Source organism: Oryzias latipes, chromosome 13 (genome assembly GCF_053564925.1).
Source record: "Oryzias latipes strain Hd-rR chromosome 13, Olatipes_Hd-rR_3.1".
NCBI lineage: Eukaryota > Metazoa > Chordata > Actinopteri > Beloniformes > Adrianichthyidae > Oryzias > Oryzias latipes.
The window spans coordinates 34576544-35729976 of record NC_136249.1 but is presented as its reverse complement, the minus strand read 5'-3'; the positions used below and the strand labels follow the sequence as shown (position 1 = coordinate 35729976).

The window sequence follows — 1153433 nt, the reverse complement described above, 5'->3', positions numbered from 1 at the left end:
GACTTCAGTAAACCTTCAGCTAGAACAACATTCAACACAAATTTTCATTTGTTTTTTCTGCAGGTAAACAATTTAGATTGTTATTGATTATTTTTAGCGCCTTTATTGTTGTGATTGTTTCTGCAAATGCAGCCTTTTAATGATTTTTTGGTCACTCATGACATCTTGACTCAAAGTCTTCTTTCTTTCAATGTTTCATCCAAGTGGTTTCCCCTGCCAATTTTAATTCCTGGGACAGGAAGTCATTGAGATACGTTATGCTAAAATTCTGTTATCCATAATTGTAGCATTTTTAGAGATGTGGTCATGTGACTCTTTGGTTTAGCCTCATGGTCGTCACCATATTTGGAAGGATTTGACATCAAACTGTTACTGAAAAAGGGGAGTGAGCGGAACACGCCCACCAAGGCTGATCTGGAGCTGGTTGATCAAATAATTACAGGTCATTCAATAGACCACGCCCCTTTTGGAGCTGAAGTTTGATCTCTGACATAGAGAGAAAGGTATTACGGATGTTAAACCATGTTGGTGCTAAGTCTGCTGTGTTAAGCTACGTTCACAGGAATGCGACCACTGCCAATGCATAGTCTATGTAAACCAAGGAACAATCAGGAACTCACATTTAGTAGTGACGTTTGGATGGCGTCCCTCTTCATTCAAGTCGATCATGGAGGAGAAAGTAATAATTGCAGTCTGTGCCTTAATGGGATTCTATCCCGCCAAGTCTGTCATATATTGGAATAGAGCTGTGAGAGAAAAACTCTGGAGCAGTCGCCAGATTCGCACCAAGACTCCTCCCACTGCAGGGGGCAGACATGCGCTCGGGTCGGGTAGCGACAGTCCAGTGAGAACGCCACAGGCTGGTCACATGTCCTGCGTGAACACGCTGTCACGTCACAGCAAAGTGAATGGATGCAAACTCGAGTTTGCCCCCTGGTGGTTATTTGGTGAATTTTTATCAGGTTTCATCAGGTTCTCTGACGACTGTGATGAAGGCGAATGGTTTTCCGCCAAAACATGTAAGGTACGTTTGACAAAAACAAACCGTGTCTGATAAAAAATCATTTAAGAACTCAGTTTTATCAGGTTTGTTTTGCATCAGCAGACGGTTAACTGCCTCTGACTTTCCTGTCTTGGTATCGGCCGGTTTCTCGTACGTTTATCTGTGATGAAACCAGAATCCCACTTTTGACGACAGAATGCGTCCAGGCTTTGGGTTTCATGGTTTGACCCCCGTGGCCAACACAGTTTTGGTTCTTGAGTCAACATTTTCAGATGAAGAAATATGACGACGTTGTGGTTTTTGAGTTGAAAGACTCAGAAATCCGATCCGTCTACGGCTGGTCTGCTGCTGAGGTTGTTGAACGTTGTGGACTAAAACAATTGTTCATGATATTGAGAGGCTGCTGTAGAGTTCTGACCATCTCTTTAAATGAGGACCACAATGAAAAAGCCTTTGGGAGGGAGAGGCATTGCACTCTGGCAGCCCTCGTGGTCTGAGAGCTAACCGCAGGAATGTCCCTGAACAAGAAGCTGTGACCACCACCGCCACAGACGTGCAGCAGTGAGAAGTAGGGGCAGCTGGAACACGTCAGGCCCTGGAATGGTCAACTAGAACCGACTCCACGCTTTCTAAGCAGCCAAAGGGTTCCAAGAGTCAAAACTAGAAGGCTCAAAGTCTGAAGGTTCTTCTGAAGAGGAGAAAGTCTTTCCCACCACCGATGAAGAACCTGCTCCGGTAGAGCTGGAAGATCTTTGCTCAGATGGAAACACAAGTCCTACCAAAAGTTTCAGCTCCGATCAGTAGAGACGTTTACTGGGACTCTGACCAAAAAGTGATTTATGGCAGAAACGCCAACAACGTGTATTCTTGATAACCTGGATCTACCAAGGTTTGATTACCTGGACGAGGTTCAGCCAATCAGTGGCCTCTTTATGTCATCATTTCCTGCTCTACAACATCTTCATCAAACTGATTCCAACCAAAAGGAACAGAAACACTGAAAGGGGAGCTCAGAACAGGTAGATGGAGTCAAGGTGAAAGGTCAGTAAGACACCATGTGGTGTAATACAGGGCCTCTCACTGCAAGGATACTGGTTTGAGTCCCAGGACTGATGGGGTTAAACCTGCCACCACCAGAACATTGTTGGGGCTGACAAAGCCTAGTAGAAGGTGGTGAAAAGAACAGCTGCCCCACTTTTCAACATCGAGATGAAGAAAGAGAAAAAAGGAAAAGTGTCAGAGAGGAAGTGGAACTGATTCTTTAGGAGTCTGGGAAGGAAGCTGTTCCACTGTGTCTGCGACACACACACTCTGCCAGGGGTCCTGTTTTCACACTTCACTTTGACACACACACACACACACCCAGAGGAACAATGTCACACACACACTCACCACACACTGGCCTTATATCATCCATGCTTCCTGCCGCCGTTCTCATGGGAAATATTCCATACAAGAGCGGACGGTCCTTCATCCTTTTTTCAGTTAATTGGGTTCTGATTTTCTCTCACTCTCTCATGCACACACACACACACACCACCACCACCAACACACACACTACACAAACCGACACAAACGAATGGGACCAGACGGACTGACAGAACAGACCAAGAGGATCCAGAACCATTTGAACATGACGCCTGAGCCCTTTAAATGTGTGTGTGATCAGAACATCAACCGTGTTTGGACCGGCAGAGAGTTTGGGTGCTCAGGAGTGGATGGAGATCAGGATGAAGCTCTGACTGGTTTAGTCTAGTAACTGAATGAATGTATCGTCCAGATAACCAAAGGTTGGTGAGAATTGTTGTATTTGCCTTAAAGTGGTTGGACTCAAAGTCCATCAGGGCCACAGCGGCGCTGAGGGAACGGCGGGTTCTCCACGCTTTCTGAGGAACTGGAACAGCGTATGGGCGGAGCCCGCACCTCGATGTCACCTATTTAAATCCATCAAATCGGAAAGTGGCGTTCACATGACAGAACTCTGAGAACCTGCAGACGCAAACGTCTGCTGAAGTTCTTCATGACGTTCCTCAGTAGAGCGCCACTTGAGACTTTGAGGGAAGAGGAAGTCAGGCGCTGGTCACATCGCATTCGTGCTTCAGCAGTGAGGTCAGCAATTCACTCGGCCTCCTGGGACATCATTATCAGCTCTGTTTTCCCATGGTGCACTGGGCCAAGACCAGCAGCTGAGTCACAGGGGCGAGTGAAGGCAGACATCAGACGCTGGGATTTGACTGAAGTGTTTCTGCTGGTTTCATTTTTCCGGCCTGTTCTCCTCACATCCTTTCTCCCCTGCTTTGATTTAGGATTTGAACTTTGACCCCGTTTCACTAACCAGGGGGTTTGTAGTTCCTAATGCCGCACAAACACAGCGTGACGTATTTATAGTTGTGAGGACTTTCACTGACGTGATTCATTAATGAGGCTGTTGACCCCAAATCTGAAACCCGGTCTGAAGCTCCCTGCAGCTCTTTGAAGCCCACCAAGTCCGTACCAGAACATTCCACAGCTTATTAGATTAAAAACAAAAAAAACAGTCACCGTGTCCTGCAGCAATGACGCAACAGGGTGATCTGTCTTCTCATTTTGGGTTACTGGATCCAGATCCTGGACAAGCCCTCACCTTTCCACAGAAAAAAACAGTTTCTGCTGAGAAAAAAGGTCATATTTGACCCTGTTGACCTCTGAACCTACTTTTGTTTAGACACTAAGGAAACTATCTAACAGTCCAATATAAAGAAAGTCCAGCAGGAAGTCTTGAACCTCCATCACCTACAGGAATCCGGACCAACATCAGTATGTCTTCCTGTCTTCAGCTAGATGGTCCCACACTTGTGCTGTCATTGTGTTGTTGTGTTGCGTGTCGGCAGCAGCAGATGCTTTGCAGTAAGTGGTTATTGCACTGCCAATACATTCAGCAGATTTATGGAACATCCCATAATCTGGACATTTCTTCTCGGAATCTGAGAGGCATTCTTCACATTTATGTCACCGTTTTTTTTGGACTTTAGGAGATGTTTCTGGTGTGGTTTGCACAAACGAGCTGCTGTTCACCTGCGACCACCAGCCGCTCTGCTGGTGTCCGGAGAGGCGGCGGCCGGCGGCTGCTGCCTCCGATCGCTCAGTGATGTGAGGATCCGTCTCCCGGTAACCATTCCCACTCCGCCCGCTGCTGCTTGTCTGCAGGGTGGTCTGCAGGAAACTCCATACCTGTCATTCAAAGTCTTTTGCGCTTTAATTGCCCCTTCATCCTGGGCCAGGTGTCATTTCTGAAACGTGCCAATGGGGTGAAGAGTTAAAGTGCTTCTAGACCCGATTTTCCATCCAGTGGCGAGCGGTTCCAGCATCACAGCTGGCCGTATTTATCCCCCATTCCTCCTCTGATAGGAAAATCACATCATACGGCCAAAGATGAGTGATTACAGAGCAATTCACAGCCGAGGGCTATTAAAGCAAATGAAAGAGATGCAGATAACCCAGCCTGCCCGCCAGCTCTGCGTGCACGCCACTATTTTGGTCAGACAGCCGCTCTCCGGGCTCAGACTGAATCCAGACGGTTCTGCTGATAAGCAGCTGTCAGAACTGCTGTCCTATCAAAAGCTTCTGCCTGATCCGAGGCGGCGCTGACCCCGCCTCCACGCCTAAACCCAGAGAGGCTGGCAGCTTCTTGGCTCCGAGGCCGACGGTAATTACATGCTGGAGTTGGTAAAAGGCGTCTTGACACACAGACAGCGACGTGTCTCGTCATCCTTCTGATCTTTAACTTTGAACGTTTCTTTGGTTTCAGATTTAAATCTGCAGAAACAGATTAGTTAAAAAAAATGTCTGACGCCAGAACAGAGAAAAAACCTAAGACCGCCCACATCCAGACGGACGGCGTGGAGCCCAGAGCACCTCTCACTGACGTCTCTGAAGGCTCCGGCTGGACCACCCCTGCAGAAAAGACTGAGGCAGTCCACACCCCGCCAAAACACTGACCAAAAGCCAGCAGAACCAAGCACAGGGGGGGGAGTGGCATGGGTGGGGCCGGGCTGGAGACTGTTATCTACAGATGCTAGATTTTCCCCCAAAAAAATCCCAACTTTTCTATTGTAACATTCACACCGTCTCTGTCAGATGGTGGACGTCATGAAACCATCAGATGGCGAATGGCAGCTTTAGCCGAAGGAAAGAATTCCATCGATCGCGTCCTGATCTGGGAAATCGCCTCATCTGGAGGAGAACATATTGTGTGAAGCCACATTTGGTCTTTAAGATGTTAACCAGCATTTCAAACTGATGTTGAGGTTGCTGTGATCTGCTGGACGTGACCAAACCTGAAGAACTTGCTGGAGAGAAGTTTGGCAGCAGTTGTCCTTGGATTCCCTTCAGCCTTTTGTTTGTTCCTCTGCATGTTGAGAAACGGCCTTTAGTGGAGGAGCAAACCCAGAGTGATGGATTGTTAACATCCTCCGTCCGTCATCGGGTCAGAGTGGTTCTGACCACACAAGCAGCGTCATTTGTTCCTCTCTGCCAGCAGCACGCTCTCCAGAATGCCAGTTTAACCCGTTAAAGGTCAGTCGAAGTTTCTCTGCTGCGTCTCTCGTGGTTGTCCTCGTGTCTCCTCCTCCTCTTCCTCCTCCTCTTCCTCCTCCATCATCCGTGTCATTAGCAGCATACCTGGGATGCCGCAGCATCAGCTGCTGTTAATCACGCTGTTAACCGGCCGCTCTCCTGGTGGGAGGACAGAGAGCCGTGTTTGGTTTGGCCCCGGCTCACAGAGGGGAGGGGGTTTGAGCGTTCGGGGTTTGTGGGTCACCGGGGTCAACCGGGTTCGGGGTGGGTTTGTTTGTGTAGCAGCTGAAAGTCCTGAGAAAGCAGGCGGGCTGATAGAGCGCATTGTGGCACCGAGGTGTGAAGAGCCGGGGGGTGGGGGGTGGGGGCCGGGTCAGAACCATGAAGCCCGCCTGGATCTCCTCGGTCCAGATGGAAGCAGGTCAGTACCAGTCTGCAGATGTGGAAGACCTGGTGGTCTGCTGGTCTCTGTTCTTCCAACCGTCTGCAGATGAAGTCAGAGAGTTTTAAAAAATGCCGTTTGTTCCGTCAATTCCTGGAATTTTTTCTGCAGAAGAATCTGTTTGAACTCTGAATAGATTTGAGTGATTTGCTCCAAATTTGCTCCAATGTACAATCCCAGTTCTTCCCACTGTGATGCACAATAAGGCTGAAACTGTAGAACTGGAGATTTTGACAATTTTTTGCTGCAAAAAATCACAAAAATCGAGATTAATTTAGATTTAATGTTTTAAAAGGAAGATCAAAAGTATCAAAATGTTATAAAAAAATGTATGAATGCATAAAAAAAGTATGCAAAACTTTGCTAAACTCTTTAACATTTCCCAGGGGTTTGTTTTAAGGGGAATCCTCTTTTTGGGTCAAAGCTAAAAACCTTTTTAGATCAACTTCATGGCAGGAGAAAAGCCTGTGAGATGTTCACAGACGTCAGGAAAAACACACGCATCTACCGTCATTCCAACGGAATCTGAAGCTTCCATAAAGTGTTGCACGTTTTCAGAACCAAATTCATTGTAAACTGTTATTTGTGTCAACATTGGAACCTGTTTGTCTGTCGGAGGGTACTTGAACTCACCACACAAAGTGTACCAAAATCATTCAATCCACAGTAAAAATGACAAGTACTACAAAAAGCAGTAAGAGTTTGAAAAGTTCAATAGTGTCGTCTCGACACAGTTAATCAAAGACTTACATATAAATTGTTAAAATATCTACAAAAATGAAACATTTAAACAGTCAAAATGGGATTTGCATCCAACACTGACATACAGTATTTTCATTTTCGTGCAGTTCTTGGACAGCCTCATCAAGAGGGAGTGCATTTTGGTTTGGATTTAAGCCAAATTTTCCTTAAATGTATTAAAGGTTGGACCCTCTCTTAGGGTGGGGGGTCCACGGTTTCAGATGTCCCAGCCCTTAACAGAGGGAACATATCATCTTAGACTGGTACGTCTTAGACGTAACCCTAACCCATTTCAGCTTCATATGTTCCCTTATTGGAGCAGGTGCAACACATGAAGGATTTTCTAGATTGTACATTTTAAAGTTACTATTTTAAAGTATTTATCATTTTCAGAATTCCAAAGATTGTAGGTTTCCAAGACAGAGCAGTGGTGGTGGGTAACTGGTTTCTTGGTAAATCTTTCCATAGCCTTTTTGTGTAAAGAGTTGATCTGTTTGAGAGTAGAGTCCCTAGTGAGTGTCCAGATTGTGAAACAGTCATTCATGTGTGAAACACCATGGCGTGCAAAAGTATCCCCAACTTCAGACACATCGTCACAGATGGTCTGATGTGTCTGAAGTTATTCAAGAGTCTGACCTGGACATGGTTTTGAAAAGTAAGGGAGGAGTCAAGAATCCCTCCAAGACATTTATATTCTTGAACCAATTCAAGCTCCTCGTTTCCCAAAAAACAAACATTGGAGTTGGTCTGTAGGTTGGGTTGTTTGGAGAAGGTCATACATACGGTCTTCTTGGTATTTAGAAAGAGACTTTGAGAGCCAGTCTTGGACTTGCACCACGGCTGAAGTAAGAGTGTGGCCAGCTTCATGTGAACTTTCAGCAGGTGTAAATATTACTGCATCATCAGCATACATTTGTATGTGGATGTTTTTGCTCTGGTAGATCATTAATGTCTAATGAGAACAGCACTGGCTCGAGTTTGGATCCTCTCCATAGGGTGATTTGACCAATTGATCAGTGCATTTGTGTATTGTAATTTGTGTTTTTTATTTTGTTGAAAAGAAAAAAAAGAAGTGGATTGATGTCGGGACAGCCAGTGACTTCGTTCATTTTGTGTCAAGCAGAAGAAAAGATCCAGAATCCGCTAGAATTACGTCAATTGCATAAACGGTAGAAGCGTTACAGAAATTCAGCGGACGTCAACACAGGAGCTGAAGCTCTGGAGTTAAAAAGTCCAGTTTTTTAAATATATTTCATTTTCTTGATTCATCAGGATGATTTGTATTTTATTGGAGCTCAAACTTGAGGCACGTTGGTGGATAGGTACTTCACCTTATCCAGGTTAAACACTCCTTTTGGGGGAAAATGTTGAGGTGGGCGGAGCAAATTCCGGTCAACCTGGAGTGTCGTCTGGGTGACTGAGGGCAGCATGTAGTCTAAAAGTTAAAAAGAGCGGTGACCTATTTCAAGTCTAGAGTGTTTTGACCCTCCTAGCCTGCCGTAGAAGCTCTCTTATGGTTTTTGATTAAATAATAAAGTAAAAATGTCAGAAAATACATCAAATGTTGTAGATGATCTTATTTTGAAGGAGTTCTGTCTTTCTTGAAAGTATCTGAACATGTTTGACTTTTTTCCCACGTTTCTAAAGTTTCTGCGTCTGTCTCTAATTATCAGCTGCCTTTTCCTTTCTTTGTGTTCTTCTCTTCATGATCTGCATGTTTCTTCGGTCTGAATGCTTTTCTCCGTTTGTCCCCCTCCTCTTCCTCTGTGGTCACTCCACTAAAACAAAGAAAACACCCAGAATTCCCTCTTTCTTTCCCACAATCCACCACTAATGAGGTCGGTCCACTGCCACAAAATGAGGCCTGACGCCAGAGGAAGAGGAGGAGGAAGGAGGAGGAGGTGGTTTATTTGTTTGTCCTCCTCTCCATCAGTGTGATGGGTTTGTTTCTGACTGATGGACAGTTGAGCTCTTTGGAAGCAAATGTATGTTTGTGTTTGATGGGCTCATCTCTCCTCGTCACGGCAGCGTCGTGGTCACGCTCGTCTCAGGGCGCCGTGAGGAGCGGCATGCTGGTCAGGATTTATCCAGGTCGGGTGTTTCAGGCCCAGAGAGGTGAAGGAACCCTTTGGAGAGGATGGGTTTAGAGCTTTGAACAGTTCATTCCTCTTCTCTAAATACCATCAATCTCTCTGAGAGGCACTTAGAGCAAAAAGAACAAATTCACAGCATTACTCTGACAGTTTGGGGATAAAATGTCAGAACGGGAAAAGTTGTGGCCGTGCCGTCTCTTAAAAAAAGGAATTTGTTTGTTTTCCTAGAACCAAATCAACATTCAGCCCCCCGTCACCTGCATATAATGAAAACTCCTCTTCATCATCTCGGCTTCTTCTCCCACAGACTCACAAATAGCACCAGAGTCCTGTGAGCCCAGATCCGGAGTCAAGCAGGTTTCAGTCCGGTTAAGCTGATGCTATTCTGATGCTGAACTCCCGTTTAAAACCAGCAGCAAAGCCACTTAAAGAGCGTTTAGTAAACTCTTAAAGAGTAGCAAGAAAGAAATGATTTTTTTTCTGCCATGAATGTTCATGAACCGCTGAATGATGACACGAGTTCTGAGCAGTGACCCGGAAACAGAACCCGCTTTTCTGCTGAATCTGAGGGTGTGTCAGAATTTTAGTTAATGTATATTATGGATTATAGATATTATACGTGTATGTGTATGAGATCTGGATGAACCCAAACAGGAAGTGACTTCTATAGAAACATAAACGTTCTATTGGTCAGGAGAACCGTTCTTGCTCGGCTACGTTTTATGTCTTCCAGCATCTTCTTGATAATCCTGGGTTTTTTTTCAGGGCATTGTTTTCTGTAGTTCAAGTTATAAACTGATCAATCAGAGGCTGAGATAAAAGAGGGTGGAGCCCTTTGGCCCCCAAAATCCACTGTGGCCTTCCAACACGCTTACTCCTGATTGGTGAGAATGGTTGCCATAGAAACGTTGACTCAGACAGATCCGAACCAACTTGGCGGCGTCCTTATGGGGAAAAATTGGACTCTGGATTGGGGTCGGGGGTCACACTTACTCTGGTTCTCACATGAACAGTCAGTGGTACATACGGTCTATATACAGTCTATACAGCACGTTATGTATTGTAGTGACTAGGACAGATCTCTTTTGGCTTTGAGCTCTTTGGATCTGGGAGTTGGGACAGTTGGATTTAGGACAATCGTTGGTCACTGGAGTTACGTTAAGAACACAGTTAAGCTTCTAGCTTCTAAAAGTTTGGCCTTGATCCTTTCCTGACAGAGTCCATAAGTCAGTCCGGTTCTGGACTCATTGTTTTTGTTTGTAGATGTCAAAACTCTTTGGTGATTTGTAAAAAAAAAAGGTTGGCTTTAAATAAAGAAAATATTGACGTCAAATCACAGTTTCCCCGTAAGCACTTTGAGTACATTTAAATCTAATCATGTTATGATTTCTGCTGACAATCATCTTCAAATGGCTGGAAAACAGTTATAGTTATTACAGAGTTATTACTCCATCATAATTATGCCTCCCCCGGGGTTCACTTGAAATAATGGACTTGGACGCCTTTAATGTGAGAACCATCTGTTTTCTGTTTGTAACCAATTTTCATCATAATTCAGTTTTTACTCGGCGTGCCGTGCAGCCCGTCAGGTGCTTCTGCGTCACAGAAATCTCCATGGGATAACAAAACCAAAGAGAGCGACAGAGAAAAACAAGGGTTAATGGCGTATACCTAGCGCTTTTCTACCTTCTTTGGTGTTTGTGGGGGCGGAGCTATTTGGTGTAAAAAAAAAAAAGGACCCTTTGAGTTGCATCAGTGCAAAAAGGTTGGAAGCACTTTACTGTCACACACATTCACACACTGATGGCGGCTCCGCTGCCGAACACTGGCGCCAACCTTCCACCAGAGGCAAGGTGGGGTTCAGTGTCTAGGCCAAGGACACCTCGACATAGGGGAGGGAAAGGAAGGAATCGAACCGTCAATCTTCTGAACAGAGGTCGCCTGGCCTACCACTGCACCCCTATATGCTGCTGAGGAACACAAAACCAAGCTGGTCCTGCTGTCTGAGGCCCCATCAGAGCGCATGGCGCCGACGCCTTTTAGAGATAAAGGACAGGCACGGGAGGGGCAACCCTAAGTGGAAAACGTTTGACCGGATGGTCGTTTTTCCTTCATACGGCCGGCTGGATTCAATGTCTGCTTCTGCTTTCTGCCTCCGTCTGCTTTCTGCCTCAGTCTGCTTTCTGTCTGCGTCTGTTTCTGCCTGCATCTGCTTCCCTGTCTGCTTTCCACCTACATTTGCTTTCTGTCTGCATCTGCTTTCTGTCTGCGTCTGCTTTCTGCCTCCGTCTGCTTTCCGTCTGCTTTCCGTCTGCTTTCTACCTACATCTGCTTTCTGCCTCTGTCTGCTTTCTGTCTGCGTCTACTTTCTGTCTGCATCTGCTTTCTGCCTGCATCTGCTTTCCGTCTGCTTTGTACCTACATCTGCTTTCTGTCTGCATCTGCTTTGTGCCTGCATCTGCTTTCCGTCTGCATCTGCTTTCTGTCTGTATTTTCTTTCTGTCTGCGTCTGTTTCTGCCTGCATCTGCTTCCCTGTCTGCTTTCCACCTACATCTGCTTTCTGTCTGCATCTGCTTTCTGTCTGTGTTTGCTTTCTGCCTGCATCTGCTTTCCGTCTGCTTTCTACCTACATCTGCTTTCTGTCTGCGTCTGCTTTGTGCCTGCATCTGCTTTCCGTCTGCATCTGCTTTCTGTCTGCATTTTCTTTCTGTCTGCGTCTGCTTTGTGCCTGCATCTGCTTTCCGTCTGCATCTGCTTTCTGTCTGCATTTTCTTTCTGTCTGCGTCTACTTTCTGTCTGCGTCTACTTTCTGTCTGCATCTGCTTTCCACCTACATCTGCTTTCTGTCTGCATCTGCTTTCCGTCTGCTTTCCACCTGCGTCTGCTGCTTTCTTTCTGTGATTCCTTAACTCCTGAAGTTTCACCCAAACACCGCCTTGGCGTGGGTTTGTTGTTAGTTGCTGAAGTTCAGGTTGAGATGGAGAAGGTCCGTTTGGGGGAACTTTGAGGACTTTATACGGAATGACCCAAAAACCAATCAAAATGGTAGATTGAGGTGATTGGCACAAGTATTTCTAAGGACGACAACACTTCTGCAGGCGCGTCTGCAAACGTCATCCTTTCAGTAAAGTTTGGTTTTTACAGAAAAGCTAAACGTCTGCACATTCCAGGCGTCATCCTGTCTGCTCACATCATCTCAGACGTGCAGGATTCTGGCTCCACACTTCCAGGAGAAACCAGCGCTGCTGGAAGGTTCCTCACATCTGTGCTGGAAAGAGTCAGACGGAAAACAGAGACGAAGGCTGAGGAGGATGAGGAGGGACTGTGGGAACGGAGGAAGAGGATGAAGGCCCTCCAGCTGTTCTGCACTTCAGCGTCACTCTAACCTTAAATGGAAGCGCCGTCGCTCAGCTGGAGCTTCTTCTGTTGAAAATAAGAGTGTGACTCTGTTAGGAGGTCCAGATCTCTCAGAGATCATGAAGACATCTGCAGCAGGGGGGGTCAGAGTCCACCTCTTTGCTGATCCTGGTCTGGACTGATCCTCATCCAGGAAGTCCTTTTCTGCTTGACTTCTTCATCTCCTGGCCGTAGAGCCGCCTTTGAACATCTTCCTCCCTTCTTCAGTCCTTCTTCCTCCCTGATCTTCTCTGCAGAGGGAACCTGTGGCTCTAAAGGGGATTGTTAATCTGTCTTCATATGCTGTAGGTTCAGGTCCCTGAAGGTCTACCTCTGCTGCTCAGTCTGGATCTGCTGCTGGTGTTTTTGGATCATCGTTTGGTTGTACTTTGGTGTCCCTCACTCATCCTTGTCCCGTCTCCAGCTGTTGCAGAACGCTGCTGCACGCTTGTTAACTGGAACGTGGAAGAGAGAGCGTATCACACCAATTCTGACTGTCTGTCCATTTGAGAGTTGGTTTTAAAATTCTTTTATTTGTTTTTAAGTCTTTAAATGGTCTGGCTCCGCCCACCTCTCTGAGCTGCTACGGCTGCTTTACCCTTCCCGCCCGCTTAGATCAGCTGACCAGCTGCTCCTGCATGAAGGACGCGGTAGAAACTCAGATGGGATGGAGCATTTGCCGTTGCTGACCCAGCTTGTGGAATCCACTGCCTATGCAGGTTAGGCAGGTTAACCTGTTCACTGTTTCTTCCTGGCTTTTAACTCAGTGTGAGTTGATGTTTTTATTTTTTTATGCTGTTTGTTTTAGATCAGGGGTGGGCAATTCCAGGCCTCGAGGGCCGGTGTGTCTGCATGATTTCCAGATAGTCTTGCCCTACTCATGGCTGATTACCTGGTTCAGGTGTGTCCAGCCAATTAGAACATGCCAGAGCAGGGTATGCTGGAAAACATGCAGGAATGCGGCCCTCAGTGCCCACGTCTGTTTTAGATTGTTTTGTCTTTTCTCCTGTGTTGTTAAGCACTTTGGTCAGCCTCTGCTGTTTTATGAATGAGCTTGACTTGACTTCAAGACCCGCTTTGAGCTTCATCTGAACGCAGATGGAATCATAGAGGAGCTCATGTTCAATCCAGGTTCTGCAGAACCAGCCCACATCATTGGACATCCACCTCCGTGTTTGGTTGTTGGTTCTTCTGGTCCCTCATTTGGTCTCATGGGTTCAGCAGCTATGTTTTAGGAAGTCTTGATGTTTCTTCTGTTGTCTCAGAGAGAGATCAGGTTTTTCTCCTGATCACTGAGACCTGCAGAAGTTTCAGGTTTCTTTCTGTGACTTTTAGCTAAATGTCTCCATCTCTGACATGTTTGTGGTTCAGAGGTCGTTTGTGCCTGATGGACGTTCTCTGAGCAGATGAGCAGCATCATCTTCTCCATACTCTTGGGTTGGGGTTAACCCTGGTTAAGGTTTGAAGGACGTCCTCAGGTGTGTCTGATGCTGTGAAGGTCTTCCACGGATGCTGGACCTTGGGAGAACGGCAGCTTTTGTTCTTTCGGAGTCAAACTCTGTCTCTTTTCGTCCTCAGTGACCTCCTGGAGGACCTGGAGAGGAGGCCCGACGCGGCCGCCATCGCAGAGTGTTTCGTGGAAAGGGTGAGTGCAGCGCCGGTTGACCAACGGGCTTCAAAGCTTCCGCTCTGCTTCGTCGGCTTTTCAGCTTCTCCTATTTGCTGGAGGTAAGGGGAGCCGGTTTAGCTCGTGCTGGTTTGCGGTGCCTTCCATCCGTGAAACCCAGGTTCAACTCCGGGCTGCTCCCTGTTCCCTTCTCTACTTCTATGCCGGTCCCAAGCCCGGTTGCTTTGAGAGGGTTGCGTCAGGAAGGGCATCCGGCGTAAAACATTGCCAAATTTCCCATGCGACTCGTTCGCTGTGGCGACCCCAGATGGGAAAAGCCGAAAGAGAAACTATTTGCTGGAGGAAGAGTCCAGTCCTGCAGAGATGAAGGTCCGGTTCCCCAGGCTGGCACTGCAGCTTCCAGAACACGGAGGATCTTAGGGTCTTAACCCCTTCATACCTGAATTTATTTCCAAATATAACAAAATAGATATTTTCAGAGTTGTTTATGTCTAGAGTGATGCTAAACTGAGTTATGGATTAAATGGTTTATTAGGAAATAGTGACATGAGCGGGTTTAATATTCAGATTTGGATGAATTTCCTTGAGTTGCATGAATTCATTTTTCTCCTGATTTCTGTTAAATGTTAAATTCCAGATGCTTTAAAACCTCCAGACCCCCCCTGTCTGTGGGTGTCTCCTCTGAATTTACTCTTTTCTTTCTGTTTTTTCCAGAACGAGTCCTTCGACATCTACACGCTGTACTGCATGAACTACCCAAAGTGAGTAACAGGAACCTCTTTCACACCGACGCCTGCTGCTGGAATGTGTCCGAACCAAGCGTCAGGCCGTAGTTTACATGGTTCCTGTGGGGAAACCGGAGCAGTTCTGATCCAGTTCACATCCTGTAGAATGACATCTAGCCTCAAACTGAAGCCTGGAAGCCAGATCCTAAAATTCCTCTTCCTGGGTTTGGGGAGGGATTCAACTTCTAGTCACTTTTTTAGACCATAATTACAATAATAATCCGCTATTTAACAATTAGGATTCTTTTTGGAATGCTTTGATGTTTCTTTCTCCGATAAATCTCATAACCAAACGTTGTTTGAAATGAAAACATTAAATAGGAATGCTTTTTTCTAAACTGTTGGAACTTTATCTTCAGCAAAAGAGAAAAATGAAAGTAAAGCTGGAAATTAACTGGAGCTCTGCTGGCAGAAAGTTGGTTTTCGGTACGTTTAGTGGGAGCTGAGATGTTGACAGTCGGTGTGTCGACACAATGCTGCAGAGACAGCAACTAAAATCGACTTTTTAAAACGCTCACACCTTCCGTGTTGAAGTCAGACGGCGGCGGTCAGACAGAAACCACGCCGCTCCTCGACTTGTGTGTTCGTTCATGCGTGGAGAGTTTGTTTTATGAGGAGAAGTAAAGCGTGGAGTGGAAACACGTTGCTCCTAAAACACGCATGAAGGTTTGCTGATTTTAGGAGGTTCCTCTCCAAACCTGAACCAGATTCCCGCCTGGATCCTGATCCACTAGGATTTAACTCAGAGGAGTTCTGGTTCTGCTGAATGTCTGACCTCGTGTGAATGATGGACGACGGACCAGATGGTGAGACGCCTTCAGGCTGACGAGCTGCGTGAGGATCGGCTCTACAGATTCAGATTTGGTTCTTTGGTCTTCCGATCATTCTTTGGTTTTTATTGGATACGATTCTTAATCCAGCAGCTTCATTTTATAAACAAAAGCTTATTTTTTTACACCAAATAGCTCCACCCCCACAAACACCAAAGTAAGATGGTTCTTCCCCACCTATGAAAAGCCTGTTTAGAGAAGCAGAACCGGTGCTGAGGCGGTAAAACGCCACAAACCCGGGCTGCAACCAGGTTTTTACTGAAAAGAGGGGGCTTGGATTATCTGAATGATTGTGCTCCAATACTCAAGAAAAACACGGTACCTCAGGATCAAACCGGGTCACGATGTGAGCAGAACCGGATCTGAGCTTCATGAAGAGGATTTTTTTCTGCAAACTGCAGCCGTTTCTCCTCAGTTCTTTGTGTTTGACGACCAACGGATGCAGTGGAAAAACCCTCTGGAGAGTTTCCTCCTCGTCCTCCTCCTCTTTTCCCGTCTTCGTTTGCTTTCGGCTCTCCCATCCGTCTCCCAGACAGATGTTGGGCCGCCAAGGAGGCCCAAATCTCGGCCTTTCTCCGTGCATACGCGCCGGTTTCTCTCTTCAGAGTCCGTCATCGGAGCGGAAGACCTCGCGTGAAAATGCTGCTGAAGCGGGCGGCCATCTTTGTTGGGGGGCAGAGCCCAAGGCGGCCTGCAAAAGCTGCCCCCCCCCCTCAAGCTCCACTCATCCAGATGTGGACTCTTTCTGCAGCCGCACAGCAGGGATTTTACAACTGCAAACATGCAGGACAGTTTGATTTCAGCCTCATGTATCAGATTTACAAAGATTTGTTTTCCATCCGTTTGGTTTCCATGGAGACAACACAGGTCAAAGTAGGGCCAAGGATGCAGATGAAGTGAACTGCAGGCGAAACATCTGATGCCCCAGAAATACATTTGATTAGTTTCAGAAGGAGTATTCAGAGGCACAAAGTAAATATCCAAATGTTTGATTTTAAGGTTTTATTTCTGTTTGATTACCGTTCTGTCGTCCAATGGAGCAGGTTGGACTTCCAAAGTCCAATTGGTTTGAGGAGCTCTGATGTCACTGCTGCTTCACCGCTGAGAAACTATTAGCAAATTGATTAAAAACAAGATCACTGAGGATCTTCCACCACCTGGAACTCCAAGCTTGATCTCACCTGGTGGAACAGCAAAGCTTTAGAACGGTGAGGAATCGGTCCAGAACCACACGAGAGAATCGGTCAATGACCTGAAGAGAGCTGGGACCACAGAAACAAAGGTTACTATAGTACCACACTAAGTCCCCCCACTTAAACCAGCACATGTCCAGACCCATCTAAAGTCCTCCTTAGGCCACCTGGACGATCCAGAGGAGGATTGGGGAAAAGTCACATGGTCAGTGGAAACCAAAACGGAACTCTTTGGTACAAACGTCACTTGTCGCGTTTGCAAGAGAAGGAAGGCTGAGTTGCATCTTCACCAAAGCCACTGTAAAGCACGGGGGTGGAAACATCATGGTATGGCGGTGATATTCTGCGAAATGGACATCTAAGCATTTAAAGTTGTTTGCACACTCGGCATTCAAGACCATTCAAGAACTCACTGAAAGTGCATCCGTGAACACACAAGACAATGATCCCAAACAGATCGCCACGGCAACCATGTAGGGGGTTCGAGAAAAGCATTTCAGGGTTCGGTGGGGTTCTAGCCAGACTCCGGACGTGAATCCAACAGAGATCTGGTGGGGGGAGTTAGAAAGTCCCCAAACATCCCAGCCCTGGAGAAGATCTGCATGGAGGACTGGACCAAACCTGCTGAAGACCTACAGGAGACCTTTGACCTCTGTCATTGAAACCATGGTTGCATAACAAAGTATTGACGTGAACTTCAGTTTTGGACCAAATACTTATTTTCTGCTGCATTAAACAAACCTATCTTTGACTTTGAAGCATGGTGGTGGATGGCTGATGATGTGGGCTTGTTTTGCCGCCCCGGACGTCTTACATTCAATAAGGGTTCAAGCTCAGCAGCAGATCAACAAAAGAAAGAAGGATGTAGACGAGCTCCCGACTGAGAGGTTTGGAGGAGTGGGATGCTGGGAGAACAGATGTGAGGAAGATCGTGTCCTCAACCTCTTAGGGATTTATAGTTTCACCGAGGAAACAGGAACTCCTGCTGAAGGTCTTCAGGTGCTGTGGGACCCTCAGTTTCTCTGGGAGCTCTACTGTTTTTGGTTGCTGTTAGTTCTCTTGTCTCGGTCGCCCGCTGAGCATCAGCAGCTGAAGCGGCTCAGAGATCTGATTTACCCCTCGGAGGCAGGAGTTCTCCCTGAAGCTGCCGTGAAAGAGTCAACATTTGGTCATTATCCTCCATCCTGAACGCGGCTGTTGGGCTTTTGGCTCTGGATGTGCACCGTAATGGAAGTACCAGAGGAGCCGTCATTTTTCCGCTGACGTCCTCTGGGCCGGACTTGGAGGGAAACCGCTCCTCTGCAGGTTTGTGAACTTTGCGTCGGGCCGCCGGGAACCCGTTCGGTTCCGGTGAGGAACCGGAACAAGACAAATACAAGAGCAGGCTGAGGAATGCAACAGAGAGATGGGGGGGGGCGGGGCCTCATCGATGACATTCACAGACGAGGAGCTCGCTGCAGATCCACTGGGAGCGCCGAGGCGTGCAGAGGCCATTCATTCTGCTCAACTGTCTTTGGACGGAGATGCAGATTGCAATGGTCTGAATTGATGAGCTGTGTCGTCAGGAAAGGGGGGGCACATCTGAACAAAGCGGGGAACTCTTCCAGAAAGTGAACACGCACCAACGTTTATCTTGGAGAACCCGGGAAGGTTTGCGGGTTTGTTTTGGAGTCGGAGCGCTTGCTTTCATCTCGACGTCACCCTTGAACCTGGTTGGAAACCGGTGACAGGACGGCCCATGCTAGGTGGGTCACATGCAGTCCAAAGGTCACAGCTGGCCCAATCAGGGAGCAGAACCCCAATTAGAGGGAAAGAGGGGGCAAAGTTTCTCTGCTGTTCCCTCCAGACGTCCAGGGAAGTTTGATTTACTTCTGCTGAAGCATGTTGTTTGTTGGAAGAGTTCCTCGTAGGTCCACCAAAGAAGAAGCCGTTCATGCTGAACAACCGTCTTCTGCTCCTTTCTGCGTGTTCCATTAGTCTGCAGTCGAGTTTTTCCTGCAGCTTCTGTTTGGCTTTTCTCTGGTGCTGAAAGCAGCACCTAAGACTTTGTAGGGAAGAAAGGGGGTCTGTGGTTGAATACTTTCACAGTAATACTGCAAAGGAGGCCATGAAAGAACAGGAGGAAAATCAAAGCGTCCACCAGAAAAGGATCACAGAAATCAGTTCAAATGTAGAATTTACTTCTTGTTTTGGTAAATGTTGGAGTTTTTCCCTTAAATGAAGATTTAGATCTCCGGTTTGCTGCAGAGACTTTACCTGCGGATGTTTCAGACGAACCCAGAGGTTGCAGATGATAAACGGCGTTGGAAGATCTGCACGCTCCAGCTGACAGCAGCAGACAGAGTTTCATGGAAACCTTTCCAGCGTTCAGGCTCCGCTGCGGCTTTATGTCCACACTGTCCTCCAGAGAAACTCATGCAGATTCCTTTTATGTGCTCACGCAGCCTGACAGGAAGCCAAATGTTTCCACCAAAAATCTTCAGCCTGAATGTTCGCGTCGTGAGCGACGGATGTGGGGATAAATGACTCAGACGATGAGTTCATGCATTTCTTTTCACACATTTACAGCACAGAGGGTCTTAATGTTGCTGCACAAAAGGCAGGAAGGGTCAAAGGTGACATGGAGGTGTCCACATGGGTGGAGCAGAAGATCAGAGTCAGGAAACAGCCGAACCACCAAAGATACAAACATTTGGAAAGGATCATTTCTGGTCATTTAAAGAAGATCCTCCAGATCAAATCTGAGTGATGATTAATCTGTCAGACATGTCAGGAATCATGTTCCTGAACATCTTCAGCCCATCAGAGGTCAAGTCTTCTCACCTCAGCTGACATGTAGAAGTCAGAAAGTAACCCAAATGTTTTCCCTAAAAGGTCAGGGTTCAACTTTCAAGCTGCTTCCTGTTGTGAGGGGGACGATGAGGAGGGTCTGCCTGCCCTCAGTCAGGTGATGGAAGAAGAAAACCGTCAAGAATACGTACTTCCCGGTGATGATGACGGCGGGGAGGATGTTCAGCTCAGGAAGCGGCTGATGTGCAGCAGAGATGTTCGGGTTCTGTTGAAGGACTGCAGCGGGTCACGGCGCCCAGCAGCAGACTCCGGAACGCTGCGCGCACATGGAGGCCACTTTCAGCCGCAGAAGGTGGAAGTGGTCCAAGCGCACTTTTCCAGGAATGTCTCTGGAGTGCATTTTTCATCTCATCCATATGCTGCACATCCTTCACGCTGAGGTGAGGCTGTGGGGGCCGAGGGGGCTCTGGCGGCGGCGGCGGTGCTGGATGACAGATCACAGCTTCATTCAGAGAGAGTGTGGAGGATGATTTTCAACAGAAGCACATGCGTGTGAATGTGTGTGACTTTACGGGTCAACAATCCTGTCGGTTCCTGCAGGAGCAGAACCTGGATCCAAACAGAGCGCCTCCCTCTGTGGTCGGCCTTTCCCTCCTCGATCCTCCTCAACAGATCCTGATCGTGTCTTGGTCTTCATATCCCAGGAGTCCTTATGAGTCCTTCTGAGTCCCACAACTGTCCATGTTCATGATGACCCTTGAGGAGGCCATACGAGTCTCAGAGGAACTGAAAGACACGCCTGTGCTCCTCCGAAGATGCAGACGCTCCTCTCCATGAGCCTCCACGGACCCGAACAACCCACAGAACCAGCACATGGGGTCACCAGTACAACGCGGTAGCACCATGTTCTGCTCGTGTCAGGGGGGGGACACAAAGGAAGTTTCTTTGTCTCGTGTCTCGGGGTTGGTGTAGTTTTCAGAGGCGGGCTGCTGACGTCTGCAGAACAAATCCGTCCGTGATGAGCGTCCGTCTGGAGAAGGACAGACTCCATCTCCTCCCCTCATTACCACAGCACCTCCACCCGCCGGCTGTCTTCCCTGCTCCTTCTCTTGTGTTGTGATGAATGTTCCTCAGAGTAGAAGGTCTCTGCTGTCCTTCATCATCTGTTGTCATCAGCTTCATTGCCTCCTTTGCTGTTGTCTCTACTTTCTTCACGGGTTGACTTTGCTTCCATCCCTCGTCTCTATTCCTTCTTCTTCATGTTGATGAAGATGATCCAGAAGTGTTTCGTCATCTTTATCGTTTCCCAGATCCCCCTCATCATCTTCACCTCTCCTGCTTTTAGACTGGAGGGCTTCTTTGGCTTCAATCCATCCTCCAGTGCATCGTTGTCTTCATGTCCTCTGCTTTTCTATTGGAACTCTTCTTCCTCTTTGTGTAGAGACAAATGTTTGTCAGATGATGGATGAAGATGTTTCCTATCTCTCCTGGAAACATCTGGCTTTCTTCACACTCTTTATTTTACTTCTTAATGGGTGTAAAAGGCCTCTGTTACGCCCCCTTTATGTCTAGGGGTGCTTGGGGGAGCATAACATAAAAAAAGTAAAGGTTTGGCTACCAAAGTTGACTTTAAAAAAAAGCACCAAACAAATGTCTCCATAAAAATATGTCAAATTTATTTACAAATAAACATCCTACAAGAACTAAAAGTGAAGCTAAAAGGCTTCAGGGTGAACCCAGGCCAAAATAACAAACAAAACCCCAACTAACTGAAACATGTAATCTTACCTGTACAAAGGAAACGGAAAATAAAGACAAAAACTAACCTCCTTAACCTAACAAAAACAGGAGAAAACATGTACTAAACAAAATGGCAGTTCACCCCTACAGCTTCACTTAACATAACTATAAACCAAAAGACTAAACAGAGTGGGCACAAAAACAAGATGGAGAAGAGGGCCAAGCTGCAGTGGAGACTGTTGCAGTAAGGCTCCCTTCCCACTGGCTGGAGGTCCAAGTGGTGGCTTTAAAGGCTGCCTCCGCCAGCTTGTTCCAAATTGAGGCCACACCTTCATGCACCACACCTGTAAATAATCACAGACATACAAACAAAGATCCACAAAACACTGAAGTCCCACTCTAATAAATAAATAATACACAAAACACAGAACAAACAGAACAAACCAAAACCAAATACGGCCACAGCCGTAACAGCCTCCAAAACCGATGGTCCAGTGTCTGAAAAACCGTTTTCTCTCTGTGTCTCCCCCTGCAGCTCAGTGGCGGTACTGAAGGAATGCATGAAGAACGAAACCCTGGTCCGCTTCTTCCAGGAGCGGCAGACCACCCTGAATCACTCTTTACCGCTGGAGACGTACCTGCTGAAGCCGGTTCAGAGAATCCTCAAATACCATCTGCTGCTCCAGGTGGGTCTTCCAACGCATTTGAGCTGAAATGATGCTGGTGTTCCAGGAACCGTTTCTCATTTACCCTCAGGTTTCCAGCTGTGTTGTCACATGAAGCTTCCTTTTTAGGTGTCAAACTCCAGACCTCCTTGGTCCGTGTCTGACATGCTTTCCATCCATCCATCCATCCATCCATCCATCCATCCATCCATCCATCCATCCATCCATCCATCCATCCATCCATCCATCCATCCATCAGGATCAGAGACCTCGTAGTTTCAAACCAAACTGTTGCAAAAATTCAGTTGGTTGCTTTTTCAGTGTCTTCAGCTCAGGAATCTAGAGCAGATGGTTTCTAGGGGCCCTCAGCCTGACTGAGGGGCCCCTGATCCCCCTAATCTTGAGTGCTGGCTCTGTGCAAAGCCCAAACATTCACACAGCCAACCCGGTTCTGGTCTAAGCCCACCTCAAGGTGCAGAAGGACATCAGGTGCAGGTTGGAGCCTCTCCTGATCTGCTCTGCCTTAAGTTCTCATCAAAGGTCAATTAGAGAAGATCGGTTCTGCTCAGGTCGGCATGGCGGCTGTGAAGACTTCTGGATCTTCTGTGATGAAGCTGAGGACGGACACTTCGCCACCACGTCCGTCCGTCTTTGACCAAAACCAACCTTTGATATTCTGATGTCGTCTTTTCAGGAACTCTCCAAGCACTTCGATAAGAATGACCCCGGGTACGAGGTGGTGGAGGACGCCATCGTTACCATGACAGCAGTGGCTTGGTACATCAACGACATGAAGAGGAAGCAGGAGCACGCCGTGAGGCTGCAGGTGGGAAGGAGGGCAGCAGCTCCTCTCTGGGCCCATGCATGAAAAGTCCGTCAGACAAACGTGGAACAGTGTGGAAAGACACACATTTGCGTTTGCATCTCACAAAAGTTACGCACAATAGCATAATATTGACGTGATAATTGTGTAGAAATTGTGTTAAATACGTGTAAACTGCGCAATTCTTAACTGAACAGTTAAAAACCGAGTTTATGTAAAGAACCGTCGGCCAAAACTCTGGACGGACATCTGCTCAAATCGACGAACGCAAGTATCACCCATGGATCACGCAAGACTGGCATCACATACGTGGAAAATGCGTCAAACGTAGGTAGAGGCGGCGTGACTCGCCTAAAGGTTCAGAAAACCTCCTGCTGGTTGAATAAAAATCTGTTTTAATCAACGACACAGTTCAGATCAAAGAAGAAACTGTCAGTTTTCTACGATTCCGACGTATTTCCTGTCGAGAATCTGAGCCGTCTGAGTTTGATTCAGACGAGTAGAGGAGGAAACCCGACTGTGAGCGGCCTGCAGGAGAACTCCTCTCTGTTTCAGTCTGTTGGCCCGGTCGAAGTGGCGAGAGGTTCTGGAAGTTCTGGAAGCGTCGGTGCCACCAGTAGAGGGCAGCGTCACAGCTCGTCTCCTGCACTGAAGCTTGTTAAAAACAATAAAGGGCAAGCCAGATGTGATCCATCAGGTGACCTCTGGAGCTCGTTAGTTAGTCCCCATTTTTCTCCTCCAGAAAAGTTTAACCCTTTAACACCGGAGCTGTCGCCAGCGGCACGGAATAACGCTCTTCAACGGTTTACGCTGGTCACACCATTCCAGCTGATCCTGAAGCAAAGAAAAGCTGCTCTGGTGCTTTGGTAAGAACTCGACGACTGTCATCGACACAAAGCTGCTTTTCTCAGCAGCAATATCGGACAGAATTACTGTAAGTGCATAAATGGTTGGAGAGTTCAATTCAAGGAACGTCAACACCAGAACTACAGTTTAGCCCTAACCTGCTAAATACTTTATTAAAGGAAACAAGGACGGTTGCTTCCACCAAGTGCGTTCATTTCTGATATTACACACGTCGAAGGCCTTTAACCTGCTTACAGCATGGCCACTTACAAAAGAATTACATATTCAATCAGATTTTAGTGCTTTATTCTTGTTATTTTTTCGGTTTGGATGGCTTATGTGGAGCTGTGCCGTGACGACTGCAGCGGTAAAGGAAAGCGATATCTATGCTGATGATCTCAATGTGTTAAATAAAGCATCGGTTCAGAGAGAAAGTTCTCTTCTTACCGCTTGTTTTTGTCCAGATGATGAAGATAAAGGTTGTTTTAAAGAAGCCGGTGCAGTGATACAGAAGATTCAAGCTTTGTGACCGGAACTACTTTTTAGGCGTGCGGTATCACTTTATAACGCACATCCAGCAGCCAATCAGAATGGAGAATTCTCCTGGGCCATTGTCTAATAAACGTCATTAAACATTATTATTTAGCTCGAACTTGTTGAACAATAAACTTAATTAAACAAACTGTATTTGCAGGCTTTCTTCTAGATTCTGTTTCCATGACAGCTCAGCTAAAGTCAGATTTTTGTAAACCTGTATTTTTTATTTTATAGCTGACCTTGAAATTTTGCACAAATGAAGGTGCGACCTCTTGATTGACGGATGAGCGTTTGGTTCTGAGCTCTGACCTCACTGCTCAAACAGCTGACCGGCTCAGATGTCAGTGGAGCAGAAAGGTTTGTGGGTCCGTGGATCGTTTTTCCCTTCATCAGGTCAGCTCTGCCTGAAGGCAAACGCTGTACTGCCCCCTAGTGGTCATCTTTGTGTACTAACAGAAACAAAGCAGGAAGAGAGCTCCGTATCATCCAACCTGTTAGCTTGTTCATGGAAACCCATACCATGAAGCTCCCACTGCAGCTTTTCTCAGTGCTGGGTTGATCTTCACAGTTTTTACTCTCGTTGGTGAATCTCAACACGGAAGAGGTTCTGGATGTTTCTGACTGTTGGGTCGTTGTACTAATGTTCTCTGAGGATTCACAAGGTTCTGACCTTCATCACGTCCACCAGACTCAGTCTCTGAGTCATCTCATCTTCTCGGCAGGAGATCGAGTCCCTGCTGGTGAACTGGACCGGACCGAACCTCAGTGGGTTCGGAGAACTGGTCCTGGAGGGTTCCTTCAAGGTCCAGAGGGTGAAGAAGGAGCGGGCCTTCTTCCTGTTTGACAAGATGCTGCTGATCACCAAGAAGAGGCTGGAGCAGTTCGTCTACAGCACGCACATTTTTGTGAGGAGAAGCAGGAGACTGGGGGGAGGCGGACTCCTTCTGGGTGACCTCTGACCTTCTCTGTCCCCCCCCCCCCTGCAGTGCTGTCACCTGATGCTGGTGGAGGCTCTGAAGGACCCGCTGTGCTTCAAGGTGTCGGACCGGACCATCCCCAAACAGCAGCACGTGGTTCAGGTAGCCGTCTGACAGCGGACCGCGGCGCTCGCTCTTCCTCGCCTGGCTTCATCAGTGCTTGTTCCTGCAGGCCAAGAACCAGGAGGAGAAGCGCCTGTGGGTGTACTACCTGAAGAGGCTGATCGTGGAGAACCACCCAGCCTCCCTCCCTCAGAAGGTCGGTTCCAGTCCTGCTCCACAAGAGCCAGCGCTCTTCGTTTTCCTTTTACTGATTTGATAGATTTTTGATCCACATTTCCGGTTTTTGTATCTGTATATTACTATTTGTTTATTTACTTATCTGGCTATTGAGTTTTAGGGACAGTTTACAAACATTTTTTTTTATAATGACTTTTAAGTCGTAAAGAAGTCATAACTGTAAAAATAAATAAATGCATGAATTTAAAAAGGAAAAACAAGTCCCCAAAATATTGTTTCCCCACTTTAGTACAAAACCAGATTTATACTTTGAGTAGCATGACTTGGAAAGGTGCTATAGAAAAAAAAGTTTGTTTTAATTTAATTTAATTCAATTTGATTTTATTTGATGGAGTTAATTCTCTGCTGCTGAACACCTGATCAGGTGTGTTTTATTGTTTAGAAGCTGTGAAGCCTGTAACTTTCTAAAACAAAGGTTTGGAGGTTTTGCTGCTCTGGGACGTCCAGGTCCATCATCCTGGAAAAGACTAATCCTGACTGGGAGGTTGATGGTTTTCCCAGCAGAAGATGCCTGAAGTCTGGGGAGGATTTTCTGACAGCCAGCAGGATCTTTGCAGCAACACCTTAAATGACATCTTTGTTGTAGAAATGTTGTGCAGAAGTTCTGCTCATAAGAACACAAAGCCTTTGTCGCCCCCTGCTGGTCAGCTGCTGGACTGCTGCTTCTTCTGGGTCAAAGACGTTGTCGGGTTTTTCAGGTGTAGAAGCCCTGAAAAGGACATCAAAGACGTTTTTGATGGTTTTTCTTCAGCAGATGGAAACGTTTCGTTTTAGTGAGTAAGAAAAGCCAGAGTGTGTTTTTCTTCCTGTCAATCAGCTGATTCTTTTCCTCATAACTGATAGATTAGGTTTTTTTTTAAATCCCCTTGAGGCGATTCGGTGTGAGCTTACGTTGCTGAAACACTGATGAGATGAAAGATTAAAGAGATTCAGGTTCCTGAAACTCATGAAGGAACTATGATCTTCTGGGTTCTGACATCAGAACATGTTCTGTGTGTCTGCAGGCGAGGCAGGTCCTGGGAGACAGCTTCTGTCAGAGTGAGCTCGCACACCGCCACACGTCCATGACCAACGTCCAACCCGTCCACTCTGATGATGTCATGACGTCACTTCCTGTGTTTCAGCACCTCAGTTCAATCAAGACCACCTAAAGAACTCGCGGACATCGCCAAGGCCGGACGACTTCCATGGCTACCACAGGGGGCGGCGTCAGTCAGGTCAGGGTCGTTAGAAGTCATGTCAGTCATCACACACCTTGTTCTCCCTTGTTCATAAAGCAAGTGTGAGGGAAGAAAGTCCACCTCCCTTCTCTTCTCCAAAGGCTGCCTCTCCCTGTTCCTTTTATTAAGAATTCAAGTAGGAGGTCACAATTTCCAAAAAAAGAGAAAAGTTCATTGGGGGTGTCGTGTCATGAACCATTTGGGAGGATTCTCAGTTCAAACAGTATGCTTTCCAGCATCTGCAGAGTTAATACTTAATATGAAGTCCAATAATCTTTACGTTTAGATCTGCAGTTAAGGCTTTAAGTCATTAAGCATCACCTCTCAGGGAGCTGCTCTGAGTATGAAACCTTTTGTTCCTCCAGAACCTCAAGAGCTGCTGCTCTACACACCTGAGAAGTCCAGGAAGAGCCTCCCGCTGCTGCTGGAAGGAAACCTGCCGTGCAGAAGAACCAGGAGGCAGTCAGGTGATCTAACAGCCTTCAGACAGAACTCAGGGCCCACAGAAGCCCTCCTGTAAAATTCCCCTTCGTGTCCAAAAGTTGAGCCCCCTCAGTTACAACATTCAGTCCAAAACATTCATGAGATGATGGAAAATGAGTCAAAGAGCATTCCTGAAAGCTGACACGAGCAGTCACCGGAAAAAAAAAACATTTACGGGATGAGAATGTTCCAGTTTCCATGACACATTCAGATTCTGTTCTGCAGCTGACCCGGTTCTGTTTTCCTGCAGCTCCTGCTAAAGACATCGAGGCAGCGTTCCAGTCCAATGGTGAGAACCCCCCCCCCCCCCCCCATCCCCCCACCAGGGTAGAGTTTAGGTCAGAAACACTAAAGTCCTGTCAGCCTGAAGTTGAGTCACAGCAGTTCAAGTCTTCTTCGTCATGAAACGTTTCAAGGAAGAAGATTTGAAGTTAACTTTAAGACAACGCCACCTGAAGAATGAGCGCCTTCCCTCACAAAAAACCAAATCCTCAGACTTTCCCTCAAGGTGGATGAAGATTAAGACAATATTGATGCTTTTAAAAGTTTTTTTTGCTTCTAAAATACGGATTTATGAGTCCACCAAGCTTTGGATCCCTGCATGCTGTTAGGAGCTCTGCAGCCAGGTGGCGCTGTTGCTCTCCCTGCCAGCCGTCAGTTTGCTGTGGCGCCTGTTAGACCTGCAGCATCAGCAGAAACAACAGCTTCCTGCAAAGATGTTTCATTGTTCTGACGGCAAACACAGGAGACACTGTGCTAACTGTTCTGTCTGTCTCCGCCCCCTCCACCCTGACTCCGCCCTGACTGTGGACCTCATCAGCTCTGAAGGTCAGACATTTCTTTGAATATTCAACTCTTCTAAGTCTTTCTTTTCTTTCGTCCACATAAGAAAAACAACAAACACTTTGATTGACATCAAAGGATTTCTGTGGTTGAACTGGAATTTATTCAGATCTTTTGTAATTATTGCCTAACCACTGGGGTTAACGCAGCATTATGAGAGGAAACGGAGGCGGGGCTTAGACCAGTATGCAGACACTAGCGACTGGTTTGGTTTCTCCGTTTGGTCCAGCACGGTACATGTGTGTCTGAACACACGCTTCTGCTGAAGCCGTCGGGCCTTCTGACGTGATCAGAGGTCGCTGATCTGCAGGACTTGAACCGTGACCTGGACTTGGACTGACGCAGTCTTGGGTAAAAACTCCAGATTGGACCCAATCTCAACCGCCAGAGAGTCCAGCTATACTGTGATCAGACACTGAAGATTTAAAGAATCTCAGAAAAAGACAAACATTCTGAAAAAGTTCAATACCTTTTGGGAGTCATTTCAAAGCGTGAAACCTGCACATTCTATGGATTCATAACATACTGTACAGACTCTATTTCTTGTATTATGACTTACAGATAATGACAACCAGGCATTGTTTTTTTATTTAAGCTTTATTTAGCCAGGAAAGTCCCATTGAGATTAAAAACCTCTTTTCCAAGGGAGTCCTGGCCAAGAGGCAGCACATTTCAAAACAAACATTTTTAAAACCACATACATCATAAAAAGCAGTTGCACATTATTGTTTCAGTCTCTGATGCTTTGAGCTTGTTCTTAAAAACATTTAAAGATACCAGTTAAGTTAGGTTTCAGTCTTTCTGCAGCATATTTCCAAGCAGAAGGAGCCGAGTGGACAAAGGCTTTTTCCAGCCAGGAACAGAAAGCAACAACTGGACTTTAGATCTTAAGGAGTGAGATTCCACACTTTTCCTTATGATTAACCCTTGTGCTATCTTAGATGACCCCCCCCCCCCCTCCCTTCCATTGAGGTGTTCTCCCTACCATGACAAAGGTGGATAAAGGTGGAAAGATTTCATGTAATCCATGGACACCAGTGAAGATCACAAACCATTGAAGAAAAAAGGTTCAGAGCACTGTCTAGTGGGTCTAGATGACCCAACTCCCAACGTTAAAGTGCCTAGGATAGCACAAGGGTTGTAGAACAAATGTAGGGAGGCAGTAATCCAAGGCCTTGTACATTAAAGTGTACCAATGTCCTGCCTCCTAGTGGCCAGAGACGGCCATTGTACTCTGGAATGCAGGTCACAATGATGCGTCATGGATCTACAGTTGGTGATGAACCTCAGGGAAGCCTGATCCATGGTGTCAACCTTTTGGAGACATGAAGACGAGGCATTCATGTGCAGAATATCACCATAATCCAGCACAGATGGAAAAGTTGCAGAAACAAGACGCTTTTTTACTTCAAAAGAAAAACACAACTTGTTTAAGTTTGAGTTCTTTTTACAAGTTTTTCTATGTGAGGTTTAAAGGTGAGAGAGTCATCAATCCAGACACCAAGGTACTTGTACTCATAAACCAACTCTATGACATTTCCATCCAAGGTGGACACCACTGGAATTGTTTGGTAAATGGTAAATGGCGTATACTTATATAGCGCCTTTCTTCCTACAAGGACAAAGCGCTTTACTGTCACAGACCCATTCACCCAGTCACACACACATTCACACACACATTCACACACTGGTGCCGGCTCCGCTGCCAAACACAGGCACCCGCCTACCACCAGAGGCAAGGTGGGGTTCAGTGTCTTGCCCAAGGACACTTCGACTCATGGAATCTTCAGGAATCTTCTTTGAGTTTGAAAACAACAGTACTTTTTTCTTGTCGGCATTGAGAACCAATTGAATGCTGGACAGCAACAAAAGCTTTCTGCAAGGTTTCAATGGCCCGAGCAAGAGATGATCCATAACAGTAAATGACTGTGTCATCAGCATAAAAATGTAGATTAGCATCAGAGACATTTTCACCCAAGTCATTAATGTACAAAATAAATAGAAGGGAGCCCAGAACAGAGCCCAGTGGCACCCCCCTGTGGACAGGGGATTGTGTCTGGTTACTGTGGAAATATGCGGTCATGCAGTAAAAGTTGGGTTTTGTTTTGCAGCAGGCTGGCAGCGAGGGCGAGCTGCATCACACCGACAGTCTGGGCTCTGCAGGAAGCAGCAGCACGCTGGCGTCCTCTGTCATTGAGGTGGAACCTGATAAGGAGGAACAGGGGCAGCTGGCCGGCAGCCACCAGGGGGAGGTACTGCTCTGCTAGGAGGAATCAGGTCTATCATTAGGCCCTTATGAAGGGACCAGCTGTCCGACGTCCCATCTCCTTTATGCTAAGCAGAGTCAGCCCTGGTTAGTCCTTGGAGGGGAGACCGCCTGGGACAATCAGGCGCTGAAAGTTACTGGAACCATGGGGGGGGGGCACCTTCTATGGTTTCCGTTGGCCGGTCCCAAGTCTGCGTAAATGCAGAGGGTTGGGACGAGAAGAAGAACCCCCCCAAAGTAGAAAAAAAACTGAATACCACTAGTGTGATGATCCTGGACAAGCCCCCACCATGAAGAAACGTGAAAAGTGGGACAGGGCCCTGAGACTGGGGGGTGGTGGGTTTGAATCCTAAAGTATTAGGGAGTTAAAGCACAACACTGTTTCCCTAAAAGAGGAAAAATGAGCAAAGTAAGCTGGAGAAGCGACTGGGATGAGATCCGGATCCTGAGACCTTTGCTCCACAGGAACTTTCCAGTCTCACCATGGGCCCAGAAAAGGGGAACAGTGGAACTCCTCTAGAACGAGGCCGTCTAACAACCACAATGAACAATTTCAACACATAGGAAATAATTGAAAGAAAAGCTCTCTTGACTGGGAGGTTCCACTCCCCGTCCTTTGCTGCCAAATTTTTTGATGCTATTTGTGAGCTCAGCCCAAGCAAATGTTGGCCCAGCCCCCAATCCAAGGGGTTCTGGTTTCACAGTGGAACACATGTTGGTGGGATTACGGAAAATGTTCCAAGCTGTCCTTCCACCTCCTAGAAACATCTCTATTCCTGGTAAACACTAAAATATGTCTGCCAGAAGCTTTGTGCAGCCAACATTTTTTGACCTACCAGCCTCTTCCTGGACTTTCCTCACCGTTTGACCTTATTTACCACCAAGTGGAGTTTGGCCGACAGCTGCTGCTAGCTTCCCTCGAACGTCCAGAACATAATGTCTATAGTCCAACCACATGATACCAACGGTGTCGTGGTGCCAGAAGTACCCACAGGCATCCTTCAAACCTGCTGCTATTTCTTGACAAACTGCAGAACAGTACGGAGGTAGGTCCCTCCAGGACCTGGTAAAATGGTGGTAAAATGCTTATTCAGCTTTAATTGTCTGAAGTGGGTGTGTCGGTCAGAGTAATCTCCTGGTTCCGGATATTTTCACGCACAGAGATTTGTTTCCTGCCTGAAGGTAGACGCAGGAACTGTCTGGGTATGAAGGATGCTTCCTGCCTGCCTCTGAAAACTGGATGTTTACACATCCTGAAAAGGAGGCGGGGCTTCTTCCAGTGATCCTTTCTGCATTCCTGACAGTGCTCCACCCCTTTCTATTGCATTTGATGATCCAGGTCAAACAATGATGGAAGAGGGAAGAAAACAAGACTGTGAAGACTTAAAGCAATCTCTACCAAGAAGTAAAGTCTTCCGGGTGGTTTTGGGGGGTGTTGTTACTGATGACAGGGCACATGGACCCCCCTTGATCTAGTTTTGCCATCACAGTTTTAGTTGGTGAGTGCAGGAGGATCCCAATCTCATATGAAGACTCCAACCATGGTGTCATCTGCATATTATAGGATGTGAACTGATTGATCTCTTGAGATGCAGTCATCTGTGTAGATCAAGATTTTTCATGTAGAATAAGGATTACACACAAATAATCTGAATGGGATTAGGTAATCCCCTGAATCTTGTTATTTCATTGGGACCCTCAATAGTTGTTTTTTTTGGTGTATAACACACTTTGGGTTGTGTTTCGATTTTAAATAGTTGTAGATATAAGCTAGATAGAGCTGCATGGTGGTGTAGTGACCAGCACTTGTGTATGGTTCAAATCCCAGCCTGGACCTTTCCGTGTGGAGATTGCATGTGTGGGTGTCTGGTTTCCCCCACAGTCCAGAAACATGCTTCATAGGTCATGTGATGTCTCTAAATTGTCCCTTAAGTGTGAGTGTGATTGTGTATCCCAGAGCGAACCCCGCATCCCACAACAGAACGGGATAGGCTCCAGCAACCCTGAAGGGACTATGGAGGTTAATAAAATGGATTGGGGGATAAATTAAATTGAGTTGAAGGATAATCTCCAGTGTTGAGGACAGTGTTGAGGTACCAATAATCTTTATTTGAATGTTTGTGGAGGGATGAAGGACGTCTGGGCCGCTTCCCTCATCCACAGGTTGTATCTGTGTTGTTTTAATGCAGACAAGTTTGCCTTCTATACTTCATGAACTGGTGAATATTTGCAAAAGAAAGTGAAATCATGTTTTCTCTTTTGTTGAAAGGAGAATGAAGATGAAGAGGATTTTAGCCCACTCAGTCCTCCGCCCACTCTTTCCATCACAGAGGAGATCCTGGAGTTCATCAACCAGAGCAGAGCCAGGGAGGGCCTGGCAGCCATTCCCTGCAGCTCCGCGGTTAGTTCACATCTGTTCACACATCTCCTCCTCCTCCACTTGTCACGTTATGAGCTGTGTAGAAGAAATGCTGTTTCATGTTTTCCCCAGAAGCCAAGTGAGGATGAGCCACAGTCAGATCAGACCAACTTCACCTGTCCGCTACCGCCAGTCGCCTTCTGCACGGAACAAAGACTTGACCCGTCACGCCAGCAGGAAGCATCGGAGACGGAGACTAAAAACCGGCCCATGGAAGATGAGAAAGACACTGCTGAGGTCCAAGACAGTTCAGGTTTATCTGCTCAGACGGAAACCAGACGAACAGAAGGAGAAGCGCCTGAAGGAGAGGAAGGAGGTGAAAGCCACGGGGACCCACCCACAACCTCAAACCTTCTTCCTTTCTCTGGGGTGGACTCCAAAACACAGATAATTTCATCAAAAGAAGAAGTGAGTGTTGAGGCCTCCACCCCCCAAAGTCTGGATCTCCTGCATCCCCCCATGCAGACATGCCTCCCACCCAAAAGAGGCTCCAACGCGTCCAAGAAGGACAAGAGGATCATTGAAAAGATCAGAAATTACTATGAGACTGCTGCTGAGGCAGATGAGGAGGACGCGATGGAAGAAGAGGAGATGACAGAAGGACTTTCTAGGAGGAGAAACAGTTTCACCCAAATCCCCTCTGGCTTGGTGAAGGAGTCCGTGTCACGCTTCAGCACAGGTGGACAGCAGGGGGAGCCAGAGAGCAGACCGCTTTACCACTTCTCTCCAGCTTCCCTCCCACCGCACGCAGAAAGTCACGAAGAGCTCGAAAAACCAGCCATTTCTGAGGATCCACCGGAAGCGGAAGTCTTTGACGGGACCCAGGAAGAGGAAATCCAAACCCAAACAGATCAGAACCAGCCATCCAGTCCAGACAGAGAAGAGACTGAGATTCAGGACCAAAGTGGCCTCAACAGATCTACTGAGAAACGGGATGAAGGGACGTCGGGGGTTGAAGGAAAGACAAACATCAAGACAGAAAAGGAAGAAAGTCTGTGTGTTTCTACGCAGAACCACGGCGAAGGACAGAACCATCTACAGTACCAAGATTTGACTGATAAACATGAATCCAGTAAAACAGAACCGAACCAAGACCAGACTGAGCCTACTCTAACGGTGTCATGTCAAAATAACGACAACCTCAAAGCCCAGTCTTTAGGAACCAAAGCCAGAGAGCCGACTAATCCCAGCAACAGTCCCGAGGGTCGGATAAAAGTGGGTCGGTGGTCCCGCCATTCCAGGATCGTGACTGCGAACAGAGCCTTGTTTGAAGGCATGGCGTCAGACGTCACTGGAATCGGTTTGTTTGAAGTCAACCCGGTGGCAGACCCAGTCCTGATAGAGAACTCGGAGCGTATTTTGAACAAGGTCCAGACACTGGCCCGGATGTACAGCGCCAAGGCCAGCACCATGAAGGTGCCGCTGCATCAGAAACGGGGCAGCTCTGTGCAAAACCAGTCCTGGGTCTCAGCAAGGCTGTCTGGACCGCCTCTTCAGAACCAAAACCCAAGACAAACTGAGCCAATAGACATGGACCGGTCCGACTCCACACCTGGAGTTTGGACCATCTCTGAAACCAAAGTGGATCATGAGGAGATCACACCGGAGCCAACAGATCAAAGCAGGCCTGCATTGGTGAGGACCCACACGCCGGACCAAAGCCAGCCTGAGGTCCAGGAGAACCCAGAGATTCATCAAAAGATGAAACCACCAGAGAGCCAGACGGACGGTAAGTTTAGAAGTTTAGATCTCCAGATCTCCAGTTCAGTGAACAAATCAAGTCATTTTTCTTTTTCTTTTCTAGATTCACTGTCTGCCCTTGAGCCTCCACCTGCCACTCACTCCACCCGCGCCCAAACAAATGCAGATCGCCTCAGTGCCGGGACCAAAGACAGGGTCTGTGGTGTGAGCTGCAGCTCCGCTGAAGACCTCCAGACCTCTACCACCGCTGGAGAACCCCCGTCCTCTTTGATGAGCCCCCAGTGTCTCACTTCCTCACAGACTGAATCCACATTTCAGCTCAGAGACCCACCTGAAGGCCAGGGATCCAGGTGCTCTACCGGTAACAGAACCTCTCCTGCGGGACTGGATCACAGAAGCCCAGAGTTCAGGGATTATTCTGCAGCTGCAGCTAGGCCTTTGGTTGATCCTGGGCCTCAGAAAAATGGAGGGTAAGTTCAGCAGGTTTCCACCGAGCTGTTGTGTTCAGGTTCTCAATACGTACAACCAAACCAGCCTCTCTGTCTTCCTTAAATGAGAATGATGGTCCGGTCACTGTGGAGCTGGAGGTTTCAGAGGTTTGAGTGGTTCATGGAAGGTCCAGGACCTCAGAACTCTGAGACCTGCACAGGAAAGTGGACACTGAAGTGTCCATTAGACAGGAGTTTCTGGTTACTGTGCCTGTTTGATTTGATAATGTAAGAACTGCATGGAGATGTGGTTTATGTTTGAGCCAAGACTTTCAAACATCATCGTGATGTCCAAAGTGTAACTTCTCCGGACGTTCTTCTCTATTTGCAGGTTGGAGAACGATGACGGACAGTTGATTTATCCAATCAAAGAGAGCTGGATTTCTGGAAACATTTTGACCCAACCAACACACACAGACTGGAGTTCATCTGCTTCCATTACGCCACATCCTCCTGCAAAGGAAGAAGCCAATGAGAGCTTGAAGGGGGATTTAGCAGCTGTCCGACAAGACAAAAAGATACCAGATTCTGCAGGAAGCAGCAGTGCAGGAGATCCTTCAGGAGGTCCAGAGACGGAGAAATCTGTCCAGAATCTGCAGCCGGCAGAAGACCGCAGTGCTCAGCTGAGACGGGCTGAGATCCGAGAGCTGCTTCATCCGCCTTCACCTGTGACCTCTGACCCCTCACAGCCAAAGCCACACTGGCTGAAAGCCACAGAGACCGTTCGGGATTCTGACGAACCAGATGAGGCGCCCAGTCCATGGGCAGCCATTGGGACGTCAGACTCCATCCAGCCCCGCCCCCCGTCTGTAGACTGCCTCCCGACATTCACCAGCCAGAGGCCTACAGACCTGCCCACCACTCTGAGCCGAAGGGCCTCATCCGACCGCTGGAGCGCCGCCGACTCTGACCACAGGTACGGCATCGAACAGTGAACAGGTTTCATAAAACCAGCAGCTGTGGTCTTGAGGGACACACCGTCCAGCGTCAGGACGCTGAAGGGTTGTCTGATCGCTATTAAACCTTCTTACCACATGTTGATGCTCCTCTTGAACAAAACCAGCTAAGATAAGAATGAATGGGAGTGGTTTTTCAACTGAAGTGATAGTTTTCTCATGACTCTCATGGTTCATCCAACCACCAACTACAGCCAGACGAGACTTTCTGCCATTCTGGATTTCTCCTAAAAAAACTTGGGATTTGTTTTTCCATCGTTTTCTAATTCGCTCCAAAGTCTCCTCTGGAGTCAATGTGTGACGTAGACCAGAGCAGCAGTGACCCACGATCAGAATAAACCGTTTACATGCACCACGGTCGGATCAACTATCGGCATAGACCACCTACCTCCATCGGAAAGAAATTTTGATCCGAACGAGTCCGATCGGGGCAGACTGTTCCGAACGGCGTGTTTACATGACGCATTTTTCTCCGGATCAGGCGTTCATTCCAATTACTTTTGTCCGTGTAAACGCAGCGACTGTCGAGCCGAAAATTCCGTCATAGAAACTTGTTTGGGACACATAAACGTGAGGAAAGCAGAAGCCTGAACTGCGCTCTTCCTCGCGTTTCCGTTTCACTGGGAGTGAACGCGGGTTCCTCAGGATGGTGTGAGCGAAGCGTCAGATTTTAGTTGACTTAAGTAAACTTGGGCTGTACCACTTTTTGCTGAGGGTTGCTGACTTCCTCTCTTGATCTTCTTCATCGCCTCAGCTGTCGCGAGCCTTTCTGTTAGACTCCTGCTTTGCCCTCGTCTTCATCATCATCATCATCAAACACCACCATCTCCTTTAAGCTTCCATCTGTGCAGCATTTGATCCACTTCAGTTCAAAACCTTTTAAACAGATGTTTTCTGTGACGCTCAAACCCTCCCAACCATGAGGCAAAATGGCTTCATGATGCTTTTTCTACAAACCCATCTCTGTGTGGAGAATTGCCTCCAGTAAACAGTCTTCAGTGGTTTGTTTGCTTTTACCCAGAAAATAAACCTTGGTCAGATTCCAAATTTCCTTTTAACTTAATGACTGGCGAACAGCTCGGTCCTGTTTGTCGAGTATTCCCGCCAATTCTTCAACTAAAACAGCAAACAGCGGCATGTGTGTGTTTCTGAAACACCCACTGGAGAATTTAGTCCCATGAGGACGCCGCCCAAAGGTCCTGATCTTCACATAAAGCTCTCACTCACCTCCAGATGGAATTTAATCTCTTCTTAGGAATGACAGAAATCTGTGATAAAGCTCACCGTGAAGGCGCTGAACGTTACGGATGCAGCTTCCAAGAACAGGAGGTGAAACTGAGGGCTGGTGCCAGCGGCCATGCCTCAGAGCGCGCTGATATCAGCAGAGAGACCGCAGTCGTTTCTGCAGGCGCCGCTGGCTTTAACCCAAATGTTACAGCTGACTCTATTTGTGAACGTCAGCTGGATTTTGTCAGAGCCCACAAACCCATGCCGTTGTCTTTCTCTACTTCCAGTGGAAACCTTCTTCGATGTTTGATGGGAATCTTTGTTTCTCTTGCAGGAGGACCCCCGACAGGAGCTCAGGATCCCCCTTTTCCCCCCAAACATCAAACCCGTTGGGTCGATGCTCAGAGACCGCCGCTTCTCCAAACCCTTCGGCCTTCAAGTCCAACCTCCCCCAGCACTCCTCCTCCTCCTCCTCTGTGAGAGCACCTCCCTGCTCCTCACCGTTCAGAGGCCTTTCAGCATCGTCCCCCACCCCCAGAGCTCTGGTTGGCACCACCTCCAAGGCTCTTTCCTGTTTGTCTCCTCCACCCTCGCCCTCTGTTAGATCCCCTCCTCCTTCCTACTCGTCCTCTGCGAGGTCTCCATCCTCCACCTCCTTCCTGTCTCCCACGCCGTCCTCCCCCATCTCTGCCTTCACCAGATCTTTAGCTGCCTCCTGCATCAGCCAGTCCATCAGCCAGAGCATGGCTAAGACCGGCTCTTCCCTGCAAGAAGCTCCACCCATAACTCAGAGCCCCTCCTCCACGCCTCACCTGCGGCGCCGCTCCCCATCTCCTAGACTCCCTCCATCCCAGCGTGGAACCAGCACACCGTGGTTCACCCCGTTAGGGAGCAGAGATGAAGCAGGCTCCTCCCTGCAGCCCCCCTGTCCTCCCCTGTCTCCCTCCCCATGCCGGCGCTCCCCCTCCCCATCCAGCAGTCTGGTTTACCCCCAGCGTCTCGGCTCCAGTCCCTCCCCCCGCCCCTCATTCCTTCACCCGCAAAGCGATTCCTCAAACAACAACAACAACAACATGGTTGGTTGCTATTCGCCAAAGGCGTCTCTGTCCAACGGCGTGTTTGGCGCGGCGGCGGCGGCGTCCCCGACTCACAACCCTCCCCCATCGCCGTCCTTCAACCGCGTGGCTCGACCGTTTTCTGCGTCAGAGCCGAGCTCTCGGGTCCCGTCTCCGTCGCCGTGTCCCGTTTCCTTTCACCGCCTCTGCTCTCCACCTCCACAACACAACTACTCCTCCCCCCTGGCAAACAAGCCCCCTCACCCCCGCAGCGCCAGAGTTGGGGGTCCAAGTCCTTCAGGTCTCACTTTGGAGCTGCCTGGGACCTGTTCAGCAAGTCCAGCTTTGGGGAATTCCTGCGTCAGTCCTCGGATTCTCTCCCCTCCTCCCATTGGAGTGTCGCTTTGGACAAATAATGTCGCGGCGCCACAGCCGAGAAATCCTCGGATCGCTTCTCCTTCCTTCTCCTCAGATGGATCTTTGTTCCCTCCGTTCTCCTCCAGTCCTTCCCGTTCTGAATCCTGTCCTCCGGCAGCGCCAGTCCTTCGTAGATCCTTCTCCTCCACTCTGGCAGACAGACCTTCTAGTCCCGTTCGTAGTCCCTCCGGTGGGCTGCGGCGTTCCTGGGCGGACAGCGGCAGAAGGTCCTACGGCCTAACCGGAAGCAGCAGGGCGCCGTTTGACCAGCAGGATCCGAGTGATGGGGCCTCCGTCAGCGGCCTCCCCTCCTGCCTCAGCCCTCGAGCTGGCCTTCAGTCAGCGCCGTCGCCCAGCAGGTTTACCCCCCAGAGGGGCATCCTTGGTGGGCAGCATTTCCCCGTCGTTCCTTGGTCTGACGTTCAAGAGCTTTCAAGCAAGCGCAGCGGAACAGAGCAGCTGGAAAGGTCTTCTCCTACGACCACCACTGCTGTTCCCTCAGCCTCCAGCCCCCAAACCCCCGCCTCCCCCGCCCCGTCAGACGGCGAATGGGGAGACCCAGAACTGGAGGAGGGAAGCTGTCGCAGCCAGCTGATCTGTGCTTACGTAGCCCGGCCCCCACCGGAGCATAGCCCACTTTTCTCTTCCTCAGGAATGACCTCACCTGCACCGGTCCATCAGACCGGAGGCGTTCAGAGACCGCCCCAGGTCCACATGACCCCACGTAGCCCCTCCAGCCCCCCCAGGTCCGGGACTCTTCCTACTGTTACCAAACAGGGGAACCAGAGGGCCAGTTATGCAACCACAGTGAACCTCCAGATCGCTGGAAGTGGACGGATAACTTCTTACAGCTCTGCCCAGGTGAGCCTGACCCAGACCCTGCAGGGTGGGGCCGGTTCTGGAGGGCCGGCACCGGGACAGTTCATAAGGAGGGTCAGCATCAACGGACTCTTGCCTGGTCCTCAGAGCTAGAACTGAGGGGGGTTCAAGTCCAACAGCTTCAGACCCAAACGGCTGCTGGTTCAGACCTCCAGAAAGCCTGAAGGCTCCTGAGATGTTTGGGGTCTGCATTTGGAAACGAAACCTCCCCAAACCCACTGGACTCTCATCCTGATGTGCCTTTAAATCCATCCAGATGTTGCAGAGTAAAAACAGAGAAGGCTTCCAAAATGAAACCCAAACGTCAGAGAGCGTCTGGATGTGATCTGTGGAGGACAGAACTCTCAGAAAAGACTGTTTTGCTTTTTAAAAGCTGAAGTTCTTCCTCCTCGTGTAAACAGAGACTCGCTGAAGGTCCAGGAAAAGACCTCTGTATGCATGTACACTTCTGCTAGAGAGGTTGTTACGTTGGACGTCATTGGGCCAGTGTTTACTGGGCTCTCTATTAATCCTCTTTTTATTTTATTGATTATTTATGAAGTTAGTCTGTTTCTCTTTGGCACTTAGAGTCCGGTTGGTGTTTTTGCACAGCGCCCTGATGCTTTGAATGTGTTTATCTGAAAAAGTCGTCTTTCCAGACGTTTCTGCAGTTTTTCTTCCTGGCTTTGTACTTTGATGTTCTCCACAAACTCATCCTCAGAGAGCGGGAAACCGTTTCCATCTGACAACTGTTTAAAGCTGTTTTCCCTTGGTGTTAAAGACAGAAGTCCTGAAGGAGAAGTTCTGCAGGGTGCTGGTACCAAACTCGATGGAAGGAGAACCGTTGATGAATTCAGTTAGCTCCATGAAAGAAATAAAAATGTGATGTAAAGTTCATGGTTTCCTGTGTCCTAACTGTTCCTCTGGATTCAGAGCTAAAGCAGGCTGCAGATGCAGCCGTTATCCTCCGTCGGATGACTTTCCGCTGTTCAAGCATCTAGCTCTGGTTAAAACAGAGGAAAGGATCTTCTCCAGCAGTTCCACTGGTGTTCCACCGGTGTTCCACTCCATGCAGGGGCGTGGCTGTTCCGCTTTTCCTCTCTGTCGCAAACCTGTGTGTGGAATTTGTTGTTTGACCCCTCCCCACCATTTGGTGGTTTAACCCCCCACTCCAACCCTTTAATGCTGAGTATCAGTCAGGTGGAGCATTGGGTCTTTGGTATGACTCGACTGTGGGTCTGAACCCACGACCTGCCAGTCTCAGGGTGGACACTCCACCACAAGGCCGCTGAGCTGGTCAGACTTTGATCTAAAGTTCTGTCAATCATTGACCTTGGCTCATGTCCAGGCCTCCACAGCTTGTGTCCTGGTCAGGGTCACGGGGTCGCTGCGTTTGGGCAGAGGCGGGCGGGGTTTCCATCACAGGGATCGTTAGAGAACAGGAATTTGAAATCCTGGAAAACTCGTCAACTCTGTCCGTCTCGGCTTCAGTCGTCTGCTTGTTTCTCCAGGTTTGTTTATGAGCTTTAGCCGTCCCTCCCAGAACCAGACCAGGGCCTCATTTCTAAAGGTTGCGTACGCACAAAAGAAGGCGTACGCCACTCTCTACGCAATAGTTGAGATTTATAAAAAGCAAACTTGAGGGGAAAATGTGCGGTCCTTCACGCTCTGACCCAGGCGTACGCACAAAAACGGGTGAAATGAGAAACGGCGACACCGTCGGCAGATGGAAGAAACTCGTGAAAGTGAAAATGACAATACTGCCTCTCAGAAATAACATGAAGACTTCACAAAGCAAGTCTGACAATTAACAGCTACACCAACACCCGTTTGATCGATCAACAGTGAAACAAACAAAAGAAATCAAACGAAAATTACAACAGAAATTCAAATGAACACTTATTTGGAAAAAGAAAAGTGAAATATGTTCTGCAATATTGGCATGTTGTGCAATTCATCCTCATAAATAATATAGTTAACAGAACGAAATAATGTACAAAACTGATATTCTCCTCAATGTGTCCGTCTGGAGGAGCAGATATAGGTGCAGACAGACAGATGGATAGATAGAGAGAGATGCATTAATTGTCCACTGGGGAAAGTTGTTTTCATAGTAAAACATTTCTTCATAAGCTACAGAATTATGGTATTCATGCATATGCCTTTAGTTTGTTTTATTTTTGATAAAACAATGTATGGCGTATGTCTCAACCATTCAGAGAGCAACAAGAAATTACATTTGCTGATCAATTTCCCATTTCCACGTGGATTATTACCGACATCTGTAGCTTGTCAGATGTAATTAAATGGATGGAAATAAAATGCCCCATCACAATGCGTAATGACGCACAATGGCTGATCTTGAGCTCTTAGAAGATGTGGCAAATGGAAGAATTCGGAGTGAACGCATCTTTAGACAGCAAGGAGACTTGTTGGCAAACGAGGACGAGTGGCTTATGAGCCGGTTCCCACTTCCTCCAGCCGTCCTGTTGGACCTCTGCGGGCTTTTGGGCAGAGGAGCACTCGGAGGAACTACGCGTCACCCGGTGGCAGAGACACTCTGGCGATGCAGCGCCAGACGTTTTTTTTGCCTCGACTTTGATGTCCGACCATTTCTTTTTTATTTCGGCCACGGTCCGAGGTTGTGAGGCTACAGCATTTTCGGCGTCCGCCACCGTTTGCCGCTCACGTGGCTTTTTGGCATTAGTAATGCCCACACTGTGCCCTCCAAACAAAATTCTTCTCCTCTTTTCCACCTCGCCAACGATAACTTCTACTTCACATTGAGTGAAGTTACGTTTTTTTCATTTCCTCTCTGTGTTTGCCATGGTTTCCCAATCAATGAATATTCATTTGTGGGCGTTTCACGGACTATTTATGGGCAACTATGGGCGTGTCATGAAGCCGCAAAAGCTGCGCTGCATTTAGAATCGGTTGTGATTTATTAAGGGAAAGATGCGTAGGATGTGTGTGCGCACGGTTTTATAAATCTGAATATTTCTGGGCTTACGCACGTCCTGTTTCATCCGTACGCCACTTCTGACTCAAATCCTACGCAAAGTTTTAGAAATGAGGCCCCTGGTCCTCACTGGGTCTGGTTCTGCTGGCGGTTCCTGTCTTTCCCTTATTGACCTTTGCTAAGCTTCACTGGAATGATCGGAATCAATCCCGTCTGTTTCCTTGTTTGTGTTTCCACTGAAGCTGTAGAGAACTTCCGGTGTGAAGCTGAGCTTTCCAAAGAAGAAATGTCAGGCCGTGTTAGGCTCCTGCTGCCAGAACAGCTGAGGCGTGAGGGGTCGACGCCCCAGCCGCGTGTGGGAGGAGCTAACGCCAAATGTTTTCAGGCCGATTGCTACATGAAGCGGTGTTTGTGTGCATCTCATTGAAGATGTTTCGAGCGGTGATGGTTGTGAGAGGTCATTTTACAACATTTCATGTTCCACCCATCATGTTTCTACAGTGACCTGACACGGGGAATAACGGTGCACAGTGTGCTGCAGAGCACGCCATGCTCTAGTTTGAGTCTGGTTTTTATGATTCCCCTCTTGAACGACTGTGGGTCACAGAGACATGGAGGTAGCGGTGGAAAGCGGCTTTAGCGACAGGAGGGAGAGCGATGTTACCGATGCTTCTGTTTTTAAAATAATAAACCCGATCTCTAGACATCCTCCGTGTCTTCCATGCATTGTAATGAGATCCACACAGACAGAAATGTGACGGTATCTGCTGCTCACATCCGTGTTTTTAAATGACATCACGTGAATTCGTGCACGAATTAACATTTTTTTTTACCCATGTCAGGTCACGGGCTCCGTATGTTCTGACCAAACATCGCGTCTTGAGACCAAACTTACATAAAACTAAGAGAAAAGAATATTTGAAAACACTTTTGTCAATAACCTCCTAAAATGCCTTTTTCCCTCGTCCGCCTCCTAACGTCCACATTAATATGATGTAAACTATACTTTATTTTTCTGTATTGTTTTGTTGAAGCCCCTAACTGTTGGAACATCTGTTTTGACAAAGATGTCTAATAATTGACAGTGGCACATGTGTCTCACGTAACCCCGCGACCACAACCTTTGCTCTTAGCGACACATTGATCCTGTTATGGATGAAAATCAGAAAAGTGAAAAGTTTACATTTCATGAATTTTGTAGCCCAAAAAAACCGCCAAGTTGAATTCAACAGAGGATACGTGGAGGAGGCTCTGGCACGCACTGTTCAACCTTTATTTACCCGTAACTGAAGACCATTCGTCTCTCCTCCTGGACAAACATCTCTGTGACTCTAACGTAAAAAGTCTCAATAAAGACGTGTTGTTCAGCGTCGGTCATTCATTAATCATGACTTTATTATTTTTGTTTTTTTAAAGTACGCCTTTAAATCATTTTTAATGAGATTACATCTGCTATTTTTGTCCAAGCTAAACATCAAACATCAAACACTGGCTGTTATTCCATAAACTCAATTAGTAACTACTGAGGAACAAACTCGTGAGCGCCCTCTCTGATGAGACTGTGCTACTGCGTTCCTCACCAACTGTATTCTGGGCGGTTTCAGGTCAAAGTTCAACACAAAATAAACGACACAAACATGAAATACGTTAAATGTTAAATAGGAAGGGTTGAAATGCAATAAAATGTCCTACAATTATCTTTTTTTTAAATAAAGCATTAGATTTAGACTTTTATATATTTGGGGTTACAATGGGGTTGTTTTGTCAAATCGTGCAGTTGCTATGGCAACCCCTAGCTACTTCCTGGCCCTTGGGTGTGAGGATTAATAGAGGAATTCTGAAGAAAGAGGGATGGAGTAGGAGGAGGAGGCAGAGGAGGAGTCAGTTCAAGGAGTAGAAAAGCCCCAGAGGGCAGAAAGGGAGCTCTGCTGAAGGCTTGTCCTCATGCTGCTCATCCATGTGCTCCCGTCCTGCTCCTGCAGGAGACGCGTCCAGGAGGAGAAGTGAAGCTGCAGGATCAGCTGCTGGAGCAGGAAAACCAGCCTTCTGAGCTCTGCTGGCAGGAGGAGGAGCTCCTGCCTGTTTTCAGGAGTTCCTCTCAAAACTCGGATGGTGGCCTGGAAGCTTTGAGTCTGTGCATGAACCTTTTGATGGGAAGAGTTTGATCCATTTCTGGCTGAGGACCCCCCCTCCCTCTGAACCGTCCGGTGTGGGACTGAAGCCTGCAGGACTCCTGGATCACACGGTTGTTGCTTTTTTTGGCTCAGCCGTGGCGGAGCATGCACGGCACGCTGGTGAGGATGCCGAAGTGATTCAGATGATGGTTCTGCTGCTTGTGCCATGCTGAGGGGGGGTCCAGCTGTCCTCGGTGTGTTTCTGTGCTTCATGTTTCCTCCCATGTTGACATCGCCCTCCAATCAGTGCCCTCGAACCATCATCACCCTGGTGGAGCAGCTCAGGAAACTCAACTGTCTGCAGGTAAGACGACAGGCAGCAGCCAGACTCCGGTCCTCCCCGTCAGACTTTCCAGTCAGGGACAGAAATCTGATGATCCCTTCAGGACAACAACGACTTTTTCCATCACATCTCTGCAGCCTGCTTTAGTCTAAACCTGTGTGTAATCGAGAACTGGACCAACAGGAAATGTGAGCACAAGCGCTAAACTTTTTCATTACAAATTTACAACTTCAAAAGAAAACTGAAGTGTGGGGAGAAGTCATCTCACCGCTGCTCCTCCTGCAGGCGTCTCTGAGAGGAGGAGGTGCTGACTCTCATTCCACAGCCAGCCGGAGGTCTCATGATCCTCTGCAGAGGCGAAGCTCAAGTGTTTAAGCTGCTCCGGAAATTCTGAACAGAATCCGAGGCGGAGACTGATCCCAGCAGAACCCACTCTCCCAGGAAACGTCCTCAGTCTGGGTTTCAGAACCCGAAAACTAGTTCAGGAGACGTCAGCTCCTCCTCAGACTGTAGTCCTACTTTTTCTGCTAAAAGAACCGACTTTAAACCCAAAGAACTAAACTCAGCTCTGATCTGCTGCACGTTGGTCCTTAAATGTTTAACCTTTAATGATCTTCAGGTTGTAACACTTCAGCTGTCTGACAGTGGAGGAAATGTGGATGTGATGTGGATCCACAGACTGACAGCTTTGTTCGGTTCTACTCCATGTTTTGGGTCTTTGTGAGCGAGGAGCTGAGCTGTGAGTCGTCTGCACGTTAACAGACTTGGTGTTCCTCTGCAGGACTGCCCGGACTCCACGCTCTACACACCCGATGTCCAGGACTTCAAGGTGAGCTTCTGCACATCCTCAGCCCCCCCTCGGGTCCAGCCGCAGAGGAAACATGCAGCAGTTCGACCTTTTCATTCGTAACAAACGCCAAGAAGAACCAGACAAAAAGGGGTTTCTTGCCAAGTGCACGAAAACGTGCTGATGGCTGAAGGAATGCAGGAGAAGTGACAGGAACAGGTCAGAGTTCACCGATGAAGGTTTTCCTTCTAACCCAGAGGATCACAGAACGCAGACAGAAACTGGTTTTACCTGCTGCTGAAAATTAGACAACAAGAATGTGGGGTTTGCTTCTGTATTGGATGTTCGCAGACTCTTGGTTCAAGTCTTCTTCGGGTCTCTTCCTTTCTGGGACAGTTTCGGAGACTCTGGCTGGAACAGCTGATAACACACCCACCCCTCCAAAAAAAACCTGCTTTGGTTTGCCCTCACAACAAAACACTGTCAGAGGAGAAACAAGAACTGAACCAAAGCGTCCGTCCCAGCATGCATTTCCAAACATCTTCATGGTTGCTGCTCCTTCTGATTCACTCTGTGGCTGTTTGGTTCTCCTCCCAACACACGGAGCCTCCAGCACCTCCCCCCTTTGGTTCTCCTCCTCCTCTTTCTTCTACAGTCTCCCACAGAGCCACAGTATGAAAGCGATTCTGTAGAATAATTAAAAATAAAGGTCAAAAGCAGAAAAATGCTTTTTCATTTTCAAAATGAAGCTGCATTTTTTGGCTCAAATGCTTTTTCATTTTCTTCCTCAACACTGCTTATTCTGTGTCATAATTAAAATGCAAATGCAAAGAGGGGATTGCATTTTCATTTTAACATCCACCCTGCGAACATTGTCACAATATTCATTTCGAAAAAGCATTTCCAGCGGGGAGGCGGGGCGATGACATCAACACCTAACACCTTCAGCGGTCCTCCTCCTGACGCACCGCGGACTAGCTTTTTTTCTTCGGACCGGGCACCGGTGGCAGCCTTCGCACAGCGAAGCGCGAAGCTCCGATCATGATCGCTGAAGGCGGAAATGCTGCTACGATCTGAGAAACCGTCATATGAATTTGTGTTTCCAGTGGTGTCCAGAACAAAATAAAGGATGATGTAATTCCCACATATTTACATCCAAGATGCTCATTGCCCGTTCAGAGCTTTAAGTACCTCCACGGAGTTCGGTAAAGTTAGAAAGATATTCATAGATTCGGAGTTCCGGCCTCAATAACTCTTCTGATAAACGTTCAAATGTGTCAGCAAGTATCTCAATCCTTTTGTATAAACACAGAGAGTGAACTACAAATGCATTTCTAAAGAAAAAAGATCGTTTTTTTTTGCCTTTTCATCAAAATTGTTCTCTTCGAGGTGTGAATGCAGACATGCAGCGAGCCGGCTGCCAAGGGACCGTCAACAAAGTGCAACCTCTGTGAAACACTGTGAAAAACATTTATTTGCTTTCTAAAAGATCATTGATTTTTATAGAATGGTGTTTCATAGCTCTGAACGGCCAATGAGCATCTCGGATGTAAATACGTGGGAATTACATCATCCTTTATTTTGTCCAATCATGATCGGGAGCTTCGCGCTCCGCTATGCGAAGGCAGCTGCCGGTGCTCGGTCCGAAGAAAAAAAGCGTGTCCGCGGTGCGTCCGAAGGAGGACCGCAGAAGGCGGACATGCTTCTATGTAGTCCTGAGAGGCTGTGTAAACTCATCAGAAGTTCACAACCATCACAAAGTCCTCTTCTCTGCCGCTAACACAAAGCTGCTCCTAGCATGTCTGTGTCTGTTAGCAGCCGGACACACAGAAAGCAGTGACGTCATCGCCCCGCCTCCCCGCTGGAAATGCTTTCTCCAAATGAATATTGCGACAATGTTCGCAGGGTGGATGTTAAAATGAAAATGCAATCCCCTCTTTGCATTTTCGTTTTAATTATGACACAGAATAAGCGGTTTTAAAGTAGAAAATGAAAAAGCATTTTGAAGGAATGCTTTTTCATTTTCATTTTGAGTCAAAAAATGCATCTTCATTCTGAAAATGAAAAAGCATTTCTGCTTTTGACTTTTATTTTCGATTATGCTGCAGAATCGCTTCCATATCACAGATGGTGTAGGCCACTTCAGCGAAGCCTCAAAGAAGGAGAAGGTATTTGGTTTGAGCCACACAGCGAGCAGACTTTGAGTTGATGCGTTGCACATTTAAGGGTTTAATGTAAATGTTTGGATAAAAAAGGGACGTGCATCCTAACACGCCATGATGGACCGACCATTTGAACTCTCCACTTTTCGTGCAGCCAAATATGTCTCGGGAACTCTGTAAATCCTTTTGATTACTGACAGACGCCAGGCTAAACTAACACAGACGCAATGCTTATAAATGTGGCCTCTTTTCATGGATGTGTAGCCGGGCGTCTGAAGAGAAGAGCTTCTCCTGTGGTGGTCCTCCTCAGTGGGTGGAGCCAACAGCAAAAAGCTGTTAGTCTTCTGAAGAGCTGCAGACTCCCTTGAGCTCCTGTTTTTTTGCAGCTGAGGTTCAGTTTTATCTTGGCGCCTTTGTCCTTTTGGTTCTGATTTTGGTTTCTGTGTCTCCAGCAGAGATGTCCCAGCACCACCCTCAGATGCTTTGTTGCGGAGCTACAAGTCCTCAGAGCTGAGCTCACCCATGATGGCTGCATCGCCGTCTCAAATAGGACTGCCAGGAGACTTGAAGTGTGGTCAAATCGGTACAAGGTAAGGAGAAGGTGGAACCGCTCAGAGCTCTAAACGCTTGGCTGTCCTTGCAGGCTTTCTAGAACCAGATTATTGGTTTGATGTCCAAGAGAACAGGGTGAAAAAAGTTTGAAGTTATAGTCCCATTAGCTGTCAACCATCTAGGTTGGGGTCATTAGTGAGTTTTAGCAATAGGACCAGACATTAAGAACCCAGCTGGAGCCGAGCTTTCCCATAGAGCATTTTACTTCCATCACTGATGTCACACGATACAAAAAGAGTCCCCGCTTCTGCTGTTCTTCTGCATGAACAATGCCCTGAGCAACCTGCACCTGCCTGCTTTGAGGGGGTCTCAGAGACCCCTGCACTACTGAAACGTGTCCTGACCATCAATCGTTAATGAGCTGAAAGATAACCTGAACTGGACCCAGACCCTCCTCAGCTTGACTGGAAGTTCTCGCTTAGATTCCAGACTCAAATGCAGACGCTAAAGCCGTGGTCACTCGACTCCCATGGGGATCGACCCGTTTGGATCCTGATTGGCTGCCTTCCTTATTTCTGACAGTCAGGCTGCAGCAAAGACCCTTTTCACTACAACCTGTCCACCGCAGAAAAAACACTCATGAACATTTTCTCTCTGAGCGGTCCACCACCTCCATGTGTCCTGCAGGTCAGGTGTGACCATTTGTCCACCTGCAGACGGCCGTATCCACCCCTGAGGACGGCGGGGACGAAGGCTGTGGTTTCTGCCGCAGCACCACCAACACATTGGCTGACGGCTGTTAGGCTGTCCAGCGTGGGAGCGGTTTGAGAGCCGGCCCACTTCTCATCTCAGAGGAGTCCTGCTCTGACGATGAAGCATGGGAAAAGCAGAGGGAGCTGGATTTTCTAAACGAGCTGCAGGGTTGTAAAGAGGCCATTGTTGTTGTTTTTTTAATTGGTTCCAGCGGTTTCTGCGGTTAAAGGCGTTCTGAAGCTTTCCTCATGCTAGGATTTCCTTCTGCAGAGCCTGTGAGAGTGTGCAGAGGGGAGTGGGAGCGTCCTCCGGGACCCCTGCTCTGCTCTCAGGACTTTGAATCAGCAGACAGCTGCAGGAGACGTTAGAACTGACTGCAGAACATTTGTTGTTTTTGGAGTGAACTGTTCTGAGCCTGTTTGCAGAGCTGCTTTCTGGTCTGAGTCGGTGTTGCCATGGCAACGCGGCTGTTCACTCGTGTGGAGTTTGTTGGGATAAAATCAGCTTTTGTCAGTCATCGCGGCCCCAGCAGAGCTTTCTCTTTTCACTGATGAGGACTTGGCGTGCACGTCTTCGTTGACACTCCACTTCACTGAACCAGGCTCTGAACAGAAGTTCTGGAAAACCCGGTTTGTTGTGGACTCTGCACAAACTGCATCCACTGTCTTCAAGGCAAAGCTAGTTTTCTGCAGATACGCATCAGGAATTCAGTCCAGCCTGTATTTCCCCCTTCATGTATCCGGTATTCTGCTTGCTAATCTCTGGCCCCGCCCCTCTCACCACGTCAGAGGAGGTGGCGTTGGCCTTGCTCCTGGTCATGGTGCATCATGCCAGCAGTAATTGTCTGTTGGCTTTCCATCAGAAACTCCCACGCAGTAAACTCATCTGAGCTTGTTTCTCTTCCATGTGGCTTCTGCAAAAAACTGCTCTCAGTGATGCTCAGACTCTAGACGCTTCCACATCTGTGGAAAACAAACTGCATCCACTGCAGGTGGCCATGAAGACTAGCTTGTTTTTAGACAGAAAACGTTCTTATCAATCGTGGTGATGAGTTTGTGGCGTTTCAAAGCAGCACAGTGGACACAACGGTGAATTTCACCGGGTGAATACTGAAGCAACTGACCCAGGTGCAGCTGTAGCGCCCCCCTGTGGTCTGTTTGGCTGTTTACGCTCTTGAGGTCTCCTGGGAACACAGGTTGCTCTGCCGATGAGTTTGATTGACAGATTAACTAGCCACTGATGACAGTAGTTGACCTGCTGCGTCATGAGAATCTCCGAATCGACAGCAGGGATTTCTCTCACAAATGTGGGGAGATTCACAAATGGGGGGGGGGGGGGGGGGGGTTGTGAATGCACCTTCTGCCTGTGAGTTCATGTTACAAGTCCACCTAAAAATCCCTGTTTGTGAAGCATCTATTGTGTATTACTGAAACGTTTATTGTTTTTGTGAAACACAGCGTGCACATTTGTGACAAACACTTATTGTGCATTTGTGAAGCATTTAGAGTGAATCACAGTGTGTGTTTGTGAAACACAACATGTGCATTTTCACATTTCTATTGCACGTTTGCATACATTTGTATTTGTGAATCTGATTTTGTGTGTTTGTGAAACAGGTTGTGTGCATTTCTGATTATTGAGACTGAATGGACGGACGGTTTTCGTGTTAGGAAGGTGTCCAGATGAAAGATTAGACGTTTTATCACCACTGCATGCACGCCAGACAAAATGGAATTGTGTTGATAGAAATGTTTATGGCAGCTTACAGACGACAAGCATGTTTGCCGTGTCCAAAGTTCTTTCAGCAGCAGCTGTTGTTGTCTTTCTCAGAGACACAACATACTTTGATCTTTAGTGACGTTTTTCACGTCACATTCTGATCAAATATTTTATCCCTTTTCCATCTTTGTTCTGTCGATGCTCAGAAGTTTATTTTAACCAGCCCCACTAGTGGGGACTTGCAGAACTGCACCCGACTCCGCGATGTTTCCATTTCAAAAGAGCTTCAACCTGGAAGCTGCTTGTCCCTGCTGCAGGCTGTGACCTCCTGACCCCATCTTTTCCTGTTTGCTGTCTGGTGTCGTTTTCAGCTGACGATCCGTTCTTGAACCTTCTGCTTGCAGGACTGTTTTGCTTTGCTCGTTACTTGGACCAGTTTTGATGTCAGGTTCACGACTCGACCCTTCTTTGTCCTGTTGCAGCGCCATCAGCCTGCAGAATGCTCCCCGTTCTGGGAGGTTTTCTGTCTTTCCGGCTGGACTCTGAGCTTCTCCTTCAGTGTTTGTGTGTTGTAACCCATCTGTCTTTCATCTTCTCTCTGCAGACGGAGCAGGACTGTCTTCAGTGTGAGCTCCTGGAGGAGACAAGCGTCGACAATTTCCTTCAAAGTCTTGTCTCCGTTCTGCAGAACATTTGCAGTGAATCTGCATCCTGAAGACGGTTCCAGAGTTTCTGGTTCTCCTCCTGGGAACAGGAAGGACACTGAAGGAGGGACAGGATGGAGCTGAGGACCCCGAAGGATTTCTGTTCTGTGTTTGTGGAGCTGACGGATGTGGATCTCTGGATCTGCTAGCCAGACGCCTGGAAGTCACAGCTGTGGGCCCCTCGGGGAGTTTCTGTGACGTCTCGTGGACCGGCCCTCCACCCGCCTTCAGAAACACGTGAAACTCTGATCAAAGCCGTCGTTGGAGCCACCATAAGTTTTTGCTGCGCATGCAACGTGTTGTTTCTAGCTTTACCAAAAATCTGGGGTTTAGGATTGTTAATTGGTGTTCTGATTCATCTCTGTCAGGGAATTGGAAGTTTATGTCCCGAAGCTTCAAAGGCTTCCCCCCCCCCCTCTAGAAATGGTTTTAATAAAATAATTCCAGTTGGTTTTTGTTGGCTTTCTGCGGGTGAAATAAAAAAACCACCACATTCTAAAACACTCCAATATTTCACTTCCAATGAAAGAGAATTCTCTTTTGGGGGGGCGGGGGCGCATAAAGTGTGAATAAAGCCATCCAAGGCTACGTGCAAACCGCGCACGTCTTGCACATGCTTCTAACACACGGGAGGCTGTTCCCTACTGAATACTCGCACGTCCTCACAGTTGGGAGAGTCTTGGTGTGGAAGCGGTGCAAATCCGGTGAATCTCGCTCCAGACTTTTCCTTTTTCAGCTCTATTCCGTTAAACGGAAGACTTGGTGTCATAGAATTCCGGACGGACACGAACCGCAATTATTAATTCCTCCTCCATGATTGATTTTCAAACAGTTGGCACTTCCGTGACTTAAAAAGGACGCCATCCATACGTCACTAACTAACCTGAGTCATGATGGGCCAAAGTTCAACCGGTTTAACTTTTGAGGCGCGTTCAATTTTTGTACATAGAGCCATAAAACGGACACACATTTACACGCATTGGAAGTGGGCACTTGAACGCGCGCTGTGGAGGGTAGACTGACCATAAATGTGGACGGCACCTCCGGTCCATTTTCCTGTTTTGGGGTCATGTCGTGACTAAATTCTTTCAGTTTAGGAAGTTTATTTAGAATTCTTAATCCTGACATGGCCTCCCTCCAGGGCCTTCATGTTGACCCCTCCAGAGGTGGACCTGCAGCTCAGAAGAAGCAGGCCAAGTCAGCCAATGACAGAGGTCAAGAGCCTGAAAGACACGACTCAGGGAATAATAATATTTAAAAACCTATTAAAGCAATTACGGACTGAAAAAATATAAATACATTATTTTTCCTATTTTGTTTTATAAATGGATCGATAAAGTTTTATAACACATTTTAACTTTGCTGGCCTGTTTTTTCCTTTGCATACAATAAAGAAAAGAATAATTTTAAGTTTTGATGTAAGTATTTAAAACGATGACAAAGAACCTAAATATCCTATGAAAAAGCCCAGAAAGGAGGAAGCGATCAGCTTCAGGAACAGAAGGAGAGAATATTTCATATCTGTTGTTTATAAAACATCACACAGAAAAGCCAGAACACAGACAGGAGCTTCATGACAGCAGCTGGAGGGTCGGGATCCATGTTTCTGCAGGTCTGATCCATCAGTGTCGGAACCATCCGGGATCCGGACCAGAACTTTGATGCAGCATCTCCTCTAAATGTTGCCGCCAGCCTGAAGGCGTCAGAAACCCCGCAGAGAGGCAGGAATTTGCCCCAACTGCAGTGAAGAGCCCGGTTCTGTGACGTCACTTCTCACAGTCCGTTTCTGCGCATGCTCGGGGCCCCTGGTGGTGGTTGGGGGGAGAGTCCCAGTTCGTCCCCCCTCTCCCTCCCTCCCTCCTTCCTCCCTCCATCAGCTCTCAGGCTTGTCCTTGTTGGGCCCCATGAACTCCACCCCGTCCACCGGGATGTCCTTCTCCTTGATGGCCTTCTGCACGCAGCGCTGGTACCTGCGGAAGGTCTCCGTGCACGGGTCGCCGCTCCGGTCGCCCTTCAGGAACTTCTCGGCGAACCAGCGGTTGAAGCACTGGTCGTACTCCCGCTTCAGCTCGGTGCATGCCTCCCCGACGCTGTTCATGCCGCTGCCGCCGAAAATCCACGCCGGACACAGACAGCGAGGATTCTGGAAGTGTTTTCAAACCTTCAGCTGACCCGACATGCGCACTCCGTGACTTCCTCACGAGGGGGAACGCGATTGGCTGATTTCGGAGGGACGTGCTCCAGACCAATGAGTTATATCACTAGAGGAGACATCACGTGGTTCCCCATGGGAGGAGAGCTCCGCCATCTTGGTGAGGTCAAGTTACTACTGCAGTACATGCATGTTAACACATTTCTTGCATAATACCAGTTCATTGTGCGGGTTTTAACTGCCAAAATCAGATAAATGAGTCCATGAAGGAGGTAGGTGTATCATTTCACAGGTAAGTATTTTAATTTTTTTCTTTTAATGCTGCAGGGGCTTCATGAATAGAACGCATGTTGACATGCATGATGCTGCAGGACTATTATCAACATGCTGCATGATGTACATTTATTTTGCTGTCAATATAAATGTACGTTTTATTTAGCTAAACCTGTATACAGCATACTAGGCTATTATAGTAATATAGATTTATACATTTATGACTCAGAGACTGAACCTTTCTTGCAGGTATCCAATGGATTCAGACTTAGGGAAAAAGTGGGCCTTATCTATCAAAAGAGTTAACCCAGATGGATCACTGTGGAACCAACTAGCAATACAGTCTGGCTGTTCAAAACATTTGTGGAAACAGATTTTGATGAGAGGCCAGACTGTTTTTTTTTAGGGTAAATCTATTGTTTACTTTTGGACTTCTTTTGAATATTAATATTAATAATAATAAATAATAATAATAATTGTTATTATTATTATTATTATTACCATTATTATTATTATTATATAATTTTTATTATTATTTATTGACTTATTATTTATTTATTGTTATTTATTGTTTGTATTGACTTACTATTGATTTATTATTAGTATTATTAGTATTATTATTATTATTATTGACGTAGTGTTGGGTTTTTCTAAATAATTTAAATTACATGTCAAAGAGGTCTAAAACTTCTAAATTTTTAGAAATTAATTTTAAAAATTCTTTCTAATAATTCTAATAATAATTTCTAATAAGAATTCCTGCAACAATGCATTTTCATTCAAGTTTGAGCTTTTAAGGCTGACTGTTTCTCTTCTTTAACAACAACAAATGATGTATCTATATATATATATTATATACATAAAATATAATGTATTTATATAAATGTATAAATATATTTAAATATAAAAATATATACAGTTTATAAAAGCTACTTAGACACCACTAAAATCACTAGAAATCAATGTTATGTGGGCGTCGTCGACCTCACCAAGATGGCGTCGCGCTCCGCCACCGTCGGCCAGGCTTCTAAAGCGGGCGTGTCTCCTCTAGTGATATAGCTCATTGCTCCAGACTCTTGGTTTCTGGACGTGACAAAGATGTGTTGAAAGACAGATGTGTCACTATGACCTGAACTATTGGCTACAGTTTTTTACAGTACATTATAAATTATTATTATTATTATTATTTTTTTACAATTTTTTACGACCTTAAAAAACTGTTATTTCAATAAAGTATGTTTTAATATTTGTTTTATGCATTTTTCTTTATTTATTTTCAAAATGTGTTTTTTTTACCAATATTATTTAAAACACACAATACTTTGATATCAGACGATTTCACATTCCTGTGTTAAGTTCAGCTTTACTTTGATGTTCCAATTTGCTGACACAAATTGTCGTTATGGATTTTAATTTATCCAACGGTTTGTATGACATACAATTTATTTATAGTGCACATTACGCACTTATTTATAGGGAAACGTAGACGGCGTTGAATTGAGAAAAAAACACAAGTAAACCAATTAGGATTATTAGTATATTTTAGATATAGTTTAAACTTTTTTAAAAAGACAAACTGAGTGACCGTTCCTTGACAATAAACTATCGTTTGCTTCAAATCTCGCGTGAAGTAAAGCAGTTTTGTGAAGTCTCGCGGTTCTGTGATAATACGTCGGGCATCTTAGTGACCAAAATAAGACTGATAACTTTGCGTAAGCGTCCAATAACTTGACATTCTGTTGTCCTTTAAACAGGTAAATAGCGTCCAGTTGACTTGTTTCATCTATTTAAGTGTTATGTTTGCGATTTCTGCAAGTTTTGACTTGTGGGAAGTCTGTTAGCATGCCTTGCTAGGCTGGATGCTAGTAGCTTATTTCTGTGTTCGGGAAGAATTTTAGTGAAAACGTCGATTTCTTTCGGGTAGTTGCGTTAATTTCTGCATTAACATGTTTAGTTCACAGCCGCAGCATGTCTGACAGCGAGGACAGTGATTTCTCCGACAACCAGAGCGAGCGCAGCAGTGACGGAGAGGCCGAGGAGGCGGAGGAGAATGAGGTAAGCTAACGGCTCGCGGGGCTAACCGGCCGGGTAAACAGGGATGGAGAGCCCGGTCAGACTGCGGCTGCGCGGGCGATGGCGCCCGTCTCTTCTCCAAAACATTTATTAAAGTCCACAAAAAGCAAATGCTTACAATCCTTCGACAGAGCTCCTCAAACAAATGAAATGCACACGAACCACTGATCAACAAATATATATATATATATATATATATATATATATATATATATGCTATATTATATCATGTCTTTTTAGGATGTGGAGTTGAAAGATTTGCTTCAGAACCAGTTTTGTAAGTCTTTTCTAGACGGTTTTATAATGAATACAATAACAGATTAAGTGATCTGTGGGTTCAATATGTCGCCATGGCAGAAAGAACATTTGTTGTCGTCCAGACTGAGTTGAACATTTTCACGCTGAATTGCTGCACTCTGACCAATCGGGGAGTTTGATTCAGAAGTGGCGTGTAGCGGTTTAGCCGTCAGGGCCTGGAGGTTCATCTGTTTTTAAGCACGTTGTAGCATTGTCCGGTTCTTGATCCAGTATGTCTTCATCTCAATGTTCCTTATCACCTTCTGTTACCTGTGGAAGAAAGTCTTTAGTTTGGTGAAGCAGTGTACGATAAACCGACACTTGATCCAAGTATGAAACAATCGTCGATGCAGCTTCCAGTCATTATCTGTTTGGAGGACATGAGGATTTAGCTGCAGGTCTTATTGTGACGGATGATTGAGTAGCGATTGAAGTTCACCTTAATGCTGTCCTGTCGGCTCTCACATCTGCTGCCGTGGCTTCACCCTTCGTCTCAGCATAAAGGTTGACCGTGTTGGTTGAGAAGCTACAGGAAGGCATGTTGTGTCTCAGCTCTAAGATGTGAAGCAACATTTGGAAACCCTCATTCTCCACCAGAATACGGTCTTAGGTCCTTTGTTTTAAAAGCTCTGACTTTGTTATTGGCTGAGCCTTTTCCGATGACGGCCGACATTTTTTTGGGATGTTTTATTGACTGTTGGAAGTGCTTGCAGCAGAACTCATGCCGGTACCACCAGAACGGTTCCTGCCCTCCTCCGGATGGAACCGCACCATGTGATTTTGAACGTTTACAAATGTACACACCGCATGACTTTAATCCAAAGCCAATAAGCTTCAGCACTGATATCTGGCCAATCGTGTCGCACGGTCTGCCGTGTTTACGCCATCTCAAAAACGTCTGATTTAAAACTCCCCACGTTTAAATTAAAATGTTTGATTATCGATTAAACTTCATAAAACTATTCTGAATTGTTTATGTATTGTAATCAAATAGGCGTCTAATAACCGATTAGTGGCTGTCCTTCTGTCACGCATCGATGAGATTTTCCTCTTCCGTAGTGATGATTATACGCTGTTGCATTCAGGCAACGTTCTTTCATTTGCTGTAATTCAGTCGGGGGAGGCAAACATGAATTCTAGTGATAATGCAGTTCTCTGCTGTTTAAACAGACGTAAGGGAGGCAGAACTCTCCAGAAATGTTGCCAGGAGCTAATCTTTTTAATATATTTCTATTTTATCTATTTACAATCTTGGAGAAAAGATTTCTTTTTCAAACAGCTTGTAGGAACTGAAACCTTTTTGCATTTGAGTTCTTTAGTTTTTGTAGCATTCTTCTTTTGTTTTTTCATGAATCATGATCAAGTTTTCATTTAGCTTTTGAACATTTTAGTCCTTTTTTTTGTAAACATTTGCTGCTGTGCATCGTCATCAGGAGGAGACGGGCAGCCCTGTGGGCAGCGACAAAGTAGCAGAGGAGGAAGGGGAGGACCTGGATGATGAGGATGATTATGATGAAGAGGAGGAAGAGGACGAGGATGATGAGCGCCCCAGGAAGAAGCCAAAGCACGGAGGGTTCATCCTGGATGAAGCTGGTGAGGCGGAGCTTCATGGAGCGCTTGCTGCTGTTCAGGGCGGAGCTTAACTTCTGCGTGTCTGTGCAGATGTGGACGATGAGGATGATGAAGACGATCATTGGGCGGATGAAGGTGAAGACATTCTGGAGAAAGGTGAGACCTGTTGCTCTGGAAATGAGGTTGAAGCGATTTCTAGAGGGACCGTCGCTGATCTTCCTCCCCTCTGAACTGATGATGCGCTGAAAGATGTTTCATCACAGGTTTGGTTTTACTGATCTAAATGGAACAAAAAGTCAAAGACTGACACAGTGAAAGACAGAGATGTGTTTGTAAAAAGCCGTGAGGAACGACGACACTTTGGCTCCTAAAGACAGAATCGGGGCGCTTGGTTCGTCTGTTTCTGCTGGTAAACGTCTGGACGCTGGAAAAAGAGTTTTTCAGACTTTAGGCGAAATCACAGAAAGTTTCAGTGGAATCTGCGTTCATGTGGTGTAAAGAGGCTCCATGCTGCTCCACACTGTAGAAAACGTTCACAGGAGCTCTAATGTGGACTTTTACTCTGACCTGCAACTTGTCCTCCGGCTGACTGAAGTCCAGATGAACCGGTCGGAGTTCTGTCGTCAGAGTTTTGCTGCTTCTGGAGTTGTTTCCTCCTCGTTCAGCCTCTTTATGCTCATTTCAGTTCATTGGGAATTTAAAGATGTGTGGAGCCAGTTTGATGTTGTGTGTAACTTTGTGTTGTTCCGGACGTGAGGAAGTGTGGCTTTCATAAAAAAAGTATTTGTGAGTTAAAAAAAAGGCTGGTAGGACTTCTGGTTCACAATGGACCCGAGTCAGGAAGAGAACCGCAATGTGATGTTGTGTGTTTGCTGCTCCGATGAGTTCTGACTGCACTTTCTCTGTCTCTCGCCGTTCCTCGCCGCCATGATGGTGGCGCTCAGCTAACGGTAATCCTGATTCTGCCTCTGACATCCATCACCCCAAACATCTGTGTGTCCCCGCCCCATCTGACAGCAGCCTCGTCCCAGACCGGTCTCACTGGGGATGCACGGTTTGCCCTGAAGGTTTAACAGAAAACCAGCAAACATCTGTTTGTGCGGTGGAGGTCAGAGCAACAGCAGGAAGTGAGGCAAGACAGCTGTCCGTCATCGTGCATCCCTGGTGCTGACCCGCCTCATTGTGGCTGTGCTGTTTAGAAGAAGCCAGAGGGCATTTCAACAGAACGATGGAGTCAGGAAGTCTTTGCCTTCAGTAATCAAAGTTCCAGATGTTGTCAGTTTGAAAACCCAGCAGATGTCTATTCAATGACATTTTGCAGCCAGAGAGCAAACCTGCAGCTGAACGTTCTCCTCAGATTTCTCCACCGTGCTCTGAGTCAAGCAGCTCATTTAAAGCTCTTCTGTTTATTATCTCGGGGGTTTGAAATCAGAAATCCGGCGCCGTTTTTTCCACTAAACGTTTAGACGTGGCCGTGACCTGTTTTTAATTTCTACTGAGCTGGTTTCAGGGTTGGAGGCCAGATCTGCCTCTTCCACCAAACACAAACCTTCTGTTTCTGCTCAGCTGGTTCCGGTTCCACGGGTTCAGTACTTCCACAGAACCCGTCTGTTCCACAGAACCTAGTCATTACGCCATTGGACGTTTCAAGACAGAAAGGGGCAGAGCTTAAGTGGGGACTGAACGAGTTGTCTGTTGTTTTTTAGGTTTAATTTCCACCGACTGTCTGACTCGAAGCTTATCAAGAGAACGACCGCGAGAACAGAAACCTCTGGTGTCCTCTTGGACCAGCTGTTTTTCTAAAAGCGTTTGTTTCCTGCAGCCAGGTAGCCCCGCCCCCAACCCCAGCAGTAACGTGCCGAGGTTGAGAAGCAGGAGTTGGAATTCAGGCGGAGTAAACTAAAGAGCTTCAGCTGAGTCCTGGCTCTCAACTGAAACCAGCTCGGTGGGGAAAGAGTCCATCTGGACTCAGAACCAGGTTGTAGGCCTTCCAGCTCCTGGTTCTCCTCAGCATCCTCAGCTCCATCACCTCCTCAGAAAAAGCGTTTTCTCTCCTTGTAGCTGGACTGCATGTAGGGTTTCCAGTGGATCGGTGGAGGAAGGATCTTTTCTGAGCTGCAGTGGATCTCATCTGCACTCAGAAATGAAGCCAGAACAGAAACCTGTAAAAGATGAACTCTGCTCTGCTATGACTGCAGAGAAGTCTCTAAACCGATGAGGAAGAGCAGAGCTTTGTTTCTACTGAGGCGTCCTCTCAGCCCACATCCAGCTCTTCATCGTCTCCATGCTTCTCTGTGCTGCAGCCACCATTGTTCACTTTGTTTTCCCATCATGCTTTGTGTTGCTGCTGGCTGATCCTGGATGTTCTCCTCTTCCTCCATTCACCTGTATTGTGTTGTTTTGTCGGTTCTCCTTCCTCTGGCCTCCGTCTGCCCTCCTCTTCTTCACTGGAGCAGAAGAGGCTGAAGGTAAGGCCGGTTTCTTTGTTTTGGCCTAAAATCCAACGAGGTTTCACGTTTTCTTCATCATGTAAATGCTCCTCATCTCCTCAGTGTCCAACTTGGACCGCGTGGTTCTGGAAGATGATCATTCTGGATCCAGACGGCTGCAGAACCTCTGGAGGTAACGGGCCTCATTGTTTAGTTTGGACGCTCCTCCTTTGTTGTTGTTTATTGGGCCTCGCATGAGGATTTCTGGATGATTAAAACATTGTGTTTTATTCCTCCACAACAATAAGCAGCAGGAAAACCGTCTGTTTTTGCTTTTGTCTTGGTTTGCTGTTGAAAGCTTAACTGGGATTTCTGACAATGGAACAGTCACATTTATTTATTTATTTGACCTTATAAGACGCCACCTGCACTTTCTGTTATGTTTCAAACTTTCACAGAGAAGTCATTTTGTTGAAGTGAATAACTTAATAACTTCGTTTAAATCGAATAAACAATGCTGCTCAGCCCGTTACTCCCTGCACTTCTTGGAGCTAGTTATATGCTTTTTTTTTATTGACTTTTTTTTTTTTTTTTGTGTTTTAAAGTTTGATCCCAATATTTTCACTTTTACTGCAGATAAATGTGGGCTCCAAACATGGTTCTTGAATGCTAATAACCGACATTGGCCCTGAAAAAAAACAAATCAATCGATCTCTACAGCTGTCCAGAACCCAAAATGTGCCTGTGGTTGAGCGGCTGACCGCTGTGTCTGTGTTTCAGGGACTCCAGAGAAGAGGCGCTGGGAGAATACTACATGAGGAAGTATGCCAAGTCCTCAGCCGGAGAGCAGTAAGTGAAGACGGCCTCACTGGGAACCGCAGGGAGAAGAAAACGTGTTTTGACAGAAACAGAAAATGAATCTATTGTGTTTCATAACTTTATTATCAGCATTGGGTGTAACAATAGCCATTCGTCTAATGTTATGCTGCATGGATTTGGTACGTAGGAACAACAAATGTCCATATTTCAAGGAAGAACTCCTGGTTTTATCTGTGAATAGCAGATCCTCTCTGGCTCTTTTCCTTCCAAAGACATTTTGTCTTTTTTTTAATTTAACGGTAGAGCAGCAGTAGCCGAAGTGACCGAGCCGAGCTCCTAGAGTAAGTCATAGATGGATGTTGTGGACAGAATCCCATATTTTTCCAAAATGAAACTTACTTCAGACTCAGATTATTAACAAAACAGAAATAGTCTATGTGACCATTTGGAATTCTTTATATTTATTTTTTTGTTGTGGTACCAAGTGACCCACGGACTGGGACTGGGACTGGGACTGGGACTGGTCCACGGCCCGGTGGTTGGGGACCACTGAATTAAAGAACATCTGTATATTTCAGAAAGAGACATTAGGAAGTAACATAGCCTGTTACTTTATTTATGTAACACAACAACAGTTTAGGAAAGTGCTATAAAAGATAACAACACCGGTAAGAACAAGCAAAGGTACCACCTAAAAACACCTGTAGAACCACCTTAAAAGAGCTGTCATTCAAAGAGAGGAAATAGTTTCAATCCTAACCCTGGACTGCAGTTTACGGACAAACGTCCAAAAGAGAACTGAAGTCTTTGTTCTTTAAATATTCCAATGTTCTAAAGAAAATCAAGTCTTCATTTTTAGGATTAAAAAAAGTTTGTTCCAGATTTTCCTGAGTTTGGGTTTCAACAAAGTGAAATCTGCTCTGTTTTTGTTCAGTTACTATGGCGGCACCGAGGAGCTTTCTGATGACATCACCCAGCAGCAGCTGCTTCCTGGTGTCAAGTACGTGAACGCTCATCCACCAATCAGCTGTGAGAGACCTGCACGCTCCTGCAAACCCACTGTTTCACACTTGTCCTCCTTTCCCTCACCAGAGATCCCAACCTGTGGACGGTCAAGTGCAAGGTGTGTGACCACACGTGCACACACGTGCACACGCATCTGACTTAAAGGGTTTTCCCCCCAATAATCTGGGTCACTACATGAGAGGAAGCAGGCTGTGCTTTTATTGTGAAAGTCGACAGTTTTGATGGAGCGTAGAGACAGCAGCCGTGGGGAACCTGGTTCATCATGAACGCCAAGTTTCTGCCTTAAGTGCTTTAGAGAATCCGGTGTTTCAGTTTTCAGCTTCCTGACGTTTGCAAACCACCAGGTGCGATTAAAAACACCATTTCTGTCCGTGTAGATCGGAGAGGAGAGGGCGACCGCCATCGCTCTGATGAGGAAGTTCATCGCCTACCAGTTCACCGACACAGTAAGACGGTTTTCATTGATCACCAATCTTTGACTGAAGCGCCGCGGAACTTAACGGAGCTCCAGATTTATTCATTCATTTCTGATAACGGACACCTGGACGGGAAAAATGTTTACTGATAAATAATCGTGATACCAACCGCCCCTCCTTCCAGCCGCTGCAGATCAAGTCGGTGGTGGCGCCCGATCACGTCAAAGGCTACATCTACGTGGAGTCCTACAAGCAGACGCACGTCAAGGCGGCCATCGAGGGCATCGGCAACCTGAGGATGGGCTTCTGGAACCAGCAGATGGTTCCCATCAAAGAGATGACGGACGTCCTGAAGGTGGTCAAGGAGGTCACCAACCTGAAGCCCAAGTCCTGGGTCCGTCTGAAGAGAGGCCTGTACAAGGACGACATCGCCCAGGTGAGATGATGGCCTCACGGTCGTCCTCAGCAGGTCTCTCCAGGTCTGACTGTCCCTCATGCCGTCCTCCAGGTGGACTACGTGGAGCCCAGTCAGAACACCATCTCCCTGAAGATGATTCCTCGGATAGACCTGGACCGCATCAAGGCCAAGATGAGCCTGGTAGGACGAGCGCTCACCTGTCTGTGGTCCAGACGTGAAGACGGCGTCGGTTTCTGGACTTTGGTCTCTTCTGTTTTGCAGAAAGACTGGTTTGCAAAGAGGAAGAAGTTCAAGAGGCCTGCTCAGAGGCTGTTTGATGCTGAGAAGATCAGGTCTGTTCTGCTAACCCGGAGCTTCAGAGTGTGAGCTGGAGCAGAAGTGACTGTGATGCTTGTGCTGCAGGTCTCTGGGGGGCGAGGTCAGCCACGACGGAGACTTCATGATCTTTGAGGGCAACCGTTACAGCCGCAAAGGATTCCTGTTCAAGAGCTTCGCCATGTCAGCTGTGGTGAGGAGAACGCTGCTTCTTCTGCTCTGCAGGACCTCCGAGGGTCTGCTGGCTGCAAAGCGCCGCCTCCAGGGAGTTCTGGGTTCAGAGTCTAAAGCCTTAAACCAAATGTTGGCCATAAAGTTCAGAAATGGCAGCGGAAACCCTGAAGGAGAAACCTTTAAACGAGATCTCCTTTCCTGCAAAGGTTCACGTAAAGAAGCTGATGGTGGAAGTTTTCGTAAACACCAAAGGAATAATCCCTAAAACCTGAAATGACTTACTTCACGCTAAAATAGCAAAAACAAAATTAGTTCTTAAAGCTGCCAAGTTAAAAGTTAAAGAACTGAACCAGATGGAATAAAAACCAGATTAAACTGCCTGAGTAAATGTGTTTTAACCCTGAGCCCAAGAGTGAAAAAGTAAAAACTAGTAGCAAAAAGGAGAGCTAGAAGAATCTTCATGAGGCTTCAAACTGCCTCCAGAAAAGCTGGAAAGGCTGAATAATTAAGACATTAAAATCTGAATAAACACCAATCTGAACCAAATAAGAGCAGAAGCTGAATGTTTTCATACCAGAAAAGTTAACAGAATGAACAAACTCTTCTGTGAGCTGAAAGCTGAAGAACCATCACTGAAGATGAAAACATCCCATTTTTAAATCAGTTCTTTACATTCTGACAGGACCTGCAGCGTTTCAGCTGAACTTCTCTTTTTCTGCAAAAACTGGAATCATGTCTTTGAGGTGACATAAAGTGACAGGAGAACAGATCAACATGTGAGATCCTCAAAGAGGTAACCTGAACCAAACGCCGCCGTGTGTCTGACAGATCACCGACGGCGTGAAGCCCACGCTCTCAGAGCTGGAGAAGTTCGAGGACCAGCCGGAGGGGATCGACCTGGAGGTGGTCACGGAGTCGGGTAGACCTGCTTGACCTTCGCCATCTCTGCTTCTGCTGCCGCCTCAGGGAAGAGCATCCAGGACCCGAGACTCACCTGCGTTTGTCTGCAGGTAAGGAGCGAGAGCACAACCTGCAGGCCGGAGACAACGTGGAGGTCTGCGAGGGAGAGCTGATCAACCTGCAGGGCAAGATCCTGAGCGTGGACGGCAACAAGATCACCATCCTGCCCAAACACGAAGACCTGAAGGTGCACCAACGTGCGCGCACGTGCACGCCCTCTGAGCGCTGCGGGTGTGACCTGTGCTCGGCCTTCTCTGCAGGATCCTCTGGAGTTCCCGGCTCACGAGCTCAAGAAGTATTTCCGGATGGGCGACCACGTGAAGGTGATCGCCGGCCGTTACGAGGGCGACACCGGCCTGATCGTCCGAGTGGAGGAGAACTTTGTCATCCTGTTCTCTGACCTCACCATGCATGAGGTACGGCTTTCGGAACATCCAGAACCAGCACCGAACCGAGGACAAACCTGCTGGTCTTCTGAAAGACCTTCAGGAAGGCTGCGGTCAGCCAGAGAATGTTTGTTTGGTTCTTTGTCGACCCGACAATCGCGTTAGAAGACTTCTTTAGAAGCAGGATCAGAACCTCCCCCTCTGAGGTTCTCCATCTGTGTTCTGCAGCTGAAGGTTCTGCCCAGAGACCTGCAGCTCTGCTCTGAGACCGCGTCCGGCGTTGACGCTGGCGGGCAGCACGAGTGGGGCGAGCTGGTCCAGCTGGACCCGCAGACGGTCGGCGTCATCGTCCGCCTGGAGAGAGAAACCTTCCAGGTCAGGACAGCAGGACTGGTCTGCGCCGTCCGCGGCGTTCCCCGGCTCCTCGCTTACGGGCGGCTGTGTTCCTCAGGTGCTCAACATGCACGGGAAGGTGATGACAGTTCGCCACCAGGCGGTCAACCGCAGGAAGGACAACCGCTTTGCCGTGGCTCTGGACTCCGAACAGAACAACATTCACGTCAAGGACATCGTCAAGGTCATTGACGGGCCGCACTCGGTAAGAAAGTCAAATGGACCCGCAGACGCCTCAGCGGGGTCAGAGAACCTGAACGTCCTGCACAGGAACAGAAGGAGATAGGAGCTGAGAAAACCAGTTCTAGACCAGTGGGGGGGCATCTAATTGGACTTCCAGCTCTGGTTGGTTCACAGAACCGCGTTCCCGTCATTCAGCTCAGCTGCTGCCCCAAAGGATTCTGGGTTGAACTTCATATCTTGAAACGGTTTAAAATAACATTTGCTGAGTCATGTAATAATTCCACATAGTCAGCATAGACGTAAATTTGTCCAAATCAAAGTCATCAATAAGGTGAAAGCGTTCCCCGGACGAGCCCCTGAGGAACGCCTCCTCCAGCCGGATCACCAACGTGTTCTCGCCTCAGGGCCGTGAAGGAGAGATCCGCCACCTCTTCCGGGGCTTCGCCTTCCTTCACTGCAAGAAGCTGGTGGAGAACGGAGGCATGTTCGTCTGCAAGACCCGGCACCTGGTTCTGGCCGGAGGCTCCAAGGTCAGCACCGGTTCCTTCGGGGCCCCCCCTGCAGGACGCAGGAACGGCTCAAACTTTCTGTTTCGTCTTTGCAGCCCAGAGACGTGACCAACTTCACGGTGGGGGGCTTTGCTCCCATGAGTCCCCGCATCAGCAGCCCCATGCACCACGGCGGCGGAGGTGAGCCCCCCCCCTTAAAACACAGGAGATGGTCTCCAGCATCCAGTTTGTGTGGGAGGGGGGAGGAAACCCTACAGGTCCTCTTAACGTTCCTCACGGTCTGTTCTCAGGAGCTCAGCAGAGGGGAGGTGGCGGGGGAGGAATGGGGCGGGGCCGAGGGCGGCGAGACAACGAGCTGATTGGTCAGACGGTTCGCATCTGCCAGGGCCCCTACAAAGGTCAGGGCCGCGCTGCGTTGTCATGGTTACCGCCAGCATCGCCTGAGCTGACAGAGGCTGATGATGCTTCTGTTCAGGTTACATTGGCGTGGTGAAGGACGCCACGGAGTCCACGGCCCGGGTGGAGCTGCACTCCACCTGCCAGACCATCTCTGTGGACCGACAGCGGTTGGCCACCATGTACGCCCCCCACCCACCCACCCCCTATCACAGAATCTGTGGAGATCTCAGAGCTCTGCTTTAACCGCCCTCCTTCTCTGCAGGGGAGCCAAGAGGCACAGCGGGATGACCTCCACCCACGGGCGCACCCCTATTTACGGCTCCCAGACCCCCGTGTACGGCTCCGGCTCCAGGACCCCCATGTACGGATCCCAGACCCCCCTGCATGACGGTAAGACCCCCGCTCTGCTGAGGGTCGAGGAGAGGATCAGGCTGATCCACGTCAGATCCACGTCAGATCCACATGCTTTTGCTGAGGCATCTGATTGGTCGGTTCATAACTTGAATTAACTGTGATAAAGAAAAAGTTGGAAAAAGAAAGGATGTCGCATCAAAAACGGTCATTCTGACAAATAAAACAACAAAGTAAAAATGGTTTATTTTATCCATTTTGGCTTCTTAAACACGCAGTTACTTCCTGTTTGGGAAAACAGAGGGGAGGGGTTCAGTGGTCTTTTGTTTACAGTCTATGGTTCAAGCAGGTGAAGAATGCTGATTCATGCTGTCCAGGGTTGCATGTTAGCATGACACAGCACTTTCTTCAGCTTCCTGTTTGCACTCCGTTGTTTTTGGATGAGCGGGAAAAGTTATTGCGGGGTGGGGGGCGGTTATGAGAGCTCAGGGAAACATTGGGGTTCTCCCTTAAGGGAGGGAGGGGGCTAAAGCAGGTGAAGGTTTAGAGTGAGTCAGCAGTTTGCTCCTCTGGACTCACAGGAAGCCGCACGCCCCACTACGGCTCCCAGACCCCACTGCACGATGGCAGCAGGACGCCAGGGCAGAGCGGAGCCTGGGACCCCAGCAACCCCAACACCCCCTCCAGGTAACACCCCCAACCCCCCCAGTCGGGTCCTTCTTCGTCCTCTGACACGCCTGTTTCTCCGCAGGAACGATGAGGAGTACGACTTTGGCTTCGACGACGAGCCCTCCCCCTCCCCCCAGGGCTATGGAGGCACCCCCAACCCGCAGACCCCTGGTTACCCCGAAGTCCCTTCCCCTCAGGTCAACCCTCAGTACAACCCCCAGACCCCTGGCACACCCGCCATGTGAGCGCACCCTCGGAGCGAGAAGATACCCCCCAGCCCCCCCGAGCCCAAAATCTCTGACGGCGCCGGTCTTTGTGTCCGCAGGTACAACACAGAGCAGTACTCGCCGTACGCCGCCCCTTCCCCTCAGGGCTCCTACCAGCCCAGCCCCAGCCCTCAGAGCTACCACCAGGTGGTGCCGTCGCCCGTCGGATACCAAAACACGCACTCTCCGGCCAGCTACCACCCCACCCCCTCCCCCATGGCGTACCAGGTACCAGAAACCCACCGTGGTGAATGAAGGGGTCCCAGCAGAATAAAAGGATCAGTTTGTTTTCAATACTTCAGGATAATATTTGACCAAATCCTGGTTTATTTGTCTTTTCCATCAGTCTGTTGGTTTCACTGAACTCCTGTTTTTATGCCACCGACCAATCGGATCTCTGAGACAAAGTTTGATTTTTGAACGGATATCGTCCCTCCCCAGGCCAGTCCCAGCCCCAGCCCTGTTGGTTACAGTCCCATGACGCCCGGAGCGCCATCCCCTGGGGGCTACAACCCCCACACCCCCGGCTCCAACATCGAGCAGGGCAGCAGCGACTGGGTGACCACCGACATCCTGGTCCGGGTCAAAGACTCCTTCATGGACCTGATGGGACAGATGGGAGTCATCAGGAGCGTCTCGGTCAGTGGCCCCCACCCACAAACCTTTTCTTTACCTCTGAAGTGCTGAGTCATGTTCTGTCCTGGCAGACGTCATGTGAGAAAAAAGTGACCTTAGTCCAGAAGCTTCTTGCGGTTCTGCTCTCAGCCCAGAGAAATGTTTTTCTCTTTGTCGCGGTTCCTGTGAGGCGTTCAGTGACGCTCCGACACCTCGGCGGCGTCCCTCTGACTTCCTGTCTGCTGCTTCTCTGCAGGGGGCCATGTGCTCCGTCTTCATGCAGGAGTCTGAGAAGGTGGTGAGCATCAGCAGCGATCAGCTGGAGCCCGTCACCCCCACCAAGAACAACAAGGTAGGGAGGCCAGCCCCTCCCTTCTCTGGGGTTGCAAAGGCTTTTATTTTGACAGGAAGCGTCCCGTGTGTCCAGGTGAAGGTGATCCTGGGGGAGGACCGCGAGGCGACGGGGATCCTGCTGAGCATCGACGGAGACGACGGAATCGTGCGCATGGAGCTGGACGACCAGCTGAAGATCCTGAACCTGAGGTTCCTGGGGCGCCTGGAGCACTGAGCGGCGCCGCCTCCTTCCTTTTTTTACTGTTTTAGTGCTTCTGTTTGTCGGTTCGAGTCCCTGTTTTCTGGAGGTAGGAAGCAAAGTGTGTCAATAAACTGAATCAACGGGTTTAGTCTGCTGTGTGGTGACCTTCAGCCTCCAGGGGGCGGCAGGCGTCCTCTGGGACAGGGTAGAATTAAGCTGGGGGGGGCAGTGGAAAGGGGCGGGGCCCCCTGTCTGCTTCCTGTCTTTAAGGGGAAACTATTTCCTGTTTGCCTCTTTCATCCAAATCTGTCGTTTAATATCAGAATCAGAGCAAAAGTTCTGAAACTCAAAACCACAAATTATTCCAAAAAGATGGAATATTTTTGAAATATTTTTGATGTTCTTCTGCGGCTTCAGAACCGTTGTGGTTAATTACACCCCCCCCCCCCCCCCACCTGATGTCAGCTCTTTGTCACAGCCCTTTTCTTCATTCAGCTCCATTCATCCAAGCAAAACTAGCGTGTTGTTTGTAAAAGCAAACCGTGGAACGGACGGTGGCGTCTCTACACGATAGAAACACGTCAAACAAACGGAACCCAAATGTGCAGATGAAGCCACGCCCTCTTTTGGAGCGCTGTCCTCACATGATGGTTCTTCCTCAGAGCATGAAGGCCTTGATGAGCTGAGATCTTCCCCGGTGGATCGGCTGCTCGTCTGGATCAGACGGTGCGTTCAGGGGAAGGTCTGATGGGTTCGGTTTGCCGGTTCTGAGCTGGCGGTTCACGCTTGGAACTCCGTACGTTTGTTTTCAGCTGGAGCGCCAACAGCTTCCTCAGATCAGGGATTCACCGTTTCAGATGTTCAAAGAACTCGACTGGAGTTTAAACGGATTTGAAACATTTCAGGTTTATTGATAACAAATCCAGCGTTTGAACATTTGAAATGCTTCATTAATGGACAGAAACGGTGTCAATGCTTCATGAAGCTTCATTTAGAGGTCACGCCCGTCAGCCGCCGCCCGGTCAGTCGCAAGGCCGCTCGGGCTTCTGGTGGTTTATGGGAAGGTAGAAGAACGGGACCTCAGGGGGACACGGATGTCCTGGAGAAGGCCCGGATCCAGGTCCTGACCCGGCCTCAGGGTGAGGACAGCCAAGGGTCAGGTCACGGGACAGTCGGATCTTCACCTGGAACCAGACCTGTCTGTCCTGCAACGCAGACCGGAGGAGGTTAAATCAAGGTCATACGGAGATCCAGAGGAGGTTGGGTTCTGGTCTCTGACCTTATGGTCCAGGACACACTGGATCTCATATTGGTCGCCCACATGTGGAGTCAGGATGCTCTGCACCTCTGCCACCTGAACACAAGGCGCCGCTGTTTGTGAGGACTAACTCTAATGCTGCGGTTCTGTTACCTTGTAGCGTCGCTCGCAGGACGGCGCGATTCCGGCGTCTTCCAGGACTCTAGCAACACGGATTACAAGAACATGAAACTTTATTTCCTTATAATCCACAGAATAAATGATTATTCTGTTCTGTCCTCCATTGTTATTGGGTTTTAATATTCGTGTCTTTTAAATATATTTCTGAGAAAACTATTTAACTGATGTTAGGTTTTATTTTGAAAACCAGTTTGACTGATAGAGCTGCCTTTCAAAATAAAACAAGTTTGTGGATCCTAGTAGGAGGGGGGCGGGCAGAAGTGTCTCTGCTCCGCCCCCCTCCTACTACTCTGTTTCTACGTCACAAATTGGTTAGCTGCAGTCCGGTTAACGGCCACTAGGGGTCATGTTTCTGCTCCTCCCTTTTCCCATCCTCACCGTTTAGGGGTGTGGCCTAACTGTAACCAAAGGAGACTTTTACCGTTGGATTTCAAACCATTTCCGCAGCTTCAGGGAGATCTGGAAGTACTTCTGCGGGGAGTTGAATCCTTCCACGCATGCGGCACACGCGCCGTGTTTGGCCCACTCCTGCTCCCTGAAACGCAAAGACGCGCCGTCAGGTTTTCAGTCCCACACTGATGCAGACGCTACCCCCTCGGGCCACACGTATGCGACGCTGCCCCCTACAGCCAAACTGATGCAGACGTTGCCCCCAACAGGCCACACTGATGCAGACGCTGCCCCCTACAGGCCACACTGATGCTGACGCTGCCCCCTACAGGCCACACGTATGCAGACGCTGCCCCCTACAGCCAAACTGATGCAGACGTTGCCCCCAACAGGCCACACTGATGCAGACGCTGCCCCCTACAGGCCACACTGATGCTGACGCTGCCCCCTACAGGCCACACTGATGCAGACGCTACCCCCTCGGGCCACACGTATGCGACGCTGCCCCCTACAGCCAAACTGATGCAGACGTTGCCCCCAACAGGCCACACTGATGCAGACGCTGCCCCCTACAGGCCACACTGATGCTGACGCTGCCCCCTACAGGCCACACGTATGCAGACGCTGCCCCCTACAGCCAAACTGATGCAGACGTTGCCCCCTACAGGCCACATGGATGCTGACGCTGCCCCCTACAGGCCACACGGATGCAGACGCTGCCCCCTACAGCCAAACTGATGCAGACGTTGCCCCCTACAGGCCACATGGATATTGACGCTGCCCCCTACAGGCCACACGGATGCAGACGCTGCCCCCTACAGGCCACACGGATGCAGACGCTGCCCCCTACAGGCCACACGGATGCAGACGCTGCCCCCTACAGGCCACACCGATGCAGACGCTGCCCCCTACAGGCCACACCGATGCAGACGCTGCCCCCTACAGGCCACACCGATGCAGACGCTGCACCCTACAGGCCACACCGGAACTGCAGTAGCAGGAGAGTCCAAAACCCTTTTCCTACCAGAACTGGAAGCTTGATTTGGTCTTCAACAAGGACGGCCAGTTTTCCACCAGTTCGTCCTTCAGCTCCTGGAAAACACCAAACGGGCGTCCTCACTTGCCCCTAATGGCGGTGGCAGCCAGGAGCGCCGCGACGTTACTCACCTGGACGTCGGACTGGAACATGGGCCAGCAGTTGCAGCATCGCTGCGCATGCAGGGGCCTGCAGACAAACAGAGACTTCCATCAGGCTGCAGGCAGACGCTGAACCACAGCCAGATTCATCCAAGCGGAACCAGAGCACCTACCACAGGCCGTGGATGGTCCAGTCGGTGACGGTGTCGGGGATCCTGCAGAGGGTCTGGTTGTAGAGAGACTGGGCAGACGGACAGGAACGATCAGACCTGCACCTGAACTCACCTGAGGTGGTGCTGGTTCAGGATCAGGAGGTCCTGATCCACCAGACGTTTTCTGTCTTCACCCAAACCCTGAGATGCTGCTCCTCCCACCCCCCACCCCCCTGAAGAAGCTCACCGCACAGAAGCCCCCGGGCCACTGCAGGGTGAAAATGATGCACCTCCAGGCGCAGTCGTGCTCGGAGGTCTGCGGCGGCGAAGCGCCACGGCAGCCCCGGGCTTCTTCCTGCGTTTCCATGGCAACCAGCGGCAACAGGATGACGAGCGCGTGACTCAGAGTGACCAGCAGGGGCAGCACCGAGCGGCGCATCTTTCCAAACTGATGGGAATAAAACCAGCAACCGCCACCATTAGTGAAGGTCTGCACTCCGTTTCTACAGAAACGTGTTGCTGCGGATTCTGCGACCGAAGGCAGAAACCCAGAAAGTTCCGCAGATCATTTTCTATAAAAAAACTACTTTTGTTCTTAAATTGCCCCCATGTTCCTCTGGAAGTCAGAGTGAAGAGGCGTTCCTCAGTTGTTTCTCAGAGATCGGGAACTCGTGGCGTGATGTCTCTGTCGGAAAGGCGTGAAAGCGAGGAAACTCACCGTGAAGCTGCAGCTGCTGCTCTGAGCGGCGTCCTCCGCTTCACGCCGACCACACGCACAAAACCCAGAAGTGAGAGTTTCCTCCCTCTCTGCAGCTTCTGCATTTCTGCTCTCGGAGCGCAGCAGCTGCAGAGGTCACGCTCTGGGTCACGCCATGAAGGTCTTCACTCGGTTTGACACAGATACGGAGAAAAGTATGAAAGAACTTCCTCCAAATCATGACGTTTCTGCTTTACTCTTCACTTAAGTTTGGATCCTGAGAGGATGAGGGAGAATCTGGACACAGAGAACCAACGGACGTCCCAACGATGAAGCTCTTCGTCCTGAAAGACGAGTCAAATCTGCTGGATAATGGAAGAGGATGGTCTCCATGGAAACCGTTTCTCCTCCACCTGAAAGCAGAAATGACCCGACCGCTGAAACACTCAGGCTTTCAAAGCAGAAAGTTTGGGGGTTTTGCACTTCCTCAAACTCTGAACCATCTTCTACTGCAGCAGTTCAGTGAAGTTCTCTGAGCTCAGACATCAAAACCCTGTTGGATAACCAAACATTCCCATTGGCTGTCCTCTGGGAGGAGCCACAGCGAATCATCTGCCTCCATCTAACCTCCTCTAGACCTCTTTTCTAGTAGCTCCAACCGCTTAGTCGTCTTTCTGGCTTCCACCATCAGAAAAAGGATCAAAACGCCATTTTCATCGGCGCTGAAGTCGCAGCCATTCTTCACTTTCCTCACTGCTTACAGCGCCTACATCACGTGTCACAGCCGTGTTATGCAGAAGTGAGGATGTTGTTTTATTTCGTGGGAGAGACGCAGACACACTGCCGAGGCCGACTCTAGGATGATGTCATGAAATGTGCGGCACCCACAAGAAGAAAAAGGCGGAGCCTCAGAGATCGAGTCGTCTTACTTCCAGGTAGGAAAATGAGCTGCAAATAACAAATATTTCATATGAAAAGGGTTCTGTAGCCAAAGTTATGTCATATATATGGATATAGTTTACCCTGAAAGACTTGAGTTTAGCAGGATTTAGGCCCTTTCATTCATTTTCTATAGTTAACTCAGTGACCAACATTTCAATTGTTTTGGTCTTAGCAGAGTTTGAAGCCTCTTGTTAGCCTTTAGCCGGCTTCCTCTAACACCACAGCTTCAGCTCCAGTCTTCTTACGACTGCTGTTCCTCTTCAAATGGGATTAAAGTCATTCCAGCGGATCAACGCAGGTCAGCTCATTCCAACCATTGGAATGAAGTTCACAGCAAAACCAAGACTTCTAATAGTCCAAAGAGCCTCTTTTATTCATTTAATACAATTTAAATTACTGTAATGCTTAATCCTGACATGTCCTCGTCTTTCAGCTGATTAGATTCTGCGTGTTGTTTTGTTTTCTGGTAGATTTTCTGCAGACTTTTTGCACCAATGAAGCCGTTTTATCCAAAGATTTCAGCAGAATTTCCTGCAGGAAACAGTCCATCTGTTCTCTTTACACACTAAACCGCTAAAGTGTCTCCTTTACTCTTATCTGATAGATTTTTCTGGATCTGATTGTCACTCAGAAACAATCCTCCCTGGGGAGGGGGGGTTTAAGGTGGACTGTGTCTTTACAGGCACACATTGAACTGTGACCTGTTCTCCCACAAACATTAACTCTGCAGTAAACCAAACATTCAACCTGGGAATGTCAGAAGTCCTCAGAGGTTCTGCAGTTTCCTGCAGAAATCCGATGCAGCGGTTGTTTCCGCGGCAGGACTCCTGCGGCGGTTTGGACTCTGAGGCAGATCGTAGTTTGGCTGCGGTTCAACGCCCTGACGTGTCTGCGTGTGACTCCGTGTCCTTGTGAGGCGAGGCGAGCCGTGCAGAGCGTCATGAACCGGGTCCTGGTGAGTACAGCTGTCATTTTTCTGTTCTGGTCTGAGCGGCAGACGGTGACCCCGGGTCAGAGGCAGGACGCATTCCTGCAGACACACACCAGATCTGCGCAGACACGCACGCAGACGCACGGCAGCCAGAAGTCTGCCTGATGTTTGCTTGAGTCCAAATGAAGCTCAGCTTTCAACAGTCTTTCTCTGAAATGTTCAGTCTTATATAAAAATGTTTAACGATGTTTAGAACGTGGGATTTTAAATGTGAGGGTGTCAAGAATCTATTTTTAAGACGACAAATATAAGTTTGGAAAAGGGAAGGAACGTTGGAAAACCATCCTGAAGAAGGCGGAGCTTCACCTGCTGGCAGACGAGAACCTCTTCACAGCAAATGATGGTCTGTAGGAACCGAATGGTCAGACGGAAAAGAAACAAGTCTTCAGCTGCAAAGCACGGTGGTGGGAGGCCTCGGTGTGGGCTGAATGTTTTCAGAGCTGAAGACAGTAATGATGAGACCGAAGCGTCTTTGCTGTAACTCTGATCTCACTGATGGAGACGCAGAGTTTAGTTTCACCAGGTTTCTCAGAAGGTTGTAGATTTTGATCCTCATTTTGCTCCAAAAACCTCCGATTCTCTCTTTGTGGTCTGCAGACAAACACGTTTCGTCAGTTTGTCTGGTAATAATCTCAGTCATGAACACTTTGAGACGACTTGGAGGTAAAAATCGTCTTTCCTTCTTTCACAAAGACATCAAGAAGTCTTTGAAACGCCTCTAAGCTGTTTTTTCAATCGTTCACAGGTGAAAACTTTGAGTTTGAATCACCTGATTTCTTCTCCACTTCTGTTTGTCGTGACTTTGCTGCGTAAACAAAGGAGTGCAGCGATCCAATCAGAAGCCGTGCGCTTTGAGCTGGCCCCGCCCCCCATGCAGTCACATGAGTCTGGAGTTTGTGTTTCACTGTTTGACGGATAGCAAACAGCCGACAGACCCAGGACCACATCTGGCTCCTCATTGGTCACAGCTCTCACGCTCGCACGAGGCGATTGGCTGCTGGGGCAGCCTGCCCCGCCCCCAGGAACTGGCTGTGACCTTGTGACGGGTTCAGGTGTCATGCTGCTTTTTAAAGACGCCGCTGATCAGGAGGAAGGGACTCAGCAGACGTGAGCAGCCGAGTCGTCGACATTTCTGACTGTTGACAGCAAAGCGGGACAGTCTGGGTTGCTGGGGGGACTTGGACGCTTCAAGTTTGAACCCGGGACGTTTGTTTGAGTCAGACGTTGTTCTTTATGTCTGCACGAAAGGAAAACCCAGAACTGCAGCGTGAGAAACACAGAAACCTGATTCTGAAACAGAAAACGGGTCAGAAAGCAAACCCAGTTTCACACAATCACAGAGTTAAAAGAGCTCAAAGTAACAGAAATGAGAAAACAAAAGCCTCCAGATCAGAAACCCACCTGACACGGAGCGGCAGGAACTAGACCAGAGCCGCTTTGCCTTTTATCTGAGCAGAGTTCTGCTCTGCGTTTCAGAAAGTTCCAGTTCTGCTGCACCGAGCCTTCAGCAGCTCGGCCCGGCGCCTGAGGAACAAAGTTCCAGAGGCCCAGAAACTCTTCCAGGTAGGAAAGGACGTCTTCGTCTTTGACCAGGAACAGAAACCTTCAGACGTGAGTCTTCCTCAGAGTCATGGCCTCAGTTCTGAGCGGACTCTGGTGTTCTGGTTCCAGGAGGACAACGGGCTGCCGGTCCACATCAAAGGAGGAACCAGCGATGTCCTGTTGTACCGAGCGACCATGACGCTGACCATCGCAGGTGAGCACACACCTGCAGACGGACAGGAACCGGAGTTTCCCAAAGTCCTGCTGCCGATCATGAGAGGAAACCAAAGTTCTGCAGGAGACTGGGATGGTGGATATCCGTGTGTTTGTCCACCGAACTGGGAGCAGCCGGACCTGAGATGGCCCAGTTGAACGTCTGCAGACCTGCTGATGCCGGGTCTGACAGAACCCGGGCCTGCAGACGCTGACAGACGTGTGTTTGTGTGTTTGTGTGAACAGGAAGCTGCTACTCGCTGTACTGGCTGCTGGTGGCGTCGATGCCTCAGAGGAAGCCCTGAAGATCAGGAAACCATGTTTGCCGTGTCTGCTGGTTCTGGATCTCATCACCTTCTGTTCTCGCAGCAGAACGTAGGTGTTTCTGTCCAAAATGGTACAAATTAAACGTTTTCCTCCCCAGTTTCTGTTCTCTTGTGGTCAGAGACGCCGTTTTAGTGGAAACTTTCGTTTCTGGTTTTCTGCTGCTTTAAAAAGGAACATTTAGAATTCTGCCCCGGTGCTGGTTCCTCACAGGGAATACACAAAGTACTGCGTACTTTCTGATAGTAACTGCGTCACACATGAACTGCTTCACGGTTCCTAAACGCAGTCTATGTATGGAAAACCGTGCGTAGTGTCAGCACACATCAAATCAATCCGTTTCCAGATTTTATTGACATAACAGACAGAAAGAAGGAAAAGGGCTTAATGTGAAGACCGGAATCCTCTAAACCTTCTGGATTCTTGCTGACGGATGTTTTCCAGCTGTCTCTGCTGCTGTAGACCTGGATCAGGTGTCAGTCAGAATGTGGACTCACCTGAGTCTGTGAATCGTAAAGGAAGGGGGGGGGGGGGGGACCTGCCATGGAGTCAAATTCTTGGATGTGTGGATTGATTGAATCCAGAAAAGGGTCCAGACTGCAGACTGCAGATGTTCTTCAGCTGCTTGGCGCCTCACACCTGATAAAAACACACAAGAGCGCCACCTTGTGGCTCCACACAGACACTGCGCCTGAAAAGGAGCTGCTCGATTCAAACTGAAGTCAAATCTGTTGGATTCAGACTGGAGAAGGAGGAGGAACGAAATGTTCCTGCTGCACATGAAGGTCCGGCTGAACTATCTGCAGCAGATGATGTTCTGATAGTCGATGCCTGCAGGTCATCAAACTTCATCACTGCTGTGTTATCAAACAGAGGACAATGACAGAGCAGGGGTGTCAGACTCATTTTCACTGAGGGCCACATCAGCATAGTGGCTGTCCTCAAAGGGCCAGATAGAACTTAACCCTTGTTCTATCCTAGGCACTTTAACGTTGGGAGTGGGGTCATCTAGACCCACTAGACAGAGCTCTGAACCTTTTTTCTTCAATGATTTGTGAACCTCACTGCTGTCCATGGATTACATGAAATCTTTCCACCTTTATCCACCTTTGTCATGGTAGGGAGAACACCTCAATGGAAGGGGGGTCATCTAAGATAGCACAAGGGTTAAACATGTAACTAAATGTAATGAAAAATAAATGTAACTACTCCTTAATGTTAAATAACTCATTATTTGTTTATTATAACTTTTTAAAGTGACAATTCCAGTTGCGTAGAAAACACGTTTGCTTGTTACTCTATCATAAATCCTTTTACATTTAATTCTGGCAGGTTAGGTTATATGGACAGTGTTTAAGTCATAATGTATACGTAGTTCTCCAATCCGATATTTCAAGTCAGCTTCCCTCTAGATATGAATAAATACACAACAATTTTTATTTTAAGAAATTAAAAACTTTTATGCTCTCGCGGGCCGCATAAAATTAGTTAAAATCTAAGTGATATGAGCGTTTTGTGACGATTATTTATGAGTCCACTGTCTTCTGAAGGTAAAAATGTTGATGGTTTATTAAAAAAATACGGGTAACCCTTGTGCTATCTTAGATGACCCCCCCCTTCCATTGACGTGTCCCCCCCACCATGACAAAGGTGGATAAAGGTGGAAAGATTTCATGTAATCCATGGACACCAGTGAAGATCACAAACCATTGAAGAACAAAGGTTCAGAGCACTGTCTAGTGGGTCTAGATGACCCAACTCCCAATGGTAAAGTGCTTAGGATAGAACAAGGGTTAAATACATGTTTTGGGCAAAAATTGTTCCAACCGCAATGCATTGTGGTCTATATTCACCGATTTAGTTAACATCAATGCACACTAGTTTTTTGCAGCGACTTCTCGGAAATTTCTAGGGCTCTAGATTTTGGAACAGTAGATTCGGACAGTACTGCAAAATGGCAAACGCCCTATATAGGGCCCTATATAGAGCCCTATATAGGGCCCTATATAGGGCTCTATATAGTAAGTAGGGAATGAATTGGGACACAATCTCACGCTCCACGCTGCCCTGACACAGGCGTGAGGTCGTTCAAGAACGACCCCTTCATTCCGTGACAGAATTCTTTTACAGCACTGCCACAACACCACAGTCACAGTCACTTTGGTCTTGTCTTCTACATTTATTGGAGTTCCATCCAGACACTTTAGAAGGGCTGTCAGATGAATGCCAATGGCTCCAGGCCTGTGGATCACTTGACTGGGTTGATCTACAAAAACCCTCTTCCTCAGCATTCACACTTCCAGCACTTCATAATTTCTCGGTTTCGCCTCTTCAGCAAACCGAAGACGAAAACTCTTCGGGTCCTTTCGTCGTCATTTCAGGAAGCGGATGTTCATCTTGTGCTCCATGTCCACTTTCTCCAGTGACTGCGGAGAAACCAAACATGACAGAAGTTTGTTTTTTCAGCAGGTTTCAAACCCTGCGGTTCCTTTTTCTTCACCTTCTTGAACTCGTCAAAGGAGATGGCGCCGTCGCCGTCGATGTCGGCCTCCTGGACGGCTCGCTCGGCGATGCTCCGCAGCTGCTCCTCCGTCACCTGCAGGCCCAGCATGGCTCGCAGCACCTGCACACACGTCTGCTGGTTTTTCCTGTTCTGCATGAAAAGCCGTACGTCTGCTCTCTATGCAGACGATGCACCGAGATTCTTCAGTCACGCTCTGGGACATTTCAAGCTCTCCGCCTTTCAGACGGGTTTTCCAACACAGTGGAGACGTTTTTTTTTTAGGATTATTGGGGAATCGAACCTGCAGAAGCTCCTCTCTGGAGATCTTCCCGTCTCTGTCCTGATCGTAGAGCTCGAAGGCAACTGAAGAGACGTTTCAGACTCAGTCATGTGGTTGAAATTCAGCAGACATTCACGAGAAAAGCAGACCAACATTTGAGTTTCCCTGTCCTGCTGTTGGCTTGTTCCGGCTGGGCTCGGTCTCTGGAGCGGTTCTTCCCGATTGGACGGAAATGAGCCAGAATCCGGACAAAGGAGGGAAAGTCCAGCCTCTCTTTTCTGCATGCAGGAAGGAAGGAAGGAGCAACGGTTAACAAGGGTCTAGTCCAGTCTAGACTCTGGTAATCCAGATTAAGACGGACTTCGTGATAGTTACTCTGGAGGAAAGAAAGCTGCAATGATTCGGCCTCCGATGGGATTCTCAGTCAGTTCCCGAATTTCTTCAAAGTCTTCAGGCCTAAAAACAACAAAAAAAGACGGGAAGAGGTTTAACCAGACTGAAGGTCAAGGGGTCAAATGATAAGAATCGGGAACCGCCTTCGTTTTCTCTGGGTGACCTGGACAAGTTTATCATCTGATCTTAAAGATCGGAATCATTTCAAGTCTCGTCCGGATGATTCTGTCTTCGTTTAGCCTCATCAGGGAGTCTGGTGGGTTTTCCTGCAGAAAATGAGGAAACGGCACAGAAACCCAGCTGCTGGAAACAAAGACGAAGGATGAGGATGACAATGATGAAGAGGAGGAGGGAGTAAAGCAAGAGAAAATACTTTAAAAACCTTTTTTAAGTGTTGCTGAACAAATTGAATTTGGAGGAGTGTTTAGCAGAAAACGTGGAGGACGGCCTTCAGATGGCTGACGTCTGGGAGAGCCGCCTGCTTTGGAGCTTCATCCACAATGCTTCGAAACGCCCACAAAATCTCCAGGAACACCCAGGAAAGCTAAGGAATACTCAGGAAGGAACATCTAGTAAGGTTTGGGAACACTTGGGAACTTTCAGAAACGCTCAGGAACTCCCAGGAATCCTCAGGGATGCTCAGAAAAGCCAAGTAAAGCACAGGAATGCATAAGAATGCTCCGGAACGTTTTGGACCACTTAGGAATGCCTAGGGATGCACAGGAACATTTAAGAACACCCAGGAAAATCTAGGAAGGCTCAAAATTGCTCTGTAATGCCAAGAAGCGCTCAGGAACATCCGGGAGCACTTGGGAACACCTAGGAATGCTCAGGAAAGGGAATATCCCCAAGATCACTCAGGACCCTAGAACTCTCCGGAATGTCTAGGAATGCTTAGGAACACTTAGAAATGCCCAGTAATGTGGAGGAACACCCAGGAATGCTTAGGAACCTTCAGGGAACGGCCAAAAATGCCCAGGATAGAACGCATGGGTAGATTTGGAACACCCCGGAATGCTCTGGATTACCAAGGAATGCCTGGAAGCACCTATGAACCCTTGGGATCCCGGCCCAGGAACGGCCGGAAATGATTAGAGATGACCAGGAACGCACAAGAATGCTCAGCAGAGGTGGTTTTTGAAGAGCCGTCATCGTTTGCCTGAGTCTCTTTTGTTAGGAAAGGAAATCTGCTGAGTTGGAAGTTCTTGAAAACTCTTTGGGAACAAAAACTTTCCAGATTTTGAGCTATGAAACAGGATTTCTGCTCTGGAAAAACCTTCACAGCAGATTCAGGGCAAATTTCACACACCCAGCTGAGACACGACGACTTTAAATATGCGGGCGGCGCCCTACCTGAGGTGTCCTCGGCCGTCTTTGTCCAGAAAGTCAAACCTCTCATGGAGCCGCAGGAGATGAGCTGCAGAAACTGGAACAAAAAACGTGGAGGCAGACCCGTCAGTGCAGCCGGAGTTCGATTTTTACAAAAAATGACACAAACTAACTGTGAAGCATGGAGGTGGAAGGCTGATAATGAGGGGTTTGACACGGACGCTCCGACGCTCGTTTCCCCTTCGTGAAGCAGAGCGGTTCGGCACAATGTTTCGGGGCGTGTGTCAACCAGCGAAGGCGACCAGCGCAGTTTCATACACATAAATCCCGAACAACGTTTCCCGACCAGTTCCAGAATCCCCGTCAGTTCACCTCACCATGGCTCCTGGTAAAAACCGTCCTGTGGCCTGGGATCGGTTCACCTTGGTTTCTCCTGATAAGGTGACACACTATCAACCTTATCTATAAAGGGGGCGGTTTTATAAATATTTGATGGCGAGGAAACATGTTACTATACAGATATCTTGATGATTATCTCCGTGGCGTTCGTGTCCAAAGGTCATTACTTTGAGACATGAGCCTTTATTTTCTTCATGTGATGAATGTTTAACAGGAAAGCACTTCTCTCAGGAATCCTCACACGTTGTGCTGTTTTACGATCATTTCCACACTGAAATGCTACATGGAGCTCAGTTGAAGCCGATGATAAACGTCCAGCCGCCACCAGATGCCTCTGTTCTGTGTGGTTTCCAAACTCCGAATGGTTGTTTCGTTTTTCCGGTACACTTTCATGGACCCAGCATCGGGGGGCTTATGCCCCCATCCCTACTGATAAAGTGGCTTTGCTTGCAGCTACAGAAAACTGCTTTGTTTGTTTGGTAAAGGTTTGGCGTCTTAACCCTTGTGCTATCTTAGATGACGCCACACTAACATTGACGTGTTCTCCCTACATGACAAAGGTGGATAAAGGTTTTGCGTCTTAAAGTGGAGAAATGATTAAAAAAAACCTTTTCTTTGCTCATTTGTAAACATATGAAGTGATGAACTGGTCTTTGTCAGGTCAGAACTCGGGTCCGGACTCAGATGCAGCGTTTAGAGCTTTTAATCTCAGGTTAAGGCTTTTTTCCATGACCATGGTCAAGCTGGGAATTGAACCTGTGACGGTCTTTCTCCAATCACAGCCAACTTTGTGTTGAACCCTCCTTTGTTCTGGGTCAAACTGATATTTTTAAAACAAAACAAAAGCTATTTTTCTTTTCTCCTGCCTGGTTTATGTGTTTGAGCAGCAAATGAAAAGAGTTCAGTTTCTCCATCAGTGATTCAAACCAACATCAGTTCTGCTCCTCAGAAACGCTCAACATGATATGAATTATCACATCGGCTCATTCATCTCAATCATCTCTTGTTTTTTTCTTGTGGATTCGGTTTCTCTTTCTACTGAAGGAAACTGAAGAGCATGAAATCAACCCTGAATGTAAACAGTTTGTTTTCGGCAGAGGCGGAGCTTTTATCTGCTGCTGCAGCTTCTCTTTCTGTCAGGACGCCCTGAAAGGACGCTGAAGATAACCATGAGCACAGCGGGTTCATGGAGACGGACCGCTTCCCATCATGGCTCAGAACTTGGGTTCTTTAGTCGAGTCTGACCCGTCTGGACCGTCTGAGCGGCTCATCCTCAGAACCTGCTCTGTCTGTCTACCGTGTGTTCTGCTGGACCCGGCAGCAGCTCTCTGACCCCATCAGTTCAGGCTTCAGAACCGAGCGTTTGGACTCACAGCCCGTTTCCTCCATGAGCTGCTGGCCGTCTGGGATGTGTTTCAGGCTGGAGCTGCCGGAGCCCATCCTGCCGCCGCCGCCGCCTCTGAGGTTGTCTTCTCCTGCTCTGACGGACAGAGGGGGCAGCGGCTGACCAGCAGGGGGCGGCGGTGAGTCTGAGGGGACAGGAAGCTGTTTTATCTGAAAGTCTGACTTCACCATTTCAGAAAAGAAACCATCCTGAGCAAGTCCAGAAAGACGGCAGGAGGAAGATCCAACACCGTCTCCATGACAACCAGGTAGAGAAAGTCTTTTGGTAGACGTGAAACGTTTTGAACATTTATTTGTCAAATCATAAAGTTACCCTGACGGCTTCTTTGTGCTGTCACTTGGAGAAGATCACGTGACTTTGATGCCCCCCCCCCACTTCCTCTCTGCTTCATCTGGACTGACATGCAGCTCTGTGGGGTGGGAGGAGGGGGGGCGGAAGGCAGCAGTACTGTTCACACACGCTAGATGAAGCTGTTTCCACAAAAACGGGCCGACGGTGGTCCAGTCTGTGGAGGATCTTCTGACAAACAGACTGTGATGTCATGACCAGTTTAAAAATAACTTTATTTGTATCTGTTAAAGAAACAAAAAGAACCATAAATTCACCTTGTGGAAAAGAATGAGGTGAGCTGTTATAATTCAAACAACTCAAACAAACAGTCTCTTCAGTTCAAACAACTCTTCATGAAAATATGTTTAAAAACACCTTTTTTTTTATAATGGTCACTATGTTCTTTAATAATTTTAGTCTGTAGATTTACTTTTGTCTGTCGGCGTCCAGAGGAAAAGCTGTAACTTTAATAAATGAATATCTGGCTCCAACCAGGCCTCACAATGGATCCAAACGATGACGAACAGACGAAGAACAGGACGGTTCTGAAGAAGAAAACGGAGCCCTTCATCTCCTCACATGATTGACAGATCTCTGCCTCTTCAGAGCGACCGTGTCTTCCGCCGCTCCAAGGTCCGCTCAGGTTCTGCTCAGGTGAGCCTTCACTCCTCCCAGAACCAGGACCATAAGAAGAAACCGGGTCTGGACCAATGGGTGCACAGAAGTCTTCTGCTCATCAGTCACCATTCCAGGTCTTTAAGCATAAATTCCCAGCAGAAACATGAATCAACGCTTTGAAGACGACGTCATGATCATCCATTTCTGATGCAGACCCACGTCAAAGAGGTTTCTCTATATGTGGGGAAGAACCGGTGGGTTCTGGCCGCAGTCCGGGTTTGGATCTCCACAGTGAGTCAGCAGAACCTCTCTGGATGTTTCCTCAGGAGGGGACGGACGCTCCTGCTGCTTTATGGCATCCTAGACTCTGACCTAAAGGCCACGTTCTTCACCAGTGACTCACAGAGAGGGTCAGCCGTCAGCGGTTGGTCTTTGCAAGCAAACACGCACATGCAGGCACGTGCACATGCACGTGCACACGCACACATGCAGCCAAGTTGGCAGGATTTCAGAGATCTCTTGTTCTTTGGTAACACTTACAGTCAACCTATCAGCCGTTCAACTCAGGAAACAACTTTCAGCTTCAAGCATTTGTGTCAAAAAGCCCAACAGAACCACAGGCTCCGCCCACATAACCTTCTGTTTTCTGATGAGAAAATCCTCAAACGGTGATGTTTCTTTTTGGGTCCAGTTTGTGCTGTTTGCTGTTTATATCAGTGAAAACTCCCTGACCCTCGGTGACCCCAGGGCACCCCGGGACTCTTTCAGATTCTCCTCTTCAATCACAGAAATGGTTCATAAATGGGATTTTTGCAGCTCTTTTGGTTTTTGGCTGTTTAAACTGACATAAATTGACTTTTGTTACAGCTTTTTTAGTGACTTACTTTAATTTTATTGCTTTTTCTCACATAATTAAAGGTTTCTACGGCTCCTGTAGGAAAACAAAAGTGACAAACAAACTCAACGTGGTTTAATGATTGGCACCACGCTGGTTCAAAAAGACGCGTGGTGACCCGGCGCTTGGTTTCTGGGAAGCCACGCCTCTTCTGCTCTCTCCACCTGTGCTGCCTGTGGGTTTTCCATCCCTGGAAATGAAACCACAGGTGTGTGGTGACATGTGACAGGAGGGCGGAGCACAGGTAACACATCTACAGATAGGTTTTGATTTACAATATTTCAAAAGTCTGAACAAAAACAAACAGCACAACAACTGATGGAAATGTGACAAACATCAAAAGGAAAGGTTTAAAAGAAGCTTCACTGCTTTAAAGCCAAACCCTCAGAATTTCCTGACAGTTTGCATCGATGCTGATAAGTTCTCTGCTGTCAATCAAAGTCTGAAGAACTTTTCTGTCGTCTGCTACGAGTGATGAGATCCACAGAATAGATGAACCAGCAACAAGCATCAGGTAGTTCAAGGGGGCGGGACATTATGCGAAGCATCAGAGGCCCGCCCCCTTGGTTTGACTCAATGCAGGTTTTACAAATTAAGATTATGTTGACACCAGTGAGGTTAATGGCTGGTGAGGCACATCAGTCAGATTTACAAACATATGAACCATACTGAGTAACTTATTCACCATTTGATTGACAACAGTTAACGTGTTTTGTTTAAAATATCATTTCAACGTGTTTTTTTCATATACAAACTGCAGCATAGAAAAAAGCACAAACGTTATTATCATCTTACCTTTACTTGTAAATAAAGTCCATACGCCGCTCCTTCTGAAGAAAATGACTTGCCGCTTGCTATCACTTATTCATAATCTCAGGGCTCACCGGCGCCCCCTAACATGAGGCACGAGAACTGCTGGCCTCACCCAGCGGCTTTTTTGCCGGCGTTTAGCGCTCAGCACAAGAAACACGTCCCTCACATACAGTTATTTATAAAAACAAACACTGTACATCATATACATCTGCTAAATTATGTAAACTCAGCTGATATAGTACAAGTGATTGAACCGACACACAGAGAGACAGCAGTACCGTCTGACTGCATAGGTATTGCGCAATCCAAGGTGATGCTCAGCAGGCTGGTGCCTCATCGCACGTCACTTAGTATCTGAACGGCAAATGCGGAAATTCAGCGATTTTGAAAAGAAAAAACACCCAAAAATGGTAAATTTAAATGGAAAATGACTGCAAAGCACACATTACTGATTAAATATAATAATTGAATTTATTTTTTCTCTTTTCTTCCCATAATGACAGGTGAGGCACAGCCTCACCTGCCTCTCCTGACTGCACGTCACTGGTTGACACCCCCATCAAAGAACTTTAGTTTCTTAAATTAACCTGTGACTTCGTACGTCCAATCAATGTAAGCGTTCCTAAAAAACAAAGCTGCAGCCGAAGCCCCTCCCCCTCCAGGTGATGTACAGGTGAACTAACGGATCAGAGATCGGGGCCTTCGGCCTGCCGGGCCGAACCGTTGAAACCCAAAGCCTTCAGCACGTTTGTGTTTGCAGGGGTCCAGGAGGAAGAGGACCCCAAACCGAAAGCTTCCCTTTGTAAACTGAACACACACAACACAGGAGGCGGGGCAGGGAGGAGATTGATTGACAGGGTCAACAGCCAATCAGGATGCAGAATTTAAAAACAAAAAGTATGCAGAAGGACACACAGAAAACCCAGGAAACCATGAGAGAGTGAAAAATACTTTAGACCTGTTCACACTGATGATCCAAACTGAACCGTGCTAGACCTGTTCCATTAAAACTGCTCCCTGCAGCCTCACCTGTGTGTGTGTGTGTGTGTGTGCGTGTGTGTGCGTGTGTGTGTGTGTGTGGGGGGGGTATTTGACTGGCAAAGAAGACAGAAATCCAGCAACCCAATCATTCCTACTTTCTGTCAAAGGTACTCTGGTACGGAACGGATGGCCTGGTGTCACCAGACGCCTACGGGAACAGAACGTTTGGAAGTATTTACCTCAAACTGATGAAACTACGACGGTTTTCTAAAAAAAATCCTATCAGAGATGAACTTTACTCTCTAGAAAAGCCTGAAAAGCCTGAACTCAGAACTCAACCCCTCTGGTCCAGAAACATTTGTCCCGTTCAACCTGCTGTCATGAAAGCATCTGAGGAATGTGGTTACATAACTGTGCCATTGTTTCCAGAGTGTAACTAGAGGTGACACCAGGAGAGAGGTGCAGGACTGCCGGAACGTCCTGCTGAGTCCAGACCCGGAATGACCAGAACTTCCACATCCATCGTCCTGCATCCATTAATGTTTGCGTTGGAGACCTCAGGCATTTTAGTGTGTTTAGCGATTATGATCAAAGCCTCCATACCTCATGTAGTTTTATGTCTAAAACTAATAAATACATATTTAAAAAACTTACATAGTTTTTGTCGTAGTTATTCTTTATGTCAGATTATCGTTTGCTGTATTTTAGCGTCAATTCAGGTAGACATTCGGCATAAACTAAGACACTGCCTAGTTTTTTTCCAGCTCTGAAGTTCAGGACGTCTGAAGCTCCGCCTGTTTCAGCAGCAGGTTCAGCTGCTGCTGTTGGTTGGTTGTCGGTCTGACAGATTTGTCATATTGGGAAACTTGATCACTTCCAGTAAAAACTTTGAAATGTGTAAAAAAAATTCCCGTCAAACAAACATCTTCAACTCCTTTGATGATGGTTTAGTTTCGTAATTAGAATCACGATTTTTAGTGTAAAAAACTTGTTTGGTTCAGATAAATGTTCACTTCTATGCAGACGACACGCTAGTGATAGATGATAGAAGATGATGGAAGCATTCAGTCAGCCATTTGGAGGGCTGCACCATGGTGTAGTGGTTAACCCTCTCACCCACTGTGGTTCAAATCCTGGCCGGGACCTTTCTGTGTGGAGATGCGTGTTCTCCTCGTTCTTCTCTTTTCTCCGGTTTCCAGACCACATCCATGTTCATAGGTTTTGGTGAGTGAGCATGTGGTTGAGTGCCTGGCCCTGCTACAGACTGGTGACCTGTTCAGCTGGGATAGGCTCCAGCAGCCCAGTGACACAGGAGGGGATTCAGTGGGTTCTGATGATGGAAGGATGGAAGGATGGATGGATGGACGTTCTCTGTAGGGAGGAATCGGTAGATCTGATGGGTGAGTCTGGGTTTGGAGCTTAGAGGACAACAGTAACTGTCTGACTGCATTGTGGCAGCCGTGAAGGTTGGTGGCAGGAGGATCATGGTCTGGGGTGTTTGGACTCCTTGATTCAATGAAAGGAACTCTAACTGATTCAGCAAACCAGTTTTGGGGGACAACCACTTCCTGTACCGTCATGGCTGCAACCAGAGCGCAGAGACGGTCCAGAAAGACCTGGATGAACCGGTTTGTGCAAAAACCTGCTCTGGGCAAAGCAAAGACTGAGAGTCAGACCTTCTGTCCAACATCGGAGCTTTGGAAGAAAAATTCCAACTTTCCCTGAACGGTAAAGGATTCCAGTAAGGAGGAGGTGTGGAGGACGATAAAGGACGTTCTCAGCAGGAGGCTGTGGTGCCAAAAAAGGGTTTCAGGTAAACAGACAAACAAAAAGCAGAGATGAGGGATTTTCCCTCATTAGTATTGTCCCTTATCTCAGCAGTTAGGACAACAAATTTCCAATAAGAAAAACAGTTTCCAGCTTCGTCACCTTTCCTCCACATTTCCCTCCTTCTCTTGTTTGTGCAGAGACTCTAAAAAAAGGCAGCTGAGCGTCTCAACAGGAAGATCTCGTTCCTTATCTGCCTGTAATCTCCCGTCTGAAAACCTGGAGGACTCCATTTCCACCTCTTCCTCTTCCACTCTTGGGAGTTTCCTTTTTGCTGATAGCAGAGGAAAATTTCGCTTTTCGTTTTTGAGCTTGAAACGCTCCGATTTACTGGAAGTCCATTATAGAAGGACGTTGGAGTTTGGCTGTTTACCGCTGACCGGCTGGTTGCTTCCTGACTCATTGTTCCTTGTGATCAATGAAAGGGTGAGAGATCATGAAACTAAAACATTTGAGGCCATCAAAAAATCTTTCATCTGAATGAGACGTTCTGGTTTCCAGCGTGTCCACTTGTCTACTGCAATGGGAGTGGATGGTGGTTCTGGTCCAGTCAGGACACAAGTTAAAAACTGGTCAAACCTTTGAGCGTGGATCATCGATGGGGGTCGGACTCGATCCTAAAGTCACTGTCGACCACCGTTTGGATCCTGAAACGGTTTCCTGTTTTTTCACTGGGAAGCTTTTCGGTTTCAAAAGGATTTTTAGCAGCCAGCTCTCGTAAAATAGCCGGACGCCACTCCTTCCTGTTTGGAAAGGTGACTTTCTCCAGCTGCTGTCAAACTTTGACTCTTTCAGGAGTTCAGTGACTGACGCTTCCTGAAATCTGCCAAATGTTTTCTTTTCAGCGAGGCGTTCAGTTTGAAGATGTTAATCACACGACGGCGATAAGAGAAAAACACAAACGTCTGTTTACCGGCAGCTGCAGAAACTTTCTCTCCTGAGTTCCTTCAAATGACTCAAACATCAAAATGAAAGCCGCATTTCTCTTCCCGGTTCCACTCTTCTCCGCTCCAGAACGTGTCCAGGCAGGACTCCTTCCACTGGAAAGCATCGGTTTATGCTGCTGCAGCTTCCTTTCTGTCAACATGGCGTCTGCAGGCTGCACATCAGAATCACGGGAACAAAAGCTTCTGACAGGAACATTTTCTGAGTGGGGGGGTTTCTCTGCAGTCACAGATGCTGAGGGAACCTTTCAGGAACCAGAACCACCACTGTGTTTTCCTCTCAGATTGATCTCAGAACAATGTTCACTTTCTTGGTTCTCTTTAGGTCCAGCTCACGCCAGGCGGCTTGTCCAGATTCTAGATTGTCTTCTGGTCCCGCTTCTTGCTGCCTCGCATCGTTGCAGTGTCGTTCGCGCTTTGCTTTACGTGGATGCGTTTTTATGGTGGGGGTGTTGACGTCAGTGTTTTGCAGAACCGGCCCGATCACAGCAGATCCATACGGAGCCAGAGTCCTTTACACCGCCGTCTGGACCAGCCCGGCAAACCAAGCGGACTCTGGGTCCTCAGGAACGGCACAGAATGCCCATCTTTTGGCCTGCAGGCATCCGTATCCACCCGTTAGGGCGGATGTGACGAAGGCGTTCGCAGCAGGGGGAGGAGTCTCAAGGTTTGTCTCTGGGGTTGCCATGGCCACCAGCTTCATGTGAATCTGTTAGGCTAACAGATGATGCAGGTTAAAGGTTATTCCATGAGGTTTTCCTGCTACTGTGAACTCTGGCGCCCCCCCCCCCCCCTCGCTGAATACAGGAAGCCACAGGGCATTGGGCGAGGAGGGCGGAGTCAGACACTTTGACTTCCTGTTTGAAGCCAAAGCAACCCACCGGGAATGAAGCCGGTTTCTGTTCACTGAAGACGATGCGACTTTTCTTAGACTCTGTTTGACACCGACACTCCACTCCACTGGGGGTGGGGGGTGGGGGTGGGGGTGGGGGGGGGTTTGAAACCCATCAAGACGTTTTATTGGGCCAGTCCAGCGGCTGTCAGACTTGGTCTTTCCCTCTGAGTTTCTGAGCAGTCGGGGGTTTTGGTGATGTCACATCCTGCCGTCGTGGAGCTGAAACGCCTGAACTTGGCTCGACCCAAACAAAGAGCTACGTCACGTAGATTGTTGTCCCCATGAATGTGTTTCACACTCAAATAACCTTCTCCAGGTTTGGAACTTCTGCATCCCGTGTTGGAAGAGGGACTTTTGGGCCTCGCTGGTCTTCTCGCCTTCAGGACCCACTTTAGGCACAAAGAATTTCCTTTTTCCTTTTTTGTGCCATAAACACAACACAGAACCCCCCCCCCCAACAAATCCGCCCATCTCTGTGGTTGGCTTTGGAAGGCCAAGGAAGCTCGGCACGCCGGCAGAGCGTCTCCCAGGTCTGAACCCACGCCAGGTGACTCAGGTGTCACGAGTTCCGCAACATGTCAGCGGTGACAGCTGCTGTTGTAAAGGTCACGTTTCCTCCTGTAACGCTGCGAGGCATCAAGGACCGCGGCTCCGCCTTCCTCACGCCGTTTTGAGGCCGTCTCTGGCCAAACAGGTAACTTTTGTTTATGAGGGGAACGATAAACCCGCCGCGTTGATCCGTTGGCGCGGCCTGCCAACAGCTGTCATGTGGGACTTTCCTGATTAACGGGTCGTTGCTCAATTATGGAATTTTGATTATCTCCAAACGTTATCTGGTCTCATTTTCTCTCCCAAACCGTTGGGAATGTTTTAAAACCTTTATTTCTGAAAAGCAGAGAACTGGTTTGCTGATACCGTCTGACTGTAAATGTGAGAGTTTCTCTGAAGGAAGCGTGCAAACCTTTTCCCTCCAAAGTTTGCTCGTAATTTCCCGAAGTTCCCATAAGCGTCCGTCCTTGGAGGCGAGTCGTTTCCGTGGGTTGTGTAAGTAAACACTTGAAACGAAGCAGCATCATTTGGTGTGATTATGTGCAATCGTGTTGGGAGTGAGGGGCTTCCTCTAGAGGAACGCAGGCCAACATCAACGTGTTTACAGCGGCGCTGGAGAAAACGTCACCCCGAGCCGCGTCATTGTTTCCTTTACGCTCCTATGTAAACTAGATCCACACAGGTTTACAGACAGCCGCTAATAATCCAAACGAAGGGAGGATTCTGGTTTGAGTCAACCATTCAAACCAGGAGAACCAGAGTGGAGCGGGGGTCTCATCTCATCAGGGTAGCATCTCTTTTTCTGAATTCTGGGCATTTTTTTGCCTTTCATCAACCTCAGAGTTCTGTGTTCGTGTAGGCGAGTCGTCATGAATTTCTTCTGCAGACAAATTACCCCAAACCTTTTCCCGCCCTTCTGGCGTCCTGCCAGAGTTGTGGTTTTGAGGCTGAAGCTCAGATGATGCTTTTGTTGTGAAAGAGCTGAGTCAGCGGGATCACTTTGACAGAGATGATCAGGACCTCCAGTAGATCTGTTGGATCCTTCTGTCAGAGTGACGGATAGACTGAAACGTCCTGCAGCCATGCAGCAGCAAACATGCAGCAGCAGCAGTGAAGAAGAATTATCACAGAGATCCCAGATGTCTTTGCTGCTGCAGGCAGAGTTCCTGCTCTCACTGTTTACACTCGTCTGCAGACATCAATCAAATCTGCTTGGCTTATATAAACACACGTTGATCTGCCAGCAGGATCCAGTCACCATGAAACACTAAACGACTGAAGTTTTCAGAGAAGAATAAACACAGCTGAGAGTTCTGGAAGATGGAATCAATCCAATCAACAGATGTGAGGAACAAACCGATCAATGCAGATGATCGATTTCTGTAGGGAGCAATGAGGAAGGTGTTGGTAAAGGGGACGGACAGCCCTGCATCGAGATTTTTCCATCCATTGTCCATCCATCCATCCATCCATCCATCCATCCCTCCCTCCCTCCCTCCATCCATCCATAGGGACATTTCAACTTTAACCTGAGTTTTGTCTTCAGACTCCTGTTAAGGTAAATTCCATTTTTAGATAGGAGCCCCCCCCCCCCCCCCCCCGACAGACCCCCCTCCTCCTTTGTTTTGTAGACATGCCAGAAGTTTCTCAGGCAGAGATTTGAAACTGGATTGAGTTCCTTCTTGTTGCCTCTCCTCACAACATGACCGTCTGAAACAGAGGCAGTAACTCTGTTGGGTTTTCCCATTACGTTGTTTTTTGATGTGAAACAAATGTGTGGCTGCCGTTGTTCTTGTGATCTTTGGCTGTTTGCTCTGTTGATTTTTGTGCAGAAATCAGGTGGTTTGTTTGAGCTCAGCAGAAGAACGATGGAGCTTCACTCTGCAGACGGAGGCCTTCTCCTCTGGAGGGGGGACTGCAGCTCTCAGCTCCAGGGGACGTCTCTGACCACAATGGAGTGTCACTTTGGATCTCAGAGGGACAAAAAAGACAGGAACGCCGGGGAATGTGGCGTGGTCGGGGGGCGCTCCATCCAGATCCTCTGCAGCCATTATTTTTCATTACCTGCAGTCATGTCTGCACTTGACTCCTTTGTCAAACAGGGTCACTCTACCTTTAGAACCTGTTTTCAACACAAAATGAACAACAGTTTGGACCTGAAACGTCTGCATGACCGGGACGGCGGCGGCGGGGGCTCAGCTGGAGGCTGGCAGGGTCACATATGTGAGAGGAGCTGGGGCGTGATGGGACACGCGTCGCCTCCAGAGTCGGAGGAGCTGCAGCGGCAAAAAGAGGGTCGGAAACGGGCGAGCTAGCATCCTGAAAACAGACGGTGAAAGCATTTCTAGCAGGGATCTGCTGCCATTCCTTCCCTCTGAAGGTGACCAGCAGAGAGGAAACGTCGGTGATTCTCAGCTGAAGCTTTCTCGCTTTTTACTGCTCAGGAAAATGACACAACATTGAATGGAAGTGCAGCGGAGCTCGGGCAGAATGTAAAATGACCCAAACCCTGTAACAAGACGTTCCAGTCTTCTGTGATGGATGCGGCCTTTCCAAACGCCTGCTGGGGTCTGAGTGTAACGGTGGGGCAAACAACATGCTGGTAAAACTGAGCTGCTGCTGCTGCTGCAGAAACCCTGAGGGGAGCAAACGTCTCCATCATGAACCCTCTACTGCCGTGCTTCAGTGTTTAGATCTCCTGGCGTCATCAGCGAGACAGACCTGAACTTTGATTGCTCTGCACCTCAGCACGCAGGTCACATGACTCAGATCTGCTGGCGACTGCTGGATCTGCGACCCCCGAGCCAGCAGGAAATGACCTTTTGCCGACAGGAAGCCAATAGGAGCTGACAGGAAATGGAGGTTTTCCTTGAAACGACTTTTTTTAAGAAACTTGAGTGGCGGAAAGACGTCCAGCGAGGAAACAACAGGAATCCAGCGGAGGGAGAAACCCAAAAAGAGACGTTTGCTTCTGCTGCTTTGTTCTGGAAACGTCTCAGAGGAGATTTGCAGTCAAGTAGCTCAAGTTTTGCGGATCTTGATGCAGCAAATAATGAGAAGCAGACCTGCATTCTTCACACTGACTGGACATGAATTTAAGGGGCTTTGTACGGTGGCCGAGAGGTGCAAGACACGCTTACATTTAAGATACAGCAACAGCAAATCCCAGTACAAATGAACAAATACTGAAACACAACAGCAAATCATGAAACTACAGTGGCCGGGAGCTGCAAGACACATTTATATTTAGGATACAACCAACAATAAATCCCAAACTAATAAATCACGAAGCACTAATAACAATCTCGGAAGAAATGAACAAATACTGAAAAACAACAAGGAAAGCGGGGAAACGGCGTCTAACAGAAAGGGAGCGTCCTGAATCCCGTAAATGACGAAATATAAAACTTTGTGTATTATTTTTTACATTTCCTTTTTACTGTCTTTTTAATGTGGACATTTTCAATACATGAGACAGTCCAAAAGCATTTCTTCAATTGTATTTCTACAATAAAAATTACAGCATCGTTAAGCAAGGTCAAGTTTTTGCTTCACTTAAGGTATTAAGGGTATTCCCTCTCCGTTAAGACCACTCTAGCAAGAATGCTTCAGGACTGTTTCATGTATTTAAAATGTCCACATAAAGAAAACAGTAGTTAATAACATTAAAAAAAACATACACAATTAGTTTTATATTACGTCCATTTCTGTTGGAAGCCGTGTCTCCGCATTCATTGTTGTGTTTCTGGTTTTGGTCATTTGCAACCGGGTTATTTTTTTGTAATTCGGTATTAGTGTCAGGACTCTGTAATTTTCATGATTTGCTGTTGTGTTTCAGTATTTGCTGTTGTGTTTCAGTATTTGCTGTTGTGTTTCAGTATTTGCTGTTGTGTTTCAGTATTTGTTCATTTGTACTGGGATTTGCTGTTGCTGTATCTTAAAGGTAAGCGTGTCTTGCACCTCTCGGCCACCGTAGCTTTGGCATCAACAAAACGTCTAACATTTCCTGCAGAATAGTCGGCGTCTTCCTTTCATCGGTTGCAGAACAGAAACAAGAACCCTCCACGGATCCGGACGGCCCAAAACCCGCAGAACCTGGACGATGTCATCACTTATTTGAAATATTAAGCATAATTTACAGGAGTCTGATCAGAACAACGTCCTCTCTGCAAACATGAAGCATAGATCGTTTCTGGAGCGCCATCGCAGCTTTTGGAGGTTCTTGAGTAGAATCTGACCTCTAAGATTTTACTACAACGAAGGAAAAGTGTGGAATCAGAATGAAACCCGATCAATTAGAGAATAAGAATCTGCTCAACACGTGAATTTAAAGGGAGAATTGATCAAATCAAAGCCAGAAACTAAGAGCAAAAGTAGAATCCGTGAAAACTCCTTCAGCAGCCTGAGCGGCTGTGAAACTTCATACCAGCCGAATCCATCAGCTGGATCAAAGCTGAACCTCTGCAGGAACAGAAACTGTTTCTGCTTCTGGATTTATGTGTTGACACGTCGTCTCCGGCTGCGATACCAGCCTAAGGACAGGAAGTGAGGGGAGTTTTATGACAGACGGAGAATCAGGAATCTGAATATCAAGTGTCCTGTCTGGGAAAATGTTGGACTTTCAGAGCGGCTCCGTTGGTTCGGGTTTGACCTCCTGGAGCCTGCGCTGCTTTTCCAGCTTCCTCTCCCAGAAAAAAAGGAGAACTCCGAGTCCTCACAAAGGACATTTTGCTGTTTAGGTAGGAAAGGTTCCTGGTGCTGGATGTTGGGCTCAAAGCTGCCGATGTTCCTGCAGAACCAGCTGATCGGCCTCTGCTGAACTGGAAAGGATGGAAGTTTGCTGCGATTCAAAAACCAGTTTTCGGTTAATAATCTGTTGGAATCGACCATCAAATGGGAAACAGATGCTGAGAAACGAGTTTCAGTTACAGGACGACCAAATCAGTCCAAGGATAATTAGGAAAAATGTTGTTCTGGGTTTTTTATGATGTTGCCTTGTAATATGATATGATAATATGTAATAATGACTCTTTCATGGATGACATGAGCAAGAAAAGTGAACGTTTTTGTTTGAATTTCTGACTATTGTTTTTTTTCAGATAATGTTATTGTTATGATAAATCTGCTGATAAAGCTGCTGAACTTTAATGAAAGCTCATAAAAGTTGATTCTCACCACAAGAAGTCGTCCAATCAGGTGAATCACAGATAAAGAAAGCTCATCTTTTTAATAACAAAACAGAAACATTTTGTACTAAACCAGCTTTGTTTTGGTCTATGTGCTAAATTCTCTCCTCAGAAACGTTTTATCCAGAATTTGTTCCAATATTTTTGTAACCCTTGTGCTATCCTAGGCACGTTAACATTGGGAGTTGGGTCATAAAAGTTTTTTGTTTTTTAATTATCACTTTAAAGTCGTCATCTTATGAGAAATAAGTTGCACATTTTTGACTTTAAAAGCTGTGGGGTGACTATTTTTCTCATAAACGTGTGACTTTAAAACGCGTAAATTATGGCTAATTGAAGGGCGAACGGTCCTGATCCGGAAGGATCCCTCAAAGGGTGCAGTCCCGTCCAACTACCGGCCAATAACCTGCCTCTCCACAACATGGAAGCTCATGTCAGGCATCATTGCAACCAAGATAAATAGGCACATGGATCAATTCATGAGTAACACACAGAAGGGCATTGGTAGAGACTCCAGAGGAGCTAAACACAAACTCCTGGTCGACAGAACAGTCGCTCACGACTGCAGGTCACGACACACCAACCTGTGCACAGCCTGGATTGATTACAAGAAAGCCTATGACTCAATGCCACACACATGGATCACTGAATGCTTGGAGCTGTACAACATCAACAAGACTCTAAGAGCCTTCATAGGAAACTCAATGAAGCTGTGGAAAACCACCCTTGAAGCCAATGGGAAGCCACTTGCACAAGTGTCCATCAAATGTGGGATATACCAAGGTGATGCTCTGTCCCCACTGCTGTTCTGCATAGGTCTCAACCCCCTCAGCCAAATAATCACCAAGACTGGCTATGGATACCGACTCAGAAATAGGGCCAACATCAGTCACCTCCTCTACCCCTTGTGCTATCTTAGATGACCCCACCCTCACATTGACGTGTTCTCCCCACCATGACAAAGGTGGATAAAGGTGGAAAGATTTCATGTAATCCATGGACACCAGTGAAGATCACAAATCATTGAAGAAAAAAGGTTCAGAGCTCTGTCTAGTGGGTCTAGATGACCCAACTCCCAATGGTAAAGTGCCTAGGATAGCACTTACAGTTACATGGATGACATCAAGCTATATGCTAAGAGCGAGCGTGACATTGACTCCCTGATCCACACCACCAGGATCTACAGTACTGACACTGGGATGTCATTCGGGCTCGAGAAATGCAGCCGGATGGTGACAAAGAGAGGCAAGGTAGTCCACACAGGAGGGGTCTCACTCCCAGAAGGAACAATAGCACACATCGAGGACAGTTACAAGTACCTTGGAATTCCACAGGCAAATGGCAACCTGGAGCAGGCAACAAGGAAAGCTGCAACAGCTAAATACCTCCAACGAGTAAGGCAAGTCCTGAGAAGCCGGCTCAATGGCAAAAATAAGACCCGGGCAATAAACAGCTACGCACTGCCAGTTATCAGATACCCTGCAGGAATAATAAGATGGCCAATGGAAGAGATACAGACCACGGATGTTCAGACACGAAAGCTCCTCACCATGCATGGAGGGTTCCATCCCAAATCCAGCACCCTGAGACTGTATGCTAGCTGGAAGGAGGTCAAAATGGTAAACACCTCCGAAGGTGGTAGAGAATGAGAGGGCAAAGATCCTGTGGGACTTCCAGATCCAGACTGATAGGATGGTAATGGCGAACCAACCAGACATTGTAGTGGTGGATAAAGAACAGAGGAAAGCCGTTGTGGTGGATGTGGCAGTGCCAAGCGATGGGAACATCAGGAAGAAGGAACATGAGAAACTGGAGAAATACCAGGGACTCAGAGAAGAACTGGAGAAAGCCTGGAAAGTGAAGGTGACAGTGGTGCCTGTGGTAATTGGAGCACTCGGGGCAGTAACCCCCAAGCTGGAGGAGTGGCTACAACAGATACCTGGAAAGACCTCAGACCTCTCAGTCCAGAAAAGCTCAGTGCTAGGAACAGCTAAGATACTGCAGGACCCTCAAGCTCCCAGGCCTCTGATAGAGGACCCCAGCTTGGAGGAGAAACCACGCACGGAAGGGGAGGGGCGTTTTTATATACACTTAAATTAAAGCGGCACGTTTACCTGCATGCAAATCAAGTCATTTAAATGTAATCTAATTACATGTTGTTCCTTTGTGTCGTATGAGGATTATTATTACTTCAGACTATCATAATAGACTGGAAGTTGACATAGTTTTGACACGTCCTTTACAGAGGTCACAGGTCATGTGACCTCCATAGGTTTCTTGGTAAAATAACGGATACTACAGATATTCATGCATGGAGTTGAAGTTTCAGCAGCATGAAAAGATGACCGCCTCCCTCATTCTTCACTCTGCACATGACCATAACAGACCATGATAATGACTCACAAACAGGATGCAGGGTCAAAGGTCGGCGATATTAACGGAGGAAAAGACTGAGGAAATGTGAATGCCTGAAGCTGGAGTTCATGTCACCAGAATCGTTGTGTTTGCAAATGAGTTTTCCCACAAATCCTGTTCATTCAATACAGAATAGAAATGAGGAATTCTGTTTTTAGGGGACTAAACTTTACGGAGGAACTGTCTCCTCAGATCTTGTTTCTGTCAGAGACCTGGACTTTGTTTGGAGAAACCAGATGAGATCATGGCGTCTGTCATCGGTTTGTCATCATCTCTTCCTCGCACTGAGCTGCAGCGCCTCTTTCAACAACAACCAACGGCTGACGGCAGAAAGGAGAACACGTTCCTTCTCCTTCACCCAAAAGCCTGGATGTCTGTCCTGCTGTCCTCCACGGATACAGAATGTGTCCCAAAACTCCTCCAGCGGGTCTGTCTTCACATTTACAGCTCCTGAACTCCGGTGAGGCCACTGACCGGCCAATTAAACCCAAACGGTCCCCATCTGGACTTCGACACGTCCAACAGCAGAGCCTTCATGAGGTCCAGAAACAGAGAATAAACCTCAAACTTCTCCTTTCATCTGCACTTCTGTCACAAACACGTGGAGGAATATTTTCTCAGCCAAACCATGTGAAGGATGTTATCCGGCCCAGCGGTTCCGTCTGCTAAACCTTCACATCATCAGAGACGCTGATGGACGCCGTCTGTCTGCCGCACTGAAGGTAGAGGAGCAGAAAACCCCAAACCTGTCTGGATCGAAGAAAAACAACCAGTGTTAGAGAATTTCAGGCAGATTTTTAAAATCTTCAAACTTAAAGTTGAGGGGAATTCTCCACCACACCTCAGAATTCTAGCAGATCTTCACCTGCTTCACCGTTTCTGTGTTCTAATCCCCCTTTTCTCAGGAGGTCGGTGTTTCCGTAGAGCTTTTGATTCACATTTTATATAACAATGTTTTAAAACAGTAAAATATTAGTCGAGCAAACAATGAGGATTAAGATCTGAAGAACAGAAACACTGCAGCAAAAATGGGTGGACTCATCTGAGTGTGCTAATCTGAATATGCTAATCTGAATATGCTAATCTGAATATGCTAATCTGAGTGTGCTAATCTGAATATGCTAATCTGAATATGCGTAATCTGAATATGCTAATCTGAGTGTGCTACTCTGAGTGTGCTAATCTGAATATGCTAATCTGAATATGCTAATCTGAGTGTGCTAATCTGAGTGTGCTAATCTGAGTGTGCTAATATGAATATGCTAATCTGAGTGTGCTAATCTGAATATGCTAATCTGAGTGTGCTAATCTGAGTGTGCTAATCTGAGTGTGCTAATGTGAATATGATAATCAGAATATGCTAATCTGAATATGCTAATCTGAATATGCTAATCTGAATATGCTAATCTGAATATGATAATCTGAGTGTGCTAATGTGAATATGATAATCAGAATATGTTAATCTGAATATGCTAATCTGAATATGTTAATCTGAATATGTTAATCTGAATATGCTAATATGAATATGCTAATCTGAATATGATAATCTGAGTGTGCTAATGTGAATATGATAATCAGAATATGTTAATCTGAATATGCTAATCTGAGTATGCTAATCTGAATATGCTAATCTGAATATGCTAATCTGAGTGTGCTAATCTGAATATGCTAATCTGAATATGCGTAATCTGAATATGCTAATCTGAGTGTGCTACTCTGAGTGTGCTAATCTGAGTGTGCTAATATGAATATGCTAATCTGAGTGTGCTAATCTGAGTGTGCTAATATGAATATGCTAATCTGAGTGTGCTAATCTGAATATGCTAATCTGAGTGTGCTAATCTGAGTGTGCTAATCTGAGTGTGCTAATGTGAATATGATAATCAGAATATGCTAATCTGAATATGCTAATCTGAATATGCTAATCTGAATATGCTAATCTGAATATGATAATCTGAGTGTGCTAATGTGAATATGATAATCAGAATATGTTAATCTGAATATGCTAATCTGAGTATGCTAATCTGGGTCACAGAAATGCAGATTGAGCAAAGCTTCTGACTGGAGTCATGGGGGGGGTAATGCAGTTAAATGTAGACAAAGCAAAAAGGGGGTTGCCTTCAAAGGTCTCAGACACACGGTATGCTGTGTCTCCTATCTTTTTGGTTTAGATTTTGATTTGGCTCCTCCCAGGTGGCCCCGCCCCTTCTTTTCTCCATGGATCTGCTTCAGTGTCGGTTTGTTGTGTTTCTTATTTAGACGTTGTTGTTCTGGTTGTTCTAAAGTTTTTCCCAACAATGCGGGGATTACTTTGAATCCCCCCCCCCCCCCCCCTGCTCCTGTTTCACTACCTGCCAGACCAGTTTGGTGGACCAGTTCCAAATGTTCATATCTTATATTGGGGGGGGGCTGATTTGGCTGCTTTATTGCAAACACCCACATTCTGATTAAATGTTGTACTTCTGCAAACGACCACTGGGGGTGTTACAGATAGGAGCAGTTCCTATTGGCTGACTGTTGAAATGGGCGGAGTTATCTCTATCAGGACCAGCCGGCGGGGTTGGTTTGCTAGTGGGAGGGGCCCTTGAGGATGGAGGTCAGGTGCAGTTCAGGTGACTTCCGTGCAGGTCAGCGTCGGGACTTAGAATGCAGGCGCCACAGAAAGCAGGCGCAGCGATGCGCGCGGCGTGGGACGTGCTTCAGGCTGCGTGAAGACGAGGAAGGCCGCATCTTTTGGGATCATCTGATATCTGTCATCGTTCTGGCACAAACTCTGCAGAAACGATCTGCAGGGACTTGCTGCCGATCTGCAAATATGCATAACATCAGATAAGTTGTTTTTCACATGCAGCCCGTCCTGAGAACGCGCAGGAAACGTCCCGACTGGAATGTGTGTGAAAACAAAGCCCCTCCTGAAGTCTCTGAGAAATCTTGCACCGACAGCAGTTAGGCAAAACCAGACCTAGAGTGACCTGGTAGAGTCTACCACTGGATTGGCTCCCATGCTTCTGTGTTCAGATTCTGAAATGTGCAGTGGATTCCACAGAACAGGAGCTTCAGCGCAGCGCTTTGCTAAAAGGCTCCTGACTGAAGGTGCTGAAGGGATTCTCAGTCCCCGAAATGTCCCAACGGTTAACAGCAGATGGAGATTTTAGGGAAAATGGACTTAGATGCAGATGAGCGATGCAGTCCTTCTTCTAATGACCTTCAACCACTTTCACCACGAAAGACTAGAATCACAAACGACCAGCCATTGGTCAGCCGCAACAAGAAATGAAAGCAAACATCTGACCAAACTGTTTCCTCCAGACCGGGACCAACTGCCATCATCTACCGGACCAGGCTCCTTCAGGAGGTCGGCCAAGTGATTACCCAGCAGGCCTCTGGCTTTTGCTTCCTGGTGCTTCCTGTTCCAGGTGGAAGACAGAGAATTCCCCAACAGAGAAGCTTCGTGTGCATCTCTGCAAGGTGAAAATAAAGACGGTTCCTTTTCTAAAGGGGGCTGCCGCTCCAGAGCGTCCTCCGTCCCAGACAGGATGTGGGACCCAAATGATTTAAAAGTTTGCAGAGAAGGTGGGCCATGAATGGGTTTGTTCCCAGTTTTTGTGATGGACCCACCTGCGTTTGCCCACACTGGCGTATCCCTTGTTCTATCCTAGGCACTTTAACGTTGGGAGTGGGGTCATCTAGACCCACTAGACAGTGCTCTGAACCTTTTTTCTTCAATGATTTGTGATCTTCACTGGTGTCCATGGATTACATGAAATCTTTCCACCTTTATCCACCTTTGTCATGGTAGGGAGAACACCTCAATGGAAGGGGGGGGGGGGGGGGGGGGGGTCATAGTATAGCATAATGCAGGGGTCGGGAACCTATGGCTCGCGAGCCATATATGGCTCTTTTGATGGTCACATGTGGCTCGCAAACAAATCTTTAATTATACTTTTTTTTCATTAGACCAGTCCTTCTCGGGCGCGATGCGATGCCAGAGGCGTGCAGTAGTAGCGGTGCTTAGAGAGAGAAATCTGCGCCAGCGCTATAAGTTTACAATTATCTATTATTTCACAGAGTTTGTACCAACTGGAAACCTGTGAATTGACGTGCCTAAAACTGCGCGCTCCCGTCTCTGAGAAAGAGCGCGCAGATGCGGGGACGGGATGTGTGAGGGAGAAAGCAGGGGGTGGGGGGGTTGTGAGGACAGCAGGTGAATCGCGCAGGGATTGTAAAAACGTAAAACCCGCTGCCCGTCACTCACTGCAGCGTGTGAGTGTGTGTTTGACTCCCCGTCTGCATGTGAGCAGTCTTTGTCACATCTACAGAACATTCAGACCTACGATCACGTTTAAAGTCTCAACGCCTGCATGAAGAAGAAACTCACCACGTATCAACCAGACTAGACCATCAGCAAAACTACCACGAGAAATACTCATCATTTATTAGCAACAGAATAACAATGTTATTAAAAAGAATCCACAGACTTATTGTACTTTAAAAATGTTGAAATTAAATCAAATGCACACATTCATTTGTATTTTTAGTTTTAAACATATTGTCGCGGACTGAGCGGCTGTTGGGCCGCGTTAAAAGTTCTGGAGTTCATTAAACGCATCAAGCAGAGATCTGATTGGCCATCAGTTCTGTCGCTCAGCCTGTTGTTAGGTAGTTTGGACCAATGGGGTTCAGCTATGGGCCAAATAAGGGAAATGGGAGGGCTGCAGCGGGAGCAGGTGAATATAAAGTTGGGAGAAGCGCTCTCGTCTCGGCGGGAGACATTCAGGAGTTGCTGAATTAATTGTACGGCGTTTGTTGCGGTCTGCAGTAATCGGAATTAAGAACCTTAAAAGAGGTTAAGTCTCCGTGCCTCAGTGTGGGAAAGGGGCACTACATTATTGTATGGCTCTTTGGAAATTACATTTCAAAATATGTGGCGTTTATGGCTCTCTTGGCCAAAAAGGTTCCCGACCCCTGGCATAAGGGTTAAAACCGTATGGGCCCCACTTGGCCTTGATGGCTGGGGTTGGTTCTCCTGAACGCCGCTGCAGACCAAACCAACCATCTCTGTGCAGATTGTTTGCAAATGAACTCTGGTGCAGCTCAGTACAGCACGACTGATGCGAGAGTAGAAATGAACCAGGAACATCTGAGCTAAAGGGAGTCAGAAGAAGCTAAAAACTTACTAAAAGAGTTTTTATGGAGCATCTGTAATCAGTAATCTACATGCACAGTTTAGCTCTAATGACACACTTTAGTTGCTCAGAGGCAGAGATGAAGATGCTGATGGATCAGTCATGAGTCCATCGGGGGGCCAGATTATGGTGGATGTTCTGAAGATCCATGCAGGGGAGCAGATGAAGACATTTGAGAGGAAGAACAGTGCCAATCCTCCTGCTGCCTGTCACATCAGGTGGTCCCTCCTCTTCCTCCCAGCTGCTGCTAATGAGAAAACAACCGAATCAGTTTGCTCCCCTGCAGCCGGACGCCGTCCCATTGTTTAATCAGATGTTTCTCCCAGAAATGATTTCCACATCTCATCCTTCAGGAGGAGCCAGCAGAGGTTATCGGCAGCTTCCTCCTCCTCCGCTGAACCCAGTTTACTGGAAGTCCCGGCTAAAAACAGAACAACAGAACAACAAAGCTGCATTCCTGATCCAGAATCCTGGTTTGGGTTTTCTGCAGGACATGATCCTTAAAAGGGCCAAACTTTCACTGTGTGGTGTTTGCTGAGAGAGCGCAGCGTGGACGACTTTGAAGAGTTTAGGTTTGACTGACATCAGTTGAAACCCCTACAGACTTTCTGAGACATCTACTGGAGGATTCTGGACGGCCTGTTTCAGCAGCGACTGAAGCTGATTCCTAAACCTGCTTTGGCGTTCCCATGATGCTCTGCAGCGTTTGCAGGCCGCAGCAGCAGCTTCATCCCTGCGGGTTTTCCAGAGTCATAAAGCTCCGCTGGGGAGATCAAACGGCAGCAGGAGAGCCGCTGCCTCCTTCAGATCAGCCTTCAAACCCTCAGCAACAGGCTGAGAAGGGATCAGATGTGGAGAGGTGTGAAACCACGGCTTCCAGCTAAACAAACTGCTCCAGTTCCCATGGCATTCCTCTGACAAACCACACGCAAACAAACAAACAACGGCAATAAATCAGACTCACACCTCAGACTGAAGGCCGGGGTCGGTCTGCAGGACCCCAGAAATCCGAGACCTCCTCCAGAGTCACATGTGGGTCACGTCTGCTGAGACGTCCCGGTCTGCAGGAAGGATTCCACATCCAACATTCAGGACCAAAACCTAAAGAATGCACTCCATGGTTCCTTCATCGCCTCTACACCGTGAAAACCAAGTGGATTTTTGTTTTTCAAAGTCGGCCTGGAAGGAGGTGGAAACTTCAGACGGACTTGAAGCTTTGAGTTTCCAGTCCTGACTCCTGGTCTGGGAAAGGTCAGCTGTCCAAGTCAGACACGGCGTGAGAGTGAAACCTCACTCTTGTGTTTGATTCCCATTTTTCTCTTTTCTGTAGTTAGGGTGAAAGAGTGGGATGGTACGTGCACAGACAGTAAGTGCACGGACGGTACGTGCACGTAAAGCACGTGCACGTCCTTGTGGTGCAGATAACGGCCTCTCTGCTGCTCCGCTCCCACGGCTTTGATTGATCGCAGGTTGTAAATCTCTCCACCGAACGATTGGGTCACTTTTGACCCTTTTAGCATTTGGTAGCTGGCTTTTCTTAAATAGTCAAAAAAAGGAAACTAAAATGTAATATGAAAACATTTCTAAACTTACTGTCTGGGGTCCGTTTCCGTTGACCTGGATTTAAGGTGGACCGCCTGTTGGACAGATTAGAGCAAAGCTTTGGGTCAGGTTTGGTCGGATGGGGGGCTGTGGGGGTCCTGGAGGTACCTGGTCTGTCGGATGACGGCGGCTGGTTCTGGTCTGATCCTCCATCAGGAGATGCGGGATTTCCCAGGATGCATCTGTGCTGCTCTGCATGCAGAAAGGTTTTTTTTGTCCTCAGACATGATCAGCAGTTTCAGGACTGAACTCTAAACCGTTTTCATATGTTTCTTCAAATTCTAAGGATTTTTGTCTGAATGATCATTCTTAAATGTGAATGTTTTCTCCTAAACCAGTGATAGGATACAAACCCACCTCCATCTTTATCTCATTTCATTCTGTGACATTTTTTGAACCCTGAAACAGACCCAGAGATGGTTCAGTAAGTCAGAAACAACATTTAGTTCAGGCTCTTTTGTTCTGGATCCTTGTGCCTCGTGGATCTGCACAAACGTTTGGATCTTCACGCTGCGGCGCAAACGAAGGTTTGGATTTCTGACGACAGGCAGCAGCATTTGATGATGAAGAGCTTTGACGCCCTGTGTGAGCGCCGAGTGGGTGAGGGAGGGGGGGCAGACAGGTGCAGGGGAATCTGTTAGTCTCATCATCGCCGTGGTAATGTCCTCCTGGTCGCCATGTCGACTCTTCCTCCTGACGAGGTTCCCACGATGGGCAGGGTCAAAGGCCGGCTGTTAGACGGATGTGAGGAGGAGGAGGAGGAGGAGGAGGAGGAGGACATGTTTTCAGCTTCAACAGGAGATCCAGGACGTTTCTGTGAACTTAGGAGACCGTGAGGTTTTAGTGATACAGCGTTGGCTCATTTTGACTCTTTGGGTTGAAAAAAGGCCGCTGGAGCAGCTGACCGTCACACTGAGAAAACGGCGTTTGTAGCTTGACTGCAGTCTGACGCAGCAGAGAGTGTCATACCTGACCAACAGGTGAGCCTGCAGCAGGAACAGCTTGGCAGCTTCTCTTAAAGTTTTTTCTCAAATGTGTGTTTTCTTGGTCAAGCACAAAGACACGATTCTAACAGAAAACCTCAATAAAGCCAAGATTTAACCTGAAGCATCAATAAATGTTTAGTAGTAATCAGGAATGAACCACCTTAAAACCACAGAAGAAGTACGAATAAACCACGCTATTCAACGTAGAACATGAACTGTGTGATTATTGAGCTGTTTAAATGCAATTTATTGTGTCAGTCATTTGAACGGGATGTGTGCAAGGAACACGTGGAAATAAAGTTATACATCGATGGTTCTTGTGTCTGTTAGACAAACGTGGAACGCTCATGAAAAGACACACATTTGTGTTTCAAAGAAATCACCTAGAATTATGGAAGATATAATAATAACTGCGTATGAACTACATAAAGTACATGAAACTGTGTAAGTCTCAACCAACCAAAAACTTTAAACAGTTTATAACCAAATTTCTGGAGGAAGCAGCTTTTATCAGGCAGAGAATCATCTCAGAGCTTCACAGAGAAACTGTGTTTGTGTCTGAAACCATCATGATGATCCACCTTCAGCGTCTCTGGACCGTCTGCTCTGTGCTTCATCTGGGGGGGTTTTGCCCCCATTCCTGCTCAGGCCTTTGAAGCTCCGTCTCCGCTTGAGTCAGGTGGAGCTGCAGCTCCTCCATTCTTTTCCTTTTTGTCGTTAATTTAGTCATTTCAGACAAATAGAGAAGATGGTTTGTTTTTTCAACTAGTGATTCTCTTCCAGAAAATCCACCGGTGGTCTTCATGGGACTCTTGGACTCACTGACGCTGCAGAGAACAGAAACAGACTTTTTTGTGATCTTGACCCTTGACTCCTCGCAGCTCGCAGTTTATCTATGTGTCCACTCAGACGCTTCCTCCAGGGACGACCTCTGACCTTCCTGGGATGAGCAGCTGATTCTGGGGGGGTTAAGGCTCTACATCTCACAGAGCCCCCCCCACGGGGCCCCTAAAACACCAGCCCAGTTTTGGAGCGGCTGACCCGAGGAAAGTCATCATCAGAGGTTTTACTAAAGACTTGATGGTAGGTAGGCAGGTGGGATGCTGTAACCATGGGAACCATCACCTGAAAAGCTCTTCATGCAGGTTTCCTTGTTTAAAGCAGAAACATGGCCAAGAATCCCGACGTCAGATGAAGAAGTTTGTAAGTTTCCCAGAAATTTAAAATTTGTCGTTGAAGGAAAAAACGGATTAACTTTTGAGAAAATGTGTCAAAACCTGAAGCGGAACCAAAACTCACAGGTAAAAAGAAGAAAAGTTTAAATAAAATCTCTGAAAATAAAATGAAAACAAGAAAGAAATAATGAGAAAAATGAAGTTCAGAAAACAGAACTTAGAGACTAAAGTTCAGGCTGAGTGGATGAAAGTGACGGCAAAGTCCTGCAAACAATAAAATGAAAGAGAAAGTCATCACATTTGCAGATGATAACATCCTTTATGCAGAGGATGCTGCTGTCTTCACATCAAAGGAGCTCTTGAAAATGAAGCCGATTGATGAGAAAATGAATTTGGCCAAAAGTCTGAATCAAACAAATGTTAATAAAAATCCAGAGAGGTTGACGTCTAACCTCATCCCAGTAAAGCAGTTTCTCTAGAATGATGTCTGGGGGGTTCTTCAGCGTTAGCCGGGAGACCCCGAAGGATAAATGGTAAACAGAACCGAATGAGAAACCCTGAACTTGGAAAAATCTTGACATCCAAGGCAGATTTTGGGAGTAAACTTCCTGTTTTGTGTAGATTTATAAAGGAGGACATAGAAGAAGCTGATCTTTCTAATTGTAAAAGATTGTAAGAAGTCAAAAAAGAAAAGCAAACACCAGAGAAACAGTCAGTCAGTAGGTTGGTGAGTTCATGGGAATCAGCTCTGCTGCAGTTTGATCCACACAAGCTCAGTCGGTTTACTGGGTTTTATGGCTTTGAGTCGTTGGTTCAGAGAACAAGACGTTTCTCGTGGTGTAGCAAGGATTCTCCCAACTGCTGACACCACAACCCCCGTGATGACCTTTCCCTCGATTTCTCAGTTCCACTTCAAAATGCAGGTTGTTGTTGCTGCTGTCAAGTCTGAACTCCAGCGGAGAGCATCCCGCGGCTCATCCTGGTGGATCTGCTTCCTCCTTACAGGACAAGGTTTCCATGGAGACGTTGTGAGTTCATGAGTGTTTGACAGAAATGTTTGTATTTTCTCAAAAAATGGGTCAAAAAAGGAACGACGAGCCACATTTGGTAAACCAAGACAAACACATCGCGGGTTGTTTGGTGTCTGTGTGACTTCATGAAATCTTCGTCATGGTGAAAACCTCAACAACCAGATGGCGTCCCACACGTCTGATCACTGATTCTGTTCTGGTTCTTCTGCACAGTAGATGACTCCATCTGTTCTAAATCGGCTTCAGAAACCAGTTCCCCACCATCGTAAAAGACCGGGGCATAAACTGCTTTATCAAGTTCATTATTCTGACACTGTGGCCATCAGAAACACACAGCAGAACTGAAATATGTCACAATTTACCAAAAGGTCAGTTAGCATTTGTGGTTCCTGACAACTCACACCAAATCACAACAAAAACACAAAAACAAAGATTACATTTAGAAATAAACCAAAAAATGGAATTTGTAAAACATTCAAATTAAAGGCGATAATTAAAAACCATGAACCAATCACAGTAAAGCAGATTCAACACGGCAGCAGAAATCTTTTCCTGGTTTGGTTTGGAGCGTTTTTAGCTGCGGTTAGTGAACACGAGGACCCAGAACCGCAGGAAAGAGGCTTCAGGGTGGAGTTTCCAGGACTGGATCCTGTGGACACCCCAGACTTGATTGATGGTCTGCTTCCTCCTCACACACTAACTGTCCTTCACAGACAGACTGGGAGGTGGAGTGGGGGGGTCGGAGGTCGCGGACGCTGATGGACTGATGACAGGTGTGTGTTTTATCTCCATGGGGCCTTCGCTCCGCTCACTTTTACCCCTTTCTGCTCCTCATCTTTCACTCTGAGCCGCATTTTCCCAGCATGCCGGAGAGAAGGCGAAGAACCAGAACCAACGCATTAATGTTCATATAAGCAGTGATCGCAGTGTTTTATGCACAGAAATGATACATTAAATGGCTTCTTTTTTTTACAATCACTACAGAGATCAGGAAAGAAAATAAAAAGGTTGAAAGTTTCACTCCGTTGCTCTTCAAAGGGCCTATACCATACAAAATCCATGTTTTGAGCCTTTAAGTGTGTTTTAATGTTCAGTCCTCACTATAATCAACCCCAAAACGGTATTTTGATCCATTCACACAATTCGGTTCACGTCCCGGCTGGGGGACCTGGACCAGAACATCAATGGGGGACCTTTCTGTGTGGGGTTTGCATGTTCTCCCCGCGGGGTTTTCTCCGGGGTCTCCGGCTTCCTCCCACCGTCCAAAGACATGCTTCACAGGTTGATTGGTTAATCTAAATTGTCCCTAGGTGTGAATGTGAGAGTGCGTGGGTGTGTGATTGTGGATATTCTACCCTGTGACAGACTGGCGACCTGTCCAGGGCCTCCCCTGCCTTCACCCACATGTGGCCAGGATAGGCTCCAGCAGCCCCGTGACCTCGAAAGGGACAAAACGGAAGAAGATGAATAAACGAATGAATGAATTCTGAGTATTCCTTTAAAATCCTGCTCTCTAATCCACAAAACCGAGCGGGTCCTCACGAGTTCATGGACCATAACCATTTGGCCTGCAACAACCGTTCGGGGTCTTTTGGGGTCCTGGGACTTGTGCTGACGTCACATTATGTGATTGGCTGTCCGTTGGTCTGATGACGTGTCAGATGGTGATTGGTCTGGACAAATTACGACACTACCATTGAAGAAGATATTAAGCGGTCCGTTGTAAACAAACAGAGCTCTGACATGGAGCGAGATTTTATTATTGTTCTGCTCATTATTAAGTGCATTGCAGCTGAACGGACTTCGGTCTGAACCCTCCTCCGGACCTCACACTATAACAAAGCACCTTCCCTGCCTGCAAACGCGAAGCTAAGAGACTCCAGCTGCTCTGCTCAGAGACACGGTTCTCTGTGGAGCAGCAGGTTCATTCTAACAGCCACAGATCTTTTTACAAAGCGGGTTGTGGCAAAATCTCTATAAACACTACAAAGGATAATGTCAGACACAACTTATGAGGCAAAAGAACTTTAGTTTACAAAAGGAAACGTGAAATTAAAATATGTAGACCCCTAGCAGATCTCCACGCTACGTAGTTTGTCCAAGTAGGGCTACCGTAGTGTGACGTTATCCTCAGTCGAAAGGACCTCGAACGGTTATTGCAGGCCGAATGGTTACGGTACTAACACCGGTGAAGAACAGCCCCTTCTAGGAAGAGTCTGTGATATAGAGCAAAGAACAAGAAACTGTACATCAATTGTTCAGAGAAAACGCCAGGGGGGGGGTTCAAAAACAAAATAAGCTCTTATTCAATTATAAAGCTGAGCAAAATAACACATTTTATTGCTTTTTTGTTTGTATTGGTAGAAATGGAATGTAAGTAAAATCTAATTTGGCTACTAAATCAACAAAACTGGGAGCTTTATTGCTAAATTTAGTCTTCTGAATATAATACTTGGTTAATAAAATCAGGAGATTCATTAAATAAAACTGAGATGAAAATGTATTATCATAATTAACTAAACCAAATATGATATTTTTCCGTGTTAAAGTAAAATGTGAATAAATTTCAGTTTTGATCAGCTTTGTTAATTTGTCCCATATTTTTTCAGTGGAAGCAACGTTTCCTCAAACTGAAAACAGAACATTTTTAGTAATATCCTTTTTTAACCTTTGCATAAACTGATTTGTTGGATCAAACCTCTGAATGATCTTGAATGAAACCTCTTTCACTCTGTTGTTTATTAGATATTTGTTTGGCTGAAGCCAAACCTTTTCCCAACAAACCGGCCCATGAAGTGGTCTTCGGACGGCTTTGTTTTGGTTTCTCTAAGTTGGGAAGCAGAGTTTTCCACAGCAGTTTTCCGTCACGTGAAGCTGGAGTTGGGGAGCAGTAGGAGATCCTTCCAGAGATAGGTGAGGTTGAGGAAACAGGATCAAAAACAACTGAAAAGTCCTTCACAGGAACAGGGGTCTAATGTAGAGTCGACCCTGATGATTAAATAATTACTAACCAATCTTATATTATGATCAAACCATTGTTGGGTAAAGATAGTTTTGTTTTTGTAAAGAATATTTCTATTGTTTCAAATGTCAAACCTGTGTGTGAGGAGAAAAGTTCTGTTTGTAAGTCATGGACCAATAAGCAGCATCTATTTATGAAATGAAGACAGTTTGATGGACACTTTGAAGGGCTTGTAGGTGCAGAGCAGTGAAAAGTCGAGGCCACCAACCTGTGAGAAAACATGATTGGGAAGGAAATTCCACAGAGAGTTTGGATTTTTCAGAAACTGTCTGATCCAATTCATTTTAAAAGTCATAGAAAGTGACAAATAAAAGCTGCTATTATATTTTAGAGCTACAATAAAAAATTCAAAAGGCGCTGAAGCCTCAGTTTGCCTTATTTGATATTTAAAAGCCTATCTAGTAGCTGCACCGGCTAACGTTGAGCTCAGCCAAACTCTGATCAGTCAGAACGTTTACGTGGCTAATCTTTGACTTGTACTTGTCTATTCCCACTTTAGTTACATCTGATTAGTTCCTACATCAGCTAAGATACTCGGTGCCACCGTTTGTTACGGCGATCAGACCTAACAGTAACAGGTCGTTTTAAAGTTAGGTCATCGTCTGCATGAATGTAGTTTCTGAAACTCTATGATTTCTGTGAAGACCAGGACTTTCTGATGGTCACTTTCCCCCTTTTTAAGTTTTTTTTTCAGGACATATGAACGGCTCACTGTTGGATCTTCCAGCAGGATCATGGGCCATAAAGAATCAGAAACTTCAATTTGTGCTTTTGGAATGAAAGTCCAGACTCAGTTGAAGGTCTGTGAAGATCTTGGGGGAAGGAATGAACTGACATGGGAACGACCAGCAGAGGTTTTTGCCGTTATCTTGGCACAGTTGGCGTTTCCATTGTCCTGGCTTGTGATTTAGTGCCTAGGTTACTGTAGCTGAAGGTTATCTTAGAGCGCCCGATAGCCTGAAGGCAGATAGATTTCCTGTGCGGGTTCCTCTCTATCCCAGGATGCATTGGAAGCCCCTAATGCTACCGTTTCCATCAGCCCCTTCTCAAAAACATTTATTTCCCTGTATGTGAAAGGGAAGTGAATCTAAGCTCTGCTGTGTGACGGTTTCTGTTTCCACCTGCTGACTGACAGCCAGCAGAGTTCAGAGTTCAGCCTGAGGACAGGTGTGTTGTGTTTCAGAGCAGGTGAGCCAGAGTCGAAAGGTCCTGCTGTCGCTTTCTGACGCGTGGCAGTAGATATTCATTTACTGAAGAGGCGATACGGAACAACGACCCGGTGAAACTGTAAACCCAAGAACGGAGGACGGAGACTGACGGGCTTCAAAGGACAGAGCTGTAGACTTACTGAGCCGTTGGCGCACAAGTTTTCCTCTTCGGGGTTTACGGCGTTGACCGAAACAACAGTTATCAGCTGAAGAATCAGATTATCCCACTTTCTACCACCTCTCCATGGGCAGGTCGAGACTAAAAAGACCTTCACAGACAAAAAAAAGGCCACAAAAGACAGAATTCTGTTGGGCTTTTCCATTCTCTAGCATAGTTGGTTTGCACTTAATTCTGAACTTTTAGTTCTAGCATGCATTAGCATTTCTTTAGTGTTACGTTTCTGTTTGTTGGCCGTCCTTCTTAGTAGCAGTTTTCAGGTGGAAGAGAGTCGTGACATTTTCAGATTCTATGCCGCGGTCTCAGATTCTCCTAATGTTTCCTGTTGCTTCTGATTTCCTTTAGTCGTTTCTCACATCGCCTGACTATGTTTGCATTTAGCAAATCATTTACATCTTAGAGCTATTCCATCGTCAATCACTAAAAGCATCTTTTAGTTCTTCTGCCAGAGTGGACCCCTTCTTCCAGAACCCTCTGTAGTGTGGACAAACACACACACACACAGTCACACATAGTCACACACAAAATCTAAAAAAACACACATAAATACACAGAGACACCCAAACAAACACATAGACATGTAAACACACAAACCATGATCACACTCACTCAGAAAGACACACACAGTTAGATGCACACATACATACTAACACACAGTCACACACAAAGACACACACTTCTGAAATGGACCTCAGCTGTGCCACAAACTATAGTTGACCTTCACCAGAATTTACCAATAATTTACCGTTTACAAGTTGTTGCCCCAAAAAAAAAAGAATAAAAACAAAATTAGATTTTTTTGCTTTTTTGTTACTCATTTATGAAAAATATATATTTCTTGATTCTGAAATGAGACATTGAACACATCAACGTAGACATATATATACAGTTATCTTCCATAAATACAAAATTATGTACAAAAAGCAAAAAATTAAATAGGAAAACTGTAGTCTGAAAGATATGTACACATTGCATTGCTTCTTAAATTAACAAAGACAGCCAAGATAGTATAAAAGCATCAGAAATGACAGATTTTTGGTATCAAATGGAATAAAAACAACTGCTTTAACTGCTTAAAAGAGGTTCGGGTTATCTTGATGTAGATCAAGATGATGATTTCCCTTCAGATCAATCTGATTCTGCTGCAGGAAGGGAAGCTTTTATTCCATACAGGTCTTAAGTTAGATGTGGTAGAAGATGGCTGAAGTTAGAGGAGGTGTACATCTAAAAAATGGTTAACACTTAGAAGATTATCAGCTTATAAGGTGAAGGATTGTTCTGTCTGAGTTCCAACTGAAAACTTGCTCAGATGGGACTACTTTTTGGAAGAGGAGACGAGGACCAGCTTCAGACTTGGGACAGAACTGTGCTGTAGAGCAGCTCAGCTCTGGTGGGACTTCCTGGTCTCCGTGGACAGAATAAGGTCAGGTCTTGCCTCCAACAGTGGCTTCAAGGCCTAGCTGTCCGGTCAAGAGGCACTTTCAGGTTTAGTGATTGTAAGGCTAACGCGGCCGTTCCAGCGGACAAAGACCCGCCGCACCGGAACAGCTCAAAAACAGTCACTCACAACCCCTCAGGATCAGCAAAGTTTGGGTCGTTTGACCTAAAATCTTGTTTCCTATTTGTGGTCAAATGGCACACAGTATTTAGGCAGGAGAGCTAAGGCACCAGACCTGTTCATTTGTGGACGTCAGGCTCATGTTAGATGTAAAAGAGTTCAAACACTAATGTCTGAACTTACTATTTGCTGTATAGAAAAGGTTGATAGTGCAAACATTGCAGGACATTCGGTTGTTTTTCTCTCTCATTGTCAGAATCAAGGGGAATAGAAAGTCTTTTTTGTTTCCATTGAGCAGCAGCGATAACGCCTAAATAAACACTTATATGAAGAAAGGATCCTCTGGATGTACTGTCTTCACTGAGAAGTTTCAGGCCTTTAGCGTAAAAAGTTCCTCTGCTGGTCTGAAACTCATACCTGGGAAGGAGACAGAAGCAGCAGTTAGTCATCAGCATACATGATATCCTCAGGCTTTCTACCACTAACTCATAGGGCTGGGAAAAAGATTTTATGCTTATGAATCTATGAGATGACATTTAGATTCATAACATGTAGGAATTCATTATAATATACTGTAATTCCTGCTAACTTAAGGCGGGAAAACTCTTTGCTGTCTTTAACCCTTTCAACGCCAGAGCTTTAGTTCCAGTGTTTGCATTCTTTTGAACACCGTAACTCTTCAACTATTTTCGCTATTAACGCATTTCCAACGGATTCTGAGGCGGAGAAGAGCAGCCTTGCGCTGACATGTAACACTTTACAGCAGTTGACGTAAATCAGCCAAGTCTGATTGATCATAAAGTGTTGAATAACAACCGACACGAAAAGACGCTTTTCTTTTAGTCAGAATCAGCTGATTCAGATTGATGGAGAAAACAGTTCAAGATTCAAAGACCGTCCTGTTTCCCTTCAACATCTTCAGTGCTAAAGTGTTGATGGCAGTAGCATGGCTAAAATAAAATCAACAGGTTTTCCGATGGTTCACTCCAAGATGACATGAAAACTGTTTTCTCATACAAGCAAAAAGGATTCATGCAGAAGAAATTTCACCGGTCATTTACAAAAAAGAAAAAAAGAATAGGAATCAATCATAAATCCAATCACATCCATCCATCATCCATCCATCCATCCATCCATCCATCCATCCATCCATCCATCCATCCATCCATCCATCCATCCATCCATCCATCCATCCATTCATTCATTCATTCATTCATTCATTCATCCATCCATCCATCCATCCATCCATCCATTCATCCATCCATCCATCCACCCGTTCATCCATCCATCATCCATCCATCCATCCATCCACCCGTTCATCCATCCATCATCCATCCATCCATCCATCCATCCATCATCCATCCATCTGGTATATCCGCTTCCTCCCGTTCAAGGTGACAGGAGACCAGAGCGTACCCAGCTACTGCCAGATGAGGGCGGGGTTCACCCTGGACAGTTGGCCAGTCCACCGCAGAGCCAGTCACGGCCTTGTGAATCTGAACTGAATGGGTTTTAGAGTTTGGCGGTGATACCCAGCCCTGTGACATCACAGTGAGTTAAGGTGCTACTTTAAAGTGAACTCCATCAGGCTTTTGCTCACAAACCTTTTCTTTTCCTCTGCAGATTCCCTGATTACTGAAATATAACATCAGTAAGATTCATCGATAACAGTTGACCTCAACGTGGCCAAAATGATAAAGGGGGGGGGGTACTTTAGGGGGGGGGTCAACCCAGGGTCAGATGACTTTTATTCCATTTCTGGGTGGCGTCACAATCCAGCTCTTTGATACAAAAATCTAACAACACTTTAGTAAATATAATTCAAATGATAAATAATCTATTCTAGTTGTTAGTAAAGCATTTGTCACAACTGCCCTTATGGCACATTTATCACAGGAACAGCACTTTGTACAGTCTGCAGGATTTGGAGGGATTGAAAAACATTTTTTATAAGACACACCTGCGCCTGACGTACTACCCTCATACATGTTATATGGGCGTTCACTACAACCCGCAGCGCACATGTAGCCAAAATGAACATTTTCTCTCCCGGGTTCAGTGAGCATCTCTGATCTTGAGACTTAGTACAGGTTTGACCCTTTTTCACCGAATGGACGGTCCGTTTCCACCCGTGAGGATAGTTGGGACACAGACTGTAACGGTGAATGTTTCTATTAGTCCATTGGACACTTCATCAGCCAACTGAGGAGCCCCACAAGGTTCCATTGAGGGACCCATATTTTTCTCAACTTTAGTGCCTTTCAGTTCAATCTTAACATTCTTTATTTTGAGTTTATGACATCTTGTTCCAAACTGTTGCCATAAAACAAAGAAACTCAAATCTGACATTCAATGAAAAGCTCAGCTAATGGCACAGAGTTGAGGTGAAAGCAATTATTACACTTTGATCAAAAATGGTCGTATTTATCCTGGGAACTTCAGAGAAAAGGTGATTTGATGTTTTTTGATTATTATAATGTCTTTTTTAAAAGAACAAGTCAGATTGTTCAAATGAAGGTGAACCATTGAACATGCACTGCATGAGACACCAGTAACAGACTGAGCAAGGCACAGTTTAGGAGCATTTTAGGTAGAAATGACCTGTAGAAAAAAACAGGTTAGTTCAGATACACATCCATGTAGAGATGATCTTTTTGACAAATAACCATGACCTGGAAGGAAGCAAGTGGGAGGGGCTGAGTCACCACTGCTTTTGAGAAATCAATGTTTTCTTCTCCTTCCAAAGGCTGAAAACAGAAAATATTTTGGCAGAAGTGTCACGACCTTTACTTGACCTGAGTAGACGGTTGACTGTTGATTATGAGTCTAGTATCTAACGAGAACTGGACGGATGCAAGACGGTTCATTTCCAGCTCCAACAAAATCTAATCAATTCAGTCGCCATTTTTTGGCGATACAGGCGTCGCCATGTTGGAGCCAGACGTCTTCAGTAAGCAGCGACTGGTCTGAGTCAACATTTCTATGCCAAGCACTTGGGTAAAGTTTGATTCCCTCTCAGATGATCTTTTTATCTAACACGGCGACCAAAATCTGTAATGTCAATTGAAGCTGTTTGATGCATCGGGAGCGGTAGAAGACGTTTAGACAGTGATTCCTTTAGAAATGTGTTGCATAGCAAATTATGACCATGAGCATGTTTTTCTAATGCCCTGTCCATTCTGCAGAACACAAGTTCTGAAATAAAAAAAAATAAAAAGTGTTTTTCATAATAAACCCTTGACTATGCTGCCGCCACAGCGATACGCTCCAACCGCCTCACAAATGTGGAGCTTGGCGCCTCCTGGAAGCGTCCAGGCGAGATTTATGATTTGAACTTCCAAAAAGCTCAAACCTGTTAAGCAGACAGTTTTAAGGCAACAATAGAGCCAAACTTCACCACTTCTGTGAGTCTTTTCAGCTGATTGTCAGTAAAAAACAACATTTGCTCTCATTGGGACCAAGTAAAGATCAGACTGCAATGGTTTCATGGCTTTAACACAAACTAGACTGCAGCGTTGATGCGAGAGCCTCACCTCGGTGGCAAACACGCGCTGCTCCATCGGCTCGGGGATGAAGAAGACCCGGTGATATAGGCTGTCCTTTGCAAAACTGAGAAGGGGACAGTCACGGATGAGTCACATTTGATTTGACAGTCGTACTGCGTGCAGCTGTGCGACAGAAACACCAGACAGATCAGATAAAGACGGCAGACAGGCAGCCGCATGTCTTCACGCCACGCCAGCAGGCCGTGGAGATGGGACGGAGCACAGAAACACAGATAGCATCAAACCCTCACATGGTTATAGCCTTACAGGTCGAACTTGCTCGTCTCCAGGTGCTGCTCCTCTTTTGCCAGGTTGCAGCCTGCCAGGTTTCTCTTGAACACAGAAATGTCGCCTCCCTTCTCTGCCAGCGCCGCATCTTTATTGGACACTTTGAGGTGACCCCCAGGAAGGAGGAAGGACTCCTTCTCCTTCAAGCTGCTCCCATTGTTGGGTATCCCTCCACCGATCACTGCATTGCGGTTGTTGACCGCCTCCAGATCGTTCTTCACAGATGTCGAAATGGCGGCGAGCTCCCTGCTGCGGCGCAGCTGCCGCAGGATGTGCACGGCGGCACACACCAGCATGGACAGAGTTATCAAACCCAGTGTGATGGCTGCAACCAGTGCAGGAGAGACGCCTTCCTTTTCAGGGGGGTAGAAGTACTCACAGTGATTACCCATGAAGCCTACAGAACACTTGCAGACTGGGCCGGTGAAGTGGACATAACAAGCGCCGCCATTGTGGCAGGGGAACTGGTCACAGGGGTTTCTGTGTTCGGAGCAGTCATTGCTGGTGAAGCCCAGGGGGCACCTGCAGGTGAAGTTGTTGACGCCGTCCACGCATGTGCCGGCGTTGAAGCAGGGACGGCTGGCGCAGTCATCGATGTTGGTCTCGCAGCGGGAGCCCGTGAAACCGAGCGGACAGCGGCACGTGACCTGGTTCATGAGGTCCAAACACTGAGCACCTGCAGAGAGCAGAGGGAAGGGGTCAGCAGCGGAGGGACACCCTCATCCACAAGACCAAGACAACGGCAAAACAACCACCGGTCCTCCAGATGGAAGGAAGCCCGGATGATGTCCACAGAAGCCCCAACAAGAGGATCCTCAAAAGGGATCCATTGTTGTTCAAAGCAGTCAGGTTAGGTTCTGCTGAAGTCAGCGGGACATCATGACCCCCATCAGACCCAGAGGTTCAACTTCTTAAAATGTATGAAAGTCTTCTTTTTAACTATGCTGACTTTTCTGAAAAGTTTTAGAAAAGGAAAGAAACTAATTTTTAAAAATATTTGCATCAGCTTTAGGAAATTTACCCCACAAGAGAAGGAATTGATAGGAACCAAGGAACATAGGAGAAACAAACAACTTTTACACCAAAGTTCCACGGGACAAGTGGAGGTTGGACCGTCTATCCCAACTGGCAGAGGAAGACGTTGAAGATGAGTTCCTGTTTGGATGTTTGAAACCTGGATTCTGGCAGCTGGAGGATTTCTGATGCATCTGGCAGCTTTGAAGCACCAAACAGCAGATATTGGAGATTTGTGGACGGACACACCGGAGGTTCAGAGTCGGACTGAGACAGTCGGAGGTCAACCAATGGCAGAGCGCTTGAACTCTTTGAACTGGTGCAGAAAATGGAGGAAAACTAGAGAGAAAAGTTTGCTTTTCATTTCATCCATCCATTCATAAAATTGAGTCAAACAAACAGCTTCCAACAGTATGAAGATAATTAATGAAAAACTAAAAATGAAAAGAGCGAAAATGATCCCAAAACTTCAAATGACAACAGGACGTTCAGGAATCAAGAGGCGGATTTTTCCACCTAAATGTTTGAGACGGAAGAGAAAACTTTCTGACTCTTCAAATCTCACAGCAAAGACGACCTCCACAGCGTCTGCAGCTCCATGCAGAGACCTCTGCGGGGGAGGAGGGGCTTAGGGAGGCAACATGAGTCTGTGCTCCTCCAGCCATCCCTTAGAAACATGAAGATGAGGTGATTCAAAGCGTGGTGTGTCATTAAAGTCTCCCGCTGAACAGGCTTGAGATGAAATGGGGAGAAAGTGAAAGCAATCGTCCAAAAAGCGGGGTTTGCAACAAGACTTAGAACTTCCTGAACATCGACTGGTTTGTAATGTAGAAAGATTGAAACGATTGGGTTCAGCTGGAAGAGCTACCCAAGGGGATTCCCTTAAAGTCAAATCATTTTTCTTTTGTTTCTAAGAGTGTAGAAATAAAAGCAAAAGATAATCAAGAGATGTCTTTGAAGTTTATTGTGTGGACAGTTTTGTCACTTTGGTGAGATCCAAAAGAGGGAATCTTCCATTGGACAGAAAGAAGTCAAGGCTAAAAAGCGAGTTTATCTTGGGTTAGGAGTAGTATTGCTCTGATCAGATTTGGTTTCAATAGGTTCAAAGCGAGTATTGGGTTAGGAACAACAATGATGTTAAACAGGCTGAATGTGGAAGGAAGTCCTAGAGTGTAAAACGACTATCAGAAGTTACATTTAAGGATTTTTAAGAAGATTTAGAATCTCATTTAGGACCACATGTACACAGAAAATGAAACAGCCAGAGTTTGCTTCCTCTACACATGAGATCCAATCACCACGAACTTATTATGAGCTAATAAGCTGAGGTGAAACGATTTACAATCACGGATGTATGACACCGTTTTTTCTGTTGTTAGAGACAGGAGGTCACACCACGTTAACGAGAAAATATTTAGGACCCATTCACCAGAATTTAAGACAACTTAATACTTTTTAAGGCCTTATTTTAGTAAAAGTAGGTTTAAGACCTTTTCAGAATTTTTAAGGATCCACGGATCACCTTTGCTTCCAAAGTTTTACCAGGCCTGATTCTTCGTCTGGGAGAATTTATTCAGAGTAGCTGCTGGGAACAAAGATTTCACTGAGTTTAGTTCAAATGTGGTTTGTAAATCAGAAGCTTGGATCTCCATGCAGACTCTAAACAAAGATAAAAAAGAAAAATGAATGAGACGGAAATATTGGAGGAACGAAAACATCCTCATGGTTTTTCCCTCTATGATAAAAAAATCAGATTTCTGTTAAAAAAAACCGTATTGAATTGTGGAATAAAAAACGACAAATGCTGCAGAGCTGCACAAAGTTGCACAATCCATCCATCATCCAACATCCATCCATCCATCCATCCATCCAACATCCATCCATCCATCATCCATCCATCCATCCATCATCCAACATCCATCCATCCATCCATCCATCCATCATCCATCCATCCATTCATCCATTCATCCATCATCCATCCATCCATCCATCCATCCATCCATCATCCATCCATCCATCATCCATCCATCCATCATCCATCCATCCATCCATCCACCCATCCATCCATCCATCCATCCATATCTGCTTAGTCCTCTGCAGGGTCACAGCACCACAGTCCAGTTGGTTTCCCTGCTTTGTGTCAATGGTCGGCTTGCAGAGGTTCTCCAAAGCCCGGATTGGTGGATTCTGGGTCATACGGATCTAATACTAAACATGTCATTTTTCCAAAGCTCTGACGTCAGTTATGTAATCCGACACGTTACAAATGTAAACAATGGAACTGAACTGCAGAAAAAACAGACAAATGTAAGACATGCTTTTAGCTCTAGAAGATGACATCTTCCTCTTTCTTTAAAATTATGGAGGACGTGAATCTGGACAGGGAGACTTCGGATGAACAGAACAATCAAGATCCGGCACGGATTCATCCAGAACCGCTGCTGTGAGCAGACTCAGAGAGTCTGTGTTGCAAACCTACAAATCCTCCACAACATCTGCAGTTTTAAGGTGTACTTCATTGGTTTAATTCACTGAAAACATCTTAGATTAACGCATTCCTGGATTAGGATTTACCAAAGTTTCAACCTTTGCTGGATTGTCAGGTATAGTTTCTGGATGAGGATAAAATTATTTTGTGGTCTTATGATCTCTGGAAAAACACCAACAAAGATCTGAACGAGAAAAAAACTAATGCCACGTCTAACACTGTTTCTTTCAATGCCTCCTTTCTAGAACTCAGTCATATTTACAGTAGGTTTAAATACAATCGATGCTGAAAGCAATATTCAGATTTGTGTAAAAGGTTGAGCTGCACAATCAGCCTTTAGCCATCTGGGGAAGAAGGAATTTATGAAGTTATGAGGGAACACAGCCGCTCCGCTGTACTTCATAAAGACTTTATATTTCTAAAGCTGGTTAGTTATACACATACTTTGAGTCTGTTCATCACTTTTTTTCCACGTGACCAAAAGAAGAGCTTGAAGAGCTATTTTTGCTGTAAATTTCAAAACTTTCAAGAAGGAAATGTAAATGTTAGAAGCAGAAAATCTGAAGAAGTGACCTGCAGAGGTTTCAGAAAAACAGGAAACTTAGAGAAACTGAGGAATCTGCCTCCCAGATGTTTCTGTGAAACCCCAGCTCCATGTTTGGTGGAGTGCAGCAGCTGTGATGCAAACGCATCAACAGATCCAAACATTTTCTGGAGGCGGCAGCTCTGAATGCCTGTTTTTTCTCCCCTTTTTAAGGCTCGTTGAAATGCTGGAATGATTGCCGTTAAGATGAACTGGCGGCGCTCTCTGCACGCCAATGAGACCCTGAGCGAGAGCTGAATGCACGGATGCAACTGCCAGAGACGCCAGGGATGCCACTCTGTCTCCTACAGGTTTGACCAAAACCATAATCCAACAAACGAGTTAACAATGATTCAATAAAGTTCATTGTGTCTATAAATTATACTTAGTTCTTAAATTATTTTACTATCAGACACTGGTTTGTTTTTGTCAAAGGTACCGACATGTTTTGGTGGAATACCTTCCGCCTTCATCAGAGTCGTCATCAGGTGGCGGTGTGTGACGTCTTTGTGACTCCGCCCCATAAAAATAAAAGTATACAGGAAACCGACTCGCACAAACCAATATTAATTATGGACATCGGAACACCCCACCACTCACAAAATATCCGTCGTAAGAACCTTATTTGATCGTGCAGAACTGGTAACGGACGCGGAGGACAAAACAGAAGAGAGGAAACACAAACAAAACGCACCAACCAGGTGTCAGTATCCCAATGGGCCATAAAGAAGGGACAAAAACAGGTGGAGCAGAGGAAAAACAAGGAAACTGACAAGGAAATCAGAACACAAGGAATGGTTACATTACCATACATCAGAGGAACAACAGAACGCATCCAAAGGGCCATAACAAAACATCACATCAGCCCCCCCCCCAGTTAAACCGTATAAAAAACTCAGGCAACTACTGGTTCACCCAAAAAACAAGACTGAGCAAAATAGGAAATGCCTCGTTATTTATGAAATCCCATGTCACACCTGCAATAAAACATACATCAGAGAAACAGGACGCACGTTCATCACAAGAAAAACGGAACATCAAAAAGAATGAAAAAGGAAACAAAGAAAATACTAACAAGAGCCAGACCACAACAGGCAGTACAAGAAAACATGAAATCAGCATAATGGACCACTGCAAACATGAAAACCACATCATGGACTGGGAAAAGGCCAAAGTCCTCTGACTGAAGACAACAGACACCACAGACGGATCATGGAGGCGGTGGAGATACCAAAGCGAGCCCACAACCCAAGAACCGCGATGAGGGGCCATTCCTGCTCTCCCAAACCTGGAGCAACATCCTCCAGCAAAAAATGGACATCAAGGGGCGGAGTCACTAGTCAAAGTCTGACAGGTGAGTCCGCCTGAGTCACAATAATCTGTTTTTAAAGACGTCAGATCACCACCACCTGATGACGACCCTGACGAAGGCGGAGGGTATTCCACCGAAGCATGTCGGTACGTTTAACAAAAACTAACCAGTGTCTGAGAGAAAAATAATTTAAGAACTCAAACGACTTAACACTTCTGCACCTAATCTGGATTAGTTCAGGCAGATTTATGGCAAGGACAGATCAAGGGACAGACATGGTCTGTAGAACAAGAGAGCTGGAATTCTGGCCACTAGAGACTCTTTTCTACTAAACTAGAAGGAGTTGAAGTTTGGAGGCCTGAACAAAACTTTCCATTCCCACCAAATTCTGGCTCCCAAACTGGTTCATAACAGGAACCGGGTCTTTACTGGTTCAGAGGGAAGAAACACTTTGCACTGATTTCATCAGCATATGGGGGGGGGGGTAAGGAGGGGGGTTTGGCAAAAAGTACTGAAGAACAATGTTTAGACGTTAACAACCAACTTGGTCTAATGAAGAGAAGCTGTCATGTGACATTATGGTCCTCCTCTGCATTTCTACATAATTTAAAGAATGTACATCAGACAAAGTCCTGATGAAAAGATGATGAAATCAGGACAATTCTGCATAACATCAGCAGAAACTCTAAGGACACAATCAATTCTGTCATGTTTAAAGTCTCAAATGTTCTCCGTTTCTTCCGTGTGATAGATGATGTGATGTCACAGTCCTGACTCATCTCCTGTCTGTGGAGAACTGCTTCTTTGAAAGATCTGGAATGGAACCAGCTAAAAACAGAACCAGCAACCTTTTAGTCCTGTTTGGGTCAGTTTACTGACTTGGTCCAGTGGTACCAAAGCCTTTATGGAGGCGTGATCGTTTGCTAGTCAACACCTTCTCCATCTCGTCATGTGACGTGTACGCTCTGGTAAATTTGTTGATTCTTTTCCTCAGGTTGTGGTTCTTTGGATTTGTGCTGAACTTTTCCCCTGAACTTGTAGATCATCTCACTTCCACCACTTTCTGTCTTTGGTCTTCAGAATAGCTCCATCCATGCTGTTGCTAAACTGCACAGTTCAGTTTGGACCTAAAGCCCAGGTTTGCTGTAAAAAATACAAAAGTTTTCACACCTTCATGAACATCTAAATCCTATTTTATGAAAGGTTTCTGGAGAATAAGTCAGGGTTTGTTGGAAACGATCTTTTATAGCTCAGTGACCAAGTGGTAGAGTGTCCAGATGGGAGGATTGCGGGTTTAAACCAGCAGGTCTACTTTAGAATTAAAAAAGGGACACAATGGCTCCCTGCTTGGGATCCTCCATGCTTCAGCATCTAGCTTTGGTTCAGATCCCTAAGGGGCGGGGTCAGATGTTCTGAACAAGCTTCCCACTCAGGTGTGGCAGAGCCAACAGGCCTTCTTATGTTTAGCCTTTATCTGTTCCAGGTCTAGATGTTAGTTCCTAAAGTATCGCCAGCATCTTTATGATGGGTCTTAGTTTATGAAGTGAGGATTTGGGCTCCACGGTGGTTGCCTGACAGCAAGAAGGCCCCTGGTTCACGTCCCGGCTGGGGGACCGGATGTTCTCCCCGTTCATGTGTGGGTTTTCTCTGGGGTCTCCGGCTTCCTCCCACTATCCAGAAACATGCTTCATAGGTTCACTGGTGACTCTAAATTGTCCCTACAGTCCCTAGTGTGTGATTGTGGCCCTGCGACAGATGTCCCCTGCCTTCGGCCCACGAGTGGCTGGGATAGGCTCCAGCAGCCCCGTGACCCTGAAAGGGACAAAACGGTTTAAGAAGACAAATGAAAGGATTTGGACGTAAAACAGCTTCGGTCAGATGGACGCTGCTGAAGAATGGATGAAAACATCTGCGGGGATTTGGGAAGATGCCTCACCAAGACTCCGTGGGTCTTTAGATCCAGAATGTTGTTCATGTATGAAACTGTTCTTATTCTACAAACAGAGGAAGTTCTACCAGATAAATGTACTAAATTTGTTCCATTTTTGGTAATTCCATCTCAGTTATCCCAGTCTGACGGCCAGATGAGGTCAACTTTTGAAACCAAGGGATTGGAGGACAAGATGTGTCACAAAGACCATGAAAACCAGAACCTAAACCAACAGGCCATGTTTGGTGGACATTTACATGAGTTACCATCAAAGTCAACGTTTTCTAAATCCAAAAGTGGGGCGATAATCACTTAAAAAGTGAAGCAGCATTAGATATAACATTATGTAATTCAGGCAGGTGTCCTTTCATTTTGATAGACGATCATTGTGGAGCTTTAAAGATCTCACATCGATCAGCTCTACAGTAAGTATGCATTAGGAAAATGAAAAATGCCTTTGAGTTTGTTGGTTTAAGACTAGGATAATAAATGACTCTGCATCCAGATTCACGTCTCTGATTAGAAACTAAAAAGAAGTGCCTGGAAGAAAGGAATGTATGTTTTGGAGAGGAGCCAGCCGACAAGCAAATACACATAATTTGTTGCACATGAACTAAACACAGAACCGCAGCCAGGTTTCGCTCAAAAACATGGTGACGGGTCTCAGCGAGACTCCTTATCTTGTACAGCGGTGCAGTGAAGCTCATGTCTGCAGGTGCAGAGAGAAGTGAACCATTACCGGGCCTCCACCGGGCCCGGCGCTGGTGCCAGAGCCGCATTCCTGCATGAGGCAATGGGCTGAGTGCAGGGCGGCAATGTTACTGCTGAGACAGGTTGGATTTGATAAGACAACCCCCACAAACACCTACATGGAGGCTCCTTCACTACAGGCAGTCGTGGAACAAACATCATGGCAGAAGAAGCAAAGGTGCAGCAGCGCAGTCATGCTGATGATTGCTGTCATGCTCCATCAGCTGCAACACAAATACAAACTACTTTCATTCTCCTTTGTTCTTCCTGCCAAATGTGCAGAACTTCTCTGAAAGATCCTGGCTTCTGTGTGAGGCTTTCACAAGCGTCACGGGCAAATGGCCTTCTGACCCCATCCGACCTGATTCTCAGCATGAGCTTCAGAGCTTCACGCTGGAGCATGTAGAGGCTTTAGACCTCTGCAGTACCAGAGGCTTTCATGGGTTGAGCTGCAAAAAAAACACCTTCTGCACTCAATGTGATTGTGCAACGACTGGGACTCCTACTTTCTACAGATTTTACAGATAAACTAAAACAAAACCACTAAACATTGTCAGTACAAGCCGGTTGGACCCTAACTATCACCCTAACTGGGGGTCTTTCTCATGTGATTGAAGTCTGGCACCTGTGGGGCAAACGTCCAAGACCACAACTGAAAGACAGAACAAGAATCCAACCTGAAAGCTGCGCTGTCAAGAAATCTAAAAACCAGGTCTCACTGCAACCCTTTACAACCCGGCATCTCCAGGTTTGCTGTCCATCTTTAGGACCCGCTGAATCCCTTTAAGGGTCACGGGGTTGCTGGAGCCTATCTTAGCTACTGTTGGGCGAAGGCGGCATTCACCCAGAACAGATAACCAGTCTGTTGCAGGACCAGGCACTCAGAGACGCCAAGGAACCTGTAAAGCATGTGTTTGGACTGTTGGAGGAAACCCAAGCGTGCAAACCACACACGGAAAGGACCCAACCTGGATATGAGCCAGGGCCTTTCGCTGTGAGGCGATAGTGCTGTCCACTACCCCACAGCACAGCCCTCTCCAGGTCTGATTATATATTTTCAGTTTAATCACCACAGTGCAAGCCAACAAGAAAAAAATTGATGTTGTTTTCAATATTTCCAAAAAAACAACGTTTGACCAGGAGATTCGTTGATATGAAAAAAAGTGGTGATTGATTGAGGCTCCACATTTAGTTCCAAACTTTATCTGATAATTCAAATACAATTCTCTAAAAGCTAAATTCTTTTCTAATTTCCCAGAACTGGTTTCTGCAGGAGCAAAGCGCAGAACCACTGCCGGTTGGTTCCATCAAAGCTGGGGGTTGGTGTTAGCTGCTGATGGATGGATGGATGGATGGATGGATGGATGGATGGATGGATGGATGGATGGATGGATGGATGGATGGATGGATGGATGGATGGATGGATGATGGATGGATGGATGGATGGATGATGGATGGATGGATGGATGGATGGATGGATGATGGATGGATGGATGGATGGATGATGGACGGATGGATGGATGGATGGATGGATGGATGATGGACGGATGTATGATGGATGGATACCTGCATGAAGCAACCCTGTTCCAATGAAAATGCTATATATGCATACATTTGGAAATGGCTCTACATTCAAAATGTACACACAAGTTGAAAGTTAAACTTTGACCAATCAGTGACGTATGGATGGCGTCCTTTTAAATTCATTGTTTTAGGAATATAAATTATGAAACAGAAATTCATAATTCCAGTTTGTGTCCAGCTGGAATTCTATGACACAAGTGTTTCTTTCATTCATAAAAGAGCTGTGAAAGAGAAAGCCTGGAGCGAGATCCACCAGGTTTTTGCTCCGCTTCAACATGTAGCAGCAAGCCGCCTCCAGCAGTAGGGCTTCTCCTGGAGAGCTCCGCCCCTTCTCCTTGAGAGCTCCGCCCCTTCTCCTGGAGAGCCCCGCCCCTTCTCCTGGAGAGCTCCGCCCCTTCTCCCGTGGCTCTCCCTGGAGCGGCACACAGCTGCTCACACTTCAGGTTCATTTAGGTTAATTGGCTCTAGTTGCTTTAGTTTAGTCTGTTTGTTCAGGTGTCCCCACCCTTCTTAAGTCACGCTGTTTTTCAAGTTCTGTTTAAAGTGGTGTTTTTGGTCATAAAAAGAATTCTGGATCTTCCCTCAATCTTGCCGTTCTGCCAGAACGCTTCTCCTTTCTCCAGCATGTTAGGTGACATCGTCACAAGGCACACACTCAATTCTGAAGTTTGGAAGCAGCTGCAACCGAACGAACACCAGATCATCTTTGGGGGGAAAGCTGCAGCTCTGGAGGTGTTTGTTCAAATAAACTATATTACAGAGTCAAGTTTTCTGGGAGCAAAAACCCAAGGACCTGCAGAAACTCAAGAAGGGGGCTGCTCAAATTACAGAGTGCAGGCAGCAGGAGGTGAACCCTGCCGGGTCATCAGGAGCTCTGGGGAAAACAGCGCAGGTTTCTTAAAGCCGGAGAAGGATGCAGAGCCTAAATGTTTCTGTCTGTGACTTCAGCAACAAGAACCCACACTGTCACTGCTAACAATGACAAATCTGCATTTCTGTTTCTCCATGACTTCATGAAGCCCCCCAGTATCCGAGCTCCTCCCGCGCTTTCTCCATGCATCGAATCCAGAACCTCTTCAACGGTCCAAACTGGTCTCAGTGTTCCTCTGGTAGTACAGCGTGTCTCCTGTCAGGATCACTTTCTGTGACTAGGCTGATGCAAATACTAGAATGCTAACGCTTTCTTCTTCTATGAACACTTCAGGTTATAAACTTCAGCTGAGCTGCAGTTAAATGCAGTCACGATCCGACCCATATGTGCTTTTGGAAGATAATATGAACTCAAGTTTTAGTTAACCCTTTAACACCGGCGCTGTCCATCACCGTAACTCTGGTTTATGCAGTTAACGGGATTCCAACAGATTCTGAAGAATCAGATTTAGCATTAGAATCCGTTGGAAATACGTTAAACGAGTAAACGGTCAAAGAGGTATGCTAGTTTGAAGAGCATGGACGCTGGAGCTAAAGCTTCATCGACTCAGGGTTCAAATCAGAGCTTCTCACTTTAAATCTGACTCTGAAAGAACTCCAGTTTCGTAAAAACTAGCAGAATTTCTCCGCCACATCCCTCTGTGACTCTCTAGACGCATGTCAAGATGCCGAACTCGATCACAAGTGTGATATAATATAGATTTGTCAAAGATGGAGCTTTGACCACTAAATGGGAACCCCAAAGTGTGCAAAAGTAACAAAAAACAAACATAATTGAAGTTTCTTTGTACAGAAAAGAGCCAGTGAGGAAACAGAAGAAAAGCCTTCGACTCCGAAGATAGAGACATTTGCATTGAATGCTTTAACGACAGAGATGTCACCAGCCACACGGAAGAACGCTCGTTCTTTGACCGTTTATCTGAACAACATGAACAGCTGATTCTGAAGCTCTAAGCAGTTAAAAAAGGGGCTCATTAGTGGACGTTCGTTTCTGATCTGTGAAAACTTGTAAAAGTTCAGAACATTCTTGTAGCAAAGCTACAATTAAAATTTAGCAGAGAAAATATTCCCCTGCATTCAAGAAAATTACAAAAACTGTGGTTCATCCTTTTGCCCTTAATGATGATCTGAGCCTGAATACAGCTGTTTTAGTGATTCAATGAAAAAATTCATTTAGTCACAAATCATCAGCAACTTTGTTTTATTGAATCTTCATCATCTGTAAAATGTATGCAAACATTTTAAAACGAAAAGCGCTCAGATACGTTTTTAACTAGATTTCACGTAGGGCCATTTTATGGTAAAAAATTGATTTTCCACAAACAGGAAACTAAAAAAAGTCGGACTTCAACTTCAGCTTTGAACAGGCCAGTCCATGATAATGTCTCACTTTAAATTGGGCTAAAATTGGTTTAATACCTCTGCCATTAATGGTTGCAGTATGTCTTGCATGTCAGCTCAAGTTAAACTTATAGTAAGTAAAAAGGTAAAAAGAACCAAACTGATGCACAAATACCAACATCTACTAACACAAAATAAATGTTTAAAACCAGTTTAGCGTGTTTTCACTTCAGCTCACATGTAGATAGAAATTCCAACACCCCACAGAACAAGGAAACGGATTTCATAATTTAGATTTCAAAGGCGAACTAACCTGAAAAACATTATAAACCAGGAAGTACATGGAGGAGGTTGTTGCCCCGCCCAGCCTTGTTTTGTACGTCACAAATACGATTTTTGTCAAAGGGAATTTTTTATCAGCTCCTGATTCACAACAATTTGAAAAAAGAGATACTCAAAAATGCAGTTTTAATGTTTTTAAACATCAGAAATTGTCATTTTCATCAGAGTGGGTCTGTCCTAAACATCCACCTTATGGTCTCTGGAAACGCTGCAGCCTCCGTTTTATGCTGCAAAGCTACAAACGTCTGGTTTCACTAAAAAATAACAAGTATGAGAGTGAACAAGAAGCAGTTCCTACTGACTCATCTGCAACAAAGGAAACACAGTCGACTTTTACTTGAAAAGCAAACAGTCAAATAGTTAGCACCAATATTTTTACAACTTCCTGGTGTCTTAGAAAGTCGAAATTCAAGTTTAGACCACTTTTAGTTTCATTTAAAAAGCCAAATCTTGTCTTTAGTTTGTCAAAGTAAAATGACCAAAGTAAAATTATCATAGATTTGTGATAAAGTCCACCAATAAATGTTTCTTTTTATTTAGTTTTAAAATTTGGAGCCAATTTTTAAATTTAAGAAACTAAATAAAATGAGTAATGAGTAAAAAAAGAAAAAGGGACAAAATTTGTGACTGTTTTATAGTTTAAAATCTCAAATTGTCCTGCAATGATGAGAAGCACAATCTTAAATAAATTAGACTTTGTGGTAAAACCCCTTTTTCTCCTGGTTTGCTGAAGATATTGTGTATTAATTCCCGTTTCCATGTTTTGAGTGGATGTGTTCTTACAAATTCTTTGGTTGGAGCGGTTGTGATGTTAGTATTCAGAAGCATAATGTGAACATTTTGGATATTGATGAGTCTTCCTCCCAACATGCCACCCAGCCATGATAAACAACTCAAATTTATCGCAGACAACCATTATGTCTGAACCTCAAACTTATTAATGGGGCTTTAAAAAAGCATCCATTAAATGTGCTGTTGGACATGTTAGAACTGTGGGGGGAACCATTTGGGTTTTGTGTTTATTGTCTCTGAGATTTTTCACCTAATGAGGTTATTTATTATCCGTATCAGCGCCTCTACCTTTAACCACATAGATGATTCAAACTAGATAGATTATCGGGATTGGGGCCATTCACCTCTCCTCCTCTGGATAGAGTTCTTCACTTTCAGTTTCTCTGTACAAACATAAAAAAGTCTGCCAGTCCAAACATAATTCTTTTTGATCTGTTTGGTGAAAGGACTCTAACCAGCTATAAATTTGAATAGTTCTGGTTCAAGATGGTTGTTTTGGTTATTATCGACCAATATGGTCACTCCTAAATAACCTTTGCCAAGTCCTGGATCAAACGTTTCTCAAGCATTAATCACAATTACACTTTAAACTGCATAAGATCTTTCTGCGGGCAAAAAATGGTCAAACCTGTACACGGCGCGCAGGGCCATTGAGGCCATAGACTGCTCAATGAGCCCGTAAAGCAAGTATGGTCACGCTAATTGTCTGCGGCTGCGAGCGACAGGTTGTAGTGAACACTTCTACAAATGTAAGGGTGAAGTGGGTGAGACGCAGGCGTGACTTAAAGGCGTGCAGTATACATTAGCCTTACAAATACATGATGATACATTTACCACATGTACAATGGTATGTTCCATTTCAGCAAGCCTAATTTAAGTTATAAACTTACCAATCAGATGCCTCAATAAAAGTAGGTGGAGCTTGATGGCCCCCACCTCCAACGTTCAGAAAGTCTGACTGACAGATTCCTCTGAGCGTCTTTTCAGTGGTAGAAGCACTGAACTCCAACAAGCTTACTCAAGATTGGTGAGAGTGGTCGCCATAGAAACGTTGACTAAAACCACCTCATACCAATCACTGCTTACTGACATAATCTGGCTCCAACACGGCAGCGTCCGTATCATGAAAAAATCTCTACTAAACTGACTTATTTTGGTTGGAGCTGGAAATAAGCCATTTTCAATGGATGACGTCATCCAGTTCTCAGATGCAGTTTGTGTCTTACTGACAACAACGGGGTATGCGGGTGGCCCAAGCAAAACACCAAAGTCGTAGACTTTTCAGTGAGCAGGTAGAGAGACAATGTTCGTGCACATATTTCTACGTTCATGCTGCGGGCGACAGGTCGTAGTGACCACTACCACACGTAAGGGTAAGCAAGAAGCAAGGGTGAAGTAGGTGAGACGCAGGCCAGTGGTACAAATTTTTGCTTTTTTCACCCCCACCCAAACACACAGCCCAGGGAGTCCGTTACTGCTGTTCAAGTAAAAGGTGTGCGCTCCTCGCTGCAGCCTGACTGTTAGAAATAAGGAAATGAGACAACTACTTATGTATCACATGCACAACCCGTTCGTGAACATAGTCAGTACTCACTACTTGCAAACGACTTGAGCATAGCGTAAGTGCACCTTACAATGGCATCACCCGTACGTCATAAGTTCCTTTCAGCCTAACGAATACTTCACAATACACTATATTATATTAAGTTGTTTATTTCCGTTTACAATGTACAAATAACTCCCAATGTTCTGCAATATTTGCTTATTCAGAGAAAACTCAGAAGCTGTCACATTCAACTCAACAAGCAGTCATGTTTGGAATGATTTTAGCTAAGAGGATTATTCTGAAGGATTGGAAGGCTTCTACTTCCCCTAGTTTCTGTAAATGGCTGAACGACATGTTGAGCTGATTTGGTGGAAATCCGATACAAACTGACTGGTCGGCAGGACAAATTCACAAAGATTTGGGGACATTTTATGGATCATTTTAATCAGGCGATAACCCAGCCACTCATCTGATGACTATTGTTTCCCTTTCTTTTCATTCTCGGGACGAATCCTTCTTTGTTGTTGCTGCATGTGTGTATTTATGCTGTGTTTCTCAATTGTACACTGGCAGTGTTTATGTTGTGTGTGTTTAAAACTTTGTTAAAAAAGCGATAAAAACATTTTTTTTTTAAAAGAAACCTAGGCATAAACATGGTCTTTGACTTACAGTGTAACAGCCACATTATGTCGATAACAGTATCAACATTTTATCATCTTAACCATTGATAGAATCAAATGCACGCTGTCTAAATCAGAGATATTATTCCAGCTTTTGCCTCCAGCAGGTTACCATTGGACATGCAGATAATGTCTGTTTCGCATCTATAAGTCAGACGTGGAATCTAGATCTTTTTGGACGTCCGACCCTGATTGCACCTGAATGTCATGCATTTTACATTTGAATGTCAGAAAATTATATGTTTTGAAAGTTGTAAATGGTGGAACCTGAAGAATTTAGTCATCCACCAATTCTGCAAGTTGAAAGAAAAATCTTTTCTTTTCATTTTTGGTCAAACTTTTTTTCCTTTTTTTTAAAAGATTTCTGTATCTTATGGACCTGTAACTTCATCTTTAGAGGCTCATCTATTCTCCCCTTATTACCTGCATGAATGGCACATTTTTAAACTCAAAAAGACACCTCTCCACTACTTCAAATGATCAAATTCCAAACTCCACTATGGTCAAGGCTAAAGAGCTGTCAAAGGCACCAGAAACAAAATTGTAGACCTGCACCCGGCTAGGAAGACTGAATCTGCAGTAGGTGGGCAGCTTGGTGTGAAGAAATCAGCTGAGGGAGCAATTATATGGAAAAAGGAAGTCATAAAAGACCACAGATAATCCCCCTTGATCTGGGGATCCACTCAAGATGTCACACAGTGGGGTCAAAATGATCACAAAAACGGTGAGCAGGGAACAAAGTCAAAGGCTACCAATAACCCTCTGCCCTAGAGGAGATCTGCATGGAGGAATGGGCCAAAATACCAGCAACAATGTGAAAACCTTGTCAAGAATTCCAGAAAATGTTTGACTGCTGTCGTTGGCAAATAGTAAGGGAGTATTAAAATTAACTTTTGTTATTGAGCAAATACTTAATTTCACCCATAATTTGCAAGTTAATTCTTTTTAAAATTCTTCAATGAGATTCACTGGATTTAAAAAAAGATTTTGTCTGTCATAGTTCAAGTGTAATTATGATTTAAATTACAGGCCTCTCGTGTTTCTATGATGAAAAACAGAATTGGTGGCTGACTAAGTACTTTTTTACCCCACTTTATTTTGTACTTTCCTGTTTTCCCTTTACTGGTTTTTTCAGATCCATCCATTTTCTTCCACTCATCAAGAACCGGGTCATGCAGGTAGCAGTCTATGCAAAGATCCCCAGACTTCTGGGGACTTCCCTCTGTTCAGCCGCTTCCTCCAGTTCTTCTGGGGGATTCTGAGGTGACCCCAGGGAGTAGTCTCCTCTGCGTGTCCTGGGTCTTCCCTGGGGGCCTCCGTCTAGGAGACATTTGGACCAGTTGCTCGAGTCCCCTCAACTGGCTCTTCTGGATGTGGAGGAACAGCGACTCTACTCCGGGCTCTCTAGGTGACCGAGCTTCTCACCCTGTTTCTAACAGAGCGTGCAACCACCCTACAGAGGACGCCCATTTTATCCAGTTGTATTTAGGACCTCGAGTGAGGTAACGAGTGAATGCACGAGTCTGTTGGCAGCTCTCACAGCGATCTTCAAGGGACTTAAAAGTTGACCCCCCCCCCCATAAAAAGGGGGCTGACCATTGGCGCAAAGAAAAACCAAGCAGCAAGTGACAACAATGAGATTTAAAAAATCCTCGATGACATGCAAGCTACGTTGTGTCCTTTCATGGAGTGTGTGAACGGCATTCGAGCTAAGCTAACTCCTCTCATGGAGCTAGTGGAAGAGCTCCAAAAACTCTGAGCTAAAAAAACGAGCAACGAGATAACCGGGGCGACATTCTGGCGAAAAGACAGGAGGATGTGGAACAACAAGCAAGGATGAATAATGTAATTCTCACTGGATTACGATCAAACCTTGGGCAAAGCTAAATGTAGCTGGAGTTAGCATTGCTAATGCTAATAGCATTAGCATCGCTAGCATTTCTTCAGAACCTGGGAGCGGTGGAGAGTCTGTGGAACATCAAGTGGAATCATTTCTCACGTCTAAAGGGATTTCCCTGGATCTCAATACCATAGAGACCTGCCCCCCGCTCCCCAGGAGAAAGGAGACGGATAAACCAGCGATCCTCATCAGGTTTGTGAATCAAAAACACAAGCTAGCTCTGATGAATCAAATGAGGAATCTGAAGGAATCTGCTGCTAATCTTAACGACCATCTGGCTGCAGGATTTACGTCAAACCCAGACTTGGACTGGTCCAAGGTTCTGGTTGGGAACAACATGAAGGGTTTTGAGAAGTGTTTGATCATGGACGTCTGAACCAACATGCAGTAATAAATCAAAGAGCCAAATAATTTCAAGAAACATGGCGCCTGGGATCTGCCCTCCCTCTAAAAGCCAACAGTGACCCTGATTTACAGCAGAGTTCAGACCTGCAGACAACTAGACCTCAACTTTGGACAATCGACAGAAAATGAACACTTTTTTTATTTCAAAGCATTACCTTAAAATTATTAACTTATGATTATAATAATAAAATTGCTTAATCAATTATTGAAGATGGTTTAAGTGAATGATCTCTAATTATATTACTTCACTTGCCCCAAAAATTGATTCATGATTTTTCTAATGAAAAATAATTTGCACATATTCTTAACTTTTGATACTTGATCTGAGCACTGTATGATTATATTCATGATTGTTTTACTGAAATAAATAGTCTGCACATTTTTTTAACTTGTCCAACAGCTGGGCAGACAGATGAGAGCTGAGGGCCTCTTGTGTTGGACATAGTTTACTTTAACAAGAGGGGTTATGAATCTTCAGACAAACCAAAGGTATGTCTGAATAAACCCCTTTTGGAATCGAGGCAAAACTTTATTTATTTTAATTATATTTGAAAATCTTTGGTGTTGGACCGGACGGAAAAGGAAAAGGAGGAAAGGAAGAGAGAGGGATATTAGGGGGGGGTAGGAGGGTGATCATACACACTCACATGTTATAAACACACGTGTTGGCTCCAAAAATGTCCACATGTCAACATGTACACAATACAAATATTGTTCCCACACACATACTTATGCCTTTATACCAACTAGTGTGAAATATTTCATTCAATCACGCAAACTATTAGTGCAACGGTGAGCTAACACCTGTGCTCAGGTGAGTGTTTTTTATTCTTCTAAAATGGATGATGGAATATAAAAAGAAGGAGGGGGAGTGCACACATTTTTGATACTTTAACAGTATATGCTATGACGATTTTTGAAAAAGTGTTATGTCTATTTTTTCATGATATAGTGTTATTTTAAATCATAGTCATGATTTTTCTAATGAAAATAATCTGCAAACATTTTAGAAAACTGATCTGCATGTGCTATGTTGGTTTCCAAAATAGAGTTTGTCTATTTTACATACCGGTAATTATTAAGTACTTCATATTTGCCATGTGATTTATTGATACTTAAGGATTCTTCATGACCTGAAAGTGTATTGGTAAGGCATAGATGTCTGATAAAGGTTATGAACCAGATAATGATAAATCATGTAATGAAAATGGTTACGGTAGAGCAGGGTGGGATTATTGAAGTTCGCTTCCTTCCACTCCCTTTTAAGCAATATTTAATTTAATGTCTAACTATCTAAAGTTTGATACGAACTCAGTATGAATGTTTAACTGCTGATGGTATTGTTTTGTCAACCCAATGCGCAATGCATGTTGGAGGTTTCTAGAAATTCTGTCCGTAAAAGTTAGGAACAGAATCCCTTGTCCAAATCCATAAATATATATAGACCAGATGGGCAAACTCCATCCAGCCTCTCATGTGGAATGCAGACGTGGTCCACTGTTCCACAACCAAGACAGAAACAGGACTGGTGTCCCTGAATCTGAGGTTCAACTATCGGCCAAACTATCCTTCTTAATAGTCCGAAGACTTCCTCCAGGAGGCTGAAAAGTGAGAACCCCTGGTAGTTGGAAGACAGCCTTCCTAACCCCTTATTGAAGAGGGGACCCCCCACCAAATTAAACAATACAGTGATATTTTACCCTGACTGCCACACAAGGACGGAGAGATGTGTCATAACAGTTCCACTGCAACCACAGACTTCAGATACTCAGAACGGACTTCATTTACATTCAGTGCTTTGCCCCTGAGGAGCTCTTCCACCACCTTTCTGACTTCAGCTTTGGTGATGGACAGCCCCACCTCAAAGTCCTCAGCCTTTGCCCCCTCAAGAGGAGGCTTGTCAGCAGGATTGAGGAAATCCTCAAAGTATTTCTACCAAACAAGTTCCCCAGTAAAAGCCAATAGCTCTCTGCCTGAACAGCACAGGCAGAAAATTTCTACCCCAGATGGTGCCTGGTGGTTTCCCACAATCCTTTTGATGCCGACTGACTGTCCATCTTCATGACCTAACTGAACTACTCCCAGGACAGAGTTTTGTCTCCGCAACAGCCGAGGCCACAGCTTGCTTAGATTGCTGATGCCTGTCAGATGCCTAGGGAGACCCAAAAGCCACGCAAGCTTAATAGGACACCTTCTTTAGCTTTTCTGCATTCATTGCATTTGATGTCCACCACTGGGTTCGGGTATTGCCACTGCAACAGGCGCTAGAAACCTTGTGACCACAGCTCTGAACAGAAGCAGATAAAATATACTGTAAGTGGAGAGCATGGTCAAATCCAATGTCTCCAGCCTCTTGTGGTATGTGTTTGAAGTCCTCCCGGATCCCCTCTATGATAAGAAATAACCAGGATCTGGAGTGTTTGCCAACTAGAAGCTACAAAGGGAGGTTTGTTGGAAAACATGTAGGACCAGGCCCTTCAGGCCTGGAGTTTGACCCTTGTGGTGTAGGGGATCCTGCCGCGTTGGCAGCAATCACCTGTTTTCCAACATCTCACAGAGCAGCGTCAGCGGCCTGAGTCATAACTGCCCCTACGGGTTTCACCCACAGGCTGTCTGTGGGACAAACAGGGCCAAACCCGTAGGGGGCACGCAGGAAAAATCGAGGGAACTTCAAGACACACCTGCGCTCCCCTTAAGATGCAGCCGCTCCTCTCTATGACCCCCCCACGGAGCCCAAAACCCACTGCAGCCCCAAAGTTCAACCCCCCCATTGGGTGACTAAGGCTTTAACTGAAATCGAAACTTGAGAACTCTGTAATCCTATTCTACAAATATTCTGTTCAGCATATTTGTTTCAAATGAAGTAAATGTAAACTGTATGCATTTTACATAACATGTTTTTAAGGTTTTAAAAACATTTTTTACAGGTTAGCACCAACACCTGTTTTTTCCTTTGTAGCCAGAATTGATTCCAGCTATACTTCTGGGCAACATCTATAACCTTCAGCGTTTATTTGATACTGTCCTACATGGTGACAGTAGCAGTGTGACCTTTTGATTGACAGGTGATTTTTAAAATTGTTTAATCTTTGTTAGCCCCAGTGTTTTCCACAGCTGGGAGATTTGTTTGTCACACCAGAATGTCCAGTTTATGAGGACATCATATAAAGCTAAGAGCGAGATAACTGCAGAGCTGAAAAAAAAAAGCCTAAAACTGAACCAAAGGTCACAAAACTTCTGGTCATAGTTTACATGTCCAGGAGGGTGAGCAGCCAGAGATCTGATCGAACTGAAATATGCAACAGTCTTGAGTTAAATGTTTGATTGTTTCAATAGTGAATACACACCAAAGATGGGTACAATAGACAAAAATCAAATACAAATAACTTTATACAAATGAATCAAAGTAAGAGTGAACGGAAAAGGGAAATGCATTGTGCAGATATCCAATTTTTTTAAACTTTTTTGTTTCTTCGTTAAACTCAAAATCTCCCCTCTGTTAGAAAAAATGATGAAATTCTAGGCTTGAAAAAATGTTTTCAACCCCTTCATGCATCTCTGCCGCTTTCCAAGAAGGTATCAGAGATTTTACAACTTCCACACCCCAAACACATTCAATTCTGAGGCAGGGTCACCGATTTGTTCAGTGTTGTTGTTCAGTCAAAGCTGAATTACAGTTGTCTGCTAAAACCAAAATCTCTGTGATATTTTAATACCACAATGAATTTAACTGGTAAAAATGTTACCAAAGATGAAATTACTAGAGGAATACAGCTTTTCATTGAATGAGGTTGTTTTTCCAATGACAAATAAAAAAGTAGGGTGCAGTAAAACTACTCTATGGACAACTGTCGTTGTTGTTTTTCAGTCAAGTGTAACTGACAAGAACTTAACTCCTACTACTCACCTCAGACCAACAGAGTGCTGCCCGTTGGGGTATTTAACTCATACCGATACAGAAACCAAGTTTTACTCCATAAAAAGAAGTCCGGTTACTTAAAAAGGTTGGACGGATTCTGATTAACCAAGCTCAAACTAATGGTTAACCCTCAACATCAGTCGTCTCCACTCTTTCTGAGGCCACGGTACGATTTGTATGAGGCTAAAGTGGACGTCAGATTATTGATTTTTTGCTTCCAGTTTCTCTTCACCTTCTCAGTAAAAAATCTGAAGCTGCTTTAAACTTTATTGTGCTGTTAAAACATGATCTAGATTTTCCCTTAACCCATAACTGTCAAAGTGAAAGCTGGAAAACCAGACGCCAACTTCAGCCTCGTCCGACTTTTAAAGTGCAACGGATAAATGAAGAATGAAAAAAACTCACTACAACTAGTCTTAATATCGTAATAACTGTGAATCCACTGTTTAAGCAACTTTGCTAGCAGCATCACAGACAGCTGGTTAGTGAATATTGTACATTCTTATTATTATTATGGTGGGAACACCTGTTACAATAAATCTATTTCTGGAGTGAAGACTCCTATTTTTTTTCTGTTAAATGCAGCCCTGTTCTAGGACTCTGATTGACAGAACTCCTAATCCAAAACTTAGCAGTAAGGAGGGCAGAAAACCCGAACCACCATGTGCCACAGGAGCCACTTAGCTCTTTACCGTCGTAATGAGGATTAACATCATGAAATGTTTCCTCAAAAAGTCAAGGAAGTGCAGGAAGCAGTAACAGAAACATGTTGGTACATAGACCACTGAATCCTGAATACAGCAGAATATGAAGCTAAAATGAACAGCCTACTCAGTGACCAGGGGCGGAGCTTTTTGCCCCCCCCCCCCCCCCCCATTGCCCCTAATTTTTTTATTTTATTTTAGCATCTTCATTGACAAAGATTAAGAAACCATCAATAAAAGATGCTTCAATTATTGCAAAAATAACTCAAATAAAAAGATCTAATAATTAATTATAATTATAAATAACATTAAATTAAACTGGCATTACTTAACATAACATGTTCTCATTTGCCACCCTTCCAAAGTGTTCTGCCCCCTCTGTTATCCAAGTTATAAACTGAACAATCAGATGTCTCAGTAAAGGCATGCAGTGCCCGCTGGCCCCCACCTCGAATGTTTGATTGACAGATTCTCCTGAGCTGCTTTCAGTGAATCAGAATCAGAAAGCCTTTATTGTCATTGTTACACAAGAAACTTGTGACAACGAAATTTCCGGTGCTCTCCAGCTGCTTAAACAATAAAAACAGATAATCTACTAGTGGAAGGGGTGTGGACTTCCAACAAGCTAACTCATGATCGCCGTCAGCAGTTGACCTAGAAACGTGACTTAGACCGAGTCGGACCAATCACTGTCGACTGGCTCCAACATGGCGCCGTCCGTATCACGGAAAAATGGCGATTAACTCGACTTGATTTTGCTGGAGCACGGCATTTTCTATTGGTGATGTCACAGCTGCTCCGTCCAGTTCTATATACAGTCAATGCTCCAGACTCAATAAACAGAGCAGGTTTTTGGCTTTAAGTCGAGGCAGGTGGCGTTTCTTAAACTTTATCCAGTCACCCCTTCCTAAATGTTTAAGTCAGGTCCTTCTCAAAGGCAACCAAATGAGGATAATCTTCCTCTGATGAACCGCAGTTACATGATGTTCTATAAAGACTTGTATTAGAGTAGAAAAGAGTTTTTGTGTTGGCTCCAAAAGTCAATTTTTTATACAAAATAAAAATAATGTAATAATTAAAAAAACTTGTAGTTTTGTTGTTTTTCTTTTTCTTTTTTAAATCTCCTACGTCCAGCCTTGTTCACATGTTTAGTTCTCCACTTTGCTCCATCCAATAGAGAAGAATCAAAATATTTCGAGCTACTTCAATGTCTGGGTGGAGGAGCGGAGTGGAGTTACTCCCTGACTACTGTAGCCCCTCCAGCTATCACTGCTATCTTCAGTTTTCCTGTTGACTTTGGTGCTTTCAGTAGAAGGGAAGCTGGTTTGCTGCTTCCAGCACTTCCTTTACTTTTTGAGGAAACATTTCATGATGTTTATGCTCATTACGACAGCAAAGAGCAAACTTGATCCTGTGACCTGCGCTAAAAAAAACCTTTGTGATGATTGGCTAACAGGATACCTTCTTGTTTGTTGGTATTAAACTGAAAAGTTAGATATTTACATTGTCTATTCCCGGTGGTACTGTTGGGCACAGCGGACTCCACCGGCGGGCACGGCACACCAATGCTCGCCAATGGATGCAGGACTGCATCAGTCGCCCAAACCATTGCATACAACCTGGCTAAACCCCTGGCAAATATCTGGATTCCCTGGTGGGCAACACAGAGCATCACACCTGGAACTCACCTTACGATCAAAGTCAAGTGTCTTCGGATGAATTCTGTCAAGACATTTGTGGTCTTGTGACATAACCGGAACATAAGAAAGAACAAAACTGACTCCTGACCACATCTGCCAACTACTGGAAGTGTGTCTCAACACCACATATTTTCAGTTCAGAAACCACTTCTACTGGCAAAGATGTGGCTTTGCCACGAGTTTCCCAGTCTCACTCATTGTGGCCAACCATAGAGAAATGGGGGGGGGGGGGGGGTGTTAGACTTGTTCCCAGGTACGGTTGTTCTCCAAGCTACTGGTTCTGTTACATAGACGACTAGCAGCTTTGGATTTTTGGACATAATGTTTATGTGAACAAAAACATTAGGTCATCCATCTATGGAAAATAGCCCCGCCCTCCTGGACTGTTCAGTGATCATTAAAGAGGTCAAGTAGACGTGTACGAAAAGCCCCTGCAGACCGATCAGTGCTTGTTATTTGAGTCCAACCACCCTCTATGGCACAACCTAAGTTTGATTAGAACCTAGCAGAACTAAGTCCGAGAAGAACTCACAAGTCCTGAAGGTAGGAAGAAAAAAGGACAATACGTCTGCCAACCCCCCAGAATCTTTAGACATCCAAACTGGTTCTTCTCCAAATCCCAGATCACAAGAAAACACAAAGATGAGCAAGAGATAAAAAGGAATAACACTGTAATGTCGTACATCTCCGGACTTTCTAAGAAACTCAAAAGAATTTTTGGCCAGCACATCCCGGTCCATTTCAAACCTAAACACTTGGTTCACAACTGGTTCACAACTGGTTCAACCCAAGGGCAAACTCCAGAGAAACAATGAGGGTAGTATGTTATATTCCATCCACAGCTGGGAGAATTGCAATCAACAGAACATTGGGAAAACTAAACCATTGCTTCATAGAATACTTTATTAAAAACATCACAGGGCCAACTCCAGTAGACTGGATTCTGCAGTTCACCTCCACCTGAAGGACATAAACCAATAGTTTGAGGACAGAGAATTCAGTCGTTCATGTTCCAAACCCGTTTTGTCCTTTTCGGGGTCACAGGGCTGCCGGAGCCTATCCCTACCCACTCGTGGACAAAGCCAGGGGACATCCTGCACAGGTTGCCGTTCCGTCGCGGGGCCACATATCGCACACCCATGCACACTCACATTCACACCTATGGAGAATTTAGGACAGAGAATTCTATGTCTTCGTCAGAGAGAAAGGATGGTTTGGACAACGAAGTAAGAGTCTTTGTCACTAAGATTTTGTGGTTACAAAAATAACCAAATAACAAATTTTTAGTACCAAAGTTACTTATACCTTGGTGGATACAAATCTGCATTCTCTCTAGAGCCCAGGACAACACAAAGGATGGCCAGTATGGACTTAAGGTGCTATAGAAACATAAAACTAACAACCAACTGGAAAAATACAGAATTGTGATATTTCAAACATTTTAAGTTAATTTAGATTTTTATGGTCAGTTCAGATTACTTCAAAGAGAAGTAACTGCCCTTTAGTTTAATGTTTGTGTATACAGGGACCACTTTATAAATGAGTTTCGGTTTTTGCGTACTGTCAGTTTACTGTACTGGAATTGTTCACTTGTGTTCCATTTTCCATGTGTTAACCGGCTTAATTAATAATTCAACCTTTTTTATTCTGGTTTTGGCTGCAGAAACGCAAACTTTTTCACCCAGGCATTAATAAAGTCTAAAGGTAAAACAAGTGTAGAAAGAAGGGAAGCGTGACTGGTAACGAAATTCTCAGATTATATCAACTAGACTTTAGTCAAAGTGACAAACATTGGTGTTCATTGGAAAAAACACAACAGGAAGTGACGCTTTCTGGCCCAACAACATCATCATGAAGCCTTCCTGTGCAAAACTATCACACCTAACTGTGCAGCAAAGTCATGGCGGGGTTGTGAATTACAGTTGCACAGCAGCACTAATGTAATGTGTATCAAAGTCAAAACTGATGCTAAAGTTGTGTATTTTTTTATTAACTGGCTATCTAAAACTAAGAGGGCACAGCAATTTGAGACTTAAATGGTCAAGAATTAAGAAGTAAAGGTTCAAATTTCCTAGGCAACAGGTTGTTTTGCAAACCACGCCCACATTCCTGATATGTTCATAGTGTATGTCATATTATGGTACTGTCAGGCACAGTGGACTCCAGGGGCGGGCATGGCACCCCCAACGTCCACCAATGGATGCAGGACTGCATCAGTAATGGAGACTATCACATAGAGACAACCTGGCTAATATCCTGGCTCCCTGGTTGAGAATTAAAAAGTAAAGGTTCATGTCAGCAGCAACTCCTATATAACACACAGTCTTTGACATGCCGTAACTCTTCAACCGTTTAGCAATCAACAGGAAACAGCTGATTCTAGCTTTGCATCTTGATTTTGCGCTGTTTTTTAACACTTTACTCAAACAAATTGTCATGGCGACGCAAAGCCGCTTTTATCTGATTCAGAATCCACTGGAATTATCATGATGGCGTAAACAGTTGTAGAGTTACAGTAGTTAAAGAACATCAACACTCGAGTAAAGAAGATTCTTGTCTTGAAGGACTAAACCTAAGGAAAAATGAATTGTGCCCACTTTCAGACAAAAATACATTTGACTTATCCCTATGAGGCTTCTGGAGCACTGTGATGAAGAACTGTTCTGATCCACCTTCTATGTTGGACACATGATCAAGATATTGAGGTGGCGGCAGCTAACTTAGTTGATCAGTTTCCAGTTACTTGGTCTGTGGTTCAAATCCCGATGGAAGTTGTTGCTGTGTCCTTAGAGATCTAACTGCACTTTTATTTATCTGTTATTTGGGATGAAAGTATTTCATAAATTCTACGTCAGAAGATAATGAAACTCCTTCAATCTCCTCATCAGCCGCCGCAGGCTTTCTGGTTTCATCTGCAGGAACTCAAACTGTAAGCATCATTGTGACGGAGATCTGGTTGTTTCTCGGCTGGTTTCGGTGGATTTGTACCGTTAGCGCAGGGGTTGCTGCTGCATCTGCCAAGCCTCTTCTCGCAGTTGGAGCCGGTGTAGCCAGCTGGGCAGTGGCAGCTGTAGCCGCCCGTGCCCTCCTCCATGCAGGTCCCTCCGTTAAAACACGGCCCGTCTGCGCATGTCATGGCACTGACTTCACAGTTCTTTCCGTAGAAGCCCTGAGGGCACGCACACGAATAATCGTTCAGCAAATCCTGGAGAGGAGAAAGGAGAGAGAGTATGAAGAGCATGGATGGACTTTACAAGGACACTCCAGTGCTCGTGGGTTACATCCATTGGCCAAAAAAGAATAAAATACAGAGAGGAGGTGAAGGGCATTGGTCATGGGCCCGTAACCTCCTTGAGCAGAGGTGGGCACTGAGGGCCACATTCCTGCATCTCTTCCTTCATACCCTGCTCTGGCATGTTCTGATTGGCTGGACACACCTGAACCAGGTAATCAGCCATGAGCAGGGCTAGAATGTCTGGAAGTCATGGAGACACACCGGCCCTCGAGGCCTGGAATTGCCCACCGGTGTCCTAGAGCAATAAGGAGGCCAAATAATTCCAATTCATCAATACAAAGAAGGAGAACAAGATCCACAACCAGGATCTAGCAGATGGCCCTAAAGAGATCCTGCGATGTAAGTCTGCACCACTTTTTGTGTCAGGCAGGCAACTGCTATGCTCTGGACAATCAAACAGCGTATTGACAACCTGAAAACTTTTAGAGGCTCATTCAAAAGAATGATCTCACAGATACAAACAGACTCAATCATGGAGGAAGTACTTTGCAGCTGCCGCCGTTCCTGCAGGGGTTGCTGTCGCACTCGTTTGTCTCGGTCTCGCAGTCCTTGCCCAAGTAGCCCGGTCGGCAGGTGCAGGTGTAGCTACCCTTCCCTGTGTTGGTGCACGAGGCGCCATTCTTGCAGGGCTTGTGGTTGGTACAGTAGTTTAGGTCTGGAGTAATGACACAGAATGACAGAAATCATGGCGTTAAAGAGACCCAGACTCCTGAAGGCAGAAACAAAGAAGTTTGACTTTATCTGGTTTGAAACAAATTTATCCTAACATCTGGGACAATATCTCAACTAGTACAAGTTCATCAGAATCGTAAAAACTGTTCTCTGTCAACAAATCTGCAACAAACAGTATGTGTGATGGCAGCTCAATGCAAGGAGTGTTCAACAATTCTTGCATTGAGCAACTACAGGGCAGTGAAAGGCTGATGGAATTTTTAGAAGAATCTGCAAGAGTAAACTTTTACATTTCCTTGGCAACAGAGTTTTTTGCTAACCACGCTCACGTTCCTAAAATGTTCATAGTGTATGTCGTATTGTTTTTTTCAACTTGACAAAGCAGTTGTGTATAACATTTTCACAATATTCCAGAGAAAAATGTGCGAGCAACAGGTGACTGCCACTAAAGATGATTTATTTGGAAAATTCATGATGATGGCCTCTTCTAAGGTCAAAGGTCAACAAAACTTTGGTGGTCGTTGTAGACTTTACCTGGTAGTGTGTGGGAAATTTTGTAAAGACCGTTCACACCAAAGTTTTTTTTCCCATATTGTGTAAACATGTAAAAATCGCAGAATTTCACACACATTTCACATTATGTGTTTGGTGGGGGGGCAAAATTTTCACTTAAACATATTTTTTCTTTACTGATTGGACAGCACCAATGTCACAGCCATCAAACCACAGACCGGACTGCTGTTGTCCTCCTGATTGTCTCACAAAATGTAGTCCTAAAGCTTCCTGTTATTAAAAAACACACCTGATCTAGGTAAGCAGTAATACTTAAAAATCAGACAGCAGAAAAAGAACCTCGAGGAGTTTGAATATCGACTTTTGCATGTGACCCACTGTAATACACTGTCTGTGCTCAGCAGATTATTTCCAGACAATGTCTGCCAGATGCAACTCAAAACTGTATTTATGGTTTTCATCTATAGAATTATTCTCTATATTCTCTTGGCACACTTCAGAACCAACTGAGCATGGTTCCAATGCCACAGTCTACCTGAGTATTGTTACTGACCGTGTCCGTCCCTTTCTGACCACAGTGGACCATCTTCTGATGCTACTTCCAGCAGGATAAGGCTCCATGTCATAGAGCTGGAATCATCTCAGACTGGTTTCTAGAACATGACAATGAGTTCTCTGGACTCACACGGCCTCCACAGTTACCAGAACCCAATAGAGAACCTTTGGGATGTGGTGGAATGGGAGACCGGCATCATAGATGTTCAGCTGACAAATCTGCATCAACTGATGCTGTCATTTCAACTTGGACTTGGACTTCAACTTGATGTAACTTTCAAAAGTCTTTAAAAGGGAGGAAAAATAAACCAAGAAAAACACAAAGAAAACACTATCTATGTCTTTCTGTTCTCTATCAACACAACGGTACCAACAGTTGTGATACTGGCGTTGCCAACTGGGAAGCTAACAGTTATACATTATAGACCATAGCATTGTTCTTTAACATTGTTTAAGCAACTAGCTGTTACCATTTAAAATAAGTTTGATCAAAAACTGAGAGAACAGCACAAAGAGTCCATGTTCAGTGAGAAGTGTTCCTATTGGAGAAAAACAGTCTCACAAAAATTCAATCAAATCAGTTTGGATTTTCTTTACATGGACCGTTTTATTCTGTTCGTGTTTCACAAAAATTAAAGAATAAAATTATGAAATTCATCTTTGATGCATTTAAGAATAAGAGTCTTCTGTAGTTGAAATAACATTTTTTACTAAACTGGAATCTTCATGTTGGATCCTAAATCATCGTAACACCAGCAGTGGAAAGAAAAGCTTCTCCTTCATGAAAACCACGTCTGTTTGAAGAAACTGAGTTATCAGCTGACTCCATCATTTATTGTTATACACATTATTTGTCTTTTGGCAGATGCTTCAACCTTAATTAAAGTTTAATGGATCACTTTTCTTTTACCCAAACAACCCAACAAATTCTCATTAATATGGTCTAATTACATGACCCAGAATGCCTGGAAGGACAAAGGGGCAGATGATTGGTCAGAGGAGTCGATGGGAAGTTCTACATATTTTCTAACAAAAAGTGTGTGTTAAATGTTGTGTACATACTGCATTTGTTTATTAAATTCCAGTTGAGCCTCTTGTGGTGGTCAGATGTTACTGTTACATCAGATGGTCTTTAGTTTCTGACACACGTGGTGTTTATTTGTATAAACTCCTTTTGTAGTTCGAGGTAAACATTTCTATCAATAATTGTGTTTATTTCTGCAAATATTTGTGTAAATAAGAGAGGCGGAGAACAAGAAAAGAAAGGGGCAATGATTACATGAACACAAAGGAGTTGGCAGGATTACAAACTAAAAGAGGCAACAAGTTTCTCAAGATTTATCATCACAACATTCAGATGTAGATGTTTACTCAAAAAGGGCGTGGCCTGTCCACAGACACTCATCTGCACACACATTCAAATACGACAAACATACCTGATGGCAGCACACACCTTCATACACAAACCTATCAACACGTACACAGTATACAGTACAGTGGGGAAAAAAAGTTTCATTATATTATTGTGCATAAAGAAACCACGGTAAGATGGAAAAACATTCAAAAGCATCAGATTACAGATGAGACATTTTTGAAATATGTAAAAACAAATTGCTTTATTTCCATTGTTTACCCTGTCCTGTCAAAATAACAGAAAACAAAATAAAGGTATGTGCAAAGGTTTAGGCACCCAGCAGAGTTTATAGCATGCTCCGCCCACTTTGGAAAAGCTAAGACCAGACAATCTCACTGATTGCTCAGGTGATTTAAATCTCAAAGATTTGAAACAATCTAAGCCATGTGACCTTTGCCCCACCAATCAGCATCATGGGTTCTTCCAAGCGGTTCTCTAGAACCCTGGAACTGAAAACAGTTAATGCTCACAAAGCAGAAGAAGGCGATAAGAAGGCAGCAAAGCCTTTTCAGATGTCCTCTGTTCAGAATGCAATTACCGGTAAGAAATAGCGCCAAGAGGAAGTTAAAGCGAGATCTGGAAGACCAAGACAAATCTCAGACAGAGCAGCTCGCAGAATTGTGAGACAAGTAAGTCTAAATCCATGTTTGACTGTAAGATCCCTCCAGAAAGATCCGGCAGACTCTGGTGTTGTGCTACACTGTTCAATTGTAAAGAGAAACTCATATAGTCTTCATGGCAGAGTCATCAGAAGAAAGCTTCTTTTACGTCCTCACCACAAAATTCCACCTTTGAACACAAATAAACAAGCATGATCCATTTTGGAAACAAGTTCTGTGGAGCAACGAGGTTCATTTAGAACATTTTGGCCAGAATGAGCCAAAGTAAGTTCGGAAAATGAAAGGCACAGAGTTAAATGAAAGGAACCTCCTGTTAAGCATGGTGGTGGAGTAATCATCATCTGGGGTTGGATTGCAGCCAGAGGCAGAGGAAACATTTACCGAGCGGAAGGAAAAATGGATTTAACAAATTTCAGCACATTTTGGACAGTAAGTTGATTGCAGCTGTGAAAAAGCCAAAGTTAAAGAGAGGATGGCGTCTAGCGATGGACACTGATCCTAAACACGTGTCCAAGTCCACACTAGTGCACATTAAGAGGCAGAAACTGAAGGTTAGGCCTTGGTCTTCCCAATCACATGATCTCAACATCACTGAAAACCTATGATGGATCTGAAAAGAGACATGTGCAACAAACAGACATCCCAGAAGTCTCAGGGAACTGAAAGACTTTTGGAAAGAAGAAAGGATAAAGATACTTCAATGGAATGTAAAAAGAAAAAAAAGGAAATGGGGGGGGGGGGGCACTGTTGTCCCAGCCTCAGGACCCCCATGCGGTGGAGTGCATGGAAGTAATTCGCCCAGCGAGCAACCTAACAGCAGCCACCCAGGCCACAGTCAGGAGGACCACCGCAGGAGCCCACTGGCCCCCACCTCAATGTTTGATTGACAGATTCTCCTGAGCTCGGTTTGGTGGAACACACTCACTCCCGATTGGCGACAGCAGTTGCCATAGAAACATTGACTGACTCACTGCCGTCTGCCTCCAACGTGGCGGCATCCATATCATGGAAAAATTGTGACTGAATTGGCTTCTTTGAGCTGGAGTCAGAGGTCAGACCTTTCCATGGGTAACGTCACACTCGCTCAGTCCAGTTCTTTTTTACAGTCAATGGGCTGTACTCATTTTATTCAGCTAACATCAGTCACTTCCCCCACAGTTCCCGTCACTACAGTATAAATAGCCCCTGCCTAATAGCCCCTGCTATTTATCATTCTACCACTCTGTCATAACTTTCTTGAACGCAATCTTCACTTTCACTGCTACGCAGACGACACCCAGCTCTGTATATCCAACAAATCTGATTCTTCTCTTCCACCCACTTCCTTTACCAACCACCTTCTTGCTATGAAATCTTGGTTCACTTCAAATTCTCTCAAATTAAATAGTGATAAAACTGAACCTCTCCTAAGAGGCACAAAGTCCACCTAAAAGAGAATCCAGATTCCAGTCAACAAATCCACAATTTCCTCTGACCCTTAGGTAAAGAGTCTGGCTGTCGTCCTGGTCCACAGCATCGGCACCTCCTGCCCGGATTATTGCACAAACACCATCCATCCGACACATCAAATCTGTTCTACAGCAGCTCCACTGGCTCCCCATCACACACAGGATTATCTACAAAGTACTTTTTCTGACCTTTATATTTACCCATAATCGTGCCCCTGCATACACATCAGAGTGTCTTCATGTTGCTACACCTGCCCCTTCCACTCAGATCCCCCTCCACCTCCTCCTCCCTCCCTCCAGTTGTTCCCACTGCTGGCTTTGACACCATGGGAGCACAGAATGTATAAACATGGCTCGCAGCAGCAGTCGCTGACTGCAAGGACCATACTGTTGTTGCAATTGGAAAGATTTCTGCTCCTTTTATTTCAAAATTTGACCCCACCACATGCTTGAAAAGTCACCAACACTTACACACACCCAGTACGCGGTGAAAATACATTTTTGTCGTAGTGAACATAACCACTCCCCTTACGATGACATCACTGCGAGCAAGACAGTTAAAAAAAAACAAATTGGCCGAAAATGGCTTATGGAGCTGAAACGTTTTTTTTTTTAAATACACAAGCGAGTCCAAAACACACGAGTCAGTGATATCCAAAGGAAGTTTTGAAATTATTATGGGATGTCCACACAACTTCTGACTTGGGGGACATTTTGTGGCAAACTAAAATTTGACAAAACTACACTTTTGTTCAAGCAATTTTCACAAAAGTTCACAAAAGTCACTTAGCTTGAGTCTGAAGTTTCTTTGACCTTTGACCCAGAGAAGATGCCTCCATGTTGAGTTAAAAAAAACAGAACACTTTTCGTACCAGCTGAAAACGAAAACTCGTCCTAGCGTCTCATAATTTCTTAGGCATCATGAAAAAACGTCATCAACTTGTCATATGCAGCTCTGACCTGCCTGACAGAGACAAAAGGAGGGAGTTCCTGAGGTTTCCAATTGGCATGGCTTATTTATACACACCAGTGGGTTGACAGGTTTTGACTGAGGGCACTTTTTGCCACATTAACATAACTACCATAGTTAGCATTATTAACATCTTAAGCAATGTGTTTTTCTGAGACATTTGATGATGCTGATTGCAATGCTAGCACTTTCCGCCTTATGCAGTCACAGGTAGCTCAGACAGCCTTTCAGAAAGAAAAGGGGGCAAGTCAGGCGTGCGTAGTGGCTGCCTAGCAGGTTATGTTGGGACAAAAGTGGGCGGTGAGGCTACAAAGTCCAACATGGCGAAGGACATATCGCGGAAAAATGCAGACTGAATTGGCTTTATTTGGCTAGAACCGGAAACAAGGCATTTTCTATAGATGATGTCACACGTGATTCGTCCAGTAATTTATTACACAGTCAATGGTCTCTCCACATGGATCAGTGAATATCTGGAGCTGTACAACATCAACAGTACTTTAAGAGCTTCCAATGCAAACCCACTAAGCTTGTAGAATTCCCCTCTAATGCTAATGGTAAGCCAGTTGCACAGGTAGCCATCAAATGTGGCTTAAACTCAAGAGATGCCATTCCTCCATTCTGGATACCCTACTCATAATGAAACCACTATCAGTCACCATTTCTTCATGGATAATATCAAGCTATGTCCTAAGAGCGAGAGGAACATTGACTTCCTCATCCACACCACCAGTATCTACAGTACTGACATTGAAGTCATTCCGGCTTGGAAAATGCAGTTGGATAGCGGCAAAGAAAGGAAATACAAGTAAAATACAAGAAATACAAGTAAGAAATACAAGTACTTTGGAATACCACAGATAAATGACAACCTGGAACTGGCAATGAGGAAAGGTGGAACAGCCAAATACCTCTAAAAAATAAGGGAAGTCCTAAGAAGCCATCTCAATAAACAGCTACAGCTGAGTCGTCAGATATCCCGCAGGAATAATACGATTGCAAAAGGAAAAGACACAGACCATAAGTGTTAAGAAATGAAAGCTCCTCACCAAACATGGAAGATTCTATTACCAACCCAGTAATCTGAGACTGTACATTAGCTGCAAAAAAGAATGCCAATGACCAATATGAGCTATTATCCAGCATGAAACAATGAAGACTTTTTAGTCCAGACAAGCGCCGTGATAGGAACAGCAATGATACTGTGCAGGACCCTCGAGCCCTCAGGCCTCTGGTGGAGAACCTGAGCCTGTGTGAGAAACCACCTGCAGATGGTGGGAAGATAATTATTCAAACTTTATATTCACTTGAGGATGAAAATGATAATTTTTTACAATTATCTCCCAAGTGCTGTTGAACAAAGCAAAGAATTTTAACAGCTTTTTCTAATATCCTAGCTTTATTTTAGATGCTTCCATTATTTTACTTTGCAGGTAGATACAAAATATTTTAACAAAAACTGGGTCGTTGTCATGTTAGAAGACAAAGTGACGACCCACGAAAATCATGGCACAACAGATGTTTGTCCTATAGGTCAATAAAAAGGTCAGTTCTTAAGGGGACTAATAATTCTTGGCCTGATAGACTGATACTTCTGTGACCCAATGCCAGATAAGTGGGAAATGATGGATGGATGGATGGATGGATGGATGGATGGATGGATGGATGGATGGATGGATGGATGGATGGATGGATGGATGGATGGATGGATGGATGGATGGATGGATGGATGGATGGATGGATGGATGGATGGATGGATGGAGACAGGGGTAAGACAATTCAGCCCTCTGTCTACGCTAATGACTGACTGTCTCACAAACATCTTTTTTTAGGTTAGAGACAACCCTTAACCCCTTTAAGACAATATTCCTGATCTTTTCAATGGACCTTCATACGACACAACTTCACCATCAATGTGGGACTCCCAGTGTTTGTCTCACAGAAAATTGGAATGTCTTCCTTATTCCAGCATACGGATCAGTCCTATCGAACATCAGGAAGATCAGACCAAACGTTTTGTTTTCCTTGTTTAGTCTTGTAATCCTTGTGATTCCTTCAATAAAAACATTAAATTGGATTATTTCGAAGGTCACCCATTGGACTTTGCGTTCTGAAAATGAAGCCTAGAGGGGGACGGGCAAATTGGCAACATAATGTGATGTTCTAGTGATGCATTGATTGGTCCATTCACCAGCTTGCTAATCAAGAACTTTCATTTCATGTTGAATGTTTATTTCTGCAACCTGCCTTCAGTGGTCTTTGCCCCGCCCCAGGAGAGCATCCCCAGCCCCAGACAAGCAGCCCACCACCACCCAGGAGTTCTGGCCATCCCCCCACCCCGACCCCAGGCACAGGCCGGGGCCCCCAAAGGGAGACCCGCCCCACACTCCAGACAACCACCCACCCAGTCCACGGTTGGTGCAGGTGAGAGCAAGGCGGGAGCCAGCCACCCCTGCCCAGGAGGAGGACACCCAAGAGAGGCGGGGGTCCACAAGGAATGTTGTTACCATGGCCCGACGAGGCTCCCCCATAGATGGAATTTGGAGAAGGCTAGCGCTCAAGAGCAAGGACCAGAACCCCAACCAGGATTTCACTTTTTGACAACAACCATAAAGGAGGAGTCAACGAGGCCTAAGATGAAAAGACACTATTCCTACTTTGAAACACGGAGGTGGATGCTATGTTGTACAATTAGTGAAACCTGTTGAGATAACTGTAACATTGGGCTATAGAAATAAAGTTGGATTGAATTGAATTGAAAAGGGCTTTTGCTTTGTAGAAGTGACAGCGGCTGCAGGGAAACAACTCTGATCCAGGATGATGTTGTTGTGGTGGTTTCTCTACTGCACAACAATGTGTGACATTTGTAAAATTTATTACCAAACTGTCTCCAGTTTTTTGTCCTTTCCTGCTCTAAAAACAAGCCCAAACTTTGACTAAAGAAGATCCAGTAATCTGATCCTCTGATCAGAGGTGGACCGCTTTACCTCTGTGCCGCAGCCGCCAACAAACCAAAACCAGAAACTCTACTTCTTTCTCTCCTAAACTCTTTCAGACCTCCACAGATTTGTTTTCTGGACCAAATACCTTTCCACTCTTACCTTTCCATCTCTGTTCTTCATCAGACTTCCCTGCTGCACATTCTTCCATCTCTGTCCTCGGATTCACCTGTACAGATCCACCTCTCCCTCTCTTGTCTCCTATTTATCAGACAGGTCTTGATGCTAAACTGTGCAAACTTTGGAGACGTAATAATTATTCTGCACTGAGAAGGAAAGGCTGACATGAATCTTCACAGGAATGGAGAACCCATCCAATCGTATCCATAGCAGACTGTGTGAAGCACAAAAGAAATGAAAGAAATAACCAATATAACCTCCAAGAGTTGAACCAGAGACCACTGCACTGTGGGGAGGAAGTGAAGGAGGAAAACTCTTTAAGAAAACATGTGTTGAGATTCTGTACTTTATCTGTTTGTATAGTAAGCATTTGCAGATGTATTTTGCCTTTAACTATGTATGTATTTATGCATTTTAACATCATGGCCAGGCGACTACACATGAAAACTAGCCTGGAAATATTTTACTTTAACAACAGGGGTTATGAATCTTTAGACAGACCAGAGGTATGTCTGAATAAACCACTTTTGTAATCGAGGCCAAACTTTATTTATTTTAATCATATTTGAAGATCTTTTGTGTTGGACCAGACGGAGAAAGAAAGGAGGGAAGAAGATGGAGGGATGTTAGAGAGAGGGGGATAGGAGGGTGGTTATACACGCTCAAATGTTATAAACATACCTGTTGGCTCCAAAAATGTCCACATGTCAACATGTACACAATACAAATATTGTTCCTCTAAAATGGACGATGGAATGTAAAAAGGAGGGAGAGTGCCCAGCCATCCCCACACAAAGAACCCCGCCGCAGCAGCAGCCAGAACCCCACCCAATGCCCGCACGGTAGCAGATAGAGAACAACCGCCCCCCGGGGCGACCACACCCGCCACCCAGGCCAGGGACCAGGACCGCCACGGGGGCCCCCAAAGCCAGAGAGCAGGGGGGCATGGGGGGGCAGAGAGTGCAAGCTCCAGCCCAACCAGAAGACCAGCCCCCCCGCTGTGCCAGGAGGGCCCAACGCAGGACCCCACCCCAGAAAAGCGCCCCCAGACGAGCACCACATCACCACCCAGGAATTCTGGCCAACCCCAGGTACGAGCCAGGACCCCCCAAGGGAGACCCACCCCGCGCTCCAGGCAGCCACCCACCAGGCCCACGGTTTGTCCAGGAGAGAGCAAGGCAGGGGCCAGCCGCACCCGCCCAGGAGGAGGACACCCCAGGGAAAAGGGGGCCCACGAGGGGTGTGGTAAACATGGCCCCACCAGCATGTTTAAATGGTCTTCGTCATGTCTGCGTCTGATACCCGTCTCTCCACAACGCAACACTAGCTTTACACTGGAGTTCTCTTTCTATGTGGATGTTGCAGCAAAAAGCCGGAGAAACGGGAAACAGGTCAGGTCAGGAAAATTTAAGATGGCGTGTCCACGTGATAATGCACGTTGACACCAACAACATTCATTTTCACCATGGACAACAAAAGATTAGTTTTGGTAGTACAAAAACGTAAAATCATTTCAGACATATTTAGACACAGGCTTCCTAAAAGGACTCTGTGAGGAAAGGGGGCACGGGGGTGGCAGGACAAACCACTCCTCCAAGGGGGCCGGACTAGAGACACAATGGACACCAGATTAACTATTTGACACACAACAAGATTCAAGTTTCAAGATTTGGTTTATTGTCATTCCACAGGTGAGACGAGATGTTTTTTCATTGCAAAGAAGCAGCAATAAAAAAACAATCAAAGAGTAAAAAGAAATAGCAGTAAATAAGATAGATAGAGATGCAATAGAATATAAAATAAAAATAAAATGAAATGGAGACCAGCATTCAGTGTGACTAAAGTTTCTTATGTGCGTTTAGTGCGCGGGGGGGTGGTGGTGTTAGAGTCTGTATCCATATATTGTGTCTTCAGGTTGTGTGGGGGGGTTGGGGGGTAATCCTTGGGTCTTATTGCAGGGTGGAGTTTGTGAGAGCATGAATGCATGAGGAGGACAGTCCGTTCAGCAGCCTTACAACCTTTTTAGCATCCTGCTAGATCTGCAGCTGATGCTCCTGAACCTCCTCCCTGATGAGGAAGAACAGTAAGAGGGGTGCTGGGGGTCCCTGATGATGGATGTCGCTCTGCGTAGGCAGCGCTGCTTGTATGACTCACTGAGATGGGCCTGGATGTGTGTCTGCCGATCTTGACTGTCTGCAGCCTGTCCAGCTGAGTGTCCAGTTGCGGGTTGCCGTGTTGCCTAGTAGCCTAAGCTTCTCCACCAGCTGTTATGGGATGATGGTGTTAAAAGCAGAGCTGAAGTCGATGAAGAGGACTCTAGCAAAGGTGTTTTTCCTCTCCAGATGTGACAGTGTGAGGTGGAGAGTGGTGATGGCATCTTCCGTGGTTTGATTTGCTCTGTATGCAAATTGTAAAGGGTCCATAGTTATTGGAAGACTGTTTTTAATGTGTTTTAGGACCAAGTACTCCAGACATTTGGTCACAATCGGTGTGAGGGCCACGGGGCGAAAGTCGTTTGGGTGGGCAGGACTTGACTTCTTTGGGACCGGAGTAATAACTGCAGTTTTCAGGCAGGTGGGTACAAATGCCTGCCTGAGTGATGTGTTAAAGATGTCGGTGAAGACATCTTTCAGTTGCTCCGCACAGTCTTTCAGAACCCGTCCAGGGATGTTGTCCGGGCCGGCCGCTTTGCGTGGATTGATGGTGGAGAAGGCCTTCCTCACCTCAGTGGTTGACAACTGCAATGCTGTGTCGCTGGAAGACAGCGGGAGCATCTGTGCCTGTGTGGAGTTATTTACCTCAAACCGGGCGTAGAAGTTGTTCAGTTCTTCTGGTAGAGAGCGCTTGTTCTGGCATATTGTCGAGAGGGGGGGCTTATAGTCCGTGATGTTCCGAAACCCCTGCTACAGTTGACGTGAATCTTTCTCACACACGAAGTGGCTGTTCAGTTTTTGTGCGTACAGCCTCTCTGATCCCCGTGACAGGTTGTTGCTTGCCAGACTATATGCGGCTGCATCTCCAGATTTAAATGCCTTGTCCCGGGCTCTCAAGAGGGAATGTACCACTTAGCCAAGGTTTACGGTTAACCACTGTCACATCATCCACACATTCCTTAATGTAGTCAATGACGGACACTGTGTATTCCTGCAGGTCAGTGATATTGTTGTAGGTTGCTGCTTCCCTGAAAATGTCCCATTGAGTGGTCTCAAAACAGTCCTCTAGTGCTGAACTTCTTTCTCGAGCCAAATTCTGATTTCTCTGATCTCTGGCTTTTCCTACTGCACCCTGGGTTTGTGGGATGGCGTTAGCATAACAGCCAGATGTCCAGAGTTGCCGACGTGGGGGAGGTTAGCAGCTTTGCATGCGTTTTTTAATGTTTGTATACACTAGATTTAGTGTATTAGATCCCCTTGTTGCAATGTCCACAGGCTGGTAGAATGTAGGCAGAACCGTTGTAAGACTTGCCTGATGAAGTCGTCAGCCGCTATAAAGAAGGCGCCGGGATAATCTTTTTAAAGTTCCCTGATGTTGTCTAGCTCTGCCATGGCTTCCTTAGCGTTAGCGCTCGGTGGTACATAAACAGCTGTTATGATCACAGCTGTTAGCTCCCGCAGCATATAGAAGGGTCGGCATTTTACAGACAGGGACTCAGGTGTGGCGAGCAATGGGTGGAAACTACCACGGTGTCTTGGCACCATAGCTTGTTGGTGTAAATGACGAACCCGTTTACACTCTTTGTTTACCGGTTAGCGGAGCTAGTCTATCCGCTCTGTGCGTCGTTAGCCCCTCCAGCTGGATCGAAGCGTCTGCAATGTTCTCATTCAGCCAGGATTCTGTGAGAACCAAAACACAACAGTTCACACCATAATCTGATGTAGTCCATCTTGTTGTCGAGTGAGCGTACGTGCGCTAGCAGGAGTGTGAGAATTGCCGGCATGTGTGGCTTGGCTGCTAGCCTAGCTTTAGCCCCTCCACGTTTGCCTGGTTTCCGTGTCCTGTGGCACCGCTTTCGGTGTTTCCCCTGGGATGTTGTTCCAGAGTTGCCCGCAGGCTTCTTGTGCTCAGTCTCATCCAGCAGACTGAGCAGATGTTTGTAGTAGTAGTATTCCTTGTTTCTGAGTTCCAAGAGAAGCTGTCGCTGATATACTAGACTCTTTCTCATGCAGTTTACATTTAAAACACAAAAATTTAAATTAACACACGATTGCACTGCATTGTTACTAGGAGAGGCAGCTGCGAGCGTCGGTCGGACCGCCATGTTGGTTCCAAGGGAGACGCACCGCAAAGGGAGCAGTGGAAATCCAAAGGAAGCATTCGTCTGTGAAGATTCTTATTTATCCTGCTTGATTCTATTGAATAAAGGGGATGACTGTGTGACTTGGTGTTTATTTTATTAATGCCGACGTTTGAACTTTTCTCCAAGAAGCTTTCTTTATGTTGACGCTTTTACACTGAAAATACGTCTTGGAGAGGAGGGAAAACATCTGCATTAATAAAACAAAAACCAAGTCCAGCTGACTGTTTTTCAAATCTACTACTTCAATGTAAGCGTTTGCTCATTGATGCCATCTCTTTGGTTGATTTCATTCTGCATTGGTCAAAGGTCACAAAAGTTAACTCTCAGTCACAGAAGATGCTTGTTTGGCGGTAAAAATCCATAAAATAAGCCCTTACCCCAAATCAAAAAACTAAAAGATGAAACAAATAGACAATAATACTGATAATAGTATTTATTATAAAATCAATGAAATCTCCCTTTTTCATCTCTCTCCCTGAGGACATTTCATCGTTCTTCCGACTTGTGCCCTCTTCGTCTTGTCCTTCTGTGTGTCACTGACATCACTTCCTCTTTTCCGCTTGTTGGATAATCCTTTTACATTCACACCAGAGGTTAGCTAAGCCTTTAAACGAAAGAGGGTAGTAAGGGCAGGAATGTCCAGTTTAGTTTAGTTCAGCCGTCACCTATTGAATTCTATGACTTTATGTTCTTTATGATTCATTTTTCATCATTACAGTTACCAGAATGAAGCCCATTGAGACGACTGTTGTTGTAAATATTGGCCTATATAAATAAAATTGAATTAAATTTAATACAACTGAATTCAAACCTGTTCACTTGAATGAAATGTCTGACGAAACCAAACTGGTCCTGGACCAAACGTACCTGTGATGAGCAGTCATTTGATTCAAACACAGCTAAACAAAAAACCCATGAACTCACGTGAACACGCCTGAACACACCTGAAAACACCTGAAAACATGTGAACACACATGTGAACACACCTAAACACGCCTGAACATACCTGAATACACCTGAACATGCCTAGACACACCAAAACACACATGTGAACGCACCTGAACACACATAAACACACATGGGCACACCTGGACACATCTGAACAAACCTGAACACGTGAGCACACATGTGAACACACGTGAACACACCTGGACACACGTGAACACACATGAACAGGTGAACACACCGAACACACATAAACACACGTGAAAACACCTCAAACACATGGACACACCTGAAAATGCCTGAACACACCTAACACACATTAACACATGTGCGCACAAAGATGAACATGTGTGAACACACCTGAACACATGTGAACACGCCTTAACAAACCGAAAACACCTGAACATAGATGAACACGTGAACACACGTGAACACACCTGGACACACCTGAACACATGTGAACACACGCAAACACAGCCTAACACACCAACCACCAAATGCTATGAAATCACTCCAATCAAAAATGATCCCATGTCTTCTGGGCTACTTCTGGAAGATCCATCAGGTGTTCAGCAGATTTATGAGATTTATGTTTTTGAGCAAATCCCTATGGGGGGGGGGGGGGGGGGGGGTTTATAACATGCAGATGAAGGCAGAATCATCCTCTGACCTCATCCTCCCCCTTCAGGTGAGATGTTTACAGGAGTATCACAGGTTTTCTATTGATTTCATGGCTTATATCCTGTAATTGTGGACGTGAATCCAACTTTCCATTCAGCTAATTGTATTCCAACAGCTCAGTGCCTGAAGCTTGCAGACATGTGGGGTCAGGAAGACATGCAGAAGATTTACACACCGTTCACAATAAACTGAAACTAACAGACGACCTCTAGGTGCTTTCACTGGTTTAAGCAGAAGAGAATAGTCGTTTTGGTTACAGATTTTCCAAATAATAATTATATAATGAAAGTAAATAAAATTAATACTCTATTTATCCCACAATGGGGGTGTCACAATGGGGGTGGGGGGGGTGACCCGGGTTAAGAGAGGAGTGTCTGTATCTTCAGAGGAGCCTTTCAGTTCCTTTGAGGGTCAAGCGGACACCTTAAGGGGCGTCCTGAAAATGGAATGTACCATCGTCATGCGTGTGGTAATTGTACTGTGAAGTATTCATAGGGATAATGGAAGTTACACGCATTGATGATGTACAGATGATGCCGTCGTACGGCGTCTTTATGCAACGCTCTAGTCCTTAGTACGGTGTGAATGCTGGCTCCTTACTGACCACATGCATGGAGTGTGCGTGTGATTTCCTCATTTCTAACAGTCAGACAGCAGCAAGGACTGCGCACGTCTCACGAGAACATCACTATGGGATCCTTGTGGAGGACTTTGGAGGTTGAGAAAATGAAAACTCTTTATGACACACCGGCGTCTTCCCTACTTCAGCCTTACTTACCTTCTGTGTTGTGGAAGTGTCCACTATCACCTGTCGCCCACCGCGTGCACGCCTCCACTCAGCGGCCTGATATTTTGTCCGGGTCACCTGTGTGTCCTGTGCAGGTTTTTTTCTTTGGTTGAACCCTGAGCATCAACTCAGAGTTCAGAGTTGATGTTGTGGTTTTCTTTGGTGTTTTCCCGTCTACATTCCATCCTTTAATGAGATCTTTCTGTTCCAACTTCAAGAACGTTCCAGAGAGGCTGAGGTTTGAAACAGAGTGGTCTCTAACAACAGATACGTTTTTACACGACCTCTGTGGCTTTAGGAGACAGTCATTCAGCTTGAGTCGACCACCTCGTCCAGGTATTTTAGGCCCTTCTGAGCGACTGATAACTGGTTTTCTCCATCACCGTGATGGACCTTAAGCAGAACATTCTGACTGTGCCCGCCTGCATCAAACCACTGAGCTGCTGCAGTGTGATTCCCAACCAAGGAACTAACAGGTTTTACAGCCTATCGGCTGAACTAAACGTGAAGCTAGCATGCTACCATGATCAGAAAGGTCACAGAGGATCAGGAGAAACATGGAAAGACTTCCTGCTGCATCCATAGATGTAACCTGACACGGTTTTAAAAAGAAGCCATGAACAGAGATGTTCAGAGGATTTCTGCTCCCAGATGAAGAGAAGATCCATGGAGCGTCGATGAGCCAATGTTTGGGAACATGTTTGTCCACTTCCATCATTCAGAGCATACATGATGCCCCTCACCGGATGAGCAGAATTCCATGGGTTTGGTTGACCTGCAAACGTTTGGAGGCACCAGTGACGTAGAGAAGCTGAGAACAGTTCTGGAGGAGCAAATAGTTTTCCAGGATCTCCATGGTTACCGCAGCAGGACAACGCCAGGCCTTGCAGACTGCATCAGCAAGGCCGAGATCAACTCGTTCCACAATCTACTGCTCTCTATGAGAAGAAGTGGATGTTGGCACCCATGAGGAGTTTTCACCAGGAACAGATTATTCTGAAAATCACCAACAGTTTTGTTCATAAAAACCACCAATTATGCCATTTCTGTAATAAAATACAGAATTATTTTTTTCTAAATGGAAGGAAATGCAGAGGTTTGTGGATCAGAGCTGTACACTCATGATCCTTGATCTACCAGCTGCTCAAGAGGACCAGGTGGGATCAGGGAGGACCAGGTAGGACCGGGGAAGAGTAGGTAGGACTAGGAAGGACCAGGGAGGACCAAGGAGGACCAAGGAGGAGCTGGGAGAACCAGGGAGAACCAAGGAGGACCAGGGAGGACCAGGGAGAACCAGGGAGAACCAAGTAGGACCAGGGGGAGCAGGGAGAACCAAGGAGGACCAGGGAGAGCAGGGAGGACCAAGGAGGACCAAGGAGGAGCAGGTAAGACGAGGGAGGAGCAGGGAGGAGCAGGGAGGACCAAGGAGGACCAGGGAGGACCAAGGATGACCAGGGATGACCAAGGAGGACCAGGGAGAACCAAGGAGGACCAGGGAAGACCAAGGAGGACCAGGGAGAACCAAGGAGGACCAAGGAGAACCAGGGAGGACCAAGGAGGACCAGGGAAGACCAAGGAGGACCAGGGAGGACCAAGGAGGACCAGGGAAGACCAAGGAGGACCAGGGAGGACCAAGGATGACCAGGGATGACCAAGGAGGACCAGGGAGAACCAAGGAGGACCAGGGAAGACCAAGGAGGACCAGGGAGAACCAAGGAGGACCAAGGAGAACCAGGGAGGAGCAGGTAAGACCAGGGAGGAGCAGGGAGGACCAGGGAGGACCAAGGATGACCAGGGATGACCAAGGAGGACCAGGGAGAACCAAGGAGGACCAGGGAAGACCAAGGAGGACCAGGGAGAACCAAGGAGGACCAAGGAGAACCAGGGAGGACCAAGGAGGACCAGGGAAGACCAAGGAGGACCAGGGAGGACCAAGGAGGACCAGGGGGGACCAAGGAGGACCAGGGAAGACCAAGGAGGACCAGGGAGAACCAAGGAGGACCAAGGAGAACCAGGGAGGACCAAGGAGGACCAGGGAGAACCAAGGAGGACCAGGGAAGACCAAGGAGGACCAGGGAGAACCAAGGAGGACCAAGGAGAACCAGGGAGGACCAAGGAGGACCAGGGAAGACCAAGGAGGACCAGGGAGGACCAAGGAGGACCAGGGAAGACCAAGGAGGACCAGGGAGGACCAAGGATGACCAGGGATGACCAAGGAGGACCAGGGAGAACCAAGGAGGACCAGGGAAGACCAAGGAGGACCAGGGAGGACCAAGGAGGACCAGGGAAGACCAAGGAAGACCAGGGAGAACCAAGGAGGACCAGGGAGAACCAAGGAGGACCAAGGAGAACCAGGGAGGACCAAGGAGAACCAGGGAGGACCAAGGAGGACCAGGGAAGACCAAGGAGGACCAGGGAGGACCAAGGAGGACCAGGGTGGACCAAGGAGGACCAGGGTGGACCAAGGAGGACCAGGGAAGACCAAGGAGGACCAGGGAGAACCAAGGAGGACCAAGGAGGACCAGGGAGGACCAAGGAGGACCAGGGTGGACCAAGGAGGACCAGGGAAGACCAAGTAGAACCAGGGAGGACCAAGGAGGACCAGGGAGGAACGAAGAAGTTACATTCTAATAATTACCCACGACAAGCGAGATCCCTAAAGATTAATCTTTAGTTTTTTACAATAGTTGGTTTAAGGAAGTGAAACTCCTCACTACACACTCTATAGACTTTTCTCAAACATTTTCACACTTTTCTCTCAAAGTTCAAATCTTCATATAAAAAAAAGTCAAGGATTATAGAATGTAAACAAAAAGCTCATCGTTATCAAAGGTTTATGTAAATGTGACAAACTGAAAGTAATCTATAGGAGATACGGCACGGAGGAGATTGATTGACAGAACTCTTCAGCCAATCAGGACACTGAACAAAATTCCATCTTTAAAAAAAAAACAGAAAAATGGCACTAAAATGAATCTGCAAGAGATGAACCGCAAAACAGCGACGGACAACTTTTATGCTAAAACCTAAGATTTAGCCTTTAACCCTTGTGCTATTTTAGATGACCCCCCCCCCCCTTCCATTGACGTGTTCTCCCTACCATGACAAAGGTGGATAAAGGTGGAAAGATTTCATGTAATCCATGGACACCAGTGAAGATCACAAATCATTGAAGAAAAAAGGTTCAGAGCACTGTCTAGTGGGTCTAGATGACCCCACTCCCAATGTTAAAGTGCCTAGGATAGCACAAGGGTTACAGGGCCTATGTCCTGCTTTTCTGAAGTCTTTCAGAGTAAACTACATCCAAGCATATGATCATATATTACCTTTGCCACACTAAATTATTCTTTTATGAAATACTGTTTTTTTTTGCAGCTCATTTTGCTGCCCATAAGTAAGATGACTTGAACTCTGAGGCTCCGCCTTTCGCTTCTAATGGGTGCCACCCACTTCATTATAACAATAAAATTGATTAATCAATTTTTGAAGATGGTTAAAAGATTGATCTCTAATTAAATCACCTCACTTCCCCCAAAGATTAATGGATGTTTTTACTAATGAAAAATAATTTTCTGAAACAGTGTTATGCCTATTATTTTACTGATATAGTGTTTTTTTAATTATAGTCATGATTTTTCTAATTAATATAATCTAAATATATTTTAGATAACTGATCTTTCTAAAATAGTTAATTATTATTTTCCATCATAATTTAGGTAATTCATCTTTGTCATGTGATTATTGATTCTTAGATTCTTAATTCTGTCTGATTTCAGTTAGGAACCGGATAATAATAAATCATGTAATAAAATGATTACGGTAGAACAGGATTATATAAATTCACTTCCTTCCATCCCTTTCAAGCAATATCTGATTAAATGTCTAATTATCCTAAGTTTATACGTCTCTGTATGAATGTATAACTGATGATTGTAATGTCTGGTGCATTATTTTTGTTTTATTGCTTAAAATCAACTGTTTCAAATCAAATGAAATCAAAATTAAGAACTCAAAAAGTTGATTTAGCGTGGTATAGAATCCAGTGTTGACAGTGTTTGAAGTACAACAACTCATCAACTATTTATTTAACATCATTCTGATGCTGAAGCCGCTTTTCTCAGCTTCATCCACCATCCCAAAAAGGTTGATTGCATAAACGCACAACAAGTTAGGGTAACTAGAGCGCACGTGTTGTTTCCGGTTGTCAGTGACAGCTCCGGTATGAAAGGGTTAAGAGTGAAAGCTGCCAAACTAAACAGGAGAGGCTAAAATATGAGAAGACAGAAACAAGAAGAATTGAGAAAGTGAGCAGCAAAGCAGCTGAAACCGCTCAGAGGAAAAATGAAGAGATGGATGCATGCAGCAATGCTCATATTTGACAAAAAAGATTCGTTTTTTAAAACAGCCAACAGGTTTGGGCTTGAAGCCATCACATCTGACCCACACTGGGCAAACCCCCCCAATCCAGGTCCTTCAGATCCTCCATCCTGTCCGGATTCCAGCCCTCATTTGTTCTGTTTGCTGCTGCTGATCAGACTCTGGTGTTCTCACAGTCTGAATGACCAAACACACCTGACAGGTGATCAGCAGCCACCAGGGAGGGAGGGCGGGACCCTGCCAGGTCTCCCTTAAAAAAGAGAGATCTGATCTCAATGGGACTACGTGGTAAAATAAAGGTAAATGGTAAATGGTAAATGGCGTAAACTTATATAGCGCCTTTCTTCCTACAAGGACAAAGCGCTTTACAGTCACAGACCCATTCACCCAGTCACACACACATTCACACACTGGTGGTCGCTCCGCTGCCAAACACAGGCGCCCGCCTACCACCAGAGGCAAGGTGGGGTTCAGTGTCTTGCCCAAGGACACTTCGACTCATGGGCGTGCAAGGCGGGAATCGAACCTGCAACCTTACGATCATGGGACGACCGCCCTACCGCTGCACCACGGCAGAAAAAAGAAAAGGCGGGAATTAGGGTTGGACCCACATTCAATTCAGTTCTGTTCTATTTGTATAGCCCAACATTAAAACACGGTTGTCTGAACTGGCTTCACACCGAGGATTCACAGGAGAGCCCGAAGGCTTCAAGAACGGAGATAAAACGGTCAATATTCCAAAAAAGTGAGAAATCTGAAACGGAAGCACCATGAAGAACCAGAAGACTGTGGACGCATCGCAGTGTTCAAACTGGGTTGTGAAGGGTCCTCATCAGTTTCTGGAAGCAGAATTTAGGAACTGGAGTTTGACATTTTCTGAAAAAAATCGAATATCTTGAAGAAAAAAACCACAACAACAAACTGAAGCAGGAAGTCTGGGATCTCCTGATGATTGTCATTCCAAAGTCAATCTGCAAATATCTGATTACTCCCAAGAGGAGGATTTATAAGACAGAAAGTACCTTAAGAAACTCACTAAAACACAAGAGAAGTGAATGTGTGTTAAACCTAAACCACCGGCTTTATGCTTTATGACCCCGTCTGATGGTAATTTAAGATGAAAAGCAGTGACCAGTATCTAAATCGTCTTTATTGCCTTACGTAAGCTAGTGATGAGTGACGCTGACATGAGAGATGGATGGATGGAGTGATGGTCTTGGAGTAAAAGGATTTGGATTTTTGGTGATGACAAACATGAACAACACGTCGCTGAGTTTGACAACAATTTTTACCGTATAAAACATAAAATGTATACAGGAAGTCTGAAAAAATGTCAAACAGGTTTTGTGAGTAACTTTAAAGAGTGAAAGGTGTTCCATAGAATCATTCCATATCCACTGAAACATCTCCAGCCTTCATTTCTTGTTGTTCTGGTTGAATGAAAACCAGAAAATCTGATGCTTGTGGAAACTCTTCTGATGATGTCAGAACCCTGATCTGCCAGCAAGCTCAGAACATCTGCAGAGGCTTCTCCTTCAACGGTCTCAGTCTGGATCAGAAGCTGAACCAAACCGACGTCCCAGGTGTCCAGAGGACCGTCGTCTGCAGACTTCAGAAGCAGGAAAAGACCCAGAAGGTGGATGTTGAACCGGCTGCTTGTTCACTGAGGGCTGCATCGATGCAGTCAACAGCACACCAAGATGAAAGCCTGTTCCAGGAACAGGAAGAAGTGCAGCTTTGGGAGGACTGTCCACAGAAATCCTTTCAGGAATTCTCAGGAGGACTGACATGAGGCCGAAGTCAGAACCTCAAGAACCTCAAGAACCATCCAGAACCTCCAGAACCTCCACACACAGACCGACGGTAGACGTTGGATTCAGCTCATATCGTATCCGCCCAAAGTGCTTCATGGTACCACACGTTCACTCACTGATGACAGCGCCACCGCCATGCACATCGCCAACCTGTACCCACTAAGAACAATGCTGGGTTCAGGGTCTTTCCCAAGGACACTTTGGCACAAGGGCGGGCAATATGAGAACTAAACCTGGGATCTACCAACCAGAGGTCAACCGCTCTACCTCTGCACCAAAGCTGCTAATGTGGTTTGGATTTTTGGGGCACCTAGACGTATCTGTGCTTTTTCAAATCTCCTGCAAGCAGTGGGTCCAACAGGGAGTGATCCCTTTGTTTCCCTTTGGGCTGGGGATGACTGGGGCTGACTGGGGCCCGTGGGAAGAGCCCACCCACCCACCCACCAAGCACTCGCCTGTGAACCCCAGCCTCGGGCATGACTTCATTGTTGGGAACTGGTAATCAGATCTCGTTGAAGGCTACCATGTGTGATGATGCTGTAAACCAATCAGATAAATAGAAGAGGTCAGCTGCAGGAAGACAGTCTCTGTGTGTGAATGAGAGGAACTGAGGTGGAACCGTGAGGTTACAGGAAGACTTTAGTCCAGAACAACAGAGAGTGTGAAAGAGGTGAAGCAGATTGGAACAGGAGGGCGGTTTCAGGTGAGGTGCAGCAGACTGTGAGGACAGCAGCCATGTTGTTGGTTCAGAGGCTCTGATGCAGAGACAGAAGGCAGCGGATGAAGATGCTGAGGTTCTCTTTGGGACCAGGATGGATCAGGAATGAATCCATCAGAGGAACAGACCACGGTAGATGTTCTGGAGATCCATGCAGGGAAGCAGATGGAGACGTTTGGACACGCTGAGAGGAGGAACAATGATGGTGAAAGGATGCTGAGGTTGGAGCTACTAGAAAGCAGGAAGACCAAAGAGGAGATTCATGGATGCAGAGAAGGAGGACATGTGGATGGTTGGTATGAGAAGGTGAGATGGAGGAATATGTTCACTGTGGCGCCCCCTAAAGGCAGCAGCCAAGAGAAAAGAAAAAGGATTCAAGTGTTTCCAAATATTCCAACCTAAGATTTAGGAGGAAACCTTTGTCCCTGCAAAACTCAACGGTAAAGATCTTTCTGCACATGCTCTGTAACGGGAATCTTTGGATGTGGGGGCCACAGCCCCGTTAAATTCAGATCACAGATTGAGTCCCGGACCCAAAGGTCTTAATGTGGACTGAGAAGCTGCAGCGGGAAAACAGTCGGAAGCTGAACTTACAACGAAAAATCCGTTTAGCCCCAAAGTATCAACAACAAACAAAGAAACCTCAGGGGTGGGATCCTCCCCCAGGACGGACAGGCGATTTGGCTGTCTAATAATAAATATAATAAATGTTATTATTATTACAGGCGATGTCTATGAGCTTACAGGGCTAATAGATTGTTTGTTCTGCTTTATAGTGAGCAGTTGGATAAATAAAAGGCAGTATGAAGCTGAAGTTGTCACAAAGCTGCTCCTCTAAACCAGAGTTAAAGGCGGCCAGGAGCCTGCTGAAAAAACGTACAGTTTGAGTTTAAGTGACGCTACAGCCAAAGTGGGATTACTTCTTCTGCTTCCACTCCCACTCTGATCATCTTTTGATCTATTTCCAAACTCTTCCCATCTCTTAATTTTAATTATGTCATTGTTTACTCAAATCCAAAAACTCTACCCCCACTTCCCGTCATCCATCTGTCTACATGCTCTCCCACTAGCTTACAGCCCCTCACACCCCCAAGCGAACATTAGCGGTGGAACAAAAACGGAGAGCAGTATCAGATCTATCCAGTTTAGATCCAGATTCCAGGAAAACAAAGACGTTGGTGGATCTATTTGTCTGCAGGTGGATGATCAGAAAGGGGCGGAACAAGGACGTTGTGGCCCCGCCCAGCGCATTTTCTATGTCACAAATACGATCTTTTTCAAATAGTCTTTTCATCTGCTCCTGATTCACAACGATTTGATTATAGAAATACTCAGAAATGCAGTTTTAATCGTAATTTTTCTCCATTGCGATAAAAGGACAACAACACCGTTTTTATTGGAGTGGGTTTCTAACGTTTGTACAATATAAATGAGATGAACTGCAATTCCTAAAGAAAAGGGCAGCAGATTTCTGTCCCCACGTAAACTATCATAAGAAAGTCTCTGAATTAAAGCCTCAGAATGAAGCCGTAAAAGACGGTCAGTGTTACTCTACAGCTTCACTCTTCTGGTTTTTGGGGGAAAAGGTCAGACGAATTCATTGATTCATTCTAGTGCTGGTGTGCCCAAATGGAGGAAGGCTGAGAGGGTCTGCTTTGGGGCTGAAGGGGGTCAAAGTTGGTGCTTCTGCATATAAGACACCACGATTACGCAAGACATGGTCTGTTGATCGGACAGAGGAAGAACCATCCGGGGAGCTCAGGGAGCCGCTCTCTCCTTCAGGGGGAGGTGATTCGGCGCCACCGGCATCAGCGAGAGCCGTGCTGGTTCTGATGGTCTCCATCAAGATAACAGACTCCAAGAAGAGAAGCCAGAAATTCAGAAGCTGGAAGGACGCTTCAAGAACAAAAGGCAAGAGCGATTGTGGGCGTGGCTTCGATAAGAGGACAGACGGTAACATACGCTTTATGACTTGACAGAAGAAGAAAAATCACATACAAAAGGTTTTGAGTGGATGGCCAAGGATCTAATCTGGGTGTGCACTATTGCCCCGTACTGTCTCTGACCCCGCCCCATAGGATGCCGCTCATGTGCCAGCATAGCCGTCGCTCCATCCTGCTCCTCTGCTCGCTACGCTGAGTTGTTAGAGATCCGGTTTCAATTCAGCATACAAAGGTAGTAAAGTAGTATACAAGTATACACCATTTACCATTTTATCCTACAAAGTATACTCGAGTATAAGTTAGTATAGTATAGCATAGCATAGTGTAGCATAGTATAGCATACATAATATTGTATAGTGTGGTAAAGTACAACACAATATAGTATACTGTGGTACAATATAACATGGTATAGTATAGTATTGCACAGTAAAGTAAACTTCAAGTATACTTTCTCACTTTTACTATAGACTAAGTTTACTTGTAGTTTACTTAAATAAACCCGTTTTAGCTAAGGCTCCTTCTACAAGAACATCCTGGTGTGAGGGGCAGAAATCCTGTGTTAGCGTTTGTATGCTGATGTCTACGGCTATAAAAATGCTTTGTCAGCTATACGGTAAAAAAACTTGTGGTACTTTTTACCATTTGCTGACGTTCACAGAAAACAGAAATATAACAATTAGTCTGAATTTATGGAAATTCTAGTCAAATCAGAAAAGAAATTTCAAATAAGAAACATGTAGATTAAAGTTAAACAGTTCAAATAGACGAGAGGATGATCTTTAGAATATAGAAATGTAAAAATTAGACCTAAATCGTCCGAAAAGCCAAACCGACTAAAATCTCTAAAGGTAGCAGGTAATGCTAACATGTTCAAGCAATTTTCTTGGAAAATGTGTGTGTTGGTAAATTATGGGCATAATATTTAACCTGCATTTATACTCTGGTAAAGAAGAATGTAAACATTTCAGTTATGTGCCGTTAAACCGCATGAAAGAAACAAAACCAAAGTTTTGATCTGTTTCCTTCTTTTTAGCTCCATCCATTGATTTTCTTTAAAAATAAAACAAAACTGAAAGAAAAAACATAAATAAATATGAAATAAAAGCGTTAAAGTCCTTTTTTGGTTTTAAACTGAGTGTGTATTTAAATAAACCCCTCCCTGACCTCTGCAGGGAAACCTCTGGATGTTTGTCAGTTTTCTGACTTTTGGACCGTTCTTCACGTCCGGCTGTGGTCTGAACGGACCAGCCCGCCTGTCTCCACCCACCTTGGTTGCATAACAGCCCCCCCCAGCCCTCCTTGCAGTTGCACTGCCAAGGCAGCTGGCAGGTCCCGTGGATGCAGCCCGGGTAGAGGGCGCATTCGTCGCAGAGCTTCCCCCGCCAGCCCTGCCGGCACAGGCACTGGCCGGGGGACGTGCAGAAGCCGTGCTCCTCGCTGCACCCCGCCGCACAGATGGCTGATGGGAGGAGGAAGACAGGGAAAGGGAGAAAGGGGGAGAGAAGATTACTACAAGTGCATGTTTATGCGCGTCTCACATTTCTGCCCCCCCATCAGAACACCTCCCCTACAAGTGCTTGTTAAGACCGAACGAAGCAGCTGCCGCTCACAACAAAAGCAACACATGCCGTCTCCTTTCACGCAAGGCAGCACACATTAAGCTCCAGCGCGTGTCCCTGCTCCGGCATCAGGCCGGGGGCCAGCCGGGAGCCCGCCGGGGGCCCATTGTTGATCTCAAAACAAAAGGGAGACCTCAGAGCCAAACACACGCCGGAGACGACAGAAGCTCCCAGAAGCGCCCGCCGCAGCTACCAGGGAGGCGGCAGCATCCGCAACAGCAAAAAGTGAGGCGCCGGGGGGTCCTAGACTTTCACGGCCCCCTCTCGTCTCAGGGATAAAAACAGCGAAGGAGCAGGAGGAGGAGGAGGAGGAGGAGGAGGAGGTCCCTCTACAGGCAGGAGTAACCTCTGGATTATGTCCAAACAGGAGGTTCCTTGATGATGTTTGTTGTTGATGTTTTTGCCTACAGTCCCTCCTGCGTCCCAATTCAAACCTGGGCGGGGGGGGGGGGGGGGGGGGGGGCATTAGGAAATTCTGAATCCTCTGAATGATTGATTGATTGATTGATTGATTCTGCTCACACGTCCGTTTGATTAAATAAAGATTTCCTTTTTGAATTTCTAAAGTGAAGAGAAAGCCGCTGATTTCCTCAGAACTGAAGCTGTCGTTCAAAATGGATTTCACATCAAAAACTAACAAAAAAATGGTTTTGTTTGATTTTGAAGGGAGTAACTTTAACAGAAACTGAACCCGTTGAACTCGATGTCAGATCTTCTAATCCGGTTGAACATGAAAGGAATCCCTAATTCCGGCGCGCACTCACACTGCGAGCAGTACTCCCCCCTCCAGCCCTCCATGCAGTGCCGGCGGCCCTCCTCGTCGCAGACGAAGTGGCCGTGGGTGTCGTTGCGCGGCCGGCAGAAGGTCGAGCAGGTCTCGCCGTGGTAGAACCTGTCGCAGATCACGCGGTAGGAGTAATGCAGCTCCGTCTGGTTCTCCGTCTCGGACCACTCCTGCCCCACGCTGAGGGTGCGGCGGGTCGCTGTCCAGCTCAGGAGGCTGCTTGGAGTTTCTGGATGAGGAGCAAAAATGTGTTGCTTACTTTGAACAGGTGCAAACATGTTTGAGCCAGAAAAAAAGGAATTTGGGATAAAATGTAATTCATTTGCTTTCAATGTAAAAGTCATTCATTTATAAAAGTTCAAAAATTAAAAAAAACTTCTTTAAGCCCACCCCTCCTCAGAAACATAAAAAGTCACGTGTCCTTTGTCTTCTTTTGTCATGAAGTCTCTGTTTGGATCATTTGTTTTGATCCGCTGTCAGAACAGCAGAACCTGAGAACTTGGACCCCCAGCGACTTCTGTCGCCACCTAGCGGTGAGAGTGGGAACTGCGCAGTTACCTGCGGACTCCGCCGCGCTCCAGGCTTCCAGGATCAGAGCGACGCTTCCCTGAGGTTCGGGAGAAAACGTCATCAGTCAGGTCAAACGTTCCTCCACCGCGAGGGATTTCCGTCACTTACCGGCCACTTGTACAAGAACGGCACCCTGACGGTCGCGCTCCCGGGGATGGAGTTCACACCAATGACTTCCGAGCTCGCGTTCCCGTACGTGCACGGCGTCCCCGGGTTGGACACATGCTGCACGTGCTTCAGGCACAGCCGGAAAAAGACCCGGCAGTCCCCCGGCTGAAGGGGGCAGAGCGGGGGCGCGCTGATGAAGGAGACGATCTTCAGCTCGAAGACTCCCGAAGACAGAGCCTGAGGAGCGCACGCGCACACAAACAAACACATGGAAAGTGAGGCCGGATGAAAGAAAAGCCACAGGTCTATTTCTCAAAAGCGTTGAAATGCATTAATTTGAAGGAAACGTGCAGCCTCTGCGCACGCGCATGTGTTACCCCGACCCGTGCACTGCATCTTCCACAACTTTCAAATCCACAAAGGTTCAAATCCATTTCATGGAGCCACAGGATGAGCCCAGCGAGCCGTGCGTAAAAGCGCACGGATTCCAAGTCTCCGCGCGCATGCACCATTCACCTCAATAAAACACCGCAGTTTTAGGTTAACGGGAGCGCGTGCTCAGTACTCACCGCACGCGCCGAGACATACAGCAGAAGACACGGCAGCAAGAAGCGCGCCATCGCGGAGCGCGCCGCGCGTCACAGGAAGCTCTATCAGTGCGTAAAATCCTAACTGCTCGCCTTCAGAGGACACGAACGGAACCGGTGACCCGCTGCGGGACAGACAGAGCCGCTTCACTGATGCAGTCAGCGCGTGTCCTGATGTGTACTAACGGAGAGGATGCGGCTGAACTCTGGACTGACGCGGCAGCGGCGGCACCTCCGGTTTATATGCAGATGGAGGTGGGGGGAGGAGGGGAGGAGCTTCTGGGCTGCAATAAAAGCAAAAGGGGGGGGGGGGCAGGAGGAGGCGGGACGCGCGCGTGCGGGCGGAGGATTTCCTTCAAACTGATTGCGTGTCCTCCTGCGGGGAAGATGTTTTCATATCATTTATGGCCGAATGTGAAAGAAAAAAAGATTCTTTTGTAATTTCCAGAATCTTTTTATTTTTACTGCTTCGAGTCCGAAGAGACTTTTCTGTTTCATGTTTGATCATGAGAGCTGCAGGAGTTTTGTGTCTCCATCAGTCAGATCTGAGAACATCAGAGCTCGGGTCTCCTCACTGCTCCTCCTCCTCCTCCTCCTAACGTCTTCATGGTTCCTGCTTCTTCAGATTCACACTGTGGCTGGTTGGTTCTCCTTCAAACACACGGAGCCTCCAGAACCTCCTCCCTCTGGAAAGTCTGTGCGCGTTCCAGAGGAGAACAGAGAGGAGAACCAACGTCCTCCTGTTTGCTCCAAACCAGAGTTTAGGTGAGCGTTTACACCTGCAGCCCCAGATCTGGACCAGACCAGGTGAACATCTCAGTCCAGGCTCAGAGTTCTCTCTCTTGGGGTTTAAGATCCCGGTTTTCACGGACATCTGTGGAACAGGAGAAGGAGCGGGTCTTCACACCTCCTATTTCTCACATGGAAATCACCTCCGTTTGCTCCCCTGGAAGCTCCTTGTCATGGAAACATGGAGCATGGAACCATCAACCCTGCTTTCCAGTCTACACTGCAGAAACAGGATCCCTCATCAGGATGATGTGAATGCGCGCGCGGCCAAACCTCCGCTTTGATCCGGATCAGAGGGTTCAGACTCACAAATGCTTCCGTGTACAAACAAACCAGATGATCTCAGTCTCAGCAGAGTTCAGGCGCGCGTGGCGCTTCTGATGTTCGCAAATGAAGTGAGCGCGTGCCTCCGCCGGCTCTGAGTGACAGTGTTTAGACCACTCCCACAGCACGCGGCACGTTTCGGAGCCCAAAGAGCGCGCATTTACCAGCCTGCAGTCAGTGCGCGCGCCGCTCTTGTTAGAACCGCGCACGTGTGGAGTGTGTACCTGCTCAGCACATGCGCCGTCTTTGTCCCGCGCGGCTGCTGTCAGATTGGGCACGCGGACAGCGGAGGTGTGGATGACGTCAGAGCCAGAGAAAAGCCTCATTTCCAGAGTTTGTCAGCAGAAAAAACGAACAAACAAAATCTCAACACTTTAGGAACTACGAGGAGAAACCAAACCGCGTTTTGTAAGTCTGAAGGTTCTGTTCATCCAAACCAAGTTCTCCCAGGATTCGGTTCTCCAGCAGCCACAGACCGGAAGACACAGAAACACGAAAAGAAACAAACGAAGTTCAGTCTTTCCGGTTTTCGGATTCTCCTCAGACGGACCTGCTCACAACAGGATTCTACTTTTAATTTAAAAAAAATGTTGTGATTAAAATGTCCGGAGAAGCTCACCTTCGTCCTCCTCTTCCTCCTCCTCCCGCAGGATGTCATCCATCTGTTGATCCGTTTGTTTCGCACGCGCCCAAATGGCGCGCGAGGAACGGCGGCACGAGCTTTTGTTTGAGGTGAAGAAACGACACACGGCGCGTGCCCAAGGAGGAGGATGAAGCTGTCTGAAGGAGCGTGGGAAAGTCTGCTGGAGGTGTGAGCTGAGGGGGCGGGGCCCGCGCGAGGCGTCAGAAATGACACCTGAGCAAACGTGCGCGTGCAACAACCGACCCACACCCCCAAAGTTTGGTCCCGTTTCTGCGCGAACAGAAGTTTGGTCAAAAACGTCCCATTTGTGCTCAAAGCTTCGTCGACTCCGCTTTTACCTGAATGGTTTCAGCTGAGATGCGTTCAGGTGAGCTGGGACATTGGAGGCTCGTCATCCATCAGAGGCCAAATGGTTTCGGCTCACGAGTCACTCCGAGAATTAGAGAAATATTTCCCTCAATTCATTCAACAACAGATGATTCAAAGAAGATAAGATTTTCAGTGACGTCAGAAAAACAGCAAAGATGAAGAAATGAAGTGAAAGTTTTTCATTTTTATTTTCTGGAGAAAAAAACAAACAGACAAATGTTTAAATCAAACATGAATGTATCACATGAGACCCCAAACAGTTGTACAGCAGGAGCGCGCGCCTCCAGGTCCGCGCCTTCCTTGGTGACTAGACTCACCTGATCCAGGTGATCTGCAGCAGGTACGACAGGTGCGACTGCGGCTTTGGCCAGTCTGACCCTCATGGGATCAGGAAGTTTCTGTGTTGATGACAAAGAAGGAAACCATGGAAACGAGAACCCGGATGACCGGAGTTCGGGAAAAATCGGTTCCATAAAAACAGAAACAGAAGACTCAGATGTTGGGTCATGAAGCAGATACAGTTTTTATTCAAACATCTGATGAAGTTTTAGTGGTTTATCAATCAAACATCAGATCAGACCAGATTATTTTCCCAAATAATCTAATAATCCAGACTCAGAGTTCAGGGATTGAATTTCACAGAAGTTCTTCTGTTCAGAAGAAAAAAAATCTGAACACAAAACATGTTTCATTTTCTAAAAGTTCTCCAAATATCAGGATCTGTGTGCGTGCACGCGCATTGCTGCCGGAAGTAAATGATTTCACTTCAGATAAAACTCTTTATTCATCGGAAAATTGTTCAGATTAGGAAACCGGATTTTATTTCCTCAAGAGGTCAGGAAGGTTCGCGCGTGCGCAGAGCCCTGGAGGCCTGATTAAAGGCACTAAAGGTCGTTAGAGGAGAGGCGCGCGTGTGGGGAGGTGGAGGGAGGGGGTGTCCTCGCGCCTCCTCACCTGACAGACAGTTAACAGGTAGGTGTCAAGCGCGCGCGGCTTTTTCACACGTCATTAGCAAGACTTTAGGGCGCGAGCGCCTCAATGATCAGGCGAGGAAGAGGAGAAGAAGACATGGGAGGAAGGTGTGAGTACGGGAAGTGAGATTCCAGCAGAAATGACAAAGAATCTTCACTAGACTTTGATTTAAAGCTCTAAAGAGACAGACATTCTTGAAACTGGTTTCACTACAGGCGTTGAACTCCGAAACTCCGGTCGCTCCGTTCAGACTCCATGAAGTGAACCGCGCTGAGGTCAGTTTGCAGAGGCGGTCCAGAGATCCGTATGGATCTGCTGTGATCCATTCTGTGGGATCCGGGTCACCTGTTTTTCTGGTTCCAGGTGGGGGGGCTCATGGTGACGGTCCATGGTTTGGTGGAAGAGAGTCTGGCACGTCCAGGAATGTTCTGGAGAAGTTCTCCTCTCCACTGCAGGTCTTCATCCTCGGAGCACGCCGCCTCCGCCTCCCGCCGTCCCTCCGGCGTTGGTGGAGGAAGCGTTTCCTTCACACTCCAGGCGGCTCCAGCCTTCATAGGAACCAGTATCGGAAAGTTCTGGTTCGGTTTAAAGAGTCGGAGATCCGCTTTGTTTTCCCTCCAAACTTCACTTTATGCTACTTTTTAATGATCAGCCGTGTTTAGTTTCTGGCAGAACTGGATGTTTTCCTCCTCTGAGGCTTCTGCAACCCTTTTTTATTGGGGGGCGGGGCCTGATTTTACTGCATTTTTCATGCGGCCTGTGGAAACTTTGGCAGGTTTCCACAAGCGATGGGAAGCCCCTCTGAAGGCCGGCCGCCCTCAGCCCCCGGCGTTTTAAGAGCGCCTGTGGCGAGGAGGAGGAGGACACGCCCACGGAGGTCGGAGGAGGCGCTGCGGGGTAGATGTTTGGCAGAGCGCCGCTTTAGCTAATAAAAACATGCCGCTCATCTTCCACACAGACTGATGAAGAGGATGAGGAGATCTGAGCGACGAGGACACAAAGCTCCGCCTCCTGATGTACTGCTGTCAGTCAAAGAGGAGTTCTGGGATCTGCTCATCTTTAGGACCCCTTTATGTCTTCACTAAGGAGAGAAGCAGCTTTTCTGCAGACGTCCTGCTGCAGACCCGTCTGCTCCTGGATGAAGACAAATCATTGAACACAACTCGGCCCTTCGTTAGAAACCCCAGGACGCTCTGGCAGACCCACAGGCTGCTCCTCAAAAGAAAGTTCTGCTGCTTCTGACTACAAAGTCCGGCTGGACCTCAGAAGGCGAGAACTTCTGGACGCAGCCGCTTTTCCGGCGGGCAGCCATCATGAGAGCACGGCCATCATGGAGAACTTTGTTCCACTGGGTCGTTCTAGGTTTGAGGCTCCAGAATTCCTTCTGCTCCCTTCCAGCCTCTCAGAAACCAGGAAGCGACTCTGACTGGATCCACCAGAACCTTCCAGCTCAAAGCTGCTGCTGAGATCATTGTTTGAAGGTTTGTTTGATAAAAAACATTTGGATACAAACAGCGTCTCAGTGAATAAAACAGGAGGTTCCCCCTCGTCCTCCTGAGAGGGCGTGACGTCTTCCCTGTTCAAGTCCCGGATTGTGGGAATCTTTGGGAGTTGTCGGAAAAACAAAGATGTTTCTGTAAAAACTTCACATTTGTGGAGAAATGGCAACAAAATCTGCATTTCTGACGGTTAAACACGGAGCTCCACAAGGCTTTGTTTTGGGGCTCCACTTTGTTTGGGAACATTTTTGGGATGACCTAAATGTAAATAAAGCGGGTTTCGTAGGACGTGACCTACGGATGAAGGACTCACTGCAGCCTGAAGTCTTGAAAATCCCATTTATTATTTATTTACTTCTTATAAACATGATCCCCCTCCCCCCATCAGCACAGACAAACAGAAAGCACAATAACAGATTCTAGGAGTAACACTGCTGATCTCAGGTCCCTGTGGGTGTGGCGGGGGGCGCTGGTCCTGGATCAGTCTCTGATCAGCAAGAGTTCCATCTGCCACTCCCCCTTTTCCTTTTCACCCAACCAGCAGCTCAGAAAGGGCATCATGTGACACTCTGAAAGGAGGCAGGGACCACTGAAGCCCAGACTTGCCAGAGCCGGGAGGTTTTCTGGTCGTTAGCGTGGTCTGCAGCAGGACGCAGAAGCCCCGCCCACTGACCGCTCAATAGAGAAGACTCGGCACGCGAGTCCCCGCCCACTCCTCAGCGCAGGGCTGCGATCGGTGGAAGTGTGACGGGTCACTGTTGTTTGGAGCGCCAGAACCGGGAGGCGATGGAGCCGAGCGAGAGTCCCTGCTTCTTCTGCTGCGCCAGCTCGGCCAGACGCTGCTCCTCCTCCTGCCAGCAGGGGGCGGCAGAGTCAAAACACAGACAGACAGCAGAGGGGATGTTGGGTTTCCTCACCCACCTGCGCCAGCTGAGCCTGCCGCTGCTTGAACGCCTCGATGGGGTTGTCCTCCAGAGCGTAGTTCTCCAGAACCGAGCGAACGTCGTCCACTTTGTTTATGGCGATGGCTGGCGAAGAGGAGGAGAGAGGAAGTCAGGCTGCAGCCCTCAGGCGCAATGACAACATAAAACTCGCAGTGTTTGCTTCAAGAAACTCTGTTTTTCTGGGGGAGTCACTGAAACCTTCTAGGAAAATGCAGACATGTTTTCTCTTTGAGAAAAGGATTCTGTTCTAGGATAGTTCAGGTTTGTGACTTTTATTTTGAACATTTGTTCCTCTGATATTTCTAGAGTTGAGGATCTTCCTGGTCAGGAACACTCGGATCCCAAACGCCTCACCTTTCAGGAAGTGGGCCAGGTCGTAGAGCGTCCGGTCGTCGGAGTTTCCGTCCCACTTCTTCAGGGCCAGGCCGTTGAAGGGCTGCAGGCTGAACGCCTCCCGCTTGCAGTCCACCACGATCACTTTACTGCCGTCTCGGTTCAGACACGACACGTCCTGAAAGGCAGAAGAAAAGCCGCTGGAGTCCAGGAAGTCGTGGAAACTCTTCATCACCTGATCATCTTCTTCTCCCTCATACTTTATATTCCTAGACGCTAAGCTCAGAAAGACACAGCAACACTTTCTCTGACAGCCTGAGGGACAGACGGAGAAGCTGCTCTTCGTCTTCATCACCGGCCCCGCCCCTTCTCAGAAAACCACTGTGTGCGGCCAGGAGGACACGCCCCCTCCTCTCAGGAGTGAATGAAGACATCTGTCTCCCTTCAGACTGTTTGTTTCTGCTTCTGAGGAGGTCGGAGCTCCTCCGATCCTCCTCGGATCTTCTGGGAATGACGTAAGCTGATCCAGGGGGAGGAGCCTCATGACGTTCAGGGAAAACGGTTCTCAGAAAATGGAAATACTTTTGGTCCAAACCCTTCATCAGAGGCTGAAACACGCCATATGACGATTGGACAGACACTTGTCATGAATCTGCCACGCCCCTTTTTAACAGAAGCACCGCCTCCATACAAGTATCTGATCATCAGAGGTAAAAATAAATGTTAAAGGCAGTGGGAACATCTTCACATTCTGACCTTTAACACTGGGTGAATGAGGAGCCACTTGAAGGAGAAACAAACCCCCTAGTGGTCACCCAGAGAACTGACCTGCTTCCATTTTTTAGCCCTTAAAACAGCCTAAAATTAGGAAGCGTTTCCTTTCAGTTGGGCTGAAGAGACAAAGATTTAAACGCCAGGTCTTTCTTTGAGTTTATTAATCATCAGCGTTATATAAATTAACCTAAAGGACGGCTGCCATGGTGTTTACATTTTAGTGCTTTTTAAAATACCTTCTTATCATCCGACAGTTTATGTGAGTGCCGCACCCCCTGATCTTAGATGCAGCTGCTAAGATCAGGGGGTGTGGAAGCTGCTTCATATGCAGCTAAAAAAGATGAAGCAGCTGAAGCATCTGAAGCAGATGAAGCAGCTGAAGCAGATGAAGCAGATGTTTGCTGCAACTCGGTGGAAGGCAACTCCATTGACATATAGTCACTTAACCCTTGTGCTATCCTATGCGGTCCAGATGACCCCCCCCCCCCCCCCCCCCCCTCATATTGACATGTTCTCCCTACCATGACAAAGGTGGATAAAGGTGGAAAGATTTCATGTAATCCATGGACACCAGTGAAGATCACAAATCATTGAAGAAAAAAGGTTCAGAGCACTGTCTAGTGGGTCTAGATGACCCAACTCCCAACATTAAAGTGCCTAGGAAGCACAAGGGTTAAACCCATGTCTGGCTCCTACAATGGCCGGCTGCCCTCCAATCACTTCCCCAAACCCGTCCAATAAAAATCTAATCTGTCCGTTTTTTTGCAGCTTAAAAACAGTCAACCAATAATCAGACGTCTGATCCCCTTCAGAAGTGGGCCACTGAACAATGGCAGCGGGCGGAGGAAGGGTCGGCTCTGGTTAATGAGGGGAAGTGACCCCCCCCCCCCATCTTCCTCACCGACCACTGAAAGCCACAAACCGTCTCAGAGGACGGGAGGATCCGAAGCGGCATCGGGACTCTCCTCCAGCATATGGAGCTTCAACCCTCAGCGTCTGCTGCAGAGGAAGACCTCGCTGGGAACTGGGTTAAACTGCTGCCAGCAGACTGCTCCTCAGCGGAAAACAACAGTTGGAAGCGCTCAGGAGGAGGACGAGGGAGGAAGAGGGAAAGCTGGGGGTGGAGGGGGGGAGGCGCTGATGTAGGAGGAGCGGAGAAAGTGACTGGGAGGAGCCAAGGGGAATAAAGTTTCCTCAAGAAGCAAACCAGGTGACTGACTTTTGGAGACAAAAATGCTAATTATGCTGAATTCTAGATAAATGTTGAGCTATTTAATAAAATGTTCACTGCAAAAGATTATGAATGTAGGACAACCTGGGCTAAAAAAACACTAACTCCTAAATAAAGAGGCTGGAAAAGTCTAGAAGAATAGATGAAGCCTTAAACCATAAAAAAAAGATTTAAAAAAAATACTAAAAATGCAAAATTATGAAATTGTAATCAAAAGGGCAGAGAGAAGCTGAAAATCTTAAATCGGGTGAAAAACTTTGATGAAATAAGCTAAAGACGACATAAACGCACTATAGTGAATTCTGTCAAATCATTTCTTGTCCCGTTGCAAACAAACCAACCTCCACCTTCTCTTCTTCTTCTTAGTCTTTGTTTTCTTTTCATTATCAGCGGTTGGCATCAGTGTGATGCTGCATACCAATAAAGTGGATCTTCAAAAAGCAAACACAGAAGTGATTAACTCTGGTAATTAATTGTTATGGGACCAAATCATTGAACATGACAGCAGAATACAAATGTAGAACAGACAGGAAAGTTGTGAAGTAACAGAAATGCTAATCAAAGGTCAAAGGAATCCAAATTCATTTAGGAGTTTCCAGAACAGAAGAAGAAAGCGGAAACAACCGTCAGGCGTGTCTGCTTTGGCGCTGCGCCTTCAATGAGACACTTTGAAAAGGTAAATGAAACTTTTCAGAAACTCTTCTGTTTCTGGGTTTTAAAGGGTGGTTGGCATCGTGACGGTCCAGCGACCGAAGCAGAACCAACCAACCGACTGATCGGCGCTCTCAGGAAACCCACCTTCACGTGATGGCCCTCCATGTAGCGCGTGGCGTCTCTGAAGAGGCGGTACATGACGAAACCCTGCGGGTCGATGCTGTCAATCAGGGGATACGCCGTCTGAGGAGCAGAGCATCATCAGCCTCACCCCCAACCAAACCAGCCTCCTGGTTCCTCTGGAAGAACGTGGAGCAAACGCTCACCATGCCGGTTTCGGCGGTGAAGATGACGATCTCGTAGTACTGCATCAGCTGCTGGAACAGGTAATCGATGCCCGGACGTTTCTTAAAGCGCCAACCCGTCGACAACTGGACTCACAGACAGAGAGAACACACAACCGCCGGGTTACAACAGCTTCTCTGCTGATCTGGGTCATGAGGCGTTCAAATGAACCCAAAGTCCTGGTCAGAGAAACCAGCGGTGAGTTCATGGACCTCAAAGACCGAAGTCCTTGAGAAAGATGACAGAAATACTTTTCCTGTGAGGCTGCATGTTTGAAACCAAAATTCCTAAAATTCAAAACCAATAATAAAAAAAAAACCACACAACACACTTTGGGAGGAAACCTGTAATTCTGAGACGGATTAGAAACAGAAGCACTTGTGGGTCTAATCCTCCTCCATCAACATCTGCTCTGTTGTTTCCTCATGAAGCTTGGTGTTCAACTATTTATGAGTTTCTTTATGGCTTTGCTTTCAGACTTTTATGATGAGCTAGAAGTTTGAGTTCTGCAGCGGTTCAGGAAGTTCTTCATTGGTTCCTTTGAATCCATTTAGTTCTGAGCTCCGGCCCCAAACGCCAACCTCTGACTGCTGTCGTAGTCCTTCTGACAGGTTCAGAATTTAACCATGAAACGTCGTTGTTAATGCCTCGTTATTCCCTATGAAGGGGTGATGATCTGAACAATTTTAACGTATAAAACGTGAAAAGAAAGCAGCAAGCACCCTCAATGCCCCTCCATTACCCCCCATATTACCCCCCCCTCATTGGCTGAGCGGCAGCTAACGGCGGCACATGGACTACAGTGTGAGCACAGACCGCCGGGGGGTCTGACGGGCTTTGGACGGCCGCCGTGGTTGTCTGAGGTCCGTGTTCTCCTACGTGAAGCTTGGTTGTGTTTGACCTCAGCGCTTCATTCCCCTTTCAGTGATGTCACCACATCAGTACTAGCAAACACGTGCATGGAGCCAAACGCACCGACCACTCCGGGTGCAGCAGGACGTCTGTGAGCTCCAGCACCAGGGTGTAGGGCGGCTGGTAGTACGGCTCCTTCAACGGGTCGGGCAGCAGTTTCGGGCTCGTTGGCTCGATGATCATCTGCAAAAAAACCAACCGGTCACACGGCGCCCTCAAAGGATCGGATTCAAGAAAATCTGATGGTAAAACCCTAAATATGGGACCCTGTGGTGGTCCTTCTGACCCCAGTCTGGGTGGCTGACGTTGGGTTGCCCGGTGGGCGGATATTCTCAATCTGCTATCCCTCAAATCCAAAAAGGAGTTTATTCAAATAGACACCTCGCGTGTCAGAAGATTCCTAACCCCCTGTTGTAACATCAGTCCGACACTAGAGGCCCTCAGCTCTGACGCGTCCGCCCAGCGGCCGGACAGAAAACATGTCACTATGAAACGTTCCAGGAGGAAAAGATGTTTGGAGGATCACCTGTCTGTAATCCTTGAAGTATTTGAAGGTTCTCCTCAACTGCTGGACAACTGGAGGGTCTGAAAGAGAGAAGAGGAAGGTGAAGCAGGAGCCTGGATCTCCTCTAGAGCTCATCTGTCGACATGTTGGACCCCCCCCAACAACATCTGAGCAGCTTGATGAAGCCGTGTGGACCTGGACTCTGATTGGCCTCCTTTCCTCTGCAGAGCAGGGGTAAACAGTTTCAGGAGGACTTTGTTTGCTTAAAGAACGGCCTCCAAACAAAGACGCCTCCTTCTGATTGGCTCCCTGACCTGCAGCCTTCCAGCTGATCAATGAGTCCTGCTGATCACAGCTCTAGCTGGAAACCTGCTAATGACTAATCATAATAAAGACCGGGGCTCCCGTGAGGCCACGGGATCATTACTGCCCTGTGGGGGCAAACATCCATCCCCGCATGTCTATCCCGGGGGACTCGGACCCCCAGGATTCCCTGCAGCGAGCTGAAGCAGGAAGAAACCATCTGCTGCTGAGATGAAACGCAGAGAAGGTCCGTAGAAATGAGATCCGGGGACGGACGGGGGGGCGAATACTTCAGATGTTTCTCATGTTTTAAGTCGGAACAAGTGTTGAAAAAGGAGTGAAAGCGCTCCAAAGGAAGGGGACACCAAAGAGGAAGATGCCCTGATGAAGGCCTTTCTGAGAACCAAACGGCTGGTTCTCTGGTTATTTCCTCCTAAAATCTTAAATGTCAGTAAAAACAAAACTTTTCAGCGTTAAAAACTAATTTTAGATCACAAACACTGAAGGATTTTAGAACAAGTATTAACTTTATGATTTCCTGTGAACGTCGTTTCTTTTGTCTTTTAATTAATGTAACATTTCTACACGTTTATCATCCTTTATTTGGCAGCTTTTCCTGTTAATTAGCTTTTTGCATCATTAACTTTTCTTCGGTTAAACCAGTTTCTAGATTTCTCTCAGTGGTTGATGGTAACTCGTCCATCTGCATCGTCACAGGTCGGTCACTTTTTTCCAAAGGTGATGAACTAACCACCGACCGTAAACCCGCTTTATCCCTTTGGGGGTCACATGGTTGCCAGACCCCAACTGTGGGGCAGAGGCGACGTACGCCCCGGACAGGCCGCCAGTCTGTCGCAGGGTCACTCAATCCCACACAGCTGTACTCCTAGAGACGATTTACAGTCACCAGTTAATCCATGAAGCATGCGGTGGGAGGAAGGAGTGCCTGGTGAAAACCCACGCGTGCACGGGGAGAACACGCTACCTCCACGGGGAAAACACGCTAAGCCCACGGGGAGAACACACCAACCCCACGGGGAGAACACGCTAACTCCACGGGGAGAACACGCTACCTCCACGGGGAAAACACGCTAAGCCCACGGGGAGAACACGCCAACCCCACGGGGAGAACACGCTACCTCCACGGGGAAAACACGCTAAGCCCACGGGGAGAACACACCAACCCCACGGGGAGAACACGCTAACTCCACGGGGAGAACCCGCTACCTCCACGGGGAAAACACGCTAAGCCCACGGGGAGAACACGCCAACCCCACGGGGAGAACACGCTAACTCCACGGGGAAAACACGCTAAGCCCACGGGGAGAACACGCCAACCCCACGGGGAGAACACACTACCTCCACGGGGAAAACATGCTAAGCCCACGGGGAGAACACGCCAACCCCACGGGGAGAACACGGCAACTCCACGGGGAGAACACGCTACCTCCACGGGGAAAACATGCTAAGCCCACGGGGAGAACACGCCAACCCCACGGGGAGAACACGCCAACTCCACGGGGAGAACACGCTACCTCCACGGGGAAAACACGCTAAGCCCACGGGGAGAACACGCCAACCCCACGGGGAGAACACGCTACCTCCACGGGGAAAACACGCTAAGCCCACGGGGAGAACACGCCAACCCCACGGGGAGAACACGCCAACTCCACGGGGAGAACACGCCAACTCCACGGGGAGAACACGCTACCTCCACGGGGAGAACACGCCAAGCCCACGGGGAGAACACGCCAACCCCATTCCTGAGCTGACTGTTGTGTCCTTGATTCACCAAAGTAAAAAATCAAAAGAAGCGTTCTTTCTGAATAAAGATTCCCTAAAGCGTCGCCTCATCTTCCAGTTTATGACAGAAATGTTCAGCGGGGGACCGTAACTCATTACTTCAGTTCTCAGACGGACGCTACTCACCTGAGTCGAACTCATCTGGAATCTGCAGGACAGAGAAAACAGAGATCAGAGGTCAACAAAAGCAGGAGTTTCTGCTCCCAAGCTTCCTGTCCAACCCTTCTGCTAACTTGTGGGGTCTAGATGACCCAACTCCCAATGTTAACGTGCCTCCAAGGCATGTTAATGTTGGGTCATCTAGACCCACTAGACCAGGGGTCCCCAAATCCAGGCCTCAAGGGCCAATGTCGTGCTGCTTTTCCAGAAACCCTGCCATATTTGTATCTGATTACCTGGATCAGGTGTGTTTAGCCAATAAGGAGCTTCAATGGCAGGTTGGTTAGAAAACATGTAGGACACCGGCCCCCCAGGCCTGGATATGGGGACCCCTGCACTAGACAGTGCTCTGAACCTTTTTTCTTCAATGATTTGTGATCTTCACTGGTGTCCATGGATTACATGAAATCTTTCCACCTTTGTCCACCTTTGTCATGGTAGGGAGAACACGTCAATGGAAGGACCGGGTCATCTGGACCCCATAACATAGCACAAGGGTTAAAGTAAACCCTAAGGAGTTTTTATTTTAAATTAAATCAAAGTGAAACTATGGAGTTAACATCATGAAACATCACCATCTGTGGTTTTTTTATCGTCTGATTGAGTTTTTCTGGATTTACGTGAATCTGTGGAGGTGAGACGTCGTCTGGACCTAAACCCGTGGTTGATTGTCGCTTAAGGGGGGCAGAGCTCTACTGTTCTGGTGCTGTTGGGTGTGAAAGAGGTCGTTGGTAGAGTTGGGGGGCCTGTCCCCCTCCTCAGAACAGAGGCAGGAACGACATGTCGTTGAAGCGCTCATGAAGCTGCTCTTAGGGTGAACCGTCACCTCTGTGCCATTAAGGAGTCGAACCCGTTCCACCTTCATGGGGAACGATGCTCTGACTCACATTCCTGAGACAACAGCCCCCCCTGGTGGTTCAACGTCAGAGGTGTGGGGGTGTCTGTGTCTCCGTCACGCGGTTCTGCCGGTCCAACTTGTGGCCGTCTCCCCTCAGCCCCCAGCGTAGATGCCCCCCCCCCCCGTACAGTAGGGGGGAGGAGAACACAACGCTCCACCAGACCTCAACGTGAAAACAAGGTTCTTCAGAGCGGACCGTTTCAGGTCCAATCTGGTTTTGGATCCTGTTGGAACTTTCCAGGAACTTCAGGTAAAAACAAACTCCAGGACTCGAACAAGTCTCACTAAAGAACAAGAACAGAAGTCTTTAGTGACTTCCCAGGTTTTTTAGTTTTAATTTAGTTCATATATTCAGGTCAAACTCAGAGAACAGAGCTTCTATCTGAAGCTTCATGAAGGATTTTCAGGAACTTTTACACATTTGGGTTCTGATGCTTTCCAACTCTGCTCCTCGGTCTACAGCCTTGCTGGTATCTTAACCCCGCCCCTTTCTGCTGCATCCGGTGGATTTGGTCAGTCAGAATCTGGAATCACCACAGTCCTGGTTTATAATGTAAAATATTTAAGGACTTTTTATTATTTTTATCTGTTAATCTGACAAATGCTCAGAAATACAGACCGGATAGACGGATCATCCATCTGGTTCTGATCTGATCCAGATCTGGTTTCCTCTGCTGGTCCTCCGGGTTCTGCACTCTGGTTTGGGTCAAACTTTCCAAAGACCAAAGGGAGGAGGTGCTCCGTGTTGGAGGAGAGGAATCAAACAGGAGCTGAGGGAGCTTCTCCACAGAGGAGAGCGACCGGCTGCTTTACTATCTGACCTCATTTCTGACAACAGCGCCCCCAAATGGGCAGCTGCCGGAACAGCAGGTGGGGGCAGAAGGTTTGAGAGCGTCTGTCCTCCTCGGTTCCCGCAGCGACGCCTGCAGTCAGCAAAGTGCAGCAGATGTCCTCCATGGAGACGAGGAGGAGCTGGAGGTGAAGAGCGCCTTCTCGGGGGCTCCGACATGCGGCGGAGATGTTTGAGGATTCGCCACAGAAAAATTCCGTTTTACAGCCACACTTTTTGGTGTTTTTAGGAGCTTTGAAGCCTAAATGAGAGGAAACCCTCATCTGTGCTTTCAAACCTCCAGAGGAACTTTAACTTTCCTTTAAGCTGACATTAAAAAAAACCAACCGAGCGAATGTCAACGCAGAAAAAGAGAAAATTCAAGAAAAACCTATCAGTAAAACCACAGAATAAACCTGAGGGACTTTTTTTCATGACCGCAAAACCTTATTTTAACCTCCAATTTCTGATCTTCTAGAAAACGTATTTGGTACAAAAAAACACACAAAAACACAACAATCATTTTGTCGGAGCACAAATAAAAACTTGAAAGAGTCAAACCCCCCAGGACAGTCGCTGTGGCACGAGCGTCGGCAAAAGGACGCAAGTGTGAGTCGTTCCCACCGCAACGCCGCCTGCATCCACTCACACCCCAGTCTGATGAGAGGGGGGGGGGGGGGGGGGGGGTGCGCTTTGTTTAACATCTCCACCCCCCAAGCAATAATGAACCCAGAAAAAAGAAGACGGGGACTCACCTGGATGCCCTGTTCATCCACAGAGTTTGCTCCTGGAAATGAGACAGAAAGATCAGTCAGGACACCGGGACTCAAACCCGGTCCGAGGCGTTCCGCTAAACCAATGCCACATGCAATGATAGGATCAATTTGGTAACATGCATGTGTCCTGTGTTCACTGAACTTTACTTCGATGGGATGTAACTGGTGGGAAGAGCGGTTGAGAAAAGAGGAAAAAAAAGAAGCTAGTAAAGGATTGGAACGGAGCTCTGCCTCCCTCTAGAGGCCACAGCTGTTACTGCAGCTCCTACAGCTGTTACTGCAGCTCTACAGCTGTTACTGCAGCTCTACAGCTGTTACTGCAGCTCTACACCTGTTACTGCAGCTCTACACCTGTTACTGCAGCTCTACAGCTGTTACTGCAGCTCTACACCTGTTACTGCAGCTCTACAGCTGTTAGTGCAGCTCTACAGCTGTTACTGCAGCTCTACAGCTGTTACTGCAGCTCTACAGCTGTTACTGCAGCTCTACAGCTGTTAGTGCAGCTCTACAGCTGTTACTGCAGCTCTACAGCTGTTACTGCAGCTCTACAGCTGTTACTGCAGCTCTACACCTGTTACTGCAGCTCTACACCTGTTACTGCAGCTCTACACCTGTTACTGCAGCTCTACACCTGTTACTGCAGCTCTACACCTGTTACTGCAGCTCTACAGCTGTTCCTGCAGCTCTACAGCTGCTGGGATGATATGTTTCTGTTATTCGCACACATCAACCTGCGACAAACACCGATGGAAATTCATGTTGCACATTACCAGCCGCATGTATGTAGAAAATTACGCGCAAATAGTCACTTTCTTCTGAAGCCGAATCACTGACAAAAACACCAAAACCCAGGTTTCCATCACACGGATGAGCAAACGTTATCAGAGTTCTAGAAAAAAAAAACACAATTTCACGATGACACCGTTAGCACTGAATCCTAATTATGTGAATAAACACAAACCGACTGACGCCGTAAGTCATTCAGAAACACAGAGACGGGTGTGAGCAATGCTTTGACAGCAGCTGCATCACATTTCTGCCACGGCTCCAGCGCTCATCATCATCTATCAAAGGAAGAGCGGCGAGCTCCTCGCACGTGGGAGGGGCTACGAGTGAAGCCCCTCCAAGACGAGCATCGCCATCCGTTTGGCGGTCACATGACTCGTTTGAGTCCAGAAATGTAGTTTTCATTGCAGTTTAGTGAATTTTCAATTACATGGCGCCTCAAAAACCTTCAAACGCAGAAACGTTTTTTTGACAAATGCGAGTTTTTTCTAAATTCGTGTTTTCATTCGGCAATTTTTTTAGCGCAAATCCAAGATCAACGAATCACAAATGAAACAATTCCAACTTCTTAATATAGTAAATATTAAATCTTTATTAAACAGTTATTGAACTTTTTTCATTCAAATTTGACTTTTTTTTTATATTCCAGACGTTATTTCAGTAAACTGAACTTCAGTTTTATTCTTTTTAAATCTACAAAAGATAATTGATAGTTTTACTTTACCGACATTTTACTTTGAAATAGTATTTACTTCAGGTCAAAGTACTGCATTCAGTTTGTTTAGTTTATAAACTTCAAACATTATTCTGCAGGTTTAGAGTCAAAATTAGGTTGAAGTGTATTTTTTAAAACTCTACAGTATTTTCAAAAGATGGCAAATCAGTGATGATGATGGTTATAATCCAGATGTTAGCACAAAGACCAAACCGAGGAGCAGGAAGTGGGATTCTGCAGGTTGTTGCGTTTGTGAAGCTGATCACAGAAAACACTTCTGACTTTGACTGACAGCACTCACCGAAGATGTAGACGATGCTGACAGCCCCGCCCAGCCCCATGAGGCCCGCCAAGCGCAGAACCATCTTCTTGGCGTAGGCGGTGTTCTCCTTCTTGTCCTCCGCCCGCTCTCCCTCCTTCTCGCCCTCTGGGGGAGGAGGTGGGGGCTGGCCCTGGTCCAACACAGTTCACACACATCAAGGTTTCATCCATCACATCTGCAGCTGCCGTTTCCTGCAGCATGTGAACGCAGCACGACCATCAGGGAAGTTCAGCATCTCTGAACGCCGACTGCTTCAGCCTCGCCAATCCTCACCGACACGGTTCCTTCGGGCGCCGCATACAACCCCGGTGATAAAGACCGCTCCTTTTAGGCTTTGAGCTAGCAGCCCAAAGACGAGAAAAGCTGAAAGTTCTGTTCTAACCGCCCCTTCTGACGCCTGCTGCAGCATTTGGGAGCAAAGGGCAGTTCTCAGAGACGCTCCAGAACCGCCCGGCGGTGAAGAACAACGGCAGGTCGACTCTGACCGTCCAGTCCAGGGGTCGCCGCCCTGCGACCTCCCTGAGCTGCATGTGGGTCTCTGTGGTTTTGTAAAATAACTATCATGTTCTGAGATTGTCGTGGTGCCTTTAGGGCGAGCGGGCAGGAGGAAGAGAGCAGCGTGAACGTGCGGAGGGGGCGTGTCTGCAGCTGTGGCGCTATCGTAGGGGGCATATGGAAAAAGAAGCCAGTTTTATTTCCTGGACTAAAACGACTCATTTCTGCATAAAAACTCCTCCCATCTGCGTTAGGACGCCCCCACTATCCCGTCAACGTGCTGCTGTGACGACCGCATGTTGGGCTGTCTGTGCAGAACACGCTGGGGGGGGGTGCACGCAGGCGAAAACAACTCAGAGCTACAGAGGTGTGAACAGGTCGACAGATGGGGGCGGGGCTTAGACCCACCGCTTAGCATTCCAGACCTGCAACAAACTAACAGCTGCTTCCTAATAAAACATAAATGTCATCCTTAAATTAATATAATGTATCGTTTACTGGATTTAAATAAATAAATACAAAGGAGTCTGCATCAAAGTGAATCTGTTTCCATCTTCTTAACTCTGGTGTTTGACAGACAGAAAAGTCTATTCAAGGTTGTGAAAATGGACAAAAGATCAAAGGAAACGTCACGCTCATAAATGATTAAATACTTAAATAAATATCCTGACAGCATTTTGAATCAATACAAGTATCACCAAATGAACTATCCCAAAATATATCGGCCAAAAACCATTTTTTCTAACACCCCTAGTGTTGCGGCTCCCTGTGCTTTCATCTCCGTGGGAAACTGATCCAATCGACTCTTTGAGAGGTTCAGGTTTCCGACCCTTGACCTAGAGACTGGATTTATGTCAGAGTTCAGCAGGTCTTCCTCAACATTTGGTCATTATTTATTAAAAACATTGTATTTATCATTCATTTCCTAAAGCAGATTTTAACCCATTTATGTGGTTCTGGGACACGATTTAACCAGACTTCCTTCTTTCAAACTACTTTAGTCATTTGTTTTATTTTTACAGCTAATTTATTTTCTTCTGTATATTTTGGCTGCTGGTGTGTTTATGTCTTTAGCGAATCCAGTTCTAGTTTGCATCAACTCTTTTTGGGGTGGGGGGAGGGACTCTGCCCCAGCCCCCCTGTAACCCCGCTCCGGCCCTGGCCGTGACAGGGATGTTTGAAATGAATGCAGGCAGGAGCCGCAGGAGGTTGAGGAGGGCGGGGATCTGCACCGACCTTCAAAACCAAACAAACCTTCATGTTTTTTATCTGGCAGACAGAACCGAGCGACAACATCAACACCACCCCGACCCGACACCCCCTTGATGGTTCTGGGGCGCTCTACTGGATCCGGTACCCGCCGGTTTAGCTAGCCAGAGAGTGACCGGGAGCTCGTGCGTTAGCTCGTTAACGTGGAGTTCATTCATTCAGGTCCTGAAGCTCTCACGCCGAGTCCACTTACAATACGTCACGCGGACCGAAGTGACGCGGGCGGAGACTTAAAACTAAATACTACAAAAGACTGACTCGGATTTATGACCAGACAGAATAGAAAACAACAACATTTAAGCTAACTGTCAATTCAAGTTTATGTTTCATTCGCTTATACTGGCAGCTTACAAGGGCGGTGCTTCTGTATCTCCATCACAAACGTCGGTGCTCGCTTCAAAAAGATCAGCTGCGAAGTCGTAAATCAAGCGCACCTCACCTGACTCTGCTGCTGCTGCAGTCTCTCCTGGAGGATCGCCTGAGCCAGGCCGCCCGTCGCGCCGCCCGCCCCGGCCGGCGGCTTCTCCGAGGAGAGCGTCCGGATGACGTGCAGCACTGCCGGGGCGGCGGCTCCCGCAGTCCCGCTGCGGAGCCTCAGCAGGCCGCGACCCGTCCGGACACACATGGGGAGCACAGACGCGGTCGACATCTTGGATTTTTGCGCTAGCGACCGGCCAGCGTGCGTGACGCGAGTCAAAAGGACAAACGCTCCTGATTGGTTCTGAGCCACTTGACTGGTAGATGTGACGTCCAATCAGAGGACGGGAAAACTTTATTGAGACACAAAAGGCGGGGCTTAAAGTGATCGGACCAATCAGCTACAAGCAGTAGTCTGACCTTCGATTACAACACTAAAGTGTCGGGGGTTTGATGCTGAGAGGAGGAAAGAGAAGACTTCACCTCCTTTGTACAATGTTTTAAATAAATACATGTATTATTATTAATGTCAAATAAAAAAAATGTGATCTGGTATACAAAGATATATTATTTGGTTTTTATAATGGTAAAAATTCAATAATAACAATAGCAACTTACTGCTCCTATTTATACAAAGTTTGTTCCATCTTCCAGTTTGTCCACCAGATGGTGACCCGGCCCCTTGTGTAACTTTGTCCTGATTTAGGTTCCAAACAGAAGTGTTGATGCCCCATATGGAGGAAGTTACTCCAGAATGGTAGATACTAGACACTCCTGCTATGACCGGTGGACGGAGGAACCACATGCATGTTGATATGTTATTAGTAGTTTTCATCCACGTTAACGAGCACGGACATCAACCTGGACAATGTATCCTCACTCATCCTGTTGACAAATGGTATGACTCGGGAGATACCACCTGCTTTGTACCTGTACCTGTTATTAGTGACCTGAAGGAGGCGCTGTTATACTCTGTATGTTGGAGCAGTTCGGTTCTGGTAATAAAGAGAAGCCGGACTTTCTGCTATGCTGTAACTACAGTATTCCAAAAATCCCTTTGAAACTGTCAAATTTTCATCAACAGGTTCTCTTAGCCTGGGCTCTGATCTACAAACACAACTTTTCTCCACAGACTTGTATTATCTGGAATAACTGAATAACTCAGAGTTCACAATGCAGTATGAAATACCAATAACCCCCAAAGAATTTACAGTTGTGTTTGATGCCGTCCCGTCTGGGCTTTGCATGTTATTCAGGGGTTTCTACAGCGCTCCTCCTCTGACTCTCCATCCTCCTGATGCGTTCAAATCCCCTCTGGTCGTTTCTGCTTCACTTCCGCTAAACAGTTGAACTCAAAAAGCAGAGCTTTGTTTCAAGATCATTTAGTTTCTGTTCCATCAGCTACCTTTGGGCTAATTTCACCTCGAACATTGGATAGAAAAAAGTCTGATCTTTACCGCAAAAATACTTCTTAACAAATAAAGTCGAAGAAATCTCTTTTAAACTCCTACACAGATTTTATCCAGCAAAGCATTACTTGACTAAATTTCAGGCTGACATAAACATCAGTTGTACTTTCTGTCACAAACAACCTGAAACCTGCTCTCATTTATTCTGGTCTGTGAATTCACATACAGATTTTGGAAAAACATTCATAAATTTATGACCGATTCTATTTTTGCTGACATACAACTTTATTATAAAAACATACTTTTTGGTTTTCATAGCTTTGATGTCAAAGACCGTGATGCTTTCTTTTCTGTAAACATGGTATGATTTATGGCTAAATATACACAAAAGCAAATTTTCCAATAAAAAACCTGATTTCTTTGTGTTCAAACTTGAACTGCAGCAATATTGAAAATTAATTACAGCTTCAAAAAACAATTGACATTGTAAATCTTTTGGACTGCTGACATAAATTTACTCTCGCATATTCTCTTTTTATTTTTTTTATTTTTTATTCCATTTTGTGATTGTTACTAATAATTAGAATTTTCTTAAAAATGTAACACGTTTATTCTGTATTCAGAATTCTATTGAACATTATATGTGCATAATTGTTGCATTTTCTTGTTTTGTATGATGCAATTGCTCAATAAAAAATAAATAAAGAGAAGCCGGTGAATGGCTAAAGAGTCGTAATTTCTTCAGAATTATTCCACTGCAGGTAGGCAAAAGGTAAAAGCCTACACTGAAGAGTTAAACCTGCTGACACATCCATGCTCTGCCCAGTCCTGATAGTGGTCCTAGTCCTCCTCCTGAGGAACTGATCTCCCACCTCCTCCATCCTTTTCTAGACATTCTGGCCCCACTCAAAACAAGGTCTATCTCATTCAACGCCCTCTAAACCCTGGTTTACTCCAATCCTCAGACAACTCAAAGCTAAAGGTCGTCAACTAGAACCACTCTACAAGAAAACTGTGCTCACTATTCCCAAGGACATGTATTGTAACCATGTCATCCAATACAAAGACTCCATCTCCAAGACCAAAACAAAATATTTCTCTGGTTTGATAAATTAATGGCTAATGGCAACTCAAAGGTCCTGTTTTCCATCCTCTCACGTACAACAACCTGCCAGAATTCACTTCCTCCTCATTTGTACTCCTTTCATTTCTGTGACATCCTAGCGTCTTACATCTCTTCAAAAATCCACGACATTCACCAACAACTTCAATCCAATCCAAGTCAAAATGTAACGGCACCAGCTCTTCTCTTCCCACATCAGCTATTCACATCATTTCATCTACCATTGGTAGAGCAAATCACTGAACTCATAAAAAAATCCAAAACACCCTCCTGCCAACTTGACCCAATTCCCACTGCTCTGGTCAAGGCTGGCTTCCGTCAATTCCACAGTACAGAAACAGGAACAAAGACCACCCTAAATAAACTCCCTAACATCTCCATTTCCATTTCGAGTCTGGGTGTCATCCTCGACAGCACTCTCTCCTTTACTGCCCACATCAATAGCATCACCCAGACGGCCTTTTTCCACCTCACAAGCTGGAACTAGAAGACAGCGGGAAGCATATCAGGTTGTAGGGTGTGGTCCACTGTAACCAGGTATCAACCGTCCTCAGCCTGGACACTTTGATGAGAAAAAAAACTGTACTTCATACTAGAACTTTTGACATTTTTAAAACAGTATTTGTTTTTTTTTTTTGCAGAAACGTTAGAGCTGCTTTAAACTTGAATAGTTTTTATAATTTTTATATAAGATAGGTAAAGGTAAAGATATTGCCATAATCTTTAGCTGTCAATTTATCTACTTTCCTGTTCAGTGATTTTTTTTAAATTCACGTTGTGTCGGTGCTATTTTTAACCTTTTTATTTTGGTACGTCAATAGCAACCATTTCATACTGGTTTCACAAGGGAGTTACATTTTTTAAGGCGAGACTTCCGGGTTGAACACATTCACATTCTTTGACCTCCACATCACTCCATTCAATGACACACAAAATTTATTTTTAGCAATTTTGTGGGTAAAAGTTCACAAAAACATTTAAAAGATACGTCCATTTGATGTGACTATATAAACGACACATACTTATAATATAATAATAGCTTATAATATTAATAACTTAATAATATATATTTATTATTGTGATTATTATTATTATTATTATTAGTAGTAGTAGTAGTAGTATTTAATATTATTTATTTATTATGAATCTCATTTTCGATAATAATTTCAATAATAATTGTAATTATAATTTTTAATATTTTAATATTCTTAATAATTTAATATGAATGTCATTTTTTATGTCCTTTTTAATGTTATATAGATTATCTCTGAATGTCTTTTTTTTGCTGACACAGATATATGAAATTTCCCCATTGTGGGATTAATGAAGTCATCATCTATCTATCTATCTATCTATCTATCTATCTATCTATCTATCTATCTATCTATCTATCTATCTATCTATCTATCTATCTATCTATCTATCTATCTATCTATCTATCTATCTATCTATCTATCTATCTATCTATCTATCTATCTATCTATCTATCTATCTATCTATCTATCTATCTATCTATCTATCTATCTATCTATCTATCTATCTATCTATCTATCTATCTATCTATCTATCTATCTATCTATCTATCTATCTATCTATCTATCTATCTATCTATCTATCTATCTATCTATCTATCTATCTATCTATCTATCTATCTATCTATCTATCTATCTATCTATCTATCTATCTATCTATCTATCTATCTATCTATCTATCTATCTATCTATCTATCTATCTATCTATCTATCTATCTATCTATCTATCTATCTATCTATCTATCTATCTATCTATCTATCTATCTATCTATCTATCTATCTATCTATCTATCTATCTATCTATCTATCTATCTATCTATCTATCTATCTTTCTATCTATCTATCTATCTATCTATCTATCTATCTATCTATCTATCTATCTATCTATCTATCTATCTATCTATCTATCTATCTATCTATCTATCTATCTATCTATCTATCTATCTATCTATCTATCTATCTATCTATCATCTATCTATCTATCTATACATGATATACATGATATATACTTTGGTGTAGGGTCAAAAGAACAGCTTAAGACTATGATTCCTCCCTGATCCTCAGGGAACACAGTCCCTCATGTTCTCCGTGACTCTGCTCAGAAAAACCGGATTCAGCTCATCATGAAGCTGCACACGCCTGAGAATGACAGCTGCTGAAGTCAGGTTTGAGAATAGACTGAACCCAAACCACAGTCATCTGGCATTTCCAAAAGAAAAAGAAAGTCAGTCGGGCTTCAGGCAACAGAACTGAATAAACGCCTTTTTATGTTGGGTTCCTCTCACCTCAAGTTTGTTCCAACAAATCTTTCTGCTCAGCTAAGCTCTTTTCAGCAGCTCACCTTTGAGGTTCACTGGGAAAAAATAAGACTCAGGAGGAAAAAATGTACGCTTCTCCCAAAGTCAAGTTGTCCAGGAAGGGGGGGTCCAGGAAGACCAGGTTCTGGATGTTCCTGTCAAGGGCCCGAATGGCTAATGGGAAGAAGCTCCCCCTCATCGTCTCAGTTTGTCTTCATGGAACGGAGACGTTTCCCTGACCTTATCAGAGAACAGTCTGCTGTTGAGCTCCTTAGTATCTTCTTGGCTGTGGTGCAGCGCCGCCTGTCGGAGCTCGGCTGATTGCAGCAGCATCCGGAGAACGTTCCTGTCCGGCTTTGTGCTGCTTCCAAACCAGCAGGGATGCTTCCCATCCGGATGCCCTCAGTGGTGCAGGTGTAGAAAGTCTACAGCACCTCTCAGGGCAATTCAAAGTCCTTCAGGTGTCTGAGATGATGAAGATGCTCCCAGGCCTTCTTCACTAGGGTGTCAACAAGGCAGGACCATGTTGGATCCTGTGTGATGCAAACTTGAAGTGAACTGGTAGTTCCTCACCTGCTTTACACAACAATCTTCTCTACCGTGTCTCACCTATGAATGGATGTTTGTACTCATACAATTCTCAAATCTTTCTTTGAAACACCAAAAACAGAAATCTTAGCTGGAGATTGAAGCTTATTGTTCAGAACTTGGCAAGAAAACAAGCTGCACTTGAAGTAAAACTGTTTGACATTAGTGACTAAAGCAACAAACTAAAGTTTCTGCTTCTGTTTTGAGAAGCTAATCGGGCGAGACCACAAGGCAAAAGGAAAACAAACATAATGTGGACGAAGACGAAGAGATAACAGAAAGTATTCAAAAAGACATTTCACTAAACAAAACAAACTGGTGGAATCTGCAGATGCAGCCTGTACAACGATGAGGGGAAGTTTATACATCTATTCTTCTAGAGAGACGTCAGAGGTGAGGATTAGCAAAAGCCACCGGATGGCATTTTACCAGCAAGGCTAAAGAAGTAAAAAGCAGTGACAGAGGACTGTGATCTGAAGACGTCCTCTATGCAAAGAACTCGCTGAGAGCTTTTGTGGGTTCAGTGTTCAACCTCAACATGTTAAAACCATTTGAATGAAAGCAGATAGACTGGAAAATCCCAAATGATGAAATAGCAGTAAAAAGGTGTTATTGTTCACATTCAGCTTGGACAGATCCATGTTTTGCATTGACACCTTGACGTGTTGAGAGGGTGTGGGTGGATCCAGCATGGAGGTAAGGTGCAGACACCTTTAAGGCAGAGGTTTTGAACTCCCAATTTCCTCTGACACAAACTTACAGAAGGCAGAAAACATGACCTGATGGGGTCTGTGTAGAGAGAGTACCTGACTTCAGGTTCCTGAGAGTCTACATAGAAGATGGCCTAACCTGGAACACCCAGCAGAGACTCTACACCCTCAGGGCTCAGGAACTCATCACTCAGAGTCTCCTGCTGTCCTACTCTTAAGAGCATCCTGACCGACTGCATTGGGATTTGGTTCACTGACTGTACGGTGCTCAGAGAAACTACTCACAGGAGTCATAAACTCGGCCACAAGATCAGGTTGTGCTTTAATGTTTTACTGGACCCCTTCAGTTCTGACTGAAAGAAGGGTCAATGAATTCTCTGGGACACATCCCACCATAAGCACTGATTGAACTGTTACCCCCCAATGCAAGCAAGCAGACTAAAAAGCAGTTTTTATCCTTAAGTAAAACACAATAGTGGTGAGATTTTGTAAACTCTCTTCTTCCGTCTCTCTTAGCAGTCAATCAAACTCTATTGGAAAAAGCTAATGTGGTGTGCATGTATGCATATGTATTTCCATAAATACTCACATAAAATCCATTGAATCGTAACTAAACCATGATGTGTCAGAATTGAGTCACAACAAGTGGACTAAACACGAGATCATGTTTGGATTTAAGTACAAATAAAGTGAGTCATGAGTTTAACCCTTGTGCTATCCTAGGCACTTTACCATTGGGAGTTGGGTCATCTAGACCCACTAGACAGTGCTCTGAACCTTTTTTCTTCAATGATTTGTGATCTTCACTGGTGTCCATGGATTACATGAAATCTTTCCACCTTTATCCACCTTTGTCATGGTGGGGAGAACACGTCAATGCGAGGGTGGGGTCATCTAAGATAGCAGAAGGGTTAAGCGGCACGTGGAATGCGGTTCAGCAGGCCGCTACACGAGAATTTTACCTGAAATCGACTGAACGTTTGTCAAAGGTGGCAAAGCACGCCATTCAATACCAACCAAAAACCTGTGACATCCATCCTGTGCAGAAAAACAAGAGCGTTTGGAGAGCATGAGGCCTCCTGATTTAGTGCAGAGACAGCTGTGGTGAAAAACCTAACACTTTATTTTACTGCACCTCTGCCATAAATGCATTTAGCCAATCCAGTGTAAGTGAATGCTAACTAGGTAGTTTGGAATATTTAGGGCTACTATTTTATTTTCCTTCAGGAGGAGAGCCACTGTGGAGGGGCAAAAGAGCCACGTGTGGCTCTGGGGCCTCGGGTTGCAAACCTTTGGTCTAAGCTTTAGCGGAGGACTCTGGCAGGAAGATTCAGAAGAGCCACCAGACTGCATTTCATTCCATCAGCAAGGCTGTAGGAATGCAGTAAGACATATTGAAAATGGAAAGTTGGCCTCAATGGAAAAAACACACCAACTGTTGCGTAAGACCTTTGATTGCTTTAGTCACGAAAGTAAAGAATGTTGACAGCTCCATCAGTGAAAGACATACCTTCAAACTGACAAACATGAAAAACAAACTTTACTTTTCTGTTGAAGAACAAAGTATTGAATGAGGGTACCTTTAACTAAAGGATTTTGAGATAACAGCGGTAATCAAACGACTTGTCAGTGAGACTTCTACAGTTTTCCTTTCTTGGAACATTTCCTTTCTGTATTTGGGAATGGAGAGCCAATGTTCCAAAAAAGATTCAGGATTGCCAAAGAGCACTCTGGGAAATTCCACTGTATGTTTTCCAAAATTTCTTTCAACAGCTGTGTTCGCTGTTGTTGTCCTCATGAACTCCACTTTGGCTAAAACAGATGATTTTGGACCTTGGAGTTGAGCGTTAAAACCTTTCAAGGCAGTTCTGGGCTCTTTGGTTTCCATCTGTGTTTCCTTCAGTTTGCCATCAGGTTTTCCTTTGGAGTCACGTCCAGAGAAGTTATCTTTAGTCCTGTGGACTTTAAGCTTCTGAATGATCTGAGCAGCTGTAGTCACAGAAACCTCAAGCAGTTATACTCATCTCTTTGTTATCAGTGAAAAAGTATTGTGTGGTTTTCATGGATTTTCAGTACATGTGGCTTTTCTTATATTACTTTTGACTTCAAGATTCCTCTTTTATCGTTTTGGGTTCTTCTTTTCTTAACAAAAGCGGCAGCAATACGTTTGTCTTTGCCTTTAACTGAATTAAAACATCAAGAGATGACTTGTGATTGAGTGAAACCCATTATAAGCTGTATGTCCATGAAAAGAGGACTACAGTATGTGTTCTCCTCTGTTTGGCTTTGAACAGAACCATGTCCTGATTGGTCTTGTAAAGGTCTTTACAGCAGAAGTCAGGATTCCAAATTTCTTCCTAATTTACAAACTTGTATATAAAGTGTCAGTGTCCATGGACACTTTCAGTTTGACCGTCCTCATGCATCATCCTGTCAGTGCTCTGGATCTGCTCACTTCTTCTTGTCTTGTCATGTTTTGTCCCAAACCGTGCTGAGAATGTGTTCCTATAAATAAGTTTGACAGTGCAAAAAAGGGGGAGGAGCATCTCCGTTCAGGTGAATGGTCACAGGAAGGGATCAGGGAGCAGCAAGTATAGCGTGAGCTTAGATTGCGTGCTGGCATTAGACTAGAAAGATCTGAATGCTGCCAGTCCCACATTCTTCTGATGAAGGCCTGGACTGAGCTTCCTCCTCCGGTTGTCTGTCAAGAACTGAGTAGAAGCATTTGGTCATGTCTGCAGGATCTCAGCTGTCGGCTCGGCCTCACACAGACCCATGAAGATGACGGCTTCAGACCAGAACAGAGTCCAGTCTCCAGGATCCTGCGCTCTTTTCAGAATGAAGGACTGGTCCAACAACCAGCATCCAGACTCCAATGAAGCTGGACTCTCAGACTCAAGGTAAGGAGCACTTTCTTTGTCTTCTGAGCTAAGATAACTTCACTATGATCCCTGCACGATGCCAATAACCTCAAACTGTGGAAGATGGATGTCACCAGGATCGATGAAGCAGGGAAAGGTGGACAGTAAAATGAAGTGCTACCTAGTGAAATACTAATCAAAGCAAATGGAAAAGTAATGAACTGTACAACCCTGCAGCTTTGCTTCCATTTAACCCTTGTGCTATCCTAAGACCCCCCCCCCTTACATTGAGGTGTTCTCCCTACCATGACAAAGGTAGATAAAGGTGGAAAGATTTCATGTAATCCATGGACACCAGTGAAGATCACAAATCATTGAAGAAAAAAGGTTCAGAGCACTGTCTAGTGGGTCTAGATGACCCAACTCCCAATGTTAAAGTGTTTAGGATAGAACAAGGGATACAAACGAACTTTTACCCAACTTCCTTTGCACACAAGCATCCTTTCTTGCTTACTTATCCTGATTTATAACTGTGTTTGGGCCTCAGCTAAAAGAAGAAGTGCAAACTGAAAACATTATATCTGTGATTGAGTCACAGCTTAAACATTTTAAAAAGTCATAATAAGGAAATGCATTACTGGTGCTACAGGATCTACAGGTGGGCCAACATACTTGAGTGATTATCTCGACCACAGAGTTTCCATGTTTCTAAAATTAGCAACACCTTGCATTCATCACACAGTTCAGAAGATTAGCGCTGGAATTCAAAAGCTAAAATTGGAGATGGATGGCAGAAACTCACCGTCGGCTTAGATCAGAAGTGATGAAGATATTTGGTCATGAATTTAGCTAAAGATCAAGAACTGGAGACGAAACTCTCCATTTGAAATGTTTTCTAGAGTTTCAGAAATTAAAAATGGTTGGATATTTATAAATACATGAGTCAAAATGATCAGTGGAGATAAAGTAATCACTCATCTAACACAGAGTCTGCCCTGAGGTTAACAGAGACAATTCCATCCAATCCAAGTTTTTACTGTGATCTGAATTGCCCACAAGGTGACAGCATATCAGCACCAGAAGATGACCTTAGCTGGGTGATGCTAAAGCAGACCAGTACTGGATCCTAAGACAAAGAATATTCTTTCCTACAATCCCCACTGTCTGATCTTTACTGTTCTCCTTGAAATCTGAAGGCCTTCTAACCTGAGATGTTGTTTGTTTACAGAGGTCAGCAGGTCACACAGAGACTCCAGTCATCAGCATGGAGCCATGAGTCAGGAAGAAGGAACTCCAAAGAGAGAAATCCACCCTACATGAGCAAACCCAGACCTCCAGATGCTAAGTAAGGAACCGTTTCTCATGTAAACTAAGACAAACACGATTCATTTAGCAGTCGCCATGACAAACCAACAACAGAAAAGTCATTTTCATGTGGCATTTTTCTGACGACGGAGGACAAATATGAAGAAAATTAGCTCACAATTCAATTTCTGAGTATCTCTTTAATCTAATCTTTGGGAATCAGGAACAGACGGAAACATTCAGTTTGAAAAAGATCTTGTTTGTGACGTAGTACTGTATATACGCTGGGCCGGGCCTCAAATTCCCTGCTCCGCCCCATTCTGATGCATCCGCTTACAGACAAGTGATTCCATGAACGTCTTTGTTTTCCTCGTCTGAGCTGGAATCTGGATCAAAACCGCACAACTGGATAGTTGTGATGTTGTTTGCTATTGCTAAGTGTGTCGTTGTGAGGGGCTGTAAGATAGTGGGACGGCATGTAAACAGATGGATGATGGGAAGTGGGCCTAGGGTTGCTCTGTGCCAGTGATCCTGCCCATAACCCACAGGTGAATTTTTTAACAAACTCCTGGCACTCTACTGAAACTATGTCCTAGAAAACAACACAAGGTTTTTTGTTATTTTAGCTATAATGGCAGAATTATAATTAAAAGTTTTCTGGGAACGCTTTGAAAATAAATCAAAAGATGATCGGGGTGGGACTTTGAGACAAGAAGAACCAACACATCTGACATTGATGTTTGTTTGCAGAGGTCAGCAGCTCTCACAGAGAATCCAGTCATCAGCATGGAGAAATGAGTTAAGAAGGATGAACTCCAAAGAGAGAAATCCACCCAACATGAGTGAACCCGCACCTCCAGATGCTAAGTAAGGAACCGTTTCTCATGTAAACTAAGATGAACACGATTCATTTAGCAGTCGCCATGACAAACCAACCACAGAAAGTCCTTAAAGACCCCATCTTTAAAGACCTTACAACTGTTTTCTGAGTTTTTCACATTTTCATGTGGCAGTTTTCTGTCATGGTCATTGAAACAATGAGAAGCAACACGTCTGACATTGATGTTTGTTTGCAGAGGTCAGCAGCTCTCACAGAGACTCCAGTCATCAGCATGGAGAAATGAGTTAAGAAGAATGAACTCCAAAGAGATAAATCCACCCGACATGAGTGAACCCGCACCTCCAGATGCTAATAAGTAAGGAACAGTTTCTCATGTATATAAGACAAACACGATTCATTTAGCAGCATGCCAAACAGTCGCCATGACAAACCAACCACAGAAAAGTCATTGAAACAATGAGAAGCAACTCGTCTGACATTGATGTTTGTTTGCAGAGGTCAGCAGCTCTCACAGAGAATCCAGTCTGCAGCATCAAGCTGTTGGTCCATGAAGAGCAAAAACTCCAAAGAGAGGAATCCACCCTTCCTGAGCGAACCTGGACCACTGGGCTCAGAGTAAGAGACTGGTTCTGTGAACGGACCTGAGGGACTGGGATTAAAACATACAGACTTTGTTCTGGTTTAAATACATCTGTGCTGCAGAACATTGATTAACAAACACAAATCAAGTTTTGAGTCAAATCGGAGTTTTTACAAAACTAATTTGGTACTTTCAGTAACTGTGTTTAAAAAGTTATGTTTTTCCATCAGTGTTTCAAAAACTGAAGGAAATAGTTAACGTTTTTAACATGATGCATTTCTGTCAAGAATAAAGGAAAGGATCACTTTTTTAATCTTTTTGCTGGTGACTCTTTGTGGTCCACAGAAAGGAGACGCCTGAGACGTCCTGCTGTCCTCTGTGTCGGAACCTCCTGAGAGATCCAATCTCCACCAGATGTGGACATTGGTTCTGCAGATACTGCATCACTTCATCCTGGGACTCAGGACTCTGCTCCTGTCCTCAGTGTGGAGGTGAGTCATAGCAGAAAAGCCCAAAGGGGGACTGAAGATCTCATATCTGAATACTGAAGTTCTGCTGGTGTTCTGCTGGGATCCGTGAAAAAGATTTCTTTCTCTGCTGTCTTTCTTCTTCAGATGTTGGACTGAAGGAGCCATTAGATGAACATCAGATCAGTTTGAGGAGGAGATGTGAACATGCAACTGAAGAATCAGGAAAAGAAATGCCCCTGAACCGGATCTACACTGAGCTCTACATCACAGAGGGACTGAGAGAAGAGGTCCAGACCCAACATGAGGTGAGGCAGCTGGAGACCTCCTCCAAGACCAACAGGCGTCATGATGCTCCAATCAGGAACCAGGACATCCTGAAACCCTTACCTGACCAGCATGGATCCATCAGAGTGGTTCTGACCAGTGGCGTTGCTGGAGCTGGAAAAAGCTTCTCGGTGCAGAAGTTCACTCTGGACTGGGCCGAGGGCTCGGAGAACCAAGACATCAGTGCTGTGGTTCCTCTGTCCTTCAGGGAGCTGAACTTGATCAGAGACCAGCAGCACAGTCTTCTCTCTCTGATCCAGCTGTTCCATCCAACGTTCCAGAAGATCCCAGCAGAGCAGCTGTCTGTCTGCAAACTTCTCTTCATCTTTGACGGTCTGGATGAAAGCAGACTTTCTCTGGACTTCAGCAACAGTCCGGCGGTGTCTGATGTCACACAGACGTCCTCAGTCAACGTGCTGCTGATAAACCTCATCCAGGGACGTCTGCTGCCCTCAGCTCTGGTCTGGATCACGTCCAGACCTGCAGCAGCCAATCAGATCCCTGCTTCATGTGTGGACAGACTGACAGAAGTACGAGGCTTCAATGATGCTCAGAAGGAGGAGTACTTCAGGAGGAGGTTCCCAGATGAAGAGCAGTCCAGCAGAATCATCTCCCACATCAAGACCTCCAGGAGCCTTCACATCATGTGTAGAATCCCGGTCTTCTGCTGCATTGCTTCTGCAGTTCTAAAGGAATTTTTGACCCCAGGGCAGAGAGGAGAACTGCCCAGGACCTTAACAGACATGTACTCTAGTCTCCTGTTGGTTATAGCAAAGAGAAGGAAGAACAAGTACCAACAAGGAGAGAACTTAAACCAACAAGAGCTGAAAGAAGCTGATGTCACAGTTCTTCTGAAGCTGGGGATGCTGGCCTTTAAACATCTGGAGAAAGGAAACATCATGTTCTACCAAGAAGACCTGCAGCAGTGCGGTCTGGACGTCACCGAGGCCTCGGTGTACTCTGGAGTTTGTACTGAGATCTTCAGAAGAGAGTGTGGAATCTTCCAGAAAGCGGTCTACAGCTTTGTTCATCTGAGCGTTCAGGAGTTTCTGGCTGCAGTCTACATGTTCCACTCTTACTCCAACAGGAACACCAAAGTTATGAAGGACTTCCTGAAGGATCAAAGAAACATCTCATCTCTGGATGAGTTTCTGAGTAGAGTCATGGAGAAATCCCTGCAGAGCAAAACTGGACATCTGGACCTTTGTGTTCGATTCCTTCATGGCCTCTCTGTGGAGTCCAACCAGAGGCTCTTAGGAGGTCTGCTGGGTCAGACGGACCAGAGTCCAGAAACCATCCAGAAAGTCACCAACAACCTCAAGATGGTACAGAAGGACGATGAGACACCAGAAGACTACTCTCTGCCATGGCAGATGATGAGTGGAGATCAAATCTCTCCTGACAGAAGAATCAACATCTTCCACTGTCTGATGGAGATGAAGGACCTCTCAGTCCATAAAGACGTTCAGGAGTTTCTGAAGTCAGAGAACAGAGCAGAGAAGAGACTCTCAGAGATCCACTGCTCTGCTCTGGCCTACATGCTGCAGATGTCAGAGGAGGTTCTGGATCAGCTGGACCTGGACGAGTACAACATGACAAACGAGGCTCGGCGGAGGCTGATCCCAGCTGTGAGGAACTGCAGGAGCGCTCTGTGAGTTCAGACGTGGACATCTTCCATCTGTGTGGGACAGATTCTCTATCCCAACATTTGTGTTCAATACAAACACAAATGCCAGATGGATTTGTTGAGTTCAAAGCATTTAACTATTTTACAAAGTTTTCATTTTGTGTTTATTTAGACCTGCCATAACCCAAATGTGTCCTTTCATTCTGACCATAGGCTGTTATTTAGGCTCCTTTAACATTTTCATTGGGATTAGAATACAATTATCAGACAACCTTACTGAAAACTGTTAAGCTTTTAATTTGAAAGTACAACATATTTCTTATACTAACTGTACAAATCTTTAGAATAACTTTACATTTTGATATTTTAAAGATAGAAAAAAAACAAAAAGGTTTTTTTAAATGTCTTTTTTAAATATCTATCAGAGTTTGTTGTTGTATTTTTTAAACAGAATTTCCCACATTTAACATTTGTCTCCCACATTTAATGCTTCTCACCTGCTCAGGTGTGCTGTTCTGTTCTGAATGTGACGAGCGCTCGCTCCTGAAGGTTTTGTGTTGTCCGTTGTCATTGTGTTACTTCCTGTTGACTGTCAGTGCTGCTGCCTTAAAAGAAAAACACGTTAAAACGTTGACAAAGTTCAGCTTCATTAAGCCTGACAGTCACTGATGGTCAAATAAAGGATTGTTAAAGTTGTCCAGATTCTTGAAGGATTGTTAAACTGAAGAAATGTTTGTTTTGATGGAGATTTATGAAAACCTTTTGATATTTATAACTGTTGGAATCATCTCCTGAGCTGATAACTCGTATTCATGTTCTGAGCTGAAACATTGTTCCTGTGTGTCTGTAACACGTCCTGCTCGTGAAATGTTTTTATTTGCCTTTTTTTAACACTTTTTGGTTTTGTACGCTCAAACGTTAATGACACGGATCAGTGAGTTGAATGGCTTTCATTCTTTTCTCCTTGTAGCCACATTATTTAGGCAAAATGTTTACTTTTGTTTCGTATGAAAACGTTGTTTTTGTTCAAACTCCAGACAAATAAAAAGTGTCACTAAGTCAGATGAGTGTTGGTTTTCTTTTTCACTTGTTTTTTTCCCCATAAAACAGAAACTTGAACAAACATGGAAAAAGACAAACTGATGTGAAGAAAGCCCAGGTCCATCTTCTCACCACCACAGAGATGTGGTTTGGTGCTGAACCAAAGGAACTTTTGCGGAATACTAAATGTCTTCATTTGAGTTTCACTTCACTTTATTTGCTGCAGATCAGCTGACTGATTCCAGATGGGGGGGGTCTGCTTTTGCGTAGCTTTAGGGGCCGCTGCAGACCAGAGGGTTGATCCCCTGACTGTGTGTGAAAGTGAAACCCTTTGGAGGTCTGCTTGGTGCCGTGCGTGCATGAATGAAGGTAGAAAACGACCGCAAGAGTACATTTCAAAATAAAACAGAAGTGATGTAAGAGGCTATACTCTGCGGTTGGTAAAATGTATTTGTGCTGTTGTCTGTGTGGGTTTATCTATAAACCGGGTTCTTGGTGAGATCTCATGAAAATTATTTTTTTTTTACATGAATGGATAAGATAGAATACCCCCCCCCCCCCCTAACAAAGACAGAAACAGTTTAGAGACTAATTCTAAACGTGGGAGAAAAGTAGTACTTTTATTCTGAAAAACTGGTCTGGGGCGGGAGGAAAAGGGGGAAGGGCAGCGCGGGGGCATCATTGTGCGTTTCGCTGCGGAACAGACAGACAGACGCGCATCTTCCTCACCAGCGGACAGCGGCTTGTTTTCAGGTAAACACCCCCCGCGCGCTCTGATCTTCACCCATAATCCCCATCTTCATCACTGACCGTTATCATCCTCATCAATAACCTTCATCACATGATCGGTGTGCGGATGAAGATGGTGAGGATGAGGAGGGTTGGGAATGGCCCTGAATCCAGCCTCAGCATTCATCTGATCCCTGCTGGTTCTGGTTCTGACGTGACTGGTTCTGGTTCTGACGTGACTGGTTCCGGTTCTAACGGGCCCGCTGCATGCATGCGCAGTCGTGCAGGTACCTGCGTGTGCGCGCGCGCCCTCATTGTTTGGGGCGTTTTTATTTCCCGTTTGCGCACATGATCGACGGAACCGCGAACGGAGGGTTCGGTTCGTTCTGCAGACCCTTGTTTCCAGGCGGTTCTGGGCGGGTTGTTTGTGTCGGAGCTTCGGTCTGATGTAAGATGGAGGCTGATGGAGGAGGAGGAGGAGGAGGAGGAGGAGGAGGAGGCTGCCATGGCGCCTCGCCTCCCTGCTGCTCCTGCATCCTCCTGAAAACAGCAGAACTGTTCTGATGGAGGAGAATCTCGGTCCGGTTCTCTGTGAGGACCAGAGATTCTCCTCGGAGAACATTCCAGACAAGGTCACGGAGAGGAGCGCGTGAGCTCCCTCCTGAAGGAGGACGCGCGCAGAGCACGCGCTCCTCCTCATCTCAGCACAAATCCATCAAAACATTTGATCTTTTTAAACTTCCCATCAAATTAAGTCAAAAGAGAATTTTCTCTGTTTTGATTCATGGTGGCAGATTCATGTTTTAGTCATTTATCACATTCATGACTTTGTTTTTTTAAATAAAAAAACTGGAGCTGTGAGGAGAGAAACCGCAGTGCAATCTGGGAAAAATGTCACATTTTCACGTCTCCTGTTGTGTTTTCTCATTCGGTGCAGTGAAGGATGAAAGCCCAATTTAAAGAAAACGTCAAATTACTGTTAGAGTGGCGCCCATCCTTTCAAAATACTACTCGACTTTTCAAAATAAAATGGGAAAACTATGCTAAGGAAAAAACGTTTTTCATGAATCAAAGTGGTTGAAGGTCAGTGAATTTGACCTGGAAAAGAGTGAAAGTTTGTTCTCGGTCACCTGCAGGCGTGAGCCAAATGATCTCTGGGCTGAAGTCACATGATCTGCAGACACGCCTGCAGGTTTTCCCCCTCAGATCTGATGGAAATGAATTTTACCGTCAGTCGGACGGAACCAGAACCACGTTTCTATGAAAATGTCAGACGAATCCGGAGGATTTTAAACACTGAAATGTCAAACTGTCCTTTGGGTCAGAGGGTCCTCCTCTGAAGGAGGAGTGGGGGTCCTGGATCTAAGGTGGGGGTCCTGGATCTAAGGTGGAGGTCCTGGATCTAAGGTGAAGTCCTGGATCTAAGGTGGGGTCCTGGATCTAAGGTGGGGTCCTGGATCTAAGGTGGGGTCCTGGATCTAAGGTGGGGTCCTGGATCTAAGGTGGAGGTCCTGAATCTATGGTGGGGGTCCTGGATCTAAGGTGGGGTCCTGGATCTAAGGTGGGGTCCTGGATCTAAGGTGGGGTCCTGGATCTAAGGTGGGGTCCTGGATCTAAAGTGGGGTCCTGGATCTAAGGTGGGGTCCTGGATGTAAGATGGGGTGCTGGATCTAAGGTGGGGTCCTGGATCTAAGGTGGGGGTCCTGGATCTAAGGTGGGGTCCTGGATCTATGGTGGAGGTCCTGAATCTAAGGTGGGGTCCTGGATCTAAGGTGGAGGTCCTGAATCTATGGTGGGGGTCCTGGATCTAAGGTGGGGTCCTGGATCTAAGGTGGGGTCCTGGATGTAAGGTGGGGTCCTGGATCTAAGGTGGGGTCCTGAATCTAAGGTGGGGTCCTGGATCTAAGGTGGAGGTCCTGAATCTATGGTGGGTGTCCTGGATCTAAGGTGGGGTCCTGGATCTAAGGTGGGGTCCTGGATCTAAGGTGGGGTCCTGGATGTAAGGTGGGGTCCTGGATCTAAGGTGGGGTCCTGGATCTAAAGTGGGGTCCTGGATCTAAGGTGGGGTCCTGGATGTAAGATGGGGTGCTGGATCTAAGGTGGGGTCCTGGATCTAAGGTGGGGGTCCTGGATCTAAGGTGGGGTCCTGGATCTAAGGTGGGGGTCCTGGATCTAAGGTGGAGGTCCTGGATCTAAGGTGAAGTCCTGGATCTAAGGTGGGGTCCTGGATCTAAGGTGGGGGTCCTGGATCTATGGTGGAGGTCCTGAATCTAAGGTGGGGTCCTGGATCTAAGGTGAGGTCCTGGATCTAAGGTGGGGTCCTGGATCTATGGTGGAGGTCCTGAATCTATGGTGGGGGTCCTGGATTTAATGTGGGGTGCTGGATCTAAGGTGGGGTCCTGGATGTAAGGTGGGGTCCTGGATGTAAGGTGGGGTCCTGGATCTAAAGTGGGGTCCTGGATCTAAAGTGGGGTCCTGGATGTAAGGTGGGGTCCTGGATCTAAGGTGGGGGTCCTGGATCTAAGGTGGAGGTCCTGGATCTAAGGTGAGGTCCTGGATCTAAGGTGGGGTCCTGGATCTAAGGTGAGGTCCTGGACCTAAGGTTGGGTCCTGGATCTAAGGTGGGGGTCCTGGATCTATGGTGGAGGTCCTGAATCTAAGGTGGGGTCCTGGATCTAAGGTGAGGTCCTGGATGTAAGGTGGGGTCCTGGATCTAAGGTGGGGTCCTGGATCTAAGGTGGGGTCCTGGATCTAAGGTGAGGTCCTGGACCTAAGGTGGGGTGCTGGATCTAAGGTGGGGTCCTGGATCTAAGGTGGGGTCCTGGATCTAAAGTGGGGTCCTGGATGTAAGGTGGGGTCCTGGATCTAAGGTGGGGGTCCTGGATCTAAGGTGGAGGTCCTGGATCTAAGGTGAGGTCCTGGATCTAAGGTGGGGTCCTGGATCTAAGGTGAGGTCCTGGACCTAAGGTTGGGTCCTGGATCTAAGGTGGGGGTCCTGGATCTATGGTGGAGGTCCTGAATCTAAGGTGGGGTCCTGGATCTAAGGTGAGGTCCTGGATGTAAGGTGGGGTCCTGGATCTAAGGTGGGGTCCTGGATCTAAGGTGGGGTCCTGGATCTAAGGTGGGGTCCTGGATGTAAGGTGGGGTCCTGGATCTAAGGTGGGGTCCTGGATCTAAGGTGGAGGTCCTGAATCTATGGTGGGGGTCCTGGATCTAAGGTGGGGTCCTGGATCTAAGGTGGGGTCCTGGATCTAAGGTGGAGGTCCTGAATCTATGGTGGGGGTCCTGGATCTAAGGTGGGGTCCTGGATCTAAGGTGGGGTCCTGGATCTAAGGTGGGGTCCTGGATCTAAGGTGGGGGTCCTGGATCTAAGGTGGGGTCCTGGATCTAAGGTGGGGGTCCTGGATCTAAGGTGGAGGTCCTGGATCTAAGGTGAAGTCCTGGATCTATGGTGGAGGTCCTGAATCTATGGTGGGGGTCCTGGATTTAAGGTGGGGTCCTGGATCTAAGGTGGGGTCCTGGATGTAAGATGGGGTGCTGGATCTAAGGTGGGGTCCTGGATCTAAGGTGGGGTCCTGGATCTAAGGTGGGGTCCTGGATCTAAGGTGGGGGTCCTGGATCTAAGGTGGGGTCCTGGATCTAAGGTGGGGTCCTGGATCTAGGGTGGGGTCCTGGATGTAAGGTGGGGTCCTGCATCCTTTTGGGTTTTGTTGTGGTCCTGAATGTCCAAATATCTGGGGTTCCTGATGAGAAGATGCCCCCTCCTGGCAGATGTCTCATTAAACCCTCAGATGGTTCAGCCCAACATCTTTACAGATCACTGAAGAATCAGTCAGCTGGGATAGGCTCCAGCATCCCCGTCACCTCACAGGCGTTAGGTCAGTTTGGAAGATGGAAGCATAGAAATACAAACAGTTACTAAAAATGTTCTGATGGATTATTGATGTTTAAAAAAAGCCTCAACTCTCATTTGTTGATCATGATTGATTACAATTTAATGCAGCAATCTGGAGTTTAATGATTCTTTTGATGCACAGAAATAAAGCTGAGACTTCTGGGAGGTAGACATGTTGATTTGGGTCTAAAAAAAGGAACACAAAGATGTCAGGTCACATGACCACAGCAGGAGGAAGACCCCCTCCTCCATCGCTGACTCATCCCTCGTGTTGCATAATATCGTCGTGGATGAGTTCAGTTTTTGTGGCGGTTCGGATGCAGCCAAACTCCCCCCCCAGACTGTTGAGGATCCTGATTAAAGGCAAACGGCGCCAGACTTTCAGTGGATCTGTGTCAAAAAAGATGAGCTGCTGAAAGTCGTTTAGAGTGATATGAGAAAGTTTGGGCCCCCCCCCGATCATTTTCCAGATTTTTCTTCATAAATCATTGTTTGTTCTGATCATCAATTTCAGTTAAATCTATCATCTAGCAGATGAACACAGTGATATTTGAGAAGTGAGTGAAGTTTATTGGATTTAAAGAAACTGCTAAAATTACTAAAACAACCCCTTGTTCTGTCCACATAACTCCATTTTAGTTTCATCAGTCCACAGCACCTTATTCCAAAATGAAGCTGGTTTATCCAGATGTGCTTCAGCAAACCTCACATGACTCTGTTTGTGGCAGAAAAGGTTTCTACTGCATTTCTCTTCCATACAGCATCTCCTTGTGCAAAGTGCACTGAATGGTTGAACGATGCACAGTGACACCATCTGCAGCCAGATCACACTGTAGGTCTTTGGAGCTGCTCTGTGGGTTGACTTTGATTGTTCTCACCATCCTCTGCCTATCTGAGATGTTTCTGGTCCGGCCACTCCGGGCCTTTGCTTGAACTTTTCCTGTGGTCTTCCATGTTCTCACTATATTCCTCACAGTGGAAATCTCTGAGCAAACTTTTTGGAACCTTCACCTAAACTATGATGATGAACAATCTTTGTTTTCAGCTCATCTGACAGCTGTTTGGATGTTCCCATGTTGACATTCTACAGAGAAGATGCAATGAGGAGAAAAACTTGCTCTTGGCCACCTTGTGCTATCTTAGTATGGCGTACTTGCATCAGGCCAGCGAGATAGAGGGGCACCGAAAAAGAGATACAAAGACTCTCTCAAGAAATCCCTTGGTGCTTGCAACATCGACCATCGTCAGTGGTCTACTCTGGCAAAAGGTAGTGACACCTGGCGCCAATACATCAAAGACGCTGTCTCCTCTTTTGAAGACAATCGGCGGACGAGTCTAAAAGACAATGACAAAGGAGAATAGCCGGCCTTACGACTGCACTGAATCCAGAACAGACTTTCACCTGCAGCCTTTGCCGCAGGGTCTGCCTTTCCCACATTGGATTGTTCAGCCACGAGCGAGCTTGTAGACGACGTGGACAGCCCTCTTCATAATCTTCGTCTACGAAACCTCGCCATGATGATGATGATCTTAGATGTCCCCATCCTTCCATTGAGGTGTTCTTCCTACCATGACAAAGGTGGATAAAGGTGGAAAGATTTCATGTAATCCATGGACACCAGTGAAGATCACAAATCATTGAAGAAAAAAGGTTCAGAGCTCTGTCTAGTGGGTCTAGATGACCCAACTCCCAACGTTAAAGTGCCTGTATGTAGGTCAAGGGTCAATGATCTTATGAAACAAATTTTGTGTTCCAATAATTATTGCTAAAGGAAGTCAAATCAATAAAACAACAGGGGGGGGCACATTTACCCACCTGCCTATTTTTGTTTAAGTACTTATAGCAAAGTTTCTTTAAATCCAATAAACTTCATTCATTTCTCAAATATCACTGTGTTCATCTGCTGTATGATAGATTTAACTGAAATTGATGATCACAACAACCAATGATTTATCAAGAAAAATCTGGAAAATGATCAGGGGGGGGGCAGACTTTCTCATATCACTGTCACTGTTTCACCACATGCATACGTTTTGGTCGTTTCACCCGTGGGATTACAGATTACTGTTGTTTACAGTAATCTGTAATCCAAACTTTCATGCCCCAACTTTCATTTGAATCCCGTTGAGACTTAAATGAGTCAAAACCAAAACCCAGACTGAAAGCTCAGAATAATCCAGATTACAGATGAACCCACAAATTCTGACCGCAGTGTCCAGAAATTCTGAGATGAAATGAGCGTCTGGAGGTTTCTGTTTACCCCCCCCCGTCTCCTCTCGGGTCTGGAGATGGACGGATTCTCAGCGTCTGCTCGGTTTACCGAAAGGGGACGTTCTCCTGATCCAGTCGGACCTGTTGACGCTGAAGACTGACAGGCGAGGCTTTCAGATGCCGCTGCTGTCGGCTGGAGGCCGTCGCTCAACCTCATCAGCACACAATCACACACACACAATCACACACACACACACACGCGCACACACACACAGATGCTAGAAACCAAACGTGGGGGGGCACCAGCCTCATGAATGGAGTTTTCTCTGCACAAATGTTTGACTCTGAACTTTTCCTTTATGACAGGCCCAGCTGCAACAGCTCTGACTATGACAAAAGAGGAGAACCTGGAGGTGCAGGAGAAGGAGAGGCACGACCACGAGGAGCAGGAGGAGGGAAGGACCCAGAAGGAGGAGGAGGAGGCTCTGACGGAGGAGGAGGAGGAGGAAGAATATGAGTTAGAAGAAGAGAGGGAGGAGCAGGAGAAAGCTGAGGTGGACAAAGATGAGGGGGATGAACAGGAAGAGGAGCGGGAGGAAGAGGAGGAGGAGGAGGAGGAGGCGCCTCCTGCTGAGCAGGAGCCTGAGCCGCCGTCCATAACTGAGTTCCAGAGTCCGGTCCATGAGCCCCGGCGCCGAGCCATGGTGCATCCATCTGCGCAAGCACCACTGCCGAAGGACTACGGTACGTCATTCCACCTTAAAACTCACTTTTCAGCTCATCTGAAAGAGGAACCAATCCACATCTATAGTAATACCCCCTTAAATTGACAGGGAGACTACATTTGTTTAAGGGCATATATTCTACTATTCTTAAGTCTTTCAGAGTAAACTATAACCATATATATAATAATATATTACCTTTGATACACTAATGAATTATTAGTTTTTAATATGACTTGTTTTTACAGTTTATTTTTTTAGAAGTAGGACAACTCAATCTCTGAGGCCACGCCTTTCGTTCCTTGTGGGTGCCGCCCATTTTATGACATCATCCTAGAGTTGTTTGTTTTTTCCCACGAAAAAAACAACTTTGACAAAGATGGATGTGAATATTGTTCATAGAAAAGTAAAATGTCTAGCTGATCACCGCTAGCTCCACAGAGAAAGTGGGTGTGTCTTAGTCTGGGGGCGGGGCTGGCAGCACAGACTCTTCCTGGAAGGGGCGGTTCCTCACTTTGTGATGTCACTATGAGAAGACCCGCTCGTTTTTGTGGGTTGGGAGGGGCTAGAGGAATACTAGAGGAATACTCGGAGATGTGTGAATGCATTAAAAAAACACTTTGGGATTGTTTTATGTGAGGAATGAACATTATGATACATTGAAAAGCCCAAAAAGTTGATTTAGCTTAATATAGACCCTTTAAAGGTGCAGCCAGTCCAAAACTATTAAAGCTAAGAAAGCTCCATACAATTTTTTTCATTATTCTACCTTAAATTCCCCCTTGTTGTTTGAACGGCGTGTGTTTCACCTTTAAAAAAATATCCTTTAATTCTGAACACATTAGCTGTGGTGTTTACAGATGAAATGTCTCCGTAACGTATCACAAGAAAATTGTGACTGGACTGACCTAATTTGGGCGGCGCCAGAAGGTGACGTCTCCAATGTTCAGGTCTGGTGAAGGAGACGGCCATACCGCCTTAAACAGCAGCTGCAGGGGATCAGAGATGGGGATGTGGGGAAGCTGCTGGGGGGCTGCTCCCTCATTGGTATTCAGCAGAGCCGCTGCCCCAGTTTCCACAGAGGTCCGAGGACACAAAGCTGCTTTCATGCAGCGCCTCCCATCAGCTGCTGCTCGTCTTCCAGATCCTTCCACTCATAAAACCCATTTTCAGAGAAAAGAGTTTCAACAAAAGTCATCTCTTTTACAGTTTTACACAATAAAAACATCCAAGCAAATATATTAGAAAGACTGGTTAGTTCTGAAGGAACTTCTCCTTGTGACTCCTCACCTCTTTTGATTCTTCTCTGCCTTTGGAGTCAATCTGGTTCAGAGGCTCAGAGAGGAGAAGCAGCCTTTTCTTCATGAGGCTGTTTGTGCTGCAGCTTCTGACTTCTATATTTGATAGTTTGTGGAGACGGTCATCCTCATGAGTCGGTGAAATAGAACCCGCCTCAGATCTGCTGTGCTGGCAGAAGTCAGACCGACCTTCTGATCTGATGACGGCTTCACCGCCTGGAACCGTCTCTGACTTGTTCTGGACCTGTCTTTCTCCAGCCTTCACCTTCTTTGACCCAAACGACCCGGCCTGTTTAGAGATCCTCATGGACCCTCGGACCACCATTCCAGAACTGTTCGCCATCGTCCGCCAGTGGGTTCCTCAAGTCCAACACAAAATCGACATTATCGGCAAAGAGGTGAGAACACGCAGGTGTTTAGTGACGGGCAGGTCCACTCAGAGAACAAACAGGGGGTCGTCTGAAGAACTCCTCAATGGTTCTGCCTCCTCAGTCCGATCACTCAAGGCTGTAACAAAAAGATCCAATACATGTCATTGTTCACCTTTTGGCGTATCCCTTCAGGGGTCGACACAGCAGATCAGCTTTCACTGATTGACACAGGTGCCCTTTCGTGACTCAACTCTGTATTTTATCAGGCCAAGGGACCGCCACAGGGGGACCCAGACTTGCCCCCCTTGTGGCTACATAGTTAGCCATGGAGGGTGTTGCCCAAGGACCCAGACTGGATGAAGCTCATAGCTCCCCCCCTGGGAATCAGACCCTGATTTTCCATGTGTCAGTCCCACACGAGGCCAACTGAGGCCTCCAGCAGCTAGAAAAAAAGATTCATCACATGTTGCCTGTGTTTTTTTAAAAATCAAAGCAGCTCGAGGTCAAGCAGTTTGACAGACGTCAGCTGTAGACGTTTTCAGAGACGTCACCAAGCCGCTCTATGGGCAGAACGTTCTCTGACCGTGGGATTCTCTGATCTCCATCAGTGACGTGAGAGGGACAGTGAGACATTACTGTTGGGTCTCATTGTGGGGTTAATTCACTCTGGAGGAGGAAAGCCCATTAGTCACAAACAGAACCAAAGATGGACCTTGAGTTTCAGATGTGAAACTGTAGGAAGACCCTGTGTCCCACCACCATAAACGGTTCTATAAACTGTTTGCTTCTTGTCAAGCAGCATTTGAGTTCCTGGAATTACACTCAGCAGCAGAAACATCAGCGTTGGTTCAAACAGTCCACGTTTCTGGATCATCCCTTAACAGCATTGATCGAAGTGTTTAGTACCGGAGGAACAATAGAAAGACTTGTTGACTTCCAAACACTGATCTGCTTGTCTCTTAGATCCTGAAACGAGGTTGTCACGTGAACGACCGCGACGGTTTGACCGACATGACGCTGCTTCACTACAGCTGTAAAGCTGGAGCTCATGGAGTCGGTGAGTGACTTCTTCATTGTTTTTGTCAGCCTGAAAACAACCGTTTTGAACGAAATGGTATCTTCAAGAATTCTGATTCTGTTCAAATCAAAGAATCCCTTCAAGCACTGAGGTCATTATAAATATGAAAGTAAATTTAAGAAATTGTTTAAAAATGACTGAAGTTGTCAAAAGAGACAGCAAAGCAAAAAAAGAAAAAGGGCACAACCTAAACAGAGGTGGTAGTATTTTGGTAAAGCAAATTTCTGACCACAATCTGGTCTTTAAAGGGTAAAAGTTGGTTATTGTCTAATGACATGATGACTGCCGAGTCTGGGATTCAATGACAGCTGAGCACAGACAAAAACAAACCAAAAAAGATAAAAAAAAGTCGTATTCATGCGACTTTGGCTTCTGTTGTTTCTTTTTAAACCTCCAAAGACATGTAACTATTCAAATCATTTTAGTCTTCATGCCACCTAACAACATTTTTAGTCTGTTATCAGTTCTTCATATAGTTACAAGCACATGACCAATTTGTCTTTGAGGATCTGGTTGTAAGAAGTGGTTCTGGTTCCACATTCCTGCTGGTTTTCTCTCCATTTGCCTCTGAGTTTAGCCCTCTTTGTGTGCAGGTGACCCGGCGGCAGCGCTGCGTCTCTCCGCTCAGCTGATCTCCCTGGGCGCTGATGTGAGTCTGAGGAGTCGCTGGACCAACATGAACGCCCTGCACTACGCTGCGTACTTTGATGTGCCGGAGCTCATCCGTGTTCTGCTGAAAGCAGCTAAACCCAGAGGTTTGCCCGACACCCCTCCCACAACTGTAGTTAGCAAGAAATCAGTCATTGATAGAGAAAAGCGGGCGAGCCTCCTCCTCTTCTTCCACGTGTCCCACAGTGCTGAACTCCACATGCAGTGACTTCCACCATGGAACTGCTCTGCACATCGCTGCCTGCAACCTCTGCCTGGGTTCCGTCAAATGTCTGCTGGAACATGGAGCTAATCCCACCGTTCGGGTAAGACCATCTTTTTTCCAACAAAACATGTACAAGAATCAAGGTCAGGACATGGGTCCTCAACTGAAACCCTGATGTCCCAATCAGATTCCACTGTGAGATGAAAATCAAAAGTCAAGACCTTCTTGTTTTACTTGTTCAGAACGATAAAGGTCAGGTTCCGGCAGAGGTAGTTCCAGACCCGATGGACATGAGCCTGGACAAGGCTGAGGCGGCCATGGCGGCCAAAGAGCTGAAGCAGCTGCTGCTGGATGCCGTCCCGCTCAGCTGCAACCTTCCCAGAGCTACGCTCCTCAACTACGACAACATCCCGGGAAACCTGATGCTAGTCTCTTTGGGGCTAAAGCTGGGAGACCGTGTGGTGCTGGACGACAATAAGGTACATTTTGACAAATGTATTCAAAAACAGGTGGTTTTGTTCCAGTTTGAGGGTTTAAACATAATGGACATTCCAGACCAGAGCTGGTTCCACAGAAGACAGGGGGAAATCGATGCCAACCAAAGTGTGTGTTATGTTGGTGCATTAATCATAACACACACTTTCATTTAATCAAGGCAGAAAGCCTTGAGTCACCTTTAGAGCCTTTACGAGGTGCCTTTAGTTTCAGGGACTCCTTATGGGTTTAAAGGTAAAGGCAGATGTCATCAACAAAGAAACTGACATAAAATGCCAAGAATAAATCTGAACCAACTACAGAGCCCTGTGAAACATCAAGGAGAGAGAAATGAACAAAATCTTCAACACTCTGATCTGGATGCTACCCCCCCCCCCCCCCACTTAAATTACTCTAAAACCAGATCTTAAGATATGAAGTCAAATATTCTAAAAAATGAAAGGTTTTCCGATGCGGACATATTTTTCACTTATCAACAAATCTAATTTAAGGAACAGAATTCGGTACAGAGCCGTGTTTGCTCTAAAAATCATCATCTTCACATTTCAAGAAGTCGTTGACTTGTTCCATTAGTCTCTGAAGTACAGAAGTAAACATAAATTAAACACAGAAGATATTTTTTTACTTTGTTGAGTCAGTTTTTGCAGTGGATCCTCTACAGCAGTGTTTTTCAACCAGTGTGCGGGAGATGGTCAAGTGCGCCGTGGAGAAATTGCCCTCATTAACTGATCTAAAAACATTTTCCATCTCCAGGAAATCAGCCCTTTGTTCATCCAAACAGGCCCTGATAAAACACTGAGTAGTTAGGAATATGAAAGATCTTAAAATGACTTTTTCTTTGTGTTTATTTAATTCTATAAAATACATTTTGATGAGGTTGACGGTACCGCGATTTAGCTGCAGCTATAACTGTGTAAGGAAAAGTCCCGCCCCTTTAACTGTCTCCGCCAATCATTCTTGAAGACTTAATCACATGTCATCAGTCTGACCAATCAGAAGTGGTTAAAGTCTTCACTTCCTTGTTCTTAATTCTGCTGATAAAGTCGCTCAGTTCTAACAAAAATACCAGCTAGTGCTCGTCTTTAGCTGGTGGTTCATCTTTTAGAAAAAAACAGCCGCAACTTCCTGCTTTTTCTGCCACAATTATCACAAAAATCCACGTGAGATTGCGCGCGGGGGGGGTGCTGTCGATCAATACAGACCATGAATTTTCTTTTTTTTGTTTTTGGGATGCTGGTGTGCCGCGGGATTTTTGTCAGGGTTAAAGTGTGCCGTGGCTCAAAAAAGGTTGAAAAACACTGCTCTACAGAGACCATCATTCAATGGATGATACTCTTCAGTTGTTTTTGGAGCCTGTGATCAGTCTGGTTCCTGTCTGTTCATGGAATTCTGTGTGTATGAACCCTCACAGTCTGAGCGATTCCTCTACTCTCATGATCCAAGAGCTTCAGTCTAACTTCTCCTCCTTCTGTTTCTTAGACGGGATCTCTGAGGTTCTGTGGAACAACTGAGTTTGCCAGTGGTCAGTGGGTCGGGGTGGAGCTGGACGAGCCAGAGGGAAAAAACGACGGCAGTGTTGGCGGTGTGCGTTACTTCATCTGCCCTCCAAAGCTGGGTAAGAGAAGCTTCCAGAATCTGATCTATAGAAGTTACAGGAAGTTCCATCTTTGACAAATGACTGGAGTCAGATTCAGGTTTAACTGCATCTGTGCTTCCCGCCTTTTGCAGGCATTTTCGCTCCTGTTTCAAAGATTTCTAAGGCTGTGGATCAGATGCCATCGTCTGTCACCTCCACCCCCAGAACCCCTCGCATAGACCTGGCTTCACGCCTCGCTGGGAAGACCAAGAAAGAAAAAGAGAAGAAAGAGAAAGAAAGAGGTAACCAGACTCCAAGTCTGGCAAGGCCTCTGAAGGATAGAAGAAGATGCCCGACGCTTGGATGACCCTCATTTTGTTTTGTGCTTTCAGCCCAGAAGAAGAAGTCTTTGGCTGCCAATTTGGATCCAGAGGGAACAAACGTAGAAGTGGGGGATCAGGTCCTGGTGGCCGGTCAGAAGAATGGCATCGTTCGCTTCTATGGGAAAACAGACTTTGCTCCAGGTGTGTTTCCTCTTCTTGACTTTACATCTGTGCTTTTGAAAGATGTCAACTGTGAAAATCATCTTGTGTGAACCAAGTTCTTCTTCAAACAGACAGCTCCAGAGTGACCTGGTTTATCTCCTGCAGGTTACTGGTTTGGCATCGAGCTGGACCAGCCCACAGGCAAACATGACGGCTCTGTGTTTGGAGTGCGCTACTTCAGCTGTCTGCCCAAATATGGAGTGTTTGCTCCACCCTCTCGCGTCCAAAGGTAACACCACCTCCAGAAATCCTGTTTTACTTTGGTTCTTTTCTTCTTCTGTGAGTAAGAAAACTGAGATGATCGGAAGCTCTAAATCACAGAGATTCCTCACCAATCCTTCCCGTTTTCTGTTGGGTTTGAGTTGGCAAGACCAATATTGTATTTCATGAATTCTAAGTTAAAAACCATCCAGGAAATGACTCGGTTCTTTGTTGACGTTTTTCAGAATTGGAGGTCCGAAAGACGGATCACAGAACAACTCCATGGTCAAGAAAGTCCACCAGGTCACCAGTAAGTATCATTTTACTCCAAGGATGCTTCTAATGGCACGTTCAGGTTTGACTTGCATCTCGATTCAAACTCAAAGTCCTCTTGGTTTAGCAGGTGTAAAAGATCACCTGAACCAAAAATTCTAGCAGATGAACGCTGAGAACATAAGTCTGTGTTCTGAAGAAACAGGAATCATGAAGAAGTTTAGAAATGTCTGCTGGGTAGAGGTGGTGCAGTGAGGAGCTGCAGGACCTTCTTCATACATGACAGTCAGAGGATAGGAGGGACCAACATCTTTTTTACAATCTGGTCAGAGCTTGTTTTGAAATAACGCCCCCAAATGAGCAGCTACTGGACCTGCAGGTTCTTTTAGTCCGTTTCAGTCTTTGGTTTCTCTTGAAAGCGCTGTGTGAGGAATCAGCTGTAAAAAGAGGCGGGACCAGTCCGGATAGGAGGTTTGGAGTCTAAACCCAGTTTGTGTTAATGTTCTGCAGTGTCTCAGCCCAAGAGGAACTTCAACACAATGCGATCTCCTAAAGACCTGACATCAGAGAACTCCTTATCCAGGTAGGAACCAGATTTAAAGATTGTGATGTGTCCATGCCAGAAACAAGGAAGTGGTTCATATCCCATAAGAGAACCATCTTTGTTTCATTGTTGGGAACATTTGGACTTCCCATCAGTCCAGAAGCTTCTTCTCCCAAACTGCCTCCATACCAAAGAGCGGTTAACGTAGAACAGTCTTCCACAGATCAGATCTAAAGAGCAGCAAGGATTGAAGGAACTTTGAGGGTCACACCAACTCGTGTCGGCCTAAAATGAAAAACAGAGACAAAATGAAACATAGATTAAAAAAACAACAACATAGAATTGTCTGCACTAGAAAGGAGTTTGACAGAATGACAAGCTTGTCCGTGAGAAAATCCTCTTCTTTGGTTCCTCGTTGCTTTGGTCAGTTGTGATAGGAATCTAGCAAACGCTTTGAGGTTCATGTCTTTAATTGATAAACAAAATGATTGGATGAACCACAAAACCTCAAAGACCACAGATGCACAAAGAACCCTTTGAGTCGCCAGATCTTCATCAGGCTGCGCAGACACTCAAATCAGATACTTTTCAGGTTCTGAAGTGTTCACATTGAGACTGGAGGTTTACTCGAGTAAACTCCTGCTTCGCTTCTCTTCCCTTCCTGCTGCAGATTGCTGTTCTGCTGTTGGTTTCCATGGATGCTTCGCGCTGAGATGCAGTCCTAAAGCCGCTCCTCTTCATCCTGTAGCCTTTCTTCAGCCACTCTCCGTCTTTGAAATCTTCAGACTTTCACCGTCGTCAGTCAAACATCTTGTGGTGAAATGCCCCCCCCCGTCCCGTCCCCCGTCCCTCTCAACCCAAATCCTCCTAATTTAGCTGTTCTATAGCAAAATCTATAGTGCCTTGTATCTGATGAAATGTCCTGCATTCCTTTGATGATTGGAGAATCACTTCAAGCTCATTTTTCCCGGAACTCGGCATCTCACGGTTCCTGCTGGTTTGTGTCCTCCTCGTCTCTTTGTTTGAGCAGAACTTCACTTTTGGCTTCAGTAGTTTTTAGCTGAATTGAAATTGTGGCTCAGAACTCTTTGTTTTGTCGCCGTGACTTCAATGGTTGCTGCAAGTTGCAGTTTGCAAAGAGAACCGAGGCCCAGATTTGAGTGCAGAGGAGTGTTTTGGTGCAACTGCAGAAAGTATTGCAGCTGTTCCCGCGTGCTTGTTCCTGTGTTGGACACGTCTGTCCCCTCAGAGGAGCATGAAGGGACCGAACCCCCACGTTCTGTGGCCAGTCGCTTCACCAGTTTCATCCGCGATGGGGAACAGGGTCAGCAGAACTACTTATCAGGTTCTCTGTAAGCAAACTGGATTTTGTGTTAAATGTTTATAGAAAAATTTGTAAAAAACAAAAACAAAAACCACACCGTTAGGTCTGCAACTCATGACTTTTGTTTTAAAGAAATCAGTGAAAGTTTATTGTTTTTCCTGAAACTTAGATCTCTGAAGAGGCATAAGCTAAATATTTGGTTGACCAAAATGCTAAGCCACCCAAAAAGTCCACAGACTGAACCCTCCATCTTCAAACCCTCCATCTTCAAACCCTCCATCTTCAAACCCTCCATCTTCATCCTCCGGTCCTCGTCTGCTGACTTCACGGGACCAAGAAACGTGGCAGAGCTTTGTGTTTTAAGTTAGTTTATCAGCGGGATTCTCTTCAACGGCCCCAGGATCCGATCCAGCCTCATCTGAAGCCATGAAGAGGAAAACTTCATGATCAGTGCCCCCGCCCCTTTTCCCAACACCCAGTCCCGGCGGTTTTATGGTTCCAGCGCTTCAATATAATAAACTGCTTTCTCATTTCTCCTGATTTGAATTGAAAAGATGGAAATCTGGAGACGTTTCAAACTTTAGTCTTCAGAGATCCGGTCCGGTTCAGGGAGGAGGTTTTGAATCCACTCAATGCTTCTCTGTGGAAAATGTGGAGCTTTATCTGCTTTTTGCCACCAGGTGTCACAGTTTCTCGCACTGAACTGAAACTTCTCGTCATGTGTTCTTCGTACCGTGGGTTGTTTCAGGCGCCACAGGTTTGATTTCCGTTGGCTGTGTTCAGGTTCCTGCGTCTTTCCTTCCTTTGAGGCAGCAGCGTTCCTTCCTTCATCTTTCTGAGGAGGACGTTGTGGATGGGGGTGCAAATGCAGCATCCACCCAAACATCTCCCTGATCTGAGAGGAGAAACACTGCCTGAAAGGAACGGAATGAGCAAATCCGCTGGTTTTCTTTTGAAAGGACAGCATAAAGCCTCTATTTTGATAACCTCACTAAGTGTACTTTGAGTTGTGTGGCGTTCTTGTGGCGTGCGTTTCTTTGTGCTCGGTTACGGCCCGCGTCTGTGAGGCGCTTCTCATCTTCAAACGTGTTGGACGTCTGAGTCGGACGCCCTCTTCCCAACATGCAACACTGCATGCTCTCTGTCTGTGACTATCAGCATGGAAATGCTTCTGATGTTAACAACCGTGAATATAATAAAGAATTGGATGTTTTTCTATGTTTTTGTCTGCTGTTTCCCCACAAACAGCCCAGTATCGAGCTCCCTGCCAGCCTCGGTTTGGGCTTTAATTCAGCTTCAGAATGAAAATGCTAATTCACTGGTTGAAAGGCAGAGACTTGGTTTAATCCCATCTTTGTTCCGATTTCTTCTTTGGTTTCATTTTTTAACATTTCATTTTGATTTTGGGAAATGCTGAAACGTTTTTATTCTTTTGTACAGAAACTGGAAAAGGTAGCTACCATGGGCTGATTGGATGATGGGGTTTGTTTTTTGTTATGAAGTGAAACTCTGATCAGAAAAGGTTTTTGGACACTGGAGACGCATTTGAAAAAGTGTCCAAGTCATCAGCTGTTCAGTCACATCTCACAGTTTTCATTCTCGATTTGTTCGTTTCCCGAAGCATTTTATTTTTGTCTCTCTTTTTTCTTGGAACTGTGTTTCAGTTTCTAAAGTGTAGAGTTGTTTTATTTTGATCATTTGTTTTGTGTTTTTTAAATGTGGTTTTGATCTTTCTCGTGTTTTTGCATTGAGTGATTTGCTGATGTGATTTGGACTTTAGGGCCACCGTAGACCGCGGATCCTGTTTCCAGAAAAGTCTGGTGACTTGAAGGAGGTCTGAGGAGAACTCTGGTTTTTCCACACACGTCGTTTCGAAACAGATGAATCTTTATTGTTCCTGAGTCGGCAATCAAAGCCGTTCAGCACAAAGTGAAATGATTGACAGGTTGTGGGAGGAGCTTGTTGCATATCTCTTTAGGTCACGTTTTCAGGTCTGGCTTCCACATCTGCTGACATAAACAGGAAGGAGACGTTCCAGCAGAGAAATCTGCTGAGTCATCGTACATGAAAGCCCCTCCCTATGGTCTCACGTGTTCTGGGTAATCTATTACTGTCAAGCTTTACTCCAGTTAGGATGGGAAAGTGTTCTCCATGAAGTTCTTTGGTCCCAAACACGTTTGCTGTCCAGGGAGACCGGACCTCCTCATGGTCTCCTCCCGGTTTGAGTCCCACATTCTGCAGACCCGCCCAGGTGTTTTTGTCCTGATGTGGACGGACGTTCCCAACCTCGCCCCGATCTGGGTCAGGCTCATCCCAGCGTCTTTGGTCGGCACGTTTATCGTTCAGGCAGGAGAATCCTTCGAGAACTGACTCCCTGCCGAAGTGCTGCTGAGCAGAACTCTGCCAGCTGAGGAGAGAGTCCCTGCGGCAGGACGGCGCCGCGCTGCAGGCGTGCTCGGTTCAGGGCTGGACACCTCCTCACCTGATTGAGGAGATGCTGGAGGGACGTTGAGACCGGACCTTGGAAGCGCTGCGCTGCCTCTTCCTCCGGGCTCTGCGGTTCTTGAACCAGACCTGGAACCAGAGAAGGTTTGGCATCTTCAACAGGAAGGAACGTAATCACACAGGACTACCCCGGACCATGAATAGGACAAGCATCAGTGTGGTCAGGCTCCTCCCACATGTTTGGACACAGAGAGCCTCAGGAGAACAAAAGAAGAGTTTTTGTAGGAGATTGTTGCTTGAATTGGGTTTCCATTGAAGAACATTCTCACGGTAAGCCTCTGACATGCAGAAGCAGGGACCAGAACAGAACCAGCTCCTGGGTTCCTGCTGCTCTGGAACGGGAACTGCAGGAACATCAGGCTGTTTGGTTTTTGGGATGCAGCCTGAACTTCCAGAGGATTGGATTTGATTTTGAAACACGGTTTGGATCACAACCAACTTCAGGGTGGAACCACCCCAAAGGTATCTATAGTATCAGTAGTAGAACCACTTCTAGACTAAGACCCTGATCCTGGCTGGAGGTGGACCACCCCGCCTGGTTGGATCAGGTGATTCCAGCAGGTGTTTCTGGAAAAAGGTAGGCTGGCAGAATTGGGAATCAGGCTTTTCCCGAAGAACTAGCAGAACTCCTGTTTTGGTTCTGATTCTGGAGAAAAGCCAAGAAAAACTCAGAGAACTCACCCTGATGGTCTCCTCGGTCAGCCCCGTGCGCGCGCTCAGCTCAGCGCGTGCCTCCGCGGTGGGGTAGTCGGTGACCTGGAACAGCGCCTCCAGCTGGCGGCTCTGCGCCTCGGTGAAGACAGTGCGCATGCGGGCCTTCTGGCGCGGCTGCTGTGGTTCCTGGCTGTGGTGGGGGGCTTCTGTGAGGGAGGGAGGGGGGTCACATGTTAGATGAACACATGTCGAACATCCATGAAGCTTGCCGGAAGGTGGTACCGGACCTGCGCGGTTCTGAACGAAGTGCTGGAAAAGCGCGCAGCTTGGAATGAATCCAGGGAAGTTCGGATGATGGAGACCGGCTCTGCACGGGCAGAACCGGTCCATGGTGAAGCCCCGATACTGCAGGCAGACCGGCACCGGAACCAGCATTGGGACCGGCGCGGGGGCCCACGGGCAGGGGCCGCCAGGGGTCGGTCTAAGGGGCCCCTCCAGACAGGTGTCCTCCACCTGCGGCCGGGATCCGACTTCCGGGGAGAGGAGGTGCTCGATGCTGAAGTCCGACAGCGCGCGCGCGTCCATGGTCAGAGTGGGAGGTCTCCGGATCCGTCAGGATCCAGATATAAGACCCTCGGGGCCCCCAGGGGCCTCCCGGCGGTAATGTTGCGTCCCGCCTTTGAAGTTCGGCTGTGATTGGTGCTATGATCCTGAAGCTTTGAAGATGATGATGGTGTGACGTGATCTCCATTCACGACGCCACGGACCTCCTGATGGACCTCATCATCTTCGTCATCCTCCTCTTCGCACCTTCAGCTGCAGATTTAGTCTTTGATCTCAGATCTTTTGTTCAAAGACAAACGCCGCTGATGAACTTTGAAGTTCTTTCATCTTCATCCAACAAAGAAGTTTTTCTGCTGGTCAGTTCAGACACATCAATCATCTGTTTACATAATTATGATTCTGTTGTTTTGGTTCAAATAAAACTGTCATCAGAACCAAATGTTTGTTTGTTTGTTTGTTTGTTTGTTTGCATTTGTGAATCCAGACTTGTACCTGTTTGTTGTTTCCTTTGAAGTACTTTGTCTAAATGAAAGTAATCTAAATTATTTCAAGTTAATGTGTTGAAAATTCACAGTAAAGTTTGACATGTTTTGGTAAACAATGTTATACATTTGATAATGTTCTAAAAACAGAATTGGAGCAAATTCATTAACAGAATTATATAATTAACATATATATTGTTTAAATTGAAATATTTTAAATCTAATTGACTTAAACTTCAAACGGAGATCCCCCCCCCCCCCCCCTCGTGATTTAAAAAAAGCTGCAGTGACTCCGTTGGGCCTGTAGGTGTCCTCAGAGTCCTGGAAGTCTGACACCAAATTCAGCTTCAGCTAAAACTGGGACAAAGAAGCTTTGATGTCCAGTTTCGGCTCCTTTGATCGGACGGATCAGAGCAGAAAGTCCGATTGTCTGTGTTTAACATCCGATTAGTTCAGGCTGAAACTGATGGTCAGCCCTTTCATCATCCATGTTTAAATTACACAGGGGGGAAACATGTTCCTCACAGGGAAAAGTCACTTAATTTCTTCATTTAGCCTAACGTCCTATTCATTAAGTAAATCCATGTTAAACCACTTTTGTCCAGATAAAGGCTTTAAAAACTTGGAGCATATTTGAAAAATTCAATCTAATAGTTGAGGATGTTTTCACTTTTTCTTCTTACGTTTGTGATTCATCAGAATTTGCTCCATAATCTTATTTTTTTCTCCTCTTGTTCGACTCCTCCCTGCCAGGTTTTGACTCCATGGATCCATGTTCAGCTTTGTCAATAAAGTTTTGGAGGAAAAGCTGGTGGATGTTCGCTTATTTATCTAATATGCAGTAGAGGATTATGCAAGGCCTGCTGGGAAATGCAGTCGGTAAACAAAGAAGCTGACATAAATTAAACTCAATAATTAAAATGAAATTTCATGACATAAAGATTAGTATATGTTACTGCTATTGTTTTAAAGTGCTGTTTATTATGAATTGCTAAAGTGTTCAGTTAAATCTTCTTGGTTTTATCTTTTGCTCTTTTCCCAAAGCGTTCCCAGTGTGTTTTAATGAGGATGATGCCGTTTTTAGCCAAAATCCAAAAACCTGAGCCGTTTTCTTCCACAGGAAACTGAGAAACATTTTTCATAAGTGAAACCCGGCAGCAGCTGAATCTTCTCTTTCATAAATGTTTACTCTTTTGTTTCTTTTGTTCACATCATAGATATTTTCAAAGCGACAGTCAATCGTCTTAAAGATTCCCTTTTACTGAGTTTTTGAAATATTTTCCATTTCTTTCAGCTCTTTCTTTGTTTGTTCATGAACCTCTGAGCAGTTCTTGGCTGTCCAGACTCTAAACGTCCATGATGATCAGTCAGTGCATTTGAAGAAGAGGAGGATGAAGAGGCCGTTTTGAGCATGGGGATGCTGTGGAGCAGCAGTGGAGATGGAGACCAGAAGCTAGCAGCCTCCTCTGGTGCTCAGCCTGCAGCCTGACTCTGTCTAGACTTCCTTACATAACCTCCTCAGAGTGAATCATCCAGCTGCGGTTTCAGGTTGTGGCCAGCAGGAGGCGGTGCAGACAGAGCACTGCTGCTGGGAAGGTTATGTAACCTCCCTGACCCCTCCCTCATCTTCTTCATCGTTGAGACATCTTCAGCGCCATCAGAATGTGCAGGCTTGTTTCCGGTCAGCTCTGAGAAAACAAGCGGATCTTTCTGCTCTTCATCTCCCCGAGCGTCAGCAGACAGCCATGAGACACCTGTCTGACCTTCATCTGAGGCTGAGGAAGGTCTCTGGATGGTCTTCATCTTCTCCTCTAGCCTTCAGGTCCTCTCAAAGCTGAAGAAGAGGATGCGAGTCTCCGTGAAACCTCTCAGCGCTGAAATCTCAACACTCCAGGATGATGTGGCAGAAGCAAAAACAGCTTCAAATACAGGAATTCATCCAAAGAAGAGAAAGTTTATGGGATGGAAAGATGTCCATGACTCTGTCAGACAAATGTTTTAACCAGAAAAGAGAATAAATGAGCTGATGGAGACCAGCAGAACACATAAAGACACTTTAAACATAGGGCTGCAGCTCTGACTGTGGAACAGAGTTTCAGTGGATTCAGTGGATCTAAACAGGAGAAACCCTCACTGCTGTTTTCCTCACGATGTCCGATTCAGTGGATCTCCATCGATGCCCGCTCACATCTTTGAGATTTTACATAAAATTAGGATTTAATCCCCCCTGAATCTGTCATTGTTCATCGCTTTGATGCTGCAGAAGACATTTTGACTTCAGCACAGCTGATCTTACAACCAATCAGTGTCTCCCCCCTACTGCCCCTGCCCCCCTGCTCAGAGCTGCACTTGACAAATTCATGAATTTACTTTTTTCTGTTGGTTTTATCTCCATAGCAACCATTTCATGTTGTGATCTTCTGGAGGTAACAAACAGGTCCATGTCATTTTTAGAAAAATCGGCAAAAGTAAATTTTTGGATTTCCTTAGCAACAGAGGTTTTTTGTTGACCACGCCCAGATTTCTAATATGTTCATTTCATGTGTTATATCGTTTTGTTCAGCTTCAGGCAACAACTTGTGTATTACATTTCCTCAATAACCTGCTAAAAATGTGCGAGCAACATACAAAAGCCATTTATACAAGATCGCCATGGTAACAGCGTCTCTACAAACTTCTAATGCCACTATTATTCCCAATAAGCTTCCCAAAGAGGCTCAAGGAGTTAGGATGCGATAGATGGAAATCCCAAGGAGGAGTTTAAATTTGTAGAAGGTAGTCGACAAAAGAGGTCATTTATTCTGGAAAACTCCAGATGGCGGCCTCTCCCTAAGGTCAAAGGTCAATGAAACTGACGTTGTGGTTGTAGGCTCAACCTGGTGGCGTTTGTGTGAAAGTTCGTGAAGATCGCTCGAGCAGAAGTTTTTTATTTTCCCACATTGTGGAAAAATGTCAAAATCATTTCAAAAATGGCCGCCAAGCTGTAGTCCTGCGGCCATCCCATAATAATTTGTTTTTGAGTCTGTGGCGGGGCAAAATTTTCCCTCAAAGTCACAGAAAGAAAGAAGATTTGTGAAAACGGCTGCGGGACAGAACAGGTTTGGGGTCGTGCCTGACGAGGCGCGTTGGACGGTCGGTCGCTCCCGCTGAGTCCGTCAATCTCTGATCTCTGATCCGTCTTTTCTGTGGTTCCCCAGATCGCTTTTATTGAGGAATGTCCACCATGAACTCTGATCGGATCCACAAATAAACAATTTCTGTGATGAAATAAAAACAAAGTTCTTTAAACACGAGTTTCTGTTGTTCCGTTTACCAAATGGCGTTCTGGCCAGCGCAATGATCGAGAACTTTCAGGGGATTTGACCGGAACTTCTTTTTTAGGCGTCCGCTTTTAATGGACGCCCTGCAGGCTGTCAGACTCCAGTCTTCTCCCAGACCAGGAATAAACTGTGGTGTTCCTCAAGGTTCAGTTCTAGGACTTTAGAACTCAAAGGTTTCCTTTCAGTCTAGATCTCATCAGCTGATTTTGTCCCATGCGGATCAAATCTCCTGAAAGGGTGTTTCTTCTTCCTGAGCTGCGGTTTTCAGCTGAAGACACACAGCTTTGTTCTCACCATGATCCCGTTTATTCCCAGGTGTACTCTGGGTTTTCCCGGGAATCTTTTTCAGGGTAAACGTCAGATCATGATGTCTCTGCAGCCTCCAGCTGGAGGACGACTCCCGTGGAGAGCGACTGCTTGGTGAAAATGTCAGCTGTAAACAGCAGGGACAGCCAACCAGGACGTTTGACCCTTTGTGTGTCTGCGTCCCGTTGGCGCGTCAGGTCGGCGTGGCGAGCGGCCCCCCCCTCGCTGTCGTTTCAAAGGTTGAATGGGATGTACCGGTAAAGGTCGGGACGCGCCATCACAGTCCTGCCATGTGAAGCTGCAACAAAAGAACGAGTCCAGTTCAAACTCCCCCAGTGGGAGTGATGGGTTCTTCCTGCTGATTGGTGCGTTTGAGCGAACACACGGCGCTCTGATTGGCCGGTTTGTGTCATAATAGAGGTGCTGATTGGATGACAGGCTGACAATGGCCGTGTCATTGCTGCGTTCACCAAACAAAAGACCAGTGGGCATCGAGGCGGAAAGGTGAGGAGGTCAGTGTGTGTGTGTGTGTGTGTGTGTGTGCGTGTGCGTGTGCGTGTGTGTCTGCGCCAGTTTTCATTTCTGAGGGTGTTCGGCTCCATCACACCTCTTACCACCCCCCCGAACGAACACATGTGTCCATGTTGGAACACGCCCACTGATGGGGTTTTGGAGCTCCTGATTGGACAGGAACATCGACCAAAGGCCGAGCCCCCCGTTCTGATGTGGAATCTGAGATCAAATGGTGGAGTTGGGTGGATGTTTGCCTGCTCAGGTGAATAAAACAGAGTTGTGGCTGCAGCGTGTGATGATTGCTTTGCTCTGAAGCCAGTTTCCACTGCAGTGAATGACAACCTAGTGGTTCCACGGGGAAGTGCGTCGGCTCCACCTCTGTTTGGTTTCATAGCAGCTTGGAGCTGGAAGTGAAAGTTTTGGTGGAACCACAACACAAAACAAACTCTAAACAACCCTTAACAAACACAGAGGAAAACTTGAAACCACTCTCAGCTCTGAAGACTTCTTTGTTTGTTTGTTTTACTTCTTCCATTCAGAACAGTGCTGCCACCTGGTGACAGAACTAGGAACAGCAGTTAGACCTGGATCAGGACGCAGAGAGGTCCAGTGTAGAGAACTGCAGTGGAGACACACTCCTCCGGTGCGGCGTAATGTCTCTGTCCTCCTAAAAGGCTTCCTTCTAAAGTCAATTCTTCTGCTTGTCCTGTTTTGTTGCCATGGCAACCACGCAGAAGTGGTGCAGGGACTGCCTACAGGATGCAGTGCTGGTGATTTAAAGACGTTTTTTTTTCATCACGTATATCTGCGCAAGTTGAATCGAGCCAACAGGAAGTCTTTGGAAACTGAGAAACTTGTTTGACTTTCAAAATAAAATGCTAAATGCTAACTTTTGCGGGTAAACTGGTGACTTGTAGGCTTTCCTAAATGCACAGCGTTGACCTTTGAGACATTCCTGATGTGCAGACGGAGTAACAGCGCCCCCTATGTGCCGTCTGAGCTGGAACAGAATCGCAGGTTTGTTTCAATTTATGCTTTATCGTCTTAGACTGAAAATGTTCGGGGAAGATTATTTTGTAGATATTTTCTGAAGAAAATCACGTTTTGTTTCTAAAAATGCTTCATTTATTTATTTATTTTAAGATGTCAAAATTTTTGATAAAAATGTTGCTGTCTTAACCAGAGCCTTTCCACAGCTTGGAGTTTGATTCAGGGACGCCCTCCTGACCTCCTGACACAGAAACACATGACCCTCCACTCCACTGATGAAAGAGTGCATTTTAGCTCCACCCACTGAGTTTACCTCAGCCAATGGCATTTCTGTTTGTCCTCAGAGGAGAACATTCTGCCAGCGTTACCTCGGGCCCCAGAGCCTGAGCTGCCTCTGCTCAGCGAAGCGTTCAGAGCATCTCCATGGGTCTAGGCGTCAGCTGTCATCAGACCGCCATCGCCGCGCCGTGACTCTGCAGCTTCAGGAGAAGAAATGCCGCCGGTTGGCCTAACAACTGCTGGAGCCGAGAATTAAAGTCACCACCAGCACGGCGGCTGACCTCCGGAAAGCGATGAAAAGGCGCATGTTCATGACACAGTTCACCTGGTTTACCCATGCTCCGCCTCCAAATCACTGAAGCAAACACACTTGGGTCATTCTGAATTCGGTGTATATTTGGTTCTCTGGTGACTGAAAATTTACCCCCAACAAATGCGTTTCTTAACATTGCATCATATTAAGGACTAATTAAACATCTGAGAAAATAAGTTTTCCCACCTTAGACGTGAAATGTGTTGCCGTGACAGTGTGTTTTGTTACGGGGTCGAATATTTACGCTAAAGGTTGTCACATGTCTACATTAGCTAGGATATCGGAGGCATACGGCACGAGGAAAACAAGAAATTAATATATTTTACAAAACAATTGTTTTCTTTTTCCCAAACAATAAACAGTAAATATCATTTATGAATGCAACAGAGGTAAAAGGTTGAGCTTGACAAACAAACTATGAATTATGGGTAAAGAATTAGGCTAATACTTAGCTGTCTTCAGAGCTTAAGCGGGAAAATATTCACTGATGTCACTTCCTGGTTGCTGAAGAAGTTGGACTGAACTATTATTTCTTTTAAAGGGGGGATTGATAGTCTGTTTGTCACGGGGTTAAACAAAAACCAGGAACGTGAAAAAATGGTGACGTTTTTATTTAAGTGAACCTAAATCTGCAAATGGTCATGTTAGCAGAAAAACACGTGTTCATTGGCTGTTCTGATCAGTTTTGTGAAAAGGTAACTTCGGTTGGTGGGGACATGCTCATGTGGCTGACCGCTACACCTCAACAACCCATCATGGTTTCAAAACATAAGTTTCAAACTATATTTGTTTGCTATAATTTTATGGCTGAATTTATACGCAAATCTTTGAGATGAACCTGTGGGACACAGAGTGGTTTCAGAGAATCCACTCTTTCTACCCATTTTTGGAGCTAAAGGAGACACGTTAGAAGTTCCAATGCTGCTCAGAATATATTTTAGTACATGAGACATTTCAGTTGTTCGTACATGAAAGTTAAACTTGTCGTCCAAAAAAAACGGTCCTCATTGGACCCACTGGTGCAGGAAAATGGAAAATGTGGGAATGTGTCACAGGAGAGAACGGCCTTTCATGTTGGATCTCCTGAATGTTTGGGAGAGTTTTTGCTTTGGGAATGTCTTCGTTTTTTCCCTCCTCGGCGTGTGCCTTCACGTCTGCGAGCAACAAAGGACGCAGAACTGCCATGAAAAGACTTTGAATGTGAACAGAGAGGCCGCAGCAGCACAAAGCTCTGAGGATCGGGTCTCTGAATGGACCGACCCGGACTGGAACGTGAAAGCCAAACAAACACCAGTCGGCTCTCTCTCACAGGTGAGTCGGGGTGGAAACTCGTTTGTCTGAAACAGCAGGAGGAGGTTTCTGTGGGAGAAGCAGGAGGGAATCTGCTTAACCCTACTGCTATCTTAGATGACCCCCCCCCTTCCATTGAGGTGTTCTCCCTACCATGACAAAGGTGGATAAAGGTGGAAAGATTTCATGTAATCCATGGACACCAGTGAAGATCACAAATCATTGAAGAAAAAAGGTTCAGAGCACTGTCTAGTGGGTCTAGATGACCCCACTCCCAATGTTAAAGTGCCTAGGATAACACAAGGGTTAACAGCTCAGGAGAAGGAGGTTCATGGAGATCACTACCACAGAATCAGGGTAATAGTCGTCCTGGTGGACCTTCAACAGCTCAGAAGTATTTAGGAGAGATGGTGCAGTCGTCACTCGGCCTTAAGATTGGAGGTGAAGACTCTTTCTGCACGGTCATGCTTTAACATTGGAGCTGGAATTCCTTGATATTCCAGAAAGTTCTGTCAGGGATCAGAGTCCGCTGATGTTCCTCCTCGGTGTGAACACCTCCCACCGATGAGCAGAAGCTTCCATCCGTTTCCAGAGTCCCATGGAAACCAGCAGAGAGGAAGCACAGCCTGTTCAGAAGCTTCAGAGTGGAGGTACTGACGGACGAACCGCCTGGAACCACACAGGAAACACGGGGATTTTATTCTGAAAGTACGAGCGGTCAGTGCCGTATATTCATGGAACACTTTGATGGAGCTATGGGGGGGTCAGTGTCTGTCAAGGACACTTTGACAGCAGGAACTGAGACTTGACTCCATCTGAGAACATTTCTCCTGAAGGTGGCGCTGCAGAGTGAGAACACGAGGAAATCTATAAAACCTTTGGTGCTAAGAGAAGACGGATCCTCCAGTCGTCTGCGTGGCTTCATTCCTGATATCGCACACTTCGTCTGCCATTAACCCGCTTACAAAAGAAACACATATTCAATCAGATTTTAGTGCTTTATTCTTGTTAGTTTTTCAGGTTTGGATCACAAAAAACAGACTATTTGTTACGTGGATGGACCGCTCAGGCTTAAATAAAGCATCAGTTCTCCTCTTACCGCTTCTTTTTGTTCAGATGATGAAGCTAAAGTTTGTTTTTAAAGAGCAGCGATCCAGAAGATTCACGCCATGTTTTGACTTTGCCTTGTTTTTAGATTTACACTTTTATTTGTCTCTATGAGTTTGTGAGATTAAAAAATGAAGATTGATCTCAAACTTTTTGTGATTCCTGCAGCAAAAAAAGACTAAATGTGTTACTTAGAATTGAGTTGATGGACAGTTTCAGGTTAATTGTTGGTAATATGATCAAAAATATATTAGTAAGAAAAACATGACACTTTTTCATTTTATATTTAACTCCAAACGTTTCTACGACCGTCTGAAGACTCTCTGGAAGGACTCAGTGGCACATTGATCATGAGGCAGAGTTTCATAACTGAACACGGAATTCTGGGAGTCTTTCACGTATCAGAATGGAGCTGTGAAAGAAAAAGTCTGGAGCGAGATTCACCGGATTTACACCGCTTTGACCTTTCACACCAAACCTCCTCCAACTGTCAGTGACGCACATGCGCGAGAAAACAACAGCAGCAGAAGAAGAAGCCCCTCCCTGTTTGCCCAGTGTGAACACCCTGGGCTAAAGGCGCCGTCTTGAAGGTGCGTCACATTCCCGCTTTGAACAGAGCTGAAGGAAAAGAGTTACATGAATAAAGATTTTTTTTTTTTTTTCATTTTATGAATCCTCGGGGGAAACTGGTGTTTGGCTCCAAATATTCAAATGATATCTGAATAACTTTAGAGCTGAAGGAATTTGTCATTTTAAGCCAGCGATGAAACTTTTGAAACCTTTTTGGGGTTAAAAGAAAGCGCTTTGATGTTTATGTCAATGATGGAATAAAAAGTGTTTCCAGAAATCATCCGGATGCTTTGGTGAAGACTCAACTGCAGGCCGCGTCCCGGCAGCCAGCGGCTCCTTTTCCCGCCTCCCCGGCAGGCGGAGGTCCCGGGACGTAGCTTCGCTCCAGCAGCAGGTGGAGCAGGACGCACGCGGCAAATGGGACGCAGCAGAGAACGTGATGCAGGTGACTCTCGACAGGTGTGCGAGTGCGAGAGGGAGGAGGGCGTGGCTTGGAAGGTACCTGCAGCAGGTAGTTTCAGGTTTCCCACAGCCCTGCTCCGCCGCGCAGAGATGATTTCTTCTTGACTGAAGCGGAAAACTTGGCGGAACGGAAGTCCTCCTCCGGGATTCTGGAGCTTCGGCTGCTCTCCTCCGGACCGAGCGGAAGTCCGTGAGTCACCTGAGTGAGTCCACTCGCAGGTGAGGGTTTCCTCAGTCAGATCCGGAAACGGCATCCCTAAGTCCTCTAAGCGAGCTGTTTGTTTGTTTGTTTTTGTTTGTTTGTTGGGTGTTTTCCCGACACTCTTTGCGCTGCTTTCACCAAACAAGACGGTCCTTTTTCCCGCGAAGCCGATCAGAAACCCGGGCGTTTGTAGTAGTTTGGGCGTAAGCCAAACAGGTAGTGATTAGCTGTGCACGCGCGTGATCTGTGGACACGCGCGTGCACATTGTCGTTTTGTTTGCTCTGAGAATGAAAAGAAGGAAACGCATGCCCGCCGTTACCATGGTGACGGTGACGCACAGCACGCGCTTCTGCAGAGAAACCGGCCAACTCATTTAAAGGCCCTCGCGGGTTCAGGAGTCGAACCTGCAACCCCCCCTGGAGTTTCTGCTTCTTCTTCTGCTGAGTTGTTGTTCCTCTTAAACATGGATGTAAAAACACACCTGTGTCTGTCTCTTTATGTGAAAACCTTTTTAGAAACGTTCAGTCTCAGAAAATAAAAACGGAGGCACATCTGGATGAATGAGGAGAATCGGAGCGGTTGCAGAGTTTTATGTCTTTATAAGTCAAGCGTTGATCTTTATGACCCCCCCCATGCCTACCTGCAGTTGGTTCTCTGTTATCTCAGCAGCATTTGCTTTATGGCTGACGGCGTCTGCGGCGCCACACGTTCTGGTCTGAGGCTCACGTACAGCAGGCGGGTCTCAGCAGAAAACACGGATCCAGGTCTGCAAAAACACGTCTGTTGAACTGTGGCTACAGGAGGTATTTGGGACGGAACCTCATTGGTTCTGGACTTTAGAAGGTGTGAGGAAACGGTCAGGTGAGTCCACAGATGATACTTGACCATAAAGACTCCTTCGCTTTTCATGAAGCTGCAGACCGAAGTGAAACTAATGGTTGTTGTTCTGAGGCCTCGGCCTTTTGGCAGCTGCCGGTTCCACAACCTGAGAGTTCAAATTAAATTCAATTAAAGTCCGACAGCTAGGTGTGTGAAATCTGTTCTCCACATTTGACCCCTCCCCTGGGGGAGCGGGGAGCTGCAGACACAGCCGCGTTCGGGAACCATTTTGGTGGATTCAACCCCCCAATCCAACCCCATAATGCTGAGTGTCAAGCATTGGGTCCCATTTTTAAAGTCTTTGGTATGACTCTGCCTGGGTTTGAACCCACGACCTTCCAGTTACAGGGTGGACACTCTACCAGAAGGCCACTGAGCTGATCTGGCCAGTTTTCTGGAAAGTGGTGGAACGTCCCTTCTGGACTGGGAACAAGTCATTTCCAGTCTCCAGATTCGTGTCCTGGTCCTCAGATCATCTACTGGTTAATTCCTCCTCATGTTGCTGCTTTTGACTTCTGTAAGGTTTTTGAGGATTCACCAGGTTCAGGAGAATCTGGTGAATCCTCAGCCTCTACATTCAGACCAAATGAAGACGTATGTTCGGACCCAAAACCTCCCTTTGTGGGTCTGATTTAGTAAAGAACAAGTCCTGAAAGGTGAAAGCGTCTGTTGGTTCTTTGGCTTGAGGCGTGTCGGATGGGTAGACGTGATCGTGAAGACGAGGACCTGTGAGAACAAGGCGCTGGAGCTCAGGTTTCACAGAAACACCTCAGAGGTGGCCCTCGCAGTCTCAGGGCGTTCAGGTTTCATTTACCAGAGTCTGCAGCTTCCCTCAGAGGCCTTTCCGATCAGCTGATCCGTGTGGAGAAGTCCTGACCCGTTCATCCAACACGTTTGTGTTCAGTTGTAAAATTAAACGTTTGAGATTCTGTTTCCTTCTGAAGCTCTAGTTCATGATCGAGGTCATTCTAAGGCGGAACCATTGACAGTATATGGGAACTGGACTAAGTGACTCCTCCCCCTGGTGTTCCAAACAGGAAGTGGCTCCAAGAAGCCAAAACCCCGCAGACGTCTTTAGAGAAATAAACAGCTGTCAGTCATTCTGTTGGTCAGAAGAACCGATCTGGATCTGAAACCTTTTTTTATAACATCTTCTTGATAATCCTCAAGCTCCAAACGTTGGTCAGATTTTACGTAGCCTGCTTTCCAGTGGGAGGGGTCGTGGCCTTCCAACAAGCTCTCTCCTGATTGGTGAGAGTGGCTGCCAAGGAAACAATGACGCAAACCGACTTGGACCAATCACTGCTCACTGACGTCGTCTGGCTCCCACATGGTGGCGTCCATATTGCCATAAAATGGCGAATGAATTGGTTTGGAGCCGGAAGCAGGTCATTCTCTGTGGGGGGGTGGGATGGGTGGGGGGTGTCTGATTGGCTCCGGTTCTCATAATATATTCAGTCAATAGACGGAGGGCATTGGTATAGTCCGATTTATTCCCAACGTTCCAGATGATTCTAATCAGACAACTTTGGACCAGATTATCACCACTGTGGATCTCTGAAAGTGACCGACTGATCACCTTAAAGGCTTTTCTGTCCTGACAAAGCAAACGGCGACGATGGAGACAAAAACTTTGTCGTAGATCAGGAAGAAATCCCCAACAGAGGCAGACGTCTCTCATTTGCTACCGATGACCTTCTGAGCGACGCTCCGATCCTGCAGGTCTTTAGTTTTTTGGAGCCTGAAGCTTCAAAGAGGTTAGACTCTGAGGGATTCGGCCAATGTTTAGCTGGAAACCTTCAGACTTCTCTCAGTTCTGCAGAACTCTGGCTCTGTAACACAGTCTTTGGTTTTCATCTCTGGTTCCTTTGCAGTTTAGATAATTGTTTGATGGTTTCAGACGTTTCTCCGTTCACTGAGGTCATGACATCATAACGTTCTAACTAGATGATGGATGTTTTTAGAGCCTGTTGGAGCGTCTCTTCCGATGTGGACTTTCTTCTGTTCCGGTGAAGAGCTGAGTCTTCCGCTAAGCTCCTCCCCCTCACCTGTGACCTTGAGCCGTGTTGTGAATAAAAGGCTGAGATCAGAGAACCAGGCAGCAGGAATGAGCGTCCTTCCTTGGAGATCTTGAGTTCAAGGTGAGGCGTTCTTGGAGGGAAGAGGAGGAGCTACATCCGGCGTAGAACATGCCGGAAAGACGGCACGGAAGTCTGGCTTCAGCAAAGCTCCAGGGATCCGCTGAGGCTCTCAGGATTCTCTCAGGATTCTCTCAGGAAGTGCGGTTCCCTGAAGACTGAAAGGCCCTCCAGCTCATCCGTCGTCGTGTCTTTGGAGAAGATCGACCAGCAGCTCGGTGTTCTGGAGAACAATGCGGCGGCTCCTCCACCTTCTCTTGTCTGCCAGGTCCTTGGGGGTGAACCCGACACCTTCTTCACGTTCTCTTCTTCTTCTCCTCTTTTCTTCACTGACATCATCTCGGTGTGTCTCTGAGGAAGACAGGCCGGCCTTTGTTCTCTGCCCGAAAGCTTTTGTCCAGAGGAGACAATGGCCCGACTCTGGGGGCTTCAGCGGGATGAAGAGGATGAGGAGGGAAACGTTGGCGAGCTCGTGTTTAGTTTGTGGCGTTTAAATGTCAGACGAACCGGTTCTTCTGGTGGGAAAACGGCTCAGTGTTTGGGTTCGTGATTGAACCGCATCAGCCGAGGAACGCGGGGGGGTCGGGCAAAAATAAATGATCAACCGAACACATTCAGGTTTTGCTGTTCTGAGGAGGGATGAAGAGGAGGAGGAGGAAGGTGGTGGAATTCTCCAGGACCTGCTGCCCTGCAGTCTCAGCTTTCTGGTTGGTGCTGCAGAGACGGGATGATTTAGATTCTGAGCTCAAGCAGAAGTTACAGTGCAAAACTAACCATTAGGATACAATGCCATGTTTTGCATACGAACTCAAACACTAAATCATGATTCAAAAATGTTTATTGTTCAGTAAAAAGCTGTTTTTGAAGCGTATGGGCTAAATGAGGCTTGGTTTGAGGATTCGTGCTGCTTCTTCTCCTCTTTCTACACCAATGAGATGCTGCCTCCTCCTCCTGCAGCAGAGCAGCATCTTCACCCCAAACCCCAAACAGAAGAGTTTGGAAACAGGAAGGAGTCCTTGAACGCAGCATCTTGTGCTCTACTTTCAGTTTAAGAGTCAGAAGTTAAAGTCCTGAGTTTCCAGCTAAAGCAGACGGATCAGATTTTCTCTCCTCGTCTAAATTCTCCAAAGCTCTGGAACCTAATCTTCTCCACGAATGACGACGGAAATCTGCACTTTGAAGATTCAGACCAGGAGGTGATTAAAGCCGGTCGTCGTGGCGACAGTGACTCAGAGAAAGTGAAGCAAAGAAGTCCTGTCGGCCTCAATCTGAATCCTTTAAATGAGTTTGTTAACACAAAAAAGCTAAAGCGGTTTCTCCCAGTCATTCTTCTTTTATTTTGACCCGAGCTCAGGTTTCATTAAGGCTTCACGGATTTAAAAAGGTCCTTTAGTGGAACGTTTTCATTCTTTGAAATAAAGATTTGATCTCTTTAAAGAGTTTTCTGATCGTTAAAAATACATCAGAAGAATCCCTGAACCAGGAGTCAGGAAGCAAACAGCAGCAGCTCCGCCTCAGAGAACCATGGAACCATCAGAGAGCGACGGGGAACCTTCAGAGAACCTTTAGAAACAAGAGCATGGGAGAACCATCAGAGAACCTACCGACACAGAACGTCAGGGAACCTTCCGAAATTCAGAGTCAGAAATTCTTTAGTACCTTCATTCTTTTAGAACCTTCATGGAGCTTTAAAGGAACTTTCTGAAAACATTTCTGGACCGGGTTCCGAATGAAGTCTGATGATGATGGTCTAACTGCAGTTCTGAAGAACCGACTGAGTTCCAAAGATAAAGTCAGGATGTTTTTAGGAGCAGAACCACCGACGGGTTTGGATCTGCAGCTCTCTGGTGGATAACGTGAGGTTCCTTCAGACTCTGGTCTGGTCTGCTTTGAGACCAGATATTCAGGTCCCGTCAATCATCCAGACCTTCAGGGATAACGGCTGGAGTTGGCCGGGTTCTACCAGAGGAATCTCAGAACCTTCTGGTTGCTGTGAAACCTGAGCAAACCTGCGGCTTTGGAACATTTGATTATCTGCAGACAAGCGACCAGCTTGTGGTCAGATTTGCCTGCCGCTGTCTGCCGGCGCCGTGACAAACAGGAAGCTGTGGCCGAAGGGTTCTGAGGTCCAACATTCAAAGAATTCATTTGTTGTTTTGGTTTTGCTCTGTCAAAAACCAAACAAACTCCTAAAATAGAAAAATCAAATCAAAAATTTTTCATTTTGAACCTGAAAGTCCAGATCAGTGAAGAGAAAAACAAACTTTCTGAGTTTGATCTCAGAAAGTGACGGTTCTTCCCGCCTTTGGACTCGTCTTCCTCCTCAGGGGTTTTGGGAACATCGTCACATGACGGCGATCCACAAATGAGACTCACGCCAACATTCCAGGATGTGAGGTCCGAACCCCTCGGCTGCTCCACCATCAGCAGGACGGTCGTCTGTGGGACGTCCTCGGTCGCTGTCAGCCAAACGGTCCAGACGCTGATGCTTGTTCTGAGGAGCAGCGATGCGTTCACGGGCATCATGGATGTGTGGTAAAAACCAGAACTTCAAGCTTTCACACACGACGTCTCAGTCCTGGTCTGGACTGAATCCAGATATTCTGGTCTTTGACTCGGATTTTTGACTGTGAGTTCAGTGTGGAACCCCCCCCCCCCCCCCCCCCCCCAGCACGGTTGAGTTAGTATAGTGATTTGGTGCATCACTGTTCTACCTCCTAATGTGTTGCCTTGCTTAAGAAAACAGGGCATCATGGGTAACTTTACCAAACTACTGAATCAGCTCAAATTCACAAGTTAGTTTTCCGTTTCACTATTAAAAAGATCTGTTTGAATTTTGAGTTTTGAATGAATATCTTCAGCTCATGTTGGGTTTTCCTCCATTTTTTTATGGATACTTTAATGTCCGTTGGATCAAACGGACGGAGAATCGGTTCACGGACCACGCAAATCGGTTTTTAGAATTTATTTTGTGAACTCCGCGCAACAGAGAGGAAGACGAAGAGATGAAGGTTTGCTGTGATGCTGGATCCTCAGAGGAAGCTGAGCTCAGAGCTTCATCAGAGACGTTTAGAATAAACGGGACGGGGATCAATGGAGCCATTGGTGTGTGTGTGTGTGTGTGTGTCTGTTCAGCTGCAGGCAGCAGTGACTCATCAGAAGATGAAGATGCTATGCCTGTCTGCTCACATTTGCTTAATGAAGCTTCATCGTGTCTGCGCTCAGCGGGGAAACCTGGTCTGGGCGTCCAAACGCTGCACGCGTGTTTTTGGTTGTGCGGCATCCTCACCTGAGAGTCTGACGGCCGTGTCTCCTCATTGGTTCAGAGGTCGTGTCAGGTGTTTTTAAACACGATCAAAAGTTACATTTTAAAGATTTTTCTCCTTGAATGTGCACTTTTGGGACACCTAGTGGTGAAAGTACAGAATGCATTTAACTGAGCATCTTCCCTGTTCGCTCACAAGCACGGCAAACATTTTACGGCAACCCGCAGACTGTAAAAGAACAAAGACAAAGCAGGTGCAGGTGAACCCTGGCTCCACCCCCTAAGGACACATGGAGGCGCGCTCCTGTTTGGGATGTTGGCGTTCTCCGTCCCTCTCTTTGTGTTCTACTTCCTGTCAGAACCAGGATTCTGTTCATTTGGTTTCCTTTCTAAAAGACAGAAGGACACAGACGGAGTGAAAGCGTCTCTGAGGATTCAGACCTGGGTCTGTGTGGCCTCTGGGAGGTGCAGGGCTGAAGCCTTGGCCTCGCCGCTGTGGCGGGACGTGTCAGCACACCGCCACTTACAGGCGCCGTCTCTGTGGACGTTGGAGGAGGGCCTCCTCAGGGACGCGAGGAGAGCTTGATTTATGAGTCTGGGAGGCCGAAGCTTCTCAGGCAGAAACTCTGCAGTTTTCCGTGAGTCATGGAGTGTTTTCGGCCTCAGGGGAAGAAGAAGAGGAGGAGGAAGAGTGATGACATGACAGGAGGATGTAGAGCGTGCAGCACCGTAGGACCAGACGACTGTGATAAAGGCTTTGGGACTTTTTTGGAAAATCTGCCCTCGACTCTGAGATTGACGGCATGAAAACGTCTGAGCCACATGAACAGGTTGGTCTGTCATAATCTCAGACTGAAAACCTTTTTTTCACCTCATCTTTGGTTGATTTCCATTGAAAGGAACTGCTGAGGAGATTCAGAAGACAGATGCTGCTCGGCCGTCTTTAACAAATACGAGTTAACTCTCGTAAAACGTTTAATCTTCACCCTGCAGCTTGGATCTGCTGTGTCTCTACCGCAGCACCTTTTAATGGACCTATTCAGTTCATTTCGGGGGTTTTGCTCGCCGAGCTAAAAGCAATTTCCCGCTGAAGAGATGGATCCTGTAAGTCACAGACGGACCGGAGTGTGTGATCAGCTGCAGTGAGCGTAAATCAGCAGATAATTACACACAGACTGAGCACAAAGTGACTGTGAGGCCCTTCAGGAGCATAAATCTGGCCGCCGGCGCTCCACTATCTTTCTGCTGTCGTTGTGACGCAGATCCACGCTGACTCATGAATAAGCAATAAGCGGCCGTTGAAGGCCTCAGGTAGCAGAGTTTGGTGGCGGTGATAACGGCCAGTAACTGCTTCCTCTGTGATGATGTCATTTTCATGAATGGGAAGCTCAGAATTCGATGTTTTTGATGATCAACCTTCATGGATTTTCCTCTAAATCCTAATAATCGACTGTTCCTAAACTCTTCATTTCCCATCAGGCCGCCTTGATGTGAGGTGAGCATGCCTGGAGAAGAGCCCGCCCCCTTTGACCATGATGGAGATGCTCCTCCCACCAGTGATGACCTTGATTCTGAAGACGGTGGAAACGTGGAGCTCCTCCTGGATCTTTCCCAGCAGCTTCTTCTGTTTGGAGAGAAACAAATGAGGGGAAACCACAGCCAAGATGGAGATCTTCAAACAGGCGGACAGTGAGTGGTTGCCGTGGGAACCGCTTCCCTTCTGCGTACCCACTGGTCACACGTGATGTTTCTTCAGGTGAGCGGGTTGTCTGACCATCTCTGTGCCTCCTCAAGGGTGGAGCGGAGGTGGAGGCTCTGGCAGGAGTTCATGAACGAACAGGCCGATCTGGATGCTTGGCTGCGGTCCACAGAGCAGGCCGTCGCTGCTCTGAGCTCCGCCCACTTCACCCACGGTTCTGCCAAAGAGGAGCTGTGGAAGTTGGAGGTGAGGACTGCGGTATGACATGCTAGAGGGTCACATCTGAACATTGTGTGTTTCTGTGTGGCCCTGTGACGGGCTGGCAACTCGTCCAGTAGCTGGGATAGGCTCCAGCAACCCTAAATGGGACTAAGTGGGTTTGGAAGATGGAAGGTGAGCCAATGAAAAGAGGGCCACTGCACCACCTGAACCATAACCTTTAAGGCCAAAGAGAAGCTGGACTACGTGAACAGATGGAGAAAATCAAACTCTTGGAACTATTTCCTAAATGTTTTTTAGTAAATATCAGCCCCCCCGCGTCCTCGTTCTGTTTTTAGCCGCCCTGGCCCTCACAGTTTCTTAGTGTTCAGACTCCCCTGATCCAGGTGAACGACAGTGGGAGGAGTCAGGAAATCAGAATATGAAGTAGGTCAAGGGTTTCTGCTGGGGGATTCCATTGCATCCGACATTTCTAAAAGTGTCTAAACAGACCAGGATTACTCTCCATTACGAGGCTCTGCAGTCATTATGAGAGGAGTGGAGGAAGTGGAAGTCATGAGGTGAAGGTTTATCTTGAACTAGAACTATCTGGATTGGAAGCAGCAGGGGGCCTAGTATAGAGCTCTGTGGAACCCCAAAGTTATTTCACAACCCCCCCGAATAAACGTTACAGTAGGATTCAAGCCAAAGCAAAATCTGCTGTCAGGCCTTGGAAGCTGCTGGAATATTGATGGATTCTTGTTTATCAGCCTGACTGACGTTTGTGTTCACTTTTTTGTGTTCACTTTTTTGTGTTCACTTTTTTGTGTCCAGCGGCTGCGAACAGAGGCTGGATCTTGGCTCATCAAGTTGGACTGTTTGACCCAGAGAAACCGAACTTTGACCCGCCTGTTTCAGGGCACCATGCAGGCCCGGCTGCTGGCTCTAGTTCGGGAATGTGGCCAACGATGGGATGAAGTCAACGCCAAGCTTGAATCCATCCTAGGAAGACTAAAGGTCCAGAACCAGGAGAACCATGAGAATCATTACACGCACTTTAATCTGCAGCATTAAGTGCATCTTAATGACTGACGAGATGCAGCCTGTCCTAAAATGTGCATTAAAGATTATTCTGTGATGTCCTCAGCTCTTCATTGCAGAGTGGGAGGAGTTTGAAGAACAGAGGGAGGGGCTTTCACTCTGGCTGGCAGACATGGACGTCCGTCTGACAGACATAGATCAGCTCACAGGAAGCACTTGCAAAAAGTTAAAGCTGCTGCAGGTCAGTACTTTTATTTTGGTTCAAACCCTGTAAGCATCCTTCACCGTGTTGCACGCTGCGCCACGTTTCTGCGTGTGCAGTCTTTCCAGGAGTGCGTGTGCGAGAACTCGGCTCGCGTGAACGCCCTGCTGTACCGGGGGGAGGCCTTGATCCAGCGCAGCGACCCCGCGGACGCTCACCTGGTGGAGAGCAGCCTGCTGGAGCTGCTGGGCCTCTGCAGCCACGTCTACAGCAACATCGGGCGAACACATACCCGACTTCTCAGCATGAGACTGGTACACCCCCCCCAAAAGAAAAACCTTGAAGACAAAGTGGCTGTCAGCCCTAAAACAGTAGCTGAAGTAAATGGCTCGTTTTGTCACAAAACCAGGGCTAAAAATACAACATTTAATTCTAAAGTTGAACTAATTTTGCATCTAAGACTGTAAAACTTTCCATAAATGTATAAAAAACACACATGAGGCCTGAGGACACCGTTTGTCTAACTAAAGATTCCCTGCAGGTCAGTCTGAAGACGAAAACACCTCTGCTTATTTCTAGTTAGGCTGAGTCTAAAAAACAACGTGAAAATGGGGCAAAAAGCCCCCCCCCCGTTGGATTCTGGGTCAGGGAGTTGAACCATAAAAACCGGTTCCTCAGCACATCTGCAACCTCAAGGCCGTGACTCTATGAGCGCATGGCAGGGATGAAAACTGGTCCTGTGTGAACCATGTTAAGACCACAGAACTACACAGGAAGCGTGCCATCCATGCAGAACGTGAAGCAGGCGTGATCATCCAGACGTTTACATGCAGTTCATTCGTGACCCGTGCGACGGTCACGTAACTAGAACCTGGTTTGTGCGCCGTCCACACGTGATGTCAGATCTGTACACGGGTGGTTCATGCGTGAAAAGCCTGTTAGGTGGAACCGACGAGGAAATGACACAACTTTGCGTTTGCATCTCACAAAAACGATGTACAATTGCGTTAGATTTACGGAATAATTGTGTATAAACCAGGTAAAATACACATAAACCGACCCAAAAATGTTGAACGGCTGAAAACTGGATTCATGTAAAGACCCGTCGGCTGAAACCCCCGACGGAAGACTGAGCACAACGATGAACACGAGAAACACTCATGGATGAGGAAGATCACCAAAGACAGACTCTTCTGTGGAAAATGTACAGTTTGATCTGGAGACCAGGTCAGGCGTCTCATCCATGAGTCAAGATCCTTCTTTACTTCTGTCAGAGACACTGGGGGGGGGGCTTGTAGTCACGTTATGCTAGCAGCCACCGCTGAGGCCTGAAAATGAAATATTTCATCTAAAGTGACAACATTAACCCTAAATGGGGGGGTTTGATCTGGAAGTAGAGAAAAAGAGGAAGAAAGTGTGAAAAGAAGTATTAAAATGATGTCACCTGGTGTAGAAGGTCATAGGTCAGCCATCCAGACAGGAAGTGACACGTTTCCCCTCCTCCTCTTCTTCCTCCCTCCCTCAGGTGTTTGAGGAGGACTGGATCCTGCCCCAGGCCTCAGACTCTGGATGTCCCTCCGAGTCTCTGCTGGAGGAGGAAGGAGGACCGAGGAAACGGAGCCTGGAGCCCCCCCCACTTCAGGAGCCTCCTGCAGGTAAAGCCAGACCCTGGAAAATGAAGTGGAACCTCCTGAAGTAAAGACTAAACATGAACTTCCAGGTTTCAGACCGTCTGATCATCCATCTTCAGACCGACCTCCCCCCCCTCCCTCTCCTCCCCCCCACACCAATGAGCACGTGGGGCTGGAGTGGGACCCCTCAGTCGACATCGGACGCTCGCTCTCCTGCGATGACGCAGACTCTTCATATTTCAGTGCCGGCACAGGTAGGAGGCCTTCCCCCCTCTGACACCACAGACACCGGGGAGAAACGGGTTCTGTCTTTCAGCTCCTCCAGGGCCCCCTCCAGATGAAAAACCTGTCCGGGAAGCTGAAATCTTTGACCTCAGAGCAGCTTTCTGATTGGTTCAAAGGATCTCCAGGAGGGAAACTTTGGACTGAATCTGTTTCCGGTGGAGTTCTGGTCGGATGGGAGGCGTCAAAGATGAGCTGAGCTGCTTCCTGAACCCACTGTGGACAAAAAGGCTGATTAGGCTCATTGGGTCAAATGAGTCAAAGGGTCGTCTCCATGGCGACCTTTGACCAACACCAGTCAGAGCTTAAAGACCCGCTCCCATGAAAATGGTGTTTTCCTGACATCAAGACAAATTAACATAAAAACAGAATTTCTGAGTTTTTCTTTATTCAAATCGACGTAGAAAACACGGTTTTTAAATGTGGCTAAACAATCTGAATTCAAAGAAGTCTCTGAAAATCGATCAATCGATGATTGGAGCGGGTCTTCGTGCTCAGGACGGGATCCAGACCAAACCAGACCAGTCTAGTTAGAAAACCTTCTGTCTGTTCATCAAAACATCAGCTTGTTTGCAAACTGAGCTCTCTGGGTAACAGAACCCCCCAGCAGATAAAAGTGCTGCTGCCCCACCTCAAAGCCATCTTTAGAAAAGACCCAGAAAAGGTTCTGGCAGCTTTAGAGGCTCGGGTCAGTCTACGGATCATGGTTCTGGACACTTTCAGTCCTGGTCGGATCCACAGCAGAGCCGGTTTCCTCTGATGGTCTACGGACCCGGGGGAGGAGGAGAACACAGGGAGGAGAGCGGACCGCCCGCCTCTCTTCCTGCTGTTTATGGTGCTGCTGGGGGGGGGGGCGTTTCTACTGAGCAGCTGCTGGATCGTGGGGTTCAGTCCGCTTCAGTCTGTGTGTAAAAACCCGATCTTTAGACTCTAATCATCCCGTTTCTACTTTCTACGTTTTCTTTCTGCAAAGGATTTTTGGCATCAAAGAAGAAGCAGGAAAAGTTCTTTCAGTTCATTTTTCTGACGCTTGGACCCTCAAGTCCTGCGGTTGTTTTGCATCTTTCAGGCCTTCAGAAACGATGGAGCTACCTCAGTTCTTTGGACGCCTTCTCTGACATCACCAACCAGGAAGCAGACGCGGTGAGTCGACGCCGTCCAAACGTGTGACTGCAGAGGCAGATCAACCAGAAGGAAAGAGTCTCTCAACCAGCATGAAAATCCTATTCAGTAGATGCAGATGAACTGAGTTATAAAGGTTTTTTTTATTCTAATTGGTTGTTCAAACTGTGATAAAATAAACTGATTCACAATTAGGGAATAAATCATTCTAAACATTATTTTATTGGCCTTGTGGTCTCATGTCTGTTGGCATTTGCTATCATTTAATCTCTATATTTAATCTCTTTACCGTCTTCATTTTCTCTCTCAGGAGCTTCTGAGCAAAGAAGCTAAAAGTAGAACAAAGATTTTTTTAAACCCCTTTTCTACATCGACTTGGTAATCTAACCCTAGAAAGACTGAATGCAGCAAATCCTGATAATCCAGAATGAAACCTGCAGACAGTCGTAGATGGTCAGACTAGAATCCTCCCTGAGCTTCACGGTTCCTCAAACTCTTCCGCTTTGCAGACCTCTGAAGAATGGCCGGACCCCCCCAGCGTCCTGCCAGTTCCCGCCGAGCAGGAGGAGGCTCTGCACTGCCAGGACCCCTGGACCTCCACTCCTGACCGGAAAGATTCCCAACCGCTCCGGTTCGGTGATGGGCGGGTGAAGGCGTGGCTTCAAATTCAAAGCTCCGCCCCTTCAGAGATGCGTTCCAAAGCTGTGCAGACCAACGGGGACGAGGAGGTGGGTAAACGGTCCCACAAGTCAAGCCAGGCCAGCGTGGTTTTGGGGGTTTGGACCTCCAAAGCACGCCGTCAGTCAGTCAGCTGATCCGGTGAACCAACTGGGTCGCAGAATCCAGTTTTTTCTGCACTCCAGCTAGAATCCACTTCTGGTTTTTATGCATCCATCTTCTTTCCTGGCGTGTTCTTTTGGTTTTGGATTTTACGCAGAGATGACAAACTGTGGGAGACTCCACAGAACCAAGGAGAAGCAGAAGAAGAGCAGATTTCTTTGAGGGTGGGGGTGACACGTTTGAGCTGCTGTCTCCCTCATGAGCTCAGGGCTTCCCCTTGGGGCTCCAGCTTTGTTCTGAAAGGAACCCTCTGATCTCCAAAGGAAGATTTATGTCTCACAATCTTTTCCCCATGCGAGACATCACTGAAGTTCTGAAGGCATTTTTCCGTTAAAAAATGACAAATATCGCTAAAAAGAACATCTTCTGCTTTTCTGGTCAGTAACTATAAGAATGAGATTTCCTTTGATTCAAATGTATTGATCACTTCCCTCCATCGGGAGTCGACCCGGATAACCTGGAAAGATTCACATCATGTCTGGAACGAGGAACGAGGGTCGTTGTAGTCAACGACAACAGAAAAAGTTGTTAAATTATGTTTTTTACTTTAGTCATTTTGCTCTTTGTAATCAAATTTGCCAACTTTTGTAAAGATGACTCCTTAATAGGAGCCCCCCCCCTCCTCGCAGACATTATTTCTCCCCTTTTTTACTGCTGGGGGAGGCATCTATTTATTTTTTCCTCTCCTCTGCAGCTGCAGAATAAATCCTTGTTTTATGAGTCCAGTCTGGCTTCCTTTTAACAGCCGCCATCACCCGGGGGGGGGGCCGCTCCAACGCCTCCCTGTACTTTGCTGATCGGTTTTCCTGCCTGACCCGATCTGATTCACGCTGACGAAACACAAAAATGACGCCCATCGACGAGCTGGTGGGGGGGCGGAGATGAGCTCCTCTGCATGGGGGGAGACGGTTGGATTTAAGGAGGTTTTACTAGCTAACAGCATTGATGCTTCCTAATAGGAGGTCATTACCTGAGAAACTATAAAGTACAAAACAAATGGAAGCCGACAGAAAATCAATAACTAAGATCGGTGATGGAGAAACTCCGGAAACTAGCAGTGTTTCCATGCAGCTTAGCTTTGCCTCTGACTAATTTGCTGTGGGACGGACATTCCCAGAGCGACCCCCCCCCCCCCCCCCCCCCTATGTGACAAGGGAACCAGAGGAAGGTTTAAGCTAGCAAGACATTTCTGCCCCCCCCCTCCCACACTTATAAAATGTTTTTTTGCTTTATAAACTCCCCACATCTCTTTGAGTTTCCATGTTTTTAATATCTGCACTCATAGGATGAAGTGAAGCCAAATAATCATTTTGATCATTCAGCAGTTTGGAGTCAATTCCTCTGCTTCATCATTTCTGTCATAAATGGAAGCAAAGTTTTCTCATCAGTGACACCAAACCCTGTGGAACCCTTAGGGGGCCCGAGCTGGCTGCTTCCCCATTTAATATTCTGATATACATTTATCCTGTTGTATTTGAATGCACCTCAGTGACAGTGACACGTTCACTGGTCGAGATGCATTATGGGAAACATACGAAGCATTTAGCCTTAAATCTTAAATAGATCCTCTAGTTTGATTCTTGTTTGTGTTTTTCCTCTCATGACTGAGGGTCACAGAGACATGTAGGACTTATTACTATTATTAATATTTTTTTACCCAGTCAGGTCAAGGTCTCCATGAAACTCTAATAAACCTGGAAGTAAAACGGAATGAAATTGACATTCTAGTGTTTTTACAGGTTCTTGACTTGCTTGGACGGTTTTAAATTCAGAAACCGATGTTTTATTTGCAGTCTTCATGATGCGGTGTGCATATTTCTGTGCTGCTGCCCAGCTGTGGCCTGATGGATCTGGGATGGTTTGTTTGTATCGTTGACGTCACACTAGACAGGAAGGTGCCAGGAGACCCGCCCATCCACAGCAACTCGTTCAAATGTCTCTGCAGAAAACACTCTTCCAAAGATGATCACTACTTCAAAGAATCAAGAAATTGGATCCTCACAAGTTTTTTTGGGGTCTTGTCCGGGATACATGAAAAAGCTGGTATCACTATGGGACCTTTGCCCCTCCCATAGTGGTGGATAAATAGACTGAGCTTTGAAAAAGATCTCATCTGTTCTGAAGTTCAAGTCCCAACCGTGGATCAAACATCTGAAAGCTCTGAAGACAGTTGTGAAGAACCAGCCGTGCTTAGATGTTAGAGGTTCTAGTTAATTAAACCTGCTGGAGAACATCATAGTTAGCAACTGTTTATTCTCACCATGTCAGGTCTTTCTCCTCATTTCCCGCCGTCTGCTGTGTTCAGGCTTTGGAGCTGCATCATCACCTGGACGGCCGCCAGCATCGCCATGACATCACGCAGCAACCAAACGACGTCCTCCTTCCTTCGTCGCCACGTGACTTGGAACCAAAAGCTTCCTCGCGTGACTGGAAGCTTCACGGTCTGTCAGGAGATCAGGTGAGTGGAGGGGTGTGGGGGGGGGATCACAGGCGGACTTTCTTCGGTTGGATCTTGGTGGTGTTTGAGAACCTGCAGTGATGAAAGCTGCTGCAGGCAGACTTTTCTTTTCTTTCTTCGAGTTCCTCAACAGCCTCCTGAGAAAAGTTAACAGATGCTCTGCTTTGTAGGAGGAGGAGGAGGCGTTCTTTAGAGACGAAGCCGCGCGTCTCCTTCCTGAACTGAGGTGAGAAGTTTCAGATGTTCCAGGTCTTCTATCTGAACCTGCAGAGTGAAGCGGATTTATGACGAGGGCCAGAGTTTGGTTTGTGGGGCGTCTGTCCGTCTGTCTGTTTGTGGTCCTTCCACTCTTCTGAGATAATAAAAAACTTCAAAACATCCAGGATGTGTAATCCGATAAAAGTAAAATGATGAACGATCAGAAGTTGAAAGTGCAAGTTAGTGTTTTTTGGGTTGGTCGTCAAAGTCTGTTTTCATTTTCTCTCCAGGTGTTCTTCCATGGCTCCCACGGTGGGGTCCCACAGCAGCTCCTCCTCGTCCTCGTCCTCGTCCTCCTCCTCCTCCCTGCTCTCCTCACGCCTCCTGTGGCTCCTCCTGGCCGCAGCCGTGGCTCTGCTGGGCGGCCTGGTCCTGATCAGCATGGAGGCGCCGTGCCACCACAGCAACAGGATGCCTGGGACCTTCCACTTCACCCTCAGATACGTCAACGGACCCCCGCCTACCTGAACTGGAGACATTTGGGTCCAAAGGGTCAAAGGGGCAGAGAAACTGACCGGGGTCCAACACTTTTGAGGCTCACGTGTTTGCAGAGCACCAAAGCAGCTCTTCTTCTGGGATTTCAACCTCCTTTTTATTTTTATTTAGATCCATGAGCTGCTTCTGAGATTAAAGGAACGTAGAGGATAAACGGGTCTGTCCGACACAAGCTGTCCAAAAGGAAACTTTTCCTCAGGAAAAAAGATTTTATTTAGCAAAAATCCAAATCAAAAGTGAACCGAGTAAAAGACGTAAACATCAGCAGTGGGATGGTCTTCAGTTTGTCACCAATTTTTCAAACTTCTGTCCTCCGGGTTAAAAGAAAAACAGAAGTTTGACTTCCACATCAGTTAAATTAAAAAGCAAAATAAAAGTTTAGTATCAAACTGAAATGATCAAAGTCAGTCAGATGTTAAGCTAACGGCTCATTCTTTCAAAAGGCCCCTGAAGTCCTACATTTCACTGGATGGATTTTTTTTTCCAATAGATTTTTTTACATTTGACATTTGTTTGTTTTCTGAAATGTGTTGCAGCAGTTTAGCTTAGCTTAGCTTAGCTTAGCTTAGTTTAGTGGGGGACCGGTCTGTCCTGTGAATGTTACTCAACATTAAAAAGTCTCAGACCGTTTCATACTTTTGAATCCTTTTTTCCTCCAGTCAGTATATAATAATAATAATCCTGCTGAGCGTTTAGTGGAAGAAGAAGCGTGGCTTCCTCAGGCTGATGCTTTGCCAGACTGAAAGCATTTTCTTTTTTTTATTTCAAATCAGCAGGAGGAAGGAACTTCTAGAGTCGACTTTACTTTTTACTTTTTTTTCAGGAAACAAAATCTCCAGATTTTCTGTTGGTGGGTCTTTCAGGCCCGGGTTCTGGATAAAGGACAGACGCGGTTTGTAAAATCGATGCAACCTCCTCATAAATAAGGACAGAAACTGAAAGGCGATGTGGGATTTTGTTGGTCATTTCTGACTTTGTGTAACTATTTTTCTTTTCATTGTTGCTGAAGAACATCTCTGTGAGTCTCTCTCCTCGTGGGGCTGAAGCTGTTCAGAAGGCATCTTTGTCTTCATCCTGAAGGTTTTGTGTTTCAGCGGTAAAGATGTTTCTCTTAAAGAATGAAATGGTTAAATGCCATCGTCAACTTTTTTTGTGCATTTCCTTTTTTATAAAAGCTCAATTTGAATACTTTTTTTGTTTTTGCACGTGTTGATGGAAAAAATAAAGGGATGTGTTTAAAAAAAGGTAGAAAAACATCTTTTTGTTAGTGATGCAGATGTGATGGAGGTTTTTGATGTTGTCCAAAAGGCCTGCAGCTTTGCTGCTGACGATTGTCCCAAATCAAAAGCTCTTAATCTTCCTCTTCCTACAGTCCTGGGAAGAACAAAAATTCATGCTAATCTTCCTGACATAAGCCCAGAAGCTGAAAGACTTTCCTCCCGTCTTGAGAAACAAGCACTTCCGTGTTGTGGATCTTGGATGCCGCCTCATCCGTGCCACGGCGCTGGAATCCGATTTCAATCTGTGCATTGTTCGGTAAAGATGGCGTGCGTGTGTTTGGACAGACGAGGCGGGTTCTGCGCGTGGAAACAGGACGGAGGAAACCGCTCCAGGTCGATACAGACGCATGAATGGATGGGATTGTTCCGCTTATCTGAGAAAAATGCTTCTAATTCAGTTAGAGGGCAAATAATTTCATGTTAGCCGAGGAATTTTCCCAGTGGACTTTTGACCCGGCAGCCCTGAGACGTGCAGAAACACAAAGGAAGAGAGGAAATCCTGAGATACGCAGACCACACCGGATCCCAGCGAGTCCTGGAGCTCCACGGAATCATCTTAGGAGGAACCGTTGTAAGACTGTGGTGATGACCTGTGGCTACTTGACCTTCAGAGCCTTAAAGGTCAAACAACAAAAACATCATTTATTTGATCAAAACCAGTTAACATTCTTTTCTTGTTCACATGTTTACATTCAGAAGTTTATTCGGTTTCTGACTGAAACTAACAAACACTTAGCTGAAGTTAATTCCTGAACCAAACGCAGACACCAACGGCGTTCCCACGGAGACGGACAGCGAGCCGATCTGTGGAACAGAGAAGCAGAAGCGGCGTGTTCATGATGGAGCTCTGCCCTGAAGACGCCAGCCACAGCCGGCCCAGACCCCAGCGACAAATCAGCGCCACGCATTCCAGATGTGCGCTCCGGAATCCCAGATCCGGATTCTCACAAAGCCTCCTGCTGCTTTGTGGACCTCCGGTCCTGCAGAAAACCTGCAGCTCGTTCCAAACCAAAGCCTGAGCCACAGTTTCCACATCATGAAACACCATACCCCCCCCCTAAAAGAAAGGCAGCATCAGACTGAACCCCTGAAGTGATTTCATCTGAACCCTGCAGCAGCAGAAGCTGCACTGTCCGCTTTAGATAATCAGATTTCAAACGTACACAAAGGGTTAGTGTCATTTAAAGAAAATTGATGTCAGATACAAGCACTCTGCTGATTCAATGGGGGACTAATGCGTTTATTCAGTTGTCTGGTGAGAACAAAACTGGAAAATGCATTTTTCTTTGGGATTGGGGGGGGGGTCCGCCTCGTTCCTCCCATGGGATTTCTGAATGACATGTTTGAGAGGCCAGGGTCCTCTGTGTGCTGCTCAGCAGATGAAGAGGCTCAAGGCTCCAGGAACTCAGGAACCGTCCGTCCTCTTCTGGATCTCCTCAAGACATTAGCATGGAAGAAGATCATCTTTTGGGTTTTACTGATGCAAATAAAGATGAGCCTCCCTGGCCTCTGGCTCTGGGGGCCTTGCGGCGGTCCTGCTGGCCCTGGCCTGGGTGGCGGTCTTGGTCGCCCGGGGGGCGGTCGTTCCCTGCCTGTTCCCGTGTGGCGTTGGGGGGATTCCGGCTGCCGCTGCTGCTGCGGTGGGGGTCTGGGTGTGGGGGTGGCTGGGCGCTCCTCCTCCTTCTTTTCACATTCCACCATCCATTTTAGAAGAACATAAACACTCACCTGAGCACAGGTGTTAGCTCACCTTTGCACTTATAGTTTGCATCATTGAATGAATGAAAGATTTCACACTAGTTGGTTTAAAGGCATAAGTATGCGTGTGAACACTATCTGTTTTGTGTGCATGTTGACATGTGGACATTTTTGCAGCTAGCAGGTGTGTTGATAATATTTGAGTGTGTGTGAACAGGCCCCGCCCTTTTTGTACTACATTTGAACCGTACCGTAATGATAAACAACCAGTAAACCTGTCTGCTCTATGCTGCTTCATGGTCTTACCCCCCCTCTCACTATCACCCCCCCCCTCTCTCTCTAACGTCCCTCTCTCTTCTTCCCTCCTTTCCTTTTCCGTCCGGTCCAACACCAAAGATTTTCAATCATGGTTGAAATGAATAAAAGTTTGGCCTCAATTACAAAAGGGGTTTATTCAGGCATACCTTTGGTTTGTCTAAAGATTAATAACCCCTGTTGTTAAAATAAAATATGTCCAACACAAGAGGCCCTCAGCTCCCATCTGTCTGCCCAGCTGTTGGACAGGACAAGTTAAAAAAAAAGAAAAAAAAGATGAAAAACAAATTCCTTTAGTGGAGTCCGCTGTGCCACAAACGTTGCCAACAGTTTTGGGTGGTCCTGTTCACTTCATTTAGCTCCGCCCACTTCCTCTTTGTTCACTTCGTCTTTCTTCACTCAATGAAACAAACCCAACCAAAAGCATGATGGGTGTTTTATTTTGAAGGGACATTACTTCAGGGTTCTGACTGAGTTTGTTGAAGTCCGTTGGCTCCGAAACAACGAAGGTCACGTCCATCCGGATGGGCGTCGACCCGTCGTCACCCATTTGGCGTTCACAGGAGTACCTCGCTGTGCAGATGTTCCTACATCCCACAGACTCTAGGTTGAATCTGAATTCCTTCCCTACCCCTCTGCCTCCAACTGTAGGGGCTTTTGGAGCTGCAGTGGTGTCCAAACAGTGACTTCGGGCTGGCTGGGTGTCTTGATGTGGGTGTCTACATGCTAACGTAGACGTCCAGAGACTATTGATGACATCACTGAGGAGTCAGTAGTGTCTGGAGTGGAAGACGCCATTTTCATATTTTCATCTCTCCGCTTGGAGGAATAAATGTGGCGGTAGAGAGAAGCCGGGGGTGTGTGTGGTGATGGTGGTGGAGGGGGGGGGGGGGGGGGTTCAGATTGAAGGGAAGATGCTTCCTCCTCTTATATGAGCTGCAGCTGTTAATGTTAATGCAGGTCAGACGTGAAGCTCTGTGATAATCAAAGCCTTAATGCCGATAAAAGCCCCCATCAGCCAGTTAATCACAGCACACAGCCTGGAAACGCACCAATTAGGAGGCTTTACATCATTCGGGTTTCGCAGGACAAAGCCCTGATTCTCTCCTCTGACTGAAGGCTTTAGGTTAATGTCTCGTTGACGGGACCGGCTGGGGGAAAACGTCTGATTCCCGCCAACCCAACGGCGTGTGGAGGCAGGAATCTGCGTCCAGAGCAGAAAGCAGAGGTCGTGTTTGAGGCTTTTCTGTAGATGATGTGGTGAGAGGACCGGTTCTGGAACACGGAGAAGCTGATAAGTGGAGGCCTTAACCCTGGTGCTATTTTAGGCACTTTAACATTGGGAGTTGGGTCATCTAGACCCACTAGACAGTGCTCTGAACCTTTTTTCTTCAATGATTTGTGATCTTCACTGGTGTCCATGGATTACATGAAATCTTTCCACCTTTATCCACCTTTGTCATGGTAGGGAGAACACCTCAATGGAAGGGTGGGGGGGGGGGGTCATCTCAGATAGCACAAGGGTTACAGAATTAACTTACTGCCAAACTTTAAATAGGATTCTAAGGTTAAAGGAGCTGAAGCTCATCATCAGGTTGTCCGGTTCTACTTCCATTTAGTTCATTCTGTTTTGAGATGCAAATTTAATTTTAAAAAGCCGTTTTCCACAAACATCACAAGAGTCTCATTTGAACTTCTCTCATGGTTTTATGTTATTTATTGATTTTAAATGTTGTACGGTGTCCTTGAGGGTCAGAAAGGTGTCTTCAAATAAATGTATTGCTGTTTTTTTTGTTTTTTATCCTCTCGGGCCGCAGACATCAGCTGCGGATCAGAATTTTTCCTACAAAAGATCTGTGCCGCAGTGTGCCCCCCCCTGGCCCCCCAGCCGGATTCAAGCCTCCAGAGGCCTTATCTGCCCGCTCGTCTGTGCAAAGGCGATGCAATCCTGTGGGTCTCTTCCGTTTTGTGGTCGTCTCAGCAGATTTTAAAAGACAAAGAAAGGTGTTTTTATCCTGAACATGTGTGTCTGTGAAGACGCTCATTCATCCAGGTAGAATCCATCAGAGCAGGTTTAAAGGAATTGACAAAGACTTCATTTGGATGAGAGGTGAAACGTCTTCAACTTTAAAAACCAAGTCCAGATGACAAGATTTTAACCCTTGTGCTATCCTATGACCCCCCCCCCCCCCCCTTCCATTGAGGTGTTCTCCCTACCATGACAAAGGTGGATAAAGGTGGAAAGATTTCATGTAATCCATGGACACCAGTGAAGATCACAAATCATTGAAGAAAAAAGATTCAGAGGACTGTCTAGTGGGTCTAGATGACCCCACTCCCAATGGTAAAGTGCCTAGGATAGAACAAGGGTTACACTACTACTGTGATCCAGAACATCTGTTTTTTCTGAATGATTCTCTCTTTTTCCAATCAAGTAAAACAAAATTAAAAATTTAAACTTGAAATCCCAACAAAAGCTCCACAGTTCTAGATCTTTCTATTGTTCTATATTTCAATATATAGACGTATTTACTTCAGTTCTTGTTTGAGGCATAAAAATCTGATATGATCTAATTTATTCTAACTGCTGAGCAGAAAAAGAGGAAACCGAATGAGGTCAGTGATTGAAATAAACGTCACTGCAAACGATTGATTGGATCTGAGCACAGATATCAATAATTTTTGTTTTTTTTTAAACTTGAGATATTTAACCAGGTTTGGAGTTTTTTTTAACCTTCTCTTTCTGCTAAACCCTTCTGAGCTTTTTGTCAAAATCAGCACCATCCAGAATTTTGGAAGTGAGGAAATTCTTATTAAAATGAGTCAAAATCTTTTTTTCTTTCAAACATTTGACAATAGAAAAACTCAATTTAAGACTCAAAGAAACTCACTGCTCTGTAATGTTCAATTCATTTTATTTTAAAGTTTAATGACAAAGTAAACTGGCATTCCTGGTCAATATTTTGGAACAAAAATGTCTGATTTTATGAGGATACATTAAGATGTGCCAAATCGTACTAAGACTGTTTTTCCTTTTGTTGACATTTTCTTCTAAATGAGTTTTCACTAATTACACTAGCTTTTAATCAGTGTAATGAGCATATTTTAATTGGAACTAGCAGAAAAAACACATTATGAGGCTTTTAGCATTCAGTTTGAAGTCATTCTGACTAACATTTCACTCTTTTAGCCTGAATTCCCTTTTTGAAGGTTTGTGTGGAACTAGATGTTGAAATCATATTTCTGGTTGAATTGCTGCACAGACAGATGTTTTTTAGTGATTTCCGACCTCTTTGTGTGTTTGTGTTGATCATCACACATACAAATGTGTTGGTGTTTCACCGCCAACAGTCAGACGACCAAAGCCTTTTCCTCTGAGCGACAGCGGCTTCTTCCTGAGAGCCTCTCTGCTGTCTTTGCTTTGACTTTTTTGGTTTTTCCGTATCGACTCGCTGACTTTTTTCCCTCATGTTAAACACAGAAAATCCACCAGTCAAACAGTAATGAGCTCACTCAGCTGCCCCTCCCTGGGGCATTATGGACAAACACACAACATTAGCCTCTCTATTGACTACCGCAGCACACTCTGGGGACTTCACACAGTAACCGCTCATGTAACCAAACACAACGCCAGCCTGCAATCTGCTCTACACAAACACCCACAAAAACTCAGTTATTCCACCTGAAATTCATCAACTTTCTTTAGAGATGAAGTTACAACTTTGAGAAATTTCTCTTTACTAAAAAAATTCATTTTTTTCTGGTTGTATTGGAACTAAAAAACGCTCATTTAGGGGGGAATTTTGTTTGATTGGCAGGTGAGTTAACCAATCCGTGAACCCAAAGAGTTTACTGTTTTCCACCCAACTGTCCTCTTGGTAACTTCATCAATGGGGGGGGGGGTCCTCATTATCTCTGTCGCGCTTCAGGGTTTTTTTCAGCCTGCAGGATCCAAAGGTGCAGGTGGGGGGGGGGGGGTTGTCTGCATTATTGATTTCATGTAATCCATGGACACCAGTGAAGATCACAAATCATGGAAGAAAAAAGGTTCAGAGCTCTGTCTAGTGGGTCTAGATGACCCAACTCCCAACGGTAAAGTGCCTAGGATAGAACAAGGGTCAACAATGATTTAAAAGCAGCTGCAGGCGGATGCTGCTAAAACTGTGGAGCGGGCAGCACTTTATCTCCTCGCCTTATCATCGCTACTAAATGTGATCTGGGTCCCTCTCTCCCCTCACCTTATCCGCCAAGAAACAATGTTTCTGATGAAACGGCTCTTTCTGATCTGATTGGAGGGAAAGAAGAGAGCCGACTCCTTTATGGGAGCCATGTTCTTTTTAAAAAGATAAATTACTTCAACCTCTCTCTTTTTTCTCATCAAGCTGCGCCTGACTGGTCAGTACATACGTGTTTGTGCTGTACATACATGTGATTAGTTGTGATGATCACTCAAATCGTTCACTGTCAAGGAGGACTATTCTTATGGAAGTTGAAGGTTGGTTTGTTTTTCAACAAGACAAGAAATGATTCCTGCAGTTTTCTGAAACTATTGTGATTGACAGTTCAAGATCAAACCGAATGAAATGGTAGAAGTGAAAATCATTTATCTTTGAAAAAGTCTTTAAAAAGGGAAAATGCAGAGAAGATTGTTCAGGAGGAAGACTGCAAGTAAGGATGAAGATGAACACGCTTCGTAAAGAAGAAAATGAGAAAGGAGGAGGAGCATTTTCTGCATTTATCAAGTTCTTTAGTGCAATCATCAATTCAAATATTTGTCCACAAAGCCCCGCCCACATTTCTCTGCATTAGTGGAGCAACGGTTCATTTGAACAAGGATTCACATCTTAGTTCCACACGCTGCTGATCCGATTCATAGCTGATAGTGGTTCATGCTGAACGATCCAGTTCTCTGAGCTAAAGTGGATCCAGATCCTCTTCATCCAAACTTCCAGACAGAAATTCCTGCTACTGAACAGTTTTCCACATTCTTGGATTTCTTCCAGATCATCAAGTTAATGAAATCTGTGTCCAAACCAACAAGTAAACTAGAATGAATGTCAAATCCATTCACATGTTAGTTTCCTAAAGTTCACCACTGTTGTTTTTCCACATCCAAAGAATCCAAAGGAAACATTCTTAGAACATTCTAGACACTGGATGGTCACATGACTTTATTCAAAGTCTGTCCACACATTGGACTGGAATGATGGACTGATCCGTGTTGATGACATCACACGTGTGCTGTTGCTGTGATTGGTCGGTTTTACGTTATAGTCATATGAACCTACTGTACCTCAATCCAGATGGTATCTTCCAATATGGATTGTCATCAATTTATTTCATTTTTAAATGTTTTTATAATTGATGGGATTAACAGACTTGAATCAGTTTGGTCGGATAAATCAGAACATTGATTAATCATTAAATGGCGTATACTTGTATAGCGCCTTTCTTCCTACAAGGACAAAGCGCTTTACAGTCACAGACCCATTCACCCAGTCACACACACACATTCACACACACATTCACACACTGATGGCGGCTCCGCTGCCAAACACAGGCGCCCGCCTACCACCAGAGGCAAGGTGGGGTTCAGTGTCTTGCCCAAGGCCACTCCGGTTCATGGGCGTGCAAGGCGGGAATTGAACCTGCAATATTACAATCATAGGTCGACCGCCCTACCGCTGCACCACGGCCGCCCCAGCCCTAATCTGCATTTACTGCTAGTAAAAATGAATGTTGCTGAAACACTGGAGAAGCAACTGTGCTGGTTTGAAGATATTTTTCAGGGAGTTTTTGCTGCAGGACGACTGACAGCTCTGTGATGGAGATGAGGACTTTGGAAGATTTCTCCTCCAGATCCCAGATCTCCACAGATGGAAGATGCAGAGAAGAAGAAAACGTTGTTTTTAGGCCAGTCTACTTAAGACCTGGATGTCCCAGTTCCACAGAATGCAGAGCTCACACTCGCAGATGAAAGCAGTGTGTGTGCGTGTGTGAGGGTGTGTGTTTGCACGCATGCATGTGTGTGCGTGTATTCTCAGCGGTACGTCTGCTTCAGGGACAGATCTCACCGGGAGTTGGAGCGATGGTGCATAACACGCTCTCTGTCCTCGGCGGTCATTGAGCAGATATTTTATTGTGTCTAGACGGCAAAATACTAGATTATTTTAGGAACAGAAAACAAAATCAAACTTCAGCTGAAAGCAGTTGGATCAACAATAAACACCATCCAGGTGACCTGACTTTACCTTTGGTCAGGGACCGCTGGGACGGCCTTTGCTGGCCCCCATGACCCAAACTAGGATGAAGGACAGACAGACTATGATGGACCCAAGTCTGAATTGGGACTGTCCCAGTGGTCTTCCGAGCTCCGACAGCGCCGTGTTTCACGCATCCTCAGCTCAGCATCAGGAACCACAGTTCCAGTTTAAAAGGCCTGACGCTGCGTTCACACCGAACACCGTTCCCAAATTCACGTTGGATGCATCTCTTTGGACGCGCAGCAAAGTCGCTGCTGGTCGCTTGTGCAAAGTTTTTTCATCAACTATCCAGAATGTGGGAGAAGCTGCTACCTTAAAGCCCCCCCTATAAAATTGTTTTGGTTTTTTTAAAGGGGGACAATGTTTTTTTTAAATGTTGATTATGATGTTTTTAACCAAAATTCCAGAACCTAAATGTCTTCCACTGTACATCAGGGAGTGTCAAACATTACAGACCTTCAAAACACAGCTCAAGCAGTGGCTGAAAGCAAACCAGTCCTGTAGCCACTGACTTTTAACTCTCATAATGTACCACCTTCTTGTGTTCTTATTGTATCTGTGATTCTGTCTTTTGTTTTGTCCTGTTTTATGTTTCCTGCCTAGGGACTATGGATGCAAATTAGCATCATTGCTATAATCCAGCATGTTTACGCCTATCATTGTTTGGTAGATGTTCATTAATGTGCACTGTCCCTATTAAATAAAGCTTAAATAAATAAAAAATAAAATTGTTTTGTTTTTTTTCAAAGGGGGACAATGTTTTTTTTAAATGTTGATTATGACGTTTTTAACCAAAATTCCAGAACCTAAATGTCTTAAATGGCTATTGGTGCTGAGCTGAGTAGCTCCGCCCTCAATCCCCCTCTTTCTGCAAGCTGCAACCTGCAGGAGTGAAGGTCTTGACACAAGGGGCGGGGCACAAACGACACCGACTGACAGTCTCTATTCTCAAAAGTTAATTGGTGAAAAGTAGTTTTGGAACTTTTGGTCCGAAATCTTTCTGAACAATGTGCGGAATGACAAAACTAACGTGTGAAGCAGACCTTGCTGTTTAGAAAATGACACACAAAAAAGAATTTAAGATCATAAAAAATGCTTTTATTACATCAGAATTTCGGCTACATTGCAGCAGCGAGCAGCACTGGCTGTGGCACAGAACTGATGTGATGCTAGCACATGCAGATTGTTGAATTAAATTACACAGAAAATAAAATGAAATGTGGAAGAAAGTGACTCCAGACGTGTGATTTTCCACATACGTGCAGCCAGCACTGAACGTTTTTCTTGCCCGCATGGACCCAGAGGAAGGGTTAAGATCACCCACTCACACCGAACGTGATTTGTGCTGCGGAGGCGACCAGTTTCAATGTTAGGTTCATGGTACAGACGCCATCTGGGGTGGGATTTGGGTGCCGGGCCGTGGGGCAAAGGCCTGGCACAGCGCGGCGTGATATCAGTGGTGTTATACGGTGTGGTGTTCCAGATTTAAAAAATCAAAACGCTGGTAAAGTCGCCGCATCGCGTCAGCCTCACATCCAAAATAGAGGATCGATCCGATTGTTCTCCAGAACTTCCATCCGTTTGCTCATCGCTGTAAAGCTTTTGGGCAGCGCGGTTTTTGGAGCCCGTCCAAAGGTTTGTGTCCTGCTGGAATTCTATCACACCAAGTCTTTCATTTACTGGACAGAAAAAACCTGGAACAAGATCCATCAGACCGCTCTGACTTTGTCACTAATCCAGTTCCAGCTGTGAGTTCATGCGCTCCTCTCAACAGTCATGGGGCAAAAGCGCGTTCAAGAACCCGCGTTCAGGGCGTTCTGGAACGTGCATCACATGCCCCATGTGTAGGTAGCATCAGAACCTCTATAGGACTATCAGTACTATGGGGGTTTGAGGATTCAGCCACTCAGTCTCTGCTGTGATTCATCATCATCTCCAATCTGAGACCTTCCTCCTCCTGCAGTTATTTTTCTCTGGGGCTCAAACTTCTCCAACCGGTTTGTCTGTAAACAATTAAACCCGTATCAGTTTCTGTAATCAGATTACTTGCGTTTTCCTTGTTTGTGTCAGTTTCCGTGTATTCTACCGGCGAACTGCATCGTCCTGGTGTGACTCTTTAATCTGCTCTGTTGTGGGGGGGGCAGCATGTGTTTACCACCAACAGATTAGCCAGAAGTAACCTCTAACCTGATGTGTACAGCTGAATCCAGGTGACCCAAATGACTGTTTACCTGTCTCTGTACCAACCACAGTCATCTGGACGTAATCCACTTACAGCCAAAACAGGAACGGGACGTCATGATCAGGAATCTTATCCTCACGTCTCAATCTAAAGGAGGAAAAAAGTCGGGATTCTCCGGACGGTTTCAGGAGGAGCAACTGCTCACATGAGGCCAGAGAAGGTCGGTCTTTGTGTCTCCGTCGTTTCTTCACCTGAAGGCAACCGTGTCACTGAATGGCAGAGCATCAGCAGATGTTCACGTCAGAGAGAAAATAGAAAATGTTCAAACAGAAACTCCATCGACTTTCAGTCCAAAGTGCCCCGCCCCATTTCGACACATTTTCTCTGACAGGAAGAACCACAGCAGCACATCTGGACCTGATCCAAACATCACCAATCAGACACGCGTGGCTGTGGTTTGGAGAGGTCGGCTCCCTGCCGCAGGATAGACCATTCAAATCCCGGAACGTCAGGCCAGGACTGGGGACACCTCTCTAGTCCAGAAAGATGTCATTGTCATTTCCTGTCCAAATGTTGCAGTTCCTCCAAAGACGCTGGTGGTGGAGGAGAGCGACTTGCAATTGACTCAAAGGTCAAATGTGTTTGGAATAATTTAGCTGTAAATGTTTCTCTGTTGATGTTTCCGTCAATAACACTCCAATATCACTGGTGGAGGTATGCCGTACCGGCTGGAAGATCAGCTTTGCGGGGGCTCTTTACTGCTATAACCCTTGTTATATCCTATGGGGTCCAGATGACCCCCCCCCCCCCCTTACATTGACGTGTTCTCCTACCATGACAAAGGTGGATAAAGGTGGAATGTAATCCATGGACACCAGTGAAGATCACAAATCATTGAAGACAAAAGGTTCAGAGCACTGTCTAGTGCAGGGGTCGGGAACCTATGGCTCGCGAGCCATATATGGCTCTTTTGATGGTCACATGTGGCTCGCAGACAAATCTTTAATTATAGTTTTTTTTTTTCATTAGACCAGTCCTTCTCGGGCGCGATGCGATGCCAGAGGCGCGCAGTAGTAGCAGTGCTTAGAGAGAGAAATCTGCGCCAGCGCTATCAGTTACTATTATCTATTATTTCACAGAGTTTGTACCAGCTGGAAACCTGTGAATTGACGTGCCTAAAACTACGCGCTCCCGTCTCTGAGAAAGAGCGCGCAGATGCGGAGACGGGATGTGTGAGGGAGAAAGCAGGGGGTGGGGGGGTTGTGAGGACAGCAGGTGAATCGCGCAGGGATTGTAAAAACGTAAAACCCGCTTCCCGTCACTCACTGCAGCGTGTGAGTGTGTGTCTGGCTCCCCGTCTGCATGTGAGCAGTCTGTCTCACATCTACAGAACATTCAGACCTACGATGACGTTTAAAGTCTCAACGCCTGCATGAAGCAGAAACTCACCACGTATCAACCAGACTAGACCATCAGCAAAACCACCACGAGAAATACTCATCATTTATCAGCAACAGCATAACAATGTTATTAAAAAGAATCCACAGACTTATTGTACTTTAAAAATGTTGAAATTAAATCAAATGCACACATTCATTTGTATATTTAGTTTTAAACAAATTGTCGCGGACTGAGTTGGATGGCTGTTGGGCCGCGTTAAAAGTTCTGGAGTTCATTGAACGCATCAAGCAGAGATCTGATTGGCTCTCAGTTCTGTCGCTCAGCCTGTTGTTAGGTAGTTTGGACCAATGGGGTTCAGCTATGGGCCGAATAAGGAAAATGGGAGGGCTGCAGCGGGAGCAGGTGAATATAAAGTTGGGAGAAGCGCTCTCGTGTCGGCGGGAGAGATTCAGGAGTTGATGAATGAATTGAACGGCGTTTGTTGCGGTCTGCAGTAACCAGAATAAAGAACTTTAAAAGAGGTTAAGTCTCCGTGCCTCAGTGTGGGAAAGGGGCACCACATTATTGAATGGCTCTTTCGAAATTACATTTCAAAATATGTGGCATTTATGGCTCTCTTGGCCAAAAAGGTTCCCGACCCCTGGTCTAGTGGGTCTAGATGACCCCACTCCCAATGTTAACGTTAAGTCACGACTACTGAAAAAAGAGGTCAGGACATGTTAAAAACATTTCAACAAAATGCAATTTGAGGAAATTCTTTAGTTTGACCAAAGAACAATCTGGTTTTCCTTTCCAGGAATCTCAGGGGATCTAAATGTAGAGCAGATTGATTCCCATGATTTCTGAGGGTTGAACTCTCAGCTTCTTATCTGCTTCCATCTCAGTCGCCAACAGAAAGGATCGTCTGATCAGAGCATCGCCAGCGATCGCTCTTCCTTTGGAGCTCACCCTGAAGCAGAAATCTGAGAGACCAAACAAGCCCAAACCTCTGTCTTTAGAGGAAGGAACAGAAGGGGAAAGGTTCAATGAAACATAGTTAAAACATGGAAAACGACGCAACAAAGACACAACAAAGACACAACCACACAACGGTCAGAGAGGATAAGAACTATAGACCAGGAGGAGCAGGGATACTGCCACCCATTTCTTCAACAAAGATCCAAGAGGATGGGATGTGGGAATCAAGGATGGACACATTTGACAATGCCCCCCCCCCCCCCCCCCCCCTAAAAACAGCTGACTGTGGCTGACTTAAGAGGAGAAGCATGTTGAAGTATAAAACAAAAAAAACCTAAAACATTCGTATTGGGCCTTCGTCCCAACTGTCCTAGCAGATGGAGACGGGCCTTTTTCAGTTTTTCCTCAGGAATCCGCCTAAAGGACAAAACAGAAGGTAAAGTCATGAATGTGGTGTTTCTCATGAATTCCTGGAGGATCTGAGGAAGGCTCTAAAAAACAGAGAAGGATCTGATGAAACGTGATCTGCTTCTTTTTTACTCTTCAGTCCTCTGAAGTTTCTCTGACACGGATATGATCCTCAAGTCGGGATGATCTCCAGACGCTGGAGTGTTGCATCACCCAAAAATCCTTCTGCTGGTCATGGAGCCCCCTCCTCCCATCCATCACCTCCACATTCTCCAGATCCTCTTCCTCGGAGTGGGCGGGGCAGCTTAACGAGATCTCCCACAGCTAATCAGCAGAAAGGCTTCCCATTGGCTGAAAAGCTGGCGGGAGGTTGGCATGGCAACAACACAGATTGACACTGACAGGTTGTTGCTACACATAATGGGATTACGGAGAGACAGGCAGCAGAGTGGCAGTTTGAGTGGGGGGGGGCTTTTGTGGGGGCACAGAGTGAACGCCGCTCGAGGCGTTTCTGCTGAAGGTCAAGGTTTTCTGTTGGGACAGGTTACAATCACACGTTTGACGGGAAAGAAGCTTTAGCCTGAACGACCATCAGGAAGGAACGCTTCCGTCTGTGACATGAATCTGGTCATCCTGCCGCGTCACCACAGATCAGCGGCTCCTTTCTCACACTCAGGTGCGTCCAGATCCCGCCGTTTGGGTAAACGATGGCGAGCACTGGACAAATGACTTGATGGTAATTTAATCAGAAAAAACAAAACAAAACAAAACTCAGATTCACCAAATAAGTAAGTAAATAAATAACCAAAGTGCAACGTCAGTCCAAAAAGAAACACAGCAAGGACTAAACAGGTACAGGTGAACCCTCTGAACAAATGACGGTGTGAGTTTCACCGCAGAGCGCTCATGTGTGGAAATGTTCTGAGCATTTGTCTAAAGCCACAATAACAGCCACCCATCCGGGTGGTTGACCCGTACGGCTGCTGTGGCTTTGGGGGGTTGTCCAGAACCGTGGAGGGTCGCAGAGAAGGGTGGCGGCATCTTAAGGGGAGCGCAGGTGTGTCTCTCAGTTCCCGCAGTGAGGCTGGTACGGCCATCGGAAGGGACGTCACGGGAAAGGAACGTACCATTGTGGTGCGGGTGGTAAATGAATGGCATGATTAGGGTTGTTTATGCCTTGGTTCCGCTTCCTGTTTTATTTTGAAGGTTTCTTCCTGCACGTCTTAGTTTAGAGTTTGACTTCCCTTGTCCCAATGTCCCCTGACCGTGACCGTGTCTGGTCAGTCTGTCAGCGTTTATGTCTCGTCTCTGCCTTCCTCTGGTGCTGGTCCGTCCCATCTGCTTCCCTGGATGCCTGGTAACCCGGACGGTTGGCTTTTGTTTGGTTTCCCGGCTCTGCAGCGTCTTTTGCTTGGTAATGAACCCCTCACATGGGGACCCGTGTGCCTCCCGTCTCTGCATTTTGCACCAACTGCCGTACCTGACAGACGTATCCATTAGGAGAATAGAAGCAAAACGCCCTTCTGACGCACGGTGACTCTAGTCTTACCTTTTCGTGTTGGGTCAGTGTTCACTACGACCTGTCGCCTGTGTGCCTTGTTCAGGTTTGACCATTTTTTTGGCTATCTGCCCGTGAGGGCAGTCGTGACTACGGCTTTAGACACTTCCTGATGCAGCAGAGAAAGGATCACCTTTAGCTCATTTAACTACAGACAAACATGTCTGATGACAGAAGAACCAAGAAGTCGGTTACTAAAACAGACACTGTGAATGTTGTAAAACTTCCTGTTTGTCCTCATTGGTGATCCAGTTAACCTGAGAGGAGCCATTCAGTCACAGGTGACCCAACACCCTTGGAAGGGGGGTTAGTCCCCTTAACCACTATCTATATAACACAAAGCCCGCTGCGTCGAGCGTCCCAGAGTCGTGCCAACACCAACGTGGGTTCCTGCACACAGCCCCACGAGCTCCCCCAGCGCCAACACTGGGAGAGGTGGGGGCTTCGCACATGCTCAGTGGGAAACCATAAACCGAGCCTCACGCCGACTCGCCGTGTGTGTCCATCATGAAGACTGAGGGGCGTTCTCCACATGAACGGTCTCCGACAGATTTGCTGTTTAAAAAAAAAAAGAAAGGGCTGGAGTTTATGGAGAAAGAAAAGAAAAGAGGCGGGCAATGAGGCAGAAAGAAAAGAGGGATTTAAGAATGGACAGAGGTGATGAATGAAGATGAAAAGAGGGGATAAATTATTAAGGAGAGGGAAACCGGGGGGGCTGCATGCAGGGAGGAAGGAGTGAGGAAAAAAGGAGGTGAAACAAGGCTCAAACCTAATTACACAGATTAATGTGGCGTGCAGAGAGCGGTTACCCAGAGGGACAGAGGGAATATTACACTGCAGGATGCTCCACACACTAATGTTAATGGATGACTGTCCGACACTCTCTCTCCCTGTCATCTCTCAGTGACTCTCGCTCGTTCTGGTCAGACGTGTCAAACCCGTTTCTCTGCCCGCTCCTTCCTTTTTTTCTGACCAGTTCATTTTGAGTCGTTGGGTTTTATTGACATTAATTGCAGTTCAGTATGTTGGCTGAAGAAAATAAGACCTCATGGAAGACGCTGAGTCATGGGAGGGGGGGCAGAAACTCAGCAACTTTTGGGAGCAAATGCTTAAAAACTGAAATACAGCTCAGTTTTCACAGACTTCCTGTTTAGCTGTGTGGGTGTTACTTCAAATAAATGCAAACGTATCTTTATACACTTTTATAGCTGAAAATTGTTATGGAATTGTATTTTCCGGAGTATAAGTCGCACCGCAGTATTAGTCGCACTGCAGTACATGTCACCCCATAGTCACGAAAGCCAAAAGATCCATAATCAAGAAAAAACATATGTAATTTGAGTATTTTACTTACTTTTAGGAGTAAAGTTTAAAGCTTTTGAACAAATTAGCCACCCCGACGTAATGCTGCGTTCACACCAAACACGATTCACGCCTCAAACATCCACTCTTTTTTGACACGCATGAAACTCGAAGCTCATTGTTTGTCCAAAAATGTGTTCATAAACTAGACGCTCCTGCCGCGTGAGGGAGGAGCGTCCATCAAGTGTTCAGCCTCGTCGCTACAGGGAAGCATTGACTCTAGATCTCATTTACAGTGATGGAAGACTTGGATGAGTTCATGAAATGACTCAGGCTGCGTCCGAATTCCCACTATGATCCCAAACCACTATAAGAATATGTAGAGCCGGTCTGTGTAGTGCTCTAGATTTTACTGCTCACTACTTTTGTTTTTTCTAAATGGGAAATATGACGTCTGCGATTTCACAAACTGGAATCTTATCAACACGAGTGACTATTTATAAATCCACTGTGTTCTGATGATGACAACGTTGATTGTTTATTTAAGACATTTAGATACATTTCTTTTCCCAAAAATTGTCCAAACGCAATGCATTGTGGTCTATATTCACCAGTCTAGTGAGCACTGATTCACACTGTTTTGACTTTTGGAAATTTCTAGGGCCATGGATTTTGGAATTGTAGATTCGGACAGCACTACAAAATGACAAACGCACAGTGTATTGATTAGCAAAGGAACTTGGACACAGTGTCAGTCTTTTTTAAACGGCGATCTGAATGGCGGCACTTTTAGCGATATTTCAGTGTCTTCATCGGTCAGTAGCAAATACTGATGCACACACCTACAACAGCACCCAGGTATTTGAACCCAGGAGAACCCACAGGGTCAGATTCGTCTGCAGTTGGTTTTTATTCTTTTAATTTTTATTTTACTGTAAGTTTTTTTTTCTTCATATTTTTCGACTGGCGACCTGTCCAGGATGTCCCCTCCCTTTGACAGCTCTGTGACCCCGAAAGGGAGTCATTTTTAGTATTTTAGTTTTTTTTATTTTCAGTCCTTTATTTTTTTGGCTGTTGTTAATTGCTGAAACCCAAAAAGAACAAACAATTTGAAAAAATTGGCAAATTAAATTTAAAAGCCAAGAGGAAAACTGTTCTTTTCCAGAGTTAAAAATTCAAATATAAGTCACTTTGGAGTAAAAGTTGCACAAAAACAGGACATAAAAAAATACGGAACTCAACTTTTGTTTAGCATTTTAGCCAAAAGGGAAAAATGTTGCATTAAATCCAAAAGACTGTCTCTTTACACATCAATGATCTTTCACATGCAGGTAATCTTGTCTTCACAAACTAACTAATAAAGTTGTTTGATTCCTTTAGACAGGCTGAATGTGAGAGGAAGACCTGCAGGTTGTTGTTCTTCATCACCTTTGACCCTCAAACGTTTCTTTTCTTACTCCATCTAATCTTTCAGTGATGACCTCATCCCCCCTCCCCCCATGTGTGCGTGATGACTCATACTTTTGTGTCTTGGCGCTCTTCAGCTGCTCAGAATGGCGTGGAGCGCTCAGGGTGACAATGACACACAGAGGCTTTACTTCATGGAGATGGGGGGTTGAGAGGAGTGCACAGAGGGTTAATGGGGGGGGGGGGGGGGGGGTCACGCTGACATGCATCAGAGCACAGAAAAGAAAACCCCGCCTCCTCCCGCATCCCCTCCCTCTTTTTTCCCCAGTCATTCTGCGTTTTGCTTCGTTTCTTGATCCACCCTTTCTTCTGCTCATCTTTCCCGCCTTTTCTCTGTCTCATCCCCTCCTTCCTCCTCGTCTCCTTTTCGGTCCAAACGAATCCGTCTGAACTTTGGAAATGAAGGCAGCTGCTGTGCGTGAAGGTTTGAACTCCTGGTGTTGGTCTGCTGGTTCTGGTGGATCCTGAAGAACCGTCTGTGGAGAAGATCCTTAGGGAAAGAAAGTCGCAGCATGAAGCTTTTTTTCTCCTTCATGGTGAAAACAGACAAACTTTTTCTGGATTTGGTTTGAAGGTTTCCTCTTCTGCACGCCGTCGCCTCACGCCTCATTTCCACGTCGTCCATCTTGTTCTCATGACAACAGCAAAGCAGAAAACACAACAAGTCACGGTGGCGTCACAACATGGCGCCACGCTGCCAGCAGGCGCCCGCCGTTTCCCCGCTCCCTGATGATGGAGCCATGATGCACCCCTCCACGCTCTCCCTGCTCACCTGTGACCCCCCCCCCGCTTTCTCTCCCTCATCATTTTCTTCATGCTTTTGCTCAGCTCCATCTCCCTCCTTTCCTTTTCCATCCACTCCCCCCCCCCCCCCCCCCGTTATTCTACCAGTCAACATTGATTACATATTGAAGTTAATCCCCGATAAACTGCTTCACTTAAAGCCCTCCTGCTCCCACCAATCACAGCGCAGTATGCTGCCGACGGAGGATCCAAGCTGCATCCTCATTGGCCGTGGCGGGCTGTGTGGCGCTGCACGTGCGCGGCGCATTGTCTGAGAACCAGGAGCTGGGATGGGAGAGCGGGAAACGGATCTGACAGTTAGCACTGAGGGCTCGATACGACACACACATGGACTCACAAACACACACACGGACTCACCAACACACACACGGACTCACAAACACACACACGGACTCCCAAACACACACACGTACTCACCAACACACAGACGGACTCACAAACACACACACGGACTCACAAAAACACACACGGACTCACCAACACACACACGGACTCACAAACACACACACGGACTCACAAACACACTCATGCTCATTTATGCAAGGACACACGGAAGCTCCTTAATGAGAGTCCCCCCCCAACAGCGGCCTTTCACTTCTCACGTCAGCAAAGCGTCCTGGTCATCTGACTGTGGCCTTCGTCACTCACTTCTCTGAGTCCATTTGACGTTTCTGGGTTTCATCGTCACGTTCACGTCTCCTTTGACCAAAACTTGATCCCCAGAACTTCCAGCCCTCTGATCTGCTCATTTCTACTGCCGTCTCTTTGGTTTCCAGTCCCACCAGCCAATCTGTACCATGCCAGGGTAGGTTTTAATTCATTCTTCGCTGTGGTCACTTTGGTCCATACTTGGGGACATTGAGGGGAATTGTGTCAAGACCGGTTTGCAGTGGTCCAACAGACGGTTTGGTGTAAACCAGCGTCGTCTGGATCCGCTTACTAAACCTCTGGAGCTAAGTTTTCTCCACCATCAGCAACGGATGCAAAGTGTTTGTTTACATAGACTTCATGTGTAGCTTCTGAAGATTTCGCGACCATTTTCAGGTCCTACGTGCAAATCGCAAGGCCACTGAACGAATCTTGCCAGTTAAACAGGTCGAACTTTGATCAATCAGGGACTTGGATTTGGTTTATCTGGTAACCCCAGGCATGGCGACAACTCCATTTGTTTTTTTTAATAAATATAATGGTGATGAGGGTAATCCATATCTGCCAATGCAGAGATTCTGAACCAAACTGTATCCTTTTGGTGCCCAAATAGTGACATTTGCCCTCTTTGACAAGCCTCTTCCAACCGTATGTGTGCTAGTAAACAGTAGAAAAAGAAGAAGCCCCGCCCCCTGCTTATCCAGTGTGAACACTATGGGCTAAATGTGCGTCGCTTGAGGTTTATCCTGCTGATCTTTGCTCCGCCCTCGTAATTCCTGACCAATGGAAGTTTTTATTCACATGGTTTTGTTTCCTATCTTTGGTCTGAATCAGGAAAGTTCCCTTGGCAGCAGTCTGAATACAGACCAAACGTAAGGTTCAGAGTAATACTCTGAATACACCCAGAGATGCAAACAGCAGAGCACAGAGGCCAGGGTTGTTGTGATGGCCTTTCTCTTCTGTCCATTTAAACGTACAAAGCCAAGATACATCCAACCTTTGACATGTACACAACGTCGCAAACGTTTCTGTGAAGTCTCTCACCAACAGCTTTTTCATTCACTGTAGTCTGACAGTTTGAATGTTTGGTCACTCAAACGTTGCTCCACTAAAGCTGCTCCTGTCTGTCAGTCAGATTCAGTCAAGTGTTTTTATGACTCATTTTCATGGGAAGTCTTTTGTGCTGCTGTCATTAAATATTGCTATGTGCATCTCAGAATCTGAGCAGTGAAGTCCAAACAGGGTCCACAGAGTGTTGAGGGTTTGAGACCAGCCTTGGACTATCTAGCTGGGCTTGAATTGTGAGACATGTCAGATTCAGGAAACCACAGACAGTCGTAAAAACACTGTTGTCTGATGATGGTTCATCACTTCATAACTGGACCAACAGATGTGATGTCCTGCCTTTGTTGGGATGCATCCAGGATGTTGGAATCAGACTTCACCGGGGTCTTAGTGGGTATTATTAGTGTGCAATCAGTTTCATCTGGGGTACAAGAACTGGTCTTTAGGGTGTAGAAACCTGATTCTTGTGTGTCTTCTTTTTCTCTTTTATCCATAACTGTCAACTCATACAGACATAATTGTCTGTCCCCTCAAGCATTTTATCTCACAGTTCCCTGAGCTGCAGACTCAGCACCACCTCGACTGTTTAATTTCAGTTACATGACCAACATTATTAGACATCCCTGTTTTCCAGTTCTAAATTCAGTTGCAGAGACCTCTTTGCTGCTCGTGCACAGTTCCACTCACCATCTCTGTTACCGTCCTCAAAGCTATTTCCATTCCTACTCATCGTACTACATTACCGTCATCCCACTGCGTGTTATAGCAGAATGCGGGGGGGCGGTGGTTGGGGGAGACGGGCTGGTTTTTATGTCTAGGGTCACCCCATGATGACCACAGACTACCTGTAGCACGCTCATGCCCCTCCCATCTTCCTCTCTAACACTTTTCCTTTCATATCTGCTAACACGGATGACGCTTTCGCATCGCCATGACCTGCATGAGAGCCGGTCCTCAACGAAGGTCAGATTGACGCTTGTTGATTCAAGCCGTGTGGGATAAATTTATGCTGCTGCCCCCGGGGGACCACAAATGATCCGCTGCCATGCAGAACAAACGGGTTCCAGAAGACATCCACTTTGTAGCTACAAGCCTCCTGAATGTTTATCGTGTTGTTGCTCATTTATTGTTTGGTTGACGGGTAATTATCACCGTTGGCTGTGAATCAAATTGCCTCATGGAGACGTTAAAGATATCTGGTCTGATTAACGGAACAGCCTCCCCCTGATCAGGACAGAGGGACTCTTCTGGAAAAGTTGCCTCAGTGTTTCGTCCAGTCAGTTTAGTATGAACCAATAGAACTAACATCGATCAACTTGTCCCAATCTCGGACATCCATCCATCCATTGCTGAATCCCTTTTGAGATCACTGGGTTGCTTGAGCTCAGCCCAGTCACTGGTTCGCAGTTCGATCTATTGAGAAACGCTGATGATCGTGACTGAAAAACACAGTCATGCATCCATCTGATCAGCTGCACAAGCTTTTTTGGTGTTTTTCTTAAATTGTCGAAGTTATCAAAAAAAAACTGATTGAAGGTGGCATTAAGGGACAGCTTTTGGCGTAACCCTTGTGCTATACTATGACCCCCCCCCCCTTCCATTGACGTGTTCTCCCTACCATGACAAAGGTGGATAAAGGTGGAAAGATTTCATGTAATCCATGGACACCAGTGAAGATCACAAATCATTGAAGAAAAAAGGTTCAGAGCACTGTCTAGTGGGTCTAGATGACCCAACTCCCAATGTTAACGTGCCTAGGGTAGCACAAGGGTTAACTTGGACAAAAACACCTTAGCATTATGGTGCATGTTGACATGGACGCACGCTGGCCTTTCATGTCTACCACTACTTTCAGTCGTCCTTGTCTGATGATTCCAGACTGAACTCCCCTCGTCCAGATCACCTGCCCAAGGTCAAATCCAGATAACTGGAGAAGAAGTGTAGTAGATCTGGAGGAGCGTGGTTGGCCTGCTTTAGACCCCCTGATGGAGACTGTGCACTTTCAGAGACTAAAGGCAAAGCTGCAGTGTAACAGATCAGGTTCACAACCCTGTTCATTTGAGCCCATCTTAAACTAAAGTAGAGCGTGTAATGGCTCCTCTGGGAGGGATGGGGGCAAAGAAAAGACATTAGTGACTGTTGTGGCATTTTATGTTCAACTTGTGAAGCTTGATCCCATTTCCTGCTCACAATGATCACTGAATCTGCCTGTCCTGCATGAATGATGTTAACCAGCCGCCTGTGCTGCAGCCACACAAGGCTGATGGTCGTTCTGTCCTCAAGCCAACTCCCTCTCATTCATTACCCATCTGTCTCCCTGCATCAACACCTCTCTCCATCTCCCGTTTACCCCACAGACTGACACTTGACGGTGTCGTCTCTCTGATCTTTGTTTTCCTTCTGTCCTCTCGTTCCCTCGTCTGCATCCTTTCCGAACACGCCCGCTGCCACCGGAGCCTGGGGGCTCGCTCCAGACAACCTCTGTCTGCTGACATCCAGACGACATTGGGCTGTGTGTGTGTGTCAACGTTTGACGGGGGTGTGTGTGTGTGTGTGTGGGGGGGGGGGTGTTTGTCCTCTAGTTTTGTGTTCATCAGGGACGGATGCAAAAAAAGGAGCTTCTAACCAGATGGAGAAGAAAAAGGACAAGTAATGGAGTAAAAGTGGAACATTCCAGCTCCAGTGGTGTTGGGAAAGCCTGGAAATGTTGGACAGAACAGACGTGTGCTTTTGTTTGTCATGTTTTCAACATGTTGACGCAGATTATGGACTTTGTCCGTTAGATTCAACTCAAGATACAATGGTACGTGTAATGACACATCTACAGGTCCTGCTACCGCTTCACGCACTCAACTGCTTGTTGATGTAAATATTGAATTGGCTAATTGCATGGCAGCAGCTCAAAGCAGAGCAGCATGTGGTGAAAATGACCAGCTGTGATTCCAAATGAGGTTAAAATGGGAAATAAAGAAGTTCCCCATAAAAAAGAAGAAAAAAACAGGCATGTGTGCCCAAGACTCCGTCTGGTTTTAGGATCTGACTTTGAGCAAAGAGGATCTTTATTGTCTTGTTCTCACTAACCTACCAGCTGAGGATTGTCAGCATTGTCCCAACACGACCCGTCTCTGCTGCCGTTTAGGTCCCATCTTGATGAACCTCAGCTGTCAATGACAAAACCAACTGAAGATGATGTATATTGGAAATTTGAGACATTTGTAACCATAGCAACCTACTGTTTCTTGACCCTAATGATGTGCAGTCTCTGGTTTCGGAAGGTAATCCTCTCCGTCTCCGTGCCTGATGGGGGGGTAAGATGAAGTTCTGGGACTTTTTGGACACTTAGGAGAAAAATGAGTGTTAACAACAAACAAATGTCTTTGTGTCATGTGACCAGCATCCTCATGAAACTCTCACAAAGAACCGAATCAACAGATAAGGACTAAAAAAACATCTTCATCGATGGCAAACCAGAGCATCTCAAACGTCAACAAAGCTTCAGCCACCAAAAACACGTGCTCCCTTCATGATGCTGTTCATTGGACAATCCTACCAGTTCCATGTTTTCCTGCCAGAGTGGGCGGGGCTGGGCAGAAGCAGGAGGAGCCAAGAAGGAGGAACAAAGATGGAAGCTGAGGAACTTAAAAGAGAATTAAAGATCAAACCGTGATGGCATGTTTGTCAACTTTGCCTTCAGGCTGCATGTGTGTGTGTGTGTGTGTGTGTGTGTGCGCCACCACAGAGCCTAATTAGCTTTGCACAAACCCTCATTAGTCAGGAATCAAAGCAGCCATTTCATATCAACCACTGGGCTGAAGTGGGAGGAGCCTGATTTTGCGGGGAGGTTAAAGTGGGACTGTTGTTGTGGTAGCAGTGAATAGAGATGAGCACCAGGGAAACAACATATAACACTGTTACAAAACAGGTCTAAAAATGACAGATATGAAGGTGTGAGTACGATCATGGTCATACATGTTTGCTAAATTCTCCTCGAACACGCTAAGCAATTTTGTGTCATTCAGACCGAGATGCATCCTGTGATTTCTGCTAGACACAGTCTGCAGTCTGCAGAGAAAGGTCTGAGGGTGAAGGATGATGGTTGACCCCGCTGAGCTCAGAATGGTACGATCCAAACGGGACGGTACCGGCTTTCTGAAGGCACACAGAATTTGCGCTCAATGTTTTTAATCATGCATAGCATCGATTAAATACAATAAGTCACGTACTTCTCAGTGAGGAAGATGATTTGTTGACGGGCTTTAAAATGATATATTTTATTTATTTATGATGGCCTGTGATCTACACACACGTCTTTGTCCGACTGACGTAACGAGCACCTATCTATGAGATAACTTTTTCTTCCAGTGTCTTTTCTGTATTTTCTTTTACATGTTTGTTATAAACTCTTCATCTTTTGCTTTTTCACACTAGAGCCAAATGAAGAAATTCCGGTTTTACTTCCTCAGGTGCTCGAACAAAAACCTGAAGGGACAGACTTCAGTACGACTCACACCTCAGAGGCTTTTCTCACACACACAGTAGTGCACAGCGTTGTGCTGCGTACCACTTCAGCAATTTCCATTTAAACCTCACCTTATTTACTTTTCTAATCTAAACCTTGTATTGATCCACGCAGCCTGTTTGAAGCACCAAAGGGAAAGGCGGTTTAATTAAGAGCAAAATGATTTCTGAGGTTTCGTTGAGAAGCTTGTCCCACACATGCTCTGTGTCACATACCAACTCTCTCCAGGGATGTTCAAACACAGCAGGGATGTTTTCTAGCAAGGACATCATCTTCTGGGTCCAGGTGGGTTTTTCTAGCTGCAGGAGGCCAAACAACTGACTCCGAAGCTGCAGATGACACCAGGATACGAAGCTGTTTTAGGCACAAATATAGAAATGCTTATGGGTTTTATTCCTTAATGACCCAAAAAGCAACAAATTCTAACTTTAACGTGTGAAACGAAAATATGGAGTCCATGTTTGCAGACCAGTTCAGCTCCTTGTCCAGGAGGACTCCAAGGTATTTGTAGTTATCCACTACCTCCACCTCTGCTCCACCAATGAGGATGGGTTGAACCGCAGCAGGTGTTCGACGGATGTCCAGCACCATCTCCTTTGTCTTGGTGGTGTTCAGGTGGAGGCAGTTGCCTCCAGTGCACAAAGTCCTCCACCAGCTGTCTGTACTCCCCCTCCTCACCCTCCTCCCTGACACATGCCACAATTGCTGTGTCATCCGAGAACTCCTGCATGTGGCATGCATCAGAGTTGTAGTGGACGTCAGTGGTGTAGAGGGTAAAGAGGATAGGTGAGAGCACTGTGCCCTGTGGAGCCCCCGTGCTGCCAGTCAGCATGGAGGAACTGCAACTCCCCATTCTGACAAATTGTAGCCTGTTTGTCAGATATACCGTGTTAGAACCAGACAAAGACATTTACCGTGTTTTTCCAGGTTGGGATGGCACTGACGGCCTTTTCCGAAAGATACTTTTATTTATTTAGAGGCAGAAAACAGTTATGTTGGATTTTCATCTGAATGAGTTGATTGGGTTTATTTTTGAGAGTGTCAACAAAACACATCCATCTATCGGTAATCGGTAAACGTTTCCATCCATCTAACCATCATCTTCTGAACCTGCTGAATCCAAACACAGCTACTGTTGAGGGAAGGCGGTTCCACCAGTTCCTTGGAGGGCCTCACATGCACACTGAGGGGCAATCCAAAGTCCCCAATCAACCAACGAAGCATGTTAAGAAACCCGCATGCCCGATAAAAACCCAACGAGTTTTTTACGTGTCACTAATAATGTTGGGAGTCAGTGAAGTCGCAGTAATGTTTGCTTTAGCGGCGTCGGTCAGTTTTTTTTGGTGTTGCAAAGTCTGGGGTTACAGGTACACTAACTCGGCTAACATGGCTGACGTGTAGCGTGTTACCAACAAACCCTGAAGTTACTGTGAATGTAGTTAATCCGCCGTACAGTTCAGTCAGCCTTTTACAGGACAAACGTTTGAAAATAGACCAGTCATTAAAGCTGCGACCTGTAGTCCGGTGCAGAAACATTTCATCCGTTATCTGCAGATTATGGCGTGGAAGTTAAAAGTCATAATGTTAAACAGGTTTGTGAGCTGCGGCTTTGCAGCCACATCATTACCCTTCCTCCACCGTGCTTCACAGTTGTAAGGAGGTATTTTTAGTGGAATTCCAGGTTCACTTTGATTTTTATTGGCAGTTTGGCCCAGTTCATCTGAGCTGCAGCTCTTAAATCCATTTGGAAAATTGATGAACAGACTACAGATCGCTTGGTTTCATCAAACTGAGGAACCGCTGATGCTCCTATGATGCCACTGCAGATGGTGGTGTCCCATCTTACGAAAAGCTCGGCACACCTGATCACGATCAACAAAGATCCTTAGATTATCTGAACCCGAGTTCCACCGACAGCCGTCTCTCTTCAAGCGGAGCGTTTACAGCAGGTCATGTGACGCTTTGGCCCGAGAGGAGAAGCTTTTTTCTGGATGAGGAGGAGGAGCAGTGAGCTCTCCTCAGAGGTTTTCCCGCCCTGTGTCTGGAGGTGTGGCTGCTGCTGGTTTCACAGCTTCATTAGGGGAGCACGTGCATGGAGGTGCCAGCGGTCTGCTGCTGATAGTCTGACTCAGCACTCCTGCGGCTCCACGACCTTTGACGGGGCGAGTCAGATGGCTTTTATTAACCAGCAGAGGGTTTTTATGAGGTCTGTAAACGGATGAAATGAGCCGGCTTGTTTTGTTAGAAGTTTCTTCTGGATGTCTGCAAAGAAAATCTGTTGATTCAGCTCCTGTTTCTGTGGCTGCAGAAATAACCACCTCTTCTCCTTTTGGGCTCCTCCCTCGTCAGAAGATGGGAGGTGTTGAGCCTAGTGGAGGAAACAGGAGGAGAAGAGGAGGCGGCTGGATGTCAGATGATTGTCTCTGTTGTCAGAGACCTTCATTCCAGCTCAGCTCATGCAGCAGCTTTCTCTGATGCAGAGCCCTCTGGGAGGTTTGGTGCCCCTCCAGAACGGGTCTCTGCTCTCCTGCAGATGAACTCTGGTGAGGTTCTTTACAGCGTGAATGTAGACTTTCCAGGAACCAAAGGGAGCTCTGAGGAACACGACTAAAACATCAACGGATCACAACTAGAAGCAGGAACCGGATGGAGGTTTCCCCTCCTTTTGTTGGGGACTCCATCCAAATAAAAGTGGGAATCGAACCATCTCCTGCTGGTCATTAGAGGACCGACCCAGATGTTCGGTGCTTCCTGGTTTTTCTGGGTCGTGTTTTGTGCGTAGAAACTGCAAAAATACACACAGTTTCCAGACTCTGAACTGTGCTGGAGCGGGTTGGCTTCCATCTGCAGATCGGACCTTTTCAGAACAGACAAACCGTGTCACGTGACTGGACCCCTGAATTCTGGAGCGCCAAATCATCCAACATGGATTCCTGAGTGACATCATGAACGTGAAGGAGGAGTCAGAGGAGGACTGACACGCATCTCTCATGACTTCATGCTTCCAAATAAAGGAGAGGGGGGCCTTCCCCCTCCCTCTGCCCCAGTCCTCATGATGTTGCCCCATTGTTCTCTGGATCCAGCGCGCACGCGCGCGCCTGACCCTAACAATGCCTGAGGTTTGAATGGAGCGGAAAGTTGAGAGTTTTTGGCCCCCAGAAGGACTTTTGTCAGCTACTGTTTGTCTCGCGCTCATCTTCCCGCCCTCTGAAGAGAGGTGTGCACGCGCGAATCGGCGTGACAGCGTCCGTGAGGACATGAACCCCGCGAGGGAAAAAATCTCTATAAACCACTTCAATGACACGCGGGGAGGGGAGGGTTGGGGAGGTGGGGGTCTTTGTTGTTGCTATTGGCAACCATAGGCGAAGGGCGTCCTGTTCGCGCGCGCGGGTGCAAGTGCGCGCGCGTGCAAAACTTGCCAGCATTTTCTTTGCTGCGCGACGCGCCTCGCGCCAAATCCAGATCACACAATTGGCTGAGAGGGAGAGGGGGGGGACGCACGCGCAAAAGGAAAAAGAGAGAGAGGGGGAACGCACGCGCAAGAGAGAGAGAGGTGGAGGGAGTTTGGTCTTTTTCCGTCGGACGCAGCAGGTTTATTAGCTCTCCCTCCGCGCGCCTGGAGTCGGATTTACGCCGGAAAAAGGTTTGTTTTCATCTTTTCCTCCTCATCCTCACAGCGCGCGCCCACTGCTCACCCCAGACGCGTTCTTCAGCTGCACCTGGGGCTACAGGTCGCGCGAGCGTCTGTGATCATCAGCTAAGCCACATCGAGCGGCGCGCGGCACTCAGACGGACCCGGAGGAGCCGGTTCCGTTGTTTCGGATGGAGGGTCTCCGGTGCGCGCGAGGCAGTGCGACGCAGGCGTCCAAAAGACGGGGGGAGTAGTTCGGCGACGGCGCGCGCTTAAGCCGCTGAAGGTTTATTTTAGGGAAGCACCGGAGTTCATTCACGTGAGCTACCCCCGCAGGTTCCACGCACCCCCCCCCCCCCAGACATAAAACCCAACAAACCACGAAGCAGAGAAATCGACCTGAAGCCTCAAACGTGAGCGTTTTTGGAGCCGCGCGGTGCTCCTGCAGGCACGCGCAGCTCAACGGTTAATTCTGCTTCGTCTGTGCGCGCGCTCAGGGCTGTCTGTGCATTTGGCGCGAGCAGCATTGAAGTTGTCTGTGCACGCGGACTGAGCACAACAACCAAGAGACTGGGGGGGGGGTGATGGGGGGTATGCAATAGCGCACGCACGTGCTCATGGACAGACGAAATCCCATCGGGGCGCGCGCGCGTGTGTGTGAGATGTAAAGGAGGTCAGCGCGCGGAGGGAAAGCAGCTTCTTCCTTTTGTTTCGGTTCTTGTGACCATTTCGGTTTGGGCTGCCGTGACGCCGCGCGCCCCGGCACACCGGGGTGTGGGGGTGGGGGGCAGCTGCTGGTTGGGTTTCGGCTCCACCGGTTGGGTCGGTGCAGATCTGTTGTGGCTGATGCTCAGATCCATCCATCCACCACTCCGCTACTCCTCTCTCCATCAACCCCCCTCCCCGCCCCCTTCGGCTGAGTCCCGCCAGGTAGACCCCCCCTCCACCCCCTGCAGACATGTGGGGTGGCGGGCAGCCTTCTATTGTTCCTCGCGCGCATGTTGGAACCCAAACAGTCGCTTCTGTCGATCCTCTGAGCAAACCGGACCCTCCCGCCCCCCCTCTGAAGGGTGCTGCGGGTCTCCTTCCCGGGGGGTGGGGGGCGCGGTGCTTCTGCTGCTCCGTTCGTTTAATCTTTCTGTTTGTTGTTTGTGTTTACAAACAGAGCAAAGCAGCGGCGCCATATTAAAGGCTCTGCTTTAGCCCCCAAAATGGAGGGGGAGGGGGCTCCGGGGGGCTCATTAGCAATGCTAATTAGGGTTTTTGTCCTCAACTCGGTGCTTGGGCACCTGCTGTCTGGAGCATGCGCAGTACCCGGGGTCCTGAGCAGTGAGCGCACCTTTTTTGTTCCTCGGTTCTTCACAGATAAAGAAGAGATAAAGCAGAAGGAAGTTTACAAAAAGGAAAAATCTGAGGAGAAAATCTATCAAAGCATGAAAAGATTTAAAAATATTCTGAAAAAAAATATTATTTCTGATTTAGAGGAAACAGATATTCTGTAATAAAATAGTAAAATGAATCGACATGTTTGAAGCAGAACTGGGATCAAACTTTCAACTCTAGTTTGAATCTTAAAGTCTGTGTGACTGAAAGAGGAACCATCAGACATGTTTGTCTGAGGAACCCAAAGGTTACATTTCTGTGACTTCAGGGGCTTTAAGGTCACATTTACCGTCCTTCTTTAGCTGCTTCTTCATGATATTTAGAGGAAAAAAAGTCTTTTGTTGCCTCAGAAATCCTGGATCAGACTCAGACTTTTGATCTGGGATGTTTTCCACCTTCAAAACGCTGAGATGATGAAATAAGACAAACAGAGCAGAACAGGATGATGTTTGTGGAGCGATGCTTTAATGATAACTGGCTGAAAGCTCAAGGCGGACCTGTTAGAAGCTAAAGTCCATCTGTGTGGTCAGCAGGTGGCGCTGCGGTTTGTTGTCCTGATGCCTCGTCCATCATTTGTTCATATGAACTAATTTACAGATCATTTTCTGTAAAAGAAAAGAAAAACATCAAGATTCAGGTTTTGTTTCTGAAAGCAGGAGGATCAGAAATGGGCTCTGTGGCGTCCGTGGCGTTCCCGACCTTCACCTTCAGTAGCTGGGTCAGCACCAGTGACCCCGTGACCCGGACGGTAATAAAGCAGGTTTAGACGAATCCTCTGTTCAGAATCCATCACCTAGAGTTCAGCAGGAACCAGATGAGGGTACATGGAGTTTCCATCCATCCAGTTTCCAAACCCGTTTCATCCCTTTTGGGGTTGCTGGAGCCTATCCCCACTCCCTGCTGGGTGAAGGTGGGATTCCCCCTGAAGGTCTCCAGTCCATCACAGACAAATGCCACACAATAAGCTGGGATTCGAACCAGAGCCGTCTGGCTGTGTGGTGAGAGTGTTAACCGCTACCCCACCGTGTCGCCCAAAAGTTGATTTTATTTTGAATGAAAGCGAATCCGTCAGTGAACTCAGACGTCCATTTTTGACTCTCAACACGGCGAGATTGACGAGGGAGACGAGGATCTGGACGTAAACAAGAGGACCGGCAGAAGATCGGAGACGAGGGTGGAGGAAGGGAGATGCTTCTGTGAAAGCAGTAGAGGGGAGGAAGAGGAGGAGCAGGTGACCCCACTCCCAACGTTAACGTGCCACCATAACACCTCAATGCAAGGGTGGGGTCATCTGGACCCCATAAGATAGCACAAGGGTTAAAAATGTGCAAAGGATTGTGGGAAACTGGGAGAGACGGAGGACCACAAGTGCTATCAGAGAGGAAGAGGAGGGAAGGCTGAATCAGGAGGAGGAGGAGGGATGGAAATAAAAGAAGCAAACGAGTGACGACGGGAGCAGCCAAACAGAATAATCAGGAAAATCATTGAAAACTTTGCCCTCTATCTGAAGAACCTCTGAGGAGGTCCGTGAAGCTCCACCGTTCTGCTTTTTAACGTCCGTCTACAGCAGGGAGGCTCTCTGCTCACTTGCAGATGAACTCTGGTGCGGTTCACTTCAGTGGGAAGTTTGGTTTGGAGCCACATCTTCACGATGAGGCAGCGTTACAGTCCGACCACCACCACAGTGATGCACGTAGACATCAGCGTCAGCCCACGCCGTTCACACTGGACCGTTGCTACCTGACCCCGGCGCACGGCGTCACGGTTGGAAGAGGTTTGGTGGGAAAGGTCCATACGGTGTCAATCTGTTCCAGGATGTTTCCTTCACAGCTCTAATCTGATGAATGACAGACTTGGTGCTGTAGAATTCCGTCTGAGCTCAAACCGCAGTTGTTCGTTTCTCCTCCATGATCCATCCTGGTTCCTCTGACCGCCATCCATACGTCACTTTCACATCAGAGTCCCTGATGGGTCAAAGTTCAACCTGATATAACTTTCAATGCGAACTGAATGGACGATTGTTTTACACTTAAAAACGTGTGCAGCGACACGTGAACATGCGTGTTTCCAACGCGGAAGCCGGAAACACACATTTAAGAACACGGTGAACACGGTTAATAAAGTCTACCTGACTAAATGTTTTTTATATTTCGCTTAATTCTCCTCACACTTCGATGCACCTTATTTATGATGAGTTCAAACATAAACCCTTCATTGATCCGATGGGCCCTGCAGTGCTGGAAATACGGTAGTTTAGGTTGACCAACCCGTTTGACCCCTTCAAGGCTGAATACATCCGGACAGTCCTGTGCTGGAACAGGAAGTTTCCTTAGATCTATACAGAAAAAGCACATTTAAATCCATTTAAAAGAAGAAAAAGGAAATGTTTCATCATAAAATGTCTCCTCTAGGAGTGAAAACCATTTTCCACGGCCTGAAATTAAGGAACCCTAAAGGAGAATTTGTGGGCGGAGGTGGAGAAAGAAAGGTTTTTCTACTAAACGCCTGAAGAGGAACTGTAAATGAAAGAGGATGGGGGGGCGTTTGGCGAGGTCTGTGGTCGTCAGGAGGAGCAGGGAGGAGCCTCAGCTGGGGTTCAGTCAGAGATCAGAGCGGGAAAAGCTGTGAGGAGCGTGGACGAGCCGCTTCCGCGCTCATCACATGCGCATCATGAGGTGAAAGTCGGAGCGATTCACCTCGCTGCAGCTCCGTCAGGCGTGCCGCGCCTCTTCACGCCACAGCAGGCAGACTGGGCATCCATCCACACTGACCTGTGATCAGTCCAGACGCAGCGAATCAGACGTGGGTACATGACCTCCTGCATGTCTGCCGCCGCCACATGTGAGTGATTGTGAGCAGCACAAACGTATCAGCGCACATTCTGACAGCAAACACGGACCCCGTGATGCTCACCGCGATGGATTATTCCACCCTGCTTCGTTTTCCAAACAGAGGGAACATTTGTTCTGCCGCGTTTGACTCTCACCAGAGCGGCTTTCCTCTGATGGTCGTCTTGGTTCTGCAGGTGTGAAGCCTCACCTGAGCTGGGGTTTGGACCAGAACTCTGGCTCCCCTGAGGGCCAGCGTCTCTGCTCATTTGCAGATGAACTCTGGTGTGGGTCACAAATCAGAGACAGAGGAAGGTTCACACTAGAACACAGATTCAGGGGAAATTAGCGGCGTTTGACATCTTCATGTGGTTTGATTTCTGTTCATGTTTGTTGAAGGAAAGCAGGAAATCTTGGTGTCTAAAGTGACAAAATTGTTAAATAAAGATCTCCAGATCTGAGGTAAAGGGATGGAGACGAAGATGAGATGAAGATGAGAAATGACACAAAAATGAGACGAAAGTTACAAAATGTGAGACTTTAGGATAAAAAAAAACAGATTCCAGATTCAGTTCAGTGGAGAAGCTGATTTGAGTTACATGGTCCCAATCCAGCGGTTAATGCATTAACCGCTGGATTGGGACCGAAAGTTCCTTTAAATCCACTATTCTTCTTTTTTTGTGGTCAGGGATGAAACCCTAAAATTGCCTGCTAGGGGGCAGAAACCAATTGTTTTTTTCAACTCTTTTGGGTCAACGCCACATTCTTTTAAAGTGGAAGGATGCGGCCCCGCCCACAGTGACCCATTGGATTAGAGAGGTGATGTTCCATCGTAAATTAGAAAAGAAGTTCAGGACAAACTTTGGTTTTAGGCACAGGTGGCTGATTTTGTTACATGGCTAATTCTTTATGTCAGTATTTTTTTTACTTGTGAGTATATCTGACAGCGGCTACGGAGTTTGTTTTATTTGATTTGATTATTTTGTTCTTTGTTGATTTTCTTGTTTGTGCAATATAACTGTAAAATAATAATAAACATATTAAACTCTAAAAATTCAGTTCAGAGAAACTCGTTTCCTGCAGAAATGCATCTGTAAATGTTGACAGCAGACTAAACCAAACCCCAACTTATACCATCAAAAGGGCTCCATTTAACCCAAAAGCCAGAGAAATCTGTTGGAACAGCTGCAAGTGCTGCCAGAGAACAGATGCTAAATGCTAAACCAGCTGAAATGATTTAAAAGACGGCAAAAAAAAGGTAAAAAGTGTGAAGTCGTGTGTTTTTCTGAATATGAAATGAAATGTGAAGTTTTTAAAACAAAGTGTAGAAGTCCAGTTACAGATGAGTTCAGCTTCTAGAGAAATTTCAAACTGAAAGTTTGCAAGTACATTTTTACTATCATTTCATTCTTTTTCCCGCTCCTTTTCAATGGTCAGGAAACAGCAGCTTCAAGCCTTAAAAGATGAGAGAAACCAGCAGCACAGCAGGAACCTCCAGAAGCTCAGAGATGAAGCAAACGGCCGAAAAGAGTCGAGAAAAACGAACGGAAGACGCAGAGAAAGACCAGAGGAGTCTGAGACAGCAGAGAAGACGTCTCCTTCTGACCATCCAGGCTCACTTTGACAGTCCATGGCTTAAATTCAGACGATGCTCTGCAGAATTTGGGCAGATTATTTGACCAGAACCTAAAAAATGAAAATAACTCTTAAGCGATAGCATCAAATCAGCATTAAGGGAGACAGACGGAAAGCCACGGATGAAATATTTAGACGGATTTCCAAATCAGTCTTTTCTCTACTGTCATGTGTGTGTGTGTGCATGCCGTGTGTGTGTGTGTGTGCATGCCGTGTGTGTGTGTGGAATCCTGAGCGGCATGCCTTTTTGCTGAGGAAAACAGGGTCAAGCTGCAGAAAAAAACAGAAAGCGAGAGCGAGCACATGATGGGCAGATAAAGGCTTGTCTGTGTCTGAGGGGAGAAGAGAGTGAGGAGGATAAGAGGAGGAGGAGGAGGGCAGCGCGATGAAGGGCCCTCTGTGTTGAGGAAGCCAGTGGAGGCTCTGCAGAAAGCCCCCATGGTGGACAGAAACAAGGCATTTAGTCTGTGAGTTGGCCTCTTATAATGATGCCACTATGGACAGGATGGAGAAAAACTGAAATGTCCCTTTAAACGAGGGAGGGGGGCTTTTTGTGAGCAATGCTTGTAGTTTGATGGAGGTGGAGGGGCTGCTGGGTCGGGGGGGGGAGAGTTCAGGACTCGGAGCTCATCATCAAAGTCTGCAAAATTCCAAACCCGCACTTTTATTTCTGTTCTGTCCGGGTTTTGTGCCGTATAAAAAAGCCTGAATGGAACAGCTGCTTTGATTATTCTGAGCCTCTGTGTGTGGGGGGGTGGGGGTGGGGGTGGGGGGCTCAAAGTCCAGAGCTCCAGAGAAAACAGCCCCTAAAAAATACATAAATGGTTCACAAATGCAGAAAGACTCCCTTCAATAAATCAAAATCTGTTGGTGGGAGAAGAAAAAGGGATTTTGTGGTGAATTTGCACCAACTGGACCTCAGAACCGAACCGTCTCTGAGGAAGGAATGGGGGCCAAACCGGTACTTTTACAACGGTTCTGGTGCCCGTTCTGGAGCGGTGCTTGAACTGCAGCTTAGAGACCCACTCCAATCTTCTTCTGGCATTTTTCTGATGATGAAGGACAAACAGAGAAAATGAAGCTTAAAGCTGCATTTCTGAGGATTTCTTTATCAGTTGAAAACTATAAATCCTTCAATCATTGTTTACCTGTTTCTCTTTCTTCAGTATTGTATCTTCCTCCTTTTTTGGGGGCTCCACCCACCCTCACTGACTCACCCACTAGAATATAAACTCACCCACAATTGAATGGGTTAGTTCAAAAGGGGCCCAAGTCCAAGAGGTTTGTTTTTCCAGGAAATGACTTTAACTGCATAGCATAAAGGGAGGCTACACCAAATGATTCAAACTTTACCCAGATTTAGTTCCAGTTCATAGCTTACAAATGCTATAATATGAAGCACCTCACTGTAATCATTTCAGAGGACTAGCAAACTAAAGTCTCTGGACTTGGTCCCTTCTTGAATTAAACAGGGGCGCTGCCATATTGGATAACTAGTGCTGCCATCTATGGGATAAAGCTAAACCCATGAAAGAGAGGCCCAAGACCAGGAATTTAGCCCTTAATGCATTTTAAATGTCAAGCATAGTCAATACATTACAACGGACTTGGGACTTTTTTGCACATAATCAGATAGCTTTTCTTCTGAAGACCATAGAACATATAATACCTCTATTTTGAAAAATTGTGGACTTGGGCCCCTTTTGAACTAACCCATTCAATTGCTGGACATGATTAGCTAGAATTGTACAAGCAAACTGAATAGAATAAAAGTGATTGACATGTCCGAACTGAAGCAACAAAATCCAGGTTTTTATACGTCGCTTGTACATCGCTGTCGGCGCCAACGCTTTGGTACCCGTCCCAGCTCTGAGGCGGGGGTTGACAGCACCGTCCAAAGCTTTAACATCACTGCTGTGTTGCTCATAGCAGCTGAGTGGGGAGGGGTGTGGGGGGCAATATTGTTGTGTGAATCCAGTCTGGAGCCTGTTTGTGTGGAGTTTACTTGTTGGATCAGTGTGAGGTTTTACAGTCAGACTAGGACAACGATCAACACGGATCTACATGTTCTTACCTAGAACTGATGTTTTGAATATCAATGAATCATCTTAGTGATTGGTTTGATAAACGAATCTGTTCCTTCAATCGGAATAGAGCTGCGTGTGAATCAAACCAAACCTGACGAAGGTGAGACTTCAGGGCCGCGTCACACAGCCAACACGTACGTGTTGCTCTGTTTTTGCGTATGAAATGTCGGTCTGTCGTGATCCATGCGTGACAAACGTCATTCATAAGTGCGTTCGTCATCCGTCGATGACCGTCGGGGGTTTCAGACGACGGAATTTTTGCTTTATGCACATTTTGTTGCGTGATTTTTGTGAGATGCAGACACAATTTGTGTCTTTCCACGACCGCTCCTCGTATGTCTGACGGACGTTTCCCGATGCGTGACTTTTATATCACGGCGCGCTTATCATGTTCAAATATCCTAACTGACGCACGAATCACTAATCAATTAGGTGTTCTTGGCGTGGTTTACTCGTACTTGCATGTTTTAACGTGGTTCATTCCTGAGACATCTGTGAAAATTTCACGTAAAGCCACAGCTTCTCTCACTTTTTCCCCGTATATTCAAACTTCATGTGTAACATGTATGTGGCGGCTGTGCGACACACACGGCCTTTAGACTGAAAGGGTTTATGCTGCAGCGCTGGAGTGACAGACAAACTGTCAGTGACCAATCAGCTGAAATGTTGGGTTTGGAGTCGGTGAAGGAAGATTTAACCATCATCAACAGCAGATCTAAAAAACATCCATTTAAGCAGAAGCAGGAAAGGATTTGGAGTCAGATCGGTTTTAATGTTCAATTCAGGATCAACTACAGACGTTAGACTTTAGGAAATACCTTTTTTCATTTTTAGCCTTTACTTCCTGATGGTTTCCATCTTGTTTTGCAGTTTTTGGACTTTTTATTAAAGAATTTCCAGCAAATATTTTGTTAAATTCCTTTCTTGAAACAGAAAAAAAACTGTTTCCGATCCGAATCTTCAGCCTCAGTTCTTGTCAGAAACCAAAGAACGTGAAAGAACTTCTTTGTGAGACGTTGCAGGAGGAACGTGTTGGGGAAATCAGGTTTTTTTTTTTGGGGGGGGGGGTCTGCCCTTCCAGACACGTCCAGCTTTTTCTGCATCTCTGCTGATTCACCCACAACTCCACCGCAACAACAACCTGTAATTACCAAATAGCTGAGGTCACCTCCATGCGCTGACGTCCGTGGAAACGATCCTCTGAGGTTCTGCTGGAGCTGCAGCTCCTTCAGACTCGGACAGAAGTGAGAAGAAGAGGCGTCTGCAGATCTGCAGCCGAGGCTTTTCTCTGTCTGCTGCCCTGAACGAGCACAGACTCACTGTGAACAGGAAGTTTGTGTCATTCTCAGGACGTCAACATCCCATTGTAGAAATGGGACCTTTCTTTGGTCTTTTCTGAATCATTGATGAGTAGTTTTCCCGTTGTTGGTTCTTTCCTGATCACGTGTTTGTCTCTGGACTTTAGGAAAACGGTGCAGAAGATTTAGAGAAATTCTCCTAAGAGACGGGAGTCATAGACGTTTCCACACCAGACAATCTGCAGAGACGGTTTTCTTAGCTGTCACAGAACACAGGCTCCACTTTTACCGCATTTACAGTAGGCGGCAGTGCGCCGCGTTTTCATTGGTTCACCATAAAATGACGGAAGAGGTGCTTTGGATGCTAAAAGCGTGTTTTTTTTTTAGTTAAATGTTATTTGGAGTTGTGCTCACATTCTGATTTGACAATAATCTCGTTTATGACCCGAATTTCACGCACCGGCAGCTTTGGTGAACCACGCCCAACAGGTGTGGCGTCAGACGGTCCACTGTCGTCACCACATCCGCCAATCAAACCACACTTTGGATTCATGTCAGGAGCGGGACGGAAGACCTGATGCTGTTTATTTTCACGAGTCACTTTATTATTTTTTTATTTTCCCGCTCTCAACACACACATAACAAGTTCTCAGAGCCTTTAGGAATCTGACCAGCAACTTTCTCTGATACTTTTAGACATTTTGGAGGCGACAAGGTCAAACACCTTTTATAAAAATTCTCAACGGGTGCAGCAGCCAGTAAGTCAGCCCCTCCCACATCCAGTATGCACACCCCAGACAGATGTATAGATTTAGAGGAACAAGAATTACAGTTACTTTAACTTTGTTCTTGCAGTTCTGTTTCAAGTAACTGCTTCTAAACAGACAACTCCACAGGTTGGCATTATGGGATGTTTTACAGGGAAAAGTGGCTCGTTGTGTGCTTTGTTTGTCTTTAAGTTAAGGTGAAGCTGTTTGGAATTCTCCCCTCAGAGGGAATCAGTGATTGCTGGGATTGTTGTGAAGACGTTGCAGGCCAGTCGTTCAGTGAGCTTTAGCTTCTTCTGTGGAGTCTAGCGGTTGGTTTTTAACAAAAGCACGTGTGTTCACCTTTTAGCAGCTATCCAACGGTTCACACTGACACTTAAGGGTCTGCAGCTCCGCCGCCGCCATGGAAACTCACAGATGACGCTCTCATCATCAGATAGATGGAAATGACTTGTTTTGGGCGTCAAAGGTCTGAACATTGGTGGCGTTAACCCTTGTGCTATCCAAGGCTTTTAACATTGGGAGTTGGGTCATCTAGACCCACTAGACAGTGCTCTGAACCTTTTTTCTTCAATGATTTGTGATCTTCACTGGTGTCCATGGATTACATGAAATCTTTCCACCTTTTTCCACCTTTGTCATGGTAGGGAGAACACCTCAATAGCCACCGGTCAGCTACGTTAGCGTGTAGCTGCCAGCGCTCGGAAAATAAACAACAACATCAGTTTGATGATTTTAAAAAGTCATGCAAAAACAAAAAGTCGTGACCTACATGTAAATGTAAACGTCTGTGCTTCAGAGCACGCCCACATGAAGAAATGCGTTTGTCCTCCACGCCACAGCGCCACGCGGATCAATCACCCTGCCGGCGGAGGGCTACCCGGCCCTAAGTCGTTCTGAAGACTCCTTTAGAAAAACACTTTTGGACACCACTACATCTGCAAATGCCCCCACTGTTGGAGCAATAGGGAAGAACCAGAGGGGTGGGGGAGGAATTCAGATTCAGTCTAGGTTTGTGCTCAATGGTGGGTTTCATGGAACCAGTTTTGACTGTTAAAACAGAAAGAAGTGGTTTAGATCTGAGTGTAAAATATGTTTGTCACATTTCAAAGGCTGCAGAGGACATCAACAAATAAGTTCTGCTCCTTCACCCCTGAAGGCCTAAATTTATGTCCAGCTGTGAAAGAAAATTCACGCCTTTTGCTTTCATGTAGATGCCAAATGAAGGTAACTTTGGATCAAAAGTGGATTGATACATATTTGCATCAAAAGGCATCAAACCTTCAGAGCAAAGAGCGCCCCTCCCCCTTTTTCCATCATTTCACATCTTCTCCATCAGGAATTCTATTCGTTCTTCCTTTTTGTCCGATTCCTGAACAATTCTTCAGGACAAGCAGACGCTGGACCCTGAAGAATCTCAGTCCTCTGAAGCGGCGCACACAAACCCGGCTCACCGTTTTCTGTCTCCATGAAAGAGCTGAGCTGAAAATAAATGGACCCTAGCAGCGCCGCTCATGAAAGGCTTTTCAGCGCGCTCCTCTTCCCACCCCGATGCAACAGCAGGGATAATTAGAGAATTGTATTTTGAAAATATAGGTCTGCATGGTAATGAGGGCACATAGCCGAAGAAAAAAGCTTCGGTGCGGCTGAATCTGGCAAAGAGCTTCAAAGACGATGAGTGGCTTCCAGGCAGATGGGGAAGAAAACATTACTCCAGTGGAATAAAGAGATCACACAGACTGCAAAGCCTCCACGAGGCCACAGCATCTGCAGGAGAGGAATCACAGCAGCCAGGAGATCACAAAGAAAGCAATTCCACAACAGCTGGGGGTTCGTTGTGTACCCGCTCCTTTTAGAAGAAAAGGCAGGAGGTCCTGAGATGGTTCACATCCAGCAAGAATTAGGAATCCATAATACAGAAGAGGACAACCGCAGTCCTCCAGATCCTCCCCCTCCTCCTTTTCCTCCCTCTCTGAACTTCCTGCTGCTGATTACCTGAATCAGGTGTGTTGCAGTATGTCGCCATGCATTACAGGGGGGGAGAGGGGTGGTTCTGCAGACCAGCCCATCATTTACCAAAAAAAATGATCAATAACTTTGATTCTTAGAAAACAAAGAGACCGAAGATCTACAGCAGAACAGGAACAAAAGCATCTGTCCGTCCATCCGTCCACTAACCCACTCGTCTGTCCATTCATCCGTACTCTGAACCTGCTGAATCCCTTTTGGGGTTGCTGGAGCCTATCCTAGCCAGTGCTGGCTGAAGGCGGGGTCATTGACTGACCCCGCTTTGATTGGCTGGACAAAGTCAGTGGGAGTTCACCCTTAGAAAATGGTCTACTTCTGGCTCCAACCAATCATGTCAATTCAGACGCTGCCAGACGCCGCCATGTTGGAGCCAGACGTCATCAGTAAACAGTAATTGGTCCCAGCAGGCTCCACCTACTACTGAGGCATCTGATTGGTCAGTTCATGGTGTGAATAACTTGTGAGGATTATCAAGAAGATGTTAAAAAGGTATCAGATCCAAAAGTCTGTGGGATTTTGGCTTCTTGGACACAGCAGGTACTTCCTGTTTGGAATGCCAGGGGGGAGGAGTCACTCACTCCAGTTCTCATATACCATCAATGGTACACCCTGGACAGATCGGCAGTCGCAGTGCCACAAAAGCACAAACACATCTCGGGACAATCAGAGACAACAATTAACGAATGAAGCAACATGGAAAGTTCCAGCTGGGATTCAAACCTTGTCATTTTGAGACGAAAGTGCTAACCACTACACCACCATGCAGCCCCAGTCTTTTATTAAGTATGTAGATGAGCAGAAATTGTGTGGTTTTTTTTAAATCTCCTGTCGTTTTGGCCTCCTGAGAGAAGTGATTGCATCTTTTCTATCATTAGTTTGCCTTTGCAGGTAGAAATGTTTTAAGTTTCAGAAATCATATCATTGACATTAATTGATATTCATGTCAACGTGCTAAATTGTTTGCTTATCTTCCTGTTTATTGGACAAAACCTGGTGAGTGAATCAGGTGCGTCGTGTTGCTGCTGTGCGGTCAGGTTGAACGGGTTTTTCAGCACGCCGATCCACCTCCAAAGGTCTAAAATCCTGTCACAAAATCCGGCATCTTAGTGTACAGGTCGGTTCTGGAGCATTATATTGTTAAATGGATCAACATCTACAGCAGTTCCAGGGTGCGATCGATCACAGGAATTCATCTACAGCCTGCTGAGAGACCGGTGTCGTCTGCAGCGTCATGCTGGGATGTTCAGTGTGAAGCCGAACGCCGTCGTCTGCCACTCAAAGACTCCTCCCTAATGAAACTGAAAGCAGAAGCTGAAGGCGGGACGTTGTGGCGCCGCCACGGTTTCCCTGCAGGGTGCAGTCAGAAGGTTTGATGCTTGAGTCCATTTGTGGTTTTACCCAGGATAAATGAAGACTAGTGGAGGAGTTCCAGGTCTTACCAAGCAGACTTTGGAAAAGGGGAGACTGTCCCTCCCCAGCAGTGAAATGACTCTTCCCTCACTTATAGGTGGGGTTGAGTGTTAGTCTACCTGGCTGCTGAATCCACCTTTGAAACCTTCTTCTCGCTTTAACGTCATCAAAAGGAGATTTTCTTCTGGTTCAGAGGTTCGTTTCTTTTCTCCATATCCACCTTTAAATGCAGAGCAACTGTTTGAGACTCATCCGGTTACCCGGTGACCGTATCCGATCCAGAACCCGAGGAGGCATCTGGATGCTTCGGAGTGTATTCCAGCTGCAGTCTGTTGGTGTGCAGGGCTGAATGGAGAACCACTCCATGTGTTTGCGATGTGGAAGACTTTAATCCAGAAAAACAGGGCATATGTTTGTTGCTGTGGTGAAAGCTGTGAACATGAGGGGCTTGAATGGCGGTTGGATGAAGGCAAACCTCTCAATGGAGCAGCGTTGTGAAGACTGAGGCGTTAAAAGCAGAAGGACGAAGAGTCATCCTGTCAATCCACTTTAAATTGGCTGCTCTCCTAGTGGTGGATTAAACCTGGACTTAATACCTTTACACTAAAAGGCTGTTTGTTCTCCCAGAAGGCAATCTGCTGCGCCAGGCTTTAATCCACTGCAACAACAACCACAACAACCGTTTATCCCACCAGAATGTGCCAAAGCAGTTCATGGATCATATTTTTCAAAAGTCCATCCCAGAGGGGAAGGATTCTGGTGGAGGATCGGCCCGAGGCAGCGGGAGTCCCGCTGAGGCCTCAGGCTTTGTCAATGGGACCATCTTTGGGTCAGGGACGATGCTTCCTGTCACTGGTCGGTGTTAGAGACCGCTGTAGATCCGGTTATTGAGCCAGAGGCGGTCCGTCTGAAGTGTGAGCATCAGGGATTCTGCTGCTGTTAGCAGGCTGGATGGATCTGGTCCTCAACATCTACTGCACTGGTATTCCAGATGTTTCCGCCCTGATTGATCCAGGAGCAGAGATATCTGGAAAACTAGTACCATGGTGGATTTTGAGGACCAAGGCGAGGAGGGAACCCTGATATGGTGTTTCGGTTGCCACATCCTCAGCTTTGGCCCATGTGGCCTTTAACAACAGAGTTGACTTATGGAACTCCTTCTGGGACTTTGAAACCTGGAGAGACACTTAATGTATGTAGGCCAGTTCACGTGACCTTACAAAGAAGAAATGGGAGCAATGATTGTGGCTGAAGCTGTGAGGATTTAGAGGAGTAGAACTCCTCTTCTTAAGATCATGAAGAGCTAGCGAAAGACGGCGGTTAAAAATGTCACCGGAGTGACGTCCTCTTGGGGCGCTACAAGCTGGTTGGGCCAGGAAAAGATGGGGGGGTTGTAGGGGTTTGAGTAGATTCCAGAGGCAGCAAACGGCTTCTGTCGGGCTGTTTGCCAAGCAGATTCTGTTCTGCGTCTCTTTTTTCATCAGATGTTAGTCTGACGGACAGATGGAAACGCTCAAGTGTTGCCAAACTCCAGAGGATGCGACGGTGCCAGCAGCGTCAGGAGCAGACATTTCTGTACCTGTTGGGTCATTCTCACCTCCACGGCCGACGGCGGGGGGAGAGATGAGGGGGGCTACATGAACCGCTAAAAGCTTCAGTCGCAGCGGATTTGCTGCTTTCAGAAGGTCGTTGTTTGTTCCAGACTGACTCAATACTTTATTTACTGCTTAGTTTTTTTACTATTTAAAATGAATGTCTACTAAATACTTGAATGCTTTGGACAGAGGAAGTCCAATTTAGGAGATCGGCCCTGTTTCCCCCGTTACCCAAAATGCAGACCATAATGGAAACTAGAAAACACACTTTTAACGTCCAGGAGCTCCTCTGTATCACGTTAACCCTGTAACACCAGAGCCTTAGCTCCTGTGTTGACATTCTTTTAACGTCATTCCAGCGGATTCTGACGCAGAAAATGAGCCGATTCTGTTGATCTCAACACGTAAAGGTGAAGTAGGTGCAGATTTTTCATGATTCCGATCATCAGAGTGTAGTTTGAGTGGGCGTCCTACAGCTTCTTCCGGATCATGTACACACCTGTGCGTGCGCATTCGTGCGGTCAATAAGGAGCTAATATGAATTACGACGGCATCACCTGTGCGTCATAAGTGGGTGTAATTTCCATTTTCCCTGCGAATACTTCATGATGCACTTACCACACGCACCACAATGGTACGATCCATTTTCGTGGCGGGTCAGTCCGAGCCTCAAAGTCACACCTGAGCTCACCTGAAGGTACAACCCAAGAACCTGCAGCGTCCTACGTTTGTCTGGTCACCGAACCCCTGAACTGCCACTGGGACCAAAAGCAACACCTCTGGGTTCGATTCCCACTGCAGCGGATCCTTTGTGCCATCGTGTCCTGCAGCCAATCAGCAGCTCTTCATCATTGTAGCTCTGGCAGCTCTGCGGCGAGCGGCCTGGCTGGCTGTCCCGCAGGCCCGGTTTCATTTGACGTGACTGATGGCTTTGCATTACAGGAGTCCGGATGTGTCTAAAGCTCAGGTTTCACTGCCAGACGGTAAAACTGTCTCCGTCTAATTAACAGCCCTCCACAAACTCCAATCCTCTAAATTTAGATTTGATGATTTGTTTCGGTTATTTTCGCCGCCCTCTGATGGAGCCTTTTCCTCTGGGGGGGGGGTCCTGTCGAGTTAAAAGACGACCATGACCCAGATGTCCCGCGGCAGCGTGAGAACCGGGCTGATAGGTTTAAACATTGTAGATCAGGAAGACGCTCACCTGTGAGCTCGCCATCGCTGCTAACGGCGCCCGTCACTGTGGAGCAGAAAATCAATGAGAGCCTCTCTGTGGTGACACAACACTGCTGTTTGTTTGCTCGATGCATAACTTTGGTATTGATTAGGAAACAAACGAGGCTTTCATATCAACACCACAACTAATGGATTTATTAAAAAAAAAGGGATAATTTGAGGATTTCTGGTGGGGAACCAAAAACCCACCTGTGGCTTCGCTCAGATGGGAACCGGATCAGAGCCGATTGTGGGGAAGGACCGGATTTCATGCAGTCAGAACAGCCTCAGTAAACCCCGGGGGGGTGGGGGGGGGCTGAATGAAGCGCCCGATTGTGAACGCAGCAGCCGAGCTGTAGGTGTTGATAAGGCGAAGGTGTGAAGATGAGAGCCATTATCTCAGCGTGAAGTGGGACGTGGAGATTGGCTGCTCGTCCCCCCCCATTGACCCCCATTACAGCTACATTAACGAGCATCCTGAGGGATTAGATCGCAGACAGAGAGCAGCTGAAAAAACACTGAACGCTCTCCGCAGAGACCCTCCTGCAGAAGAGGGACGTTTGAGGGGAAAACGCGTCAGAGCTGAACGGCTCCAGGCGGAGGAATTCACTTCAGTTTCGTCTGTTCAGCCCAACATGACAACACAGTCGTCTCAACGGCTTCAGTAACTATGCAAAACATGAAATCACTTATAAAATACATTAGCCGATCGCTAAACTAAACTGGGCATCCCTGACCCGATTCCAGAAAAAAAAGAAGGAGGGATTCTCCCCCAGGATGGACAGGCCATGTAACAGAACTCCTAGAGAAGTATTAGCTTATCTGACTCTACAACTACATGTTTGAATAGTCCAGCAGACGAGCTTCATCCGGATGGAGGTGGGACACCGCGGGGTCGGGGTCCACGGCAAGGACAGGAGCCCGGACGGGCCAACTGAAATCTGGAATGACTGGGAAATCAATGAATGTTAAGATGAACGTTAGCGCTCACACACCTGGGGGGCAAAAAGTGTCCTCATTTGATGGGGACACGTCTCACTCAAGAGCCGTTTGGTGGTTTTACCCTCAAGTCTTCCCCCTAACCCTGAGGGTCACCTGGTCTTCACGATGACCCAGCCAGGGATTTGAACCCAATGTGGGTGACCACTCCACCACTAAGCCACTCAGGTGGAACTCACTCTTTTCATTGGTTAGCATCCACCCATAACTGGATGGAAACTTTGTGGTCTGCAGCGGTCCCCGTTCACGTGTCCGATCCCGGAACAGAGCGATCCCGGCTGACAAACCAACCGGACTCTGAGGTCAAAGGTGGAGCATCTGCTGCCCCCTGACCAGACTTGGCTCCCAAATGACTTCAGGAGGACCACAGAGTTCTCCTCTAGGAACATTCCCAGCACACGGACACACAGGACTGCTGGTGGAACTGAGGTGGAGCAAAGTTCTGACGTTCAGGTTCTGGTTTCCATGAAACACACCTGAGGTTCCTCATGTCCCCTGAACCTTCAGGAGTTAAGATGGTCGAGGAGTTTGTCTGAAGGGCTTCTGTTCACTCGTCAGTGGTTCTCGGAGGTCGTAGAGTTGGTTTCCAAAATGAGGATTTCAACTGTTTGGGGGCTGGAAACGGAGAGGAGGAGGATCCAGACAGACAAATGCAAGTCAGGAGGGACTCTGCTGTGAACTCTCTCCTCCTCCTGAAGCTCTGACACTGAGAAAGTCTGACAGGAGGAAGAGGAGTCACAGACGGTCCAGAAGGAATAAGAAAGGAGAAACCGGCTGAGGAGGAGAAACAGAGGATGGGAGATGTGAGGGACATCGAGAGGGATGCAAAAACGCAGTAAAAAAAAGGAGACAAAGAAGAGGAGGAGGAGGTGAGGAGCAGACGCTCAGGAGGAGAAACCAGACAGAGGACAGACAGATGGATGGAGGCGAACAAACGAGTGGAAAGAGAGTGCACCACTCCTCCTCCTCCTCCTCCCCTCAATCCCTCCCTCCATTTTGTCGTCCTCCTTCGTCTGATGCTGCTCCAGCTTCTCGGGCTTCAGCCACACATGCAGCTCAGCGCTCTGCTGGAGCGCCGCCGCCGCCGCCATGTGAGCGGAGTAGAAAAAACCTGGGCTGCTGATGGCGTCACGGTTCTGAGCGCCGCTGCGTTCTGCACGGCTGCAGAAATAGTGCTGTGCAGCTTCATGCATGATGGCTGCAGCCGTGCAGCTGCACTTCATCCAATTATGATTTTCTGGCTTTTGCTACTTTATGATCACATGCAGTGGTTAGTGCCCCCTGCTGGCAGGATCCCACAGTGCAATGGGGGGCCGGTCCTGTCCGTCAACATGTGAGGAGAGCAGCTGGTGTTTCCTCCTCAGAGCTTCAGGAGCTGCTGGAGCTTCAGGGTTCTCCGGTGGTTCTGTTGTTTATTTAGACAATAAAGGCGGCGGAGCGTCTCCGAGGGAAAGACCGGCTCTTTCCTTCAGCGGCGGCTCACAGATGAAGGGAAGGAAAAAGCTGCAGATCAGGAGGAGTGACTCCTCTGAGGCGTTTGAGGGTTTCATGTTGGATGAGTTCAGAAATCGAACTTCACGCGTCGGAGGTGAACAGAGGGGTTACGCAGACGCGGCTGGAGGTCACGGTGCTGCCCGCCGTTGGTCTTTGCGCCTCAGGGGCGCCGGCTGTGATGTGTTTGAGGAGCGTCAGCCGTCTCAGCTGGTGGCGGGCGTTCAGGCTGCGGGGACACATCAGGTCTGGGATCCTTCTCTCCTTTTCCTCCTCAGGCTGGCCTGCTGGAAGGAAACACATTTAGGTTTTGGAAGCTGAAGAAGTTGCTGCTTCTCATTCATCACACACAGAGAGACAGGTAGCCCACATTCGCTCAGAGACAGCTGATGGCTCCGCGTTTGGGGGGGGGGGCTTTCAGGAGCCATGGCGGGAAAGTGTTCCATCATCTGGCTGGTTTATTTCACTTCCGTCAAATGATCCGTCTCTAATCTGTGCCGCAGAGGTGTGAAACAACACTGAGTCCTGCAGACGGACAGACCTCTCTCGGGCGGCTGATGGGCGGCGAGCTAAAGCCCCGCCCATCAGCCGGGCATCGTTGGAGCGGAGAGCCGAGCAGCTGGTCAGCTGTTGGTGCCAGCAGCGTGCTGTGGGATTATCTGGAGCGTGTGATTTATGTGTCTACACTCTGCTCAGCGGTCCGTCTGCGCCCGTCCTCCAGGCTGACTCAGGCTGAGCGTCTGGACTCTCCTCGCCACCCCGGGACCCCGGCGCTGATTCACTCTGCTCTCAAACGTGTTACAACCTCCAAATGTAGACGGGAGCCGTCTGCTCAAACGGCAAAACACAGGAGAGAGCAGAGCGGGGAGCCGGACTGCTGAGAAGGTTTCTTTCAGAAGGAGAGTGACTCCGTCTGAGGCTGCAGGACGACCTGCTGGTGGGATTGATGACGACGGATCATCGCTCAGAAAGAAGCTGCAGCCGTTCACGGCTTTAGGAAACTCCTGTGCACACGATTGGAATGGAATTCTGATGATGGGGGACATTTATCTAGAAAATGTACCCATAAGAACCCAGACCACCTTTTCTTAGAAATAAAAAGTATTCTTCCACAAACTGAGGGGACCACAGAATGATATTAATGGATATTTTTCCATCACGCTGATCATCACAACATTCATTCATTCAATCATCTTCTGAATCGTTTGTTCAGAGTCTATCCCGGCTACTAGCAGGCGAGGGGGGGGGGGGCATCCTGGACGGGTCGCCAGTCTGTCACATTCACACACCCCCGCACGCTCACATGCACACCTATAGGGATGATTTAGAGTGACCACTGAACCTATAACGCATGTTTTTGAACGGTGGGAGGAAGCCGGAGGTCCCCCATTGATGTTCCGGTTCACGTCCCGGCTGGGGGGACTGAACCAGCTGGCTGTGAAGAATCCATTTCTGATATTTTTCTGTTAGGAGCAGACGGAAAAACGCCGTCTGAAAAAGAGCTGATTGGTGACGTGGAGAATCTGCTAATAACTGAGGACAAAGCCGACAAAAGCTTCATGTTCCATCAAAAAGGTTTAGGGAGCAGAGGAAGCAGAAATGACTCAGAGTGTGGTCGCCGTCGCGGCCTGCCGTGTCGTCACCATAGAAGCAAACGGTGTAATAGCCCCCCATCCCATCCCTTCTGAAGCTCTTCCCGCAGAGCGGCGGTCCAGACCGACCTGACTGGACGTCTGTGGTGCTGATGAGACCATTAACCATCGGCCTCCCTTTTGTCTTTGCAGGAGTTTGGAGGACGAGTAGGATGCTGAGTATCGTTCTTCCTCGCCCGTGCTCTCCGCTCTGCTCTCCATGACCTGAGAGCCAACACTAGGGAAGGAACCCGACACCAGAGAAAGAGAGGAAGAGGAGGGCAGAAGGCCAGGGAAGGAAGAGAAGAAGAGAGAGAGAGACGCCTTTTTTGTTGTTGTTGTCATTGTGTTTCCTTTCTGAGATGGCGGCAACTGAGGCCAGTGCGGCGCCGGTGGTCCAGGAAGACGGGAAGGCTCCTGAAACCAAACCGGCGGAGGCAGAAGAACCGGCGGAAAGCACAAATTCAGAGACGGTGGACAGCGAGGCGGCTGAGAAGGACGGCCCCGCCGTTAACAGTGACGCCGCTGAAAACAAAGAGACTGTGAGTAATGACACCGCTGCGGCGCCAGGAGGCACCGAGGAGGGCGCCACGGCAGGTGAGGAGGCTGCTCCTCCCCAAAGCTCGGAAAGCACCGCCTCTGCTGAGCACAAGACCTCCTTTCTGGACTCCTTCCTGAACAAGAGCGGCCTGGGGAAGGTGATGGGAGGGAGGAAGAAGAAGGAGCACGGCACGGCCGCGGGAGGCGGCGAGGAGAGCACAGCGGAAGGAGGGGACAAAGAGGGAGAAAAGGCAGGCGAGGAGGCCGCTGCAGCGGAGGGAGGAGCAGAAGGAGGTGAAGAAGGAGGAGAGGCAGAAAAGCCTGCAGAAAATGGAGAGAAAGAAGAGGAGAAGAAGACGGAGAAGAGCAAACCCGCAGAAGCTAAGTCCTCCGTCCGAGACCTCATCAGGAAGCCGGTGGCGAGGATCTTCTCCCACCGCAGCACCGAGAAAAAGGACGGCGCCGCGGCCGCCACAGAACCCGAGAAGCAAGTCAAGGTTCGGTCCAGGTCCCTGGATCGTCTAGAAGATCCCGAAGCACTTAACACCACTGCAGACTCCAACCCGGAGGAGGGAGGAGCTGCTGCAGGAGCAGAGGAGGAGCAGAAGCTCTCATCCGCCTCGGCCTCCACCAAGCACATGAAGCGCTGGCACTCCTTCAAGAAGCTCATGGCCCAGAAAGCCCACAAGAAGAGCAGCGGAGGAGAGGAGGGGAAGGAGGAGGGAGCAGAGGGAGAAGGAGGCGGCGGAGACTCCTCCACACTAGACTCCAAAGAGTCAGGCCACAAGAGGTGGAAGCTGAAGCGCTCCTGGACCTTCCAGGGTCTGAAGAGAGACTCCTCTGTGGTCGGCATCAGCGGCAAAGCCAAAGGCTCCGAAAGAGATGAGAAGGAGGAGGCTGCCGAGGAGGGAGAGGAGGCCAAAGCCGAGGGAGGGGCCGAGGAGGCAAAGACGGAGGGAGGAGAGGAGAAAGCAGAGGGAGGCGAGGAGGAGAAGGCGGCAGCAGCCGGAGGAGGAACCGTCACACAACATGCCAACGAGATCTGGACCTCCTTCAAAAAGAGAGTCATCCCCAGGAGCAAGCGGGCCAACACAGAGTGCGCCCCCGGTGGAGAGGAGGACGCCACTGCAGCCGCCGCCTCAGGTGAGACTCCTGCACGAGATGAGGAGCTGAAGGCGTCCAGCACACATGCAGACACTCAGAAACGGGGAATCATTAGATCATCGTCTGATGAGCAGCTCCTTCTCTGGTGTTGGTCGGTTCCTCTGCTTTGGACCGTTGGCCTTTTGATGGAGGAGTTTGAACATTTGACTAGGATTCACCTTTAGCTGGCAAAAGAGACACACAGTCACACACCCATGCACACTCACACTCACAGCTGACCGCTGATAATGATCCATGGATGATCTGCTGTCTGTGGTTCTGGTTTCTATGGTAGTTAGAACACCTTCATGAAAACTCCTGATTGATCGGACAGAAATCCTCTGAAGCTCAGAATCCTGGCAGGTGCTTAGGAAGTAGCTATTTGAGGTACTCAGCTGTTTCCCAACATTTCTAACAAATCAGAAGATCAACCACCACAAAGTCAGAGTCTGTCCTTGAACCGCTGTCCTGTAGCTGTGAAACCACACGTTCTTTGTAGCGTCCACAGCTGGACGGAATCGAACATTCAGACTGTGAATGTGATCGAGAGCGTCTGACCAGGCACAGCCAGTAAACTAGCTGTCTGAACACACATTCAACAACTTCAATCGATTTAAGCATTGATTGCTTAAATCGATACCTCGACACCGGAGCTGAAGCTGGAGACACAAATTAATCAGTTCTGCAGAAAAATCAATTTCTTTAAACATGTCGCTTTGGCAGATTTATTAATAATTATCTGAATTCTTATGTTCAAAGTGGAGATATTAGGCTTTACGCCGATGATGCAGTTTAGTATGTTTATGCATAAAACCAGGCACAAATAAAAGCTTTGAGACATGTGGGAAATTGGCCCGAAAACTTTAATTGATGACTAAATTAGAGCTGGGAGATCAATCGATTTTATTGATTAATTCAAATTGGTGACATGCGATGACGTTTAAAATAAAAAGTTCGGATTTTACCGATTTCGTGTGGAAGATGCCAAAGTTGTGTTCAAAATTCTTCGAGGCACACTTGTGCCGATGGCGGGAGGGGGGTGTTGTTCGCTCGATGTCCCGGGCCATGAACCGGGTATGAACCCGTACAGGGATGGGCTGTTTCCTCCTCCTGTGACTTCACAGCTCGTCATCGTCACTAAGAAGCAGTTTCTTTTTTCTGCTGCTCATATAAAATTGGAATTTAAAATGTTGCAGTTTGGACTTTATCTGGATTTTCTTTGGCGTGAAGCTCTGGGATGGTCTTATCTTCCCAAATTTCCATAGGATTGTCAGCTGCAGCCCTCTTTGTCGTCATGTTTGGAAAACATTTGTTGCTTTTTTCTTGCTTTGCCTCTTTCTTCTTCTTTGTCTCGTGGCCACAGTTGTAAACGGTTCTGCGTCTGCGGCGCCCTCTGCAGGCAGGCGGAATAGTTATCACAGCACTTTTGAGCATTTTAGTTCTTTTTTCGAAACATTATCAGATGTTCTGCAATTCATTTTGTCCTGTCAGATTCTGTGAGTCTGGTCTGGAGTTTCGCTTTTGCATCCAGACAAAGGTAACTCCTGGTTTCTCCCCCTTCTCCTCCAGGTGAGGACGCAGCTGCAGAGGACGGGAAAGATGGAAAGTCGGCCAAGGCCAAGCGCTCACATTTCGGCCGAGCGGTTTCCCTGAAGAACTTCATCATGCGGAAGGGCAAATCCAGCAGCGTGGACCAGGGTGAGGGCGCCAAAGAGGGAGAGGAGGCTGCAGAAGGAGGCGAAGCAGCAGAGGAGGAAGGAGCCGCCGACGGCGAAGCCGAAGCTACTGCCGAAGCTACTGCCGAGGAGGCCAACGACAAAGACGCAGCTGAGAAAACGCCGCCAGCGGAGGTGAGCGACACCGAGGCGGCTAAAGAGCCAGATGAGACGCCAGCCGAAGCTCCCGTGACCAACGGAGAAAACGGCTGCACCAACGGCACGGTGGAGGAGAACGCCACGCACAATCACCAGGAGGAAGAGGAGAAGACGACGGAGAGCAGTCCCGTAAAGAAGAGCAAGGAGCTGGGAGGAGTCAAAGAGGAGGCCAACGCCAAGATCATCAACGACACAGCCGTGAACAGTGGTGAGTTAGAGCGGCGGCGGGACTCTGAGGAGCCTCCGAACATCTGCAGCAGCAGAGAAGGATTCGCTGACAGCAGACAACCAGCTGCAGCTCCACCAAACACTAACAAACACGCCGGGCTAGCGCTAGCTGTTAGCGGGACGGAGGAGGAGAAGCGGGGGGAGGCGGAGTCTCCTCTGAATGGAGCTTCTCTGGATGGTGCGGGGTCAAATGATTGGTGTGAGAGGGAGGAGGATGAGATGAGGAAGAGAGATTTAAGAGAGGCTGCAGTGGCTATCGTTCAGAGCGTGATGTCAGCAGCAACCGGCCAATTAGAGAAGGAGCTGTGCGTCGACAACGGCGTAAACGGCGTCTGCGATGCAGACATTTAACCCGGACGACATGCAAGGCATGCACGCCAAACGCACGCTCACAGATACGCACCGTTTTATTCACCTGCATGAACGAGGGGATCACAGGGAGATCGGGAATGTGGGGGTCCCGCCAGCGAGGCGCGGTGTCATGTGACTTCAGGAGGGTTCACAAGAACTCCACGTTTGTCTGGATCTTTCATTCCTTCTGTCTTATTATTATAAAACATTAAATATTGGCAGCAGATAGGGGAGGGGGGGGGCAATTCTTCTGCTAAATCTGCACACAAACCAAAGGTAGAAACTGTCCGTTTTAGGCTAAAGGAGCAGGAAGTCTGCAGAGCGCCGTAAGGCTGGTGCAGGAGAACTTTACGTTTGGTCACATGGAGGATCAAAAGACGGTCAACAATGCGGTGAAATGCTTGGGATCAGAAGAACTCCCTAGAATAATCAAGAGGAACTATATAACTTTGAAACAAAACAGATGAATACGTTTAGAAAAAATCTAAAGTGCAGAAGGGTTGAAATGGGTTTTCTGAAATGTTAGAGCAACTGCAACTGGACGTTGTAGCTGGACGATGGACGTGAAGAAAGACCTCAGACCTGCTGCTGAATACGTTTGGTCTTTTTCCCGAATTCCCTGAAAAAAGCCTTTTCAGAGGCTCAGACGGTGACAAATGTTGACCTTTTGTGGCTTTCGGCGGCAGGAATGTTCCCGGTTAAACAAACGTCGGTGGTGCCGGTTGTAGTCTTAAGTCCCAACTGTCCTAACGGGTGAAAACGGGCCGACTGGAGGGGAAAAACGGTAAAAACCTGTAGAGGACACGCAGGTGAGCCGCAGGAAGTGTCCAGGTGGTCGACCGCTGACTGAACGCCTAGAGAGATCTTATTCTACGAGCGACGGGTCGTAGTGAACACGTATACAACACTTGAGGGGGAAGTAGGTGAGTTTTCTTTTTTTCCAACCCTCAAATCCTGCAGACTGAACGAGGAGCCGGTTAAAGCGGTTCCTGTGATGCGTGCGCGCTCCTCGCTGCAGCCTGACCGTTAGAAATGAGGACTCTAGACAATCAGAGTGTAGTTTGTGTGGACGTCCTGCAGACACACGGATCACGTCACACCTGTGCGTGCAGCACTGGATTGTGGTCAGGAAGGAGCCAGGACAGAGTTTAGACACTTTTGATGCATTTAAGGTCCAGAGAAAAGCAGGTGAAGTTCTCACACAATTCATGGAAATCCGCCGTTTCTGTCATGAAGGAAAGTGGCGTCGCATCGTTACAAATGGAAAAGGTTTCCAAGCTCGCCAACGACGCCTCCGGTGGTCGAGATGCGGCCGCTTCTGTCACTGAGCCTCCGTGGGCCCGGACCCTCCGAGGTCACAGGGACCCAGACATCAGCGTAAACAGAAAACGTCTTTAAAGTTCATGAACAGGTTCACATCCAAACCACTTCATAACAGAAGGACAGCTGATGGAAACAGAGGCAGGTTCTCCTTCCACCACAGCGTTCTGGTTCTTTTTCTGCCCACCTGGGAGCCGCTCAGGGCTGCTGAGCAACAGGAGGTGAATTGCTGGTGAACCTCCTCCATTATTTATGAATCCCAGCCTCCTCTGCATTCAAGTGCTCCTCGGTCTTTGATCTGACAGAGACCAGAACTGCTCCTCCTGCAGATGAAGCCACGACTCATCAAACCCAATCCGTCCATCGGCTGGAGTTCAGAACCAAGTCTGACAAACGTTCACTTTGGTTCCTTACATTGGGGTTAAATCAGCCAATACTGACACCACAGCATCAGCAGTGCTGTCTGTCCACCAATCAGTACTTTGGTGATTAAGGAGATTTAGACAGTTCTGTCCTTTAGGATTTTTTTTCTACCTTTTATCTTTTGCAGCATCCAATGCAAACGCCAACTTCAACCGTTTATTTTCTCCTCTAAGCTCAGCTTGTAATGGAGCTGCGGGGGGGACATGTGAGAAAGATGTAACATCTAAAGCACCAAGAGGAACGATGACTTCAGAGCGTCACCCAGCAGGAAGGGGCCGTTATTCTGTTCCGGTAACTCTTAGGACGGCTTAAGCCACCGTCCCCTCCACCCTTAGTGGGGAGAGACGGGCCGTCAAACCTGTACGGGGCACGCAGGCGGCCCCGCCGGAAATGTCGGGGCAGTAGAGAGAAAATGTTCATTCTGCTGGGATAAAGTAGGGGCGATGCAGGCGTGTTGTACGGATTTGTCATTTGTCGACCCCCCCAAATCCTGTGGACTAAACACAGAAAGATCCTCAGTGTTGTTCACGTGTCACGTGCACGCTCCTCGCTGCAGCCTGGCTGGTAGACCTGAGGAAGTGAGTCAATCAGAGTAGTTAGGACCACGTCCACACGCATTGGTGTGCGGTCAGGACTCACACCCTCCGACCAACCAGAGCGTGGCGTAAGGACGCCACCGTCAACACGTGCGTGTAAATTCTATGATCTTCACGATACACTCACCGCACACATGACAATGGTGCGTTCCATCTCTGCACGCCGTCTCATGAGGTGGCCTTACGGACCTGGAGACGCACCTGAAGATGCAGTGGCTCCTCTCTAGGACCCTCCTATTTTCCTAATTTTCTTAATTTTCCAACCTCAGTGACTCAAAGTGACGCCATCCAGGCGTCACCACCAATTCCAAGTCCCTGATTTTGTCCAAATTCAACGTCGTTTACTTTAGCCTGAAAACGTTCTTAGAAAATGTGCTTAGCAACGCGTCAAGGCATGAATGCTCTCACTGATGGGGTCCGCTGGAACGTGGGGGGTGTGAACGTAGCTTAAGGACTCAGTTAAGCTTTTAAAAAATCACCACGTAGGCGAATGAGGAGTAATGAGGAGCAATGAGGAGTAATGAGGAGGTGCAATCCCTTTTTGACATGAAGCATTTGGTGCTTTCAGCCAGCAGGTGGAAACAACATGTGGCTGTTGGGGAAACGGACGTTTTCCTGCTCAGGAAAGGACTTTTGAACAGAACTGAAGTAAAAAAAAAAGTTTAAATCTAATTAAAATGAGAGTTTTGTGAGAAATATTTATGAGTCCTCTGATAATAAAAATGGTAATAATTTATTCAAAAAGTACATTTAAATACTTTTTTGGGGGTAACATTGTTGGGTTAGAAGCACCTAAAGCACATCAGGAGAAGTCCAAGCCTGGAAACGCTGGGATGTTTCCTCAATCCTTTAATCGGCGCTCTGGCAGCCCGCTGGTAGCTCGAACCGGCGGTAGCTGTGGCGGTTAGCTCCGTTATCGGAGGTGGGAGGGAAAAGCCGGTTTAGTTGAGTCCATCAAAGGATTAGAGCCCAAAATCAAAGAGCCACTCAGCCTCCTCAACAAGCCAGATTAGCCGGCCCTCTTCCTGTCGCCTCACAGGCGGGGGGGGGACGACCCACTTCCTGACCACATTTCAGGGACCGTCTTCCTGTCAGACCGCCACGCCGAAGCTCAACGGACAGCCAGAGACTCGTCCAGAGATCAGCTGCTTTGTGGGGTTTCTGTAACACAAAGCTTAACTGCACAATCATCTGCACTAAACACACACTGAACCTTTTCTCTGACTGTTTTTGTTATTATTATTATTCCTTTTTAAGACCTTTTTTTAATTTCAATCTCTTCTGTTATCATTTACCAGACAAAAAGGCGGGAAACGTGTGAGGCCACACAAAGAGGATTAGAACTGCCCGGGATTCGCTGAGCAAGGAGCTCTGAGCCCCGCCCCCAGCTCCTCCCCCCTCCCCCCTTCATCCCCCCTCCTTCCTCCCGATTGAGCGGAGTCATGGCATGTAAACAGATCAGCACGGTGAGCGGCGGCGGCGGGATGAGAGATGCAATTCACGTAGACCAGAGAAAATCATTCTTACTCAGAAAGCAATAATTCAAGCCCCGCCCCCCCACCATCTCATCCTCCCATTGGCCCCCCTCCCTCTCCGTCCATACATAAACATGTGTACATCAAGTCCTTTGTTTTTCTCTGCTTGTCTGTGAGATTTTATATTTGTCTACAAGAGAAAAGAAAAATGTGAAGAAAAAAGAAAAATCGAGACATTCCAGCCCCCCCCACCCCACTTTCTCCCTCTGACAACTTATTTACCCCCCCCCCCAAACCTTCCAATTCATGACTTAAAAAGAAAAAGAAGAAAAAAAAGAAAATTAGTTTTCTATTGACCCCCCCTTTGGTTTGTAGACCCCCCCCCCCCAGCCCTGCTCTTTGCCCCCCCTGTTACCCGGTAGATATTTGCAGTGCAGCAGGACCGTGATGCTCCAGTGTGTAAACTGCCCTGAGGACTGCCGCCTCCCGACCGGCTGCCGTGTCTTCAGCCGTGTGTGTTCCGTGTTTTTAGACTGTTGTGTCCGTGGAAGAAAACAAACGTCACACGTTCAAGGAGAACATGGACTTTTGCTGTTTCTGTTTGCTTTGGAGGTTTTCTTTCTTCCTTTTTTTAAATACATCTAACTGTTACTGCAGTCTGACACTGTAATTAAATGATGATGATGATGATGATGATGATGATGTTTTGTTGGTCCAGGTTTTCACATGTCCACTAGCAAATTGTCAAGACAAAAACATAGTAAAATAAAGACTAAAATCTAACAACTAAACTGCAGCCGTTCTGTTTCTGTGGTTGGAGTGGCGTGTGTGGCCCCGGCGAGGGGGCGGGGCTTGCTGGTCAATCTGTGTATCGATGATCTCATCCGTTTGCGTAACAGGCTGAATAATAGAAGATTCCTGTGGATTATCCTAGATCTGTGTGTGTATGCTGGCAGGAAGCTGCCCCCCCCCAACCCCCACATGTGGATTAAATGTGTGTGTGTGGGGGCGCGTTTTTTGAGGCTGATGATGAAGGTGAACCGTTGGAGTTCATCTTCCTCACAGCCTGAGACCTTCCTTCACGACAGCAGCAGAGAGGAGCAGAGAGGATGCTGGTCTTCAGTCACTGCCAGCAGCCTGACTCCGCCCACTGATCAGCACATCCTCATCATCATAAAGCGTTCATCTTGATGATCTCATTGGCGGTGATCACCTGGATCAGGTGTGTTTTCCTTCAGTTGTTTACAGATATCAGATAAAGGTTCTTATGATCCCAGTGAATCCAAATCCTTTGAAATCGGCCAAACGGTCCAGACAGAAATGTAATAAACGCCTCTAAGTGGTGGACGGATCAAGATTTAAGATCAACTTGATTAAATCCTGTAGGGAAAGTCAGTCGTAGTCGCAGAACAATAAACAAAGGACAGAGAAACTCTTATTGACATGAACACCCGCGGCTACCAGATGAGCTGTAGAGTCGGATGGCGGATGGCAGGAATGACTTCCTGTACCGCTCTTTAGCACAGGGGGGGGTGAATGAGTCCACTGCTGAAGCTGCTTCTCTGTTTGTCCACCACTTTGTAGAGAGGAGGGGGGGGGGGGGGGAATTGTCCATGGTGGTCCACAGTTTAGCCAGCAGTCTGTCCTGTTGGCGTCCTTTGCTGTGACGCCAGCACACTACAGCAGAGAAGACGCTGCTCGCCATGACAGCCTGGTACAACATGTCATGACAGGCTCATGTCCTGCTGCAAACACGGACGGACCCGAGTCTCCTCAGAAAGTAAAGTCTGCTCATGCCCCTCTTGTAGACCCCCCCTAGTGTTAGTGTCCAGATGGAGGTTCAGGAACTCGTAGGATGAGACCATTTCTACATCCATCCCACTGATACAGACTGGGGAGGGCGGGGACTTTCTCCTACTGAGGTCAATCACCATCGGCGTTCAGCTGCAGGTGATTCTCCACCGACCACCTGACAAACGCTCCACAAGGCCCCTGTACTCCTCCTCCTGTCCATTCTCCAGTCTTCAGACTACAGCTGTGTCATCAGAGAACTTCTGGAGGAGACGGAGCTCAGAGTGGTGCTGGAGGTCAGCAGTGTAGTTGGTGAATGGGAAGGGGGGCAGCACGGTTCCCTGAGGGGCTCCTGTGTTCCTCATCAGGGTGTCGGACTCACAGCTCTGCCGTCTCACAGACTGTGGTCGACCTGTCAGGTAGTCCTCAATCCACCAGACCAGGGGGGCGTCCACCTGCTTCTCTGACTTCCCCCCATCAGTCTCAGCTGGATGCTGATGAAGGGAAGTCAAAGATCACGATCCTCACTGTCCAGGGAGGAGGACGCGCTCTGCAGCAGCTACGTCACTACATCATCCACTCCAACCTTGGGCTGGCATGTAATCTGCAGGGGGTCTTGGGGGGCTCACAGGGGTCTGAGGTGTAGTTTTAACATCTGAGGAGATGGAGAACCTCCAGCTGAACCTGCAGACTCCTTATAGAGACTGGAGGGGGTTTCAACCTGATCTAGGAGGGGGTCCTCCTCCATCAAACCAGAAACCCTTCGCTGTGATCCGTCCACCACCTATAGAGGCGTTTGTTGCATTTCTGTCAGGACCGTTAAGGATTTCTTCAACTGGTATCTGTGATTTGATGGAGATTTTGTACAATATCTGCATAAAACAAATAAAGTTTAGAAAAAAAACGTTTCTGCAGGAAAAAAAAACTAAAACTGAGACATAACTTTGCAAAGTATTTGAAGAAATCTTTTCAATCGATGGATTTATGATTTTATCTTTGACATTTTCCGTTTTATCTCTAGTTGTATATTTCCGACTGAATTGTAGTTTTTGATGGATAGCCGTGTCAAACAGCCGCTACTGAGCGTGACGTGAAAGCGAGGACTGACAAACGCCATGAGGTCGTTGGGCCCGAGGAGCTGCAGCCAACAGAAGCAAACAGAATTTCAACCAACAGCTTTGGTTGGATCCCGTCCTTCATCCTGATGAAGACCATCTGACCATCTGGTCTGAAGTTCTGGAGCGCTGCCATCCATGTGCCGAAGGGGACGCTGAGCAGAGACGGGCCAAGGACACAAACTCACACAAGCCACACCTTTGGGGCACGGACCCGCAAATGACCTCTGCTTACACCCCCCCCCCCCCCATAGGAAATGGGCGGGACAAAGTAAAGGAGAGCTTTAATGTCTCCACCCACCTGTAAAATAAATATTCAAACCAAAGAACTGAGCTTTAAAGAAATCAAAGTATCTTTAAAAACCAACCCTACCCCCCTCAGTAATAAACAGACGGCTAAGCGGTAAACATCCGGTGAGCTTTAGAGACAAATAAATGCCATTGATGGAGTCAATATTGAACCGCTTTCCCTTCTGAAACCAGCCTCTAGTGGTCGTTTGAGGCACTGCAACCTGTCCTGTTTGCTTGGCCTAAAGTCTGCTCACAGAAGGGGGGCCTTCAAAGACGGCCCCCTACAAACCGGATAAGCTCCGCCCAGTCCTTGCTTAACATGTTGGATTTTCTTAGAAAAGGCAAATATTTGTTGACGGTTCTGCAGTTTTGGTCAGGAGCGGGTTTCAGCCCAGCAGCACGCTCAGTTTGGGTCAAAACGGTTCGGACCGTGAAGAGAAGTTCTGTTGCAGGAAACCGAACGCAACTCCCCCCCCCCCCCCCCCCCCCCCCCCCCCCCCCATGGCCCCGGATGCTCCGGACCAGAACCACTCGGATGTCCGGCTGCTGATTCTACAGCTTCAGTGAAAAAGTCTGGATTTTGTGTGGATAAATGTTTAATTTCTGTGAACTTTAATAAACCCGTTTCCACAAAACCACCAAGTTTCAGTCCAGACGTTTCTGTGGATCTGACCCCATTGACCCCGCCCACTGAGGGCCCGTCCAACACACGTCCAACACGGCTGTGGGTCTTAAGAAAAACACAAAGAAGAAGAACATCTCGGTGCTGAAAGAACAGGAGAACCTGCTAGGAAGAGCCACAAACAGAACCCAGGAGCTTTGGTGGCGTCACGCTCCACGCGTGGCCAGGCCGAACACGCAGACGTTAGTGTTCAGAGAAAAACAAAAACCCTGGAGGGGGGAGGGGGGGCTCTGCAGCAGAGGAAGCTCGCCAAAATAAAACGCAGATTAAACAGACAAAAAACCCCAGAAGGTCAAAGGTCGGCGTGAACATCTCAGACGCCGCTGTATTTACACCAAGGCTTACAAAGCTGATAAACTCTGGGATGAAGACCCTCCTCCTCCTCCTCCTCCCTGCAGTTCCTCCGCCGTGCTCGTCAGAGCCTTCTTTTGCTCCGCCTCCTCCAGCAGAGTCTCTCCTCAAACTTGTGGGATTCACTCCATCTTGGACATCTCAAACTTGGTCGTCACGATTTCCTGAAACAAAAAACATTTCAGGTTTGGCCGCAAAGCAGAGAGAAATCCTGAAACCAGACAAATCTGTCGTGAAATCAAATTTAATCAACATTCTAGTCACACCAGAGCGCAACGGGACGGCCCCTCCCTGCAGAACCCGGCAGCCGTTTGGGCACATTAGAGCCGTTTTGGACCCAGACGGAATCGAACCCTGATCGATACTCATCAGCTGTTTGTGGCTTCATGTGATCCAGCGCGGTTGCCGTGACAACAAGCAGAGGTAAACAACAGTGTGATGCGAGTGGAGTCTGCCGCCCCCTGCTGGGGAGCAGCAGGCGACTCATCAGAACCGGGACCGATCCTCGTCCCACAGTCGGTCCGGCCGGAGATTTCAAAAGTCCCAGCTCTGGCGTGACGGGCCGTCTCCTCAGACCTTCAGACCCCAAACCCAAACCCATCTGACCCAGAACCAGGGATGAAGACGTCTAACCTCATCTGAGTCCAGCAGGGGGGGCAGCGCTCTGCGAGGGACATAAACGCCGTTTTAACCACAGACGGAACATTGGCTCACACCAAACCAGAATGGTGGGTTCTGTGCAGCGACTTACACGTCCGCCATGGAGGATGGGATGTTCTCCTCCACCCACTTCAGGTCCTCGTCCTGCGGACACAGAGCTGCAGCTGTGGATCTGCTCTCACACTGAGCTCCGTCTCAAACTCGTTCAGCAGACTCACCACTTTGCCGGCTTTGGCCGAGCCGTTGGTCTCCGCCTTGGCGCCCCTCATCTTCATCCCCTCTGAGCACAAACACAGTCAGACCCACACCCCCGGAAGAGACGCCTCACAAAAACAGGTTCTGACCGAAAGCTTCGTTCATCATGGGCTCCTTCTCCTCTTCCTCGCTGTCTTCGTCCACCAGGGGGCTGAAGGCGTACCTGCCCCGGACAGACGGGGGGGTCAGCGACAGAACACAGGAAGGGGGACAACAGAAGAAAGGAGGAAGACGGCACCTCTGGTTGTTGGCGGACGGCCGCCACAGGAACATGATGACCAGCAGGATGGTGGAGAACAGGAAGCGCCAGAAGGCGTCGTTGATCCACAGCTCCCTCCAGTCCTGTGGACAGAGACCTCAGCTCTTTACCAACAGATTCAGGTACAGACGGCTTCACGGCTTCATGCTCTGGTTCCCCTTCGCTCTTCATGGAAGCAGAGTGGAGACGCTGGTACTCACGGCCTGGCACACGGACAGAGTGATGGTCTTGGTGGCCCAAACGATGAAAATGACAGAGGCTGAAAGAAAGAGACAGCTGGGTTTCAAAAGGGCTGAAGCGGCGTCGAGCGCGGCAGAAGGCAGGATGCCACGTACCTATGACGGCGAAGATGAGAGTGTTGGTGAAGTGTCTGTAGAGCGACAGCTTCACCACGTTCCTCCTCAGCTTCAGCAGCTTCATGGTCTGAGCCAGACTCACGAAGATGTGGCGGCGCGGTCAAGGAAACATCCCGGAAAAACCCCCAACCCAGCGGCCAGAGCGGCCCATCTCCTGACTTTTGGCATTTCAGTGACTGATGGTTGCTAACGGCTAACCTGCCTGTCTGTCAACACATCAGAGCTTCTGCAGCGCGTCAGAAAGACAGAAGAAAGCTTCCAGCGGCACTACAGCCGCAGGAGGAGGGAGCAGTGGCGGATATCCACCAGCAGAGGGCAGAGTCGAGCAGAGCCAGAGGAATAGCAGCCAGCAGGACAACATCAGCATCAGCCTGAAGAGAGAGGAAGATGGAGGAGGAGGAGGAGGAGGGAGACCAACAAAAGAGGGAGAAGGGGGAAGAGAGAAAGAAATAATGGAAGGAGTCGTGTAAAACAGGAAGACGTTGGGTAAGATGACCCGATTCTGACACCCATCAAGCACCGCTGAACGCTTAGCGCCGAAGGGGAAACGTCCCACAACCTGTTGGGGAAGGGTTAAACGAACGCCCCAAAAACCTTCACTTTCAGCAACAAAACAGCCAAAAATGGAGATCCTTGCTGCTTTAATAAGGGGATGATGGACGATGAAGACCATCCCTAGATTCTCCTTCCTGCAGCTGAGAAGAGCCAGAAGTGAAGCTGCAGCTCTGCCGTCCCTCAGTCAACCATCAGAACTGCATGCATCCGTTTCAAAAGGATATCCACCAGACAATACAGGAGTCAATGAGGGACAGCGCTATCTGACAAACGATGGTACTGCTGCCGTTATCGCCATGGTCCTGCGGGAAACACCAGAGGTTACACAAACACACACATCCAAGAACAGCTTTCCTCAGAGGAGGAAGAGAAGGAGGAGGATGAGGAGAGTTCTGACAAAGAACGACTAAAGCTGATCCCGCCGCGCAGAAAACGCCTTGGGGGGGGGGGGGGGGGGGGGGGGGGCAAGTCCTGGTGTTTGGCCACATGAAGCGCATCAATGAGACCTTTACTGATGATCAGATTCAACGGTCCAGTTGTTGGAGGAACAACGTTCAGGCTGACAGAGTTTAGTTTCTGGGATTTTGCTCTGGTAAAAGTCGGAAAAAAAAGAACAAAGCAGCCCCTCCCTGCCCACCTCTGACCATCCAGAAGGGGGCAGTGTCTGCTCATTTACAATAAACCCATGGGCCGGCGTTGGCACGGCCTGATCCCACTGTTCTTAAGCTCCAGGTGTGTCCACTAGGTGGCGTACCGTCCCACCCATCCGCCTGTCGCTCTGACAGGATTTCCGCCCACAGAGCCCCCGTTTCAGAAAGCAGACTTGTTATGAAGAGCCCACCCCAAATGAACGGGAGGGATGATGAACAGTAGAGTCTAAGTAATAGGAATGGTGTTGGCGCATCGCACAGACAGGTTCTGGGGGGGGGGGGGGGGGGTTGGGCCCCCATAAGGACGTAAAAACAGACGTCACTGGTCAGAGGAGAAGGAAACTCACAGCGTTGACCCGCAGGATTCCCTCGATGACGGAGAAGATGAGGTAGAGCAGGCCGACGCCCACCACTCTGTGCATCAGAGCACCGAGCCGCGGTCTGGGGGCGGGACCAGAACAGAACAGAAGAACCAATCACTGACCTGTGGTTGTTCCACGATCCAAACAACTACCAATTCAGAGCTAACACTAGTTTGTTTCCAACGTTGAGGCTCGAGTCGTAAACAGAATCTAGAATTTGTTGTGACTCCAAAGCACACACTCACTTCACGATGCCGTATCCCAGACTAGCGATGATGACCAACACCCGGGCCAGAGTCCTCTTCACCGCCGAGAGCACCTCGGCGAACACCACCGCCCCCTGGACTGCAGGAGGTGACATCACAGCCCGTTACTGCATTGGCACTGCCTGAGGGTCCGGTCCCACCAGAGCCGGGTCAGCAGCTACCTGAGAAGCCTTCGTAGCGGAGGCTCTGGTACTCGGCGTAGTAGACGGCTTTCTCCAGCATGCCCAGGAAAATGACGCCTCCGATCCAGAACTGGATCCGGAGCAGGTCCCTCCAGTAGCAGGCGGACAGAACCAACCACAGGACGGCCAGCAGCACGTACACGATGCACATCACCATGTAGAACTGCAGGCAGAGACGGGCTTCAGGAGGGAGGGAACCGCTGAGGCGCCTTTGACTCGTCTAAACGACCACGAGGCCGGCGAGGATTGGATGTCCTCCGACCAGCCAGCCAACACGAGCTTCACATATTGCTGCTGTTCTGAATAGGACCTGTGTGCGTTCTTACCACCATCAGGGGCCACTCGGAGGCAGATATGTAGTCGTGGGGGCCCTTCATGCTGATCCGCACTGCAAACACAGAACACGGCCCGTTAGCTCGGCGAGGAATCGAGCAAATCCTGAAAATGGCGGCGGCGTTGGGATGAAGTTGACGACTTTTGATGGTCGAGATGTTCTCAGTGATAGCCTGGCGACTTGGTCTGAGTTTGGGATAGGCTCCAGCAACCCTGTGAGCCCAAAAGGGGTTCGGGAGATTCTGAGGATAAATTGAATGGATGGACGGGACGATCAGGTGAAGTGAGCAGGAAGACGTTTGCCGTCTTAGCCTCAGGGATCTGAGGACTGAAGACCGTTGCTCCACCTGGATCGCAGCAGCAACGTCTTTGGTCTCCTAACAGACCTTCTTGGAGTCCAGAGCTTCTCCTGCATGTTTTTTATGTTTGTTTCCAGGGATGCTCCAATGGAGGATTCTGGGTAGATTATGGCAATTAACGGCTTTTTGCTTTGCTTCAATGGCGTTTTGTTGCCTTCAGTTGGTAAACGTTGCTTTAGAACCAGGCGACACCGATTTGAAATGGTACAGAAATGAGGTTCTTTAAAGACCCACTCGGATGAAAATGGCGTTTTTAACGTGTTCTTGTGACTTTTTTCTGATGATGACAGACTTTAGTAAAGAAAATTACGGTCAAAATTGCATTTCTGACTTTTTCTTTCTTCAAATGGTTGTGAAAAAGAGCCGTTTGTAAAAGATCGCATTTGTGACGCAGAAAAATTGCAACGCTGTTGTCGTTGCAACGCTAATGTTAGGATGGGGCTGTGAGGGGCTTTGGGCTAGCTGGAGAGTGTAAACAGATAGACGATGGGAAGTGGGGGCGGGGTTGATTCGCCTACAACTCAAGAGGCTAATTTCTTTTTTTTTTTTTTCTTTTTTTTTAACTTGTCCTGTCCAACAGCTGGGCAGACAGATGAGAGCTGAGGGCCTCTTGTGTTGGACATATTTTACTTTAACAAGAGGGGTTATTAATCTTCAGACAAACCAAAGGTATGTCTGAATATACCCCTTTTGTAATTGAGGCCAAACTTTATTAATTTCAATCATGTCTGAAAATCTTTGGTGTTGGACCGGACGGAAAAGGAAAGAGGGGAAGAAGAGAGAGGGACGTTAGAGAGAGGGGGGGTAGGGGTGATAATAGGAGGGGAAGGGGGATAAGACCATGAAGCAGCATAGAGCAGGCAGGTTTACTGGTTGTTTATCGTTACGGTACGGTTCAAATGTAGTACAAAAAGGGCGGGGCCTGTTCACACACACTCAAATATTATCAACACACCTGCTAGCCGCAAAAATGTCCACATGTCAACATGTACACAAAACAGATAGTGTTCACGAACGCATACCTATGCCTTAAAACCAACTAGTGTGAAATCTTTCATTCATTCAATCATGCAAACTATTAGTGCAAAGGTGAGCTAACACCTGTGCTCAGGTGAGTGTTTATGTTATTCTAAAATGGATGGTGGAACGTGAAAAGAAGGAGGGAGAGTGCCCAGCCATCCCCACCCCAAGACCCCCACCGCAGCAGCAGCGGCAGCCGGAATCCCCCCAACGCCACACGGGAACCGGCAGGGAACAACCGCCGCCCGGGCGACCAAGCCCGCCACCCAGGCCAGGGCCAGCAGGGCCGCCGCGAGGCCCCCAGAGCCAGAGAGCAGGGAGGCACGGAGGGAAAGAGAGCAGCCCCCCCGCCGCGCCGGGAGAACCCAACGCAGGGCCCCACCGGAGAAGGACGCCCACAGCCCCAAACGAGCACCCCACCACCACCCAGGAGTTCCGGGCATCCCCCCGCCCCAACCCCAGGTACGAGCCAGGACCCCCCAAGGGAGACCCGCTCCGCACTCCAGGCAGCCACCCACCCGGCCCACGGTTGGTCCAGGTAGGAGCAAGGCAGGGGCCCGCCGCCCCCGCCCAGGAGGGGGGAACCCCGGGGAAAAAAGAGGCTAATTTCTAACAAGCTCTGAAAAAACAATCTTTTAGGGTTTTTGATTTTGCCTAAAAACTGGATAACAAAAGATAAAACACAAAGATGATCAGAGTTGGTCTTTAGCAGAACTTATTTCCTCTAAAGTTTGACAAAAATGTAGAGAATAGGATGTCAGAAAGCCTTGAAGGACGGTCGTCGTCACATCAGGACTGCTGATCAATTAAAGGTGGAGCTGGGACAGAGAATCTAGTAGGGATAAATCTGGAGCCTCACAGACTCCATGCTTCTGGTGTTTTTCTTTCTTTGTGATGCGTGGAGCCATCGGAGTGCAGCTGGACGCTGACGCTGCTGGAACACGTCTTGGTCCATCGTCCCTGCAGAAAGACGGACGTCTGCACGGCCGCAGAACCCGTCGGTTCGGACGGCCGGGTTTCAAAGCGTGACACTAGAGGAACGTCCTCCTGAAGGAGGGACTCCTGCTAGAGACACGAACCCAGGCCGTCTCACCGAAATGCACCTGCGCCTATTGGTGGTTAACGGACAGAACCATGCGGCGGCTTTTCACGGGTGTGGGGCGGCGGCGCGCACTGACTCTGCAGACTCCAGGCGGCGTCGGCGGGCCGGTTCTTGTTGAGGTCTTCGATGCTCAGGAGGAACATGTACGGTCCGTCCTCCCAGGTCTGAGCCACGGCGTCCGAGTGAGGGAAGACGGCCGCCTGCGACACAAACCCGGAAGATTTACTCCAAGATTCAAAGGCGACTTTTATTAAAGCCACTTCTTAAGTCGATGCAGTAAATAAAAACACCCACCTGTTTAGAGGAATTTCCAGACGCATTCGGCTGACAAAGACAGAAAATTCCTAATAAATATTTCATGGATGAAACACGGCAGCATCACCTTTTCCTGCTTCCCGCCACAGGAAGCAGCTTTTTCCCTAATGTTCTAAAGAGACGATCTTCCTGGATGTTTCTCTGCTCAAACCTTTGGTTTGGGGAGATCCGGGCTCCTCCTCCTCCTCCTCCTCCTCCCTGGGGTCTTCTCTGTGACGGTCTGAAAGACAGATGATGAACTTTCAGAAGAGGAGTTTTCATTTCAGAGAAGCTCTTTGAAGCTGCTTTTTGAACCTTTGGGTGCAGTTTTTGAGAAGAAAAACAAAGTTTAGGACATGAAAATGAGTCCAAAAAGGAGGAATTGTAGCTTCTGCATTTATCCCACTATGGGACATTTGTTCTCCGCTTTTGACCCACCCCCTGGGGGAGCGGGGAGCTGCAGCCGAACCGCTCTGGGGAGATCTGAACGTGGGTCAGCTTTGACAGATGTGGCGGCCTCTGATCGCTTTGCTGCTCCGGACCGGAACCGTCTAGATCTTCTCGAAGGCGGATCTAACAAAGACATTCCTAAAAGCGGATCTGGAGTAAAGGAAGGAGCGCAAACACAGTCGACAAGCGACAGACTGGCCATCAGCAGAGGAGGAGGAGGAAGAAGAAGAAGAAGAACAGCATTTGCAGTTCTTCAGACGCGTTTCACTGCTTCAAACAGGAAACTGGAGCTGAAGTGAAGAATCAGAGGATGAAGAACCAAAACGACAAGATAAAAAGCAGAAATAAAAGATACGAAATGTCATCACAACCTCAGTAAAAAAAGGGAAAAAACATCTGATATGGAGATTTGATGAAACAACAGTTTATCAGTGACTATTTCATCTTTAGTTGCTGGTAAAGGAAGAGGAGGAAGAGGAGGAGAACTACAACAGAGAAAGCTGCAGAGTTTGATGGACAGAAGAAAGGAGGTGTTCAGGAGACCCGATGGAAAAGGAGGAAGGGCTTCTAGATTGGGAGGAGCTGGAAGGAGGAACAGAGGAGGAAGGAGACGTTTGATGGGAATGTTCTGGGGGTAAAGAGAGGACCGGATGGGGAGTGAGCTGGAGGAGGAGGAGGAATTCTGGAGGGTCTGGGCTTTCTCTCTGAGGAGATGATGGAGAAGTCTGATGTTGGCGACAGAACGGCAGGAGGACAGACCGACGCCGCTCAGCTGAGAGGAAGACGATGACGCTCCTCCTGAAAGCCGACACTCACCGCCGTCTGCTGGATTTCCTTCAGATGCTTCTTCTGGTCAAACTTTTCCACGCTGAACTGAGTCACAAAACAAACAGCGTGTCAGTCAAAGGGAAGCCGCCGCCGGACCGGGCTGCCGGGCGCCGCTCTCACCACGTCCAGGTTCTTGTCGGAGCTGCAGTCGAAGGTGGGATACTCGTGGAAGACAAAATAGCCGCTGCCTCCTTTCAGTTGGACCTCCTCCGATTTGAAGTAATTCTTAAAATAATTAGGCTTTGCCTGAAACAAAGGAACAATAGGATTTTAGAAAAGTATCGCCAAACGCATCACACGACATAAAGGACGCTCTCTGAGGTCACAGGAACCTCATTTCCTGTGGACCGGGACGCAGCGTGATGTTGGGGCGGGGTTCACTTCTCTCTGGATTCAAAGGTTTCTACACCAACTAACGGAAGGGCAGTCAGGCTGCAGCGCCACATTGGAACTCAGGGTGGCGCTCTACCCACAGCAGAATCGGTTTGATGTGTGGAGATGCTTCAGACTTTTCTTACAGGGAATCAAACCCTAAATGATTTGGGTTTAAATGAGCCGGCGGTGTAACGTTCAGCCTTCCGTCAGCCACAGGTCAGAGAGAGGAAGAGGAGGAGCTTACGTCCCTGTTGAAGATCTCCTTGTAGCAGTGCGAGTTCCTCAGATACCACGACACTTTGAGCAGGACGGGCGGCGACACCGAGCAGTTCTGTGACACAACTACACAAACACACAAACACACAAACACAACAGGTCAGATGAGACTTTTTTCCACGAATCCCAGCCGAAAAGGAACGAAGGAACGGCACAGTTTCAGCAAGCCGACAACTGCCCCCGAGGCCCAAATGCTGAGAGAATCCCCCCCCCCCACCCCCCCCCCCCCCCCGCCGTCTCATGTTTCAGGACAGAAACCAAAGTGAGAAGAGTTTGAGATCAAAACATGCAAAATCAGACTCGATACGGAAACAAATACTGACTCTAAAGGTTCACAGAACCGAGAGAAGGTCTGAGCTTCAGCAGAACCGGTTCACAGACTCTAGAACCGAGTGAAGGTCTGAGCTTCAGCAGAACCGGTTCACAGACTCTAGAACCGAGTGAAGGTCTGAGCTTCAGCAGAACCGGTTCACAGACTCCAGAACCGAGTGAAGGTCTGAGCTTCAGCAGAACCGGTTCACAGACTCCAGAACCGAGTGAAGGTCTGAGCTTCAGCAGAACCGGTTCACAGACTCCAGAACCGAGTGAAGGTCTGAGCTTCAGCAGAACCGGTTCACAGACTCCAGAACCGAGTGAAGGTCTGAGCTTCAGCAGAACCGGTTCACAGACTCCAGATCCGAGTGAAGGTCTGAGCTTCAGCAGAACCGGTTCACAGACTCCAGATCCGAGTGAAGGTCTGAGCTTCAGCAGAACCGGTTCACAGACTCCAGAACCGAGCGAAGGTCTGAGCTTCAGCAGAACCGGTTCACAGACTCTAGAACCGAGCGAAGGTCTGAGCTTCAGCAGAACCGGTTCACAGACTCCAGAACCGAGCGAAGGTCTGAGCTTCAGCAGAACCGGTTCACAGACTCCAGAACCGAGACTCTAGAACCGAGCGAAGGTCTGAGCTTCAGCAGAACCGGTTCACAGACTCTAGAACCGAGCAAAGGTCTGAGCTTCAGCAGAACCGGTTCACAGACTCTAGAACCGAGCGAAGGTCTGAGCTTCAGCAGAACCGGTTCACAGACTCCAGAACCGAGCGAAGGTCTGAGCTTCAGCAGAACCGGTTCACAGACTCTAGAACCGAGCGAAGGTCTGAGCTTCAGCAGAACCGGTTCACAGACTCCAGAACCGAGTGAAGGTCTGAGCTTCAGCAGAACCGGTTCACAGACTCTAGAACCGAGACTCTAGAACCGAGCGAAGGTCTGAGCTTCAGCAGAACCGGTTCACAGACTCTAGAACCGAGCGAAGGTCTGAGCTTCAGCAGAACCGGTTCACAGACTCTAGAACCGAGCGAAGGTCTGAGCTTCAGCAGAACCGGTTCACAGACTCCAGAACCGAGCGAAGGTCTGAGCTTCAGCAGAACCGGTTCACAGACTCCAGAACCGAGACTCTAGAACCGAGCGAAGGTCTGAGCTTCAGCAGAACCGGTTCACAGACTCTAGAACCGAGCGAAGGTCTGAGCTTCAGCAGAACCGGTTCACAGACTCTAGAACCGAGCGAAGGTCTGAGCTTCAGCAGAACCGGTTCACAGACTCCAGAACCGAGCGAAGGTCTGAGCTTCAGCAGAACCGGTTCACAGACTCCAGAACCGAGACTCTAGAACCGAGCGAAGGTCTGAGCTTCAGCAGAACCGGTTCACAGACTCTAGAACCGAGCGAAGGTCTGAGCTTCAGCAGAACCGGTTCACAGACTCTAGAACCGAGCGAAGGTCTGAGCTTCAGCAGAACCGGTTCACAGACTCCAGAACCGAGCGAAGGTCTGAGCTTCAGCAGAACCGGTTCACAGACTCTAGAACCGAGCGAAGGTCTGAGCTTCAGCAGAACCGGTTCACAGACTCCAGAACCGAGTGAAGGTCTGAGCTTCAGCAGAACCGGTTCACAGACTCCAGAACCGAGACTCTAGAACCGAGCGAAGGTCTGAGCTTCAGCAGAACCGGTTCACAGACTCTAGAACCGAGCGAAGGTCTGAGCTTCAGCAGAACCGGTTCACAGACTCCAGAACCGAGCGAAGGTCTGAGCTTCAGCAGAACCGGTTCACAGACTCCAGAACCGAGACTCTAGAACCGAGCGAAGGTCTGAGCTTCAGCAGAACCGGTTCACAGACTCTAGAACCGAGCGAAGGTCTGAGCTTCAGCAGAACCGGTTCACAGACTCTAGAACCGAGCGAAGGTCTGAGCTTCAGCAGAACCGGTTCACAGATGTGGACAACAGTTTCCTGCCAACAGTTGAAGAGCAACGACAAGAAAATAAAACGTCTTCTCTGCATTAAGGTTGAATTGTCATCATGAACTTCTGTGTTTCTCTCATCTTTCTTGCTTCACACTTTCTTTGTGCGACTGAATCGATGGACTTCTTGATTGAAGCCCTCTTCAAAACAAGTGATGGGGTCCGGTGCAGTTCACCAGGGAACCACCGGGGGCTCCGTTAGAGAACCAGTCCCACTTCACAGCAGAAATGAACACACTTACGGTTTCACACATCATTCCTGACACCTGGTCTCTTGATTGACCTGTGACCCTCAGATCCAGAATGGGATTCCTTGATGTTTAGTGAGGATGGGCGGAGCAAAGCACTGACCTTTCAGGCTGATGATGCTGTTGTTAAACAGAGTCTTGGTGAAGAAGAAGGGGTTCGGCGACTTCACGCTCTCCTGAAACGACAGGCACAAACAAGGTTTCTGAGAAACGACTCCAGATCCAGCAGGAACAACTTTCCCAGTCCTCATGCAAGCTGAGCCCCCCCCCGGTTGAAAAGTTGGATCAGGATTTTCTGCTGATGGTTTCACAGAAAGTTTAACTCCAGGAAACATCTTCAGGAGCCAAAGCTCCTGAAGATGTTTCCTGCTCGTCCTCCTCCGAGTCCCAGATGAACGTTGACGTCTTCATCAGGTTTTTTCTGTGCTTTCATCGCTCTAAAGGGGGCGGGAACAGCGTCGCCACACGGCTGCGTTAGGAAGCGAAGGGAGGGAAGTTCGTCCGATGTTTGCCTTCAGGCTTTATTTACTTTTTGGCTGTTGGACTTGAGTTTGAGGAAAGTGATCTGGATGTTTTCCATCTTCCAAGTGAGCTTCAGCATCTTCAGAGACCAGCTTCAGCCGTCAGTGATTTTCTCTAAACGTGTCTTTCATTTGCCTTAAGTTTACCAAGTAAAGTTAAATAAGACAAAAAAAATGAAAATATAATGAACTACATTTTTTTTTACAATCCTTCTGAATCCAAGACTTTTACTTCTTTGGATTTTATTTTGAACAAAGTCCCAAAGTTCAGGTAAACGTGTTGAGGATGACTTCATTCAGAACAAATCTAAAAACATCTTTAGTAAAAAATAAAAAAAATCATCAAAAAAAAAAACCTTTAACAAATTTGAATCATTCTTGCTAAAATGACGACTTTGCTATTTCCTCCAGCTTCTGACAACAGCTCAGATCCTGAAACAAGCCATCTGTCGTCATGGCAACCTGCTCTCTCCTGTCCATCACCCGTTCAGCAGCTTCACATGGCTAGTAGGACATTTCTGCCATGGCTGAATAAATACCGGATATCATTGTTTTTCTGGGATTTGTTTGCTTCTGTCCTGGATTTCAACACCTCCCAACAGTCCATGTTTAACATTTAGCACAAAAAAGTAAATGAAAATACTCTTAAAAATACTGCCTAGTAGTAGTGAAAATATAACTCTTAGTAAAGTATTGTAGTATAATGTGGTCATTCTTTACTGAACTGTCGAGACAGTTTTATAAAAGAAAACAAAAGACGTTTTTAAACAGCTGTTTGTGTTAATTGTCAAAGAAAAAAGGTTCAAACATCATTTACAAAAGCATACGACTGAGTTTGAACTGCCGTTCTTTTGTCTTCCAACTCCTTCGGGCTTCCGTAGTTTAGACTAACTGCGACTCTGTGAAAGTATCAGCAGAAACGTCACAAAGGCGGAATTCAGACTGCTCTGAAACGGTCTTCCTGTCACTCCGGAGGCTTAACACGCGCTGACGTCACCAGTCCTGGCGCAAAAGGCCAAAACCCGTCATCACGGTACCGTTTGGGCACCAAGAACCGCCGTTCGAGCGGTCTAGGTCGGTGATTCTGCGCTGCAGGCTCGTTACCGTCAGCGGATCGGATCAGGAAACTCACGCTGTCCACGGTCAGCATCCACGTTCCCTGCTCGGACACCGCGGAGGCCGGTCCGGTCACACCCGCCAACAGCAGCGCGAGCAGGGCGGCCGACATGGACCGACCAGGACCGGTCGAACCAGCCATTTCAGCTAAATCCGGGTCGGAACCAGCGGCCACGGATTCTCCAACTCACAACAAGCTGCAGACTTCCGGGTTCCGGCTGCCGTAACACGTAACCGGAAGAGAGGCGGTGCATTCATGAGCGTAGGAAACTAGACCTCTTTGAACAAACTCAAACTTAAAAACAGCTGTTCACCCTTAAAGTAATCTGAAATTCATTAAAGTTCATTTAGATTTGAAATATTAAAACTAAAAACATTTTCAAAGAAACATTATTGAAATGTTACATCAAGCCAGACGTACATAAGACGTTTTGTTATCTGTGTGCATTTTGATCCATTTTTGATACATAGATCTTTTTAAAATATTGAAAGAATTGAATCAAAGCCTTTTGACTTTGCATCATGAATTCATAACCGGAGGTGATTTGTACCCACATGTTTTTTTTATTCAGTTGCTATTTGGATTTAACCGCAAAAAACGTTTCTCTAGTTTAAAAACCTCTAATGTATCGACCCAATCTCCACTGTGAAGTAATGGCGCCCTGATAATTTGAAGGTCATCAAGATTCCTAAAGCCTCTGTTGAAGGTGTAACCGTGCATCCTCAAAGCAGTGGGTTTGTATGCAGGCTGGATTTCTATCATTCTTCTCAGAACATTCTGAATAAAATGTCGTAAATATTAGGTTTGGGTTTCAAAGAGTTGTCTTCTGTGATCAATGTTTCTGGAGAAAATAAGCAAAACACTTTGATTCGTCACTGACATTCAGAGGTTGTTTTTGTAATTTAAAACCTTCAAGTGCTTTTTTTATGTTTAATTATAAATCCTCTGACATTATTGTTGATATTTTTGTTATTAATTAGTTTGATTTTAAACTTTCTTTTGTCTTTCTTTTATTGAGAAGAACTTTGGGACCCTAAAGGAGCCGTGAAGTGCTTTATGAATAAAGCTTCAGTCATTCATTCAGTTTTTGGATGTAGCTTTTTGATTTTCAGAAGTCATTTTTCCTGTTAAACGACCGAGTGGAAGCGTGGCCAAGCGTTTCCCCTGGAATCGCGTGTTTCTTGAATGTAATCTTGAACTGTCTGTTTTGACATGAGCTCCTCACAAAGACAATGACACACATGGATGTGGTCCAACCAGAACTGGAACAGGTCGCCCGGCTCCCTGCCAGGCACACTTACATGTTTCAGCAGCAGAGGAGTCTCTCTGAAAGCTCGTCTTTCCTAATCTGCACCGACGCTCAGCGTCTGTTTTATTTCAATCCACGGAACGAGTTTTTGCTGTTTCAAAAATATTTTTTTTTGTTCTGGGTGCAGGTTTGAACTCTGGAAACCTGAACCCTTTGCAGACACGCCCGATTCAGACTGTTGATCCAACAACAACCTCATGTTTGCTTTACTGTACTCCATGCAGAGCCTCCTGCTTCCTGTTTTTGTCTGGAGTTTGGGAGCTTCAGGAGGTTTTTAGGGAGATGGAGTTAGGATGGTTTGATTTGTTTTTCGGCCATGTGAGGCGCAATGTGTCCAACAGGATGCTGAACGATCCCCACTGGTCCCCTGGTGGACCACATCCATCTTTTCTGCTGACAGACGGTGTTGTGACATGCAGGTTCACATTCAACTGAAATTCTCAGATAGAATAATTCCAGATTTAAAACGGACCCGACTCATTTTTCTTAGTTGTCTGTAATAACAACGCAGGCAGCATTTTTTCTTAGTTGAACAACTACAACACCACAGAACAAGACAATCGAATAAAAATGGATCAGAGTAAAGTGAGGCGGACAACGATGTTTTTACTTAACTACAGAAACATCGAGGAGGTTTTCCGTCTGTTAGATACTGTTTTTATTTTTGGTTCCTTAAGGAGCTTCAGCGACTCCAAATATAGTCGGTAATTTGTTTGTAAATGTTGTAAATTTTGGAGGCATCTTCATATATTTGTGTACATTTCTTTTTACACGAGGATTATGATTAAACAGTCTAGTTTTTTTCTAATATGATGTATTTAATAAAATACTAACATGTTATGTTGTTTTTTCCCCCAAAATGTTTGCATTTGGAGACAAAAGAAAAATTAATGTTGCATTCACAGAATGTATTCATGTGATCATTTATACTAAATTATTACTAAATTTCTTCAACTTTAGGGATTTTCAAATATAAAGTTCTCAATTTGTTTACTTTATCTTGATCAAATGTTTGTAAAATGTTATTTTTATTAAGTCTTCTCGCCCAAATATGACAAACAAAAAAATAACAATAAACTACATTTTTTAATCTAACATCAGGATTTTTTTGTATTAATAACGATGGTACTTTCGGTGTCATGAGTTGATACACCTTTAATTAAATGAATTTTTTCCTGTGGAAAACGTTTGATGACTTTTCTATAGACGGATTTGTTTGGCATAAAAAACAAACTTCTGACAAACCTGCTCATAGCTCAGAAAAGTACCATCCAACATGTGAAGAACTGTCCCAATGTTCTTTTTGTTCGCCAACACGTCAGAATCAGGACTCCCGACAGTGAAAGCACGGTGGTGGCAGTATCATGCTAGGAGAATACCATGCAGGCTTTCCACTAATTTATCAATTTACTGCTGCGTCTGTCTGATGAAAGTTTCATATATGGTGACATTTTTCGACACTGGAGGATTGCGGTTTTCAGACATGTTGATGGCAGCATGGGATTTTTCTATTGATTGATTTTTTTGTCTTTTAGTCCCACTCCGATCATCTTTTGATCTGTTTTCAAAGCGTTCCCAGTTACGGCGCTCCTAACCGGACACGGGGAAAAAATATTACTCAACTGTTCACTCAAAATAATCAATCAATTAATTATTTGTAGAGCACTTATACAAGCAGAGGCAACAAAAGTGCGTAACGTAAAATCAAATAAAATCAGAAACAATATTATACAATAAAGAAACAATAAAATCAATAAAACCAACAAAATAATAAAATGAACAAGCTGAAAAGTTTCTGTCTCCCTGAGTCACTCTACGTGGACGATACACATGTAGATTCAGAGATACAGCGGCGCCAGACCATTCAGACATTTAAAAACCAAGAGTACAATCTTAAAAATGATGCTAAAGACGCAGGCAGCCTGTGAAGAGAGCGTAACAGTGGAGTAATACGCTCACACCGTCTGGTCCGCGTTAACAGGCGGGCCGCTGAATTCTGAACCAGCAGAGACGGTCAATACCCCTGAGAGTTACAGTAGTCCAGTCTGGAGAAGATTACAGCATGGATCACTTGTTCCAGACCATGAGGAGGAAGGTATGGCTTAGCTTTGCTGATTAGCCTCAAGTGATAAAAACTAGACTGGACTACTGCACTGACCTGCCTGTCAAGGTTTACCTAAGATTCCTAATGAAAGGAGCATCTGAAGGGTCCAGGGGGCCAACAGCACTGCAGCAGTAGTGTTGTTAAAAACTGTTCACAGAGTAAAACAGAAGGAGTCAGGCAGGATCAATCACCAGGACTTAAGAGAGACTTTCTAGAATTCAATAGGATCTCAGGCTGATGTTCTCAGACAACATTCAACATAAACTGAGTCTTGAAACTTTTCACAGCAGCCTGATCCTCAGTCAAGGAGTTTTTAAAAAAATCTCTAATGAAACATGACAGCTTAAATACTTCCGTTACATGTTGACTGTAAATAAGACAAGTGGTTTAAAGCAATAATATGAATAAATATAGTTAGCCACTGCATCACTGATGTTTCCATTGACTACAGCGAGGTAATCTCTACGCCAGGCGGCTGGCTGGATGTCGCCGGAACAACATATGATATTATTGTCATTTTCATCAAGACAATACTAAATAGACCCTCTAGTTTGATTCCTGTTTTTATTTTTCCGCAGTCCAACTAATGCGGGTTACAGAGACAGGGAAGTAGCGACAGAAAGCGTCTTTTGCAGCGGGAGTGGACCTCCCAATAAAGACGTTGATCTCATGAACCCAGAGACGTGATTCCAGATGCTTCTGTGGAGCTTTCTAATCCATCCGAACTCTAAACATCCTCCGTGTCTTCCGTGGATCGTAATTGTTATGTTAGCTGCTTTGGCTTAACATTTGACCGACATAAACCAGACCATGCGTTGTTCTCACGTCCGTGGTTTATTCTGTGTCTCCTTAATTTCCGTCCGACCGGATACATACACAACAACCAATAGTTCCACTTCACTTTATCCAACACCTCCCCTTTTTAGTTAGAACACTCTTTCTTTATCAACATTAACAATTCCATTCTGGAACATAAAATAATTCCCACTATCTAGGGTATCAAATAACGTTAGCTTATTCAACTTAACTTTCTTACTTCTGTTTTTTTTTTCCTGTAAATCAAAACACAGACTTCCTCACTTTTCTGTTAACCAAACACAAATTTTCATACACCATTGTCTTTTATTTCCCAAAAACTCTCACAGATCTAACCGCTTGGGCGGACGGGACACTCGTCCCGAAGATGTTACATAAGGTGGCTTAACCGTGTCCTGTGTGTTATGACTAGGTATACTAGATTCTCGACCTGAGTTTTCTTCCACTCCAGTCTGCTGTGTGGACACAGTTAACTCTGACCTTTCCGGAGAACGTAAGGGGCTCACATGTGTGCGGTTGCGCCTAATCTGACCTTCATCAGTGTCAATAATTTACGACCTAGGTGTAGTTGCATGTTGTACCACTGTCCCTTCTTTCTTCTCTCTTGGTAGCCATACAGTTTGACCTGTTTGAAGATCCGTCAGAGGACGGACCCGGTGACGCCGATCGTACTGGCGTTGCTGGTTTGCTTTGTACCGTCTCTGTTTGGTTTTGAATTGTTTCATATTTGGCCATCTTGGGAGAAGAGTCACAGGCTGCTGTGGCAGTGTTGTCTTCAGCTGTCTACCCATCAGCAGCTGCGCAGGGGAGTAGGCCGCACTCGAGCGGTGTAGCCCGATAAGAGAGAAGTGCTTTTGTCTTCTCACCTCCTCCTTTCCACAGTCCTTTAACTGTAGCTACTGCTCTTTCAGCTTCTCCGTTCGCCTGCGGGTATCTTGGACTGCTGGTGATGTGAACAAACCCGTACTCCGTAGCGAAGTCCTTGAACTTTTCACTGGTGTACTGCGGTCCGTTGTCCGACACCACTGTCTCTGGGATCCCATGGCGACTGAATGTCTCCTTCATGGCAGCTATGACTGTCGCGGCAGATGTCACATTCAGTTTAGCCACTTCTATGTACCTTGAGAAATAGTCCACCACCAGAATATAAGTGTCCTTATTCCAAAAGAACATATCCGTACCAACCCGCTGCCAGGGCCGCTCCGGTACTGGTGTGGTCAGTAGTGGTTCTCGATGTTCTGCTTTATGTTGTGAACATGTGTTACAATTTTCCACAACCTTACTGATGTGCACCGACAAACCTGGCCACCACACAGACTGACGAGCTCTAGCCCTGCATCTGACTATGCCCTGATGTCCATCATGAATCTGTTTCAGGATCTCTTTCCTCATGCTTTGAGGAATGACCAGTCTCTGTCCTCTCAGCAACAACTCACCCGCCAGATTGAGATTGTCTTTTTCTGACCAATACTCACTCAGCTCCCGTGGCAGCATGTGCCTTTCGGCCAGCCTGTTTTACAGCACTGGATAAACAGGGTCGGAGTGTTGTTTTTGTTGAATCTCTCGTAGTCTGGGTTCTGTAGCAGGAATGCTCTGAACTACAGAGTCCACAAAGACTTTGACCTCTGCTTCGTTGTTCAATTCTTCTGGTGTGAACGTGTGGTTTACTGGTGCTCTAGACAGTGTGTCTGCCGTTATTAAGCACTTTCCCGGAACATGCACGATGTCAAACGTGAACTTCATAAGTCTCAATCTAAACCTCAACACTCTTGGTGGTAACTCATCTAAAGCCTTGGTGCTCAACAAAGGTACAAGAGGCTTATGATCGGTCTCCAACCTGACTCTTAGTCCATGGATGTAAGGTGCTAGTCTTTCACAAGCCCACGTCACCGCCGGAGCCTCCTTCTCTATTTGAGCGTAGTGTTTTTCTGCAGGCGTCAACCCTCTGGAAATGAACACTACTGGCCTCCAGGTTCCATCTTTTTGTTCCTGAGTGAGGACGGCCCCGAGCCCGTATGAAGATGCGTCTGGTGCCACACGTCTTGGCGTCGATTGAGTAAGAGGCGAGCACCCGTGGTGAACTCAGTTCAGTCTTTAGTTTCTGAAAAGCCTCTTTCTGAGCGTTTCCCCAATGCCATTCATTCTTTTCACAAAGCAGGTCTCTTAATGGCTTTGAAAATGATGCCAGGTGAGGAAGAAACTTTCCCAAGTAGTTGGCCATGCCCATAACTCTCCTCACTCCCTCTACATCTTGCGGTTCAGGCATCTCCATTATAGCCTTGACTTTGTTTGGGTCTGGGGACACCCCATCAGCCGTAACACAGTGACCTACAAAAGAGATTTTATCTTTAGAGAACTCACACTTGTCGTTCAGTGTCAGTCCCTCTGCTTCAAATCTCTGCAGCACTCTGTGAAGCCTCTCATCGTGCTGCTGCATATCCTCTCCCACGACAACGACATCATCTGCATGGCACACCACCCCCTCGCACCCCTCCAGCATCTGTGACATCCTGCGCTGGAAATGCTCAGGAGCTGATGAAATCCCAAAAGGCAGGCGGTTAAAGCTTATCTGCCAAAGGGTGTGATGAACGTTGTTAAAAGTCTGCTTTCTTTCGCCAACGGGATCTGCCAGAAGCCTGAGGTGGCATCCAATTTTGTGAACACCTTTGCTCCGGACAGCATAGCAAGTGTGTGGTCCACAGCTGGGAGGATGTGTCTCTCTCGTTGCACCCACTTATTCAGGTGTGTCATGTCCACACACAACCTTATTTTCCCTGGTTTGGCTTTTGGTGCCACAACCAAGCCTGCACACCAATGTGTGGGTTGTGTCACTCTGGAAATTACACCCGCTTTTTCCATCCGCTTCAGTTCCTCTTTTACTGCGTCTCGCAGGGGTAGCGGCACTCGACGTGGAGTTGACAGGGCGTATGGGACCGCTCCTGGCTCCAACTCGATTTTGTATGGCTCTTTTAACTTCCCTAGACCAGAGAACACTGTGGGGTACATAGCCTTAAAGTCCACTGGTTGTGTCTGCACTGCACTCACTCTCTTGATGAGCTCTAGAGCAGTTATTGCGGGAAGGCCAAGCAATGGTTTATACAGTCCATTAACCACATACACATCTTGCATAGTTGTTCTTTTGTCAAAAGTCAGCTCCCCTTTGAAACGTCCCCTTACATCCAGTTTCTGCTTGCCTGGACCATACAACTCTTTGCATGGTGGTTGCAATGTCCCATGCTTCTGTGGGGAGTAAATGCTGCTCGGGATAGCCGTGACACTGGCACCCGTGTCTAACTTAAAGTCTTTTCCTGGTTGAGATGCACAATGTTGCTCCACTCATCAACCTCTTTCTTCTCCATTTCACCTAGAAATGCAAAATCTTCTTCATCGTCTTCACTGTTTCTTTGCTGTTGTTGTCCAATTATATTGTGGATTCCCCCGGTGGATCTGCATTTCTTTGCATAATGTCCTTTTTTGTGACATTTCCTGCATTCTGCATCCCGGGCCGGACATTCAAACCGTGTGTGTCTTTTTAACTGTCCACATCTGCTGCACTCAACTGTTTTCATGTCATTTTTGCTTGTTGCTGCTTTAAATGACTTTAAGTTTCGTTTTTGTATAGCCTCCACCTGTCCTGGTAGCTCCGCCCCCCTGAGAACCGGCTGCTGTCTCTTTATCTCTTCACTTTGCCTCACACGCGTCATGGCTTTCTCCAGCGTCAAATCTGCATCTAACTGCAGGCTCTCTGAAAGTCTGGCATCTCTTATTCCCACAACAATACGATCCCGTATCAGCTGCTCTCTCAATGCTCCAAACTCACAGTACTCCGCCAGCGTGTTCACCGCCGTAATGAAAGACTCCGCACTCTCACCCGGCTCTTGATTCCTCCGGTTGAAGCGCGCTCTTTCAAAAATGACGTTCCTCTTCCTCACACAGTGCGCCGTGAACGCTGCAGATACGTCATCGTATGACTTTTTCTGTGCGTCTGTGAGGGGGCAACACATTCAGGATGTCTTCCGCGTCGTCGCCGGCTGCGTACATGAAGCTGTTCACCTGGAACTCTTGCGACTGTTTGTCGAGTCCCGAAGCTATTCTGTATCGCTCGAACCGCTTCAGCCATCTTGGCCACTCCGCAACTTTTGCGAAGTCGAACTTGCCTGGCGCTGCTAGCTGAGGCACGGCCGCTGCTCCGTCCCCGCTCCTCCTGTTTGCATCTTGCTCGCTCATGACTGTCTTGTTGTCACTTTTTCACTTCTGACACCATGTTATGTTAGCTGCTTTGGCTTAACATTTGACCGACATAAACCAGACCATGCGTTGTTCTCACGTCCGTGGTTTATTCTGTGTCTCCTTAATTTCCGTCCGACCGGATACATACACAACAACCAATAGTTCCACTTCACTTTATCCAACAGTAATGTAAGACGGAGTTGACAAACAAAACATTTATATGAATTTAAAGTCGTAAATTTATGAGAAAAAAGTCTGAACTGTTCAATTACGAGAATAAAATTGTACATTTGCAACTTTAAATCTCATAAATTAACCAGAAAAAGTCATAACAATATACAGAGAAAACGCACCAAAGTTGTCTGTTTATTGGAGCCGTGCTTGAAGATGAAAGATGTGGCGCATTTTGTAAAGCTTTATTTCCAGATAGGTTGAAAAAAAAAGTCTTTACCTTTTGGCGACTCAAAATCCTATTATTGTCAGAGTAGCCGTCTTTCCGGGGTTTGGTGTCGGTAAAGCGGAGTTTCTTCTGTAAAATAAGGAGCTCAGAGACACGTTATTCACTGATCTAAAAACATTTCCCATCTCCAGGATACCAGCTCTGTGTTCATCCAAACAGGTCCTGATAAAACATTGAGTAGTTAGGAATATGAAAGATCATAAAATACGTTTTTCTTTGTATTTATTTGATTTTATTAAAGACATTTTGATAAGAATGACGGTACCGCGGTTTAGCCGTAGAGTCAGCTGTTTTCTGAAAACTCCCGCCCCTTTAACCGTCTCCATTATTCTTGGAGGCTTGGCAAATCTAACAACAAGTAGATGAGGAGATTGGCATCATTTTCCACTAAATCAGGGCTAGAAGAAAAGACTGCCTGACAGGAATCTACTTCCTGTTCATTCAAAAAAAAAAGTCCGCTTTAGTTTTTTCTTCCATTTAAATACTTCTTTTGAATAAATGTTCATTTCTAGGGAACAGTTTCATGAGTCCATGGGAACTGATTTATTATTTCACGGTGTAAATAAAACACTTTTTAGTGGCAACAAAATCCTAATGTGTGGCAGCGATTTAATGATTTTTTTTACCCAGGTCAGGTCATGGGCTCCGTACCCAATTGTCATCTAAAACTGCATGTTTTCGTCTGCTCCAGAGTCACAACAACTGAATCAAGAAATTCTCAACTACCCCTGGCTGCAGTGTGCAGAACGAGGCGGAGCTCAACGTTTAACCCAGCCCACGTCGCTCCGCCTCATTCTGCAGGCCTTCTCAAAATTCTCAGGAATGCGAACCTGGAGGACTTTAGGACCTTGTAGACGCCCTAACCGGTGTGTGTGTGCGCGCGTGCCTGCGCTGGGCGGGGTCGATGACGCACAGAGGAGACTTTTCTCGCCGCTCCTCTGGACTTTAACAGCAGTCGCAGCTCCTGTCCTCCTCCGTCCGTCTCTCCGGTTCTCCTCCGCGCCTGGTCCTCCTCAGCAGGAGCTGAAGTCTGTGAGTCAAAACTTCACGTTTCCAACCGGAACCGGGTCTGTTGTGTTGTTGTTGTTGTTGTTGTTGTGCGGTGGGCTGATAACGTTTGTTGGGTTGACTGTTGTCACGCCCAAAGAGCGACAGACAGACAGACAGACAGACAGTCTGCTGTCAGACCTGCTTCACTCCAGAAACGGAGAAAAGTTACTTTAAGAAAGTTTTGACAGCTTGTTCCAACTCTTTCAACCTCATGATCAAGACCTGCTGCTGTGGATCAACAGGATCATGTAGAAGCTGTTTGGGTTCTGGGGTTCCTGAGGTTCCTGTGGGGCTGGCCGCCACACATGCTGTCATGGAAACTGGAAAAACAAAAAACAAAATCTGGATTCATGCAGACGACACTTCAAATAGACGCATGACAGACAAGTTTGACCACAAAACGTCCAAACTGAAGATAAGAAAACCGTTTCCCCACCACCGTCCAGGAACTTTCACACTGAGCTGCTTGGTCTGCTGCAGGAGGTGTGGACATGTTTGACATCCTCCTCCAAAGAAAACCCTGTTTTTGGTGCATTTAACGCCTCCTTTGGCATTCTGATTATGGAGGACATTTATTTAAGGAAAAATTAGGCTTAAAGTGCATTTCTGAGTATTTCTTCATTGAAATTGTTGTGAATCAGGACTAAACAGTCAAAAACGGTCGTTTGAAAAAGGCTTTCTACAATCGTTTGGTCACAAGCTGCCAGCTCCGCCCCATTCTGATGCAGACAAACAGATCCATGAACGTCTTTGTTGCCCTCGTCTGATATTGCTCACCATTTTTGCTGCACCACTAATGTCAGGTTGGGGGGGGGGGGTGTGAGGGGCCGTAAGCGAGTGGATTGATGGGAGAGGAGGGCAGACTCACTCAGAGGTGAATCTCTTATGAACTCCTGCCGCTCTGACGAAACTAAATCCTAGAAAAATACTTTTTATTTTTTTTAAATCTCTGTTAAAAATGGCATAATCATAATTAAAAGACTGGAATCTTGTGATGGTCAGACATTAATAACATCTGCAACTTCAAAAGCACAAATGTGACACACTTTTCAATAGAAAACAAATAAAAAAAAACCATTGAGGGTTTTTTATTTAAAAAAAAGGGATTTTAAACTTGTAAAAACAAGTTTTGAAGTTGTCAGATTCTCTGAACAAAGAAATGAATGCAGTTGTTTTCTGATCAGAGTGACAGAGCAGCTGATCATCTGCATAAAGTCAGACTTTCACTGGTGCTTTCCTGCAGGATTATTGGAATTCTACCATTTCCCATGGTACACCTGTATTTAAGGCTGTATTCAGGCTGGACACATTTGTTCTCTTAAAGTGAACCAGAGTTCGTCTGTCCCAATAATCCAGAATACATTTTCAGTCTGAATGCACACAGGCGGTTCCTGGTCCGGGACCTGGAACTGCTCTGTGACCCATCTTTGGAGGTGGTCTTGGTTTGTTTCCAATTGGACTGAGCTTCAGTTCTCTCTGAGATTCCTCAGTCTGAATCTCTGTGAGAATTCTGAATAAGTCTACAAGCTCTAGTCCGGAACAGGAAAGTCTGCCTGACAGCAGTCTGAATACAGACCAAAGGCAAAGCTTAGGACTGGGTCCGGACCAAACGGTCATCCCAGTCTGAACACACCCAAAGTCTAAAAGATTTGACTGACAATTACATTATATTTTTAGTTGTCAGTCAGTTAATGACTTATACACTGTTGAGAGAACTTGAACTCACATTGTTTATCTTATGATTGATTTCTCTTTAATTATTTACTCGTATGTTTTTTTTCTTTTTCTTTACGCAGAATCCAAAATGTATCTTGCAAATAAACTCATTGGTGGGATCGTGAAAACCATCAGGTAAGAGTTTTCCCTGAACAGCAGTTGTCGTCCAGCGCTGCTGCTAAGCTAAGCTAAGCTAACGGTCTGTTCTTTGTGAAACAGCAACATCGACCCGTCTCAGTTCAGGCCGTCAGACCCGGTAAGTATGGACCCCTAGAGTCTGAATTTTTTGATTGAATTTGTTCCCGTTTAAGGTCACGCTTTCCATCAAACTCTGCATGCTTGGTGTAGAATTTAGACGCCAAAGTGTTGAGGTGATTTCACCTTTTTATGTTGTAAGTCATTTAAAAGTAAAGCTCAATCAGCCAAAGAACTACAGCAGCAGCAAAAGCACGCTGCAATCCTTCTTCCCCCATTGATTTTAGAGCTAAAACAGTTGAATCTGAATCTGCTGAAGGACCTGAATGGTCTCCAGAAGGGTGGTAACAGCTGAAGACTGATCTGAAAAACCAACGGAAGAGGAGTGTGAAGGTTTAAGCGTCCACAGAATGACCACTAAACGATCGATTTGTGTTAAAGACGACATGATTCTGACTCGCAGTGGAAGATTTCAGAATCAAACAAACAAGCAGGACATCTGAAGGGCTTTACAGTCTGGAGGAATGTGTGAGGGTTCAGTCTAACAGAAGCCTCTGTGTGCGTCTGCGTGTGTGCGTCTGCGTCTGCGTGCAGCCTCCCCCTCGCAGACCCCAGCACCTCGCCCAGAGCAACGAGAACGAGGAGGAGAAGCAGTTTCGGAGGGTCTTCCAGCAGCTCGCCGGAGATGTGAGTTCTTCTGTTCACACCAGTTTAAAGTCTTTCCTGTTTGTGTCTGAACTTCAAATTGGATCATAATTTATGTTTTTACCTCCAGATTAAATGATCCACATCCCTGACATTTTGGACAAAACAGTATATTCATGTTTGTTTTCAAATGTCAGTAAAATGCAATAAAGGAGCCAAATAACCATATTTCACACCTACAGATTTAGGGGGTGGAGTCTGATGTTTGGCCACACCCCCAAAGCCTCAAGGCTATGTAGTATCAGGAGATAAAATAGTTTTTTTCTCATTAAAAGAGACCTAATTAAGCAGCTGATGATTGTCAGAAAAGCCAATGTATGAATAAAGATTCATTCATTAGATGATATAAATTCATTAGATTAAAGTTTTATTTCTAATCTAGAAACTTTGTTTTAAGATTTAGTCCTTAAAGGACCACTTCAAAATGCCCAAATGTAAAATATCCTAAAGTGTTTTATTCATTTTTTAATCTAAAAAATGAGTAAAAGCTTTCCTGTTTAAAATCTGCTTTTTGCAGATTAACAAACTACACATTTTGATAGCTTTGAAACCTGAAGTGTCATTTTCAGGATTAAATCATTTTTATTTTCTTAATTTTTTTTTCCAATTCAAACACCAAAGAATTTGAGTATTTGGGAAAAATATTTAATTTTTAAAGTAGAAAAGGTTTTTGCTTACATTTTTTTCAGATAATTTCTTTATATTTGCTAATGAATAATCACCCAGTTGTGCCAGACGAAAATACGAAATAATTTTCCAAGATCACACACCTGATGGTTGTTTCAAAATCATAAAGTGTTAGAAATCAGTATTCTAGGATAAGTAGATGATCTCTGCTTTGCTGAAGGAACCTTTGCAGCTTTCTGAATTATTTCTTGGCAGTTGGGGAGGATTAAAAAAAATTTACGTGACAAAATCTCACCTTTGTCAGTAATAAAGGTGTTGTTCTAAACATTTCTTTTGCTTCACTGCCTCTCATGGTGTTGATATCAGCAAACAAAGAGGTTGGAGAAGCTGGGGTGGATTTCAGTTAAAATTTGAATTTTTTATCTGTCATTTTAGGGAAATAAAAGATATTAATCAGTTGTTGAAGCCTTCAAGGGGACCAAGAAAGAACAAAAAAAACTGTTTTTATGTAGAAATAACAGAAGCTTTCTGGAAGTCTGAGAGTGCAAATAAAAGCTGAATTTGATCTTTAAATGAGGACGGTTCTATGAAAGAGAGCCCGGACAAACCCCCAAAATGCAGATCAGTTCTTCTAATGTTTCATAGGTTTGTGATAAACTGAAATCCCATGTGGACTGGATCTGTTGTGCTTTTGTAGACTGGAATTTGTTTTATTCTTCATATTTTTTCCTGCATGGTTAGACTGTTGGTTTCTTTGCTGCTGGGAGTGTTGGACTCTTCCTCTCCATTCCTGTCATTGTCTGGCAGGGCGGCGCTCTGGCTTCAAGGTGTGGTGTGTCTGAGTCAGTCATGTCAGGGGAGTGAGCTCCAGTTTAACCAGTCAGCTCAGCCCCAGATGATTTACCGTTTAAAAGAAAAACTTGTTGGTATGCAGGCGTCTGCCTTTAAAACTGCAGACTCAGGTTTGACCAGTTTGAGCAGGAAATGAAAAAAACAAACAAAAAGATAAATAAAAGAAAGTTTCTGATTATGAATAAGCCAGAGTTTAACCACAGAAATGTAGAAGCAGGTCAAGTTCAGGTGCTGGCGATCCATCAGAAAAGAGTTAAACAGCAGAGAACATGAGCTCAGGTCCCCTGGGGTTAGAATTTAACCCCCACTTTGCATATTCTTCATTTTGGCTGACAGTTAAACCCTCAGGTTCAGGAGGAACAATGTCCTGGAACAGAGGATCAGCTTGCAGAGTTCTGGGAAAATGGGGTTTAATCACCATCTGGTCTCTGTACAATCCGGGTTTTGATGCTGGACTCAGCTGGGACGCTCGCCGCCACCACTTTTGTTTACCGTTTCTGTGGACGGCGTTTCTTGGTGCAGCCCGGAGCTGGAGGGAGTCTGGTTTGGGAACTACTGGATTTCATCTCTACCTTTTGCAGATGATGCTGTTCTGTTGGTTTCATCAAACCAGGACCTTCAGAGTCTCACCTTAGAGTGTGAAGCGAGCACTTCCAGGCTTGCGGGTGTCATTCGGGAAAATTCATTTTTTTTTTAGCCCACTGTGTGGGTGGAGAGCTCCTGCACCAAGTGGAGGAGGGTCTTGGGGTCTTTTTCATGGAGAAGGAAGAGCGTGAGATTTACAGCTGCTGCTGTATTGATCTGTTGTAGAGAAGAAATAGTTCAATCGAACGGCGAAGCTGTGGATTTACTGGTCCATCAGTGTTCCTACTCTCACGTGTGCTAGTGAGCTCTGACGTCACGGCTGGAAGGAGAAGATCCTGGATGTTCTACTTCACAGGGTGGCTTCCCTTAGAGGTGAGGTGAGGAGCCCGGAGGAGAGGCCAGTTGAGGTGGATCAGTCATCTCTTTTCAGGTGCCTCCTCAACGCCTCCCTCGGGAGGAGTTCCAGGCGTCTCATTGGGAGGAGATCCTGGGGTAGACTTAGGACACCGTGGAAGGACTGTGGTCTTTCTTCTGGCCTTAGTGCACGTACGGGTAGAGAGGGAAGTGGATGGATAAATGGATCTTAAAGTGATTCCATGATGGGTAAATGGCTTGATTACCATAGCTCACAAAGTAACAGATACTACCAATAATAATACTACTAAAATACAACAAATAACACTGGGAGGTACAGAGTGACATCTCAGAATAGAGCCAGATCTTCGTACCAGTTTGTCTGTAGAAGAGAGCAGATCCAACAACGCCATCATAAAACCTCTTAAGAGTCCTGCAAACTCTGGAGGACCTCAGTCTTCTCAGCCTCTCCTTGCAGCATTTTGTTGTTGCCAAGCGACAACAGCTGATTGTGTAACCGCACTCTTGCAGAACGCTTCGGATCTGGAAGTGATGGAAAACCGTCCAAAAAGGACTGTCGGTCAAAAAAAGTGTTAACACAAAAACAAGTAAGCTAGCACAGAGCTATGGTAACTGTCAGCCTTTTGTGGTGCCGCTTGAGGGAAAACAAAAAAAAAACTTTCGGTAACGGGGGTCGGACTGCTGCCCCCGTGACCCGGTTAAGGACAAGAGGGACATTAACATGAAGAAAAAGTCTCTTCTGACAAAGACATGATTATACGTTTCTCTATACATGTTTGACAGACTCACTGGTCATTTACTCCCAACCTGCAATGAGTTGAAAATGAGTAGCGGTACTGAAGTGTGACAGCTGGTTTCCTTTGGTTTGCTCCAACAGGACATGGAGGTGAGCCCCAACGAGCTGATGGACATCTTGAACAAAGTCATTTCCAAACGTGAGTCTACAGTGAACGTTGATGCTCATAAATGAGGTTAAATGGAGTCAGTGCAGCTAAAATTAGGGATGTTTTTGTACAGGCAAAGACCTGAAGACTGACGGATTCAGCATCGAGTCCTGCAAAAGCATGGTGGCTGTCATGGACGTATCCTTCAGGATTCAAGTGTTCATAAGGGTTGTGTTTGCTGCTGTAAAGAAGTCATTCAGCTCCGGTTTGGGGGTTTGAGCTTTAACCTGATACTCTGCAGAGCGACAGCACAGGAAGACTGGGCTTCCATGAGTTTAAACACCTCTGGAACAACATCAAGAAGTGGCAGGTTGGTTCTTTCTCCGTTTTGGTACATTTTTCTGCCCTTTCACTGAGAGCAGGCGGTTCTTAGGGGGCGGAATATTTTACTGTCACTGTCTTCTTTGTCTTTAGGGTATCTATTTATCCTACGACTCTGACCATTCCGGCATGATCGGCTCGGATGAGCTCCCACGCGCCTTCGAGGCTGCAGGTGAGAATCTACAGAATCTACAAGTCCAGTCTACAGATGAATGCTTTTACTTATCCCTCCGGAAAATGTCCCTTATTTTCACGACCATAAGGCGTACTTGAGTCTTGAAAATTCTCCAAAATGTACGGAGCGTCCTATAGTGCGGTCCGGCTAATGTGTTGTTCCGTGACTTCGGTAAAGAGGACATAGAAGGGGACATCATGAGAACGGTAAGGAGGGAAGTGAGGACATGAAAGAAGACACCCCCCGAAGAGTTCTAAAGGGGGGGGGGGGGGGGGGTGAGTGCGAAGCAGAACAATATGGTTTTAGCGACCCTGAAAATGCAAAGAGACACGCTTATGAAGCACAGTTTAAACTGCTAGCCATCATCTACGCAGAGGGGAATCGAGCAGCTGCCAGAGAATTCAACATGAATGAATCCGTGGTTCACAAGCGGAGGAAGCTGGAAAACAAACTCGGACAAGTCAAGAAGAAGCATCTGGGTTTCCGCGGAAACGAGGCGAGGCGGCCCGAGTTGGATGAGCGAGTCAATGAGAGAACAGCTGGGAGAAGCGTCTCTACAGTCACCATTCCACTGAAGGCAGGAACGCTCGCAGAGGAAAACGTGTCTGCTTTCACTGTTCTTTGAGCTTTTGACGAAGCCGCCGTCATTCATGAGGAGCCGCACGGCAACCAGCCGGACTCTGACGATGAGGAAAGGGAACCTGGCGTGTTTGACAGAAATTTAGCCCGGCTGTTCATTTCAGATGCAGAAGATGAGGACTTTAGTGGATTTTTGGATGCTGATTGATGCATGAAAAAAATAAATCACAACTTACTCAGTTTTGCTCGCTGCCTTTCTTAAAACACACACTAGCATGCATGTTAACATGCCTGTGCCTTAAAGCCAATGCGCCTTTTGAATGTGTTAAATAAAGAAAAAGCTCCCATAACTGAAACTGCGCCCTATAACCCAGGGCGCCCTATGGTCGTGATAATATGCTAATAAAATTGTCCTGTTTGAGGTGGAAGTCTTGATTGGACACGCCCCCAGAGCAATTATGTTTGTTTCTACAGGCTTTCCTCTGAACGAGCAGCTCTACAAGGTCATCATCCGTCGCTATAGTGATGAGAACGGAAACATGGACTTTGACAATTTCATTGGCTGCCTGGTTCGACTCGATGCCATGTGCCGTAAGTCGTTGCTCACCTAATTCTAATACCAACTGGTTTTATTTTAATCTGGTATACAAATTAGGCTTTTCTCCCTCCTTTTTGTTGATATTATGGTCAATGAAACCGTGCCCACTTGGCGTGGACTGAATGATGTGATATCTTCTGACAACATTAGTTTAGTTCAGCCAAATTCATTTTATGTTCCAATAAAACCAAAATAAAAGGTTAAAGGAGGATATAAAGACTAATAGGATTTATTGATGACAGAAAGATCATCAACAAGCTTCTCTGTGAGAATTCTGACGGCTGTAACGGTGCGTTTGTGTGCTGCAGGAGCGTTTAAGACTCTGGACAAGGACAACAGCGGCGCCATCGACCTGGACATCAAAGAGGTCAGGTTTCCCTTTGAATGGTTCTCGTATGAGCGAGTCCGTTTCACTTTTGTGTTGTTTACTAAACACACAGTGGTGGGGGGTTGGTGATGTGGGCTGCTTTTACAGCTACAGGACCTGAACACCTCTGGGCAGTTCTGGTTGAATCCATCAGCTGCATTTTCATCAGCTTAAGTCCGTTTTCACTCGAGTCTCTTTGACTCCATTTAGACTATAGAAAGACCCGCTCCAATCATCCTTTGATATTTCCATTTCCATATTAAATTTCCAGAGTATTCCCAGGGCTCTTTTAATTATGATGAAATCCAAATCGGTGTTGTTTTCTAGGACATAGTTTCTGCAGAGCGGCAGGAGTTTATTTAAAATTAGCTTAGAGCTCTCTGTTTACACGCTCTCAGGCACCCCTAAACTAACACTACCACTCCAACAAAAATGCTGATCAGTCATCCAGTTTTGATCCATTTTCCAGCTCAGACCAGGAAAACAAAGACGTTCGTGGATTTATTGGTCTGCAGGTGGATGAAGAGAAAGGGGCGGAGCATGGAGACTGTGGCTCCTCCCAGCAGATTTTCTATCCATTAAATGATAGAAAAATGCTGCTAGAGCATGTTAAAAACACAGTTTTAATCAAAATGGGTCTTTAACTTTGTCAGCTACAAACAGAACATGATTTAGTGATCGTAAAGATTTCTCCAGAAAAGCAGCTTCCAGTCCACCGGAGGTTTACATTTTTGGATTTCCTTCTGTCTGTCTCACAGTGGCTTCAGCTGACCATGTACTCCTGAAGAGGGCGCTCCGTCTTCCTCCGTCATCCCACCTTTTTTTCCTGATCCGTATCCATGGAAACTGGACCAACGTGGCCACAAAAGCTAATATAAAGAAGACTTCTGAAGTGGGACCAAACTGGAGACGCTGCTGCTGCGCTGACGACCTCCTGCTGCTGGGGGGCGCTACAGCCTCTCTGCTGCACTCGTGTTTTCATGTCTGAAGTAAACTTTTGCAAGAATAAAGAATCTGGGATAAAAGCGACTCCGTTCTGGTTTTCTTGGCTCTTAAACTGGCAGTGAGCTCAGGTTCATGTCAGGACGTCCGTTCCGTTCACAGAGGGCTGCAGAGGTGAACCCTGGGTAATTGAGTCTTGAGATCGCCTTGGTTAAGTCAACAGAAATCCTTTGACATCAGCTGTTTGTTTGATGGGAGATCTGTTGTTGGAGATCAGCTTTGGACCATCAGACACTAGGATCTTCTGGTAGATACTTCTGTTGTGTTGTTGAAATGACGTTTTTTCTTTTGGAAATAAATATAAAATTTCATTAATATGTTCTGATTGCAGAAATTACAATTGTATGTATTTTTTTAAAGTTGTAAGTTTATTCTAAGGGAAAGTAACAAAGGCTCACCTGTGTGGTGGGGGAGGGGGTGGGGGGAATTCACCTGAATCTGAACCAAGAGGTCATCAGCTGACCGTGACGTCAGACTTCCGTCCAGCCCTCTCTTCTGTCCTGACATGCGCAAAAACAAGCGTCTGTCAAGCGCGCGCTGATCTACAGGTCGCTTGCCACACAGGTGGAGGTAAGGCGCCGCGCGCCGTCAGGGCGGGGCGGGGCGGACAACCCCCGAGGAGTGCTTATTTGCAGAAGGGGCGGGGCCTGCGGGGAGGAGGATGAGATGCTTGCGAAGAAGAGCAGTCCGCGCCGGACGCTTTGATGAGGAAACGCAGAGGAACCGATCAAAGGTAAGATCAAAGGCTTGACGAAACTCCGCAAACACGTGCGTGATGACAGAGGGAAGAGATTGAAGTGCGCGTGCGCACGGTCAAAAAGAAATCTAAACAAATGTTAACTCTGGAAAAACCTATTTCCTGTAGAAACTGCTGAAGATGCAGACATGTGCCTCGTTTAGTTTAAGTCTAAATTAGCAGGAGGACAGAGAATGATGAGTTTGAGCCGAAAAAAAAGTGGAGAAAATACCTAAAGTTTGTAAAACCTGTTCTGAAAAACGGCATTAATAACTCATCTCAACTGCTGTAATAAACTGAATCAATTTAAGATTTGAATTGACACTTGACATTTAAAAAAAGGGAGTGCAAAGTTTAGAAAATTTGGCCAAAGTAGGAATCAGAAGTTTTAATAAAGCTTAACAATAGTTATTTTATGGAAAGAGTCCAGAGTGTGATGAACCATCAGAACAGATTTAGTTAAACTAAAGTTCATGAGATATTTCTCCATTTCTACACTTTATTTACTTCAATGTGTTGTTTCAGTCATTTGTAGTGACTGAATGATGCTCTATATATTAGCGGTAAATGAATTTCCTGGAGTTTCTTGTTTTTAATCAATGAAGGAGGCTCTGAGCAGAGAGCATTCTTACATTATTGAGCCAGTAAAAACACACTAAAGGGTGCAGTATTTGAGCGATTCAAAGGTTTCACAGTTTGTTTCTAAAATCCAAAGTGGACAGGAACGCGTTGAAGGAGCTGAACATGGAGACTCCAGGGAAAGGCTGATGTGGAGAAAACCTCCCGGCCGTTTCTGCACATTTGAGGTTTCAGACCCTGATTGGTTCTGAGCCTCCCTCCTGCAGACTGCAGCACGCAGACATCCTTCCCTTCCAGTGATTTTTCCTTCCTCCTCTTTTTGTCGGTGGATGATGAAGACTGTGGTGCTGCAGAAGGAGAGTCTCTGTGAGCTTCCATGGATCTCAGAGTGATGGTGGATCCGGTTTTAGAGTCTGAAAAAGCTCAAAATCCAGTTTGTGGTAACAGGAACGGCAACGAAAGCTTTTCTGCAGCTGCAGTTGACAGTAAACGCCTCCTGTTTACAGTAACTCCATGACGGCTGATGACAACACAAGAGGACCTCCCGTCTAACGGGTGCTTTTCTCCTTCCGTTACCTGTGTCTCACCTGTTTGCAGATGAGAGTCTTCTCTTCCTGAACTCATTTTTTCACATCCTGCCTGTAAACGTCTCCATTTCCGGGGCTGCCGTCTGTCCGTCAGAACAAACTGGACCCTCAAACTGAGCTAACTTGAAGTCTGAAGTGCAGCTTTTGTGTCTTATTGGTTTTTTTTTGGTTTTCTGTTCCTTTGTGTTCCTTTTCCTGCATTGTTGATGTCATATTATTCAGAATTCTTTTTTTCCATGACTGGACCCCAAACTGTGTTCATCTGGTACAATGTTGTTCTCTTTTCTTGTGTATTTTTACATATTCTTTCTGTGCTGCGGCTGATTTAAACAAAACTACACAGGATTTTTTTTTACAACAAAATCTTAAAAACCTTGGATTCTCACAGTTTAAACAAAAAGCTGTCTAAATGTTTTTTTTTTACCTTTAGACACATTCTTCTCAAAGTAAACAGACTATTGGAGTAAATTAATTTCATTTTTTTAGGTAGTTTGTTTAAACAAAGAACAAATGTTGTAATGGTGTTACCCTGAACATGAGTATTTGTGCTCAAATCCTTCTTTACGTTGAGAGTATATGTTTTTTTTAACTGATGGAAAACACATTTTGCCTTTCTAATGGACTTTTAAAAACACTCAACGTTTATTGGACTGTTCAGGTCTCTAAACCACCTGATGCTGCAGCAGAATCTGGTCACCGGTGACTGAAGCCGCTGCAAACTCACAAACAAACATGGCCAGCAACCGCTTGGACCCGCCCATCCTGACCGAGCAGGAGGAGCTACAGAGGAGAGCCAATCAGGTCACAGATGAGGTAACCGCTGAAGCCGGGTCACCCCGTGTTTTTGGGTGTCTGAAGTCATTACCAGAACAAAAATAGAACTCTTTCACAGCCTGGTTTGAGCCCGAGGGGAGCAAACCGTCTGTCCCCCCCGGATGCCACCTGACTCACCTGGTTGCCGTGGAGACGGCTGGTCTCCCAGCAACCAGCTGCAGAGAGTTGGCCCACACACTCTGAGAGGTGGTGCTAAACAAACACTCCCGGGGCTTCGGATCCGTTTGTCACCTCATCATCTCCTTGGGGGGGCGGCGCCCCCGGGGGCCTGAGGTGATATTTACCCGACAAATAGGCTGACGAAGGGGGAGGGGCAGTTCAGCCCAGAGTCTTGTTGTCACTTCAGAAACTTCGACAATCACAGTTTACAGATGTGAAGAAGCCTCTGAAGGGTTTTGATTCCTCTTCCTGTTTAGAATATTCATTCAGATCTTTTCTTTGGTCACTCGTCTTTAGCTGAAGATGAGCCGTAACTCTGCATCATCATCCAAAGACAAGACTTCGTCATCAGCAAAGACTTCAGCTGCTGCGGCTGCTCTTCTTCACACGTCTTCAAACATGCAGTAGATGAAAAATTGAAGCTTCGGTATTCTGTTCGTTTTGTTCAGGATGAGGTCATTCCGGGTTCTTCAGGCTCCTGTTAACCCTTTCCAGTCCGGCAAAGGCTCAAACCCCATCGCTAAAGTCGATCAGTCTGCTCTCCTGATGTAGCGACGTTTGTCTTTGTGTCCATTCATCCTCTGGATGGAATTTCGGAAAGTCGTCATCATCTGTGCTTAGAGCGCTAATACCTTTGCACCAACAGAGCTAGTAGGATGCTAGCGCAATGATAGCTAAATACCCAGGTGCCCCGGCGGTTGTTGCGGGTGAACACTAGCTGTGACTGTGTCTGCTCATGTTTGTCACACTGGACTTCTGCTGCTTCCATGATGTGCTCGTCGCTCGCCGGCGTCCGCCACTCCGCTGCTCTGATGCCACGGTGCGACCAGAATGACACGGGGGTCACCTGCGTGGTCAAAGTGGGGCATTTCAAGGCAGTCTGCGTTATGGATGACATGAATCTGATCCATCAAACCAATAAAAACACAAAGGAAAAAAAACATCACCATTAACAGAGTGAGAAATGTGCCGCCGTCCACAGAGTCAACAGATGGATATCACATTACACGGCGAAGGCCAAGTTCAGGTGAATGAAGACCCCACCCCCCAAACCAGTCGGCCAAATCCCTTTCAGCCTTTTGTTCTGCGCTTCATCCTCATGGTTTGTACACATAAAGCCACCGTGTTCCCAGCTCTTCTAAAAGTCTCTCAATAGATGCAATTTACTGACAATATTTTTATTCTAGTTATTTACATGAGAGCTTTTCCCATTTGGTCTGTTATGAAACACACTAGAGTTCCCTTTGATGTTACGAATAATGAGAACAAACACCATTATCAAGAGTTGAATATTTAATAGCCCGCATTTTTAGACAGGAATAAAGATCGTCCCAAACATGGACCGTGTCAATAGCGGGCATTTCCTGCGGGGGCTGCAGTGACAGCGACGTCTCCTCACTAAACTCATGATGATGTTCCGAGGCTCTTCCACAAGTGCCACGTTTAGTTCTACCAGGTTCTTTGGGGGTCCGATCATCCAGTCTCTGCTTCAGCTGGTCCCAGACGTGCTCTATGGGGTTCAGGTCATTGCTGGCCAACCATATGAGGCCACGCCCACTTTCTGAAGTCCAGCTCTGACCATTCTGGCAGCATGTGGGGGAGACGTTATCATCCATGAACAGAAAGTTGGGGGTGTTCTGTCTGAGTTGGGGGAAGCTGGTGGTTCTATGACATCTGAGGTATAAACATGCCGTGACTGGACCGTCTGCAAGAACCAAATGGGTTTTGCTCTGACTGGTGATGCCTGTTTAGACTGCTGCTCCTCCACCAAAGTGAACCCTGGGGACCATGTTCTCCACCAACGCTGATGACCATCATTTCCGTACAAGGTGACTCGACACTCCCAGTAGACCGTTGCCGCATTGTCCAGGTCACACAGTCTTCACTGCAAAAGTTCACGGCAGTGTCTTGGTGTGGGTGGAGTCACCAGCAGCGGTCGTCTGTCATTCCAGTCAAAGCGCTGGAGTCGGTTCTGAATGGTTAGTCTGGAAACCCCAGTACCCCTCCCATCTGGTAAAGGGGCCTGCAGCCGTGCGGTGTTTGCCAAACCATGTCTGAGGTCAAAGGTCCTTAGGTTCTGGTCAGGGTTCCACTCCTGGGTCTTGATGCATGTCTGCTGATGACACTTTGAGACAATTACCTGCAACACTTGACTGTCTACGACCAACCTGGAGGCGCTGTGGTTGGATGGAGCTGCTATAGTCCGTTCAGTGGCGTCGTGTTCGTGGCTGTTAGAAAGATAAACTTGAAACAACTCACTGACTAAGTCAGCCTTTTAGACCAACAGATGAAAAGGTTTTCCCGTTAGAATTTGTTTGGGTTTTGGCCCCACTAAGTCAGAGTCACTGAACACCGTGAGACCATCATGTGGAAAACAAGAATACGGTGTGTCTGTCACACCAATACCATCGGCCCCCATCCCCTACATCTGTGAAGTAAAACTGACACTGTGCTTGTGACAACCTCGGTGACTTATTGTGACAAGATATTTTCAAAATAAGACAACGGTGAAACTTTAAATCTTTAGAGCCCGTTTAGTTTTAGTTTAGTAAAGCCAACAACAGACGCCTGAAAGTGTTCTGATGCAGCTCAGCTACTGTTTCTCTGTCCTACAGTCTCTGGAGAGCACGCGGCGGATGATTCAGCTGGTGGAAGAGGTACGTTTGGCGAATAAAAAACCAAAACAAACACCTACACGCCCACGCTGGGATCTCCATATAGACCTCACAAAGTAAACTGAGCTCTGCAGAGTTGGACCAACTCCCACATGTTCCTTTTTGGAAACTCCAGATTCCAGGTTTTTGTGTTTTCCGTGTTTACCGTCCTGCCACAAACAAAGCAGTCCACTGTCTTTTACTCGTACAGAATATTCTAGAAATGAGTCTGCCTCCGTCCCTCGGCAGCTTAAATATCCCATTCTGCTGCTGAGGGTGGAGCCTTTTCCTGCACATGACCCAGTTTGAGCTGAGCTTTAGCCCCCCCCCAACACACACACACAGACACACACACACACACTACAGCAGCAGCTGCTGGTTCAAACGCCGCAAGAATGAAAAAAGGCCAAGGGCTTTAGGAGTAGCCGAGCTTGCAGAGTCCTGTGCAGTGCACGTCACGTGCACCAAAGAATGCAGCTTACGTTACACTGATGTTCATTCCCACCAGCAGAAAAGATCAAAACCCAAACCTTTATGGCCTGTTCTGTGCAGGTATCATGCATTTGTTCAATAACGACTCATACTTGGGTTGTGGAACCGGAAACATCGACAGGATTGTGGATGTTCTACATAAAGCTCAGAAAACGGAGGGTTGGATGCTAAATGAGTCAGTTCAGATCCCAAAGGCACCGTGTGGAGATGGAAAATGTTAGATGGACCAAGATATGGTCAGAAAATCAATAAGCAACCTTCATTTTTACCTTTCCGTTCCAATCTTCAACCAATTTTAAAGTAGAATTTCAGCTTCAGGGCATTTTTAATCCCAAACAAAGGAGTAAAAATGTGGTTTATTCAGATAGAGTCCATCATATGCTGTAGGTGGGTTCATGATCTCCTGCTTCAGCTGCAGATCTACTGAATAAAATCCAGAGTGGAGGTTCTTCAATGATCAGAATGACGACCGTCTGCTTCTGCCTTTCAGAGCAAAGATGTCGGCATCCGGACTGTGGTGATGTTAGACGAACAAGGAGGTAAGCCGCTGCAATTCATGTCCGCTGCTGTTTCCTGCAATATGAAGGCCAACATTTGTTCAATGACCTGATGTTTGTGGACTTTGGTAGATTTCTGTAACGTATTGTATTCCAGCTGTTAGACTCGTTTCTCTTTGCCTTGGTGATGGAAAACTCCCTCCAGGCCTCACTCGGCCTCTCCTGCTAAAGCAGACTGAAAGGTTCTGTCAGTGTCGGGACAACGTTCTGAAATAGTGTGGATGGACTGAATATTATCTTTCCGTGCATTCTCAGCCAGTTAGGTCGACATCCCACACAAATCATGTCGTTTGTTGTTCAAGCACCAAATTTGCAGAGGATGTACTTTAGGATCCCCTCATTGAGAAAAGCACTTCAGCCCTGACAAAAATCCAAAAGGGCTTTTATTTTTTTAAAGACAATGACTGTTTACTCAATTGTTACAGACATGTGGTGCAAAGGTGGAGCGGTTGACTGGATTGGAAGATCGCAGGTTCGGTTCCTGCCCCGCCCTTCTTTGTGTCACATGTGGTGCATTTCACTGAACCCCACGTTGCTCCTGGTGGTTATAGGTTCGAGACAGTTCTGCAGCCGAGCTGTATGAGTGAATGTGACTGTAAAGCAATTTAGGGGAACTAAAGGTACCCAGTGACAGGAAAATGTCTAAGGAAGAGCGAAGCAGTAATTACAGAAACAGGAAAAGAGTCTTGTGTGGTGAGGAGGTACAGCCTCTTCGTGATTCATTTCTGTCCTGGTCAGGAAGCACTGCCCCCAAATGAGCAACATTTAGGAGTTTTCTGGGATTCCTGTGAGCCAGAGCTCACAAAGGTGTGAAGAGGATTGGCATTCTCAGTCCAGCTGAAGCACAGGACTTTCCTGGGGGGAAAAGGTTTTGTTGCAGATGAACGCTGGTGCGGTTCCCCTGCAGTCGACGCCACGGTGGCTAAAGACCGCTGCATTGTGGTAGGACTTTCCATTAATCAAAGATGGGAAATGACAGACACTCTGTGTTCTGGGGGAACAAAAACAAATAAAGCGTGAGTCTGGAGGAACAGGAAGGGGGAAAAAGTCAAAAAGCTCATTTGGGTTTTGGTGCAGTGAGGATCTTTTCACTGACTAGCAGACAGACGACCAGCGGGACGGGCTGCTCTTCTGCTCTCTGTCCATCTTTCAGTCCGGGCAGAGCTGGTTTCAGGTCGGTTCTGTGTTCGGAGTGAAAACTCTGCAGCGTTAAACTTCCTGTTCCTAACAGAGCAGCTGGAGCGAATTGAGGAAGGCATGGACTCCATCAACAGAGACATGAGAGAGGCTGAGAAGAACCTGACAGACATGGCCCAGTGCTGTGGTCTGTGCTTCTGGCCACTCAGGAAGTATGCCCCCCCCATCCAGAGTGGCGCCCAGTTCCACCAAACCCTGTCTGCGCTGCCACTCGTACGCCAATGAGAGTTCACGTGTAGTTATCCAACAACTGCAGATGGAAGCCGGAAAGACATTTTCTGGATGCTTCAGCTGGTCTGAGCTGAATCCTCTTCTGAGGAGCAAATGAACGTTCAGAGGCTGCAGAAGGCAGATTTAGTGGAACTGGACACCAACGTGTCTGAACTGTAGCGCTGCTTTTCATTTGCCAGATTCTGAGTTGCTGGTCTTTCGGTTCATTTGTGTTTTTGCTTTACCCTCCGTCCTCTCTGCTTCCATTTGTGGTCCTGTCATTTGCTTTCATCCTTCGTCCTCCCCCCTCGTAGAACAGCTGGAGCGCATAGACGAGGGTTTGGATCAGATAAACTCGGATATGAAGGAGGCAGAGAAAAACCTGACAGACCTCGGCAAATGCTGCGGCCTCTGCAACTGTGAGAAGTAGGTACCAGGATTGTGTCTGTGTGTGTTTGTGTGACACACCCAGGGACGACCTTCATCCCAAAACACCAGCCTGATTCAGAAAATGGGTCTGGGGTAGTAGGGCTGCACGATATGAGGAAAACCCGCGATATGCAATATTAGTCAATATTGTGATGACAGTAATACTTGTGATAGATGAACAAAAAGCAGACCAACTAAAAACATCATTTCCATTTCACTGCAACGGTTTAAATAAGAGTCGACATAACTTATACTCCAAATGACCCTCGTCTAGGAGGCCAACATCTAACATAAAAGGGATCATCCGATTGGTCAACAACGTCAAGGCTTCCATCCGAATGGTCAAATGCAAATACTTCGAGCTGCCATGAGACTGTTTTAGCACATCAACGTAACCATTTATCGCAGTCGTCGCCGTCTTTAGTGATATGCGTACGGCACAGCTTGATATCACGATAAATGACTTATTGTTCAGTCTGGGGGGGTTTTGAAAAGTACAAATAAAACTGGAACCTCAGGAAGTGGTTTTGGTTTATGCAGGAACAGAAGTTATGTCAGGTATTAATTTAATGCATTGATCAAAGACTTCAGTCTAATGAAAGCCTTTCTAAGAGATGCCGTCGGTGGGCCGTCTGGCTAAAAGATGGAGGTCTCCATGTTTTGGAATCTGTCAGAGCAGAAATCCCAGTAAACTTTTTGTATAAGGAGTTTCCAGCTGTCTGTTCTAAAATCCACAAATGATTTAGAAAACAGTCTGTAGGGAAAAAAATCCATCTTCACAGCTGTAAGGGAAAAAATAAACTGCATCCACTGCTGATTGGCAAATTACTTAGACTGTATTGTAAATGTACACTACATCTATTCAAAAACATTCAAATTTGGCTCATTTGACTTATCAGATAATAACAAATGTTAAATATAAATTATGTAATTTTATGCTAATATTTAGTGATTTATAAGAAGTTTTTCTTTAGGTTGATATCTAAGAGGACATTTGCAGTAATTAAACTTAGAGTGGTGTGTAATATACATTTTTGTTAAAAACAGACAGTGTTTTAGAAAGTATTATTTGATTTAGTATTTTTTGCTGCCGTTGTCGTTTTGTGCTGCATAGATTCTTCGTTTCTGTCGGCCGCTTCCGCCTTCCGACTGGATTTGCTGGCGTCTCTTTCCTGTTTTCATGAACCCTAAAATAATCATCATTTTGTCAGATTGAAGGCTTTTGAAGAGAGTGGGGCGTACAAGGCCGTTTGGGGCGGAGCCACCAGCCAGGACGGCGTGGTGTCCAACCAGCCGCCGCCGTCGTCCCGCGTGGTGGACGAGCGGGAACAGATGATCATGAGTGGAGGACACATTCGGAGGTGCAGAGGCGTGTGTGACGCTCTTCAAACAAAGCGCTTTGTGGCGCGGCAGCTGGACAAACAGCCAGCCTCAGCGGCGTCCGTGTTTGTTCCAGGGTGACCAACGACGCCCGAGAGGACGAGATGGAGGAGAACCTGGCCCACGTGGGCAGCATCGTGGGGAACCTGAAGAGTATGGCCCTGGACATCGGTAGTGAGCTGGAATCCCAGAACGATCAGATCGATCGGATTCGTGACAAGGTACGGCGTCCAGGCGGCGAGCCCCTCCCTCAGGGACCAGAACACACGCAGACATTTAGGTTTGGTTGGAAAACGTTGAGTTTGCTTGAACAAACCCTACAAACACCTGCAGCAGGAAGACTGAAAGACCCACTCCAACTCTGTTCTGGGTTTTTTACGTCTTGAAGCATTTTTCTGATGATGGAGGACAAATATAAAGAAAATTAAGGTTAAAACGGAGGATTTTCTGAGGATTTCCAGTTTGAATCCCAGCTCTGGCATTTTTTCACAAACTTTTCTTGTGCTGTTTTCACTTTATTTATGGTCAACTTTGATTATTTATTTTTTATTTTGCCAATTATTATCCTTCAAGTTCCATTTTCATTCGGTAATCTAGCATCGACCTGCATGTTCTGCTGGAAATGCAGCTCCTAGTTCAAGGTAACATAAAAATGCCTTCTGGTCTGGAATGTTCTGGGTCATTGTTCTCTGTTTGTTCTCTCCGCTTCTGTTTTTGGTAGAAATCATCTCCACATGGAGTCAGTGGAGGATCTTCGGTCTGAAACTTTGTGCTAATAACTCTAATGTTTTTTCTCCTTTAGGCCAACCTCAACGTGTCTCGCATCGACGCCGCCAACCAAAAAGCCAACAACCTCATGAAGCGATAGGGGAGCGCGTCGCCTTTTCTTCTGCTTTTTCCCAAAGATTTTCATCCATGGCTTTGGTTAGAGATGTGGCAGAAGCCTCTTAAACGGTGGCATTTCTCAACGGATTGAAGTATTTCCAGTCATTTTCTGAAACAGCAACAGTTTTGTTAGGTTTTACAGTCTCACATTGGTTTTTTATCTCCATTTTTTTCGTACATCTCACTAGCATTTTGTGTTATTGATCGCATCGGGGAAACCGGGTTATTGCAGCTGTAAACAAACCTTTGAAAATCCAAGAGCCCCTGAAGGGACATTGAAGGAATAACTTAGTTACTGTTCATTTATGATCATTACTGGCATTTCTCCCCACGGTACCTGGAAATGGCATCACGTGAGCTAATTGAGTCTAACTTTGCTCTCGGACTCGTCTACTAAGAGCTTGCAGCTTTGCTGGCTCACCGTCACAATGACATCATCTCTGAACGCCGTCTTTAACGAGTTTTAAAGTCATGTGGTTTGTTTTGGCGCCGGGGTTTACGCCAGTTTAGATCAGGTTACCACTTTTATTCAGGAAGAATTAAGACCATCCGGTAAACTCCATTGATATCGGTGGATGCATGCAAAGGGCGTTGAAAATGGGCCGCAGGTGAGGACAGAACATGTTCGTCTCCTTCTACCAGAACCTTGACCCACAGGGTGTCAAAGTCTGAAAAGCCAGATGTCTGCGTTGCTGCAGTTACTTTGCAAAGGGTCCAAATGGATTCTTACGACACACTGAAACCGTTTGGTATTTGTGTTAATAGCTGTTAATAACTGGTGAGCACCAGTTAGTTTTTGTTTTTTATTTTTACTTCAAATGCTTTTTTTCCCTTCAGTGTCCCTTCAGGGGCTCCGTAGTTTCCAACATACACTCCATAAACATCTTTTTTTTTTTAACACGTCTGTCTGCAGCAAACAGGTGGATGAGGGCGCCCCCTGTAGGCGCAGTGGGGTGCTGCTCACAGCTGGAAACACGCATTTTTCCTCAGAGGAGAAGCTCTGGCGACACCAAGCGGACACATGTGGAATTTGTTCTCCATGACTTTTCATCTTCTCTCCTCCACATGGACGTGACGTGAAGAAGCAGAGAAGTTTGGGAGAGAAACAAAACAAACAAAAGAATGGCACGATCAAAGATTTTATGCTAAAAACTAACTAACTCCTGACTTTGCGTCAGGTTTTTAAATACATAAACAGTTATTTATGTTAACGATGTCTTAGTTGTTCACATGACCTCATTATTTTTCGTGTTTTTCATTATTCGTGTTTATTGGAACATTGTGAACACGATAAAGTGACCTGCGCTGATCCCATCAGGCCTGTTCTTCAATCGCATCAACAATTATTTTAATCTATTTGACATCAACACATCAATCAAAGATGTTGTGGGTTGTTTTTGTCTGCATATCAGTACATTAAATAAAATATACATTAATATGTTGCCATGTGAGTAAAAGTTTGTGTCATCTGTCAGTATCCTGAGTTATTAATGTTCTGATGAATCCAGATTATGAGAGTTTGGTAAAGAATTCGTAAGAACTGCGTGAAAATGTTTGGGTGTAAACACGTTCCAGGCCGGCAGGGGGCGCCGGGGAGCCTTGACAAAACGTACGCGGTGCGGAGTCTGCGCAATTCGCTTCTTCTCGTCAGTCCGAACTTTCGGGAGGAAGGAGGGGAGAACGGCGCCATTTTTCTGGTAAATATCTAACCCCCCCATCCTCTAATCACGCGGCGTTGTTGCGCGAGTCCTGCCCGGGAAACACCGCGCGTGCATCGTATGCTCGATCGGTGACGGTGCGATCGACCCGCGCGTGGCAGAGCCGAAGCTAGCGGGCGCGCTCGTCATCCCATCCTGCCCACAGATTAGCGCGCGCGCGGCCGCACTTGCGGTGCGGGATTTTCCGCCGCGCGGGTCCGATAGCGCCTCCGCGGTTGAGGCTCACATAGCTGCCGACGTTAAAAAAGAAGCGCGCGGAGCTTCGGTCGGTTCGCGGCTTCCGCCGCTCTCTGTCGGTTAAAGTCCGCGGAGGAAGCGGGGGTGGCCGGCTGCAGCTTCGGGAAGCGACCGGCGGAGAGACGGACACAATCTCAACAAAGACACCGCAGGGACGCCGCTGATTGGCTGACGCGGCCCACGTGACCAAAGGAAAAGCGCAACGTTAATTAAAACCCAAGTTCTGAGGAATTTTACTGTAACAACTGCAAAGCAACACGTTTATGTTAAGAATCCATTTACGATATAAAAAAAAACTAAAAAAATAAATTAAAGTTATTTATTTTTTTCAAACTATTTATTGAACATGACTTCACATCCAGTGAATTAACGGAAACAGTAATAATTGCAGCCAGAAGGAGCAAATGTAAAAGATCATGGAAAAACAAAATAATCAAATGTATTAATGCATAAATAAAACATTATAGAAAAGCTTAACATTAAGGGTCAAATTAATGGAGGTTTAATTTTCAAATCTATACATTTTCCTTACATAGTTTAAATGACATCTGTTGTAAAGTCGTAGTTCTGATCTATTTTAAGGATTTTATCTACATTTCCAGAAGCCAGAAAACCTTCGCAGGGTTTTTCTGTGGCCAGCAGGGGGCAGCATAACACCATCAGCTAAAGGGAAATGAAAAGAAACTTGATTTATTGCGTTTGTTTTATCCCGTATTTACTCTAAATATGGAATTTCTGCAAATTAAAATTGTATTCAGAATTACAAAATGTTTTTAAAAGAATTATGAAAATAAAATGGGTAAATGTGTAGATTTATGTACATAAACTAAGATTTCTTTAGGGTTTTATAAATGATTTGTTTGTTTTATCTCCTAAAGGGCAAAAATATGCTTTAATGCTTCAATTACAACCAATACATATTTAGATTTCTACATATGGTTGTGCATAAATATCTTTTTTATTGAATAACTTTAAATATAGCCCCTCCCAAACGTAATCTAAGCTTTTAAATGACAGTTTTGTGTGTTTCTCTTCTGTTTGAGTTGATCAACTTTATCTACGTTTGAAAATCCTGCAGTGGAAAAGTTTCTGTTCATTTTGTGTTGCCTTTTTTTTAAATAAAGTTCCTTCAAATCAGATGTTTGTTTTATTTGGTTCTGACAGAATCAGAGTTTTAAAAATGAACGTTTAGTTCTTGCTTCGTCTCCTCGTCGCTGCAGGAGTTGGACGGGATCGTCCCGACTGTGACGCTTCACCGAAACCACAGGAAGAGGAGGCGGAACCATGGCGACCGTGTGGCGCGAGGAGGACGAGGAGTTTAGAGCGGGGGGCGTGATGATGAAGGCCAAGCCCAGGTTCTCCTTCCATGAGATCAAAGTGCTGCTGAACGCCGTGACCAAGAACAGATACATCCTGCTGAGTGAGTCGGCCTGCGTGGGGCGCCACCGAGTCCGAGAGCTCTCTGTTCACAGGGTCGATGCCGTCATCCATGGAGGCGGATGGAGAAAGGCTGAGTTTAGGACGGGAAACGGGTTCAAATTTAAAGATTTCACGTCATTTTCCTTCTAATCGGATGAAATGTTTTTTGGGAGTTAAAACGTTAAAAATAAAAAGTTAAAAAGCAAATTAAATGTAAAAATAACAAAATAATCTGAAAAGAGCAGCTCCACATGAACACATTTACGGTGAAAGTCTCTGTGATCATCCTTTGATCCGTTTTTAAAGCCTTCCTGGTCTTTTACTGAACATGATGAAGATGATAAAATGGCTTTTGGCTCAAATCCAACAATCGGTGTGCTTTTCTAGGACATAGTTTCTGCAGAGCGGCAGGAGTTCATTAGAAATAGGAGGTGTGGGCGGGGCCAGAGTAAGCCTCCATTCATATCCCATCATCCCTTTGTCTACATTCTCCTGCTATCTTACAGCCCCTCCCACCCCAACCTAACCTAACAGTAGCGGTGCAACAATAAAAATATCAGTCGTCCGGTTCTGATCCAGATTCCAGCTCAGACCAGGAAAACAGAGACGTTCATGGATGTAATCGTCCAACAAGTGATGCATCAGAATGGAGAGGAGCAGGAAGGCCAGCAGAGGATCTGCATTCATGCTGAGGCTCATTTAATCTAAATGAACGTGTAGGTCTGTTAAAACAGAAACACCAGCGATCTCCGGGCGCTCCTCAGAACATTTTGTTTTTGTGAGGCACCATCAGCTGATCGTGTGGCAGAGAGCCACGCGTGAAGGGAAAGAGTCCAAAAAAACCCAAATATGAAGCTAAACACAAACAGAGGAAGTCACGACACAATGAAAACATCCCATAATGAGTCCTAATCCATCTTTGCTCTCTGCTGTTGGATGTTGGACTTTCAATCCCAAATGAGCGGTTTGTTTTCCTGCTGAACAGGTTTCAGGTTGAACCAGCGGTGGATTCAAACCAGGACGGATTCACTGAAGAAACTGGTTTCCATGATTGATTTTTATCAAAAACAGACTGAAACCAGCATCAAAATGGTTCGTGGGATGAGCTCCTCTTTGCTTGCCGCCGTTTCCACATCTGCGCTTTGCGAGACACCGGCGGTCGAGAGCAGAAAACGGGGGAATCAAATCTCAGGTTTCCCAAAAATAAACCAACTCCAGTTGAATCAAAGCTCAATGTAAGCAGACGTGTTTGTAGTTTTTAACGTGTTTGTAGTTTTTAACGTGATCCGTCAGCATTTTGACCTCAACTGTCCTCCATTCAACACTTCCAGACTTCCACAGACTAAGTCACACGGTTTCTGCAGGAAAATCGCTGCTTTTGTGGTCAAAGGTTTAAGAATCCAACGTTGGGATTTCCTGGATTCTTTTATTTAATGTTGGATCAGAATCAGAACCATAAAAACATTTTTGTCTCACTGTAGTTTAATAAACGTTTTCATTCTCAGCTCCCGAATCAGTTCATCTCGAAGTAATCCGATTACTGCTCCCCTCCTCCCCCCAGAGAAGTTCAATCAGGGGGTGTCGGCAGAAACCAAGAAGCAGACGTGGGCGGAGATCACCGAGCAGGTCAACGGTCTGGGGGAGAACCACCGGCAGGTCGGTCACCAGAAACTAAAACCTCCAAAGTGTACGACCCCCGCCCGGGTTTGTGAAGGAGTCCCTGTGTGCCCGCAGGTGCGGCAGATCATGAAGAAGTGGGCGGACCTGAAGTGCGACGGGAAGAGGCGCATCGCCGCCTTACGCGGCCCCAACGGCAGCAACATGAGGAAGAAGAAGATGGGCCCCGTGGAGAAGATGGTCCACAAGATCCTGATGCTGAGTCCTGAGACGGGTGAGGAGCTCATGGGGGGGAGGAGCAGGAGCTAATGGGGGGGAGGAGGTCCATTAACTTATCACTTTCTCAGATTCCATCAATGACCAAGACCTGGAAGAGGACGACGACCTGGCAAAATTCACGACCCCCGCCTCAGGAAGCCACTTCTCCTACCTGAACCTGAGTGACAGCTCCCACCCCTTCTCGGGGGAGGCCTTCGAGGTGTCGCCCACCTCCACCCCGGAGAAGGATCTGGGTAAGAGGATCAGTTTTTCCCATCCTCCTGTGTGACGGAACGTTCTTAATGTTTTAAATAAAGCTTTATGCAGTCAAACACTGTTCGCCACATGACTCCGCCCCTTTTCTGTCTCCATTCTTTAGTGGTTTTAAATGTTTGATGTCAGAAAGCTTTGATCTGTTCACAGGTGACCCTCTGCAGTCGTCCTCCGACATCGACCTGCCGGATGAAGAAGGTCAGAAAGTCAAAGCTTTTACTTTTTAATGTTTCATCACCATGACGACTCCACCACCGTGCCCCACCAGCCCCCTCTGCCGGCGTGCGACGTAGCGCGGCGGTTCACACTGGACCGTTGCTGTCGGACACGAGCGAGTTTGGAAGGGAGTGAAAGTCTGTCTATTCTCCCTCTGGGCGTTTTTCTGCTCTATTCCCATATTTGAAAGACTTTGTGGCGTAGAAAAAAAACTGCAGTTATTCATTTCTCCTTCATGATTGATTTTCAAACGGTTGGTAGAGGACGCCATCCCTACGCCACTTCCACATCAGAGTCCCCCAGGGGTCAAAGGTCGACCCAGTTTCACTTTTCAAAACGTTGGTAGAAACCTGCGACACGGGAGAGAATTTAGAACGCAGGAGCACGAATTTAAGAGCGTTTACGCAGACTTTCATTGAACGTGCGTTGCCAAGGGGGATGGGAACGTCGCTTCCAAGGAACGTTCACGCTTCCGCTTTGATGTAAGGTCTGGGGGGGGGGGGGTCCTAACACCAAAGGAGGAAGCTGAAAGTGAGGAGAGCGCTTGAATGACAGATACTTTATTTCCTTCCTTCTGACCGTCTGCGTCCGGAAACGCTCATCGCCACGGCGACGGTCTTTTCCCACAGCCTTGCACACGTCACTCTGATCCATCAGATCGAGGACGTAGAATCTTCTGCTGTGAAGTACAGAAACCTTCACTCACTTTCGACTTAAGCTCCGCCCAGCCCATACTGCCACACCCAGTTTTCTGTGAGCCCGCCCACAATCTCTGGAAAGGCAAAATGATTGGCCAGAAACAAACAGGAAAACTGAATCAAATAGAAGTGATTGACACGTCCGACACAGGAGTTTTTGTGCTGCACCATTGGTACCGGGACCAGCATGGCTCAGAGTTTTGGTGCCGGTCCAGATGCATAGCAACCGTTTCCAGGTACATTTCCTGTTGCCCTGGAGAACATTTTGTTCTCCTCTGAAGCTGAACTCATTGATAAAATGTTTTTATACACGAATCCTCGACTGAAACGCAGAGAAGATCGGACCTTCACGATGAACGGATCGATGTTTTTCACCACAGAGTGTCCGGTTCTGAGAGGGGGGGTGCTGGAACTAAAGGAACTTTCTTCTTCTCTGCAGAACCAGTCATGAGTTTCGAGGACGACTCTGCGTTCTCCTACCCCCCGCCGCTGCCTCCACCCGCCCCCCTGCTGGACGACGCCCAGCTGAAGTGGAAGCCGGTCCAGACCTACTCCAGGAGCGGCCAGAACCAGAACAGCGGCAGAGCCGCGGCCTCCACCTCCGCCGTTCCCCCACCCTCTCCCCCAGCCCCCTCTGCTTCGGCGGCTGTTGTGGCCAATGGTACCTGTTCCCCCCCTGCACCCGCCCCGACCCCCATCGCCCCGTCCCCTCCACTTCCTGCTGCCAGAGCTGCCCCGACCATCGCCGCCCCTTCCCCCGTGTGCCCGCCCAGCTCCTCCTCCTCGGGGCCCCTCCCCGCGGGGGCGTCCCAGCACAGGGTTCAGGACCAGGTGTCGGTTCTGGCGGCGCAGAGCCTGCGGCAGCAGCAGGCGGGCCGCGTGCTGCTGGCCTCCGTGTCCCAGTCTCTGGAGGCGCTGGCGCAGTCGGTGCAGCTGCTGGTGGAGAGCCAGCAGGAGTTCGTGACGGAGTCGCTGCAGCTGCAGCGGGACACGGTGGAGGTCCTGAGGGACTTCTCCAACACGGCGCTCGGCATGCTGAGGGACAAGGCCGGCGGGGGGCAGCCGGGGGGCCAGCAGCAGCATCCTCATGCCACGCCGCGCTTCTGAGGCAGGACCCGTGTGGCAGGGCGCTCCGTGGTCAGACTTTGATGCATGCGGCGCAGCGGCTTCATGGACGCCGTCCCGTCTCAGAGCAGCAGGAATTAAGATGTTTGGTGGTTTTTATTTATGAATCAAAGAAGCAGAAAAACTTTTTGTTCAGGATGAAGGTTTTCTGTAGATCTGCTGTTAGGAAGGATGGAGGAAAAGTGGGATGTTCTAGATTTCTTTTTTACTGAAACTGGCTTCAGTTCTTTTGGAGAACGATGATAAATAAAGCACAGACTGGACTGAGGTGGTGTCAGAACATTGCTTTCAATTACAGGTCTTCTGTCTCCATCCTGCTCAGTTTTTGGGTTTTGGTCTGGAATTTCCTTCTGCCTTTTAGTCCTCCTCCTCTGCATGTGGTTCTCTGGAGGAGTCGGGTAGATCTTCAGAGGAACCGTTTGCCTCTTCGTCCTACATTCGTCTCCTTTAGAAGCTGCTCAGCCTCTTCAGATGTTGCAGCGTTCACGTCAGTAAAGACGGTTCTTGACGTCCAGCAGAACCTCCGGCTCAAATCCGTCCACCGGGGAGACCACCGGGTCCTAACTGATGTTCAAAAACACATTTTACCGGTGGAAGGAACACTCATCCACTCGTCTGAGTGTTCAATCAGGGGGTGTCGGCTCTTTGGTTAGGAATCTTTAAGCCCTACGTCTGACTAAAACCTGACCGGTTTGTGTCACGTTCAGCATTTTTAGCCACATTTGGGCTTTTATTCTGGAACAAAATGCTTATATTCACATATCAAACATTTTTTGCACATAAATTCTCAGAACTGAACTAAACTCAAGAAATCCATTTTAAAAACGGCCCACAGACGGCCAGCAATGGCGTCCCCCCCCCGCCCGCCGCTCCATTTTCACAAAGGTACGATCCTCACATCCGATTGGCTGCGATGCCTTTTTGGTCCAATCAAAACAAAACGTTTGGTCTTGAGCAGAGCCCAGGCTGAAAGAAAGCAGCCGCTTCTGACCACGGACTGTAGACCGCGTCCACGGGACGCCACAGCGTGGTTTCCTTGCAGCTCCAAAAGACTTAAGTCAATTCTGTCACCATTCTTTCAAGATATGGTCGACGCCATTTTGGAATCAGATGTTTGTAACCAACAAAGAACGGAAAAACTATTAAACTAACTAAATGACGGGCTGCAGACCTCACTGGTCTAAAGTAGTCGTTACTATAGACATACAACAATCCTGTAAAGATCATCAGGAAACCACGTTTACCTGGTGAACAGGTGAGCTACCTGGAGGATCAGGATTCTCTGAAGCTGTAGGAGGGATAGACAAAGAAAAGGGTTATACTAGGGTTGTGCCGATGGACGATATCATCGTCCATCGTGATGGGTGACTGACATCCCGATGGAGAGACCACCATCGTGATGCCACGCCCCCGCCACGTTGCGCGTTGACACCATAAGCCGCGGTTACATGTACAAAATATCCTGATGGTCATTGGTCGGATTAGAATCCAACCATGTACATGGGCCCAGAAAAATGTTTTCAGAATATAAAATCGTTCACTAAGGTCACAATTTCGGTCGGAATAAATCATTCGCACACGCGCAGTATTCGCACATGCGCAGTTTGAAAACCGGAAGAGGATACAACTTCCGCCGAGCGGCTTTTTTTCCAAACTTTATTGAAGGTAACAATTCAATACAAGACGATAACAGCGCCGAGCGGCTATATACATTGACATGTCAGCTCGGTAAAATACGAGACGATCTCCTAAACGTGCTTTTAATAATGTTACGGTTATTATGAAACACCTGTTCGCTCATCATTTGAATTTTAATCCGTGTGGTCAGTGCTTTTTCTGAACGTAGCCAGGATTAGCAGTATGCTAACACGGGCTAACAACATTAGCTTTGGGTGGCGCTGCATCCTGTGAATAACATCAGCCTTTATTTAGTCGGGACACTACTGGAAACACAAATCCACGTGATTGATTGAATGTTTTCTAAGGACTGAGCGACATTTCTGCTTTGATGCTCAAACCGCTGTGTGTGCTGACGATCCGAGCTGTGCTCAGACACACGTTTAGACCCGGTTCTGAGTTTGATAGATCGTACCCCTAGAGCTGCGGGACGGATCGCAGTCTTAAATCTCCCACACATACCGCTCATGTACCCCCCCCTTCCCATCAAACATAAAGCTGTAAATCCGCCCTCCGCCGGTCCACTTCGCTAGTTAAGTGCGGGAGTGGACTACTTCTTTTCTATTTTGCTTGTTACTTTTTCTGTTAAAGTCACTTCCCTCAGTTTATACTGGATCATCGCGGATTAACCATTAGTTGGGAAATAAAATCAAAAAAGCAAAATAACGAATAGCCGTTGTATAAGAACGAAAAATGTAAAAATACCCCCCCCCCCCGACGATGTCATCGTCCATCCCGATGGTTGACAGCAAACATCGTCAACGGCCAAATTAGGGGACATCGCCCAACCCTAGGTTATACAACTTAACCTTTGATTTCACAATAAGCTCACTAAACAGATTCACTTTTTTTTTTTTAAACGTAATCTTTTGTACATTGGTGGGGAAAAAAACCCACCCATCATCACCTCTAGAAATGTAGAAAATGTAATTTTCTTTTACTTTAAGCTTTAACGTGAGGTTACAAGACTGTTTCTAACAGAAGTTTTAGTGGAAACAGTTTCAACTTTGCTCTTCTGGTGAGATGAACTTTTCAGACTGAACCTGCAGGAAGAGTTTCTTTAGGCGGTTTGGTTCAAGTTTTACGTCGGTTACTCCCGACAACCCTCTGCATTTACCCGGACTTGGGACCGGCACATTAAAGCACTGGATAGCGCCCCCGTGTGGTTGCATTACCTAATCAAAGCTAATTTGTTCACCTGGATTATCTATTCCAGCCATAATGATTCACACTGGAGATGGTTATGTCACCACATAAATGATATTCTTAGGGTATTTGTAAACGCTCAACATTTAACCTTTTAGTAGATTTTAGTTTTAAACTACGGGTTAGATTTAAAACAAGCCGTTTTCTGGCTAAACTTTTAATTTGATTTTTTTTTAAATTCAGACGTAACCTTAGTTTAATTTACTGTATAACTTCCATTATTTCAAAAATATTTTACTTTGATGAATTTTGTCAGAAATGGAGATGAAACCTAAAATTATTGAAATTTTAACGACATTTTCACATCTTTAACCAGACTAAAAACATTCAGAACTATTAGTACTCAAAGATTACTATACTTCAGTAAATACTGTAGTCTTCTCACCCCATTAGAACCAATGGGAACCACAAATGGGAACCAGAGGAAGCAGAGATCTGCTTCTCACTGCCACAGGTAGGATCCATCTTTGTGGTGGTCAGAGTTCCAGCTGGTCCAAAGGAACCAAAGTCTGAGAAAATGTCCTTTTCCAGTTTTGATGTTGGTTTAGATCCAGTTTAGTTTGAATTTGTGGCTCAGAAGCTGCAGATGTTGAACGAGAAACTCAACTCCAAAAGGCCAGAGATCTCTATGAAACAGCAAAATGGAACCAAGTTCCCATCATGCATTACTTTTCCTGAATGGTAATGTTGATTTTCCAGCTGAATGAAGGGGGAGGGGCTTACAACTCCATCATTGGTCTCCATCAGGTCAGAATAGTGAAATCCAACCTTGGAATTGTTCCGTTTTCACGTTTGTCCACTGGAACAGTCCAGTTGATCCATTCAGGCCAAAGATGTTTGTCATTTCACCTCAGGGTGAAAACATTTGTGGTCCTGGACCAGCCAATCACAGAGCAGAAACCAAAAAAAGATCCACCTGAACACATTTCCAGAGGAATATTGGGACTTTTGTAGACTTTGTAAAAAATGTCCAGAGTTCCTCACAGACAGAAACTGTTTTCCCACAGTTCAATTCTCCAGTGAGGCTGAAGAAGCTTCAAATTTCTGCTTCAACATCAAGAGTTGAACATCTGAACGTCCTTTCTGGACCGTCAGTGAAGGTTCTCAACTATCCAGGTGACATTTCACTCATCCAGGAGGCTTCATCAGGACTCAACTTTAGGATGTTTTTGGTAGATATTTGTCCACAAAAACCATCAACTCTTCAGTGAAAAACTAGAACATATTAGGCTTAAAATACATAAAACCATCACACAGAGTCTTAATTCCATTCAAAATGGTGTTTTTATAAAACCATGTTAGAAGTCTAGAACCGCTTTGAATTCTGACGTTCTGCCATCGATGGAACAGTTTGTTCTAGAAACTATTTTTATAGAAAGCAGCAGGAATTCAGCTGTTCTAGAGGTTCTACCATTGGTAGAACAGCCTTAGTACTGAGAGAACAACATGAAGAACTGAATAAAATGCTGCACCTGAACCAGAAAACACTGAATCTGCAGCAACAGTTGACCGCTGAACCAAACCCTTTGAGGCAACAGTTGCAGTTCCTTCAGAGAACAGTGGGTTTTGGTTCTGCAGCAGCAGAATGTTCCTTCACACCAACAGAACCTCCCATTCTAGACACTGAGACTCGTAGAGGTTCTGAAACTGGACCACCAACCCAACACTGAGTCCAGAGAAATCCATCCACCTCAGAACAAAACCGCCGTTCTGTCAGGAAGGGGGCGGGGTCATTGAGTCAAGTCAAACCAAGACGTCAGGTTGTTTTTGCACGCCAAGCAGAAGAGTGAGCACGGTGAAAGTGGCTTTAGCTGGTGAAGTCATGCAGACACCTGGAGGCTGAAAGAGAAAAGTCCCAACAAGAAAACTGCAGTTTTTCTGCCAGCAGGAGGACAGTTGGAGACTTTCAGAGTAGAAAGGATGGTTGGAATCTTCTATGGTTTTAGTAAATGTGTTTAGACATGCATGAATAACACCAGTGGGGCTCTTTAGGGGGACATTTGTTAACCAAAACCACAGTTTCAGCAGCTCAATGCTGCTCATAGATCACCATCCACTGCTTTGAATGCAGTCAGTGTGGATAGAGAACGGAGATGAACCTCAAAGCTGGAAATGAAATTCACTTTGGAGTCTGACAAATACTGAAACCTGCAAGAAAGACTTTGAGTCATTTTAACTCAGGCTTGGAGCAGAATTTGTGACAACATTCATGTATTGAGAGGCTTAGGGTTAGTAAAGAGAAGCAGGTCAGAGCTGCACCTCTGAGGAGAATGTGCCACCGTTACATGCACATCATTATTGTCCAGCATTTGGGTTCAATGCTGTGACACACAAATGAAGAAACCGTTTTAAACCTGTTCAGAAACAAAACAACCCAAAAGATCAACAGGTTTTGGTTGGGATGCATTCTGTAGTCTAGACCTCACCCATTGTTGACCAAGTTTGGGTCTGAGCAGAGTTTGTTCCTCTAAATGAGGATGAACTATCCTCAGACAGGTTGGTGTGAAAAGAAGAAGCAACCAAACGGAGGGGGACTTCACCCCCCACCATGTTTACCACAGGGTTGCTTTAACAAAAAAATATGTTCTTTTCTCTCAAAATGACTAAAATGAAACCATCCAGTTATAGAAATGTCCACCTTTCAGTGATCAGGACACGTTTCTGTTCAGAATATAAACTTCCTCCGTTTATATTCAACCCGGTTCTGAGATGAAAACCCAAATCGAGTGCAGAGAAACCCATAAGGCCTGGTTCCTCCAGAGTCCAGAGAAAATGACTACATTCAAAAAGATTTTTCATGCACCATTCAACAGACATTCCATAGGGAGTCTCTACTTCCTGCTAGAGATCAAAGCATAGCATGGTTTTCAAAATAAAGCTAGATGGTTTTCAGCACTGTTCATTTTACACTCAAACCCGTAATGGAACAGAAATCTCAGGTAATCCGAGTACAGGACGGCATCAATGCACCCAGAAAGTGAAGATCCCAGGTGTGTAATGCTGTGGCGGCGCCCCCCTGTGGTCAGGCCCAGAGCTGGAATAACTGGATCTCCAAAATACCATTTCCTCACAGCAGAGCAGATGCTTCTCAGATGATTTCAGTTCTCATGAGTCATGTTGGTGAACCCAGAGGGATGGAGGGAGGGGTCAGGGTCAGGAATCCTAATGAATCCATTGTTCTTTGGAACAATCTTCAGTATTTAAACCATTTTTTCAAGCAGCCGTTTTGGCCAACAACTTTGCCGTGCGTTTCATTTGCTCAGAAACTCATTTTGGTAATTTGGTGTTCTTTGAGGAAGTTTCTGCCTTAGTGGGACGGTGTACATCCTTCTAGAAACGGGCTTTGAATGCAGCACGTGACCATTTCTACAGACTTAGTGAATCTCAGGAACAGAGTTTGGAACTTTTCCTTTGGCCAGACGCTTTAACCACAGCTTTTCCATCCAGTTTGCAGTGGAATCTGTTTGCAGACATGCTTGTATTTTCATGGCTCCCATTGGTCCAGTTTATTCTCTAGTTGGCTTTCAGTCTGAGTTGAAGCCTTAGTTCACGTTCCTCCAATGGTCCGGTCCATTTATCCAGGTCCACACGTCTTCCTGTTTGGGTCACAGTTCCTCAGGACTTTCACAGCTTTTTGCCATTTCTTGCTCTCCAATGTGTTTGTTGTTCTTCCATGAATCAGGCTTTGTGGGTTTTAGAGACATCTTCATCTGTTGTGTCCACACAGTTCCTGATGAGTCTGTCCACTGCAGAACCACTTTGGAAGGAAACAGGTTCATGTTTGACACTTTATAAACCCAACATGACAGCTTTAAATGAAAACATGATGACATATTCAGAGGTAATGTTAAACCCTCTGCTGGGAGGCCTCCCATCACACTACAATAGTTGGAATAAAAACTAACATTTTCTGGAGCATTAACTAAAAAGTTAAAGTTTGGCAGAGTCTATTCTAACTTCACCTGCTTTTCTTTTGCATTTATTAGTTTAATTATGTTTTATGTACAAGTCTAGTTTGGTTTTAGCGTTACACTAAGCTGCACCTTTGTTTTATTTACTGAATGATTTATAGATAATTAGGTTAATATTGATTTTAGTTTAACTTTGAGAAAAGCTGAGAATAGTTTGAGATGAAAGGATTTAAAGGAAACCCAGACGAGAACGAAGCGCAGAAGAGCAAAGATCCATGCAGACGGACAAAAAAGAAAACCACAGGAAAGACGAGGAATCACAAGATGAAGAAACAAGAAGAGGATCCAGAAAACCAGAACCCAGAGACCAAACATGAAGTCCAGAGGCGGAGCCTCCAGGTGGACGCTCCAGAGGCTAGAACACCAGTGGACCCAGAAAGACAGACCAGTGGGGAACCAGAGAAGCAGAGTTCCCAACCATGCATCACCGTGACAGGTGGGTGTGGCCGACGGTGCATGCAGCCCTCCCTGATCTACAGCTCCCTGGTTGTGGGCTGGGCTTTCACGTTCACGACCGCATCAACAGAACCTGAAGAACCAAAGACCAAACCTTTGGACCAGAACGTGTTCACTGACTCTAAATCAACTAGTTCAAAGAAAACCAGAACCAGACCAAGAACATTTATCACAACCAAACCCTGTTTCAAACAGTCCAAACTGGACTGAACCATCACAGAAATGTAGTTTTCTAAACCAGCACGTTAACAAAAGACAAACTGATGAGATGAGGTGTGTTCATACTATTTTTAAAAGGATGTAAGAATGTTTGAGAATTAAAAGACATTCCATTCTGATCTATAGATCCATCTATATATAGATATCTATACATATATAGATCTATAGATCTGCTTGAAATAAACCAACCACAGCGGGAAGGCCGAGCGCACGGAAACAAAGATAAAAATGGTTCTTACCTGTTGCAGCTCTACCTGGAAAAAAAACGGCACAGACCGATCCAATCACAGTGGAAGAAGCAGAATAGGAGATTCTGACCCTGATTGACCTCCAGACCACAGAGTCAAACCAACAACCTACTGATTCAGCTCCAGACCCACAACCTCTGCTAGACCTGAGAGCCGCTGCAGGTCAGAGGACGGCCATCAAACTACAGACCTCCAGGAGTTCATCAGGATCATTCAGGAACTACACTGATCCTGACCAGACCGGACTCTTCCAAACCTCCAACACAAAAAGCCTGACGCTGAACCTCCACTAAACAGGAAGGAAACGGCGTTGAAGGTGACTTTACCACAGAGGAGGAGGAGCTTAGTGGAACCGGATCAAAACACAGTCGATGCATCATGAAAACAAATTTAAAGAACCTCCGAATGATCGTCGGAGTTTCATGGAGGCAAAAAGAAACAAAGAAAGTAAAGAGGGGCGACACGGCGCCCAGAAGGTCAGACGGGGGCGACACGGCGCCGAGAAGGTCAGACAGGGGCGACACGGCGCCCAAAAGGTCAGACGGGGGCGACACGGCGCCCAAGAGGTCAGACGGGGGCGACACGGCGCCCAAGAGGTCAGACGGGGGCGACACCGCCAGAAGGAAAGATTCAGCAGCCAAGAGCTGGACGACCTACCTTTAGAGGACTCCGATGGTAAAATGTGGGTGTGTGCATTAAAACTGACTTACCGTCTGGAAGATCCGTACAGAAATGAAGTTTCCAAAATGGCCGAACATTTGAAATGATTCTGAGCTCAAAAACAAACTACAGATTGTTCTGAGGAAGCCCAGAAGTGGGAGACACACTGCAGCTTCTGGACCAGATTCTAGTTGATTTGCCACTAAGAAATATTTAGGAAGTCAGTGGAAGGAGGACGGAACCTAGAAGTTCAGGCAGAACTTGATGATCTGGGAAGGTTTTGGCACCAAAACACATTTCAGCGGGAAAGATCCTGAAAGCACCACTTCCATCCTCACTGGGACAGAAACACTCAGCAGAGCGTCCAACAACACAGGAAGTCACCTTCAACGCCAGCTTAGAGACAGAGGAAAAGAGCGGCGCGGCGGCCAAACCAAGAAAAGAAGGACTTACTGGTTGGAGATCTTCCTGAGGAGAAGAGGAGAAGAAAAGAGTTTTAGAAATGGGCTCTGGAGGAATAAACTACAAGCAGACATTTAGAGTCAAAGCGCTGATGGCGCCGCCATCCTAAAGCCTCCGTGATTGGCCGGCTTCCAGGGCTTCAACCGGACAGACGGCTGAAATGGTTACCTCTTTGTTTGGTTCCAATTCTCCTTTTCCAGTACAGGCGCCGCTCTTCCAGCAAGGAATTCTGGGAAAGATCAGAGTACAGCCGCAGTCAGGCTCTGCTTTAGAATCAGGATCAGCAAAAACCAGATTTGAAGAAAACATTGAAAGTTTGAATTCAGTTATTAAAAAGGAAAAAATAAACTAGAATGTTGAATGTTTGAAGTTTAAAATTGTAAATTAAAAAAAGGAATTTGCTTTGAATTAGAATACTAAAAAAAGAAAAGGAAATTTAAAACTTAAAAAAAAAACTGGAACAGCTGCTGTTATTTTTATTTTCAGCTTTCATTTCTTTTTTTCATTTTATTTCAAGTATTGATGTTTTGAAGCATTACGTCCCACAAATGAAAAGTGAAGCCAAATATTGTTAACATTCTGGCATCTTTACTCTCAATGATGCTGTTAGATTTACAGTTTTATTGATGATGATGTAATATTTAGAGTATTTCAGCAAAGAATCAAATTAAAATCTGGAGAATCCTAAATCCAACAGCTGTTCCCATAAATTTAGCAGAAAAGACATTAAAAAAAATATGAAGCACAGAGTTTATTAAAATTTAAAAGATTTATCAATAAAAAGCCTTATAGTGATTTGAAATAAGATTTAGAGCAAAAAGAAAACTGTTTTCAGGAACGCGGCCTTTCAGCAGCTCCAGAACAGAAACGTCACATTTCTCCCCAAAGTTCCGGATTTTCACCAACAACCCGAGCAGAATGAAGAACCACTGACCTGCAGCTCAGCCGCGTCCCGCAGAACCGAACCGAACACTGCTGACACACCTGGACCCCCTCACCTTAATGAGCTCTCAGCGGCAGAGGGAGGAGGGGGCGGGGTCACGTGACCAGCCGCTCCTGCGGGAGACCAACCAATCGCTTTGAAGATGAGATGGTGACGCAATAAGGCGGCGGTTCAAAGCTGCTTTGATCATTTTCCTTCATGTTTTTGTGTTTTGGACAGTGGCGGTTCTACACTAACTTACTCCCTGGGCGAGTAACCCCACCAGCCCCCCCCCCCACACACACACACACGCACACACATACAAAATTTGATAACATCCTGTTGTGTTCCCTATCTTCTATTTAGGCATTTTACTCAAAAAATGCATGAATTTTCTAGACTCGTATTACAGGGGGGTCAAACTCAGTCACACAGGGGCCTAAGTTAAAAACACGCTTAAGGTTTTGGGCCGAAGAAGATAAATATTTACTGAACACACTAAAGCTAAACTTTTAAACCTTTTAAACTGAACTTTTTGAACATAAATATGAATAAAAACAGGAACATTAATCCAGAATAACTCAAGTTAAACCTTAAATAACTTGTAATATTTTGTTCTCCATATAAATATATTCTGTCAAAATTATACAAATATGAACATGCTGCAGGACAAAAAACAAAGAAAGCCTGGAAATATTAATAAGAAATTACAAATCAAATAATTCCGTTTTTTTTTTCTCTTTTATCATTTTTTAGAGCATTTTTTTTTAGAGCTGGACTCCTGCTTCATTTTTAGCAATAATTTCTTAATGTGTGACGTCCTGTGTGTGTCTTTGTGAAACATATCAGAGGGATTAGATCTAAAATATAAAACTTATTGTGATTAATATGTTTAGGTCTTATAAAACATTAAAGACTAAATCTTACAACTCATCAGTGGGATTACTCCAAAAATATTTGACATTTCCCTAAATTTGTGCAACACCAACAGTAGAAATCCTCCAAAGAAACTCAATCCATGAAAAATGGTCTGCGCTCATCCCCCCTCCCTCCCCCTTCCTCTTCCCTCTCACACGCGGCTCCGTCTCTATGACGGGAGGTGCAGCTGCGGCTCAGAGTTGATTGTCAGATAGAAAAAGACTCCCAATCACCTGTTAGTGTGATTCAGCCACCGGCGAGTTGCGCTCCCCTCTCGAGTTTTTTGACTTATGTTCCAAAGACTACCGCAAAGAGGTGTGGCCGCAAGCGTCTTGCAGCAGAGGGCGGTGGTCGCGTGCGCATCGGGTCTGCTGTGTCGGAGCAAAGACTTGTGGGAAATAATCTCCATTGCCTGCTTTTTTCGAAATTGGGTTGAGCACGGGTGTTTGTTCTGCCTAATTCCTTTTCATGTACCTGTTTTACGTTGTTTCACTCTGAGGTTTTTTTTTTTTTTTTTTTTTTTTTTTTTTTGCACCATAAGTGTGAACAGCAAATAGGAGGAAGACATTCTTCAGAGTCTGATGTGTCAAACAGAAAGAATTAAGTGTCGGCTGCTGAAGCAATTTCAAATTAAAAGCTCCAAGCTTCCTCTTTGAATATAGTATATAGCACATTATGTGTAACGCCTCAGGTATGGCAAATGCCGCCCCCTATGAAGTGCCGCCCTGGGCGACCGCCCACATCGCCCATATCAAAAACCGCCACTGGTTTTGGATGCGCTTATTCAATACAGCTTTTTTAAAAGTTATTTTCTACGAAAAAATAAATAAAAAAGAGGAGGTCAGGTTTCAAGGTTTTCTAATTTTAGTATTTTTAAAATTTAGTGTTATATTTTAAGGGACAAAACTGAGTTCAAAAAGTTTATTATGATCCAAAATATGGCAAACAAGATCAGAATAATGTTGAGAAATTGAAATAAAAAAAATAGAAAACAAAGTTTGAGATTTTCCGCTGCTTTATCTATCATCTTATCTTCTGTAAAAAAAAAGAACATAAAAACAAATTCAGTCAGTTATGAACTCTGATATTAAAAAAGTCTGATTTCATTTTGTCCTGAAATACACTTTTAAAATTACTTAAGTAATTGGAACTGAGAGTCTGTATCTGTAACTGCTGCTAAATCATTTATTATTATTCCCATCAAAACCTTAGTTGTTGTCAGAATAAATAATATGTAATAATGTAATGTAATGGTAATGCACCACTTTGATTTCATGTCAAGCGCCTTATGAACAACACCCGAAAGAAAAAAGTAGTGAGCATGGGTGTCCGAATTGCTTTTAAAATTCAGAGATATAGTGCTGCACTATATAGGGTTTTAGTAGTTAGGGATCAGGTTCGTTTCCACTGAAATGCCTTCCGTCGACCAACTTCGTTTCTAACAATAAAGTTTAAAAAAAAACTTTGTTTCTACTGAAATGCCTTCCGTTTCTATCGAAAATTTCAGTAGTATGTGTGTGATAGATTTGATATGTGTTTATGAATGCTAATTCTGAATAATGTCCTACATGGCACCTCATATTTGGATCTGTGTTACATCTCCTCCACTGATCTCTTCTCACAGACTCTCCAACTGTGGACTCTCAGAGAGTGAATGTGAAGTGGTGGTTTCAGCTCTGAACTCCAACCCGTCTCATCTGACCGAACTGGACCTGAGTAACAACCAGCTGACAGTTTCAACAGTAAAGGTTCTGTGTGCTGGACTGGAAAGTCCAAACTCCAGACTGCAGATTCTGAGGTCAGAACACTTTTGCTGATGTTTTGAATTCACATTTGCAGCTAAAAAGATTTAGTCCAAACGTCCATCAGTAGTTTGGCTTTTGCTAAACGCCGCTAGACGGGCTAAAATCAGAACTTTGAGTGCAGTGGTGTTCAGAAGAGGCCGAGCAGAACCACCGGGCCCCGTGCACCGGACCTGTGGTTCATGTCTGATTCATGCACACAGGTCATCACATCCATTTTTCTTCTACATCCAGGTTGGAGAGCTGCAATTTGTCAGAGATCAGCTGTGATGCTCTGGTCTCTGCTCTGAAATCCAACCCGTCCCACCTGACAGAACTGGACCTGAGTGGGAACAAAGACCTGTATGATTCCTGAGTGAAACACTTCTGTGGTCTTCTGGAGAGTCCAGAATGCAGACTGAAGTCTCTGAGGTCAGTCTCTATGTAAAGGACAGCTAGTTTTTGGAACGCCATGTTAAAACCTTCAACGCTCATTTTTTTTATTTTAAAGAGTCGTTCTTATCAAAAAGTGTTTTTAATATGTTCTTCATTTTTCTGATGATGGAGGATATATATGAAGAAAATTAAGCTCAACATTGCATCTCTGAATATTTCTTTATACTTGAAAACGAGGGTATTTGTGACGTAGAAAATACGCTGGGCGGGGCCACAAGCTCCCTACTCTGCCTCATTCTGATCATCCCTGTCAGTCAAACAGATCCATGAACGTCTTTGTTTTCCTCGTCTGCACCAACCGTCCCGCCCACAACTCAGATGTGAATTTCTACTGAACTCCTGCCGCTCTGCAGAAACTATGTCCTAGAAGACGACACAGGTTTTTAGGTTTTGGTTAAATACAGCATCATCATAATCAAACGACCACTGGGACCGATCTGACAGTTGTTTAAAAGATGATCAGAGTGGGACTTTTCCTCTTTTTTTTTTATACTAAGTGAAATTTCGCGTTCTTGCTTCTCACCTGGAGCCTCTAAAAATGATGAAATTAGCTTCAGTCAAGAATCCAACTCACCTCGGTATGTGAACCTGAAAAACAGGAGCCGTCCTCCACCGTGCACCGTCCTTCATGTTGCTTCCTGATCTGCTGATGAGCTGCTCCTCTGGATGCAGGCTGGACGACTGCGGCTTGTCTAAAGCCAGCTGTGACGCTCTGGTCTCAGCTCTGAGGTCTGCTGGGAACCACCTGACAGAACTGGATCTGAGAGGGAACAGACTGCAGGACTCAAATGTTGGGCCGCTCCAGGACCTGATGAAGAGTCCGGACTGCAACCTGCGCACCCTAAGGTCAGATTCTGAGGCTCCTGCAAAGCTGCAGCGTCTCAGGTGAAGGCAGGCAGTCGGCCAATCACAGCAGCAGAGCGTCCAGCACACCTGAAGCCACTTTTGGTTGACATCTTCTCATTGCAGATGGAAGTACTGGCACTGATTGGGTCGTGTGTTCTGACAACCAAAGTTGCAGCTCGTCTGTTCCGGAGGAGCAAAGAGATGAAGCAGAGGAGGTGAAGAAGACTACGCTGGAGGAAATGGTTTATTTCTGACCATCAAAGCAAAAAAAGAACTAGAGAAGACAAACCACAGAAGTAACTATCGATACAGAGATACATCAGACTTAGAATAATTCTTTTTGACGTGATAAATATGGAGTTAAAAAGGTTGATATTCTGTAGATTGTCCATGTTGGCTCCAAGCTCGGTTCTCCTTTCTGCTGTCAGATCGACATCCTTTCTTCTGGTTTTAGCAGAGATTGTTTTAAGTTTTCTTCACTGTCATGTGAACTGATCTGAACTCAAAACTGGCACTGTGCAGCGTGCACGCTCCACCTCCGTTCCAGCCGTCCTTTTGGGTGGATTCGGCTGTCTGTGGGTGAAAATGGTCAAACTTGTACAGGGCGCACAGATGGCAAACATGAAATGTCGAGGTTGTGGACCCTCATTGAACCCGTATGGAGAGAAAGTTTGACGGCTCCTTGCGTGCTGCCCAACCGTTACCCTGAATTTCCACTAGTCTGTCCACGGTGTCTCTCCAGTGCGATCGTCCGTCTCACGATCATCAGTTAATAGGAGTGGTCTGTCCTGTCACCCCCTCAAGTAGTTCATCCTGCTTGATGCAGGACCCCATGCCTTTTGCTTCCTAACTGAGTTTTTGTAAAATACAGGATTTGTATCATAAATGATGGTATGTTTTTTAATCTCTAACGATCGTCATCCATGGTGGTCTTTTCTTTGGTTTTAACGTGCGTTATCGTGTGAACACGCACCTTAAATATGAAATTAAGTCTTTTAAAGTTTTATTTTGAAAGTACAACGGGGTTTTTTATTTTGAAACCCCTCACACCTATTAACGACTAAAGTGCAGCATCAGGACGCCGTACGACATCATCACCTGTACATCATAAGTGCTTGTAACTAGACGCACGACAACGCTACGTTCCATTTAAGTGACGTTCCTTGTGGCGGCTGTACGAGCCTCAAGACACACCTGTGCTCCCCTTTAGATGCAGCCGCTCCTCTACGACCCTCCATGGACCCAGACAACCCAAAAACAGTCAGGTTAACCCCGTACAGGTGCTGTGACTGAGACTCTAAGACACAGCTTTTCAAAAAGCTGCTCTGACGGTGAGTCTTTCATTAGTCAGAACAGGAAGTTGAACAGGAAGTCAGGTCTTCTGGTAAACGTGAGCTGCTGAGTTCAGCTGCAGGAAACAAACAGTCCTGCTCCACTCGTTCCTTGTTCTCCACGCTGTAGCGCTTCTTTAAAAAGAATTTCAGCTGGACACAAAGATGCACTTTTTATTGTTTTCTTATTGAAGCCCAATAAAAGTAAAAGAGAGAAAGAAAGTCAAAGAAATTGTTTAGAAATGTACATTTTTTCATGTTTTTCTAACTTGTTGAAGGATTCTGGTTCTTCATTTTTGTTCTGTGCTGTTAGTTTTTATGTTTTGTTCTCTGTCTTCTGTTTTGCAGGTTAGGATTCAGATGAATAAACATTTTAGAAAATTCTTGACTTTCTAACGAGGTCTGCTGATTTTAGCAAACATCAGAAACAGATGAAGCTCAAATGTTGCATTTATGTTTCAGTAACATTCAAATCAAATCAACCTCCTTCTGGAAAACCTGCTCTCCTTTAAAGAGAACATGACATCAATAATTTCAAAACATGGTGTAAAGTGGAATTTGGAAGCAAAGACAGCAGAGTTTTTGTGGCAAAGAGGCACCATGAGATGAAGGAGCATTCAAACGGTGGAAGTGGAGGTCGTGTCAAACGCAGCTGGAAGCTTCAGTCTAGATCTGATCAAAGATGCAACCAAAAGATAAGATTGGAAAGAACTAAAGTTCAACAAATCTAACCAGCTGCAGAAATGAAAGGAACTGAGAAAAAGTGGATGTTTGTCGGGCCCCCACCTTTGTCAAATGGGGGGGGGGGTCTGGCTAAACTGCTACACCCAAGATACTCCGGACCAGGGAGAGGGCATCACACAGAAAACCCAAGGAACGATAATTTTTTGTACTGCAATAATAATCTAATAGAATAAAAACATGCAGCCCCAACACGACAAAGCCAGAACTGTTAAAACCCAAATAACTACAATAGAAAGGTAATGAATACAGTTAAAAACTAAGGGAAACCTCATAAAAACTTTAAAAAATAAAGATAAATAGTCCATGAAACACCGGGGGGACAGGTCCTGCAGCCAGCCGCAGTCCTATTGCACCTCTCATCCACCCTTTGGGTTGTTCCTCCAAACATCCACCTGTAAAGTGAAGATAAGTCCTGCTAGTATCTCAGATGATAGGGGTAGACAGGCCTGGCTACATGCAGAGTGAGAGTTCCACTGGAAAGGAAGAGGATCCTCACACACCAGCAGGGCACCTCACCCGGACTATGAGTGTACGTCACGTTGTGGCACCCCTTGTCCTGGAGAAGACTCTGGCTCTGGCTCCGGCTCCGGCTCCGGCTCCGGCTCCGGCTCCGGCTCCGGCTCCGGCTCCGGCTCCGGCTCCGGCTCCGGCTCCGGCCACACCGGTTGCTCCAGTGCTGTCTCCTTCAACAGCTTCCAGCTGTCCTTCCTCTTTTCTCCTGCTTCCAGTTCAGCTTTATGGGTGGGGCCATCAGCTTACTGATTGGACACCCAGGTGTGTCCAATCTGGGCTTCAGTCTCCATGGGTGTGAAACAACACAAAAACCAACTCCACCACAAAAGCAAGCAAACAAAAATGACTGGAAAAGGTTTCACCACACAACACGTTCACATCAGTCATTTCTTTTGTCGACACCCGTAAACTGGGGCCTCATTTATAAAACTTTGCGCAGGATTTGCGTCAGAAGTGGCGTACGGATGAAACATAGGACGTGCGTACGCACAGAAATATTCGGATTTATAAAACCGTGCGCACGCACATCCTACGCATCTTTCCCTTAAAAAATCACAACCGATTCTAAATGCAGCGCAGCTTTTGAGGCTTCATGACACGCCCATAGTTGCCCATAAATAGTCCGTGAAACGCCCACAAATCAATATTCATTGATTGGGAAACCATGGCAAACACCGAGAGGAAATGAAAAAAACGTAACTTCACTCAATGTGAAGTAGAAGTTATCGTTGGCGAGGTGGAAAAGAGGAGAAAAGTGTTGTTTGGAGGGCACAGTGTGGGCATTACTAATGCCAAAAAGGCACGTGAGCGGCAAACGGTGGGAGACGCCGTAAATGCTGCAGCCTCACAACCTGGGTGGACCGTGGCCGAAATGAAAAAGAAATGAAATAAATGATCGGACATCAAAGTCGAGGCATCGGCAGAGTGTGTCTGCCACGGGTGTGTCTGCCACGGGGGGGGGGGGGGGGGGACACTGGAGCTGACCCCTCTTGATGAGAGACTGGCGGCTATTATTGGGGAATCCCTATTAAGTCCCCCTTATCGGCGTCCTCCTCCGCCTCAGTCACCTGACTGACGCACCAGACGCACCGGGTGACACAGGTAAGAGAAATAATTAAAATGAATGCAGTCAAGTCACATGTATGCAGGCTACACAATTACAGATTATTAATATAGAACAATTTTATTTTAGTTGCTGGGTGTTCCAGCGGGGCCAGTGGTTACGATGCTGCAGCTGAGCAGCCGTCTGGACCCAGCGTCTCCACGGCACGCGGCTCTCAACCCTCCAGCAGTGGGCGTGTCCTCACCGATGCAGTCCTTGAAATGCAGAGGGAAGTCAGTAGTTCAATCAGAGAGGTGGCCAAGGAGTTGGGTGAAATCAAGACTGACTGGAATAAACTGCACGATGAGGGAATTCTTGAATAAATAATATTTTCCACACCCCTCTTGTTTTTCTTTACAAGCGACGCATCACTTCCAAACGCTGGCGCACAGCAGCAGCATTTGGCTCAAATGCGTGGGGATGGGGTTCAGGGTCGGGGCCAACACAGCAATCGGCGCCAGGGGGTAGAGGCACGTTTTTAAGCTGGGCCACATTGTGTAGCACAGCACATGCCAGCACGATTTGGCACACATTGTCACTTTCACGTGTTTCTTCCATCTGCCGACGGTGTCGCCGTTTCTCATTTCACCCGTTTTTGTGCGTACGCCTGGGTCAGAGCTTGAAGGACCGCACATTTTCCCGTCAAGTTTGCTTTTTATAAATCTCAACTATTGCGTAGAGAGTGGCGTACGCCTTCTTTTGTGCGTACGCAACGTTTATAAATGAGGCCCCAGGTCACAACTCCAGAGCAAGGGACAGATTTGACCCTGAGGTCATGTGAAGGACGTGTCTGTCTGTGTCTGATTGTGAAAAAGCAGAGAAATCCAACCATCTTTTCCAGTGTGTGTCCTGAAACCGCTCCAGGTCCCCCCTCCTAGAGTCCTCACCTCGTCTCCTTCATCCTTAGCTGGGAAACCCCCATTTTACAACTGCAGGTCTGCATCCTAACTAAGTGGTGATCTTGCTCTGTCATTTCCTCTTTGCTCGCTGACCTGGGTTTGTGTTCAGTGTTCAGAGGTGTGTTTGTCACTTGGGGGCGGTAACCTTTCTGGTGGATCTGATTGGCTGCAAACTTGCATGTCTTATCTGGTGAAGCAGCGGGGCGGGGCTTTCTTTTAGAGGCTGTAACGTGGATTAAAACGGTAACAAATGCAGTGATTTTCACAAGAGAAAAACTTACAGACAGAAAAATCTGCTGCTCTTTCTGAACTTGGTTTTGGGTCGTTGGTTAACGTTTGAATCCACGTTACATCCAACATTTTTCTATTAAAGCCTCTGACACAAACAGGGGGGGGGGCAAGGTTGACACAAAGAGACGAAATTTCTAACTGAGAGTCAAAGAGCCACACACACACTGACCTGCCAGACACACACACACACCTAAAAACACACACACAAACATCCAGGGGCGGTTGTTCTCTGCCTGCTGCCGTGTGGCGTTGAGGGCTTCTGGCTGCCGCTGCTGCTGCGGCGGGGGTCTCTCTAACGTCCCTCTCTCTTCTTCCCTTCTTTCCTTCTCCGTCCGGTCCAACACAAAAGAATTTAAAAAATAATTAAAATGAATAAAGTCTGGCCTCAATTACAAAAGGGGTTTATTCAGACATACCTCTGGTTTGTCAGAATATTAATAACCCCTGTTGTTAAAGTAAAATATGTCCAACACAAGAGGCCTTCAGCTCTCATCTGTCTGCCCAGCTGTTGGACAGGACAAGTAAAAAACAGGAGAAACACACACACACACACAGACACACACACCCACCCACACACACACACACAAAGCCTACAGTCTAACACAGGCAACTTCACCTTGTTTCTGCAGAAACTCAGCTGCTGCTGCGTCTTCTTGTCTTGTTGGAGTTTGTTTTCCAGCTTCCTCACTTGTGAACCATGGATCCATTATTTTAAATTCTCTGACAGCTGAGGTTCAGTTTAGTTAGAAAGATCTTCACAGATTCAGACTTCCGGCCTCAATAACTTCTGATAAACGTTCAAATGAGTCAGCAAGTATCTCAGTCATTTTGTATTAACACAGATAGTGAACCACAAATGCATTTCTAAAGAAACAAGATAGTTTTTTTTGCCTCTTAAGCAGAATTGTTCTCTTCAAGCTGAGAATGCAGACATGCAGACATGCAGACACGCAGACATGCAGACATGCAGACCTGCAGACACGCAGACATACAGACACGCAGACACGCAGACATGCAGACACGCAGACATGCAGACCTGCAGACACGCAGACATACAGACACGCAGACACGCAGACATGCAGACAAGCAGACATGCAGACATGCAGACCTGCAGACATGCAGACATGCAGACCTGCAGACACGCAGACATACAGACACGCAGACATGCAGACATGCAGACATGCAGACCTGCAGACCTGCAGACATGCAGACCTGCAGACACGCAGACATACAGACACGCAGACACGCAGACATGCAGACACGCAGACATGCAGACATGCAGACATGCAGACACGCAGACATACAGACACGCAGACATACAGACACGCAGACATGCAGACACGCAGACATGCAGACATGCAGACATACAGACACGCAGACATGCAGACCTGCAGACACGCAGACATACAGACACGCAGACATGCAGACACGCAGACATGCAGACATGCAGACACGCAGACATACAGACACGCAGACATACAGACACGCAGACATGCAGACATGCAGACATGCAGACCTGCAGACATACAGACACGCAGACCTGCAGACATACAGACACGCAGACACGCAGACATGCAGACACGCAGACACGCAGACACGCAGACATGCAGACACGCAGACACGCAGACACGCAGACATGCAGCGAGTCGGCTGCCAAGGGAACTGCAGCTGCTGGATTCCCGTGTTCCTCCACGTAGCTGATAGCTGCAGTTTAAACTGTGCTTCATAATCGTGTCTCTCTGCATTTCCAGGGTTTCCAAAATGATTTTGTTCTGCATTTATGCTCATATCTGCACCTTTGTACTATGGGGGGGGGGTCTTAATTTAGATCCTCGCCTCTCTCCGTACTGTTTTCTTCTAGGTCCTCTTTACTGAAGTCACACATGATCACATCAGGGCAGCTCTGTACATTTTGGAGAAAATGTAAGACTTTTATGTGCGCCTTATGGTTGTGAAAGTACAGCATACAGAAACTGATCAAAGGCAGAGAGCCGCATGCAGCTCAAGAGCTGTTAGCCCCCCCTGCTCTAAAAATGAAAGTCCTGCCCTGCTGTCTGGCTGAATTTGAACAGCAAATTTTGGTAAATCTATTTACCCCAATTCATTTATCCAACCATCATAGATGTGAGGCGATGTTCATGTTTATTTGTTTGACACAAAAAGTGCAACACTTTTGCCACAAAGGCAATTAAAAAAAGCTCTCTTTTAAACCCAAAGATTATTTCAAAGCTTGATCTCTGAATCTTCATCAGGAAACAGGATCCATGATAACAGATCTGCAAAACGGTTCAACAGGAAACTCTTCTGACTAGATATGATCGTCTGACATTTGTGCCGCAGCAGCTGAGCTGACTTTTATTTTAGTTTAAATTCTGAACCTCATGGAAAAGAATCAGACTGAGGAAGTTTTTCCACCTTTTTAACCCTTGTGCTATCTTAGATGACCCCCCCCCCTTCCATTGAGGTGTTCTCCCTACCATGACAAAGGTGGATAAAGGTGGAAAGATTTCATGTAATCCATGGACACCAGTGAAGATCACAAATCATTGAAGAAAAAAGGTTCAGAGCACTGTCTAGTGGGTCTAGATGACCCAACTCCCAATGGTAAAGTGCCTAGGATAGCACAAGGGTTACAATATTCTTCAAAACTTCAATGATTATTATTGTTTTCTTAGCTTGCCATCCCATAATGAACAAATCCAGAGCAGATGAAGGCCGTTTTTCAACTCCAAGCTCCTTCCAGACTCCTGAGCTTCCTCCACCTTTCTAAGGTGACCAGAGTCTTCCTCAGAGGAAACTCTTGTTTTGATGTTTGATCACATCTTGGTTCTACTCCTGAAGTTTCTTCTGCTAAAAGATAGATCTTGTTGTAGAGTTCTGAGCCCCAAGTGTCAGGAACTTCAAACCCTTATAGATGCTCAGCAGCAACAAACACCCAGAAAATCATCAAACTAGTGTCTTTGAGGGATGTTGTGAAGAACAGGCTGTCAGAGTTTGAAAAAACAGTGAGAGCAGAAAGGCTGGGAGGGCGGGGCCAGAGCACTGGCGTGATAAGTAGAGGAGCACGGGAGGGGAGGACAGACGGAGAGGACATGGAGCGTCCAGCTCTGCTGCTGTTTGTGGGTCTCTGCAGCTCAGGTAAAACTCTGCTTCCATCCTGACTGGCTTTGACTTTTAGATCTGGGAGAAAGCAGTGGCGGCTGTTTGCATTCCTGCTGACTGCAGAAGAATCCGTGCATTGGAGTTGGAGAATGTCACACATGACGCGCTGTTCTCCTCATGAGGGGCCTCATGTTGAGGATGGGGTTGTTTCCATGGAGACCATTCTGGTCTCAGTAGGTAGGGACCCTGAGAAAATTAAGAGGAGCATCAATTGAAAACGGCTGCAGGTAAATTCTGCTTGATGGCACCAAAGTTTGAACAGAGATGAATATTTAAAAAAAGTTTTCTTCCATAAATCATATGGGACGGCTGTGGTGCAGAGGTAGAGCGGTCGACCTCCGACTGGAGAACTGCAGGTTCGGTTCTCGCCTTGTTCATGTGTGGAAGTGTCTTTGGAGTTTGGACACTGCTTGTGGTTACGACGCTGAAGTTGGCTTCTGATTCACAGCTTCTGATTGGTGAGGCACTAAAGGAACATTCTGCTGCATTTTTCACACTAGATCACCTAAAACCAGGTCCTGATCAAAAACCACATGACCTGGACTGCTCTAACCTGGAATAAATTATGATTTAGATACTAAAGAACACATTAAACACAGTTTCTGATTTGTGAAAATGTGAAATAGAAGGATTTTTATCGTATTTTACGCACTGAGTCCACCTCAGACCAGGTCCTGTTCAAAAACTGCTGTGTGAAATAGAATCATTTTATCACATTTGATGTAATTTAAGGATCATAGGGACAAAGGAAGGACAACTTAAAGCAAAACACCAAAAACAGGAACTTTAAAGTAAATCAGGAAACAAACCAAGAAAGAATGGACCAAAAAACTCAAACTTAAGTCAGGGGCTCATGCTAACCCTGACCATAACTATGTGTCCAATCTGACATCTGTTTCCCAGTTTCTTTTGGATGTTGATGTCTGAGATTGTAATGTGGCCTCTTCCAGCCTTCTTGGATTCCTGTAGTCCATCCTAAAAGTGTCAGCTTTAGTCTGTGCCCAGTCTGTGGAATGCAACAAAGTCATTTTGTGCACCCAGGTGATGTTATGGCCACCGGCTCGTACCTGTGGAAACAAATACAATAGTACAATCCAGTGTAAAAAATAAAGATAGAAAAATGTGAAGGAATTAAAAAATAAATTTCCCCAAAATTTCAGGAACAGGACCTGGTCTGAGGTGGACTCAGTGCGTAAACTGTGTTTAATGTGTTCTTTAACATCTAAATCAGAACTGAATCCAGGTTTGAGGGTTTTACTGTAGTTTTTGATCAGGACCCGGTTTTAGGTGATCTTAGTGTGAAAAATGCAGCAGAATGTTCCTTTAGTGCCTCACCAATCAGAAGCTGTGAATCAGAAGCCAACTTTAGCGTCGTCTTGTGGTCACAGATTGGCGCCAGTGTTTGTCCGCTGAGCCGCCATCAGTGAGTGAATGTGACTGGAAAGAGCACTGGGCCTTAGAGCGAGGTAGAAAAGTGGGATGAAAATATTTACAAGTGAAACCATCCGTGCTCTAAAGCTGCTGAATCTTAGTTGGGTTACCGCGGTTGCTGGAGCCTATCCCAGCTGCTGAATGGGGGGTCAGGTCACCAGTCTGTTACAGCGCCACACAACCACACATTCACACCTAATGGACAAGCTATGATCAATGAACCTATGAAGCGTGTTTTCGGACTGGGGGAGGAAACGGGAGAAAACCCACACATGTACAAGTAGAACATGCAAACACTCCCCCCTGGGATTTGAACCATTTGGGAGGTTAAGGTGCTTCCCACTACACCACCATGCAACCCCCATGTAAATCAATAGACACTTTAATTGTGGATTGAATTAAAGTGACTCAAAAGCTGTAAATGATAACTTTAAGTTTCCAGTCAAAATGACGGCAGGATCATTCAGCAGGAGTCGACACTCAGACTTTTCTGCCCTCTGGTGGTTCACATGCGTTTCTGCAGGTCCTTTGACATCCTCATTTCATGACTCTGAGTGTGAATGTGTATGTGTGTAAGTGTGTGTGTGTGTGTGTGTGAGAGTGAGTGTGTGTGTTGGACAGATGCTACTGTTACAATCAGGAGCCTCAGATCCACGAGGAGTATATTTAGGCAAGGCAAGTTTATTTGTATAGCACAATTCATACACAAAGTAATTCAAGGTGCTTCACAAAACAGAAAAATGCATTAAAATCACAATACATCATAGAAATAATCAACATAAGATTTACTTTAAAAGAAAAGAAAAAAAAATTGAAAACTGATAGGACCTTTCAGTCATATACACGGCTAAACAGAAATGTTTTAAGTCTAGATTTGAACATGAACACAGAAGAGGCCTGTCTTACGACTTCAGGGAGGCTGTTCCAGATCTTAGCTGCAGAATATTGAAACGCTGATTCCCCTTGTTTAGTTCTGACTCTGGGAATCAACAGGAGGCCGGCCCCTGAGGTCCTCAGACTACGAGATGGTTCATATGGCACTAACATGTCAGAGATGTACTTTGGTGCTCGGCCATGGAGAGACTTGTACACAAGCAGAGCTGCTTTGAAGTCTATTCTTTGAGGTACAGGGAGCCAGTGCAAAGACCTGAGCACAGGACTAATGTGATCATACTTCCTGGTTCTGGTCAGGACTCGAGCAGCAGCATTCTGGATGTACTGAAGCTGTTTTACAGCTGGTTTGGACAGGCCGGTGAGCAGGCCGTTACAGTAGTCTAACCTACTGGAGACAAATGCATGAATAAGTATCTCCAGGTCTGGCTTTGACACTATGTTTTTTTTTTTTTTTTTTTTTTTTTTTTAAACTTGTCCTGTCCAACAGCTAGGCAAACAGATGAGAGCTGAGGGCCTCTTGTGCTGGACATATTTTATTTTAACAAGAGGGGTTATTCATCTTCAGACAAACCAAAGGTGTGACTGAACAAACCCCTTTTGTAATTGAGGCCAAACTTTATTAATTTCAATGATGTTTGAAAATCTTTGGTGTTGGACCGGACGGAAAAGGAAAGAGGGGAAGAAGAGAGAGGGACGTTAGAGAGAGGGGGGGGGGTAGGAGGGTGATAATAGGAGGGGAAGGGGGGGTAAGACCATGAAGCAGCATAGAGCAGACAGGTTTACTGGTTGTTTATCGTTACGGTACGGTTCAAATGTAGTACAAAAAGGGCGGGGCCTGTTCACACACACTCAAATATTATCAACACACCTGCTAGCCGCAAAAATGTCCACATGTCAACATGTACACAAAACAGATAGTGTTCACGAACGCATACCTATGCCTTTAAACCAACTAGTGTGAAATCTTTCATTCATTCAATCATGCAAACTATTAGTGCAAAGGTGAGCTAACACCTGTGCTCAGGTGAGTGTTTATGTTCTTCTAAAATGGATGGTGGAATGTGAAAAGAAGGAGGGGCGTCCAGCCACCCCCACACCCATACCCCCGCCGCAGCAGCAGCGGCAGCCGGAATTCCCCCAACGCCACACGGGAACAGGCAGGGAACAACCGCCCCCCGGGCGACCAAGACCGCCACCCAGGCCAGGGCCAGCAGGACCGCCGCGAGGCCCCCAGAGCCATAGAGCAGGGAGGCGCAGAGGGAAAGAGAGCGCCGCCCCAGCCCAGCCAGGAAAGCAGCCCCCCGCCGCGCCGGAAGAGCCCAACGCAGGGCCCCACCGGAGAGGGACGCCCACAGCCCCAGACGAGCACCCCACCACCACCCAGGAGTTCCGGGCATCCCCCCGCCCCGACCCCAGGTACGTGCCAGGACCCCCCAAGGGAGACCCGCTCCGCACTCCAGGCAGCCACCCACCCGGCCCACGGTTGGTCCAGGTAGGAGCAAGGCAGGGGCCCGCCGCCCCCGCCCAGGAGGGGGGAACCCCGGGGAAAAAAGGGCGGCCCACAAGGGATGTTATAAATATGGCCCGACCAGGCTCTGCCATGTTGGAAGTTTGGCGGGGCCCAGCGCCCAGGGGCAAGGACCAGGACCCACCCCCCAGAGACACGAACACCCCCGGCTCAGGTGTAATATGAACCCCCCCACCGCGCGGAGAGAGCACCGCCGGGCCCAGGGAGCCGGCACCCAAGGGACACGGCCGCCATCGCCAAGGGGCCCGCACCCCCCACCAGGGAAGGGGTAGGGGACAGATGGACCCAGGTCCCACCTTCCTTGTAAAATGTGTGTGCGTGTATGGGTGTTTGAGAGGGTGTTTGTGTGCATGTGTGTGTGTTTATGTTTGAATGTATATATTGAAGGGGGAGGGGTGTGTGTACTAAGGGGGGTGCAGTTAAAATTGGGTGCAGTTAAAATTTGACACTATGTTTTTGATTTTGGCAATGTTTTTCAGATGGTAAAATGCCGCTGATGTTACTGACTTGATATGACTGTTAAAGTTTAGGTCAGAGTCCATGATTACCCCTAGATTTCTGACTTGATTTGAGGGTTTAAGAGACAGAGAATGAAGGTAGCTGCTGACAATTTCTCTTTGTTTCTGTGGGCCAAAAATAATAACTTCGGTCTTGTTTAGGTTTAGCTGGAGAAAGTTGTTCTGCATCCACGCACTGATCTGTTGGAGGCAGTGGCTGAGTGAATCCACCGGCCCATATTCACCTGTTGTCAGTGACACATAGATCTGAGTATCATCTGCATAGTTGTGATAAGATATGTTATTACTGCGTATTAACTGCCCTAGTGGCAGCATGTAGAGGTTGAACAGATGGGGTCCCAGGATCGATCCCTGGGGCACACCACAAGTCAAGGCCATGTAGTCTGAGACACAACTCCCAATTTCAACAAAATATTTCCTGTCTTCTAGATAAGACTTGAGCCAACTTAGGGCAGATCCAGAGATGCCAACCCAGTCTTGGAGTCTGTGCAAAAGGATCCCATGATCAACAGTATCAAAGGCAGCGCTCAGGTCTAGCAGGATTAAGACAGAGACTTTGCCATCATCAGTGTTTAGGCGGATGTCCTTGGTTACCTCGATACGAGCAGTTTCTGTGCTATGATGGGGTCTAAAACCTGACTGAATAAGAGAAAATCAGTGAGCTGTTGGTAGACAACTTTTTCAAGGACTTTTCCTAAAAATGGGAGATTAGAGATAGGTCTGTAATTATTCAGTACAGTGGGATCAAGACCGTTTTTCTTCAGGAGAGGTTTAATGACTGCAGTTTTTAAGGCCTCTGGAAATATTCCAGATTGAAGAGACGTGTTAACTATTTGAGTAATTGATGGCAACACACTGTTCAGGACAGACTTTAGAAATCTAGTGGGTAACACATCAAGGCAGCATGTAGACGAGCTCAGACGGGTGATGGTCTCTTGGACAGTTTGGTCAGTGACAGGTACAAAGTGAGTCAGCTTAGAGTGAGTAGGTGGCCGTTGGATAGTTATATGTGTTGTGGAGTTGATGGCTTTTTTAATGCCCTGAACCTTGTCATTAAAAAATACAGCAAACTCATTACATTTAGGTGTGCAAACCAGTTCTATTGGTAGCTGGGTTGGAGGGTTAGTTAATCTGTTAACTTTTGTGAACAGGACACAAGAGTTGCTGCTGCAACTTCCAATGATTTCAGAGAAGTACCTTTCCCTTGTTCTGCATAAGATCTGGTTTTAAGCGTACAACTCCCCCTTATACATTTCATAATGAACCTGGAGTTTTGACTTGCGTCACTTTCGCTCAGCTCTGCGGCACTGTTGTTTCTGTGCCCTGACTAGATCATCATTCCTCCAGGGAGCTTTCTGTCTATGTTTTCTCAATTTAACCTTCATAGGGGCAATGGCATCCAGAACATTCAAGATGCTAGAAGTAACAGAATTCAGCATTTCATCAACATTGGCACCAGAGGCGTTTTCAGGGTTTATCATTTCTACAAACTGTGCCCTAGTGCTCTCATTTATTTGTCTCCTTTGGACAACTGCAGGGCCAGGCGGTGGTTTGGGAGTAACAGACAGGTCAAAGAATACACAGAAATGATCAGAGAGGGCGACATCAACCACACTGACATTGTAAATATTAACCCCCTTTGTGATGAGCAGGTCCAGAGTGTGCCCTCTGCTGTGGGTGGGGCAACTTACATGCTGAATTAGATCAAAGGTTTCAAGGACAGCATTGAGCTCTTTTGCATTTCTGTCATTGACATTATCAACATGAACATTAAAATCACCTGTAATGACTAGACCATCAAAGTCTGTGCACACAACTGAGAGCATTTCAGTGAAATCATCAATGAAACTTTGGCTGTGCTGAGGAGGTTTGTACATGACTATGCAGAGTAAGGGAGGAGTTTGTTTTAGCTCAATCTTAGTCTTTGACTGATGGTGGTGGTGGAGGTAGTTGTTGTTGTTGTTGCCGTTGTGCTGTGGTTCCTGGGACACTGGCTCGGTCCTTCCTTACTGCCTTTTCAGGGCCTTGGCCTCTATGCCCCAGAGCGTGGAGGAGGTTCTTCACTAACTCTCTTGCTCCACCTCTGTTCAGGTGTGGGCCTCTTCCCATGAATAGGTCCTTTCGTTTCCAGAATGTATTGAAGTTCTCAATGTAATGGAATCCTCTGGCAGCACACTCTCTGGAGAGCCAATTGTTCAGCTGAAACAGACGGCTGAACTTGAGTGACACCCCATCGATGTTAGGAAGAGGTCCACTGATGAATGCTTCAACCTCTACTTTGTCAATCTCTTCAAATAACTTGATGAAGTCTTTTTTCAAACGTTCAGATTGTTCTTTTTTGATATCGACAGCACCTACATGGATGATTATTCGTTTGACTCCTTGGTACAAGACTTTAGATAAGAGTCCTGTAATCACTGGAACAGTAGAACTTGGGCAACATAAAGTTTGCATTCTTCTGTGGCTGACTCCACTGATAGCTCCATCTCCAAGCAGCAGCGTATCTCTGACCTTGACGTTTGGCACAGATTTTCTTTCTGCCTGTGCTTTGTTGCCAACATTATGACTCCTATTCTGTGGTCCAATTTCACTTTGTTCTTTAACATCACATTGTGTTAGGGGTAAAAATCTGTTTGTGAGCTTTATTTCGGATGTTCTGTCATCTTTACGCTTTGGCTTAACACAGAGTTCCTCCGCACAAAGTTTCGGAAAGGACACAACATCACTCAGGTCTATGTCACTGTTATTCTTTTCATTTGTAGTAAGAGTGGGCTTCTTACCACCCGATGTTACTGGAAGGGTCTTGTGAAGTCCATTTTCAGTTTCCAAAGTAAATATCCGTGTTTGTAGCTCTTTTATTTCTTGTTGGTAGATCCGACAGCGTTCACAGTGGGAGTTTGTTTTTCTTCCTCTTCCGGACATGTCGCTGGCTTGTCAGACGTAAAAATATTGATTTGAATAGGTGGAAGTCACAAAAAAGGACCAGTCTGATATTCCAGGAGTTGTGGATGAAGTAAAATAATTAAAAATGATTAATTAAATGATTAAAAAGCAAATAAAGCAGGAAGCGGCAGGAGCAGGGGAAAAAGCGTCTGCACTCTTTTGCAGAGGGAGGAGCAAAGAATTTATGTAAACCCCTATAACTATGACAATTAAATGTTTTCTTAAAGGGCGGGGCCTGTCACTCATCCACACACATTCAAGTATTACAAACACGTTAGCACACATACATGTCAACACATACACAATACACCCTTGTGCGCATGCATATGTCCATGCATACATACAAATAAACACAAACATTTTTGATTCCTGCATCGTGTCGTGTTTTGCACTTGTTGAAGTAGACTTTGGTTGATTGAGTGAAGGTGTGTGGCATCCACGAAGTTCACGCTGGGGGTGATGGGAGATGAAGTGCTTGGAGTACTCTGGAGACTTTTCCAGCCGATGACCACAGAGGGAGACAGAGTTCTGACTTCTGACAAAGAGTTTTGAGTTCAGATGCCTGAAACCTGCATTGACATAGACCAGGGGTCTCCAAATCCAGGTCTGGAGGGCCGGTGTCCTGCTTCTTTACCAGAAATCTTGCCTTATTTGCTGCTGGTTACCTGGATCAGGTGTGTTTAGCCAATAAGGAGCTTCAATGGCAGGTTGGTAGGAAAACATGTAGGACACCGGCCCTCCAGGGGTCTCATTTATAAACGTTTGCGTACGCCACTCTACGCAATAATTGATATTTATAAAAAGTAAACTTGACGGGAAAATGTGCGGTCCTTCACGCAAGCTCTGACCCAGGCGTACGCACAAAAACGGGTGAAATGAGAAACGGCGACACCGTCGGCAGATGGAAGAAACACTCGAAAGTGAAAATGACAATACTGCCTCTCATAAATAACATGAAGACTTCACAAAGCAAGTCTGACAATTAACAGCTACACCAACACCCGTTTGATCGATCAGCAGTGAAACAAACAAAAAAAATCAAACAAAAATTACAACAGAAATTCAAATGAACACATATTTGTGAAAAGAAAAGTGAAATATGTTCTGCAATATTGGCATGTTGCGCAAATCATCCTCATAAATAATATAGTTAACAGAATTAAATAATGTACAAAACTGATATTCTTGTCAATGTGTCCATCTGGCGGAGCAGATATTGTTACGAGAAACCAAGGGAGGTAACCCAGAAGCAGGATTGATAAGGAGGCTGAATGACTAGGAAGGCTTTTTAATGCCAAAGACGAAAGCCAACCGAAGATTATCCAAAACGAAATGCTGCGACAACAAAGACAAGAACAGAACACCTTAAGAAGGATCCAAATCAAAGCAACATGAGAAACAGCTGTGGTAAAAAGGGCGGAACAGAGGAGGAAGGGCAACCTCCAGAGGGAGGGAGGGAGGGAGGGAGGGACGGACAGACGGACGGACAGACAGACAGACAGACAAATTGTCCACTGGGGAAATTTGTTTTCATAATAAAACATTTCTTCATAACCCAGCCAGCAATGTCACGTGGGCCCCAACTGGGAAAGAGGTGGGCTATGTGGGTACTGACTGGGCATGGGTTTATTTTGGGTAAACTTTGAAGGCCCAATTAGGTTTTGCCTACATTGGCCCCACATGGGTTACCTGTTAGGGCCCTACAAAGGATCCATGTGTGCTAGAACCCATGTAGGTCAGCCAAGTAAGGCCCATATGAGTTGCATCTGGGCCATAAAGACTTGGGCTGTAACTGGGAAACTGTATGTGCGACCCATATTGTTTGGCCCACATGAGTCCCACGTGTAGAGCCCTCATGGGCTAAGCATATAGGCCCGCTAAAGGATCTAGGTGGGCAAAGAAGACCTGGTCTGTAACTGGGCCACTTTATGTAGGACCCATTTGGTATAACTTGCATTGGTCCCACATGAGGAGCCCTCATGGGCTAACCATATAGGCCTGATAAAAAGCCCGGGTGGGCGAAGAAGACCTGTTTTGTAACTGGGAAACTGTATGTGGGACCCATATGGTTTGGCCCACGAGTCCCATGTGTGGAGCCCTCATGGGCTAAACATATAGGCACGCTAAAGGATCTAGGTGGGCAAAGGACACCTGGGGCCTCATTTATAAAACTTTGCGTAGGATTTGCGTCAGAAGTGGCGTACGGATGAAACATAGGACGTGCGTATGCACAAAAATATTTGAATTTATAAAACCGTGCGCATGCACATCCTACGCATCTTTCCATTAATAAATCACAACCAATTCTAAATGCAGCGCAGCTTTTGTGGCTTCATGACACGCCCATAGTTGCCCATAAATAGTACGTGAAACACCCACAAATGAATATTCATTGATTGCAAAACCATGGCAAACACAGAGAGGAAATCAAAAAAACGTAACTTAACTCAATGTGAAGTAGAATTTATCGTCGGCGAGGTGGAAAAGAGGATAAAAGTGTTGTTTGGAGGGCACAGTGTGGGCATTACTAATGCCAAAAAGGCACGTGAGTGGCAAACGGTGGCTACAGCGCTCCATCGGGGGCGGGGGGGGGGGGGGGGGGGGGACCGGAGCGCCAGATGCACCGGGTGACGCGTGGTTCCTCCGAGTGCTCCTCTGTAACGCCGGGCCCAAAAGCCTGCAGAGGTCCAAAAGGACGGCTCGAAGAAGTCGGAACCGGCTCATAAGCCACTCGTCCTCGTTTGCCAGCAAGTCTTCTTGCTGTCTAAAGATGCGTTCACTCCGAATTCTTCCATTTGCCACATCTTCTAAGAGCGCAAGATCAGCCATTGTGCGTCATTACGCATTGTGATGGGGCATTTTATTTCCATCCATTTAATTACATCTGACCAGCTACAGATGTCGGTAATAATCCACGTGGAAATGGGAAATTGATCAGCGCAAATGTAATTTCTTGTTGCTTCCTGAATGGTTTAGACATACGCCATACATTGTTTTATCAAAAATAAAACAAACTAACGGCATATGCATGAATACCATAATTCCATAGCTTATGAAGAAATGTTTTACTATGAAAACAACTTTCCCCAGTGGACAATTAGTACGTCTGTCCGTCCGTCCGCACGCCTGCACCTATATCTGCTCCTCCAGACGGACACATTAACGAGAATATCAGTTTTGTACATCATTTCGTTCTGTTAACTATATTATTAATGAGGATGAATTGCACACCATGCCAATATTGCAGAACATATTTCACTTTTCTTTCTGCAAATAAGTGTTCATTTGAATTTCTGTTGTAATTTTCATTGCAAAGAGAACTGCAATGAACAGTATATAGGAGAAACCAAACAACCTCTACACAAGCGGCTTTACCAACATCGCAGAGCCAACCCAAGTGGACCTGAGTCTGCAGTACATCTCCACCTGAAGGCCACAAACCACTCTTTCGAGGACAGTGAAGTCCGAATTCTAGCCAGAGAGAAAGGATGGTTTGAGCGAGGAGTGAAAGAAGCCATCTTTGTCAAGAAGGATAAACCTTCTCTTAATAAGAATGGTGGTCTCAGGTTTATTCTTCCATCCATCTACGGCAGTGTTTTGAAACCTAAACAAACCAGACCAGTTCCACCTGAGTCGTTAACCGCTGAAAGAGATGACCAATTTGGAGAGTGAGTCACTGACTCCCCAACCCCCAGCTGAGGACAAAGGACTATTAACGACCCGAAACCATGTAGGCTAAGTGGACAATACATCCAGTTTCAGGTCTGACTCCTCCCCCATGAGCGCATATATGGCAGCTCTTAGACCAGCTAATTCAGAATTGACAAAGCCTCTTGGATAAGAGGCGAGACGTCTTCCAACTTTAAAACCAAGTCCAGATGACATCCCCTAAACCCACTACAATTAACTAAAGTAGTAAATTACTAGTAATTTAACGCTTCAACAGAGAAACTGAACTTATACCTCAAAGCAAGTTTAACATATTCCAAAAAATACAAACAATAGTCCAACATAAGAATACACTTTGTCTTTCCCCTCCATCTACTCCAGATGGAAGTTGTCCATGCTCCTCCCTTTCCAAGTCATCAGGAGCTTCTTCAGCTCCTCCAACTGCCACTGTGGGTACCGGATCGACTCGGGCTGCCGGATCTTCTCGAAGGTAACACCAGTTGGACAAACTACTTAGCGAGCGATTTTACGTTTAGCGATTTTACTACTTAGCGACGTCGTACCCATCTAAGGAATTTTTGAGGATTCGTTTTGGGTTTGAAGAGAATGACTGCAGTATTTGTTTGAATGACATTGAGACGGTGGATCATTTATTCTTTAACTGTGGAATTATAAAAACATTCTGGGATGAGTTCTGCTTCTGGTATTCTTCCAAAATTGCAATGCCATTTCATTTACACTCAAAAAATGTTCTATTCGGTGTAGTATCATATAATAGACCAGAAAATACAGTTCTTTTTTTTTTTTTCTTTTCTTTAACTTGTCCTGTCCAACAACTGGGCAGTCAGATGAGAGCTGAGGGCCTCTTGTGTTGGACATATTTTATTTTAACAAGAGGGGTTATTAATCTTCAGACAAACCAAAGGTATGTCTGAATAAACCCCTTTTGTAATTGAGGCCAAAATTTATTAATTTCAAACATTTCTGAAAATCTTTGGTGTTGGACCGGACGGAAAAGGAAAGAGGGGAAGAAGAGAGAGGGACGCTAGAGAGAGGGGGGGTAGGGGGTGATAATAGGAGGGGAAGGGGGGTAAGACCATGAAGCAGCATAGAGCAACAAGTTTACTGGTTGTTAATCATTATGGTAAGGTTCAAATGTAGTACAAAAAGGGCGTAGCCTGTCCACACACACACTCAAATGTTATAAACACACCTGTTAGTTGCAAAAATGTCCACCTGTCGACATGTACACAAAACAGATAGTGTTCACACGCATACTTATGCGGTGAACGTGCAAAGAAGGAGGGAGAGTGCCCAGCCATCCCCACCCCAAGACCCCCACCGCACCAGCAGCGGCAGCCGGAATCCCCCCAACGCCACACGGGAACCGACAGGGAACAACCGCCGCCCGGGCGACCAAGCCCGCCACCCAGACCAGGCCAGGGCCAGCAGGGCCGCCGCAAGGCCCCCAGAGCCAGAGAGCAGGGAGGCACGGAGGGAAAGAGAGCGCCGCCCCAGCCCGACCAGGAGAGCAGCCCCCCGCCGCGCCGGGAGAACCCAACGCAGGGCCCCACCGGAGAAGGACGCCCACAGCCCCAGACGAATGCCCCCAGAAAATACAGTTCTAAATATCCTGATATTGCTAGGAAAGTTTTATATGCACAAAAATAAATTTTTTAAGACCAAACTACTTTTTACAACATTTCATAAAGAGCTCTGTTTTTACTTTGAATCACTTCATTATATGAACAAACTTCACGAGTACCCCTAACTAGTATTAGACTATTTAGATTGGTTCTATGTTCCTTTTTTTTACTTAAGTTTTTTATTTATTTGTGTGTTATGTTCATTGTTTCTTTTTTCCCCCCTCTATTCTTTATTTTCTATGTTAACATGTTATGTTTGGCAATGGTGACTGATCTTTGAGGTAATATTGATTACATTGTTATTGTTCGTTATTTAATGTATGATACCGCAATTGTCAATAAAGTTTAAAAAAAACTTAGCGACGTTAACTCATTGGTCGTGGCAACTTACAGCCAATCAAATAATGTGACGTCTTCATTGGTCGAAGGACCCCGAAGGACCCCGAGAACATCCGGCAGCCCGAGAACATCCGGTACCCACACCACATCATCAGGAAGTTTCCCTGCTCCAGCATCTGCCTCAGCATCAGGCCTCAAACAGAACTCAAAGAATAGAATTACTCAAAACAATACAAAATTAACTAAATGTGTGCACAAGTCATTAAGTCAATTTTGCTATGTAATGTGTGAAATAAAATGAAATGGTTTATTCAAGAGAAAAATATAACAAATGAACTTAACTGTGGGGCAGTGGGTTCTGCCCTCACAGCGAAGAAGACCAGGGGCCTCATATAAATCTTTGCGTAGGATTTGCGTCAGAAGTGGCGTACGGATGAAACATAGGACGTGCGTACGCACAGAAATATTCGGATTTATAAAACCGTGCGCACGCACATCCTACGCATCTTTCCCTTAATAAATCACAACCAATTCTAAATGCAGCGCAGCTTTTGCGGCTTCATGACACGCCCATAGTTGCCCATATATAGTCCGTGAAACGCCCACAAATGAATATTCATTGATTGCGAAACCATGGCACACACCGAGAGGAAATAAAAAAAATGAACTTCACTCAATGTGAAGTAGAAATTATCGTTGGCGAGGTGGAAAAGAGGAGAAAAGTGTTGTTTGGAGGGCACAGTGTGGGCATTACCAAAAAGGCACCTGAGCGACATACGGTGGCAGACTAAAGCTAAACTTTTAAACCTTTTAAACTGAACTTTTTGAACATACGTCAAGTCAAGTCAAGTAACTTTATTTGTCAAGATCTACAATGTTGACACATACATAGAAATTGCGTTTCTCTACATCTTCAGTTTAAACGGTGAGACACCTTCAAATTGCACAATAAACAACTATAAATAGTAGTAGAGGCCTAAATATAAATAGTATAAAAAATAAAAGTAAAACAATGAGGAGAGAATAAAGTGACTAGAGAATAAAGTGACTGAAGTACAGTTACTTAGTTTTTTAACGGCACTAGAGGACTGGTGGAAGGTGCAGTCAGTGCTGAAGAGGTAGGTGACGTATGTGTGTCAGAGTTCAGCAGAGCAGGAGGGCAACAGGGCAGCAGGAGGGGAGGGGGGGCAGGGCTGGGAGAGAGTTCAGCTTCCTGACAGCCTGGAGGAGAAAACTGTCTCTGAGTCTAATGGTCCTGGCCTGAAGACTGCGTAGTCTTCTCCCAGATGGAAGCAGACTGAAGGAGCTGTTGGATGGATGGGTGGGGTCAGCTGCAATGCACAGGGCTTTTCGGGTCAGGCGGGTGTTGTAGATGTCCTGGAGGGAGGGGAGGGGGGCACCGATGATCCTCTCAGCTGCCCTCACGATGCGTTGGAGGGACTTCCGGCAGGACGCGTTGCAGGCGCCATACCACACCGTGATGCAGCTGGTGAGGATGCTCTCCACAGCGCCTCTGTAGAACGTGTGCATGATGGGGGGAGGGACTTTTGCTTTCTTGAGTTTACGGAGGAAGTAGAGACGCTGCTGTGATTTCCCAGCTAGTGATGCCATGTTCTCGGACCAGGAGAGGTTGTCTGTGATGTGCACACCCAGGAACTTAGTGCTGCTCACTCTTTCCACCGTAGTGTTGTTGATGGTCAGAGGAGCATGCTGAGTGTGCACTCTCCTGAAATCCACCACCATCTCCTTCGTCTTCTCCACGTTCAGGAGGAGATTATGGTCTCTGCACCAACCAGCCAGGTGGCTCACCTCACTCCTGTAGTTTGTCTCATCTCCGCTCCTGATGAGACAAACTACAGGAGTGTCGTCGGCAAACTTAACGTAAATGTTGGAGCTGTGTGTCGGGGCGCAGTCGTGGGTCAGCAGGGTAAAGAGGAGGGGGCTCAGCACACATCCCTGGGGAGCCCCTGTGTTCATCATGATAGTACTGGATGTGTTACTGCCGACTCGCACTGCTTGTGGTCTCCCCGTCAGGAAGTCTAGCAGCCAGTTGCACAGAGGTGTGTTGAGCCCCAGCTGAGCAAGTTTGTGAGTGAGCTGCTGGGGGATGATGGTGTTGAATGCTGAGCTGAAGTCAATGAACAGCATCCTGACATATGAGTCCTTATTCTCCAGGTGGGTGAGTGCGGAGTGCAGAGCAGTTGAGATGGCGTCCTCTGTTGAGCGGTTGGACCGATAAGCAAACTGAAATGGGTCCAGGGAGGGGGGCAGGACAGACTTGATGTGCCGCATGACTAGCCGTTCGAAGCTCTTCATGATGATGGAGGTCAGAGCAACCGGACGGTAGTCATTAAGGCAGGACGGAGATGGCTTTTTTGGGACGGGTATGATGGTGGTCGCTTTGAAACATGTGGGGATGACAGCCTGACTCAGAGAGATGTTGAAGATGTCTGTGAAGACATCAGCCAGCTCACCCGCACAGTCTCTCAGCACCCGACCAGGGATGTTGTCTGGTCCTGGGGCTTTCCGTGGATTGATCCTGCTGAGGGATCTCCTCACGCTGTCCGAAGACAGCGACAACTCCTGGTCACCAGGAGAGGGTGGAGTTTTCTGGGCCGTTGTGCTGTTCGCTGCCTCAAAGCGAGCGTAGAAGGAGTTCAGATCGTTCAGCAGGGAGATGGAGCTGTCACATGTCTGTGGAGGAGGTTTGTAGTCTGTGATGGTCCGAAGTCCACGCCACAGGCTCTGGGTGTCTCTGCTGTCGCTGAAGTGATGGGCGATCCTCCTGGAATATTGTCTCTTGGCTTCTCTGATGCCGCGGGTCAGGTTGGCCCTAGCTGTCCTCAAGGCCACCTCGTCTCCAGCTCTGAAGGCAGCATTACGGACCTTCAGGAGTCTGTAGACCTCTCCTGTTAGCCACGGCTTCTGATTTGCCCGGACTGTGATGGTCTTAGTTACTGTGACATCATCAACACACTTGGCGATGTAGGCAGTAACAGTCTCTGAGTACTCCTGGAGGTCTGTGGTGTTGTTGTTTGTTGCGGCCTGCTTGAACATGTTCCAGTCTGTGGAGCTGAAACAGTCCTGGAGAGCCTCTGAGGACCCCTCTGGCCACACCCGTATGCTTTTCCTAACCGGTCTGGCCACTTTTCCTAGGGGTCTGTGTGCAGGCATTAGCATCACAGTGATGTGGTCTGAAGATCCAAGGTGGGGGAGGGGGAGGGCTTTGTAGGCTCCTCTCTGTGAGGTGTAAACACAGTCCAGTATATTGTCTCCACGTGTTGGAAAGTTAATGTGTTGATAAAGTTTTGGGAACACACTTTTGGGGTCTGCGTGATTAAAATCCCCAGCCATGATGAGAAATGCGTCTGGGTGTGCAGTCTGCTGCTCGCTGATCTGTAGGTGCAGGTCATGCAGTGCCTCCTTCCTGCTGTCGTTGTTGGCGCTGGGGGTGAAATATACTGCAACAAGCAGTATTGTAGTATATTCCCTCGGAAGGTAGAACGGTCGACACTTTATGATCATAAACTCCAGCAGATCTGAGCATTGTGTGGCGACCACAACAGCGTCGCGGCAATAAGAGTTGTTGATGTAAACACAGAGACCGCCGCCTCGCTTTTTCCCCGCGAGCAGCCTGTCCGCTTGGTAGCATGTTAACTGGTCGAGTTGAATAGCATTGTCCGTGATGCTGTTATTCAGCCAAGTTTCAGTGAAAACAAAAACACAGCAGTCCTTAGCCCACCTTCGAGTGGAGCGCAGTAGACGAATGTGGTCCAGCTTGTTGTCCAGAGAGCGAACATTTGCCAGAATGATGGAGGGGATGGCTGGCTTGAACGGGTTAGCCGCTAGCCTAGCTCGAATGCCGCCGCGTTTACCCCTCTTCTGTTTCCTCGCCCGCCGCTTGTGGCGCGTCCAGTGCGAGGGAGGTGCAGTCATGGGGGACGGTGATTGTTCATGCCTCCGGAGCAGACCCGCGTCCCTCAGTGCATTGAGGTCCGCGACGTTTAGCTGCAAATTCGTAGTTTGCTTGATGAAGAGCAGAAACTCACGGTTGTATGTCCGGATAGCTCCCAAACGGAGCGAAGGAAATTTACAAAAACAATAACATTCCGATTTACAAAAACAAGAAAACGCCGTTTTAACTGGAGAGAGAGAAGCCGCTGCGTCCGTACGCGCCGCCATCCTAATCCTAACACGTATAAATTCATAAATATGAATAAAAACAGGAACTCAAGTTAAACCTTATATAACTTGTAATATTTTGCTCTCCATAGAAAAATATTCTGTCAAAATTATACAAATATGAACATGCTGCAGAACAAACCAAGGAAAGCCTGGAAATATTAATAAGAAATTACAAATCAAATAATTCAGTTTGTTTTGCTCTTTCATCATTTTTTAGAGCATTTTTTTTAGAGCTGGACTCCTGCTTCATTTTTAGCAATAATTTCTTAATGTGTGATGTCCCGTGTGTTTTTTTGTGAAACATATCAGAGGGATTAGATCTAAAAAATAAAACTTATTGTGATTAATATGTTTAGGTCTTATAAAACATTAAAGACTAAATCATAGAACTCATCAGTGGGATTACTCCAAACATATTTGGCATTTCCCTAAAGTTGTGCAACACCAACAGTAGAAATCCTCCAAAAACCTCAATCCATAAAAAATGGTCTGCCCCCACCACCCCTCCCCTTCCCTCTGACACACGCGGCTCCGTCTGACGGGAGGGGCAGCTGCGGTCCAGAGTTGATTGTCAGATAGTAAAAGATTCCCAATCACCTGTCTAGTGCAGGGGTCGGGAACCTTTATGGCCAAGAGAGCCATAAACGCCACATATTTTTAAATGTAATTTTGAAAGAGCCATACAATAATGTAGTGTCTCTTTCCCACACTGAAGCACTGAGACTTAACCTCTCTTATGGTTCTTTATTCTGGTTACTGTAGACCTGTCAATTGAATGTTACTGTACTCCTGAATCTCTCTCGCCGAGACGAGAGCGCTTCTCCCAACTTTATATTCGCTCACTGCCGCGTCAGCCCTCCCATTTCCCTTATTCGGCCCATAGCTGAACCCCGTTGGTCCAAACTACCTAACAACAGGCTGAGCGACAGAACTGAGAGCCAATCAGATCTCTGCTTGATGCGTTTAATGAACTCCAGAACTTAAAACACGGCCCAACAGCCACCCAACTCAGTCCGCGACAATATGTTTAAAACTAAATATACAAGTGAATGTGTGCATTTGATGTAATTTCAACACTTTTAAAGTACAATAAGTCTGTGGATTCTTTTTTAATAACATTGTTATGCTGTTGCTAATAAATGATGAGTATTTCTCGTGGTAGTTTTGCTGATGGTCTAGTCTGGTTGATACGTGGTGAGTTTCTGCTTCATGCAGGCGTTGAGACTTTAAACGGGATCTTAGGTCTGAATGTTGTGTAGATTTGAGACAGACATGGAACCAAACACACACTGACACGCTGCAGTGAGTGACGGGCAGCGGGTGTTACGTTTTTACAATCCCTGCGCGGTTCACCTTACTTCACCCCTCTTCCCACCACCACCCTCTGGTTTCTTCCTCACACATCCCGTCCCCGCAACTGCGCGCTCTTCCTCAGAGACGGGAGCGCGCAGTTTTAGGCACGTCAATTCACAGGTTTCCGGCTGGTACAAACTCTGTGAAATAATAGATAATAGTAACTGATAGTGCTGGCGTAGATTTTGTTCTCCAAGCACCAATACTACTGCGCGCCTCTGGCATTGCATCGCGCCAGACAAGGACTGGTCTAATGAAAAGAAAAAAGTATAATTAAAGATTTGTCTGCGAGCCACATGTGACCATCAAAAGAGCCATGTATTGCTCGCGAGCCATAGGTTCCCGACCCCTGTGTTAGTGTGATTCAGCCAGCCACCAGCGAGTCGCGCCCCCCTCTCGAGTTTTTTGACTTATGTTCTAAAGACTACGGCAAATAGGTGTGGCCGCAAGCGTCTTGCAGCAGAGGCCGGTGGTCACGTGCCCGTCGGAGTTAGGAATTGTGGGAAATAATCCCCATTGCCTGCTTTTGTTGAAATTGGGTTGAGCACGGGTGTTTGTTCTGCCTAATTCCTTTTCATGTGCCTGTTTTACGTTGTTTCACTCTGAGTTATTTCATCCTTTTTTTTTCTTTTTTTTGCACCATAAGTGTGAAGAGGAAATAGGATGAAGACATTCTTAAGAGTCTAATGTGTCAAAGGAAAAGCGATAAGTGTCGGCAGCTGAAGCAAATTCAAATTAAAAGCTCCAAGCTTCCTCTTTGCATATTGTAGCACATTATGTGCAACACATCGGGCACGGCAAATGACGCACGCCCCCTATGAAGTGCCGCCCTGGGCGACCGCCCACATCGCCCATATCACACTGCTCCGAGTGCTCCTCTATAATGCCGGGCCCAAAAGCCCGCAGAGGTCCAAAAGGACGGCTCGAGGAAGTCGGAACCGGCTCATAAGCCACTCGTCCTCATTTGTCAGCAAGTCTTCTCTAAAGATGCCTTCACTCCGAATTCTTCCATTTGCCACATCTTCTAAGAGCGCAAGATCAGCCATTGTGCGTCATTACGCATTGTGATGGGGCATTTTATTTCCATCCATTTAATTACATCTGACAAGCTACAGATGTCGGTAATAATCCACGTGGAAATGGGAAATTGATCAGCGCAAATGTAATTTCTTGTTGCTTTCTGAATGGTTGAGACATACGCCATACATTGTTTTATCAAAAATAAAACAAACTAAAGGCATATATGCATTAATACCATAATTCCATAGCTTATGAAGAAATGTTTTAATATGAAAACAACTTTTCCCAGTGGACAATTATTACATCTGTCCGTCCGTCCGCACGCCCGCACCTATATCTGCTCCGCCAGACGGACACACAGACAAGAATATCAGTTTTGTACATTATTTCGTTCTGTTAACTATATTATTTATGAGGATGAATTGCACAACATGCCAATATTGCAGAACATATTTCACTTTTCTTTCTGCAAATAAGTGTTCATTTGAATTTCTGTTGTAATTTTCGTTTGATTTTTTTGTTTGTTTCACTGCTGATCGATCAAACGGGTGTTCGTGTAGCTGTTAATTGTAAGACTTGCTTTGTGAAGTCTTCATGTTATTTCTGAGAGGCAGTATTGTCATTTTCATTTTCACGTGTTTCTTCCATCTGCCGACGGTGTCGCCGTTTCTCATTTCACCCGTTTTTGTGCGTACGCCTGGGTCAGAGCTTGCGTGAAGGACCGCACATTTTCCCGTCAAGTTTGCTTTTTATAAATCTCAACTATTGCGTAGAGAGTGGCGTACACCTTCTTTTGTGCGTACGCAACCTTTAGAAATGAGGCCCCTGGTCTGTAACTGGGCCACTGTATGTAGGACCCATGTGGAATAACTTACATTGGTCCCACACGAGGAGCCCTCATGGGCTAACCGTATAGGCCCGCTAAATGATCTAGGTGGGCAAAGAAGACCTGGGGCCTCATTTATAAAACTTTGCGTAGGATTTGCGTCAGAAGTGGCGTACGGATGAAACATAGGATGTGCGTACGCACAGAAATATTCGGATTTATAAAACCGTGCGCACGCATATCCTACGCATCTTTCCCTTAATAAATCACAACCAATTCTAAATGCAGCGCAGCTTTTGCGGCTTTATGACACGCCCATAGTTGCCCATAAATAGTCCGTGAAACGCCCACAAATGAATATTCATTGATTGCGAAACCATGGCACACACCGAGAGGAAATGAAAAAAACGTAACTTCACTCAATGTGAAGTAGAATTTATCGTTGGCGAGGTGGAAAAGAGGAGAAAAGTGTTGTTTGGAGGGCACAGTGTGGGCATTACTAATGCCAAAAAGCCACGTGAGTGGCAGACGCCGTTAATGCTGTAGCCTCACAACCTCGGACCGTGGTTAAATAAAAAAGAAATGGTCGGACATCAAAGTCTAGGCAAAAAAACGTCTGGCGCTGCATCGCAGCAGAGTGTGTCTGCCACGGGGGGGGGGGGGACACCGGAGCTGACCCCTCTTGATGAGAGACAAGCGGCAAGAATTGGGGAATCCCTTAGTGGAGTGGTGACAGAGGCGCAGGGGGACGCCGACGCGCCAAATGCACCGGGTGACACACCCCCAAAAGCCCACAGAGGTCCAACAGGACGGCTCGAGGAAGTCGGAACCGGCTCACAAGCCAGTCGTCCTCGTTTGCCAGCACGTCTTCTTGCTGTCTAAAGATGCGTTCACTCCGAATTCTTCCATTTGCTACATCTTCTAAGAGTGCAAGATCAGCCATTGTGCGTCATTACGCATTGTGATGGAGCATTGTATTTCCATCCATTTAGTTACATCTGACAAGCTACAGATGTCGTTAATAATCGACGTGGAAATGGGAAATTGATCAGCAAATGTAATTTCTTGTTGCTTTCTGAATGGTTGAGACATACGCCATACATTGTTTCATCAAAAATAAAACAAACTAAAGGCATATGCATTAATACCATAATTCCGTGGCTTATGAAGAAATGTTTTACTATGAAAACAACTCTCCCCAGTGGACAATTAATGCATGTCTCTCTATCTATCCATCTGTCTGTCTGATTGCACCTATATCTGCTCCGCCAGACGGACACACTGACGAGAATATCAGTTTTGTACATTATTTCGTTCTGTTAAATATATTATTTATGAGGATGAATTGCACAAAATGCCAATATTGCAGAACATTTTTCACTTTTCTTTTTGCAAATAAGTGTTCATTTGAATTTCTGTTGTAATTTTCGTTTGATTTTTTTTATTTGTTTCACTGCTGATCGATCAAACGGGTGTTTGTGTAGCTGTTAATTGTAAGACTTTGCTTTGTGAAGTGTTCATGTTATTTATGAGAGGCAGTATTGTCATTTTCACTTTCACGTGTTTCTTCCATCTGCCGACGGTGTCGCCGTTTCTCATTTCACCCGTTTTTGTGCGTACGCCTGGGTCAGAGCTTGCGTGAAGGACCGCACATTTTCCCGTCAAGTTTGCTTTTTATAAATCTCAACTATTGCGTAGAGAGTGGCGTACGCATTCTTTTGTGCGTACGCAACGTTTATAAATGAGGCCCCTGGTCCATAAGTGGGCCAGTGTATGTAGGACCCATGTGGTATAATTTACATTGGTCCCACATGAGGAGCCCTCATGGGCTAACCATATAGGCCCAATAAAGGGTCTAGGTGGGCGAAGAAGACCTGGTCTGTAATTGGGCCACTGTATGTAGGACCCACATGGTTTGCTACAAATGAGTACCACATTAACAGTGCTAATGGGTTAACCATATAGGCAGGTATTTTAAAAGGTTATTTTTGTATTCTGTTACTAGACATATGCTTAAAATTGAAGATGATGAGTAAAATGACAGAACCCTTGAAGACTCTTTCCAAATTCAATATGAATCACAGCTTTTCTAATTCTGATCAGTCCAGCTGTTAACACTGGCTAAATTGATGAACCACAAATAGACAGCCAGGTGTAGGAGCGGGAGCAAAGGCGAGGTAGACGGTCAGGAACTGGAGCACGGATGAAACAATTGGAGTCTGGAAGCACTCCCACTCCCCAGGAGGGGAGAGGGAAAGAGGGACAATACATGAATCGCACTGCACCAAACAGAGGCATGGAGAACTAAATGATAAATGATGATCAAAAATAGAGAAGAGAGGAAGGGTAGAAGTAGAAGAGAAAAGAGGACAGAACCCCAGAGCACCATAGTTACCCCAGCTTCAACTTCTAGCAGCCTTTTAAAAGAAATAGTTATTAAGTTTAATTTAAACAAATTAACATTAAGTTAAATAATCTCTGAATACTAACTAGTCTGACAATAATCCTGTCCAAAGAGGAATGTTTTCAGTCTAACTTTCAATGTTAGACTTTCTTACATGAGCTGGGAGCTTATTCCATAAAACAGGGGCTTGGTGGCTAAACGCTCTACCTCCAACCGTACTTTTACTAATTCTAGGAACCACAAGCAGTCCTGCACTTTTATTCCCTGTAACATGCAATCAACAAAGAACACAGATTTAATCTCAGGGCCCTGCAGAAGGGCACTTGCAACCCATCAGTGGGCTCAGGCCAGCGGAATAAGAATTGCAGGCAATTAGATTGCAGATTACAAGACATTAGACATCTATTTGGATGGTGGTCTTTGGGTGCATTTCAGTTATTAACTTTTGACATTAGTTTAACTGTGGCAGGTTAGCTGTGGAAAAGGTGAATGTGTCATGATGCTGTCCTCTGCGCTGTGTCTCACGCTTTGCAGTGTTTCTGTAACAGAGTGAGCTGGGTCTGGTGAATATCTAATAATTCCCTTAGTTAATCTAATTTAGTGCATGCAATTTTAATTAATTTTTTTGGAATTATGTTGAAAGTGTTTAAATGTGAAATTGGTTGGAATACAGCAGAATATTCCCCTTTGTAGTAACACCTTTGCACTAATATGGGGCGGCCGTGGTGCAGCGGTAGGGCGGTCGACCCATGATCGTAAGATTGCAGGTTCGATCCCTGCCTCTCACGCCCATGTGTCGCAGTGTCCTTGGGCAAGACACTGAACCCCACCTTGCCTCTGGTGGGAGGTTGGCGCCAGTGTTTGGCGCCAGTGTTTGGCAGCATCAGTGTGTGTGAATGTGTGTGTACATGTGTGAATGGGACTGTGACTGTAAAGCGCTTTGGGCCTTCGAAAGAAGGCAGAAAGTGCTATATAAGTATACGCCATTTACCATTTAATCACAATGAGCATAAAGAGCAATTTGCTATTTTTTCTTTTACTTGTGTTAGCTTACAAAAAATAGTTTAACATCTGTCATGCAAACTTACCTGACATTACTACTGAAATAAAATGTGTTCATATGCTGGAAGATATGTGTTCATATGCTCAAAACTGATGTTTTTTGGAAACTACAACGCAAATAAAGAGCCCTCAATTGTAATAAATAATGTCTTAATTGAAAGTGTTACAGAAATCAAATTCTTAGGGTTTTTTATCGATGACAAACTAAGTTGGAAGCCACACATCAGTCACATACAAACTAAAGTCTCAAAAAGTATTTCAATCGAGGAACGCATTCTGGGAGATCTGAAAAATTTAAAGCTGCAGTTAAATGACATCATTAATAAACAAACACAATTTCAAATACAAAGGCTACGACTTGAAAGATTTGAAAACTCTAATAAATCTGGCAAATTTCTGGCTAATCAGCTTAAAATTAACAGAGAAAAATCATCAATCACCTCTATTATGGACCAAACAGGAAATGTCACCCATGACCCGGTCAAAATTAATAACGCATTTGAAAACTTTTATAAAAACCTGTACACACCGCAGATCAATCCGTCAGAGCAAAGTATTGACTCATTTTTTAATAATGTAAACCTACCCAGGCTAAATGAGGATCAAATCACAAACTTAGATTCTCCGCTCTCGCCGTCTGAACTTCATGAAGCTCTGTTACTTATGCCCAATGGTAAAGCACCAGGGCCTGACGGCTTTCCTGCTGAGTTTTATAAAGAATTCTGGGAACAACTGGCACCAACATTTTATAAAACTGTCACATCTATTAATGAGAGCCAATCAATGCCACCTAACATGAACTCAGCCAACATAATTCTTCTTCTAAAACCAGACAAAGATCCCACTAGTCCTTCAAGCTATCGCCCTATTTCTCTAATCAATGCAGATGTAAAAATTATCTGCAAAGCATTAGCACAGAGAATAGAAAAAATCACTCCTCACATAATTCACTTCGACCAGACTGGATTCATCAAAGGCAGACACTCGGATGATGATGTCCGTAGACTAGTTAATATAATAGACTTTGCCACCATTGAAAACCAGGAAATGACGGTACTATCGCTGGATGCTGAAAAAGCCTTTGACAGAGTTAATTGGAAGTTCCTTATTGCTGCCCTCCATAAGTTTGGTTTTGGAGAAGCATTCATCAATTGGATCAAAATATTATATCACAACCCCAATGCATCAGTTAGAACTAATAAACAGACTTCAAACAGGTTTTTTCTTGGAAGAGGAACCAGACAGGGCTGCCCACTCTCTCCTTCTCTTTTTGCTATATTCATTGAGCCTTTAGCTGCAGCAATAAGACAGAATGAGAGCATTATAGGAATAAAAACCAAACACAGCCATCATAAAATTAGTCTTTATGCAGATGACATATTACTGTTTTTAAGGAATTTACATTCTGTAAATGAAACAGCAATGATCATAAATGAATTCTCCTCCATATCAGACTATTCCATTAATTGGAATAAGTCTGTTTTATTACCACTCAACAGGAATATGGAACAAAGACTCACAATTCCAGTTAAAACAGGAAATATCAAATATCTGGGTATCTACTTTTCCCCCAAACTATCAGAACTGGTGCAGCTAAACCACACCCCATTACTGAAAAGCATACAGGACGATCTAACACGCTGGACCAACCTGCCTCTGTCCCTTATGGGCAAGGTAGCCACGGTTAAAATGAAAATCTTACCCAAAGTTAATTATCTCTTCTCAATGATTCCCACACAACCGCCATTAAAATGGTTCAAAACATTAGACTCATCCATATCAAGCTTTCTATGGAACAACAAACCTGCAAGAATTAGTCTAAAAACTTTAAAATCTGCAAAAAGCCGTGGAGGATTAGAACTACCTAATTTCCACAAATACTTTCTTGCAAATAGATTACAATATATCTTAAAATGGTTAAAAAATAATCCAGAAACCAACTCATGGTTAGACTTGGAACAGGCGTTATGTGGAAAGATCAACCTGTCAAAGCTACCATTTATTAGCCAAACAGTTAAAAAACAGGATTGTTTCAAAAGCATTAATATAAATGCCACCTTAACAGCCTGGTGGGAATTTCTCAAAATATCAAAATCATCAATTCAACCGTGCAAAATGACACCCATCTGGAACAACCCGGACATCCTTATTAACAAAAAAATGATTCACTTCCCAGCTTGGCAAGCAGGGGGCATAAAACAACTAGAGCACGTAATTATTGATAGAAGATTCATAACTCCCCAGGAACTTCAAGACAAACATGGAATAAATAACTTCTTGGAATATCAGCAACTTAAATCAAGTATTACTAAAAAGTATAAAATTAAAGACGACGATTTAAAGCTACCAGATGTAGTTACCACTCTGATTAATTTTTCAATGAATAGAACTCTCTCCAAAATATACAAACTTTTATGTAATTTAGATAACAATATTGCCCTTCCAACAAAAAAATGGGATGCAGATTTGAGCATCAGCACAGATGAAAGCTTCTGGTCAGAACTCTGTCTAAACACCTTTAAACTGACAAAAAGTCCAAATCTGCAGCTAATCCATCTCAAAACTCTTCACAGAATTTACTACACTGGACAGAGGATGTTCAAGATGGGTCTCAGTAACTCAGACATTTGCGAGCACTGTGATAATAATCTACCCGACAGCTACATGCACGCACTGTGGTTCTGCACTCCTGTCCAGGCTCTCTGGCAGCAGGTATGTGCTGAATTATCAGTCTGGCTTAATGTTTCAATCACTGCCTCACCGTCACTTTGTGTGCTTGGTGACATGAGTGCCATCGATATAGAAGAAGGATTAGCATCTATCATTTTCATAACTCTTTGTATTGCCAAAAAAACTATTTTAATAAATTGGAAAAACAAGAAAAATATAAACATTAGTCAACACAGAAATCTGCTGTTTGATCATATCAGCTTGGAAAAAATGTCAGCCCAAAGCTCAAGTAACTTTGAAAGAATTCAGTCTCTCTGGTCTCCTGTGGTTGACTCCATGACTTAGGGGGTGGGGGGCTTGGTCGTCGCTGCTCCTTGCCCTTCTGCCGTGGTTTGGGGTGGGGGTCGGGGCTTCCGGTGCCTGGCGGGGGCGGTGGGGGGCTCCGTTGGTCGGGGGGTCGGGTCCGGTGCCTGGGTGGGGCGGGCTGGGGCGCTGCGTGGTCCTCTGGGCTTGGGTGTGGGGGTGCGTGGTGGGGGGGTGGGGTGGTGGTCTGGCTTGGCTTGGGGGGGTGGTCCCTTTGCCTGTGCTGGGGGGGGTTGGCGGGGGGTCCTGCTCGGGTGGGGGGGGCCCAGCGGCGCCGGATGGGCTGCCCATCTGCACCTGGGGCTGGGATCGACCCTTCCCTGGCTCTGGGACGGGACGGGACAACCCTCTCGGGGCCCCCGGTCGCTCTGGGTGTCACCCCCTTCGGCTGCGGGGTCTGGGGTGGGGTGGGGTGGGGGGCTTGTCGGCCCTGTCCTGTGGGGGGGCGTTCTGGGGGGGAGGGGGGGCCCATTATTAGTACGGGTCGGGGGGGCTAACGGGTCGGGGTCTCCGCTGAGGCAATCAGTGGTTGCCTCGGCCGGTTGGCCTCCTCGGTCCCGTCGAGGCCTGACCAGAGCTCTTCTAGGGCCGGCGTCTGGGGGTGGGGGCCTGGGCTTGCTCCGGGGGGGGGGGGGGGGGGCGACGCTTTCTGGCTCCTCTCTCTCTGTGTGGGGTGGGTGGTGCCGGGCCTAGGGTGTCGGCGCCTCCGGGGGTGGGCCCCTGGGCTGGGTGGCCCTGGCCCCTTTGCTGGGGGTGGGCTGGGGGACGGCTGTTTGACCACCGGGGGACAGTCTACCAGCTGTCCCCAACTTACCCCCTTCCTTATATAACCTCATATTAGGGTGAGGGGGTGGGGGGTCTAGCCTGCGATGCGCCTTGGGGGGGGGCTACTTGGGAGTGGCCCCCCTCCTATGGTTGCCGTATGGAGTGGGCCCCCCCTCTTTCGGTTTTATTTGCACCTTAGACATGTAGGGTCCTTGGTAGGGGGGGTGCTTGGACATCACTGCAAGCAAGCAGCAGATGTCCTCCTGGTACCCTACCCGCCAATTTTAACCGCACCTTAGACATTTAGGGCCCCTTGGTGTGGAGGGTGAGGGGACATCACTGTGAGTAATCAGGAGATGTCCCCTTAGTGCCCTACTCGCCAATTTTAACTGCACCCCCCTTAGTACACACACCCCTCCCCCTTCAATATATACATTCAAACATAAACACACACACATGCACACAAACACCCTCTCAAACACCCATACACGCACACATATTTTACAAGGAAGGTGGGACCTGGGCCCATCTGTCCCCTACCCCTTCCCTGGTGGGGGGTGCGGGCCCCTTGGCGATGGCGGCCGTGTCCCTTGGGTGCCGGCTCCCTGGGCCCGGCGGTGCTCTCTCCGCGCGGTGGGGGGGTTCATATTACACCTGAGCCGGGGGTGTTCGTGTCTCTGGGGGGTGGGTCCTGGTCCTTGCCCCTGGGCGCTGGGCCCCGCCAAACTTCCAACATGGCAGAGCCTGGTCGGGCCATATTTATAACATCCCTTGTGGGCCGCCCTTTTTTCCCCGGGGTTCCCCCCTCCTGGGCGGGGGCGGCGGGCCCCTGCCTTGCTCCTACCTGGACCAACCGTGGGCCGGGTGGGTGGCTGCCTGGAGTGCGGAGCGGGTCTCCCTTGGGGGGTCCTGGCTCGTACCTGGGGTTCGCGGCGGGGGGATGCCCGGAACTCCTGGGTGGTGGTAGGGTGCTCGTCTGGGGCTGTGGGCGTCCCTCTCCGGTGGGGCCCTGCGTTGGGCTCTTCCGGCGCCGCGGGGGGCTGCTTTCCTGGCTGGGCTGGGGCGGCGCTCTCTTTCCCTCTGCGCCTCCCTGCTCTATGGCTCTGGGGGCCTCGCGGCGGTCCTGCTGGCCCTGGCCTGGGTGGCGGTCTTGGTCGCCCGGGGGGCGGTTGTTCCCTGCCTGTTCCCGTGTGGCGTTGGGGGAATTCCGGCTGCCGCTGCTGCTGCGGCGGGGGTATGGGTGTGGGGGTGGCTGGACGCTCCTCCTCCTTCTTTTCACATTCCACCATCCATTTTAGAAGAACATAAACACTCACCTGAGCACAGGTGTTAGCTCACCTTTGCACTAATAGTTTGCATGATTGAATGAATGAAAGATTTCACACTAGTTGGTTTAAAGGCATAGGTATGCGTTCGTGAACACTATCTGTTTTGTGTGCATGTTGACATGTGGACATTTTTGCGGCTAGCAGGTGTGTTGATAATATTTGAGTGTGTGTGAACAGGCCCCGCCCTTTTTGTACTACATTTGAACCGTACCGTAACGATAAACAACCAGTAAACCTGTCTGCTCTATGCTGCTTCATGGTCTTACCCCCCCTTCCCCTCCTATTATCACCCTCCTACCCCCCCCTCTCTCTAACATCCCTCTCTCTTCTTCCCCTCTTTCCTTTTCCGTCCGGTCCAACACCAAAGATTTTCAAACATGATTGAAATTAATAAAGTTTGGCCTCAATTACAAAAGGGGTTTATTCAGACATACCTTTGGTTTGTCTGAAGATGAATAACCCCTCTTGTTAAAATAAAATATGTCCAACACAAGAGGCCCTCAGCTCTCATCTGTTTGCCTAGCTGTTGGACAGGACAAGTTAAAAAAAAAAAAAAAAAAAAAAAAAAGTATTTCAATCGTAAATAAATCTAAACATATATTAGGATACAACAGTAGATATTTGTTGTACTGTTCTTTAATATTACCATATTTCACCTACTGTATAGAACTTTGGGGGAATAATTACAAGAGTTCACTACATCCTCTCTGTTTACTTCAAAAACGAGCCGTCAGAGTTGTACATAAAGCCGGATATCTTGATCATACGAACAATCTATTTTATCAATCAAGACTTTTAAAACTGTATGACCTTGTTGATTTTTACACTGCGCAACTTTTATACAGAGCCAGCTGGAAATTGTTACCATCCAACATCCAAAAACAGTTCTTAGAAAATGAAGGAGGCCCACCAGGCCCTCAGAGAGACCGTCAAGACCTTGGGCCACGACACCGCCCGTCTCTCTGAGGAAAACCGATCCATCAAGGAAACCCTCCTGGATCTTCAGGCGAGGAGCATGAGGGACAATCTAGTGTTCGCAGGGATTCCAGAAGAGGCAGGGGAAGTCCCGGAGAACATTGTTAAGTCCTTTATAGAGGTCCACCTGAAACTCCCCAAGGAAGAAGTCCAGAAGATCTCCTTCCACAGGGTTCACCGGCTCGGAGGAAAGAGGCCGGACAATCAGCGTCCCCGTCCTATTGTTGCTAAATTTGAACATTATAAACAAAAGATGCAGGTAAAAAGCAGAGGACGAGAGCTGAAGGACACACATTACAGCGTGAATGATCAGTTTCCAGGCGAGATCCTCCGCCGGCGGAAAATCCTCTTCCCGCTGAGGAGGAAGCACCTGTCTGCTGGAGCACGCGCGGTGGTTGCCGTTGATAAACTTTTTGTGAATGGCAAGCTGTTCCGGGACCCAGAGGTAACACCCTGGCTGTGCTGAAGGCTTTCAGAGGCGCACTGACATCTGCGCTGCCCAGAAGAAACCCGCAAACTTATTTAATTGAATAGGAAATAATCGGATCATCAATAATCCACACCTCTCAGGAAAAGTGTTTTTTCTTTCTCTCACATTCATGTTTCTGTTGTTGTTTCGTTGTTTTTGTTTTTTGTTCTTTCTCTTTCCCTCTCTCTTTTCTCTTGTCCCCCCCCCTTCCCATGTCCTCATATGTGAATCAGGTAAAGTCAACGCAACCACGGTGAGTATTTATTTATGCACGGAACGGGCGCGCGCGCATACTAGCGCGCATAAGAGCATGCACACGCGATCCCGCACACACACGTTGATAAACTGCAAAAACCTCACTTAGGCTCACACAGGACGCACGCAACATGCAGCTCACAGCCAAGACACGTTCACCCACAACGCATAGCGCTTGTCAGTGTAGCAGGTACGCACAGCGGGCACGCGCACACGGACGGGCACACGCACTATTTAGCCTTGCACTCTCCCGGTTAGAACAGCTATGAACAGTCTTAACATCGTTAGCTGGAATGTGCGTGGACTTGGTTCTGGGCCAAAGAGATTGAAAGTGTTAAATCACCTGAATGATCTTAAAGCAGATATAGCTTTGCTGCAGGAGACCCATTTATCATTATCAGCTGGTCATCTCCTGTGCAGCTATGTATTCTGCCAGTTTCAACTCCAAACAAAGAGGGGTTGCAGTTTTGATTAATAAAAATGTTACATTTACTCATAAGGATACAGTTACTGACCCAGAAGGCAGATTTGTAATCATTAATATATCCATTCAGAACAAGGACTTTTGCATAGCCAGCATCTATGGTCCTAATTTTGACGACTCTTCCTTCTTTCACAGATTCTTCACCTCACTCTCAGTTCACTCTGACTCCACAATCATTATAGGAGGAGACGTCAACCTTGTTTTGGACCCTGAACTTGACAGACTCAGCACGGCAGCAAACCAGCGTACATGGCAGTCTGCAAGTATTCTAAAGCAGTACATGAATGATCTGGGTCTCTGCGACGCTTGGCGCTCATGTCATCCAAGCACTAAGGGGTTCACCTTTTTTTCTCCAGTTCACCATTCACAATCTCGTTTAGATTATTTATTAGTCAGTAACTCCCTTTTGAAAGAAATTAAAAGTTCCAACATTCATCCAATTATTATCAGTGACCATGCACCAGTTTCTGTTACTATTTCAAGGGAAGTACCCAGACCCTCGGGTTCAACCTGGAGGTTTAATACGTCTCTGTTAAAAGACCAGGAATTTATTGAATTCTTTAAAAAAGAGTGGGCAACCTTCTTAGAATTCAACGATACTTCTGAAATATCACCAAGTATTCTTTGGGAAGCAGCAAAAGCAGTCATGAGAGGGAAAATCATTTCTTATTCAACGCATAAAAAACGCAAGGAGAAAGCAGATTTATTAGAATTAGGAAATAAAATAAAAACTCTGGAGACTGCTTATGCTGCTTCTGCACAGGAACACATACTGGGGGACCTGAAAAATTTAAAGCTGCAGTTAAATGACATCATCAATAAACAAACACAATTTCAAATACAAAGGCTTCGACTGGAAAGATATGAAAACTCAAATAAATCTGGCAAATTTCTAGCTAATCAGCTTAAAATTAATAAAGAAAAATCAACAATCACTTCGATTATGGACCAAACAGGGAATGTCACCCATGACCCGGCAAAAATTAATAATGCGTTTAAAGACTTTTATCAAAACTTATACACTCCACAGATCAATCCATCGGAACAAAGCATCAACTCATTTCTCAACAATATAAACCTGCCCAAGTTAAACGAAGATCAAATCACAAATTTAGACTCTCCGCTCTCGTTGTCTGAGCTTCATGAAGCTCTGTTACTTATTCCTAACAGCAAAGCACCAGGGCCTGATGGCTTTCCTGCAGAGTTTTATAAGGAATTCTGGGAACAACTGGCACCAACGTTTTATAAAACGGTAAAATTTATCAATGAAAGCCAATCTCTACCACCTAACATGAACTCTGCCAACATTATCCTTCTTCTAAAACCAGACAAAGACCCCACGAGTCCTTCAAGCTATCGCCCCATTTCTTTAATTAATGCAGATGTAAAAATTATCTGCAAAGCACTAGCACAGAGAATAGAAAAAGTCACGCCTCACATAATTGACTTTGATCAAACTGGATTCATCAAAGGCAGACACTCGGATGACAATGTCCGCAGACTCGTTAACATAATAGACTTTGCCACCATCAAAAACCAGGAAATGACTATACTATCACTGGATGCTGAAAAAGCCTTTGATAGAGTAAATTGGAAGTTCCTCATTGCTGCCCTCCATAAGTTTGGGTTTGGAGAATCATTCATCAATTGGATCAAAATATTATATCACAACCCCAATGCATCAGTTAGAACTAATAAACAGACTTCCAACAGGTTTTTTCTTGGAAGAGGAACTAGACAGGGTTGCCCACTCTCCCCCTCTCTTTTTGCAATATTTATCGAGCCTCTAGCTGCAGCAATAAGACAGAATGAGAGTATTAAAGGAATTAAAACACAACACAGCCATCATAAAATTAGTCTCTATGCAGATGACATATTACTGTTTTTAAGTAATATACATTCTGTAAATGAAACGGCAACAATCATTAATGAATTCTCTTCTATATCAGACTATTCCATTAATTGGAATAAATCTGTTTTATTACCACTGAACAATAATGCGGAGCAAGGACTCACAATACCAGTTAAATCAGGCAATATAAAATATCTAGGTATTTATTTTTCCCCCAAAATATCAGAACTGGTGCTGCTAAACTACACCCCATTACTGAAAAACATACAGGACGATCTAACACGCTGGACCAACCTGCCTTTGTCCCTTATGGGCAAGGTAGCCACGGTTAAAATGAAAATCTTACCCAAAGTTAATTATCTCTTCTCAATGATTCCCACACAACCGCCATTAAAATGGTTCAAAACATTAGACTCATCCATATCAAGCTTTCTATGGAACAATAAACCTGCAAGAATTAGTCTAAAAACTTTAAAATCTGCAAAAAGCTGTGGAGGATTAGAATTACCTAACTTCCACAATTACTTTCTTGCAAATAGATTACAATATATCTTAAAATGGTTAAAAAATAATCCAGAAACCAACTCATGGTTAGACTTGGAACAGGCGTTATGTGGAAAGATCAACCTGTCAGATCTTCCATTTATTAGTCAAATAGTTAAAAGACAGGATTGTTTCAAAAGTATTAATATAAATGCCACTTTAACAGCCTGGTGGGAATTTCTCAAAATATCAAAATCATCAATTCAACCGTGCAAAATGACACCCATCTGGAACAACCCAGACATCCTCATAAACAAAAAAATTATCCACTTCCCAGCTTGGCAAGCAGGGGGCATAAAACAACTAGAGCACATAATTATTAATAGAAGATTCATAACTCCCCAGGAACTTCAAGACAAACATGGAATATATAACTTCTTGGAATATCAGCAACTTAAATCAATTATTACTAAAAAGTTTAAATACAGAGACAACGATTTAAAGCTACCAGATGTAGTTACCACTCTGATCAATTTCTCAATGAATAAAACTCTCTCCAAAATATACAAACTTTTATGTAATTTAGATAACAATATTTCACTTCCGACAACAAAATGGGATGCGGATTTGAGCATCAGCACAGATGAAAGTTTTTGGTCAGAACTTTGTCTAAACACCTTTAAAATGACAAAAAATCCAAATCTGCAGCTAATCCATTTTAAAACTCTTCACAGAATTTACTACACTGGACAGAGGATGTTCAAGATGGGTCTCAGTAACTCAGACATTTGTCAGCACTGTGACAGTAATCTACCCGACAATTACATGCATGCACTGTGGTTCTGCACTCCTGTCCAGGCTCTCTGGCAGCAGGTATGTGCCGATCTATCAGTCTGGCTTAAGGTTTCAATCACAGCTTCACCGTCACTTTGTGTGCTTGGTGACATGAGTGCCATCGATGTAGAAGGAGGATTAGCATCTATCATTTTCATAACTCTTTGCATTGCTAAAAAAAACTATTTTAATAAATTGGAAAAGCAAAAAAAATATAAATATAAGTCAACACAGAAATCTGCTGCTTGATCATATCAGCTTGGAAAAAATGTCAGCCCAAAGTTCAAGTAACTTTGAAAGAATTCGGTCTCTCTGGTCTCCCATAGCTAACTCCGTGACTTAGGGGGTGGGGGGGGCATGGTCGTCGCTGCTCCTTGCCCTTCTGCCGTGGGCCGGGGTGGGGGTCGGGGCCTCCGGTGCCTGGCCGGGGGTGGTGGGGGCTCCGTTGGTCGGGGGGTCGGGTCCGGCGCCTGGGTGGGGCGGCCTGGGGCGCTGCGTGGTCCTCTGGGCTTGGGTGTGGGGGTGCGTGGTGGGGGGGTGGGGTGGTGGTCTGGCTTGGCTTGGGGGGGTGGTCCCTTTGCCTGTGCTGGGGGGGGTTGGCGGGGGGCGCTGCTCGGGGGGGGGGGCCCAGCGGCGCTGGATGGGCTTCCCGTCTACACCTGGGACTGGGATCGGCCCTTCCCTGGCTCTGGGGCGGGACGGGACAACCCTCTTGGGGCCCCCGGTCGCTCTGGGTGTCATCCGCTTCGGCTGCGGGGTCGGGGGGTGGGGTGGGGGTCTTGTCGGCCCTGTCCTGTGGGGGGGCATTCTGGGGGAGGGGGGGGGCACTATTGGTACGGGGCAGGGGGGGTTGACGGGTCGGGGTCTCGGCTGAGGCCATCGGCGGTTTCCCCGGCCGGTTGGCTGCCTCGGTCCCGTCGAGGCCTGACTAGAGCTCTTCTAGGGCCGGCGTTTGGGGGTGGGGGCCTGGGCTTGCTCCGGGGGGGGCCGGCGCTTCCTGGCTCCCCTCTCTCTGTGTGGGGGTGGTGGTGCTGGGCCTGGGGTGTCTGCGCCTCCGGGGGTGGGGCCCCGGGGCTGGGTGGGCCCGGCCCCCTTGCTGGGGGGGGGGGCGGGGGACGGCTGTTTGACCACCGGGGGACAGTCTATCATCTGTCCCCAACTTACCCCCTTCCTCATATAACCTCATAATAGGGTGAGGGGGTGGGGGGCTTAGCCTGCGATGAGCCTTGGGGGGGGGGGGTTTACTAGGCAGTGACCCCCCTCCTGTGGTTGCCGTATGGAGTGGGCCCCCCCTCTTTCGGTTTTATTTGCACCTTAGACATGTAGGGCCCTTGGTAGGGGGGGTGCTTGGACATCACTGCCAGCAAGCAGCGGATGTCCTCCTAGCACCCTACCCGCCAATTTTAACCGCACCTTAGACATTTAGGGCCCCTTGGTGGGGAGGGTGAGGGGACGTCACTGTGAGTAATCAGGAGACGTCCCCTTAGTGCCCTACCCGCCAATTTTAACCGCACCCCCCTTAGTACACACACCCCTCCCCCCTCAATATATACATCCCAACATAAACACACACACATGCACACACACACTCTCTCAAACACACATACACGCACACACATTTTGCAAGGAAGGTGGGACCTAGGACCATCTGTCCCCTGCCTCTTCCCTGGTGGGGGGTACGGGCCCCTTTGCAACGGCGGCTGTGTCCCCGGGGTGCCGGCTTCCTGGGCCCGGCGGTGCTCTCTCCGCGCGGTGGGGGGGTTCACATTACATCTGAGCCGGGGGTGTTCGTGTCCCTGGGGGGTGGGTTCTGGTCCTTGCTCCTGAGTGCTGGGCCCCGCCAAATTTCCAACTGTGGCCGAGCCTGGTCGGGCCATATTTACAACACCCCTTGTGGGCCCTCTTTTTTCCCCGGGGTTCCCCCCTTCTGGGCGGGGGCGGCGGGCCCCTGCCTCGCTCCTCCCTGGACCAACCGTGGGCCGGGCGGATGGCTGCCTGGAGTGCGGAGTGGGTCTGCCTTGGGGGGTCCTGGCTCGTACCTGGGGTTGGGGCGGGGGGATGCCCGGAACTCCTGGGTGGTGGTGGGGTGCTCGTCTGGGGCTGTGGGCGCCCTTCTCCGGTGGGGCCCTGCGTTGGGTTCTCCCGGCGCGGCGGGGGGGCTGCTCTCCTGGTTGGGCTGGGGCGGCGCCCTCTTTCCCTCCGTGCCTCCCTGCTCTCTGGCTCTGGGGGCCTTGCGGCGGCCCTGCTGGCCCTGGCCTGGGTGGCGGGCTTGGTCGCCCGGGCGGCGGTTGTTCCCTGCCGGTTCCCGTGTGGCGTTGGGGGGATTCCGGCTGCCGCTGCTGGTGTGGTGGGGGTCTTGGGGTGGGGATGGCTGGGCACTCTCCCTCCTTCTTTTCACGTTCCACCATCCATTTTAGAAGAACATAAACACTCACCTGAGCACAGGTGTTAGCTCAACAGACTGAATGACTGAAATATTTCACACTAGTTGGTTTAAAGGCATAAGTATGCGTGTGAACACTATCTGTTTTGTGTACATGTCGACAGGTGGACATTTTTGCAACTAACAGGTGTGTTTATAACATTTGAGTGTGTGTGTGGACAGGCTCCGCCCTTTTTTTTTTTTTTTTTTTTTGTTTGTTGTTGTTTTTTTTTACATTTGAACCTTACCATAATGATTAACAACCAGTAAACTTGCTGCTTTATGCTGCTTCATGGTCTTACCCCCCTTCCCCTCCTATTATCACCCCCTACCCCCCCTCTCTCTAACGTCCCTCTCTCTTCTTCCCCTCTTTCCTTTTCCGTCCGGTCCAACACCAAAGATTTTCAGACATGTTTGAAATTAATAAAGTTTGGCCTCAATTACAAAAGGGGTTTATTCAGACATACCTTTGGTTTGTCTGAAGATTAATAACCCCTCTTGTTAAAGTAAAATATGTCCAACCCAAGAGGCCCTCAGCTCTCATCTGTCTGCCTAGCTGTTGGACAGGACAAGTTTAAAAAAAAAAAAAAAAAAAAAAAAAAAAAAAAGAAAATGAAGGAGGCTACAGACTGAGGGGATGTAGGAACTTCAAGATCAAATTGATAAGAACCACAAAGAAAAGTTTCTGTGTGTCGGTGTGTGGCACTAAACTTTGAAACAGGTTAAGTAATGAGCTCAAACAATGTTCAAATATTCAAATATTCAAGAAAATGTATAAAGATACTCTTATTTCAGGATATGAAGATAAGAGGATTCAAGGATCAACAGGTGTTTGAATAATTCCAAATCCATGTGTGAACTTGATTGTGGTGAAATAATCAAAGCTCTTTTAATTACAACCAATGAGTGTTACATTGTAATGTGCAATAATGATTACTGAAATGTTTAAATTACAATCAATAAGCTATTGATTTTATTTACTTGATCTGCAATGTGTAGCAATAATTTATGGTTTAATCTTATCATGTGTTCTAATGATAATCAATTATTATTACATATCGGTATCGTTACTGTTTACTGAAATCATGAATGAATGTTTTCTGAAGATCATCAACCATTTCTAGGCACTGGATTTCTTTACTTGAAGAGAATCTATCGATCAGAACCGGATTTAAAACTCTGTAAAACTATCAAATGAATGAACTCAGTAGGGGTGGGATTATATAAGCTTGCTTCTTCCCACTCCTTTTCAAGCAATAAATCAAACTCTACTTATACTTCAGTTAATGATCACTGTATTTAATTAAGCAAATGTGATTTAAGTGACATTTTTTTTTGTTTTCTGTCTTTTTAATCTATGCATTTCATCATTTCTGTAATGAGTTTGATAAATATGTGTAATTTTTTTTATTGCTTTGACTACAATGCTTGAAATAAATCAATAAATCAAATCAATCAAAAGAAGCCGGTGTCACAAACGGGCAGACGACTAGTTTCCACGTGCAGCAGGTTTATTTGCAGACATGATGACAAATAGTGGTGGGTTGCGTCAACGATCATCCAGCCAGTGTGAGTCGGCGTTTCACCGAGGCATCAAACTAGGAAGCGCATCCTAGTAACAGAGTTGCCAGATTCGGCGGGTTTCCGTCCAATTTAGTGGTTTTGATTGGGATCTTACGGGCATAACTTGTTTTGGTCAGATATAATTTGGCCAGGTTTTGTGTGAAATGTTTTTTATTTCGTTTTATTATGAGTCTGAATGATCTTATTTTGAAAAATGACCGAAATTTCTCGGTAAAAATGAATGAATACTAATCAGTCCAGAGGCGAGTTTAGATCCATAAAATGCTAAATCTTTTTTGTTTTTGTTTTAGCTTTTTAGTGTATTATAATGTTGGTTCCTCACAAAAAGACACCCAAGTGGTATTTCGATCCATTCAAGCATTTGAGTATTCCTCTAAAATTGAGCGGGTTTTCATGAGCTGACGTGACGGACACATTGAGAACGGTCCCGTTCATGAAGAGTCTGCGCTGCCGGCACCGCCCACAGACACACACCCACTTTCTCTGCAGAGCAAGAATGTTTGTCAAAAGCGCTTTATTTTTAAATGCACAATATGCACTGCACATCCGTCTTTGCAGAAGTTTGAATATTTTTTTGTTTTCCTGGGAGAAACGCAGACACGCTGCTGAGGCCGGTGTGGGTACCGGATGTTCTCGGGTTGCCGGATGTTCTCGGGTTGCCGGATGTTCTCGGGGTCCTTCGGGGGTCCTTCCAATGAGTTATATCACTAGAGGAGACATCATAATTTTCCTATGAGCCTTCCCTTCTAAACGTATTTCCTTCAGTGGGTGTAGCAGGGCTTAAAAAAACTTTAAAGGAAAATAAACATTATTATATTATATTATTATTCTCCGAGACACCGAATTGATACAAAATGCGTAACAGGAACGACCATTAAGGGGCACTGTTTTTTTTCTTCCGGAAAAATCAAAGGCAGTCAGACTGAGAGAGTCACGGGAAGAATGGCGGCCCATCTCGGTGGTCAGCGCCCCGAAGTAAGTAGCCTCTATGTTCAACACTAACATTTACTGTCTTCATGTTTTGATTGAGTCATTGTCTGGATACGTTTAGAAGGGAAGGCTGATAGGAAAATTCTAATGACCTAGCATTCCACTGGTATTTAAACACAGCACTTATGGACGAATCTGTGAGACGTGAAAACAGTCTGACGGTAGATCTGTGCGTAACTTGGGCTTCGTGTGTGCGTAACAAGGGGTTTGTGCGTGATTTTTAAAGATGTGTGTGTGTAAGTAGTTTCAAGCTGTTGTAATCTTAATTTGTGCATACGTAAATTGCATTTTGTATTTTTTTTCATTTTATATTTTTTTAACTTATACACAAAATGTATTATGTGAGTAACAAATCACGCACAAATCCAAATTTATGCACAAATCCTAATTTACGCACAAAGCAAGAATATGCATACACAAATCCTAATTTACGCACAAATCAAGAATTACGCACGCACAAATCCGACTGAGTCTAATTTCTCTCCATACAGATTACACAAAACACTGTTTGTTTTAGTCAATGTTTATGCTCCAAACATAGAGGATGCAGAATTTTTTAAAATAATATTTTCTATACTGCCTGATTTCAGTCAGACAACTCTTGCAGTAAGAAATATTTATTTGACATTTTTCCACATTCTTTAAGTTGGCATTCACATATTTTCGTTTGGCATAAGGCTCCGTTCAATTCCATAAAACTTCCATAAAATTCCATAAAATTTCCATAAAACTTTCGGGTAACAAAACCCCCCTTTACGGAGCCCACAGGTGGAAGCCGGGGAGGAGGGTGGGGCAAAGAATGAGCGCTGAAAGTAAGAAAGAATGAACAACTGCGCACCTGGCTTAAATAGGACGCTGAGCAGGTGAGTTAATTAACTGAACCGCCCTAGGGTATTTACCTGATAAACACTGCTGCGAGTATCTGCCCGAAATACGATAAATCGTCATTTCAGTCAGACAACTCTTGCAGTAAGAAATATTTATTTGACATTTTTCCACATTCTTTAAGTTGGCATTCACATATTTTCGTTTGGCATAAGGCTCCGTTCAATTCCATAAAACTTCCATAAAATTCCATAAAATTTCCATAAAACTTTCGGGTAACAAAATCCCCAACACTAAAATCATCCAGAAGAAGAGAAAATGTGAATGTATAATCAGTGTGTAATAAAATGGGGTGTGTTTTCGGCAGCATTCCATTTTCATTTCATTTCCCAGTATGACTGCTATGTGTGACCCGGCACCATTGACCGTTTGGGCCGCCCCCGTTCGAGTACAGCGCCACGAAGGGAACATGCTATCTAGTGGATCTGCTATGTGTGACCCGGCACCATTGACCGTTTGGGCCGCCCCCGTTCGAGTACAGCGCCACGAAGGGAACATGCTATCTAGTGGATCTGCTATGTGTGACCCGGCACCATTGACCGTTTGGGCCGCTCCCGTTCGAGTACAGCGCCACGAAGGGAACATGCTAACTAGTGGATCTACTATATGTGACCCGGCACCATTGACCGTTGGGTCGCCCCCGTTGAAGTACAGCGCCACGAAGGGAACACGCTATCTAGTGGATCTGCTATGTGTGACCCGGCACCATTGACCGTTGGGCCGCCCCGGTCGAGTACAGCGCCACGAAGGGGACATGCTATCTAGTGGATCTGCTATGTGTGACCCGGCACCATTGACCGTAGGGTCGCTCCCGTTCGTGGAAACCACTAGAGGAACATACTATCTGAAAGAGAGAGGGAAAGAAATAAAAGGGGAGCCAACATAAAATTACTTATACCTGATCTTAGAACGTAAGCTCACTTCCGCAAAACGCTGTGCAGAACTATAATTTAAACCGCCAAACAACCCGTATGATACACTAACTTAACATCCAATCCAAAGCTTCCGATGGCGTATGACATGCTTAACAGCCATTATTCAAACTTCTATTAAACTAAGAACAAGTTTGATGGCCATAAACTCTTCCATTTTGGCAACTATAAATACACGAGCTTAAGTACATCCATTATTTCGAAGCTCCCAAAGACAGTACCACGAACAAGCTTAATAGCCATAATTTTCTCCATTTGGCATGCCAATTATAAGCGCTCAAGGAACATCCATATAATTGAGGTTCCATCCCAATATTAAGAACGAGTTCAACGCCCATATTTACTATGCTTCATTGGCATACTACAAACAAATGAGCTCAAGAACCAGATTCGAGCTCCGCGCATACTATGATACAACTTAGAGCAACCTAAATTTTTAGGCTTCCACCTGGCTATAATTTTCTCTTAACATCTATAATCAAAGAATTTACATTCATTCTGCGGTTGACATTGATTAATTAATTCAGTCAGAAGTGTCATTGGAATGCAGAGGAGCTCCAACGCCCCGTCACTTTCAGTGCAGCAATAGGTACGTCGAGCAGTCATCGTTGCAGCACCAGATCAAGGAATGCATGGGTGACATCATTTCCTGGAAACGGAGAAGCTGATCGGGGCGTAGGGGTTCGCAGGCTCAGGATGCGATGCATAGATAAAAACAAAGCAGTATTAGTCTTGACAAGAATATATAAATAACCCAGAAACTGATCAGTTTCAAAATGATTGAGATAAATTAAATAACAGTGCTTTTAAAAAAACAAATCTGAGAAAGTGAAATTTAGTAGATAGTTAAGGTAAAGACCCATTGTGGATTTATCGCACCCTAGAAACCACCATAATTAAAAATTCCAACAGTGAAATTATAGTGAAATATATGACCTGCACGAAATCTTAACACCAATTTTTTATATACTCCAATGATGAGAAAAGTAACCTTTGACAGTTTCAGAGGGACGCACTTTCAGGAGGCCATCGAGGAGTAGGAGTAGTAGATGGGAAGAGTAGCCAAGGAGATTTGTAGATGAGGAAGGTCAACATCCCACGTAGCAAAGGATTACAGCTCAGCTGGATTTGATGCCTTGTATTTGATATTAGTGGTTCTCAAATTTTTTAATTAGCCAAGGGCGACTGGATACTGCAAAGAGAACTTGAGAGCCATGAGGGATCATAGGTTTTGATAGTATTTTTGCTAGACTGAACCTTAAGCATTTAGAGGCGGAGTATAACAAGCCTCTAAATGGGGATGCATCTAGCAGAGTGTCATCTGCTTAAACAAGGCAGATAGAAGACTGACTTGTGGACACAAGATTTAACTCTTGAACTAAGCTTGAGAGCGCAAGTGATATATTTCCTACGGTCAGGGTAGAAGTTGCTCAAGGTGTTATTTAAACATTAACCAAGTCAACCGATGACACAATACTATCATTCAATATTGAAACAGCCTTAATATAATCTCCAAGGATGAAATAACCGGACGACCCCTTAAAAACCATCAGAGCTGTAGATTCTGGCGGCCGGACAAACACAAACCACTCTTCTTAAATCCTTTTTCCCCCAAACCAGAAGGCGCAGACTCAGGAGAACAAGTGGAGGGAGCCTGAAGACACAACAGTCATAACAAAACCACTCCAGGCATAGAGAGGGAAAGATCAAACGCAAAACACGAAAATCCAGAACAGGAACACGAGGCCCAGGATCGAACTACCCAGAACAAGAAGACAAGATGAATGGATGACCATAGGACCAAAGCTACAGCAATGTCAGGTGGCCCAATCATTGACGAATCATATCCAACCAAAATTTGAACAAACGACATGCTGCACAAAAGGTAGAGATGACATAATGGGGAGAGACAAGCATCAATGAACCACCCAAATCCATAGAAGAAAAATAAATCCGGACGGGTGGAGAACCATACATTATAGATAACGTGGAAACCCAATTTTGAAAATAAAGTTTTTCCACAGAGATTCAAAAGACCAGGGATACAGAGGAAAGTTGGCCACCAAGAAATCATCAATAACATGCAAAATGAAGGGCACCCATCGCCTACAAATATCCAGTACAGGGCGATAAAGTCGATTTTATGAGGACTGCCACGACAACGAAAGGTAAACCGACAAACACCTCGAGCGCCAACTGAAGGCCAAGAGACGCCACTGAGAGGCATAGAGGCGGAACAGTGAGACCATCAGTGACAGTCATCCTCAGCCTTATATCGCGTTCGGAGGAAAATCGTGGAGACAGCATGGGGAGCTGAAGAAAATATATACTAATCTTGAAGGCGCATGGGAAACCAGGCCACGGATGCCCAGAAGATGAACTGCGAGGCGCCAACAGGTCCAGATCAAGTCACGTCAACCTGAACACTTCCTAGGGGCCACCCTCAGTGGCGGCTTTGAAAACGATGCCCCGGAAGAATCCATCACATAGCCCCCACAAACCTCCAACCAAACTAGAGAGAGAATAACAAATGAACTGTCCAACCGAGAAAACAAGGCCGCGACGAGACTGACACACTCACTAATGCGGCCGACGCAAGTCCCTGAAGCCAGGGCATGACCCACTGGGGTACACAGAGCGGGGAAAAACAGGAGGAGCAGAACCAGATGCAGAATGTGCGGGAGCAATGAACGAAGATCGCTGAGTGAATAAATGAGCCATAGACGCTGCATAAGAGAGACCAATCATAGGGGAAAATGTCCACAGAGCAGAGACGGGTCCAAGAGACACTGATTCACATTCTGACTAACCAGCAGCTACAACAACGAAGAAAACAAACAGAAGAACCGCCATAATAATAAAGCCAGCATCAAATTAAAGAAAACCAAGATTTACACACAGCTCCCAAAGAACAAAACAGCAACAGAAAACAATGCTAGAAGCCACGAAAATTCAGCCAGCATGAGAAACCTGTCCAAACGAGGACTGCCAGCCTTCACAACCATAGAAAGGACCCCACAACCCCTGAAAAAAAAAACAACAACAACAACCGGACGACGCAGAACTACGCAGCAGAAAAGGAATCAGAAGTGCATCATGAAGGACCCGGAGACAAAACTACAATTCCCAGGGTCCTTAGGGGCGTGACGTCACCGAAGTAAACAGGAAGTGAGACGCAGCCATAGAAAACTACACGGGAAAAGTACCGCATGAAGCTCACCGTGGATAATTGGGGTGACCACGGCAGACCAGAAGACCCGGACTACTCCTGATCGGGGGGCACGGGCATCCCGAACATCGCGGAAAGCACACCCCCTGCAGATGCACGCGACCGCGGCGAAACGAACGCGCTGTGCGCCGTCAGCCGCCCGCGGATCGGAGGAGAAATTAAGGAGAGCAGACGCGGCGAAACGAAAACCCCACATCAGAAAGATGGGGCTCATCCATCCGAAGGACGGGGGAACACAGCAAGACGCCGAAAGAGCAGGAGACCCGCGGGCTTGGAGACCGGCGAAGAATGAGCGCTGAAAGTAAGAAAGAATGAACAACTGTGCACCTGGGCTTAAATAGGACGCTGAGCAGGTGAGTTAATTAACTGAACCGCCCTAGGGTATTTACCTGAAAAACACTGCTGCGAGTATCTGCCCGAAATACGATAAATCGTCATTTAATTACATACCATCTTATTTTGGGCAGGGACCTTAATGGTTGGCTAGACCCCAGTATGGATCGCTCTTCTAGTAACCCCAGTAGGGCTACTAGATCGGCCAGTCTGGTTTGTGACTTTCTTGCTGAGTTTGATATAATTTTTTCTGCCCCTGAAGACGTACCTGAATGTGTGATTACTATTGATGCAGAAAAGGCATTCGATCGGGTCGAGTGGCCTTATCTGCTGGCTGTACTGGAAAAAATTTGGTTTTGGGCCTGCCTTTAATCTATGGATCAAGTTACTTTATTCTGAGCCCACTGCATGGATTTGCACTAACTCCCAAATATCAAGCCCCTTTAACCTGTACCGTGGGACCAGTCAGGGCTGCCCTTTGAGCCCTATACTCATCAACTTAGCGATAGAACCACTTGCTATTGCATTTCGCAGCTATAAAGACCTATCCTGTATAAGGAGAAGAGGTGTGGAGCATAGAGTCTCCTTATATGCAGATGACCTGTTGCTCTATGTCTCCAATCCAGCTCAGTCCCTTCCCTCTGCCCTGGCATTGCTCAGTTATTTTGGTAGTTTTTCAGGCTATAAGGTGAATATTAGTAAGAGTGAGCTCTTTCCAGTCAATGAAGCAGCACAGAACCTAGACTTTAATGGTTTCACTCTGAAAATCGAGCGCAGTAGATTTACTTACATATTTATATAAACCCCTATAACTAACAATTACAATTGAATGTTTTCCTAAAGGGCGGGGCCTGTCACTCATCCACACACATTCAAGTATTACATACTTGTTAGCACACATACATGTCAACACGTACACAATACACTCTTGTACGTATGCACATGTCCATGCCTACATACAAATAAACACAAACATTTATTATTCCTGTATCGTGTCGTGTTTTGCACTTGCTGAAGTGGACTTTGGTTGATTGAGTGAATGAGAGTCAGGTGTGTGGCATCCACGAAGTTCACGCTGGGGGTGCTGGGAGATGAAGTGCTTGCAGTTCTCTGGAGACTGCTCCAGCCGGTGACCAGAGGAGGAGACAGAGTTCTGACTTCTGACAAAGAGTTTTGAGTTCAGATGCCTGAGACCTGCATTGACATAGACCAGGGATCTCCAAATCCAGGTCTGGAGGGCCGGTGTCCTGCTTCTTTTCCAGAAATCCTGCCTTATTTGCTGCTGATTACCTGGATCAGGTGTATTTAGCCAATAAGGAGCTTCAATGGCAGGTTGGTTGGAAAACATGTAGGACCTCCAGGCCTGGATTTACTAGAAGTGGACACTTAAACGTGCGTTTCTAATGGTAATGTGAACACAGCTTTAGAGCATCTGTGACTAAGGCTTCATGAGATTCTCACCTTCATCCAGTGATAGCTGTAGATTTCAGTGTGGACACGTGACATGTTGTAGAAAGTTGACTAATCTTCTTCACGCTCCCTCTCTGGTTTCTCCACAGGACTGTGGGCTGAACACACAACAGGTCAATGAGACAAATCCACAATAACACAATCTGCTGTAGGTTGTGCTGAAGTCCCACTGCTTCATTACTGTGTCTGTGCTCAGTAGGTCCAGAAGAATTCAGGTTGGTAGGAACAGACAGTCGCTGTGCTGGTGCACTGCCGAGGTGGATCCAGCGATCTGAGTGGAGTGAAGTATGGGAAATAAACATGAAGATTCTAGCCAATGTTTGCAGAAGACTGGATTGTGGTTCTCTGGTGTCAGCCAGAACAACAATAGGTCATTTCAACATAACTTGTTCAGGTGAGTTTGTTAGTGTGTCTCTCAGTGACTTTAAGGAAGAACAAAAAATGTAAAGAAGACAATAAAGCACTGAAACACTTCAGTTCCATCCAGGAAAGTCAATGGAATGAAAGTTCCCACAGACCCCACATGAGAGAGACCATCATCTGATCAATGTCTGATCTGCTCTTCATCTCTTTCCAGACTCTGTCAGGCTGGAGAACGGATCCAGTCGGTGTTCAGGCAGGCTGGAGGTGAAGTCCAACAACTCGTGGTCCTCCGTGTGTGAAGATGACTTTGACCTGCTGGATGCAGAGGTGGTCTGTGGGGAGCTGGGCTGTGGGGCTCCTTCAGTCCTCCAGGGGGCGCTCTATGGAGAAGCAGAAGCTCCCATATTGAGCAGAGAGTTTCTCTGTGAAGGTCATGAGTCTGTTCTTCTGGACTGTGGAAGCTCATGGAGGAAAACAAAAGCCTGTCCACCTGACAAAGCTGTTGGACTCACCTGCTCAGGTACAGCTGCCAGTTAGTGAATGTAGGCGTGTTTCTGTATCATGTTCAATTTCACTGGGAGCTGATGGATCAATAAGCACAGACGGAACTTTTAGTGACATTTATGCCACTATAGAAATGTCTAGAACACCTGTGCAGGTACATCAATCAGTAAAAGTTTGATTGAAAGTCATCTCAAGCTCTGTTTGCACCGGGCATGTGACCCATATTCACTAACTGGTCATTACCAGTATTGCTTTTATTCTTTTTATCCTTTTATATTTTAATATATTTATTGTGTTTTTATCTGTTTTAGGAATGATTGTGTTTTTAAGTATGGGCAGCTGGCCACTTAAAATTTCCTTCGGGATTATTAAAGTCTATCTATCTATCTATCTATCTATCTATCTATCTATCTATCTAAAATAAACTGATAGACCCACAGGACCAATATATATGTCAGTGTAGTTTAAATGCCACGTATAGCCTTCTACCTGATGAAATGCTTTCTGGTACAGTTGATCATCCTCTTTGTCATAATAGAGTGTGCAGTTCAGGTCATCGGAGGCGGAAAAATATGGCTTCTAGGACAGGACTCATGGCATCCACACCTGAAATACATGGACACACCTGGCGTTTCAGGGCCCTCTGTATCCAGCAGGTGTCTGCAGTGAGGGTTGGCTGTGGTGTGTGGCATGGCATCCAGTCTGAAAGAATGGTGGCTCCTGTTTTGACAAAAATGTTCCATCCCAACAGATTCACAGGCATGTGTGGTGAATGCACAAATGTGTGTTCCACCATCTGGTCAAAAGTCAGTTGGATGGTCTTTTGCAGGTTTTGTGGAGTCATATGTTCATTTGTCAGAGCAGATGGGGTGTCCACTAGACTCATCATGGGTTACCTCTGAGCTTGAAAGGGACCATGGCTCCTGCATCACCAAGTGGTATTGTCCAACTTGCCACCTGTGGTCCTTGCCACGGTGGAGGAGCTGGGAGCGGTTGTGGGTGTTGTTCATGTCCTCTGCTCCTGGTCTGTGCATTCTGCTGTTGGGTACCTTGTTGTGGGCAGTCGTTGCCATTTGTCCTGAGCGCCACAGATGCCATTTCCAGCTGCTGCTGGGGGGTCCCTGGGTGGCCCACGCCTTCAAGGAGGTGGATACCTATCCTCCTGTCCCGGCCTCCGATACCTGAACATTGCTGCAGGTCCTGAGGGTATTTAAACTCATCATGTTATTTGCTTTTTTAAAAAAACACCTTCATTATGTGTTTATGTGTGGATTTTTCCTGCAGTATAAATGACTGTTTTTCAGTTGTTCAACTTCTCCCTCTGCCCTTTTTCTTCAAATGTGCTCTGCAGTGATGAATCAGATGTATTTTAAATCGACTCCTATCACCTCGCAGACGCTCCAATGCATTCTCCATGCATGCAGTCATGGCTTCATTTGATTAGCGGAGCTGACCTGAGGGTCAGTCACTCCTAACACAGCTCCTTCCTGTGAAGCCAGAGAACTGAGAAATGCTCTTTTTGCCACTCACCCAATGAATTAGAGGGAGTTTTCTGTGTAAGGCCTCAGGACGGCTCTGCTCTGCGCCTTTCCTGCACCATTAAAGCTATGTGCTGCTTGGAAAAAACATGTTGTTACTGCAGATGTTGTTAAAGCAGATTTATTACTGTCATGCTTTCTTTTCACCGTCGCCAACGTGGAGCAAAAGTCAGCTAATCAGTGATGAAAATCAGCAAAGGAAAAAAAATCCCTAAACTTTTCTCTGAACTATATGAAAAATACATTGTCTTAGATGCATTCTGGTGCATACTGGTAGCTAATCATTCATTTTTAATCCAGAAACAAAGACAAATTGTTTTGACTTACCATTAAGGACTTGCTGTCCTACAAAAAGAATTTGGAGAAGTGCTAAAAGGAACAAAATTCCACAATTTAGGCCTTTCCTAATTTAACCAAAAACACAATTCACACTCTAAACCACAACAGGTTTGTTAAAACACAGACCAGCAATACGCAGACAATAACTTTTAACCGTTTTCTCAAAACCACACCAAAAGACATAACACAACAAATTAGGTACCTTACACATAAACAAAATAAACCATTTCACTGAAATGAATCGTTTATCACTAGCATTAACATTCATGTTCCCCCTTCTTCTGTTCTACCAGAACCTGCACCTCCAGTTACCGTACATACCTTTCCGTGTCCACAGACCCTCTATCACTTCCCATGCCTTTCATTTCTCCTTTACTTCACTGCTTTGTCCTTTTCCCATTCTGTACAACATCCACTTACACTGTATTCAAACTATAATTACATCAAAACATGGGATCTGCTTCAAACTATCTTTAAACACCAATAAATCCTTTAACACCAACACTAAGTAATCTGGGAAATATAAAAACAAACATACAAACTAAATTAAACATTGCAAACATTCTTTTTAAGGGAGTCCGGATCTAAACCAACAAATACTTACAATTAGTGTCAATAACATTACTTTTTAGCAAAACTTAACTAAATCATGGTAATTAGGAAATACAAATAAAGTAGAGACATTTATTCAAAATAAGAAAACCGAAATAATTGCAAAATCGTTTTACACAAAATATATTGGACCGATATTACCTTACTGTGTTTTAGAAAGATTTTCCCAACTTATGGCAAACTCCTGAGAAAGTTATTTTCGTTCCAGCAGAGGCAGAACAGAGACTGTTGCTGCAGGCTGCAGCTGCATGTGTAGTCAAGCTGCTGTTGTGGCATAAACTTCCGTCGGAAGCGCTGCGCATGGGCGCCTTCCTACTTAAAAATCTTTTTCGTCGAACCAAGACCACTGAAAGTTGTTTTTATCGATGTCTTACAACCGAGGTCATGACCACGCTCAATAACTACGATGTCAGTCGTTATTTTACCACAAATTAGATCCCAAACTCTTCAGCTTTGTTCCGTGAAAGTTTAGCGCAGGTCCAACATTTCGGTCTCCATGGACGCAGTCACGCCGACCACATGGTACAAACAAAGCCAATCAGAGCAGTCGACGCATTCGAAAGAAACTAAAACGTTTATTGGCTAATTCGAAACAAGATGGCCACGTCCATAGAGAAAACAATTCACACAGAAACATGGAAAATAAAGCCAAAATTCGCCGATTTCAAACAGTTTCTCATCCGATACTTTCCAAAATCTCATGCGTACATTTCATTCATAAGCTGTCTAGCCTCCAAAATCTCATACATTCAGTCCGTTCATCAGCGATCACGTCTGTATTGTCGTCAGTCAGTCGTCAAGTCATGTTGTTGTCGTTGTTGTTGTTCTGTCAAATTCACAATTTTCCTCCTTTTTTCTGTCAAATTCACCGTCCATGTTTATTTTGAATCCTTCTTTGGTTTCTCTCCGCGTATAAAAAAAAATTTGTAGAGGTCAACGCCTCATTAGTTTTTTCAAATTGTCCTATCGCGCAGAATTAGTTCCTATATAACACTGTTTTTTGTACGCCTTTGGCGTCCCAGGCCCAAACAGACGCAAACCCTCCGTATGCCAACGGGTTTACTTCATTCTTAATCTAAATTTCTCCTGTTTTTCGCACACCGAAGTGTCCCAGGTTAAACAGTCACATCAATAAACCCTCCGCATTTTAACTTTCTTTTCCTACCGGGGGAATTACACAAACCTGGGTACAACTCGCCGCTCACTCACTCAACTTCCCCTTGATTTGAGTTATTCAATATGCAGAAATTCATAAAAGGCTCCTGCTTACCATACTCTGAGGCCTCTGGGAAAGTTGACCATGTGAGAGGAGGCGTCCCCGTTTCTTTCTGCACTGTGTCTCAGGAAACTTCGCAAAATACTCTACTAAAATACGGTTCAGTCTGTCCCTCCCGACTCCAAATCGGTGTCACACAAATTGTTGGAAAGAAATCTTCGCTTTTCAGTCCTTTCCATACATGCGTGTTCAGTAGTCGAGAGTGGTAAAGGAAACAAGGATTCAACCGGATTAAAAATACACAAAGTTTATTTCCCTGACAATAGTTCTAGAGCACAGATTAAACATTAATGCAGATATATCTGGATTCTCAAGTAAAGACCTACTGACGCACAAGTTACATGCGAATTACTCGTAGATTTTCCCAAGAACAGTAAAGTCCGTCCAAAACAGTTTTTTAAACATGTGTTGACACTCCTCCGTCTGAAAACATCATGGCCGCTGGATCTCCGCCCCGGAACACTCTGATTCGTCAGCCGGTATCCCTCGTGCTTCCACCGGCAAATAGCTGAAGGTTGTCAACTCCAGATCCGCTCCGCCTTTCCAGGGATGGGGGCATTTCACCGGTGCACACAATCCAACGATCAAAAGAGTCCTCATCTGGTCCAAAATAAATCAGACCAGCCAAACGAATACTCCATCACCGGCACGAGACCAGAGGTCAGCTTCATCCTCCACATGAGAACACGAATCTGAACACTTTCCCAAGGATGAAATGTTCAACCCAGATAGTAGAAATGTAGTCCATGACATATTTATTGCGTCCCTGGAAACTCCTAGATTTGCACAAAGAAGTCCTAGTTTCTTCTGCAACTACAAAGCACAAGTGAAGGTCACTGGAGAATAAGTCCTGTTGAGTTCACTTTACACTAAAGACAAAACTGCAATATAATAAAGAATAAGATCTAAAAACATACATTTTCTACAATATATACACTAACAGGTGTTGAACACCGTGACAGGGTTCTAAAAAGATGTAACGCGGCGTGTTCAGAAATAAAGCTTGGTTGCAGTCCTTTGTCCGGTTCTTTTTTGAAGCATTACGGACATTATATTGGCGACGAGGAGTAAACTCTGAATATATTTTTTTCTCTCTCACAAGAATGCAAGAACTGCAGCATTAATAAAAAGAAGAAGAAAGACATAAAACAAAAGTTGACAACTTATTTTTCTCCAAAGAAAATTATTCAATATCAAGTTTTCATGTTCCGAAAAGCCACACAAGAACAAGGAGAAAATCTGGACAGCTATCATACAAGACTGAGAATACTGGCAAAAAATTGTGAATTTACGAACTTAACAGCAGAGATTAAAACACAAATTATACAAAGCTGCACATCATCGAGGTTGCGCCTAAGGGAACCTGTGTTGGGGAGGACTGTGAGGATGAAGGACTGTATTGCTGATTTGGGTTAGGAGTTTAACCGTAAACAAGATGGGATGTCGGTCAGGACACAGGGAGGAGGAAAAAGGAGAGGTGACTCCACTTGTCAGACGTTCTGCATTTATTCCTTTGCTGAATATTCCAATTTAGTCTGTAAACAACAACTATCCTCTCATCACTAAATAAATAACACAAATAGCCCTGCTGTAAATAAAATTAGTTACATAAAACAAAGAAAACTGACTCAGTATGTCATTATGAAATAAACTCCAAATAGGCAAAATGATAGGTAAATTGGCAACCTCCAGAATAGGCTAAATATAATCAGATCTTCTTCAAACCTCATAGAAACACTTACAACAGTGACACCTAGCGGCCGAGAAAAATAACTGCACAAATAAAACGAGTGAAGCATATAAAACAGGTGTGTCAAACTCATTTCCTTTTTTTTTTTTTTTTTTTTTTTTTTTTAACTTGTCCTGTCCAACAGCTAGGCAAACAGATGAGAGCTGAGGGCCTCTTGTGTTGGACATATTTTATTTTAACAAGAGGGGTTATTCATCTTCAGACAAACCAAAGGTATGTCTGAATAAACCCCTTTTGTAATTGAGGCCAAACTTTATTAATTTCAATCATGTTTGAAAATCTTTGGTGTTGGACCGGACGGAAAAGGAAAGAGGGGAAGAAGAGAGAGGGACGTTAGAGAGAGGGGGGGGGTAGGAGGGTGATAATAGGAGGGGAAGGGGGGTAAGACCATGAAGCAGCATAGAGCAGACAGGTTTACTGGTTGTTTATCGTTACGGTACGGTTCAAATGTAGTACAGAAAGGGCGGGGCCTGTTCACACACACTCAAATATTATCAACACACCTGCTAGCCGCAAAAATGTCCACATGTCAACATGCACACAAAACAGATAGTGTTCACGAACGCATACCTATGCCTTTAAACCAACTAGTGTGAAATCTTTCATTCATTCAATCATGCAAACTATTAGTGCAAAGGTGAGCTAACACCTGTGCTCAAGTGAGTGTTTATGTTCTTCTAAAATGGATGGTGGAATGTGAAAAGAAGGAGGAGGAGCGCCCAGCCACCCCCACACCCAGACCCCCGCCGCAGCAGCAGCGGCAGCCGGAATTCCCCCAACGCCACACGGGAACCGGCAGGGAACAACCGCCCCCCGGGCGACCAAGACCGCCACCCAGGCCAGGGCCAGCAGGACCGCCGCGAGGCCCCCAGAGCCAGAGAGCAGGGAGGCGCAGAGGGAAAGAGAGCGCCGCCCCAGCCCAGCCAGGAAAGCAGCCCCCCGCCGCGCCGGAAGAGCCCAACGCAGGGCCCCACCGGAGAGGGACGCCCACAGCCCCAGACGAGCACCCCACCACCACCCAGGAGTTCCGGGCATCCCCCCGCCCCGACCCCAGGTACGAGCCAGGACCCCCCAAGGGAGACCCGCTCCGCACTCCAGGCAGCCACCCACCCGGCCAACGGTTGGTCCAGGTAGGAGCAAGGCAGGGGCCCGCCGCCCCCGCCCAGGAGGGGGGAACCCCGGGAAAAAAGGGCGGCCCACAAGGGGTGTTATAAATATGGCCCGACCAGGCTTGGCCATGTTGGAAGTTTGGCGGGGCCCAGCGCCCAGGGGCAAGGACCAGGACCCACCCCCCAGGGACACGAACACCCCCGGCTCAAGTGTAATATGAACCCCCCCCACCGTGCGGAGAGAGCACCGCCGGGCCCAGGGAGCCGGCACCCAAGGGACACGGCCGCCATCGCCAAGGGGCCCGCACCCCCCACCAGGGAAGGGGTAGGGGACAGATGGACCCAGGTCCCACCTTCCTTGTAAAATGTGTGTGCGTGTATGGGTGTTTGAGAGGGTGTTTGTGTGCATGTGTGTGTGTTTATGTTTGAATGTATATATTCAAGGGGGAGGGGTGTGTGTACTAAGGGGGGTGCAGTTAAAATTGGCGGGTAGGGCACTAAGGGGACATCTCCTGATTACTCACAGTGATGTCCCCTCACCCTCCACACCAAGGGGCCCTAAATGTCTAAGGTGCGGTTAAAATTGGCGGGTAGGGTGCCAGGAGGACATCTGCTGCTTGCTTGCAGTGATGTCCAAGCACCCCCCCTACCAAGGACCCTACATGTCTAAGGTGCAAATAAAACCGAAAGAGGGGGGGCCCACTCCATACGGCAACCATAGGAGGGGGGCCACTCCCAAGTAGCCCCCCCCCAAGGCGCATCGCAGGCTAGACCCCCCACCCCCTCACCCTAATATGAGGTTATATAAGGAAGGGGGTAAGTTGGGGACAGCTGGTAGACTGTCCCCCGGTGGTCAAACAGCCGTCCCCCAGCCCACCCCCAGCAAAGGGGCCAGGGCCACCCAGCCCAGGGGCCCCACCCCCGGAGGCGCCGACACCCCAGGCCCGGCACCACCCACCCCACACAGAGAGAGAGGAGCCAGAAAGCGTCACCCCCCCCCGGAGCAAGCCCAGGCCCCCACCCCCAGACGCCGGCCCTAGAAGAGCTCTGGTCAGGCCTCGACGGGACCGAGGAGGCCAACCGGCCGAGGCAACCACTGATTGCCTCAGCGGAGACCCCGACCCGTTAGCCCCCCCGACCCGTACTAATAATGGGCCCCCCTTCCCCCCCAGAACGCCCCCCCACAGGACAGGGCCGACAAGCCCCCCACCCCACCCCACCCCAGACCCCGCAGCCGAAGCGGGTGACACCCAGAGCGACCGGGGGCCCCGAGAGGGTTGTCCCGTCCCGTCCCAGAGCCAGGGAAGGGCCGATCCCAGCCCCAGGTGCAGGTGGGCAGCCCATCCGGCGCCGCTGGGCCCCCCCCACCCGAGCAGGGCCCCCCGCCAACCCCCCCCAGCACATGCAAAGGGGCCACCCCCCCAAGCCAAGCCAGACCACCACCCCACCCCCCCACCACACACCCCCACACCCAAGCCCAGAGGACCACGCAGCGCCCCAGCCCGCCCCACCCAGGCACCGGACCCGACCCCCCGACCAACGGAGCCCCCCACCGCCCCCGCCAGGCACCGGAAGCCCCGACCCCCACCCCAAACCACGGCAGAAGGGCAAGGAGCAGCGACGACCAAGCCCCCCAACCCCTAAGTCATGGAGTCAACCACAGGAGACCAGAGAGACTGAATTCTTTCAAAGTTACTTGAGATTTGGGCTGACATTTTTTCCAAGCTGATATGATCAAACAGCAGATTCCTGTGTTGACTTATGTTTATATTTTTCTTGTTTTTCCAATTTATTAAAATAGTTTTTTTGGCAATACAAAGAGTTATGAAAATGATAGATGCTAATCCTTCTTCTATATCGATGGCACTCATGTCACCAAGCACACAAAGTGACGGTGAGGCAGTGATTGAAACCTTAAGCCAGACTGATAAATCGGCACATACCTGCTGCCAGAGAGCCTGGACAGGAGTGCAGAACCACAGTGCGTGCATGTAGCTGTCGGGTAGATTATTATCACAGTGCTCGCAAATGTCTGAGTTACTGAGACCCATCTTGAACATCCTCTGTCCAGTGTAGTAAATTCTGTGAAGAGTTTTGAGATGGATTAGCTGCAGATTTGGACTTTTTGTCAGTTTAAAGGTGTTTAGACAGAGTTCTGACCAGAAGCTTTCATCTGTGCTGATGCTCAAATCTGCATCCCATTTTTTTGTTGGAAGGGCAATATTGTTATCTAAATTACATAAAAGTTTGTATATTTTGGAGAGAGTTCTATTCATTGAAAAATTAATCAGAGTGGTAACTACATCTGGTAGCTTTAAATCGTCGTCTTTAATTTTATACTTTTTAGTAATACTTGATTTAAGTTGCTGATATTCCAAGAAGTTATTTATTCCATGATTGTCTTGAAGTTCCTGGGGAGTTATGAATCTTCTATCAATAATTACGTGCTCTAGTTGTTTTATGCCCCCTGCTTGCCAAGCTGGGAAGTGAATCATTTTTTTGTTAATAAGGATGTCCGGGTTGTTCCAGATGGGTGTCATTTTGCACGGTTGAATTGATGATTTTGATATTTTGAGAAATTCCCACCAGGCTGTTAAGGTGGCATTTATATTAATGCTTTTGAAACAATCCTGTTTTTTAACTGTTTGGCTAATAAATGGTGGCTGTGACAGGTTGATCTTTCCACATAACGCCTGTTCCAAGTCTAACCATGAGTTGGTTTCTGGATTATTTTTTAACCATTTTAAGATATATTGTAATCTATTTGCAAGAAAGTATTTGTGGAAATTAGGTAGTTCTAATCCTCCACAGCTTTTTGCAGATTTTAAAGTTTTTAGACTAATTCTTGCAGGTTTGTTGTTCCATAGAAATCTTGATATGGATGAGTCTAATGTTTTGAACCATTTTAATGGCGGTTGTGTGGGAATCATTGAGAAGAGATAATTAACTTTGGGTAAGATTTTCATTTTAACCGTGGCTACCTTGCCCATAAGGGACAGAGGCAGGTTGGTCCAGCGTGTTAGATCGTCCTGTATGCTTTTCAGTAATGGGGTGTGGTTTAGCTGCACCAGTTCTGATAGTTTGGGGGAAAAGTAGATACCCAGATATTTGATATTTCCTGTTTTAACTGGAATTGTGAGTCTTTGTTCCATATTCCTGTTGAGTGGTAATAAAACAGACTTATTCCAATTAATGGAATAGTCTGATATGGAGGAGAATTCATTTATGATCATTGCTGTTTCATTTACAGAATGTAAATTCCTTAAAAACAGTAATATGTCATCCGCATAAAGACTAATTTTATGATGGCTGTGTTTGGTTTTTATTCCTATAATGCTCTCATTCTGTTTTATTGCTGCAGCTAAAGGCTCAATGAATATAGCAAAAAGAGAAAGAGAGAGTGGGCAGCCCTGTCTGGTTCCTCTTCCAAGAAAAAACCTGTTTGAAGTCTGTTTATTAGTTCTAACTGATGCATTGGGGTTGTGATATAATATTTTGATCCAATTGATGAATGCTTCTCCAAAACCAAACTTATGGAGGGCAGCAATAAGGAACTTCCAATTAACTCTGTCAAAGGCTTTTTCAGCATCCAGCGATAGTACCGTCATTTCCTGGTTTTCAATGGTGGCAAAGTCTATTATATTATCTAGTCTACGGACATTATCATCCGAGTGTCTGCCTTTGATGAATCCAGTCTGGTCGAAGTAAATTATGTGAGGAGGGATTTTTTCTATTCTCTGTGCTAGTGCTTTGCAGATCATTTTTACATCTGCATTGATTAGAGAAATAGGGCGATAGCTTGAAGGACTAGTGGGATCTTTGTCTGGTTTTAGAAGAAGAATTATGTTGGCTGAGTTCATGTTAGGTGGCATTGATTGGCTCTCATTAATAGATGTGACAGTTTTATAAAATGTTGGTGCCAGTTGTTCCCAGAATTCTTTATAAAACTCAGCAGGAAAGCCATCAGGCCCTGGTGCTTTACCATTGGGCATAAGTAACAGAGCTTCATGAAGTTCAGACGGCGAGAGCGGAGAATCTAAGTTTGTGATTTGATCCTCATTTAGCCTGGGTAGGTTTACATTATTAAGAAATGAGTCAATACTTTGCTCTGACGGATTGATCTGCGGTGTGTACAGGTTTTTATAAAAGTTTTCAAATGCGTTATTAATTTTGACCGGGTCATGGGTGACATTTCCTGTTTGGTCCATAATAGAGGTGATTGATGATTTTTCTCTATTAATTTTAAGCTGATTAGCCAGAAATTTGCCAGATTTATTAGAGTTTTCAAATCTTTCAAGTCGTAGCCTTTGTATTTGAAATTGTGTTCGTTTATTAATGATGTCATTTAACTGCAGCTTTAAATTTTTCAGATCTCCCAGAATGCGTTCCTGTGCAGAAGCAGCATAAGCAGTCTCCAGGGTTTTGATTTTATTTTCTAATTCTAATAAATCTGCTTTCTCTTTGCGTTTTTTGTGCGTTGAATAAGAAATGATTTTCCCTCTCATGACTGCCTTTGCTGTTTCCCAAAGAACGCACAGTGGGATGTCTGGAGTATTGTTGAAGTCTAAGAAGGTTGCCCACTCTTTTTTAAAGAATTCAAGAAATTCCTGGTCCTTTAACAGAGACGTATTAAACCTCCAGGTTGTACCAGAGGGTGTGGATTTTTCCCTAGAAATGTTTACAGAGACTGGTGCATGATCACTGATAATAATTGGATGGATATTGGAGCTTTGAATATTTTTTAAAAGAGAGTTACTGATTAATAAATAGTCTAAACGGGAGTGTGAATAGTGAACTGGAGAAAAAAAGGTGAACCCTTTAGTGCTTGGGTGACATGAGCGCCACGCATCGCAGAGACCCAGATCATTCATGTACTGCTTTAGAATACTTGCAGACTGCCATGTACGCTGGTTTGCTGCTGTGCTGAGTCTGTCAAGTTCAGGGTCCAAAACAAGGTTGAAGTCTCCTCCTATAAAGATTGTGGAGTCAGAGTGAACTGAGAGTGAGGTGAAGAATCTGTGAAAGAAGGAAGAGTCATCAACATTAGGGCCATATACACTCACTATACAAAAGTCCTTATTCTGAATGGATATATTAATGATTACAAATCTGCCTTCTGGGTCAGTAACTGTATCCTTATGAGTAAATGTAACATTTTTATTAATTAAAACAGCAACTCCTCGTTGTTTGGAGTTGTAACTGGCAGAGTATATAACTGGAAATTGTAAGCAGCACATAAGGTGATTCAAAGAATTCGATAAATGGGTCTCCTGCAGTAGAGCTATATCTGCTTTTAGACCATCCAGGTGATTTAACACTTTCAGTCTCTTTGGCTCAGAGCCAAGTCCACGCACATTCCAGCTAACGATGTTAAGACTGTTCATAACTGCTCTGACTGAAAAGGTGTAAAGCTAAGTAGTGCTTGTGTACCGTTCCGTGTGCGCGTGCCCGCATTGAGAAGCGCTGTGCGCGTGAACGTTTTCTGGCTATGTGAGCTGCGTGTCGCGTGCGTCCTATGAGAGCCTGTGTGAGGTGTTTGCAGTATGTCGGCGTGTGTGTGCGGGATCGCATGTGCACGCCCCTGTGTGCGCTTGTGTGCGCGCGCGCCCGTTCCGTGCATAAATAAATACTTACCGAGGATGAGTTGCTTCCAGGTGATTTACATATGATGAGGGGGGAGAGGGGGGGGAGAGTAAAGGAAAGAAAAAAAGAGATAGAAGGGAAAACGAAAACAACAACAAAACAACAATAGAAACATCAGTGGGACTGAGGTGAAGAAGAAAAAAAAAAGACTGTTTTCCTGCGATCGAGGTGTGGATTATTGATGATCCGGTTTTCCATTCATTGAAGTAAGTTTAGCGGGTTTCTTCTGGGCAGTGCAGATGTTCTCAGCGCGGGTCTGAAAGCCTTCAGCACAGCCAGGGGGTGATCTCAGGGTCCCGGAACAGCCGGCCGTCCACGTAAAGTTTGTCAACGGCTACAATCGCTCTCGAACCAGCAGCAAGATGTTTCCTCCTCAGCGGGAACAGGATCTTCCTTCTACGGAGGATTTCTGCCGGGAACTGGTCATTAACGCTGTAATGCGTGCCTTTCAGTTCCCGTCCGCGGCCCTTCACCAACTCCTTCTGTTTGAAATGTTCGAATTTAGCCACAATAGGACGCGGGCGCTGGTGGTCGGACCTTCTTCCTCCGAGGCGGTGAACCCTGTGGAAAGAGATCTTCTGCACCTCCTCCTTGGGGAGCTTCAGGTGGACCTCTAAAAAGGATCTCACGGTGGCCTCGGGGTCTTCTCCTGCCTCCTCTGGAACCCCCGCGACCACTAGATTGTCCCTCATGCTCCTCGACTGAAGATCCAGGAGGGTTTCCTTGATGGATCGGTTCTCCTCGGAGAGACGGGCGGTGTCATTGCCCAGGATCTTGACGGTCTCTCTGAGGGCCTGGTTCTCCGCTGCGAGCTCCCGCACCTGCTGCTGGCTGAATTCCAGAGACTCCCGCAGACCTTGAAATTCTCTATGGAGGATCTCCAGCAGATTGAGGCGGCCATCAAAGCTGGAGAGCTTTTTATCAATCGAATCCAGGATATCGCTCATTCCGCTGCCTGGAGAGGACACAGCCCCGGGAGAGTCCTCAGGCCGTTCACGCTTGGCGGAGGGGGTGGTGGTGGCGGTTCTGGGCTTCACCATGTTGCAGGTATTAAAACACTCGTCAATGAAATTCTCCAGGTCCTCCAGGCTGACAGAAGCTTAATACTCTTAACAGGTTATGTTAGTTAGCAGGAAATATTTTAATATGGCGGAAAAATGAAACAAGATCGAAAATGTTTGTTCAAATGCTTACGCGCCGCCAAGTCCACTCACCACACTCGTCTCGCTGGGTCTCGCGATACTACAGCATCACACTCGATACTCGTCAAACTCATTTCCACCGAGGGCCACATCAGTATAGCGGCTGTCCTCAAAGGGCCAGATATAACTTATACATGTAGCTAAATGTAATGAAAAATAAATGTACCTACTTTGTAATGTTAAAGAACTCATTATTTATTTATTATAACTTTTTAATGTGACAATTACAGTTGCATAGAAAACATGTTTGGTTGTTACTCTAGCATAAATCCTTTTAAATTAGATTCTGTCAGGTTAGATTATATGGACAGTCTTTAAGTCCTAATGTATAGTTGCCCAATCGGATATTTCAAGGCAGATTCCCCCTTAGATATGAATAAATACACACCAATTTTTATTTTTTATTTTAAGAAATCAAAAACTTTTATGCTCTCGGGGGCCACATAAAATGGCATGGAGGGCCACATTTGGCCCCCGGGCCTTGAGTTTGACATATGTGATATAAAACAAAGGATTCAAACACTTACGTTTTCTCCGTTGCTTAATATTGAAAATACAGCAACTGGAATGAATTGTGGTGTTAGACAGGGTTTTTTGGCAACTAAAGTCTCTCTCTGCTGCTGGCCCAGAGCACATGGAAACAGGAACTAGCTCAACAAAACCAGAAAACCACCGAAGAAGAAAGGAACTTGGCATCACTCCTGTGATGTCATTAACAATGGGCTGACCCTTCACAACAGCCGCCCTCAAGTGTGCAAGGCACATTTGCTTCAAAGAAACATAAAGTGCTCATTCAAAATATTCTTGCCCAGATGGCAATGCAGGTAACATAACTAAATGAGTTACTGGTCGGGTGTTCACATGTCCGTTTATCTCAACGTCAGCCGACCGGATGTGTCCATCATCACTCCGATGAATCTTGACAACTCTTCCTATGGGCCAGGAAGCTCGGGGCAGCTGAGGATCAACTAACATGATCACTGCACCCATATAGAGTTCTGGAGTGGCTGAATGCCATTTCTGCCTGGTCTGCAGCAAGGTTATTATAGTTAACGAAAACGAACGAAAAAACTAAAACTAGAACTGAAAAAACATTTTCGTTAACTGAAATAAAAATAAAAAGGAGAGTTTTTAAAAAAACGAAAACTAACTAAAACTGTTTGTTGTGTGTATAAAACTAACTGAAACTAAATAATATTAACCCCAAAAAATACTTCGTTTTCGTCTTTGTTAATACATAAGTCTTTTGGGTTGAAATAAAGTCTATTTACTTCACCCTGCTAGTTTTACTGTGTATCTGAACTGGAGGGCTGCATTGGGATTGGGTCCCGCCGGGTCCCGCGGGACCCAACCCAAATCTCGCGGGATTGGGCGGTTTGAATTGTGCTACGGGCGGGAGCGGGCGGCAGAAAAAAACCCCGCGGGATCAGTGCTGCCATGAATATCTCATGAATTTATATTAGCGGACTACGTTAGGCTGAGCGGCTGTTGGATTCTTATGTACTGAAGCTCCGTGAAGGCACCAGGTAGAGACGCCCAATGGCTTCTGTCTTCTAACCTGTTGTTGGGGGTGCGCCCCGCCCCGCCTCTTACTAAGAGCGCGCTTCAGGCCGTCTGTCTGCGCGCGCACACACGCACACTTTTAACCGAACGGGATTTGTGAAAATATATTTAATAATTAAGTTGCAAATTACACAAGAGGAATGCATGAAAAGATGAGGCTGGAGGAGGGACATGAATCTCTTTAATAATATCAATACAAATACGTGTTTTTTTCCTGCGGGACGGGAGACAATACAAAATCAATGCATCTCTATTACTGTGCGGGAATAAATTCTATGAGTTTTGCGGGTGTGGGCGGGAGTGTAACGCATACGTTGCGGGAGCGGGCGGGATTGGTCAGAAATTCAGCGGGCGCGGGATGAAGAAAATAGTCCCGCGCAGGGCTTTAATCTGAACTTTACGGCATCACGTAGTCTGTGACGTCACATGATGTCTGTCGGACACTGCCGGCTAGCGTGGTCATAGACATTTACATGAGCGTGATGGCTGCAGTAAAAGTTGGGAGAAAGCGGGAGAGTCCTATTTGGGACTTTTTTGAATATAACAGCGTCGAAAACTAAAGTAAGTGCCTTGTAGTCGAAGCAGGAGACAACATTTGTGGAACGCTCCTCAAAGGGAAAAACCCTACGAAAAGTACATTTAAAAAGCGCACACAACAACGCAAATCAACAGGACCTAGACAAGCTAGCCTGTCGCCCGCCCTCCCCAAAAAAGAGGCGAGAGCAGATAACGTAATGCTGTTGTCGGCTGTTGTATTTTAATTTAAGGATGGTTGTCCTTGTGTCCTCTGAATAATAAGTGTTTCAAAATGGATCTTTGATTGAGTTTTTATTATACAATACTTATTCTGGTGATTTTGAATCATGCACCCGACAAATATCCTAATTTATAAAAAACAAAGGAAAAAACTAAAACTAACACTAAAACTAATAAAAACTAAACTAAAACGAAGCAATTTCAAAAAATAAAAACTAATAAAAACTAGTAAAGCAGCCTCTAAAAACTAATTAAAACTAAATAAATTTTAAAAAAAAATTCAAAACTAAATAAAAACTAAAACTAATAAAAAATCCGAAACTATTATAACCTTGGTCTGCAGGGTGGGGAGGTATTCCCGAAGGAATCTTGTCCAAAAGTGGCCAGTGAGGCTTCCAGTGCGCAGCCGCAAAGATGGCAGCTTAGAGTCTTCTCTCCTCCGACATTAGGAATTAATTTGCCCGTCAAACTCGACAAACGATATCCAAAGTGATTCTAAGAGATGGAAAAGGGCAAGATGTGGACGCGAGACAAGCAGGCAAAACTTAAGCCAAAGAAAACCACGCAAACTGCTGATTTTCATGGAAGCAACAGCCCGGAGTGCCCACATGCTAGTGTAACCGAGCGATGGGGGAGGTTCAATAATCATTCACTCTGTGGTCATAAACGACACGGGACAACAGGTCCGCCATTTAGTGGATCCGCTCACCACTTCTTTATTCTTCTTCTTCTACTCCCCAAATTTACAAAACTCTCTGAACTTGCCACGCCCCCTGGTCTCTAGGGTAACCCGGGAGGGACACACCTCTCCCAAAATAAAAGATCCAGGAAGTTGGTTACATACGTCCACCCTTTCAAAAGAAATGTCCTCATTTCTACAATTTCTACAGGAAATGCAACAGGCCGGGGAGTGCAAAAAATAAATAAAATAAATGAATTAAGAAATAAACATTCGAGACCCAATATGGCGTCAACAAAAGTCATCCAAACAGGAACAACATGAGTTTACAGAACCCATCGGCAAATTTCCCACCACAGGAGGGAGAGGGAAAAAAAAAAAGTCTGAATAATAATACAACATTGCCTGCCAACCAACAGCATATTATTCAACAGAATCTTTCAAGGAAGGAAAACACAACAACATATGACACTCTCCTCACAACACCAACAAAAATTTCACTGTGACATAACCCTGTATTGTTACATCCTATTAAGTCCTGATAACGTGTTGGAGCACGCACCATTCTGCCACTGCGGGAGTGTGCAGGGGCTGTCCCAACCGCATCCCTCTGACCCTGTTGGGCTGGATCACCATTATCTGGGGGGTCCAATGAAGTACCCGCCGAAGGAGAGGATGATGGCGGGGTGGACATACTGTCGTTTGGGGAACCAGCAGGCAGGGGAAGAGTGTAACGTTTTAACCTGTCATGATAAACAACCTGGGCCCGCTCAGACATATCCAGGGGGTTGACAATGCGATATGTCAAAGCGGCCTCTGCACCTGAAGCCAGAACCTGATCCACACGATAGGGACCTTTCCAGTGCGGTGCTAGTTTTGTGCGGCCCTCTGTTGGGTTATTAAGCCAGACCAGAGCACCCTCTGTAAAGCCCTTGTGGTGAGAGTTCTCATCATGGTACAGTTTCTGTTTCTCCTGCGCCTCTGCTGCATTAACCCTCGCTGCACTGAAAGCAATCTCCAGCCGCTCCACAAGAGACGACGCGTATAAAGGCAGCGTGGCTCCACTCCCAATGCCACCAACCCCACTAGGAATGAGAGCCTCTGCCGGGATCCGGGCTTCGCGCCCGTGCATAAGATAAAAGGGAGTAAACCGTGTGCTGGTGTGCTTGGAGGTGTTGTAAGCAAAAGCAACAGATTTCAAATGGTCATCCCATTCCCCCCCATGGGACAACAACCTCTTGGCCAGCAGGTCAATTAGGGTCCGGTTATGTCGCTCTAACATGCCATCTGATTTCGGGTTGTAGGCCGCAGTACGCGTCTTAGCAATGCCCAGCAACCGGCAGAGGTTCTGAATCACCTTTGCTTCAAACTGCCGACCCTGGTCGCTGTGCAGCACCTCAGGGACCCCGTGCACCAGCACATAGTCCTCAAAAAGACAGCGGGCAACTGTCTCTGCAGTCTGGTTGGGCAGAGCATACACATTCACAAATTTTGTGAAGTAATCCTCTACTACCAAAACATACCGGTGGCCCCGAGACGTTAGAGGCAGCTCCAGGATATCTGCTGCCACCGGCTGTAATGGACGACAGACTGGAGACCCTCCCATGGGCGCCTTGGCTTTTGGAACCGGGGATCTGCGTGTCTGGCAGGCCCTACACTGCTCACACCACTGTCTGATGTCTTTAAGCATGCCAGGCCAGTAATAACTCTGTCTGGCCTGTTCCCAGACCCTCTCAGCAGAGAAGTGAGCTGCAACCGGGCCCCCATGGAGTTGACCCAAAATGTCAGGCACCAGCGCTGAAGGAACCACCACCTGCACCTGTTTGGAACCCGAGGGAAAAGATGTTACAGTCCGACACAGCAATCCGTCCACCACTGATAGGCGGTTAAACTCAGCCCACAATTTTCGTAGGCTGAGAGAGGAGCCCCTCATAACTCGGCGAGGTCTGGATTTTCCCCGCTCCAGCCAGGCTAGAACAGCGCAAATGTCTGCATCCTCTTTTTGATGTGACTGCATCTCAGCGTTACTATGACATAGTGAATAAGTGGACTGCTGCAAACAGGCAGCGAACACTCCTGTAGGAGCCGGTGCATGGATGACAGGATCCACAGTCACTGGTCGACGGGACAATGCGTCTGCATTCCTGTGACTGAGACCATCTTTGTGAACCATGGTCCAGTTGAAGGGATCTAGTTCCAAAACCCATCTGCCTCTTTTTCCTGAAGGGTCATGATCCAGTGCCATTTTCCTGAGGCCCAGTAGGGGGCGGTGGTCCGTGACGATAGTAAATTCTGAGAGACCAACATAATGTTTGAACTCTCGGACTGCCCACACAACAGCCCAGAGCTCCCTATCAAAGTCGGACCACCTTTTCTGGGCAGCTGTGAGGGCCTGGCTGGCATAGGCTACCACTCGTTCAAGTCCATCCACTACCTGTGCCAGCACCGAACCCACGGAGTTCTTAGATGCATCCGTGTAGATTTTGAATGGCAATGTAAAGTTGGGTAATGTCACTACAGGTAGAGATGTAAGCACCTGTTTCAAATACGTGAAAGCAGCCTCACACTCAGGCGTCCAGTCAAATGCAACATTCTTGCCAGCCAATCTATTCAGTGGAGCCACATACTCAGAAAAGTTTCGGACAAACCGCCTGTAATAAGAACACAAACCGACAAAAGCTCTCACCTCTGAGGGAGTGCGAGGCGTCGGCCAGTTCTTTACCTTGTCTGTGTTGCGAGGATCCGGCTGGAAGCCATTTTGAGAGACAAGATGGCCCAGGAAAACCACGTGGTTTCTGGCAAAGTGACATTTCTTGGGGTTCAGTCTCAGACCTGCCCCCTGTATTCTAGATAGAACCTCGTTCAGGTGTTGCAGGTGGTCTTCAAACGTACGGCTGTAAATCAATATGTCATCTAGATATACCATGCAGATGTGCCAGGGCAGACCCCTTAGCACCAGTTCCATCATGCGCTGAAAGGTGGCCGGTGAATTGGTCAGGCCCATGGGCATGGCTCTCCACTGATAGAGGCCCCTGCCTGTCGTGAAGGCCGTCTTTTCCCTGTCCTCCTTGGCCACCTCAACCTGCCAGTAGCCGTTTGAAAAGTCCAGTGTAGTAAACCAGGACGAACCAGCCAGAGCGTCAAGGCTATCCTCAACTCGAGGTAGAGGGTGCGAGTCTTTGATTGTCACCGAATTGAGGCGGCGATAATCAACACAAAATCTCCACTGCCCTCCTTTTTTTCTAACGAGTACCACTGGAGATGCCCATGGGCTGCAACTCTCCTCCACCAGCCCATCTGCCAGAAACCCAGCCACCTGACGTTCTATCTCCAGCTGTTTACCTGGAGAAGCCCTGTATGCTCGTTGTTTAACAGGGGGGTGGTTGCCTGTCTGGATGCGATGTTTAACCAGTGTGCACCTGCCTGTAGGTTTATCAGGTGCACTGAAAACAGTACAAAACCTCTCTAGTAGCGCAGATAATTCTCTTTTCTGCTGCTCACTAATAGGGGACTCCTCTAGGGTGACAGGCAGGGCTGGGGGTCGGACCTGGATAGTGTTCACATCAGGGGAGGAGAGAGATGGTGTAACGTCAACTACATCTAGTAGGTATAGCTCACCCAAATGTAGTCCCTGTTTCAGTTCCATTGCTGTCCCCTTAGGATTAAGGACCCGGGCCACAGTGACTCTGTCTCTAACTGTTGTCACCGCATGAGCCACCACCAGTCCGGTTGTGTCAGGCACATTAGGCTCAAGATAGCCCTCAAAATCCCGATTCAACAGGTCTGCACCTGCCACCAAAGACACAGTCACAGGAACCAAAGCCTCACTCAGGGGTGGAATTGACCTGCTTTCTGCCACTGACACATTGCAACATATAGGAGCTAATTCTCCCCCTCGCAGCAGGGGAACGCTGACATCCCATAATTGGAGCACCCCACGGCCCAGATCTAGCAATGCATGGTTTTTAGTCAAGAAATCCAGACCCAGACTCGCGCAGTACAAAGAAGGTGTGCTGCCAACAGGTGGGGCCTAAGCGAAAACTCATTGTGATGGTGCTTAAGGTGTCCAGCATCTGTCCATTTACTGCGCGTGATTCAACATAGTTCTTCCTGAGGGGTCGGCTCCGTAGGGCAGGAACAGACATTCGAAAGTCGGCGCTAATCAATGACACAGAGGCACCTGAGTCAACTAAAATAGAGACCTCTGTATTCTCAACCACCCCTCTAATGTAAGATGTGGGTTGATCCTCATTTGACTCAGAGTCAAGCCCATGTGTGTTAAAGTCCTGATCGGAGGGGCCCCTGACAGATGGAGCTGGCGTCTGGGCCTCAACACCAGCTACTGGTAGTTTCCCTGCTGGGTGCTGTCAGCTCCTCCGCCTGGTGGTAGGAAACGCGCACTGCGGTTCCTGTGCTCCCCTTCCCGTGGAGCACGCCATCCGGGGCTGGGGCTTCGATCTCCACACTGCCTGCGGCTGAACGCCGCCCTTGAACCTTGCTTCCGGCCGGCGGGGTGGGAGTCCCCTTGATAATGCGCAGTCTCACGGTCCGGAGAGCGACACCGATATCCGTCCCAGGGTGCTCTCACTTGACACCCCCTTTCTCCACAAGTGCAGGCACAACGGCCGCGCGGGGAAAAACGGGGCCGCTGTTCTCTTTTCTCCGAAACATATTCCCTCAGTCTTTTATTCTCACTGTGCAATCCCTTCATTTCCATTCTCATGTTGCACATCTCATCCGTCAATCTGTCCAAAACTTTCTGAAGACCGTCTGTGACTGACACGGATTGCACAGGTAATCCTGTCTCCTTCGCGTGCGCGCCGCCGTGAGTACTCACACAGTCCCTCTGTAGAGCTTCTCTGGCGTTCTCGCATCTTTCAGCGATGATCAGGGCTTCTTCCACGTCCGTGGCCCCCTGCTCCAGGCACTTGGCTTTCAGAGCGGGATCCAGACCCGCGAGGAAGCGTCTGAATATTTCCACTCTCTGCGCCGCTGACTCGTACTCCGGGAACGCCTCTGCAACCAGCCGGCGCACATCAGCCGCGTAAACCTCCAAGGTTTCACCGGGAGCCCGGGTCCGAGCAGACAGGCTGGGTCTGAAGCGATCCATAAATTGTCTCTGTCCGAACGCCGCGCCAAGTCTCTCTTTGGCGGCATTGTAATCAGATTTAATCACATCGGGAAGGCTGTCCCACAAAAGGAAAGCAGACTTGCTCAGACGCGTCGGGAGGATTCGGGCCAGCTCCTCGTCGCCGCGACCGCCGTCGCCCACCATGGCTCTGACTGCAACCTCCAGTTGTCTCACCCAGCCAAGGAACCCCTGGCTCCCGTCACCGGTGAATGGGGCGGGCAGATCCACTTTGAAATCACGGAAGGGAGAATCGGCGAATCGGTGCATGCTGGGCTTGAAGGGATCCTCGTCTCCACTCCACATGTTACTGGCGGGAACTTTTCGAGCTGCACTAGCTAGGTTAGCAGGAGATGGGAGCTGAATGAATGAATGACGCCACCAGCGGAGTTCAGAAAACTTTAAGTAACTTGCCGAAACCGCTGCCACCAGTGTAACCGAGCGATGGGGGAAGTTCAATAATCATTCACTCTGTGGTCATAAACGACACGGGACAACAGGTCCGCCATTTAGTGGATCCGCTCACCACTTCTTTATTCTTCTTCTACTCCCCAAATTTACAAAACTCTCTGAACTTGCCACGCCCCCTGGTCTCTAGGGTAACCCGGGAGGGACACACCTCTCCCAAAATAAAAGATCCAGGAAGTTGGTTACACTAGTGTTAGCAGCGCATCACCAGGCTAATGCTAACCAAGACGAGCCAGATGAAGAAATCAACCTAACAACAATACTGACAGAAATAAAGAGTTTCCGCCAAGACAACAAACAACAATTGAGAGAAATTAAGGAAGAGATTAGCAAGTCAAAGATAAGGCTTGACGAGGCGGAAGAGCGGATTGTGAACGCTGAAGAGAGAATGCAATCAATGGAAGAAGTCATGGAGGAGCTGGTGAAACTTCAGTCACAGCTGTAAACTCAACAATCTGACCAGGAAGGAAGGGCCAGACGAAACAACATCAGGATCTACTCTGTGGCGGAGGGCTCCGAAAATAAATCCCCATCAATGATACAATTTGTCAAAGAGCTGCTTAAACAAAATCTGTCATTAGCGGAAGACAGAAACCTCCAGATCGAACGAGCACACCGAGCCCTGGGTCCAGCACCACGAGAAGGGGGGCCGCCGAGATCCATTGTAGTAACGTTCCAAAGTTACAGAATAAAAGAGGAGATTCTACGAACGGCGTGGCAGAAGAAAGGATTCATCTGGAAGGGCGGACAAGTAAATTTTGACAACTATGCACCGAGCGTGCTTAACAAAAGAAAAGAATATGCAGAAGTAAAGAAGGTTCTGAAAGAAAAAGGGATCCGATTTCAGACCCCCTTCCCTGCCAAACTTCGAGTTTTTTACCCGGACGGAACTCGTGTATACAATTCACCTGCAGAAGCGACGAGAGAGATGGCAGAAAAAGGATTACCGGTCACCGTACTGAAACCAGCAGAGATGCTGTTGGAGCAGATCAGGAGGCTGACCTGGACTGTCAGCGGGGGACGAGGACAGAGACGGCGACAAGGAGGATCATCATACAAGGACAAGCTTGAAAAGTTCAGACGGGGCCCGCAGCAGGAAGACATGAATAAAAACTAAAAAACAGTGACAACAGCAGCCCAGATGAGTACACATATGCTGCAGATTTGGCCATGATGGGTAAATACAAGCTGATTTTTTTATTTTTTTATTTAATAATAATAATAATAATAATCCATTTTATTTAAAGCGCCTTTCAAGAAACCCAAGGACACTTTACAAAACAGAGGTTAAAAATAGACATTAAAAGCACAATAAAAATAGTAGAAAAAATAAAAAGTGAATCAGGATGGGAAGGCAGAAATGAACAGATAGGTTTTGAGTTTAGATCTGAAAGTAGGCAGAGAGTCTATGTTACGGAGGTCAGGAGGGAGGGAATTCCAGAGTTTGGGAGCAGAGCAGCTGAAGGCTCTGCTTCCCATTGTGACGAGTCGGGCGGGAGGGACAGAGAGCTGAACAGAGGAGGAGGATCGAAGATAACGAGAGGGGGTTTTGAGATGAAGGAGGTCGGAGAGATAAGGAGGAGCCAGGTTATGGAGGGCCTTAAAGGTGAACAGGAGGAGTTTGAATTGGATCCTGGAGGTTATGGGGAGCCAGTGCAGCTGGTGGAGAATTGGAGTGATGTGACTGAAGGAGGGGGTTCTGGAGATGATGCGGGCAGCTGAGTTCTGGACCAGTTGAAGCTTATTGAGGGTTTTTTGTGGGAGACCAAAGAGGAGAGAATTACAATAATCTAAACGGGAAGTGACCAGACTGTGAACCAGGATAGAAGCAGAGGGGACAGTGAGGGAGGGGCGTAGACGATTAATGTTGCGTAGATGGAAATGGGCTGACCGAGTAATGTTATTGATGTGGGACTGAAAAGATAAGGTGCTATCTAGGATGACACCCAGACTCTTTACCTGAGGGGAGGGGGAGACAGAGGATGAATCAATGGAAAGAGTTAGACTTGTGGCTTTGGAGAGGGTGGATTTGGAACCTACTAGAAGTAGCTCAGTTTTATCGCTATTGAGTTTGAGAAGGTTTAAGGTGAACCAGTTTTTTATTTCAGATAGACAGGAGTGGAGAGAGGAGGGTGGAAGAGATGAGTCAGGTTTACTGGATACATAGAGCTGGGTGTCATCCGCAAAACAGTGAAAATTAACATTAAATTTACGGAAGATATTGCCAAGGGGAAGAAGATAAGTAATGAAAAGAAGAGGACCGAGGACAGAACCTTGGGGGACACCAGAAGAGACAGAGGAAGGCTGAGATTTAAATGATTTAAGATGAATGAATTGGGTGCGGTCAGAGAGGTAGGATTGAAACCAACGGAGGGGGATGGACGTGATACCAAGGGAGGAGAGCCTTTGGAGGAGGATGGAATGAGAAATGGTATCAAAGGCTGCACTCAGGTCAAGGAGGATGAGGATGGTGAGGAGGCCAGAATCAGCTGCAATGAGAAGATCATTGGTGATCTTGAGCAGAGCAGTCTCAAATTTTTCTCTCTGGGCAAATGCATCCTTTCTTGAATTCTATTTACTAAAAGTGAGACAGAAACTCTTTGGTTTACTTCTGAGTAATGATTTTTATTTGAATGTTTATTTTCATTCTTATAAAAAGCCGAAATGAAGGTAATGATTAGCCGGAGGGCTGAACTTTGAGCTGTATACTCACCATCAAAGACAAATAACTTTGTCAGAGGGCCCTTTCTTAAAAGAGAGATTTTCCCTCTGGATGGCTGCTTTACAACAACAACAGGGTTCTCAGAGGAACCCCACCTTTGGAACTTCTGAAGAAAATTGGTGTTTTTCTAACTAGTTATCTTGTTTATCATTTGTTGGCTGCAGTTCAGAGCAGCCTGAAAGCTGTCTTTCCCTCATCCACTAAAATCCAGACACATCACAAAAATGATGGTAGATAAAACTATAAGAATAATTTCCTATAATGTAAATGGTATAATGAATCCTATTAAGAGAAGTAAAATATTTTCAAAGCTAAAAAGGGAACGGGGACAAGTGGTTTTCCTACACGAAACCCACTAACAGAGGCTGAACATGAAAACTGAGGAGAGGGGGCTTTAAACACATTTTTTACACATCCTATAAGTCAGGACACAGATTGGGATCAGCTATTCTAATATCAAATCAGGTCCAATATTAACACATTTCAGAGACCAAAGATAAAGAGGGTCGATATGTAAAGATCATACGAAGGACTGAAGGGTCTTTGGTAACATTACTTAGTATATATGCCCCCCCAGGAAGTGATTGGCAATTTTATAAAAAGTATTCAATATTATGTCCACAGAATCTCGCGGGATACTTATAAGTGGAGGAGATATGAACAAAAGAAACAAAGATGGACTCATCTGGCTCCAGTTTATGCTACAAAAAACCTCTAGTTAACAAAATAAACTCAATCAAAGAAATTGATATAATAGATGTTTGGAGGGAACTGAACTCAACTAGCCGGGACTACACTTATTACTCAGCACCACAATCAACTTACTCCAGAATAGACTATTTCTTTATGTTCGGAAAAGATCGACACCGAATCCAGTCATGCGACATAGGAACAATAGATATATCTGACCACGCACCAGTAAAAATGCTAATAAATATCAATGACAAGCCCAAATCTACAATGTGGAAATTAACCCTAAGTGTACTTAATAATGCAAAAATAAAAGAAGAATTGGGTAAAGAGATAGAAATGTATTTTGAAGATAATGATAATGGGGAAGTTTCCCCAACTACACTGTGGGATGCGTATAAAGCGGTACCAAGAGGAAAAATAATTTCGCTCTCCTCATCGTTAAAGAAGCGTAAACAAGAGAAGCTTAATCAATTAACATGTCAACTTAAAGATTTGCAGAAACAACATAAAATTGGAGCGAAACACGATAACGGAACAAAGATAAAAAATCTACACAATGGGGTTCTCAAAAGTCTATTTCTCATCTCATAAAACTGGACACAGAAGAGATGTTGCAACTTTAATATCCCAAAAGATACCATTTGAATTCATTTCTGAAAAAAAAGATAAAGAAGGGCGATACATACTGGTAACAGGGAAAATAGATGGAGTTAAAATAAGTTTTTTAAATGTTTATGCCCCCCTTGGTAGTGAATTTTCATTTTATCAAAAACTTATAGCATTGATGACACAGGCAGATGGTATAATTATATGTGGAGGGGACTGGAACATTAGACTAGACCCAAGGTTGAATTCATCAAGACTAGCCTCCCAGAGCGCATGGCAGAAAAAATTGAAAATTTTGACGTCACAACACGGTATTATAGATATTTGGAGAGATATCTACCCAACAAGAAAAGACTACACCCATTATTCTCACGCCCACACAATATATTCAAGGATAGATTTTTCATTATTTTTAAAAAAGATCGTGAAAGGATCCAAAACGTTGAAATTGGAAGTATTGACATCTCAGATCATGCAGCAGTACTACTTCATGTAAAAATTGGTGCAACATGCAAAAACCTACAATGGAAACTAAACACAAATATTCTTAACGACCAACAATTTATCAAACTAACCAAATCAGACATCAAAACTTTTTTGGAGGATAATCTTAACGGGGAGGTCAGCTCGGAAATTGTTTGGGACACACTAAAAGCAGTGATGAGAGGAAAAATTATATCGTTTTGCACGCATAAAAAGAAGGAGAGAGAAACTAAACTATCAAACTTGAGTAAAGAACTGAAACAACTTGAGAAAGAACATAAAAAAATGTCCAGGAAAAAAAAACTGAAGTAAAATTAAAAATTGAAACAAAATAATTGCAATGTATCTAACTTGAGTGCAGACTTTTAAACATGTGGTCAGAACCTCCTCTCCCGGAAGCAAGATGGCCGCTGAATCTCCGCCTCTGGTCGCTAGATATTGGCTGACAGAGAAGCCCGCCTACTTCTTTCAGTCCATCCTTGAAATCACAGCATCTGGTCTCTGCTTCTCGTGGTCCTCCACAGGCGGCCGGAACTTCCCAGCATGCATTCAGTAGATCATAAAGCTTTTGTTCTCCACACGTGAGCGGACACCTGGAGTCGGTCCCACAGCTACAGTACCAGAGATAGTTGATTTATGGCCCATGTCAGACCTACAACCAAATGGCTTTAGAATATCAAAGACGGTTTCTCCTGAAGGGGGGGATGAGATCAGGGCCGGCCCTGGTCTTCTGGGGGCCCTAAGCAAAATTTTATTTGTGGGCCCTCTAACTGATGAGCAGCACCAAAAAAACACAACTGTTGTTGTAATATAAATGAGATATCTCTATTAATACATTTGTGAATTATTGTTGCTGCCGAAGAATTGAATACAGTATATTGCCTGCATGTTGGATGCACATTAAGTGGTCCCAAACAAATTTTAAATGCAAAGAAAAAAAATGAATGACAAATGTATATAGATATATATTTTTAATGTAACATTAGGCACTCAACAAATGACATTTACAAAACTCCAACTCATTAAAAACAGCAACTTAATAGCAAATCAAATATGAATAAAACAATCCAACATAAAGAACACAACAGCTCAATGAAGGGATTTTAGAAAGTCAGAGTCTTTATCGGTCTGAAAAGGACCTCTTTGCACCAAATCCATTCTTTCTGGATCAGAGAGTGTGGTTGGTCATTCAGCTGGACCAACTGGATTTGAGGTACCGGTAGGTGGAGTTGTGGATCCAGTCAGCTCCTCTTCCATTCACACCTCTCTTGGAGCCTCTGGAACATGAGATACATAACTTCAATAAAAGCAAACAGGGAAAAGTCAAAGAGTCAAATGTTTCCCTTTCAACAGTAGATGTGGGGACAGCAGTTTCTTCTGCAGCTAAAAAACAAGAATTATTATTATAGAATAATCAATGATAAAGCCAATAAAATATCTATAGCAGAATATTAATATTGGCTCGTTTAAAATCTGTGTGCAGGTTTTTCACAATTTCATGATCTTTTTATACATTTATGAGATTTATTGTGTGATTATTTGCATGAGGTGATATTTATTAATTTAATTATGAAGAACTTGGGACTCCATTCTCTTCAGCTGCTGTTTATAAATATAAGGGGTTATGCAGACACTGTTTTTTTTATTACTTTACATGCTATAAAATTACCTGAGATTACATCCTTAGTGATGACAAGAACATCTTGGGATGTGGACGCTGCACCACTTCCAATACGTTATGAGAGCAGAAGAAACTGTCGGCTGAGACGGAACTGTGCAAAACATCATCATTATGTAGAATCAAAACTGCAAAATACAAATAAGAAAAAAAATGTACCCATTTAATAATAATAAATGTGAACACTAATTTGAGTATAAATGGAAATATAAGCATTTATACACGTCTTTATCTATTATTTTACGTTCATGATTTTAAAATTAGTACATTTATTTTGTTTATCATTTATAAATGAGAACATTTATTTCCTATGTATTTGGCAGTTTTGATTCTCCATATTTCATGCCAATGCAAGATTTTAAGACACATTCAATGTTGAAAAAGTCAGACTACCTGACCGGCTATAATAAACAGCAGTTTTTTAATGACATAAACCGGAAAATGCAGAACGCACTAAATATGTGTTAGCAAAACAATTAACCAATACGATTATGACATGAGTTAAAACATTTTTCAGCCACCGTACCATCATCATTATTTACTTTTCTCCGCTATTAGCCGTTTTGGAAGGTCATGTCCGACCTCATGATCTTGGAAACTTAGATAACAGAATTATTTTCGAGTTTTCCATTGGAAATGACGACAAACGGGGTTGTTTATGTGCAATCTTCACCTCGGATCGATTAGTATTTGACGTAAATTGCGCAGCTGCACCGAAAGGCAGGATAATGTATAAATTATCCTGCACAAAGATGGCTGCTTGAAGATGGCTGCCAATGCTTTTCTCAGCCTAAAGGCCTGATTCAATCCATCAAAAATCGCTAAAATATGATGACATCTATCAAAAGTCAAGACATTGGTATTTCTGCTTTATGTATCCACTTTATTCTACTTGATAATTTCGACAATTAGTAGTTATTGTATCCAGAAAGAAGAGAACTACCGTGCAGCGCATGTCATCCTCTATTGGGACTCGGAGCAAGATGTCCAGTAATACCAAGTTAGCTGCTGAAATTGCAGAAATGAAGGAATCTCTGAACTTCGTGTCAAGGGACATCAGTGAAGTGGTAAAAAATCAGAAAACACTGACAGGTCTCATGGAAAAACAGATCCAGGAGTTAAAGGCTGTCATCAAACAAAAGGATCTAAGGATTGAAATCCTGGAGCAAAAGGTGGATGACTTGGAGCAGAATTCCAGAGCAGATGACCTTCTGCTCACAGGGCTAGAGACTAGACATCAAAGTTATGCCCGGGCTGCTGACCCAAAAAGTGATCAAGAAGGTGAAGATGCACCATCTGTGGAGCAGCACACCCTGGAGCAACAAGTGATCCACTATATGAGAAGTAAAGACATTCATCTGGATAGTCGACACATCTCAGCATGCCACACTCTGCCAAGTAAGGATAAAAAAAAGAAGCCTGCGATCATTATAAGATTTGTAAGCAGAAAGCACAAAGTGGAAATCCTAAAGGAGGCAAAGAAACTGAAGGGCACTGGAGTTTATTTAAATGAGCACCTGACCAAGAAAAACTCAGAAATTGCTTGGACATGTCGTATCCTGAAAAAGCAACATAAAATACAAGCCACCTGGACCAGGAATGGAAAAGTGTTCATAAAACTGAATGGATCACCAGAGCAAGCTAAAGTGGTAGCAGTGAGACAACTGAAAGACCTGGATCAGTACAAATGAAAAACTCTTAAGTTCTATTTTGTTTAGACTCTACTGACAGAATCAGACTGTGGACTATTATGTAGAGAGAAGGACTTTATTTTCAGCACAAATGACTGACTCAGTGGTGAGTGAAAACACTTCTAAGTTTGATTATACAGAGCATGGACTTTATGATTTTGATAATGATGTGGATCCAGACACTCATGTGTTTAATAAGTTCAAGGATACCTGCAGATATTACTGCGAGGAACAACTCAGTGAAGTTAAAACTGAGGGAAAATTTTCTGTTATTCATTTTAATTGTAGAAGTCTACCAAGAAATTTTGATAAAATTAAATCTTTTTTGGACACATTTAAAGGAAAATTTAAAGTAATTGCTCTGTCAGAGACATGGATAATTAAAGGGAAGGAAAATAATTTGAAAGTTGAAGGTTATGATTTGTATTTCAATAGCAGAACAAATAGGATTGGAGGGGGAGTTGCCCTTTATATTGACAACGGTTTAAAATGGAAACCGGTAAAATGCATGACATCTACTATTGATGATTTAATGGAAAGTGTTGCTGTGGAAATAGAGTTACAAAAAAACAAAAATATGACTGTTGGATGTGTATATAGGAAACCAGGATCAAAAATTGAAACTTTTAAGGAAAATTTAGAAGATATGTTAAGTAATCTAAATCACCATAAACAATTAATAATTTGTGGAGACTTCAATATAGATCTCATAAAGCTAGATTCACATTTACAAACATCTGATTTTTTCGATTCATTATATAGTAAAGGACTGTATCCTTTGATTACAAAGCCTAGCAGAATAACAACAAGTAGTGCAACTTTAATAGACAACATTTTTACCAATATTTTGGAAACTCAAAGAAATTGTGGGTTATTAATTAATGACATAAGCGATCACTTGCCTGTATTTGCTATATTTGACTTCAGGTTGCAAAAAAAGTCAGCAGAAATCCACCAAATATACAAAAGAATAAGGAATGATGAAACTCTGAACGCTTTCAGAAGTGATCTCATAAATCAAGACTGGAATGAAATTTATACAAGTGATGTAAACGGTGCATATGAGGCTTTTCTGAAATGTTATTTAGATCTTTACAATAGACACTGTCCAGAAGTTCTAAGTAGACCTAAATCTAAAAATAACAGAAAACCCTGGATAACAAAGGGCCTACAGAATGCTTGTAAAAAGAAGAACAAACTCTATAAGGACTTTTTAAACTTAAGAACAGCAGCAGCTGAAAAACGTTATAAGGTTTACAAAAACAAGTTAACAAATGTATTGAGACAAGCTGAAAAGAAATATTATCATAGGATTCTGTATGAAAATAAACATAACTTAAAGGCTACGTGGAATATTCTGAATAAGGTCATAGGAAATAAGTCAGGATCAATAGAACTACCTCACTTCTTCCTTAAAGACAATGTGGTCATTAAAAAGCAAGAAGACATGACAAATGAATTCAATTCATTTTTTGTAAATATAGGACCCAATTTAGCAGAAAATATTACATGCAATTTACAATCAAAAGATATTATTGAAAATAAAAATTGGATTTCCCATTCTATGTATTTATCTGATGTGACTGAAAATGACATTTTGACTACAGTAAACAAACTAAAAAACAAGACCTCAAAGGACAGTGACGGGATTGACATGAAATTAATAAAAATGACCATAGATTGTGTTGTAAAACCACTACATCATATCTTTAATCTTTCACTTAAATTAGGAATTTTTCCTGAGAAGATGAAAATAGCTAAAGTTATTCCTTTTTTTAAAAATGGAGACAGACATACTTTTAATAATTACAGACCAGTATCATTACTTTCTCAATTTTCTAAAGTTTTAGAAAAGTTGTTTGTTAACAAACTAGACAGCTTTATTGAAAAAAATAAATTGTTAAGTGAGAATCAGTTTGGGTTTCGTTCTAATAGGTCTACAGATTTGGCTATAATGAAAATAGTTGAAGAAATTTCAACAGCAATCGACAAAAAGAAATACACAATAGGAGTTTTCATGGATTTAAAAAAGGCTTTTGACACCATAGATCATTCTATCTTGATTTCTAAATTATATGCATCTGGGGTTAGAGGAATCGCCCTGAACTGGATCACCAGTTATTCACAAAACAGACAACAATATGTACAGTTTGGAGGTAAGAAGTCTGATCTTATGAATATTATTTATGGACTCCCACAAGGCTCAATTGTAGGACCTAAACTTTTTATTTTATATATAAATTATATCTGTGATATTTCTAAGTTGTTACAGTTTGTTTTATTTGCTGATGATACTAACTTTTTCTGTTCTGGGGATAATCTGAAAACCTTAGCTAAAAGTATTGAAATGGAAATGATAAAACTCAAAATGTGGTTTGACTACAATAAACTATCTTTGAATCTAACAAAAACAAAGTTTATGGTGTTTGGTAATAAAGAAAAAACAGAAGTGACTTTGTCCATTGACAATATAAAAATAGAACAGCTGTCTGAATTTACATTTTTAGGGGTTATGTTGGACGACAAATTAACATGGAAATCTCATATATTTTATGTAAAAAATAAAGTAGCCAAGAGCCTTTTTGTTCTGAACAAATCTAAATATGTTTTACCATGTCATATTATGCACATGTTATATTGCTCTTTGGTTTTACCTTATTTGACATATTGTATTGAAGTGTGGGGAAATACATATGAAACTAATATAATGCCCTTAATTCTACTACAGAAGAGAGCTATTCGAATTATTCACAAAGCTAATTTTAGAGATCAGACAAATGATCTTTTTATTAAGTCAGGCTTATTAAAACTTAAAAATTTAATTGAATTGCAGACCTTATTAGTTATGTTTAAAGCCAGAAACAGAGATTTACCAGAAGACCTACAAAAGCTTTTTATTTTTACCACAGGAGATGAAAATCATAGGAGAAAATATGATTTCAAACAACAGATTGCTCGAACAACATTAAAGCAAAAGTGTTTGTCTATAGCAGGGGTAAAAATGTGGAATTCCCAGGAGAATCAGTTAAAAAGTTGTCAAAATATTATTAAATTTAAACGCATGTATAAAGCTAAACAAATTAGTTTGTACAAACTTGACTGTTGAATGCAATTTTTGGAATGTATGTATTAAATGAATGGAATGTATTTACTGTGTAGTGGAACTGTACATTGTGAAATCTGAGCACAGGTGATGGTGTGAGAAATGTAAATGTAATGTTTAAAAGGGAGCAGATAATTATAAGAATTGTATTCTTCAATTCTGCTCCCTTCCAATCATGAAAATGTTCAATATGTAAGACAAACATGTAAACATTTGAACATCAATTTTCATGAAAGGAACAAATAAATAAAATAAATAAAATAAATAAAAAATAAATAAAAATACGGCTCCAACATCCTCCAAATTTACCTTGTGATTGATGTTGAAGTTCATCTTTTTTCAGCTCCTAATGATGGATAAAATCTCTTTGGCATGAAGTTGTCTTGTCGTTTTGATCAGTGTGATAAAATGTGCTCGTTTTTTTTCCTTTTCGCAACTTTATTGAAACAAAAATGCGCTCGTAAATGCACGCTGTGTATGGCTCAGATGGAATGATGTTGACCAATCGTTGCTAAGAGGGGCGTGACGTCCTTATTTGGGTTGCCAGATTGGTTCAGGTGTGTTGAAGGGGGGATCACAAAAGTGCAGGCAAGTTTCTTTTGCACAACATTCAGAGCGCACGTTGGTACGGAAATTCTATCAAATGGGTTGCCAGATTTGGGTCTTTCTTTATTTCATTTTTTTCGCCACTTCGGGGCCCTGGTGATGACGGGGGCCCTACGCGGCTGCGTAATTCGCGTATAGGGAGGGCCGGCCATGGATGAGATTGGAGCTGCATTCCTGAAACCTCTCACATATGCAACTTAAGGAAGCTTCTTCAAAGCACATAGGATGTTAAAACACACACTTCAGCAAATGACTTATCTTCAATGTAATAAAATTTAAGACTGACAACCCTAATGAAATTACCAAAAATATAAATTCCTTCAGTACACACAACCAAACTTAAAATACCCCCACCAAATACAGAATTTATTAAAAACGCTTAATTTACCATTCATAAAAGAGGATCAAGATGAGTTACTAACAGCTGAAATAACCGAAGGAGAACTGTCAAGAGCCATAACAGATCTCAAGGCAAATAACGCACCCGGGCCAGACGGTTTTCCTTCAGAATGGTACAAAATTCAAAATGGAATTATTACCTTTTCTAACCCAAATTTTAAATAAAGTATTAAAAGAGAACAAAATACCACCTACATGGAAACAAGCAAATACATCAGTAATCCCGAAAGAAGGAAAAGACCCACTTAACTGTAGTTCATTTAGACCCATCTCTGTCCTCAATGTGGATTATAAACTGTTTACAGCGATCATGGCAAAGACATTAGAATCTGTTCTGCCATGTCTCATCAAACAGGCTTTATTTCACAAAGGCAAGCGCATGATAACATAAGACGAACCTTACACATATTGAGTCATATTCAGAAAAACAAAATAGGAGCAGCAATGGTCAGCCTTGATGCTGAAAAAGCTTTTGATTCTGTCAGCTGGTGGTTTTTATATAAAGTATTGGAGAGATTTGGGTTTCATTATAAGTTCATAAAAGTAATAAAATCACTATACACAAAACCAACCGCCTGTATAAAAATCCATGGTCAATTGTCAAACACCTTTGAACTGGAACACGGAACAAGACAAGGATGTGGACTTTCACCCCTCCTTTTTGCACTCTACATTGAACCCCTCGCTCATCTAAGGATGTAAAAGGAATATCTATTGCAGGGGGACGAGCATAAGGTTGCCCTATATGCTGATGACGTAATAATTTACACAAGTGAACCTAATGAATAATTGCCCAGATTATTTGAATGTTTAATTACATTTGGATACTACGCATGATATAAGTTAAACATGGGGAAAACCCAAATACTGACATTAAACTATAATCCACCAACCCCATTACGTACCAAATTAAATCTGAAATGGGACCTGTCCTTACTAAAATACTTGGGAATTATAATTCCCAAATATATTACTAACACAACAAAATATAATTATGAAGAATTGATTACAAAGATAAAATCTGACATCAACAGATGGTCCGCCGTCCCTTACATCAGCCTGACCAAACGAATTGAATCAGTGAAAACAAACCTACTACCGAGATTCCTGTTTCTCTTCCAAGCCTATCCTGCTGAACTTACTAAACAACAGTTTTTACAATGGGACAAAATTTTATCAAGATTCATCTGGCTGCGGAAAAAGCCACATATTAGATTTAAAACCCTACAGCTCCCCAAAGAAAGTGGAGGGATAACGGTCCCTAACCTAAAAGATTACTTTTATTCCGCACAACTCAAACCCCTAATAACTCATTGTAATCCAAATTATTATGCTCGTTGGAAAGACATTGAATTACTTTTAGTCTTAGACCCTCCATTACAGGCGCTCATGGGAAACAAAAACATAGGGGAAAACCTGGGAAAAGTTGAAGACCCATGGATAATGACACAATTAAAAATCTGGTCCCAAATAAAGGACGAATACAGACTACACAATAACTTAAAAATTGTAAGATGATGTGCATACGACCATGATTTCAAACCTAACCAGTTAGTCACCATATTTCGTCACTGGACAATGCAAGGGTTAAACATATATCACTCTTTAATGGACAAGGGAATAATGAAAGATTTCCAAACACTTAAGGATAATTATAACTTAGGAAAAAATGATTTTTACAGATATTTACAATCACGCAACTACATTAACAAAGAGATCCTCCACACCATGGATACACAGGAACCAGTGTTTGGTGAAATATTAACAGCATACAAAGGAAAATGTAAAAAAGGTATGATATCTAGACTTTACAAGGGATTTATGAGTAAAAAATTGACCTCAACTCAATATATAAAAAGTAAATGGGAGAAAGAAAGCAACCCAACTATGACAGACGAAGAATGGAAAGATTGCTGTTTATCAGTGTGGAAATGTACAAATTCACATGCATGGAGAGAATTTAGATGGAAATGTTTGATGAGGATTTTTATTACACCCAAACAAAAGTAACATGGCAATGGAGATAAAAACAAGTGCTGGAGGCAGTGTGGAGAAGTAGAAGCCAACCATTAACACATATTTTGGGAACGTGCCATTATAAAACACTTTTGGAAGGAAATACATAAACACATTGAATCTATATTAAATAAGACAATACCCTGTGATTTTACTAATCTGATTTTAGGTAAGACACAACTCCCACCTACCAATGAAAATTTATTCAAAATAGTAATAACTGCTGGTAAAAAAGCAGTGACAAGACACTGGCTCCTCCCCACTGTACCCAGCTTGGACAATTGGATAGACATTGTAAATTAAATCTGTCAGATGGAAAGACTAACCTACTCACTTGGGATAGAGATGCCCAAATTTTTGAAGATATGGTCACAATGGATATTTTATGTTAATAATTTACAACAAATGGAGGTAATTGGATATGTCTTACTTGTATTAAAAATCAAGATTAATGTTTTATTTTTACATTATTATTATTTATTTATTTAATTTTAGACTTCCCTTCCTCTCTAATAATGCATCCGCTGTTCCCTGTTTTGTGTCTTGTTAGATACTAAGTTTTGTTATTAGAAAAAAAAAGAAAAAGAATTGTTGAGAATGGAGATATGACATGGGTTCAAAACTGACCCTAAGTGAATTTAAATGTACTGCTTTATAACTTTCTCAAGGTTCATAAATAATATTTTGGAAAAAATAAAAAATAAACATACATAAATACATACACACAAAAAAAACTACACAATGAGACAGATGAGATATACTCATAAGAAGTTAAAAATAAATTGTTTTTTCTAAAACATGGATATTACGAAGCAGGAAGTAAAGCAATGAAACTATTAGCATACAAATTGAAAAAACAACAAAAAGATAACACCATCCATCCATCCATCCATCCATCTTCCTCCGCTTATCCGGGACCGGGTCGCGGGGGCAGCAGACTGAGCAGAGATGCCCAGACTTCCCTCACCCCAGCCACTTCCTCCAGCTCCTCTGGGGGGACCCCGAGGCGTTCCCAGGCCAGCCGAGAGACGTAGTCTCTCCAGCGTGTCCTGGGTCTTCCCCGGGGCCTCCGCCCAGTGGGACATGCCCGGAACACCTTTCCAGGGAGGCGTCCAGGGGGCATCCGGACTAGATGCCCGAGCCACCTCAGCTGGCTCCTTTCGATGTGGAGGAGAAGCGGTTCTACTCAGAGTTCCCCGCGGGTGACCGAGCTTCTCACCCTATCTCTAAGGGAGCGCCCAGCCACCCTACGGAGAAAGCTCATTTCAGCCGCTTGTATTCGGGACCTCGTTCTTTCGGTCATGACCCATAGCTCATGACCATAGGTGAGTACTGGAACGTAGATCGACCGGTAAATTGAGAGCTTTGCTTTTCGGCTCAGCTCTCTCTTCACCACGACGGACCGATAGAGCGACCGCATAACTACGGACGCCGCTCCGATCCGCCTGTCAATCTCACGCACCGATCTTCCCTCACTCGTGAACAAGACCCCGAGGTATTTAAACTCCTCCACCTGGGGCAAGGACACTCCACCCACCGAGAGATGGCAAGCTACCTTTCTCCGGTCAAGGACCATGGCCTCAGATTTAGCGGTGCTGACCCTCATCCCAGCCGCTTCACACTCGGCCGCAAACCACCCCAATGCACGCTGGAGGTCCCGGTTCGATGAAGCCAACAGGACAACATCATCTGCAAAAAGCAGAGAGGAAATCCTGTGGTCCCCAAACCAGATCCCTTCCGGCCCCTGGCTGCGCCTAGAAATTCTGTCCATAAAAACTATGAACAGAACCAGTGATAAAGGGCAGCCCTGCCGGAGTCCAACGTGGACCGGGAACAGGTCTGACTTACTGCCGGCTATGCGAACCAAGCTCCTACTCCTGTCATACAGAGACCGGACAGCCCTCAGTAAGGCTCCCCGGACCCCATACTCCCAGAGCACCCCCCACAGGATGCCACGGGGGACGCGGTCGAACTCCTTCTCCAAATCCACAAAACACATATGGACTGGATGAGCGAACTCCCACAATCCCTCCAGCACCCTAGATAGGGTGTAGAGCTGGTCCACTGTTCCACGACCAGGACGGAAACCGCACTGTTGTTCCTGAATCCGAGGTTCGACTATCGGACGGACTCTCCTCTCCAGTACCCTGGCATAGACTTTCCCAGGGAGGCTGAGGAGTGTAATTCCCCTATGGTTGGAACACACCCTCCGGTCCCCCTTCTTAAAGAGGGGAACCACCACCCCTGTCTGCCAGTCCAGTGGTACAGTTCCTGAATACCACGCGACCCTGCAGAGACGTGTCAGCCAAGACACTCCCACAGCATCCAGAGACTTGAGATGCTCAGGACTTCATCCACCCCCGGGGCCTTGCCACCGAGGAGCTCGTTGACTACCTCAGTGACTTCAGCCCGGGTAATAGACAGCCCCACCCCAAAGTCCTCACTCTCCGCTTCTTCAAAAGAAGGCGTGTCAGTGGGATTGAGGAGATCCTCGAAGTACTCTTTCCACCGCCCGACAATGTCCCCAGTCGAAGTCAACAGCTCCCCACCTGCACCGAAAACGGTGCCTGTGGAGAACTGCTTTCCCCTCCTGAGTCGCCAGATGGTTTGCCAGAATTTTTCGAGGCCAACCGATAGTCCTTCTCCATGGCCTCACCGAACTCCTCCCAGGACCGAGTTTTCACCTCCGCAACAGTCCGGGCCGCAGCTCGCTTAGACTGCCGGTATCTGTCAGCTGCCTCTGGAGTCCCGCAGGCCAGCCAGGCCTGGTAGGACTCCTTCTTCAGCTTGACGGCATCCCTTACTTCCGGTGTCCACCACCGGGTTCGGGGGTTACCGCCGCGACAGGCACCAGAGACCTTGTGACCACAGCTCCGAGCAGCAGCAGAGACAATGGAGGTGGAAAACATGGTCCACTCGGACTCAATGTCCCCAACCTCCCTCGGTACTTGTTTGAAGTTCTCCCGGATGTGGGGGTTAAAGACTTCCCTGACGGAGGGCTCAGCCAGACGTTCCCAGCAGACCCTCACAGTACGTTTGGGTCTTCCAAGTCTTTCCGGCCTCCTTCCCCGCCAGCGAATCCAACTCACCACCAGGTAGTGATCGGTGGACAGCTCCGCCCCTCTCTTCACCCGAGTGTCCAAGACACAGGGCCGAAGGTCGCCTGAAACAACTACAAAGTCGATCATCGACCTCCTGCCTAGGGTGTCCTGATGCCAGGTGTATTGATGGACACCCTTGTGCTCGAACATGGTGTTCGTTATGGACAAACTATGACGAGCACAGAAGTCCAATAACAAAACACCACTCGGGTTCAGATCAGGGGGGGCGTTCCTTCCGATCACACCCCTCCAGGTGCCACTGTCATTGCCCACGTGGGCATTGAAGTCCCCCAGGAAGACAATGGAGTCCCCCGTTGGGGCACTTTCCAGTACCCCTTCGAGAGACACCAAGAAGGCCTGGTACTCCGAACTGCTGTTCGGCCCGTAAGCCGAAACCACAGTTAGAGACCTGTCCCCCACCCGGAGGCGGAGGGACATGACCCTCTCGTCCACCGGGGTGAACTCCAACACTTGGCGGCTGAGCTGGGGGCTCACAAGTAAGCCCACGCCAGCCCGCCGCCTCTCACCTTGGGCAACTCCAGAGTGGTAGAGAGTCCAACCCCTCTCTAAGGACTGAGTTTCAGAGCCCAGGCTATGTGTGGAGGTGAGCCCGACTATATCTAGACGGTATCTCTCAACCTGTCGCACCAGCTCAGGCTCCTTCCCTCCCAGAGAGGTGACATTCCATGTCCCAAAAGCCAGGTTCCATGATCGGGGTTTGGGCCGCCGAGGCACCCGCCCTCGACTGCCACCCAAACCACATTGCACCGGCCCCTTTTGAGGTCTCCTACGGGTGGTGGGCCCATGGGAGAGTGGTCCCACGTCAACTGGATATCATCAGTTGGAGCTACACCCTCACAGCCGATACATCACCACATTCACCACCCACCGAGGACTCAAGCGCTACAAACAACTCAGTTTTGGAATATCATCTGCTGCTGAGGTATTTCAGAACGCCATCTGTCAAACTCTCCAAGGTCTGGCGGGTGTGAAGAATTTCAATGATGACATCATAGTTTTTGGTGCCTCACAGGCGGAACATGATGACAACCTTAGAGCTCTGTTCCATAGGCTAAAGGAAAGTGGCCTCACTCACAATGACAAATGTGAATTTAACAAATCCAAACTGGAGTTCTTTGGTTTCATTTGCTCCGCTGATGGTGCGTCCACAGACCCAAAAAAAGTCGCTGCTGTTCACCAGGCCTCTGACCCCAAGACTCCCAGTGACATCAAAAGTCTCCTTGGCATGGCCAATTACTGTTCCAGGTTCATCAAGGACTTCACGTCCATCACAGAGCCACTACGCAAACTCACAAGAAGAAAAGATGCAACTTGGGTGTGGGGCCCAGACCAGCAGATTGCACTGCAAAAACTGAAACGGTCTTATGAGTGACATGGTTTTGTCCTACTTCTATCCAGGCAGAGAGACAAAATTACTGGTGAATGTTATCCTGGTTGGCCTGGGTGCCATCCTCTGTCAGCGAGATGAAACAGCAGAAAGACATGTCATAGCCTATGCAAGTAGAGCTCTCAGTGACGTTGAGAGCAGAAATTCTCAGACAGAGAAGGAAGCACTGGCTATTGTCTGGAGCAGTAAGCATTTTCACCTGTACCTATTGGTCATCCATTCACACTTGTCACTGATCATAAAGCTTTGGAAGCCATATGGAACAATCAAGTCAATAAAGTCAAAACCACCTGCCTGAAGCCTCAGGCCCTATCTTGCGTCTGCGTCTCCATCATGTGAGAGCACACGTGCTACTGAGGTTGCTGAGGAGTATGTGAATTTTGCTGCAACTCATTTGACACGTACAGCTATGACCCTCAGGGAGATAAAGACTGAAACACTGAAGGATACTGTGTTTCAAGGGGTTTCCACTTGCATCAGAGACAACAATTGGCATCAAAGCCACAAGTCCCTGCATGCAGATATGCTGGAGCGCTTCAAACGAGTGAGTGAAGAACTGACAGAACGGGTGGAGGGAAGCTCCTCCCACTTTGACAAAGTTGCAGTTTTTGATCTTCCTTGTGTGCTAGCAACACAGCATTTGCTACAGATTGAAGGTCAGATCTTGACCTGGTTTGGTTTCCATATTTCTCAAACAATCTTTGATTTCTTGGGTTCTTTCAGATCCTGCTTCTGTGAGACTGATGGGATCGAGTCATTGTTCTGGTGAACTCCAGGTGAAAAGTGGAAGAGAATGGAGAGCTGTTGGTGCCTGGGTATTTCTAACACCAGAGACAACATTAGCATCTGTGTGCAAGAACCTGAAGTGTGGATCCCACGTTTCATCGACAATTAAACAACTTCAAAGAGAAAAGCCGGTTTTCTTGACTAGTTCTGGCTGTTTGTATAAATTTCCCCTACATATTGAGGAATGTTTGTATGACGATACAATGAGCAGGGACACGTTGGGAATCACCTGCTCAGGTAACAAACCTTCTGATGCTGACTGTATGTACGTCTCACTGTCAGTTTGTGATGCGTCATTGAGTCGATCTTAAGTCGTTTTTTTAGTAACCTGAGATGTTTGAGTCCAGAGAATTGAAATATTCCTCATTGTGAACTGTTCTAAACTTGGTCTTCTCTTCTGGATCCACAGACTCTGTCAGGCTGGAGAACGGATCCAGTCGGTGTTCAGGCAGGCTGGAGGTGAAGTCCAACAACTCGTGGTCCTCCGTGTGTGAAGATGACTTTGACCTGCTGGATGCAGAGGTGGTCTGTAGGGAGCTGGGCTGTGGGGCTCCTTCAGTCCTCCAGGGGGCGCTCTATGGAGAAGCAGAAGCTCCCACATTGAGAAGAGAGTTTCTCTGTGAAGGTCATGAGTCTGTTCTTCTGGACTGTGGAAGCTCATGGAGGAAAACAAAAGCCTGTCCACCTGACAAAGCTGTTGGACTCACCTGCTCAGGTACAGCTGCCAGTTAGTGAATGTAGGCGTGTTTCTGTAACATGTTCAATCTCACTGGGAGCTGATGGATCAATAAGCACAGACGGAACTTTTTGTGACATTTACGCCACTATAGAAATGTCTAGAACACCTGTGCAGGTACATCAATCAGTAAAAGTTTGATTGAAAGTCATCTCAAGCTCTGTTTGTGTAATGTCTGTTCTTGTCTTACAGACATAAAATAGACTGCAGGACACTCTGTAGGTTCAACTCTTGAGACTTTTATTCCTCCGTTGCTCTCTAACATACATTCCAGTTCCAGACATTCATCAACCACTTCCTCGTGTTCTTTCCACCTCAGTCCCTTCATGCTTAACTCACCAGTGCCCTCTACTGGTCACTTCTAACATTACAGTTTGCACCGGGCATGTGACCCATATTCACTCACTGGTCATTACCAAATCCAAGTCTCTGGTAGGTCAAAGTTTCAGCTGGTTTCAACGTGAGTTCAAAGGTCATGTGTTTTGTTCTTGGAGCCTAAAAACGGTCATAGAAACTTGCATAGCTAAGCATGAATGTGAGAGTTTTGAACCAGAAGCCCTAAATGCACGTTTACATTGACTTTTCATTGGAAGTGGCTGCTTAAACGCGTTACTGAGGCTGATGTGAACGTAGCTTTAGGGAAGTGGACGGGTGGAATGCTACGCCCCTTTTCTGGTGTAGAGGTACCTAGAGTGGCATCACATTAAACTCACAGTTTTTGCCCGTTCGTAGTTCATAACAAAGCACCAAATCATCGTCTCCTTACGAATATAACAAACTATTTATAAATGAATAAGAACCAACAGGAACTTAAAGTAAAGCAAAAAGACTTCAGGGTGAACCAAGACCAAAATGACAAACAACCCCCCCCCCAACTGAAATCTGTTTTCTTACCTGTACTAACCCTTGTGCTATCTTGTGGGGTCCAGATGACCCCATTCCCAACGTTAACGTGCCTCCAAGGTATTTTAACATTGGGAGTTGGGTCATCTAGACCCACTAGACAGAGCTCTGAACCTTTTTTCTTCAATGATTTGTGATCTTCACTGGTGTCCATGGATTACATGAAATCTTTCCACCTTTATCCACCTTTGTCATGGTAGGGAGAACACATCAATGTAAGGGGGGGGTCATCTGGACCCCATACGATAGCACAAAGGTAAAAAGAAAAGTAAAAACGAAGACAATCACCAACCTCTCTGGACTAACATGAACAGGGGGTTATTCCAGGAAGCATGTTTAAACTAACCTAACTTTAACCCTGAACTCTGGCTGAAATTTTCCTTAACTTGCTATCTCTGGGGACGTCGGTTCCAAAACATTTTCCAAGACCACAGTTTCGTTAAGTTCTGACCTCCACGGCTCTGCTATCGGTACTGTCGCCTATTTTTACATCCCACAAGCTATAAACGTAATCTGCCATATTTAACCCACCAAGTCAGTCAATTTTCCGTTAATTAATGATGATATTAATGTCGCTATTCTCACTGAATAGCGAGAGGTCTGTCTGGCTTCTTGTGTACAAAACATTTCACTTAGTACATTTTTCCAACTTGAAAAGTAAAATACACGAAAAAAGAGGTTATTTAAAGAAAAGCAATCTTTTGACATATTGCTGTCATGATTTAAATATAAAAAAATTAAATAAATATTTGAGTTCATATAATCATTCCAGAGAGAGTCTCTGCTTCAACTCCCTCAGTGAAAGCTGCGTCTAAATTTGACGCCCGTGTTTCCATCTCTCTGACAGTTTAAAGCCAAAGCACCCACCCTCCTCTCTACCTGCTTTTTCTCTTTACCTGTTCACATCTTCTGCAGATGAGAGCTGTATTTTTAATTTTTATTTTTTACTTGTCCTGTCAAACAGCCTGGCAAACAGATGAGAACTAAGGGCCTCTTGTGTTGGAAATATTTTACTTTAACAAAAGGGGTTATTAATCTTTTGTGTTGGACCAGAGGGAAAAGGAAAAGAGGGATGAAGAGAGGGATGCTAGAGAGGGGGGGTGGGGGGTAGGATGGTGATTATAGGAGGGGGGTAAAACCATGAAGCAGCATAAAGCCACAAGTTACTGTATGCTTATCATTGCGGTGAGGTTCAGATGTAATACAAATCTCAAAGGGGGGGGGGCTGTCTGCACACACACACACAAATGTCATCAACACACCTGTTAGCTGCAAAAATGTCCACATGTCAACATGTACACAAAACAGATAGTGTTCACACACGCACACTTATGCATTCAAACTAGTGTGAAATATTTAATTCAATCACGCCCCGGGGGTCAGGGCCCCGGGGTAACTTTGAAAGAATTCAGTCTCTTCGGTCTCCCATAGGTAACTCCAGGACTTAGGGGGCGGGGGGGCCTGGTCGTTGCTGCTCCTTGCCATGGTTCGGGGTGGGGGTGCCTGATGGGGGGCGATGGGGGCTCCGTTGGTCAGGGGGTCGGGTCCGGTACCTGGGTGGGGCGGGCTGGGGTGCTGCGTGGTCTTCTGGGCTTGGGTGTGGGGGTGCGTGGTGGTGGTGGTGGTGGTGCATTGGTGGTCTGGCTTGGCTTGGGGGGTGGTCTCCTTGCCTGCACTGGGGGGGTCGGTGGGGGGCCTTGCTCGGGGGGGAGGTCCAGCGGCACTGGATGGGCTGCCCATCTACACCTGGGGCTGGGATCACGCCTGAAGTGGCTGTATGGTGGGACCCCCCACAGGACAGGGCCGACAAGCCCCACCCCACTCCAGACCCCGCAGCCGAAGCGGATGACACCCAGAGCGACTGGGGGTCCCAAGAGGGACTTACATTAATATTTTTCTTGTTTTTCCAATTTATTAAAATAGTTTTTTTAGCAATACAAAGAGTTATGAAAATGATAGATACTAATCCTCCTTCTTCATCGATGGCACTCATGTCACCAAGCACACAAAGTGACGGTAAAGCCGTGATTGAAACCTTAAGCCAGACTGATAGATCGGCACATACCTGCTGCCAGAGAGCCTGGACAGGCGTGCAGAACCACAGTACGTGCATGTAACTGTCGGGTAGATTACTGTTACAGTGCTCGCAAATGTCTGAGTTACTGAGACCCATCTTGAACATCCTCTGTCCAGTGTAGTAAATTCTGTGAAGAAGAAAAGAGAAAGAACAAAAACAACGAAACAACAACAGAAACATGAATGTAAGAGGGGAAGAGAAATAAAAAGTTTTCCTAAGAGTAGCAGGAGGAGCAGTCCGGGTCTTCTCGTCTGCCGTGGTCAGCCGAATTTCTACGGTGAGCGGCATGTGGTTCTTTCCCGTGTTGTTTTTCTAGGGCTACGCTCTTGCTTCCTGTTTACTTCGGGGACGTCACGCACCTAATGACCCTGGGAATTGTAGTTTTGGACTTATGGTCCACTTCATGATGCACTTCTGATTCCTTTTCTGCTGCGTAGTTCTGCGTCGTCCGGTTATTGTTTCAGGGGTTGTGGGGTCTTTTCTGTGGTTGTGAAGGCTAGCGGTCCTCGTCTGGACTGGTTTCTCATGCTGGCTGAATTTGTTGTGGCTTTTAGCATTTTTTTCTGTTGCTGTTTTGTTCTTTGGGAGCTGAGTGTGAATCTTGACTATCTTTAATTCGATGCTGGCTTTATTATTATGGCGGTTCTTCTGTTTATTTTCTTCATTGTTGTAGCTGCTGGTTAGTCAGAATGTGAATCAGTGTCTCTTGGACCCGGTTCTCCTCTTTGGACATTTTCCCTATGATTGGTCTCTCTTATGCAGCGTCTATGGCTCATTTTATTCTCTCGGCAAGTTCTGCATCTGGTTCTGCTCCGCCTGTTTTTCCCGCTCTGTGTACCCCAGTGGGTCCTGCCCTGGCTTCAGGGACTTGTGTCGGCCGCATTAGTGAGTGTGTTAGTCTCGTCGCGGCCTTGTTTTCTCGGATGGACAGTTAATTTGTTGTTTTCTCTCTGGTTTGGTTTGGAGGTTTGTGGGTGCTATGTGATGGATTCTTCCGGGGCATCGTTTTCAAAGCCTCCACTGAGGGTGGCCCCTAGGAAGTGTTCAGGTTGACGTGACTTGATCTGGACCTGTTACCGCCTCGCAGTTCATCTTCTGGGCATCACTGGTCTGGTTCCCCATGCTCCTTCAGGATTAGTATATATTTTCTTCAGCTGCCCATGCTGTCTCCACGATTTCCTCCGAACGCGATATAAGGCTGAGGATGTCTTCTGTCACTGATGGTCTCACTGTTCTGTTCTGTTCAGCTGTCGTGGCAGTCCTCATAATATCGACTTTATTATCAGAAGCCCTGTACTGGATATTTGTAGGCGATGGGTTCCCCTTCATTTTGCGAGTTATTGATGATTTCTTGGTGGCCAAATTTCCTCTGTATCCCTGGTATTTTGAATCTCTGTGTCAAAAAATAAAAAAATAAGAAAGAGAAAAACTTTATTTTCAAATCTGGGTTTCCACGTTGTCTATAATGTATGGTCCTCCACCCGTCCGGATTTATTTTTCTTCTATGGATTTGGGTGGTTCATTGATGCTTGTCTCTCCCCAATATGTCATCTCTACCTTTTGTGCAGCATGTCGTTTATTCAATTTTTGGTTGAATATGATTTGTCAATAATTGGGCCACCTGACATTGCTGTAGCTTTGGTCCTATGGTCATCCGTTCATCTTGTGTTCTTGTTCTGGGTAGTTCGGTCCTGGGCCCAGTGTTCCTGTTCTGGATTTTCGTGTTTTGCGTTTGATCTTTCCCTCTCTATGCCTGGAGTGGTTTTGTTATGATGACTGTCGTGTCTTCAGGCTCCCTCCACTTGTTCTTCTGAGTCTGCGCCTTCTGGTTTTGGGGAAAAGGATTTAAGAAGAGTGGTTTGTGTTTGTCCGGCCGCCAGAATCCACAGCTCTGATGGTTTTAAGGGGTTGACCGGTTATTTAATCCTTGGAGATTATATTAAGGCTGTTTCAATAGTGAATGATAGTATTGTGTCATCGGTTGACTTGGTTAATGTTTAAATAACACCTTGAGCAATTTCTACCCTGGCCATAGGAAATATATCACTTACGCTCTCAAGCTTAGTTCAAGAGTTACATCTTGTGTCCACAAGTCAGTCTTCTATCTGCCTTTCTTAAGCAGATGGCACTCTGCTAGATGCATTCCCATTTAGAGGCTTGTTATACTCCGCCTCTAAATGCTTAAGGTCAGTCTAGAAAAAATACTATCAAAACCTATGATCCCTCATGGCTCCCAAGTTCTCTTTTGCAGTATCCAGACGCCCTTGGCTAATTAAAATTTCAGTAGTCTGTACTTTGTTGTCCACCAATTTGAGAACCACTAATATCAAATACAAAGCATCAAATCCAGCCGAGATGTAATCCTTTGCTACGTGGGATGTTGACCTTCCTCATCTACAAATCTCCTTGGCTACTCTTCCCATCACCTACTCCTCGATGGCCTCCTAAAGGTGCGTCCCTCTGAAACTGTCAAAGGTTACTTTTCTTATCATTGGAGTATATAAGAAATTGGTGTTAAGATTTCGCACAGGTTATATATTTCACTATCATTTCACTGTTGGAATTTGTAATTATGGTGGTTTCTAGGGTGTGATAAATCCACAATGGGTCTTTACCTTGACTATTTACTAAATTTCACTTTCTCAGATTTGTTCTTTAAAAGCACTGTTATTTCATTTATCTCAAGCATTTTGAAACTGATCAGTTTCTGGGTTATTTATATATTCTTGTCAAGACTAATACTGCTTTGTTTTTATCTATGCATCACATCCTGAACCTGCGAACCCCTACGCCCCGATCAGCTTCTCCGTTTCCAGGAAATGATGTCACCCATGCATTCCTTGATCTGGTGCTGCAACGATGACTGCTCGACGTACCTATTGCTGCACTGAAAGTGACGGGGCGTTGGACCTCCTCTGCATTCCAATGACACTTCTGACTGAATTAATAAATCAATGTCAACCGCAGAATGAATGTAAATTCTTCGATTATAGATGTTAAATGAAAATTATTGCCAGGTGGAAGCCTCAAAATTTAGGATATTCAAAGTTTTATCATAGTATGCGCTGGAGCTCGAATTTGGTTCTTAAGCTCATTTGTTTGTAGTATGCCAATGAAGCATAGTAATTATGGGCGTTGAACTCGTTCTTAATATATGGATGGAACCTCAATTAAATGGATGTTCCTTGAGCGCTCATAATTGGAATGCCAAATGGAGAAAATTATGGCTATTAAGCTCGTTCGTTATACTGTCGTTGGGAGCTTCGAAATAATGGATGTTACTTAAGCCCATGTATATATAGTTGCCAAAATGGAAGAAGTTTATGGCCATCAAGCTTGTTCTTAGTTTAATGGAAGTTTGAATAATGGCTGTTACTTAAGCATGTCATAATACGCCATTGGAAGCTTGGATTGGATGTTAAGTTAATGTCTCATACGGGTTGTTTGGCAGTTTAAATTAAAGTTCCGCACAGCGTTTTGCGGACGTGAGCTTACGTTCTAAGATCAGGTATGAGTAATTCTTATGATGGCTCCCCTTTTATTTCTTTCCCTCTCTCTTTCAGATAGTATGTTCCTCTAGTGGTTTCCACGAACGGGGGCGGCCCAACGGTCAATGGTGCTGGGTCACACATAGCAGATCCACTAGATAGCATGTTCCCTTCGTGGCGCTGTACTCGAACGGGGGCGGCCCAACGGTCAATGGTGCCGGGTCACACATAGCAGATCCACTAGTTAGCATGTTCCCTTCGTGGCGCTGTACTCGAACGGGGGCGGCCCAACGGTCAATGGTGCCGGGTCACACATAGCAGTCATACTGGGAAATGAAATAAAAATGGAATGCCGCCGAAAACACAGCCCATTTTATTACACACTGATTATACATTCACATTTTTCTTCTTCTGGATGATTTTGGTGTTGGGGGTTTTGTTACCCGAAAGTTTTATGGAAATTTCTCATGGAATTGAACGGAGCCTTATGCCAAACAAAAAGATGTGAATGCCAACTTAAAGAATGTGGAAAATTAAGTATGTCAAATAAATATTTCTTACTGCAAGAGTTGTCTGACTGAAATGACGTCTTGTCGTATTTCAGGCAGATACTCGCTGCAGTGTTTTACAGGTAACTACCCTATGGCGGTTCAGTCAATTAACTCACCTGCTCAGCATCCTATTTAAGCCCAGGTGCGCAGTTGTTCATTTTCCTTCTTACCTTCAGCGCTCATTCTTCGCCCCCCCCCCCCCCTTCTCCCTGGCTTCCACCTGTTGGCTCCGTAAAGGGGGGTTTTGTTACCCGAAAGTTTTTTTGGAAATTTCTCATGGAATTGAACGGAGCCTTATGCCAAACGAAAAGATGTGAATGCCAACTTAAAGAATGTGGAAAATTAAGTATGTCAAATAAATATTTCTTACTGCAAGAGTTGTCTGACTAAAATACGTTTGCGGGTTTCTTCTGGGCAGCGCAGATGTCAGTGCACCTCTGAAAGCCTTCAGCACGGGCAGGGTGTTAGCTCTGGGTCCCGGAACAGCCGGCCGTCCACGTTCAATTTGTCAACGGCCACCACCGCTCGTGATCCAGCAGTGAGATGCTTCCTCCTCAGCAGGAAGAGGATTTTCCAACGGCGAAGGATCTCGACTGGAAACTGGTAGTTAACACTGAGGTGTGTTCCCTTCAGCTCCCAGCCTCGGCCCTTCAGCAGCTCCTTTTGTTTATAATGCTCAAATTTGGCAACAATTGGACGCGGGTGCTTGTTGTCTGGCCTCTTTCCTCCGAGCCGGTGAACCGTGTGGAAACTGATCTTCTGGACCTCTTCCTTGGGGAGCTTCAGGTGGGCCTCCATGAAGGACTTCACAGTGGTCTCCGGGTCTTCCAATCATCGTCGATGTAATTCTCCAGGTCTTCCAAGTCCTCCTGGCTGACAAATGCTTGACAAACTTTCAAATTTTGTTAACTTTGTGGCGCGCCGCCAAGTTAACTCACCACCCTCCTCTCATCGGGTCTCGCGATACTACAGCATCACAGCCCATGAGAGAGTTGTTTTTTCCCGCGCTCCTCCAGTGTTTTCTATACAGAGAGCGCAAATAACGGTCATCATAGCAGCAGATTGACAAGATAGTCGGGGCGCTCTGGCACTGATTTAATTAGTTTTACGCACGTGCCGAGTACTGTGTGAACAACAGCCCCGCGCCCCGTGGAGGTGGGTGCGGTCTTTGAGAATGTTGCCCCGGGGCTCGGTACCCATCCCTAGTTATATCCGGTCTTTTGTAACCAACATACCCAGAGTAAGCAAGTTCAGGCAGATTTCAGCCAGAGTTCAGGGTTAAAGTCAGGGTAGTTTAAACATGTTTTTTTGAATACCCCCCTGTTCGTGTTAGTCCAGAGAGGTTGGTGTTTGTCTTTGTTTTCCCCTTTTCTTTTAGTACAGGCAAGAAAACAGATTTCAGTTGGGTGGGGTTTTATTTGTCATTTTGGTTTTGGTTCACCCTGAAGTCTTTTTGCTTTACTTGAAGTTCTTGTTGGTTGTTATTCATTTGTAATTAAATTTGTTATATTTGTACGGCAACCAGACTGGTGACCTGTCCAGGCATTCCCCTGCCTTAACCCGTAAGTGGTCGGGTTAGGCTCCAGCAGCCCTGTGACCCCAAAAGGGACAAAACTGAAGATGAATGTTTGTACAGAGACAATCTTTGGTGTTTATTAATTAATTTAAAATGGGCAAAAACTGTCACTTTTATGTTATGCCCCTCTAGGTACCCCTACACCGGAAAAGGGGCATAAAGTAAAATGTTTTGTATTGTTGAAATACTAGATCGATAAGCAGTATCAATAAGAGTAGTGGTACCGTTAAAACCTAAATGATACCCATCCCTAGATATGAGTTAGCTTAATTACATGGTAACCCTGGGTTAATGCACGTGCACAGCAGGTACATAAAGACATTCTCAATAGATCGCCAATTTCCAGAGTTACCATGGATACGCATGGAGAACAAAAGAGGGTGCTATAATTTAGTGAGTCTGAGCTTTTATTGACGCCGTATGAAGATTATACGTCTATCAAAAAAGTAACATTGCTGCATCATCAGCAAAAGAAAGAGTTTCTGCTTGGAGAAAAAGAACGATTACTCAATTACTCTGTGATGTATATATACACAACTTATAAAACGTAAAGGAATTATTTTTATTGGTAACAACTAATTAAGTTAAATGTATTCAACATAATTTCTTAATATCCAACTGAATAATTGTTTTTACAACTCAAATTTGCATACATATCTAACTAAATGTCATATTACTCCAATTCAATTAAATGTTTTTAATAATAATAATAATAATAATTTTTTTTATTTGTATAGCGCTTTAAATGGCACACAAAGATGCTTTACAACACATGAGCAAAAACAGTTCATAAGAACAGAGCTAATACAATAAAAATATTAATAAAAACATAGAAGACATTAACGATTAAAAGCTATTTTAAAAAGATGAGTTTTAAGTGATTTTTTAAAAACTGGGAGGTCAGTGCAGTCTCTGAGATGTTGGGGCAGAGTGTTCCATAGGGTTGGAGCAGCAATGGAAAGGGCTCTGTCTCCACAGTTTCGGCGCTTGGTCCGACAGGGGAGAGACAGAAGGTTAGCATCGGACGAGCGCAGGGAGCGGGAAGGGGTGTGACGCTCGAGGAGATCGGTGAGGTATGGTGGGGCCGGGTTATAAAGGGCTTTGAAAGTGATGAGGAGAACTTTGAATTTGATACGCTGATGGATGGGGAGCCAGTGAAGGTCTTGAAGGACGGGGGTGATGTGTTCACGGGAGCGGGTGTGTGTGAGCAGACGGGCAGCAGAGTTCTGAATGTATTGCATCTTATTTATTATTCTGGAGGGTGTACCAAGGAGTATGCTATTGCAATAATCTAACCGGGAGGTAATAAAAGCATGAATGAGGGTTTTAGCAGCAGCAAAGGAGAGGGATGAACAGAGGCGGGCAATGTTTTTCAGGTGGAAACAGGCAGGCCGAGTGATTTGATTAACATGTTGCTCAAGTGATAGATTAGTGTCAAAGAGAAACCCAAGGTTGCCGATGACTGGTGATGAAGAAAGCGTGGTGTTATTGAAATTTAACTGAAAATTTTGTATGGATTTTGTGATGGCTTTGGGGCCAATTATGATTATGTCGGTCTTATCACAGTTGAGTTTGAGAAAATTTTGCTCAAGCCATGTTTTGATGTCTGTTAGACAGCGGGTGAGTGTGAAATAAGTGGTGGAGCTGATGGATTTGGTGGAGATGTATAGTTGTATGTCATCAGCATAACAGTGAAAATTTAAACCATGTTGTCAGATGATGTCACCAAGGGGAATGAGGTAAAGGATGAACAGGAGTGGGGCAAGCACCGAACCTTGGGGAACACCTTGCAACAGAGGAGCTGTGGAGGATGAGCAATTGTTTCCCTTGATAAACTGTTGAAGGTTTGTGAGGTAGGACTGAAGCCAGGATAGAGCAGAGCCGGTGATGTTGAGACCGTTCTTGAGACGGGAGAGCAGGATGGAGTGACTGATGGTCTCAAATGCTGCAGTGAGGTCCAGGAGAATGAGGATGGAGAGCTGTCCATCTGAATTTATCGTACTTCTTGAACTCTCATATGTCTAAGTTAGAGGCTGCAGAATTTCTTATTTTCATAAAATTCAAATAAATAATATGTTGTGGATTTATAATATATACCATTCATTTAATTACCAAGACTCCACCTGTAACTCCTATTCTTATGCGATACCATAGAACTATTGATGCTAAATAACCTCATCATCTTCTTCCTTCCTCTCACTCATGGTGCAGAAAGAATTAAAGATAACAGAACAAATACCTGGGGAAAATACAGTAAAACAGCTAAACAAGTGAACACATTTTTTCAAAAAACCCAAAATAAATCCAAATCCATCCAGACAGGCAAAGGGAATTGTATCCCACAATTCCTTGCGGTGCTGATCTTACAGCAGCACCAAAGTTACACCTACTTAATTGAATTAATTTAAATAAAAGTAAAATAACTGTCTGATAACTACTGACTTCACTAAAAAATGTTTTTTCTTAACTGAAGCAAATAATTAAGTTAGAACTCAAAGTGTAAAGTTTATATTCTCAACATCCATATGTGATCTTATCACCCTCTCACGGCGGAAAAAGTATTATCTGAGCTTCTTCATCCACTGAATCATCTTCAAATGGACACGCCATGCTGCTTCACCTCTGTAAACAAACTAACCTTCAAGTAAACCTGCTCCCGACCAGGTTATGTTCAGAGCATGAGTTGCTATGGCAACTTGACATATCCTGAAACATACCTTCATTTATGGAACTGAAAGCTGAGGTTATCAACTTCCTTAGCCCCAAACTTACCGTGGGAGCTAGCATAACCTGCTTTCTGGAATACCCCCCAGGAGAAAAGGAGTACTAAAGAAAATGTCAGTTCACCCCTACAGCTTCACTTAAACAAAACTAGACCAGACAAAACTACAGAGTGGGCCTAAACACAAAACCACAAAGAATTACAAAGTGCAAAACAGAAAAACTAAACAAATGGAGAAGAGGGTCAAGCTGCAGTGGAGACTGATTACAGCCGAGCTCCCTTCTCCCAGGCTGGAGGTCCAAGTGGTGCTTTTAAAGGATAACTCCATCAGCTTGGGTCCAAATGGAAGCAACACCCATTTCAGTACAACACCTGAATATAATCAGACACAGAAACAAAGATCCACAAAAAACAATAATGTCTCACTCTGATTGAAAAAATTTCACAGAAACACAGACTAAACAGAAAAAAAACCCCAAATATATATAACCACAGCCGTAACATGGAGGGAAGCTCCTCCCACTTTGACAAAGCAGCAGTTTTTGCATTTCCTCGTGTGCTAGCAAGACAGCATTTGCTACAGATTGAAGGTCAGATCTTGACCTGGTTTTGTTTCCATGTTTCTCAAAAAATCTTTGATTTCTTGGCTTCTTTCAGATCCTGTTACTATGAGACTGATGGGATCGAGTCGTTGTTCTGGTGAACTCCAGGTGAAAATCGGAGGAGAATGGAGAGCTGTTGATGCTGAAAGATTTCTAAGAACAGAGACAACATCAGCATCTGTGTGCAAGAACCTGAAATGTGGATCCCACGTTTCATCGACAACTAAACAACTTCCAAGAGAAAAAACAGTTTTCAGGATTAGGTCTTCCTGCTTTCATATATTTCCACTAAATATGGAGGAATGTTTGTATGAAAACACAATGGGCAACCGCACATTGGAAATCACCTGCTTAGGTAACAAACCTTCTTATGCCGACTGTATGTACGTCTCACTGTCAGTTTGTGATGCGTCATTGAGTCGATCTTAAGTCGTTTTTTTAGTAACCTGAGATGTTTGAGTCCAGAGAATTGAAATATTCCTCATTGTGAACCGTTCTAAACTTGGTCTTCTCTTCTGGATCCACAGACTCTGTCAGGCTGGAGGACGGATCCAGTCGGTGTTCAGGCAGGCTGGAGGTGAAGTCCAACAACTGGTGGTCCTCCGTGTGTGAAGATGACTTTGACCTGCTGGATGCAGAGGTGGTCTGTAGGGAGCTGGGCTGTGGGGCTCCTTCAGTCCTCCAGGGGGCGCTCTATGGAGAAGCAGAAGCTCCCATATTGAGCAGAGAGTTTCTCTGTGAAGGTCATGAGTCTGTTCTTCTGGACTGTGGAAGCTCATGGAGGAAAACAAAAGTCTGTCCACCTGACAAAGCTGTTGGACTCACCTGCTCAGGTACAGCTGCCAGTTAGTGAATGTAGGCGTGTTTCTGTAACATGTTCAATCTCACTTGGAGCTGATGGATCAATAAGCACAGACAGAACTTTTTGTGACATTTACGCCACTATAGAAATGTCTAGAACACCTGTGCAGGTACATCAATCAGTAAAAGTTTGATTGAAAGTCATCTCAAGCTCTGTTTACACCGGGCATGTGACCCATATTCACTCACTGGTCATTACCAAATCCAAGTCTCTGATTTGTCAAAGTTTCAGCTGGTTTCTACATGAGTTCAAAGGTCGCGTGTTTTGTTCATGGAGCCTAAAAACGGTCATAGAAACTTGCATAGCTAAGTGTGAATGTGAGAGTTTTGAACCAGAAGCCCTAAATCCACGTTTACATTGACTTTTCATTGGAAGTGGCTGCTTAAACGCGTTACTGAGGCCGATGTGAACGGAGCTTTAGGGAAGTGGACGGGTGGAGGGAAGCTCCTCCCACTTTGACAAAGTGCAGTTTTTGCACTTCCTTGTGTGCTAGCAAGACAGCATTTGCTAAAGATTGGAGGTCAGATCTTGACCTGGTTTGGTTCCCATGTTTCTCAAAAAATCTTTGATTTCTTGGCTTCTTTCAGATCCTGTTACTATGAGACTGATGGGATCGAGTCGTTGTTCTGGTGAACTCCAGGTGAAAATCGGAAGAGAATGGAGAGCTGTTGATGCTTGGATATATGAAAGAAAAGAGACAATATTAGCATCTATGTGCAAGAAGATGAAGTGTGGATCCCACGTTTCATCGACCATTAAACAACTTCCAAGAGAAAAGACAGTTTTCTGGATTAATTTTCCCTGCTTTCATATAATTCCACTAAATATTGAGGAATGTTTCTATTATGATGCAATGACCAGCAAAACGATGGAAATCACCTGCTTAGGTAACAAACCTTCTGATGCCGACTGTATGTACGTCTCACTGTCAGTTTGTGATGCGTCATTGAGTCGATCTTAAGTCGTTTTTTTAGTAACCTGAGATGTTTGAGTCCAGAGAATTGAAATATTCCTCATTGTGAACCGTTCTAAACTTAGTCTTCTCTTCTGGATCCACAGACTCTGTCAGGCTGGAGAACGGATCCAGTCGGTGTTCAGGCAGGCTGGAGGTGAAGTCCAACAACTGGTGGTCCTCCGTGTGTGAAGATGACTTTGACCTGCTGGATGCAGAGGTGGTCTGTAGGGAGCTGGGCTGTGGGGCTCCTTCAGTCCTCCAGGGGGCGCTCTATGGAGAAGCAGAAGCTCCCATATTGAGCAGAGAGTTTCTCTGTGAAGGTCATGAGTCTGTTCTTCTGGACTGTGGAAGCTCATGGAGGAAAACAAAAGCCTGTCCACCTGACAAAGCTGTTGGACTCACCTGCTCAGGTACAGCTGCCAGTTAGTGAATGTAGGCGTGTTTCTGTAACATGTTCAATCTCAGTGGGAGCTGATGGATCAATAAGCACAGATGGAACTTTTAGTGACATTTACGCCACTATAGAAATGTCTAGAACACCTGTGCAGGTACATCAATCAGTAAAAGTTTGATTGAAAGTCATCTCAAGCTCTGTTTGCACCGGGCATGTGACCCATATTCACTCACTGGTCATTACCAAATCCAAGTCTCTGATTGGTCAAAGTTTCAGCTGGTTTCAACGTGAGTTCAAAGGTCGCGTGTTTTGTTCTTGGAGCCTAAAAACGGTCATAGAAACTTGCATAGCTAAGCGTGAATGTGAGAGTTTTGAACCAGAAGCCCTAAATGCACGTTTACATTGACTTTTCATTGGAAGTGGCTGCTTAAACGCGTTACTGAGGCCAATGTGAACGGAGCTTTAGGGAAGTGGACGGGTGGAGGGAAGCTCCTCCCACTTTGACAAAGCAGCAGTTTTTGCACTTCCTTGTGTGCTAGCAAGACAGCATTTGCTACAGATTGAAGGTCAGATCTTGACCTGGTTTTGTTTCCATGTTTCTCAAATAATCTTTGATTTCTTGGCTTCTTTCAGATCCTGATCCTGTGAGATTGATGGGATCGAGTCGTTGTTCTGGTGAACTCCAGGTGAAAATCGGAAGAGAATGGAGGGCTGTTGATGGATGGGGATTTAAAAGAACAGAGAGAACATTAGCTTCTGTGTGCAAGAACCTGAAGTGTGGATCCTACGTTTCATCGACAACTAAACAACTTCCAAGAAAAAAGCCAGTTTTCTGGATTTGGTCTAACTGCTTTTATGAATTTCCACTAAATATGGAGCTATGTTCGTATCACATTCGAATGAGCAGCTACACGGTGGAAATCACCTGCTCAGGTAACAAACCTTCTGATGCCGACTGTATGTACGTCTCACTGTCAGTTTGTGATGCGTCATTGAGTCGATCTTTAGTCGTTTTTTTAGTAACCTGAGATGTTTGAGTCCAGAGAATTGAAATATTCCTCATTGTGAACCGTTCTAAACTTGGTCTTCTCTTCTGGATCCACAGACTCTGTCAGGCTGGAGAACGGATCCAGTCGGTGTTCAGGCAGGCTGGAGGTGAAGTCCAACAACTGGTGGTCCTCCGTGTGTGAAGATGACTTTGACCTGCTGGATGCAGAGGTGGTCTGTAGGGAGCTGGGCTGTGGGGCTCCTTCAGTCCTCCAGGGGGCGCTCTATGGAGAAGCAGAAGCTCCAAAGTGGAACAAAGAGTTTCTCTGTAAAGGTCATGAGTCTTCTCTCCTGGACTGCAACCACGCCAGACTAGAGAGAAGCTCCTCATCAGACAAAGTTGTTGACCTCACCTGTTCAGGTGGAGGAGGAGCCACAGCTTTAAACTGGTATCAGGTGTAATCATTTATCAATAACATATCTGTTTGTGTCTACATGAAGGAATCATCCGCCTGGAGGGAGACGTCAGTCACTGTGCTGGAACACTGGAGATGTTTTACGGTGGAGACTGGGGACCAGTAGCTGCTTCTAACTGGAGCCGGGACTCCGCCTCTGCAGTGTGCGCTCAGCTGGGTTGTGGTTCTGCTCTGTCTACTAGAAGCAAAGACAACTTCCTGAACAGATCAGTGTGGTGGATCCAGCCTCCGTGTGGCCCATCACTGGAAGACTGTGATATTATGCGTTGGGATGATCAAAGCCAATCTACTCTTGAAATAATCTGTTCAGGTAAAACCAAACACCAACGTCATTATTTTACTGATCATGTCCCATTTTGCTGCAACACTCTGTAATTCTAGAATTTACTGATCCAGATCAGCACCAAGTGTGTCAGGAAAAAGTTCCAATTCCTGAAGAATCAAATGTCCAACATGACTCAGCAGAAATCCTCTGTTTCAGTCTCTGTGGTGGGTTTGATGATCCGTTGGGTTGTCGTCTCGGTGGGTTTGATGGCGATGATCCTCGTCACCTGCTTCTACGCCACGGTACTGAACACACAACCTGCACGGCAAATACAGGACCTGAAGTATTTTATAGTGATGGTGAATTGTTGTCTTTTAGAAAAGCAGACGGAGAACACGAGAGGAACCGAGACGTTCCTGATGGTTCTGGTTCTGGAGGCTGTACAGAGGAGAGGACTGCAGTGTGAAGGAAAGAATGAACAGTCCAGGCTGCAGCTGTAGAACTCTGCATTACATTACCAATAGTTTCAATAAGCAGCAATATTAACATTTGACCCCAAACAATATTAAAGATGAAACTAATGAGTAAAGTAGCTCATTTATAGAAAATGTCATTGTCATTCTTGCTCATGTAATCCTAATTTTCTACAAAGAGAATGAGGTGAGCGTTGGATGCAGATGTTGTACAAAAGCTGTGAAGTAAAAAGCGCTTTCATCCACCAGATTCATGCTTTAAAGGTTGGAGCAAATTATTGTGGAATGATACCTGCTTTATTGTTGATGAACTCACTCCAGGTTTAATGGGTCACGTTCATAAATCCTAGAAAGAAAAAGGAGAAAAAGAAAGTCATTTGTATATCCCTTCCTGAACTGATTAATTTAATCTGGTTCATCAGGTTATAAATCATTTTGCAGAGGAGGAAGCTGTAGATTAAATGATACATCTAATATTTTTATGTAAAAATAAAGTTTATTTACAGTTCCTGGGTGATCCTTTGTTTTTCTTTTCCTTTTCTTGCATTTCAGTTCAAGTGATAACACATTTCTGTATTTCTGTATATTTCTAAAGTCAATAAAGTTTTGGATGGACTCTCTCAGAATTGTGTGGAATCTGTGCCTTTGTGAAAGACATTTCCTTGCTCATGAGTTCCTCGTCAGCAGAGATCTTCATGGATCCAGGAGACGCCGTCTGAGCCCCTGGGGGGGCTTCAGCCTCCCCCTGAAACTGCAGATGTTCCTCTGGTTCCAACGCAAAAGAAACTCCAAACAGCTTTTTCCAGCTGCTTGGATGTGAACAGAAAGCAACATGAAAACACGCTAGTGAAGGGTTCCATCAAGATACTGGAGTATATATTATTTGTTGGAGAAAATGAAGAGAGATGAAATGAGAACAAACTCATGACTAAAGTGCCGCAGGAGTTCACTGTTTGACAGTTTCTCTTTTATTACTGATGCTCTGAGACAAGACTCTGACAGTGAGCTGTTTATGTTGTTTTTCTTCTCAGTAGAAGGCCCAACTTCTCTTGAAGTGCTAAGAGTAAAAACAGGCTTTGATTAGGGATGTCTGTGCGCCCTGTCATTGAAATAATGCTGTCATAATACTGTGACCCTTTGGCATATGACTATAGTGGGGAAAGAGGAGAGCGGCGCCACCAAATGTCCAGCAGAACATCCTGAAAGCTTCCAGAAAACCCATCAGTACATTCCAGGAGCAGATTCCAACTGTCAGGTTTCAGGAACTGGATCTCTGGGAAATCCTCCAGAACTGAGAGCTCCTCTAGAACCGGACCATTTTGTCATGGTTTGAGTTTGTTGTGTCTTGTTTTTCGTCTTAGTTCTTGTTCTGTCTTGTTTGGTTCTGTTTCCTGTTTTATTTTGAAAGGTTTCCTGTCTTGTCTCTTAAGTTTTACTTCCTTTGGTCCCCATCTGCCCTGATTGTGTTCACCTGTGTCTTGTCTGCCCTGTCTGTATTTAAGTCTTGTCTCTGCCTTCCTCCTGTGCTGGTCCATTAGCCTTGTCATGGTGTTTTCGTCTTCTTGTCTTCATGCCTCGGTCCATGTTTTTTGCCACGCTCATGTTTCCATGTCCCTCGCCACGCCAAAGTAAGTTTTTGTTTGTTTTGTAATCCTGCTCTGCAGCGCCTTTTGTTTATTAAAACCCTCTAGTCCCTGAACCGTGTGCCTCCCCCTCTGCATCTGGGTCCTACCGGCTTTCGAGCCACCCCACAGCGTGACACATTCTTCTGTAAAAGCCCGGTGAAGCAGCGACGAACACCAGCAGGCTTGGAGGCCCTACCTGCGTCCCACATTTCCCCAACAAACACACACACAGACATTTATGCACACAATAAAACATCCCATCCACCCCTCCTAAAGCTATCTAAACACCCCTACAACACCTTTGTTTGAATGTAAATGTACATTTTTTTCATATTTTTTCTAACTTCTTGAAGGATTTTGGTTCTTCATTTTTTTTCTGTGCTGTTAGTTTTTTTGTTTTGTTCTCTGTCTTCTGTTTTGCAGATTAGGATTAAGATGAATAAACATTCTGGAAAATTCTTGACTTTAAAACGAGGTCTGCTGATTTTAGCAAACATCAGAAACAGAAGGACAGACGGGGCGACACGGCGCCAGAGAGACGGACGGGGGCGACACGGCGCCAGAAAGACAGACGGGGGCGACACGGCGCCAGAAAGACAGACGGGGGCGACACAGCGCCAGAAAGACAGACGGGGGCGACACGGCGCAAGAAAGACAGACGGGGGCGACACGGCGCCAGAAATACAGACGGGGGCGACACGGCGCCAGAAAGACAGAAGGGGGCGGCACGCCTCCAGTAAGACAGACGGGGGCGACACGGCGCCAGGTGGTCAGATGGGGGCGACCAGCGGCCGGAAGGACAGACGGGGGCAACACTGTGCCAGAAGGTCACACGGGGCGAAACGGCGGCAGAAGGACACACGGGGGCGGCATGGCGTCCAGAAGTACAGACGGGGGCGACACGGCGTCCAGAAGTACAAACGGGGGCGACACGGCATCCAGAAGTACAGACGGGGGCGACACGGCGTCCAGAAGTATAGACGGGGCGACACGGCGGCAGAAAGACAGACGGGGTGACACGGCGCCAGGAGGTTTGACGGGGGCGACACGGCGCCAGGAGGTCAGACGGGGGCGACACTGCGCCAGAAAGTCAGACGGGGGCGACATGGCGTCCAGAAGGACGGACGGGGGGGACACGGCGTCCAGAAGGACAGATGGGGGCGACACGGCGCCAGAAGGACAGACAGGGGCGACACGGCGCCAGAAGGACAGATGGGGGCGACACGGCGGCCGGAAGGACAGACGGGGGCGACGCGGCACGGCGTCCAGAAGTACAGACGGGGGCGACACGGCGTCCAGAAGGACACACGGGGGCGACACGGCGTCCAGAAGGAAAGACGGGGGCGACACGGTGCCAGGAGGTCAGACGGGGGCGACACGGCATCCAGAAGGACAGACGGGGGTGACACGGCGTCCAGAAGGAAAGATGGGGGCGACACGGCGCCAGGAGGTCAGACGGGGGCGACACGGCGCCAGGAGGTCAGACGGGGGCGACACTGGGCCAGAAGGACAGACAGGGGCGACACGGCGCCAGAAGGTCAGACGGAGGCGACACGACGCCAGAAAGACAGACGGGGGCGACACGGCACAAGAAGGACAGACGGTGTCAGAAGGCCAGACGGGGGCGACACTGCGCCAGAAGGATAGATGGGGGCGACACGGCGCCAGAAAGACAGACGGGGGCGACACGGCGCCAGAAAGACAGACGGGGGCGACACGGCGCCAGAAAGACAGACGGGGGCGACACGGCGCCAGAAAGACAGACGGGGGCGACACGGCACCAGGAGGTTTGACGGGGGCGACACGGCGCCAGTTAGACAGACGGGGGCCACACGGCGCCAGGAGGTCAGACGGGGGCGACATGGCGTCCAGAAGGACAGATGGGGGCGACACGGCGCCAGAAGGAAAGACGGGGGCGACACAGCGCCAGTTAGACAGACGGGGGCGACACTGCGCCAGAAAGTCAGACGGGGGCGACATGGCGTCCAGAAGGACAGACGGAGGCGACACGGGGTCCAGAAGGACAGATGGGGGCGACACGGCGCCAGAAGGACAGACGGGGGCGACACGGCGCCAGAAGGATAGATGGGGGCGACACGGCGCCAGAAAGACAGACGGGGGCGACACGGCGCCAGAAAGACAGACGGGGTGACACGGCGCCAGGAGGTCAGACGGGGGTGCTACGGCATCCAGAAGTACAGATGGGGGCGACACGGCGTCCAGAAGTACAGACGGGGGCGACACGGCGTCCAGAAGTACAGACGGGGGCGACACGGCGTCCAGAAGTACAGACGGGGGCGACAAGGCGTCCATAAGTACAGACGGGGGCGACACGGCGTCCAGAAGTACAGACGGGGCGACACGGCGGCAGAAAGACAGACGGGGTGACACGGCGCCAGGAGGTTTGACGGGGGCGACACGGCGCCAGGAGGTCAGACGGGGGCGACACTGCGCCAGAAAGTCAGACGGCGGCGCCATGGCGTCCAGAAGGACGGACGGGGGGGACACGGCGTCCAGAAGGACAGATGGGGGCGACACGGCGCCAGAAGGACAGACAGGGGCGACACGGCGCCAGAAGGACAGATGGGGGCGACACGGCGGCCGGAAGGACAGACGGGGGCGACGCGGCACGGCGTCCAGAAGTACAGACGGGGGCGACACGGCGTCCAGAAGGACACACGGGGGCGACACGGCGTCCAGAAGGAAAGACTGGGGCGACACGGTGCCAGGAGGTCAGACGGGGGCGACACGGCATCCAGAAGGACAGACGGGGGTGACACGGCGTCCAGAAGAACAGACGGGGGCGACACGGCGCCAGGAGGTCAGACGGGGGCGACACGGCGCCAGGAGGTCAGACGGGGGCGACACGGCGCCAGAAGGTCAGACGGAGGCGACACGGCGCCAGGAGGTCAGACGGGGGCGACACTGCGCCAGGAGGTTTGACGGGGGCGACACGGCGCCAGGAGGTCAGACGGGGGCGACACTGCGCCAGAAAGTCAGACGGCGGCGCCATGGCGTCCAGAAGGACGGACGGGGGGGACACGGCGTCCAGAAGGACAGATGGGGGCGACACGGCGCCAGAAGGACAGACAGGGGCGACACGGCGCCAGAAGGACAGATGGGGGCGACACGGCGGCCGGAAGGACAGACGGGGGCGACGCGGCACGGCGTCCAGAGGTACAGACGGGGGCGACACGGCGTCCAGAAGGACACACGGGGGCGACACGGCGTCCAGAAGGAAAGACTGGGGCGACACGGTGCCAGGAGGTCAGACGGGGGCGACACGGCATCCAGAAGGACAGACGGGGGTGACACGGCGTCCAGAAGAACAGACGGGGGCGACACGGCGCCAGGAGGTCAGACGGGGGCGACACGGCGCCAGGAGGTCAGACGGGGGCGACACGGCGCCAGAAGGTCAGACGGAGGCGACACGGCGCCAGGAGGTCAGACGGGGGCGACACTGGGCCAGAAGGACAGACAGGGGCGACACGGCGCCAGAAGGTCAGACGGAGGCGACACGACGCCAGAAAGACAGACGGGGGCGACACGGCGGCCGGAAGGACAGACGGGGGCGACACGGCACCAGGAGGTTTGACGGGGGCGACACGGCGCCAGTTAGACAGACGAGGGCCACACGGCGCCAGGAGGTCAGACGGGGGCGACATGGCGTCCAGAAGGACAGATGGGGGCGACACGGCGCCAGAAGGACAGACGGGGGCGACACGGCGCCAGTTAGACAGACGGGGGCCACACTGCGCCAGAAGGATAGATGGGGGCGACACGGCGCCAGAAGGTCAGACGGAGGCGACACGACGCCAGAAAGACAGACGGGGGCGACACGGCGGCCGGAAGGACAGACGGGGGCGACATGGCACCAGGAGGTTTGACGGGGGCGACACGGCGCCAGTTAGACAGACGGGGGCCACACGGCGCCAGGAGGTCAGACGGGGGCGACATGGCGTCCAGAAGGACAGATGGGGGCGACACGGCGCCAGAAAGACAGAAGGGGGCGGCACGCCTCCAGTAAGACAGACGGGGGCGACACGGCGCCAGGTGGTCAGATGGGGGCGACCAGCGGCCGGAAGGACAGACGGGGGCAACACTGTGCCAGAAGGTCACACGGGGCGAAACGGCGGCAGAAGGACACACGGGGGCGGCATGGCGTCCAGAAGTACAGACGGGGGCGACACGGCGTCCAGAAGTACAAACGGGGGCGACACGGCATCCAGAAGTACAGACGGGGGCGACACGGCGTCCAGAAGTATAGACGGGGCGACACGGCGGCAGAAAGACAGAGGGGGTGACACGGCGCCAGGAGGTTTGACGGGGGCGACACGGCGCCAGGAGGTCAGACGGGGGCGACACTGCGCCAGAAAGTCAGACGGGGGCGACATGGCGTCCAGAAGGACGGACGGGGGGGACACGGCGTCCAGAAGGACAGATGGGGGCGACACGGCGCCAGAAGGACAGACAGGGGCGACACGGCGCCAGAAGGACAGATGGGGGCGACACGGCGGCCGGAAGGACAGACGGGGGCGACGCGGCACGGCGTCCAGAAGTACAGACGGGGGCGACACGGCGTCCAGAAGGACACACGGGGGCGACACGGCGTCCAGAAGGACACACGGGGGCGACACGGCGTCCAGAAGGAAAGACGGGGGCGACACGGTGCCAGGAGGTCAGACGGGGGCGACACGGCATCCAGAAGGACAGACGGGGGTGACACGGCGTCCAGAAGGAAAGATGGGGGCGACACGGCGCCAGGAGGTCAGACGGGGGCGACACGGCGCCAGGAGGTCAGACGGGGGCGACACTGGGCCAGAAGGACAGACAGGGGCGACACGGCGCCAGAAGGTCAGACGGAGGCGACACGACGCCAGAAAGACAGACGGGGGCGACACGGCACAAGAAGGACAGACGGTGTCAGAAGGCCAGACGGGGGCGACACTGCGCCAGAAGGATAGATGGGGGCGACACGGCGCCAGAAAGACAGACGGGGGCGACACGGCGCCAGAAAGACAGACGGGGGCGACACGGCGCCAGAAAGACAGACGGGGGCGACACGGCGCCAGAAAGACAGACGGGGGCGACACGGCACCAGGAGGTTTGACGGGGGCGACACGGCGCCAGTTAGACAGACGGGGGCCACACGGCGCCAGGAGGTCAGACGGGGGCGACATGGCGTCCAGAAGGACAGATGGGGGCGACACGGCGCCAGAAGGAAAGACGGGGGCGACACAGCGCCAGTTAGACAGACGGGGGCGACACTGCGCCAGAAAGTCAGACGGGGGCGACATGGCGTCCAGAAGGACAGACGGAGGCGACACGGGGTCCAGAAGGACAGATGGGGGCGACACGGCGCCAGAAGGACAGACGGGGGCGACACGGCGCCAGAAGGATAGATGGGGGCGACACGGCGCCAGAAAGACAGACGGGGGCGACACGGCGCCAGAAAGACAGACGGGGTGACACGGCGCCAGGAGGTCAGACGGGGGTGCTACGGCATCCAGAAGTACAGATGGGGGCGACACGGCGTCCAGAAGTACAGACGGGGGCGACACGGCGTCCAGAAGTACAGACGGGGGCGACACGGCGTCCAGAAGTACAGACGGGGGCGACAAGGCGTCCATAAGTACAGACGGGGGCGACACGGCGTCCAGAAGTACAGACGGGGCGACACGGCGGCAGAAAGACAGACGGGGTGACACGGCGCCAGGAGGTTTGACGGGGGCGACACGGCGCCAGGAGGTCAGACGGGGGCGACACTGCGCCAGAAAGTCAGACGGCGGCGCCATGGCGTCCAGAAGGACGGACGGGGGGGACACGGCGTCCAGAAGGACAGATGGGGGCGACACGGCGCCAGAAGGACAGACAGGGGCGACACGGCGCCAGAAGGACAGATGGGGGCGACACGGCGGCCGGAAGGACAGACGGGGGCGACGCGGCACGGCGTCCAGAAGTACAGACGGGGGCGACACGGCGTCCAGAAGGACACACGGGGGCGACACGGCGTCCAGAAGGAAAGACTGGGGCGACACGGTGCCAGGAGGTCAGACGGGGGCGACACGGCATCCAGAAGGACAGACGGGGGTGACACGGCGTCCAGAAGAACAGACGGGGGCGACACGGCGCCAGGAGGTCAGACGGGGGCGACACGGCGCCAGGAGGTCAGACGGGGGCGACACGGCGCCAGAAGGTCAGACGGAGGCGACACGGCGCCAGGAGGTCAGACGGGGGCGACACTGCGCCAGGAGGTTTGACGGGGGCGACACGGCGCCAGGAGGTCAGACGGGGGCGACACTGCGCCAGAAAGTCAGACGGCGGCGCCATGGCGTCCAGAAGGACGGACGGGGGGGACACGGCGTCCAGAAGGACAGATGGGGGCGACACGGCGCCAGAAGGACAGACAGGGGCGACACGGCGCCAGAAGGACAGATGGGGGCGACACGGCGGCCGGAAGGACAGACGGGGGCGACGCGGCACGGCGTCCAGAAGTACAGACGGGGGCGACACGGCGTCCAGAAGGACACACGGGGGCGACACGGCGTCCAGAAGGAAAGACTGGGGCGACACGGTGCCAGGAGGTCAGACGGGGGCGACACGGCATCCAGAAGGACAGACGGGGGTGACACGGCGTCCAGAAGAACAGACGGGGGCGACACGGCGCCAGGAGGTCAGACGGGGGCGACACGGCGCCAGGAGGTCAGACGGGGGCGACATGGCGCCAGAAGGTCAGACGGAGGCGACACGGCGCCAGGAGGTCAGACGGGGGCGACACTGGGCCAGAAGGACAGACAGGGGCGACACGGCGCCAGAAGGTCAGACGGAGGCGACACGACGCCAGAAAGACAGACGGGGGCGACACGGCGGCCGGAAGGACAGACGGGGGCGACACGGCACCAGGAGGTTTGACGGGGGCGACACGGCGCCAGTTAGACAGACGAGGGCCACACGGCGCCAGGAGGTCAGACGGGGGCGACATGGCGTCCAGAAGGACAGATGGGGGCGACACGGCGCCAGAAGGACAGACGGGGGCGACACGGCGCCAGTTAGACAGACGGGGGCCACACTGCGCCAGAAGGATAGATGGGGGCGACACGGCGCCAGAAGGTCAGACGGAGGCGACACGACGCCAGAAAGACAGACGGGGGCGACACGGCGGCCGGAAGGACAGACGGGGGCGACATGGCACCAGGAGGTTTGACGGGGGCGACACGGCGCCAGTTAGACAGACGGGGGCCACACGGCGCCAGGAGGTCAGACGGGGGCGACATGGCGTCCAGAAGGACAGATGGGGGCGACACGGCGCCAGAAGGACAGACGGGGGCGACACGGCGCCAGTTAGACAGACGGGGACCACACTGCGCCAGAAGGATAGATGGGGGCGACACGGCGCCAGAAAGACAGACGGGGGCGACACGGCGCCAGAAAGACAGACGGGGGCGACACGGCACCAGGAGGTTTGACGGGGGCGACACGGCGCCAGTTAGACAGACGGGGGCCAAACGGCGCCAGGAGGTCAGACGGGGGCGACATGGCGTCCAGAAGGACAGATGGGGGCGACACGGCGCCAGAAGGACAGACGGGGGCGACACAGCGCCAGTTAGACAGACGGGGGCGACACTGCGCCAGAAAGTCAGAAGGGGGCGACATGGCGTCCAGAAGGACAGACGGAGGCGACACGGGGTCCAGAAGGACAGATGGGGGCGACACGGCGCCAGAAGGACAGACGGGGGCGACACGGCGCCAGAAGGATAGATGGGGGCGACACGGCGCCAGAAAGACAGACGGGGGCGACACGGCGCCAGAAAGACAGACGGGGTGACACGGCGCCAGGAGGTCAGACGGGGGTGCTACGGCATCCAGAAGTACAGATGGGGGCGACACGGCATCCAGAAGTACAGACGGGGGCGACACGGCGTCCAGAAGTACAGACGGGGGCGACACGGCGTCCAGAAGTACAGACGGGGGCGACATGGCGTCCAGAAGTACAGACGGGGCCACACGGCGGCAGAAAGACAGACGGGGTGACACGGCGCCAGGAGGTTTGACGGGGGCGACACGGCGCCAGGAGGTCAGACGGGGGCGACACTGCGCCAGAAAGTCAGACGGGGGCGACATGGCGTCCAGAAAGACGGACGGGGGGGACACGGCGTCCAGAAGGACAGATGGGGGCGACACGGCGCCAGAAGGACAGACAGGGGCGACACGGCGCCAGAAGGACAGATGTGGGCGACACGGCGGCCGGAAGGACAGACGGGGGCGACGCGGCATGGCGTCCAGAAGTACAGACGGGGGCGACACGGCGTCCAGAAGGACACACGGGGGCGACACGCAGCCAGAAGGAAAGACGGGGGCGACACGGTGCCAGGAGGTCAGACGGGGGCGACACGGCATCCAGAAGGACAGACGGGGGTGACACGGCGTCCAGAAGGACAGATGGGGGCGACACGGCGCCAGAAGGACAGATGGGGGCGACACGGCGGCCGGAAGGACAGACGGGGGCGACGCGGCACGGCGTCCAGAAGTACAGACGGGGGCGACACGGCGTCCAGAAGGACACACGGGGGCGACACGGCGTCCAGAAGGAAAGACGGGGGCGACACGGTGCCAGGAGGTCAGACGGGGGCGACACGGCGTCCAGAAGGACAGACGGGGGTGACACGGCGTCCAGAAGGACAGACGGGGGCGACACGGCGCCAGGAGGTCAGACGGGGGCGACACGGCGCCAGGAGGTCAGACGGGGTTGACACTGGGCCAGAAGGACAGACAGGGGCGACACGGCGCCAGAAGGTCAGACGGAGGCGACACGACGCCAGAAAGACAGACGGGGGCGACACGGCACAAGAAGGACAGACGGGGGCGACACGGCGCCAGAGAGACAGAAGGGGGCGACACGCCTCCAGTAAGACAGACGGGGGCGACACGGCGCTGGGTGGTCAGACGGGGGCGACACGGTGTCAGCAGGTCAGACGGTGTCAGAAGGCCAGACGGGGGCGACACTGCGCCAGAAGGATAGATGGGGGCGACACGGCGCCAGAAAGACAGACGGGGGCGACACGGCGCCAGAAAGACAGACGGGGGCGACACGGCGCCAGAAAGACAGACGGGGGCGACACGGCGCCAGAAAGACAGACGGGGGCGACACGGCACCAGGAGGTTTGACGGGGGCGACACGGCGCCAGTTAGACAGACGGGGGCCACACGGCGCCAGGAGGTCAGACGGGGGCGACATGGCGTCCAGAAGGACAGATGGGGGCGACACGGCGCCAGAAGGACAGACGGGGGCGACACAGCGCCAGTTAGACAGACGGGGGCGACACTGCGCCAGAAAGTCAGACGGGGGCGATATGGCGTCCAGATGGACAGACGGAGGCGACACGGGGTCCAGAAGGACAGATGGGGGCGACACGGCGCCAGAAGGACAGACGGGGGCGACACGGCGCCAGAAAGACAGACGGGGGCGACACGGCGCCAGAAAGACAGACGGGGTGACACGGCGCCACGAGGTCAGACGGGGGTGCTACGGCATCCAGAAGTACAGATGGGGGCGACACGGCGTCCAGAAGTACAGACGGGGGCGACACGGCGTCCAGAAGTACAGACGGGGGCGACACGGCGTCCAGAAGTACGGACGGGGGCGACACGGCGTCCAGAAGGACGGACGGTGGTGACACGGCACCAGAAGGAAAAATGGGGGTGGCACGGGACCAGAAAGACAGACGGGGGCGACACGGCGTCCAGAAGTACGGACGGGGGCGACACGGCGTCCAGAAGGACGGACGGGGGTGACACGGCACCAGAAGGAAAAATGGGGGTGGCACGGGACCAGAAAGACAGACGGGGGCGACACGGCGCCAGAAAGACAGACGGGGGCGACACGGTGCCAGTAAGAGAGACGGGGGCGACACGTTGTGAAGTGGTGGTTTCAGCTCTGAACTCCAACCCGTCTCATCTGACCGAACTGGACCTGAGTAACAACCAGCTGACAGTTTCAACAGTCAAGGTTCTGTGTGCTGGACTGGAAAGTCCAAACTCCAGACTGCAGATTCTGAGGTCAGAACACTTTTGCTGATGTTGTTTTGAATTCACATTTGCAGCTGAAAAAATTTAGTCCAAACGTCCATCAGTAGTTTGGCTTTTGCTAAACGCCGCTAGATGGGCTAAATTCCCCTTGGGGACCGGTGAGCTGCAGCCGAATCGGGAGGCAGTAGCGTTAAGGGACTTGTCTAAGGACCCTCACTGGGTGATGTTAATTACTCGCCATTGACATGGTTATTGCCCCCAGTACCAATGCTCATTCCCCTCCGGGAATTAAACCCTGGTTTTCTGCATGGTAGCTTCCCACCTTACCAACCGAGCTGCGCTATAGACTTTGAGTGCAGTGGTGTTCAGAAGAAGCCGTGCAGAACCACCGGACCCCGTGCACCGGACCTGTGGTTCATGTCTGATTCATGCACACAGGTCATCGCATCCATTTTTCTTCTACATCCAGGTTGGAGAGCTGCAATTTGTCAGAGATCAGCTGTGATGCTCTGGTCTCTGCTCTGAAATCCAACCCGTCCCACCTGACAGAACTGGACCTGAGTGGGAAGAAAGACCTGTATGATTCCTGAGTGAAACACTTCTGTGGTCTTCTGGAGAGTCCAGAATGCAGACTGAAGTCTCTGAGGTCAGTCTCTATGTAAAGGAAAGCTAGTTTTTGGAACGCCGTGTTAAAACCTTCAACGCTCATTTTTTTTATTTTAAAGAGTCATTCTTATCAAAAAGGGGTTTTTAACATGTTGTTCATTTTTGTGATGATGGAGGACATTTATGGAGAAAATTAAGCTCAACATTGCATCTCTGAATATTTCTTTATACTTGAAAACGAGGGTATTTGTGACGTAGAAAATACGCTGGGCGGGGCCACAAGCTCCCTACTCTGCCTCATTCTGATCATCCCTGTCAGTCAAACAGATCCATGAATGTCTTTCTTTTCCTCGTCTGCACCAACCGTCCCGCCCACAACTCAGATGTGAATTTCTAATGAACTCCTGCCGCTCTGCAGAAACTATGTCCTAGAAGACGACACAGGTTTTAAGGTTTTGGTTAAATACGGCATCATCATAATCAAACGACCACTGGGACCGATCTGACAATTGATCAAAAGTTGATCAGAGTGGGACTTTTCCTCTTTTTTTTTATACTAAGTGAAATTTCGCGTTCTTGCTTCTCACCTGGAGCCTCTAAAAATGATGAAATCAGATCAGAATCAGAATCCTTTTATTGCACGGCGTCCAGAAGTAAAGACGGGGGCGACACGGCGTCCAGAAGGACACACGGGGGCGACACGGCGTCCAGAAGGAAAGACGGGGGCGACACGGTGCCAGGAGGTCAGACGGGGGCGACACGGCATCCAGAAGGACAGACGGGGGTGACACGGCGTCCAGAAGGACAGATGGGGGCGACACGGCGCCAGAAGGACAGATGGGGGCGACACGGCGGCCGGAAGGACAGACGGGGGCGACGCGGCACAGCGTCCAGAAGTACAGACGGGGGCGACACGGCGTCCAGAAGGACACACGGGGGCGACACGGCGTCCAGAAGGAAAGACGGGGGCGACACGGTGCCAGGAGGTCAGACGGGGGCGACACGGCGTCCAGAAGGACAGACGGGGGTGACACGGCGTCCAGAAGGACAGACGGGGGCGACACGGCGCCAGGAGGTCAGACGGGGGCGACACGGCGCCAGGAGGTCAGACGGGGGCGACACTGGGCCAGAAGGACAGACAGGGGCGAGACGGTGCCAGAAGGTCAGACGGAGGCGACACGACGCCAGAAAGACAGACGGGGGCGACACGGCACCAGGAGGTTTGACGGGGGCGACACGGCGCCAGTTAGACAGACGGGGGCCACACGGCGCCAGGAGGTCAGACGGGGGTGACATGGCGTCCAGAAGGACAGATGGGGGCGACACGGCGCCAGAAGGACAGACGGGGGCGACACAGCGCCAGTTAGACAGACGGGGGCGACACTGCGCCAGAAAGTCAGACGGGGGCGACAATGCGTCCAGAAGGACAGACGGAGGCGACACGGGGTCCAGAAGGACAGATGGGGGCGACACGGCGCCAGAAGGACAGACGGGGGCGACACGGCGACAGAAGGATAGATGGGGGCGACACGGCGCCAGAAAGACAGACGGGGGCGACACGGCGCCAGAAAGACAGACGGGGTGACACGGCGCCAGGAGGTCAGACGGGGGTGCTACGGCATCCAGAAGTACAGATGGGGGCGACACGGCGTCCAGAAGTACAGACGGGGGCGACACGGCGTCCAGAAGTACAGACGGGGGCGACACGGCGTCCAGAAGTACGGACGGGGGCGACACGGCGTCCAGAAGGACGGACGGGGGTGACACGGCGTCCAGAAGTACAGACGGGGGCGACACGGCGTCCAGAAGTACGGACGGGGGCGACACGGCGTCCAGAAGGACGGACGGGGGTGACACGGCACCAGAAGGACAGATGGGGGCGACACGGCGCCAGAAGGACAGACGGGGGCGACACGGCGCCAGAAGGATAGATGGGGGCGACACGGCGCCAGAAAGACAGACGGGGGCGACACGGCGCCAGAAAGACAGACGGGGTGACACGGCGCCAGGAGGTCAGACGGGGGTGCTACGGCATCCAGAAGTACAGATGGGGGCGACACGGCGTCCAGAAGTACAGACGGGGGCGACACGGCGTCCAGAAGTACAGACGGGGGCGACACGGCGTCCAGAAGTACGGACGGGGGCGACACGGCGTCCAGAAGGACGGACGGGGGTGACACGGCACCAGAAGGAAAAATGGGGGTGGCACGGGACCAGAAAGACAGACGGGGGCGACACGGCGCCAGAAAGACAGACGGGGGCGACACGGTGCCAGTAAGAGAGACGGGGGCGACACGTTGTGAAGTGGTGGTTTCAGCTCTGAACTCCAACCCGTCTCATCTGACCGAACTGGACCTGAGTAACAACCAGCTGACAGTTTTAACAGTCAAGGTTCTGTGTGCTGGACTGGAAAGTCCAAACTCCAGACTGCAGATTCTGAGGTCAGAACACTTTTGCTGATGTTGTTTTGAATTCACATTTGCAGCTGAAAAAATTTAGTCCAAACGTCCATCAGTAGTTTGGCTTTTGCTAAACGCCGCTAGATGGGCTAAATTCCCCTTGGGGACCGGTGAGCTGCAGCCGAATCGGGAGGCAGTAGCGTTAAGGGACTTGTCTAAGGACCCTCACTGGGTGATGTTAATTACTCGCCATTGACATGGTTATTGCCCCCAGTACCAATGCTCATTCCCCTCCGGGAATTAAACCCTGGTTTTCTGCATGGTAGCTTCCCACCTTACCAACCGAGCTGCGCTATAGACTTTGAGTGCAGTGGTGTTCAGAAGAGGCCGAGCAGAACCACAGGACCCCGTGCACCGGACCTGTGGTTCATGTCTGATTCATGCACACAGGTCATCGCATCCATTTTTCTTCTACATCCAGGTTGGAGAGCTGCAATTTGTCAGAGATCAGCTGTGATGCTCTGGTCTCTGCTCTGAAATCCAACCCGTCCCACCTGACAGAACTGGACCTGAGTGGGAAGAAAGACCTGTATGATTCCTGAGTGAAACACTTCTGTGGTCTTCTGGAGAGTCCAGAATGCAGACTGAAGTCTCTGAGGTCAGTCTCTATGTAAAGGAAAGCTAGTTTTTGGAACGCCGTGTTAAAACCTTCAACGCTCATTTTTTTTATTTTAAAGAGTCATTCTTATCAAAAAGGGGTTTTTAACATGTTGTTCATTTTTGTGATGATGGAGGACATTTATGGAGAAAATTAAGCTCAACATTGCATCTCTGAATATTTCTTTATACTTGAAAACGAGGGTATTTGTGACGTAGAAAATACTCTGGGCGGGGCCACAAGCTCCCTACTCTGCCTCATTCTGATCATCCCTGTCAGTCAAACAGATCCATGAATGTCTTTCTTTTCCTCGTCTGCACCAACCGTCCCGCCCACAACTCAGATGTGAATTTCTAATGAACTCCTGCCGCTCTGCAGAAACTATGTCCTAGAAGACGACACAGGTTTTAAGGTTTTGGTTAAATACGGCATCATCATAATCAAACGACCACTGGGACCGATTTGACAATTGATCAAAAGTTGATCAGAGTGGGACTTTTCCTCTTTTTTTTATACTAAGTGAAATTTCGCGTTCTTGCTTCTCACCTGGAGCCTCTAAAAATGATGAAATCAGATCAGAATCAGAATCAGAATCCTTTTATTGTCATACGCACAGCTTTTACACCGACATACGAAATTACTTCCAGTGCAACCCAAACAAGATCAGACATACAACAAATACACATACAGTTCGAGTTTTACTGAGGCAGCTGCAGCGACTGCGCACCTTTTTCTTAGGATGGGTAAAGATGGTTACAATAGGTGGGTAGGGTGATGATTGGTGACAAAAAAAGTGGTATCTCAACACTGTGATACAATGTGTAGGTACAAGAAAAAAAACACCGTCTGAACACAGAAGCACATATTCTCACAGCCACGCAGTACACAAGGATCACTGGGAGGGTTGGATAGGGGGGTGGGCCCCCCCGGGCCCCCCCCCTGTGTTACACTCCGGTCGCAGCTGCTCCTCACGGGCGCTCGCGTCTCCAGGAGTGCTCACTCGGGGGCGGGGGGTGAGTTCCGAGGAATGTCGAGGTCAAGGGGGGGGAAGCAGCAGCATCGGCCTTCAGCACAGCAGCGGTTTTCACACTCTGAGAGCGAATGATGTTTTGGTTGGAGCCAAGGAGTCTCAGCTCGGGGGGGGGGGTCCGATTAGATTAGATTTTCCGGCGCCAGCAGGTTGTTTGCTCTGCTGGCTGTGTCCTTGACTGGTCTTGCACTGAGAGGCAGATTTGATTCAAAATTAGCTTAAAAAACAGGAGCCGTCCTCCACCGTGCACCGTCCTTCATGTTGCTTCCTGATCTGCTGATGAGCTGCTCCTCTGGATGCAGGCTGGACGACTGCGGCTTGTCTAAAGCCGGCTGCGACGCTCTGGTCTCAGCTCTGAGGTCTGCTGGGAACCACCTGACAGAACTGGATCTGAGAGGGAACAGCCTGCAGGACTCAAATGTTCGGCCGCTCCAGGACCTGATGAAGACTCCGGACTGCAACCTGCGCACCTTAAGGTCAGATTCTGAGGCTCCTGCAAAGCTGCAGCGTCTCAGGTAAAGGCAGGCAGTCGGCCAATCACAGCAGCAGAGCGTCCAGCACACCTGAAGCCACTTTTGGTTGACATCTTCTCATTGCAGATGGAAGTACTGGCACTGATCGGGTCGTGTGTTCTGACAACCAAAGTTGCAGCTCGTCTGTTCAGGAGGAGCAAAGAGATGAAGCAGAGGAGGTGAAGAAGACTACGCTGGAGGAAATGGTTTATTTCCGGCCATCAAAGAAAAAAAAGAACTAGAGAAGACAAACCACAGAAGTAACTATCGATACAGAGATAGATCAGACTTAGAATAATTCTTTTTGACGTGATAAATATGGAGTTAAAGAAAAGTTGATATTCTGTAGATTGTCCATGTTGGCTCCAAGCTCGGTTCTCCTTTCTGCTGTCAGATCATCATCCTTTCTTCTGGTTTTAGCACAGATTTCTTTAAGTTTTCTTCACTGTCATGTGAACTGATCTGAACTCAAAACTGGCGCTGTGCAGCGTGCACGCTCCACCTCCGTTTCGTTGGGTGGATTCGGCTGTCTGTGGGTGAAAAAGATCAAACTTGTACAGGGCGCACAGATGGCCAACATGAAATGTCGAGGTCGTGGACCCTCATTGAACCCGTATGGAGAAAGTTTGACGGCTCCTTGCGTGCTGCCTAACCGTTAACCTGAATTTCCACTAGTCTGTCCACGGTGTCTCTCCAGTGCGATCGTCCGTCTCATGATCATCAGTTAATTTACATAGACACCCCCCCCCCCCCCCCCGGATCCCGGAGGAGTGGTCTGTCCTGTCACACCCTCAAGTAGTTGGTCCTGCTGGATGCAGGACCCCATGCCTTTTGCTTCCTAACTGAGTCCTTGTAAAATAGGATTTGTTTCATAAATGATGTTATGTTTTTGAATCTCTAATATTCGTCGGCCATGGTGGTCTTATTTTTGGTTTTAACGTGCATTATCATGTGAACACGTCACCTTAAATATGAAATTTAGTCTTTTAAAGTTTTATTTTGAAAGTACAACGGGAGTTTTTATTTTGAAATCCGGACCCGTTTCTGGTTCCCCGACTTTTTGCCGGAAGAATTTATGCATAAACGGACTGGAAATAGAACTCCTGCGTTACGCTGGAGGGTAGGGTAAAGCTACTCTCCAGCGTTACAGACCAGTGGAAATAAGCCTTTAGACGATCATAGTGGGCGTCCTGGGGGCATTAGCGTATCACGTGTACCTCCTGGGTGTGGTCAGTAAGAGGGCCAGTACTCACACCTATTAACGACTAGAGTGCAGCATAAGGACGCCGTACGACATCATGACCTGTACATCATAAGTGCGTGTAAACCAGATGCACGACAACGCTACGTTCCATTTAAGTGACGTTCCTTGTGGCGGCTGTACGAGCCTCAAGACACACATGTGCTCCCCTTTAGATGCAGCCGTTCCTCTACGACCCTCCATGGACCCAGGTTAACCCCGTACAGGTGCTGTGACTGAGACTCTAAGACACAAATTTTCAAAAAGCTGCTCTGACGGTGAGTCTTTCATTAGTCAGAACAGGAAGTTGCACAGGAAGTCAGGTCTTCTGGTAAACGTGAGCTGCTGAGTTCAGCTGCAGGAAACAAACAGTCCTGCTCCACTCGTTCCTTGTTCTCCACGCTGTAGCGCTTCTTTAAAAAGAATTGCAGCTCGACACAAAGATGCACTTTTTATTGTTTTCTTATCAAAGCCCAATAAAAGTAAAAGGGTGAAAGAAAGTCAAAGAAATTCTTTAGAAATGTGTGACTATAGAGGAAGAAGAAAAAAGAGAAACATTAGTTCTACCTGTGCTTGTGTATGAGGGGATTAACATGCTTTTCTGTGAAAAACATATTATCCACTGTCATTTCTGGATGTGGTCTTTGTGTTATATGTTCAGGGTTTATTTATGTTATGGACGGTTCACCTGACGCACAGCGGCCCCGCCCCAAGGTTATTAAATGGGGTCGGAACAGGTGCGCAAGGGGATGGAAGAAGGAAGGTGAAAGACGCGCTGACAGCTGCCGCCGTGCTCTTCTCCCGTGACAAAAGACTTCCGAGTTATTCGCTGTTCCTTGCCTGCTGGATTTACCCCACCAACATTCTGTGGAGTCCAGATGAGTGACGGGGGAGCCGAAACTGGAGATTTATTCGAAAGGCCGAAGAAAGTGCCATGCGCGATCCCGTGAGTGGGTGCATTTCCAGATAAACTGATCAAAGAGACCAGCTGGTGAGATCGACACATTTTTTCCTTCTTGGGTACGCAGGAAAAGAACAGTTTTTACTTTTTACTGGTATACCAGTTTATTTTTTGGGGGGGGGGTTCTTTTGGTTGGATTTATTGGACTGACAGAGGCCGCGATGCGCGTTCGCGTGGACATTTCATTGACTCTTGTATGGGCGCCGTCCGATAGTCGAACCTCGGATTCAGGAACAACAGTGCGGTTTCCGTCCTGGTCGTGGAACAGTGGACCAGCTCTACACCCTATCTAGAGTGCTGGAGGGATTGTGGGAGTTCGCTCATCCAGTCCATATGTGTTTTGTGGATTTGGAGAAGGCGTTCGACCGCGTCCCCCGTGGCATCCTGTGGGGGGTGCTCTGGGAGTATGGGGTCCGGGGAGCCTTACTGAGGGCTGTCCGGTCTCTGTACGACCGGAGTAGGAGCTTGGTTCGCATAGCCGGCAGTAAGTCAGACCTGTTCCCGGTCCACGTTGGACTCCGGCAAGGCTGCCCTTTATCACCGGTTCTGTTCATAGTTTTTATGGACAGAATTTCTAGGCGCAGCCAGGGGCCGGAAGGGATCTGGTTTGGGGACCACAGGATTTCCTCTCTGCTTTTTGCAGATGATGTTGTCCTGTTGGCTTCATCGAGCCGGGACCTCCAGCGTGCATTGGGGCGGTTTGCGGCCGAGTGTGAAGCGGCTGGGATGAGGGTCAGTACCGCTAAATCTGAGGCCATGGTCCTTGACCGGAGAAAGGTAGCTTGCCATCTCTCGGTGGGTGGAGTGTCCTTGCCCCAGGTGGAGGAGTTTAAATACCTCGGGGTCTTGTTCACGAGTGAGGGAAGATCGGAGCGTGAGATTGACGGGCGGATCGGAGTGGCGTCCGTAGTTATGCGGTCGCTCTATCGGTCCGTCGTGGTGAAGAGAGAGCTGAGCCGAAAAGCAAAGCTCTCAATTTACCGGTCGATCTACGTTCCAGTACTCACCTATGGTCATGAGCTATGGGTCATGACCGAAAGAACGAGGTCCCGAATACAAGCGGCTGAAATGAGCTTCCTCCGCAGGGTGGCTGGGCGCTCCCTTAGAGATAGGGTGAGAAGCTCGGCCACTCGCGGGGAGCTCGGAGTAGAACCGCTTCTCCTCCACATCGAAAGGAGCCAGCTGGGGTGGCTCGGGCATCTAGTCCGGATGCCCCCTGGACGCCTCCCTGGAGAGGTGTTCCGGGCATGTCCCACTGGGCGGAGGCCCCGGGGAAGACCCAGGACACGCTGGAGAGACTACGTCTCTCGGCTGGCCTGGGAACGCCTCGGGGTCCCCCCAGAGGAGCTGGAGGAAGTGGCTAGGGTGAGGGAAGTCTGGGCATCTCTGCTCAGTCTGCTGCCCCCGCGACCTGGTCCCGGATAAGCGGAGGAAGATGGATGGATGGATGGATGGATTGTATAAGCGTGCACCTGTGGAAAAAAGAGAGAGGAAAAAGAAACTTGGTAGAAAAGAAAATTAAATTTATGTTTGGAAAATCTTACAGGTGTATTTTGGTTTTGATATGATAATGTGATTCTGTTGAAACAGTGTTTGAAGAACCCAAAAGAACTTTTGATAGCAGACATTATTTAAAATTAAGTAGTGTTTGTTACAGTGGTGGCCAGTATGGGGACTAAATTTGTCTGTTAAATCTTTCATTTAAATTGTTACAAAAAAAAAGCCAAAAAGGAAAAGACCTGTAAAATTTTATATTCTCATTTATGTCAAGTATAAATATACTGTAATTGTATCCAGAGCAATATGGCTGATGATAGGCCTGACAATGTGGGTACAAATCCAGATCAGTCCATGCTATGTGATCACCCCACGAGTGAAGTGGATGGCGAAGAATATGGTCAAACGATGCAGGGTGACTCATTTGACCATAACATCAGTGAACATGAGCAGCGAGGAGGAGATGCTTGGGTCACCAGGAGGAACCCTGTGGAGGAAGTCGCCTCACTCATCAGTTCTCTTTACCTGTCAGATGATGATCAGGAAGAAAATGTCACACTTGTAGACAATAACACTTCTTATATGGATGCACCTCCTTTAATTTCTCTATATAATATCTTAGATGTTCTGGGGCAAAGAGTAACATCATTAGAAAATGATTTTAGAGACTCTGTGGAAAGTGCTTTTAACAGGGAGATTAGTGTCCGATGTCATGTAGACAACTCTTTAGAAGTCCTTGAACAACTCATGGCGTCAATGATGCAACAGTTTGAGCAGAAATTGGTTGAAGTGGAAGAAGAAGTGGAAGGAAGTGGAAGGCTGAAATCCAAAGACTGAAGCGCGCCAGTCCAGCTACTATCTCCACGTCTCTCTTCACTGATTGAGCGCGGCTCCGTCACCAACACTCCTTTCCTCCTGCGGCGGAGCCATTACGAATGAGAACTTCACAAACCCAAACTATTTTTGATTCAGTGTCTCAGACACCCAGTTTTCCTTCCGGTTCTGCATCTGCGCTAGGTGAAGTACACCTTTCTTCTACCTCAGGTCCTCAGTCAATGCACATGTTGTCTCCAACACTAGCTTTGCCAAGCACCAGCAAAAGCTCTCCAGTACCACTACCAGTAAACATGTCACTGAATACCACTGCTAGCCATGTGGCAAATGCTCCAATGATGTATGCGAAACCAGCAATCCGTATGGATTTCCCATCTTTCAGTGGGTCCAGAGAAGTCGCAGAAATATTAAACTTCATTGAGCTATGTGAAACCTTCTTGGCTGTAAGGCCACTAACTGATGCTGAGCTAATAGGCACATTGTCTGGTGTTCTTAAAGGGCCCGCACATAGTTGGTGGAGTGTGGCTAAAGCTCAAGTACACAACTGGCATGAGTTTAGAGAGGCATTTCAAATTGCCTTTCTTCCGCCTGACTACCTGGCTGAAGTGGAGGAAAAACTACGAGACATGGTGCAGTTACCAGGGCAATGTCTTAGGGACTTTGCCTATGATTACCGGGCTCTATGTTTAAAATGGAAACCAGACATCAGTGAAACAGAGCTGGTGAGAAAGATTTTAAATAATTGTAACCCGCGAATTGCTGGATGTTTAAGAGGGACTGTAACCACCGTAGACCAGATGGTGAGGATAGGCACACTAGTGGAAAGGGACTGTAGTTCATCAAAAGACTACTGGGGGAAAGTTGATCAGCAGAAAGCTAAAGAAAAACCTTATAAAAAAACTCTTGACAAAAGTTCGTCTAAGAAGACAGCAGACGTAGTAACCATGGTTAAACAGGGAAAGATGCCTAGGTTATCTTTGCTACACGTCCCAGTGACTATTAGGGGAAAACAATGCAGGGCTGTGTTCGACACTGGTTGTACATTTACCCTTATGAATCACAGGCTGTGGTTGGAGATAGCTCGGAGTGATGAAACCCTGAACCCATGCAATGATCAAAGCTTTGTTTTGGCTGATGGCAAAACACACTATGCCCTGGGTAAAATTTGTCTGATGTACTGCTGGCATGATGTCACCTACCCCTTAGACACTTACATCATGGCAGATGACAACCTTGCTTTCTTGCTTATATTAGGTCTTGATTTCCTCCGTAAAACCTCTACCATCATTGACCTTAGCAACCACACATATGGAACTCGTGGGTCTAAAAGCAGCACTTTCCATCCGTTTTTGTTGCCTGAAGAAAAATACCCTTCTGATGGTGTTGGTCCCAAAACCAACCTGTATGTGGCTCTTCCAATAACACACACTCTGGTTCCCTCTTTAACGTCAGACTTAGAACAACCCTCCTGTTCTGAGGTCCCACCTGAGGTCAATAGCCTGCTCAGATCCTGGACACGACTGTGTTCAAGCCGACTAGGAAAAGCCACAGTGGAAAAACATCACATTTTCACCGCTGATGACCTTCCCATTCGTTGTAAGTCATATCGGGTCTCCCCTCACAAACGGAAGATCATAGCAGACCATGTGGACCAAATGCTGAAAGAGGGGATCATAGAGCCATCACAGTCCTCCTGGGGCGCCCCTGTGGTGCTTGTGGGGAAACCGGATGGATCTATGAGGTTCTGTGTGGACTATCGAAGGCTCAATGCAAAAACACATCAAGATGCATATCCCATGCCTTTGGTACACGAGCTGCTCGAATCCCTTCATGGAGCCGCCATCTTTAGCACCCTTGACTTGAAGTCAGGATATTGGCAAGTGTCCATGGCTGAAGATAGTAAGCCCAAAACTGCCGTCATCACACCAGACGGACTTTATCAATTCAAGGTAATGCCTTTTGGACTCAAAAACGCAGGTGCAACATTCCAGCGCTTGATGGAGAAGGTGTTGGGGAACCTAAGAGGCAAGATCTGCTGTGTCTACATTGATGATGTCATTGTATTCTCCCCAACACCAGAGCAGCATTTAAGAGACCTCAACACTGTCTTTGAGAAGCTTCATCAGGCTCACCTCACCCTCAACCTAAAGAAGTGCATCTTCTTTCAAAAGGAACTCAAATTCCTGGAACATGTGGTGTCGGGTGAAGGGGTGCACGTCGATCCCGAGAAGACAGATGTAGTGACTTCATATCCAACACCCACCAATGTCAAGTCTCTGCAACGGTTCCTGGGTCTGGTTGGATGGTACCATAAGTTTATTCAACATTTTGAAGACTTGGCAGCTCCCCTGAACAGACTTAAGAGAAAAGACGTGAAGTGGGACTGGACTGAAGAGTGCCAACAGTCCTTCCAACAATTAAAAACAGCTCTGATCAATGCTCCAGTTCTTGTGCAGCCTGACTATGCTCTACCTTTTGAAGTCCCCACAGATGCGAGTGAAGTCGGTCTGGGAGCAGTGTTAGTTCAACCCACCAGCAAGGGTGAACAAGTGATTGCATATGCCTCCCGAGGCCTAAAAGGAGCTGAGTGTCATTACTCTACCTATGAAAAGGAATGTCTGTCAGTGGTTTGGGCTGTTGAAAGATGGAGACACTACCTCGAAGGAGTGCAGTTCACTGTTTTTACTGACCACGCTGCTTTGTCATGGGCATTTAATTGTCCCAAAACTTCATCCAGACTTAACCGGTGGATTCTAAGGCTTCAACAGTTTGACTTTAAGGTCCAGTATAGAAAAGCAATGCACAAAATCGTGCCTGATGCACTGTCTAGGGCGGTACCACGTACAGCCTCACCACCTGCACATGCAGCTGTCCTTACCTCCAGTTGTTCTGCTGACTTACCATCATCTCTTGATGAAATCAAAGACGCTCAGGAAAAAGACCCAGAGTTGAGTTGTCTTATCAAAGAGACGGAGACTGATGGTAGACCAGACAGGATAGGTTTTTGCATCTTACATGGTATCCTGTACCGGCGGTCACCAGTTAGGGATGGTGGCAACAAATACCAGTTGGTGGTCCCAAAAGATCTTGTCCAGGTGTTTCTGGGTTATTTCCACAACTATCCTCTGAGTGGACACCTAGGTCGCCTAAAGACTATGTTGAGAATCCTGGAAGTGGCCTGGTGGCCGACCGTCCGCAAGGATGTATGGGACCATGTGAAAAGTTGTCAAACATGTCAGGCCTACAAACCTGAAAATAAAAAACCAGCTGGTCTTCTCCAGACAACTCCGGTGGAAGATCTCTGGGAGAAACTTGGTGTTGACCTGATGGGCCCGTTTCCTAGAAGTAAAAAAGGAAACCTGTTTCTGCTGGTCATTATAGACTATTTTTCTAAATGGGTGGAGATGTTTCCCTTAAAAGATAGCAAAGCCCATCGCATCACTGCAGTCTTCAGGGATGAGATCTTCACGCGATTTGGTGTTCCTCGAGTAATTGTCTCTGACCGAGGAGCCCAATTCACAAGATATGAAATGGCTCACCTCTGCAAGACCTGGGGGGTGACCCAGACATTCACCACAAGTTTCCACCCACAATCAAACCTCACAGAGCGATCCAACCGCACCATCAAAACCATGATCGCATCCTATGTAGGAACCCAACATCAAAACTGGGATCAATGGATCAGAGAGTTTCGCTTTGCAATAAATGCTGCATACCATGAAACCACGGGAAAGTCTCCAGCAGAGCTCTTCCTGGGAAGAGCCTTGAAAGGTCCTTTGGAGTGGCTAATTGCAGCAACACTATCACCGCATCAACCACTGTATACACTCATGGAAAGACAGCAAAGACTGATAGAACAAGTTAAAAACAGAGTGGAGCAGTGTCAGACCAGGCAAGCCAAGTACTACAATACCCAGGGGAGAAGTGCGCAGTTCCAGCCGGGAGACTTGGTCTGGGTACGGACTCATCCACTCTCCAAAGCATCTGAACACTTCTCAGTCAAACTAGCGCCTAAATGGTCAGGGCCAGCTGTAATAAGTGGAATTTGGAAGCAAAGACAGCAGAGTTTTTGTGGCAAAGAGGCAACATGAGATGAAGGAGCATTCAAACAGTGGAAGTGGAGGTCGTGTCAAACGCAGCTGGAAGCTTCAGTTTAGATCTGATCAAAGAAGCAACCAAAAGATAAGATTGGAAAGAACTAAAGCCCAACAAACAAACCAGCTGCAGAAATGAAAGGAACTAAGAAAAAGTGGACGTTCACATCAGTCATTTCTTTGGTCGACACCCGTAAGCTGGTCACAACTCCAGAGCAAGGGACAGATTTGACCCTGAGGTCAGGTCATGTGAAGGACGTGTCTGTCTGTGTCTGATTGTGAAAAAGCAGAGAAATCCAACCATCTTTGCCAGTGTGTGTCCTGAGACCGCTCCAGGTCCCCTCTCATAGAGTCCTTATCCCCGTCTCCTTCATCCTTAGCCGGGAAACTCGGACACGTCGCCTTCTCCTCTGCTGCAGTGAACCTTTGTCTGCCTCTAACCAACTTTCAGGAAAACAGAAATACAACATTTTTACATCCATCTTCAGAACTAGGTGGGGTTCACCACTATGGCGTTTCATGGCTGCCATAAAGTGTGCCAACTGAGTGAGGAACCTTAAGACCGCACAGGAGCAATCCTAACTGAGCGATGATCTGGCTCCGTCATTTCCTTTTTGCGCTCTGACCTGGGTTTGTGTTCAGTGTTCAGAGGTGTGTTTGTCACTTGGGGATGGAAACCTTTCTGGTTGATCTGATTGGCTGCAACCTGCATGTCTTATCCAGAGAAGCAGCGGGGCGGGACTTTCTTTTTGGGGCTTTAATAGAAAGAAACGGCGGCTGTAACGTGGATGAAAACGGTAACAAATGTAGTGATTTTCACAAGAGAAAAACTTACATACAGAAAAACCTGCTGCTCTTTCTGACCTTAGTTTTGGGTCGTTGGTTAACGTTTGAATCCACGTTACATCCAACGTTTTTCTATTAAAGCCTCTAACACAAACTGGGGGGGGAACAAGTTTGACACAAAGAGAAGAAATTTTTAACTGAGAGAGTCAAAGAGACACACACACACAGGCACACACATACAATTAAAGTCATATTATTTCCCATAACACACTCCTCTCCTTACAATACAGCAGCTCTGGATTAAACGGTGCATTTTCAGTTTATTGATTTATTGTTTATTTTTCAGTCATCCATCAGCATCCAAACATCCATCAAAGTCTTCATCTTCTGCATCTGAAATGAACAGCTGGGCTACATTTCTATCAAACAGCTTCCCTTTCCTCATCCTCAGAGTCCGTCTGGTTGCCGTGCGGCTCCAAAGATCAGTGCAGGCAGACGCCTCAGTCCCAGCTTTAGTCCTACAGTCATAAAGTCAGGCCTAACTCGCCCGGCGCTGCCTCCCAGTAAAAGGGGGGAGGATGGACAGCTGTTCACTGTCATCTGCTGGAAGTTGCTGCTCTCAGCCTCGAGTTGATCTTCCAACAGGCAACCTCACCTTGTTTCTGCAGAAACTCTGCTGCTGCTGCGTCTTCTCGTCTTGTTGGAGTTTGTTTCCAGCTTCCTCACTTGTGAACCATGGATTCATTATTTTAAATTCTCTGACAGCTGAGGTTCAGTTAAGTTAGAAAGATCTTCACAGATTCAGACTTCCGGCCTCAATAACTTCTGATAAACGTTCAAATGAGTCAGCAAGTATCTCAGTCATTTTTTTAGCTGCACAGATAGTGAACCACAAATGCATTTCTATAGAAACAAGATAGTTTTTTGCCTTTTAATCAGAATTGTTCTCTTCAAGCTGTGAATGCAGACATACAGACATGCAGACACGCAGATACGCAGACATGCAGACATGCAGACACGCAGACATACAGACATGCAGACATGCAGCGAGACAGCTGCCAAGGGACCGAACTGCAGCTGCTGGATTCACGTGTTCCTCCACGTAGCTGATGGCTGCAGTTTAAACTGAGCTTCATAATCGTGTAATCTTCTCTGAATCTTCATCAGGAAACAGGATCCTTGATAACAGATCTGCAAAACGGTTCAACAGGAAACTCTTCTGACTAGATATGATCGTCTGACATTTGTGCTGCAGCAGCTGAGCTGCTCTGCAGCTTGACTTTTCTTTTAGTTTAAATTCTGAACCTCATGGAAAAGAGTCAGAATGAGGAAGTTTTTCCACCTTTTTAACCCTTGTGCTATTCTATGACCCCCCCTTCCATTGAGGTGTTCTTCCTACCATGACAAAGGTGGATAAAGGTGGAAAGATTTCATGTAATCCATGGACACCAGTGAAGATCACAAATCATTGAAGAAAAAAGGTTCAGAGCACTGTCTAGTGGGTCTAGATGACCCAACTCCCAATGTTAAAGTGCCTAGGACAGCACAAGGGTTACAATATTCTTTAAAACTTCAATGATTCTTATTATTTTATCTGCTTGCCATCCCATAATGAACAAATCCAGAGCAGATGAAGGCCGTTTTTCAACTCCAAGCTCCTTCCAGACTCCTGAGCTTCCTCCACCTTTCTAAGGTGACCAGAGTCTTCCTCAGAGGAAACTCTTGTTTTGATGTTTGATCACATCTTGGTTCTACTCCTGAAGTTTCTTCTGCTAAAAGATAGATCTTGATTGTAAAGTTCTGAGCCCCAAGTGTCAGGAACTTCAAACCCTTATAGATGCTCAGCAGCAACAAACACCCAGAAAATCATCAAACTAGTGTCTTTGAGGGATGTTGTGAAGAACAGGCTGTCAGAGTTTGAAAAAACAGTGAGAGCAGAAAGGCTGGGAGGGCGGGGCCAGAGCACTGGCGTGATAAGTAGAGGAGCACGGGAGGGGAGGACAGACGGAGAGGACATGGAGCGTCCAGCTCTGCTGCTGTTTGTGGGTCTCTGCAGCTCAGGTAAAACTCTGCTTCCATCCTGACTGGCTTTGACTTTTAGATCTGGGAGAAAGCAGTGGCGGCTGTTTGCATTCCTGCTGACTGCAGAAGAATCCGTGCATTGGATTTGGAGAATGTCACACATGACGCGCTGTTCTCCTCATGAGGGGCCTCATGTTGAGGATGGGGTTGTTTCCATGGAGACAATTCTTGTTTCAGTAGGTAGGGACCCTGAGAAAATTAAGAGGAGCATCAATTGAAAACGGCTGCAGGTAAATTCTGCTTGATGGCACCAAAGTTTGAATAGAGATGAATATTTAAAAAAAGTTGTCTTCCATAAATCATATGGGACGGCTGTGGTGCAGTGGAAGAGCGGTAGACCTCCGACTGGAGAACTGCAGGTTCAGTTCTCGCCTTGTCCAGACATGTGTGGAAGTGTCTTTGGAGTTTGGACACTGCTTGTGGTTATGACGCTGAAGTTGGCTTCTGATTCACAGCTTCTGATTCGTGAGGCACTAAAGGAACATTCTGCTGCATTTTTCACACTAGATCACCTAAAACCAGGTCCTGATCAAAAACCACTGGACCTGGACTGCTCTAACCTGGATTAAATTATGATTTATATACTAAAGAACACATTAAACACAGTTTCTGATTTGTGAAAATGTGAAATAGAAGGATTTTTATCGTATTTTACGCACTGAGTCCACCTCAGACCAGGTCCTGATCAAAAACTGCTGTGTGAAATAGAATAATTTTATCACATTTGATGTAATTTAAGGATAATAGGGACAAAGGAAGGACAACTTAAAGCAAAACACCAAAACGGGAACTTTAAAGTAAATCAGGAAACAAACCAAGAAAAAATGGAACAAAACACTCAAACTTAAGTCAGGGGCTCATGCTAACCTGACCATAACTATGTGTCCAATCTGACATCTGTTTCCCAGTTTCTTTTGGATGTTGATGTCTGAGATTGTGATGTGGCCTCGTCCAGCCTTCTTGGATTCCTGTAGTCCATCGTAAAAGTGCCAGCTTTAGTCTGTGCCCAGTCTGTGGAATGCAACAAAGTTATTTTGTGCACCCAGGTGATGTTATGGCCACCGGCTCGTACCTGTGGAAACAAATACAATAGTACAATCCAGTATAAAAAATAAAGATAGAAAAATGTGAAGGAATTAAAAAATAAATTTCCCCAAAATTTCAGGAACAGGACCAGGGGCCTCATTTCTGAAACTTTGCGTAGGATTTGCGTCAGAAGTGGCGTACGGATGAAACATAGGATGTGCGTACGCACAGAAATATTGGGATTTATAAAACCGTGCGCACGCACATCCTACGCATCTTTCCCTTAATAAATCACAACCAATTCTAAATGCAGCGCAGCTTTTGCGGCTTCATGACACGCCCATAGTTGCCCATAAATAGTCCGTGAAACGCCCACAAATGAATATTCATTGATTGCGAAACCATGGCACACACAGAGAGGAAATGAAAAAAACGTAACTTCACTCAATGTGAAGTAGAAGTTATCGTTGGCGAGGTGGAAAAGAGGAGAAAAGTGTTGTTTGGAGGGCACAGTGTGGGCATTACTAATGCCAAAAAGGCACGTGAGCGGCAAACGGTGGCAGACGCCGTAAATGCTGTAGCCTCACAACCTCAGACCGTGGCCGAAATAAAAAAGAAATGGTCGGACATCAAAGTCGAGGCAAAAAAACGTCTAGCGCTCCATGAGGGGGGGTGGACTGGCACCGGAGCTGACCCCTCTTGATGAGAGACTGGCGACAATTATTGGGGAATCCCTTAGTGGAGTGGTGACTGAGGCGCTGGGGGACGCCGACGCGCCAGATGCACCGGGTGACACCCCCCCCAAAAGCTCCAACAGGACGGCTGGAGGAAGTCAGAACCGGCTCATAAGCCACTCGTCCTCGTTTGCCAGCACGTCTCCTTGCTGTCTAAAGATGCGTTCACTCCGAATTCTTCCATTTGCCACTTCTTCTAAGAGCGCAAGATCAGCCATTGTGCGTCATTACGCATTGTGATGGGGCATTTTATTTCCCTCCATTTATTTACATCTGACAAGCTACAGATGTCGGTAATAATCCACGTGGAAATGGGAAATTGTTCAGCGCAAATGTAATTTCTTGTTGCTTTCTGAATGGTTGAGACATACGCCATACATTGTTTTATCAAAAATAAAACAAACTAAAGGCATATGCATGAATACCATAATTCCGTGGCTTATGAAGAAATGTTTTAATATGAAAACAACTTTCCCCAGTGGACAATTAATGCATCTCTCTCTATCTATCCATCTGTTTGTCTAACTGCACCTATATCTGCTCCGCCAGACGGACACATTGACGGGAATATCAGTTTTGTACATTATTTCGTTCTGTTAACTATATTAACAACATGCCAATATTGCAGCACATTTTTCACTTTTCTTTCTGCAAATAAGTGTTCATTTGAATTTCTGTTGTAATTTTCGTTTGATTTCTTTGTTTCACTGCTGATCGATCAAACGGGTGTTGGTGTAGCTGTTAATTGTTAGACTTGCTTTGTGAAGTCTTCATGTTATTTCTGAGAGGCAGTATTGTCATTTTCACTTTCACGTGTTTCTTCCATCTGCCGACGGTGTCGCCGTTTCTCATTTCACCCGTTTTTGTGCGTACGCCTGGGTCAGAGCTTGCGTGAAGGACCGCACATTTTTTCGTCAAGTTTGCTTTTTATAAAAATCCATTATTGCGTAGAGAGTGGCGTATGTCTTCTTTTGTGCGTACGCAACGTTTATAAATGAGGCCCCTGGTCTAAGGTGGACTCAGTGCGTAAAATGTGATAAAAATCCTTCTATTTTACATTTTCACAAATCAGAAACTGTGTTAATGTGTTCTTTAATATCTAAATCATAATCCAGGTTTAATCCAGGTTTGAGCAGTTGAGGTCCTGTAGTTTCTTAACAGGACCCAGTTTTAGGTCATCTTAGTATGAAAAATGCAGCAGAATGTTCCTATAACCGCTGTGCTATCTTAGATCAGTGGTACCCAACCACCGGACACTTGGCACCGGTCGGCGGTAAACGTGTCTTGCGTTGCACCTCAACCCCCCCCCCCCTCTTCAGCGTCGTCTTGTGGTCACAGATTGGCGCCAGTGTTTGTCCGCTGAGCCGCCATCAGTGAGTGAATGTGACTGGAAAGAGCACTGGGCCTTAGAGTGAGGTAGAAAAGTGGGATGAAAATATTTACAAGTGAAACCATCCGTCCTCTAAAGCTGCTGAATCTTATTTGGGTTACCGGGGTTGCTGGAGCCTATCCTGGAGCCTATTCCAGCTGCTGAGTGCAGGGTCAGGTCACCAGTCTGTTACAGCGCCACACAACCACACATTCACACCCAATGGACAAGCTATGATCAATGAACCCATGAAGTGTGTTTTTGGACTGGGGGAGGAAACGGGAGAAAACCCACACATGCACAAGTAGAACATGCAAACCCCCCCCCTGGGATTTGAACCGTTTGGGAGGTTAGAGTGCTTCCCACTACACCACAATGCAACCCCCATGTAAATCAATAGACACTTTAATTGAGGATTGAATTAAAGTGACTCAAAAGCTGTAAATGATAACTTTAAGTTTCCAGTAAAAGTGACGGCAGGATCTCTAAGATCCACTCAGCAGGAGTCGACACTCAGACTTTTCTGCCCTCTGGTGGTTCACATGCGTTTCTGCAGGAACTCTGACATCCTCAGTTCATGACTCTGAGTGTGAACATGAGTGTGTGTGTGTGTGTGTGTGTGTGAGAGTGGGTGTGTGTGTGTGTGAGAGTGAGTGTGTGTGTTGGACAGATGCTACTGTTACAATCAGGAGCCTCAGATCCATGAGGAGTATATTTATACAAACCCCCTATAACTATAACAATTCAATGTTTTCCTAAAGGGGGGGCCTGTCACTTATCCACACATATTCAAGTATTACAAACACGTAAGCACACATACATGTCAACACGTACACAATACACTCTTGTACACATGCATATGTCCATGCATACACACAAATAAACACAAACATTTATTATTCCTGTATCGTGTCGTGTTTTGCACTTGCTGAAGTGGACTTTGGTTGATTGAGTGAATGAGAGTCAGGTGTGTGGCATCCAGGAAGTTCACGCTGGAGGTGCTGGGAGATGAAGTGCTTGCAGTTCTCTGAAGACTGTTCCAGCCGGTGACCAGAGGGGGAGACAGAGTTCTGACTTCTGACAAGGAGTTTTGAGTTCAGATGCCTGAAACCTGCATTGACATAGACCAGGGGTCTCCAAATCCAGGTCTGGAGGGCCAGTGTCCTCCTTCTTTTCCAGAAATCCTGCCTTATTTGCTGCTGGTTACGTGGATCAGGTGTGTTTAGCCAATAAGCAGCTTCAATGGCAGGTTGGTTGGAAAACATGTGGGACACCGGCCCTCCAGGCCTGGATATGGGGACCCCTGACATAGACTATTTATTAGAAGTGGACACTGAAACACGTGTTTCTGAGGGTGATGTGAACACAGCTTTAGAGCATCTGTGACTAAGGCTTCATGAGATTCTCACCTTCATCCAGTGATAGCTGTAGATTTCAGTGTGGACACGTGACATGTTGTAGAAAGTTGACTAATCTTCTTCACGCTCCCTCTCTGGTTTCTCCACAGGACTGTGGGCTGAACACACAAGAGGGGCCTGTTTCAGAAAGGAGGTTCAACCAACTCTGAGGTTAAACTTGAACTCTGAGTTGGTCTATCGAGAGATTAACAACTCTGAGTTTTCTGTTTCAGAGAAGCTGATCCGAGTTAGGTCAATCAACTCTGAGTGTACTGATTCGGAGGAAAGCGTCCGCACCGCAACTATAAGAAGCCATTATCAATGGAGCGCAGATATCACGAGTCACCATGGCAACCGTGAAAAAAAGAGGTCTGTGTATTTTTCGCCAGCTGAACTTGACGTGCTGCTGCAGAGTTACAGTGAATATGAGCACATATTCCAGAAGAAAAGCAACACCGCTGCATCTGCAAAACAGAGACAGTTAGCGTGAGAAAAACATAGCTGCTCAAGTTAATGCGCAAGTTTGTATTTAAATCTTTGTTATAAAATATTGACTGTAATAACTTTTTAAATAGCGTAAGGTGTGAAATAAAAATGGTGATATTTAGGTGTACTTTTGAAGTGTTATTCCTGGTGTAATTGCATGAAATGCTGCATAGTGTACAGAACCAATCTGGGGGAAAATGCATTTAACGTCAGTAATGTTTAGAGGACTTTTTTGTTAACCTTCCCCTCTTGCAAACGTTGGTCAGTTTAATATTGATACATGCAATTGTGTTTGTAAAAGTGAACTCTTGTCTATCCTTGTATTGATCAAGTGGTATAGGTTTATATGGGATTAAGAAAGTAAGCAGTACTAGCAAATTGTGTTTCCAAAGCGTAATTGTTACATTAATCTAATTCAATGTCCCTGATTTCATTTTCATGTAGATGCAATCCTGCAGGAATTAAAAGAACATGGCAGCAGCTAAAAATGAAGTATAAAAACATAATTCAATCAGGTCAAATGTGAGCATGTCATGGATGTAGGCTATGTTGACAATATTTGACATATGAAACATCTACATAGCAATACATATCTAATGTTGTTTTCATTGTATATATGTAATTGACTGCAACGAAAAACTGTAACGCTCAAACAAAAACGTATGGGGAAATGACAAAAAAATCGAGTCTAGGTCTCAAAATCCTCGCACGACGTAAATGTAATTCTCTATGAATTAATGCAGCCTCCTCGTCTATTGGGTCCTCCAGAAAAGGACAAGCCATTCTTGTCACTTGTCTCTGTGTGACGGAAATGTGGGCAATGAAGGTTAAAGCAAAAAATACCGCTTTGTCTTTAAAAAGGGGAGGGGACCGGCAGAAACCTTGAGTTTAGAGAATAAAACCTGCTCCCGACCAGGTTAGGTTCACAGCGTAAGTAACCATGGACACTGACTCCGAGTAGAAGTTACCTCTCTTTCAAAAACGGGTTTGACTTACTCTGTTTACTCTGGTTTAACAAACCTCCCATTCTGAAACGGAAAACCCAGGGTTTCCCTGATTTCAGGGTTAACGCACTCAGAGTTTACACTTAACCTCCTTTCTGAAACAGGCCCCAGGTCAATGAGACAAACCCACAACAACACAATCTGCTGTAGGTTGTGCTGAAGTCCCACTGCTTCATGGCATTACTGTGTCTGTGCTCAGTAGGTCCAGAAGAATTCAGGTTGGTAGGAACAGACAGTCGCTGTGCTGGTGGACTGCAGAGGAGGATCCAGGGATCTGAGTGGAGTAAAGTATGGATTATAAACATGAAGAATCTAGCCGATGTTTGCAGAAGACTGGATTGTGGTTCTTTGGTGTCAGTCCGAGAAACAACAGACAATATGAAAATAACTTGTTCAGGTGAGTTTATTAGTGCGTCTCTCTGTGACTTTAAGAAAGATAAGAAAATGTAAAGAAAACAATAAAGCACTGAAAAACTTCAGTCAATGGAATGAAAGTTCCCACAGACCCCACATGAGAGATACCATCATCTGATCAATGTCTGATCTTCTCTTCATCTCTTTCCAGACTCTGTCAGGCTGGAGAACAGCTCCAGTCGGTGTTCAGGCGGGCTGGAGGTGAAGTCCAACAACTGGTGGTCCTCCGTGTGTGAAGATGACTTTGACCTGCTGGATGCAGAGGTGGTCTGTAGGGAGCTGGGCTGTGGGGCTCCTTCAGTCCTCCAGGGGGCGCTCTATGGAGAAGCAGAAGCTCCCATATTGAGCAGAGAGTTTCTCTGTGAAGGTCATGAGTCTGTTCTTCTGGACTGTGGAAGCTCATGGAGGAAAACAAAAGCCTGTCCACCTGACAAAGCTGTTGGACTCACCTGCTCAGGTACAGCTGCCAGTTAGTGAATGTAGGCGTGTTTCTGTGACATGTTCAATCTCACTGGGAGCTGATGGATCAATAAGCACAGACGGAACTTTTAGTGACATTTATGCCACTATAGAAATGTCTAGAACAGTGTTTTTGTCAGATGTTTTCCTTTTTTGAGCCACGGCACACTTTAACCTTGACAAAAATCCCGCGGCACACCAGCATCCAAAAAAATAGATAAATAAAAAAAAAAAGAAAAACCTCAGTCTGTATTGATCTACAGCCGCTCTGCAATCTCACATGCATTTTTGTGATAATTGTTGCAGAAAAAGCTGGAAGCTGCAGCTGTTTTTTCTAAAAGATGTATTAAAAATTAAGTCAAAAGATTCAAAAACTGTTTGATGTGTGTTAGTTGTTTTAAAAAGTTAAGAGGAGAGACTCATTGTGCGCTAAGACAGTCACTTTACTGCATCATGGGAGATGTAGTGCCCGTAATCCGCCGACCGCAGAAAGACCAGCGTCTTTGAGCTTCATGGTTTTGTTCCAGTCTGATACCAGATTCTGTGGAAAGCTACACCGCTAAAGACGAGCTTTAGCTGGTATTTTTGTTAGAACAGAGAGACTTTTTTGCGCTAAATCGAAACAAGGAAGTGATTGGTCAGACTGATGACATGTGATTAAGCCTTCAAGAATGATTGGTGGAGACAGTTAAAGGGGCGGGACTTTTCCTTACACAGTTATAGCTGCAACTAAATCGCGGTATCCCGTTATTCTTATCAAAATGTCTTTAATAGAATCTTATAAACACAAAGAAAAAATAATTTTATGATATTTCATATTCTTAACTTCTCAGTGTTTTATCAGGGCCTGTTTGGATGAACAAAGAGCTGATTTCCTGGAGATGGTAATTGCTTTTAGATCAGTTAATGAGGGCAATTTCTCACGGCACACTTGACCATCTCCCACGGCACACTGGTTGAAAAACACTGGTCTAGAACACCTGTGCAGGTACATCAATCAGTAAAAGTTTGATTGAAATTCATCTCAAGCTCTGTTTGCACCGGGCATGTGACCCATATTCACTCACTGGTCATTACCAAATCCAAGTCTCTGATGGGTCAAAGTTTCAGCTGGTTTCAACATGAGTTCAAAGGTCGTGTGTTTTGTTCATTGAGTCTAAAACAGTCATAGAAACTTGCATAGCTAAGCGTGAATGTGAGAATTTTGAACCTGAAGCCCTAAATGCACGTTTACATTGACTTTTCATTGGAACTGGCTGCTTAAACGCGTTACTGAGGCCGATGTGAACGGAGCTTTAGGGAAGTGGACGGGTGGAGGGAAGCTCCTTTTTGGTGTATAAAAGTCCCAGTTTTTGCACATTTCAAATTTATAACAAAACACCAAATGGTCGTCTCCGTAAATATTAAACAGGACCTGGAAACAGGACCTGGAAAAATTGAACACCCTGAACTCTGACTTCTATGGCGCTGGGGAGTCTACCACTGACCTCAGCACATCAATAGTTAGGGGGAGGATACCAGGGGGTGTGGCTATTCTGTGGAGAAAACAGCTTGATCCACTGATTGAAGTGATCAGACTTTGTGAAGACTGGTGCATTGCAATACACTTCACTCACATCAACAAAGAATTCATCCTTATGAATATTTACACACCATATGAATATGCTCAGAATGAGGATGAGTTTTTAAGTAAGCTTGATTTAATTGATTCATTTATACAAGACAGTCCCACTACTAGTATATATGTTGTTGGGGATATGAATACTGATGTTACAGACCGTGGGTGGGGGGTTGGTGGAAGGCCCTGCTCGGGGGGGTGGGGGGTTGCTACAGCTGCGCTGAATGGGCTGCCCATCTGCACCTGGGACGGGGCGGGGCAACCGTCTTGGGGCCCTGGGTCGCTCTGCGTGACATCCACCAGGGCTGCGGGGTCTGGGGGGTGGGAGGTGGCTTATTGGCCCTGTCCTTTGGGGGGGCTGTCTGGGGGAGGGCCCACCATCGGTACGGGACCTTGGAGGTTTGACGGGTTGGGGTCTCCGCTGAGGCAATCAGCGGTCGCCCCAGCAGGTTGGCTGCCTCAGTCCCGTTCAGGCCAGACCAGACCAGACCAGATCTCTCCCAGGGGTGGCGCCTGGGGGCGGAGGCCTGGACTTGCTCTTGGGGGGGCGGCGCTTTCTGGCTCCTCTCTCTGTGTGTGGGGTGGGTGGTGTGGGGCCTGGGGGGTTTGCCCCTGGACTGAGGGGACCAGGGGCCTCATTTATAAACGTTGCGTACGCACAAAAGAAGGCGTACGCCACTCTCTACGCAATAATTGATATTTATAAAAAGCAAACTTGACGGAAAAATGTGCGGTCCTTCACGCAAGCTCTGACGCAGGCGTACGCACAAAAACGGGTGAAATGAGAAACGGCGACACCGTCGGCAGATGGAAGAAACACGTCAAAGTGAAAATGACAATACTGCCTCTCAGAAATAACATGAAGACTTCACAAAGCAAGTCTAACAATTAACAGCTACACCAACACCCGTTGGACCGATCAGCAGTGAAACAAACAAAAAAGATCAAACGAAAATCACAACAGAAATTCAAATGAACACATATTTGCAAAAAGAAAAGTGAAATATGTTCTGCAATATTGGCATGTTGTGCAATTCATCCTCATAAATAATATAGTTAACAGAACGAAATAATGTACAAAACTGATATTCTCCTCAATGTGTCCGTCTGGCGGAGCAGAAATAGGTGCGGGCGTGCGGACGGATGAATAGATAGATGGATGTACTAATTGTCCACTGGGGAAAGTTGTTTTCACAGTAAAACATTTCTTCATAAGCTATGGAATTATGGTATTCATGCATATGCCTTTAGTTTCTTTTATTTTTGATAAAACAATGTATGGCGTATGCAGTGGCGGTTCTACACTAACTTACTCCCTGGGCGAGTAACCCCACCAGCCCCCCCCCCCCCCCCCCCCCGCACACATACAAAATTTGACAACATCCTGTTGTGTTCCCTATCTTCTATTTAGCCATTTTACTCAAAAAATGCATGAATTTTCTAGACTCGTATTACAGGGGGGTCAAACTCAGTCACACAGGGGGCCTAAGTTAAAAACACGCTTAAGGTTTTGGGCCGAAGAAGATAAACATTTACTGAACACACTAAAGCTAAACTTTTAAACCTTTTAAACTGAACTTTTTGAACATAAATATGAATAAGAACAGGAACATTAATCCATAATAACTGAAGTTAAACCTTAAATAACTTGTAATATTTTGTTCTCCATAGAAATATATTCTGTCAAAATTATACGAATATGAACATGCTGCACGACAAAACAAAGAAAGCCTGGAAATATTAATAAGAAATTACATATCAAATAATTCCATTTTTGTTGCTCTTTCATCATTTTTTGAGCATTTTTTTTTAGAGCTGGACTCCTGCTTCATTTTTAGCAATAATTTCTTAATGTGTGACGTCCTGTGTGTGTCTTTGTGAAACATATCAGAGGGATTAGATCTAAAAAATAAACCTTATTGTGATTAATATGTTTAGGTCTTATAAAACATTAAAGACTAAATCTTAGAACTCATCAGTGGGATTACTCCAAAAATATTTGGCATTTCCCTAAATTTGTGCAACACCAACAGTAGAAATCCTCCAAAAAAACTGAATCCTAAAAAAATGGTCTGCGCTCATCCCCCTCCCCCTCCCCTTCCCTCTGACACACGCGGCTCCGTCTCTATGACGGGAGGCGCAGCTGCGGCTCAGAGTTGATTGGGAGTCCTTTTCTATCTGACAATCACCTGTTAGTGTGATTCAGCCAGCCACCGGCGAGTTGCGCTCCCCTCTCGAGTTTTTTGACTTATGTTCCAAAGACTACCGCAAAGAGGTGTGGCCGCAAGCGTCTTGCAGCAGAGGGCGGTGGTCACGTGCGCATCGGGTCTGCTGTGTCGGAGCAAAGAATTGTGGGAAATAATCTCCATTGCCTGCTTTCTTCGAAATTGGGTTGAGCACGGGTGTTTGTTCTGCCTAATTCCTTTTCACGTGCCTGTTTTACGTTGTTTCACTCTGAGGTATTCTTTTTTTTTTTTATTTTTTTTTTTTTTTGAACCATAAGTGTGAAGAGCAAATAGGAGGAAGACATTCTTAAGAGTCTGATGTGTCAAACTAACAGCATTAAGCGTCGGTTGCTGAAGCATTTTCAAATTAAAAGCTCTAAGCTTCCTCTTTGAATATAGTATGTAGCACATTATGTGTAACGCCTCAGGCACGGCAAATGCCGCCCCCTATGTATTGCCGCCCTGGGCGACCGCCCACATCGCCCATATCAAAAACCGCCACTGGGCGTATGTCTCAACCATTCAGAAAGCAAGAAGAAATTACATTTGCGCTGAACAATTTCCCATTTCCACGTGGATTATTACCGACATCTGTAGCTTGTCAGATGTAATTAAATGGATGGAAATAAAATGCCCCATCACAATGCGTAATGACGCACAATGGCTGATCTTGAGCTCTTAGAAGATGTGGCAAATGGGAGAATTCGGAGTGAACACATCTTTAGACAGCAAGAAGACTTGCTGGCAAACGAGGACGAGTGGCTCATGAGCCGGTTCCGACTTCCTCCAGCCGTCCTGTTGGACCTCTGCGGCTTTTGGCCCCGGCGTTACAGAGGAGCACTCGGAGGAACCACGCCGTGCCAGTCCCACTTCAAGTCCTAACAACACTAGGATTCCTGGCGTACGCACGTCCTATGTTTCATCCGTACGCCACTTCTGATGCAAATCCTACGCAAAGTTTTAGAAATGAGGCCCCAGGGCCCTATGCTGAGGGACGGCTGTTGGACCACCAGGGGACAGTCTACCAGCTGTCCCTGATTTACCCCCTTCATCAGTTAATCTTATATTAGGGTGAGGGGGTGGGGGGGTTCAGCCTATGATGCACCTTGGGGGAAGGAGCTACTATGCAGTGGTCCCCCTCCCATGGTTGCCATATGGAATAGGCCCCCCCTCTCTCGGTTTTATTTGCATCTTAGACATGTAGTGCCCTTGGTAGGGGGGGTGCTTGGACATCACTGCCAGCAAGCAGCAGATGTCCTCCTAGCACCCTACCCGCCAAATTTTAACTGCACACACACCCTTTATTCTTCAAAGCTACATTCCATCATAAACACACACACAAACACACACACATGCATTTCACAAGGAAGGTGGGACCTAGGACCATCTGTCCCCTACCCCATCCCTGGTTGGGCGTACCAGGTCCTTGGGAACGGTCGTGTCGCCTGGGTGAAGGTTTCCTGGGCCCGGCAGTCTTCTCTCCACGCAGGAGGGGGATCCCTGAGCATTTTGACCAAGAGCTGGGGACCACATCCCATGTGAGCCGGGGGGTGTCCGTGTCCCTGTGGCACAGACGCACGCATGCACGCACACACGCACACACACATGCACGCACACCTACACACACACACACACTGTGGCTGCTTAAACGCGTTACTGAGGCCGATGTGAACGGAGCTTCAGGGAAGTGGACGGGTGGAGGGAAGCTCCTCCCACTTTGACAAAGCAGCAGTTTTTGCACTTCCTTGTGTGCGAGCAAGACAGCATTTGCTACAGATTGAAGGTCAGATCTTGACCTGGTTTTGTTTCCATGTTTCTCAAACAATCTTTGATTTTTTGGGTTCTTTCAGATCCTGATACTATGAGACTGATGGGATCGAGTCGTTGTTCTGGTGAATTTCAGGTGAAAATCGGAAGAGAATGGAGAGCTGTTGATGCCTGGATGTTTCTAAGAACAGAGACATCAGCATTTGTGTGCAACAACCTGAAGTGTGGATCCTACATTTCATCGACAACTAAACAACTTCCAAGAGAAAAGCCAGTTTTCCAGATTGTTTCTACCTGCTTTCATAAATTTCCACTTAATATTGAGGAATGTTTGTACTACGATACAATGAGCAGCCAGACGGTGGAAATCACCTGCTCAGGTAACAAACCTTCTGATGCTGACTGTATGTACGTCTCACTGTCAGTTTGTGATGCGTCATTGAGTCGATCTTAAGTCGTTTTTTTGTAACCTGAGATGTTTGAGTCCAGAGAATTGAAATATTCCTCATTGTGAACCGTTCTAAACTTGGTCTTCTCTTCTGGATCCACAGACTCTGTCAGGCTGGAGAACGGATCCAGTCGGTGTTCAGGCAGGCTGGAGGTGAAGTCCAACAACTCGTGGTCCTCCGTGTGTGAAGATGACTTTGACCTGCTGGATGCAGAGGTGGTCTGTAGGGAGCTGGGCTGTGGGGCTCCTTCAGTCCTCCAGGGGGCGCTCTATGGAGAAGCAGAAGCTCCCATATTGAGCAGAGAGTTTCTCTGTGAAGGTCATGAGTCTGTTCTTCTGGACTGTGGAAGCTCATGGAGGAAAACAAAAGCCTGTCCACCTGACAAAGCTGTTGGACTCACCTGCTCAGGTACAGCTGCCAGTTAGTGAATGTAGGCGTGTTTCTGTAACATGTTCAATCTCACTGGGAGCTGATGGATCAATAAGCACAGACGGAACTTTTAGTGACATTTATGCCACTGTAGAAATGTCTACAACACCTGTGCAGGTACATCAATCAGTAAAAGTTTGATTGAAATTCATCTCAAGCTCTGTTTGCACCGGGCATGTGACCCATATTCACTCACTGGTCATTACCAAATCCAAGTCTCTGATTGGACAAAGTTCGAGCTGGTTTCAAAGTGAGTTCAATGGTCACGTGTTTTGTTCATGGAGCCTAAAAACGGTCACAGAAACTTGCATAGCTAAGCGTGAATGTGAGAGTTTTGAACCAGAAGCCCTGAATGCACGTTAACATTGACTTTTCATTGGAAGTGGCTGCTTAAACGCGTTACTGAGGCCGATGTGAACGGAGCTTTAGGGAAGTGGACGGGTGGAGGGAAGCTCCTCCCACTTTGACAAAGCAGCAGTTTTTGCACTTCCTTGTGTGCTAGCAAGACAGCATTTGCTACAGATTGAAGGTCAGATCTTGACCTGGTTTTGTTTCCATGTTTCTTAAACAATCTTTGATTTTCTTGGGTTCTTTCAGATCCTGATAATGTGAGACTGATGGGATCGAGTCGTTGTTCTGGTGAACTCCAGCTGAAAAGTGGAAAAGAATGGAGAGCTGTTGATCACTGGGGATTTCTAAGAACAGAGACAACATTAGCATTTGTGTGCAAGAACCTGAAGTGTGGATCTTACGTTTCATCTACAACTAAACAACTTCCAAGAGAAAAGCCAGTTTTCCAGATTGTTTCTACCTGCTTTAATAAATTTCCGCTAAATACTGAGGAATGTTTGTACTATGATACAATGAGCAGCCAGACGGTGGAAATCACCTGCTTAGGTAACAAACCTTCTGATGCCGACTGTATGTACGTCTCACTGTCAGTTTGTGATGCATCATTGAGTCGATTTTAAGTCGTTTTTTTAGTAATCTGAGATGTTTGAGTCCAGAGAATTGAAATATTCCTCATTGTGAACCGTTCTAAACTTGGTCTTCTCTTCTGGATCCACAGACTCTGTCAGGCTGGAGAACGGATCCAGTCGGTGTTCAGGCAGGCTGGAGGTGAAGTCCAACAACTCGTGGTCCTCCGTGTGTGAAGATGACTTTGACCTGCTGGATGCAGAGGTGGTCTGTAGGGAGCTGGGCTGTGGGGCTCCTTCAGTCCTCCAGGGGGCGCTCTATGGAGAAGCAGAAGCTCCCATATTGAGCAGAGAGTTTCTCTGTGAAGGTCATGAGTCTGTTCTTCTGGACTGTGGAAGCTCATGGAGGAAAACAAAAGCCTGTCCACCTGACAAAGCTGTTGGACTCACCTGCTCAGGTACAGCTGCCAGTTAGTGAATGTAGGCGTGTTTCTGTAACATGTTCAATCTCACTGGGAGCTGATGGATCAATAAGCACAGACGGAACTTTTTGTGACATTTACGCCACTATAGAAATGTCTAGAACACCTGTGCAGGTACATCAATCAGTAAAAGTTTGATTGACAGTCATCTCAAGCTCTGTTTGCACCGGGCATGTGACCCATATTCACTCACTGGTCATTACCAAATCCAAGTCTCTGATTGGTCAAAGTTTCAGCTGGTTTCTACATGAGTTCAAAGGTCGTGTGTTTTGTTCTTGGAGCCTAAAAACGGTCACAGAAACTTGCATAGCTAAGCATGAATGTGAGAGTTTTGAACCAGAAGCCCTAAATGCACGTTTACATTGACTTTTCATTGGAAGTGGCTGCTTAAACGCGTTACTGAGGCCGATGTGAACGGAGCTTTAGGGAAGTGGACGGGTGGAGGGAAGCTCCTCCCACTTTGACAAAGCAGCAGTTTTTGCACTTCCTTGTGTGCTAGCAAGACATCATTTGCTACAGATTGAAGGTCAGATCTTGACCTGGTTTTGTTTCCATGTTTCTCAAACAATCTTTGATTTCTTGGCTTCTTTCAGATCCTGATACTGTCAGACTGATGGGATCGAGTCGTTGTTCTGGTGAACTCCAGCTGAAAATCGGAAGAGAATTGAGAGCTGTTGATGCCCAGGAATATCTAAGAACAGAGACATCATTAGCATTTGTGTGCAAGAACCTGAAGTGTGGATCCCACGTTTCATCGACATTTAAACAACTTCAGAGAGAAAAGCCAGTTTTCATTCTTATGTCTCCCTGCTTTGATAAATTTCCACTAAATATTGAGGAATGTTTGTATTACGAAACAATGAGCAGCAAAACGTTGGAAATCACCTGCTTAGGTAACAAACCTTCTGATGCCGACTGTATGTACGTCTCACAGTCAGTTTGTGATGCGTCATTGAGTCGATCTTAAGTCGTTTTTTTAATAACCTGAGATGTTTGAGTCCAGAGAATTGAAATCTTCCTCATTGTGAACCGTTCTAAACTTGGTCTTCTCTTCTGGATCCACAGACTCTGTCAGGCTGGAGGACGGATCCAGTCGGTGTTCAGGCAGGCTGGAGGTGAAGTCCAACAACTCGTGGTCCTCCGTGTGTGAAGATGACTTTGACCTGCTGGATGCAGAGGTGGTCTGTAGGGAGCTGGGCTGTGGGGCTCCTTCAGTCCTCCAGGGGGCGCTCTATGGAGAATCAGAGGCTCCAAAGTGGAACAAAGAGTTTCTCTGTAAAGGTCATGAGTCTTCTCTCCTGGACTGCAACCACGCCAGACTAGAGAGAAGCTCCTCATCGGACAAAGTTGTTGACCTCACCTGTTCAGGTGGAGGAGGAGCCACAGCTTTAAACTGGTATCAGGTGTAATCATTTATCAATAACGTATCTGTTTGTGTCTTCATGAAGGAATCATCCGCCTGGAGGGAGACGTCAGTCACTGTGCTGGAACACTGGAGATGTTTTACGGTGGAGAATGGGGACCAGTAGCTGCTTCTAACTGGAGCCGGGACTCCGCCTCTGCAGTGTGCGCTCAGCTGGGTTGTGGTTCTGCTCTGTCTACTAGAAGCAAAGACAACTTCCTGAACAGATCAGTGTGGTGGATCCAGCCTCCGTGTGGCCCATACCTGGAAGACTGTAATATTATGCGTTGGGATGATCAAAGCCAATCTACTCTTGAAATAATCTGTTCAGGTAAAACCAAACACCAACGTCATTATTTTACTGATCATGTCCCATTTTGCTGCAACACTCTGTAATTCTAGAATTTACTGATCCAGATCAGCACCAAGTGTGTCAGGAAAGATGAAAACCAGCCAGGTAGACCTTCAGAAAATAGATTGACTGGGCCTAAGAACATTATTTTGATAATGAACAGGAAGTTGTGGGTTCAGGTACCAACAAATTCTCCTTTTTTCATTACGTTTAACAAACACTATGATCACTGCAGACACCCAGGTTTTGTTTGATATAAGAAACGTTTGGTCCCCATAGATGCACACAGGCCATTGGGAGATTAATAAAAACATTAGGATTATTTTTCCAAGAAAAAGTTCCAATTCCTGAAGAATCAAATGTCCAATATGACTCAGCAGAAATCCTCTGTTTCAGTCTCTGTGGTCGGTTTGATGATCCGTTGGGTTGTCGTCTCGGTGGGTTTGACCTTGATGATCCTCGTCACCTGCTTCTACGCCACGGTACTGAACACACAACCTGCACGGCAAATACAGGACCTGAAGTATTTTATAGTGATGGTGAATTGTTGTCTTTTAGAAAACCAGACGGAGAACACGAGAGGAACCGAGACGTTCCTGATGGTTCTGGTTCTGGAGGCTGTACAGAGGAGAGGACTGCAGTGTGAAGGAAAGAATGAACAGTCCAGGCTGCAGCTGTAGAACTCTGCATTACATTACCAATAGTTTCAATAAGCAGCAATATTAACATTTGACCCCAAACTAGGCCTGCACAATATACCGCAAATTTATCGTTATCGCAATATCCAGCTCTGCAATATGCATATCGCAAAAGACGGCGAATATCGCAATAAATCGCAAACCCAAAATGTGTTAAAACAATCTTCTAGCAGCTTGCAGCATTTAACGAATCAAATAAATCCCATTATGCTTTGACCAATCAGATGGATGCCTTCCCATTGTTGACCAATCAGATGGAGGCCTATTATGTTAACCCTGGTCCTGAAGAGCCTCAACCCTGCCTGTTTTCCAGCTCTCCTTAACCAGCTTGCTGTTGATTGGCTGACTCAAGTGATTTCACATCCTGATTGACTGAACACACCTGATTTTGGTTATCATTATGGAGCAGTCTAGGGAGAATTGGAAAACATACAGGGTTGAGGCTCTTGAGGACCATGGTTAGCCACCCTGACGTTTGTCCCCCATGTCGATGAGGGTCATTTGGAGTATAATTTTTAAACTGTTGCAATGAAATGGGAATGATGTTTTTGTTTATTTTTCTATTTGTTTATTTACCGCAAATTTATCGTTATCGCAATATTGATCACTAATATCGCATATCGCAAGTTTTCCTCATATCGTGCAGCCCTACCCCAAACAATATTAAAGATGAAACTAATGAGTAAAGTAGCTCATTTATAGAAAATGTCATTGTCATTCTTGCTCATGTAATCCTAATTTTCCACAAAGAGAATGAGGTGAGCGTTGGATGCAGATGTTGTACATTGATTGATTTGATTTATTTAAGTGTCATGCACTAATGTGCCCAGCCCACACGGGCTTATATGACACTGAAAGACAAAATACACAATACATAAAGATACATCCCCATCACAAAAATACAATAATCCCCATAATCAGAGTCTAACAGAATACAAAGTGTCCATTCTTACTGTCCATGTCTTTGACACAAAATTTGCCAAACAAAAGATTTCATTTTCAAAAAGCCAACGTAAAATTTTGTATTCAGATAACCAAAACAAATCAGGACATTTCTTTTCTATTACCTCATACATACAAAGTCTCTGTTTTTCATACAAAGGACAATAAAACAAAAAATGAAATTCATCTTCCACCACTCGCAGCTCACAGACCTCACAGAGTCTTTCCTCCTCAGGAATGCCTTTAAAGCGCCCAACTTCCACCTGTAGGGGGAGCATTCCTGCTCTAAGTGGAGCACATAAGGATCTCTGTCCTCTTTTTAAGTTATATATAACATATGGCTCAGCAGAAAATGTGTCCTTAATTTGCAAATAAGTTCGTAATTTTGGTTTTTGAAGCAGTTTCATTTTCCAGTCTTTTTCATAATAACCAACTAAAGTTTCCTTAACATTATCTATCTTACATTTCAAACAATTAAAAAATAATGATTGTAGGTTCACAGAGGACAGAATGTTAAATACATCATTATACCAGGGATAAATATGAGCTCTATCCCAATCAAATACTTTACGTGCAAGTCTCTCTGCAGGTAAAGTCACCAGCCGGTTCCATAATCTGAGAACTTCTGCTCTTTGTTTGATCACACACCCCCCCCCTCCATGTCCCCTTCAATGGCGGCTTTAGTGGTGAACCCTGTGTACCCCCAGAAAATATCTCATTGCCCTGTATTGAACCTTATCACACTCAGGAGCGTCTTTATAACCCCAGACTCCTGCAGAATAAAATAACACAGATCCCACCATGGCATCGTACAATTTACTAAACGTGTCAAAACTCAACTCAGGACAGACCTTCATCTGATTTATCACTGCACCAAGCGCCCTCCCAGCAGAATCTGATAATAGCTGCTTCCCTTCTGAGAACATCATATTTTTATGAAAAACAAAACCAAGATATTTATAGGTATCAGTAACCATGAGAGTAGTTTTACCAAAATAAAACAGAAAATTACTTTGAGGTACTAAAGGCTTTCTAAAAGTACAAAATCTGTGAAGTAAAAAGCGCTTTCATCCACCAGATTCATGCTTTAAAAGTTGGAGCAAATTATTTTGGAATGATACCTGCTTTATTGTTGATGAACTCACTCCAGGTTTAATGGGTCACGTTCATAAATCCTAGAAAGAAAAAGGAGAAATAGAAAGTCAAACACAAAGGTGTAAGATGAATACATTTGATGTTTTATACGCACTAGAAGGTATTTAAGTTATAATTAAGCTAAAATGCAAGTTAAAGGTCAACTGGTTGGAAACTAGCATCACGTCTGAATTCTTTCACTAACCACTACTTGGTGCACCATATCAGATGTTTGCATTGACTTTTTTTTTGATGCCTCAAAAAATCATGTGGTGCCCGCTTCAAAACAGTCTGTTTGAAACCTTTGACAGATTCTCTTGAGTCCGTTTTCAGAGGCAGAGGTGTAGACTTCCAACAAGCTTGGTGAGAGTGGTTGCCATAGAAACGTTGACTTGGACCAATAACTGTTTACTGATGGCAGCGTCTGAATTGGTGAAAATGGCGGCTTCATTTCATTGGAGGCGGTAGTAAGCTGCTTTCTGTGGGTGACATCACACTGACTCAGTCCAGTTTTTCCTGTACAGTCAATGGGCGTTCATCATTGTTTTGGGGTGTCTGAATCCTTGATTCCAAATACAATGTCCTAAAAGAACCAGTGTGAACAGATGCTCACTGGATTGGCTAATATAGACCACAATGCACTGCGTTTTAACTATTTGTCATTAAAAAAAGAAACTTTATTTCATCTAAGTTTTCATCATCATAACAGTGGATTTATTAATAGTCTTTGTAGAAGTTCATATTTTTGCTATTGAATAGAATAGAAGTAGTGAGTTGTGGGTCCATGTTGTGTTACAATCCAGCCCACTGGTTTTTCCTGCACTATATAGTTTTTAGTGGTAGAGAGTAGAGACACAATCCGGCCTAAGATGACCTTTATTGACCCCGCCATCACTTAATCAACTAGCTTTTATGGAATATTTAGGATTTACTTCCACTGAATGTTTGCAGACGTTACCAAGGAAATGCAGGACTCAGCAAACTGAAATACAGATCTGGCAAACATTAGGACCAATCAATCATGCCAATCACACCAGATGTGTCCTGGTCTGGTTCAACAACAACCACCACCGTGCCGTTGACCTGCAGGGTAGAAATTGGACGACTGATGGTGGAAGAAGGAGAGGAGGAAGAATTGTTAGTAGACAGAAGGAAAGGCAGGAGTGAAGGACTTGGAGGAGGAAAAAGATGAGTGACAGCACAGCCGTGGATGGAGAGAACGTAGCCAGACGGCACAGAATGTTGCTGTGGGGTTGACTCTGGTGGTGAGGATGATGAAGAGGACAGGAACAGTCGAAACAGTAAGACACCGAACTCGATTCACGCGTCAGGGGCGTCCTGTTTCCAAGTGAGGGTTGTCCTCTGGACAACACTCACATTAAGGCCTTCAGTTTTCTTTTAAAAAGTGCCTTAAATATGGATTATTTCTGGTTGTTCTATGATGTTGAAGTGATTTTGAGAGGGACACCGTTTGGTTTAGTCTTATTGTGAATGCGCCAACGTTACTAACCTGTAGCTGTGTCGGACTGTGTTTATATGTTTTCTTCCTCCTGACATGTTTTTCACATGTTATTACCAACATTAGGAGTTTGCGTGGTCACAGGGAAACCCAATTCTGAATAAAGATGTGAGGTCGGACAGACGTCCTTAGAGCTGTTGGTTGTCTGTTTCCAGATCTCCTGGTGGGAAATCGTTCTGAGCTCTTGGTGTCTGTTTTTTGATCCGGTCTTTAGTTTTCAGAAATAACCTTGACAAGGCCTAACGTCTAAACTCTGGCAAAGTTTGGCACCACATCAAACAATCAGGAGCTCAGCTTTGGCCCATGACGTGTTGATGATGTCATCAGTGCGCTGACACCTTAAATGTCAGTTCAGGCTCAAAGCTGAGCAGCATTAAAACAAAGATTATTGATCTGAGATTCAAAGCAAACACCTGATCACAGACGTTGACAGTCCTTCCTGTCTGTTGGGGTTTTAAACGTTGACTCCTTCACTTCTGCTGGAGGCGATTCGATCAGTTCATCAGATAATTACAAGCTTGTTATTCAGAAAATTCAGTCTGCTTCTCAGGCTCCAATGTCAAACATTCAATCCTGAAACATTCATGAATTTATTTACAGTCTTAATCTGAAAACAGTATTTATGACAATCCTACCGGGAAGAAAAGTGTTTGTATTTTCACCTTATGTTGACACATTTCTTTACTTTTGTTTTTTTGTTTTCATAAAATCTAACAGCTAGAAAATAAATGTGTATATCCCTTCTGAACAGATTAATTTAATCTGGTTCATCAGGTTATAAATCATTTTGCAGAGGAGGAAGCTGTAGATTAAATTCTTTTTTTTATGTAAAAATTAAAGTTTATTTACAGTTCCTGCGTGATCCTTTGTTTTTCTTTTCATTTTCTTGCATTTCAGTTCAAGTGATAACACATTTCTGTGTTTCTGTATATTTCTTTTTTTTTTTTTTTTTTTTTTTTTTAACTTGTCCTGTCCAACAGCTGGGCAGACAGACGAGAGCTGAGGGCCTCTTGTGTTGGACATATTTTGCTTTAACAAGAGGGGTTATTAATCTTCTGACAAACCAAAGGTGTGACTGAATAAACCCCTTTTGTAATTGAGGCCAAACTTTATTAATTTCAATCATGTCTGAAAATCTTTGGTGTTGGACCGGACGGAAAAGGAAAGAGGGGAAGAAGAGAGAGGGACGCTAGAGAGAGGGGGGGGTAGGGGGTGATAATAGGAGGGGAAGGGGGATAAGACCATGAAGCAGCATACAGCAGCAAGTTTACTGGTTGTTAATCATTATGGTAAGGTTCAAATGCAGTACAAAAAGGGCGGGGCCCGTCCACACACACACTCAAATGTTATAAACACACCTGCTAGCTGCAAAAATGTCCACCTGTCAACATGTACACAAAACAGATAGTGTTCACACGCATACTTATGCCTTAAAACCAACTAGTGTGAAATATTTCAGTCATTCAGTCATGCAAGCTATTAGTGCAAAGGTGAGCTAACACCAGTGCTCAGGTGAGGTTTTATGTTCTTCTAAAATGGATGGTGGAACGTGAAAAGAAGGAGGGAGAGTGCCCAGCCATCCCCACCCCAAGACCCCCACCGAAGCAGCAGCGGCAGCCGGAATCCCCCCAACGCCACACGGGAACCGGCAGGGAACAACCGCCGCCCGGGCGACCAAGCCCGCCACCCAGGCCAGGGCCAGCAGGGCCGCCGCAAGGCCCCCAGAGCCAGAGGCCAGGGAAGCACGGAGGGAAAGAGAGCGCCGCCCCAGCCCAACCAGGAGAGCAGCCCCCCCCCCCGCGCCGGGAGAACCCAACGCAGAGCCCCACCGGAGAAGGACGCCCACAGCCCCAAACGAGCACCCCACCACCACCCAGGAGTTCCGGGCATCCCCCCGCCCCAACCCTAGGTACGAGCCAGGACCCCCCAAGGGAGACCCGCTCCGCACTCCAGTCAGCCATCGGCCCGGCCCACGGTTGGTCCAGGGAGGAGCGAGGCAGGGGGCCCGCCGCCCCCGTCCAGGAGGGGGGAACCCCGGGGAAAAAAAGAGGGCCCACAAGGGGTGTTATAAATATGGCCCGACCAGGCTCGGCCACAGTTGGAAATTTGGCGGGGCCCAGCACTCAGGAGCAAGGACCAGAACCCACCCCCCAGGGACCAGACACCCCCGGCTCAGATGTAATGTGAACTCCCCCACCGCGCGGAGAGAGCACCGCCGGGCCCAGGAAGCCGGCACCCCGGGGACACGGCCGCCGTTGCAAAGGGGCCCGCACCCCCCACCAGGGAAGAGGCAGGGGACAGATGGACCCAGGTCCCACCTTCCTTGCAAAATGTGTGTGCGTGTATGTGTGTTTGAGATGGTGTGTGTGTGCATGTGTGTGTGTTTATGTTGGGATGTATATATTGAGGGGGGAGGGGTGTGTGTACTAAGGGGGGTGCAGTTAAAATTGGCGGGTAGGGCACTAAGGGGACATCTCCTGATTACTCACAGTGACGTCCCCTCACCCTCCCCACCAAGGGGCCCTAAATGTCTAAGGTGCGGTTAAAATTGGCGGGTAGGGTGCTAGGAGGACATCCGCTGCTTGCTGGCAGTGATGTCCAAGCACCCCCCCTACCAAGGGCCCTACATGTCTAAGGTGCAAATAAAACCGAAAGAGGGGGGGCCCACTCCATACGGCAACCATAAGAGGGGGGCCACTGCCTAGAAACCCCCCCCCCCCCCAAGGCTCATCGCAGGCTAAGCCCCCCACCCCCTCACCCTATTATGAGGTTATATGAGGAAGGGGGTAAGTTGGGGACAGCTGATAGACTGTCCCCCGGTGGTCAAACAGCTGTCCCCCGCCCCCCCCCCAGCAAGGGGGCCAGGCCCACCCAGCCCAGGGGCCCCACCCCCGGAGGCGCCGACACCCCAGGCCCAGCACCACCCCCCCACACAGAGAGAGAGGAGCCAGAAAGCGCCGGCCCCCCCCGGAGCAAGCCCAGGCCCCCACCCCCAAACGCCGGCCCTAGAAGAGCTCTGGTCAGGCCTCGACGGGACCGGGGCAGCCAACCGGCCGGGGAAACCGCCGATGGCCTCAGCGGAGACCCCGACCCGTCAACCCCCCCTGCCCCGTACCAATAGTGGACCCCCCCCCCCCCCCCCCCCCAGAATGCCCCCCCACAGGTCAGGGCCGACAAGACCCCCCACCCCACCCCCCCCAGACCCCGCAGCCGAAGCGGAGGACACCCAGAGAGACCGGGGGCCCCAAGAGGGTTGTCCCGTCCCGCCCCAGAGCCAGGGAAGGGCCGATCCCAGCCCCAGGCGTAGATGGGTATTTCTGTATATTTCTAAAGTCAATAAAGTTTTGGATGGACTCTCTCAGAATTGTGTGGAATCTGTGCCTTTCTGAAAGACATTTCCTTGCTCATGAGTTCCTCATCAGCAGAGATCTTCATGGAGCCAGGATTCCTGTAAAGGACACGCCGTCTGAGCCTCTGGGGGGGCTTCAGCCTCCCCCTGAAACTGCAGATGTTCCTCTGGTTTCAACACAAAGGAACCTCCTAACAGCTTTTTCCAGCTGCTTGGATGTGAACAGAAAGCAACATGAAAACCATCCATCCATCCATCTTCCTCCGCTTATCCGGGACCGGGTTGCGGGGGCAGCAGACTGAGCAGAGATGCCCAGACTTCCCTCACCCCAGCCACTTCCTCCAGCTCCTCTGGGGAGACCCCGAGGCGTTCCCAGGCCAGCCGAGAGACGTAGTCTCCCCAGCGTGTCCTGGGTATTCCCCGGTCTACCTCCTTTCGATGTGGAGGAGAAGCGGTTCTACTCCGAGCTCCCCACGGGTGACCAAGCTTCTCACCCTATCTCTAAGGGAGCGCCCAGCCACCCTACGGAGGAAGCTCATTTCAGCCGCTTGTATTCGGGACCTCGTTCTTTCGGTCATGACCCATAGCTCATGACCATAGGTGAGTATTGGAACGAAGATCGACCGGTAAATTGAGAGCTTTGCTTTTCGGCTCAGCTCTCTCTTCACCACGACGGACCGATAGAGCGACCGCATAACTACGGATGCCGCACCGATCCGCCTGTCAATCTCACGCTCCGATCTTCCCTGACTCGTGAACAAGACCCCAAGGTATTTAAACTCCTCCACCTGGGGCAGGGACACTACACCGACCAAGAGATGGCAAACTACCTTTCTCCGGTCAAGGACCATGGCCTCAGAACCGGTTCCCCCGTGAACCGCCACCTTAACGTGGTGGGGGAGTTTGAGAGCTCGGGTGATCCCAGGAGCTAAGCTGTCTGGAGCTTAAGCCCCTGGTAGGGTCTCCCATGGCAGACAGGTCCCGGGTGACGAGCCAGACAAAGAGCGGTTCATAACCCCCTTATGATGAGAAATAACAAGGACCCGATTACGTCGCCCGGATTGGCGTCACCGGGGCCCCGCTCTGGAGCCAGGCCCAGTGTCGGGGCTCGCAGGCGAGCGCCTGGTGGCCGGGGCTCTTCCCACGGGCCCCGGTCGGGCACAGTCCGAAGGAGCGACGTGGGACCACTCTCCCATGGGCCCACCACCCGTAAGAGACCTCAAAAGGGTCCGGTGCAATGTGGTTTGGATGGCGGTCGAGGGCGGGTGCCTCGGCGGCCCAAACCCCGATTATGGAACCTGGCAACATGAAAACACGCTAGTTTACCTGCAAAAGGGTTAGCTCTGGCTTCTGATGGTGCAAAAACCACACCAAAACAAATGGATTGAAATTTGAAATACTGCACATTTGCACGTAGGGAAGCAAAAACAAAACCCTTCAGTCTTTGTTGCTTAGTCAACATATAAAGACTTTTGCAGCAAACAGTTTCTAGACAAAAGTGTTTCAGAAATGGGTTTCACTTAAAAATGTCTATGTGTAAAAATAAAATGTTTCAAGCCTCAGTCCCACCTGGATGCCTCCATCATTTATCCCCCATTCAGATGCGTGTGACAAAGGCTTTAAGTAGATAAATTACAACAAATCCACATTTCCAAGAAAGATACCCTTTTATTTCATTATAAATACACATATTTGTATCTATGAAAGCATAAAATCCCAGATTTGCACATTGTTGTGTTTTTTTCCGTGTTGTGATAGTTTGTTTTGTTATATTTTTTTTTTTTTTTTTTTTTTTTTTTAACTTGTCCTGTCCAACAGCTAGGCAAACAGATGAGAGCTGAGGGCCTCTTGTGTTGGACATATTTTATTCTAACAAGAGGGGTTATTCATCTTCAGACAAACCAAAGGTATGTCTGAATAAACCCCTTTTGTAATTGAGGCCAAACTTTATTAATTTCAATCATGTTTGAAAATCTTTGGTGTTGGACCGGACGGAAAAGGAAAGAGGGGAACAAGAGAGAGGGACGTTAGAGAGAGGGGGGGGTAGGAGGGTGATAATAGGAGGGGAAGGGGGGTAAGACCATGAAGCAGCATAGAGCAGGCAGGTTTACTGGTTGTTTATCGTTACGGTACGGTTCAAATGTAGTACAAAAAGGGCGGGGCCTGTTCACACACACTCAAATATTATCAACACACCTGCTAGCCGCAGAAATGTCCACATGTCAACATGCACACAAAACAGATAGTGTTCACGAACGCATACTTATGCCTTTAAACCAACTAGTGTGAAATCTTTCATTCATTCAATCATGCAAACTATTAGTGCAAAGGTGAGCTAACACCTGTGCTCAGGTGAGTGTTTATGTTCTTCTAAAATGGATGGTGGAATGTGAAAAGAAGGAGGAGGAGCGCCCAGCCACCCCCACACCCATACCCCCGCCGCAGCAGCAGCGGCAGCCGGAATTCCCCCAGCGCCACACGGGAACAGGCAGGGAACAACCGCCCCCCGGGCGACCAAGACCGCCACCCAGGCCAGGGCCAGCAGGACCGCCGCGAGGCCCCCAGAGCCAGAGAGCAGGGAGGCGCAGAGGGAAAGAGAGCGCCGCCCCAGCCCAGCCAGGAAAGCAGCCCCCCGCCGCGCCGGAAGAGCCCAACGCAGGGCCCCACCGGAGAGGGACGCCCACAGCCCCAGACGAGCACCCCACCACCACCCAGGAGTTCCGGGCATCCCCCCGCCCCGACCCCAGGTACGAGCCAGGACCCCCCAAGGGAGACCCGCTCCGCACTCCAGGCAGCCACCCACCCGGCCCACGGTTGGTCCAGGTAGGAGCAAGGCAGGGGCCCGCCGCCCCCGCCCAGGAGGGGGGAACCCCGGGGAAAAAAGGGCGGCCCATAAGGGATGTTATAAATATGGCCCGACCAGGCTCGGCCATGTTGGAAGTTTGGCGGGGCCCAGCGCCCAGGGGCAAGGACCAGGACCCACCCCCCAGGGACACGAACACCCCCGGCTCAGGTGTAATATGAACCCCCCCACCGTGCGGAGAGAGCACCGCCGGGCCCAGGGAGCCGGCACCCAAGGGACACGGCCGCCATCGCCAAGGGGCCCACACCCCCCACCAGGGACGGGGTAGGGGACAGATGGACCCAGGTCCCACCTTCCTTGTAAAATGTGTGTGCGTGTATGGGTGTTTGAGAGGGTGTTTGTGTGCATGTGTGTGTGTTTATGTTTGAATGTATATATTGAAGGGGGAGGGGTGTGTGTACTAAGGGGGGTGCAGTTAAAATTGGCGAGTAGGGCACTAAGGGGACATCTCCTGATTACTCACAGTGATGTCCCCTCACCCTCCACACCAAGGGGCCCTAAATGTCTAAGGTGCGGTTAAAATTGGCGGGTAGGGTGCCAGGAGGACATCTGCTGCTTGCTGGCAGTGATGTCCAAGCACCCCCCCTACCAAGGACCCTACGTGTCTAAGGTGCAAATAAAACCGAAAGAGGGGGGGCCCACTCCATACGGCAACCATAGGAGGGGGGCCACTCCCAAGTAGCCCCCCCCCAAGGCGCATCGCAGGCTAAACCCCCCACCCCCTCACCCTAATATGAGGTTATATAAGGAAGGGGGTAAGTTGGGGACAGCTGGTAGACTGTCCCCCGGTGGTCAAACAGCCGTCCCCCAGCCCACCCCCAGCAAAGGGGCCAGGGCCACCCAGCCCAGGGGCCCACCCCCGGAGGCGCCGACACCCCAGGCCCGGCACCACCCACCCCACACAGAGAGAGAGGAGCCAGAAGGCGTCGCCCCCCCCCGGAGCAAGCCCAGGCCCCCACCCCCAGACGCCGGCCCTAGAAGAGCTCTGGTCAGGCCTCGACGGGACCGAGGAGGCCAACCGGCCGAGGCAACCACTGATTGCCTCAGCGGAGACCCCGACCCGCTAGCCCCCCCGACCCGTACTAATAATGGGCCCCCCCTCCCCCCCAGAACGCCCCCCCACAGGACAGGGCCGACAAGCCCCCCACCCCACCCCACCCCAGACCCCGCAGCCGAAGCGGGTGACACCGAGAGCGACCGGGGGCCCCGAGAGGGTTGTCCCGTCCCGTCCCAGAGCCAGGGAAGGGCCGATCCCAGCCCCAGGTGCAGATGGGCAGCCCATCCGGCGCCGCTGGGCCCCCCCCACCCGAGCAGGGCCCCCCGCCAACCCCCCCCAGCACAGGCAAAGGGACCACCCCCCCAAGCCAAGCCAGACCACCACCCCACCCCCCCACCACGCACCCCCACACCCAAGCCCAGAGGACCACGCAGCGCCCCAGCCCGCCCCACCCAGGCACCGGACCCGACCCCCCGACCAACGGAGCCCCCCACCGCCCCCGCCAGGCACCGGAAGCCCCGACCCCCACCCCAAACCACGGCAGAAGGGCAAGGAGCAGCGACGACCAGGCCCTCCACCCCCTAAGTCATGGAGTCAACCACAGGAGACCAGAGAGACTGAATTCTTTCAAAGTTACTTGAGCTTTGGGCTGACATTTTTTCCAAGCTGATATGATCAAACAGCAGATTTCTGTGTTGACTTATGTTTATATTTTTCTTGTTTTTCCAATTTATTAAAATAGTTTTTTTGGCAATACAAAGAGTTATGAAAATGATAGATGCTAATCCTTCTTCTATATCGATGGCACTCATGTCACCAAGCACACAAAGTGACGGTGAGGCAGTGATTGAAACCTTAAGCCAGACTGATAAATCGGCACATACCTGCTGCCAGAGAGCCCTGACAGGAGTGCAGAACCACAGTGCGTGCATGTAGCTGTCGGGTAGATTATTATCACAGTGCTCGCAAATGTCTGAGTTACTGAGACCCATCTTGAACATCCTCTGTCCAGTGTAGTAAATTCTGTGAAGAGTTTTGAGATGGATTAGCTGCAGATTTGGACTTTTTGTCAGTTTAAAGGTGTTTAGACAAAGTTCTGACCAGAAGCTTTCATCTGTGCTGATGCTCAAATCTGCATCCCATTTTTTTGTTGGAAGGGCAATATTGTTATCTAAATTACATAAAAGTTTGTATATTTTGGAGAGAGTTCTATTCATTGAAAAATTAATCAGAGTGGTAACTACATCTGGTAGCTTTAAATCGTCGTCTTTAATTTTATACTTTTTAGTAATACTTGATTTAAGTTGCTGATATTCCAAGAAGTTATTTATTCCATGTTTGTCTTGAAGTTCCTGGGGGGTTATGAATCTTCTATCAATAATTACGTGCTCTAGTTGTTTTATGCCCCCTGCTTGCCAAGCTGGGAAGTGAATCATTTTTTTGTTAATAAGGATGTCCGGGTTGTTCCAGATGGGTGTCATTTTGCACGGTTGAATTGATGATTTTGATATTTTGAGAAATTCCCACCAGGCTGTTAAGGTGGCATTTATATTAATGCTTTTGAAACAATCCTGTTTTTTAACTGTTTGGCTAATAAATGGTAGCTGTGACAGGTTGATCTTTCCACATAACACCTGTTCCAAGTCTAACCATGAGTTGGTTTCTGGATTATTTTTTAACCATTTTAAGATATATTGTAATCTATTTGCAAGAAAGTATTTGTGGAAATTAGGTAGTTCTAATCCTCCACAGCTTTTTGCAGATTTTAAAGTTTTTAGACTAATTCTTGCAGGTTTGTTGTTCCATAGAAAGCTTGATATGGATGAGTCTAATGTTTTGAACCATTTTAATGGCGGTTGTGTGGGAATCATTGAGAAGAGATAATTAACCTTGGGTAAGATTTTCATTTTAACCGTGGCTACCTTGCCCATAAGGGACAGAGGCAGGTTGGTCCAGCGTGTTAGATCGTCCTGTATGCTTTTCAGTAATGGGGTGTGGTTTAGCTGCACCAGTTCTGATAGTTTGGGGGAAAAGTAGATACCCAGATATTTGATATTTCCTGTTTTAACTGGAATTGTGAATCTTTGTTCCATATTCCTGTTGAGTGGTAATAAAACAGACTTATTCCAATTAATGGAATAGTCTGATATGGAGGAGAATTCATTTATGATCATTGCTGTTTCATTTACAGAATGTAAATTCCTTAAAAACAGTAATATGTCATCCGCATAAAGACTAATTTTATGATGGCTGTGTTTGGTTTTTATTCCTATAATGCTCTCATTCTGTCTTATTGCTGCAGCTAAAGGCTCAATGAATATAGCAAAAAGAGAAGGAGAGAGTGGGCAGCCCTGTCTGGTTCCTCTTCCAAGAAAAAACCTGTTTGAAGTCTGTTTATTAGTTCTAACTGATGCATTGGGGTTGTGATATAATATTTTGATCCAATTGATGAATGCTTCTCCAAAACCAAACTTATGGAGGGCAGCAATAAGGAACTTCCAATTAACTCTGTCAAAGGCTTTTTCAGCATCCAGCGATAGTACCGTCATTTCCTGTTTTTTAATGGTGGCAAAGTCTATTATATTAACAAGTCTACGGACATTATCATCCGAGTGTCTGCCTTTGATGAATCCAGTCTGGTCGAAGTGAATTATGTGAGGAGTGATTTTTTCTATTCTCTGTGCTAGTGCTTTGCAGATAATTTTTACATCTGCATTGATTAAAGAAATGGGGCGATAGCTTGAAGGACTAGTGGGATCTTTGTCTGGTTTTAGAAGAAGAATTATGTTGGCTGAGTTCATGTTAGGTGGCATTGATTGGCTCTCATTAATAGATGTGACAGTTTTATAAAATGTTGGTGCCAGTTGTTCCCAGAATTCTTTATAAAACTCAGCAGGAAAGCCATCAGGCCCTGGTGCTTTACCATTGGGCATAAGTAACAGAGCTTCATGAAGTTCAGACGGCAAGAGCGGAGAATCTAAGTTTGTGATTTGATCCTCATTTAGCCTGGGTAGGTTTACATTATTAAGAAATGGGTCAATACTTTGCTCTGACGGATTGATCTGCGGTGTGTACAGGTTTTTATAAAAGTTTTCAAATTCGTTATTAATTTTGACCGGGTCATGGGTGACATTTCCTGTTTGGTCCATAATAGAGGTGATTGATGATTTTTCTCTGTTAATTTTAAGCTGATTAGCCAGAAATTTGCCAGATTTATTAGAGTTTTCAAATCTTTCAAGTCGTAGCCTTTGTATTTGAAATTGTGTTTGTTTATTAATGATGTCATTTAACTGCAGCTTTAAATTTTTCAGATCTCCCAGAATGTGTTCCTGTGCAGAAGCAGCATAAGCAGTCTCCAGGGTTTTGATTTTATTTTCTAATTCTAATAAATCTGCTTTCTCTTTGCGTTTTTTGTGCGTTGAATAAGAAATGATTTTCCCTCTCATGACTGCCTTTGCTGCTTCCCAAAGAACGCACGGTGGGATGTCTGGAGTATTGTTGAAGTCTAAGAAGGTTGCCCACTCTTTTTTAAAGAATTCAAGAAATTCCTGGTCCTTTAACAGAGACGTATTAAACCTCCAGGTTGTACCAGAGGGTGTGGATTTTTCCCTAGAAATGTTTACAGAGACTGGTGCATGATCACTGATAATAATTGGATGGATATTGGAGCTTTGAATATTTTTTAAAAGAGAGTTACTGATTAATAAATAGTCTAAACGGGAGTGTGAATAGTGAACTGGAGAAAAAAAGGTGAACCCTTTAGTGCTTGGGTGACATGAGCGCCACGCGTCGCAGAGACCCAGATCATTCATGTACTGCTTTAGAATACTTGCAGACCGCCATGTACGCTGGTTTGCTGCTGTGCTGAGTCTGTCAAGTTCAGGGTCCAAAACAAGGTTGAAGTCTCCTCCTATAATGATTGTGGAGTCAGAGTGAGCTGAGAGTGAGGTGAAGAATCTGTGAAAGAAGGAAGAGTCGTCAACATTAGGACCATAAATACTCACTATACAATAGTCCTTATTCTGAATGGATATATTAATGATTACAAATCTGCCTTCTGGGTCAGTAACTGTATCCTTATGAGTAAAATTAAGATTTTTATTAATTAAAACAGCAACTCCTCTTTGTTTGGAGTTGTAACTGGCAGAGTATATAACTGGAAATTGTAAGCAGCACATAAGGTGATTCAAAGAATCTGATAAATGGGTCTCCTGCAGTAGAGCTATATCTGCTTTTAGACCATCCAGGTGATTTAACACTTTCAGTCTCTTTGGCTCAGAGCCAAGTCCACGCACATTCCAGCTAACGATGTTAAGACTGTTCATAACTGCTCTGACTGAAAAGGTGTAAAGCTAAGTAGTGCTTGTGTGCCAGTCCGTGTGCGCGTGCCCGCATTTGAGAAGCGCTGTGCGCGTGAACGTTTTCTGGTTATGTGAGCTGCGTGTCGCGTGCGTCCTATGAGAGCCTGTGTGAGGTGATTGCAGTATGTCAGCGTGTGTGTGCGGGATCGCATGTGCACGCCCCTGTGTGCGCTTGTGTGAGCGCGCGCCCGTTCCGTGCATAAATAAATACTTACCGAGGATGAGTTGCTTCCAGGTGATTTACATATAATGAGGGGGGAGAGGGGGGGGGAGAGTAAAGGAAAGAAAAAAAGAGATAGAAGGGAAAACGAAAACAACAACAAAACAACAATAGAAACATCAGTGGGACTGAAGTGACGAAGAAAAAAAAAAAGACTGTTTTCCTGCGATCGAGGTGTGGATTATTGATGATCCGGTTTTCCATTCATTGAAGTAAGTTTAGCGGGTTTCTTCTGGGCAGCGCAGATGTTCTCAGCGCGGGTCTAAAAGCCTTCAGCACAGCCAGGGGGTGATCTCCGGGTCCCGGAACAGCCGGCCGTCCACGTAAAGTTTGTCAACGGCCACAATCGCTCTCGAACCAGCAGCAAGATGCTTCCTCCTCAGCGGGAACAGGATCTTCCTTCTACGGAGGATTTCTGCCGGGAACTGGTCATTAACGCTGTAATGCGTGCCTCTCAGTTCCCGTCCGCGGCCCTTCACCAACTCCTTCTGTTTGAAATGTTCGAATTTAGCCACAATAGGACGCGGGCGCTGGTGGTCGGACCTTCTTCCTCCGAGGCGGTGAACCCTGTGGAAGGAGATCTTCTGCACCTCCTCCTTGGGGAGCTTCAGGTGGACCTGTAAAAAGGATCTCACGGTGGCTTCGGGGTCTTCTCCTACCTCCTCTGGAACCCCCGCGACCACTAGATTGTCCCTCATGCTCCTCGACTGAAGATCCAGGAGGGTTTCCTTGATGGATCGGTTCTCCTCGGAGAGACGGGCGGTGTCATTGCCCAGGATCTTGACGGTCTCTCTGAGGGCCTGGTTCTCCGCTGCGAGCTCCCGCACCTGCTGCTGGCTGAATTCCAGAGACTCCCGCAGACCTTGAAATTCTCTATGGAGGATCTCCAGCAGATTGAGGCGGCCATCAAAGCTGGAGAGCTTTTTGTCAATCGAATCCAGGATATCGCTCATTCCGCTGCCTGGAGAGGACACAGCCCCGGGAGAGTCCTCAGGCCGTTCACGCTTGGCGGAGGGGGTGGTGGTGGCGGTTCTGGGCTTCACCATGTTGCAGGTATTAAAACACTCGTCAATGAAATTCTCCAGGTCCTCCAGGCTGACAGAAGCTTAATACTCTTAACAGGTTATGTTAGTTAGCAGGAAATGTTTTAATATGGCGGAAAAATGAAACAAGATCGAAAATGTTTGTTCAAATGCTTACGCGCCGCCAAGTCGACTCACCACACTCGTCTCGCTGGGTCTCGCGATACTACAGCATCACGCGATCCTTGTTGTTGTTTTGTTATATTTAAAGCAAATCATGGGTTTCAAACAGTCGAAGACTGTAAGGTGTATGTCACATACAAACACAGACACTGTCAAACAGCAAAGAAGGAGGGAGGGGGAGGCAGGAGAGGGACAGCGCGAGTTCTGCTGGCCACGCCTTCATCTGTTCCACACATGAGAAACCACCTCAATAGCCAGCTGGAAGAGGTTTTTACCATTTATGGTCAAGTTCTTCAGTCTTTGTGCTTGCTTGCACTTGTTCCGTTTTCCCGTTTGTCCACTGGAACAGTCCAGTTGATCCATTCAGGCCAAAGATGTTTGTCATTTCACCTCAGGGTGAAAACATTTGTGGTCCCGGACCAGCCAATCACAGAGCAGAAACCAGAAAAGATCCACCTGAACACATTTCCAGAGGAATAATGTGACTTTTGTAGACTTTGTAAAAAATGTCCAGAGTTCCTCACAGACAGAAACTGTTTTCCCACAGTTCAAATCTCCAGTGAGGCTGAAGAAGCTTCAAATTTCTGCTTCAACATCAAGAGTTGAACATCTGAACATCCTTTCTGGACCGTCAGTGAAGGTTCTCAACTATCCAGGTGACATTTCACTCATCCAGGAGGCTTCATCAGGACTCAACTTTAAGATGTTTTTGGTAGATATTTGTCCACAAAAACAACCCATCAACTCTTCAGAGAAAAACTAAAACATATTAGGCTTAAAATACATAAAACCATCACAGTCTTAATCCCATTCAAAATGGTATTTTTATAAAACCATGTTAGAAGTCTAGAACCGCTTTGAATTCTGATGTTCTTCCATCGATGGAACAGTTTGTTCTAGAAACTATTTTCATAGAAACCAGTAGGAATTCAGCTGTTCTAGAGGTTCTACCATTGGTAGAACAGCCTTAGTACTGAGAGAACAACATGAAGAACTGAATAAAATGCTGCACCTGAACCAGAAAACACTGAATCTGCAGCAACAGTTGACCGCTGAACCAAACCCTTTGAGGCAACAGTTGCAGTTCCTTCAGAGAACAGTGGGTTTTGGTTCTGCAGCAGCAGAATGTTCCTTCACACCAACAGAACCTCCCATTCTAGACACTGAGACTCGTAGATGTTCTGAAACTGGACCACCAACCCAACACTGAATCCAGAGAAATCCATCCACCTCAGAACAAAACCGCCGTTCTGTCAGGAAGGGGGCGGGGTCATTGAGTCAAGTCAAACCAAGACGTCAGGTTGTTTTTGCACGCCAAACAGAAGAGTGAGCACGGTGAAAGTGGCTTTAGCTGGTGAAGTCATGCAGACACCTGGAGGCTGAAAGAGAAAAGTCCCAACAAGAAAACTGCAGTTTTTCTGCCAGCAGGAGGACAGTTGGAGACTTTCAGAGTAGAAAGGATGGTTGGAATCTTCTATGGTTTTAGTAAATGTGTTTAGACATGCATGAATAACACCAGTGGGGCTCTTTAGGGGGACATTTGTTAACCAAAACCACAGTTTCAGCAGCTCAATGCTGCTCATAGATCACCATCCACTGCTTTGAATGCAGTCAGTGTGGATAGAGAACGGAGATGAACCTCAAAGCTGGAAATGAAATTCACTTTGGAGTCTGACAAATACTGAAACCTGCAAGAAAGACTTTGAGTCATTTTAACTCAGGCTTGGAGCAGAATTTGTGACAACATTCATGTATTGAGAGGGTTAGGGTTAGTAAAGAGAAGCAGGTCAGAGCTGCACCTCTGAGGAGAATGTGCCACCGTTACATGCACATCATTATTGTCCAGCATTTGGGTTCAATGCTGTGACACACAAATGAAGAAACCGTTTTAAACCTGTTCAGAAACAAAACAACCCAACAGATCAACAGGTTTTGGTTGGGATGCATTCTGTAGTCTAGACCTCACCCATTGTTGACCAAGTTTGGGTCTGAGCAGAGTTTGTTCCTCTAAATGAGGATGAACTATCCTCATACAGGTTGGTGTGAAAAGAAGAAGCAACCAAACGGAGGGAGACTTCACCCCCCCACCATGTTTACCACAGGGTTGCTTTAACAAAAAATATGTTCTTTTCTCTCAAAATGACTAAAATGAAACCATCCAGTTATAGAAATGTCCACCTTTCAGGGATCAGGACACGTTTCTGTTCAGAATATAAACTTCCTCCGTTTATATTCAACCCGGTTCTGAGATGAAAACCCAAACCGAGTGCAGAGAAACCCATAAGGCCTGGTTCCTCCAGAGTCCAGAGAAAATTACTACATTCAAAAAGATTTTTCATGCACCATTCAACAGACATTCCATAGGGAGTCTCTACTTCCTGCTAGAGATCAAAGCATAGCATGGTTTTCAAAATAAAGCTAGATGGTTTTCAGCACTGTTCATTTTACACTCAAACCCGTAATGGAACAGAAATCTCAGGTAATCTGAGTACAGGACGGCATCAATGCACCCAGAAAGTGAAGATCCCAGGTGTGTAATGCTGTGGTGGTCTGGGGGAGTGCTGTGGCGGCGCCCCCCTGTGGTCAGGCCCAGAGCTGGAATAAATGGATCCCCAAAATACCATTTCCTCACAGCAGAGCAGATGCTTCTCAGAGGATTTCAGTTTCATGAGTCATGTTGGTGAACCCAGAGGGATGGAGGGAGGGTTCAGGGTCAGGAATCCATTGTTCTTTGGAACAATGTTCAGTATTTAAACCATTTTTTCAAGCAGCCGTTTTGGCCATCAACTTTGCCGTGCGTTTCATTTGCTCAGAAACTCATTTTGGTAGTTTGGTGTTCTTTGAGGATTCCTGCAAACAACTTTGGTTCCATCAAGTGAAGTTTCTGCCTCAGTGGGACGGTGCACATCCTTCTAGAAACAGGCTTTGAATGCAGCACCTGACCATTTCTACAGACTTAGTGAATCTCAGGAACAGAGTTTGGAACTTTTCCTTTGGCCAGACGCTTTAACCACAGCTTTTCCATCCAGTTTGAAGTGGAATCTGTTTGCAGACATGCTTGTATTTTCATGGCTCCCATTGGTCCAGTTTATTCTCTAGTTGGCTTTCAGTCTGAGTTGAAGCCTTTGTTCACGTTCCTCCAATGGTCCGGTCCATTTATCCAGGTCCACACGTCTTCCTGTTTGGGTCACAGTTCCTCAGGACTTTCACAGCTTTTTGCCATTTCTTGCTCTCCAATGTGTTTGTTGTTCTTCCATGAATCAGGCTTTGTGGGTTTTAGAGACACATCTTCATCTGTTGTGTCCACACAGTTCCTGATGAGTCTGTCCACTGCAGAACCACTTTGGAAGGAAACAGGTTCATGTTTAACACTTTATAAACCCAACATGACAGCTTTATATGAAGACATGATGACATATTCAGAGGTAATGTTAAACCCTCTGCTGGGAGGCCTCCCATCACACTACAATAGTTGGAATAAAAACTAACATTTTCTGGAGCATTAACTAAAAAGTTCAAGTTTGGCAGAGTCTATTCTAACTTCACCTGCTTTTCTTTTGCATTTATTAGTTTAATTATGTTTTATATACAAGTCTAGTTTGGTTTTAGCGTTACACTAAGCTGCACCTTTGTTTTATTTACTGAATGATTTATAGATAATTAGGTTAATATTGGATTTTAGTTTAACTTTGAGAACAAAAAAGGAAAAGTTTTCTAGAAAAGCTGAGAATAGTTTGAGATGAAAGGATTTAAAGGAAACCCAGACGAGAACGAAGCGCAGAAGAGCAAAGATCCATGCAGACGGACAAAAAAGAAAACCACAGGAAAGACGAGGAATCACAAGATGAAGAAACAAGAAGAGGATCCAGAAAACCAGAACCCAGAGACCCAACATGAAGCCCAGAGGCGGAGCATCCAGGTGGACGCTCCAGGAACTAGAACACCAGTGGACCCAGAAAGACAGACCAGTGGGGAACCAGAGAAGCAGAGTTCCCAACCATGCATCACCGTGACAACCATGCATCACCGTGACAGGTGGGTGTGGCCAACGGTGCATGCAGCCCTCCCTGATCTACAGCTCCCTGGTTGTGGGCTGGGCTTTCACATTCACGACCGCATCAACAGAACCTGAAGAACCAAAGACCAAACCTTGGGACCAGAACGTGTTCACTGACTCTAAATCAACTAGTTCAAAGAAAACCAGAACCAGACCAAGAACATTTATCACAACCAAACCCTGTTTCAAACAGTCCAAACTGGACTGAACCATCACAGAAATGTAGTTTTCTAAACCAGCACGTTAACAAAAGACAAACTGATGAGATGAGGTGTGTTCATACTATTTTAAAAGGATGTAAGAATGTTTGAGAATCAAAAGACATCCCATTCTGATCTATAGATCCATCTATACATAGATATCTATACATATATAGATCTATAGATCTGCTTGAAATAAACCAACCACAGCGGGAAGGCCGAGCGCACGGAAACAAAGATAAAAATGGTTCTTACCTGTTGCAGCTCTACCTGGGAAAAAAACGGCACAGACCGATCCAATCACAGTGGAAGAAGCAGAATAGGAGATTCTGACCCTGATTGACCTCCAGACCACAGAGTCAAACCAACAACCTACTGATTCAGCTCCAGACCCACAACCACAACCTCTGCTAGACCTGAGAGCCGCTGCAGGTCAGAGGACGGCCATCAAACTACAGACCTCCAGGAGTTCATCAGGATCATTCAGGAACTACACTGATCCTGACCAGACCGGACTCTTCCAAACCTCCAACACTAAAGCCTGACGCTGAACCTCCACTAAACAAAAAAGGAAATGGCGTTGAAGGTGACTTTACCACAGAGGAGGAGGAGCTTAGTGGAACCGCATCAAAACACAGTTGATGCATCATGGAAGTTTTTCTCTCTGTTGATGGAAAAACTTCCATCAACATGTCTTTCAAAGGCTGCCAAAAGTACATGAGCGTGTCCAAGACAATCATCTCCTTCATCGACCACCGCCTGGATGACCATGGGAAACACTCCTCTGTCCAGGTCGAAGTTCAGATCTTCTTCTTTCCACTCGGTTAAGTCTATTTTGAAAGATGGCATGGAGAACTGCTGATTTACCCCCCGCTTGTAATGGACCGTTTCAGATACCAGGGTTGGATCCTTTGGAGTGTACGCAGGCATGCCGTTGACACAGTTGATGCATCATGAAAACAAATTTAAAAACCTCCGAATGATCGGAGTTTCATGGAGGCAAAAAGAAACAAAGAATGTAAAGAGGGGCGACACGGCGCCAGAAGGTCAGACGGGGGCGACACGGCGCCAGAAGGAAAGACTCAGCAGCTAAGAGCTGGACGACCTACCTTTAGAGGACTCCGATGGTAAAATGTGGGTGTGTGCATTAAAACTGACTTACCGTCTGGAAGATCCGTACAGAAATGAAGTTTCCAAAATGGCCGAACATTTGAAATGATTCTGAGCTCAAAAACAAACTACAGATTGTTCTGAGGAAGCCCAGAAGTGGGAGACACACTGCAGCTTCTGGACCAGATTCTAGTTGATTTGCCACTAAGAAATATTTAGGAAGTCAGTGGAAGGAGGACGGAACCTAGAAGTTCAGGCAGAACTTGATGATCTGGGAAGGTTTTGGCACCAAAACACATTTCAGCGGGAAAGATCCTGAAAGCACCACTTCCATCCTCACTGGGACAGAAACACTCAGCAGAGCGTCCAACAACACAGGAAGTCACCTTCAACGCCAGCTTAGAGACAGAGGAAAAGAGCGGCGCGGCGGCCAAACCAAGAAAAGAAGGACTTACTGGTTGGAGATCTTCCTGAGGAGAAGAAGAGAAGAAAAGAGTTTTAGAAATGGGCTCTGGAGGAATAAACTACAAGCAGACATTTAGAGTCAAAGCGCTGATGGCGCCGCCATCCTAAAGCCTCCGTGATTGGCCGGCTTCCAGGGCTTCAACCGGACAGACGGCTGGAAAGGTTACCTCTTTGTTTGGTTCCACTTCTCCTTTTCCAGTACAGGCGCCGCTCTTCCAGCAAGGAATTCTGGGAAAGATCAGAGTACAGCCGCAGTCAGGCTCTGCTTTAGAATCAGGATCAGCAAAAACCAGATTTGAAGAAAACATTGAAAGTTTGAATTCAGTTATTAAAAAGTAAACACTAAACTAGAATGAACGTTTTTATGAAAAGTGTAAAATAAAAATAAAAATGAATAGGTTTTTCAATTACTAAAAATGAAAGAAAAAAAACGTTAAACTGTTACTACATGAAAAGTAATATTTATCTGGAACAGCTGCAGTTTTTTATTTTCAGCTCTCATTTCTTTTTATAATTTTATTTCAAGTATTGATGTTTTAAAGCATTTCGTCCCACAAATGTAAAGTGAAGCCAAATATTGTTAACATTCTGGCATCTTTACTCTCAATGATGCTGTTAGATTTACATTTTGCTGATGATGATGTAATATTTAGAGTATTTCAGCAGAGAATCCGTTTAAACCAAATTAGAATCTGGAGAATCCAAAATCCAACAGCTGTTCACAAAATCCAGCAGTAAAGACATTAAAGAAAATATGAAGCACAGAGTTTATTAAACTACACCTTTAAAATTTAAAATATTTATTAATAAAAAGCCTGATAGTGATTTGAAATAAAATGTAGAGCAAAAAGAAAACTGTTTTCAGGAACTAAGTCTTTCCGGAACCGAACCTTCTCTGAAGTTCTCCAGCAGCTCCAGAACAGAAACGTCACATTTCTCCCCAAAGTTCCGGATTTTCACCAACAACCCGAGCAGAATGAAGAACCACTGACCTGCAGCTCCGCCGCGTCCCGCAGAACCGAACCGAACACTGCTGACACACCTGGACCCCCTCACCTTAATGAGCTCTCAGCGGCAGAGGGAGGAGGGGGCGGGGTCACGTGACCAGCCGCTCCTCGGGGAGACCAACCAATCGCTTTGAAGATGAGATGGTGACGCAATAAGGCGGCGATTCAAAGCTGCTTTGATCATTTTCCTTCATGTTTTTGTGCTTTGGATGTGCTTATTCAATACAGTTTTTAAAAGTTATTTTCTACGAAAAAATACAAATCAAATAAAAAAGAGGAGGTCAGGTTTCAAGTTTTTTAAATTTTATTATTTTTAAATTTGAGGGACAAAACTGAGTTCCAAAAGTTTATTTTAAACCAAAGGATAGCAATTAAGATCATAATTGTATATTTGGTTTTAATAGTAAGAATAATGTTGAGAAATTAAATAAAATAAAAACATGTAGTTTGAGATTTTCCCCTGCTTTATCTGTCATCTTATCTTCTGTAAGACAAGAACGTACTAACAAATTCAGTCAGTTATGAACTCTGAAGTTGAAAAAGCATGATTTCATTTTGTCCTGAAATACACTTTTTAAAGTTACTTAAGTAAATGAACTGAGAGTCTGTATCTGTAACTGCTGCTAAATCATTTATTATTATTCCCATCAAAACCTTAGTTGTTGTCAGAGGGACTTCAAATTATTTAATGTATCAAAGTCTCTTTATTACTCACTGATACCCTTTTTGTTATCTATTACTTTGATTTTAAAAACTTCATTTCTCTTCTGTGGTGGTCGTCATGGTAACAGTCTGGAGTAGAGCTGCACGATATGAGCAAAACTTGGGATATGCGATATTAGTGATCAATATAGCGATAAAGATATAATTTGCGGTACATAAACAAAGAGCTAAACAACCAAAAACATCATTACCATTTCATTACAGTTTAAAAATTATACTCCAAATGACCGTCGTTGACGTAGGAGGCAAACATCTAACATAAAAGGCTCATCTGATTGGTCAACAACGTGAAACGGTCCATCCAATTGGTCAAATGCATAAATGGATTTATTTGATTCATTAAATGCTTCAAGCTGCCATAGGATTGTTTTAGCCCATTTAAGGAAACCATTTATTGTGATTTCTGCTGACTTTTGTGATATGCATGTTGCACAGTTTGATATTGTGATGACGATAAACTTGCGGTAAATTGTGCTCGCCTATGTCTGGAGATTTGCAGGAAAATCTGGTATCTCAGTCCAACCTTTTGCTCTTCTTCTTGCTCTTTTGCGTGTGATTTTGTCACGGTGTCCCCGGCTGACTCCTCCCCCTCATCAGCTACACCTGATGCCTCCAGCTGCACCTCCTCATCCTCGTCTGGCCGCAGGTTCTTAAGGAGACCACGGACCTGTAATCAACGCTAGTTCGTTGTACTCCCACGGTGCATCTCTGGCATAGTTACGATTCTCGTGCATGTTTGCTACGTCCTCGACTAACCTAGCCTGTCTTTACCTCGTCTCAGGATCGCATCTCCGTTTGGACCCCTTTGGTGGCTGCTTACCTCTCGCTGGTCACGTCCCGACGCTCCTCTGGCTTTCCTTCTCGGATCCAACGGTTGTCGCCGCCAGGACCCTCCAACCACGTCCGCTGTCTACCACAGTAAACCTGGGACTCAGTTTCATCCTCCCTGCCGTATCAAAACCAGTTACCACTTACCTTTCTGCCTGCCTTGTGTCCTTCCGGGTTCCAGCACTTGAGTCTGCCTAAGCCTGCTAGCCATGACAGATTCTTCCATTTGTTTTTAATTTATGGGTCAGAGGTCAAGGCGACAGACACAGAAGTTGAATCTGCCTCATTTTATCGTTGGTGAGGCAAAGTAGCAGTTGAACCTTTTGCTGATGTCGTTTTAATCTGGCGCTGAGATGTCTGATCCGGTCTGATGCTGGAATTCTCCTTCAGACTGTCAAATTGTTTGTCCTGTTTTTAAAAAAATGTGGTGCTTTAAGAATGTTCTTTGTCTAATGGTGGACAATGTTATGCTGCTCCGTTATCTGACTGTTTTTATTCCTGTCATTCCTGATTAAACCAACATTTAAAATCAAATCCATCTTCTTCTTCTTCTGTCAGACGGCTGTCTTCCTGCAGAACATCAAACCAAAGCTGGATCTGTTTGTTCAGCAGCTGCTGGATGTTCTCTGAACGTTCTACGAGTCTTCAAACACGTTCTGCAAACTCCCTCTGAAGATGAGCAGCTTGGAGGAAGAGGAGGATGGAGCAGAGTCCTTAAAGAGTGACCAGTCCAAAAGGTCAACCTGAGAACTTCAGACATGATTCCCACACCCTGCAAACGCTGCACTGAATTCTGGGAAACTGAGTTTGTTTTCAGAAAGGACCTTCAGAGTCTGTGTTAATGCAGCATGTTTGGAGACTTCCAAATAAGCTGCATCCCTTGTGTTCACCAAATGAAAGAGTGTCGGAAGAAGACTGCAGCTGGCGCCCAAAACATGTCAAAGGAGGCAGGAATGTTTGAAACCCGTCTGAGGAAAAGCCTCAAACACCAGCATGTGGAGCTGCAGCAGCTGTGCTGCTCACTCCTCAGTAAGAAATGCTGCTATTGGCTGACCTGGAAGGAGCTTTATGACCATTTATGAGCTTTATGACATCACATAATTTGCACATTATTTAAATAGATCCTTTCAAAGCAAATTGGTTAAACATTCAGTTGAAACACAAAACCTTCTAGTGACGGCAAAGCGGTCCAAAGATGCATTTTGTTGGGTTACTTTATAGTTTTGAAGGAGAGCGTGAAGGTTATTTTTCAAATCTCACTCCGTAAAACTGGGTGGGGTGAGTCACCTACTGACCTCACACCTTGGGGTGGGCGTGTCCTCACCACTGTACCTGCTCCGTGAGAAAAGAACTGACAGAACTGCTTTCAAATTAGTCTCCAAACAGCAGAGAAGTCCACAGATCTGTCTCTATTGCTTCTAAGAAAGTGAATCGCCAAAGGGGGTTTGGAAAGTCGTTAAAGGTCACGAAGGTCGCCGGGTTGGCAACACAAGGAAGCTGCTCCGTCTCTGTTTGTAAAAGGAGGAGGAGGAGGAGGAGTCTCTGCTCACGTGGTGAAAGTGAAGAGACCTGGAAGCAGAGCAGAGCAGAAGAGCTGAGCAGGAAAAGGAAAACATTTGAGTCCTAAACTGCTGCTGGTCTGTGTTGATCTGCGTGTGAGACGGTTGTGTTTCTGCAGAACGACAAACTAAACAAGGATCTGATCTTTTGCAGCTTTTTGGGCTTCAGAAGGGTGTGGTTCTGCTCTGCTGTTGCTGTGACTCATGTTGCTGCAGGCTGTTTGGTGGGAATCCTCTGTCCTCAGGATCTGAGCTGTTCAATTCCCACTGCGACTAAAGATGAGATGTTCCGAGGAAGAGGAGGGAAACGAGCCCAAGTCCACGGAGGCTGATGGATCCACAGTGCGGCATCCAAACTTCAAAGGCCGTGGATCTTTGGACGCAGAGTAAGTCAGAGTCTGTGGAGTGTCTGTGTGAATGCATGGACACACACACATCAGGATTAAAAAGGAACTCCTGTTCCTTCACAACAGCTGGCACAGATCAGGCTGAACCGTATTTTTGGATGAATGAATCGATTGTGAGAACAAAAGCTGTTCACCTGAGACTACGGCTGTGTCCGAATTCCCACCCTAACTTTTCTAACTAGTAAAAAACCATATAGTGCTACTGTGTAGTGCCCTGGATTTTAAAAGTAATTTAAAAACCATGCTTATATTTTTTTTTCCTTTTTTCAACGGCGGACATGACGTCATTGATTTCACAAAGTTCAAATCGGTTACGACGGGGGTTGAGGGACGCACCCAGACACAGAGAGGAGGAGGCAGAAGGTTCCAGGAACACAGGTCTTTAATAACTAAAGAGTCCAAAACTAAACAAAAACCCAGGCAGGCAGGCAGGCAGGCAGGCAGGCAGGCAGGAAGGCAGGCAGGCAGACTCGAAATACAAGACACAGGAACTCAAGTACATCAGACTACATCAACCTATGGAGCAGCAGAGGAGGAAGGGAAAGACAGGACCTAAATACATACAAACAAAGGAGACACAGGTGGAAACAATGAGGGCAGATGGGGACCAAAAGTAAAACTCGAAAACACGACACAACACAGGAACCTTTCAAAATAAAACAGGAAATTAACTCAAAACATGGCAGAACAATGAGAGAACCAAAACACAAAAGCAAGAGAAACCAAAATCGTAACATAACCCCCCCCCCCAAGGAACCGTTTGGCGGGTCAAGCTTGGAGTCCAGAACATGAAGGTGGGACCAACAACCAGCTGATGGCTCTGGCCAGGAAACTGGAACTGGCGGCTTAGGCCAGGGTGAGGCAGGCACGAGTTGGGGTGCATCTGGCACCCCTGGAAGCAGGGGCAAAGTTGGGGTGCTATGAGGCCCAAAAATCTAATTCATATGAGCATTTTGCAATGATTATTCATGAGTCCACTGTCTTCTGAAGCCAAAAATGTTGATGGTTTATTAAAAAAAATACATTTTTTTGGCAAAAACTGTTCCGACTCGATGCATTGTGGTCTATATTCACCAATCTAGTGAGTATCTATGCACACTGGTTTTTCGCTGAGACTTGGGAAATTTCTAGGGCATTGGATTTGGGATTTGTAGATCCGTTATTAGATCCTATATCCCACATTGGCGGGAAACACCACATCATCATCATCCTGAGCATCGGATTCCCACAAAGACACGTTTGCTCTTCACTTCACAACTGAGTGCACAACAACCAACCACATCCTTAAGAAGACACAACTGTGCTATCGGCACAACTAATGATAAACCTACTGGTCAAGGTAAAAAAGACCAAGGAGGATGGGACTGACTTCAGGAGGAGGTTTTTACTGCACCTCCCTCATGCCTCATGTGCAGAGGGACGTTGGGATCATCACCACCGCCAGCAAAAAGACTGCAGACCATGGTGAAGACAGCACCCCCCCATGGATGCCTTCCACCCTTGCCTCACTTGAAGAGATGTTTGGATTGTTGAGTTTTCATCGAATGTCTTGCTCCCTATAGGGATGCCAGATGCTGTTTAGTGCCCCCCCCCGCTCTAGTCTGAAACACTTCAGTGCTTCAGAACAAACTGCTGCTTCACTGTTCTGCCCACAAACACTTGAACAATTAACAAAGACACTTTATTTCACAAGTACTGCCGTTAACTGTTGCCGAAGTCAGTGTTTGCCTCGCCAACTTTATTCTGTCTTCATTACAGAAGAACAACTTCCTCTAACGTATCCCAGATACTGAGGTCATTTCTGTTACTACTCATGCTGCTCAATGTGGAAAAGACCAGAGAGATGGTGATGGACTCCAGGAAGAAACCACCAGCTTCCAGCCTCTCAGCATCTTGGGCAGAGATGTGGTAGAGGTAGAGGAGGACAAGTATTTGGGAGTAACCATCGACAACAGACTGAGCTGGAAGAGCAACACACTGCTGTGTGTAAGAAGGCCAGCAGCAGACTCTACTTCCTGAGGAGACCAAGGTCCTTCAACGTGTGCAGCAGGATGCTCAAGATTTTCTATCAGTCTGTTCTGGCCAGGACTCTGTTCTTCTCAGTGGTCTGCTGGGGGGAGGGGCAGCATATCTACCAGGGACACCAATAGACTGAACAAACTGATCAGAAGTGCTGGCTCCGTAATCGGATGTAAAACGGACACGTTTGAATCTGTGATGGAGAGGGGGACTTTAAATAAGCTCATATCCATCATGGATAATCCTGAGCATCCTCTCCATCCTGTTCTTGACGGTCAGTGGTAGGGTTGTGCCGATGGACGATATCATCGTCCATCGTGATGGGTGACTGACATCCCGATGGAGAGACCACCATCGTGATGCCACGCCCCCGCCACGTTGCGCGCCGACACCATAAGCCGCGGTTACATGCACAAAATATCTTGATGGGATCAATGGTCGGATTTGAATCCAACCGTGTACATGGGCCCAGAAAAATGTTTTCAGAATATAAAAACGTTCACTAAGGTCACAATTTCCGTCGGAATAAATCATCCGCACATGCGCAGTAGGGTTTGAAAACCGGAAGGATATAGATTCCGCCGAGCGGTTTTTTTTTTCAAACTTTATTGAATGTAACAATTCAATACAAAACAATGTTAAACAGCGCCTAGCAGCTATATACATTGACATGTCAGCTCGGTAATATACGAGACGATCTTCTAAACGTGCTTTTAATAATGTTACGGTTATTATGAAACACCTGTTCGCTCATCATTTGAATTTTAATCCGTGTGGTCAGTGCTTTTTCTGAACGAAGCCAGGATTAGCAGTATGCTAACACGGGCTAACAACATTAGCTTTGGGTGCTGCTGCTTGCTGGCTGCACGTAAACATGTAAGAATAACATCAGCCTTTATTTAGTCGGGACACGACTGGAAACACAAATCCACGTGATCGTTTGAATGTTTTCTAAGGACTGAGTGACATTTCTGCTTTGAAGCTCAAACCGCTGTGTGTGTGCTGACGATCCGAGCTGTGCACAGACACACACTTTTAGACCCGGTTCTGAGTTCGGTTGCTTGTACCCCTAGAGCTGCGGGACGGATCGCAGTCTTAAATCTCCCACACATAGCGCTCATGTACCCCCCCCCCCCCTTCCCATCAAACACAAAGCTGTAAGTCCACGCTCCGCCGGTCCACTTCACTAGTTAAGTGCGGGAGCGGACTACTTCTTTTCTATTTTGTTACTTTTTTTGTTAAAGTCACTTCCCTCCGTTTATACTGGATCATCGCGGATTAGTCATTAGTTGGGAAATAAAATGAAAAAAGCAAGAAAACGAATAGCAGTTATATAAGAACGAAAAATGTAAAAAATACCCCCCCCCAACCCCCCCACCCCCGACGATGTCATCGTCCATCCCGATGGTTGACGGTAAACATCGTCAACGGCCAATTTAAGGGACATCGCCCAACCCTAGTCAGCGGAGCTCCTTCTCCAAGAGGCAAAGGCAGCTTCACTGTCACACAAACCGCTACAGGAGATCTTTCCTACTTCACTCCATTGGACTCTATAACTTGTCATCCATTTTCATTAGACAAAGTCATTTAAGGTCTGTCCCTTTCTCTCCAGAGCTGTTATGCAAACCAACTGTTTTTCAGTGATGTTCCTTTCTGATTGATTGTTCTGTTCTCTGTTGTCATACATTGTTTGTATGCAGTGGCGGTTTTTGATATGGGCGATGTGGGCGGTCGCCCAGGGCGGCACTTCATAGGGGGCGGCATTTGTCGTGCCTGAGGCGTTACACATAATGTGCTACACACTATATTCATAGAGGAAGTTTAGAGCTTTCAATTTGAAGTTGCTTCAGTAGCCGACACTTAATGTTTTTATTCTGACACATCAGACTCTTAAAAATGTCTTCCTCCTATTTGCTCTTCACACTTATGGTGCAAAAAAAACAAAAAAAAAAAGAATACCTCAGAGTGAAACAACTTAAAACAGGCACATGAAAAGGAATTAGGCAGAACAAACATCCGTGCTCAACCCAATTTCGACAAAAGCAGGCAATGGAGATTATTTCCCACAAGTCTTTGCTCCAACACAGCAGACCCGATGCGCACGTGACCACCGCCCTCTGCTGCAAGACGCTTGCGGCCACACCTCTTTGCGGTAGTCTTTGGAACATAAGTCAAAAAACTCGAGAGGGGGGCGCAACTCGCCGGTGGCTGAATCACACTAACAGGTGATTGGGAGTCTTTTTCTATCTGACAATCAACTCTGAGCCGCAGCTGCGCCTCCCGTCATAGAGACGGAGCCACGTGTGTCAGAGGGAAGGGGAGGGGGAGGGGGGATGAGCGCAGACCATTTTTTTAGGATTGAGTTTTTTTGGAGGATTTCTGCTGTTGGTGTTGCACAAATTTAGGGAAATGCCAAATATTTTTTGAGTAATCCCACTGATGAGTTCTAAGATTTAGTCTTTAATGTTTTATAAGACCTAAACATATTAATCACAATAAGTTTTATTTTTTAGATCTAATCCCTCTGATATGTTTCACAAAGACACACACAGGACGTCACACATTAATAAATTATTGCTAAAAATGAAGCAGGAGTCCAGCTCTAAAAAAATGCTCTAAAAAATGATGAAAGAGCAAAAAAAACGGAATTATTTTATTTGTAATTTCTTATTAATATTTACAGGCTTTCTTTGTTTTGTTCTGCAGCATGTTCATATTTGTATAATTTTGACAGAATATATTTATATGGAGAACAAAATATTTCAGGTTATTTAAGGTTTAACTTGAGTTATTCTGGATTAATGTTCCTGTTTTTATTCATATTTATGTTAAAAAAGTTCAGTTTAAAGGTTTAAAAGTTTAGCTTTAGTGTGTTCAGTAAATGTTTATCTTCTTCGGCCCAAAACCTTAAGCGTGTTTTTAACTTAGGCCCCTGTGTGACTGAGTTTGACCCCCCTGTAATACGAGTCTAGAAAATTCATGTATTTTTTGAGTAAAATGGCCAAATAGAAGATAGGGAACACAGCAGGATGTTGTCAAATTTTGTATGTGTGCGGGGGGCGCTGGTGGGGTTACTCGCCCAGGGAGTAAGTTAGTGTAGAACCGCCACTGTTTGTATGTTTGTATCTTGAGCCTAACGCTGACGCTGCAACAACCCAATTTCCCAAGCTGGGATCAATAAAGTATCTTTATCTTAGCTTATCTTATCTTATCAATGGCTGACATTAAGGTATTTGGAAATAATAAACTTTGAATCTTGATCTGTTTGTGTCTGCAGGCGTCTTCAGGTCAAACAGGAAGTCCGTTCTTCAGCATCCAGCTGTGAGTCCATGAAGAGTGACCTCTCCAAGGATCTACCTGTGAACTTCAAACAGGAACCTTCATCTTCAGGCACACAGTAAGACTCGGTTTCTCTTAAACTAATGGGAGGGGCAGACACAGCAAATTTTCAAACCTTCAAATACTGAACACCCTCAAAAACAGGATCTACCTGTGAACTTCAGACATGAATTTTCACCTTCAGGCTCACAGTAAGACTGTTTCTCCTGAACTGATGGGAGGTTAGTTCAGAGAAGAGATGAAGAAGAAGACCAGGACAAGATAAAGTCTTGGTTTGACCAAAGGGCTAAAAATGGCTGTGTGACAAAGTACTGGTATTGCCCCCCATAATTGGTACGAACCTTTAGGTCTACTATAATGGTCTATTTGGTATTGTGAATAAAGGTTAAGCTTTAATCTCAACTGCCCTTGCAGCATGGAAATGGGCTTGCTAAAAGCAAAACCTTTCAGGGGTTGTCAGGTGGTCTGTGAAGGTTGTAGACCGCTCAGTGAACTGAAAGTGAGGAAGTGTTCGTGCACATTTTTTCTATGGGCATGCTGCAGGCAACAGGCAATAGCTAACACTTAAAGAACACCTAGGGCAGGGCTGGCCAACCCTGGTCCTCCAGAGCCTCAACCCTGCCTGTTTTCCAGTTCTCCCTGGACTGCTTGATGGTGACTGCCTAAATCAGGTGTGTTCAATCAATCAGGATGTGGAATGAATTGAGTCAGCTAATCAGCAGCAAGCTGGTCAGGGAGAAATGGAAAACATGCAGTGTTTAGGCTCTTGAGGACCAGGGTTGGCCAGCCCTGACCAGGGGGTGAAGTAGTGCCGGCGAGTAATACATGTTACACCCCCCCAAATCCTGTGCTCTGCACTAGGAGCCGGTGAGTGATGCTCATGTGATATGTGCGCCATCTTTGCATGCAGGCTGACTGTTGTGCTATAATGGGCATGTGACGCTGGTTTAAGAACCCTCTAAGCGGTATACGACATACGACAGACTTGGTGTCAAGGAATTCCAGCTGGGCACCAACTGCAGTTATTCATTTCTCCTCATTTACAAACGGTTGGCAATTCTGTGAGTTTAAAAGGACACTACCCATATGTCACTACCAAATCCAAGTCCCTAATTGCTCAAAGTTGCTCCATGGATCCAGTTAGACCTGTAACCCCCCCCCCCCCCCCCCCCCCCCCATAAGGGTGCATGTAACTAGGAATTTTATGATAGGGACTATTTTGATGCTAAACTTGATAGATAGCATAAGTTTTGCAAGTTGAAAACCTATATAGATTCTTTCTCTGACATCCAGTCCTGCAGAAGTCGATTTGAGTCAACACAGCATTGCTTTGAAGAGACAACTCTAGTACGCTGTTCCTGTCTCATCATGGCGAGGTTTCGTGAACGAAGATTATGAAGAGGGCTGTCCACGTCTTCTACAGGCTCACTCGTGGCTGAACAATCCAATATGGGAAAGGCAGACCCTGCAGCAAAGGCTGCAGGTGAAAGTCTGTTCTGGATTCAGTGCAGTCGTGAGGCCGGCTATTCTACTTTGTCGTTTGTCTTTTAGACTAGTCCGCCAATTGTCTTCAAAAGAGGAGACAGTGTCTTTGAGGTACTGGCGCCAGGTGTCACGATCTTTTGCCAGAGTAGACCACTGACGATGGTCGATGTTGCAAGCACCAAGGGATTTCTTGAGAGAGTCTTTGTATCTCTTTTTCGGTGCCCCTCTATCTTGCTGGCCTGATGCAAGTTCGAAATGCAGAGTGATCTTTGGCAGTCGGTCGTCCTCCATCCTGTGTACATGTCCAGCCCACCGCAGTTGCGACTTAAGAAGCATGGTCTTTATGCTTTGGATGTCTGCCCTCTTGAGGACTTCGACATTGGTGACAAGGTTGCTCCAATGGATGCCAATAATGGTGCGTAGACAGCGCTGGTGGAAACATTCGAGGACTTGCAGGTGGTGCTGGTAGGTGACCCAAGACTCAGAGCTGTAAAGAAGGTTGGTCATCACAACTGCCCTGTAAACATTGATCTTGGTGGGTCTCTTAAGGTGCTTGTTTTTCCACACCCGACTGTGGAGTCTGCCAAAGGCACTATGGCCTTGGTGAGCCTGTTGTCTAACTCTTTGTCGATCCTGGCATCTGAGGTGATTGTGCACCCCAATTAGGTAAACTGCTGGACAGCTTTCAGTTCTGTCTCTCCGATATAGACATGGGGAGGCTGGTACACTTCCCGAGGTGCTGGCTGGTGGAGGAGCTCTGTCTTCTTTAGACTAACTTCAAGTCACAAGAGCTTGGCAGCATCTGCAAAGCAGGAAGTTAATCGCTGAAGTGCTCTCTGAGTGTGAGCTAGGAGAGCTGCGTCATCGGCAAAGAGGAAGTCACTGATCAGTTGCTCATGGGTCTTGGTGTAAGCCTTCAGTCGTCTCAGGTTGAACAAGCTGCCATTGAGGTGGTAGCGAATGTACACGGCATCCTCGTCATCAGGGCCATCAGTGGCTTGCTTCAGCATCATGCAGAAGAAGATGGTTAAAAGAGTGGGAGCCAAGACACAGGCCTGTTTTACGCCGTTGATGATGGGGAAAGTGTCTGAAAGGTCGGTATTGAGCCTGATCTGATCTTCTGGTCTTCGTGCAGCTGAACAACTATGTTGAGGAATTTGGGTGGGCAGCCAATACGTTCCATGATCTGCCACAGCAAGCAGTGCATCCCTAAAAAAGGCTGCTTGGTCGTTCAGGGTGTTGCCGAGTGTTGCTGTCATCTCCTCGCTTCAGCAACAGGCGCCCAATATCCTGAACCGCCTGCATGCAGGATTGGAGCTGCGGCTGCCAATGGCATCTTCCACTTGCCGTTTTTGCCCCTTTCCCATCGCTACAGGACTTGGGGAGTAAGTGGCAAGTGGACGTGGACTTGTCCTTCGAGCCTGCGCAGTGGGATTTTAAGGTGAAGTGCAGTGTGCGCAGTCCTGGCCCCCCCCCTTTACACCCATGGTTCATCTGTCATGGCCTAGCAAGCTGGGACGGTGACAGCTAGGTCCACGGGTCGTAGATTTTATATCAGACAGTCCTTGTCCTAGCTTCTGGCTCAAAAACCGAAAAATATGTAGGACGGTGACCTCAGAATGAGGTTCATACGCCCAGTGGCACATGTCACAGAAACATGATGCCGACCAGAAATCGATGGATGCCATGCAGACTTTCCAGACATTTCCTGTCTTATAACAGTCTACATAAAGTATTTGTTAGGACAGAGGCTTTAGCGCTCAACTTTCTGTTCACTGCTTTCTATTTTATCCTCAGTGTCCACACTGAGAGGCAGAGGATTGCTATTTCTGTGGAGGAGCAGATGTCCTGCTGTTCTCTGTGTCAGAATCTCCTGAAAGATCCAATCTCCACCAGCTGTGGACATTGGTTCTGCAGATGCTGCATCACTTCATCCTGGGACCAGTCTGCTCCATCAGGACTCTGCTCCTGTCCTCAGTGTGGTGGTGAGTCAGAGCAGAAGAGTCCAAAGCGGGACTGGAGATCTGCTGATGAACTCATAACTAAAAACTGAACTTCTATTCGTGTTTTATTGGGCTGTTACATGAAGATTTCTTTCTCTGCTGTCTTTCTTCTTCAGATGTTGGACTGAAGGAACCATTAGATGAACATCAGATCAGTTTGAGGAGGAGATGTGAACATGCAACTGAAGAATCAGGAAAAGAAATGCCCCTGAACCGGATCTACACTGAGCTTTACATCACAGAGGGACTGAGAGAAGAGGTCCAGACCCAACATGAGGTGAGGCAGCTGGAGACCTCCTCCAAGACCAGCAGGCGTCATGATGCTCCAATCAGGAACCAGGACATCCTGAAACCCTTACCTGACCAGCATGGATCCATCAGATTGGTTCTGACCAGTGGCGTTGCTGGAGCTGGAAAAAGCTTCTCGGTGCAGAAGTTCACTCTGGACTGGGCCGAGGGCTCGGAGAACCAAGACATCAGTGCTGTGGTTCCTCTGTCCTTCAGGGAGCTGAACTTGATCAGAGACCAGCAGCACAGTCTTCTCTCTCTGATCCAGCTGTTCCATCCAACGTTCCAGAAGATCCCAGCAGAGCAGCTGTCTGTCTGCAAACTTCTCTTCATCTTTGACGGTCTGGATGAAAGCAGACTTTCTCTGGACTTCAGCAACAGTCCGGCGGTGTCTGATGTCACACAGACGTCCTCAGTCAACGTGCTGCTGATAAACCTCATCCAGGGACGTCTGCTGCCCTCAGCTCTGGTCTGGATCACGTCCAGACCTGCAGCAGCCAATCAGATCCCTGCTTCATGTGTGGACAGACTGACAGAAGTACGAGGCTTCAATGATGCTCAGAAGGAGGAGTACTTCAGGAGGAGGTTCCCAGATGAAGAGCAGTCCAGCAGAATCATCTCCCACATCAAGAGCTCCAGGAGCCTTCACATCATGTGTGAGGTTCCAGTCTTCTGCTGGATCACTGCTGTGGTTCTGGAGAACATGGTGTCCACAGAGCAGGGAGCAGAGCTGCCCACCACCCTGACTGACATGTACTCCCACTTCCTGATGGTCCAGACAAAGAGGAAGAAGAACAAGTACCAGCAGGAACATCAGACAAGTCCACAAGAGCTGGCAGAGGCGGACAGGGAAGTTCTTCTGAAGCTGGGGGGGCTGGCATTTGAACATCTGGAGAAAGGAAACATCTTGTTCTACCAAGAAGACCTGCAGCAGTGTGGTCTGGACGTCACCGAGGCCTCGGTGTACTCTGGAGTTTGTACTGAGATCTTCAGAAGAGAGTGTGGAATCTTCCAGAAAGCGGTCTACAGCTTTGTTCATCTGAGCGTTCAGGAGTTTCTGGCTGCAGTCTACATGTTCCACTCTTACTCCAACAAGACCAATAAACTAGAAACCTTCCTGAGGAAATCTAGCTTTGGTAAAAAAGAAAATTCTAAATTTAACAGCAATGATGATGATGAAGATGTAAGTGAGGATGATGATAAAGACGAGTATGAAAGTGACAACTATGATGAAGACAGATATGACTATAGCTATGATGATAATGAAGATAGATATGACAATAGCTATGATGATGAAGATAGATATGACAATAGCTTTGATGATGATGAAGATAGATATGACAATAGCTATGATGATGATGAAGATAGATATGACAATAGCTTTGATGATGATGAAGATAGATATGACAATAGCTATGATGATGATGAAGATAGATATGACAATAGCTATGACTTTGACTCAGACATATGGAAAGGTGGACCTAGAGTCACAAACGAACATGGAAATGACTCAAACATCTCATCTCTGGATGAGTTTCTGAGTAGAGTCATGGAGAAATCCCTGCAGAGCAAAACTGGACATCTGGACCTTTGTGTTCGATTCCTTCATGGCCTCTCTGTGGAGTCCAACCAGAGGCTCTTAGGGGGTCTGCTGGGTCAGACGGACCAGAGTCCAGAAACCATCCAGAAAGTCACCAACAATCTAAAGAAGATGAACAGTTTCAAAGTGTTTCCTGACAGAAGCATCAACATCTTCCACTGTCTGATGGAGATGAAAGACCTCTCAGTTTATCAAGAGATTCAAAAGTTCCTAAAGTCAGAAAAGCGATCAGAGGAGGACCTCTCAGAGATCCACTGCTCCGCTCTGGCCTACATAATGCAGATGTCAGAAGAAGTTTTGAATGAGCTGGACCTGGACACGTACAACACGTCAGACGAGGGCCGTCGGAGGCTGATCCCAGCTGTGAGGAACTGTAAAACCTTCAGGTGAGTCCAGGAGGGGATTCAAACCAGAGCTGACAGAGTTCTGCTTATTTTAAATCACACCTAAAACATTTAGGCTCACATGTTATGAGCTAAAAACACTAAAATGGAAATATTTGCTGAAAAGAAGCAAAACTCCAGAAACGATAACACAATTACAATATATATTTCCAGAAATCAAAATGAAATGTAAAAAAAACGATGAAAAAACAAGAAACAGGAAAAAGTAGGTCCTATGGAACATCACTGCTTGGATGATGATCCAACCCATCGTCACTCATTTTTCTGTTTTATTCCACTGGTCTATTTTTTTAGTATTTCATTTTGTTTTTGAGTTATTTGTTGATGAGATTTGCACTTCAGGGCCACCGTACATATCCAGACTATAAATGAATTATTTTGTCCATTGATGATACAGCACTACAACAAGAACCACATCACCACTAAACCAAACTAGGCAGTTCAGCTCTTAATAGACCAGATTTAACCCACTCAGGCATTCAAGTCTCTGCAGGCTGATACCATTTACCAGAAAAAAACCTCCCTCAAATGTTTTTGATTTGATACCTGTGAGAAACATTGAGTTCAAACTCTCCTTTGACCATAGACTGTATATGAAAACTGGACTGAGTGACCCCTTCTCCCTGGCGTTCCAAACAGGAAGTACTCGCTGGCTCCAAGAAGGAAAAATCCAATAAACTGCTGTTCCAGTCATTCTATTGGTCAGAAGAACTATTCTTGATCTGATACATTTTCTTATGAACACTTTCTGAATAATCCTCTTTTTTCCTCCATGTTTTGTCTGTTGTTCAAGTTATTAAAGTTATAAACTGATCTTTTAGATGCCTCAGTAAAAGTGGGTGGAGCCTGCTGGCCCCATGTCCAATGTCTAAAAACGTTTGACAGATTTCATGTGGGGGTGTGGCCTTTCAAAAAGCTCACTCCTGATTGATGAGCGTGATTGCCATAGAAACAATGACTCAGACCGACTTGAACCAATCACTGCTAACTGACTCCAACATGGCGGCGTCCGTGTGTCAAAAACATGGCATTGACTCCACTTGGTTGGAGCGGGAAGTGAACCGTTTTCTATGGATGACTTCACACTAACTCAGTCCAGTTCTCACATACAGTCAATGGTTTTGACATACAGGCTTTTTCTCATTACACTGTTACGGGAGTTCTATTTGAAAATAACCTACGATAGGCGAAATCCGTGAAGTAGTATTACAGATATTTTAGGGCACTAATGCCCCTCACTAGATACTTTATCCACGTTTCTCAGACGGTGGTTTAAAGTCTCTAAGTTTAAACTTTCATAGAAAAATACGTCCACTGTAATGGAAGGAAGAAAATCTGATCAAAGATTTATGTAAATGTGGCAAACTGAAGGCTTTCTGTACAGGAGACATGGCACAGAGATTGGTTGACAGTGTTTCCAGCCAATCAGGACGCAGAACACAGTGCGCTGTTAAATAAAAAAGATGCATGCATAACTGCACTGGGAAAAAATAATTACAGAACAGCGAGACGGTGAAAGGTGAACCACGAGGGAACACTGTTTTGTTGACATTTATGTCATTTTCGTGGTGGTTTTTGATCCTCCATGACCTCAAAAACCGATTGGACAAAGAGGAGGCGCTCTGTGTATTTGTGACTCTGTGATTGGCTCAAAAACATTCAAACATCCCATCCAGACTCTTTTTTTATTTGAAGTTTATTGCTTTGTTTTATTTATGACGATGGGAGGAGGTGGATTCTACTTCAAATCAACAGTTTTCATTTTCTTGGAGCTATGATTGTTAGTACGTAAATATTTGCAGAGATCCAATCACAGACGACCTTTTCATCAGAACCAGAGAACAGATGTTTGGATCTGTGTTACATCTCCTCCACTGATCTCTTCTCACAGACTCTCCAACTGTGGACTCTCAGAGAGTGAATGTGAAGTGGTGGTTTCAGCTCTGAACTCCAACCCGTCTCATCTGACCGAACTGGACCTGAGTAACAACCAGCTGACAGTTTCAACAGTCAAGGTTCTGTGTGCTGGACTGGAAAGTCCAAACTCCAGACTGCAGATTCTGAGGTCAGAACACCTTTGCTGATGTTGTTTTGAATTCACATTTGCAGCTGAAAAGATTTAGTCCAAACGTCCATCAGTAGTTTGGCTTTTGCTAAACGCCGCTAGACGGGCTAAATTCAGAACTTTGAGTGCAGTGGTGTTCAGAAGAGGCCGAGCAGAACCACCGGACCCCGTGCACCGGGCCTGTGGTTCATGTCTGATTCATGCACACAGGTCATCACATCCATTTTTCTTCTACATCCAGGTTGGAGAGCTGCAATTTGTCAGAGATCAGCTGTGATGCTCTGGTCTCTGCTCTGAAATCCAACCCGTCCCACCTGACAGAACTGGACCTGAGTGGGAACAAAGACCTGTATGATTCTGGAGTGAAACACTTCTGTGGTCTTCTGGAGAGTCCAGAATGCAGACTGAAGTCTCTGAGGTCAGTCTCTGTGTAAAGGACAGCTAGTTTTTAGAACGCCATGATAAAACCTTCAACGCTCATTTTTTTTAATTTAAAGAGTCGTTCTTATCAAATCAGCGTTTTTAACATGTTCTTCATTTTTCTGATGATGGAGGACATTTATGAAGAAAATTAAGCTCAACATTGCATCTCTGAATATTTCTTTATACTTGAAAACGATCGTATTTGTGACGTAGAAAATACGCTGGGCGGGGCCACAAGCTCCCTACTCTGCCTCATTCTGATCATCCCTGTCAGTCAAACAGATCCATGAACGTCTTTGTTTTCCTCGTCTGCACCAACCGTCCCGCCCACAACTCAGATGTGAATTTCTACTGAACTCCTGCCGCTCTGCAGAAACTATGTCCTAGAAGACGACACAGGTTTTTAGGTTTTGGTTAAATACGGCATCATCATAATCAAACGACCACTGGGACCGATCTGACAATTGATCAAAAGATGATCAGAGTGGGACTTTTCCTCTTTTTTTTATACTAAGTGAAATTTCGCGTTCTTGCTTCTCACCTGGAGCCTCTAAAAATGATGAAATTAGCTTCAGTCAAGAATCCAACTCACCTCAGTATGTGAACCTGAAAAACAGGAGCCGTCCTCCACCGTGCACTATCCTTCATGTTGCTTCCTGATCTGCTGATGAGCTGCTCCTCTGGATGCAGGCTGGACGACTGCGGCTTGTCTAAAGCCGGCTGTGACGCTCTGGTCTCAGCTCTGAGGTCTGCTGGGAACCACCTGACAGAACTGGATCTGAGAGGGAACAGACTGCAGGACTCAAATGTTCGGCCGCTCCAGGACCTGATGAAGAGTCCGGACTGCAACCTGCGCACCCTAAGGTCAGATTCTGAGGCTCCTGCAAAGCTGCAGCGTCTCAGGTGAAGGCAGGCAGTCGGCCAATCACAGCAGCAGAGCGTCCAGCACACCTGAAGCCACTTTTGGTTGACATCTTCTCATTGCAGATGGAAGTACTGGCACTGATTGGGTCGTGTGTTCTGACAACCAAAGTTGCAGCTCGTCTGTTCAGGAGGAGCAAAGAGATGAAGCAGAGGAGGTGAAGAAGACTACGCTGGAGGAAATGGTTTATTTCTGGCCATCAAAGCAAAAAAAGAACTAGAGAAGACAAACCACAGAAGTAACTATCGATACAGAGATACATCAGACTTGGAATAATTCTTTTTGACGTGATAGATATGGAGTTAATAGAAAGGTTGATATTCTGTAGATTGTCCATGTTGGCTCCAAGCTCGGTTCTCCTTTCTGCTGTCAGATCGACATCCTTTCTTCTGGTTTTAGCAGAGATTTTTTTAAGTTTTCTTCACTGTCATGTGAACTGATCTGAACTCAAAACTGGCGCTGTGCAGCGTGCACGCTCCACCTCCGTTCCAGCCATCCTTTTGGGTGGATTCGGCTGTCTGTGGGTGAAAAGGGTCAAACTTGTACAGGGCGCACAGATGGCTAACATGAAATGTCGAGGTCGTGGACCCTCATTGAACCCGTATAGAGAAAGTTTGACGGCTCCTTGCGTGCTGCCCAACCGTTACCCTGAATTTCCACTAGTCTGTCAAACATTGTAGAAGGAGTTAAGCATGAAAGTTGAAATTGTTGAAAAAATGGCTGAACTGTCCTGCAAAATCCTGGAATATTTTGAAAAGTTAAAGGATCAAAAGCCAAAGGTGAACATTGTAAAAGTAGAATGACCAAGACACGTCAAAATTTGTAGACGGAGTTAAGCATGAAAGCTGAAATTGTTGATAAAAATGGATGTACTGTTGAAAATTTGAAGATGATGCTAAAATGGCTAAAAGTGCTAGCATCAGCATCATCAACTGACTAGAAAAAAACACATTGTCTGAGAGTATCACATTGGTAAAAGCTATATGTTCTAAGTTGACAGAAAATCCACTTTTTTCAAAATGGCGGCTTTTCTATTAATTTTGTCTCCATAGCAACCATTTTATGTTTGGGTCGCCTGGGGATGACGAACAAATCGACATTAGTTTCAGACAAATCGGAAAAAGTAAACCTTTGGACGTCCTTAGCAATGAAGTTTGTTTGCTAACCACGCCCACATTCCTTATATGTCCAGATCCAGTCTTCTTCCACTTTCGGCTTCTCCCATCAGGGGTCGCCACAGCGAACAAGTCGCATGGTAAATTTGGCAATGTTTTACGCCGGATGCCCTTCCTGACGCAGCCTTCTCAAACCGGGCTTGGAACCGGCAGAGGTAGAGAAGGGAACAGGGAGCAGCCCGGGATCCAGATCCACTGGATGTCCAGATCCAGTGAATTTCAATATGTTCCGTTCAAGCCATGGATGAAGTTTATTGCAATATTTGCTTTAGATTTTGTCATTAAATGGCCACCAAACAGTAGGTTGTGTCGACATCCCATAATGATTTCTAAACGTATTTTATAGTCCAAAGCCTTGTGATCATTTTAATGTTTGAACGGTGTCTCTAGCTACAAGTATGTTGAAGTTATAATGCTTGAAAGAAACAAAAGTTTTCAAGAATTCTCCATGTATTTAAATGAAGCAAAAATCTTGGAAAATCCTGGAATATCCTGGAATATCTTGAAAAGTTCAAGTATATGAAGGCCCGAGATTCATAGCTGAAAGGAATAAGCTATAAGAGTTGAACATTTCAATAGTAAACTGGTTAAAATAGGTTAAAAACTGAAGGTTAATATCGCCTCACATTTAGGCACAAAATGGCCGCCAAACTCCAGGTTGTATTGCCATCCCATAATAATTTCAAAACGTATGTTGAAGTCCAAAGCCTTGTGAGCATTTCAATGTTTGAACAGTGTCTCTTGCCAAAAGCATGTTAAAGTTATAATGCTTAAAAGAAACAGAGGTTTTCAAGAATTCTCCATGTATTTAAATGAAGCAAAAATCTTGAAAAATCCTGGAAAATCTTGGAATATCTTGAAAAGTTCAAAGATTTGAAAGACCAGAAGTAGTAACTGAAAGGAATAAGCTGACAGGGTTGAACATTGTAATAGTAGAATGATTAAAATAGGTGAAAGTTTGAAGAAGTTTAAAATTGCCTCACATTTTGGCACAAAATGGCCACCAAACTCTAGGTGGTGTTGCCATCCCATAATAGTTTTGAGCCTTATATTGAAGTCCAAAGCCTTGCGAACATTTAAATGTTTGAACGGTGTCTCTAGCTGAAAGCATGTTGAAGTTACAATGGTTAAAACAAAAAAGGTTTTCAAGGATCATCCTTGTATTTAAATGGAGCAAAAATCCTGGAAAATCCTGGAATATCTTAAAAAGTTCAATGATTTGAATGACCAAAAGTCATTGCTGGAATAAGTTGAAAGGGTAGAAAATTTTAAAAGTTAAATGGATAAAAAATTTTTGAAGTGTCCGAACCGGGTGTCGAACCGGGCGCCTCGTGCACCATAACTTCCCAATGCATTTTAATAGGGCAAAAATTCCCGTAAAAACTGGAATATCTTAAAAAGTACAAGGATTAGAAGTACCAAAAGTCATAGCAATAATTAGCTGAAAGAGCTGAACATTTTAAAAGTTGAATGGTTACAATCGGTTAAAAATTGTAGAAGGAGTTAAGTGCCGAAAAACGGCGGAAGATAGCAGAAGAGGAAAACAAAGGCAAAAACAAACATTTATTGGTTGAATGCTGTAAAGCATTCAACCAATAAATGAACGAGGTGACTCGTGTCTGAAACTCAACAGGTTATGGGCCCAGAGAACGCTGAAAAAGTTTTTTTTCACTGTATTTTGTGGATTAAACAGTTGTGAGTTTTTTTTTGCTTTTCTCACAATGGAGGATAAGCTGTTTATAGACAAGCTGAGCGGACCGGAAAATTGGGCAACATGGAAGTTTCAAATGGAGCACTTGCTAAAGGCTAAAGGACTATGGGGCATGCTAACGGAGACGGACGTGTTAGCCGCAGATGCTAATGCTCAAGCACAAGCGGAGTTTACCAGACGGAGAGAGAAAGCATTCTCCACGTTAGTGCTGAACGTGAGTACACCCCAGCTTTACCTGGTAACAAGCTGCCAGACTCCCAAGGAAGCGTGAACTACGCTTAAAGGCCATTTTGAGAGAGACACATTGGCAAACAAACTGTTCCTTAAGAAAAAATATTTTCGATGTGAAATGAAGGAAGGATGTCAATTAAGTGAGCATCTGAAGCAAATGAAGGAACTGACTGATCAGCTAACAGCTATAGGAGCTGATATTAAAGAAGAAGATCAAATTGTGACACTTTTGGGTAGTCTGCCACCTGGTTATGCCACCATTGTCACTGCATTAGAGACAAAGATGGACAATTTGACGCTGCAATTTGTTCAACAAGCCTTAATAAATGAAGAGCAAAAGCGTGTAAATGCAAATGAAAGTTACAGCGGTGCTAGCTCAGGTGGTGGTGCATCAGCTATGTCATCTCAGTGTCGGGGAAGTGTACAGGAAAACTTCAGGACAGTAGGAGCGGAAAGACCAACCACATGGCGGTGTTATAAATGTGGAAAGGAAGGCCACATTAAACGTGACTGTCCAAGTTGGAAGTACAAGGCCAAAAAGAAGACTCATAAGGCTAAAAGCATGACATATGGTGATGCAGAAGGTGAAAGTGCTTTTGTCACAAAAGAGGCAAATCCAACTGACACACCACAACAGTTTGAATGGTTGATAGATTCTGGTGCATCAAAGCACATGACATGTGATAACAACATTCTTCAAGATTACCAGCAGTTCACGGAAGCACAGTCTGTGAAGCTCGCTGACGGCAGGGTGGTTGATGCCCTGGGAATGGGAAACGTCAACTTGAAAATGACTTTCAAAATAAGTGATGTAAAAGACGTCACAATGTATGATGTGCTGTATGTTCCAAAGCTGTTGGGGAATTAATTTTCAGTGGGAGCAGCCACCAAGAAAGACAACACAGTGCAGTTCCGGAAGTCTCACTGTTACATACGTGGAAAAAATGGAACTCTTCAAGGAATGGGAACACGAAGAGCTGATGGACTTTATCAGCTGGATGGTAAAAAGGACTTACAAGTTTGTCATAATGCATCAGTAGCAGCCAGCTTATGGCACCAGCGGCTGGGCCACACTACCAAGCTAAAGGAACTAAAAGATCTGGTGAACGGAGTGGACTTCTCCACAGAAACAGAGGTTTCTTTCTGTGAGGGATGTGTGGAAGGAAAACTGTCTAAGCAGCCATAGAAGTCGATTGGAGGAATTCGTTCCAAACACAGAATGCAGCTGATTCATAGTGATGTCTGTGGTCCCATGCAGACTGAATCCATTGGTGGAGCAAAGTATTTTGTGACATTTATTGACGATTACTCCAGATGTTGCAAAGTGTACTTCCTGAAACACAAGAATGAGGTGTTAACCAAATTCAAAGAATCTGAAAGAACATTCACAAATGAATGTGGACAAGCCTTTAAAAGACTCAGAACAGACAATGGGGGTGAGTACACATCAAGAGAGTTTCAAGAATATTTGAAAGCTCAAGGCATCCAACATGAAGTGACTGTACCTCACTCACCACAGCAAAATGGTGTTGCAGAGAGGAAAAACAGGACTTTAGTTGAAGCAGCTAGAAGTATGCTTTCACATGCTAAGTTGCCAAAAATGTACTGGGCAGAAGCTGTAGCCACAGCAGCTTACATTCAGAACAGGCTGCCTACATCTGTACTGAAGCAGGAGACACCCTATGAGAGATGGTGTGGAAAAAAACCTGACATGAGTCACATGAGGGTGTTTGGATGCATTGCTTATGCACATATTCCAGATGAAAAAAGACAAAAACTGGACAAAAAAGCTATGAAGCTTCGTTTTGTAGGCTACGCAAACAACGCTAAGGGTTATCGCCTATATGATGAAGAGAAAAGAAGGAATTTAATCCGCCGGGACGTCATTTTCAATGAAACAAACTTTGACTGGAAACAGGGAGCAGAAGAGCCCCACCCAGAGAATGAAGTAACTGTGGACACAAATGACATTGAAACAGAGAATGAAGCCACTGCTGATGATGCTGTCAGAAAAAGTGACAGAATCAAAAAGGCTCCAAAGAGATATGGATACGACTAGTTTGCTGATGCAGTTGTTGTTGATCATCATGCAAATATGTGTTGTGTGACAGAGCCACTCACAATGAAAGAAGCTCTGATGAGTCCAAATGCAAAAGAATGGCAGGATGCAGCTGATTTGGAATATGAGTCGCTGCTCGAAAATGAGACGTGGGATCTAGTGGACTTACCAAAAGACAGAAAAGCTGTAGGTTCAAGATGGTTGTTCAAAGTCAAGCATCATAGTGATGGAAGAGTGGAGAGATACAAGTGCAGACTTGTCACCAAAGGCTACTCACAGTTGTATGGTGCTGACTATGATGAGACATTTTCACCAGTGGTACGTTTCAGCTCTGTTCGTACATTGCTGTCTTTTGCAAATCAAAACAATCTGCATGTTCATCAGATGGACGTTGTAACTGCATTTCTAAATGGACACTTGGAAGAAGAAATCTATATGGAGCAACCAGAAGGATACATCCAACCAGGACAGGAACACCTGGTGTGCAAACTAAAAAAAATCAATCTATGGACTGAAGCAATCTCCTCGCTGCTGGAGCAAAGCCTTCACAGAGTTTATGATGGAACTTGGTTTTAAACAGAGCACATCAGATCCCTGTGTGTTTGTGAGATCAAGACAGGAGCTTGAGATCCTTGCAGTTTATGTGGATGATCTCATTCTGATAACAGAGTCAACTGAGAGCATGAACGAGTTGAAGGCAGCTCTCAAGAAGCGCTACAAGATGAAGGACATGGGTGAGCTGTCCTACATCCAGGGCATCTCTGTGGTGCAAGACAAAGAGAAGAACTGTGTCTTTCTACATCAGAAGAATTATATTGAAGCCATACTTAAGAAATATGGGATGGAAAATGCTAATCCTGTATCAACTCCTGCTGATACCAACGTGAAACTGAAAAAAAGTGATGGTGTTAGTAAACCAGTACACCAACAAAACTATCAGTCAATGGTGGGAAGTTTGCTGTATGCTTCAATAGCCACACGACCAGACATAGCTCAAGCTGTGAATGCTGTGTCAAAGTTCAATGCAGATCCCAATACTGCTCATCCGACTGCCGTGAAGAGGATTCTTCGATATTTGAAAGGGACAGTGAACTGTCCCCTGCCTCTTCCCTGGTGGGGGGTACGGGCCCCTTTGCAACGGCGGCCGTGTCCCCGGGGTGCCGGCTTCCTGGGCCCGGCGGTGCTCTCTCCGCGCGGTGGGGGAGTTCACATTACATCTGAGCCGGGGGTGTCTGGTCCCTGGGGGGTGGGTTCTGGTCCTTGCTCCTGAGTGCTGGGCCCCGCCAAATTTCCAACTGTGGCCGAGCCTGGTCGGGCCATATTTACAACACCCCTTGTGGGCCTTCTTTTTTTCCCCGGGGTTCCCCCCTCCTGGGCGGGGGCGGCGGGCCCCCTGCCTCGCTCCTCCCTGGACCAACTGTGGGCCGGGCGGATGGCTGCCTGGAGTGCGGAGCGGGTCTCCCTTGGGGGGTCCTGGCTCGTACCTGGGGTTGGGCGGGGGGATGCCCGGAACTCCTGGGTGGTGGTGGGGTGCTCGTTTGGGGCTGTGGGCGTCCTTCTCCGGTGGGGCCCTGCGTTGGGTTCTCCCGGCGCGGCGGGGGGGCTGCTCTCCTGGTTGGGCTGGGGCGGCGCTCTCTTTCCCTCCGTGCTTCCCTGGCCTCTGGCTCTGGGGGCCTTGCGGCGGCCCTGCTGGCCCTGGCCTGGGTGGCGGGCTTGGTCGCCCGGGCGGCGGTTGTTCCCTGCCGGTTCCCGTGTGACGTTGGGGGGATTCCGGCTGCCGCTGCTGCTGCGGTGGGGGTCTGGGTGTGGGGATGGCTGGGCACTCTCCCTCCTTCTTTTCACGTTCCACCATCCATTTTAGAAGAACATAAACACTCACCTGAGCACTGGTGTTAGCTCACCTTTGCACTAATAGCTTGCATGACTGAATGACTGAAAGATTTCACACTAGTTGGTTTTAAGGCATAAGTATGCGTTCGTGAACACTATCTGTTTTGTGTACATGTCGACAGGTGGACATTTTTGCAGCTAGCAGGTGTGTTTATAACATTTGTGTGTGTGTGTGAACAGGCCCCGCCCTTTTTGTACTGCATTTGAACCTTACCATAATGATTAACAACCAGTAAACTTGTTGCTTTATGCTGCTTCATGGTCTTATCCCCCTTCCCCTCCTATTATCACCCCTACCCCCCCTCTCTCTAACGTCCCTCTCTCTTCTTCCCCTCTTTCCTTTTCCGTCCGGTCCAAAACCAAAGATTTTCAGACATGATTGAAATTAATAAAGTTTGGCCTCAATTACAAAAGGGGTTTATTCAGACATACCTTTGGTTTGTCTGAAGATTAATAACCCCTCTTGTTAAAGCAAAATATGTACAACACAAGAGGCCCTAAGCTCTCATCTGTCTGCCCAGCTGTTGGACAGGACAAGTTAAAAAAAAAAAAAATAAAAAAACAGAAAGGGACAGTGAATCTTGCCCTTAAATATGAACAGTCAGACTCTGGATCTTTAATTGGATTTTCAGATGCGGATTGGGCTGGTGACCAAGATGACCGACGCTCGACAACAGGTAACATGTTTCTACTGAGTGGAGGAGCGGTGAGCTGGCTCAGCAAGAAACAGGCAACAGTTGCACTCTCAACAGCAGAAGCTGAATATGTTGCACTTAGTCAAGCTGCTCAAGGAGGAGTTTGGCTGAGACATTTACTGGCTGATCTTGGAGTGGAGGATACGCCCACAGTGATGATGGAAGACAACCAAAGTGCCATCGCAATTGCAAAAATACAGTGGATCACTCCAGAACTAAGCATATAGACATTCGATATCACTACATCTGTGAATGTGTGCAAAATGGACAAATAAATCTACAATATTGTCCAACTGAAGATATGAAAGCAGATATCTTGACCAAGCCGTTGACAAAACAGAGGTTTGAAAGTCTCAGAGGAGAGATTGGACTTTGTTTTGTGTGAGAAAATAGTTGAATATTTTTTTTGACAGGTTACCACTGAATGTATCCATAAATATTTTGTTTTGTAAGAAAATGAATATGAAGATAAGAAATGTAAAGGAAAGGACATAATTACGTTTATTAAGGTTACGGGATACAGCAAGTGAGTTTGAAGAAAGATATCTGGAATTTAAGTTTTTCTTAAAAAGAAACTGTTATAAAGTTTTTTGTGAAGAGACAAAAAAAAGGGTTTGTCTTCAAGGTTCTAAATAATGTGAAATTAAGTGAGAGTGTTGTAATACTGTAATTTCACCATTAGGTGTCAGTGTCAGTTGTACTGCTGTTGTTTTGTCCTACAAAGAGTTAATAAATGAACGAGGTGACTCGTGTCTGAAACTCAACAGAATTTGACCCTGACGAAGGCGGAAGGCATTCCGCCGAAACATGTCGGTAGGTTTTACACAAAACAAACCCAGTGTCTGATAAAAAATAATTTAACTGCTTAATAGAACTTATAGACACAATGAACTTCATTGAATCATCAACAGAATTTGTGTCATAAATCATGGTATCTTTTTGAATTCCTAACATCCATCGTCCATGGTGGTCTTATCTTTGGTTTTAACGTGTGTTATCGTGTGAACATGCACCTTAAATGTGAAATTTTAATTTTTTAATTTTTTTTATTTACCAAGGCTGTGTCCCACCAAGGTGGGGTAGCCTAGACAAGGCACACAATTTTAGCTCCCTCTGTCTCTTCCCCAAACCCTCCTCCTTCAGTGTGTGAGTGCGTGTGTGTGTATGTGCGTGTGACTGGTCTTCACACATTTACGGAAATGGGAAATTGTGTCTTTTAGAGTTTTATTTTGAAAGTTCCGGTTCACCGACTTTTTAGCTGAAAAATTGCTGCATAAACGGACTGGAAATAGAACTCCTGCGTTACGCTGGAGGGTAGGGTAAAGCTACTCTCCAGCGTTACAGACCAGTGGAAATAAGCCTTTAGACGATCATAGTGGGCGTCCTGGGGGCATTAGTGTATCACGTGCACCTCCTGTGTGTGATCAGTAAGAGGGCCAGTCCTCACACCTATAAACGACTAGAGTGCAGCATCAGGACGCCGTACGACATCATCACCTGTACATCATAAGTGCGTGTAACTAGACGCACGACAACGCTACGTTCCATTTAAGTGACGTTCCTTGTGGCGGCTGTACGAGCCTCAAGAAATACCTGTGCTCCCCTTTAGATGCAGCCGCTCCTCTACGACCCTCCATGGACCCAGACAACCCAAAAACAGTCAGGTTACCCCGTACAGGTGCTGTGACTGAGACTCTAAGACACAGATTTTCAAAAAGCTGCTCTGATGGTGAGTCTTTCATTAGTCAGAACAGGAAGTTGCACAGGAAGTCAGGTTTTCTGGTAAACGTGAGCTGCTGAGTTCAGCTGCAGGAAACAAACAGTCCTGCTCCACTCGTTCCTTGTTCTCCACGCAATTAGTACTATATTTTTATGAATTGTGTGCACACTGGATTATGTTAACTGGCAAGGGAATGTTTTTTTTTCTGCTTGTTGATTTGAAGAAAACAGATTTATTTGAGACTCTGGTCCCGTTACCCAGGCCAGGTCCATGATGGCGAGCTAGACCCTGGAACCTGAACCATCAGAAAAGCCGCATCCTCCCGCCAAGCCGGTTGGGGGCTCCTAGTAGCCCAGTTGAAAACAAAGACCTCTGACCCAGCTTATGCCCACACCATCGCTTTAATGAACTACCGTATATTCATACAAACTGAATTCACGCTTCCCAGTGCACTTACCTTCCTCTGAACTGTGGGCGAGTTGGTTTTTCTTTGTGTTTTTGTTTCTATGGTGCAGTGGTTGCTGGACTCGAGGACATGCTACAACAGTCATGCCTTTGTAAATGTGAAACATTTTGAAGTACTTTTGTGTATACATCTGAATGGCCATTCATTGTTTCTCTTCATTATTGTCCATCACTGTAAATAAATTGCCCCACACCAAACAACAACCTCAGTTTCCTGCCATTCCCTCCGAGAGTCGAATTTCAGTCTTCTGGTCATTAGCCCATTTAGTTCTTTCTTTTTTTGTGTGTGTGACACAGTTGCTACCCATCCATCCATCCATTATCCATCCATTATCCATCCATCCATCCATCCATCCATCCATCTTCAGATTTAGCTGAATCCCAATAAGGGTTGCTGGAGCCTATCATAGCTACTGTTGAGTGCAGGTGGGGTTCACCACTATGGCGTTTCATGGCTGCCATAAAGTGAAAGGGCTTAAAGACAACTGAGTGGGCGTATTCAGGAACTGAGTGAGGAACCTTACAACCACGCATGAGCAATTCTAACTGAGCGACCCCCCCATTTTACAACTGCAGGTCTGCCATCCTAACTGAGCGATGATCTGGCTCCGTCATTTCCCCTTTGCGCGCTGACCTGGGTTTGTGTTCAGTGTTCAGAGGTGTGTTTGTCACTTGGGGGCCGAAACCTTTCTGGTGGATCTGATTGGCTGCAACTTGCATGTCTTATCCAGAGAAGCAGCGGGGCGGGGCTTTCTTTTAGAGGCTTTAATAGAAAGAAACGGCGGCTGTAAGGTGGATGAAAACGGTAACAAATGCAGTGATTTTCACAAGAGAAAAACTTACAGACAGAAAAACCTGCTGCTCTTTCTGACCTTGGTTTTGGGTCGTTGGTTAACGTTTGAATCCACGTTACATCCAACGTTTTTCTATTAAAGCCTCTAACAGGAACAGGGGGGGGGGACAAGTTTTACACAAAGAGACGAAATTTCTAACTGTGAGAGTCAAAGAGCCACGCACGCACGCACGCACACACGCACACACAGTAACACAATTAAAGCCATATTATTTCCCATAACACACTCCTCTCCTTACAATACAACATCACTGGATTAAACGGTGCAGTTTCAGTTCATTAATTTATTGTTTATTTTTCAGTCATCCATCAGCATCCAAACATCCATCAAAGTCCTCATCTTCTGCATCTGAAATGAACAGCTAGGCTACATTTCTATCAAACAGCTTCCCTTTCCTCATCCTCAGAGTCCGTCTGGTTGCCGTGCGGCTCCAAAGATCAGTGCAGGCAGACGCCTCAGTCCCAGCTTTAGTCCTACAGTCATAAAGTCAGGCCTAACTCGCCCGGCGCTGCCTCCCAGTAAAAGGGGGGAGGATGGACAGCTGTTCACTGTCATCTGCTGGAAGTTGCTGCTCTCAGCCTCGAGTTGATCTTCCAACAGGCAACCTCGCCTTGTTTCTGCAGAAACTCAGCTGCTGCTGCGTCTTCTTGGTTTGTTTTCCAGCTTCCTCACTTGTGAACCATGGATCCATTATTTTAAATTCTCTGACAGCTGAGGTTCAGTTAAGTTAGAAAGATCTTCACAGATTCAGACTTCCGGCCTCAATAACTTCTGATAAACGTTCAAATGAGTCAGCAAGTATCTCAGTCATTTTGTATGAACACAGATAGTGAACCACAGATGCATTTCTAAAGAAACAAGATAGTTTTTTGGCATTTTAATCAGAATTGTTCTCTTCAAGCTGTGAATGCAGAAATGCAGACATGCAGACATGCAGACATACAGACACGCAGCCACGTAGACATGCAGACACGCAGACCTGCAGACATGCAGACATGCAGACCTGCAGACACGCAGACATGCAGACCTGCAGACACGCAGACACGCAGCAAGTCGGCTGCCAAGGGAACTGCAGCTGCTGGATTCCCGTGTTCCTCCACGTAGCTGATAGCTGCAGTTTAAACTGAGCTTCATAATCGTGTCTCTCTGCATTTCCAGAGTTTCCAAAACGATTTTGTTCTGCAACCATTTATGCTGCCAGAGTGCTAACCACTGCACCACCATGCAGACTATTATTTTACCCCAATTCATTTATCCAACCATCATAGATGTGAGGCGATGTTCATATTTATTTGATTGACACAGAAAGTGTTGCCACATCTGGGGACATGGCAACACTTTTGCCACAAAGGCAATTTAACAAAGCTTTCTTTTTAAACCCAAAGATTGTTTCAAAGCTTGATCTCTGAATCTTCATCAGGAAACAGGATCCTTGATAACAGATCTGCAAAACGGTTCAACAGGAAACTCTTCTGACTAGATATGATCGTCTGACATTTGTGCCGCAGCAGCTGAGCTGACTTTTATTTTAGTTTAAATTCTGAACCTCATGGAAAAGAGTCAGAATGAGGAAGATTTTCCACCTTTTCCAAAATATTCTTTAAAACTTCAATGATTATTATTGTTTTTTTAGCTTGCCATCCCATAATGAGCAAATCCAGAGCAGATGAAGGCAGTTTTCTCTGCTCCTTTTCTTTGGAAGCTGAATTCATTTGCTATAAACCACCTTTCTCTGATGTGGAGCGACGGCTCAACTCCAAGCTCCTTCCAGACTCCTGAGCTTCCTCCACCTTTCTAAGGTGACCAGAGTCTTCCTCAGAGGAAACTCTTGTTTTGATGTTTGGTCACATCTTGGTTCTACTCCTGAAGTTTCTTCTGCTAAAAGATAGATCTTGTTGTAGAGTTCTGAGCCCCAAGTGTCAGGAACTTCAAACCCTTATAGATGCTCAGCAGCAACAAACACCCAGAAAATCATCAAACTAGAGTCTTTGAGGGATGTTGTGAAGAACCGGCTGTCAGAGTTTGAAAAAACAGTGAGAGCAGAAAGGCTGGGAGGGCGGGGCCAGAGCACTGGCGTGATAAGTAGAGGAGCACGGGAGGGGAGGACAGACGGAGAGGACATGGAGCGTCCAGCTCTGCTGCTGTTTGTGGGTCTCTGCAGCTCAGGTAAAACTCTGCTTCCATCCTGACTGGCTTTGACTTTTAGATCTGGGAGAAAGCAGTGGCGGCTGTTTGCATTCCTGCTGACTGCAGAAGAATCCGTGCATTGGATTTGGAGAATGTCACACATGACGCGCTGTTCTCCTCATGAGGGGCCTCATGTTGAGGATGGGGTTGTTTCCATGGAGACCATTCTGGTCTCAGTAGGTAGGGAATAGGCCTGCACAATATACCGCAAATTTATCGTTATCGCAATATCCAGCTCTGCAATATGCATATCGCAAAAGACGGCGAATATCGCAATAAATCGCAAACCCAAAATGTGTTAAAACAATCTTCTAGCAGCTTGAAGCATTTAACGAATCAAATAAATCCCTTTATGCTTTGACCAATCAGATGGAGGCCTTCCCATTGTTGACCAATCAGATGGAGGCCTACTATGTTAACCCTGGTCCTGAAGAGCCTCAACCCTGCCTGTTTTCCAGCTCTCCTTAACCAGCTTGCTGTTGATTGGCTGACTCAAGTGATTTCACATCCTGATTGACTGAACACACCTGATTTTGGTTATCATTATGGAGCAGTCTAGGGAGAATTGGAAAACAGACAGGGTTGAGGCTCTTGAGGACCAGGGTTAGCCACCCTGACGTTTGTCCCCCATGTCGATGAGGGTCATTTGGAGTATAATTTTTAAACTGTTGCAATGAAATGGGAATGATGTTTTTGTTTATTTTTCTATTTGTTTATTTACCGCAAATTTATCGTTATCGCAATATTGATCACTAATATCGCATATCGCAAGTTTTCCTCATATCGTGCAGCCCTAGTAGGGACCCTGAGAAAATTAAGAGGAGCATCAATTGAAAACGGCTGCAGGTAAATTCTGCTTGATGGCACCAAAGTTTGAATAGATATTAATGTTTAAAAAAAAGTTTTCTTCCATAAATCATATGCGACGGCTGTGGTGCAGGGGTAGAGCGGTCGACCTCTGACTGGAGAACTGCAGGTTCGGTTCTCGCCTTGTCCAGACATGTGTGGAAGTGTCTTTGGAGTTTGGACACTGCTTGTGGTTATGACGCTGAAGTTGGCTTCTGATTCACAGCTTCTGCTTCGTGAGGCACTAAAGGAACATTCTGCTGCATTTTTCACACTAAGATCACCTAAAACCAGGTCCTGATCAAAAACCACTGGACCTGGACTGCTCTAACCTGGATTAAATTATGATTTAGATACTAAAGAACACACTAAACACAGTTTCTGATTTGTGAAAATGTGAAATAGAAGGATTTTTATCGTATTTTACGCACTGAGTCCACCTCAGACCAGGTCCTGATCAAAAACTGCTGTGTGAAATAGAATCATTTTATCACATTTTATGTAATTTAAGGATAATAGGGACAAAGGAAGGACAACTTCAAGCAAAACACCAAAACAGGAACTTTAAAGTAAATCAGGAAACAAACCAAGAAAAAATGGAACAAAAAACTCAAACTTAAGTCAGGGGCTCATGCTGACCCTGACCATAACTATGTGTCCAATCTGACATGTGTTTCCCAGTTTCTTTTGGATGTTGATGTCTGAGATTGTAATGTGGCCTCTTCCAGCCTTCTTGGATTCCTGTAGTCCATCCTAAAAGTGTCAGCTTTAGTCTGTGCCCAGTCTGTGGAATGCAACAAAGTCATTTTGTGCACCCAGGTGATGTTATGGCCACCGGCTCGTACCTGTGGAAACAAATACAATAGTACAATCCAGTGTAAAAAATAAAGATAGAAAAATGTGAAGGAATTAAAAAATAAATTTCCCCAAAATTTCAGGAACAGGACCTGGTCTGAGGTGGACTCAGTGCGTAAAATGTGATAAAAATCCTTCTATTTCACATTTTCACTAATCAGAAACTGTGTTTAATGTGTTCTTTAACATCTAAATCATAATTTAATCCAGGTTAGAGCAGTCCAGGTCCTGTGGTTTTTGATCAGGACCCGGTTTTAGGTGATCTTAGTGTGAAAAATGCAGCAGAATGTTCCTTTAGTGCCTCATGAATCAGAAGCTGTGAATCAGAAGCCAACTTCAGCGTCTTCTAGTTGTCACAGATTGGCGCCAGTGTTTGGCCGCTGAGCCGCCATCAGTGAGTGAATGTGACTGGAAAGAGCACTGGGCCTTAGAGCGAGGTAGAAAAGTGGGATGAAAATATTTACAAGTGAAACCATCCGCCCTCTAAAGCTGCTGAATCTTATTTGGGTTACAGGGGTTGCTGGAGCCTATCCCAGGTACTGAATGCGGGGTCAGGTCACCAGTCTGTTACAGCGCCACACAACCACACATTCACACCTAATGGACAAGCTGTGATCAATGAACCTATGAAGCGTGTTTTTGGACTGGGGGAGGAAACGGGAGAAAACCCACACATGTACAAGTAGAACATGCAAACACTCCCCCCCTGGGATTTGAACCATTTGGGAAGTTAGAGTGCTTCCCACTACACCACCATGCAACCCCCATGTAAATTAATAAACACTTTAATTGTGTATTGAACTTAAGTGAAGCAAAAGCTGTAACTGATAACTTTAAGTTTCCAGTAAAAGTGACGGCAGGATCTCTAAGATCCACTCAGCAGGAGTCGACACTCAGACTTTTCTGCCCTCTGGTGGTTCACATGAGTTTCTGCAGGAACTCTGACATCCTCAGTTCATGACTGAGTGTGAATGTGTGTGTGTGTGTGTTTGTGTGTGTGTGTGTTGGACAGATGCTACTGTTACAATCAGGAGCCTCAGATCCACGAGGAGTATATTTATACAAACCCCCTATAACTATAACAATTAAATGTTTTCCTAAAGGGCGGGGCCTGTCACCAAGTATTACAAACATGTTAGCACACATACATGTCAACACGTACACAATACACTCTTGTACACATGCATATGTCCATGCATACATACAAATAAACACAAACATTTATTATTCCTGCATCGTGTCGTGTTTTGCACTTGCTGAAGTGGACTTTGGTTGATTGACTGAATGAGAGTCAGGTGTGTGGCATCCAGGAAGTTCACGCTGGGGGTGCTAGGAGATGAAGTGCTTGCAGTTTTCTGGAGACTGTTCCAGTCGGTGACCAGAGGGGGAGACAGAGTTCTGACTTCTGACAAAGAGTTTTGAGTTCAGATGCCTGAAACCTGCATTGACATAGACCAGGGGTCTCCAAATCCATGTCTCGAGGGGCGGTGTCCTGTTTCTTTTCCAGAAATCCTGCCTTATTTGATGCTGGTTACCTGGATCAGGTGTGTTTAGCCAATAAGGAGCTTCAATGGCAGGTTGGTTGGAAAACATGTAGGACACCGGCCCTCCAGACCTGGATATGGGGACCCCTGACATAGACTATCTACTAGATGAGGACACTGAAACGTGTGTTTCTGATGGTAATATGAACACAGCTTTAGAGCATCTGTGACTAAGGCTTCATGAGATTCTCACCTTCATTCAGTGATAGCTGTAGATTTCAGTGTGGACACGTGACATGTTGTAGAAAGATGACTAATCTTCTTCACGCTCCCTCTCTGGTTTCTCCACAGGACTGTGGGGAACAGGTCAATGAGACAAATCCACAACAACACAATCTGCTGTGGGTTGTGCTGAAGTCCCACTGCTTCATGGCATTACTGTGTCTGTGCTCAGTAGGTCCAGAAGAATTCAGGTTGGTAGGAACAGACAGTCGCTGTGCTGGTGGACTGCAGAGGAGGATCCAGGGATCTGAGTGGAGTGAAGTATGGGAAAGAAACATGAAGAATCTAGCCAATGTTTGCAGAAGACTGGATTGTGGATCTTTGGTGATAGTCAGAGAAACAAGAGACAGTATGAAAATAACTTGTTCAGGTGAGTTTATTAGTGTGTCTCTCTGTGACTTTAAGGGAGAAGAAAAAAATGTAAAGAAACAATAAAACACTGAAACACTTCAGTCAATAGAATGAAAGTTCCCACAGACCCCACATGATAGAGACCATCATCTGATCAATGTCTGATCTGCTCTTCATCTCTTTCCAGACTCTGTCAGGCTGGAGAACGGATCCAGTCAGTGTTCAGGCAGGCTGGAGGTGAAGTCCAGCAACTCGTGGTCCTCCGTGTGTGAAGATGACTTTGACCTGCTGGATGCAGAGGTGGTCTGTAGGGAGCTGGACTGTGGGGCTCCTTCAGTCCTCCAGGGGGCGCTCTATGGAGAAGCAGAAGCTCCCATATTGAGCAGAGAGTTTCTCTGTGAAGGTCATGAGTCTGTTCTTCTGGACTGTGGAAGCTCATGGAGGAAAACAAAAGCCTGTCCACCTGACAAAGCTGTTGGACTCACCTGCTCAGGTACAGCTGCCAGTTAGTGAATGTAGGCGTGTTTCTGTAACATGTTCAATCTCACTGGGAGCTGATGGATCAATAAGCACAGACGGAACTTTTAGTGACATTTACGCCACTATAGAAATGTCTAGAACACCTGTGCAGGTACATCAATCAGTGAAAGTTTGATTGAAAGTCATCTCAAGCTCTGTTTGCACCGGGCATGTGACCCATATTCACTCACTGGTCATTACCAAATCCAAGTCTCTGATTGGTCAAACTTTCAGCTGGTTTCAACATGAGTTCAAAGGTTGCGCGTTTTGTCCTTGGAGCCTAAAAATGGTCATAGAAACTTGCATAGCTAAGCGTGAATGTGAGAGTTTTGAACCAGAAGCCCTAAATGCACGTTTACATTGACTTTTCATTGGAAGTGGCTGCTTAAACTCGTTACTGAGGCCGATGTGAACGGAGCTTTAGGGAAGTGGACGGGTGGAGTGTTACGCCCCTTTTCTGGTGTAAAGGTACCTAGAGGGGAATAACATAAAAGTCACAGTTTTCGCACATTTCAAATTTATAACAAAACACAAAATGATCGTCTCCGTAAATATTAAACAGGACCTGGAAAAATTGAACACCCTAACTCTGAATTCTATGGCGCTGGGGAGTCTACCACTGACCTCAGCACATCAATAGTTAAGGGGACGATACCAGGGGGTGTGGCTATTCTGTGGAGGAAACAGCTTGATCCACTGATTAAAGTGATCAGACTTTGTGAAGACTGGTGTATTGCAATACACTTCACTCACATCAACAAAGAATTCATCCTTATGAATATTTACACACCATATGAATGTGCTCAGGTCAGGTCAGGCTTTTAAGTCTGCTACGAGTAAAATGTAACCTCGTACTACCTGCCTCATAGTCCTGCACCCCTGAGAAATCAAGGGTGCAGGCAACTCACCAATCCGCACTGAACCAGCGTGGTGAGTCATGGTTCACACCCACAACATGAATACACTCAACACACAACGGCCCTCAGTCCCCGGCAGCCGAAAGGCAGAGGGTGCTAAGAATCCCCGGGTTTCCAGAGTGCAATTAAATGTTTGCACCTACAACGTGAGGACATTGAAAAATCCAGTGAAGGAGGAGGAGCTAGAGCAAGAGCTGACAGGTTTCAAGTGGGACATTATTGGACTGTCAGAAACACGGAAGAAAGGAGAGCAACTGAAACAGTTGCAAAGTGGGCATGTGCTGTACACAAAAGGAGAGAACGAATCTGTTGGAGGAGTTGGTTTTTTGGTCAACAAAAACATCAAGGACAGAGTTATGGAGAGTATGAAGGTGAGGGCAGCAGAGTGACGTCGCTTACACTGAAAGTAAACAGCAAATACCAACTACAAGTGATACAAGTATATGCGCCACCATCGAGTCACAGTGATGAAGAAGTTGAAGAGCTTTATGAGGAGATTGGAAAATCTATGGAGAAGAATAAAAGCCAATACAAGATTGTAATGGGTTACTTCAATGCAAAGGTTGGACAACATCATCAAAGCGACAGTTGGAAAGTTTGGTCTTGGAGAAAGGAACGAAAGGGGAACCAGACTGGTGCAATTTGCAAAATCAAAAGGTTTGAAGATCGGAAATACCTTCTATAGGAAGAGGAAGATCAGAAAATGGACCTGGATAAGTCCAAATGGCGAAACCAGGAACGAGATCGATTATATTTTGGCAAACAAAAACATGATTCAGAACGTCAATGTCATCAAAAGGGTAAACATCGGTAGTGATCACAGAATGGTCAGAAGTAAGATCAAAATGAATACAAGACTGGAAAGAATGAAAATGATGAGACCAAAAGGAGTGAAAGTAAACATCAACACCCTGAAACAAAAAGAAAATGAATTTCAACTGAAGTTGCAAAATCGCTTTGAAGCCTTGCAAGAAGAGGAAAGTTTGGAGGAAATGGCACTTAACATCACAAAGACCATTAAGGACTGTGCTATGGAAACAGCAGGAAAAGAGGAAAGACGGCGAGAGGAGAAGCTCAAGCATGAAACTAAGGAACTGCTGAAAGAAAGGAGAGCAATGGCAAAGAAAGAGCAGAATGACCAAGAGAGAAGAGAGTACAACAAATTGTGTCAAACCATCAGGAAAAGACTGAGAGAAGATCTTAGAGAGCACAACACCAGGCGAGTGAAAGAGGCAATTGAGAGTGGGAAAGGATTGAAGAGAGCAAAAGAAAAAGAAGGCTACAAGGTTCTTATATCAGCTTTGAAAGAGAAAGATGGAACCGTCATCACCAACAGAGAGAATTCTTGAGAGGTGCGCAGAATTCTATGAAACGCTATACAAAGATGCAGCCCAGAACATCAGAAAAGAAGAAGCAGAGGATGTACCATCAATCCTTGATAGTGAAATTGAGCATGCCATAAAAGGTATGAAGAATAACAAAGCACCTGGAGAAGATCAGATTGTGATTGAAATGCTCAAAGCCGGAGGTGAAGTTGTGAGATCGAAGCTGAGAACACTCTTCAATAAAGTGATAACTGAAGAAAAGGTACCCAACGAGTGGAAAAATGCCATTATAACACTCATATTTAAGAAGGGAGACAAGAAAGACCTTGCTAATTATAGACCAATCAGCTTACTCTCCCAAGTCTACAAAATCTTTATGAAGATCTTGAAGAATAGGATGAATAACAATCTGAGTGACCACCAGCCGCCAGAACAAACTGCCTACAGAAGAGGTCATTCAACCATCGACCATCTGCAGTCAGTCGTGCAAATACTCGAGAAAACCAATGAGTATAAAATACCCATTTATATGGCGTTTGTAGACTATGAAAAAGCCTTTGATTCTATCCTGCACAAGGCTGTTTTTGAGGCGCTAAAACAACACAGCGTAGAGAAGAAGTACATCAACATCCTGAAAGAGACATATGATGGAGGCACTGCTCAGGTTCGGAACGAATCACTTAGCCGAAAGATTAAGATCATGAAGGGAGTGCGACAAGGAGACACCTTGTCACCAGTGATGTTTACAGCAGCGTTGGAAGAAATATTCAGGAGAATGGAAGCTGAAGCGAGAATTAACATCAATGGAGAGAGGATGAACAACCTGAGATTTGCAGATGATATCATCTTATTTGCAGAAAAGGAAGAGGATCTCAGCAAGTTGCTCAACGATCTGAACAAGGAAGGGAGAAAAGATGGCATGAAAATGAACAAAAAGAAAATGAAAATCATGTGCAATGAAATAGCAAGGAAAAGGAGAAGGAAAGGAATAATTGTGGATGGAGAACAACTGGAGGAGGTGGATGAGTATAAGTATTTGGGAAGACTGCTAACACCAGGAAATGAGATGGCGAAAGAAATAGACGAGAGAGTAACATCTGCTTGGAAGAGATTCGGACAGTACAGCACGTTTCTGAGAGATCAAAAAATGCCCATGTGTCTCAAGAGGAAGATCATGAACACTGTCATACTGCCATCAATGACGTATGGAGCTGAGACATGGTCACTTACCAACTGCCAAAGAGAGAAACTAGCAATCACCCAGAGGAGCATGGAACGATCAATGCTGGGAGTTACGAGGAGAGATAAGGTCAGGAACGAAGACTTAAGATCAAGAACAGGGGTGAAGGATGTCATCGAGAAAGTGATTGAAGCCAAATGCAAGTGGGCAGGACATGTAGCCCGAATGAAGAACCACGAATGGGCTAAGGGGGGGGGGGGGGGGGGGGGGGGGGCTGTAGCTGCGCTGAATGGGCTGCCCATCTGCACCTGGCTCTGGGACGGGGCGGGGCAACCATCTTGGGGCCCAAGGTCGCTTTGGGTGACATCCACCATATCTGTGGGGGGTGGCTTGTTGGCCCTGTCCTGTGGGGGGGCTGTCTGGGGGAGGGGCCCACCATCGGTAACGGACCTTGGAGGTTTGACGGGTTGGGTTCTCCGCTGAGGCAATCAGCGGTTGCCCCGGCTGGTTGGCTGCCTCAGTCCCGTCAAATTCAGACCAGATCTCTCCCAGTGGCTGCGGCTGGGGGCAGGGGCCTGGACTTGCTCTTAGGGGGCAGCGTTTTCTGGCTCCTCTCTCTCTGTGTGGGCCGGGTGGTGCGGGGCCTGGGGAGTTTGCGCTGGGTTGAGGGGACCTGGGCCCTATGCTGAGGGACGGCTGTTGACCACCAGGGGACAGTCTACCAGCTGTCCCTGATTTACCCCCTTCATCATATAATCTCATATTAGGGTGAGGGGGTGGAGGGCTTAGCCTATGATGCACCTTGGGGGACGGAACTACTTGGCAGTAGTCCCCCATCCCATGGTTGCTGTATGGAATATGCCCCCCCTCTCTCGGTTTTATTTGCACTTTAGACATGTAGGGCCCTTGGTAGGGGGGGTGCCTGGACATCACTGTGAGTAATCAGGAGATGTACCCTCAGTGCCCTACCCGCCAATTTTAACTGCATCCCCTTAGTACACACACCCTTTATTCTTCAAAATATACATTCCATCATAAACACGCACACATGCATTTCAAAAGGAAGGTGGGACCTAGGACCATTTGTCCCCTACCCCATCCCTGGTGGGGGGAACTGGGCCCTTGGCAACGGCGGCCGTGTCCCCTGGGTGCTGGCTTCCTGGAACCGGCAGTTCTCTCTCCACGCAGGGAGGGGGATCCCTGAGCTTTCTGGCAAGACCAAGAGCTGGGGATGAAATCCCATGTGAGCCGGGGGGTGTCCGTGTCCCTGTGGCACACACAGACACACGGACACACACACACACACATACACGCACACACACATACATTGTGGCTGCTTAAACGCGTTACTGAGGCCGATGTGAACAGAGCTTTAGGGAAGTGGACGGGTGGAGGGAAGCTCCTTCCACTTTGACAAACCAGCAGTTTTTGCACACACCTTGTGTGCTAGCAATTCAATTTCAATTCAATTTTATTTGTATAGCCCAAAATCACAACAACAGTCATCTCGATGGGCTTCGAAGTAAACATGAACTCAAAAGGATCATGAATACAAAGAATTTAATAGGAAAATACTAAAATGAACTAACAAACTGACTAAGCTATACTGGCATCCCTGCCCTTAGACCCCCCTTCGCGGTAAGGAAAAACTCCTAAAAAAACGGATTCCGGAAAAAACGAAGAAACCTCAGGGGTGCCCACATGAAGGAGGGATCCTCCCCCAGGACGGACAGGCGATTTACCAGAACTCTTAGAGAAGAATTAACTTATCTAACCCTACAACTACATATATAAAGTCCAGCAGACGAGCTTCATCCAGCCGTGGTTGGGGGGACAGTCTGGGACGCGAGTCGAGCCTGAGACAGGAACCACAGCCAGGTGTAGGAGTAGGAGCAAGACAGCATTTGCTACAGATTGAAGGTCAGATCTTGACCTGGTTTTGTTTCTATGTTTCTCAAACAATCTTTGATTTCTTGGGTTCTTTCAGATCCTGCTAATATGAGACTGATGGGATCGAGTCCTTGTTCTGGTGAATTCCAGGTGAAAAGTGGAAGAGAATGGAGAGCTGTTTATGCCCGGCTGTTTCTAAGAAAAGAGACATCAGCATATGTGTGCAAGAAGCTGAAGTGTGGATCCTACGTTTCATCTACAACTAAACAACTTCCAAGAGCAAAGCCAGTTTTCTGGATTAGGTCTACATGCTTTGATAAATTTCCACCAAATATGGAGGAATGTGTGAATTACGATACAATGAGCAGCTACACGATGGAAATCACCTGCTTAGGTAACAAACCTTCTGATGCCGACTGTATGTATGTCTCACTGTCAGTTTGTGATGCGTCATTGAGTCGATCTTAAGTCGTTTTTTTTTAACTTGTCCTGTCCAACAGCTGGGCAGACAGATGAGAACTGAGGGCCTCTTGTGGTGGACATATTTTACTTTAACAAGAGGGGTTATTAATCTTCAGACAAATCCAGAGGTATGTCTGAATAAACCCCTTTTGTAATTCAGGCCAAACTTTATTAATTTCAATCATGTTCCCAGACGGAAAAGGAAAAGAGGGAAGAAGAGAAAGGGATGTTAGAGAGAGAGAGAGGGGGGGGGGGGTGATAGTAGGTGGTCATTACGGTAAGGTTCAAATGTAGTGCAAAAAGGGCGGGGCCTGTCCACACACTCCAATGTTATCAACATACCTGCTAGCTGCAAAAATGTCCACATGTCAACATGTACACAAAACAGATAGTGTTCACACACGCATACTTATGCCTCTAAACCAACTAGTGTGAAATATTTCATTCATTCAATCATGCAAACTATTAGTGCAAAGGTGAGCTAACACCTGTGCTCAGGTGAGTGTTCATGTTCTTCTAAAATGGATGGTGGAATGTGAAAAGAAGGAGGGGGAGTGCCCAGCCACCTCCACACCAAGACCCCCGCCGCAGCAGCAGCGGCAACTGAAACCCCTCAATGCCACACGGCAGCAGACAGGGAACAACCGCCCCCCGGGCGACCAAATCCGCCAACCAGGCCAGGGTCAGCAGGACTGCCGCGAGGCCCCCAGAGCCATAGAGCAGGAAAGCATTGGGGGAAAGAGAGCGCCGCCCCAGCCCAACCAAGAAAGGAGCCCCCCCGCCGCGCCGGAAGCGCCCAACGCGGGGCCCCACCCGAGAAAGGCCCCCATAGCCCCAGACGAGCACCCCATCACCACCCAGGAGTTCTGGGCCCCCCCCGCCCCAACTCCAGGTATGAGCCAGGACCCCCCAAGGGAGACCCGCTCCGCACTTCAGGCAGCCACCAATCCGCCCCACGGTTGGTCCAGGGAGGAGCAAGGCAGGGGCCAGCCGCCCCCGCCCAGGAGGGGAGCACCCCGGGGAAAAAAGGGGGCCCACAAGGGGTGTTGTAAACATGGCCCGACCAGGCTCGGCCACAGTTGGAAATTTGGCGGGGCCCAGCGCTCAGGGGCAAGGACCAGAACCCACCCCCCAGGGACACGGACACCCCCGGCTCAGGTGTAGCGTGAACCCCCCCCGCGCGGAGAGAGCACTGCCGGGCCCAGGAAGCCGGCACCCAGGGGACACGGCCGCTGTTGCCAAGGGCCCCGTATCCCCCACCAGGGAAGGGGTAGGGGACAGATGGTCCTAGGTCCCACCTTCCTTGCAAAATGTGTGTGCGTGTATGTGTGTTTGTGAGGCTGTGTGTGTGCACGTGTGTGTGTTTTATGTTGGAATGTATATTTTGAGGGGGGAGGGGTGTGTGTACTAAGGGGGGTGCAGTTCAAATTGGCAGGTATGGCACTGAGGGGACATCTCCTGATTACTCACAGTGACGTCCCCTCACCCTCCCCACCAAGGGGTCCTAAATGTCTAAGGTGCGGTTAAAATTGGCGGGTAGGGTGCTAAGAGGACATATGCTGCTTGCTGGCAGTGATGTCCAAGCACCCCCCCTACCAAGGGCCCTACATGTCTAAGGTGCAAATAAAACCGAAAGAGGGGGGGCCCACTCAATACGGCAACCATGGGAGGGGGACCACTGCCAAGTAGCTCCCCCCCCAAGGCGCATCGCAGGCTAAACCCCCCCACCCCCTCACCGTAATATGAGGTTATATGAGGAAGGGGGTAGGTTGGGGACAGCTGGTGAACTGTCCCCCGGTGGTCAGACAACCGTCCCCCAGCCCCCCCCAGCATAGGGGCCAGGTCCCCCCAGCCCACAGACCCCATCCCCGGAGGCGCCAACACCCCAGGCCCAGCACCACCCACCCCACACAGGGAGAGAGGAGCCAGAAAGCGCCGCCCCCCCGGAGCAAGTCCAGGCCCCCACCCCCAAGCGCCGGGCCTAGAAGAGCTCTGGTCAGGCCTGGACGGGACCGAGGCAGCCAACCGGCCGGGGCAACCGCCGATTGCCTCAGCGGAGCCTTCGACCCGTCAACCCCCCAAGGTCCTGTACCAATAGTGCCCCCCCCCCCCCCCCCCCCCCAGAACGCTCCCCCACAGGACAGGGCCGACAAGACCCCCTCCCAAGACCCTGCAGCCGAAGCGAATGACACCGAGAGGGACCGGGGGTCCCGAGAGGGTTGTTCGATCCCGTCCCAGAGCCAGGGAAGGGCTGATCCCAGCCCCAGGTGTAGATGGGCAGCCCATCCAGACTGCCGATACCTGTCAGCTGCCTCTGGAGTCCCACAAGCCAGCCAGACCTGGTAGGACTCTTTCTTCAGCTTGACGGCATCCCTTACTTCCGGTGTCCACCACCGGGTTTTGGGGTTACTGCCGCGACAGGCTCCAGAGACCTTGCGACCACAGCTCCAAGCAGCAGCAGAGACAATGGAAGTGGAAAACATGGTCCACTCGGACTCAATGTCCCCAACCTCCCTCGGTACCTGTTTGAAGTTCTCCTGGATGTGGGAGTTAAAGACTTCCCTAACGGAGGGCTCAGCCAGACGTTCCCAGCAGACCCTCACAGTACGTTTGGGTCTTCCAAGCCTCACACCACACAGGAGCTCTCCTACCCCTCCAGCGCCCCCTCCTTAACCTTCACCCAACACGTTGGGGCACTTTCCAGTACCCCTTCGGGAGACACCAAGAAGGCCTGTCACTCCAAGCTGCTGTTCGGCCCGTAAGCCGAAACCACAGTTAGAAACCTGTCCCCACCCAAAGGCGGAGGGACATGACCCTCCCGTCCACCGGGGTGAACTCCAACACTTGGCGGCTAAGCTGGGGGCTCACGAGTAAGCCCACACCAGCCTGCCGCCTCTCACCTCGAGCAACTCCAGAGTGGTAGAGAGTCCAACCTCTAAGGACTGAGTTTCAGAGCCCAGGCTATGTGTGGAGGTGAGCCTGACTATATCTAGACGGTATCTCTCAACCTCTCGCACCAGCTCAGGCTCCTTCCTTCCCAGAGAGGTGACATTCCATGTCCCAAAAGCCAAGTTCCATGACCGGGGTTTGGGCCGCCGAGGCACCTGCCCTCGACTGCCACCCAAACCACAATGCACCGGTCCCTTTTGGGGTCTCCTACGGGTGGTGGGCCCATGGGAGAGTGGTCTCACGACGCTCCTTCGGGCTGTGCCCGACCGGGGCCTGTGGGAAAAGCCTCGGTCACCAGGCGCTCGCCTGCAAGCCCCGACCCTGGGCCTGGCTCCAGAGTGGGGCCAATCCGGGTGACGTAATTGGGTCCTTGTTTTTACTTGTCATCAGGGGGTTCTGAACCGCTCTTTGTCTGGCTCGTTACCCAGGACCTGTCTGCCATGGGTGACCCTACCAGGGGCTTAGGCCCCAGACAGCTTATCTCCTGGGATCACTCGAGCTCTCAAACTCCCCCACCACGCAGTAATAACATATCTTATCACAACTATGCAGATGATACTCAGATCTATGTGTCACTTACAACAGGTGAATATGGGCCAGTGGATTCACTCAGCCACTGCCTCTAACAGAGCAGTGCGTGGATGCAGAACAACTTTCTCCAGCAAAACTCAAACAAGACCGAAGTTATTATTTTTGGCCCACAGAAACAAAGAGAAAGTGTCAGCAGCTACCTTCATTCTCTGTCTCTTAAACCCTCAAATCAAGTCAGAAATCTAGGGGTAATCATGGACTCTGACCTGAACTTTAACAGCCATATCAAGTCAGTAACATCAGCGGCATTTTATCACCTGAAAAACATTGCCAAAATCAAAAACATAGTGTCAAAGCCAGACCTGGAGATACTTATTCATGCATTTGTCTCCAGTAGGTTAGACTACTGTAACGGCCTGCTCACCGGCCTCTCCAAACGAGCTGTAAAACAGCTTCAGTACATCCATAATGCTGCTGCTCGAGTCCTGACCAGAACCAGGAAGTATGATCACATTAGTCCTGTGCTCAGGTCTCTGCACTGGCTCCCTGTACCTCAAAGAATAGACTTCAAAGCAGCTCTGCTTGTGTACAAGTACAAGTCTCTCCATGGCCGCGCACCAAATTACATCTCTGACATGTTAGTGCCATATGAACCATCTCAGACTCTGAGGTCCTCAGGGACTGGCCTCCTGTTGATTCCCAGATTCAGAACTAAACAAGGGGAATCAGCGTTTCAATATTCTGCAGCTAAAATCTGGAACAGCCTCCCTGAAGTCGTAAGACAGGCCTCTTCTGTGTTTGTGTTCAAATCTAGACTTAAAACATTTCTGTTTAGCCGTGTATATGACTGAAAGGTCCTATCTGCACTTTTCTTTCCTTTCCTTCCTTTATTTTTAAATCACTTTTCAATTTTTTTTTTCTTTTCTTTTAAAGTAAATTTTACGTTGATTATTTCTATGATGTATTGTGATTTTAATGCATTTTTCTGTTTTGTGAAGCACCTTGAATTACTTTGTGTACGAATTGTGCTATACAAATAAACTTGCCTTGCCTAAGTCATGGAGTTAGCTTTGGGAGACCAGAGAGACTGAATTCTTTCAAAGCTACTTGAACTTTGGGCTGAAATTTTATTCCAAGCAGATATGATCAAGCAGCAGATTTCTGTGTTGACTTATATTTATATTTTTCTTGTTTTTCCAATTTATTAAATAGTTTTTTTTAGAAATACAAAGAGTTATGAAAATGATAGATACTAATCCTCCCTCTTGCCAAGCTGGGAAGTGTATCATTTTTTTTGTTTATGAGGATGTCTGGGTTGTTCCAGATGGGTGTCATTTTGCACGGATGAATTGATGATTTTGATATTTTGAGAAATTCCCACCAGGCTGTTAAAGTGGTGTTTATATTAATACTTTTGAAACAATCCTGTTTTTTAACTATTTGGCTAATAAATGGAAGATCTGACAGGTTGATCTTTCCACATAACGCCTGTTCCAAGTCTAACCATGAGTTGGTTTCTGGATTATTTTTTTTACCATTTTAAGATTTATTGTAATTAATTTAAAAGAAAGTAATTGTGGAAGTTAGGTAATTCTAATCCTCCACAGCTTTTTGCAGATTTTAAAGTTTTTAGACTAATTCTTGCAGGTTTATTGTTCCATAAAAAGCTTGATATGGATGAGTCTAATGTTTTGAACCATTTTAGTGGCGGTTGTGTGGGAATCATTGAGAAGAGATAATTAACTTTAGGTAAGATTTTCATTTTAACCGTGGCTACCTTGCCCATAAGGGATAGAGGCAGGTTGGTCCAGCGTGTTAGATCGTCCTGTATGTTTTTCAGTAATGGGGTGTGGTCTAGCTGCACCAGTTCTGATAGTTTTTGGGAAAATTGATACCTAGATATTTGATATTTCCTGATTTAACTGGTATTGTGAGTCTTTGTTCCGCATTCCTGTTGAGTGGTAATACAACAGACTTATTCCAATTAATGGAATAGTCTGATATGGAGGAGAATTCATTAATGATTGTTGCTGTTTCATTTACAGAATGTAAATTCATATAAAACAGTAATATGTCATCCGCATAGAGACTAATTTTATGATGGCTGTGATTGGGTTTAATTCCTATAATGCTCTCATTCTGTCTTATTGCTGCAACTAGAGGCTCAATAAATATAGCAAAAAGAGAAGGGGAGAGTGGGCAACCCTGTCTTGTTCCTCTTCCAAGAAAAAACCTGTTGGAAGTCTGTTTATTAGTTCTAACTGATGCATTGGGGTTGTGATATAATATTTTGATCCAATTGATGAATGATTCTCCAAAACCAAACTTATGGAGGGCAGCAATAAGGAACTTCCAATTTACTCTGTCAAAGGCTTTTTCAGCATCCAGCAATAGTACAGTCATTTCCTGGTTTTTAATGGTGGAAAAGTCCATTATATTAACAAGTCTTCGGAGATTGTCATCCGAGTGTCTGCCTTTGATGAATCCAGTTTGGTCGAAGTGAATTATGTGAGGAGTGATTTTTTCTATTCTCTGTGCTAGTGCTTTGCAGATAATTTTTACTTCTGCATTGATTAAAGAAATGGGGCGATAGCTTGAAGGACTAGTGGGATCTTTGTCTGGTTTTAGAAGAAGGATTATGTTGGCTGAGTTCATGTTAGGTGGTAGTGATTGACTTTCATTGATAGATGTGACGGTTTTATAAAATGTTGGTGCCAGTTGTTCCCAGAATTTTTTGCTTTCTTAAGTTGTTTTTTTAGTAACCTGAGATGTTTGAGTCCAGAGAATTGAAATATTCCTCATTGTGAACCGTTCTAAACTTGGTCTTCTCTTCTGGATCCACAGACTCTGTCAGGCTGGAGAACGGATCCAGTCGGTGTTCAGGCAGGCTGGAGGTGAAGTCCAACAACTCGTGGTCCTCCGTGTGTGAAGATGACTTTGACCTGCTGGATGCAGAGGTGGTCTGTAGGGAGCTGGGCTGTGGGGCTCCTTCAGTCCTCCAGGGGGCGCTCTATGGAGAAGCAGAAGCTCCAAAGTGGAACAAAGAGTTTCTCTGTGAAGGTCATGAGTCTTCTCTCCTGGACTGCAACCACCCCAGACTAGAGAGAAGCTCCTCATCAAACAAAGTTGTTGACCTCACCTGTTCAGGTGGAGGAGGAGCCACAGCTTTAAACTGGTATCAGGTGTAATCATTCATCAATAACGTATCTGTGTCTACATGAAGGAATCATCCGCCTGGAGGGAGACGTCAGTCACTGTGCTGGAACACTGGAGATGTTTTACGGTGGAGAATGGGGACCAGTAGCTGCTTCTAACTGGAGCCGGGACTCCGCCTCTGCAGTGTGCGCTCAGCTGGGTTGTGGTTCTGCTCTGTCTACTAGAAGCAAAGACAACTTCCTGAACAGATCAGTGTGGTGGATCCAGCCTCCGTGTGGCCCATCACTGGAAGACTGTAATATTATGCGTTGGGATGATCAAAGCCAATCTACTCTTGAAATAATCTGTTCAGGTAAAACCAAACACCAACCTCATTATTTTACTGATCATGTCCCATTTTGCTGCAACACTCTAATTCTAGAATTTACTGATCCAGATCAGCACCAAGTGTGTCAGGAAAGATGAAAACCAGCCAGGTAAACCTTCAGAAAATAGATTGACTGGGCCTAAGAACTTTATTTTGATAGTGAACAGGAAGTTGTGGGTACAGAAACCAACAAATTCTCCTTTTTTCATTTCGTTTGACAAACACTATGATCACTCCAGACACCCAGGTTTTGTTTGATATAAGAAACGTTTAGTCCCCGTAGATGCACACAGGCCATTGGGAGATTAATAAAACGTTAGGATTATTTTTCCAAGAAAAAGTTCCAATTCCTGAAGAATCAAATGTCCAATATGACTCCGCAGAAATCCTCTGTTTCAGTCTCTGTGGTCGGTTTGATGATCCGTTGGGTTGTCGTCTCGGTGGGTTTGATGGCAATGATCCTCGTCACCTGCTTCTACGCCACGGTACTGAACACACAACCTGCACGGCAAATACAGGACCTGAAGTATTTTATAGTGATGGTGAATTGTTGTCTTTTAGTCTTTTAGCAGACGGAGAACACGAGAGGAACCGAGACGTTCCTGATGGTTCTGGTTCTGGAGGCTGTACAGAGGAGAGGACTGCAGTGTGAAGGAAAGAATGAACAGTCCAGGCTGCAGCTGTAGAACTCTGCATTACATTACCAATAGATTCAATAAACATCAATATTAACATTTGACCCCAAACAATATTAAAGATGAAACTAATGAGTAAAGTCGCTCATTTATAGAAAATGTCATTGTCATTCTTGCTCATGTAATCCTAATTTTCTACAAAGAGAATGAGGTGAGCGTTGGATACAGATGTTGTACAAAAGCTGTGAAGTAAAAAGCGCTTTCATCCACCAGATTCATGCTTTAAAAGTTAGAGCAAATGATTTTGGAATGGTACCTACTTTATTGTTGATTAACTCACTCCAGGTTTAATGGGTCACGTTTATAAATCCTAGAAAGAAAAAGGAGAAAAAGAAAGTAAAACACAAAGATGTAGGAGGAATACATGTGATGTTTTAAACACGCTAGAAGGTATTTAAGTTATAATTAAGCTAAAATGCAAATTACAGGTCAACTGGTTGGAAACTAGCATCACATCTGAATTCCTTCACTAATCACTACTTGGTGCTCCACATCAGACGTTTGCATTCACTGTATATGAGAAATGGACTGAGTGGCCCCTCCCCCTCTGGTGTTGATGCCTCAATAAATCATGTGGTGCCCGTTTTGAACCAGTCCGTTTAACCCTTGTTTTATCTTACATGACCCCCCCCCCCCCCCCCCTTCCATTGAGGTGTTCTCCCTACCATGACAAAGGTGGATAAAGGTGGAAAGATTTCATGTAATCCATGGACAACAGTGAAGATCCCAAATCATTGAAGAAAAATGGTTCAGAGCACTGTCTAGTAGGTCTAGATGACCCAACTCCCAATGCTAAAGTGCCTAGGATAGAACAAGGGTTACAACCTTTGACAGATTGACAGATGTTCTTGAGTCCGCTTTGTGAGAGTGGTTGCCATGGAAACGTTGACTTGGACCAATAACTGTTTAGTGACGTAGTTCGTAGTTCAACTTGGCGTCTGTTTTGTGGAAAATGGAAGCTGAATTGGCTTCATTTCTCTGAAAGCCGTACTAACCTGTTTTCTATGGGTGACATCACACTGGCTCAGTCCAGTTCTCTTTTACAGTCAATGGGCGTTCATCATTGTTTTGGGGTGTCCAGTGTACACAGATGCTCACTGGATTGGCTATATTTCTGGCAAACATTAGGACCAATCAATCATGCCAATCACACCAGTTGTGTCCTGGTCTGGTTCAACAACAACCACCACCGTGCCGTTGACCTGCAGGGTAGAAATTGGACGACTGATGGTGGAAGAAGGAGAGGAGGAAGAATTGTTAGTAGACAGAAGGAAAGGCAGGAGTGAAGGACTTGGAGGAGGAAAAAGATGAGTGACAGCACAGCCGTGGATGGAGAGAGCGTAGCCAGACGGCACAGAATGTTGCTGTGGGGTTGACTCTGGTGGTGAGGATGATGAAGAGGACAGGAACAGTCGAAACAGGAAGACACCGAACTCGATTCACGCTTCAGGGGCGTCTTTTTTCCAAGTTAGGGTTGTCAGCTCGACAAGGCTCACGTTAAGGCCTTCAGTTTTCTTTAAAAAAGCGCCTTAAATATGGATTATTTCTGGTTGTTCTATGATGTTGAAGTGATTCTGAGAGGGACGCCGTTTGGTTGAGTCTTTTTATGAATGCGCCAACGTGACTAATGTGTAGCTGTGTCGGACTGTGTTTATATGTTTTCTTCAAAACCGGCTGGATGGCTCGGTTGGTAAGGTTAGCGGCTACCACACAGGAATCCAGGGTTCAATTCCCGGAGGGGAATAAACAATGGTACTGAGTCAATTACCATATCAATTGAGCAATGAACATCACCCAGTGAGGGTCCTTAGGCAAGGCCCTTAACGCTGCAGCTCACTGCTCCACCGCTCTGGGTCAAATGCGGAGAAGAATTTCCCCATTGTGGGATCAATTAAGTACCAATTATGTTATTATTATTCCTCCTGACATGTTTTTTACATGTTATTACCAACATTAGGAGTTTGCGTGGTCACAGGGAAACCCAATTCTGAATAAAGATGTGAGGTCGGACAGACGTCCTTAGAGCTGCTGGTTGTCTGTTTCCAGATCTCCTGGTGGGAAATCGTTCTGAGCTCTTGGTGTCTGTTTTTCCGGTCTTTAGTTTTCAGAAATAACCTTGACAAGGCCTAACGTCTAAACTTTGTCAAAGTTTGGCACCACATCAAACATTCAGGAGCTCAGCTTTGGCCCATGACGTGTTGATGATGTCATCAGTGCGCTGACACCTTAAATGTCAGTTCAGGCTCAAAGCTGAGCAGCATTAAAACAAAGATTATTGATCTGAGATTCAAAGCAAACACCTGATCACAGACGTTGACAGTCCTTCCTGTCTGTTGGGGATTTAAACGTTGACTCCTTGACTTCCTGCTGGAGGCGATTCGATCAGTTCATCAGATAATTCCAAGCTTGTTACTCAGAAAATTCAGTCTGCTTCTCAGGCTCCAATGTCAAACATTCAATCCTGAAACAGTCATCAATTTATTTACAGTCTTAATCTGAAAACAGTATTTATGACAATCCTACCGGGAAGAAAAGTGTATTTTCACCTTATGTTTGTTTTCATAAAATCTAACAGCTAGAAAATAAATGTGTGTTTCCCTTCTGAACAGATTAATTTAATCTGCTTCGTAAGGTTATAAATCATTTTGCAGAGGAGGAAGCTGTAGATTAAATGATAAATATAATATTTTTATGTCAAAATAAAGTTTATTTACAGTTCCTGGGTGATCCTTTATGTTTTTCTTTTCATTTTCTTGCATTTCAGTTCAAGTGATAACACATTTCTGTATTTCTGTATATTTCTAAAGTCAATAAAGTTTTGGATGGACTCTCTCAGAATTGTGTGGAATCTGTGCCTTTCTGAAAGACATTTACTTGCTCATGAGTTCCTCGTCAGCAGAGATCTTCATGGATCCAGGATTCCTGTAAAGGAGACGCCGTCTGAGCCTCTGGGGGGCTTCAGCCTCCCCCTGAAACTGCAGATGTTCCTCTGGTTCCAACACAAAGGAACCTCCAAACAGCTTTTTCCAGCTGCTTGGATGTGAACAGAAAGCAAACTGAAAACACGCTAGTTTACCTGCAAAAGGGTTAGCTGTGGCTGCTGATGGTGCAAAAACCACACCAAACCAAATGGACCACATGAGAAACCACCTCAATAGCCAGCTGGAAGAGGTTTTTACCATTTATGGTCAAGTTCTTCAGTCTTTGTGCTTGTGCAGTTTCCAGAGTCAAACAGACCATCAGATTCAGCATCAAATGCAGAGCTTCACATGTGCCACCGGAGCTCCTCAAGGCTCCGTTCTTGGCACACGAGAGAATAAATCCACCATGGACGTAGAAACACGCATTGCTTCAAGATTTTCTAGTATCGCCCAGAGAAAGAAGGGTTCCATCAAGATACTGGAGAATATATTATTTGTTGGAGAAAATGAAGAGAAATGAATTGAGAACAAACTCATGACTAAAGTGCCGCAGGAGTTCACTGTTTGACAGTTTCTCTTTTATTACTGATGCTCTGAGACAAGACTGACAGTGAGCTGTTTATGTTGTTTTTCTTCTCAGTAGAAGGCCCAACTTCTCTTTAAGTGCTAAGAGCTAAGTGCTGTTAGTTTTTTTGTTTTGTTCTCTGTCTTCTGTTTTGCAGGTTAGGATTCAGATGAATAAACATTCTGGAAAATTCTTGACTTTATAACGAGGTCTGCTGATTTTAGCAAACATCAGAAACAGATGAAGCTCAAATGTTGCATTTATGTTTCAGTAACATTCAAATCAAATCAACCTCCTTCTGGAAAACCTGCTCTCCTTTAAAGAGAACATGACATCAATGATTTAAAAAACATGGTGTAAAGTGGAATTTGGAAGCAAAGACAGCAGAGTTTTTGTGGCAAAGAGGCACCATGAGATGAAGGAGCATTCAAACGGTGGAAGTGGAGGTCGTGTCAAACGCAGCTGGAAGCTTCAGTTTAGATCTGATCAAAGATGCAACCAAAAGATAAGATTGGAAAGAACTAAAGTTCAACAAATCTAACCAGCTGCAGAAATGAAAGGAACTAAGAAAAAGTGGATGTTTGTCGGGCCCCCCACCTTTGTCAAATGGGGGGGGGGGGGGGTCTGGCTAAATTGCTACACCCAAGATACACTGAAACGCACAAACAAGCACACACCTTTGTAAATGAGGAATGGTTCTCAATCAACCTTCCAGGATAAATATGTTCTACAAGATGCAGATCTGCACACGACCAACGTGTTCTTTCAGAGTCACATTCACAAATATACAAAGTTAACATATTTATGACTACAGATTCTGGAAACCTCAGGGGTCGTCCACATGAAGGAGGGATCCTCCCCCAGGACGGACAGGTGATGTACCAGAACTCAGAGAAGAATTAACTTTAAAGTCTTAGAAAATGGAGCCATGGAAACAAAATATAATAATTATATTAATATCCATAATATTCTGGAGCTTACAAATGTGGGAAGATGAACTTTTCAGACTGAACCTGCAGGAAGAGTTTCTTCAGGCTGTTTGGTTCAAGTTTTACGTCGGTTGCTCCCGACAACCCTCTGCGTTTACCCGGACTTGGGACCGGCACATGAAAGCACTGAATAGCGCCCCCGTGTGGTTGCATTACCTAACCAAAGCTAATTTGTTCACCTGGATTATCCATTTTAGCCATAATGATTCACACTGGAGATGGTTATGTAACCAGAAATATGATTTTATAAAAATACGGTTCAGTTTTGAAACGAGCAGTTTTTTAGCTAAACTTTTGTTTTAATTAGATTTTTTTTGTAATTTTAAAGTCTTAAAAGTTTTTTTTCCTTTATTCAGATGTAAACTTAGTTTAATTTAATATAGAACTTCCATTATTTCAAAAATATTTTACTTAAAATTTTGTCAGAAATGGACATGAATCCTAAAATTATTGAAGTTTTAACTACATTTTCACATCTTTTAAACCAAACTAAAAACATTCAGAACTATTAGTACTCACAGGTTACTTTACTTCAGTGAATACTGTAGTCTTCTCCCCCCATTAGGAGGCAGTTCACACTTTCCAAACTTCATTTCTGCTCCAGTAAACTTCCTCTACACATGTAAATACAGCATCATGTGGACATTTGCAGTGAAATGGGAACCACAGGAAGCAGAGATCTGCTCCTCACTGCCACAGGTAGGATCCATCTTTGTGGTGGTCAGAGTTCCAGCAGGTCCAAAGGAACCAAAGTCTGAGAAAATGTCCTTTTCCAGTTTGGATGTTGGTTTAGATCCAGTTTAGTTTGAATTTGTGGCTCAGAAGCTGCAGATGATTGAACGAGAAACTCAACTCCAAAAGGCCAGAGATCTCTATGCAACAGCAAAATGGAACCAAGTTCCCATCATGCATTACTTTTCCTGAATGGTAATGTTGATTTTCCAGCTGAATGAAGGGGGAGGGGCTTACAACTCCATCATTGGTCTCCATCAGGTCAGAAGAGTGAAATCCAACCTTGGAGTTGTTCCGTTTTCACGTTTGTCCACTGGAACAGTCCAGTTGATCCATTCAGGCCAAAGACGTTTGTCATTTCACCTCAGGGTGAAAACACATTTGTGGTCCCGGACCAGCCAATCACAGAGCAGAAACCAAAAAAGATCCACCTGAACACATTTCCAGAGGAATATTGTGACTTTTGTAGACTTTGTAAAAAATGTCCAGAGTTCCTCACAGACAGAAACTGTTTTCCCACAGTTCAAATCTCCAGTGAGGCTGAAGAAGCTTCAAATTTCTGCTTCAACATCAAGAGTTGAACATCTGAACGTCCTTTCTGGACCGTCAGTGAAGGTTCTCAACTATCCAGGTGACATTTCACTCATCCAGGAGGCTTCATCAGGACTCAACTTTAGGATGTTTTTGGTAGATATTATTGCATAAAAACACAACCCATCAACTCTTCAGAGAAAAACTAAAACATATTAGGCTTAAAATGCATAAAACCATCACAGAGTCTTAATTCCATTCAAAATGGTATTTTATAAAACCATGGTAGAAATCTAGAACCGCTTTGAATTCTGATGTTCTGCCATCGATGGAACAGTTTGTTCTAGAAACTATTTTTATAGAAACCAGCAGGAATTCAGCTTTTCTAGAGGTTCTACCATTGGTAGAACAGCCTTAGTACTGAGAACAACATGAAGAACTGAATAAAATGCTGCACCTGAACTAGGGTTGTGCCGATGGACGATATCGTCCATCGTGATGGGTGACTGACATCCCGATGGAGAGACCACCATCGTGATGCCACGCCCCCGCCACGTTGCGCGTCGACACCATAAGCCGCGGTTACATGTACAAAATGTCTTGATGGGATCAATGGTCGGATTAGAATCCAACCGTGTACATGGGCCCAGAAAAATGTTTTCAGAATATAAAAACGTTCACTAAGGTCACACTTTCCGTCGGAATAAATCATTCGCACATGCGCAGTAGGGTTTGAAAACCGGAAGGATATCAATTCCGCCTAGCGGCTTTTTTTTCTTCCAAACTTTATTGAATGTAACAATTCAATACAAAACAATGTTAAACAGCGCCTAGCAGCTATATACATTGACATGTCAGCTCGGTAAAATACGAGATGATCTTCTAAACGTGCTTTTAATAATGTTACGGTTACTATGAAACACCTGTTCGCTCATCATTTGAATTTTAATCCGTGTGGTCAGAGCTTTTTCTGAACGAAGCCAGGATTAGCAGTATGCTAACACGGGCTAACAACATTAGCTTTGGGTGGTGCTGCTTGCTGGCTGCACGTAAACATGTAACAATAACATCAGCCTTTATTTAGTCGGGACACGACTGGAAACACAAATCCACGTGATTGTTTGAATGTTTTCTAAGGACTGAGCGACATTTCTGCTTTGAAGCTCAAACCGCTGTGTGTGTGCTGACGATCCGAGCTGTGCTCAGACACACACTTTTAGACCCGGTTCTGAGTTCGGTTGCTTGTACCCCTAGAGCTGCGGGACGGATCGCAGTCTTAAATCTCCCACACATAGCGCTCATGTAACAAAGCACCCCCCCCCCCCTTCCCCTCAAACACAAAGCTGTAAGTCCGCGCTCCGCCGGTCCACTTGACTAGTGAAGTGCGGGAGCGGACTACTTCTTTTCTATTTTGTTTGTTACTTTTTTGTTAAAGTCACTTCCTTCAGTTCATACTGGATCATCGCGGATTAGTCATTAGTTGGGAAATAAAATGAAGAAAGCAAAAAAAACGAATAGCAGTTATATAAGAACGAAAAATGTAAAAAATACCCCCCCCCCCCCGACGATGTCATCGTCCATCCCGATGGTTGACAGCAAACATCGTCAACGGCCAATTTAAGGGACATCGCCCAACCCTAATCTGAACCAGAAAACACTGAATCTGCAGCAACAGTTGCAGTTCCTTCAGAGAACAGTGGGTTTTGGTTCTGCAGCAGCAGAATGTTCCTTCACACCAACAGAACCTCCCATTCTAGACACTGAGACTCGTAGATGTTCTGAAACTGGACCACCAACCCAACACTGAGTCCAGAGAAATCCATCCACCTGAGAACAAAACTGCCGTTCTGTCAAGAAGGGGGCGGGGTCATTGAGTCAAGTCAAACCAAGATGTCAGAAGGTCGTTTTTGCACGCCAAACAGAAGAGTGAGCACGGTGAAAGTGGCTTTAGCTGGTGAAGTCATGCAGACACCTGGAGGCTGTAAGAGAAAAGTCCCAATAAGAAAACTGCAGTTTTTCTGCCAGCAGGAGGACAGTTGGAGACTTTCAGAGTAGAAAGGATGGTTGGAATCTTCTATGGTTTAGTAAATGTGTTTAGAGATGCATGAATAACACCAGTGGGGCTCTTTAGGGGGACATTTGTTAACCAAAACCACAGTTTCAGCGGCTCAATGCTGCTCATAGATCACCATCCACTGCTTTGAATGCAGTCAGTGTGGATAGAGAACGGAGATGAACCTCAAAGCTGGAAATGAAATTCACTTTGGAGTCTGACAAATACTGAAACCTGCAAGAAAGACTGAGTCATTTTAACTCAGGCTTGGAGCAGAATTGGTGACAACATTCATGTATTGAGAGGGTTAAGGTTAGTAAAGAGAAGCAGGTCAGAGCTGCACCTCTGAGGAGAATGTGCCACCGTTACATGCACATCATTATTGTCCAGCATTTGGGTTCAATGCTGTGACACACAAATGAAGAAACCGTTTTAAACCTGTTCAGAAACAAAACAACCCAAAAGATCAACAGGTTTTGGTTGGGATGCATTCTGTAGTCTAGACCTCACCCATTGTTGACCAAGTTTGGGTCTGAGCAGAGTTTGTTCCTCTAAATGAGGATGAACTATCCTCAGACAGGTTGGTGTGAAAAGAAGAAGCAACCAAACGGAGGTGGACTTCACCCCCCCACCATGTTTACCACAGAGTTGCTTCAACCAAAAATGTTCTTTTCTCTCAAAATGACAAAAATGAAACCATCCAGTTATAGAAATGTCCACCTTTCAGTGATCAGAACACGTTTCTGTTCAGAATATAAACTTCCTCCGTTTATATTCAACCCGGTTCTGAGATGAAAACCCAAACCGAGTGCAGAGAAACCCATAAGGCCTGGTTCCTCCAGAGTCCAGAGAAAATGACTACATTCAAAAAGATTTTTCATGCACCATTCAACAGACATTCCATAGGGAGTCTCTACTTCCTGCTAGAGATCAAAGCATAGCATGGTTTTCAAAATAAAGCTAGATGGTTTTCAGCACTGTTCATTTCACACTCAAGCCCGTAATGGAACAGAAATCTCAGGTAATCTGAGTACAGGACGGCATCAATGCACCCAGAAAGTTAAGATCCCAGGTGTGTAATGCTGTGGCGGCGCCCCCCTGTGGTCAGGCCCAGAGCTGGAATAAATGCATCCCCAAAATACCATTTCCTCACAGCAGAGCAGATGCTTCTCAGATGATTTCAGTTCTCATGAGTCATGTTGGTGAAACCAGAGGGATGGAGGGAGGGTTCAGGGTCAGGAATCCTCATGAATCCATTGTTCTTTGGAACAATGTTCAGTATTTAAACCATTTTTTCAAGCAGCCGTTTTGGCCAACAACTTTGCCGTGCGTTTCATTTGCTCAGAAACTCATTTTGGTAGTTTGGTGTTCTTTGAGGATTCCTGCAAACAACTTTGGTTCCATCAAGTGAAGTTTCTGCCTTAGTGGGACGGTGTACATCCTTCTAGAAACGGGCTTTGAATGCAGCACGTGACCATTTCTACAGACTTAGTGAATCTCAGGAACAGAGTTTGGAACTTTTCCTTTGGCCAGACGCTTTAACCACAGCTTTTCCATCCAGTTTGCAGTGGAATCTGTTTGCAGACATGCTTGTATTTTCATGGCTCCCATTGGTCCAGTTTATTCTCTAGTTGGCTTTCAGTCTGAGTTGAAGCCTTAGTTCACGTTCCTCCAATGGTCTGGTCCATTTATCCAGGTCCACACGTCTTCCTGTTTGGGTCACAGTTCCTCAGGACTTTCACAGCTTTTTGCCATTTCTTGCTCTCCAATGTGTTTGTTGTTCTTCCATGAATCAGGCTTTGTGGGTTTTAGAGACACATCTTCATCTGTTGTTTCCACACAGAGGGGGAAACGACTGAAAGGAAACCCAGACGAGAACGAAGCGCAGAAGAGCAAAGATCCATGCAGACGGACAAAAAGGAAAACCACAGGAAAGACGAGGAATCACAAGATGAAGAAACAAGAAGAGGATCCAGAAAACCAGAACCCAGAGACCCAACATGAAGTCCAGAGGCGGAGCCTCCAGGTGGACGCTCCAGAGGCGGAGCCTCCAGGTGGACGCTCCAGAGGCGGAGCCTCCAGGTGGACGCTCCAGAAACTAGAACACCAGTGGACCCAGAAAGACAGACCAGTGGGGAACCAGAGAAGAAGAGTTCCCAACCATGCATCACCGTGACAGGTGGGCGTGGCCGACGGTGCATGCAGCCCTCCCTGATCTACAGCTCCCTGGTTGTGGGCTGGGCTTTCACGTTCACGACCGCATCAACAGAACCTGAAGAACCAAAGACCAAACCTCTGGACCAGAACGTGTTCACTGACTCTAAATCAAACTAGTTCAAAGAAAACCAGAACCAGACCAAGAACCAAAAGCATTTATCACAACCAAACCCTGTTTCAAACAGTCCAAACTGGACTGAACCATCACAGAAATGTAGTTTTCTAAACCAGCACGTTAACAAAAGACAAACTGATGAGATGAGGTGTGTTCATACTATTTTAAAGGATGTAAGAATGTTTGAGAATCAATAGACATTCCATACTGATTTATAGATCCATCTATATATAGATATCTATACATATATAGATCTATAGATCTGCTTGAAATAAACCAACCACAGCGGGAAGGCCGAGCGCACGGAAACAAAGATAAAAATGGTTCTTACCTGTTGCAGCTCTACCTGGAAAAAAACGGCACAGACCGATCCAATCACAGTGGAAGAAGCAGAAAAGGAGATTCTGACCCTGATTGACCTCCAGACCACAGAGTCAAACCAACAACCTACTGATTCAGCTCCAGACCCACAACCTCTGCTAGACCTGAGAGCCGCTGCAGGTCAGAGGACGGCCATCAAACTACAGACCTCCAGGAGTTCATCAGGATCATTCAGGAACTACACTGATCCTGACCAGACCGGACTCTTCCAAACCTCCAACACTAAAGCCTGACGCTGAACCTCCACTAAACAGGAAACGGCGTTGAAGGTGACTTTACCACAGAGGAGGAGGAGCTTAGTGGAACCGCATCAAAACACAGTAGATGCATCATGAAAACAAATTTAAAAAACCTCCAAGTGATCGTCGGGGTTTCATGGAGGCAAAAAGAAACAAAGAGTGTAAAGAGGGGCGACACGGCGCCCAGAAGGAAAGACTCAGCAGCTAAGAGCTGGACGACCTACCTTTAGAGGACTCCGATGGTAAAATGTGGGTGTGTGCATTAAAACTGACTTACCGTCTGGAAGATCCGTACAGAAATGAAGTTTCCAAAATGGCCGAACATTTGAAATGATTCTGAGCTCAAAAACAAACTACAGATTGTTCTGAGGAAGCCCAGAAGTGGGAGACACACTGCAGCTTCTGGACCAGATTCTAGTTGATTTGCCACTAAGAAATATTTAGGAAGTCAGTGGAAGGAGGACGGAACCTAGAAGTTCAGGCAGAACTTGATGATCTGGGAAGGTTTTGGCACCAAAACACATTTCAGCGGGAAAGATCCTGAAAGCACCACTTCCATCCTCACTGGGACAGAAACACTCAGCAGAGCGTCCAACAACACAGGAAGTCACCTTCAACGCCAGCTTAGAGACAGAGGAAAAGAGCGGCGCGGCGGCCAAACCAAGAAAAGAAGGACTTACTGGTTGGAGATCTTCCTGAGGAGAAGAAGAGAAGAAAAGAGTTTTAGAAATGGGCTCTGGAGGAATAAACTACAAGCAGACATTTAGAGTCAAAGCGCTGATGGCGCCGCCATCCTAAAGCCTCCGTGATTGGCCGGCTTCCAGGGCTTCAAGCGGACAGACGGCTGAAATGGTTACCTCTTTGTTTGGTTCCACTTCTCCTTTTCCAGAACAGGCGCCGCTCTTCCAGCAAGGAATTCTGGGAAAGATGAGAGTACAGCTGCAGTCAGGCTCTGCTTTAGAATCAGGATCAGCAAAAACCAGATTTGAAGAAAACATTGAAAGTTTGAATTCAGTTAATAAAAAGGAAAAAATAAACTAGAATGATGAACGTTTTTATGAAAAGTGTAAAATAAAAAATAGGTTTTTCAATTACTAAAAATGAAAGAAATAAACCGTTAAACTGTTACTACATGAAAAGTAATATTTATCTGGAACAGCTGCAGTTTTTTATTTTCAGCTCTCATTTCTTTTTATAATTTTATTTCAAGTATTGATGTTTTAAAGCATTTCGTCCCACAAATGTAAAGTGAAGCCAAATATTGTTAACATTCTGACATCTTTACTCTCAATGATGCTGTTAGATTTACAGTTTTGCTGATGATGATGTAATATTTAGAGTATTTCAGCAGAGAATCCGTTTAAATTAGAATCTGGAGAATCCAAAAATTTAACAGCTGTTCACAAAATCCAGCAGAAAAGATATTAAAGAATATATGAAGCACAGAGTTTATTAAACTACACCTTTAAAATTTAAAAGATTTATTAATAAAAAGCCTGATAGTGATTTGAAATAAGATTTAGAGCAAAAAGAAAACTGTTTTCAGGAACGAGGTCTTTCCGGAACCGAACCTTCTCTGAAGTTCTCCCAGCAGCTCCAGAACAGAAACGTCACATTTCTCCCCAAAGTTCCGGATTTTCACCAACAACCCGAGAAGAATGAAGAACCACTGACCTGCAGCTCCGCCGCGTCCCGCAGAACCGAACCGAACACTGCTGACCAGTGTTGCCAGATCTGAGTGACAGTTTCCAGCCCAAACTCATCGTAAAACCCGCCCACCTCAATAAAAACCAGCCCAAATTTCAACCTAGCAAAAACCTAATGTTGAACGTAAAAGTATAGCCGTAGCCTAATAAAAAATGACGCAATAATAATAAATTATTGTATAATAAGTCTGTTATAATAAATGTTTTTTATAAAATAAGTACAGAAAATCCAGTTATAGGTTTCTCGTATCGTGTACTCTAGATGGCTTGGGAGAACTTGCATAACTTTGTTATGCAACAATATTTAAAGAATGAAACTTCAGTGTAAAACTTCAGTGTAAAAATAAAAATAAATAAAACTCTTTAGTCACTCAAATGGAGTTTTTCAATGTGTATTACTTTATTTTTTTAACTGAAAACGTTTAACACTAATAACAGTCAATAAATGCCAAATATGGCTAATACACGGAGGAATCAACCCCCCGCAACAATTGCTAAATATATAAAGAATGAAACAAGCTTTTGTATGAGCAAAAAATAAATAAACAAATTAAATAAATAAAAAAGACTATTTAGTCACTAATGCAGCTTTTAGAGATTTTACCTTTTCAATGTTTATTACTCTTTTTTTGAACTGAAGAACGTTGAACACTAATAACAGTCAATAAATGCCAAACATGAAGGAATCAACCCCCCGCAACAATTGCTAAATATATAGAGAATGAAACAAGCTTTCGTGTGAACAGAAAATAAAAAAAATAAGACTAATTAGTCACTCAAGTGCAGCTTTAAGAAAACATATACCTTTTCAATGTATTACTTTTTTCTTGAACTGAAGAACGTTGAACACTAATTACTGTGTACAGTCAATAAAAGCCAAATATGGCTAATACATGGAGGAATCAAACCCCCGCAACAATTGCTGTGGAGGTTTGAAGCTGGCTGATGTCCACCCGTTCCTGCTCAGGCCAGAGCGCACATCCATGAGACTTGAGAGAAGCGCCAGACCCATTCGATTCCTCGTGTCATCTTTAAGCAGTGTCACTTGGGAAAATGCCCTCTCAACGTGAGCGTTAGAGATGGGTAGGGTGAGCAATCTAATTGCACCCAGGGAAAGTTCTTTAAAACAGTTATTTCCCCCAGCATCTTTGAATTCTTCGACTTCAAGCCAAAAAGCATCAATTGATTGTTCGCTTGAAAATCCGGCTAATCCCACGTTTCTCCACTGGCTCTCTAAGACGTCTTGAGGACATGAAAAAAAATCTGCCTGTAGTTCTGTGATTCGAGGTCTGTTTATAGTGGACATCACTGTTTTGGGGGAAAGCAGCTCTAGTTTGCGCAGCATCTCCATCGAAGCAGGCAGGCGCATTTGATATTGAGCCAGAACTTCTTTAAAGAAAGCAAAGCACCGTGCTGAGATGGTCTCTTTCTGTTCTGGGGCAAGTGGGCTGGCCTCCAGCAGCTCTTGGAATGTGGTACCCAGATCAGCATCTTGATGGTTGAGGTAAATATTCTGCGATTTAAGATCAAGCTCTCGCAGTCGCACATCATTGTTCATACGCAAGACGCTGGGCTTAACAATCCTTCTCAGAGTAGACATATACAGTCTATCAAGGTCTCTAAATACACTCAGCGTGTCTCCAGTTTCCAGCTGGAAGTATTTATTTACTGTTTTGATTTCTTTAAGGACAGGGCGAAGAAAGTGCATGTACAGAATATTCGCTTTATCACTGTACATTTCTTTTAAAATCCTTGCGGAATAGCAGTGCTCTGCATCCGATACTAAACTAAAATGGATTTTAAGCACATCCTCTTGGTCCAGAATTCTTTCAATACAGTCAGAGATCACTAACCAGCGAGTGGAGCTGGGGGATATAAACTTTAACGGGCTGCCGCCGTCATTTAGGGTTTCGTAAACCGCTTTATAATCACCCTGACGCTTTGCTGAGTGAGCAAACCAGTTATAGGTTTCGCGAATCATGTACTCCAGATTGCTTGGGAGAAGTTGCATAGCTTTGTTAGCTACAATATCCAAAGAATGGCACACGCAGCGGATAAGCTGTAGACTTGGGTTTAATTCCTTGAGGAGCGTAAAAACTGAGTGTTTTTTTCCTACCATAACACTCGCTCCATCTGTCGCGATCCCCACCAAGTTTTTGAGATCCAGGCCATAATCTCTTAGAAAAGCAACAACTGCATCTGCTATTCCATTTGCGTTACAGTCCAAGAGGTCCACAAGTCCGAGATATGTGCTGACAAACTTGTGGTGCTTCATTGATCGGTACTTAACACAGATACATAGGAGCTTGTTTACTGATATGTCAGTGGTCTCGTCAAGATACAGTGAATATGGAGACTCACCAATATCTTCACGTAGCTCTTCTCTAAAATGTGGCGCCAGAACAGACTTTATTACTGCAGTGCACTTCGTCCTGTGCATTTTGAATGCCCCGACTTCATCTTGAATAATATCTGACAAGTCATCAACTGCGTTGATGGATGTATGACAAGCCACATACGTCGCAATCCTCAATTCACGACGTTTTTGGTCATCTTGTATTGTCTTTTGACCAGCAGCAGACCCCGTTGGTACAGCAAACGACTTAACACTTGGGCCTGGCACATGAGACTTGTGTTTTCTTGTGGCGCCATGTTCTTTCAAATCATGAAGTTGCGCTCGAATTTCCACTTTACAATACTTGCAACGAGCTTTGGAGTCATCCTCTGGCACAGGGGCAATCCAGCATTTTAGTTCCGGATAAGTCTCCCATTCCTTTCTGTAAAGTTTTTTGTATTTTCCCCACTTCGGCATGATGCTATCACCAGTAAAGGCCTACCTCAGTGACTTAGTTTAACCTTTTCACGTTGTTTTGGCGCTTATAACAATAAAGTAAACGACCGTTGGACAGAGCTGCGGGCAGCCGGCGCCCCCCTCTTTCTGCCACTGCCAGGTGCTGGACCACAGCGTATGTCAATCAGCGGTAGGCTGGTGATGACTGGTGGATTAGAGGGGGCGGGGCCTACCTGGGTGCGCGTTGGCTGAACGTTCTCCTCCGGCTGAGTGTATGAGCAGGCTGCGCTATTTTTGTTCGAGCTGTAACCATTCTGACAAGGTTAATAAAAGCCAATAAAAGCCCTGCATCATCTAAGGCTTCTGGAAATGAACCCAAACGGCAGAAAAGGGTTCTGACTCTGCAGAGGCTCTGGGAGTTTTAAAACAGCGTCAATTATTCGCTGATTTTTGTTATTCGCGGGGGGGGGGGGGGGGGGGGACTAAACCCCCGCGATTACGGGGGATTACTGTAATGTTTCATATATTCACCATGCTTTTTTTAAGATATATATTGATTAGTATACTTTTAATTAATATTTTAAATAATAAGAAAAATAATAATAATGACAGTAAAAAACCGCTAAATATTTTAAAAAGCAGCCCAAATTTTATAGACCCGCCCAATGCCAATTTTAGCCGCCCAACATAACCAAAAGAAGCCCAATTGGGCGGAAACCCGCCCAATCTGGCAACACTGCTGCTGACACACCTGGACCCCCTCACCTTAATGAGCTCTCAGCGGCAGAGGAGGAGGGGGCGGGGTCACGTGACCAGCCGCTCCTGCGGGAGACCAACCAATCGATTTGGAGATGAGATGGTGACGCAATAAGGCGGCGGTTCAAAGCTGCTTTGATCATTTTCCTTCATGTTTTTGTGTTTTGGATGCGCTTATTCAATACAGTTTTTAAAGTTATTTTCTACGAAAAAATACAAATAAAATAAAAAAGAGGAGGTCAGGTTTCAAGGTTTTTACATTTTATTATTTTTAAATTTGAGGGACAAAACTGAGTTCCAAAAGTTTATTTTAAACCAAAGGATAGCAATTAAGATCATAATTGTATATTTGGTTCTAATAGTAAGAATAATGTTGAGAAATTAAATAAAATAAAAACATGTAGTTTGAGATTTTCTCCTGCTTTATCTGTCATCTTATCTTCTGTAAGACAAGAACGTACTAACAAATTCAGTCAGTTATGAACTCTGACGTTGAAAAAGCCTGATTTCATTTTGTCCTGAAATACACTTTTTAAAGTTACTTAAGTAAATGTTACTGAGAGTCTGTATCTGTAACTGCTGCTAAATCATTTATTATTCTTTCCATCAAAACCTTAGTTGTTGTCAGAGGGACTTCAAATTATTTAATGTATCAAAGTCTCTTTATTACTCACTGATACCCTTTTTGTTATCTATTACTTTGATTTAAAAAACTTCATTTCTTTTCTGTGGTGGTCGTCATGGTAACAGTCTGGAGTAGAGCTGCACGATATGAGCAAAACTTGTGATATGCGATATTAGTGATCAATATAGCGATGAAGATATAATTTGCGGTACATAAACAAAGAGCTAAACAACCAAAAACATCATTACCATTTCATTACAGTTTAAAAATTATACTCCAAATGACCGTCGTTGACGTAGGAGGCAAACATCTAACATAAAAGGCTCATCTGATTGGTCAACAACGTGAAACGATCCATCCAATTGGTCAAATGCATAAATGGATTTATTTGATTCATTAAATGCTTCAAGCCGCCATAAGATTGTTTTAGCCCATTTAAGGAAACCATTTATTGTGATTTCTGCTGACTTTTGTGATATGCATTTTGCACAGCTTGATCTAGCCACAGGGGTTGCAAGCCAGTAACTTCTGTGCCGGTCCCAAGCCCGGATAAATAGAGAGGGTTGCGTCAGGAAGGGCATCCGGCGTAAAAATTGCCAAAATAACCATGCGAATCATCCACAACACTTTAGACATACCGGATCGGTCGAGGCCCGGGTTAACAACGACCGCCACCGATGCTGTTAACCTACAGGGTGTCGGTGGAAATTTGACTACTGTTGGTGGAAGAAAGAGGGGAGGCAGAAGGGTCCGTGGCCAGAGAGAGAAGGGAAAAGGCAGGAACATAGGTTTGAGAATAGGGACTCTTAACGTTGGCACAATGACAGGGAAAGGCAGAGAGCTGGCAGACATGATGGAGAGAAGGAAGGTAGATGTACTGTGTGTGCAGGAGACAAGGTGGAAGGGCAGCAAGGCACGTAGTATTGGAAGAGGATACAAACTGTTCTATCATGGTGTTGATAGGAAGAGAAACGGGGTAGGAGTGATTCTGAAGGGGGAGTTTGTGAACAGTGTTCTAGAGGTGAAAAGAGTCTCAGACAGGATGATGAGCCTAAAGTTAGAAATTGAAGGGGTGATGGTGAATGTAGTCAGTGGGTATGCGCCACAGGTTGGCTGTGAGTTAGAAGTGAAGGAGAGATTCTGGAGTGAGTTGGATGAGGTCATAGAGAGTTTTCCCAGAGGAGAGAGAGTTGTTATTGGAGCAGACTTTAATGGGCATGTTGGTGAGGGCAACAGAGGTGATGAGGAGGTGATGGGCAGGTTTGGTGTGAAGGAAAGGAATCTGGAGGGACAGATGGTGGTGGACTTTGCGAAGAGGATGGAAATGGCTGTAGTCAACACTTACTTCCAGAAGAGAGAGGAACATAGAGTGACATACAGAAGTGGAGGTAGGAGTACTCAGGTGGACTACATCCTATGTAGACGAGGCCATTTGAGAGAGGTTAATGACTGCAAAGTGGTGGTAGGAGAGAGTGTAGCCAGACAGCACCGCATGGTGGTGTGTAAAATGACTCTGGAGGTCAGGAAGAAGAAGAGAGGGAAAACAGAAAAGAAGACCAAGTGGTGGAAGCTACAGAATGAAGAAACTTGTGAGGAATTTAGGCAGAAGTTGAGGCAGGTCCTGGGTGGTCAGGATGAGCTTCCAGAGGACTGGGAAACTACAGCAGAGATTATCAGGGAAACAGGTAGGAAGGTGCTAGGTGTGTCATCTGGAAAGAGGAAAGACGGTAAAGAGACTTGGTGGTGGAATGAGGAAGTACAGGAATGCGTCCAGAGGAAGAGGTTGGCTAAAAGGAAGTGGGATGTAGAAAGGACTGAGGAAGGTAGACAGGAGTACAAGGAAGCGCAGCGTAGAGTGAAGAGAGAGGTGGCAAAGGCCAAACAGAAAGCTTACGATGAGCTATATGACAGGTTAGACACAAAGGAAGGAGAGAAGGACTTGTACAGACTAGCCAGACAGAGAGACAGAGATGGGAAGGACGTGCAACAGATAAGGGTGATTAAGGACAGAGATGGAAAGGTGCTAACAACCCAGGAGAGTGTACAGAAAAGATGGAAGGAGTATTTTGAGGAGCTGATGAACGAGGAAAATGACAGGGAAAGAAGGGAGGAAGATGTGGTTGTTGTGGAGCAGGAAGTAGCAGAGATTGGAAAGGATGAGGTTAGGAAGGCTCTGAAAAGGATGAAGAGCGGAAAGGCCGTTGGTCCTGATGACGTACCTGTGGAGGTATGGAAGTGCCTAGGAGAGACAGCAGTGGAATTTCTAACAAGGTTGTTCAATAGGATTCTAGAGAGTGAGAAGATGCCTGAGGAATGGAGGAGAAGCGTTCTGATCTGAGATCTGTGAGCAGCAGTATGGTTTCATGCCCCGTAAGAGCACCACTGATGCCATTTTTGCTTTGAGAATGTTGATGGAAAAGTACAGAGAAGGTCAGAAGGAGCTGCATTGTGTGTTCGTAGATTTAGAGAAGGCGTATGACAGGGTGCCGAGGGAGGAGCTGTGGTACTGTATGAGGTCGTCTGGAGTGGCAGAGAAGTATGTCAGAGTAGTTCAGGACATGTATGAGAGAAGTATGACGGTGGTGAGATGTGCTGTAGGTCAGACAGAGGAGTTCAAGGTGGAGGTGGGACTACACCAAGGATCAGCTTTGAGTCCTTTTTTGTTTGCTATGCTGATGGACAGGCTGACAGACGAGGTAAGACAGGAATCTCCCTGGACAATGATGTTTGCGGATGACATTGTAATTTGCAGTGAGAGTAGAGAGCAGGTGGAGGAACAGCTAGAGAGGTGGAGGTTTGCTCTGGAAAGAAGAGGTATGAAGGTCAGTCGTAGTAAGACAGAATACATGTGTCTGAACGAGAGGGATCAAGGTAGAAGCGTTAGGTTACAGGGGGCTGAGGTGAAGAAGGTGCAGGAGTTTAAGTACTTGGGGTCAACAGTTCAGTGTGATGGGGAGTGTGGAAAAGAGGTGAAGAGGCGAGTGCAGGCAGGTTGGAGCGGGTGGAGGAAAGTGTCAGGAGTGTTGTGTGACAGAAAAGTGCCAGCAAGACTCAAAGGAAAGGTGTACAAGACAGTGGTGAGACCAGCTCTGCTCTATGGGTTAGAGACGGTAGCAGTGAGACAGAGACAAGAGGCTGAGATGGAGGTAGCAGAGATGAAGATGTTGAGGTTCTCCTTAGGAGTGACCAGGTTAGACAGGATAAGGAACGAGTACATCAGAGGGACGGCTCATGTTGCCTGTGTTAGCGACAAAGTCAGAGAAGCCAGACTGAGATGGTTTGGACATGTTCAGAGGAGGGATAGTGGATATATTGGTAGAAGGATGTTGGAGATGGAGCTGCCTGGCCGGAGGGCAAGAGGACGGCCAAAGAGGAGATATATGGATGTCTTAACAGAGGACATGAAGTTGGCTAACGTTAGGGTAGAAGATGTTCATGATAGAGTGAGGTGGAAAAGGATGATTCGCTGTGGCGACCCCTGATGGGAAAAGCCGAAAGAGAAAGAAGATGTTGCACAGCTTGATATTGTGATTGTGCTCGCCTATGTCTGAAGATTTGCAGTAAAATCTGGTATCTCAGTCCAACCTTTTGCTCTTCTTCTTGCTCTTTTGCGTGTGATTTTGTCACGGTGTCCCCGGCTGACTCCTCCCCCTCATCAGCTACACCTGATGCCTCCAGCTGCACCTCCTCATCCTCGTCTGGCCGCAGGTTTTTAAGGAGACCACGGACCTGTAATCAACGCTAGTTCGTTGTACTCCCACGGTGCATCTCCGGCCTAGTTACGATTCTCGTGCATGTTTGCTACGTCCTCGACTAACCTAGCCTGTCTTTACCCAAACGGCAGAAAAGGGTTCTGACTCTGCAGAGGCTCTGGGAGTTTTAAAACAGCGTCAATTATTCGCTGATTTTTGTTATTCGCGGGGGGGGGGGGGGGGGGGACTAAACCCCCGCGATTACGGGGGATTACTGTAATGTTTCATATATTCACCATGCTTTTTTTAAGATATATATTGATTAGTATACTTTTAATTAATATTTTAAATAATAAGAAAAATAATAATAATGACAGTAAAAAACCGCTAAATATTTTAAAAAGCAGCCCAAATTTTATAGACCCGCCCAATGCCAATTTTAGCCGCCCAACATAACCAAAAGAAGCCCAATTGGGCGGAAACCCGCCCAATCTGGCAACACTGCTGCTGACACACCTGGACCCCCTCACCTTAATGAGCTCTCAGCGGCAGAGGAGGAGGGGGCGGGGTCACGTGACCAGCCGCTCCTGCGGGAGACCAACCAATCGATTTGGAGATGAGATGGTGACGCAATAAGGCGGCGGTTCAAAGCTGCTTTGATCATTTTCCTTCATGTTTTTGTGTTTTGGATGCGCTTATTCAATACAGTTTTTAAAGTTATTTTCTACGAAAAAATACAAATAAAATAAAAAAGAGGAGGTCAGGTTTCAAGGTTTTTACATTTTATTATTTTTAAATTTGAGGGACAAAACTGAGTTCCAAAAGTTTATTTTAAACCAAAGGATAGCAATTAAGATCATAATTGTATATTTGGTTCTAATAGTAAGAATAATGTTGAGAAATTAAATAAAATAAAAACATGTAGTTTGAGATTTTCTCCTGCTTTATCTGTCATCTTATCTTCTGTAAGACAAGAACGTACTAACAAATTCAGTCAGTTATGAACTCTGACGTTGAAAAAGCCTGATTTCATTTTGTCCTGAAATACACTTTTTAAAGTTACTTAAGTAAATGTTACTGAGAGTCTGTATCTGTAACTGCTGCTAAATCATTTATTATTCTTTCCATCAAAACCTTAGTTGTTGTCAGAGGGACTTCAAATTATTTAATGTATCAAAGTCTCTTTATTACTCACTGATACCCTTTTTGTTATCTATTACTTTGATTTAAAAAACTTCATTTCTTTTCTGTGGTGGTCGTCATGGTAACAGTCTGGAGTAGAGCTGCACGATATGAGCAAAACTTGTGATATGCGATATTAGTGATCAATATAGCGATGAAGATATAATTTGCGGTACATAAACAAAGAGCTAAACAACCAAAAACATCATTACCATTTCATTACAGTTTAAAAATTATACTCCAAATGACCGTCGTTGACGTAGGAGGCAAACATCTAACATAAAAGGCTCATCTGATTGGTCAACAACGTGAAACGATCCATCCAATTGGTCAAATGCATAAATGGATTTATTTGATTCATTAAATGCTTCAAGCCGCCATAAGATTGTTTTAGCCCATTTAAGGAAACCATTTATTGTGATTTCTGCTGACTTTTGTGATATGCATTTTGCACAGCTTGATCTAGCCACAGGGGTTGCAAGCCAGTAACTTCTGTGCCGGTCCCAAGCCCGGATAAATAGAGAGGGTTGCGTCAGGAAGGGCATCCGGCGTAAAAATTGCCAAAATAACCATGCGAATCATCCACAACACTTTAGACATACCGGATCGGTCGAGGCCCGGGTTAACAACGACCGCCACCGATGCTGTTAACCTACAGGGTGTCGGTGGAAATTTGACTACTGTTGGTGGAAGAAAGAGGGGAGGCAGAAGGGTCCGTGGCCAGAGAGAGAAGGGAAAAGGCAGGAACATAGGTTTGAGAATAGGGACTCTTAACGTTGGCACAATGACAGGGAAAGGCAGAGAGCTGGCAGACATGATGGAGAGAAGGAAGGTAGATGTACTGTGTGTGCAGGAGACAAGGTGGAAGGGCAGCAAGGCACGTAGTATTGGAAGAGGATACAAACTGTTCTATCATGGTGTTGATAGGAAGAGAAACGGGGTAGGAGTGATTCTGAAGGGGGAGTTTGTGAACAGTGTTCTAGAGGTGAAAAGAGTCTCAGACAGGATGATGAGCCTAAAGTTAGAAATTGAAGGGGTGATGGTGAATGTAGTCAGTGGGTATGCGCCACAGGTTGGCTGTGAGTTAGAAGTGAAGGAGAGATTCTGGAGTGAGTTGGATGAGGTCATAGAGAGTTTTCCCAGAGGAGAGAGAGTTGTTATTGGAGCAGACTTTAATGGGCATGTTGGTGAGGGCAACAGAGGTGATGAGGAGGTGATGGGCAGGTTTGGTGTGAAGGAAAGGAATCTGGAGGGACAGATGGTGGTGGACTTTGCGAAGAGGATGGAAATGGCTGTAGTCAACACTTACTTCCAGAAGAGAGAGGAACATAGAGTGACATACAGAAGTGGAGGTAGGAGTACTCAGGTGGACTACATCCTATGTAGACGAGGCCATTTGAGAGAGGTTAATGACTGCAAAGTGGTGGTAGGAGAGAGTGTAGCCAGACAGCACCGCATGGTGGTGTGTAAAATGACTCTGGAGGTCAGGAAGAAGAAGAGAGGGAAAACAGAAAAGAAGACCAAGTGGTGGAAGCTACAGAATGAAGAAACTTGTGAGGAATTTAGGCAGAAGTTGAGGCAGGTCCTGGGTGGTCAGGATGAGCTTCCAGAGGACTGGGAAACTACAGCAGAGATTATCAGGGAAACAGGTAGGAAGGTGCTAGGTGTGTCATCTGGAAAGAGGAAAGACGGTAAAGAGACTTGGTGGTGGAATGAGGAAGTACAGGAATGCGTCCAGAGGAAGAGGTTGGCTAAAAGGAAGTGGGATGTAGAAAGGACTGAGGAAGGTAGACAGGAGTACAAGGAAGCGCAGCGTAGAGTGAAGAGAGAGGTGGCAAAGGCCAAACAGAAAGCTTACGATGAGCTATATGACAGGTTAGACACAAAGGAAGGAGAGAAGGACTTGTACAGACTAGCCAGACAGAGAGACAGAGATGGGAAGGACGTGCAACAGATAAGGGTGATTAAGGACAGAGATGGAAAGGTGCTAACAACCCAGGAGAGTGTACAGAAAAGATGGAAGGAGTATTTTGAGGAGCTGATGAACGAGGAAAATGACAGGGAAAGAAGGGAGGAAGATGTGGTTGTTGTGGAGCAGGAAGTAGCAGAGATTGGAAAGGATGAGGTTAGGAAGGCTCTGAAAAGGATGAAGAGCGGAAAGGCCGTTGGTCCTGATGACGTACCTGTGGAGGTATGGAAGTGCCTAGGAGAGACAGCAGTGGAATTTCTAACAAGGTTGTTCAATAGGATTCTAGAGAGTGAGAAGATGCCTGAGGAATGGAGGAGAAGCGTTCTGGTCCCGATCTTTAAGAACAAGGGTGACATGCAGAACTGCAGCAGCTATAGAGGAATAAAGTTGATGAGCCACACAATGAAGCTGTGGGAAAGAGTAATGGAAGCCAGGCTTAGGAAGAAGGTGGAGATCTGTGAGCAGCAGTATGGTTTCATGCCCCGTAAGAGCACCACTGATGCCATTTTTGCTTTGAGAATGTTGATGGAAAAGTACAGAGAAGGTCAGAAGGAGCTGCATTGTGTGTTCGTAGATTTAGAGAAGGCGTATGACAGGGTGCCGAGGGAGGAGCTGTGGTACTGTATGAGGTCGTCTGGAGTGGCAGAGAAGTATGTCAGAGTAGTTCAGGACATGTATGAGAGAAGTATGACGGTGGTGAGATGTGCTGTAGGTCAGACAGAGGAGTTCAAGGTGGAGGTGGGACTACACCAAGGATCAGCTTTGAGTCCTTTTTTGTTTGCTATGCTGATGGACAGGCTGACAGACGAGGTAAGACAGGAATCTCCCTGGACAATGATGTTTGCGGATGACATTGTAATTTGCAGTGAGAGTAGAGAGCAGGTGGAGGAACAGCTAGAGAGGTGGAGGTTTGCTCTGGAAAGAAGAGGTATGAAGGTCAGTCGTAGTAAGACAGAATACATGTGTCTGAACGAGAGGGATCAAGGTAGAAGCGTTAGGTTACAGGGGGCTGAGGTGAAGAAGGTGCAGGAGTTTAAGTACTTGGGGTCAACAGTTCAGTGTGATGGGGAGTGTGGAAAAGAGGTGAAGAGGCGAGTGCAGGCAGGTTGGAGCGGGTGGAGGAAAGTGTCAGGAGTGTTGTGTGACAGAAAAGTGCCAGCAAGACTCAAAGGAAAGGTGTACAAGACAGTGGTGAGACCAGCTCTGCTCTATGGGTTAGAGACGGTAGCAGTGAGACAGAGACAAGAGGCTGAGATGGAGGTAGCAGAGATGAAGATGTTGAGGTTCTCCTTAGGAGTGACCAGGTTAGACAGGATAAGGAACGAGTACATCAGAGGGACGGCTCATGTTGCCTGTGTTAGCGACAAAGTCAGAGAAGCCAGACTGAGATGGTTTGGACATGTTCAGAGGAGGGATAGTGGATATATTGGTAGAAGGATGTTGGAGATGGAGCTGCCTGGCCGGAGGGCAAGAGGACGGCCAAAGAGGAGATATATGGATGTCTTAACAGAGGACATGAAGTTGGCTAACGTTAGGGTAGAAGATGTTCATGATAGAGTGAGGTGGAAAAGGATGATTCGCTGTGGCGACCCCTGATGGGAAAAGCCGAAAGAGAAAGAAGATGTTGCACAGCTTGATATTGTGATTGTGCTCGCCTATGTCTGAAGATTTGCAGTAAAATCTGGTATCTCAGTCCAACCTTTTGCTCTTCTTCTTGCTCTTTTGCGTGTGATTTTGTCACGGTGTCCCCGGCTGACTCCTCCCCCTCATCAGCTACACCTGATGCCTCCAGCTGCACCTCCTCATCCTCGTCTGGCCGCAGGTTTTTAAGGAGACCACGGACCTGTAATCAACGCTAGTTCGTTGTACTCCCACGGTGCATCTCCGGCCTAGTTACGATTCTCGTGCATGTTTGCTACGTCCTCGACTAACCTAGCCTGTCTTTACCTCGTCTCAGGATCGCATCTCCGTTTGGACCCCTTTGGTGGCTGCTTACCTCTCGCTGGTCACGTCCCGACGCTCCTCTGGCTTTCCTCCTCGGATCCAACGGTTGTCGCCGCCAGGACCCTCCAACCACCTCCGCTGTCTACCACAGTAAACCTGGGACTCAGTTTCATCCTCCCTGCCGTATTAAAACCAGTTACCACTTACCTTTCTGCCTGCCTTGTGTCCTTCCGGGTTCCAGCACTTGAGTCTGCCTAAGCCTGCTAGCCATGACAGATTCTTCCATTTGTTTTTATTTATAGGTCAGAGGTCAAGGCGACAGACACAGAAGTTGAATCTGCCTCATTTTATCGTTGGTGAGGCAAAGTAGCAGTTGAACCTTTTGCTGATGTCGTTTTAATCTGCCGCTGAGATGTCTGATCCGGTCTGATGCTGGAATTCTCCTTCAGACTGTCAAATTGTTTGTCCTGTTTTTAAAACAATGTGGTGCTTTAAGAATGTTCTTTGTCTAATGGTGGACAATGTTCTGCTGCTCCATTATGTGACTGTTTTTATTCCTGTCATTCCTGATTAACCAACATTTCAAATCAAATCCATCTTCGTCTTCGTCTTCTTCTGTCAGACGGCTGTCTTCCTGCAGCACATCAAACCAAAGCTGGATCTGTTTGTTCAGCAGCTGCTGGATGTTCTCTGTTCTCTGAACGTTCTACGAGTCTTCAAACACGTTCTGCAAACTCCCTCTGAAGATGAACAGCTTGGAGGAAGAGGAGGATGGAGCAGAGTCCTTAAAGAGTGACCGGTCCAAAAGGTCAACCTGAGAACTTCAGACATGATTCCCACACCCTGCAAACGCTGCACTGAATTCTGGGAAACTGAGTTTGTTTTCAGAAAGGACCTTCAGAGTCTGTGTTAATGCAGCATGTTTGGAGACTTCCAAATAAGCTGCATCCCTTGTGTTCACCAAATGAAAGAGTGTCTGAAGAAGACTGCGGCTGGCGCCCAAAACATGTCAAAGGAAGCAGGAATGTTTGAAACTGAGGAAAAGCCTCAAACACCAGCATGTGGAGCTGCAGCAGCTGTGATGCTCACTCCTCAGTAAGAAATGCTGCTATTGGCTGACCTGGAAGGAGCTTTATGACATCATCACATAATTTGCACATTATTTAAATGGATCCTTTCAAGGCAAATTGGTAAAACAAACATTCAGTTGAAACACAAAACCTTCTTCTAGTGACGGCAAAGCGGTCCAAAGATGCATTTTGTTGGGTTACTTTATAGTTTTGAAGGAGAGCGTGAAGGTTATTTTTCAAATCTCACTCCGTAAAACTGGGTGGGGTGAGTCACCTACTGACCTCACACCTTGGGGTGGGCGTGTCCTCACCACTGTACCTGCTCCGTGAGAAAAGAAATGATGGAACTGCTTTCAAATTAGTCTCCAAACAGCAGAGAAGTCCACAGATCTGTCTCTATTGCTTCTAAGAAAGTGAATCGCCAAGGGGGGTTGGAAAATCGTTAAAGGTCACGAAGGTCGCCGGGTTGGCAACACAAGGAAGCTGCTCCGTCTCTGTTTGTAAAAGGAGGAGGAGGAGGAGGAGTCTCTGCTCACGTGGTGAAAGTGAAGAGACCTGGAAGCAGAGCAGAGCAGAAGAGCTGAGCAGGAAAAGGAAAACATTTGAGTCCTAAACTGCTGCTGGTCTGTGTTGATCTGCGTGTGAGACGGTTGTGTTTCTGCAGAACGACAAACTAAACAAGGATCTGATCTTTTGCAGCTTTTTGGGCTTCAGAAGGGTGTGGTTCTGCTCTGTGGTTGCTGTTACTCATGCTGCTGCAGGCTGTTTGGTCGGAATCCTCTGTCCTCAGGATCTGAGCTGTTCAATTCCCACTGCGACTAAAGATGAGATGTTCTGAGGAAGAGGAGGGAAACGAGCCCAAGTCCACCAAGACTGATGGATCCACAGAGCGGCATCCAAACTTCAAAGCTGAATCTGGATCTTTGGACGCAGAGTAAGTCAGAGTCTGTGGCGTGTCTGTGTGAATGCATGGACACACACATCAGGATTAAAAAGGAACTCCTGTTCCATCACAACAGCTGGCACAGATCAGCTGAACCGTATTTTTGGATGAATGAATCGATTGTGAGAACAAAAGCTGTTCACCTGAGACTACGGCTGTGTCCGAATTCCCACCCTAACCTCTAACTAGTAAAAAACCATATAGTGCTACTTTGTAGTGCCCTGGATTTTAAAAGTAATTTAAAAACCATGCTTATATTTTTTTTCCTTTTTTCAACGGCGGACATGACGTCATTGATTTCACAAAGTTCAAATCGGTTACGACGGGGGTTGAGGGACGCACCCAGACACAGAGAGGAGGAGGCAGAAGGTTCCAGGAACACAGGTCTTTAATAACTAAAGAGTCCAAAACTAAACAAAAACCCAGGCAGGCAGGCAGGCAGGCAGGCAGGCAGGCAGGAAGGCAGGCAGGCAGACTCGAAATACAAGACACAGGAACTCAAGTACATCAGACTACATCAACCTATGGAGCAGCAGAGGAGGAAGGGAAAGACAGGACCTAAATACATACAAACAAAGGAGACACAGGTGGAAACAATGAGGGCAGATGGGGACCAAAAGTAAAAATCGAAAACACGACACAACACAGGAACCTTTCAAAATAAAACAGGAAATTAACTCAAAACATGGCAGAACAATGAGAGAACCAAAACACAAAAGCAAAAGAAACCAAAATCGTAACATAACCCCCCCCCCCAAAGAACCGCTTGGCGGGTCAAGCTCGGAGTCCGGAACATGAAGGTGGGACCAACAACCAGCTGATGGCTCTGGCCAGGAAACTGGAACTGGCGGCTCAGGCCAGGGTGAGGCAGGCACGAGTTGGGGTGCATCTGGCACCCCTGGAAGCAGGGGCAAAGTTGGGGTGTTATGAGGCCCAAAAATCTAATTCATATGAGCATTTTGCAACGATTATTCATGAGTCCACTGTCTTCTGAAGCCAAAAATATTGATGGTTTATTAAAAAAAATACATTTTTTTGGCAAAAACTGTTCCGACTCGATGCATTGTGGTCTATATTCACGAATCTAGTGAGTATCTATGCACACTGGTTTTTCGCTGAGACTTTTGGGAAATTTCTAGGGCATTGGATTTGGGAATTGTAGATCCGTTATCAGATCCTATATCCCTCATTGGCGGGAAACACCACATCATCATCATCCTGAGCATCGGATTCCCACAAAGACACGTTTGCTTTTCACTTCACAACTGACTGCACAACAACCAACCACATCCTTAAGAAGACACAACTGTGCTATCGGCACAACTAATGATAAACCTACTGGTCAAGGTAAAAAAGACCAAGGAGGATGGGACTGACTTCAGGAGGAGGTTTTTACTGCACCTCCCTCATGCCTCATGTGCAGAGGGACGTTGGGATCATAACCACAGCCAGCAAAAAGACTGCAGACCATGGTGAAGACAGCACCCCCCCCATGGATGCCTTCCACCCTTGCCTCACTTGAAGAGATGTTTGGATTGTTGAGTTTTCATCGCATGTCTTGCTCCCTATAGGGATGCCAGATGCTGTTTAGCCCCCCCCCCGCTCTAGTCTGAAACACTGAAGTGCTTCAGAACAAACTGCTGCTTCACTGTTCTGCCCACAAACACTTGAACAATTAACAAAGACACTTTATTTCACAAGTACTGCCGTTAACTGTTGCCGAAGTCAATGTTTGCCTCGCCAACTTTATTCTGTCTTCATTACAGAAGAACAACTTCCTCTAACGTATCCCAGATACTGAGATCATTTCTGTTACTACTCATGCTGCTCAATGTGGAAAAGACCAGAGAGATGGTGATGGACTTCAGGAAGAAACCACCAGCTTCCAGCCTCTCAGCATCTTGGTCAAAGATGTGGCAGAGGTAGAGGAGGACAAGTATTTGGGAGTAACCATCGACAACAGACTGAGCTGGAAGAGCAACACACTGCTGTGTGTAAGAAGGCCAGCAGCAGACTCTACTTCCTGAGGAGACCAAGGTCCTTCAACGTGTGCAGCAGGATGCTCAAGATTTTCTATCAGTCTGTTCTGGCCAGGACTCTGTTCTTCTCAGTGGTCTGCTGGGGGGAGGGGCAGCATATCTACCAGGGACACTAATAGACTGAACAAACTGATCAGAAGTGCTGGCTCCATAATCAGATGTAAAACGGACACGTTTGAATCTGTGATGGAGAGGAGGACTTTAAATAAGCTCATATCCATCATGGATAATCCAGAGCATCCTCTCCATCCTGTTCTTGACGGTCAGCGGAGCTCCTTCTCCAAGAGGCTAAGGCAGCTTCACTGTCACACAAACCGCTACAGGAGATCTTTCCTACCTCACTCCATTGGACTCTAAAACTAGTCATCCATTTTCATTAGACAAAGTCATTTAAGGTCTGTCCCTTTCTCTCCAGAGCTGTCACGCAATACAACTGTTTTTCACTGATGTTTCTTTCTGATTGATTGTTCTGTTCTCTGTTGTCATCCATTGTTTGTATGTTTGTATCTTGAGCCTAACGCTGACGCTGCAACAACCCAATTTCCCAAGCTGGGATCAATAAAGTATCTTTATCTTATCTTATCTTATCTAATCTTATCTTATCTTATCAATGGCTGACATTAAGGTATTTGGAAATAATAAACTTTGAATCTTGATCTGTTTGTGTCTGCAGGCGTCTTCAGGTCAAACAGAAAGTCCGTTCTTCAGCATCCAGCTGTGAGTCCATGAAGAGTGACCTCTCCAAGGATCTACCTGTGAACTTCAGACAGGAACCTTCATCTTCAGGCACACAGTAAGACTCGGTTTCTCTTAAACTAATGGGAGGGCCAGACACAGCAAATTTTCAAACCTTCAAATACTGAATACCCTCAAAAACAGATTAATATTTTTGTGTCTGCAGACGTCTTCAGGTCAAACGGAAAGTCGGTTCTTCAGCATCCAGCTGTGAGTCCATGAAGAGTGACCTCTCAAAGGATCTACCTGTGAACTTCAGACATGAATTTTCACCTTCAGGCTCACAGTAAGACTCTGTTTCTCCTGAACTGATGGGAGGTAATTTCAGAGAAGAGATGAAGAAGAAGACCAGGACAAGATAAAGTCTTGGTTTGACCAAAGGGCTGAAAATGGCTGTGTGACAAAGTACTGGTATTGCCCCCCATAATTGGTACGAACCTTTAGGTCTACTATAGTGGTCTATTTGGTATTGTAAATAAAGGTTAAGCTTTAGTCTCAACTGCCCTTACAGCATGGAAATGGGCTGGCTAAAAGCGAAACCTTTCAGGGGTTGTCAGGTGGTCTGTGAAGGTTGTAGACCGCTCAGTGAACTGAAAGTGAGGAAGTGTTCATGCACATTTTTTCTATGGGCATGCTGCAGGCAACAGGCAATAGCTAACACTTAAAGAACACCTAGGGCAGGGCTGGCCAACCCTGGTCCTCCAGAGCCTCAACCCTGCCTGTTTTCCAGTTCTCCCTGGACTGCTTGATGGTGACTGCCTAAATCAGGTGTGTTCAATCAATCAGGATGCGGAATGAATTGAGTCAGCTAATCAGCAGCAAGCTGGTCAGGGAGAAATGGAAAACATGCAGTGTTTAGGCTCTTGAGGACCAGGGTTGGCCAGCCCTGACCAGGGGGTGAAGTAGTGCTGGCGAGTAATACATGTTACACCCCCCCAAATCCTGTGCTCTGCACTAGGAGCCCGTGAGTGATGCTCATGTGATATGTGCGCCATCTTTGCATGCAGGCTGACTGTTGTGCTATAATGGGCATGTGACGCTGGTTTAAGAACCCTCTAAGCGGTATACGACATACGACAGACTTGGTGTCAGAATTCCAACTGGGCACCAACTGCAGTTATTCATTTCTCCTCATTTACAAACGGTTGGCAATTCTGTGAGTTTAAAAGGACACTACCCATATGTCACTACCAAATCCAAGTCCCTAATTGCTCAAAGTTGCTCCATGGATCCAGTTAGACCTGTAACCCCCCCCCCCCCCCCCCCCCCCCCCCATAAGGGTGCATGTAACTAGGAATTTTATGATAGGGACTATTTTGATGCTAAACTTGATAGATAGCATAAGTTTTGCAAGTTGAAAACCTATAGATTCTTTCTCTGACATCCAGTCCTGCAGTAGTCGATTTGAGTCAACACAGCATGGCTTTGAAGAGACAACTCTAGTACGCTGTTCCTGTCTCATCATGGCGAGGCTTCGTGAACGAAGATTATGAAGAGGGCTGTCCACGTCTTCTACAGGCTCGCTCGTGGCTGAACAATCCAATATGGGAAAGGCAGACCCTGCAGCAAAGGCTGCAGGTGAAAGTCTGTTCTGGATTCAGTGCAGTCGTGAGGCCGGCTATTCTACTTTGTCGTTTGTCTTTTAGACTAGTCCGCCAATTGTCTTCAAAAGAGGAGACAGTGTCTTTGAGGTACTGGCGCCAGGTGTCACGATCTTTTGCCAGAGTAGACCACTGACGATGGTCGATGTTGCAAGCACCAAGGGATTTCTTGAGAGAGTCTTTGTATCTCTTTTTCGGTGCCCCTCTATCTTGCTGGCCTGATGCAAGTTCGAAATGCAGAGTGATCTTTGGCAGTCGGTCGTCCTCCATCCTGTGTACATGTCCAGCCCACCGCAGTTGCGACTTAAGAAGCATGGCCTCTATGCTTTGGATGTCTGCCCTCTTGAGGACTTCGACATTGGTGACAAGGTTTCTCCAATGGATGCCAATAATGGTGCGTAGACAGCGCTGGTGGAAACATTCGAGGACTTGCAGGTGGTGCTGGTAGGTGACCCAAGACTCAGAGCTGTAAAGAAGTTTGGTCACCACAACTGCCCTGTAAACATTGATCTTGGTGGGTCTCTTCAGGTGCTTGTTGTTCCACACCCGACTGTGGAGTCTGCCAAAGGCACTATTCGCCTTGGCGAGCCTGTTGTCTAACTCTTTGTCGATCCTGGCATCTGAAGTGATTGTGCACCCCAATTAGGTAAACTGCTGGACAGCTTTCAGTTCTGTCTCTCCGATATAGACATGGGGAGGCTGGTACACTTCCCGAGGTGCTGGCTGGTGGAGGAGCTCTCTCTTCTTTAGACTAACTTCAAGTCACAAGAGCTTGGCAGCATCTGCAAAGCAGGAAGTTAATCGCTGAAGTGCTCTCTGAGTGTGAGCTAGGAGAGCTGCGTCATCGGCAAAGAGGAAGTCACTGATCAGTTGCTCATGGGTCTTGGTGTAAGCCTTCAGTCGTCTCAGGTTGAACAAGCTGCCATTGAGGCGGTAGCGAATGTACACGGCATCCTCGTTATCAGGGCCATACGTGGCTTGCTTCAGCATCATGCAGAAGAAGATGGTTAAAAGAGTGGGTGCCAAGACACAGGCCTGTTTTACGCCGTTGATGATGGGGAAAGTGTCTGAAAGGTCGGTATTGAGCCTGATCTGATCTTCTGGTCTTCGTGCAGCTGAACAACTATGTTGAGGAATTTGGGTGGGCAGCCAATACGTTCCATGATCTGCCACAGCAAGCAGTGCATCCCTAAAAAAGGCTGCTTGGTCGTTCAGGGTGTTGCCGAGTGTTGCTGTCATCTCCTCGCTTCAGCAACAGGCGCCCAATATCCTGAACCGCCTGCATGCAGGATTGGAGCTGCGGCTGCCAGTGGCATCTTCCACTTGCCGTTTTTGCCCCTTTCCCATCGCTACAGGACTTGGGGAGTAAGTGGCAAGTGGACGTGGACTTGTCCTTCGAGCCTGCGCAGTGGGATTTTAAGGTGAAGTGCAGTGTGCGCAGTCCTGGCCCCACCCTTTACACCCATGGTTCATCTGTCATGGCCTAGCAAGCTGGGACGGTGACAGCTAGGTCCACGGGTCGTAGAATTTATATCAGACAGTCCTTGTCCTAGCTTCTGGCTCAAAAACCGAAAAATATGTAGGACGGTGACCTCAGGATGAGGTTCATACGCCCAGTGGCACATGCCATAGAAACACGATGCTGACCAGAAATCGATGGATGCCATGCAGACTTTCCAGACATTTCCTGTCTTATAACAGTCTACATAAAGTATTTGTTAGGACAGAGGCTTTAGCGCTCAACTTTCTGTTCACTGCTTTCTATTTTATCCTCAGTGTCCATACTAAGAGGCAGAGGATTGCTATTTCTGTGGAGGAGCAGATGTCCTGCTGTTCTCTGTGTCAGAACCTCCTGAAAGATCCAATCTCCACCAGCTGTGGACATTGGTTCTGCAGATGCTGCATCACTTCATCCTGGGACCAGTCTGCTCCATCAGGACTCTGCTCCTGTCCTCAGTGTGGTGGTGAGTCATAGCAGAAGAGCCCAAAGGGGGACTGAAGATCTCATTTCTGAATACTGAAGTTCTGCTGGTGTTCTGCTGGGATCCGTGAAAAAGATTTCTTTCTCTGCTGTCTTTCTTCTTCAGATGTTGGACTGAAGGAGCCATTAGATGAACATCAGATCAGTTTGAGGAAGAGATGTGAACATGCAACTGAAGAATCAGGAAAAGAAATGCCCCTGAACCGGATCTACACTGAGCTCTACATCACAGAGGGACTGAGAGAAGAGGTCCAGACCCAACATGAGGTGAGGCAGCTGGAGACCTCCTCCAAGACCAACAGGCGTCATGATGCTCCAATCAGGAACCAGGACATCCTGAAACCCTTACCTGACCAGCATGGATCCATCAGAGTGGTTCTGACCAGTGGCGTTGCTGGAGCTGGAAAAAGCTTCTCGGTGCAGAAGTTCACTCTGGACTGGGCCGAGGGCTCGGAGAACCAAGACATCAGTGCTGTGGTTCCTCTGTCCTTCAGGGAGCTGAACTTGATCAGAGACCAGCAGCACAGTCTTCTCTCTCTGATCCAGCTGTTCCATCCAACGTTCCAGAAGATCCCAGCAGAGCAGCTGTCTGTCTGCAAACTTCTCTTCATCTTTGACGGTCTGGATGAAAGCAGACTTTCTCTGGACTTCAGCAACAGTCCGGCGGTGTCTGATGTCACACAGACGTCCTCAGTCAACGTGCTGCTGATAAACCTCATCCAGGGACGTCTGCTGCCCTCAGCTCTGGTCTGGATCACGTCCAGACCTGCAGCAGCCAATCAGATCCCTGCTTCATGTGTGGACAGACTGACAGAAGTACGAGGCTTCAATGATGCTCAGAAGGAGGAGTACTTCAGGAGGAGGTTCCCAGATGAAGAGCAGTCCAGCAGAATCATCTCCCACATCAAGACCTCCAGGAGCTTTCACATCATGTGTGAGGTTCCAGTCTTCTGCTGGATCACTGCTGTGGTTCTGGAGAACATGGTGTCCATAGAGCAGGGAGCAGAGCTGCCCACCACCCTGACTGACATGTACTCCCACTTCCTGATGGTCCAGACAAAGAGGAAGAAGAACAAGTACCAGCAGGAACATCAGACAAGTCCACAAGAGCTGGCAGAGGCGGACAGGGAAGTTCTTCTGAAGCTGGGGGGGCTGGCATTTGAACATCTGGAGAAAGGAAACATCTTGTTCTACCAAGAAGACCTGCAGCAGTGTGGTCTGGACCTCACCGAGGCCTCGGTGTACTCTGGAGTTTGTACTGAGATCTTCAGAAGAGAGTGTGGAATCTTCCAGAAAGCGGTCTACAGCTTTGTTCATCTGAGCGTTCAGGAGTTTCTGGCTGCAGTCTACATGTTCCACTCTTACTCCAACAGGACCAATAAACTAGAAACCTTCCTAAGGAAATCTAGCTTTGGTAAAAAAGAAAATTCTAAATTTAACAGCAATGATGATGATGAAGATGTAAGTGAGGATGATGATAAAGACGAGTATGAAAGTGACAACTATGATGAAGACAAATATGACTATAGCTATGATGATGATGAAGATAGATATGACAATAGCTATGATGATGATGAAGATAAATATGACAAAAGCTATGATGATGATGAAGATAAATATGACAAAAGCTATGATGATGATGAAGATAGATATGACAAAAGCTATGATGATGATGAAGATGAAGGTGATGATGATGATAAAGATGAGTATGAAAGTGACAACTATGATGAATATAGATATGACAATAGCTATGATGATGACTCAGACATATGGAAAGGTGGACCTAGAGTCACAAACGAACATGGAAATGACTCAAACATCTCATCTCTGGATGAGTTTCTGAGTAGAGTCATGGAGAAATCCCTGCAGAGCAAAACTGGACATCTGGACCTTTGTGTTCGATTCCTTCATGGCCTCTCTGTGGAGTCCAACCAGAGGCTCTTAGGGGGTCTGCTGGGTCAGACGGACCAGAGTCCAGAAACCATCCAGAAAGTCACCAACAATCTAAAGAAGATGAACAGTTTCAAAGTGTTTCCTGACAGAAGCATCAACATCTTCCACTGTCTGATGGAGATGAAAGACCTCTCAGTTTATCAAGAGATTCAAAAGTTCCTAAAGTCAGAAAAGCGATCAGAGGAGGACCTCTCAGAGATCCACTGCTCCGCTCTGGCCTACATAATGCAGATGTCAGAAGAAGTTTTGAATGAGCTGGACCTGGACACGTACAACACGTCAGACGAGGGCCGTCGGAGGCTGATCCCAGCCGTGAGGAACTGTAAAACCTTCAGGTGAGTCCAGGAGGGGATTCAAACCAGAGCTGACAGAGTTCTGCTTATTTCTAAATCACACCTAAAACATTTAGGCTCGCATGTTATGAGCTAAAAACACTAAAATGGAAATATTTGCTGAAAAGAAGCAAAACTGCAGAAACGATAACACAATTACAATATATATTTCCAGAAATCAAAATGAAATGTAAAAAAAACGATGAAAAGATAAGAAACAGGAAAAAGTAGGTCCTGGTGAACATCACTGCTTGGATGATGATCCAACCCATCGTCACTCATTCTTCTGTTTTATTCCTTTGGTCTATTTTTTTTAGTATTTCATTTTGTTTTTGAGTTATTTGTTGATGAGATTTGCCCTTCAGGGCCACCGTACATATCCAGACTATAAATGAATTATTTTGTCCATTGATGATACAGCACTACAACAAGAACCACATCACCACTAAACCAAACTAGGCAGTTCAGCTCTTAATAGACTAGATTTAACCCACTCAGGCATTCAAGTCTCTGCAGGCTGATACCATTTACCAGAAAAAAACCTCCCTCAAATGTTTTTGATTTGATACCTGTGAGAAACATTGAGTTCAAACTCTCCTTTGACCATAGACTGTATATGAAAACTGGACTGAGTGACCCCTTCTCCCTGGCGTTCCAAACAGGAAGTACTCGTTGGCTCCAAGAAGCAAAAATCCAATAAACTGCTGTTCCAGTCATTCTATTGGTCAGAAGAACTATTCTTGATCTGATACATTTTCTTATGAACACTTTCTGAATAATCCTCTTTTTTCTTCCATATTTTAATTGTTGTTCAAGTTATTAAAGTTATAAACTGATCTTTTAGATGCCTCAGTAAAAGTCGGTGGAGCCTGCTGGCCCCATGTCCAACGTTTAAAAACGTTTGACAGATTTCATGTAGGGTTGTTGCCTTTCAAAAAGCTCACTCCTGATTGATGAGCGTGGTTGCCATAGAAACAATGACTCAGACCGACTTGAACCAATCACTGCTAACTGACTCCAACAAGGCGTCATGACATGTCAAATAAACATGGCATTGACTCCACTTGGTTGAAGCGGGAAGTGAACCGTTTTCTATGGATGACTTCACACTGACTCAGTCCAGTTCTCACATACAGTCAATGGTTTTGACATACAGGCTTTTTCTCCTTACACTGTTACGGGAGTTCCATTTGAAAATAACCTACGATAGGCGAAATCCGTGAAGTAGTATTACAGATATTTTAGGGCACTAATGCCCCTCACTAGATACTTTATCCACGTTTCTCAGACGGTGGTTTAAAGTCTCTAAGTTTAAACTTTCATAGAAAAATACGTCCGCTGTAATGGAAGGAAGAAAATCTGATCAAAGATTTATGTAAATGTGGCAAACTGAAGGCTTTCCGGCACAGAGATTGGTTGACAATGTCTTCAGCCAATCAGGACGCAGAACACAATGCGCTGAAAAAAAAAAGCATTCATAACTGCACTGGGAAAAAATAATTACAGAACAGCGAGACGGTGAAAGGTGAACCACGAGGGAACACTGTTTTGTTGACATTTATGTCATTTTCGTGGTGGTTTTTGATCCTCCATGACCTCAAAAACCGATTGGACAAAGAGGAGGCGCTCTGTGTATTTGTGACTCTGTGATTGGCTCAAAAACTGTCAAACATCCCATCCAGACTCTTTATTTGAAGTTTATTGCTTTGTTTAATTTACGACCATGGGAGGAGGTGGATTCTACTTCAAATCAAAAGTTTTCATTTTTTGTTGGAGCTATGATTGTTAGTACGTAAATATTTGCAGAGATCCAATCACAGACGACCTTTTCATCAGAACCAGAGAACAGATGTTTGGATCCGTGTTACATCTCCTCCACTGATCTCTCCTCACAGACTCTCCAACTGTGGACTCTCAGAGAGTGAATGTGAAGTGGTGGTTTCAGCTCTGAACTCCAACCCGTCTCATCTGACCGAACTGGACCTGAGTAACAACCAGCTGACAGTTTCAACAGTCAAGGTTCTGTGTGCTGGACTGGAAAGTCCAAACTCCAGACTGCAGATTCTGAGGTCAGAACACTTTTGCTGATGTTGTTTTGAATTCACATTTGCAGCTGAAAAGATTTAGTCCAAATGTCCATCAGTAGTTTGGCTTTTGCTAAACGCCGCTAGATGGGCTAAATTCAGAACTTTGAGTGCAGTTGTGTTCAGAAGAGGCCGAGCAGAACCACCGGACCCCGTGCACCGGACCTGTGGTTCATGTCTGATTCATGCACACAGGTCATCACATCCATTTTTCTTCTACATCCAGGTTGGAGAGCTGCAATTTGTCAGGTCTCTGCTCTGAAATCCAACCCGTCCCACCTGACAGAACTGGACCTGAGTGGGAACAAAGACCTGTATGATTCTGGAGTGAAACACTTCTGTGGTCTTCTGGAGAGTCCAGAATGCAGACTGAAGTCTCTGAGGTCAGTCTCTATGTAAAGGACAGCTAGTTTTTGGAACGCCATGTTAAAACCTTCAACGCTCATTTTTTTTATTTTAAAGAGTCATTCTTATCAAAAAGGGTTTTTAACATGTTCTTCATTTTTCTGATGATGGAGGACATTTATGAAGAAAATTAAGCTCAACATTGCATCTCTAAGTATTTCTTTATACTTGAAAACAACCGTCAACAACAGCCATCGGCGGTTTCCCCGGCCGGTTGGCTGCCTCGGTCCCGTCGAGGCCTGACCAGAGCTCTTCTAGGGCCGGCGTTTGGGGGTGGGGGCCTGGGCTTGCTCCGGGGGGGGGCCGGCGCTTTCTGGCTCCTCTCTCTCCGTGTGGGGGGGGTGGTGCTGGGCCTGGGGTGTCGGCGCCTCCGGGGGTGGGGCCCCTGGGCTGGGTGGGCCTGGCCCCCTTGCTGGGGGGGGGGGGGGGGGGGCGGGGGACGGCTGTTTGACCACCGGGGGACAGTTTACCAGCTGTCCCCAACTTACCCCCTTCCTTATATAACCTCATATTAGGGTGAGGGGGTGGGGGGTCTAGCCTGCGATGCGCCTCGGGGGGGGGCTACTTGGGAGTGGCCCCCCTCCTATGGTTGCCGTATGGAGTGGGCCCCCCCTCTTTCGGTTTTATTTGCACCTTAGACATGTAGGGTCCTTGGTAGGGGGGGTGCTTGGACATCACTGCAAGCAAGCAGCAGATGTCCTCCTGGCACCCTACCCGCCAATTTTAACCGCACCTTAGACATTTAGGGCCCCTTGGTGTGGAGGGTGAGGGGACATCACTGTGAGTAATCAGGAGATGTCCCCTGTTCATATTACACCAGAGCCGGGGGTGTTCGTGTCCCTGGGGGGTGGGTCCTGGTCCTTGCCCCTGGGCGCTGGGCCCCGCCAAACTTCCAACATGGCCGAGCCTGGTCGGGCCATATTTATAACACCCCTTGTGGGCCGCCCTTTTTTCCCCGGGGTTCCCCCCTCCTGGGCGGGGGCGGCGAGCCCCTGCCTTGCTCCTACCTGGACCAACCGTGGGCCGGGTGGGTGGCTGCCTGGAGTGCGGAGCGGGTCTCCCTTGGGGGGTCCTGGCTCGTACCTGGGGTCGGGGCGGGGGGATGCCCGGAACTCCTGGGTGGTGGTGGGGTGCTCGTCTGGGGCTGTGGGCGTCCCTCTCCGGTGGGGCCCTGCGTTGGGCTCTTCCGGCGCGGCGGGGGGCTGCTTTCCTGGCTGGGCTGGGGCGGCGCTCTCTTTCCCTCTGCGCCTCCCTGCTCTCTGGCTCTGGGGGCCTCGCGGCGGTCCTGCTGGCCCTGGCCTGGGTGGCGGTCTTGGTCGCCCGGGGGGCGGTTGTTCCCTGCCTGTTCCCGTGTGGCGTTGGGGGAATTCCGGCTGCCGCTGCTGCTGCGGCGGGGGTGTGGGTGTGGGGGTGGCTGGGCGCTCCTCCTCCTTCTTTTCACATTGCACCATCCATTTTAGAAGAACATAAACACTCACCTGAGCACAGGTGTTGGCTCACCTTTGCACTAATAGTTTGCATGATTGAATGAATGAAAGATTTCACACTAGTTGGTTTAAAGGCATAGGTATGCGTTCGTGAACACTATCTGTTTTGTGTGCATGTTGACATGTGGACATTTTTGCGGCTAGCAGGTGTGTTGATAATATTTGAGTGTGTGTGAACAGGCCCCGCCCTTTTTTGTACTACATTTGAACCGTCCGTAACGATAAACAACCAGTAAGTCTGTCTGCTCTATGCTGCTTCATGGTCTTACCCCCTTTCCCCTCCGATTATCACCCTCCTACCCCCCCCTCTCTCTAACGTCCCTCTCTCTTCTTCCCCTCTTTCCTTTTCCGTCCGGTCCAACACCAAAGATTTTCAAACATGATTGAAATTAATAAAGTTTGGCCTCAATTACAAAAGGGGTTTATTCAGACATACCTTTGGTTTGTCTGAAGATGAATAACCCCTCTTGTTAAAATAAAATATGTCCAACACAAGAGGCCCTCAGCTCTCATCTGTTTGCCTAGCTGTTGGACAGGACAAGTTAAAAAAAAAAAAAAATAAGATGATCAGAGTGGGACTTTTCCTCTTTTTTTTATACTAAGTGAAATTTCGCGTTCTTGCTTCTCACCTGGAGCCTCTAAAAATGATGAAATTAGCTTCAGTCAAGAATCCAACTCACCTCAGTATGTGAACCTGAAAAACAGGAGCCGTCCTCCACCGTGCACCGTCCTTCATGTTGCTTCCTGATCTGCTGATGAGCTGCTCCTCTGGATGCAGGCTGGACGACTGCGGCTTGTCTAAAGCCAGCTGTGACGCTCTGGTCTCAGCTCTGAGGTCTGCTGGGAACCACCTGACAGAACTGGATCTGAGAGGGAACAGACTGCAGGACTCAAATGTTCGGCCGCTCCAGGACCTGATGAAGAGTCCGGACTGCAACCTGTGCACCTTAAGGTCAGATTCTGAGGCTCCTGCAAAGCTGCAGCGTCTCAGGTGAAGGCAGGCAGTCGGCCAATCACAGCAGCAGAGGGTCCAGCACACCTGAAGCCACTTTTGGTTGACATCTTCTCATTGCAGATGGAAGTACTGGCACTGATCGGGTCGTGTGTTCTGACAACCAAAGTTGCAGCTCGTCTGTTCAGGAGGAGCAAAGAGATGAAGCAGAGGAGGTGAAGAAGACTACGCTGGAGGAAATGGTTTATTTCTGGCCATCAAAGCAAAAAAAGAACTAGAGAAGACAAACCACAGAAGTAACTATCGATACAGAGATACATCAGACTTTAAATAATTCTTTTTGACGTGATAGATATGAAGTTAATAGAAAGGTTGATATTCTGTAGATTGTCCATGTTGGCTCCAAGCTCGGTTCTCCTTTCTGCTGTCAGATCGACATCCTTTCTTCTGGTTTTAGCAGAGATTGTTTTAAGTTTTCTTCACTGTCATGCGAACTGATCTGAACTCAAACTGGCACTGTGCAGCGTGCACGCTCCACCTCCGTTCCAGCCGTCCTTTTGGGCCGCATTACCACTGCAGGTCTTGATGCCCATATCTGATTTCCTGACTATATCCGATTTTTTTGATGACCCGTTTACATCATCTTGTAAAAGTGACCCGTATCTGATTTTTGCATTTACACTATACAATGCTGAAACTATCAAACGTAGACCTTCTGAGGACTACGTAGCAGCATTTCCGCCCTCCGCGGACCTATTTCGGACTTTTGTGACTGCGGTTGTCATGAGAGGCAAGGCGGCGACGGAAGGAGGCGTTGCCTTGGGCGCTCCTGAGGGGATGCATGGGGGAGTAAAAGGGAGGGCTGCTCGGCCGTCTTATGTGCTCTCTCTGGAGAGAGGAAGTGTTTGCAGACGTTGTGCTGCACTAACAGTTTGATCCAATGTTGACCCTTTCCTGCGCGATGACTTCTCTTTTCCGACCATAGTCAGAAACGCACGGGAGATTTCCTTGGGGTTCTCTTTTCCGTTCTGAACCCTCAGCCTCCAGCACCTTAATGATAAATGAATAATAGTTGGTGGTCTCCTAAATTGACGTCACTGAGGTATGACTCGCATTTACTGGGGAATATCCGATTTGTCTGCTTACATGGCACACGGAAATGCACGTATCCGATTCGTATCCGATTTATTTCCACATATGAAAGATGCCTGTATCCGATCTGAGAAAAACGGAATCCATGCGCTTTTGTCCTGCTTACACATTCACCGATCCTATCCGATCTGTGCCACGTGAGAGGAAAAAAATCGGAATTGGGTCACTTGAACCATGCAGTGTAAAGGCGGCCTTGGGTGGATACGGCTGTCTGTGGGTGAAATGTGGGTCCTTGTAAAATAGGATTTGTTTCATAAATGATGGTATGTTTTTGAATCTCTAACATTCGTCATCCATGGTCAGTGCCGGCCCTGGTTTTCCGGGGGCCCTAAGCGAGATTTAATTTGTGGGCCCTCTAACTGATCAGCAGCACCAACAAAACGCAACTGTTGTTGTAATATAAATGAGATATATCTAGTGCAGAATGTTGGAAAGAAGTGCCTTCACTGTTGTGCGTCTGTGCACAAATGTATGACTGTCCTTTAAGTAATAATGAAACAATAAGTTTGATTTGGGTTCCATATTGGGTAGATTTGAACTTACCAGCAGCAACATCAACATTTTCCCTTTCAACAGAAGATGTGGTGACAGGAGTTTCTTCTGCAGCTAAAAAACAAGAATTATTATACAATAATTAATGATGAAGTTAATAAAATAACTATAGCAGAATACTACTAATAGTTTAGTGGTTCAGTTAAAATCTGTGTGCAGGTTTTTCACAATGTCATGATCTTTTTATATTTTTATGAGAAATAGATTGTTTGATTATATATTTGCACAAGATCATATTTATTTATTTATTAAGAACAGTTTGGGGCTCCATACTCTTCAGCCGCTGTTTATGGAAAAAAAGGGGTTATGCAGACACTGTTTTTTAAATTACTATACATGCCACATGAAGGGATGTGGATGCTGCACCTCCTCCAATACTTTTTGATACTTTTTGAGAGCAGAAGAAAATGTTGGCTGACACAGAACTGTGCAAAACTTCCTCATTATGTAAAACCAAAACTGTGAAATACAAATAAGAAAGAACTGTACCTATTTATAAATAATAAATGTGAATAATAATTTGAGTATAAATGGAAATATAAGCATTTATACACTTCTTATTCTATTATTTTGTATGTTCATAATTTTAAAATGAGTACATTTATTTTATTTGTCATTAATAAATTAGAACCCTTATTTCCTATGTATTTGGCAGTTTTGATTCTCCATATTTCATGCCAATGCAAGATTTTAAGACACATTGTTGAAAAACTCAGACTCCCTGACTGTCTATAACAGATAAACAGCAGTTTCTATACTGACATAAACCGGAAAATGCAGAACGCACTAAATATGTGTTAGCAAAACAATTAAACAATACAATAACGTGAGTTAAACATTTATCAGCCATCACCATTGTCGTTATTTAATCTTCTCTTCGCCGTTTTGGAAGGTCCTGTCTGACCTCATCCAGGAAACTTGGGTATCAGAATTATTTTAGAGTTTTCCATTGGAAATTACGAAACGGGGTCGTTTTATGTGCAAACTTCACCTGTCTTTCTAACTTTACCGAACTTCGGATCAATTAGTATTTTAAATCGCGAATGCACAGAAATACTGGATAATGTAAAAAATATGGCCCCATCATCCTCCAAACTTACCTTGTGATTGATGCTGAAGTTGTTCATCCTTTTTCAGCTCCTGATGGATAAAGTCTATGTGGCATGAAGTGCTCTTGTTGTCGCTTTGATCAGCGTGACAAAATGCACTCGTTTTTTTTCTTTTCTCAACTTTATTGAAACAAAATGCGCTCGTAAATGCACACTGTGCCAGGCTTAGATGCAGTGATGTTGGCCAATCGTTGCTGAGAGTGGCGTAACGTCATTATTTGGGTTGCCAGATTGGTTCAGGTGTGTTGACAAGGGGGATCATTAAAGTGCAGGCAACTTTCTTTTGCACAACATTCACAGCTATGAAATAGGTTGCCAGATTTGGGTCTTTTTTTTATTTTATTTTTTCGCCACTTCGGGGCCCTGGTGGTGACGGGGGCCCTACGCGGCTGCGTAATTCGCGTATAGGGAGGGCCGGCCATGTCCATGGTGGTCTTATCTTTGGTTTTAACGTGTGTTATCGTGTGAACACGTCATCCTAAATATGAAATTAAGTCTTTTAAAGTTTTATTTTGAAAGTACAACGGGAGTTTTTATTTTGAAACCCGGACCTGTTTCCGGTTCCCCGACTTTTTTCCTGAAAAATGTATGCAAAAACGGACTGGAAATAGAACTGCATAATGCTGGAGGGTAGGGTGAAGCTACTCTCCAGCATTACAGACCAGTGGAAATAAGCCTTTAGACGATCATAGTGGGCGTCCTGGGGGCATTAGCGTATCACGTGCACCTCCTGGGTGTGGTCAGTAAGAGGGCCAGTCCTCACACCTATAAACGACTAGAGTGCAGCATCAGGACGCCGTACGACATCATCACCTGTACATCATAAGTGCGTGTAACTAGACGCACGACAACGCTACGTTCCATTTAAGTGACGTTCCTTGTGGCGGCTGTACGAGCCTCAAGACACACCTGTGCTCCCCTTTAGATGCAGCCGTTCCTCTACGACCCTCCATGGACCCAGACAACCCAAAAACAGTCAGGTTAACCCCTTACAGGTGCTGTGACTGAGACTCTAAGACACAGATTTTCAAAAAGCTGCTCTGATGGTGAGTCTTTCATTAGTCAGAACAGGAAGTTGAACAGGAAGTCAGGTCTTCTGGTAAACGTGAGCTGCTGAGTTCAGCTGCAGGAAACAAACAGTCCTGCTCCACTCGTTACTTGTTCTCCACGCTGTAGCGCTTCTTTAAAAAGAATTGCGGCTGGACACAAAGATGCAATTTTTATTGTTTTATCATAGCCCAATAAAAGTAAAAGAGAGAAAGAAATTGTTTAGAAGTGTACATTTTTTCATGTTTTTTTTTTCTAACTTGTCCTGTCCAACAGCTAGGCAGGCAGATGAGAACTGAGGGCCTCTTGTGTTGGACATATTTTACTTAAACAATAGGGGTTATTAATCTTCAGACAAACCAAAGGAATGACTGAATAAACCCCTTTTGTAATTGAGGCCAAACTTTATTCATTTCAACCATGTTTGAAAATCTTTTGTGTTGGACCGGACGGAAAAGGAAAGAAGGGAAGAAGAGAGAGGGGAAAAAAAAAAAAAAAAAGAAGAGAGAGGGATGTTAGAGAAGGGGGGGGGGTAGGAGGGTAATGATAGGAGGGGGGGGGGTAAGACCATGAAGCAGCATCTTTCATTCATTCAATCATGCAAACTATTAGTGCAAAGGTGAGCTAACACCTGTGCTAAGGTGAGTGTTTATGTTCTTCTAAAATAGATGGTGGAATGTGAAAAGAAGGAGGAGGAGCGCCCAGCCACCCCCACACCCCCGCCGCAGCAGCAGCGGCAGCCGGAATTCCCCCAACGCCACACGGGAACAGGCAGGGAACAACCGCCCCCCGGGCGACCAAGACCGCCACCCAGGCCAGGGCCAGCAGGACCGCCGCGAGGCCCCCAGAGCCAGAGAGCAGGGAGGCGCGGAGGGAAAGAGAGCGCCGCCCCAGCCCAGCCAGGAAAGCAGCCCCCCCGCCGCGCCGGAAGAGCCCAACGCAGGGCCCCACCGGAGAGGGAAGCCCACAGCCCCCGACGAGCACCCCACCACCACCCAGGAGTTCCGGGCATCCCCCCGCCCCAACCCCAGGTACGAGCCAGGACCCCCCAAGGGAGACCCGCTCCGCACTCCAGGCAGCCACCCACCCGGCCCACGGTTGGTCCAGGGAGGAGCAAGGCAGGGGCCCGCCGCCCCCGCCCAGGAGGGGGGAACCCCGGGGAAAAAAGGTTGGCCCACAAGGGGTGTTATAAATATGGCCCGACCAGGCTCGGCCACTGTTGGAAGTTTGGCGGGGCCCAGCGCTCAGGGGCAAGGACCAGGACCCACCCCCCAGGGACACGAACACCCCCGGCTCAGGTGTAATATGAACCCCCCCACCGTGCGGAGAGAGCACCGCCGGGCCCAGGGAGCCGGCACCCAGGGGACACGGCCGCCGTCGCCAAGGGGCCCGCACCCTCCACCAGGGAAGGGGTAGGGGACAGATGGACCCAGGTCCCACCTTCCTTGCAAAATATGTGTGCATGTGTGTGTGTTTGAGAGGGTGTGTGTGTGCATGTGTGTGTGTTTATGTTGGAATGTATATATTGAAGGGGGAGGGGTGTGTGTACTAAGGGGGGTGCAGTTAAAATTGGCGAGTAGGGCACTAAGGGGACATCTCCTGATTACTCACAGTGACGTCCCCTCACCCTCCCCACCAAGGGGCCCTAAATGTCTAAGGTGCGGTTAAAATTGGCGGGTAGGGTGCCAGGAGGACATCTGCTGCTTGCTGGCAGTGATGTCCAAGCACCCCCCCTACCAAGGACCCTACATGTCTAAGGTGCAAATAAAACCGAAAGAGGGGGGGCCCACTCCATACGGCAACCATACGAGGGGGGCCACTGCCAAGTAGCCCCCCCCAAGGCGCATCGCAGGCTAGACCCCCCACCCCCTCACCCTAATATGAGGTTATATGAGGAAGGGGGTAAGTTGGGGACAGCTGGTAGACTGTCCCCCGGTGGTCAAACAGCTGTCCCCCAGCCCCCCCCCCCCCAGCAAAAGGGCCAGGGCCACCCAGCCCAGGGGCCCCACCCCCGGAGGCGCCGACACCCCAGGCCCGGCACCACCCATCCCACACAGAGAGAGAGGAGCCAGAAAGCGTCACCCCCCCGGAGCAAGCCCAGGCCCCCACCCCCAGACGCCGGCCCTAGAGGAGCTCTGGTCAGGCCTTGACGGGACCGAGGAGGCCAACCGGCCGAGGCAACCACCGATTGCCTCAGCAGAGACCCCGACCCCCTTAGCCCCCCCGACCCGTACCAATAATGGGCCCCCCTCCCCCCCCAGAACGCCCCCCCATAGGACAGGGCCGACAAGACCCCCACCCCACCCCACCCCAGACCCCGCAGCCGAAGCGGACGACACCCAGAGCGACCGGGGGCCCCGATAGGGTTGTCCCGTCCTGTCCCAGAGCCAGGGAAGGGCCGATCCCAGCCCCAGGTGCAGATGGGCAGCCCATCCAGCGCCGCTGGGCCCCCCGAGCAGGGCCCCCCGCCAACCCCCCCCCAGCACAGGCAAAGGGATCACCCCCCCGAGACAAGCCAGACCACCACCCCACCCCCCCACCATGCACCCCCACACCCAAGCCCAGAGGACCACGCAGCGCCCCAGCCCGCCCCACCCAGGCACCGGAGGCCCCGACCCCCACCCCAAACCACGGCAGAAGGGCAGGGAGCAGCGACGACCAAGCCCCCCACCGCCTAAGTCATGGAGTCAACCACAGGAGACCAGAGAGACTGAATTCTTTCAAAGTTACTTGAACCTTGGGCTGACATTTTTTCCAAGCTGATATGATCAAGCAGCAGATTTCTGTGTTGACTTATGTTTATATTTTTCTTGTATTTACAATTTATTAAAATAGTTTTTTTAGCAATACAAAGAGTTATGAAAATGATAGATGCTAATCCTTCTTCTATATCGATGGCACTCATGTCACCAAGCACACAAAGTGACGGTGAAGCTGTGATTGAAACCTTAAGCCAGACTGATAAATCGGCACATACCTGCTGCCAGAGAGCCTGGACAGGAGTGCAGAACCACAGTGCATGCATGTAGCTGTCGGGTAGATTATTATCACAGTGCTCGCAAATGTCTGAGTTACTGAGACCCATCTTGAACATCCTCTGTCCAGTGTAGTAAATTCTGTGTAGAGTTTTGAGATGGATTAGCTGCAGATTTGGACTTTTTGTCAGTTTAAAGGTGTTTAGACAAAGTTCTGACCAGAAGCTTTCATCTGTGCTGATGCTCAAATCCGCATCCCATTTTGTTGTTGGAAGGGCCATATTGTTATCTAAATTACATAAAAGTTTGTATATTTTGGAGAGAGTTTTATTCTTTGAAAAATTAATCAGAGTGGTAACTACATCTGGTAGCTTTAAATCGTCTTCTTTATATTTATACTTTTTAGTAATACTTGATTTAAGTTGCTGATATTCCAAGAAGTTATATATTCCATGTTTGTCTTGAAGTTCCTGGGGAGTTTTGAATCTTCTATCAATAATTACGTGCTCTAGTTGTTTTATGCCCCCTGCTTGCCAAGCTGGGAAGTAAATCATTTTTTTGTTAATAAGGATGTCCGGGTTGTTCCAGATGGGTGTCATTTTGCACGGTTGAATTGATGATTTTGATATTTTGAGAAATTCCCACCAGGCTGTTAAAGTGGCATTTATATTAATGCTTTTGAAACAATCCTGTTTTTTAACTGTTTGGCTAATAAATGGTAGCTGTGACAGGTTGATCTTTCCACATAACGCCTGTTCCAAGTCTAACCATGAGTTGGTTTCTGGATTATTTTTTAACCATTTTAAGATGTATTGTAATCTATTTGCAAGAAAGTATTTGTGGAAATTATGTAATTCAAATCCTCCACAGCTTTTTGCAGATTTTAAATTTTTTAGACTAATTCTTGCGGGTTTGTTGTTCCATAGAAAGCTTGATATGGATGAGTCTAATGTTTTGAACCATTTTAATGGCGGTTGTGTGGGAATCATTGAGAAGAGATAATTAACCTTGGGTAAGATTTTCATTTTAACCGTGGCTACCTTGCCCATAAGTGACAGAGGCAGGTTGGTCCAGCGTGTTAGATCGTCCTGTATGCTTTTCAGTAATGGGGTGTAGTTTAGCTGCACCAGTTCTGATAGTTTGGGGGAAAAGTAGATACCCAGATATTTGATATTTCCTGTTTTAAACTGGAATTGTGAGTCTTTGTTCCATATTCCTGTTGAGTGGTAATAAAACAGACTTATTCCAATTAATTGAATAGTCTGATATGGAGGAGAATTCATTTATGATCATTGCTGTTTCATTTACAGAATGTAAATTCCTTAAAAACAGTAATATGTCATCCGCATAAAGACTAATTTTATGATGGCTGTGTTTGGTTTTTATTCCTATAATGCTCTCATTCTGTCTTATTGCTGCAGCTAAAGGCTCAATGAATATAGCAAAAAGAGAAGGAGAGAGTGGGCAACCCTGTCTGGTTCCTCTTCCAAGAAAAAACCTGTTTGAAGTCTGTTTATTAGTTCTAACTGATGCATTGGGGTTGTTATATAATATTTTGATCCATTTGATGAATGATTCTCCAAACCCAAACTTATGGAGGTGTCATGATTTCAAGGCAGGGCGAACCCAGATGCTGGAACCCAGAAAGAGGTCCGGGACGTGGCAGGTAAGAAGGGTTTATTATTTTCTTTGAGGCTGGCAAAGAGGGTTGGTGAGAGGTGATCCAGATGGATAGTCTGTGGCACGGCTGGAGGTGCGGACGCGGCAGTTCTCTGATCCTTCCTGACAGCAGGCTGGAGACTGTGCTGACGTCACTCTTGGACAGGATTCCTGGGACAAGGAAACAAGATTAAGTGCTAGAACTAGAAATTCAACCAGATGTACTAGAGCTAGACGAGACCAGGCTAGTCACCATAATGGGCAACGATCTGGCGCTGATTATTGGCGTTGGGTCTCCTTTTAAGCAGCAGAGGTTGATGAGTTGAGTAACGGCAGCTGGAGAATAATCAGGAGCAGAGTGGAGCCAAGCTGGAGGGGGAGGAGTCTGACAGAGGCACCATGACAGTACCCCCCCCTCAACGACCGCCTCCAGGCGGTCCCGGACGCCGATCCGGGTGGGCACGATAGAAGTCAGAGATCAGGGAAGGGTCCAGGATGAGGGAACGGGAGACCCAAGAGCGTTCCTCCGGACCGTAACCCTCCCAATCCACCAGAAACTGGTGGCCACGACCCCGGCGTCGGACGTCCAGAATGCGGCTGACCGTATAGGCAGGCGCACCATCAATGAGCCGGGCGGGCGGTGGGGACGCGGAAGGCGGGCAAAGCGTGCTGTCCTGAACAGGCTTGAGCTGAGACACATGGAACGTAGGGTGAATCTTGAGAGCCGCAGGTAATCGTAGCCGGACACAGGAGGGACTGATGACCTTCTCGATGGTGTAGGGACCAATAAAACGAGGAGCAAGCTTCCGAGAGGTGGCATGAATGGGTATGTTCCGTGAGGACAACCAGACCCTCTGACCTGGCTGGTAGGTAGGGCCCACCACCCTGCGACGATTGGCTGTCCGGCAGTTGCTCTCCTTGGTGCGGAGGAGAGCAGCCCTGGTTAGATGCCAGATGTCTTGGCATCTCTTGAGGTGGTCCTGAACCGAGGGCACTGCCAAGTCTAGTTCATGAGAGGGAAACAGCGGTGGTGGGTACCCGAGGGCCGCCTCAAACGGAGACAGACCTGTGGCGGAGGAAGGGTGAGTATTATGCGCATATTCAGCCCAAACTAAGTACCTTGACCAGTCCGTAGAATTACGGTCAACGAGGCAGCGCAGGGAGGCCTCGAGCTCCTGATTGACACGCTCAGCCTGCCCGTTAGATTGGGGATGGTATCCGGAAGTAAGGCTGATGGTGGCGCCCAAGGCTGTGCAGAAGGCCTTCCAGACCTGAGACACGAACTGGGGTCCGCGGTCTGAGACGATGTCCAATGGCAGCCCGTGATGGCGAAACACGTTGTGAACCAGAGCGTCAGCAGTTTCTGTGGCTGTAGGCAACTGAGGGAGGGGAATGAAATGCACGAACTTGGAGAAACGATCAATGACAGTCAAGATTACAGTGTTACCCTGAGAGACGGGAAGGCCAGTGACAAAGTCGACAGCTATGTGGGACCAAGGACGGCTGGGAGTGGACAGTGGATGGAGCAAACCGGATGGAGGACGGTTGGAAGTTTTTGAGCGGGCGCAGGTCGGACAGGCAGCCACGTACTCTTTGACGTCCTTGGCCATGGAAGGCCAGTAGAAGCGTCGACGGAGAAGATGTAGTGTTCTGGCTACACCACCATGACAGGCGATGCGAGACGCATGAGCCCAGGTAATAGTGTCGGACCTTAAAGATCGAGGCACATACAAGGTACCAGGAGGAGGATCAGGATGGTCGGTATCCTCACCTTGAGCCTGAATGACTTTAGTCTCGATGTCCCAGGTGAGTGCCCCAATTATGTATGTGGAGGGGATGATGTTGGTAGCGGAGTCGGGATCGTCGGAGGAGCTGTATTTGCGGGAAAGGGCGTCTGGTTTTATGTTGCGACTGCCTGGTCTGTAGGTAATGGAAAAATTAAAACGGTCAAAAAACAAACACCAGCGGGCTTGACGAGAGTTTAATCTTTTAGCAGTACGGAGGTATGCCAGATTCTTGTGATCCGTCCAGACTATAAATGGTTGTGCCGCTCCCTCCAGCCAGTGCCGCCACTCCTCCAAAGCAAGTTTGATAGCGAGTAGTTCTCGGTTTCCCACGTCGTAATTTCTTTCTGTGGGGGTGAGTTTCTTAGAATAAAAAGCACAGGGTTTGAGCTTCCCGGTTTTCTCCTCCCGCTGGGACAGGACCGCCCCAACCCCAGTGTCCGAAGCGTCGACCTCTACCACAAACTGCCTGGTAGGATCAGGTTGTATTAGAATGGGAGCAGACACAAAAAGTTTCTTGAGGGTGTCAAAAGCATGCTGGGCCATGGTGTTCCATTGAAAAGATCTGGTGGTAGATGTGAGCTGGGTGAGTGGAGCGGCGATACTACTATAATTCCTAATGAAACGACGGTAAAAGTTTGCGAATCCGAGAAATTGCTGTAGTTTTCTGCGTGTGGTGGGGGGTTCCCACTGGGAAACTGCTTCAATCTTAGCTGGATCTGGACGGATACCGCCTGCCTCGAAAATATACCCTAAAAATGGAATGACGGATGAGTGGAACTGGCATTTCTCGGCCTTGACGAATAGCTGATTCTCTAAGAGCCTTTGCAGAACCTGACGAACATGAGCTGGGTGTTGACTGGGGTCTTTGGAGTAGATGAGAATGTCATTGAGATAGACAAACACGAAACGGTTGATAAAGTCGCGGAGAACGTCATTGACAAGACGCTGAAAAACTGCGGGGGCGTTAGTAAGGCCGAAGGGCATGACAAGATACTCAAAATGACCCAGGGGAGTACTAAACGCGGTTTTCCATTCGTCCCCCTCCTTAATCCGGACCAGATGATAAGCGTTACGCAAGTCAAGTTTGGAAAAGATGCGGGCCTCCTGGATGGAGTCGAAAACGGAACTAATGAGAGGGAGAGAGTACTTGTCTTTGATGGTTATTTGATTAAGTTCACGATAGTCGATACAGGGCCTGAGAGATTTGTCTTTTTTCTGTACGAAAAAAAACCCGGCACCGACGGGGGAAGATGAGGGACGAATGTGACCAGAGGTGAGGGCCTCCTGTATGTAACTTTCCATGGCGGCCTTTTCGGGCCCGGAAAGATTAAATAGTCGACCCTTAGGAAGGGGGGCGCCTTCCAGTAAGTTGATGGTACAGTCATACGGCCTGTGGGGGGGAAGCGAACTGGCTTTGGATTTGCTAAAGACAGTGCGTAAATCGTGGTAACATTCAGGGACGTTAGAAAGATCAATCTGCTCAGAAGTAATCACCGGGGTGACGTCCACTGAAGGAATGGCAGAGAGCATACAGTTAGCGAGGCAGAATTTGCTCCAATCAGTAAGCCGGTGATTACTCCAATCAAACTGAGGATTATGACGTTGTAACCACGAAAACCCCAATACGACTGGGTTCTGAGGGGAGTGGGTAACAAAAAACTGGATGGACTCACGATGGTTGCCGGAGGTGACGAGAAGTACGGGTTTGGTACGGTGAGTGATGATAGACAGATGCTGACCACCCAAACCAGCGGTTTTGACCGGGACTTGAAGTTCTTCTGTGGGCAGAGACAGCCGAGAAACAAGGCTTTGGTCTATGAGACTCTGTTCAGCTCCAGAGTCAATGAGGGCCTGGGACTCAACAATCTTGGATGCATGACATAACTTGACAGGAACATAGAGGAAGTGCTTGGAAACAGGGGATCTATCACCCGCCCGCGGCCTGTCGTCTAGCGGGGGGCTGCAAAGTTTAAACGTGCTGCACACTTATTGATAAGATGTCCAGTTTTACCGCAATAGAAGCACGCACCTTCAGCTCGACGTCTCTGCCGCTCCTCGGAAGAGAGCTTGGAGTGCCCGATCTGCATGGGTTCCTCAGGAGGACTGCTGGAATGTTCAGACGTGTGAGCAGGTGAAGAGTGCGGCGCATTACCTTGGGCTGAACGCACGGGACTTTTGCGGGGATTTGAAGTCCGTTCATGACGTCTCTCTTTTAGGCGGGTGTCTGAGCGCAGGGCAGCGGTGACCAGATCCTCAAACGAGTGCGTCTCCGGTTGCGTACATAGATGGTCCTTTATGTCATCATTCAGGGATTGATAGAACACTCCTCGTAACGCGGGATCGGTCCATCCTGCCTCCACTGCCAGGATCCTGAAATCTATGACATGGTCGCTGACGGACCGGTTACGTTGTTTCAGGGTTAGCAGCTTACGTGTGGCCTCTTCCTGCTTTTTAGGATGATCAAAAACCAGCTGAAACTCCCGTATGAAATGTTCAAAAGAGAGGTGAGAAGTAGGGTTGACTGCTAAGAACGCCTGAGCCCACTGTAAGGCTTTGTTGCGAAGAGAATTAACAACCAAGGTTATTTTGCTAAGGTCGGACTGATAATAACTAGGAGCTTGTTGGAATAACAAACGACACTGGAGTAGGAAGCCACCACATGCCTCTACGTTGCCGAAGAATGGCTCAGGTTGCAACCGGAAGTTTTCCGGACTTGGAGAGGAAACGGAAGTGACGGCGTTACTAGGAGCCGGAAGTGTAGCCGTAGCAGCGGGGCTAGCTACCCGACCAGATAAATCCATTAAAGTCTGCGTTAAACTATCCAGGCGCTGAAACAGTTCCTGCTGGGCGGACGCAACTTGAGAGAGGGCGTCGGCTTGACGCCCTAACGCGATACCTTGCTGGCTGACCGCGTAGCGGAGTCCCTCCGGGTCAGCTGGGTCCGGGGTTGGGCCAGATCGTTCTGTCATGATTTCAAGGCAGGGCGAACCCAGATGCTGGAACCCAGAAAGAGGTCCGGGACGTGGCAGGTAAGAAGGGTTTATTATTTTCTTTGAGGCTGGCAAAGAGGGTTGGTGAGAGGTGATCCAGATGGATAGTCTGTGGCACGGCTGGAGGTGCGGACGCGGCAGTTCTCTGATCCTTCCTGACAGCAGGCTGGAGACTGTGCTGACGTCACTCTTGGACAGGATTCCTGGGACAAGGAAACAAGATTAAGTGCTAGAACTAGAAATTCAACCAGATGTACTAGAGCTAGACGAGACCAGGCTAGTCACCATAATGGGCAACGATCTGGCGCTGATTATTGGCGTTGGGTCTCCTTTTAAGCAGCAGAGGTTGATGAGTTGAGTAACGGCAGCTGGAGAATAATCAGGAGCAGAGTGGAGCCAAGCTGGAGGGGGAGGAGTCTGACAGAGGCACCATGACAGGAGGGCAGCAATAAGGAACTTCCAATTAACTCTGTCAAAGGCTTTTTCAGCATCCAGCGATAGTACCGTCATTTCCTGGTTTTTAATGGTGGCAAAGTCTATTATATTAACTAGTCTACGGACATTATCATCCGAGTGTCTGCCTTTGATGAATCCAGTCTGGTCGAAGTGAATTATGTGAGGAGTGATTTTTTCTATTCTCTGTGCTAGTGCTTTGCAGATAATTTTTACATCTGCATTGATTAGAGAAATAGGGCGATAGCTTGAAGGACTAGTGGGATCTTTGTCTGGTTTTAGAAGAAGAATTATGTTGGCTGAGTTCATGTTAGGTGGCATTGATTGGCTCTCATTAATAGATGTGACTGTTTTATAAAATGTTGGTGCCAGTTGTTCCCAGAATTCTTTATAAAACTCAGCAGGAAAGCCGTCAGGCCCTGGTGCTTTACCATTGGGCATAAGTAACAGAGCTTCATGAAGTTCAGACGGCGAGAGCGGATAATCTAAGTTTGTGATTTGATCCTCATTTAGCCTGGGTAGGTTTACATTATTAAGAAATGAGTCAATACTTTGCTCTGACGGATTGATCTGCGGTGTGTACAGGTTTTTATAAAAGTTTTCAAATGCGTTATTAATTTTGATCGGGTCATGAGTGACATCTCCTGTTTGGTCCGTAATAGAGGTGATTGATGATTTTTCTCTATTAATTTTAAGCTGATTAGCCAGAAATTTGCTAGATTTATTAGTTTTCAAATCTTTCAAGTCGTAGCCTTTATATTTAGGGCCCGAGCACGGAGTGCAAGGACCCTATTGTATCTGTAAGAGTTATTAGGGCCCGAGCACGGAGTGCAAGGACCCTATTGTATCTGTTAGGTTTATTATTATTATTATTATTATTATTATTATTCTTCCGACTTTTCCGTCGCCTTTTTGAGGCCTTTAACATACCCCAAAACTCACCAAATTTTGTATACACATCAGGAGTCGCGAAAAATTTCATATTTTATAGGAGAACGGCATAGGTAAACAAAAATGGCTCGATAGCGCCACCTGCAAAATTTGTTTTCGCGAGCACCTCCATATGCTTTATAGTACAAACCTGATTTTAACAGGGCATGTTCATCGGATAGAAACCTACAAAAAAGTCTCTTGGGACCAAGCTGTCAGTCGCACAGGAAGTCTGATATTTTGATGACAATATGTCATTTTTGCTGTATTTTGGTCATTTGCAGGCCTCGCTCTAGAACGAACTCCTCCTAGAGATTTGAGAGTAATGACTCCAAACTTTGGTTTTGTAAACTAGACACATGTCCGATGTTAAATTGCAAAGCTTTTAAGTTTTTATGGATGTTTGTGACCATGGCGGCGCGTCAAAATTGGAGGTCGTTTCGAAAACACGCCATGAAAAGAAAAATGGCCATTACTCAGCCATGCATAATCCAATCTGATCCAAAATTGATGTGCATGATTGTAGTCTGACTCTGAACACATCTGCAGTGAAAAAATCTGGAAAAAGTGTAGCGCCACCTGCTGGCAAGAGGAAATGACATGTTTTACTTGGAGCATCACTACTCCGAGTAGGATGAGCCGACACACCTGAAAATGACGTCCACCTGTTGAAAAGCCATTGAAGTTTACTCTGACAAAAAACCATAACTTTCAATGCGGGGGTGTGGTCGTGACAGAGCGGCAAAGTTGGGCATCTCGCTATGCACACAAAAGTTGCTCTCACGTGCACATTCCTTGTCCAATCTCACTGAAATTCAATGGATATGATGAAGCTTCTATTCTGAACCCATGGATATGACAATCTTGGACGAGCTCTATAGCGCCACCTAGTTATTGCATTGGGCACATTCTGCCCTGTATTTTCTCTTTGCTTTGTCCGATGTGCATGAAATTAAAACTGGAGATACTCAGAAGGGTCCTCTCTCATCATGTAAAGTTTCATGGGTGTACACCTGACGGTGCCTGCGTAACAGGAAGTGGTCGATTATGTGCACCCAAATAATAGAAATTTATTATAAATCAGCCGTTTGTCTCAGGAAGCTGAGATTTCAGAATTAGATGCCTTTAATAACCTCCAGCTTTGATATGTAACACTATAGGGTCTACGAGAAACTTCATCACTTGATTTTTTTAATGAAATTTTGGACTGAACAAAGATTTTTAGCATAAATTCTGTTTAGGTTATCAGCACCAAGAATTCAACTTTCATAGGCATTTATGTGCTACTGCTTCCTAAAAAAATTCAGAATGATTGAAGTTACAGGTGACATCTTAGAGAGCATTACATCCAAAAAGGTCCGAAAACGTCTTTTTAGGCAAAACTACAAACACCTATTTTTTTTCATAACTTAATCATCATATATCAACACCATTTATTTTTTTAAATGTAGGGATCTGTGTTTGCTGCCTTCCATATTTTTTTCAGAAGTCCAGGTGAAACAGATGATTTTAAAAAAATCCTGATTCATCCCAAAACCTGTGCTTTTTCCGTCTGGACTCCAAACAAGTGTGTTTTAAAATTACTTATGCTTCAAATATCCACACCAAGTTTCACACGCATATAGCTGAACATGTCTAAATGCTTCTTGAATATTCTTTACAGATATAAAATGAACTGGTCAACTGTAGGATGTCATTTCCTCTTACATGCTTAAGTCTTTTCCTCATGCTGCAGCCTGCTCCTCAATCATCCCTGTTGCTGGAGTCAAATTTCACCCCCCCCCCCCCCCCCCCCACACACACACACCAGCTGCCAGTTCATATGCTAACTAACCCAGAAGTGAGGTGACAAGAGTTTAGACACAAGAGGGAGGGCAGACTGCTTTTTCATTTGTTTTGTATGTCTTTCATAGATTTTTATGAATAATCATTGCTTTTCTAGTCATGTAAAATGCAATTAACCTAATATTTTATCTTTTTTTTTTACAAACAAAACATATGAATGTGCTCCAAAACAAAACCCAACTCTCAGTACAGTTCTACAGATGTAACATAAGACTTAGACAGTAAATGTCTCTTTTATCCTTTTTTAATCAATGCTGCAACTTCTTTTCCTTAATATAAATCCAATGAAATTAAACTACAAAACCAAAAAACACAACGTATAGCAAATTTCTCTAAATAAATTATGTGTATATACAATATGTAGCACTTTTAAACAAAATAATAACAAATCCTTCCAATACAAGCACAGAAAAATGGAACACAAAATTTAAAACCCAAATTTGAAATGGCAATTTTAAAAAGATAATTTTTTCAGCCTGCTAAAAGTGCACAATTGTAAAAGCTCTTTTATATAGACAACTGTTTGGTTGCTTAGAGCTCTAAATATAAAAACAATGCCTTTATGGACGTGGCACGGATGGCACGGATGTTCAGCAGGGTAAACCCCAGGAAAGCGGCGGGACCTGATGGAGTTCCCGGAAAGGTTCTGCGGGCCTGCGCCGATCAACTCTCCCAGGTCTTCACAAAAATCTTCAACCTGTCGCTAGCTCAGGCTTTCATCCCTGCTTGCCTGAAGTCATCCACTATCATCCCGATACCCAAAAAGTCCTCATCCACAGCCTTCCTCACGGACTTCCGCCCAGTTGCACTCACTGCTGTCATCACAAAGTGTCTGGAGCGGCTGCTCCTGGGACACATCAAAGACTCCCTCCCTCCAATCTTCGTCCCCCACCAGTTTGCTTACAAAGCAAACAGATCAACGGATGATGCCATTTCCATCACCCTCCACACTGCGCTGAGCCACCTGGAACACAGAGACACCTACGCCAGGATGCTCTTTGTGGACTATAGCTCAGCCTTTAACACAATCATTCCTGACATTCTGGTCAACAAACTGTCTGAACTAGGACTCCACCCACTCACCTGCTCGTGGATCAAGGACTTCCTGACAAACAGACCACAGACAGTCAAACTTGACCCCCACCTCTCCTCCACCCGGACGCTGAGCACAGGCTCCACACAGGGATGTGTGCTGAGTCCTCTGCTGTATACACTGTACACAGCAGACTGCAGACCAGCCCACACCAGCAACACCGTGGTGAAGTTTGCAGACGACACTACTGTGGTGGGGCTGATCTCTGGGGACGACGAGACGGCCTACAGAGACGAAGTCCTGAAACTCTCAAGGTGGTGTCAGGCTAATAACCTCATCCTGAACACCACCAAGACCAAGGAGATCATCCTGGACTTCAGAAAAAACAGAACAGATCCACCCCCACTCTACATCGATGGAAACTGTGTGGAGAGGGTCCACAGCTTCACCCTCCTGGGCACCACCATCTCTGCTGACCTCACATGGTCTAACAACACCATGACTGTCATCAGGAAGGCCCAGCAACGCCTGCACTTCCTGAGAAAACTTAGGAGGAACGACGTCAGCCAGGAGCTGCTGGTAACGTTCTACCGCTCAACCATTGAGAGCATTCTGTCCTATGGCATCACAGTGTGGTTTTCCCACTGCACTGAAGCAGAACGGCAGAGTCTCCAGAGAGTGGTAAAGACAGCGCAGAGGATCATCGGCTGCCCCCTCCCCTCACTGAAGGACATTTACCAGTCTCGCTGCCTCAGCAGAGTGACTAGCATCACCACTAACTCCACCCATTCTGCTTTCCCTCTGTTTGAACTGCTGCCCTCTGGAAGGAGGTACAGGTCCATCAGAACCAGGACAAACAGACTAAGAAACAGCTTTTTTCCACAGGCAATTATCATACGGAATGCACATACGTCCACCAACCACACCTCACTCTAATTTTACTACAATGCGTGCAATATCCTGACTGTCTAACCGGGTCACTGTGCAATAACTTGATATTTATTAAGCTGTGCTCACAGCAACTCATGTAATTCCATTCTATTTTATTCACAAATATTTAATATTTAACAGTTCCTGTCCATATTGTTCATTTTTTGTTAAGAGTTGTAAATACAGTATTTCTTTTTCTATTCTATTTTTATTTTTATTTTATGTAACTCCTTCACTCCAAGGCTGCTGCAATTTCATTGTATCCCCATGTACAATGACAATAAACGATTCTGATTCTGATTATATCACTTAGACACAGATGGAGAACCATATCAACTGGATTGGTAACAGCAACAACCACCGACCAAGCCGGCAAGCCCTGGCAGAAAAGATCCCCACAAGAAACACTGCAGGCTGTTCCATAAAAAATATAGTTTTACCATTGCCTTGCAGATCACAGTTGAAGTGGTTTAGTTTTCCTAAAAAAATTCAGAATGATTGAAGTTACAGGTGAACTTTTAGACAACATTTGATCCAAAAAGGTCCGAAAACGTCTTTTTAGGCAAAACTGAAAACACCTATTTTTTTGCATAACTTATCTTTCAAATATCAGCACAAAAAAATTAAAAACGGTAGGGATCTGTGTTTGCTGCCTTCCATATTTTTTTCAGACTTAAAAGTGTAACAGATGATTTATAAAAAATCCTTTTTCATCCAAAAACCTGTGTTAAATCTGTCTAGACTTAGTATTAAAAACTCTCCAAGATGAATGTGCCTGACTCCACCTGCAGGTGGATCACAGACTTCCTGACGGACAGACAGCAGTATGTGAGGCTGGGGAAGCTCGTCTCAGATACTCGGACCACAAGCACCGGATCCCCCCAGGGCTGTGTCCTTTCACCCCTGTTACTCTCCCTGTACACAAACAGCTGCACAGCTGGTCACCTGTCTGTCAAACTCCTGAAGTTTGCTGACGACACCACACTCATCGGCCTCATCTCTGACGGAGATGAGTCGGCCTACAGGAGTGAAATAGCCAGGCTGGTGTCATAGTGCAGCGCTAACAACCTGGAGCTTAATGCTCTGAAGACAGTGGAGATGACAGTGGACTTCAGGAAGGCCCCAGCCCCCCTCCCCCCTGTCATCCTCTGTGACTCCCCGGTGACCTCTGTGGAGTCCTTCTGCTTCCTGGGAACCATCATCAGCCAGGACCTCAAGTGGGAGCAGAACATCAGCTCCATCACTAAGAAGGTCCAGCAGAGGATGTACTTCCTGAGGCAGCTGAAGAAGTTTCACCTCCCTGAAAAGATGCTGGTAGACTTTTACACCGCCATCATTGAATCCACCCTCACGTCCTCCATCACAGTCTGGTTCGCTGCGGCCACGGCCAGAGACAAGGCCAAGCTGCAACGCGTCATCCACTCAGCAGAGAAGGTGATCGGCTGCCACCTCCCGTCTCTCCAGGAGCTGCACATCTCCAGGACCTGGAGGCGGGCAGCCAGGATTGTAGCCAACCCCTCTCATCCAGGACATAATCTCTTTCGGCCCCTCCCTTCTGGCAAGAGGCTCCGGTCCATCAGGACCAGGACCTCGCGCCACAAGAACAGCTTCTTCCCCACTGCAGTCAGCCTGCTGAACAGTACCCCAACTCCCCCAGGTGACCCCCCCTCCCCCCCCCGCCCACCAAAGGACTGTCGGTGCCACTTACAGGCCCCACCATCCCAGCCCATCTGTGCTCCCACTTTAATTCACCTTACTCTACTGTATATAGTGTGTTGTTGTTGTTAACTTAATTTTTAACTTATTCTTAATTGCACTATACACCAAGTCAAATTCCTCGTTTTGTAAAGTGCGCTCTACTGAACCTGGCAATAAAACTTTTTCTGATTTCTGATTCTATTAATCATTGTTTTTTATTCATTCAAAATGCAATTAAATCAATATTTTATCTTTTTTCTTTTCCTTTTTCTTTTTTTTTATCTCTTATATCCTTTTTTATAATCAATGTTTGAACTTCTTTTCCTTTCTATTGTCATGGTTTCAGTTTGTTGTCTTTTTTTTCGCTTTAGTTCTTGTTCTGTCTTGTTTGGTTCTGTTTCCTGTTTTATTTTGAAAGGTTTCCTGTCTTGTCATGTTTCTTGAGTTTTACTTCCTTTGGTCCCCATCTGCCCTAATCGTGTTCACCTGTGTCTTGTCTGCCCTGTCTGTATATAAGTCTTGTCTCTGCCTTCCTCCTGTGCTGGTCCATTAACTTCTGCTCATGTTGATCACGTCTTCTTGTCTGGCGTCCATTTCCCTTGCCATGCCACAGTAAGTTTTTGTTTTTAGTTTTGTCATCCTGCTCTGCAGCGCTTTTTGTTAGTTAAATAAACCCACTTGCCCTGAACCCGTTTGCCTCCCGTCTCTGCGCCTGGGTCCTACCTGCTGTCGAGCCCCCCCCCCACACGACATCTATACATCCAATGAAATTAAACTACAAATCAACAAACACAACTGATAACAAATGTCTCTAAAAAATGATGTGTATATTTGCAGAACCTTAAAAACACCAAACAAATAACAAATGCTTCCCAAATAAAGCACAAAAAATGGAACACAAAATGTAAAACCCAAGTTAGAAATTGCAATTTGAAAAGATACTTTTTTCATCAGCTTTTCAAAATCAATCACCAATTCTACTCTTCTGTGGATGAAACAAAGAACTCCAGAACAATGAAGCCATTTCTCTAAGTCTCTCTCACCTTCAGTTTTAAACAAGGTCTGTGAAAATCCACCATACATTGGTCACATGAACTCAGAGACCTGCTAAAAGTGCACAATTGTAAAAGCTCTTTTATATAGACAACTGTTTGTTTGCTTAGAGCTGTAAATATAAAAAAAAATGCTTTTCTATCACCTAGACACAGATGGAGAACCATATCAACTGGATTAATAACAGGGTGGCATGTTTAGACAAAATGAAGCTGTCCATCACATTTTTGACCTAAACATGTAAACACATCCTTGGCTCTGCGGTTAGGAAATGGTATTTGGGAATCTCTTTATACCAGGAGCCAGCCTGGCCATTGGAACATCGCCACAGTGCCCATCCAGACTGGGACAGCAACGGGGTCCACTTCAGAGCCGTGAGCTGCTGTGTTTAACTCCAGCTGTCCCAGCAAGGGAGACAACTGCAGCAACATCCACTGACCAAGCTGACAAGCCCTGGCAGAAAAGATCCCCACAAGAAAAACACTGGCTCAGGCAGGCTGGTCAAAAAAAAATAGTTTTGCCATTGTCTTGCAGCTCGCAGATCAAGTGGTTTAGTTTTCCAGTAATGTCAGTCAAGAATGCAAGTTCAGATTCACAATGTTCATATTCACCATATTCAACAGACATCTCCTCCAATAGCACCTTAAAAATCCTGTGCTGTTTTGCTTTGCAGCTGAGGTTGTTTACGATTTTCAGAATAAGAGTCATTATATGTCCAGAGCCAATCACTTCTGCACATAAGGCCTGCTGGTGAATGACGCAGCAGTAATGCAGACATTTTGGAAAGTCTGGGTCAGCTTTACAGTGAGTGATGAAACCTGTTTGTCTATTGATCATAGCAGGAGTCCCATCTGCAGTCACTGCTACCAGCTTTTCTAATTGTACCTTTTTCTGCACAAAAACTCCTTCACCGTGTTATACATTTCAACTCCTCTTGTAGTTGTCTGTTAGGGCAGATGTGTCAGGAGTTCTTCTCTTGTGGAAACCAAAAGCTATGCTGTACTGTTGCCGTCCACAGACTCATTACACTGGACGTTAACCACCTGCACTTTGCAAGATCCCGGTCCAGCTAATTGGCCAAGTTATCAGACATAGCTGACACTCATCTAGACATTGTAGTGGAAATTGAATGAGTTCTATTGTTCTCATCCTTAGGGACAGTGATAGCAATTATCATCATTGCTTGAATTTTTTTCATGCTATATGCAAAAGTCTTTGTCCCTTAAGGCAACAGATTACAGCCCCCCCCCCCCCCCCCCCCCAGGCAGCTGTCGTATTAACAATAGCTTGGAGCTCCAGAATGGACAAGAAAAAACGACGAGAATGGCTCGAGCAGGGCGTTGCTCACGGGGCGGTCGCTCGTGCCATGCGGTCGCACGTGCTCGGGCCCGCTAAATGCTACTTGTAGCTTTAATTATTATTATTCTTTTTCTTCCGACGGAAGAGTCGCCTTTTTGAGGCCTTTAACATACCCCAAAACTCACCAAATTTGGCACACACATCAGGAGTCGCGAAAAATTTCGTATTTTACAGGAGATTGGCATGGGCGCACAAAAACAGCTCGACAGCGCCACCTACAGTGACATTTGTCCCGAGCCCCCGCATATGCTTTGACATACAAGCTTGATTTTTTCAGGACATGTTCATCAGATGGAAACCTACAAAAAAGTCTCTTGGGACCAAGCTGTCAGTCGCACAGGAAGTCTGCTATATTGGTGTCAATATGTCATTTTTGCTCTATTTTGGACATTTGTAGGCCTCGTTCTAGAACGAACTCCTCCTAGAGATTTATGAATAATGACTCCAAACTTTGGTTTTGTAAACTAAACACATGTCCGATGTTAAATTGCGAAGCTTTAAAGGTATTACGGATGTTTGTGACCGTGGCGGCGCGTCGAACTTGGAGGTCATTTTGAAAACACGCCATGAAAAGAAAAATGGCCATTACTCAGCCATGCAAAATCCAATCTGATCCAAAGTTGATATGCATGATTGTAGTCTGACTTTGAACACATCTGCAGTGGAAGAATCTGGAACAAGTGTAGCGCCACCTGCTGGCAGCAGGAAATGACATGTTTGACTTGGAGCATCACTGCTCCAAGTAGGATGAGCCGACACACCTCAAAATGACGTCCACCTGTTGAAAAGCCATTGAAGTTTACTCTGATAAAAAGCCATAACTTTCAACGCAGGGGTGTGGTCGTGACAGAGCGGCGAAGTTGGGCGTCTCGCCGTGCACACAAAAGTTGCTCTCACGTGCACATTCCTTGTCCAATCTCACTGAAATTCAATGGAGGTAATGAGGCTTCCATTCTGAACCCATGGATATGACAATCTTGGACGAGCTCTATAGCGCCACCTAGTTATTGCATTGGGCACATTCTGCCCTGTATTTTCTCTTTGCTTTGTCCGATGTGCATGAAATTAAAACTGGAGATACTCAGAAGGGTCCTCTCTTATCATGTAAAGTTTCATGGGTGTACACCTGACGGTGCCTGCGTAACAGGAAGTGGTCGATTATGTGCACCCAAATAATAGAAATTTATTATAAATCAGCCGTTTGTCTCAGGAAGCTGAGATTTCAGAATTAGATGCCTTTAATAACCTCCAGCTTTGATATGTAACACTATAGGGTCTACGAGAAACTTCATCACTTGATTTTTTTAATGAAATTTTGGACTGAACAAAGATTTTTAGCATAAATTCTGTTTAGGTTATCAGCACCAAGAATTCAACTTTCATAGGCATTTATGTGCTACTGCTTCCTAAAAAAATTCAGAATGATTGAAGTTACAGGTGACATCTTAGAGAGCATTACATCCAAAAAGGTCCGAAAACGTCTTTTTAGGCAAAACTGCAAACACCTATTTTTTTGCATAACTTATCTTTCAAATATCAGCACAAAAAAATTAAAAACGGTAGGGATCTGTGTTTGCTGCCTTCCATATTTTTTTCAGACTTAAAAGTGTAACAGATGATTTATAAAAAATCCTTTTCATCCAAAAACCTGTGTTAAATCTGTCTAGACTCCAAACAAACATTTTTTTATGGTAACTTATGTTTCAACAATCGACACCAATTTTCACAGACCTAAAGCTGAACATGTCCCATAGCTCCCTGAATATTTTCATAGATATAAAATGAACTGGTCATTCTAACATCTGGCATTCTAACATCTAACATCTTACATGTCAAAGCCTCTCTCAGCCTGGCTCTGCTGAAGGAGTCGTGTTACAACCCCGCCCCCTCCTGCTGGGACCCCTGCTATGTAAATTAGCAAGCATTGAACAGAGAGATGAGGAGTAAGAATGGTCATTACTCAGGCATGCATAATCCAAAGACAGCCAGTTAAACACTGAAAGACATATTTTTTCGGTATGTCTTTCATACATCTTTAGTATTAAAAACTCTCCAAGATGAATGTGCCTGACTCCACCTGCAGGTGGATCACAGACTTCCTGACGGACAGACAGCAGTATGTGAGGCTGGGGAAGCTCGTCTCAGATACTCGGACCACAAGCACCGGATCCCCCCAGGGCTGTGTCCTTTCACCCCTGTTACTCTCCCTGTACACAAACAGCTGCACAGCTGGTCACCTGTCTGTCAAACTCCTGAAGTTTGCTGACGACACCACACTCATCGGCCTCATCTCTGACGGAGATGAGTCGGCCTACAGGAGTGAAATAGCCAGGCTGGTGTCATAGTGCAGCGCTAACAACCTGGAGCTTAATGCTCTGAAGACAGTGGAGATGACAGTGGACTTCAGGAAGGCCCCAGCCCCCCTCCCCCCTGTCATCCTCTGTGACTCCCCGGTGACCTCTGTGGAGTCCTTCTGCTTCCTGGGAACCATCATCAGCCAGGACCTCAAGTGGGAGCAGAACATCAGCTCCATCACTAAGAAGGTCCAGCAGAGGATGTACTTCCTGAGGCAGCTGAAGAAGTTTCACCTCCCTGAAAAGATGCTGGTAGACTTTTACACCGCCATCATCGAATCCACCCTCACGTCCTCCATCACAGTCTGGTTCGCTGCGGCCACGGCCAGAGACAAGGCCAAGCTGCAACGCGTCATCCACTCAGCAGAGAAGGTGATCGGCTGCCACCTCCCGTCTCTCCAGGAGCTGCACATCTCCAGGACCTGGAGGCGGACAGCCAGGATTGTAGCCAACCCCTCTCATCCAGGACATAATCTCTTTCGGCCCCTCCCTTCTGGCAAGAGGCTCCGGTCCATAAGGACCAGGACCTCGCGCCACAAGAACAGCTTCTTCCCCACTGCAGTCAGCCTGCTGAACAGTACCCCAACTCCCCCAGGTGACCCCCCCCCCCCCCCCCCCGCCCACCAAAGGACTGTCGGTGCCACTTACAGGCCCCACCATCCCAGCCCATCTGTGCTCCCACTTTAATTCACCTTACTCTACTGTATATAGTGTGTTGTTGTTGTTAACTTAATTTTTAACTTATTCTTAATTGCACTATACACCAAGTCAAATTCCTCGTTTTGTAAAGTGCGCTCTACTGAACCTGGCAATAAAACTTTTTCTGATTCCTGATTCTGATTCTATTAATCATTGTTTTTTATTCATTCAAAATGCAATTAAATCAATATTTTATCTTTTTTCTTTTCCTTTTTCTTTTTTTTTTATCTCTTATATCCTTTTTTATAATCAATGTTTGAACTTCTTTTCCTTTCTATTGTCATGGTTTCAGTTTGTTGTCTTTTTTTTCGCTTTAGTTCTTGTTCTGTCTTGTTTGGTTCTGTTTCCTGTTTTATTTTGAAAGGTTTCCTGTCTTGTCATGTTTCTTGAGTTTTACTTCCTTTGGTCCCCATCTGCCCTAATCGTGTTCACCTGTGTCTTGTCTGCCCTGTCTGTATATAAGTCTTGTCTCTGCCTTCCTCCTGTGCTGGTCCATTAACTTCTGCTCATGTTGATCACGTCTTCTTGTCTGGCGTCCATGTCCCTTGCCATGCCACAGTAAGTTTTTGTTTTTAGTTTTGTCATCCTGCTCTGCAGCGCTTTTTGTTAGTTAAATAAACCCACTTGCCCTGAACCCGTTTGCCTCCCGTCTCTGCGCCTGGGTCCTACCTGCTGTCGAGCCTCCCCCCCACACGACATCTATACATCCAATGAAATTAAACTACAAATCAACAAACACAACTGATAACAAATGTCTCTAAAAAATGATGTGTATATTTGCAGAACCTTAAAAACACCAAACAAATAACAAATGCTTCCCAATTAAAGCACAAAAAATGGAACACAAAATGTAAAACCCAAGTTAGAAATTGCAATTTGAAAAATATACTTTTTTCAGCAGCTTTTCAAAATCAATCACCAATTCTACTCTTCTGTGGATGAAACAAAGAACTCCAGAACAATGAAGCCATTTCTCTAAGTCTCTCTCACCTTCAGTTTTAAACAAGGTCTGTGAAAATCCACCATACATTGGTCACATGAACTCAGAGACCTGCTAAAAGTGCACAATTGTAAAAGCTCTTTTATATAGACAACTGTTTGTTTGCTTAGAGCTGTAAATATAAAAAAAAATGCTTTTCTATCACCTAGACACAGATGGAGAACCATATCAACTGGATTAATAACAGGGTGGCATGTTTAGACAACATGAAGCTGTTCATCACATTTTTGACCTAAACATGTAAACACATCCTTGGCTCTGCGGTTAGGAAATGGTATTTGGGAATCTCTTTATACCAGGAGCCAGCCTGGCCATTGGAACATCGCCACAGTGCCCATCCAGACTGGGACAGCAACGGGGTCCACTTCACAGCCGTGAGCTGCTGTGTTTAACTCCAGCTGTCCCAGCAAGGTAGACAACTGCAGCAACATCCACTGACCAAGCTGACAAGCCCTGGCAGAAAAGATCCCCACAAGAAAAACACTGGCTCAGGCAGGCTGGTCAAAAAAAAATAGTTTTGCCATTGTCTTGAGGCTCGCAGATCAAGTGGTTTAGTTTTCCAGTAATGTCAGTCAAGAATGCAAGTTCAGATTCACAATGTTCATATTCACCATATTCAACAGACATCTCCTCCAATAGCACCTTAAAAATCCTGTGCTGTTTTGCTTTGCAGCTGAGGTTGTTTACGATTTTCAGAATAAGAGTCATTATATGTCCAGAGCCAATCACTTCTGCACATAAGGCCTGCTGGTGAATGACGCAGCAGTAATGCAGACATTTTGGAAAGTCTGGGTCAGCTTTACAGTGAGTGATGAAACCTGTTTGTCTATTGATCATAGCAGGAGTCCCATCTGCAGTCACTGCTACCAGCTTTTCTAATTGTACCTTTTTCTGCACAAAAACTCCTTCACCGTGTTATACATTTCAACTCCTCTTGTAGTTGTCTGTTAGGGCAGATGTGTCAGGAGTTCTTCTCTTGTGGAAACCAAAAGCTATGCTGTACTGTTGCCGTCCACAGACTCATCACACTGGACGTTAACCACCTGCACTTTGCAAGATCCCGGTCCAGCTAATTGGCCAAGTTATCAGACATAGCTGACACTCATCTAGACATTGTAGTGGAAATTGAATGAGTTCTATTGTTCTCATCCTTAGGGACAGTGATAGCAATTATCATCATTGCTTGAATTTTTTTCATGCTATATGCAAAAGTCTTTGTCCCTTAAGGCAACTGATTACAGCCCCCCCCCCCCCCCCCCCCCAGGCTGCTGTCGTATTAACAATAGCTTGGAGCTCCAGAATGGACAAGAAAAAACGACGAGAATGGCTCGAGCAGGGCGTTGCTCACGGGGCGGTCGCTCGTGCCATGCGGTCGCACGTGCTCGGGCCCGCTAAATGCTACTTGTAGCTTTAATTGAAATTGTGTTTGTTTATTAATGATGTAATTTAACTGCAGCTTTAAAATTTTCTGATCTCCCAGAGTGTGATCCTGTGCAGAAGCAGCTTAAGCAGTCTCCAGGGTTTTGATTTTATTTTCTAGTTCTAATAAATCTGCTTTCTCTTTGCGTTTTTTGTGCGTTGAATAAGAAATGATTTTCCCTCTCATGACTGCCTTTGCTGTTTCCCAAAGAAAAGCACGGTGGGATGTCTGGAGTATTGTTGAAGTCTAAGAAGGTTTCCCACTCTTTCTTAAAGAATTCAATAAATTCCTGGTCCTTTAACAGAGACGTATTAAACCTCCAAGTTGTACCAGAGGGTGTGGATTTTTCCCTAGAAATGTTTACAGAGACTGGTGCATGATCACTGATAATAATTGGATAGATATTGGAGCTTTGAATATTTTTTAAAAGAGAGTTACTGATTAATAAATAATCTAAACGGGAGTGTGAATAGTGAACTGGAGAGAAAAAGGTGAACCCTTTAGTGCTTGGGTGACATGAGCGTCACGCGTCGCAGAGACCCAGATCATTCATGTACTGCTTTAGAATACTTGCAGACTGCCATGTACGCTGATTTGCTGCTGTGCTGAGTCTGTCAAGTTCAGGGTCCAAAACAAGGTTGAAGTCTCCTCCTATAATGATTGTGGAGTCAGAGTGAACTGAGAGTGAGGTGAAGAATCTGTGAAAGAAGGAAGAGTCGTCAACATTAGGGCCATATACACTCACTATACAAAAGTCCTTGTTCTGAATGGATATATTAATGATTACAAATCTGCCTTCTGGGTCAGTAACTGTATCCTTATGAGTAAAATTAAGATTTTTATTAATTAAAACAGCAACTCCTCGTTGTTTGGAGTTGTTTTTCATGTTTTTCTAACTTCTTCAAGGATTCTGGTTCTTCATTTTTGTTCTGTGCTGTTAGTTTTTTTGTTTTGTTCTCTGTCTTCTGTTTTGCAGGTTAGGATTCAGATGAATAAACATTCTGGAAAATTCTTGACTTTATAACGAGGTCTGCTGATTTTAGCAAACATCAGAAACAAATGAAGCTCAAATGTTGCATTTCAGTAACATTCACATAAAATCAACCTCCTTCTGGAAAACCTGCTCTCCTTTTAAAGAGAACATGACCTAAATTATTTAAAAAACATGGTGTAAAGTGGAATATGGAAGCAAAGACAGCAGAGTTTTTGTGGCAAAGAGGCACCATGAGATGAAGGAGCATTCAAACGGTGGAAGTGGAGGTCGTGTCAAACGCAGTTGGAAGCCTCAGTTTAGATCTGATCAAAGATGCAACCAAAAGATAAGATTGGAAAGAACTAAAGTTCAACAAATCTAACCAGCTGCAGAAATGAAAGGAACTGAGAAAAAGTGGACGTTTGTCGGGCCCCACCTTTGCCAAATCGGGGGGGGGGGGGGGGGGGGGGGTCTGGCTAAATTGCTACACCCAAGATATTCCGGACCGGGGAGAGGCCATCACACAGAAAACCAAAGGAACGATCATTTTTGTACTACAAAGCCAGAACTGTTAAAACCCAAATAACTACAATAGAAAGGTAATGAATACAGTTAAAAACTAAGGGAAACCTCATAAAAACTTTGTTAAAAAAATAAAGATAAATAGTTCATGAAACACCGGGGGGACAGGTCCTGCAGCCAGCCACAGTCCTATTGCACCTCTCATCCACCCTTTGCAGGCGCAGTGGGTTGTTCCTCCAAACATCCACCTGTAAAGTGAAGATAGGTCCTGCGAGTATCTCAGTTGATAGGGGTAGACAGGCCTACATGCAGAGTGAGAATGCCACTGGAAGGGAAGAGGATCCTCACACACCAGCAGGGCTCCTCACCCGGACTATGCGTGTACGTTGTCTTGTGGCACTCTTGTCCTGGAGAAGACTCTCACACCGGCTCCGGCTCCGGCTCCGGCCGCACAGATTGCTCCAGTGCTGTCTCCTTCAACAGCTTCCAGCTGTCTTTTCTCTTTTCTCCTTATCACAGTTCAGCTTTATGGGTGGGGCCATCAGCTTACTGAGGTGTGTCAAATTTGGGCTTCAGACTCCATGGGTGTGAAACAACACAAAACACAAAAACCAACTCCACCACTAAAGCATGCAAACAAAAATGACAGGAAAAGGTTTCACCACACAACACGTTCACATCAGTCATTTCTTTGGTCGACACCCGTAAGCTGGTCCCAACTCCAGAGAAAGGGACAGATTTGACCCTGAGGTCATGAGAAGGACGTGTCTGTCTGTGTCTGATTGTGAAAAAGCAGAGAAATCCAACCATCTTTTCCAGTGTGTGTCCTGAAACTGCTCCAGGTCCTCCCTCCTAAAGTCCTCACCTCGTCTCCTTCATCCTTAGCCGGGAAACTCGGACACGTCGCCTCCTCCTCTGCTGCAGTGAACCTTCATCTGCCTCTAACCGGCTTTCAGGAAAACAGCAATACAACATTTTTCCATCCATCTTCAGATTTACCTGAATCCCAATGAGGGTTACGCGGTTGCTGGAGCCTATCCTAGCTACTGTTGAGTGCAGGTGGGGTTCACCACTATGGCGTTTCATGACTGCCATAAAGTGTGCCAACTGAGTGAGGAACCTTAAAACCGCACAGGAGCAATTCTAACTGAGCGACCCCCCCATTTTACAACTGCAGGTCTGCAATCCCCAGACACACACACACACACACACACACACACACACACACACACAATTAAAGCCATATTATTTCCCATAACACACTCCTCTCCTTACAATACAACATCACTGGATTAAACGGTGCAGTTTCAGTTTATTGATTGTTTATTTTTCAGTCATCCATCAGCATCCAAACATCCATCAAAGTCCTCATCTTCTGCATCTGAAATGAACAGCTGGGATATCATTTCTCTCAAACAGCTTCCCTTTCCTCATCCTCAGAGTCCGTCTGGTTGCCGTGCGGCTCCAAAGATCAGTGCAGGCAGACGCCTCAGTCCCAGCTTTAGTCCTACAGTCATAAAGTGAGGCCTAACTCGCCCGGCGCTGCCTCCCAGTAAAAGGGGGGAGGATGGACAGCTGTTCACTGTCATCTGCTGGAAGTTGCTGCTCTCAGCCTGAAGTTGATCTTCCAACAGGCAACCTCGCCTTGTTTCTGCAGAAACTCAGCTGCTGCTGCGTCTTCTTGTCTTGTTGGAGTTTGTTTTCCAGCTTCCTCACTTGTGAACCATGGATTCATTATTTTAAATTCTCTGACAGCTGAGGTTCAGTTTAGTTAGAAAGATCTTCACAGATTCAGACTTCCGGCCTCAATAACTTCTGATAAACGTTCAAATGTGTCAGCAAGTATCTCAGTCATTTTGTATGAACACAGATAGTGAACCACAGATGCATTTCTATAGAAACAAGATAGTTATTTTTTACCTTTTAATCAGAATTGTTCTCTTCACGCTGTGAATGCAGACATGCAAACATGCAAGACATGCAGACACGCAGACACGCAGACACGCAGCGAGTCGGCTGCCAAGGGAACTGCAGCTGCTGGATTCCCGTGTTCCTCCACGTAGCTGATAGCTGCAGTTTAAACTGAGCTTCATAATCGTGTCTCTTTGCATTTCCAGAGTTTCCAAAACGATTTTGTTCTGCATTCATGCTCATATCTGCACCTTTGTACTATGGGGGGGGGGGTCTTCTTTTAGATGCTCACCTCTCTCCGTACTGTTGCCGTGCGGCTCCAAAGATCAGTGCAGGCAGTCAGCCCCAGCTTTAGTCCTACAGTCTAACACAGGCAACCTCGCCTTGTTTCTGCAGAAACTCAGCTGCTGCTGCGTCTTCTTGGTTTGTTTTCCAGCTTCCTCACTTGTGAACCATGGATCCATTATTTTAAATTCTCTGACAGCTGAGGTTCAGTTTAGTTAGAAAGATCTTCACAGATTCAGACTTCCGGCCTCAATAACTTCTGATAAACGTTCAAATGAGTCAGCAAGTATCTCAGTCATTTTGTAGTTGCACAGATAGTGAACCACAAATGCATTTCTAAAGAAACAAGATAGTTATTTTTTACCTTTTAATCAGAATTGTTCTCTTCACGCTGTGAATGCAGACACGCAGACACGCAGACATGCCGACACACCAGACATGCAGACACGCAGACAGGCAGACATGCAGACATGCAGACACACCAGACATGCAGACACGCAGACACGCAGACATGCAGATATGCAGACACACCAGACACGCAGACATCCACGACATGCAGACACGCAGACATGCAAGACACGCAGACATGCAGCGAGCCGGCTGCCAAGGAATAGCTGATAGCTGCAGTTTAAACTGTGCTTCATAATCGTGTCTCTTTGCATTTCCAGAGTTTCCAAAACGATTTTGTTCTGCATTCATGCTCATATCTGCACCTTTGTACTATGGGGGGGGGGGGGGGGGGTCTTCTTTTAGATGCTCACCTCTCTCCGTACTGTTTTCTTCTAGGTCCTCTTTACTGAAGTCACACATGATCACATTAGGGCAGCTCTGTACATTTTTGGAGAAAATGTAAGACTTTTATGTTTGCCTTATGGTTGTGAAAGTACGGCATACAGAAACTGATCAAAGGCAGAGAGCCGCATGCAGCTCAAGAGCTGTTAGCCCCCCCTGCTCTAAAAATGAAAGTCCTGCCCTGCTGTCTGGCTGAATTTGAACAGCAAATTTTGGCAAATCTATTTATCCCAATTCATTTATACAACCATCATAGATGTGAGGCGATGTTCATGTTTATTTGTTTGACACAAAAAGTGTTGCCACATCTGGGGACATGGCAACACTTTTGCCACGAAGGCAATTAAAAAAAGCTCTCTTTTTAAACCCAAAGATTATTTCAAAACTTGATCTCTGAATCTTCATCAGGAAACAGGATCCTTGATAACAGATCTGCAAAATGGTTCAACAGGAAACTCTTCTGACTAGATATGATCATCTGACATTTGTGCTGCAGCAGCTGAGCTGCTCTGCAGCTTGACTTTTCTTTTAGTTTAAATTCTGAACCTCATGGAAAAGAGTCAGAATGAGGAAGTTTTTCCACCTTTGTAACCCTTGTGTTATTATTCTATGACCCCACCCTTCCATTGACATGTTCTCCCTACAAAGGTGGAAAAAGGTGGAAAGATTTCATGTAATCCATGGACACCAGTGAAGATCACAAATCATTGAAGAAAAAAGGTTCAGCGCACTGTCTAGTGGGTCTAGATGACCCAACTCCCAATGGTAAAGTGCCTAGGATAGAACAAGGATTACAATATTCTTTAAAACTTCAATGGTTATTATTGTTTTTTTAGCTTGCCATCCCATAATGAGCAAATCCAGAGCAGATGAAGGCAGTTTTTCTCTGCTCCTTTTCTTTGGAAGCTGAATTCATTTTCTATAAACCACCTTTCTCTGATGTGGAGCGACGGCTCAACTCCAAGCTCCTTCCAGACTCCTGAGCTTCCTCCACCTTTCTAAGGTGACCAGAGTCTTCCTCAGAGGAAACTCTTGTTTGGATGTTTGATGACATCTTGGTTCTACTCCTGAAGTTTCTTCTGCTAAAAGATAGATCTTGATTGTAAAGTTCTGAGCCCCAAGTGTCAGGAACTTCAAACCCTTATAGATGCTCAGCAGCAACAAACACCCAGAAAATCATCAAACTAGTGTCTTTGAGGGATGTTGTGAAGAACAGGCTGTCAGAGTTTGAAAAAAACAGTGAGAGCAGAAAGGCTGGGAGGGCGGGGCCAGAGCACTGGCGTGATAAGTAGAGGAGCACGGGAGGGGAGGACAGACGGAGAGGACATGGAGCGTCCAGCTCTGCTGCTGTTTGTGGGTCTCTGCAGCTCAGGTAAAACTCTGCTTCCATCCTGACTGGCTTTGACTTTTAGATCTGGGAGAAAGCAGTGGCGGCTGTTTGCATTCCTGCTGACTGCAGAAGAATCCGTGCATTGGAGTTGGAGAATGTCACACATGACGCGCTGTTCTCCTCATGAGGGGCCTCATGTTGAGGATGGGGTTGTTTCCATGGAGACCATTCTGGTCTCAGTAAGTAGGGACCCTGAGAAAATTAAGAGGAGCATCAATTGAAAACGGCTGCAGGTAAATTCTGCTTGATGGCACCAAAGTTTGAATAGAGATGAATATTTAAAAAAACAAGTTTTCTTCCATAAATCATGTGGGACGGCTGTGGTGCAGAGGTAGAGCGGTCGACCTACGACTGGAGAACTGCAGGTTCGGTTCTCGCCTTGTCCAGACATGTGTAGAAGTGTCTTTGGAGTTTGGACACTGCTTGTGGTTACGACGCTGAAGTTGGCTTCTGATTCACAGCTTCTGATTCGTGAGGCACTAAAGGAACATTCTGCTGCATTTTTCACACTAGATCACCTAAAACCAGGTCCTGATCAAAAACCACTGGACCTGGACTGCTCTAACCTGGATTAAATCAGGGGTGTCCAAACTACGGCCCGAGGGTCTGTTTTTATTGGCCCGCAGCAAATTTCGAAAATATAATTGAATTTGGCCAGCACTTGGCGCTGTTGCACCTCTCAGTTTCAACACTAGATGGAGTTGGTCACAGAACGGAGTGGCTGTGTGCTGTTCGCCCCGTGTGCCACGAGAGAGAGAGGGGGAGGAACGCCACGAGATAGAGAGATAGAGAGGGGGAGGAACGCGTGCATGTGGAGATGACTGCGTGAGCAAGGAGAGGAGGTGTGGGGGGTCGAAACAGTGGCGGATCTTGACATGGGTGATGTGGGCGGTGGCGGCAGTTAATAGGGGGCGGCATTTTCCGTGCCCGTTGCGTTACATTATAATGTGCAACTAAACTGAAAGAAACAGCTTTGAGCCTTTATTTTGACATGCCTGCAGCTGCCGACACCTTACACTGTTACCTTAAAACATCAGACTGTTAAGAATGTCTTCATCAGACAGGGTTGCCCACTCTCTCCTTCTCTTTTTGCTATATTCATTGAGCCTTTAGCTGCAGCAATAAGACAGAATGAGAGCATTATAGGAATAAAAACCAAACACAGCCATCATAAAATTAGTCTTTATGCAGATGACATATTACTGTTTTTAAGGAATTTACATTCTGTAAATGAAACAGCAATGATCATAAATGAATTCTCCTCCATATCAGACTATTCCATTAATTGGAATAAGTCTGTTTTATTACCATTCAACAGGAATATGGAACAAAGACTCACAATTCCAGTTAAAACAGGAAATATCAAATATCTGGGTATCTACTTTTCCCCCAAACTTTCAGAACTGGTGCAGCTAAATTACACCCCATTACTGAAAAGCATTCAGGACGATCTAACACGCTGGACCAACCTGCCTCTGTCCCTTATGGGCAAGGTAGCCACGGTAAAAATGAAAATCTTACCCAAAGTTAATTATCTCTTCTCAATGATTCCCACACAACCGCCACTAAAATGGTTCAAAACATTAGACTCATCCATATCAAGCTTTCTATGGAACAATAAACCTGCAAGAATTAGTCTAAAAACTTTAAAATCTGCAAAAAGCTGTGGAGGATTAAAATAACCTAACTTCCACAAATACTTTCTTGCAAATAGATTACAATACATCTTAAAATGGTTAAAAAATAATCCAGAAACCAACTCATGGTTAGACTTGGAACAGGAGTTATGTGGAAAGATCAACCTGTCAGAGCTACCATTTATTAGCCAAATAGTTAAAAAACAGGATTGTTTCAAAAGCATTAATATAAATGCCACTTTAACAGCCTGGTGGGAATTTCTCAAAATATCAAAATCATCAAGTCAACCGTGCAAAATGACACCCATCTGGAACAACCCGGACATCCTTATAAACAAAAAAATGATTCACTTCCCAGCATGGCAAGCAGGGGGCATAAAACAACTAGAGCACGTAATTATTGATAGAAGATTCATAACCCCCCAGGAACTTCAAGACAAACATGGAATAAATAACTTCTTGGAATATCAGCAACTTAAATCAAGTATTACTAAAAAGTATAAATATAAAGACGACGATTTAAAGCTACCAGATGTAGTTACCACTCTGATTAATTTTTCAATGAATAAAACTCTCTCTAAAATATACAAACTTTTATGTAATTTAGATAACAATATTGCCCTTCCAACAACAAAATGGGATGCGGATTTGAGCATCAGCACAGATGAAAGCTTTTGGTCAGAACTTTGTCTAAACACCTTTAAACTGACAAAAAGTCCAAATCTGCAGTAAATCCAATTCAAAACTCTTCACAGAATTTACTACACTGGACAGAGGATGTTCAAGATGGGTCTAAGTAACTCAGACATTTGCGAGCACTGTGACAGTAATCTACCCGACAGCTACATGCATGCACTGTGGTTCTGCACTCCTGTCCAGGCTCTCTGGCAGCAGGTATGTGCCGATTTATCAGTCTGGCTTAAGGTTTCAATCACTGCCTCACCGTCACTTTGTGTGCTTGGTGACATGAGTGCCATCGATATAGAAGAAGGATTAGCATCTATCATTTTCATAACTCTTTGTATTGCCAAAAAAACTATTTTAATAAATTGGAAAAACAAGAAAAATATAAACATAAGTCAACATAGAAATCTGCTGTTTGATCATATCAGCTTGGAAAAAATGTCAGCCCAAGGTTCAAGTAACTTTGAAAGAATTCAGTCTCTCTGGTCTCCTGTGGTTGACTCCATGACTTAGGGGGTGGGGGGCTTGGTCGTCGCTGCTCCTTGCCCTTCTGCCGTGGTTTGGGGTGGGGGTCGGGGCCTCCGGTGACTGGCGGGGGCGGTGGGGGCTCCGTTGGTCGGGGGGTCGGGTCCGGTGCCTGGGTGGGGCGGGCGGGGGCGCTGCGGGGTCCTCTGGGCTTGGGTGTGGGGGTGCGTGGTGGGGGGGTGGGGTGGTGGTCTGGCTTGGCTTGGGGGGATGCTCCCTTTGCCTGTGCTGGGGGGGGTTGGCGGGGGGCCCTGCTCGGGGGGGGGGGGGCAGCGGCGCTGGGCGGGCTGCCCATCTGCACCTGGGGTTGGGATCGGCCCTTCCCTGGCTCTGGGACGGGACGGGACAACCCTCTCGGGGCCCCCGGTCGTTCTGGGTGTCATCCGCCGGCTGCGGTGTCTTGGGTGGGGTGGGGGGCTTGTTGGCCCTGTCCTGTGGGGGGGCGTTCTGGGGGGGAGGGGGGCCCACTATTGGTACGGGGCGGGGGGGCTGACCGGTCGGGGTCTCCGCTGAGGCAATCGGTGGTTGCCCCGGCCGGTTGGCTGCCTCGGTCCCGTCAAGGCCTGACCAGAGCTCTTCTAGGGCTGGCGTTTGGGGGTGGGGGCCTGGGCTTGCCCGGGGGGGGGGCAACGCTTTCTGGCTCCTCTCTCTCTGTGTGGGGTGGGTGATGCCGGGCCTGGGGTGTCGGCGCCTCCGGGGGTGGGCCTGGCCCCTTTGCCTTTGGGGGGGGGGGACAGCTGTTTGACCACCGGGGGAAAGTCTATCAGCTGTCCCCAACTTACCCCCTTCCTCATATAACCTCATATTAGGGTGAGGGGGTGGGGGGTCTAGCCTGCGATGCGCCTTGGGGGGGAGCTACTTTGCAGTGGCCCCCCTCCTATGGTTTCCGTATGGAGTGGGCCCCCCTCTTTCGGTTTTATTTGCACCTTAGACATGTAGGGTCCTTGGTAGGGGGGGTGCTTGGACATCACTGCCAGCAAGCAGCAGATGTCCTCCTAGCACCCTACCCGCCAATTTTAACCGCAGCTTAGACATTTAGGGCCCCTTGGTGGGGAGGGTGAGGGGACATCACTGTGAGTAATCAGGAGATGTCCCCTTAGTGCCTTACCTGCCAATTTTAACTGCACCCCCCTTAGTACACACACCCCTCCCCCTTCAATATATACATTCCAACATAAACACACACACATGCACACAAACACCCTCTCAAACACACATACACGCACACACATTTTACAAGGAAGCTGGGACCTGGGTCCATCTGTCCCCTACCCCTCCCCTGGTGGGGGGTGCGGGCCCCTTGGCGATGGCGGCCGTGCCCCCTGGGTGCCGGCCTCCTGGGCCCGGCGGTGCTCTCTCCGCGCGGTGGGGGGGTTCACATTACACCTGAGCCGGGGGTGTTCGTGTCCCTGGGGGGTGGGTCCTGGTCCTTGCCCCTGAGCGCTGGGTCCCGCCAAACTTCCAACAGTGGCCGAGCCTGGTCGGGCCATATTTACAACAACCCTTGTGACCCCTTTTTTTCCCCGGGGTTCCCCCCTCCTGGGCGGGGGCGGCGGGCCCCTGCCTTGCTCCTCCCTGGACCAACCGTTGGCCGGTGTGGGTGGCTGCCTGGAGTGCGGAGCGGGTCTCCCTTGGGGGGTCCTTGCTCGTGCCTGGGGTTGGGGCGGGGGGATGCCCGGAACTCCTGGGTGGTGGTGGGGTGCCTGTCTGGGGCTGTGGGCGTCCTTCTCCGGTGGGTCCCTGCGTTGGGCTCTCACGGCGCGGCGGGGGGGCTGCTTTCCTTGTTGGGCTGGGGCGGCGCTCTCTTTCCCTCCGCGCCTCCCTGCTCTCTGGCTCTGGGGGCCTCGCTGCGGTCCTGCTGGCCCTGGCCTGGGTGGCGGTCTTTGTCGCCCGGGGGGCGGTTGTTCCCTGCCTGTTCCCGTGTGGCGTTGGGGGAATTCCGGCTGCCGCTGCTGCTGCGGCGGGGGTCTGGGTGTGGGGGTGGCTGGGCGCTCCTCCTCCTTCTTTTCACATTCCACCATCCATTTTAGAAGAACATAAACACTCACCTGAGCACAGGTGTTAGCTCACCTTTGCACTTATAGTTTGCATGATTGAATGAATGAAAGATTTCACACTAGTTGGTTTAAAGGCATAAGTATGCGTTTGTGAACACTATCTGTTTTGTGTACATGTTGACAGGTGAACATTTTTGCAGCCAGCAGGTATGTTGATAACATTTCAGTGTGTGTGTGGACAGGCCCCGCCCTCTTTGTACTACATTTTAACCTTACCGTAATGATAAACAACCAGTAAACCTGTCTGCTCTATGCTGCTTCATGGTCTCCCCCCCCCCCCCTTCTCACTATCACCCCCCCCCCCCCCCCTCTCTAACATCCCTCTCTCTTCTTCCCTTCTTTCCTTTACCGTCCGGTCCAACACCAAAGATTTTCAAACATGATTGAAATTAATAAAGTTTGGCCTCAATTACAAAAGGGGTTTATTCAGTCATACCTTTGGTTTGTCTGAAGATTAACAACCCCTCTTGTTAAAGTAAAATATGTCCAACACAAGAGGCCCTCAGCTCTCATCTGCCTGCCTAGCTGTTGGACAGGACAAGTTAAGAAAAAAAAAAAAAAAGAATGTGTTCATCCTTTTGCCTCTTCACACTTATGGTGCAAAAAAAAAGGATGAAATAACTCAGAGTGAAACAACGTAAAACAGGCACATGAAAAGGAATTAGGCAGAAGAAACTCCCATGCTCAACCCAATTTCGACAAAAGCAGGCAACGGGGATTATTTCCCACAATTCCCTGCCTCGACACAGCAGACCCGACGTGCACGTGACCACAGCCCTCTGCTGCAGGACGCTTGCGGCCACACCTCTTTGCGGTAGTCTTTGGAACATAAGTCAAAAAACTCGAGAGGGGAGCGCAACTTAGTGGCTGGCTGAATCACACTAACAGGTGATTGGGAGTCTTTTTCTATCTGACAATCAACTCTGGGCCGCAGCTGCGCCTCCCGTAATAGAGACGGAGCCGCGTGTGAGAGGGAAGGGGAGGGGGAGGGGGAGGGGGGATGAGATCAGACCATTTTTTATGGATTGAGGTTTTTTGGAGGATTTCTTTTTTTTTTTTTTTTCTTTTTTTTTTACTTGTCCTGTCCAACAGCTAGGCAGGCAGATGAGAGCTGAGGAGGATTTCTGCTGTTGGTGTTGCAAAAATTTAGGGAAATGCCAAATATGTTTGGAGTAATCCCACTGATGAGTTCTATGATTTAGTTTTTAATGTTTTATAAGACCTAAAAATAGTATTCACAATAAGTTTTTTTATTGATATGTTTGATATGTTTCACAAAGACACACACAGGACGTCACACATTAAGAAATTATTGCTAAAAATGAAGCAGGAGTCCAGCTCTAAAAAATGATAAAAGAGCAAAGAAAACGGAATTATTTGATTTGTTATTTCTTGTTATTATTATTTCCAAGCTTTCTTTGTTTTGTTCTGCAGCATGTTCATATTTGTATAATGTTGACAGAATATATTTCTATGGAGAGCAAAATATCATAAGTTATTTAAGGTTTAAATTGAGTTACTCTGGATTAATGTTGCTGTTTTTATTCATATTTATGTTCAAAAAGTTCAGTTTAAAAGGTTTAAAAGTTTAGCTTTAGTGTGCCCAGGGAGTAAGTTAGTGTAGAACAGCCACTGGGTCGATATATTGTGTGTTCGGAGGACGGAGCCAGTCAACCACACTAACGGCTACGTATGTAAAGATCTGCTGGCTTCAGCTGCTCAATAAACCCGTTCTGAACTGCCTGGTTGGAATGAGGTTTCATTGTCTGAGTGAATGTTTCATTTTGACGTGTGGCACAGATCAGCATCACTGCTCCACTGACAGCAATGTTCTTCACATTATAGGTGAGTTAGAAATACACAGTAATCATGTGTCAATATGTCACCTCTTGTGTGCGGCCCGGACCTTTGCTCATTTTTCCGTAATTGGCCCTCACCAAAAAAACTTTGGACACCCCTGGTTTAAATTGTGAATTACATACTAAAGAACACATTAAACACAGTTTTTGATTAGTGAAAATGTGAAATAGAAGGATATTTATCACATTTTACACACTGAGTCCACCTCAGACCAGGTCCTGATCAAAAACTGCTGTGTGAAATAGAATCATTTTATCACATTTGATGTAATTTAAGGATAATTTTTTTGATTTGATTTGAAATGGTTTATTTCAAGCAATCAAATAGAAGTTATACACATAAGCAATATAAACATCAGTTATACATTCATACAGTAACTAATCAACTTAGGATAATTAGACATAATTAATAAATATTGCTTGAAAGGGAGTGGAAGGAAGCGAACTTATATAATTCCACCCCGTTATACTATAACCATTTTATTACATGATTTATCAATATCCGGTTCCTAGGTTTTATCAGACAAAATTAAGAATCATAAGGTATCAATAAGGCACATGCCAAAGATGAATTACTTAAGTACTACGTCAAAAATAACTATTTTGGAAATTAACATGGCAAATGCAGCAAATTATGTTACTTTTAAAAATCATTCATATGCTTTAAAAAATAATACTATACCAGTAAAATAGACACAACACTGTTTCAGGAGTTTTCATAACAAAATTTCATCAAGTATCAAAAGTTAAAAACATGTGCAAAGTTATGCTACATTAGGAAAGATTTTTGAATCAATTTATCAATTTTAGGAGCTAGTGAAGTAATATCATCAAAAGTCAATCAATTTAACAATTTTCAAAAGTGATTAATCATTTGTTTCACTCTTTTTATATATTTTTATTTTTATTTTTTTATTTTTTTATAATAAGGTAATGCTGTTGGGGAAAAATAAAAAGGGTCCATAACTGTCGATTATCCAAGGTTGGTATTTCTTCTTTTACTGATAACAGCTGATCTCCTGGGTTCAAAACAGAGTTAATAGTTCTCTTCGATGTTATGTCTGCAGACATTAGATTCAGGTCCATATCCTTCTTCAGCTGATATCAGCTGCGGTGAAAGTTGAGGTCAAGTTGTCTGCAGGTCAGAACTCTGCTGTTATTCAGGTTACATCAGACATACAGAGAAAGTGATGATTCCAGGTGTCATATTTCTTGAAATTATTTGGCTCTTTGGTTTATTACTCCACGTTGTTTCAGACAACCGTAATCAAGCACTTCTCAAAGTCCTTCATGGTGTTCACGACCAGAACCTTGGTCCGGTCCTCTGGACCGAGCGGTTTGACATAAATCCTGCAGCCTTTAACCCAAGTGTTCTCAATCTACTTACGCTTCCTGAGAAGCCGTGCATGTTTTGAGATTTCAGCATTCCTTCTGGTCAGATGGTCGTTCAGATAAACAGTAGATCCTCTGAGATATTTGCGTAGATTCATCAGAGCTAGCTTGTGTTTGTGATTCACAAACCTGATGAGGATCGCTGGTTTATCCATCTCCTTTCTCCTGGGGAGCAGGTGGCAGGTCTCGATGGTATTGAGATCCAGGGAAATCCCTTTAGATGTGAGAAATGAATGTATTTGCTGTTCCAGAGACTCTCCACCGACATCCGTATTAGCACTGCCAGCTACGCTAGCGCTAGCATTAGCAGTGCTGGCTCCAGCCGTATTCAGCTTCGCTTGAGGCTTGATCGGTAATCCAGTGAGAATGACATTATTCATCCTTACTTGCTGTTCCACATCGTCCAGTCTTTTCTCCAGAATCTCGACCTGGTTTTCTCGCTGCTCGTTTTGAGCCCGAAATCTTCGGAACTCTTCCATCATCTCCCAGAGCGGTGTTAACTTAGCCGACACTTGATCCATAAAACTTTTCAGCGTTTCTTGAATAATGTCAAGAGACTTTTTGAGTTCTTCATATTCCTGGGGTTTCTTCGGGGGCATGGTCAGCTCTCTTTTTTGGAGAAAAATCAACTTTTTAAGTAATTTGAAGATAGTTGTAATCGCAGAGAGGCACGCCACGCGTCCTGCTGCTGTAACCCGGAACCGGAAAAAAAAAAATAATAAAAAGATAATAGGGACAAAGGAAGGACAACTTCAAGCAAAACACCAAAACAGGAACTTTAAAGTAAATCAGGAAACAAACCAAGAAAAAATGGAACAAAACACTCAAACTTAAGTCAGGGGCTCATGCTGACCCTGACCATAACTATGTGTCCAATCTGACATCTGTTTCCCAGTTTCTTTTGGATGTTGATGTCTGAGATTGTGATGTGGCCTCGTCCAGCCTTCTTGGATTCCTGTAGTCCATCGTTAAAGTGCCAGCTTTAGTCTGGGCCCAGTCTGTGGAATGCAACAAAGTCATTTTGTGCACCCAGGTGATGTTATGGCCACCGGCTCGTACCTGTGGAAACAAATACAATAGTACAATCCAGTATAAAAAATAAAATAGAAAAATGTGAAGGAATTAAAAAATAAATTTCTACCAAAATTTCAGGAACAGGACCTGGGGCCTCATTTATAAACGTTGCGTACGCACAAAAGAAGGCGTACGCCACTCTCTACGCAATAGTTGAGATTTATAAAAAGCAAACTTGACGGGAAAATGTGCGGTCCTTCACGCAAGCTCTGACCCAGGCGTACGCACAAAAACGGGTGAAATGAGAAACGGCGACACCGTCGGCAGATGGAAGAAACACAGGAAAGTGAAAATGACAATACTGCCTCTCAGAAATAACATGAAGACTTCACAAAGCAAGTCTTACAATTAACAGCTACACTAAGACCCGTTGGACCGATCAGCAGTGAAACAAACAAAAAAATCAAACGAAAATTACAACAGAAATTCAAATGAACACTTATTTGCAAAAAGAAAAGTGAAATATGTTCTACAATATTGGCATGTTGTGCAATTCATCCTCATAAATAATATAGTTAACAGAACGAAATAATGTACACAACTGATATTCTAATCAGTGTGTCCGTCTGGTGGAGCAGATATAGGTGCGGGCGTGCGGATGGACGGACAGACGGACTAATTGTTCACTGGGGAAAGTTGTTTTCATATTAAGACATTTCTTCATAAGCTATGGTATCCATGCATATGCCTTTGGTTTGTTTTATTTTTGATAAAACAATCTATGGCGTATGTCTCAACCATTCAGAAAGCAACAAGAAATTACATTTGCGCGGAACAATTTCCCATTTCCACGTGGATTATTACCGACATCTGTAGCTTGTCAGATGTAATTAAATGGATGGAAATAAAATGCCCCATCACAATGCGTAATGACGCACAATGGCTGATCTGGCGCTCTTAGAAGATGTGGCAAATGGAAGAATTCAGAGAGAACGCATCTTTAGACAGCAAGAAGACTTGCTGGCAAACGAGGACGACTGGCCTTTGAGCCGGTTCCGACTTCCTCCAGCCGTCCTGTTGGACCTCTGCGGGCTTTTGGGGGGGTGTCACCCGGTGCATCTGGCGCGTCGGCGTCCCCCTGCGCCTGAGTCACCACTCCACTAAGGGATTCCCCAATTCTTGCCGTTTGTCTCTCATCAAGAGGGGTCAGCTCCGGTGTCCCCCCCCGTGGCAGACACACTCTGGCGATGCAGCGCCAGACGTTTTTTTGCCTCGACTTTGATGTCCGACCATTTCTTTTTTATTTAACCACGGTCTGAGGTCGTGAGGCTACAGCATTAACGGCGTCTGCCGCTCACGTGCCTTTTTGGCATTAGTAATGCCCACACTGTGCCCTCCAAACAACACTTTTCTCCTCTTTTCCACCTCGCCAACGATAACTTCTACTTCACATTGAGTGAAGATAGGTTTTTTTGATTTCCTCTCGGTGTGTGCCATGGTTTCGCATCAATGAATATTCATCTGTGGGCGTTTCACGGACTATTTATGGGCAACTATGGGCGTGTCATGTAGCCGCAAAAAGCTGCGCTGCATTTAGAATTGGTTGTGATTTTTTAAGGGAAAGATGCGTAGGATGTGCGTGCGCACAGTTTTATAAATCCGAATATTTCTGTGCGTACGCACGTCCTATGTTTCATCCGTACGCCACTTCTGACGCAAATCCTACGCAAAGTTTTAGAAATGAGGCCCCTGGTCTGAGGTGGACTCAGTGCGTAAAATGTGATAAAAATCTGTCTATTTCACATTTTCACAAATCAGAAACTGTGTTTAATGTGTTCTTTAGTATCTAAATCATAATTTAATCCAGGTTAGAGCAGTCCAGTTCCAGTGGTTTCTGATCAGGACCTGGTTTTAGGTGATCTTAGTGTGAAAAATGCAGCAGAATGTTCCTTTAGTGCCTCACGAATCAGAAGCTGTGAATCAGAAGCCAACTTCAGCGTCGTCTTGTGGTCACAGATTGGCGCAAGTGTTTGCCGCTGAGCCACCATCAGTGAGTGAATGTGACTGGAAAGAGCACTGGGCCTTAGAGCGAGATAGAAAAGTGGGATGAAAATATTTACAAGTGAAACCATCCGCCCTCTAAAGCTGCTGAATCTTATTTGGGTTACCGGGGTTGCTGGAGCCTATCCCAGCTACTGAATGGGGGGTAAGGTCACCAGTCTGTTACAGCGCCACACAACCACACATTCACACCTAATGGACAAGCTATGATCAATGAACCTATGAAGTGTGTTTTTAGACTGGGGGAGCAAACGGGAGAAAACCCACACATGCACAAGTAGAACATGCAAATACTCCCCCCTGGGATTTGAACCATTGGGGATGTTAGAGTGCTTCCCACTACACCACCATGCAACCCCCATGTAAATCAGTAAACATTTTAATTGTGGATTGAATTAAAGTGACTCAAAAGCTGTAAACGATAACTTTAAGTTTCCAGTAAAAGTGACGGCAGGATCTCTAAGAACCACTCAGCAGGAGTCGACACTCAGACTTTTCTGCCCTCTGGTGGTTCACATGCGTTTCTGCAGGAACTCTGACATCCTCATTTCATGACTCTGAGTGTGAATGTAAGTGTGTGTGTGTGTGTGTGTGTTGGACAGATGCTACTGTTACAATCAGGAGCCTCAGATCCATGAGGAACATATTTATATAAACCCCTATAACTATAACAATTCAATGTTTTCCTAAAGGGCGGGGCCTGTCACTCATTCACACACATTCAAGTATTACAAGCAAGTTAGCACACATACATATCAACACATACACAACACACTCGTGCGCATGCATATGTCCATGTATACATACAAATCCAGGTCTGGAGGGCCGGTGTCCTGCTTCTTTTCCAGAAATCCTGCCTTATTTGCTGCTGGTTACCTGGATCAGGTGTGTTTAGCCAATAAGGAGCTTCAATGGCAGGTTGGTTGAAAACATGTAGGACACCGGCCCTCCAGGCCTGGATATGGGGACCCCTGACATAGACTATTTACTAGAAGTGGACACTTAAACGCGTGTTTCTGATGGTGATATGAACGCAGCTTTAGAGCATCTGTGACTAAGGCTTCATGAGATTCTCACCTTCATTCAGTGATAGCTGTAGATTTCAGTGTGGACACGTGACATGTTGTAGAAAGTTGACTAATCTTCTTCACGCTCCCTCTCTGGTTTCTCCACAGGACTGTGGGCTGAACACACAACAGGTCAATGAGACAAACCCACAACAACACAATCTGCTGTAGGTTGTGCTGAAGTCCCACTGCTTCATGGCATTACTGTGTCTGTGCTCAGTAGGTCCAGAAGAATTCAGGTTGGTAGGAACAGACGGTCCCTGTGCTGGAGGACTGCAGAGGAGGATCCAGGGATCTGAGTGGAGTGAAGTATGGGACATAAACATGAAGATTGTAGCCAATGTTTGCAGGAGACTGGATTGTGGTTCTCTGGTGTCAGCCAGAAAAACAAGATATAATATAAACATAACTTGTTCAGGTGAGTTTATTATTGTGTTTCTCTGTGACTTTAAGGAAGAAGAGAAAAATGTAAAGAAGACAATAAAGCACCGAAACACTTCAGTCAATAGAATGAAAGTTCCCACAGACCCCACATGAGAGAGACCATCATCTGATCAATGTCTGATCTGCTCTTCATCTCTTTCCAGACTCTGTCAGGCTGGAGAACGGATCCAGTCGGTGTTCAGGCAGGCTGGAGGTGAAGTCCAACAACTCGTGGTCCTCCGTGTGTGAAGATGACTTTGACCTGCTGGATGCAGAGGTGGTCTGTAGGGAGCTGGGCTGTGGGGCTCCTTCAGTCCTCCAGGGGGCGCTCTATGGAGAAGCAGAAGCTCCCATATTGAGCAGAGAGTTTCTCTGTGAAGGTCATGAGTCTGTTCTTCTGGACTGTGGAAGCTCATGGAGGAAAACAAAAGCCTGTCCACCTGACAAAGCTGTTGGACTCACCTGCTCAGGTACAGCTGCCAGTTAATGAATGTAGGCGTGTTTCTGTAACATGTTCAATCTCACTGGGAGCTGATGGATCAATAAGCACAGACGGAACTTTTTGTGACATTTATGCTACCATAGAAATGTCTAGAACACCTTTGCAGGTACATCAACCAGTAAAAGTTTGATTGAAAGTCATCTCAAGCTCTGTTTGCACCGGGCATGTGACCCATATTCACTCACTGGTCATTACCAAATCCAAGACTCTGATTGGTCAAAGTTTCAGCTGGTTTCAACGTGAGTTCAAAGGTCACGTGTTTTGTTGGTAGGACAAATGTTGGGAAATGGTTAAAATGGCTGACAAAATGGCGGATGGAGTAACACCAGTGGTGAGTCCAGACCAGAACTCGGGGGAAAAAACAAATCCAACCTATGATCTGGACTCACAATCTCTGCGCCAGTGGAATCATTACTGACATTAAAGAAGACATCCGTCATCTTAAAGCTGAGCTGGAAATGAAGGACGCTCTCCTGTCCAGATTCATGGACGTCTCTTTCGCTCAGTCTAAGCGGCTAACCTCGCTTAGCGCCGCACACCAGGACACAGCTCCATGGGACCCGTCCACCTGCACACACCATTCTTCATCTTCAACACCCAAGCAAAGATCCCTGGATGAAGAAGTGGTTGTCCGAAGGCCCAGAAGGAGCTCTGATGAGACCCGGAAGGCTCCTGTCCTAAATCTCTCCAACCGCTTCTCCGGCCTGGCTGCAGATTCTCCCGCTCCTTCCGCAGTGGTCACAGCGGCGCAGACTCCACCGGACTTGGGCTCCACCGTCGATTTCCCCGCTCTACGGAGAGACGCCACGGAGATCCCAAAGGAGGACGGACGCATCGCGGCATGCAGCAACCCGGACCGGGCCTCGAGGATCACCGCTAAAGCCCCATCAGGATCAGACAGGCGCCTGCAACTGGATCTCCCCGCGTCCTTGTGGGCTCCAGCATCTTCCTCCTGCAGTCAGATCCTGAAGGAAGCCGTCCACTTCCATTCCAGCAAGGCTCGAGCCTCGCTGCCGCAGATGGACCACCGGCTGCAAGGTGAGGTCCCCGCTGCCGCTGACGTCACGCAGGTACCTGTCGGCTCTGCACCCGCATCTCCAGGCTGCTGAGCCTGAGCTCCTGGCTCCACTCTGCTTCCAGCCTCTGTTTGCACCGGGCATGTGACCCATATTCACTCACTGGTCATTACCAAATCCAAGACTCTGATTGGTCAAAGTTTCAGCTGGTTGCAAGGTGGGTTCAAAGGTCGTGTGTTTTGTTCTTGGAACCTAGAAACGGTCATAGAAACTTGCATAGCTAAGCGTGAATGTGAGAGTTTTGAACCAGAAGCCCTAAATGCACGTTTACATTGACTTTTCATTGGAAGTGGCTGCTTAAACGCGTTACTGAGGCCGATGTGAACGGAGCTTTAGGGAAGTGGACGGGTGGAGGGAAGCTCCTCCCACTTTGACAAAGCAGCAGTTTTTGCACTTCCTTGTGTGCTAGCAAGACAGCATTTGCTACAGATTGAAGGTCAGATCTTGACCTGGTTTTGTTTCCATGTTTCTCAAACAATCTTTGATTTCTTGGGTTCTTTCAGATCCTGCTACTGTGAGACTGATGGGATCGAGTCGTTGTTCTGGTGAACTCCAGGTGAAGAATGGTAGAGAATGGAGAGCTGTTGAAGCATGGATGTTTCTGATAAAAGAGACACCAGTAGCATCTGTGTGCAAGAACCTGAAGTGTGGTTCCCACGTTTCATCAACAATTAAACAACTTCCAAGAGAAAAGCCAGTTTTCCAGACTAGGTCTTCCGGCTTTGATGAATTTCCACTAAATATGGAGGAATGTGTGTATGAAGATACAATGAGCATCTACACGTTGGAAATCACCTGCTTAGGTAACAAACCTTCTGATGCCGACTGTATGTACGTCTCACTGTCAGTTTGTGATGCGTCATTGAGTCGATCTTAAGTCGTTTTTTTAGTAACCTGAGATGTTTGAGTCCAGAGAATTGAAATATTCCTCATTGTGAACCGTTCTAAACTTGGTCTTCTCTTCTGGATCCACAGACTCTGTCAGGCTGGAGAACGGATCCAGTCTGTGTTCAGGCAGGCTGGAGGTGAAGTCCAACAACTGGTGGTCCTCCGTGTGTGAAGATGACTTTGACCTGCTGGATGCAGAGGTGGTCTGTAGGGAGCTGGGCTGTGGGGCTCCTTCAGTCCTCCAGGGGGTGCTCTATGGAGAAGCAGAAGCTCCCATATTGAGCAGAGAGTTTCTCTGTGAAGGTCATGAGTCTGTTCTTCTGGACTGTGGAAGCTCATGGAGGAAAACAAAAGCCTGTCCACCTGACAAAGCTGTTGGACTCACCTGCTCAGGTACAGCTGCCAGTTAGTGAATGCACCTGTCATTACCAAATCCAAGTCTCTGATTGGTCAAAGTTTGAGCTGGTTTTAACGTGAGTTCAAAGGTCACATGTTTTGTTCATGGAGCCTAAAAACGGTCATAGAAACTTGCATAGCTAAGCGTGAATGTGAGAGTTTTGAACCAGAAGCCCTAAATGCACGTTTACATTGACTTTTCATTGGAAGTGGCTGCTTAAACGCGTTACTGAGGCCGATGTGAACGGAGCTTTAGGGAAGTGGACGGGTGGAGTGTTACGGCCCTTTTCTGGTGTTGGGGTACCTAGAGGGGCATAACATAAAAGTTAGTTTTTGCCCTTTTTAAATTAATAACAAAACACCAAATGATTGTCTCTGTACAAATATAACAAAATTCTTTACAAATGAATAACTAACAAAAAGAACTTAAAGTAAAGCAAAAAGACTTTAGGGTAAACCAAGACCAAAATGACAAACAATCCCCACCCAACTGACATCTGTTTTCTTACCTGTACCAACCATTGTGCTGTCTTGTGGGGTCAGATGACCCCATTTCCAATGTTAACGTGCCTCCAAGGCACGTTAACATTGGAAATGGGGTCATCTAGACCCACTAGACAGTGCTCTGAACCTTATTTCTTCAATGATTTGTGATCTTCACTGGTGTCCATGGATTACATGAAATCTTTCCACCTTTATCCACCTTTGTCATGGTAGGGAGAACACGTCAATGGAAGAGGGGGGGGTCATCTGGACCCCATAAAGTAGCACATGAGTTAAAAGAAAAGGGAAACCAAAGACAAACACTAACCTCTGGACTAACATAAACATGAGAAAAGGATTACTGTAGAAAAATAGCAGTTCAATTTAATTCAATTTTATTTTTATATCCCAAAATCACAACAACAGTCGTCTCGATGGGCTTTGAAGTAAAACATGAACTCAAAAGGATCATGAATACAAAGAGTTCAATAGGAAAATACTAAAATGAACTAACAAACTGACTAAGCTATACTGGCATCCCTGCCCTTAGACCCCCCTTCGCGGTAAGGAAAAACTACTAAAAAAACGGATTCCGGAAAAAAAATGAAGAAACCTCAGGGGTGCCCACATGAAGGAGGGATCCTCCCCCAGGACGGATAGGCGATTTACCAGAACTCTTAGAGAAGAATTAACTTATCTAAATCTACAACTACATATATAAAAGTCCAGCAGACGAGCTTCATCCAGCCGTGGTTGTGGGGACAGTCAAAGGCGCGAGTCGAGCCGGAGTCAGGAACCACAGCCAGGTGTAGGAGCAGGAGCAGAGACGAGGTACTCGGTCAGGTACAGAGCAGAGACGAGCCAGAGATGAGCCAGAGGCAGGATCCACAGCCAGGTGTAGGAGCAGGAGCAAAGGCGAGGTAGACGGTCAGGAACAGGAGCACGGATGAGCCAACTGGAGTCTGGAAGCACTCCCACTCCCCAGGAGGCGAGAGGAAAAGAGGTACAATACATGAATCGCACTGCACCAAACAGAGGCATGGAGAACTAAATGATAAATTATGATCAGGAATGTAGGAGAGGAAGGGTAGAAGTAGAAAAGAAAAGAGGACAGAACCCCAGTGCACCATAGTTACCCCAGCTTCAACTTCTAGCAGCCTTTTAAAAGAAATAGTTATTATTAAGTTTAATTTAAACAAATTAACATTAAGTTAAATAATCTCTGAATACTAACTAGTCTGACAATAAGCCTGTCCACAGAGGAATGTTTTCAGTCTAACTTTGAATGTAGAAACTGAGTCGGCCTCTCTTCCATGAGCTGGGAGTTTATTCCATAAGACAGGGGCTTGGTGGCTAAACGCTCTACCTCCAACCGTACTTTTACTAATTCTAGGAACCACAAGCAGTCCTGCATTTTGCGAGCGAAGGCCTTATAGGTTAACAGGAGGATCTTGAACTTGATTCTAGAATCAACTGGGAGCCAATGGAGCGAAACTAACACAGGAGTGATGTGATCTCTTCTGCTAGTTCCTGCTAACAATCTAGCTGCTGCGTTCTGAACAAGCTGGAGACTTCTTAAGGAACTATTAGGACACACTGCTAACAAGGAGTTACAGTAATCCAGCCTCGACGTAACACATGCATGGATGAGTTTTTCAGCATCACTCTTAGAAAGTATATTTCTGATCTTAGCAATATTCCACAGGTGAAAAAAGGCAGTTCTACACGCCTGAGATATGTGAGCCTTAAATGATAAATCCTGGTCAAATAAAACCCCAAGGTTTCTAACTGTGGAATTGGGGGCTATACTTATGCCATCCAGGGAGACTATCTGAGCAGACAGAGTATCTCTGAGGTTTTTAGGACCAAGTATAATGACCTCAGTTTTTTCTGGGTTCAAGAGGAGGTCATTAATTGTCATCCAGGTCTTGATGTCACTGATGCAGGCGTTCAGTTTCTCTATCTGGTCATTCTGGTCAGGCTTCATGGATAAATACAACTGCGTATCGTCGGCATAACAATGAAAATTAATGCTGTGTTTCCTGATTATGTTTCCTAGGGGTAGCATATAAAGCGTAAACAGGATCGGTCCCAAGACTGAGCCCTGTGGGACTCCATAGTTGACTCGAGTGCACTGAGAGGAATGGCTAATTTACGTTAACGAACTGATACCTATCGGACAGATAGGATTTAAACCACTGGAGAGCAGATCCTCTGATCCCTATGTCCTGCTCTAATCTATGCAGTAAAATACTGTGGACGATAGTGTCAAAGGCTGCACTGAGGTCCAACAGGACCAGAATAGAAAGTAGTCCCTTTTCTGAGGCCAATAACAAGTCATTAGAGACTCTAACTAGTGCAGTTTCCGTACTGTGGTGAGGTCTAAACCCCGACTAAAAGTCTTCAAAGTGGCTGTTGTCCTGTAGGTGGCAGTAAAGCTGCTTAACTACAACTCTTTCTAGGATTTTAGAAATAAAGGGCAGGTTTGATATCGGTCTATAGTTGGCCAAGATGCTAGGATCCAAACTGGGCTTTTTCAGAAGAGGTTTAACAACTGCATATTTAAAAGACTGTGGCAAATCACTGTGAGTAATCAGGAGATGTCCCCTTAGTGCCCTACTCGCCAATTTTAACTGCACCCTCCTTAGTGCACACACCCCTCCCCCTTCAATATATACATTCCAACATAAACACACACACATGCACACAAACACCCGCTCAAACACACATACACGCACACACATTTTACAAGGAAGCTGGGACCTGGGTCCATCTGTCCCCTACCCCTTCCGTGGTGGGGGGTGCGGGCCCCTTGGCGATGGGCCCCTGGTCCTTGCCCCTGAGCGCTGGGCCCCGCCAAACTTCCAACATGGCCGAGCCTGGTCGGGCCATATTTATAACACCCCTTGTGGGCCACCCTTTTTTCCCCGGGGTTCCCCCCTCCTGGGCGGGGGCGGCGGGCCCCTGCCTTGCTCCTACCTGGACCAACTGTAGGCCGGGTGGGTGGCTGCCTGGAGTGCGGAGCGGGTTTCCCTTGGGGGGTCCTGGCTCGTACCTGGGGTTGGGGCGGGGGGATGCCCGGAACTCCTGGGTGGTGGTGGGGTGCTCGTCTGGGGCTGTGGGCGTCCTTCTCCGGTGGGGCCCTGCGTTGGGCTCTTCCGGCGCGGCGGGGGGGCTGCTTTCCTGGCTGGGCTGGGGCGGCGCTCTCTTTCCCTCCGCGCCCCCCTGCTCTCTGGCTCTGGGGGCCTCGCGGCAGTCCTGCTGGCCCTGGCCTGGGTGGCGGTCTTGGTCGCCCGGGGGGCGGTCGTTCCCTGCCTGTTCCCGTGTGGCGTTGGGGGGATTCCGGCTGCCGCTGCTGCTGTGGCGGGGGTCTGGGTGTGGGGGTGGCTGGGCGCTCCTCCTCCTTCTTTTCACATTCCACCATCCATTTTAGAAGAACATAAACACTCACCTGAGCACAGGTGTTAGCTCACCTTTGCACTTATAGTTTGCATGATTGAATGAATGAAAGATTTCACACTAGTTGGTTTAAAGGCATAGGTAGGCGTTCGTGAACACTATTTGTTTTGTGTACATGTTGACATGTGGACATTATTGCAGCTAGCAGGTGTGTTGATAATATTTGAGTGTGTGTGAACAGGCCCCGCCCTTTTTGTACTACATTTGAACCGTACCGTAATGATAAACAACCATTAAACCTGTCTGCTCTATGCTGCTTCATGGTCTTACCCCCCCCTCTCACTTTCACCCCCCCCCCCCCCCCCACATCCCTCCCTCTTCTTCCCTTCTTTCCTTTTCCGTCCGGTCCAACACCAAAGATTTTCAAACATGATTGAAATTAATAAAGTTTGGCCTCAATCACAAAAGGGGTTTATTCAGTCATACCTTTGGTTTGTCTGTAGATTAACAACCCCTCTTGTTAAAGTAAAATATGTCCAACACAAGAGGCCCTCAGCTCTCATCTGCCTGCCTAGCTGTTGGACAGGACAAGTAAAAAAAAAAAAAATAAATAAAATAAAAGACTGTGGCACGTAACCTGTTTCCAGAGGGGTTTTTATCATTGTTAATATGGGATCATTAATTAGGGGAAAAGTTTATTCAAAAAGTCTAGTGGGAATTGGGTCTAACAGACACGTTGAGGATTTGGAGGACGTAATAATTGATGTTATTTACACTTGATCCACAATAGTGAAGCAGTCTAATGTTACAGAGGTTTCTATGGATGCCTCCATTTCTACCGCTTCAGCCTGTTCTGGGCTGATAGTAGGAATAACTTATGTCTAATATTTGAGATTTTACTATCGAAAAATGTAAGAAAATCATCAGAGCTGAGAGAAACAGGAACATGTGGTTCTACTGAGCTCTGACTGCGAGTTAATTTAGCAATAGTGCTAAAAACAAATCTTGGATTATTTCCATTCTCTGATATTAAGGTTGAATAGTACTGGCTTCTAGCTCTACGCAGAGCTTTTTTATAATTTAATAGGCTAAGTTTCCAGGTATTTCATAGACTGCTCTGAACCGGAGTGGCGCCATTCTCTTTCCAACTTACGGGTTTCTTGTTTAAGAGAACGAGTTTCAGCGTTAAACCACGGTGCTACTCGGTTTTGTCTCACGAACTTAGGTTTCAGGGGGGCAACAACATGGAGTGTACTCCTGAGGGCTTGTAAGGCATCATTAACAAAGTGGTCATTTATACTAGGACTGATACTATGGGAGCTGGACTCAGAGTATTTTCTCAGAATATCACTAAGTACTGGCTGAACTGTGTGTTTAAACTCAGACACAGAACGGTCAGTTAAGGTTCTTCTAAGCTGTTTCTTATTCACTGGGGCAGAAGGATGTTCCAGTGTAAACTGGAAGGTAATCAGAAAGTGATCAGAAATGATGGGGTTAAGAGGAAGGACACTCAGCTGGTTGATCTCTATCCCATGGGTTAGAACAAGATCCAGGGTGTGCTTATGACAGTGAGTGGGTTCATTCACACTTTGGGTGAAACCAACATCATCTAATAAAGCTGCAAAAGCCTTTCCTAGACAGTCACTGGGGTCATCAACATGAATATTAAAATCCCCTAATATTATAGTTTGATCAGAATCTAAGACAATAGTCGATAGGAAGTCGGAAAACTCAGTTAAAAATTCTGAGTATGGGCCGGGGGGGGCGATAAATAATTATGAGTAAAACAGGTTTTGGAGTTTTCCTGTTTTTAGGGTGATTTATAGACAATATGATGCTTTCAAATGAATTATAAGCATTTTTAACTTTAGGGCTGAGAAGTAAGCTAGACTGTGATATTACTGCCAAACCACCTCCTTTCCCTGAAATCCTGGATTTCTGATAGTTAGCATAAGTGGGGGGGGTTGCTTCATTCAGTCTAACATAGTCATCCTGATGGAGCCAAGTTTCTGTTAAGGCTAAAAGACTAAGGTTTTTATCAGTAATTAACTCATTGACTAAGAGGGACTTGGAGGAAATGGATCGAATGTTTAATAAACCGCATTTAATGACATCATAATTCTGCTTGTGAGTACTGCTGTCTGTCACTTTAAGGTTTCTATGACGCGCTCCTTTCATTTGTCTTTCAGCACATAAGCTAAAGCTAGGACCTGCTTGACTTTCCCTGCATGGGTTTTGCACCGGCACTAACCCTAAGGGAGGCTCAGAGGAGCGTTTTACACTCCCTAGTTCACCCCTACAGCTTCACTTAAACAAAACTACAGAGTGGGCCTAAACACAAAACCACAAAGAATTACAAAGTGCAAAACAAAAAAACATAACAAATGGAGATGGGGGCCAAGCTGCAATGGAGACTGGTTGCAGCCAAGCTCCCTTTTCCCAGCCTGGAGGTCCAAGTGGAAGCCACACCCTTTCCAGGACAACACCTGAAAATAATCAAAGTTCAAAGTCAACTTTATTGTCAATCCTTCACATGTGCATCACACAAAATGAATTGAAATTCCGTTTCTTACTTTCTCGTGTCTGTTCAAGAGAAGAAAAAATAAAGATAAAATAAAATAGATATGTGAAAGGAATGAAAAGAAAGACAATATACAATTTACAATAATTTACAACATTTGCTATTTAAAGTGCGAGTGCAGTTAAGGCAGTGTCTCAAGGCAGTGTGGGGGGGGGGGGGGGGGGCATTTGAGCACTGTACATGGGGGGAGATGGATGGTGGGTAGGCGGAGAGGGGAGAGGGTGTTTAGCATCCTGATGGCCTGGTGTGTGAAGCTGTTTCTGAGTCTGGTAGTGCAGGAGCGGAGGCTACCATACCTCCTCCCCGAGGGCAGAAGGCTGAACAGGTGGTGTGCGTCCTTGATAATTGTTAGTGCTTTGCGGGTGAGGCGGGTGATGTATAAGTCCTGCAGGGAGGAGAGTGGTGCTCCAATGATTCTCCTGGCTGTGTTGACTATGCGCTGCAGGGCTCTCCTGTTGCTGTGTGTGCACCTGCCACCCCACACAGTGAAGCAGCTGGAGAGGATGCTCTCAGTGTTTCCTCTGTATAATGTGGTCATGATGGCTTGTGAAGCACCTGATCTTTTTAGTTTCTGCAGGAAGTAGAGACGTTGCGGACCTTTCTTTGCCAATGATGTGGTGTTGGCGGTCCAGGAGTGTTCCTCACTGATGTGTACCCCCAGATATTTTGTGCTGCTCACTCTCTCCACAGCAGTACCATCAATGATCAGAGGCAGGTGTTGAGTGTGGCCCCTCTGGAAGTCGACAACAATCTCCTTTGTCTTGCTGACATTTAGCACGGGGTTATTATCTCAGCACCATTTTGTCAGCAGATCCACCTCTTCCCTGTAGTTGGTCTCATCTCGCTTGGTGATGAGACCAATCACACACACACACCTACACGCTCACAAAGATCCAGCCACAGAAAAAATACACAAATCACAGAATAAATAGAACACAAAAAAACAAATACACCCACAGCTATAACATGGAGAGGAGCTCCTCCCACTTTGACAAAGCAGCAGTTTTTGCACTTCCTTGTGTGCTAGCAAGACAGCATTTGCTACAGATTGAAGGTCAGATCTTGACCTGGTTTTGTTTCCATGTTTCTCAAACAATCTTTGATTTCTTGGCTTCTTTCAGATCCTGATAATGTGAGACTGATGGGATCGAGTCGTTGTTCTGGTGAACTCCAGGTGAAAGTCAGAAGAGAATGGAGAGCTGTTGATGCCTGGATATTTCTAGAAAAAGAGACAACAATAACATCTGTGTGCAAGTACCTGAAGTGTGGATCCTACGTTTCATCGACAACTAAAGAACTTCCAAGAGAAAACCTTGTTTTCAGGATTAATCCTTCCTGCTTTGATAAATTTCCACTAAATACTGAGAAATTTTTGTATTATGATACAATGAGCAGCAACACATTGGAAATCACCTGCTTAGGTAACAAACCTTCTGATTCCGACTGTATGTACGTCTCACTGTCAGTCTGTGATGCGTCATTGAGTCGATCTTAAGTCGTTTTTTTAGTAACCTGAGATGTTTGAGTCCAGAGAATTGAAATATTCCTCATTGTGAACTGTTCTAAACTTGGTCTTCTCTTCTGGATCCACAGACTCTGTCAGGCTGGAGAACGGATCCAGTCTGTGTTCAGGCAGGCTGGAGGTGAAGTCCAACAACTCGTGGTCCTCCGTGTGTGAAGATGACTTTGACCTGCTGGATGCAGAGGTGGTCTGTAGGGAGCTGGACTGTGGGGCTCCTTCAGTCCTCCAGGGGGCGCTCTATGGAGAAGCAGAAGCTCCCATATTGAGCAGAGAGTTTTTCTGTGAAGGTCATGAGTCTGTTCTTCTGGACTGTGGAAGCTCATGGAGGAAAACAAAAGCCTGTCCACCTGACAAAGCTGTTGGACTCACCTGCTCAGGTACAGCTGCCAGTTAGTGAATGTAGGCGTGTTTCTGTAACATGTTCAATCTCACTGGGAGCTGATGGATCAATAAGCACAGACAGAACTTTTTGTGACATTTACGCCACTATAGAAATGTCTAGAACACCTGTGTAGGTACATCTGTCACGGTGCCCCCGGCCGGGCCCTCTTCATCAAGTCCACCTGCTGACAATGGCTGCGCCTCGTCAGCCTCATCAGGACCCAGGCTCTTAAGGAGAACCAGGACCTGTACTCGACGCTAGTTTGTTGTACTCCACGGTGCTTCACTGGCCACCTCATGTATAGTCTCGCTCTGGTTCTCGCTTCCTTGACTAACCCCTTGCTTTGTCTACTGCTCAGGATCCTACCCTCGTCTGGAACTCTAAGGCCGCACTCACCTCTCGCTGCTTCCTGTCTCGGCGTCCCTCTGGCTTCCCTCTGGACCATGGTGTTCGCCCTCAAGAACCTCCAACCATCTCCTACGTATTCTGCCCTGCAAATTCTGTTTCCCAGAATTAAATCTCTTTATACTTACCATTCTGTCTGCCGAGTCTCCTTCCGGGTTCCAGCATCTGGGTCTGCCACAGCCTGCTAGCCATGACAGAACGAACTAGCCAGAACCCCGACCCAGCTGACCCGGAAGGACTCCCCCTAGCCATATCCCAGCAAGGTATGTTGCTCTCCCGCCAAGCCGATGCTCTCACGCAAATGTCCGCTACACAACAGGAGTTGTTTCGTTGGTTGGATAACCTCACGCAAACCCTCGCCGGAGTTACTAGCCAAACCGCTTGCTCAGTCACCGCTGCATCCCCGGTTTCCGGTGACCTCACCACTGTCATGTCCGCCTCTCCGGATGAAAACATCCGGTCACAGCCCGAGCCGTTCCATGGCGACGTGCGGCGGATTCCTACTACAATGCCGCCTGATATTTCAACAGTCACCCAGGTACTATCAGTCTGATCAACGGAAAATTTCTCTGGTTGTCAACTCACTCCGCAGCAAGGCACTGCAGTGGGCTCACGCTTTCTTGGCCGCTAACCCTGTCTCTCATCTCCCCTTCGAGCGATTCATCAGAGAATTTTGGCTCTTATTCGATCAGCCGCGAAAGCAGGAAAAAGCCACCCGGCGGTTACTCAGCCTCAAGCAGCGTAACCGTCCGGTAAGTGACCACATCATAGACTTTCGCATTTTAGTGGTCGAAGCTGGCTGGCCTGATATCGCGCTCAAGGGGGTTTTCTATCAATCATTGAACGAAAGGATCAAAGACCACCTGTGTACTCAACCGGAGGCCGATAATTTGGAAGAACTGGTTACCGCCGCTCTCCGTTCCGACATACGGATTCGTGAACGCCAAGCAGAACGGAGTTGTGTAACTCGGCGTCCACCCTCGGAATCTTTCTTTCACTCTCCTCTGTACCACCCACAATCATCTGGCGGCGCTGAAAACACCAACCTTCCTACCGAAGAGCCAATGCAGATTGGTCATTCAAAACTTTCACCCGAAGAAAGACTCAAGCGCCGTAATGAGGGGTTGTGTTTTTATTGTGGAGATGCCAGTCATATTGTTTCTCAGTGCAAGAACCGTTTAAACTCCAGAACCCCTCGCTAAGTGACAGGTCGCGAGGGGATCCGTCTGAAAGTAAATCCAAGCCTTTCCTTTTCATGCCTGTCAAGTTCCCTAGTATTAACCATGTTCATGAATGTTATGCCCTCATAGATTCAGGAGCTGAACACAGCCTCATCGATTCTGGTCTAGTTCGCCAACTCGGTTTACCTGTCGAGTCTCTTGATGCCCCTGTAAAAGCTGCCGGGTTAGGAGGGAAGTTGCTGTCCAAAATTACTTCACGCACCGAACCCGTCCAGCTAATCACTTCCGGTGATCATTGTGAGTATCACCAGTTTTTCATTACCGACTCTCCTCAAACCCCCGTTATCTTGGGGTTTTCCTGGCTACGCTTACATAATCCACAAATTTACTGGTCAAATTCTCGGATTACTAATTGGAGCACCTATTGTATGGCAAACTGTTTACAGTCTGCTCTTCCCACTACTGCCTTGACTAAATCCCCCGAAAATGAGAACATCGATCTGTCTAAGGTGCCGTCATGCTACCTCGACCTCAAATCCGTATTTAGTAAGTCTAAGGCGTGTGCGTTACCCCCTCATAGACCCTACGACTGCGTCATAGAACTTCTCAGTGGTGCCTCGCTCCCTAAGGGGAAATTATACAATCTATCCGGTCCCGAAAAACTATCTATGGAGAACTACATTCAGGAAGCCTTATCTCTTGGGCACATCCGACCTTCCTCCTCCCCTGCGGGAGCTGGGTTCTTCTTCGTAGAGAAGAAGGACGGGTCCCTCAGACCCTGCATTGATTACCGTGAGCTCAACCAAATAACTGTGAAGGATAAATACTCTCTACCTCAGAATCAGAATCAGAATCAGAAAGCCTTTATTGTCATTGTAACACAAGAAACTTGTGACAACGAAATTTCCGGTGCTCTCCAGCTGCTTAAACAATAAAATAGATAATCTTCTAAAGAACAATAAAATTGAGTTTAACTGAAAATATACATATGTACAAAGCTACTTAACTATTCTAAATTGCATTATATTGCACTGGGAAATGTTAATATGGCACATTGGTTTCAGATATTGCATGAGTTACAGTTTTTGTGGGATTCACATTTATTTAGGAGGTTGACTGCTCTGGGAAAAAAACTGTTCTTTAGTCTATTTGTGCGAGCCTTGTGGGATCTGTACCGTCGGCCTTACGGTAGCAGTTGGAACAGGTGGTGGTTGGGATGGTGGGAGTCCTTGATGATTTGCCTGGCTCTGCTCGTGTAGCGAGAGATAGCAATGTCCTCTAGGCTGGGCAAGGGGGAAGCCGGTGATTTTCTGGGCCGTGTTGATCACCCTCTGCAGCGCCTTCCTGTCTGCGGCCGAGCATCCTGCATACCAAGCTGTGATGCAGTACGTCAGGATGCTCTTGATGGTGGCTCTGTAGAAGGTCACCAGCAGCTTCTTGTCCAGGTTGTTCCTCCTGAGTATTCTCAGGAAGTGGAGACGCTGCTGGGCCTTCCCTACTGCCGCAGTGGAGTTTGCAGTCCAGGAGAGGTCCTCTGTGATCAGCACACCTAGGTAGCGGATAGAGTGAACCCTGTCCACGCTGACCCCCTTTATATAAAGTGGGGGCGGGTTCACTCTCCCCTTTCTGAAGTCCAGGATTATTTCTTTGGTTTTGGTGGTGTTCAGGTGGAGGTTGTTTCCTGAACACCACTTTTCCAGTCTGCTGACTTCATCCCTGTAGAGAGTCTCGTCTTCCCCTGAGATGAGCCTGACCACAGCGGTGTCATCAGCAAATTTGACGATTGTGTTGCAGGGGTGGGTTGGCGTGCAGTCTGATGTGTAGAGCGTGAAGAGGAGTGGGCTCAGTACACATCCTTGTGGTGATCCTGTGCTGATGGTGATGGTGGATGAAAGGTGGGGTCCAAGTTTAACAGATTGTGGTCGTTCTGACAGAAAGTCTTTAATCCATGAGCAGATGGGGGAAGAAAGGCCCAGGTGAAGCAGTTTCTCTGTCAGGATGTCTGGGATGATGTTGTTAAAGGCTGAGCTGAAGTCCAGTGTCAAGTGTTTATACTTTTTTGTGTACTTTTCCCACACTTGAAAAGGGCTGAGTGTCCAACGTTGAAGATCGATTTACTCAGACTGCCACTTGAGATCAATTTCTAAACTTTAATTTATTTCCATTTGATCTGGCAGCAATCAATAGGTAAAAACCTTAAACACACACAACAGTAATAAATATTTACAAATTCAACATACACATTAACAACAAAAATGTATGTAATTTAAAGTGCCTCAGTTAATTAGCAACATCACTCATTTACTTTAATAACATTACTATTTAAGTTCATGTATCAATTCCAAATTTATTCAAGAATTACTTTAAAATCTCATTATTTAGCAAAAATTCACATTCATAAAGAACTTCCCAGTGTAAATTTACAAAAGTTACAAAGCATACCGACGAAATAAATATCTAATTTCTTAATGCTGAAAATTCCCACTGGTACCTGAAGTACACACAAACATTTGCGAAGCGCACACTCCGGTCCCACAACACACCAAACAAACAAGATAACAAGTGATCGCGCAACTATAGCGCTCAGACAAAGTCTTTTCTTACCGGCTGCCTCTTCAACAGATGAATATGGACTACTTAGTTACACACAGATGAGCAAACAGATTTTACACACGGAATGACAAGGAGTGTGTCTCGCCGGTGCTTTTTCCTGAATGAAGTGCGTGCGTCGCCATTAAATAAATGACGCAGCACTCTCAGCTGTTCAGTCCACATCACGTGACCAGTCAGATGCTTTGCGCAACACCTCCCACTCGAGCTTTATGCGCATGCGCCATTAAGGTCGCATAATTTTGAAGTTCTTGTTAAATAGTGTGTTCTTCGGCCGGAAGAAGGACCACGAGGCGGCGAACATCCCGATGCATAACCACACCATTAAACGCCTTGCTCTCCCTCAGAGCCTGAATGCTAGGAATAGCAGACTTTTGCATTGAATGTGGCACGCTGTGTCCTGGAACGACGAGAACATCAACGTCCCTCACGATGCCCTTGTGATCTGGTACTGCAGCCACGACTCTTCCGAGACGAAACTGACCATGCAGAGTGTTCTGATCACACAGCCACACAACATCTCCAACAGCAACATTCCGCTGTAGCGTGTGCCACTTGCTTCTGATGAAAAGATTTGGTCCAGCAAGTTGACACCATGCTCTCCAGAAGTTGTCAACTTGCATCTCGATTTCCTGTAGACGCTTGAAAGAATAATTTTCAAAACTGAAGGTCTTGACATCTCCACTATGATACGCTCGTCCCATAAGCAGTGTATTTGGTGACACATAGTGGATGCAATCTTCTTGACTTTGAGCCCTTGCGTCGATTGGTCGCTCGTTTGCTAAATTAGCAGCTAGTTGTAGTACAGTCAGAAATTCGCTGAAGGTTAGATTGAGTGTTTTATTTAGACTTTGAAGAGCTCTCTTTACGATTCGAACTGCAGCCTCTGCAGCCATTTCGATGTGGGGAATCAGCAGGACGCACTTTCCAAGTCCAGGTTGTTCCATTCCTGATGGCATATTCCTCCAGATCAGTTTTGTTCTGTGCCTGCAGGAACTTGTATAAATCTTCAAGTATGGGTTTTGCCCCAATAAAGTTGGTCCCAGGATCTGACCAAACCTTCTGGGGGTCAGAGCGGTGAACCATTGATAAGCCATTAGAAAGCTCTCTGTAGACATACTGTTAACAAGTTCAACATGCAATGCTCTGCTTGCCATACAGCTGAATACAACTCCCCAGACTTTCATGGTCACTCTTCTCTTCACATCATCTTTCACCAAGTAAGGACCGAACATATCCACTGCAATGAACTGGAAGGGCGCAGCAGGCTTCGTTCTTTCGACTGGCAAGTCACCCATTACTTGTTGACACACCTTTGCTTTTGCCTTGCGACAAGTAATACACTGGTTAACAGTCTTTTGTGCCAGTCTTCTCCCCTGTATAACCCAAGCTTTCTTCCTCATCCTTAGCAATGTTCCAGCAACGCCTTCATGACCCTCATCATGACTTTGTCTTGCCAATAAAACTCCAAGCCAGCAGTTGGGAGGGATTAGTGGTACCCCAATTTGATTGTTCTTGAAGTGCTGAATTCTGCCTCCACACAACAACAGTCCGATTGCTTCATCCTTGTACACAACAAGTCTCTCAATTGCAGTATTTGGAAAGACAAAGCCTCTTTGAGCTTCTGCACAGAGATCTCGAAATGCGTCTTCTCGTTCGTGCAGTGTGGGTACCCCAGAGGACTTGACTGCCTCCCACTTTGGTCTTTCAACATCTTTGACTTGAATGGCTTTAAGGAACCTTTTAGCAGCTCTCCAAATGATGGTGATGGTTCGAAGCAACTTCTGCAGGTTACTGAAACGCTTGATATCAACCAGCTGATTGATAACAGTACCAGCAGGTGGTCTGTGCATCTCTTGGTCTTCAGTGGACTGGGATTTTGCACTGGCTCTAGTTGTTACTGCTAAAAATACTTTCTTTTGAAGCTTCATGATGTTTTCTCGTGCGGTATCAGCAAGTTCTCTCGCAGACTTGACTGGCCAACTGCTTTCTGGCAGATAAAGAAACTTGGGGCCACTTTGCCACTCAGAGCCTTGACTTAATTCATCTGGCCTGGCTCCTCTTGAGATTATATCAGCAATGTTAACTGATCCAGGGATCCACAACCAGTCCTGAATATTTGTACTGCTTTGGATTTCTCCAATTCTGTTGGCAAAAAATGTCTGGTATCCATAGCTCTCTCGCTGAACAGCGCCTAGTAGGGTTTGGCTATCTATCAGATGGAACCACTTCTTCACTTGAATTTTGCAATTCTTCTCAAAATACTTTTTGAGCCTTGCAGCATAGACTGCACCACAGACTTCAGCCTTGACAGCATCTCCCTTATGGTCCAATGGTGTTAATTTAGCTTTTGACTCAACCATCCGAATGACTGTATCCTGCTGACAACTCCACCTCAGGTACAGCACCGCTCCATAGGAGTGCTCACTACCATCAGAGAATGTGATGCCATAAGGTGGATTTGTTGCGTTTGGTGGTGCCAGTGCTCTGGGAAACCTTAATTTGTTGACCTCGGCATAGTCTTCTAGCAGGCATATGGCATCTTCCCTCAGATTGTCAGATAATGCGGTGTCCCACGTACTCTCCACTCGACTGCATTTGCCTTTTACTTCCTGAAATGCTCTCCTGACTAGGATTGCACCTTTTTGCTTAACAGGTGTAACAAAGCCCAGAGGATCATAGAGTCCGGAGACTTGACTTAAAAGTTATCTTCGAGTGAGTGGGTTTGGTGCCTGTTGCCTCACTTCCTCTCTTGATAGATCTTTTCCCAACCTCATCTTTTTCCGTCTTTTCGAAAAGTTTACAGACACCATGAGGTGGAATTCATCAGGGACTGGGGTATATCCCATGCCGAGTGCCTTATTGTCCTCCTCTGACAGTTGGTTGGGGAGTACAAGGACTGTGGAATCCACTTCTTTCTCATGCTCTTCAGGATGCTCCCTCCCACTTTGACCTGAGCAGATCCAAGGTTTAAGTTTGAACCCACCTGCTCTCAGAATCTTCTCAACATTAGTTATTATTTGTTGAAGCAGAGCCCAGTTGTTATGTGAGGTGAGTATGTCATCAACGTATGTGTCCTCTTCAAGCACTCTACGTTCAGCCTTGAGATGAGAAAACTCTGGTAGACTCGCTGTCTCTCTCATAGCGACTTGAGCGATACAGCCAGCAGGTTTATCACCAATATTCACTCTTGTGATGGCGTATTGGCTGATTTCATCTTCCTCTGTGTCTCTCCACAAAAAGCGATGCAGGTGCATTTCTTTGTCTTCAAGCCATACAGAGTTATACATTTTCTTTATGTCCCCGAGCGCAGCATAGACTCCTTCCCGGAACCGTATGAGGACAGCTCGAATGTTGTTCAGGACGTCAGGACCTTTAAGAAGGATGTTGTTTAAACTCTGGCCTTTAAACACCTGGCTGCTGTTCCAGACAAGACGCACAGGGGTTGTGACTGAATGGGGATTAGGAGCGACTAGATGGCTGATGTACCATACAGGTCCATTCCAACTACTCAACATTTCTTCTGACAATTCAACAGCAGCTTTCCTATTGACCATTTCATGAACTTGGTTCTTATAGGCTTCTTTCCACTTTGGTTCTTTAGCAAGTTGCCGCTCTGTCCTCAAGAAGGTCACTTCCACTGCTTGCTTATTATTTGGCAAAACTGCAGGGTCAGATGTCCATGGATATTTTGCATGCCAGTGAGGTTCGTTGCAGTGATGATCTCCAGTAATGTATGTGAGACCACTTTTGATTTGTTCAAGCTCTCTCTCTTCAGAAAGACTCATTTCTTTGCCCCCCGGTTGACACTTCCCACACCGACAGCCTCCACATTTTGGATCGCACGCGGCGCCAATGCTATCCCATTTCCACCACTTCAGGAAATCACAGCTGGTACTTGTGGTGGTTGCTAGCGTGGCTTCGGCATCCAAACTTTTGTGAATGACTTCTTTGTATTTTCTAGCAGCTGATCGCATAGAGCGGGCAAAATGAGTTTTTGACAGGTGAGTGGTTACATCAACTCTTTCAGAGAGATCTGGATGAGAGCCTGCCACAGTTTTCCCCAGGGGACCGTCCCATAGCACAAGATCTCCAACTGAGCGGATCTTTTGAGGCACAAGCCTGCCCTCCTTGTGACTGATGAGAAGCTTTATTTTGGTGGGTCTTCTCAGTTCCTTAAGGGAGATATCTGGGAAGATTTTCTGCAGTTTACTGGGTGAGACATGGTGGTGAATCTCAGCAATACTGTCCAGACCATAACAGATCAGCTGATGAGATCTCAATGTACCTTTTGGGGTGCCAACCCGAATCTTCAAAAGGTAACGCTTCGTCTCTACAGTCACCTGCATGCCACCAACTCTATGGACGAAAAGTGTGACATCCTCGCTTTGCAAGTTTAGCTCATCAGCTGCCTCATGGGTTATATAGTTGGTATCTGATGCCAGATCTATTAGCGTTCCTAGCCGCTGTCCCGCATTGGCAGTGACCTCGAGGATCATCATGATGACAGGAAACTCCTGAAAGCGAGCTCCTTCCAGCAACTGCCTGCTTACAGCTGAGTTGAGTGTCTTTGCTGCCGTGTTGCAAAACACATTTCGGCATTGCTGTGCCAGTTCTGGGGTTAGTCTTGTTAAGAACTCTTTCTGGTCTTCCGTACACTTTTTATCAACTTGAGATGAAGCGTTTGGCTTTGATTTCCCTTTGAACGGGCCTTTATTTACAGGACTTGGACACAAAAGATAATGATGTCTCATCCGTCCTCTGCAGCACTCATTCTTACAGAGAAAGGTTGCTTTGCATTCACCTTCTTCGTGAACTTCAAGACAGTCTTTGCAACCTCCAGTTTTTTGAACTGCTTCTTTCTTTTCTTCCAAGCTGAGAACTCTGAATTTCTTGCATCTGTACAATCTCCGCTTATGCCCACTCTCTCCACAAACAGCGCAAGCTCCTTGTGGGCTTGTAGTTTTGGTGGCTTTAGTTCTGGCATGCTTTAGCTGTACTTTTACATCTTTCCTTTGAGGTTCTTCATCTCTCAACTGTTCCAACTCTTCATAGATTCCCTCCTGACTCTTCAAAAATGAAAGCAGCATGTCAAAGCGGTCCTTTGAGGGTTCCACGCCTCTCTTTTCGGCCACAAACATGAGCCACTCATGCTTGCTTTCGAGGGACTTGGTCATCAATGGATTTTTAAGTGCACCTATATCACCCAGCTCAATAAGATCATGTAACGCTTTTTCAACCACTCTTATGAGATCCACAATCTTTTTTGGTTGATGACCTTTAATTCAAGGCAATGCTTGGAGTTCTTCAACAATTTCTAAAGCTATAGCAGTTTTATTTCCAAATCGGTTCTCCAGTGTTCTGAAAATCTCTTCTGAAGATCTGCAGGTTGACAAACGAAGATCCTTTGCAATTTTTTCTTCTAAGCTATCTAGTAGCAGAAATTTGCGAACCTCCTTTGAACCAGTAGGGCTCTCCCTGTGCTTGGAGTGCTTCCCAGTCCTTTTTCCAACTGTGAAAGTGTCTTTTACAGCCATCAAACCTTGGAAGGGCAGTTGGTTTCAACTTTAATGCTGGTACTTGATGGCAGGAAGTTACCGTTCGGATCACTTCTTGTTCAGCTTTAGATTGAATTAAACCAGCCTTTCGTGCGGCTAGTTTAGCTGAGCCAATTTCTAATTCCTTTATTCGGTGCTGAAGGTCTGTCTTCTCCTGCTCCGGTGCCCACTGATTCCACTGATTGTAGGCCTCTTTGGCTGCTTTAACTCTCATTTCTACTTGGCTTAGCATGAAGTTGTAAGCTTTCAAGCTTATATCAGGAGCTGCAGCAGAAGTTGTATTGCATTCACCCTCAGCCAATTCAAGGTTCAGTGACAGCTCAGGATGCCCAAAATTGGTCCAAATTACATTCCGAATAACATTTTGCACTTCCTCCAGCTTCTCTTCACACTCCTCTGCTGTATTTTTAATGTCCTCGCGTTGTTCCTCTCTCATTGTCCCTCCATCTTTGTCCCAGGTTTCAGCCAGTGCTAATTCAAGATCGTCATTTGCATCAATTACTTTGTCTGCCTCTGCTGAAATTTTCCCAAAGGCATCTTTCAATTCATCAATTGACATATTTTTGCATGCCCTCATAATCTTGTTAGCTAGTCGAGAAAATGTCCTTTTGGCAATTGTTCTGTTGGACTTGAGGTGTTGCAGGGCTTTGGCTTCCGTCATTTTGGAGCTGGAGCGCAGGCTTCGGAGCTGGAGCACAGGCTTCGGAGCTGGAGCACAGGCTTCGGAGCTGGAGCACAGGCTTCGGAGCTGGAGCACAGGCTTCGGAGCTGGAGCACAGGCTTCGGAGCTGGAGCACAGGCTTCGGAGCTGGAGCACAGGCTTCGGAGCTGGAGCACAGGCTTCGGAGCTGGAGCACAGGCTTTGGAGCTGGAGCACAGGCTTTGGAGCTGGAGCACAGGCTTTGGAGCTGGAGCACAGGCTTTGGAGCTGGAGCACAGGCTTTGGAGCTGGAGCACAGGCTCTGGAGCTAGAGCTTTGGCTTTTTAACTGAAGCACAGGCCCTCGAGCTGGAGCTTTGGATCCTTTGCAGCCAATCTTAGGCGGTAGCAGTCTCTGTAGCTTTTTTTTTTTTTTTTTAACTTGTCCTGTCCAACAGCTAGGCAGACAGATGAGAGCTGAGGGCCTCTTGGGTTGGACATATTTTACTTTAACAAGAGGGGTTATTAATCTTCAGACAAACCAAAGGTATGTCTGAATAAACCCCTTTTGTAATTGAGGCCAAACTTTATTAATTTCAAACATGTCTGAAAATCTTTGGTGTTGGACCGGACGGAAAAGGAAAGAGGGGAAGAAGAGAGAGGGACGTTAGAGAGAGGGGGGGTAGGGGGTGATAATAGGAGGGGAAGGGGGATAAGACCATGAAGCAGCATAAAGCAGCAAGTTTACTGGTTGTTAATCATTATGGTAAGGTTCAAATGAAAAAAAAAAACAAAACAAAAAAAAAAAAGGGCGGAGCCTGTCCACACACACACTCAAAAGTTATAAACACACCTGTTAGTTGCAAAAATGTCCACCTGTCGACATGTACACAAAACAGATAGTGTTCACACGCATACTTATGCCTTAAAACCAACTAGTGTGAAATATTTCAGTCATTCAGTCTGTTGAGCTAACACCTGTGCTCAGGTGAGTGTTTATGTTCTTCTAAAATGGATGGTGGAACGTGAAAAGAAGGAGGGAGAGTGCCCAGCCATCCCCACCCCAAGACCCCCACCGCACCAGCAGCGGCAGCCGGAATCCCCCCAACGCCACACAGGAACCGGCAGGGAACAACCGCCGCCCGGGCGACCAAGCCCGCCACCCAGGCCAGGGCCAGCAGGGCCGCCGCAAGGCCCCCAGAGCCAGAGAGCAGGGAGGCACGGAGGGAAAGAGGGCGCCGCCCCAGCCCAACCAGGAGAGCAGCCCCCCGCCGCGCCGGGAGAACCCAACGCAGGGCCCCACCGGAGAAGGACGCCCACAGCCCCAGACGAGCACCCCACCACCACCCAGGAGTTCCGGGCATCCCCCCGCCCCAACCCCAGGTACGAGCCAGGACCCCCCAAGGGAGACCCACTCCGCACTCCAGGCAGCCATCCGCCCGGCCCACGGTTGGTCCAGGGAGGAGCGAGGCAGGGGCCCGCCGCCCCCGCCCAGAAGGGGGGAACCCTGGGGAAAAAAGAGGGCCCACAAGGGGTGTTGTAAATATGGCCCGACCAGGCTCGGCCACAGTTGGAAATTTGGCGGGGCCCAGCACTCAGGAGCAAGGACCAGAACCCACCCCCCAGGGACACGAACACCCCCGGCTCAGATGTAATGTGAACCCCCCCACCGCGCGGAGAGAGCACCGCCGGGCCCAGGAGGCCAGCACCCCGGGGACACAGCCGCCGTTGCAAAGGGGCCCGTACCCCCCACCAGGGAAGAGGCAGGGGACAGATGGTCCTAGGTCCCACCTTCCTTGCAAAATGTGTGTGCGTGTATGTGTGTTTGAGAGTGTGTGTGTGTGCATGTGTGTGTGTTTATGTTGGGATGTATATATTGAGGGGGGAGGGGTGTGTGTACTAAGGGGGGTGCGGTTAAAATTGGCGGGTAGGGCACTAAGGGGACGTCTCCTGATTACTCACAGTGACGTCCCCTCACCCTCCCCACCAAGGGGCCCTAAATGTCTAAGGTGCGGTTAAAATTGGCGGGTAGGGTGCTAGGAGGACATCCGCTGCTTGCTGGCAGTGATGTCCAAGCACCCCCCCTACCAAGGGCCCTACATGTCTAAGGTGCAAATAAAACCGAAAGAGGGGGGGCCCACTCCATACGGCAACCACAGGAGGGGGGTCACTGCCTAGTAAACCCCCCCCCCAAGGCTCATCGCAGGCTAAGCCCCCCACCCCCTCACCCTATTATGAGGTTATATGAGGAAGGGGGTAAGTTGGGGACAGATGATAGACTATCCCCCGGTGGTCAAACAGCCGTCCCCCGCCCCCCCCCCAGCATGGGGGCCAGGCCCACCCAGCCCCGGGGCCCCACCCCCGGAGGCGCAGACACCCCAGGCCCAGCACCACCACCCCCACACAGAGAGAGGGGAGCCAGAAAGCGCCGGCCCCCCCCGGAGCAAGCCCAGGCCCCCACCCCCAAACGCCGGCCCTAGAAGAGCTCTGGTCAGGCCTCGACGGGACCGAGGCAGCCAACCGGCCGGGGAAACCGCCGATGGCCTCAGCGGAGACCCCGACCCGTCAACCCCCCCTGCCCCGTACCAATAGTGGCCCCCCCCCCTCCCCCAGAATGCCCCCCCACAGGACAGGGCCGACAAGACCCCCACCCCACCCCACCCCCAGACCCCGCAGCCGAAGCGGATGACACCCAGAGCGACCGGGGGCCCCAAGAGGGTTGTCCCGTCCCGCCCCAGAGCCAGGGAAGGGCCGATCCCAGCCCCAGGTGTAGACGGGAAGCCCATCCAGCGCCGCTGGGCCCCCCCCCCGAGCAGCGCCCCCCGCCAACCCCCCCCAGCACAGGCAAAGGGACCACCCCCCCAAGCCAAGCCAGACCACCACCCCACCCCCCACCCCGCACCCCCACACCCAAGCCCAGAGGACCACGCAGCGCCCCAGGCCGCCCCACCCAGGCGCCGGACCCGACCCCCCGACCAACGGAGCCCCCACCACCCCCGGCCAGGCACCGGAGGCCCCGACCCCCACCCCGGCCCACGGCAGAAGGGCAAGGAGCAGCGACGACCATGCCCCCCCCACCCCCTAAGTCACGGAGTTAGCTATGGGAGACCAGAGAGACCGAATTCTTTCAAAGTTACTTGAACTTTGGGCTGACATTTTTTCCAAGCTGATATGATCAAGCAGCAGATTTCTGTGTTGACTTATATTTATATTTTTTTTGCTTTTCCAATTTATTAAAATAGTTTTTATAGGAATGCAAAGAGTTATGAAAATGATAGATGCTAATCCTCCTTCTACATCGATGGCACTCATGTCACCAAGCACACAAAGTGACGGTGAAGCTGTGATTGAAACCTTAAGCCAGACTGATAGATCGGCACATACCTGCTGCCAGAGAGCCTGGACAGGCGTGCAGAACCATAGTGCATGCATGTAATTGTCGGGTAGATTACTGTCACAGTGCTGACAAATGTCTGAGTTACTGAGACCCATCTTGAACATCCTCTGTCCAGTGTAGTAAATTCTGTGAAGAGTTTTGAAATGGATTAGCTGCAGATTTGGATTTTTTGTCATTTTAAAGGTGTTTAGACAAAGTTCTCTGTAGCTTTTTACTGCATCCGGTTTTTACTGTCAAGTGTTTATACTTTTTTGTGTACTTTTCCCACACTTGAAAAGGGCTGAGTGTCCAACGTTGAAGATCGATTTACTCAGACTGCCACTTGAGATCAATTTCTAAACTTTAATTTATTTCCATTTGATCTGGCAGCAATCAATAGGTAAAAACCTTAAACACACACAACAGTAATAAATATTTACAAATTCAACATACACATTAACAACAAAAATGTATGTAATTTAAAGTGCCTCAGTTAATTAGCAACATCACTCATTTACTTTAATAACATTACTATTTAAGTTCATGTATCAATTCCAAATTTATTCAAGAATTACTTTAAAATCTCATTATTTAGCAAAAATTCACATTCATAAAGAACTTCCCAGTGTAAATTTACAAAAGTTACAAAGCATACCGACGAAATAAATATCTAATTTCTTAATGCTGAAAATTCCCACTGGTACCTGAAGTACACACAAACATTTGCGAAGCGCACACTCCGGTCCCACAACACACCAAACAAACAAGATAACAAGTGATCGCGCAACTATAGCGCTCAGACAAAGTCTTTTCTTACCGGCTGCCTCTTCAACAGATGAATATGGACTACTCAGTTACACACAGGTAAGCAAACAGATTTTACACACGGACTGACAAGGTGTGTGTCTCGCCGGTGCTTTTTCCTGAATGAAGTGCGTGCGTCGCCATTAAATAAATGACGCAGCACTCTCAGCTGTTCAGTCCACATCACGTGACCAGTCAGATGCTTTGCGCAACATCCAGAAAGAGCAGCCTAACGTAGTTCCCTGGGTGGTCCAGGTGGCTCAGGGCAGAGTGAAGAGTGGTGGAAATAGCATCATCTGTTGAGCGATTTGGTTTGTAGGCAAACTGGAGCGGGTCGAGGGTGGGTGGGAGATTATCTTTGATGTGTTTTGCTATCAGTCTTTCAAAACACTTCATGATTACAGGCGTGAGGGCGACTGGCCTGTAGTCGTTGAGGCTGTCTGCTGCTGGCTTTTTGAGAACCGGAATTATGGTGGAGGTTTTGAGGCAGGCTGAGATGCTGCACTGTTGTAGGGACTGATTAAAGATATTGGTGAAGACGTCCGCTAATTGGTCGGCGCATGCGCTGAGTACTTTGCCTGGTACTCCATCTGGTCCTGTTGCCTTCCTGGGGTTGGCTGATTTAAGCACCCGTCGTACTTCCTGCTCCTGGAGTACTAGGGTGCTGTTGGTGTGGGGTGGTGATGATTGTGGCGTGTCTGCTGGGGGCCTCTGAGTGTCAAACCTGGCAAAGAAATGGTTTAGCTCCCTTGCCAAGGAGGCATCCGCTCCAGTGGACACTGTGTTGCTGCTCCTTTGATTTGTGATTCCTGGGGTTGTTGTCAGCGAAGTGCTCTTCAATCTCCTTTTTGTAGGCCATTTTGGCCTTCTTTATGCCTTTTTTTTAGGGCAGATCTGGCTGCGCTGTATTGGGGCCAGTCACTGTCCCTTGACCTGAAGGCGGTGTCTCGTTTTTTAAGGAGAGATTTTACTTCGCTGGTCATCCATGGTTTCTGAGAAAGTTCTGATCCTTTTGTTCACAGTCACATTGCCTATGCAGTGGTTTATATAGGAAAGGACTGTGTCCGTGTGTTCTTGTAGATTTTGGCTGTAGAAAGTGTCCCAGAGTGTGTTTGAGAAGCAGTCCTGCAGTTGTGTGAGGGCAGCTTCGGGCCAGATCCTGATGGTCTTTGTTTCTGGCTTTGTTTTCCTTCTTAGGGGGGTGTAGGTGGGGGTGAGGGACAAGCAGAGATGGTCTGAGACTGCTAGATGGGGGAAGGGGGTGACTTTGTAAGCCTGTTTAATGTTTGAGTAAACTTGGTCTAAAGTGTTTACTCCTCTGGTGGCAAACTTCACATACTGTGTGAATTTGGGGAGCACAGTTTTAAGACGTGCTTGGTTGATATCCCCAGCAATAATCAAGAGTCCATCAGGGTGGGCGAGCTGTTGCTTGTTGATGATAGTTAGCAGGAGGTTGAGAGCCGTGCTAGTGTTAGCATCTGGTGGTATGTAAACAGCTAGCACCAGAACAACTGTGAATTCCCTCGGGAGATAGAAGGGCCTGCATAAGATGGCTACAGCCTCCAAGTCCGGGGAGCAGTGTCTTTCGGTGATCCTGCTGATGCTACACCACTCGTTGTGCACATAAACACAAAGCCCCCCTCCTCTGCTCTTACCGGAGCTGTGATCTCTGTCCTGACGATGTAGCGTGCGTCCCGCTAGCTCAATCGCGGCGTCGGGGATACGCGGTTGTAGCCATGATTCGGTGATGATAATCAGACTGCAGTTCCTTGTGAAGCTGTTTTTGGCTGTTAGTAGTTCCAGTTCATCCATCTTGTTGATGATGGACCTCGCATTTGAGAGGAGGAGGCTTGGAATTGCGGGTCTGAGCGGTTGTTTACGTAGCTTAGCCTCAGGGCCAGCCCGGCAGCCTCGCTTCTGCTTCCTCTCTCTCCTCCGCCTTCGTCGCTTGCCGGGTGGGCTTACCATCCACGGAAACCCCGGTAGCCTCGCAATTTCCTTTGGGATGTTGTGGGGCTGCTGAAAGTTCTTTGTTACCGACTGGGTTTGTCTCAGCCCAAGGTCTATCAGGTACTGGCGGTGGTATTTAAGATCGGCGTAGCAAAAATCCAAAAGTAAATAAAATACAAACAATAGAACAAAAAGCCATGCTGGAGAGCTGAGAGCCGCTGCACCCACGCGTGCCGCCGCCATCCTCATGTTACCTCTCCTTAATTCCGTCTTTTCCGTCTTTAACCCGGTTCCGGGTTATACAGCAGGACGCGTGGCGTGCCTCTCTGCGAATACAACTATCTTCAAATTACTTAAAAAGTTGATTTTTCTCCAAAAAAGAGAGCTGACCATGCCCCCGAAGAAACCCCAGGAATATGAAGATCTCAAAAAGTCTCTTGACATTATTCAAGAAACGCTGAAAAGTTTTATGGATCAAGTGTCGGCTAAGCTAACACCACTCTGGGAGATGATGGAAGAGTTCCGAAGATTTCGGGCTCAAAACGAGCAGCGAGAAAACCGGGTCGAGATTCTGGAGAAAAGACTGGACGATGTGGAACAGCAAGTAAGGATGAATAATGTCATTTTCACTGGAGTACCAATCAAGCCTCGAGCGAAGCTGAATGCAGCTGGAGCTAGCACTGCTAATGCTAGCGCTAGCGTAGCTAGCAGTTCTAATACGGAGATCGGTGCAGCGTCGCTGGAACAGCAAATACATTCATTTCTCACATCTAAAGGGATTTCCCTGGATCTCAATACCATCGAGACCTGCCACCTGCTCCCCAGGAGAAAGGAGACGGATAAACCAGCAATCCTCATCAGGTTTGTGAATCTCAAACACAAGCTAGCTCTGATGAATCAACGCAAAAATCTCAGAGGATCTGCTGTTTATCTGAACGACCATCTGACCAGAAGGAATGCTGAAATCTCAAAACATGCACGGCTTCTCAGGAAGCGTAAGTAGATTGAGAACACTTGGGTTAAAGGCTGCAGGATTTACGTCAAACCACTCGGTCCAGAGGACCGGGCCAAGGTTCTGGTCGTGAACACCATGAAGGACTTTGAGAAGTGCTTGATTGCGGTTGTCTGAAACAACGTGGAGTAATAAATCAAAGAGCCAAATAATTTCAAGAAATATGACACCTGGAATCATCACTTTCTCTGTATGTCTGATGTAACCTGAATAACAGCAGAGTTCTGACCTGCAGACAACTTGACCTCAACTTTCACCGCAGCTGATATCAGCTGAAGAAGGATATGGACCTGAATCTAATGTCTGCAGACATAACATGGAAGAAAACTATTAACTGTTTAAACCAAGAGAATCGGCTGTTATCAGTAAAAGAAGAAATGCCAACCTTGGACAATTCGACAGTTTATGGACCCTTTTTATTTTTTCCCTACAGCATTTATTATATAAAAAAATAAAATAAAAATACAAAAAAAAATATATAAAAAGAGTAAAACAAATGATTAATCAAATGATTAATTAAATTGATTGACTTTTGATGATATTACTTCACTAGCTCCTAAAATTGATAAATTGATTCAAAAATCTTTCCTAATGTAGCATAACTTTGCACATGTTTTTAACTTTTGATACTTGATGAAATTTTGCTATGAAAATTCCTGAAACAGTGTTGTGTCTATTTTACTGATATAGTATTATGTTTTAAAGCATATGAATGACTTTTAAAAGTAACATAATTTGCATATATTTCAGATGCTGCATTTGCCATGTTGATTTCTAAAATAGTTATTTTTGACGTAGTACTTAAGTAATTCATCTTTGGCATGTGCTTTATTGATACCTTATGATTGTTAATTCTGTCTGATAAAACCTAGGAACCGGATATTGATAAATCATGTAATAAAATGGTTATAGTATAACGGGGTGGGATTATATAAGTTCGCTTCCTTCCACTCCCTTTCAAGCACTATTTATTAATTATGTCTAATTATCCTAAGTTTGATTAGTTACTGTATGAATGTATAACTGATGTTTATATTGTTTTTGTGTATTATTTCTATTTGATTGCTTGAAATAAACCATTTCAAATAAAAAAAAATCAAATCTTTGATTCCGTTCAGGGTGCTAACATCTTTTCCAAATTAGATCTCCGTAATGCCTACCATCTGGTTAGGGTCCGGGAGGGGGACGAATGGAAAACTGCCTTCAACACCCCTCTTGGACACTTCGAGTATTTAGTCATGCCATTTGGTCTCACCAACGCCCCCGCCATTTTTCAGCGTCTGGTAAATGACGTCCTTCGCGACTATCTCAACCGTTTTATATTCATCTATTTAGATGACAATCTAGTCTACTCCAACAACCCCACGGAACATCGCCACCACGTCAGGCTGGTTCTCGAGCGGCTATTAGAAAATCAGTTGTTTGTGAAAGCCGAAAAATGTGAATTTCACGCTAATTCGGTTTCTTTCTTGGGGTATATTCTCGAGGCCGGTAAAATCAAACCAGACCCATCCAAGATCCAAGCAGTCTCCGAGTGGAGTATCCCCAAAACTGGCAAGAAACTGCAGCAGTTTCTCGGGTTCTCAAATTTTTATCGGCGTTTCATACGCAATTACAGCCAAATCGCAGCCCCCCTCACTCGACTCACTTCTGTCAAGATCCCATATGTTTGGAACACTGCCGCAGACTCCGGTTTCAAGCGACTCAAAGAACTGTTCACCTCGGCACCCATTCTGATCCAACCTGACATCCACAAACAGTTTACAGTGGAAGTCGACGCCTCGGACTCCGGAGTGGGGGCCGTGCTGTCCCAGCAGATGATTTTACCCAAACTTAGGAATTTTAAATCTTCTCAGTGTGTGAGAAACCTGGGCGTTCTTTTTGACTCTGAGCTGAATTTTACTCCTCACATCAGAAACATTGTGAAAATAGGATTTTATCATCTCAAAAACATTGCCAGAGTCCGCCCGTTCCTCTCTCTTGCCAGCACAGAGGTGCTAATGCATGCTTTTATTTTTAGTCGTTTAGATTACTGTAATGCCCTGCTCTCTGGTTTACCCCAAAAGTCGATCTCAAATCTACAACTTCTACAGAACTCAGCGGCACGAGTTCTGACGAGGACCAGGGGGCGGGAACACATTACACCGGTTTTAAAATCGCTGCATTGGCTCCCTGTGCGTTTCAGGATTGATTTTAAAGTTCTTTTAATGGTTTATAAATGTTTTTATGGTCTTGGGCCCTCTTATTTAAATGATATTATTTTAAAATACGAACCCTCGCGGACCCTGAGGTCCTCTGGCACTGGCCTCTTAGTTGTCCCTAAGGTAAGGACCAAGACACATGGTGAGGCTTCATTCTGCCATTATGGTCCTCGCCTGTGGAACAGCCTGCCGGAGAACCTCAGGGCCGCAGAGACTGCAGAGGTTTTTAAGAAGAGGCTCAAGACCCACCTTTTTAGTCTGGCTTTTATATGACTTTGATCATTCCTTATGTCTTTTATTATTCATCTATTTATTAATTGAGGTATTTATTTACATATTTAATTATTTATTTTCTTGTAAGGACTATTATTATCTTTGTTTCTAATATGCAATTCTTTTTATTGTTATTTTACCAATGATTCTTAGGTTATGTTTTAATCACTGACGTTTTTATTTTTTTTATTTTTTAATTACTAACATTCTTATATCTTATTTTATTTTTTATCTTTTTCTATTTTTATTGTTGTTATTCTATGATCATTTTTATTTTTTATTCTGATGTTTTTTTTTTTTACTCCAGTGTTTCCTCTGGGGGATCCATCGTTCTTGGGCACCACCAGCTTGACCTGTAGGGCATGCCGTTGCTGTGGTGCCCATTCTGGTTGGGCGGGCTGGGGTCCCACTCTGTGGTCTAATAGCCATGGATGGGGCCCTGGGCTGCCCTGTGTTGGGCGGGCGCTGCGGTAATGGCCCCTGTGGTCCGGCTGGGCCTTGGAATGAATGGATCCCCATGATATCGTTTCCTCGCAGCAGTACCAAGCCAGACCTTCTTCAACTTCAGTTCTTTTTCTGTTCACGGTTCTACTGGGGTAACTGGGTGGGTGGGGATGGGGGCGGGGGGTGGTGAGGGAGGGGTACCTTCTTTGTGTGATTGTCCTTTGTTTTCTGTTTTTAATAACTTTCACTTTTTATGACTGTTTTATCTGTTTTTATGTTAAGCGCTTTGTGTTTTTAACCAAAATGAAAGGCGCTATATAAATAAATAAAGTTTGAGTTTGAGATTGAGTCAGCGAGACTCCACCTCAGGCAAACACAAGCCATGCGCCTTCTTTTCAAGGAAGCTTAATCCTACAGAGCAGAATTACGACGTCAGCAACCGTGAGTTATCAGCCATCAAGCTTTCTCTCGAGGAATGGAGACATTGGTTGGAGGGGGCTGAACCACCGTTTATTGTATGGACTGACCATAAAAACTTGGCTTATCTGCGTGCAGCTAAAAGGCTAAACTCCAGACAAGCACGCTGGTGTCTGTTTTTTGACAGGTTTAAGTTCACCATCACCTACCGCCCGGGCAGTAAGAACGGCAAACCAGACGCCTTGTCCCGCCAATATTGCACCTCGGACGACAACACCACTCTCCCCATTATTCCGGACTCCTTCTTTGTGGGCAACCTCACTTGGGACGTAGAAAACCAACTACTACAGGTCCAAGGTGAGAAACCTGACTGTTGCCTGTCCCCCCGGCACTCTGTTTGTTCCTGACAGACTCAGGTCCGATGTCATCACCTGGGGTCACTGCTCCAGGATCGCCTGCCATGGTGGTGTTCGTCGGACTCTCACACTCCTCAGACGCCGGTTCTACTGGCCCTCCATGGACGCGGATGTACGTCAATACATCGCCGCCTGTACCACCTGCGCCAGGGCTAAGTCCTCCAACTCGCCTCCGGCCGGTCATCTCCAGCCTCTGCCTACGCCTCATCGACCCTGGTCCCACATCGCTATGGATTTCGTCACAGGCCTTCCTCCTTCTCACGGGGTTTACGGTTATACTCACTGTTATTGACCGATTCTCCAAAGCTGCTCAGTTTATCCCCTTAGAGCAACTCCCTTCTGCCACTGAAACTACCAACATCCTCGTGAACCATGTCTTCCGTCATCACGGCATCCCCTCCGATATTGTGTCTGACCGCGGTCCACACTTCACCTCGCAGGTTTGGACGGCTTTCTGCTCCGCCCTCGGAGCCTCCACCAGTCTCACATCTGGATACCACCCGCAATCCAATGGCCAGGCAGAGAGGGCTAATCAGGAGTTGGAGGCTGCCCTCCGCTGTTTGGCGGCGCAAAACCCTGAGGACTGGTCGTACTATCTTGTCTGGGTGGAGTATGCACACAATAACCACCCATCCTCGGCTACAGGAATGTCTCCTTTTGAGGCCTCGTTGGGCTACTCTCCTCCTCTGTTCCCCTCACAGGAGCTCGATCTGGCGGTACCATCTGTCCAACTACACCTGCAGCGCTGTCAGGACGTTTGGCGCCAAGCCAGGGCCGCCCTCCTCCGGACTACAGAAGGTAACCGCCAGATCGCTAACCGGCACCGTACTGCCAGCCCTAACTATGTGCCAGGACAGCAAGTGTGGCTGTCCTCTAGGAACATCCCACTCCAGGCCACGTCCCGGAAATTGGCACCGCGTTTCATTGGCCCCTTTCCCATTGAGCGCATTATCAATCCCACCTGTGTCCGTCTGAAATTACCTGCCGCACTCAAGATCCATCAGTCATTCCATGTTTCCCAAATCAAACCTGTCCACCAAAGCCCCCTTTGCCCACACCGCCAGCCGAGTCTTGGATGTTCGGCGCCGGGGTCGTGGATACCAGTACCTGGTGGACTGTGAGGGTTATTGCACGGAGGAGCGGTCGTGGATTCCGCGCTCTTTCGTCTTGGACCCCTCCCTCATCGAGGACTTCTTCCGGGCCCATCCCGATCGCCGCCCTGTTCCGCCTGGAGGCGGTCGTTGGAGGGGGGGTACTGTCACGGTGCCCCCGGCCGGGCCCTCTTCATCAAGTCCACCTGCTGACAACGGCTGCGCCTCGTCAGCCTGATCAGGACCCAGGCTCTTAAGGAGAACCAGGACCTGTACTCGACGCTAGTTTGTTGTACTCCACGGTGCTTCACTGGCCACCTCATGTATAGTCTCGCTCTGGTTCTCGCTTCCTTGACTAACCCCTTGCTTTGTCTACTGCTCAGGATACTGCCCTCGTCTGGAACTCTAAGGCCGCACTCACCTCTCGCTGCTTCCTGTCTCGGCGTCCCTCTGGCTTCCCTCTGGACCACGGTGTTTGCCCTCAAGAACCTCCAACCATCTCCTACGTATTCTGCACTGCAAATTCTGTTTCCCAGAATTAAATCTCTTTATACTTACCATTCTGTCTGCCGAGTATCCTTCCGGGTTCCAGGATCTGGGTCTGCCACAGCCTGCTAGCCATGACAACATCAATCAGTAAAAGTTTGATTGACAGTCATCTGAAGCTCTGTTTGCACCGGGCATGTGACCCATATTCACTCACTGGTCATTACCAAATCCAAGTCTCTGATTGGTCAAAGTTTCAGCTGGTTTCAACGTGAGTTCAAAGGTCACGCGTTTTGTTCATGGAGCCTAAAAACGGTCATAGAAACTTGCATAGCTAAGCTTGAAAGTGAGAGTTTTGAACCAGAAGCCCTAAATGCACGTTTACATTGACTTTTCATTGGAAGTGGCTGCTTAAACGCGTTACTGAGGCTGATGTGAACGGAGCTTTAGGGAAGTGGACGGGTGGAGGGAAGCTCCTCCCACTTTGACAAAGCAGCAGTTTTTGCACTTCCTTGTGTGCTAGCAAGACAGCATTTGCTACAGATTGAAGGTCAGATCTTGACCTGGTTTTGTTTCCATGTTTCTCAAACAATCTTTGATTTCTTGGCTTCTTTCAGATCCTGATACTGTGAGACTGATGGGATCGAGTCGTTGTTCTGGTGAACTCCAGCTGAAAATCGGAAGAGAATGGAGGGCAGTTCTTTCTCGGCAATTTTTTTTATTACCACACATATCAGCATCTGTGTGCAAGAACCTGAAGTGTGGATCCTATATTTCATCGACAACTAAAAAACTTCCAAAAGCGAAGCCAGTTTTCCGGATGATTTCTTCCTGCTTTGATGAATTTCTACAAAATACTGAGGAATGTTTGCATGAACATGATATGGGCAGACAAACGATGGAAATCACCTGCTCAGGTAACAAACCTTCTGATGCCGACTGTATGTACGTCTCACTGTCAGTTTGTGATGCGTCATTGAGTCGATCTTAAGTCGTTTTTTTAGTAACCTGAGATGTTTTAGTCCAGAGAATTGAAATATTCCTCATTGTGAACCGTTATAAACTTGGTCTTCTCTTCTGGATCCACAGACTCTGTCAGGCTGGAGAACGGATCCAGTCGGTGTTCAGGCAGGCTGGAGGTGAAGTCCAACAACTGGTGGTCCTCCGTGTGTGAAGATGACTTTGACCTGCTGGATGCAGAGGTGGTCTGTAGGGATCTGGGCTGTGGGGCTCCTTCAGTCCTCCAGGGGGCGCTCTATGGAGAAGCAGAAGCTCCCATATTGAGCAGAGAGTTTCTCTGTGAAGGTCATGAGTCTGTTCTTCTGGACTGTGGAAGCTCATGGAGGAAAACAAAAGCCTGTCCACCTGACAAAGCTGTTGGACTCACCTGCTCAGGTACAGCTGCCAGTTAGTGAATGTAGGCGTGTTTCTGTAACATGTTCAATCTCACTGGGAGCTGATGGATCAATAAGCACAGACGGAACTTTTAGTGACATTTACGCCACTATAGAAATGTCTAGAACACCTGTGCAGGTACATCAATCAGTAAAAGTTTGATTGACAGTCATCTCAAGCTCTGTTTGCACCGGGAATGTGACCCATATTCACTCACTGGTCATTACCAAATCCAAGTCTCTGATTGGTCAAAGTTTCAGCTGGTTTCAACGTGAGTTCAAAGGTCGCGTGTTTTTTTTTTTTTTTTTTTTTTTTTAACTTGTCCTGTCCAACAACTGGGCAGTCAGATGAGAGCTGAGGGCCTCTTGGGTTGGACATATTTTACTTTAACAAGAGGGGTTATTAATCTTCAGACAAACCTAAGGTATGCCTGAATAAACCCCTTTTGTAATTGAGGCCAAACTTTATTAATTTATTATCTTTGGTGTTGGACCGGACGGAAAAGGAAAGAGGGGAAGAAGAGAGAGGGACGTTAGAGAGAGGGGGGGTAGGGGGTGATAATAGGAGGGGAAGGGGGGTAAGACCATGAAGCAGCATAAAGCAACAAGTTTACTGGTTGTTAATCATTACGGTAAGGTTCAAATGTAGTACAAAAAGGGCGGAGCCTGTCCACACACACACTCAAACGTTATAAACACACCTGTTAGTTGCAAAAATGTCCACCTGTCGACATGTACACAAAACAGATAGTGTTCACACGCATACTTATGCCTTAAATCCAACTAATGTGAAATATTTCAGTCATTCAGTCATGCAAACTGTTAGTGCAAAGGTGAGCTAACACCTGTGCCCAGGTGAGTGTTTATGTTCTTCTAAAATGGATGGTGGAACGTGAAAAGAAGGAAGTAGAGTGCCCAGCCATCCCCACCCCAAGACCCCCACCGCACCAGCAGCGGCAGCCGTAATCCCCCCAACGCCACACGGGAACCGACAGGGAACAACCGCCGCCCGGGCGACCAAGCCCGCCACCCAGGCCAGGGCCAGCAGGGCCGCCGCAAGGCCCCCAGAGCCAGGGAGCAGGGAGGCACGGAGGGAAATAGAGCGCCGCCCCAGCCCAACAAGGAAAGCAGCCCCCCCGCCGCGCCGGGAGAACCCAACGCAGGGCCCCACCGGAGAAGGACGCCCACATTCCCAGACGAGCACCCCACCACCACCCAGGAGTTCCGGGCATCCCCCCGCCCCAACCCCAGGTACGAGCCAGGACCCCCCAAGGGAGACCCGCTCCGCACTCCAGGCAGCCATCCGACCGGCCCACGGTTGGTCCAGGGAGGAGCGAGGCAGGGGCCCGCCGCCCCCGCCCAGGAGGGGGGAACTCCGGGGAAAAAAGAGGGCCCACAAGGGGTGTTGTAAATATGGCCCGACCAGGCTCGGCCACAGTTGGAAATTTGGCGGGGCCCAGCACTCAGGAGCAAGGACCAGAACCCACCCCCCAGGGACACGAACACCCCCGGCTCAGATGTAATGTGAACCCCCCCACCGCGCGGAGAGAGCACCGCCAGGCCCAGGAAGCCGGCACCCCGGGGCCGCCGTTGCAAAGGGGCCCGTACCCCCCACCAGGGAAGAGGCAGGGGACAGACGGTCCCAGGTCCCACCTTCCTTGCAAAATGTGTGTGCGTGTATGTGTGTTTGAGAGAGTGTGTGTGTGCATGTGTGTGTGTTTATGTTGGGATGTATATATTGAGGGGGGAGGGGTGTATGTACTAAGGGGGGTGCAGTTAAAATTGGCGGGTAGGGCACTAAGGGGACATCTCCTGATTACTCACAGTGACGTCCCCTCACCCTCCCCACCAAGGGGCCGTAAATGTCTAAGGTGCGGTTAAAATTGGCGGGTAGGGTGCTAGGAGGACATCTGCTGCTTGCTGGCAGTGATGTCCAAGCACCCCCCCTACCAAGGGCCCTACATGTTTAAGGTGCAAATAAAACCGAAAGAGGGGGGGCCCACTCCATACGGCAACCATAGGAGGGGGGCCACTGCCTAGTAAACCCCCCCCCCAAGGCTCATCGCAGGCTAAGCCCCCCACCCCCTCACCCTGTTATGAGGTTATATGAGGAAGGGGGTAAGTTGGGGACAGCTGATAGACTGTCCCCCGGTGGTCAAACAGCCATCCCCCGCCCCCCCCCAACAAGGGGGCCAGGCCCACCCAGCCCAGGGGCCCCACCCCCGGAGGCGCCGACACCCCAGGCCCAGCACCACCCCCCCCACACAGAGAGAGAGGAGCCAGAAAGCGTTGGCCCCCCCCAGAGCAAGCCCAGGCCCCCACCCCCAAACGCCGGCCCTAGAAGAGCTCTGGTCAGGCCTCGACGGGACCGAGGCAGCCAACCGGCCGGGGAAACCGCCGATGGCCTCAGCGGAGACCCCGACCCGTCAACCCCCCCTGCCCCGTACCAATAGTGCTGATCATGTCCCATTTTGCTGCAACACTCTGTAATTCTAGAATTTACTGATCCAGATCAGCACCAAGTGTGTCAGGAAAGATGAAAACCTTCAGAAAATAGACTGACTGGGCCTAAGAACTTTATTTTGATAGTGAACAGGAAGTTGTGGGTTCAGATACCAACAAATTCTCCTTTTTTCATTACGTTTAACAAACACTATGATCACTCCAGACACCCAGGTTTTGTTTGATATAAGAAACGTTCAGTCCCCGTAGATGCACAAAGGCCATTGGGAGATTAATAAAAACATTAGGATTATTTTTCCAAGAAAAAGTTCCAATTCCTGAAGAATCAAATGTCCAATATGACTCAGCAGAAATCCTCTGTTTCAGTCTCTGTGGTGGGTTTGATGATCCGTTGGGTTGTCGTCTCGGTGGGTTTGATTGCGATGATCCTCGTCACCTGCTTCTACGCCACGGTACTGAACACACAACCTGCACGGCAAATACAGGACCTGAAGTATTTTATAGTGATGGTGAATTGTTGTCTTTTAGAAAAGCAGACGGAGAACAGGAGAGGAACCGAGACGTTCCTGATGGTTCTGGTTCTGGAGGCTGTACAGAGGAGAGGACTGCAGTGTGAAGGAAAGAATGAACAGTCCAGGCTGCAGCTGTAGAACTCTGCATTACATTACCAATAGATTCAATAAACATCAATATTAACATTTGACCCCAAACAATATTAAAGATTAAACTAATGAGTAAAGTAGCTCATTTATAGAAAATGTCATTGTCATTATTGCTCATGTAATCCTAATTTTCTACAAAGAGAATGAGGTGAGCGTTGGATGCAGATGTTGTACAAAAGCTGTGAAGTAAAAAGCGCTTTCATCCACCAGATTCATGCTTTAAAAGTTGGAGCAAATTATTTTGGAGTGATACCTGCTTTATTGTTGATGAACTCACTCCAGGCTTAATGGGTCACGTTCATAAATCCTAGAAAGAAAAAGGAGAAAAAGAAAGTCAAACACAAAGGTGTAGGAGGAATACATTTGATGTTTTAAACGGACTACAAGGTTTTTACGTTATAATTAAGCTAAAATGCAAATTACAGGTCAACTGGTTGGAAACTAGCATCACGTCTGAATTCCTTCTCTAATCACTGCTTGGTGCACCATATCAGATGTTTGCATTGACTGTATATGAGAAATGGACTGAGTGGCCCCTCCCCCTCTAGTGTTGATGCCTCAATAAATCATGTGGTGCCCGCTTTGAAACAGTCCGTTTAAAACCTTTGATTGACAGAGGTTTCAGAGGTAGAGGTGAAGACTTCCAACAAGCTTGGTGAGAGTGGTTCCCATAGAAACGTTGACTTGGATCAATAACTGTTTACTGACGGCGGCGTCTGAATTGGGGAAAATGGCGGCTTCATTTTGCTGGAGGCTGTAGTAAGCTGCTTTCTGTGGGTGACATCACACTGACTCAGTCCAGTTCGTTTTTACAGTCAATGGGCGTTCATCATTGTTTGGGGGTGTCTGAATCCTTGATTCCAAATACAGTGACCTAAAAGAATCAGTGTGGACAGATGCTCACTGGATTGGGTGACCCTTGTGCTATCCTAGGCACTTTAACATTGGGAGTTGGGTCATCTAGACCCACTAAACAGTGCGCTGAACCTTTTTTCTTCAATGAGTTGTGATCTTAACTGGTGTCTATGGATTACATGAAATCTTTCCACCTTTGTCATGGTAGGGAGAACACGTCAATGGAAGGGTGGGGTCATCTAAGATAACACAAGGGTTAAAGATGTGAGGTCAGACAGACGTCCTTAGAGCTGTTGGTTGTCTGTTTCCAGATCTCCTGGTGGGAAATCGTTCTGAGCTCTTGGTGTCTGTTTTTTGATACAGTCTTTAGTTTTCAGAAATAACCTTGACAAGGCCTAACGTCTAAACTTTGGCAAACTTTGGCACCACATCAAACAATCAGGAGCTCAGTTTTGGCCCATGACGTGTTGATGATGTCATCAGTGCGCTGACACCTTAAATGTCAGTTCAGGCTCAAAGCTGAGCAGCATTAAAACAAAGATTATTGATCTGAGATTCAAAGCAAACACCTGATCACAGACGTTGACAGTCCTTCCTGTCTGTTGGGGTTTTAAACGTTGACTCCTTGACTTCCTGCTGGAGGCGATTCGATCAGTTCATCAGATAATTCCAAGCTTGTTACTCAGAAAATTCAGTCTGCTTCTCAGGCTCCAATGTCAAACATTCAATCCTGAAACAGTCATGAATTTATTTACAGTCTTAATCTGAAAACAGTATTTATGACAATCCTACCGGGAAGAAAAGTGTTTGTATTTTCACCTTATGTTGACACATTTCTTTACTTTTTGTTTTTATTTTCATAAAATCTAACAAGAAAATAAATGTGTGTATCCCTTCTGAACAGATTAATTTAATCTGGTTCATCAGGTTATAAATCATTTTGCAGAGGAGGAAGCTGTATATTAAATGATACATCTAAAATTTTTATGTAAAAATAAAGTTTATTTACAGTTCCTGGGTGATCCTTTATGTTTTTCTTTTCATTTTCTTGCATTTCAGTTCAAGTGATAACACATTTCTGTATTTCTGTATATTTCTAAAGTCAATAAAGTTTTGGATGGACTCTCTCAGAATTGTGTGGAATCTGTGCCTTTCTGAAAGACATTTACTTGCTCATGAGTTCCTCGTCAGCAGAGATCTTCATGGATCCAGGAGACGCCGTCTGAGCCTCTGGGGGGGCTTCAGCCTCCCCCTGAAACTGCAGATGTTCCTCTGGTTCCAACACAAAGGAACCTCCAAACAGCTTTTTCCAGCTGCTTGGATGTGAACAGAAAGCAACATGAAAACACGCTAGTTTACCTGCAAAAGGGTTAGCTCTGGCTGCTGACGGTGCAAAAACCACACCAAACCAAATGGACCACATGAGAAACCACCTCAATAGCCAGCTGGAAGAGGTTTTTACCATTTATGGTCAAGTTCTTCAGTCTTTGTGCTTGTGCAGTTTCCAGAGTCAAACAGACCATCAGATTCAGCATCAAATGCAGAGCTTCACATGTGCCACCGGAGCTCCTCAAGGCTCCGTTCTTGGCACACGAGAGAATAAATCCACCATGGACGTAGAAACACGCATTGCTTCAAGATTTTCTAGTGTCACCCAGAGCCAGAAGGGTTCCATCAAGATACTGGAGAATATATTATTTGTTGGAGAAAATGAAGAGAGATGAAATGAGAACAAACTCATGACTAAAGTGCCGCAGGAGTTCACTGTTTGACAGTTTCTCTTTTATTACTGATGCTCTGAGACAAGACTCTGACATTGAGCTGTTTATGTGGTTTTTCTTCTCAGTAGAAGGCCCAACTTCTCTTTCAGTGCTAAGAGTAAAAAAAGGGTTTGATTATGGATGTCTGTGCGCCCTGTCATTGAAATAATGCTGTCATAATACTGTGACCCTTTGGCATATGACTATAGTGGGGAAAGAGGAGAGCGGCGCCACCAAATGTCCAGCAGAACATCCTGAAAGCTTCCAGAAAACTCATCAGTACATTCCAGGAGCAGATTCCAACTGTGAGGTTTCAGGAACTGGATCTCTGGTAAATCCTCCAGAACTGAGAGCCCCTCTAGAACCGGGCCATTCTTCTGTAAAAGCCCGGTGAAGCAGCGCAGAACACCAGCAGGCTTGGAGGCCCGACCTGCGTCCCACATGTCCGTCCCAGCGGCATGGAGGCTTCTGCGTAACCACTGCTATTGTAGATGTCCCCCTTCAGGTGTCACTCTGGAGGTTCCAGCAGGCGCACCACGGCGAGTAGACGGGTCCAGAACCTGATCATCAATTCAATTCAATTCAATTCAATTTTATTTGTATAGCCCAAAATCACAACAACAGTCATCTCGATGGGCTTCGAAGTAAAACATGAACTCAAAAGGATCACGAATACAAAGAGTTCAATAGGAAAATACTAAAATGAACTGACAAACTGACTAAGCTATACTGGCATCCCTGCCCTTAGACCCCCCTTCGCGGTAAGGAAAAACTCCTAAAAAACCGGATTCCAGAAAAACGAAGCAACCTCAGGGGTGTCCACATGAAGGAGGGATCCTCCCCCAGGACGGATAGGCGATTTACCAGAACTCTTAGAGAAGAATTAACTTATCTAAATCTACAACTACATATATAAAGTCCAGCAGACGAGCTTCATCCAGCCGTGGTTGGGGGGACAGTCAAAGGCGCGAGTCGAGCCGGAGACAGGAACCACAGCCAGGTGTAGGAGCAGGAGCAGAGGCGAGGTACTCGGTCAGGAACAGGAGCACGGATGAACCAACTGGAGTCTGGAAGCACTCCCACTCCCCAGGAGGGGAGAGGAAAAGAGGGACAATACATGAATCGCACTGTACCAGACAGAGGCATGGAGAACTAAATGATAAATTATGATCAAGAATAGAGGAGAGGAAGCGTAGAAGTAGAAAAGAAAAGAAGGCAGAACCCCAGTGTACCATAGTTACCCCAGTTTCAACTTCTAGCAGCCTTTTAAAACAAATAGTTATTGTTATTAAGTTTAATTTAAACATATTAACATTAAGTTAAATAATCTCTGAATACTAACTAGTCTGACAATAATCCTGCCCACATAGGAATGTTTTCAGTTCAACTTTGAATGTAGAAACTGACTCGGCCTCTCTTCCATGAGCTGGGAGTTTATTCCATAAGACAGGGGCTTGGTGGCTAAACGCTCTACCTCCAACCGTACTTTTACTAATTCTAGGAACCACAAGCAGTCCTGCATTTTGCGAGCGAAGTGTTCTCATTGGATGGTAAGGGACTATGAGGTCCTTAATATAGGACGGGGCCATTCCATGTAAGGCCTTATAGGTTAACAGGAGGATCTTGAACTTGATTCTAGAATCAACTGGGAGCCAATGGAGCGAAACTACTACAGGAGTTATGTGATCTCTTCTGCTAGTTCCTGCTAACAATCTAGCTGCTGCGTTCTGAACAAGCTGGAGACTTCTTAAGGAACTATTAGGACACACTGCTAACAAGGAGTTACAGTAATCCAGCCTCGACGTAACAAATGCATGGATGAGTTTTTCAGCATCACTCTTAGAAAGAGTATTTCTGATCTTAGCAATATTCCGCAGGTGAAAAAAGGCAGTTCTGCACGCCTGAGATATGTGAGCCTTAAATGATAAATCCTGGTCAAATAAAACCCCAAGGTTTCTAACTGTGGAATTGGGGGCTATACTTATGCCATCCAGGGAGACTATCTGAGCAGACAGAGTATCTCTGAGGTTTTTAGGACCAAGTATAATGACCTCAGTTTTTTCTGGGTTCAAGAGGAGGTAATTAATTGTCATCCAGGTCTTGATGTCACTGATGCAGGCGTTCAGTTTCTCTATCTGGTCATTCTGGTCAGGCTTCATGGATAAATACAACTGCGTATCGTCGGCATAACAATGAAAATTAATGCTGTGTTTCCTGATTATGTTTCCTAGGGGTAGCATATAAAGCGTAAACAGGATCGGTCCTAAAACGGAGCCCTGTGGGACTCCATAGTTAACTCGAGTGCACTGAGAGGAATGTCCATTTACATTAACGAACTGATATCTATCGGACAGATAGGATTTAATCCACTGGAGAGCAGATCCTCTGATCCCTATGTCCTGCTCTAATCTATGGAGTAAAATGCCGTGGCCGATAGTGTCAAAGGCTGCACTGAGGTCTAACAGGACCAGAATAGAAAGTACTCCCTTTTCTGAGGCCAATAACAAGTCATTAGAGATTCTAACTAGTGCAGTTTCCGTGCTGTGGTGGGTTCTTTTTTTTTTATTTTTATTTTTATTTTTTTAACTTGTCCTGTCCAACAGCTGGGCAGCCAGATGAGAGCTGAGGGCCTTCTTGTGTTGGACATATTTTACTTTAACAAGAGGGGTTATTAATCTTCAGACAAACCAAAGGCATGACTGAACAAACCCCTTTTGTAATTGAGGCCAAACTTTATTAATTTCAATCATGTTTGAAAATCTTTAGTGTTGGACCGGACGGAAAAGGAAAGAAGGGAAGAAGAGAGAGGGATGTTAGAGAGGGGGGGGGGGGGGGGGGGTTAAGAGGGTGATAATAGGAGGGGGGGGGTAAGACCATGAAGCAGCATAAAGCAACAGGTTTACTGGTTGTTTATCATTACGGTAAGGTTCAAATGTAGTACAAAAAGGGCGGGATCTGTCCACACACTCAAATGTTATCAAACACCTGCTGGCTGAAAGAAAAAAAAAAAGTCCACATCCCAGACCCCGCAGCCGAAGCGGATGACCCCCAGAGCGACCGGGGGTCCCAAGAGGGCTGTCCCGTCCCGTCCCAGAGCCAGGGAAGGGCTGATCCCAGACCCAGGTGTAGACGGGCAGCCCACCCAAGCAGGGCCCCACCCAGGCACCGGACCCGGCCCCCGACCAACGGAGCCCCCACCGCCCCCGCAAGGCACCGGAGGCCCCGAACCACGGCAGAAGGGCAAGGAGCGCCGACGACCAGGCCCCCCACCCCCAAAGTCACGGAGTTAGCCATGGGAGACCAGAGAGACTGAATTCTTTCAAAGTTACTTGAACTTTGGGCTGACATTTTTTTCCAAGATGATATGATCAAGCAGCAGATTTCTGTTTTGACTTATATTTATATTTTTCTTGTTTTTACAATTTATTAAAATAGTTTTTTTAGCAATACAAAGAGTTACGAAAATGATAGATACTAATCCTTCTTCTATATCGATGGCACTCATGTCACCAAGCACACAAAGTGACGGTGAAGCTGTGATTGAAACCTTAAGCCAGACTGATAGATCGGCACATACCTGCTGCCAGAGAGCCTGGACAGGAGTGCAGAACCACAGTGCGTGCATGTAGCTGTCGGGTAGATTACTGTCACAGTGCTGACAAATGTCTGAGTTACTGAGACCCATCTTGAACATCCTCTGTCCAGTGTAGTAAATTCTGTGAAGAGTTTTGAAATGGATTAGCTGCAGATTTGGACTTTTTGTCAGTTTAAAGGTGTTTAGACAAAGTTCTGACCAAAAACTTTCATCTGTGCTGATGCACAAATCTGCATCCCATTTTGTTGTTGGAGGGGAAATATTGTTATCTAAATTACATAAAAGTTTGTATATTTTGGAGAGAGTTTTATTCATTGAGAAATTAACCAGAGTGGTAACTACATCTGGTAGCTTTAAATCGTCTCTGTATTTAAGCTTTTTGGTAATAATTGATTTAAGTTGCTGATATTCCAAGAAGTTATTTATTCCATGTTTGTCTTGAAGTTCCTGGGGAGTTATGAATCTTCTATCAATAATTATGTGCTCTAGTTGTTTTATGCCCCCTGCTTGCCAAGCTTGGAAGTGTATCATTTTTTTGTTTATAAGGATGTCTGGGTTGTTACAGATGGGTGTCATTTTGCACGGTTGACTTGATGATTTTGATATTTTGAGAAATTCCCACCAGGCTGTTAAAGTCGTGTTTATATTAATACTTTGAAAACAGTCCTGTTTTCTAACTGTTTGGCTAATAAATGGTAGCTGTGACAGGTTGATCTTTCCACATAACGCCTGTTCCAAGTCTAACCATGAGTTGGTTTCTGGATTATTTTTTAACCATTTTAAGATGTATTGCAATCTATTTGCAAGAAAGTACTTGTATAATTAGGTAGTTCTAATCCTCCACAGCTTTTTGCAGATTTTAAAGTTTTTAGACTTATTCTTGCAGGTTTATTGTTCCATAAAAAGCTTGATATGGATGAGTCTAATGTTTTGAACCATTTTAATGGCGGTTGTGTGGGAATCATTGAGAAGAGATAATTAACTTTAGGTAAGATTTTCATTTTAACCCTGGCTACCTTGCCCATAAGGGACAGAGGCAGGTTGGTCCAGCGTGTTAGATCGTCCTGTATGTTTTTCAGTAATGGGGTGTGGTTTAGCTGCACCAGTTCTGATAGTTTGGGGGAAAAGTATATACCCAGATATTTGATATTTCCTGTTTTAACTGGAATTGTGAGTCTTTGTTCCATATTCCTGTTGAGTGGTAATAAAACAGACTTATACCAATTAATGGAATAGTCTGATATGGAGGAGAATTCATTTATGATCATTGCTGTTTCATTTACAGAATGTAAATTCCTTAAAAACAGTAATATGTCATCTGCATAGAGACTAATTTTATGATGGCTGTGTTTGGTTTTTATTCCTATAATGCTCTCATTCTGTCTTATTGCTGCAGCTAGAGGCTCAATAAATATAGCAAAAAGAGAAGGAGAGAGTGGGCAACCCTGTCTGGTTCCTCTTCCAAGAAAAAACCTGTTTGAAGTCTGTTTGTTAGTTCTAACTGATGCATTGGGGTTGTGATATAATATTTTGATCCAATTGATGAATGCTTCTCCAAACCCAAACTTATGGAGGGCAGCAATAAGGAACTTCCAGTTTACTCTGTCAAAGGCTTTTTCAGCATCCAGTGATAGTATAGTCATTTCCTGGTTTTTGATGGTGGCAAAGTCTATTATATTAACTAGTCTACGGACATTATCATCCGAGTGTCTGCCTTTGATGAATCCAGTTTGGTCGAAGTGAATCATGTGAGGAGTGATTTTTTCTATTCTCTGTGCTAGTGCTTTGCAGATAATTTTTACATCTGCATTGATTAGAGAAATAGGGCGATAGCTTGAAGGGCTAGTGGGATCTTTGTCTGGTTTTAGAAGAAGAATTATGTTGGCTGAGTTCATGTTAGGTGGCATTGATTGGCTCTCATTGATAGATGTGACCGTTTTATAAAATGTTGGTGCCAGTTGTTCCCAGAATTCTTTATAAAACTCAGCAGGAAAGCCGTCAGGCCCTGGTGCTTTACCATTGGGCATAAGTAACAGAGCTTCATGAAGTTCAGACGGCGAGAGCGGATAATCTAAGTTTGTGATTTGATCCTCATTTAGCCTGGGTAGGTTTACATTATTAAGAAATGAGTCAATACTTTGCTCTGACGGATTGATCTGCGGTGTGTACAGGTTTTTATAAAAGTTTTCAAATGCGTTATTAATTTTGATCGGGTCATGAGTGACATCTCCTGTTTGGTCCGTAATAGAGGTGATTGATGATTTTTCTCTATTAATTTTAAGCTGATTAGCCAGAAATTTGCTAGATTTATTAGTTTTCAAATCTTTCAAGTCGTAGCCTTTATATTTGAAATTGTGTTTGTTTATTAATGATGTAATTTAACTGCAGCTTTAAAATTTTCTGATCTCCCAGAGTGTGATCCTGTGCAGAAGCAGCTTAAGCAGTCTCCAGGGTTTTGATTTTATTTTCTAGTTCTAATAAATCTGCTTTCTCTTTGCGTTTTTTGTGCGTTGAATAAGAAATGATTTTCCCTCTCATGACTGCCTTTGCTGTTTCCCAAAGAAAAGCACGGTGGGATGTCTGGAGTATTGTTGAAGTCTAAGAAGGTTGCCCACTCTTTTTTAAAGAATTCAATAAATTCCTGGTCCTTTAACAGAGACGTATTAAACCTCCAGGTTGTACCAGAGGGTGTGGATTTTTCCCTAGAAATGTTTACAGAGACTGGTGCATGATCACTGATAATAATTGGATGGATATTGGAGCTTTGAATATTTTTTAAAAGAGAGTTACTGATTAATAAATAGTCTAAACGCGAGTGTGAATGGTGGACTGGAGAAAAAAAGGTGAACCCCTTAGTGTTTGGGTGACATGAGCGCCACGCGTCGCAGAGACCCAAATCATTCATGTACTGCTTTAGAATACTTGCAGATCGCCATGTACGCTGGTTTGCTGCTGTGCTGAGTCTGTCAAGTTCAGGGTCCAAAACCAGGTTGACGTCTCCTCCTATAATGATTGTGGAGTCAGAGTGAACTGAGAGTGAGGTGAAGAATCTGTGAAAGAAGGAAGAGTCGTCAACATTAGGGCCATAAACACTCGCTATACAAAAGTCCTTATTCTGAATGGATATATTAATGATTACAAATCTGCCTTCTGGGTCAGTAACTGTATCCTTATGAGTAAAATTAAGATTTTTATTAATTAAAACAGCAACTCCTCGTTGTTTGGAGTTGTAACTGGCAGAGTATATAACTGGAAATTGTAAGCAGCACATAAGGTGATTCAAAGAATTTGATAAATGGGTCTCCTGCAGTAGAGCTATATCTGCTTTTAGACCATCCAGGTGATTTAACACTTTCAGTCTCTTTGGCTCAGAGCCAAGTCCACGCACATTTCAGCTAACGATGTTAAGACTGTTCATAACTGCTCTGACTGAAAAGGTGTAAAGCTAAGTAGTGCTTGTGTACCAGTCCGTGTGCGCGTGCCCGCATTGAGAAGCGCTGTGCGCGTGAACGTTTTCTGGCTATGTGATCTGCGTGTCGCGTGCGTCCTATGAGAGCCTGTGTGAGGTGATTGCAGTATGTCGGCGTGTGTGTGCGGGATCGCATGTGCACGCCCCTGTGTGCGCTTGTGTGTGCGCGCGCCCGTTCCGTACATAATTAAATACTTACCGAGGATGAGTTGCTTCCAGGTGATTTACATATGATGAGGGGGGAGAGGTGGGGGAGAGTAAAGGAAAGATAAAAAGAGATAGAAGGGAAAACGAAAACAGCAACAAAACAACAATAGAAACATCAGTGGGACTGAGGTGAAGAAGAAAAAAAAGACTGTTTTCCTGAGATCGAGGTGTGGATTATTGATGATCCAGTTTTCCGTTCATTGAAGTAAGTTTAGCGGGTTTCTTCTGGGCAGCGCAGATGTTCTCAGCGCGGATCTGAAAGCCTTCAGCACAGCCAGGGGGTGATCTCCGGGTCCCGGAACAGCCGGCCGTCCACGTAAAGTTTGTCAACGGCCACAATCGCTCTCGAACCAGCAGCAAGATGCTTCCTCCTCAGCGGGAACAGGATCTTCCTTCTGCGGAGGATTTCTGCCGGGAACTGGTCATTAACGCTGTAATGCGTGCCTCTCAGTTCCCGTCCGCGGCCCTTCACCAACTCCTTCTGTTTGAAATGTTCGAATTTAGCCACAATAGGACGCGGGCGCTGGTGGTCGGACCTTCTTCCTCCGAGGCGGTGAACCCTGTGGAAAGAGATCTTCTGCACCTCCTCCTTGGGGAGCTTCAGGTGGACCTGTAAAAAGGATCTAACGGTGGCCTCGGGGTCTTCTCCTGCCTCCTCTGGAACCCCCGCGACCACTAGATTGTCCCTCATGCTCCTCGACTGAAGATCCAGGAGGGTTTCCTTGATGGATCGGTTCTCCTCGGAGAGACGAGTGGTGTCACTGTTCAGGATCTTGACGGTCTCTCTGAGGGCCTGGTTCTCCGCTGCGAGCTCCCGCACCTGCTGCTGGCTGAATTCCAGAGACTCCCGCAGACCTTGAAATTCTCTATGGAGGATCTCCAGCAAATTGAGGCGGCAATCAAAGCTGGAGAGCTTTTTGTGAATCGAATCCAGGATATCGCTCATTCCGCTGCCTGGAGAGGACACAGCCCCGGGAGAGTCCTCAGGCCGTTCACGCTTGGCGGAGGGGGTGGTGGTGGCGGTTCTGGGCTTCACCATGTTGCAGGTATTAAAACACTCGTCAATGAATTTCTCCAGGTCCTCCAGGCTGACAGAAGCTTAATACTCTTAACAGGTTATGTTAGTTTGCAGGAAATATTTTAATATGGCGGAAAAATGAAACAAGATCGAAAATGTTTGTTCAAATGCTTACGCGCCGCCAAGTCGACTCACCACACTCGTCTCGCTGGGTCTCGCGATACTACAGCATCACGTTCCCCCTCATCCCATCATTAACTATTTTTAACAAGCAGAATTCCCAGAATTCTTTATAAAACTCAGCAGGAAAGCCGTCAGGCCCTGGGGCCTCATTTAAAAAACTTTGCGTAGGATTTGCGTCAGAAGTGGCGCACGGATGAAACATACGACGTGCGTACGCACCGAAATATTCGGATTTATAAAACCGTGCGCACGCACATCCTACGCATCTTTCCCTTAATAAATCACAACCAATTCTAAATGCTGCGCAGCTTTTGCGGCCTCATGACACGCCCATAGTTGCCCATAAATAGTCTGTGAAACGCCCACAAATTAATATTCATTGATAGCGAAACCATGGCAAACACAGAGAGGAAATGAAAAAAACGTAACTTCACTCAATGTGAAGTAGAATCATCGTTGGCGAGGTGGAAAAGAGGAGAAAAGTGTTGTTTGGAGGGACAGTGTGGGCATTACTAATGCCAAAAAGGCACGTGAGCGGCAGACGCCGTTAATGCTGTAGCCTCACGACCTCGGACCGTGGTTAAATAAAAAAGAAATGGTCGGACATCAAAGTCGAGGCAAAAAAACGTCTGGCGCTGCATCGCCAGAGTGTCTCTGCCACGGGGGGGGGGGGGGGGGGGGGGGGGGGGGGTTGATGAGAGACAAGCGGCAAGAATTGGGGAATCCCTTAGTGGTGACTGAGGCGCAGGGGGACGCCGACGCGCCAGATGCACCGGGTGACACCCCCCCCAAAAGCCCGCAGAGGTCCAACAGGACGGCTCGAGGGAGTCGGAACCGGCTCATAAGCCACTCGTCCTCGTTTGCCAGCAAGTCTTCTTGCTGTCTAAAGATGCGTTCACTCTGAATTCTTCCATTTGCCACATCTTCTAAGAGCGCAAGATCAGCCATTGTGCGTCATTACGCATTGTGATGGGGCATTTTATTTCCATCCATTTAATTACATCTGACAAGCTACAGATGTTGGTAATAATCCACGTGGAAATGGGAAATTGTTCAGCGCAAATGTAATTTCTTGTTGCTTTCTGAATGGTTGAGACATACGCCATACATTGTTTTATCAAAATTAAAACAAACTAAAGGCATATGCATGAATACCATAATTCCATAGCTTATGAAGAAATGTTTTAATATGAAAACAACTTTCCCCAGTGGACAATTAGTGCGTCTGTCCATCCGTCCGCACGCCCGCACCTATATCTGCTCCGCCAGACGGACACATTGACGGGAATATCAGTTTTGTACATTATTTCGTTCTTTTAACTATATTATTTATGAGGATGAATTGCACAACATGCCAATATTGCAGAACATATTTCACTTTTCTTTTTGCAAATAAGTGTTCATTTGAATTTCTGTTGTGATTTACGTTTGTTTTTTTTGTTAGTTTCACTGCTGATCGATCAAACGGGTGTTGGTGTAGCTGTTAATTGTCAGACTTGCTTTGTGAAGTCTTCATGTTATTTATGAGAGGCAGTATTGTCATTTTCACTTTCACGTGTTTCTTCCATCTGCCGACAGCGTCGCCGTTTCTCATTTCACCCGTTTTTGTGCGTACGCCTGGGTCAGAGCTTGCGTGAAGGACCGCACATTTTCCCGTCAAGTTTGCTTTTTATAAATCTCAACTATTGCGTAGAGAGTAGCGTACGCCTTCTTTTGTGCGTACGCAACGTTTATAAATGAGGCCCCTGATGTTTTACCATTGGGCATAAGTAACAGAGCTTCATGAAGTTCAGACAACGAGAGCGGAGAATCTAAGTTTGTGATTTGATCCTCATTTAGCCTGGGTAGGTTTACATTGAATAAGAAATGATTTTCTCTCTCATGACTGCCTTTGCTGTTTCCCAAAGAACGCACGGTGGGATGTCTGGAGTATTGTTGAAGTCTAAGAAGGTTGCCCACTCTTTTTTAAAGAATTCAAGAAATTCCTGGTCCTTTAACAGAGACGTATTAAACCTCCAGGTTGTACCAGAGGGTGTGGATTTTTCCCTAAAAATGTTTACAGAGACTGGTGCATGATCACTGATAATAATTGGATGGATATTGGAGCTTTGAATATTTTTTAAAAGAGAGTTACTGATTAATAAATAGTCTAAACGGGAGTGTGAATGGTGAACTGGAGAAAAAAAGGTGAACCCCTTAGTGTTTGGGTGACATGAGCGCCACGCGTCGCAGAGACCCAGATCATTCATGTACTGCTTTAGAATACTTGCAGACCGCCATGTACGCTGGTTTGCTGCTGTGCTGAGTCTGTCAAGTTCAGGGGCCAAAACAAGGTTGAAGTCTCCTCCTATAATGATTGTGGAGTCAGAGTGAACTGAGAGTGAGGTGAAGAATCTGTGAAAGAAGGAAGAGTCGTCAACATTCGGGCCATAGATACTGGCTATGCAATACTCGTTATTCTGAATGGATATATTAATAATTACAAATCTACCTTCTGGGTCAGTAACTGTATCCTTATGAGTAAATGTAACGTTTTTATTAATTAAAACAGCAACTCCTCTTTGCTTGGAGTTATAACTAGAAGAGTACATGACTGGAAATCATGAGCAGCACAGGAGTTGGTGAGATGATTTACATAAATGGGTCTCCTGCAGTAAAGCTATATCTGCTTTCAGATCATTCAGGTGAGATAACACTTTCAATCTCTGGCCCAGAGCATTAGCATTCCAGCTAACGATGTTAAGACTGTTCATAACTGCTCTAACTGGGAGAGTGCAAGGCTAAATAGTGCGTGTGCCAGTCCATGTGCGCGTGCCCGCTGTGCGTGTCTGCTGCACCGAGAACGTTTCCTGGCTGTGAGCTGCATGTTGCGTGTGTCCTGTGTGAGCCTAAAGGAGATTTTTGCAGTTTATCAACGTGTGTGTGCGGGATCGCGTGTGCATGCCCTTGTGCGCGCTAGTATGCGCGCGTGCCCGTTCCGTGCATAAAAAAAAGCTCACCTTGGTTGCGTTGCCTTTACCTGATTCACATACGAGGAAAGGGGAGGGGGGGGGCAAGAGAAAAGAGAGAGGAAAAGAGAAAAGAGAAAAAACAAAAACAACGAAACAACAACAGAAACATGAATGTGAGAGAAAGAAAAGACAGTTTTCCTGAGAGGTGTGGATTATTGATGATCCGATTATTTCCTATTCATTTAAAAAAGTTTGCGGGTTTCTTCTGGGCGGCGCAGATGTCAGTGCGCCTCTGAAAGCCTTCAGCACAGCCAGGGTGTTACCTCTGGGTCCCGGAACAGCTTGCCGTTCACAAAAAGTTGTTTTTTTTTGGTTTTTTTTGTAACCCTTGTGCTATCCTAGGCACTTTGACATTGGGAGATGGGTCATCTAGACCCATTAGACAGTGCTCTGAACCTTTTTTCTTCAATGATTAGTGATCTTCACTGGTGTCCATGGATTACATGAAATTTTTCCACCTTTATCCACCTTTGTCATGGTAGGAATAACACGTTAATGTAAGGGTGGGGTCATCTAAGATAGCACAAGGGTTAATAACTTGTCCTGTCCAACAGCTAAGCAGGCAGATGAGAGCTGAGGGCCTCTTGTGTTGGACATATTTTACTTTAACAAGAGGGGTTATTAATCTTCAGACAAACCAAAGGTATGACTGAATAAACCCCTTTTGTAATTGAGGCCAAACTTTATTAATTTCAACCATGATTGAAAATCTTTGGTGTTGGACCGGACGGAAAAGGAAAGAAGGGAAGAAGAGGGAGGGATGTCAGGGGGGGGGGGGGGGTGATGGTGAGAGGGGGGGGTAAGACCATGAAGCAGCATAGAGCAGACAGGTTTACTGGTTGTTTATCATTACGGTACAGTTCAAATGTAGTACAAAAAGGGCGGGGCCTGTTCACACACACTCAAATATTATCAACTCCTGCTAGCTGCAAAAAATGTTCACATGTAAACATGTACACAAAACAGATAGTGTTCACGAACGCATACCTATGCCTTTAAACCAACTAGTGTGAAATCTTTCATTCATTCAATCATGCAAACTATAAGTGCAAAGGTGAGCTAACACCTGTGCTCAGGTGAGTGTTTATGTTCTTCTAAAATGGATGGTGGAATGTGAAAAGAAGGAGGAGGAGCGCCCAGCCACCCCCACACCCATACCCCCGCCACAGCAGCAGTGGCAGCTGGAATTCCCCCAACGCCACACGGGAACAGGCAGGGAACAACTGCCCCCCGGGCGACCAAGACCGCCACCCAGGCCAGGGCCAGCAGAACCGCCGCGAGGCCCCCAGAGCCAGAGAGCAGGGAGGCGCGGAGGGAAAGAGAGCGCCGCCCCAGCCCAGCCAGGAAAGCAGCCCCCCCGCAGCGCCGGGAGAGCCCAACGCAAGGCCCCACCGGAGAAGGACGCCCACAGCCCCAGACGAGCACCCCACCACCACCCAGGAGTTCCGGGCATCCCCCCGCCCCAACCCCAGGTACGAGCCAGGACCCCCCAAGGCAGACCCGCTCCGCACTCCAGGCAGCCACCCACCCGGCCCACGGTTGGTCCAGGGAGGAGCAAGGCAGGGGCCCGCCGCCCCTGCCCAGGAGGGGGGAACCCTGGGGAAAAAAGGGTGGCCCACAAGGGGTGTTATAAATATGGCCCGACCAGGCTCGGCCATGTTGGAAGTTTGGCGGGGCCCAGCGCTCAGGGGCAAGGACCAGGACCCACCCTCCAGGGACACGAACACCCCCGGCTCAGGTATAATATGAACTCCCCCACCGTGCGGAGAGAGCACCGCCGGGCCCAGGGAGCCGGCACCCAAGGGACACGGCCGCCATCGCCAAGAGGCCCGCACCCCCCGTCAGGGAAGGGGTAGGGGACAGATGGACCCAGGTCCCACCTTCCTTGCAAAATGTGTGTGCGTGTATGTGTGTTTGAGAGGGTGTGTGTGTGCATGTGTGTGTGTTTATGTTTGAATGTATATATTGAAGGAGGAGGGGTGTGTGTACTAGGGGGGGTGCAGTTAAAATTGGCGAGTAGGGCACTAAGGGGACATCTCGTTCACAAAAAGTTTATCCACGGAAACCACGACCGGGTTCCAGCAGAGAGATGCTTCGTCCTCAGCGGGAAGAGGAGGTGTGGTGGGGTCTAAACCCCGACTGAAAGTCTTCAAAGTGGCTGTTGTCCTGTAGGTGGCAGTAAAGCTGCTTAACTACAACTATTTCTAGGATTTTAGAAATAAAGGGCAGGTTTGATATCGGTCTATAGTTGGCCAAGATGCTAGGATCCAAACTGGGCTTTTTCAGAAGAGGTTTAACAACTGCATATTTAAAAGACTGTGGCACGTAATCCGTTCCCAGAGAGGCATTTATCATTGTTAATATGGGATCATTAATTAGGGGAAAAGTTTCTTTAAAAAGTCTAGTGGGAATTGGGTCTAACAGACACGTTGAGGATTTGGAGGACGTAATAATTGATGTTATTTACACTTGATCCACAATAGTGAAGCAGTCTAATGTTACAGAGGTTTCTATGGATGCCTCCATTTCTACCGCTTCAGCCTGTTCTGGGCTGATAATAGGAATAACTTGATTTAACTTATGTCTAATATTTGAGATTTTACTATGGAAAAATGTAAGAAAATCATCAGAGCTGAGAGAAACAGGAACACGTGGTTCTACTGAGCTCTGACTGCCAGTTAATTTAGCTATAGTGCTAAAAAGAAATCTTGGATTATTTCCATTCTCTGATATTAAGGTTGAATAGTACTGGCTTCTAGCTCTACGCAGAGCTTTTTTATAATTTAATAGGCTATGTTTCCAGATATCCAGAGACTGCTCTGAACCGGAGCAGCGCCATTCTCTTTCCAGCTTACGGGTTTCTTGTTTAAGAGAAAGAGTTTCAGCGTTAAACCACGGTGCTACTCGGTTTTGTCTGACGAACTTAGGTTTCAGGGGGGCAACAACATCGAGTGTACTCCTGAGGGCTTGTAAGGCATCATTAACAAAGTGGTCATTTATACTAGGACTGATGCTATGGGAGCTGGACTCAGAGTATTTTCTCAGAATATCACTAAGTACTGGCTGAACTGTGTGTTTAAACTCAGACACAGAACGGTCAGTTAAGGTTCTTCTAAGCTGTTTCTTATTCACTGGGGCAGAAGGATGTTCCAGTGTAAACTGGAAGGTAATCAGAAAGTGATCAGAAATGATGGGGTTAAGAGGAAGGACACTCAGCTGGCTGATCTCTATCCCATGGGTTAGAACAAGGTCCAGGGTGTGCTTATGACAGTGAGTGGGTTCATTCACACTTTGGGTGAAACCAACATCATCTAATAAAGCTGCAAAAGCCTTTCCTAGACAGTCACTGGGGTCATCAACATGAATATTAAAATCCCCTAAGATTATAGTTTGATCAGAATCTAAGACAATAGTCGATAGGAAGTCGGAAAACTCAGTTAAAAATTCTGAGTATGGGCCGGGGGGGGCGATAAATAATTATGAGTAAAACAGGTTTTGGAGTTTTCCTGTTTGGGTGATTTATAGATAATATGATGTTTTCAAATGAATTATAAGCATTTTTAACTTTAGGGCTGAGAAGTAAGCTAGACTGTGATATTACTGCCAAACCACCTCCTTTCCCTGAAATCCTGGATTTCTGATAGTTAGCATAAGTGGGGGGGGGGTTGCTTCATTCAATCTAACATAGTCATCCTGTTGGAGCCAAGTTTCTGTTAAGGCTAAAAGACTAAGGTTGTTATCAATGATTAACTCGTTGACTAAGAGGGACTTGGAGGAAATGGATCGAATGTTTAATAAACCGCATTTAATTACATCATAATTCTGCTTGTGAGAACTGCTGTCTGTCACTGTAAGGTTTCTATGACGCGCTCCTTTCATTTGTCTTTCAGCACATACACTACATACGCTACATCAGAACGGGGTGGACGGCCGCATGTCCACCTGCAGATGCAAAAGACGCAGAGATGCATCGGTTTAGATGCAATACTATCAGATTTACACAATTCACGTTTCAAAAACAACTAAACATCTTTAATCCACTGATGACACAGATCAGGGGGGCAACTACCTAATTTCATAAGGGAGGCCACATTAAATATGCCCCCCCCCACAAACACACAGACATTAATGCACACAATAAAACATCCCATCCACCCCTCCTAAAGCTATCTTAACCCCCCCACAACACCTTTATTGTTTGAATGTAAATGTACATTTTTTCATCTTTTTCTAACTTCTTGAAGGATTCTGGTTCTTCATTTTTGTTTTGTGCTGTTAGTTTTTATGTTTTGTTCTCTGTCTTCTGTTTTGCAGATTAGGATTCAGATGAATAAACATTCTGGAAAATTTTTGACTTTCTAACGAGGTCTGCTGATTTTAGCAAACATCAGAAACAGATGAAGCTCAAATGTTGCATTTATGTTTCAGTAACATTCAAATCAAATCAACCTCCTTCTGGAAAACCTGCTCTCCTTTTAAAGAGAACATGACCTAAATTATTTAAAAAATATGGTGTAAAGTGGAATTTGGAAGCAAAGACAGCAGAGTTTTTGTGGCAAAGAAGCACCATGAGATGAAGGAGCATCCAAACGGTGGAAGTGGAGGTCGTGTCGAGAGGAACTGAGAAAAAGTGGACGTTCACATCGGTCATTTCTTTTGCAGCCTATTTTTTTTTTTTACCCCAATTCATTTATCCAACCATCATAGATGTGAGGCGATGTTCATAGTTATTTGTTTGACACAAAAAGTGTTGCCACATCTGGGGACATGGAAACACTTTTGCCACAAAGGCAATTAAAAAAAAACACATTTCCCCCATGAGGGTAAAATTCAGCCAAGCTCTCTTTTAACCCAAAGATTCTTTAAAAACTTGATCTCTGAATCTTCATCAGGAAACAGGATCCTTGATAACAGATCTGCAAAATGGTTCAACAGGAAACTCTTCTGACTAGATATGATCATCTGACATTTGTGCTGCAGCAGCTGAGCTGCTCTGCAGCTTGACTTTTCTATAGGTTTAAATTCTGAACCTCATGGAAAAGAGTCAGAATGAGGAAGTTTTAGGAAGAGGAGGAAAAAGGGAGGTGGGGGTAAACATGGAGGACATGAGGGGATCGACATGAAGAGAGAAAACATAAAAAAAGTTGCTTATTTCCTCATATGTGAAACAGGTAAAGTCAACGCAACCACGGTGAGTATTTATTTATGCACGGAACGGGCGCGCGCGCATACTAGCGCGCATAAGAGCATGCACACGCGATCCCGCACACACACGTTGATAAACTGCAAAAACCTCACTTAGGCTCACACAGGACGCACGTAACACGCAGCTCACAGCCAAGACATGTCCACCCACAACGCACAGCGCTTGTCAGTGTAGCAGGTACGCACAGCGGGCACGCGCACACGGACGGGCACACGCACTATTTAGCCTTGCACTCTCCCGGTTAGAACAGCTATGAACAGTCTTAACATCGTTAGCTGGAATGTGCGTGGACTTGGCTCTGGGCCAAAGAGCTTGAAAGTGTTAAATCACCTGAATGATCTTAAAGCAGATATAGCTCTGCTGCAGGAGACCCATTTATCATTATCAGCTGGTCATCTCCTGTGCTGTTCCCAGTATCCAGCTATGTATTCTGCCAGTTTCAACTCCAAACAAAGAGGGGTTGCAGTTTTGATTAATAAAAATGTTACATTTACTCATAAGGATACAGTTACTGACCCAGAAGGCAGATTTGTAATCATTAATATATCCATTCAGAATAAGGACTTTTGCATCGCCAGTATCTATGGTCCTAATGTTGACGACTCTTCCTTCTTTCACAGATTCTTCACCTCACTCTCAGCTCACTCTGACTCCACAATCATTATAGGAGGAGACGTCAACCTTGTTTTGGACCCTGAACTTGACAGACTCAGCACAGCAGCAAACCAGCGTACATGGCAGTCTGCAAGTATTCTAAAGCAGTACATGAATGATCTGGGTCTCTGCGACGCTTGGCGCTCATGTCATCCAAACACTAAGGGGTTCACCTTTTTTTCTCCAGTTCACCATTCACAATCTCGTTTAGATTATTTATTAGTCAGTAACTCCCTTTTGAAAGAAATTAAAAGTTCCAACATTCATCCAATTATTATCAGTGACCATGCACCAGTTTCTGTTACTATTTCAAGGGAAGTACCCACACCCTCGGGTTCAATCTGGAGGTTTAATACATCTCTGTTAAAAGACCAGGAATTTATTGAATTCTTTAAAAAAGAGTGGGCAACCTTCTTAGAATTCAACAATACTTCTAAAATATCACCAAGTGTTCTTTGGGAAGCAGCAAAAGCAGTCATGAGAGGGAAAATCATCTCTTATTCAACGCATAAAAAACGCAAAGAGAAAGCAGATTTATTAGAATTAGGAAATAAAATAAAAACTCTGGAGACTGCTTATGCTGCTTCTGCACAGGAACACATACTGGGCGACCTGAAAAATTTAAAGCTGCAGTTTAATGACATCATCAATAAACAAACACAATTCCAGATACAAAGGCTTCGACTGGAAAGATATGAAAACTCAAATAAATCTGGCAAATTTCTAGCTAATCAGCTTAAAATTAATAAGGAAAAATCAACAATCACTTCTATTATGGACCAAACAGGGAATGTCACCCATGACCCGGTCAAAATTAATAATGCGTTTAAAGACTTTTATCAAAACTTATACAATCCACAGATCAATCCATCAGAACAAAGCATCAACTCATTTCTTAACAATATAAACCTGCCCAAGTTAAACGAAGATCAAATCACAAATTTAGACTCTCCGCTCTCGTTGTCTGAGCTTCATGAAGCTCTGTTACTTATTCCTAACAGCAAAGCACCAGGGCCTGACGGCTTTCCTGCAGAGTTTTATAAGGAATTCTGGGAACAACTGGCACCAACGTTTTATAAAACGGTAAAATTTATCAATGAAAGCCAATCTCTACCACCTAACATGAACTCTGGGGTTCCCCCCTCCTGGGCGGGGGCGGCGGGCCCCCTGCCTTGCTCCTCCCTGGACCAACCGTGGGCCGGGCGGATGGCTGCCTGGAGTGCGGAGCAGGTCTCCCTTGTGGGGTCCTGGCTCGTACCTGGGGTTGGGGCGGGGGGATGCCCAGAACTCCTGGGTGGTGGTCGGGTGCTCGTCTGGGGCTGTGGGCATCCTTCTCCGGTGGGGCCATGCGTTGGGTTCTCCCGGCGCGGCGGGGGGGCTGCTCTCCTTGTTGGGCTGGGGCGGCGCTCTCTTTCCCTCCGTGCCTCCCTGCTCTCTGGCTCTGGGGGCCTTGCGGCGGTCCTGCTGGCCCTGGCCTGGGTGGTGGGCTTGGTCGCCCGGGCGGCGGTTGTTCCCTGCCGGTTCCCGTGTGGCGTTGGGGGGATTCCGGCTGCCGCTGCTGCTGCGGTGGGGGTCTTGGGGTGGGGATGGCTGGGCACTCTCCCTCCTTCTTTTCACGTTCCACCATCCATTTTAGAAGAACATAAACACTCACCTGAGCACTGGTGTTAGCTCACCTTTGCACTTATAGTTTGCATGATTGAATGAATGAAATATTTCACACTAGTTGGTTTAAAGGCATAGGTATTGTTGGAAAATATAATCCGTCGCTTTGAGATTACTTTCCTTGTTGCATGTTCAATAAAGTCGAGAAGAAGAAAACCACGGGATTCGGCCGGATTAAGTTTAACAAATTTATTCCCTAACAATATTTCTAAAAACAGAGTAAAAACAGATCGATCTGGGTGTCCAAAATCAAGGCCTGCAATACGCAAGAGGTTACATTCCGAATTCACATGCAGCTTGTCTGGAGACACAGGAAAATTCCTTGAGTTCAGACTTTTAAGCATGTGGTCAGAACATTCTCCCCCGGGAGCAAGATGGCCGCCGAATCTCCGCCTCTGGTCGCTGGAGATTGGCTGACAGAGGAGCCCGCCTACTTCCTTCAGCCCATGTTAGGAGTTACAGCATTTGGTCCTAGCTTCCTGCTTCAAACGTCCAGGGGGGTTATTTCAAAGACGGACCACTGTCCGACCACCAACAGTGTCCCCATGGGGGTCCAGCACAGTCGCCCGGATCCTTCTCCGCAGGCAATCAGTCCCAACTCTTTGTCCTTCTCATGTGAGTTGACACCTTCAGGGGGTTCCCATGAATTGAATTGAATCCTGGAGACAATTTAATTCTGGTCCATGTCAGATCTACAGTTAAGGCTTCCAGATGGTCTTAGAAGATCAAAGACTGTTTTCTCCTGAAGGGGGTTGGAGGTTGGAGCTGCATTCCTGAAACCTCTCACAACTTAAAGAAGCTTCTTCGAGGTTTTAAGGATGTAAAAGCACACACTTCAGTAAATGACTTATCTTCAATGTAATAAAATTTAAGACTGCAAACCCTAATGAATTTACCAAAAAATATAAATTCCTTCAGTATGCGTGTGAACACTATCTGTTTTGTGTACATGTTTACATGTGAACATTTTTTGCAGCTAGCAGGTGTGTTGATAATATTTGAGTGTGTGTGAACAGGCCCCGCCCTTTTTGTACTACATTTGAACCTTACCATAATGATTAACAACCAGTAAACCTGTCTGCTCTATGCTGCTTCATGGTCTTATCCCCCTTCCCCTCCTATTATCACCCTCCTACCCCCCCTCTCTCTAACGTCCCTCTCTCTTCTTCCCCTCTTTCCTTTTCCGTCCGGTCCAACACCAAAGATTTTCAAACATGATTGAAATTAATAAAGTTTGGCCTCAACTACAAAAGGGGTTTATTCAGACATACCTTTGGTTTGTCTGAAGATTAATAACCCCACTTGTTAAAGCAAAATATGTACAACACAAGAGGCCCTCAGCTCTCATCTGTCTGCCCAGCTGTTGGACAGGACAAGTTAAAAAAAAAAAAAAAAAGTTGCTTGGATTGGAGCTTCATGCTGTCAATGCCATCAACATTTATTGTGTACAACCACACACATCTACACACTCAAACGCAAACTAAAAACTCAACTAAAAGCTAAATTAAAAAGGTGGGTCTTGAGCCTCTTCTTAAAAACCTCTACAGTCATCTTCACACTCAAACGCACAAACAAGCACACACCTTTGTAAATGAGGAATGGTTCTCAATCAACCTTCCTGGATAAATATGTTCTACAAGATGCAGATCTGCACACGACAAACGTGTTCTTTCAGAGTCACATTCACAAATATACAAAGTTAACATATTTACGGCTCGGTGGTGCAGTGGGCAGCGCTTTCGCCCAACAGCCAGTGATTGGCTGACTGCCACGGTGGGTTTTCTCCTGGAACTCCAGCTTTCTTCCACAGTCCGGAAACATGTTTTGTAGTTTTTTTTTAATCATTTTTTAAATGTCCCTCTGTCTGATTTTGTGGCATTGGGACAGGCTGGGGCAACACTGTGACCCCGATAGGGGTAAATTGTAAATGACATATACTTGAATAGAGCTTTTGTACCTTCCTCAAAGGCCCAAAGTGCTTTACAGTCACAGTCACCCATTCACACACTGGTGGTGGCTCTGCTTCCAAACACTGGTGCCAACCTTCCACCAGAGGCAAGGTGGGGTTCAGTGTCTTGCCAGAGGACACTTCAACATATGGGTGGGCAAGGCGGCAATCAAGCCCGCAATATTACGATTGGAGGTCGACCAACCTACCACTGCACCACAGCTGCCCCGACAGCGGGTAAGGAAATGGATGGATGGATGTGTTTGAATCTCATATCAGCATTCTGAGGGTTACATCACACCGAGGAAGAGTGGGAAATGTAGAATGGTTTAGTCCAGGGGTCAGCAACCCAAAATGTTGAAAGTTGAATGTTGAATTATGTTTCATTGCTTTGATAAAATTAAAGACATGTAATAAAGAAATCCGATTTTTGATGTCATTTTTATTTTGAGGGTTCGAACAAAAACAATAAAATGGAACGTGCGTGCCCCATGACAGTCAGCTTGTGCTCGAATGACAGAACAGCTTCAAGCATTTGCAGCGCCTGCAGACTTTCATTCAGCTCCTTTAGCTGGCTAGTCACAGTCATATTGTGTGACTGCGGTTGTCATGGAGGCAACGCAGCGACAGAAGGAGGCGTTGCCTTGGACGCCCCAGGTCAGGATGAGGCAGGAGAGGGTGAAACGCTGGAGAGGAAAAAGCGGCGCTGCTCGTCCAGCTCATGTGCTCTCTCTGAGTTCTGAATGAGGAAGTGTTTGCAGACGTGCTGTACTAACAGTTTGTTCCAAGTGTTGAACCTTTCCTGCGCGATGACTTTTATTTTACGACCGTGGTCAGAATCACACGGGAGATTTCCTCCAGGGCCAAAGGTGGATTCTCCTCCGGGGTTCACTGTCCCGTTCGGGACCCTCAGCTTCCAGAGCGGGTTAAGAAAGACTCCAGAACAGTCCTTTTGGGGGAGACACCTTCTTTTTATTATGGTTCCCCGCCACACTCTCCCTCTCTTCGCTCACACCCCCTCTCCTCTCCACACACACACACACACACACACACACACACACACACACACACACACACACACACACACACACACACACACACACACACACACACACACACACACACACACACACACACACACACACACACACACACACACACACACACACACACACACATACACATACACATACACATACACATACACACACACACACACACACACACACACACACGGTCCCCATCATACACGCCCCCACTCCGCAACACAAGCAAAGAAAGAAACAGCTTGTAGCCTGTTCCAGAGCAACGGTGTCCCGCTTCATTAAATAACAGCGGTTTCCGACTACGGCTGAGGCTGAAAGGTAACACGCTGACAGCAAAATCAGCACAAAAGCACCTTAATAAGTCATGTGATCTCAGTTGGTGGTCTCCTGAGTTGCCGTCACTGAGGTACGACTCGCAATTACTGGGGAATATCCGATCTGTCTGTTTACATGGCACACGCAAATGCACGAATCCGATTCGTATCCGATTTATTTCCACATATGAATGAGGCCTGATCATGATCTGAGAAAATCAGAATCCATGCGCTTTTGTCCTGCTTACACGTTCACCGGTCGTATCCGATCTGTGCCACATGAGAGGAAAAAAGTCGGAATTGTGTCACTTGAAATGGGACCTAAGTGACGCAAAAGGTCACCCCTGGACAGCCGTTGGACTTTGTTGTGCAGCAGGAGATCAAAAGATTTCCTTTTAACTTTATCAAGCAATGCACGGAACTGACGGTGGTTCAATTTCCATCAGCCACCTGCCTAGCGGTCCGCTAAAAGTAAAAAAAATAAAAAATAAAAGAAGCCCTGCTGGTAGAAACGTGTGTCGCAGGCTATGACGCAAATTTCCGTTGACAGAAATGTTGAAATTGTAGTGGCGGTCATGTGCATTTTAGGTCTGTTTGCAGCAGGGGATTGTGGGATGTGGGATGATGATCTTATTAGGGCTCAGCATGAGCGTTTCTGTTTGCCCACGTTTCTCTTCATATGGCAGTTTTGTTGTTCCACCTTAGTTTATTCTTCCTGTTATGTTGGTTCTTTATGTTGAACATGAGTTTGGAAGGGAGAGAGGTTGATGACCCCTGTGCAATGTTCAATGTGATGTGCGTTTAAAATAAATAGGCTTGATATGTCGGAAGAGGCTGCGCTCGCAGCGTCTCGTTGCGTACGCCTCTCTGATACTGTTCGATGTCGTGCGGTGTGTAGGACACGAGCAGTGCTCTCGCGCTGCAGGCGTTAAAATGTACTTTCTACTCATTCAGACAGTATTGAAAAATGTTAAAGATATTTGTGTCTCATGTTTCCTCCTACAGAAACCATAGTAAAACAAAAAGTATATTTCTCTCCCCCATCTTTTTACATTTTAAACATTTTTGAAAATGCTCCAGGGAGCCACTAGGGCAGCGCTAAAGAGCCGCGGGTTGCCGACCCCTGGTTTAGTACAAAAAACACCAAGATGAACGCTACAGACAGACTGTAATGTAGACACACTGCACCAGGGGCAAACGACGTATCAGTGCCGCTTCATGTTAGGAAACATGTGACATACATGCAGAAATGAGGAAAAGTAATCACAATGCATGAAAACATTGTAATTAGCAAAAGATCCTCAGCCCAGCTTGCATTGGATTGCACAATTTGCAGAGAGGCTGAGCTCGATGCTGCAACAGGAAACCCGCTAAACACAGAGATTTGGAGGATAAAATGATAGAAATGATTCAAATGTTTGTGGATGTCATGAAGGAAAGGGAAAAACATTTAGTTTTTACACCTTTTTAAAATATTCTTTAAAACTTCAATGATTCTTATTGTTTTCTTAGCTTGCCATCCCATAATGAACAAATCCAGAGCAGATGAAGGCCGTTTTTCTCTGCTCCTTTTCTTTGGAAGCTGAATTCATTTGCTATAAACCACCTTTCTCTGATGTGGAGCGACGGCTCAACTCCAAGCTCCTTCCAGACTCCTGAGCTTCCTCCACCTTTCTAAGGTGACCAGAGTCTTCCTCAGAGGAAACTCTTGTTTTGATGTTTGATGACATCTTGGTTCTACTCCTGAAGTTTCTTCTGCTAAAAGATAGATCTTGATTGTAAAGTTCTGAGCCCCAAGTGTCAGGAACTTCAAACCCTTATAGATGCTCAGCAGCAACAAACACCCAGAAAATCATCAAACTAGTGTCTTTGAGGGATGTTGTGAAGAACAGGCTGTCAGAGTTTGAAAAAACAGTGAGAGCAGAAAGGCTGGGAGGGCGGGGCCAGAGCACTGGCGTGATAAGTAGAGGAGCACGGGAGGGGAGGACAGACGGAGAGGACATGGAGCGTCCAGCTCTGCTGCTGTTTGTGAGTCTCTGCAGCTCAGGTAAAACTCTGCTTCCATCCTGACTGGCTTTGACTTTTAGATCTGGGAGAAAGCAGTGGCGGCTGTTTGCATTCCTGCTGACTGCAGAAGAATCCGTGCATTGAAGTTGGAGAATGTCACACATGACGCGCTGTTGTCCTCATGAGGGGCCTCATGTTGAGGATGGGGTTGTTTCCATGGAGACCATTCTTGTCTCAGTAGGTAGGGACCCTGAGAAAATTAAGAGGAGCATCAATTGAAAACGGCTGCAGGTAAATTCTGCTTGATGGCACCAAAGTTTGAACAGATGAATATTTAAAAAAAGTATTCTTCCATAAATCATATGGGACGGCTGTGGTGCAGTGGTAGAGCGGTAGACCTCCGACTGGAGAACTGCAGGTTCGGTTCTCGCCTTGTCCAGACATGTGTGGAAGTGTCTTTGGAGTTTGGACACTGCTTGTGGTTACGACGCTGAAGTTGGCTTCTGATTCACAGCTTCTGATTGGTGAGGCGCTAAAGGAACATTCTGCTGCATTTTTCACACTAAGATCACCTAAAACCAGGTCCTGATCAAAAACCACTGGACCTGGTCTGCTCTAACCTGGATTAAATTATGATTTAGATACTAAAGAACACATTAAACACAGTTTCTGATTTGTGAGAATGTGAAATAGTAGAATTTTTATTGTATTTTACGCACTGAGTCCACCTCAGACCAGGTCCCGTTCAAAAACTGCTGTGTGAAATAGAATCATTTTAACACATTTGATGTAATTTAAGGATAATAGGGACAAAGGAAGGACAACTTCAAGCAAAACACCAAAACAGGAACTTTAAAGTAAATCAGGAAACAAACCAAGAAAAAATGGAACAAAAAACTCAAATTAAAGTCAGGGGCTCAAACTAACCCTGACCATAACTATGTGTCCAATCTGACATCTGTTTCCCAGTTTCTTTTGGATGTTGATGTCTGAGATTGTGATGTGGCCTCGTCCAGCCTTCTTGGAGTTCCTGTAGTCCATCGTTAAAGTGTCAGCTTTAGTCTGTGCCCAGTCTGTGGAATGCAACAAAGTCATTTTGTGCACCCAGGTGATGTTATGGCCATCGGCTCGTACCTGTGGAAACAAATACAATAGTACAATCCAGTGTAAAAAATAAAAATAGAAAAATGTGAAGGAATTAAAAAATAAATTTCTCCGAAAATTTCAGGAACAGGACCTGGTCTGAGGTGGACTCAGTGCGTAAAATGCCATAAAAATCCTTCTATTTCACATTTTCACAAATCAGAAACTGTGTTTAATGTGTTCTTTAGTATCTAAATCATAATTTAATCCAGATTAGAGCAGTCCAGGGGCCTCATTTATAAAACTTTGCGTAGGATTTGCGTCAGAAGTGGCGTACGGATGAAACATAGGACGTGCGTACGCACAGAAATATTCGGATTTATAAAACCGTGCGCACGCACATCCTACGCATCTTTCCCTTTATAAATCACAACCAATTCTAAATGCAGCGCAGCTTTTGCGGCTACATGACACGCCCTTAGTTGCCCATAAATAGTCCGTGAAACGCCCACAAATTAATATTCATGGCTTGCTAAATCTTGGCAAACACAGAGGGGAAATCAAAAAAACGTAACTTCACTCAATGTGAAGTAGAAGTTATCGTTGGCGAGGTGGAAAAGAGGAGAAAAATGTTGTTTGGAGGGTACAGTGTGGGCATTACTAATGCCGAAAAGGCACGTGAGCGGCAAACGGTGGCAGACGCCGTAAATGCTGTAGCCTCACAACCTCGGACCGTGGCCGAAATAAAAAAGAAATGAAATAAATGATCGGACATCAAAGTCGAGGCAAAAAAACGTCTAGCGCTGCATCGGCAGAGTGTGTCCGCCACGGGGGGGGGGAGCTGACCCCTCTTGATGAGAAACTGGCCGCTATTATTGGGGAATCCCTATTAAGTCCCCCTTATCGGCGTCCTCCTCCGCCTCAGTCACCTGACTGAGACGGAGGGGACGCCGACGCGCCAGGGTCAGGCTGACACAGGTAAGAGAAATAATTCAAATGAATGCAGTCAAGTCACATGTATGCAGGCTACACAATTACAGATTATTAATATAGAAAATTTTTATTTTAGTTGCTGGGTGTTCCAGCGGGGCCAGTGGTTACGATGCTGCAGCTGAGCAGCCGTCTGGACCCAGCGTCTCCACGGCACGCGGCTCTCAACCCTCAAGCAGTGGACGCGTCCTCACCGATGCAGTCCTTGAAATGCAGAGGGAAGTCAGTAGTTCAATCAGAGAGGTGGCCAAGGAGTTGGGCGAAATCAAGACTGACTGAAATAAACTGCACGATGAGGGAATTCTTAAATAAATAATATTTTCCACACCTTTTGTTGTTCTTTACAAGCGACGCATCACTTCCAAGCGCTGGCGCACAGCAGCAGCATTTGGCTCAAATGCGTGGGGATGGGGTTCAGGGTCGGGGCCAACACAGCAATCGGCGCCAGGGGGTAGAGGCACGTTTTTAAGCTGTGCCACATTGTGTAGCACAGCACATGCCAGCACGATTTGGCACACACTGTCACTTTCACGTGTTTCTTCCATCTGCCGACGGCGTCGCCGTTTCTCATTTCACCCGTTTTTGTGCGTACGCCTGGGTCAGAGCTTGCGTGGAGGACCGCACATTTTCCCGTCAAGTTTGCTTTTTATAAATCTCAACTATTGCGTAGAGAGTGGCGTACGCCTTCTTTTGTGCTTACGCAACGTTTATAAATGAGGCCCCAGGTCCTGTGGTTTTTGATCAGGACCCGGTTTTAGGTGATCTTAGTGTGAAAAATGCAGTGGATTATTCCTTTAGTGCCTCACCAATCAGAAGCTGTGAATCAGAAGCCAACTTCAGCGTCGTCTTGTGGTCACAGATTGGCGCCAGTGTGAGCCGCCATCAGTGAGTGAATGTGACTGGAAAGAGCACTGGGCCTTAGAGCGAGGTAGAAAAGTGGGATGAAAATATTTACAAGTGAAACCATCCGTCCTCTAAAGCTGCTGAATCTTATTTGGGTTACCGGGGTTGCTGGAGCCTATCCCAGCTGCTGAGTGCAGGGTCAGATCACCAGTCTGTTACAGCACCACACAACCACACATTCACACCCAATGGACAAGCTGTGATCAATGAACCTATGAAGTGTGTTTTTGGACTGGGGGAGGAAACGGGAGAAAACCCACACATGTACAAGTAGAACATGCAAACACTCCCCCCTGGGATTTGAACCATTTGGGAGGTTAGAGTGCTTCCCACTACACCACCATGCAACCCCCATGTAAATCAGTAAACACTTTAATTGTGGATTGAACTAAAGTGAAGCAAAAGCTGTAACTGATAACTTTAAGTTTCCAGTAAAAGTGACGGCAGGATCTCTAAGAACCACTCAGCAGGAGTCGACACTCAGACTTTTCTGCCCTCTGGTGGTTCACATGCGTTTCTGCAGGAACTCTGACATCCTCATCTCATGACTGTGTGCGTGCAGTGAATGTGCGTGCGCGTGCGGTGAATGTATGTGCGTGCGCGTGCGGTGAATGTATGTGCGTGCGCGTGCAGTGAATGTATGTGCGTGCGCGTGCAGTGAATGTATGTGCGTGCGCGTGCAGTGAATGTATGTGCGTGCGCGTGCAGTGAATGTATGTGCGTGCGCGTGCAGTGAATGTATGTGCGTGCGCGTGCAGTGAATGTATGTGCGTGCGCGTGCAGTGAATGTATGTGCGTGCGCGTGCAGTGAATGTATGTGCGTGCGCGTGCAGTGAATGTATGTGCGTGCGCGTGCAGTGAATGTATGTGCGTGCGCGTGCAGTGAATGTATGTGCGTGCGCGTGCAGTGAATGTATGTGCGTGCGCGTGCAGTGAATGTGTGCGTGCGCGTGCAGTGAATGTGTGCGCGTGCGGTGAATGTGTGCGCGTGCGGTGAATGTATGTGCGTGCGCTGGACAAATGCTACTGTTACAATCAAGAACCTCAGATCCATGAGGAGTATATTTATATAAACCCCTACAACTATAACAATTAAATGTTTTCCTAAAGGGTGGGGCCTGTCACTCATCCACACACAACACTTTGTAGCGCTTTCTTAGCTTGCTCTGACCTACAGCAGATTTGTTCGACTCATGGAGCCCAGAGAGTGGATAGAAAACGCAACACAGAGATAAAGCAATCAATAGACTGTATTAAAAAAAAGGAAACAAAACAATAATTTGATACAGTGGAGAAAGGAGTGTCCAGGGATCCACAAGGATATTTTTCAGTCTTTGGTTTTCAAAGTTCCTTTGGGTATGGAGTCTTTTGCAAAGTTCCTTTTTCGTAGGTTCGTAACTCAAGTTCTCATTGAGAGTTTGTGGGTAGCTCGCCATGCACCATTGCTGTATGGTGCAGATCAAAGAGTTGTTCTAATCAGGGATAGAAGTAGGGGTGGAAAAAAAAACCTGACCTAAACAAGGTCAAACAAATTCTAGATTAGACACATTTGCAACACACACCATTTACAAGACATTTACATCAAATACAGTAGTCAACTGTATGTCATAACTGAAAGAAAAATAATAATCAAATAAGGTCCTAACAAAATTTGTAGAAAACTACTTTCAAATTTCCGCCCTATAAATCAATGGGTTTCAATGTATCAAAAATAAAGTGCACTTTCAATCATTAAGCAATCAATTCAGTTTAGTATTAATCAATTTAGTATAAATCAGGAGGAAAAACAATGAAATGAATTAATGAAGTCAAAACCAAAATGGCCGACCAGGCACAAATAAAAAACAAGTTGAAAAGTCCTAAAACGGACAAAAACTGAAAACAATTACCTGAAATATTTCCAATTTCAACAGAAAGAAGACTGATCAAAAATCTGTAAGTAGCCACACTAGCATGGCATTTCTGTGAGGTAGAAAGCCTCTGAAATACTGATGTATTGCTATGTGTGTGACCCGATCGCATAAACTCACAGAAGAGTAGGTAAAGTTGTTTATAAGAGTCGTTGCTCAAAGAACTGGTTCAGCAAGATGTTACAAAGTTTAAATAGCAGACAGCTATAGGGGATGCAGCCAGCCACAGCAGATCAACAACAGCCAGAGCATGGATGACAGGAAGTGGCTATGTGACCCGGATGTTAATATAGGGAACTGGCCCCATCAAAATAAGAGCGCCCAGGTGTTCCAAATCTGTTAATGCAGGTGGGGTACTGATCCGGGTTACATATTAGAAACACGTTAGCACACATACATGTCAACACGTACACAATACACTCTCGTGCACATGCATATGTCCATGCATACACACAAATAAACACAAACATTTATTATTCCTGTATCGTGTCGTGTTTTGCACTTGCTGAAGTAGACTTTGGTTGATTGAGTGAATGAGAGTCAGGTGTGTGGCATCCAGGAAGTTCACGCTGGAGGTGCTGGGAGATGAAGTGCTTGTTCTCTGAAGACTGTTCCAGCCGGTGACCAGAGGGGGAGACAGAGTTTTGACTTCTGACAAGGAGTTTTGAGTTCAGATGCCTGAAACCTGCATTGACATAGACCAGGGGTCTCCAAATCCAGGTCTGGAGGGCCGGTGTCCTGCTTCTTTTCCAGAAATCCTGCCTTATTTGCTGCTGGTTACCTGGATCAGGTGAGTTTAGCCAATAAGGAGCTTCAATGGCAGGTTGGTTGGAAAACATGTAGGACACCGGCCCTCCAGACCTGGATATGGGGACCCCTGACATAGACTATCTACTAGATGAGGACACTGAAACGTGTGTTTCTGATGGTAATGTGAACGCAGCTTTAGAGCATCTGTGACTAAGGCTTCATGAGATTCTCACCTTCAGTCAGTGATAGCTGTAGATTTCAGTGTGGACACGTGACATGTTGTAGAAAGTTGACTAATCTTCTTCACGCTCCCTCTCTGGTTTCTCCACAGGACTGTGGGCTGAACACACAACAGGTCAATGAGACAAACCCACAACAACACAATCTGCTGTAGGTTGTGCTGAAGTCCCACTGCTTCATGGCATTACTGTGTCTGTGCTCAGTAGGTCCAGAAGAATTCAGGTTGGTAGGAACAGACAGTCGCTGTGCTGGTGGACTGCAGAGGAGGATCCAGGGATCTGAGTGGAGTGAAGTATGGGACATAAACATGAAGATTGTAGCCAATGTTTGCAGGAGACTGGATTGTGGTTCTCTGGTGTCAGCCAGAGAAACAAGAGACAATTTGGAAATAACTTGTACAGGTGAGTTTATTAGTGTGTCTCTCTGTGACTTTAAGGGAGAAGAAAAAAATGTAAAGAAAACAATAAAACACTGAAACACTTCAGCTCCATCCAGGAAAGTCAATAGAATGAAAGTTCCCACATGAGAGAGACCATCATCTGATCAATGTCTGATCTGCTCTTCATCTCTTTCCAGACTCTGTCAGGCTGGAGAACGGATCCAGTCGGTGTTCAGGCAGGCTGGAGGTGAAGTCCAACAACTCGTGGTCCTCCGTGTGTGAAGATGACTTTGACCTGCTGGATGCAGAGGTGGTCTGTAGGGAGCTGGGCTGTGGGGCTCCTTCAGTCCTCCAGGGGGCGCTCTATGGAGAAGCAGAAGCTCCCATATTGAGCAGAGAGTTTCTCTGTGAAGGTCATGAGTCTGTTCTTCTGGACTGTGGAAGCTCATGGAGGAAAACAAAAGCCTGTCCACCTGACAAAGCTGTTGGACTCACCTGCTCAGGTACAGCTGCCAGTTAGTGAATGTAGGCGTGTTTCTGTAACATGTTCAATCTCACTGGGAGCTGATGGATTAATAAGCACAGACGGAACTTTTTGTGACATTTACGCCACTATAGAAATGTCTAAATCTATGAAGGTATTAATGTTCCAAAATGGCCGAGCTTGTATATTTGATTTGAGAACTTGTAATACAGAATGTGAATACTTGTGCAAAAGAAATCTGCATCTGTGTGTAAAAATCTTCTGCTGTAAACTGACAAATTCCCATTTGCATGTGTTCATTTAGAGTTACAACTTCAAATCTGTGATTACAACTGCTGAAATGTGCTTCTGCGTGTGCTCGAATCTGCTGCCGCAAATCACAAGTGCGCTACAACTGCGCTCTGAATTCTGACACATTCCTTGCGAGAAATTTGTGTCCAAACTGATCTGTGTCCGATAATGACCTGGGGGGGAGGGAGGGTTAGAGGAGGCGGAGTCAACCAATCAGAGTGCAGGATTCTGAGAACTTGGTAAAGTTAGAAAGAGCTTCACAGAGTCGGACTTCCTGCTTCAATAACTCTTCTGATAAACGTTCAAATGTGACAGCAAGTCTCTCAATCATTTTGTATTAACACGGAGAGTGAAATAAAAATGCATTTCTAAAGAAAAAAGTCATTTTTTTCATACATTTTAATGAGAAATGATCTCTTTTTGTCTTTTAAATGCAGACATGCAGTTAGACGGCTGCGAACGGACAGCGTCAGCAGGAAGATCATCTTTGTTGTAGCAGGACAACAGGGCTGTTGAGCATCTTTATTATAAATCATATGGAATAACATTTGGAAAATATGTATTAGATTAGATCAAGGCTTTCCCCGCGATGTTCCAGGCGACGGCGCGGCGGAGCGTGGCTGTGGCGGTCCCAGCCCACTGAGCAACGGCTGTTTCTGTGCAAGAGACAGGCGTGCTCCGCCGTCGGTCAGCGGGATCCTCGCTTCTTCTTTCCTCGACGGAGCTCAACGGCTGGCCGCTGAGCGAGGACGTAGCGCGGTGTCACAAACCCAGTATGGTTTCTAATATATGTTTTCAAAGGTTAATTCGTATGATTTATAATAAAGATGCTCAACAGCCCTGTTGTCCTGCTACAACAAAGATGATCTTCCTGCTGACGCTGTCCGTTCGCAGCCGTCTAACTGCATGTCTGCATTTAAAGCACAAAGAGATCATTTCTCATTAAAATGTATGAAAAAAATGACTTTTTTCTTCAGAAAAGCATTTTTATTTCACTCTCCGTGTTAATACAAAATGATTGAGAGACTTGCTGTCACATTTGAACGTTTATCAGAAGAGTTATTGAAGCAGGAAGTCCGACTCTGTGAAGCTCTTTCTAACTTTACCAAGTTCTCAGAATCCTGCACTCTGATTGGTTGACTCCGCCTCCTCTAACCCTCCCTCCCCCCCAGGTCCATTATCGGACACAGATCAGTTTAGACACAAATTTCTCGCAAGGAATGTGTCAGAATTCAGAGCGCAGTTGTAGCGCACTTGTGATTTGCGCCAGCAGATTCGAGCACACGCAGAAGCACATTTCAGCAGTTGTAATCACAGATTTGAAGTTGTAACTCTAAATGAACACATGCAAATGGGAATTTGTCAGTTTACAGCAGAAGATTTTTACACACAGATGCAGATTTCTTTTGCACAAGTATTCACATTCTGTATTACAAGTTCTCAAATCAAATATACAAGCTCGGCCATTTTGGAACATTAATACCTTCATATAAATCACCTGTGCAAGTACATCAATCAGTAAAAGTTTGATTGAAAGTCATCTCAAGCTCTGTTTGCACCGGGCATGTGACCCATATTCACTCACTGGTCATTACCAAATCCAAGTCTCTGATTGGTCAAAGTTTCAGCTGGTTTCAACGTGAGTTCAAAGGTCGTGTGTTTTGTTCATGGAGCCTAAAAACGGTCATAGAAACTTGCATAGCTAAGCGTGAATGTGAGAGCTTTGAACCAGAAGCCCTAAATGCACGTTTACATTGACTTTTCATTGGAAGTGGCTGCTTAAACGCGTTACTGAGGCCGATGTGAACGGAGCTTTAGGGAAGTGGACGGGTGGAGGGAAGCTCCTCCCACTTTGACAAAGCAGCAGTTTTTGCACTTCCTTGTGTGCTAGCAAGACAGCATTTGCTACAGATTGAAGGTCAGATCTTGAACTGGTTTTGTTTCCATGTTTCTCAAACAATCTTTGATTTCTTGGCTTCTTTCAGATCCTGTGAGACTGATGGGATCGAGTCGTTGTTCTGGTGAACTCCAGATGAAAATCGGAGGAGAATGGAGAGCTGTTGACGCCCGGATATTTCTAACAACACAGACATTAGCATCTGTGTGCAACAACCTTAAGTGTGGATCCTACGTTTCATTGACAACTAAACAACTTCCAAGAGAAAAGCCAGTTTTCTGGATTATATCTCTCTGCTTTGATGAATTTCCACTAAATTTGGAGGAATGTGTGTATGAAGATACAGTGAGCAGCAACACGATGGAAATCACCTGCTCAGGTAACAAACCTTCTGATGCCGACTGTATGTACGTCTCACTGTCAGTTTGTGATGCGTCATTGAGTCGATCTTAAGTCGTTTTTTTAGTAACCTGAGATGTTTGAGTCCAGAGAATTGAAATATTCCTCATTGTGAACCGTTCTAAACTTGGTCTTCTCTTCTGGATCCACAGACTCTGTCAGGCTGGAGAACGGATCCAGTCGGTGTTCAGGCAGGCTGGAGGTGAAGTCCAACAACTCGTGGTCCTCCGTGTGTGAAGATGACTTTGACCTGCTGGATGCAGAGGTGGTCTGTAGGGAGCTGGGCTGTGGGGCTCCTTCAGTCCTCCAGGGGGCGCTCTATGGAGAAGCAGAAGCTCCCATATTGAGCAGAGAGTTTCTCTGTGAAGGTCATGAGTCTGTTCTTCTGGACTGTGGAAGCTCATGGAGGAAAACAAAAGCCTGTCCACCTGACAAAGCTGTTGGACTCACCTGCTCAGGTACAGCTGCCAGTTAGTGAATGTAGGCGTGTTTCTGTAACATGTTCAAACACCAAATGATCGTCTCCTTACAAATATAACAAATTTATTTACAAATGAATAACAACTAACAGGAACTTAAAGTAAAACCAAAAGACTTCAGGGTGAACCAAGACCAAGATAACATGCAAAACCCCACCCGACTGAAATCTGTTTTCTTACCTGTACTAACCCTTGTGCTATCTTGTAGGGTAATGTTCCTCCAAGGCACTTTAACGTTGGGAATTGGGTCATCTAGACCCACTAGACAGTGCTCTGAACCTTTTTTCTTCAATGATTTGTGATCTTCACTGGTGTCCATAGATCACATGAAATCTTTCCACCTTTATCATGGTAGGGAGAACATGTCAATGGAAGGGTGGGGTCATATGGACCCCATAGGATAGCACAAGGGGTTAAAAGAAAAGGGAAAACAAAGACAAACACTATCCTCTGGACCAACATAAACAGGAGAAAAGGATCACTAAAGATAAATGTCAGTTCACCCCTACAGCTTCAATTAAACCAAACTACAGAGTGGGCCCAAACACAAAACCACAAAGAATTACAAAGTGCAAAACAAAAAAACTAAACAAGTGGAGAAGAGGGTCAAGCTGCAGTGGAGACTGGTTGCAGCCGAGCTCCCTTCTCCCAGGCTGGAGGTCCAAATAGTGCTTTTAGAAGATAACTCCATCAGCTTGGGTCCAAATGGAAGGAACACCCATTTCAGCACAACACCTGAAAATATTCAGGCACACACACAGACACACACCCACATGCACACACACACACAGACACACACAAAGATCCACAAAAACAAGGAAGTCCCACTTTAACAGAAAAAAATACACAAATCACAGAATAAATAGAACAAAAAAAAAAAATATATATATACATATATGTAAATATAGCCGTAACATGGAGGGAAGCTCCTCCCACTTTGACAAAGCAGCAGTTTTTGCACTTCCTTGTGTGCTAGCAAGACAGCATTTGCTACAGATTGAAGGTCAGATCTTGACCTGGTTTTGTTTCCATGTTTCTCAAACAATCTTTGATTTCTTGGCTTCTTTCAGATCCTGCTACTGTGAGACTGATGGGATCGAGTCGTTGTTCTGGTGAACTCCAGGTGAAAATCGGAGGAGAATGGAGAGCTGTTGATGCCGGGGAATTTATAAGATCACAGACAATAATTACATCTGTGTGCAAGAACCTGAAGTGTGGACCCCACGTTTCATCGACGACTAAACAACTTCCAAGAGAAAAGACAGTTTTCCAGATTGGGTCTACCTGCTTTGATGAATTTCCACTAAATATGGAAAAATGTGTGTATTACGATACAATGAGCAGCAACACATTGGAAATCACCTGCTTAGGTAACAAACCTTCTGATGCCGACTGTATGTACGTCTCACTGTCAGTTTGTGATGCGTCATTGAGTCGATCTTAAGTCGTTTTTTTAATAACCTGAGATGTTTGAGTCCAGAGAATTGAAATATTCCTCATTGTGAACCGTTCTAAACTTGGTCTTCTCTTCTGGATCCACAGACTCTGTCAGGCTGGAGAACGGATCCAGTCGGTGTTCAGGCAGGCTGGAGGTGAAGTCCAACAACTGGTGGTCCTCCGTGTGTGAAGATGACTTTGACCTGCTGGATGCAGAGGTGGTCTGTAGGGAGCTGGGCTGTGGGGCTCCTTCAGTCCTCCAGGGGGCGCTCTATGGAGAAGCAGAAGCTCCCATATTGACCAGAGAGTTTCTCTGTGAAGGTCATGAGTCTGTTCTTCTGGACTGTGGAAGCTCATGGAGGAAAACAAAAGCCTGTCCACCTGACAAAGCTGTTGGACTCACCTGCTCAGGTACAGCTGCCAGTTAGTGAATGTAGGCGTGTTGCTGTAACATGTTCAAACACCAAATGATCGTCTCCTTACAAATATAACAAATTTATTTACAAATGAATAACAACTAACAGGAACTTAAAGTAAAACCAAAAGACTTCAGGGTGAGCATAGACCAAGATGACATACAAACCCCACCGACTGAAATCTGTTTTCTTACCTGTACTAACCCTTGTGCTATCTTGTAGGGTAATGTTCCTCCAAGGCACTTTAACGTTGGGAATTGGGTCATCTAGACCCACTAGACAGTGCTCTGAACCTTTTTTCTTCAATGATTTGTGATCTTCACTGGTGTCCATAGATCACATGAAATCTTTCCACCTTTATCCACCTTTGTCATGGTAGGGAGAACATGTCAATGGAAGGGTGGGGTCATATGGACCCCATAGGATAGCACAAGGGGTTAAAAGAAAAGGGAAAACAAAGACAAACACTATCCTCTGGACCAACATAAACAGGAGAAAAGGATCACTAAAGATAAATGTCAGTTCACCCCTACAGCTTCAATTAAACCAAACTACAGAGTGGGCCTAAACACAAAACCACAAAGAATTACAAAGTGCAAAACAAAAAAACTAAACAAATGGAGAAGAGGATCAAGCTGCAGTGGAGACTGGTTGCAGCCGAGCTCCCTTCTCCCAGGCTGGAGGTCCAAATAGTGCTTTTAGAAGATAACTCCATCAGCTTGGGTCCAAATGGAAGGAACACCCATTTCAGCACAACACCTGAAAATATTCAGGCACACACACAGACACACACCCACATGCACACACACACACAGACACAAACAAAGATCCACAAAAACAACGAAGTCCCACTTTAACAGAAAAAAATACACAAATCACAGAATAAATAGAACAATATATATATATATATATATATATATATATATATATATATATATATATATATATATATATATATATATATATATATATATATATATATATATATATATATATATATATATATATATATATATATATATATATATATATATATATATATATATATATATACATATATGTAAATATAGCCGTAACATGGAGGGAAGCTCCTCCCACTTTGACAAAGCAGCAGTTTTTGCACTTCCTTGTGTGCTAGCAAGACAGCATTTGCTACAGATTGAAGGTCAGATCTTGACCTGGTTTTGTTTCCATGTTTCTCAAACAATCTTTGGTTTCTTGGCTTCTTTCAGATCCTGATACTGTGAGACTGATGGGATCGAGTCGTTGTTCTGGTGAACTCCAGGTGAAAATCGGAAGAGAATGGAGAGCTGTTGATGCCGGGGAATTTATAAGATCACAGACAAAAATTACATCTGTGTGCAAGAACCTGAAGTGTGGATCCTACGTTTCATCGACAATTACACAACTTCCAAGAGAAAAGCCAGTTTTCTGGATTGTATCTCCCTGCTTTGATGAATTTCCACTAAATATGGAGGAATGTTTGTATTTTGATACAATGAGCAGCGACACATTGGAAACCACCTGCTTAGGTCACAAACCTTCTGATGCCGACTGTATGTACGTCTCACTGTCAGTTTGTGATGCGTCATTGAGTCGATCTTAAGTCGTTTTTTTTAGTAACCTGAGATGTTTGAGTCCAGAGAATTGAAATATTCCTCATTGTGAACCGTTCTAAACTTGGTCTTCTCTTCTGGATCCACAGACTCTGTCAGGCTGGAGAACGGATCCAGTCGGTGTTCAGGCAGGCTGGAGGTGAAGTCCAACAACTCGTGGTCCTCCGTGTGTGAAGATGACTTTGACCTGCTGGATGCAGAGGTGGTCTGTAGGGAGCTGGGCTGTGGGGCTCCTTCAGTCCTCCAGGGGGCGCTCTATGGAGAAGCAGAAGCTCCCATATTGAGCAGAGAGTTTCTCTGTGAAGGTCATGAGTCTGTTCTTCTGGACTGTGGAAGCTCATGGAGGAAAACAAAAGCCTGTCCACCTGACAAAGCTGTTGGACTCACCTGCTCAGGTACAGCTGCCAGTTAGTGAATGTAGGCGTGTTGCTGTAACATGTTCAAACACCAAATGATCGTCTCCTTACAAATATAACAAATTTATTTACAAATGAATAACAACTAACAGGAACTTAAAGTAAAACCAAAAGACTTCAGGGTGAACCAAGACCAAGATAACATGCAAAACCCCACCCGACTGAAATCTGTTTTCTTACCTGTACTAACCCTTGTGCTATCTTGTAGGGTAATGTTCCTCCAAGGCACTTTAACGTTGGGAATTGGGTCAACTAGACCCACTAGACAGTGCTCTGAACCTTTTTTCTTCAATGATTTGTGATCTTCACTGGTGTCCATAGATCACATGAAATCTTTCCACCTTTATCCACCTTTGTCATGGTAGGGAGAACATGTCAATGGAAGGGTGGGGTCATATGGACCCCATAGGATAGCACAAGGGGTTAAAAGAAAAGGGAAAACAAAGACAAACACTATCCTCTGGACCAACATAAACAGGAGAAAAGGATCACTAAAGATAAATGTCAGTTCACCCCTACAGCTTCAATTAAACCAAACTACAGAGTGGGCCCAAACACAAAACCACAAAGAATTACAAAGTGCAAAACAAAAAAACTAAACAAGTGGAGAAGAGGATCAAGCTGCAGTGGAGACTGGTTGCAGCCGAGCTCCCTTCTCCCAGGCTGGAGGTCCAAATAGTGCTTTTAGAAGATAACTCCATCAGCTTGGGTCCAAATGGAAGGAACACCCATTTCAGCACAACACCTGAAAATATTCAGGCACACACACAGACACACACCCACATGCACACACACACACAGACACAAACAAAGATCCACAAAAACAACGAAGTCCCACTTTAACAGAAAAAAATACACAAATCACAGAATAAATAGAACAAAATATATATATATATATATATATATATATATATATATATATATATATATATATGTATATGTATATATATATATATATATATATATGTATATATATATACATATATGTAAATATAGCCGTAACATGGAGGGAAGCTCCTCCCACTTTGACAAAGCAGCAGTTTTTGCACTTCCTTGTGTGCTAGCAAGACAGCATTTGCTACAGATTGAAGGTCAGATCTTGACCTGGTTTTGTTTCCATGTTTCTCAAACAATCTTTGATTTCTTGGCTTCTTTCAGATCCTGCTACTGTGAGACTGATGGGATCGAGTCGTTGTTCTGGTGAACTCCAGGTGAAAATCGGAAGAGAATGGAGAGCTGTTGATGCCGGGGAATTTAAAAGAACACAGACATTAGCATCTGTGTGCAAGTACCTGAAGTGTGGATCCTACGTTTCATCGACAATAAAACAACTTCCAAGAGAAAAGCCAGTTTTCCAGATTATATATCCCTGCTTTAATAAATTTCCACTTAATATGGAGGAATGTTTCTATTACGATACAATGAGCGGCGACACGTTGGAAATCACCTGCTTGGGTAACAAACTTTCCGATGCCGACTGTACGTACGTCTCACTGTCAGTTTGTGATGCGTCATTGAGTCGATCTTAAGTCGTTTTTTTAATAACCTGAGATGTTCGAGTCCAGAGAATTGAAATATTCCTCATTGTGAACCGTTCTAAACTTGGTCTTCTCTTCTGGATCCACAGACTCTGTCAGGCTGGAGAACGGATCCAGTCGGTGTTCAGGCAGGCTGGAGGTGAAGTCCAACAACTCGTGGTCCTCCGTGTGTGAAGATGACTTTGACCTGCTGGATGCAGAGGTGGTTTGTAGGGAGCTGGGCTGTGGGGCTCCTTCAGTCCTCCAGGGGGCGCTCTATGGAGAAGCAGAAGCTCCCATATTTAGCAGAGAGTTTCTCTGTGAAGGTCATGAGTCTGTTCTTCTGGACTGTGGAAGCTCATGGAGGAAAACAAAAGCCTGTCCACCTGACAAAGCTGTTGGACTCACCTGCTCAGGTACAGCTGCCAGTTAGTGAATGTAGGCGTGTTTCTGTAACATGTTCAATCTCACTGGGAGCTGATGGATCAATAAGCACAGACGGAACTTTTAGTGACATTTACGCCACTATAGAAATGTCTAGAACACCTGTGCAGGTACATCAATCAGTAAAAGTTTGATTGACAGTCATCTCAAGCTCTGTTTGCACCGGGCATGTGACCCATATTCACTCACTGGTCATTACCAAATCCAAGTCTCTGATTGGTCAAAGTTTCAGCTGGTTTCAACGTGGGTTCAAAGGTCGCGTGTTTTGTTCATGGAGCCTAAAAACGGTGATAGAAACTTGCATAGCTAAGCGTGAATGTGAGAGCTTTGAACCAGAAGCCCTAAATGCACGTTTACATTGACTTTTCATTGGAAGTGGCTGCTTAAACGCGTTACTGAGGCCGATGTGAACGGATTTTTAGGGAAGTGGACGGGTGGAGGGAAGCTCCTCCCACTTTGACAAAGCAGCAGTTTTTGCACTTCCTTGTGTGCTAGCAAGACAGCATTTGCTACAGATTGAAGGTCAGATCTTGACCTGGTTTTGTTTCCATGTTTCTCAAACAATCTTTGATTTCTTGGGTTCTTTCAGATCCTGCTACTGTGAGACTGATGGGATCGAGTCGTTGTTCTGGTGAACTCCAGGTGAAAATCAGAGGAAAATGGAGAGCTGTTGATGCCCGGGAATTTCTAAGAAAACAGACAATAATTACATCTGTGTGCAACAACCTGAAGTGTGGATCCTACGTTTCATCGACAACTAAACAACTTCCAAGAGAAAAGACAGTTTTCCGGATTAGTTCTTTATGTTTTGATGAATTTCCACTAAATATGGAGGAATGTTTGTATTACAATAAAATGAGCAGTCAGACGTTGGAAATCACCTGCTTAGGTAACAAACCTTCTGATGCCGACTGTATGTACGTCTCACTGTCAGTTTGTGATGCGTCATTGAGTCGATCTTAAGTCGTTTTTTTAGTAACCTGAGATGTTTGAGTCCAGAGAATTGAAATATTCCTCATTGTGAACCGTTCTAAACTTGGTCTTCTCTTCTGGATCCACAGACTCTGTCAGGCTGGAGAACGGATCCAGTCGGTGTTCAGGCAGGCTGGAGGTGAAGTCCAACAACTGGTGGTCCTCCGTGTGTGAAGATGACTTTGACCTGCTGGATGCAGAGGTGGTCTGTAGGGAGCTGGGCTGTGGGGCTCCTTCAGTCCTCCAGGGGGCGCTCTATGGAGAAGCAGAAGCTCCCATATTGAGCAGAGAGTTTCTCTGTGAAGGTCATGAGTCTGTTCTTCTGGACTGTGGAAGCTCATGGAGGAAAACAAAAGCCTGTCCACCTGACAAAGCTGTTGGACTCACCTGCTCAGGTACAGCTGCCAGTTAGTGAATGTAGGCGTGTTTCTGTAACATGTTCAATCTCACTGGGAGCTGATGGATCAATAAGCACAGACGGAACTTTTTGTGACATTTACGCCACTATAGAAATGTCTAGAACACCTGTGCAGGTACATCAATCAGTAAAGGTTTGATTGACAGTCATCTCAAGCTCTGTTTGCACCGGGCATGTGACCCATATTCACTCACTGGTCATTACCAAATCCAAGTCTCTGATTGGTCAAAGTTTCAGCTGGTTTCAACGTGGGTTCAAAGGTCGCGTGTTTTGTTCATGGAGCCTAAAGACGGTCATATAAACTTGCATAGCTAAGCGTGAATGTGAGAGTTTTGAACCAGAAGCCCTAAATGCACGTTTACATTGACTTTTCATTGGAAGTGGCTGCTTAAACGCGTTACTGATGTCGATGTGAACGGAGCTTTAGGGAAGTAGACGGGTGGAGGGAAGCTCCTCCCACTTTGACAAAGCAGCAGTTTTTGCACTTCCTTGTGTGCTAGCAAGACAGCATTTGCTACAGATTGAAGGTCAGATCTTGACCTGGTTTTGTTTCCATGTTTCTCAAACAATCTTTGATTTCTTGGCTTCTTTCAGATCCTGCTATTGTGAGACTGATGGGATCGAGTCGTTGTTCTGGTGAACTCCAGGTGAAAATCGGAAGAGAATGGAGAGCTGTCTATGCCCGGGATTTTCTAAGAACAGAGACAATAATTACATCTGTGTGCAAAACCCTGAAGTGTGGATCCCACGTTTCATTGACAACTAAACAACTTCCAAGAGAAAAGACAGTTTTCCAGATTAGTTCTACCTGTTTTGATAAATTTCCACTAAGTATGGAGGAATGTTTGTATTTTGATACAATGAGCAGCGACACGATGGAAATCACCTGCTCAGGTAACAAACCTTCTGATGCCGACTGTATGTACGTCTCACTGTCAGTTTGTGATGCGTCATTGAGTCGATCTTAAGTCGTTTTTTTAGTAACCTGAGATGTTTGAGTCCAGAGAATTGAAATATTCCTCATTGTGAACCGTTCTAAACTTGGTCTTCTCTTCTGGATCCACAGACTCTGTCAGGCTGGAGAACGGATCCAGTCGGTGTTCAGGCAGGCTGGAGGTGAAGTCCAACAACTGGTGGTCCTCCGTGTGTGAAGATGACTTTGACCTGCTGGATGCAGAGGTGGTCTGTAGGGAGCTGGGCTGTGGGGCTCCTTCAGTCCTCCAGGGGGCGCTCTATGGAGAAGCAGAAGCTCCCATATTGAGCAGAGAGTTTCTCTGTAAAGGTCATGAGTCTTCTCTCCTGGACTGCAACCACCCCAGACTAGAGAGAAGCTCCTCATCAGACAAAGTTGTTGACCTCACCTGTTCAGGTGGGGGAGGAGCCACAGCTTTAAACTGGTATCAGGTGTAATCATTTATCAATAACGTATCTGTTTGTGTCTACATGAAGGAATCATCCGCCTGGAGGGAGACGTCAGTCACTGTGCTGGAACACTGGAGATGTTTTACGGTGGAGAATGGGGACCAGTAGCTGCTTCTACCTGGAGCCGGGACTCCGCCTCTGCAGTGTGCGCTCAGCTGGGTTGTGGTTCTGCTCTGTCTACTAGAAGCAAAGACAACTTCCTGAACAGATCAGTGTGGTGGATCCAGCCTCCGTGTGGCCCATCACTGGAAGACTGTAATATTATGCGTTGGGATGATCAAAGCCAATCTACTCTTGAAATAATCTGTTCAGGTAAAACCAAACATCAACGTCATTATTTTACTGATCATGTCCCATTTTGCTGCAACACTCTGTAATTCTAGAATTTACTGATCCAGATCAGCACCAAGTGTGTCAGGAAAGATGAAGACCTTCAGAAAATAGACTGACTGGGCCTAAGAACTTTATTTTGATAGTGAACAGGAAGTTGTGGGTTCAGATACCAACAAATTCTCCTTTTTTCATTACGTTTGACAAACACTATGATCACTCCAGACACCCAGGTTTTGTTTGATATAAGAAACGTTCAGCCCCCGTAGATGCACAAAGGCCATTGGGAGATTAATAAAAACATTAGGATTATTTTACCAAGAAAAAGTTCCAATTCCTGAAGAATCAAATGTCCAATATGACTCAGCAGAAATCCTCTGTTTCAGTTTCTGTGGTGGGTTTGATGATCCGTTGGGTTGTCGTCTCGGTGGGTTTGATGGCGATGATCCTCGTCACCTGCTTCTACGCCACGGTACTGAACACACAACCTGCACGGCAAATACAGGACCTGAAGTATTTTATAGTGATGGTGAATTGTTGTCTTTTAGAAAACCAGACGGAGAACACGAGAGGAACCGAGACGTTCCTGATGGTTCTGGTTCTGGAGGCTGTACAGAGGAGAGGACTGCAGTGTGAAGGAAAGAATGAACAGTCCAGGCTGCAGCTGTAGAACTCTGCATTACATTACCAATAGATTCAATAAGCATCAATATTAACATTTGACCCCAAACAATATTAAAGATGAAACTAATGAGTAAACTAGCTCATTTATAGAAAATGTCATTGTCATTCTTGCTCATGTAATCCTAATTTTCTACAAAGAGAATGAGGTGAGCGTTGGATGCAGATGTTGTACAAAAGCTGTGAAGTAAAAAGCGCTTTCATCCACCAGATTCATGCTTTAAAAGTTGGAGCAAATTATTTTGGAATGATACCTACTTTATTGTTGATGAACTCACTCCAGGTTTAATGGGTCACCTTCATAAATCCTAGAAAGAAAAAGGAGAAAAAAGTCAAACACGAAGGTGAATAATGAACACATGTGATATTTTAAACGCACTAGAAGGTATTTAAGTTATATTTAACTTAAAATGCAAATTACAGGTCAACTGGTTGGAAACTAGCATCACATCTGAATTCCTTCACTACTCACTACTTGGTGCTCCATATCAGACGTTCGCATTGACTGTATATGATAACTGGAGTGGCCCCTCCTCCTCTGGTGTTGATGCCTCAATAAATCATGTGGTGCCCGCATTGAAACCTTTGACAGATTATCCTGAGTCCACTTTCAGAGGCAGAGGTGTAGACTTCCAACAAGGGGAGAGTGGTTGCCATAGAAACGTCGACTCAGACCAATAACTGTTTACTGACGGCGGCGTCTGAATTGGGGAAAATGGCGCTCATCATTGTTTTGGGGGTGTCTGAATCTTAGATTCCAAATACAGTGTCCTTAAAGAACCAGTGTGGACAGATGCTCACTGGATTGGGTGACCCATGTGCTATCCTAGGCACATTAACATTGGGAGTTGGGTCATCTAGACCCAGTAGACCAGGGGTCGGGAAACTTTTTGGCCAAGAGAGCCATAAACGCCACATATTTTTAAATGTAATTTCCAAAGAGCCATACAATAATGTAGTGTCCCTTTCCCACACTGAGGCACGGAGACTTAACCTCTTTTAAGGTTCTTTATTCTGGTTACTGCAGACCGCAACGAACGCCGTACAATTAATTCAGCAACTCCTGAATCTCTCCCGCCGAGACGAAAGCGCTTCTCCCAAGTTTTTTTTATTTTTTTTTATTTTTTATTTTTTTAACTTGTCCTGTCCAACAGCTAGGCAAACAGATGAGAGCTGAGGGCCTCTTGTGTTGGACATATTTTATTTTAACAAGTGGGGTTATTAATCTTCTGACAAACCAAAGGTATGTCTGAATAAACCCCTTTTGTAATTGAGGCCAAACTTTATTAATTTCAATCATGTTTGAAAATCTTTGGTGTTGGACCGGACGGAAAAGGAAAGAGGGGAAGAGGAGAGAGGGACGTTAGAGAGAGGGGGGGGGTAGGAGGGTGATAATAGGAGGGGAAGGGGGGTAAGACCATGAAGCAGCATAGAGCAGACAGGTTTACTGGTTGTTTATCACCACGGTACGGTTTAAATGTAGTACAAAAAGGGCGGGGCCTGTTCACACACACTCAAATATTATCAACACACCTGCTAGCTGCAAAAATGTCCACATGTCAACATGTACACAAAACAGATAGTGTTCACGAACGCATACCTATGCATTTAAACCAACTAGTGTGAAATCTTTCATTCATTCAATCATGCAAACTATTAGTGCAAAGGTAAGCTAACACCTGTGCTCAAGTGAGTGTTTATGTTCTTCTAAAATGGATGGTGGAATGTGAAAAGAAGGAGGAGGAGCGCCCAGCCACCCCCACACCCAGACCCCCGCCGCAGCGGCAGCCGCAGCCGGAATTCCCCCAACGCCATACGGGAACAGGCAGGGAACAACCGCCCCCCGGGCGACCAAGACCGCCACCCAGGCCAGGGCCAGCAGGACCGCCGCGAGGCCCCCAGAACCAGAGAGCAGGGAGGCGCAGAGGGAAAGAGAGCGCCGCCCCAGCCCAGCCAGGAAAGCAGCCCCCCGCCGCGCCGGAAGAGCCCAACGCAGGGCCCCGCCGGAGAGGGACGCCCACAGCCCCAGACGAGCACCCCACCACCACCCAGGAGTTCCGGGCATCCCCCCGCCCCGACCCCAGGTACGAGCCAGGACCCCCCAAGGGAGACCCGCTCCGCACTCCAGGCAGCCACCCACCCGGCCTACGGTTGGTCCAGGTAGGAGCAAGGCAGGGGCCCGCCGCCCCCGCCCAGCAGGGGGGAACCCCGGGGAAAAAAGGGCGGCCCACAAGGGGTGTTATAAATATGGCCCGACCAGGCTCGGCCATGTTGGAAGTTTGGCGGGGCCCAGCGCTCAGGGGCAAGGACCAGGACCCACCCCCAAGGGACACGAACACCCCCGGCTCAGGTGTAATATGAACCCCCCCACCGTGCGGAGAGAGCACCGCCGGGCCCTGGGAGCCGGCACCCAAGGGACACGGCCGCCATCGCCAAGGGGCCCGCACCCCCCACCCGGGGAAGGGGTAGGGGACAGATGGACCCAGGTCCCACCTTCCTTGTAAAATGTGTGTGCGTGTATGGGTGTTTGAGAGGGTGTTTGTGTGCATGTGTGTGTGTTTATGTTTGAATGTATATATTGAAGGGGGAGGGGTGTGTGTACTAAGGGGGGTGCAGTTAAAATTGGCGAGTAGGGCACTAAGGGGACATCTCCTGATTACTCACAGTGATGTCCCCTCACCCTCCACACCAAGGGGCCCTAAATGTCTAAGGTGCGGTTAAAATTGGCGTGTAGGGTGCCAGGAGGACATCTGCTGCTTGCTTGCAGTGATGTCCAAGCACCCCCCCTACCAAGGACCCTACATGTCTAAGGTGCAAATAAAACCGAAAGAGGGGGGGCCCACTCCATACGGCAACCATAGGAGGGGGGCCACTCCCAAGTAGCCCCCCCCCAAGGCGCATCGCAGGCTAGACCCCCACCCCCTCACCCTAATATGAGGTTATATGAGGAAGGGGGTAAGTTGGGGACAGCTGGTAGACTGTCCCCCGGTGGTCAAACAGCCGTCCCCCAGCCCACCCCCAGCAAAGGGGCCAGGGCCACCCAGCCCAGGGGCCCCACCCCCGGAGGCGCCGACACCCCAGGCCCGGCACCACCCACCCCACACAGAGAGAGAGGAGCCAGAAAGCGTCGCCCCCCCGGAGCAAGCCCAGGCCCCCACCCCCAGACGCCGGCCCTAGAAGAGCTCTGGTCAGGCCTCGACGGGACCGAGGAGGCCAACCGGCCGAGGCAACCACTGATTGCCTCAGCGGAGACCCCGACCCGCTAGCCCCCCCGACCCGTACCAATAATGGGCCCCCCTCCCCCCCAGAACGCCCCCCCACAGGACAGGGCCGACAAGCCCCCCACCCCACCCCACCCCAGACCCCGCAGCCGAAGCGGGTGACACCCAGAGCGACCGGGGGCCCCGAGAGGGTTGTCCCGTCCCGTCCCAGAGCCAGTGAAGGGCCGATCCCAGCCCCAGGTGCAGATGGGCAGCCCATCCGGCGCCGCTGGGCCCCCCCCCCCGAGCAGGGCCCCCCGCCAACCCCCCCCAGCACAGCCAAAGGGACCACCCCCCCAAGCCAAGCCAGACCACCACCCCACCCCCCCACCACGCACCCCCACACCCAAGCCCAGAGGACCACGCAGCGCCCCAGCCCGCCCCACCCAGGCACCGGACCCGACCCCCCGACCAACGGAGCCCCCCACCGCCCCCGCCAGGCACCGGAAGCCCCGACCCCCACCCCAAACCACGGCAGAAGGGCAAGGAGCAGCGACGACCAAGCCCTCCACCCCCTAAGTGCTTCTCCCAAGTTTTTATTCCCCCCTCCCGCTCCAGCCGTCCCATTTCCCTTATTCGGCCCATAGCTGAACCCCATTGGTCCAAACTACCTAACAACCGCCTGAGCGATAGAACTGAGAGACAATCAGATCTCTGCTTGATGCGTTTAATGAACTCCAGAACTTTTAACGCGGCCCAACGCGGTTTAAACGAGATCTTAGGTCTGGGTGTTCTTTATATGTGAGAAAGACTGCTCACATGCAGATGGGGAGCCAAACACACACGCTGCAGTGAGTGACGGGCAGCGGGTTTTACGTTTTTACAATCCCTGCGCGATTCACCTTACTGGCCGTGTCCCCCACCCCCTCCCACCCCACCCTCTGCTTTCCTCCTCTAACATCCCGTCCCCGCAACTGCGCGCTCGTTCTCAGAGACGGGGGCGCGCAGTTTTAGGAAGGTCAAATCACAGGGTTCCGGCTGGTACAAACTCTGTGAAATAATAGATAATAGTAACCGATAGTGCTGGCGTAGATATTGTTCTCCAAGCACCGCTACTACTGCGCGCCTCTGGCATCGCATCGCGCCAGACGAGGACTGGTCTAATTAAAAAAAAAAGTATAATTAAAGATTTGTCTGCGAGCCACATGTGACCATCAAAAGAGCCATATATGGCTCGCGAGCCATAGTTTCCCGACCCCTGCACTAGACAGTGCTCTGAACCTTTTGACTTCAATGATTTGTGATCTTCACTGGTGTCCATGGATTACATGAAATCTTTCCACCTTTATCCACCTTTGTCATGGTAGGGAGAACACGTCAATGGAAGGGGGGTCATCTAAGATAGCACAAGGGTTAAAGATGTGAGGTCAGACAGACGTCCTTAGAGCTGCTGGTTGTCTGTTTCCAGATCTCCTGGTGGGAAATCGTTCTGAGCTCTTGGTGTCTGTTTTTTGATCCGGTCTTTAGTTTTCAGAAATAACCTCGACAAGGCCTAACGTCTGAACTTTGTCAAAGTTTGGGACCACATCAAACAATCAGGAGCTCAGCTTTGGCCCATGACGTGTTGATGATGTCATCAGTGCGCTGACACCTTAAATGTCAGTTCAGGCTCAAAGCTGAGCAGCATTAAAACAAAGATTATTGATCTGAGATTCAAAGCAAACACCTGATCACAGACGTTGACAATCCTTCCTGTCTGTTGGGGTTTTAAACGTTGACTCCTTGACTTCCTGCTGGAGGCGATTCGATCAGTTCATCAGATAATTCCAAGCTTGTTACTCAGAAAATTCAGTCTGCTTCTCAGGCTCCAATGTCAAACATTCAATCCTGAAACAGTCATGAATTTATTTACAGTCTTAATCTGAAAACAGTATTTATGACAATCCTACCGGGAAGAAAAGTGTTTGTATTTTCACCTTATGTTGACACATTTCTGCTACTTTTGATTTAGTTTTCATAAAATCTAACAGCTATAAAATAAATGTGTGTATCCCTTCTGAACAGATTAATTTAATCTGGTTCATCAGGTTATAAATCATTTTGCAGAGGAGGAAGCTGTAGATTAAATGATACATCTAAAGTTTTATGTAAAAATAAAGTTTATTTACAGTTCCTGGGTGATCCTTTATGTTTTTCTTTTCATTTTCTTGCTTTTCAGTTCAAGTGATAACACATTTCTGTATTTCTGTACAAGTCAATAAAGTTTTGGATGGACTCTCTCAGAATTGTCAGGAATCTGTGCCTTTCTGAAAGACATTTACTTGCTCATGAGTTCCTCGTCAGCAGAGATCTTCATGGATCCAGGAGACGCCGTCTGAGCCCCTGGGGGGGCTTCAGCCTCCCCCTGAAACTGCAGATGTTCCTCTGGTTCCAAAACAAAGGAACCTCCAAACAGCTTTTTCCAGCTGCTTGGATGTGAACAGAAAGCAACATGAAAACACGCTAGTTTACCTGCAAAAGGGTTAGCTCTGGCTGCTGACGGTGCAAAAACCACACCAAACCAAATGACTGAAATTTGAAATACTGCACATTTCCACGTATGGAAGCAAAAAAAACCAAAATGCTTCAGTCTTTGTTGCTTAGTCAACATATAAACCCTTTTGTAGCAAACAGTTTCTAGACAAAAGTGTTTCAGAAATGGGTTTCACTCAAAAAAAAATTTTTTATGTGTAAATATAAAATATTTTCAGCCTCAGTCCCACCTGGATGCCTCCATCTTTTATTCTCCGTTCAGATGCTCTTGACAAGGGCTTTAAGTAGATAATGTCATGGTGGCTCTGTCAGCTCTTCCCCCCTTCCCTCTGTGATTGGCTCCTGATGCGACACAGCTGTTACCACTCACCTCATCACCTGCCTGCCTACTTAAGAAGATCCTCGACCAGCATTCTTCGCCAGTTCATTGCCCCTGATGGTGCATAGTTTGGTCACTATTTATCTTGTCATAGTGCTTTTGCCTTTGTCTTTTGCCTAAGTCTCGCTCTCTGTCTCATGCTCAGGTATTCATTCCCACGAGTGCTCACCTCACGGATCCAAGACTCAATCTACCTCCAGTTTCACCACGAGCCTCTACCGGACCTCCAGCCACGCCAACTAACACTCTGGACCAAGAAAAATTAAACATTATTATCACCCACCTACTCCCCTTAGTTTTCCTTCCGAGTTCCAGCGTCTGGGTCTGTTTCGTCGAGCTAGCATGACAGAACAAACTGGCCAAACACCAGACTCAGCTGACCGGTAGGACTTCGCTTCGCAGTTTCCCAGCAAGGGATCATGCTCGGATGTCAAGCAGATGCCTTAACTCAAATGGCCGCCGCTCAACAAGATCTGTTTCTTCGTCTAGATAGTATGACACAAACTCTCCATGATCTAACCAGACAATTTTCTCACACCGCAGCAGCTGCATCCCATGTATCCACTAGCAACCAAGCCATTTCCGCTTCCCATTCATTCACCGCACCAGAAAACTTCCGTCTACAACCGGAACCGTTCCTTGGTGACATCGAGGCCTGTGGAGGATTTATTTTTACAATGTCAACTGATCTTCCAGCAAGCACCCAGGTACTATCAGTCGGATCACAGCAAAATAACTTTAATCATAAATTCCCTACGGAATAAAGCTTTGCAATGGGCCCAACCATTCATAGCCTCCGATCCCATCTCCCATTTATATGACTGTTTCATTAATGAATTTCGACTCATCTTTGACCAACCCCATAAACAAGAAGAAGCCACACGACGATTACTGAACTTAAAACAGCGTAATCGCTCAGTCAGCGATCATGTGAACGACTTTCGAATTTTAGCTGTGGAAGCAGGATGGCCCAATATTGCATTAAAGGGCATTTTCTATCAATCCCTCAACGAAAAATATCAAAGACCATCTCTGCTCACAACCTGAAGCTCAATCTTTTGAAGATTTTGTGTCTTCGGCTATCCATTCAGATATCCATCTTAATGAACGCCAATACGAAAAGAATCAATTCCCTTGTAAGACCTTCACTAACATCACCTTCCCGATATCTACTGCTGTTTCATCATCCAGACCGGAGCCTGTTTCTATCCATAAATCTCCTGAAGAACCTATGAAAATAGGACATTCAAAGTTAACTGAAGAAGAACGTCGCAAACGCCGTGAAGAAGGTTCCTGCTTTCACTACGGAAACAAAGGCGACCTTGTACTACAATGCCCCCTGCGTTTAAACACCAGGGCCCCCCGCTAAAAGACAGGCCGTGAGCGGGCCACTCCGTAAATAACACAGAAAACAATTTCTTATTTATTCCTGTCTGCTTTCAGTCCAAATTCATGATTTACGAGCCCTCATTGACTCCGGTGCAGAGCAAAGCCTTATCGATCAGCAACTTGTCTCTAAATTGTCTCTGCCAACAGAACCCCTGGAAGTACCCAGCGAAGCCTCTGGATTAGGGGGTCAACACCTCTCCCGTAACCCCTCCTTCTCATCTCATCCGGTAATCACAGAGAATCGATTCAGTTCATAATTACTCCACCCACTCATACCCCCATCATGCTGGGGTTCTCCTGGTTAAAGCTCCACAACCCTCTGTTTAATTGGTCTCTACGTACTATTGTTAATTGGAGTGCTTACTGCATGGCCAATTGCCTCCAGTCTGCCATCCCCACTGTATCATTTTCTGACCATGATGAATCCTTTAAGGAGGATCTCTTTAAAATCCCTTCCTGCTATTATGATGATGATCATGTTATGGTAAAACCAAGGCTAGCGCTCTACCACCTCATCGCCCGTATGACTGCTCAATTAATCTGGAACGTACCACCACCACTATTCTGCCCTCCACCTGTGTCGTGGGGAACCTCACTTGGGACGTTGAAACCAGGGTTCTCCAAGCCCAAGGTGAGGATCTTAACCACCCACCTTGTCCCAGTGGTACCTTGTTTGTCCCCTCTCGTCTCACGTCAGGGGTGATCTCGTGGGGACACTCTTCCAAAGTATCTTGCCATGGAGGAGTACACCGGACCCTCAATCTAATCTGGAGGAGATTTTTCTGGCCCTAGATGGAAAGGGACGTCCGGGAGCATGTCTCCGCCTGCTCTATATGTGCCCGCTCTAAATCTTCCTCCTCTTCTCCGCTAGAATCCTTCATCCCCTGTCCACTCCTAACCATCCTTGGTCTCATCTGGCTGTTGACTTTATTAACGGGTTACCTCCATCTCAAGGTAACAGTTATTTTCACCATCATCAACCGTTTCTCCAAAATGGCTCACTTTATTCCGTTGCCTCAATTACCTACCACCACTGAAACTGCTCACATCTTAGTTAACCAAGTATTCCAGCATCATGGCACACTTTCTGATATAGTTTCTGACCGTTGCCCTCAATTCATTTCTCAAGTCTGGAAGGCCTTGTGTTTAGCCTTGGGGGCCAGGAACTGGAGGCGGCTCTTCGCTGCCTGGCAGCACAGAACCAACAGGACTGGTCCCAATTCCTTGTCTGGATTGAGTATGCTCACAATACTCATCCATCCTCTGCCACTGGGGTGTCTCCGTTTGAGGCTGGCCTCGGGTACTCACCACCTTTGTTTCCGTCAGAGGAATTCGATCTGGCGGTGCCCTCAGTCAAACACCACCTCCAACGTGTCTGGCGTCAAAACAGGGCTGCTCTCCTCCGCACCAAGGAGAGAAACTGCCGCATCACCAATCGCCACAGGGTGGTGGGACCCAAATACCAGCCTGGTCAGAGGGTCTGGCTCTCGGCCCGGAACATTCCCATCCAAGCTTCATCACAAAAACTGGCTTCCCGGTTCATCGTGCCCTACGTGATTGACACAATTATCAATCCTACCTGCATCCGTCTCCGTTTACCCAAGGCTCTCAAGGGACACCCTTCGTTTCATATCTCCAAAATCAAGCAACTTCAGGACAGTCCTCTGTGCCCGCCGTCCACTTCCCCGCCATCCGCCCGTATCATCAATGGCGCCCCTGCCTTCACTGTTAGCCGGGTTTTGGATGTCCGGCGCTGGGGTCGTGGATTCGAGTTCCTGGTTGACTGGGAGGGTTACGGTCTTCTGGTTGTTCTATGATGTTGAAGTGATCTCCTGCTCTCTCATTTTGGATCCATCCCTCATCAAATACTTCTACCAGGCCCACCCAGATCGCCGTCCTGGACCACCTGGAGGCGGTCGTTGAGGGGGGGGGGGGGGGGGTACTGTCATGGTGCCTCTGTCAGCTCTCCTATCCAGCCACGCCATGAGCCACGGACAAACCTCCATTCACGCCACGAGTCATCATCCGATCTCCCGAAACGCCAACTATCACTCTGGACCAAGAAAAGTTAAACATTATTACTCACCCACCTACTCACCTATGTTTTCCTTCCGGGTTCCAGCGTCTGGGTCTGTCTCGTCGAGCTAGCCATGACATTTAAATTACAACAAATCCACATTTCCAAGAAAAATACCCTTTTATATCATTATAAATCCACGTAATTATATCTATGAAAGCATAAAATCCCAGATTTGCACATTGTATTTTTTTTTCCGTATTGTGATAGTTTGTTTTGTTCTATTTAAAGTAAATCATGGGTTTCAAACAATCGAAGTGCTGAGACGTGACGTGATGCTGTAGTATCGCGAGACCCAGCGAGACGAGTGTGGTGAGTCGACTTGGCGGCGCGTAAGCATTTGAACAAACATTTTCGATTTTGTTTCATTTTTCCGCCATATTAAAATATTTCCTGCAAACTAACATAGCCTGTTAAGAGTTTTAAGCTTCTGTCAGCCTGGAGGACCTGGAGAATTTCATTGACGAGTGTTTTAATACCTGCAACATGGTGAAGCCCAGAACCGCCACCACCACCCCCTCGGCCAAGCGTGAACGGCCTGAGGACTCTCCCGGGGCTGTGTCCTCTCCAGGCAGCGGATTGAGCGATATCCTGGATTCGATTGATAAAAAGCTCTCCAGCTTTGATTGCCGCCTCAATTTGCTGGAGATCCTCCATAGAGAATTTCAAGGTCTGCGGGAGTCTCTGGAAATGAATGAATGGAAAACCGGATCATCAATAATCCACACCTCGATCTCAGGAAAACAGTCTTTTTTTTTTCTTCGTCACCTCAGTCCCACTGATGTTTCTATTGTTGTTTTGTTGTTGTTTTCGTTTTCCCTTCTATCTTTTTTTTTCCTTCCTTTACTCTCCTCCCCCCCTCTCCCCCCTCATCATATGTAAATCACCTGGAAGCAACTCATCCTCGGTAAGTATTTATTTATGCACGGAGCGGGCGCGCGCACACACAAGCGCACACAGGGGCGTGCACATGCGATCCCGCACACACACGCCGACATACTGCAATCACCTCACACAGGCTCTCATAGGACGCACGCGACACGCAGCTCACATAGCCAGAAAACGTTCACGCGCACAGCGCTTCTCAATGCGGGCACGCGCACACGGACTGGTACACAAGCACTACTTAGCTTTACACCTTTTCAGTCAGAGCAGTTATGAACAGTCTTAACATCGTTAGCTGGAATGTGCGTGGACTTGGCTCTGAGCCAAAGAGATTGAAAGTGTTAAATCACCTGGATGGTCTAAAAGCAGATATAGCTCTACTGCAGGAGACCCATTTATCGAATTCTTTGAATCACCTTATGTGCTGCTTACAATTTCCAGTTATATACTCTGCCAGTTACAACTCCAAACAACGAGGAGTTGCTGTTTTAATTAATAAAAATCTTAATTTTACTCATAAGGATACAGTTACTGACCCAGAAGGCAGATTTGTAATCATTAATATATCCATTCAGAATAAGGACTTTTGTATAGCGAGTGTTTATGGCCCTAATGTTGATGTCTCTTCCTTCTTTCACAGATTCTTCACCTCACTCTCAGTTCACTCTGACTCCACAATCATTATAGGAGGAGACTTCAACCTTGTTTTGGACCCTGAACTTGACAGACTCAGCACAGCAGCAAATCAGCGTACATGGCGATCTGCAAGTATTCTAAAGCAGTACATGAATGATTTGGGTCTCTGCGACGCGTGGCGCTCATGTCACCCAAGCACTAAAGGGTTCACCTTTTTTTCTCCAGTTCACTATTCACACTCCCGTTTAGACTATTTATTAATCAGTAACTCTCTTTTAAAAAATATTCAAAGCTCCAATATCCATCCAATTATTATCAGTGATCATGCACCAGTCTCTGTAAACATTTCTAGGGAAAAATCCACACCCTCTGGTACAACCTGGAGGTTTAATACGTCTCTGTTAAAGGACCAGGAATTTCTTGAATTCTTTAAAAAAGAGTGGGCAACCTTCTTAGACTTCAACAATACTCCAGACATCCCACCGTGCGTTCTTTGGGAAGCAGCAAAGGCAGTCATGAGAGGGAAAATCATTTCTTATTCAACGCACAAAAAACGCAAAGAGAAAGCAGATTTATTAGAATTAGAAAATAAAATCAAAACCCTGGAGACTGCTTATGCTGCTTCTGCACAGGAACACATTCTGGGAGATCTGAAAATTTTAAAGCTGCAGTTAAATGACATCATTAATAAACAAACACAATTTCAAATACAAAGGCTACGACTTGAAAGATTTGAAAACTCTAATAAATCTGGCAAATTTCTGGCTAATCAGCTTAAAATTAATAGAGAAAAATCATAAATCACCTCTATTATGGACCAAACAGGAAATGTCACCCATGACCCGGTCAAAATTAATAACGCATTTGAAAACTTTTATAAAAACCTGTACACACCGCAGATCAATCCGTCAGAGCAAAGTATTGACTCATTTCTTAATGGTAAATGGCGTATACTTATATAGCGCCTTTCTTCCTACAAGGACAAAGCGCTTTACAGTCACAGACCCATTCACCCAGTCACACACACATTCACTCACACATTCACACACTTTCTTAATAATGTAAACCTACCCAGGCTAAATGAGGATCAAATCACAAACTTAGATTCTCCGCTCTCGCTGTCTGAACTTCATGAAGCTCTGTTACTTATGCCCAATGGTAAAGCACCAGGGCCTGACGGCTTTCCTGCTGAGTTTTATAAAGAATTCTGGGAACAACTGGCACCAACATTTTATAAAACTGTCACATCTATTAATGAGAGCCAATCAATGCCACCTAACATGAACTCAGCCAACATAATTCTTCTTCTAAAACCAGACAAAGATCCCACTAGTCCTTCAAGCTATCGCCCTATTTCTCTAATCAATGCAGATGTAAAAATTATCTGCAAAGCACTAGCACAGAGAATAGAAAAAATCACTCCTCACATAATTCACTTCGACCAGACTGGATTCATCAAAGGCAGACACTCGGATGATAATGTCCGTAGACTAGTTAATATAATAGACTTTGCCACCATTGAAAACCAGGAAATGACGGTACTATCGCTGGATGCTGAAAAAGCCTTTGACAGAGTTAATTGGAAGTTCCTTATTGCTGCCCTCCATAAGTTTGGTTTTGGAGAAGCATTCATCAATTGGATCAAAATATTATATCACAACCCCAATGCATCAGTTAGAACCAATAAACAGACTTCCAACAGGTTTTTTCTTGGAAGAGGAACCAGACAGGGCTGCCCACTCTCTCCTTCTCTTTTTGCTATATTTATTGAGCCTCTAGCTGCAGCAATAAGACAGAATGAGAGCATTATAGGAATAAAAACCAAACACAGCCATCATAAAATTAGTCTTCATGCGGATGACATATTACTGTTTTTAAGGAATTTACATTCTGTAAATGAAACAGCAATGATCATAAATGAATTCTCCTCCATATCAGACTATTCCATTAATTGGAATAAGTCTGTTTTATTACCACTCAACAGGAATATGGAACAAAGACTCACAATTCCAGTTAAAACAGGAAATATCAAATATCTGGGTATCTACTTTCCCCCCAAACTATCAGAACTGGTGCAGCTAAACCACACCCCATTACTGAAAAGCATACAGGACGATCTAACACGCTGGACCAACCTGCCTCTGTCCCTTATGGGCAAGGTAGCCACGGTTAAAATGAAAATCTTACCCAAAGTTAATTATCTCTTCTCAATGATTCCCACACAACCGCCATTAAAATGGTTCAAAACATTAGACTCATCCATATCAAGCTTTCTATGGAACAACAAACCTGCAAGAATTAGTCTAAAAACTTTAAAATCTGCAAAAAGCTGTGGAGGATTAGAATTACCTAACTTCCACAAATACTTTCTTGCAAATAGATTACAATATATCTTAAAATGGTTAAAAAATAATCCAGAAACTAACTCATGGTTAGACTTGGAACAGGCGTTATGTGGAAAGATCAACCTGTCACAGCTACCATTTATTAGCCAAACAGTTAAAAAACAGGATTGTTTCAAAAGCATTAATATAAATGCCACTTTAACAGCCTGGTGGGAATTTCTCAAAATATCAAAATCATCAATTCAACCGTGCAAAATGACACCCATCTGGAACAACCCGGACATCCTTATTAACAAAAAAATGATTCACTTCCCAACTTGGCAAGCAGGGGGCATAAAACAACTAGAGCATATAATTATTGATAGAAGATTCATAACTCCCCAGGAACTTCAAGACAAACATGGAATAAATAACTTCTTGGAATATCAGCAACTTAAATCAAGTATTACTAAAAAGTATAAAATTAAAGACGACGATTTAAAGCTACCAGATGTAGTTACCACTCTGATTAATTTTTCAATGAATAGAACTCTCTCCAAAATATACAAACTTTTATGTAATTTAGATAACAATATTGCCCTTCCAACAAAAAAATGGGATGCAGATTTGAGCATCAGCACAGATGAAAGCTTCTGGTCAGAACTCTGTCTAAGGCAAGGCAAGGCAAGGCAAGGCAAGTTTATTTGTATAGCACAATTCGTACACAAAGTAATTCAAGGTGCTTCACAAAACAGAAAAATGCATTAAAATCACAATACATCATAGAAATAATCAACATAAAATTTACTTTAAAAGAAAAGAAGAAAAAAAAAGATTTAAAAAGAAAGGAAGGAAAGAAAAGTGCAGATAGGACCTTTCAGTCATATACACGGCTAAACAGAAATGTTTTAAGTCTAGATTTGAACATTAACACAGAAGAGGCCTGTCTTACGCCTTCAGGGAGGCTGTTCCAGATTTCAGCTGCAGAATATTGAAACGCTGATTCCCCTTGTTTAGTTCTGACTCTGGGTATCAACAGGAGGCCGGCCCCTGAGGTCCTCAGAGTACGAGATGGTTCATATGGCACTAACATGTCAGAGATGTACTTTGGTGCGTGGCCATGGAGAGACTTGTACACAAGCAGAGCTGCTTTGAAGTCTATTCTTTGAGGTACAGGGAGCCAGTGCAAAGACCTGAGCACAGGACTAATGTGATCATACTTCCTGGTTTTGGTCAGGAATCGAGCAGCAGCATTCTGGATGTACTGAAGCTGTTTTACAGCTCGTTTGGAGAGGCCGGTGAGCAGGCCGTTACAGTAGTCTAACCTACTGGAGACAAATGCATGGATAAGTATCTCCAGGTCTCGCTTTGAGATTATGTTTTTGATTTTGGCAATGTTTTTCAGGTGGTAAAATGCCGCTGATGTTACTGACTTGATATGGCTGTTAAAGTTCAGGTCAGAGTCCATGATTACCCCTAGATTTCTGACTTGATTTGAGGGTTTAAGAGACAGAGAATGAAGGTAGCTGCTGACAATTTCTCTTTGTTTCTGTGGGCCAAAAACAATAACTTCGGTCTTGTCTGAGTTTAGCTGGAGAAAGTTGTCCTGCATCCACGCGCTGATCTGTTGGAGGCAGTGGTTGAGTGAATCCACTGGCCCATATTCACCTGTTGTCAGTGACACATAGATCTGAGTATCATCTGCATAGTTGTGATAAGAAATGTTATTACTGCATATTAACTGCCCTAGTGGCAGCATGTAGAGGTTGAACAGAAGGGGTCCCAGGATCGATCCCTGGGGCACACATCAATTCAAGCCCATGTAGTCTGAGACACAACTCCCAATTTCAACAAAATATTTCCTGTCTTCCAGATAAGACTTGAGCCAACTTAGGGCAGATCCAGAGATGCCAACCCAGTCTTGGAGTCTGTGCAAAAGGATCCCATGATCAACAGTATCAAAGGCAGCGCTCAGGTCTAGTAGGATCAAGACAGAGACTTTTCCATCATCAGTGTTCAGGCGGATGTCATTGGTTACCTTGATAAGAGCAGTTTCTGTGCTATGATGGGGTCTAAAACCTGACTGGAAAACATCAAACGAATTGTTTAATAAGAGAAAGTCAGTGAGCTGTTGGTAGACAACTTTTTCAAGGACTTTTCCTAAAAATGGCAGATTAGAGATAGGTCTGTAATTATTCAGTAGTCTAAACACCTTTAAACTGACAAAAAGTCCAAATCTGCAGCTAATCCATCTCAAAACTCTTCACAGAATTTACTACACTGGACAGAGGATGTTCAAGATGGGTCTCAGTAACTCAGACATTTGCGAGCACTGTGATAATAATCTACCCGACAGCTACATGCACGCACTGTGGTTCTGCACTCCTGTCCAGGCTCTCTGGCAGCAGGTATGTGCCGATCTATCAGTCTGGCTTAAGGTTTCAATCACTGCCTCACCGTCACTTTGTGTGCTTGGTGACATGAGTGCCATCGATATAGAAGAAGGATTAGCATCTATCATTTTCATAACTCTTTGTATTACCAAAAAAACTATTTTAATAAATTGGAAAAACAAGAAAAATATAAACATAAGTCAACACAGAAATCTGCTGTTTGATCATATCAGCTTGGAAAAAATGTCAGCCCAAAGCTCAAGTAACTTTGAAAGAATTCAGTCTCTCTGGTCTCCTGTGGTTGACTCCATGAGTTAGGGGGTGGAGGGCTTGGTCGTCGCTGCTCCTTGCCCTTCTGCCGTGGTTTGGGGTGGGGGTCGGGGCTTCCGGTGCCTGGCGGGGGCGGTGGGGGGCTCCGTTGGTCGGGGGGTCGGGTCCGGTGCCTGGGTGGGGCGGGCTGGGGCGCTGCGTGGTCCTCTGGGCTTGGGTGTGGGGGTGCGTGGTGGGGGGGTGGGGTGGTGGTCTGGCTTGGCTTGGGGGGGTGGTCCCTTTGCCTGTGCTGGGGGGGGTTGGCGGGGGGCTTTGCTCGGGTGGGGGGGGCCCAGCGGCGCCGGATGGGCTGCCCATCTGCACCTGGGGCTGGGATCGGCCCTTCCCTGGCTCTGGGACGGGACGGGACAACCCTCTCGGGGCCCCCGGTCGCTCTGGGTGTCACCCGCTTCGGCTGCGGGGTCTGGGGTGGGGTGGGGTGGGGAGCTTGTCGGCCCGGTCCTGTGGGGGGCGTTCTGGGGGGGAGGGGGGGCCCATTATTAGTACGGGTCGGGGGGGCTAACGGGTCGGGGTCTCCGCTGAGGCAATCAGTGGTTGCCTCGGCCGGTTGGCCTCCTCGGTCCTGTCGAGGCCTGACCAGAGCTCTTCTAGGGCCGGCGTCTGGGGGTGGGGGCCTGGGCTTGCTCCGGGGGGGGCGACGCTTTCTGGCTCCTCTCTCTCTGTGTGGGGTGGGTGGTGCCGGGCCTGGGGTGTCGGCGCCTCCGGGGGTGGGGCCCCTGGGCTGGGTGGCCCTGGCCCCTTTGCTGGGGGTGGGCTGGGGGACGGCTGTTTGACCACCGGGGGACAGTCTACCAGCTGTCCCCAACTTACCCCCTTCCTTATATAACCTCATACTAGGGTGAGGGGGTGGGGGGTCTAGCCTGCGATGCGCCTTGGGGGGGGGCTACTTGGGAGTGGCCCCTCCTCCTATGGTTGCCGTATGGAGTGGGCCCCCCCTCTTTCGGTTTTATTTGCACCTTAGACATGTAGGGTCCTTGGTAGGGGGGGTGCTTGGACATCACTGCAAGCAAGCAGCAGATGTCCTCCTGGCACCCTACCCACCAATTTTAACCGCACCTTAGACATTTAGGGCCCCTTGGTGTGGAGGGTGAGGGGACATCACTGTGAGTAATCAGGAGATGTCCCCTTAGTGCCCTACTCGCCAATTTTAACTGCACCCCCCTTAGTACACACACCCCTCCCCCTTCAATATATACATTCAAACATAAACACACACACATGCACACAAACACCCTCTCAAACACCCATACACGCACACACATTTTACAAGGAAGGTGGGACCTGGGTCCATCTGTCCCCTACCCCTTCCCTGGTGGGGGGTGCGGGCCCCTTGGCGATGGCGGCCGTGTCCCTTGGGTGCCGGCTCCCTGGGCCCTGCGGTGCTCTCTCCGCGCGGTGGGGGGGGTTCATATTACACCTGAGCCGGGGGTGTTCGTGTCCCTGGGGGGTGGGTCCTGGTCCTTGCCCCTGGGCGCTGGGCCCCGCCAAACTTCCAACATGGCCGAGCCTGGTCGGGCCATATTTATAACACCCCTTGTGGGCCGCCCTTTTTTCCCCGGGGTTCCCCCCTCCTGGGCGGGGGCGGCGGGCCCCTGCCTTGCTCCTACCTGGACCAACCGTGGGCCGGGTGGGTGGCTGCCTGGAGTGCGGAGCGGGTCTCCCTTGGGGGGTCCTGGCTCATACCTGGGGTCGGGGCGGGGGGATGCCCGGAACTCCTGGGTGGTGGTGGGGTGCTCGTCTGGGGGTGTGGGCGTCCCTCTCCGGTGGGGCCCTGCGTTGGGCTCTTCCGGCGCGGCGGGGGGCTGCTTTCCTGGCTGGGCTGGGGCGGCGCTCTATTTCCCTCCGTGCCTCCCTGCTCTCTGGCTCTGGGGGCCTCGCGGCGGTCCTGCTGGCCCTGGCCTGGGTGCCGGTCTTGGTCGCCCGGGGGGCGGTTGTTCCCTGCCTGTTCCCGTGTGGCGTTGGGGGAATTCTGGCTGCCGCTGCTGCTGCGGCGGGGGTCTGGGTGTGGGGGTGGCTGGGCGCTCCTCCTCCTTCTTTTCACATTCCACCATCCATTTTAGAAGAACATAAACACTCACTTGAGCACAGGTGTTAGCTCACCTTTGCACTAATAGTTTGCATGATTGAATGAATGAAAGATTTCACACTAGTTGGTTTAAATGGTTCAAAGAATAATTAAAGGCATAGGTATGCGTTCGTGAACACTATCTGTTTTGTGTACATGTTGACATGTGGACATTTTTGCGGCTAGCAGGTGTGTTGATAATATTTGAGTGTGTGTGAACAGGCCCCGCCCTTTTTGTACTACATTTGAACCGTACCGTAACGATAAACAACCAGTAAACCTGTCTGCTCTATGCTGCTTCATGGTCTTACCCCCCTTCCCCTCCTATTATCACCCTCCTACCCCCCCCTCTCTCTAACGTCCCTCTCTCTTCTTCCCCTCTTTCCTTTTCCGTCCGGTCCAACACCAAAGATTTTCAAACATGATTGAAATTAATAAAGTTTGGCCTCAATTACAAAAGGGGTTTATTCAGACATACCTTTGGTTTGTCTGAAGATGAATAACCCCTCTTGTTAAAATAAAATATGTCCAACACAAGAGGCCCTCAGCTCTCATCTGTTTGCCTAGCTGTTGGACAGGACAAGTTAAAAAAAATAAAAATAAAAACGCCGCTCTGTCAAGAAGGGGGCGGGGTCATTGAGTCAGGTCAAACCAAGACGTCAGAAGGTGGTTTTTGCACGCCAAACAGAAGAGTGAGCACGGTGAAAGTGGCTTTAGCTGGTGAAGTCATGCAGACACCTGGAGGCTGGAAGAGAAAAGTCCCAATAAGAAAACTGCAGTTTTTCAGTACCAGGAGGACAGTTGGAGACTTTCAGAGTAGAAAGGATGGTTGGAATGGTTGGATGGTTGACATGTAGGGCCCTTGGTAGGGGGGGTGCTTGGACATCACTGCCAGCAAGCAGCAGATGTCCTCCTAGCACCCTACCCGCCAATTTTAACCGCACCTTAGACATTTAGGGCCCCTTGGTGGGGAGGGTGAGGGGACGTCACTGTGAGTAATCAGGAGATGTCCCCTTAGTGCCCTACCCGCCAATTTTAACTGCACCCCCCCTTAGTACATACACCCCTCCCCCCTCAATATATACATCCCAACATAAACACACACACATGCACACACACACTCTCTCAAACACACATACACGCACACACATTTTGCAAGGAAGGTGGGACCTGGGACAATCTGTCCCCTGCCTCTTCCCTGGTGGGGGGTACGGGCCCCTTTTCAACGGCGGCCGTGTCCCCGGGGTGCCGGCTTCCTGGGCCCGGCGGTGCTCTCTCCGCGCGGTGGGGGGGTTCACATTACATCTGAGCCGGGGGTGTTCGTGTCCCTGGGGGGTGGGTTCTGGTCCTTGCTCCTGAGTGCTGGGCCCCGCCAAATTTCCAACTGTGGCCGAGCCTGGTCGGGCCATATTTACAACACCCCTTGTGGGCCCTCCTTTTTCCCCGGGGTTCCCCCCTCCTGGGCGGGGGCGGCGGGCCCCTGTCTCGCTCTTCCCTGGACCAACCGTGGGCCGGGCGGATGGCTGCCTGGAGTGCGGAGTGGGTCTCCCTTGGGGGGTCCTGGCTCGTACCTGGGGTTGGGGCGGGGGGATGCCCGGGACTCCTGGGTGGTGGTGGGGTGCTCGTCTGGGGCTGTGGGCGTCCTTCTCCGGTGGGGCCCTGCGTTGGGTTCTCCCGGCGCGGCGGGGGGGCTGCTCTCCTGGTCGGGCTGGGGCGGCGCTCTCTTTCCCTCCGTGCCTCCCTGCTCTCTGGCTCTCGGGGCCTTGCGGCGGCCCTGCTGGCCCTGGCCTGGGCGGCGGGCTTGGTCGCCCGGGCGGCGGTTGTTCCCTGTCGGTTCCCGTGTGGCGTTGGGGGGATTCCGGCTGCCGCTGCTGGTGCTGTGGGGGTCTTGGGGTGGGGATGGCTGGGCTTCTTTTCACGTTCCACCATCCATTTTAGAAGAACATAAACACTCACCTGGGCACAGGTGTTAGCTCACCTTTGTACTAACAGTTTGCATGACTGAATGACTGAAATATTTCACATTAGTTGGATTTAAGGCATAAGTATGCGTGTGAACACTATCTGTTTTGTGTACATGTCGACAGGTGGACATTTTTGCAACTAACAGGTGTGTTTATAACATTTGAGTGTGTGTGTGGACAGGCTCCGCCCTTTTTGTACTACATTTGAACCTTACCGTAATGATTAACAACCAGTAAACTTGTTGCTTTATGCTGCTTCATGGTCTTACCCCCCTTCCCCTCCTATTTTCACCCTCCTACCCCCCCCCCTCTCTAGCGTCCCTCTCTCTTCTTCCCCTCTTTCCTTTTCCGTCCGGTCCAACACCAAAGATTTTCAGACATGTTTGAAATTAATAAAGGTTGGCCTCAATTACAAAGGGGTTTATTCAGGCATACCTTTGGTTTGTCTGAAGATTAATAACCCCTCTTGTTAAAGTAAAATATGTCCAACACAAGAGGCCCTCAGCTCTCATCTGACTGCCCAGTTGTTGGACAGGACAAGTTAAAAAAAAAAAAAAATAAATAAAAAAAAAAAAAAAAAGGATGGTTGGAATCTTCTATGGTTTAGTAAATGTTTTTAGAGATGCATGAATAACACCAGTGGGGCTCTTTAGGGGGACATTTGTTAACCAAAACCACAGTTTCAGCAGCTCAATGCTGCTCATAGATCACCATCCACTGCTTTGAATGCAGTCAGTGTGGATAGAGAACGGAGATGAACCTCAAAGCTGGAAATGAAATTCACTTTGGAGTCTGACAAATATTGAAACCTGCAAGAAAGACTTTGAGTCATTTTAACTCAGGCTTGGAGCAGAATTTGTGACAACATTCATGTATTGAGAGGGTTAAGGTTAGTAAAGAGAAGCAGGTCAGAGCTGCACCTCTGAGGAGAATGTGCCACCGTTACATGCACATCATTATTGTCCAGCATTTGGGTTCAATGCTGTGACACACAAATGAAGAAACCGTTTCAAACCTGTTCAGAAACAAAACAACCCCTACAGATCAACAGGTTTTGGTTGGGATGCATTCTGTAGTCTAGACCTCACCCATTGTTGACCAAGTTTGGGTCTGAGCAGAGTTTGTTCCTCTAAATGAGGATGAACTATCCTCAGACAGGTTGGTGTGAAAAGAAGAAGCAACCAAACGGAGGGGGACTTCACCCCCCCACCATGTTTACCACAGAGTTGCTTTAACCAAAAATATGTTCTTTTCTCTCAAAATGACAAAAATGAAACCATCCAGTTATAGAAATGTCCACCTTTCAGGGATCAGGACACGTTTGTTCAGAATATAAACTTCCTCCGTTTATATTCAACCCGGTTCTGAGATGAAAACCCAAACCGAGTGCAGAGAAACCCATAAGGCCTGGTTCCTCCAGAGTCCAGAGAAAATGACTACATTCAAAAAGATTTTTCATGCACCATTCAACAGACATTCCATAGGGAGACTCTACTTCCTGCTAGAGATCAAAGCATAGCATGGTTTTCAAAATAAAGCTAGATGGTTTTCAGCACTGTTCATTTCACACTCTAACCCGTAATGGAACAGAAATCTCAGGTAATCCGATTACAGGACGGCATCAATGCACCCAGAAAGTGAAGATCCCAGGTGTGTAATGCTGTGGCGGCGCCCCCCTGTGGTCAGGCCCAGAGCTGGAATAACTGGATCCCCAAAATACCATTTCCTCACAGCAGAGCAGATGCTTCTCAGAGGATTTCAGTTTCATGAGTCATGTTGGTGAAACCAGAGGGATGGAGGGAGGGTTCAGGGTCAGGAATCCTCATGAATCCATTGTTCTTTGGAACAATGTTCAGTATTTAAACCATTTTTTCAAGCAGCCGTTTTGGCCAACAACTTTGCCGTGCGTTTCATTTGCTCAGAAACTCATTTTGGTAGTTTGTTCTTTGAGGATTCCTGCAAACAACTTTGGTTCCATCAAGTGAAGTTTCTGCCTCAGTGGGACGGTGTACATCCTTCTAGAAACAGGCTTTGAATGCAGCACCTGACCATTTCTACAGACTTAGTGAATCTCAGGAACAGAGTTTGGAACTTTTCCTTTGGCCAGACGCTTTAACCACAGCTTTTCCATCCAGTTTGCAGTGGAATCTGTTTGCATACATGCTTGTATTTTCATGGCTCCCATTGGTCCAGTTTACTCTCTAGTTGGCTTTCAGTCTGAGTTGAAGCCTTAGTTCATGTTCCTCCAATGGTCCGGTCCATTTATCCAGGTCCACACGTCTTCCTGTTTGGGTCACAGTTCCTCAGGACTTTCACAGCTTTTTGCCATTTCTTGCTCTCCAATGTGTTTGTTGTTCTTCCATGAATCAGGCTTTGTGGGTTTTAGAGACACATCTTCATCTGTTGTGTCCACACAGTTCCTGATGAGTCTGTCCACTGCAGAACCACTTTGGAAGGAAACCGGTTCATGTTTGACACTTTATAAACCCAACATGACAGCTTTATATGAAAACATAATGACATATTCAGAGGTAATGTTAAACCCTCTGCTGGGAGGCCTCCCATCACACTACAATAGTTGGAATAAAAACTAACCCAGAGACCCAACATGAAGCCCAGAGGCGGAGCCTCCAGGTGGACGCTCCAGAAACTAGAACACCAGTGGACCCAGAAAGACAGACCAGTGGGGAACCAGAGAAGAAGAGTTCCCAACCATGCATCACCGTGACAACCATGCATCTCCGTGACAACCATGCATCTCCGTGACAGGTGGGTGTGGCCGACGGTGCATGCAGCCCTCCCTGATCTACAGCTCCCTGGTTGTGGGCTGGGCTTTCACGTTCACGACCGCATCAACAGAACCTGAAGAACCAAAGACCAAAAAAATGATTCAGACTACAGATTGTTCTGAGGAAGCCCAGAAGTGGGAGACACACTGCAGCTTCTGGACCAGATTCTAGTTGATTTGGCCACTAAGAAATAGTTAGGAAGTCGGTGAAAGGAGGACGGAACCTAGAAGTTCAGGCAGAACTTGATGATCTGAGAAAGATGAGAGTCCAGCTGCAGTCAGGCTCTGCTTTAGAATCAGGATCAGATTCAGCTGAACAGAAACCAGATTTAAAGAGTTTTATTTAAGAGTTTGAATTCAGTTAGTAAAAAGTAAAAACTAAACTAGAATGTTGAATGTGTTTGAAGTTTAAAATTGTAAATTAAAAAAAGGAATGTTTTCAATTAGAATACTAAAAAAAGAAGAGAAAAAAGAGGAAATTTAAAACTTAAACTTTAAAACTGTTACATGAAAATAATATTTAACTGGAACAGCTTTTGTTATTTTCAGCTTTAATTTCTTTTTATAATTTTATTTCAAGTATTGATGTTTTAAAGCATTTCGTCCCACAAATGTAAAGTGAAGCCAAATATTGTTAACATTCTGACATCTTTACTCTCAACGATGCTGTTAGATTTACAGTTTTGTTGATGATGATGTAATATTTAGAGTATTTCAGCAGAGAATCCGATTAAACCAAATTAGAATCTGGAGAATCCTAAATCCAACAGCTGTTCCCAAAAATCCAGCAGAAAAGACATTAAAGAAAATATGAAGCACAGAGTTTATTAAAATTTAAAAGCTTTATCAATAAAAAGCCTGATAGTGATTTGAAATAAGATTTAGAGCAAAAAGAAAACTGTTTTCAGGAACAGCGGCCTTTCAGCAGCTCCAGAACAGAAACGTCACATTTCTCCCCAAAGTTCCGGATTTTCACCAACAACCCGAGCAGAATGAAGAACCACTGACCTGCAGCTCCGCCGCGTCCCGCAGAACCGAACCGAACACTGCTGACACACCTGGACCCCCTCACCTTAATGAGCTCTCAGCGGCAGAGGGAGGAGGGGGCGGGGTCACGTGACCAGCCGCTCCTCCGGGAGACCAACCAATCGCTTTGAAGATGAGATGGTGACGCAATAAGGCGGCGGTTCAAAGCTGCTTTGGTCATTTTCCTTCATGTTTTTGTGTTTTGGATGCGCTTATTCAATAGGGGAGCCAGTTTAGCTCGTGCTGGTTTGCGGCGCCTTCCGTCCGTGAAACCCGGGCTCGACTCCGGGCTGCTCCCTGTTCCCTTCTCCACCTCTGCCGGTTTGAGAAGGTTGCGTCAGGAAGGGCATCCGGCGTAAAACATTGCTAAATTTACCATGCGACTCGTTCGCTGTGGCGACCCCTGATGGGAGAAGCCGAAAGTGGAAGAAGATGCGCTTATTCAATACAGCTTTAAAAGTTATTTTCTACGATAAAATAAAATCAAAAAGAGGTCAGGTTTCTAGGTTTTCTAATTTTAGTACTTTTTAAATATACATTTTATATTTTAAGGGACAAAACTGAGTTCAAAAGGTTTATTATAATCCAAAATGTGGCAATTAAGATCACAAGTGCATATTTGGTTCTAATAGTAATAATTCTAATAGTCAGAATAATGTTGAGAAATGAAAATAAAAAAAATAAAAAAACATGTAGTTTGAGATTTTCCCCTGCTTTAACTGTCATCTTATCTTCTGTAAGAAAATAACAAAAGACAAATTCAGTCAGTTATGAACTCTGACGTTGAAAAAGCCTGATTTCATTTTGTCCTGAAATACACTTTTTAAAGTTACTTAAGTAAATGGAACTGAGAGTCTGTATCTGTAACTGCTGCTAAATCATTTATTATTCTTCCCATCAAAACCTTAGTTGTTGTCAGAGGGACTTCAAATTATTTAATGTATCAAAGTATCTTTATTACTCACTGGTAACCTTTTGTTATGTATTAACGTAAATTCCGGACTACAAAGCGCACCCGATTATTAGCCACACCCACCCATTTTCACATGTTTAACTAATTTTGTACATACACAAGCCGCGTCGGGGTACAAGTCTGCATGAATTAGGCAACATTGTCATCCTGACGGATCACTTCCTAACTCAGAGTGTAAGTGTGATTTATTAGCACACAGTGGGTGGAGTCAGTTTTGCCTCAGGCTCATGTCTTTGAGTCTATCTGCATCTGCCAAACAGTATGCAGCTCTATTCTGTTCACAAGTTCCTCAGTTATGGTTTTTATTTTATTTTATTTTTTTTAACTTATTGACAATCTAGGTATCACACATAAAATTACAAACAGTAACCATATAATCAACATTACATCCCTCAGTTATGATGAGAAAATTTACATCCCCGATCCCCCATTTCCCATGAGTCTTAGGGGCTAAAGGCGGGGCCAACGCCCGGCTCGCCATTCTGTTGTACGTGTTTAAGAATGAGCAAGTATCAGCAGTGCACGGAGGGGTGAACGGGTAAAGCTCTCCTTCCGCTTGTGTCGCGGCAGCGTTATGGTACTATCAGGGCTGGTTAAAAAACACGCTCCCGTTTCTATCTACTCCGACAGCTCTGGCCAGGGCGGCTTCAAGGAGGAGCGCTTCGTCCCCATTGCGCCGGTGGACGGAGCAAATCGTGTCTGTGCAGAGCAATCGGACTTAATACTGTAAGTTTTGTGTATGAGGGGCGGATGCGTTGTTACGTGTGGGAGCCTTCAGACTGCCATCGGCCCCGCAGCTCACACGACACGCAGTCTCCAGCTCACACGGAGGCTGTGAGCGTTTCAATGCAAAACTCCGCTCAGTCCTTAATAACCGTTAAAACGATCACATCAATTTGTGTTTCCAGTCGTGTCCCGACAAAATAAAGGCTGATATTATTGCCACATATTTACGTGCAGCCAGCCGAGTCACTATGACTCAGAGGTAAATGCACTCCTGAGCATGCGCTGTTCTTTCCGTCACGCAGCTGACCGGCTTTTCCAAACCCGTTGGTGATTTTTTCACGCTGCTTTTAACTATTGCTTTTAACTTGAAAGCTTCATCATATTGTAGCGGCGATCACGTGCACGTTGGGTCTAATGGCACCAAAGGATTCTGGGATGCGGCTGGGCATGCGTGTTTCGTTTTGTTGAACCATGACTGAAGTGTTTAAGACCTGAAGTGAGGTCAATGCTGTTTGGCTGCTTAGAGGTGTGTTGAAAAATAAATGACTTGTGTTTGACGTTAGAGAATTCAAACCATTCACCGTGTCCGAAAATACGTACACGGCGGCCGCCAATAAAATCCAATAATTAGCCGCGTCACTGAATAAGCCGCACGGCTGTAAGCGCAGCAAAAAAGTAGCGGCTTGTAGTCCGGAAATTACGGTACTTTGATTAAAAAAACTTCATTTCTCTTCTGTGATGGTCGTCATGGTAACAGTCTGGAGTAGAGCTGCACGATATGAGCAAAACTTGGGATGTGCGATATTAGTGATCAATATAGCGATGAAGATATAATTTGCGGTACATAAACAAAGAGCTAAACAACCAAATACATCATTACCATTTCATTTCAACAGTTTAAAATTATACTCCAAATGACCGTCGTTGATGAAGGAGGCAAACATCTAACATAAAAGGCTCATCTGATTGGTCAAAAACGTGAAACGGTCCATCCAATTGGTCAAATGCATAAATGGATTTATTTGATTCATTAAATGCTTCAAGCTGCCATAGGATTGTTTTAGCCCATTTAAGGAAACGTTTTATTGTGATTTCTGCTGACTTTTGTGATATGCATGTTGCACAGCTTGATATTGTGATGACGATAAATTTGCGGTAAATTGTGCTCGCCTATGTCTGGAGATTTGCAGGAAAATCTGGTATCTCAGTCCAGCCTTTTGCTCTTCTTCTTGCTCTTTTGGGTGTGATTTTGTCACGGTGTCCCCGGCTGACTCCTCCCCCTCATCAGCTACACCTGATGCCTCCAGCTGCACCTCCTCATCCTCGTCTGGCCGCAGGTTCTAAAGGAGACCACGGACCTGTAATCAACGCTAGTTCGTTGTACTCCCACGGTGCATCTCCTGGCATAGTTACGATTCTCGTGCATGTTTGCTACGTCCTCGACTAACCTAGCCTGTCTTAACCTCGTCTCAGGATCGCATCTCCGTTTGGACCCCTTTGGTGGCTGCTTACCTCTCGCTGGTCACGTCCCGACGTTCCTCTGGCTTTCCTCCTCGGATCCAACGGTTGTCGCCGCCAGGACCCTCCAACAACCTCCGCTGTCTACCACAGCAAACCTGGGACTCAGTTTCATCCTCCCTGCCGTATTAAAACCAGTTACCACTTACCTTTCTGCCTGCCTTGTGTCCTTCCGGGTTCCAGCACTTGAGTCTGCCTAAGCCTGCTAGCCATGACAGATTCTTCCATTCGTTGTTTTTATTTATGGGTCAGAGGTCAAGGCGACAGACACAGAAGTTGAATCTGCCTCATTTTATCGTTGGTGAGGCAAAGTAGCAGTTGAACCTTTTGCTGATGTTGTTTTAATCTGGTGCTGAGATGTCTGATCTGGGCTGATGCTGGAATTCTCCTTCTTCAGACTGTAGAATTGTTTGTCCTGTTTTTAAAACAATGTGGTGCTTTAAGAATGTTCTTTGTCTAATGGTGGACAATGTTCTGCTGCTCCGTTATCTGACTATTTTTATTCCTGTCATTCCTGATTAAACCAACATTTAAAATCAAATCCATCTTCCTCTTCTTCGTCTTCTTCTGTCAGACGGCTGTCTTCCTGCAGAACATCAAACCAAAGCTGGATCTGTTTGTTCAGCAGCTGCTGGATGTTCTCTGTTCTCTGAACGTTCTACAAGTCTTCAAACACATTCTGCAAACTCCCTCTGAAGATGAGCAGCTTGGAGGAAGAGGAGGATGGAGCAGAGTCCTAAAAGAGTGACCGGTCCAAAAGGTCAACATGAGAACTTCAGACATGATTCCCAAACCTGCAAAAGCTGCACCGTCCTTCATGTTGCTTCCTGATCTGCTGATGAGCTGCTCCTCTGGATGCAGGCTGGACGACTGCGGCTTGTCTAAAGCCAGCTGTGACGCTCTGGTCTCAGCTCTGAGGTCTGCTGGGAACCACCTGACAGAACTGGATCTGAGAGGGAACAGACTGCAGGACTCAAATGTTCGGCCGCTCCAGGACCTGATGAAGAGTCCGGACTGCAACCTGCGCACCTTAAGGTCAGATTCTGAGGCTCCTGCAAAGCTGCAGCGTCTCAGGTGAAGGCAGGCAGTCGGCCAATCACAGCAGCAGAGCGTCCAGCACACCTGAAGCCACTTTTGGTTGACATCTTCTCATTGCAGATGGAAGTACTGGCACTGATCGGGTCGTGTGTTCAGGAGGAGCAAAGAGATGAAGCAGAGGAGGTGAAGAAGACTACGCTGGAGGAAATGGTTTATTTCTGGCCATCAAAGCAAAAAAAGAACTAGAGAAGACAAACCACAGAAGTAACTATCGATACAGAGATACATCAGACTTAGAATAATTCTTTTTGACGTGATAAATATGGAGTTAATAGAAAGGTTGATATTCTGTAGATTGTCCATGTTGGCTCCAAGCTCGGTTCTCCTTTCTGCTGTCAGATCGACATCCTTTCTTCTGGTTTTAGCAGACATTGTTTTAAGTTTTCTTCACTGTCATGTGAACTGATCTGAACTAAAACTGGCGCTGTGCAGCGTCCACGCTCCACCTCCGTTCCAGCCGTCCTTTTGGGTGGATACGGCTGTCTGTGGGTGAAAAGGGTCAAACTTGTACAGGGCGCACAGATGGCTAACATGAAATGTCGAGGTCGTGGACCCTCATTGAACCCGTATGGAGAGAAAGTTAAATTAACGTATCACGTGCACCTCCTGTGTGTGATCAGTAGGAGGGCCAGTACTCACACCTATTAATGACTAGAGTGCAGCATCAGGACGCCGTACGACATCATCACCTGTACATCATAAGTGCGTGTAACTAGACGCACAACAACGCTACGTTCCATTTAAGTGACGTTCCTTGTGGCGGCTGTACGAGCCTCAAGACACACCTGTGCTCCCCTTTAGATGCAGCCGCTCCTCTACGACCCTCCATGGACCCAGACAACCCAAAAACAGTCAGGTTAACCCCTTACAGGTGCTGTGACTGAGACTCTAAGACACAGCTTTTCAAAAAGCTGCTCTGATGGTGAGTCTTTCATTAGTCAGAACAGGAAGTTGCACAGGAAGTCAGGTCTTCTGGTAAACGTGAGCTGCTGAGTTCAGCTGCAGGAAACAAACAGTCCTGCTCCACTCGTTCCTTGTTCTCCACGCTGTAGCGCTTCTTTAAAAAGAATTGCAGCTCGACACAAAGATGCACTTTTTATTGTTTTCTTATTGAAGCCCAATAAAAGTAAAAGAGAGAAAAAGTTGAAGAAATGTACATTTTTTCATGTTTTTCTAACTTCTTGAAGGACTCTGGTTCTTCATTTTTGTTCTGTGCTGTTAGTTTTTATGTTTTGTTCTCTGTCTTCTGTTTTGCAGGTTATTCAGATGAATAAACATTCTGGAAAATTCTTGACTTTCTAACGAGGTCTGCTGATTTTAGCAAACATCAGAAACAGATGAAGCTCAAATGTTGCATTTATGTTTCAGTGACATTCAAATCAAATCAACCTCCTTCTGGAAAACCTGCTCTCCTTTAAAGAGAACATGACATCAATGATTTCAAAACATGGTGTAAAGTGGAATTGGGAAGCAAAGACAGCAGAGTTTTTGTGGCAAAGAGGCACCATGAGATGAAGGAGCATTCAAACGGTGGAAGTGGAGGTCGTGTCAAATGCAGCTGGAAGCTTCAGTTTAGATCTGATCAAAGATGCAACCAAAAGATAAGATAGGAAAGAACTAAAGTTCAACAAATCTAACCAGCAGCAGAAATGAAAGGAACTGAGAAAGAGTGGATGTTTGTCGGGCCCCCACCTTTGTCAAATGGGGGGGATCTGGCTAAATTGCTACACCCAAGATATTCCGGACCAGGGAGAGGGCATCACACAGAAAACCCAAGGAAGGATCATTTTTTGTACTGCAATAATAATTTAATAGAATAAAAACATGCAGCCCCAACACGACAAAGTCAGAACTGTTAAAACCCAAATAACTACAATAAAAAAGGTAATGAATACAGTTAAAAACTAAGCGAAACCTCATAAAAACGTTAAAAAAATAAAGATAAATAGTCCATGAAACACCGGGGGGACAGGTCCTGCAGCCAGCCACAGTCCTATTGCACCTCTCATCCACCCTTTGCAGGCGCAGTGGGTTGTTCCTCCAAACATCCACCTGTAAAGTGAAGATAGGTCCTGGGAGTATCTCAGTTGTTACGGGTAGACAGGCCTACATGCAGAGTGAGAATGCCACTGGAAGGGAAGAGGATCCTCACACACCAGCAGGGCTCCTCACCCGGACTATGCGTGTATGTTGTGTTGTGGCACTCCTGTCCTGGAGAAGACTCTCACACCGGCTCCGGCTCCGGCTCCGGCCGCACAGATTGCTCCAGTGCTGTCTCCTTCAACAGCTTCCAGCTGTCTTTTCTCTTTTCTCCTAATCACAGTTCAGCTTTATGGGTGGGGCCATCAGCTTACTGAGGTGTGTCAAATTTGGGCTTCAGACTCCATGGGTGTGAAACAACACAAAACACAAAAACCAACTCCACCACTAAAGCATGCAAACAAAAATGACAGGAGAAGGTTTAACCACACAACACGTTCACATCAGTCATTTCTTTGGTCCACACGCGTAAGCTGGTCACAACTCCAGAGCAAGGGACAGATTTGACCCTGAAGTCATGTGAAGGACGTGTCTGTCTGTGTCTGATTGTGAAAAAGCAGAGAAATCCAACCATCTTTTCCAGTGTGTGTCCTGAAACTGCTCCAGGTCCTCCCTCCTAAAGTCCTCACCTCGTCTCCTTCATCCTTAGCCGGGAAACTCGGACACGTCGCCTCCTCCTCTGCTGCAGTGAACCTTCATCTGCCTCTAACCGGCTTTCAGGAAAACAGCAATACAACATTTTTCCATCCATCTTCAGATTTACCTGAATCCCAATGAGGGTTACGCGGTTGCTGGAGCCTATCCTAGCTACTGTTGAGTGCAGGTGGGGTTCACCACTATGGCGTTTCATGACTGCCATAAAGTGTGCCAACTGAGTGAGGAACCTTAAAACCGCACAGGAGCAATTCTAACTGAGCGACCCCCCCATTTTACAACTGCAGGTCTGCAATCCCCAGACACACACACACACACACACACACACACACACACACACACACACACACACACACACACACACACACACACACACACACACACACACACACACACACACACACACACACACAATTAAAGCCATATTATTTCCCATAACACACTCTTCTCCTTACTATACAGCAGCTCTGGATTAAACGGTGCAGTTTCAGTTGTGATTTATTGTTTATTTGTCAGTCATCAATCAGCATCAAACGTCCATCAAAGTCCTCATCTTCTGCATCTGAAATGAACAGCTGGGCTACATTTCTATCAAACAGCTTCCCTTTCCTCATCCTCAGAGTCCATCTGGTTGCCGTGCGGCTCCAAAGATCAGTGCAGGCAGACGCCTCAGTCCCAGCTTTAGTCCTACAGTCATAAAGTCAGGCCTAACTCGCCCGGCGCTGCCTCCCAGTAAAAGGGGGGAGGATGGACAGCTGTTCACTGTCATCTGCTGGAAGTTGCTGCTCTCAGCCTCGAGTTGATCTTCCAACAGGCAACCTCACCTTGTTTCTGCAGAAACTCAGCTGCTGCTGCGTCTTCTTGTCTTGTTGGAGTTTGTTTTCCAGCTTCCTCACTTGTGAACCATGGATCCATTATTTTAAATTCTCTGACAACTGAGGTTCAGTTAAGTTAGAAAGATCTTCACAGATTCAGACTTCCGGCCTCAATAACTTCTGATAAACGTTCAAATGAGTCAGCAAGTATCTCAGTCATTTTTTTAGCTGCACAGATAGTGAACCACAAATGCATTTCTATAGAAACAAGATAGTTATTTTTTACCTTTTAATCACAATTGTTCTCTACACGCTGTGAATGCAGACATGCAGACACGCAGACACGCAGACAGGCAGACATGCAGACATGCAGACATGCAGACATGCAGACACGCAGACATGCAGACATGCAGACACGCAGACATGCAGACAGGCAGACATGCAGACATGCAGACATGCAGACATGCAGACACGCAGACATGCAGACATGCAGACAGGCAGACATGCAGACATGCAGACATGCAGACAGGCAGACATGCAGACATGCAGACACACCAGACATGCAGACACGCAGACAGGCAGACATGCAGACATGCAGACACGCAGACAGGCAGACATGCAGACATGCAGACATGCAGACACGCAGACATGCAGACAGGCAGACAATGCAGACATGCAGACACGCAGACATGCAGCGGGCCGGCTGCCAAGGAATAGCTGATAGCTGCAGTTTAAACTGTGCTTCATAATCGTGTCTCTTTGCATTTCCAGGGTTTCCAAAACGATTTTGATCTGCATTTATGCTCATATCTTCACCTTTGTACTATGGGGGTGGTCTTCTTTTAGATGCTCACCTCTCTCCGTACTTTTTTCTTCTAGGTTCTCTTTACTGGTGTCACACATGATCACATTAGGGCAGCTCTGTACATTTTTGGAGAAAATGTAAGACTTTTATGTGCGCCTTATGGTTGTGAAAGTACAGCATACAGAAACTGATCAAAGGCAGAGAGCCGCATGCAGCTCAAGAGCTGTTAGCCCCCCCTGCTCTAAAAATGAAAGTCCTGCCCTGCTGTCTGGCTGAATTTGAACAGCAAATTTTGGCAAATCTATTTATCCCAATTCATTTATCCAACCATCATAGATGTGAGGCGATGTTCATGTTTATTTGTTTGACACAAAAAGTGTTGCCACATCTGGGGACATGGCAACACTTTTGCCACAAAGGCAATTAAAAAAAGCTCTCTTTTTAAACCCAAAGATTATTTCAAAACTTGATCTCTGAATCTTCATCAGGAAACAGGATCCTTGATAACAGATCTGCAAAACGGTTCAACAGGAAACTCTTCTGACTAGATATGATCATCTGACATTTGTGCTGCAGCAGCTGAGCTGCTCTGCAGCTTGACTTTTCTTTTAGTTTAAATTCTGAACCTCATGGAAAAGAGTCAGAATGAGGAAGTTTTTCCACCTTTGTAACCCTTGTGTTATTATTCTATGACCCCCCCCCCTTCCATTGACATGTTCTCCCTACAAAGGTGGATAAAGGTGGAAAGATTTCATGTAATCCATGGACACCAGTGAAGATCACAAATCATTGAAGAAAAAAGGTTCAGAGCACTGTCTAGTGGGTCTAGATGACCCAACTCCCAATGGTAAAGTGCCTAGGATAGAACAAGGATTACAATATTCTTTAAAAGTTCAATGATTCTTATTGTTTTCTTAGCTTGCCATCCCATAATGAACAAATCCAGAGCAGATGAAGGCAGTTTTTCTCTGCTCCTTTTCTTTGGAAGCTGAATTCATTTGCTATAAACCACCTTTCTCTGATGTGGAGCGACGGCTCAACTCCAAGCTCCTTCCAGACTCCTGAGCTTCCTCCACCTTTCTAAGGTGACCAGAGTCTTCCTCAGAGGAAACTCTTGTTTTGATGTTTGATGACATCTTGGTTCTACTCCTGAAGTTTCTTCTGCTAAAAGATAGATCTTGATTGTAAAGTTCTGAGCCCCAAGTGTCAGGAACTTCAAACCCTTATAGATGCTCAGCAGCAACAAACACCCAGAAAATCATCAAACTAGTGTCTTTGAGGGATGTTGTGAAGAACAGGCTGTCAGAGTTTGAAAAAACAGTGAGAGCAGAAAGGCTGGGAGGGCGGGGCCAGAGCACTGGCGTGATAAGTAGAGGAGCACGGGAGGGGAGGACAGACGGAGAGGACATGGAGCGTCCAGCTCTGCTGCTGTTTGTGGGTCTCTGCAGCTCAGGTAAAACTCTGCTTCCATCCTGACTGGCTTTGACTTTTAGATCTGGGAGAAAGCAGTGGCGGCTGTTTGCATTCCTGCTGACTGCAGAAGAATCCGTGCATTGAAGTTGGAGAATGTCACACATGACGCGCTGTTCTCCTCATGAGGGGACTCATGTTGAGGATGGGGTTGTTTCCATGGAGACCATTCTGGTCTCAGTAAGTAGGGACCCTGAGAAAATTAAGAGGAGCATCAATTGAAAATGGCTTCAGGTAAATTCTGCTTGATGGCACCAAAGTTTGAACAGATGAATATTTAAAAAAAGTTTTCTTCCATAAATCATATGGGACGGCTGTGGTGCAGTGGTAGAGCGGTCGACCTCCGACTGGAGAACTGCAGGTTCGGTTCTCGCCTTGTTCATGTGTGGAAGTGTCTTTGGAGTTTGGACACTGCTTGTGGTTACGACGCTGAAGTTGGCTTCTGATTCACAGCTTCCGATTCATGAGGCGCTAAAGGAACATTCTGCTGCATTTTTCACACTAAGATCACATAAAACCGGGTCCTGATCAAAAACCACTGGACCTGGACTGCTCTAACCTGGATTAAATTATGATTTAGATACTAAAGAACACATTAAACACAGTTTCTGATTCGTGAAAATGTGAAATAGAAGGATTTTTATCGTATTTTACGCACTGAGTCCACCTCAGACCAGGTCCTGATCAAAAACTGCTGTGTGAAATAGAATCATTTTAACACATTTGATGTAATTTAAGGATAATAGGGACAAAGGAAGGACAACTTCAAGCAAAACACCAAAACAGGAACTTTAAAGTAAATCAGGAAACAAACCAAGAAAAAATGGAACAAAAAACTCAAATTAAAGTCAGGGGCTCAAACTAACCCTGACCATAACTATGTGTCCAATCTGACATCTGTTTCCCAGTTTCTTTTGGATGTTGATGTCTGAGATTGTGATGTGGCCTCGTCCAGCCTTCTTGGATTCCTGTAGTCCATCGTTAAAGTGTCAGCTTTAGTCTGTGCCCAGTCTGTGGAATGCAACAAAGTCATTTTGTGCATCCAGGTGATGTTATGGCCACCGGCTCTTACCTGTGGAAACAAATACAATAGTACAATCCAGTATAAAAAATAAAATAGAAAAATGAGAAGCCATTAAAAAGAAATTTCCCCCAAAATTTCAGGAACAAGACCTGGGGCCTCATTTATAAATGTTGCGTACGCACAAAAGAAGGCGTACGCCACTCTCCACGCAATAGTTGATATTTATAAAAAGCAAACTTGACGGGAAAATGTGCGGTCCTTCAAGCTCTGACCCAGGCGTACGCACAAAAACGGGTGAAATGAGAAACGGCGACGCTGTCGGCAGATGGAAGAAACACGTGAAAGTGAAAATGACAATACTGCCTCTCAGAAATAACATGAAGACTTCACAAAGCAAGTCTGACAATTAACAGCTACACGAAGACCCGTTGGACCGATCAGCAGTGAAACAAACAAAAAAGATCAAACGGAAATTACAACAGAAATTCAAATGAACACTTATTTGGAAAAAGAAAAGTGAAATATGTTCTGCAATATTGGCATGTTGTGCAATTCATCCTCATAAATAATATATTTAACAGAACGAAATAATGTACAAAACTGATATTCTCGTTAATGTGTCCGTCTGGCGGAGCAGATATAGGTGCAATTAGACAGACGGATGGATAGATAGAGAGAGATGCATTAAGTGTCCACTGGGGAAAGTTGTTTTCATATTAAAACATTTCTTCATAAGCCACGGAATTATGGTATTCATGCATATGCCTTTAGTTTGTTTTATTTCTGATGAAACAATGTATGGCGTATGTCTCAACCATTCAGAAAGCAACAAGAAATTACATTTGCTGATCAATTTCCCATTTCCACGTGGATTATTACCGACATCTGTAGCTTGTCAGATGTAATTAAATGGAGGGAAATAAAATGCCCCATCACAATGCGGAATGACGCACAATGGCTGATCTTGCGCTCTTAGAAGATGTGGCAAATGGAAGAATTGGGAGTGAACGCATCTTTAGACAGCAAGAAGACTTGCTGGCAAACAAGGACGACTGGCTTATGAGCCGGTTCCGACTTCCTCGAGCCGTCCTGTTGGACCTCTGCGGGCTTTTGGGGGGGTGTCACCCGGTGCCCCCCCCCCGCCCCCCCGATGGAGCGTCTTTTACGGCGTCTGCCGCCGTTTGCCGCTCACGTGCCTTTTTGGCATTAGTAATGCCCACACTGTCCCTCCAAACAACACTTTTCTCCTCTTTTCCACCTCGCCAACGATAACTTCTACTTCACATTGAGTGAAGTTACTTTTTTTTGATTTCCTCTCTGTTTGCCATGGTTTCGCATCAATGAATATTCATTTGTGGGCGTTTCACGGACTATTTATGGACAAATATGGGCGTGTCATGAAGCCGCAAAAGCTGCGCTGCATTTAGAATTGGTCGTGATTTATGAATGGAAAGATGCGTAGGATGTGCGTGCGCACGGTTTTATAAATCTGAATATTTCTGTGCGTACGCACGTCCTATGTTTCATCCGTACGCCACTTCTGACGCAAATCCTACGCAAAGTTTTAGAAATGAGGCCCCTGGACTGAGGTGGACTCAGTGCGTAAAATGTGATAAAAATCCTTCTATTTCACATTTTCACTAATCAGAAACTGTGTTTAATGTGTTCTTTAACATCTAAATCATAATTTAATCCAGGTTAGAGCAGTCCAGGTCCAGTGGTTTTTGATCAGGACCTGGTTTTAGGTGATCTTAGTGTGAAAAATGCAGCAGAATGTTCCTTTAGTGCCTCACCAATCAGAAGCTGTGAATCAGAAGCCAACTTCAGCGTCTTCTTGTGGTCACAGATTGGCGCCAGTGTTTGTCCGCTGAGTCGCCATCAGTGAGTGAATGTGACTGGAAAGAGCACTGGGCCTTAGAGCGAGGTAGAAAAGTGGGATGAAAATATTTACAAGTGAAACCATCCGTCCTCTAAAGCTGCTGAATCTTATTTGGGTTATCGGGGTTGCTGGAGCCTATCCCAGCTCCTGAATGCGGGGTCAGGTCACCAGTCTGTTACAGCGCCACACAACCACACATTCACACCTAATGGACAAGCTGTGATCAATGAACCTATGAAGCGTGTTTTTGGACTGGGGGAGGAATCGGGAGAAAACCCACACATGTACAAGTAGAACATGCAAACACTCCCCCCTGGGATTTGAACCATTTGGGAGGTTAGAGTGCTTCCCACTACACCACCATGCAACCCCCATGTAAATCAGTAAACACTTTAATTGTGGATTGAACTAAAGTGACTCAAAAGCTGTAAATGATAACTTTAAGTTTCCAGTCAAAGTGACAGCAGGATCTCTAAGAACCACTCAGCAGGAGTCGACACTCAGACTTTTCTGCCCTCTGGTGGTTCACATGCGTTTCTGCAGGAACTCTGACATCCTCATTTCATGACTCTGAGTGTGAATGTAAGTGTGTGTGTGTGTGTGTGTGTGTGTGTGTGTTGGCAGATGCTACTGTTACAATCAGGAGCCTCAGATCCATGAGGAGTATATTTATATAAACCCCTTTAACTATAACAATTAAATGTTTTCCTAAAGGGCGGGGCCTAGGGATGAGTATCGTTAAGGTTTTAACAGTACTACCACTCTTATTGATACTGCTTATCGATCCAGTATTTTAACGGTACTCTTATCGATACTTTTTGAGGACAAAAAATAAGAACATAAAGTATTTTATTTCCTCATTATGCAACATTACTGTTTTTTTAACAAAATGTTTTACTTTAAACATGATAATGTTCCAAAACAAACCTGGAATGCATGTGGATGTGCCAAACCAGGGGTCTGACCTGAACCTCTCAAAGAAACATTTGGATCAGTTTCCCACTGAGATGAAAGCACAGGGAGCCAACTAGGGGTGTTAGAATTTTTGCCAATGTACAGCAACAGTTTATTTAATTCAAAATGCTTTCAGGATATATATTTCATTATTTATTGGAATTATTTTTATTCATTTATGAGCCTGATGTTTCCTTTGATCTTTTGTCCATTTTCCACAACTTTGAATAGAATTGTCTGTCTGTCTGTCCGTCAGACACCCAGATTTATGATGAGTGAGATGATGGAAACAAATTCACTTTGATGCAGACTTCTTTCTGTTAATTTATTTTCTTTAAATCCAGTAAACCCAATAAATGTTATTAATTTTATGGATGACAACTAATTTTTATTAGGATGCAGCTGTTAGTTTGTTGCGGGTCTGAAATCATAAGCGGTGAGTCTAGGATAGTAGGGGCGCCCTGACGCAAATTTAATTCATATTACGCAGAAAATAGGGGTCTTAGTTTAGGGGCATAAAATATATATATATATATATATTTTTGGACGCTCACATGTCCCCTACGAGATCGCCACTGCCCTTTCTTTCCAGAAAAACTTTCCATCCCATCACAGACTCGGGTCAGCGTTCACAGCTGCAGACACGCCCCCTCCGCCTGCTAACGCTGCTCTCTTCCCCTGTCTGCTCTGACGGTGTTAAAGGCACCACGACAATCTGAGAACATAATGGTTATTGTACAAAAACACAGAGAGCCGCAGCGTTTTGGGTGATGTGAACGCAGCTTTAAAGCATCTGTGACTAAGGCTTCATGAGATTCTCACCTTCATCCAGTGATAGCTGTAGATTTCAGTGTGGACACGTGACATCTTGTAGAAAGTTGACTAATCATCTTCACACTCCTCTGGTTTCTCCACAGGACTGTGGGCTGAACACACAACAGGTCAATGAGACAAACCCACAACAACACAATCTGCTGTAGGTTGTGCTGAAGTCCCACTGCTTCATGGCATTACTGTGTCTGTGCTCAGTAGGTCCAGAAGAATTCAGGTTGGTAGGAACAGACAGTCGCTGTGCTGGTGGACTGCAGAGGAGGATCCAGGGATCTGAGTGGAGTGACGTATGGGAAAGAAACATGACGATTCTAGCCAATGTTTGCAGAAGACTGGATTGTGGTTCTGTGGTGTCAGCCAGAGAAACAAGATATAATATAAACATAACTTGTTCAGGTGAGTTTATTAGTGTGTCTCTCTGTGACTTTAAGAAAGAAGAGAAAAATGTAAAGAAGACAATAAAACACTGAAACACTTCAGTTCCATCCAGGAAAGTCAATAGAATGAAAGTTCCAACATGAGAGAGACCATCATCTGATCAATGTCTGATTTGCTCTTCATCTCTTTCCAGACTCTGTCAGGCTGGAGAACGGATCCAGTCGGTGTTCAGGCAGGCTGGAGGTGAAGTCCAACAACTCGTGGTCCTCCGTGTGTGAAGATGACTTTGACCTGCTGGATGCAGAGGTGGTCTGTAGGGAGCTGGGCTGTGGGGCTCCTTCAGTCCTCCAGGGGGCGCTCTATGGAGAAGCAGAAGCTCCCATATTGAGCAGAGAGTTTCTCTGTGAAGGTCATGAGTCTGTTCTTCTGGACTGTGGAAGCTCATGGAGGAAAACAAAAGCCTGTCCACCTGACAAAGCTGTTGGACTCACCTGCTCAGGTACAGCTGCCAGTTAGTGAATGTAGGCGTGTTTCTGTAACATGTTCAATCTCACTGGAAGCTGATGGATCAATAAGCACAGACGGAACTTTTAGTGACATTTACGCCCAAGCTCTGTTTGCACCGGGCATGTGACCCATATTCACTCACTGGTCATTACCAAATCCAAGTCTCTGATCGGTCAAAGTTTCAGCTGGTTTCAACGTGAGGTCAAAGGTCACGTGTTTTGTTCTTGGAGCCTAAAAACGGTCATAGAAACTTGCATAGCTAAGCGTGAATGTGAGAGTTTTGAACCAGAAGCCTGCAGGGCTCCAGACTAACTTTTTTCACTAGGAGCACTGTGGCCCCCAACTGAAAAATGTAGGGGCGCATACCGTAAATCAACATTCTAACCAGATCTACTAATTTCCACTGTATTACTAATAAATACTTTAATAATAGATGCAGAAATTACAATGTGCTGTTTCAAATTCAGTGTCACATTTTATTCTGCACTTTTGAAGATTCAACAATGAGGTAAACTGACAGCAGCATCGCTGTCATGACAGTACAAATAGTAAACAAATTACCAAACATTTAGAATTTAAAAAAAGTTTTTAGTAACAAGTGATTACCGTAGTAACCTTTCGGTCATTTCACAGTTTCAAACAATACTTAAATGTATGTAAACATTAGGGGACGGAAATACATGTTGGCGACACCAAATAGTTGCAGGCAAGATGCACAATAATTTGAGATCACCCAGATGGACGCAACGCTGCACAGATCACCTGGTGTGAGACGTATATTTTTGTTTTTGCTCTAACATCACCTGTCAATCAAAACAAAAATATCACCATAAAGGGGTGGGAGCAAGACCCCAACCTGAGCGAACACAGCTGGAAATTTAGTACTGCACTGACTGAAAGCTGCCCTACAGACTACAAAACAATGCATTATGGGATATGCGTCCTGATGGGTTTTTGTAGTTCACTGATCAATTAAAATAATTTAAAATACCTATGATTAAAAAAAAGGCTACATCCACTACAAAATATTAAAACAATTATAAAAGCTGTAATATCACAGATCACACTAAGGGGGAGAGGAATATTAAAAGTAAACTGAATGTTAAGGACTACAACTTCCTGTTCTCCTTCAGTCTCGCTTTAGCTTCACCTTCATGCCCCCCCCGGGCCTGGTCACCCCAATGGTCCAGGCGCGGCGCTGGTTCATCTTAAACACGTCTATCGTTGCATTTTCCCCACGTGTTTTAAGCGTGTCTAAGACTAAATGGTGTTGTTGCTCACACGTGTTTAATGTTAGAGCCCCGTTAGCTGTCACGCATGTAGGTGCGGGACATTTATGCTCCTCAGCTGACCATCTCCCGCGGGATCGGTGTGCTGCCGTAACAGCCGTGCATGAGATCCGTGGTTTGCTTTACGAGTTTGAGACCCCTGCTGTACACTCTGGCACTGGTACACTAGCTGCAGGTTGGAAGAACGTATCAATAGTTCGCTAACTCAGCTCAGACGCACATATCAGGTTGTGATGATATTTGTCTCCGTTTCCTTCACACAGAATGTTTACGTGCGCTCGATTATCTCTAGGCCCCTCCCCCTCCACGCATTTAGCCACTTACAGTGACTTTCCCTATTCTTCTCACACGTATTGGCCGCCTCACAGACAGGCATCACTCAATGAAACCGGGTGTGTGCTCGCGTCTCATGAGTATGTGTGCGAGTGCGTGTGTCTGTCTGCATGCGCGCTCGCGTCTCATTGATTATTTAATTGCTCATTTCATTGATCATTGACGTGCCCCTTCCATGTTTAATGTATAAAAAATACGGAGGGAGGGGGAGGCAAATTTACTGGTAGCACATGTGCGACTGGATGTGAAAATTAGTCACACACTCTCAAATTTTGGTCGCAGTCTGGAGCCCTGAGCCTTAAATGCACGTTTACATTGACTTTTCATTGGAAGTGGCTGCTTAAACGTGTTACTGAGGCCGATGTGAACGGAGCTTTAGGGAAGTGGAGGGAAGCTCCTCCCACTTTGACAAAGCAGCAGTTTTTGCACTTCCTTGTGTGCTAGCAAGACAGCATTTACTACAGATTGAAGGTCAGATCTTGACCTGGTTTTGTTTCCATGTTTCTGAAACAATCTTTGATTTCTTGGCTTCTTTCAGATCCTGCTACTGTGAGACTGATGGGATCGAGTCGTTGTTCTGGTGAACTCCAGGTGAAAAGCGGAGGAGAATGGAGAGCTGTTGATGGATGGAGATTTGAAAGAACAGAGACATTACCATCTGTGTGCAAGAACCTGAAGTGTGGACCCCACGTTTCATCGACGATTAAAAAACTTCCAAGAGAAAAGCCAGTTTTCTGGATTAGTTCTACCTGCTTTGATAAATTTTCACTAAATATGGATGAATGTGTGTATTACGATACAATGAGCAGCCAGACGTTGGAAATCACCTGCTTAGGTAACAAACCTTCTGATGCCGACTGTATGTACGTCTCACAGTCAGTTTGTGATGCGTCATTGAGTCGATCTTAAGTCGTTTTTTTAATAACCTGAGATGTTAGAGTCCAGAGAATTGAAATGTTCCTCATTGTGAACCGTTCTAAACTTGGTCTTCTCTTCTGGATCCACAGACTCTGTCATGCTGGAGAACGGATCCAGTCGGTGTTCAGGCAGGCTGGAGGTGAAGTCCAACAACTCGTGGTCCTCCGTGTGTGAAGATGACTTTGACCTGCTGGATGCAGAGGTGGTCTGTAGGGAGCTGGGCTGTGGGGCTCCTTCAGTCCTCCAGGGGGCGCTCTATGGAGAAGCAGAAGCTCCCATATTGAGCAGAGAGTTTCTCTGTGAAGGTCATGAGTCTGTTCTTCTGGACTGTGGAAGCTCATGGAGGAAAACAAAAGCCTGTCCACCTGACAAAGCTGTTGGACTCACCTGCTCAGGTACAGCTGCCAGTTAGTGAATGTAGGCGTGTTTCTGTAACATGTTCAATCTCACTGGGAGCTGATGGATCAATAAGCACAGACAGAACTTTTTGTGACATTTACGCCACTATAGAAATGTCTAGAACACCTGTGCAGGTACATCAATCAGTAAATGTTTGATTGAAAGTCATCTCAAGCTCTGTTTGCATCGGGCATGTGACCCATATTCACTCACTGGTCATTACCAAATCCAAGTCTCTGATTGGTCAAAGATTGAGTTGATTGCAAGGTGAGTTCAAAGGTCGCGTGTTTTGTTGGTAGGACAAATGTTGGGAAATGGTTAAAATGGCGGAAAAAATGGCGGACGGAGTAACACCAGTGGTGAGTCCAGACCAGAACTCGGGTAAAAAAAAAATCCAACTTATGATCTGGACTCACAATCTCAGCGTAAAACCAGTGGAATCATTACTGACATTAAAGAAGACATCCGTCATCTTAAAGCTGAGCTGGAAATGAAGGACGCTCTCCTGTCAAGATTCATGGATGTCTCCTTCGCTCAGTCTAAGCGGCTAACCTCGCTTAGCGCCGCGCTCCAGGATACAGCTCCATGGGACCCGTCCACCTGCACACACCCGTCTTCATCTTCAACACCCAAGCAAAGATCCCTGGATGAAGAAGTGGTTGTCCGAAGGCCCAGAAGGAGATCTGATGAGACCCGGAAGGCTCCTGTCCTGAGTCTCTCCAATCAGTCACAACGGCACAGACTCCACCAGACTTGGGCTTCACCGTCGATTTCCCCGCTCTACGGAGAGAAGCCACGGAGATCCCTAAGGAGGACGGATGCATCGCGGCATGCAGCAACCCGGACCGGGCCTCGAGGATCACCGCTAAAGCCCCATCATCAGGATCAGACAGGCGCCTGCAACTGGATATCCCCGCCTCCTTGTGGGCTCCATCATCTTCCTCCCGCCGTCGGATCCTGAAGGAAGCCATCCGCTTCCATTCCAGCAAGGCTCGGGCCTCGCCGCCGCGGATGGATCACCGACCGCAAGGTGAGGTCCCCGCTGCCGCCACACAGGTACCTGTTGGCCCGCGTCTCCTCCTCCACTGTTTACCCCGACAATGGCGATAATCGGGGATTTCATAATACGGATGGTCCGCTTCTTTAACGCGCTCACTCACTGTTTTCCGGGAGCCACAGTTCTGGATATTCTGGAGAAACTCCCAGACCTGCTGCGATCTCTCCCGTCCTCTGTCAGGAGGCTGACTTTCCATGTGGGTTTTAATGACACCTCTTATCGGGAGTCTGAAACGACTAAAAAGGCGTTCATCAGACTTTTTAATTTTTTTAACTCCTGCCCAATGACTGTTTTTATCCCCCCCGCCCCTCCCCCCTCCTGCTGCCAGGGCCGCTTCGGCAGGCTGCTGAGTCTGAGGTCCTGGCTCCAGTCTGCTTCCAGCCTGAATAGATTTGTTTTTATTGCTGTATCCGTGGAGACATCTCATTCAGGTTATTTTTGATTATGGAAACCAGTGGTCGATGATCAGTCTCAGCTGTGAAAGATGGTAAGCCGTACACATAGTTATGAAACCGTTCCAGACCATATGCTAGTCCCAAGCATTCTTCCTCGATCTGTCCGTATCGGCATTCAGAATTGGTAATAGCCCTTGAAGCATAGGCTACTGGTATCCAGTGCTCACCCTCAGCCTGGAGTAGAACAGCACCAATGCCATCTTTGGAAGCATCTGTTGACAGCTTTATCTTCTTGGTGTGATCATAAAATGACAACACTGGTGCAGTGGTCAGCGAGTTCTTTTTGGTTTTATTTTTATTTTTTTTTAACTTGTCCTGTCCAACAGCTAGGCAGACAGATGAGAGCTGAGGGCCTCTTAGGTTGGACATATTTTACTTTAACAAGAGGGGTTATTAATCTTCAGACAAACCAAAGGTATGTCTGAATAAACCCCTTTTGTAATTGAGGCCAAACTTTATTAATTTCAACCATGTTTGAAAATTTTGGGTGTTGGACCGGACGGAAAAGGAAAGAAGGGAAGAAGAGAGAGGGATGTTAGAGAGAGGGGGGGGATAGTGAGAGGGGGGGGGGGTAAGACCATGAAGCAGCATAGAGCAAACAGGTTTACTGGTTGTTAATCATTGCGGTACGGTTCAAATGTAGTACAAAAAGGGCGGAGCCTGTCCACACACACACTGAAATGTTATCAACACACCTGCTAGCTGCAAAAATGTCCACCTGTCGACATGTACACAAAACAGATAGTGTTCACACACACATACCTATGCCCTTAAACCAACTAGTGTGAAATCTTTCATTCATTCAATCATGCAAACTATTAGTGCAAAGGTGAGCTAACACCTGTGCTCAGGTGAGTGTTTATGTTCTTTTAAAATGGATGGTGGAATGTGAAAAGAAGGAGGAGAAGCGCCCAGCCACCCCCACACCCAGACCTCCGCCGCAGCAGCAGCGGCAGCCGGAATCCCCCAACGCCACACGGTAACAGGCAGGGAAAAACCGCCCCCCGGGCGACCAAATCCGCCACCCAGGCCAGGGCCAGCAGGACCGCCGCGAGGCCCCCAGAGCCAGAGAGCAGGGAGGCACGGAGGGAAAGAGAGCGCCGCCCCATCCCAACCAGGAAAGCAGCCCCCCCGCCGCGCCAGGAGAGCCCAGCGCAGGGCCCCACCGGAGAAGGACGCCCACAGCCCCAGACGAGCACCCCACCACCACCCAGGAGTTCCGGGCATCCCCCCGCCCCAACCCCAGGTACGAGCCAGGACCCCCCAAGGGAGACCCGCTCCGCACTCCAGGCAGCCACCCACCCGGCCCACGGTTGGTCCAGGGAGGAGCAACGCAGGGGCCCGCCGCCCCCGCCCAGGACGGGGGAACCCCGGGGTAAAAAGGGGGCCCACAATGGGTGTTGTAGACATGGCCCGACCAGGCTCGGCCACTGTTGGAAGTTTGGTGGGGCCCAGCGCTCAGGGGCGAGGACCAGGACCCACCCCCCAGGGAGACGAACACCCCCGGCTCAGGTGTAATGTGAACCCCCCCCCTGAGCGGAGAGAGCACCGCTGGGCCCAGGAAGCCGGCACCCAGGGGATACGGCCGCCGCCGCCAAGGGGCCCGCACCCCCCACCAGGGAAGGAGTAGGGGACAGATGGACCCAGGTCCCACCTTCCTTGCAAAATGTGTGTGCGTGTATGTGTGTTTGAGAGGATGTGTGTGTGTGCATGTGTGTGTGTGTTTATGTTGGAATGTATATATTGAGTCTTTTACTGGGCTTGTCGTTGGCATGATTCTGTATATTCTTTTCACAAGTCCCAATTCTTCACAAGCTTTGTCACCACGAAGGGATTCACGTCCCTCATTTACAACAAAGAAGAACAGGTGGTGCACTTTTCCTTTTACTGACACTCTCAGTCTGCATGTGCCCAAACATTTAATTGGCTGCCCATTGAAATCTTTCAATCCAGATTTTTTCCTCTTTATTTCTGGGTTATTTTGCATTGTGTTTATGTCAGCCATGTTGATGAGATTTGCTTTTGCACCCGTGTCCAATCTCATAGTGATTTCAGTCCCATTTATCATTAGTGGAGCTAACCATTTATCTTCTTTAGTGACATAATTTTCTTTGTGTGGATTATTTTCTTGTTCGTTTTCACAATTTACAAGTCCAACAAAGAAAGTGTCACCTAGCTCTGGCTCTTCAATTAAGTTTACAGTCTTTCCTTTCCTTCCTTCTTTTCGTTTAGAGAAACACTGTTTGGCGAAATGGTTCTTGCCTTGGCAGTTGGAGCATTGCTTATCAAAAGCTGAACACTATCTGGGCTTGTGCTGCGAACCACATCTCCTGCAGCTGAACTCCTCCTGCTGCTGCTGTGCAGGCCGGGTCTGCATGCGTCTTTTCCGCTGATACGTCACCGGTCCGACCGCTGCAGTACTGTCGCTCATCCCCTCTTTGCATTTTCGTTTTAATTATGACACAGAATAAGCGGTTTTAGGTATAAAATGAAAAAGCATTTTGAAATATTGCTTTTTAATTTTAATTTTAAGTCATTTGATGCAGCTACATTTTGAAAATGAAAAAGGATTTCTGTTAATCCATTTTAATAGTCGAATTAGACATTTCTATATGAATTATGCTACACATTTAGCAGAGAACATCTTGAAAATGAAATTTCAAATACCATTTTCATTTTCATTTTAATTAGGTGACAGAATAAGTTGTGTAGAGGAAGGAAATGAAAAAGCATTTTGGTGGATTGCTTTTTCATTTTCATTTAGAGTCAAAAGATGCAGGTTCATTTTGAAAATGAAAAAGCATTCCTGGTTTTGACTTTTCTTTTTATTTATGCTACAGATTCACTTCCATAAAAGAGAGACTGCTTTGGGAGAAATACCTCACTCTTCGTAAAGCATTAGAAATATGCAGATCAGCAGAGGTGGCCAAAGCACAGATCCAGGCTATGCAGTCAACACCTATCAATCATGACACAGCAGTGGATACGTTGAAGAAAGCTCAAGGACACAATAAATCAGCACATGGCAAACACAGAACGAGCAGCAACAAGCAAGTGGTTTGCACCAAATGTGGTAATAAGCACGAGCCTCGACAGTGTCCAGCTTATGGAGCAACGTGTCACAAGTGTGGAAAAATTAATCACTTTGCCAAGGTATGCAGAACAAATGCAGAGAAAAAAGGTTACTTCAAGAAAAACGTGAACAACATTGAGACTGAAGTTGACTCATTGTACATAGGCATGGTGCGGAGTGATGATAGTGACATAGATGGTAGTTGGAATGAAACTGTGAACATCGAAGGCATGCAAGTTACTTTCAAACTTGACACAGGTGCAGATGCAAATGTTCTGCCCAAGTCAGTTTATGCAAAGCTACCTGGTGCTCCTCAATTACAGCCCACAAAGACTGTTCTCATAGCTTTTGGTGGAACTTGCATACTCCCAATGGTGTAGTTTCTCTTGAATGGGAAACAAGGAAGTGTAAAGCTGTGTGTCCAGCCATGCAGATAAGTCGATCCTAGGTGGAAAAGCTTGTGAACAGCTGCACCTGGTGAAACGAATTGAGACAATCGCAGCAGCAAAGTCTCCACAGCCAACCAAACCACCAGCAACCAAGGAAGAGCTCATTGAGAAGTAGGCAGAGGTCTTCACAGGCTTGGGGGAGTTTCCTGGAGTTCACCACATACACATAGACCCAAACGTCACACCTGTGATTCATGCATGCAGAAATGTTCCGCTGTCCATAATGGAGCCGCTGAAAAAGACACTGAAAGACTTACAAGACAGAAATGTAATAAAGCCAGTCAAGGAGCCCACAGATTGGGTCAACAGTCTGGTTGCAACACAAAAAAAGAATGGAACACTAAGGGTGTGTTTGGACCCTTGTGACCTGAACCAAGCAGTAAAATGTCAGCACTATTCTATCCCCATACATGAGGATGTTGGTAGTAAACTGCAGGAAAATCGATCTTCACCATTCTGGATGAAAAAGATGGTTACTGGCAGATCAAACTGTATGAGCCATCTTCTAAGCTCTGCACATTTAACACACCTTAGGGCCGGTTTCGTTTCCTCCGGCTCCCATTTGGCATTAAGTCTGCCAGCGAAGTTTTTCAACCAAAGAACTGTGAGACTTTTGGTGACATCCCTGGTGTGTTTATCATCGCAGATGAAATGATCATAGCAGCAACTTCAGAGCGCGAGCATGATGAAATCCTGCAAAAGGTAATGGAGAGAGCGAAAACAGCAAATGTGAAGTTTAACAAGGACAAAATTCAATTCAAAGTAGACACAGTGAAATACATGGGTCACATCATAACTGCAGCAGGCCAGAAAGCAGACGACACAAAGATTAAAGCCATTATTGACATGCCAACTCCAGAGGATAAACAAAGTCTCCAGCGTCTTCTGGGAATGGTAAAATTCTTGGCACAGTACATCCCAAATGAAGCGTCGGTTACTGCACCTTTGAGGCAGTTACTAAAGAAGGACACTGTGTGGCAGTGGCAACCACACCACACAGCTGCGTTAAGCACACTGAAGACGACGCTCACTCAAGCTCCAATTTTGAGATTCTATGACCAAACTAAATCTTTGACTACAAGCAGACTCTTCAAAAGATGGACTGGATGCGTGCCTGCTACAGGATGGACAACCTGCATGTTATGCGTCACGAGCACTCACGGACACAGAAAAGAGATACGCACAAATTGAAAAAGAGCTGCTTGCCATTGTGTTTGCTACCAAAAGATTCCACCAGTATGTCTGTGGAAGACCAGTGACTGTGCAGTCTGATCACAAGCCTCTTGAAGCGATCATGCGCAAACCGCTGTCCAAAGCACCAGCCAGATTGCAAGGAATGCTGTTACAGCTGCAAAGGTATGAACTCACTGTCACATACACGCCCGGCAAACACATGTTCATAGCCGATGCCCTCTCTCGTGCTACAGCAACCAGTGACAATGACGCCACAAGTGAAAATGGCTGCGATGAGAGAGTTGTGTATGCATTAGAGGCTACAGAGGCACTGAGTGAAGACACACTCAATAGACTGAGAACAGCAGTTGCAACAGACAGTGAGCTACAATCTGTGTGTGAAAAACACATTTCAGTCAGACAACTCTTGCAGTAAGAAATATTTGACATTTTTCCACATTCTTTAAGTTGGCATTCACATATTTTCGTTTGGCATAAGGCTCCGTTCAATTCCATAAAACTTCCATAAAATTCCATAAAACTTTCGGGTAACAAAACCCCCCTTTACGGAGCCCACAGGTGGAAGCCGGGGAGGAGGGTGGGGCGAAGAATGAGCGCTGAAGGTAAGAAAGAGAATGAACGACTGCGCACCTGGGCTTAAATAGGACGCTGAGCAGGTGAGTTAATTAACTGAACCGCCCTAGGGTATTTACCTGAAAAACACTGCAGCGAGTATCTGCCCGAAATACGATAAATCGTCATTAATGGGTGGCCAGCTGAACGGAAAAGTTTACAGAGCACTATATTGCTATTGGCCCATGCAACACACATCAGCATTCATAAAGGCATAGTCATGGTAGGAGACAAGATCGTGATACCACAGAACATCCGACAAATTATCCTGGAAAAACTGCACATGGCTCACCAAGGTATACAGCGCACGAAAGCTAAAGCAAGAAAAGTGCTATACTGGCCTGGTATGTCCAGTGATATAGAGACTATGATTCAAAAATGTGAACAGTGCCAGCAATTGCAACCAAAGAACCAGGCGGAGCCACTTGTTCCACACATGATTCCGGAGCTGCTGTGGATGAAAATTGGAGCAGATATTTTTGAGCTGAATGGTCAGCCGTATCTGTTGTTAATTGATTACCTGACCAAATACCCGGAGGTTCTCAACTTGCCAGACAAAACAGCTTACTTTGTCATTCAAAAGATGAAATCAGTGTTTGCAAGACACGAGATTCCCAAAGAAATAGTGAGCGACCATGTTCCATTTGCCAGCTATGAGATGAAATCATTTGCAGATGCTTGGGAGATTAAGCTCACTTATTCCAGCCCTGGTTTGCGGCGCCTTCCGTCCGTGAAACCAGGGTTCGAATCCGGGCTGCTCCCTGTTCCCTTCTCCACCTCTGTGCTGGTCCCAAGCCCGGTTTCTTTGAGAAGGTTGCGTCAGGAAGGGCATCCGGCGTAAAAACATTGCCAAGTTTACCATGCGACTTGTTCGCTGTGGCGACCCCTGATGGGAACAGCCGAAAGAGAAAGAAGATTCCAGCCCTGGTTTTCCCTCTTCAAACGGAATGGCAGAGCGACCCATTAAGACTGTTAAACATGCACTAAAGAAAGCAATCCAGACCAGCACTGATCCACATCTACTGATGTTTTCACTGAGAAACACTCCAGTTACTGGATTGAACTTGTCACCCGCACAAATGTTGATGGGAAGAGTCCTGCGCAGCACACTGCCATGTTCTAGTAATGTGTTGAGACAGTCAACTCAACAAAACATCCCAGATAAAGTACGAGGCATGCAATCAAAACAAAAGTTACTCTTTTTTTTTTTTTTTTTTTTTTACTTGTCCTGTCCAACAGCTGGGCAGGCAGATAAGAGCTGAGGGCCTCTTGGGTTGGACATATTTTACTTTAACAAGAGGGGTTATTAATCTTCAGACAAACCAAAGGTATGTCTGAATAAACCCCTTTTGTAATTGAGGCCAAACTTTATTAATTTCAACCATGTTTGAAAATTTTGGGTGTTGGACCGGACGGAAAAGGAAAGAAGAGAAGAAGAGAGGGATGTTAGAGAGGGGGGGGGTGATACTGAGAGGGGGGGGGGGGGTAAGACCATGAAGCAGCATAGAGCAGACAGGTTTACTGGTTGTTTATCATTACGGTACGGTTCAAATGTAGTACAAAAAGGGCGGGGCCTGTCCACACACACACATTTACATTGACTTTTCATTGGAAGTGGCTGCTTAAACGCGTTACTGAGGCCAATGTGAACGGAGCTTTAGGGAAGTGGACGGGTGGAGGGAAGCTCCTCCCACTTTGACAAAGCAGCAGTTTTTGCACTTCCTTGTGTGCTAGCAAGACAGCATTTGCTACAGATTGAAGGTCAGATCTTGACCTGGTTTTGTTTCCATGTTTCTCAAACAATCTTTGATTTCTGGGATTCTTTCAGATCCTCTGAGACTGATGGGATCGAGTCGTTGTTCTGGTGAACTTCAGATGAAAAACGGAAGAGAATGGAGAGCTGTTGATGCCCAGGAATTTCTAAGAACAGAGACATCATTAGCATTTATGTGCAAAAACCTGAAGTGTGGATCCCATGTTGCATTGACAATTAAAAAACTTCCAAAAGAAAAGACAGTTTTTCAGATTAGTTCTGCCTGCCTTGATGAATTTCCACCAAATAATGAGGAATGTGTGATTTACTATACATTAAGCAGTCACACGTTGGAAATCACCTGCTCAGGTAACAAACCTTCCGATGCCGACTGTATGTACGTCTCACAGTCAGTTTGTGATGCATCATTGAGTCGATCTTAAGTCGTTTTTTTAATAACCTGAGATGTTTGAGTCCAGAGAATTGAAATGTTCCTCATTGTGAACCGTTCTAAACTTGGTCTTCTCTTCTGGATCCACAGACTCTGTCAGGCTGGAGAACGGATCCAGTCGGTGTTCAGGCAGGCTGGAGGTGAAGTCCAACAACTCGTGGTCCTCCGTGTGTGAAGATGACTTTGACCTGCTGGATGCAGAGGTGGTCTGTAGGGAGCTGGGCTGTGGGGCTCCTTCAGTCCTCCAGGGGGCGCTCTATGGAGAAGCAGAAGCTCCCATATTGAGCAGAGAGTTTCTCTGTGAAGGTCATGAGTCTGTTCTTCTGGACTGTGGAAGCTCATGGAGGAAAACAAAAGCCTGTCCACCTGACAAAGCTGTTGGACTCACCTGCTCAGGTACAGCTGCCAGTTAGTGAATGTAGGCGTGTTTCTGTAACATGTTCAATCTCACTGGGAGCTGATGGATCAATAAGCACAGACAGAACTTTTTGTGACATTTACGCCACTATAGAAATGTCTAGAACACCTGTGCAGGTACATCAATCAGTAAAAGTTTGATTGAAAGTCATCTCAAGCTCTGTTTGCACCGGGCATGTGACCCATATTCACTCACTGGTCATTACCAAATCCAAGTCTCTGATTGGTCAAAGTTTGAGCTGGTTGCAACGTGAGTTCATAGGTCCTGTGGTTTGTTCATGGAACCTAAAAACGGTGATAGAAACTTGCATAGCTAAGTGTGAATGTGAGAGTTTTGAACCAGAAGCCCTAAATGCACGTTTACATTGACTTTTCATTGGAAGTGGCTGCTTAAACGCGTTACTGAGGCCGATGTGAACGGAGCTTTAGGGAAGTGGACGGGTGGAGGGAAGCTCCTCCCACTTTGACAAAGCAGCAGTTTTTGCACTTCCTTGTGTGCTAGCAAGACAGCATTTGCTACAGATTGAAGGTCAGATCTTGACCTGGTTTTGTTTCCATGTTTCTCAAACAATCTTTGATTTCTTGGCTTCTTTCAGTTCCTGTGAGACTGATGGGATCGAGTCGTTGTTCTGGTGAACTCCAGCTGAAAAAAGGAGGAGAATGGAGAGCTGTTGATGGCCAGGGATTTGTAAGAACAGAGACATCATTAGCATCTGTGTGCAAGAACCTGAAGTGTGGATCCTACATTTTATCGACAATTAAACAACTACCAAGAGAAAAGCCAGTTTTCTGGATTGTTTCTTACTGCTCATATACATTTCCACAAAATATTGAGGAATGTGTCTCTTACGATACAATGAGCATCTACACGTTGGAAATCACCTGCTTAGGTAACAAACCTTCTGATGCCGACTGTATGTACGTCTCACAGTCAGTTTGTGATGCATCATTGAGTCAATCTTAAGTCGTTTTTTTTAGTAACCTGAGATGTTTGAGTCCAGAGAATTGAAATATTCCTCATTGTGAACCGTTCTAAACTTGGTCTTCTCTTCTGGATCCACAGACTCTGTCAGGCTGGAGAACGGATCCAGTCAGTGTTCAGGCAGGCTGGAGGTGAAGTCCAACAACTGGTGGTCCTCCGTGTGTGAAGATGACTTTGACCTGCTGGATGCAGAGGTGGTCTGTAGGGAGCTGGGCTGTGGGGCTCCTTCAGTCCTCCAGGGGGCGCTCTATGGAGAAGCAGAAGCTCCCATATTGAGCAGAGAGTTTCTCTGTGAAGGTCATGAGTCTGTTCTTCTGGACTGTGGAAGCTCATGGAGGAAAACAAAAGCCTGTCCACCTGACAAAGCTGTTGGACTCACCTGCTCAGGTACAGCTGCCAGTTAGTGAATGTAGGCGTGTTTCTGTAACACGTTCAATCTCACTGGGAGCTGATGGATCAATAAGCACAGACGGAACTTTTTGTGACATTTACGCCACTATAGAAATGTCTAGAACAGATTGAAGGTCAGATCTTGACCTGGTTTTGTTTCCATGTTTCTCAAACAATCTTTGATTTCTTGGGTTCTTTCAGATCCTCTGAGACTGATGGGATCGAGTCGTTGTTCTGGTGAACTCCAGGTGAAAACAGGAGGAGAATGGAGAGCTGTTGATGCACCGATATATCGAATAAGACAGGAAACATTGGCATATGTGTGTAAGAAGCTGAAGTGTGGATCCCACATTGCATCGACAAATAAACAACTTCCAAGAGAACAGCCAGTTTTCCCGGTTGGTCCTTTCTGCTTAGATAAATTTCCTCAAAATATTGAGGAATGTGTGTATTACGATACAATGAGCAGCCAGACGATGGAAATCACCTGCTCAGGTAACAAACCTTCTGATGCTGACTGTATGTACGTCTCACTGTCAGTTTGTGATGCGTCATTGAGTCGATCTTAAGTCGTTTTTTTAGTAACCTGAGATGTTTGAGTCCAGAGAATTGAAATGTTCCTCATTGTGAACCGTTCTAAACTTGGTCTTCTCTTCTGGATCCACAGACTCTGTCAGGCTGGAGAACGGATCCAGTCGGTGTTCAGGCAGGCTGGAGGTGAAGTCCAACAACTCGTGGTCCTCCGTGTGTGAAGATGACTTTGACCTGCTGGATGCAGAGGTGGTCTGTAGGGAGCTGGGCTGTGGGGCTCCTTCAGTCCTCCAGGGGGCGCTCTATGGAGAAGCAGAAGCTCCAAAGTGGAACAAAGAGTTTCTCTGTAAAGGTCATGAGTCTTCTCTCCTGGACTGCAACCACGCCAGACTAGAGAGAAGCTCCTCATCGGACAAAGTTGTTGACCTCACCTGTTCAGGTGGAGGAGGAGCCACAGCTTTAAACTGGTATCAGGTGTAATCATTCATCAATAACGTATCTGTTTGTGTCTACATGAAGGAATCATCCGCCTGGAGGGAGACGTCAGTCACTGTGCTGGAACACTGGAGATGTTTTACGGTGGAGAATGGGGACCAGTAGCTGCTTCTAACTGGAGCCGGGACTCCGCCTCTGCAGTGTGCGCTCAGCTGGGTTGTGGTTCTGCTCTGTCTACTAGAAGCAAAGACAACTTCCTGAACAGATCAGTGTGGTGGATCCAGCCTCCGTGTGGCCCATCACTGGAAGACTGTGATATTATGCGTTGGGATGATCAAAGCCAATCTACTCTTGAAATAATCTGTTCAGGTAAAACCAAACACCAACCTCATTATTTTACTGATCATGTCCCATTTTGCTGCAACACTCTGTAATTCTAGAATTTACTGATCCAGATCAGCCCCAAGTGTGTCAGGAAAGATGAAAACCTTCAGAAAATAGACTGACTGGGCCTAAGAACTTTATTTTGATAGTGAACAGGAAGTTGTGGGTTCAGATACCAACAAATTCTCCTTTTTTCATTACGTTTAACAAACACTATGATCACTCCAGACACCCAGGTTTTGTTTGATATAAGAAACGTTCAGTCCCCGTAGATGCACACAGGCCATTGGGAGATTAATAAAAACATTAGGATTATTTTTCCAAAAAAAGTTCCAATTCCTGAAGAATCAAATGTCCAATATGACTCAGCAGAAATCCTCTGTTTCAGTCTCTGTGGTCGGTTTGATGATCCGTTGGGTTGTGGTCTCGGTGGGTTTGATGGCGATGATCCTCGTCACCTGCTTCTACGCCACGGTACTGAACACACAACCTGCACGGCAAATACAGGACCTGAAGTATTTTATAGTGATGGTGAATTGTTGTCTTTTAGAAAACCAGACGGAGAACACGAGAGGAACCGAGACGTTCCTGATGGTTCTGGTTCTGGAGGCTGTACAGAGGAGAGGACTGCAGTGTGAAGGAAAGAATGAAGAGTCCAGGCTGCAGCTGTAGAACTCTGCATTACATTACCAATAGATTCAATAAGCATCAATATTAACATTTGACCCCAAACAATATTAAAGATGAAACTAATGAGTAAAGTAGCTCATTTATAGAAAATGTCATTGTCATTCTTGCTCATGTAATCCTAATTTTCTACAAAGAGAATGAGGTGAGCGTTGGATGCAGATGTTGTACAAAAGCTGTGAAGTAAAAAGCGCTTTCATCCACCAGATTCATGCTTTAAAAGTTGGAGCAAATTATTTTGGAATGATACCTACTTTATTGTTGATTAACTCACTCCAGGTTTAATGGGTCACGTTTATAAATCCGGTCTACAACCGGAACCGTTCCTTGGTGACATCGAGGCCTGTGGAGGATTTATATCACAATGTCAACTGATCTTCCAGCAAGCACCCAGGTACTATCAGTCGGATCACAGCAAAATAACTTTAATCATTAATTCCCTACGGAATAAAGCTCTGCAATGGGCCCAATTATTCATAGCCTCCGATCCCATCTCCCATTTATCATATGATCGTTTCATTAATGAATTTCGTCTCATGTTTGACCAACCCCGTAAAAAAGAAGAAGCCACACGACGATTACTGAACATAAAAGGGCGTAATCGATCAGTCAGCGATCATGTGAACGACTTTAAAATTTTAGCTGTGGAAGCAGGATGGCCCAATATTGCATTAAAGGGCATTTTCTATCAATCCCTCAACGAAAACATCAAAGACTATCTCTGCTCACAACCTGAAGCTCGAACTTTAGAAGAACTTTTGTCTGCGGCTCTCCATTCAGATATCCGTCTTCGTGAACGCCAAAATGAAAATAATCAATTCCCTTGTAAGACCTTCACTAACGTCAGCTACTGCTGATTCTGCTCCCGAAGAAAATATGAAAATAGGACATTCAAAGTTAACTGAAGAAGAACGTCGCAGACGCCGTGAAGAAGGTTCCTGCTTTTACTACGGAAACAAAGGCCACCTTGTACTACAATGCCCCCTGCGTTTAAACACCAGGGCGCCCCGCTAAAATACAGGCCGCGGGCGGGCCACTCTGTAAATAACACACAGAACAATTTCTTATTTTTTCCTGTCTGCTTTCAGTCCAAAATTCATGATTTACGAGCCCTCATTGACTCCGGTGCCGAGCAAAGCCTTATCGATCAGCAACTTGTCTCTAAATTGTCTCTGCTCACAGAACCCCTGGAAGTACCCATCGAAGCCTCTCCCGTATCACCCACCGCACCAAACCCCTCCTTCTCATCTCATCCGGTAATCACAGAGAATCGATTCAGTTCCTCATTACTCCACCCACTCATACCCCCATCGTGCTGGGGTTCTCCTGGTTAAAGCTTCATAACCCTCAGTTTAATTGGTCTCTACGTACTATTGTTAATTGGAGTGCTTACTGCGTGGCCAATTGCCTCCAGTCTGCCATCCCCGCTGTATCATTTTCTGACCATGATGAATCCTGTAAGGTGGATCTCTTTAAAATCCCTTCCTCTTAAAAGCCGTTTTGGTAAAACCAAGGCTAGCGCTCTACCACCTCATCACCCGTATGACTGCTCAATCAATCTGGAACGTACCACCACCACTATTCTGCCCTCCACCTGTGTCGTGGGGAACCTCACTTGGGACGTTGAAACCAGGATTCTCCAAGCCCAAGGTGAGGAAACTAATCACCCACCTTGTCCCAGTGGTACCTTGTTTGTCCCCTCTCGTCTTAGGTCAGAAGTGATCTTGTGGGGACACTCTTCCAAAGTATCTTGCCATGGAGGAGTACACCGGACCCTCAATCTCATCCAGAGGAGATTTTTCTGGCCTTAGATGGAAAGGGACGTCCGGGAGTATGTCTCCGCCTGCTCTATATGTGCTCGCTCTAAATCTTTCGCCTCTGCTCCCGCTGGAATCCTTCATCCCCAGTCCACTCCTAACCATCCTTGGTCTCATCTGGCTGTTGACTTTATTACCGGTTTACCTCCATCTCAAGGTAACACAGTTATTTTCACCATCATTGACCGTTTCTCCAAAATGGCTCACTTCATTCCGTTGCCTCAATTACCTACAGCCACTGAAACTGCTCACGTCTTAGTTAACAAAGTATTCCGGCATCATGGCATACCTTCTGACATCGTTTATGACCATGGCCCTCAATTCATTTCTCAAGTCTGGAAGGCCTTCTGTTCAGCCTTGGGGGCCAGGAACTGGAGGCGGCTCTTTGCTGCCTGGCAGCACAGAACCCACAGGACTGGTCCCAATTCCTTGTCTGGATTGAGTATGCTCACAATACTCATCCATCCTCTGCCACTTGGGTGTCTCCGTTTGAGGCCGCCCTCAGGTACTCACCACCTTTGTTTCCGTCACAGGAATTCGATCTGGCGGTGCCCTCAGTCCAACACCACCTCCAACGCATCTGGCGTCAAACCAGGGCTACTCTCCTCCGCACCAAGGAGAGCAACTGCCGCATCGCCAATCGCCACAGGGTGGTGGGACCCAAATACCAGCCTGGTCAGAGGGTCTGGCTCTCGACACGGAACATTCCCATCCAAGCTTCATCACGAAAACTGGCTCCCCGGTTCATCGTACCCTACGTGATCGACAGGATTATCAATCCTACCTGCATCCGTCTCCATTTACCCAAGGCTCTCAAGGGACACCCTTCGTTTCATATCTCCCAAATCAAGCAAGTTCAGGACAGTCCTCTGTTCCCGCTGTCCACTTCCCCGCCATCCGCCCGTATCATCGATGGCGCCCCTGCCTTCACTGTTAGCCGGGTTTTGGATGTCCGGCGCTGGGGTCGTGGATTTGAGTTCCTGGTCGACTGGAAGGGTTACGGTCTTCTGGTTGTTCTATGATGTTGAAGTGATCTCCCGCTCTCTCATTTAGGATCCATCCCCAATCAAGGACTTCTACCAGGCCCACCCAGATCGCCGTCCTGGACCACCTGGAGGCGGTCGTTGAGGGGCGGGGGTACTGTCATGGTGCCTCTGTCAGCTCTCCCATCCAGCCACGCCACGAGCCACGGTCGTATCCTCCGGTCACGTCACGAGCCACGGACAAACCTCCAGTCACGCCACGAGTCATCATCCGATCTCCTACAACGCCAACTATCACTCTGGACCAAGAAAAATAAAACATTCTTACTCACCCACCTACTCCCCTATGTTTTCCTTCCGGGTTCCAGCGTCTGGGTCTGTCTCGTCGAGCTAGCCATGACATATAAATTACAACAAATCCACATTTCCAAGAAAAATACCCTTTTATTTCATTATAAATCCACGTAATTGTATCTATGAAAGCATAAAATCCCAGATTTGCACATTGTTGTGTTTTTTTTCCGTGGTGTGATAGTTTGTTTTGTTATATTTAAAGTAAATCATGGGTTTCAAACAATCGAAGACTGTAAGGTGTATGTCACACACAAACACAGACACTGTCAAACAGCAAAGAAGGAGGGAGGGGGAGGCAGGAGAGGGACAGCGCGAGTTCTGCTGGCCACGTCTTCATCTGTTCCACACATGAGAAACCACCTCAATAGCCAGCTGGAAGAGGTTTTTACCATTTATGGTCAAGTTCTTCAGTCTTTGTGCTTGTGCAGTTTCCAGAGTCAAACAGACCATCAGATTCAGCATCAAATGCAGAGCTTCACATGTGCCACCGGAGCTCCTCAAGGCTCCGTTCTTGGCACACGAGAGAGAATAAATCCACCCATGGACGTAGAAACACGCATTGCTTCAAGATTTTCTAGTGTCACCCAGAGCCAGAAGGGTTCCATCAAGATACTGGAGAATATATTATTTGTTGGAGAAAATGAAGAGAGATGAAATGAGAACAAACTCATGACTAAAGTGCCGCAGGAGTTCACTGTTTGACAGTTTTTTTATTACTGATGCTCTGAGACAAGACTCTGACAGTGAGCTGTTTATGTGGTTTTTCTTCTCAGTAGAAGGCCCAACTTCTCTTTCAGTGCTAAGAGTAAAAACAGGGTTTGATTAGGGATGTCTGTGCGCCCTGTCATTGAAATAATGCTGTCATAATACTGTGACCCTTTGGCATATGACTATAGTGGGGAAAGAGGAGAGCGGCGCCACCAAATGTCCAGCAGAACATCCTGAAAGCTTCCAGAAAACCCATCAGTACATTCCAGGAGCAGATTCCAACTGTCAGGTTTCAGGAACTGGATCTCTGGGAAATCCTCCAGAACTGAGAGCTCCTCTAGAACCGGGCCATTCTTCTGTAAAAAGCCCCGGTGAAGCAGCGCCGAACACCAGCAGGCTTGGAGGCCCGACCTGCGTCCCACATGTCCGTCCCAGCGGCATGGAGGCTTCTGCGTAACCACTGCTATTGTAGATGTCCCCCTTCAGGTGTCACTCTGGAGGTTCCAGCAGGCGCACCACGGCGAGTAGACGGGTCCAGAAACTGATCACCAGAACGGGTGGACGGCCGCATGTCCACCTGCAGATGCAAAAGACGCAGAGATGCATCGGTTTGGATGCAATACTATCAGATTTACACAATTCATGTTTCAAAAACACTTTAAACAACTAAACATCTTTAATCCACTGATGACACAGAATCACACTTTCAGGAGGTCCATTCCTAGTTTTTCAGTTGTATGTGTGTGTGTGTGTGGGGGGGGGCAACGTTTTAGTTAGAAGAAGTCAGAAAACAATGTGATGCAGAACAGACAAAATTAAAGGAGGAGGTCCATCATCCAGCTAACAGAGGGATGGGGGGAGAATAAACCTTAAAGAGAAGAGAAGCAAAGAAAAGAGTAGAAGGTCTGACTGGAAGAAATGAGGACAGTAGATGATGGAGCTCCAGCAATCTGCATCCTGAGGGGCATCATCATGCTGCCTGCTGACCCCATAAGCAGAAATGATGTTGTTTACCAAAGCAGGGTGGTTTTTACAGAATACTTAGAGAAATGGAGGCTCTGGCTCCCCTGATGGCTCCTGCCCATCCTCCATCTCATCTTCTCCATGAGCTTAAGCTCTTCGGCTGCATGTTTCCACCATCTCTGCCCTCAGGAGGTTCTCCTGGAGCTTCTCTGGTGGGCAGGTGAGGGCTCAGCCTCTCACCTCCACTAAAGTCAGGAAGTCATGCTGGATTCATGAACAACAAAGTTGAGGTTCTAGCTTTGTTCTGAACATTGTTTTTCTTATTTCCTGTTCTGCCCAGGTGCTCCTAGAATGCTCTAGAATGTTCCTGAATGGAATAACAGGAACAGGAAACCCCACAGCACTGAAGCCCACAACAGGTGAGGAGGAAGGGCAGCGCTGACCAGCCCGGCCCCCACATAAAATACAGAGTGGCTCCGCCCAACACAAAACTAACAAAAGACCAATATGAAACCTAAGATTTAAGGTATGTCCAAAGCATGTGTGAAACCGTTTTAGCCCTTTATTGTGCATCTTTAGATTTTTTATGTGGCTCCTTCATAGAGGAACTTAACCCCTGACCCTTTTCTGTATCCATGCTGAAGTGAGCCACACCAGAGCACATCTGTAAATAAACCCAGACGTTCACCTGAGTTCCCACCTGCCAAAGGAAGCGGACGGCCCAGACTCTGAAGCGGATCACATGACTGCACCACAGTTTGAAGGGAATGAACAGCATTCTGACTCTCATGTCAGAATGCTATTCATTGACTTCAGCTCCGCCTTCAATACAGTCATCCCCCAGCAGCTCATCCACAAGCTAGACCAACTCTGACTCAACACCTCCCTGTGTAACTGGCTGCTGGACTTTCTGACAGGGAGACCACAGGCAGTTCATGTCGGAAACAACACCTCCAGCACCATCACCATGAACACAGGGGTCCCCCAAGGATGTGTGCTGAGCCCCCTTCTCTTCACTCTGCTGACTCACGACTGCACCCCAACATCAAGCTCCAACCTCTTCATCAAGTTTGAGGATGACACAACAGTGGTGGTCTTATCAACAACAACGATGAGACCTCCTACAGGAGGGAGGTGAGGCTGGCGATGTGGTGCAAAGACAATAATCTCCACCTGAATGTGGAGAAGACAAAGGAGATGGTTGTGGACTTCAGGAGAACTCCCACCCAGCACGCTCCACTGATCGTCAATGGTGCTGCTGTGGAAAGGGTGAGCTGCACCAAGTTCCTGGGGGGGCACATCTCCGACGTCCTGTCTTGGAACCACAACACTGCATCACTGGCCTAGAAAGCCCAAAAAACGCCTGTACTTCCCTACTCAAACTGAAGAGGGCCAGAGACCCCCCATCGTGCAGACCTTCTATAGGGGGGGCATCAAGAGCATCCTGACCAGCTGCATCACAGTGTGGTATGGAGCCTGCACCGCGTCCTGCCGGAAGACTCTGCAGCACATTGTAAAAACACCTGAGAAGATCGTTGGTGTCCCTCTCACTGGCCTCTTGGACATTTATTACCCCCGCCTCACCCGCAAAGCCATCAGGATTGCAGGGGACCCCCCCACACCCAACCAGAGACACTTCAACCTGCTGCCATCAGGGAGGAGGCTGCAAAGTCTGCAGGCCAGAACCAGCAGACTAAAACACAGTTTCCTCCATCAGGCGATAAGGACACTCAACTCCCTCCCTGCCCTCCCCCCTCTGCCCGCTCCCCTCCCTGCTACAAACTCACACTGAAAAACTTTCATACCTGTTCAGAACATCATCTTCACCAAAGACTGCCTTCACAGACTCATCTACTTACTGTTAGCACTGTTGTCATTTCAAACTGTCACTTTAACATCTCATTGCTCTTTACTGTTTAGATTGCTGTTATTCTTCTCATTATAATTGTTATTTTATTTTATTATTTTATAATCTGCTTGCACTGGGGGGGCGAGAGGAAAGTCATTTCATCTGTGCTGTATGCTACGTGTATGCAGCATACTTGACACTAAAGCTGACTTTGACTTTGATAAGAAAAAGGTCACTTCTTATGGCGCCACAGCTTTCAGTGGATGGTCAGAATGAAACCGTCACCTGCTTTAACAGGAAAGTACTTTCAAACACGGAGGAGCAGGAAGTTATTAAAACTACTCATTTAGTTAGCAGCATACAAGATTTGCTGCTCAGCACAAACAGATGTCCAAATTCAGAGTTTAGGAGTCGGGCTTCCATGCATGTGAGGAGGCTTGAGCCCCTATAGGAACATATATTATTCATGCTTGGCTCTGCTCAGCACGGAGACGCCTGCTGGCTCAGTTTCATCGTCATTTGCTGCTTGAAAGGTTTAACTTTTCTTCACCAACAACAGTTTAAACTCCTCACCTGAGTTTAAATAAAAGTTAACAACAGCAGGGTTGGGCGTTTTCCTGGTAGCATGCTGACAACATGACCGCATTGTCTATTCCTGATTCTTCCTCCTGCATAGATTAGTACATCAGACGGAGAGTTGGCCGTATGAAATCTCTGCAGTGCCTCGGGCAACCTGGTTGTTGCTGGTGTCTCCGTCCGTCTGATGTTTGTGCAGCTTTCTGACCAGAGGCCGCTGAGGCTCCTCCAGCAGCTGCAGACTGTCACTCCTACTCTGTCCATAAAGTCCATATAATGAGGCGCTAACCTGGTTTGTGAGATGCTTTATTGAGGATCGTCTTGCATATGCAAAGCTTAATCATCTCAATTAAATGTCATTCAGTCAAGATCAGAGAGGTCCTTCAGTCTGCAGCAAAGCCAGCTAATTAGCCTGATCTGAAGTATTTTAAAGACAAACCGATAAGCAGATGTCCTAAATCTCACCAGAATTCACAGCAAGGCCGTCACCTACATGAGATCCCATCAGAACACAGAGCTTTCATGTCTTTAGAGTGCCGTAGCTGGAATCTGGTCCATGATCCTCCTTTAGAACCTCTGCATGTAACCCTCGGATCTCAGAGGAACACGGATTTGGTTTCAGCCTCCTGCACATCTCTGTTCACACAGGAACCCAGAAGACGATGTTCGTTTTTATTTGGCGATACAGCAGACCGATGCTGCATGTGAAAAAAATGAAAATCCTATTCAAGAAAAATTCAAATTCTGCAGCAAAAAAAAACAAAAAAAAACACCCAACACTATTTCCTGAGGCCGACTGTCGTCTCTCAGCTCGCAGGATCTTTATGTCCGATTTCCTCCAGAGCCTGTTTCTGTCCGTCCCCCCCTCTCCTTTGTGACAGTCCCCCCCATCTTCTGTCTTTGGGGGCTTTGTGACTCATCTGTGCTTCACTTCTCCACCATTTCGCTGCTCAATTTGGGCTTTTCTGCCCAACCTTCGGAACTGACTCTGACTTCTGTCTCCATCCTCACCGTTGGGACATTTCTTTTTCTTTTACCTGACCAAAAGGTCCATCTGTTTTTTCTGCCACATCAGCCCAAAGATATTTTTTTATGTTTATGTTTTCTAATACATTAGGAGGACGCTCCTTCAGTAAACCTAGAAACTAAACAGGAGACATGTGATCATGCATGTCAAAGTAAACCTCAGTGGAAAAAAGAGAAATGTCTGTGACTAAACAGCCTTAGCAAAGGCTGGTCATCCCTTCAGATGTGGTTTAAATACACCAAGATTGATTAAACCCTCCAGGCGACTGAATGACTTTTTACTTTTTCCCCATTTGGCCCATTTTTCTGTTTCAGGTTATTCCCAGATTTCAGATCCATTCCTGTATTATTCCATAAACGCTCCAGAACAGATTCCTGGTTGGTGCAGGACTCTGGTCCAGGGGGTTCCATGGTGTTATGGAACTTTCTGGGTCTGTGGAGTCCCACAAGGCTGAGTTTTAGTCCCAGTTTCATTCTTATTCATATATCTAATGATTGGTTGCTGATCTTTGATTGTTTTAGTGGTTTCTGAAGCTAAATCTGATCCAAAAATGCTAAAGCTACTTGGATGTGAGTTCTTTCTGTTGGCACAAACGGGTGATGCAGAGCAAGCGAGCAATCATGGCCTTCTTGGCGTTCTCAAGAACAACTTAAGCAACAACAAAGATGGCTCCAAAGCGGGCACTGACAGCTGAGGACATCGACGGGGTCAAAAGGTCGCCTGGCTTCATAGCAGAGATCTTTGCTGTGAAAATGCAGCAGAACGCTTTCCTGCAATCCACGGAAAAGGTTAAAAACCCAGAGCGCAGAAAGGAACCGGCATCTACTCCACCTGGACAGCAGAAAGGCGGAGCTAAATTCCAGATTCAACTCAAGTTCAAGTCAAGAAGAACAGTGAGAACCTGGAGGACTAAACTGAGAGACATCTGTCTGACAGAACCGACTCTCACACTGAAGGGATTCAGATGATCACCTGGATGGACGCTCCTCTCATGTGACAACGATAAAACACTGATCCTGACAGCAACTGATATGTCAAGCGGTCTCACTAACGATCGATATGATCCTCCATCTTCGACTGAAAAGACAGACACTGAAGTCCACTTTAACGGCAGGAGATCAAAGAGAACTCAAGTCTTTACTCCACCTTTCATAGAACCTGTAGCCAGTCTGCTTCAACAGTGAAACAGACTTTGAACTGAAATAAAACGACATATTTCAGCAGAAAAACCAAAGTGGGGCGTCCAGATGTGGACACCAGACGACGCTGTCGTTGGCTTCCTATTCACAGCGTCCGATTGACGAGGGCACTAAAGGAACATTCCACTGCATTTTTCACACTAAGAGCACCTCAGACCAGGTCCTGTTTGCAAACCGCTGGACCCGCTCTGAGGTGGACTCAGTGCAAACAATGCGATAAAATCATCCTATTTCACTTTTCACAAATCAGAGGAAGGTTTCACAAATCAGAAACTGCGTTTAATGTGTTCTTTACTATCTAAATCACAATTCAATCCAGGTTTGATCAGTCCAGGTCCTGTGGTTTTTGTACAGGACCCGGTTCTAGGTGGTCTTAGTGTGACAGATGCAGTGGAATGTTCCTTCAGTGCCTTCGCCAATCGGACGCTGTGAATAGGAAGCTAACTTCAGCGCCGTGGACACCAGGACGACTGAAAATCTCTCTGATAATCTTCTTCAAGTAGAAAAAAAGAATATAAAAAGATTTTAAAATGTGTACAGAACTGCTGCATGTCTGGATCCATCTAAAGACTGGATGGAAGAACATCTGGTTTGTATGTGTGTACATATGACCTTTAACCTCAGAGGGAGTCATGATTTTCTATACACATCTACAGAAAATATTTAACAGAAAAAAAGGACATTCATGACACATTTTAAGAAAGTTTTAAAATTTTCATAAAAAAAATTATCCAATTATACGACGTAGAAGCAGAAAAAAGGCTGGTCAGAAGTCTTTTGTAGGAAAAAAAAATTAAACTAAAACCAAAAACTGGGAATGAAATTTAAACATAAAAGAACATATCAGGTGATTTTCTCAGAAAGAGAAGGAATTCATTTAGTTCCAATCCACTGAAAAACTATAAATATTATATAGATGGAATTTTTTCAATAATATAATAAAGGATACTCATAGTCTAAATTTTTTGTTGAAATTAAAACGTTTATTAACTATTTTTTAAGACATGGATGTAAAGATCTCCTTTAAATAAACCCTCTTTTCCCAGCAGAAGGTTGTGATGTTCTTTATCTTCCATTGTGGGCTTCACCACAGAATGTGAGAGACAAGGTCCTTGTGTTTTTCCCCGGATACATGAGGATAAAAATAAAAGCTGCCCTTCACACAGCAGCCAGCAGGTGTCAGCGTGACTCCGTGACACGGCTCCCCGGGTCTGAATGACCCCTCATGGTTTCCCTGAACCCAGACGACGGTCTCAGCTCTCCTCCCCCACCATGTAAGGAGCTCCGTGGGGGTGGGACGGAGGCCGGGTGACACGCGTTCCAGTGCAGATGAAAAAACGGATATATTTACACCGACTTTAGTGAGAGACGGTTCCTGTTCTGTGAAGCAGCAGAAACCGGCCTAGCGTTGGACTGAAACAGAATTAGACAAACCTTAACGATGAAAATTTACATTTTGATGCCAAAGTGAATAAAAATGAAACCATTTCTGCAGAATGTGTGATGGATATGCAAGTTTTAGAGGTAAAACCTGAACAAACAAAATAATGAAAATGAATAGAAAGGGTCCACGTGCCATCTAGAAGACCCCCAAAAGCCTCATGTCCGTCTTTCGCCCAGCTTTGTTTTGTGAGATATGGACGATCCTGATGGGATTTTGTGGGAAGCCGAGTCCTGCTGACCGACAAACAGCAGCTCGGTTCTTTGGGATTGAAGAACAAATATGTGCTGAGAGATTATTTGCTTCTGCGGTGGATATTAAACCTGCAACAAATGGCCAACAGGCCGGCAGGAGCGGCGGAGATTGCCTCTTTCACAGGAAGATGATTGTGTAAGTGTGTGTTTGGGGGTGTGAGAGGAAAGACATGCATGACAGTGTGTGTGTGTGTGTGTGTGTGTGTGTTCAGACCAGAGGAAGATTATTAGAACCAGGAGAGGCAAGAAGATCTGTAAATAAATCAGCAAAGCAGGAGAGGACTGATGGGAATGAAATCTGCTGAAGTCAAGCGTTCATCCTCAGTCTTTCCTCTGATCCCAGCTGCTGTGTATTGCAAAAGACCTCTTACATCACTTCCTGTTTGGTTGTTAAGCTGACTTCCTTGAAGGAGTTCTTTTGAGACATTGTTGCTTGTTTTTGCTAAACTACTTAAAGACCTACTCTGATAAAACTGGTGTTTTTGGTGTTTTTAACATGTTTTTGTGGCATTTTTCTGATGATGGAGGATAAATATTAAGAGAATTAAGCAAAAAACTGTATTTCTGCCGTCTGCAGCATGGACGTATAAAAAATGTACTCAAACATTTTCTCTCTACGGGTTCACTAAGCGGTCTACCACTTTGATATTTCCTGCAGGAGACCTGCGTGTCCCGTACAGGTTTGATTATTCCTCAGCCGAAGACAGCCCACCACATCCACCCATAAGGGTAGTTGGGACTAAAGCTATGTCCACACCGCCCCTTTGCAACAAACGATCAAACGGACACTTCCTATGAGAAACGTAAACTGGTGTAAACCAGAGTTTTGGGCTTCTGGGTTTGAAACTCGCATTCAGGCGTAGCTAAGCAGGTTAGTCTGACCGTTTCTATGTCATACATACCAAACACCTGGACAGTTAACACGGGTTCCTTGTTAGACCAAGTCAAACTCTGATCAATCAAGGACTCAGATTTGGTAGCGATGTAATTATTTGGTTTATCTGGTCAACTGAGACACAGCGACGACCCTGACGATGTCTGCGTTTATGTCCAAATAAAGATAAACTAAGGCCACTCACCTGACATGATGGTAATCCAAATCCACCATTGCTGAGACGCTAGCAATCAATCAAACTGTATCCATATAGCGAGATCTGCACTGCTTTGACATTTTGCCTCGTAGGCGGTGGACATGCGCAGGTGAACAGTGGAAAAAGAATGAAGAAGACCCTCCCTGTTTGTTCAGTGTGAACACCATGGATTAATTGGGCTTTCAAGAACCTGCGTCAAATTCCCGGTGTGTACGTGTTTTATGGCTTTACCCAGAAGAAGATGCGGCTGTGAGAGACCTGACCAGGTGTTTCCTCACCAATGACAGGAGCTGCTCCTCGCAGGAAAGTGGAGTTTTGGCTCCAGGCACCAGAAACAGTTGTAGTAGAAAAAAAAGAAGGGAGGTGGAGACTGGTGGGGTTTGACTGACAGTTTCTTGTGTGTTATTGGGAAATTGCATCATCGTCATGGGTGTGATTTAGGTCCACCACAGTAGTCCCTCGAAGAGAAGCTCCTCCCACCCCCTCAGCTGACGACGACGACGGCTTATTTACACATCCTCCTGCACAACAGAAGGAGTTAGATCCTGGAGGTCAGGGAAACGTCGGCAGCTTTCTCGTCTTTTCTTACCTTGGCCTGCATTGGAGGAGGATGGAGGCAGAGCCAGGATGTTGGCTCCTCCCCCTCCCCCTCCATTGGTTTGGGAGCAGACGTTGGCCTGGCGCGCGGCGGCTTTCTGCTTGTAATGGTTGCTGTGCAGCTTGTACTTCATTAGGAGGATGAAGATGAAGACGAGCACCGAGGCCACAATGATCCCCCCAATGATGATGATCATGGTGCCGCCCAAGAACTGGTGGGAAAGGCAGAAAAAAAAAGTATCTGAAAGTTCATTCAACGCTGAGTCACGAACCTCAACAAGAAAAGGAGTTCTAGTAAAAGATGAACATAGGAGCATCTTTCTGACAGAAGTTCAGTGATTCTTAGTGTTTTGAATTTGAGGTAAAAATATTAGAACATGAACAAATGTAAAATGAACATCTTCTGATTTTCTGCTTCAGTGATCAGAAACAGCAGCCATCATGATGATGTGCTAACAAGCATCCACCTTTTTGCTTTATTCTTCAGATGTTATTACGGTTAAGATCATATATTTACATTTCAGAAAAACTATAAGGCTTAACTGCTTGTTATTATTATTTGAGTTGATTTTTTTTGCTTTGCAACTCAACTGTTTTCTCTCCCTGAGGGTCCTGAGATGGATCCCAGAAATAAAATTATTTTAAGTTAATAAAGATTTGTTTTTCCTCTCTTTTGTATTTTCTTCATTGCAGCTGTTTATCTTCAGAGGCATTGCTTAATCGAGACCATTGACTTTATATGAAAACTAGATTGAGTGACCCCTCCTCCCTGGCGTTCCAAACAGGAAGTACCTGCAAAATCCATAGACTTCTATAGAGAAATATCAGCTGTTAATCAGTCATTCTTTTGGTCAGAAGAACCGTTCTGGATCTGATTCCATTTTATTAACATATTCTAAATAATCTTTCATTTTTTTCATGACATTGCTTTTCTATAGTTTAAGCTATTCAAGACAGAAACTGACCAATCAGTTGCCTCAACAAAAGTAGTTGGAGCCTGCTGGCCCCACGTCCAATGTTGAAAAAGTTTGACACATTTCGTGTAGCCAGCTTTTAACTGGTAGGGGTGTTTCTATCAAGCAAGGGTTGATCCAGATTGGTGAGAGTGGTTGCCATAGAAGCGATGACTCAGACCGACTCGGACCAATCACTGCTCACGGTCGAAATGGCGGTGTCCGTATTCTGAGTTTGATTTGGTTGAAGCCAGATGTAAACCTTGTTCCATGGATGACATCACAATCGACTGATTGGACAGAACTTTGAATCCTATTTAACTCCATGTAACTACAGGAAACGGTGCAGCTGAAATGTGCGGCCGCCTCACAAAGCGTTTTCACCTCTTTGAAGGTGGTACATTATTGTTACCTGATCATTACCTGTATCAGGTGTTGTCACTGAACCACAAGGTGGAACTTACTTTGTCTTTCCTGATTCCTACTTTTCATAAACTGTCTCCTCTAGTTTCTGATTGGTTGAGACGCTTTGATCCAGGTATTGAGCCGATCTTGAAGACCAGGATAAACAAAAGCTAGGAGGTCAAAGGAGACCCGGATGGATGGAATGACTCCAGCTCTTCTTAGACACTGACCTGGTCCCGAATGGAGTGACAGTGTCCGTACTCAGAGTCGGTGCTGAAAGACACGCAGCCCACCAGCTTGGTGCCGGTCAGTGTGGTGATGCCGTCGTCGTACACGGCCAGGACGCACAGCTCATAGTCCCGCGCCGACGCCAGGTCGCTCAGCAGGAAGTACTTGTGGTTGGCTGGGATCATCCTGAGGAGCAGACAGAATAATAATAATAATATTAATAAACTTTGTTTGTATAGCACCTTTCCAGATAAAAATCACAAAGTGCTTCACAGTACAACACGATAAAACAACAGTAAAACACAGTAAAAACACATGTTAAAAAGAAATTAAGAAAAAGCTATTTTAAAAAGATATGTTTTTAGCTGCTTTTTAAAAGAAAACACTGAGTCCACAGATCTGAGGCTGAGAGGAAGAGAGTTCCAGAGGGATGGGGCCACTGCGGCAAAGGCTCTGTCTCCTTTAGTCTTTAAACGGGTTCTCTTAACAGCCAGCAGACCCTGGTCTCATGACCTCAGTGACCTGCTGGGAGTGTATGGCTGCACCAGGTCTTTTATGTAGACTGGTGCTTGGTCATTAAGAGCTCTGTATGTTAAGACCAGTTTCACTCTTCTGACTGTCTTTTGGTTGTGATGGTTTGATGGCAGAGTGCAGGTAAACAGGATTCAGGAGCTCAGCCCCGACTCCACACAGGAAACAGTTCACTCGGCTGTCAGAGGTCATGTGACCAAAGAAGGCGGGATCAAACACACTGCTGCCTCATTTATGCCGTGGACAGAAACCATCCTAAGCAGCAGCTTAAAGCTGTTCTCCAAACTAAGCCTGAATGTGTCAGAGCAGTAAGTTTTCTTCTGTCAGACCGCCACAAACTCATAAGGAAAAGCTTTTTGCTGTTTGCGGGTCAAACTGACCCAAGAGTAACCAGAACCCAAAATACCAGGATCAAATGCAACACTGTCAGGAAATTCTGACTTTTTTTTTTTTTTACAAGCGGCAGTTGTATCCGTTTTTTTTAATTTTTATTTCTTTGGGGGATGGTTTTGACCATTAACGTTTTGACGGATGAATAAATAAAACCAACTTTATTCATAAAGCACTTGTCTGATCGAAACGCTGTATAGTCCACAAGGAGCTGAAACGTATTTTAAAACAAAGCTCCACAAACAAATGAAATTATTCTGACAAAAGAAACACAGAAACACAATAAAACTAGAAAAGAAACGGACAAAAACGCAGAAATGTAAAACCGAAATCAGGGAGAATTTAAAGCTATATTTAAAGAAGATGAAATGTTGCACATTTATCATAAAAGTACATATTCCTTTAGAATGTAAGCAACCAACATGTGCGCTTTTAAACTTTGCCTGATACTTTTACTGAAGTTATGGTGTTTATTTTTTCTTTGTAATCTTAAATCAAAGAACATATCCTGAGAATGTTTTTTTTTGAAAGACACGACAGGAAGGGGTTTCATTGGAACACCAGGATCAACTGTAGGATCAACCGTAGGATCAACTGTAGGATCAACTGTAGGATCAACTGTAGGTTTAACTGTGTTTCAGCTTCTACTCGGAACCATTTTCCATGTTTGCAGTGAAACAGAAGCTCCCACAAAGGGCGGCAGTTATTTTTTCGATTTGTGCTGAAGAGGAAGATGAGAGGTCATCTGATGATGTCATAAAAAGGGGGGAGGAGAGTTCTCCAGCAACAGCAGAGATTGAAGTTGAAGTAGAAAATTGGAGAACAAAGTGAAAGGATAACCAAAGGACGGGAATCAGAGGGATTCAAAACACACAGAAGGTGAGAGGATGGAGCAAAGAAGATGAGGAGGAGGAGGAGGAGGAGGAGGAGGAGGAGGAGGAGGAGGAGACACAAGATACCAAACAATTGAAGCAGGAAGAGGAAGGCACAGAGGAGTCAGGAAAAGACGTGGAACCAACCTATCTGCATCAGGATGACAGACCTACAAGACTGACCTATGGGGACTCATCAATAACTGCAGCTACAGGTAACATAGAAGCACATGGATGATCCCTGAGGGGGGGGTTTATAGAACATTTGAGTGAAAGGATCCATTTCATCCATCCCTCCAGGTAAACTCTCTCATACTTGAACATGGGTTTTACAGGATGAGTTATTATTGTACAGATCAAATTCATACAAGAAAAAAGAAAAAAAGGAGTCAAAAGTAAAGCAGATCTGTGTGACGGAAACATATTGTTACATAATCGACATGATCTTCTCCTGTCCTCACCTTACACTTTTTTTTTTACTGCTGATACCTATATTGTACACTTTAAAATCATGTGTTTCACTTTAAAGATTTGTGAAAATGTGAACTAATTAGGTTGTCTGTTTTAATTCATTTGATCTAATTTTATTATATTTACTGTTGTTTATTATGTATTTAGAAAATTTATATGAAAATTCTGTGATTTTAGTCTGTGAATTCTCTTATTTATGGGTTTGGTCTGTTTGCGAACATGCATGTATGTATGTGTGTGTGTGTGTGTGTGTAGGTGTGTGTGTGTGTGTGTGTATGTATGTATGTATACAAAAACATATAAACAAACAAACAAATAAACACATGTATTGATCTGTGGGGACATGGCTGCAACTAAAAAGAAAAACCATCAATAAAGAACAGAAGCTTCACTTATTAAGTCTTTATAAACTAGAACTTTCAACATAAAAGACATATTGAAGGAGATCAGCTGTGAGTCACCAATGATGTTTTTTTAGTCGTTACACACAAAAAAGTAGAAATAAATTTAGTTTAAAAACATTCGAAAACAATTGTTGATCAATGTTCGTTATCAAATTTAATATTTTTTAAATTTAATATTAGAATTCCATCCATCCACCTACCCATCGATCCATCCATCCATCCATCCATCCGTCCGTCCGTCCGTCCGTCCGTCCGTCCATCCATCCATCCATCCATCCATCCATCCGTCCGTCCATCCATCCATCCATCCATCCATCCATCCATCCATCCATCATCCATCGATCCATCCATCCTTGGATCCATTCGTCCATCCATCCATCCATCCACCTACCCATCGATCCATCCATCCATCCATCCGTCCATCCATCCATCCATCCATCCATCCATCCATCCATCCATCCATCCATCCATCCATCCATCCATCCACCCACCCACCCACCCATCCCTCCCTCCCTCCCTCTCTCCCTCTATCCATCCATCCATCCTTCCATCCATCCATCTTTTCATCCATCCATCCACCCATCCCTCCCTCCCTCCCTCCCTCCCTCTATCCATCCATCCATCCTTCCATCCATCCATCTTTTCATCCATCCATCCATCCATCCATCCATCATCCATCCATCCATCCATCCTTTGATCCATCCATCCATCCATCCATCCATCCATCCATCCATCCATCCATCCACCCATCCCTCCATCCATCCATCCATCCATCCTTTGATCCATCCATCCATCCATTCATCCATCCATCCATCCATTCATCCATCCATCCATCCATCCATCCATCCATCCATCCATCCATCCATCCTTCCATCCATCCATCTTTTCATCCATCCATCCATCCATCCATCCTTTGATCCATCCATCCATCCACCCACCCACCAACTATTCAGTGACGGGCAGTAAGGTTGATGCTGGTGAGAATGTGACTCCTCTGAAGTCAGATTTATGATGATAAAACGGAATATTTCATTGTTTATCCAACAGCATTTAACTGGTAATTCTTTGTGTCTCAACATTTCTCTTTCAATGATACTTACACCAACAAATACACAAACATCTGGACAGAGCATCCTTCTGGTGTCTGAGTGATTCATATTCACAGTAAACACATTAAATACATCACATTTCAGTTGTGTGCAACTTAAATTAAGTTTGATCTTCATTAGAATATCTTGCTTTTATATGTTTTTTTATTCAAAATTGTATGACTGACATTTGCATCAAAAGCAAATAATGTATTAAATAGTAATACATTGCAATGAATCAGTTTATACTAAGGAGTAATATTCCAACAAATAATCTGAAATAAATATTATAAACTACAAATCACACTAATAACACACTAGAATAAATGTAACTGCAGCACTAAGAACAGAAACACTAACTAAAACCTAATCTTTGTGGCCTTCCTGATGCAAGCTTGTCAATAACGTCATCATATGAAATCTGCTCCCCCCTGAATGATTGATACTAACAACAGCAGGTTAGTGAGTTGCTCCTGAGACATTGGTGATCTCAGGTATGACTTGATCAACTGGAGTTTTGAAAAGCTAACAGCAGCAGCAGCAACATGCTACCATCACAGCTTATTTAACATTATGAACTAATATACAACAATAAAACACAACAAAAACTTTGTGTTACAGCAGAGCAGACAGACACACGAATCATAACTAATGTTACAAGTTAAGGCAGAGCAAACATTTAAGAATAAATATCTTAAAAATGACGTTATTTGCAATATTTGGGCCTACTTCAGTTTTGGTCATGATAGACCAAACAAGAGATTTTTCCTCTGCAACGTTGTTGTTGTTGTAGGGCAGGTAGCATTCGAATTTAGAAAACGTGCATCTAGCTATGTGATAATACCCTTTTCTTTGTCTCTTTTCTCCTCTTCTTCTCTTTTCTTTCTAAATTGGGCACCAGCTTTGACCTTTTTTCTCCATATTTCAGATGTTTTTGCATTTAGCATAAATGTCCTGACATAGGTATCAAGTCTGTCGACTAAACCAACTGTCATCTAAGTGAAGAATTTTTTTTGTTTTCCCATTTTTTATTTGGGCATTTCACACAAAAATAACCAAAGAAGCATGATTTTTTTTATACCTTTTTTATACCCGCAGCCCCCCGTTCGTCAAACATTTCCAGCAGGAGCGCGTGCAGCTGCACCCAGGGGCGCCAATTCGCTACATGGCGGCGCAATTTTTATTTTTATTTTTTCATCAAGCACTGAGCCGCGGCCCGCGAACGTTGCCCCCCTGGAAGAAGATCCAGCCAGGTTTGCGCATGCGTTTTGTGCTCCGTGCTCACCTCTCAGCCTGCACCCTTCACCCCGCGTACCCTCCATTCTCCTTCTTCACCCCGCGCCCCCTCCCTTCTCCTTCTCACACACATTTGCGTCTACTTCTCAAAGACAGGTGGGAGCGCAGCTGCGGGGCGGGGGCGCCGCCAGGTTTCAGGCTGTTACAAACTCTGTGATATAAGTAAACCAATAGTGGTGCATAAAGTATTTTACAAGAGCTGAGCCGCTGGCGCCGCCCCTCCGTCATTTTTCCGCCCCGGGCGATCGCCCGTATGGCCCGTGCCTAAAACCGCTACTGAGTGGGATGATGGCCGTTTTGAATGTGCACTTTGAAAAGCTTCAACTTGTTAATAAAGGAGACAATTTGTGTCAGATCAGGAAGTTTTTCATTTTCTCCGGGATACGTTTTGTTCTTTTCTGCCATGACCAATGTTACTTCTTCCAAAAGCTCATAATAATAAACATCGTGACACTATTCTGTTCAGTAAAAAGTAAGAATCTTCCAGTTCTTCCAGAAACGTCCTGTGTTTATCTGTATACTCTGAATTTCACCATTTTCACCATGAGGGTAACAGTCTGCACGCACATCAATCTGTATCTATGTGTTCCGGCATTGGGCGTAACCCGCGCAAATGATTGGCGGTCACGTATGTGTCGGGAGCAGTATCAAACACACACTGCCAAATTACTTTTATTATTAATTATTTATTTTTAATACCTTCTGATGGTTTGAGTGTGGTTTAAGAGGGAAAAAATTATGAAATGAGGCACAGTATATGAAAAATATGACGAGACGCAAAGAGCCGCACGCTCATTGGCCAAGAGCCGCATGCGGCTCGAGAGCCGCGTGTTCGCCACCCCTGGTTTAGAGTAACCAACCTATGAAACATGTTTTTGGCCTGTGGGAGGACGCCAGAGAAAACCCACACGTGAGAACATGCAAACTGCACACATGCAGATAATTCACAGCAGGGATTCGAACCAGGGCCCTCCTGCTGTGAGGCACAGAGGGCCCTGGTCCACTGTGCACTTCTGAGAGCCTTTATTGATTCTGAACTCTGAATTTACACACAGGAGGAGGTGGCAGCAGCTGATCCTGAACATTTTCTTCCTTTTCTGATGTAAATCTGAATCTCTCGGCTTTGCAGGAAACTAAAAAATCCCACTGGAGTTTGGAGAAAAACCACGTGAGCGACGTTCTTTCATGGCCTCTACCTTCAGAATCCTGCAGTGGGCTGCTGCCTGTTCCCAATGAAAGAGAGGACGGCGTGTGGAACAAGCGCCGTCCTCCACCAAACACTTGGTCACGCAGACCACTGTTGGATCTGCCCTCAACCTCTGGGTGGAGCTACAGAGAATCCTAACGGCTCCGGATGTGTTTGGAAATTTAAATTAACCCCATCGAGAGATGAGGCCTCAGATAAAAACACTGAACTGAGCTCAGTGAAGCAGTAATGAAAGCCGCAACAAATCTGAGATCAAAAACGTTGAATTTTTAAAGCAGATTAACTTTAATAAAGAGATTAAAATGAAAACAGAGTTTGAGTTTATTAATATGTAAAAAAAAACAACAAGAGCAGCTGATGTTTCATCTTTACAGCCTTGTGTTTCACCACGAATAACTGAATACCATCAAGCACAAACATACAGCTCCGGCCTAAACACAACCCCCCCCCCAGACACCAGCAGGATGATCCACCTTCCTTCCAGTCAGACATAAAAAGTAGCTTTTTATTGGTCCACTATTTAATCTTTTTTCCAAATCACTTCATTCAATTTGGCAAAAATGTGCAAGAAGTTTCAAGATGAGATTATTATTTTGGTTTTACAGGAGGGGGGTGGGTGGGGTCTGACAGTTTCAGGCTGCAAAACCTCAGTTGTAAAGTAAAGTGTGATCAAACCCATATCATGACCCTTCCACCGCTGGTCCTGACCTTCTGTTTGTCTCTGCTTTTTGCTAGTGTATGTGAGGTTCCTGTGGCTGTGGAGGTTTTCCGTGTGTCTCCTTTATCCTGAATAATGTTCTGGTGCTGGAAGTGCCGAGGTTCCTTTGACCCAAACACGGTTTTTAACCCCTAAAGCAGCAGGAAAGGCCTCAGCGGTCCATCACTGTGTGACATTTTTGGTGACACCAGAATGCTGCAGACCTCCAGGATAACATAAGAATAATCAACCTATGTGTGACTAAAGTCTTTGGCCAGCTCAGCGGCCCTGTGGTGGAGTGTTTGCCCTGAGACTGGAAGGTCAAATCCTCAACTGAATCCCCATGGGACTTAATGCCTCCCTGCTTGACACTCAGCATTAAGGGGTTGGATTGGGGGAGGGGGTTAACCCACCAAATGGTTCCACAGCGCTGCTGTTTCCCCCAGGGGAGGGGTCAAATCCTGAGAACAAACTTCACACACCTAACTGTGTGACACCAATGGGATTGTTTGTTCTTTTGGAAGTGATATGTCTTGGTCTTCTGTCATTTGTTGTCCCCCTGTGTCAGTCAGACCAGGTCAGTGTGGATGACGTTGACTTCATGCTGTCCGAATTTTGAGTTTGAACGGAATAAAACATCCAGAGTTGCCTAAAAGCCCCGCTGTCATCCACTGTGGGGAAGTGACTCCCAGCGGATGGAGGGAAAAGATGAACTCCGACAGTAAAAGATGTAGAGGTGAGCGAGTGCTGACAGGAGGACAAAAAGATGATAGCAGATGAGAGAACGAGGAGTAAAGAGCGGGCAGACACTCCACTATTTCATAGGAGGACGGTTATTTCCTGTTTTCCCACACCTCCTCCTGCAAACCAGCTTCAACTGTTGAAGACAAGTCAAAGAAAAGACCCTTCACAGCCATTCTGCAGCCTCTTCTTCCATCCTTACAGTTTCCTCTCCTCTGAAAAAGGCCTAAATCTCAATTACAAAGCAGGAATTCTCACTTGCAAATAGCTGCACAAACAAAGACAGACATGGTGAGGCACACAGACAAAGAGCAGAGGAGGCTGAGAAAGAAAGGAGAATCAATAGACTCATTTCTTGGTGCTGGCAGAGGCGGCTCTCCCGTAATCCTTTAGTGCAGGCGTGTTTGTGTTTGTGAGGGAGGGAAAGAGGTGAAGGATGAAGACGGTCAGGTTCTTCCAGCCGCGGGGCACAGTCCAGAAAAAGGGCTGCAGAAACACAGCTTCTCCTCCCACTCCCTCCTTTTCAAGGGTCCGACAGTCAGGAAGCTGCACATGCAGGCCGAGGAAGGGGAGGACGAGAACATGTCAAGCTGTTATCTCCATGCCTCCACTTGATGCCACCGCAGCAAGACGAAGCAAAAAACGCCAGCACGGAGACTCTGACTCGGTCCTCCAAACTAACTTTCCCTGCTCTGCGTCCAGCTCTCCGATCCTCATCTTAATGCCTTCCCCAAACTGCTGTCAGCTGTTCTCCTTCGTCTCATAAACAAGCCAGAAGTCTGACAGGTGATTTATCAGCTGTCATCTGGCTCTATTATTGAGAGAGTACAGCTGCTGCAGGGAGACACCTCCAACTCCAGACGCTGGCAGCTCTCAGCGTCTTCAGCGGCTAAAAGGGAAGCGCCGCGTGATGGGAACGCTTCACGAATGTCCTGGCAGCCCATCAGCAGCAGCAGCTTCATGCACCAGCGGGTTCCAGCGCGAGCCACGAGGCGTAGGAAGTTAGATCTGCTGCTAAAGCGTCCGTCCGAAAAAAGGAAACTGTAATAGGAAACGGTGACGTGTTATGCACAAGAAAAGGTTTTCTGTGAAAGCTTGAAGGTGTGAAATAGAAGCTACTACAGACAAATAGATCCACGTTCATCTTTGTTTGCTTGTCTGTTTGGCTAAAAACAGCATAATCAGAACTAAAAGACCACCAGGAATGCTTTGAAAAAAGTTTAAAAGATGATTAGAGTGGGACTTAATGCCTTAAAGACATCAGTAAATCAAATCAATATTTAAGTAAGAGGCTATTTTAATGTAACTTAAGAAAAACAACCCCCCCCCAAAGAAAAAATAAACAAAAAGAAGACAAAATATGATCAGGACTTTCTGAAAATTATAAAGATCAAGAGTTCTTTTGTTTCTTTTCTTAGTGTGAAAGTCGACCATATTTCAGGTTCCTTCCACCACTATTTCCCCCTGCAATAGATAGCATGCTTCTGATTGGCTGCTTCAATCAGCAAACTGATTGGGTGACAGAGAAAGGCTCCTGATTGGTTGAATTATTGGGAAGCAAAAGAATTGTATTTGTAAGTTGCACATGGTGGTGTGTGCACGTGACGTCTCACACACAGTTTTACAGACGCACACATTTCCTATTATAAGTACGAAAACCTTTTTACCGACAGACAATCCTTAAGCGACAAATCTAACTTCAGAGGCGAAACTCCCATCTTCCATTAGATCCCATTTATTCAAGATACAGGAATAGTTTCAAATGTCATCCGGGTTCATTTCTAGTCACAAATGACTCGGACTAGTGACACGTTTCCACACAGTATGTCCTAAACACAAAAAAGGGTGAATCCACACTGGAGCCCAGTAAAACTGCAGATTCTTGCTGAGCAAAATCTAAAAAAAAGGTCAAACTAAAGAAATAAAAGCGTCAAACTGCTGGAATTTGGTGTAATTTGATCTGTGTGACGCGCTGGGCTTGAAGTGTCTGCAGAATTGAAGGCAGAGATAACGGCGTGTTGGTCGCTGGATTTCCCAGAACTTTGAGGATTTCTGCCCTTTCAGCGCGGCGTGACGAACGCAGCGGCAGAAATCCTCAAAGTTCTGGGAAATCCAGCGACCAACACGCCGTTATCTCTGCCTTCAATTCTGCAGAGACAAGCGGGCAGCTGAGATGACCAGTCAGCAGATGGGAGTCAGTGACTTTCTCCTGCGAGGAGCGGTGCCGACTGATGCTGCCCGCCTCAGCTGGGCCGGACCGCCTGTGGAGCAGGCAGATGAGCAACAGCTTCAGGAAACAGGAAGCAGCGAAACCGCTGAATCCTGCCGGACGGAGCCGCTTCAGTGAGGAGGAAGAGAATTTCTGAGCAGAGATGAAGCTCAGCGCAGAAGGTTTCACAATCGCATAAAAACTCAAACTTTAGCGAGGCTGCAGGTCTTTGTGGTCCATATGGACCCAAAGTCAGTCCTTCGGGTCTCAGAGGCCCCGCTTGCATGTACCCGATGCTTAGAAATGCGTCTGCAGTGCTGCTGGGCGGTTCCACAGAAGTGTCTGTTGGCGGTGACCTCTGACCTGGAAATGCCAAACCTGGATCAGAGGTCCAGAAGAAGAAGAAGGTCCCCGCTGCTCGTCGCATGGACAGACCCGCAGCTGTTATGTCCCTGCGTTAGAGCCCCATCCCACTCCACCACAGGCCCAGAGGGACCTGTACTCACTCAGGCTTGTCATGTGAGGTGACGTCCTCCCATGCACATCCTGAGAAGCTGCTCAACCAGCATCACCTGAGGAACGCTCGCGTGACGAAACATTTATACTTTGTGGCTACCGCTTTACGATCATTGAGAACACTGGTGTCATGTTTGTGTCTGTGATGCTTTTTGATCTAATTTCTATTAAATAAAATAACTTCATATGAAACATAATGGCCTAAGATAAATGTTACAGGAAACAAAACAGATTAAAGAAGGTATTTTCCCTCCAAAATAAAGCAATAAACATGTTTATTAAGAGCAACAAGTTTGTTTGACTAGAATTGAGTAGAATTTTGTATTAGTCTGCTAATAAAAGTGTTTTTTTGTTTGGGAGAAAAATAGAAATAAGTGAACCGTCCCTGCTCTGCTCAGCGCCAAAGCTCTGTTCTGATTGGTTGATGTGAGTTTGCAGCTTTCTGTGTGTACTTATAAGGATTTTCCTCATTTACAGATTAGTTGACGTTAAATATCTCCTGCTGGTTTGCATCTTTTAAAGCTTAAAGTTCAATTCAAAGATTTTTGCAAAAAGCTCATTAAAAGTATCTCTAAGCCTCTAAGGCAGTGTTTTTCAACCTTATGCCGTGAGAGATGGTCAGGTGTGCTGTGGGAAACTACACATTTTCACTGATCTAAAAACATTTACCATCTCCATCTCATCATACTGAGCTCTTAATTAAAATAAATAATGTCTTAATTGAGAGTGTTACAGAAGTCAAATTCTTAAGTTGGAAGCAACACATCAGACACAAACTAAAGTCTCAAAAAGTATTTCAATCATAAATAAATCTAAACATATATTAGAATACAACAGTAGATATTTATTGTACTGCTCCTTAATATTACCATATTTCACCTACTGTATAGAAATTTGGGGTAATAATTACAAGAGCTCACTACATCCTCTCTGTTTACTTCAAAAACGAGCCGTCAGAGTTGTACATAAAGCCGGATATCTTGATCATACAAACAATCTATTTTATCAATCTAGACTTTGAAAACTGTATGACTTTGTGGATTTTTACACCAACAACTTCTATACAGAGCCAGTTGGAAATCGTTACCATTCAATATCGAGAAACAGTTCTTAGAAAATGAAGGAGGCTACAGACTGAGGGGATGTAGGAACTTCAAGATCAAACTGATAAGAACCACAAAGAAAGGTTTCTGTGTGTCGGTGTGTGGCACTAAACTTTGGAACGGTTTAAGTAATGAGCTCAAACAATGTTCAACTATTCAAATATTCAAGAAAATGTATAAAGAAACTCTTATTTCAGGATATGAAGATAAGAGGATTTAAGGATCAACAGGTGTTTGAATAATTCCAAATCCATGTGTGAACTTGACTGTGGTGAAATAATCAAAGCTCTTTTAATTACAACCAATGAGTGTTACATTGTAATGTGCAATAATGATTACTGAAATGTTTGAATTACAATCAATAACTATTGATTTTGTTTAATTGATCTGCAATGTGTAGCAATAATTACTGGTTTATTGTGATCATGTGTTCTAATGATAATCAATTATTATTAAACATTGGTATCGTTCCTGTTTACTGAAATCACGAATGAATGTTTTCTGAAGATAATCAATCATTTCTAAGCACTGGATTTAGTTACTTGAAGAGAATCTATCGATCAGAACTGGATTACCAAAACTGTCAAACTATGAAATAAATGAATTCAGTAGGGGTGGGGTTATTTAAACTCACTTCTTCCCGCTTCTTTCAAGCAACAAATCAAACTATACTTGACTTTAGTTAATGATCACTGTATTTAATTAAGCAAATGTGATTTAAGTGACTTTTTTTGTCTTATTTCCAGTTCTGTAATGAGTTTGACAAAGCTGTCTAAATTCTTTACTGCTTTGACTGCAATGCTTGAAATAAATCAATAAATCAAATCAAATCAAATCAAATCAATGACAGCTGGATGTAACCTTGACAGTTGCACGCTGAGTGCCCCCCCCCAGCAGACCTGTAGTCGTTTCTCATAGGCCCCATGCACTCAGCATGGCGGAACAAATCAAGGGATCCATCCATTCAAAGTCCTCTGAGAGGACAAATAAGCATTCAGAGCTCTGCAGGTGACAGGAAAGCAAGAGCAACAGTAAAAGAGCAGAGTAGTGGAGTGCAGTAAGTGCCTCAGTGTGCGATGATGAAGAGTTCAGGGCTGCTCTGCCTGGAACGGCCGCAGAGACCGGCCCAACAGGTCAGAGTGGGCGTCACGAGTCTCCGTGATTACAGAGTACACGGAGAGCGCCGCAACTCCACCAGAAAAGCTGCACTAGACTTCTGGAGAGCTCAGAGCCAAGAGTGAATTCAGCTTCTGTCAGCCACAGCGGAGCTCTCAGGTCTTTGTTACAAACTGGAAAGAAGCTGGACGGACGCTGAATCATAACAACACCAAAAGACAGCTTTGAGGTTCTGTCTCAGATGAAAACCGGATGGATTTCCCACACACTGACACAGCTGCAGCAGCACACATACAGGTGTGAAAGCACCGCAGCTGACATGTAAGTAATTCTTGCATCAATCATGTCATTTGAACGAGATAAGTGCAGCATATACGCGATATCAAATGTATACATCGGTGGTTCACGCTGTAAAGTCTGTTGGTCATACGTGGAACAGACGTGGAAAGAAACAAAATTGCGAATGCATCTTGCAAAAGTCCCGGACAACGGCGTAAAACTTGCATAATAATTCTGTATAAACTAAGTAAAATATGGATAAACAGCGTACATCTCAACCAACCAAAAATTTGAACAACTCCAAACCAAATTGACCTAAAAACCCGTCGACCGAAGCGCTAAACGGACACCTGCACACATCGTCGAATGAAGAACAGCAGAAACACTCATGAATGACGTATATCAAGCTTGTATGACGAAAGACCGACATTTCATACACAGTGGGACTGTGACAAGGCCTTAAAAAACTCTAATAAAACCCATGAAAATGGTCATTTTGGTGTTTTTAACATGTTCTTGTGGCAGTTTTCTAAAATGATGGAGGACATCATCAACTAAAAATAATTAGGCTTAAAACTGATTTAGAATCAGGAGCAGAAAAAAAATGCTGTGTGAAAAAGGTTGTATTTATGATGTAGAAAATACGCTGGGCGGGGCCACAAGCTCCCTGCTCCGCCCCTTTCTGATCATCCACCTGCAGACAAACAGATCCATGAACGTCTTTGTTTTCCTGGTCTGAGCTGGATTGCTGCGATATTTCTGCCATTTTTGTTGCACCTGCTAATGTTAACTTAAGCGAGCCTGAGAGCGCCTTAACACAGTCTCCAGTTATGGGTGTTGGGTAGGGGGGGGCGGGGTGACTCCATGCTAAAAGTCCCGCCCACAACTCAGAGGTGAAGTTCTTGTGAATCCCTGCCGCTCTGCAGAAGCGATGTCCAAGAAACCAACACAGTTTTTTAGATTTTGACTAAAAACTGCATCATTAATATTAGATCAAAAGATGTTGAAAGTGGATTTGGGATCATTGCTCGGTCTGCTTAAACTGTGTTCAGACTTTTTTTTACATTAAAAAAAAACAATTAGATTAAAAAATCAGATCCAATCCCCTTAAAGCGACATCAAAACACAGCAGCTCATGATTGGTATTCAAGCTCCTTTAGAGAATGACTTTCTCGTGATCCACATCATTGTTCATGAACTGTTAGTTTATTGGTGGAGACAAAAAGAAAAATGCAGCCGTTTTATCGTTCTGTGGTGTTTATGAGAGCAAAGAAAACTGCTCTTAATAGGCAGGGATGCTCCAACAGCTCTATTTTTGCACAGAAAACTGCTCCCTGAGTGAGATAAGAACCCCTATCTGGTCTTTTCTGCAGGTTTACAGATTTGTCGTCCTTCGGCTTCAGCTCCACAGGAGAATGCAAACGCTCAACTGAAGGGAGCCACAACAGAAGGGAACGAAATCAGACGAGAACAATTGGGTTTTGGCTGCAGTTCTCCTCTGAGCTCAGGAATCAAACGGTTGACCTTTGAAGGCTGCACCTCTGCACCATCAGGGTGCCAGGATGTTCAGAGGAGAAAACCCAGCCGTTCCTGCTGTAAATAATGCAGAAACCCACAGAATGGATGGAATATTTACAAGGCCTGCAGCAGGAACGGCAACTTTTCCTGAAAGCACGAGGAAAGACGTTTTTTTTCCTTCTTTACTGAAATCCAACATATTTGCGTAAGCATCTTGCAAAAATGAATGGTAAATATGAGTAAAAATGAAGTCATGTTAAATTACGAAGCATTTCTTTACTATTCCTTTCGGATAAATAATGGTTGAAAGTTAAAAATAGCAACAGAATTATTGGTAAATGAACATTGTTCCTCCTGCAAAGGGAGAACAAGACAGAAAGTTTGAAAACCACTGCCTTAAATGGTATTTAGAAATCAATTATTTAACAATTTTGTAGCTTTTTGATCCCAAAAAGTTCAGAATTCTAAGAGAACTTTAAGCTTCTTTTCAAACTTTTTAAAAAAACAGAAGAAAAGCAGTGTTTTTATGGTTTGCCTCCTGAAGGACTGTGGATTTAAAAAGGAGGTTTTGGTTCTAAGTTGCAGGTGTTTATTCAGATCCTGCAGCTAAAGGCCACAGCTTCATGAAGGAGCTGAACTCTTAAAGCTAAAGCTTTAACCTAACAGGATTACAGAACAAGTTTGCAGCTAAATGGTTATTATTGGTGAAATGTAATTAAAAAGGTTTAACAAACCTTTGGAAAATGTTATTTTTCTGGTTCCTCACACAAACTATTAACAAACATACAACAAACATTCCTCTGTTCTTCATAGATCTTTTCTCTTTTCTTCAGCGTTAGCTTCATGTTGTGGCGGGTGGTTTTCCTCGCCGTCTTACCTGTAAATGAGGATGTCGTCAGTGGAGCTGTTGTACTGGATCTGGTACATGCGGACGCCCGGTATGTGGTTCTGGGGCGGCCATCGGATGACCGCTGAGCTTGAGGTCAGATCGGACACGCTGACTCTCTGCTGGTCGGGTCTTAGGTGACCCCCGCTGACGTTGGATTTGATGGATGTGGGGATGTCTGAAGGCCCCGGGTCCGGGTCCAGTTTGGGGTCAAAATGAGGCGAAGGGTTGACAACCAACTCGACAGGAGCTGTAGCCTCACCGGCTGCGTTGGAAGCTATACATGTAAACTTCCCAGAATCCTCCAGGGAAGAAGAGAAACAGAAACAGATAAATATCGTTTTCCAACACAAACAAAATGACAAATGCAGAGAAAATAGATGATCCATCAATAGACATTTTAGAAAACTTAAAATTTTAAACTCTGAAAGTTGGTGTTATAAATGTATACATTTCCCCTCTTATTTCCCCAATAATTTTTATTTTTAGATGGATTTCAGAACCCAAAGGACATTTAACTTGGATTCATAAAGGCCTGGAAATCAGGTACAAGCAGATGAACAATCCGTCTTTACAGGATGGATGGAAAGAAAAGAAAAGGGTTTCAGGAGGGGTTTAGACCTGCGCCTCTTCCAGAAAAATGAGCCGCAGGAGGGAGTTTGGATATTTGACAAAAATGCCTCCAAAGTCCTCCTTATTGGGGTAGATTCAACTAACCGCTGAGTTTGAAACCCCGGGTAAACAGAAGAATGGATGGATGAATATATGATTAGATAAATGGAGGGAAGAAGGTATGGATGGGTCAAAAAAAGGAGGGAGGGATTGTTGGATTGGATGTATGAATGAAGTGATAGATAGATAGATAGATAGATAGATAGATAGATAGATAGATAGATAGATAGATAGATAGATAGATAGATAGATAGATAGATAGATAGATAGATAGATAGATAGATAGATAGATAGATAGATAGATAGATAGATAGATAGATAGATAGATAGATAGATAGATAGATAGATAGATAGATAGATAGATAGATAGATGGATTAGACAAACAAACAAACAAACAAACAAACAAATGGATGGAGGGATTGGAGGATGGATGGATGAATGGATAGGGATGGATTAAATAGATGGGTGGATGGATTAGGGAGGGATTGGTGGATGAATTAATGGATGGATGGATGAATAAAGGGATGGATGAAGGGATAGCGTATAGATGATGGGAGGAAAGCTGGAGAAAGGAATGATTAATAGAGGTATACATGAATGCATGAAGGGAAGGATGGATGGATTGGATGGACAGATAGAGAGTTGAATGGAGGGATAGATGGATGAACAAACACCAGATGTCTTTGTACCTTGACGGACGCCTTGAGGATGTCCAGTGATCCGTTTTCGTAGCAGACGGTTCTGGAAGTGTTTCCGATCAGCTTCCCGTCAGGACTGACCCAATGCGTCGACGGCTCAGGATCCCCGATGGACTTGCAGCGCAGGCTGACCTCCTGACCTTCCATCACAAACATCTTGGAGGTGTGTCGGGTTATCATAGGAGGCTCACAAACAAACTCTTCCTGTTGGGAACAATCGGATTAATGAGGATTGAAGAATTCCAGACCATCTCAACATTTGGAATCTGAGATCGTTATTGATCTGATTTTTACCCTGACCATGTAGCATTTAAAGCATTTCCTCCTGTCGTGAAATGACTATTATTTGTATTTCACATCAAACTAAAGGCAGGAAAAACACAATTCCAGATAAACTAGATTTTCACACCAGAGCAATAAAAATATGAACGTTTCCTCCTCTGTTATTTTGTTAGTGTAAGTCCAGTCTGTGCAGGAGGTAACGCTGACATTGCAACCACTTTTCCAAGGGTAACCCAATATAGTCATAGCCTACATAAAACACAAAGCAGCACATCACATCAGCTGCTACCAACAGAGTTTTAAAGCGGGGGTCACTCTGCAGTTTTTGTCCTACTTTTACTCATTTGTGTCACTGATAAGAGGTGACAAACCTCCTGGGATTTGGTACATTTCCCCAAAAAGACCCTAATGTGTCTCTATACATCCTCTAATAGATTGTGCATTCTTCCAAACCTCCCACAGGCACCTGAGCCGGTGTAAGGCGGGCACCAAAGCCCTGTTGGAGCAACGGCTCGGCGCTGAGGCTTATCACGGCTTACTCATCGTTCCTCCAAAGCTCCTCACGAGTCTGCTCCCCAGCAGAGCTGGTTTCTGACCTGACGGCTGCAGCTTCAATGAAACCCTCCTGCCTTTCAGCTGCGTTCTACATCCTGACCCCACAGCCGGCTCCCGTGAAGCTCAGGGAATTTCCCTGATGTGAGTGAAGAGCGAGGACGGAGGAGAATCGAAGCGTTTGTCCTGCTAACCCTCAGACTTCCTCAGCTCTGCAAGTTTTCCACCACAGCAGCAGCTTTCATTGATTGGAGAGCAGGAATGTCCCTCCCTGCTGAGAACGGAGCGGCGGTGGGTCACTTGTCTGCACAGTTGGGTAGGAACTATCGAACCTGGTTGTTAAGAAGCCAAGACACTTTAGACGCACAGGAGTCTTTGCAGTTCCCTCTCCACATGTTTAATCCTCCTAATACAGCCTTCAGATGGAGACGCAGGCCCACAGCACACCGCTCCGTTTGAGAAGACTTTAGCTCACAGAGCACCTTCAGGTGATGCTGTGGCTCTCAGGGCTGAGAGGGATCAAAGACCGAAGGTCTGAAGAAGGAGAGTCCTCTCATGAAAATCATTATTGAAGGCTGCCTCCCCACAGGTTCAGCCTCTTTTGTGATGCTGCTGATGTCTAGACTCTTTTTGGCTTCTAAACTCTGTTGCTGAAAGTCACAGACGTTTCAGGGAAACAAACTTGTGTCTACAGTTTTGCACAATAACTGCAAACATTTTTTAAGTACAGATCTCGTGGTACAGAAGACTGAACTTAAACCAACAAATTGACGAATCTGATGGAGAAACAAGACAAAATTTATAGTTTCAACTAGAGCGTCCCAGATTGACGTATTTTAGTTTAGGTTGATACAAACTAAAATTACTAAAGTTTTCTTGGCCCCTGGTTCACCTTTCATGATCTCGTTGTTTTTTGATTTTTTTTGCATTCTCTTTTTTAAAACAGCTCATTGTGTTCTGCGTCCTGATTGGCTGTAGGCCATTGTCAGTCAATCTCCTCCATGCCGGGTCTCCTGTATGGCTGTGGCTTCCAAGCCCCGGGCCAAGGACTGGTACCGGTCCGTGAGACAGTTGGAACAAAAACAATACGACCTAAACTTCAGCCCACTGTTGATTTTCCACATCCAAAGAATTCAAAGGGAACATTCTTAGAACATTCTAGAACACTGGATGGTCACATGACTTTGGTAAAGTCAATGTTTTCCACACTTTGGACTGGAATGATGGACTGATCCATTTTTGCTGCATCACATGTGTGTTGTCCGCTGTGATTGGTTGTTTTTACCTTATAGTCAAATAAACCTCAATCCAAATGGTATTTTCCAAGAACAATTGTAATAAATTTATTTCATTTTGAATTAATTTCATAATAGTATAATCTGATTTGATTCAATTAACAAATTGAATCAGACAGATCCATTTGGTTGGATAAATCAATTCATCGATTAATCTTTATATTTTGAATTTACTGCTATTTAAAAATATTCGTTGCTGAAACTTGTTATATTGTACCGACATAAATAAAAATCTACTTTCACTGCTGGCGAGGTTGAAGTTGACGTCTCATTGTTTTTATCTCCAGTTGTGGGTTAAGGGAAAATCTTGGTCACATTTTAATGGTTCCTACAGGAAATCTAGAGAACAAATAAAGTTTAAAGCAGCTGCAGAAAAACTTTACAGAGGATGGAGATGAACTTTAGCCTCAAAAGTGAAGAGAAACTGGAGGCTACTTCAGCCTGTGAAAATATTGACAGTAAAATGGTCTGTGGCCTGAAAAGGGTTAGAGAGCCCTGCTGTAAAATGTCTCTAATATACAACATCAGGTTTTAGATTAGGATTAGGAACGTTTGATTGCTCACTCTCCCCTTTAAGCAAGCAATCAAACTATTTGACAAACCTAATATTTGCTGGATTCAACGCATCATATATATAAGTACACTTATTTATGATTTAGAAGAATTATAATTTCATGTTCTAATAAATTTATGAATTATTATCCTGGATGGATTTGATGTATCTGTTTTTTAAATCGACTTTCTGCTTTATTTTTTTTGATAAAAATACCTTAAAATCAAGTAAAAACCTAAAATCCTTGAAATTGTGAGACAAGTCTGTTTAGAGTTTGTTTTTTCAACAGTCATGCAGTTACAGTCCAGAACCGACCTCCGGACAGACTGGAGCTTCACGTACAAAGTGAGCTGAATGTGTGACAGACCTCACGGATGGTCCAGAAGTATTTGCCAGCGAGGTCTTTGGGCGACGCGCAGGTCTCCAGGTCGTCCTCTCGGGTGACTCTGCGCAGCCACACCAGCTCGCAGTTGCAGTGCAGAGGATTCCCGCCAAAGCTCAGCACCAGCGCCGTGAGCGGCGAGCCCTTCATCTTGGCGTAAACCGGGATCCGGAGGAAGAGCGGGTCCGGGGGGATTTTCTTCAGCTTGTTGGACGTCATGTCCAGTCTGATGACAAAACGCAAACGTTAGCTTTGCCCTGTTTGTGCTTTCCCACCGATGTGAGGAAAAGTGACCCAAACATGATGACGTTTCTGGTTCAGGAGGACAAAAATCAATAACAGCGTTTGGAGAATAAAACCTGGAGGAAAGTCCCAAAAGTCGCACCGTTTCAAAGGGAGAAACCTCATAGTTTCACATGATTTCCTCAACAATTTCCTTCATTAGCTTTGTCGAAACAGCCATCAGGGCAATTTTCAAATGATTCTTTGAAACATTGACTTTAAACGAATGCCTTGGCCGGAGCAGGCAGAGCAGGTGAAGCCTCCGGTGACTCATTTCTCCACAATCATTGCTTTTATTGTGCTGCTGATGCTCTGAGAGGATAAAGCAGGAGGCCAGAGCAGACGGGCGGCGCATCGATCTGGTGGGAGGCCAGCCGAAAAGGTGAAATTGGAGGAGAGAGGGAAAGATGAAAAGAGAAAACGACAGGACGGCGGTAAAAGTATAAACTCATCTTCTCCCCCTAAAGGTAAAAAAATAACCAAAAGTATTTTTGTTTTAAATTCATCTTTGCCTTTCTAAAGATTAAAAAAAATACTTCTTCTATTGTAAGAAAATAAGAAGCTTTTTTGCAGCTTCTCTTACTTTAGCATGTATTTATTTTACTGGAAACACAAAGTTATTATACGTAGCCTGGACCAGGCTAACAAAGGCGGCAGCAAAGATGGAAAAGGGAAAAAGAGAATCACTTGATCCTAAAAAGTGCTTCTTCTTTGGTTGGTTGGTCTGAGAACCAACAGAGGAAACATAAGCAGATAGAGATTTGACCCAAAAAACAGAATTCCATCAGGTAACTATGGTCACAGGATCAAATTAAACACATTTTTAGAACCCAATTTAACTCACTAAATCAACTGGAATCTGACTTCCAGATTGAAGCCCATTTGAAGACAAACAGTCCTAAAAACACAGATTTTTAACCTTTTATTGGTACATTTTTCCCAAGAGGCCCCAACACATAACCTCTAATAGATGCATTCTCTGCATTATTCCAACAGCGGGCCCAGAAACCCTGGTAGAGCAACGGCTCGGCAGAATTTGATGTTAAATTAGCTCCATAGATAAGCTTACACTGTTGTCCCCATGAACTTCAGGGGTCCTGAGATGAGTTTTCATGAACCGTCTTCTTGTTTTTTGTCTTAGGGCAGTTTTTGTGGTACATTTGGGGGGTGTTTTTTTTTACATTTCCAACTGAGAGCATGTTTGTTCTGCCTGTTTGCCTTTTTCTTTTGTAGCTCCAAACGGCATTGACCACATAGATAAACAACTCCAACAGGCCAAATTCAACCAACAGGTGACCTCATGTCTCGCCTCCATAGTCTTTTTCTACAACCTTAATATTTCCATTTTCGGTCCTTCATCTGCATCCACCCGTACAGGCAGCTTCTGTGCTCCTGTGTTGTACTTTCATCAGGTTGACTGGAATTCTGAGTGCAATCATGGGATCTATTCATTGGAGTTAATGTCATATAATAAATGTGGTAAATGTGTCAAAGCAAAGGCAGCAGCGCAGTGAAAACGGTGTTTTCTGCTGAGAACGCTCAAGTGCTGGAGAGTTAAGCTTAAGCCGCTCTAAGTGCTAAATGGCTCCATTACCGTTACTGGGCTGAACTTCAGAGGCAAGCGGCGCTGCGTTAGATCGCTGTACTGCTAAGGGCGTAGATCAAGCAGTTTGATCAGAGGTTAAACCTCATGTTGGGACTTTTCTCTGCATTCAGCTGCTAATCCCGGCTTTCAACTGAACAGGGGTGAAGAGCCGAGGCAGCCTTTCAAACAGGAGACCCGGCCTCAGAAAAACACTTTTTTCTCATCCACTTTGGAGTCTGAAGGGTCATTTTTCCTGCAAAAGAATAGACCTGAAGACGGGCAATCAAGCAGGATACTCAAGCGTTCAGTGCTGGAAACAGCAAACACAGAAAAAGACTATTTTACCCCCCAGAAATATTCAAAACGGTGTCTTAACAAGAAGCTAAAAGCTGCAGAGAGCACGCTCAACTTGACAAATTTCAATTACTGTGTTTGATGTGTGGCAGCGGGGGGTTGGTTTGTGTGTACAGGTGTTTCCAACACACACACGGCCGGCCGCTACACGGGCGCCAGGTCTCCAGGGCGAAACGAATCCATTCAGCCTCTGAATGTCAGACCGTGCATGAAAGGTTCACATGATATTGCTGTTTCATGTGCCGATGAAGGACTTTAATCTCCATCAATTACTGCTAATTGGGTTTGTTTGTTCATTTCTGGACACCAACAGTTATGTTGCACATTTAAAAAAAGGCCAAACCAATAAAGCTTTGGATCCGCTCTGAGAAGGAGGTCAAACTGCAAATGGTCGCCCTCAGTGGTCTATGGTGCAGAGCAGCTGCTGGTGGGGGCATTAGTGGGGGCATAAAAACTCTATCTGCAGCTTCTAGTAGAGGGTGTCTACTAAATGAGCTCCAATGAGAAATATTTAAAGGTGACTTTCATTTACATGAACATCCTTTGTTTAAAAAGAACAGAGAAATGTTGAGAATTTGATCTGTTTCAATGTTTGAATGCATCAATAAATACATAAAAATCTCATACCGACTAGCTCATACTTTGACATTTTCTTATTCAATTACCCTGGTAGAAGTATGAGGTTTCACTGATATTTGCTAAATTGTTTTTTTCTGAGGTTTTTTTAACTCTAAACTCGATCTAGATAGAGTTTCATTTTTGCTTAGTTCAGAAAAATGTTCCAAAAACAAGTCAATGCATCTGACTAAATCAGCTTTTTGTCATTGTTATAATAATGTGTGATGTTTAGAAAAAGCATAAAAAAAAGAAATCCAGCTAAAATCAAAGCCACATAGTCGTTTGATTACATAACAATCTCTACATTTTTTAGCCCAAACAAGAAGTAAACTGTGTTTATTTCCAATTATATAAAAACCAGTTTTTGTTCTTTTCCAGTCAAGTCGATGCTCAGGGAAGTGGACTCCTGGATTAAAGGACAGGTTGTGATTTAGAAGAAGGGGTTAAATTCAAGCCATTTATGATTTATTGTAAACGAAGGAGGTTTGATGAGTTAATCACAGACCTACACCTGAAGCAGGTGAGATGGAAATGTTTGCATTCAAACAGAAAAGTGTTTCCTATTCTTTATGTGTTTCATTCAAAGCACCAATTCACAACCTACATCGTCTTGAACCTCAAAGAAACCAAGAAAACTACCCAAGAGGTTAGGGACTCTCCATGCAGCTGCAGAAAACAGGTGACCTCTGACCTGGCCAGCTTGTGCAGGTTGGAGAAGATTCCCTCAGGGACGCTCTCGATGAGGTTGTGGTCCAGGCTGAGCGTGTTGACGCTGACCAGCAACGCGATGGTGTCCCAGGGGATGTCCACCAGGTTGTTGTAGCTCAGGTCCAAGTCCTCCAGAGTCTCCAGGAAGTCCTGAGGAGGAGAAAAAACAGGATAACAGGACAAGTCAAAAAAGGTACATGAGATGGAATAAGCGGACATTCAAAATGGAGAGGAGTGAAAACGTGTGGGGAGCTGAAAAAACAAGATGTTTGGGTTCAATGAACGAATGAAGACATGTTTGAAAAGGAAATAAATAAATAGATTATTTTAATAAACCAAGGGGTTTTTACCAAATGTCTCCAAAAACCATCAAAGAGAAGTCTAGTTAATTTATGTCATTTTTATTTGACACGTATGGAGAATAACTCGCCATCTTCAAAGAGCTGATACTCCCATAAATGTATATCCACAGTATTCGACATATATTTATACTTTTATATCTGTGCTGGTGTAGATGAAACATAGAAGCTGGAAGTCAAATGACGCCCCACCACAGACAAATGCTAGGGCAATCTGATCAGTCGCTTTTTTTGTAATAGAGTACCCTGTTTTTCAGAGTATAGGTCACATTTGCTTTGCAGAGTTTGGTTGGAGGTGGGACTTCCACTCAGGTGCGTCATAAGTGATTTTTGAAAATGATAATAGGCTCATGTGTTTGTTATCTTCCCACTAACAGCCACAAGAGGGCGCTGTGGCACTTGCTTTTGACGGCCATAAAAGGAAGAAGCATCTGTAATTGTTCAAACTTGACACAGAAGAAGAAGAATTCAGCGTGTTAGTGATTTAGAGATTAGTTAACTTATTAGCATGTCCTTTTTGCGATGCTCATCAGAAAAATTGTTCATAGGTTGCGCTACTATGCTACGAGACATTTGTTCACCTTTCAGCATATCCCTTCAGGAGTCGCCATAGCAACTTAGCTTCCACTGATTTCCACAGGTGGCTTGACAGAGATTTTTACGCCGGTTTCCCCATCTGACACAACCGGGCTGGGGGAGCCAAACTTAGCCTCCCTTGTGACTACATGGTTCGGCAGAAATGCAAAGGGTCTTTCCCATGAACCCACACTGGATTAAGCTCATCGCCCCCCCCCCTCCCCCCCTCCCGGTGGGCGATGAGCGAACCCTGGTTTACCATGCGCCAGTTCTATATGTAGCCAACCGAGTCATCCAACCGCCACTCGCTAACATAAGAGACGCCGCAGTTGTGTCCGAATTCCCCCCCCAACCCCTATATAGTCCACTATGTAGCGCGTTCACCATTCTGTATTGCTGTCCGCATCTACAATTCCGAAATCCAGAGCCCTAGGAATTTCCCAGAAGTCTCTGCAATAAACCAGTGTGCATCGATGCTCACGAGATTGGCGTATATAGACCACAATGCATTGCGCCTGAAAATGTTTGCCAAAAAAATGTATTTAAATGTATTTTTTTAATAAGTCATCAATGTTTCTATCAATCTAGCCACAGGGGTTGCAAGCCAGTAACTTCTGTGCCGGTCCCAAGCCCGGATAAATAGAGAGGGTTGCGTCAGGAAGGGCATCCGGCGTAAAAAAATTGCCAAAATAACCATGCGAATCATCCACAACACTGTAGACATACCGGATCGGTCGAGGCCCGGGTTAACAACGACCGCCACCGATGCTGTTAACCTACAGGGTGTCGGTGGAAATTTGACTACTGTTGGTGGAAGAAAGAGGGGAGGCAGAAGGGTCCGTGGCCAGAGAGAGAAGGGAAAAGGCAGGAACATAGGTTTGAGAATAGGGACTCTTAACGTTGGCACAATGACAGGGAAAGGCAGAGAGCTGGCAGACATGATGGAGAGAAGGAAGGTAGATGTACTGTGTGTGCAGGAGACAAGGTGGAAGGGCAGCAAGGCACGTAGTATTGGAGGAGGATACAAACTGTTCTATCATGGTGTTGATAGGAAGAGAAACGGGGTAGGAGTGATTCTGAAGGGGGAGTTTGTAAACAGTGTTCTAGAGGTGAAAAGAGTCTCAGACAGGATGATGAGCCTAAAGTTAGAAATTGAAGGGGTGATGGTGAATGTAGTCAGTGGGTATGCGCCACAGGTTGGCTGTGAGTTAGAAGTGAAGGAGAGATTCTGGAGTGAGTTGGATGAGGTCATAGAGAGTTTTCCCAGAGGAGAGAGAGTTGTTATTGGAGCAGACTTTAATGGGCATGTTGGTGAGGGCAACAGAGGTGATGAGGAGGTGATGGGCAGGTTTGGTGTGAAGGAAAGGAATCTGGAGGGACAGATGGTGGTGGACTTTGCGAAGAGGATGGAAATGGCTGTAGTCAACACTTACTTCCAGAAGAGAGAGGAACATAGAGTGACATACAGAAGTGGAGGTAGGAGTACTCAGGTGGACTACATCCTATGTAGACGAGGTCATTTGAGAGAGGTTAATGACTGCAAAGTGGTGGTAGGAGAGAGTGTAGCCAGACAGCACCGCATGGTGGTGTGTAAGATGACTCTGGAGGTCAGGAAGAAGAAGAGAGGGAAAACAGAAAAGAAGACCAAGTGGTGGAAGCTACAGAATGAAGAAACTTGTGAGGAATTTAGGCAGAAGTTGAGGCAGGTCCTGGGTGGTCAGGATGAGCTTCCAGAGGACTGGGAAACTACAGCAGAGATTATCAGGGAAACAGGTAGGAAGGTGCTTGGTGTGTCATCTGGAAAGAGGAAAGACGGTAAAGAGACTTGGTGGTGGAATGAGGAAGTACAGGAATGCGTCCAGAGGAAGAGGTTGGCTAAAAGGAAGTGGGATGTAGAAAGGACTGAGGAAGGTAGACAGGAGTACAAGGAAGCGCAGCGTAGAGTGAAGAGAGAGGTGGCAAAGGCCAAACAGAAAGCTTACGATGAGCTATATGACAGGTTAGACACAAAGGAAGGAGAGAAGGACTTGTACAGGCTAGCCAGACAGAGAGACAGAGATGGGAAGGACGTGCAACAGATAAGGGTGATTAAGGACAGAGATGGAAAGGTGCTAACAACCCAAGAGAGTGTACAGAAAAGATGGAAGGAGTATTTTGAGGAGCTGATGAACGAGGAAAATGACAGGGAAAGAAGGGAGGAAGATGTGGGTGTTGTGGAGCAGGAAGTAGCAGAGATTGGAAAGGATGAGGTTAGGAAGGCTCTGAAAAGGATGAAGAGCGGAAAGGCCGTTGGTCCTGATGACGTTCCTGTGGAGGTATGGAAGTGCCTAGGAGAGACAGCAGTGGAATTTCTAACAAGGTTGTTCAATAGGATTTTAGAGAGTGAGAAGATGCCTGAGGAATGGAGGAGAAGCGTTCTGGTTCCGATCTTTAAGAACAAGGGTGACACGCAGAACTGCAGCAACTATAGAGGAATAAAGTTGATGAGCCACACAATGAAGCTGTGGGAAAGAGTAGTGGAAGCCAGGCTTAGGAAGAAGGTGGAGATCTGTGAGCAGCAGTATGGTTTCATGCCCCGTAAGAGCACCACTGATGCCATTTTTGCTTTGAGAATGTTGATGGAAAAGTACAGAGAAGGTCAGAAGGAGCTGCATTGTGTGTTCGTAGATTTAGAGAAGGCGTATGACAGGGTGCCGAGGGAGGAGCTGTGGTACTGTATGAGGTGGTCTGGAGTGGCAGAGAAGTATGTCAGAGTAGTTCAGGACATGTATGAGAGAAGTATGACGGTGTAGGTCAGACAGAGGAGTTCAAGGTGGAGGTGGGACTACACCAAGGATCAGCTTTGAGTCCTTTTTTGTTTGCTATGCTGATGGACAGGCTGACAGACGAGGTAAGACAGGAATCTCCCTGGACAATGATGTTTGCGGATGACATTGTAATTTGCAGTGAGAGTAGAGAGCAGGTGGAGGAACAGCTAGAGAGGTGGAGGTTTGCTCTGGAAAGAAGAGGTATGAAGGTCAGTCGTAGTAAGACAGAATACATGTGTCTGAACGAGAGGGATCAAGGTAGAAGCGTTAGGTTACAGGGGACTGAGGTGAAGAAGGTGCAGGAGTTTAAGTACTTGGGGTCAACAGTTCAGTGTGATGGGGAGTGTGGAAAAGAGGTGAAGAGGCGAGTGCAGGCAGGTTGGAGCGGGTGGAGGAAAGTGTCAGGAGTGTTGTGTGACAGAAGAGTGCCAGCAAGACTCAAAGGAAAGGTGTACAAGACAGTGGTGAGACCAGCTCTGCTCTATGGGTTAGAGACGGTAGCAGTGAGACAGAGACAAGAGGCTGAGATGGAGGTAGCAGAGATGAAGATGTTGAGGTTCTCCTTAGGAGTGACCAGGTTAGACAGGATAAGGAACGAGTACATCAGAGGGACGGCTCATGTTGCCTGTGTCAGCGACAAAGTCAGAGAAGCCAGACTGAGATGGTTTGGACATGTTCAGAGGAGGGATAGTGGATATATTGGTAGAAGGATGTTGGAGATGGAGCTGCCTGGCCGGAGGGCAAGAGGACGGCCAAAGAGGAGATATATGGATGTCTTAACAGAGGACATGAAGTTGGCTAACGTTAGGGTAGAAGATGTTCATGATAGAGTGAGGTGGAAAAGGATGATTCGCTGTGGCGACCCCTGATGGGAAAAGCCGAAAGAGAAAGATCAATGTTTCTATCTTCAGAAGATGGTGGATTCAAAAATATTCATCACAAAACGCTCAAATCAATTAGATTTTAACTTCATGAAATTAATGACGTCATATCCGGCGTTAAAAACAAAACAGAAAAAAGTAGTGAGCATTGTCTGAATTGCTTTTAAAATTCAGGGCACTATATAGTCCCGCACTATGTAGTTTTTTAGGAGTTAGGGTGGGAATTCAGACCTAGTTTATATTCATTAAGCTAGTTTCAGTTAAGGTGGTAAAATGTGCCTAAATTCTAGTTTATTATTATCTATTCTTTCAAGATTACATTTTTCTTCACGTTCCTGTATTTTGTCAAAAACATTTCTCCCAAAAGTGCAACTTTCCTTTTTATTCTGCTTATTTAGGATTCTGTGAAATACTCTGGAGTGACTTAAAGTCCAAACAAAACAGCAAAAGAGAAAACAGGACTGGCTGTTTTTTCAGACATTTGGTATCGAACTACACTTTCTCAAAGCTAGCGCGAGACAAACGAAGGCGCCGTGTTTACAAAGGACTGACGGATGGGGGTTTTGAAGCAAACGGAAAGTTACATCATTGTTGTTCTCCAAAACAAATCGATTTGATTTATTGATTTATTTCAAGCATTGTAGTCAAAGCAATAAAGCATTTACACATATTTATCAAACTCATTTCAGAAATGTTGAAATGCATAGATTAAAAAGACAAAACAAAAAAGTCACTTAAATCACATTAAAGACAGTGATCATTAACTAAAGTCAAGTAGAGCTTGATTTGATTTATCGTTTGAAAAGGAGCGGGAAGAAGCCACCTTAAATAACCCCACCCCTTCTGAGTTCATTCATTTGATAATTTTACAGTTTTTGTAATCCGGTTCTGATCCGATAGATTCTCTTAAAGTAACTAAATCCAGTGCCTGGTAATAAATGATTATCATCAGAACACATCATCACAATAATAATTGATTCCTGAACAGATGACAGTAGAACTGCTTGTTTACAGTAATTCTGCTAATGTTTTACTATGATGGACAAAAATATCTCCAAACAAACAATCTTCATTTTGAAATCCTATTTCTGACGCCCCATTGCCACGCCCATAGCCACGCCCACGGCCACGCCCATAGCCACGCCCCATAGCCACGACTTTGCAAAGCAGCATCATCAGAAATTCTGAAAGTCACACGTCATACTTTTAAATTACCGATCGATGTTATGTATTTATGTGATTTATGCATTTAAGTTTGTGTGTATATATATATATATATATATAGAGAGAGAGAGAGAGAGAGAGAGATAGAGAGAGAGAGAGAGAACTTTTACATACAACAAAATGTTAAGATAGAAAGAAACTGATTCTAAATGAATTTTATTTGGTAACCAGGCTCTTCATTGATTTTGAAATGACACGCTAAACATGGAGGCTGATGCCAAGACGGTGTGATCGAGAGCGTTTGTGTCTGAAGGCCTCCAGCAGAATGGATGGAGAACACTGGAGGATTACAGAAGCTGGTTCTCACACATCAGGGTAATACTAGCACCCTTGAAAAGGTTCTCAGAAGAATTGAAGCACATTTTGTAAGCTAGTAGACATACACATCATGGAGGCACGACTCGTTTAGGAGCAACATGAAGATTAGTTTTAAATTGAAGTTACAATTTGCAGCTAATGAGGGCCCGAGGCGTCCAGAGAATGCTTTCCATCTATGTTTATTTCACTAAAATGGCTTCAATTTCTCCATATTATATTCCTATACAATTTCCAATTAAAGTTCTGCATTTTGCTCAAATTTCCTGCTGTGAAAGTCTACCACAACTATTCATGTTTCCACTGTTTCTGAAACTTAAATGATAATAAAAATACATTTTTAATACCTTTTCTTCAATAAGTCTTTGAAGACTCATTTATCCAGGTAGATTCCATCACAGCAGTAGGTTTAAAGGTTGTCATCTGGACTTGGTTTTTAAAGTTAAAGACATTTCACCTCTTTTTCAAAACACTTTGTCAATTCGTCTGAATTGATAAAGTCTACAAAAACCATGAGCTTTTCTTCAAATAGATGCATTGTGGTGTATGTTAGCCAATTAAGTGAGCATCAATGCACACTGGTGGTTAGGTTGGTGCCAGTGTTTGGCAGCGAAGCCGCCATCACTGCGTGAATGGAACTGTGGCTGTAAGGCACTTTGGGGAAGGCAGAAAAGGTCTGTACAAGTACACACCATTTACTAGCTCTTTGGCAGAGACTTCTGGGAAATTTTTAGGGCGCCGGATTTAGGAATTTTAGATTCAGACACCCCCCAAAAAACAGCAAACGCCAGATATGGTACACTAATTAGTACTGAGGGAATCCAGACACAACCGACGCGTGGATATTGAAGTTACCATCTCCAGTCAATGCAGAGTGTTTATGATGATATAAGATCATACTTTAAAATGACAGATTGTTATGTTTTAGGATTTATTCACTTATTTTTTTGTTATCCAACTGTACTTTCAATGTATTTCAAGTTAAATAAAACCTTGTTTTCTGCTACAGATCCCATTTTCCACTGCCGGTTTAAAATCTATTTAACAGTTTAACGCCAGATATTTCGCTTCTGTGTTTACGTTTTTCTGCTACTTTAACTGTTTATGAAGTTAACATTCGCTGCGTTCTCACCTGGAAGGCTCCTTCAGATATGCTGTGCAGCTGGTTGTTGGCCAGGATGAGGTGCCTCAGGTTCACCAGGCCCTGAAAGTGGGAGTCGTCCAGGACAGTCAGGCGGTTGGCATCCATGTGCAGGGCGTGGAGCTCCTGGAGGTCAGCAAAGGTGTACGGCCTGATCTGGCTGATGGTGTTCCTGCTGAGGGTCAAGTGGATCTGCAGGTACCAACATTTACAGTCACTGTACTATTCTTCCTTTTTTTTATTCAATCCAATCAAGTGTTCACAGCGTCATTGGTAAAATGATATAAAGTTTAAGAAGAGTACATTTCTTCTGGCTCCACTGAGCTTCAAACCTGCTTGAAGGAAGAAGAGAATCCTTCTGACTGTCAAGAACCACATCCAGGAACCCAGAATTACATTGAAGAACCAAGAACCACATCCAAGAACCCAGAATTACATTTAATAACCAAGAACTACATCTAAGAACCAAAAATTACTTTCAAGAACCAAAAATTACATTGAAGAACCAAGAACTACGTCTAAGAACCAAGAATTACATCCAAGAACTATATCTAAAAACCTCTTCATTAATCAGTGAAAGTCAGCGTGGGTTTTAAACCAGTTTATCATTCATGAACAAAACTGTGCGTCTGCCACCAAACACAAAACCTCCACAGTGTGAGGACGCAAAGACGTATTCAATTGACTCTGAGAAAAGGTCAATGAGCGCCAACACGTTTGGAAAGGTGCCACTTTCAGCAGGGACACGTGTGGCGTTCTGCGGATGCTCAGTGATCAAAAGCTCATCTCCCGTGTTTCCGTGTGAGAGCAAACATCGTCAGTGCTGCTGTGGAGGCTCTAAAGAGGAAACGTTCAGACATGAGATCAAGATGTTGCTGTTTTTATGTGGCTGCTGCAGAGCGACTGCGGGGCGACTGCGGGGCGACTGCAGAGCGACTTTAGAGTGACTGCGGAGCGACTCCTGCAGAGCGTAGGGATCATTTGTGGAATTTGTCCCATTCTGTGTTGCTTTAAGGAGCAGATGTTTATCAACCGGGTTTGTCCCCAAACATCCATCTGATTTCTTGTTTTGGATTCTCAGAGGACGCTCCGACGTGCCCCTGAAAGCTGAACATTTTCTAAACTCCAAACACTTTTCAAGGCCACTACAGGCCTCAGTCTGACGCAGAGATAGAGCCTCACCTTCCTCCTCTCCTCATCCTCAACCAGAGGCAGTCTAACCTTATTTGGGTAGTAGATGCTTCCTGTTTGCTCACACCTGTGGATGTGATGTAGAACAGGTGAGGACCACCATTCAGAGTCCCCTGCAGGGGACTGTGGGGGCGACTAGTGTTGTTTCTGCTTTGATGCCCCCCCACAGCCACAACCTGACCGTGGGTTTGACCTTCAGCCAAATGGAAACGAACACAAACCACCAACGTTCTTGTTTCTGATTAGCGTCTTTGTAATTAAGTTTGATTTGTAAAACAGCGGGAATTTTTTTCAGCTTGTTTGAACCAAAATGTTAATGTTCAATATTCTGTGCATGATTTTGAGCTCAATAGTGAGAAAACATCTTTTAAAGTCACTCCTGGGAAATCCTCCTAAGGGTAGAAAAACACTCAATTTTTGTTATTTCTGTGAGCTTTTGTGAGCCTCAGCAACATAAAAACTTTCATGCCAAATGAGGTAAAAAGACCAAAATGATTCTTTGTTTTCTGTGTCGGTGCTGCTTCTGCAAACCCGTTGGATACTTCCCCCTGGAGGAAGTGTCAAGGGTCAGACTTTCAACAGAAACGAGTCAGACTGAAGGTGGCTTGGATGTGGTCGTCCTCAGACTGAACGCCGTGACTGACTGTGTGAAGGTGAAGGTGATCGCAGCGGCTCTGACCAGGCTGGACATGTTGGCGAAGTCCCGGTGCCTCAGCGTGGTGATGAAGTTGTCCATCAGCCTGAGCTCGGCCGTCTGCCGGTCGATGTTGGGCGGGACGAAGAGGAGGCCCGTCTTGGCGCACAGCACCGTGTAGGACGGCAGCAGGTTCTGGCAGGTGCAGCGCTTTGGACACAGCATGGAGGGGACACAGGGGGGGAAGAACAGCAGGACGAGGACGGGGCAGACCAGCGACGTGATGGCGTCCATGGCTGCTTGCCGGCTGCAAGACAGAAAAACCAAGCAGAAGTTGAGATGGGCGACTTTTTCCGCCGGGGTTCGGCTGCAGATCTAAATGCTTCTTACACTTCTGTGGCAAGCCATGATGGAGAAATGCTTCAACCATTTGGGCTTTTTCACTATTTCAAACAACACTTCTCATCTCCTTCTTTCGCTGAAACACAGCAAATGTTAAAAATGCAGCAAAGCAAGAAGCAGATATTTGCTGGAAAAAGCTTTAATTGCAGCTTGTTTTCAGAGGTTTTTTTGTCCCACACCTGAGAGTTGACGGCATTTCATCCACAGTCTCAGCAGGAGATGCTCTCTGCAGTTATCAGCAAGAAACCCCAATAATGTTTGTGCGCACAAAAATGTCAAATATTCCCAGGCAAGGCAATAAATGGACCAATCACGCCTCATTCTCTACCTAATAAATACGTTCAGGAGGTCTGAAGGAAAATCCTCTCAATGAGAAGGGAGGAGAGGAAAATCCTCCATGTTTTAGGATGAGGATGTGCAGAGCTGCAGATTTCCATGTAGACCTGCTGCAGAGTGAAGATGCTGCAATTGTAACACAGGTAGACAGACGCTTGTATTTGTGTGCTCATTCGATTTAAACTTCACCAAATCCTGGTCATTTAAATACATATATATACTTTATGACATGTTCATCTTGTTCATAATCAGGATGTGTATATTTTTTTGAGACATGAGTGCTCATAGCTGTACCTTCACTTTAAGCGAGCTTTCTGGCTTAAATCTCAGTTCGTGCTGAGACAACTGAGGAGAGGTAACACGATGGAGACCCACGCATGGGACGAATGCAAAACGCACACAACCGGAACCAAAAAAAACAAATCAACCAAAGATGAGGAGGGAAACAGCAGACTGAGGCCTGCAGCCGGAAGCTACGCTCCTTAGTTTTTCTCTTTGAATGCAAATGATTCCAACTTCAAGCACAGCCACAAACAAACATGCTTTTTTTTAAAACAGACTTGATCTTTTTTTTTTTTTATCCATTTTTTGAATGAACTTTCATTCTCTGAGTCAAAACCTTTGTTCTTCTGTTTTCTGAGCTGCTCTGCGTTTGGGTCAGGGATGGAATACAGGACGAGCTTCAGGGTAAAAGTAAGACAATCTTTGTAATAATCTGCTTTAAACAGAGTGCAGTCTGGACTACAAAAGTAGTTCTCATCATGCCTCACCTTCATTTATTCACCTTCTAAACCAAACATGTTAGGTATGTGTAACAAAAGAACAACAAAAATGTGGTTTTGAGCTTTAGGTTCTGAGCTGGATGTTTATTGCTTCCATTTCCTCCATTGGAGTTGAAATTTTTCAGCTTTCAACCGTGAGTGAAATCTCATTTTCTCCACAGAACCATGGATCCAGTCTCAGTGGTTCCCTTTTAAGCCAAGTCCTTGTTATGGTTTTTTTTGCAAGCCATGATCATGACTTTAAACAGGAACTTGTCCTCTTGTTGGTAACAGTCCTAGGTTTAGTATCCGTGGGTATTTCATACCCTACTATGACCTGCAGGGTTTTGATGATGCTCTGCCAGAAGGGATCAATTTTACTGCATGTCCAAAAGATGTGTGACTGATTGGCGCTCGCACCCCCACAGAGTCTCCAGCATTGTTGTGGAGTCCTCAGCTGTTTGCTCTTTATGTGGGGACTGATAAAGAACCTCGTTATACTTTTTCACCCGAATTCTCTCCATTGTCTAGAACTTGTTTAGGGGTGTTGTAGAAGGGAGATTGATTACCAGATCCTTTATCTTTTTTTTTTTAATAATCTATCTGCATCAGTTTACTCAAAAACCAAATGAAAAATCAATCCTCCAAAGTGCTTTTTCTTTTTCTACTTAAACACTGCTCATTCTGTGACATAATTAAAGGAAAAATGCAAAGATGGGATTCTGTTTATTCACTTTAATTGTCAAATTAGATATTTCTCATTGAATTTTGCTACACATCTTCTAAAGACCTTTTTGAAAATGAAATGACAGCATTTTCTTTATCATTTTAATTAGGTAACAGAATGAGCGGTGTTGAAGAAGAAAGAGCTTTTTCACTTTTTAATTTTGAGTCAACAAATGCAGCTTAGTTTTGAAAATGAAAAAGCGTTTCTGGTTTTGACTTTCAGTTTTAATTCTGCTACAGAGATGCTTCCATAGCAGCAAGGGGGTCACCTGCGCGCCCCGGTTCCTACAGGTTTGACCCGTTTTCGCCCGTATCCACATGTTAGGACAGTTGGGACTAAATTCTAAAAACCTATTTAAATATTTCATAAATGAATGTTCGGAACCAAAAAGAAAACAGAGAAACGTCTTCACAGCAGCTTTTTACAAAGACAGACGTTTTCTTTGTGTTTTTATGAGGGTTGAACGTTTTTAAAATATGTGCACAAACCCGTTAAGAAAATACAGTTCTCTGTGACACCAAGGTGACCCCCTGTCATTTATTTACACCCCCATCATCAATTATGGGAGTTAACACTGCAGGTTTTGGAGATGGATGGATTCAGCTGAGTTTCCTGTGAGGAGCCGGCTCTCTGAGGAGCACGGCTGCTTTGAACAGATTTAATTTGTTTAGTCAGGCCGGCTTAGCGTGAGAAAAATGCAAAGCAGCTTCATTTCCAGCTAGCAGCACTTCTCCATCTCCCCCCTCTCCTCTTTTGATCATCTGCTCCTTGGCTAAAAGTGGCTTTCATTTCACTCACAGTGCTCCTCGTCTCCATTCCTCCCATTAGACTCTACCTGCATCATCCCATCATCCCTCTCTGCCTCTCCTCTCAGATGTACTCCTCTCCTCTCCTCTCCTCCGCTACGACACAACAAACAGCAATTTGTTTATCTTTCCTCCCAGTCCTATCATCACTCTTTACTCCCATTTGAACTGCTGCCTCCATCCATCTCTTCATTCCTGCCTTTTATACCTTTAAGAGCATTCAAGCATCCATCTTCAGCAGCAACATCTTCATCATTTTTCCTGCCTTTCTCCCCCTCTCCTCACTTCATCATCTTTCTCTCAGAGTTTTCTTCTGCTGACTTCTGTTTGTCAAGTTTCCTTAAATTCAAATGTAGATCATCCACATTTGCATGCTGCTGGCCTGATTGTGCTGAGAGGATGATAATGAAATGTCTGATTGGAGGAAAACATTGGAATGTAGATGGAGATTGAACTGTGAGGATCATCCATCTGTCTTCCAAACAAAAAACAGAGCAGCAGATTCTTCTTCCTCTTCTCAATGTATTTATTTTAGAGCAGAATCTCAAAGAGTTTTATTTCCTCCAACCCAGAAGTTTCTTTCTTTTTTTCAAATGGTACATGATGGAGTTTAAACAGGAAAACCTGGTTTCAGCTGCTCCTTTGGACTTCCTGCTTCTTTTGGAGCTGAACACAGACTCCGCCCTCAATCTTCTGCGCACACTCATGTTCGGTTTGGACGTGTGTTTCCCAGCCCCCGGTCCCATTTGTATCCTGAAAGTTTCCATCCATCCAGCTTTAGGGCACCTGTGGACTGCTGTTGTCAGAGGCGGATGATGAGGCGGGTCAGGTGTGTTTGAGCAGACATGCGGCTGATTGAAAGGTGTTCAGCCTTGGAGGCGGGGCCTCTGGTCACTACTCTGGGGGTTACCGTGTGCGCTTACAGGAGGGTTACTTCTTTAAAGTCCCACTCCGATCATCTCTGATCTATTTCCAAAGCCTTCCCAGTGGTCTTTTATTATGATGATGCCGTTTCTGCAGAGCAGCAGGAGTTCATTAGACATTCACCTCTGAGATGTGGACGGGACTATTGGCGCAGAGCAACCCGGCCCCGCCCTTCCTCTCCCTTTTGCTGAGAGCTGTCTGTTTACATGCTCTCCCACTAGCTAGCAGCCCCTCACATCCCCAACCTAACATTACTACTACATTAAAAACTAAGACATTCATGGATCTATTCATTTATAAGTGGATGCATCAGAATGGGGCGGAGCAGGCAGCTTGTGGTCCCGCCCACGTCACAAGATCTTTTTCAAACAAAATGTTTTTTTCATCTGCTCCTGATTCAGATGAAAAGGCCACAGTTCTATTGGTGAAGGTGTGGTTTAAGAGGTTAATCCAGCTTGATTTGCAAAAAAAAAAAGAGAAAAAAAACATAGCTCTGAAGGGAAACCTTACAAAAATCAAAGTTGACTTTGTCCTAAATGCTTCAAAGATCCATTCTGATGAAATCTGTGCTTTTGCTCTTTTTAACATGTGTGGATGCAGAAAAATAAGCAAAAAGAGAATGTTTTTCATTAAAACAATAAAGTGGGATTTACCCAAAAGTTCATTGAACTGCATTTCTACATCATGCTCCATTGGTTAATTGGTGTCTCTAAATTGCCCCAATTGGTTGCTCTGGAGTGTGTGGTTGTGTAGCAGACTGGCCCCTGCTCAGGACTTACCCCACCCTTGCCCAAAGGTAGCTGTGTCCCTGAAAGGCATTCTGAGGGTTTAGAAGACGGATTTGTTCCTGCTTCAGGAGACGCGTTAGGAGATGCTACCCGTCAAACACGCAGGTTGTAAACATGATCTAGTCCAGAATGCAGCCGACAGGCTTTTCGTGTCTGTAATGGGAGCTAATGCGTTCATTTCATCTCTATCATGGAGAGAGAGAGCGCAGCTCTTTTAGATGGAAAGTAGAAGTCACATTTATATGACATGAGATGAGCGTGCAACAAACTAAAGGTAAATGTGAAAAGAAGATGAGGAAATGATGGACAGATTGTCATGTTTACACAGCATTTCTAACAGAAAGATATAAAAAGGTGTGGAAATGCATAAAGCAAGGAATGAATGAAAAGTGACGCTTATAGGGCGAAGAACTGCTTAGAACGTCGTAATGACCAAAAAAGACTCAACTGTGGGCAGAAAGGAAGATTGTTTTTACCGAACATCTGGTATGAATGTTGTTCTGCATGTCAGAAACACGCAAACAGGAAGAGTTCAGGCGGACGGAGTGAATTAACAGAATGAGAGAGCTTCACTCTTCTAACTCCGTCTCAATGATCGGTTCTCTGTTGTTCTGCGGCTTCTGCACTTAAAGATAAAAAAATAAAAATAAAAAAACTGAATAGAACTGTCTTCATGAAATGTGAGTTCTTGTTTTTTTTATTTTAAGTTCTATCATTGATTTATACATATATTTACTTAAGGAATTGGATCAAATGCTCCCTTCATGGCGTGAAGCAGCACTTCTGCCACTCTTCTGGGGATCTTTGTGGCGCGTACAGTGGAACTGATTAGAATAGAGAGCGCTAATTAGACTGATAATTACTAATTGAAGTAATGTCATTTTCAAGGCGTGTTGATTTGCATCCACTCCAACTCCAGTTTGTGTGGAACCAGGATATTTTGAGGGTCACAAAGAGAAGCCCACAGTAGAAAAACCGGATTGACCACAAAAAAACATCTCAGCTGGTGTCATGACAACGTCTGCAGAGATCCAGCAGGAGCACTTCTTGCTTTTTTAACTTCCTTGGAGCTAGTTTCAGGTGAAACTGAGCGAATGAGGAGCTGCCAGAACTAAATCATGTCCGGACATACTTAAAGGTTCATTTCTAAAAGTATTTTTGCACATTTCACCCCTTAAACAGCATAAGAGGAACTAATGTTTCTGTTTAGCTGTGTTTATAAGCCCCCCTGTTCATTTGATTTGCTCTTTCCTTCCTTTTAAAGTGAAGTTTATAATCATTATTTATGTTTTAAATCTTTGCACTATTACATATTGTGATTTCAATGCATTTTTCTGTTTTTTTAAGCACTTTGATCTACTTTGTTTGCGAATTGTGCCATATAAATAAACGTGCCTTGCCCAAAGGTTCAGGAGTGAGAATCATCCAATGAGAATGACGACAATTATATGTTTAACCTAAAGATGGGATCCTTTATAAGGAAAGTTAGATTACCAGGAGCGGGACGGGACTGGACAGGAGTGAAAATCCACTCCCGTGCCATCCTCTAGTCCAGTGTTTTTCAACCAGTGTGCCGCGGCACACTAGTGTGCCGTGGGAGATGGTCAAGTGTGCCGTGGAAAATTGCCCTCATTAACTGATCTAAAAACATTAACCATCTCCAGGAAATCAGCTCTTTGTTCATCCAAACAGGTCCTGATAAAACACTGAGGAGTTAGGAATATGAAAGATCATAAAATACTTATTTCTTTGTGTTTAACTGATTCTATTAAAGACATTTTGATAAGAATGACGGCACCGCGATTTACCTGCAGCTATAACTGTTTTCTGAAAAGTCCCGCAGCTTTTACTGTCTCCACGACTCCACCAATCCTTCTTGAAGGCTTAATCACATGTCATCAGTCTGACCAATCAGAAGTGTTTAAAGTCTAAACTTCCTTGTTCCAATTTAGCTCATAACTCACTCATTTCCAACAAAAACACCAGCTAAAGCTCGTCTTTAGCGGTGTAGCTTTCCACAGAATCCGGTATCAGACCGTGGAACAAGTGAACAAAACCATGAAACTCAGAGACGCAAGTGTTTCTGCCGTTTTCTCGCCGTATTCACACTACATCTCCCATGATGCATTGGCTTAAAGGGACAGCGCCTTAGCGTACAATGAGTCGTCCTTGTTACACGGATTGAAACCACAACGAACATACAGTTTGTATGTAACTTAACTTTTATTACATCTTTTAGAAAAAACATCTGCAACTTCCTGCTTTTTCTGCCACAATTATCACAAAAATGCACGTCAGATTGCCGGGGGGGGGGGTTTGCTGTTGATCAAAACAGACTATGAGTTTCTGCTTTTTTTTGGGGGGGGGGGGGGGGGGGTGTGCTGGTGTGCCGCGGGATTTTTGTCAAGGTTAAAGTGTGCCGTGGCTCAAAAAAGGTTGAAAAACACTGCTCTAGTCCGTACCTACAGTAAGAAAGTGGTTGGTGGGTGAAGACTCCAAAGAAGTCGCTCAAGTTTCATGTTTTGCTGCTCAATCTGGAAGCTCTGCAGACGAGACCATCATCTCTAAACCAAATTATGAGCAGATTAAGGTTTTTTTCTAACCTTTTCATTCATTCAGTCATTCATTTTCTTAACCGTTTTATCCCTTTCGGGGTCACGGGGCTGCCGGAGCCTATCCCGGCCACTTGTGGGCGAAGGCAGGGGGGACACCCTGAACAAGTCGCCAGTTTGTTGCAGGGTATAATGTCCTCACTCACACACCCATTCACTCCCGCACTCACACCTAGGGTCAATTTAGAGTTGCCAATTAACCTATGAAGCATGTTTTTGGATGGTGGGAGGAAGCCGGAGACCCCGGAGAGAACCCACGCATGCACGGGGAGAACATGCAAACTCCACACAGAAAGGTCCCCCACTGATGTTCTGTTTTTTTTTTTCACGTCCCCCAGCCGGGACTTGAACCGGGGGCCTTCTTGCTGTGAGGCAAGAGCGCTAACCACTGCGCCACCGTGCAACCTTTTTTTTTCTAACCTTTATAGCTAAAAAAGTAAAAGTAAACCCTAACAAAAAGTTGTCTATTTCAGTGGACTACAAGTCTGTGTTCAAAGTGAAAAAGCACTGAAGTTTATGTAAACTTCCAATTTATTCAGAAGAATTATTCAGTTGCTACACGTACACTCAAGTATATTTGATAGAATAAATGTTAGTAGTACTACTTTTTGCTAACGGGAGCATCCCTGGTATATGTTTGTGTGGTGGATGTCCAGCTGCAAAGAGGCGATAACGAAACCCACACCCGCTCCGGCTGAGGCTAGAAGGATGATCAAAGATAAACCTGGTAAGGACTCCTCCCTCAGTGTTTGCTGCAAAGCTCAACTCTGAGTTTTCTGGCTGTCCTTCAGCAGCCGGAACCGTCACACGCCAATCAGCTCAGACAGAGGAGACTGGCGAAGAACAAGTCCAGAAACACAGTGATGCTGGCAGACTACAAGAATCCAGACTGTAAAACACTGACAGGATACAAGCAGGGAGCTGACAGAGGCAGAAACTCGGCCTGATTTGACTTGAGCGTCTCAGCGAGAGCACAAATGTGGACAGAAAACAGCCAAAGAAATTGCAGTTTCAATTAACATCAATCACTGTCTTCTTTAGCAGTGACACACTAATGGATTTTGCATAAGCACAATGCTTTAGCAGGCTGGATGTCATGGAAATTGTCATTTCTATTTAAATGTCATCACTGTTCATTACAAGCCACATAAAGCTGACAGCCTCAAACTTTAACCAGGAGTCCTAATCAGTATCCGTCTGCCAATTAAGGCAAACACACTTCCTGTTTATCATCCTGTTACTGTTGGCTACATTTATTAGGATTTCCATGTAATGAATGACTAATGAAATGACAGGACAATCACAGGAAAATGGTGCCATCCAAATCCCAGCCATCCAGCAGACATCCCTTATTACCCTAACTTGTCTAGGACTTGGTGGCTTTTCATATCAACAGTGAATCAACCAGGTGGTTTTCACCTGTAAATGTACAGATCAGATTGGATTGGATTGGATTGATGGATGGAACGATGGATGGACTGTAGTTTGTTGCTGTTTGGACACTTCCAGGACCAAAAGGTGCGCTCTAAAGGCTGGTTCTTGATCCTCTTCCTGCATTCTATTAACCAAATTTAACCCAATACCAATTTAAGGTAGAAAATATGCAACACTTCACCACCATAAAGTGTTGTTTACAGTAGTAGTTTTTCATAAAGTGTTGCATATTGACCCAAAGCTGCTTTTCGACACTTTAAAATCTTTTGGAATGACGTTAATCACGTAAACGGTGGAAAAATTACGGTGGTTCAAAAAGCTTATCTTACCTCTCAGACCCCTGGCCCTGGTATTAAAGGTTTAAAACAGTTTTTATTTCAAACATCTAATGTTTGCAGATGACACAGTTCTCTCCACATCAGGATCCACTTGTGGCTGCAAGCAGTCTGGTATCAGGAACCTTCTCTGCCTCAAAGTTGGTCTGCATGTGCTGTTTTTAGAAGTTAAAGAGAATTTTTAAATTAATCCAAAGAGCCTTTTTTTTGACCAAACCCTATTTTTTGGTGGCATGAAATGAAATGATACAAAAAACCCACTTTGTGTCACACAGGCTGTTGTGTCTAACTGAGAACCAACATACTTGGCTCTAATCCCACAAGAAGACTAAAGATAACTTCATTCAAGCAGCTTCTTCACCAGAAGAGGCCAATTCACACAGTCTGGTGCTTCCTGGTTCTTGGTCCAGTTGTCTTTACAGAATCCGGTCTGGATTTTCTTCTGAGATCGTGGTTTTATGGGCTGTTCCTGTGATCCTTCAGATAACCTGATCTGGGTTTTCTTTAGACCATTGGTCTTCAACCTTTTTCAGGCTGCGGACGGTTTAACGTCAGACAATATTTTTACGGACCGGACCAAACAGGGCTTAAGTTTGCGCTTAAGTACTGTTAAGATTCTGGTTTATATATATGTTACAAGAAAATCAAATTAAAAAAAAAATCAGAAGAAGTTTTTCTTTGCAGGTGACAAAACTGCTGATTTGTAGAAATTGACTTGTAAAAACTCAATAAAAGCGACATTCCTGAGATCAGAAACTTCTTCAGGAAGTCGGCAGTTTTATCTGATTGAATCTTCCTTCTCTGTCAAATGTTTGTGGCTGGTTTAAACTTTGTGATGAACACGAAGACGTCAAAGTGGATGCTAACAACCGGATGCTAACTTTAGATGCGACCGACTGTTAAGCTGTAAACTGCAAATTTTTTTTTTTTTTTTTTTTGCTATAAAATGCTGCATATTGGTGCAAAGCTGCTGTTCTGCACTTCAGAATTCTTTGGAATTACAATAATTGCATAACTGGTTGAAGAGTCATGGTAGTATGAAAAACATTATTTTGTTGTTGGTGGGGGCAGCTCTGGGCTTAAAGGGTTAACTCACCATATTTCTTCATGTAAAGTACTCCATCTAAGAAAAGCCCCAAAACAAGACATTTCTTCCATATTTCTTTTATAAACTAAATTTCTAAATTACTAAATTTCCCTTCAGGGATTAACAAAATTGATCTTGAATCTTACACATCTAAAAATTCAATCTCCAATGTCATAAACTCTGAAGTGAAAATAATAGCAATCATAAATGTGCATGAATCCATTTCTGCAACCTGATGTGTATTAACCCTTGTGCTATCTTAGATGACCCCCCCCTTCCATTGACGTGTTCTCCTACCATGACAAAGGTAGATAAAGGTGGAAAGATTTCATGTAATCCATGGACACCAGTGAAGATCACAAATCATTGAAGAAAAAAGGTTCAGAGCACTGTCTAGTGCAGAGGTGGGCACTGAGGGCCGCATTCCTGCATGTTTTCCAGCATACCCTGCTCTGGCATGTTCTGATTGGCTGGACACACCTGAACCATGTAATCAGCCATGAGTGGGGCAAGACTATCTGGAAATCATGCAGACACACCGGCCCTCGAGGCCTGGAATTGCCCACCCCTGGTCTAGTGGGTCTAGATCAGTGTTTTTCAACCAGTGCGCCGCGGCACACTAGTGTGCCGTGGGAGATGGTCAAGTGTGCCGTGGAAAATTGCCCTCATTAACTGATCTAAAAGCATTTCCCATCTCCAGGAAATCAGCTCTTTGTTCATCCAAACAGGCCCTGATAAAACACTGAGTAGTTAGGAATATAAACGATCATAAAATACTTTTTTCTTTGTGTTTATTTGATTCTATTAAAGACATTTTTATAATAATGACGGCACCGCGATTTACCTGCAGCTATAACTGTGTAAGGAAAAGTCCCGCAGCTTTTACTGTCTCCACGACTCCACCAATCATTCTTGAAGGCTTAATCACATGTCATCTGTCTGACCAATCAGAAGTGGTTAAAGTCTCCACTTCCTTGTTCCAATTTAGCTCATAACTCAGTCAGTTCCGACAAAAAACCCAGCTAAAGCTCGTCTTTAGCGGTGTAGCTTTCCACAGAATCTGGTATCAGACCGTGGAACAAGTGAACAAAACCATGAAACTCAGAGACGCTAGTCTTTCTGCCGTTTTCTCGCAGTTTTCACACTATATCTCCCATGATGCATTGGCTTAATGAGTCGTCCTTCTTACACGTCTTGAAAACACATCGAACATACAGTTTGTATGTAACTTAACTTTTATTACATCTTTTAGAAAAACATCTGCAACTTCCTGCTTTTTCTGCCACAATTATCACAAAAATGCACGTCAGATTGCCGGGGGGGGGGGGGCTGTAGATCAAAACAGACTATGAGTTTCTGCTTTTTTTTTTTTTTTATGGGATGCTGGTGTGCTGCGGGATTTTTGTCAAGGTTAAAGTGTGCCGTGGCTCAAAAAAGGTTGAAAAACACTGGTCTAGATGACCCAACTCCCAATGTTAAAGTGCCTAGGATAGAACAAGGGTTAACTCAGTGAAAGCTTTTTACAGTAGAACACTGTACTATAGATCTGTACTATATCCAAATTTCTCCAGAGTCCACCAATCAGACCTTAAGGAACACAGAGCAACACTAAAGCACAGATGCATCTGTTAATGTTTCAATTATCAAGCATGTGCTGCAGGTTTTCATCACGGCTGTCTTACGTTTCTTTTTACCTCCACTGCAGACCGTATTGATCACGGTCCAGCCGCTTCGCTTGATGGCGTGGAATCAGCCTCAAAGGCAGCAAAGATCAAAGACTAGCAGAAGACCGCTTCACCTTTCTCCAAATTTCAGCTAATAAGCCTTTGATCACGCACATTGCACCTCTCCAAATCAATAACTCCTGGATTTTTGCCACAGATCTCATTGGCTTTGCTCCTGTTTGATCACAGGTCTGTGTCCAATCGGTGACGGGGTGCATGTTTCAGAGCTGAAGTAATTGGATGGGGGGAATAATAATGTGTGGTTGAAAGAAAGCAAAGAACCTGCACGGCGTGCTGACAACAGCTCTAATCAGAGCTCTGTTTTTCATCCTCACTCCCTGAAAAACAAGGCTGCCGCTACACTTGGATAACATTCTCATGTTCACAAATTTAAACAATTTCTCAGCACCCTGCTGGAAGCAGGAGATTTATTGTGGTAATAAGCAGCCGAGTGGCATTTGGCTCACCTTGCAAAGGCCAAGTGGGCTTTGCTTTGCATATTTAAGTGAAGGCGCCATGACTTCTGCAGACCCGCTCGCTATAAAAATGGTAAGCACTGTTTGAAAGAGTCCAAAACATGAAACGGAAAGATTATTCAATTCTCGTCACACGCTCTACAGACGCAGGCAGCAAACTCTCAGTAAATTAAATTCCTGCATGTCAAACCGCATGGATTTGAATTTGTTTGTTCTCCAACAGCCTGTAGCATCTTTAGGTCAGCTGGTTTGGAACATGGTGGACAAAGTCCGTCAACGGAGGTCTAATTCTTGAACTTAGATTCCTGCAGACTTCAAAAGGAAGATGAAACATTCCTGAATGTTGTTTTAATGTCATTTTTATTTAAATGAGTATCCAGTGGTCCCTCGTTAAATAATGGTTCATCTTTCACTGATTTTTGTACACTTATTTTTTTACAGTGCATATTGTTCTGCGTTCTAATTGGCTGTTGACCTTTTCCATCAGTCTCCTTCATTTGCTTCCTCCTGTACAGAATGCATTCAGTTCGCCAAATCCATATAAATCTTTCATCATAATCAATGTTTTGTTTATTATTCTATAAATCTAAATCTTTTTTTTTCTGTAAAAGTTTTGAAGTTTGAGAATTTGGAACAAGAGAGAAAAGTGTGAAAATGTTCATGTCTGTCTGAGAAAAGTGCAGAAAGTTTGACTAAGAAAGAAAACATTCTCCCCCCATTTGTGTGTGCATAATTCCTGATTTGTTACCTATGCAATACATTTGGAGCATAACTGTGTGTTCACGGACACTCGAACATCAAATCCAAGAGAAATGCAGTTTACACACCCACACCTTGAAATTACAGCTAATTGACATTTTTTCCACTTTCTTAAACATCTACACCCCAACAAAAATGCATTTTGAGAACTCATCACCTTTTTTTATCTGTTTAAAAAGATGGAAAAAAATGTCAAGTTTTTACTACATATTATTCACAATCTGAATTCAAAGCTGCTGATTAGAAAACTGTGATGACCCAGCATTTAAATGCAGTATCTACACACACATCTGGCTCTCCTGGACACACATCTGGATGACGGACAAGCTCTGTTTGGATTTGACAGTTTATCATCTTTTTGGCATCGCTGTCTTGGCTGGATGTGATGTCATCACAGCCCGTCTTGAAGGTTTGGCAACCTCCAAAATGGGCACAAAGGCGGGGCAAACATTTCTGTGGGTTGTTGGAAAAAGACGCCCATAAAAAAAACTACACTCCATTGAAACACAGTTTCATGGTAAATAAAAAATAAACAATGAAGTAATGATGTTTATTTCTGCGGTTCTGACCCGGTTGTGTAACAGAACCACCTGTTGCACACGAGCTTTATGTTAGTGTGGACTTGTTCAATTAAGTTTAGCCTAATCAGTTTTTCTTCTTTGTAAAAAGGCTGTAAGGCACCGAGACTTGAGGTAATTTCATCAATTCTTGTCTGCAGGGGTGGGGGGACCAAACTTCACAGATTTCTAATGAAGGTTTGTCGACTCCGTGGGCTTCAGGAACCCTCTGGTGACATTATCACATCATTTGCATTTCTCAGACTCCCCTGGGAAGAGCTCATCTACTGAACAAACAGGAATACCATTATCACCGCCAGCCAGCAGCACAATCACAGACTTCGACAGGGACGACGGTTCACTGATGACAATTAGAGATGCCTCCACTGAGTGGGGGAAACAGCAAGGCAGGGAAGAACTGAAGAATGGATTCTTCTCCCGTAAAACAGAAGGTGTATTCTGGGGACAAAGGGGAACCAGGATCTTCTGTTCCATCAGCGCTGAAAGTTGGAGCCATCTTGGTTGTAGTTTGGAGAGAAGTCATTACAGCCGTCAAAACACCTTAAATTAGTTTTTAAAGATGCAAAGTTTGACTCCTCAACGCTTTGCTGCATTTATACCCGAGAAAAGATTCATGTCGCTGTGAGGAATCGTCCATAACTTCGTTGAGAAACGATGGAAGCGTAATCTGTGAGTCTCTGGAAGTGATGGGATTGTATTAGAGCTCAGAGTGAGACGCTCAAACTTGAGCCGGCCATCGGAAGACTGTCAGTGCGTTTACATGGACTAAAAAGGCTTCACGTAAACACGCCATTCGCAATACTCTGAACCGATCAGACTCATTCGGATCAAAATTTCCGTCCGATCGGTTATGCCGGTTGTTGATCAGAATGTTGTGTCTATAAACAATCTATGGTGATAGTGGGTCGGCTCGTGAACGGAGAAGTGAGTCCAGAAAAAAACTAAAGGCTGATGTTTGTACATCAAGTACAAAAACGGAGGGAAATTCACGCTGACCACTTGTAAGACTTGCAGCAAAATTTCCCATTCCAGCATTGCCCACACTTAGTGTAAGAGCGTCTTAGGCTAAATGATGTCGGTTGCACGTTTTAACCCTAACCTTAACCTTTCTGCCGGGTCCGTGAAGCCAAGAAAAATAGTCTTCCACGCCCGATTCCAGTATTTTAGGTAGCTCTGCGCTGGTCAAAGTGATCCATTCCGATCGAAAGTGTGACGGTTGTAAACTTTTTTTCCATGCCCTTGAACACAGCTGAGTTCTGATCCAATCTTTGATCCGATTCAAAACTCCTCTGTCTGTCACAGACGGGTTCTACCAAACTCTGAAACTTCAGAACCACCAATGTTCTTCAGTGCTGAGGCTCGGTCTGCATCACTGATGTTTTTAGGAGGAATCGGTTTCATTCCTTTTCATCCCTCATGCAGAGTTTGGAAGGACTGTTTTCAGTCACTTTACAATTTAAATAGAACAACTACTGCTGTTTATTGGTGATTGTGTGCATGGATGGCATTAAACTGGAAATAATTTTGAATAACTTTGCATAATCCTGGAATGCAGATTTAACAACACAAATGAAGATGACATTTTAAACTCCAATCAGCCCTCTGTGGAGGCTGAGCTCACTGCCGGCTCACGCTAATGTGAATGCTAATACGAGGGCCTTTGCAGGCCTGCAACAGGAGGAAACATGGAACATGCAACGAAACGAGGAGCTGGAAACATCTACATACGGCCATTCACTACCTGACTGTAAAAAGAATCCAACAAAGTCAGTCGAAGCTCAAAAATGCCACCTTAGTTTTGCATTAATGGCACCATAACTGTGGATGCTTGCTGAGTGTAAAGAACAGCAGGTTTCCTGCAGAGCTTCAGGTTTTTCACAGTTTTTCTTCTGATTGGATGGAATTAAGGGTCCGTTTGCAAACCTACAAAAGCGTCTGAACTCTCCAGGACTGAAGGCAACGCTCCCAAAGCTTTTGTGCAGAAAATCATCTACCGTAGTTTTATTGCCGGGCCTAAAAATGACCATTTGATCAGACCCAGGAGTGTTTTTGCTCATTCATCCGCTGCAGTGATGTGAAACCCTGATGAAGATGTCAAAGAGGCTGTTATTCCTCACAGGAAGTGGTGAAAAAAAAATAAGCTCCACGTTCAGACTTTCTTCTTCTGTGCATGAGAGTATTTCAGTCAGATTTATGAATGAAAGCTCCTAGATTAAGTTAAAATAGTAAAAAAAAATTAGCTTTAGTGTCAAACAAATCCTAGAATAACATTTTAAATAGACAAAATTAAAAAACAATAAAAATACCATAAACGAAACAATGGAAACATCAATCAAATTAACAGCAAGCTGACCCACCAGATCTGCTCACTGGAGTTAAAAGACAAGTTTTTAAAAGTGACCTAAAATCCCAGGAACTGGCAGACCTCACAGAAAACGGGAGAGTATTCCAGAGTTTGGGAGCTGCAGCGGAAAAGGCTCCGCCTCCCCAGTCACAAGCCGAGTCCTGGAACCATTACAAGCATTTGATCTTCAGATCCCAGGACGATAAAAATGTTAAATCTGAAAGATGCTGAGGTCCCAGACCACTCAAGCATTTAAAAACCAGAAGTAAAATAAAAAAAACTGAGTCTGCAGGTGAAACCATGACGCTTTTTATCCAGTCACGGTCAGGATCTTCCAGGAAAGTCTTCATTTAAAATAGTGACCCAAGAACCCATGAAACCATCACGAAACCGTCATGAAACCATCACGAAACCGTCACAACATTTGAGGAACACGGCTGTTCTCATTGTTACTGTGAGGAAACTTTGATCCACAACACTCTAATGATTTCAGGTTCTTCAGGATATTCTGACAACAGTATTATTTTAGAAGCGCCTCCACCTTCCGCTCCTAAATTTGATGAAAACAAGGAAGTAGCTCATGATGGAGGTCCTAAAAGACCACTGGGGTCAGAAGGAAGTGTTCAAGCATCAACTCTCACAAGACAAATCTAAATTTGAGCTTTGAGTGGATTGTTTTAGATCGATGACATTCAGTGGAAGCTGGAAATCCTTTTTTGGAGCTCAAGTTTGTGCATCTTTGATTGGCAGCTGGTTGAACTGTATCTTTACTTTTTTACTGCTGTTTTTCAGAATGTTGCTGAGGTGAAAGTTGATCCGTCCCATGCGGGTTTCTCTGAGTCGTTGGAGAAACTCTGAGAGGACAGCAGAGAAAACAGAAGCGTCTTTAGCGGAGGAGCTGAGCGGAGCTGCAGCTCCAGGTCTTTGAAAGTCGATCTGCTCGGACCGCAAACATCCACATTTCCTTTTATTGCATCAAGTAAGCACCAACGCTGAAGCAGCAGCAGGAGGGAGGGGTTTGTTTTTGAAATGTTGCGTTTTCTAAAATGCTCTCACTCAAAATCCAGAACAAAAACGATCCCTTTAAAAAAACATCAGTTTCTCAGAATAACTGCTTGTTTTTCTGCTGCAACATGTTTATTCACAGGGAGAAGAGAAAAACATCATAGCAGCAGCAGCACTAGAGTCGCTCTGGCTGAGCCGGCCTTCAGATGAACTAAAGACCATCAGATGTCTGTCCTCAGACATCAGCTAGAACGGCTGGTAAAAACCTGCCTTCCTTCTTTGGGCTGCCATGTTTTTCAGAACAACAGTCCAGCTGTTCTCTGTCTTTTCTAAACCACCTCCGGGATCACAGAACCTTCAGCTCATGAAGTTCTCTCATTTATTCTTTTAATTTCACTCTAAAAACCACAGAATTGGAAGACAGGAAGATGTTTGAGGTGTTGATCAATAACCAAGCAGACGTAAAATTGATCTGTTGATCAGTTAACCACAGCTGTGACGTGTGTTCATGTTTTACTGCGTCTGCATCGCTTCACACGGTGAAAATGTGGCTCTTTAGTGGAAGTTGTTAGTGGAAATTTGGGTTTTGTGGATTTCTCACTTGAATAAATATACCTTACTTCTTTTTTTTTCTTTGTGAGAAGTCCTTAAACGATTTTTAACAAATCTCTGAACTGTTTTGTTGGTCATCAGGTTGACTGAACTCCAGGTTTTTGGTGGCAACAATGAAAAGACGTGTGGAGCTTCAGCTCTGAACCACACAAACGCAGCCGCAAACACTTCCTGAAAGCAAACAAAGCGCGCGATAAGATCGCCGCTCGCACACATACCTGACAGCGATAAGCACGCCCGCTCAGACACAGAGCGCACAGCCGTTCCTGCAAACGGAAGCGGCTGCTTGTTGTTGACAAGAGGATAATCGTGTCAAGGAGGAAGAACGAGGAGGATGAAAACCAAGATGCTTCAACGCTCCTGCTGTTGCATCACATTCCACATTACAGCACAACTGACGACAAAACGTCTACAACTGACTACTGGTTTATAATAAAAAAAAAAAAAAGACCTGTTAGATCTTCACAGGATGTGAGCTTAAACTGAGCTTCACAGTAAAATGCTTTCTCAGATTCTTGTAGTTAAATAAAGACTGTTAATTTATGGTTTAATTGAAAAGTAAAAGCAGACTTTAAATGCTTTTGATTGTCACCTATTCATCCATTTCTGTTCATTTTCAGAACCCACTGAAACCCTTTTGGGGTCTGCAGTTGCTGGAGCCTATCCCTGCTATGTTCATCCTGAACAGGTTGCCAGTCTGTGGCAGGGCCACAAACACACACACATATGCACACTAAGGAGTAATGCAGAGTCACCGATCCATCTATGAGTCCATGACCACACATGCACGGGCTCCAGGAGCTTAACACTGGATCCTTCCTTCAGTTTGCATTGCGGGGTTGTATGGCTAAAGAAGCCCCTAAAGACACGTGACATAGGATGTCTCAACCGTGACACCATGACTCCATGAAATAGCGTATGCAGCGCACATAGCACATTAAATTACGTAATTGATACACAAATCCCAAATGAATTGCAGATAAACAGCGCAAAAATCCCACACGTTCATGTCCCAATGGCGTATTGTGTGATGGGTCTTTAAATTGGCTGATCTTTCACCCCTCCAGCAGTCCAAGTGGGAGTCTCCCGCTCCCCTTGTCCGGCTTGTCTTGGCATAGGTGTCAGGTCTGAGGGGCGGTGTCCGGCACCGGTCACATGATGGGGCCGAGTCTGGCGGGTGTGACTCTGGACACAAGCTCGGGTCTGTCTGGTGGATCTGTCTCGGCAGACTGCCTTGGTTGGCTCCTAGTAGCTGACTTAGAACTGGTGCAGATCAGGGGAATCCCACCGTTTAATGAAAGCATGAGGGCCTGTGGCGGGAGCTGTCCATGGTGCTGACAAGATGTGATTTCTGCTCAGTGCTCTGAATGTCAGCATGAAGGAACTCATTAAAGAGCAGGTTTACATGTTCTTTGCGTGTTTCTTTCGTATTTCTTCCGTGGTTTTAATGTTTGGTGAACCATCTGTGAAAATGTCACGTAAACAACCAAACTTTTCTGACTTTTTTTTTTCAATATACGCACAATGTACATAGCGTCTGTGTGACACGGCCTCAGGACGCCGCCGTAGTGTTTATCTCTGTCGTGAAGTTTGAACCTTCTTGTGTAACAGGCCACTTTGTGGTTACAGGCTCTCACAGGAAGTGCAGGTCTCCCACAAACAGCTCTTTTATTTTTCCTGTTCGTTTACAGCTGGATTTCGTAAAACTCACATTTTCTGTTTTCATATTCATCCTTAACTGCGGCATCGTGTGATGCCCTCCGTCTGTTCCTGCACTGAAACTCTTCCTCCTCACATCTGTCAGGACCCTCTTTGCTGACATCAGCATGAATCAAGCCTCCTAGCTGCTCAGTTTGGGCCTGAACGGTGCAGCCCATATTCCCACGCCGGTGCTCACACGCATGTCTATATTTACTCGTGCTCGTCTCCGGAGCGAGCAGGAGAAACCGAGAACAGAGGCTGAGATAAATCATGGAGGAGGGGAGAGGTGTGCTGAGAGGAGCAGCAAAATGAAGAGATGAAGAAGTCAGCAGGAAAGCTGACACCTCATTAATGCGGCAGAACATCCTGTACTCAGCACAAAAACCAAATGAAAATGAGTAAAACACAGGAGGAGACCTCTGTTTATGAGAGATACAAGATCAGCTCAGACTCTGTTTTACCTGGGCTGCTCCTTTGGCCTGTCGGGTCAGATTCTGTTGTGTTATTTTTTGTTCCAAAGGGTTTTGGGTTCATGAAGGACGGGCTTTTCCTCCTTTGGCTTGTTGGACCACAAAACAAGGTTCAAAGCAGGGATGGAGGAAAGAGAGCAACGGCAGGAGCAGAGATGAAGAACGCAGGCAGACGCTGTTTTGACAGTGCTGATCCTCTGGGACTTCCCCTCACAGATACCTCTGGAGTTTTACAGAGACCAGTCAGGGAAATAAATCAAAGACATGCAGAGAGTGTCAGATCCCCGGGGGTGGACAGCACAGGCGCTTTATTAATGCCAGAATTCAGAGGGAAGCTGCACTGAGAAACGAGAATGTGACCGGAGGAAAAGATTTGCAGATTAGCGTGGAGATGGGCAGCTGAGTGACAGACTTTTTAAAAATGAAAAGCAGGTTTTTTTTTCTCTCCATTAAACCATAAATAAAGGATTTATTAGACAAGGATGTTTCCAGCGTCCTTCATGAGGAAGAGAAAGGACGACCCTCAGCATTCAGTCGTGATTGAAAGGAGGAAAGCTTTTCTTTGGGGGCAGCTCCACGGCTCTCTGTAGGGGTAGCTGAGCTTCTCCTTTAAGCCTGCCCTGCTGCTAGAACCCACCAAGGCCAGGAAAACCAAGAACCTTCAAGCAGTTTCTGCAACTTTCTCTTAGAGCATTTTGGGTGGAAAAGAATCACTTGACTGCAAAAATACAAAATACAAAAAAAAAAAAATAACAAAATAAAAACCTTTTCCTTTCTTTTTAAGACACAGCAACACGGCTGGGAGGTCAAAGACCGGAGATGAGTGACCTTCAATCCAGCATGAAAACCCCACGTCAACAGGACCACATGTCTCTGACTTCACATGTCTGAACTCCTTCCTGGTGGGTTTCTGGACTCGCCTGAGCAGAACCCCTGAGCTTCGGCTCTGATCTGCTCCACCGAACCCGTGTGGTCGGGTCTGGAAAAGTCAGTTCCCACCAACGACTCGTTTGTTATGAATGATCAAGAAGGACTTTAGTTTAGACAGAAAGATTCTGTAAAACGTTGCATTTTTTTACCTATACTGTATGTTCACTATGCTGAACTCCAGCGACCGCTTCACCTCCTGAAACCTGGCGTTCACACTGGAGGACATCACATGGTGGGTTCTGTTTTCACTCTAATCAGTTCTGATTACCTGGGGCCCTGTGACCTAAAATAAAATAATAATAAAATAAAGGCAAATCAAAGAAGAGTTTGGGTCTCAAGAGGTTAATAGAAAAATTAAAAGATTTAAAATTAAGTTTATTTCTTCAAAAAGAGCCGTTGGAAGAATTGATGAGATTAGATTTTGGGATGTACCACTTTGGCAGAAAATGCCTACATAAACCTGTAAAAAGGGGAGCCTAAAGGTTGGCATTTCCAGGCCTGGGGGGCCAAAGTGTCTGCATGTTTTCCACATATCATTCCTCTACTCACAGCTGATTACTTGGATTCGGGTGTCCAGCCAATCAGAACGTTCCAGATCAGGTTATGTTGGCCCTGAGCGCCCATCCGTAGTCTATAGAGCTCGTGACATCATTGTTTTTCCACCTGCCTCCCAGTGAGAAAAGCCACCAATTACATGCAGTTGTTTCCCGACGGCGGCGTGAATGCGGCTTTGTTGTTTCTCTCAATTCAGTCTGGCTCACAAAAGCCTCTGTTTCAGCACGAAGAGTCAAAAATCCCACGATTCCCCTCACCCAGTTTGCTCTGCTAAAATGGGTTTCCATGGTGACCGCATCTCAGCCCAACATAGCAGCTTTGGGAGTTTGATGCCGCATCGCATTGAGCAATTCTGAAAGCAAAGGGAGGTCAAGTGGTAACAGCCCGTGTGTCTGGCTCCTCCCACAAACAGTGGACGGCGCTCAGAATGAAGACATTACTTTGTCTGAAATTTCCAGCAGATTTCTCCACATTTGGGGTTTTCTGATTATTTAAATTAGCTGCTTTTGCAAAAAATGAAACTAAAACTGGAGGAATTTTAAGAAAGGAAAACAGCTTTTTGTTTCATCTTTAAAATATTCAGGATGTGTCTTTAAAAACGAAGAAATTCCTCCTTTGGCAGCAAAGGAACATCTGTTCAGACTCTGGATGGAGACAGGAAATGACAGGTGGCAGTGAAGCCACGCTTCTGCTTTCCTGACCCGGGCTGCAGAGCAGCCTGGGGTCAGGACCCCGGGGGCTCTGTTGTCTTGACCGGGCCGACACCGCCGGCCCTAATCAGCCCGAACAACAGCACCGAGGTCCGGCCAGGAGGCGAGGTCAGGCCTGCTGCAGGGAGAAAATGAGTCCTCCAGGACTTCTGCTGGAAGCGCAGAAGCACAGCCAACAGCGAGGAGCCCCCGCCTGTCAGAGGGCATGAGGACGGCGGGTAAAAGGCCCCTCCCTCTGAGGCATCGGCAGGTGCAGAGCTCACCATCGCCGGGTTGACTCTCCTTCACAATGCCACTTAGATGTGTGTTTGTTCCTCGTTAATCCAGATTTAAATGAGACTTTTTCAAACAGGAAGTTTGGTGGAGTCTAAAACCACAAAAAAACGGGAACGGCTCGGACTGAACCACTCACTCCTGCCGCAGTTCCTGCTTTTTTCAGACTTCCTGAACTAAAGATCTTCAAACCTTCCAAACATTCAGGTTTGAACCAAAAACCACAATACAGCTGAGATTTTTACATTTTCATCCGTTTTTTGGAAACAAGAAGAAAACATTCAATGTTCAAGGGGGGGGGGGGGGGGTGTCACTCTGACAGCTTTTGTAAAAACAACGTGGGCCTGACTCGACTTTTAATCATGTTTCACCTTAACAAAGGCACAAAGTGCTTGGTGCTTCATGGCTTTACTGTCACACGTGTCAGGAAGGCGTCGGCCGTCACCAGCCACAAAAGCCGTTTCAGTCCCTCGAGTAAGAATCAAGGGGATGCCAGTCAATTCCAAACACAGCAGAATCACTTTACTCTTAAAATAAAGGTTATAAAATAAAAGACACGTTTTTTCTGCAGCATAAACTGCCATTTCCAATGTGAAACATGCATATATTTTCTCCAGACATATTCATTTGCTCTTTAACCTGATTGCATCAAACATTTCGGCTGTTTTCCTGTCCATTCAGGGCCATAAAATGCAAAGTGAAGGTTTCTGAATGCTGCTGGAGTGCAGCTCTGACAATGACAGACTGGATTTACCATTTATGGTGTCGCTCTGCATACAAGGCAAATGAGAAACTGGCCTCCAAACACAAAAGAGACTCAGAGAATTTGACTGTATTCTCAAAAACACGATGTTCAGCTTCCAAGGCGGTAAAATCTTGGAAAAATGATCCAACTATAAAACCAGTCCAGATCAATGAAAACTGTTGTTCTGTCCTTTTTTAAATGTGGACAACATCTGCTCTCTGATCCTCCAGTAGCCTAATTAATGTGTCCTTTTTTCTGTTTATGCATTTTCTAGTTTACTGTCACAGTTTTGTCTTCTTTTACTTTCAGATGTTATAAACCATTTCGGAGATTAAATTCCCATTTAACGGCCACATTGTGAAACATATATATATATATATATATAAAAAAAAGAATGATTGTATTTCTGACCCAGGGCAATAAGAAATATTTAGGAGACGTTATGGCTGGGCTGTTAAAGTATAAAAAGTGGAGTTTACTTTATAGTTTTAAACATTATTACACCAAACACCAAACTGATTTGAATTCTTTTTTACGTTAGAACTTTAGGTAAATGTCTTAGTTTCCTTCTTGACATCATTTCCTTTGGTGTCAGAAAATGAACAAAACAGAAATCGTAGCGTTTGTTTTTTCTTTTTCCGTCTGCAGCCCGGTACCAGGTGGCCTATGGACCGGTACCGGTCGCTGGACCAGAGTGTGGTGTCTGACAGCGTCACCTGTACGACATAAGTGCGTCTCACTTCCATTATCTTTACAAATACTTGACGATACACTTACCACCCACACGATGATGGTACGTTGCATTGTCATGACGTCCCCTGAGGAGGTCGTGTGAACCTCAAGTGAACTGAAAGACACACCTGCGCTCCCTTAAGATGCAGCCGCTCCTCTCTACGACCCTCCATGAACCCGGACCACCCAAAAACCCCGTAGGGGTCGACCCCCATACAGGTGTTAGTAAGGCTTGAGACAGATAACAGTTCCTGCCCCCCACCCCCCAAACCCTGAGGCCTTTGTTTTATATCAAAGAACAACCCAGAGGATGAAAAGAACAACAGTGATGCTAAAAATGATCCCTCCCCCCCCTTGATAAATGTCTAAAGGCAGCGACCCTGAACTGATTACAGGAAGTGAAAAGACCGGTTGGACCTGGGAGTTCCGGCTGACAGAATGTGGTCCATCAGCTGCTTTGTTTACTGCACTCATAAAGGCCTGATGGATTTCTACAAAAGTATCTAATCATACACTGCAGAGGCTGAAATCAAAGCACACCTGGAATTAATGGAAGACCTTCACGCACACACTCTCTAAACTCCATTATGCTCCATTCATCATCCTCCCAGCACTCTGTGTTTAGTGCACGCCTGTAATTGCTTTGTGCACATGGGAGGGGGAGTCTGACGAGGAGTGTGTGTCCGTGTTCCTGCGCAGGTTCGGAGTATTCTCTGCATCCACGATGCAGGAAATGAGCAGGTTAGGTTCACCTCTGTGAGGAAAAGCTGCAGTGAACAAAGTTCAAGGAGATACAAGTGAAGAAACTGAACCAGATGTTCTGATCAATGAAAGTCAAGTGGAAACAGGTTTGGAGACGTGTTGGTTGGCAGTTTTCAAAGCCTTACTTACAGTATATACTGACTTTTATAAAAAGGGGGAACTGAAATTTGGAGGTTAATGTAGAGAGTCTGTAAGAGTAAAGGAAACAATTCTGAGTGAATCAGTTCAACTTTAACGTATCAAAGTGGATTTGTGTCATGAGCCTTGGTCATTTCTCTGTAAGAACCATGAGAAGAACTGAGAGAATATCTGAGGACATGTGACAAAACAAAGAGAACACGTGAGGACAGGCAGAACATTTTCTTAAGAATTATACCCAAAAATAACTTGTTTCTCCTGCAAGAAAAATATCTTTTTCAGACGTTTTAAAATAACTCTTTTTTTCAGAGTTATGTTTCAAAAGTATGTTTCTTTTTTTCACTTCATGCAAGTTCAAAACTCTAAAATTTGAGAACATACTAACTAATTTTTTTCTGTTTTTGAGAGTTACCGTGGATTTTTGGCAACAATTGTATCCTGAAACACAAAGTGAAGCAGTAAAAGACAAACATGTTGATGTCCTTGTGCATGAATGAGTGCGAACATTTCTTAAGACTTGCTGATTTCTTGTTTTGTTTTAATGATCCAAAAAGCTGTGATTTCATTTACAGCTGCAGAGAGGCTTTTTTCTGTCACTGACTCGACATTTGACATTTTGCAACAGTTCAGATGTCGCCTTGACTCTTTCAGAGTTGAATTAGTGAAATACTCCTAGTCTCCTTGGGTGTGGGCATCAGCGCGTGCGTGGGCTTAAGCGCACAGAGGTAATTAGTCAGAACTTTGGCTTGCCTGTACACGCTCCCACAGCCCCCCTCTCAGGGTCTTTGCATATTGTTGGGAGCTTTGTCTGAAACCTTTATTCCTCTGCTGGCCTAATTAGGTTTCAGAAAAATGAAGTGGGTCACTGAGGAGAAGCGGCTGCTGAGCATGGGGGTGAAGGAAAGGTCAGTGAAGGATGAAGAGCCCTCAACGCTTCTGCAAACCTCAGATGTGAGCAGCTGTGCTTGAACGCTGTTCTGGTGGTTCAAGAGTCAGGAAGGTCTCAGCTTTAGCTCCACATTTTAGGAGAGGAAACAAGAGTCAAACCATGCAAACACTCAACCATAACTGAAGAATCTGGATCATGACCAAAACAACATAACCAAAATGTTTGGTTCTATAAGAATTTCTTTTTAATCAGAAAATATAGACCATAGCCAATAAAGGTAAATCATAAACAAAGAATTTACACCGTAATCAAATAATTTAGACCGGAAACAAATCAAATGAAAAAGAAACGAGTTCAAACCCAAAGAATCTAGGCTAAAACCAAAGAATCTAGACTAAAACAAATAATTTAGACTAAAACGAATAATCTAGACCAAAACCAAAAAATTAGACTGTAACCAAATAATAATCAAAATCAAGTCATCTATACCATAGCCAACAAACGGTAGATACAAAACATCTAATTTATACCATAGTCAAATAATTTAGATGAATTATTCCCACATATTTATGTTCATTTGAGATGTACATTAAAGCATTCACCGCATGGATTTGAACTGCATCTACGGCTAAATGCTATTGTTGGCACGTGTAAGCCTAACCCTAACCCTTCTTCTGGCTCTATGCGGTAAAGAAAAAAAGCATGGAGTAAAAAATTACTAAAACTATGAGCGAACAAGCACATAACCACGTTTAGAAGATCATCTCTCTCTCTCTGCATGTTTCTTTGTTAAGAACGGACACTTAATATTTCTTTTTCTACGGTGGTTTCCAGTATTTCAGAGTTCTGCGGATGTCCAAATGATTTATTCCCACCTAAAGTGTGTCGTGTTTAAGCATTTGTTATAATCGGATAAAGTTTTTCTGGGCCCATGTACACAGTTCAATTCTGATCCGACCTTTTATCAGATCAAAGATATTTTGCACTGTGCTGGGGGGGTTGGCGGGGGGCCCTGCTCGGGGGGGGCCCAGCGGCGCCGGATGGGCTGTCCATCTACACCTGGGGCTGGGATCGGCCCTTCCCTGGCTCTGGGGCGGGACGGGACAGCCCTCTTGGGGCCCCCGGTCGCTCTGGGTGTCATCCGCTTCGGCTGCGGGGTCTGGGGTGGGGTCTTGTCGGCCATGTCCTGTGGGGGGGCATTCTGGGGGAGGGGGGGGCACTATTGGTACGGGGCAGGGGGGGTTGACGGGTCGGGGTCTCCGCTGAGGCCATCGGCGGTTTCCCCGGCCGGTTGGCTGCCTCGGTCCCGTCGAGGCCTGACCAGAGCTCTTCTAGGGCCGGCGTTTGGGGGTGGGGGCCTGGGCTTGCTCCGGGGGGGGGGGGGCGACGCTTTCTGGCTCCTCTCTCTCTGTGTGGGCTGGGTGGGCCTGGCCCCCTTGTTGGGGGGGGGGGGGGGGGACAGCTGTTTGACCACCGGGGGACAGTCTACCAGCTGTCCCCAACTTACCCCCTTCCTCATATAACCTCATATTAGGGTGAGGGGGTGGGGGGCTTAGCCTGCGATGGGCATTGGGGGGGGGGGGGGGGGGGTTACTAGGCAGTGGTCTTTCGGTTTTATTTGCACCTTAGACATGTAGGGCCCTTGGTAGGGGGGTTGCTTGGACATCACTGCCAGCAAGCAGCAGATGTCCTCCTAGCACCCTACCCGCCAATTTTAACCGCACCTTAGACATTTAGGGCCCCTTGGTGGGGAGGGTGAGGGGACGTCACTGTGAGTAATCAGGAGATGTCCCCTTAGTGCCCTACCCGCCAATTTTAACTGCACCGCCCTTAGTACACACACCCCTCCCCCTTCAATATATACATTCCAACATAAACACACACACATGCACACACACACCCTCTCAAACACACATACACGCACACAATTTTGCAAGGAAGGTGGGACCTAGGACCATCTGTCCCCTACCTCTTCCTTGGTGGGGGGTACGGGCCCCTTTGCAACGGCGGCCGTGTCCCCGGGGTGCCGGCTTCCTGGGCCCGGCGGTGCTCTCTCCGCGCGGTGGGGGGGTTCACATTACATCTGAGCCGGGGGTGTTCGTGTCCCTGGGGGGTGGGTTCTGGTCCCTGCTCTTGAGCGCTGGGCCCCGCCAAATTTCCAACTGTGGCCGAGCCTGATCGGGCCATATTTACAACACCCTTTGTGGGCCCTCTTTTTTTCCCCGGGGTTCCCCCTCCTGGGCGGGGGCGGCGGGCCCCTGCCTTGCCCCTCCCTGGACCAACCGTGGGCCGGGCGGATGGCTGCCTGGAGTGCGGAGCGGGTCTCCCTTGGGGGGTCCTGGCTCGTACCTGGGGTGGGGGCGGGGGGATGCCCGGAACTCCTGGGTGGTGGTGGGGTGCTCTTCTGGGGCTGTGGGCGTCCTTCTCCGGTGGGGCCCTGCGTTGGGCGCTCCCGGCGCGGCGGGGGGGCTGCTCTCCTGGTTGGGCTGGGGCGGCGCTCTCTCTCCCTCCGTGCCTCCCTGCTCTCTGTCTCTGGGGGCCTCGCGGCGATCCTGCTGGCCCTGGCCTGGGTGGCGGGCTTGGTCGCCCGGGCGGCGGTTGTTCCCTGCCGGTTCCCGTGTGGCATTGGGGAGATTCCGGCTGCCGCTGCTGCTGCGGTGGGGGTCTTGGGGTGGGGATGGCTGGGCACTCTCCCTCCTTCTTTTCACATTCCACCATCCATTTTAGAAGAACATAAAACCTCACCTGAGCACAGGTGTTAGCTCACCTTTGCACTAATTGTTTGCATGACTGAATGACTGAAATATTTCACACTAGTTGGTTTTAAGGCATAAGTATGCGTGTGAACACTATCTGTTTTGTGTACATGTCGACAGGTGGACATTTTTGCAACTAACAGGTGTGTTTATAACATTTGAGTGTGTGTGTGGATAGGCCCCGCCCTTTTTGTACTACATTTGAACCTTACCATAATGATTAACAACCAGTAAACTTGTTGCTTTATGCTGCTTCATGGTCTTACCCCCCTTCCCCTCCTATTATCACCCTCCTACCCCCCCCTCTCTCTATCGTCCCTCTCTCTTCTTCCCCTCTTTCCTTTTCCGTCCGGTCCAACACCAAAGATTTTCAAACATGATTGAAATTAATAAAGTTTGGCCTCAATTACAAAAGGGGTTTATTCAGACATACCTTTGGTTTGTCTAAAGATTAATAACCTCTCTTGTTAAAATAAAATGTGTCCAACACAAGAGGCCCTCAGCTCTCATCTGTCTGCCCAGCTGTTGGACAGGACAAGTTATAAAAAAAAAAAAAAAAAGATATTTTGCACGTAACCACAGTTATTGATAGGTGAAGGTGGGGTTCATCCTGGACGGAGCATCGCAGGCCCCCCCTTTTTCAGTGGGGTGTTTCTACACCGTCAGTGATCTGATGAAGATGTTCAGAATTCTTTTATCTTCAATTATAAAATCTTCTAAATCAGGCATCCATTGATTTTTCTCCTTAGACGGGCGTGGACCCCCACTCCCAGCTGGGTTTCTAACGGAGTCTCCAGCCAAAACTCCCAGACAAACTGGGATCCTGAGGATCTGTTGTTATTGGTTATTGCCAGCAGCCATCCTTGGTGAAGTGTTAGGTCTTTTTTTTGTGTTTTGGTACACAGAGTTTCAGGTTTTACGTTTTTTTAATTTTATTTTTAAAATATTTTTCTATTTTTTCTGATGAATTAAATAGTTTCCATTAAGTCTATGCCTCCAGTTAATTTAGACCATAGCAGCCTAACGCTGCTCCTCCACATCTACCACTCTGTCCACATGATCTTGCACTTTTTTCTGCTGATTTCCTGGATCAGGCGTGTTCAGCCAATCAAAATAAAGAGTGACTGAGTCAGCCAATCAGGAGAAAGCAGTGCAGGGAGCTCTGTAAAACAGTCAGAGTGGGGAAGCTCTGACTTACATCCTCCAATAATCTAAAATCAAGACGGAAGTACGGAAAACAAAAACAGGAAGATCTGAGGGCGCGGTCAACCAACTCACCTTAAAAAAGAATCATACGTCTTTTGTGTGGACACACGTTTAAGGATCCTGCTATCAGCGAAGACCAAACACAGAGGAAGACATTCTGTGCAGCACAAACCTCCAACTCCAAGCCTCTTCATCAAAACGGGACACGCAGGGGTTTTAATAAAGGAACGGATGAGGCCATTCATCACAGATGGAAGCACAATGAGCCCTGCTATTACAGACGCTGCTGCTTCAATGTAAACATGTCTGAAGCTCTTTGTCAATGCTGAGTAAGGCGGTGCAGCCGTGGGCCCGAGCAGCTCAAATCAATGCTGCACCGAAGCGGAACCTCTTCTGTTCTCCACAAACCAGAGGATCTCCGTCTGACAGTAACTTTCTTGTTGCCAAAAGTCACATTGAACTGGATCTAAAGCCAGCTGATAGATACACAGTCATTTCTTTTAAACTGCGTTTGCGTGACTCAGTAAAGCCAACCTCCCTGTTAGTGAGGTCACTTCCTGAAAAGCCGAAGAAGTTTGCGTTTTTACCCTCTTGTGCTGAGATGTTTCAGAGGAGCGAGCGGTTCAGCAGAGCGGACCCTCAGGAGGTGATGCGGAAAAGGTTCCAACCATACGGGAACGATGTGAGGAACGCATGTTGACCTTGAAGTGATAATTGTTAGTTTTCATGTGTCATTACTATTCTGCGGTTTCCTTGGTGACCATGTCACCATGGTTACGGCACTTCTGACTTGAAGCAGAGAGAGTCCCGCTCATTGTTTCTGCTTTGACTCAGTGGTAAAAAGCGCCGACCTTCACATCCAGCTGAATGGTTGGCGTGTTGAAATCTGCCAGTTTTCTCGGCAGTGTGCATCCCAGAGGAGAAGAAAAAACTGTTGCAGCTGAATGTGACACAGAACCGCAGTTGTTGTTGGATCTGACTCCACCTTTTAGATTGAATTTATAGCTTTGTCCTAGAGTAAAAGGACTCTGAATACAATGAAGTACTGCTGCAGGCTTGCGTTTGCCAGAATTGATTTTTACAGACATAACATGTTCCTCCAGGTGAAGTCTTTGCGGTAGCGTCTTTCACAGGTGACAAATCTGCATTGACGACCCGAATGAATGATCCATATCTCTGACAAAAATGAAAGTTTTGTTGGATAACTCAAAGAAAAGCTGCTTGGGGTAAAGCCAGGCAGTAACATAAGAAAGACGTAAGCGTGCATCACATGCCTGGTGTGAACAGTGTAACTGTGCACTCCTTGCACAGTCCACAGGATTTAGGGAGTTAAAGATATAAAAAATCTATACGACACACCTGTCAGAAGACAGAACCCTGTCTGACCCCCTGGTCACTGGCGGGAGCAGCCTCCAGAGTACTGAATGGACTACACCTCCCAGCAATCCCAGTGCACACTTCCTGGATGCCACACACCTGACTCTCATTCACTCAATCAACCACAGTCTATTTAAACACTGCAAAGTATTGTTTGTGTCACTCTGCCTTCATTACCAAACGTTACATCTGGACCTGATCTTCTGTCTCCTGACCCTGTTTGCCTGCCGCCTGCCCCATCCCCTGCCTGGATCCTGACTACTCTACAGGGTCACTGAGCGGTCTACGACCTTAATATTTCATGTGGGTCACCTGTGTTTCACCAGGTTTGACCTTTTTTTTGCCCACAGACAGCCCGTATCCACCCAAATGGCCTGTTGGGACAAAAGGCTTAAGCTTCAAACATGTTGACAAACCGTTTCCTCGTGTTTTCCGAAAATAAAAACTAAATTGAAATGTGTGAAAATAGGATCTAACAACAGCAGGAAAATAATTTGAGGAAAACTCTGATTTTCACATCACTGTGGGGGTTTTTAGCCTACAGTTTTCAGAACATCCCCACCTCTTTGATCTTAGAACTACATAAGGACAAATCATCTCACATGTCACCCATTGAAAAAAAGAAATCTTGAAGTTGTTGTTTTTTTTTTTTTTTTGGTCTACTCAACTCATAGCACATTTTAAAAACTGTAAAAAAAAGTTGGTGGAACATATTTAAGCCTGAAAGGCTGAAATATAAGTCCAGCCACCTGTCAATCAAAACAAAAATTACACTCCTGTAAACGAAATAATCTGAACTCTGACAAATCAAAACAGATTATTTAAAAAATGACACCCCTCCCTCAGCATTGTTATAAATAGATGCGTCATCAACTTAGCCTAGCTGAAAACTAGGATGAGTCTGGAACCAGCCCCCAGTGGTCGTTAGGGAAACTGCAGCATCCCACACCTCCTGGTTGCTTTGGAAGGTCGGGGCTAGAGCTCCACATCAGTTTCTCAGCAGAGAACCTCCGTCAGTTTCACACTACTTGGTGGATTTCTGTCAGGTTATTTTACCCATTTATATAAAGTCTGAGTAAAAATATGAAAAAATGCTTCAAAAGAGGTTAAAAATGTCCTTTTTTAAGCTCACATCAGACTGATGAAACCTCCTGCAGGTCATTCACTATCATGTCACAGAAATTTCCATTGTCTGTTTACCTGTTTGACCATATGTCCCACGTGTGTGCACGCGTGTGCACGTGTGTTGGACAGTTTATGCTAAAAGGACGCACATCTGTGCCGCACAGCAGGAACAAAAGCAGGAGCACGTATCGTTGAGTCGGGAAGGTCGAAGGAGCGGCGAGTCGGGACGCCGGACAGCTGGAGTCCCGCAGCATTGAACCCCACACCCCATTAATCACAGGCTGACAGGCACATCAACCCCATGACAAAACAGCACCTCTGTCTGTGGGCTCAACCCAAACAGAGAAAGCTCTGAATATTTACTCTGCCCTGAAGAAAACACTCTTTCAAAGCTGGTTCTGAGGAAGCAAATGTTTGGACGAGACACTGAAATCTAATAAAATAAATAAAATAAATGTGTTCCTTTAAATGAGGAGAGGACCGAAGAGAAAGGCTGCGTCTCTGCTGCTCCTAAAGACGACGACCGCCTGGATTTTACAAACCAGAATTTGAAACACTGAGCCAAAAGGTCAGAGTTCAGGTCCGGCTTGTTTTTTATTACTGAAAAAAGGCAAAAACTTGATATTTTTATTGTAATTCTGTCCCGCAGCAGCAACAGCCGTCCGTTTGCATCAGTGTGTGTGCACGTTTTCAGAAATGCGTGTATGTTTGTTTTCATTAATGTGTGTGCACATTTACATGACTGTATGTGCATGTTTACACTGGCGTGTTCATGTATGTGTGGGTGCATGTTTGCGTTAGTGTATGCACATTAGCATTAGTGTGTGTGCACGTTTGCTGAAATGCACGCACATGGCTGTGTGTGCATGTGTGTTTTGGTGTGTGTGAGTGCATAAATGTGTGTGTGTGTGCACAAGTAGGACATAGAGATGAGTATCTGTAATCACCCACACAGAAACATCTCTATCTGGTTTGACCTCCACCTGCTATATGTTTCCACCTGCTGAGGGATGATGGGAAACAGGAAGCCCCTGCATCACAGCAGCTACTCTTTCATTGGCTGTGAGTCCCAACGTCTCCACAAACACACAAACCCTCTTTGAATGTCCTTCGTCCAACTTCCTGCAGCCTCTTGGCTTTGAAAAGCTGCAGAGTTCAGACCAGTGCTGGTTCACCTGAGAACACCTGGTTATGTCAGAGGAACATGTAGGTGACTCACTAAAATGCTAAACTGTCTCATTAAATATTTACCTACACAGACATACCACAATATGTGTGTACTTATTTGTATATGTTCATGTACTTTCATAATTGGATGACAATTCTCATGAACAATGAACATATGCTGACTGAAAACCAGCTCATTCATGGAAAATATTAGTTCGTAGATGTGGTGCTGTGTAACTGATGTAAAATTAAAGTTAACTTAAACATACTCATTCACAGGTTAATGTTTAGATTATTCCAATCATAACAGAAGTAATTATTGGCTGAAAGCTCTCTTTGATTTGAGTAACAGTTTATGTCCACTTCTGTTTTCCTGGAACCTTCTTCATTATCGTTTTTCAGAATTTCAATCTTTCTCTTGAAATGTCTTGAGAAGCATCACTTCTGTTTGTTGTTTTTTCATAGTTTTACGTTGCAGCATCTCCTTTCCAGCCTTTCTTCTTTGCCTGCACGGCCTTTTTTCTTTCTTCTTCTGTGAACCTGCAGCTGATTTCACACTCAGCTGACTGGAAACCGTCGACGTCTTTTGTCGCGTTCTGAGCTGATTGACGTTCTGGAATTTTCCCGCTCTTTTGTTTCCGCTGACGGATCGTGTTGCGGTTAATGAACCAGCAGCTGGTTAACCATGACAGGTTCTCCAACCTGCACGCACATCTACATAAACTTTACATCTGAGAAAATAATCGTTTGTTTGTGTCTTTAATCTGCAGAAACAACATTTTACAACAGCGATGGCATCTTCCATTTTTTTAATTAAATGTTGGAAAATTTTAAGAGTAAAAAATGACTTTTTTTGTTTGTTGTTCATATCAAAGTTGCCATCATCATAGAAAACTTGTAACCGCATATCCTTTGTGATGCCACAAATCCTCCATCATTTAATCTAGAATAAAAAAAAAGGCAGAAGACATAAAAAGAGGACATAAAAAGGAAACCGATGACGCTGGGATGAGCATCGTGCAGTGACCTCCCTGCAGAAGGAGCTGCTGCTGCTGCTGCTGAGAAAAGGCTCCAGGTCTTCCTCTGATTTGCTTAATTTCAATTTCCACAATAAAAAACACTTTTTAAAAGAAAGAAACACCTCCTCTCATTTGGTGTAGATAAAAAGACGTATAGATAATTTGGTTTAATGAGACCAACTGAACAAACTTGGTGGTGCACCCCCACAAAGTTAACAAATGTTTCATCAAAAAGTTAAAGTTTCCAGGTGAAGAATCACCTCGAAGTTTTTAGTGAAACCCTGGAGTGAAGGAAACAGATTCTCCAACACAAACACGGATCTGCAGGAGTTCTCATGAACATGTTCGTCTTACTGTGACGCAGAGAGAACGTTTTAGCACCAAAAAGATTCCTTTTACGCTGAAAAACGGACAAACGAGTTCTGTTTAAGAAAACTTTACGGCTAAAAGAAAACGGCTGCAGGGATCTATATCTAACAAAAGGTAAGTGATACTAAAACTGGCAGAAGAGGCAAAAAGCCAAACAGCAGAGGATTAATATTGCAAAGAAAAATCATAGAAAACTGTGAATCTAGGAAAGCAATCAAACAAATGCAAAAAAATATCTGAAATTCTTGGAATAAATGATACATTTGTTCAATAGTATTTACTTTTATTCTCCTAAAATGAATATTGAAGACGGATTTAAGAAAAATATGTTCATATGAGGCGGAAAATTGTCTTCAAAATAGTTAAATAAAGACAGTAATAAGTAAGTTTCACTCTGAAAGTTTGGTTTAGGAATAAATTGTTAAATGTTTGCAGAGTTATATTTATATTATATTTGGAATAAACTTGCAAAATTGTTGTTAAAGTTTTAGCTCCTAACAAGCATTAAGTTCTGTTGAACTATTAATTTCAGTGGGCATCAAGCAGCTTCATTCTGTTTTCAAACAAGATAATATATAAATATCCATGTATATTTTGTCTTTTGGTGCTGTTATTGCTTAAAAGGACAGAAATTTACAAAACAAAAGTGAGTTTATCAGCTCAATAATTCATCCACTAACAGTGAAATGACATCCAGAAGCTCAGCGGTCTTCTTCACCAACGCTTGTCTTCAAACAAATGTAGTGACTCTGTTCTGTGCAGTTTCTGACAAAAGTGATGAGGCCAGAGCAGCGACGAGAGGCGGAGTTATTCCTGGAAGTCGCAGACGAGTCGCTCTAAACCCGGATGATGGAAACAGTTTACACCAAACGCTCAAACCTCCGCCGGATCTTTCAGTTTATTATTTCCACACTTCCTCTGAACACAGAATCTCCCCCACCTCATGAATCCAGCTGAAAAACAGCATCCTGGTTAAAAAACAACACATCTACTGTATGCCCCTCCTCTGAAGCTCCACCGCTGACGCAGAGCAGCAGCGGAGGACGCCGCCCACGGAAACCGTCTCTATCCACAGCCCTGTGCTGCACACACACTGACCCACAACAAGCTGCTCTGAATGACAATTCCGAGTTTTGTTCTGACGCTGATAAACCAGGAAATCCTTTACCTGCCGACATAAATGAGGAGGAAAACTATTTTCTCTAAGAGAATCTGAGCGTTTTAGACGATTCATTCACGTCAAAAGGCGGATGGACGCTGAAGACCAGGTTTCCACGTCTCTGAGGAACCACTGGACCTTCCTTTGTTCTAAAGAAACCTGCAGCATTCTGGTGTCCAGCTGGACGTGCCAGTCAGACCCCCAAACCCCGTTCTAGCGGGAGCATCAAGGCCCACCTGTGATCCGCCTCACACCTACGGTCAGCTCGTAAAAACAAACGGGTCGGACGCAGAACTGAGCCGTCCTCCTGTGAAGATGTCTTCATCTAAAGATCCATTTCACTTCTGGAAGATTCCACATTCGCCTCATGGAGACTCAGGTGTCTGAAGGCTTCATAAGACTTTCCCAGGTTTTTTTCTGAGGGGCATCAAATCTGATATTTAAAGAAAGCGGCACATGATGCAGACGGACGCTCAGGCCCCGCGCCGGAGGGAAGGTCCTACCTGATCTTTCAAGGTTCCGCTCTCTGGGGTCCGGATCAGCGTTGGCTGGATCTGATCTGCACCGCCTGGAAGACAAGAGTTCGGACTATTTAGTCAACATGAAACACAGAGATCCCAGAAAACGTGGTGATCACAGAAGCAGACGGTTCAAATCCCGCTGGCAGTGCTAAGGTTAAAATGCATGTATTAGTGAGCTTACAGCCTGCTCATAGCTGCAATTTGTTTGCTCCATTACTCTGCAGTTCACATGAGGCCGGCAGATCAGCCATTTAATTAGGCCTGAGCCAGAGGGCCTAATTAGGCGTCTGCTTCTTCTCTTCTATATGTGAGCCTAAAAAATGATTCTATACGTTTGCATGATTTCAAAGGGTGCTACTTAATCCATGCTGTTATCTTTGAATACTCTCTCATGTGGGCCTCCCACAGAAATCAGAAGACAAAAATTGTTCAGTAACCATCATGAACACACTGGGATGGTCCGTTAGACCCCGCCCCCTTTTTCTGGTTTGGTTCGCTGTCACACACGGCGCTCTCAGAGGAGAACCAGACACTGAAGAGGCCAAAGACGTCTATAGAAGATATTAAATGATAATCCTTTTTTATTTTATTTCTGTAGTTCAAGTTATTCAAGTTATAAACGGACCAATCCGATGCCTCAGTAAAAGTAGGTGGAGCCTGCAGGATCCCAAACATTTGATCAACAGATTTTGTGTAGCCCACTTCCGAGTGGTAGTTGTCCGGCCTTCCAGCAAAGCTCACTGGTTGCCATAGAAACACAGACCATCCCAGAGACTGGGTCCAAAGACAGCCGGATGCCCCGTGAAGTAGCGACACAAATGATGACGGCGACGGAGTCCCCACAGGGACGGCCGTGACTCAAATGTGGGTCAGAGTCCAGCAGCGGAGCCCTGTTGGCTTGATCTCTCATGGAGTGGCAGGTGTTATGTAAGCTCCTAATTCCAGCAAAGTAAGACGGACAAAGAGATGAACGGATGAAGGACAGCAGCCTCAAGGCCAGAGAGCCTCCTGGTTAAATAAAGGTTTGGTTTGAATGCATATCCATCATCTAATCTATCACCGATCTGCCTGGTTCTGGTTCTGCTCTGTGTTCTGTACCACAGCGATCACCTCAGACGTTTTCCTCCTGCAGGCAGACAGACACAACCGAACCAAACTGTTGTTTCTTCTGAAACAAAGAACTTTTCTGACCGCTGTGTTGCAGCTCAGGTGGGTTCCTAGTTTAGTATAATCGTGGCCGCCGTCGTCCTCTCACTGTTTTAGGCTGCAGCATAAATCCTCCAGGTTTGACAGAGAGCTGCACAAACACCAGGGAAGCACTTTTGACTTTGTTGAGCTCATTTTGAAGGAACAGATCATGAAACCCAGAGCAGACTGGCCCTGGAGTTTGTGAGCGAGACCGGCAGGTCATTGTGCAGTGTTCACGTTACACAATGACCCAGTGAATTCCTGACACGCAGGAAGTCCTTCATGAAATGCTTGAAGGGATTTATGTCGCGATGGTGTGGGTCAGAAAAAACGCCTCCCAGTGATTCTTCAAAACACTGTAGCAGAGAAAATCTGGGTTTTTAGATCATCGAGCTCGCAAACATCTGCTTGATCCATTCGCTGCAACTACATCCTCAGACTGTACAGTGGTGCAGTGGAAGGCACTCTCGCCTTACAGCAAGAACGTTCAGGTTCAAATCCCAGCTGGGTGGAGTTTGCATGTTCCCCTCGTTCATGTGTGGGTTTATTCCCACAGTCCAGAAACATGATTCATTGGTGATTCTAGAGTACCCCATGGTGTGCCAGTGAGTGTGTGACCCTGCGACAGACTGGTGACCTGTTCATTGTGACCCCAACATGAACACAGCGGGTTCTGACGATGCATGAATGCAATGATCCTCAGATAAATGCTTGACAATGGATTACAGTCAATCCACACTCTGCTGCCAAACGCCACTACCAATCTAGAACCACCAGGAGCAAAGCGGAGTTCATTCTCATCCAAGCACACGTGGCGGGAGCTGAACCTGTGACACTGATGCTTGATGAGTCTGTGCCTTAAATGTAAACATGCAGCCGTTGTGGAAGGGCGGCATGATCACTGCAGCCTCAGGAATGTCACATTTACAGAAGACGGCTCTAAAACATCGTTTTTAAGAATATGACGACTCCAACCCTCAGAATAAAATCCCATCTGCCCCGGCTGCCACTTCCACGTCTGCGTTCTTACTCGACTCTTTCGTCCTCTCGGCTTCCGTTTGGAATAAAATACAAACATGTGAATTACACGCAGATGATGAATCAGAGCTCTTTGGTTCCTCAGAGGAAAACGCAGCTGAGCTCAACCGGATTAGAAACACAGGAAACATCAACGCCACCACGGCGGAGCCAGATCTATTCAAATCCCCGGCTCTGATCCTCCTCGCCGCGTCCCGCTATCTGACATCTGAATCCGACATCATCCATCGTCTTCAACAACCGGCAGCTGTGTGCAAATAAAAGCAGAGCCCCTGCGTTTCACGCTCGCTGCTGGCTAACGGCGGCGGTGGCACGCAGCGAGGGAGTCAGCGATTAGTGAGGAGGACGGGGACGGTGAAGTGTCAGCTGCAGGAGAAAAAACACATTTAAACCACAGAGGCCAATGAGTCTGGTTAATGAGGTTCAGAGGCAGGCGGCCTTCAGGGATGGATGCAGCCGCTGCTCAGATCCTATTAAGATGAGGGAGGAGATAAGTGGGGTGGGGTTGTGGGGTGGGGGGCCGGTCAGTCAGCAAAGTCACACCAACACTTTCTGGTGTTCTGTTCTGATGACGCTCTGGACTCGCAGAAACAGACCTTCAGGGAGGAGGACGGTGGTTCCAGCTGTTTTCTTGTCTTTAGATGAAATATTCCTCATCCGGCAGCAGGACATGTAATCCTGAGGGAAAGACGCTTATGGAGACTAAAACAGGCACTACTGACTCTGAGGGTGAACCTGGAAGAACAAAAACCCTCAGACTGACCGTCTCACAGAGACGTTCACACCGACACTTTAGACACACCTGCATGTAGAAGCAGTGGAAGGTTCTACCCACAATTCATAAATTAAGCTGACCCTAAAGACTGGTTGGTCTGTCCAGTCAAAACTCTGACCCCGGTTAAATAAAAGGAAGTCCAAAGCCCGGCAGCGGTTCCGATGATCTCTATACATGTCAACCTTCTACCTAAAAATGACTCAAGCACAACATAAAGCAAACTATGAACCACATTAGGGAAAGTGTGAAGTTCCGTTCACACTGAACCGTGCATCAGGGGTATCAAGTTTCTATGTTACGTGAAGCGGAAACGCTTTTTGGGCAGTGTTTGCAGTGCTATCAACATCATCCGTTTCTCCCATGTGGTGACAAGGTTAAAATTCTTAACCGGTAGCTCCTCCCACAGGTGGCAGCAGCAACAGGTTTAGGACCGTTGGTAAATGGCGTATACTTCTATAGCACTTTACCACCTTCCTTGGAGACCCAGAGTGTTCTACACTCACGGTCCCGATCCGCCGCACTCACACACACACACACACACACACACACACACACACACCCCCACAGACACACACACACAGACACACACTAAATGCGGCTTCGCTGCTGAAGACTGCCGCTAACTTATGACCACCAGGAGCACTGTGACACCGGCAGGGCGGGACCTGAACCTACGATCTTCCGATCAGGGGTCGACCGCTCTGCCTCTGCAGTCACAAATTTCGTTTCGTTCAGTTTGAACGGGATTCACACTGGATTGATCAGTGTTAACCTTTAACTCTTCTGCTCCAGGATGACGTTTCTTCACGACTTAAAAAAGGAATAATAAATAAATAAATAAATAAAATAAATAAATAAATAATAAATAAATAATAAATAAATAATAAATAAATAATAAATAAATAAAATAAATAAAGGAATAATAAATATCTTACTAGAACCCCAAACAATAGTAATACTTCTTAATTTGTTAACAAAGGTTGTTAATAAATCTTATTAAGCTTATTAACACTGACACATTTGTTAGGCACCTATAATATCAGTAAATGCATCATTTGCATCTTAAAAACATCCTAATAATAATGCTTGTAAATGTGTTAACTAAGTAATTTAATAAACCTTATTAGACTTATTGTACTAATAAATGTCTTATTAACACCCTATAAATTAATTTATAATGCTTGTTAATGTGTTAACAAAGCTTGTTAAGGAATCTTAATATAAAGTGTTACCGGAATTTTCTTCCATCAACTGCTTTACTGTCAGTTGATGAAACAGCATCTCAAAATCTCAAAGTAACATACTTTACATTTTAAATATGTAAACACGATTCTGTAAAAATAGAATTGAAAAGCGTTTTTTTTTTCTTAAAAGCTTTTTTTTGTGGTCTCTTTTTGTAAAGTTTTGTACAAATTACTCCACTCACCCAAAATAACTGTCAGAAAACATAAAACAGAAGTAGGAACTGTGTAAAAATCTTTGTTCTTGACAAAGACAAAGAACAAAAGCGTTTCCGAAGAGGAATAGTTTGTAAAGGACAATTAAAGCTTCTTTCTTTTCAAACCAAAAGGAGATTTCTTTGAGCAACAGAGTGCAGGTGATGCAGCGAGTCAAACAAACACGTTAGGAAAAAAGCTCAACTTCATGTTCGGGTTTCAACTAAACATAGATTCAGTTTGTCTTTAATGGAAAATGTTGGAGTTGATATTTGAATCTTAAATGTCAAAGCATTACGGAGCTTTCTTTTCTCTTTTGATAAGAAGAAAGTCAAACTGACATTTGAGTTGTTTCTTTTATCACATTTCACTTTTATTGTTCTTTTTTTTTTACTGCTTCCGTCATTTTCAGACCAGATTTTTCTGTATAATCGGCTGCTCTTCATCTCTCCATCGTTCTGTTTTAAGTTTCATTGTTCTTCTAATAATCAATTTTCCGTAAGTGTTGGTTTTCCAGACTGGGTTTCATTTCAGGACGGCGTTCAGATCTACATTTAAATTCACACGACGTTCTTTCCTGGCAGATGCTGAAAGCTACGTTCAGTCTACCTCCTGGTTTCCTCTACAGAGAGGGAAGATTCTGATGTAAATGATCCAAAGGTATATTTGGGAAGAGCCGGTTTTAAAACTGAATCCATACGATGGTATCAGGCCTGCATTTAGCCCTCTCCCTGCCTTCCTTCATCCTCCTCTTCATCCTTCGATTGAGCAGATTTCATTTCAAAACAGTTTCCAGACGGGGCTTTTGAGTGGTGAGGCTTTTCCCTCTGTCACGTTCTCTCCTTCCTGTCTGCTCCTTCTCCTTCTGATCTGTCCATCCATGACCTTCAATCCTCAGCAGTAATCCCCGAGAGGACGGACAGGGAGAATGAAGAGAAGAAGAAAAGACAACCAGCAGGTTTCACTGCACCAAACGCTGCAAAAACACTTTCAATTAATGAAATCCTGAGTCTGCATCAGCCTCTTCTTTTCATAAAACTAATGATTCAAACTATTCAAAGTTTTCAAAGCATCACATTAAACAAACAGCATCTATGATGTCATGAGAACCATCAACATTTACATGATATAATAATGATCCAACTATAAAATGTTGTTGGAGAGCTAAATGAATATGATTGATGAGATGTTTTGTTCAACTCTACTACCTTTTATTGTTAATTTGTGAGAGGTGGAACCTTCTTTCTGTGTTGTGTCAGGCGGGGAAGCTTATTGCTGTTACTCCTAACTGGTCCACATGGCAGCCAGATGAAAACAGGATAAGTAAGAAATATTACTGCTGTAAACAGATGAAGTTTAACGACATGCTCTTCCAATAATTCACCTGTCAAAGCCACATTGTTCTCATACCCTGTCCAGGTGAAAACTCGCCTCTGATTGGCTGCAGGGTATCCATTAAAGCTAAAATAGAAGTTCCAGTGCATTCGCCTGCACGTTCCATGTTTTGGCGCTGGACTGAACGCCAGCAGGGAAGCAGAACAACCGAAACTTGGAACATCGGTGGACAGACGTTATTCCACAGTTTTTCACAAACGTAGAAAAGAAATAGTTATTGGTGGATGTCCCTTCAATAACACCGACCTAGGAAACTACTTATGGACTTTGTTTCTTGGAAACAAACTTTATCTTCATCGTCTGGACAGAAAAAAGCGGTAAGGGGTGAACTTCCCCTCTTAGATGATGCTTTGGATCACTTGACATGATATTTAACAGATCTATGTGTTGAATTAAAGTTTTTTTTTGGAAAACTACCAGATTCTGTTCACCACATCCATCCATGACTCACTCTTGATGCATGTCAAATCCGTCTATGGTCAAGTCGTTTGCCGTGGTCACGTGACGTAAAGCAGCTGCCAAGTTAAAAGCCCTAAGCTTAAAAGACTGCAACAAAAAAAAAGAAAAAATATGTTTTGGAATGCTTTTTTGGGGAGAAAACAGCCAATTAGGAAACTGAAGAAGAACCTTCAAAGAGGACCAGGAGTCTTCCTCGACATCTGGATTTATTGAAACAGTTTTTATCCGTCACACCTTGAAAGTCGGATGCAGCTAAAGATAGCGTCTGGTTGTTAGTCTCCACATTGACGATAAAAGGAAGATCTTCATCACAAAGTCTAAGTTTAAACCAGCCTCAAACATTTTATAGAGAATGAAGATTCAATCAAATGATGCTTTTGATTTGTGGAAACTTGTAAATGTGACGTTTAAGAATTTCCTACTGCAATGGGACAAAGGGCGCACAGCTGTCAATTAGCACAGAAAATGTTCTTCTGTGCGAAAAAATAATACAGAATCATTCAGGATTTATGGAAAACAAAAATATATATCATAAATATTTTCGTCCTGAAAGATAATAAGATTGAGTTCTGTGTTATAATGGCACTCTATGGGGGGAAAACTGTAATGTTGTCTTTATTGAATTGTTACAAATCAGAAACAACTTCTACAAATCAATAACTTCTTCAACAACAAAATCCACTGATATTTTCAGACATTTTTAAACTAAATTCCTCAAAAACCGCAAACTTAAAAATATTCGACACTAATGAGACACCGTTTGGACCAGTATGTGAAAGTATTGTCTGACATTAAACCGATCTGTGGCCTGTAAAGGGTCAGGGGTCAACAATACATACTACCGGTTAATCCTCACCAGCTGCAGCAGAGTGAGGTCGGTGCAGGCTATGTAGCTGTTACCATGACAACAGGTCAAATGTCTTATCAAAAAGTTAGCTTCTTATGAAAAACGATTTAAAAATTAGAAGAATGAGGTACTAATGTTCTATTTAATATTCCCTCCTAAGTGACCTTCGTATGTTGTTAAGGGTCGCCACAGTGAATCAGCTTTCACTGATCTGCACAGGCGGTTTGGCAAAAGGTTTTTACACACAATCCTGTATTTTGATAGGCACAGGGACATCTAGATACACCCAGATAGGCAGCTCATTGCACGCCCGGGGATCAAACTCAGGGTTTTCTGAGTGGCAGTCCTACACCGAGCAAACTTAGGTATTTAGAAGTGACAATGGTATAAATGGTATAGTGTTCTTTCAGGCATCTTTGATCAGACTTTGGACTTTGTGGAATCACCGTCCTTCTCTTTTTGTTGGAAGGTTCACGCCTCTTTATCGTCCATAAAAAGAATGGATAGTGGACACCTCATCTGGCGTTACCCCATACTTATTATCTATCCCGTACTCTTGGATAACAGCAGGTGGCTCAGATGTACAGTAAAATGCCGGGAGGGACTTTCCTTCAGTTTTGCTGCAGAAAAGGAATCGGATTGACTGACATCTTCTGTCAGGACGAAGGCAGAACGGGGACGGAACAGAAAGGCCTGCCTGGTGTTAAAAACAGCAATGCAGCAGACAGATCTGACTGAAAGGTGAAGGGTGAGGGAAAGGAAAATAACGAGAAACACAAAAACAGGAAACACCCGGTTGCTTGGTTTGACAAGATACAGATGGGAAAACGAGTGATACCTGGCGGAAGAAAAGGTGTCTGATGGTCTGATGAACAAACGGAGAACTGATGAATGGACCATTGCATAACTGGCAGATGAGATAATGGACAGAGAGAAGGTTCGGTGGACAGATGGATGTGTGAACACAACGCTTGACGGATGGACAGAAGTTGATTAGACAGACAAATGAGTCTAGTAATGGATGGATGGATGGATGAAGAGATGGACAGTCTGATGTATTAACGAACAATTGCATTGTGGGATAAATGGATGAGAGAGAAACGGAGAAATTGATGGACGGAGCAGAAGCCTGATAAAAAGGCTTCTGTGAGAAAATGGATGGAATTGTCGGTTGAATACACCGATCTATGCTCACCTTGTCATCTGTTTGTTAAACAGCTGATGGGTCAGGAATAGAAAAATTCAATAAACATGAGAGAAAATCCTCTGTGAAGTAAACTCATTACAGTTCTATTCAGAGTTCTGATTAAGGTGCTGATCCTTTGTGTTGTCAGCTGTACTGATGCTGGTGTACACGTGCTGTTGCTGCCGTCACACACGGTGGAACCAAGGCCTAAAGGTCTGAAGTGTTAATAACAACAACTACAGAGAAGATTCTCACAAACAACGTTCCAAACAGAGATAATGGCCTCCAGTTTTGGCAGCTTTACAGGACCAGGGGTGGTTGGTTACAGAGGATCCTTCACAAGGACTGGTCAGATCTTTACTTAGGGGTTTTCAGGTCTAGGGTCAGCACAGGAACTTTTTCCAGGCTGGGTTTGTCCTTAACGAAGGTCTCAACCATTAACTGTGAGAACTGTACCAAGTGACCCCTTCCACCCGATGTTCCAAACAGGAAGTACCGGCGGCCTCCAAGAAAGTAAAATCCCACAGACTTCTATAGAGAAATAAACAGCTGTTACTCCGTCGTTCTATTGGTCAGAAGAACCCTTTTTGATCTGATACCTTTTGTTAACATCTTCTTGATAAACCTCATTTTTGGTGTTTATTTTTTTTTTCTGTTGTTCAATGTATTCAAGTTATAAGCTGACCAATCAGATGCCTCAGTAAAAGTAGGTGGAGCCTACTGGCCCCCACTCGAACAACAGTTCGACAGATTTTGTGTAGCCCGCTTTCAAGTGGTAGGGGTGTGGCCTTTTAACAAGCTCTTATTGATTGGTAAAAGTGGATAATTCAGACTATTCGACCACTGATGTCATCTGATTCCAACATGGCGGCGTTAGTATTGATTAAAGACTAAAAACCTGGACTAAAACCTGGCCATGATTTTTATTTTGAATATATAATTATATTTTGCAATTAATCAGAGAAAAGTATTAGAATAACTAGGATTAAACATTTAGATTGTTGCCTAGCACTTTTTTGCTGGCAAAGTGCCTCTGATTCAATGGATTATTTAGCACCAAATGGTTCCAACAACTTTATATGAACCAGGTAATTTCTTGAGAACTTGATGAAATGTCTGATTAGAAAGGAGAAGAGAAGCTTCAGGTCTCCTCCCATCAGCAAAGACAGCAGCAGATGTCAGAAAAAAAGAATCAGTTTTTTTAAGCAATAAAAAGCCAATCAATCTACAATTCTGGGCTACAAAGGGGATTACACATCTCAAACATATTTTTAATTCCAGTGGTCTAGTACAATTTTCTTATCCAAGAATACGGCATCAGGAAGAGTCAATTTTTAGAATACCTACAACTTAAATCTTCAATAGAAGCTAAAATATCTGTAACTACAATAAATCTAGATCTACCACCTGCAGTAACAGATTTAACCTCAAGAAAGATAAAAAAATATTTAAAATAATCGTATTTTCAGATGAATCTTTATCACTTCCCAAAACAAAATGGGAAAACAATCTCTTTATTTCTGGTAACACTGAGTTCTGGGTTCAAATATGTAAGAACATCTATACTATGACAAAAAACACTAACTTACAGCTAATACAATACTAAACCCTCCATAGAATTCACTACACAAGAGAGAAAATGTCAATATGATTCAGAGATCTGCTCATTTTGCACTCAAAATACCCCGGACACATATATTCATGCAACTTGGGACTGCACACCCGTAAAAGAATTTTGGGAAGAAATCACCCAAACCTTATCTACCTTCTTGGCCTGCCTCATCCCTTTATCACCCTCATTGTGTCTTTTAGGAGACCTATCACAATTAACACATTCGAATATTGACCCGTCTAAGATTGAATTCACTCTTATAGCAATAACAATAGCTAAAAAACAATTTTCATGAGCTGGAAATCAAAGAACACCATAAATCTATATTTATGGAAACATTTTTTTCTTGAATATATTTCTTCAGCCAGTTTATTACCTTCTCTCCCTGACACGACCAAACCACTATCAGTGTGGTCGGCCTTCATGGAGTTCCTAGACCAACACTAAGTTTCATCTGAAAATCAAATATGTGACTGTCGTGTGTCCTCACCTTTTTCTCTCTATAATGTCCTATTCACTTCATTTGCAGTTGTCTGTCTGATGGTTATGTGCAACTTTGTTTGTTTTATCCATTTATTTATTTTTGAAACAATGACAAAATGATTATTTACAGAGAGGGCTTCAGGAGGGAGACCGCTACTGTTTTTCCAGTATCAAGAATACAATGAAGGCATAATTATATATGTCTCGAGCCTTTCCTGTCTATCTATATGATTCTCTAATAATCTACCCCATAAATATGTATAGTTGACACAATGTGTGACGGTTAGTTCAAGCTTGGGGATGGAATTCTCTCTCGCTGTCCTTACATCACACACACACTCACACTAAGACACACACACACACTCACACTAAGACACACACACACACACTTTATGTGTTAGTATCGGTAGTTGTCTGTGTTTGTCAGATCTGTTTTTTTAATTGTTTGTTGTTTTGTCTTGTTTTGTTGTTCTGTTGTCTCACTTAAATAAATAAATAGAAAAATATGTATAAATAAATAAAAAAGAATAAAAGAATCAGTGAAGTGTTTTATGTTTTCCTCAGAGGACCTGCAGGATGTTTCAGCTGTTTAGAAACCTTCAAAATGATCCGGTCTGGTTCTGGACATTTGTGAGGTTAATGTTTGTTCCAGAGTGGAATTAAGATGGAAACAGAAAAAACAAAATCAATGACGGTTGCTCTGGAAGAACCTGCAGTCAGTTGGAGGCGCCGTGTCTATTGTTGTTGAAGGAGTTTGTGTCTTCGGCAGGAAGGATGTCTGAACTTCTCAAGAAACCAAAAGACTCTCAGAGTCACGCAGGACTTTTTAAACACAGAGTTGTTTACTCTGAAACGCTCACGACAACATCTTTCCAAAAGAAGACAAATGTCCTGTGTTCAGTCACAGGACGTTCTGGTCTAAAGGTGTTTTTAAAATTCTCTCTGTACAGCCGTCTTGGTTGCATATTGACGTTCCCACACGAAGCTGCCTGTGCTCCACCTCTATGTCCACAGACATGAACACAGAGGTGGAGGTAAATCCAGGCTCTGAGGGAAAAGAGGCAGAAGGCAGCGATGGATGATGGAGCTGTTAATGAGAGAGGGGCTGCTGAGAGGGAAGCATAAAACCACCGGGGGGGGGGGGGGGGGGGCTGGCAGGGAGGGACGCACACATAAAACACACATATTAGGATTCATCCTGCATTTCTGCCTCCAAATGGCAAAAAGCTGCACGCAGGTTTGTTGTGCGTGTACGAGTTGGCAAAGGCTGAAGCCTAGCAGATGGTCAGAGCTGAGTGTCTCTCCCTGGTGAGTCTGTCATCTCCCCCCATCCTCCCCTCTTCTGTCCCTTCAGCCTCATGGCTGCTCTGAGCCTCGGAGTCTCTCCACTCCCAACACCACACGTTCTGATGAACTCCACAAAGTTTGGACGCATAAAAAACACAAAAATGGAGAGTTTATGCTTTTGCTATTTCACCTCAAAGGATGCATCATGACCGACTCCCATGACCCTCCTCAGGACGAAGCAGGAATTCAAGATGGATGGTTGACGGACGGACGGACGGATGGGTGGATGATGATGGACAGATGGACGGACGGACGGATGACGGATGGACGGATGGACGGACGTGTCAAATACTTTTAAACACCTTCTGGCCTCACTGTCTCCATTAAATATTTTGCTTGTTTGCTGAAAGACTTGGTGAAAAAAAACAACTTTATTTTTCTGCAGAGCTCACATCTGTCACATTCTGTCATTGACATCCGGAGCAGGTTACCGTGGTAACTGCATCACATGGCTTAGTAAGCCTATTAGACTATTATTATTATTTTATTCATTATACACTGCCCATTTTATTATTATAATCATGAAATTGAAGGTTTTGTTTTTATAATTTCATTATTTTTATTTTTGAATTGCCATTATTTTTGTGTCTGACTTTATTTTATTTGTATTATTTTATTATTATTGACATTCTGATGTTTCTTACTCCAGTGTTTCCTCTCGGGGATCCATAGTCCTGGTGCACTACTGGCTTTGCCTGTAGGGGGTGCTGTTGCAGCGGTGCTCGTTCCCATAAGGCCGGCTGGGGTCCCAATCTGTGGAGGGGGCCCTGAGCTGCTGTGTTGGGCGGGCGCTGTGGCAATGCCCCCCGTGGTCGGGCTGAACCTTGGAATGAATGGACCCCCATTATTTTGATCCTCACAGCCGGGCTTTCTTTAAGCTGCAGTGCTTTCGTTTTTGTTTAGGGTTATATTGGGGGAGCTGGGCGGGTGGAGGGAGGAATGTGGTGAGGGAGGGGTGCCAACTGTGTGTGATTATCCTGTGTTTTCTGTTTTTATTAATCTTCATATTTAATGACTAAGTGTATTTGCTTTTTTGTAAAGCGCTTTGTGTTTTCAAGTGGAACGAAAGACGCTAAACAAATAAATACAGTTGAGTTTGAGTTCAGCTATCATCAGGCCAGGTGAGGCGCTTTGGACTGAACCAACAGTCATATTCAGATCTGAACAACAACAAAAAGTAGAAATGAACCCAAAATGAGAAATAAGATGAAGATGAGATTGATGACAACCACTGAAAAACTGGGATTTCTGCCTGATGCATGAATTTATTTCCAGCTATGAAAAACAAAACAAAAAAACTTGTGTTTTCATCATCAAGTAGATGCTAAATTAAGGTCATTTTGGAGCTAAAGTGGTTTCATGTGTATTTCATCAACAGGCGTCAAGGGGATACCAGGTGGGATCGCCAGCTGTAAATTGATCTGAATTTGCTTTTTCTAGCAAATAAAGCAGAATACTGTTTTACATTTTACCTCATTCATGGTGGGGCTATGTTCTCAAAAAATTATAGATTTCTTGAGGCTGCAAAACCAGCCAATCAGGACGCAGAACAAAATCCAATGTTTAAAAAAAACGTGCAAAATTTAAAGTTTATTTAAAATTAAGAATATGTAAATTTTTAATTTTTTTTAATTTTTGTTTAATACATTTTAAATAAATCCTTCCTGTTTATGTTTCAATGTTGAAATTGAAAGAAATTGTCATCTTTTTATTCTTTTTCTTCACCTCTTTGTTTTTCCCGTCCTCTTTCAGACTGATTTCTCATGACCATCTGCAGGCGCTCCGTTTCCAACGCTCCATTCTGATTGGCTGCAGGGAACTTTGAAGGGACTGTTCCTGCCTGTAGGCAGAGGTTTTGAAAAAGGCCTCAGAAGACCTTCCCGTGTTTCTGTATGGCCAAACAAATGCATTTGCCGATCAGCAGCAGTTGGAAGTTGGCTGTTTTCTTTGGTTCGCCTGTTTTTTTTTCCCCACCTGCTTGGTCCACTCATGACAATGGTGTCAGAAGGGGATGATGGGAAACATGTTTGATATGTTAAGGTGCAAATATTCAGGCTCAGTGAAAAGACAGAGACTTGTGTTTGTCTGAGAAACTGTCACAGAAGAGTCCGGCTTTTGTTTTTTGACCGTAAAATGACTAAAGACTGGAGTTCAGCCGAAACTGTGAGGGAAGCTCAGCAGGAAAACAGTTTGTGACCAGAAGAGAAGCTATGAAAGCAGCTATCTCTGTATTGAACTATTTTTAATAAATCACAATTATTTGGTTCCAATGCTGTTCGTCTACATTTAACTTAAAAAAAATCTGCTGGATAAAATAAAAAAACTCTGTAGCCATTAAAGGTGGTTGGTTATATATATTAGATTTTTAATCCTAACCTATTAACTCAGTGTTAAATTTTAACCAACATCAACCAGTGTTAAATGTACAATTCAGGACAACGTGTCGTTGGGTAGCTGTGAAGTTTTGAACCCACTGTTCCCCCCCTCACACATCAGAATGGTTTGTTCTTGATCCGTAATCCACTCGGTGAAGCCCCTGAGTGGATTTCTGTAAGCGTCGGCGCCCAACTCAACACCCGCAGTAACTTTAGTCAGAGGCGGAGCCTGACGCAAAAAGTCATTTTCCTGAAATTGAGTTAAAGCCTCGGAAGACAGGGAAGGTGGGAACGCCTCGGGAAAGGAAATTCACCTGTTTCAGAAACTTAAACCGCCTCTCCAAGACTTGATGGTTTTTCCAGCTTTATTCCCAAATGAAATGATGGGATGTAACACAGTTAAGGCGTTTCTACACCTGCACAGCAGTTTTATTTGCTTTTTTGTCTGACAGAAGAGAAGGAATTCTTTTTCTTAGAAGAGCTTGGACAAACTCTTTGGCAAAACATAATCATAGCGAGTAATGATTGGAGTCAAAAAGCTACCGCAGCGTGTCGGGTTCTTGGTTTCTGACCAAGCAAAAGTCAAGTTTTTAAAAACGAGTGTTTTCAAACACACAATGTCTCCCACCAATCACAGGAGAGCCAATGGGACATGTCAGCTGCTCAGACAAGTCTATTTGGTGCAAGTCTGCGGCGCGCTGTGGGTGACTGCGAGGGCTGATGGGTAATTTCTTGGTCGGCTGCTAGTGTTTTGAATGACCAATGAGGTGGATGATTTGGTTGAGTGCATGTACGCCCCTGAGGCGACAGACCCGACTCTTTTTCAGTTTACAAGCTGAATATCAAAGTGACCTCGTCTGCTATTGTTTGGTTCACATCTATCCATTTTCTCTGTGGTGTTTCTTTCCAGTTTCCACGTCAGTCTCACTCAGAAGGATGTGTTGGCCTCATATTTGACCCCTTTCTTCTTAAAAATGCCGTCTTTCCACGAGAACCTTTTTCCCGATTTAAGGTGATACATTTGGAGTTTCCTCTTTTTCTGTTTTTAGTTTGATCATTTTTAGTCCAAAGCTGCTTTCCTTCAGTAACACATACTGCTGCAGTTCTGGGAGGAAAACTAAAAAGAAGGAGCAAAGACTGAACTCAGCAGAGTCTGCCTTTGCTGCTCCTCTTGGAAACGTGGGAATTCCATCAACGTTGACCTGTGTGCAGTGTAGTATACTTTACTGTACTTTTATGTACTTTACTTTAGGATTTCCTCACAGTCTGGCTGCAGAAAGGAGCACACACTTATTTTGATCGTTGTACTGTCAAAAGGATTTGGGGGTTGCAAAATAAAGATACGCCTACGTCTCACCTACTTCCCCCTCTCTCACCCGTACGTCACGTAGAAGTGTCCGCTATGACTTGTTGCCGCAGCATTCCTGTGCAGGTTGGACCGTTTTTGACCGGCAGATGGCCTGTATCCACCTGTAAGGACCATCGGGACGAAGGCTGAAGCTCAGTTCAGCTACCGTTGAGTTTTTATGAATGCTATAATGTTGCTGACCTGATGCATGACAAAAATCATGGAGATCTCTGTCAGCATGAAGATCAACCATCCGCTGCTGCAGTCAGAATGTCTTCTTATGATTTCAAATGGAGAAAGGTTTTGGCGAGAACACAAAGAAAAAGCTGAAGGAAAAACAATCTTTATCTGATTCTTCACATGCTCAGTACCACACAGTTCACACGATAACCAGGACAACAGCCCCAGAGATGGCACATACAAGATCATAAGGCATCATTATTTATCGTAACTTATACCACGGTCCGGGTGAATACTCGATTCTGATTGGCTGCTGGGTGTGCGTTAAAAGTGATAACCGCACGCCCCAAAAAGAAGTTCCGGTCACTTATCTTAAATCTTCTGCATCACTGTGCCAGCTTCTTTAAAACAACCTTTAGCTTCAGCATCTGGACAAAAACAAGCGGTTAGAGGAGAACTTTCTCTCTGAACTGATGCTTTATTTAACACATCGAGATCATCAGCATATACAGCACAGACCAAAGGTTTGGACACACTGTCTCATTCAAATGAATGTGACGGTGTGTTCAAACCTTTGGTCTGTGCTGTATACATCGCTTTATATCGCCGAATCTTGACTGCAGTGGTGGTGTGGTGCCTTGTCAGGGTAACGTGACCAGGCGCAGCACCACGTAACAAATAGTCCGCTTTTTGTGAAAAAAGCGATTTAAATTGGGAAAAAAAACAAGAATTAAGGAATGACAACTGGTTCATATTGATTTTATTTTTAAGTGACCATGGTATAAGCGGGTTAATGGCCAACAAAGTGTCCATCATCACTTTTAACGCACTTTGCGGAAGCAACCGTCCGACGTGCAGCGGAGGCTTCCACGGCGTGCGTTAAAAAGTGGTAATGCACACATCATCGGCTGTTAACCCTTACTTAAGCTGTAAGAAGGTTTTTCTTTTCAACAAAAAGTGTATTTCAGGGCAAAAACTAACATTCAGACAAACAATGATGTTTGCTGTTTAACTCTGTCATCTCAGTTAAACATCTCTTCAATTTTTAAGTCCTGACAACAAACGAACGACACAAAAAAAAAAAACAAAGACGCCAGAGCTGTGCTGTCAGAAGGACTTCGCCTTCAGCGCCGGTCGGCAGAAGTCCGTTGCCTTTACGGCACAGCGGCAGAGGTGGGAGGTCAATGGAGGAAGGCTCGGAGGAGAGGTGATGAATCACAGAGGGAGACTCTGCTTTGGAAGATCTGGCTTTAAATCAAACCATAAAACTAGACTGGAAGAAGATAAAGAGTTTGGATGGATGGATGATAAGGGAGGGTCTGTTGATGAAGAGGTTTGAGTTCACATCAGACAATCTAAAGCACATCGACCTGTGAGGAACGGCACCATCACAGCCAGATTTATAGATAAGCCTGGGCAGATGATGAAGGACGTATTTGAAATGGGTTTAACTACAGGAGTAAAAAACTAAATGTTCAGCAATAGTCTCTCAGAATCAAGCATACGGGATGGAACGGATGCTTTACTGGTTTGGTCCTTCCCTGATGCAGCAAAGTTGAAGCATAAATGAGGCAAAGATTTGTTCTAAAATGAAAAGCTATGATCAGCATCACAGCGTTGACCTTAGAAGGCTTTGATTTGAGGTTCAGGCAGAGAACAGGGACAAACTGGAACAGAAATTACACTGAAAACTTCTATCTTTTGGCTTTTCCTCGACTGATTCCTCTTCTGAACAGTTCAAAGATCCTCTGTACGGTAAAGACCGTCCACTCCAACAACTTTCCATGTTTTGCTGACCAGCTGGAGGCCGACTGTCCTTTTCTGCTCTAAAACTTTCAGACCTTCATGGAAACTTTGTTACCAACAAAAAGGTTTAACCTAAATAATTTTTTTAGGAGCACCAAACTACAAACTTTATTTCTCTTGTGTTGCAACCAAGACTTTAACTGAAAATAATAAGAATCTGCTGCGTTTGTTCTGCCTGAGAAAACATTATTCATGTATTTATTCTGTTTACATTTGCATAAGTCTAAACTTCTTCGGGATTGTTAAAAAAAGTCTCCAACTGTGAGAAAACTCACGACTGCATTTAATTTTACGCAGTAAGAACAAGTGGAGAGATTTCGGCTCCACAGTGAAAGCAGATCCAAGCTGCTGAATAAAACATCTGTGCGCGCACGGAGGATCCAACGCCTCGGTGGAGAAAGTTAGGAAACCGGGAGTAACCTTTGCAGACGCAGCAGCTCCTCCTTACAGTCAGTCACTTTGGGATTCCAACTGAATTCAGGAGTTTTCAGTCGTTGACATGAACACAGTAAAGTGGTTGCTGAAGACCGGGAGAATTAAGGTAGCATGAAATAAACAAATGCAGTTTTGTAACGTGGCTGCATAGAAAAATATATGTCAAGAGGAATTTTCTTATTTAGACAACGAGGCTGCTTAGAAACACATCATAAATCAAAATTTACTTTATGAATCATATTTTAGGTACCAAGACTTGTTTTCTCAAGCTTCGATTATTTAGATAGTGAAAAACTTTCTTGATCAGATTATTTTCTTGCCAGACAAAATATATAACATTTTTTCTTGAAACAAGCATCCTTTTACTTTCTTAAGAATCGTTTCATTTTGGTGCAGTTTTGAGTTTGATCACATGTTGGCTCATAGAAAAGTTTCAGTGTCTGAATTTTTCTCAAAACATGTTAGAAAATAGAAACTTAAGATGCTTTTCTCAAGTTCCAATGAAATAAAATTTACCATTGGAATGATTAGACCTGGTCTTGGTAGGATCTCTTAGAAAATGTTGATTTTCTGCCTTATTTTGCCCAAAATAAAACTTGAAATTAGCTATAAAGACTTATATTTAAGCACTAGAACAGTCAGGTTCTGTTTTTTTCTTCATAATAAAGGACAGGATTTCATATTTTAGGAAAAAAAAATAAAAATAAATGTATGGTACAGCTTCTGTCCTACTGTTTGTACTGTGAAATGAACTTAGTTTCCCTAAATCAAACCAGACTGTTTAATGAAACAAAAAGACTCACTGTTCACAAATAAAACTTCTGCTTAACAATATTATGTTAAGTAAAAAAAAAAACTTGTTTCATTACAGATATCGCTTGAAAAAATATGTTTTCAAGATGAAATGACATAACAAAATATTCAAGATTTATAACCTTACGAATAAGTAATTACATCTTAAAGAACATTTTTTTTCTTAAATCAAGTGTCATAAGAAATTTAAACTACTGAGAGAAATTTGGAAGTGTAATGTTGAAAAACTGTGGAATTCCTTAATGAGATTCCCATCAGACCAATTCATGCCAAGCTCTAAGACGATCCGGGTAATCCTGTGTTGGTTTAGGAAGCCTACAACATCAGTAATCCTCTCATGAATGTTAACATGATCACAGCACGGAGCCCCCGTGATTTCATGTGGATTCATTTCCCAGTGCACATTAGGACCCCTTTCAAAACCCCATCATTTCATAACACGATGCAAAAAAGCACAACATCAGATATGCTGGTCGTCTCCTTCATCGCCTCTGGCCGGATTTAAACACCCGGCTTTCCCTCGTCGTCCTCTCACTGACGAGAGGAAGTCCTCATGGCTGAAAGGAGATGAGCGGCACAAGGAGAGGAGCCGAGTTCTGACGAATCAGGTGAGTTTTTTCACAAGAGCAGAAACAAACAGGTCTGAAAATCAGACATTTGAATAGAAAGGTCAGAATAAAAAAAACACTTGAAGTGATAATAGTCTAAACTAGAACGAGCTGCATTTCCAGAGGAAACGGCAGGTTTGAGTGCTCTATTGATGAATGGAAATGGAACTTAGAGGGTAATAATTGGCAAAAAAAATTAATAAAGTAATGATCAAAGTTGACCATAAATAAAGTGAAAACAGCACAAGAACAAAAAATAAAAGTTTGTGAAAAATGCCAGAGCCGGGTATCGAACCAGTGAGCTTCTGCACCAAGGATTCCCCATGGATTTCAAAGGAGGCAAAAATCCTGGAAGTCCTGGAATATCTGGATAAGTTCTAGGATTTGAAGGACCAAAAGTCATAGCTGGAAAAAGCTGAAAGAGCTGAACATTTGAATAGTTGAATGGTTGAAATAGATAAACAATTCTAGAAGGACTTAAGTGGAAAAACATGGTGGAAGATACTAGAATAAAGAAGGAGGAACAGGAAAATGACGATAAAGGCAGTTTGGGTTCTGCTGCTTTGCTGGTCTGTAGTGAATCAGCCGAGATGTAAATCCATGTTTCCTGCATGATGAACGTTCACCCGGCTGTCTCCACTTCCTGTTCTCCTGGCATCCAGATGCAGTTAAACAGGCCTCTGGGGCAGGAGTATTGGCGTCTCTGTACATTCAAACATTCAAACTGCACGGCTTTTATAGAAGCTGCTGGAATAAAGCGGATTCAGTTGAAGACATCCTAGCCTGAGACTGTTTTACCATATTCTGCATTTAAATCCCCAGAAGAAATGCATTTGTGTTGAAGGCGCTTTTACACCTGAGAAAGAAGTCATTTGCTGTTTTTATCCAATAACATGTTTATTTACCATTAACAGTCTAAAAAAAGTCAACAAAAAGGCAAAATCAGTTAAATAAAATCAGGAAAACGGTTTAACATCTGTTGGTTTGTTTGCATTTGGGTTCTATGTCGTCATTTTGAGCCTTTGACCCAGTGTCATGTGGACGTGTTCAAAGACCACATATGATCTAAACTGAACTGTGCTCTGGCACGCGTCTGCCACAGCCGGGGTGCTGAGCTGGGCTCGAGCCCTGAGATGCTTTGAGCTTAGTGACACGGTAATCCATCCTCCATCCAGGAAGTAGCCATCAGGGGATGGAATGGAAGCACTGTGACAGATAGGCATGGTCAAGAACGATGCTTAAGTGGGAGGAGACTGTGTGTGGCGTTGAACAAGATCCCCTTTACCGTTACTTTTACCAAATCAAGATTCATCAGAAGAGGCGATCTTTGATTTTACATCGTTTGTTAGCGCGGTGCGCCGAATGTCCATTGTTCAGGCTAAAAGGGCTGTCAGGTAAAAGTATTCTAGGAGGAAGGAGACGGATAAACCAGCGATCCTCATCAGGTTTGTGGATCAGAAACACAAGCTAGCTCTGATGAATCAAAGGAGGAATCTGAAGGGATCTGCTGCTTACTGATCGACCATCTGACCAGAAGGAATGCAGAAATCACCAAACATGCCAGACTTCTCAGGAAGCGTAAGCAGATTGAGCCTGGAACTGTGTTGGTAAGGCATTGATATCAAATGAAAAGCTAGGAACCAGATAATGACAAATCATGTAATAAATGGTTACAGTAGAACAGGGTGGGATTACAGAAGTTTGCCTCCTTCCACTCCCTTACATGCAATCTTTGATTTGATATCTAATTATCTTAAGTTTGACACGTCTTTGAATGAATGTATGATTGCTTATTGTATAGTTTTGTGCATTATTCCTTGATTGCTTGAAATAAACCATTTCAAAATCAAAATAAAAAACTTCACAGCATTTGACTGATGAGCGGTAAAATCCGTGTGCAAAAACGGAGATGCAGCGCCGCAGAGCAGACTGTCAGAAAGAAGGAAATAAAACATCTTAGGCACATTCGGGAACTCTCCTTTGCCATTTTACGCTGTTTCGTCAGACCTAAATGCTTTTGGAGTAAATTGTTGCAGTTTTACATTTTTCAAGCACCGTTGAGACACTGGGACAATTTCAAAAGTACCGGTTGGGCACTGGATGAAATCCAAATGATACCCATCCTTAGTAATAACGTGCCGTCAAAGCTCACGTAAGAGCTTTAGTCTCTATTCTTTTGTGTTTTTACAAAGTTCAGGCCCCACCATTTATTCACCCAGTCATTCATCTTCTAAACCCGGTTGGTCCCTTTCAGGGTCACGGGGCTGCATCAGCCTAACCCGGCCCCTTTTGGGCAGAGCCAGGGGACATTCTGGACCGGTCAGCAGTCTGTCGCAGTGTCAGGTCACACCAGAGTTGTATCATTTAGAACCAAAAATCAGAATATTTCTTGGACCACAGCTATTCGTCATGAGCCCTCATTTTACTGTAGTTTACCACAATGTCACATTTCAGTTCAGTCATCAAACGTATGGATCCAATTTGGCCCCCGGAGAGAAACTTGTTGCCCTTTTCGTCTAAAAGCCTACAGTGACAAATCCTCCCAGAATACTAATGCCCCGAAAGCTCTGGAGGCTCAGAAAAATCACTTTTTTTAGAATAAATTTGCAATGACTGTCCACAGAGCTGAAAGGGAAAAATAAATACTTTCAGTACTCAGCACTGGTGGGAGCCCACGGTTATTAAAGTAATGAGAAAACTAAATTAGCCCTGTGAGGAGAGGTTACGGGTGCACTCGCACCCTTATCAATATTCATACAACACGGTCCACTTATTAATTCTCTAGACCAACATGGTTCAATTGTTATTGAGGAGGAGCCTTCAGGGGTTTGAGTTGAAGTGTTTTTGGTCCTTGGGTTTGCACAGTGTGGACAGTGGACTGTTTTCCTTTTCCACACTTGACTGAAGGCTTAAAGTCAAAATGTTTCACTTTTTACCATAGATGCATGTGATGGTAACATTTTAATTAAATCGTTTTGATTAACCAAGAATCAAAGAAGTAAAATAGCTGGGGGGGGGGGGGGGGGGGTCGGGCAAGAAAAAGAAACTCCCATATTTTTTATTAAGTAAAACAGAGAGGATTCAAAGTGATGAAAGAATGTCAAGGACATTTTTAGATTGACAAGAATTTTAGAAGTATTCAACAAACATTTTGGATTCTTTCAGAGTTCAGAGCTTGTTTGGGTAATGTGGAGCTGATCTCCTGCTGTGGGATCTGTATATGTTTGTTAACTAACAAAATTAATAATTATAATTATAATAAACTACAGACTGAAAATTAATCTTCTCTCCAATTTTAAATCCAATTTAGACTTTTTTGTTTTGAGCTGGACTAGTTAGAAACAAACTGGGGGCTTGTCCAGGATGTATATATATATATATATATATATATATATATATATATATATATATATATATATATATATATATATATATATATATATATATATATATATATATATATAATAAATTTTTTCTTTCATAATTCACATTTGTGGCAATTCCCGCTAATTTTTGTACAATTTTTTTAAAAATCTTTTATCAACTCATCCATTGCCTTCTTTTCATACTTTACAGTCTCCTTGTCCATTCAACTGCCTCTTCATCTATTCCGTCCACATGCTCTGGAGCTCCCTTTATCTTTTCCATCTATTTCATCTTTCTTTGTCTCTCGTGTCAGTGGCCACCATCTGGGGTCCAGCGAACAAACATGCTAGGACTCAAGATGCATCATCATGTATGCTATCATTTTAGCGTACGCCATCCAGACAGACTGGTCAGGTTTCTATTAATCATTCACGTCAGCAAAGGTTCTGGAGTTCATCAAGAAACGTAAAGCTGTTTTCAAATGTTGTCCCACAGATTTTTTCCTTTTTCAACCCCCCAAATCCTCTGTTAGAAATGAGGAAATCAGACAATCAGTATAGTTTGTGTGGACGTCCTACGGGCATTTACAACAGTGTTTTTCAACCGGTGTGCCGTGAGAGATGGTCAGAAATTACCCATTTTCAGTGATCTAAAAACATTTACCATCTCCAGGATATCAGCTCTCTGTTCATCCAAACAGGCCCTGATAAAACACTGAGTAGTTAGGAATATGAAAGATCATAAAATACTTTTTTCTTTCTGTTTATTTGATTCTACAAAAGACATTTTGATAAGAATGACGGTACCGCGATTTAGCTGCAGCTTCAGTTGTTTTCGGAAAAGTCCCGCCCCTTTAACTGTCTCCACCAATCATTCTTGGAGGCTTAATCACACGTCATCAGTCTGACCAATCAGAAATGGTTAAAGTCTTCACTTCCTTGTTCTTAATTCTGCTCATAAAGTATCTCAGTTCCAACAAAAATACCAGCTAAAGCTCGTCTTTAGCGGTGTAGCTTTCCACAGAATCCGGTATCAGACCGTGGAACAAGAGAACAAAACCATGAAGCTCAGAGAAAAGAGTCTATCTGCCATCACTACATCTCCCATGATGCATTGGGTTAAAGTGAGTCTGAGCGTACAAAGAGTCTGTTAAAGGTCTTAAACCAAAACGAACACACATCAACCAGTTTTTAAATCTTCTTGATGAAATCAGAGGTCAGAGGTCAACAGTTTAGTTCTCCTTCAAGGTTTGTGTTTCTTAACAGTCAAACATCCCAGAGTTTGGTCCAAGTCATCTTTCTAACTGAAACCCTTTTCTAATAACTTCTGGATTATTTTAGATGTTAAACTTAAAAAGAAGTAAGAACAACATTTAAGAAACAGGATTAAGGTGAAGTGGCCAACAGACACAATTAACTAAATTGAAAAAATGTAATCATCTAAAAATAAATAAAACATTTTTGTTAAAGTTTTCAAAGACTTTATCTTTGATTAAGACAAGAAAAACTAATAAAACTTCAACATGTTCACTTTGTGTGTAGCTACAGAAAACATAAATATAATGTTAGTTTTTTGTGTAAATTTTATCAAACATATTGTGATCATATTGCTCAAAAACTACAGTTTCCTTTGCACCAACATAAAAAATAAAATAAAAAAAATGAATCACTATTTAGAAAGACTATTTGGTTTTTTGTGAGTTTACATAAAATTGCATGTCAAGAAACTGGAGGGAAAAACAATTACCAGGGTAAAATTTCAAATAATTTAGTTGAAAATTATTACTGACTAAAACTAACTTAACTTTTTATTACATCTTTAGAAAACAGAGCAGCAACTTCCAGCTTTTTCCGCCACAATCATCACAAAAATGCTCGTGGGATTGTTGAAGGACTGTGGATCAATACAGACTATGAGTTTCTACTTTTGTAATGTTTGGATGCTGGTGTGCTGCGGGATTTTTGTCAAGGAGAAAGTGTGGCTTGGCTCAAAAAAGGTTGAAAAACACTGACTTACAGTATGTCTCACGTGCACACCCTGTGCATGTGGGTTTGGATGCAGTTAGTAAGGAGCCAGTTCTCACACCTAACCTTACCTTAACGACTAGAGTGTGGAATAGGAGCACTTTAGGCCAGCATCACCCGTAAGCCACAAGTGCATGTAACTTCCAGTATCCTTATGAATACTTCACATTACAGTTACCACACATAGAGTTATGGTACTTTCCATCCTTCTGTTTTCCCTTAAGGTGGCCACACGAGCCTCAAAGAAGCTTAAAGATGCAGCTGCTCCTCTCTGACCCTTCATGGACTCGGACGACCCAAAAATCTGCAGCAGTGGTATGGGTCAACCGCTGTACCAATGTACATGACTAAGATTTGAACACCATGTTTGTCCTGCCGACCTGCGATTTACAGTGTTGGTCTCGCACTGGACAAAGATTCCTGTAAAAAACTGCAACAACCCGCATTAAAACTATTTTATGAGTATTGTAGATAATTGTTTAACAATTGTGTGCATTCCTTCAACATGTCAACTCAATTTTTGCGTTGTGTAACACTTGGATGGCGTTGAGCCTAAACGATTCTTGTTGCTTTCGTTCAAGTTCCACCACATAACTTTAAGAGATGAATTTGCTCCTTTTCTCTGCAAATATGGCATATATTTAGCAATTTATTTGTCTCCTTGAAGCTGGAATCTGTCATCAACAGAGTGAACCCTCCGATCAGCAAAACCTCCCAAAAGCTTGAACTTCCCAGCATGCCGAGGGTATCTGCTGCAGTGTGGCATTACTTCCTTGCAATTCTTCTTTCTGCTGGAGCCCAGATGAAGACAGAGCCCAAATCAAATACGCACCGTCCCCCGGGCGAGGAGAGTGGAACTGGCACTGTTAGATTAGATGTAGCTGTGTCAATAATACAGCAGTCACATTGGCAGGCGGCAGGAAAATCCATCTGCTCGCCCACTGTGGGCGATAACGACAGTTGATGAAAAATTACGGAGGCTGAGATATATTTATAAAGCTTCTCCATAAATCAGATGTGAAAAAAAAAAAAGTAGTTGAACTCAATAACCTGACACATCTCCAACTGCGTCACACCCACAACCAAAACAGCCAAACATCTGCAGAGATAACAGTCAAAGCAGCAACACACACTTAACACAAACATGTAATCACACCAAGACCTGCAATCCAGAGACGCAAAACGAAATGAGAAAAAAAGTGGGATCAATTCAGAAAAAAACCCAAACAAATTGGAAGCAGAGGAAACAGAAATCGACTGACTATAGTGGTCATCGTGTATCAGGCAGCAGAGAACAGCAGGCCGCACACGGAAAGCATTCATTTCAGACAATAACGCCTCAAAGGAATGAGCTCTGGGTAAAAAAGATGAAGACAAAGGAGGGAAAGAAAGACGTCGCAGTAGAAGCAACCGGAGAGAATCACACAAATACTAGAACACGGCGCTCTTTTCTGATCATTCCAACTGAATTCTTCTCCATGTCTTTGCTCTGACTCACAGAAAAACCCTAAATCTGAAAAACAAAAGCACGTGTAAATATTTGTATAAAGTAAACATGGACACAGTCATATGGGGGGGACTTAAGTGTGACAAATGTTTGGCAGATGGATGCACTGCTGGTCACATGATTCCCTCAGAAAACATCTGCTGGGCAAAGAGAGGGAATCTATCTCTGCATTCGTCTGTGTTTTAATCAGGCATCTCTGCAGACACCTCCAGGCCTGGACTCCTCTGACGGCATGTAGCTAAACCAACACCACAGAGACCAACGAGCCAAGCCTTTGACCTATAGCTTTTGGATTTGAAATAATTTGAAATAATAATCTGTTTATTTTTAGCGTTTTTATCAAAGCCTTTTCAAATGAGAGTCAATGCAGAGAACTGAAGACAAGAGAAAAAGCAGCTGCAAGAAACTTCAACAGCTTCAGAAATCACATGAAACCATATAAAAAAAAAAAAAAAAAAAGAAATCACATGAAACCATATAAAAAAAAAAAAAAAAAAAAAAGAAATCACATGAAACCATCATTTCAGTTTCTGGACAGTTTTTTCTTCCTAATTTCCTAATTATTTTTGCTGTTTCATATGAATTTTGCAATAATAAAAATATTAAAACCATGGCAGTGAAATAATGCAGTTATGGACTCTCAAAAATGTAAACAACACAACAGGATTTATGCAGAAGCCAAAGACAAATGTGTATCTTTTCTTCAAAAGTAATTATTTTATGTTTTTAATCAGGGCTGATTTTCTTCTGGATTCATTTATGCAAAACATTTCTCTAAAAGAACCTTAAATGAATTCTAATGAATTCTCTTCTCCAGTGGACTCAACACTGCTCACATGGTTTCCACGGATCAAGAAAAGGTTTATACGACCAAAAGGGGGAAAACACCCAAAAAAACTTAGGAGACAAAAGACCAGCAAAGGAGGCCGACAGGTGAGGAGTTTACACTTAACATTAAAAGAAACACCAACAGAAATACTACCGAGTTAAAATTTTAGTAAATGTAACATATGCAATTATGTAAAGTGTGAGGATATGAGGATGAATGATTGAAAACTAAGAAAACAAGGATCCAAGGACACAATACTGCAGAAATGCAAATTTATCTTAATGGAATGGTTATATATTAAAAAAAAACAACAACAATGTGAGATTATCTTCTGAGTAACTGATGGGATAACACTTTCTAAAATGTTAAAATCTATTATAAAAACTTATAAGTAATTAAAAAAAAGTTATTTCTGTAAAAATACATTTGAGACTTAATTTATACCAAAGAAAGGTGAAAAGGATAAAGACTCAAACATCATAGCTGCCAAAACAGCAGATAAAAGTCCAGAAATTTTGGATTAAATGTTGGATCAGGAAATGGTTTCTCAGAGTTCACACTAGGAAATGTGAAGTAAAACAGATGCACCAAAAAAAAAGGGCAGAAAACCCACAAAAGCCAACAAGTCAAACAAAAGCAACCAAATACAAAATAACTGGATCAAAGTTGCAAGAGTCTCACGGGACCAACAGCTTCATCTTTTTATCTATTTTCACTTGTCTTTAAATTAAATCAAACAGCCTTTCACACAGGAGGACCTGCTTTGAATCCAGGTTTAAAGGGAAAACATAACGCTGAAGGATTTGTGGGCTGGCCCTGCAGAGTCATCATCAGGATGAAGCATCAGGTTTGTTCTGCCAAAGCAGCAACAGGCCACTGCAGTGTGGAGGGTTAGTTCACTGATCACTCTCTAACATTTCTGCTTCCTATCTGTATTGATAAATGGAAAAGAACGAAAGAAACGACCCAGAGGCAAACCTTCATCTCTCTAAAATCTGTCCAGACACCACAAACATGCAGGACAGACAAACAAACGGGGGACAGCAAACGATTCACTTTCATCTGAACTCAGTTCACCTGTGGGTTTTCCCTTCATCCTTTTTGCTGGCTAAAGTGAGGTGAGAGGGGGAGGCGGACATAAAAACAGGACCTAAGGTCATATTTCAAAGTCTGGTTTGTCCATCAGAGTGGAAAAGTGCAGTTCCTCCTCCTCCTCCTCCTCTTTACTGCTGCTGGACTTTTATAGCAGCCGTGACTGAAAAAGCAGAGGAGTCAATGAAAGGAGCCCCATAAATGAGACAGTCGTCGTCTAAATGTCAGCTCTTTTTAGGAGAGTGGGGTTTTATGAGGCTGTGGTCACTTTACCGGAACCATCAGAACGTGTGAAGAAGATGAAGAGCACACCAAACCACATGGATGTTTGTGTGTGAGTCATAAACAGCTCAGCCCCCTTCAAGTTATTAGCAATGAAAAGGAAGTGGGCATGAAGTCCGTCTGACACGAGAACCTCTGAAGGAAAGAAAAACTCCAATAATGTCACTTTAAGGCGTGTCACACAGCCACTTCGTACATTTTGCACATATGGCACGGATGAAAATTGGTCATACGTGAATAAACGTGTGGTCTTTACGTGAAATTTTCACAAATGTTTCACGAACACACCACGCAAAGAACACATAAACCAATGTAGAACATGAATTAATTATAATTATTATTATCACGTAATTAATATATGAAATTCATTAGTGATTTGTGCGTCAATTACATCATTTGAACTTGATATGTGCGACACGACATATACGTGACATAAAAGTTATACATCTGTGATGTATCCCTGAAAATTCAGTTGGACATATGTGGAACAGACGTGGAAAGCCTCAAATTTGTGTATGCATCTCACAAAAATCAGGCACAATTGTGTAAGACTTAAGTAGTAATTGCATATAAACCACTTAAAATACGCGTAAACGGCATAATCTCAACAAATCAAAAATCGTGAAAATTGAATTTACACAAAGACCCGTCGGCAGAAACCTTCGATGGACATCTGAGCACATCGACGAACACAAGAAACACCAATAAATTATGTTTATCACGCATGGACCACAGAAGACTGACATTTCATCCATGGAAAAAGCACATCCATATATGCTGGAGTTCAACAGGTTCTTTAACCAATCGCTGCTGACTTTGCAGAATTGGTCTGCAAGCACAACTCGTAATACATTTGACCAAAATGTATTTCTGTTTTAAACTCAAGCTCTAACCTCCGTTAAGTCACATCATCATGTGTGGATTACAGCATCACATCTGCAGGCCTTCACATTTTATTTAAAAGATGAATTAATTTATGGAAACAGCTGTGAAAGCAACAAATCTAAAAGTAAGAATAAATACAAAAAAAACTCTTACTGGCGATTTCATCACACCCTTAAGAAATGCATGCAATAAAAGCAAATCAAAGAAAAAAGTTCCATCTAAATAGAGAACAAGACAGAATAAAAATGATAAACAGGTTGCAAGAAAAGAATCAGAGCTGCATCCCGGACAAACCCCCAGCAGACACGCAAACGTGAAAGGAGAATTTAAACATGCCAACAATTAGTCATGAGCTGGAGGTTTTGGACCTCCGGGTGACGAAAACTTCATAAACAACAACTTTACTGACAGCAAAAACACAAACGCAGTTTGGGTTCTGTCTTCAGTTGACTTCAAACGAACATTTTTGATTGTTTTGTTGATTGTGTGACTGTTTTGGAATTTCAATCCAAAATAAAAGAGTTTAAAAGTCATTTTTTTGTCATGAAAACAACTTAACTTTTGTTTCTGATTAAAAAACAACAACAATCAAATAAATGAGAACTGATACTGTAGACCTTTACATAAAACACACACTGAATATGCTCAATAGTCAATAATAATAGTAAATGATTGTCATGTTTCATGTGTTTTTGACAAAAATATTAACACGTGAACAATGTCTGTTTTGCTGCAAAAATGCAGAAATTAATAAAATGTGTTTTTGTTTTTTTAATTACATCCCAGTTCTGCGTTCTGGCTGTATGAATTGATTGTCCACTGATCTTAAAGGTGCATAAATCCAACCTGAGAGAAAATCCTAAAGAAACATGAAGACTAAAAAAGAACCATTTTCCTCCTCTGGTTTGAGTCCATAGATGCTTAAAAACCACAGAGATAGAAGGTCGGTGAATGAACCTCCTTATTTGGATACTTTTTTGAATCCTGATGATGAAAACATGGAAACAAAACCAACCTGCGATGAACACGCCTGACGTATCTGTGCCTGCGTTCACGCGATGCCACAGCATTAGTGCTTGGGTTTGGGGTTAAGTCCTCCAATGATTCTGTTGTGGAGAACCCATCGCACACACTGAGCAGTAAAATGCGCTTAGAACCACACTATTAAAGATTCATAAGTAACTATTGCTTCTTTAAAAGAAACTAGAGAACCATAGGAATCCAAATCTAATAGATTTCCCTGTAGCTTCATCTACCTGAAAATGGTTGGCATCCTCTTCTTCAGAACTTTGACAGCCAACCTTCCAACACTAAAACCCATGAAAACTCCTTTAATTCTGTTCCTTTCAAGTCCTGGTTTGTTTTGGATCACAGACCACAGAGCTCCAGCTGCATCACCAGGTTAGGTGATCCGGTTTGGGGTTTAATGGGTCTAAACGAAGTGCAACAACCACGTCTCTCAACCCACTCTTCCACCAGGTCGGAATCACTCCTTTTTTGGGTCAAATGCTGAGAGTCGGCAGCTTTTTAGGTGCTACTTTCCAATTGGAATTCAATGCCTTATAAGGCTGTTTGTATGTTTTAAATTTAACATGAAAGCTGTGATCAAATGGAGGCCTGTTATTTTGATTGACTGGTGACAGTTGAATCTTTAGCTGTCCATCAGCATTTCAAACAGTGTAACATCAATTAACTTGATTATTTTTCCCCTTGTTAATTGCAGTTTGATGATGTCATATTTACCCTGAATGGCGACCGCTGCAGAGCTAAATAAAAACATTTAAATGGAACCAAAACACACCCTTGGGTCATGTGACCACAGGGGTTCTCCATCTTCTCCATCATCTATTGCGTAAACCTATGTTGATGCAAACTGACCATAATGGTAAGACAGTGAAGGAAGACCAAACAGTCACACCCACACCACCGTGCTACATACACTTAGTATGGGCAGCCTTTGCATAAATTAGTCAATTCCAAAAGCATGCGTCTGTTTACTATTCTGGTAAAGCAGAAAGTTGTTTCTACTCTCTCGTAGCTTTATTTTGAAAATACTTTTTGTCTGTATAGTTTTGGATTTAGGACACACTGTGCTTGAGGCGTGGCTTTTGGATTTCCTGCTTTTCTCTTTCGTTTTCTCCACGGTTAGTTGGGATTTCTTGATCGTCAGCCGACTGGTTTTTGCTTTTGTTCTTGTTTTTGTCGTCTCCTTCATCGTCGAATGAGATCTGAAAGTGACTGTGGTGCCAACTGTTCCTCTCTGCCATCAAGAGCAAATTCATGACGAACGACACCACTGAAGGCAGCATTCACAAGCAGCACTCAGCTGGAGCTTCCCGGGATCAGAACGCTTTCAGGCCTCACGCACTTGACTGCTCTAACATCTAGTTGTTTAGTGGAACTCATGATGCCGTTGTTTTAATCTGAGTTCAGCTCATTTGTGCTGCTGCTAGAAAAATACTCTGATGCTTGAAAGAGGACGAGGAGGAGGGAGGGTGAAGAGAGACTCATCAAAGATGGAGAGAAGAGGGCAATTACAGTGAGCTAAGTGGAGGGAAGGATGGGTGGGTGATGGATGTGAGGATGAAATGAAAAACTAAAACATGGCATGGAGAAGGGACAGCAGGGGAGGGATTGTGGGAATAATACTGGTCTGCTTGACTCAATGTTTTAACAGATGGCGCCCTCCTCCACCCACGCTCACACACATTTGTCTCCCGCACAAGCGCACACGCGTACGCCACGCTCACCAAAATAAGCAAACACACTCACACAGACGGAGAAAATGGGCTTCAGCTCAGGCCAAGATGGACGGAGTGTGTGTGTGTGTGTTTGTGTGTCAGAATGGGTTAGTTGTTGATCTGGAAGGCTGACGCTTCCCTGACTTCCTGTGTGCGCGCGTGTTTCCATGGCGGCTTGTTGTTTGTGTTTGAAGCCATTTTGGGTTTTTGCAGTTTCACCCTCTGTGGACCAAAGTCTGTAGATGCTCAACTTTAAACTGGGACTGCGTTTGTAACTTAGGATGCCTTTGCGGCATGAACTCCAACCACCTCAGCAATAGCGGGGTCGTGCACGTGTTGGCATACGGCGTGTCAGCGGGGCCGCATGCCCGGATCTGAATTCCTGTGAAAGAACTGGTGTCGCACAGGCCGGAATAATCCACAAAACCTGCTGCTTAAATTAAAAACACAATCATTTGTATCTTTATGCTATGCTAAGGAAATGACAAAAACAATCAGATTTAAGAGAATGTCATAACTTTGACTTAACAGAATAAAACTAGACTCTACATTAAATGCAAACCAAATGTCATTCAGATCTACAGAACATGCAGGAAAATTGTTCTTTTTTTCCTAATGTTAGGATATTTATTTTACTTCTTTTATTCTTCTGTTATTTATCTGGAGGTGAACTTGAGGGTTTCTTCCACCTCCCTGTAAGTTGAACTGCTGTGAATAATTTAAGTACTATAGTTTTATTCTCTCCTTTAGTTTTACGCCATGATGTTAAGGTCGTGTCACACAGCCACTACATTTATACATTAAGTGTATTTTTCACAAACAAAGTCTTTTGCGATCCATGCGTGTTATACGTCATTCATAAGTGTTACTGTTGTTCGTTATTCCTGGATGTTTGCAGATGTCCGTTGAGGGTTTCGACCTTAAGGGTCTTTACGAGAGTTTGGTGTTCAGAATTTTGGGTCGGTTGAGAATTACGCAGTTTACGTGTATTTGGTAGTTTAAACACTAATATGCAAATCTTACACAATTGTGGGTGGCGTGTGAGATGCATACGCAAATTTGTGTCTTTCCACAATCGGTCCATGTATGTCTAACAGATTTCCACGCATGTACCACTGATGTATAACATATATGGTGCACATATCATGTAAAGATGAGGTAATTAATGCGTGAATCACTCAGGAATTGCATAATAAAACGCTGCAAACACGGTATATGTTCTTGGTTGGTCCGTGGTTTTAACGTGGTTCATTCGTGATACATTCATCTTCTTTACCGTTTATTCCTTTTCGGTTGCCGGAGCCTATCCCGGCCACTTGGGCGTAGACAAGGGATGCCCTGGACTGGTCACCAGTCTGTCGCAGGGTAGATATCCTCAATCACACATCCATTCACTCTCACACTCACACCTATGGAGCATTTAGAGTTGCCAATCAACCTATGAAGCATGTTTTTGGATGGTGGGAGGAAGCCGGAGATCCCGGAGAAAACCCACGCATACACGGGGAGAACATGCAAACTCCTCACAGAAAGGTCCCCCATTGATGTTGTGTTTTTCATGTCCCCCAGCCGGGACTTGAACCGGGGGCCTTCTTGCTGTGAGGCAAGAGCGCTAACCACTGCGCCACCGTGCAGCCTGTGGCGCAGTGGAAACGGTGGCAATCATTCGTGATACATCTGTTAAAATTTCCAGTGCAGACTTTTCTCTCTTTTTCCACGTATATTCATGTATGATCAATTTTCATCCGTGCAATATGCACATAATGTACATACTGGCTGTAAATTATGCACACGCTAAATAAATACATAATCAAAACATGAATGGATGGATGATGAGGTTGATCCTTTTCTTTACCTGACAAAAACCAGCATTGATTGGTCAGGTTTCCTGTCTCAGTCTGCTGACTTGTTCCTTTTTTTGACCCTCACGGTGTCCCATCATGTCCACCTCATTGGAATCATTGGATTTTCTCCATTAACCATGAGTTTAAACACCATCGTGGTAAAAGTTTATTTATTCAACCTATTTCTGCTTCTGAAACGTCAACCCCTCACCTCCTGTCCCCAGTTTTCTCACACTTTCTGATTCATGAACTTGTCAGGAACAATGCTTGTGACATCTGGCAGGAAGTAGAAGGAAAAAAAACGGAGACAAAAAAGTTGACATTAACTGTTAGATTTGGTGGTAAAAAGAAAAAAAATGTTGAGTTTGTTATAAATGGAGGTTTTGTGCATCTTAGACACAAAAATGAACAGAATCTTTCTTGATGTCCCTCTTGCATTGCTGGATTCTATTTACGTCTTTAATGAATCGTACGTTTTCTAGATATTGGTTTGTAATTTGGTGCTTACCGCTGGATGGGAAAACGTGTCGGGATTAGCATCAAACGGTAAATCTGTGATTGAACAAAAAGAGCTTCTGTCTGAGAGAGAATTAGACACAGTGGGCCTGCATATCATCAGCTAATAATACATTCTGCAGAGCACAAGTGCTGGGATGCTGCAATCACAGGAACACTTCCACAGAAGCGTCCTCTTGCAGTCATAGTGGGAAAATAAGAGGAAGTGTGAGCCTTGGGGGGGGTGCTAAATTATGAGTGACAGAAACGGTGGGGTGTCGCAATCTACATCGCAGGCATGTCAACTCCATTTGGTCCTTGGATCCAAACCCTCTCTGCGTAAATAAACAAACATGGAGGGGATGATGGAGAGGGAGAGAAATGGATGAAATGATGCATTGTGACTGACAGAAGTGGAGGGGGGGGCAGCAGGTGGAAGGGGCGCCAACATCAGCACAGCGTTCTGTTGGAGCTTCACCCAACGTAAATGAGATGGGGGAGTGATGGCAGAAAGGGAGATGGGGGATGTGGCAGCAGGTGGGGGGTGATGTATTTGAAATGACAGCAGTGGTGGGACCAATCAGCATCACAGCAGACCAAATCCCCGTTAGCCCTTCTTCTGCTGCGTTACCACGTCCCTCCACCAGGTGGTGTCAAACATTTCTCATCAGGTGTGATTTCTTGACGCGGGGTGGGGGCTGGGGGTCGTTAAAGTGAGCAAGAATGCTGATCAAATGGCGACAAATATCAGAGCTGTCCATCTGAACAGTTCTGATCCAGATTCCAGCTCAGACCAGGAAAAACAAAGACGTTCGTGGACCCATTTGTCTGCAGGTGGAGGATAAGAAAGGGGCGGAGCAAGGAGCTTGTGGCCCCGCCCAGCGAATTTTCTACATCACAAATACGACCCTTTTTTAAACTGCATTTTTTCATCTGCTCCCGATTCAGAACGATTTGAAAACTCTGTAATGAAATTCCAGGCGGAATTTTTTTTATTTACGTCCTCCATCATCAGATAAATGCTACTTAAAATTAGGGGTCTTAAATTATCGTGTTAATCACAATTAATTAATTACACGCAACTTAGCGCGTTTTCCTTTTTGTTGCGTTAATCTCATTCATGCTTCCCTGTAAGTCCGCTCATGTCTCATAACGCACACTTCAAAAAATCATGATCTCGCTCATACAAAGATCATTTACTACAAAAACAATTTTTCTTCTGTTTCACTGAAAGCGGACTATTTAAAACGCGGTGCGTTGTCATGGTAACAGCTGCAGTGCCTGCAGGGCTCTCGCTCTTTCGTCTCTGAAGAACATGATTGTCATGAATCGTTAAAGCGTCATTTTGGAGGGAAAGTTCTCTTCACGCTTGTTTTTTTTTCCAGTTGATGAAGCTAAAGTTTGCTTCAAAGAAACAAACGTAAATAGTTCAATTCCTCCTCGTGTCTCATTTCCTCCTCTTGATGTTCTCTTCTGTCTCCTCTGGTTCATCCCAGAATTCAAAATTATTAAACTCAGCAACAGGTTTAAAAAAAAACAATAAAACAACAATATCGCTCATCTTTTTATACTGTTTGCTGTTGTGATATCTGTGGAATATGGCAGTCTCTGTCAATATGTACGATGGTATCAATAGGAGGTTTGTGGTCAATATTCTTTGGTGGATTTGCTCAGAAAATCGTTCATACTTTTTTTTGCGGTGGTAAATTAGAGCACAGTGGACCTGCTGTGTTTTTTTGACCTGACTTTTGTTTTCTTAAGTGTTCAAGTTAAAAAATAAATCCCCGTCGGTGGTGTAAAAGTAAGTGGTAGAAGTTTGTCAGAGTGAAAAACTTCATATAGCCATTTTTTCTATTGGATGTTTAATCTTTTACTGCAAGTTAATGTCATAAAATTACATGAAAATATCCAAAAATGAGGCTTTTTTTTTTAGGTCATACAATAACTGCGATAAAAACTAGATGAATTAGATGAATTAATTACAGGTCATGATTAATTAATCGCAAAGACATGAATCACGTGACGGCACTGGTTAAAAGCACAGTTTTCATCAGAGTGGCTTTTTAAACCTTTTGTTATCTTTTTCTCATCTCTCATCATCTTTTTCTCACAGAGTATTGGAAATTAAAAAGACTATTGATTATGTAAAGGAATCCCTGTCACGTATGTTAAGACATTCCTTTCATCTGATCATGTCAACCGTCTTCAGTTACAATCACAGGTTTCTTCTGCAGGTGATGTAAAGAAAAACTCATAACTTTCATTTGATTCTGTTTCAGTCCGTCCATCAATTTCAGACATTTGAACCTGGAACATGTTCAGAGTTGCAGAAAGGTCAGTCTATAAAAAAAATAACATCTCCAAGAAAAGACGGATAAGTGAAGCAGATCTCGGGAAACTTCTGTGGAAACCATGACTGAATACAGAATGTTATCATTTGTGTGGTAAAAATAATCTGCTGTCTGTTTCTGTTCATTTCTATGCTGATGACCCTCTGCTCAGATTCTCCATCATCTCTGCTTGGATAAATGAAAGAAAGCATCTTCATGTCTCACGGATGTCTGTCCTTCCTGCAGCCAAGCACCAATCACCTGGAGAGACCCTCATCCAGGTGCCTTTGACCCATTTCATGCCTCATTTTGAAGCTTTTTTGTAGTGTTGTTAAGGGTTAAACTTTTTTAAATAAACTGTATCCAGAACATATAAACTTTTTTTAAAAAATCTGGAAATGCAGAATTATACTTGAAAAAAGCCTAATTTGAATCATTTCAATAACTTTATTGGTCCGTAAGAGGTGAAATGTGAGTTCACCCTTTCCTCATTACAGCTTAAACCATCTCCTGCTGGCAGAAACGCCTCTGTTTTTATCTGAACCCCCAAGCAGAGAAAACTCCTCTGCCTCGGCTTTCCCCTGAAGCTCAGGCCTGGCCTGATGGAGCGTCCAGCACCGATCATCTCCTGCTCGGCAGCCCCCACACCGTCTCCACGCATTTCCCTCCACATCCTGTCAGCAGTTCCCGTTTGGAGGGTCCACACCTCCTGATGCTCCTGTCCCGTCTCGCCCACGCCGCCGTCAGCCCGCTCTCCATACATCATCATTCATGTCTACCAGCTGCTCGTCCCTCCCACCTCCAGCTCATCGCTGAAATTGACCTCGCTTGATGCTGACCACCGGATGTCACTTTTGCGGCTGTCATGGAAGGCGGATGGCTGCGGCGTGAGACCTCTGCAGGCGGGACTAACGATGGGTTTCTGTGACACGCCAGACGTGTCGGTGACAGGACGCGCGTCCTTCAGGCGTCCAACGACTAAAATACAGCAGAGCCGGCTTCTTTAGACACAACAGCACCCATTTTTTTCATTTTGTCAGAGGTGTGTGCCGTATTTTCCCATGAAACCATGTTTCCTCAACAGGGCAAACAATATCTGCAAAATATCTTTGATGGGATCAAAGATCGGATCAGGGTTGAACTGTTCACACGGGTCCAGAAAAACTTCATCCGATAATAACAAACGTTTACATACGCCACACAGTTGGTCAGAATAAATCCTTGTGACATGAGCACAGCTGTCAAAAATACCAGAAACAGCTGTGGAAGAAGAAATATTGAGTTCTGTTGGAAAAACAAAGAAAGCTGCAGCCTATGTGACATGATTTTATTATTGCAATGATTATTATTAAGTGCCTGATCGCTTAATCTTTTTCTAAAAAGGTGCGGTGAGCGCTTGTTTCTGGGCCGAACGGACCCGACACGTGTGTTTTGGATTTATTAGTGGGTTTTGAAATATTCTTTTGGGCTCCATAAGTAATTTTGGCTCCATTCATTTATCTGACAGTCTCTTCCATCTTTTTTTGTTTGTTTTGTGTGCACGGTTTGGAGTTTGTGCCAGAAGAACCTCTGCGGCCCGCTGTAAACAGCACACGCTCTGAAGTTTGGACCCCAGAAGCAAAAGGCGGGTCCCCGTGGACCGCCCAGAGTTCAGGAAAATCCCCAGATGGAAGTGCGCTCCGATAGGCCCCTGAGGGCTACACACAGCTGGGGGGCAGCCAATAGCAGCATGCCATTGTGGAGTAAATAAAAGTGTTCCAGAGAGATGAGAAGCTCTGACTCAGCACGAGCGTAATGAACATCTGACACTGTGTGTGTTTGCTGGCTGAAGTCCTGGATGTGTTCCCCGCAGCAGCAGAAGCTGCCGATAAAGTCGGCGCTGAGGGAGGGGCTTTGGCGTGCAGAGCGCCTCTGATCCCCCCCACAGCACCTGCGGGGTTCTGGGTTCCTGCAGCAGCATCTTCTGAACAGAACCAGGAAATGAAGCTCGCCTGAGGTGTGAGGAGTCTGCTGTCATTCTGCTTCTTCTGTCCCTGCAGCAGCAGAGAAGCAGAGAGCTGAGGAAGAGGAGAGCCGAGGAAGAAACCTGCCCCTCCCTGCACACGCAAAGATAAGATAAGCTCTAAAGATGACATCAAGCAAGGTTAAGGAGACTTTTTTTTGCACTTCTGTCTTAAAGAGTTGAACACAAATCTTCATTTTGACCTTTTCATTTGACTGCAAATCTGAGCAAAAAATGATAATTATTCTCCACGATTATCTTCTTCAGCGTTTCCGGATATTGTCCGGCCGCTTCTGAGTCAGCTGATGCCGTTTCTCCATGCAGGGGCACAAACGTAAATTATAGCAACCCAGGAACCGGTGGAACCAGCTGTGATAGTCCTTAGCAGCCGGTGAGGAAGCTGACGGGCCGGCGTGCTCTTTGTCCCCGCAGCCCCTCATTCAGATGCAAAAGTCTCAAACAAGCATCTTGAGCTGAGTTTTTGTGACCGTTGAGGAGTTAGTGAGGAGTCACATGACTCAAAAAAAAAAATCTTCAAATACTTAAAACCGCAAACAGTGAAACACGAATGAGCGGGAAAACACTGGATAATATATATACACCGGTATATATATATATATATATATATATATATATATATATATATATATATATATATATATATATATATATATATTTTTTTTTTTTTTTTTTTTTTGCAGAAAAACCAGGAAAGAATTTTTTCTAAAAAATAATACAAGAAATAAAATAGTTTTGCTTTTCCTTTAGACTTCCTTTCAAAATGAAACACATCCTGTGCCATTTTGGATCATTCCACTGAGGCTAATGTTCTCCTTTGAACTGTTGTAAAAATAACATTCAACATTCAACTTTGTTACTTTCATCCTTTTCCTTTCTTACTACAGATGAACATGAACACATTCACATTCATAGCAGTTCCCTCCTGTCAAGCTAATAGAAATACTGTGCAACATAAGACGTATGCAATAAAGTCAGCATAGAAAAAACAGTCAAACTTTTTAATAAAGTGTTGATAGTATGTGAAATCTGTGAGATGGAGGAGGACAAGGCCTCTTGTGTTGATGGAATGCAGCAAGGGTGTAAAAGAACTTCACAGTTTATCCTAAATTTCAAGAAAACCCCATTGACTGTATGTGAGAACTGGACTGAGTGACTCCTCCCCCCGGGCGTTCCAAACAGGAAGTACCTGCTGGCTCCAAGAGGCTCTATGAAGAAATAACAGCTGTTACTCAGTCATTCTATAGGTCAGAATAACCATTCTTGCTCTGAAACCTTCTTAATAATCCTCACTTTTTAAAATAAATCTCTGTAGTTCAAGTTATTCAGTTTAATAACTAACCAATCAGATGCCTCAAATAAAGTAGCTGGAGCCTGCTGGCCCCCACATCCAATGGTCAAAACGTAACACCCCTACAGAAAAGTGGTCGGACTGTGGCCTTCCAACACGCTGACTTCTGATTGGTGAGAGCGGTTGCTATAGAAACGTCAACTCAGATGGACTCGGACCAATCACTGCTCACTCGTGACCTCTGGCTCCACCATCCCTGCATCCATATCGTGTAAAAACGGCGACTTAGTCGACTGCTGGAAGTGAACCATTTTCTATGGATGATGTCACACACACTCACTCAGTCAGTCCAGGTCTCTGATACAGTCTATCATTACAGTGTTCTTCAGCCAGAGAGCCACTATGGACGGTAAAAGAGCCAAAGTGGCCCCGGAGCCTCAGGTTCCACACCCCTGGTCTACAACATGTACTTTTCCTCTTCTTCCGATCAGGAATCAGGACTTCCAGCAACGGCACGGACTACTGCAGGTCAGTGTTCTACTTCCACAGAAACACTGATTCACACTGACTACAAAAGCCAAAACAGGAAGTTTGTGCATTGACATCCTGTTTGATCAAACCTCGCTGTTGTTTGTTTAACCACCATGTTGGTCCAACCACACACTGGTGTTACCTGCGTGTTCTCAGCGTTGTTTAGAGATTCTTCTCCATCTGCTTTATGTGCAAACATTTCACAATAAAAGCCCAGCCATCCCTGTTTGCACAAATATATTTTTGGAACCAAAAGTCACTAAAACCTGTCCAATACCTTCCGTCTGGTTCAGGTGCTACTTAGAAGAGAATGTGTTTTGGAGAAAAAAAAGACTTGAACTAAAAACCAGGAAGATGAGAGGATGTAGGTGTGGAAGTTAGAGCGACAGAAGAAGCAGAAGTCATGAAGAAATGGAGACAGATCTTCTACTCTGCTGACCCCCGAAGAGAAGGATTTATTCAGAACTTGGATTAAAAAGAAAGGTTTATTCTCAACAAGGTGACCCTTCCAACAGACCTTTACGTCGTGGCGTAGACCCCACCCTCAAAGGTTTTTAATCAAACCCAGATTTTGATCTATGGACCCGTGCTCGCACTGACAGAATCAGAATCTGCCTGCAGAGATTAAAGTCTCAGCTCATGGATTGGTGGGTCTGGATCCTCAACAAATGACCCGTCAGTGTTTTAGGTCCTTCCGCTCCAAACACAGGGCTGCCTGTCCAGCCTCAGCTGGCCTGAAACAAGGGCGCTCTGTTTCCGCTTTCGTTTCATCTGCACGCGGCTCCTCTGAGGGCTTTCACGCTGCAAAGGCCAACCGTCGAGAAAACACACACTGATCACCACTTTCTATCAAAATGTCGATTTTTCCAAAAAATGAACAAGCTGGCCTTTCTCCGCACATGCTCAGTGTGGTTTTAAAGCCCCACTCCGATCATCTTTGGATCTCTTTTCAAAGTGTTCCCAGTGGTCCTTTAATTACATGACCAAGTGGGTTTTAACCTGTGTTGTTTTTTAGGACATAGTTTCTGCAGAGCGGCAGGAGTTTATTAGAAATTTCCTGAGTTGTAGACGGGATCAAAAAGCCAAAAGAAACAGATCACAACATTTTAGTGGAAGTAAATGAAGCAGAATACGACACTAGTTTGATCAGGATGTGCAAATAGATCAGGTAGCAACAAGGATCACAAAGAAAGTTTGATAAAGTTAGCAGGTGTTGAATAATAGAAGGAGGTTAATAGAATAAAACTCGAGGACAACCTGGATCTGTCAATTCATTTTTTTTAAATGTGCCAATTATCTGCAAATTATTTAAATCAAATAACTCGGAATCGGAGCCAGAAAGACCAAATCATCCCTACAGAAGTTATTTAAGTGAGCTGATAAACCGGTGCAACAAGAATTACAGCCACATTGGAGCTCAGCCGTCCAGTTTAGATCCAGAGTCTCTTTGTCTGCGGATGGATGCATCAGAATGGGGCGGAGCAGGGAGACTGTGGTTATTAGTTAGCGTATTTTCTACATCATAAATGGGATTTTTTCATCTGTTCATGATTCACAACATGTATAGAAACACTGAGAAATACAGTTTTGAGCTAAAAACTGCCACAGTAACACGGTTACAGCACCAAAAACCCATTTTCATTGGAGTGGGTCTCTCAGCCTTCGCCGTGGCGTTCCTGCTTCAAGGTGACTTCCAGCCCCGCCCGCTGCTCTTCCACACGTTTAGCTGTTTTCCGGTGTTCAACTGTCACTCAGAACGTGTCGCTCCGGCTGCATCTCCTCTGCTCTGCTGTGACACCCCCCTCGTCCGAATCAGCCAGGCCTGAAGAGTTGTGGGGGGGCAGCATGGAGCTGAATGAACCTAATTAAGCTGTCCAATAATATTTTCTCTGATCAGCGTGGAAATCCGTTCTCACCGCCCGTCTCTGATGTCCTGAAGCTGACCCCCCAGTGGAGACGAGAGCTCCGTCATCGATGGCGTTCGCTCCAGAAGCAACTGTTACTGCTGCAAAACTATGAAGCTTCTTTCTTCAGGAAAAGTCTGACAAGCCGAGCAAATACTCTGTTTGCAGCAGCCAGTTTGCATCTCATCTTCTGTGAGAAGGCTAGAAGTTCTTTCTATCTGCTCCAGTCTGCAGAGCAGAGCTGAGGTCAGGACCAAAACGGCAAAACTAAGAATAGCTGCTGAAAGGATTTAAAGGAGTCCAGAAGATGTTTAAGAAAAAAAGTGTTCATGAAGTCCAAAAGGTGAAAACATTATGATCATCATGAAGAGGCTTTCAGAAGTATTGTTTCTCCTGCAGAAAACAGAAGACCTCCCCCTCCGAACATCAGCCATTCTCCATTTACTCTCAGGGCCAAGCAAATCTCCAGGTCAGAAATAGTAGCTGTGGGAACGCTGCTGCTGCCGCCGCTGTCGCCACTGCCGCCACTGCGGCCGCCGCTGCAGCTCATTGTGCTGCCAAAAAGGTAGTTCTGCAGGTTGCAAATACGTGTTGCTGCAACTGTTGCTAAAATGAGCAAACAGTTACCGACCCCGACTGTGGCTCTGCAGCGACCGTCTTGATCTGACCCTTCTTCTGTCAGGGTCACAGCAGCTTCCGAGTTTACAGACGATGACCGGAGAGAGGAGAGACAGATCCAGATGTGGAAAATGGATAAAATCCTGACTCTCACAAGGACAATAATCCTTCACTACATGTAGATGGGAACTTGGTTTAAGGGAGGACAGTTGTACATTTTATTTCTAATCTAAAGCGAAAGGACGTTTTATTTTGGAGAACTACTGGATTCGCTCGGTCCTGAATGGAAACCCATTTGCTTCTTTCTTAAAGTGGCTGTGCCGCCCGCCAAACTGAAACCCCAAGCTAATAAAGTTGACAAAAAACAAACTTATTTGGAAAGTTTCTTTTAGCGGAAAAGATCCAGAAAGGAAGCAGAAGAAGAGCCTTTGACTTCAAAATAAAAGAAGTCTGCATTAAACTGTCTTTACTCCAAAGAGGGATTTATTGTGACAGTTGTTCCCACAGACCATAATAGTAATGCAGAATATTCAGCAACCAACTGTTTAATGAGGATGCTGCTAATAAAGTTGTTCAAACGGTGTTTTTACGTTTATTATTTAGAATTTACCTGTTTTTTTATTTATTTACCCGTCGTACCTTGAAAGTCAGACGGGGCTGAAGTTGGTTTCTGATTTTTTTATCTTTCGCTTTGACAGTTTTGGGTTAAGGAAAAACCTTAAGTAAGATCAGACGCCAACCCGTAAAAAGGTTGTCTGATATTAAAACCACTGAAAAAGGTTGGAGACCACTGATCTCCATGGTGGATGAACGCTTTCCCTGCAGTCAGCTCTCAGTGTTTGTAGTGTTTCTCCCTGCTTCTGCTTTGCTCTTGACTTTGATCATAGAAAGCTGTTAAAATGGCTTTTCTCAGACTAATCAAAAATAGATCTTTTTTGATGAAAGTATGCATAGTTTGGAGGATTAAAAATGACTGCAGCTGGAATCTGAGCCTGATGTGAGACTCAGAGGCAGAAATCAGTGAATGAGGTTAGGAGGACTGATCATCCAGACCAGACAAACTCATTAGATCAACTATGAAAACAAGGCAAATATAAGCAGTTTATGTCCAAACATGCAATAGAAACCTCCTCTGTGGGGGCAGATGAAACAGACCCCCCCTTCCTTCTCAGATTCATAAATGTGTGGTTATTTTTGTGGATTATCAGCCGAGATCTCTCCACATTTAGGCAGTCTAAGCGTGTTATTCCATCATTTCACGGATGAGGTGTGAAATCACCATGACGCCCACATCCGCTGAGTTTCCACACACAGAGCTGCAGGGGCTCTTCATTGGAGGGGGGGGCATCCACACACATTACGGAGCCAGGCGGCAGCCCGGCTGCATCTGCTGCCCACGGTCAGACCAGAAGAGATCTTGGGAAAAATCTGGCTGACGTTTGGAGTAGTGAGACAGGAACGACGGAGGACGCCCACCGAGCTGCGTGGAAACGTTCACTTCAGCTTCTGAAGCTTCGTTCACGAGATCAGTCCTGAAATTCTGCACAGCAGCTTCCTCTCGACTCCAGAATGTGGTGACATTTTAAAAGATGGAAGTCCAAAAATGTCAAAAGTAGCCCTTAAAGCCAAGAATCAAATGATTTAATTGAGCCACAGGATCTGAGGGAGGATCCAAACTGCCAACCTGAGTCTCACCTGGCTCTAAAAAAAAAAGATCAAAATGCTGCTTTGATGATGACAAAAGCAAACAGACTAGTCTGAAACTATTTGTTTTACAAATCCTGTGTCAGTTGTTTTGTTATTGTCATTATTATCATTCAATTATTTTAATGTCTTTAAGCCAGTTTGTCCATAAAAATAACTTTTAGACTTGACAATCAGCCTTTATAACTGGAGATGTCGCCACCGACACATAAAGAACACACCGTCTGACGGTTTACGTTGATCGCGTAAACACTTTACTTCCGTCAATTGCATAAATGATTGAAAAGCTACGGTGGTTCAAAGAGCATGTGAGTTTTCTGATGATCTATCCTGCCTCATGAGAGTTTGTAATAACAGGTATCTGGTTGTCCTATCTTGTCCGATAATCCGACCAATATGGACGAACGCTGGGTTGACGGGTCGAAAACACGGCAGGTTGGAAAAGATTCACGGGGAAGTGGGACAGATTTAAGCCAAAACGGAAAATGATGAGGTAATTTTGGACCCCGCATGCACAGTAATTGTTTGTAGGAAAATGTCACAGATAAGATGGATTTATAGAACACCAGTAACTGTACATTCTGGAGCGTTACTCACGAACTATCATGAACAGAACTGGAGGCAGATTTTTGAACAAGGTAGAACCAGATTTAGAACTGTAAAGTGTTTCTAGCTGCTTTTCTTCACTTCATAATCCACTGGAACTATGTCCATTACGTAAACAGCATGTAACAGTTGAGTTACGGTAAATCATAGAACTATGTCTATGAAGACTCTCATTCATCCAGGTAGATTCCATCCTCAAAAAAACACTCGTTCCAGGACAGTGAAGTCCAAATTTTAGCCAGAGAGAAAAAATGGTTTGAGCGAGGAGTGAAAGAAGCCATCTTGGTGAAGAAAGGTAAACCTTCTCTCTTATCAGCTGAAAGAGTTGACCAGTTTGGGGAGGGAGTCACTGGCTCCCCAACCCCCAGCTGAGGACAAAGGACTCCTAACGACCAGAAACCATGTTGTCTAGGTAGACAAAACCATCCAGTTTCAGGTCTGACTCCTCCCCCATGAGCGCATATATACACCAGCTCTTTTATCAGCTAATTCAGAATTGACAAAGCTTTTTGGATGAGAGGTGAAACGTCTTCAACTTCAAAAACCACGTCCAGATGAGAAGCTTTAAACCTACTATAATGATAAATCATAGAACGTTAATGGGTTAGTCGTTCTTCTCATGAATGTCTCCATCTTTCTATGATGAGGTGATGGTGAGCTGGCAGTAAGCTGTGGGGTTGACAGGAACAAACCGCCTCTTGTTGCACTTCCTGCTCCGTTCTGAGGTTTTTCTATTCTTGCCTCATGTTCTCATTTTCCTGCACATGTGGCCTCTGTCAGTCCTTATTGATTAGCTACACCGACGTCACGCTCCGTGGCTGTCCTCTGGACTTTGGCAAGCACCTGACACGTTCACGTCTGCCAAGCTGGTTGCATTCTCTTCCCTGCTTCAGAATGAAAACCACAGAATTGAATTAAATAATAATGAAAATGCCAGTAAAATACATTTGGCGGCAGATGAAGGTCTTCGTATCACTGAAATGCAGACTGGCTTTCACTGAATGGCAAACGGCATCCTCACCAATCATCCTTCAGAATGAAAACAACCATTTAGATTCAAAAATGTTTTTCACAAGAGAAAGAAAAACAGACTAACTTAAAATCTTGAATAAAAGCAGCTGCCAAAGCTCTTAATTACAAAAATTGTTCTGAAACCTCCAAGCAAACATCATTACCTTCAGCAAACTGCAACAGATTGAGGCTGGCACCAAACGGCGGCCATACAAAACTCATCTGCGCCCGCAGCAGCAGCAGCACGGGCATCTTGGCAGGGGAACAGTCATTGATAAGAAAAGCTCTGAAGTCATTAGAGCAGCCTGCAGCTTCATAGGAGTGATGCTGCAGCACCACAAATAGCATCTCACAAATCCAAAAGAATGAGAGGGAAAGAAAAAAAAACATGGACAGAAATGAAACGGGAGGAAAAGAAAGATGGAAAAACCGCAGACACAAAGGAGTCAAATTAAAGACCAAATCCAAAGATGGAGAAAAGAGCCAACAGCTGCAGAGTAATTACACGCACAAAGGAAAATCCCTGTAATGCTCTTGAAGAATCCGAAGGTGGATATGAAAGTGTTGCTGCTTTGTTTCATTTGTTTGGCTGTCCTGATCAGTTCCTGCCTTAACGTGCGGACAAAGCTCATAAAACCCTGAAGCTACGGCCGATACGATACAGCAGGACGTTACCAAGCTCTTTGTTTGACTCAAATACTTTACGTCAAAAGGTCTCTGGACATGGAGGATTCCAAGATGCCGACCGTGTTTAAAGATGGCTGCCATACGATGAAGAAATTGCTTTTCTTCATTTAAATATAAGAAAAAAAAACAATAAAAAAGAAAAAAAATCCAAATTTTTTTGTGGTAAAAACTTTAATGTAATCATTACTATGAATTTAACACTTTCCCATGTGTGTGGAACAAAAAATGACATCCAAAAACTGAATAAATTTAAAGGTACAATGAAATTACTGATCTATTTTTAGAGAAAGACTTAGGATCCAGTGATTTGGTCATCATGGTTTTAGATTAACCCTTTAAGATCAGAAACGTGATCTTAAAGGGTTAGTGATAGGATGTACCATATGCTCTCCGAACTACCCCAACTCCCAGAGTTACGTACATCATGTGTGGTTGTCTATGTGTGTCATGTGCGACGGACTGATGACCTGTCCAGGGTAAGCCCCGCCTCCGACCAAACAGTAGCTGGGACAGGCTCCAGCAACCCAATGACCCCAAATGAGACTAGTGTTTTTTTTTTGTTTTTTTAACTTGTCCTGTCCAACAGCTAGGCAAACAGATGAGAGCTGAGGGCCTCTTGTGTTGGACATATTTTACTTTAACAAGAGGGGTCATGAATATTCTGACAAACCAGAGGTATGTCTGAATAAACCCCTCTTTTGGAATTGAGGCCAAACTTTATTAATTTTAATCGTATTTGAAGATTTTTTGTGTTGGACCTGGCGGAAAAGGAAAGAGGGGAAGAAGAGAGAGTGACGTTATAGGGGGGGGGGGGGGGGGGGGGGGGGTTGAAGGGTGATTATAAGGGGGGGGGGGTAAAACCATGAAGCAGCATAAAGCAACAAGTTGCTGGATGTTTATCAACACGGTCAGGTTCAGATGTAATATAAATCTAGAAGGGGCGGGGTCTGTCCACACACACACTCAAATGTCATAAACACACCTGCTAGCTGCAAAAATGTCCACATGTCAACATGTACACAAAACAGATAGTGTTCACACGCATACTTATGCCTTTAAACCAACTAGTGTGAGATATTTCATTCAGTCACACAAAGTGTTTGACAAAGTGAGTTTTGATTGATACAGTGAGTGAGACAAAGTGGGTTTGATGATAAGGACGGATAGATGGATAAATCAATAATCTAGTGTTTACCAATTCGATACATTTGCACATTTACTCCCATAACCAGACATTTCAAGTGATAAAAGGTGATAAAACAAACAAACAAAAAGAACAAGACCTTTTTCTACATTTTATAAGTCAAAAGCTGATAGAGGTCAGAGCTGCAAGTGCATTGAGTCGCACAGTCAGAGACGTGATATGATCACTCGTCATTAAACTTTGTAACTAGAGCCTTTCAAAAAGGAAGAAGTCATTCATTTAAGACTTGTTTTAAAGCTAATCAGATGTTCAGTGTTTTCACTCTTGGGAACAAATCCTTTTGCAGAGGAAACTGAAGTTATTAAAGAGGAACATCAGCTTGTCAGGATCCTGGTCACCTCCCTACCGGGTGACCATCTGCTCGCCTGCAGCCTTTATCTGGACTCCTCACCCTTCAGTCGACGTCAGTCCGTCTGCTTCCTGCGGTACAGAAACTGACTCATGCTAAGCTCTCAAGCCAAGCCTCATGCCACGCTTTCATCTGCACGCTTACCCACTCTGGGTTTTGCTTCTCCAGGAAGTACAACCGGCTTCATCTCCACCACTGTCGACCACTTGTCATTCCACAGGACTCCAATCAAGGCTCCAACTCTTCAGTCGTCACAGCTTCCACCAGGCCAGCAGCTCATCCATTTCATCAGCCATCCAGAACCCTACACCACTACTGGGACTCAATAAAGACCGTGTTTTCATCTGACTTCTGTCTCTGTCCTGCTTCTGGGTCCAGTCCCTGTCCTACATTACACAACTGGACTTCATCTGTTTTTGAAAATGCACATATAGATATAGAGTTGATCAGGACTGCTGGAAAACACGGAGTTCCTAACCGAGCGGGGGTCAAACTGTTCCCGTTCACCTCCTTTTGTTCCCACATGCCGACTTTCTGGCTCCGTCATCACCTCCGGCCTTCCGTTCTGCTCCAACAGAGCCCGACTTGAGACCAGAACAAAATCAGAGATTCTAATGAAAGTTCAGAACCAGAGAACTGCTCTTCGTCTCCTTCTTCATCACGTTATCAGACCCACATTTTCTCCATCCCCCACATCACTTTACACGGACAGGACGCTTTAGGAAGACGGAAGGTGCAAATGGGAGAGCAGCTCATTCTGGAAACTATTTGCAACAGCATCATGTAAACAGGAAGCCGTAATTTGCCGACAAAGCACCCTTTTAATTGACAAACTGTAAGTTTAAGGCAAAGCAAAAGATGCAGGTTTCCTGGTGATTCAGCAGAAAATGGTAACCAAGCAGCTGACATTAAACAAAGATGTCACAAAGTAGAATCAGGAGTTATTGTGCACAATGTAATATGCAAATGAATGACATTTCTGCTGCTTTCGCCTCACTCTCAGTAGGATTTAAAGCTGCATTTAATTGTGTTTATGCTAATAATTCTTTGCTAAGTGGTAACACAACTTTTTTTAGAGTTTGAAAATGGTTTTCATGAGCATTTGATTGCTCAGAGAAACCATCAGAACGATAAAAAAAAACAACAAAATGACTCACAATAACATCCTTTAAAACGCTTCATCCTTTCCTGGCCTTTATTTGTAAGCAGATCCAAAAATAAGGTAGTTACTGAATATCAAATGTTGACTCAGAAAACCTCCCCAAACCTAAATTTGTCATTTGATCAGTGTCCATATCACTGACTTTTCCAACAAGTTCAGAGTCTCCAATTGAAATCTCGAGCAATTCCACCAAGATATTAAGCTAAAAGTGAGATTTAATAGTAAATACAACAGGACAGAAAATAGACAATACAATAAAAGCATAAAATAAAAATACTAACCTATGTTTAAAACTATGGGCACATTTAAGTTTGATTCAAAAATGAAAGGTTTCCAGGTGAGAACCACGAGTTCTCACCAAAAACCATCCCTCAGTTGTTTGGACAGGGAAGCTGATGAAATTGAAAGTCTTGGCCATGCAGATGTTGATGCTCTTGAATGTTTTTCTATGTTAAAAGAAGAGATCTTTGAGGAGACATGCAGATCTGACCGTCGTCTGCATAACAAGACACAAAACAGCAGGATTAAGCTAAGGCTTATAACTAAACTATGAGGAACCACTGAGAAATGAACAGGAAGTTTGGTCACCAAAAGTGGAACAAAAGGTTTGGAAAGAACCAACTAATTGTGATAAGTAAAGTGTTAATATTTTATGGTCCTTCTTAAGATTTACAGCACAAGAATACAACGTTAATCTATTAACATTGTATAATAATGTAATATATAATCCTGTTTATTACGTCTTTGAATGAATGGATGAATGCTTATTGTATTGTTTTGTGTATTATTCCTTGGTTGCTTGAAATAAACCATTTCAAATAAAAATAAATTGGTTAATTGGCTAAAATGATCTCCTCCTCAAGATGGTTTGTTCCTCCAGAAAAGCCTTCAACTGACTTAACAGTTTATTTTCAAGAAGAAAAGAAAGTTTAAGCCTAAAATGAAAGACTGCCTACTGCAGCAGCTCCAACACAACTGACAAAATAATGTAGACACCGTCTGAAAACCACAAGGTCCAGATTAATGAAAGCCATTGGTGGGGGGGTCCTCCTACTCCTGACTTCTGTTGGGGGGGGTTAATACATCACAGTTTACAGAGTGAGGAGAGAGGTCAAAAGTGCACCAGGAGAAACTTCACTAAAAAGCCACCATGGCCTGTTTTTTTACTGATCTTTGATTAACTAACACTGCGGTCCCCAAACTCCCAAAATGCCACCGTGTGGCGACAAAGTTCAACCTTTATGGCGACATTGGTCAGAAGACGCCCGGGCACATTTCAGGGTCGCATGGTGACAGTTCAGTGACAGGCAGAATGGCCCACTTGTTATTTACCTCCGGGCTACCAGGCGATTGATGTGGACGGCCGCCGTCCGGAGGCATCTACATATTTGTTCAATCTGGTTGACGCCACCCAGTGGCCGCCCAGCTGTAGTGGTTTTGTCATGGTCTCATCCCCGCGTGACTGCCTGACACCAAACTGCCGCCATTTACATTCATGATCACTCCAACGATTTTCAAGAAATCAGGCGGCAGCGTAAAATCTGGTAGATTCTGCCGATACCGTCGCATCGCACCGTGGCTTTTGTATCTGTGAATCTAAAGTGTAGATAGGAAAGAGGAGCAGAGCTTCATCTTTCAGAAGGTCCTCAGTTTGAACCAAAAACGTGAAAAAGACAAACTTCCACTGAAGAAGCATACGTGCTGATGATGCTTGAATATCACAGTTATTGAAACCTTTCAGCAGATTCAGCAGATTGGTTTGTTTCTGCAGGACTGGGGGCATTTAGGGGGGCATCTGATAGCATGGAAAGTCAATTCTGACACGCATTTATCTTCAGCTTATTTAAAAGAGTTCTTTTCAGAGTGGAAACCATGCGTCAGTCCACAGAAAAGACTCAACAGCTGTGAAAGTCAATGTTTTCCTGCGAGTGCATCAACATTCTCCACTGTGTTCTGTGGCCATCTGCTCTGCAGGATTCTAGTCAAACAATCAAGCAGCTCTGCAAATGTTGACTCTTTATGAGATCATTATCTGATCTCCCTGCAGAACCTGAAAGGCTGCAAATGATCCATCATCCTAAAAAACACCCCATTTCACAGCACAGAGGTTTGCCTTCAACTTTTTCATTCATGGTTCTCAAATGAAGTCAAATATTCACTAAACATGTAAACCTCTCATAGTTGATCTGAGATCTGAGAGCAGGAGCCAAACTGGCACCTGTCCCAGTCCGTCCTTATTCTGGTTTTTTGCATTTGTTAATGGACTTAATGAGACATTCGGCCTGATCATGTCATGACTGTAATCCTGACTCAACCTTCACAAACATTCTTCTCAACAGGAAACTCTTTCACGGCTGCAGAAAAGACGTCGCGTCAGGAAGGAATTCAGGGACACACAGCTTAAGAATAAATGTCTGTGCAGGAAGAAAAGGGGGGAAAAACTGACAGAAAGGGAAGAACGCACCTCAGAGTGTGCCAGAAGGCAGGGTGCACAGTCAGGGGTCCCCTCTAGTATGTGTGTTCGGGGTTGTTATGGGATCTACCATTACCTAATGGGGCTATTTGCTTATCGGAGGCGCTTCCGATATTACTCAGAGCAAGAAGCTAATGTGGCTATTAAAGACACATTAGCCTCAGTCATTGTCTCCAGAGCGCTAATTGGGAGCTATGAAATCTTTGTTTCTATTACGAGTTAGCCTAGGAGGCTGCGGTGGGGTCACTCTGAGGCCACCGAAGCATAGCAGAAGCTGAGCTCACGGTTCAGATTCATGTTTTGCTTCTTTCTCCTCTCGGAGACCAGATCCTCCAGGAGGATCCTCCTCACATGCAGGGAGGCAGCACAGCATGTCCAGCAGTCTTCTATCGGGATCAGAAGCAGCAGAAGGATCTCAGGCTGAGCAGTAGAGAAGTGTTTTATGCCTAAAGACGTTCCTCAAGTCACCAAAGTCACACCTTTACTTTTTGAAGGACATATTCTTCAATTCCCAGCTTGAAAAGTTTACATCCTAACTGACTCATCCATCCATCTAACCATCTATGCACTCACTAATTTCACCATCCATCCATCCATCCACCTTTTTATTCATCCATTCGCCAATTCATTGAATCATCCAGACTCTCTGGTGAAATAGTCAGGTCTGCAGAGGAGCTCTTGGTCAATTCATTGGTTGCTTTTAGGAGACGTTCGCTCCAAATAGAGTCCAACCCTCCTCATCGTTATTACCGTGTCAACAGACAGTCTTTAGACTGCATGAGGTGATGAACAGACTTGCTGCTTACTTGAATTCCGAAACAACACCAGACCTCTTGTCTGGTTATGAAGTGTTGCTGTTCTGCACAGGAGTATTAATCAGGTGAAAACCTGACCATCTGTCCAGTATTACACCCCATCAGCAACCATGATTGATTTTATGTCACATCAGGAATAAATGTACTTTGGCCTCCGTAAACAGTTTCTCTGACTAACTATTCTGCAGTCTGTTGAGTTTCCATTAAACTCTGCATAGTCCATGCATTAAAGTTAAAAGACCGTCAGTAAACCTCCAGCACCTTTTCCAGTTTTGATGCAAAAGCAAATTATCCAATTCATATTTATATATTGCATTTTAAAGGGACAGAAAGGAGATAAAAGCACAGCTTCAAACAAATGATCAAATTACCGCTGAAGCATGAAAATCAATTAGAGCATGCTGCAGACACACAAAATGAGGCTGATGTTTTCCACACACAGCAGAGGGAGGACTGTAAATACAGCAGTAATCCATCATACCTGTTCCAGCCAAGTGGACAGAAGACAGTTTGGAACAGCAACATTTCACCATCCAGAAACCTCACAGCCTATGATTCAAGACAAACTTCAGCCTCTCAGTTAGTAGGATGAACTCGTGTTGGTCGTCCAGCTCAGTCCCACTCAGAGCCTCATTCCTTGTTTTGTTTTTTAATCCATATTTTATAGAGATGAGAGGATGAAACATCACAACGTATCCAGATCTTTAGAGAAGTCGATCGTGTCCGTCGGGTTTACAGTAAAACTTTATGCCATCAGGCGTAAAGTAAAAGTATTTTGACTACCTTGAATCAGGAGCAGCTGTCCTGGTCTTCCTCCAGGTTCCTGCACTTCAACCTCAGCGTGGAGCAGATGCACTTTCAGCACTCAAAAGCATAGCCATTGGCTCTGTCAACTGTCAATCAAATAGAGACAAACAAAAACAGCAGAAGATGTTAGCAAGAAAAATATAAACATTGGTAAATCTGAAACTGACTAAAAAAGGGGGGTTGAGTGGTTCTTTGCTGGTTTTGGTCATCGTCTTCACTCCATTGATCTGAGAAACTGTGGAAGCTGGAATATTGGAGAAGATTGCCGCCTGACACCAGTTTTAACTGCAACAGCTCCCCTCAAATCCTGTGAGGTTTTTTTCTGTTTAGAGTTGAAACCCAGCAGAATAAATCTGAAAAGATCTTCTCCGGTTTGCTCTCTTTGCAGATCCAGGAAAAGCGTTCAATATGTTTTGAATAAGTAAATATCTGTGGAAAGAGGACTTTTTCTGCAGGTGTGCTTTAAGCTGCAGCGTCTGTCAGACTGCTGGTGACTTAAGAAAACTACGAGGGAATCTGGAAAGGCTTAGAGGGAAAAGCCGTTTTCCTGCATTTGGAATTTACTCATTTATTTCATCGTCCTTTATGCAATCAGCCGCTCGGAGGAAAAACAGTTTTTACCCATCAAAATGTTGATCACCCCACTGATTCTAAAAAACAAACAAGAAACAAACATTTCTTGGCTGAATCGATGCCTCAAACTGTAGAAAAAAACGCCTGGATTTTAGGAATATTTATTGATTGGGTTAGAATTAGTATATTTCAAGAAATCAAAACCAAAAACTACTAAAGAAGACAAACAAAGACAAATCAAACTTCTGCTAATTAGTCACGACTTAATTGGAAAAATAAAAAAATAAAAAGGAAGATGCATTTCCATAAACACACACACACACACACATAATTATCTGCTTGACAATTAGTGGAAAAAAAGCAAACTTGTATTACAGCATCCCTAATATGCTCGTGTTATTGATTTACAATCAATCAAGTACCGAATAATTGTTCAACATTTCAATGGGATTAACGTTCAGATTGAAATAGATCCCACTCACAGATCCTTCCATCATTAGATCACAGAGAAGTTCTCTTTCCTCTCTAACATCCATTTCTCTTCAGTGGTCGACAGCTTCAGGTGTGGATGAGACCAAACCGCCTTCTGCTGATGATTCTGTTTGTACCTGAGGTAATTCCCCGTTTGCAAACAGTCAAAACTCGACATAATTGTTGTTTGTGCTGGTAATGCGCTGAAGGAGACATGGAGCCAAGACAGAAACCTCTTGAAGTCTATCTTCCTGGTGGTTCCAGCTCCCGTCTGCCAAAGCCGCCTCCCTGTTGCCATCTGGTTCCTTTCAATCACTTATTAAAATCTCTCCTCCGTGCCTCCTTTCACTGCTCTATCTCTCCAAAGTTTCGTGCTTTCCTTAAAGCCCAAAGCAAAAACTCCACATTCTCATCCGCAGACATATGAGAGCTGACTTTGGCCCACTTCCTAAACTATCTTTTCACAGTTATAAAAAGATGCATTCAGAGTGAAGTGCAGCAAACTAAATAGGTGACTGCATGAAATTGTCTGGGTTTCTAAGCACATTTTCTGCTTGGGAACTGTCAGCACTTCCACAAAAATAATGCTGGCAGACTTCCCCTGCCTTTTCCTGCGCAAATGAGCCCAACCTGGCAACCAGTCTGCTTCATCCATTGTCCTCCCTTTTGTCCCTGAAGAATCCTGCTTCTTCATCGGAATATCTTCAAATCTTTAGCTGCTCTGATGATAAAACCGTCTTTGTTCCTGACTTTGTCTACAAACACTGTGGCAAATGTTAGTATGTCCCATGAGGAAAACCATCGGAGGAAAAAAGGTGAAAACAGACAAAAATCAAGAACAACTTTAGTAAAAAATGGACAAAAAAAATCACAATTGTTTTAATGGTCCTGGCTGTTCTTTCAGCTTCAGAACTTTCCAGAGGTTCTGAAGGTCTGTTAGCAGTTCTTCCTTCAGAGTCAGAACAAAAACCCACAGTCCAACTGTGGATCTAAAGAAATTCATCTGAAGAGATGATCATGATTCTAGTGCCTTTTCTTCTGCGATGTCCTCTGACCTCCACCTCTCCAGCAGATAGTCATCTCTTCAAGCAGATAGGCTCCTCAGAGGAGGAACATGCTGGAGGCCGACCGCACAGCAGCACTGCCTCAACACTTCCTTTGTCTTCTACCTTCCCAGAAAAAACAGACAACTCTACCTGTTCTCATTAACCTGCACGCTTCCCCCACCAGCGGATTAAAGCGCTCTAGGACATGGTCGCCCCTGCTCTGCATCAAGCTTAACCCCCTTCACTTCTGAAGAGCTCTACAAGATTTCTGCTGCAAGTCCACTCCCTCCTGCTGCCTAAAATCCCTCCACTCCAGCGGTTCTGCAGTGCTGAGAACGCTCCTACCAAGCCGACAGCCTCAGCCGGTGCAGAGATCTCTGGAGAGGAACGGTGAAGGACATCATCTTCATCTCTACAGCTCCCTCATTCTCTGCCTTCAGTGCTGAAGTCTTAGCCACAGACAAGTTCAACTCTTTTGTGAGCAAACAATCACATTTGATATTTAATGTACACAGATGTTTGAGTCTACATTTTTAACAAAAGCACCAAAAAAGAGGGTTTGGTAGATTTTCTCATTGCTGTGAAAGTTTATTAATATTTGTAAAAAAAAACCAAGTTAGTAGCAGAGCTAAGGATCCAAATTTAAATCTGCCCACATTTCTGGAACCGTTGATTTTTTCGTTTCTGGTGCGTCCATATGGTGCAAGAGCATCAGGTCATGTTTGACTGAACTGGGTTTGGTTCAAACAACAGGGAAACTTCTGAATAAAGTTTTGCTAAACCAAGCTGCAGCATTGTTCGGAGAGGGCCTTGCTACCACCGTGAGTGGCCCCTCCCCCTGGCGTTCCAAACCCGCATAATCCTGTTGACTTCTATGGAGAAATAATCAGCTGTTACTCAGTCAAAACAACCATCCTTGCTCTGATACCTTGTTTTTTAAATATGTTCTTGACAATCCTCATTTTGTTATTCAAGTTATTAACTGACCAATCAGATGCCTCAATAAAAGTAGGTGGAGCCTGCTGGCCCCCACCATCCAACGTTCAAAATGTTTGACAGATTTTTCGTAGCCCGCTTTCAAGTGGTAGGGGTGTGGCCTACTAACAAGCTCAGTCCTTATTGGTGAGAGTGGTTGCCATGGAAAAAGTGACTGATATACAGTCAGTGAAGGCGGTTCAGTCCGCACTCAGCCGTTGCCGTTCCGGTGACCGACGTTCACCAGCAGGCCGGTTTGTGCTGCTGAGGAGCCGGCCTACTGTGGCGATGTTCAGTGTTTCCATCTGAGGCTCCTGTTTGTTGGTGAATTTTTGACCTTCTGACCCACCAGCCTAAATGTGTGGAAGATAAGTCAAATGTAGACGTGGATGAAGCAACAGGCTTTTAGGTCCACGTCCGGCCATTCTTCTCGGCGTGCTTTTCATGTGAACACAAAGTAATGGGCCTTGCAGGATTAAGCACCTTTTAAATATTGAGATCCATCGCTTTGACATTTAGCTACACATTTATCCCACATCAATCTGGAGGAGCTGATAGAAAAATCAATGCAGGTTTAAAAAACAAAAACTGTTGTGGCCCAGTGGCTTGAAACGTCTTTTTGTCGCTGGTTGTGTAATCTGATGCGTCTTTGTGTTATTATCTGTGTGTGGGAGATAAATCCAGGAGCACGGTCGACACTGAGCAGTCATCACTTTGATTATAACCCGTAAAAACCATTTGGCCATGGTTTGTGCTAATGGAATATTATTACCAGCACTGATAATGTGAGAGATTCTGTTGTTGCTGGTGCTCATCAAGATAAGCTATTGTGTGTTTGTGTGTGTGGGTGTAAAAAAGGGTATCTGACCCCATCATCGCACAGCGGCACCTTCATCCTTAAGCCTCCACGGACTTTTCTCACTGTCGCCAATCAATTCTCATTGCCGCCGTGACCCCAAGATCCATTTAGAGCCGCCTCGCCTCAAAGGCAACACACATTTGTGTGTGTTTTTGTGTGTTTGTAGGCTTCTGCTCGCAGCTTTAGTGACGACCTTGAAATGTAACAGGAAGAACAATCTGAAGATTTACAACGACTGCTGCTTCAACGAATATCCAGAAACCAGGACAAAGCGGGATGAATGGGACGATAAAACATGAGAAATAGACGGTGGAATAGAGATGGAGACTCGTGTCAGAAACATGAAGGCTGTTCCAACAATGTCCATGTCACACACACACACACACACACACACAGTCTGTTATGATGGATTGATCCAAAGCAAACTCGGTTTACCTCTTTATAAACAATAAAAAAACGCATATAAAATTGAATTTTAACTTTAAAGTCCCACTCTGATCATCTTCTGATCTGTTTTCACAGCATCCCCAATGGTCTTTTAATCATGATTACTGTGTGCCAGTTTTCAACAAAAGAAGGGGAGATGAAGGCCTCATGTGTTGGACAGATTTTACTGCGACAGCATACCGTTATGAATCTTCTGACCCCTTCAAAAAGAAAAAAGGGTTTTTCTAGGACATAGTTTCTGCAGAGCCACAGCAGTTCATCAGAAATTCACCTTTGAGTTCTGGGCTGGACTGTCGATGTGGAGTAAGCCCGCCCCCACTTCCCATCTGTTTAGCTAGCTTACAGCCCCTCACAACCCCAACATCACATTACCGGGGCTGCTCCTGATTCACAAAGGTTTGAAGAAAGAAATACTCAGAAACCTGGCTGTGATCCTCGCCTTTGGCTCGTCTCGCGACCCCAGCCGTCCCCCAACTCTATCTGGATAAAGCGCATGATTTAAACATGTAGTTGCAGAGCTGGATAAGCTAAATCCTCTAAAAGAGTTCTGGTAAATCACCTGGCTGTCCTGGGGGAGGATCCCTGCTTCATGTGGACACCCCCTGAGGTTTCTTCGTTTTTTCTGGAATCTCCTTAGTCAGCTGACTTTATGTTCTTTATGCTTCATGTTTATTACACAATCACTGGTATGAAGCCCATTGAGACGACTGCTGTTGTAAATATCGGGTAATAGAAATAAAATAAAATAGAATTGAATTAAATTGAAATGCAACTTTGAGCTTCATTTTCTTTATGATTTTCTCCATCATCAGAAAAATGCCATAGGAACACTTTAAAAAAACCAAAAACATCATGTTTATCAGTGTGGCTCTTTAAGATTTGGACTTGAAATTAGAGACTCGTGAACATTGAAATAAAAACAGAGAAATGCTTTTAAGTCACTCTACTTTCTTTGGACCTTTTGTTGTTTTAAAGACTCACTTTAGAAATGCTTGTTTGAATTTTAGATACTGTAGATTTATGGAGCCTCTAAGAAACTGGACATTTCCACTAAATCACATGGAGACGAGGATGAAGCTCATTTACATCTTTCTGGTAGCATCATGTAGGTCTCTACTTTATTCCTGCTTTAATGTGCAGCGAGATTTATCTTCATTTATTGAGCTGCAGCAGCACTTCCAGTTCTTCTGCATCCAGACAAACAACCTCCAGGCTTTGTCCAAAAAGAAGCTTTGACCATAGCAGATAGATTATTGATGAGTCTGAGATGGGACTGCAAGGAAAAGCCAAAAAAGAAGGAAAAAAAACATTTTTTGGGCTACCATCAGTTCAGTTTATTTCGACACTTTGACTTCCTGAAAAGTTTTATTGTGATTCCAAAGACACCATGTTGCTCCTCATGACAGATTTATCTGTGCTGACAAAACTCATGAAGATTTTAAGAGAAGCGCGTCTGTGGAGCTTTGAGTGCCTTCGAAAAAACTCGCCTAATTGAGGTTGAAGCAAAGCTTTGCTTGGATCCAAATAAAGGGAAAACGTGAAGCAGCCAAAACAAAAGCAAATCTGCTCCAAACTGACTTTGTGTAACGGTTGGTAATCTTTATAGCTGAGGACAAAACATCTTTATGTTCAGACCCTCCTCATCAAACTTTACAATCAGAACTCTGCTTGTTGTCTTAGCAACAGTGACTATTATCAGCTGATACAGATGAAGCTGTAGATCCCACAAACACACAAGGACTCTCAGCTTACCTCCACCCACTCAAACCCTGCCAATCCAGCCACACAACAGCACCAGGCCCTTATTGAAGTCCAACTCCATTTAGTCACAGAGCTAAAAAGAAAGAAATCCCATTATCAAAGAGGAGAGGAGGAACAAAAAAGGGGAAATCCTGAAATCCTTTCCTGTCCTCTTCCCTGGGCTCTGGCTGCTCTTTTTTAACGAAAGAGGAGCGATGCAGGCTCCAAACCTGCACCACCTTTTCATCCGACCGCACAACCTGATAGTCATTAACCGGATGAACGGGACTAGGTGTAGGCATAGACTTTATGATCCTAAGCTGTTTGCAAAGGTATCAGCTGCAGACCCGTTCACATAAAAGTCCTAAAGTTATATTTTGTTGACCTCAGTCAAACAGATTTAAGCACTCAGATGTGTTTGTGACAAAGAAACAGGGAGTTGAGAACTTTTCAAAATGAAGAATTTTGGATTTCATTGGGAAACTGAATGAACTCAGTAGGGGTGGAATTATATAAACTCACTTCTTCCCACTCCTTTTCAAGCAATAAATCAAGCTCTACCTAACTTTAGTCAATGATCACTGTATTTAATTAAGCAAATGTGATTTAAGTGACGTGTTTGTTTTGTTTTATTTTCTGTCTATGCATTTCATAATTTCTGTAATGAGTTTGATAAATATGTGTGAATTCTTTGTTGCTTTGACTACAATGCCTGAAATAAATCAACAAATCAAATCAAATCAAATCAAATCAAATCAAACTGAAGTCCACACAGAAAAGCATACCATCATCAGCATAAAACAGTAGCGTGGATGTTTGTTACACAACATGGCAGATACTCTGCAGGTTTAAGAGTCATATTCTCTGCCTGTTTTTTCTGCCTTTTTTAAATCTTGAGCTTGAGTTTTATTCTATTGCCCATAAAGACAAGTTATATTTCAAGAGTGAACATAGCTCTTAATCAAATCAGGACAAAAGCTGCGTTTACACTAAGCGTGATTCCCGTGGCGGGGACATTCAGTTTAAACGTTTAGTCAATGCAAAGATGCGTTGAGAAGTCCTGTGGCGTTTTTTTTTTGAGTGTCACGATGGTTAGAAATGTTTCCAGAGTTCAAATATCTGAACTTTGACAAAGAATTTGTGATGCGTCAACCAATCACGACTTGTTCATGAGTCGTGTTCATGACATCATCAGTGGGTGGAGTCTAAAACCAACATGCGGGAGAATCTGATCGTTCTCACCCGGCTCACCAAAGGCTAAATTGGTTCTGCTTTCATTTTATGTTAAATATTTAACAATAAACTTATAGTATAAAACTTTGTAGGCATCAAACTCTTGCCCACAGCAAAGAAAGTCTGCTATTGAGGTCTGGGAAAGCAGATATGCCATCAGCTCTGCTCCCTATTGAGTTACAGTTGACATTTCAGATTATTTTGCTGCTGGTGTTATCAGTCTGCATTAAACTGCTACCCAGCCTCAGAGACGCAAATGCAAACACAAACCTTTTTGAAGGGGAAGAGAAAGTTTTAGGTTTCCTCTAATCAGAAAAAAATACAAATGTTACACCTATTTGTTAAAAAAAAGTCTCAAGTCATTTATTAAACAAATAACTATCTCATTACATATAATTCAATAATTTAGTTTTGTCTGGCAGAGCGACCAAAGGAAAAAACATTTAAAAAACCTTTTTTTTTCTAACAGTTGAGGCCAATCTCAGGTCTCATCCGTCATTTGTTCATAAAGAGTAAAACGGCGTCACATGCAGTGAAATCCCCGTGTTCTTAATTAACACACAGAAGATAAAATGGATTTTAAAAATGTCAGGGAAAGATTTTGTTTCTAGAAACTAGGTTTATTTAAATGTCAACTTTGAAGGAAAATCAATGCACTTAAGCCTGTGTTTGCCATTAACCTCATGAGGAAATGCGTTCTCCAAACTGCAGGTTGGAGGTATTGAACATAACTGCAAGTCATTTAGTGGTGACGGATTTAATTTGTTTTTTATATAGCATTACAAAGGAGTATTGATCAGAGTCCACAGCATCTGCATGCAGCACCAACACTTTCCCTGGCGTACGGTAAAAAAAACCTCCATTTGGTATATACCATCGCATTTACTCACCATGAGGCACAAACGCTGTTGTTCTGCCACACGGTAACGTTCTGATGAATGGACTCCGGTAACTGGATCAACGGATACAAAGCTGGGTCACACGTTTGGCTGTTTTAGAACCACAACAGATTGCTTGATCGCATGGATTTAACTGATGGTGCAGGAACGAATCGCGAGTCTTTACACCAGAGTTCACTTGCAACAACCCGTTCATTCAGCTTCTATACCTGCACAGTCCAGTGCTGATTCATGGGGGGGGGGGCTGCTGGAGCCTATCCCAGCTCTCACCCAGGGGGGGGTTTCACCTGGACAGCTCACAAGTTCATTGCAGGGCCACAGAGAAACGTGCAACAGTGGGAGGAAACCAGTGTGCCAGTGGAAAACCAACACATGCACGAAAGAAGATTGAAGATTTTGTTTGAAGAGTTTGAAGATTGCTGTTCCAGATGAAACATCCAACTTCCCCTCCTGAGTTCCAGCAGTTCCTACAAAGAACATGGCAGGATGATCAGTAAAGACACATTTTATTTAAATTCCAGGTTGGATGTAACACCCCAGTTAACAACAATCTGTCCAGTATTTATCCTCTTCTTTCCCTTCTCAATACAGGTTTGAGCATTTTCCTCCCGCAGACACTCCATATCCTCCAATTTCAGGCTTTAGTTTTGGCGCTCGTCGCAAACTTCAGTCCAAACGGTGGGCCAGAATATCCATGTTTGACGTGACTCAGGGAGAAAGGTCTGAGGAGACACAAAGAGGTACAAACCTCCCAGACGCATTTGCATATCAGCCTGAATGAGTAACCCCTGGTGTTCATCTCTGATGTTAAAGTTGAAGAAACAAGAGAGAAGAAGAAGCAAAGCAAACAAGAATCGGACAAAACAGAAGAGGAGCAACAACCCAAGCAAAGGAAGATCAGCGGCTGGGAGGCGAAGGGCAGAAAGGGCGGGGCATGGCTGCTGCTGCTGCTCGGATGATGACACCAAAAGAGCTCTTTGTGGCCTTAACTGTTACTGAGAGGCGGCGGGTTGAAATGGTGACACCCCTGCTCAGAGCTATGAAGGACTTTAGACTCTTTCACACCTCCCTCTTTCTGTTTCGGAGGGAAACTGGAAACGCTCATTTACTGCTTATGTTTGCAGAATCTGGCATGGATGACCTTTCCATGAAGCCCGTTGTTTAATCATTTATACCTCTGCTTTGTTTATTCAATGTGAACCTTTACTGATGGCAAAGCCATTGGTTTTTCATGAAGTAACAACATCAGCCTTTTCTTTCCTGTGATTATCGTCATTGTTGGAGTCTTTTTCTGTGGGGACACTTCTATTAGACAGCCGTCCGATGACAGAAGTTCTGTTTTCTCTGCAGAGCTTTCCTAATATGGTCCTGTATGGATGATTTTAGGAAAGAGGTGGACAATATCAGGAGATCCCGGCTGGATCGTGGCTGCAGGAGCGGAAAGATGCCCCTGGGGCTCCCTATAACGCTGTGTTAAGAATATCATTCATATTCCATATAGTTAGAATAAAAGGTTGATAGTTTTACTGCTTCTGCAAAGTTTGTGAAAAAAAGGAAAGGTTCTGGACGTGACGTTCTACAATAATTAAACTAATCAAGAAAAATGGAAACTGAGCATAAATTATGGAATATCCGTAGACTGCAGATGGAAAAGTGGAACATTATTAGCTTCCCTCCTCAGATCAGCATCTGTGTACATGGCAGCTGAAAGGAGGCGCAGCTCTGTGGAATGAGTCAGTCGCTGTTTTCCTTGCAGGCCTAGATAAGACGCAAAATTACCCCTTCCTCATACCTCATTTTCTCATTTGTTTATCCCGCCGCTTCCATCTGCGTGGCAGAGCGGAGCAGCGCGCCCGTGTCACCCTCACACCAGCAGCAGTTGCTGCTTCTGGAAAATGAACATTTAGGTCACTCTGACGGCGTTTTCCTGGACGTCAACACATCTCTGTGCTACACATCTGAGCTGTTACACAGAGGATTAACGTATGGTCTTCACTGAACAACAGGATGAAACATTCAAAGTTATGGAAAGTTTATTTATTTATGCCGAAGTTTTTCTCTTTTAGACAACAAATCTTTGTTGTGGATGCATCGGAGGTCTGATGGATTTCAAACACATGTCAGGTTCATACGGGGGCAAAGTGTTCTACTACAGCGTTGATGCGTCAGTGGTGTCTGTAGCCACTTTGAAGATCCGGGCAGAAAGGCCTTTTGGCTGTTCCTGGCGCGTCTACAGTTCAAAAATCGGAACTTTGGCAACGAAGATCATTTGCGTCTACGATTCAGGGACCCAGCTTTGGCCCGCGATGTGTCGATGATGCAATCAGCAAACATAGAGGAGAATCTGATGGTTCACCTCCTGAACTTTGCAATACATATATATGTATTTTTTTCCATCAAGACAGCAATTAAAAGATCATCTAATTTTATTTTTATTTTTTCCCTCCTTGAACTCGTGCGGGACAGCAAGTTGACAAACGGAGTCCCAGAGGGATGGAAGTACTGCTAAAGGTGGCCGTCAAGCTCCAACGGCACCACTGAACCTTGGATCCAGTCTGTACATTGGCTTAACTTTAAAGCTGGACGCCACCAAATGCATTTGGTTGACCTGGAGACGCTGAGGCAGATCTATCATTTGTATTAGTAGACATGTTTGTATTTCATGTTTGATTATGTTTTAATGTAAAGCACTTGCGTTGTAAATGCACTAAACAAATAGATAAACTTTGATTTGATTTGATTTGTAAACACACAAATAAATCAATACCTCTTGGCCCACAGAGTCCTACTGTTGATTCGTGAACAAAAAACAACATTTCAAAGTCCTTCCAGGTACACGTGACGAATGAAGCGGTGAACAAAATGTAGCAGGACCCGCCCACCCACTCCGTACGCAAACCAACCAATAAAAATCTGCAGGTGAACAGAGGCACCACATCAAATTCTCTGCCTGATCATGTGACTCTGCCAAATCAACTGCAGCTACAGTCACAGCAAAACTTTATTTCAGACTTTTATCTGTAATTTATTATAGCTCCCAAAGCCAAAACACTTTTTATTTCGGGAAATCATCTGCAAACAAGTATGTTGTGCCAACATTTTAAGCTCCTTTTGACCTCTCTGGGGTCATCCTAACTCAGGCCTGTCAATCAAACTGCTTATTCAGATGAAAAACTTCATATTCATCTTGACAGCTCGGCTGATGCCACAGCCATCTGCCTCCCCACCACAATGTGCAGAACAAATACAGTGGTCCTAATGATGGAGATTATTGATCCTCTTCTGTTAGAGGAGCATATTTACACCGCAGCTGTTTGTCCACTTAATTATCTTACAGACTGTGGTGAAAAACTCAAACCGTCCCCGGGTTAGTCAATAACTAATTTAACACTGAAATGTCACACAACCGCCCTCATTTTTCATCCTTTGATCACCTCCTGCTCCTCCTTAACGCCGTTGCTTTAAGAGGAAGAGGAGCGATAAATCACGACCGTCCGCTTTGCTGCGACTCTCAGTTTTCCTAAAACAACACATTAATGAGAGAAGAGAGAAAAAGAAAATTGCTGCTAACTGCACTAATGTGTGTTTGTTCTGCGGACAGCGCCGGCTTTGGGGCTAAACATTAAAAATGTATGGAGCGAGGCGACTCTCAGCACTTCTCTGCAACTGTATTGATTTTCTGAACGAGTGGCTCGGACTAATATCTTTGGTATTCATGCCTTTTAAATATTCATGATGGGTATCACTTTACATACCCATGGAGCTCTTCCTTTATGCTCCAATAAGACTTCTCTGCAGCAGCTACAGCGGCGTTTCGTAGAGGAGAACCTTTATCCTCCAACATTGCTTTGGAAACCCAGAGTCTCAGGTTTTTGTTTTCCTTTGAACGTTGATCCGGAGCCTTTTGTTCCAGTGGCTGCATCTCGGTTTGTGGTGTAGAAACATTAATAGTGTTGGTGGAACACAGGTAGTCAAACCTGAACAGCCCTGTCACATGACAGGCATCCAAAAGTCTAAAATTCTACCTGTGAATCTGCTAACTTCATTACAGAACTGTCAGTTTTAGCCCAGGTGCCGTCCATACTCAGTAGTGGGGGGGGTCACAGTGGAAGACGATCAAACTTTCCAGTAAAGATCCTCTTTTATGGTTTAACCGTACAAATCTTTGCACTTTTCCTGACTGAATCCAAATGACAGACATGTCTCTTCTGGAGGTCCTGCCCTCTGTTGACTAGAGATGGAAAATACATTTACTCCTCTACTGGATTATTTAATCCTGCTGCTGTCATAACCGATCCATGCCAGACCAGAAAAGTTCTCCTACTTCTCCTCTGGTCAGAATTCTCCAGTTTTGGACATTCCATCCTGTAGGTGGCAGTACACTGTACTTTGAATCATCCACCCATGAAGAAGAATAACTACTGAACACATTTAAACAATTTAGACATTGAATTATTTCTATTAAGCTCCATCTTGTGTTTTACATGGAGGCTTTTAACTATTTGACACGAGGCGTCTGACCCTGAAACAGCAGACTGAATGGTGCTGGAACCCTAAAGCCATCACACGAGCCACATGGAGTCAAACACACTCGGGTACAGAATGCTAACAATAGCTGCGTTTACCTGGACAAAAGTAATCGGAAAGAACGCCTGATCGGAAGAAAAATGCGTCATGTAAACACGCCGTTCGGAATACTCTGCCTCGATCAAACTCGTTCGGATCAAAATTCCTTTCCCATGGAGATAGGTGGGTTATGCCGATTGTTGATCCGCCTGGTGTGAAGTGCCGCCCAGCCCACGCCCCGCCCACGCCCCGCTGGCTCCTCGCCTCTCCCTTCTCTTACACCCCTCGTAAGGGGGGTGCCGGAGAGGAGCGGTTCGTGCCCTGGGGTGTCTGGACCCTGTGCGGTCCGGGCTCGGGTGCCGGTGGACCGAGCGAACTGTGTCTCTGAGCAGAGCAGCCAGATTAATAACTTTGTGTTTGAGGGGAGGGGGGTTACGTTGTTTTGTTATATGTGGGACTGAGACTTCGGACTGCAATCCGTCCCGCTGTTCTGGGTTAGCGGCTGCCGGACGCAGGAGGAACAGTGTTTCCGAGCAGAGCTCAGACTTCCAGCTCACACAGCGGCTTTGGGGCGGTGTGTGAGCTTTTCAACGCCGAAACGCCGCTCAGTCCTTAGAAACTGTTCAAACAATCACGTGGATTTGTGTTTCCAGTCGTGTCCCGACAAAATAAAGGCTGATGTTATTCCCACATATTTACGTGCAGCCAAGATGCAGATTGCAGCATTTCCTGAATGGATTTATGTTCATCAAACAAAGCTAAGTTGTTAGCGGATGTTAGCCTTCACCTAACCGTTCTTCCAGCTACCTACGCTCCGCACCAAAAAAGCACTGACCACACGGATTAAAAATAAAATAATGAGCGAACAGGCACTTCCTAATAACTATAACAATAATAAAAGCATGTTTAGAAGATCATCTTGTATATTACGGAGCTGCCACATATCTATGCATGTAGCCGCTCTGCTTGTTTACAGCGGGACTCATTTCCTCTTCCGGTATTTTAAAGAGAAGTTCGCATGTTTTATTCCAACCAAAAGTGTGGCCCATGTAGACGTTTGTTATAATCGGAAAAGGTTTTTTTTGGGCCCATGTACACGGTTGAATTCTAATCTAATCTTTGATCCGATCAAGATATTTTAACCGCGGCTGTTGACGGGTGAGATGGGAGCGTCGTAAATGTTAGCAGTTAAAAGGCTTTAAAATAAAGCTGAATCAGAGTTATTACGTCAGTGAAGTTCCCCCTTTGACAAGTTTCCGCAGCAGAAAGAGGACAGTGGTGGCTTGATGGTACTATTCAAACCTAAAAACTATACATGTTCAGAGTACTGAGTAGTGTATTACATAGGACCGCTGTTGTGACTCAACTTTTAATTGAGCAGTTTTGTGTTGAGCTTGAGTTTACAGGTAATGAATTGGGGCATGTGTACAGGTGCATGATGGGGCTCTACCATCACTAACCCTCAGATTTAGGTGAACAATGAAATCTGTTTTCATCTACTGGAGGGGCTCCCTGGCCACCATGCAGAGTACATCCCTCTATTCTGCTGAGACCAGACAAATCTAAACAGATTCAGATAGACACAATAGACTTTATGAATATGTGGGCTTTATTAATCTGTCCGGCACTCATGGATTGGTGGTCCTCACCTTATCTGCCGTATTAGAGCCTTTTCACCACTTCTACTCTCGTTGTTCTTTCTGCTGTGAGCTTTGAGTCACAAAGCCTTCATCACTGATCTGGGATGTGCTTTATTCTTCCTCTCTGTTGACGCCACGGATTTGGCCCGTCCACAAATGACACACACGCACACGGGCGTTAAAAATAAACTGCATACATGATCCATGAGCTCACGCTCAGAGCAGATGGAGGCTCTCCTGGAAACATCACATGTCTTCGTCGCTTCTGAGTCCAAACAGACTTTCAATCATTTCCAGGACAGTCAGTGAGCCCCTGATGAAATGCTACCACAGAATGCACACGAGCAGCGGGACATTCACGCAAACACACACAATGTTCCAGCGGTGTAGTGGACCCTAAAAGCCTTCGGTCCACGGGACCGGGCACAGCCAGGGAGTTCAGCAGTCTGCTAAAACCCAAAACATTCCTGATGAAGCTGCAGGAGAAGAAGTCCACCCGTCTGTAACCCAGGACCAAACTCAACAGGACTTTGTTTGAAAAGGAGCTGACGCATTTTCACTGATAGACCACAAAAAGCCCAGAAAGGCTTTAACAAACTACAAAATGACATATTAATTATTTCTGTCATTCAAAAATCTTCAGGTTGTTTAGTTTCGATTTGTTACCAGTATATAAAAGTGTTTGTGTGTTTCTGATCTTAATAAACCACTTTACTTGGAATAAATCAACAGAGACGTTCTCTAGTTTAGATTTTTCAACTGAAGTGGACTTAATTCATGAAATGCAGGCTCAGAGCAGCAGCTCCTGAGTTTTGAGTTCTTGTTTGTGTTTGTCTCTGAAAATGTATGCGTCATAGAAACTGAATGACCGTCAGCATCAAAGGCTGCCATGGATCCAGCATCAGGAACAGAGGAGGCAGCAGGTGAAAGACAGAATTCCCAGAGTTTACTCAAAGGAACATTCGTCACGGTGAAAACTTCATAGAATGATTTAGTGCTAATGTTTTGGCATCCATGTGCTAACACCAGAGTGAGTTTTGCACTTATCAAAGTGACTTTGACCTGCAATCCCTGATAAATACAGCTTAAATAAAGGAAGTACCTGTTTACCAGAGTCACACACTAATGTAGTATCGTTCCTAAAATCCTGAATGGTTTGAATTCAGTTCCATCCATCCATTTTCAATTCACTGTGCCAAATGAAAGCTCTATGGGGTCAAAGGGCTGCTGGAGCCTATCCCAGCTTCTCTTGGATAAATGCAGTTACACTCTGGACAGATCACTTAACTACACACCAGCTAACCGATAAAGCATGTTTTCTGGCAGTGGGAACTGTCACAAGTGGAATTGAACCATGACCTTCTAGCTGTGTGTGGGTTAAGAGCACCAACCACTACGCCACCATGCAGCCTAAACTTCCCTTCAAAAGTCTAAAATTCCATTTTGATTTCTGAGTCAACACATTTTACCTCAGGTTGACTTTTTAAAATGTTTGTCCAGGGAAAACTGTTTTTCAACCCTTTCCCGTGATAAAACATCTGTAGGTAAATGTGTTGAGCAAGAGAAAACAAACACGTTTGAATTCTACTCTGATGTTTGGTATAAACGGATGAATCCATGGTAAATTTGTTTTCAGCCTTATTGATTTAAACAATGAATCGTTGCAGCCCTGAAATGAAAGGTGGAGTAGAAAAGGGCTGGAGCTGGTTTCCCTGCAGGCTTTTTATCCACACCTTCCCAACCAGGACAGGAAAGCACATCCACCTTTCTCCTTCAGCCAAAGGCTGTGTGTGTGTGTGTGTGTGTGTGTGGGGGGGGGGTGCAATCACAAGGCAGAATGTAAAATGGGAAAAACATGCATTTGCAGTCATTAAAGAGGCCATATTTCATGGTTCATTAAAAATTAGCAAAGGCCATTTTGCTGAGAAATGATGTGTCTGTGCCTGAAGCTTCCCTGTTAGATTTTATTTTTTTATTTAGAATCAGCAGTCCTCCACATTTCCCTCAGTCTTTGGCTCCAACAACATCTTGTACTGTGAAACAGGTGACTGAGACCTGCAGAAGACCTGCAGAAGACCTGCAAAAGACGTGCAGAAGACCTGCAGAAGACCTACAGAAGACGTGCAAAAGGCCTGCAAAAGACCTACAGAAGACCTGCAGAACACCTGCAGAAGACCTGCAGAGGACCTGCAGAAGACCTGCAGAAGACCTACAGAAGACGTGCAAAAGGCCTGCAAAAGACCTACAGAAGACCTGCAGAACACCTGCAGAAGACCTGCAGAAGACCCGCAAAAGACGTGCAGAAGACCTGCAGAAGACCTGCAGAGGACCTGCAGAGGACCTGCAGAAGACCTGCAGAAGACCCGCAAAAGACCTACAGAAGACCCGCAAAAGACCTGCAAAAGACCTGCAGAAAACCTGCAGAAGACCTGCAAAAGACCTGCAGAAGACCTACAGAAGACCTGCAGAGGACCTGCAGAAGACCCGCAAAAGACCTACAGAAGACCCGCAAAAGACCCCCAGAAGACCCGCAAAAGACCTGGAGAAGACCTGCAGAAGACCTGCAGAGGACCTGCAGAAGACCTGCAGAAGACCCGCAAAAGACCCCCAGAAGACCCGCAAAAGACCTGCAGAAGACCTGCAGAAGACCTGCAGAAGACCTGCAGAAGACCTGCAGAAGACATGCTGAAGACCCGCAAAACACCTACAGAAGACCCGCAAAAGACCTGCAGAAAACCTGCAGAAGACCTGCAGAAGACCTGCAAAAGACCTACAGAAGACCTGCAAAAGACCTGCAGAAGACCTGCAGAAGACCTGCAGAAGACCTGCAGAGGACCTGCAGAAGACCTACAGAGGACCTGCAGAAGACCTGCAGAAGACCCGCAAAAGACCCCCAGAAGACCCGCAAAAGACCTGGAGAAGACCTGCAGAACACCTGCAGAAGACCTGCAAAAGACCTGCAGAAGACCTACAGAAGACCTGCAGAAGACCTGCAAAAGACCTGCAGAAGACCTGCAAAAGACCTGCAGAAGACCTGCAGAAGACCTGCAGAAGACCTGCAGAAGACCTGCAGAGGACCTGCAGAAGACCTGCAGAAGACCTGCAGAGGACCTGCAGAAGACCCGCAAAAGACCCCCAGAAGACCCGCAAAAGACCTGGAGAAGACCTGCAGAACACCTGCAGAAGACCTGCAAAAGACCTGCAGAAGACCTACAGAAGACCTGCAGAGGACCTGGAGAAGACCTGCAAAAGACCTGCAAAATACCTGCAGAAGACATGCTGAAGACCTGCAAAAGACCTACAGAAGACCTTCAGAAGACCTGCAGGAGACCTGCAGGAGACCTGCAGAGCTGCACGGTTGTTTCCAGCTCATCTGGGTGATCACACATCTGCTGAGGTGGAGCGTTCGTCCTCAGACGGCGGCACTTCTCCTGCCATGTAACGGTGAATGTGGCAGTGGATCTCCAGGTTCAGAGGCTCGTGTCTTCTCCTCAAGATGCGTTTGAGAGTGAATTAAGTGACTAAGAATAGACTGGAGCTCATATCGGGTGTCTTATCGCATACAGATTGTGTCTCGCCCTGAAGGGCTCCTTCTGTGACTAATTTGAATTTTGAAAGAGCAAAGCTGAACCCGTCACAGGAAGCTCACTGTGTCTTTTACATCCGTCTGCCTTTCAACACTTCAAACTTGTTCGGTTTCATCTCACTGACAATCTTAAGGGTAAACACTTTTTCTGGAAACATTTTACAATGAGGAACACAAAAGGTTGCTAAGGGAGAGATTGTCTCAACGGATCAGATAATCAGTCCCTTTTATTGTGCAGCAACCTTTGAGATAAACCCAAATAAATAACGTCTGTTCCAAGATTCCCATATGAACACAGATATTTAAAACATGTAAAACATATAAGTACAAGTAAAAGATAAAAACAAAAAAGAATGTGATAAAAGATATTTGCCAATCAAATTGGCTGATTGGATTTATTCATTTTTATTTTGTCGCTACACATTTCCGCTTTTCTTTAAATATATAAGAACTAATTTAATTTTTCGAGATTTTTGTTGTAAAAAAAGGACAAAAATTAGAAGGACTTTTGTGTACAGCTTCAGCATTATTGTGGAATTACTGTAAAAACTGAAGAAATTGGTATTGTACTGAAAAGACGGAGGTCAAAACATTTAACATAAATGATCACAGCAAATAGTAAAAGTAAAAAATGTTAGACAGACAACTGACGGTCAAAGACAATGTTGGACTAATAAGGTGGCGTCTCTGATTAGGAGAAGGATAAGAACCACCTGGTAGATCATCAAAACCAATCCAGAGGAGTTTCAGCAAATCCCAGCTGGTCACTAAATACTCAAAACTTCAGATACAGAAACCGAGGAAGACCTGCACATACTCGGTATGGAGGTACTTAGAATCCAGAGGAGTAACTAAAATCTTTGGAGTCTACAGGGATTCAAGAATAAAATGAGAAATGATGAAGTAATGAGCCGCTGTGACTGAGTGGAGGAAACCAATGGGGACGGCGCCTCGTTTGTTGGGGTTTGCTTTTTCCAGCAGATATTTCAAACATCTGGAGAAGAAGAAAAAAAACAGTTTCTAGTAGGGCTGTGAGCTGATAAACGTCACAAAACAATATATATCCTCAGACTGACACAAAGAAGACAATGGTACCCTCCACTTGAGGCACAAGCCTCAAAGAAACTGAAAGACAGCCTGAAGATGCAGCTGCTCGTGTCTACGATCTCCACGAACCCAGACACCTGCAGCACCTGTGCAGGTGCACGGGCCCAAAGCTTCATTGATTCTTTTTATGTGGTGCATAAAATAGTTTCTCGCTCCTGCATTGAAACAAGAATTATTATCAGGTTGGTGCTTTTGCTCCATTTTACAGTTCCATTGAAATATTAAGGGTGTATTCTGACGGGAAAAAGTCCAGTTCAGCGGTTCCTTCATTCCTAATCTGTTTGCATCACATAATGCCCGGGTACGGTTTCGGTCCAGTTTTTCCCGCTCTGAGGACGGATTGTAATTGGACTGAGGAATCTCAGTCCGATTGGAAACGAACCGAGACCACCTCGAAGGATGGGTCCGAAAGCGGTTCCTGGTCCCGGACAAGGGTCCAAATGTGTCCAGTCTGGTCAGGTTTAAAGAGTCTCTGTCTCAAGTTAACTGGTTAGGGGTGTTGGTTTGGTACCAGGACTCCTGGTTTGCTCCTTGCAGCCTAACTGCACACACGGTGGAGTAAAAATCCTCCACTAGTTTGTTTTTGACTTAACAAACTCAATGAAAGGTGCAGCACTAAAGGGTCTTTTATGGCTGCCCATAATTTCCACCTGCTCCTTTACAGTCTTCATTTCAGAGCTATTTAGGTCGGCTGCAGTTAATTGATAATTCTACAGTCAATTTGGAGGCGCTAACTTTGAAAGTTAATTTCAAAAGTAATTTCAAAGTGTTGCTCTTAGCCGTTCATCTCAGAAGCAATTTGGAGGCCACTAATGGCAGAGAGGCTATTTAGTGACACACTTTATTAATTGAGTGAAACAGAAACAGACTGAAAGTCAGTTTGTGTTTGAGAGATTTTTTTCCCTCCGACTTTAGACGAACGACACAGACCAGGTATTCTGGAAAAGTGACGAACGTTCTGGACTTTATCACAATCATATGTTCAGTTTTCATCGTGTGGTGTGGGGATTTAAAGTCAATATTCAGTTGATTCTGTTCAACAAACTCAACACAATGACTTCAAAAGAAGTGAAACACGTGTTTCCAAAGTGTCCTTTACTAAATGATCCAAAAGTCAACTTTAATTCATTTCAATGGGAACATTAGAATCAGGACGCCCCGTTTCTGTTAAGAATGACTCTGAACTTGTTACAAAACCCATCCAGAGGTGGGGTGGGAGGTCACGGTCTGAACCAACACACGCCCACAAACCCGTTCTCATCCGGCACATGAGTTCTCTGACCGCGGAGAACAAGTTGGATTTATTGTTTAGGCTTGTAAGTATTGATTCCTCTGTGCTGTTTGGGGGTTTAAGCTGCTTCACTGTGACCTGCTGGCTCCATGTTCTGTTTGTCTTTGGTCGTTTACTCTGATTGCCCCCCCCCCCCCCCCCCCATTTCCAGCCTGAGGCCCATAACAAGGAAAATTAGACAACAAAAGATGAAAAACCACTATTGTAACAATAAATCTCTTCAACACAAAACGCCTCCGTTTGCTGAACACGGAAAAAGAAATCATTGGCTTTTAGGGTTTTAACAAGAGTTCAATAAAATGCAATAAATGCTTGTTTTTACAGCTAAAAATGAAGCATGACATTTAGTCAGTTCATCGCGAAGAATATCTGATGACAAATCTTGGAGACTCTCCTCTTTTTTCTTTAGGAAGCTCAGGAAAGACGAGGCGTTTTCAGTAAAACCTAAGAACATGAACCCACCACTGCTGGGATCCGCTCACACTCTACGCAGAAGAAGCAGGAGATGTTTTTGTGGAGCATCTGTGAAGAAGCTGCAGGCTTTGGACCGGCTCCTTCCCTTTCCTGCACGGTGTGATGGGAAAATGCCACAGAGCATGGGTTCGTTTGACTGCGTATTTACCCCTCCAACTGGCTGCTGGTGCTGATTCTACGCCGACCCTCAGTCGGTTACAAGACACGAACTTGTTTCTCATGGTTTCTGTTGGTTTGAACCTTTGGTCCTCCGAAAAAGAGCGGCGAACACACAACCAAGATGGGTTGCGAGTGAATGGTCCTGGGGTCCACCATCTCACAGGACCTTAAGTGGACCGCTCACATTGACTCAGTCCTAAAGCAGAGGTTGTACTTCCTGCCACAACTCAAGAAGTTCAACCTGCCTCAGGAGCTGCTGACCGTGATATACATGGCAATAATCCAGTCTGTCCTGACCACATCCATCACGGTCAGACACGACAGGAACAGACTAAAGAGAATCGTCTGATCTGCTGAGAGGATTAGTGGTTCCAGCCTTCCCTCCATTCAGGACCTTTGCCGATCCAGAGCCAGGTAGCGGGCTGGCAGGATCATAAAAGACCCCTCGCATCCTGGTCACTGCCTTTTCAGCCTCCTCCGGGCAGGGCGGCGCTTTAGGACTATGCACACCAAAAACCACTCGCCACAAGGACAGCTTCTTCCCCCAAGCCATCACTCTAATGATCTCCTGACTCCAGACCACTCAAGAACACGGAACAACCACAGAAAATGTCACACCAGAACTACTGTTGCATTTTTATTTAGTTATGTTTAAATTTTCCTATATCTACCTCATAGTACTTTCTTTTTATTATTTATCCTCTCCTGTCTTATTTCTTCAAACATTTTTATATCTTTCTAGTTTGCACGAGAGCACAAGACACCAAAGCCCAATTCCTTGAACATGCTCTGTACGTATTTTGAGCTTTGATGACAGAAGACTCAAAGACATATTTTTCACCCAAAACAAGGACCGTAGTAGTAGTTCTTCATACAGAACTACTACAGAAGTAGGAGTCCAAACCCCGGGATGCCTGCAGAAAGCAGAGCAGGACTTTCCTCACTGCCACCGGAGCTGAAAAGAAACTTTGACTTTTGCTTGGCTTTCATATGCAGAAGCCTCCCACACTGCGCATAACTCATCCAGACACATTTATGACTTTGAGCGAGCCCAAGGCGCCTCGCCACAGAACGCTGCTGATCTGCTTTCCAAGAAAAACACACATCAAAAATGAAGCTGACACTGAAATATGGAAACATTAACCCAACAGAACCACCAGCACCTCAGAAGAACCGGCCTTCTGCCAATGAGTGTAGTATCACGGCGGCTGTGATGACCCCAAATGAACGACGTCGACCATCAACAAACCGTGGTTAGGTTTCTAAGAAGGTTTGGATTAAGTCAAACTTCCATGCAGTCCAAACTATGTTTAGAGCAGAAAGAAATATTCTATGAATAAGGAGAGCACCCCCAGCCCCAGACAAGCCACCCACCGCCCCCCAGGGGTTCTGGGCATCCCCGGGCCCCCCAAGGGAGACCCGCCCCACACTCCAGACAGATGCCGGTAAGCAATACTTGGTAATGTGTGGCATTTCCATGAAGCGCCGCTCTTCTCAGCCGATCAGCTGCTTCATGTTGATTGCGTGAGGAGTCAGGGAGTGACAAACAGCATCGTCGGTTTAGACATCAGGTTTCAAGGGTAAAATGGAAAATAATGTAACTGTTAGGGAGGATGAGAACGGGACGTAAACTTCCGGTTAATGATGTCTGGGCGCCATCTTGTTGTCTGCAGCCGGGTCCTCTTGACCTTAAAGGATGTAATGAAAATGGAACGCACCATTGTCGTGCGTGTGGTTAGTGTATTGTGACATATTTGTAAGGGTGATGGAAGTTACACACAGTTATGATCCACGGGTGACTTCATGGTGTGAGTACAAATCACAAAACGCCATTTAACCGTAGGAAACCCGTCAGTTTTTTCCATGATAATTTATGCTTGGTCACATAACTGAAACGTACAACATGAACCATAAATCATACTATGCTATGTCAGTTACATATTGGGCTTTATGTGATTCGTGTACTTTTGTTGTTTTGACGTTTACAATTTAAATGTTTTTGAGAATTCAGTTTGTTAAACATGAGAACTGTTCAGGTGATTCCACTAATATGAAGAAACACTCATGTGGGATTTATTTGGATTAGGTATTTAAACCAAACGGGGAGTGAATGCAGCATCATTGGACATTAGAAAGACGAAGATTAGGCTGAATGATACTCGGCGCCGTGCTTTGACTGTTGTTTTGGCAATTTCTTCACTTTTAAATAAACTGTAGAAAAGAAGGAGCAGCTTAAGCGTTTTAACAAAGCACAGATTTGTTGTTCTGGTGTCTCCAGGGAGCCAAAGTTAAACCTCACAGGCAGTTTTAAAAAGACCGTTGTGGGTATTTTTGGTATTTTTCTCATCTTTGTTGGGGTTTTGAAACTCATGTCGATGAACAAATGAAGACACGCAGAGTGATCCAACGTCTCAGATGGATTTATGAAAGATAAGAGACGAGGTTGATGACGACGGCGGAGAGAAAAACAAATGAAGACGGTTGATGATGCAAACAGAAGAGCTCAATCCTCCAGCAGAGATGCCATTGATTGTTCCTGCTGGTAGAGACGCCCAAACGAGAGGAGAAAACAGAGCCGAGTCTGACCTATTTACAGCTGCTAAAATCAGAACCACACACGGATCACACAGCGCAACAATGGCTGCCAGGAAATCAAACACTCACCCAGAAACTACAAAAAAAAAAACTGATGCAAATGAGCAGCTGATGTCAGAATCAGAACACAAACACTGAACTGGTACAGGAAGCTGCGTTTGAGAAGAACAAACACGACTTCCAACCACTCCCACTCCCCCCAAAAGACTGTACAACCGATCAGCTTAGTGCTTCTGCTTTGTTCCGACCTGAAGACACTCTTTGGCGTCACAGAGCAAAGGCTCATGGGACTGATTGGCTGTGGTAAGTCATTTATCAGTTTGGACGGCAAACGCCGGCGTTTGATGTCACCAGTTGGTGTTTTCAGAACCTGGAAGACGTTTTAATTGAGTTCATAATGAGCAACCGTGGCAAAGGTCGCATTTTCCCAGGTTAGTCCGTTTTTTCCACATTAATTAAATGACTGCGGTGACATTTTAGTTCATAACACGGTTTTTATTACTGCAAGGCAACAGGCGTTACACTAAGAAGAAAGTGAAAGTCGCCACAAAACTCTTTTCTCGTCGTCATGCAGTGGAACCCTGACATGCAGATGCTTGGCTCCCTGAGGAGTATTGACACTCGTGATGAAGATCACCTTCCTGCTCCTCTGGTAATAACAGGCACCTGCGTCTCCTCCATGCTCACTATGTTTACTGACATTTCCAACTCTTTAGCTAAACACTTCCTCAGCTCCACGCTGTGACCTGTTCCTCTTTTGGTCTGGAGCCTGGTTGCATCTCAAGGACAGGAAGTCCCGTTGAAGGTTGATGCCTTCATGTTTAAAGAACAACATAGATGACGAGCAGGAAGTGGAGCACGGGAACATATATGTGTGTTGGAACAGACAAGCATCAAAGTGGCTTCGGCTGACAAACAGCCTCATAACTGCAGTCTGTGCAAACATGCTAATTAAATGTGCTATTAGCCTCACATTAGCGTCTTGGACCTGTGACTTTCTTCATTTAGGTGACATATGACACAACTGCAGCTGAAACGGAGCAACAGAACTTCAGAAGGAGCTCTGGATAATATTTGAACGGATCTGCTCATTACTGCAGCGTCACAAACCAATCCTGTTGTTACTCCTTAGCGGCAGATGAATTATCAGGAGCGTGTTTACTAAATGAGAAGCGTTTTCAGCTTAAGTCAAACTGTGTGAAACTCTTGTTCTCATGCGGATCAGCAGAAATGTTGTGACAGCGACGGAAGAAGAAAGGAGTCAGAATGGATCCTAAACACCCGTTTGTGTGGGCCGATCTGTTCTCGGATGAGACAAACTATCCTCAGACTTCCCTTTGTGTGCAGCTCATCACAGTCGGTGTGATAGCAGCATTGTGCTTTTTTAATATCTGCACTGAAAAGCAGGCAGGAAGGCTCTCAGATCAATGAATGCCTGAGAGATCTCTGTGTTCGCTCTTCCATGACTTTGCTGCGAGCGTAACTCACTGACTTACAATTATGTCTCTTTTGAGGATGTTTAGAGAAAGAAAATTGAGCTTTACTTCAATGAAGGAAAGAGACAAAGAGAAAAAGAATAGAAGGTCCATATTTGTTCTGGTTCTGCTTTTAGGCAACACAAAGAAGTCATTAAACTCACATTTTGGTACAGGTCTGCCTCACCCCTGCTGCACGACTTACACCAGCTAAGGAGGACCGGGGCGTCCCGTTACACCATTTACCCTAAAACGTACCCCCACTGGGAAAACCCAAAGAGACCAATGAGCACCAGGAGCTTCTGGTGTTTGGTTTGGATTCCATCACTCCTCCACAGAAGACTGTATGGTGTGGACACATGCTCACTACTTCAGCAAACATGGCCACACCCAAAACCTAACAAATATGAATATTTTATGAAGACTATTTACCATTACACTGAGTTCTGATGATGAAAACATGGGGGAATTATAAAAAATACATGTTCAGACTTTCTTTTAAATTAAAAACTGTTCAAACATAATGCCTTGTGGTCAGTCGAGTGAGCATTGATGTGCACTGGTTGTTCACAAAGACTTCTGGGAAATTCCAGGGCACTGAAGTTTGGAATCGTAGATTTGGACACTCCCAAAAAAATGGCAAACGCCCTAAATAGTTCACTAAGTGCTGACAGAACTCCATCACACCCTTACATGTGTCATAGACGAGGCATGCGAGATCATTTCATACTATTGTTATTAACGGCCCGGTGAAATGTAGGGCTGATAACATTCACTACAAATCCCATAATGCAGCTCTTCAGCTGCCCACTAGCCCTCACGATGACGTAGAAAAAAAGTTGATTCTGAACCTTTAAAAACCGACTAGAGGCAAAATAAATGTTTCTGACATCACTGGTCAACACGCATGTTTTATTTGTGGAGCGTATGCGGCTGTAGTTAAAGAATATAAGATAAATATAATATAAACATCAAATAAAGTCACAAAGATTTTGTTCACAAAAGAGAAACACGTCTTCATTTATGTGTAACAGTTATAGACCATTGTGTGAATTCTGCATACTCTTCAAACACTTGGGTTACTTATTATGGGATATATTTTTGGAGTAATACTAATATTTGGGTAATAGTGGTTTCTTTTTCCTGAGATTTTTTACATTTACCTTGGGTGGGGTTGAAAATAACCTTTTTTTTTTTTAAAGGGTCTATATCATGCCAAGCCTCACACGTCGCTCTTCATATCTCCATTTCCAGGGTCTCCTCCCCACTTTAACGCAGGAATGCCAATGAAAATCCACCATCCATTTATTACAGACGCATCTCCGGAACAGGACAACCTTCACGGACGGCGCTGCGATGCGGTCGGCCTTCTAAGCGTGCAGCTCTGAGAGACTTTAGCGGATCCAGTTATTACAGCCGAATTAGAGGTGTCACTTCAATTTGAAAGATGGGCATTACGACTATCTTTGCTTCCACTTAGGACCAGACGTGAAGGGACTTCAAGGACAAATTGGCTTTTTTAAAGCTTTGTAAAACAAAATGAGCCCATTTAGGGGAAAGAAACGGGTCTTTGATGCTGTAATCAGTCTGTTCATACCTGATGGGCTCACCATCCATCATTGTAATGCATGACAGCCATTTGCCTGCTTTTAAGGACTACTTCAATTGATTTATGACATGAAGAAGGTGGATTATTATTGAGTGATATCTGTGTTAGAGTAACAGGTTTTTATTTGAGATATTACTTTTCCTATTTTTGTGGCGTCATCTTTGGTGGCGATACATTTCCTTCAGGAGAACAAATGTAGTGAAACATCCGCCACAGCTCTCCGTTCTCGTATCGTCCTCTTTTTGGATCCTGTGCCAGTGCAGGACAACGGGTGCCTATGAGGACAGCCTTCAAGTGCATCCTCATTAAAGTTTCATTAGGCTGAGAGGAGAAACCTGCACATTGATTTGGAGCCGAAGGCAGACAGTCTCACTGGGAGAACGTCATCTTTTGTTAGAAATGCAAAACAAAAAACAGTGGTTTGCATCTGCTTTTCTGTGGTTTCATAAGCGGGTTTTTATGACGATCACATCTATCTGAGCTACGATTATCTCTTAATTATTATTCAGCATAGGGTCTTTGATCCTAAACTTTCCAATGATATTAATATTATCATCTACTGAACAGAAACATGGAAAATAGAGGATGGGAGCAATCAAAGCTCAAGATGAAAGACCACAGTCACTCAAAGAGAGATTTTCAAATTTTAGAGACAGAGAGGCAGAAGATAAAGCAGCAGAGATAAGGATGATGACACGCATCTCAATCTCAAGCACCTTCAACTTAAACGGCCCGGGGCCTTTTTTATCGAGCTGAAAACTTTTTTTTCAATTATGAATCTCCTGCAGAATCTGAAAGCTGACATGCTGTTTCTTTAGGATTTAGGCTCATTAGCACCAGAGCTGCCCAAAACTGGTCCTCAAGATCCACAGATCCGCTTTGGGTTTGTTTTCCGGTTCCTCATGTAGGGTTTACTGCTGGTTATCGGGTCACAACGTGGAACGCCAGCTAATCAGCAGTAAGACGGAGGTTCAGAGTGACGTTTATCAGTGCTGACACCAAAGGTCCAGTTTTAAGGTCACCGGTCCAGGAGCCTTTTAACAAGACTCAGGGGGGGGTCAAACCTTTGGTTAGGACTCTAGAATCCAAGCAGACGTCCACCGGTTGTTGGGCCAGAAGAAATATTGTTAAGGAAAGACGTTGCAAGGACAGAGAAGTATGATAACACGTCCAAATATGGGCAGGCAGGACTAAAGAGAAAAAAAGTATCCTAAATAATGGACTAACGGAGAATTGCACTGCAAGAACTGAAGAAAATAACCCCTCCCCCCTTGTTTAAAACACGTCCTATTTTCTATTTTTCAAGAACACTGATATTATTGGAAAAGATTGTCAAAAACAAAATCTGGTAAAATAAAAAAAACAAAAGGATCATACCAAGATTCTTTTTTAAGAAAAAAATTCTTGTCACTAAAACTTGATTTGTTAAAGTTTTTTTTCTTCAAATTTGAATGTTTTTTTAAATCTATTTCTAGGGGGGCTGCTTTTGTTGTGTGCGGACTTCCATCTTGGATTGGGTTTGACTGTTTGTCAGATGTTGACGTCTTTTATTCTTGAATAATCAGAAGTTCCATTTCGGTTCCATTCAAGAGGATTTTCCCGTCAACACGGTCTGACACTCGGCTCAGGAGCCGGTCAGGAACATCACCAAATGAAAAGCTTTGACTGCAGCTCACCGATAAGACCAGGAAAACCTATTGAGAACAAGCAGAGAGTCGGGGAAAGTTCAGGTGACGTTGTTCTGAAGTTAAGTTACGTCAAGAGAGAAGATTTGAAGTCCAGGTTGAACAGACAGTCAGATAAGATGCCTCTGACTTTGGACGTGGATCTGGAGGCGTCCATTTTACCAAAAAACCAAAGCAAAAGACAAAAAACAACAACAAAAGGACTCATTGTCCAGCAGAAGAAAGCCACCCCATGAGGAGGTGTCAGTGAGGAAGAAGAGTCACTTCCTGTTCTGTCACCACACATGGCTTCTCCTCCAGATGAAGGTCAAATACCTGAAGTCTACCTACATAATGGTGGCACACAGCAGAGGTTTGAATCGGGTGAGGAGACTTTCAGAGTTTTGTGACAATGATTTACTCGGCGAAGAAGCCCCGCCTCCTGGTGCAGAAACAGTACATCAGCTCAACGCCGCTATTTCCAGTGAATCTTTACGCTTCAGGCTCCTGCAGGTTTAAATGATCAATTGAGGTGTTAAAGTGAAGAAAAGGCTTTTATTACACTGTTCTACAAAGACGTAAAATGGAAGCTAAACCACTGTTAGCAGCTCCATCATTTAAACTCTTATTGTTCCCAAATCAGGTTTAAGCCTCAGATGCTGAATACCTGTCAGGGAAGCGCTGCACTTATTCCACACTTCAAAATAAAAGTCTCTAATATGAGGCATAAAAGGCAATGAAGTGAATGGATCAGCACTGAGGTGAGCAATAAAACCAATTCAAGAACGGAAGGAAGGAAGAACCCAACTTCCTGTTTGAGGAAACCGCAGAGAGGAAATGCAGTGTCATGCATTTGAGGGAGAAGAGATATTTTCTTCATCATTACAGGGCATCAAAACTGACAGCAGATTTGTTTTTGTTCTGTCGACGGAAGAAAAACCTTCTCTGAGACGATGGAAAGGTTTGACAGTTTGAAACCGTTTAAAGTTGCACGTCAGCACAAATTTAAAATCCGCCTTTTGGCAGACATTTTGGAGACTTCAGGAGGGGAACGACATCCAAAGACAGCAGCTTCCAACCCGCCGCCGCCGCATGAAACAGTGGATCAGGACAAACCTGGAACGCCGCAGGCCTTTCTACTTTTAATTGGATGAACATTTGATCCAGTTAATTACGTTTGACAACAAGTAAATAATTTGAAAAACCAAGTTGGACAGAGAGCCTGGAGGTCTCTAGTCTGTCTACATTTCGGATTTTCTTTCATTTACAAAAATGTTTTTGTAAACAGAACAAAAATAACTTTTTGTTTTTTTATAGGATTTAATGAGAGCTGAGATAATGATCTAGACTCATTACAATACATTGATCTGTCATTTACATAGCTATAAAACATATTAAATAATCAGAGTGTGTATTTGTTATCTATGAACACAGAAACATGATGGATGATTGTTTCTTTCTCCCAACCTACCGTCTCAGACCTGCCTGTTGTTCCTAATGCATCATTTTACCGTCTCTTTATAATTTTATGAATTATTTTACTCTTGTTATTCTGTTTTATAAATTGTTCTTTACCTGTATGGCGATCTTGGATACCCAGAAAGGCATCATATAGAAAATTGTTATTATTATTATAATTATTTATTATTGCAGTGAAAACGAACCTAATTTAATATTCAGAATTAAGTTTTTTGTGCAGTTTCAGGTTGATTGTGGAATTATTGTTTGATTTAATTAAAATGTTTCTGTAAAAACAAATAAATTAATGGATATCTAGCCATCTTTTATCACAACTAACGGGACATTTTTGTCTTTAACACGTTTTAATGCAGTAAAGAACAAAAAGCCTCAGACTACTAGTCCTCAGCTTTTAATGTCCCAAAATTCCTGTTTGTGGAGTTAGAAATGGGCAAACAACCACAGACCTGCTGTGGAAATGAAGAACACGTTTCCTATAGAACCAACCAATCAGCTCTGACCACAGACGTGATGCTCGGACAGATGAACGAGTCAAACCTGTGCAGCTTTACTGTTCTGCCCGTTCCGGCCTCTGAACGTGAGCATTTGCTGCACCGATGCCTGAAATATTCCTCTGGATTCCACCTACCTGAGGTTCTCAGGAAGTCTGCAGGCGGGGTGGGGGCTTTAAAGACGAATTGAAATTCCGGTCACATCACTTGCTTGAGGGTTACAACGGGATGACAAGCTAACAAGGACACCCTCCCACCTACAGAGGAGCAAAGAAAGGAGATGAGGAGGAGACGAAGGAGGCGATGGGGGAAAAGAATGAGCGACGGATGCGGGGACAGGGAAGGAAAAATGTCAACACGTTGCATCATTAATTCATTAGCATTCCTTATGGTTCTCTCCTGCCGTCTCCCGTCCCTGGTGTCACCCACCTCTCCTCATTTTCCTTCTATCAATTACTCCTTAGTCCCTCGCCTGCCTCTCCCGCCCTCCCCCCAGGCTGCTCTGTCTATTTTCCTTTCATTAAAGTTCCTCAACCCAACGCACCAAACGCACAAAAGCAGCTGGTAATTCTGGCAGTGTCACAAAAATGCAAATAGTCAAAGTAATCTCGCCACAAAATAGATTGGAAACAAGAAGAATGTGTCGCATGTGCAAGTTCCAAGCATGTCTGATGGCAGACAGAACACAGAGTGTGGACGAAGCCTAGACAACAAACACAAAAGGAAGTTTCAGCATTCTGGACACAAGTTTATCCATTTGTATCATATTTGATCCACTTATCTCATGAATAAAATCAAAACTTAACTTAAAATTCAGTTATAAATGACTTGGTGCATGTTTTTTGCCTTGCAGTTCATCATTATTCCACTAGGGGCGGTAGAAGGGCTTTCGGTAATATTACACAAACTCTTTTGGCGGGAAAGGTTTTCCTGATTTTCAACACGAGAATTAGTAATCTAATTTTTTTAAATGACTTCCTGCTGGATTAAAAGAATCAACATTAGTTATTCTTTATGATACAGGTGTGTATCAAATCTGATACATTATACGGTCCTTTTTCCTGAAGAATATCCCTTATATTGCTGTGAACAAAAACTTAACAAATCACACAAATTTTCAATCTTTATGTGGCTTAAAGGGTCTAAAAAACATCTTAATTGCCCCCCAAATAATGAAATTTCTGTCAATGTCTGATGTAGTGGACTTTACAGGAAAAGACCGTAAACCAAACGACTGTATGGAAGCTCAAACTCACCTCTCAATCGATTGAGGTAAACTCAGAAATGGAGAACCAATTGATCCAGGCCTCAACAGACAGTGTTTCCTACTGGTTTCCAACTAACCTGCCACTGCATCTCCTCTCTGATGAAACACACCTGATCCAGGTAATTAACAGCCAGTAAGGAGCTGGGGTTCTGAAAAACCAGCAGGAAGCCGGCCCTCAGGAGAAACGGCTTCAATCCCAGGAGACTCAGAAGTATGCCTGCTGTTCTGCTCAGTCAGAACAACACCACAAGGTTTTGGAACCATAAGGGTGCTCAGGATGAATGGTACAGTCCATTGTTATTCCTGAAGGCTGTTAAACAGCAGTGGATGCAGTTTGTTTTCTCAGAGAAAATTTGCTTTGGTCATTTTAACACCCATACTCTGCTGTGGTGAGGATTTCTTTATATGAGTACATTTATGGACAAAAGTATTTTTACAAAACCTGAATATTTGACCTCTATGCCACTCAACTTTTTCTGTTTTTTTCCAGCAGATGATCTGAATTTGTTTGCGGTAGAATCATGTGACTTACGCTCAATGCAGGATAAACAGATCACTGATTTCACACCTTTAGGTAAACCCTCATCAACATATTTTGATTTACCTCAGATGCCCCCCCTGACACAAACCTCAACCGTTACCGGGGCTTGATTGTGCCCCCTTGTGGTTGCTTAGAGCGGCAGGTGCTGAACCAATGAAAGCAGATGTAGCAGGAAAGGCAGAGATGTGAATGTGACAACTATCACAAATAGAAGCAGCTGTCGTCCACCTACACATCAGAGCCGTTTAAGCTTCTCCTGCAGGAACCGTGGAGGGAAAACCCGGACTCAAATATGAGTTTGGCAGATTAAGCATTTCAAATCAGACAATCTCACTCCAGCGCTGCGCAGAAGCCTCGGTGACACGGTGGAGGCGGCGAGGGCGAGCCGTGTGGGCGACTTACATGGCCGTCTTAACTCGAACACACACTTGTATCAAATGTTTGTTTCCAGCAGAACCGTTTTCTAAAGAAATTCCATAACTGATGAACTTGAAAACACTCCAGCTCTGCGAGTGTTTTTCAACAGATTAATTTTGCTCGCATGAATACGAAGGTTGAAAAGAAATTAATTAAGTTGATAAAATACAGCAACAAGTAAAAGAGAAAAAAAAACAGAAACTGTTTAGTAAAGATAAATGAAAGACGCGCACACCTTTAATGAAAACACAACAACAGAGGCTTGATGGAAAACACAGCGGAGCTCGATCAGCAAATCTAAATCCTTTTAAGACATAAAGAACTGGATTACAGCAGGAAACCAGCAATATTCATGAAGTCACAATTAAAGAAGGAAGAAGTAAAATATGAAGATAAATGGACCTGGGGGATAAAACAGAGGAAGGGGGAGGAGGAATAAGACAATTCTGCAAAGCTTGAAGCAGCTTTGTCAAACCAAAGGAAGAAAAAACTGAAGCATCCGAGGAATCCAGCATGCAGCAGGACAGAATGGAGGCAAGGATGACCTTCATCAAGCGTTCAGGGCTTTTGGAGAAAACCGAAAAACACCTTTTTGGGTTATTTTTGAAGACAACTCTCTTACTGATTTAAAATATGTGACAGGAAGCGCAGTGAGCTGAGACTACATTCACTTCAATGTGCGTTCAGGCGACCACTTTCAATGATAAGTCTGTGTCGACATATATGTGCATATGTGTAATGTAGCTACGCACATTTTCAAAGCTGCTTTGGAGAAACATGCATGTCCACTGAACACGTGTTAAAAGTTGAACCAGGTCGAGCGTTGACCAATCAGAGACTGGGATTTGGTAGAGACGTTTTAATTCACAGAATAATACGATTATAAGAAGAAAACAGTAAGATAACTCTGTGTTTTTTTATTGAAACCGTCTTCTGAGAAGCATGAAAAAATGTCTGTGAAAAATAAACTGCATCCACTGCTGACTGGTATTAACTTGGTAACAAAAAGCAACTGTTGACCTGATTAAAAAAAAAAAAGAGTTTTTTTGGTGAATCTCCAACCTGTGATGAAGTACCGGGTGACCGACAACCACTCCTGCAGTGCTGCCCCCTGGTGGCCTGGTAGGCTTTTCAATGTCACCCCAAGGAAATGCTAAATTCAAAGGGGGTCGTTTTAGGGATAATGGTTAATTTATGGTAATGCATGAATAAATAACCCCCCCCCCCCTTAACACAGTGATCCTGTATTTTTTATTATGGATTTGACATTTAAGACCGAATGAAGAAAGACTAGAAGTGGCCGACAGGTGAAACAGCTTTTGTTATCCCTCAGGTGATCCATTGGCGGTTTTCTGCCTCTTATTGATTTGTTGCCGTTTTTAGGATAACAGCAACCAGAGAAGATCTCAGACACCCAGAAGGACGTCAGACAAGCCGAGGAGATGTGCGAAAAACCAGAAACCAGAGATCCAATCTCAGAGGAAGACCCAGTTAGACCCAAAGCTGGAGATGAAGGTGATGCATCCTCATCTCTGTCTGTCAGTGACTGACAGCTGCAGGAGCATTAGCACACCGACAAAACGCTGGATCAGCGTTAGCTCGGCTCACTACACTACACAAAAACGGATTAGCCTTAGCGCACGCTAATGCTGTAGGCTATGAGATTAGTGCTAGCTACACAACCAGAAGGCTACAGGAGGAGAGATGAGCCACAGTCAGACTTTACACTAACGATGATCAGCAGCTTCAAGGACCAAACAGCGGGGAGTTGAAGCATTTAGAGAGCAGCGGCGGGAGAGATTAGCAGGGTTTTACGGTTCACGGTATCAGGAAACCATCCAACGATTAATAACCAGGAAGCGTGTCTGTCTGAGGAAGTCTGACAGGAGGAAGCAGCCGAGGTGGATTCTTCATCATCAGCTGATTTCCATCCAAAACACACCAAGAGCACATTTTGGGAGGAAATGTTTAAAATGATAAATGTGTTTATCAGCAGGCTCAGTCTGTTAGTGTTTTAGATGCACTGATTTGTCTTTAAAATTCACTGACTCTTATAGACAATTACAGTCATTATACAAAACTAGCCACATTACATACTTCTTACGTTGTTTTTCTTCAGAAACGTCAGAAAATTATACTTTTCACACTAACTTGACGTTAACTAGCGTCACGTTGATGTATGTTGCTAAACTTTAATTTCAGCCTAAATAGTGGGGTAGAAAAAAATGTAGGCAACCATGAAGTTGTCCCGTCCAGCTCTGACCGGGGCAAGGGCAGAATGAATGGGTGGGGGGGTAGATAGCAGCTGCTCAGCTAGTTAGGGTGAGTAGAAAGGGGGCTAATGTGGTGGGAGCGGGTAACACCTGAGGGCCACAACGCTGCTCCAATGATGCTCTTTTTTCTTGAAGAGCAAAGGATCCTAGACATCTGGGTCACACAGAGAAAGTGACATTAATGCATTATTATTATACTAAATCTCAGAGATTGTCGTGTTTAATTTGCAGAAAATACAAAAGCCATTGAAAACAAAGAGAAAATGTTTTTTTTTTCCATTTACCAGAGATTCACAGTGATTCCGTTCCTCCTGTCAGGAAATGTCCAAACACGGCCTTTTAAAAAGCTGCTGAAGGCTGGAGGTGCTGAAATGTGTGCAAACATTTGCCGTGTCTTCTCCTTGCGATCAACAAAACGGCGATTAAAATTTATGGCTGCTAAAATGACTCCTAAGGCGCAAATCAAATGTCAAAAGAAAAATAATTAAAATGTAATTAGGATCATAAAGTGATTGCAAAGTCTACTGACGGGCATTTACAGGAAAAACACATTACTGTGCACGACCCGCTGCCCTGATGATCCCGTTTGATTCATCAAAATTCATGGAGTCATAAAATGCACCAGGATGGACAACATAAACACAGTGTTCCGGGCAATTCCTTCATCTGTTTGAGCCTGGATTACAATAATATGCTCCGATGAAATATTCCCAGCCAGCAAGGCCAAGTGGGCCCCAGCTCCTCCGCCCAGGGGCCGGCATCCGGGGCCACGCTCTGCCCACTTTTAAACCACATGGGGCCCGCTTGGCCTTGCTGGCTAGGAATGAATGCATACAACTGAAATCCAGTTAAGGAATTTTACAACATTTCAAATCTAACAATGTTCTGCAAGGTTTTCTCTCTGCAAACATTGAATTTTGGGATAGCATGGATTTCTTTCAACTCATTGATTTGGGGGAAAAGCGAAAAAATAAAAACCTTCTGAAGATTGTAAAGATAAGTTTCTGCTATGATCTATTATAGATGGATGATGGAGAAAGAGTTTAAATCAAACACCAGACGTTGATTCTTTTTCCCCGAAGTGGCTGCAGGCACTTTTCGCCCAGCAGGACTCTTTCCTGTCCACATCAGGTCGCCAGGATGCTGGACTGACCGAGCATCCAAAGCATTACTTCTTCTTTTTTTCAGTCCCAATCTGAAGTGGGCAGAGCATGCTGGGAAAGTCGATGGGCTCATAACAGCCTGATTGACTGCAGACACACTCAGGCACACACACGAGTGTGGACTCCTGCTCATTTGTAATTAATGCTGTTTTCAGCAGCTGCAACAGAATTGGTTAAAAACACCACGAGCGGCCAGTCGGCGTGATTCCGTTGGAGTATTTGGAAGAGCTGCATCCATGAGCACCACTGAAACTGCCCTGATGTCCCCGACAGAGCCAAACACAAAGCAGGATCAGAGATCTGCTGACTATTTCATTCAGGATCGAAGCTTTAGCAGGAAAATGCTATAAAATGCTATAAACTCCATCACTATAGCAACAAGAAGACACAAAGGAGCATCCCAAACGGATACTAGACTGGAGGGATGCGTCTCTACAAACATCCAGGTTAAAGTCCCAGTCCCAGTCCCATCTATTTCTAAAGCGTTCCCGGTGGTCTTTTAATGATGATGATGCCTTTTTAAGCCAGAAAATAAATAAAAAACATTTTGTTCTCCAGGACAAAGTTTCTGCAGAGCAGCCGGAGTTTACTGGGATTTCACCCTTGAGTTGTGGGTGGATCTTTGGCGTGTAGCAACCCCGCTTTCTCTCTCAGCTGCTGAGAGTTCTCTGTTTAGTGTGTAGTGGTTAGCACTGTCACCTCACGGCAAGGAGGTTCTGGTTCAAATCCCAGCTGGGTTTTTTTTTCTGTGTGGAGTTGGCATATTCTCCTCGCCCCTGTAACAAACTGGCAACCTGTCCAGCTTTTGGACGGTGGGAGGAAGCCGGAGAAAACCCACGCATGAACGGGGAGAACATGCAAAGGTCCCCCATTGGTGTCCTATCTTTAGTGTTTTTTTCCTGGACTTGATCAAACAGAGCTAGGTGATGGGAAGTTGTCTGCTAAATGTGAACGCCTTCTGCGTGTTTTGGTGGTTGGACCTCCTCCCTGCCTCTCATCTCCTCCAGCATCTCCTTCGCCCTCGTTTCGCTGCAGGAGCCATCCATTCTGCTCCTGTCTGCCTGCAGTCAGCTGTCAGCTCTGACTGATAGTCGAGCGTTTGATACCGTCCGCGTTTGATTGCTCGGGTCTTGTTATCTGTCACTCCCACGACGGCAAAACTCAATCTCAGTTTTAGCAGCGAAATGGTTTCCCCCGGCAACGCCCCCTCACAGAGGAAGAGACGCACGCAGCAGCGACTCGGTTTCCAGAAGCCGCCATTTGTCAGCATCAGTCAGCGTGTGTGTGCGTCCCATAAGTGTGTGTGCACACCATTCATCACAGTCGGTGACACGGTGAGCTCTCTCCGTGTGGACAGCAGAGTGTCGTTTCCATGACGGCGTCCGATGAGGTTCTCCTGAGCTGTGGTGTCCTGGGTTCTCCCATCGACTGACTTTATCTTCTGCAGGAGATCCATATCCACACTGATTTCATAAAGCTCATTTTTGACCAAAGCGTCTGATCTGGGGTCAAAGGTCGACCAGTCTGTGGGCTTTGCATCTCCATCAGAAGGTGTCTTGACTTGAACAGGTTTTCCTGTTTGCTTCCACAGATGGATGAGAAATGGTTTCATGATCCCAGAGTCTGTCAAAATGTGTTGTTCACAGCCCGACCCGACCCGACCCGCCCTCCCGACCCGCTCCGCTCAGCCCTGCGGGGGTCTGATGGAGATTCCTCCCTCCCGCTCCGGCCTCGGCGTCCCCACCTCCCCTCCATTATTTCTGGAATTGAGAGCAGAGACACAGCTGGAGGCCCAGTCGGCCGAGCTGTGCTTCGGAGTAAATGATCATTCGTGTTTTCTGATTATGATCAATAACCGAACCGTCACGCCTCCCTCCTCCCTCCTCTCCTTCCCGTCTGCTCCAACTTTGCACATTTCCAAAAAAAAGTCATTGGTTGCCGTTGTTTACAGATCTCGTCTGCGTCAGGCCGCCTCAGGCGACGCCAGCCGCTGACCTTTCTCTCATCTCACACCTCAGAACTAAACCCTTTTCATACCAGAATCTGAATAGAATCAGTTTGGAGCATTTAAACCCAAACAAAAAGAGCAGATCAGCACAACAGTAAAGACAGGAAACAGTCAGGCTTTACAAATAAAAGTCAGGCTATATTAGGCCTAGGATTAAAAATAAAATACCCTGAAACTCTCCTGAACACAGAAACTGGAGCTGAGTGCTGCATTACTCACAGTATTCTACAAAGGTTTTTATTTTATTTTATTTGGATACATTTTTGTTTCATCCGTTTTCATTGTTTTTAATCACCGTTTCAGGTGATTTTCTCCATTTTCTCCGCTCGTCCTCATTCAGAGCTGCCTGTGCTGTTGATGGTTAGTCCTATTATCCATGATTATGTAAAATTGGGGAGTTTAGGATGGTTTCTGTGGAGCAGAAGAGTTGGTGGCACAAACCTTAAGAAACCTTCATCCTTGTGATTGTTGCTCCTTCTATCATTGCTGGTTTTCGGTGGATTCATGTTTCTTCTTAAGTTGCTTTAATTTAACCTTAGACAAGTCTAGCTCTGTAACACATTTTTAACGTCTATTCATTTTTCTTCTCTATTATATTAAACTCATTCAGGATTCTGGCAAAGCTAAAAATGTGAAGGGCAGCCTGGCTTTAGTTAGAAAAACTCAGGGTAGAGGAGAAACGGCGCCTGTGGCATCCAGCAGGACTTCCACTAATCCAGACTGTCTGTTAGAAAAGGGCAGAAATCCTGGCTAATCATCAGGTGGGAGCAAAACACTGATAGGAACGAGGCGCCGCTCTTTATGTATGAGCAGGAACGCCATGTAAATGCACCTTCACACGCTCGTGTGCACGGCCTTCACTTGTAGCTTCGCCACCCAGAATCCGAACTGCAGCCTGATGAAACGGAAAAAAAAAGAAATAAAAACAGCTGGAGAAGGCCGGATGCAGAGAAACTGATTAAGAGGAGGAACAGAAAAACAAAGACAGAGATGACAACAGGGACAAACAAAAGGAGAGGGGAGATAGAGGAGCCAGCGTGCGACAGAGGAAGACAGATGGAGGTGAAAGCGTGGAGCGAGCTGGCTCTGCTTTAAAGCAGCGCTCTGCATTCAGATGGCTGCTGCAGGCTGTTAGAAAGCTGCATGCTGAGTCTGTCAGAGCAGCAGAAAGGACAAACGCCTCAGCAGGTGCAGACACGCCGCAGACCACTCATTATGCCTTTGCTGCTGCAGCATTTCACACAACTGGAAGACCGCGGGCCGAGTCCAACAACCATCACCGTCCAGGTCTGGAAGTCCATCCCAGCAGCACACACACACACACACACACACACACACACCCACACACTCATCAGCTCGCTCAACAGTTTAACAGACATTCAGCCAGATTTCCCAGCGCCGCTATTCTCCCTTTAACGTTGATCACAGCCACAAAAAACTGTTTTATGACTCTTTTTTTTATAATCACCTCAAAGGAAAAGAGCGAAAAGAAAAAAACGCATTCATGATGTTCAGGATTTTGTGATTTTATACGACAAACTGCAGATCGGATCCAATACGTTTATGGATCACGTTTCCGCGAAAAAAATTAGGCCAGACTAAGCTCCGCCCACCTCAACAAGATCTCAACAAAAGCAATAAATGAGATTAAAAAAAAGTTTAAATCCTGTCACCTAAATGTGAGCAAATTTGACCTCAAACAAAATCCAGACAGCAGTATTGTTTAATTACCCGTTTTAATGAACATCTAGATTTAAAAAATATCTAAATGTTCCCAAACCAAAGAGTTCTTATAGTTTATATTGTGTCTGAAATGAGCCCTTTTCCCATGAGTCAACAGAGAACTGCTTCTCTATGGAACCTCTTTGGAGGAACTACAGGAACGGCTTTTTCTTGATTTACATCGAATTCTGAAACAGAACGAAGAAAACCAAAGGAGGGGCCTTCGTCTTATCACACAACTACAATCATCACTAAACCAATAACTAACCAAGCAGACAGCTGAAGGTAAGACCAACGGTCTAAAGGCTGCTCTGTCACTTTCACCTGCACCAGGGGTTTGTTTTTCCTGAAAGCAAAGAAGAAATGAAGGCATTCATCCAAGCATCACTTTCCTGCAGACACCAAGGTTAAAAGATTTACAGGGAAAATCCCTTTAAAGCCTAAAAAATACTGCAGTTCAGGATGAAATAATTAAACATTTGCCCCCTTAAGCTTCCAGTTGTTCCTTTTCCTTTTTTGAAGAGTTCCTTTGCCTCCATGAGAATCCCTTCTTTCCTCCTGGTACTGGTGTCTGCTGCATGGAGGGGGGGGGGTCGTCACAGGAGTCTGTGAGATGATATCTACCACCTTGTTGTGAGGAGGTGTTCATTACACAAAAGATCAGACTGCGACGTCTCCCACTTTTCCCTCAGCAGGACTGCAGCGGCTGAGGGAAAAGTGGAAGCAAAGGGGGGGGGGGCTGCTCTTCCCTGCCGTCTAGCAGACAGTTTACTTTCCTCTGTCATGTGGACGCACAGATGCTGCATGAACGCCGCCTGATCCATGTCAACAAAAAATTAAAATAAATAAATGCTACCGTGTGATGAAAATAAGATGCTGTTGTGTTGTTGTCGTCAGCTGGGAATCAGAGAAGTGTGCTGAAAGTGTTACACTCTACCAACATGACGACATTTTTTTATAATTGAGCATCATCAGCATCATCTGGGCCTTGCATACAGTTACGGTGAAAGAGACACACAAAGCTTCCATGTATGTGAGGCTAACATCTTTTGACGGTAACTCCGCCCACACGCGTCAGGAGTGGCCAGTTCATGAACACGTATTTGGACAAGCGTCTGTCTCATGAAGCTGCTTCTCTGTGCCGTCTCCCATTTCTCCAGTTTTCACTTCAGAATTTCTGTTTCACCATCTTTTAACAAATCCTTCAGCTCTATTTTCATCTTCATTTGATGTCCAGGAGAAGTGAATTCAATCTTCTCCACCCAGATAGAAATGAGTCAAAACCGTCCATCGTGGAAACTTTCCTTCCTCTGACGTGTTTTTGTGAGCTGGATTTGGAGGCAAATCCTCCAACCAGACCCCAAGAGCTTGTGTTGTGGGGTTTTGTGGTGTCCATTAAGGGCCTTAAACGTAGTGCCATGGCTCATTATCTGCAGCGTCTGCAGCTCTTTGTAATCTGGTTTCCCTGTTGCTCCGCCGCTCCTCGTTGCCCTCTCCTCCTGCCTGCGTCTCCTTCTCTGCGTGCTATCCTGTCGTCAGCATGTCTCTCTTATCGTGCCACGTCCTCAAGAAGCTAATTAGCTCTGCGATTGTTAGCCGGCGCAGCACGGGAATTGACTGGCGGCAGTCCAGAAGGACTCGAACACACACGCACATCCATTCCCCGTGTTCAATCAAAAGAACAGCCACACAGCCACCTCAAAGGACTCTCCCTGCTGTGTGTGTGTGTGTGTGTGTGTGTGTGGTAGTTCTCTGGTATAATGACTTGGTGAAAGTACAGTGCTGCAGTCTTGGAGGGTTTGAAGTGCAGGAAGGAAAGATAAAACTCTTTGATTTTATATTTAGCAGGGGTTTTCTTTTTTTTCTTTTTTTTTTTGCTGCAGCAGCACTGAATCCATTTAGATGAAGTTCAGTGGATTCTGGAACCAAATGCATAGATGGACCTCTCACTTCTGACGACAGGTGGGGGCTTGAACCTTTGACTCATGTCGGACCAAACCTACAAACCGTAGGGAGGCATTTCTGACAGGTCAGTGCTTCTTCCCACTATGTCATTTGACTGGCCTCGACTCGACTCGACTCGCAACCCAGGACTTGTAAAAGAAAATGTCTTTCAATTTCATCTCAACTTTAAACTATAATTTAAAATGTATTTATAAAATATTCATCAAAGATAAAGTTGATGTCTTGACCAGAGGAGCTCTTGTTCCATCTGCACGGTGACTTTGTCTCCACGGTCATGGATTTTGGAGCAGGAGGGGATTTGACCCCAGTCATGAAAAGATGTCAGCTGCAGGAGAAAGTCGTATTGTGTCAGCAGCACTGACCAGTCAAGACACCACATAGATAGGCTTCACTACCATTTTGAAACAGGCCATCACTTAAAGAAAGCAGTTTAAACTCAATATCCTAAAAAGCAAAGTGGAGCAGTTCTGGCTGTTTGATCACATCATAAAATCACTGTAATGCCTTTAGTGAAGCAATCAGAAGAAGCAAACTATGTTTAACAGTTTGTTTCTGGATAATTGTCAGAGTGAGACATCTGTCGTTTCTGTTCAGTTTCCGATTCAAATTAGTGTCAGAGTGAGAGCTCTCACTATGCATTTTTAAGTTTAATTGAGCACATTTTCACGGAGATTCGGCCATGTTCGTTTTGAGTCGACTCTGTGGGAACGTTGGGAATTCTCTGTCTTTGTAAGTGTAATATATTAGTGTAATATATTATATATATATATTATATATTATTATTCCTAGGAAGTTTTTCAACTGTTTCTTGTGTTCCTTACAAACTGGATTAACAATAGGCCTGTCTTACTTTGTTATGGAAAGCTAAAGCTTTACTTCAGTTACAAACAATAATATATTAAAGTATTTTCCAAGAAGAAGAGAAATTAAAGTACTTGTATTTGTTTGCTGGCTGTCCAGCAACATCAAGTCACGTGTTATGAGGACAGCACACTCACCCTAAAGAAAACGTCCACATAAGATGCATTTGGAGTTTAATTGAAACTTAAAGTAATGATGGTATAGATGGATGAAGGAGCTGTGGTTAAAACCACCCATAAGTCTAAGGCACGGTGGTGGTAGAATCATGATTTGGGAGTATGATGCAGCTCTAAAACCTAATTAACCTGCAGTCATTGGGTCAACTGTGATTCATTTGTCCAATATGGACTTCCTGATCACAAACTTGACTGTTCTTTGGGAATAAAAAAAGTCTATTAAGCGTTGAAAAAAGAAAACCAAATCTCTTTTCTTCTAAGCTCTTCCACTCAAATGTGATGAAAGCAGCAGATATACAAGTTAAAACTGCAAACTGCACAAGGATACATGACATGACATCTATTCAAACAGATGTCATGTCATAGTTAGGAATTTTCTTCACATTGTTGATTATAAAAAGTTTCGTTACATTCATCCATCACGTCTAAAAAGCCAAATATGTATCAACAGAGCACGATGGAAACATCAAATGCGTCCAATGAAGGAAGCTGCTGCAATTCAAACTTCCAAACTGCTTTTTTCCGCAGCATTTAACAATCTCCAGGAGCCCATGACATCAGAATGTCAGCGGTTTTCCAATCAGAGAGGTAGAGGGGTCCAGCGTGCAGCTCAGACCTGAAGGTTGTTCGATGAGCAGGCTGCACCTTGTTCGATTTTGTTTAATTTGGAGGAAGGAGTTTTGCTGACTCTTGATTAAATGTCCTGAGAGCAGCGGAGCAGCAGCTCAGTCTGGTTTGACTTTGTGACCAAAGACACCTGCAGTCTGGCAGGAAAAAGCATTTTTCTTTACCTGCTTCCCGTTCCCCGCAGCCGTCTGCAGAAATACACGTTCATCATTAAAAATGTAAAAATCCCACAACATTTATCACATGGGGGGCAAAACCACTGTTGGAATCATAGTGCTGCTCCTGTGGGGGCTCGGAAATAGCCCTGGCCTGCAGAAACATTTACTTGACTGGAGTGACCGCCGGTTTCTGGGTATGGAAGGAAAAAGCCAAATTTCAACAGCAGATCAATTTATGACCCCCCCCCCCCCCCCCAACCCCCCCCGCCATCCTTAGAGGTGATCCGCTGTCCTTTAGGCGTCTGGATTCATCCATCTGATTGTTCCAGTCTTTTTCTGGGAAGAGACATGACTTTCTGAAAAACGAAGGCCGTCATTATTTAAATTCATGAACAGCTGGGAAGCAAAGAAGAGGAGATTACACCGTTTTTCTGCCAAAAGCTGCTGGAAATAAAATAAGCACTCCAACTCATAAAAATCTGTCCCCGGTGCACCGAAAACCGTAGAGCAGCTGGAAACGGATCCAGCTTTTAAGAAAAGGGCTGATTTAACGACAATATTTCTATAGTCACTGAACTGTGGGACCAGTAAGATGGACAGATGAAAGAATGAAGAAGATGACGGTGACCCCCCTCCCAGCAGACCGTAGACTCCCAGAGCCTCTGCAAACCGCCTGAGCACCTGCTTTTTGTTAACGTCGTTAGCTTGTGGGTTTCAGTTTAGTGGATGTACGACACACGATTGAGGGACCTGACATGCGTCAAGGATGTGGTGGAGAAAATCCAGACGTTTTTCAAAGTAGAATCAGATGTGACAGAACATGGAATACATGCAGGTCTTGTTGTTCTGGCTCTGTGGTCTAGTACCAACTGTCCCATGGACTGGTACCGGTCCCCACTGACCTCATGGACAAACAAGAGAAGGGGGGGTGGCAGGGGTTGACCCACAAGCAGCCAGCAGGTCCGTCTCTGATATGGGTGGCCCCCTGGAGGGCGAGATGTTGGCGTCGTGGCCGAGTCAGGACGCCTCCTCACAGCGCTGAGGTTTGGTGTGCGTCAGGTTCCACCTGAGCGGCTCCCAAGTCAGCGCTGCTGATCCTCACTACGCTGTGAACTGAACGGCGGCGGCGGACGTCAAGCAAAGACAAAAGCAGCACAGCAGCCGAAACCGAAATAAATAAGTGATAAGGCAGCCGGCACCAACATGAGGTGTTCGGCGGTTCGCCTTTCTGTGCGGTCAGCTGTTTGAAAACTTTGCATCCCTAAACTTTTTGGGGAATTCCCGCTGACAGACGAGCAAAAAACAGGATCAAATTCTAGCTGACATGAAGAACAGGGTTTTAAGAAAGCCTCTGTGGGTTTTCCTGAGCCGCTCCGTCTGCCAGACAGACATGAATACAAATACTGCAGTTTACAGGTGGCGTGCTGAGCCGCGCCCGTCTAAACTTAGAGCCCAAACCTCCGGCTGCGACTGATGCCTGTCACCCCACTGAGAAATGCGCCTCTATTGTTGAGGAACATTCCCTGACGTTCCTGTTAGGAGCAGCATCTCTAAATTCTGACGGAACGCAGGTGTTTGATGCTTCATAACCGTCTTGCTGTTCTGCTCTCAGCCTTGTCTGTTCTGCGGTTTTCCGGGGCGCCGTTTTTGTTTGATCCAGTCAGAAAACAACAGGAAGACTCGCATCGAGTCTCTCCAACTTCTACCTCATCTTCTGTTGCTTCACAGAAACTACATCCCAGGTGAAACTAAAGCAAAGGGAAGGTTTAATGCAGGGAAATAAAGCCTCATTACCAGGAAAGCTAAATCCTGGAAGAAAAAATGTCCCAAAGTGAGCTCTCTGCATACTAATCTGGGAATTATGAATTGACCTTTACAAGCTGCACGTTTTTACTCAAATCACTGATATTTTGTTGGGTGTCACCATCAGCAGATCCTGGGTTTATTCTCAGCTGAGCTTCATTTTACTGGATTATGTCAGAAAACATCAGCTCCTCCTAAAATATGGAACATCTGCCGGTTACTGGGTGGAAATAGATCTCAGGAAGTAAAGTTGTTTTCCAGTTTAGAAGTTACACTGACTCCACTAAAATGACTCACTGACCCACTCCAATGAAAATTGTGTTTTTGGTGTTTTTAACATGTTCTTGTGGCCTTTTTCTGATGATGAAGGCCATATGTGTAGAAAATTACACTTAAAATGGAGTTTTTCTTCATTCAAATCATTGGCAATCAGGAGCAGAAATAAGTTTGTATTTGTGATGTTAAAAATATGCTGGGCGGGGCCACAGTCTCCATGCCCCACCCCATTCTGATTGATCCTCCTGCAGATCCGTGAACGTCTTTGTTTTGATCTGGAATCTGGATCAGTACGGACGGATGGATAGTTTGTGGTTGTGAGGGGCTGTAAGCTAGAGGGACAGAGTGCTAACTGATTCGAGTGGTGATGGAAAGCGGGGGCAGGCTTACTCCACAACAAAAGTCGCCCCCCACAACTCAGAGGTGATGAACTCGTCCTCATCAACTTGATTTATAAAGCACTTTAAAACAACTGCAGCTGAGACCAAAGTGCTGTGCATCTAAAAAAACAGGCAACAATATGACAGAGATAGTCTAAAAACACAAAGAATTCAGAAAGAAACTAAGTCTGGCTGGGTCTAAAAGCCAGAGAATAAAGAGGGGTTTTAAAGGTGGACAGTGAGGGGGAACTGTAGCGTTCAGAGGAGGTTGTTCCGCAGTTGAGGAGCAGCAACAGACCGAGGTCCAGCCGCCTGCTGGACATCGGTACCTGCAGGAGTAGCAGGGGCCGAGGGGGGGGGAATAAAGGTGAACAAGTTCAGAGAGGGACGGAGCGGCAAGACCGTGTAGACATTTAAAAAAAATGACCTCGGTAAACACAGGCAGCCAGTGGCGTGATGCGAGGACCGGGGGGAGAGTCTGAAGCAGCTGCAGACGGGAGAGCAAGGACCGACTCACCACAAAGATGATGAACGCATGGATCAGGGTTTCTAAATGCTGCCTAGAAAGAAACGGTTTCACCTTTGGCAGTCATGTTAAGTGGTAAAAACAGGACTTCACTACTAATCTAATGTGTTCCTCCAATTGGAAATCACTGTCAATGGTAGTTGTAGGTTTAAGATATGGTCCCAGTGGACCCAGGTCAGCAAAAGTGGACTCTGACATTAGAACTTCTGTTTTGATTTCATTCAAATTTAAAAAATTCACGGCCAACCAAACTTTTCTGTCCTCTAGGCAGTCCAGGAGTGCTTTAGCTGAGAAGCCATCAACTCCTGCTGCTCTACAGACACTATGTCCTAGAGAACGACACAGGTTTTCAGATTTGGGCTAAAAATGGCATAAACATGATTAAAAGACGACTGGAAACGCTCTGGAAAAAGATCCGAAGATGATCGGAGTGGAACTTTACGTTACATGAAGAATCTCTTTTTGTTTTTGATCCTGACTCCTGAAAATATGAGTTTCCAGGTAAATATTTGACAGATTCTAAGCTTTATTAAAAACCTTTACAATTTTAAACTTTCTGCACTTGAGTTTTCTTCAACAAGGTTTGTTGGTAAATATTTTGGGGACTTTCACAGTCTGTGCTTGCAGAAAGGAAGACAAACTAATTCCATGTTGATGAAGAGGCTTTCCGCTGAGGTCCTGTGCCGCTGCCTCAAAGCCGCCTTAAGTCGCCTGGACTGGAGCTTCAGCCATGAACTTATCCATTGTGAGGGCTCCGGCCTGCACAGGGAGGGCTGTCCCAAACGCAGGAGCTTCAGGGAAAACGGGAAGTCGTTTCTGCCAGATCAAAGACAATCTGATGGTTTTCCAACTGAAGGAGCAAAAGTTTGTACTTGAAGAACACTCTGCAGCTTTTAGACTGAACATCAGCTGATCATCCAGCCCCTTTCAGTTCAATCTGCAGGTCTGAATTCAAATCACTTAGTGTTCTCTGCTGCCTCACTCTGTTCAGCTCCATTCAGTGGTAACTTCAACTGAAGGCCGTGTCACGCAGCCACCACCAACGTTTTCCACGTGTCGGTCTTTCGTGATCCCTGCGTGACGGACGTCATTCATAAGTGTTTCCTTCGTCCGTTTTTCCTCTATGTGCGCAGATGTCCGACGGGTCCTTACGTGAATTCAGTTTTGAACTGTGCAGAATTTGTGGTCGTTTAGAAGTTACAAAATCTACGTTTATTTTATGTGGTTTGTGTGCAATTGTTGTGTAAATGTTACGCAAATGTGCGTGATTTTTCTGAGATGCATGCACAAATTTGTGGCTTTTTATGACCGTTTCACGTGTGACTGATGGGTTTTTAACGCATGAACCACCAACATAAAACTTTGATATCGCGTATATGACGCACATATTACGTTCAAATTACGTAATTGACTCACAAATGACTAATGAGTTGCGTATAAACAGAGCAATAATCAGGCACGGTTCATGTTCCACATTGATCTTTGCGTGGTTTATTGGTACTTCTGTGGTTTTAACGTGGCTCATTCCTGATACATCTATGAAAGTTTCACATAAAGACCTTTTTTTTAAGGAATATTCAAGTTTGACCGATTTTCATCTGTGCAACATACGCAAAATGTCTGCAGTGGCTGTGGGGCGTGGCCTTAAGGATCAGCTGTTTGCTCCTGGAAGAGAAACGGACAGAAAAACGGACACCAAATGAAACTGGTTTGATGGGCATGAATGTGGTTTCGGTTAACTGTGTCTGCGTCGTCACCAAGGTTTGTTTCCAACAGAAGAGATGTTTTCGCTTCACCTCCTATTGGGATTCATTCAGTCATCCATGTCAGAGTTTTCATTAAAAGTGTAGGTTGTGTGAGTAAAAGCTATAGTTGTGCCTCCATATGCATAAATAGCTTTTAGATTTTCCCTCAGACTCCAAAGATAATGAGTGGCTGCCAGGAAACCACAGAAACACCGTAAGGATCATTTAGAAAGTCGGGATGCTGTTGCAGAGCGATGAAGACTCCAGATGACTTCTTAAATGATTATGATTTTTTTATCAGACACGGTTTGTGTTTGTCAACATGCCTTACATGTTTCAGGGGGTACAGTCGTCATCAGGTGGTGGTGTGTGGCGTCTTTACAGACCTATCAGACTGTGACACGTGACTCCGCCCCTTGATGTCCTTGATGTCTGTCTGTTTTTAAAGACGTCACACACCACCAACCCACTACTAATTGAAGACTCGAGATGCTGAACAGGTCTGGGAATCCTACAGTAGTTCAGTGTAGAAGTCATTGTCTGCAGACTCACATCAACACTCATTAAATGCCTGAAGCGGCCTCCTGCAGAACCGCTGGATGTCTTTTGGTGTGGTGAGAGTGGGATCCGGTTCTGTCTGTCGCCTCCTCCTCCCTCCTCCACCTGGACGCTCTCTATCCCATCATAACCACGCCAACGTACAGAGGAAAGCCCTTCAGCCATGAGGAGGCAGACGCAGACAGGACAGAGGTCGCAGAGCGCCACTCCGCCCTCAGCTCTCCACATCCAGCCGTCCACCTGCCCGTCGTCCTCTCAAACACTCCACATCCTCTCGGCGCTCCGCCGTCTCATCCATCTGCATCCCACAGAATCCTCTCACTTTTCTGGCAGAGCCGCGGTGAATCAGCGATGCATCTCCATCTGAGAGGCTGTGAAGATGCTCATGTGAGACCTGGACATTCACTCCTCATGCGGGAGCAGCTAAACACGCAGAGACATTTCAACCTTGTTAGACCCGTCCAACTTTAGTGTTGTTCAGAATAAAGTCAAGAAACGTCTTTGTCCAGACGACTCAGTGGTTCGTTTCCTTTCTCTGCCATCAACAAACCGGTTTTTGTACATGTTTGTGTAAACCCTGAAGATCATTCAGCACATGAAACCGTTGACTCTCTCAGGAGATTCCTGCTTTTCATCGCCGGATTTTACAGTTGAGGGGTAAATCGCTGATTTGATATCGATTTCAGAGATCCAGTGAATTGAAACCTGGATCAAGGATGTTTTGCACTATAGCAGTTTTTCTAAAATTTGGAAACTCTTTTTTGGACATGTTGAGACTTTACAATCCTGTAACCCCCCCCATAGCTGGCTTTCATTTACCCAAAAATGTTGTTTAATTAAGAGGACTTTCTGCTGCACTTTTTTATTTTTTTGATGGGATGTCATCTTTTTGTTTGGGGTTCTTTTGGTTTCAATGTTAGTTAAAAGGGGGAAAATGCATACATTGTTTCATATCACTTGTTCAAAGTTGCTGCACTAAAATCCAATAAAAAACATTTAGAAAAAAAGAAAAAAGAAAAGAAAAGGTCCAGTGAATCGGATTGAATCAGATGCTTCAAAATGAACCAAAATTGACTGAATTGATTTGAACCGTTACTCCTCTAGTTTAGAGCATCTGAATCTTCAGAGAGCCGTCGTCTGCATTCACACATTACATCTCTGTCCAACTAAGAAAGAAAGTAAAGAGATGGCAATCATTGAATCATTTGGATTTTTCTGTTCCTCCACCTTTCAAAGGAAAAGTCCAGCAGGAAGTGCAGCTCAGTTTGACCCAAACGCTCCTTCCTGTGTCAGGAATGACAAAAAGCAGGACTATGTCTTCACACGAGCGTCTTTCTTGCAGATCCGCATTCCTTGCAGCCCCCCCCCCCCGGTCGCAGTACAATGTCATCCATCCATTGTGCTTAAGGTGGACAATTTCAGGAGATATTAAGATGAAAAGGCTGACTCTGTGGGCGAGTCAATCCTGATATTAAGGTAATTCATCACCGCGCTGCAGCTTCACCCAGTGCATGCTGGGAGCCACGCTGCGCCTGGGAATCGCACCGAAACAAACCCCACCAGTGTGTTTGTGGCTCAGAGGCTAATATTACTTCATAACAGACTATTTTCCATGCCACATTAGCCCCCTCCCGTACCCCCCTGCAGCCCTTCTTGCCTGTCTTGTCTCAGGCGCGGTAATGAAATTACCCAGCATGCCTTGGGCCGACCCCACCGTTTCTCCGCTGCCTGTGATCGAAAATGGCTTTTGAATATTTGACGGTCATTTTTGGTTCTTTGTACACAGTTACTGGTTCGTCTGGAGGGGTCTGACACTGACGGGAGGCAGGTGGAGGAACAGGAAGTAGCATCAAAGGCGCATCTCAGTTCCTCACTTCAGGACATTTGGAGGAACGTGGGAGACACTTTTACACAAGAGGGGGACAAAAAAAGAAGAGGAGGAGGAGGACGAGGAGGAGGAGGAACAGGAAAACAAAACTTTCATTTGGACTCAGAAAAGAAGCAAAGGACTCCCTGTTTGCTTAAAAACCAACGTAAACGGAGCCAGGTAACAGAGGAACCCCCGGTGTCAGCTGCCATTCACTCCAAACTCACAACACAATGATAGTGATTGGACGTTTTCTATGAATCCCAACAATTGAAATTAATCAGAGGATTTCTCAAATGTGGGCGTGGTCCTTTGACTGACAGCTGACCTTCAGATCTTCTAGTCTAAGGACGGCTTTTCATTGGATGCTCACGACAACTGTCAGGTTTTTGTGTTTTGCCTTCGTATTTGTTTGAGGAAAAGCTGGTTGAAGAGACTTAATGCCTCAGATTTCTACAATTCCATCAGCTTTATTTGATATCAGAAAAAAAAACAAAAAAAAAAAACAGAAGGAATCAGGAACTCCGAGGACAGGTAATCTACCAATATGGGCCATAGTTGAAGTTCGGGGCGGGCGGTGCATCAGGAGTGAAAGATGAGGCTACAACAAATGTAAAGCAACCATTCATGAGGCCGTAATGGACTCACACATCACCCCCCCCCACACACACACACACACATCAACAGCTGGCTGCTGAGCGCCGAAGATGAGCCAAAATCCCCAGAGCGGGAACAAGCCTGAAGATCGGGATGAAGATCCCAATCATCCAAACCAAAGGACGTGTAAACCGCCGGACAAACAGAGTCCGGCTGTGATCAAACCTTCCAAGACCACCACCAGCAGCAAAAACCGGCCTCATTTAAGGTCCAGCAGTTCTCATCAACTGCAGGATCGAGAGTCTTTAACCTTTTCTGGGAAGGAAGTCCCAAAGCTGCACTCACTCTCATTAAAGTGTACAGTATTACTCGGTCAGAGCTGAACGCAAACCAAACAGGAAGGTCAAGTCACCAACAGCCTCATTACGGAGCTGACATTTAAAAGAACTGGAATTTAAATAAATAAATAAATAAATAAATAAATAAATAAATAAATAAATAAATAAAAGAACTGGAATCTGGTTTCACTGCTGCTCCATCATTAAAACACCGCAGACCCGGAATGTCTGCTGGATCAGGAAGGACGTTGAGAGATTGACTCCACCGACATCCCTCTGACAGAGAAACCACATTTCTACACGTCCCAATCCTAATCCACGACTTAAAAACCCCAAAGGTGGTCTTCGATTTTCAGTCTGATGAAGAACTTTAGATGACGATTCTTCCTCAGGTGTTCAGACTGAAGGACCGACTCCAGCTGCAGCTGGCTGCTCGGGATTCTGCGACCTGATGCTCCAGGAACCGGTTTTAACTGCTTTATGTCACATTCCAAACGTGCTTTTCAGGTTTCAGCACTAATTCCTAACAGTGTCCCACGCAGAGGCCTCAACTTTTGTCTTTATGAAATCAATTTGTACAGATTTGTTATGAAATATACGACAATCCAGAGAAGTTTCAAACTTAGCAAGTCTTTTCGGTTTTATGAACATATGAATGAATGAATCTTTATTTTTGTGGCATTTTCCAACGCTGTCAGGGTGCCAAAGTGATTTACATTAAAAAAAGATGAAAGAAAAATTTAAATTGAGCAAATTCAAAACTAAAATGTAAAAAACACCAGCATATATTACAACAAGCAATAAAACACATAAAAGACAATTAAACAATAAAAAGAAATAATATGCCACCAACTACAGTGTGTTAAAGTCATTTTTAAACATTCAGTTGACATTAAAACTATTCGGGATTCTATCTATTGCATAACTGGGGGCCAGCGATGAAAATCCCCCCTCGGTGTTTCTGTCCTGACCTGGACACAGGAAACAGACACTGATCCACAGACCTTAAACTAGATATTTCACAGAAATAATTAATTTTATGGTCCCTCGCTCTTCTTTAGACTTTGATTCTGTAAATTGAATATTTCCTTTAAATATCTTTTTTTTCCTTCATGTTTTTAGGAATGTTCCATCTTTGTGGCATCGTTCTGTTTCCAGGTCTTTCAAAAACATTTTTGTCAGCTTTCCTTTCTTCTGTCTTGGAGCTGATTTATGTTTAGAAGTCTTTGCAACATCTTTTATTTGTCTTTTTTTTTATTATTAATTTTCCTTTATTACTCATCTGTCATATTTTGGGTCCTGTCTATCACCTGGTGTTGGTATTTTGTGATTCAACTGTTGCTGAACGCCAGAAGGATTAAGAACGAGAATTTTTTGAATATTTCTGTGCTTCAGTTCCAAAAGTTTATCAAAGCAGTTTGCTTTTAAACCCACAACACCACAGCCACAGTTGTTAAAACGTTTACTTCTACCAAGTGTGACATTTGACACATTTCAAATTAATCGGTAGACATTCTCTGCATCTAAGGTGCTTTTCTTTTGGAGTTTTGTCAAACTTTACCACCATTCCAAGTCATGGTGTTTGCATGCAGGAGTCCTCCTGTTGCAAAAGTCAAATGTGTGCAAATGCAAACCGTCATAGCAGCTCCAGATCAGAACAGAGACCCCCCCCCCCCCCCCCCCCGACCTACTGCTTCATTTCCTTCCAGCTCTAAACTCCTCATCTTCTCAGCAGCTGAATGTTGATCCAAGCTTTCTCTTTTCAGCTTCAATCTGCAATCGATTCAAAGTGTTTTATGCAAGAGTGCGAGATTGAATTTGACATTTTATGGCTCCAGGGAAAGCCAGGCAGTCCTCAACTGCCATTGAGCTGAAATGGAATATGAATAATGAATATGAAACTCGGAGATGTGCAACATTATTAGTCTGAAGACAGAATGTGTTATCAGAAGTGTTTCCACATGGCTTTAATACGACGCTTTCACAGAAGGGCCTTCAATCGCAGACACAACAGCGTGGAATAATAAATAGGAATTAAAGTCAAGCATCATCAGCAAAAGTGGACGTCTGCTGGCTGCAGGACCATCAGGTGCAGCTCCCTGATGTGGGAGGAGGGGATGATGGGAATACAAATCCAGCGCTTTGTGATTAACAAAGACGTTTGGGGAAAGTTTGGAACATTTCCCCTTTAATACAAAGAAAAGGACATTTGTCTTTAAAGGTGGACGCTAACGAAACTAAAGAACTGAGGGTCGACTTCCTCTGACCAACATCCATCTGTGATTGGTTGGAAAAGTAAAGGGGCGGAACTGTTGGACCAACAAAAGATTTCCTCCACTTTTTTGTACTTTGTTGCTGTTTGTCTGACTCCCCACAATCCTTTGAGCGTGTGACACAGCAGTAGGATCTTTCCCTGTGGGGGGAGCGTCTTGTGTCCCGGTCATAAAATGTCGGTCTGGCTCTCATCAGCGCTCATGGACAGATCCTGTGGGCTTTGAACTCGTCCTTTGAGGATGGAGACCCAAATGTGATTTTCTCAGTTCCCTGCAGATGGTTGGGGTTAGGGTTAGTGATATGTGACCCTGCGACAGATTGGCGACCTGTCCAGCGTGTCCCCTGCCTTCGCCTGTAAGTGGCCGGGATAGGCTCCGGCAGCCCCGTGACCCCAAAAAGGGACAAACCGGAAGAAGATGAAGGAATGAAAGAAAACACTTAAGATGGTGTTTAGTTATTTCAAGGAGCTGGGTCAGTATTTCGCTACAGTTTACTTCTAAATGTGCTTCAATCTGGAAGTCCACTACGTCAAAGAAATGACAGAAAATTCAGACTTTTGGGATTTAATGTTTTTTTTAAACTTTCTGTTAAAATAAAAAAAACTTTTAACAATAAAAGAAGGCAAAATAGTTTTTATTAGATATAGATTTGATTAATTATGACATATTCGGCAATTTCTTAAGTTTTTACCCTGAATATTTTTAGTTGACGTTTTCAGGGGAAAATCTCCTTATTTTACCACCGTCTCAAATTTGATTCGCACATTTTTAAGATGGTTTAACTGTACCATAAAAAAATATATAAATTATTATATAATTTATTAAATTAATAAATACATAATTAAAACAATAAATAAGTAATGAAATTAATACACAACAAATTGTTTCACTTTTTAAAACACCAAGTAGACGTTTAACTGTCCTTCTACTGCCCCTAGTGGAATGATGATGAACTACGGGGCAGAAAAGATGGATTAGGTTTTTGGGGAAAGTTTGGATCAGGCTAATAAGAAAGGGGTCTAAAAAATACTAAACCTGAAACAAATGGTAATACAAAGGCATTTTTTAAATATCTTCAATATCAGAGTTTTATAATTTAACCTAATTTATTCAGAGATTTACTTTCATCAAAATTAAGGTCGTTAGCCCCCAAAAGGCTCCTCATTTCTTTCTGAAAGGCTTCACAGCGGGGCCACATGAAAAAATCCACAATGAGTGTGACATTTTAATCAGCACATGGTCAGAATTAGAGGGTTTTCGGTCAGAATCCGTCTCTCACAACCGGGCCAGTGTGTCAGATGTTGCTTGATTGGTGGGTTTGGAAGCACTTCTTCACGTACTTCACAAGTCCAATGCCCAGTAATCACCGTAATGTGACATCCTGCCACGCGGCAGCGCCTCCGCCGCATCCACACATCTGTGTTACGGAGATGTGAGTGAATAATAGGAGGACTTTTTATAGCGCTGAGATCCGTGAGCCGTTTCCTCACCTTTCCTCGCGCCGCATCAAGGCCATCCATTGTGGCCACTGACATTTAGAGACACCGCGACAGCTTACACAGCAGGCCCCTCTCCCCGCTGTCCAGCTCCGACTTAATTGGCTGAATAAGTCCTCGTCTCGCCGCGACTATCAATGTGGTGTGAAAGAGAGAAGACTGACAGATGGACCAACCAGCACAACCATCTCCTATGGCAGAGCTCCTCTCAAAGACACAGAAATGCCTTCAACAAACACACACAGCCATGACCTGCAGAGTGACAAACAGACAAACAAAACGACGTCTCAGATGCTGATGAGAGAAGCTGTTTATCTGTCTGCCTCCCTCCAGCAGCTCCTCATCCTCTCGCCCTCGATTGATGTCACAACCTCCATCTGTGGCCGCTTTGCTCTGGTCATCTCCTATCTTTCTTCAATTAGATCTCCGGGCAGAGAGACGGAGCTGCATCTCAGAGGTGGATGCTGCATCACGGCACAGGCAAACAACTCTGGAGCTCTGCAGATCGCGCCAATACAGGTTATGAAACATCGAAGGTAAGATGTCCAAAAATCTCAATGTGACCCATCCTACCGGAGAGACGGGTCTTCTGAAATGAAACTGACCTCCTGACATCCTCTGAAGTTAGAAGTTTTAGTCGTCCAAAGACACTTTTATTCATGACTTGTTCTGTCCAACAGCTGATCAGATCAGAGCTGAAGGCCTCTTGTGTTGGACAGATTTTACTGTTACAAAAGGGGTTTATCTTCAGACAAACAGTGTTTATTTGAATAAACTCCTTTTGTACTTGAATAGCATTTAAAATACTGAAAGTGCACATCTTTTGAAGCAAAATCCAACAGCTGACGAAAAGTAACAGAAGAAAAACAAAAACGTTTGTAATTGTATGATTTATTGATTTAGCAAACAGAGAGGAGTTCGTTTTGTGGCTCTTCTAAAAATTTTTTCTTGGAGATTTATCCACACAGAGTTTGGAGCTTTCCTCACGCCGCATGAAACATATTTCTCTCAAATATAAAGGGAGCCGCTAAAAAATCAAGAAGAAGGTGAACTGAAAGCTAGGAAAGCTGACGCTTCTGAATAAATGTTGAAAATATAAAGGATGTTGCTCAACTCAGTTGTTCCTACAGTCGCTCAGCTCATTGCTAAATCACACAGCTGTGTAAGTGAGTTTCCTTGAAAACTCTCTTATTTTGGGTCCTGGCCCATTTGAGGATCAAATAAAGAAGATGGTCTGTGGTTTTTCTCTCTAATGCAAATGGACCAAACCCTGCAGAGGCAGTGTGCTGCATGTTTCTATGTGGACCTTTCACAGGGATCAGCTGAACATTTTCAAAATGCAACAAAGTTCTGCAGAACAACTATTAAATACACTACTGAGAAAATGAACTCTTTCTCCTAAAGCAAACAGGCTTAACCCTCTGAGATGTTCAGGAAGTTCTCCATATTCTCTGAAATGTGCACAACGTACGGCTGAAGTCATCTCAAACGGCCGAGTAGAAGGCGGAGCCTTTTCTCCGTCCTCCAGATGATCAGAGCTGCTGCTGAACATCAGCTGTTGGACCACCATGTCCATTCAAGTCCCACTCCCATCATCCTTTGATCTATTTTCAAATCTCTCCAAGTGGTCTCATGGTGTCATCGTGTGACATAGTTTCTGCAGAGCGGCAGGAGTTCACTAGAAATTCACCTCTGAGATGTGGGTGGCACTGTTGGCATGGAGTAAGCCCACCCTCATTTCCCATGATCCCTTTGTACATTCTCTCTTGCTAGCTTATAGCTTCTCACCACCGCCAACAAACATGGTGAGCGATATCGTAGCTATCCAGCAGAACATTTAGATCCAGATTCCAGCCCATGGAACTATTTGTCTGCAGGCGGCTGCATCAGAATGGAGCGGAGCAGGAAGCTTGTGGCCCGGCGACTAGCAGCTACGGCACAGCTTTTGTTTAAATGTCAATGTTTTTTAAATAAATACTCAGAAATGCAGTTTTAAGCTTAATTCTCCTCATAAATGTCCTCCACCATGAGAAAAATGTGTCATCAGAACCGCCCGGTCCAATCCAACGCTGTCGCCTGTCAGAAACACCATTGTCTTTTTAAATCCAGCAGGACTTCATGACCCATCAACAGGGCACGTCGTTTCACCAAACACTTCTGGTCAAAAGCTCCAAAGACGCTCCAGAGCACCGGCTTCTGAAACTTTTTCACTTTGCTTTCCAGAACTGAATATTCATGTTTCTTCGGCTACCTCTAAGTTTTCATCTGCATCTTAACTTGTTTACCAAAAACTGACACTTTGAAACCTTGAATAGAATGAAATGGATTGTAGAGTGAGAGAAAAAAGCTTTTGGGAATATTTTTCTTCCATTTGGTTTTTGATTGCTTGACGCCCTCACTTAAGGTTTGCTTCAAATGGCAGAAGTTTATCCGCTCCTTAAGTGAAAATGACTCAGATGACATTTTCTTCAAATGTCTTTAAAAGAAAAAGTTCTGCTGCACGCCTGGTGAAGGTTTTTAAACATTTTAATGCAGACATAAAAGCGAGAATTGCTAACGTGAACCAGGTCCAGGTAAGAAGATCAGGATCATACCAGAGCATGTGGATGCTGAGCTGCAGGACTCATACAGCTGCTCTCTGCTTAGGTGTTTGTGCCTCTTCATCACTGTTGCTGTCACATGCCAGCATGCTGACAACAGATGTGTCATTTAGTGTTTAAAGCCCATTAACAGTGTCAGGAGTGATCAGCAGCGGGCAGACAAACAGTGAAGATGACACTTTGCTGCTTCCAGCTGCTGACGCAGATCCACATGTGAAGCTGCTTCAACGAGACGCTATTGATCCCTGCAGGAAGGTTGTCTTCTGCTGCATGTCAGGGTCACTTACAGCCATTCCATCTAAAAGATGCTGCTCACTTGCATTTTTAATGGCAGGACTCACTCAGAAAAGGGTGGGGGGTCGGGGGTAGGTGTCAAAAACCAGGCTGATAGACTCTCCATCTAGTTCCACTTCTCACCTCTGTTCACATCAAATCTTCCACATCCTTAACCTTTAAACATCGAACTCTTCCCCTGTTTACATGTTTTACGTAATTCCAATGGATTCTAAGGCGGTATTGCAAATTGGCAACAAGTTGCTTTTCTTCCTGTCATAAAAATTTGCCAATAAACATCAACGTAAACACTTGACTATTTTAAAAAATCGGTGCAAAGCTGCTCATCTCAGCTTCAGAATCCACTGGATTGTAGAATTGCAGTCGTCCACAGAATGGCTCTGACATTTAAGGGTTAATTCAGCCAAATGTCTGCAGTTCATCAAAGTGAGGACATAGAACGACAACTTGTTGTTTTTTAGCACAATTGTTTAGCTTGTTTAGAGTTCAAATGCTAGCTTATAACTTACCCCCAGTACATTAAGGCCGAGTCAAACAGCCGCTTCGTACATTTTGCGGATATTACACAGATGAAAATCAGTGATATGTGAATATAGGTTGGAAAAAGTGAGAAAAATTGTGATCTACACTAGAAATTTTCATGAAGAAGTACGAATAAAACAACATAAATCATCGTAAAACGTGAACTGTGCGTGATTATTGCGTTGTTTATATGCAATTCATTAGTGTTTTGTGCGTCAATTATGTCATTTGAACATGATCTATGGCCGTATATTAAAGTCATGCATCGGTGTTTCATGCGTGAAAAGTCTGTTAGACATATGTGGAACGGTTGTGGAAAGCCACAAATTTGCACGTGCATCTCACAAAAATCACGGCCCATTGTGTAATTAAACTACGTGTAGCATGCAATTCTCAACCGATCAAAAATTATGAACAGCTCAAAACCGAGTTCACATAAAGAACCCTCGGCCAAAACCCTCATTGGACATGTGACCCCATCGATGAATGACGGAAGCAAGAGACATTGGACACACATGGATCACCACAGACCACAATTATGTGGAAAAATGCACAAACTGTAAACAGTGGGTGTGTACCACGGCCTTTAGGGGGCAGTATGCACTCGTCTTCACCTTTCTCATGTGACGTAGGGTCGACACTCCATCTTGAGGCTCATTCAAAATGCAAGATGACCAGACAGATCGGTTCTTTGGGTTCCTGCCAGCACCTTAGATAGCTCATTGGGAGACAGGAAGTCCATCTCAGGACGGCGTCACATTTTTTTCTTTGCAGCTTTAGAAACCTCAATGGTGAAAATCAAACGACATTAGTTCTGTACAACAAAAACTGGGGAGTTCAAAGAGATGACCTAACCGTGCCAGAACACTGATCTGAGTGATCACACCTGCATGGTTGGTTTTAAAGGTTAAACGTGCTTTGGGACGGTACAGATGTGCTAGCATGAGTGTAACCATGAAATCTGAACAAAAATGTCATTTCCAGCTCTTTTCACCAGTAAAAGTAAACCAAGGAGGGATCTAAATGCAGTTAATGTGCCATTTCTAAGATTCTGTTTCTGCATCTGCACTGCAGGAAGAAATTAGACAGTGACCAGACATCAACACGACAGACCCACTTACTTCATCTTCCTTTCATTGATGAATCGTGATTTATTCAACCGTTTCACTCATTCTTGACCATCTCCGCCCACTAACAGACTAAAACTTTGATTTAGTCACAGTTTAAAAACGTCTCGGTGTTAACTTTTTATTTTTGAATCACTAAAGGCAGGTTTCCAGAATCTGTGGGCAGAAACAGCAACACGTTTGTCTTCTGCGTTCGGCTCCGTCGTGTCCGTGGTCCAGCCGTTCCACCCACAGCTTCACAGATTCCTAAACTCCAATCAGTCACCGTTTCGGCTCCGTCTGTGCAGGTGGTTTCTATCCTCGTCGGCATCGCCGTCACTGATCTCATTTCTCCAATGGTTCAGAATGAGACTTTTCTACGAGATGCATCATCCGTTCATTCTAAATTTGACCATTTTCTGTCACTATTGTTTGTAAGCACTAAAAGAAAAAGCTCATCTTAAAGTTCTTAAAAACAGCAAAGTGGCTAATCACAGATTGTGAATCACAGATTGTGGTCGCAGGTGTAGTTGCACCATCGTTTCTTGATGTTTTCACTTCATGTTAAAACATATTAAATATCCACTCTAAGCGTTGACACGTTTGAGCTCAACCTGGACTCCTTTTGGCACATCGGTCCACAGAACCACCTCAGTCGCTGTCGCCTGTCCCAAAAGACTGGGACCTGTGAAGGATGTTGGGACAGTTGACCCAAACTTTCATGTCATAGAAAAACAGGAAGCAGGTTATGTATCTTCATTGATTGAAAGCAGGAAGATTTACTCAACAGCGTCAGTCGAGGCAGATGTGGTCCAAAGACCTGCAGATGAAGGCTGTAGGTCCAACACTCTTCATAAAGAAAGCTGCTTGTCACTCACATACAAGAGTGTAGAAACGTTCCATTTCTGACAGTCTTGGTGTTGCTTCTGCTTTGAGATGAGCCTCTAAGCCCAGAACAAGCAGACAAAGATGTGGAAAACTGTGATTCTGTGTTTGTTCAGAAGAACCGGCAAACCTGCAGAATTCCCCGTTTGCTCTGCGCTTCCTGAGAACAGCAGGAGGCCTGCGAGGTGCAACAGACCTCATTACAGGGAAACTGCATTTTTAATTGCAAAAAAACAGTTTAGGTCAGCAGGTCCTTTTAAGATCTACACATTGGTATTAAGGGGAAATGTGGTTCAAACACAATAATTGAAGTTGCCTGAGGTGAAAGCCTCTACTGAATCCATGCTTACTGGGAAAGAGGTGAAAATACCGATTTAAAAAGGTAAAATAAAGAAGAAAATGTATTAAAAAGAAAGTATTTGAAGTCAACTTGAATATAATTGTTGTAAGTGAGGGTTTGAGGGAGTCAGACTAATGGAAAAGTATCTCCCGGTTCATTTGCTGAAGGAGCCAGTGACCCAGTACTGCCAGCAAGCTGCCATCGCGGGGCAGATAACTGTCAGCTGGCTCAATACTTGGCAGTAGTTTGCTCTCTGCAGTCCAGAGGCTGCCTGTTCTCATTTTTGAAAGCTGCATTCCCTCCTTTCTCTCCTTTTATTGGGCTGAGACTCAGTCTTAGTCTATGTTTCTTCCTTCATCTCATTACTTCACGTTCTTCTGTCTGTTCCTTTGCCTTCTCACGAGACACCTTCCTCCTCTCCAATTCTACGGCATCCTCCCCAACTTCATCAGCGCAGCAGAACACATATAAATAAAATATTCATTCTTTCTTTCCAAAACAGGAGGCTTTTATTGTGTTAGCAGCAGCCTCCAAGCTATACGTACTGCTGCCAATCCAGAGGAGATAGGATAGTGAGGAAATCTTAAAGATTAATAATATATTTGCTGGGATCCCTTTGCTTCAACGTTGCTCATTTAGAGAGATAAAGAAAAGGAAGAGAGCTGCAGATGTCGAGGTTCTCTTTGGGTGTATGAAGTAAAAACAGAGATGAGACCGCCACCGTTTGGAGGTAAGAAGGAGGGAGATGGCGTGGACAGACTTCATGAAGTAAAATTAGGCTAAGCACGAAGAGGATCGGGTCCCCGGCATGGGTTTATAAGTTTGATGCGAAGCTTATTGATGTTGAAGAAAAAGGAAACAAATGTGCATTTACATGAAAACTGTCAATTCTCAGTCAACTTTTGTAGCAGAAAAAAACAGAAAATAAGATTTTGAACATAGTTTACCAAATAAATATAATCCAGATTGGTTTGGTTGGGTTTTGTTGACTGGACTGAGTTGGGTTAAGTTGGTTTTATTGTGTTGGCTTGGTGTTTAAAATTCAATTGATAATGAGAATAACCAATGTTTTATCCAGAAGAATGTAATCTGAATCCAAAACCATAAAGACTTAAACTTGGAAAAGTGTGCAGAAGACCCCCCCCCCCCCCCCCACACACACACACACACTCACACTTAATGTAAAAGCTGGTCTTAACCCTAAATAGGCAGAGTGGCCTTCTTCTTTTGGCAATTTGAGCAGAGCATCCATTCATCCTTCTATCCATCCATCCATCCATCTATTCATGCTACAGTCTAGCTTTTCAATCAGATATTTCAAAGCTAAGGTCTGTTCAGAACACAGAGGAATAGAGTTAAGCTGCTCAGACAGAAAATTACACACATCTTGAGTTTTTGGTGTAAGCTTTGAAGTGCTAACAATGTTTGTCGTTACATTTTTTAAACCATCCAACCTTTTCTAATCTGAGACTGCATATCTTAAGTTTCTTCCACACATGAACATCTCCCCTGAGTTCAGGTCGAAGAAATTCATTTACACTCTGGCTGTTATTTCCTCTCCCTCCCATGATGACAATTTGCTGTTCCTTTGCTCTGGTAGATAGCGCCCTTTAATCCCACAGCATCTACAACTTTGATGAATCATTTCTGAATCATCTTTGCTGTAAAATGCAGCTCAGAAATCAGGCTTTTCCCTGAGCAGACCCATATCTTGTGCTTCGGTACACCAGCATGTCTGCTTTCAGACCGCAGACAATGATCAGGTGGTGAAACCTTCTCCACTGGTCACCACACATCTGAAACCACCGGCTGCCTAAGAAATAAAAGCTAAAGTCTGCACTCTCTCTGATCAAGAGGCCACTTTCCTTGCAGGTTAGTGTTCAGACCAGACGCTCCTCATCTCCATGGCACAAATGTTTCCCAAAGGAGAAAATAACAACATTTAATGATTATTTTCCGAAAGGTTGTTCACAGCACTGAGGCAACAAAACACGGCTTTACTTTCAACAACATGTGTCACATTTGCTCAATAAACAACATTATTACCCCAAAGAAGAAAGCATGTGTTACAGTACGGGGGTGGTGAGTGGCCAGGAAAAAAAAAATCATTGATTAGATGCAGCTTATAGTAAATCCAACAGTCTGGTTTCAGACTTCAGAGCAGGTATCAGAACCAGGCAATCAATCAGCAATGCAAACTCAACAAACAAGGGCTTGGCAAAGGCAGAACATGCAAACAAAGCAGCGGCTGAAAATCCTGAAGCAAACAGTGTGAACACGGGCGAGGAAGGAGGCGGAGTGTGTGCTGAAAGCAGAGGAGCAGAGGTCATGGACTGTGTGGTAAACACAGCAAGAGCTGCACATGTATGACTAAAGTTAGCAGGAAAGGCAGAATGGAAGATTGGAAGCAGCTCATCAAGAGCGAGGAGTTTCTGTTTTTGCTCATTTTTCTCAGATCTGACACACATAAGCTCAAATGCTCGTTGGATGAGATCAGTGACCTCTTTGGAGCAGGCAGGCCTCACCGAAACCAAATTCTGCTCTGAAGGAACTGCTCTGATGGTCCTGGGTAAGGATTTATTCCATGGTCTTGCATGCTTAATGAAGCTCATGAATAAGTAAAGAAGTTCACGATCAGTCATTAGATTGCACAGCGTGGATGAAACCTAGAAAATGTCTAAAGATAATGAATGGCCATTCAGCCAGAAGAGAAACACGGCTGCGTGGGTCGTTGTTTGTCCTCAGGTGAAGACCTTGAGATGTTTATGTACCAATCTTCTCTGGCTGTAAGGGCTTAGATTGACAATCTCCAACACCCCAACCATAGATTGGTGGATGTTCTTGGAGTCATAAATGTGTTTTGCCATGACATGCTGCTCGTTACAGGAATGCCACATGTTCACAAACCAAATCCAGACGGGGAAGTCCCAGGGTCCAAATGCTCAAATTGGATGTAGACATCTTTTATGCCCTGGTGTTTATATTTCAGGTGAAACAAGCTGTCAAAGACAGAGAACATGTCAAACAGACACAGAAGCTGCCAGGGACGGTGTTTTCTATCCGCATGCTGCTTTAATGACACACAGTGAGAAAAAGTCGGCCTCCAAGGCCAACAAGTCACGAGGATCTCATCCAGAAAGTCAACTTTGAGTGACAACAATACCTCATAAATACAAGATAAAGATGATTCAATCAAAAGTCATTGAAGTATGAGTAACAAATCTATTTTTTCAAGATGAATCTCTGCTCCTCTCAAATACATGGAGACACTTTCCTCTCAAGCATGTGGAGAAATGTGTGGCTCAACCCGAACCATCATTCCAAACCAGTTTAGAGCTCAGAATCTAAAGGACTTCCAGGGTCTGTGTCTTAGTCCACATAATTCAATTCAATTCAATTCAATTCAATTTTATTTGTATAGCCCAAAATCACAACAACAGTCGTCTCGATGGGCTTCGAAGTAAAACAATAAATCAAAAGGATCACGAATACAAAGAGTTCAATAGAAAAATACTAAAATGAACTAACAAACTGACTAAGCTATACTGGCATCCCTGCCCTTAGACCCCCCTTCGCGGTAAGGAAAAACTCCCAAAAAAACCGGATTCCGGAAAAAACGAAGAAACCTCAGGGGTGCCCACATGAAGGAGGGATCCTCCCCCAGGACGGACAGGCGATTTACCAGAAATCTTAGAGAAGAATTAACTTATCTAAATCTACAACTACATATATAAAAGTCCAGCAGACGAGCTTCATCCAGCCGTGGTTATCGGGACAGTCAAAGGCGCGAGTCGAGCCGGAGACAGGAACCACAGCCAGGTGTAGGAGCAGGAGCAGAGACGAGGTACTCGGTCAGGTACAGAGCAGAGACGAGCCGGAGATGAGCCAGAGGCAGGATCCACAGCCAGGTGTAGGAGCAGGAGCAAAGGCGAGGTAAACGGTCAGGAACTGGAGCACGGATGAGCCAACTGGAGTCTGGAAGCACTCCCACTCCCCAGGAGGGGAGAGGAAAAGAGGGACAATACATGAATCGCACTGCACCAAACAGAGGCATGGAGAACTAAATGATAAATTATGATCAAGAATAGAGGAGAGGAAGGGTAGAAGTAAAAAAGGAAAGAGGACAGAACCCCAGTGTACCATAGTTACCCCAGCTTCAACTTCTAGCAGCCTTTTAAAAGAAATAGTTATTATTAAGTTTAATTTAAACAAACTAACATTAAGTTAAATAATCTCTGAATACTAACTAGTCTGACAATAAGCCTGTCCAAAGAGGAATGTTTTCAGTCTAGCTTTGAATGTAGAAACTGAGTCGGCCTCTCTTATATGAGCTGGGAGTTTATTCCATAAGACAGGGGCTTGGTGGCTAAACGCTCTACCTCCAACCGTACTTTTACCAATTCTAGGAACCACAAGCAGTCCTGCATTTTGCGAGCGAAGTGTTCTGATTGGTTGGTAAGGGACTATGAGGTCCTTAATATAGGACGGGGCCATTCCATGTAAGGCCTTATAGGTTAACAGGAGGATCTTGAACTTAATTCTAGAATCAACTGGGAGCCAATGGAGCGAAACTAACACAGGAGTGATGTGATCTCTTCTGCTGGTTCCAGCTAACAATCTAGCAGCTGCGTTCTGAACAAGCTGGAGACTTCTTAAGGAACTCTTAGGACACGCTGCTAACAAGGAGTTACAGTAATCCAGCCTCGACGTAACAAATGCATGGATGAGTTTTTCAGCATCACTCTTAGAAAGTATATTTCTGATCTTAGCAATATTCCGCAGGTGAAAAAAGGCAGTTCTACACGCCTGAGATATATGAGCCTTAAATGATAAATCCTGGTCAAGTAAAACCCCAAGGTTTCTAACTGTGGAATTGGGGGCTATACTTATACCATCCAGGGAGACTATCTGAGCAGACAGAGCATCTCTGAGGTTTTTAGGACCAAGTATAATGACCTCAGTTTTTTCTGGGTTCAAGAGGAGGTAATTAATTGTCATCCAGGTCTTGATGTCACTGATGCAGGTGTTCAGTTTCTCTATCTGGTCATTCTGGTCAGGCTTCATGGATAAATACAACTGCGTATCGTCGGCATAACAATGAAAATTAATGCTGTGTTTCCTGATTATGTTTCCTAGGGGTAACATATAAAGCGTAAACAGGATCGGTCCCAAGACTGAGCCCTGAGGGACTCCATAGTTGACTCGAGTGCACTGAGAGGAATGGCCATTTACATTAACGAACTGATACCTATCAGACAGATAGGATTTAAACCACTGGAGAGCAGATCCTCTGATCCCTATGTCCTGCTCTAATCTATGGAGTAAAATACCGTGGTCGATAGTGTCAAAGGCAGCACTGAGGTCCAACAGGACCAGAATAGAAAGTAGTCCCTTTTCTGAGGCCAATAACAAGTCATTAGAGACTCTAACTAGTGCAGTTTCCGTACTGTGGTGAGGTCTAAACCCCGACTGAAAGTCTTCAAAGTGGCTGTTGTCCTGTAGGTGGCAGTAAAGCTGCTTAACTACAACTCTTTCTAGGATTTTAGAAATAAAGGGCAGGTTTGATATCGGTCTATAGTTGGCCAAGATGCTAGGATCCAAACTGGGCTTTTTCAGAAGAGGTTTAACAACTGCATATTTAAAAGACTGTGGCACGTAACCCGTTTCCAGAGAGGCATTTATCATTGTTAATATGGGATCATTAATTAGGGGAAAAGTTTCTTTAAAAAGTCTAGTGGGAATTGGGTCTAACAGACACGTTGAGGATTTGGAGGACGTAATAATTGATGTTATTTCCGCTTGATCCACAGCAGTGAAGCAGTCTAATGTTACAGAGGTTTCTATGGATGCCTCCATTTCTACCGCTTCAGCCTGTTCTGGGCTGATAGTAGGAATAACTTGATTTAACTTATGTCTAATATTTGAGATTTTACTATCGAAAAATGTAAGAAAATCATCAGAGCTGAGAGAAACAGGAACATGTGGTTCTACTGAGCTCTGACTGCGAGTTAATTTAGCTATAGTGCTAAAAAGAAATCTTGGATTGTTTCCATTCTCTGATATTAAGGTTGAATAGTACTGGCTTCTAGCTCTACGCAGAGCTTTTTTATAATTTAATAGGCTATGTTTCCAGATATCCAGAGACTGCTCTGAACCGGAGCGGCGCCATTCTCTTTCCAACTTACGGGTTTCTCGTTTAAGAGAACGAGTTTCAGCGTTAAACCACGGTGCTACTCGGTTTTGTCTGACGAACTTAGGTTTCAAGGGGGCAACAACATCGAGTGTACTCCTGAGGGCTTGTAAGGCATCATTAACAAAGTGGTCATTTATACTAGGACTGATACTATGGGAGCTGGTCTCAGAGTATTTTCTCAGAATATCACTAAGTACTGGCTGAACTGTGTGTTTAAACTCAGACACAGAACGGTCAGTTAAGATTCTTCTAAGCTGTTTCTTATTCACTGGGGCAGAAGGATGTTCCAGTGTAAGCTGGAAGGTAATCAGAAAGTGATCAGAAATGATGGGGTTAAGAGGAAGGACACTCAGCTGGCTGATCTCTATCCCATGGGTTAGAACAAGGTCCAGGGTGTGCTTATGACAGTGAGTGGGTTCATTCACACTTTGGGTGAAACCAACATCATCTAATAAAGCTGCAAAAGCCGTTCCTAGGCAGTCACTGGGGTCATCAACATGAATATTAAAATCCCCTAATATTATAGTTTGATCAGAATCTAAGACAATAGTCGATAGGAAGTCGGAAAACTCAGTTAAAAATTCTGAATATGGGCCGGGGGGGCGATAAATAATTATGAGTAAAACAGGTTTTCGAGTTTTCCTGTTTGGGTGACTTAAAGACAATATGATGCTTTCAAATGAATTATAAGCATTTTTAACTTTAGGGCTGAGAAGTAAGCTAGACTGTGATATTACTGCCAAACCACCTCCTTTCCCTGAAATCCTGGATTTCTGATAGTTAGCATAAGTGGGGGGGGTTGCTTCATTCAATCTAACATAGTCATCCTGATGGAGCCAAGTCTTTGTTAAGGCTAAAAGACTAAGATTGTTATCAGTAATTAACTCGTTGACTAAGAGGGACTTGGAGGAAATGGATCGAATGTTTAATAAACCGCATTTAATGACATCATAATTCTGCTTGTGAGAACTGCTGTCTGTCACTGTAAGGTTTCTATGACGCGCTCCTTTCATTTGTCTTTCAGCACATAAGCTAAAGCTAGGACCTGCTTGACTTTCCCTGCATGGGTTTTGCACCGGCACTAACCCTAAGGGAGGCTCAGAGGAGCGTTTTACACTGCTGCTCTGCGCCCGGGTCTCGTCTCTGGATTGTCAGGTTAACAGACTAAGGCTAGCAGAAATGTTTCTAGAAAGAAGAGCGGCACCGTCCCGAGTGGGATGGACGCCGTCTCTCCGCATGAGACCGGGCTTCCCCCAAAACGCGCTCCAGTTATCCACAAAACCAACGCCGTTTTCTGGGCACCATCTAGAAAGCCAGCGGTTAAATGATGAAAAGCGGCTGTACATTTCATCATTGACTAAGTTCGGCAGGGGACCAGAGAAAATTACAGTGTCGGACATCGTCTTAGCCAGTTTACACACCGAAGTTACGTTTAACTTAACCACCTCTGACTGTCTCCGTCGGGCATCATTACCGCCTGCGTGAATCACGACTCGACGGAACCTGGACTTACTCTGAGCTAACATCCTAAGGTTCCCCTCGATGTCACCAACTCTGGCCCCCGGATAACACCTGACAGTAGCCGCTGGGAGCTCCACGTTTCTAACTTCAGAAGAGCCTATAACCAGAGTTGAGTGTTCAGCGGGTGTGTCGCTGAGGGGGGAGAACCTATTACTAACGTGGAGTCTCGGGTGCTCTAAGTTTTTGCGTTTAGCACTATGTTTCCTCCCAACCGGTACAAACCCCTGACTGTCTCCCGGCTGTTGGGAGGGCGCTGGGGTGCTAGCTAAGTTAGCCCTGGTAGCGCGGCCCGCGCTACGAGTAACGACCTGGCTAGCCGGCTTAGCTTCCACTGTGCGGAGCCGCGCTTCTAACTGCTCCAGCCTGGCCTCCAAGTCTAACACAAGACTACACTTAACACACCTACCCCTATCTTCACTAAAGGAGGCAGGATCATCACTAAACATATGGCACATGGGGCAGGAGAGAGGAGGAGAGGCGGAAGGAGTGGTGGTGGCCATACTAGGTTCTAAGCTAAGGCTAGCGGTGTTTAAGTAAAGAGAAGTGGTTTATTTAGCAAAATGAGAAAAGTGAACAGCAAGCGGTTTAACAGTGGTGAATTCGCTAATAAAAGGTACTAGATGTGAATATTAACCCAGATAACCCTTAAAGTAAGCAATAGTAGTAAGGCTAATGCCAAACAAGAGGACAGCAGTCACACAGCTAGCACTGGGAATAGCTCACCCGGAAATGACGTCACAGGAAGAAGGAGCCTAAGTATGTGTGTTAAAAGCCAAAAATCATTCAATCAGTTTTTTTTCCTTTTGTTTCAGAAGATGATAGCAACAGGAGGAAATATTATTTCAACTTTGAGACAGACACAAATATCAATTCACTTAGTCAATCTATGGAACTCGCTGGAAACTACGTTCAAGGAAAATACAAGCATAGTTGCATTCAAATAATGTTTAAAGCTGGGATAGTTGATAAATACAAGCAGAGACATTAACCAGGACATGGTTATGCTGGAGACCGACATGGGTTAGGGAGGGGATAGAAATGTAGAAATGTAAAGTGTAGATGTTTCTGTTGTAAGGAATCTTTTCTTTGTGCTTATGTGAAAGGAACAGATTACACAAGAACTGTCTTCATTCGGTTCCAATTGTCTAAATGTAGAGAAGGGCTAATGTTTGCTTCCTTGTCAATTGGCATGAGCAATGAACCATTCATTCATTCATTCATATATTCCCACCCGGAAGTAGGACGACTCGAACTCTGAGGCCCCGCCTTTCCCTCCTTGTGGGTGCCGCCCATTACATGACATCATCGTAGAGTGTTTTTTGTGGATTGGGAGGGGCTGGTGCTCAGACAGCAGGTTTTAGGAGGAATACTCAGAGATATGTGAATGGAGTAAAATACCACTTTGGGGGGATTTGTAATGAGGAATGAACATTATAACACACTTAAAAGCTCAACATCAAAAGTTTATTTTGCACGATATGTATAGGCACTAGAGTTAGTCATGTCTATGACTGTTTAGATTGAAATAAGATGAGCACTATTCTTTAGGGAGAAACTGAAGAAAAAGACTTTTGGATATGGTTTTTGAAAAAGAAGAAACAGTAAAGCCACTGCATCCAAAAGCTCCTGGCAGCTGCTGCGTGTGCCAGAGCTGCTCCTTAATTTATGTCCAATAATAAACTGCCTCACATCACTGCTGTACAGGGAGTCCCTGCAGTTGCCGTGGTAGTTAATAAGACTTGTTAAGATCAAAGTCATAAAGGAGATTGTTGACTGGCCAGGGAAGGCGGTGGAGCCCAGAGGAATGCAATTAAAGCTGATGCAGGGATCCGCCATACCTGGAAGGCAATTAAAGCGGCGACGCCGCTGCCGATCCTCCACAACATTCACAGCCGTGAGCGCCGTCTGTGCGGAGCCGAGCGAGAGGAGGGTCCTATTTTCATGGAGGGACATGGTCTAATATCAGGTATTAGACTACATCACGAGGATGGGATGTTAGAAAGGCAGCCGTTTCAAGAAAGGCTTGAAGGTTAAGGAGAGAAGAAGAAAACAGTTCAGGTAAATCTAAAGGAAGTTAGATGACTTATAGGACAACAGCTGACGTCTTTCTTTTTGTCATTAGTCCAAACATGAAGACCGTAAGCTGTAAGAAATGGTTTCCTTAAATGTGTTAAATCAGTCTTATGGCAGCTTGAACTATTTCACGGGTCAAATAAATCCATTTATGCATTTGACCAATCGGATGGACGCCTTCATGTTTTTGACCAATTGGATGGAGCGCCTTTATTTATTTGTTAGTAATATAATGAATGTAAATAATACATGTATTTATTTATGTTAGATGTTAGATGTTAGGGTCATTTGGACTATAATTTAAGTTATGTTGACTCTTATTTTAACGAAACTGTTTCAGTGAAATTAAAACATTTGTGCTTTGCTATTTGTTTACATACCGCAGGTTATGTCGCCATTGTAATATTGATCACTATTATCGTGAGCTTTCCTCGTATCGTGCAGACCCAGTTTGGACGCCATCAGAACTCCTGCAGCGCGTTTGCAGCGTCATTCTCCAGCGACAGCACCTGACGGTGCTATGTTTCCAAAGTTCAAGTATCTGAACTTTAGCAGAATTTCGTGTCACATTAACCAATCAGGAACTTTTGGAAGTATTGGTCTACAACAGGTCGATGATGTCATCAGCGGGTGGAGTCCACAATCTAGATGTAAGAGAATCTGATTGTTGTCCTCCTGAAATTTAGGAGATTTTCTTAGATTTTATGGAGACAATAATAATAAGTTCCCCAAACTTTTTTTTTTTATGTCTTTCCTCCTCGGACTAATGCGGGACAGCAGGTCATCAAACTGGGTCACAGAGAGACAGAAGCACCGCAGCTCCTGCAGAGGAGGGTGAAGCTCACCGCACTGGGACAGTCTCTGAGTTATCTTACAATAAATAATCCTGAACTTTTGACACCATCTGTCTTTTTCATGTTGTTATGAGTCTAAACCTTTGAGATAACTCCTCCCACATGTGGGAAGAGCCGCTGGTCTGGGAGCAAACTTTTGGAAAAGCAACATAGAATTCGATTTTATCTCTAAATGTGAGATATGGAAGTCATTTTGCAATCATGAGGCTTAAACATTGCTGGTAATTTCACCGGCTTCACAAAGCTTTCAAGTCTTTTTTTGATGCTTGTAGCTTAGCCTTAAGTTTACGGTAAGTGTTTCCCTGAACCTTTAAACAACTTGTGTGTGGGGGTGTGTGTGTGTGTGTGTTGGTTTTCACAGTCCTCCAGGATCCACACTCAAGAAAGACCCTCCTTCTGAGCACAAAGGCCTTAACAATGACGAATGATGTCAAATACTTGATCCGAAGGAAAAAGAGGGTTAAGTAAAGGTTGGTGTCAGAAATGTACTTTTGATGATTGGGGTTAAGCGCGGCAGCGGGATGGATCGTGTTAATGGAGTGTCCACACAGCAGTGGAGGGGAAAAAATGTATGCATAATGGAAGGCAGCAGGAACAGAGAGATGAAGCAGATAATGGCAGTTCACTGAAAGCAAAAAGCTCACCTCTAACGACACAGACTCAGGTTCCCATTACGATAATCACTGCTAGATTTGCTGTAACGGTCACTTTAATGTGATGATTTAAAAAAAATATATTATTATTTCTGAATTTCACAGATGAATTTAAAGCACTTTTGATGTAATTACATTCACACTTCAATTATTGCTTTCTTTCTGCTCGTTCTCCCAGGCAGAGCTGCAGCCGTTGGAGGAGATGTTTGCTTCCCGCTCCCACTCTTATTTCCTTTTAGCGCGGATAATAATGACATGTCTTCAGATGCTTTGGAATATTTTAAGCACCAAATTAAAAGAAAATAAAACAGCAATCACTGCAATAAGTGAGGAGACACAGAACTCGCAAATGGACTCTGGCAGATACACATTTGTGTGTTTCTTCAAGAGTCCACTCACATATTTATGAAGGATTTTTTTTATGTTAGCATTTCTTTATTGAATATGATGCTGTTAGATTTGTATCCCTTTTAAAGATATTTTGAACATAGGATAAAGGTCGAAGGTCAAGGCCTCATAAGATGGCAAAGGTGGTGGAAGCTAAGGCAAAACTTCCCCATAATGATAGATTTTCATGGTCAGAATTATGGGACCACCTGTGGTTTGCCTGTTGGGTCGGTTGATGAATTAAGGCTGCTTGCCTGTGCAACAGATGTGATGCAAAAACCAAGCATCATGACCAGGGAAGATGAAGAGAAGTATGGATGAAACACATGTGACAGGTCTAGGACCAAACCGGAGACTTTAGACTGATAAGACAGCTGTCTGTCTCAATATAAGGTCTATATGATACATTCTTTGAATAAATTAGAGATCTATACCAGTAGAAGACTAAAATATGCCATATGGGCCATCTTTGATCTGAATTTTGCAACTTATTAAAGGCATACAGTACCAATCTATTTCTTTAACAGATCAGAATTCTACAGGAAACTTCTCTGCATTGTGGAAACACAATACTTCTCGTAGATTTAAAGCCGGCTGGGTTAGTGAGGCAAATGGAATGAAGCTAAGCCGGTTTTGAACTGTCCCCTGGGGAGGGGGGGGGGTGAGAGGCATTTGGTGGTTTAACCCCCCCAATCCAGCCTCTTAATGCTGACTGTGAAGCAGGGAAGCATTGGCTCCTATTTTTAGAGTCTTTGGTATGACACAAATGTGGATTTGAAGTCACAACCTCCCAGTTTCAGGGCGGACACTCTACCACAAGGCCACTGAGTTGGTATGAAGTACCAAACTATGTATCTAACTATATATACTGCCAGAATTTGTCTAGACTGCCACAAACGTACATAAATAGTTTAAAGGTCATTGAAAGGTGACTGACGGTAAATGTCAATATCGCCCGCTGACGACGTCACTGAGTGGCCGGTTCTTTTCTACACATCGCTTTTTTGGTGCAAATGTCGGCAAAGAGGTTGACCCCAACAGACACTGCATTCCTTCTCCATCCGTTTGTCAAGAGGTCGGTTGTAGAGGTTAAAAACACTGCTCGACCCTAAAAAGGTTTTTTTGGCTTCTTGCACATGTTTATAAGACCTTCACCTTTGACCTCTCCCAGAATTCATCGCGCACTGCCACATTTATGAACTGCTCCATGAATTCTATAAAAGAATGAGACCAAGTTTTATAATTGATGAGATCAAAACAATCAAGCAATATGTAGATCCCAGATCAGGCATCATGTGACTGTGGAGGTGAGGAGGGGGCGTGTCTGAACGCCGACCAGAGTCCGTTATGGGATGGAAGGTTCTTCTAAAAAGACAGTACATGTTGAATGAGAGGTGAATAAAAGTGTCATCATGCAGAACCTCTCTGGGTCGTCCGTCGACCCGGAGAGGTCTGAACCAGGAGCGGGTCGGAACCAGGCAACCTGGTCGTCCCCCCCCCCCCCCCCCCCCCCGTGCTGACGACTACAGTCGGCAAGCAGTAAACAGGAAAGGTTCATAAAAATCCTTTTGAAAACAAAAAAAACTAACGGGCTCAGTTTTAGGTTTAAACCTCTCTAAATGTAGATATTTTCTAAGTAAAGTTCTGTGTGACCTTTGACCTGCGTCACCGCCACGCCGGCGTGTCCCAACAACGTTCCGACCCAGGTAGGTTTGAGAAAATGGAAGTTACTAAAGAAAACAGTCCGTTCAATGGCACCCTGGCAGATTTGTTTTCTTTAACGACTTTACCAGAAAGACTTATATTTAAAGAGGAATTAACAAACAGCAAAGTCTCAAATGTGGCGAGACATCCCAGAATAAACACACAGTTTTAGCCCCAAAACATACTGATCCAGATGAGAAAAAAAAGTTGTTTGTTGGCCAAAATCTTTGCCAAAATATTTGCTAGTTTTGTAGAAGTAGTTCTCCTTGGAACTCGTTAAATGACATTGGATCCCAAAAAACTGGAAATCCCGGGTTTTCCAAAGGGTGTTGCGGGTCCCTGTGTATCTATTCGTGTTTATTTATTAAGTTTAGTCAGAGGGTACCACAAAAGCAGCTCTGGTGGGGCATTAATGCTATCCTGCTGGTGAGGTGACCCCCCCTCACAGTCATTATTCCCTCATGTCACCCTGTCCTCCTCTGACACACCTGAGTCCAGCGATGGCTGCAGTAAAGCCTGCCGGGCTCAGACGGGGAGTGATAAAGAGACAGCCTCACAGGAGCCAATGACAGAGAAACAGGTGACAAACTGGGGCTGTCTGACTGGACAGTTGGTGCCAAAGCAGTCTGTCAGTGCTGGGACCGGCAGGCCCGGCGGGCTGGAGAACCGAGGCCCCGTGGAGCGCGAAACTAGCCCGAGTGGAGGAGGCTTTTCAAGCAAAAAAGCTTCATGCCCTTCCTCACCTATCTGCCCTTCAGGCACCTTTCCAGGGGATGGTGCAGCAGAAACGCTGGCTAAGCTGGAACAGATTTATTATCCAACAACAAACAAATTCTGCTGAGCATCACTAAATCTCTGTTCCAACTTCATTTATTTAATAATCTGCTAAAAAGTCAAAGGTATCTTTTTTACTTTCAAAATTAAGGGGGGGGGGTCTTTGCAGAAGCTAAACAGGTCTGGAAGGAGCAGACAGCAAGACTTGGAGTGATGTTTAGGCCTTTTAGACATTCTGAAACTTTTCTTGTTTTGTTTTTTTACAAAAATAACAGGAAGTTTTATTTTGAAAGCACAGCAAAACTAGGAGGAGCTGCAAATCCAGAAGACAATGCTGGTTTAATGCTTTATTGCTGAATAAAAATGAAACTTAAAAGGCAAAGAAAAAGAAAAAAAGGAAAGAAATGATCAAAGTTGACCATAAATGAAGTGGAAAAAAGCAAAACAAAGACATTTTTGTCAAAAATGCCAGAGCCGGGTATCGAACCAGCGAGCTTCTGCACCAAGGATTCCCCATTTATTTCAATGGAGGTAGAAATCCTGGAATATCTTGAAAGGTTCAAGGATTTGAAGGACCAAAAGTCACAGCATGAAGAAGCTGAAAGAGCTAAAAATTTGAATAGTTGGATGGTTGAAATAGCTGAAAAATTTTAAAGAGTTTACTAGAATAAAGAAAGAGAAACAGGAGAACAATGGGTTGAAGGATTTTTCTTATTTTACCAGGAAGATGAGATGACATCTCTTCTTCAAGGGAGACCTAAAGAGGGGAAGGAAGCGGCTGCAGACTCCTCCCACCGTCCAGTTTAATCTCATTCAGCCCAAATTCTTTGTTGTGGGAGCAGAGTTCAGGCAGACGGCCTCTCCAACATGAAACGGAGCAGACTCTGGTGTCCCAGCGTGAACCGTCTGCCGTTAGCAGGAACATCTAAGGAGCAGCTTGTGCGCCCCACGCAGAGATTGGCTCTGTCTGCAGAAACTTCAAACGCCGCACAACTAAACCTGTGGGACAAACTCCGATCCTCTGGAATGCATTCAGACGAGCCGGTCCGGGAACGTCTGGATCCGGATCGTCCTCCTGGAGGAGGGGGATGTTTCAACCTTTGAAGTTTTCCTTGTAGGCCTTGAGAGAATAATCAAACTAAAGAGTCTGGGGATCCGCTCACTGAAACTTTGGGATGGATGTGGCCATATGGTCTGAGCGGTGAAGCCAAGCAGAGCTGGACTCCAGAGTGTGGGCGGGCGGGCGGGCGGTCCTGCGGTGTTTGGCTCCCCCCGCAAAGAAACGCCACGTTTTTTACACAGAATACGCAAGACTTTGATATTTGTTTTGGTGAATTCAGTCCCATCAGTGACAGCAGGCGGGGTTAATCAAATGTTTACCTGGAAGTGTTGGGGACACAAACATCCCACCAATGCCTCAAAAGAAGCCAAAAAAAAGGAATAATTTACCAAAAAAATGGAATAAATAAGAAGCTATGGGATCCATCTCTCCAGCAAATCCAGTGTTTTCCCCTTTGGCTTCAGGAAGCTCATCATTCCTTAGTGGAACATCAAATTGTCTTTCCCTTTCAGAATTTTTTCCATCTCCGACAAATAAAAACATGAAAAACACAGAATTCTTGCTATAAACCTGAAAGACATTTGTGTTAGTGGTTCCGTGGGCCGCGAACCGGTCTGGGACAGTTGGTACCGGGTCGCAGAGAAAACAAAATCGCTCTGTCCATCACTCCATTGACCTGACTTACACCTGTCAATCACACCTGCAGACCGTTTTCTGTGTGGGGTTTTCATGTTGGCGTGAGTTTGAATGGGCTTCAGATCTCATTGGATCCCGTCTATATGAGATTGTGTCTGGAAAAGGTGCTCTCCTGATATCTAAACCTCAAAAAATAACAGCCATTTGATCTTAGTGGAGCCTCCAGTAATCGCATCTTGTTTTTAGTGCACTAAAATCATTAGAAAATGAATGCTAAAACCTTGGAAAAGAGGTTTTTTAGGACACTAAATAATCTATTATAAATATTCCCGCTTTCAAAACAACAACTGACATTATTTTCCGTTTATTTTTCCATCATTAATCCGTTTGTTTCCCTGCTCTCTGGATTTTCCTCCCTTAAACCCCGTCCGCAGCATCACAGCCAAATCTGGGATTCGCATATTGGGGCAGGGAAACATCCCATAATCCATCTGTTCTCCCCCCCTCCCTGTGCTGTGAGCAACAGAACAGTGAATTAATCATTCCTTTGTCTAACAAAGTCGTTGGAGGAGCGCGCTGCTCCTGCTGGAGCGTCAGGATTTATCTCTGCCGGTTCGATTCATCATCTGAGCTCTGAACCGATGACGCCGCCACACATCACGCCTGGCAGGACGTCGCCGCCTGCACGCACGGCCTCAACGGTCTTCACGTGCACACGTTTGAGCAGAAAGGTTGCAAAGTTAGCGATGAGGACGAAGAAGAAGAGCGCTGCTTCCTCATATTTCACTGCGGCGTGCAGTTCTATTCTTAGATGGGACGCCTGCATCCTCCCTACATGCATCCTCCATTATCACAGCCGCTGTTTTCAGGGGGCCAAAGTGGGCCACTAATAGCCCAGGAAACGCTGGCGTGCACGTCGAACGCCGACGCATTAGCATACATAAAACATATTTTAAGTGTGAGGCAGAAATAAACACAAAGGTTGCAGGCAGACTTTTGTTGTTCATGCTCTGCAGCGTTTACGTGAGAAAACCGTGGTCATAAATTCAGGTTAAAGCCTTCAGTCCGGATGGTTTTCATCCATTTGTTGTTAAAGAGTTCTGTCAAAGAAGCAGATCAACTTTGGTTGGACTTGATAAGTTCATGTCTTTGAAATTAGCTTAAAGTTTGATCATCTTTAGATGCATTTTCACAATTATTCATCACATAAATGATTAAAAAGATGAGTTTTTGCTAAATGAAACAAATATTTAAATGTTAAACAAAAACAGAAATGATTACTGTATGAAATGCAAAAATCTAAGTCAAACATTAAATTTTTACATTAAAAGGTTATTTAACATCTAAATATATATATAAACCATTTAACGATCTATTATTTCAAACCACGAGTGAGATTCTATCTATGTTTTCCTCTCACCCGCTGGGAGTTTGTCTTTCACATCTCTGCCCCTCACCTGGTTTTCAGTGTTTCTCAGATCCCCAGGTTCTCATTTTCTGCTTCAGTTTGTTTTTCCCTTGATTTATGAACCTTGTTCTCCATCGTGTCCTCGCGGCCTCAGAGAAATTAGATCATTTAAGTTTATTTTAGGCGTTCTGTAGACCCGCCCCCTTTTTTTTTTTGTCTGTGACAGCAACAGAAAAATACCGATAGTTACCGTTTCTGAAACCGCAAACCAAGTAAATAAAAAATAACAGTTTTCTTACTAAAATCGGTCACAGATTTATGAAATATCAACCAAAGATGAGTTCAAGTCAAACTACAAAAACAGAATTGAGTCATTTTTAGGTTCTAAATCCTCAAAGTCAGGCAGAGGAGTCACTTCTGGCCTGCAGGTTCTGGACTCCTGGCTGCATTAATCAGAACCGCACCGGCGGGTCCATGTGGACAGACGAGCCGGACATGCCTGAGCTGCAGCAGAGCTTCTTCTGAACACAAGGGGGGGGGGGGTCACTGAAGGACGTCTCCAGGGACGACATGCCACCAACTCTATAGATCCGTCCACGCTGCCCGCAGTAACGCGTGTTCCAGCGACCACGTCCAAAGAAAAGTCCATGGAAACTTGCGTCCTATGATTGAACCCGATTGTGGTCTCGGTTTATGCTACTTATTTTATTCAGGGAATACAACAGCTGACACATCCCAGAGACTTATGGGACATTTCTAGGGCACTAGAAATGTCCCAGAGACTTCTGGGACATTTCTAGGGCACTAGAAATTGTAACTTTGTGCAGCACTACAAAGTGGCAAACGCACCATAAAGCGAACAAAGTAGTGAGCAGTGAAGAACTGCTGCAGCAGTTTAGCATCACCTTGAAAGAAAAGAAAACAACAGAAAAAACATATATGTAGATGTATTAGATATGAATTCAGTTATGAAGGGGTTAAATCTTTGCATTCACTTTGAAAATCAGCTAAATGTGAGAAAACAATTTAAGAATCTTTGGTTTGATCCGTTCTTTTACCTCGTTTGTAACTTTAATCCCAAAGGTTTTTACCTCCACTGAGTTATTTCCCACGACGAGGCAAAAATGAGAACCTCAGCAGATATTTCACCATCGGGGTTCCTGTCTGGGTCAAAGTGACAATGCAGTGAGAAAAGGAGCCCCACTTTCAGGGTTTTCACGGTGGACGTCTTCCACTCTGCTAATGAGCTGCGCCGTGTTCACTGTATCAACAATGAGAGTCAAGCTCTTCCCCCTTTTTGCTTTGCTAATAACCCATTAGGAGCTTTTTCACATTGAGATCTTCATAGAGAGAGCCTTCGGGCCCGAAAGGGTTGACAACCTGACTTAATGAGCAAATTATGCTCCAACATCACTTAGCCTAATGTTTCAGACGCAGATGAGGAAACGGAACTTTGTTTTCCCATCAAAGTAATTGGAGGGTTTCCCTCCCCCTTTAGTCAGTAAAGAAGAAATCAGACAAATAGTACAAGGCGATGCTGAAATTCACCATTCAGCAGCATCTCCGTGCTGTGGGGTTAGCGTGCCGCCGATGCTCCAAGACTTCCTGAATGTCATTTGTGCCCGGATGTTTGTTTGTTTTGCTAGATCCCTAAAAAGGTCCCGAAAGCGCAAGAGAAACTGTCAAATGAAGAAATGTTTTGAGGGAAAACCCACTGAGACACACACATGATCTGGAAACGATCGGACTCATAAAGACCTTCTTACAAACACGGAGGAAAGCAGGACAGATGACACCCAATGTTCCCGCCTTCTGACCCAACGCAGGACACTAATGATGGAACTCTCATCATTGTAAAGTCAAGTCCCATTATCTGTCACACACCTACATGTGTGAAATTTGCTCTGCACAGTCGACCCCTCCCCTGGAGGAGCGGTGAGCTGCAGACACAGCCGCACTCGGGAACCCCAATCCAACCCCTTAATGCTAAGGGTCAAGCATTTTTAGAGTCTTTGGCCTGGATTTGAACTCACGACCTTCCCTTCACAGGGCAGACACTCTTCCACAAGGCCACTGAGCTGGTGTATGTGGGCGGGACGCTGTCAAACAATGACTGAACATGAAAAGTGGACTGAGTGAGTGTGACATCATCTATAGAAAATGGTTCACTTCAGCTCCAACCAGATGACGTCACTTCAGCTGCCATTTTTTTGCAATACCGACGCCGCCATGTTTGAACCAGACATTGTTTCGCCATTTCTATGGCAACCACTCTCACCAATCTGGAATGAGCTTGTTGGAAAGCCTCGCCCCCACCACTTCAAAGCAGGCCAGATGAAATCAAGCATGTTGAACATTGGACGTGGGGGCCAGCAGGCTCCACCTACTTTTTCTGAGGCATCTGATTGGTCAGTTTATAACTTGAATAACTTCAATTAAAAAAATAAAAAACAAGCCCCAAAAAAAATGTATCAGAGCAACAATATTTTTTTTTTGATGGATAGAATGACTGACACATTCAGGTTAAAAAAAAAAATCCAGAAAATCTGCCATTTTCAGAAAGAAACGGAGGAATTTAGGTCCAACTCCAGGACCGCCCTCAGTTTTTACAGCATTTGAATAAAGATCTTTGGATCAAAGGATTTTTAAGATTGACTGCCCCTCCTACTTTCTGTTTTTTTTTTTTTTTCCATTTGTTCTTTTTTTTTCCTTTTTCCATTTTTTGAGTTTTATTTTTTCTCAGTTGTTTCTGCAAAACGACAACAACAAACACGTGAACACCAAAATGTTTTCAGTTGGGTGCAGATATTTTTGGCCATGACCGGAGCCAGCCCATGAGCCAGCTCTGCTCGCCGTTTACGTCCTGCAGCAGAGCACCGAGAGGCCGATGGCGGCGTGACAAACCCGCAGCAGAGGATGTGCTCAAAGCCATCGCCTCCTCCAGCCACAAACCGCACAGCTGCTCAGTATTCACCCCAGACAAGCAGCTCCATTAAGGGGGTGGGATGGAGCACCATGGGGGTCTGCGGTGCTGACCTCCCTCCTCCCATTACTGCGGCTTCTCCCTCCATCCCTCTGCAGATCCAGCAGCAACCACGGCTCACGCTCCACCAGCTGGAATCTGTCCGAGCGCTTCAGCTGGTGTCAACGCTACACACCTGTCACTCCCTGCACCGCTCTCAACGCTCGGCCCCCACAGAGGTCACATGACTCTCCGGTTTCTAAATACAGAGCTCATCTCTGGAAATAGCCAGAGAGGCTGAAGGAACAAAGCGAAGTGACGGTGGTTTCACGGCACAGCGAGAAGGAGCGTCGTCCAGTTAAGGTCTCATCAACAATAAGCCCGACCATGACAGGAAAAACCAGCTGCAAATGTGCCGTTTGGGATTCGTTTGTTATCACATGTTCTTCTTCCATCCTACTCACCGTTCTGTCATCTGGTGGTGCTATCAGTCCCTCCTGGTACCTGAAACCAGAACAAAGACGAAGACAGGTCAGTCAGTCTCATCCAATAACATCATTTGTCATTGATAAAGATTCTGGAAGCAACAGATGGAGCAAAAACTGGACTTTTCTTTGTCAGTTTCTCCCAAACAACGACTATGAAAACAGAAGTTTGAGGTCAAATGAAGATCAGCTTTAAGGCAATAAAAAAACAAATTGTACAGATTTTTGTAGTTCCTCATTTCTTCCTTTTAATTAGGAAAAATTAAGGTACTGTCAAGAATTTAAGCCCCGTTTCCCCTAAAACACAAAACGAACATTTAGTAATGGAGGACAGAAACCTGCAGGAGAAGTAAAACTACGTACTGAAAACATTTCACAGAGTTTTTTTAACCGTATTATCTGAAATAAATGTGAAAACAGAATTCAAATGTCGTCGGTTTATGCTGCTCGTTTTATTCAGGGAAGAATTTTTGTCACATTTTCATCAACTCAACAGCAGACACATTTTAACAACAGTTTTCCTGCTTTTCCTGTAAACAAATTCAACATGTCAGCTTTCAACTTTGCAGCATTTCCAGCCTTTTTCATGCAGCAGCAAAGCAGAGAGGGATGAGAGGCTTCCTCCAGCGAGGTTTTCAGGAAAAGGGACAGAGCGACGCTGGGATGTTAGCACCGCTCACGCCGGATCGTGGACGGACAGAACCCGTGCTGGTAAGGAGGCAGAGGACGAAGCCAAACCAGGAGCTAAAATGAGAACAAAGCTTACTTTTCCATCTCTCCTTCCCTGAACTTAACGGAGAAGATCTTTTCAGACAGCACAGATAATCAAAAGCCCTCTCTGGCCTCTGAATGAAATGGGACTACTCGAGTTTAAAGCCAGCCAGCCACTTTGATCTGAAGATAGCATCGCTGACATCACTGAGTGCGCGCCTGAAAGGTGGCGTCACAAGAACAGAGGACTCTCAGAACGGCGGCTGGCTTTGAGAGGCATGCTGGGATTTGCCTTGGATGTGAAAACAGGATTGCAGAGGGCAGGTGTGAGGCAGTTTCCTCCACTTTCAGCATCAAAGGCTCACGCTGCAGCGACTCAACCCCACAAGAAGTCGGTCCTATTTGAAGCGGCGGCCTCCCCCAGCGTCCCGCCGACCCGTGAGAAGTGCTCCTTCTCCATCAGCTCCATCGATAATAGAGTCAAACCCAAGAAGCACTTCATTCGTCAATGGCAGCCCTTAAAGCCGGGGGAGGGTTTTAAAGACAGAGAGGCGTGGCTATGGCACTGCTAAGTGAGTGACTTGGATCAGAACCAGGACCAGAACCATGTTAAAACTAAAATTATCCACACATGTCCATAATCTACTACATTACAGTAAAATCTTCTACAAAAGACAGAGAAAAGTCTGGTTTACTCTGTACAGACTTCTTCAAGTTTCACACTTAATCTGTGGCTCAAATCTTTGGGAGAAACCATCTCAAGAACAAACCATTTCAAGCATCTTCAATGCTAAACTCCAAGTAAACGTCTAACATTTGTTCAATGGATTCATACATATAAAGTTAAAGGCTGTTAGAGAGAAAGGAAAGATAAATCCTTTCTCTTAACATGTTCCAGGGGAACATTGGATTCTGATTGGCAAAAACAAGCCATAAGAGGCGAATTTACCCTCTGAAATGATGCTTTGGACTACTAACATGACATTTAGCACACATGCTGTTTGGTCCTCAGGTCTGATCACACTGGTCCATCTGCATGGGGAGTCAGTCTCATGATTAATGGTTTACACAGTCTCTGTTGCATTCCTGACCCATCCCCTCCCCCTGGCTTCTGTAGAAGTGCTTTGTTCTGTAAATGTCCCTGTAAAATGCATGTTTAGTGTCATCTACCATGTTATGTTTTTGCCATCACTGACTGTGTTAATATACGTTTTCGCTTTGGCACGTCCCGTTAAACATATAGATTTTTTTCTTTTTGATTATTATTTGTTTTATTATTAAATATTTTAAAAGGACAGAGGAAGTTTTTACTTTGAAACCTGGACCCGTTTGTCGGTGCTCTGCTTTTTGTGGTGAAAATTGACGGACTGGAGCTAGGATTCCTGCGTAGAGCTAGCATTCCATTGCAGAGGGACTGAAAAACGAACACTCTATCTTTTTGCGTCAACACAACGGCGATGCACCGCAGACGGACCCGTGTAAACCAGGCGTCATCAGCATGGTCGGTGCAGCCTCGGTAGCCGTTGCCACGAAAATGAGTCGTACTGCGTATCAAATAGCTTGTAAACAATGATTTAAATGTCAAAAATAATAAGAATAAAGTATCAAGATTTGATTTGATATTTATTTCTTCTGTAAATGTGTATGGTAAGAGCAGGATAATGTCTTCCAGGTGTCCATCATCAGAACTTAATGGACGGCGTGGGGGTGGGAAGGCTTTCCCCCTAAATTTTAGCTCAAAGTACACAGAAGGGAAAGAGGGAAAAAGGAGAGGAAGGTCTGATGGATAGAACCGGATGGATCTGGACCAGAAGCGTCTCACTCTCAGGACTTTACAGTTTCAACGCTCTTCTATTTAGTTCTGTATCTCATCTTACGTCTGGTCTTTTTTCCATCTTCTCTGTAGCGTCTGGACCCGTCAGGTCACAGTGATTCCAGCAGTTTTGCTCGCCGCCCAGTCTCCATCCAGATTCACTTTTTATGATTTCACTCCCTGGAAACTTCAAAGGAGCACGGCGGCTCCTCCTAGTATAGTTCAGCCAACTTTTCCTCTGAAGTTTTCCATGTTGTTCTCCTCTGGCTGTCACCTGACCCCCCCTCACACTGTCAGTGGCTCTGAAGACCTCAATGATGGGGGGTCTGTGGAGCATCCACACCGAGTGGAGGGTTAGATGGAGGCAGCCTGAAGGAAAACGAGGACCAAAGACGGTTTAACTGGGCCGTTAACTGGTCAAGGATGGATGTAAACACGGGGAATCAGTTTCATCACGGGTGTGTTCCTTCTACTTGACTGTCATCAGGTGAAGCAGCAAAGACAGGTAGGCGGTCCTAAAGATCCACCTTGATTTTGCGAGCCTCAGAATCCCCCAAACAAAAGTTGGTTCAGTGTTTGTGAGTGAGGGATGAGCGGTGTGGCTCCATGAACGATTCAGCGGAGGGGAATTGTGCCGTGACCAGCCGCCTCTCCGTGCCTAAAGCCTTTCCCAAACAATCAGGGATCGCTTTGGGAGTGTGTGTGGCTGTCTTTGTGTTGCTGCGCACACGTTGCAGTGGAGCAACGTGTGCGTGTGGAGCCGATCGGGGAGGTGGCCCCGGGGCCGCAGCCGGATCAGATTGAGTTGGCAGTCAGAAAGAGATGCTCAGCCTTAATCTGATTGTGGCTCCAAACTACACACTCAACTGGCTGTGAAAAAAAAAGAACCACACAACACACACACACACACACACTGTCCCAGCACCTGTGAGGCAACTGATGCAAACCGACGGATCAAATCATCCAAAGCAGGAGATGAGCAGAAGCTCCACTCTATCCAGCTAAAACTTCTGCTGATGAGTAACTTCTGCTGCATTTTGTGGGAAAGGCGTGTTTGTTCTCATGGAGGCAAAGCAGATTAGAGGAGAAAAAAACGGGCTAAAAATCAGGAAACATATAAAAGGGGTCACTGACTTTGCCGGCCTAAATCTCTGTGGACGTGTGTTTTGCGGCTTTGGGGCTTTGACTGTGTGTGCTCTGTCACCGCCAGTCTTCACTCTCACTCTGTGATGAGAGAAAAATCTCCTGCCAGGGGAACCCACGGCTGCACGAGTGCTTCTGCGCGTCAGGTCACATCTACCGCTCGGCGGAAGCCCACCCAGGGCTCCCAGTCAACGGCAAAAGTTTGACCAACCGCCGGATTCAGAGACGAGAACTTCCAGCCGCTGTGAACCCGAGCTTCACTGAAGTTCTTCCTCCAACCTCACAACCTGACAGGTCCACTGAAAAGGAAGTCTTAGGGGGAAAAAAACGGTTTCAAACTTGGACAAATCCTAACCCTAACCTGAGACGGACACCAGGATCTCGATGGACATCTCTGAGATCAGTCGGGATCACGGGAAGGAAAAAAGGCTGAATTCCATGTTTGGCTGTGAGGACCACATGCTGCAGACTGTCAAATGTGTGACAAACAGGACGCCAACATGGACATCAGAGGACATTCAGTGATAGTTTTTTGTTGCTACCCTGAGCATCAGGTGGGTTAAATTAAAGCTGCTCTGGTTTCTGAATACGTTTTTGTTGTGAATAAAGACGAAACTCTGCAGATAAACTTCACTCAGCATCACCGATGGCCTCCCGTTGGCTCTTGATGAGGCTGTGATGTTCACTGAAGAAAGGAAGCAGCAGGTGGGAGGAGCTAAGAGACAGAGTTCCTGTATTCAAGCACTTTTTCACTAAGTAAGTAAGTAGCATACTGATCGATGACTTGCAATCTTAACTGAAGGAGTCATGAAGAAAGTAAAAGGTCAGTCCAGCCTCCAGGAAGTCCGTCTGAGTTTACCATCAAACCTAGAAAAACTGTCTTCAACGCATCGTCCCAGAAGGCTTAGTCTTCTTCAGTCCTTCGCCACTCGCCACAGAGACAGCTTCTTCCCCCGAGCTGTCACTCTAATGACCTCCTGACCACTAAAGAACACGGAGCAATACCACGGAAACTGTCACACCGGAACTACGGCTGCATTTTGACTTAGTCTTTTTTCTTATTAAGTTATGTTTATTTATTCCTATATCTAACTTATATTGCTTTCTTTTTTATTTTTTATCCTTTTTTGTCTTACCCCCCTCAAACATTTTTATCTAGTTTACACGAGAGCACAAGAGGAGCCAGTTTAGCTCGTGCTGGTTTGCGGCGCCTTCCATCCGTGAAACCCGAGTTCGACTCCGGGCTGCTCCCTGTTCCCTTCTCTACCTATGCCGGTTCCAAGCCCGGTTTGAGAAGGTTGCGTCAGGAAGGGCATCCGGCGTAAAACATTGCCAAATCTACCATGCGACTCGTTCGCTGTGGCGACCCCTGATGGGAGAAGCCGAAAGTGGAAGGAGGACACGAGAGCACAAGACGCCGAAGACAAATTCCTTGTACCTGCGCTGTACTTGGCCAATAAAGCTGATTCTGATTCAAACGGTTTTGCTTACTAGCTTTTGATATTGTAATTCTGTTCAGGAAATCCTTTTAGGTTTAGTTTGAATCTTTTCTTTATTTTATTTTCCATGGTTGCCTCTTTTTCATATGTTGGTGGTTTTATTCATTTTTTTAGTACAGCTTTGAGAAATCCTCAAACATGCTGAAAAAATCTAAAACAAAATAAAAAGCTGCAGGGAAAAAAATCATTTTTAGTTTTATTTGAACTTAGTTAAACTTTATTTTATCTCACAGGGAGAAATTCACTTAAAGAAAAGAAGAAGTCATAATATGAATTGTAGCTCAACAAATATCAGTGCAAACAAACAAATAAGTAAATGAACAGCTGTGCAAATGTTGATGACCTCGTCACACGGAGGAGCTGTGCAGTCTGATAGGAGAGAATGAAAAACATGTTGCTTCTCTAAAGGATTTTCACAGGAGGCTGCCGGTCGTTGGGTCTACACTGACAGTAGCTGGAGTTTATGTTTCAAACATTTCTATTTCAAAAAGCTTCTTTTTTTCCTAAAAAAGTGGATGAAACTGTGCAGACAAAGCGGCTGAATGACTTCACAGAACCAGCCCCTCTTCTGATCAATAATGAGGCACGTCTGTGGCGTTTCTACACCAGGTGAGTCGCCGTGGCGCTGGCATGTCTGCCGGCTCTGACCTGGTGTGTACACAGCATGTCCCGTCTAGCTGGAAATGGGATTACGCTGCACCACAGCCCCGTCAGTCACGCTGCAGTGGACCGCTGGGATGTTAATGCTTCAGGAGTGGGAAACTGAATGGCTTGCTGCCGGCTTCCTTAACAAAGCAGAAGTAAACTTCGGAACAGTTCTCCACTGACAGAAGCAGAAATGAAGCAATCAGAGCCGTTCTGCTGGAGGTCATGTTTCTGCGCTCGTTACTCGCTCTTCTGTGACTTTCTTGGTGAGACCTGAACGTGACAAGCGAGCCAGATTCAGGGAGCCTCCAGCCCGGCGAGGCACGACTTCCTGCCATTTGTGTCCCGACTCGACGGCGAGAAGAAATCGGAGCCCGAGGGCATCTCTGCAAGCGGAGGCCGGATAAATCCTTCTGCTTATTGGAGGATCTCAGCGCTCCTGCAGACACACAGCTTCCCTCAAACCTCACCTGGATCTGCGAGCAGCAGACATTTCTGACAAAAACCAGAAAAAGGGATCTCAACTTCCACAGTTTCCTACATTTGAAAATGGAGCAGTGAGAGCTTTGAATGCATCTGCTGCAGCAGAAAACTTTGTTCTTTAAAATGACTGAGGCCTGAAACCGGCTCCGGTTTGAGGGTGGCGCAGCCGCCCACCGTGAGCTGACAGGATTACACGCCGCTCTGTGATCCGACAGACACATCCAACTCTGCTGCGAAACAAACGCAGGGCATCAAACGTGTGTTCTGGAAGCGCTGCCAGGAGGCCACTTTGAAGTCATGCAGCTTGTTTGCATGACAACAAAACAGAAAAGGAGTGTAAACAGACGAGGAGGGAGGGGCAGAGAGATGAAGAGGAGGGACGGAGTGAAAGAGAGAACCAAGCAAAGGAGGTAAAGGAGCTAGTCTAACAGATCCAGTGTGATGCAGAAAAACAAAACGGACAAACTTAAAACTATTTAAGGTAGAATTCTGAAATTTGGAACCAATGATGATGATATTTTTTATATTCTTGTGATTCCAGACACACAAAAACAAGATTTCTCTGGAATCGAGCTGGATATAAGCAGAGAAGTTTAAAAATAGCCTCTCCTCTAACCTGCAGAGCTGTGAGGCCAAGAACAAGATAGAAGCCATCCCACGCCACCCTGTCGCTCTGTGACGACCAGGCCTCCATGTTGATCTGAACCGCCCGACGGTTTGATGCCAGTCAGTCTGTGAACGGGGGCCGCAGCGCCGCTCTCCACGGGCAACGCTAAATCCAACATGGCTCCACCCGGATATCTTCCTCAAGAAATAATTCTCGTGTGTTTCTGGCTTTCCCGACTCTGAAACTTTTCGTCTTACTCGTTCTTCTGAAATTTGTCTGGGAGTGCTCTTGATGAAATACTAACTGGTCTCAACACGTGAGGGGGTCAGAGACTCCCCCACAAAAATGAAATGTAGTGACCAGAGAGCAGAGCTTCCACCTCTGAACCCACTCTGTTCTCTGAACTGAACTCTGAACAGGAAGGGTCAGGAGGTCATTGTAGAACTAACTATTATCCATTCAGCGCAGTGAGGTACGACACGAGAGGACAGACGATCATGTAAATAAATACTGGTATTCCACAGGGATTTGTCCACGGTCCCAACCTTTTTTTTTAAATTCTTTTTTGCATTGACATCATGGCTAACCATGTATGAGATCTTTTTATGCAGACGATGCAGTCCTCTCCCTCCAGATCTAGTTGGTCAAAACTGAGGAGAAAAAAAAACCTTTTGTGACCGGTACAGAAAATTACATCAAGCTCTTTATGGTCAATCTCTTCATCCAGCAGACAGAAAGTGTTTCCAACATCTTCCTCCACAGGATTCACTCCTGGTTCCTTTCTAACCGAGACAGATGGGGATGAAATGTCTGCAGTGTCCGTACTGACAGATCAGCATTTAGGGGTTCTTAAACCTAAGTACCCACCCATGCCATGAATCCATGGCTACATTTGACATTTTTACCCTGTCAACCCCCACACTTACACACACTACCAGTTACCCACAATCCTCAGCATTCATTGCTCTCTCTGCAAACGTGGTTCTGTTAACAGGCTCTAAAAGTAATGAAGTGTTTTGCTCTGTCAGTTTTACAAAGACAGAATTTCAGGAAAAATGCTTCTCCTGAACGAATAACTCCTCTTTTGTTCCGTTTCTGTCTTTCTGGGTCTATATTCTCTGTTCCTTTGTTACGTTTGCTGTTTAATTATCATTAAGGTTTAAATTGAATCCACTTTTTTTTTAGCTGTGTGGTCTGGATTTTCCCTTTTCCTCGGAGACCGGTGTTTTGTACACAGCCAAAGTTTACCATTGATTTAATCCGTCTTTCTTGATCAAATCATAGATTTCCACCAATGAAGGGGCGTGTTTGCATCGTTTGTTGCAGCTGCGTTGAATAACTTTGTTCGGACGAACCTTAAATTGTTTGCAGTTTAATCAGACTCTCCATAAAAGACCTCCAACAGTTTGAACAACATCTACATCAGGATGTTGGAGTTCATCCACATTTCATCCTCTATTCTAGTGTTTTATATCCACACCTTCAGACAATAAAACAAATTGAATGTGACGAACTCGTCCTTCACCAGAGAAAAACCTTTTTTCTGAGAAATGTTCTGGAGGATTTGAACATTTGAGCAGCCTTCAGAGAAGCCCGCTGACTGGGCTGTTCCCTTTCTTAGACGTTCACTCACTCTTTGAATTTGCATAAATATGTTTAAGGCAACGATAGATTGACAAAGAGCACAGATATATCCAAGGAGGTGAAGATGAGGAGAGGATGAAGACAGAGAAATCTGGTCTGACTGGTCATGTGACAAAGCAGATGCTGGTGTGAGACGAGCCCCAAAGGCAATGTCCTGATCCCCTACCACACGTGCACACGCACGTGCATCAGCATTCACTGAAGCAGACTTTCATTTTTGCTTTCTTCAGCTCCTTCTCTTTTTGGCATTCTTCTGCTAACATTTACACTTTATAATTCCTTTTACTTAAAAAAAAAAAAACAACTTGAAACAGTAATTTTAAAGCCTTGCAAAAGAAAAGAACTTTGGTTTAGGTGGATGTGTAGAAATGTGGTTCTTATTGGCGGAGGCTTGGATAATTATTAGTCTATATCTTTTTTAGTGCTTTAACTGAACCAAACTTTTTTCATCAAGATAGGAGAAAACCTGCGTAACACCTTATAGATGTTATTGTTATTTTTGTTCTAGTATTTCATGGATAAATTCTTCTAAATGGATTCATTTGCTTCTCTCCATGTGGACCCTTCAGCTGCTAATGGACCCTAATGTTTCTTTAGGACCTCTGGAAGAAAGAGTTTCTGACCATGTTCTCCAACCTGTCAATCAATCATCAACTTCCTAAAAGAAGTTTATGATTTCAATGAGAGCGGTAACATGTTTTTCTGTTCTGCATGTGCTGGAGAAAGACCGGCAGACTTTGTTCTCTGTCTGTCCTCCTGCGTTCCTCCCAGCTCTGCTGTGAGAGGCTGAAATGGAAGCAGCAGAAGCTTCATCTGGTGTGAGCGCTCAGGGTTCAGCCTCAGCTTCTTCATCACTGCAGCTTCCTTTGCTCACCGATGGAAACGTGTGAAAAATATTTGCATGTCAGCCTTTTGAGAATTCGACTAAAACACATTTTTCTGTTGGTCGTGGCTGTGGAAGCCATTATCTATGGTGTTCCAAAACTGTAATGTCCTCCCAGCCTCCGGGTGGCGCTGTTAGCACTTTCGGGAAACAAGCAGCGAGTGAGTCAGCACTTGGCTTTCAACTCAGACACAATTTAGCTATTTAAAAATATAATAATAATAGTGTTACAAATTCCCAAGAGCCTTCACAGTCACTCCTGATGCTTTCAAGATGGAGCAACAATGGCGGGGACAAACAGACAAGAGGCATTTTAAACACATATGGGAGGAGGATCATTTTATTGCACAAATCTCTTCTAAAGCTGTTTGTCTTAATTGCCAGCAATCCGTGGCTGTACTGAAAGAATACAATATTCGTCGCCACTACAAGACTAAACATGCAGTTTTCTCCAAATACAAAGGTGAGGCGTGAAAGAAAAAAAACCTAGCGAGCTACTAGCTAAACTTTGGTCAGAGCACGCCGCCCTCACGAGGCCCTGGACAGCACAAGACTGCGCCACAGCTATGAAATTTGATTGGGAAGGAAGCTAGCCTCACTGCTCTCGTTTCCCCAAAAGTTTCCGAATGTGGAGGAAAAGTAGTGCAAAACCAGCTGTGTGCTCAGACAATCAGACTGGCAGACGTCGTGCGCCGTGTTGTTAAAATAATAGACTGTGTCCGCCAGTTCAGAGCCTTTTTGGATGAAGTTGATGCACAGAACACAGATGTGCTTTACTGGCTAGATTCTAGATGGTTCTGGCAGACGCTTCATCTTCATCAAACGGGGCCTGAAAGTGAGATTTATGGTCCATACACCACAGCAGACCCATTACAGGCCAGAGACCACAAACCCCCCGCCCCCCATGACCAATCTCAGCACATCAGAACACCAGCATGATGCTCTGAGGCAGAATCCAGCATCTGGAGCTTTCAGGGTTTCTTTGTTTTGGTGTCGACTGCATCTTAACAGAAGCCGTTGACCCTCGACATCGCTACGAAAGAACAAAACAAAACTCCCTTTTGCTTCTGCTTTTAAATAGATGCTAAATGAATGTTGGAGCCAAAGCGGTTTGATGCGTGTTTGCATCAGTATGCATGGAGGCGTTAGAGAGCAGTCTGAGCTCCATTCACTGATCATCACTGCGTTGATCATCGACACCCTGTATCTGCAGACCTCGCTGCCGCTTCTCCTAACATCTCCCGTCCGCCGCTCGTCTTTGTAGGTCTCGTCCATCTCCTGGTGACCCCCCCCCCCCGCTGCCTTCATTTCCCCTCATCCTTTCCACACCTCCATCCTGTTGAGTGCTTTTGCTTGTTAGAGTCTTGGCTCTGCAGGCGCCTCACTGCGCTCCTGCCCCCAGGAGACAGTTGACATGGAGCAGACCGAGGGGAGGGCGGGATGTGGGGGAGGAGGAGGAGGAGGAGGAGGAGGAGGCAGCTGCAGGTAAGGAGTGTTGATGGCTGTGACAGGAGCAGTGCAAAGAAAACGACAGATTGTGAGGTGAAACATGGAAACAGGACGAATGAGGCTTTGTGTTGAGATGTGTAAACCTCAGGAGAGGAGAAGGAGGAGGAGGAGGAGGTGACGAGGAAGGTCCAAAAAAAGATGGAAGGAGAAAAAAAACATCCGTTGTTCTGTCAAAAGTGGGTGATCCTTATCCATACGACCATTTCAACGGAACGGTCCGCTGTGTTTGTAAAAATGCCTTTTCCATTAAACCATTTTCCTGCTGAAGAATGAGGAGAAGAAGGAGCACAAAGAGGAGTAGACAGGAGGTGACACGGTGAATGGTCAGAGGGTTGGGAGGACGAGAGAGGGAGAACTGGGGGGGTGGCGGGAAAGTACACGGCAAATGGAGCATAAACACTAAAATTAGAGAAAAATGGGAAAATGATATCCAGACAAAAACGCCAAATTTAGATGTGACAGATGCTCACAAACTCCCTGTAACGTCACCTCCATGCTGATGTCTGGACCAAAACTGCTCTAGAAAAAATATGGAGTCCATTTAAGAATTTTGCGGTTTTCTCCACCCCCCCCCCCCCAAGTGAAAATGTCAGTCAATCAAAAACACATGTATTCATTCACCTCAGTGATTGCTACTCTGAAAGAGGCCAACTCCAGCATCCTCAATGTTCTGGATCAATGACACGATGTCTTCTTTAATTGGAAAATAAAAATAAAAAAATACTCAGTAAAGGTTTTTTAGAACTGAATTATTTCAAAACTAGCACATATGTAAACAGTCCATTAAAGGAGGGAAAGGAAAACGCGTCTACTACTATTCTTTGTATTTTTGATTGAAAAAATTACAATAATTATTTAATTATCATTTTATGAACATTGTCATTTTCTAGTATCACAGGTGGCCATTATTTCTGTTACCAGTATAAAAATGACCTTAGCTTTGGGGGGCTGGCAAAAGTGTGGACATGATGTTGCATGAAAGAAACAAAAATTATTAAACTGTGTTCACAAAACAAAACAAAAAAAAATAGAAACACAAAGATAAGTGAAGTCAGAAAACAGCTAAAGATGCTTTAAAAATAGCAGCAACACATCTGGCTGCAGTGGGATGATTGAATTAAGCCACTGGTCCACCATAAACCAGCTACCATAACAACGTTCACTCCTGCTGTAAAGCTGGACCAGTGGGAATCGGAGAAACGGACTGGATTGTCCAACCTAGTGGTTATACGGTGAAGTGATCAGGTTCTTTTGTTTTTCAAACCAATCTGGAGCAGGAAGGATGCTCCTGGCATCAGAAACCCAACTTCCTGCCTCATCCGCCTCCTTCATGTTCTTCAAAAGAATTGAAGAGAAGTGGAGATCAAACCGTTTTCTCCGTTCTGAACCGTCTTTAGAAGAAGTGTGGGAGAAGGACCGCTAAGCTAACAAAGACAGAAGGCGGCGGTGCTAAAGTGTGGAGAATCCACAAACTGGTGAAGTGAAGGATGCGCTCCTCGTCTCCACGCCTCCTTCTAAAGGCCGCTTTCGTTCCATCTTCCGCGTTCACATCAAAGCGTTCTCCCAGCGCGTGGGGGGGTTGTGCGCTCGTGCAAATGCGAGTGGAAGCGCGTGGTGATGCTGTCGGACGAGCAGGTTTGCTCCAGAGTTCCAGAATAATTCTGACTGTGGTTCTGGAAGCGGCTTAAAGCTCGGCTCACCGTCTCTGTCTCAGCTTCCATCGCATGGAACTTCCCTTTTTGAAAGCGCGCCGTCAGGAGCGGCAACAATAATCAGACAAGGCAGTGGTAAATAACGGGGCCGCTGAGCTATTAACCTGATGTGCATGTTAAATTAACTTGAATTGATGAAATTATCAACCGGCTGAACAGCTGGGAAGTCAATACCCCAAATGATGGCTAATCAATGGCGAGAAAAAAAGCTATGGCAGCGCTGCGGCCCGACTGAAGCCCCTGGAGCGCTTGGACCTGCGCGTTTCTGTCCATCTATTTTTGAAACCAGTTTCAATGTTTTGAATCACCATCAGTATAAAATATTTTTAAAAAAACTGTTAAGGGAGGTTTGAAGTAATTTTAAATGCCCACCCCAGTGAAAATGGTGGTTTTAACATGTTTTTGTGGCATTTTTCTCATATGTTGAGCTCAAAAAGGCATGATGGGAAATAAATGCAGGTTCACTCCATGCCAACAGTCCCAGCCACAAATCTGAGGTGAATTTCTAATGAACTATTGTGGAACGTGTGGAAATGACCACTTTGAGATTAGATGAAAAGACGATCGGAGTGGGCGTTTAAACCTAAGCACAGAAGGTAAAAACATTTTGGAGAAAGTCTGCCTTTTCTGTTTTTGATTAGGCCCTTCACATTGGAGTGAACCAACACTTGTTGTGTAACCACCTACCTAGAGCTGAAATGCTAAACTGACCTGCTCCAGTCACCTTTATTTCCACTCAGCTCTAACAACACAGGCAGGCGTCCGCCGGGGCAACGAGTGGACGGATAATCTCTGACGTGACCCAGAAGATTCAGAGCCGAGAAAACGAAGCCGGGCACATTGACCGGCGTTAGCTCCGCCTACCTCAACAGCTGCTCTGACAACGGCAGATTGGATGGGACAAAGTAAACGTGAAGCTCGGTTGAGCCCATCCACTTGTCAATCAAAAAGGCTCTAAAGCCTCGTTTCCACTGAGCGGTGCGGTCCAGTCCAGTCTGGTTTAGAATGGCCCAGGTGAGCGATTCCACTCAGAATTGGACCGTCTCTGCGCATGAAGTGTGAAGACCGATGGCGTAGTTTGGTGTCTTAGTCGTGCGACTACAGAAAGAGCAAAGCTCAACAATGGAGGTCAGTCAGCAGCTCGTTCTTCCGCTTGGCTTTCGGTACTTCCTAAACTCAAGTCATTGAATGATGATTCAGAGAAGATTGCAAAGAGGAAGACGCTGGAGCTGCGTTGACGCTTTCTTTTGCTGTCATGATGGTCCGCCAATCAACGCATGTCACCTCGACCTTTGATGGAGGCTGTAGTAATAATTGAATGTCGTCACAGTGGAATCAACAAAGATTCCTGAACTAACTTACAGGCCGTGAAGGTTAGCGTTTAGTTTTGCCTAAAACATTGACATCAAAATCAGCTTTTTAGTGAAATTTCTTTAACTCTTTCACACCGGAGATGTCACCAGTGACACCTAAAACACTCACTGACATATCATTGTTTACACTATCAATGCGAGTCTCCAGTGGAGCTAAAGCTCTGGAGGTAAAGGGTTAACCGTGGTTAAACCAGACCCTCCTTGGACCGCCCTCATGCCTAATAAACTCAGTTTCCCCCTGATCATCATCCGTCACGCTTGTATCTCAGCCGTGGGATGAACCGGTCACCTGTGCAGAGCGCGCTCTGGCTGCAGGCTCGCCGTTGCCTCGGTCGGGATAAAGCCATTTGAAACAGGAGGATAGCTGGACCGGCCATCATGGAGACGAAGTGTGGATGGGAGTGATGCAGAGTGAGTGTGTCTGCGGGGGTGTGCGTTAGTGGTTTTGAGCACAGCAGTGCTCAGAGATCCAACATCAGTCCTCCAGACTCGACCTTATTTCTGTTGTTCTGTAAACGTCTCTTGTTTTGTTCCTGCATGAGAGCGCACCTTTGACCCCGATCAGGATTATCCTGTGAATCATGCCCAGCAGTCAGTATTAACACGAGCCGCTACACCAATGCAGCGGGAACTGGGTGATTCACCGCCGGCAGCAACACTTAACTGTGAAAAAGCATCTGAATCATTTCTTCACTATATATAAATAGAGTTTAATTATTCAGGGTCGTGCACAGATGCTGCTCTTCAGTCACGCTCGGTTTCACGCATAAAACAATTTCTCACATGTATTCACACAGTCATTCTTCTGATGCAATTAGGAGACATTCTGCAGCATGATATGTTTGTGCTGCACTAATCACTTTGGGGTTTAAAAGACGAGGTAAAAACACGTCAAGGGCGCGGCGGGACTGCTGCGTCAAAAGGACGAGTCCCACGAATGGAAGTGGTTTTTATCTTCTATCTGATTTACCAATATTACTGCAACTCCATCTTCACATGTTTAAGCAGACATGGGCTCTAGAACGGCTCCAGGTTGACCAGAACGCTGCTGCAAGGCTGTTAACCAATTCAACCGAGTTTTCACGCGTCACCTCGTTGTTAATCCAGCTGCACCGGCTCCACATTCGCTACCGAGTACATTTTAAGATCCGCAGGATCTCTCACCACGTCTTTAAATTAAGCAGGAGGTTTGTTTAGTTAGTGCAGTTTGACAAACAACCCATGAAAGACCCAAAAGACATTCTAAATTATTTTAATTCTTGTGTAGCATCCAGTTTTCATTTCATTGTAAACTTCTCCAGCTGAGTGTTAAACCAACAGAAAGCCCTGAAACTGACTTTATTACTTCATGACATCACCTAACAGGCAGATGCTTTCAGTAATCAAGCCTTAATAAATAATTATAATAAATTCAAACCAACACATCTCAGACAGAAGGAGAATCATCTACGTTCTCCAACTTTATGTCTACTCAACCTAAAGAAATGCTGCACATTCTTATGTCCTGAAGTGAACGGTCTGTATTTCACATGAAAATACGAAGAGTCTTGGTAAGCCCCGCCTCCTTTCACTGATTATAGTCCTACATGTCTTTTTTTAATCAGTCAGCGAAGGTGTAAAGCATTGAAATGAGATTCCTGCTTTGTTTTGTTTTTCCAAACTTTCAAATCCATTTTCTCTGCTGCTCCAAGGTTCCTGACTTCATGTCAACCTTTTCATTGTGAAAGGAGGTCGTTCCGAATCAGAAATCAACACAAAAGCAAACTGCTGCCAAACGCAGATGCATTAAACTTTTATGCTTTTAGTCCGCCTGGATAAATAAATCATAGTTTCATGTAACTTCAACATAAAGTAACGACAACAGACTGGAGAGAGAGCTAAACTGTTTTTATGTGGGTGAGCTCATTTGGGAAACAAATGTGTTTCACGATTCCTTTGATGGAAGAACAGACACTGGAGAACGAACATTTAGACGTGGAGTTTCTGCTATAAACTGAGCTGCAAGTGAACCCTGCAGCGGTAAACTACAGACGGACTGTCCAGCAGAGCAAAGAACAAAGAAAAACCAAAATAAAATTCTCTTTAGGAGTCTTTAGGAGTGAATGAGTCAAGAACCTGCAATGATGCATCAGATCTTCTCTGGATGGAATAAACAGCCATTAAACACCATTGAAACGCAGTCGATATCCTCCTGACTGGCTACCAGCAATGCACGTGTCCTCTATGGAGGACATTTCTAAACTCGAATGTCTCCCAGTCACTGCAAACTACAAAATGAAATCCTTTTGGTATCTACAGAGGACATTGGGGGCTTTTCAATGATACCTTTTGTTAAAAGATGAAGCTCTGGGATTTGTAGTTTTTGGTGGACTTAAAAAAAGTACTGGATTTTGTTTTTACTGGTATCAGAAGATAAGGAGAAAACAAGTTCCACATGTATTCAGTGTGGAATCTGTTGGATGTATAAACTTTATTCACTTTATTATCATTCCAACTGCTGTTTTTCAGACTGCTTTTTGAACTCTGCAGACCTACACATTGAAGGCTGGGATTATTTTTCTTCTCCACATATCATCTGGAGGATGGAGATGTCTGGATTATGTCTGGATAAACAGGAACTATGAACCAAGACTCCCATGTCTGCAGCAAGAAGTTTAAACGAGTGGATTGTTATCTACTGACCTTGCTCCTCCTAGATTCTGTAACCAATTGTAAATAAAATAGGAGGTCGGACCGACATCCACAGAGCTGTTGGAGACAGAGGCGTTGGACGGACGGTTGTCTGTTTCGCCTCACCTTGCAGAATCTTACTGGGCTCTTGTGTCAGTTTTGTGATACTGGCTCGTGTTTTCAGAAATAACCTTGGCAAGATCCTAGCTCTAAACACATTCCATGTTCTGACTGTAAGAAAACGGATCTATTGTGATGAGGAGTTTGATGATTTGGAGGTCGGTGAAGAAAACGAATGGATGATGGAAGCTTTTTGACAATCAGACATCCAGCATCCGCGCACACTGCTGCGTCTCTCATGTAGCTTAAAGCTCTCTTAAAGTAACTCTGAACTCTACTTTTATTGATATTTGTTTTGTTTTTTTTGTCAGCTGCTCAGAAATAAAATCAGGAGGTCAACGTCGGTGAAAAAACCCGTCCAAAACGTGGGCGGGATGGGGTTATGTAAAGCCTTAAACACACGCGTTGTAATCCTTCATGTTGCTGCTGTTACTAAAAATGTAATTCCATTACTGGAACAGCACGGCCAAATTCTCATTACTTACTGCTCCAGATTATTTTCAGCAGCGCTCAGATTTCCTGACCTCCCAGGATTTGCCTGGATTCATGTTTGTTTTACTTCCTGGTTTGTTGCTGCTGGTTATTGGATGCCGTTTGGCTCTGCTGAGCTCCATTATTAAAGAGTTTTCTCTGCAACCACGCGCCCCCGTCTGTTTTGGGGCCGTGTTTGGAGCTGCTGGCTGGGATGGGCCGAGACAGCGGGGCGGCTTTCATTTGGATTTCTTGCTCGCTGATTATTTCTGGCTGTGGTGATGCATGCTTAGAAATAAGCAATATACAGCGGGAAACATGCAGGACAAAGGCAGACAAAGGCAGATTATTCGCTTCTGCCAGGGATTAGTCAGCTGTGCCACTAATAGAGAAACTGGCCTAAATACACATGCGCACGTGCACGTGCACAGTGGAGATTGAGGGACATTACTGGATGTTCTTTGTGCTTTTTTGCATCTAGAAAAATGTCATTTGGAAAAAAAGGAAGCTTTTGGGACTAATTTACACGTAAATAACTAAATACATAAACTGAATAACAATAGTTTAACCCAAATATGTTGTTTTGTGCTTCACAACACAAAAGACTGAACACTTTCGATCAACGCCAGGTCTGTTGTGACGGCGGGATCAGCAACCACCACAGCCTGTTTGCTCCAGAACCGCCTCAGAGGTCGTATCCGAATTCCCGCCCTAACTACTAAAAAATATCTAGTGCCCTGGATTTTAAAAGCAAACCACGCTCACTACTTTATTTTATTTTAAACGGCGGATATGACGTCATTGATTATTCATGAGTCTACTGTCTTCTTATGATGAAAACGCTGATGGTTTATTAAAAAAATACATTTAAATACATTTTTTTTTGGCAAAAATTGTCCAAACGCAATGCATTGTGGTCTATATTCACTGCTCTCGTGGGTTTCAATCCTCACCGGTTTTTCGCAGACTTCTGGGAAATTTCTAGGGCACTGGATTTTGAAATTGTAGATTGGGACAGTACTGCAGAACGGCGAACCCACTATATAGTACACTATGTAGGGGTAAGGGGGGGGGGGGTTAAGACACAACCAGAGTCACAAATGTGAGTCAAAAAGGCTGAAAGTCCAGTCAGTCACAACCACAGCTGCTCCTTGGAAAAAAGCAAACTCCCCCGACATTCCTTTGCACTCTGGATCACGGACGGATGCGGTCGCCTGAACCTCTGCTGTGTTTGATGCTGCTTTCAGATTAAGCCTTCTGTGTCCATGTCAGCAAAATAGTGAGATTATTGTGAAGGGTTCTCATGTGGAGAACCTGAGAGGACCGGACAGACACCTGAAAGAACCAGAGGAGGGAGGGAGGTGGTGGATGTGAAAAAAGAGTGAATGAAGCCAAAGAAAGAACGAGAAGGAGGAAAAGAAGTTCAGAAAAAATAGATTTTGATATTCCAAATTGTATACTGATGACAGTTTTTATTTAATTCTGTTAATTTGTTTTGATCCAGATCAGATTTAGCCTCAGAGGCTTCATCATGAGCAAGTTTCCCATGATGATGGACATTTATAAAGAAAATTAGGCTCAACATGTCATTTTTTAAATCCTTCAGATTGTTGTGAATCAGGTAGAGACAAAGAAAGTTTTATGGAAAACAGATTGTAAACGGGCTTCCAAGTTAAAACCAAATAAACAACAATATTTCTTTGGATAATCTGCTTTAATTCTCCTGATGTTTAAATGAAGAGGAGAACAGCAGAAAATTCCATTTTTATCCAACTGAAAGCATTTCAATGGTTAAAGGACGGCGTGATGGCGCCGCGGCAAAAACCTTCACTAACAAGAGTGTTTTTGAGGCGCTGGGAGTCAGCAGCACAGAAACAGCCTAACAAAGATCAGCAGACTGCAGTCACTTCCTCTGTCAACGGCTCAAACGGACCCCGCCTGCTATTGATCACAGAGGATTCTGGGTAAAAAGCAGAATCTATATTTACTCAGCCACATCAGGAAACATGCAATGAGAAAAACAGAACGTTAAAAAAACCAGCAGATATTTGGGTGAATCACAGAAACAAGCTTCACTTTATTTGTTTTTTTTCGTCTCTTTGTTTTAAAGCATTCATGCTAGTTTGTCCTCGTTTCATTGGTTCCTGTTCTTCTCTGCTGTTTTAATCTCCCACGTTTTTGTATGTCCTCCATTTATCAACTTCCAGCCTGCATCCAATTCTCCCCTCATTCGCCGACGCGCTCCACTTCTGCCATATCAGGCGGCCAAATTTCTATTTTCTGTATCTCCTCTTTTTCTGCCCCTCCTGACCTCCACGCTGATGAAATCTTCCTCCCTGTGCGGCTTCATTGTTCCACTGGAGTATTCAAAACCTGCATCTGAGACACACAAGGCAGCAGATTGTGTCTTCTGTGGGGGGTTTTCATGGATTCTGTTGTTCCGTCAAATTTCTCAAAGTCAGGCATCTTTATGTAAAATAAAAATTAAAAAAGCCCCCCATGAACAGCCCGAGGCATGCAGAGTGCTAAAGACAAAACACTGCAATCCCTGATTACAATTGTTGGTTCTAGCAGCTTTCTGCTAAAGTTAGACACGCAGAACAGAAGCCAAACAAAAAAGAAGTGACCCACCATGGAAAGAGAAGCAAATAAAAGAATAAATAAACCTAAACTCAACTGAGAAGAAGCAGTTGGAGGCCGAACCTTGAATCCTTCAGACAGACCCACCCTGATGGAAATGGTGTTTTCATGCTGGGGGGGCCACAAGCTCCCTGCTCTGACGGACGGACGGACGGACGGCCTACTCCACGCCAACAGTCCCGCCCACAACTCAGAGGTGAATTTCAAATGAACTCCTGCCGCTCTGCAGAGGTTATGTCCTAAAAACAACAAAGGTTTTTGGGATTCTGTCAAATCAGACGCCGTCGTCGTGGCTGAAAGGCCACTGGGAACACGGAAGATGATCAGAGTTTTTCACCACAGTCTGGTCAACGTTTTCACCATTTTGACGGCTAAAGTTACAAAATTATTACGAAACATTAATTCTTAGTTCCTAAATGATTTGTTTTTAATTGTTAAAAGTTTGAATTACTGACGTCAGCTGCTTATAGACGACACATTTCAAACGTCGGCACAATCTGTCTCCTGAGAGCTCCAAACGGAAGCCTAAAAGACGTCTCTGATTTGTTTACGGATGGATCCACAGAAGTGGCAGCATTAAGTAGCTCAGCACACTGACAGTTTTAACATGGCAACAGAAAAGGGAGGGGCTATGAGTTCAGTCATCAAACCGTCTCCTCCTCTTCTTCAGAGGTGCCTGTGGAGGACGGGAAAAGATGACCGGTGCGCCGTCACTTCCTCTCAGAGGTAACGTTGAAGCACATTAGAGTCGAGCGGGGGTGGTGGGGGTGGAGGGCTGAGTGATTGGATGCAGTTTTTGTGCAACCCCCCCCCCCTCTATTTGTCAGTCTTTAACCGCGTCTGAGTCAATGACGCAGAAAGTCATTTTCTGGTCATTTTTCCCGTGGATCCCTCCGACGGTAATGTGTGGATCAAGCAGAAATGTCCACGAGAAAAACAGAATTTTCAAGCAGCTCCTCAAACCCGCCGGAGCCGTGAGATGTCTCCATCACACCCAAAAACAGGGGGAACATTTTCCAAACAGCAGGAGGCTCAGGGTCGGAATGCTGGTCCTGATTACAGATGGAATGGGCTTCGCCGTGGGCGGAGTCAGGCGGCCAAAGCAGTGATTTGGCGAGATAAAGCTTGGAAAGAAGTCCTGTCGATGACCAAACAGATGGCCTTGAGTTTGACACGTGTCGAACTCAAGGCCCGCGGGCCAAATGTGGCCCCCATGTCATTTTATGTAAGAACACGAAAGTTTTCTTAAAATAAAAAATAAAAAAATGGTGTGTATTTATTCATATCTAGGGGGAATTGGACTTGAAATATCGGATTGGGCAAATATACATTAGGACTTAAACGCTGTCCATATAACATAACCAGATATAACCTAACCTGACAGAATCCAATTTAAAGGGATTTATGCTTAAATAACAAGCAAACATATGTTTTCTATGCAACTGTATTAGTCACTTTAAAAGTTAGAGTAAATAAATAATGAGTTATTTAACATGAAGGAGTAGTTACATTTATTTAGCATTACATTTAGTTACATGTATAAGTTACATCTGGCCCTTTGAGGACAGACGCTATGCTGATGTGGCCCTCAGTGAAATGAGTTTGACCTCGCTGACCTAAATTAATGCAGATTGGCAAAAAGGGTCAGTTTTTAGATTTCAAGCCTTTAAAACGGGAGATGTTGCCAGTGCCACAAAATAAACCGCTCTCTGGACCACCGTAATCCAGCAACGTGTTACATGTTTGTACCAAACTGCTTTTCTTTGCATCAGAATCTGTTGGAATTAGGTTATTTATGTAAACGGTTGAAGAATTATGGTAATTCAAAGAACGTCAACGCTTCAGCTGAAGCTCCTGTGTTACAACTGGACAACAAAGTGGTTTTGATGTAATCAAGACTCGATGCTTATTTGAAGCAAAATGATGTTCTGCACGTAACACACACACACACACAAACACACACACACACACAGTTACAGGTTGGCTCCACTCCAAACCGTGACAGATGAATGCGATCAAACTCAGCCATGATGGCTCACTCCACAGTTCACCTCAATGCTCACAGCTTTCCCGTTTCAGAGGGTTAATTCGGTTTGCTTTACAGTGTCCCAAAGGCAAGATGGGCGGGTGACCAGAACCGAGCCCGTCAGAGACTTGAACAGCTCAGCTAGGTCTAGTGCTCTATAAGATCTGTGAACTGCTTTTATTCTGAATGATTTTCAAAAAAATATATATCATTTTGTGAAAATTAAGAGGTAATGTAACACAATCCAATCATAAAATACATACAATATCTATAGTGATGGTATATTTGATGGTTTCCCTTTGTTTTTTAAATGTTAGCGGTGGGAGGGGCTTCATGTTCAAAAAGCTAGATCCTGGGTTTAGATTCATTATTATATTTTTGAAGTTATAGATTGTTTTTTTTGTCTAAGTCAGATTCTTTCTGCTTATTGTGGCATTTGGGATCCAGAAAGTAAAAGTGCAGCAGATGGATCTTCTTAGCTTCAACCAGCATTCTTTACCATGAAACACGTCCAGGACGGACGTTCCTTCAGATTCCTGCAGTCCTCTGAAAGGGAAAAAGCTTCAGACCTTCCAGTCAGAACTAACGTGGGACTAAAACAAGCTGCTCACGTACAGAAAAGAGGCCTTTAATTTTTATCGCCGCCTTTTAGCTCCATAGTGTCATGTCGTCCTAATAAAGTTGGAGCTGTTTTGCATCATTGTGCAGATGACTTGTCAGTCACGATCCTGCTTGCGTGGAGTTTTGTTGACACTTTTGTTCTCAGTTCAATGAAGACTTCCGTCTTTGATCCGATCCTGAGGATCCCTGTGGGAAACGGAGGCGCCATAACAGACATTTGAAGAGGAAATATGAAAGTGTGCCGTTTGTTTCGGTTCCTTTGCCTGCCTGCCGGTGAAACCAGCTCAGTCTTGATGACGGCTGGTTCAGGAGGATTGTTCTGCGTTGTGTTTTTGTTGTGGAACGGCGGGACGGCCAGCTTGTCTTTTATTTTGTGTTTTATTCTCGGACATGTCTGTGTCACAACTGAAAAAGTACACTTTACAAAAACAGTTTTATAACAAAATATGTACAGGGTGATGGTCAAGCATGGAAGACTCTCGCACATGGACACGCAGCACGCTACAAAAAGTATGAAGCCCATTAAACATACACAGATTAGATAACTTAAAATGCATTAACCAAACAAAGAAACATTAAAATGATATACTACGAAAATATCACAATGAGACAATGATTATAAATTGAAATAAATAATAATGCGGGGTGCTGCAAAATGCGACATACCTCAGACATGTCTGTGTCACAACTAATTAAGTTTTTGTTGCTACACATAGAATACAGACGTGAACCAATAGGGGGCGCCCAAGAGCCCATTAAAATAATAAACAAATAATGACAACTCCTGTGGCAAGTGGATTCACTGATATAACAAACTGTTGTGCAGAAAAGTCTTCCTGGAGAACATTAGGATTCCTGCCTTCAGCTCAGGGTTCAGACGGCTTCTAATAGACTATTTTTACTGAAAAATGTCACAGAAACTTAACTCAAGAGTCACCAGAAGAAACATGCTTCAGAAAAGATTGTAAATACCGGATGAGCCCCCCATTTGTTATGGTTTGCTTTCGACAAAGAAGAATGGAGACCAACCCAATGTTAGAATGCACAAATCAATGGTTGGTGATGTGTGGTGCAGCAAAAACCTGGACCACGGCAGGACGACCGAAGGGAGAGACCGAAGAACGAGGAAGGTGGACCTTTTATGTCCGTCGTCTCTTTGCCGACAGGTCGGCAACACACCCACACGGCCCAGAACCGTAACAGTCACTCGTTGGTTTAGTGCACAGCATCACAAGTCTTAAAGTTCTCTCCATCAATTCATCTATAAACTTTGGTTATCAAACTCTTCTTAGCTGACTGAGGACATCCCAAAGCTCTCAGCCTGCATCTCTGAAAGACGAAGGTCTGACTGACCAGCTTCCAGGAAGCAAAACAAAACCTAAAAACGCAGCAGAAGACCCAGATACAGATACGCTCGTTACTGAATAAAACCACAACTTTAACCGTTTTTTTCTTTAGGTCTTATTAAGATAAAGACGTGAGATTTACCAGATCTGTCTGGACTCTTCTGACCTGACCTAGAGGAGCCTCTCTTAATGAACTCATGACTAACTTAGCAGAAATCCTCCCTTCAGTTTGGATTTTTCTCCTGGCTGAACTTTGTTTAAACTCTTTTGATGGATCTGAAGATAAATCAATATCCAAAAAAGCTTCAACATTCACAGCAAACTGAAAGCTGCCGTGGTGCAAAACACAACGAGCAGACAAAGCTGTGGTGATGTGACCCACAAAGCAGAAACCTCACAGTATCATGCACATCCAATGCCAGTTTAATTTAATCACGCTTTTCATTTCACTCCTCCAACATGGTTCATGTTAGAGATAATAGAAAACCACGAGGAGAGTAATTATCCACAGACTCTATTTGGCATGCTTCAAGTGAAAACCAGAGCCGTGCCGGAGAGCTGACAACGTTTTTACTTCAGAAGATAAAAATCACAGATGTTTCGCTTTTGTCGGGTCAAACGTTTGGAATTTCCAACAGTAAATATTGTTTAACTTAACTTTTATATAAGAAAGTATATAAAAGATCAAACTTGATGAATCTGTTAACGTGTTGTTGGTGTTGTGTGTCAGGCGGCAAGGATTGTCTTTTTTTCCCTTTAAGCTTTGAAATACAGCCGAAAATAAACCATAATATTCTCCTCACTGCTCCTTTTCAGTCATAAGGTTTTATGATGCATTGAATATGTTAATGTACTGAGCTCCTCTTCATGAAAAGAACCAATAAACAGAACAGAATTGTTATGTAAAATGTTTAGGATTTCCCACAGATAAACCAGTTTTGTGAAAGAAACCTGAACAAGCTGAAGGTGGATTCTTTTTCAGTCTTAACATCTTCACAAACGAGATCAGATGTTAAACCAGAATAGGAAAAATATAAAAATAAACTGCCTTTTAAAATGAAAAACAGCTATTTTTTTAGTCCCCAGGCTTAAAAAGTTGGAATCCATTGCTACTCTTGGTTCCGTCTCCCATTCCAGACCATCCAGCTCACTCCAAAGGTCAACAAAAACAGGGAAAATCCCATTACGCCCCCCCCCAGTGTGCATCTGGGGTGTGTGGTGTTGTTATTGTTCTCAAGGACACATGCTGCTGGAAAACAGCCAGATGCTGCTGCTGCTGCTGCTGCTGCTGCAGTCAGGAGAACAGGTGAGAGCTGGAAGCTGGTCATCCTTTCCCACACATGAGGGGAGAAATTTAGAGCAACGACGCTCAGTTTCAGTGAAATGAAGTATTACACTAATGTGTCAGAGTCATCACAGAATTATTAGCCCATAATTAACTTTTCTCACTAAAAAAGGATTTTAACTGCTCAGCATGTCCTTGAGCGTCCCCCCCCCCCTTCAGACAGCAGCTCTTTCTTTATCTGCTGATGATGATCAAGGCACAGACCGGCCCCACATGAAGGTGTTGGTTAAAGCCGACGGTTGGATCCACATCGATGGACGTCAAAAAGAAAACGTGTCAGTTTTCCTCAGATTTAAGGTCCAAAATCTTCTGAAATGCCTCTCAGAGAGCAGGATCAGAACCGTTTTTGGAGATCATCCGAATACCTTTAGGTCTACTTTCAAAGCAGTGATCATTTAATTATGATTGTTTTTAGACAACATCCAACCCCGCACCCCTCCCTGTTGCTGAGAGCTCTCCGTTTACACGCCCTCCTGCTGGTTTACAGCCCCTAACCCCCCCGACCTAACATCAGGCGTGCAAGAAAAACCGTAGAGTTTTGATGCAGATTCCAGCTCAGAAGATGAAAACAAAGACATTCATGGATCTATTTGTCTGCAGGGGGATGTATCAGAACGGAGCGGACCAGGGAACTTCTGGCCCCGCCCCGCCCCGTCCCGCCCCGCGTATGTTCTATGTCACAAATAGGATGTTTTACCACCAGCATTCTGTCATCTGTTCCGGTTTCACAATAAAGAAAATAATCAGAAATGCAATTTTAGGTTAAACTTTCTTTATAAAGGATCTCCACCATGAGAAAAGTCATGTTAAAAACACCAAAAACATCATTTTCATTAAAAGTTCTTTAAAAAAAATGGTCTCATCTGAATGTTGGAGAGGAAAAAGCCTCTGTTTTTAAAATCACCCCTTCAGGAATTTATTCAGGAAATCATCTGCAAACGTGAAGCTGCAGAGAACTTTGGAGTCGTCAGGCCGGGACCTCCATCCTGTGCTTTGTTAACCGGGGCCAAACAGTCGCTTGTTCTTCATCCTTTTGTGTGCTTTCTATCATCATACTCAATAAATACGGTACGGTTCCATCCTATTGAACATAAAAGAACCGTGTTCTGTGTTCAGACTGGGGGCTCCTCCTCCAGAGTGGGTGGGGTCACAGTTCTGTGATGTCCATTAGAACAGCATCTGCACAAGTTCTGCAGATCAAATCCAGCCTTTCATTCAGACAGATTACAGCAAACGAATGTTTGAACAGATTATTAATCCGAGTCCCTGAAGCATCTGATCGTTATTGATGAGCAGTTTTCTGGTTTGATCAGATTTAGGGCAGGAGTCCAAAGACAACCAGCTAAGAAACCTGGTTTGTGAAACTATTTCTCCATTTTCTCTATGAAAACGAAGAGTTAAGCCTCGTCTTCACTAAACCACTGAAATGCAACCGCAAACGCCTCTGCAGTTTGACCTTCAGTTCATGTTTGTTAAACTAAATGGAAAATACATTTTGTTCAAAAATCCTAATTTCCAACAGTTTGAGTTTTTTATTTAGTTAAGCTGAGACAGATAAATAATGTAACAGAAGTTTTTTGTTGCCCTATTAGTCATAGTAAAAAAAATAATTTTAATGTTTTTCCCATTTTCAATGAACTCTGACAGGATCACTTGTCTGATTTTCAGCCAAACTGGGATCCTGTTTCACCTTCTTTCAGATATTTTGCCTCTTAAATGAAGCAGAAGACATTATTTTGAGTAGCTTGTCTGCTTTCAACAGCAACAGTGATTTTCTGTGCAGCTGAAGAATAAAAACACTTAAGAGCGTCGGTGCTGAGCTGATTTATCAAGCAGAAAGAGAAAAAACAAAAAAAGCTTCCGACCAGTAAAAAGGCAAAACTGTTTTGTTGAATTCCTGGTTAGCTTTTAAACAAAAAATCGGAGTTGATCTGAGTGAATGAACAGTTTGGTTAGTGTCTGTTTCACATCCTAAACGTTAGCAGCCATTCAGTTACTGCTAATGGGAAGCACTTAATGGAAGACCAATCGGCCGCTCTGCTTTGAATAATTGAAAAACGAGGAGGAAGATGAACGCCGTTCCAAGCAAATGGATTTGGGCACATCAGCAGCTCGTTAACATCCTTTCACGCTCGTATTCAGGGCCGGCTTTCGGGGCAAACGCCTTGGCACGGACTCCCTGACATCGCTCTGGGCAGCCACCTCTACCAGCTCTCCCGGGGGACACCGAGGCCTTCCCAGGCAGCCAACAGAAACCCGGCATGTGGGGCCATATGGTCTGCCTGAGGCTTGTACTGGTGAGACGCGTTTGAGCATTTCCACTGGAAGGCGTACAGAATGCGTCCTGCACAGACGCTCAGAGATGAGATGACTTCCTCAATGTCTGCAATGACTTGAAGTTTTTCTTTAAAACAAATTCCCATTTCCTTCATCTTTAAAATGCTCTTGATTGAAACCTCAACCTCTTTCTCTTGTAGTCTTAGTCTGTAAATCCCCTTCATGAAGTCATGGTCATATGTAGGGATGGGCACCACCTGGATGTGATCAGGTGCCCAACTGGTACTTTTCAAGTGTTTTGTGATTAAAGTGTGATGAGGCAGTATGGCAGGATGTGGGTGAGCTCTTGGTTGTGCCTAAGATGCTTGATTTCCTTCTTTCTGACATCTCTGACAGAAACACAGACTTCACCACTCATCGTCACGACGACAGCCTTTTTCAGAGCATCCATCCATCATATCCTTGAATTGGAGTTTTTTGCTGTGAGGAACCTCCGCTCCCACCCTTCTGGCCACACCCAGTCTCATGAGCCCCCCCACAACCACTGGAAAGATAAAAGATTGGCTAGAATTTCACAGCAAAACTGAATAGAATTAAATGATTGAAACAAAACTCAGAAATAAGTGGTTTTATACTGTATTTGTCAGCACCAGTACCAATTTGGCACACAGTTTTGGTTCCCATTGCTAGTCATATGTGGGGGTTAGAGCTTTGATAAACAGATAAATTGGCAGTTTTGCTACGGGCAAAGCTATCTTTTCACCCTGTTAGACCAAAATGGACTACTTAGAACTATATCAGTTCTTTCCTTTCATGTCATAGATTCCTAAAATCTATCCTTTCAAATCGATGGAAATGACCTCTGAGTTGAAGATGCTGACCTTCCCGTGCAAAGACGCTCGATGAAAATCCTTTGAAGAAATGGTGCAAAAGAACCGCTCCATTGGGACTGAAAGACACTCCAAAGTCCTCCCGCAAAGACCTGTGTGTCTGGGAGGGTCTCAGCATCTTCTACAACAAGATAAGGACAGCGGATACACATATTTTTCTCTTTTATGTCTCTTGTTTGGTGCCAGTGTTCGGAAGCCATCAGTGTGTGAATGGGGGGATGGGACTGTCAAGCGCTTTGGGCCTAAAGCACTATACAAGAATACACCATTTACCATGAAAGAGCAGTAAATCTATAGCAAGGAATAAGAAATAGATGGTTCTTCAAAACGCTTACTATACGTCTCCTCTCCGGCATCACCGCACACATTTTTCTCCAGGTAACAGTGATCCTGCGGAGGTTGGAGTGTCCTCTCTAGAAGAACCACATCCAGCCTGGCTAACCAAATGAAATGCTCTTGATCTGTACAGTTTTTGCACTTTGCATGAATACACAAAAGCCTCTCGGTCAGCTGTCTGTCAGGAGGAGCCCTCAAACGTCTCGTATCTCATTTTCTCAGAACATTCAAACATTTCAATGTGGAAGTGAATTGTGGTCCGCGACACATGAAGGAAAAAAACGGAGAGGATGGAAATGTGCTCCTGAGAACAGTCGAGTCAAACCAACTCTGCCGTCAGCGGGGGGACAAAAGAGTGGAAGAAAGTAAGGGGGGGGGCAGTATCTGAAAGAGCAGAGTATGCTGGAGAGGGGGGAACATCAGGAGAGTGTGTAGCTGTGCTAAACGTCTTGATGTTCACTGGAGCGTGCGCTGGGCTGAGCAGGTCTGTGATCCGGAGTAGTTTTTGTTTCCTCCTGCCAGGGTCAGGGTGGAGTTTGAATGAAGCATTTAGCACCCCCCCCCCCTTCCCCAAATGTTTGCAAGCACACCTGCTCTAGAACTAAGAATTCAATGGTGACATGTAAATCACAATGCCCTGCCCACACAGATCCAGTTTAAAGCTGCAGGAAAATCCCTGTCAGTTCTTGGAGTTTAACACGACGAGGTAACAAAGACTGAATTTAAAATATTCCTGGGATTAGTTTGGGAATTTTAACCAAAATAATAACAATTTCACATTAATTGCTAACTTAGTGCTTTTTGTGACATAGAAATGTAAGTAACTAATGACACATTGTAGAAAACTCCTCATCCGTTTATTGACTGAATTAAAGCCTGCTGGACTTAATCTAACAAGATTAACACGGGATTTTCTAATCCACAAACAGCTCAGCCACACAAAAGCTCCTGCAGTGACGCAGCCTCGACGGCACGCTTTCACTGCACTTTTACTCAGCCGCGCATTAGGAGCCATCAAAATCCCCATCATAAGCACTTTTTAAGTGTTGTGGATTTGCTTTAAAGGGCTCCTGAACAGTAATGCCTCCAATAAAAGTTGGAATGTGTTATTTGCCCGTAAACGGAGGCCTGTAGTTAAATAACATAGAACATAGAAACATGCCAGGACAGGTCATGCATCACACCGACTATCAACCGATGACAGCGTTTTTTTATAAGACGTAATGGATAAGCAGCTTTCTCCTCCGTCAGAAAAGAACATTAGCATTTTTATGGGGAACACGAATGTCTTCAGGATTTCTGAAGTGGACCATTACGTCTTGTGTTGAGAAACGGACCGACAGCTTCCTCTAATGATGGAGATGAACTTGCATGCTTTGGTATCCCACATGACAGAATTTATTCATGGCACCCCCACTCCAGAAATGTTGGATGGGAGGATGAGTCAGCTTTCACCAGCTGCCCTCTGATGACTGAAAACAGGGTCACAAGTTCAGGATCTCTGAATCACAGCCTGCTGTGAGGACGAAGCCGAACCCGACCCGTCTACCTCATCTGATGGAAGTTTATAGAGAAATGCCAACATTTTACCCTAAAGGGAGAAGCCAAAGACAAAAAAAGGAGAAACAATTCCTTACAAAAGCAAGACCTAAGAGCGCTTTTAGTGCTTACTGCCTTAGTCCCAACTGTCCGTACAGGCTGTCAAACCCATCAACCGAGTTGGTAGACCAAACCGTGAACATTTTTTGGGGCGACAGGTGGTAGCGAACACTTAGACACTTATTTATATGTGTGCAATCTTCTGTGCAGCCTGTCTGTTAGAATGACCTCTCATTAGTCTTACAAAAACTTCACGAAACACGTAGAACACGCGCGACAACGGTACATTCCATTTTCTTGACGGCCCTTAAGGTGGTCGTACATTTGTGCTTCTCTTAAGATGCAGCCACTTATCTCTACGACCCTCAACAAAACCTGACAACCAAAAACCAACAGAATCTGTACGAGTCAAACCACTGCATGTGGTCAAGGCGTAACCTCTAGCATCAGAGCTGTCGCCGGCGACTCCAAACGCTCTTTCAACTACTGTTACTCTTCGAGGGTTTACACCGTGCAGTCTTCTTCTTTCTCTTTCGGCTTTTCCCATCAGGGGTCGCCACAGCGAATCATCCTTTTCCCCCTCACTCTATCATGGACGTCTTCTACCCTAACATTAGCCAACTTCATGTCCTCTGTTAAGACATCCATGTATCTCCTCTTTGGCCGTCCTCTTGCCCTCCTGCCAGGCAGCTCCATCTCCAACATCCTTCTACCAATATATCCACTATCCCTCCTCTGAACATGTCCAAACCATCTCAGTCTGGCTTCTCTGACTTTGTCGCTAACACAGGCAACATGAGCCGTCCCTCTGATGTACTCGTTCCTTATCCTGTCTAACCTGGTCACTCCTAAGGAGAACCTCAACATCTTCATCTCCGCTACCTCCATCTCAGCCTCTTGTCTCTGTCTCACTGCTACCGTCTCTAACCCATAGAGCAGAGCTGGTCTCACCACTGTTTACACCGTGCAGTTAAAAAAAAAAAAATATATATATATATAAATAAACATACATACATAAGTAAGAGAATCAGGGGATTTTTAGAATTTACTACTTTACATTCATTCACTGTGTCTCCTGCTGTTATAAGCCCCTCCCACTGGTTATAAAGGAGCAGTTTGCTGAGATCTGTCTGGCTGAACGTCTCAATCCTCTGATAAATGAGGCTTCTGTTGCATCATGGGAGTCATTAGTCTGAGGTGAACGCTTGGGCAGCTCTGCGTCCCCGATGAGACGCAAAGAGAATGTAAAAGCAAAGTAAAGCAGACAATAAATATTCAAAGTCTGAATGTCAGATTAGAAAACATGTAATATTACAAACATTAAGATCAATTCAGCTTCAAACCACGTCTGGATGTTGATTAGCAGAAATGGGAATGCACACAGTAAATATTTCACTCACATTTGAGTGTTTGTGTGGTTTTCCCCCCAGTTTTCAACCATTTTTTTTCTTTTTTTACACCATTTTCATTTCAGTGACTGATATCTCTGAATAGAAAATGTGTAAAAATTCATTTAAAACATTGAATTTATAACACGTTTAGAGCTGAGCTCTGACTTCAGCAGAACAACAACACAGCAGTCGTGTCTTTGGCAGAGGAATCAACCATGTTTACTGTAGATGTGTGAGATTAAAGAACCATTTTGTCAATGCAGGAAGTAGTCTGACCCCAGATGAACAGTTTCATGTTGATCTGAATTATTACTATTTTAAAGAAAGCCAGATGTTTCCTGCAGCCACTAGGGGCGCTAAATGCATTGAAGACCTGTGACTCGGCCTGCACAATAAATCGCAAATTTATCATCGCGATATAAAGCTGTGCAATACGCATAATGCAAAAGTTGGCAAAAAAAATAAGTGAATCAAATTCCTTTATGTATCAGATGGACGCTTTCACGCTGTTGACCAATCGGGTGGAGCCCTTTCATGTTAGATGTTGGGCTCCTATGATACTCCTATTTAATTTAAACTGTTGCAGTAAAATGGAAATGTTTTTGTTCGTGTATCACAAGTTTCCCCATGTGTGCAGCCCTACCAGTGACGAACACGTCAAGATTATTGAGATCTGTTTAAAAGAAAAGATGAACATGGATTTATTTTTTTCTGTAAGATTTCTTTCACACTTAAGCTAGCGGGTATCAAATTCTCAAAAGCACATTTGATCGACGCCTAAGATACAGAGAATTTGAATTTGAATATTTTGAGGTAAAAACACGAGTTTCCTTTGAAAATCCAAAGTAACTTTAACATTAAAAATCTTTGGTGAACTCTTCTTCTTTTCTGCACCAGAAGGTTCTCGAGTGTCACATCTCAGCAGCCTTTCTCTGGATTGGCTGCAGACCTTAAAGAACAGAATTCCAGAATCTTTTTTGGATCTTTTCATGTAGATTTCCAGCAAATAAAAGAGTAAAACCAACGTTTGGCGTTCTGTCTTCTTTCTGCAGACACATTCCTCTTCAGAAGCAGGAATTTTTCTATCTATTTTTCTACCTGCATCTGCATTTATGAGCCAGAGGGGCTGAAAGAAACTAGATTATTAAACATTTCACATGTAATTTGATCCATGTGCAAATGCATGCTGGGACATTTGCTGCAGGCTTTGCATGAATATATATTTCATGCTGTGAACTGTTTGAATCTTTATACATAAACTATTGGGTTGAACTGCGGTAGATTCTTACAGGTGGATTTCTGTGCTTTAATCCCATTTTCTCTCTCAAAGTCATTTTTTTTTAATGATTCTGGATTCTTGGTGACAGGTTTTCTTTTCAATATGGGACGGATGTAGAAATGGTCTCATCCTACGAGTTCCTGAACCTCCATCTGGACACTAACACTAGGGGGGGGTCTACAAGAGGGGCATGAGCAGACTTTACTTTCTGAGGAGACTCGGGTCCGTCCGTGTTTGCAGCAGGACGCTCCACATGTTGTACCAGGCTGTCATGGCGAGCAGCGTCTTCTCTGCTGTAGTGTGCTGGCGTCACAGCAAAGGACGCCAACGGGACAGACTGCTGGCTAAACTGTGGACCACCATGGACAACCCCCCCCCCCCCTCCTCTCTACAAAGTGGTGGACAAACAGAGAAGCAGCTTTAGCAGTGGACTCATTCACCCCCCCCTGTGCTAAAGAGCGGTACAGCGTCCCTGCTGTCTGTTTAAAAATCCCTTTAGACAGCTGACAGGGTTTGAGGGGTTAATCATTATTAACGTCACCCTCCAGAACTTTAGCCAAAATAAACCATGAAAGTCCTGAATTTCGAGGAAAAAGTTTCTGAAGATCTAAAAGAGCGGTACAGGAAGTCATTCCTGCCATCCGCCATCAGACTCTACAGCTCATCTGGTAGCCGCGGGTGTACAGAAACGGTTTTGTTAGGCATCAATTGTGTAAGTTCTCCCACCTAAAAAGATGATAGATGCCTGTAATTTACATCATAGGTACACCTCAACTATGACAGAACAAGAAAAGAAAAAAACAGAAAATCACATGATCTGATTTTTAAAGAATTTATCTGTAAATTATGGTGTAAAATGAGTATTTGGTCACTTAAAAACAAGCAAGATTTCTGGCTATCAGACCTTTAACTTCTGTCCTTCACTCGTTACCTGCTTTAATGGCACCTGTTTAAACCGGTTATGTATATATCTAGATAAAAGTGAAAACCTCCTTCCATCAGCATTGAAGATGAACCGTGGCTGAGTCTTTCAGCGTGACAACCATCCCAAACATGCGTTGCCCGGGTAACAAAGGAGTGGCTTCATTAGAAGCATTTCAAGGTCCTGGAGTGGCCAAGCTAGTCTCCAGATCTCAACCCCATAGAAAATCTTTGAAGGGAGTAGAAAATCTGTGTTGCCCGGCGACAGCCCCAAAACATCACTGCTGTAGAGGAGATCTGCATGGAGGAATGGACCAAAATATCAGCAACTGGTTGGGAAAATTTTGTGGAGACTTACAGAAAACGTTTGACTGCTGTCATTACCAACAAAGGGTATAGAACCAAGTTGAGTTAAAATTTTGTTATTGACCAAATATTTATTTTCCACTATAATTTACAAATAAAATCAGACAATGTGATTTTCTGGATATTTTTTTCTAATTTTGTCTCAGGCCTCTCTCATCTTTTTAAGTGGGAAAACTTGCAAAATTTCATTACTGCCTAAATACTTTTTTTGCCCCACTGTAACAGGGCGTTCAGATATGTCACTCACAGCAGATTTTCCCTCCAAATCTGAGAAGCAAAAGCTCAAGAACACAAGCAAAAACGATCATCTTCTCATTTCCATCACCCATTCTGTTTTTTTTTTTCTTCGTGTCCAAGTTAAAACCTTACAACTGCGACCAAATATCAACAGTATGCGTCCCTGCTGTCTGTTTAAAAATCCCTTTAGACAGCTGACAGGGTTTGAGAGGTTAATCATTATTAACGTCACCCTCCAGAACTTTAGCTAAAAATAAACCATGAAAGTCCTGAATTTCTAGGAAAAAGTTTCTGAAGATCTAAAAATGTGAGTGATGGGTTTGTTTGGGGAAATGAAAACAAGTCAAGGCCACATGGACCAACAGCGTTGGCTTTGCACCAAGAGGACGGGCGCAGGAGCTCCATCAGCGCCAGCAGGAAAGCTTTATGTGTCCATCCTGGAGAGATTAGCGAGGCGGCATCAGGATCAGCAAACCAACACTGATACCAGCAAACACCGAGATTACAAGAACACACAGCTCAGCGGCAGCAAACATCATCTTCCCTGACACAATCCCACTCACACAACGTTTGCCTGCCGGCGCAGGCTGTGCGATCACGGATCTTTAACCTCCGCCGTAATGACCCTCACGACGGCGGGAGGCGGAAATGAGAGGAAGGATGGATGCTCAGAGCCCTGTGAGATGAGGAGATGAGGAGATGAGGATGGGAGGTGATAGAGGGGTCAGAGTCAGACAATGAGAGCTATTGAAGGGATAAATTCAAGGTGGAGGGCAGCGCGGCGGTTTATGAGCGGCGGGATGGAGGTGAAGCCTGAGGTGGAGGACGGGGGGATAAAGAGAGCGGATACAAGGAAGAGAGCCGATGAATGACGATGACGGGGAGCAGCAGGAGAAAGGATGGAGCTGTGGGGATGGAGGTCAGGCTGATCAGGAGATGAAGGCAGGAGAAGTGAGTAAAGAGGAAACGCTAAACGCAGTTTGGAGTTTGATCCGGTCCGGCCTGTCGGTGACACCTGAACTTTCCATCGCCTCCATCTTCAGCTCAGCTGGATGGACTGAACAGATGTTGGAGGATTATCACCGGCTGGAGGAACGGAGTTGTAAATACTCCACTTTTTTTTCTGTTCCAGTTCAGCCGTCAAACCATTTCAGAGAACAAAACAACACAGGTTCAATTTACTCTCTAATGGCTTTCTGCTGTTACGATATTTGGTTTAATGTCTTACATTTTTATGTTTAGTGAAACTTTAGGTTTTCTGCTGAACATCTGAGAAGAATTACACTTTATTTATTTTTTCTATTTTATAAAACTGCTGACCATAAAAAAGTTCAACACTAAAGAGGTGTGAAAATAAGAAATGTTCACCAAGCAGGCATCACTGATTACAGGGCTGCAGCACTAAAGTTAAACTTAAGAGTCAAGACTCATTTATTTGTCATTAAAAACAACAAAATCGCCTAAAGGTTTGGAATTTAGTGCTGATTAAATTGAGCACAAAAAACATGAGAAAAGCTTGTTGAAACAAAAAATGGTAAACAGCACTTTTTTAAACTGAAAAATTGTCAATTAAAAGAAAAGAATTGAACAGAGTTACAGAAGGCTTGTTTAAATGTATCAAAACATTTTTGGGAGTGGATTTAAAATCTCTACAGAATTTTTAAAAGGTTTTCCATTTACGTCAAAAACGTAAAGTTTTTGATCTGAATGAGCTCAAAGTTTTGCAAGTTTTCTGTTTGTTTGATGAACAAAAATGTTTTAAAAACTATAAAAGTGAAAAAAACCAAAGCAGAGTTTTCCAGTGAGGCGTTTAAAAGCAGAAGAGCTCAGGAAAGAGGCGATGATTTACGTGGTGAAAAACGTAGAAAATCAGGAACATTTCTGCTTTTACGCCATCGTTTAAAGGCTAAAATCTAGAATCTGAAATCCAAAAACAAAACCTCAGACTTCAGGAAACCCAACGCTTATCTTAAAACCATAAAACAGAAATGTTGTCAGATTCTTTCAAAGTTAGATCCTGAACTGGAGGTTCTGGACTAACTTCACCGTTATTTTAAATTCAAAGTCGCACATCTGGACCAAGTCAGAGCCCCAGGTGGAGCAGTTTTCCATGGAAGGGGGCTTTTCTTCCTGTGTTCTTCTACCACCTAACACTAACTGCCCCTGTGCATTTTTTGTTTTTACCAAGGAGAGGTAGAAACTCATCTTTCCTCTTCAGTGACGCCACAGACTTGCGGGTGAACTTTTTCATTCTGTTTTTTTTTTCTAAACTTCTCTTTTTCACTCAAACTCTTCAGCAGAAAATGTTAATGTCTTCTATGCTGATTCTTCCAAAAAGTAGAATTCTTATTTTGCAGCAGCAGCTGCTGGACAGCGGCCTTTCAGATCGCCGGCGCTGCCGTCTCCTGCAGCTGAGCCCCGGTCTTTAACCCTGCTCTGAGCTCCTCCGGGAGCCGCCTCTGTCCTCTCGCTTGGCTGACCTCCCCTCAGAAATCTCCTCCCTGATGGATGACCTGTCATTTCAGCGGTTGGGGGGGGGGCAGGGCTCGGAGAAGGAGCAGAAAGAAAACCCCCATTTACCCTTTTGCGGCTGACCGGCAGCGGCGGTCAGGTCAGCAGAAACGTCCTCCAGACAGAAACAGGTAAAGGTGGTTAAACGGAGGCTCAGTCTGAAAGAAAATGCTTGAAGATGTTTGACGTCTAGACATTATAAAAGAAAGTCGTGCAGCACTTTGCCTCACTGAATGTTTTCCTTTACAGAAACATCCAGACGTTGCATCCTCAGAGATTCATCTGCATTTTGCACGTTTATGTTGCACTGATTGGAAAAAGTTTCCTTCAAAGTTTTGCCCAAATTTTTCAGCAAACACTTTTCAATACAAATAACAAAACTCAATCTGCTTTTGGAAGAAATAGGTCATAAATAAGAGGCTAAGGAATTGAATTGGAAGCTTTTACACCCTCTAGTAAGCTGCCAGTCTGACTTTACAGTAAATGATGGTCATTTCAGGCGCGGATCAAGGAGACTCAAAGGCTCTGAAAGGCTCGAAGGGGTTTCCATTTACTGTGGGAATTTACTCTGCTGCAGCCTGGAAGAAAAACAAGATCAAAACTCAGAGTCACCTTCTTCAAAGCAGCCTTGAAGCAAGAGTGAAGCGGCTGTGAAGCGGTAGTGAAAGCAGCTGAGAAGCAGCTGTGAAGCAGCCATGAAGATGCCTTGAAGCAGCCATTAACCAGCTTTGAAGCGGTAGTGAAAGCAGCAGTGAAGCAGCTATGAAGCAGCCATGAAGCAGCCATGAAGCAGCCGTGAAGCAGCCGTGAAGCAGCCGTGAAGCAGCCGTGAAGCAGCCGTGAAGCAGCCCAGAAGCAGCCCAGAAGCATCCAAGAAGCAGCCAAGAAGCAGCCGTGAAGCAGCCGTGAAGCAGCCGTGAAGCAGCCCAGAAGCAGCCAAGGAGCAGCCAAGGAGCAGCCCAGAAGCAGCTGTGAAGCAGCCATGAAGCAGCCATGAAGCAGCTGTGAAGCAGCCGTGAAGCAGCCAAGAAGCAGCCAAGAAGCAGCCATGAAGCAGCTGTGAAGCAGCCGTGAAGCAGCCGTGAAGCAGCCGTGAAGCAGCCCAGAAGCAGCCATGAAGCAGCCATGAAGCAGCTGTGAAGCAGCCGTGAAGCAGCCGTGAAGCAGCCGTGAAGCAGCCGTGAAGCAGCCAAGAAGCAGCCATGAAGCAGCCATGAAGCAGCTGTGAAGCAGCCGTGAAGCAGCCGTGAAGCAGCCCAGAAGCAGCCCAGAAGCAGCCCAGAAGCAGCCATGAAGCAGCCATGAAGCAGCTGTGAAGCAGCCGTGAAGCAGCCAAGAAGCAGCCAAGAAGCAGCCGTGAAGCAGCCGTGAAGCAGCCATGAAGCAGCCATGAAGCAGCCATGAAACAGCCAAGGAGCAGCCAAGGAGCAGCCCAGAAGCAGCTGTGAAGCAGCCAAGAAGCAGCCCAGAAGCAGCTGTGAAGCAGCCAAGAAGCAGCCGTGAAGCAGCCGTGAAGCAGCCAAGAAGCAGCCATGAAGCAGCCATGAAGCAGCCATGAAGCAGCCATGAAGCAGCCATGAAGCAGCCATGAAGCAGCCAAGGAGCAGCCCAGAAGCAGCCGTGAAGCAGCCAAGGAGCAGCCAAGGAGCAGCCCAGAAGCAGCTGTGAAGCAGCCGTGAAGCAGCCAAGAAGCAGCCAAGAAGCAGCCAAGAAGCAGCCATGAAGCAGCTGTGAAGCAGCCGTGAAGCAGCCAAGAAGCAGCCAAGGAGCAGCCAAGGAGCAGCCAAGAAGCAGCCAAGAAGCAGCCATGAAGCAGCCGTGAAGCAGCCGTGAAGCAGCTATGAAGTAACCATGAAGGAGCCTGACGTCGGCCGCCTCTGCTCTGTGAGCAGAAGCCCGTCAGGCCACATTCTCCCTTCAATCTGTCTCCTCTGCAGATGCTAATGAAGCCAAACTGCTGCTAAATGCAGATTTAGAAGGTACTGGCTGCAGCCTGAGGTTGTAATGTACACGCTGAAGGTGATTGATCGCCGTGTTTGACACTTTGGCAGCAAACCAACCCCTCTTTAATGAGAGGTTGTCACAGGTTGGTGGAGCGGCGGTCATGTTTTGAGATGCAACCAAAAGCTGAAGCTGCAATAAAAAGAGTTTCCTCTGAGCCGAGCTCAGCTGGAGGTCTGAGAGAGAAAAGAAAAGATTCCAGGATCGATACCCGACCGTGCAGCCTGCACTCGCTCTGGGTTTCAGTGAAAGGAAAACATCCAGAATCTTCCTGCTTGCAGATGTGGACTGGGTGTTCCTTCTCTGACCGCTTAGAGTCCTGAAGGACTCGGAACTCTGCATGAAGATCTCAGCTCAGTTTTGGTCTGCCTGCTGGACGCTCTCCCTCCCTCCCGTTATGGAACACAGAGGAGAAAACGCTGCATGGAGATTCAAGGTGTGGAGACACGTTCAGGTCATCTTTATGTAAAACTGCTTCCTAAAACATTCCTACGTTCTCGACTGTGAAAAAAAGACGTTTGATTCTGAAGGAGTCCAGCAAAGAGAAGGAAACTCTCAAAAACATCCCTGAATAAGATTCCATCAGCATCTAGGTAACTTCTGACCAACATCTCAAATGCACCAAGAGCTGCTGAAAAACCAACTACAGAGATGGAAACTTTAGTGGAATTTGTGGATTTCCAGGAGAAAATTTGGGAAATTTCTTGAGTTTTTTTTAAATTTTCTTTTAGTTTTTGGTTTAAATTATTTGTCTTTTTTGTTTCTTTAGAAGTCCAACTAAAGCTCCTGAAGATCAGAGGTTTCACCTTTTTTCCCCTTTTTAGGATTTTCATTTTTAATCTTTTTTTTTAAAAAAGTCATGTATCTGAAATGAAAACAATTTTAACCCGTTTGTGTCCAAGTTCTGGTGTGAGAGCAGAATCTCGTTGTGATGCGTCGGTCTGGAATCATCTCGCCGTGTTCCACACCTGCTGCAGTCGTCAGCGCGTCACATGTGCGTCGGACAACATTCCCAAACACCGGATTCACTGACATTCCCATGAGGTTCTCACATTCCTGAGGCTGATGGAACTAAATCCAGAAAAGTTCAGGGCAAATTTGACAAGTCTGAGACTTTTTCTTTTTAAAGCTTTGTGACTTTGTGAGGAAAAACAGCAACAGTTGTTAGAAAGGAAACAACCCGACAGATGTTACGTTACTCTTATTTTGGTTTATTTGGAAAAGTATTCTACAAATAGGAATCTTTGGCTTTAATACGTGGAATAAAGTTTATCCCAGCTACAGCAGAGAGGCCCACGTGCATCAAAGTTTGAACGTGGCGTGTTTGCCTCCACACACACACCTCCCACCTGCAGCTCCGCCTCCCAACGTCAGTTCAGCTGTAAAAGCGGCTTTGGCGTTCAAATATTCAGAAACGCTTACAGAAAGGTGAAGCATGAATGTTTAAAGAGCGCTTTATGACCAATGCAGGGAAGGAGCAGAGGAAGCGCACTCCGGCAGCAGCAGCAGCTGATGAAATATGGAATTATGCCGCCTGCGTGACTAAACGAGCTTTAAAGGGTCCATTTGCAGGACGCAGCTCATTCAGCGTTTAATGGAGTGAAGGCGCGTTCTGCTGGTTCCAGGAGGACGGAGGGACGCTCCTGCTGAGCTGCAGGGATGTCCGTCTCACTGCAGCAACTCACAAACCAAACTGACCAGATAAAAATACCTTTTTTGGCTTTCTTCCCTTGAATCTAGAATCAAACATCAGGGGTTACTGAACCAACAAATCCTTGTCTACAGCTGTCCAGATCCTGAGCCCGTTCAGAAATTAGGAGGTTTTTAAATAGAATCATTTTCAGGACGTTTGAGAAACTGCTGAACAGAAAAAGGGTAAAAGACATTTAAAGCGAGTGACTTCAGTTTTGCCCTCAGTTCCTCCGTCAGCTGCTGATTATCTGAAGTCCAGGAGAAGATGGAGCGGCTCAGTCATCTTAGACCAGGAGCCAAAGGATTCACAACAGCTGGTTTTTAACCTCCAGCAGTCAGAGAGCTGCAAGAACGGAACGTTTGAAGAACTTTCCTCGGTTTTACTTTAGACTTCAGGACGTTTTTTTGCTCAATTCTAAAAGATTTGGGAGTTTTCATATTTTGCACGTCATCAGAAACAGACAAAAAACGTGCGTTTGACGGAGGTACGGCACAGAATTTCCTGCTCCTCTAATACCAAACAAAAATGGAACAGAGCCTTTTCTTGGCTGACGGAGGAAAACGTTGCTTTTTTTAGGGAACAGGAAAACGGCTTCAGTCGCATAATGTCAGTTCTTCCTGAAACAGTTTCATCCGTGCTTTTTCCCCCCAAAATCCTATGAAGGGTTTGAGGAGGAAGAGGGGAGGAAGAGAGCTCCTTCCTTCTGAGCAACAGGAGCTCCTTCCTCCTGAGGAAGAGGAGCTCCTTCCTCCTGAGGAAGAGGAGCTCCTTCCTCCTGTGCTGCTGACGGCGTGTGACAGATTAGCTCTCATCTCTCTCCATTACTATTTCATGACTCACTAAAATGGAGACACTCTCCCATGAAAGTCATTCCATCAAACCAAACCTTCAGAGTTCATTCTTCAGCTTCTTCAGGAGGGGGGGGAGAGGCTGACCCCCCTGCCCAAGAGGAGGGGGCGGAAGGGTCAGTGACTTCCTGCTGTGCGTTCACATGTCGTCGAGTATTTATGATTTTCCAGGAATTACAGTCTTCTCTATTTGCTTTGTGTCCCCCCCCCTTCCCAATGTTATTTAATGTAGTAACAGCCACGGCGTTCACCTCCCCAGGAAAGTGCTGCAGCATCCATCAGCCGCCTGTCAGATCTGACCTTCAACGGAAACCCGGCGAGGAAGACGGGCGCCGAAACGATGGAGACACGGAGAAAGTGGACGGGAGGATGAAGGATGCAGGAGAGAGAGGACGACAGACGGACGAGAGACGGACGTGATGGACGGCGGGTTATTAGCGGGACGACGGGGCGAGACGAGCATCAGATCTGTGTCACGCCAACATCAAGGCGAGTTTACAGAAGAGCAGCTGGTCATGTGACCTCTCAGCCCAACGTCCCTCGACAGGTTTGGTGTCATTAATCCCTCAGCTGTGTGACTCACTCATCCACCACAGTTGGAGAACGGGAACTTTCCTCCGCAGCTCTCAGAACTTCTGAAGGTTTGATCAACCAGAGTTTTGGAAAATCTGGTCGACAGAAGGAGGTTTGGGGCAAAAAGGATGTTTTTGGTCTTCTAAAAGCATTCTTTTCAGCATTTACATCGGGCAAAAGAAAACCAGCTGGAGAAAAACCGGAAATTCATTTCCTTCCTGCTAACTCTGACGTTTTCCTCAGAACTCCAGCAAAGATTTATCCATCCGACTGATGCGGCGTTGATTTAGACGGGATGTCCCAGACCTCTCTCTTTCAAGCGACTCACTCCAGCTTTTCCTGGAATTGATCTCAGCTCGACATAAATCCACCAGACCACCTCCTCCTCCTCCAATGATGCACCAGATCAAAAGTCCAAAGCCCCTCCCCCGGCTTGTATTGACGTCAACTCCTGACGGCTAAAACGTCTCCATCAAATCTATCATCCAAAAAACCGGACTTTATCATCCAAAAGGTTTCATCCAAGGACCATCAGCCAAGATGAAGAGACCCCCCCCCCCCCCCCCCCCCCCCATCCTCTGAAAGACAAAGCTTCCTGGAAAACCTCTTTGTGGCCGAAGATCGGCTTAAAAAAATAAATTATGAAAAAAACAGGCTGTTCCTCATTCCTCACGCCGTTGTTCTCATTAAAGCTGTTTATAAAATAATTGCTAAATTCAGACATGTTGACACAAACAGCCCCCCCCCCCCCAGGCTTCAGGTGCAGGAGGAGCTTTCATCTTCACCTCTGTAAATGTTTCCATTAGTCTGACAAAGGCAGGGAGGTATAATCCCCTCCTAAGACAGGAATGTAGGTCGCACTTTGTGCGGTCGCTTTTGAAAAGCTTAATCACCGCCATCTTTTTCCGGCAACACGCATAAAAAAAAAAAAAACAACTGGAGGAGAGGAGAATTCATTAGCGGCTCTTCAGCATCTGTGTGACGTGTGCGGCGGAAAGAACAGCGGGCTTCCACGCTCGCATCCAACACTCCACGACCACGATGCACCGAACGGCGACCAACGGTTAACGCTGGGACAAAAAGGCCTTCCGGTGAGGAAGGAGACCAAATGCATGAGAGCCGTGCACACCTGCAGAGCGTGCACGTGCAACCGTCTGCAGCTTCACCCAGTTATCAGTGAGGATGTTTCATCAATCTCACTTTTGCGAGCACGAGTCGAGGCAGACGCCCCCGTACTCCATGATTAATTCAGATATAAAACACGGCTGATGCAAAGAACGGCTCCAGCTAAGCGCTGCCGTTTAGCCACTCAACAAAAAAAACACTCCGGTCACCACGATCCAGAGGGAGTTTTTGTGAAGGAGACAAAAAAAACAGCTGGAAATAAGACACTGTTGGATGAAAAACCCAGAAACTCAGAAGAAAATAACTGAAAACATGTCATCTGAGAAACACGGAGCTCAGCTTCCTCTTCAATGATGGATTTCACATGACTGGTGACCAGACTGAACCTTTAGACTCATCCCAGCTCTAAAGCACTTTAGACGGACAAACGGGTGAACGATGTGAAAGAGACGTACAGCCTGATTAGCCGGATTGTTGGTTGATGCTATAAAGCCTTCAACCAATCATTGTTTTCCTGTTTCTCTTCCTTTATTCTAGGATCTTCCTCCATTTTTTGTCGCTTAACTCCTTCTACAATGTTTCAGCTATTTGAACCATTCATCTATTCAAATGTTCAGCTCTTTCAGCTTTTTCCAGCTATGACTTTTGGTCCTTAAAATCTTAAAACTTTTCCAGATATTCCAGGATTTCTGCCTCCATTGAAATCCACGGGGAGTCCTTGGTGCAGAAGCTCGCTGGTTCGATACCGGCCGGCTCTGGCATTTTTCACAAACATGTCTTTTTTGTTATTGTGCTCAACTTTGATGATTTCTTTCTTTAATTTTATTGTTGGGCCAATTATAACCCTTTAAGTGTCATTTTCATGAATCAATATAGCATTCAATCCTGCATTTTCTGCTGGAAAAGCAGCTTCTCCTAGTTATGATTACTTTCAATATTTTTATTATCCTTTTAGTATTCTCATATTTAATTTATTGCGCGTTTTCGGAGCAGTGGATGGACCTGCAGGTTCCCTCTGGACTAATAAAGTATTTTATCTAGGTCCCAACTGCTCAAACGGTGGTTACAGGCTGTCTGAGGGCGAAAAACGGGCCAACCTGGACGGGTCACGCAGGTGACCTGCAGGATATATCAAGGTCATAGACCAATATGTGAACCCGTGGAGAGAAAATGGTTCATACGTGCTTTTTTTGTCTGCTGTGGGCAACAGGTCGTAGAGAACACTTATGCAACACGAGCCTACGCATAAGCAGCTTCATAGAGGACGTTTTTTCTGAAATACCCAAAGTAAACATTTTATTTAAGAATAGCAGGAACGCAAAGTGGACAAACATTAGTTTGAAGTTTTAAAATGTGATGCATCTGCAGGAACAATCTACCCTGAACTCAGCTGCTGCTGCTGCTGCTGCTCACCTCCATCTGAGCCTAAATCTACCCTGAAATAAAAAGAATTAGGATAAATACACCCTGCAGTTCTCAGTGCTTTGCTGGGCATCTTGAATCTGAATGACTGTAATTTGAGTTCACGTTTGTGCTGCGGTGGCAGCAGTGGAGTTAGTGCTCCTGCTGCGTCGGCACAACACCGTCTAATGGACGAAGAAAAAAGAGGTAAACAGCTCGTGTGATGATTCCACAGCAAGTCAGAGTGGAAAGGAAATGAATTCTGCTGATCGGGAAGAAGGGAAGCAGAGATATCCGTCATCCCATCTCATTTAAACGTAAAGACTGCAGCAGAAAGCTCACCTGCAGGAAGTGATGCAGGACGGGATGCCAGGAGAGACCCGGCGAGGGGGGGCACAGGAGAAGGAAAGAGGGCAGGCTGCTCGGATAGACAGATGGACCAGGAAACAGATGGGCGGGTAGAAGCGGGGACCGTGGGTGTGGCTCTGCACTCTGAGATTACGCCAAAGATTAAATCTTCTGTCAGACTGAATGTCCGCTCTGACGGAAATCACCACAATCCTGCAGTGACAGCCTCTTTCCTGCTCATCCGTCAGCGGGGCGGGGCGGGGCTCATGCAGCCGTTACCTCTGGGTAACAGGGAGACTTCTGGGTAACAGGGAGACTTCTGGGTAACAGGGAGACTTCTGGGTAACAGGGAGACTTCTGGGTAACATCCAAATGAAGCTGAAGACGAGTCACAGAGCAGGAGGCTCCATTTAAAGGGCTTCAAACGCTTCCGTTGCTCAGAAAACCGACGTGCAGAAACAGCGTGAGCATGGCGAGCTCATCAATGTGGCGTTTTCATGTTACTCATACATTTATTTTACCAAAACATTGTGAAAATATAACATGAATTGTTCAAGCTGAAGAAAACAATATAACATACAATACATTTCAGTAGGAATGCTCGCAGCGTTAATCTTATTGTTTTTAAAAACGGATCCTCTAAAGTTTTTCACTAAGCCGTCATCAGTTTCCTCCTCTGCTGCGGTCGCATCCTGAAACTACTCACAAACTCAAAGATGTTCCAATGTCTGAAGAGCAGATCTGCAGTCGTCCTCTTTGCCAATAGGTTAAGACACACGTTGTGATACTCCACTTGTGAAAAGTGTCACCATGAAACAAATCCGAGCACGCCCAGACCCTGCAGGTTGGGTCCGGCGTGGATTCTGCTCGCCCACCTGACGGCAGCCTGAGCTGCAGCTTCCATGCAGGCTGATCTGTCCACCATCTCCAACGGGCCGCATCACGTCTGCAGCTGCAGAGCTTCAGTCGATCCAGGCCATGCCTGAGCTGAGATGAGCGATAGAAACCAACCCTACAGTCACTCTGACTTTCTTCAGTCCTGAGGATCCTTTTAAAAATGCTTCTGCAGCCTGGTTTTTGGGCAAACTCCTCCACTTCCGCACCTCTCCAGCGTCTTGGCAGGCGTCTCGATGACGCTTTCCAAACACCAGCGTCAATGACGCCGCACACACGACATGCCCACTGTGTCCACGGAAGAACAGTGCTAAATTCAAAGGGAATCAATAAATGTATGCAATGCTATGCAATAAATTCAAACCCTTTCATTTTTATCAAGTAATATCAAATTTGCTCATAAATTCTATTAAATTGCAACAATTTGGGGGTTTTGGTTTCTTTATCAAAGTTTTGAGCCCTCAGGAGCTGCTCCACGGCACATAGGAGCCGGTCAGCATCAAACTCCAGCCTAAATAGACAGACACAGAAGGATGAAGAGGCTCGGGTCACGAGGAAGAGGAAGCAAAAAGAAGGGAGCATGAAGATAAGGCCTGCAGGAACCGGACAACAGTCACAGTCAGGATGAGTAATGAGGTTCTCCGGTTGTGTCTGTGGGTCCTGCTGCCTCCTTAAGGAAATGTATTCTGCTTCTCTTCACTGATGACTCTGAGAACATCATGTAGGAAAACACAGTCTTTACAGTTTTCACCTCTGCAGCCATGTGCAACAGTCCGGTCGATTCTTTAGATTCACATTTGACTCTGAGTCCACATTTGAATTCTGTTTAAGCCGCTGCTGCTCTCCTCAGGAGCTCTGAGGGTCTCTAGCCTGAACCATCATTGTCCCGTCACACCTGAGCTGGGGGGTGTCCGGGTCCCTGTGGGGTGGGTTCTGGTCCTGGCCCCTGAGCACTGGGCCTCACCAAATTTCCAACTGTGGGCGAGCCTGGTCGGGCCATGTTTACAACACTTTTTGTGGACCCCCTCTCTCCTGGGTGCCCTCCGCCTGGGCGGGGCGGCTGACCCCTGCCCTGCGGGTCTCCCTTGGGGCGGTCCTGGCTGGTACCTGTGGGCGTTCTTCTGGGGCGGGGTCCCGCGTTTGGTCCTCCCGGCACAGCGGGGGGCTGCTCTCCTGGTTGGGCTGGGGCGGCACTCTCTTTCCCCCCATGCCTCCCTGCTCTCTGGCTCTGGGGGCCCCGTGGCGGTCCTGCTGGCCCTTGCCTGGGTGGCGGATGTGATCACCTGGGGGGGGGCGGTTGTTCTCTGCCTGCTGCCGAGTGGACAGCAAGTTTGGTGTTGGGGGGGGGGGGGGTTCTGCCTGCCGCTGCTGCTGCGGCGGCGGGGGTATTGGTGTGGGGGAGGCTGGGCACTCCCCCTCCTCCTTTTCACATTCCATCATCCATTTTAGAAGAACATAAACACTCACCTGAGCACAGGTGTTAGCTCACCTTTGCACTAATAGTTTGCATGATAGAATGAATGAAATATTTCACACTAGTTGGTTTGAAGGCATAAGTATGCGCGTGTGAACACTATCTGTTTTGTGTACATGTTGACATGTGGACATTTTTTGAGCCAACAGGTGTGTTTCTAACATTTAAGTGTGTTTGTGGACAGGCCCCGCCCTTATAGACTGTATTACATCTGAACCTCACTTTAATGAGTATAAACATCCAGAAACTCGTTGCTTTATGCTGCTTCATGGTTTTACCCCCCCCCTCCTTTCTATTATCACCCTCCTATCCCCCACCCCCTCAACATCCCTCTCTCTTTATCCCTCCTTTCCTTTTCCGTCCGGTCCAACACAAAAGATCTTCAAATATGATTCAAATGAATAAAGTCTGATCTCGATTCCAAAAGGGGTTTATTCAGACATACCTCTGGTTTGTCAGAAGATTAATAACCCCTGTTGTTAAAGTAAAATATGTCCAACACAAGAGGCCTTCAGCTCTCATCTGTTTGCCTAGCTGTTGGACAGGACAAGTTAAAAAAACAAAAAACACAAAAAAAAGAAGTGCAGAGCTATTTCAGTTTCCAAGAAGAACGTTTCCAAAAAACAGGCAGAACAAATTGTTGCAACCAGCTGTAAACGCTGGAATCAGACTCATTTTAGCTTGAAAGAAAGGAAGCAAGAAAGCCCCTCGGCTGTGAAAGTCCGAGCCGGCGAAACATCACTACTGTTGTGATTTAGAGTCGAGCAGCTCAACGACAAGGGAAGACACCTCCATGCCAATTTGTGCTGCAGCAGCTCAGAAACCATCTCCAGCGCTGTGATCTGTGGGTCAGACCTAATCTCCAATAAAGAGAAGCCAATGGCCTCAGCGAAAAAGGATGAGATCCAAATCAATTAAACCAGCAGTGCTGAACTTTACTGAAGGCCAGTTCTGTGCTGGAGCAACACATCATCTCAGAAAGTCTTCATCAGTTCAGTCGCTGACACACATCCACCAAAACCCTCTGCTAGATGTTTGTGCAGCTCTGGATTTCAAGCAGCCTAACGGCTTCTGAGGTGCTCCTCCACCAACAGCAGTCTTTGGTCTGCAGATAGTCTAGAGATTTTACCCAAAAGGTCTTGATGTCACAATGACGGGTTCAAACACGACAGGCCGGCTGCACAACAGATCAGCGCTGCTAATGACACGGAGCTGTCCATGGTGCTGAAATCTGCTTTCAGCTTCAGGCTGATCTACAAACAGAAGAAAACCTCAGTCAACCTCTGGAAACCAGGGAGCATGAGGGCAGGAGTTTACCACTGCATGACCCACAAATGCTCCTCCGCCTGCTGGTGGAGCGAGGCCCACTTGGAGATCTTCATGTGGAGCAGACGGAGCGTCAGTGTGGAGCTGCTCCTCCCTCCCTGCACTCCTCCCTATGCGCAGTTGCAGAAACCAAACCAGATCTGTTCTTCCCCAAAGCGAAAACTGGCTGCTGTTTGACATTTTAAGTGCAGCCGTTTGCAGGGTTGCTCTTTGTTTGCAGTTTCTAAATGTGAAATGTGTGTTTTCTTTCACATTTAATCAGCTGTGGCTTCACACTTCCATCTTTCAAATTAAAATCCCCCCCCCTTTCCTTCATATGGAGTTCTTCAGCATTTTACTCTCCTCCTCCCTCTACCTTCAGCAGTCCGCTTCCCACTTGTCCTCTTCAGGCCCCCCCCCCCCCCCCCCCCCCCCGTTCTCATCTTCCAGCCTCCTGCATAATGGATGTGGCTGTAACGCCAGTCAGCGTGATGAGGCAGCTTCAGAAACGGAGAGGGAGGCAGATGGAGAGAAAAGATCCCCTGCGCGCACGCATGTGGATGCATGATGTAGATGTGTGCGCGCGTCTCCACACATTCCGAAACAAGCACTTGGTTAATGGCGCGCGCGGGGCATCGCAACGCACAGGGGTCCAGGACGCCCCCGAAACAAATAAACTCGCTTGTCGATTCAGTTTCTTGTAAATGGGTGGTGGTGGTGGTGGTGGGGGGGGGGGGGTGCGATCAGCTGCAGTCCACTGAGGGAGCCGGCGGGACGCAGGGAGGAGCAGTTACACACAGCGAGGTTACGGCACACAGTAATCAGATTACAGCGATGATTCATTTCCTGAGAACTAAGAATAACACCCCCCCCCCCCAATCCCCTCCCGCGGTGAGCCTGACGTCCCCGTGGCAGAACGGCCATTCTCCGCCATCTCACGCGCGCCCTGCCATCCGTCCTCCTTACCTTCATGGATCTCCGCTCCTCTCCTCCTCCTCCCAAACACTCCGCGTGGCGTTATCCTCAAAGCCTGAAAAAACGGCGCATCCCAAAAACTCCCGGTTCCCGCGTCTGCGTCCTCCCGTTCCCCATCCAGAGCAGATCCGAGCGTGCAGGCTGGACTGTGCGTGTGCGCGCGCAAACAAGCGAAAAATGTATATATGGACGTCCGACCAGAAAAAGCACCGACCTGGGGGGCGGTGGTGGGGGGTTGACGGAGAAAACTCCCTTCAGAGTCCCCCGGCACGCCAAATGCACTGCGGGGCGAAAGTGAGCGGGTTTGCGCCAGCTCGCGCCATGCGCGTCAAAACCGCGTTGAACCCGCCACAGAAAACTCCAAATCCCAAAGGGGGGGACAGAAAGTGATGCTGGGAGCTGATTCCTAAAATCCAGAATCCGAGTCCCTCTGTTGCTCCGGCGCGCGCCTGCAAGCGCGAGGAGGATCCAGCGACGGGATCAGAAAGCCGTATGGGAGCAGAAGGGACGTTTTCTCATCCAGGATTCCGTTAAGAGGCTCCCCGTCGGAGCGCAGCTTCTCCTCCGGTTCCGGCCTGTGGGAGAAAGGAGACTTCAGAACATCCCGGGAGCGCGCCCTGCTCCGCCGCCGCGCGCAGAGCTGCAAACTGCCTGTTTGCGTGGAGAAACAGATTCCTGCTCCGCGCGGGCGGAGTCCCGCTCGTCATCCGGTGTCAGTTCCACATTCCGCTGCTCTGCAGCCGAGGCCGGTCTTCTGATGCCCCGGGAGCGGATGTCTCCTTCTGCTCGCAGGTCCGCAGAGGTGCAGCACGTCCAAACTCCCGCGCGCCGGCAGGGACGCGGGAAGGAAGGTGTCACCTTGTCAGTCTGATTCCACCTCAGCCGGTTAAATCCTCCGCTCCATCCCTCTCTGCCCGCTTCTTTCTCACTGCAGCGGCTGCGGGTTTGGTCAAATGAAGGCGAGCTTCAAGTTTGAAATCTAGGCTCAATCCTGCGCGCGCTCCACACCGGCTGCACGAGGAGGACTGACGGCGGAGGGAGGGGGCAGCGCGTGAGCGGTGAATTTAAATAAAGACACACCCAGACTCTCCATCTCCTCTTCCCATCCGCGCGCTGCATCAGGACCAGCGTGCAGACAGAACGGCTCAGGTGTGAGAAGCGGCGGACAGGTGGAGGAATCTGACCTTCAGTCCCAACATCCAGATGTTTCAAACTCACAGGAAGCACAAACTCATCGGGTTCAGCAGGAGGTGGAGGAATCATTATGTGGGGACCAGCAAAAGTCAAATAAAGCTTCCCTAAGGTTTTAAAAGACTACATCCACTGCAGAGCCATATTGATCAAACATCACACGTTCGAGATGATCTTCACTGAATCTCAACATTTTTGCATAATCCTGAAAGAACGAAAAGATCCAAATCACCAAAACCAGCGAAGTGGACAAAAGAATCCAGTGAAATTCTGAAAAGCATTTGAAAATAAAGTCACACTAAAAAGTCTTCAAGCGTTCACGGATTTATTTCACTACATTTATCACATTTACCTTTAATAATAATCATTATTTTTGAATAATTAAGTTCTCAAAATTGACTAACAAAAACGATTTCACTGAACTACGGAAACATTTTAATTTCCTAAAAGTCCGTTTTTATAGATGAATTCAAACTGAAATTTCAGACACGCCCACCGTGACGGACCTGGACTGTTCTGGGTTTGTTCAGCTTGGGCTCACAAAGAACCGCTTTGATGGACTTTGTTGGACATCTCGCTGGAATAAAAGGTACTGTATAGTTTTGTTTTTGTTACTTTGACTATATAACCTTTTTATTGTAAGCCGCATGGAAAAAGCATATTTATTGAGTTTGCATTTAGTTTATGTTTTAAATACTAACTCTGTGAGTTAGCTTTATCATAACATCAACACTGCGCTTAATCACAGAAACTGTTTTTATATTTTAGTCTTTTTCAGGTTTAGCATTGTGGTAAAAGAGCATCTGTTCCAAAAAAAAAAAAAAAAAATAGCACGTTTTAACCGAGATTGTAATTGTTTCAAGGCTAACCCAGACACAGGACAGTGAAAGTTGAAGAAATTAAAAGCAAAACTTAAATGTTCCGTTTAACAATTGTTGAGTTTTTTATTTCCCAAAAATATATTATGAATAAACATTAAATGATTCATTTGATGTGATTACCAGTCTTCAAGTCAGACAATTCAAAGTGGAGATGAGCTGTCCAGTAGAATCTCCCTCACTTCTTCATGATTGACAGTGTGGTAAAAAGTATGAAAACATGTTCATCAAATGCAGTTTGGCTTCCTCGTGGGGGGGGGAGATGGTGACAGAAAGTTTTAGTCCTCCTCATGGGCCAGTTTCCTTTTAAAATAAGACGTAGAGAAACCTTTCAGCAGGTGCATAGATACGGTCCTGGTAATCCACTGTGTTGTGCTCAGATTCTGATCAAAACTGATAACATTCTAGTCTTTTTTTTTTAAAGGTAATTGTTCAGGTCTCTCAGAAACTGCCGTGCATGAGGCGTAGGAGGCGGCATGAAGATTTTCCTCTGCCGTGCGGCAGATGCAGCAGGAATCCTCAGGAGTTCCTGTTCCTACAGACATTACGGTTTTTGAAGAGCCGGCTGTTTGCTGGTTTGGATCCACCGCGATTTCCCTAAAACTGTGAAGTTTTTAAAAGGCTAAAGTTCTCCCTATTCTCCCTGTTTTTTTGTGGTCTTCTTTGAAATGTTGACTGAATGATGTTATGACTAAATGGTTGTTGAAACGTCTATTTTGAGTTCTTTTAATAACTTTGCAATCTGAATAACTCTTTTCAAAATCAAAAGAATTTAAAAAAAAACAAAGATGTCGTTAAGTCCTAACAAATAATTTCACTTTTTCAAAACTTACATTTTAAGACCTCATTAAAATGAAAACATTTGGGTTCGTCAAAGAATTATAAACGTGCTACATATTTTATTTTTTTATTATTTTTTTATCAAGTACTACCAACTCAAATTTAACAAAGTTTTTAAAACTAGTTTTTTCTTAATAGTTGTGTTGACTTAACTATAATTTTTTTTTACATTCCACTTTTTTCAATAAACTATAAAATAACTTGTTTTGAAAACGTTGCCTTAACTTTTTTAAGGTAATATCACAGGAATACTTTTTACAGTGCATCCATTCTGCAGGCTGGCTCGTTTTCGGTGCGTTCAGGGACTCTTGTCGGTGTTGGTGAGGAGCAGCGGGGAGGAAGGAAACCTCCCACCTGCTCCCCTTCAGTCCAGTGATGCCAGCCAGACGGTTAGGAGGCAGCAAACCGTTTTTGATGTCGTATTAATCATTATAAAGGTATTTTTACCAACCAAATGATCAAATACCAACGTTGGTTTAAGGATGGGTAAAGAATGATCCATCATCAATTTAATAACAAGGTCATCAATTCTTCAAGTTCATGAATCAATTTTGCTTAGAAATTTGAAGGATAAAAAAATGGAGTTAAATCTGTCATTTTTGTTGAATTCTTTGGATTTATCTTTTGGAAATGGGTTCTCATTCTAATGCATGCATTGCTGTTCATTTGGAAGCTTTTCAGGATATTATTTTTCATGAAATGTGTGTTTTCATTTCCCTTTTCAGGTTCTTCTGGCCCGTTACAAACACTTAAACAGCCGGTTCTTGTTCTCTAAAAATGCAGTTAGGACCTCCTTCAGAAGGAGTCCACCCATGAGGACAGGGATGGAGGTCAGAGTTCAGTCTTGGACCTTGGGTCAGTTCAGTCAACAGCGTTCCTGTTCATTCCAGGATCCTAAAGCAGAATCCTGACTGAGTTTGAAATGAAGTGACCGATCACCGTCCGAGCATTTGTCCTCATGCTCTTGAATAAATAAAGGTTTGGAATAAATAAAGGGACCATGTTCCTTCCTCCAGGAGGAACCAGCATCCGTCTGTATGCATTTTGCGTCAGACAACTGGGACGAGGTAAAGACGGAGGAGAGGTGCACTCAAAAAACGTTCACTTTGAATGAACATAAAAAAATTATGGAAAGGATTTCCACATGATTAGATTGCGTTACTTTAACAAAAATGAATCATGTTGGTCCTACTTAATGTATTTAGGTTGGCTCAACTTAATGTATTTAGGTTCAAACTAATAAATTTAAGTTGATTCAATTTAAATAGAGCAGTTGCACCCAACTTTAAATTGATATTGTTGCTCACTCTAAAAAGAAAAAAGTTGATCCAATTTAATTGAATCACTTCAATTGGTCACACATAAGAAAATTAAGTTTATTTAACTTAAATTTCTATTTTTTTCTTTAATTTTATTTACACATCTGTAATTGATATGTTGTTCCAATGTTACAACCAATGGGTCTTTTAATTTTCACATCAATGACATGAATTACCCAGCAAAGTCCCACATCACAAGACAGGAGCTCAATTACCACGAACTCTGTGTTAAGTATTGGAACATTAACATTTTACCACACAAGGGGGTTGGTCATCATCCTCTACCAAACTTTAACTCATGGTGCAAAAAAAAAATAAACATAACAGTTTAAATCACTAGTTAAAACAGAGTAAAACAGCTAGACAATAAAACCCAGGGACAAAAACTCACACTTAAACCCCAATCTGCCCAGATAGACAAAGAAAATGGTATCCCACAATTCCTTGCGATTACTAATGCATCCAATTTAATGGTATCACGTTGGATCAACATGATTGAAATAAGTAACTTTTAAATGGATTATTTTTATGTACAATCGACATGATTCATTCACGTAAGATTTACAAACATAACATTTTCTGGTTGAAATGACAAGTTACTTTTTCGTTAACTTAATTGGCTGGTAATTTCCTTTTTTTGAGTGTGGTGGTGCAGGCAGGTCTGGGTGGTGGGGGAGTCTGCTGTGAATCCGAATTAGCAGCACCGGGGGAGCGCCACACGTGTGCTGAATGCTGAAGCCCCCTCTGCTGTGTAAGTGGAAACGTGCTCTGCATGTCTTTGGAAAATGCCAATTCTCTTAGCCTGGGGGGGGTGGGGTTGTGAGGGGGCTGAACAGCAGCAAACGAAGCGTCATGATGGCGGGAAAGTGACTGGATGTCTATCTGACAAATGGTTAAACTTACGAATGAAGCTCAGACTTTGAATTAACTGAAGGCCAACCCCACAGTTTGATCAGGTTCAATCCAGCAGGTCCCACGTGGGGCGACGGCCACGCGGCGTGGCGGCCGAGCCCCGGTGAACGCACAGGAAGAGCTGCTGAGCTGCGAAACCTCCATAATCTCTGCGTTTACTTTCACACACTTTCAGATCGCTGCTCTGATCCCGGCAGGGAAAGATGGGTGAAAGGTCGAGAGTTCAGTTGATTCTCAAGGAAAAGAGCGGCGTAATCAGAGGGCAGAGAAGAAGAAAAAAAAAAGAGGAAGGTATAGATATGCTGAAGGTGCAGAATGTCAGCAAACATGATTGATTTGCTCCCAGAACTTCATCAATAACGCTGGATATGAAAACCAAATTCTAATGAGCCAAAGTGGTTCAGAAATGAACAGGTTAGCAATAATTTCTAATTGTTTGCAAACTTAGCAGCTTTAAGACATTAAGAACAAAGAAAGAGCATGAGAAGGTAAGGAAACATTAAAGACGATTTTTAACGACTTTTATTTAGATCAAGTTTTAAAACTAATGATGTTGACTTGAGAAGAATTCTGGGAACAACGGAAAGGTTCGCTTGAAAAAGCTCTAAAGAATCCAGACTGAGGAACAAACCGTTGAACTTCACCGGATGGAGGAGACCAAAGCAGAGTCAGGGACGTTTTCTTAACTGTTGGAGGAAATTCAGCTGAAACATCTCGAAGGTCGAGCTCAGATGTGGAAGCAGCGGCTCAGCAGCCATGATCCGCCCATCGGAACATTCCGGATGAAATGTGACGTCATGTCAAGGAAACGTTGTGAACACGGACAGCTGAACGGTTGAAAGGAAGAAGAGTTTTGTTGTTTTCTCCAAATTCACAATCTTCCATCTGCAAAATCATCTCCCTAATTAAAGCATTTTCCTCAGTTTCAGAATTCTCCATAAACGAGTCCAAAAGCACATTTCTGCCAATTAACTGCAACTATTTAAATCCATCCTCCATGAAATCACAAACAGGCAACAAAGTACTTAGGTATAAATATTTCCTCTAGGCTTTCTGATCTATTCAAGCTAAACCAAACCCGACTCCTTAAAACAACCGAGGCTGATCTCACTAGATGGAAAACTCTACCCATCTCCCTAAAAGGGAGAGTTGCAGCCATAAAAATGACGATTCTCCCAAAAATTAACTACCTGTTTTCAATGATTCCTTCCAAACCTCCAACTACTTGGTTCAAATCATTAGACTCATTCATTTCCCAATTCCTTTGGGAATGTAAACCACCACGGATCAGTTTGGAAACCAGAGGAAGACTCAGCCTTCCAGACTTCCAGGACTAATACTCCTCACTGCATCCACATTGAGGGGTTGAGGGGTTTCATGGGGTTTTTTTTCTCACTTATTTCTTGGGGCTTAGGTTATTTGTTTACTTATCTGTTTATTCAAACCATACAAGTATACACCATTCACCATTTAACCAGTGGTCACATTCAGAGGCAGAAATGGACTCAAAGAAGGATCAATTAGAGCCATAAGGGTATTGGCTGCCTAAAGGAGAAAGGTTCTGAGTTGACGATCAGTTCAGATCAAACAGTTTTTTAACATTTACGTTTTCTAGCCAAGCTTTTGACAGAGTATGAGGCTAAATGATGCCTGAACCATGAAAGCAGCTGTATGAACCTGCATGGAAGCACCCAGGTGTGTTTAAGGGGCCGTGGAGAAGAGCAGCCTGTAAGTGCAGCAGGGAGACGGTTTGCAGTGTGGAGAGAAGTTTCTCTGGATCATGGTTGTCATGCTGAGAGGCTGGCAGGTTGTTAAGCTCAAAGAATGTCGTCTCCCCCTGGATTCATGGCCTTTGCGGACCGACATCCGTCTGCTGCTTCTGGATTTGTTCTGCAGGAAACGAGCTAATGAAGGAGACATTCCTCAAAGCCAGACATAAACACATTCCAGGGATTTTGATGATTGTCAGGGACTAAACATAACAGGTTTTCACCCAAAAACATCACTTCTCCTTTGAACATACACAAGACCCGATGATCTCATTTGATGGAAATGATTAAGTTCGGCAAAAAACGCGTCCAAATCTCACGTATCCAATCCTTACTTACTCCACTTCAAATTCCTCCATTCGGCTGTGGTTGGAACATTAGATGTGTTTTGTCTGTGGTGTGACTCCCTGACTGATCTTTTCTCCAATGACAAAGTTTCAAAGTGGGTTTTAGTAAAGACGAGTCCCGTGGACTCTGATTGATGGTTTTCAAAACACTTTAATAACTTTAGCCGGCTTATGATGATGGATTTTCTGAAGAGAACCATCGGCAGTCACAGCCACTCCTTATTTGGATTCCCAAACAATGGACACAAAGGAAAAGTGAGGAAGCAGGAAGACTGCTGAACTCTGGAAGATAATTGTAGCCCCCCCATGGACAAACTTGAGAGCAGTGGTCTCTTTATAAATTCTCTTTTTGTGCTAAATCTGTGCAATGATCATAGGGAACTGTGGAATACACCATTGCATTAGGTTCAGGTTACATGTTTTGTATCACATTGATACGTTTTTCATTTCCCGTCACAAATTTCCTTTTTATCTCTGTGGTGAAATGACAATAAAAGATCTTTGAAACCACTCAAAACGCCACATCAAGACTTTTTCAACGTTTTTCATGACTCGCTCTTCTTTGGAGTCGATCTCCCAGCTTCCCTTTTGATTTTTACTAGACATAATTGCAACACTTTCCTCTAGTCATTCAGAGTGTAGTGAAGCACACCAGGGTTCACTTGCATATGAGCCAGGACCACCAGAGTTCATTTGTTTGCTCGGCACCAGAAAGATCAGAGCTTCGGCACCGACTGGACTCGCACACTATAGGAACCAGCGAACAGATAACTGATCAACTGTAACAGACCCACCCTGATAGGTGGAAAGAGAACAGAGCGCAGGTGGAACAGAAGCTGACTGGATGGCATAAAATCACCAGCCTCAATGATTCTTCGTTCATTTACTTGTTTCATGTTTACCTTTCAACCACATCAACACAATGAGCTGCTGCTCATCCTTCTCTGCAGAAGATGACTGCCTCACACATTCTGCACAGATCAATTAACGACTTGAATCATAACGACCCCAGCTCATTAATGATCAATTATGCATTTCATTTCACCGAGCAGCTAATATATAAAATCTGACAGATCATTAACTTGCGAACAGTTTGCCTTGTTGAATGTTTTATGAGCGATTTAAAGCTGTTAAACGGTGTCACACACTAATACAATTATTTGCCTTTTGTTGCGCTAGTTGGGATGCAGACCGCGTCCACAACTTGGAAAATGACTTCATAATTCAGGAATGGCTTCAACCATTTGGTCGGGTCTCAGTTGAGAACGCTCAGGTGCAAAGTGAGTCGGTCGGAACAGTGATTACCTGTGACCGCAGAGCCTTTCTGAACGGGCTGCGATGAAGACTGGCGCCTGACGCTGGAGCCTGGCAGTTGACTCATACAATGGAGCCGGTCCTTACGATGCTTTAGATCAGGACTTGGAAGAGGCCAAGATCCTGGACGGCTGCCCTGAGTGAAGACAGACCAGAGGTTTAATTATATTCATCCCCAATGAGCCTTTCTTGGGGCCTAAACAGTTAACAAAAATCACCCTTTTGTCTACAACCTCAACATTTCCAACCACATCCAAACGAAGGATCTTTAGTCCGTTGGCACGTTGAGATTCAGAAATAATCGTTATTCTAGTTTTCAGCCCCACTTTAAGCTCAAAAACAAACTGTTGGTGAAAAAACTTTCAAAGATAAAAATGGGAGACAAGCTGGTAAAACTTTTTACCAAACTCTAAAGAATGAAGACAAACCAGAGAGGAAACAAGGGTTTTGATCAGAACTCATCAATCATTAACTTGAGTTTGTCGTTGAACATTGTTTTGCAGTTTCTATAGTAAGAAAAGTAATTTTAAACTGCAAATACACATTCATCTTATTCAAACAGTTTCACAAAAAGATTTCTAAGAAAAAACAAAAGGTAGTGCTGTTAAAGAAATATTTTGATGTGCAAATCAAACCAGCTTCTGATATATGTGCAGAGTTGAAATATAAATATATTTGAGACAAAATAACAGATTGAAGCCAGAGTCCAGAGGTTCTGTTTTTTATAAAATAAAAACTGTCTCTGAATTTGGACCATAATTACTAAAATATCCATTAGCCTGTGAAAAATGATGAATATTCTTTAGAAAAAAAAGTCTTCAACTTTGAAAAATGTATGCCCTGAAGTTTAAACCCACTTGACTTAAATCAGTGCTCATGAAAAAGCTCCACTCAGCCACTAAATGAATTATGTAGAACATTAAGTGCTATCACTGAAACATCATTCATTTTAGATTTGTTCCTTTTTTTCTACTCATCTTACTTCTGGGTCCTCCTTTCTCTGCTCCAACCGTCCTCCTCTTTGATCGGGTCATCAGAAGTCAAGATGGAAAATCCCATCAAGAAAGTGACTGAAAACATTTACTCCGTAAAAAAAGAACTGGACGAAGGAACGGAAAAATTAAAAAAACATGCTGAAAGCAAAACAAACAAACAAACAAACAAAACATGGTAGTTTTGGGTTTCAGATGAAGGAAGGATGAAAGGATCCATTAATCATCAACAGGTGTGGGAGAAAACAGCTACAGGAAGCAAACTGAAGCAGAGGTTTTTTCAAAATAAAACAGGAAATGGCCCACACTAAGGTTTGGGTTTGGGACTTTTGATTGGTCGTAGCAACCTTCACATCAAGCTTCCTCTGACGGGTGTTCATAACCTTTCTCACGACAGAAAAAGGTCATGAAATGAGGCCAAAAACACTTTTCCACCTGATCCCTAACTATGACTTTGTTTTCCCTCATGTCATGGGGGGTCCCTGCTGGTCGGGGGGATCCTGTGAGATCCCGGCAGAGGCTCCAGACATACATTTGAAACTTGAAAATAGGTTTGTGTAAGTATAGCATATAGACCATGTACGTGTAGGAAGTTGAATACTTTTTCAGACTTAATTGAAACATTTTAAGTTTACTGTATACTGTCTCACTTTTAGCAGATACTAAGTATATTTTTAGTACACTTGAATAGAACAATAGTTGCTTCGGGGGTTTATTTTCTATAAATACACGTTCATACTGAACCCCCTGTGATTGATAGCCACCATTATTTTTCTTTTATTGGATCTTTTCATCTTGGTTTGCTGTCATGTTCAGGCTTTGGTCCTGTTTTGGCTTCGGTCGGGTCCCTGTGTTTGAATTTTTTAATAAACTGGATACATTTTCTCCAAGTAAATGGCTTCATTAAAACACGTAATGCCTCTCTGGGGAGGAGTCTTTGGTGGTCATGACCTCATTTAACAGAAAGCCATCTAAACAATTAAGCCTTATTGTTTGTTTTGTCTTCCTATAATTTGTACTGATTATATTAAAGCCATCCAGGCTGTTTGCATTTCAATCTGTCTGCTGCTCTGACAGGGAAGCAGCCCAGAAGAGCAGATCCAGGCCTATCCTCAGTAAGAGCAATTAAAGGGACTAAAATATCTCATCCCTTAGGGGTTGTATGGCTGTCAACTTGACTGTTCACAGAAAACAGACAATGCTATTAAGTGTTGCAGGCAAGTAACAGTGTGCTTCTGGTTCTGGAGTGACTCGCCTTTGGGCGTAGAACCACCTCTTTGGAGCCCAATTCGCTGGAAAGAGAATAAATCTTCCACCATGAATGGAAATGTCACTTATTTGGAACTTTGTTTACATCCAAAGACAAAACGGTGGATAACCGTCGTTAGCCTCTTTGGAAAGTTTCTCCGTGGAATCTGACGCTCACCTTTAGTCTCCTTTCCTTCTCATTGGTAAACGTTCTCCTCCTCCTCTTTTATCCACTAAACCAGCTGCAATATGAGCCAGGCTGCAGGGAAAAGAGTAAGACGCTTTTGTACTTCTTGTCTCTAAAGAGTCTGATGATAAGAGAAGCGTTACTGAGGATGATGGGTAATTATGTTGGTCTAAAGATATACTCTCATAATCTGGCCACTGCCGCCTCCTCATCTCTAACTCTTTCTGTCTGCTTCTGCCACTTTAGACCCAAAATTTCCATCATTATTATCTACAATGTCCTCTTTTTATTTGCCAGGAGTCTCCCCGTTTCTCTCAGGGCCAGCAGAACCTGATATGCGCCGGGACTGACAAAAAAAAAAAAAAAAAAACGCAATGTGTGAATTTAATTACCGGTACATTTTTAGAAGTGGAGAAAATGTCGATTTTGTATCAGGGGAAGTACTCGTGTCATGACTCGGCTGTAGGGGATGTTACACCTCTCAGCAGGTCACAGAGAGCTGAGCTGAAGCAACATTCACAGCGGAAATGGAGAAGAAGAAAAAGGCTTGTATGGCTTTGGAGTAACTTCTATATGTATGTGAACTTTGAAGAACGATGTGATGCAAACTTACTTTAGGTTGTGCAGGTTGTCTAGTCCATTCTGGAGAAACTTTAGAAAACGTTTTTGTCAAGGGCTCTTGTGCAACTAACATTTATGAATCCCTAGTTCTTAAATCCATTAATGTGTAACTTCAAGCTGACATTCTGAAGGAAACATTGTCACTAAGAGTTGCTGAAAATTAAATCACTCCGTCTTGCAAAGAAGCTTAAATATCTGTGCTTGTCGTCACCAGCGAGAGTGTAACATCTTTGCAGTGATGTAGACAGAAGCCTAAATTTACACGTCAGAATGTCGGTTCCATTGTCACGGAGTCGCCTCAACACACACCTGTGCTCCCCTTAGGTTAAAACCCCAAGTCACACACCTAGGTGTGGGAAATCTGTTCTCTACATTTGACCCCTCCCCTTCCTCGGGAACCATTTGGTGGATTAACCTCTCAGAAAGGCAATAGGTCGCATTTCTTTGGTATGACTCTGCCTGGATTTGAACTCACGACCTTCCAGTCACAGGGTGGACTCTCCACCATAAGGCCACTGAGCTAAGATCCAGCCTCTCCGCTTTACAGTCCCCCATGGACCCAGACCACGCAAAAACCTGCAGCACTTTCAATCTAGCAACCGTCAGCTGCAGCAGTGAGTTGCAGGTTCTGCTTCTCTTCACAGATCTTCATCTCTGCTCTCGCACACGGCTGACGCAAAAGTGCTGCAGGATTTTACACGGTGTTCTCTCCGACAGATGAGTCTGCATGAACTCTTTTGTCCGACACACAGAAGTGGAAGGTCAACTCGCAGCCTGCGAGGTGTTCAGCGGCCGTTCAGCAGGCAGGGAGGTAGATTTGAAGGTCAAACGTCTCCCCTCGGTTTCAGCTGTCAGAATGTTGTTCCAGAATCATTCGGTTTGTTCACTTTCAGCTTGGTGAACCTCACAATGCTTCTGCGTGACTGCAGAAATGCCACAGTGACGAAGGCTTTGGAATGGCCTTTCAGCCCTGGAGGGTAAACCCCTGAAGATTGTTTGGACATTGTTGGACACTGGAAAGTTTGTGTCATTCAATGCTTGTCTGGGAAAACTGAAATGGAAACAGGGAATAAACAGTTTTCCCCCTTTGGGCTCGACGGCTGCCAAATGATGATAGCTGCATAAAATGAAACAGTTTATCTAGGTGCATTTTCACCTTTAAAGCTTTATATCGTGTTTTGGTAACATAATAGATGGGCTAGTGACTTTTGCACAGTGTACACATATAGTAAAAAGATGAGATTAGAGTCCGTGTCCGCAGGTCTAAATGCTCATGTCTAGAAATCAGACAAAACCACTTCGTGGTGATAAAGAAGTAGGTAGTCGACATCAAACATCAAAGGCGTTGAGTTTGAGCATGAATATCAGGACCTCTCTGCTCAGCCACCGTGGAGGAACACTGAGTCCTGCAACAGATGGTCTGACTCCCACAGAGCCCTAATCTCAGTATGATTGAGTCAGACGAGGGAAACATGAAGACTGAGGCAAGAAGACTGCAGCCTTTCCAACCCCAACAGCCTGCGTGTGCCAAGAAGCACGGATACACGGATACCTGCACCAAAACAGGCACTTCCTCCTCTGCAGACTGAATTTAAAGTTATGTAAAAATAGATGTAGAAAAACAAAAAAACGTTTCAGGCATTACATAAGAAATAATCCTTGCTTAAAAAATTCACTTTTGTTCTTTGCCTCTAAAATATCTGCACCTTTTGTAAGTAAAAAAAAAAAAAAAGGTTTGCTGCTAAATGATTAATTAATTGGCAAATTCAAGTTAATCATCAGTGTCAAAGTATGAAGAGCAAACATCCTTTAGAGCTGTGGGGCCGTAGGCTTGACATTTCCCGGCCTGTTTTGCTGTGCGATGCTGTTTTGAAGGCTTTCCAGTTTACCATAATTATGCATTCTGCCGTGGATAATTGAACAAACTCAGCCTTCGGGGACTCTCAGTTTTTGGTGGGCAAAATCTCGTTTTAGAATTCTTTTTCTATTTTATGTGCATTTCAGTGCAAAGTGAAAGCAGCTAAACGTAAAGGTTCAGGTGAGCTTCAGCTTTCACACGCTTATTTATTTATAAGATCTGGAATCCAAACAGGAAGTCGTGTTCAGGCTTCACGGGCTCCTTTCCAAGCCGCTGCTCTTCATTTGCTTTGTACATTTTTATGATCTCCCCTAAATAAAAGGATTTTCCTGCATGCAAAATTCTCCCTCATACTGGAAGGGATTCCTATCCCCTAAGTGCCTCTTCTTTCATGAAGTCGTCCGGCTCTGTGGCATCTCAGAAAATGGAATATTTCTGCTGTGAATGCTTCCCACTCCCTGCCTTCTCACAGGAGCTCCACCGACTGACTCCAGCTGGAAAATCCAACATCATCCTGACCTCATTAGCGGATGCCTTCACGTGTGCAACAGTAACCAGGTGAAACTCTGTTTTCTTTGGGTGTAATTCATTTGAATTCAGCTTATTTGTAATGTCTGAGGTTTAATCGAGGCAGAAAGCATGGAACCAGGCTTTACAAGTTATGGCTGTAATAATCCCGTCCCTTCTAGATCTTTGTGAACAACTCAGGATCATTTCAGTGATGTCAGGTTGTTTTCCTTTGTAGACTAACATTTATTCAAATAACCAACAAGTGTTTTCCATTTTGGAGAAAAAAATCCTCCTTTTGAAGGATAAATGTTGATCGTTGACCCCAGAGCTTCAGCTCCGCCGTAACAGATTACACAATCAACAGAATTCCAGTGAATTCTGAGGCAGAGAAAAGCATATATATATATATATATATTGACACCATAAAAGCAGCTTTGCGTTGATATGCAACACTTTACATTATTGAAGGGATTCTGCAATCAGCTGAATTTGCAGAATCAGCCGATGATGTCAGCAGTTTAGAGGAGTGAAAGTGGCCGATCCAAACTTTTCTCCATGAAAGAATCAACGATTTAGGAGTTATGGTTTGTCAAAGAGCGTTTGTTATTTAAGTGTCGCCGGTGACACCTCAGGTGTTAAAGGGTTGAGGAAGGTTTACTGCCTTTGATGTCAATGTTTTAGGGAAAATGTGAGCGCTGTCAGTTTGCATCCATGTAGAGGAATTTTCTATCCAAGCTGAAGAAAACGTCACGGCAGCCTTTATATCAATCAATCCGGTATTTTAAACATAAACAGGAGGGAAGGAGCCATTTTTTTATTTACCGCTGCAGAAACATGCCAACGCTGTTATTGCATGAATGTGACACACAGACCTGACGACTGCTCCTTTGTATGAACGTCTCAGCTGATGTGTGTGTTGTTGTTGTCAGTGTGTGTTTGTGGTTCAGTGTGTGTTTGTGGTTCAGTGTGAGGGAAGCTGCTGCAGTTAAAACTCTGACGGTGGAAAAGCGAGTCCCTCCCCTGACTCCAGACCCACTTTTTACTCCAGTCACTGTGCTGCAGCTGCTGCTGCTGCTGCAGCACCATCTTCATGCCCTTGGCTGCAGTAAAACTGTGCATTTGCAGTAATGCAGCAGAGCCTGGACCTGGACATACAACTCTATAACTTCAATGGTTCCTTCCATACTGACCTGGATTGATAGATTATAGATTCTATCAGGGTCAGTTGTTCCTCCTGCAGACGTTGAGAGGATGGAGGATCTGGAAACAGGGACCTCATCATCTAAAAAATAAAGACTAATAAATTCAAATGTGACAGATTGGAATAATTTTTGTCATGTTAAAAAGCTTCAATCACCTCATTTTCTATCATTTATAAATCAGAAGATGTATTTTTCCACTGTTGAAGGATCAGACGTTCCTCCCTTTATGAACATTTTATTTTAGGTGCTTATTGACTTCCAGAGTCAGAACATCTGAAAGCTGCTAAGGATGTTTTTATTTCCCATTTCAAAAGAACGGTTCCTGTCCGATTTACCTGTTCAGTGTCCAACATGAACCTTGAACTCCTCTTCCTGGAGAATTTTTCATCTCTAAAATGCCAGACAACTCATTTTTACGTAGTGTTATCAGTTCTTAGCAGGAAGTCCAAAACAGTAAATTTTGAAAGTATAAACACTCATCAAAGGCAACAGCAAAAAATACATAATAATAAACTGCATCCACTGTTGCCTGTTATAAATACTCTCTATAGGGTCCACAATTGAAAGCAACAATTTTTAAGGATAGATAGATAGATAGATAGATAGATAGATAGATAGATAGATAGATAGATAGATAGATAGATAGATAGATAGATAGATAGATAGATAGATAGATAGATAGATAGATAGATAGATAGATAGATAGATAGATAGATAGATAGATAGATAGATAGATAGATAGATAGATAGATAGATAGATAGATAGATAGATAGATAGATAGATAGATAGATAGATAGATAGATAGATAGATAGATAGATAGATAGATAGATAGATAGATAGATAGGTAGACAGTCAGACACTTTTTGACACTTGTGCCTCTTCAAAAGCTAAATGTCTCATTTTCCATCCTGGGTCTTTTGTGTCCCTGAACAGACAGATTATTGACGGCAGATGAAGAGAATATTTCATCTTGGTTTCTTCCCTTCTCTCTGTCTTTTCCAGGGTAGTGAGAACTGCCTCCCAGGATCTGCTCTGAAAAGTGATCACTCTCCACAGCCTCATGTGACTCTGAAGCACTGAACACTCCAGCACAGTCCTCCATCTGCTCTAGCTCCATTTGCCTCCTACAGTTTTTCAGCCTTTGCAGCTCATTTATTCCGTCCATTGGAACCCAGCAGTGGTAACAGCTAAAAGAAAAGAGCAGACCGTTTCTACCATCCGTCTCTCTTTCTCTGATTCACAGACTGAAACAAGAAGGCACAATAGGATCTCACAATTGCAAGCGTTCCTGTTTTCTTCAAAGAGCTTCTGGTTAACAAGCAAATGTAGTTAAAACAGCTCAATTTAAACCACCGACTGTGTCGCCTCCTGTCTACTCGATCTTAGCGGAATTCTACTTATTCCAAGCAGGTTTGAACCAGGAAGAAGAGAAGAGTGACAAAAGAGTCAAACGAAAAGTGATGAAGTGAGTGAGGTGGTCTAATGCAGAGACTGTAGGCTGGATGGACAGGACCAGAAGTGAAGACATCACCATGATCTGAAGAGTTTGGACTTTCCACCAGACCTAAAAGCAGGAGACTAACTCTAGGACAGGGAAATATTTTGGTAAAGGAACTAAAACACACTAGGCAGTTGTTGGCTTGTGGGTTCCTTTCACACAGACAGTTTCTGTTTGTAAAAACCAAACAAACTGCATCCACTGCTGACACAGACAAAAGTCCCAGTGTGTAAAACATAGTAAAACCTTTAGGTCTTGGTTGACCTTATAAAAACTGCTTATGTCTTTGTCTTGCACAGTTTAAGGCAAATAAACAAACAGCCGGATTTTCCTTCTACTGTTTAAACTTTGTGCAGGATTTCCAAAAACTTTTCTTTTAAGAGTCTGATGGTGTGCAGTAGTTTTAGAAGTTGTATTAGGTCTGTTTTCAAGTTACAATAAAAAGTCATGGCTGCAGAATAAAGAATATCTGGCATCATCAAAAGCAAAACAAAGCAGCTTCTGCACGTCAGGGGATTTGAGGCCTTTGAGCAACATGCTGGAAAAAAGTCAAGTATGTGAGGAAGAGTCTTTGCACCTTCAGCTTGATTTGATTGAGCATTTATGGAGCAGAAAACCAAATTGTTCTGGTGGATTCTCAGGAAGGTGTTTTTGTTTATTTTAAGCTTAACATTTTCTTTTTAAGACATTTTAGATGGATGTTACTCTTTGTTCATTTCATCACTTTGCCCTGTGCATTACATGCAAAGAGCTTTAAACTCTAAACATTTTCTTGTCTCAAATAAACTCCCACTTTCAAAGTACAGTTTTTGTTGTGACAGATCCATAGAAATGTGCAGGAATTAACAAGGTAGCGTTGCAAACAAGCTCCTCACCGTCAACAACACAAATGGTCTCATTTAGTACATCCCTCTCCTTTGTAAATCCGTGCGTTTATGTTGGATGTCATTCCTCTCCTCTTTCATCTTCATTGGGAATAAAAGACTGAACTTCAAACCACAGATGAGTCCATTCTTCTGTGAGAACCACTGCAGTTTTCAAAGAGGAGACATTCAGACTCTTAGAATAGGCAGTGAACAAGCAGGGCTTCCTCAGAGTTAGGAACCCAACTGGAGTCTCCTCATGTGGGAGTCAGACAAGTATGGAGGCTCTGTGTGAATCCCAGACTCCAACCACCGAGCCAGACCTTCAGCCAGACGGCAGCAGATGGAGATCTGTGACAGCAGAGAAGCAACCCTCACCAGAGGAAGCCGGACTTCCTGTTGCTTTCCTGAAAACTGGGTGAAAAATTAGAATCATATTTTAAATTTACAATTAAAATTAAAATATAATCGATACACTGGGGGATGAGACTTTTAACATTATTAATTAGGATACATTTCATGTAAACCTCTCCTCGCTTTTTTTTCATGTATTCACGTATGACCAGTTTTCAGACGTGTAATACGCGAAAACTGTACGTAGCGGCTGTAGGACACGCCCTCCAGGTTGAGGTTTGTCTCCGTGGTTTCTTGGAAAGTCCATGAACCCTCGAACCCCTAAAGTTTACAGTTACAAGAAAAACAGCAAAGAAAAGCAATTCTGCTGCAGTTTGAAACAGTACTGATGGGGCAACAGCAACCCAAGACCAACCTCAGGTGTGAGGAACCCAAACGGATCCGTTCTCATCAGAGAAATCCGTCCGACAGGCTGAACTTCACCCAGCAAACGTGTCTGGGATTTCAGTGATGAACTGTCCACGGCGGCTGCAGCAGAGACGCAATCAGCCTGCAGCGTGTTGCCATTTGCAGCGGCACATCACCTACAGGCTCTCACCACAGGAAATTAATGCAACCAACACTATCTCCATTTTTCAGCAAACAACGACACAGAAATTCATCAGTGCTCAGCAGTCTCTGTTCAGCAGAAGTTATAAATATGAATGGAAGCCGATAAAGTGAGCGTGGCTTTATTGCTGTACTGTACGGCTGCAGTGGAAGGTGCAACAGCCATTACTCACTCGTGCGCATAAAATCCTCTGCTGTAGCTCGCGCAGCACACGGTTTCATGTGTTTGTGCACCGACTGATCAATCAGGCATAATCAGCAGAACACACTCTACACAGAAACTGAATTAAGCCTCAGAGCTCATAACTCACTGAGCCCAATGTACAGTACAAGACGGAAGCGGTGAAGGAAATTAAATCCCGATGTTTATGTTGCTGAGCAGCGACTCTGAGGCAACAAGAGGCGGGCGGGGCGGTTGCTGGTTCCAACTAGAATAATAGCCATGAAGGAAATGTGGGAAAAATGGAAACGTCCCAACAATCCAGGGACGGAAATTGAGCAGTTTCTGTAATTCCTGGCTTTGAGAGACAAACGATTTCTGACAAAAGAAAATCATGCACAATACGTACGATTTACCAAGCAATTAACTACAAAAAACTATGCATAGACTGTGTAAATCTCAACCAACCAAAAACATTGAACAGTGCCAAACCGAATTCACGTAGAGACCCGTCAGCCAAAACCTTTGATGGACATCTGCTCACATCAACACATGATGAACGCAAAGAACACTTTTCAATGACGTATGTCACACATGTATTACTAAAGACGGAACTTTCATATGTGGAAAATGGCTGTGTGACACAGCCTTAAACAACTAAAGGGGAGGAGCTTCCGACAAACGTCTTCATTCTTATGCTTTTTAACATCAAATCATCTGATTTTGATTTTTGTGATCTCCCTATTGAAGAAGCTGAAAAGCTTTTCCCTCTAAAGCCTCAGGTACTATCAGGCATTTGATAGAAATAATTTTTGTTTGTCGAATCTTCTTAAATCCGCTTCTTTGACATCACTTGCTGCGTTTCTATGTTTCAGAAAGGTCTTTTTGTGGTTGCTGTCACTGTTTTGGGGGAACAGCCTGAATAAAAAGACTGCACTTCCTCCAAATCTGAGATAAAAACTGATATGAAAGGAGGTTTCTCTTTTCATGCTTCCTGGAAAATCAGGACAAACAGAAGTTGATCTAAATTCTGCTCTGCTGTGTCCCAGACAAAGAGAAGGACAACAAGTGTGAGGCCCAGAATGAAAGAGGGAATGTTTATCTCAGTCTGTTTCTGGAAAAGCAGAGGACAACAGACAGAGAGGAGGAGTGTTGATATCAAAGACGTCCAGGTTGTCCCTGTTAACCCTGGGGGGGGGGAGGGGGGGGGGGGGTTGAAAGGCTAAGGACAAAGACAACAAAGGCAGAGGCAGGCTTTGTGTGGTTTATCACGAGCTGACACCCAATGAAAACACAAGAACTGCAGCTATAAATATCCTTAAACTTCATCACAAGTTGTCAGATGGTTTGTACCAAATAAAAGAATAGGCCCAGACGTCAGATCCCGTCATGTTGTTTCACATTGCTTCATCAGACAGGCTCGACAAGCCCTCCTTTGGTCCTAGTCCCAACTGCCCGCTACTCTTTGCACCTGCAGTCAAGTCCTCACGGGCGTCTTAATGTCTGCATACCAGAGAATGTTCAGCTGCATGAACCTTCACATGATCCCATGTTAGTATACAGCAAGGAGGAGTAAAAACCGGCACCGTTTCGACCATTAGCTTAATGCTGAAACAGAAGCTGCTGACAGATAACCTGACTAAACATGAACCTATTTGGTGTTTTGAGATGTCTTTATGCCAACAAGCATCTTTCTTAAAAATGTTTAACAAGATATAAAGTCATATAGCAGTTATTTTGGTTATTTTTGATCAGTCTTGGCTATTTTTGGTTAGTGTCAGTTATTTTTGTTCACTGTTGGTTATTTTTTGGTTAGTGTTGGTTGTTTCTGTTCGGTGTAATTTCTTTTTTCAATTAGAGCTTACCAATATTGGTCTTCATTTTTGTCTCCAGGTTGAATGAAAACACTTCATGCTCAGCCGCATGAAGTTGCAAATAGAAGTAATTCTCCATAAATGTATTTCAGATAACATTCATTTAATTGTTTTTTTCTCATTGATTCTAAATCTCCTCAAACATTTTGATCAGAGACTATTTTTTTCCCGTTGTTTTTTTTTAAATCAAATCTGATGAAGACTTCCCGTCAGTTGGTCCATTTGTGTGCTTCTGACCCCACGTTTGTCTGAACCAAACCTTTCTGAGACACCAATGGAACGTGTTGCTATGGTTTCCATTAGCAGAGGCAACACACGCATGCGGTAGCTCCGATACCATCCCCTCCTGGAGCAGCAGGACAGATGGTGGAGATGGTAATTATGGAATCAACTTACCATCAAGCAGGGCGTCTCTGTTTTTTGACAAGTGCAGTCTGTTTTTTTAAGAGGAAAGTTACTCCAGTTAGCAGACGGAGGTGGATGAGTGTCTCCACCTGACTGTGAGAAGAAGAAAAAAGAGGCTTTCCACGCTGCCACAAAGCTCTGGCAGCATTAAAACAAACCGTCCAATAGAAGAAACATTTGAACGGGGGACGGCATGGTGATGTAGTGGATACCACTCTCACTGGTTCAAATCCCAGCTGGGTTCTTTCTGTGTGGAGTTGGCATGTTCTTCTGGTGCATGTGTGGGTTTTCTCTGGCTTCCTGGAGAAACAGATACTAAAGTCACACAATGATCTGCAGTTCGGTTACTAAAAAAAACAAAGACGTGATGCTTTTTCTTTAAAGAAACCTGTTTGTGTTTGAGCGACCCCCTCCTGGCGACCCTCTTCTACCTTTCTAATGTTCACTCAGTGCTGGGATGATGATTCACGGCCGCTATTGTGGCAGTTTCCTGCAGCTCAACTGTTGGTGTTCCGCAGCCTTCAGCTTACAGGAAAATAGAATTGTGTCCCTGTCAGTTGTGTCACATCCTGTAACATCTCACATCCTCTGCAGACCACTCCCTCTGTGTGTTATTGAGCTGCTGGATCCAATGATCCCTGCCGGGACACCCCGCCAAAGCTGCGCTTTGTTAATTGTGTCACTTAATCAAACAGTTTGTTTCCTCACTGAGAGGCAGATGGTGTGGATGCCACCTCTGTTCAGCCCACATGACATGAGTGAAGCAGCAGGTTTGCAGCCAGACTCTTCTCCTTCAGAAGAAGAACCTCTGCTGCTCACGTTGAGGCGTTGTTAGAGAATTCTGGGTTTTAGTCAAATACAAGGAACGTTTCTGATGGTTCACTGACTCAGGGGTGAGAGCTTATTGATGCCCCGTTGGTTTAAAATGTGAGAACAATTTTTTTTTTTAGAAGTTACATAGTTATTATTCTTTGTACATGGGGGTCATGGGTCATATGTTTTAACGGAGGGAAGTGGAAGGTGTAAAGGGTGGGTTGGGTTTTTACTGTAATATTGTGTGTTTTTTTGTTTTTTATGTTAAAGCACTTTGATGCATGAGAAGTGCTATTTTATAAATAAAGTTTGATAAAGTTTGAATTATGTCCTTTATGTTCTCTTCAGTTTATTGTGATGCTTTGAAGGAATTTAACAGATTTAGACATTTTTATTAATTTGGTCATTGCTACATCCCAGGGGCTAGTAAAAGGATGAACCATTAAGCCAAGAATTTACACAGAAAAAAACAAAAAATATGGACCAAACCCTGTATGGATAACATATCTTATCACAACTATGCAGATGATACTCAGATCTATGTGTCACTTACAGCAGGTAAATATGGGCCGGTGGATTCACTCAGTTATTGCATCCAACAGATCAGTGCTTGGATGCAGAACAACCTTCTCCAGCTAAACTCAGACATGACTGAAGTCATCGTCCACAGAAACAAAGAGAAAGTGTCAGCAGTTCCCTTCACTCTCTGTCTAGAAAAGCTTCAAATTAAGTCAGAAACCTGGAGGTCATCATGGACTCTGACCTGAACTTTAACAGTAACATCAGCTGCATTTTACCATCTAAAAAACATTGTCAAAATCAAAAAAATAGTGTCAAAGCCAGACCTGGAGATACTTATTCATGCTTCACGTAAAGACCACAACTTTTCTCACTTTTTCCACATACATTCACGTATGACCAGTTTTCATCCTTTCCTTATGCTCACAATGTTCATAGTGGCTCTGTGACATGGGCCATACGTCCTGTGAAACCATGATCTTCCTCTCCACATGGTTTTAGATCCACTCACACAACAAAAGCTCCAGCATGTGACCACAGAGAACAGCAACGCTCAAGATGTTTGAAATGTCAAGAGCTTCTTATCTCATTTTATGATGTTTGGATGGTTAAGAATGTATGTAATTAACCAGTAAGCTTTATCAAAAAGATGGTGCGATGTCTTGTCCAGTATCATTAATGCTAAAGCTAACTGCACTAAAATATATCCTCCTTTACCTGGTTTAGTCGATTTAATTCCAATCATCTGCTCCAGGATGTCAAAGTAATCAAAGGTGAAGGTGGACGAGCAGAACTGTTCTTTTATTTTTCAGCAGATATTTCTTCTGATTCAGAGAAATTCTCACGTAAACAACATTTCGTTTTGTGGCCTTTAAAGCCATTTCAGTAAAACACAAATGAGTTTTTCTCTGTTTGCGCCCTTCGGCTCCCCACACCTCCTTGTTCATTCATGGTGATTCATTCTAAATGAGACATGATCAGCCTAAATCTCCAAGTAATAACCCTCCAAGGGCACACTGAAGTGAGCGCTGGACGCCACTCTTTTATCTCATTTAGGTTCATCCACACAGATCGTGTCAGCAAGCAAATTCCCGTTTCTAAATATGTTTCTCATTTCTAGCAGGGCTTGGGTGCTAGGCCTGTGGCAGCTATCGTCTTTCCATGACATGTGTGCTCCTCTGGTGCATCTGCCACACTGCAGGCGTCCTCCATCCCCTCCAGGCTCCCAACCCTCATTCCAGTTGGTAATGATTGGTATGGTTGCTGTTGGTCAGAGAAGAGTGAGCATTTCATTCTGCTGCTCGGCCACAGACTCGACGTTCAGACGGTTTGAGTCCGTCCCAGTACGGCAGTCAGTTGTGTAGGCTCGAGCCATAAAAGTGTGTTTTCTCGACCTCAGCTTGGCCTCAGGTAAGATCAGCTAATGAAAGCTGTTGGCTCAAAAGTGACAAGCGTGATTTGTGACCCACATTTAGCCTGTCAGTTATTTCCAAAACGAATTCACCATCCGATGCAGTAAGAGAGAGAAGATCAACCTGCTTTCCCAGCACTCTGTTATCATGAACAGTTGGAGTTAAGTGCAGAAAAAAAGAGGTTATGTGTAAAAAAAAAGGTTTTGCAGATAAAGTGGACTCAGCTGATGCTTATATGGAGGATTTCTTTAACTCAGAAATTAAACTAGACATGAACCACAACAGAAACCTGATGTGACAAAAAGAATGGCCTTGAATGGACTGGGGACTAATTCATTCTTTGACACTGGAGTTGACATTCTTTACCATAACCTCTTCAACTCTTGACGCAATTAATTGCAGCAACTTCTAAATGGGAGAAAAAGTAACTTTGCTCAGTTATGCAACACCTTACGTTAGTAATGTGTTATATTCTGGTACAAAGTCAACCTTGAACTGCATGTGTGTATTTCTGTTGTATGTCTGATCTTGTTCGCGTTGTACTAGAACGCATTTCGTATGTCAGTGTAAGCGGTGCATATGTCAATAAATCTCTGCCGCTACTACTACTACAAAGCCGATATAAAACGGCGCTTTTCACGTATCAAATTCAGTCGATTCAAGTTGATCGCGTAAACCGTCAAAGTGTTACAGCAGGTCAAGAAGTGTGTGTTATTTAGGCGTCGTCAGCTACATCTGCAGTGTTAAAGGGTTAAGGAAAGGAGGAAGCTGGTAGGACTGCACAGTAGTGTTGTTGTTAGCACTTTCACCTGGACCCTGATCCTGGTGGGTTCTTTCTATGTGGAGGTTGCATGTTGCATGTTCTGCTGGTGCATGCGTGAGTTTTCTCCGGTTTCCTCCAACCGTCCAAAAACCTACTATAAAGATCAATTGGTGACCCTAGAGGTTCATTTGTGAGTGTGTGGTCCTGCAATAGACTGGTGACCTGCCCAGGGCGTAACCCCGCCTTCACCCAAAAATGGCTGGGATAGGCTCCAGCAACCATTCTGAAAATGATTCAGTGGGTTCTGAAGATGGTTGGATGGAACTGGCTGGCATAATGTGACTGGGACAGACAGAACTGGATTGTCAGGAAACACGAATAAACTGAAAACAGGAGCATGAAACTGTTTACCGTCCCACAGACTCTGTGTACCAGAGGAGGGGTCGGGTTGCCAGCAAGCCTTTCAGAACTTGTTAACCCTTCAGCACCAGAGATGTCGATGGCGTGATGAAGCCCCACTCCGCTTACCTTTTGAACTATTTTCAAACTGTTCCCATGCGGTCTTTTAATTAGGATTATGCCGTTTTTAACCAAACACAAAATAACCCCCTTTGAGATGTGGGCGGAACCAGAGGCAAGGAGTAAGCCTGTCCTCACTTCCCATCATCACTAGCTTACAGATCCTCACACACCCAATTTAACATTAGCGGTGCAACAAGAGTGGTGAACAATATCAGAGGAGCTACAGTTTAGATCCAGAAGTAGTAGGTCTTTAAAGAGTTAAGGATCAGAAGAACAAAACACAAGTTTTGACCTTAGACTGACAAATGAAAAAGACTCCATTCCTTTTGGGTTTCAGGACAATGGAACCCTAATGTTTCAGCTTCATTGTCGTCTCCATCTTGAGAGGCTTTCCAGCACCGGAGATGCAGTTCTTCAGAGGGGCCAAGAAAACAGCCCAACCCTCCAGCCGTTTGAAGGTTCTCACGTGACATGACTCGTGATTTTATGGAAATTTAATGGACCAATATGTCTGGAATCCTTCATATACATGATGATCCATCAATGCGCCTCAATATCTGCTGAATTCTTGACAGCATGTGGCGTCGATTGGAGGTAAGCTGTGAAAAGTCCCGTTTAAAATCAAAATTGCACGGAAAGTTGCACAAACTCCCGAAACAGTCAGAGTGAGTCAGCATTTCTGCATGTTGGGAGGAAAGCGCTGACACGCCAGTGTGCATTGTTGTCACGCTGGCACAGGGACGTGCTGTTATCGTGTTCCTTCTGCAGCTCTCGACTTGACTTTTGAGCCTCTGGAGGTGATAACAGTGTCTTCTGCTTCCTCTCTTCTGATGAAATATTAAAGAGCACAAACCAGAAGTCAGTTTTTCATGTCAGGATATGAAACATTGAACAATGTTACTACAGCGCTTTGTTAACCCTTTGTTTTTGTTTTTTTGAGGTGACAATGTTAAAATCCAACATGGAGATTCCACATTAAAGCTGAGAGAAGCTCAGAAAATTTGGCTTCTGGTGTTTTTAACTAAATCCAAACGTGGCAGTTTGATGCCTCACATATGAAAAAAGTGTTTCTTTTCTTAACTGTGTTCCCTTCATTGCAGAGAAGCGCTCCTCGTAAAGATGAAAGCGGCGCAGTCTTAAAGCGGGATGTATGTAAGCCTGCTGATGAGATTAGCTTTCACTGTTTTGTCTGAATTTATACCTTCAGCTGGAGGCCACGCTGCTGTCATGGTTGACAGCTAAATGCATTCAAAAGCTTTTTTTGCAAACATATTCGTATGCAAACACAGTAGAATAGCCTATTTATGTTGAGTTATGGTGAAAGGTTTATTGTAAATGTTACTGAAAGAGTACACGGCTAAATCCTTGGGCTTTATGGAGCCGTGTGAGCAGTCACTCTCCGTGCTCTGACTCATGTCTGGATCCAAGATTCAAGAAGTGGTTCAAGAATAAAAAAATAACAAAACAATTCCAGAAACAACCAGAGACTTCTTCCACTGCAAACAACAACAGTGGAGAGCAGTCAGACTTTTATGTAAAGCTCAGAGTTTGACCAGGAAAATCCCAATAAAAATGTTCTGAACCATTTCTTCTTTTAAAAATCCTCAGTTCATGTTTGGGCTCCTACTCCATTGTTGTTTGTTTTTATCTTTATTTATTTAAGCTCCCCGCAAATACAATTTATCTGCAGGCCAACAGGTCCAACAGTAAAAAAGATCTGGATGCCTGTAGAAGAATGTCAGGTCCAAACCTGTACAAGGCCTCAAGCATTGACTGTAAATGAGAACTGGACTGAATGACCCCTCCCCTCTGGCGTTCCAAACAGGAAGTACCCGTTGGCTCCTGGAAGACAAAACCCCATAGACTTCTATGGAGAAATAAACAAACATTACTTAGTATTTGGGCAGATTTACCGTTCTTGCCCTGATACCTTTTTTTTTTACATCTTCTTGATAATCTTCTTTTTATATGCTACTTTTTTTTAATTGGAAGTTGTTTTAAGTATTAACTAACCATTCAGATGCCTCATTAACAGTAAATAGATCCTGTTGGCCCTGTCTGTAGGGGTGTTGACGTCTTGTTGGAATTTGATCTCAATTTCTGCTTTAAATTGCATTTATTTTCTATTGTGTATTTTATTGTGAAAGTGGTTTGTGTTATTTTCTGTTTTGTTTCTTGTCCAGGTGTGTTGGATTTATGATTATGGGTGTGTCTAAATAAATGAGGCGATAACTCTCAGCTGCATTGTTGGCTGAGAGTGAAGAAAGAGGAATGGTTTGGTGTATGACTTATTTGATTCTTTAACCAGGTGAAGTTGACTCGGTAGTCCGGGTACCACGCAGCACCGCAGTACACTTCTAACACGCTTATCAGTACGAGAGGTTGCCATAGAAACAGTGTCTCTGACGACTCGGTTAAATCACTGCTCACTGAGGATGTTTGGCTCCGACATGGCGGTGTCTGCCCCCAGAGAAATGGCAACTGAATTGACTTCATTTGGCTGGAGCCAGAAGTAAAACACTTTCTATGGATGGCGTTACTCAGTCCAGTTCTCATGAGGATACTATGTAGGACCAGCACCCAGGTTTACAGGCTGCCCCCGTGACCTCACAGGGGCAAATCATTGCAGGGGGGATGGAGGCAATGACTCAGGATGCCTTCACACCACAGCCATCCAGACTGAGAGGAAGTCAAACGCAATCCAAAATCCAACCGGCCATAGTCACAATAGGTGAACTCCCTTATGCAGGTCCCAATGAAGCGGGTCAGGTCAGAACAGATCCCTGAAGACGGCTGGACGCTGAGCAGATGGCAGCACAACCCGATGGAAATGTTCCAGCTAAAGTGAAAGTGACTTCTCCCATTTAAAAAGAAGCTTAATGAAAACATTAGAAGCTCAGATGAAAGGAAGTTAGCAGAGTTTAGTAGTAGAGGAAAAATATAGTTCAGATAATGGTGCATGTTTGTACTTCATAAGTATTGATATGCCCCACATGTCAATCAATGTAATGATCTAAATATAAATCAGATTCTTAAACATTGCTCTCCTAATTAAGACACAAACATTAAAAAAAGGCCAGAAGCCAGCCTTTAAGGCTCTGCATCACAGCGCTGCTTTGTGCTTTTGGAGAAAGCATTTTCTGTGGCTTGGGTAAGGAGAGCATGAAGACAAAGAAATAAAAGGCAGAAAATAGAAAGCCAAATGAAGATAAAGATAATTAACTCCAAGAAGATGAAGTGGGGAGAAAAACAAAAAGCCCAAAGTTGATCAAGAAGAAGTGTGTAATGCAGGGAGAGCTGGAGGAGGAGAGGAGGTGTGTTGCAGACGCCAGAATCAAGTTCTTAATATGATGAAGGGATGCAGTGGAAAAACCAATCACAGCTGGCCCTCTCCCAAAGCGGCTGAGCTGAGAGGAATTGCTATTCTCTGGAGACGCATCAATTCTGGCTGCCTGCACAAACACACACGTGCACAGACACACGCACACGTGCACCGACACACACACCTTCACATGGCTGAAGAGAGGCTGCACAGTCATTACAGCAGAGAAACAAAGCAGCGGAGAAGCATCTTTCCTGCAGACTGCAGGTGCCGCAGCAGCAGGAGCAAACACGCGTTCATTCCCTCCTCTGAAGTGTTTGTTCAGAGCTCAGCACTTTCATCGGCTCGTGTTTATGTCTGCCGATACCGAGCTGTCCGCATAAATTGACCGCCGCTCGGCCTCATTTTTATTACCTCCTGAGTGGAGCGCAGCCTCACATGGAATGGTGTGTGTTGGCGCAGTAAAGCGTACATCATCTTCTACCCAAAGTTCCTGCTCTGAAGCACCAACGAACCTTTCTCTAAAGCAGGGGTCTCCAACCCTCAGTCTGTGGGTTGCTTGGTGCGAGTACATAGGGTAACTTTCCATTTTTTTGTTTTGTTTGATTTCTGATTATGAAGGAACTTTTATTTTGAAAAAACACATCTGTCTATAACTCACATGCGTCCCGGTCACATGTCCTAAAGCGAACAAAGTTTACAAAGAACAGAAAAAAACAACCTGGCTCTTTTCTTTTGGAAAACATGAGGAAACCACAGATGAGCCTTCAAATGAAAGGAAATCCAGATTAGACTTTTATTGTGAAATTTTCCAGAAACCGTAAAATTAAAAAATGTAAAAGCCAATTTCCGCCTCATAGAGGTCAGTAATGAAAGTAGCGTCCCACATTAAATGGGTTGGGGACTACAGGTCTAAAGGCTTCCTCTGTTATTTTATTATATTTTTTGTGGCTGGGAGGACCTTCTCTCTGAGAATCAAGAAAAAAACTTCTGCAGAACAGTTCCAGCAGAGGAGCAGCTGTCATGTTGTTGTGTTTCCTTCTAATTCCCATATTTCTCCACTTTTGAGCGAGAAAACCTAAAGCCGAAGGTTGGAACCGCCCACTCTGCCGGTGAGGGTGACTCCTTCCTCACTGCATCATCAGGCTGCAGCGAAGGGCAGCACTGGCTCCAAAGGTCCATTGTGAAGGTTTTGATGACTTTATGGTTCGGCTCCTGTGGTGGAGTGTCTCGTTTGTGACTCACACACTGGGACCCAATCATCAGTGCATCGCTGCAGGATGTCATTGTGGAGCTACTTCAATTCAGCACAGCTGAATAAGCTCTATTACTAGTTTGTGTGCCGACGTGTGGCATTGTGATGGTTTTTGTGTACTGCGGCGCCGATAAGGCGGCTGTGTCCCTTCACTCCGCCGCATTGTTCCTGTGATAAGGGGACAGCGGAGGAAGACATTTTCTTCTACGCCGAGGCACAGATGCTATCGGAGCAGAGAGGCTGTGTGTGTGAGGAGGAGGGAGGGGCGTGGCTTCAACAGATGGACTTAGAGTCTGTGGGTGTAAACACTGCGTGCTATTATGTAGATAGCTGGAACAGGTGGATTCAAGGGATTGCCTTGGAATGTGGGGTAGAGTTTGTTATGCAAAGAATTTCACCATTTAGATGCACGGATGAGCTGCAGGGAATGATGCTGGTAGGAACCCAAATGGAGGTTTGGGTTGTTATAAGGGAAACATGAAAAAGACACAAAAAAATGTAATAAAACCATAATTAAGTAAATGTGTTTCTTGTGGTATCTTTAGTTTTCCAATTTTCCGGGTTTTTTGTCTTTAAATGATAAAATCAGATCATTTTTAACAGAAAAATGGAAGTGCATCAAAGGTAAAAAGGCACAAAATGAACACAACAGTGGCATCAAAATGGGCAAATTCCCGCCACTTCACTGCTTCTTCTCAGCACTGTCACTTTACCATTAAATCATTTTAAATAAAGTTTTTTTAAAGGTCACTGTAAATGGTGTACATCTAATAAAAAAAACATATTTTCAGTCTAAAACACAGAAGGCAGTCCTTGAGATGGATCAACACATTAGAGATGACATAACAAACAGTTCCAACCAGCAAGCTCCACTGGGGGAGGCCTCTTGGGGGCGCAGGGTCGATGTGTTGCTCTGGCTTTGGGTTGCATCAGCAGAGAGTTTGGGTTCAAGTGCAGAACAGAGCATGTATGTGAGGCTTACACGCATGTTAGTTTTTTTTTCTTCTCACTCTGGAGTCTCTGCAGGAGAAAGGAGCCATTCATTTCCACGCCGAGGTAATGTTTTCACTGCGCTGCACTACATTTACTCAACGAGTAAACGTGGGGAACTTTCTTTTCATGTGTACTCAGTCTTTGTAAAAGTTACACATTGTAGGGGGTTTAGTTACAGTCAGTGTGTAAATTTTTGTATTCATAATGTGTCTGTCAAGCAGGTATTTGCTGTTGTTGTGCAGTGGAAAAGGAAAACCTTTTGTGTTTGATGTTTTTGGTTATTTGAATCTAGCTAGATGTCGAGTCAGAGTCTTTTTTTCCCAAACATTAAGGACGGTGAAAGTGTGTTACATCATGGTATAGAGATCAGCCAGCTGAGTGTCCTTCCTCTTAACCCCATCATTTCTGATCACTTTCTGATTACCTTCCAGTTTACACTGGAACATCCTTCTGTCCCAGTGAATAAGAAACAACTTAGAAGAACCTTAACTGACCGTTCTGTGTCTGAGTTTAAACACACAGTTCAGCCAGTACTTAGTGATATTCTGAGAAAATACTCTGAGACCAGCTCCCATATTATCAGTCCTAATATAAATGACCACTTTGTTAATGATGCCTTACAAGCCCTCAGGAGTACACTCGATGTTGTTGCCCCCTTGAAACCTAAGTTCGTCAGACAAAACCGAGTAGCACCGTGGTTTAACGCTGAAACTCGTTCTCTTAAACGAGAAACCCGTAAGTTGGAAAGAGAATGGCGCCGCTCCGGTTCAGAGCAGTCTCTGGATATCTGGAAACATAGCCTATTAAATTATAAAAAAGCTCTGCGTAGAGCTAGAAGCCAGTACTATTCAACCTTAATATCAGAGAATGGAAACAATCCAAGATTTCTTTTTAGCACTATAGCTAAATTAACTCGCAGTCAGAGCTCAGTAGAACCACATGTTCCTGTTTCTCTCAGCTCTGATGATTTTCTTACATTTTTCGATAGTAAAATCTCAAATATTAGATATAAGTTAAATCAAGTTATTCCTACTATCAGCCCAGAACAGGCTGAAGCGGTAGAAATGGAGGCATCCATAGAAACCTCTGTAACATTAGACTGCTTCACTGCTGTGGATCAAGCGGAAATAGCATCAATTATTACGTCCTCCAAATCCTCAACGTGTCTGTTAGACCCAATTCCCACTAGACTTTTTAAAGAAACTTTTCCCCTAATTAATGATCCCATATTAACAATGATAAATGCCTCTCTGGAAACGGGTTACGTGCCACAGTCTTTTAAATATGCAGTTGTTAAACCTCTTCTGAAAAAGCCCAGTTTGGATCCTAGCATCTTGGCCAACTATAGACCGATATCAAACCTGCCCTTTATTTCTAAAATCCTAGAAAGAGTTGTAGTTAAGCAGCTTTACTGCCACCTTCAGGACAACAGCCACTTTGAAGACTTTCAGTCGGGGTTTAGACCCTACCACAGTACGGAAACTGCACTAGTTAGAGTCTCTAATGACTTGTTATTGGCCTCAGAAAAGGGACTACTTTCTATTCTGGTCCTGTTGGACCTCAGTGCTGCCTTTGACACTATCGACCACGGTATTTTACTCCATAGATTAGAGCAGGACATAGGGATCAGAGGATCTGCTCTCCAGTGGTTTAAATCCTATCTGTCTGATAGGTATCAGTTCGTTAATGTAAATGGCCATTCCTCTCAGTGCACTCGAGTCAACTATGGAGTCCCACAGGGCTCAGTCTTGGGACCGATCCTGTTTACGCTTTATATGCTACCCCTAGGAAACATAATCAGGAAACACAGCATTAATTTTCATTGTTATGCCGACGATACGCAGTTGTATTAATCCATGAAGCCTGACCAGAATGACCAGATAGAGAAACTGAACGCCTGCATCAGTGACATCAAGACCTGGATGACAATTAATTACCTCCTCTTGAACCCAGAAAAAACTGAGGTCATTATACTTGGTCCTAAAAACCTCAGAGATGCTCTGTCTGCTCAGATAGTCTCCCTGGATGGTATAAGTATAGCCCCCAATTCCACAGTTAGAAACCTTGGAGTTTTACTTGACCAGGATTTATCATTTAAGGCTCACATATCTCAGGCATGTAGAACTGCCTTTTTTCACCTGCGGAATATTGCTAAGATCAGAAATATACTTTCTAAGAGTGATGCTGAAAAACTCATCCATGCATTTGTTACGTCGAGGCTGGATTACTGTAACTCCTTGTTAGCAGCGTGTCCTAAGAGTTCCTTAAGAAGTCTCCAGCTTGTTCAGAACGCAGCAGCTAGATTGTTAGCAGGAACTAGCAGAAGAGATCACATCACTCCTGTGTTAGTTTCGCTCCATTGGCTCCCAGTTGATTCTAGAATTAAGTTCAAGATCCTCCTGTTAACCTATAAGGCCTTACATGGAATGGCCCCGTCCTATATTAAGGACCTCATAGTCCCTTACCAACCAATCAGAACACTTCGCTCGCAAAATGCAGGACTGCTTGTGGTTCCTAGAATTAGTAAAAGTACGGTTGGAGGTAGAGCGTTTAGTCACCAAGCCCCTGTCTTATGGAATAAACTCCCAGCTCATGGAAGAGAGGCCGACTCAGTTTCTACATTCAAAGCTAGACTGAAAACATTCCTCTTTGGACAGGCTTATTGTCAGACTAGTTAGTATTCAGAGATTATTTAACTTAATGTTAGTTTGTTTAAATTAAACTTAATAATAACTATTTCTTTTAAAAGGCTGCTAGAAGTTGAAGCTGGGGTAACTATGGTACACTGGGGTTCTGTCCTCTTTCCTTTTTTACTTCTACCCTTCCTCTCCTCTATTCTTGATCATAATTTATCATTTAGTTCTCCATGCCTCTGTTTGGTGCAGTGCGATTCATGTATTGTCCCTCTTTTCCTCTCCCCTCCTGGGGAGTGGGAGTGCTTCCAGACCCCAGTTGGCTCATCCGTGCTCCAGTTCCTGACCGTTTACCTTGCCTTTGCTCCCGCTCCTACACCTGGCTGTGGATCCTGCCTCTGGCTCATCTCTGGTTCGTCTCTGCTCTGTGCCTGACCGAGTACCTCGTCTCTGCTCCCGCTCCTACACCTGGCTGTGGTTCCTGTCTCCGGCTCGACTCGCGCCTTTGACTGTCCCCACAACCACGGCTGGATGAAGCTCGTCTGCTGGACTTTTATATTTGTAGTTGTAGATTTAGATAAGTTAATTCTTCTCTAAGAGTTCTGGTAAATCGCCTGTCCGTCCTGGGGGAGGATCCCTCCTTCATGTGGGCACCCCTGAGGTTTCTTCGTTTTTTCCGGAATCCGTTTTTTTTGGGAGTTTTTCCTTACCGCGAAGGGGGGTCTAAGGGCAGCGATGCCAGTATAGCTTAGTCAGTTTGTTAGTTCATTTTAGTATTTTTCTATTGAACTCTTTGTATTCGTGATCCTTTTGATTTCATGTTTTACTTCGAAGCCCATCGAGACAACTGTTGTTGTGATTTTGGGCTATACAAATAAAATTGAATTGAATTGAATTGAAGTGTACGACCTTGGGAGTATTTCAGGCAGGCAACTCTAGCAGTGCGTTTACCTGGTTACTCCTCCCTGCGGGCGGATCAGTCTAATCAACTCACCTGTTTAACGTCCTACTTAAGTTCCAGGTGTGCGGTCCAATCCTCTTCTTCCTTCTACGAGCTCCGCATTCGTCACCCCCCCCCGGCTTCCACCTGTGAGCTCCCTTAGGGGTAGTTTAATACCCAAGGTTTTCTATGGGGATCTTTGTTTTATGTAACCGAACGGAGCCTCGGCCAAACTAAAAGAAGTATGGAAAATAAATCTCTTTTACTGCATGAGTTGTCTGACTGAACATACTTAAGTCATGGCCAGAGAGGTGAAAGCTGAGTATCCAGAGAAATGTTTATTTGTTCATATTGGTGTCAAAAAGCTGCAGACTGGAGGAATTCAGAAGACAGAGCCTGGGAATAAGGAGCAAGGCTAACTGTCAGCTAATTGGTTGATGCCTGGCTTAAAGTAAAGATTCATTTGATTACAAATACAGCAGAAGAAATTTTGGACATAGTTCTTCCACCTTAGGAGAATGTATCCCTGCTCTGTGAACCCTGTAAGCATATTTACAGTCAAATATATGTCTTAATAAGTTAAAAATACCCTGAAGTTTTTCTTCTAAGCAGCAAAGGCTGCACACTTATAAATTCACTAACTAAAAGCAAAAATACAAGTCCAGTAAATCTTCAGGACAATAGCTACAGAACTTTTTTTGGACAGTGACGATGTGTTAGTTTTTAAACTTAAGCAGGCGGGTTCTACACCTTGCTCATGGGAACGGCAGCACTTTTTAAGGAGAATAAGGGATGCGTTTTCCCCTGTTATAGCCTGAATTCGAACCCATCACCCACCAGTTGACCGTCTTTGAGTCCCTGTGGGTCAGAGGGAAGCTGACACCCCTGTTTACTGTGAGACACTGACACAGACGGACAGCAGAGGCAGAGGAGGCTCTGCTCATGCCGTTCAGATTTGCCACAGGCGTCCCTGTTTTATGGATGTTAACTAAAGCTAGTTTTCCCTCAGCAATAATTAAAAGTTAATCGGATCTAACCTCCATCTTTCATCATTCTCATGTTTTTCAGTCTCCGTCTGGCTGTCTGCCTCAGCGGTCTCCTCCGTCGCAGCGTCTAGAAGGAAGGAGGTTTTCTTGATTGGATTGAGGCTTCAGTCCCTGTTGACCCCCCCCCCCCCCCCCCCATATCTTTATCAGAGAAACTGAAGATGGATTTTATTCATGTATTTACTTATTTGCTTTACTGTACAGATGTGCAGTTCAGGAAGTAGCCTACGCTCTTCCAGATGCAGCAGAAATGGCGGATCATGACATTCGTGTTCATGCCTCAATATAACTCCAACAGAGTAAAAGATTGTCAAAGTGAATTTAACATATTGGTCTAAATGTGTTTTTTTTCCATCTCTGCTTCTTCCTTTCCTGTGGCTTTCAATCGATTTCAGGAGTTCTTTGAAATGTGCTTGAATATAATAGTGACCCTGAAATTTCTGTTAAAAAACAAACGGTTGTCGTACCTTCACTTCTGGAGTCTGAAAATGAATCGATTTCTGTAAAAAAAACAACAGCAATTAACTCTTTTTTTATATGACACTAAGAGAAAAAGCTCTAAAGTAAATCAAAATTTAATCTACTTATAAGGGTTTGTCTTGATGTGGAAAAGTGTTTGTTTTTTTCATTATACAGTTTCATCTTAGGCTGAAGTTATATGAATGGATTTTGGGCTGTTAGAAAAAAAAAACGTTGAAAAAGTATGGCAAACGTCAATTTAAATAGACTTTAATGTTAACAGTCAAAAGTCTAATTGAGAAAAACTAATGTTTTGAGCGGTGGCCAACTGTGTCTTTTATTGTCGGTCCAGAGAATATTTGTGTCTTCTTTTACAAAGTGAACATCTCAGCAGTTATCAGAACTCCACATTTGCCCCCTCCATTTGCCCCCCCACACAATCAGGAACAGCTGGTTGATGAAACCCTAAATCTGACGTTGAAGCATTGGGAGGACATGGCAAGGCAAGGCAAGTTTATTTGTATAGCACAATTCATACACAAAGTAATTCAAGGTGCTTCACAAAACAGAAAAATGCATTAAAATCACAATACATTATAGAAATAATCAACATAAAATTTACTTTAAAAGAAAAGAAAAAAAAAAAAATTGAAAACTGATTTAAAAATAAAGGAAGGAAAGGAAAGAAAAGTGCAGATAGGACCTTTCAGTCATATACACGGCTAAACAGAAATGCTCTAAGTCTAGATTTGAACATGAACACAGAAGAGGCCTGTCTTACAACTTCAGGGAGGCTGTTCCTCCCTGAAGTTCTTGTTCGGTCTTGTTTGAGTTTAGCTGGAGAAAGTTGTTCTGCATCCACGCACTGATCTGTTGGAGGCAGTGGCTGAGTGAATCCACCGGCCCATATTCACCTGTTGTCAGTGACACATAGATCTGAGTATCATCTGCATAGTTGTGATAAGATATGTTATTACTGCGTATTAACTGCCCTAGTGGCAGCATGTAGAGGTTGAACAGAAGGGGTCCCAGGATCGATCCCTGGGGCACACCACAAGTCAAGGCCATGTAGTCTGAGACACAACTCCCAATTTCAACAAAATATTTCCTGTCTTCTAGATAAGACTTGAGCCAACTTAGGGCAGATCCAGAGATGCCAACCCAGTCTTGGAGTCTGTGCAAAAGGATCCCATGATCAACAGTATCAAAGGCAGCACTCAGGTCTAGCAGGATTAAGACAGAGACTTTGCCATCATCAGTGTTTAGGCGGATGTCCTTGGTTACCTCGATACGAGCAGTTTCTGTGCTATGATGGGGTCTAAAACCTGACTGGAAAACATCAAATGAATTGTTTAATAAGAGAAAATCAGTGAGCTGTTGGTAGACAATTTTTTCAAGGACTTTTCCTAAAAATGGCAGATTAGAGATAGGTCTGTAATTATTCAGTACAGTGGGATCAAGACCGTTTTTCTTCAGGAGAGGTTTAATGACTGCAGTTTTTAAGGCCTCTGGGAATATTCCAGATTGAAGAGACATGTTAACTATTTGAGTAATTGATGGCAACACACTGTTCAGGACAGACTTTAGAAATCTAGTGGGTAACACATCAAGGCAGCATGTAGACGAGCTCAGACGGGTGATGGTCTCTTGGACAGTTTGGTCAGTGACAGGTACAAAGTGAGTCAGCTTAGAGTGAGTAGGTGGCCGTTCGATAGTTATATGTGTTGTGGAGTTGATGGCTTTTTTAATGCCCTGAACCTTGTCATTAAAAAATACAGCAAACTCATTACACTTAGGTGTGCAAACCAGTTCTATTGGTAGCTGGGTTGGAGGGTTAGTTAATCTGTTTACTGTTGTGAACAGGACACGAGAGTTGCTGCTGCAACTTCCAATGATTTCAGAGAAGTACCTTTGCCCTTGTTCTGCATAAGATCTTGTTGTAAGCGTACAACTCCCCCTTATACATTTCATAATGAACCTGGAGTTTTGACTTGCGCCACTTTCGCTCAGCTCTGCGGCACTGTTGTTTCTGTGCCCTGACTAGATCATCGTTCCTCCAGGGAGTTTTCTGTCTATGTTTTCTCAATTTAACCTTCATAGGGGCAATGGCATCCAGAACATTCAAGATGCTAGAAGTAATAGAATTCAGCATTTCATCAACATTGGCACCAGAGGCGTTTTCAGGGTTTATCATTTCTACAAACTGTGCCCTAGTGCTCTCATTTATTTGTCTCCTTTGGACAACTGCAGGGCCAGGCGGTGGTTTGGGAGTAACAGACAGGTCAAAGAATACACAGAAATGATCAGAGAGGGCGACATCAACCACACTGACATTGTAAATATTAACCCCCTTTGTGATGAGCAGGTCCAGAGTGTGCCCTCTGCTGTGGGTGGGGCAACTTACATGCTGAATTAGATCAAAGGTTTCAAGGACAGCATTGAGCTCTTTTGCATTTCTGTCATTGACATTATCAACATGAACATTAAAATCACCTGTAATGACTAGACCATCAAAGTCTGTGCACACAACTGAGAGCATTTCAGTGAAATCATCAATGAAACTTTGGCTGTGCTGAGGAGGTTTGTACATGACTATGCAGAGTAAGGGAGGAGTGTGTTTTAACTCAATCTTAAAGGACACATACTCAAATGATGAAAACACACCAAATGATAGTCTGCGGGTTGCAATATTATCTCTAAACAGTGCAGAAACGCCTCCACCCTTTTTATTAATCTCGTATTTCCAATTCATGTTTGTAGTTGGGGGGAGTTGATTCGACTAGAACTATGTTTCCTGTGTTTTTGTCAAGCCATGTTTCAGTTAAAAACATAAAATCAAGATTAAAAGAAGAGATAAGATTATTGATTAAAAATGATTTGTTGCATAAAGATCTGACATTGAGTGCAGCAAGTTTGAGATTAGTTTCCTTGGGACTGGTCGAAACCTTCTTGCTGGGGATATGAACTAGATTTCTTTGATTGGACAGTCTAACTGCCCTTTTTTGCATTCTACGTGGTGCAACAACAGGTATAGCACCAGAAGGAAGCTGTTCATCACAGGGCCCCAGTTTGACATAACCTTTCCTAGGACACTGGGGGCCCGTTTCATCCTAGCTCCGGGGGATAGCACGTCTAGAGGCGCGCAGGGGAGGTCGAGTTGAGGGTAGTTTGGGTGTTGGACCAGGAGGAGCGGGAGCTGGACGGGATTTGGGTGAACGATGGAGGGGGCGTGTTGGAGGGGCTTTGGATGAAGGATAAGGAGGGAGTGCTGGAGGGGTAGGAGAGCTCCTGTGTGGTGTGAGGCTCACAGGTGTTAGGGGAGCCATCTTAATTCCTGACTTAATGAGGCTATCAAAATGGCTAGGTAGGGCCATGGGTGAAAGTGGGGGGGACGAAAAGGAAAGTGAGTCTTCACTGGGAGTAGATGTAGCAGGGGGCGCCCACAGCTGGTCAGACGGTGGTATTTCTGGGGCCAAATCTGGTGGCTGTTGTTGTGGTTCTGCGGTTGGGTCCTTAGCTGGCGGTGGTTGTTGTGATGCTGGTGCAGCTGAGTCCTTAGATGGAGGTGGTTGTGGTGCTGGTGCAGCTGAGTCCTTAGACGGAGGTGGTTGTGGTGCTGGTGCTGCCGGATCCAAGTCTTTGACCGATGGTGGTGGTGGAGGTAGTTGTTGTTGTTGTTGCCGTTGTGCTGTGGTTCCTGGGACACTGGCTCGGTCCTTCCTTACTGCCTTTTCAGGGCCTTGGCCTCTATGCCCCAGTGCGTGGAGGAGGTTCTTTACTAACTCTCTTGCTCCACCTCTGTTCAGGTGTGGGCCTCTTCCCATGAATAGGTCCTTTCGTTTCCAGAATGTATTGAAGTTCTCAATGTAATAGAATCCTCTGGAAGCACACTCTCTGGAGAGCCAATTGTTCAGCTGAAACAGACGGCTGAACTTGAGTGACACCCCATCGATGTTAGGAAGAGGTCCACTGATGAAGGCTTCAACCTCTACTTTGTCAGGACATAATGAGTTTTTGGTAGGGCCCAAACAATCTCCATCCTGTGTGGACACTGAACCACTAAGCCACATCTCTGAGTATTTAGAGCTCATCTGAAGCCTCTTTGTCCACAACTTGTGCAAACAAAAAGTCAAATCTTGTCCTGAATCGTCTCTCAACTCGGCTTGTTGCTGCATTCTGTTACAAAGACAAAGCAGCGGTTACCTGTTGGTGGTTTCTTCATGTTTAACTGCTGAATCCCTGAAACTCCACTGACCATCACACTGTCTTCTTTATTTGAGATGCTACTCCATCATCCAGAAAGCAGTCACTTTTTCCACAAATACAAAGAGCTGACAGAACTTCACTCCTCATTTTCTTCTTGACAAGGAAAAGAAAAAGTTATTTCTTTTTTCAAACCCCAACAGTCTTATTTTTTTAAGCCTCTGCCATTTTCTTTTTACAAATATTCCTACTTTTTCAATTAATCAGGTTGCTGCTTCGCAACAAAAACGTCTTTTACAGTAAAAATAGCAAAATATGACCATGAAATTGAATTGTTTGTGACAATTGTTTGTTGTGTGACAGTCAGGCAGGCTGTTGGGAATTCCAAAGCAGGGAAGAAAAAGTCAAATAATACCAAGAATTTATTAACACATGTGTGAAAATGCAAAAGAAAAAAAACCCTAATACTTAATGGAGCAGACACAGAGAACTTAAACACTGGCAAAGCAAGCCAACACTTAAAACACACACAGTCTTCTCCCTTCAAATACTATGTGGCTAATCAGCAAAGTGCAGGCAGCTGCAGCTCATCAAGAGCCACAGGTGAGGGGGCGGAGTCACAACCAGAAATACAAGAAAAGACAAAATGCTTTCAATCAAGCAAGACGTGACACCTTCTTCTAACTTTAACGAGGATGAATCCAAGATAAGATAAATGTTAAACCTATCCACTGTGTGGGACGGAGCCAATCCCAGTAAAATTCTCCAATAACTTTGTCTGCCTTAGTCATGTTTGTCTATTGAATATTTGCTGATAGCTTTGTCCAACTTCAGTGATGACAAAAAAAAACATTTTACAACAGAAACACAGTTATGAGGCGAGCGATGATCAAATCAAGTCAATAGATTGTGTGAAGCCCCACCCTAATGGAAATGCTGTTTCTGGTGTTTGTTTTTTTGTGGCATTTTCTTACGATGAAGGAGAATTTACAAAAAGGTTAAAAAAACTACAAACCTGATGACTGTGTCTTTTTGGAGTATAAGACGTGTTTTTATTGCAGAGTTTGGCTCGGGATGCGACTTAAGGCCCGTACACACTGGGACGAATATTCGCCAGTTGTTATTCGCCACGTTTTTTGTGTTCACACCCAGGCGATTTTCGCTGACGATGAGCCGAGCGAACTTCCAATTTCATTCCCTGACACTCTGTATTGTGTCAATTTCCATGCGGGAACCTCCCAAATGGATAAATAAAGTTGTCTATCTATCTATTTATCTATCTATTAGATGGCGCTTAATGTAAACAGCAATACTCCTGTACACAAGGTGGCGCTGCACAACTTTACACTTCTTAAAGTTGTTTTCCCTCAGAAGAAGAGAGCAAGTATTTACGCGCTTGTCAGAATCATACAAAGAAAACATGAATATTTCAAGCATCAGTAGCTCCAACTGATGCTTGGTTCGGGGATATTTTAGAATGTCCGTCATTATTTCTTCGCGGCTGTGTAGATGCAACTCGGCGTCTATCTTCTTCGCTGGTATGTGTGCTCAGCAAGGCAGTTTTGTGTTTGAGCGCCCCCAAGTTGTGTTTTACTGTAACTTCAGAAGCTCCAGACACGTGGGCAAAAGCGCCGTTCTCATTGGTCGTATGGTTTTCGATGCGGAGCGTCAAACCAAAAAAACGAACCCGAGGCGTTTTTAAAAAGTGACGCTTTGAACCGTGTCGTTTTTTCGCGTCAGTGTGCACACTCACATTGGTGCCCTTTGTTTAGTCACGAGGCGTTAAACGTCGGCGAAAATCGCGGGCGAAATTCGTCCCGGTGTGAACGGGCCTTTAGCTGTGGTTTTTAGAAAACAAAGAGGCCGCTACAGATGGCTGTCTCACTGTTTGGTTGAGATGTTCCAAAGCGATACAGATGATGAAGATTTGGTGATTTAAAGCTATGTAGGGTTTGGTTGACTTGTTAGCATGTTCTTTATGCCAACAAGAGTAATTGATTCCTCCCAAGAGTGTGACTCGTACTCCAGCTGCTTAAATATGATTTTTTTTTCTCTTTCTTTATATTTTTTTTCTTTTGCTGCTGCAACTTATACTCTGGAGGGACACGGAGTCCCAAAAATATGGTATTTCTTGATTCAAATAGTTGTGAATCAGGAGCAGACAAAAAATATGCAGCTAGAAAAAGCTTGAAATTAGGACGTAGAAAGTAGCCTGGGCGGGGCCAAAGTCTCCAAGCTCCGCCCCTTTCTGATCATCCACCTGCAGACAAACAGATCCATGAACGTCTTTGTTTTCCTCGTCTGAGCTGGAATCTGGATCTGGTTATTGCTGCCTTTTTTGTTGCACCGCCAATGTTAGGTTGGGGGTGTGAGGGGCTGTAAGCTAGCAGGAGAGAGTGTAAACAAAGAGCTCTCAGCAACAGGGAGGGGGGTGTTGCTCAACACCAGCAGTCCTGCCCTCAACTCAGAGGGGAATTTCTGATGAACTCCTGCAAATCTGGATCTTTCACGGATTCTCTGGTGCTCCCAGTTCCCTGCGTTGACGCCTCCAGCGTGCATCTCTACACAAGAGGCTGAGTACTCCCGTCTGAGCATTGTTCTTGGTACCTGACAAACACCAACTCGTGTTTCCGTTCCAGACTCCCCTGTGGATCTGGCTGTATCATCGTTCCATTACCACCTGAACTTCAATAAACTGCAACCCTCCTCGGGTTTTACCCGATACCTGTTCCTTCTGATATGTTGCCTAAACGGCATCATTAAAAACCCACTGGGAATGCTTTGAAAAGGGTTCAGAAGATGATCAGAGTGGGACTTTAAAACATGTGTGACGGCCCAAAGACCGCCTGGCTGTGACTGGAGCGTCTCCATCAGACTGCAGCTGTGAGTGTGTGATGCAACTGTGGTCCCGACAGACGAGCAGAGAGCAGCCGCTCTGACATCTAATGAGTCAGCTGTGTTTCCAGACCCATGTTGTGTTCGGGAGGGTTTGGGGTATTTCTGCTGTTAGAGAGAGGGCAGATGCACCATTTCTCTCTGGCCTCCTTGAAGCTGAGCTAAAAGGGGTTAGCAGGTTTATGCTCCTGGGTTGGCGTCTCTTGAGTCTCATTGTTTTTTTGTTTTTATCTTACAGCTACTCATCGTTTGACCTAAATCTTTATGTGAACTTTTGCCTGCTGCTGTGAGGTTCAGCAGAAGTGCACCAGAGTGTTTCCAGGTTAAGATGGTGCTAGAAATAAAGCTAACATTAAGCTGCCTCTGTATTGTGAGGGAATATTGATCCATAAGTACAGTAGCCCCTCAACTGTTTTGGAATTAAGGTTCTAAAAATAACCTGCGATATTTTCCAAAGTATAGTTGTTTTTTCCATTCTTAAAGATGTTTTAAGACTGTGACACCCCTCAATGCATATTTCATCCTCTTTTCTTAGACAGACATTAACATTTAGCAGCAGTTGTGTCGCTGGCAGCAGACGACTAACACATCAAGACCGCGAATCGCAGGGGAGGGATCACTGCAAAATGAAAGTTTGCAAACTGATCTTGTGTTTGACTTTGAAGGCATCATCCAATGCCTTCATCTATTTTCCCATCTTGTCTTGGGTGGGGGGACGTAAATGGACATAGGACCAGGCTTTAGTGTGTTCAGAAGCTACAGTATAGAAGCTACCAATCCTGTTGTTTTCATGTTTATCCTTAGTCCAAAGTAAATATTGAAACAGCAAACTTACTTTACTTTCATCGTAAACAGAACAACGCTGAAAGGCTTCAGGAAACGCAGTCATTTTTTGTTTTTTTCAGCAGACGACTGGCCAGGTCCAACAATCCTTAATGTGGGAACCAGCGTTGTGGCAATCTGTTTTCATGAAGCTGACCATCTATATACAGTAATAATTTGTTTAAAAAAGAAAACAGCATCCACCGCTGTCTTGGAAACTGGAAACACTGTTCTTTCATATTGACGTCGTGGTTATTTTGTTTTCACACACGGGTTGTGTTTTTCACTCACAGATTGTGGTCTAACTTCTACCAGCAGACATGTTGAAGGGCTGACGCTGGAACGATTCACCTGCTTCAGACCGACCAAAGTCATTACTTGTAATGTTTAGATGCTCTTTTGTTGAGGCCAAAGGAACGTCGTTTTGTTTGCCGATGCATCTTTGAAGATGCACATAAATGACAAAAGAAATCGGACTCATTGCAGTCATCCATGTCGTTAGAAGTTCTGAAAATCTGCTGGAGGAAATGTGACAAATCAAGATGACGTTTTCTTTCAGGAGCTTAAAGAAGAGCAGCTGGCAAAGTTGTAGTATGAAATACAGAACGGCCAAAAACTTTCACCATAATTTCATGTTTTTTTGGAAAAAACACCCTAACTCCTGATAGGTTTCTTTGAGGGGACTCAGTGACTGAAAAGATGCAAAGCGAGCTCCATCCATCACCTCTCTACCACCTTTTTGTATGTAGAGAGAAGTGGAGATGGCTCTGATGCCTGGCACCACCATTTCAGCCAATCAGCAAGGCTCCTAAACCTGGTGTGCTTTTAGTGCAGCTTTGCAATTCAGAGACACTCAACCATTTTCTGTTCACACTGTCTCCTGCCATTTGTTCTTATTTTAGGAGAATGACAGATGATTTCCCTTTTCTTGTACTTTTTTAGTGTTGTTTTTCGGAGCAGCCGCCTCCTGGAAGGACTCCGACTTGTGAGTCCAATATTAATGTTCAACACGGAGGGAAGCTGCGGATAAACAAACCTGAGGCCTGTGATAGGAAACAGGATTTGAGGCTTAGACTGATAACTTCAGCTTAAACCTTGAACCCTTAATGTGATGGAGGCAGCTCACTTCTGACTAAGGGCGTCGCCATGGAAACTGACGCTGCAAACACGCCCAAGCTGAGAGGAACCTTAAACTTGGCATCTCTTGCTTTAGCAAGAGCATTTTTTTATTTATATGTAGATGGATCTCAGTCAAATACATTTTTTTAAGCTATTATTTTTTTAAATTATTTTGTAGCATCAATTCCTCATAGGTCTGAAAGTTTCCCCATCAATTTCCGGTTTGATTGGATCCAAAGCTGATAACAGTGAAGGAAGGTGAGTCACAGCCAATGTTATCCGTACAATGCTGGAATCCATGGCATTGTTCCTTACAAGGATTTAGCATATTTTTAACAGATATTCCCCCAAAAAACAACTTCTGTTAACCCTTTAACACCAGAGCTTTAGCTCCAGTGATTAAGTACACAATTGTTCGATTTTTAACGCAATTAACACCATGTTTCCTGGATCTTCTCTGTGTGGCTTCTCTGGCTTGACGTTTTGGATCGATGACTTCTGGTTTGGACTTTGCTTTTCTGATTCATTTCTTTTTCAGCAGAAGACTTTTTCCAT

General features: G+C 45.4%; 22 protein-coding genes, 15 long non-coding RNA genes and 1 pseudogene across 75 annotated transcripts in view; 25 read left to right on the top strand and 13 right to left on the bottom strand.

Annotated features, from left to right (window-relative positions):
• plekhg2 (pleckstrin homology domain containing, family G (with RhoGef domain) member 2) overlaps window positions 1–28077 on the top strand; it is a 71078-nt gene extending 43001 nt beyond the window's left edge. For 2 of the 5 annotated variants that reach the window (XM_078929795.1, XM_023961329.2), the window contains 11 exons: window positions 13809–13875; window positions 14572–14618; window positions 21731–21881; window positions 22555–22686; window positions 24789–24971; window positions 25053–25145; window positions 25216–25302; window positions 26348–26381; window positions 26468–26560; window positions 26929–27030; window positions 27297–27528. In XM_078929795.1, the coding sequence (XP_078785921.1) occupies window positions 13809–13875; window positions 14572–14618; window positions 21731–21881; window positions 22555–22686; window positions 24789–24971; window positions 25053–25145; window positions 25216–25302; window positions 26348–26381; window positions 26468–26560; window positions 26929–27030; window positions 27297–27451 (1144 nt within the window). In that variant the 3' untranslated portion in view covers window positions 27452–27528. Of the gene's footprint in view, window positions 1–13808; window positions 13876–14571; window positions 14619–21730; window positions 21882–22554; window positions 22687–24788; window positions 24972–25052; window positions 25146–25215; window positions 25303–26347; window positions 26382–26467; window positions 26561–26928; window positions 27031–27296; window positions 27531–27866 lie in introns of those variants that run through there. The other 3 variants (XM_023961330.2, XM_078929797.1, XM_078929796.1) reach the window with 3 other exon arrangements.
• A 1073-nt stretch (window positions 28078–29150) lies between these two features.
• On the top strand, window positions 29151–40171 carry LOC144981777 (uncharacterized). The gene is made up of 7 exons (XM_078930136.1): window positions 29151–29165; window positions 30001–30141; window positions 32425–32556; window positions 32647–34303; window positions 34379–34745; window positions 35095–35679; window positions 37281–40171. The coding sequence occupies exons 1-7, from the start codon at window positions 29151–29153 to the stop codon at window positions 39388–39390; spliced, it is 5007 nt and encodes a 1668-aa protein (XP_078786262.1). The 3' UTR covers window positions 39391–40171.
• Window positions 40172–44161: 3990 nt separating this feature from the next.
• il15l (interleukin 15, like) lies at window positions 44162–51870 on the top strand. 2 transcript variants are annotated; one of them, XM_011482156.4, is made up of 4 exons: window positions 44162–44713; window positions 45474–45521; window positions 48097–48231; window positions 51270–51870. In XM_011482156.4, exons 1-4 carry the CDS (start codon window positions 44576–44578, stop codon window positions 51378–51380), a joined length of 432 nt encoding a protein of 143 aa, XP_011480458.1. In that variant the 5' UTR covers window positions 44162–44575; the 3' UTR covers window positions 51381–51870. The 2 variants fall into 2 exon arrangements, with proteins under 2 accessions (XP_011480458.1, XP_011480457.1); XM_011482155.4 differs by having other exon boundaries at window positions 44163–44713; window positions 48094–48231.
• A 906-nt stretch (window positions 51871–52776) lies between these two features.
• Window positions 52777–68743, top strand: supt5h (SPT5 homolog, DSIF elongation factor subunit). Of its 2 annotated transcripts, none has more exons than XM_078929794.1 (30): window positions 52777–53681; window positions 55749–55849; window positions 57598–57757; window positions 57827–57892; window positions 60193–60204; window positions 60289–60358; window positions 60946–61014; window positions 61919–61984; window positions 62077–62107; window positions 62388–62456; window positions 62611–62862; window positions 62935–63024; window positions 63106–63176; window positions 63247–63352; window positions 64162–64252; window positions 64344–64480; window positions 64554–64709; window positions 64908–65054; window positions 65131–65277; window positions 65660–65785; window positions 65860–65944; window positions 66055–66162; window positions 66240–66342; window positions 66426–66553; window positions 67096–67201; window positions 67266–67424; window positions 67509–67677; window positions 67891–68088; window positions 68321–68416; window positions 68492–68743. In XM_078929794.1, the coding sequence occupies exons 1-30, from the start codon at window positions 53162–53164 to the stop codon at window positions 68630–68632; spliced, it is 3780 nt and encodes a 1259-aa protein (XP_078785920.1). In that variant the 5' UTR covers window positions 52777–53161; the 3' UTR covers window positions 68633–68743. The 2 variants fall into 2 exon arrangements, with proteins under 2 accessions (XP_078785920.1, XP_023817606.1); XM_023961838.2 differs by lacking the exon at window positions 52777–53681 and adding an exon at window positions 55385–55548.
• Window positions 68744–69479: 736 nt separating this feature from the next.
• Window positions 69480–72603, bottom strand: rnaset2l (ribonuclease T2, like). The gene is made up of 9 exons (XM_023961839.2): window positions 72435–72603; window positions 71964–72164; window positions 71738–71805; window positions 71595–71652; window positions 71452–71519; window positions 70459–70572; window positions 70011–70059; window positions 69879–69953; window positions 69480–69804 (listed from the first exon to the last, which is right to left on the bottom strand). Exons 2-9 carry the CDS (start codon window positions 72153–72155, stop codon window positions 69622–69624), a joined length of 807 nt encoding a protein of 268 aa, XP_023817607.1. The 5' UTR covers window positions 72156–72164; window positions 72435–72603; the 3' UTR covers window positions 69480–69621.
• A 1478-nt stretch (window positions 72604–74081) lies between these two features.
• On the top strand, window positions 74082–76524 carry cox7a1 (cytochrome c oxidase subunit 7A1). Its single transcript, XM_004075170.4, has 4 exons — window positions 74082–74310; window positions 75823–75909; window positions 76018–76102; window positions 76348–76524. The coding sequence occupies exons 1-4, from the start codon at window positions 74296–74298 to the stop codon at window positions 76404–76406; spliced, it is 246 nt and encodes an 81-aa protein (XP_004075218.1). The 5' UTR covers window positions 74082–74295; the 3' UTR covers window positions 76407–76524.
• Window positions 76525–78584: 2060 nt separating this feature from the next.
• Window positions 78585–83240, bottom strand: chp2 (calcineurin-like EF-hand protein 2). Of its 2 annotated transcripts, XM_004075171.4 has the most exons (8): window positions 83047–83240; window positions 82703–82858; window positions 80955–81027; window positions 79584–79664; window positions 79362–79486; window positions 79230–79291; window positions 78926–79048; window positions 78585–78851 (listed from the first exon to the last, which is right to left on the bottom strand). In XM_004075171.4, exons 1-8 carry the CDS (start codon window positions 83135–83137, stop codon window positions 78798–78800), a joined length of 765 nt encoding a protein of 254 aa, XP_004075219.3. In that variant the 5' UTR covers window positions 83138–83240; the 3' UTR covers window positions 78585–78797. The 2 variants fall into 2 exon arrangements, with proteins under 2 accessions (XP_004075219.3, XP_011480460.1); XM_011482158.4 differs by lacking the exons at window positions 82703–82858; window positions 83047–83240 and adding an exon at window positions 81104–81246.
• A 254-nt stretch (window positions 83241–83494) lies between these two features.
• LOC144981607 (uncharacterized) lies at window positions 83495–84007 on the bottom strand. Its single transcript, XR_013647213.1, has 2 exons — window positions 83902–84007; window positions 83495–83818 (listed from the first exon to the last, which is right to left on the bottom strand). It is a non-coding gene; the product is annotated as an uncharacterized LOC144981607 (long non-coding RNA).
• Window positions 84008–84637: 630 nt separating this feature from the next.
• On the top strand, window positions 84638–87024 carry LOC110016170 (uncharacterized). Its single transcript, XR_002291458.2, has 2 exons — window positions 84638–84821; window positions 86801–87024. It is a non-coding gene; the product is annotated as an uncharacterized LOC110016170 (long non-coding RNA).
• A 26003-nt stretch (window positions 87025–113027) lies between these two features.
• On the bottom strand, window positions 113028–176307 carry dlc (deltaC). Of its 7 annotated transcripts, none has more exons than XR_013647211.1 (14): window positions 176165–176307; window positions 175817–176039; window positions 175455–175748; window positions 175273–175385; window positions 175060–175156; window positions 173136–173372; window positions 173016–173064; window positions 172438–172686; window positions 171322–171513; window positions 145667–145836; window positions 144875–145091; window positions 117930–118642; window positions 117667–117742; window positions 113028–114550 (listed from the first exon to the last, which is right to left on the bottom strand). XR_013647211.1 is itself a non-coding variant. In XM_078929790.1 (14 exons), exons 2-14 carry the CDS (start codon window positions 175871–175873, stop codon window positions 114545–114547), a joined length of 2454 nt encoding a protein of 817 aa, XP_078785916.1. In that variant the 5' UTR covers window positions 175874–176039; window positions 176165–176307; the 3' UTR covers window positions 113030–114544. The 7 variants fall into 7 exon arrangements, 5 of the variants coding, with proteins under 5 accessions (XP_078785916.1, XP_078785917.1, XP_023817462.1 ...); XM_078929790.1 differs by having other exon boundaries at window positions 113030–114550; window positions 117946–118642; XM_078929791.1 differs by having other exon boundaries at window positions 113030–114550; window positions 117946–118642; window positions 175817–175908; window positions 176165–176288.
• Window positions 176308–178643: 2336 nt separating this feature from the next.
• On the bottom strand, window positions 178644–193673 carry timm50 (translocase of inner mitochondrial membrane 50 homolog (S. cerevisiae)). The gene is made up of 12 exons (XM_023961675.2): window positions 193407–193673; window positions 192811–193141; window positions 190587–190737; window positions 188764–188795; window positions 186249–186270; window positions 184038–184096; window positions 183575–183694; window positions 182581–182685; window positions 182399–182497; window positions 179617–179773; window positions 179240–179346; window positions 178644–179169 (listed from the first exon to the last, which is right to left on the bottom strand). The coding sequence occupies exons 2-12, from the start codon at window positions 193018–193020 to the stop codon at window positions 179071–179073; spliced, it is 1161 nt and encodes a 386-aa protein (XP_023817443.1). The 5' UTR covers window positions 193021–193141; window positions 193407–193673; the 3' UTR covers window positions 178644–179070.
• Window positions 193674–201528: 7855 nt separating this feature from the next.
• Window positions 201529–208017, top strand: LOC101171265 (NLR family CARD domain-containing protein 3-like). Of its 3 annotated transcripts, XM_011482162.4 has the most exons (7): window positions 201529–201847; window positions 203037–203153; window positions 203864–203980; window positions 204190–204309; window positions 204450–204569; window positions 204880–205025; window positions 205149–208017. In XM_011482162.4, exons 1-7 carry the CDS (start codon window positions 201723–201725, stop codon window positions 206981–206983), a joined length of 2580 nt encoding a protein of 859 aa, XP_011480464.1. In that variant the 5' UTR covers window positions 201529–201722; the 3' UTR covers window positions 206984–208017. The 3 variants fall into 3 exon arrangements, with proteins under 3 accessions (XP_011480464.1, XP_020563643.1, XP_020563644.1); XM_020707984.3 differs by lacking the exon at window positions 203864–203980 and having other exon boundaries at window positions 201530–201847; XM_020707985.3 differs by lacking the exon at window positions 204190–204309 and having other exon boundaries at window positions 201530–201847.
• Window positions 208018–208614: 597 nt separating this feature from the next.
• Window positions 208615–225351, top strand: clip3 (CAP-GLY domain containing linker protein 3). 2 transcript variants are annotated; one of them, XM_023962034.2, is made up of 14 exons: window positions 208615–208749; window positions 215199–215576; window positions 217111–217250; window positions 218187–218280; window positions 218895–219056; window positions 219157–219275; window positions 219418–219654; window positions 221150–221285; window positions 221399–221548; window positions 221639–221770; window positions 221897–222020; window positions 222238–222302; window positions 222776–222848; window positions 223480–225351. In XM_023962034.2, exons 2-14 carry the CDS (start codon window positions 215222–215224, stop codon window positions 223532–223534), a joined length of 1842 nt encoding a protein of 613 aa, XP_023817802.1. In that variant the 5' UTR covers window positions 208615–208749; window positions 215199–215221; the 3' UTR covers window positions 223535–225351. The 2 variants fall into 2 exon arrangements, with proteins under 2 accessions (XP_023817802.1, XP_078785903.1); XM_078929777.1 differs by lacking the exon at window positions 208615–208749 and adding an exon at window positions 213661–214199.
• A 651-nt stretch (window positions 225352–226002) lies between these two features.
• On the bottom strand, window positions 226003–228141 carry dharma. Of its 2 annotated transcripts, XM_020707988.3 has the most exons (3): window positions 227580–228141; window positions 227320–227498; window positions 226003–226707 (listed from the first exon to the last, which is right to left on the bottom strand). In XM_020707988.3, exons 1-3 carry the CDS (start codon window positions 227875–227877, stop codon window positions 226612–226614), a joined length of 573 nt encoding a protein of 190 aa, XP_020563647.1. In that variant the 5' UTR covers window positions 227878–228141; the 3' UTR covers window positions 226003–226611. The 2 variants fall into 2 exon arrangements, with proteins under 2 accessions (XP_020563647.1, XP_020563646.1); XM_020707987.3 differs by having other exon boundaries at window positions 226003–227498.
• An 8691-nt stretch (window positions 228142–236832) lies between these two features.
• si:ch211-137a8.2 (uncharacterized) lies at window positions 236833–255453 on the top strand. Of its 6 annotated transcripts, none has more exons than XM_078929787.1 (15): window positions 236833–237707; window positions 238361–238552; window positions 244640–244803; window positions 245453–245662; window positions 245768–245918; window positions 246705–246887; window positions 247018–247152; window positions 247233–247427; window positions 248639–248768; window positions 248834–248998; window positions 250096–250169; window positions 250658–250876; window positions 253294–253446; window positions 253617–253672; window positions 253935–255453. In XM_078929787.1, the coding sequence occupies exons 4-15, from the start codon at window positions 245475–245477 to the stop codon at window positions 254170–254172; spliced, it is 1887 nt and encodes a 628-aa protein (XP_078785913.1). In that variant the 5' UTR covers window positions 236833–237707; window positions 238361–238552; window positions 244640–244803; window positions 245453–245474; the 3' UTR covers window positions 254173–255453. The 6 variants fall into 6 exon arrangements, with proteins under 6 accessions (XP_078785913.1, XP_078785911.1, XP_078785912.1 ...); XM_078929785.1 differs by having other exon boundaries at window positions 238358–238552; XM_078929786.1 differs by lacking the exon at window positions 238361–238552.
• A 28008-nt stretch (window positions 255454–283461) lies between these two features.
• Window positions 283462–312805, top strand: si:ch211-137a8.4 (uncharacterized). Of its 2 annotated transcripts, none has more exons than XM_023962031.2 (4): window positions 283462–283709; window positions 304218–305747; window positions 307317–307829; window positions 311838–312805. In XM_023962031.2, exons 2-4 carry the CDS (start codon window positions 304427–304429, stop codon window positions 311858–311860), a joined length of 1857 nt encoding a protein of 618 aa, XP_023817799.1. In that variant the 5' UTR covers window positions 283462–283709; window positions 304218–304426; the 3' UTR covers window positions 311861–312805. The 2 variants fall into 2 exon arrangements, with proteins under 2 accessions (XP_023817799.1, XP_023817800.1); XM_023962032.2 differs by lacking the exon at window positions 283462–283709 and adding an exon at window positions 301179–301811.
• A 2984-nt stretch (window positions 312806–315789) lies between these two features.
• Window positions 315790–329231, bottom strand: zgc:162698 (Transmembrane protein 87A-like). 4 transcript variants are annotated; one of them, XM_078929784.1, is made up of 22 exons: window positions 328995–329223; window positions 327445–327517; window positions 324795–324892; window positions 324296–324421; window positions 324164–324220; window positions 323336–323470; window positions 323070–323138; window positions 322898–322927; window positions 322680–322803; window positions 320116–320177; window positions 319769–319952; window positions 319587–319686; window positions 319327–319420; window positions 318077–318145; window positions 317754–317862; window positions 317619–317677; window positions 317398–317501; window positions 317249–317322; window positions 317123–317184; window positions 316996–317048; window positions 316878–316908; window positions 315790–316408 (listed from the first exon to the last, which is right to left on the bottom strand). In XM_078929784.1, exons 1-22 carry the CDS (start codon window positions 329118–329120, stop codon window positions 316367–316369), a joined length of 1881 nt encoding a protein of 626 aa, XP_078785910.1. In that variant the 5' UTR covers window positions 329121–329223; the 3' UTR covers window positions 315790–316366. The 4 variants fall into 4 exon arrangements, with proteins under 4 accessions (XP_078785910.1, XP_078785909.1, XP_004075220.1 ...); XM_078929783.1 differs by lacking the exon at window positions 318077–318145 and adding an exon at window positions 318554–318631 and having other exon boundaries at window positions 328995–329222; XM_004075172.5 differs by lacking the exons at window positions 318077–318145; window positions 323336–323470 and adding an exon at window positions 318554–318631 and having other exon boundaries at window positions 328995–329231.
• A 9496-nt stretch (window positions 329232–338727) lies between these two features.
• capns1b (calpain, small subunit 1 b) lies at window positions 338728–348012 on the top strand. The gene is made up of 11 exons (XM_004075173.5): window positions 338728–338930; window positions 340745–340799; window positions 340884–340920; window positions 341454–341546; window positions 344881–344938; window positions 345021–345085; window positions 345189–345257; window positions 345362–345440; window positions 346497–346613; window positions 346929–346987; window positions 347746–348012. The coding sequence occupies exons 2-11, from the start codon at window positions 340753–340755 to the stop codon at window positions 347770–347772; spliced, it is 651 nt and encodes a 216-aa protein (XP_004075221.1). The 5' UTR covers window positions 338728–338930; window positions 340745–340752; the 3' UTR covers window positions 347773–348012.
• Window positions 348013–348515: 503 nt separating this feature from the next.
• Window positions 348516–360145, top strand: zgc:101731 (SNARE_SNAP25N and SNARE_SNAP23C domain-containing protein). Of its 3 annotated transcripts, none has more exons than XM_020707995.3 (8): window positions 348516–348722; window positions 350550–350704; window positions 353500–353541; window positions 354521–354569; window positions 355819–355936; window positions 357635–357784; window positions 357880–358024; window positions 358606–360145. In XM_020707995.3, exons 2-8 carry the CDS (start codon window positions 350624–350626, stop codon window positions 358669–358671), a joined length of 651 nt encoding a protein of 216 aa, XP_020563654.1. In that variant the 5' UTR covers window positions 348516–348722; window positions 350550–350623; the 3' UTR covers window positions 358672–360145. The 3 variants fall into 3 exon arrangements, with proteins under 3 accessions (XP_020563654.1, XP_004075223.1, XP_078785915.1); XM_004075175.5 differs by lacking the exon at window positions 355819–355936 and adding an exon at window positions 356309–356420 and having other exon boundaries at window positions 348532–348722; XM_078929789.1 differs by lacking the exon at window positions 348516–348722 and adding an exon at window positions 349355–349859.
• A 91-nt stretch (window positions 360146–360236) lies between these two features.
• Window positions 360237–366516, top strand: zgc:113149 (uncharacterized). The gene is made up of 7 exons (XM_023962035.2): window positions 360237–360385; window positions 361864–362063; window positions 363624–363718; window positions 363797–363953; window positions 364027–364191; window positions 364361–364408; window positions 365564–366516. Exons 2-7 carry the CDS (start codon window positions 361928–361930, stop codon window positions 366229–366231), a joined length of 1269 nt encoding a protein of 422 aa, XP_023817803.1. The 5' UTR covers window positions 360237–360385; window positions 361864–361927; the 3' UTR covers window positions 366232–366516.
• LOC144981601 (uncharacterized) lies at window positions 366167–376205 on the bottom strand. Its single transcript, XR_013647206.1, has 5 exons — window positions 376083–376205; window positions 375317–375377; window positions 375140–375154; window positions 367494–367537; window positions 366167–366809 (listed from the first exon to the last, which is right to left on the bottom strand). It is a non-coding gene; the product is annotated as an uncharacterized LOC144981601 (long non-coding RNA).
• Window positions 376206–378584: 2379 nt separating this feature from the next.
• On the top strand, window positions 378585–380936 carry LOC111948506 (uncharacterized). Its single transcript, XR_002874522.2, has 4 exons — window positions 378585–378786; window positions 379025–379201; window positions 379898–380071; window positions 380195–380936. It is a non-coding gene; the product is annotated as an uncharacterized LOC111948506 (long non-coding RNA).
• A 2885-nt stretch (window positions 380937–383821) lies between these two features.
• LOC144981599 (uncharacterized) lies at window positions 383822–767522 on the bottom strand. The gene is made up of 2 exons (XR_013647202.1): window positions 766989–767522; window positions 383822–383976 (listed from the first exon to the last, which is right to left on the bottom strand). It is a non-coding gene; the product is annotated as an uncharacterized LOC144981599 (long non-coding RNA).
• Window positions 491056–493788, top strand: LOC105358203 (uncharacterized). Of its 2 annotated transcripts, none has more exons than XR_013647199.1 (4): window positions 491056–491358; window positions 492831–493115; window positions 493287–493372; window positions 493449–493788. It is a non-coding gene; the product is annotated as an uncharacterized LOC105358203 (long non-coding RNA). The 2 variants fall into 2 exon arrangements; XR_013647198.1 differs by lacking the exon at window positions 491056–491358 and adding an exon at window positions 492389–492750.
• LOC110016172 (scavenger receptor cysteine-rich domain-containing group B protein-like) lies at window positions 516587–543513 on the top strand. Its single transcript, XM_078930125.1, has 10 exons — window positions 516587–517236; window positions 528485–528780; window positions 534476–534593; window positions 534942–535249; window positions 535868–536167; window positions 536340–536555; window positions 537735–538037; window positions 538118–538402; window positions 538820–538905; window positions 538982–543513. The coding sequence occupies exons 1-10, from the start codon at window positions 516587–516589 to the stop codon at window positions 539021–539023; spliced, it is 2604 nt and encodes an 867-aa protein (XP_078786251.1). The 3' UTR covers window positions 539024–543513.
• Window positions 556999–562635, bottom strand: LOC144981600 (uncharacterized). The gene is made up of 4 exons (XR_013647205.1): window positions 562536–562635; window positions 561711–561771; window positions 561534–561548; window positions 556999–559052 (listed from the first exon to the last, which is right to left on the bottom strand). It is a non-coding gene; the product is annotated as an uncharacterized LOC144981600 (long non-coding RNA).
• Window positions 574704–582090, top strand: LOC110014298 (NACHT, LRR and PYD domains-containing protein 12-like). The gene is made up of 6 exons (XM_023961320.2): window positions 574704–574895; window positions 575030–577187; window positions 579097–579270; window positions 579512–579688; window positions 580384–580557; window positions 580681–582090. Exons 1-6 carry the CDS (start codon window positions 574754–574756, stop codon window positions 580697–580699), a joined length of 2844 nt encoding a protein of 947 aa, XP_023817088.1. The 5' UTR covers window positions 574704–574753; the 3' UTR covers window positions 580700–582090.
• On the top strand, window positions 597665–611476 carry LOC111948483 (uncharacterized). The gene is made up of 4 exons (XR_013647201.1): window positions 597665–597913; window positions 610417–610701; window positions 611116–611201; window positions 611278–611476. It is a non-coding gene; the product is annotated as an uncharacterized LOC111948483 (long non-coding RNA).
• LOC144981602 (uncharacterized) lies at window positions 622287–623863 on the bottom strand. The gene is made up of 3 exons (XR_013647208.1): window positions 623726–623863; window positions 623012–623072; window positions 622287–622849 (listed from the first exon to the last, which is right to left on the bottom strand). It is a non-coding gene; the product is annotated as an uncharacterized LOC144981602 (long non-coding RNA).
• LOC101154830 (NLR family CARD domain-containing protein 3-like) lies at window positions 638112–652968 on the top strand (annotated as a pseudogene). Its single transcript, XR_013647196.1, has 10 exons — window positions 638112–638512; window positions 638589–638823; window positions 641545–641664; window positions 641773–641892; window positions 644984–645171; window positions 645295–647476; window positions 649369–649542; window positions 649784–649940; window positions 652228–652401; window positions 652525–652968. The product of XR_013647196.1 is annotated as an NLR family CARD domain-containing protein 3-like (transcript).
• LOC111948484 (uncharacterized) lies at window positions 685933–699007 on the top strand. The gene is made up of 3 exons (XR_013647207.1): window positions 685933–686301; window positions 698724–698747; window positions 698836–699007. It is a non-coding gene; the product is annotated as an uncharacterized LOC111948484 (long non-coding RNA).
• Window positions 737084–739365, bottom strand: LOC144981603 (uncharacterized). The gene is made up of 2 exons (XR_013647210.1): window positions 737903–739365; window positions 737084–737455 (listed from the first exon to the last, which is right to left on the bottom strand). It is a non-coding gene; the product is annotated as an uncharacterized LOC144981603 (long non-coding RNA).
• Window positions 767523–770770: 3248 nt separating the features above from the next.
• On the top strand, window positions 770771–784158 carry LOC111948407 (antigen WC1.1-like). Its single transcript, XM_078930135.1, has 12 exons — window positions 770771–770864; window positions 771040–771255; window positions 774066–774281; window positions 775935–776150; window positions 777951–778166; window positions 779905–780120; window positions 781285–781605; window positions 782223–782577; window positions 782681–782997; window positions 783078–783362; window positions 783767–783852; window positions 783929–784158. The coding sequence occupies exons 1-12, from the start codon at window positions 770771–770773 to the stop codon at window positions 783968–783970; spliced, it is 2580 nt and encodes an 859-aa protein (XP_078786261.1). The 3' UTR covers window positions 783971–784158.
• A 33687-nt stretch (window positions 784159–817845) lies between these two features.
• On the top strand, window positions 817846–823226 carry LOC101172749 (uncharacterized). Of its 2 annotated transcripts, none has more exons than XR_013647203.1 (3): window positions 817846–818131; window positions 822923–822946; window positions 823038–823226. It is a non-coding gene; the product is annotated as an uncharacterized LOC101172749 (long non-coding RNA). The 2 variants fall into 2 exon arrangements; XR_013647204.1 differs by having other exon boundaries at window positions 823035–823226.
• Window positions 823227–842754: 19528 nt separating this feature from the next.
• Window positions 842755–1117992, bottom strand: si:cabz01090165.1 (leucine-rich repeat and fibronectin type III domain-containing protein 1-like protein). 7 transcript variants are annotated; one of them, XM_004075203.5, is made up of 16 exons: window positions 1117762–1117992; window positions 1116771–1116915; window positions 1058484–1058523; window positions 1007148–1007267; window positions 976608–976717; window positions 922706–922770; window positions 886455–886716; window positions 884576–884776; window positions 877265–877431; window positions 873720–873960; window positions 870662–870874; window positions 869291–869601; window positions 853978–854161; window positions 852382–852601; window positions 852071–852313; window positions 842755–843969 (listed from the first exon to the last, which is right to left on the bottom strand). In XM_004075203.5, exons 7-15 carry the CDS (start codon window positions 886701–886703, stop codon window positions 852195–852197), a joined length of 1905 nt encoding a protein of 634 aa, XP_004075251.1. In that variant the 5' UTR covers window positions 886704–886716; window positions 922706–922770; window positions 976608–976717; window positions 1007148–1007267; window positions 1058484–1058523; window positions 1116771–1116915; window positions 1117762–1117992; the 3' UTR covers window positions 842755–843969; window positions 852071–852194. The 7 variants fall into 7 exon arrangements, with proteins under 7 accessions (XP_004075251.1, XP_078785907.1, XP_023817089.1 ...); XM_078929781.1 differs by lacking the exon at window positions 1007148–1007267; XM_023961321.2 differs by lacking the exons at window positions 1116771–1116915; window positions 1117762–1117992 and adding an exon at window positions 1108201–1109675.
• On the top strand, window positions 961216–971722 carry LOC144981597 (uncharacterized). The gene is made up of 5 exons (XR_013647197.1): window positions 961216–961592; window positions 961719–961842; window positions 963140–963288; window positions 971312–971450; window positions 971543–971722. It is a non-coding gene; the product is annotated as an uncharacterized LOC144981597 (long non-coding RNA).
• LOC110016174 (uncharacterized) lies at window positions 1046938–1049402 on the top strand. Of its 2 annotated transcripts, none has more exons than XR_013647200.1 (4): window positions 1046938–1047566; window positions 1047967–1048231; window positions 1048362–1048905; window positions 1049267–1049402. It is a non-coding gene; the product is annotated as an uncharacterized LOC110016174 (long non-coding RNA). The 2 variants fall into 2 exon arrangements; XR_002874401.2 differs by having other exon boundaries at window positions 1048359–1048905.
• LOC111948408 (uncharacterized) lies at window positions 1058261–1066914 on the top strand. The gene is made up of 2 exons (XR_013647209.1): window positions 1058261–1058550; window positions 1059074–1066914. It is a non-coding gene; the product is annotated as an uncharacterized LOC111948408 (long non-coding RNA).
• Window positions 1117993–1153433: the final 35441 nt, after the last annotated feature.

Coding starts and splice junctions, on each gene's coding strand:
- LOC144981777 (XM_078930136.1), top strand. Junction 34,304..34,378: donor ACCAGAGAGCCAGACGGACG/GTAAGTTTAGAA, acceptor TTTCTTTTCTAG/ATTCACTGTCTGCCCTTGAG. Junction 34,746..35,094: donor GGGCCTCAGAAAAATGGAGG/GTAAGTTCAGCA, acceptor CTCTATTTGCAG/GTTGGAGAACGATGACGGAC.
- il15l (XM_011482155.4), top strand. CDS start 44,576: ATGCTGAGGGGGGGTCCAGCTGTCCTCGGTGTGTTTCTGTGCTTCATG. Junction 45,522..48,093: donor CCGATGTCCAGGACTTCAAG/GTGAGCTTCTGC, acceptor CTGTGTCTCCAG/CAGAGATGTCCCAGCACCAC. Junction 48,232..51,269: donor TGTGGTCAAATCGGTACAAG/GTAAGGAGAAGG, acceptor TTCTCTCTGCAG/ACGGAGCAGGACTGTCTTCA.
- supt5h (XM_078929794.1), top strand. CDS start 53,162: ATGCTCGGGGCCCCTGGTGGTGGTTGGGGGGAGAGTCCCAGTTCGTCC. Junction 63,353..64,161: donor GCTTCGCCATGTCAGCTGTG/GTGAGGAGAACG, acceptor TGTGTCTGACAG/ATCACCGACGGCGTGAAGCC. Junction 65,945..66,054: donor CATGCACCACGGCGGCGGAG/GTGAGCCCCCCC, acceptor GTCTGTTCTCAG/GAGCTCAGCAGAGGGGAGGT.
- rnaset2l (XM_023961839.2), bottom strand. CDS start 72,155: ATGCGCCGCTCGGTGCTGCCCCTGCTGGTCACTCTGAGTCACGCGCTC. Junction 69,954..70,010: donor CCTGCGAGCGACGCTACAAG/GTAACAGAACCG, acceptor CCTTGTGTTCAG/GTGGCAGAGGTGCAGAGCAT. Junction 69,805..69,878: donor AGTGTGTCCTGGACCATAAG/GTCAGAGACCAG, acceptor TCTGCGTTGCAG/GACAGACAGGTCTGGTTCCA.
- cox7a1 (XM_004075170.4), top strand. Junction 75,910..76,017: donor AGGCCCAGAAACTCTTCCAG/GTAGGAAAGGAC, acceptor TTCTGGTTCCAG/GAGGACAACGGGCTGCCGGT. Junction 76,103..76,347: donor CATGACGCTGACCATCGCAG/GTGAGCACACAC, acceptor TTGTGTGAACAG/GAAGCTGCTACTCGCTGTAC.
- chp2 (XM_004075171.4), bottom strand. CDS start 83,137: ATGTCAGTCCAGATGAAGCAGAGAGGAAGTGGGGGGGGGGCATCAAAG. Junction 82,859..83,046: donor AGCACAAAGAAGCCGTCAGG/GTAACTTTATGA, acceptor CTGTCCCCTCAG/ACTCACCGCCGCCCCCTGCT. Junction 79,292..79,361: donor CAGGACAGGGAAACTCAAAT/GTTGGTCTGCTT, acceptor ACGTCTCTTCAG/TTGCCTTCGAGCTCTACGAT.
- dlc (XM_078929790.1), bottom strand. CDS start 175,873: ATGACGAGCCTCCAATGTCCCAGCTCACCTGAACGCATCTCAGCTGAA. Junction 175,157..175,272: donor CCGAATCCTGGGAGAACTTG/GTTTGGATGAAC, acceptor TCTGGAAATGAG/GCTTTTCTCTGGCTCTGACG. Junction 173,065..173,135: donor CGTTCTTGTACAAGTGGCCG/GTAAGTGACGGA, acceptor CCCGAACCTCAG/GGAAGCGTCGCTCTGATCCT.
- timm50 (XM_023961675.2), bottom strand. CDS start 193,020: ATGTCGACCGCGTCTGTGCTCCCCATGTGTGTCCGGACGGGTCGCGGC. Junction 179,347..179,616: donor CCTGGCCCACTTCCTGAAAG/GTGAGGCGTTTG, acceptor CCTCTTCGCCAG/CCATCGCCATAAACAAAGTG. Junction 179,170..179,239: donor GGCAGGCTCAGCTGGCGCAG/GTGGGTGAGGAA, acceptor CCCTGCTGGCAG/GAGGAGGAGCAGCGTCTGGC.
- LOC101171265 (XM_011482162.4), top strand. CDS start 201,723: ATGAAGATGACGGCTTCAGACCAGAACAGAGTCCAGTCTCCAGGATCC. Junction 201,848..203,036: donor GCTGGACTCTCAGACTCAAG/GTAAGGAGCACT, acceptor GTTTGTTTACAG/AGGTCAGCAGGTCACACAGA. Junction 204,310..204,449: donor GCACCTCCAGATGCTAATAA/GTAAGGAACAGT, acceptor GTTTGTTTGCAG/AGGTCAGCAGCTCTCACAGA.
- clip3 (XM_078929777.1), top strand. CDS start 214,136: ATGATGATGATGATCTTAGATGTCCCCATCCTTCCATTGAGGTGTTCT. Junction 214,200..215,198: donor TTCTTCCTACCATGACAAAG/GTGGATAAAGGT, acceptor CCTTTATGACAG/GCCCAGCTGCAACAGCTCTG. Junction 217,251..218,186: donor TCGACATTATCGGCAAAGAG/GTGAGAACACGC, acceptor CTTGTCTCTTAG/ATCCTGAAACGAGGTTGTCA.
- dharma (XM_020707987.3), bottom strand. CDS start 227,877: ATGGACGCGCGCGCGCTGTCGGACTTCAGCATCGAGCACCTCCTCTCC. Junction 227,499..227,579: donor CTTCGTTCAGAACCGCGCAG/GTCCGGTACCAC, acceptor CCTCCCTCACAG/AAGCCCCCCACCACAGCCAG.
- si:ch211-137a8.2 (XM_078929786.1), top strand. CDS start 245,475: ATGCCTGGAGAAGAGCCCGCCCCCTTTGACCATGATGGAGATGCTCCT. Junction 245,663..245,767: donor GATCTTCAAACAGGCGGACA/GTGAGTGGTTGC, acceptor TGCCTCCTCAAG/GGTGGAGCGGAGGTGGAGGC. Junction 253,447..253,616: donor ACGGTCTGTCAGGAGATCAG/GTGAGTGGAGGG, acceptor TCTGCTTTGTAG/GAGGAGGAGGAGGCGTTCTT.
- si:ch211-137a8.4 (XM_023962031.2), top strand. CDS start 304,427: ATGGCGGCAACTGAGGCCAGTGCGGCGCCGGTGGTCCAGGAAGACGGG. Junction 305,748..307,316: donor CACTGCAGCCGCCGCCTCAG/GTGAGACTCCTG, acceptor CTTCTCCTCCAG/GTGAGGACGCAGCTGCAGAG. Junction 307,830..311,837: donor CGACACAGCCGTGAACAGTG/GTGAGTTAGAGC, acceptor ATCATTTACCAG/ACAAAAAGGCGGGAAACGTG.
- zgc:162698 (XM_078929783.1), bottom strand. CDS start 329,120: ATGGCTGGTTCGACCGGTCCTGGTCGGTCCATGTCGGCCGCCCTGCTC. Junction 319,953..320,115: donor CCGAGTGGCCCCTGATGGTG/GTAAGAACGCAC, acceptor CTCTGCCTGCAG/TTCTACATGGTGATGTGCAT. Junction 316,909..316,995: donor CCATCCTCCATGGCGGACGT/GTAAGTCGCTGC, acceptor TGTCCCTCGCAG/AGCGCTGCCCCCCCTGCTGG.
- capns1b (XM_004075173.5), top strand. CDS start 340,753: ATGTATCTTGCAAATAAACTCATTGGTGGGATCGTGAAAACCATCAG. Junction 341,547..344,880: donor TCCAGCAGCTCGCCGGAGAT/GTGAGTTCTTCT, acceptor TTGCTCCAACAG/GACATGGAGGTGAGCCCCAA. Junction 344,939..345,020: donor GAACAAAGTCATTTCCAAAC/GTGAGTCTACAG, acceptor GTTTTTGTACAG/GCAAAGACCTGAAGACTGAC.
- zgc:101731 (XM_020707995.3), top strand. CDS start 350,624: ATGGCCAGCAACCGCTTGGACCCGCCCATCCTGACCGAGCAGGAGGAG. Junction 350,705..353,499: donor CCAATCAGGTCACAGATGAG/GTAACCGCTGAA, acceptor TCTGTCCTACAG/TCTCTGGAGAGCACGCGGCG. Junction 353,542..354,520: donor TGATTCAGCTGGTGGAAGAG/GTACGTTTGGCG, acceptor TCTGCCTTTCAG/AGCAAAGATGTCGGCATCCG.
- zgc:113149 (XM_023962035.2), top strand. CDS start 361,928: ATGGCGACCGTGTGGCGCGAGGAGGACGAGGAGTTTAGAGCGGGGGGC. Junction 363,719..363,796: donor TGGGGGAGAACCACCGGCAG/GTCGGTCACCAG, acceptor GTGTGCCCGCAG/GTGCGGCAGATCATGAAGAA. Junction 363,954..364,026: donor GATGCTGAGTCCTGAGACGG/GTGAGGAGCTCA, acceptor TCACTTTCTCAG/ATTCCATCAATGACCAAGAC.
- LOC110016172 (XM_078930125.1), top strand. CDS start 516,587: ATGCTGAAAGAGGGGATCATAGAGCCATCACAGTCCTCCTGGGGCGCC. Junction 528,781..534,475: donor TGTTGGACTCACCTGCTCAG/GTACAGCTGCCA, acceptor GGGTTCTTTCAG/ATCCTGATACTATGAGACTG. Junction 535,250..535,867: donor TGTTGGACTCACCTGCTCAG/GTACAGCTGCCA, acceptor GGGTTCTTTCAG/ATCCTGATAATGTGAGACTG.
- LOC110014298 (XM_023961320.2), top strand. CDS start 574,754: ATGTCCTGCTGTTCTCTGTGTCAGAATCTCCTGAAAGATCCAATCTCC. Junction 574,896..575,029: donor CTCCTGTCCTCAGTGTGGTG/GTGAGTCAGAGC, acceptor TTTCTTCTTCAG/ATGTTGGACTGAAGGAACCA. Junction 579,689..580,383: donor TGCAGACTGAAGTCTCTGAG/GTCAGTCTCTGT, acceptor CTCTGGATGCAG/GCTGGACGACTGCGGCTTGT.
- LOC111948407 (XM_078930135.1), top strand. CDS start 770,771: ATGAAGATTGTAGCCAATGTTTGCAGGAGACTGGATTGTGGTTCTCTG. Junction 782,998..783,077: donor TGTTGACCTCACCTGTTCAG/GTGGGGGAGGAG, acceptor GTCTACATGAAG/GAATCATCCGCCTGGAGGGA. Junction 783,363..783,766: donor TCTTGAAATAATCTGTTCAG/GTAAAACCAAAC, acceptor CCTCTGTTTCAG/TTTCTGTGGTGGGTTTGATG.
- si:cabz01090165.1 (XM_004075203.5), bottom strand. CDS start 886,703: ATGGACGCCATCACGTCGCTGGTCTGCCCCGTCCTCGTCCTGCTGTTC. Junction 884,777..886,454: donor TCGCCAACATGTCCAGCCTG/GTCAGAGCCGCT, acceptor TGGTACCTGCAG/ATCCACTTGACCCTCAGCAG. Junction 873,961..877,264: donor AACCTGCACAAGCTGGCCAG/GTCAGAGGTCAC, acceptor TTTTGTCATCAG/ACTGGACATGACGTCCAACA.